The following is a 1111980-nucleotide window of genomic DNA, read 5'->3' as shown; positions in this document are numbered from 1 at the left end:
GATCGGGGTTGATCCGCAACCAGGGTTGCGGGCCAACTCTCCCCGACTCATTAAGTACGATGCCCTTATCCTACGAAAAGAAGAGAAGAGAAGAGGAGAGGCGAGGAGAGGGGTTGATGTCGGAGAGAAAGAAGGGGCCGATAGCTACGTGTATGCAGATATGTATTTTAAAGCATCGATATCACCTACACTCTGACGCTTCGTTACGAGTAGGGTGTATATTGCGTTACTTTCGATTCGCAATAGCTTCTCTACCACCCTCGTTTATACTCAGGGGAGGGGGCGAAATGAATCACCGAAACATTGCTCGAAATCGATAAAAACGACATCGTATCCTCGCGATGCGAGGCCCCGATTGTCTACCTACGGCTTAAAACTAACCGAATATTTCTGTTACGTCGTCGTCGTCGTCGTCGTTCCCTTTCGCGTAGAATCGGTTAAATGAATCACCGGGAGAGATCGGGTGCAGCACCGCGGTCGTAAAGGCACTCCGAGGTAAAAGAGAGCGGCATAGTTGGCCCGCGCGTTTCGACGCGTCCCCGAGACGTTGCATCAAACATATTCAAATACGCGATATAACGCATTATGATTTATTTACCGATACTTTATAGGAGCTCGCGAGTGTGCGAGGCCGTGCTTCATGGGTCGTATGAATATTAAAGAGCACGTGGCACACCGCGCGCACCTCTCTATACTCTTCTCCCTCTGTCGAAGCAACCCTCCTTGGACAAAGTGCGTGCATGCAAATATACATCGGGTTAAGCGTATCGCGGAGCCCGTGGAAATCCACCGCCGTGTATCATCTCGGTCTCGGTGGAAAGTTCGCCGTTGAAATCTGTAGGCGGGCTGGGGCCAATATTGAAAGTACAATCAAATACGGGGAAGTCGGCGTTACACGCGTTCTCGCTCGAGGAAAGTGGAATTTCGAGGAGAGAGTCGTCGGGGTTCGGTTAGATCGGAAAGGGTTGATCATCGGAATTCTCCTCGACGCAACGGCACGTCGCTTTTCCGTGCAATTGCCTCCTAATTATCGCCGTCAACTAATAACTCGCATTAATTTCGGGCGATTTAGTGGCGGCGGCGCGTGCGCATTACGAATCAGCCCCTCCGATCCGGCAGGCAGCCACCCCCGCGAGCGTCGAAGTTTAAATTGAATTGGGTTGGCATGGCACGGAGCTAGTTCGGCAAAACTATACCTCCACCTATAGATATACAACACGTAGCGGCACGTGTAGCAGCATCGTATCCGAAGACCATCGACTAGAGAATAGTGCTCTCTGTTTATGGGACAAGTAACGCTGCGGAGATACAGTTGAACTGGCAACGAGCGTAGGAACGTGCACCGGCGCCCGCCTAATGCCGGGGCTACACCCTTCCGAACGTAACGTTCTCACTCCCCCGCCCCGACGCCCCCGTTCTTCGACACCCACTTCTCAACCTGCTACGATTTCGATTCTCTAGCTCTCTCTCTTCTAGCTACCACCTAGCTACGCTCTCTACGCGCGCGGACGTACGGGAGAGGTGGACGCGAACGATCACCGAGGAGCGTTCAAGTGGACCGAGAAAGGGGTAGGGTCCCGTCGTTTCCATCGTGGCCCATTGCGGGAAAGCGAGATCGGGTAACAAAGTCCGGAAGAGAGAGACAAAGAGCGAGCGAGAGTATCGAGCTGGCGGCCGGGCCAGGAGAAGGTATCGTGGAATGCTTCTTGCGCGTAGGGTTGTTGCTTATCGGGAATGTATAGCGTGTTGGTCAGGTCGTTAGCAAGTTGTCGAGATTAAATGCCTTCCAGCGTATTAGAAGCTGCACTAGCTTGATTAGCACCCCTAGCCGCGACGGTGATTCCCGCATCGATCTCTTCGCGCCGAGGATCCCTTTAGCGATGCGCACCGGGGACATCCACCTCCGTCCTGCGATACACTCGATATCTCGCTGCGAAACTCTCTTATCCGTTTCTCCTCCGAGCAATAACCGAAAATTCTTCGATCGCGCTTACGCTTTCGCGTTCCGTTACGTTACGTTACGCGTCTCTCGTCGACGGTGGTGTATCCGACGGAGGGAAACTCGCGGCGGATACTTTTATTCACGAGCCGAACTACCCTGCCGAGAGGTACTTGATAGAAAAAAATTAACAGCGTACCGGAGATTTCTTTCATATCTCTCGTCGCGTAGGCTTGTTAGACTGCTTAAATGAGTAAACCAGCTGAAACCACGTCGATGCGGGCAAGAAGGCACCCTCCGGACGGTTGCTTAGCAACGTATACGAGCCTTCGCACATGATATCAGTAGGACGAGAAGATCTTCCCGTACGAATGGTTTGATCTCGCCAAACGGTCCGATTTCAACGTATAATACATAGACAGATCCAATAACATGCAGATTTCTTCGTCTCCTCCGATTCCCGCGATAGATACCGCCGCCGCGTCGAGTTTACCGGACGAGTAAAGAAATATTGTAATCGAGGAATCGAGAGACGCGAAGTTTTCGATAATCGTTTAAACAGCAACGTTCGAGTTCCTGCGGGGTTGGTCGTATCGAAAATTTTGGGGCGAAATAATAAAGGGAAGGGACACGTGCGCGGTTACGTTTCGAACGAAGGGGTGTAGTAAACAAGCGATACAGCCAAGTTATCCAACCTATCCAATATTGAGATTGCTGTCTTTTGGAATATGCTAATGCGATAATACATACAAATGTGGCCATAAACTATAGAATTTTCATAAAAGGCATGCAAATGCCCGGCTGGTATCGGGTGCGTTGCACGGTTCGGTTGGGGTTGTTAGCCCTTGAAAAAGATTGATACGTCGCGTACGGTTGCGCGATCAAACGTCGTATAACCATTCGCGAGCATTCGCGGAGTACGCCTACGTAGCGTGTGTAAAAATGAGCTGCTACGAAACTGGAATATATCGATAGTCCCCAGAGGCGTTTGGGTCTTATTAGAGAAACGAATGGTCCGGACGGGAGAAACGAGGAAAGGGGAAAGAGAAGAGCAAAAAAAAAAAAAAGAAGGAAAAAAAAGGCACCGATTCCGATAAAGTATAAAGCGAAAAAAATCCTTCCGTAATAGAATTACTCGACCCGGGCCGGTCGTAAACGTATTCCCAAGGCCGATAGCCATTTTTCTCGGTCAAGGGGCGAATTGGCTAAACCGCACGCGTTTACCCGAAGACAGATAGTGGAAAACAACAACACCCTCTGCCGTCCGATTGCTCGTATCGTGTCCAGTTTGGTACATATTTCATCTGTGCTCGTTACACTCCCTCTTTCCGCTCGGATCCGATCATCGGTTCCCTCCTAATTCGATTATAATAGGTTGATCGTATGCAGCAGGCTCGGTTCGGAGGTTAGCGGTGGAAAACCGGTTGGCAGGCTCGGATCGGGTGTTGGCCAGGTAAGAGCGATATATTTTCGAAGATTGTTTTCTCTCGTCTCAGGTAGCCACATACGTCAGATGGAATCCCAGGAGGAAGGCTGGACGGGCAGCAGGAATATACCGGGTATAGATCACGAGTCCCACGGCGAAACGTGGCGAATCAACTTCCGTCATTGCCGGCCATCCGAAAGCTAATGCCCGGCATTTCTCTTCGGTGCTCCGAACAACCAAAGAACGGTTCACGGTACACGCGAACGCGAGGACGGATAAGTTGGACGAGTCGGTTCGGTTTCGGTGTTTCATTTAAATCGGACACGCGGGCGTTAATCGCGTCGCTTTGTCGCGTTCGTTCGCATCGGAACGCGTTCGAATCGCCGCGCGTCATCTCTCTTTCAGGTGGAGGTGTTACGCTTCGAACGTGGCAACGAATTGAAGTGGCGCTTTCCGGGGCAAATGGTACGTAGGATAATTTATCGGAGTATCGGGAAACGACAGAGAGCGGATCCATATTCCAATTAAAGCTCATCCTGCCGGAACGTTGCGTTGGATATTACTTCTCTGACTGCTGCTGCTGCTGCTGCTGCTGCTGCTACCGTTGCCCTCTCTCTCTCTCTCTCTCTCTTTCTCTCTCTCCCTCTTCTCGCATCCCCTTTTTCCTTCGTTCCTTCTCACCGGCAACCCACGCTTCCAATTTCCCTCTCTGTCTCTCTCCCTTAATTTCACTCTTCCTCGCTTTAACCACCGCCCACTATCCCGTTTGTTTGTCCTCCTCTCTCGCGTCGGACCTCCCTTTCCCTCCTTTCGGGCCACGAAGCCTGGCCCCGCTCGTCCTTTCGCCGTTCTGCTTTACCCGCCTCCTCGTTACTCTCCTTTTTTGCGCGTTTTGCGTTTCCAGTCCATTTCGCGTTGTAAACTCGAACTTTATGGCCGCGAAAGCTGGATACGCAGCGAGTTCATACGTACTCGTGACTGCATCGCGCGTTCCCCGATGATTCCCAGATGCTTCGCGCGGCCCCTCGAACGAGCGTTGATCGTTCGTCGCGTCATCGATTCGTTTGTCTACTGCCACCAGGTGTGTTTAAAGAAAGGCGAAGACACGCGTCGCGAGAAGGTGCGCCCAGTTGATTTAGGATTTGCGTGGAACCGCGATCGAGGCTGCTCGAAACGGCGCTGCGCTACGCGGCGCGGCGCGGCGCGGCGCGGCGCGGCGTGCCGAATGGAATACTAATCAAAGATACACAAATTCCGCCGGCTAATACTTCAAATCCCCTTTAGCTGGGATCCTGAAATTAAATTATTGGATTAGACGCTGGCGACGGCAACCCTCTTGCTCCGTGTTCGCGGCAGAATATCCAGTCCCTAACCGTGCCGGTGCTTTACTTTACCGAACACCCTTTGATCTCAACTTCTCCTCTTTAATCGTTCTGATTTGGGAACAGGGTCAATCGGTGCGCCACCCTTCGAAGGGAACTTTGGTCTCCGAAGGAGTTCTTCTCCTTCTCCTCCTCTCCTATCCGTCCGTTCGCCGTTGTCTTCCACCGGCGACCGCGAGGAGGGAGGTAAGAAGAGAGAACGGTTAGGATAACGGAGAGGCGGCTATATTTTCATATCAATGATTTTACGACCGCGCCACTTCACCCTCGTCGAGGCGGCGTCGCTGGCCGGCATCCCCGCACCGAATCTATATTTTATCGGGCGTAAAATTCTTGCTATTTATTCGCGTATAAGAATTTAAATGTTTCGAAAATGCGAGTTGGCCGGGCGTGGATAGTCTTCCGGCCCCCTACCCTCGTTCGCCGTTGTACCGCCGCGTAATCCTTGCATGATTTAGATTCCGAGGGAACGGTGCGCGAGCAGGGGGTGAGAGAGCAGAGCGGAGCGGAGCAAAGCAGTGACTCGCGTAGATTAAGTTCGATTCGCCGTGGCATATTGTTCGGCGGTGGGCCACGGGTAAATGCGAACGCGGCATTTGAAAATAACGACCGCATTACCGACAATCGCCGAGTGGACGATCGAAGAAGGATCGACGAAACCTTGACGAAGGAAAGGGGTAACCGTAACCGTCTCGGAACGTATAAATCATACATATTCAGACGGCGACAACGTTTCCTCGAGTAGCTACCGGTGATCCGTCTAATTTATAGTTGAACTTATCTAAATGCGCGCAGCGGCTCGGCTGCGGAGAGATTGGGCGGACAGCTACATAGGTAGAGAGTAGGTAGAGAGGAGAGACGGTTTGCCTTGAACCCTTTGACTGTTTAGCATTCCATCTTCGATTTGCCCCGGTCTTTCCCACGGGGGAAGCGAAACGGTGAATTTTTTAGCACGAACCGAGAGGAAGCGGCGGAGCCTCGGTGAACAGGAATCGTTGTCGATAAATCATTAGCAGGCTCGCGCGCGCGGACACACGGGCCAGGCGCGGAACGGACGTGGAAGAATTCCGATAATCGGATGAACGTGACCGGAGCACTTGTTGAATCGGCCGATATAAATTAAACGTTCCCATTGGCGAACAATTATTTCACCGTCCGCACTGTTTGCTCTTCTGTTTTGCTCTTCGAGAGGAGTAGGTATTACGGTAACTTGAACAGAGATGCAGAGTGAGAGAGAGAGAGGGGGGTAGAACGGGATAGCGCGTAAAACCAGTGGTCTGTTTTACAAGGAACGGGGATGACGAATCGTTTCGTGGGGGATCGGAGAGGGCTTCATCCCTTGATATATCGACGCGAAGCGGTGAGCGATTCCCACGAAGGATACCGCGAGCCAATCTTTCGGAAACCAGTCCAGGCTAGTCCAAAGGAGCGTGATATTTATAGGGCGGATTTAAAGTATAAAGTTGCAGCCAGGGTTAGGTTCAGGAGGCAACCACCGACGTCCTAGTCGATTCTGTTGCGACGATTCCGAATTCCAATCTCGCTCGTGCGCTCGCGAACCAACGTACAGTTTCTTCCCCGCTTCTCGTCGAATCGTTTTTTATCGCGTCCTATCGAGAAATTTGTGTACGAGTTTTTTCCACCGGCGTTCTCGCGCACTCAACGATCGAGCCGTTCGCCCTTTATCGCTGGGGAACAAATGTGACAACTTTTCATTCCTCCCGTTCTTTCTTAGCCCGCGTGTGTCGTTCCCCTCCGCAATAACCACTCACTTTATCACTTTATCGCAGGCGCGCGTCTCGGTTCGGTGTCGTCGCGGCGTCGTGAGAATTCCAGGCACAGGTAACGATACCGTATCGCCGGATCCCGGTAATGGAGAAGCTATCGGCGAAAGGAAAAAGTTCAAACGAATCGTACGTGAGGGGTTTGCGGGATTTAACCGAAAGTTTACTCGCGCGTCTACGCCAACCTGTACTGCGCGTGGCGGCCTTTGAAACAAGGTACGTCCACCAACGGTCAATGAAATTTATCGTACCTTTGCTGAGAGATTAACGCGAGACCTTTTTGCGTCGCATCGCATCGCATCGCCTCGCCTCGCCTCGCCTCGCCTCGAGAATTTGCTCGAATCGCGTCTCTTCTTATTTGGTAGCCATCTCGTTTAACCGAGATATATCGTATCGATCGAAAGTTAAGTGCACGAAACGGGAGAAACAAAAGAAGCGAGGGAAAGTTTTAAATCGAATATCCGGGGAGATAGGAAGGCGGTCGTCGATACGTCAGGACAATTCCCACCGCGAACCGTGAAACGAAAGAGTCGAACAAGCGAGCGTAAACGGGTCGGGGCTTCAAACGGGGTGAAAATCCCATTACAAACTATCCTCGGTTTCGTCTCCTTCTGCTGGATCCTCCTCGAACGTGAGATCTTTGCATGAATATGTAAATCCTTATTTTCGGATCGAGTGCACTCGAAACCGAAAACCGACCTGGAGAGAAACGTTCCGCGTCGCCGTCCCGCTTTTACCGTGGAATTGATTTATTAGCTCGCACGACTTATCCCCTTGTCGAGGGCTGCATCGAGCACCTTCGATCGACTTTCGAGGCTCGATGATTAATCATACTTATCGCGCTGGAATACAAATGCTCGTTACAAATTTATTTTTATATTCAGCTCGCTAGCCTGATCGAAATTCCGTAATTTTAATTTATGAAACGATTCCTCGCGGGCATAGGTGATGATTGGTAGAGTAGACTTACCTGTCGGTTTATCGGTGATTCTCTTCAATAACGTCGAAACGAATAATACATAGAGAGAGAGAGAGAGGGAGAGAGGGAGAGCGAGAGCAATTTCTTAGCCGTTTCCATTAGCGATTCGCATTCATGGAAGTCGGCGAAACCCTCGAAAAGGCACAGTCAAGGACGAAGGAAGAAACGACCGCGAAATGGGCGGAACAAAAGAGAAGCGTAACGGCACCGGACATCGATAGCAGAAATTTGATGGGGGGTTGCGGATCGTGGAAGGATGCCGGCGGGTGTCTCGTCCTCGAAAGTTTTAATACCACGCGCGTGGGGAGCTGGCAGACAACGCGAGAGAAATAAATAGGAAGAGCGAGAGAAAGCGAGAAAGGGAATATTTCGGATGATTGGTATTGTCGGAGCTCCGCGAGATGCAAAGAACAGTGGGGTGGATTCGGCTCTATTCAAATGGGGTAGCCATTAGAGTTATGTTAGAATATATTGATTATTGGGAGGATCAAAGGGTAGGGGACGACGGGGTGACGCCAGTGCCGAGCAACGCGGAGAGAAAGACGAAGGGTCGAAACAAACTGATCCTCTTCTGTGCTCGCTTGTTTCCCTCCCTCCCTCCCTCCCTCCCTTTTCCTTCTCGACACCCTTTCGTTCCGTGGCGAAACGCTGAAAATTCTTGCACCGCGACGACCGACTGTCCACTTCGATCCGGATCGATTAAACCGGGTTTCAAGGCCACTGTCATAAACGTCAGTTTCACGGACGCGTAAACGCACCGGCAGCGCGACCGACGGTTCGTATAACAAACGCAGCAAATTACAAAGACAGAAATATAGTAAACGAGCAAATAATTCCACCGGCCTAATTAGTTCAACGTAATAAATGGACACTGGAACCGCGTTGTTATTTATGCAGGGGTATCCTCGTCGTTCCTGGCGAACGTCGTAAACAGTTGGAGGAGGAGGAGGAGGAGGAGGAGGTGGAGGAAGCGAGAGACGAAAAAGGATAGGGAGGGAAAAATATTATTCGCGGACACACGGCGGTCTCGGTGAGAAGAACAAAGGCACGAAAGGAAAACGCGCGGAAGGCGAAATGGAGGGTGGCGTGCATTTCAAAGATACGCGAAAAGAGCGTTCGAGTAGGAGGCGATTCGGCACGACATTGGAAAGTCGAGAAAATATTCGCGCGAACAAACGCGCAGGGAATTATCGAGCATTAGTCGATGGCTGCTTTTGCCGCGCTCGAGGAGCGTGGAACGGGTTAGGGGATAGGGTGGTGTACGGTGAAGGGATAAAAGGGAGCAGAGAAGTACAATCGATGAAAGGGTTGGACGTCAAACCCCTTCGTGTCGCGATCTTCTCCACCCTCGGTCGGTCTGCCACCGCCGCCGTACCGCGACTCACCCCTAAACCTCGCCCCTTCCACCTCTTCTCCAACCACCTTCCTCTTCTCCTCCACCTTCTCCTTCCTCATCCGCTGCCACTACCACCACCACCACCACCATCACCGCCACTGCCCCCACCACTACCACCACCACCACCACCACCACCACCACCACCACCACCACCACCACCACCACCACTGTCAACGCCACCACCCGAACCACCCGAACCACCCGAACCATCCGAACCACCCGAGCCACCCAACCACCACCCACCTCTATCCCCCTTTACCGTCATAGCTGTAACTCACCGCCACACGGTAGCGCCCTTGCCGCGTACACATTTACATAAATTATTGATCCCTAAAACACACCACCGCCAATGCCATTGCCACTGCGGAGACCAAACCTTAAGGAGAACCATCCTGCCACTGTCTTCTATCGCCGAGCCGCTATCCTTCCTCGTTGATCCTTGCTACTCGATTCCTCTTCGCCTCTCTTCGCTTTCATCCCCATTTTCCTTTCTCGGATCGATCGATCGTATCGATAATATTTTAATTAAAAAATATTTCCTTTCTCTCTCTCTCTCTCTCTCTCTCTCTCCCTCTCTCTTGAGAGAGACGGGGTGCATTCACGCGGGCATTCCCCGATGGTAGGGGAAGAAGCGTGATGCGCGACGAAAACGGTGCTGCCACGTCATTAAGCTACGCATTGTTCGCAGTGGGCTGATTGTCTTGGACGCTCGTTTTAGCCGTAGCTAGAGAGACAATTGTTCAATATTCCCATTGATCTGTGAGACTCCCCAGAGGCGGCGGCTTCATCCACCGTTAAATATATTGTACATATATATATATATATATATATATATATATATATAACCAAGTCCTTTATCAATATCTCAATTTTAATGATATGAAGCGACTGAGGCCCCATCTCTTTTCATCTATCTCTCAGCCTCCCTCTTTCCTTCGCAACCTCCCCGACTGACGGAGAGAGAGAGAGAGAGAGAGGGAGAGAGGGTGAGAAAGGGGTGCGAGAAGCGGATAGATGGTTAACGTTCACGCGGCGTTATCTTCACGGGCGCGCCATTCTTCGTGAAAAGTAACACGCGTGGGACAACCCGTTTCCGTCGAATCGCTCGACGCGGGACGATTAGTGCGAAAGAGCGTTGTTACGTTTTTCTTTTTTCGGGCGGGGGAAAAAGGGAGGGAAAAAAAAGGAAAAAGGAAAAAGGAAAAAAGAAAAAAGAAAAGAGAAGAGAAAAAAAGAAAGGGACGCGGGAAAACGGTCGGGAAACGGGACCAGGAACGAGCGTGAACCGCGCGTAGTCACGAGATCGGGACGGCGACAATGCGTTACGCCGGGCTGCGATTCTTCATAGCCGATGCGAGACTATTATGTCCTCTGCTGGGACACGTTCAACGCTTCTACGCTGCGTTCGCTTTTGTTCCTATCGTTGCCGTCTAACGTGCCAACGCGCTCGCCTCGGTGAAAAACGGTAGAAACCAACGGGAAGCTTCTCGCTGGCTGCCAGCCTCCGCTCTCGTTCCGCTCGCGTACATATTTCGTTGCATACGCGATGGAAACGATCCCTCGAGACGCGGTGCGATATTATTTACCGATCGTTAACGGATCGGCTGACGTCTTGACGTTACGAGTGTGTTCTCGAAATATCGCGATTACGCGCACGGTCAAATACCGACGCGAAACCGCACGGTCATAATTAACAGTCATAAATTATCAATCTGAACATCGGTTAGCGGTGCGGCCTGGCGCCTGTGTAACACGCGAGAGGACAAAGATAGAGGAAAGGAGCGAGAGAGAGAGAGAGAGAGAGCGGGATGGAAGGTGGAGGAAGAGGAAGAGGAAGAGGAAGAGGATCGGATCGGAATGGATACGGGGGTGGCAGTGACGGTGGTGCGGTGCAGAAATGGCGGGGGTGAACGAAGGGTGATAGTCGAAGGGCGGCTACAGGATAGCTACCGGGCAAGTGATTGATATAGAGGTGCGGTCGGTACAGAGAGGGCCAACTGCTAGTGCTGACTCTGTGACGCGTGCTAGAATCTGCGAGCTTTGCGAGCCGTCACTGTGCCGGTCCGTTGTTTCGCGGCTCGAAGAAACAAATGTATTCCGTACGGTCACGTTGCACGAGCGGCCAGATATTTCGACGTTTCGAGCGCGTATCACCGCACGCGAAACCATTTTCGGCTCTCGATCCGCGGATGGATGAATAAAGGAAGCGGCCGAGCCGACACCCGGTATCTACAGAGCAGCTCAGATTCCCCGACAGAAATACAAACGGATAAACGGAGATTCGTGGGAGGTAGACCGAGCGACGAACGAACGCGAACGGACAGACACAGCTCAGAGATGAGCGGGAGCCATGGTTATACGCTTTAATTCCTTCGACGGCTTTAATTCTCATATTCGTATTCCACCTCCCCCCCAGATTCCCCCTGACCGCTGCCTCCCGGTCTATCCATCCTCTCTCTACCTTCTCTCCCCTTGGCTGTATCTCCGAGAGCCTGGCGAACCCTTTCGGCGCCTCTTGCCCGCTGCCTCGGCGACACGCGCGTTTCCAGACCCGCGACTTTTCCTCCACGAAATTCGCACGCGAATTCGTTGACGCGTCGAATCGATTACGCGTACAAGTACGTTTCGAGGCGGCGAACCGAATCGTTTCGAAAATCGATTAATTACACCGTAGGAGAACGGTACGATTGATCGTAAATCGTGAAACGTAAATCGAATATCGCATCGGGACGAGACAAAGTAAATTGATCGGCCCTGAAAAATATTATGGCTCTGGAGAGATGTCGCAGAGCCAATGGAATTTATTCCGGAAATACGTCCTCAACATGCGGAGGGATAAAGATATTCTGGTTTTTGCATGGATTAGTAATGGAAGCTCTCTCCCGGGATGGAAGCTCTTTCAGAAGGGAGTCGTTTCGGCGTCGTGGTAAGGGATGGCCAGTGTTCCGTTTGCAAAGCCTTCTTCTCTGTCTCTCTCTTTCTCTCCCCCCTCCCCGTCTCACTCTATCTTTTCGCTTCTATCTCGGGAATTATCGCGATGCCTTCGATCAAGCAACCGTCAGAGATCAAGCGACTCGTCGGCGCTTAGACCGCGCAGGTAGGTACTCGCTCTCGAAGTGTCTCGAAGCGTGCGAGAGATTTTCGCGATGGAGGACCGATGATTGGAAATGAAAAATTGGCAACGAGCGCAGATTTAAAGCCCGACGGGCGGGATTAATCAATTTGCAGCATCGACGTCTGTTCTGGGACAGAGGGGCGGAAAGGAAGAAATTTCAAACGGAACGAAGCATCGAGAACGGCAGAGGAAAGGAAGAGTTTTTTATTTGCAACCAAGCAAATCCCGGCTCGGAGGTACTCTGCCTCTGAAACTGGGTGTGGCCATGTGGAGAAGGGTTGATGTAAGCTTATACGCATGCAGAAAGAGATGCCCACGGGCAGAGGAGAGGCACGGGAGACGCGAGGATGGCGTGGAAGAAGGGTCGAAAGGATAACGAATATGACGTCAATTTTAAGGCAGGCTGTGGGGAGAAGCAATCACCGTCGGCTGGGATCGACCATCCCGGTTTCCACCCTCTCCGCGATTCTCACACCACACACCCGCGGACTTTGAACTTTGACTTTATCAAACTACAGGGGCACCTTCAGCCAGGTGGAAACGCGTGTATTATGTTACGCGAGGCAGCATCCTTTGACGAGGCTCGATCTTGCTGCGTGTAGATTTCGACGGGGAAACCGCTGTGAAACCGAACGAACGAACGAACGAACGAACGAACGAACGCACCAGCGAAGAAGAAATAAAACGAGAACCAAAGAACCGTATAGAAAAACGTGACCGAGGGAAGGAGTAAGGTATTATAAAAGCTAATTGGCAGATGCTAATTATCGGAGTAAAAGTTGTTGCTCGCGATTCGCGAGGATACATAAGTGTATTAGCAATCCCGTTGGTCGGTTAAATCGGTCGCGGACAATCGGGGGGGTGGCGGCGGATGGTGCACCCCAACACCGGCGCGCGTGATCGTACAATTCGTTTTGAATGACGGTGTTCGTCGTGCAGGCGTGAAAAGGCCTCGTGTTACCCAAACACAGTGAATATCGACGCGCTCGCCTGCCGCTCGCGACTTAAAAAACCGTACCGAAGAGGGGAAAACAGATGGCTCGGCAAGTTAGAGTGCCCTATTATGCCTCGATGCGATAACGAGGCAACGGGAGAACGCGTAACGACGTAATGACGGGGACGATGGAAAAGTTGACTTCCTTGTAACAATTACGTCATTAATAATGATCGCGATGCTAACGACTCATCTCGTCAGCAGCTGAGCAGCTACGATGGCAGCGGTGCTAGCAGTAGCAGCAGCAGCAGTAGCAGTAGCAGTAGCAGTGGCGGTGGCGGCGGCGGTGGAGGCGGCGGCGGCGGCGGCGACGACGGCAGTAGTGGTAGAACCGAGCAGAAGCCAGCCGTGATAAAAGCTCGGAAGTACGTATATAGGCGCCCGAAGCCACGGATATAGAAACGCTTGAGTGGTGCATTGGAATCCCCCAACCCGTCGACTACCACCACCGTCAACACCCAACCTCGCTCAACCATCAGTCCCATCGGGCGACCGACGACAGCCTATTGTTTCGACATATTAGTCATTCGACGTATCGTAAAGCGTGCTGGCGAGGTACTCGCGGATCTCCACCCTCTTCCAAATCCAGCCTCCGACTACCTATTCCAACCGTCACCCACCGATACACGGATTTTCAGGGATCACCGACGACTCTCGCGAGTCGCTCGAAATAACCCAAGCCTACCCCACCCGGGGCCTACCCCACTTCAGGGCTGGAAAGGACTCTCGAAGAATCGAACGGGTATCGCGTTCGCGCTGTTCACATTTTCGAATCTTTAATCCGGAAGGCTGTAATCGGTTTAACCGGGTTTTCGGGTTCGAACAACAGCGGCAAAGTTTGCAAAGCTCGCCGCGGTGCGTCGCCATCGGATGGATGTTGAATATACCAGGTGAATCGCCAAGAATCTTCTCGTCTTCTCTTCTGGACATCGTTTCCCAAATCGTTTAATGTCCCACAATTTTCTGCTCGTAACGTAAATACGATTACGCGAAAAAAGGGGAGGAGAAATTAATGGAAGGAAATTTAATAGATTCGTTCGAGCAAAGAGTTCGCGAGAAATGAATTTTGTACTTCAGCCCGTTCTACAATGCGTCTTATCTGATCGCGATACCAGGATTTATTAAAGGAACACCGGCTCGGTACCGTATAGGAAGCAATCTTTTGTTATACGCCACTCCGTAACCTGTTATTTTTAATGCAAGTTTTTTTCATATCGTGCGACGATCGTTGTACACTCGTTATACGTTTACCACGTAAAACTATGAATGCAATTTGCTCGGGTCAGATTATTCCGGGTTCGGAATAACTTTGCAAAGTGCAAAGTTCACGTCGATAACTGCTCTGTATCGCGTCACGTGATCGCGTATCATAGTTTGACAGACGTGACGCGACGACGGCTACGTAATTATCGATACGTACCACTTGGCGGATGTGAAAGGTGGCCGCGCGGGAAACGATAAACGATGAAAAGTGTTGGACGGTCACCTTTCCCGATGTCTACACGGCCGTTTCGTGTCTATACTCGATCGAACGTATTCGAATAATGTTCGGAATGCGAGGGGCGATGGGTGAAACGAGACACGAATCGACGGGGTAGGTTTAGCACGTAACGAGCGCGTTACCTCGGTACGGTTTCTTAGACGCGGTGTGGTCGTCGCGTTCCGGCCTTCATCGATCAGTTGATCGTGGTATATCGTGACCAACCGATCGTACCTTAATCCGACGATGCAATCGAGCACCGCATTGCGCCCCTTGTCGTGCAACTGCGACACTGTATAGAGAAACAGTTGCCCGCACGATCGCCCGCGGATTTCATACTGATATCGATTGGACAAGTGCTCGGTGCATGCACGGCGACACGTAATCATCCGCTGATCTTCTTAACGACGATGAATACGCCCTGACTAGAAACGGTTTACTCGGCTAACCTCGACGAGCTAACCTGTTACGTGCCACGAAACGAAACGATTCTTATTTTTTTTTTTTTTTTTTTTTTTTTTTTTTACTTTCCCCACGATTACGTTTGGTGCGTTAATTCACTTTGCACACGCGTGGAAACTGGCCGTTATCGTATCGATGGACGATCACCCCGATGTTTATCACCCCGTAGGCAAGAATAAAAATTCAGCCCCGCGCCGAAAAACGTATAATAAAATAGGAAAGGAGGAATCGGTTGTAAAGTAATTATTAATGTCGGGGCATGCAACGGTGAACTGCCGCCAGAAACTTTTGGCAACACGCGAATAAGCCATATTCCTTTCACTGTACGTAGTTGAACTTCCGCCTCGCGGGTAAAGGGAGTTCCATCCCCGAACGACCGTTCGCTTTAATTTCTCATCGGCACCGTGTCCCTCTGTGGCGAACGAGAATACGCTCGCGCCATTGATCATTTCCAATGCGGATTAATAACTCTCTTCTCGGCGGTATAATTCGATGCTCGAAGGTGTCCACGGGACGGAAAGGGGTGTTAAAGCGCGAGGTTGGTTACGCCGGGAAAGGGTGGTGGAACCGGTGCGAATGGTGCGAAAACCAAACGACTCGGGGAAGCGCCGGTAAAAGTGGGTGGCAGATTTATTCGCGACGGTGATTTCCACAGATTTTCCGCTCGTATTATTTGTTCGACATCGGGTCGGCGGAAGAAAGAGGCGGGCAAGGGAGCTCCGTCCGTTTCTTTACACTGCGAAGAATATCAATTGTTAGAAATACAAAGGGTAAGAGAGCCGAGGGAGAGACAAACGGATCGAGGGAGAGAAAGACAGAACGTCGGCGGAACGTCGAAAGGGGGAGAAGAGAGGAGAGAGGACCGTCGCTCGCGTATTTTGGGGGTAAGGAAGAACCGCCAACGTTCCATATATATATGTATAGACGAATATATATATGTATATATATATGTATATATATATATATTATACATATATAGGGAAAGGAGGGTCCCGGCTGTGGCACACCACCCCTGTACAAACTAAATTCTTAAGAGAATTTAACCGTTTGAATAGCTCGCAAATCCATTGCAAATGTTTACACGGGATTTGCACGGCCGCCCCTCCTCAGTCTTTCGCTCTTTAGCTGGTCGACTCTTTCGCGCGTATAAAAGTATCCGATATCTTTGATCGCGAAAGATCGTTCGACGGACGAGTAGAATCCGTCGACGATGGGGATCGATTTAACGCAGAGACGCGTATCAAGGCGGCGCGCGGAGGCCTCCCCAAGGCGGTCGCGATGCAGGAACTTTACTAGGAAACTTCTATCAAGAACAGAGGCAAGACCGCAACGATCAGTAGTCCTTCCCGGTAGCAGTTCGTCTCCGGTTTACGGGCGTATGTAAAGCACCGACCGAAACAGAACCCCCCAAACCTCTGCGACCGCTCCCTTACCTGCTCCTCAAGACAAACAGTGGCGGTGTCTTAACAAGTGGACCAAGCTGCGCCCAAGACAAAGGGTAATTGAGGGCAGGGATTAATACCCCTATACACCAGAAATCCAGCCTGCCCGCTACTCGGAGTTCCTCAGACTGTATCTCTCCTTGGAAGGAGGACGCGTACACATCTACAACCTTCTTCGACTTCCTCGCCCACCCTCATCCATCCCCCCACGGCGACGTATCTACGCGTACACACTTGCCTCATCCTCCTCCTCCTCCCTTTCTAGCTCCTTCTCCTTGCACTGTCCTGTCCGAGTTCTCTTCCAAATCCGGCGTCTCCTTCGAGACGCATCGTCCTCCGAGCCCGAGTCTCCCCGGTCATCTCGCTAATTAAACAATCAAATACGGGTAGCCACCGGATCGCCATTCCCCTGCCGAGAGATTGCCGATTTTACGCCAACTTCGATTCGATCCTACATAGCATCGAGACGATGTGTATATTTATAAAGGTAATACATTTTGGAAACCTTCGAATCTCTCGGATATTTTGGAAAATCTTCCGTAGCCCTTACGAAAAGGAAAGGGAACGAAAGGATGGGCGAGAGAAAGTGAAGAGGAGAGACCCTCGCGGAATTACAATACAAAATGTCATAACTATCTGTCCTAATCACACTTTATTCCAACCGGTCCCTTCGTAACGAGGTGGCGTAGTCCTTTGTGCCGACTGCAAAGTACGCGGACAAGCGAATCGTAAAGTAGAACCACCCCACGGGACCTCGAGGATGTTCAACGTTCTTAGAGTAGGAAACTCGAAAGGACGCGTTTCGAGGGCGTACGAATATTACGATTACCCTCCTAAGCGCAGTTCATTATCATCGTTCGCATGGTACAGATAGAGTCGAGAAGTTGGTATCGCGCGATACCACTGTTCGTTTAGCACAATAACGATAACCACGATTCCGTTTCCAGGGATATCGTAAGTATTTCGGTAATTATCTAGCCGAGTGGGTAACGACATTGCTGGAAGTTGTCGGACGCATCGGAATCCGGCTAACTTTGGAACCAGCCCGTGTTACTAGCGTGGGGGGAGCCGGTAAAAGCTTTATCGCGGTAGAAACCAACTTCTTTCGTATCATCGAAGAACGGAGAGTGTACGAGTGTACGCGGGCGTATGCTAAGCGCGCGGAAACCCGTACTCTATGTACATTTCGCGTGTTAATCACCTAGCAACGGCGTGCTGGCGATGTATTAATTATTGAATCGTCGCGTTGACCACTGACCGGGCCAGTAGTTACCCATAAAACAACGGTGGAGGAAAGAAGTTGGATCTCGCGAGCGCGTCGCCTATAGATACACGACACGAGATAATTGTCGTTATAAATTTTATATTTTATTGCCGATCGGCCAGAGGCGATAGGGATTATTGCGTGCGTTCGATTCTAATGCATTATTATCTTTTGGCCTGATGGTTTCGTCTCTGAACCGTATTCGTTCTATCGCACGATCGCCTCCGTGCAACAAGCGACAGCTGGGATCTAGCCAGGCTGTACACGAACACCGACGCGATTACGTCAGTAGCATAGCACTCTTCCTCTGGAATGACTTTCCCGATGAATCAAGTACCGAACCAGCGAATCGCCTATAGAAATGACGCGCGCACGCGCCTCAGCCAGTTAATTCGTTCGAACGGTTCGCCGACCAAGTAACCGTTGTTAACCTTACGATAATTTACGAAGTAGTTAGCTGCGCAACCTTTGACCTACGAGCGTCTTGCATGCAGCCGTTGGGCGGTTTGTGGGAGGCTAGGAGGCAAGACTACACACCGATGCAACTTGCACGGGCCAGACAGGGGGTGTACGGTCTTTTCGAGACCGTTACTTTATGTATGTACGTGTACCTGGCTGCGTACCTGGCAATGCCACTATCGATTATTAGTTGTTATCTTGGTGAAGTATTGCAACCCCACCGGCCAAGTATTGTAGCAACCAGCTACGACGACCCACCTACGACGACGACGACGACCACGACGACGACCACGACCACGACCACGACCACGATGAGGAATACTAGCGGCGGGTCGGTCAACGGGTGCACGTACATCGCCGCCGCCACCCTTCTGCTGCCGTTGCACACGGGCTCGACCACTTGCATACATCACTCGACACCGAGATAAGACTCGGATGGATCGTTATACTGCCTGGTCTATGATTAATAATTACTCGCGAGACCTTATCAGATGCCGGACGACGGTAGAGTTACCTCGATAACGAGTAATCAAATCCCAACTGCTTGAGCGAGCTTTACGTTCGCCCAGCCGGAATTCTCCAGGCTGCGCGTCGATTCCGTCTGGAAAACGTTGCGAGCGACTACGTCTATATACCTGCCCTCTCTCTCTCTCTCTCTCTCTCTCTCTCTGCTTCGACTTATTTCCAAAACTTTCCATCCACCGTCACAGATATCTCGAACGAAATCTGCCTTCGTTTCCGCTTATTGAGAATAAAGAACGAGACTCGAAAAAACGTCCACGTTCGAATCGTTAGTTATGGATCGCGAGCATAATCACGGGAACCCTACTTAACTGTGTCGAGCCGGTCTTTCGTCCCGCGTGTCGTGCCGTGACACTTTCTCGCCCTTGTAAATGCAAATTTTATTAATAACGAGCAGGTTATATTTCAAATTGATCCGAGTTTCGCACCAACCTAGTAATCGCATATCTCGGGTCACGCAGCCAAAGTTGCACCTACCAGCATACACCTCTACCTACCCTATCGGCTCGCAAAATGGAAAAAGATGGGCGCGCAAATTTATAACAGCTCGACGAAAAAGTAACGTGGTCGGCGAGTAATCGAGAAAGTAACGAGTAAGTTATAATCTGGACGTTCGATTGAGCACAAAAACCGTTCGCTCGTTCGATAAATCCACCGGTACGATACGAAGGTGTAATTTCTAAAACACATACGTTTGATAAAAGGCTGGTGCACAGAGTTAACGGCGTTGGGAGAGGGGCAGAGGTGGCCTGTTTCGTTCGAGGGTGAGCGGACATCGTTAGTCGCGATCTACCCTGGCTGTTGTCCGCGTTTAAGTCTAAAGACTCGACCAATCGGAGCGACCGTTCGATCGGCAACATCCAATAGTGGTTGTGCTCGTTCACGTGGCCCTGTCTCACGTGACCCGCTTGAATTCCCACCAACTGAAACCAGCACGACGTGCACGTTCCGTGCGCTATCGTCAGCCACGATCGGATATCAATAAAATTTGCATAAAAATCTATACTATACGTGTCCACGGATACGTCATATTGCACGCTCGAAACGATGAAACACCGTGTGTGTTTATGGAACAAACACGCGCCATCGCACGGAGGCTACCTCCTCTTACGTTAAGACGTAAAAAATCAAACTTCCATACATTCCGTTTAAACATTTTTCAATTACTTCTTCGACTACTCGTCCGATTTAAAGGCTGTATCGTATTTAAATTAATCGGGGTGGAATATCTCCGAGGGAATCCCAGTTGGTTACAGTTGTCGGATAAGTAGTTTACGATAAAAGTATTTTAACCTACGGCCTAGCCGCACGATACGCGTACTTTATTCGAAAGTTGGACTCAGACCGTCTAAGCGTCTGCGGCATCATTCCCTTCAGAATTTTCGAGGATACCACCATCGCGAAAATATGGAGATAAGTATTCGTAACGCACGCGAACGGTAAATGGAACATAGATAGGATAAATGAAAAATTTCAACGCCTCTTTCACGCGAGGCGGTGTAAGGAGAGATGCATCAGCATTAAATTTAACGTATTGAATGTTGTATTGCCGAAATGGCAACATCGTGCATTTAATATTTTTTAATTGGATTGTACGTCACTCCCATTCAGCAGCCTGTTCGCTTCAAAGCCGAAAGTAATTTCCAAGGATAACGAGACGAAGTATTCAAACTCGTCTCGTTATCGCTTTCGCCCGGGATAAATGAATGATAGCGAAAAAAGTCGCACTCACCTCTGTGTACGTGTGATTAAATAACGTCCTGAAATTAAAAACCAAACTCGCGTCTACGCGCGGGGATGCAGAAAAAAGAGCGGCGGTAGAACGCGGGCGAGGGCGAGAGAGAGGGAGAGAGAGAGAGAGAGAGAGAGAGGAAGGAAACGGAAGCTCAATCAAACGGGCGTAATAAAAAAAACGTGGACGCGGGCGCGCGCTTTCGATTCGTTACGCAGGAGCGGAACGAGCGCAAACACGAGACGGCACGCGGCCCATGAAAACGTAAAATCGTTCGGAACGAGTAGTCTGCAGCGATGCAGAAAAGAAAAAGATCGGGGAGAGAGCGAGAGAGAGAGGGAGAGAGAGAGAGAGAGAGAGTGAGAGGCCGGCACGGCTGCCTTTTTCTCTTCCGGCCAGAAGCTTGGAGGGTTCGGTTTAAAGGCCGTTTTCGGCGAAAAACACTGGCCGCCTCGGTGCACGCGGCTGATTTCGATTGAATAATTTATGTTTCATTACGGCAGCCCGTGGCTTATAGACGCCTTGCAAACGCCGGCCGTTCCGTAGAGGCACAGAAAGGCCTGAGCCAACACCGGACCGTCTGATTCAGACGGCCTTTCACATATTTCCTATAGGCATTCAGGGCAACGGTGAAAAGAATTTTGTATCGAGGTTATTGAAGGGACGCTCGATGCCCGATACCGACGCGATGCCCACCCTGTCCGACCTCTTCCACCTTTATAAGAAGCCGTTTCTTTTTTCCCTACCCCCGGTATCGGCCCTCGCGATTAGACCACGTCGAATCACTGGATCAGAGGTTTCGTTTAACGAGCTGCTTCGCTAGACTAATGACCCTGCCGTTCTCGACCCAAATCAGTAATCACGGGAATACTTTCGAAACTCCACCATTCGAATCCCGTAGATCTCGCGATACTCGAGTAGATACGGACGCTTCTGATCGGCCAGCCGCGCAGTAGTTCGAATCAACGTAGCTAGGTCAGCCGTGTCGCGCTATGTCGCCTGAGAATCACTTCTCGATCGCTTCGAACGGAACGTTGCGCTTTAGAATGCTTCCAAATCGTTTCCCAATGGTAACATCCGTAACGATGTTACGGATATCCGGGCTATTCGGCTGACGATTGGTCGTTGTGTTCGTACCGTTTAGAATGGAAGAAAAGACATCTCGTATGCGAGATCGAAAAGGACTGCGAGGAGAATAGTCGTAGGGTGGCTGGGCGAGACGAGGAGATCGGAATGAAAAACATTCAGGGAAAACTTGAAAATCGTCTGCTACATTATTAAAGATGTCCCCGTCTACCTCGGTACATGTAGAGTTTTGCGTCATCTAAAATATCTACCGTGAACGAAGTATACATGTCAATATTTTATAATACGACAAGACACATAAGGGATTCCGCCCCCGAGGCACTCGATATCTTCCCGTTTGCCAGATATTGTTCGAGGGTGGAAATTGATAGGGTGGCGCTGATATAATCTACGATACACGTGAGCCCAACAACGGTCCTCCGCTTTCTTCTCTCTTTCTATTTTTTTTCTTCTCCTTTTTTACCCTTTTCGATTCGTTCGATCGAGTCGTTAAAAAAACTGTAAAGTAACGGAAATTGAAGGAGACGCGCATTAGGAGAATTCGTCACGTTTGGTATTTCCACCTTCGAATCAAGGTATCTCCGATTTCTGTTCACCCTCCGAAAGCTGCAGCGAATAAGGCAGCAATGATTTACCGAGTGAAATTTGAGTATCGCGAAGCACGCGAAATGCGTATCGCGGATCCAATATATTGTTCGCGGGGATCCCTCTATTGGATGGCCATGACTCACCAGAGATTCCATAACAAAAGAGGCACGCGTACATATATATATATATATAATACATACCTTCGTTCATACCTTTCTCAGACAGTGAAATTTATTCGAAACAATTCGAAAAAAAAAGGAAACGCTACTTTTCATTGTTAGAATCCGGTAGAGGAAAGTCGAACTTCCTGAACTGTTTGGACAAATCGGGGATGATTTGTCGAGGGAAACGAGTGACCCTTGGGCGTTTTACGCTCGCGATCTGAGAACTGGCAACGACAGTTTACAGCTACCCCTTTCTGTCGGGGACTCAGGGAGCCGTTTTGCATGGTACTTCCAGTCGATAAGAAGACGGTCGGCTAGCAACCCTTTAACCTTCCATCGGCGATATCTACCGTACCGACTCAAGCACGAGTCAGCCTTTCGTTCGCGGACAATGACGTCGATTTTATGTAACTGCGATGATACACCGATGCTCCGATACTATCGCGTTGATGTTTGCTCAACGGGGGGAAGAGAGCGCACCCTTCCCGCACCGCCAGCAATGTTAACAGGATATCTTCATGTACGCGATGCATCGGTGGTTATCGTACAAACTATTATAGGTCGTTATCGTCGAATCTTTGTTACTTTACTTGCCCATTAATTTTATTTCTTCCATCGAATACGGCTATCCGAGTTATAGGAAAAACACGGGAAGAAAATGTCAGAGAGATAAAAAATCGATTCGTATCATTTGTCAATTTGGGGAAATGAATAACGCGAAGAGTTCGTGGTAAATCGTTTCCTTACGGAGGAGGTTCCTCTTCCGAATAATGATTCGGGTGCGTGTCTCCCGGACGTCCTGTAGACGTGACAGAATTGTTCCTCGGATATAAATCGACAGACAGTCACGAGCCATTCGTTTCCGTTGGCGAAAATGCATTTCTCCATTAACGTTTCATATGTAGTAACCCGTAATATACGACCCCAGAGACACGATTCATTTATACGTCGTATTCATTTATATCGTTCAGCGTGCACGGATCGTGCCAATACTCGATCGACCCTCCCTGATCGTTTGTCACGCGGTGACCGGCCGTGTGCGTACATCCGTCCAGACGTGCACGCCATTCTTGCATTCGTCATAAAATCACACGACACTGTGTGTACTCGCAGTTAGCGTAATTACCGGTCGATGTAATTACTTTTAACGTGAAATGCGAAGGTTATTTGGAAAAAAATTTACTTCGAGGGGGTAATGGATATCGGGTAATGGTTAGTCAGATGTAATAAATCATTTTCATATTTTTACGACGATACCGCTACTAATTTATGAAAACGTCATTTACTTTGGCTATCGTTAAATCTACGTCTTGATAGATTGCGCCACCTTCTACGACCAACAACTAACAACTTGCAACTACAATAGACGATACATTTCAAATACACAACGACTTGTCCCACTATCGTTTGTAACCAAGTATTATAAAAGGCTACAAAAGTTGAAACCAAGAGACCAACGCGATAATATATGTACGATATTTTTAATTGTTGACGTTAAAATGTGCTCTTCTGTTCTTTTTTTCTCGTTTTCTCCCTCTCTCGCCCTCTCGTTAACGCGACGTGACCCCTACGACCGGGGGTCAGAAACGCTCCTGTCACATTTTCGGTCGAGCCCTCCGAGTTATTTATTTCACGCTTAAAGAATCACCTACCGTCCATACAGGCGTTATCCGGCATTGCATGCGGTCGACTTTGGGCAAACTGTCTTCCGCAAACACGGTAAAAATCCGACGCAACTGTCGGAATATGTTGTTGTTAATCGCGCGAACGCGAATCTTTATAGGGACCCGGGAACGTTTCATCCCATAATAGCCGCGATTACACGAGTATACCGATCGAAAGAAACCGGAGGATCCAGGAAACGACGCGTCAGAACGTGTTCGCATTTGATTCCTCCGTACTTTATACGTGTCTCTTACACCAGACAATGCAGTCCATCGGAAGTTGTCGTCTACTACTTCCGCTATCCGGCTATACCACGTCTGTCTGACGGCCTCCCCTTCGTGTCATCGCGACGAAATTCCGACGTATCCGACGCATATTCAACCCTATGGATAATACGTGCCGAACAGCCTTCTTCGGCGAATAAATGCCTCGCCAGAAGAATACCAGACGTCGAACAATCGCAATACATACAATTTAATTCCCTCTTCGCCAGTCACATTTCTTTGGCGATCGCGTAATTCTTCTAAATTTAGTGCCACGCTTGAGCGTGGTGGTACGCATACAGGCAATTTATATACGCGACGGGGAATGTTACATTCGAACCCGTCACGTAAGGGATCAAACTTTAATGCGTAATTCAATGATGGCGCGACGTCTATAAAGAGGCTCTCTTTACAGAGGTTCAGCACAAAGGTACACGAAACCAGTTTCGAAACCGTTTTACCCTAATTACGAAACGATCCTAATTAATTATACAGAGCGGCTCGTTCCTAGTCTTTTTACGCGATTATCACCTATATGTACGTACCACGCATTTATTATAATGCACGGTTCTAGATAGGAGGGTAGCGTTATACGTTGAATCGACGTCGTTTTTAATTCGAGCCGATAATTTTTACTTTGGAGGAGCAAACAATTATTTAATCTTATCGGTGATATTCGTCATCGTGGTCATTAAATAGGAATAAACCACAGCAATAACCAGCTCGGACATTTTTCTCGCGCTTATCTACGACGTTTCATTAAGCGTGAGTGGTTTCGTTGAATCGCCAATAGGAAACGAGCGAATCGATTATACAGCCAACACCTAACGAACTTTGAACTAATTACTTTGTCGCAAGTATATCATCCCCGAAAGGGCTATCGGACAGTCGGATATACGCAGGAGAGGTTTTATCATCTACGGTTGACGCTCGCTCGAAAATGACTAAATGGAATAATTAAAACGTTAAGCAACGACGTTAATTCAGGCTCGGAGATAGAACATTCCCGTAAGGTTGAGAAGATGAGTCGCGGCCTGGCTTTGACGTATGGAAGACGTCAAGTGCGGGTTCGTACGGTGGTGTCGTCGATTCGTCTTCCCTCGCCTTTCACCAATGGCGAATCCTTTCGTCTTCGTTCTACGATCCTCCGTCGCGTTGTATTTATAAATGGTGCACGCGTCTGCCAGCCGTCCGTTGGCCAAGACTACATCGTTCTTGCACTAGATTGCTCCGTTCCGTACCCTGTTCGATTTATCAATCGACCCCATCGGCTTTCGCCTCCGGAATTGTATGGTTTTTTTCAAATGGGAACGGCAGCGAACATTTTCTTGAGGATCAATCATCTTAGAGGTACGCGCGAGAGAATAGGATAGGCAATAATGTCGCTTGAGAACGTTTCTGATTTTTCAGTTTGGTAACGGTGAGTCGTTCGTCCAGACGTGTGCTGCTAATACAGATTACGTCTTTCCGTGGACGAGGAGCGAAATCATTTCGGTCTGCAGTCCTGATTGCCACCGCATGCGGGTGCGTTTAAAGTCGCACTAATTAACACGGCAGCGATTCAAGATGTCGGTGCTCTTGCACGCTGGAATGGGTTGAGACGGTGAAAGTCTTGAGGCGGCGTGTTCTCTCCAGGGAGCTAAGTGTTAGGAGAATTAACAGCAACCCCTGATCTTGGCCCTCTACGCTATCTCCCTAATAATAAACTGGTAATTCCCAATGCCCCTATAAGTTACTCCCTTTCAACGCCACAATAACCTACGAGTGTTAAGACGTATTGTCTACCGGGTGTTCGCTCTTCGTTCAGTCAGCTGTGTATTGTCTCGATACCAGAAGATCCGCAGGGCAAATTGATTCTCCACCGATTCTCCGGCGAGTTGGCTTCGATTGTTCGTTCAGAACGCACGGCCTGTTACAAAGACGATACAGGCAGACGGAGAGAGAGAGAGAAAGAGAGATAGAGAGAGCTGCGGATCTTCGCTCGGCTTTTAAGCGTAGCGTCGTTCGCAAACTGGTTGCACAAATACCTGAATAACGGAAGAGAGGGGCACCGAGCGGTTAACGAACCAGAATTGTTGATTAATCGACGGTTTCTAATTTATCCGATAAAGTAAGCAAACACTAGGGGCAGAAGACAGAATTTCCGGATTCCTCGGCCAGGCTCACCGCGATGGAATATTGATGATCACGCGTTTTGCATATGTACCCTCTTCCGGACATTTAGCGAAACTCCGTCGACCGGAAGGTAATTCGCAATTCGAATGAATTCGTCATGATTTCGTGAGCAATGTTCGCCCGTTACATCGTTACAGGTCGTACTCACCTTCATCATAGACATCCGCCGCGGCTTGCAAAGTACCTTGCTTTCGGGCCCGGGTTTCCGAGGTGTAAAACGACGGATAGAACCGAGAGAGAAAGAGAAAGAGTGAGAGAGAGAGAGAGAGAGAGAGCTCGATCGGGAAGGGAGACTGTAAACTCGCGAGGAGGATTGAACCTCTCAACAAAATTGCTTAGATTTATGGGTACAAAATTTCTATCCAGTATCCTCTCAGCGAAATCCACGCGTACTTTATGAGCTGAACGATACTGCATCGTACCTTCGTTCAACGTAATAGTCAATAAGTATATACGTGTAATATGGGCGTACGTTTCAGATATATTGAATATCATAGAAATTGTCGGGTACTAGAAAGCAACGAGAAGCGTCTTATTGCGCGTGAAGTAGTTGTTCTCTGCTTTGTTAGCCGTGGATCCTGCTTCGTAGATTAGGAACGAAGGGAATGGTAACAGTGACCGATAAATTTCATGGCTACTGTCTCTTACTTGTAATTAAACGCACAATTTAAACGGGCCGTTAATGTCAGCATGCCTAAACCAAAGTGTCTTGTCCTGGTAACTGTTCTTAGAAAGCTGGGCTTAATACCAGAATCAATTGGATCGTGGTCGACGCGACGCAAACAATCCCATCCACGAAAGCATCAATCGGAATATAATAAAAGAAAAGGGTGCTTTCACCCCTTAACGATATCAAATGTAACATATTCTTGTAATGTTCTTGTAATGGAAAGAACGGTCTGGTCTGTAAAGCGCAAATATACACAAGTAGCTGTAAATCCAGGATCGAAACGTAATTACGAGCATTATCATCGATTCATCGGTAGGGTAAAAAGACCACGATTTCATTATGCATGCGTATAAACGAAACGCGGTCCTAATTACAGTATTGTGACGAGCCGTGCCACGTACCAGTCGAACATCTGCGATCCATCGTGACGGATTAAATCACCTTGGGACCACCCTCCAATCGCATCTCGGCCATCGCCTTGCATATAGACAGTTACTAATGAGCCAATCCCATTTAATTAACCCTATACATATAGCTTCGACGGTTCGACGCAACTGTCAGACTATTTCCTGGTTAGTATAGTACGCATTACCAGTCCTCTTTCGACGCAGCCCTTCCTTCACGCTCGGTTCACAGTGGTTTGATTTCAAGTCTGGCACATCTGCTCGATCTACATACGAGATATGTATTTTAATAATTCATCGAGAACTTTGGTGGGACGAGGAAAACGGTGGGCTTAAAATATATCGCTTTCTATTTATCCATTGATCCATTAATCGCGTAGCAAGTAGAAATCGGGTGTTGCGATCCTTGTTAAAGAGAAAAAGAAATACAAACTTTTCTTTTATCAATATTGAACTATCTTCTTTAACGTACAATTAGAGACAAATATTTTATTGAATAACTGATAACAATTGTCCGACTTTTTTCACTACGAAATTCAATAATGAAGAAAAACGACACTACCCAAGGAACGTCGTAAGTAAAAGGAGAAGTCGTCGAGGCGAGCAGATTTCTCAAGAGATACAGACTTTAGTGTCATCTCTAACATATTTTCCTACAATTGATTATTTTTCATTTATTATAAATTAATAAAAAAAATATATATAATGTAACAAACATAAAATACTGGTATTCTAGCTTTAATAGTAATTTAAATCAAGGTCCACCAACGGCCTCCGTGGCGCAATCGGCTAGCGCGTTCGGCTGTTAACCGAAAGGTTGGTGGTTCGAGCCCACCCGGGGGCGTTAATTTTTTTATTTTCTCCGGATAAAAACATAAAAATAGTATCTTTTATGGTTTGCAATTGAAAGCTTGCGAGGGAAACGATCAGAGTCCTTTTTGGATGGACTCATTACTATCTATTTTTCGAAAGAAAGCAAAGATTAGATCTTCTCCTCGGTCCTTGCACAATGCAGCCGTATATGTGTTAAAAATGATCAGTAATAAAAATAGTATTTATAAATAATGTTGTGCATCTACGAGGAAAACCTAAAAGCAAAAAAGGCAGTTTTCAACGGCGCCGTGGCTTAGTTGGTTAAAGCGCCTGTCTAGTAAACAGGAGATCGAGGGTTCGAATCCCTCCGGGGCCTTTTTGAAGAAGCCAACAATAATTAATTGTTGACAGTAGAGAAAGACTTCTTTTTTTTTAAATTTTCTGCCAATACACGACACGCTTTACATAATTAAGTAATTAACTGTAAATGTTATTTTACTATCTGTACTATGTATACGTTGCTATATCTGTTACTCCCTTGACATGTATATAAAAAAATAAATAAATAATCGTTATATTATATATAAATTGACAATTATTTTTACCACATGTTGTAAAATACCAATATATAACGAATAAAATAAATAAGCTTAGCTACATTTGACACATCGCAATTCAAATAAATAACTAAGTTTACTCAACAGTGTCGCCACACGTGTACGACGCCGCAACGTTGGCTATCTTGCGCATTAAATGCGCAAATGGTGGAGGAACTTCGTTGTTGTCGTTTAGTGGAGTGCGTGGTGTTATAACCTTGTTCTAGACAAAAATGAATTTGTGTACGGATCCCCTTTGTTTAAATGAACATCCTATGTTTCGGGAATTGAAAAATAGTTTGCCGGGAAATATTAAGGATACGCGGAATATCTTAGAAATTCATGATAACGTGTTATACGTGTGGAATGCCAAGGATCTTTGCGTGATGACGCTAAACGTTGCAGCGACACACAAAGCCGGAGATGTTGCTTATCAAGTAAGTGAAGAATACTTAACTCATCGAAACACTGTACAATCGTGTACATGAATTGAAAATAATTATAACGCTTTGATGCTACGTGATTGTTGTATTCGAACCTAACCTCCCTACAACACTTTGTAAAAAGGCGCGCAAGCGCCTCTCTTTCTCTCCTTTCTATATTGTACATTTCGAATTTATAAAACACCATAGGGAGAAGAAGCAAAAATTATTTTGTACTATTTATATCGGTACATTTTCAATTGCACAATATTTTATATTGTATACTTCATTCTAGGCAGCATATTAATGATGCAAATTATTACAATATTTGCTTATTTATAACGACCGACTACGAGGGTCTACTTAGGTGGGAAGTCTATTGAAATCACGTTGATAAACGCAGGAATATGATACGTTTAAACGAATGACAAGAAGAATCGTCGTTGGTTAATTAGAAGTTTTAAGCAGAAGTTGTTCGATAACCGAGACCGTTACCGCGGCACGATGCGTCCGTTTCACGACGATTACCGCGAAAGCGTTTTCTCCGTGCGAACTTTTGATTCGAAGCGATTAAGCGGCCGCTGAATTATGGACCGCGATACCAATATACATATATACATATGTACGGTACACAGTCGCAGAGACGCGTGCGTCCACGAGGAGGACGCGTAGATATAGGCGCACACGTAGTGGACGCGGTAGTGGAAAATGATTACGTGGTAAATGAAAGGGAAGCGGCATGGCGAGCTCACCGCGGTGGTGAGAATGGGCAGAACGTTTCGTTCTCGCCCGTGCTTTTATTTCATTTCAATGGCACCGTGGGATCAGCGGGTACATTAATGTCTCGGCATTCGTACACGGGCGCGCGCTCACCACCGCGACTGACCGAGCGGACACGCGAGAGACGGAAAGACCGGTGAGGGGATAATTTATAGGAAATGGGTTGTTCGACGCTCTGGAGTAATTTAATTAAAATAAATGTCCGTAGCGCGGAGGAACGTTACCCACTACCCACGAACCCGCGGTCCACAACTGCGAATAAAATGCAAATTCAGACCCTTCACCGGGGTTACGTATGGGTATTCGTAGCTAGGTAGATAAAGAGTACGCGACGAGGGGGAATAGAGAAGTCTCACGGAGGGTCCTCCGTTTCCATTCCCTCCTTCTCTTTCTCTTCGGGGACCGATCATCGCTCGCTCACCCGTTGATTTGATAAGGGAAAATCCTGAGGAGTCTCTGTCCGCTTCTGCTCTGTCCGTTCACCCTTTCCCTAGTTTTTCATCTTTTTTTCTTCCCTTTTACCAACATTCCTCTACTGCTCTTACCAACGTACCTCTCTGCTCGATCGTGCAATTAGGTACTACCACAAATCGAAAGGCATTCATTTGCTCTCCCTTTCTTCTCATCGTCGTCATAGTCGTCGTCGTGGTCGTCGTCGTATACCTTTGCCGAAAGCAACCGTTGAAAGTAGTTCGATGGAAAGTCCGCGTACGTTCGACACGGGCCTGGTAATTTTTCTAAGAGTCAATTGAATCCTCGGCGAACAATCGTCGGCACTCCCAAGGGCCACTTTATGGCCGGTACGGTATGCATGCGCGCTGCCCGACTGAAATATCGGTCGTAAATAATAAAAGTTAGCGAGGTTCCTCCCTGGCGCGCACGGCGGGACTTTAAACCGGAAGATAGGTGTCGCAGGATACGGACGAGGCAGCGTAGAAGGGGGTGAGATGAGAAGGGCGAAAGAGGCAGCGGGGTAGCATCGGGGTGTGGGGTGGAGACAAAGACGCGCTATTGTCAACCGCTCCGCCATCGGAACCACCATCCGCCGCGGGAAACTTTGAATCATTTTTATTGCATAGAGTTATCTTTGTTACCAGCGGAACGAACGTCTAAACGCGTCCTCTCTGTCCCTTTCTCTGCTCTCTTTCTCCCTTCGTCTTCCCTCCGACCAACCCCACTGAACCACCCACATACGCCCCCGGCCTCCCCCTGGCTCCCCCCGCCTTCCTTCGCCCCGTTCGTTCCCGTCGCGTTTGTTCGTACAGGTTATTCCCTCCCCGTCGTTGGTCCTCGCCTTTCTGCTTCCCTCTACCTGCGCACCCTTTTTGTTCTTCTCACTCGACGCGAGATAATACGAACGAGGAAGCGTTCACACCCCTTTGGCTGCCCAAATGGAATAAGTTCTTTAATTCGCGAATTTACCGCCGCCCTAACGAATTGCCCATCCTTCTCGTCGAGATAACAAGCCTGCCGCTAGCCACGGCTGCCAGCTTCAACTTTTAATTCTTTCCTGTACTTGGGAATCGTTCGTCGTTCGCCGAGAGGCTCGCGCGATCGTCCGCTATCGGGTGGAGCTTGATTTAATATATTTTTAAGGTTCGAGATGAATTACGATCCTTGCGGCTTTGGGAAGCGTTTCGCGCGAAGACGTCTCTCGATGAAACGCGAAGGTTCAGCCTGAGCATATATTTGTTTTACACCCTGTACGATGGCCAGGCTCGCGCGCAGCCGGCCGTGCACAAGCAAACGTAAAGGGTGGAGGGTGGTCTCCCGTCGGTTACTCGGCGCAAGTTAGGTGGTCCTGCACGCGCAAGTGTGCGAGGAGGTACGCGGAGCAATAAAATTCACGGGAAGTGTTTTACATTGGTAGCGTGGGGGCTCTGTGCGCTCTGTGGACACGGGTGCCAGGGCGAGAGGGAGCCTCGACGAATTCAGTAAGTGGCGGACAATGGCTTTTGTGGTAGACATGGACCAACTCGTGCCTCTTGCTTCTCCTCCTCCTCCTCCTCCTCTCTTGCGTGCGTATTTCGTACCACCACAACCACTGTCTCTCTCTCTCTCTCTCTCCTCTGCCCTTTTCTTTCTTTCTTTCTACCTCAACCAACAACGTTGAAGAACGAGAGGCGATGCGTAATCGTATCGTTGGTTGTAATTTGTAGTTTGAAAAACGAAATCGTATCTGATCGCGAAACGATAAATAAAGAGGCGAGTGAACGAGTAACGAAGTGGCACGCGCGTTTGCCAGGGGGGATGGGGCTGGCTTTTTCCCGCTCTATACCTTCACGGAATACCTTGGCAGGCTAATGCATTTCCTTTACAGTTTTAATGGGCATTCATAACTAAGTTTAATAATGCCGGTAGGAGGGCAGCCGTCGTGGCTGCATATCTAATAATTCCACGGGTCTACCTCGCGCAGGAAGTGGCACACGGGCACGGATTTTAGTGGTCGGGTGCTCGAGTTCATCCCCCTACCCGCTGTTCTTTACTAAAGTTGCGCTCTTCTTCTTTCGCGCATCCACTTTCCCAGTCCCCCGAGTCCCGTTTCTCCCTTCGACTTCCGATCCGTCGCGCGGACACTTGGGGAGTTTTCAGAACCGGTATCGGGTCGATTCCATCTATTATTCGTCTTGTAGCGTTTACAAGTGCTCGTCCGAACCACCGCGCGGTGGTTAGCTACGGTGCGAATTACGCGATACGCGTGTATCGCGCGCTATAGACGGTGGTGGTTGGCTTCGCAACGGGAGGAAGAGGAGAGAGAGCCGACGTCGCAGAAGGGGATGTGTTCGAGTACTATTGTAGTAGCGGCGGCAAGACTGATCACGGCTAATTGTCGTCCATTTAAATGGAAAATTTTGTAGCCACCCGTGCGACTTAACCGGGCACGAATCACGGGAGCGTAGGAGGATTCTCTCGAAAGGGTAGTTCGTAGGGCGTTGGGCTATCTTCGCGGCGAGAAGGGGTTCCGGCATAGCCATGGCATAATGGCGTTTTGGTTGTGCACCAAGATATAAATCCTGGCACCGTTATGCGTCGTACAGAACACCATCTTAGCTTGGTCTTCGCCGTGTCGGGACGACGTGAACCCAACGGCGTCGCCTCTAATAAATAACCCCGAGACAATGGACACTGTCCAAAACACGGTGGATCTTACGCCTTTAACTTGGTACCCAAAGTCTTAACCCTTGCCCCGTGCCGAGCAAAGCTTCGCGTCCCATACCACTTTTCTTCAGTCTTGCCACCTATACGGACGCGCGCAGCCCTTCCTCTTGAAACACCACGGCAAAGAGCCACCGCGACTCGGCCGTCGCGGTCCCGGGGCTTCGTCTCCTTCTCCGCGTTGGAATTATAATGTTTGTTTCTAACAAATTACCATGATAATGCCGGGCGTCGCATGGCGTAACCGTGTCTTCGGTGGCACACTTAAATTACGCGACGCCAGCGGTGGGAACGCGACCGGAACATCAGCAATCCCGCCTCGACGACCAGAGAGAGAGATTCCTAGCGGGTAGTTGTAATGTTAATTACCCACTTACCTAACCTTGCCTAACCTTACCCGGCACACTATCGTATCCGCCGTTCGTGCCACTTTTCCTATCGAAAACCGAATCTTTATTCCCGTTCACCGACCACGTTACACGTTCAACGCCGCGAAACTTTATTTTTCAGAGTCGTCGAGGCGCACCCCGTCCGATGCGTACTCGCGTCAGCGTGGCGTGTCGCTTTCACCCTTTCGCTTCCGCGTGGAACGCGATCCAACGACCGACGCGTACTAATTGACGCATTCGTAATTTAAATAAGTACTTCTCGCTGAACGATCTGTCGGGAGAATCGATGAAAAAACGGAGGGTATGAAATTGGAGAGAGAGAGAGAGAGAGAAGGGGAGAGAGGAAGAGGAAGAAAGGTAGTACGGCGTAGCACGAAAGAAGGAGGATAGGTAACGAACGAGCAACGTCTGGCTTGGCCCTCGAGCAGTAAATCCAGAAACGGTGTTACGGGACGGCCCCCGGAGATAATGCGCAATCATTTTGGAATGGAAATTAAAATCAGATGATGAATCCTAACGATGCCGTTTATTATTTTAATTTTCCGCGAAGACCGCGGCAACCAACGGGCTACCAACCGCTCTCGCGCTCTCCTACAGACGTCTCCGCCGCACTGGTAACTCGAGTTCGAGACACTAAATTACCTTCCTATTAGCCGTATAATTACAAGATGGCCCCGGTAATTTCCGTTTATTCCGACTTCGTCTCGCCGAACTGGGCTTTATATTACGCCCTCTAAGCTCTTCTGCCGAGTCCGAGTTTTTCCTTATCGCCGTCGTTAAGCGCGATTTTCATTGGGAACCACCGCGGCAGAACGTCGATATTGCGCTCCAACCTTTCTCTCTCTCTCTCTCTCTCTCTCTCTCTCTCTCTTTCTCTCTGGATTGGATATTATACATTACGATATATACTGGAAAATATTCCGTTGAAGCGGAACGTTTATCTGGCAGATCGGTACAAAAGAAGGCGTGTTCCTTATCGAGGCGATCCCTCGGGATCAGAGGAACCACAGTTTTCCCAAGTTTTCCGCATCGTTTCACTCTTACGAGCCCCTAAACGTGTCAATAATCAGGACTTTCTCTTTTTACATCGCGATAAATCGTTTACTTTGCACCCCCTTTTGACATGTTAGGGGAGGAATTTCCACTCGCAGTGATATATAAACACACGGAGCCCGGCCGTTTTTCTCGGTACCGCAACCACCGTTTTCTCCTGGCTTATTATAACGTAACTGTAACTTTTTACGACGCTCGTAACGTCGATACGCCAACTTAGCGGCGTGTCCGCGAAACCGTAGGCATCGGTTTTTCAACGAGGTTCAATCGTATCCGCCGCTTCCCGGAGGCATCAAATTGAGACAGCTCGGAACGGTTCTGCACGACCATTAAGTCAATTTTCCGGCATAAATAGTATCATTCGAAGCACGCAGGGGGAGGAAAGTAACGCCGTCGTTCGCCGTTTATTTCTTCTGCCGACTTAGCCTCTCGTTCGACAGGCTTTAACGACCTAACAACTCGCAGGACAATTAGTAATTAGCAATTTGCGAGTGGATCGATGCGGAAAAATCCGGCGCGTGTATTTTCCCTGAGAATACCACCGTTAAGCACCGCGGTGGAATGTAAAACAATAAACGTGGCCAGTCTAAACAAGTCTTGGAGCTGTTTTATATTTAACGAAAACTCGAGCGACAGATATAATCGTAAAAATTGCGGGGACGGCATTCGGTGAATGAAAAAGTGGAAGAACCGCTTTGGAACAGCGTAATACAGCAGAAAATTGTTATACTTATTATTTCTACAGACGTTATTTCATGCTAACAAAGAAAAGTGCTTGGCTAAGGCCAATATACCTACTTTGTTTCTAACGTCCGTTACGTAAATTCTGTGCTCGCTTTCACATACTTCCAAGATTACTTTTCTGTCCGGCGTAGAGCTAGGGGGTAGGTAATTAAAACCTCGAGTAGGTAAATAACCGACTGCCAGACCGCCAGCGGAGCTACCGAGAAACGTAATAAGTAGGCGAGTCCGTAGCCTTAAAAAGGGAGATCCTTAAAAAACGTCGGTTCTCCGTGCCCCCTACCAACTCCGACTCCACATCTCACCCACCTCTAGATCTACCATTTTTTGTGTTAATTTGAATTTCGTAATTAACCGGCTACGTATGAATTCTCGAGAGAATACATAAAGGTCCTTCCTTTAATTTCCGCGAGGATTCGTTATAATACCCCGGCCCCTTCCCGACCGAGAGAACGCTGGAGAACGCGTGGATTTTCTGACCTCGAAGGGGACGCGACGCCTCGAAGCCTTATACACTCGAAATACGCGTTGCAAACCGTACGCGTATCCGAGTTTCACTCTCCGTTTTCATTTAAATAATAGTAACAACTATCGTTTGAAATCTGCTAACCGTGTCGTCCACTTTCAATTACGTTGAATCGCAGCGAGATTAAAACTGGGGCTCTGTGAAAAATAAGACGCGCTTCCGGCTAATGGGCGGGAGCTTTTAAAACGAATCGAAATCTTCATCCTCGAATGGCAATCGAGATGACGGCGATTGGGGTCGTCCGACGATCAAGGGAGCTTGTCGTAATTACCGAATATTTTTCTCGCCCCGTCCGCCACCGTTAGAGCTGATTGATATTTTGTATTCAGGAGGAGCGTTTATTACTGGCTAAGTAAGTCTGTACGTATCGATCGATGAAAAGTAAGCGGGAATTTAAATTAACCGAATTCAGAATTGAACACGGTCCCGTGTTTAAATAATTTCATTTACTTCCGACAGTCAGCGTTGGCTTCAGACTGCCGATCATTCCATCGAGTTGCATACATCGCGTACACGTATATCAGTAACTACCAATATAAACTCGTTTTACAACCGAGCAGGCTCGATGGGTATGAAACGCGAAAGGAAACAGCACGGGGTGTCTCGAAAACGGAGGGTCCTTATAAACTCACGCCCCATTTCACGCGAAGGTTCATCTTTAATTTCTTCGCGTTTTTTCTCTCACCTCCTCCACCTCCTCTCTCCTACCACCCGACACTCGACACTCCTTTAAATTCCGCCCTAACCTACCCCTTGGACCCTCGTGGACCGAGAAGAAGAAACGGTCTCAGCCCCGCGTTACTGTTCGCTCATTTCTCCGGTTGTCTTACGGCGATTAACCAAGCTCGTACCACCCCCCGGTACCGGATAGTACATCTCCTCGACCTATCCCCCACCCTCCCCGCCTCGAGTTCCTCCCCAGGCTTCTTTCACGCCAGAGTCACATCCTTGATATCCTCTTTTTAAAATTTTTTTAAACCCCATTAAGGAAACTGTATTGCCACTCCTACGCGGGAACGATGCAACTCTGGCTCGCGTCCGTACCCGGCATATCGGTGCTTCCGTCTGTTCGAGACGCCGCGCCGGGTCAGCCTCGCTTAAATTACGCGAATAAATTTCCTTTATTTTTACCGGCCCCCAGTCCTAACCCGGTGGAACGTGGCGGCGCGAGGGTAACGGGTGTCTCTTCGACGACAACGATTCACCATAAGCCGACCTTCCGCTCCCACGGGACCGTTTTAACCATTTTCAAGAGGCCTTTCGAAAGTAATATCGATAAACTTTGCCAACATTTACTTTACCTAGTTTCGAAATACTTTGAGGAATTATCGAGAAATGACTGAGAAAAAAGGTTATCGGTAAGGACCGCGATACGACTGTTTTCTTTTTCTTTTCTTTCGAGGAGGAAAGCTGGCCAACCTCACCTGAAGCGTTTCAATTTAATTATCATTCCCGCAGCGAAGTTACAGCCTTATTTATCGCGTGAACCGAGGGGCTGAAGGGAGAAGAGGGCACGGTACTTAAAATGTACAAATCTGACTGTCAGCCTACTGTCAGCCCACCGAGGCTGTTCCACCCTCGCACGGCTTTCCTGCTCGTCACAGACGCTGAAGCCCTGACATCTACAGCCTCGCTGGAAGTTACCAAGTGCAAATGTCGTCAGCCGATCTTTAAACTCACCCCGAGTGCTTAAAAAGTAATTTACCCGGGGCGTTCAATCGCGTTTACCAATTTTTTTCGATACGTTAAATGTCGCGTTGCGTTAAAAGCTTCATTCGCGCGATGCAACGGTGTTCTAATCGTCGAAAACCGAACGATCGGGTACGATTTAGGTATCGTTCAGTTTTTCTGAAGCCTCGCGCCCCAAACTGAAACATATTTCACGGCGTAACGCTACCCCAGCGTGCCGTTTGTAGGTACGCGCGCGAGATCGTTGGGAATTCAATATTCTGAACGAATCGGACATCGAGGAGAAAGAAAAAGCGACAACGAGAAGATTGCAGTGGCTCCTGTCACGCGGCTCTATCACAGCGGAAATCGAATTAAGGGAAGCGACGATACAGACGGAGGACGATTTAAGTATCAGGGACGAGGCGCGGTTCTGATTTAAGGGGTAATTCTATCAGTCCCAGCGTCGGAATTTAGACGGAAAGAACGAAAATTGGACGCGAACGACCGGTTGCTATAGAGGTGATTCGAATTGATTTCCTGTTCCTATCAATCTCGTTTAGACATCGCAGAATGTACGTGGCAATTGATAGCATGAACGTGGTGTCGCGATAATAATAACGATAAATAATAATAAATAAATGAATGCGTTATCCGGCGCTAGAAGCACAAGCCCCAGTACAATGTACAATCTTACGTAAGATGAGAGAGCGGAAAAAAAGATTGATAAAAGTCTTAATGCCGCAACGACGAGCTTTTGCAATTAGACTTTTCGACTTTTATTAGCGGCGCTCGCCGGCCGCCTAAGCGTATGCATAATGCCATGAATATTTTCGTCGTAACTCTGCCAACTTGTCTCCTAAGGAATTAACCCTTAAATTAGCAGTTAGCTTCACTCTCAGGCGCAAAGTCCCCGCTACCAGGTAAATTAGAGCCTCTCGTATGCTGCTTCTTCCTTCGCCCACCCTTTTTTCCATTTCTCTCTCCCTCCTCGCCAAGTCGAAACTTTTTCCCCAACTTCGACCCCACAAAATCACTTCCCGACTACATTACCCAACGCTTCAGTTTCCCGAGGTGGCAGGAAATCAGTTTCTCGATCGTCGATCCTTCCTAAATGATAAGTCTCTTTGAATTATTCATTCGCGAGATTCCATGTCCAATGCAATAACCGTATCGAGAGAAAGAAACACGAATCGCGTTACGTTATCGTACAGTCGTATACGCGTATAACAAGTAAAAATCACGAGTACCACAAACGAATCGTTGACGAACGACTGGTTGGATAATGGTTGGGAGCATCTGGAGTTTCGATCGTAGAAGGCGAGTAAATAACCGAGTCGGTTAAGGAGATTTCAATGCCGCAATGGTACGAATCGAAAGCCGATGCATAGGGTGGGTCGGGTCGCGCAAACCACGAGCCTGCGAACCGTACCTTTCTCATACGCGATATCGACCATCTCTGGCTGATCGGTGTTTAAAGGACGTCGATTCGAGGTAGAAATTATCCAGGATGTTCGAGGCTACTCTGGACCGACTTCAGCCCCGATGTCGCAAAGGAGTTGAGCAACGTCTCGATCGGTACGGACACTCGAAGAAAGGGTCAGGGCACGGGTAAATCGAGGCAGCAGCCAAATATTCTGACGGAAATACGAGGCGCAGTTCTGGGCGCCAACGGCTCGACCAGTGGAACTTATTAGACTTCGTGCTCTCAGCCGGAGCTTCCGTACTCGAGAGGTCCCAGGGCTTATTTAAGCCGGCTTCCTAAGCGCGCATACTAAATATGATAATATTGCAACGGCAAAAAACGTCAGCGGTATTTAGCCCCCTAATTAGGGGATCGTGACTCGTTTACGAACGTTTCATTTCGTTGGTCTTCGCCTTTTTCCGCGGCGGCTTCAAGATCGTGCTTCCGACTTCCGGCTCCGCAGCCGTCTTGCCGTGGATTCTTATTGCCCTTTTGTTTCCGTTACTTCTGACAATAAGTTGAGTAATAAATGGCCGACGTGACACCGGGAAACTTGCGAAATTACGGACAGTTTGCTTTCTCTCGCGGCATCGCCAACCTGCCCACGCTTACGCTACCAGAGTAATTAAACGCCTGGCTAGTATTCCGAAAACGCGCCTGAAATTTCCTCGCCGGCGGCTGAACTGCGATCTTTACTGCAAAATTTTGATAATTATACGATTACATCGGTCCTCGTTTGGTACGCGTTCTCCAATGGCGTGTTTACCGTTTAGTTGGTTCTCGAAAGCCAGCAACGTCTCGCGAAACGAGACGTTAACCGCGACCAAAAGGAGAATTCTCCTCTTCTGATCGCGGACGAGGACGTCGCTCGATCAGCTCGAACAGCGGGGAAACGGAACCTCTATTCCCGTTCTAATCTATGCGGCAACAAATAGCAAGAGAAGGAAAAGAGTAGGAAAAGTAGGAAAAGAAAGGCGAGCATCCGCAATGCTGACCATCTCCTCGCAGCTGCGAGGCCTGTTCGAAAGTTGGTGCGCATGTATCCTTAATTCCTTAACGAATCCACGGTAGCCACTCGATGACTGGCTAGTAGGATACAGCCGTAGGAGGATGACGTCCGTGGGTAGGAGGGAGGTTATAACCGCTATGAGAAAATAGGAAAAGCTCCTCGCGGGGCGGCCGGACCGGCGCGATGGACTTTGTGGGTGGAACCAGTTCGAATCCCGGGATGCCTCGGTAGGTTCGCATGCCCAACCCCTCGTCCTTCCTCGCACGGGGAGGTGTGCGGGAAACCACCTTCCACCCTCCGTGGCGTAGTACAGGACCGAGAGTGCCTCCACCACCGGCGGTGTGTCCTCCGTTTCCCTTCAATTCCCGCGGAAACGGTACTCGTTTCGAGGCGCTAGTCCAACGTTTTGTACAGCTCGCTGAATCCACTTGCTCGACAACCGAGAGCCCGCTCTTTCTATGTACACGCTGGAATCTCGGCCCACGGGGGCCAGTTTCACCGATTTCTTTCTTCCCACCGCTCCTCGTCGACCGCGAAACGAGTACGAGCGGTTTTTCCGCTTCGAATTCGTTAACGATTCCCAGCGTTTCTTACGGGGCATGTTTCCTCTCGTTTCAGAATCGATTTAATTCCATTTCAACACGAGATCTCGAACGAACCATCCGATAAAAGCTCGACTATACGTACCGTTGCTCGAGGTTTGAGGAATTGCGCGATGCGGGACGTTTCCGAGGGTCGAATATATATATAATATATACGCCTCGCGTGCGGTATCGGCCGAATGCGATCTTCGCTGTCGCGTATGATCGCGCGAATGCATTTTATCACGGATAGAGGACCGCGTTCCTTACTTTTCCAGCCCCTAGTCGCGTCTCTGTCTGCCGCGAGCCATTCTACTCGTTCGCCAACAACGCGAACAGCTTCCGGGGTGGGGGTTGTACAGAGAGAGACGGCCGGACGAAGGAAAGAAAAGATAGAGATAGGCAATAAGAGGATGAGCAAAAGGAGGTGGAGAGCGGGGAGAGGTGGCGATGGTGATGCTGGCGGTGGTGGTGGTGATGGTGGTGGTGGAAGCCGCCCCGAGTCGACACAGCCGTAATGATTTTGTTTTAAGGGCGTGTTTAATTATGAATCCGCATCCGGTTGAGGCTCCACCCCCCTTTGCATGGCACCACCGGCTCTGCAAGATCCCGGTACTAGGGGTGGGAGCACCGGAGCACCGGTGGATGGAGGTAGAGGTAGCTGCTTTCGCGGCAGCTAGGTGGCCCTCTTTCGGTCTTAATTGCAGCGTATATTATCCATGCGGCATTTCTAATTACTTATTTTTGCTCGACCGGCCACTCGCTCGGATGACTCTAATATCTTTGGCAGCCAGGCTGCACACATTTAATTGGTGCGTAACGAGCCGGCAGCGCCCGGCTCTCTTCACTTCGCGTACCGCGGTGTTCGCCCACGCGAACCCACAATGCCGTGTAGGATTCCACTTTGAGAATTTACCGGGGAATGGAACGATCGTTTCACGCGGGACTTGCCCCCAACCTCTTGTCGAACCATCATTTTTACGGATCGATTTTATTCTAGCCGAGAGAAAGAGAACGAAAGACAGCTCGCTCGTCCCCCTTCGGCAGTTCGGCAGTTCTAAAGCGATCGATGAGTCGATCGGACGAAGATCCATTTAGCTCTCTCGACACGCGACTCCAAAACCAAACATCGATGCCCTTTCGATGCTTTCGCGATCGTCTCCGTAGAAAGCGTTTCTCTCGCATCGAAAATCACGACCCCTCCCTCTCTCTCTCTCGCTCGTTTCGAGCCGAAGCAGCCACTGAATGCGGCTGCTGCACAGCGGCGTAATTCCGGTTGGCTTCATCCTCTCCTCGCCGACGCGAGGGGCGCACACAAGGTGGAGGAATACCCGGCTCGTTGATCTCTCCGGTAGAGGAAGCAGCGGAAGACGAAGAAACGCGAGAAGCACCGCGGACGGCGTCGCGGATGATCCCGCCGTGGCTGCGGTGAATGAAATCTCCCGTTGTGAAACGCAACCCGCGACGCGTTTGCGGCTGCTTTTGAGGAGGTTAACCGACACGGCCTCGCTCGGATTAATTTCAACCATGGCGGACGTTTCGCAACAACCGTCAGAGCAATAAACCTTTCGCGCATCGCTCAACCCTGTCTATAGGCCTAGCGTCTCGTGTTTGCGCTTCTTTTTCTCGTCCAGCACTCGCCCTTTTCAGATGTCCCGTTGTCTCGTTTCGCGGGAGACAGCGTTCCTTGGTAGCGGCGGTCGTTTCACGCCACCGCCGCCGCTTTCAGCCCCGCTCGGTAGAGCTTGCGCTAATTCGTCTCGCATGCGGAAGATGACTGCGCATCGTCCTTCTCTCTCTCTCTCTCTCTCTCTCTCTCTCTCTCTCTCTCTCCCTCATTTCACTCGACCCACCCTGATCGCATCCGTCTTTCGTCGCTCGCTTCTTCGCCCCGATGCAATCACCCGAGCACGGTCTTCCCGATAATTCCAGCCGTACGCTGGCGGTGGTTTTCAGGAGGCGGGAACCGTGGGACAGGGGGTTGGGGGGGCGCGCGCGTTCATTTCGCACCGTCCTAGTCGGGGCTGGTCATCCTGCTGTAGGACGACACAATTAAAATAGCTATGCTTACCAGGGCCAGGCTCGCGCGAGGAACAGAACGAGGAGAATGGGAAAAGGAGCGGGCGAGGGACGAGATGATATAAGAGGAAGTGGATACCAACGTAGGAAGAAAGAGGAAGAGGGTAGCACCCCGGGGGTACCCGCGAGAGGGTGCTGGTAAGTTCTTTCCGCTCGGCTGCAAGCAGAAAGGGAATTATTTTAATTGCGGACAGCCTCGGTCGACCAACCCCCACCCCACGTCTGCCGTTGCCGCTCTTTCTTCGGCCCATGTATGCGGCTCTCGACGATCAACCGCTCTCTCTCTCTCTCTCTCTCTCGCTCCCTCTTGTTCGTTCCACGAAGCAAATTCCATTCCCTGTGCTAAAGTTCTCTCCGACCACACATATTTACGTACGGGCTTAAGCTTACGCACTCACGCATGCACGCACGGACGCACGCACGCAAGCACGCTTGCGTGGGTGTCGAGATCTGGCTGCATAAGGCGCGAGACACCAGAAATTGGGGAATCTCGTGCTTCGTTTCGTCGATTCGCGCCTCTGGTGATTGTCAATTTTCTGTCGTCCGAATGCGCAGGGGTGGATGGTTCTTCTATGTGTACGCGTATACTCGTTGAAACAATACGTGATCCGATACGGTTTACGGAGGGCCGTTGCGGAGGTAGGGCGATGGTGGCTTAGCGACCGGATAATTCACGCGGTACGATGCCCAGAGTACACTTAAATTCGCTCTACGTCGCGTTCCCGTTGGATGTTAGAGTAGGTCTAGCAATTTACCAAAGGACGTGGCCCAGGATATGGTACCCTGTGGCACGTGGAACCATTCCAACATCTTTTCACTCCCCTGAAAGCAATGCCCTACGAAAGCTGACGAAAGCACACCACCGCGACGTTGACCACCCCCTCTCGGTACCGCGGGGTGATTAATGTCAGATGGGATAAGCGGCCTCCACGGTGTCTTAATGGTAGCGCGGAGTAACCAGTCGCAGCGGTGAGAAACTAAAGATATCTATCGAGTCGCGAGGAAAAGTGGTCGGACAAGATTTGAGGGCAAAGCGAGCGGTTAACGGAAAGAGAGAATAAGAATGAGAAGGGAGCGGGCGAACGAGGGTTGAACCGTTGCTGGTCGAGAGTGTAGCGGTGAAAGAATCTAATCGGAAGTACGTAGCGTAGGGAGTGTGCAGGCTGGTACGGGTTGCAGTTTTCAAGCGTCCGCTTCCGGCCAGGGCTGAAAAGGACGCGGTCGGCTTCATTGTTAAACGGCGAAGCCGACGTCGCTGCTAGTTACCGTCGGCTAGCACCGCTGCCGGCGATGACGCAATTACCCACCGCGGGAAAATAATTAATAACAATTAATCTCTCGTGTATGGCAGCGGCTGCTGGTTCTGCTGATGGTAGTAGAGACGATGCCGGGCGATAGCGGTGCTGGTGTTGATGCTGGTGATGGTGGCGGCGGTGGTGGTGGTGGCGGCGGTGGTGCTGGTAGTGGTGATGGTGGTGATGGTGGTAGGAATGCGGAGGAGGCGCTATACTGCCCGCCCAGTAATTATGCTCGGATTATAAAGGTCGAGAGCCACCGCGAGTACTGAAGGGCTGTTCACTCGAACTGTTCACTTGGCATTTACACTTGCGGAACACCCTGAATCGCTCGAGGCCCCTTCCGCGTTTCACCCACCCCTTTTTTACCGGCCACCATCCCTCTGCCTCTGCTCCTACACTCGTTTCCTATGCTACCGGCGCACCACGACTGTTAGCTGTTAGCCCACCTTTTACACCGCGGAAACAATGAGACTGCCCATTTTCTGTTCTCGGCCCTTTCCCATCGAGGGTCTTCCGGTGGTCTTCGGGAGCACACTTTTTTTTCCAGTCTCGGTTGCGCGCTGATCGCCTCTTCGATCTGTCCGCGATTCGAGAGATCGCGATCGAAACTGGTACGCGATGACACCTGTATACGTTGTAACGCGTTAACGCGCCGTGTCACGAACGCGCAACGCACCGAGTTGATCGTAAACAACATCAACATTCGCGGTTGCATTAATTCTTGGCAAATATGCAGCCTTCCGCTGCGTCACCCCGTCTCTACACCTGCCCTCTTTCTCTCTCTCCCTCTCTATCTATCTTTATTTGTCTATCTACCTATCTATCTGTCTGTCCGTTTGTCTATCTCTCTCCCCCTCTCTGGCTACGTATTGTCGTAACCTCTGTCTGCTCGAACGTACACGCATACGCTGGATCCGGACCTCCGAACATTTGCGGCTCGTAATGATTATTATACCCGTGTAACTCATGTCCGACGCTTGCATTCTCATTCGCATTCTCAGATATTGCCACGCGCACCCTGTCGTAGAAATCTCGCGCAGCAACACTTTTTGATGAGTATTCGTTTCCACCTTTTGTATTAGTAATTATTAATTTAGCGCACGTTCCCCTTTTGTCGGGACCAGGTGATAAAAAAAAGATCGCGAGGAAACATTGATGAACTCGGAGCGAGCGAGCGATGGCGAACATTAGCGAGTTAACGCGTGTGGTGTACGTGTGAGAAGGTAATCCAGCTCCAATAATTCATCGATAAGTCACCATTAGAATCGGGTGCTGATAATGGAGAAACTCGGAGGTGGTGGGCGAAAGGAACCAGGCCGACTTATTTATCCAGATAAATAATAGGAAATAAAAACGACGACCGGTGGCTCGGGCAAGATGAAGCGTAGAGTCGAGCCTCGGTAACAAATGTCTGGCACTCGATCTAAATTGAGTTAGCTACGTGTGGAGGAGCGCTCCCAGCCCCTGTTCGGCTCCGCCGAAACCCCTCGTTTCCTCCTTGGACCCTTCTGGGCGGCTATTCCTCTCGAAAAAGCAGGATATCGCTTGCGAGAGATTCCAGTCGGGACAACGGCCATATTGCTGGCTTTCTTTTTTCCGCGGGACAGGGGCTCGGATAGATTTTTCTTAGCGGACTTAATCTAAGCCTCGAGTATAAAGCGACGAGTGGGGAGCATCGCTTAGCTCGAATTTTTTTTCTTACTTACGATACACCTACGTTCCTTTTCAGTTTCGCGACATTGGCAAACGTTACTCTCCTAAAAGATCTTTCTATAGATACTTTTTAACCCTCGATCAGATTAGTGAAATTATAAAGTCGATCGCGACGCTCTCCTGTATTAGCGCGATCCCTTTCACTCGTAGGATCGAAGCCTAGGTCGCAGGAAGCGGAATACACGCGTCCATGGTAGCTACGTATAGGACGGTCGGGGTCTTTGATAAGAAACTGCATTGTGATTCCAGTCGCCTGCCGGCTGCTAACGATCCTCGAGTAGCACCGAGTGAAGAGACCCTTTACCCTCTCTCTCTCTCTCTTTCTCGTTCTCGTTATTTCACGCTGTCTCTTTCCCTGGAACCCTCGTTCTCATTTCTCTCGACTTCTTAGCCAATACCCCACAATTAGCTTATCCTGTTAAACTCCGACCTCCCTTGCCTCGTTGAATTCGTTAAAATTAACCTTTCTGGCAGACACCAGGTTCGACGTAAACCGCAACGACGTTGCGGCCCGGCACTTATTTCGTCTCCCGTCCTCGGGAAAGAGTGCCAACGATGAGGAGCCGCTAAGTGAAAAGGGTTAACCTCCGAATGTTCCCTCTGCCCGGGTGGGATCGTTTTTCCACGTTCATTTTCACCGTCATCTGCCGAACGGATGATTTCATTTTCCGCTCCACCGTACGATGCATCCACTCGACAATTTTTTCTGTCTCTCCCTCTAAAATACTCCCGCCGCCCGAGGCATCCATCGAGAGGGAAGAGGAGTATCTCACGAAACGACGAGGTTCGATGAAATATCGATACGCCGATGGAATAATGGCCGGCTGGCGAGTCATTTTTCTTAGCCGAATCCGGGAGTCGATAATTCAAAGCAGAGAAGAAGAGCAAGCCGGGAGACGCGTCGATTCGTGTGTACGCCAACGTACACACACGTGGATATCCGCACCTACCTCTCGGCTCGATGGCTCGTCCAAATCCCTACAGAGTTTCGCAGCCAACGTTGCCTCCTCCATGTAGGAACCCATTATCAAAATGGGCCCATTTCTTTCTCAGCCCTGTCTCCACCCTGTCTCCACCCTCTTATTGGAATTTCTTTCCTGTCTCCAGTTATTCCCGTCTCGCTCCACCGTTACGTTTCTTCGTTCCCCGTATCTCCGAAGAATTAGGTTGATCAATCGTCCTGCTAATAATGGAGAGACCAGAATTTTCTCAGACCATTGCTCGCCAATAATAGAAATAGATGCAACGATTCGATTCGATATTTCTTTTCTTCGTTTTCTCTTTTCGCGAATTAACACCCAAAGAGAGAAACCGCCGACGGCGAGGAAAGAAAATTGTTCGACTGGTTGACGCAACGTGGTAATTCAGTTTGTGGAATAATGGATCATTGCCCTGGCCGTAAGGCGGCGATGGTGGTGGTGGTCAGTCCCTCATAAAGCATTCTAGCATCGTTCCAAGAATCCCACAGGAATCCACCCCCGTTACTTCTTCCGCCGCTCCTGCTGCTTACCGTCCCTCTGTCGACAAAAGACCTGCCGCCACGAGATCGACGGACATCGAATGCTCCTTTTTTCCTCCTCGTGCTAATTTCCCGTATCTCGATCACTCGAATACAATATTAGTTAATAATCGATGAAACGGAGAGGCGTAATTTGCGAGAGGCGTTTCACGTACGAGAACGAGCACTCCGTTCGAAACCATACATACCAGCATCGCATCGCCGCAATTGCTGTTAAGAACAGGCGGCGAAGCAAAGGTGGCCCGATTGCGGGGCATTCGAAGAGATATAGCTACTCGCTGGCCACTACACGACCCGATCGAGGGTCGTTTCTACCCACCGAACCTCCTGAATAGCCTTCGAACCGTAACCCTCCTGGCTCCAACCCCATCGTTCCGGATGCAACAGGTGATCCTTTCTCGATATCGGCCCCATATGTCGCGTTGCATCGCCTCCTCGATAGCTCTCACGCGCTCCCTGTGACTCCCTCCCGCTGATTCTCGCTTTTTCTCCGTCGATGGAGGAAAAAGGGTCGGACGATTTACGCTTTCGCTCTCTCTTTCTCTCTCTGTCTATTAATTAACGAGTCGCTGTCGGACGATTCGTAAATTCCGCGCTGATCGATAATCGTCGTATCTTCGGCGCGGGGTGGAAAAGGAACGGAGCCACGCTGGAAATGATTTATGCTCGGCAAGTCGAGGGTCGTTTTCCGATGTCTGTTTCCGATACGAGAAGTCATTAATATTTTAATGCGTCTGCCATTGCGGCCGCGGAGCAGGAAAAGAGCACCGAGATATCCTTGCGAAATCGAGATCTCAATAATTACGTCAGTCGCAGGCGCGGCCTGCTTTTGATTCATAGCACAACAGGATCCAGGAACCGTCGGCATAGGGGGACCGAAGAAACCGTCTTCGAATAATCGGAATTCAATTAAACCATTAGCGTCCGCGTTTCGCCGACGTTGATGACGAGAGAGGGATGGGTAGTATTCAATGGAATGGAAAATCGAACCGCGAAGCGACAGCTTAACTCGTGATATCGTGTCTTGTTCGATTCGTCAGGGGTGAAAGACTCGGTGGACCTCGTAGAACCTCGTAGGACCGCGTGGAATGTCACGAAACGAACGACGAGCAAAGGATCTCGACTAAGCCGACTGACGCACGTCGGCTGGGGAACATTTTTCTGCAGCCGCGCGTGTGTTTATACGTTTCCGTGCGACTAGGTAGGGGAGAAAGATTTTGGCAAGCATCAATATACGGAGCACGAAATTCCACGGAGAAGGAAAAGGAAACCGGTGCGAGACGGACGGTCGAGGAGAAGGATATCTTCGAAGGGATGTATCCTTGTGCCAGCCACCATTCATCATGCTCGATGTCGGATCCGATTCTCATATTGTACCTCCATACGTGGATAGATTGATTTCTGTCGTCTTCGACGAACGAATACCGCGCGTTCGAGCATTCGATTCGTACGTTCTCGCGCGCCTGTTCGCGTAGATCATCGTCGCCTCGTCCTTCGTCCGTAGAGTAGAATTCATTTGAACGGAGGAAACGTTTTGTTATTTATTAGAGCCGGTGGAATTTATTCCGGTGAAAATAGCGGAGGTAGACTGATTTAAATTTTATGACACCGCGAACTGCTACGAAATTGAGGTATCGAAGGGAGGGTCTGCGATTTAAATTACGCAGCCTATCTGTACATAATTTATATCCTTGTTTTCTTGGCGCGTACCGCGGAAAATCTGCGCCTCGGCGAGAGGAGCGGCTCAATTTAAATTATCCTGAATAATTCTCGCAATATCCGATCTTTATGGCTCGGAAAATGCGCCCGTCTTTCCGCGGTCCATAACGAGACGATTTCCGCCAGGACATAATGGTTTTTCTTAATGCCTTGGCATTAATCAGAAATGAATCAGAAACTGTCATCGAAATCGAGTTGCTCCTTAACCGCGGCCGATAAAATCCCTGCGTGGATTTCGCGACAAAACGCGCTAGAAGAAGAAGAAGAAGAAGAACGGACGAGTTCAAGTTCGTTCACGTTGGATGACGTAGTTTGCGCACCACCACGATGAAGCAGAAGCGAAGTTGGGCCGCGTCTTTGATTAACGACCGCGACACTAGATATATTATAGAGAGAGAGAAAGTACGTACCGATCAAAGCCCTCAGACGCACTCGCTAGCACCCCGGTAACAATAAGAAATATCACGTTGGGTAATTTATTATCGATAGCAAAAAGCATGAACGGCGGGCATCCTCCAGGATGGAGGGCGCCGTTCTGTGACACCGACCGAACGGTTTCACCGACCGCAGCGTTACGGATGGCTCCTATTTATTAGCTCCAACGTCGGTACTAAGGAAACAAAAAAAAAACGAAAAAAAAAAGAAGTCTCTGTAAAATACATTGGTTTCGTTTCAGATGTTTAAGCACGCAACGCGTATTCAAAAATTCATCCACGTCGCGCGACGGTATTTCGCCATCCGATAAGGTTCCATCCGTCAACGCGATATTACGTTTCCCGGTAAACCAATGATATATCAGCGTTCCCCCACGGGCGAAACGAGCTCTAGAAAAGACACCCTCTCCCCGTGGCACCGGGTGACGTGCCTTCAACCTTGTTCTGGAATCCCAAAGAAAACGAGCCGGTACGAGATTACATATCGCGGAGAATTTATATTTTAAATCGAGTCACATTAGGAGGCCACGTTCAGACGTTTTCTCTCTCGGCCGGAAGAGAATGCCTGGTTGCTCGCTTTACGCGTGTCGCATCAAATGTATGTAATAACGTAATAAATAGCCACTTTACGCGGCGACCACCGCTGGGACATTCTTGTCGAGGGACATTATGCTTAATGTTTGACGTCGCTTCCCTTTAACGCCCGTGTCACACATCTCTGTACACACACCCGCGTTCCCTCTTCTCTTTCGCCCGTAATCCTTTTGTATTTAAATTTCGGATTCCAAGGACCGAGGATGATACGTTGGACGATTCGTTTAATCGCCCCCAACCCTCTGAGAATGGAACCGCGATTTCCAACCGCGCCTCGCCCCCGTTGTCTTCCAGCTGAACCATCTTAATCGTTAAATAAAATCATCTCAACGACGCAAACGGCGCGACACGTTGTTGTCCCATCGATGAGGCTCGATTACAGTTTTCGGTTCCAGCACCGCGTTCAACGGAAAGAGACATCGCGCGATAACTACGTTAACTTGGCCCAACTAATCGACTGGCTGCGAGTTTTCCTATGTAAATGTTTGCAAAACTTGTTCTCAAGCAGCTTATACCGGTGACAACTTTTAATCAGTTCCGGTAACGAATTCTACTGTGCGGCTAGCCAACGGCGAAACTCTTATAGCCGAGGGAAAAAGAGAGGAAAAGAGGAAAAAAACAGAGAGCGAGACTGAGTGGTGGCAAAAGTAAAGTTGCAGGACGTGGAATATATCGAGGCGAAGGAAAACATACGAAGCGCATTTAAAGACGAAAGTTTACGCAGCCAGGAGAAAGCTGTCATAAATATTTCATAAGAGCCAAAGAAACTGACAAGAGGATAGTTACCTTGAATCCGTAGCAAGAATTTTTCTCCCGAGTCCTGGCGACTCTCTTCCTTCCAGGCTCTCGCGGACTTGCGAAACAGATCAAGGTTAATAATCGCCGATGAAAAAAAGACGACGCGCTTCGAGCTTAATTGTCGGTGAAAGACAAGATGATGGTGGTGACCTTAAATTTCAGCCGTTACGTACAGGAAGCCTCGAAATGAACGCGCGACGCCACCACGCCGAGGGTACACGCGCGCGCGCGAGCGCGTTTTCTCTGTTAAATGCACGTGCGCACGAAACTCGCGAAATATTTTACAATTACTACGAAATCCATTAAGGTAAACCGAAACAACGGCGCGCACGAGAGAGCGCACCCCTCGCCGTGGATGTACGAACCTCGGATGTACGTGTGAACGCGCAACGGCAGAAATTCTAGATGCGACGAGAACTTCTTGCCAAGTTATACGATGAACCTCTCCTCTTCGTCCACCACGTACGTATCGTCGTAGTAACGTCGCGTTTATTTATTTATTTATTTGCTCGCTGAATCGTCTGTGGAAAAAAAAAAATGATATCGAGCGAGCAGAGATACCGATTCGAGTTCCCTACGCTATGGAAGCGTGTACATAGTATCCGAAATGAAAGTTAGACTGATAATAATATCTACTGCCGGCGGAACGCGAGAGAAAGTCCCGAAAGGGGTTGAGGCAGCCTAAGATACGACATTCGTGCTGTGGTTTTAACTCCCTGTTACGAGATTGCCAGATTCAAGGGAGCTCTATCTGTTAGCACGTGTGCTCGTTGCTGTTCATGAGAATGCACGCGTACTTGTGCCTACCTGAACATGTATTACAAGGAAACATGGGCCTGAAACACGCACCCTTCGAAATCACACGGAGTCGCGCCCTGGAAACTAACTGCAGGAAATACCAAGGGTCGTCTGACATCCGAAAGATACAGAGATAAACTCGTTGCGTGGGCTACGTACGTACGTACGCGCGCGGGAACCTCTGTCTGTGTGCAACTACGTCTCCGCGTTTGCCTCCGTATATTCGCGGGTGAATGGTACGTTGGTTAGATATCGTATACCCGGCTTAAATACCGAGCAACTGGCGAACAAACTTTTCCTTCGGCCGCGCCTCGGTGACACCTAAAAAACGTACACATTTTCGTGCACAACTTTCCGTTTGTAGCCGGCACCGACTCGAAAATCGAACCGTAGGTAGCTGAACAGCCGCGACGTGAAAGGGTCCAAGAGAAACCGCAGGAATAAAAGGGAAATGTATGGAAGGAAAGATCTAATTTGTTCCTGTCGGGTCTGTTTTCGGTTTGGGGGTGGTCTGGAAGGGGGGCAGGGAGGAGGAGGGGAGGGAAGGGTGTGACAGGGGCGAAATTAATATTCATAAGCGTCCAGAGAGGTCTCGAGGGCGGGGTCAACTTACATGTATCTTTCGCTACTGACCCTGACTACCGGGGCGATAACGGTCAGGAATTAAAATACTACCCAGGCCAGGTTTTAACCCTTCTCCGTTATTCGAGATACGCGGATACACAGAGGCGGTCGTACGTTTGGCTGTCTGATCTCGTTTCTTGAAACTTGAACGGAAAGCGTCGGTGGCTCGGGGCAACTCCTCGTTCCTCCGGATGTAAATCCGGACTAAACGCGCCACCAGGGAGAACAATCGCGGCCGTTGCAAATTGGTTCGCCGGGAACGGCGAGTTTCAGTTTTTCAACGCTCTCGTCGAGAAACGTTGAAATTTCGAAAGATCCGTCGGTTCCAAGATGGAAATCGATCTCGATCGCGTCTTCAGATGAAGACAGCCGAGGTGGCGGCGACATCGAATACGATTAATCGAGTTAATCGTTAACCGGAATAGGACGCAGGCCAGAATCGAGAGAGCGTCGAGGATATTTCGAAGACAGAGGCGAAGGTAGGATGATCTGGCACTTCTTGGCGGTATACAATTAGTCGCCGGGTATTAATCCTGGTCGGTAACCGTTACCCAACAGGATATTATGGTCCCGCAGGCAGTAACAATGAGGATCACACGGGGAAAAGCGCTTCGATGGCGTTTCTAATACAAGCTGTACCAGTGTGGTGGTTACACAGGGCGAGGCTCGTTCTCGTAAACGTTCGCCCACGGAACTGACTTAACTTGGCTGGCAATAATAAAATGATATAGGAGGCGAAATATGCATTTAAATTATCGCCCCGCGATAATAATTTGCATACCACCGCGGCACCTCTCCCACTGCCACTTCGATGCCGCCGGTTCGCTTAGTTTAGCCCCGTTTAATTTAAATAATACTTCTCAGCGCGGGGGAGAACAGCTCTGGCAAGATATACATAAAATCGCCATAACATTGTAAATTATAACTGATACGGCTTATATCGCTGGATGGAGAGAGAGGGAGAGAGAGAGAGGAGATGAGACTCTTTCTTCTTTACCTCCTTCCTCCCATCTTTCAAAAATTCATGCCAGCCTCCTTCGGTTTAACCTGCCATTATTGCGCTTGTGAGACACTCGCGTTAACCAAGGGTGTTTTCGTTCGATTTCGAGATCCGAAATGAAATGAGACATTGGTTTAACGCGTTTGTCAATTGGCTCTCGGTACACGTGCGTTTCAATGAAAAATTAATTTTTTTATTTCTCTCTCTCTCTCTCACTTTACCTCCTCTTCGCACCTATACGTATACTGCCCCCTCGTTGTAAAAATCCAACCACTTTAGGCGCTAGTAAGAAAACTTCCTTCGGGCTACGCGATAAAATATCGCCAGTACGCAATAAGTCTGCCGTAATGATTCTAATAAGCTAACGAAGGAAATTCCGAATTTAAATGCGGCCGTGAGACATAATTCTGGCGGTAATGACGCAATAAAATTCCATGTATCTGGTACCAATAAAGGGGGCATATTCGTCATCTTCCCGCGGTTACGCGGGGCCGTTTATTCTCCAACGGAACGGAGCGGTTCTGAACGGGAACGACTATTTGGGATGGCAATAACAATGGTAAATCACTTTCGCGCGGACAGAAAGCGTTCTCGTATTCTATCGTGAAAGGAGAGAGAATTGATCGTTGCATTCGCTCGAATTCTATGCTAATGAATTAAATGAGATTCTACCTAGAACCACCTGCTCCCGTTCTTTTGCTTATTAAAAGGGTATCCCAATTGGGGGATATTTATCATCGATTGATTCGATGAAATATTACGCATACGTGTACGTAGATGCGCCAAGTATATTGGTACGTATAGGAAGAATGAGAGAGGCGGAAACAGCAGGAGAAAGTGCAGGCTCTGTGATGGGCTCGGTGGTAACCGTGGTGTGTTGGTCCATCGTCGTGCCAGTCTCGGACCACGCAATTCCGCAAAGTATGCAGATCTAAGAATTCAAATGGTCGCCCTATAGCAGCCGTAAAATGGCGGACAATCGCGCTCGTAAACCACTATATTAAAATTCTATATCGCGTCCCCCATAGCCGGAGCGCCACCGATGATATCATTCCTCTCTGCCGGTTAACGTCCTTTCGTTTCACCCGGCATCCAAGCTGATGTCCGTCCGGCATAACCTTCCCATCTCTACCGATCTTCGCGTTTATGTACGTGCCGCGGTCATGCGTGCGAACATTGGCGCCTCGTGGCTGTCCAGGACGCTTTCATCGAGGCATAAACCACGGACGCGTTCCCACCTTTCAGAGTACAAAGATTCGGAAGATCGCTACAAAATTTAGCGTAACGGAAAGTGGAGGGTAGTAGTCGCGGATGAATTCCGCTCGTCGAACCGTCGTCGACTCGATGCCTCTGCGTTCCATGCGAAGATAGCTTGGTATCGGACTTCTTAATCCCTTTAGGAAGGATCGTAAGAAAAGAAAAGGAGGAAGTGAAACTCGCAGCCGAACAGAGAGAACCGTATAGAATGGAACGCGATATCGCGTAACGGGTATCGCGTTCGTGTATCGGTGATTCGTGTCTCACGTGTATACGGGAAATGACGGGAATACGCAATAAGTTAATCGCGTTAGCGGCTCGCTTGATTAAACGAACGATCAGGCTGATGGTGAGTGTCGTACGCTCCGCGCTGGGACCATGGGTGCGGCATGGCCGAGCATTAATACAAAACTCGATTGTCATTCGTCGCTTGACCACCCCACCTACCGTCCACCCACCCTTCGCATACCCCTGATTACGTCGATTCATTAACCGTAGCCGCTGGTATCGTCCACCCCAAAACGAACTGCTGTTTCACCGCTGCACCGGAAACCCTATCAGCCTTCGTCGCTGTCCCATCGGTGGCAAGGAATTAATCCGCGTGTCATTGCCGTTTCGGTTCCCGCGTTTCTTCCTTACGTTCCAAGAGAAATTTATTGTTGGCATTTCATCGAATACAGAGTGACTGATTCGTGTTTGATTTTCCATCGAGGCGAGAGAGAGAGAGAGAGAGAGAGAGAGAGAGAGAGAGAGAGAGAGAGAGAGAGAGAGAGAGAGAGAGTCAGTCAAAGACAAGAACGATAAAGGGCGCCATGGAACGAGGGGGATGGAGGAGCAGTGAGGGGAGCTAGGAAAACGTAGTACGAGGTGCGGAAAAGGAGGGATGAGGGCATGGGATTCCCGGGTACCGATGCCGACACCGGCGGCAGTGCCCCACGAGGCTGTAATGCGTTATTAATGAACACCAAGAATTTCATTAAAGATTGTTTGTATATCAAACTGTCCACTAAATTATGCCCTATAACCCCCGTGGCGCCTTTCCGTGCGCCTGGAAACTATTGGCTGCGGCCGCTGTGGGCGCCGCCTTTCGCACCTATTAATTGCACGCGATTCTTGAACCGTGAAACGTGAAACGCTCTCCGAGCGTGCGTATCGACGAGAGGCCTGTCGATCTCGTTTCGAAACGATCGTGAAATATCGGCACGAAGGGCCATTGGAGCCGGTTCGCGCGTCAAACGCGGAGGATCATCCATCGATCGAGGTAGTCAGTTATTTCGCAACCTTCGGAACGTACGTCGCTAAAAGGGGGGAGGATGTACATAGGTGACTATGTAGGTAAGTGGAAGACGATGCGAGGAAGCGCCGCGATAAAGGGTAAGAAGGGAAGAGAGGAACGACGATGAAAGGGACGAAGTTAGAGCTCGAAGGAGAACGGGGATAGGACACGCATAGGGATGGACGGGCAAGGGGAAAGAGAGGTCAGGCCGAGGTAGAGGCCGGGTAGACGGTAGGCGGGGAGATACAGTTAATCGTTGGGAAGCTATTAACTTCGGACTGGAATGCCCCATAGCGCCTCATTTCGTTCAATGCAAATTTACACCCGACGTCGGCCACCTAACGGGCCCCCCTCCGCCACTTTCTCTCCGAAAACGACACGTATAGTACACGTGGTACCGGGTGTAACGGTCTAATCGGATCAGTCGCTATTGCAGATCGGCTGCGTGCGAAATATTTCACGGATCTCTGAATTCGAAGATCACGCCTGATTGAAATTCTTGGAGAGTAATGGTCCAAGTAGTCGGCGAAGAAGCTGCTTCAAGTTATCCAATTTGGTTCTCTCTCTCTCTCTCCTTCTCTCGTAGACGATCAACGTCGTAATCGGTGACCCGCTTTGTAGCTACGCAGCGAAACTTGGACCCTTCTCTCGTCGCCCAACCCCTCTCCGCTGATCGCCCTACCGTCGCTGTTGTCTTATTAGTTTAGAGAACTTAGGCTTAATATAAAGTTGCGTGTGTCGCTCACCGTGGAAGTCTGCTTGCCAGACAATGACGCGTCGGAATTTCGTTAGCTACTTACGCAGATTGTTGTACGAACGTTGATACAGATCGATTCAATGGTTTTTCGAAAGGTGTGTATCTTTACGCGCGAAACAGCGCGCTTCTGTGAAGGAGCTCGCTGATAAATGGCGATGTAACGGGTGCTCAAGATACACATAGTTAACACCGGAATGCGGCAGGAGCCGACTAACGACGACTGATGCTTCCGCTATACATAGGTAGGTATAATTTCGAAGCGTACACGCGCACACGCAACCGTACACGCGCGAAACGAAATCGTCGACAGCCTTACGGGACACCTTAATATGGACAAATGCCAGACTATATCTCAGATGAGGTTTGTTTTGCATTATTCGGCTAACATCCTCGTTTGCCATCGTTTGCCACCGGGCAACTGCAGCGCGTTATGGCTACGCAGGATCGCCATATTTCCCGTTTTCATTCCACCGAAATCCGACGGTTTCTCGTGTTACACCGAAGAACGCGTGTCTGTTTCGCGAAACGTACCGTGCCGGCAACTCAAACTTTCTGTTTGGACGAAGGTCTAAACTGCGCCGGCGTTACTTTTACACGCTGTCACTCGGTATCTAAGACAGCGAAACTGCAACTAGTCACTTTGGCCTTGGTCGGTTCGGCCGCAAGTGTTTTTCGGTATTCCCGCGCGCAATCTCGTCTCGGAACGGCGACTCGCATTAAACTTGAAAGGTAACAGCCGGGGGATGAACGCGAACGAAAACAAAGGATCGAGAGTAAACGCGTACGTCGCATTTTAAGGAGCCGTGAAACAAGACTCGGGACAAGTCCACCTGACTGACATTTAGTAAAAGCAGTGAAACATTGGAGTTAATGGTGTCGCGGTGTCGGTACCGAGAACGACGAAGAGAGCGGCAGCGACAGGGAGGCTGAAGGAAAAGAGGGTCAGGGAATGGATGCGTTCACATTATACCCTCTGTTCTTTTAATTTCTTCAAAGGGCTCCTCTCCTACGACATCTTCTACCGTGCTGTAGCCTCGGCTCCCGAATTAATAAGGCGTCGACGATGTGACGTCTTTTTTCTTCCCACCCCTGGACGGGGCAGCAGACAGCTACCAAAGTGAATGAGAACTCTCGCCGAGAGGATAACGGAGGGAGAAAGCACTCTCTTACTGGTACTTAACAGCGGGATGAGATGAGCTGCCGTTAATAAATGTGTTTCTAACTGCAAGAGAGAAAGGGGGTGGGGGAGGGGGAGGGGGAGGAAAGGACGGGGTCTCGACCGCTCTTTCTCTCTTACGCGGGTCGCGCGCGATGCCGAGGTCTCCCGAGAATAAGTCTTAATAAGAAGAAAACTTTTAAACGCACTAGAGACACGCTCGCTCTCTCGCTCCTTCTCGCCTCTTCCTACAGCTCTCTCGCTACACCGACGCTTAGCTTTGCACTTTTACACCCCTCGAATCAAACGCGATGGAACGGAGACGTTAACGGGACCGATTTCGTTGGGAACGATTTTATCGCTCGTGACAGTTTGTAACACGACGGGAGGACAATGGAATTATTTACCATGGTCGCAATTAAAGCCCTGCTAGTAAATTGATAAAGGTTGGGACGAGCGACGGTACCTTTAACGCGTGGAACGAATCATTTTCCAAGGTTTAACGCGACCTTAACCGAACGTCAGTTGGAACGGAGAGTACGACGAAGAAGTAGATTCGATAGCATCGTCTTGGCAAAAACTACCCCTCGGGTAAAAAAATAATTGCCCCTTGATACGCGCCGATACCCCACCTGCGGGGATGCCGGTCTGTAATAATGTTCGCGTTCGCGAACTTAGTTCGAAATTAAATATCGAGGCGAAAGAGGGTTCCAGGGACCGCGGCAGGGGGATGTTAAAGAGAAATCCCGACAGTGAGGGCGGCGGTAGGGGAAAGGAGGCTTGTCGTGCACCTGCCCTTTTCCCGGACCGCCGTGATAAAAATCAAACTGGAAAACAAACGAGGAACAGGATCGTATTATAAAGTTTATTAATCGATAGACGATGCACGAGGAGGGTGAAAGTGGAATTTCAGGGGCTGTCAGGAATCTTTCTCGTTACGGTTGAAAATTAAAATTGTAATCCAATCCTACGTGTCATTTTTATTCGTTCGATGAACATTGTTCAATGAAGGGTACAGAGAACGATACTAATCGCCGCGTTCTTTTTTATTTCTTCCAGAAACTTCTGCCCACCGATCCCCCAATCTTCGAACTAAAGAACCTATTAATTAACGAAACCAGCACTCACCTGGCGCTATGGGGAAATCTAGGGTTAGTTGTCATGGAACTTCCGAAACGTTGGGGTAAGAACGGCATGTTCCAAGGCGGAAAAGAAGAGATATTCTGCATGTAAGTTGAGTTAAAGTTATTTTTGAACGGTCGAGTAAAGACTCTTTCTTGGGAGGAGTTGGAGAGAAGAGAGGAAAAGAAAAGGAGAAAAAAAAAAGAAAAAAAATCGGTGCAACAAGCGGGCAAAATCAATCTTCGGGTACGGCGAGACGAGTTTACAGACCAAGAAATCCGGCTCCTAAAAAGCGAGATAAGGTAGACCGCGAATAATAAATCGCACTATCTGGCTTCCTGCACCTCCGTGGCTCCTGTGGGCGTCCTAATATCCTGTAATTAAGAGGGTGTTACGATGACGCCCGAACCCCTTTGGCCTCCCTCTTATGGAATTAAGGTGGCTTTACTCGGTTAGTTTTCAAAAGTTCCAGGCCCGGAAAGCACCGCTGAATACTAACCGCCTCATCAACGACACATGCCACCGAGACTATTGCCTCGCGTAACATTACCCTCCGCACCGCCGCTGTCACGGCATCTCCTCGTTCTCCTGTCTAATCTTTCGGGTGATTAGAACCTCACGCAATTAGCCGCGCGGTCGGAGATTCTGCCTCATCTGACCCTGCGGTTTTTTTATCGAACGGACCACTTTACCGAACCGGATTGATCCGCAGCCGCGAATCCTGTCGTACAGATTTCCTCGTGCAGACTCGTTAACGCGCGTTATCCCATTCCACCTTCTTACTCGTTTACTTTATCCAAAGGTATCCGAAGGTATATATACGCACACCACGGGATATAGCTAACCGGGAAGGAAGACGATTCTAATTAATTCGAATTACGATCAACTCGGCGATACTACTTAATTCAGCGGGATAAAAGGGTGGACCGTTCGCTCCAAGTTGTCTTTTGCATTATAATTTCATGATAAGTCCCGCCCGGAGTGCATTACCTTCCTGCCGACTTCCCGCTAATTCATAATTCCAAACTTTTTCCGGAAACGAACGAAACGTTTAGCCCCATGAACCGCTGGGCCAAGCTGAACAAACTGGTCAAATTAAGAGCGGCAGTTTATGCTAAAGTTTTTTCGTTGTTTCACTTAAGCGATGCCACCTTGGTACCAACGACCGGGCTCCGGCTGCTGGGATGAAGAGAATTTATAGAAGAATGCGCGCACGCACGGCCGCGTTAAAATGTATCGCGGAAAAGAGCCACTTTCTAAGGAGAGTACAGTTTGCAAGAGAGTCGCGGCCATTAGAACGAATCTCGGGGATTCGACGTCTCTTTCCTACCAGTGGGCTTAAACGGAGTTAAATGGAGTTTATGCATTATTGCCGGTGAAACTTGTGAAACACCGCGGACAGATATTTGCTCGCAGCAACCGAAAGTTTGGATTACGCCCGCCACCATTACGCCCCGATCCCGATCGCGTTGAGGGTGACTTCGACTTTCTCGAGAGATCACTGCGTATACCACTTTCTACGTGTATTGCACGCGCATTTCGCAGACTTCTTAGGCGGATCTCGTCGTATATCATTCTCCGTTAAGTGGAATAGGTCTCGTGACTCGTGAATTCTCCCGATACAGAGTGTAGCGTTCGGTGTCCTCATCGGGCAGCAGATCCCAAGCTTCGAAGGCGCGGAAAAGCGAGCGACCGAGCTTTGGATTAAGCAAATGGCGGCAATAACAGTGATTATTCGGATTATGATATCAGAGCGCGAAGTGGGTTCGCTTGGACTTACCAGCAGCCACTAACTGCTACGCCACCAAATCCCGACTTCAAGACACCGGATTAAAACTATTACCACTTCGCTCTTGGCTCCACTCCCGGCGTTCTCCCTTCTTCGTCCAGGACTTCTTCGACCCCTCCGAAAACTTGCCTATTTTTAAATGGCAACGAGTGTCTGCGATTCGATCGGCTCGCGTTCTTTCGCCGATGATCGATCGTTTACGAAGCCTTCGTCATTTGCGATGCGGAGTGGTTCATCGACGGTTGCGCGCAGAGTTCTTTTTCATTTTTCGATCGGTTCGGTCGACTCTGTTTTAAAACCGTAGTATTAATTCGGCAAACGGACTACGAAACCAGCACGGTGCGTTATTTCTTGCACCACCGGAAGATCGTCGCCTGTTGGTTGGCTCTCGCGGCTAATTATTGTTTTAAGGATTACCGTTATGTGTTTATTATGCGGCTTGGAAGGGACCTTTCCTACCTTAATATTCGGTAGATTTCAGCTTCGGTCTCTGTACCCGGCGCACCACCAGAAAGGGAGGGACCTGCACCCCTGCGTCGCGAACCGGCCTACGTTTATGAATAATTTTCACCTCTCGCGCTACCTACCCCGCCCAACCACTCCACTTCCAACAAACGTTCCTCCGAATTGTCCCCCGAGTATTCACCTCGTAAACCCCTAATGCCACGTCCTCGTTCGGGGGCTGATTCCAGTTCCTGATCCTCATCGCTCGCTCCTTGAGACGTTCTCGTGAACTGGAAAAAGAAAACAAAAAATAAGCCAGTCACGAGGAAAGTCACCGTTCGCGTTCACCAAAGAACGTTTACGTAGTCGTTATCGTATCGATATCTATCGCGATCTACTCGAGGTCGGTTTCTCGATGATCACCGGGAGGATTAAAGCGTAAGGGTGGACAAGGAGAGCCGGTCGAATCGATCCTCAAGAATTCCGAAACGAGATCCAGCGGAGATCCGGACGCGCGTGCCGTACGTGCCGCGGAATATTTCAGTGGCACGCACGGGGCCGTTTCTCACACCGCCCCACCCCTTGTTCGGGAAGGGCTGTCGCGAGGGCAGTCTCGTATCTGTCCCGGCGCCGGTTCGGTCACCGGCGAAAGGGGATAGAATGCGTTTATTTAAAAAATGATTTAACCTAATGGTTTTACATATGTAATCCCGATATAAAGCCGAGGCTAATCTCGTAGAACCACGCGCGGTCCACTCGTACATTCGGTCGACGGTAATCCACGTACGCGCGCGCCGACCACCCGCGTGGTGCGGTCTCCGCACACCGCTTCCGCATCGCCACCCCGCGATGACCTGACCTGTGCTCGTACCGTGTCCGTCCACCCCCCCACCACGGCGGTTTTATTCGCGTGTGTGTGTGTGTGTTTTTTTTTCTTTCTCTTTTTTTTTCTTTCTCCTGGTTTTTCGCTCAACTTTTTTTCGATGAGCAAGCACTAACGAAAATCACCACGGTTACCCAACACGGGCAGACCGGCGCGTGTTCGAGGGCGGTTTCGCCGGTGGTGGGGGGAGGGTGCCGAGAGGGACGGTGTTTGCGAAGGCCGCGAGCATAGGGTGCGTCGTGCTCGAGAGCGCGCGCACGGGATGATTTAGATGGTCCCCGATGATATCCGCGCCTTTTGAAAAATGTCGCCACGCCGAGGAGAAAAATATAGAAGCTGCGCGCGACCCACCGCCTACCCCCCGGTATGTGTGCCGCGCGCGCTTTATCAGCCCACCGCCGCGAAACTTTATTGTCGACCGAACGATATTTCTCGTCGAATCAGCGGTTAACAAAAGAGCTGAAATACGACGTGGCGATGAGTGAAATTAGAGGATCGGCGCCGCTTAATTGCGATCGCGATAGCGATTCGCCCGCGTGAAAGATGCTTCTTGGCTATTGCTATCGTGCTATCGTTCGGTGCGTCGTATTTTCGAAAATACTGGCCTTCGATGAATAAGCACGCGTTGAAGAATATTTCGTCGCGAAAAATTTACCGCCGCTGTTGAACCGTTCGTAGGAAACGGCGTTTTGCTCGCGAGTGGCCGTCGTGCCGGTAAAAGGGTTAAAGCTCCCCCGAAAGTGGTAATCTAATTCCAATGTTCCCTCGGTACGAACACGACAAAACGTACCTCTACCCATACGAGGGCCAGCCTCGAAGATCATAAGTAGGAACAATGCGGGGCTCGAATGCCTTTCCAGCTCCTTTGCCGGCACCTTTTCTCGCAGCTTGACGGCGCATGGGAGACAGCATTCTACGCGTACAAACGTGCCACCCGGGTTAGCGCATGAAAGGAAAAGAGGGGCGAACGCTGCGTTTACGTAGGAAAACACGCACTTAGGTAATCGCGGTACGGCTGCGGGAGCACCCGCAACGGTTCTTCTAATCAAAGAATTCCAGCCGGAGCGCCGGAGGAAAATTTAAATACACGAGACGCATTCTGGTCGTCTCTGCGTCGTCATTGTCCTGGACGTCGTCGTCGTCGTCGTCGTCGTCGACGTCGTAACGAAATAAAACCCGACGGTAAAAGAGAGACATCTGTCGGTTCTTTTAATTACGCTGGTACGTGTGCCCAATGTAGAGGCTACCGCGCCACGGACCTTACATTTCCCTTCTTCCCTCGGCCCCTCTCAACTTCTCTTCCCACCTCTCTTCTTCGTCAACGTTACGCTTTTGTCGCTCCCTTTCGGCCACCCTCTCGACGTTCGTTCATACTCTATCAGATCTGGCTCGTTTGCATGATTCCGTCGTGTCCGAGAATTGAGAATTCAGGTAGAAAGTCTTTCTTCCGCGTAGCGAGAACATTGACGTCGTTACGGCGGCGATGCGGGTCCACGGTTGAACAATTCTCCCGGTCGAATGAACGCTCGACGGAATTTAGCACAGCCGCGGAGGATATATATTGCTGTTTTAATCGTACGAGTACCTATATAGCATAACATCGAAGATTCAGCGGGCGACAGTCGAGGGTTGAAAACCGATGGGAGCGATGCAAACGCGACGCGACGCGAACGCGACGCAACCTCGAGAATTAACGGGCTTAGTTGCCGACGCAGGTGTCGTCGAGAAGGCGAACGCAAGCGAGAGCCGGATGAATTACGACAGGAGCGTCAGCCAGCCCAGCAGAACGTTGCTCGTTATATTTTGCGTAACATCCCGATTTTATGGGCCACCCCCATACCTCCCACCCCCTGACTCTCGCGTCTTCGTTGCTCCTCGTCGAGCAAGAAAGAGGCCACGGCAAAGAGGTCAACCGCGTTCCTACCAGAGGAAGACCTTACTTAAATTCGTTCGAGAACTGTGAAATTATATAGACGTTATAGACATTACGGATGCGCATTGTTCTTGGCGGGTCGGCAAATTTCCATCATCCCCGCAAGACGCGCAGAGAAGAGATCGGGTTGGAGAACTGTCGATTCTGATCGTGTGCGCGCGATTAAAATTAATAGAGATAACAAGTGTTAACGAAAGTTGAAGCAATTTATAGGAGGCGACACGCTTAATTTCCTGTCAAACAGAAGCACCCTTCATTTCTGATACTTCGTCTTTCATCATAGACGTCGTACACAGCCGGGTTAACGAGTTATGTCTAATCTATGCATCCGCTTATCATAATGGTTCTCGTTATATCGTGAGCATAGCCTCCTAAGCCCGGCAAACCGCCCCCTCGACTACTGCTGTCGTCCGTGCCCCGACTCACCCTCCTCCTTTACGCGCCATGCCGCCGCGGGAACGTAATAAAAATACTCCAACTAACTGAACGATATTACGTCGTTAGGCGTCCACCGAGCGGAATTAAGTACGCTACCTTGTTGCTGAACATTGATGTCGATTAAATAAGTACCCGCGGTGCCCGCGTACGTGCACGCGAACGTAGGTGTTCGGTGTACAGGTGACTCGAAATGAAAGGGTTGATTCCGTGCTGTGCCAAGTGAAATAAGAGTAACGAAACACTCAACTCGCCAAGTATCATCTTATACTCGGTTACTTATTACGAAACCGCGCATATATGCATATCTCGCTTAGGTTTTCATCGGTGACAACTTGATCTCATCCTGCCACTTGTATAATAAACACTTCACCCTATTACTCGAGGATTAACGCAAAAAACTTGCTGCGCGATTAACACGCGCGCCACCGCAATTTCTTGTACCGGATATGCATACATCTTGACGACGTCGAGAGTTTCGAGCTGCTTTTTTCAACAGTTTTGAGCAAAAAAAAGAAAAGTTTAAGAATCAATTAAGAATATCTGACGTCGAGGTTCATCGGTAAATTATTCATCCCGCTGATCAGGATGTTGGATACGTACGGAGCCGTTCGTTTTTGCGTAAATAAAATCAAACTCTGTCTCGTTGGTGATCTATCTGGCGCATAAAGTCTGAAGGTAACGGCGAACGAGAGATAAGTGAACTCTCTCGCTTTCATCTTTCCCTTCTCGGCAATAAATCCCGGGGAAAAAAACCTATCCGGATCTGCCGCTGGCCTTTTCGCCGCTTAACCTAAAAATTCATTAGATTATAAAGCCATTAATGCTCATCCGCGCGACCGGATTTCTCTTCCGGTTAGGCGGGTCCCATGCTCGAATTGATATCCTACCCGGCTAAAACTTTGATTAAGTTTCATTTAGATTTTAATACGACTTAACAGACGCGACTCTCCTCGTAGAACGGTTTTTTTCATCGATTCGATTGAACGAAGCTGGAGGAATAATCGGCGAAGACCGAGCGGGGAGGGTTAAGCGGTGTTTGTTGGTGAAAAACCGCGACGATAAGCGCGTAGGTGACCTGAACGCACAGCCAAGGGGAAATATTATACATGTACAGGACGGAGAAGTTTCGAGAACAAAATGATACGACACTGCGTAAGATCCGCTTTGAAGTCAGGTCCGCGCCATTCTTTGTACAAATTGGAAGGAAAGCGCGCGGCGCGGCGTAAAAAGCTCCGCTCCGCCCGAGGTTAATACGTTTATGTAGGAAAAATTATTTTTAATTTTTTCTAGACCGCCTCTGACGAGAAAAGTGTACGACAAGCATGACGCAAGGGTGTGCCAGAATGCGCGGCATTGCCGTGTAAGAATTTCTTAATTAGATTCGAGCAGCTGCCTTCGTACGCCGCTCTTTCTTTTCTTCCACCAAGAAATTTCCCGTTGATTCCGGGTCCCCGGTTGGCTCGCGATCTCTACGACTACACACGCGTGGCTCGCGTCGAAAAATTCGAGCATTATATCGGACACTTTTCTCCTCTCGAGACAATGGACCCTGTCAGATTTGCAACCGAGACTCTCTAATGAAACGGCACACCCGCGTTCAACGAATCGTCGCATCGTATCCGAAGGGGGTAATTTCAAATTTCAACGAGATTCGATGGGAACTCTTGGAACGAGACAACGAAAAAATCCAAAATAAAGAGAGGAAGTTACTTAGAAACGCGTGAACCGGTTATCACCGTCGTAGTTGGTGGGTATACGGGACACGTATGGTCCAGTGGTGAGCGTAAGGGTGGCCATAAATATTGATAATACCAAAATTGTGACAGAACGAAGAAAAATCCCCGCGAGGCCGCGGTGCAAAGTGCGAATAAATCGTTGCGTGTGCCTTTGTCAACGAGGCATGAAAGGTTGGGCGCGCAAAGGGTGAAAGAGAGAACCGTTCGTCCAGAGAGAAAAGAAGCGAGAGCGACGAACGAGAACGGAAGGGAGGGAGCAGACCGAGGCGCTGGGGTTGACCACATCGTCTGGCTTTCGACCGACTCTCTCTACTGGTGCCTGCCTGCCTGCGTGCGTGCGTGCGTGCGTGCGTGCGTACATTTTTATCAATTATTAAGAACTCTGGCGTGCTTTTGCAACGGGACGCTAGTGATGGTAAAGTTGCTTTCGTCCTTGTCGTTGGTATATCCAGTGTAACCAGTCGTCGCTCGCGATACCCTATGCCCATCAGCCTTTTTTTTCCTTTTACATCATCCTCATCCTCATCCTCCTTCTCCTTCTCCTCCTCTTCCCCGGTCACTTCATCTGTCTCCTTCTCGCGGCCTTTCACCCGGCTCGTCTCTCCTCTCTCGTTCTCCATTTGCGTCAAATCCTTTCTCTCGCTTTTTTCCGCGTGACTCTCTCTTTTTCTTGTCTCCTCCTTCCCCGCCCACCCCCCCAGCAACGCTGTGCCGTGGACATTAATAACGGCCACCGGGCTAACCACCGTCAACCCCTTTTGCCAGCGTTACCGTGTCCAGCCACGGAAAGTGCGAGAGTAATAATAAAATATACGAAATGTAGGCGACCATCGTCGCCGCATCCCGGCTCGTACCGTGAACAAAACAAACACCGCGACGCTTTGCTGTATTCCTTCGTTATGCGGCCAGAGTACGACGATCGTGAAAGATTAGGGTAATTTGCGTTAAATAACGACGCGTCGCGTCGGCCGGGCTAACAAAAGTAGCCCTGGGACTGGGAAACATGAATCTTCTTTCTGAAACTTTGCCCGGTGATCGGCCCGGTATTCTCTCTTTCTTTTAATCCCTGTTCGTTTTAGAGTTTACAGCGAAACCGTAGAACTCCGTAGGGCAAGGTGGCATCCAGGCTCGACGAACGATTCCCATCTGCTGGTCCTAACATCTGAAAACACATTTCGGTAATTTAGAAACCATTATTACTACTCCCGACAGCTTCAACTTTATCCGAGATTTAAAAATCACCTATACTTCACCTATACTACCTTCTCTTAGTTTGTACGAATGCGAGGCGGGTGGCAAAGTAAGGGTCATAAATTCGTGGAAGGTCGACGGCCGACCACCGTACAGTTCGCCGTCAAAGATGCCAGGTTTCACTTACGCGGACGACACATCGGTGGACTTCGACTTCGCAATGCCCACCCTACGTAAACCGGAAAAATTCGCGGGCAAAGACATCAGCAAGGTACATCGCGTATTTATTTACGAAAATATATTATATATATATCGCTTCATGGAAGTTGTTATACGCTTATTTTCAGAATAATATGGTCGATTGGAACGAAATCGAGTGGCCTATTCTGGTCCTCCGTGAAAACGGAGAGGTATTCACCGTTCGGGGCGACCTTTTCCACGTAAAGTATGCATGATACGCTCAAACGAAGGTTGAAACGTTTACGTCTCTGGTCTAATGCGATAATAATTCGTGCGTCTTACACGCGCTTGTTTCTCTTTTTACGTTAAGTCAAAGCAAAAGCCCGATGATATCGGGAACGCTCCCTATGTATCCTCCGGACTACGAGAATTACGGGAAAGATTCCAGTTCCATCATGTGCCTAAAAACTACACCCCCGATAGTAGTTATCGCCATGTGCAGTGGAAAGATCTATCACGCGATTCTATTAAGAGATGAATCGGTCAACATCGACGACGATTACAATGATAAGGAGGCAAATATGTTATTTCGACTACGATTGAACAAAGCTATCTGAAAGCTATTGCGATTAATTAACATTCCCGACTTACAGGCTTGGCAGTACGATTCCAGTTACGATCGTCGTATACGTAAAGAGGCACTGTACGTTTACGAGTGCGTTGAAATAGAACTGGGCCTTTTCTTCGCGGACAACGACGAAAAATACAATTGCCCGATACACCTTCGGTCTGACAAGTGTAACAAGTCGAGGTACGAACCTTTCGTTGATTAACAGACTGATTAACAGTTGATAAACAGACATTAATTCTTGTTAGATATTTTTGTTCTCACAACGCTGGAATTCATATGGTCAATCTGCCGATGGTCTCTCAGTTGGACGAATATATTAACGCACCAGAGAGTAAGTCGGACCTACCACCTAATAATTCCGCGATCCAATTGCGAATTTGACTCGACACAATCCTGACGATTAATTTTACGCAGAAAATGACGATGCTCATCTACCGTCGCTTTCGAATCAATCCAGTTCGCAATACTTAATTTGTAGAAGAACGAAACACACGGAAGCGAACAAAGCCACGCCAATCCTCGGACTTGGACTTCTTCAGGAACCATGCGTCTTGATAGCTTTACTGCATACCGGTAACGTCGTTTCCCGTTCGGTTATCGATTTTTATTACGTTCCAAAGATCGAGCCGCCAGAGCCCGTAATCGACAAGAAGAAGAACGTAAGAGACCGCTTTGCTCGTTAGAAATTTCATCCACGTAATATAAATCGACATCCACGTAATATAAATGAAATGAATTGAAGGTCCAGAAGGAGGAGTTTGATGTGTATATAAAAAAGTTACTGAAACGCGAAACATCGCAACCCCTTATTAAAATTGACACCAAGTCCATTTCACCGCGGGAATGTTTACAGGTGAAATAAGCTACTGAACAATGATTAATTAATTTAAGTAATAGGAATTAATTAAATCATTATCGTAATTAGCTTTTGTATCACGCGACGGACATCTTTCGCAAGGAACACTTCGCTAAACAGGATACCGTGAGAGAAACGATCGGCAAAAAAGTGCGTGCCTTAAAAGTAATGAAAACTCAGTTATTAAAAGAGCTGGACACTTTAATGGAGACGAAAAAAGAATTACAACACACTGCCGAACATTTGGCCGAACGTTACGAGGATATTAAGTACGTGCAGGAGAATCTAGCGCAAAGGTAAAAAGAAATTTTCCACTAACAATAGATAGATCGTGGAAAACGACAAATTTCGTCGAGGTAAAATCGCATGTTTTCAGAGCCAAAGAGGTATTGCGATTAGTGAATTACAAGGAACCATCTATGACGCCCATTGAAAAAATAGAAGCGAAAGAATTAAGAAAAATGGAGATAAAAATTAATGAAATGAAAATTAAACTATTAGAACTTAAGAAAAAATCGGAACAAGTTGAACATATAGAGAACAATGAGAGCATCGAGAAGAGAAAAGAGGTTGTTTTCAGAGGAGATCAAGAAAAAACGATCAAGAACAGCCTCGAACAAATGTACGTTACGTAATGTTTTTATAATCTTGTACGATACGTGTGTTAAAGTTTGTTCCTTCTGTTTTGCAGGGCAAATGATATAAAAAGTCTAATTACCGAGGTTAAAAAACTCGAGGAAGAAGTAAGTACTTAAATCGCGCAAAAAAGTATTGTCAATCCTATTTATAAATGATTATATATTTTATTATTTCAAAATGTAAAATTTTGTATAATAAAAAGTAATTTTATTTGCAAAATAATTTATTATACTAACTATACAGTTATCCTATATTTAGCCACGTTGTTGGCATAAGAGATGCTTACTATAACTTCTATCTTTCAGAAATCATGCACCACATACACGTGTATGTATGTATATCGGCTCCTATAAAAATCACGCCAAACCTCACTTAAATTCCGAAATATTAGATATTGCGAGTAATCGAAAGAGTTGTAGTTGAATTTATATATAAAACGAACTTATCAAATATATGTACAAAAGTAAACAAAATTTTTCCTCTTCGTTACGAATTGTCGACTGCACAAATAACGAATGCACAATGAAATTGAATAGATAAGCCGAACCTCTATAAATATTATTAAATCGCAACCTGCATCGTTGGTTTAAAAAATGATCTTCTCGTAAATTCTTTATGAAAAAAAAATGTAACAAACCATTTAGACATTATTTCTCTTCAATTCCCCCCACCCCCCCTCCCTCTTTTTATAATCGCGTTCGTTTCGCCGCAACGCGTTTCTCAAGGCACAAAAATATAATGAGAAACATCATTAGAATCTTCCATAACTTTCGATTGCAGCAACTTAATTTCAAGCCTCAACTTTTCCTTCTCCATTTCCTGTTTTCGTATCTCATTCGAATAACAGTTCATCTGTAACTTTAATTTGTCCTTTTTCAGCTTTAACATTTCAGTTTCGTGATACAGTTTGCCCTTCTCTGCACGAAGTACAGCCAGCTGTTCTTGGAGCAATTGATGGCTAGCCTCATCCGACAATATCACTTCGGACGTATCAATGTCCGTTTTTACATCTGTCGCAGACTTTGAACCTGTCGTCTTATTTTCAGGTCCACTGTCGGCATCTACCTCGGCATTTGTGGTTTCCTCCATGATCCAAATTCTAGAATCCGCAGTTTCATCGAACGTATTGGATGGTGATTTCCCTGCTTGTTGCGACTGTGGCGTTGCAGGCCTATTTTCTTGTTTAGGAGAAGTGGATGTTTCCTTTGATTTTTGCATGTCAGTAGTCGACGCGATGGTTTCGATATCTAAGCCTGACATAAAATTGTATTATGTACCTTCTCGTTTTCCAAACGTAAAGGGAAATTGATTACAACTGATTAAAACTACCTCTAGTGCTAGGTGATTGACTACCATCTATGGCGTGTGACAAATGATTGGTACAATAAGTATTAAATTCTCTCTCATCTACAAAAACAGAACCATCAGCGTTTACGATGGACTCGACAATTACAGATGGATCGCCATCTTGCATTACTAACTCTCCTACAATTTCGCCGTTTGCCGCTACAATATCTCCGTCATTATTCGTTCTCAATATTTCACCTTCTGTTGCGTCGATTTCATCCACTACTTCTTCCTGAGTTAATTGACCACTATAAGAATCATCGCCATCGTTTCCTTCGCTTACTTCCAATTCAGTTGGTAGCCCCTGAAAAGTACTCTCTTTAATTAAACGATACCGCACGCGTTTAGACCTGTACATAGACAAAATATCTATAATAAAGTTGTGCATCGTACATCTTGTCCCCAAGGAGATTCCTGTTCTTTTTTCATCCTTTTTATCGTTTGCGCAATTTCGTCTTCGGATTCAGAATACATTTTTCTATCGTTATCTCTGCCTTGTAATTTCTCTATATCGTGGATTTTTTTAAATAGCTGATATGCTCTCTCGGGTGTTATATTCCTCTTCTGTTTATTGGCTGCCGCTATATTAAATAAATCTTTGGATCTAAGTATCTTGTTTGTTCGTAATCGTACATACTCTTTCAATCTCTTACGATCAATGTGTAATTGCATGAGATCCTGTACTTCCTGTTTAATTTCGCCGCATAATTTCCTTTCTTGTGGAAGATTCTTAAATAATTCCTAACGAAAGAAGACGGAATCAAATTGAATGTTATTAACTTTTGTTTCGCCGCCGTACGATTGTTATTATTTACCTCTGAAATCTCGTGATTATGTTCATTATTAACACTAGTTACCTCTAACTTTGTACCATCTTTCGATGCCCTTAACATAATATGCGCAGGACAATTTGTTCTTATCGACCTAAACGGAACAGTAACAAAGCGTATGAAATTTAGCTTGAAAATTAGCTTGTTTACTATTTCAATAAATGGACTGTCTAATTGTCCTGTACGATAATTTAAGAGAGAATATATTATCTTATAAACTAACTGAGACTGTCTTCTTCCAGCTCCACGCGGCAGAAACTTCTGGCCGCCGTAGATACAAGCATACTTCACCGAGTAATACTTTAAACGCTCGCAAATTGGACGTGCTGTTTTCATATGCGCTCCGCTAACCGTTCTGCTATCCCTTCTCCAATAATGAACAAGACTACGCTTTGAAAATTTCTCCAATTTGTGTTCCAGCTCTTCGTAACTATCAAACATTTCTCCCAAATGGAAAGATACATCCTCATCTTCCACAGTATTTACATCCATTATAAAAGCAACAGTTAGCAATCTATTTTGTGTGATTAAACATGTCTTGTTAAATTCATTAATCGGAGAGTGTTGATAAATGTGTATGTACAGACGAGTGATACTCTTGTCATTTCAGGTGAAATAAATGTGTTTTTGAAATTTATGTTAGACTTTCAAGTCACTAAATACGATGTATCGCATATTAGAAACGAAATAGAGGTTAGAATATAACGGGACGAATGGAGTAACATCGTAATAGTTATTGTTCGCATTATTGTTTAATTCGACTTCTACTGACTGAACAAATCTCTCGGCAATAATAATACAATGCAAGTGGGAACATTGTTGTTTGCTGTTCGAAAGTTTGAGGTTAGATGTTAATTTGATTGGCGTGGCAGAAGCCAGGATGATGAAACCGTGAACACAGCCAGACAGAATTACTTAAGAGACGGACAAAGTCAGGCGGGATTTTTTGCCCCTTACCAATTTCCAGTCTTTACAAATCAACTTACAGCCTGTCATACTTTTTCAAGTATTCCTCCTTTTTGACGATATTCTATTAGATCCAATTATCGCGAATACATTCCACCGTGATTTTACGCCATTTCTAATACAGGACAAAGTGACAAGTGAGTGAACTACAGCGCAGCTCGTCTAATTTATTCGTCATTCAAATATTTTTACACTTTCTCTAATAACTGAATCAAAAATCGAAACAAATTACCAACCTTCCTCTCGCACCGTAAACTTGCACCGTAATTTCTGACATTTAACGAACAAAACGTACGTTTACTAGTGTGACCTACAAAGATACACGCGGTAACCTTATCATGTATCATTACGCTACACAATAAATCACTGTTTCGCGTACTCAAAATAATATTTATTAATAATGATTTACAAGTTCTTTTTAAAGAATTCTAAGATATCTTTAGGAATTTACAAATTTCTAATTTATGGAATATTGCGTACAGATATTTTTCTATCTAACTTATGAAATATAATTATTATTAAAATATAATTATTAGCTTAGCTAATCGTTATCATCCTCGGTATCGATAGGAGGGATAGGCGGTGGTTCAGTTTGTAATATAGAGGATACCTGGTAAAGAAGAATCTTTTAGAAATTATCCAAAATTAAAATGTACAAACGTTTAAACTAAAGTATATTTATAAACCTTAGTAATTTCTGAGTGGTTAAGGTCAGAAATTTGTTTCTTTCTGTTATTGTCAATTTGCAGACTATCGGTATCTGTAATATTACTAGAAGATTGTTCCGACTCCACATCATTATTCTCGTTAGTATGATATAGTACTTGCAGCGTGACATTCTAAATAGTTGTATAAATTTGCATAACAAATTATCTTGAAAAGTTATTTATAAGTTCTTTTACACTAAAGGCTCACCTTTATTGTATTTGCTATTATCGTTCTTATAGAATTCTTTGAATAGGATTCGTCAACAAATTTATCTAATAAATTATGATAAATTCTATTCATTATATATTTGATCTCCTTTATGTTGTCATTCTAAGAAGCACAATGAGAAACACATATAACGAGTAGAAGGTAAAACATTCGAAAAATAAGATTGAAAAATCGAATAAAAAGTCTTACTTTCTTTATATCTGTGGAACTGCATCCATCGGAAAGCTTAAGCATTTTGTTTTCCAACATTATTGTTTGTTCTTCGTATATACTATTAAGTTCCTTTGCTTCCTCTAAATTTCTTCTTGTGTTAACAAACGCGGTATTTGAATCCTTTAAAGATATTTCCAATTGTTTAACAGTTTTATGCAACATTTCATTAGTTTGCGTTAAAGATTCTTTCTCTATTTCAAGCTCTTTCATTCGCTCTATATTGACAATGATTATATATGTATTATTTATTACATACCCTAATATATAATTAATTATATTATAATAATACCTTTGTCTAACCTTTTGACTGTTTTAATTCTTTTTCCAATATAGCCACTCGATCCTTCATTTCATTTAACTGTGTGAAATTATCAGCAGCTATATTACTAGTCCTGTGTGACTGTTCGGCTTTTTCTTCAGACGCATTCATGGTCAACAACATTTTTAAAGCAGCATCCAAAGCTGTTCTATCTTGTATAGGTGTGGCAGCATTTTGAAGCTCGATAACATGAAACTGTATGTGACTTATAATAATATTTTGGCAAATAACTGATGATTTCTTTTGTATGCATATGTACCTTGTCAAGTAGCTTTTGTACGTTATCAGCTATCTTAGACATTCCCATTCTAAGTTCTGCATTTGTCATTCTAGTTTCCGATAATAACATATTTAATCCTGGATCCATAATTGCTGGTATCGTTGGAGTTACCGCTTGCGACGGTAATGAGTATATTTGACCATCCAAGGTGACAAAATTTGGCTATAATAAATCTATACATTAATAAAGAAATTATATAATTATCAGGTATAAATATGTACTCATCAATGCAATTACACATATACACCTGTATCTGCGTAGGAGACCATTGTGAATTAACAAAAGGTTTGCATGCAACGTTCGTTACAGGTACATCACTTTTTGGTTTTAATAGCCTATGAGAACTTTTTGATACCTCATCTTTTAATTCTTTTGAAGGATATCTTTTGCGTGAATCATCCTCTGATGATTCTACCTGAAATAAACAGGCAAACCTTAAATGGAAATGTATATATATATACATACTTCCCAATATATATAATTAATTAAAATTGATTACATACTTTCCTCGAATGCGTAGATTTGTGCGACATATCGTCCTAAAAATGTATAATTTATCATTGATCTAATTGAGCTAGGTACTGTCGACGTGCGAAATATTGATATTTTAACAACTACTACATTGCTTTTCAATTTAGAAAGTGCAATACATCGAAAAATGACAATATCTCGCAAAGTAGCCATATATAATTGGACAAAAAAGATCTATACGCGTACTTCGGTATCCTCGGAATCTGTAGTGGTCGACATAGGAAGTTTTGGTAATATAGATTGTCCCATTTTTGCCATTCGCGATATAATAGAAGCTTTACCGCTTGGAATTTTACTCACTGCAGTTTCGTCTGGTGTTTGTATATCTATTATTTCTATTTCTAATAAAACATCTTTCTCTTTAGGAAATCCTGGTCCTAAGCTAATCTGCGAAAAGAAACGAAATTATATGAAATACATAAGAGTGTACTTAATTTACTTGTACTTATTAACACTTTAGGTAACCAATTTTAGAAACCTGTTTATTAGGAGGCAAAAATAAAATTTTTCTTAATCCTTTACTACATCCTAAAAGAGTCTTTTCCCAATTATCATCGGTAGATATTTCTACTGTCATTGTTTGGTATGTAGTAAGAGCATTTTTAAAAGGCTGTATTATTTCTGTGGCGATAAAATATTTTATGGATACATGATCCCCTTCTTTCGCCGTTGTATCATAACTAGGTGGTGATAAATCCTGGTAAAGAACATTTTCTATTTTTCCATTTTTCGAAAAATATCGAGCTAATCCTACTTCCTTAGCAAATTCTACGCAAACATCATTATTCTCAAACAAAATTGACCAGTTTTCCTTATTGTTATCATAATAGCTTGAATAATCGTTCGATTGTATTGTATACACAAAATGATCGGTCACCGTAACAATCGATAAATGCTCTTGTTTGTTTTTATATAAAATAATCTGGTATAATTTTGTTGCATGATTTCCTGTAAGAGCCATACCAAGCTTGCCAATCGATATGTAACTCCCATTTTGTCTACAAAAATAATATCATTATAATTATCATATAAGCGCACAGAACATTAGAATGATAGTTTCAGATTAAATATAGTGTCTCACAATTTGAATGCATAAATAACTTTAGCTATCAATACTTCTGTTTTGTTCGAAATGGTTTGAGTTAAGGTACGAGTGGTATTTAATTTCTTAGACGCTTGTTTCGCCGAAGAACAACTGTCTAATGTCTTAGTTTGTAATCCAAAAATAGCAGCTAAATTCGATCTGAAATTAGTTTACACATCCACTTAATCGTATGCTCGTTATACATTCCTTGCAGCTATTTTGTTTGAAATAAAACAGTTGAAATACGACTAAAGGGAGAAAGAATAAAATAAACTTTGGATAGCTGTGGAAATATAACCTTCGTGTTGTTTTCTCGGAGAAAAGAAAACTTCGTATCTACAAATTAGAATTTACATGCATTACACTATTGTTAAATACTCTCTTGTCGATATTTTTCAATGAATATATATGCAAATATCCAGATAAAACTAGTAAATTGTAGAGAGAGAAATAGACACACCCGCTCGCCGGCAAAAAGTCAGATTCATCATCGTCTCGTAAAATTTTATCGAGATTCAATGCCTGACTACCAACGTTCATGATTGTAAATTGAATTTGTTAAGCAAAAATATATTCTATTAACATTAAAACAGCGACGAAAACATAGATTTAAGTTAATTGTAAATATTGACACATTATATACATACACATACTGTGTATACGTATATATACTGTACGCCTACAAACTGCGTAACTAATAAAGTTGCCAGTAGGGGTCGGAAGTAGAGCGGAAGTAGATGGCTGTGAATGTCATATCTGCTGATATGAGGAAGTCGGTAACGTCGGTAACGCCACATACGTAAAACTAGTGGCGCCATCTGTTCGAAAAGTGATGAAACTACTCGCCGAATAGTTTCTCCGCGAGATGGCGCCACCAATCTGTCGGCAGTTCACTTTGCTGTCGATAACCGTGTCCGACCAGTTTCAGCGCTGTTTACAAAAATGGATATATAAATATCTAAATATGTATACCTCGTAACATCATTTATTTAAGCCAATTGATAATATAATAATTATACATTCTACTATACATTTAATCGACCAGCTCAAAAGTATAGTGCTTTCTCTCCGAATATGGGTATTGTTTCTCCGTCTGAATCAATACAATAACACATTAATTACAACAAACACATGTACGTGTATAAAATTGAAAGTAAATTGTAACTACTATACCGTAACTGTAATAAAAATCTTACCCTAGGTTGACTTGTGTATCCTGAAATACTATAAAGGAAAACGACAATCACTATAGAGGCAAAAAATATAAAAGTTCCTTGCAAATCGCTAACATGTTCACGAACACCATATGCATAACGATCTTCTGTCATTAAAAAAAATTTGTGGTGTATCTATAAATAGTATAATAAAAATATGTAGTAAAGCATTAGCACTCTCGAGTCATTGAATCTACAATGACACAGCGATAGGATAACTATACACGGAAGCATAAGGGTTATATTTACAGGTTCTCCAAAATTTCTTCTGAAATGTGGATAATCCCAAGGATAATATGGATCTTTAGCTTCGACGCCTATCCATGGCAGATCTGGATAATCACCGCAGTATCTATGATCATCGGGTATAGGTACATATTCGTTAGGGTGCATGTTATATTTGGCCGCAGCTTTCTCTATTTCTTCTTTTGTTTTTGGATATGGATCTGGTGTGTGCAACAGTAACTCTGGAGCTGAAGAGAACAAAAAACGAAGGTTTTCTAACAGATGTTACGTAAAATCTTAACCTATAAGGAAAGAAAAGTAAACTACGTATAACATTTCCCTAGAAATGCGTAGCTTACATTTAGTCTGTCTTACAACATCGAATGCGTTTCCGTCCTTAAGTTTCTTATATCCTCTAATAACCAGAGGGGATGTATATCTCCAAAGTAATGTTTTTGACGTTACTCCGATTCTCGTTAAGGCGGCCATTTTTACGAACTGCGATATAGAGATATGTGCTGTTCGACAAATCAATATATATACACTTATATAAATTGGAGTGACCATATACCTACGATGTACGACTGAATTGTTTGCTTTCCTTTAATGATATTTGAACCATTACATAATACATAAATTTATATTCTAAAGATGATGTTTTCAACATTCCAAGGAATTCATTTCCAAAAGCATACAAATTTTGCGATTCGTTGATGCGTGAGGGATTTATTAAATCTTTCACTTTAAAAAGGAAATAATAGTTGGTGAATTTTGATACGAGGTAGGATTTAGCTAGGAACTTTGACCAGTGTATTCCGATTATATCTTTTTCTTCTGAAAATACGCATAGAAAGTTACTTTGAACAGAGGCGGCCATGATTTTTGACGTACCAATGCTAACGTATTACGGATTACGGATATAGAGAGGAAGAAAATGGCCGGTGGCGTGTGTTGATCGGTTCTACTACGAGTTCCCGGAAATTTTATTACCGTGCTCGATCATTTTATTATGTATAGACGAACGTGTAGCTAAAGTGAAATTTTCTTCTATGGAAAAGTTCATTTCGGAACGGTATGTACAAGTGCAAACCTGCTTTAAAAGTGTGCCAAACATTTTCCAGTAATGGCATAGAATTTTCACGTCCCAGTGTGAAAAACCGAGAGTCAGTTGTCAGCTATTTTCAGTGAAAACTCTTCGAATATTTATTTCAATTATACGTTTCCTGTTACCTGTTACGTTAACGCAATATGCGATATGTTTTCGTCTACGCGTACGAGCAAAGTCTTTGTACATCGTACAATGTTTAATTAATAATTAACTGTGTTGTAACAGAATACCGCTAGTTATCGCTAGATCGTCTGTTGTAGGTGGGAAATTTGATAGATTTAAAGCTCGAAGAACATCGGTATGGCTAGTCCTTCGCCACAATCATCCCCGATGCCTCCACCGCAAACGCCAAGTCCTATGGGTCCTCCTCAGCAAGCACCGTCGCCGTCTAATCCGCAAGGCAGCCCCATGGGCCCGCCGCAGCATCATCCGCATAGTCCAACTCAAGCGTATCAAAGCGGTCCGCCAATGCCATCCGGTGGCCCACCTATGTCTCAACCGCCTCAACAGCCGCAGCAGCAGCAGCAGCAGCAGCAGAATTATCCATCGCATCAGCAACAAATGCAATCCGCTATGGGTCCACAGGTAAGGAGTAAAATTTAACACGCATCGCTATTATCTTTTATTAATTATGAGAAATGTCTTTTTACACGCTTGAGAAAGAAACAAACTAAATCTATTATGGCAACAATTTTCTCCCACAAAATTGGATCCCATAATTACTTAACTATCTTCAACCTTCAGAAGATGCACACAATATATATACACAAAAGTAATGTAAACAGTTGCTAAAGTATATTTATAATTACATGTCTCTTATACTTAATGCCGCAGTTGTTAAAAAGAGTAAAGATTGGTATGATTCAATTCAGCATTGAATAGTTAAGGGTACAAGTCATTTCGTTTCACGCATCAGTCACATTTTGGAATCTTCACCGCAAACTTTTATGTACGGGCTCTAGATCAGCACTTTTAAATAGACCAACCAATTGATCAGCAATTTGACTATTGCAAGCTGCTATAACTTTTGGCTTTATTAAATCTAATTCCCTGCCTAATAAAATGATAAAAAGTTACATTGAGATTCGTCAACAATACTTATTTAACTATTATCATACCTGAAGTATCAATTACTACGCCTCCTGCTTCTTCTATTATTAATTTTCCTGCTGCAACATCCCACACCTCTATGCCTTCGATATGGTACGCTTCGATTGCACCCATAGCAACGTAACATAACGTTAGCGCAGCTGTACCCAATGTTCTGATTCTAAGAGCAAAGTGCCGTATGAAATGCTTGTGATATTACAATTAACATGGGAAATGTAACTTTGAATAGATATTGAAAATTACCCATGTGTTTTGTGAATTAAAGCGTGCATTCTATTGTATATAGTAACTAAAAGTTCTGGATATCTGGCGATCCATGGTTCCATTGCTATCAATGATTCAGACAAAGCTGTAGAAACAAAAGTACGATCCTTTGTCAACTACAATCCCGGATACATAAATAGACAATTTGCACGTTACGTGTTATAATATATGTTATTAAACTGTACCTGTTATTTTTGATACCCTTATAGGATGTTCATTCAAAAAAGCTCCTTTCTGTCTCTTTGCGGAGAAAAATTGCTTCATCAAGGGATTGTAAATTATTCCAATTTCAATTCTTTTATTTATCGATAACGCCACAGAAATACACACATGTGGAAACTGATGAACAAAATTTGTTGTACCATCTATAGGATCCACGATCCATGTTGGTTCGTCGGTTAACGTTGGCGAACAATTATTTTTTGCAATCGTCTCCTCGCCAATAAATCTGAAAATATTTAAAAATTCTTTCATATTGCTCGGTTAACGATGATCGGTGTTCTTTGTCGATATGCATACTTGTGTTTTGGATATAACTTTAACAATTGCTTCTGCAAATCGTTCTCTATCCTTCGGTCATATTCCGTTACGAAGTCGTAATCAATTTTTTTACATTCTACGTGTTTGTTTAAACCAATCGCACTCTCTATTACCTGAAAATAACATACGCGTTCTGCTATGGGAATAATCGCGAAACAATCTTTAAGCAAACCTTAACATTTCGAGAAATTTGATCTACTATATTACACGCGATATGCGAGTACAGTAGGACTCGTACCTTCCCCGCGTTTAGAACCAATTCTTTCACGACATTATAATATTCCTCGATGTCATGTGACCCGTCCATATTTCACGTTTTCACGTATTTTCACAACGTCGATTGCCAAACTCGAACAAACGTACGAAGTCTCTTCGCAAGCGTACACGCGAATTCGGTATTTCTCTCCCGAGCAGTACTACCATCGCCGATGGATCGTCTGGCCTATTATAGTGACTAGAATGGAAAAAAAGAGAATAGCGGTGGGGGATGAAAATCCATTTTAACGAACGCAAATTTTTATACGTAATTTCGTTAATAGAACAAGCCTGTCGGGGATTTCACTTCTAGTCTACGCGTCGACGATTCGTAATCTCCGTTCTTTTTATACAATGACGTGCTCGTAATTCACGGTGGATTTTCCTTAATTGCCATCCGGAATTTCATCGCGAGGTTTTTTCCAGATCATTGTTTCCGGGTAATATTTCGAATCATCTCGTTCTAGCAGAAAGTCCGAAGGTCAGAAATTGGAGACAGGGTAAAGGTCACCTTCTTTAATTAAAACTTTCTATTTCTAAGTCAACGCTTGCGCGTCAATCGTTTTATTGACAATTTATTTATGAGTGGGAAGCCAATCTTATTGTAATACAATTGCGTCGAAAACGATTTATTTATTTCTCAATTCCACTCTTTGATCAGCTTCGCGAATAAGTTGAACGAGTTTATTCGCAATCTTCTCGTTGCACGCTCCGATCGCGCGTGGTTTCATGATGTCGATCTTCTCCCCTGCAATACAATATCGACGATCTGTTTTTTTAAGAATCTGACTTTTCACATACATACTTATCAAAACTTTTTGCTTTAATCCATAAGGAAAATTTCGCGCATATGTGTGCTTGGAATGCAAATAAGTTAAGTAGGAAGAGAAGGCTCTTGTTTACCCGTTGCACGATCGACAACGACACCACCCGCTTCCGAAATGATTAACGATGCTGCAGCAATATCCCACGTGGAGATTCCTGGCCCCTCGATGCAGTAGGCCTCTACAATTCCCATTGCTACGTAGCACAACGTGAGCGCTGCTACGCCGAGGGTCCTAATGCTGCGAGAAAGTAAATACGCAAGTGTGCAAAACGTGATATCTTGTGCCGTGTATTTTTGCACGAGAGATCAAGGTAACATTGATAATAACAATTAAATTCATTAACTCTCACCCTTGTGCCGCTCGAACAATTGTTTCCAATCTTTCCATTGTTTTTTCTCTCAGATAATCCACTTTTATGAAACCACTTTCATAGCAGACCAAGGCTTTCGAAAAATCTGCAAAGGTACCTGGAGTATTCCTAAAGCGAACTTGAACTTGAACATTTTAAGGAAGAATATTTATTCACCCGAAACATTCGAAACTCTTATCGGTTTATCGTTCAAGAATGCACCGCGACCTTTCCTCGCTGTGAACAGCTGCTCTAGAACAGGATTGTAAATGATACCGATCGCCATCTCTTTCTTAATCGCCAAGCCGATCACGACGCAAGTGTGAGGAAAGCCGTGAATAAAGTTGGTGGTGCCGTCGATCGGATCGATAATCCACGTAGGAGCATCTGTCAACTCTGGAAGCTCCTTACCGGTCGATTCCTCCCCTATAAAACTAACGGGACAGTTCTCTGCTAAACTTTGAAACGTCATCTTTCTTCTTTTTTTCCTTTTTTTTCCACAGATGAACCGTACCTGTGATCGGGAAACTTTGCTTTCAATCGACCAATTATGATATCCTCTATCTTTCGATCGTGTTCCGTTACCAAGTCCCATGCACCTAGCTTCTCATCGATTTTTTTTACACCTTCGACGGCAGCCTTGAGTATCTTTTGTAAAATTACACAGTAATTGCATGTAACAACTAACAATTTCGTTCTACTAAAACATTCGAGAATTAAACGAACGGTAATTGCATAAGAATTTTTCTATAAATGGAAGAGAAGCACGGTGCCGTGCGAAAATCAGATAATGTACATCGCTTATTCGCCACCGCTCAATTCCGGCATTTAGCAGAGCTCATCAATTTCTGATTTATCGTTACGTAAATCATTTAATTTGTACAAATTATATAGTATATATTATATATATATATATATATATTATGTACAAATTTCTTTTCATTTTATTTTATTTTATTTTATTTTATTTTATTGTCGCCACTATCGTTATCGTTACGGTTATTAGTAAAATTACTATAGCTAAATATAGCGTAAATATAAGTATAACAATGAAACTCCATCGTATACAGCAATTATACACGTCTAGTTAAAAGAATATGGAAACAAATAAAACGTTAAATTTGAAAAGTAAAGTAGTAAGACGCTCCCGTTTGTTTATAGAGGCAGTAATAAATATTCTTGCAGCTCGCGGAATGCGTTATCTGATTTGAAAGACGTGTACTCGGTACGCTTATATTTTATAAGTTTACTCAATCATTACGATTTATCACGATTTTATTGCTGCACTGCCACTAAATATCTATAAATTCAATTGGACGTGTTTATTCAAATTATAATTAGATATTAATCAAAGCTGAAAAGTCGGTTTTGTCCCTGTACAGTACGAATAAGTAGACGTGTGCTTACTTGGCCAGCGTCACGAGCCAATTTGATCGCGAAATCGTAGTACACGTCTTCGGTGTAACGTGCCATCTTCTTGGACTTCTTGGTGAACGGCGAGTCGAGTGTCCTCGATGCGAAAACGCATCAACAGGTACTGCGTTCGATGCAACGAAACCACGAACTTTTTATTCCTACTCCTCTAAATTACAACGATATAATCCGTCTCCGCAGATAGACAAATTACGATTCGAGATAACGGGGTTTACACTACGAAGATCTCGACACGTTCGTAGTTCAATCGAGCGATCAATTCAGTGAACAATTGTCTCTGTGGCAATTTGTTACAAGTCTGAGTCTCGCGCAACTGCTTGGAACAGTTTACTCGAGATAAAATGTCATTAATCACTATTACCTTTCTTAGCTCTAAAAACCGAGAACTCGAACAGTTTGAGCTGAAATTAGTCGAGAGTAAATAAACCTACCTATCGCGTTATTCGCTACTTAATCCCTCTTTGTTGCGTGAAACTGGAACGGGAAGTGGTAAGAAAAAAAAGAGAGAGAGAAAACTTTGGACCGTTAATTTATGAGATTGACATTAGGCCTCTTACCCCGCAAGCTATTCGTTACGATTATGTAAGGAACGAAATTCCTCGTTTTACACTCGCTAACGAAGCTTACCTAAAATTTCTTTTCTTCTCTTTCTTCTTCTTTCAAATTCTACCTCGACAGATTGAAAATGAACAACGTACAAGTATCGTTCGTTGCGAAACGTTCGAGCATTCTTATTAGATTTTCGCTTGCCTATAATATTACGTTGACCGTGAAATTTTGCAATCGCAATTCGCAAATTTGCAATCGCAATGAATCGCTATTATTCCTTTATTCAACCTTCGGTTCCACTTTTGCGTTTCTACAGCTACAAATAATGCGCTCCCGCTTCGTGTACGTACGCTGGAGCGCAAATTCTTAACAACGATCTAGGAATTATTTTAAAAAAAACTATAACTATTGACTAGAATAATTGAGCCATTTTTTGTTTACTTTTTTTTTGTACAATCAATAGATTCAGTTTTGCGTAATCCATACTCGATCAAGCCCTCGTCAGTCTCTTCCGCAATATCTTCAAATCGGTGGAAACGATTAATTGCCTTAGTTCCGACGCCAGCGTGTCATTCGCCGCCGCGATTGTGTTCGGTTTCATCAAATTATATGCTTCCTCTGCAAACAATCGGTTGTAGTTATTCAAATGATCGTTCGCATCCACTCGTGTTCTCTCCCACTTTACCTTTAGTGTCGATTACCGTTCCACCTGCTTCGCGTATGATTAATACCCCCGCTGCAACGTCCCAAGAACGAAGGTTGTCCATTTGAAAGCAATCCAACGCGCCTTTCGCTACATAAGCCAGAGCCATAGCAGCCGATCCCATGAACCTAACTCTGAACGTTTCCAAACAAATGTTGTTACCAATCGTCTCACTAATTTTTAAACGCGTGCAACATTCGCGTCTAAGTTGGATGCTCACCCTAGCGTGGCTTTATTAACCGCATCGAATCTGCCTGCTTTTACATCTCGATTCTTCGAGGTCGACCGTAATGAGAACAATTCGTATTCTATCAAAGCCGTTTTCAATTCTGAAGCGGGTACAGATTGTATCGGTATAAGTCTATCTTACAGAAATCACGTTGTTATCGATAAAAGATACCATTACCGGTGACGTTGGAAGTTTTAATAGGTTTCTCATTCAAATACGCTCCTTCTCCTTTAATCGCGGTATACAACTCCGACATTAACGGATTGTAAATAATTCCTATCACCATTTCCTTAGATATCGTTAAACCAACAGAGATGCAAGTAAACGGGTGAGAATGCACGAAATTGATGGTCCCGTCTATCGGATCTATAATCCAGGTGGGTTTGTCCGTCAACACCGGTGTCTCATTCGAGCTAGCCATCGTTTCTTCTCCGATAAATCTGTTATGTAAATCATTCGATTGATTAGTCAATCGTATAGTAGAAAAAACCTGTTCTATCTACATAGGTGGGACGATGTCTATTAAATATTATAGGGTAGGGTTAAGAGGACTTACTCGTGATCGGGGAATTTCTCTTTCAGACCTTTGATCAACACATTCTCGATTTTTTTATCGTAGTCGGTCACCAAGTCCCAATCGTGCCCCTTCGATTCTACGATCTTGTGTCCTTCGAAGCCGCATTTAAATATCTAACGAGAGAATGAAAAGTCGATAAAAGTTATCTGATAAATGATAGCTTGAAGATAAGTAAAAACAAATCGTTCGCGTGAGGTTATTCGCATTAAGTTTCTCGTAACTTCCAGTCGATCGTTGTTTCGAACGATTCGTTTCATAGCCGTTCAGAAAATTTATTCTGATCGAGAATGCGCTTACAGACTCGATTATTGATCAAGATTGTGTCCGATTCGAAATGATCTCGTTTGAATCGAGATATGCGTGCGCACGTTTATTTTTTTCCAATTTTTAATAGACCACTTCGGATTCCACTAGTGAGAGAAAATAATTGTCTACGACTCACCTCGCCTGCCTTCAATGTTAGCTCTTTGGCGCACTCGAAATAATTCTTGATATTCACTTCGGTGGACATTATGATCACCGGTGCTGAGGCTTTCGACAAAATGACTAATCTATTGAGCTTACGAACAGTGCGCTGGTATCCTCTTATCTCTATCTTCAGAGATACAGAATTACGCAAATGGTATAGGTAGCTCGACGTAAACACTCGAAAGTAATTGCACGTTTGAATGGCCGCATCGAACGGGTGTTATCCTAAATTGTTATGCATAGACGTTACCCTAAAAGGCTCGAGGTATTTGCGTGCGATCGAAACCCGTGAGTTTCAAGTTTGCCGATTTCCGATCGTACAGTACGGAGAACCTTTTCTCGAAACAAATGATTTGCCAATTACTTTAATGATAAATTTCATACTCTCGGAAAGAATCCTGATCGATGCGTACATTTCTCCCGATGTTGCAGAATCAAGGTGGACCCGGCGGGCAAGTTGGGCAAAACTCTAGTTCACAGCAAGGTCCAGGAGGGCCGATGGGGTCGGGGCAAATGGGACCAAATGGACCTCAAGGAACGTCTCACATGATGCAATCTGGACCAAACCAGATGAGTTCAAATGGACCGGGACAGATGAGCGCGGGTGGACCTGGTCAAATGGGTCCCGGAGGACCTCAAATGGGTCCCGGCGGTCCAGGATCGATTGGCCCTAGCCACATGGGCCAAGGAGCTGGGGGACCACAGGGAGGACCACCTCACATGGTACAAGGTCCTAATCAGATGGGGCCAGGAAACGGTCCTGTACCTGGCTCGCAAATGGGTTCCGGCGGGCCTCCGAATTCTCAAATGATTCCTGGTGGACCGGGCCACATGAGTGGTCCACCTGGACCAAGTCACATAAACGCAGGTGGACAACCAGGGCCGGGTCACATGAGTTCGAGCGGCCCACCTGGACCGGGACATATGAACACTAATGGCCCACCAGGATCGGGACACGTCGGTACGAGTGGCCCACCGGGATCGGGACACATGAACGCTACAGGACCGCCAGGTTCGGGCCATATGAATGCCAGTGGCCCGCCTGGGAGTCATCTGAACAGCGGACCGCCCATTCCGAGTCACATGAACGCGGGTGGTCCGCCAGGATCCGGGCACATGAGCGCCACTGGGCCAGGGACTCATCTAGGCCCCGGAGGACCAGGTCAAATGCAACCAGGTGGTCCTGGTGCGCATACCATGGGACCGGGTGGTTCGAATCAAATGGATCCTGGTGGCCCGAATCAAATGGTGCCGAACAGTCAGTCTCCGATGGGGCCTAATTCTATGGGACCGATTGGTCCAGGAGCACAGATAAGTCCAAACGGGCCTGGGCAAATGGGTCACAATGGACACGCGCAAATGGGTCCAAACGGTCCCGGGCAAATGAGCATGGGAAGTTCTTCGTCGCAAATGGGAATGGGAGGACCTGGAAATCAATTGGGTCCAGGCGGACCAGGTAATCAAATGGGTCCAGGAAACGGACCTGGAGGACAATTAGGTCCGAATAGCCTCGGACAGATAGGACCGGGAAGTGGTCCTGGAAATCAGATGCCACCAGGGAACGGACCCGGAGGGCCTATGGGTCCTGGAAGCGGTCCTGGTGGGCAGATGGCATCGAGCGGCGGTCCTGGAGGGCAGATGGGTCCTGGAAGTGGTCCAGGAGGTCAAATAGGACCGGGAAGCGGCAGTGGAAATCAGATGGGACCAGGAAATCCTCCTGGAAATTCGATAGCGCAAGGAAACGGACCTAATGGACCGATGGGTCCAGGGAATGGACCGGCTGGTCAAATGGGACTAGGCAGTGGACCCGGTGGGCAAATAGGTCCTGGGAATGGTCCGACTAGTCAAATGGGACCTGGAAGTGGTCCAGGTTCACAGATGGGCCCAACTGGACAAATGGGACCCAGTGGCCCTGGAGGACAAATGGTCCCAGGTGGTCCAGGAGGGCAAATACCGTCGAGCGGTCCTGCGAACCAGATGGGACCTGGTGGTCCGGGTAATCAAATGGGACCAGGTGGACCGAATAGCCAGCTAGGTCACGGTGGTGCTGGGAATCAAATGGGGCCAAATGGTCCAGCCGGACAACCATCCTCTGGTCCAATGGGTCCTGGCCCACAAAATCAGCAACTCGTTCCTGGAGGTTCAGCGCCAATTGGTCCTGGCACACCGGTAAATCAGATGAGTCAAACAGGACCGGGTCAGATTGGTCCCACTGGACCAGGTGGCCCACCGGGTGCTGGACAGGAGAACTTAAACGCTTTACAGAAGGCTATCGACTCGATGGAAGAGAAAGGACTTCAGGAAGATCCGCGTTATTCTCAATTGCTCGCTCTGAGAGCTCGCCAAGGCACCATAGGAGAGAAACAAACGTTTAGCTCGCAACAATTACAACAATTACGGTACGTGATGTACATCACGTTGACGCATCGATTGATTATTTAATATGATTAATTGTATTACTTATCCGGAGGAATTAATATTCGATGTAATAATTATTTGTAGAGTACAAATAATGGCATATCGATTATTGGCAAGAAATCAACCACTGTCACAACAACTTGCACTTGCCGTACAAGGTAATTATTAGCCAAAAGTATTTATTATTCCTTTTATCTTAGGTGACTACTCTATCTTTTGTATCGCTTTGCTCGCATATGTTCTTGTGTTCTGTTCGCGCATTATCTGCATTATGTAGTTACATGTGATATGCTTTAATTTTGTTTATTCTACATTTCAATAGCCAGTGTTCATTTAACATTGCTGTGTATTATGTGAATTGTTTACGTTTTATATTTTAAGTTATATTCAGCGGATCAGCTGCTGTGTACATTATACGCCTAAAATTATACTTCTCCTTGTCTACATGATTTATTAACGGAATGTATTACGAGTATTTTCTATTTGTGATTGGATGTATTCGTCGTGCATTCGTACCATGAAAGTACAAAAGTAGAGTAGGATGATCCACGGTGAGGTTTGATGTAAGGTTAATGTAAATAGGTGGAGCACCTCCTCCTCCAGGTATGGTACAACGCCCTCCTATAGATCCAACTCAAGGACCTGCTACGACTGCAGGTCCACAAATTTCTGGACCAAATGTGATCGGACCCGCAGCTCCACCGAGGCCAGGTTGCCAGACACCGCAGCAGCAACAACAGCAACAGCCCCCTCAACCAGGCACCAAGACCAACAGAGTAACAAGCGTGGCAAAACCTGCCGGTTTAGATCCTTTACTTATTCTACAGGAACGTGAAAACAGGTATTCATTTAAATAACGAACAACGAGAATAATTTTGATACATTACATTGGCCACCATTTTCAAATATTAGTGTTCAGATAATCTTACTGTTCAGCACATATAATATGCTAGACAAAAATATAATGAAAATTCTTCGATTCTCCAAGTAATGATACCCTTTTGCAATTGTCTTATGAAATCTTAAATAGTGTATTCTGTACACTACAAGTATTACCTAACTATATGAATAATTTTAATCAGATCGCTGGAGCTATTAATTAGAAACTTTTTTGATTGTTTTATAATTTGTTTTGAGACATTTTTTTAGATATCTATAATTGTAAATATGTAACTGTCCTAGAGTGGCAGTACGTATAGCGTTACGCATGGAACAATTGAGTAATATGCCGACCAATATGCCGGAAGATCTTCGTATTCAGGCACAAATTGAGCTACGGATGCTTAGGGTACTGAATTTCCAAAGACAACTGCGATCGGAGGTAATTGCGAAAAACGTTACTAATATCTGAACAATATCTACGATTAATCGTTCCAGTCCCCTATAGTTAATTTCATTGTCGTGTTCAGATCTTAGCGTGTACTCGAAAGGATACTACTTTAGAAACTGCAGTCAACGTAAAAGCGTATAAACGTACAAAGAGACAGGGTCTTAGAGAAGCTAGGGCTACTGAGAAGCTTGAGAAACAACAGAAATTAGAAGCTGAACGTAAGCGTAGGCAAAAACATCAAGTAATTATAGTTTTCTCTTTTTATTCGAGTCACGGTTAAACTTAACGATAAAAAATTACAAACAATTCTTTCATTTCCTATTTTAAAAGGAATTTCTCAGTTCTGTACTGCAACATGGTAAAGATTTCAAGGAATTCCATCGAAATAATGTGGCCAAGTTGGCTAGGTTGAACAAAGCTGTTCTTAATTATCATGCGAATGCGGAAAGAGAACAGAAGAAAGAGCAAGAGCGTATTGAGAAGGAACGTATGAGACGTCTTATGGCCGAAGACGAGGAAGGTTACAGGAAGCTGATCGATCAGAAGAAAGATAAACGACTAGCATTCCTATTGTCTCAAACAGATGAATATATCAGTAATCTTACTGAAATGGTGAAACAACACAAGATAGAACAAAAAAGGAAACAAGTGGAAGAACAGAAACGTAAAAAGGTATGTATTTTACCTTTTTCTAACCAGAGGACCTCCGCGTCTTTTAGCATTTGTCTCGACAAATAAACAAGTATAAAGAACTGAACGTGAACAACAAACAATACTATTTCAGAAAAAGAAGAAAATGCAAGATGGCGAAGGTGGTGAAGATGGGAATGCCAATGAAGATACTCGTGTCGGAGTTATCGAAACGGCTACTGGTCGTACATTAACTGGGGAAGAAGCTCCGCTGATGAGCCAGCTTTCAGCTTTCTTGGAATCCCATCCGGGATGGGAACCGATTGAGTCGGAAAGCGAAGATGATGACGACGATGATGACGACGAAAATGATGGCGAAGAAAAAGGCGACAGTAAAGAAAAATCTGCGGGAGACTCTGAAGAGGATAAAGTTAAGAAAACTATACACAAAGCCAAAGTGGAGGACGATGAATATAAAACCGAAGAACAAACATATTACAGTATTGCGCATACAGTGCACGAAGTAGTAACGGAGCAAGCATCCATTATGGTCAATGGAAAATTGAAGGAATATCAAATAAAGGGCTTGGAATGGTTAGTCTCGTTGTTCAACAATAATCTTAACGGTATACTTGCCGATGAAATGGGTCTCGGTAAAACTATTCAAACGATAGCTTTGGTCACGTACCTTATGGAGAAAAAGAAAGTCAATGGACCATTCCTTATAATTGTACCTTTGTCAACGTTGTCGAATTGGGTTTTGGAATTTGAGAAATGGGCTCCTAGTGTCGTAGTCGTGTCGTACAAAGGTTCACCCGCCGGTAGAAGAGCGATTCAATCTCAAATGAGAGCTACCAAATTCAATGTTCTACTTACTACGTACGAATATGTTATTAAAGATAAGGGAGTTCTAGCTAAATTACAGTGGAAGTATATGATCATCGACGAAGGTCATAGAATGAAAAATCATCACTGCAAGTTAACTCAAGTGCTAAACACGCATTATTTGGCTCCTCATAGACTCCTGTTGACGGGAACACCGTTGCAAAATAAATTACCCGAACTGTGGGCATTGTTAAATTTCTTACTTCCCTCGATCTTTAAATCTTGTAGTACCTTCGAGCAATGGTTCAATGCTCCGTTCGCAACTACTGGCGAAAAAGTCGAACTGAACGAAGAAGAAACTATTCTTATTATTCGTCGATTGCATAAAGTACTGCGGCCATTCCTATTAAGACGTTTGAAGAAAGAAGTCGAGTCGCAGCTACCAGACAAAGTCGAATACATTATTAAATGCGATATGTCTGGGCTACAAAAAGTTCTTTATAAACACATGCAGAGCAAAGGTGTATTGTTAACTGACGGTTCGGAAAAGGGTAAGCAGGGTAAAGGAGGCGCGAAGGCTTTGATGAACACTATCGTGCAGTTAAGGAAATTGTGTAATCATCCGTTCATGTTCCAAGCAATCGAAGAAAAATATTCCGAGCACGTTGGTGCGCAAGGATCTGGTGTAATTACAGGGCCCGATTTGTATCGTGCGTCTGGCAAATTTGAACTGTTAGATCGTATTTTACCAAAATTGAAAGCAACAAATCACAGAGTGCTATTGTTCTGTCAGATGACACAGTTGATGACAATTATGGAAGATTATCTAAACTGGAGAGGATTTATGTATTTGCGATTAGATGGAACGACAAAAGCCGAAGACAGAGGAGATCTATTGAAGAAATTCAACGATCCTGGGTCGGAGTATTTCTTATTCTTGCTGTCGACGCGTGCTGGTGGTCTTGGATTAAATTTACAAGCTGCGGACACTGTTATCATTTTCGACTCGGATTGGAATCCTCACCAAGACTTGCAGGCGCAAGACAGAGCGCACAGAATTGGCCAGAAAAATGAGGTACGCGTACTTAGATTGATGACGGTTAATTCCGTCGAAGAGAGAATATTAGCTGCGGCCCGATATAAACTGAATATGGATGAGAAAGTCATACAAGCAGGAATGTTCGACCAAAAATCCACCGGCTCTGAACGGCAACAGTTTCTGCAAAGTATCTTACACCAGGATGATGCTGAAGACGAGGAAGAGAACGAGGTACCGGATGACGAGACGGTTAATCAGATGATCGCGCGAACAGAGGGTGAATTCGAAATATTCCAAAAATTGGATTTAGAGCGAAGAAGGGAGGAAGCTAAGTTAGGGCCAAACAGAAAATCTCGATTGCTAGAGGAAGCTGAGTTACCGGATTGGTTGGTCAAGGACGACGACGAAGTTGAGAGATGGACGTACGAAGAGGACGAGGATCGATTCCTTGGTCGGGGCTCGAGGCAGCGAAAGGAAGTTGATTATACGGATAGTTTAACCGAAAAAGAATGGCTCAAGGCAATCGATGACGACGGTGCTGAATACGAAGAGGAAGAGGAAGATGATAAGAAGAAGAAGAAAACGCGGAAACGGAAGAAAAAAGGCGAAGAGGACGACGAGCCTATGCCGAAGAAACGAAGAGGAGCGGGGTCCTCGATCGATCCAAAGATAAAGCGAGCCATGAAAAAGTTGCTTATGGTTGTTGTCAACTACACCGACAGCACTGACGGGAGACTGCTTAGCGAGCCATTTATGAAATTACCATCCAGAAGGGAATTGCCAGATTATTATGAGATTATTAAAAAACCTTTGACCATCAATAAATTGCTTCAGAAGATCGAGGAAGGAAAGGTAAAGTATACATTATTTTTTCAAACGCTCGCAATGAGGAGATTGCTATATTTATATTTGCTCTTGTCCTTATCGTAAATTTTATCCTGTTTATCGTAGTATGCGGATTTTGATGATCTCGAGAAAGATTTTATGCAATTGTGTAAAAACGCGCAAATTTATAACGAAGAAGCTTCTTTGATACACGAAGATTCCATTGTCTTGCAATCCGTATTTACGAATGCTCGTCAACGTATCGAAGAAGAAGGGAATAATTCAGATATGGATGATAAAGGTATCTTTTTATAGTTACTTTATATATCGTTAACAATTAAGGAAAGTGATTGAGAAAAGAAGAAATGAGAAATTATCATGTTTTTATAAGGTGAAGGCGAAGAGGGATCCGATGCAGATTCAAGTGTGAGAATGAAAATTAAATTAAAAGGAAGGAAAGGAGAAGGTAGAGGTGGTCGAAGGAAAAGAGTCACTAAAAAGTATATATCCGACGACGATGATGATGCCGATGATAATTGAAAATTTTATGCGAATTTTTTAAATATACAAGATAATAGATAAGATAAGTTCAATTTAGCTATTTCAAATTGAATTGACATCCCTATACCTAACTGTTATCGTGTAACTAAACTGTCCAAGATATCAGAAGAGAATGTGACTAAATGTTATAACTTGATTATAGTATTAAAGTACTATTATTAGTCAAGTTATAAATTTCTAAAATCGTCGATGCTCTGATAATTGCATCGCACTGTTTACACTGCGAAAGTGAACTCTGTAGATTTGGTATAAAAAGTGGCACGAATTGGGATAAATAGGTAATAGATATAATAATTTTTTTATTTGAAACAAATGTACGTGCAACTTATAATGTACAATGTATAGTAAGATTTAGAGAGCATCCCATTTAAGTAACATTAGAATTTTATTTCAACTGTGAGATAAGTTGTACATTTTGAATTTGAACACGTTTCTTGTCTTAACAAATTTTATATTCGTAAATGAAACCGATACGAATGTTAACGAAACGTTTTGAAAGTACCCATCAGAAAAAAATAATAAAATTTGAATGAAATTGAAACTATGTATATTCTATGCTTGATGATGTTGGCAGGTAAATGATTTATTTAATACCATTCGATGCATCGTGCACAACATCGTTAAAACTTTATCATCGACTGACATTTTATTATTAATACGCGCTAATATATTAATTAAGAAACAATAAATATCCAAAAAAAAAGTGTTACTATTGAAACTTTATTTTTTAATATACCTCGATATAAGTTAAGGGGAGATGTTAATTATTTTTCTTCTATGAATCTGAATAACGGTTGAATATTTTTAATTATTCAATGAATGAGAGAATATTGCATATAGATACATACGATACAAGACAATTTATTTAATTTACAGTACATTATGACTTAATCTATATAAATGTAATTAATAAATAAATGTTAACAGATTGTAATTGGCATTATATGTAAATAACTGATGCTACGCCAAATAGTGTTTCATAAAGTCAAAGGTTCCAGAAGGACGTCTTTATTCAATTGAGAAAATACCTTTACAATCTCTTTATTTATGTAATTACTTAATTCTGCCAAAGTCGTAAAACTTTATCTTTTCCTCCAGATACGACGCGCAACCCATCTGGGGACCAATCCACTGCATAAATTTCATCAGCATGGCCAGGTAAATCTTGACAAAGCTTTTTTGTTTTTAAACTCCACACTAAAAACAATTTTCAATTAAAGCTATATATCAACGCGTACGTTACAATTGTTACATTGATCGGTCATTTCCACACCCGTTTGTTTTTTCACTTACCCTTTAAGGTAGAGTCCGCACTGCCACTAACAAGTAGACGAGAATCAGCGCTCCACGAAATTGAGTACACAGCTTGCACATGTCCTCTTAACGAAGTTATATACTTTCCCGTATTTGATTCCCATAATTTTATAGATTTATCAAATGAAGCAGACGCAATTATACGACCATCGGGTGAAAACTTCACATCGTTGATTAGTTGTTGGTGCCCCGTCATTCTTGCTAAAATATAGAATAATACTATTAGTATTTTTACCTTACGATGATCACACTATTGTTCGTATATAACAATACAATAATACCAATGAATTTCTTTTCCCTTTCTGGCTTCCATAGGTACAATGTAAAATCGTCAGAACCGGAAACAAGTATCTCTTCCCCTACAGATTCGTAACATTTCTTTGCACAGTCCACAGGACTTCCAGTCTTTTCTTGGCTCTTTCCAGGGTTGAACGATCCACATCTAAGCACGTAATCTACATTTAGTGCTAGAGTATTCACCCAATGCGCGTGACCTTCTAAAGTTCTACACAGGATCCCCTAAATGTTCAGATTTCAATGAGATATTAGATAAAACTTACAACACGGTCAGAAGATTTTTCCTTTTACTTAAAGCTTACATCCTCAGCTCTCCACACTTTAATAGTCCTATCTTGAGAAGCAGAATAAATGAGACCCCTTCCTCCCCATTTAACGCACGTCACGGATTTAGTATGACCAGAAAGGGTACGAACGGTTTGAGAACGTACTGTGTCCCATATCTTCAAGTCGCAATCTTTTGAAGAGCTAACTAAATACTGGCATTCAGGATTACTGTGAAACGGCTCCCAACATAAACAAGTTACCCACATTTTATGTCCTAACATTGCTCTGCCTAGAAATTAATTACCATCAAACATTACATAAACTACTGGTTCACATTTTCGTTGAAGATAAATCATTAAAATGCATCACCTATCTGCTTTCCTGTCTTTGGATCCCACAATAAAATTGTACCATTTTTACATGCAGACGCGAGTTTAGTCCCGCATGGAGACCATGATATGCATAACACCCAATGCTTATGCCCTTCGCAGGTATAATACGGAGTCTGTGTATATATATCCCAAAATCGAACCGTTGTATCTCCAGAACCACTAGCTAGACGCGTTCCATCCGGGGAAAAGGCAACTGATATTACAGCCTCCTTGTGACCTAGATACGATAAACATTTTCATTTGATGCAACACAGTGGACATCAGCATAATATATAAAATTGTATCATCGTATACAATATACCTTCCAATGATCCGGTACATCGAGTAACGGCTCTAACTTTAAAGATTGCTTGTGGCTGATATATAATCTCCACAACATCCTCGCTAATGCTAATACTTTCTTTGATATTATTTCCCAAGCTATCAACGATCTCGCTATCGTTTACATAAAAAACAAAAGGTACTGGTTCTTCGTTCTGCAGAAGTGCATTACAAATAGCTTGTAATTTTGAAACTGTAATATCTACAGGCAAGTCCAGTAAACCACCAGGTAGTATTTCACCTTTATCCGATTTAAAACGACACAAAACTCGTTTATTTTCCATCGTTTCCATCAGTGAACTCTCATCCTTCTGTTCGTTTTCATTTTCATTAATGAATTTTCTTTTACTCATTTTTAAACATGTCGTGTAACTGTATTAAATATTTATCAAAATTATATTTCCCCCCATAGAAGTTCTATTTTAATAGTTATTTAATATTTCAATTCAATTAGTTGTATAAACAAACAGATACATCAGAAACAAATTACGTGTTCAAAACATAACCTCTCTATAATGAATTTTCCACGTGTTGACTATCTTTTATAACAATTTTATTTTTCTTACTGGTGGCGCCATCTCTTCGAAAAGTAGTGAAACTACTCGCCAAATAGTTCCTCTGTTTCTCCGCGAGATGGCGCCACGTGCGCGGCGACAGCCTAGTGGCGCCATCTCTGTGAAAAGCAGTGAAACTACTCACTGAATAGTTCCTCTCTTTGACCGCGAGATGGCGCCACTTGCACTGACCGCCTGCTGGCGCCATCTCGTGGAGAAACTAGGGAACTATTCTGCGAGTAGTTTCACCGCTTTCCACAGAGATGGCGCCACTCGCGCAGTAATTCACTTAGCTGTCGGTAACGATGTGCGAGCAGTTTGAGCACTTTTTACAGAGATGGCGCTAGTAGTCCAAGATGGTCTACTTTGCTGTCGGTAACGATGTGCGATCAGTTTCAGCACTTTTCACGCAGATGGCGCCATGCGTAAAGAAAATCAAGAGGTAAAAGAACTTTATCTTTGTAAATGTTTACGTGCAAGTGTTAAATTAATGAAAGCACGAATTTGTTTATAAAAAAATAAGATTTTGTAAAAGAAATTGTACTATTTTTATTCTAACAAGTCTTGAATATACAATTTTTTCTGTAAAAACAGAAAATTTACATATAATTGCTTAAATTATATAAAAAAACGTTCAACTGTAAATACGTCTCAACATACTTAGATTATTGTACTCGTTTAAACTCTGGGAATACTTCGTACATCACAACTTCAAAAATATCCTACAACAAGAAATGATTGATACAGTGTAATAGAATATATAGTTGGTAAAAATTCATATAACTCTGGATTGCTTACATAAAATAACTGCTTATTTAAATTGACGTTTTGCAAGGAATCGAAAATTTTAATTGCGCCACGTTGAGCACTCTGCGCCCCGACTAAATTAGTTAATACGTCAGGTATATTGTTCAGAAACTGTCTCCGAGCTTCACCTCGAGTTTTCAATTTCTCTTCATCCGTACGAAGATTCGATTCCGATACCAAATGACCATTTGGCCACCAGGACTTGGTAAATAATTGTATGTAATAATGAAGCATAGGTTCTGAGAATACCCACGCAATAGTTTCTCTAATTTGCCTGAACAGTAACAATTGTTATCAATTTTCGTAAATGCTTAGGTTTAAAAATATTTTGGCTATAATACTGTACCTGTTGATAGTACGGCCATAAGTAATTTGAACGAACGTAATTAAGGAACGCCGAAGCCACCTAAATACCCCTCTTAGATCGAAAATTTCTCCTAAAAGCGTATAAAGAGGTTCTGCGATAGCATCCTTATTAATGAGGAGATACGCATCCGTGGCTGATCGTCCGCTATCAGTATCATCTAGTAGTAGTGAATAATCTTCTTCGTCTTCTTTATCACGAATCTCGTTGCTATTGTTAGATCTAAAATCAATTTTCTCAAATAATATTCTTCTACAAGAATCACGTGGAATTGTTATTAACGAAAATGACTACAAACGTTTTAAACAATGTAGATAGAGAAAAGCGAGACTTTTTAGGAGAAGGAGAAGCATATTTCAAATGTTCCGAGCTTGGACTAAGAAATGTATATAATGCCTCGCTTTGATTCAATTTTTCATCTTCTAAAACAAACTGAAAACATTAAAAGTAGTAACAGTTAAAAAAATGTCTAAGTCAGAAGATCCACTATGCTCATATAATATATAAAATTTACATTTAAATACTTTTGTATCTGTGCCTTAGCTTTGTCTAAAGTATTTTTATCTGATTTTCCAAAGAACTTTAACGGTTGTGATGGTAAATCTAAATTTTTCACATTAGGACACAGCTGACGAAGTTTCCTATGAAGGTCTTGAAAGTCTTGTAATTTCCTTAATACAACCCAACCGCTGCATATGCTTTCTTTGTTATCTTCATCCTCTGCCATATGGACAACCAGAACAAATTGTGGAGACTCTCCATTATCTGGTATCTGTTTAAAGAAAAAAAAGAAAATAGTGATTAATACGGGAATAATTATCAGTATCATAAATCGGACGAATCGAACTTTATTTACTTCCGCACTTTGCACTTCCGCTCTCCAATGGCTCAAATGTTCTGCCCACATTTCAGTGTGCGTTAAATGTGCTTCTAACTGCCTTTTCTGACTTTGCAAGCATTCAACCTCTTTAGCTAAAAAATTTAAAACTTTACTCTCTGGTTTCAACGAAGATTTCAATGCTTGCAAAGCCTGCATTTTGTTATTCAATTTTTCTTGTAACTGGTCCAACTTGCTGCGGGCATAGTTTGAATGTTCTCCAACAAGTAAAGATATATTCTCTGATAATGTATCATTTCCTATATGACGATCCTCTGCTAGATCTAAAAATTTTATATCGTTAATAAATATTTAATATTACAGTTACACTTTTATATCGGTAACTTTAACACTAACCATCTGTTCTCTCGTTGAGCAAAGCTTTTTGCATGTTTTTGTACTGTTCGCTAACTACAAACGATGGATAATACTTTTCTTCTAAAGTCTTAACAACGGTATCTTGTACTTCATAAAACACGCTAGGACCTATATCACCTAGCAAAAAGCTTTCCATTTTCTTCCGAATGGTTCTATCAACTCTTATCTCAGCAGTGGGAGATGTTATATAGGTGTAAAAAATTTCAGCTCCCAATTGATGCCAATTAGATTTATCTGCGCTACGTAATTCTTGAACTGCTGCCCAATACCTGATTAAATCTTGACTAGCAACTTGTTCAAGAAATTGTGAAAGGTAACGCCTGCCAATCACGTTGTTTAAAATATACTGCAACGGTAAAATTCTTTCTTCCGTAACTACTGCTGCATCAGTAACATCGCTAGCCTATAAAATATTGTCGTCTAAAATATAATAATAATAATAACAATAATAATAATAATAATAATAATAATAATAATAATCATTATTATTATTTGTTAAGTAAAGATGAATTTTATAACCTGAACAGGATATCCATTCCATCCTAATGATTGCATGTGACATTCACATGTGTTTTTTGCATATGTTAGTTGACTGATGTACCTTTTCAACTTGCGGGCTTGTATGGCATCAGATTTACCAAGTGCATTACTATCTGGATCTAAACCTTGTGCTCTTCTAACATTTTGCACTGTTGTAGCTTGCATTATTTCAGTGACAATATTATATCTGATATGCTTTAATACCTCCAAGTCTGTAGAACTTTTAATCATACGAATAAAATCCTCAAATGATTCGGCGTATTCATATGTTTTTCTATGCATTGCTTCTGCTAGCTGTTGTTGATCGATATATGATAATATTTTCCGATTTATGTAATCTGGGTTTGTTATCAAGTCTATTGCTGGTTTCAATACTAAAAAAAAAAATACAAAGCATGATATATGATAAAATTATATATCAAATATCCAGATGGTGTTACCACTTTAACTTTTAAACTCTACATTTTGAATCGATGAATATCTTATACTAATTAATAAATAAATAATTTTACTTTATACTTACTTTTACATGCAAGAACTTCCCTTAATAAATATTTCATCGGTGCCAGTGAATAACAAGGCGGTAACAAAAATAAAATGTACAGTTCACTAACTTTCCTTAAGTAGTCTAATTCAGTAGTAGGTGACATTAGATGAGCCGACAATATAAATACTGGATCTTCACCTTCTGACCTATGCATTCGTGTTGACAAAATTATTTTGCAGCAAATGTGAGAGCAAATAAGAATGTTTGGTCAAACTTACGAAGCAGTTTGAGCAATCCTAATTTTCTCAAAATGAAATGTAATTTTATTTACTATATTGCAAACAACTAATTTTGTAGGGTCCAGTTTTGATAAACGATCATGAAGAGTCTGAATCGCACCCCATGTATCTTGCTTCATATTATCTATTATTTGCTCGGAATTGAAAGCTAATTCGTCCAACCAAAGGCCAACAAAGTCCTGGAAAACTAAGTCCAATAAATTTTGCAAAGCTCCATCCACCATACGAGTAAACACCAATGGGTATCTTGCATGTCTTTTGGTGTTTGTAGTTTTAGCAACATATCCTTTCTGAAATAACAATATATGTATAACTTAAATTATATTTAATAGATTTATAATCGAAAATATTTCAATTATAGAAAAATAATCTATAATCTTGGAATCAATAGATAAATGATATAAAATTTTTATATTTAATATCAGTTATCTTATCTATATCTGAATGCACTAATACAAAAGACAATAAAACATAAATATCTCAATCTTATAATAAAAGCGTAAAATATTTTCTACTAGTAAGTTAAAATAATAATCTACTACCTGCTCTAATATTTGATAGACAATGTTTGAAGGATGACTTCCAAGTTGGTCTCAAACAATTCTCTCCTAAACAATCTTCTCTTTTGAAAAACTTACTGAATAATGATATTTTACATTAATAACTAGTTAGTAAGGCTGAAGGAAACATTTGTACAAAGAAAGAGTTGCTCAAAGCCAGCTCAGAAATCATCCCTTAAACATTGTCTAGCAAACATTCCAAGCACTTTGCATGGATACAAACCATTAATAGATTATGAAACGCATCCATCTCTGCTATTGTTTTTATAGTAGTTGCTCCAGTTTGATGTTTCGGAGAGAGAGCAATATTTATAAACATAACGATTAAACATCCCAGGAAGAAACAAGATATAGTTAGCATACCAAATACATAGCACCATAACAAATTATTCCAATAGAAGAACGCAGTTATAATTGGTATATAAAGAATACCGGACCACATCGTCTTGGATTTTAATTTTAATCGCGTGACAATCAATAATGTACCTTCAGTTTCATAATTTTTTATACCATCACGCGTATGCACCGTGGAATGAAACGAACAATATCAATAATACAGTCATCTTCTTGGTGGTTTAAAACTTGTCAAGCTTCACGCGTTTAGAATTTACACAAATGTAACATATATCGCTTGACAAACAAACAAAGTTCCACCACTTGACCAAACAGATACTCATGCACGAAGAGATCACTATCCATTCGTGACAGAGGATTGTGCGATTTGTACTACTTCTTTACACGTTGATTACAACAATAGTCGCACACAATCATTCTCCGATAGATATTCGATTGTTTTGATCGTGGTTACAGTCATAGAACTTCATATTGTAGATGGGAAGTCTTCTCTTTCTTTCCACCATTTATATCCGTTCAAACAATCGCGTCTATCTTAAATATACTAGTCTAATCAAATTTATTGTAGAATGTTTTCCTTTTTCTAAAATCATACGAATATTTAATATAAATTTTCAGATTTCTTTAAACGATCGTTTATAACTTGAACAAAATTTCTCTCTCATGATATACCTTTTAAATAAGCACCTCTCCCTCTTTCTTTTATAGACGTAAATTTTCCGCTTGCTTGTTGGGAAAGTTTCTTCAGTCTATGAAGAAAATTCCACAAAAAATCATTTGAAGTTGAGAAAATGCGAAAGTTATTGAAGTTTATATCGTGTACAGAATATACGTGATATAATGTCAAAACAATGTGTTAAAAATTAACGCTTATATTTGAACCAAAGAATTAAAAAGACATATATATTAATATATAACAATCTAGTGAACGTACTTTGCTCTGATAAAGTGAAATTTTATTTTGTTGGAGTAGTAAAATTCATCGAAAAATGGTATGTCTGTATTCAGTTACATTAATTATTATAACTTTTTTAGCTGTTCAATTATAATTGCCAATTAGTACAATAATAAAAGAATTTTAAATCACTTGCCATCGATAAGTTCAAGCGACGCAGGATAATGTTGTAATCAACCTAGGTTGATTACGAAATACTTATTTCGCGTATTATGGTTTTCCACAATAAACAATTAACCGTTACAAGGTTAAAATCTGTATAATCTTTGAAACATTATAAAGTTGAAATATATATGCAAGCGGAGTGCGCATTCAAATTTATAATTTGGAAGTTATGGATTTGCAAGGGATCCAAGGCCTCTCAGCACCGCATTTTATTTCCCAATCATAATACAATTCATCTGTTCCTACCGTATGCACTTTCCAATTCTACAGCGATACGCAATGTATGATACGCACGTTAAAGATCGAGAGCGAAAGAGGACAAAATGAAATAGCTACAATGAAGGTCTTACCGATAATTCTGAAACAACCGGCTTCTATATAAAATACCCACGTCTCTTATTTCTGATGATCTGTCTCGTACGCAAGACCATGATGTACGGTCTTCCGTTATTGCAATTTTTTATTTTAAATTGCCTCCTGGCAATAACGATATGTAGATCCAACAATAGGGTAAACATTGTACACCAAACCGTAAGTATATGCGTGTTGCGCGCGCGATTACGCAAAACACATGTACATTAGATGGAAAATCAAATATATTATATATTGTATATTTATCGAATAGCCTGAATTGATCAACGCACACGGCTACCAGTCAGAAATTCACAATGTAATTACGGATGACGGTTATATTTTGGAAATTCATAGACTCCCATACGGTCTCTCTAATTGCAACAGTAATTTTGCAAATGCAAAGCGGCCAATTTTAATTCAACATGGTTTGACGGGCAGTTCTGCGGACTGGGTCCTAATGGGACCAAAGAGAGGATTAGGTAATTATATATTTTGCCGTTTTTTTTATTCACTTATTAATTTAAAAACGCGTTTACCTAATTTATTTTTTCTTAATTTTTAAATATATTAATGCGAACATAACGTTAATATGGAATGTGAACAGAAAATAGATTAACTAAAGAAAATAAATTTAAAGGAATGAAATAGAAAAATAAAAAGAACAGTAAAAACGATGACAATAAACGTGGTACAAAATGGTACACCCTGTGCTCTCTTTTGACGATTTATATAATTAACTTTCGTTTTAGAATGATTTACAATGTAAATTAAAGTTTACCTGTTAATTTAGAAAGTTATAATGTTTTTAGCATACATACTAGCGAATGCAGGGTACGATGTATGGCTTGGAAATAACAGAGGTAATATTTATTCGAGAAATCATCGCTTTATGCAATCCACTGATCGACATTTTTGGAACTTTAGGTATGATGAATATTTGCGGATTTGCATGTTCTTCATGTTTCTTATCTTTCTTTTCTTTACGGCTCTTTTTTATGTATTATACATCCTCGAAAATATTATAATTTATACTTAAACATTATTTCAAATGTGATAACTATATATACTTATATATAACAAAATTAATTTTTTTCTTTACTTTATAGTTATCACGAACTCGGTACTTATGACCTTCCAGCAACGATCGATTACATACTCGAGCAAACGAATTGCAACCAACTTTTTTATATAGGTCATTCTCAAGGTGTCACACAGTTTTTAGTATTGATGTCACAAAGGCCCACATACAACAAAAAAATTAAGTTAATGATTGGCCTTGCACCTGCAGCCTTCACCGGCAACATACGCGGTCCGATTACAAAACTTGCTAAATTAACATACTTTGCTGTAGTAAGTTACATAGGAATATGTACATAAAACAGCCGAATATAACAGAATTAAATCAGACAATTGCATTTATATATATTTTAATAATCATTTTGTGAAATTTTTGTTACATTGCGCAGTGGATAGGTGAAACGTTCGGTTATCCTGAATTACGCTCACGTTCTACTTGGGAAAAATTCGTATCGAACATACTTTGTCAAGATAGGACACAACTTTTGTGCAACAACATCATATTCCTGGTTACTGGTTTCAATCAATCGAATTCGAGTGCGGTAAAAATTTAATGACTATAGTTTAATTTTTGCCAAGTTAGACGAATATAGCTTTGTTCCGCCTAATATATTTTTCAAACTTTTATTCGTTAACTTAATAGGCGGATTTATCAATGATTAGGAATCATATCCCCGCTGGTGCTTCTTGGAAGCAAGTCGTTCATTTTGGACAAGGATATATACATCCAGGTAAATAATTAAATTATTAAATGTAGTAATAATGCATACCTCTCAACTATGAAAAATAATGAAAAATTTTAGGCCGCTTTAGACAATTCGACTATGGTAATAGCATGAAAAATTATTACGCCTACAATTCTTCAGAACCACCAGATTACAATTTAAACAAAATAATTACGCCAATTGCATTCTTCAGCAGTGACACCGATTTGCTTGTAACGAAAACGGTAGTAGTGTAATGAACAGTCGTACGAAACATAGTATTAAATTTGTTAGTCTAATACTGTATGTATGATAAATCGTACAGTATTATTTAAATAAAAAATCTATTACACTATTAACATTTAAATAAAAATTAATAAGTTTTGTTTTCCTTTCAGGACTTGGATCTTTTGAAAAGTAAACTCGATAATATTGTGTTTCATGAAGTAGTACCTACAAAATATTTCAGTCATTATGATTTTCTATGGGGAGAATCTTCAGTGTCGATCATATTTGAACCTATATTAAAATTATTGACTCTTTATACATAAGTTATAATAGATTATATTAATTTCGTTATTATGTTATTCAATATAATATAATTGCTATGAAACGTAGTATTACTTTTAACGTAATTTTTGCCTTCAAAAATAATGGGAAAATATTACAAACGTAAGATAATTGAAAATTTTAACGATTATTTAACATATAGGGAAGCGTATTAAAAATAGATATAATAATATTTAATGAAAATGTAAATAAACATGTTGATTGTAAAGCTATCATTATTTAAAGCTTTTGAGAACTCAAGTATTGTATTATACTAGAAAAGTAAAAGTTAACAATGCAGAGTTTCCAAATGCTATTGTATTAAAATTTATTTATACAGTACATATATCAGACAACTAATAATATTTAGATAGACGCAAAACAAGTTAAAAATTTGTAAAAATCCTATTAATAATTATTAACGTTATCATATATAACATTTCAATATAATTCAAGAAACGTAATTATCAATTCATTGTTGTCATTACTTAACGTCGCTATATCATTGGCATAACAAATTATACAACTGTTTTAATTTCTCTTTCAGTTACTTATTACAAAACTCGATAAATGAATTTATACATCTATATTAATATCTATCTGATTTTCTTTTTTGTTTCATTATGAAGAAAGCGCATTACATAGAATTTCATTCTGTTTCGATTAAATACAACTATAATATATGCAATTATTCGACCAGTTTGTCATAAAAACAAGATGCGCTACGCAAAAATTTTATTCTGCCTCGGTGATTATGTAATAATTGTACAATTTATTAATATAATATCATTTTATATAATTTTAATGTAATTGTATATTTTTAATTTCAATCAACTGTATGACTCATACTTTTTGAAATTTTTACTTATTATTAATAATATTACATCAGTATACAAACTCGATTTTTGACCAAATGCGATTTCAAAATCGAGTTTCAAATAACAATGCATAAATTGTAAAATTCCTTTTATATATATGTGATCTAAGATAACAGGCATCTTCATTTCACTTTGAGCGCTATCTATAACAGTAGAGTATTTAAATAATATATAACTTTAGTTCTATTTCTTCATTTCAATAGTTTTTACTTAAAGCAGAAGCCATTTTTAATACATAATTTCTTTAATTATACTTTTGGAACTGTCATGTGGAACATATTTTTCGACACACGAAAATTTGAGAATATTTTGTTCCTAAATGAAATACTGACAAAATAATTAAAAATTAATTGTATAGGTAACATAAAAAAATTTAAGAAACAGAAGTACAGTTGGTAAGTTTTTGTCACATTCAAATGTTGCAATGATAACTTTCAACATCACTGCAATGAAAAACAATGTGCATTTGGATAGCAGTAACAAAATAATAACAGCAATAAAAATATTAATAATATGATATGAAATAAATTACATGTTTAGTTACAAATGTGGAATATTAAAAGTATACATATATATTCATTATATATATTTATAGAAATGAAACAATATAAAACAAAGTATACAATTGTCATTTTAGGTATGCATAAATATATATACATTTAGTATACAGGGCGAGGCACTTAAAACGAAATTATGGAATAATGTTTTTTAATGGTAACAGACAAACCTCGTTACTATGAAAGATATTAGTATTCTTGTATTATACTTGAGAAAACAAAATACAAATTATGAAAATGAAACTTTTTTGTTTATCATATATGTAACCAGTGATGTTAATTAAAATTAATTGATTCCTGTTGTGTAAACAGATTAAATCAGCTTTTATCTTACATACAATGTTGATCTCAAAAAGATATGAATACATACTTATTTAACTGTCATACTATTTATAACTTTTTGCTTTTTAGATCTTCATTATGTGTGTGATATGTATCATTTCTACATGAGTAAATATTTGTTCTTAAACAAGTTTGATTATTCATAAACATAATAATATATATTTTGTATGCTTATAGTAAAGAATAAATAAAATATTCAAAGTCATCAGATCATTCGAGCAGTCAGAAAGAGCAACCTCAACGTTATGATTTCAATAAAGCAATAGTTCCTTGTTTATAAAAAGAAATGCTTTTGTAACATATTATCTTGGTAATATATTTCGAGTTATATTCACAAAATTATACTTGTTCAAGTATTTTATTATAATTATTTACAGTAATAAAAAATAATTAGTAATTTAATATAGGTATATATATAGTAACTGAAACTCATGTAAATAGTAAAGAAATTCGATCCAAAATTTCCACTTTAAAAATAATAAAGCTATACTATTTACACATAATTGTGATTATAGTTGTACAAAGAAAAAATTAATCGTTTTAATCAAATTGAACATTTTTCGGAAGTTAAAGTTTAGAGGCCTGGTTTCCTAACTATTGCATTCTTTATTAAAAAAATATACATATACCATTAAGATATTTTAGTTAAAATTCATTATAATATTATATCTTCCTTTTTTTTTTTTAATTACTTGAATTGTTTTTTCATTATATAATATAACTTTTATAAATGAAAATTTAAGTTAATATCTACTGTACATAAATCAACATATAAAACACATTCAATACTTATTAAGCATTATTATACTGTAAAGAATTGATTTTTGAGTTACAAATATATATAATATAAAAGGAATCATTACAAGCAACCATATAATTTATACAAAAGTATTCCTTCACAATTTAAGCTTTCAAGGTAAATATAATAAGAATAGTGGTATTTTCCAAAAGAAATATTCAATCAAAATTTTTTGATTTTACTATACAATGAATTTTAAAGTAGTGAAAACATGTTTAGATTCACTGTGTGTACTCATTTTAAACAAATTTGTGACTTTATTTTTAACAAAGAAAGAAGTTAAACGATATACTCAGAAATGAGAGTAATTCGTATATTATTGTTTAAAACATAAAATTTGTATTTCAATTAATTTAAATCGACTCAAGAATTGTATTTGAAATTTGCAAGAGTCAAAATGTCTCACTCTGCATAATATAGTATACATATCCGGCATGGTAAAATTCAAGGAAAATTACTAATTTTGTATAAAACTGCTTTTACATAACGTGTTTTGGCAATTTCATTTTCGTGTGTGTCCTTATTATTAAATTTATTACAGGCTATCCTAATTTTTATGTCAAACCTTCATAATTTTCTATATCTTCTTTTTTAATAAGATTTTTTAACTGTTTTTTATACATGCAGTAATCACAGGAACGGACAACTGTTAGCAGTGAATAATTTTGGCATAATTTCGAAATAACTGATGATCATATCTTTGTAACTTATTAATCTTTCCATTAAATATAAGTATCAGGGCAAAATTACACAAAATCAAAATGTGTATTATTTATTTCAAATGTTTCCGACTCGGTAAATATGTACTTAATCTTGTTTATTAAACTTATCTATGAGGAAAAGATATTGACAAAGCTAATAGTATAAAAAATATGTTTCAGTATTTTCGCAATTACACGCTGGGTGAGGTTTATACGAGATACAAAAAACATATGGCAGTGGAAAACCTTCATTCCATATCCATGTAAGTGGTTTACCATTCACAGTAAAATCAAACTACTTAAAATACGAAAGAAATATTTATCATTTTGTGTAATTTTACTCTTTTAAAAGAACAAATCTTTGTTACTTCCATAAATTAGATAATGTTTAATACTTTGTGTTAGACTAAGAATTTGAGTAAATTTAATCAAGAAAAACTTGGCGATACTTTGCTTGCAAAAAACATTTTACAGCAAAATTATTTACTGCATAACCTTTACGTCCTTGAAACATAAATAAAAACATTTGACAAGAATTTATAATACTTTATATATCGTGATGTAATTAAGATTTTCCTTTTTTTCTTTCTTCTTTCATATACATCGCAATTAACAATTTTCTTTTAGAATGTTTTACTAATATATCATATTTGTTAAACAGTTAGTATAAAAACAAAGAAAAATGTAGAAAAAAGTAATCTTTTTAGAAATGTTATACTCACGTTCGTTATATTCTTGTTTAAATGTAATTAATTTATAATATACAGTAACTTTTGCGTAAACAGATATTAGTTCGTTAGAAATATTTTGTTACTATTCTTTTTCTTTTTAGTGAATACGTTCATGCAAGCGATATAGTGAATCGTACAATGCTCGTAAGTATTAATAGAACGACTGCACAACGGAATGACATATTATCTATGAGATTAATCGAAGCAGTCAGGTACATTTTCCGTTTTAATTCATTCCTCTTCTAAAAATAGCTGAAAATAATACCCATTAATACGCATAAATTGCAGCACCATGTGAAAGAAGAGTTCAACACGATTGTATATAATATGTGGCGCAAATTAAATACATTTTTCCTCTCAATGCTTAATACAAGGATTTTTGTAAACTTCAACGTTGTTACAGATTTCAAATCTCTTGCAATCTACAAAATGTATATTCACTATTGATTAGAGGCAATCTCGTAATATTAAACAAGCCTTATTTAGCTTAATTTAATGGAAGGCAAAACATTTGCTTCAAAAGTCCTTTCTTTGGACTTTCGTCTTCCTCATCATCGTAATTGTGTTCCTCATAGTTACTAATGATCTCATTGTTATTGCTAGAGCCGTACATAACGTCTGTGATACTTAGAGAACTGGAGCACATCGGACTTTCGTATCGGAATGGAAAAGGTGGCGATAACCGATATTCAGTATAATTATTGTCGTTCTCATTCTCTTCAGAATATGTCATTAAGAAAACATTGTTGTGATAACCTCGATTTCTTGAGTTGATATTCAATAGGGGATCGATACGAAGCTTTGCAAGCTTGTCCTGCAATTCGTACATGTAACACGATTGTAATTGTTGCTGATTTTGATTGTGACGCGGCACAATAACGAGTGGTTCTTGTCACACGCAGTCTTCAAGAGACATAAGTAATGGATTCACATATTCGAAGCCTTCAAATTCGCTTTGATCAATTTTGTCGATCACTCTCCTGTAAAATATTTCATGTTAAAAGTTTATTTTATTAATTTACTTTGTGGTTATCATTAAAGGAATATCCTAAAATCGAAAAAATCAAGAAATTCAATTTCTTCCTTTTTTCTTATAATGCATAACTTGAAAATGATCGTTTATATGGACTTGCAAAACAAGCTCAAATATACATCATTACATGTACAAATAGAACTTACGGATCATCCGGTGTTAAATGAACTGGTTCATCTGTAAATTCTGGTGGGAAGTTTGCTAAGTCACGGTCAGAATCTAATCTTGGTTTATATGGTGGTGTCACTTGCTTTTGTTCCAACTAAAAAATTAAGAATAATGTTCAACGTCCATGATACATTTCTTATATGATTAATATCTTATTTTATATGGCTGATGAGACATATATATATATATATATATGGATATAATCCGAGCTCAACATTAAATCAATGATGCGAAACGTTAAAGGACGTAATCTTAGCCAGTATACTTTTAAGTAACAAGAATTACCATCTCCCAATCTATCGCTTTGAAAAATGGATGGGCAACGATATCAAGGAAACCAGTTGGCCTCTTGCCGCAACCTAATCTTTCATTTGGATCTTTACAAAGGAAACCTTTAAGCACTGATGCTGCTTTAACTGACAATGACCTTGGTATACGAATAGTTTTTTGTAAAATAACTTGGAAGAGATAATCTTCAGTGTTTTGATCTGGATTTTCTGACGCGCCCGCAATATCAAACGGGCTGCGACCTGCAAGCATTTCATATAAAAGTACACCAAGCGCCCACCAATCTACGGAGAAACTATAATCTTCACCCCGCAATATTTCAGGCGCTATATAATTTGGAGTGCCACAAAATGTAGCGGTTGTGTCGCCCTCTCGAACACCTTCTTTGCACATTCCATAATCAGTCAATTTCACGTGTCCCTCATGGTCAAGTAATACATTATCCAGTTTTAAATCTCTGTAGATTATACCTATATAAACAAAATTATGTGTTAATTCGTGAGTCGAAGGAGATAACTGTTCTTATTATCAACCAAAACTCTACTATTTTTTCTTTTTAGGAAACATCTTCAATCCGCACAACTTATTCTTTATAATCCCCTGTGCGCAGTTCCCAATATTTGGTAATATATTCCAATTTGTATATTCCATTAAAAACATTTGTTTTACCTTTTTCATGTAAAAAATTTAAGGCGAGACTGATTTCAGCTGCGTAAAATCGGGCATGCTCTTCCGGAAGACGACGTTGTCTCTGCATATGGAACATTAAATCACCACCGCGAACGAATTCAATCACGAAGAATAAACGAGAAGGTGTCTGAAAGCATGAGTGAAGTCCCACGAGGAAAGGATGATTCGAGGCGGTTTCAAATACGTGCTTTTCCGTTTGAACCCAATCGATATCTTCATCGTCTGTTACTAAGGCTTTCTTGATTACTTTCATCGCGTAAATCCTCTTTGTACGCTTCAATTCTACCATCAAAACTTTCGCGTAGGAACCACGACCGATTACCCTAATCAGTTCGAAATCGTTTAATGAATATTGCCTCTGCATATCATTCGAATTATCCGCATCGTTTAACGTATCCAGCGACAATTCCTCTCTTTCTTCACTTCCAGTTCCTGTAGATAAACGTCGCTTAGCTTTTTCAAGTTCTGAGTACTTAAACATTGAATGTTCTTACGATTGCGTGAATGCTCCTCGACAATCGACGACTCTGAGATCTCATCCTCGAGATGAGCTACCGGGCTGCATTGAACAGAATCAAGCTGTTGTTGATCGCCGTTCCTGTCGATCGTCTGTGATTCTGTGCTTTGTATCTGTTGTTGTTGCTGTTGCTGTACACTCAGGCATGGCTTGCGCACCACCTTGTGACACTTTTTGTGCACCAGTAGCTTGCATTGGATGCACTTGAATCCCTGCCGACCTAGTCCCCAAATCCGGTCCTGGCAGAACGCGCAAAATGCTCGCTACGAAAGTTATAAAAAAATTATTTGCAAAAATGTCACTCGTTACTTTTAAAATACAACTCGAATATCGTATGAAATCTTAAGGATATGGAACTAACCCGACCGAAACATTCAATTACTATTTATAACTTCCTGCTAAAAAAATAAAAATAACTAATTTTTATTTACATTAACTAACACTCAACGGTTCTGCTAGGACGTACATGCCCCTCTCAAATAAGTGGAACTTATGTACCTAAATCTGAAAAATTGGCACAAAGTTTTTCTACGGATATATACATGGTCTAATACTATCGATTGTTACAAAAAGGGCAAAATAAATACAGAATACAAAAAGGTCAGGTCAAAAGAATTAAAAATGCAACAGACAATTTAACAATAGATATTTCCTCTGTTTGTATCGGAATTTTAAAATCATCATATCTATATTTCATTGCCTGAACTGTTGGCCTTAGTAAGAATTCTAGCTTCTTCCAGAGATAAATTACGTATTCTAAAAAGATTATAACGTCTAATATGATAGATTAACAGAAGTATGTTACTCATTACAAAAATTTAAATACCACTTTCTATGAAATAATAACTTTTACTAGCTATTCGTTACTGAAAATAATAATATAACACAGGCATACATCATTCTCATTCTTAATTATTCAAGGGGAGGATATCACTATTAAAATTTATATTCAACAGTTAAATGCACAAAACGATCATAATGTTCACTAGCCAGCAAGTTCATCTGATCAGGAATTACAATCTATCCACCATGATGATATCTGGATCCTGGAATAGTGATGCGTAGCAAAAGGTAACACCGGTATTACCGGGCGTGATTAATGCAAATGTGTAGGAAATAATACGAAAGGATGAGCAAAAAGAAAGAAGAAGAGAAAAAAACGGGGAAAATAATAGTGAGCCAATATTGAATGAAATGATGCTTACCCGATTGAAACGTTTCGCTTGAAATATATGACCATTCACTCGGTACAGCTTCCTCCATCTACGTGCGCCGCGTCTGTAGATGCTTCCTTTGGAAAATGAAAAAACATAAATATCATGGAAGAGCCAGAAAGGTCGGCATCAAAGTCTGTCCTAATAATCTTTTAATTTCTCATTTTGTTCTTTTATTACTTCCTCGGGAATATACGGATTTGTAACATTAATAGAGACAAACAAGCGTGTCATCGATGTTACACATGCGTGCCTTTAATAACGTTTATGTCTTATCAATTACTACAACAACAACAACAACAACAATAACAAAAAAAAAAGATGCGCCACATTTAAAACTAAAATAGGAGTATATCCCCGTTGGAATACCGCACTGAAGGATCTTCAGTAAAACTGCGATTGGCCTAAATCCCTCCATACTACCCGATCGTGAAAACTATCGTATACTCTGAGCAAGGGCAGAAACACCATGCCAGAAAATTTGTAAACACGATAATCGCACGGAACCCGCGATGTTTAAAATAGAAACTATCGAAACATGGTAAAATCGTATTCTGACGCGAGTCGCTGCATTGAGTATCAGATGTATTATATATGTTTTTTAATATGTAAATGATGTAAATTAAAATAAGCGAATTAGGATAGCCGATGTTTTATGAGAACTAAAACGAATTCAGCAGAAAAAGCGAACAATTGATTAAACATTTTCCTCGCCCCTAATATGAATCGATCAAGCCAGGTTATTCGTATATCAGAAATTTAAATATATCTCTGTTCCAATAACTCGCTGGCTAGTATTATATAAATGTCGAAAATCACTAAATAACGGAAACTTCGTGTATGTTCGAGACTTGATTATTTGGCGACGAAAACTCACTGTCTTCTCCCTGACAGGGCATCCCTGGTGCAGGCGGCACATTAGGAAAAACTGTAACAAAAAACCGAACTGTTCATTTTCATATTAATTGATTATCATTTCATATTTTCTGAATATTGAACAGGAAAACGCAGAAATGGTTTCGAATTAAGATAATATGTGCCAAGCAAACAGCATCAAAAATAGAGCTATACTTTTAATTAAAAAGTTCATTTCAATTATTAGATGTTTTACCTGCATTCTAAGAATCGATAAACATGATAAGTCGAGCATGACCAACTTGACGAGATTAATGTAACATGAGTTACCGATTGTACCTAGAGTCTCTAATTTATTGTAGTGCACTCAGAACGATCAGCAATCCAGCTCTAAGGCACGGAAAGAATATCTCTTGAATATTCAATCATGCAAAATAAGCTCTTCTGTAATAAAATTAGTCCAAGGATTCACTTGTAAATTAATTAATTAATTAATTAATACGCTTGGATTATGGTTACAACGGTTAACGCGACTTGCTTCGTCACTTTTATACGATCTATAGAAAGGAAGATTTCTACTTTAGTTAGAGAGGAAGATTCTCTTCTAAAGAGGCTATTCTAAACAGCATTCAAAAACGAGAAAATTATAAAAGAGCTAAACTCAATTTTATAAACATCATGCTGCAGAATCGTAAAAAAGATTTGACATTAATTACAATATTTGAATAAATTTCTGCTACGGGCTGTAAACAATATCAAAACACTTCATGCTGAACGATTTAAAGTCACAAATTCAACTTACTATATTTAATTCACTGTAATTATATATGTAGTATAGTAATCGTTCTTTTCAATTAACTCATTTCAATTAACACACATATAACGTAAATTATAATGCCTCTTGGATGTCAAAAGCGGAAATATATGTCTTTATACAACGAAACTACCCCCTTCCTTTACTCTTCCGCTGGATTATACGCTTACGCGAGATGGTTTAATATTTCACCTGAACATAAATAAGCTTACAATCAAAATTTCTACCGTACAATTGCAAATATTATACATGTTTGTGTAAACAAACAAAATATTTAGAAACTTATCAATTAAGGTAAATTAACTGAACGCATCGCATTTTCCAATTTCGCGATTCTGTTTCATCCGTTATAAAATGTGTTTTTTAATGCTCGATAATGTATAAAAAGAAGCGTATGATTATACAGCACGTTTTAGTAAGTATCAAATTAAATGAATAAAATATTACAAACATAACTTGGATCACAAACAGTTAAATTAAACAGAAACATAGACGAGTACTAACGTAGTTCATGCATTATGTATAACGTCATCATAGCGTTATATCTGCTTCTCTGTTTGACTCTCCTTAACGCACAGCATGAATAGACAAGAAACGATATTTGGAACGTGTATATACTGCGTACGCAATGTGTCCTAGTACTCACGTCCGCCAAATTGTGTATGGAGATAATAATCTGTATTAGATATCGAAAGTCGTTACCTGCCGTGAAGTATATCCTGTACTGTTACTTTTATTTTATAACCTGATCATAAAACGCGGTCCGATAACGGATAACATTGAATTCAATTGATGCGATCATCGTTATCGCTTTTATCGGCATAGGCTATGAGTAGGCACAGAGAATAGTTGCAACGTTGATTTCAATATCCGCTGTTACATTTAGCTAAACAAACGCGGTACATTAACGAAAAAATATTAACGATCATTGGTACAACTCATTCTGGAACATTCTATTTGTAATTAAAATTTTTGCTACTTCGTATACACTTAGAGAGAAAGTATTTAAAAAAATCTACAGTAAGGATTTAAAAGAAATCTCACAATACTATATCAAGTGTCTCGATATCCAGCGAATAGTAAAATTTCCCAAAAGTTTGGAACAACGTTAAACAAAATACAACACGATGAATATATCAGAACACGTATAGGAATAGTTGAAAAGGTACAGTGATGACATAGATTAGATAAGCGCATATGTTAGCACACCGTTGTATCAAAAACACACACGTTTCTTCACGATCGATATTTAGTAATTCTATCTGAGCATTCGAATCAACTCGAATCAACTTATGATTACATTGGTACTGTAATAATAAAAAAAAAACACCTGTTCGCCTAAATAGATAACTATACAAGATGCGTGCAATATCAAATAAAAAACAAATGATAAGAAAAAATAAATAACTGCTAGTAGTAAAACAGAGCCATTCATTAATGACCGTGCTTCGTTGCAACGAAATCGGCGAAATTCTGTTCGCTTTAGCGAGGAGCCAGGTCAAGACATACCCCAGGTGATGTCGTTGAACCAAAATTGCGAGGCTCCGGTAGTATCATCGATGAGGGATGGCATGGGTGGTACAGTATCTGGTGGTGGATTACATGTTCCATGCACTCGACACGTACTGGTCCCTACAGCTCGATTAGCAGTTGCGTACATCATCTCTGGTGCGATAATCTCGTCGAGATCGACCTCGGACGTGTCATCCATGCCTTTGTCGCATAAAAGCTTCATCCTGGAGGAGGAGGAGGAGGAGGTACCAGGCTGAGCGAATATATCGTCGTGGGGACTGTTATGAGGTGAACATTCGCCTCGTAGACCGGCGATTGGTTGCTCGTACTCAGCTGAATCACTACTCGGCGACGGTGGATAAGCACTGGTGCTCGATTTAATCGGTCGATCCCTTGGTAATACTTGAATACCAGCGGAAGAGGTAGATGGACCTCCTTCAATGGCAAGAGGTATCCTACGCCCAACGGTAGCTGCAGCCGCTGCCGTCGCCGCAGAATAAGAATAGAAGGAACCACCCTGTATCATCATACTGCAGGGTGGTTCCTCCACTGCAGCACTACCAGCACCGACACTCGCCCCTGTAGAAACGGCACAGGAGGAGCTGACACCGGCGAGCTCACCTTGTACTGGCTGCACACCGTACATCCCTCCCGTTTCCGCTTGATGATACTGTTGTTGCTGTTGCTGATGCAATGCTTGATGCTGTTGTTTATCCTTCTCACGACGAGGTGATCGACCCCGATCGCTAACCGATGTTGCACTCCAATAACCCCACGCCATTTTGTAAGCAATTTACCCGTATTTATCTGAAACTTCTATCCTGGTTGCCTAATATCGTCCACCAACAGTCGTACACCACTGGCTCCCGTCTTTTGCTCGCTATTACCCCCTGACTCCCACCCCAAGTTTTCCCTACTTTCCTTCCTACGGGTATACGTGCGCACGCTCTCTCTGTTAGTCTATCTCACTTCATCCGACCTATCTTTCCCCAGATTCTCTCTCCTTCTTGCACCTTTGCGATTCTCTATCCTCGTCTTTTACCGTAGTCGGACCTCTTGCAGGAGAACCCGGCTGAGAATGCGACGAGTCAGCGCGATCGATGTTGGTTTATCGTCACTTTCGTATGTAACCTTTTTGACAATAGTGACTATTAAAAGTATAGTGACTGTTACAACCTCTCGACATGGATCGTCCTCTACCGCTAGTCTCTCCTCCGAGAGCCGTTATCATTCGCTAATGGCTTTCAGACTAATCAATGTACTTTCCCTCCTTTCTTTTGTCACGACCCGAGGTCTTCGTTTTTTCGTTTCACGTTTTTATTTCAGGTTTTCCCTTCTGTTTGTGCAGTTTTCTTTCTTCAGCAAGATTCGATAATTTATCTTCATTCGTTTTGGATTCGGTTCTGGTATAGGAAAACTTCTCGTAGCTAATCGGTCCGCGTAAGAATATCGACTGCTACCGTGAGATTCGTTAACTACTGCCGCCGCCCGGTGCGTTTTACTTTACGAAATGCGCAAACGCCGTTTAACTATAAGGCACATTCTCGAAAATAGTGCCGATTTCTTTTTAACAAACTATCCAACCCTTTCTCTTTCTTTTCTCATACATTTCGCGTACTCCTCCCACTCTCGACCTTTTAGCTTTTTCTCGTTTTCCCTCATCCCCTTTACTTTCCGTCCATTATCTTTTCCTTGTCATCTTTCTCTCCATTTGAAGTGCTTTACTTTTTTAACATTTCCCTCGCTTCTCACTTTTCTCAGTTATGTTTCCACTCTTCTTGTATGTTACAAAAAGTGGCACGTATCATTTGTCTTATGAAAAATTACACGTTTTAGTTTATCGCACAAGAACAAAAAAACACACTGTACCATTTCCTACAAATATTAACGCATTTGAAACTCCATTGCAGAAATTATTACATTATGTTATTTCACCACAGAGAATAGCACATTTTTGATTTTGCAGCACGAAATTATAATATTATGTGTTAGCGTAAGATCGCATTAAATTGTTCGCATCGGAAATTGTTAAAAATATTATTTAACGAATGATAATTTCATTTAATCTTTAAAAATTTTAATTTGTATAATTTAAGTAAAATATTTCAATATTTAACAAAATTACTAATCTTAAAAATAAATAAATACATAATTATGTATATAGCAAATATCTGTAAATATTTGATACTATTTATACACATAATATAAATGTCTAATAATATATGTATACTAATAATATATATTCTGTATTACATCAACTTAGATTATGATTACAAGTATTTTCACAAGATCATCATAAACCAAATTAAATAAAGAATATACGACTTACACTTCCATAAAAGTATAACATGTAAAATTTGTCATTCTAACTACATTTATAACACATACTTACCATGTATTGTTATTTCAGTATCCTTTTCCAATTCATAGAGACGTAGTGCTTCATCCAATTCCTGTTGAGAAGCAATTCTGCATGGATCTCCTTCATCGTCGACCCATTTCATTGTAAATTGATCTTGTCCCGCAGCACAGAATCCACATATTGTACGCATTTCTTCTCGTAGTGTATCTACCGAAATGCCAGGAGTGATATACGTAATCTGCACTTCCCTAATACAAATTTAAACCATTATCATAATCTTTTCTTTATTTAAATAATATTTAAAAATTTTAAACTTTGAGAAAAGTATTTGCATTATAAGCTAATTGACAATAAGTTTCTAAAATTCTATTACCATATCAACATTGTTATCGTTCAGTACTAAAACACAAATAAAAAATAAAAATGTTGAATTGCATAAAGTTAAAGCACTGGTGTGAAATATTTATATTTTAAACCAAACAAAACAAGAATTACACATTTTCTATTGTAAGCCTTCAATTTGTTTTCCTTTTTTTATTGTAATAAAAATATTTTATACATATGTGTGTGTGGGTAAAGAAAAGAATTTAATATTCAATTAATTAATTTCTAACTACACACTACATAATTCTTATATGGTTCAAGGTTAAAATAATTTAGACAAATTCAGGTACAATTATATAGGAATAACATAAGATCGTTCCATATATTTATATTTCTAAATTTACTTTCAACTAATTATTTTAGTTTCTATATTGAGCTACTATAGTAATTACTTACTGTAACATATTAATTAATAATTTACATACAAAATACACAGTTATAAAATTAAATTACCAAAGAATTACATATATTACCCATTATAAACAATTTTCACTCGAATATCATCATTCTCTGTTGTCTGTGTAGGCATTTTTATTTAGGATAAATGCTAATCTTCCTGCTGAAAAAAATTACATTATTATCTTGTTAAATTACATACATAAATACAATACCTATTCTAATTTATTATGTCAAATATTAAAGAAAGAGTTCAATAATCCAAATCAATATTGATAAAGATATTAATCCAGTTATGCAGTAATAAACATTTAAATCTATAATTGTTTATTTATATTTATTGTGTATAATATCAGAAAATATATTATTAACCAAACTTTCATTTTTAATTAGAATAATTGTAATTTGAATTAAATAAAAATGTATATTTCTCTAAGAAAAGGTACTTCACCAAATGTTTACAAATAATTCCTTAATTAAATCAGTTGAAATGTATAAGTTAAAAGTTTTGTCAATTCTGAAATATGTAGAACAATTGCTATGCACGAAACTTAATCTTATTTAAAATCATATTAATTTTAATGCACGTACGATTTCTGATTCACCGCGATGATTTTTCGAAAAGTGATGTAATTAATACGTCAAGTGGGATACTTTTATTTCGTTCCTTTAACGAAACAAAATAATCGTCTGAGTTTTCAAATTATTGATTATAAATAATCATATAATAAACAGAAAATTGAAAAGTACTTAACACAACGAAACGCGTTTTCACTTGGCAGTCGCCATGTTTATTAGATACATATTCTTTATAAGGTTGTGTATGCAACAGTTGCATCGATTCTGGCTGTCATGTGCACTAATGCAAAGCCCGACCAACAGTCGTCCAATGGTAAACGGTTCTATTTAGTGAAACCACTTTTCATTGGTCAACAGTGTTCGTTAAATATCTCACGAGCGGCCAGAATTATTGCAACTATGAGAGCGTTTATTATACTTTGTTAATCACAAACGTATTATGTGGATGTGCAATTCTAGCTAACTTCATAGTATAGTCAAATCGCAATCTGGTTAATGTAAACACTCTAATGTTCTTCGTTCTTACGATTTAAAAAATGTAAGTGCTTGAATCTATATTCACAAACGTACGTAAATCTCTTAAAGGGATAGTATCTCCTTCTCTTTAACTTTATTACGATTTATTTGTATTTTTTATATCATCATGAACATAGAAACGAATCGTATTAGAACGCACCAAAACGTCACCAGGTTTCACATGTAATTAAATCGTTCATGTCGTACTTTATAAACAGTTCTAATTTCGGAGATTATACTAATGAATAGTAAAAAGCAAAACTGCCAAATTTGACACTGTTGTACTTTTGAATTCTTAGTTGTATATAGTTGTCAATTGTGTCTAAGTTTTTGAGGTTATTTTACGTTAGTGATTGAACTAAAATTTATTGAAACAGAATTCGTACCATAAAGGTAATGAAATCTTTCTAAAGCTAATCCTTTTCTAAAGCATATATAAGAGATTGAGAAAAATTCAGAGTTATTACTTTTAATTTCAGTCAAAATGAAGAGGTCGTATTCTAAGCGAGACGGGGATGACTATAAACGTTACAGACATTCTAAAGAACGTGATCAAGAGCGAGAACGCAATCGAGATCGAGACCATGAACGAAATCGGAATCGGAACCGTGATCGAGACCGCCATCGGAATTATTATTACGATGATTGGAGTACTAAAAGGAATACTTCTCGTAGAAAGGATCATGATTCTGAAGAATTAAGCTTAGAAATGCGATCGTATGACCAACGTGACTCAAAGAGGTCAAAAGATTATGAGAAGGAAAATAGAAAGAAACCAGAGAAAAATAAAATTGCAGATAGAAAAATGGAAAAGAAAGAAACAAATGCTGCTGATGAGGCGATAGAAAGACAAAATCGTACAGTTGAAATGTTAACATCGAGAACGGGTGGTGCATATATACCTCCTGCAAAATTGCGTATGATGCAAGCAGAGATTACTGATAAATCAGGAGCTGCATACCAACGTATTGCATGGGAGGCCCTTAAAAAATCAATACATGGTTACATTAATAAAGTTAACATTAGCAATATTGGACTTATAACTCGTGAACTTTTAAAAGAAAATATTATAAGAGGTAGAGGTTTACTTGCTAGGTCTATTATTCAAGCTCAAGCAGCATCACCAACATTTACATCTGTCTATGCAGCTCTTACTGCAATTATTAATTCAAAGTTTCCAAATATTGGAGAATTAATATTAAAGCGTCTTGTAATACAGTTCAAACGTGGTTTTAGAAGAAACGATAAACCCCTCTGTATATCATCTGGAACATTTATAGCGCATTTAGTAAATCAAAGAGTGGCACATGAAATTTTAGCTTTAGAGATTTTAACCCTATTAGTAGAAACACCAACGGATGATTCTGTAGAAGTGGCAATTGCATTTTTAAAGGAATGTGGTATGAAATTAACTGAAGTTTCTAGAAAGGGTATTGAAGCTATATTTGAAATGTTAAGAAATATATTACACGAGGGACAATTAGATAAAAGAGTTCAGTATATGATTGAAGTTATGTTTCAAGTTCGAAAAGATGGATTTAAAGATCATGAAGCTGTTCCAGAAGAGCTTGATCTTGTGGAGGAAGAAAATCAGTTTACTCATTTAGTAACATTAGATGAAGCAACTGACTCTCAAGACATATTAAACGTTTTTAAGTTTGATACTGAATATGTAAATAACGAAGATAAATATAAACAGTTAAGTAAAGAAATATTGGGTTCAGATGTTAGTGGTACAGAAAGTGAAGAGGATGATGACGAAGAAGGAAGTTCTGATGAAGATAGTAGTACTGCTGCAGCAGAAGGAAAAGAAGATATAATTGTTGATAACACAGAAACAAACTTAACAGCTCTTAGAAGAACAATATATTTAACAATACATTCGTCGCTAGATTTTGAAGAATGTGCACATAAATTGATGAAAATGCAATTAAAACCTGGTCAAGAAACTGAACTCTGTCATATGTTCTTAGATTGCTGTGCACAAATGAGAACATATGAAAAATTCTTTGGACTATTAGCTGGCCGATTTTGTGCTATTAATAAAATGTATGTTACACCATTTGAGCAAATTTTTCAAGATTCGTATCACACAATACATCGATTAGATACAAACAAGTTACGTAACGTATCAAAGTTTTTTGCTCATTTATTATTCACAGATTCAATATCATGGGAAGTATTATCCTGTATAAAATTAACTGAAGAAGATACAACAAGTTCTAATAGGATATTTATCAAAATCTTATTTCAAGAACTTTCAGAATACATGGGACTCTCTAAACTTAATCAACGCGTCAAAGATATTACATTACAACATGCATTTGAAGGATTATTTCCTAGAGATGATCCAAAAAATACTCGTTTTGCTATAAATTTCTTTACGTCTATCGGTTTAGGTGGACTTACAGATGATTTAAGAGAACATCTAAAATCTCATCCAAAACCTACCATAGTACCTGTGCTAGAACCAAAAGCTGAAAATCCTTCAGAATCGTCTTCAGATTCCTCTCCTTCTAGTGATAACACAGTATCAACGTCGTCATCTTCTTCGTCAAGCAGTTCAAGTTCAGATGATTCTGAGCTATCTTCAGAAGAGGAATTAAAAAAAGAAAAGATAAAGTTAAAAAAGGGAAGTAAAAAAAAGAAGTTGATCAAAGAAAGTAAGAAAAAACATAAAAAAAAGGATAAAAGTACAAAAGCAAAAAAATCTAAATAGAATTTATACTTGAAAAATAATTAATAATTATTTTTGTCCCATATTAATTACTACTTTTTGAATAAATATATTTTTACTACACGTACACATACATACGCAAAGCAGTTTTACAAATAATTCATTTAAAAAAAAAATGAATATTCTCTGTATTTATTGAAAAGAAATAAGTGATTAATCTATTTGAAATCTATTATTTAGATATCCAATTGTGTTCATTATATGCATCTTTGCATATTTATGAAAATACATTTTATTATTTTTATCCGTATATGTACATACATTATATTCATTTCAGTTTATTATATGTAACATCTACTAGTTAACTTAGAAATTATAAATATAAGAATTAGGGGAAGGAAAGTTATTTTCTATATTATGTTAAGTACATGTAATTTGTAGAATATAAATTTTTCGATTTTAAAGTAAATGGTTAAATGATTTCACATTGTTTATTTGTAAGAAGCTGTTTCCTGTAGTTATATACTTTTTTCTCTTAAAATAGTGAAATTTTATTCCGAAAAGTATTCCACGCGTTTGTTTACAAAATAAATTTAACACAATTTTTACAAAACACAATTGTATTTCATTTATACAAAAGCATTAAATTGATATTACATAAAAACGTAGTGAAATCAGTCGATTTACATGAACGAAATAAAAACGAACTATTATTATTCGAAGGAAAACCCAAGTTCGTACGATGTATGTTAAGTTTGCCCTGACAATGAACGTAGAAGATATGCGTTTCTATGAATGTGGGTGTAGACATGTAGACTATTTTGACGGGGGAATCACGTGATTAAATACTTAATCGTCTGATCAAAACGACACTATTCCACCACCCGTAGATAGAGAGATTGAACCATTCCATATCTTTCGGAAGCGAACGCGTTGAGTTAATCCGTAATTTGTATATGTGTCGTGTAGGTATGTACGCGCGCGTGCACACACGCATCCAGTACTTTGATAGATACGAAAGTGCGATAGAGACGAAACTGCTAACGTGGTAGACATATAAAACGCGGTAGGAGGCCAAGCGTAATGCTGGTCTGGTCGAAAGAGGTGGTGTAACAAAGGATATAGTGAATTTTGCCTGGCGACATGATAGTTCTGAATGAGTATCGAAAGCTGTTCAAAGTTTATGGTAATTATCTGCCACCCAAACAAACACGAGTACTCGAGACAATAATTACGTACATAAAGTTGTACGGAATTAGGAGTACAACGCTTTGTACGATGTCTTCTTGTGTTTACATACGTGTACGGTTGTAGTGTAGGTGTGTAGGTGTGTAGAGAAATAAAAAAAAAAGAAGGCAAGGTGGAGTATTTGCACCAGAAAAAAAACAGTGGCGGTGGGAGGACGAAAAGAAGGAAGGAAGGAAGGAAGGAAAGAAGGAAGAGAGGGAGGGAAGGAGAGTACACGCATGCAATCAACGAAACGTCTTGCCAGGAGAAGTGGAGATATATACACTGATATTGAATTGTATTAGCGTTAGATATCGGCAACGGATGACTGCAGTGTGGATAATTAATGCTGGTTCCACGTTGTTACTAAATGACATCGTGCGATGCCAGAAAAATAATGCGTATTTTTTCGAATGGTTTTTCGTTTCTCGTTCCGTGTGCGATCAATACGTCATTTGGTTGTGGTGTACCAAGTCGATCTATCGTTTAACGATGCTCTTTACCGTGACGTTGATACCCATCAATCGAACGTATCGTCGATTTAATAACTGTAACAAATAACATGAAATGGTATATTTATTTAGTCCGTTGTTGTGCAGTGATCGTCGTTAGAGAGAGTCGACGAGAGTGGTGTCGGTGGTAGTGACGGTGGCGACGACGGTGGCAGTGATTGTGACAGCGGCGGCAGCGACAGTGGTAGTAGAAATAGCTGTGGCAGTGGCGGTCGAATGGCGGTCGCGGTGATTGTAATAGTGATTGTAGCGACTGTACAGACGATAATATCAGAGACAGTGACGATAAAAACGGCGCTAGCGATAACCAAGTTCACGAAACAATGGGTATGCATTATCTGAAGGAATGTATAACTTGTATTACAAAATAACAGGAGAGATGGAAAAACGTGCAAATGAAAGCAGCGAGAGGCAGAAAGAGAAGACACAGAGTCGGAAATAATCATGTTTCGTTGGTAGTGTTGTTAGGAAAGGCTAGAGGAACGAATAGAATGTGATAAATGGGAAACTGAAGAAGAACAAAACAGGTTGATTAGTGGTTCATTCACAGTCGCGAAACCATTGCCCCGGTAGACCCGTATAATATAAATTCGTTGAAGCAAGAACGAATTATCATGTATATGGAAGCAACATTGCGATGGACAATAGACTGCGGATAGTAGTGGATAGCTGGATCGTTGCATCGAATATAATATTAGAGGCAAGGGGAACGGTCTTAGAAAAAGACACATGAACGGGTTAAGCTTGTTTCTCATCCCGCGTGCCAAAGGAGAAGCGACAAGATGTAACGATGCATCATATGAGATGAACGGTGGTACCTTTGTGCTTGCTTAGTGCTATATTTCTTTTTCAATTAGATACGTGAACTAAATAAACAATACCTCAAATTAAGTGGCAAAGTGAACGTGTGTAGGTTTCGTCGTCGTCTACCGTAGGTGTAAATATGTCTATAATATGAATCGTACAAAATAGCGTGGTATGTCACAAGTTGTTTCGACAAATTCATACAACGATCGAACTTATTTGATTGAATCTTTTTACGCACGATTACGAATAATGGAGACGTTATTGCCCGGCAATACGAATAGCCAATCGTATAGCCCACAACTGAAGACCGTCTTAAAGACATATCAGCTATCCGCTGTGAAAAGTTTACAAGGTCCGAGTTCGGCCCTGCTTGGTATGGACTGCAAAAGTCTATTGCAAGAACAGACGCCTTGTTACTCTCCATCGAGCCGATCGAGTAATTGTGTTATTGATTCAGTATCCGAGCAAATCTCTGCTAAAGATGTTGAAAAGGATAATAACTCGTCCGTAACACCTATCGTACCGTGTAAAGTTCGCAGAACGGATCAACCGCTAGAAGATTCAGACGAAGATCCGCAATTGGAACGGTCGAAGAACATTTGCGAAAAGAGAGAATTAGAATTTCAAATACCTATCTTAACAGCACCCGACCAAAGTTGTTCTGAAAGATGCGAGACTATTTTAGAGGGCGAACGAATATCGTGTTTTGTTGTTGGAGGGGAAAGGAGGTTATGTTTACCACAGATATTAAATACAGTTCTGCAAGAATTTTCTCTTCAACAGATCAATCAAGTATGCGATGAATTACAAATTTATTGCTCACGATGTACGCGAGATCAGTTAGAGGAACTTAAACATTCAGGAATTCTGCCGCGCAATGCGCCTTCCTGTGGCCTTATCACTCAAACTGATGCCGAAAGACTTGTCAGTGCTTTACTTTTACGGACAGAATCGTGCGATCCATCTCAGATTGGTCAGAACCAGGATAGCATCGAAAAGAAAGTGTGCATTAAAAATGATAATGACGAAGAATCTATTGTCAAATTTAAAGTGTATCACGAATGTTTTGGAAAATGTAAAGGCATTTTCGATGCAAATTTATTTGAATGCGATGACTCGGTATGCATAGAGTGTACAGAATGTGGTTGTCAATTTTCACCTCAACGTTTTGTTAGACACGCTCATAGATCTCTTGAAAATCGTACCTGTCACTGGGGCTTCGATTCTGCAAACTGGCGATCGTATCTATTACTTTCACGGGATCAAGAACATTACAACAAATCGCTTACTTTATTTCGAGAATTAAAGGAAAAGCATCATGTACTGGGTTCTAAACGAAAATCAGAGGTACTGTATTACTATATCGGTTTTATAAATCTGTTCGATTCTAAGCTATGCATTGTTCGAATTCAAGCTATTTACTAGAGAATAATTAATATCATTGAAAGGAACGACAGTCTTATACTCTCCTTATAAAATATTGAAATTTATATGAAAATTTTGTTCGATTACTCTTATGCGAAATAGAAAATAAAAAATAAAGAATACTTTTCTAGTTGCGGCATGATTCTGAAAAATTGAAACGGATTAGAAAGGATGTTGGTAGAGACGATTGTCTAGGAATATATAATGGAAATAGTCTGGGCATGTATCATCCTGTATCTCAAGTTGCTAATGCAACTGATCCGTATCTACAAATGCAATGGGCAGTATTTGAATTAGCAGCTAGAGGAGCATCGGCGTTTAGACCATGGAATACCACAAGCACTTGCAAGCATAAGGATAAGTAAGTGTGCTAAATGAAAGAGTTTGAATTAATTTTTCTTTAATTAAAATGCTTTTTGCAATAAGTAAACGATTTTCTGTGAACAGTTCGTCACTGGTGCCTGCATACCTTAGTCGAGGGCCACCCATATTACAACATCCAGAACGTGTGGTTCCCCTCTCTGAATGTAAACGTTTTGAACCACACTTTCAACCAAATGTAGCGTTAGCACCTATACCCGCACCATCAGTGCCTGTAGTACTTCCATCATCTGCTCATCACCAGCGACGACATCACCATGAACATAAGCGATATAACCACCAGTCATCAAGTCCCAACGAAAAGAAAGAAGCTTCATCGGATAGTATTAGTAAGCCTGAGAAATCATTAGTTTCTGCGTCTAATGTCAGCGCGTATTCTGCATACCCATCGTACGAACCTGGAAGCAATCAAAAAGAGTTACAACAGAAAAGTAAACACGAAGTAGGCGAAGAGGAGGAGAGTAGTGCTGCGGTAACATCTTCTACCATAAATATAGAACCACCTTCAGGTGAAATTGGAACTTCTTCTTTGGAAAGTGATTCAGATTCCGAAGGAACGGCAGCGATAGATTTGGAAGAAAGGTTATTAGCCTTAGAAGTACCGCAAGATGTGTTGGAATTGGCACGACGTATAGTTTCTGAAAATGCACAATTACGACGTCACCGACGATCAGACGCCCGTGAAATATCACGATTACGCAATCAATTGCTAATGCAGCAAATACAATCATCTAATGGTGGTGATAAAACGGAGGAATCGGCAAATGCAGCGAGTGCAGCAGACAGTACAGAAGGTAGTGAAGAAACAGAAGCTGTATTGCCATCAAATAATAAAGAGTCTGAACCAGTTGTTCTAGCTGTTAGTAAAGAGTAAAATCAGTGATTAGAATTTTTTAAATTATTTAACAGAAAACTGCTCAGCAATTTTTTGCATCGCTCATCATTTGTCAGATAAGCGTGCATTAAATTTAGTACTAGCTATAATAACGATAATGATAAATTCTAAATGAATAAAAACTGTTTAGGTTATGTGATATGTAGAGAGTCTTTAACATTGTAATCGTTAATTTGAAAATTTTTATTGTAATCATACTTTGATTATTTCGATTTGAATTAAAATCGAGTGTAGATATTGTAATATATAGAGATGCAACATAAATTAACCAAAATTTACCATGCCATTTAATAATTATACTTAATGGTCTTTAAATGTGTTTCTTGTGCATATTAAATATGCAAACTGGAAAGATTTCGATGGTCATTTGTTTAATTGTATAATTGAACAGTGATCAGAAAATAAGAGATTAAATTGCTTTCCATTTACTATTCTATAGGCATGATTGCATAATGTAAATATGATTTAAGTATCATAGGTGTATGTTTATATTGATAATATTATCATACAAAATATTGCTAAAGTACAAAAAATCTTTAGGTGCTATATTGTTACATTAGGAATGTTTTAAGCATAAATCTAGGTGTATTTCAGCTGTTCGTACTATATCATAATATTAAATATCTTGACTATGCTTTAGTTATCAGTTTTATTGCGTTAAATAATAATAAAATTTTATTTCCCGCTAACTAATTTAATCTGAGTGGTTATAAATAAAATTATCGAATTATTTAAATGTTTCAAAGTCATGAAATTATTATTATTGAAGAGATATTACAGTGAAGCGTGAAATTAATTTATACAAAAATGAACTTTTTTTTGTACATTGAGTAATTTCTGCATTATTTTATAACGCGGGATTAGTTCCAACTTTCTAAATAAATTTATTATTTTATGAAAAGTTGGATTAAGGATGTATATGAACGTTATCAAAAATGCGCGAAATCGCGTCACATGTACTTTTTTTTTTACAATATTGTATAATATCCCCTTTGAGATAATAACCTTATTATCAACATTTAAGTTTTAGTAAAACTATTATAAAGCAAGTGAAACTGCTGTAGCAATTTTTTTTGGTATTAATATTTATTTGTGACGTTATATCTACATATCATTTTAGTTATATATAACATTTAAAATGAAAATCCAACATTGGGTTTTGGAACATTGTGATTTATTAAAAATATTTTTGCATGATCAAAAATTAATTTTTATGATGATAATATAATCAATATTTTTAGGGGATACCGATGACATGAAATTATAAGCACAATTTTTATTTTTATTTAATGTTATTTTCATTTCAACTCACTATTATGTGACGTGTACATGCAATAATAAAAGGAAAGAATCATTCTTACCAGGTGTGCTTACAAATTTAACATTGATTTAGAGATATACCTAGATACATACTTTACACGCATCTAAGGATTAAAAAAAGAAATATATATATAGATATATATATACTTTTTTTAAATCTTAGATTTTTCTTGAACATTCATGTGTAACCATTTATTTTCATAGATCTTTCGTCACTCTTTTGTCTTACGATATGTGAAATTAGCATTATTTGAGCATAAATTCTTACACATAAATGAAAATTTTAGAAATTTGGTATATTGTTATTGATTTCTAAAAACATATACACACACACACACACATACGATACAATTTTTTTCAAAAGCTAATAATAATTTCAAATGTATAAAATATTTAAAGAAATTAGACATATATTGAAAAGTTGATTTATAAGCTTGAAAAGCTTTTTGTATCAGATACATACATACTAGAACACTATAATATAAATCTTAACCATATTTACATATGACATAGCAAGAAGAAACTGTAATTATATATGTGTATTTGAAATATACATATACACATATTTCGAGACTGCTTCAAAGATCTCTTATCATATACATTTTTCTAACATAACAAGAGTGCCAGTAATTCTTGTATTACGACAAAGCACAAGGCATAACAAATTTCCATTTTAAATTTTATTATTTACGACACTCGCTTTTTAAGAATCCAAGTAAATTTCAAAGCAATTTGTTAGAGAAAAAAATTGATAAAGGTATATACAATATAATTGATTATGTAGGATAAATGCACTCATTATTATACTCCATATAACTTTTGGTCAATATATATGACATGTGTATGTTATATCATATTATTGTAATAATATTATAAGTATCACAACCTAAGGTCAAACATGTAACAATTTATGATTTTCATACACGCAGTTTATTATAAGTAATTAGGAAGTGTATAAATAGTACATTTATGAGTTGCATACATCTCGGTTTTTTTAATGTGTCTGGGATCTGCATATAAAGTTTCGATAAAGTTATGTAACTGCCATGACTAAAGATGTATTTTACTTTTGAATGGGTGATGTATTTTAAGTTCAAAAAGGGAATGGGAAATTACAAATAAATATATGATATGCGACGCCTGATTTTATTAACATTTATATACACGATCGCGACGCGTTAATGTGGATTTCGTTCGTTCGAATAAATATTCTACAGATTGGCTCTCTTAATTCATTTGAATTATTTATAAATACGAGACATTATTGAGTGTTTCATAAATAGAAAATATCGTTATTGTTATCGTATGTACAGTTCAACTTTGGAAAGAGAGACAAATGATTCGCGAACAATAATTAGTATAATTATTGCATTATTATATATATATACGCTCAATATTTAAGAACTCGTTCGATTTTCATTTCAAACATTAGGCTATAATACATATACGTGTATACATATATATATTTATATAATAATATATAAATATATATATATATAGGAATCTGTGCTCATGTTAGATGTAGTAATATGAAATATTAATCGAACGGGTTTAAACTCTTTGTTTTTTCTTAATATATCCGTGCATTAAAATTCAAGAAAATAAACTATTGAGTGATAAATAAAGCGTTCATTATGCTAAATATTCAAACGCAATAAAAGTTCATTCATTACAAATTGTTTTGTAGTTTAGACGACTTCAATACATGATAATTATATAAGATATAGAGTATGCATAAAGTATATTGTTTTACGGATGAACTTGATACTAATGACAAACGCGTGTTTACTGGTCTTCATAGAATATATAAATAATGTGCACACTCTTTCAAGTACGATATTGAAACATTTTATTTTTCTAATTCAACTTCGGTTATGAAACGTTGAACGAAGAATGATTTATAAATTTGTTTGAATCGTCAAGATGAATTATAAGTATAAATTATTGGCTATTTTAAAGGATTCGTGATGATATAAAAGCGGTTTGTATTTACCGGGGACGTGGTACAGTAGATATATTATTATGCCAGTAAAGTGTGCCGAAATTCTAGTGTGAATTATCTGAAGGACATTGTCAATAGTTTATTTTCTTAACTTATTACATTCGCTCTTCGATATAGACGGAATAAAATAGATTTAGAATAAATGTGTTTCGCATACATTATACATAATTACATAATCGATACGATATATAAGAAATAAAACGTGTTATTAAAATATATAAAACAAGTGCAATATGAAAGTACAAAATTTGATTTTTTATTTCAATTTTTGTATGTTTTACAAAAAAAAAAAAGAAAAGAAAAAAGAAAGAGAAAATTGAAGAAGGAACAGTAATTTTCAATATCATAAATTCTCTTGTATAACTGTAAGAATTTCGAAAATGTTTTACTGTCAAAATCTTTGCTATGTATAAACCATGTCCCTGATAACGTACTTATATATATATATATATAACGTTGAGCTTTTGGATAATGTATCTAATGATTAAAAAAGGCGATTTAGAACGTTTTAACATTATACAATTTTCTAATCACTTTAATCACGTTATTCTGAATTTTGTATAATCGGATTTCTATATTCGAACGACGAATTCCATATCCTTATGGATCAATATTTAACAGATATTGAGTAGTTCCAGTAGTTGTCTGATTTTTGGCATAATTGTAGAGTAAATGTACATATAATTATTTTCCAAAAAAATACTCATTGTTGAATGTATATGAGAGGAAACTGTTATAGATAAGGCAATTATCGTCATTTATATTAATTGAGATAATAAACAACGTTTCGATTAAATAAGTTTTTTTCATGTTATTGCTTACATTTTCGTTTTTGTTTGTGATATTTAAGTATTATAAAAATTAAGATAACTACGTATATATATACAAAACATTATAATGTTGAAAGTAAAGATGTTGGGATATATAATTTGTATTTGCTTAAAAATACGTATAATTTTAAATAAATGATAAATTTCATTCTTATATATATATTTACAAAAAATAAAAATATATATATATATAAAATATAATATCAATAATCCATCATCAATTGAATGAAACGATTAATTATCTCATTTAGAAATAAACTTGTCTTTTTCGAAGGAAGGGAGTGTAAACATTTTTAATAATACGAACAGAAGCTTTCATATAGCTTTTGTAATATATACTTTCTACAATAATGTATCGCTGAAGCGCCGTCTACCTGTTGCATTCACGACTACAAATATCGAAATTCCAGTTTCATCCAATATCTTTCTGGAGAACGAAAGATTAATTGGATTTATGGTTTGAGACTACCGTTATATCTTTAGCGTATTCATATATATACATATATATATATATATACTTATAAATGCTGATTTTATTTATTTGATGTAAAAGACTTGTATACTGTTCATTGGCATGCTTAATATTCTTACTTCTATATCTTGTCACAGTAATATTCTGGCGTTTAACGATTCATGTTCAGTAGAAATATGATTTTTAATAATCTTTAAAAGATAGAATGGCTTTTTTGTGCCCCGTTCGCATACGTCGAGGAAAGAAAAAGAAACGTAAGTAATTAAGAATGAAATGATTTCTCAGTGAAATTTGTTTTTCATATTTCACCTGTATTAAAGTTTGTACGCGTGTGCAATAACAATACATTCCGTTTTGTTATGCATTTCTTATTAAAATTGCATGTACATATTTATTTAAAATTGTTAGATGTACAAGCATATCGAACAAATAATTAATTATTATGTTACAATTCGCATTAAAAAACTAATGCAACAATACAAATTTTGAACTTCCATGGCTCAGCTGGAGTACATAATTTTAATTTGGAAAAGGATTGTGCTGGAGCAGGAGGCACAGGACTTGGTTTAGGAACAAAAGTACCATTGCCTCCTGGTCGTATAACAGGAAGTGCTAGTATCGAGACATTAGTCAGAGTAGGTATAGAAAAAGAAAATGGGCTATCACCGGATAGTAAAATGGTCATTGTACATGATTTTACACCATGTGTCGATGATGAACTCCAAGTAAAACGTGGCCAGGTTAGCAATCTATTATTATCACTCTTTTAAATGGAACTTAAATGTATGCAAATAATTGCACATTATTTATTCTAATTTTTTATTTTTATATCTGCTTTATATCCGTGAATATTGTACATCAAACGTTTGTCGTCATTTTCTATGTTAATGAAAATAAAACTCATTTTTGTCAGTATTATTTTCATTTGATTTTTGCATGTCTAGGTTGTAAATGTTTTATATAGAGAGAATGATTGGGTGTATGTAATAGCAGCTGATACACGTATGGAAGGCTTTGTACCACATTCATATTGTGCACCTTATACATCTCAGCTTGCTGAATTAACACTTGCTACTCTTATGAACAATGTGAAAAAGAAGTTGCCCAGATCTAATGAAGCTGATTGCGATTTTACTGGTACAGGTCGTTCGCAAACAGTAGATACCCAACAAACTGACACTGGATCAGCATCAGATTGTGAAAGTTATACTCGTAATGTCACCACTGCTGATGTAAATGTTACTAGATCTAATATAACACAGTCTCAAAATTCTATTCAAAGCATATCCTCTCAGCCAGATGTGCATCCCTTTTTCAAGGTATATGTACAAATTTAAAATTTATTTTTACTTTTAGAACACACTGGTAAAGCTTGTACAGTGTAACCTGTGAAACATTGTACAACATGTTTGTTTCGCACATTGTATATTATAGGATCCGTCAGCTGGAAGGTATATAGTACTTTATACATTTGTGGCTAGAGATGAAAATGATGTCAGCGTGGAAAGGGGTGAATTTGTAACTGTACTCAACCGGGATGACCCTGACTGGTTTTGGGTACTTAGACATTGCGATGGTAATGAAGGATTTGTCCCATCTGGATTTGTATACCCAGGCCATGTGCTTCATTCATATGCTACAACAACTACTACAACTACCACTACTACTACTGTAGCTACAACATCTATGGAAACACATAGCTTAGGTTGGTCTTTATATTTTTTTATGAAAACTGAAATCAACAGTATTTGTACATGTTTCAATGTTTAATTTTAAGGAAAAGGAAATAATAATGTGCCAGGAAGCGAGACGGTACAGCAAAAAGGTTTACGAGATTTTCGGGATGAAACAAACGGCACGGAATTAGTTGTACTTTATGACTATAAGGCGCAGGCGCCAGATGACCTGTCCGTGAGAAGAGCTGACTGGATATACGCGGATTTGGGAAATCAAACTGTGGATGGTTGGCTGTGGGCATATGCGCCTAAAACTCGCAAATACGGATTCATTCCAAAAGCGTATGCCCGGCCTCCTGCTATGACGAGTTTATAATATATATAAGACACAGCTTTCTACTTTTCTGCATTTTATGCATGTATTCAAATAATTACATACTATCACATAGTATTGCACTACAAACAGTATACAAATATTTGGCTATACATAAAGAATACAATTTTCTTTGTGTAAGTATCATTATCAATGCTGTTAATGCGAATATTGAAATTTAATTTTATATATCTATTGATTTTTGTAATATATTTAATGTACAGTAACATTAATATTGAGTGTAGCACAATCTGATGTAATATGACTGAGGAAACCTTTGTGCAGAACTATACAATCACCTTTCGAAAATATATCTTGAGGACATTGAGCTGTCCTTAAGGAGTTCACTGGACCTGTGTATGTTAGGGAACGTAAGCCTTCATTATCAATCTTGTCCACTGCCTGTTGTGGAAGTAGCCCATTTCTTATTACACACATATCATTTATTATGTATATAGATATTAATTTGAAATGTTTTGTTTCTTGATTATACAATATACCTGAATACTACATAAAAGTTTATCTGTAGTGCTTCCAATATCCAGTCCAGCAATCCAAACGATGATTGTATCTTTTTCATGAAAATTTTTCTTCATATTAATTTGATCATTAACCACATATTGATCGGTACAATGTAACCGAGCGGCCAATACAGGTAATGGTAAACGATTTCGATATTTTGGGTTGATTTGACTACCATTAAACAATTTTGCAGCAGGATCTCTTGGTGCAAAGATAAATTTTTGTACTTCATAAAAAATATTTAATACACTTATTTATACTCACGGGAGTTTATCGGCGACTAAAAGAAGAGCTAAGCATCGACTGGAATTAGAAGACAAAGCACTGAAACTGATAATAAGTGTACTTTTAACACCTGGTTCCACGTTCAAGATAGGTACCTCTGGATGATCGAATATAAAATGATGTGTCAAAGCTGAAAAAGCTACGTTAATGGCACAATCGATTCGTGGACAACGGATCGGTCTACGAGAACATTCCGCAGTGATTTGTCCGTTAACTTTTGCCTCGGATATATATAAGTTTGTATTTCCCTTCCTAAGTGCATTACAATAATTTTGCTGCTGCCTCTGTTTACCATAATTTCTGTACCGTTCTTCGCGAACATTATTTTCATCTCGAAACTGTTCATAGTCGGTAGTCTCATCGAAATCATCATTACAATATCCCGAAGCTCTTCTTTCGTTAGTTTGTATTATAGATGGATAATTTTGATTCCAGGACTTAGTATACGATGACTCAAAGTTCATAGGAACGCGCTGCGATGGCTGTTGATGATATCCTACATAATACTCTGATTGCTGCTGTAGAATTTGCGATCTACTTTCTCGCGATAAATTTAGGTTCGATTCTTTACTATTATCTTCGTATTTTATCTCTTTTTCCTTCGTCGTTCCAATTCTAAAATCTGTGTCTTCTTGTATTCTCTTTTCGCTACTTTGCTCTGTTAACTCTGCACGCTGAAAAAATGGGACATCCTAAAATGATTAAAAAATCTCCAATTTAAATGATACTTCTTTTATAAGAACTATAAAGTTTTATCAAAGTTGGCAATTATAATGCCTCGAATGTTTCTCTGTAAATTACGTGCCTCGTTCTCATTCTTTATCGTGTTGTAATGCGCTTTATTAACTCGGTAATTATCTTTTTCCATTTCCTGCTTTTGATCCAGATCAACTTGTAATCGAACGATAACCCTTTTAATGTTTATTTATCGAGTTTTGACGTCGTACGTTAACGTTACTGTAAGAACATTATAAACATTACTGCGCATGCAGCTTCTGTTAATGTCTCTTAATCACTTCTTCAAAACAATTTTTACCAAACATGTCTTTGTAACTCTTTTTCTTAAGTTCATTGTTCCAAAAACGAACAATAATTACAATTACCAATAAAAATATAAGGTATAATCATTCGTATCTGATAATTTAAATATTCAACGATCGAGGAAAAGAATTATTAAATTAATTATTGATAAACATGTATGTTATTGATGTACTGTTAAAGGAAGGTATATCTTTATAAAATTTGTCCGGCTTCCTTATGATTCTAAAGTTTGACTGATATACTTATTTTAACATAACATTCCCAATAGTGCTTCTGATTCAATGAACTCGCTATAATTTATTGTTTGATCACGTTTTATGCGCATTGACGATGTAAACTACGATATGTATGATTTGCCAAACTATTAGATTTGAAGAACCATCTTGACATCTATCTCCCTTGTCATTTTTTGATACCTTCAAATATTTGAGGACCTTTTCAGGACTGCATTTTAACGAAAATTTATTTACGTTTATGTAAATTTATCCCTCTTATACGTATTTATCATATTTTATTTATAAAAGCAGAATAATATAACGCTAGAAAGGATAATCGCTCAGTAAACGAACTGCAATAATTGCGATTTCCAAATTATGGACTGGCATCTGAATTAAACAGATTCTGTTAAAAGTTTGTTAATTAATTTCAACATAACCAAAATTTGAAACTATCTTATCGATAAAGTTAGTAATAAATATACGCTGCATATATATAACAGTGTTACTCGATTATTAAATTTTTATTAAAAATGAACATTCATTGATATATACGGTATATGTTTAAATTGAACATTTTAATCTGGTAAATAATAATACAGTAAATCCTTGTTCAATGCAATTATTTCCTGCAGGAGTTACTGTTTTATTCCCACCATTTGACGATTCCCTTTTATCAACCACCAAGGAAGTATAAATAATCTGTTGAGTGAAACCTAAGATCGAAGCCTTTGTATTTGAAATTATTTAAGCTTTTCTTGTTATAAAAAACTGTTCCAAAAGGTTGATGCTTATCCTTTTGTATGTACCAACAGTTACATAAATACATTACATAAAGATTTACTTCACCAATGAAGTGAAATGATATTAAAAAACGAGATTCCAATAATTTGTACAATACTTTGTTAGATCTTTGCGGTGTCATTTAAATTATAACAGCATAGTAACAATAAATTAATAGAAATATGTATACAATTTGATAGTAATACAATTATACAGTCTAGTAAAAAATTTCGACAATACGATCGACATAATGAAACTATTTTTACATTGCATAAATATAAAATTTCTTACAATGTGAAAATTGACAATGGACATGCATAATTAATTAGTAAAGCAGTATAAAATTATTAAAGCGAATTGGACATAGTAACGAAAAATAGTTTAATAGATAATTGAAAACTACAAACTATGTACTCTTAAAATATGACCATAATATATAAATTTTTGGACATAATATTTTCTTATAATACTCTTATAATATGTGTTACACTAGTTGTAAAATGTTTGAATTCAGTTACATCTAAGATGTACGAGATTTAGACATGTTTTGATATAATGCCAGCTTTTGCAAATTAGATTTCTTGTCTTCTTTCGTGATAAATAATTCATATTTAAGTCTACTAGTTAGATCGATGAGAACAACATTACTGAATTTTTACATAATTAGAAGGAAATTATAACGACTTGGAAATTGACAAAATTTATGATATATCACATTTGTAGTAATTTAATTTCAATCTTTATCCTTTATCTTAATAGTTCTTAAGAAAGAATTGTCTTTTGCACATGCTAAGCTTTCAGTACTTGTAGTTTTTCCATTACTTAAATGTAAATCACTAAACAAGACAAAGTCCCTTTCTGTACCTAAATTAATCATACTAAAACTTTTACGTTTACTATTTGCTAACAAATTACCTTTCATATATAGTGATGGTAATGGCAATTTATTAAGATTCCACAACTTCTCTGTTGTTGATCTTTCGACAGCAAAATATTTATTATAATTATCTGTTATTATTTTGTCTGAAACATTTTCATTTGATAAGCTCTTAACATATTTTACTTTTACAGGTGACGAACTGGCATCAGAAAATAAGAATTGCAATGAGTTAGACCTAAACCATTTTGTAGCAGGTAATAAGTCTTTTCTCGACTTTAAATCTACTAACCTGTTAAAAGTACTCAATTGTGCACAATCTAATTTTCTTGCAGCACTTAAGCCATTGTTAACTTCTTTCACTGTAAACGATTGCATTTTATGCTTTGAATTTGTGGCATCTGTATCAAATTTAACATTATCAGTCTTATCATCTATAACATCAACTAGATTTTGATACTTATCTACAGAACTGGTATCAAGATTTACAGATAAGTTACCGTCGCTATTGTTTTCGGATTTGTTATTATTAAAACCAAAATTGAAAATGTTATTTGGCACATATTTTGCTATGCTTTGACGTATCCCTTTTTCTGTTAACTTTGAGCCCAAATTAAATATATTTGTTCTAATAGGACTATTGTCCAATGATTTTGACGTATTATATTTTAAATTAATTTTACGTTTATTTAATTTTACTGGATCAGTAATCTCGTTTTTTAATGCATTTGATTGTTCACGATGTGTGATTGAAGTCATATTTACAAATGGATTCTTTAAGATTTGGAAATTTTGCAATAATTTCGACCGATTTAAATTTTGCATAGAATAATCTCTACCTTTCAAAAAGTTGTAGCTTAATTCTCGTGTGAAATTGTTTGATCTTGTACTTTCTACGTTATAAAATTGTAAACTGTCATGGTCAATTACAGAATTGTCAATAGCTAAATTATTTAAATTTTCCATGTTGGCTTCTAACTCTAATTCCCATTGGGATGATGTTGCTTCGCTTCCATCGACTGATCTTTTCCCAAGATGTTCAGTGTCTTCTTGTAATTGACAAATATTCTGTAATAAAATAATAGCACAAAAAAATCAGCGCACATCGTTTGTGACGAGAAAGAATATGAAACATTTTTACTAACATCATAATCTTGTATCCTGTTGTACTTCTTTAGTTGATTGTTTGTAATATATTTTATTTTATTGCTATTTAATTGATTAAATTCCGAATTACAGTTCTCTATCTTCTGTGGGCTGACTAATTCCGCACCAACGCCTGGTTCTCGAGGTCCATTAGCTATAAAATCTAGAAATATGTGATTTATGTACCATTTATGACTGTTACCTAATAAGCGAAAAATTTAACTATAAGAAATTATTAATCTACCATAATCTCGACGCTGTTGATGTATTTGATTACTAATTTCCTCCAATCTACGGAGGCTGTTAGCATAGTTAGTTTTTGCATCCTGTATCGCTTTCTGTAAACATTCGACGCGCTCTTTTTGCGTTGCCAACATTTGGTCACATTGTGCTTTAACTTCGAAATATGGTCGCGCTTTTATTATAGATCGGCGATGTTTTTCATCTAACTCTAATAATCTTTTTTCAGCATTGTGAAATAACACTGCTCTTCTATAATGTTCTCTACCACATTCTGCTTTTTGATTTTCAGCATCCATGACCTAGGTAAAAGTACATTGAGATAAGTTACGTTAAATTGAATAATAACAACTTAAATTAAATAATAATTTACTTTAAGAGTCGCATGATTTAGCATATCTTGCCATGCTTGATCAAAATTCCATTCATGTTGATGTGCCTTAAATCTGCTCTCAGCTAATGCCACGGTTTCCTTTGCCGCTGCATGAATTTCGCTTGCTCTTTGAAATAGTTGAGCCTGTTGTTGACATCTTACCTGTATAAAGTATTTTAGTTTTATCATTCCTCGAAATTTGACCCAGACTCTCTTCACGGATTCTTACCTGAGCTTGACGCGCAATTTCGAGCGCTTCGTAATAACATCTTGCTTTTTCAACAGAACTGTTCCCCACTTTATTTAATATATCCTTTAATCTTTTGGTAGTTTCGTTTAATAGTTGCCTAAACGCAGTATGAGCTTCCTGAATAATAAATATACAAAATCATGTATGAATTTCATTAGAAACGGTTTTATAACGCAACTTACATCCAATTCGGTTTCAAGTTTGTTTATGTCGTCTGTTGCATCATTTAAATTCTCCAATTCAATCTGAAAATGTTCAGTTAATTATTAAATGTTCAGAAACAAATATTTAATTACAATGGATTATAGTAATGTTTAAACGATTATTATCACCGCAGGTGTTATTTATCAACATAATGACGACGATAATTATTACAATAATCATAATGACTATAAATACGAATGACAAACAAATGTACATAATTACAGATTACGTATTGTCTGTACAATTCAGCGTAACAGACAATTATCGTACACGTACTATTAAGGCAATAATTTAGAACTGAACGGCGTATTTACATTTTTAATGGAAAGGAAATTCAGACTACAATAAAAACAAAGTGAAAGCAAAGTAGAACATGGTACCAGGCTGTATTAGGCGTTACACTCGCGTGTAATAACCATTTATTTCTTGATATAACCAATGCTAAACTGATATACGATTAAAAAGTGTATTAATTAACGAAAGGATAGAGGGATAAAAGAATGATTGTTGAAAATACGAAACCTGTATACGAGGATCTAAAGCTTCATCGGCATTATCCGCAATATCCATTCTTTAACGCTTAACATTTAAGAGTAGCCTGACTCGTAATCACGGAATTCAATTCATTGTAAATTTATACAGACACGTATATATGATTAATCGAATTGTGCAAGACTTTGGTAGGCGACAGCGGATAAAATTATTAGCTGTCATTCACATTTTGAAAGAAAACAACGCTAAAACATCGTAGAGACCGTAACATCGTAGAGACTCGCGAATAGTAGAATACTAAACCGAACTATTCCAGCAGCACGTACGAGATGTACGTAGATCCTACATGGTACAGGCCTATCGTTGCACTATCAACTTATTGTACATTATACACGCGTATGTACAAACAGTCCCGTGAATTTTAACACTTCATGCGAGATTAATATAAACGCAGCTGACCAATAAGAAATCATTATATCGCACACAGCCATTTTCCACCACGTAACTTACTATACAAACGATTAATTAAAGGGAGGAACAGCAGGATTCTGTTTAATCGTGGCAACGCGAATGCGTCGATCGGTATAACCAGACCATTTTTATCGGATACATTAAATCATTTACGTATGTGTACTTTAAATGGGTTTTTTTTCTAAGTTTTTTTTTTTCTCTTTACTCCATTCTGCCATATTAAGCGTGACACATGGAATTCAAGTTAGCCAACGGACTATCAACGCTCTATTGGCGTAATACCAACACTGGAAGAAAAGTAATTTACAATAAAAGGAGTTAAACGGCAACTTCATCTACAACTCACCATACTGTCAACGAAACGTCGAAAATGTGGGAAAAGTGTACGAATAACCATTACATCTTCTCGTATTTATTATAACGATTGAATCATGTAATCATGTGGCCGATGAAACATGAAACGATGACTCGCGATGAATGCAGAAAATGTTTACGATGTTTGGGTAAGGTTATGTTTCAGATAATTGTTTTCGTGTTTCGGTAAAAAATTATTCAACTTTTCGCAGTAATAAAACAATTAGACACGCGTCTTTATTTTAATACACGTACCGTCGATATAGTCTGCGGTTTGCGTCGTTAACATAGACTAAACGGAAAGCCAAATTACCATTTTATTACCATCATTATTTACGAGTGTATTAATATTCGTTAGTGATGTATGAAAATGTATCTGTTTTTTTATTTAATCTAACTAGAATGTTACAAGCTGTTTTGTTATTTTTAACGATCTACTACCGGTTGTTTCGTACACGTTACTCTACCGAAATAATTCGTTTTCCGTACGAAAATAATTGTAATCTAATTTTCGTCCTGTTACGTTCGAAAAATAAAACCTGTAGAACGTCCAAGTTTCTACAGTTCATAATATGAACGCGATAAAGTAATATATCAAAGTTGATATTTGTTTATAAAACAGAATTAGAAGCTTATGGGAATATGGTGTCTGTGTTACGCGCTCAAGGACCTTTTACAAGCGAGAAACAAAAATTGCTACAAGAACTGGCTAAAGTTTTACATATTTCTAACGAGAGGCACCGTGCCGAAGTAAGAAGGGCTGTTAACGATGAAAAACTAGCAACAATAGCTGAACAGTAAGTATTTATCGATACTGTAAGATTTTTCTCTCGAGTTTTCCCTTTTTCCATTTTAAATCTGATAATTCGTTATAACGTAGATTAAGCGGTTCGAATACTGGTACCGATTGGACTATCGAAGGTCGTCGTGCCATCCCACTTTTACCAAGATTAAAGGCTCGATCTGCTTTTACGACATTAGCAAATAGTTTGTCCCTTGCAACGGCAGTCGCGAACAAAAGGAATCGTCCTGTTCATGAGAAAGCAGAGGATGCAAAAGGTTTTAAGGAAAAATATTATCTATTTTGGTAAATGTGTGGTTTTAGTCTATGTAAAGTAGTGTATGGCCATAGAGCTGTAAGTTAAGCAGATTTAACGAATCCATGTCTCTTTACGCGTCATTTGTATAGTGGAAACTTAATTACTTGTACGTTTGCTTCTATAGATATTAGAACTGAATCTCCTGTGAAGATGAAAGTACAAGAAAAATCGTTTAGCAACGAGTTTACACCCAAGGAAGATAAGCTAAGCGATGAAAATATTTTAACCGAGGTAGAATTTTAATTGTAGATTCATTCTGTATCGCAAAAACATTTTTCATTTTTGTTACGAATGTGTTACAGGTCTCAGAATCAGATAGGAATAAAGAAATTAATAATCAAAGCAATACCTCCGACGTCTCCGAGAAATGTACTGTTTCTGAGAAACGTAAACAGTCTTCTCCTCTCTCACCAGCACATCCAAACAAAGTAATTAACAATAATGATATTAGTAACATTTAATAATTGCAATTGACTTAATGAACATTATATAATGCAGGTTTTGGTAGTGTCACCGAGTTCGATAGAAACATTGAATTACGATGCTGCTGACAAGAGTTTACTTGAAAATACTATTCACTTATCACGACCGTCTACAAACTCATTACATCAAAATGTCACGATAATACCATTAAATATTAATTTTGAAGAGAGTGCTATAGGTGATTAGATTTGATTTTAACATATGATTTTCTTCTATTATTATATTGAGATAATACATTTTTATAATGTATTATTTCAGATACGGAATCTAAGGAATCGGTAGTACAAGAAAGTGCCAGTAATCATTCGGTAATTCCATCTGGTAACCTCGTGAACGCAGTAATTCCTGTAGGTACGAGTATTGGAAAAAGTACGGGAAAATTAATCGCAACCCAAAGCAAGCTTAATACAAAAATTGGATCAGCAATTCTGGTCTCTGGTAGCGTGTCGTGTACGTCGGGAAATAATTTGCAGCCTGATAATCAAGATACACCTGCGCAACATAGTATAAGTACGAATATATACATATATATTAATACAATTAGACATAGTACTCTAAGATATATTAATTGCCCATGTTATTTTAGGTCCTAAAACATCGTCTGTGTCACAAAGTTTACAAAAGCCATCAAGCCCAGAAAATTCAAATTCAGTTTTAAGTAGCGCGAAACGTGCCGTACCCATAATACATTCTAATGTAAAACCTCCCATAACAAAAACAATCGCTTCAAGTAAATGTTATCTATATTTGGCCTTATCGTTTTTGTAATTGAAAACGTAATCTACATTTTCCTTTAATTATTTGTAGGTAATTCACATCGACTAATGGCTGTATGTCCTGTTACAACAGTATCTAATGGACCGGGGCCGCCTCAGACGAAACAAATAACGACGTTAACTTGTAAAAAATTACCTACAACGCTCAATAATCAAACCACTGCCAAAATGGTATGACTTATTGCAGCAAAAGTATGAAAATATTGCAATAAGACATGAAAGATATTATATTTTTTATATCTCTTTAGGGTGTTACGCTAAATTCTAACAAAACTGTAAATATATCTCATCATCCCGATGCGAAGTTAGGATCTAAAACAAACGTAATTGTTATACAAAAGGGTCAGAGTAAAGGTGTAACTCTTTCCCATGCAGGCAAGGTACAAATTATTCGATTGGTAGAATAACAATTACTTTGTTTAATATTGCGAATATAAAAATAACGCAGTCTGCACACCGCAGGAAGTATTAGGAAAAGTAATAATGGGTGGAAAAAGTTTGTGTGTTACAAGCCAACACAATACCTCTATTAACGTGTTACCGCGCAATATTACGTTGAATAATGGAGATCAAGCTGTAACGATGTTATCCACTACAAATTCATCCCATACAGAATCTTATATAACATCCAATGTTAAGGTAGTAAGCTGTTTTCTTCTTATTTATAAATTGTAGACATAGTTGGGCATGTATTTAGTTAGTTTCATTAATTTCATTTCTTTTCAGTCCGGTAATACCATTATGTTCAATCTTCGGCAGGATGTTTTGGAAAAAAATAAAACATTTTCTCATCTTCTTGAATCATCTAATGTTCTTACCTCTGAATCTAAGACTGTGATACAAAATGCAAATGCTTGTCTTTCAAAAGAACCAAGTAATAATGATTTATACGTACAGGATAAAGAGCTAATTGTAAAAACCAATGCTGTAATTACTACTGTTAAAGATGAGAAACACAGGTCAGTTTGAAATTATCGAAACGCGCTACGAAATTGTGTTAAAATGTGCACGTAACACCGACACCGACATCGACACTGATACATACATACATACACACACACACACACACACACACACACACACACACAAATTACTTTATAGATTTTTTGTAAATTGTTCATTGTAAATTAATGTTTTGTGTGTAAAAAAAATATTTTACACATTGAAATATACTAAAAAGAAACATAAGCTCCTTAAATAGAATTAAACACTATTTATAAATTTCTTATGACATAAATGAGTAAAGTTCAATGCATGTATGATAGAACATTTCTCTATGTGTATTAGTAATTTAAACAAAAGAAGGAAAGAAAATTATTTTATTTCCCGCTACAACGCTTTAATTTTTAATAATTTGTTTTGCGCAGCGCATTACATATTTGTTTTTTTATTGTTTGTGCTGCGATTAATTCATATTTTTCTCTTTAAGGAAAGTAAAAATATATATCGAAATGCAAATTTTTATTTATCGAATTCTCTATGTGGATCCTATGTATATGAAATATTCGAAAAGTAACGCAAATACTTTCAAATTCAAACTACAATGTAAATAAATACATAAGGTAAAACTAGTGAAATCCTCCTCGATGGCTTTCATTATTTAGTATTACGTTTACTTCTTTGTGAAGCATTGTTTATACTTTTGTATAATTTAAATATTTTAATGTATTACTTAAATTATTTTCAACAATTATATATATACATATGTAAAATTCTTTACACTTGTGGCCTCATCAATAACTTTTCTTTTAATTTTCCACACTTATCTAATGCACGTTACTTTAAACAAAGTAATATAGAAGTTGAATTACAGTTATTAATTTTGAAAACAATGAATATCCAATACAAAATTGGTACAAAATTGTTTATTATAACAATTTATCAACGAAATAATCTTTTGCAATGTGCATTATTAAAGTAAAACAAAAGAGATTTTTCTAAAAAGGATTTAATATATACTATACATATTCCTGTGTATTTAATCTTTAACAGATTTTAACTTTTTAAAAAAACTCTTTTTTAAAAATTTATTTGACGAAGAAAATGCTGTATAATGTTTTGTGTAAACTCGTGTAAACTCAATATATGATTGATACACTTCTGGTATGTGCCAAATTTGAAATTTACTTACAGTTAAATGTTTCGTAGAGGAGACTTTCTATTACGGATATACTTTGTATTATAAAAAATTGTAAACTATACATATTATCACTTGATACATTTTATAAAATATAATTCTCTTATTAACAATGCTTTTTATATTCGTACTGTTATTTAAGTTTATTAGTCTTTCACTTTTTAAGTGTTGTATATAAATAGAAAACATATGCATAAAACATCAATTTACATTACACACATTCCATATTTAATTGAAACTAAGAAGATGGTAAATGAAAAAAAAAGATGATCTCAAAAATTACTCCATTTAACATCGTACAAATGCTAATAAATCGTATATTTTTTGAAAAAAATTATTTGTTAGAAAATTTCATTTATATTTAGCCTATCTCATTTTAAAATACCATGTAAAGATAAAAACCGATTTTATCTTTTTAATGTAACTTCTTGTTGTACCTGTACAATGTATATCTAAATTTGTTGTGAACTGTTTTTAATATTTTATTCAATGTAGAGGATCTTTCTGATGATTAAAAAAGCTGATGTTAAATGATCACTGTAACCAAATTAATTGTGCAATATGAAAAATTTTGAATCGACAATATAATATGTTAAATAGAAAAGTTTAAAATAATTCTGACATTTGCTCATACTTTACATGATTGTAATGTTATACATAAGATATAAAAAGGTAAAATCTTTTAAACATCACAAAGAATAGTAAGTAAAGTTTACATACATATAAACTACACTGGTGGTGTTCGATAAATTTTTAAAGAGTTGTATCGTTCTTATCCAATTTTAGGTTCCTACTGTTAGATTAATATAGTGTACAAAGATAAAGATTTAAAATACACGCAAACATGTATGTATGTACACAATTCCCTATAATAAAAGAAACTCGTCTCATCACAAATAAAATAATATACGGACAGATTTAAGAAACAAATAAAATAGTAACAAAATCCTCGAATAGTGAACTGTTTATAACTTTTAAATTCAACTGTTCTGCCATTAAGAGTACCTATAATTAAACTTGAATCAAATAGAAAATTAGTAAAATTCGTAATCAATTTATATAGCGTGCGTACCTTTGAATCTTTATAGACAAAAAAAAAGATATTAATGTTACAAACGAGATTTTTATTATTATCAATTACAGTATTTAAGTGTATTAAAAAATGTTAATATGGACGTGGAGGTGGTCCACCACGCATCATACCTGGAGGTGGACCTCTCATTCCTGGTGGTCCCATTGGTGGACCTCCCCGTCCCATAGGAGGCATACCTGGCGGCATTCCTACAATGAAATATATATGAAAAAAATGTAATATCTTAGAAAGTTTCTTTTCTCTGCTAATTAAGAAAAAGGGTTACCCATCATGCCTGGTGGTGGACCCATCATTCCAGGAGGAGGACCTCCCACTGGCATACGTGGAGGACCACCTGGATGCATTTGCGGTGGCGCGGAAACTTGACCTCTACCTCCCGGCGTCATTATTTGTTGAGACGGACCGCCAACCCCTCTAACAGGTCCCTGAAGGCCAGCAGGTACTCCGGCGACATTGGCAGGCATACCGCGACCGGCAGCACGTCCCATACCAGGTCCTGGTGCCGCACCAGGAATAGGCACTCTAGGTAAACCTTCTTCTGGAGGTGGAGGACCTTCCACAGTTAAGGAAACAATGTTTTCTCCTCTTAGCAATACGAAACCTAACACACGCTTGTCTTCCCTCTCTGATTGTTTTGTATTTTTTGGTTTAATCTTACGGAACTCTTCACAATCACCAAGTATAAGATTCATATGTTTATCGAAAGCTTTGAACGTTCCTATGAATGTCCTTGAATCTTGCAAAATGATTCTAACCCTATAATTGATATGCTGCAACATCTTATTATTTTTACCAATCGTCTGAAAAATAAATGCGTTTCCTATTTAATTAAAAATTACGAAAACCAGTTTCGATTAATACAGTTTAGAGTACGCGTATAAGGTTAGGATGTCAACACCTCGAATACGTATAAAATACTTGTCTATTATTATTTTCTACTAACCATTTTGATTTGTCTTCTGTTGACACCAAATAAATGAGAAAGAAATTATTATGGTTTATTTATTTTTTACTTATTTTGTAAGTAACTACGGGAAGCGAAAATGAACGAAATTAACCGGCTATACCAATCGAGTACTTGTTCAGTTTTGCTTGAACATAGAGTACGCCACTGTTTTAATGTCGCAACTGCGTACATAATAGAGAATTCAAATTTTTCTACGTTTAAAATCAATAATTTTCAATCGAACTTTTTTTTTACTTTTTCTTCTCTTTATATGTTCTCTTCTTTATATTACTGGCTGAAGTAGAATTATAACGTTACCGGTTTGGAAAGAAGCAGCCGTTATAAATATAAAAAATTGGGAAAATGTAAATGGTACTTTAATACTATAGTAAACCGTTTTTATGACAGAAAAGGGGAGAATAATATTAAAATTATAAACTATTATTAATTTATATATTTACATAATGATGACTTTAAATATGTTTATACTCCGCGGCGTAAAATTTATTCGTTTTTTTTATTCTGCTTTCCATTATAAAATTCCTATAAATTACATAACATATTTTCACAGTAGTATACAAAATTAACGTTTTATTTATTTTGCTATTCTTAACGATTTACTTCTCTGTTTATTGGTTTAATTTTACCAAACAACGAATTATACAATTCATCCTTCGCAAGGTCTGTCCATGTATCGTTTACCGTAATAGGGGCCATAAAATTGACCAGCTTATTATGAACATTGTATCGTATTCTTCTACCTTTTGTAGCCCTTGTATCTATCTTTCTTTTCATTTTCCTTCTCATATTTTGTAACTGTATCCATTGCTTGCTAAGTTGTATAGGATCAGTGATATCGCTTGATTTGTACTCGATTAAATCTCTGAGAAGTTGATGATAAAAATCATCGTCATCATAAATCTCAGAATCATACTCTTGAACCCTTCTACCGTCGTTGTCTTCTGTCGTTTCTGGTTTGCCGACGATTTTATATTCCGATCGTTTCAATCGACTCCTATTACGTAATTTTTCTTTGTCGCTTAAAGCAAATTGAATTTGCTTCATTGTCGACTCGTTAGTACCTTTGTTCCATTTACCAGTAGCTACCCTCGTCTTTTCGTCCCACTTTTCTATAACAGAATTTCTGTATTCTACGTATGATTTGTGATTATCACTTAATATCTTCTCATAATCTTCAAGTTTCATTTTTTTCTTCAATATATTCTCGTTCTCATCCTCGTTCAATTCTCCTTCATCTCCATCCGAAATTGAGTCCTTATCGTTGTCTTCATCTTCCGTATCCGAAGGAATTTCTTCATCCATTGGGTCACTGATATTCGCCATACTTGCATTTGTACTCTCTTCAGCTTTTCTTTTCTTGCCACGCGCGTTTAAATTTTTCGTTTCAGGATACTGTTTCAACAGAAGACTTTGCAGCTGTACCATATTGTTTAATAAAATTTTAAACGTACCTTTTGTTTTCTCAACTGTTTTCATATAATCGGTCTCTGTTTTAAGATTCTTGTAAGCATCGTGCTGAGGCATCTGATTACTTGTAGTTAAACATTTCTGCAGTTTTATTCGCATTTCTAGAAGATTCTCCCATAACTTCAATTGGCTCTTAACGCAATTCCCTTTTTCGATATCTGCTCTTAGATTTGTCCGCGACATTGTTTGAATGTCTTCTTCCTCCTTCCTAGATGAAATATCGGCATCATCTTTTGAAAATTGTTCAAGACTCATTTCGCTATCATTAGAACTTTGATTTTCATCTGAATTATCGCTGTCATCTTCAATGCTGCTTCCATTATTGCCACCAATCTGTTCATCCCTTCTTCCATCTTCACTTCTTGATTCGTTTTGTGAATTAAAATCATCATCTTCATCGTCGTCCTCATCACTGTCATTGTCGTTCTCCTCATCACCATCGTCATCATCGTCGTCGTCATCATCATCATCATCGCCGCCATCACCATAATCATTGTACATGTCTTTTCTTGAAACTTTCTTACCTTTGTACCTACGCAACAAAAACTTCTGTCACTCCTTAATTCTATAATAAACTATATTATTAGAAGAATGTAACCCGATTATTAGTAGAATTAGAGTAATATTTAATGTATACCTCTTGTCTACTTGATCCAAAAGATCTATATTTCGTTTGCGTATATCTGAAACTCGAAAATCATCTTCGGAATTGTCACTTTCGCCGAAATGGTCAACTAGCTTCGCTTTAGTGTCGTCGAGCTCGTCGTCGGAATGAAATACTCCCGGCGTTGTAGTAACCAAGGAGTTTATTTTATCAGCTAACGTTCTCTTTCTCGTTTTAAATGTCATCGTCATTTTACCTGATTATTTCCACTTTATTTTAGTTACTTAGATCAGGTAATATGAATATTATTAACACGTGTACCTTCCTCCACCGATTAGTAAACATAACCTATACACATGGCGATATAGTTTTATGAGTTCGATCGAAATACAGTTGATAGTTACACCGATATTCACTGTATTATATAAATAATATATCCTTTTAATTAATATATCGTAGTGATTAACTCGAGTGAAACCACAACTGTTGACAAAAATACACGAATGACTGACCAGTGCAGAAATCGTTTTCGACAGCCAAGTGAACTGCCGCGCTACTGGCGCCATCTCTGTGGAAAACGCTGAAACTACTCGTCGAATAGTTTCACCGTTTCCCCGCGAGATGGCGCCACTCACACAGTAGTTCACTTCGCTGTCGATAACCGTGGGCGACCAGTTTGAGCACTTTTTACAGAGATGGCGCCACCAGTCGATCGGTAGTTCACTTCGCTGTCGGTAACGATGTGCGACCAGTTTGAGCACTTTTCGAAGAGATGGCGCCACTAGTCCTAATTTATATCTATTGGCGGCAATTTTGAATAAATTATAAACATTAACGTCTCGCATGTTGAGATTGCAATGAAGAATGTTACATTTATCACTTCTAAGACGTTGCATTAAAAAGAAACAGAACGTCACGGGTAGTGTTTCAAATGTGCCATACCTTGGTGGAAATTTCGAAGATTAAAGAGGCACATTCGAGGTCAGAATTAATTTCAGAAATAATTCAAACGACTAGATATTTAAATTTCTAATTTGTAACATCCGTTCTCTGGCTGCTTTAAATTGCTCGAAAATATTTTCTATATTAGTCATAAACTTGTCTGTACCCAGTCTTTGGAAACAATCGAACCGGTCATTATTCATAATTGAACTATGAGTTTGATGGATGACATTCACGTTTAATTTTACGTAACCACTTGGTGTAATGTTTAACTGGGATTTATTCAATGTTTTCTCTTCCTGTCCTTTGGGAATACCGCAGTATCTAATGTCTTCCAATTCATAAGTGCCGCCTGTGAAAAATCTTCTGAGAGTGTTGATAATGCTTCCCGTTGGTCGCCAAGTAGTAACGTCTAATTTGTGCGAACCGGGTAATACCGGTAAAGGTACGGCTGCGTATCCTTCTGTACGATATCTGAAATTTTTCACACGCATAAGCATTTCAAATGTTATTTCACATAAGATAATTTAGAAATACTTGATTTATCTACCTAAACCAGTTGTCAAGTGATGTAACCGATAGCAACAATCGAGGCCAAGATGGTAAAACATTGTTTACGTCGAGCGTACTCGTTGACTGATGATAATCTAAAGTTATTTCCGTTGCATAACTGAAATACGCCGAGTTATCCTTCAAGTTACATCTTTGAGTTCGTCCGAATAGTTTATCAGCTTTGTTAATATCCCAATGTTCTGGCAGATCAACGTAGTAAGATACGCAAAGCCCATCGAAGAAGAAATCATGGGCTGACAAAATGTCTAATTTTATAAAAAATTTCCATACGCCTGCCGGTACTAATTGGAAACCATGAGATACTCCCGACTCCTTATGTATCGATCGCTCTTTAATTTCCTGTAAAATATAAGAAACGATATGAACTGTGCATGGCCGGGAAATCGGCCCTTGGAAAGGAACCCGGATCTACGCAATAATTGGTCAGAGTTGTCTGAGATAATGATGCGATCCTTCTCGTGCCTGTGTCGTCTTGGACGGCAACTTACCAGCCACACACTTAAATATACATATATATATATACGTATAACAAATTTGTGAAAGTAACTACGTAGTTATTTATATTTGATTGTTCGAAGCTACTAAACACTAATAATAGCTGTAACGTAAATTTATGTCGAGTATATATTCTAGTTGCTCATAATATTTAAATAGGTACAATCGCGAATAAAATAGAAAAAGAAGTATCGTAAAGATATTTACTCGATTACTCGAGAAATACTTTGAAAATCAGTCTCGCGTACAATTTTTGTCATATATTATTTTTAAGCGTGAAGGAAGCTGCCGAAATTTGTATAAAAACTTACAAAACACTTGGCGTGTATATACGAATGTATTTGTATATACATATATGTATAGAGAGATAAGCGTGGAGGTGTTCATGCAGCCATTCACTGGCATAGAATTCAGTTGGATTTCAGACCACATTCGTTAACGTCCTTAATCGTTCTCTCGTATTCAACACGTTTTAGATCATTTCTAAATCCACATTACATATCGTATTTATTATAAAATGATAAAAAATCTACCGGTAAATATGAGAATGTTTCCATACGCCGAGTGTTTTAATCAAGTTGAGAAGGAATCAACTAGAATCAGTTTAGTGTGACACATGTTCAATAATGAGAGAATATTGGTACTGGTGAGAAATTTTCGTTAAGTTTAAATGCGATGTTTTATCCGCAAAGAATGATGCGACAAATTTCCGAGATCTCCTATGTAGGGTACGTATATATGCACATATATATTTTAGTACACATTACAAGGGTTTCTGGTGTTGTTAATCTGAAATAATTACTAATGAGGCATCGATTAAATTCTTAACCAACTTGGTTATATGTATTTCGTTCGAAACTAAAAAATATATGCGGTAAAAAATGAATATTACAAACCTGTCGCGATTCGTTTTGCTGCTGCTGCAACTCCAATGACGATTGTTTCTCGGAAACATGCTCGATCGAATAATCAAATTGGACGCCGCTGGAATTAGTTACAGTATAACAATGCTCGTCCTCTATAAAGTCAGGATGAATCGACAAAATTTCGTGTAATCCGTCATAGGTGAGGACGCACAGCACCATTTCTGTGTCCTCGTTCGAGCTCGTCAAGATTTTATCTCGTTCGGATAAATCAACCATGACATACATCGTCGAACGCTCCATGTAAAGGTAGTGATTTGTTCGGATCCTTGTTTCATCGGGTGCATCGTCCACGACCGTTTTGTTATACCTTTCGGGGAAAGGCTTGCGATTTTTTCGAGCCGGCAACGCGCTCCGATTCCTAATAGATAACTTTGTTTTGTAAGCTGACCTCGTCAGCAACTCGTTTCCCGGATGGTACGAGTCGTTTTCCGTGTAGGTATACAGCCGAGAACCCTCGAGATTCTTCTCCTTAATTTCTCGATGATAAAACTTCTGACACTCGGTCAGACAATTCCCCTCCTCGCTGTAAAAACTTACTTCGGACGGGCTGAATACCTTTTCTTGCCAGTTTAAAATACGATCTTCTTCCTCGAGGAAATTCGAGTCTCTGGTATCCCCCTCGTTTCCGAGCAGCTCCGCGAGTAAAGGCTTTCGCTGCACGATCTTGACTCTGAAACAACAAATACACCAAAGATAAATACAATTTAGAACGTAGAAACAATTCCTACCAGATGGCCGGGGTTTCTAATTCTATCGACACGCTTGCCCACGAACTCTCCCTGCTAAAATAGTGCCGTTTTCTTTGTCTTTTTCCAACCGCAATGGCCGGTTCATCGGTACAAGTTAATCTAGCTATCATAAATTGCAGATTTCTGTTTACCTTATTTTAAGATTACCAATCGGTTCCTTTACTTTGTAACTGGCAGCTATCTTTTTTTTCGTACGTATTTTATTCGACATCTCTTGAGACCAAGTACATACGACGTGTGTTACAGTTTCGAGCAATAAGGACACTAAACTATAAAGGGGACCGGTCCTGTTCGAATGCAATGTTTATCGATCTTTTGTCGCTTGGCAACGAGTATGATACACACGAATGAATACACGATTAAAGTAATACCTGTAAACTATCCTTCTACGTTACTATTACAACTAGAGTTTTGTTTACCAAGTTCAGATGCGCGGCATAATTTGTAGGATTTCCATATCCTGTTGAGTCGGTATTTTGAATGACGACTGTTTTTCCTGATAGGCTTCGGAACAAAAATACAATCGCATTTAGAAGTTCCCCTGCACGATTCCGGATAAATCGTCGGCATTTCAACGATCTTATATCAATTTAGTATATCCGATAAAAGTATATCCGGTGTATACAGGCATCAGGATTCCATGATTTCTCAGAAGATGCGGTGAATCATACGTTACATCATTTATGGACTAATTGTAATCTTTTCTGATTACGTATACGATGATTCGAATAAAAAATTTTTTTTTATATGATTCGAACAAATTCGGACAATTTGTTACACGCGACCTTCTTTGCGTAAGCGGTAAGAGGTAAGCGAAAAAAAAAGAACAAAAAAGAGAGAAAAGAAAAAATGAAGACAAAGAAAGGACCGTGTCGACAATTGGTAAAGGAACAATTACAACATTCTACCGTGGACAGTGCAACGGATCTTGCGGTACTTTCTATTCGTGCGATACTTACACGTTTGGTTACACCTGTTACGACGGTGGCGACTTTCAGCCATACAGACTTTTCAAACGCTTTCTGTTCTACCTAATGATTAAAATCTCTCGCACTGCAGCTATGCATTTAACCGAGCATAAGTAATTAATAATGGGGAATTCGGTTCGAAGATAATTCAAGCCCTTTTTAGACACATTGTCGGTTCAAAGTTGCGTCGAGTGCACGTACAGGTATTAAGGTCAATGGTACTCCTCGAATAAATGAAACGTGCTCGCTTTTAATATAGTACGCGATTGTAGAATGCATTTTCAACTGAATGTTTGTCATTAGTGAGCTGCGAGAATTTCTTCTTCGAAATACTGTATCGATCTGATAAGATAAAATAGATACGTACGTGTCATTTGTCTTAGTAATATCGTGCGGAAACTGCTGATAATGTCTATTTTCAATAAATATCTAAGCTAAGACTATAAGTGTACTAACTACACGTAATTCGGCTCTATTTCGTCCAGTTTACCGCTGAATCTCTACATATGCAATGTAGTTGAATTTTTTGTCCGTGTTCTTTTCTTGTTTCTGTGTCGAGGATAATTTATATTTGTTGTTAATCATCTAATAGGTAAATTATTTAAATCATTTTCCTCTGTTAAAGTAATCGTAAAAAGTGGAATGCAATTCATTAACATGGCTATAAAATTGTATTTTATAATCCTGAGTATTGCTAATCCTGTTAAGATGCACACCGGTTTATCTTAAATTTCATTTTGCGTTCCATGTTGCAGAGGCTTCAAACTAATAAGAATGTCGAGTAATCAAGAGGGAGAAAGCGGTATAACAATACCGCTACAATATACTAATTCAGTAAGGATTGATAAGTGACCCATAACCTTCATAAATAATTGGAATTTAATCAAGTCTAGTTGAATGAAATTTGACTAGAGATTTTTTTCTTTGTACGTTACGTTAACTTTCATGTTTTCAGCATTGGAAGTCTATATTCGAGAAGTATGATTCCGATGGAGATGGGAAAATTTCATATCAAGAATTAAGAGATATGATACGTACCTCTCACTATTCTAACGATATCCCAACCAGAGTTGTCCATATAATTATGCGTAAGGCGGACTTGGATGCTTCGGGATATTTAGATTATCCAGAATTCATAGCTATGGTATTTTTAGTTCTATTACTATTGTCGTCGTTGCAATCTGCAGCCTGTATATTTGAGACTCTGAAATTTAAAAAAGTGGAATTTCCTTTAGATTCACAGAAAAGATATGCAAGGTGTTTTCGGCCATCTCGTGCAACGTTACGTACATTCTATGGTTCCACAAAGGCCTAGTACTTTTCAAGTTGCACGATCTAGCGACATCACTGATGGACAATACGAAGAAGAATACACTTGTAAACCTCCAGCGCTAGCAATGATAATCATATCCATACTAGAGATAATTTTGTTCTTATACGATGTGTTCGCGCACAAGTCAAGTTCTTCCATTGAAGGACCAGCAGCTACTATATTTATTTATAATCCATATAAGAGGTACCAAGCTTGGAGGTATTTGACGTACATGTTTGTACATGTAGGGTATGTACGTTTCTTATATATTTCCTTTTCTTCAAACATGTTCCTCCTTGTGCAATGAAATAATTAAATCTTTGTTTTGTACAGAGTATTTCATCTAGTGGTAAATTTGCTTGTGCAAGTAATGCTTGGTATTCCATTGGAAATGGTGCACAAATGGTGGAGAGTGTTGACAATATATATAGCGGGTGTTTTAGCAGGCTCTCTTGGTACCTCTGTATCAGACCCTTCCGTGTACCTAGCTGGAGCCTCGGGTGGTGTGTATGCGTTAATTACTGCTCACGTTGCAACTATTTTAATGAACTGGTCTCAAATGGAGTTTGCCGTCTTGCAACTGTTAGTATTCCTCGTTGTGACCGTTGTTGATATTGGTCAGGCGATATATAATCGTTATGTATTAGAAACCAACAGTCAGATTGGGTATGTTGCTCATTTCGCTGGCGCCATTGCCGGACTGCTCGTGGGCATAAATATTTTGCGTAATCTTGAGGTGAGAAGATGGGAAAAGATTGTATGGTGGGTCAGTATTGTTACTTACATCGTGCTAATGACGGCCGCCATTTTATGGAATATTTTATACACTTCTTATTATAATTAGTCTTTTGACTTTGCATTGTTGCATTTTTTGCTGCAACCAGAGTTTATAATCTTGCCATTATACAAACAGAGATTTTTTTTCTATAAAGGCAGCTAAATAAATACGGTGCTAATTTAAACGAGAGTTGCACTGAAATTACCGATCAGAATTCATGAATATATTAGTATTGATCAAATTTGTACAAAAAATGTATACAACGTCAATTAAACTTTTATCGGTGATTTCAATGCAATTCAACTTAAGCACATTTGTTCGAACAAATATTAATATGTATACTGTGATACAAAAGGTCTCTATACGATGCATAGGAGAAATAGTTGTTACAGACGATACTCGCAAATATTTTTGCAACCAACAATATTTCGAGTTAATGGAAACAAAAGTATAATATATTTTTGACAATAATTATCTTTACCTAACGATTGTTCAAGTAGAATCGAAGATATTCCGAAGGAAAAAGTTGTAAAAATCTAAAAACTATCGTTAACACAGTACTATAGTAGTCTTTAAAAGTGGACCTTCAAAAATATAAGACAAGGAGGAAAAATGATTAAGCGATTAATTTTCGTTCTTTTCTTTTCACGAACAAAATTGTTAGTACCACTTCATTCAATTTGCTTTGCAATAGACAAGAATTTTATAGCAATATTGTATTATTCTTTGCATTTAATTTTGAAGGAACAATTTTTGTTACTGTCGCTGCTATTATTACTATTACTATTATTACTACTGCTATTATTATTATTATTATTATTATTATTATTATTATTATTACCATTATGTATGAAATACTTGTATGAAAATACGATTGTCGAAAATGTCTACAAGTTTTCGACATCTAATAAGTTACTGCACTTCATTATGTCAAATATTTATAACTCACCATATCATGTACCTGATCTGCAAGTTATTAATGCACAACTAATTTGACAATATGTATAAGATATGTGAAAAAGCCTCGCAGTATCGTCGGACTTGCAAATTTAAGGAGAAACACCATTAGTAAAATGAAAGTGTTTGTATTCGGCACAAATATTTGAAAATTAAGACAAGAGCAAAAAGCTATGTATATACAAGTGCCTTTCAAGTTTCGAATGAAACACGAGTCTGAAATGTAAATAAAATTAAACTGCTGATACGTATAGCGATTATGAACTGTGTGTTCAAACTATAATAATATACAATTCTTTTAATTCGATTAGAATTGAAATAATTGAATGGCAGTGAGCGCTGTACGTAACTTTAATACAAGACAGATCATTTGAAACGGTAGTATTAACATTATTTTAAAATCAATAATTTTATAGTATTTTCATCATTATTTAAGTTTGTTACGCACGATTATTATTATATTTTGTTATGTATAAAGAATAATAGTGTATTTCTTTTGTAAGATTCAAGTTCTCTTTAAACATGCACAAAGCGTGTCGTCGATGCAATAACAACCGTGAAAGATAATATAATTTCTTTATACTTGTACTCCCATGTCGAGTAACGAAATATTAAACATTACTGTACACAATGCACATAATCAAAAGAAAAAGAAAGTAAGCTACGTACAAAACTTTCTGTTCTTAACTGTTTCGTTTGTTCCTTTTTTTTACAGACATTACTTTTTCTTATGGTACAATTTTTAAATAACATAAAACAGTTCATCGTGAGAAATAATTTTACGAAATATTATACATGTATGATAGGAATTTAGAATTAAGAATTTCATTAGAGATGAAAAAGACGTGTCCATAGTATAAAAAGAAATAAATTGCAGCTAAAACGTTATTTAAAAAAAAAAAAAAAAAAAAAAAAAAAAAAAAAAAAAAAAAAAACAGCGTTAACATGTCGTCTAGTTGTACCGATTGTGAATTTGAGAATCTAAGATCTCAAGAGGCAGGGTAATTCGTGCATCGGACCAAAAGCGAACAAAAATCGTTAATACATTAATACGGATGAATTTGATCAAACAAGAAAGCACTTTTCAAGAGAGGAACCTCAACTGTATTTATTGATCGTATTTATATGATTTTTCGCGTGTAAGCGCTTATATATTACCTCGTGAATGTATAAGTTTTGTAATAAATATCGAATGTTAAATAAAAAATGCTCGCTTGTATTATTTAACATAGGAATACACATGATTACCTGTACAACGTATCGTTCATAATTAATTGTCAAATTTCACGCGTTAAAATAATAAAAAATAATATGTTTGATAAAAAATATATTCTCTCTCTTTATTTTTCATTATCAGCTAGCGTTACAAAATTCCGTGCTTTCAATGTAAAAAAGGTTCGTTGAATAAACTCTAACTATCAAAGTGTATACTCACTTTTGACTTTCACTGTATATTAACGGATAAATATAATAATTAAACTAGATAAATCCGTAACAAACAGGTAACGCTTTAAGTTGTCCTTTAAATAATCACCGAAATAATCCAATAATTAAGGATGGATTGATCACAAAATAAAAGTATATAATTGGAATAATTATGAGCGATACTCCTTTCTCTCTGTTGCGTACATTTAATCTAAAATAATTGCTAATTTAATGTAACAAGAAAAACATTTTCTATCACCTATATTATTCACATGTTTTGCACGCGATCATTTAATATAAAATAAAATAGATAAATTAAAAGAATAATCATCCCTTTGAACAGGCACAATATAAACGATAAAATACAGATAATTTTGTTGAATTTACAGTTGGCCGATGAACAGCTTCTATCTTAACAATGGATAGCATTATTTCTGATAGGTATACACAATCATTCGTATTCGTATCCACGACAATTTCTCTATGTGTATATATACACGTGTTACGTATCGTAATAGTCAAATATTACGAAAGTAGTTGATAAAAAAACGACACGCATCGAAACATCCTACTTAAATAATTAACTGTACAGTTTGAAATTACTAAGTTAAGTAATTCTATCTCTCTCAAAAGAAGCGTTAAATGTCATTAAGTATTAATTCGATCGATTTTTCTTAAAACTTCTTCTCATTCGATCTTCTTTCACTTAACGTAGAGAAATAAAAGAGAGCAGGAACGGAAGAGAGATTATGTTCTAATTAAACATTTCCATGTACATATAATTATCCGATCCGATATCAAGCTTCTAAGTTCGTTTCATTAGTCTATCAGGAACTTTAAATTTCGCGTGATGTTTAAACGTGTTAACGGAAACGTTCATGTACGCTCTGTAGATTTTATGCTTGGCTATTGCGAAATACACGAATCGTCCGGAGACAAGAGTCAAAAGGGTTGCTCGTTATTATAACGGAGGTGATTTTTATTTCAACAAAAATAACAATTTACATTGAACTGTTCTGATAATAATATTATCGTGTATGCTACACCTGTAGTTTACTGTAGGCGTGGTATGCTCTCTCGCACGCTATTAATTGTAGTTTATTTATTTGAATTAATCGCATTAATAGCGGGTTGATAGGTAATATCGTTTCTTAGTTTTTTTTTATTTTATTATTATTGTTATTATTATTACTATTACTATTGTTATTATTATTGTTATTATTATTATTATTATTATTATTATTATTATTAATATTACCATTACTGTTATTATTATTCTTATTATTTTACTTCTTTCCTCTCTTTCTCTTCCTCTTTTTTAAATCCCGTTTCGTGAATTCGTTTGTTCCTTTTTTGTCTCACCGCTGATTTTTCGCGCGATTCTATCATACGCATCGTCGTCATCATCGCTCCAACTATTATAGTACAATTTTTTTTAGGAGGCAGCCGAGTACCTCGACGAGTTTTACTTCGTTTCTTCTTTTTTTTTCTTTTTCTTTTTCTCTCTTCATCTATGTACAGACTTCTTGGCGTCTCGAAAGGAATCGAATGATAGACATTGATCTCGCTGTCGGATTACAAACGAGTAGGTATGTACATGTAACACGACGTCTTACCGATAATCTCGCGTCGTTTCTAGTTTCTAGAATAGGCTAGGTGAGATTCTCCCGTTGTGCCAACGGTATTATTCGTTTTCACGTGTGTTTCTCGGTGTACTTGTAAGTATACTCTTATTTCCTCCTTACGCCTTACGATGCTATAAAGTATCTTAAAAGGACAACTACAGTCGACGTATACTCTGCTTTCTATGTTCCACATTTTGTTTAGATCTCATTCCACCATTAACGTTCGATAGTGCCGTACGAGAGTTTGATCCGAAAAGGGTGGAAAGGTCGATACGAGGAAAGCAGAAAAACGTCAAGGGTTACTCTGAAAAATTAGAATCGGATCGCAGGTGATCACGTTCGGGACATTCTGCCAGTCGTATAATACCCTTCGTTATACCTTTTTTTACTCGTTTCTTCGTTTCCTCTTAGTGTTCCATTTCCCTCGTTTAACTACAAGCATTTAAACGCGGTATTATTCTATTCTTCAGAACTCTGGTTTCTTTATGTGTTAAAAAAAAAGAAAGAAGTTGCTTCTCTTCGTTTCGTAACGATACGTACTGTTGATTGCGATTCGCCCTTACGATCGACTAAAATAAATCCTCTGCGCATATTTTATGTAAAATTCCCATGGCGTATGTTTTACGAGAAATCGAATCTATAAAGCGAACGTGTACGCGTTTCTACCGATAACAACTTTATCCACAGATCGTGTCTCTTCAATTTTCTCACGTGTCAATATTTTCTTTTAACGTACCTCGGTCGAATGTCGCTTACGTTGTCTGCGTTGTACATAGAACCGCGTTAAATTCCTATGAAACGCCGAGGAAAAGATTCGCTTCCTTTTTTCGATCAACATTTACGATTTCACGATCGAACGAAACGTTAACTGTCACGATGGAACAGCATGCCCGAATATTTTGCCACTGTTAATAGCTATGACGACAATAACGCGAGACGTTACCGGCAAACGTAATATGTGTATAGTTGCTTGATTGACGAGGCAATGTCGCGAGAGAGGGATAATATTAGTAGCTTGGTGGATGTATCAATCAACATGCCATTGCTTTATGCGTTCGATTCCCGAAGACTCCTTTTTCCCACGTTAAAAACATGTAAAAATTGCGGTGCAGAATGTAGAAGGGTTCATTTTACGAAATCACCAATTAAGAACAAACACTAAGAAACCTTGACGCGAAAGCACTGGCAAGGCGAAGGTTAATAGTTCGTTTATTTACAGACACGATATTATCAAACGATTTGTTTTTTACGTTTGCACTCTCTCCTCTCTTTCTCTCTCTCTCTCTCTCTCTCTCTCTTTCTAAACACTATTGACGGTAACGATGAATTCGTGATCCTCAAATATACCGCGGGGTACCACCAACTTTAATCGCTTCTTTTACTTTCCGTTTGCAAAAAAAAGTACAACCGTTAAGCGAGAAGTGTCCAGGAAAAGTTAACGCACAAAAGTGTCTTCGAACGTAAAAATCATTATTTTATCGACCAGTGATCGAGTCAAGGAAGCTTCGCAAGATACCCTTTTTCATTTTGTAACATCAGTTTCGGTGACATTATTCGGTCCGATTACACAGAAACGATAGCGCGTCGCAGGCAAATACATATATATACATATATACATATATATATATAAATGGAAACACAGATTCTATTTAGTTGTACATACATTACGGTTCGAACATTCTCCATCGAACACATATTTTACCGCGTGCAGTTTTTTGTACATATATTGGACATTCCTCCGGCACGTTCCTCGCGAGAATTGAACTGTATAATATAAAACGAAATGAAGATGATGTTACCGCGAACTACAATATAAGATAAATCAAACGCGCATTTTACAACAATAGTCCGCGTAAATATATATATATATATATATGTATATGTATATATGTATATGTATAGAGGTACTCTCGCATTGTCCGACCGAATGTTCTTCCCTCAGAAGCTCCGTGAGCTGAACCATGTAAAAATGCGCAATGAAATAAAGGCAAGTAAATACACACATATATATGCATAATATGCACGTACACACACGACACATATAGGTATATACGTATATTACGCGTATCTCGTTGTTGGGACGCGTTTTTAGCAGAAGCAAATTGCGGTGCAGCAAACGTTGCAATGGAAAGTGATACGTTTCTTACGTTCAAGGGGATTAAGGATCATCTCGAATATCGTGTCGATCTAACGAAGGGGCAGACTGTGCGGTTGGATTTACGTTTGCATAGAAATAGAAAAAAATTGGGCTACATAAAGATTCTCTGCATTCGCATGTATTCACCGATGTATGTACGTATACGTGTCTGTATGTGTGTACACGTGTTTATGAATAGGAGAAAATGTAAGTTGTGTTGTAACATGTGCAACTGCATAATGTATTTTCTGTTTTTTGTTTGATAGTCAGAGCGTACATTTTTAGGGGTTCTATAATTTCAATCAAATAAAATAAAATTCACATCCATTTGCTTGTGGCGGATGATAATCTTTTTTTTCTTTCTTTCCACCGCCCATTTAATCGTCCGCATCAGTTTTCCTTTTTCCTTTATTGTTGTTGCTGTTGTTCTTGTTGTTATCATTATTATCAGTATTATTATTATTATTATTATTATTATTATTATTATTACTATTACTATTATTATTACTATTATTATTATTATTGTTATTATTATTATTATTATTATTATTAATATTAATAATAAGAGAACGTAGAGTTTTCGGGAAGAATTCTTTCCCTAGTCAGTTCATGGCGTCTATTCCCTAAATGCTAACTACGTCACTTATGCTAAATCTAGATTCTTACAATACAGTATACGATTAATCTAGCCATCATATATCTACTTGTTCAACTTAAAAATTAATAATGTGTACTATGTACAACACTTAGAATTACACTTTTTTTTTTGCTTTGTTCAAAACCCACAACACCATGGAGAGAACATGTAACGTCATCTCAGATAAAACAGTGCATTGTTTATGTGCGCGAGAATGCGTTCTGTCTGTCTCTTATACGTCCAACGTCGTATCGACTTGCCGACTTTTTCGCACTGGTACATGTAATAGACGAAGCTAGTTTTCTTCTTTAATCGCGGGCACATCACAGATTCATTCCAAATAAAAACTCGTATGCCTTTTTAACGTTGTATCATCGTTTAACGATTATATATCATTCATTATATACAAAAAAGCGTTTCCATTGTTGTAAACTTGGGCTAGCCTGGACGTTCCACAGGTCGATTCTCTTTGATAATATTATTTTTCCATTCTTCTTTCGAAATGTATCAAAAACTTGTATAGGATGCACACATTATTTTCATAAATAAACGCAAATGTTCAGTTAGATTAACTATTTTAACGTTTGTAAGAGTATTCGAACACATTTAAAAAGTACGAGAAAACAATATTTTCGTTTTCGATAAAAGTTTTAGCACACTCTTCTTGTATCATTTCGGAGACAATAAAAAAATTCTAACTATCAATGGTGATACATGTACAACTACTTCGTACGGAAATTTAATAATTTCACAACTAATATCTGTACAAATTGTTCAGTGTTGTTTTAAAATTAGATATCTCTCCTGCGGTTTATCAGTAACGGATAAGTTAAAAGCGAACGGTGTCTTAAAAAGAAGCGTTTCCTTAAAGAACGAAAAAAATGATGACGATGAAAACGGAAATAACTATATTTAATCTAGCTGATAATTATACACAACATTTACGTACATATTAGCGCGGAAGGTAAGTAATGCGTAAAAAAATATCAATTATCAATTAAAATTACGCTGCTATCGTATCTCGTGCGCTGGACGAGCATTAAAAAATAATGATACTTCCGTAAAAACAGGCCATGTTTGTATATACACAGGAGTACGAAAACGACTCTCAACTAAAAGAATATACTGACGGAATATGTTGATAAAATAATAAACTCTAAAAACGTCGTACTCTCTCTCCCTTCCTTCCTCTCTCTCTCCCTCTCTCTCTCTCACTTTCTCTCTCTCTCTCTCTCTCACTCTCTCTCTTTCTCTCTCGTCTGCATTTCGGAATACGATAAAGTTCACGGTAAAAAAAATAATAGTAATAATAATAATAATAATATTAATAATAATAATAATAACAATAATAATAATAATAGTAATAATAATGATAAAAAAAAGAAAAAAGAGAAAAGAGAAAAAAATGAGAGTGCAAAAAACAAACGAAACGATATGAGAGGAAACCTCTTTGATTCTTATTATCATTTCAATCGTCGTGCGCGACCAGTTAGAACGCAGTGGCTAACGCCCGAGAAAAAAAGAACTATTAATTGTGAAACGTTCAATATTCATTATCGTCCGGATAAGACTGTCGCCGAGTATAAACAAATCACATGAATGTCCTAAGAAGAACATTGTCATAACGTGTCGACTGGTTGCATGTTGCTACACTATTAGACTATCAATCTTCGTCAGAGAGTGGCTCGTACTGCGCGGAAAGCAACGGCGCCGGTTCGGCTTTTATCTGCTCAGGCTTCGTCGCGGATGCTGACCCAGAAGTCGGGGGTGGTGGTGCTGGCGGTGGTCCGGTATGCACCCCTAACGCGCTGAATGGATAAAAGGTGGTGGTGGCTGCTGGCGTAGGTGGTTGCGGAGTTTGATTCGGTGTCTCGTCAACCATCATTTCTCCACTCGATGGACTTTCAACGTTCCCACCGATTTTCTCATCCTTCTCCCCGCTTGTAACGTTTCCGCCGTTTCTGTCGACCGCATTACCGCCTTTGTCGTCCTCGGATGTACGCATCACCTCAACGATCTTGTTCTTAACATAATCCAATGGTGAAAGATGCGGTTTGTTCGATGGAGTTCCCGAGGTCGATGTGGCCGTCGGCGTTTCGTACAAGCGACGCCCGTAGTGATTGGTACCTGCTTCTGGTGGCGAGACAGGTTCGACCGAGTGAAACTGTTGTTTACCCACCGATGACGCTGCCTGTTGATGTTGATGCTGCTGTTGCTGCTGCTGCTGTTGTTGCTGCTGCTGCTGCTGTTGCTGTTGCGATTGTTGCTGCGTAACTCGAATTATCTGGCGCTCGTCCCCAGTCTTAACGGAATCCGGCTCGCTGGCTTTTCGTCTCTTCCACTGATCTTCCGAGATTTGATACCTGTTTTAATGGAAATATTATATATATATATATATATATATATATGTGTTATTAGAAGAATCTTTAAGAGTTGTTATTTGTTACACCATTTAAGAGCGTGTATCGCTCCGGCATTGATTAAGGAAAAGGATTCGTTATCAAATTTTTATATTGCATTCAAACGCAGAAACCTTACCCAGGGTACGGTCTATACGAGGGGTGTGGAGGACCATAATCTTTAGAAACAATATGATCAACGTGCTCTCCAAGAGTGATTGGTTTATTTCCACTTCCGTTGCCACCTGCATTCCCTACTCCGCTGTTACCTCCGTTACCCTCGCCAGCAGGACTATGAGCCATCCCGTTTGGTTCTACCGGAGTTTCCCGGTGAAATCCCTGAAAAGTCTTCTATCGTATAAAACTCATCTATACGTATGCAAGGGTTCGGTAATCAAGTAGTGCAATAATATTACACGAGTTTCAATTATAATGGAGTATTTAATCTCACCTGGAAAAGACGATCACTGGGCCGTGATGGCTGAGAATTTGCACCACTATTTTCGACGCTCTGATTAATTTGATGCGTAATAATAGCATCTATTAGACTAGCGGCAGTTAACGGGGATGATTCATTTTGCTGTTGATTGGGAGGCTGGCTTTGCCTAGACGATGATTGTTGCTGTTGTTGCTGTTGCTGTTGTTGTTGTTGGGATTGTTGCGACTGTTGAAGCCGTGCAGTTTGTGCGAATCCACTGCTTATTAACCTGCTGTCCCTATCAAGCTGTTGCTGTTGCTGATCTCTGTACAGTTGGGCAATATGTCTTCTTTCAGCTTCAATCCTTTGTTGTTGTTGTATATGTTGCTGGAGTTGTTGCTGTTGCTGCTGTTGTTGTTGCTGCTGCTGTTGTTGCTGCTGCTGCTGCTGCTGCTGCTGTAAATGCACCAGATCTCTTTCTCTTTGCTGTTGTACGGCTAAACGATGCTCTTGATGTTCTTTCTCGCGTTGAGCAGCTACTGCCATTTGCTGCTGAATCTCTTTTTCTCTCTGCTGATGGACGGTAAGACGATGATCAGTGTGTTGCATGTCCTTCTCTCGTTGCTGTATCGACAGTCTGTGTTCAGCGTGTTGAGCATCCTTTTCCCTTTGCTGAACCAATCTGTGCTCTTGTTGCTGAATCTCCTTTTCTCTCTGTAACCTGTATTCCTCTTTCTCGCGAAGATGAGCAAGATCCCGTTCTCTTTCTCTGTCACGTTGATGGTGATGGGGTACAGCCATTCTATGGTCTTGGTGCATGGCCAAACGATGCTTGTCCCCGTAACGATCGGCCAACAGTCTGTCCGCCATGGTCTTACCAAGACCCTCATGACCGCTGCTTCCGGACGCAGGATGGCTGTGTGGATGAGGAACAGGAAGACTTGGTTGCTGCACAGCGACGTCTACCAAGCTGGAGAATGCCTCCAGCCCCGGCGGAGGTGGCGGATAATGGATCTGCTTTTGTGGATTGTGCCTCTGTATCACACCCTGTCGAGGCTGCGTGTGGGTTTGCGGCGGAGGAGTGCTAGTATAATATAACGTCGACGGCGCCTCGTTTTTACTGCTGCCATCAGCTGCACCGCCGCTTCTGCTACGCGCATGCATCTGCTGACTGGTTATGTAATCATTCATGATAATCTGCCTAGATGACAACTGTTGCTCCATAGTGTAACTAGGTGGTGGCCGTCCAGAGTAAGAGTTGTACTGGTTGCTGTGAGTAACCACTACAGCCGGCGTTCCAGCTTGGGCCTGGCCTTGCCCAGGAATGTTGCCCGTTGTCACAGGCGAGTGTCTGATGGTTCTATGGTAGTCGTACATCGGCGCTCGTTTATCAACCGCGAAAGGATGAACAGGCGTCCCCTGAGTTATCGATCCTGCCTCTTTAGGTCCTTGACTGCTGGGAGCGTTCACAACACTAGTACCGCTGGTGACAATGGGCGTCCCACCGGCGCTACCTGGATTACCTGGCGGTGTCATCTGTCTGAGGAGGCCATCGTATCGTGCACTCGACACCGGAGTACCGTGAGTAATAGAACCACTTTTGTGACCTGCCGACCCTATAGCGCCTAACTTCGGTGACAGTTTCGGATGCGGTGGTGGTACGGCGACTTTGTTCATTTTGGGCGTGAGGGGCGCTTGAGGTCGTGGCGAAGACGCATACACCAATGGACTCTTCGCGCCGCGTCCTTGCTCTGGATGTGCGTGAGGATGATAATAAGCTCCCGGGGGAGGTTCCGGTCGGTAGAGGGCAACTGTCGGTGCCTTGTGAAGCGTTTGCAGGGAATGATTGTATTCTTGTTGCGGCCTCGGCTTTTTGATGCTCAGGTCCAAGGTGCCCTCGGTGCTTTCCCGTAGCGCCTGTTGCACCTGCATCACGACCAAGCCCTCCTTTGGAAGTATGTCCGATGTTGTAGGCTGACTGCTCGATGGAGCAGCTGGACAGGGAGTAATTGTCGCTTGCATCTGACCTGTTGGAGTAATTTTCATATATGTATAATCATTTCCGGCGAGAGAAGTGCATAAAACAATTAGTAACGTCAAATTCGATGAAACTCACCAATTTGCTGAGGACTAGGAGCAGAACGGTGACCGTGGAGCGGACCTGACACTACCGACAAAGTAGCCAGATTCGAGTCTCTGGGCATAGTGGTGTTCACCATAGTGGACGGTGGTTTGTATTCTCTCACGAAAGTGATATCGTTCCTGTGATCCGTCTTGAGTATACTCGATATCGTTGGTGTCCCAGAGTTGATAGGCATCGAGGAACCGCTGGTACCAGCCGGACTATTCGGATTACGTTTCAGTTGCATTTCAATGACGCCCAGCATAAGATCCTTCACTGTGAGAGGATTGGAGTTGCTCGTGGTAGACGGTGGCGAATGCGTAGGCGGTGGAACTTGTTGATGCGCTTGCTGGTGTTGTTGCTGCAGCGGCGTGGAGTTGCTGGCAGGTGTCAGTGTGACGACCACGCTGTTGTTCTCTAAATCGGTACCTCCCTGACCTTCGTCCGCTGTCTCCTGAAACAATCAGCGAACCTCTATCAGACGGCCCTATCAAGAGACAAACTTCTTTCCATACTCAGTCGTATAAAAATAAGAAAAACAAAAGTTAAAAAGCATCTAAACATTTTAACACGCTCGACGCTGCAATTACTCGACTATCGTAGGTCACCAACAGCTGACAGAGAATATATTAAAATGTTTATTCTTCTAGATGCTGCATAAACTACAGAATTTACTTTAGGATCTTTTCATTGACCGAGAAGTGGATAAAAACCTGGTCTTACCGTGGCGGAGCTATCGTAATCTTCTCTAGTGGCAGCCGAAGCAGCATTGCTGCTTCCACTGGTGGTAGACTGTTGCGATGGACCTATGCTAACCGGTGGTACCAAAGACACCACGGCTATATCGGCTAGTTTCTCGCCAAGCTTCGGGTCTGCCGATCGCGAGAAGGAGGATATCGGGAGATTCGTGGGTGCCGTTGCACCTGGTGTTCCCGCCGTTCCGGTAGACAAGTTGTTCGCCGGACTGCCGGCACTGGCTGTATCGCTCGAGTCGTGAACCTGGATGAGGAACAGTCAATTATGTACGAGACGAGAGACACGAAACGTCGAATCGACTCTAATCGCTTACCGCCAGTTCATCGCAGCTGCTCGTACTGCTGCCACTCTCCTCTTCGTCCGTCAGGCAAGGTCTTCTCTCTTCGCCCAACGACTGATAATACTCAGCGACCACTTGATCCAGACTGAGCTTCTTCCGAAAGGCGAAGTAATAATTTTTGCATTGATGATTCGTTTTTCCAGGTATCTGCTCGGCTACCTTCACCCAGTTGGTACCGTGTTCTCGAAGGGCTCTCCTCAATTGCTCCAGTTCCTCGTCCGTCCACTGTCGGGCAAGGGACTCGGCCGAGTCTTCGGATACGTCGGTACTACCAGTCAGGTGCGGCGCCAATCGACGGGATATACGATTGAAGCAAGCCGAACAACATTTCGTCGTGTTATTTGGTACTTCTGGATAAGAAAAAAAGAAAGAAAGAAAGAAAGAAAGAAAGGAGGTAAGAAAGAAAGAAAGTAAGTAAGAATGAAAGAAAGAAAGAAAGAAAACGATACGTCCTTTCTAATTTTTTCATCGCGAGCTAAAATACTCGATAAGTCGCGACGTAACAAACGAAGCTAATATTTCATTGTTTCTTTCTTTAAATGGTAACAGTCGTTAATAATTTGAACAGGATACTCACGAAACTCTTGAATGATCGGATCTCGAATTTCAGCTGGTAAATCGAGCCATTTGGGGGGCAACGCTCGCAACCTTTTCACCCTCGCTTTCGAGGTGGCGTTGTTCAAATTTGGACAGCCAGGTAACGGGCACGCGGTGTACCGTCCTCGGACAGCTTTGCACCTGCAGGTGTTGCAGACGCGTGCACCAGACGGCACCTGATCCTCTCGCAGGCCGTACTGAGACGCCTGACTTCGCGGCAACGCTCTGCTCTGCGTGCTCCCCTCGACAATATTCTGACAAATTATGCAACCATGGGGTCCGATCTGTCTGCCACCTTCTGCGAAAGAAACAAAAAAAAAAAATAGAAAAAAACAGTATCGTTTTGATTGCAACAGAGGAATCACCGTTTAATCGACTACCGTATACAGTGCTACTGTAGCTGTAGCTGTAGCTGTTTAAACAACGACAGAACCCACCCACCCCTTTCCTTTTAAACCATCATTCGATGATATTGTCTTGGTCGTGTTAATTTTGAGCAAATACCAAGCGACCGATCGCTCGATAAGCTTCGCTCGGTACCCGACGAGGAAGGAAAAAACTCGAGCGAAAACACGGGGAGCTTTCCTCGAGAGTATAGTGGAAAAAGCGATGAAGCAGCACCGGCCGTTAGGTCGGGACGAGGACGGAGAGCCGGCCCGTACGGAAACGGAGCAAGAAACAGAATAATTACCGAGACTTTGCTGGTTAACTAATTAAGGGTAGCCAATTAAAAAGTTCTCTCTCGCCCGCGGCCTCGCAAACATTGGCGTAGAGGCGGGAGACATGGTATAAAATCGCTTTGATGGTTTTACCCCTGAAAAAGGGTGGTCGGCCGCCAGGTGGAAAATTTAAGTTTATTCTTTCCACGGCCATTATTGCTGGTAGTCGCGAGGTCATTTGCCCAAGTACTTACGCGGCTGGTGAAAACCACTCGAAATGTCTAGTTACGCGAACAAGGCAAACTCGAAACGCGTCCATCCCCTGCGCGCGCGTGTGTGTGTGTGTTCTATTCGAGAACACGGCCGACTCGTTGATCGATTACTATACGCGTTTACAATTTAGCATCCTAATGCTTTTCCGCGCCAGTAGTTAGGTATACATAATTTCGAGAGCTAGAGTAATCGTTGTTCGACCAATTATGCGTATACGCGGTGTGTGTAGGCTGCATAAAATTAGCCGACTCGAACGTGTCCGTGTGCAACGGGTAAATTATGAGAGAGGCAATTTCTCTGGCACGGGGGAACAGCTGCCAATCAGTGTCGCGGATACGCTCGACAACGCGTATAGCGTTTGTATGATTGCTACCGTAGACGATTCTTCCTCTCGCAACGTTGGATACACCGTCCCTTCCGGTTACTCGTCCGGTTGGCTATTATATCTGCCCGATACGCTACAACTCCATCGGTGATTCCGCGTCAACAATAATTTTCTCTGCGTTTCAAAGGCGAAACGAGAATAACGCGTGACAGGCCTCCAGAGATCAGTCGTACGCGTCATCGTAGTCGGGTGTACAAAAACCGAAGTGTACCACTTCGAACGTCAATTGCGTTGTTAATCGCTGGAATATCGATGTTGCTATTTTCCACTTGTTCCGTTGCTATGCGTATACGTCTCTTCTTCTTCGATGAACGCTGCGAGGCAAATTGTTAACGAGCTTGTTTAAAGGGTAAACCGAAACGGTGGAAAGGTGGAAAGTGCTGACAAGAAGGAGACACAGAGATGAGTAGAGAGACAAAAAGTCGGGAACAAGAGGAAAGAAAGAAGAGGAAAAAAGAGAAGGAGAGAGAAAAGGAAGAAAGGGTGGACATTAGCAACGTGCTAATTAAGCTGGTTCGAAACGACAAGAGCGACGACAAGGAGTAGATATACCTTGAATATTTCAGAAAGGGTATCGCGAGAGAACTCGACCCGTACACCTTCCCCTTCGTTTCATTTATCCACCTTCAACTCCGTCCATGCGTCTAATTCCCGTTTCTCTTTACGGTCGGCGTACCGATTTTCAGTCGAAATTCATTATGCAGGTGTCCGTGAGTCGCATTCACGAGAATATTTCAAATAAAAAGAGAGGAACTTGAACATATCCGCTCTCGTTACTCGCAAATCGATGCTTTCGTTAATTACCGATATCACTCGTAATACTTAGATATTCGAGATGCAATAGTACATAATCAACTTCGATATTTTAAATGTAACATTTACATTATAATTTCCCCGACCCGTTTCCGTCGGAAGTTAAACCGAAAGACGCATTTATTTTCCTGCTGAAATGAAGCCTTCGCAAGAGCCGTAGAGCCATGGCAAGGGGTCAGCTAACGAGTTAAACCAACAACCGAGTATTATTTCGCGTACTTCCCCTACGTGCATCCCGCGACTCTGCGTCAATAAAATATTCTCTTTGATTTCGATCGTTCGCGCGTACGTGTAAGTATATGTCACGCGTACAGCAAACACAGGAAGACCAATCGGCCGTTCGTTCATTACGACTGGGAGTTAAGCACAAAAGAAGCTCGATTAGAGCCGCTCAACTATGTAAATCTCGTTTGGCGCGTACATTATTTCTAAACGTACCAATTTCTATTCTTACTGTACGGTCGTTTAACGTCCTGATCGGTAAAACTAGCAGGTTCACCGATACCTTCTAATTAGAAAAATAGACAAGATAGAAAGTTCCAAGTTCCGTTCGAAATACCACGTGTTATTGCTCGTTGAACAAATCCATTCCCACGAGCTTGATGCACGGAAATTAATGAAACCGAAGAACCAAAGGTAGGAAGGGAGCTACCGGGTGTTCCTCTCTCTCTCTCTCTCTCTCTCTCTCTCTTCGCGTTGGCGTTTCGCTCGAGGCGAATCGGAGCGAACCGTTTTTCTATTTACATATTTATGAGATTACACAACGGTCGGCTCCGGTAAAAATGATTAAAAGCAAATACGTGCGATAGCTTTCTCGTAATCCGTCGAATAAGAGGAGAAGAAATCGCGGAGAGTACGAGATACGCGCCATACGCGACCACCTCGAACCGATCGCGACCACATCGAAAGCAACGAGGATTCATTTTTTTCGCGACACGATCAAACGCATCTCCATTTGAACAAATATCCCCCCGACATTACATCCGATGGTATCAATTATAAATATAGAACGGTAGAATGAAAGTTACCCTTTCAATCGTTATTGTTCCCAATAATCTGTTTGTGACTTTCACGACCCGGATTGAACCGAAGGTTCAAGTTTAGCAAGGAAAGTTATTCGAAATAACGATTCGAACAACGTTATAAAAAAAAAAAATCGAAAAAGTCAGAGGCACTTTCCCTACCGTGAACATTTGCCCCGATGGATCTCGACGTGTGCGTGTAAGTATACGTTGATTACCGTGTTTAGCCGTGCAGCACGTTTTAATGACGTACCATGCAAACGTTGCTCTTGCGCAAGTAATCGCAAACAAAAATTCGTCAAAATCGATAAGCAGAGAAATGTTTTGAAAACGAGGGCAGATCCGTTCGAATTGACGGAGGACCAAGGTAATTAATTCGATTCGATTGTTATCAGAGAAATTTGTTACAGATGTCTGGCGAAGATTTCCGACGATAGGGAATTCGAGTTTACACGATGATCACGGCGACAAATTCGAGATTGGGTCGAGCAAATACGGGGAACACGATCGTTGGGACCTCACTCCGGACCGAACAGATTGAATATAAACCGATATGCACGTGATCCGACCGTGTAAATAATGTCCGTTAGCCGGAGTGCATAGACAGAGGGAGAGAAACGTATAATGTTCCTAATGAAATGACTATTCGTTGTTAATACAGAGTGACCGAGTTTATCCATTGAATCGATCGGTTTCATTTTCATAGTATGTACAAATAATATGAAACGAACACTTTTAACCGTTTTTCTGGTCGCGGTCCTGAAACTCAGCTCGTGACACTTGTCGCGCAAACATTCATGATAATTTGCATCGCATTGTACACCACTCCATCCCTTGTTTTTATCGACAGGAACAGATCTTCTTTTTCTTATTTTTAAGCTAGATCCGCTACGACTCGGTCATTTGTTTCTATCGATAAACCCTGTTTACGCACACTTACTATAGGTACGTTTATAGATAGGTAAACAGAGCATACGGAAAAGGCTACATTAACCGTGTGCGCGGTGTGTATCCATACGTGGATAATCCATTATTTGCACAACGAAAACGTGGCCATGGGTTTCGCGTCGAATCCAAACGCCACCCTCCTCCTCCACCCCCGGTCTCTATAAACCGTCTAAAACACACAGGAACGCGACGGATGTATGTATGTTGCTCCGCAGTTGAAGGCTTTAATTGGGATTAAGTAAATCAAGACGCTAATTAGCTCGCGCCCACTCACGATTCGCGCGCTCGTGGACGATGAGGCTACAGCACACACCGGCATCGTTCCTCCTTCCTCTCTCTCTCTCTTTCTCTCTCTCCTTCTCTCTGTCTCTTGCTCGTACACTCCGTACCAAAATGCTACCCGACCCGGCCATAACTACCGACACGAAATAATTGTTTCCATGGCCATTTAATTTTCCCACCGATTTGCCACGGTCATCGACTGTTACGGTTACAAATTAACCCCGTGTAATTAGACACGTGTGCACAGGGAACGCGCGCGTGTCCTCGTGCACGATTCATTTGTATTTATCGCGATGTCATTACCGACACCTTTCCGCGTCGCCTGTAATTCATTACCAGCGGATATTCAAAACATCGACACGGGACATTAACTGAATTCTATTAAACACGCGGATGAATAACTCTGAATGGACGTTAAACAGCTATGAATGATTTCGATCGATTTCGCTTCAGAGTTGCCCTATGCCGATTTTCTCGAGCGGGAAAGCTATCTTTCCAGGGGATCTACCTGTTTCGCTTCGATTACAACTGCGCGAATTAACACGCGTTTCTACTTTGAGTAGAAGAGGAAAGAAACAATGAGAAAAAGTTAGTCCGCGTTAACGAATCCTCGAAACTTTTCAAATCTCATCTCGCGACTCTTTTTTTCACGGTAAATCGAATTGCCATGGCAATTACGCGCACTTACGCTTTAACAATAAGACTAGAGCGAAAGGGGAGACGTGTACCCGACATCACCGGGTCGCGCGCGTGGCTCGATGGAACGCAAAAGAATAATAACCGAATTTCTGAACAGGTGAGTATTTATTTCGTTACAAGGGAAAGAGCGTGACTACACGAGAGAGGGTGAATAATATAGGCGGGCGTATGGTGGAAGCGGGAAGCGGCGGCGAACAGAGGCCGCGGAAAGGAAAGCCCGTACGGATCCTGCTAATATCGCGAAAAGTGTTTGCTCAGCTTGTCTCGACCGGGCTCGGAGCATTAAACCGCGCTAGCGTTCTTTCTCGTCTCCCCGGGATCCAGGGAGAGCGATACCGCCCCGACCTCCTCTCCAATGTGTACACTTCTGCTCCCGATTATATGTACGCTGCGAGCCCGAAGGGCTATTTCCTTCCTTTCCACGGTGGTGAATTTCGATTCTGCCAATTGAAACGGCGATCAGCTTCGTATCTCTTACTTTGGATGCATAGGACACGATCGAGCGAGGAATATTTCTTTGATATACTAGAGATGATCGAAGAGAGAGAGGGAGATTTTCAATTCCAGTGATAATGCTATTGTTATCAACAGCGACGACAACAATGATACCAATATAGCTACGCAAGGTGGTGATTGTTGCTTTCGATCGTGAGATGCAAGGGGATAAAGGGATGATGGGGGGGAAGAAGCGCTTCTGTTAACTCTGGTTTGAAGCTGGTGGCCTCTTGGGAAATGTGCGTAATCGCTATGCCCCATTCTGAATTGGCGGTGGCGACGCGTTCTCGTCCGGAACCATGCCTGTTACACGATGACCCAACGATTAACTTCAACAACTGTACACCTCCGTTCGTCTTCGCTTTTCGAATTCAAACATCCCTCTGTCCGTTTACTTTTCGATAGTAAATTGTTAAAAAACCACTGGCTCGTCGTAGCACCGGGTGGAAAATCTTGGCGCAACCATACGCGAGCGCAAAGAGCGAGGAGGATAGTTCTCATCGATAGGAGGGTGGCCGAGGGTCGAAAAAGCGACGAGAGCGAGCAAACGAGCGACCTGTTCGTATACGGGCCACCACCGGCCGGAATAAAGTGGAATTCACCGCAACCTGAATTATAAACGATATTATGCAAACATCGCGGAGAAAGAGTACTCGTGCCGCGAGTTAATTTGATGAAAAACATCGGAGAGAGAGAGCTAGGGCGATGAGATCGCGAAACAGAAAGAGAGGGTGGGTGGAGAAAGAGGAACAGGCAAAAGACGCATCCCGGAAAGATCGTTCTCGACGAGAACACGGAACTTCTCTTTATCTAGCTTTTCGACTTCGAAGCTACTCTAATCGTCAACAATCGTGCTAAATCATGGTCGTTGCCGTTCCTTTCCTCCTTTCCTTTTCTACTCGAGCATTACGTTTACTTCTAATTCCTCTTCGTTGCCCTCGTTGCGTAGAATTCGCTCGCGCACAGTAAATTCAATTCACATAGAACGATGACGGATACGTAGAGCTTTCTAAAACGTTCGACACTCGTACTTCGATCTAAGCTTACCACCTACCTGTCGAAAAATCAAAATAGAAAACGGAAGTGATAGCTAGACGAATAGATAGATGGGTAAGTAGAGGCGAGGTAGAGAGAAACGATGAGAAAGGAAAAGAAAAAATGAATAGCAAGTAGGATACACACAAGGTACCGCGTCACCGAACGTGAGCCAAATTTTCTAGTTAAAGGAGGATGGGGAAGAGGAAGCATTGGAGGACGATACGCGGGAGGAGATGGTAAGGGGAAGACATAGAGGAAGATAGGGGCCGGCTACAAACCTCGACACGGATAAATACATACCTAGGCGCACGTGCAGAGCTGCCGTAATTGCGGCGGCAGCACCAATCTCCGCTCGTCGGGGGCGGTTCTCCGTTGGCCGGGGTTTGGGGTGTACCGAACAGGGACTGGCTGTTAGCTGCCGTTTGGAGGCGGAAAGCCGAAGGGCGGTAGAAGCTGGTCGAAAAACCGAGCGAATCTACGGACGATATCGCGGTAGTGGAGACGCGACCGCCACCGAGCCCGACTCCTGGCGTTCAAATCACGGGCAATCGCGACGCACGTTGGCTGGCTGGCTGGCTGGCTAGCTGGCTGGCCTAAACCTTCGGCTAACGCGTTACCGTTTTTTAAATGGTCCATCGATACGCGCGCATCGCGATTCACGTGGTCCACAGAGAAAGAGAGAGGGTGGGAGGGGAGAGAGAAAGAGTTGTTTCCATAGAGTCGGGAAGAAGTTTGCGATTTTGGGGATCGTGACACGCGACGACTCTGCTGGCTTGATCGTTCGGTGACACAGTGCGACCGTGCGCGACAACCTGGTGATCAGCATCGCGTAACGATGCAACTATGAACGAACGCCTCTAGACCCGGATGCCTGGATATACTCGTGCATCGAAGTAAAGCAACTCGTCGATAATCGGGACGTGAAACTCGTACGATGTATAGTTTATATAGAGCCTGGTTCGGCGACAGCGCTACGGCCGACAATTATTCGCGATTTCAAGAAACCTTATCGCCACCCGACACAGTGGTCAGAGTTGGTAACGAAGGGGAGCATCAGTTTATCGCGCACAAAGGTGTTCTAGCCGCCCACAGCGGCTATCTGAAGGCTCTGTTAACGAGCGCAGCTTCGACGCCTAGCAGTTCAGCCGTTAATACGAGCGTGACATCGTCGCGCGGTAATCTACCGGCAACCGCCGTCGCGGTTACCGCTGCTACCGATGTCCCGGGACAGCCAACGCGGCAACCGGTCACGTCTGTCTCGGTCTCGTCCATTGGTAATACCCGTATATAATACTCTCTGCGAATATCCCCGAAAATAAGGAACAGCGCGTTGGAAATTTGAACTTGCAGGTGGGGAAGCTTTCGCACCGCTGCTCAACTACATGTACACCGGTCGGCTGGACGTGACACTGGACAACGTGTACAGCGTGTTGCTCGCCACGCATCTGTTACACATGCCTGGCGCCCTGGAGCAATGCAGGGCCGCGTTGCTCAGGCTGAGGGGTCCACCGCCTCTGCCGACACCGATCCCGGTTCCCACCTCGACGTTTACGTCTACTTTTACGTCCAACTCGGCCCCGTCGCCGCCAGCTACCGGGAGCATACTAAGACCGATACCAAATAGGTTGATGATTGATCCAGCTACTACGGTGTGCTGGCCACCAACCGCGCCGCTTTACCCCGCGACCGTTTCCGGACCCGGGTCCATTGCGGGTATACCGCATTTGTCGCAGATGCAACCGTCTCTCGTGATGCAGTCGACCGTTCCCGTGGTACCAACCTCGAGCGTGCAAGACGCGCAACGCTCCAATGCTTATAGGTTCGCACATCTTTCATTACGATTCAGATATCTACGGATTGACGATTCGAGTCGTTGCTTGTGGTGAACGCGATGCGAAAGGTCTCTCTAGAGTGTTGTTAAAAATCTGTTCGAAAGTTCGAGAATGAAAGAACTTTCAGTAACAGACAACATCAAAAAATATGAAAGCTAGTTAAATTCTAATTGTTCATTTAAATACTTTCTTTCTTCACAGCGGTGTCGTCTCGCCGAAGACGACGCTCTTCCAAATCGATCGGAACCGCGGTTTGAGAGCGGACACCACGGCCAAGTCAACGGAGAACGCGTCATCGAGCTCCCTGCCTTTCGTCGCGGCAACCGCGGCCGCGTACTCCGCGTTCTCCGCATTCTCCGCGTTCACCGCGTCGAACGCCGCCACGTCGACGAGAACCCCGTCACCGTGTCAATCGATCTCGCCCGCGCCATCCTCGTCAACGTCCCGATCGCCCGGATCGGCGTGTCAAACCAAGCAGCTAACGGAACACGAGCGCGGGCCCACGGACGAACAGGAATACGAACACGCCGGTTCGAGCAACAACGAGACGCAACATCGAACATCACCCCAGATACAGATCCAAGACTCGGCGCTGCCCCGTAATCGCGACAAGGCTGTGGAAAGAACGACGACGTCGACGTCCGCCGGTGAGAACGAACGCGGAAAACCGTCGAAACGTAGGGGACGCGGTTCGAACAGCGTAAACGATGGTTCCGCGAACGTTCTCTCGGTGGTATACGATGTGGCTTGCTGCGATGGTCCGGTTAAGTTTCATCGAGTATTAAACGAGAACTATTCGTCGGCGGCCTCCTGCGGGAGCAGCGCCGCGTCTCAACCCCGCTCGCAAAGGCAGTGTTTCGAGTCGGAGAACGCGTCGAGCGAGAACGACGAGAACGGAAGACCAACGGCCGTCGGAGCCTCCTCCGACCCGATTGACCGCGGCTGCTTGGACACGGGTAACGGTAGCGGGAGTTACACCTGCGGTTACTGCAGACACACGTTCAAATCTCAGTACTGTTACAGAAAGCACACCAAGAGGCATTTGTTACCGACCAACAGGGTGAACGATTCGTTCGGTAATAGACAACGGCCGGATACCGCGCGGAACAGGCGAGAGGTGCGATTATTGGATCTGAACGTTCAGTATTATCCGTGCAAGATATGCGGATGCAAGTTTCCCAGTTATTATTTCGTGCACAAGCACAGGAAATTGTGCCACGCGAACAGGGACGAGAGAGCGCAATCAGACGAGGCTAACAGTACGACTGCCGAGGACCAGGAGTCGACCACCTCGACGACCACTAACGAGAGACGATGAGGATCAAGTTGAACGCGAGATGAATGTGAATACGGACAAATCCGGTTAAACCATGTCGACCCATTAACGGTTCGCGTCCCGTGTCAAACAGTAAACTAGATTGTTTGCGTTCTGTAGGAGAGTAAATTGTTCAGCAGTGTTAAGCAAATAGAAGTAAGGACAAAATGAAAAATAAATAAGTTCGAGTAAGCGATAAATATAATTGGATGACGTTACTGCACACATATCTATTTATGTATATAGAATATAGTTAATGTTTTATTCGATAGTAGAATTCGAAAGTGTGTCAACTGTAATAGGAAGTAATAATAAACTTCGAAAGCTTAATTCTCATTTCAAATTCACCGATAGCAGTGTGTATTGTTACGAGTATGTAATTAAACTGTAAACACGATGTTTCTTTTATCATTTCCGAAAGCACAAGGAAAACTTTCAATAGCAGCGATTATACTGATACAACATCTGCACCTGAGGCACGACGCTAAGCATTTAAAGCTAATTCTAGGCTTTAAATACGTAATCTAATTACTGTGTACATATCAATAAATGACGTCTTGAAAATCTGCGATAGAAATTATTAAACACTACAGACACATTTTAACAGAAAGATTAAATTCATTTGATTTTGATCGTTGCATTAATTTTAATTAAAATTGTTTATCGATTTGCTACTCTCCCCAGAAGATAACACGATAAGAAATAATGCCACATATTCAACGTTGATTAAAACAAGTATCGTCACTATCAAATACGCAGATACGCACGTATGCATGCATGGTGCGTAAAACGTGAAACGACAAATTCCTAAAACGGCACTGCCGAAAGCTAGTGAAAGTAAATCGATGAAATTTATTTAGTGAAACTTACCAACGGTGTCCATCGATTGAGCTTCCTCGTCGCTGGTTTCCATAGGGATGGCGTGATTATCTTTTTTCTTTTCCTTCAATCGACTCGCAGCAGCCACGGTACCACCGCTTCCATTGTTTATCGCCTCCCTGAAACCCATTTGTAAAAAATGTTTGAGAATGCCATTGTACATCGTCCCTATGTTCGTTCCATAATCCAATTCTATATAATCTACTTAATATTAGTAAAAGTTTTTTTCTTTAAAAAAAAACGTAGTATTTCAATTAAGCTAAAAAATGAATTTTTGCAAATTATTGTAAATACTAATTCGATACTCGATACTTTTGAAATTAACTATTACATTACGGCATATTCTAATCTTTCCATTAATTGAATGCGATACAAGCTGAAATTTAAAAACGCTGATCTTATATTTGCTCTGCACCCGACACAATTGCATACGGGAGAGATTTAATAAAAACCCTATATTCATCATCTCTACGCGAACGGAGAGAGCAAACCTTCCGGTCTCCGCGTAGTTTGGAATCAGATTTTCAACGATCGATTCAATTTCGATGATGAATGTCTACGTAAACACAATCCACTAACCGGTAACCATTGATTAGCATTACAATCTGCTAATAACAATCCGCTACCCTCCGTCTTCCCTCTCGAACCCTTTTTACCACCACCTTCAATCCTCCCCCTCCCTCACCCTAACTACCCTACTCCATTCGACCCTCCCCTCTATTCTTCCACCTACGCTTCAACGATTTATTTCATTTGTGAAAAGTACAAATCTCCAAGCCGAAGATATAAGTACTTCATGAATTTGATAAAAAATTAAAAGGCTTTTTTCTTCTCTCTTTTTATTTAATTCCTATATTTATAGATTTATCGCCAAAGAAGCTTTAGCATATTTACTAAAAGGAAAAAAGAAAGACACTAAAATGTACAGGCTATAACTATGGTTACAGAAAGACTTCCTTTTCCTCGAAATTAACATCGTAACTTTAATATTAGCTTCTTGGCACAAGTGGCACGATTTATCAAAACAATATGCTGTTTTATAACTGACAGGTTACACGTAACAACGTGCATTCACTGAAAACGACCTGCATACATCGTATAAACATGAACCAGGAGATAGCTTAGGCATCTGAAACTTAAGTTACAGTACATTATTAATGCACATTCTGAAAGTAAAGAATGAAATGTTTAAATCAGTTCAAGAACAACACATCGTTTATCCGTTGTTTAGTACGACCTGGAAATGCTTTGAAAATTTGGCAATTTTAAAATCAAACTGATTTTCACACGTAATCGAAATAGAAATAGAAACAGTTATTTATTTCGGTGAGCGATTCTAGATACACGCAAATCTACAGCCAAAATAGCGATTGCATCAAAATTCTAGTTACCAAACACCTATACCCGATCTGACTAATATTTACCACGCTCCATTACGTACATGCAAATAGGGCCTTAATAAACGTTCGAATAATTATTTTCTGGTACCCCTCAGAGTATATTATCCTAAACTGAATTGACTTCTTTATTATTATTTACCTGTCATTTACCAAATTATATTTACTTCTGTTTAAATGTTTAATTTACATAAGATACTTATTGAAATTAATTTTATATTTAATTTATATTTTATTTACATGGTCGTGTGCATTTTATTAACAATGTACATTATCGAAAGAATTTAAATTCCACTTGCCATGTAACGCAAGTGTCGCGAATCCGAATGATAAAAGAGGTAAAGGAAAAAGTCTATATACCATGAACCTATATTGATTCCAGCACGATTACCAACGGTTGCTAAAACTACTGGTTGATAGAGGGTAAAAGGGTTTTCCTGCCCAAATATTCAGTACACTTAAAAATGATTCACCGCGCGTACTATTTACTGGAAGGATTTTCATAATTCTTTCTTCCTTTTTAATCTTTTCTAAAATAAATCAATTGCAATTTGATTGTTCCGTTAAAAAATTACTTGACACTAAAAAGTGTGATCCGCAAACATTTTCCACCAGCATCGAGGCACCACATTTCAAGAATCGATACACAGTACCTTTGGAAGGTAGTGGTCCTAAACTGGAGAGGCCGTCACCTTAAATACTTACCGATAGATTTGTAGAATAGCTAATGCAAGTTGTCCAAGAATTTTGCGTGACATAAATAGTGCCCACTTAATTAATTAAAAGTATTCTCAATACTACGTACATTACTTTGACGTCCTTCTCTGACACCGTTTCGGAACACAGCTGCGACTCTTCTTTCACTTCCACTTTAATGAGATGCGATTCCTTCGATTCCATTTTACCCTCTTTATTTTCTTTACTAGTTTCCCTACTATCCTTCCCGCTTGTTGTCGTCGACGACGTTGTGACGGACGATGTCGTGGTACTTAACACGGATGTCGTTGTTGCTGTCGTTGAAGTTATTACGGAATCTGTCGTTAAACATATGCTCGACGTTGATGAATTTGAAGGAGTCGTCGAAGTGGTCACTATGGTTGTCGCAACAGTCGTCGACACACTCGACGTAGTCGTAGTCGTCGTCGTTGTTGTGGCTGATGTCGCAGCCGAACTGTTTTGTGGATTCTCTTGCGTTTTTTGCTGTTGCTCACGTTGCAACCTTGTCGTAACACCCGTAGTTAAAATGTCTAGTGTTCCAATATTCGTAGTGGTATTATTTACCTGAAAAAATCAATAGATAGAAATTATTGAAGTGAGTGGAATAATTGATTTAAGTACAATAACTGAATAGAAACGTAATTTCGACGTGGACTTACTTTATTATTAGGATTGTTCCGAGAGCTACGTGTTCGTTGCCGCGACTTTCGCAAAAGCTGTTTATAATTTTCTGCTTTCTTAGTGAGGTAGTAATGATGCACACAATCTGGAACGGACTTACGTTCTAAAGATTGAGCTATCGTTCCAAAATGCTTAGGATGTTGTAAATATTTTTCTTTAAACGAGTCGTGCTCGTCAGAGTTCCATACGTTGATTAACTTTCGTTCACTGTGAAGGGCCTCTAATTCCTCCGGCTGCAGAAGACCATTTCGATTTTGAAATGCGATTCGTCTTTGTTTTGTATCCAATAGTAAAGGAGGTATTACTGCGTACGAACGCATCTTTTTATCTTCCATCTGCAAAAATGTAAGAAAGAATTGATCATCATCATAATATCACTTCTATTTTCACCCCTGTGATAACCCCAATGAACTGTTTTCTCTTGCCTCGTTTCTTTAATCCACCATATAATTAGTTTTGCTACGTTATAAAACCTGATCGATGTTATCGCTATAAAGTAATAATATACCTCTTGCTCTTGAAGGCCGTCCATGATTTCCTCTAGATCAGCTTCACTCTTAATGCGAGAACCGACTCTATTAAAACGCTCTTTGTCTTCCCTTTGTTTTCGTAACTCTGGAAATACTTTCTCGAAGAACTCACGATTCTTCGCTTCCTTCGATTTCCTTTTCTGCGTCGCTTCCAATCGTTCCACTTTACGATGCCACTCCTGTACCAAAATAGCGTACGTTTGTGACTGTTGTCGATGGAGTGATGCGCGTTCAGAGTGTTCCCGGCGCAGTCTCGCTATAAGTCTTGCTCTCATACACGTTTGATGTTTTGTACGATTCTCTTGGTACACACTTGTATCTGACGGCTGATTGTACAAAGGTAATTCTACTCTTGGACCCAGCCGCTCTAGGAGTCTATGAGCTTCTTCTGCTTTTCTCTGTAAATCACATTTCATTTCGGTTAACCTATGAAGAATTTCTTGTACTTTTGCAAGATAGAATAAATGTTATAGGTAAAATTTACATAAGAATTTTACCCTATTTTCAGCATAAATCTTTTGTGCCAGAGACTGATGCTTTGGTTGCTGAGACTGTTCCTCGACCTGTCGTTTGAGACCGCTGGCTTCCAAAGGTTTGTTCGCCGTTTCTTCCAATTCCTTTAACTTTTTCCGAAGCTTATTTATCTGAGATTCCCTTTTTGCGATTTCCCTGTCAACCTTGGCGATTTGTTGCAGAAGATCGTCCTTGGTGCTTTTAAACTGTACATCTTCTTGCGTGTTCGGCTCCGGAAGCGTGGGTGAGATCGCTTCGGTTTGCGGTGTATACGCCTCTGTTGCCGGCTGCACCTAGCAGGAAATTTTCATGTAATACCATATAAAAGAAACAACCGTACCTGATTATATCAATGTTTCCGATTGCATTCATCTTTAGAACACCCCGCGTTTACCCCCTGTGTACCCACCCTAGTGTCTATCCTAAGCGGTTGCTGCAATTGTACCACGTGCTCCTGCTTAATGCACGGGTCAGCGGGCGATAAACTCTGGCAGCGAGATTGCGGCTGAGACTGCAATTGAACCTGGTTCGGCTGGCTCAGGCGTATCTTCTTGAAGGGTGGTGCTTCTTGCAGATTAGCCATTTCAACGGCCGAACGGCAATACTGCTCCGGCTGGACGGACATCAGACCTATTCGTGAATTTCTTACACCGGACACGTGCTGATAGTCTGATGCTGTTGGCGAAGGTGTTGGCGTCACCGAAGCACGCAAAAGAGATATCCTCGGTCTATCCCCTCTTCCACTAGGCATGCCACCACCTATACCGCTATTCGCCGTATTATCAGCTGTAACCACTCCAACACCGACTCCTATCTGCGACAAAGGACTGCTGCTCACGCTGATGGCGATCCTCTCGTTTACCTAGAAAACAATACAATGAAAAAAAGTCTGTCTTCTCCTTCGATTTTCATTTCCTGTTTCTCTCTATTTTCCCTATCTTTTTACCATCCCCCATTTCTTTTAGATATATCTGTGTGATACTCTCTATGCTTCTTTCATCGCGCGTTTTATTCAATCTATCTCGCCTAACCTTCGCGACGCGAACCTATTTCAAGAAAATCGATGACCCGGTTCAAGAGGGCAGACAGTAGACTATCGATATATGTATCTACAACACCGGCATACGTTCCTTGCACTCGTATTGTAACTGAATTCTGTCTTTCGTCGCTCCATCCTTTTTCCCTCATTCTCTACTACTGTTCCTTCTTACAGTGTATCTTATTGCCATAATCTCACACCGAAACAGATATTAAATATAACTTTATACGAAGACCATTCGCTTAATTTCACCTACATGTAAATGTATATGCGTCAATATTGAAAAACAATTCATCAAGTAAGAATGCAATTTCAAAGAAAACTAACAAATCCATCGTAGTACGATTCGAATGTCGAAACTGTGGTACATGTGTAAACACTTTAAATCGTTATAATTAGATGGTCAATATCGCGATAAAATGAACTCAAAAACATACAACGTTCGCGACAAAGTAGATAGGTTATATCGCCAGGCAGAAGGGAGAAGGGGAAGGGCTAATAGTGGGTGAAAGTCAAGGACAGAGCGGAGGCACTATATACGCACGTTTCGTGTAACGCGTTCCAAACATTCGGCCAGTCACAAAAGATTATTATACGCTGCAGTGTTTGTAAATATTGCACGTACGTATTAAGTAACATTTATTGAATTCGCTCTGGTTTGTAACGCAATGGTTTCTCTTTATTATATCCCTTAAAACCATCGAAATTCGTAATTAATAATTAGTACCGCTTACTGGTCAACGATAATCTCTAAAACGAGAGAACGAAGCATAGAGAGTCGCAAAACGATTTATCACGGGATAAATCGAAGAGAAAAATACCTACATTCGTAGTGGCAATGCGATATGCATCTCTCGCGGTATAGGTAATTCCCGAGAGCGATGGTGGTGGCGTTTGACTAACAGTAGGCGGATTGGCAGGCGCGACCGCGGGTGTTGGAACTGGTACGGGGGTCGGTGCCGAAGAGGCCGAAGTGACCATCGTTGCAACAGCCGGTACCGACGCTGATGTCGGTGTCGATGGATACGGATGAATGTACCGCAGACCGCTACCAACCATGGGCACAGCAACGTAGCCTCCTGGTCCGCCACCCACTGTACCGCTGTTCCCGCCACTATTGCTCCCAGCACCGGCACTGTTATTGGTACCGCTGCTATTTCCACTTCCGGCTGATGCCACGCTTCCTACGGCACCGGCACCGGCTCCAGCCCCGATCACTCCGGTTCCGCTGTTGACGCCACCAGCGCTGTTAACACCACTGGAACTGCCGCCGCTGCCGCTACCGCCACCGCCGCCGCCTCCACCGATGGAAGGACCACCGCCACTTCCACTTCCTGCCGTGCCCGCCGCCGCAGTTGAAGATGTAGCCGCGCCACCCTGCACGTACGTCAGTCCTGCTCCTATCGTTCTTGGAGACACAGGACTACTGCTCTTGATGTTCACGTAACTCTGCGTCGGTCTGTAAATAATCGAAACATATGTTAATCTATGATACGATCGATCAATGTAACAATAAATCTTCTTAAATTCAAACTTTACTTTTAATTTTTAGATTCTCTACTCGAAAAGGGAGGATTTTTTTTCTACTAAAAGAGACAAAATAAAAGATGTAGTATTTTTTTTTAATTGCTTGTGTCATTTTTCGTGAACACCTATCATTGTAGAAACTAAATGACTTGTTTTCTCTAGTAGTAAATAAATATGTACATATGTGTTCTGTTATATGTACAATTGCGTAATTCATGTAAACAATGTATATGCATATATATACAAGGATTGTGACATAATCCACACGGGCAGGGCAGGACATGTGGATGTGTTTAGAGAAAAGGTATTCCGCAATAAAGGAAGCAATAAGAAGAAGTTCTATGCGCTGATTGACAATGATACGAACAAATAGACCGTGAGAAGCTGATCCATACAAAAGGTGACGGATAGAGAAATGACCAATCGCGTCACGCAGTAAAAATGTATTTCATATGAAATCTACCATCGGCTATACATACATATGCATGGTAGAACAGTAGATATACGACCTTTTCGTCGGTGGTTTGTCACATGTGGCAAAATACGCTACGCATGCGTCGTAAGGTATAACGATATGCAGTGTCGCAGTATTCCACAGATCATGGGTTCCGCGTGCCGGTGCATCGGTACCTATTCTCTGTAGAATGACTGCGCATGCGTTGAACATCACAAAGGGTGAATGTGCCTGTCTGCTTTCGTAAGGCGACGTTGCTATCGCACCGTTGCCACATCGTCGAATACATTTGAGACTCGTCCAGGATTCTGGCATTATTTGCTAGCAGATTATAATGAAGAGTTAATCAACACTGACTGATGTTACGTTTATAGCTATTGTTTTTCGAAATGATAACAATTTTATTATGCATCAAATTATGATTTTACCATTTATGATTTTTAATCTCATGTAAGTTTCCTTCTTTTTCAAAACAAAAAATATTGCAATACGTACAAACTTCTGAAACACACGCAGTCACGTACAATTGCAATATCAAGTTCATGTATAGTACTAATCAGTTGCAGATACATCTTTGTATATGTCAAATAAAATTGCGTTATTCTAATCTGTATTGCGTACTCAAAATATAAATATATCTTAGTTAAATGTATAAATAAACGAATATTTCGGATTATTGAGAATCGTATGCTGATCTATGTCTAAAAGGACATGTAAATACTATGTTACTGCACGCGAAAATACATTTTTAAAATCTTTTCCAACGTTATAAAACAAATCGATGGTCTGTCGTGTTGTATACAGTTGATAAAATTGTTGCGCATATAAAAGTGTTATAGATAATTTATCTAAATCGGTATTGATACGATATCAAAATATTATATCAGTATTATGTACAAAATTATTCATTCAGCAATACCATTCAAATTTACATTACTAGTTTTTTATTACGCGCATTTGAATCTACATACGTATAATCGTAAACGGCAGAATTATTAATTTCTGCAGACTATAAATTCTCGATGATGTAACGGTCACTGACCCCCTCCTCCCACTTCTGAAATTTTCTCCCTCCTAAGTATCATCTACTCTTTTTCCCTTTTATGAATGATACGCATGCGACAGAATGTTGTGTACGTACGTAGGTCACGGAAAGAACGATATCATAATATGCTCGTATTGATGTACATATACATATATATATATATATATATATATATATATATATATATATATATATATATATATATATATATATATATATATATATATGAACTTCTACTCGTTTAACATCCATGTGCATTGTGTGCGTTTAGGTGAGAAATAAACCATGTACAGCATTCGGACATGTGTACATGTCCGTCTGACTCTCTTAAATCTTGAAATTGATCAAAATTGCAAAATCAGACACAAGTATACTCACCGACAACGCATAACATCCAGAATGCAAAGAACTTTTAATGAACAATTCGCGGTTACTTAATACAAAAATATAAATTCCGCAATACGTACATACTTCACTAAACAATCAAATGTATTGCATTCCGAAATGTGTTTCTTTGTTCTCTTCTAAAAGAGATATACACAGGAAATGGAAATTAACATAGCCTTGAGCCCCTTCTACGAATATTACTTTTCTCTCTCGTCTCCGTTAACGTCTTTCATTCTCTTTTTTACCTATTCCATCACAAAAATTTGTACGATTTTAATGTAATAATTATAAACATTCTTAATCAGCAAAATACCGTTAAAATTTTATTTAATTTTACTATAATAATATACCAAAATAGTACCGATTGAAATTGTCTGTGATAAAATTGTAATTACAATAATCTTCTGAAAATTATTTTCTACAATACTACCTATAAATGTACACATTATGTATTCAAATTTGTAGACATTTTATACAGTTCCTAAATTGTTAACTATCGTATTATTACTTTTTTCTTTTTTTTGACCTATTCACAAATCAAAAACTTATGCACTTCCGCCATTACCGACACCTTTTATTCCCCATCGTGCGAACCGCTGTTAGCTTTCTCTTTCCCCATTTAACAAGTTCCAATATTTATTCCCATTTTTTACCAGTTTAAATACGAATTGGAAATTTCCAATGTTGTGAAAAAAACGAAGAAAAATTTATAATTTATTGTTGTATATGTACCTAATATTTTTATTTACTAAAACAAAATTTGTTTCTAAATTTGTTCCTAAATACAATTCATTCCGTACGCAAAATAACTATCTATATTAAACATGATTTCAGAAATATATATTATTATGAATTAGGTTAATTTTTGGTTTTATATTATCCCCACTCTTTATAACGAATTTTTAATACTTGCTATAGTATGTACAGGTAGACGCAATATTGTGTTCCTTCTCGCTGCTTGGTTAATTTATGTACTCTTCACACGGTACCTAACCTAACTCGCTTTCCCGCGTTTTATGCGTTATTTATTTTGTATTTCACGTGTATGGCGATGATTGCTATACAAGTTATGCTACAATGCAGAAATGCGTATTATCATTAATTAATAAAATCTCATGTAGAAATAGGGAAGGGCTAACTGTATTACATAATTAAAAAATCTAGAGTTTCATGCCGAAGTAGAATCAACAGTTATTTAATAAACAAGTTCTTTCTACTAAAATTTCCAAAACGTAGAAATAGTCAGTGAGGAAGTTCATATTCATATGGATACAACAATTGATACTGTTGTTAAGCATGTAGTACGTTGATAGGAAATTGTGTTGCAGGAATATAAAAAGTATTATATTGTACGATGGTATTATTCGTTCGAAGAAACACGAATAACCCAAGAAAAATGACTGTGTGGACTTACTTCATCATGCAAACGGACAATCACGAGTTTCAAAGAAATCTTTGCTTTCCGCATACATTCTCCATTCACACATCTGGTACATTGCGTTTCCAAAATTCACAGTTTCACCTCAATAATTTCATTAGAATACACTACACGATCGTTCATATACGGACGTATATATATACTGAGAAACTATAAATCCTAAATGTAAACCTGGCGAGGTTAAAAATCAACGTTGCACGTTGACGTTTGAGGTTAGAATCGACAGGTAGCAGTAGTGGTAAAATTGGAAGAACGCATGCGCAATATACCGAATATATATTACGCATCCAACTTCAATCTCTTCGCTCACCGCGCATTTCAAGTTTCAACATTCAAACTTTCATACTGTATACATGTATACAATGTAAGGTAACAATGTGAACATCTTCTGTATAAGCTGAATATAATATTTATCGTTAATATTTTATCTTTTAACAACACCTTGATAAATTATAATTCATAAGACATAATAATGTAATTTTACATTCAAACCAAAAAGTAAATAAATGAGTTTTTCTTACATTACGATTATTTAAATAAAAAAAGAATCTTAAAATTGTTTTATCAATCTAACTCATTAACTTATCATAATTTGTTTCTACTTCTATCATATCAAATCCCATCAGATGTTCTAGCCTACATAAATTTAAAATTTCTCTATACAAAGGATTCAAAGTTCCTATATTCGTAATTCTGTAGCATCCTAACAGTATAGCTGAACCTGAGCAAACCAATCCTTTTTAATATTAAGAATCAATTGAAAAATCGTACCTATGAAGGAAAAGCAGGAGAAAAATGTATGAAATAGATTAAAAATTATTCTTCCGGCTGGAAATGAAAGTGTCCGATTTTCCTATTCATGTAAGCATTATAGAGGTGATTTCTGAAATGACGAGCTAACTCATTTTCCACGCAAGACTAAGGGAGCACGCACACCTTTAATTATATCATACACACATCAGGTACGCATACTATGATGTGCAACGTGGCCGGGATAGCAATACACAGATATGTGTATACAGGCAAGAATACAACTTACCTGTGTAGCTGTATCGGAGTAGATCTCGCGGGTAAATGCTGGTTATGCGAGACCGGTGGTTGTGACTGACCCCTGCCAGGGGTCGACGTTACGCCGACCAGTGAGTGGCCGTGAGGATGACCGTGGGGGTGGGCGTGTGGGTGTGGAGGATGGGAGTGGGGGTGAGGATGATGATGGTGATGCAAATCTCCCCCCACTGGGCCCACAGGGCCCACCGGACCCCCCACCCCCAGTCCACTCACTACCTGGACTTGCTTGCCCACTGTCTCCATCACCCCTAGCGCATGGTGTACTGAAAGAAGTCCCACAAAAATGCATTACAAACATATCAAGCTATATATAAAGTTATATGACTAGCATCCAACTGTACGGGCAACTTCAAACTAATCAGAATGTTTAGGATACCATTTAGGAATAGTAAGTCAACAAATCTTAACAGAAATTAAATATAATTATGTGAAATAAAAATAAAAAATTTCTCAGGCTAATAGTAATTCATAATGCTTACGATTCGCAAAATGGAATTTATGTAAGATCTTTCCAATTATTTTTTTCCTTTTTACACTTCGTAATGTACCGTTTGCATGATATATTGGGAAGAGATAAAAAGAAAGGACGTGAGAATGCTATACATTAGAAAGTATGGCAGAGCACATCAAGCAAGACACAATGCCATTATCGGATTTACGATGGAAGCGTGCAACGCCCGGGTTACCACCGGTTTTGCTTAAATTTTATAGCTAATGCACACTGGGTATAATAATTAAAATTACATGCACGGAGCGTAATAATTGAAATTCTACAAAAAAGTACTGCTTATATATAGCACAATGCTTTTTGAGTTTGCAGTTTAATTAATATTTTCATATTACATTTTTTAAATATTATATATTTAGCATTACATTCGCCTGTGGGTAAATTGCAAAAAAACGTTAGTTCTTTCCAAAAACTTCAAGCACCGCTGATTCACTGTAACGATGCGTCATATTGAAGAGCTAACAGAGTGTAAATAATTGATACGGGCAAGAATATCACGCGCAATTCGCATATTACTACGTGAAATAAATGAAAATCGACATTAACGGGTGATTGTCATGTCGTGCTTAAAAAAAAGGATAAAGTTCGCAAGGACGTCACAGCGGTAGGTATTATCAAGGTAACGGTACTCTAATGACTCAACGAGAAGCGAACCAAGCGCATAGAAGTAATAGGGAGAGTATTAGCAATTTAATAATTAAATTGATACTAGTATTAGTAAATTATAATTTCGCCATCATTTTTTGTTACGCCTTTTTGTTTATCGTTAACCAATTCCGTTAGTTTGACCATTTCGCAATAGATTAGATACTGTAGGAAAAAAGTAAGTAAACTAAAAGATATTAACATTACCCACTTCTCCCCAAGAAATATTAACTTTAAAAACAGAAATCTTATAAAAAAACACGTCTCTGCAATTGTGGGCGTAAGTATCAGTTTCAGCACGATTCGAACTCGAGAAGATGCAGATAAAAAAATCCCGCATCCCGATACAGTAATCCACAAAATACAGCACTTCACATCTGTGCAATAAACTCAGCTATTGGTATATAAGCATAGATAGCATTAGAACAAAACTAATTAATTGAAATCTCTAAATGTACTATGTCAAATGTTTGTTATTTCAAAGGCGACGAAGATTGTATATTTCAATTAAAGGGAAGCTTCATATTAATATGAGACCGACTAGTATCAGTTTTGCAAACCAAATCGCTAACATGTACAGATGTACATTCATATGAATCGATTTATAAATGTAAAACGTTCTATATATTAAGTAAATACTAATTACTTAAATTGTCGAATATGGAGAAATGTACAATGTGCGCTACATAATAAGATCATCAACATGGGTCATCGATAATCTACGCAGTATGAACAAGAAGTCATAGAAAATCGCGTTTGTGTAACACGTTCAAGATGCACAACATTACATGGAAAATACTGTATAACATATTCTCTTTTTGTGTTTCCTACTCTTAATTTTTAAATATGTTATATTCATTGGATTTTTTTCTTTTGATTTTATTTATGTAAATAAGTTAAATTCATTCTTTTAACTTAATAAAGCTTTCTGGTAACGTTCCTATCCCTATCCCCCTGCTCGACATAAATCCTTATGCACCATCACCGCTATGGTGAGCCGCCGGCAACTATGAAAACTTAGGTGAAGATCGAGACGACTAATCAGGTGCATTTATTCAAATACGCGCTTTCACAGGACGAACGACTTTCTGTGCGTTCAGACGCGTGCATGCCTTCGAATATACAGAGAAATGTAGAGAAACTTAATCTGTACGATACTGAAAAACTTTCGTGCCGTCCAGTCAGTCGTTTCGTTGAGGCCGAAAATATACGGTTCAATGTCGCACAGCACGGTACACTCGGTCAAATTGGACTACGTAAATTATCACCTAACCAATGTATTCAATGAAAATGTGCCGCGAATGCCAGCGTAAAAATGTTAAATTCGTTGCTTTGTTTTTTTCTTTGAATTCGGTTAAATGTAAGGCTTTTATACAACTAAATCGAACCATGTATTTTCGCTTTTGACTGCCTGCTTTCCAGTCGACGAATAGACGACAGTACGTAACGGACCTCAAGGTTACCCACCCAAAACAGAACAGTTAATTATTTCCTCTGCCATTAACGGTGTGAAACGGTGTTTAAAACAAAAATCGTGTCATTTCATCCTTCCGAATAAGAAGTACAAATAATTTCTCCCAAAAGACGCTACGAAAGCATTACTTACTGTAAGTGAAGTATAAACAATATTAGCCAAAAAAAGCTTCATTTCGTGGAAAGGCGTATTTTTAGCTGTATACTGATGTAAAACAGAGAAATGGGAGGAAACAGAGAGGCAGAAAGGAATAGTATTATGTTAGGTATATATACGTATATATGCGTATGTTTAGTGCTAACGGAAAAACAACTTACCGGTAATGACGTCAGCTGTGGAAGGTAAGCCGGATCTCGAATTTCCCCCACGAGTAGTCGATCCGTGCGAGAATAATTCACCGCTTCAGTCTCGAGCGAAAATCACGTACATGTGCGCGCGTAATCACGCACACATGTGTACGCGTACACATATGTGAGTATACCAACCGATCTATTTATAAATTCTATATCGACTTTTAAAAACTTCTACGGAACATGCTACTCCACATTATATTGTACGTCGTGCGAACTTCTGCTTCTCTTCTCACAAGCTATTCCTTTCGTAGATTCCTTTTTTTTTCTTTGTCATTTCCCTCTTGCTTCCACTACTGCTCACTGTTTCCTCTTCATTTCTACGTTGTTAAGTGTCGTGTTCCTTCTCGCTACTTCTCGCACTCTTTTACTCTCTTGCACGCTTGCTGTTTCCCTTCCTCTGTCTTCCTTGTAGCATACGTACACTTTCATGCGTACCACAAAATTCGGTATCGTACACACATAACACAACTTAACCGACTTTTGAAATTTCTTTCTTGCGCTGTGGCTCCAGCGGCGATTTCTGCGGATAACAGTTGGAGAAACATGTAATTAGTATATAATGTTCTGTCTGTCCGTAGAGTTAAACGTGAAGGCGCATAAAGCAATGCGTACGCATAAGAATGCCGAGACGCGAATTTTGTCACAATCCCACAAACACGAACGGAAGAATTTGTACATACTTCAATTGGAAATATTCTTTTCAAATATTCTGAACGGTATACTAAATTTCGTTTCGGAAATTCAGTTACAAGTCTTACAGAATACACGTGCTGATAGAAGAGATCGCGTGATTTAAGCCCCGACTCTTTCGGTTACATACATTGAGAAAGATGAATCTTCGTTATTGCGAGAGAGCACGACACGGTTACGGTATGACAAAATTCTCATTTATGTTACTATATGGCCAGTGTTTTGATCGCGTGGTATTGTTTCACGATGTGTATTCAATGAATGGACGAATTGAACCAACGAGAGAAAAAGAACGAATAAGGTAAGCAAGCGAGTTGCGTCAGATTAGGAGAAAAAAAGAAAAGAAAAGAAAAGAAAAGAAAAGAAAAGAAAAGAAAAGAAAAGAAATGAAACGAAACGAAACGAAATGAAATAGGAGAAAAAGGGACGGATGAGGAAAAGGTGATCGTGAAAGACACCGCGTTGCCGTAACTGCGAATGCCAATTTTGTCTTCTTTTAACCAACTGACCCTATCACCGATTAGGTGGAGCGCGTTGCACTCCACTTGTTCTCACAACTTCCGGTTCAGCTGTTCGCACAAAGGTCCGCATATCTTTCAGTGCCCCGCTCTCCACGAGAGTCTTGGTGGCTTCTGTTTCTCTGTCTCCGGCTTTCTCTTTCTCTACTAGCAGTCACAATAAATGCGGGTACACGGCGTAGAAACGCAACTGCTCGACGATCTCATCACTGCCACGTGGCTCGCACTCAACCTGCACACTACATTCCACTTGCGAACTCTTCCTGTCAAAACCATTGTTATTTCCGAACCTCTTGCTGTCACAAGTAGAGACTACACCGCACCCTCTGTTATAGTCACTGATACTACTGCCGCTGCTATTGCACACGTTAACACTCCCGTAACGATGAATAGTTATCAACAAACTCGATTTCATCGCGCGATCCTATTATTTGCTCCCGACGAACCGTTATTTCGCAGTTCCTCCCGAACCGTGGTTTCTTTACTTGTAGCGGGCAAGTTAGCACAGTGCGTGCATCGTACACGCACCGTGCACGCTTCTCGCGCACGTGAGGCAGCGCCGCCAAGAGAAAGAAATTGCACGACTTTCAAGATGGCAGAACGGGAAACACATACACATGCACATACACACACGCGCACGCGCACAATTTAAACCTGTGCACGAATCGCGCGCAAATCACGCGCATATCGTGAATCCGACACACGACCGATTACGCGAAAGATAACCGAATTGAAAAGTTTCTCTGTCATTGAGTCCTTTCGCTTCACCACTCTGTTATTTCCACTGCTGCTGGCTCTTCGTACTCGACCACCGTTTTCGTATCCTTCCTGCGTTTTCTTTCCATCCGTCCTTCGATGAAAATTTTCGTCTCTCTTTCTTCCCTCTGCTTACCGCTCGGCTACGAGTTTCAAACTATTCCTGAGATTACACCGTACCTCGGGACAGTTCATCCTCGGACACTTCTCTGCTCTCGCATCTATGCATGTATTTAGTGATGATGATGGCAGTGTTCCTGTAAGCAAAATATTATTCTCATTAAGGTTATTTGAACTTGTTTAAATATTACATAATTTTATGGTTACGTACATAAACTATCGTTAAAGAGGAGAGAATCGAGAGAAATAAGCGGCCAGAGGCATGTGGGATAGTTACAGGACACTAAATACGTATTTGTATCTAGATGTACTTTTTGTATGTAACAGCACATACGGTGCTACTGCGCACCCATGCGACTGATACTTGAACAATTCAAGCCAACAGGCGGGTGTTAAAAGATACAATACTCGCTCCTGTATGCACCTTTAACTTTTTAATTATTGAATATGTATTTGTAATAGTGTATCTAATTTAGTACAGAAACACTCTTCGTGCAATAATCTTCGGAAACCATCTGAATTTACGCTTGGATTTTTGTTCACCGATGACACTTCAGATGCGTTAAATAATTTCAATATCTTTGATACGTTTGTTATTCCAATAGATCCAACGTAAGAATAGAGGTCTTTCGCATTGCAACGTAAAAATATAGCTGTGTCCCATCGAAGTGTTAAAGAGTCGATCTAAAAGATTACGAAATGACAATGTTCAGCCAAAAAGGTGGATAATCTTCTCTGATGTTTCTTTTATAGATTCAATAAATAGCGGGATACTAACATCGGCAGATGTAGGTGGATTGTAATAGCCAAGGGCTACATCTTACTCTTACGTAAAACGTAGGTTAAATGCTTAGTAATGTAGAGAGACAATGCAGAAAAAAGCAATTAAATATTTGTAATTTGCAAACTATAAACTAAGTAACATTGAATTTAACCTTTTATACCAATATTGTGAAAAATAAAACTTAGTTCAATACTTTCTGGACATTTTATTATGTACACGTTAATGCTACAATACTTTATTCAAAAGACGTTTTCACGTCTCACAACCCAAGAAATTTACATATGAAATTCAAGCCTACGTAGCTAATAAGAAACACATTGTTTCTTAATTCTGTACACTGTACGAAAGGCGTACGAAAATTTATCGCAGTCGATGTTTTACTGTGAAATTGATTTCTGTGTTAGAAGCATAAAAATGCAAAAATGCATTCTATAAAATAAATCTCATATTCACTACAATCGTATGTGAAACGTTCATTACCAATACAATTTCGTAAAACTATTGTATTGCCAAAAAATTTGATCTCTTTTAATTATCACTTTGTCTCGTTTTAAGAGAAGGAATCACACTCTCTGCAAATGAAATCTAGTTCAAATGGATATGTAATTGTTTGAATATATACATAATTTTAAAAAGCATTCGAAGGCTCAATAACACAAGTATAACGTCCAAGGTATTTTATATATACTTCTCTGAAACTTAACAAAAAGCGTATCGTTTACTAAAATAACTATGCAATCAGTACTTATGTGCAAACATAACTTTTGTCAAATAAATAAAATCTGTTACCAAACGTAAGATCAGCATTGGTGATTGAAAAAATCGCATGCTATCGTAGAAGACGTTATTCTTGTTAGAATCAAAACTAATAACAATGTATAGTAGCAGTGTGTAAAGCGTAGAAGAATTCATTCCATTCCCGCTGAATACATTCCATCCGAATTATTATTATCTTGCTAAACCTAGAACGGTCGATAGCTCCGCAGTCCGTTGTGACTCAAAGTCGAGCCGAGTCGAACCGAGAAGACTCGAATCAAACCGAACTGGACTGTGTAGTTTTGTTGCGCGTCAACGCGTAAAAAGGGCGAGTGCGAAACGATAGATCATACCAATGAAAAGGACTATGCGCTTCGTCTGGAAACTCGCTCATTCCGCTACTTTTTTCCTAATTATCTACGCACGACTCTTGGAATTATTTAACAATTTTTTACTTCAAATAGTCCTCTTCAAAAACAACAGAGAATATGGTAAAGGTGAAGAAACTTATAAAATGGCTACTTTCCTAACTCTGTATACATATCTTATAATATGGTTTATATTCTACTTGTAACATATATCCAACGGTGATGAATGGTTCTTAAGCAATTTTTGTATTCACAGAAACAACGTTTAAGGCATTCATTTAATTATGCGTTAAAAAACGAAATTTTTTAGTTTCCATGTCAGAAGATGTTTACTTAATATATTAAATTAATGACATCTGTTCGTTCTACAAGGAGGGTCGCACAAATTATCTACATATGAAACAAAAATTATGAAGTGTACGCATGGGCACAACAGAAACATGTTTTATTTCCTCCTTTGTCGATAAAATAAACGTAAGAACGACTTTCTCCTTTACTATGATTCATTAAGATCTTTCATTGAACAAACTTTAAAAATGCAATCTTTTTCCATAAAATGAAAATGGAATCTATTTTTACTTTCTGACAACATTCTAACACCGCAGATAAAGCACACTAAAATGAATTTAAAAATATACTTCATGTTCAAGTCAAGTTAAGATATAACATAATTTGTTTGAAATATGAGTTTTACTTTGACAAGCTCTAAATATAGTTAAAATGTACGCAGCATAGAACAAAATAATTCTTAATCATTTCTTAAATTAGTATTCTGGTTTTAATATTTATGAAAACACATAATAAAAATATAATATAAATAAGAATATTAACAAAATATTGTTAAATGCATTTCAAAATACACGAACTTATTCATGAAACAGGTAATTTACTACGTATTTATGATATCTTGTAGATCTAGTAACAGAATGATACTATGTTACGCAATTATTATATAACGTATTAATATTTTTTACACTTTTTTAGGAATATTTTTAATATCTTTGAAATATTTCATGGGAAAATGTGAAGAATTGTATAAAATTTTGTCAGATCACGTAAAAATTACTTAAATATGAACAGAAAGGTGAATCAGAAGTACAAGAATCTTCATCGCAGGTACCAACGAATTTACAATAAGTATTCTTCAATTATGCGCTACAATAAGAATTTAATTTTAAAAAAAGAGGAAAACAGTACGAAATATATACAGAAAAATTGAAAATTGAAATTAAAAAAAGTTGAAAGCCGCGCAGGGTGGATACATTTTTTTATATAGGATAAATTTTTTATAGTGATATCTCCACATACGATTATCGACATGAAAATAAAACGTTTCTATTGTATTTTCATTACAGTAGCTTGCAACAATGGTGTAATAGAAAATTGCACAAAAATCAAAGAAATATTTGTAGTCCACATGAGTAGAAAGTTATGAGAAATTAAGGGAATAAGTCCGAATTGAACAGATAATTTTAGAAAGCAATTTTTAGATCAGTAAAAAGTCACAAGGAACTGAAAGAACACGATCAAAGTTACAATTAACTTGCAGCACTTCAGTCTAGTTAAAACTTTTATATTCATGCATTCAAACTTTTGTGAAACAAAATTTTTGCTTGAAAAAATTTGTCATATGTCAGAAATCAGAAATGAAACGATTCGCATAAGAATCAACGTAAAATTGAAAAGAAACGAAAAGAAGAAGGAATAAAGAAAGACTATCGAAGCAATTTAACAAAAAGAATATTCCGCTGAAATGAAATGGAAACGACACATTTATCGTGACGTGTTCTTAGTAAATTCGAGAAATGTATCCATTAAAATATCAATATCGCAACATTGAACGATTCTTCCCGATTAAAGATAACAGATAACTGATAAGGTATGCGATTCCTTGTACGGTTCGCTTACATAACGGTGGGCGTGTACTCAAAATTAAACAGTCGACGTCTGTAAATGCGATTTTTAAAGCAATGCGTAGATTACATCAAAATATTTAAAAGCCTGTTCGCAGAAAACTAACGACTTCCATAGAATTACGTATGTGCACGAAGATACGCTTAAGAAAAGACGATATCCGATAAAATATCTTCATGGTGTGTCCAATTAGGATCGAGTTGGAAATCGAGCTAAATCAGAATATCACTGACATTTGAAGAAAAAGTGTGGTGGTGGTAAGATAAGCGGAAGAATCGTTAGAAGAAATTCTTAATGCACACTGTTCTAGATGCGACGGGCACAGATTGGGAAAAATGCGGTGGTGCTCTGCTGCTTAGAAGAGAGTAGAAGATTAACGAAAGGTTTACACTATCGTCGAAAAGATTAGAAATCTGCTGGTCTTATCACTTAGTTAGATCGTGAATCACTGATTTCGTTGGTTAATTAAAACGTAATATGATCGTTTGCGTAGAGGTATTGTAGGGGAAATACAGTTGATATAACGTAACAGGACGAGACACGTCACCATCAGTTCAACAGTTGCCTACCAGTTCGCTTATTCCCCAGGCGGCAAACGTTCCATGGGTACGTATGGTTCGTAAGAATCGCGAGAAAGAAAAGACGATCATGCTATACGTTATCCACCCACAATGCGATAATTTCCTTTTTGTTCTTAAACATGTAACAATTATATAACATACGTACGATTTTGTTCGTTAATTAATCACACGCTGCGTTGTTATCTCTTCAAGTTCACACGAAAAGTGGTCGGAATAAGATATCGCCTATTATTAGATTCGCTATTTCAGGCTCTTGAATACTCTCCAGCACGCTTTCACACTACTTCGGACACCATTAGAAAACACGATTCGAAAAATCTTTGTTAGCCGATACGGGGTAAGCACACGGTTGCGATATATCGGTAAAACACAGTTCCGGTGGGAAAACTTACACCGATTTAAAATCGTCGAAGGCAAAAGGCACGCAACACACAAAGTCTAAATACGCAGGCAGCCAGGCACAATGATGTAGCAGAAGAAAATAACAGAAGTAACACTCGGTCGGTAACTTTGAAACACCATGAAGCACACGTAAACACACGTTATTCTTGATTATCTTTAAGTGCGAATGAAATGTGCACAAACGAGAATCGGAGGTGAGGAACTGCACGAACGGGAGAGAACGTATAATGCGTTCAAGAGCCCGTAGAACGCGAAACAAGTAAACTGCTGGGACACGGATATACCAAATCGATGAGCCGACCGATGAACGGACGACCGATTAGAACGCACTTCATATTTTGCAGATGAACGTCACGATCGTCAGGTTCAGACAACACGTATTACGGAATCGTTTGCAACTACAATGCTACGAGGATACACGGTTTCACTGTTTTACACTTCGTAACATCACTCTATAACTGTTTTGACTTAGATACAGGTGCAGAAATACACGGTTTCTCTCTTTTTCCATTACCTTCCTGCCTGTTTATCCTATCCGAAGAATAAACAGAATAAATGGAAAGGGTGAGGGGGAGGGAGGGAGGGAGATGGGGGGACCAAAGGGGGGAAAGGAGGAAGAATAGACTGCTACTTTATAATGTAATTTAACAGTATACGTACGTACATTCAAGAGTGTACAAGTAGAGAAGAGGATAAATTACATACATTTACGCGTATTGTTCAAAGAAACAAGCGTAGAAGGGGAGGATCGTTCTCTGGGTACATGTATGTGTGTTACATGTGTGTGTACGTGTGCGCGTGTACGTGTACGTAAGAGAAAGAAAGAGAAATACACCCGAAGAATATGTTTCGACGAAAATTTTCTCCTACACACCGAGCATATCTTTTCTTCGTATCACTGACCAATAAGAATTTATTATACACTCCTTGAGGAGAGGTTCATCGCGACCGGGAACGCATCAGTTAAGTTTCACCACACATTTCTCTTCTCTTACCCGAACTAGTCCGTGATATATTCCAGTTGTGGTGAGCCACGGTGATTAAAAAACACTCGCGTCTTACATTCGCGCCCCAACGAGAAGGGTAGTCGAAATCGTACGGTCAGTCCAACGTTTTCAGGGCCGCCAGGTTAACGTCACGAAATCCACCGACACAACCATAGATCCAAACGGTGGACGGACGGACGTAAGGACGGACGGCTGGCTGGCAGCAGGCAAGGCGGAATCACAGAGCGGTCCGGGGGGAGGGGTTGGGGGGGAGCATTGAATGCGGCGGGGTGAGGGTAAAGTTTCTGGATACGGGGCAGGTGGGGTCATAAGGGACCGGGGATGTATAAGTTGGAGTGGGGTGAAAACGAACGAGAACGAGCGAGCAACCGAACCGACGGACGACGTAGCATCGCGGGGGACGGAGGTCTACGCTAGCTCAGGATCGTTTTATTCTGGTTCTTATGGCGCCACCGCTCATCTCGACGATCATTTTTGTGTTTGTTTACGTTGATTTCGCTTAATAATTTTATTGCCCGCGTTTCATTCTCTCTCTCTCTCTCTCTCTCTCTCTCTCTCTCTCTCTCTCTCTCTCTCTCTCTCTCTCTCTCTCTCTGTCCCCACTTTCTCTCTTCCTCTCTCACCCTTTTTCTCTTCCCCTCTCTCTCTCTCTCTCTCTCTCTTCCTTTTCAATCGTTTACGCAGCGTACATAAAATTTCGCCTCGTCCAACTGTGAGAAATACAGAATGCTTATTTTGTATAATGTATAATAACGGCACGCTAAAAGACATACGTGCACGTATATATATACACCTCGAAAGATCTCCGCGACTTAAAGGTGATAGCTTAGAAACGAAATCTAATGATGCATCGTACATATGTACATATATATGCGTTATATACCCTCTGTGGAAATACACTGAATAATGTACTTTGAACACTGAAATATATTGTACATTATTGTTCACGTTGTTCAATCTACATATCAGACATTTATATGATTTCTAAAAACTTTTTTACAGTATTCCCTGTTGCATCGTATATTTTAGTTTATGCTTTAAAACTATATATGTAAGTAGTGACTTGCAATTATATAAAAGTAAAAAACAAACAAAATTACGCGTCTCTTTACGCAATTGTATTTAAAACAGTATTTATTGCGGTGCAATTAATATATTGAATTATATATATATTGAAAACCCAATTTGATTAATCCATCGATGTAAGATACACGATAAAAGACAAGCAAAAGTACGAATAACAACTGAAAAGCAATTTCGTGCATTGAATGAAGAATTTTACAATATCAACAACGTATTTCTTCGTTCCTCCGTTCAATTTATTTTCCATTCGGTAGAAATGATGCGACGTACATGTTTCTCTAAATTTCTATAGAATTGGAGAAAATTTCGAATGGCGATAAAATTTTCTTTTCGTTAAGGTGCACGCATGTAGGTTAAACCGATGTGTACGGCACTGCATCGGGCACAAGCAAACTCGCTGCTTTTGCGGCCGGGTAGAAGGGAAGAGAAGGGTTGGCAAGGGAAGAGTAGAGAAATGAAGTGAAGGGGCAGAGGGGTTTGTGAATAGTACGAGTAGGGATGCTGGCCGTTGGCGAAGGAGGGTGTATGGTTGATCCTGGCCGCGCACATACTAAAGTACGAGAAAGATAAAACGAACGCAGAAACGGGCGACAAGGAACGAGATAGTGCAAGAGAGCCCGGCAACGATGCGTTACTGGCATACGCATGGCAACGCCGCAAGGTCTCATGGACGCCAAGCGATCCACCAACACACAAGTGTATGGAGAACGGCAGACCAGAGAAGGAAAGAATCCCGAGTTGAAGGAGATAGAAAGAAGGGGTGGGGATCAAATACACGAGAGAATGAGAAATCTACCCGAGTCTTAAACAGGCTACGAAGTTTTTCACCGATCTCTTGAGATTTCAGAAAAACGTTTGACATATTCTAAATACATTCATGTACTTATGTACACATACGCCCGAGTGATGTAGTTTTGTTCACCTAACGTCGCGTCACACACATTCTACTATATTCGAATGAATCGCTATCCATGTAGTGTACCATTTGTTGTATCTGTTAAAAAAAAAAAAGTAAAAGGAAGAGTTCAATTGTCACGTGTTGGTGTTGAATTTGAAACACGCAATAATCATAACAGTATATCACACACTGAGGTTTGATAATACAAATTAATTGCGACATATCTCTTATAGGCATTTAGAAAAAAAATTATATGCATTTGCAGTCATGTTAATTCTTCGAATTTAAAAAGTATACTTAAATTCTATGAAAATAGGTAACTCTAAAATATTGCTTGTATTATAAAGCATACGCTACATTTACGTAAAACATTAACATATACTTAAGCGTAAGCTGAACAGTTCAGATAAATACTGGTAGGAAGAAAACATTGAACCATTCCTTTATCTTGGAATCGTGAATTCGCATCGTACGGTGCAAATTTTAGATTTGCTACAAGATGAGCAGAATATGGTATCTGTAAAACCAGACCCAGGCACCAAGAACCCAGGGGCGTAGACGACTACAAATTGGTTTCAGTACCATTTCTTCACTATCGATATGTTACAACAGATTTCAATGCCAAATAATCATTCTGTTTCTTTATTTTGTCAATATAAATATACCGCGCAGCAATATTTAAAGTATCACCAATCGATACATTGCACTCCTTGTATCGAGAAACAATAACGGAGGTGGAACTGTAAAACAATAACACTGATTACTCGATGGCGAAAGGGTGTGGCAGCGCCATTGAGTCGTTACACGCAGGAATAGAGCAAGTAGTGGGACAATACATGCGATACGTATATTTGTGTGCGCGCACGTGTACATGTATGTATGTAAGTGAATACGCGAGAAAGAAAGAAAGAAGGAAAAGGAGGTAAAATGAATAGAGAAAGAAGTGAACGAAGTGCAAAAGAAACAGAGAGAATAAGGAGTGAGACAAATGTATAAAAAGAGAAACAAAAGTGAAGAAAGAAAGAGAAAGATTGAGGAGGCGGTAGAGGTGGCGGAAACTCGGAACGGTGAAGTACGGATAGGGACAAGGATGAACCACTTTAAAGGGGATAGTATGAAAAAAAATCATAAGGAATCAATATTATACCTGCGACCGATATAAAAAAGTTTTTATGACATCTCACTGATAGATTATTGAACAAAATTTTCTTTTTTTCGTTTCATTTTGTTTCTCAATAGTATACTCTTCCAGATACAATATAATTAAGAGTTTCTGATGCAAAGGTATATAATAATTAAAACATAACTGCAACTTTATAACCTGTTGGTTAGACATAGGAAAATAAATAGTTTGTATTAAACTTTGTAAAGTATATGTAATATTCCTATATTTTTCATTTCTATCCCATGATATATATATACACATTCGTACATAGATATGTATATGTATAAAATTTGTCGATTATGGTAGCTCCCTTTAAGAAATGTATAAAGTGAAATAGAATGAAATAAAATAATACAAATAAATTATGAACCAAAAACGTTACTATTTCACTGTAGAGTTTACAGATCTAACCATATTCTAATATATTTATAATATTTCTGTAATTTAATCATGTTCATTGATTAATTGTATAATAAATATGGAGAGACATACACAAGAGTTATACATTTTTCAATTTTAGGCAATTGAAAGATATATGCATTTACATATGTCTATAGTTCTAGTTGATATCAATTCTAAATGTTACATTGTATGTAATGTGTGTGATTGTATTTAATATTTTACAAATTATATTATATATTTTTCATCTATCTCATAACAATTTTTAGGTGGACATATCAATTTTTTCTTCAAATGGCAGTGGTTGACTCGAATGCAATAGACCATACATCTGGGCCAATATATTAATAGCAGCTACATCTTTTGCTTCTGCAATAGTTTGTCCAAAACCTGCAAGCATAATTTATTAATTATTCATTACGAAATACTTATTTCTTTTACCTATTCAAAATGATTACCTGAACCCAAGTATTCTTTGTTTGCGTAAATTCCAACATGATAGGCTGATAAAATAGTATTTTTTCCAGCTTGTCCAATAAGTCTTGCTTCGATAGATGTCTTCCGTTCCGCAGAGATTACATCATTTAACATTTCAAATGGTTTAGCTGGGCACCATATTTCAGTTAAGTCTTTGTCTGCCAATACTACTATTAAAAAGTCTTGAACAAAAGCAGCTACATGGTTGACGTCAACACTTTCAGCAAGTGCTCCTACAAGCGCAATAAATGTTTGTGCCAATGTTTCCTGGTTCACAGGGTGTTCCTACATAAACAAAGTATATTCATATGTTAAATTATAATAGATGTGTTAGATTATACACAAAAATGTTAAATTATGTACAAACACTAGTTAAAATAATCTCCTTTGTTCCAATATGCAAGGACGCTTTGGCTAATATTTCCTCCGACATAAGGTAATCGTGGAGTGCCCTAAGGTATACATGAATATACAAGATATAATTGAATAATTAAACTAATTAAATAATAAACTTTAAGATATGTTAGATAGTCATTTCTGCATATTTTTTAATAAATAAGATATAAATCCTATGTTTTCTAATAGATTGTGCACAACACTGATTATACATACATGATACTAACTTCAGGAGCATGTGACAAATGTTTATTTAAATACTTCTTTATAACATTCGAAGTTATTTTTCTCCCTTCCTCAATAAATTCTTCGTTATGTTTTATGTCAAGCGTGGGTTCTGCTATTCCCATTTGTTTTTGTTTCGTTATCTCTTCAAGAATATATGATTTATGAGTAAAAGCTTGATTTAGTTTTTCAGCATCAAACTTTTCTGAGAGTCTTTGATTAAATGCATATATCTCTGTATTTCTGTCCCATTCAATGAAATTGCTACGTTTCTGTTCAGGCTGTGGTGGCAATTTTCTCTTCCTTACAGTTATTGTTCTTTGAGTAGGAGCTACCCATCGTTTAGTAAACCTACAACCTACGTTAATAATTAAAATACCATATATATGTATGTATATCTTCTTCCAGCAAAAATAAAAATTTCAAATTTTTATCAAAATACATACTTTCATAGTTTATATTTTTTGCACTTACAATTGCTTTAAAACATAATTGTAACCTATTCATACTGTTATTTGTGAGAGAAATAGTTGAAAATTCCTAAAAAGAAGTTATTTTTGGTTTGAAAATCTATTTTGTATTTCACTTAAGACTATAAATATAGTACTAGAAATGTAAATATTCATAAAACTCTATTATTAATGGTATATTTTGCTCGTGAACAAAAATTTATTTACAGACAGTTAAATAGACAAATGTAAGGCGACAGAGGACTCTGTGGTAAAATAGCAGTTATCAACTGAATGCACCAACATTTCTATATCAACGAATACCATTTAAATGATTAAAAGGCAACAAAATTTATTCAAAATAAAATTTCCAGTCCAGATTTAACATTGAAAATTATTTGTTTTAATTTATTAGAAATAAAAGTTACATTAGTTATTTCTGCATCGAATCGGCTATCTACAGTCTATTAGTCTATGGTGGTTGCAAGTGAAACAGTACATTATTTTCCTGATTGTAATGTCTTATCTTTATAAACCTCATTAGATTGCAATCACATTTGATTTTGATCTAAACGTAGCAATCTATACGTTCAAACAATCATCACTACTCTTCTTTAAAGTGAAAAAAGACAATGTGAATTTATTGTAATTCCAATCTTTTACGTGGCAATATTTGTTATAATATGTTAATTCTTTATAATATAAGTAGATCACGTGCTAATAATATTGTTTCGAAATAAAATTTAATTTATGAATGTACTTGTAATCTCGTGCAACTGATAATTTCGAACAATGTTTAAGTCAAATCAAGAACCTGACATACCTGCAGCATTAGGTTTATTGTCACACCTAACGAATGATGAACTTAAAGAATTGTTGAACAATGATGCGAAATTCGAAGATATTGTGAAAGATGTAAAACAGGTAATTTCCATTTATTTTTCTATAACATTCTGTTTTTATAAATAATTCATTATTTTCCAATCACTAAATTATGCATGTATTTTGAAATGTTCACTCCCGTATCAGTTTAAGGACTTAGAAACAGAAAAGGAAATGTTAATGGCAAGTAATAGATCTCTAGCAGAGTTTAATTTATCGAAACAACCAGAATTACAAGAGGGTAAACAAGCGTTAAAGGAACTCAGCGAACAAGGGAATGGATTATGTATGATAGTAAAAGAAAAATTAGATTACCTAAGTATGCATTTATCTGTTCATTAGATTTTGTAACTTGGAAATAACATATGAAATTGAAAGCTTTAATTACTTATTATTGTTATTTGATTGACGTAGAGGTTTATTTAGTGAATATTTTTATAGAAGAAAAATCTGGAGAAATGAGCGTTGACACTGCATTAGATTTGCTGCAAACAGCAGCAGCTGAAATTGAAGAGGAATCAGAGGTATCGTACATATAATAACTATATCAATACATTGCTACTCTGATATGTTTATTATTGTTATGAAATAGGCAAACGTAATTTGTTTAGTTGGTAATGTGCGCAAGTTGCGAAATATATTCACCTATATATATTTTTAATCCATAGACCATCGCTGAAAAATTTTTGGCTGGAGATATGGAAGTAGACGAGTTCCTTGAGCAATTTTTGTCACGGCGAAAATTAATGCACCTACGGAAAGTTAAAGTAGATAAATTAAGAGAATTAATAAAAAAATCACATTCTGCTATTAGCGGACCAGGTTATCCAATTGCTAGTAACTTTCCTAGTATTGCACCTTCGATTCCTTATCCAACAGGACCAGTCTCAATGCCAATGCCTGTACCATCTGGTTTACCGCATTATAGACCATATTGAGTTATATCTGATAAAAAAAATTATTATATTCTACATGATCTAGCTTTTAAGTACAGAAATTTCACTGGTATAAAAAGTATATAATTTTAAACAAACAAAACAAATGAATCATGTATATGATGTAACATAAAAATATTTGTAGCGTTCAATTAAACATTATATAATATATGTCAAATAATTTATAATTATAATGTTTCAGATTTTATATTATCCCATGATATATTGATATACTTTTCATTTCATGTAATGGATAAGTTAAAATGTATAAATTATACAGATTTTTAAGGTAGGAACATTAAATATTTAGATAAATAACCAGATATGAAGGTATAATTGTGCATTTTTAACATCAAATAGCAAAATATTGATTTATTCGCTAAATAAGTTTGACATTTTTGTCCCTTTTGATTTGTTTAAATAAATTGAGTTTTAACAATGATTCATGTAGATATCTATTCGTTTTAAAAGTGTAAAGGTTCAAGTAATAAATTTTATATATTTCACATAAAAATATTTTTAATAGCGGCTTTCTTTTCTCTACAGTGCTATTTTAATTACATTATTTTTGTTTATCTACATACCTCAAACTATTCTTTACTGCTTTTAAGTTTTAGACTAGGTTCCAACTTTTCTTTGGCAGTTCGATACATGTATCCACAATAAACTAGCACGGCTATTATGATAGATATAACAAAGAACGAAGGTAGTGCGTTCTGCGTTACTTGTTCTTTCTCAAAAATTTCTTGGTCAGCTTTCCTTTTTAAGTTCTTCTTAAACACGTATGAATAATGTTCTTCCAACCATGCATCAAAATCATAAATATTTTTCATTGATTGATCATACTTAACTGTATTTTTTGGGTGACGTCTTTTCATTTGTTCCTGACTATGTTTATGCAAATCATGATGTTTAATTTTAAGAGTTCTATCATACTGCATACGTGTCTGATACTTGCTAAGTACATCATATGCATTTGAAATTTCTTGAAACATTACTTTTGCAGATTCACTTTTATTTCTGTCAGGATGATATTTTAATGTTAGGGCATAATATGCTGATTTTATTTCATTATACGTAGCATTCTGGGCTACTCCTAGGGTCTCGTAAAGAGTTTTATTTTTTGTGGCTAAATTTATTTTCATACATAACAACGTGAAATGTTGTAATGATTTGATTAAAATTGTTTTATTTGTATTTATAGCAAACATACTGTAAGCATTTGCTCCTAAATAATTACTTTCATATACTGCTAGTCATAATTATTTTATAAGCCTTTATATATTTTCTCTCATTTTATCACAAAATATTTCATGTTTTCCTGAACAGTAAAATTGTACAACCTATATGATAAGAAAATATAAAAGCATTAAAGTGTATCATCCAATATTTGATAAGCAATAGTCAAATGACGATTCCTGAACTGATCCGTAACAATTTTCTCCTTTATTTTTTCATTTCAACATTGTTAATGAGTTATAAATAAGAAACATTGATCAATCAATCTATCAATGCCATGAATTGCTTAAAATCATTTCAGAAAACATTCATTAAACATTGCCTGCTAAGTTTAAAAATGTTGTACTGCGATGAGCAAAACTAAATGCACTCTGTACATTTTTTTAAATGTATTAATATTTTAAAATTATTCCATTGAAATATAAATAAGTAGGCATTAAAATTAATAGTACAAATTAATTTAAGTGTCTTGAGTCTTTGATAGCTCCATGAATTAGAACCATGGCTTACACTCGGAAACCACAAACAGTATAAATTAATTTATATATGCCTGAAAATTGTACAAAACGTGCTTATCTTTGCTCATCATCTGTACATTAAAAAACATTACCAACACTATAAATTGATATGTATCTCTAACCAATGTAATGGTTATTTACATATAAGTAGTGATGACAATTATAAGTACATTTCTATAGTATACATTACACGTAAATGATTCACAAAATGAATGTTAATATTCATTTTGTTGATATTTCTCAGAATCACAATCGATGTATCATTGCCTATATCTGATTTTTATAAAACAAATGTCAGTAAATTTTTAATAGCCCAATTATGAGGTTATACGATCTTTACATTCATTCCAATGTGAACCTCTGTTCAAGGAACAAAACAAATGATGAATGGGTGCGTTTGCATGTGTGCGTTTACTCAGAATAACAACTCGGAGTATATTTTCTACTCTTTAGATCTGTTCAATATTATTTTTCTTTCGTATTAAGAACAGTTTTCAACATACGTATTTTTAGAGTAGTTCATGTAAACTCTTTAGAACGAACCGTAGGTTGATGAATATATAGATGAAATTACCTGTTTTCAGATTTATTTTGATTGTGTCAACTGTGATTAAATAATGTCCGTGCGAAGCAAGTAAACTTACTAACCTACGTTAAAACGTATTGAAAACACAATTTATGTGTATGCGTTTTTTTTATAATTAATTCAGCTAACACAAATGTGTTTTATTGAATGAAATCAATAGCTCTAAAAACTATCAACAATGCCGGAACGAACTGAAATTGGTAAATGGATAAATTTATGTTATAGATTATCATGTCATATTCGAACGGTTATTAAAATGTATCAAGCTGAGTATAGATACAGTCAATTTTAAAGATATTTTATGAGAAATTTAACATTTAGGTGTTATTCCCGACAATTTGAGACACGAGGAAACTATTGTTCAAATAGCCGAAGCTCTTGATAATTTAAATTCTGCTGTTAATTACATATTCACTTCTATTGATAAAAGGCTCTCTGAAAATGGTCAAAGGTAGTCTCGTTTTCTTATTACTAAATATCTTTATCTTCTTGTATTTAATATTTATTTATCTAAAAATTTATTAGTTCTTTAGAGTATGATATTAAGGTCATTAAGGTATTTTTCGGGTTTATAGGTTGTCAAATGTTAAGAATAGAGCTACAAAACTCCAGGATCGCTTGAAATATTTGCAAACCAACTTGAACTTGAAAGCAGTAAAAATGTATTCTGCTGCGAGGTATCCTGCTAAGCATACCTACAAGGAATATCAGATGGCTATACCACTGCAGTATAATAATGATAATAAGATACCAAAAATTTACAAGTGTTCTGTATCGATAAAAGATATACCTGAAACATACTTATCCTCTAACTGTAAGACGGAGGATGGTCAGTATGTAACGAATAATAATTTACAAGAAAAATTACAATTTTATCATGTTCGGTCTAAATTTAATAAAGAAGTTTATGCAGACAATAATGAGCTGCCATTTCCACTTCATTTGTCTTCAATTAATGCAGTGTTATTCAATAGTATGGATAATCCATATAAGATATCTATGAAGCAAGCTTCTGAAAAATCAAGCGACAAAGAACAAATAGAAGATGCGCCAGATTCAATAATACAACCATGGTTATCATCAGAAATGGATTTGTCTAGTAGTTATCTTTACACTCCAATTTTAGGGGAGGTAAAACATTTTAAAATATTGTTAAAAAGCAAAAAACACGATGAAAGATATGTTATAATGTATAAAATATTTGGTTACACAGGTGCCACAGATAAACGTACCTCCAACGCTCCCCGATCTACCTGGAATCGTGGACGATGAAAAATTCGTTTTAGATTTCAATTCTCAAAGTCCTATTGCACCTTCCTCTGTAGTAACGACACCAACCGTTCGACTTGATCTACCAACACCAGTATCAACTGTAGACGAGAAAGATTCTAGTGCAAAGCTCGACCAAACTATCCCAAACCTACCTGGTTTTATCGATAACGACTTTACGAAAAATTCTATTCCTGAATTAACTCCTCCGCCTCCTCCACCACCACCACCGCCACCACCACTGCAAGGCTTGTCTGATACGTCGACTTTGGTTTCTTCAAGTTCTGGGACCGATAATCGTTCATCGTTACCTCCTTCGGTACCACCACCGCCACCGCCGCCTCTACCTCCACCTGCACCACCAACAGCTCCACCCGAGGCCACTGTTGCTGGGTCTCAGACGAAAGATTCGGAAAAGAAGAAACCCACCGAGGATCTGAACAAAATGGCTAAGGTGGACGATCGCTCGAATTTAATGGCTGCGATCCGTAATGCTGGTGGCATAGGAAGAGCAAAGCTGAGACATACAGTGCCAAAAGAAGAAGGTGGGAACCGTTGGTCTTCTGCATCTGTCGGAGGAGACTTAATGGCTGATCTGCACGCAAAATTGGCACTCAGACGAAAAGGAATCGCTGGGTCTGGAGGTAGCGCTTTGGAAAGGATGTCTAGTTTGATTCCTCCTCCTCCTAAACCTAGCGACGCCACTGCATCGGATAGAAACTCGGCTACCAGCGAGTATGATTCTCAGCCAGACACCGATGACTGGGACGAGTAATACTACTTAATGTTGTTTTCATTTTGTTGTTGTTTTTATTAAATTTTTTACCATAGAGCAAAGACGTACTTGATACAAATACGCGTAAAACCAACGACTGTGTTCTTTGATGTAAAGGTGCATGAAAGAGACTGGAGAGGGAAGCGAGCGCATTACGGATCACAATGTTGCCAAGAACTAACTAACTTCTTACAGTAATCTTAGTGAAAAAGCCTGCAACTTTCTTACCATCTCATTTACCAAAACCAATTGTCAGCTACACTAAGAAGAACAAGTTATTTCTCTAAAAATGCATAAAGCGGGCGCTGTGCAAGGTAGCGGCGGCACTAATCCTGGATAAATACGATTGTTCCTTAGAGGCATTAACCAATCGCAGCTCTGTTCTTCTTATCGGTAGATAGTTGCGACACGCCTTTAAATGCACCCCATTCTCTGCCGCGGTGAATTTGTTAAACATTCAAATATCAGTGACATATGTAATACATCTAACAATCCTTCTCTTAATGTTAAAAGAAAAGAGCGTCAATGATTATTATCACCTTTAGCTGCACTCAAATGCTATACAAAGAGATTGAAAGTAAATCGCGACAGATTCTAGCATTTTTCTAAACTGGAGTCGTTGTCATTGTCAACGTCTTTCGAAACTATCATTGTAATGGCAGCGTGTTTGCGTGGTTATCGGTTTTGATTTAACACTTGACCCCAGATTACTGGGCCAAGCGTCCATATGTAGGTTTATAAATGTTAGTTAGATCGGGGGATTTGCAGTTTTTGTCCGGTCGTTGGTGTTTTTTCCGTATCTAGTTACCATTATTTTGTTAAATAGTGCTACTCACATTTTAAGCTCTCTGTTTTAAAGTGTCATTTCATTTCGCAAGCAATCCAATCTCCAATGCATTTCTGCATTTTTCTAACGCAAACAAAGTTTGTCAAATATATGATGCGTATCGCATAGGGAAATCGGTGGAAAGTTATGAAATGATCGTGTAACATTTATCGTTTGCTTAATTGTGTATTAAGTTTGTTCCACTATATCGAAGATATTAAATGTATGAAACTTTCCAAACGATAAATCGAAAGTTACCAGGGTTGTTAGGGTAGTGCAAACGAATTTGTGCGGTGTATTTTGAGCAGTGGATCTGTTGTAATTTATGTAAAAAGTTAATGAAGAAGAAGAAGAAGAATAATTAATTATCGAATTACACAGAGAAGAATAGTTACTCAATGATGTAGATATTATAAACAGGAAACAGTTCCCGGTTTTTATTTTAAGTACCAGTCATGAATTAAACGAAAACGTTTCGAGTGACATGATTACGATCGAAATAAAACAAAAAGTGCGAAATGATTTTTGCTGTATTCACTCTACGATGATCAAAGTATGACGCAGATGATGCATCATTTCGCAGATGTCAGTAGATTTCGAGTAAGGTGAGTTAAATGAAGTACAGAGAATTATCGATAGCGATTGGATGGTGTTGCAACTCGAGCAACAAGTAGGATCAAAGTTTAAAATACACGACGTTATAAAATGTAACTCGCGTGACATAATACACGTATCAACGTGTTTTTAGCCCATATCGATTAATATAAAAATTGATGGTACACGCTTTTTACACGTGACGAACAAAAATGTTAGCAGTAGTAGTAGTAGAAGTAGTAGTAAACACTTCAATATTTGATGTTCCGACGTATCTTTTCTTACTTAATTGCAGCTCCTTTTAAATCATTTTGTAACACTAATTCATTTATAGTTTCGAATAAAATTGGTTTCAGTCATAAATTAAACAAAAATTGTAAACACTTTAGAGCTCGATGTTTCGTTCAATGAAATCAAAAGATGTAGTGTAGCTTTTCAATTTTCAATTTTTACTATATCCCTTAACGCGTTAAACAAGAATGAATAAGTAATTCGTTTTATAATTAATGCTTTATATTTTATACGAATTTTATTTGTAATTATTTACAACCAGTTTATCATTATTGCTGACAGCGTGTTTGAAATGTTGAGCTATATCATGGGTGGTAGTACCATAAAATTGGCTAGTACTACGGAATTGCCCAATGCCCGGGCAAATAATTCAAACCTTGACGAGGAATTACCGATTGATATGCGCTTCAACGAGGGCCATGTTGTCAGTATTATAATTTACAGTGTACTGATGATAATATCCGCTATTGGAAACACTACGGTATTAGTGTTAATTACGCGTCGCAAGCGTGTATCCAAATCGAGGATACACACAATGTTGATGCACCTTGCGATCGCTGATTTACTTGTGAGTATCATCTATCATAGGCTTCACTTGTTTTCTCTATTTATATATTTATGCTTTATTTCGACGAATTTTTAATATAAAACGCGATCAAATTTTATAATGTAATAGCAGTCGTTTAATTACGGTAATCTGTGATAAAGTCGGGAACTTGTTTGCAAGAACTAATAAAAAATGCATACGATCCAGACGAAAACGAAAGCAAGATAAGATTTAATTTACTTTTACGTAAATAGACTTTAACGTCGCGCGAATTATAAAGATCAACTAAACGATCTAAAGAAGGTAAAAAAAAAAAAAACTTTCAGGTCACTTTCTTAATGATGCCACTTGAGATCGTTTGGGCGATTACAGTCTCTTGGACAGCAGGCGACACGATGTGTCGAATAATGGCTTTTTTTAGAGTGTTTGGTCTGTACTTATCATCTTTCATTTTGGTATGCATAAGCATGGACAGGTCGGTATAATTTTTTCAACGATTTCTCTTTTCCTTTCTCCCTTAAGCTCCGAAAAATTAGTGATAAAGAGTTATCGTAGTATCGAGTATTTCGAATCGAATGGATTATGTTTTTGTAGATATTATGCGGTAATAAGACCCCTCCAATTATGGGATGTTGATAAAAGAGGAAAAGTCATGCTCTCCCTTGCTTGGCTGGGATCCGTCGTGTGTTCGATGCCACAGGTAGCTTCAATTCGTTTAGTTTAGATTAATTATACATATTAATTATTATCGAATCTATATACTTGAATCTAATTTTCATTGCTTCTTTTTAGACGGTAGTGTTTCATCTGGAAACTCATCCAAATTACACGTGGTATTCGCAGTGTGTTACATTTAATACTTTCCCCACGTACACTCACGAGATAAGTTATTCCCTTTTTGGAATGATCATGATGTATCTGTTCCCTCTTGTCGTGATAATATACACCTACGCGAGTATTTTGCAGGAAATATGCAAAAGATCGAAAAAAAGAGACGATGGTAAGCAAACATCAAAGTTTGAAACGAATTCGATGTCTTGTCTCTCAATCTTTTAATAATTATATTGATTGCTATGATACCGATTAATTTTAGACAAAATTCGTCGCTCTTCGATGGGATTTCTTACACGCGCAAAAATACGGACTTTAAAGATGACTGTGATCATTGTCGCTGTGTTCTTCATTTGCTGGACACCATATTACGTTATGAGCCTTTGGTAAATATCATCGTTCGTTAATACTTGCGCTATTTATAAAACCATCCTAAATGTACAGGTATTGGATCGATCGACATTCTGCGTATAAAGTTGATCAACGAATCCAGAAAGGTCTCTTCCTATTCGCATGCACTAATTCGTGTATGAATCCTATTGTTTACGGTGCATTTAATATTCGGGATCGCAATAAGGTAAAAACCTCTTATTCAGCGCGTAGAAAATTATTTAAATAAGCATGTAAATATAAATTAAATGCCGTTTCAGACATCCGTGAGACCAACCACTATAGAAACTCGAGTCACTCCGTTGTCATTATCTCTAAAACTCCTTGATTGATACTCATTTATATATAGGAGATACTGATTATAGTCGTATGCTAAATCTAGTCGTTAATATTAGAAATGACCGTGATTAATGAATTATTTTTAGAATTACTGTGTTTTCCGGAAGCGTATTTGAAAAAAAAACCATATTTAAATACTAATAACTTTCTCGTATAAAAAAAGAATAGAGAGGAAGACTGTTCGAATAGCTTGTGTGAAAAACATATTGAATAATCCGCTAAAGAATGGAAAGCAATTTATTAAAATATAGTGAATTTAAATGATAGTATTAAATTATTAAATTTAAGCGGTGCTACTATTTATTTGTTTGCTTTCATAATACTTATATTAAATCATTTACTTCTAATAGAAAATATAAATAAAGTAAGTATCGATTTATTTAAATAATTAATATGCTAATAGAATTACAATTATAGAAAGCTGGTGATTATTAAAAATTATTATATTCGCTTTATTTTATCAATACATTATTTTTAATAGACATTTGTGTTGTGTTTACATTATGCTATAAGTAACTTCTTGCCTGAAAGTGTATTTTAAAAAATTAAAAACCGTTACAAAACTACGGCAGTAACATGCTGTTTTTAAGAAGGATCAGTCGAAAATGGAAGCACAGATTCTCATATAATATTGGTAATATGAGTGGAATACACTTCAAAATGATCGAAACGTGTACATACGAACATCGAATAACTGTCTCAAGCCTCGTATCTACCGATCATGCAAGTGATTCATGATTGTTTGCGAGTCTTTCTAAGCGACTATGGAAGATATGTAACGTACATAAATAAAGAACGCTCATTACACATTTGAAGAGGCGGATGAAAAAATTGATGTGGGTTAAATTTTAGAACTTCCAACAGTGCACAGTGCATTTAGTTAGCTCTATATTTTTTTATATAAGCAGACATGGCTGGCTTTCTGGTGAAAAAGTAAATTTGTCTTTGAGAAGCTTAGCTAATCGGTAGATACTCGGCTTAACGTAGAAATCTTTTTTTTATTTTGAGCAGATATAATAACTTTAAAATTGTTATTCTATCGTTTAAAAACTAGTTAAAGAAATAAGGTAGATCGCGGGGCGAAGAATAAGAATTCGGTAATGGAAATAATGGGAATTCAGATGAAAGAACCTTAAATACTGTTTGAATTTCAATAAATTATGTTGCTGCATTGAATTAAAACAGTATTGTATAAAAGTTTGTTCGTATTTCATTCAAAATTATAAGTTTTTTAAATTATAAATATCACTTAGATACTTTATATAAATACAACTTCAAACAATTTCAATGTAATGGTCGCAAGTTATTTCAAGTAAGATTCTGCAAGATTATTTCCTTTTTTATAGTTTACTATTTTATCTCTCTTACTTTATAAATTAATTCGGAGGGTTATAGTTGTATGTTGTATTCGTAGGTTCAAGTTTGCAGAAACATTCGAATTGTTTATGACAAAGGGTGATGTAGGCAGACAATCGTGTATCTTAATTAAAATTTGTTACGTAAGAGAAAAAAAAATAGTTAATGCATAGGTAAAGTTTTGTTGAAGTCTTTGATTCGGCATAAAACGCCATATATGCAAATAGCAATAGTACTTACGTTTCTTCACCACCGCGGACGAGTTTGATGGAACGACCATTGCTGATACGTATTGTTGATGTCGCATGGCATTAACGATAATTGTTGAGTTTGAGGATGAAGTGCCATACATTTTTTGTGCACTCTGTGCAGAAGCGTCCTCGATTTCTACGTGAGTAATCAAATGTTTAGTCAAATAATGAATTTAATAACGAGACGATATACTTATCGATATTCACCTCATCGTACTGCCATGGCCCATCTACGGTTCCCAAACGACAAAATACGAATTTTATTCCTTGGTTGTCGGCTGATATGCATCGTTCTCCAACACCTAATTGACCTTTCGCATTTAATCTAATTAACTGCAAAACACAATTGTATCAGCAGAGATTTATAAATAAATCAGCAAGGAGTATGGCTTGGCGGTCATACAATATTACCTGATTATTACCAAATCCATGACAATCGGTAGTAGCCATTAAACTAGGAGGGGAATTACTCATTGTGTCCAAACATGTCCCTGTTGCTACATTTCGTAGCTAAAATTAGAAAAGAAAGTAAAAAATATAAAAAATACATGATATCTATGTTGCATACGATTTATATATAATCAATAGTGTTATCTCAATTATCGACTAAAATGATCAACACTTTTGCAAATTTAAAATGCAAGATAGACCAATTAAATTGAAGTACGGCTATTGCGTAACACTCTACAAAACGTGTGGTGGTTAATCAAGCGTTAACGTAAGCACAGTAATATAAATATGTTCTTAGGTGTTATGCATTTAGATGAAACGTCATTAAAGGTGACAGGGAAATGAAAGGAAATTAATTGGATGGCATAACAGTAGTATTCAGTAATACTGGCGATACCTCTCCCCAATGTATGTTAGGCGGTAATTCAGGAAATTTGTCGAAAACATCATAAGCCACGTTTTCCATATACCACTGAAAACTTTTACATCGTTTCCGTTTTTTAAACTGTAACTGTTCCCATATATCGCCGTGATCAAGCAGCTGCGCTAATGGCTCTCTTGTATAAAAGAATTCTTTATACTTGTCATCGAACCAAGTTTCAATAACCCTCTTGTAATTCTAAAAAAAATGCACAAATTCTCGATCATTGAGCAGATCATTACATAAAAAAGATACTTCTGTGAGGAAAAAATAATTTACTTACAATAGTTATCAGTGGCCCTTTCTTCTTTTGCGCCAATTTGCCAAACGTGTAAGGCATAAACCCTCTGTATACGTGACCAACGTGCGAACATGGCACCCAAAGGATGCTACCTCCACATTGCCATATCTTGAACGATAACTCAAAGTTTTCTCCACCCCAAACAAGTAATCCTTCGTCGTAGCCACCCAATGACAAAAAGTATTCACGATTTATCGCGAACAAACCACCGGCATGAGTAGGAGACCTAAATTGATTTATTCCTAATACATGAATGTCAAATAATTTCGTTCCAGCTGTTTAAGTATGTTTTCTTTAACATAAATTACTTGTACGGCATGCTGTTGTAAGGTCGCGTCTTTTTCTCCCGCGCAGGTAGCTCGTTTTCTTTGTAGAGCATTCCCCATTCAAAAATGCCTCGATACAAATGTCCTTCCTGGTATACGGGTCGATATTCGAAAGTCTTATGGTCAATTCCATCGATAATGGGGACTGTCATTACAGTTCTAACAATGTGAAAAAGATGATAAAAGATTCATTTCTATGGAGAGATTGCCTCGTTACTTTATTTTATAAAAGTTGTACGTCTCTAAAGATTACCTATCAACGGCTATTGGAGCCAAAAGAGGTGGTAACCAGTTAACATTAACTTCACAATGCGCATCCAAAAATACAATAACTTCACCCTTAGCCTCACGTGCACCACGTGATCTCGTCCTTATTAAACCTTCTCTTTCGTAGTTTCTTATTAGTTTTACTTTACCTCCCCACTTTTCTATATAGGTTTCTAAATCTCCCTTCAAATTATCTGTAAGTATACATATCATCAATTTTTTAAAGTAATTATAAAACTATTCTCATGTAATTATTTATTTTAATTTACCCTTATCAGAGTAGTCATCTACGAGTAAAATTTCCTCCAAAAATTTTGGAGGAGTACGATTTATCACACTGTGGACAGTTCTCATTAATACTGACCACCCTTCATTGTGAAATACTATGATTACACTAGTTCGAGGAAGTTTCTCTGGATAATTCCAATGTTTGCATCTATAAATAGAACAAGTCAATTTTGTACAAAGTTAATGTATTCATAAAATTTCGTACGAGAAAGTGGTGTTCGATTGGATAGTAATAATACTATTAGCTTACTCGGACATTCTTGTATCAGGGATCGATCTATCCAATGAAATTTCATCGGAACACACCATATTCATACCATACTCTGATTCTGATTGTTGAATGTCATTTTGTTGATCATCCCTAAGAATATGTGGTTTACCAGCTTCCCCGGGTCCACTCCTAATTGGTACATGGTTTGGTTCAAAGTTACCAAGCTCTTTTACTAGAACTGGAACTTGCTGAATGGGAATGTGGAGATTACATTCATTTTATATTTTTCCTCTTTCATAGCACACACGTAATGTGCGCTACGTTATAATTCAAATGAATCTTATTTATTAGAACATTTCAATATTTTACTTACTTGTTTACTTTCCAAACGTTCCGCCAAATATTCTTTTATATTATTGATAGGCTTGTCCGTATAGAAATTGATGATAATATATAAGGTGCAAAGAATACATATACTATAGGCAATAATGCTAAAAAGACGGTTTCGTTTTAGTTTAACTATTCTCATTTTGCTTCAGATAATTATGTATCTGGAACAGAAAGCGATCGATACAATTCTTACAACTTATGATTGAATAGTTTACTCGTATACTACTTATCCATGTATAAAATATAAGAAAAAAGAAGCAAATGTACGCAAATGTGTACCAATATATAGAAATACAGACACAAAATGCTTGTAATAATTTAAAAATCAAAACATTAAATTATTGTTGCCTTAATGTTTACATGATTCGCGTATGGAATTCAAATACACGTACACAACACTTGTCGTATTACGGTAAAGAAATAAAATTCGGTAAAGAAACATTAAAATTGTTATTAATTACCTGGTAGTATAAAAATTCATGGAACATACAAAATGTGGCAACAGTCGTTAAATAAATTCCTCGCAACTATTGAAATGATATTAAAAATTATTCGTACGGAACAGAATCATTATTCAAAAAATTTGAAGCTGCGTTGCTTCACACAACAGCCAACGTGTCTCCTTCGCATACTATGTGCCTACGTGTATTTAGCTGCATCTATACGCATACATATCTGTGCAAGCCAAGCAGGCGTTTGACGTTCCTAGATTCCCTTTTAAAATTTGTTTTTTCAGATATCGAAAATTTATCGTTACTCGTCGATATCCTAGTTGAACAAAATATCACACGCCTCTTCATTTGTACGAATCGTGGATTGTATCTCATAAAATCTATTCATTCTCTGCGAACTGCATATACGATTTTTATTTAATAACACATATATACATAAGGATTCCTTTATTCTTGAATGGGAAGAATGCATGCTTTACGTTTTGCTGGTAAATGAGAGAATCGATACATGGGAAAGTTACATTAAATAAATAATTGGAGCACTGCGTGCGAATAAGTTGGATTATCATGGTAATTCAAGCGATTTGTAAGTGTATCGTCTACAGAAAATGCCTTTAAATGCCAAGGTAAAATTGAATGAACAAAAGACCTAGTTCTTACAGCTGGACATTAGATGGCGTTCAGAAGCGAAAAATATTTTTTCTGGTTGCTTACATAAACTCCATTTCGTTTTATCATACATGCATCACGCGCGTACATGTTCCGTACTATAAGTCTCTTGGGTTTTGTGTGAATTTTGTTTACTCGAGGATATATACATTCGATCGTCTCGGTCTCGTTCCTCTTTGGTTACAAAGTGTTTTGAAAAGTTGTACGACGCCGGACGCGCCTCGATAAACACCGATAATGCGTTAAATAATTCGTACAAAGTGTGTACATTGTATGCACGAAATTATATTTTCTTTCGTTGTTGCTTCTATAGTGAAATGTATAATAATTTATCACTGTTGAATAAACATCAAAGGATAGATGAAACCAAGTACCGTGAAGTTATTAAAACAATCAATTAATTATTGTCGTTGCAGATTAAACTAGAACGAAAATAATTCTCAGTTACAGTCATTCGAGATTATGATTAATTTTTCTATTCGATTTTGTATTTAAGTAACGAAGGGGGAAAGAAGGAAAGAGTATTTTTATGAAATTCGAATTTATTCTTGGAGATGTACACCAAACATGTAATTCTTAAAGTCTGTTACTCAACCTTTTTTTATCTTTTTCTTATTATTTATTAACGTGTTTCATAGCAAATAGAGTATACAATAATGTATACTTTTCTAAATGAAATGCTTCTTATATTAAGTACTATTATGTGAAATGGAAATATTGTACATAAATATTTGATGTACAATGGTTTAGCATCGAATAGTACGTATTCTGCATTTTAAAGTTTAATACTTTCTGCTACCTCAAAATCTTAAGAAATATTCTATTTTCTATTAAAAAGAAATGATAGGAGTGTTTGTTAAATGTTATCTGAAAAATTGATGGTGAAAACGTGTGAAAATGGCATCTTCTGAAATCGATGATCTATTAACCGGACCTCTAGTGACTTGGGTAAGCTTTCCGCTTTCATTGCATTAATTTAAGATCTTTTATTCAACTTTTTTTCTTTGTAGTAGTAATCCAATGAAATGTTAATTAATTATATATGTTTCATGTAATAGTTTGCCAGTTGCTTAGAGGATCCTAATTCGTTAACCAGTTACGATGATTTGGTAGACGGTGTACTATTGCACAGTGTATTTTTACAAATGTAAGTATTTTAATCTACTTAAACACTATTTGCCTTCTTTCCTTCCAAAACTATATTTCCATTGATCGTTACGATTTCATTGCAGAGATCCAGAACCTCTGCACGATCAAGTAGTACCATCAGAGGGAAATTTATTAATACGCATAAAAAACCTAAGAGTTATAGTAGATAATATGAAACAGTTTTACGAAGAAGAGCTAGGTCATCTTATCCTGAGGTTACCAGATACAGTAAACTTAGGCAAGGAGCCAGAACTTTATGTAGCCGAAATGAAATTATTACTATTATTACTCCTCGGTTGTGCTGTACAGTGTCCTAACAAAGAAAAATTTATTACAAACATAAAAACGTTAAATGTAGATACTCAACTTGCAATAGTAGAATGCATTAGACAGGTATATTTCTGATATGTTTGTTACTTTTCATCATTTTATATTATTGTACGTATAAAACCAGTTTAAAAGATTCTATGTAATGTTATTAGGTTACAGACCATCAAGAGATAGTTATTACTCAAGATGCAATGGAAAATGTAAATATGGGTAGTTTATTTGCACAAATTAAAAAGTTGACTCAGGAATTAGATCTGTATCGTCAGGTATGATTCGTTTGATTCGTAATGTTGTTAATTAGATTGTTATACTAACGAGTAACGTTCTTTTTATGATAGAAGTGGAAAGATACTGCTATGAATGAAAGCATCGAAAGGAATGATTCATCAATTAACGTGGAAGTTGAAGAACTAAATAAAGCGCAACAGTCTAATCCAGTTGTTAAATCGGAACGTGAGGATAATCATCACTATGCAGTCGAATTAGCCGATTGGAAATCAAGAGTCAGAAAACAACGACAAGAGTTGTACGTATTGCAATTTTTAACAATACAATGACTTCTAGATTATATAATGTTTTCCATTATTTCTATATTTGATCTTTTATTTTACTGTAATTTATTTATAGAGAAGAAAAGACGGAAGCATTGTTGGAATGTAAAGAAGAACTTGAATACCATAAAATGTTAGTTACCAAATTAAAGCAAGAGGTAAGGAGTTGCATATATTTGTTGTATATAGTATTTAGTCTTAATAACCAAGTAATATTTAACTATATAACTGTCTTAGAATCAGGAATTAATGCATGAAGCACGCACAGCAAAGTCGTACAGAGATGAATTGGACGCGGTAATTGAAAGAGCAGATCGTGCCGATCGATTGGAATTAGAAGTGGGAAGATATAGGGAGAAGCTTACAGATATAGAATTTTATAAAACACGAATAGAAGAATTACGCGAAGATAACAGGTACGCAATATATTCATTATCAAAATATAATTTGGTTACATCATTTAATATAAATTATTACTCGATTACTTTAGAGTTTTAATGGAGACTCGTGAAATGCTTGAGGATCAATTAAATTCTTCAAGAAGAAGAGCGGACAAAGTATTGGAGCTTGAATCTGAAATTATCAAGTACAAACAATTATTGAACGACATGGCATTGGTATGTAAAAGTGAAGATTGTTATTTATCGGTCATTCCTAATTTTATCATTTAATTACACTTTTAAGGAACGTGCGGCTGATAAAGAGAAATATCAAGAATTAGTAGAAGAAAATACTCATCTGCACAAATTAACGAAGGCAGCAGCGAACGAAGCTGCCTTAGCTGGTTCTATAAGCGATTCCGAAGAGCCAGGTAAGAGATAAAATTATTTTTAATCCAGAATAATGATTTATTTATGATCCTATATACGATTATTATATATTTAAATTTTATTTAGCACATGCTGACAATAGATTATCGGAACAATTGACAAACAATGCACAAACGCGGGCGTTGAAGTTAGAGTTAGAAAATCGTCGGTTAGTCACCTTGATAGATTCCTTGAAGGAAAGTTCATTTCATGAAAATTCATCGCGTGTATTGGAATTGGAAAAAGAGAAGAAAAAGCTATCATTAAAGGTCGAATCATTAAATGATAACGTTGAAAGGCTAACGCAACAAAATTCAGACTTGGAACTAGTGTGGAAACAGGCACTCGAAGAAAACAAAAAGTTACAGAATTCGCTGAAAAATCAGAGATCATCGTCTGAGAAACAACAACAAGAATTTCAAGTAGGTCGCGAAAATCCTTCGTGCGTTACCCTAATATTTTTATGTTTAACGTTTTGTTTTATTTATGAATTTTTAGACTCAGCATACAAAAATGATAGAACTGGAAAAAAGTTATGATACGGCGGTGAAAGAAAAACAACGAGTTCAGTCTTTACTGGAAAGCGTGCAAAGACGAGCAGACGATTTAGAGCGTAGTTTAGAGCTTGCTAATCAAAAAGTCGAAGAATTAAAAGTCGTTGAAAATAATATAAAAGAAATTAATTCCAAGTGTCTTGATCTCGAATCCAAACTTGTGGCGGTAGAAAGAGAGAAAGATATAGCTCAACGCGATATACATCGATATCGAGAAACGATAGAAGTATGAATCTTACAAAACTATCTTTCCTAGAGTGATTAATTTTTCTGTGATTTTCCTAAGTTTCTTTCTATAAATATTTTACATTTATTATTCCATATCACATATACTACCATATAACATTCCAGTTCGTGTTTTAAACTATTACATTATGTATCACAATTTTAATTTCTATTCAAAACTATTCCATAACTTTAATTTCTCGTGTAATAAATAACGAAATTGATTTTTAGGAAAAGGATGTTGCGCTAGATAAAGCAACAAATACTATCGAAGTTTTAGAAAGGAAAGTAACACAACTTGAACAGGAACTTCATGATTCTGTTACACAAATTTCAAGGTATGAAATATTTTATACGATACTTGATAATTGTCTATTGTAAGATTTTTTTACAAAGTTATCCATTTCCTAACAGGTTGCAGGAAATCGAAAGATCTTCCAAAGAATTGGATTCACGAGCAGCTATCGATAGGGAAACGTTAGAGATTCTGCAATCGAATTTAGTGGCTGAAAAATTGAATACCCAACAGTTATATACGGTTTTAGAAAAGCTTGGACTTAGTGATAATATGTTATTATCGCTTCCGCTAGATAATATCCTAAAAAAGTAAGGGAATTTAAAAGAAGGTTCAACAGAAAAATGTTAAATGTAAATTATTAGTTAATTAATTATTGTCCAACAATTACAGGATTGCGCAAATTCCGGAAGTCGTTGATTATATTAGAAAATCAAATAATTCTTGTTGCGAGAAATCAGTATCCGAGTCTACAAATTCTGAGAATAGTGAAACTAGTAGTATTCATAGTACATTAGAAGCAACGGTAGAGTCACTCAAGGTAAGTTGAAAACATATAAGCTTCTCCAGTACGTTAGCAACTAAAAACAGAATAGATAAAATAGGTGTTCAACATAGTCGGGTAAAGTACAACGCGCAATATAATTTTCACGTTTTCATTTTCAGAAAGAGCAGGAACATCTGAATATGAAATTGGTTACTGCACAAACAGCATCGGAAAGTCTACTGTCTGAAAATGCGAAGCTTCAAGTGCAGATAACGACATTACAGTCTCAAAGTAATTCTTTGGCAGCTCAACATACAGCTTTACAACTTGTAAATTCGCAACTTGTAGCTGAAAAAGAAGAGGTAGATAAACGAACTGTGCTAATTTTTCTAAGTAAAGTGTACATAATATTGAAATAGAAAGTTGCAAATTTTTTGATACATGTTTGTAAATATTGATTACTATATTCTTTAATTTAGTTGTTGAAGGAACGTAGCGCACAACAACAAGCGCACACGCAACTTGTTCACGATCAAGTTACCTTGCAATCCTTGCACGAACAATTGAACAACGAATATGAAAATCTATTCCATGAACACGATGCTCTCAAGTCAAATTTACGAGATCTTAAAAATGAAATTAGAATGTTACGCGAATCATACGAGGGTCTGAAGGGGAAAAATAAAGTGTTGCAAAGTGAAAAGGAATCGTTGGTTAATGATGCAAAGAGTTTAAACAACTTACGCGGAGAACATTCGAAGCTAAAGGTATTAAATAAATATTAATATGATATAATGTCATAAAATGTCATAAATTGTATTGTGAATTTAATCATTTTTGAATAATTTTAGGACGATTTTAGAAATTTGTACACCGCCACGGAAAAATTGAAGATGGAGTATAGAAATTTGCAAGAAGACTACAGGAAAAACAAAATTGAAACAAACAGATTAAGCCTAAAGTTAACAGAAATGCAAGGCGAACTTAGCAGTAGGGATGAAAGATGTTCTAACTTGGAGCTACAAATTAACAAATTAAATCAACGTTGTGAGGTACGAATAGGAAATTTAGGGCTTAAAGTAATAGGAGATCAATGCTTTATAATTATTTATATTGCATGTATTTATTGTTATCTGTTGGTGATTATTATTTAAATTTTTATTATAGGTGTTATTGCATATGAATTCTGGCTTAGATAATGACAGACGATCACTAATGGATCACATTAGTTTATTGTTTAGTCAATATCACGAACTTTTGACTCACTCTCTCGAAGATAAAGAACATTATCACATGGAAGAAAAAATGTATACGTGAGTATTTGAAAAGTCAAATTTATAATCATATTAACTAATAAATTGTTTGGTATTATTATTTATGATAATATATTACATATATTATAGAGACAAAGTAAATCATCTATACAGGCAAAAAGAGAAGTTGGAAGATAAGATTATGGAACATTACCGAAAATTAGAAAGTTGTACTCCGAAAAAGTAAGTGATACACACGTGTCGAATAGATGCATTATGTTTACATATTATTTTACTTATTACAAAATGTTACTTGCAGGAAAGGATTTGGAGCTAATTTAGTACGAAGAGTGCGAAAAGCTGGTTCTGAATTTCTTAACAAAGTAAATAAATTAATATATAATTATTTAAGTACAAATAAATTTTAGAAATTTATATATATTTTTATGTAAATTAGAATCGACGATCTTGGGCCGAGGATTCTAAACATTCCGAAGGTAAGGCATACGAGTCAGAATCTGGTGGGAATGATTCTGATGCTAGCACAGAAGATCATCGATTAGCGGGTATGTTGTGCAATCATATGTTTCTTTGTTTGTCGATCTCTCACTCTATTCATAGACATAATTGTTGTTTTTATAACTTATCGTGGATAATGTAAGTAAACGAATATAAAATAGCTCTGCAACATTAATTGCAGGATCGACTAGAGGTCTTGGATCAGATCCACTATCACTTGGTCATCCAGGAACTAGGAGAACAGTATATTATACCGACGATTCTCCACCGCCATCAACTAATTTACCGGTACAAGTTTATTAATTTAGTTTTTTATTTTTTCAATTAGAATTCAATTTATTCGAATAAAGTCAGTAAATAGGATTCAGATAAAAAGAATCGTATTGTGCATCGTTCACTTTCTGTTATAATAGAACATGTTTTTTCCTTAATGTATACACCACGTAACTATAATGCAGGAACAGGAAGATGATAGACGTTCAATTTTGTTGGAACAAACTCCAAGGTCAGAGATTCAAGTAGAACCGCGCCCGGTTCTCATATACAACAAAGTATCAGCGGTTATAAACGAATCAAAGAACCTAAATAACAGTGGGATGAAGGATGTGGGCCAAGAGGAGACAATGATGGAAACCCCTGTGGATAAAGATTCGAAAACGGGGAATCAAGTGTGGTACGAATACGGCTGCGTATGATTACGTATTACTTGCATTTATCTGTGTGTCTGCCACGAAATTCATGCTGTTTTATCGTATTATAGTAAGATAATTTGGTTTTTTTTAACCATATAACCTGATGAATGTTTTATTATAAATTCCTATCTAAGGTTGAATGATTCGAAAGACTTCTACGTAATAATAATTTTAATTGAATGTTCCCGAGTTCCTAGAAAGTTTTGTTACGATGGTAATATTACATAGTCAATTCGTCATAAAATTTTGATATTTATTTTCATTTTATATTCGATATTTTTTATACGTCAGTTAGTATTATCTTTTCATCGAAATATGTTTTTGCTTTGTATCGATGCGATAGTTTATAAACTGATTAACGAATCGAAAACAGCAATGCGTTATGTTATGTACCAATCTGTAATTAACATCGCGAGTGTGTTCTCCATTGAGAACGGTGTGACGATTATGTATAATATTAAAAACATGACCTAAATGTTCGATGAGTGTTATGAATGTTTAACTCGTTTCTAATTATCAGTCATAGAAGTAATTGTATTGTCGCTCGCTTTTGTAAAACACATAAAATAATAGAATTACAAGTACGAGAAGCTGTATTCTTTGATAATCGTATCAAGTTTCAGCGTGGGATTTTCTTCATGAAATTATAAAACAATATAACAAATAAAATGATAACAATCTACATTAATAAAAAACAAGAAGAATGCATTTGTAGGAAAGTTTTTAATCATAGCGATGTACATTCTGTAATAATGAATGAAAATCAATTTTTTACATTTGTTGTTCACGCATTTTTTGTAGCGTCAAAAAAATTAATAGATTAGAGTAGGCTACGATGCACCTTGACAAAGTCTCACGGTCGAAGCTCTCACACGTCTCATCACCGGCGAGACGTGCAGCTCACTATTTTTTTGTTATTTTCCTAAGGGTCGGGGAGCAGGAGGTTCCGGCGGAAAAAAACTGACCATCGCTTGCTCGAACCCTTTCCGAATTATTTCTCAGGCTTCAGAAATTTGCATACGCCGGGAATTATATGGTCACATCACAGGTCAGATGTTAACATTTTTTTCAAACTTGTATTGTTAACGGGAAAATAGAGGATTAAATACATTCTGCGTTAGGTTTCAGAAAAAGAGAGAGAGAGAGAGAGAGAGAGAGAGAGAGAGAGAGAGAGAGACAGAATTTGGAAAGGCGATATTTTCTGTTGCAAAAGTCAAGTTAAATATCAAGTTAAATAAAAAAAATTCAATGTTTCTAACAAAAAGTCGTTATATAATGTTTTCGCGGGATAAATTTCAACGAACGTCAGAGTCCTGTCTTTTCTAACTTACCCTCCGAGGAGCTTGTCGACGGCGGAGATGAAGTAAAAAATTTCGCTCGTAGCAGCGGTTGGTTCTATTTTTTTCATTTTCAAGAATACAAATTTTTTTCTGTACTTCTCACTGTTACAGAAAAGGTAGGCCAATGGAATGGGAATTGCATATTTTAAATAGGAGGTTAGGGTGGAGGGACAATGATACATAGTAGTGGGTGGACGAGTGCAAAGATCCGGCTGGCGAAAACAAGGGTAGCGAACCAGGAAAAGAACTGCGATGCCGTTTGACGATAAAAATATTAGAAACTCAAGCACCGCGATCGTAAAGAACAGTAATTGTAAGTAAAGAAATTGTACATGCAATTGATCTTACGAAAGTTTTATCGTTTCTTTGTATCGGATTTCATTTGGTAAGTATGATTTTGTACGTGTACGTACTTGTTTCTGTAATTTGGTTTTAATACCTTTCATTCATTGCCCTAGGAAATACATCAACGAAGAATCCGTCGAATTAATTAGCGATAAGCAGTGGAACAACGAGGACAGAGGGAGGATACGAATTTTATGGACAATTCAAAAGATAGCAAGCGGTAACCAGTAAAAATGTTGATTATTTGCAGGTCAATGGTAGGGTAAAGAGGTCATACGTTCCTTCTAGGGGGTACGTGGACGAGGGGCGGAAAGATAGCTTTTTAGAACGCGTCTTCTTTCTGTCTTCCTTACCACCATTCGTTTACCGAGATGGTGAAGTTGGTCTGGTGGAAATGGCGGGCAGGGGGATACTTTTTGCTTCGACATCGTGGTCTAAGGAGGGGTATATATGTTCTACATATATACAGCTGGTATGTAGCCACCTACGTAAAGAAAATGATAAAACTGGCGGATGGGGTTGATAGAGGATGTTACGAAGTTCCATCGTGGGATGACTTTTAACATCGTCGCGGAGAGGTACTGTTCATTCATCGTTTTGGAAACGATATCCACTACATAGATAATTAAATATCTGCTACTTGAAATCCATTAATCACGCTTGCATTGTACATACTGAAATGAAAAATATATTCGACAGGTTGAAGTTCGTACATCAGAACAGCCCATGAAATCGTAATGGAACATAAATGGAAGGTTGATAAAGGTAACAAGCGTACTTGTCACTCGGATTGATATACGAATTTCGGAAGACAAGAGTACGAGATTTACGTACTTGTGGTCAACGTGGTAATGCCCATCGTTACTCGGCATTGAAGGTAGTGGGGATTACCATTCGAACAGTGGGGATAACCGCACGTGAACGTGGTGATAGTGGGGGTAGTATTGCACGTTGTGTGGCCGAATGGTGGGGTCACGGCACAGGCACGTAGTTGAATCACTCGATGGCCGGCAATGTGTACCGCGTCATCGTTCCAAGTGTCTCGCTGTCGCTTTTCAAAGTGTTAGCGCGATCTTTTGTTTAACTTGTCTTGCTCGTTCAACAATATACTTACAGTTTCGAATACGCACGCGCACAGGCACAAACAAATTGTACGTACGCGTGTTTACGCATTTGTTATCGCGAAGGAAAACAATTCTTTTCCGGGTATTCTTGTAGGAGAACGGAACGATTCGGTAGGAATTGTTTCGAAGAAAGTTGTAACAGTAATAACCATATCGGAGATCAATTAGCACGCGTTTCAAGTGTCATTGATTTCTTCGGCACATGTTTACGAGAACAAGTAATCGTCCTTCGTTGTTGCTCGTTTACTCGTTCTCCTTTTTTACTCGGACTTCCGTTAGCTGTAATACCTTTCTTATTTAATCGTTGATATTTCTCACACTTTCACCGGTACGTTGTCGGTCGCGCGTATCCGCAATTGATGATGTCAAAGTACAGCTGCTCAACTTGTTCGAACGATTCGTACCAATTGTAAGAGAGCCGTGTGTCCTTCCCGATAATCGTAATCGGTGGCGGAGATGTAGGGGATCGGTCGAACGTGCGTGGCAACATAAACGCATAGACCTTTCGATGCGTCGTCGGACCGCGAGAAACATTATTGCTCGAGTGGAGTGAGTGGTTACTGTGGGAGGTAACGCCTCGGCGCGAGCCTCCCCCGATAGGAAAGAACGAGAAGTGGTGTTGGCCATCGAAGATGGAGGGTCGCGCGCTTGGCGGGTCGACGACGGAGGAGACAACGGCGGCGGTAACCACAAGCTGCGGTATCGGAACACCCTCTCCAGTGGCAGCGGCGCCGATCAACGCGGTTCCCGGAGTCGCTGGTGCCGGCGCTCTCACGTCGGCTACTTGTACCATACAGAATCCTGTGGTCGTGGTGGCAAGCCCGACAACTAAACACCAACAGCCCGCCGCGGTACTCTCCGCTATCCCTACTGTCCCAACCGTTTCCGCGGTCAGCGCCGTTACCGCCGCTGTCCCGAAAATACTCAGCAGAAATGTCAATGGCACACGTAAGTTTGTTACACGTACGCTTATTTAAGTATATCGACGGTCTTTTGCAAATTGGGGGACTAGGGTTTCGGTGGAGCACAGAATTGCTCAATTAATTACTCTACTTTCCGTACTCCGCAGAGCGTAGTTTTATTACCTTTACTCCTCCAGATATTGTTTCGATAAGATCGAAAGCGGCAGCGCGATTAGATGCAAATTGAAAGCATTCGCGGTAAAGCGTCGCACGTTTATTGGCGGGAAACAAGCGTTTAGTTTTTCGAATGAGGTATCGAACGCACTGCCGCTTTCTTTAGATTTCAAAAATGATGGATGATGGGTATACCTTCGTTCCAACAAATTCCAACAAATTTACTTGTACAAAATTATTTGAAACATTCACTTAAAACGAGCGAGTTTCCGAAAAGAAAAAAAAATAGCTCCTAGCATTAGTTCATAATATCTATTCTTACCAACTTAACTCGACATATCTTATTTCCTTTTTTAAAAGTTCTACTGTTCTTCGAGATCTTAAAGAGAGAGAGAGAGAGAGAAAGAGAGGGATATGTACGGAACATATAGATACATAGGTATGCTACACGCAGAGTGGATGTGCTTTGTCTACTTGCGATAGGAAGAGGCATGAGTCAGGGAACGGAGTAAAAAGCGTCGCGCCGAGCAAAAAGGCGCTTTTTCTTCCGCCATCGGTGAGCAACTATTGCGAGAACGGTTTTTGTTAGTTTCTTTACGAGATGAAACAGCCAATGGAGGTGACCGTATAGAAGCGTGCGAGCGTAGAATTGACCACTGCAGGCTAACGGTAAAAAAAGCGCTGGTTTCGCGGTTTTGCCCGACATTTCGTCGAAAGTTGAAATTGCGAGAGAGAGGATATTTCTCAAAGACGCCGGTTGGTCCACTGCAAATGGTTAGTCCTCCTTTTTCCGCTCTCTTTCCCTTCTTCTCTGTCTTCCTTCACTTTCCGTTCTTCTCTTTCTTTCTCGCGATTTTTGTTTCCCCTCTTCTCCTTCTCATTTCGTACTACGTTGAAAACATCAGGAAGAAATCGAAGGAAAAGAGAGTATTATCCTCGACAGAGCGAAAAGCAAAGATTGTCTTTCCGTTTCCCGGTATCATCGTCAGGCGTCCGTCCCGTTTCAATTTCGCGTGGCCATGTTTGCTTAGAATTAGTATGCCAGCGAGGGCCTATTCGAAACGGCGGTATAATTCGTAGCGCCATAAATTTGAGGCCGAACGCGCGTAAAAACGGCCACTTGCTCGCTGCTCCGTTGCTATGCAACTTGACAAAAAATGTTGGACTTTTTGCGGCAAGTTTGCCGGATTCCCGCGCTTACTTAGAACTTATCGAGCCAAGAATTTTTTTCCCCGCTGAACGTGTCTACGGCAGCAGTCTCTCTTACATTCTCAGCCCAACCAGTTTTATTATTTCACGATCGACTTCTATCTTCCGCGCGGTAGAATCAAACGAACACACTTTTTAAACGCGACCTGTACTTTTACCACGAACGGTTATCGTGAAAAATGGCCATCGACTAGATCGGCCCGGGAATGGTAAAAGTCTGCAACGGAGCGGAATCATAGCTCGTTTACATATTCGAGTAATCGACGGTAACGGTTAAACGGTTTACAAATTTTTCCCGTGCGTACGTGTTCGAGGAACGATCAGAGGAGAAAAGAGGTTCGCGCCCCCTTTATCTCGATATGAATTCACGGATCGTTTCGATTCTCCTTACAGTTTGTCACTCAAATTAGCCTGGTATTCGAGTGCATCCACCCACGGATCGCACGATTCCTTGATCGTATTCAGATTACATTCAGGCATCCTTTCAACGTCGGAATAGAGGTATGCGCATAAAACTTGTTCAGGAGGCGTACAGAGCACACAAGCGGAATCAAAGAGCTCGTTAGGAGAAGCAGCTGCGTGTACGTCGCTAATATTTGCGCTGGTCGGTCATTCGAAGTCCTAGAAATGAATTTCTATTACATCCAACATTTCCTTACCTTTCTCATTTGTTTTTTTTTTTTTCTTTAACGATAGGTAGGAATCAGTGGTATCGAAGCGCTATCCATCATGTTAGAGGAGAGCTCGTTCGTCGAAGCGCCGATGCCGGTCGATCGCTGGTTCTTTCGTGGAATCGGAGATATTCCCACAGAAGGGGGTCTGTCTCTCCTAGTTTACTTTTTTTTTTACCGTCGGCTGCGAATAAATTAACAGGCAAGAAGTTCGTCAGCTCCGCGTTGCCAAAAGGGAGGAACGTTTACGGTGCACCTTTCCCCAGTGGCCGGCACCTTTTTACCCCTCGTCTTCTTGTTCTAAACGAGATAATCCCGAAAATCGATGCACGGTTGCACCCTCGCCTCTCTCTACCTGTCGATCCCCGTGACACTCCCGTGGCGAGAATCAAACTGGTACAGCGTTTCTTCACCATCCGACCGGACCGCGTCCCTCCGCTTAATAGCTTGGAGCATATGCATACGCGTCACCCTTTCCATCAGCCTGGAGGCAGAGAAAAAAACTCGGAAGAAGCCTGACCCAGAAGAAGAACCAAGCGGCGAACCAGGGCCAGCGAGGAGTCGAGGGTAGGGAGGGTAGCTGGGGAACAAATAGCTCGAAAAGAATTCTTTGTCTCTTCTCTCCTCTTACGCGCGCGCTCCCTCTTCCTTTCGCCACGGGCTCCCGACGTTCTATCTGATCTCTTCCTTTCTCAGGCTGTTTTTGTCCACGGCCTTCTTCCCCCTTCGCTCCCCGCCGTTGGTTCCCCGGTACCACGATAGAGAGACGTTTTTCTCCCGGGTTTTTATCAGCCCTGAACCTCGCGAGCCGAGGGTGAAGAAGATCGCTGGATGGCGGGAAGCGTACGTACGCGCGCGTACATACCATTTCGTTTGTTTGCTCGCCAGGAATGTTGTTGAATGTTATCGAAGTCGGATGAACACGGGGAAACTCGCTGCCGGATATAACGTTTTTTTTTCCCCCCTCGCCTGTTTGCCAGACGCAATAAAATTGTTATTATCGTATCGCTTTTTGTCATCGGTCTTGTTTTTTCGCGGAAGTACGTACATAGTCAACTAAGTACATTGACGTTAGAAAGTTACTTAGCTCGTAAAAGTTTATCAAACGTCGCGCAAGTTTTACGCGACTCTAGTTATTACTAGTGACTCGGGGTTGGTTATTCCGAAATGCTACCAAGGTGACGATCTCCCTTTGCTTTTTGGAATAGTTTAATTAGGACCAGCGTTATTAATCTATGTCGAGGCTTTTTAGAATCGCTATCTTGCCTTTAATCGTAACGTACGTTTAATCTCCGAATATCGATGTCCACTATGTTTCATAGAACGAGGAAACGAGACGAGTATTAAGTAAACGAGTAAAGTAGGAGTTGTCTGCGTTAACTCGGTTGTAGTAGTCTATGGGCTGCGACGGGTGTGACTACAAAGTGACGTGCGTTCCTATGTAAAAAAAAAAAATTAGCCCTCGACGCTTTGCTTTATAACCCTTTGCTTTGCTTGCATCTTCCTTGGGTCCGAGAAAAAACTTGGTGAAAAAAGCGGTTTATTCACTGGATGCCCGTGGGAAACGTTTACATTCGAATTTCTTGCATATTAACAAACGAAACAAATCTCGTTGTTTAATTATCTAAAAAACATTCTCTGTCTCGATGACTCGTCGCAATAAACATCGACGAATTATCGATTCCGAACTATCGCGACGAACGTCGCATTCGTCCGCGCACCATAAGGTATCCTGTATCGTTAATCACTTATTTTCAAAGGAATCCAGGTTTATCCTGTTTATATTCGATCGAAGCCTGTCGTACGACTTTTTATTCAATCTGTTTTCGTTCCGTGGTCGGAGATCTTTTTGGTCGACCTCCGAACTCTTTCATTTTGTTCACCGCCAGTTTCTGCGTTTTGTCTCCCACTCGGGACTCCTCGAATCGAACTCGGATTAAGTATCTTCTTTCCCGCTCCATACATATGCATTCCATCAGGCTGAGGGAACTTGCCTACAATTTTGTTTCGTAATTTCGATCATTCGAAATCGCCTAATCGAGGGGTAGTTTACGCGAGATAGATGAGAGTCCGATAAGTATCGCAAGTATCAAGTACAACGGAGGGACGGGAGGGACGGAACCCGTTACCGGTTACGGACGCGACGATTTCATCCCGATCCGTGCCGCCACCAAATAAAGATTACGTGTCGCGGTGTTTTGCAATTTTAACGGACTGCCAGTTTTTTCTCAATGGCGCGGTATGCGGGGCAGAGCTATGCGGTCGACCATACTTTTAAACCCGGTGATAGGAGGGAGAGAAGTTTCGAACGGCAAGGGATGGAAAACCTATAGAGGTTGACAGTTGTTCAGAGGACGGAATTCAAGCTCCGCCCTGTGTACCCGAGAACCGTAGTCAGCCAATGCGAACGAAGAGGCATTTTGGCAGTCCTCGGAAACCCCCTGGAAAATGCGTTTCCTTACCTAAGTAGGGATCTACCGTGGGGGGGACGCTCGGTTTCATTTTAAAATGAAATGGATCCTGGACGAACACGATTTTTAATCGGTTCTATCGACGATTTATAATTCATTTCGCTCCTCTAATTAATGTCTTGATGAAAAAGCAACGGCGATAAAATACGAAATGTGTCCGTGGTATCGTTTGGTTTCTCCGTTAAGAGGTACCATACCATGGCACCGCGATCTTCCGTTCGTTGATCGTCGACCAACGAATTTAGTTTTTTCGCTGGCTCTCCCCTTCGGGGAGTTCACCGTCGGCGAGAATGGGCGAGGGTAGGCAAAAAGTGGGGATAAGTAAAACGGTATCCTAGAGAAGCTTGTGACCGGTGGTGGTGCTCGTACACCTATATCGAGGGGTGCGGCCGAGGAGAGGGTAACCGAAGGGAACGAAACGAGGAGATATAGGCGACTGGGCGAACAGGAAGAAGAAAGGAAGGGGTGGTGCGCTACCGAGAGTAGCGTGGAAGATAAAAAGGGGGCTCGAGCGTCGGTAGTGGGACGGAGATAACCCAGGGGTGTTACCAACGGGAACTATGGCGAAGAGGAAAAAGAAGGAGAAGAAGGAACAGAAGAAAAAGAAGAAGAAGAAGAAGAAGAAGGCTGAACGGAGAGACGACGATAGGGAAAGCTTTGCCACGAAATAGATAAAGAAAGGGGAAGAAAAGGACAGATAGGAAAGGGTAAGAGGATCGAAACGGCGACTCAGTCCATCTGTCCGGTGTTTTGTCCGAACGGCGGCAGAGGTACTAGACAAAAACTCACCTAACCCTTCCTTGATTACAATGCCGGTAAAAAGCGAAATACTAACCGCTGCTGCTGCTGCTGCTGCCGCCGCCGCCGCCACCACCACCACCACACCAGCACCACCGCCGCCGCCACTATCACCACCACCGCTGCTAGAGTGCTACCACCGCGTAGTGTCGTTGCCGCGGTAGAACGGTCGCTTCTAAGAAACTAGACTCGTTTTTGCGTGCCATCGGAAGAGCGTCCGCACCCGTGAGCTATCGGACAAAGAAGCCGTACTACTCGTTCACTCCCGCCCCTGGCCTCTCTCAACCTCTTTACCACGTCCAACCGAACGTCTTTTACTACCACTAGTCTCCTCTACCCGGGTTCTTCTTCTTCATCTTCTTCTTGCTCCTCTTCCTCTTTTCCGTCCTCCATCCTCGGTCCATCGAGCGACTATCTTCCACGTCCTGCCATCCCTATCAGCTCGTGTCGCATCGTTCGGGAACGATACGAAAGGAGCAGAGGGTACGGATAACCGGGGTGGGCATAGGGAAGAAAAGTCTGGGGCGAGGAGGAGGTGGAGGATGGAGCCGCGCACGCACCGTTCCCAGGGAGGCCGAAGAGGCCACGACGCGACGGTAGGATCAGGTTTTTCTTGGCACGTCTCCGCCGCGCGGTATTGGATACTATATGCTCCGACGACACTGCCTCCGACTCGCGTACGTGTTCCTCACCGGCAAAAACTATTATACCGTGCCAAAAAAGTTGTTATGTAAATGTACTGCCTGTCCTAGACTGTCGGTCAGAGATATAGTGCTGCTCTGTTCGATCGGATCCAAGAGGTTCCATCGATAGTGTCTTTCCCATTATATACATCGATGCAACGAAGTACGCGGAGTAATATAGGGTAGAATGTAAAATAAATTGGACGCGATTAACGAGATTCGAAGGATAATAATAATCGGGTATTTCGACAACAGGAAACAACTGTAAGAAGCTTTTTATTTACTAAAAACGTATCGCGCTGGTGTTGGTGAGACGAAAGTAATTCGGCGATGCGTAAGAAGAGTGTCGCGGTCGTACCGCGTAGTGCCATTCCTTCGGAGCAGAGATCGGCGTCTCATTAGAAAGATCCACGTATCCGTTCGGGTTCAACGGGTGGCTGCGCAGGGGCCAACCTCAGAAAAATCTCGCGGAACGAGTCACCCCGCTGCTGTCAGGGACTTACTCGTATCTCGGTCGGTGTATATAAGCGTGAGACCGGGCCTCAGGTTCGTAATAAGACCCGACGGCCAGGTTTTTCAGAGGCCGGCTCTACCGTATTGCTCCGTATCTCCGTCTGCATTTCTTCTCTCTATCTCTTCCCTCTTCGTTTCCTGTCGCTCTCCTTTTTTCTATCCCCCTCCTCCGTCCACTCTCGTCCACTCTCATCCCTTAAATATCTCTCTTTTTCCACCCACCACCACCACCTCCACCTCCTTCTCCTCCTCCTCGTTCGCCTTCTCATTTTGCTGGTGGTGGGTACTCTCGCTCCGTTCATCTTCCGTTTTATCTCGCGTCTTCCCTTTGTTTTAATCTCTGCCTTTTCCTCCCCTCCTTTGCCCCCGAGCTGACGGTTCTCTCCCTCCTTTTCCCCGGTTCCCTCCACACTTAACCCACCCTCCTCGGCATCTTTTTCTTTCTCCGACGGCCGCGGCGTCCGATACCATGCCAGCGGTACCGGTATTAATTTATACGCTGTACGTGTGTGCACGCCACTTTTTCTCGCAGTTCCTCGAAATTTGCAAGAAACTAGTCGGACACCCTGGCGGCTCGGCCGTCTGCCGCTTACTGTTCGAGCCGAGCTCCACGCAGCGAGGATCGCGAGGGGGCCCCGCGGCCTGAACGATCGATCAACCGATTCGATTCATATCCCCCTCCCGCAGCTTGATACACGTATCGGTCTACCACTTTGGAAATTATTTACCGAATCGTAACGAACCTTCTCCTTCTGCTACCTGCCACGTTCCATTCCGCTCTAACTTCCCAGACGATTTTTACGTTACACTACTGACAATCGTGTTCTAACGATGAATGTTTTCATGGAATTGTTCAGTCGTGCAGACGTCGGTACCGCAGAACGAGGCAGAGCTGCAACTGTACAGGGTGATGCAACGCGCGTCTCTGCTGGGCTACTACGACACGCTTCTGGAAATGGGTAAACGAAATCATGAGATTCGAATAAGTTACTCATGTACTAGCGCATTCGCGGTATCATTCCTCGCGCTCGTTACTTCTAGGTGGTGACGACGTGCAGCAATTATGCGACGCCGGGGAGGAGGAATTTTTAGAGATAATGGCGCTGGTCGGTATGGCGAGCAAACCTCTTCACGTCAGGAGACTTCAGAAAGCTCTACAGGAATGGCTGACGAATCCTTGTAAAGTATCCACGGTATCATCGCGATAATCTTTCTGCTTTGAAAGATAAAAAGATCAAGCGTTTCGTTGCAGCGCTATTCCAGACACCGGTGGTGCCCGCAACAGCCACGTGCAAAACACCAGGGGCCATGGGATTCCCTTGCGCGAGCCCTAGGCCGCAAGTACAGAATCTTCAAGGATTTACAACGACCGCGCAGACACCGACCCCTACACCTTACGTCTCGTCGCACGTGTCCCTGACACCGTTACCGTGTAGAAGTACCAGTCCCATCGTATCCGTAACCAGCGTGACGGCACCGGTTGCTTCGACGACGTTTCGACAGAGCCCGAGTCCCAACACGCCTTTGCCTTATACCGCTTCTCATAGTCCTGGTGTGCTGCAGGTGCGTTCGAACTTGTTCCTCCTAAAAATCGTAAAGATAGCTCGTTTCGTATGGAATATCGAGAGAGATATTATTGGTGTTAGGTAGGGACGTGCGAGTCGTCCTGCGGCAGCGGGACAACGCCAAGTCCCAGCGGTGGTGGTGGAGCACCTGCCAGTCCCACGCAACCGACTCCAACGCTGTTGCAATCGCAGATACAAAGACTGGCGGAAGCCGCGGAAAGACTAGCCGCCACCATTCGACCCGTCGATCCGAAACCTCATAACGTTAAGAAGAAGATCTGCAAAAATTTGGAGGTAAACGCTGTTTCTTTTTTATATTTCAGTCGGACACTTAAATCGATACGAACGATCGTCATTGTAGATGGTAATGGCTATGCCTGATAGCGATCCACGTAGAATGGAAGAGATTCGCAAATACGCAGCGATTTACGGAAGGTTTGACTGTAAGAGGAAACCGGAGAAACCGTTGACATTGCACGAAGTGTCAGTAAATGAAGCTGCTGCGCAAATTTGCAGGTTCGTACCTGCCCTTCTTACTAGAAGAGATGAACTTTTTCCTTTGGCCCGCCGTGTTGTGAGAGATTCTGGCTATCATTATTCAAAAAGTCATTAGTAAGTATCTTTAGTTTTTATCAAATATTGTTAACTCTATCACATATTTAGGATGCTGAAACGTGGAAGCGTAGGTAAGAGAGTCCAAGAGATAAGTAAAAATCCCAATGGAAACGAATATGTACAGTTCCCTTTTCTCTACTCTGTACATATATGTATTTCATTCCTTTTCTAAAATATATATATATATATAATCTTCAATTGTAAATAATTCGATTAATCTAGCGATTCCACTAGTAGATTCTATTAATCTACGTATATATAAATATACGTTTAAAATGCTCTAGCTTGTCCGTGTCGAGGCCACGCGAGAATGGCGAAGAGAACGAAGCCGAGCGTCCGAAACGGCAAAAGCTTGAGCTCGAGGGTGAGAATGAAGATGCGACGCAGGTTAGCTCACCTCGACCATAAGAATAAGCCATGCGATACAAGTGATTCCAGTTCGGAATCCTCACGAAATTTGGGATAAACTCTTTTAAGGATTTTTATTGAAATTATACGTGTCACAAAGGTTTAAGCGTCTTTCGAGACAAGTTAGGATTAGGAATAATTTATAGACAGCAATCCTATGGATCGATCGAGCAATAATTGATAACGAGAGAGAAATATATAGTTGTGTAGTCGTGTAGAAGAAACGTATTTAAAAATCCTTGATGGAATATCTCATGGATTCGATTCCGTCTGGGATCGTTGGCATACTAACGAGCTGCTGCACTCCGCATGAGCGCTAACACCACCACTCTAACTATGCATCCAACGCGTAAACTACCACCGCATTGAAACACGCGCGAAGTTCAACCAGAAAAGGTCAAGTATAGCTTTCGCATAATATGCATGGCTTTCGCACCTCTATCCTTCTATACTTCAATTATTTCTTTCCACACTTGTTTGGACTACTACGCTTCGTTCCTGGTGTCCTTGCGAGTTGTGTACGCTTCTTCCGCTACTAAAACAATAATCAGCTAGTTTCTATCACGACATTTTCATGTTCCAAACTGTATTATTCTGTCGCTTCTACTGTCTGTAGCAGTTCACTGTTCTAGGAGGAGTTGGATCTTCGTTGCCCTGAAATGGATATAAATAATTCGACAATCAGAAGACACAGATCTTCAAGGTGAGTTCAAGTAACAAAAAAAAAAAAAAAAGAGAAAAGAACTTATCAGTATTCTTACATAGATTCTACGCAGTAATTGCAAGCGACAAGCTTCTTAATTTCACAATTTATCATTCACAAGATAATAAATCATTTCACAAGTATATATTGATGTTCAGACATTTACGTTGTTTTAGTCCAGTTTGGAGGAAGAAGAATAACAATGGTATGTTCAGTGCGAATATCGAAGAGATTAGCGACTCCGACAGTCAACTATCGTTCTCGAACGAAGAGTCGTCATCCGTACACGTAAGTGAGCGAATTTTCCATATTTCTATATCGTTTTACGTGCAACGAATGTATAGAATGCATTTAACCGAAGAGGAAACAAGCGATGGACATTCTTGAGCTATACTTTTCAATTAATTGACGTTAACGAAGGACTCCTTACAGGATACTAACGAAGTTGAAGCAGATAATACAGACAAAGAGAGTGACTTCAATCTGAAGGTATGTTTTCGTTGAATCGACTTGATTAATTGTTAATTTTGTTTGCAATTTTATTGAAATCGTTAGGTAATAGCCTCCCGTGGGGACAATATAATTGCGGTGGCGAATCCTGCGTTAATGGAATGTAATCATCCTATAAAGGAAGAACCAACGGACGAGAAACCAACGCTGTGATATTATTAGGAAATTGTATTAACATACTCGCATCATTCCCAGAAATACCCAGTCGAGCAACTTTCTTCGAGCAGACCTTCTAAACGAGATTTATCAAGTTTGAACATCAAGCTGTTACCAAAATGTTCATATATCGATAGAATCAGTTTAATTTCTTAATTTTACTCTCGGATTACACACAGAGAGCAATATGGAACCAGACAGTCCTCATTTATTTCAATTACCTTGCTCACTGGGCATATTCTTAACGTTACAACTTGTATTAACATTATTAATATCATTATTGCGTGCATTTGACCATTGTCACCTGGTTTTGAGTTTAACATAATTTTTCTATTGCTTCCTATCGTGCTCTAACATCAGAATTTGAATACAATCAACAAGATACATTTATGACATTGGTCGTTAGAAAATGTAGATTTAATAACTGCTTGATATATATTTTAAGTTACGAGATCGACTTTCAATGCTGTATGTATATATTAAATTTTGTTTAAATCAAAAGAAAACGTATGCCGACTGATATATAACTGTGTATTGTATAGTATTAAAATTTGTAAATATACAATGAACATTTCCTATTTCACGTATTGTATTTTCCAAGCAATGCACATACATTATCGCCAAACCTATGTAAAGTTACTAAATATACGCATTATAATCATTATCAGAGTAATTTAGAATTTATTCACGACATATATAATACACCTTTAGTAATTTTAATATTCAAAACACTAATAACATGGATTTAAAGTCAGCGCCATAAATTCTAACTGGTGGCGCCATCTCTGCAAAAAGTGCTGAAACTGGTCGCACATCATTATCGACAGCGAAGTGAACTGCCGCGCTACTGGCGCCATCTCTGCGGAGAGCGCTGAAACTACTCGCTGAATAGTACCACGGTTTCTTCGCGAGATGGCGCCACGAGGCGGTCGGCGCAGGTGGCGCCATCTCCGTGGAAAGCGCTGAAACTACTCGCCGAATAGTTCCATCGTTTTTCCGCGAGATGACGCCAGGGGTTCTAGAGTGACGTTGGTATCATCTGTATTACTCTTTCTTACAGCAACTTTCTCCCTCTTATCTCCAACGCGGAAAATATAAAATAAATTAGAATAAAACTAATATATTTATATAATTATTATATTATTGTTATATTATTATATTATTTATTACAATTTGTTTTATATTTTCCGTGTTGGAGGTAAGAGAGAGAAGGATGTTATAAGAAAGAGAGTGACAGATAATGGTGACCCACTATAGAACCCCTGGCGCCATCTCTGTGGAGAGCGCTGAAACTACTCGCAAAATAGTTCTATCGTTCCTCCGCGAGATGGCGCCACCAAGCGGTCGGCGCAAGTGGTGCCATCTCGCGGTGGAACTAAAGAACTATTTCGCGAGTAGTTTCAGCGCTCTACACAGAGATGGCGCCACGGGTCACTAAATATAATTTCGTAAAAATATCATAGCATTTATTCTAACCGCTTATAATATAATTTGAAGGGTGATAGGGTAATAGATTTATGGCAAAGTTCTGTATGAAATGTTTGTTTATTGCATTTATTAATAATGTAAACATACGCTAACTTTGATTTGTTCAGTAATAATTCATTCGTATAACACTTTTTCAGGTTATAACTCTACAGCAGGTCGTCGTTCGAACAATATATTTATTGTAAACATTATATTATAAATTTTTGACGCTTTTCAATCATGGCATTGATCTTGAAAACTATGAATGGATTTCAACTGTTCAGCAAATGTTTGAAACCAAGGTAATGTGACAAGGATATGCACTTTAGTAATTTTTTTGCTTGCTTCGTTAACATTTTGAAGTTCATTAACTTACTTGTTACTCAATCTTCGATGCATCCATTTCAGTCTGGATGCGATGAGGATCCCTGCCCGTGGCAAAAGGCAAAATCCTCCGCCGAGAAAACGTCATCCCGAGTGGCTTCCGAGACCAACAAGGGTGGTGCGTATACGAAAAAATACAAGTAACTCGTCGGTCGGTTCCTGCAATATTAATTATTACAAGTAGTTTGTATCGACATTGTCCATATTAGCTTTACAATGAAGAACTTACTGCAGAAAATAAAGAATTCCTCTCGGAGGTTGTATCCTACAATCAAGTAACGCTTAACGAACGCAAATCTCCATTAAGCGCGGAATTAATTCAGTCGGCTGCATCTTGGACTGGAAGATCCAAACGAGTCGGTTTGATCGGTAGGAAGATAGGAGTGTATCCAATGTGGTTGAAGAATGGGAAGAAAGTACTGACTACTCTGATACAGGTGCTATGTATCATTTGTACAAGATTGCATTGAAATTTCATTGAAATCCAAATTAATTACATATTTAGTTAATTTCTGAATAGATTGTAGACAATGAGGTCGTCAAATACATACCACCGGAGGAGTATAAGTCTGTGGTGCAAAAAAGGCCCAATCAAGTGAAAGAAAAACATGGTTGTATCGTATTAGGAGCAGTAAATATAGATCCGCAAAGAGTAAGTTGTATTCCTTCGGCTCTACAGCGCGAATAGATCATTCTTATGGATTGTTCTTGTTCGTATTAAAAAGTGTAAGTAATTCAATTTTTACAGCTAACCAAGGAATATTATGCGATATTTAGCGCAGCTGGAATTACACCGAAGCAAACACTGATGAGATTTATTGTTTCTCCGAATGCAGCCCTTCAACCGGGAACTGTTTTAAACGCGGTACATTTTAAGCCAGGAGAATTCATTGACATTCGAGGGAAAACGTAAATCTTCTATTGATATTCTCAGTTTCTTCTATCGCTAATGTATATTGCTACCGTATAATAATGCATTTTCTATCCTCTTTATAAATGTAGAGTAGACCGTGGGTTCCAGGGTGTAATGAAACGATGGGGATTTAAGGGTATGCCTGCTTCTCACGGTACAACTAAAACACACAGAAGGCCAGGTAATATAGGTTCCGGAGGTGGACTGGCTAGAGTAAGACCAGGCACTAAGATGCCTGGACACATGGGAAATCGTTGGCGCATTCTTCGTGGAGTGAAGGTAACTCGTATTCTAGTACAATGCACCAATTCGAGGTGATACGTATTACACATTAACATTGTTATCGGTAATTGCATTCGTAGAAATAGTAGGAATAAAATGACCGAAACGAATTCGAAAGAAATGTTTTAGTTAACATTTACGTAAAAAAAGGGAGTTCGAATATTGTGTACAGAGCCAGAAGTAGATGAAATAAGCCAAAGAAGTCAATCTGGTTTAATTTCGTTCTTATTCTCTGCCCTGTTGTATAACAATATATTAAAAAGTACAATTGAATTTTCACTTTTCGATAGGATCGTATATAATTTCAACGTCTTCAACGTTTTCTAAATCGTTCAATCGGATCGAATAATCTAATCGATCTATTCGTATAGTAACTATGCCAAGTTATTACCTATACATATACTTTACTTTATATATGAACACTGTTTATTGCAAATATTTTTTGCAAATTTTATACAAAGGTAGTGCACACTCATTATGATTTTTTTCTAGAGAGTTTTACAAAATCATATTTGAAAAGTTTCGGATTCGATACAGCTACGGGAACGTACATATATATTGTTCATTCATTTGTTCCTCAAATAATTATGTATTATGTAAGTGTACTAGCGATCAAATTCTATCGTTTGTGTAATATATAACTCACATTTAATGGATATAAAATGTGTTTAGTATAGAAATAAGATGCGTTAAATTCTTAAATGCTTACACGATATACTGAAACTACGCTATTAAATAGTTACAAAAAATATCAATCGTATTGAAGGTATATTACTTTTTTTGAAAGGAGAATATGCTATGCGACAGTAAGCGCAGTGAAATTTTTTACAGTCAAAAAACTCACAAGAGATATATATTCACAAATTTACGGGTCATTTATTTCTTAAATTATAGCCTATGATGTAAATCATACGACAAATCCGTGAGAATGATGAAGTGTATACCATTAGGAATATACCAACAACAAATTTATCAACAAGAGGTCATGCTTAATATTTTTGTATTAAAAATATTTTTAAAGGTACCGAAGGATTACACACTTTCGCTGAAAAATTAAACCTCCGTGCTCGGTTGTAGTTAACTTTTTTTTTTTTTTTTTTTTTCATCGTCAAGGAAATGTGTTGTCTCGGTTACACGATGAATATCTTCTACTCTTATATTCCTTTATTGTTACAATAGTAGTAATTTGGAACGAATCTTTGTTTAAGGGAAAGCATCATAAATAGTTGAATAAATAATAGTAATTATAGTAGCGTAAATAAATTGAAAAAGAAAATTACTTTATCCAACGATGTTGTTAACAACTAGCATGGCTTTTTAATCGATCAATCAATTAAATCTTTACGCGTATGTTTCAGATACTACGAATAAACACTAAATATAATGTTATCTGGGTATTAGCTCAGAACATACCAGGAGAGACAAATACCATGTGCTATTTGTACGATACCATTCTTCCATTGAAAAAGAGTAGATCGTCACATTTCCCTACGTATATACCCGATGAGAATGCAAACGCATCTGAGCTACCTGAAAATCTTTATGCGGATGATGTTCATCCATTTAGCGATTCCTCTATCGTATTCCAACCAGAATCGGAAGTATAATGATGTAGTAAATAAAAAATATCTTTAAATAAGATAATATTTTATACAAATGTCTTGTTCAACCTGCACGAATTTCTAGGTAAGAAACGTATCTATTTACGTGATCGAAAGATCGGCAAGTTGAAACCGAATTTTATTGTTAGTCCCCTTTCCTTTTACTTACAGAAATAATTCATAGTCATGAATTAAGCTAATAAAGAGTAGTCAATCGATTTATTTATTTAGTAATCAATATTATTATAAATTTAACATGCCTAAAATATACACGAATTGTTTTATAAATGTAACATCGCTAACCAAGACTTGATCTCAAGTTAGGGTGGAGAACAGTAAGATAAAACAATAAAAAGGGCTTAGTATTCGTTTTTCCTGTGTTGCTCTCTTTGAAGTCTAGAGAGCACGTTAATTAATTTACTAGAATAATTTAGTCGGTGAAATGCATACGTCACTAGTTGCATTTGGTTGGTTAAGTTTCGCTTTACCAATGATTTTTAGTACTATGTGCAATCAGGAAATGAAACATGATTATAACGCGTATACATCGTTAGAGGAGTCAACAGAAAAAGGAAAAAGAACACAGATTCTTATTTCGTTAAGAAACATTTTTGCTCCATAACTTTACCCAAGCTATGTTCCAATTTCATATTTTCGTGGGAAAAATATTGGTCAGTTACGATTACGGTTGTGGATTAGCAAAAAAAATCGTGATCCTTGGTTTACCAGTGACATACTGAGATTGCCACGTGTTGCTGGAGCAGTAATGAGACAAAATAGAAAAGGGTAAGCAAAATGGCTCCGTAACGGAGTTTGTCGGGGGACGGCACGATCGGATAAGAAATAATGGAGGCCCTCTCAGAATTTAAAACCTTCGTTCGAAATGCTTGTCGTCTGATCGAATTCAAATGTTGAATCGACAACCTGTGGCTCCACATTTGTATCGTTTGACTGAAAATATATCAGAAATACATATATACATATATACCAGTATCCTTGAAAAATAGATAATTATTAACGCGTTAAAAATGAAATAAATACGTACGTCTTCTGAAAAGTATTGCTCGATAATTTCAAACGCTATCTTATAAATATCTATGTTATTGTGATTTTGCAACGCTTCGATTTTATCCAGACCTACGAGAACAAAATTTCAGTACATAAATTAGCGTTCTTTATATAATATCTCGGTGCATAAATCATAATTCATCGTAATAATAAGAGAGACAAAGTTCAACCTGAACATTCTTCGATCATATTGGCCAGCTGTTCTACTTGTGATCCAGCAAATTTGAGCATATTATGTATACCATCTAAAACAACCTGTACAACTTGAGTATCTTTACAATCAAGAAGATTACAGAAAGGTGCGATAACTCCCTCCTGTATTATCCGCGCAACCTGCTCTTCGTTGCCGCTTATCGTTAAATTGCTGATTGCCCATGCTGCTTCCTTTTGCGTTTGGAATTCACCCTATTGTGTGAGAAATGTCGATAGATATTATTATGTGACTAGTGAACATGCCATAGAATTTAAGGATTAATTAAAGGCATCTTCTTACGTTCGCTAAATTGCGAATAATAAGTGGTAATAATCCAGCATCTATAACTGCTTGAACCTGAGATTGGTTGCCAGCAGTTACATTTGAAAGGAACCAAACAGCCTCTTTACAAATTTTCTCCCTCGAATGGGTCAGTAAATTCGGGAAATACGAGAGCGCATCACAGTTTAACACAGTTTGCGTTTGTTCGTCTGTACCCGTTACAATATTGCCAACTGCTCTTAAAGCAGCCGTTTGGACCTTAACTTCTTTGTGCGAAAGGAGCGGTATAAGACGAGGCACTACACCGCTGTCTATAACCAACTGGATCTGCTCGTTACCGCCGTCGGTTAAATAGCTTAGTGCCCAAACTGTGTCGACAAGGATCTACAATGTGTCGCAACGTGTTCAATTTATACCAACTCTTATTAGAAATAAATCATATCATTTTTATGACATTTGTGCTCACTTACATTTATATCTGTGTGATGAATGAGTATATTGAGAGCAGGCAAAATTTCTTTGATAGTCAAAACAGGTGGCGGTGGGTCTTTGTTCCTACATAAATTTACGATTACCCAAGTTACATTACGTAAAAAACTAATTGGTATATCCGGTTTAATAAACGTTAACAATGGTGGTACAACACCAAGCTTGATAACATAATCCCTAGATGCTGGACCATCTCCAATAATATTTCCTACGATTAAGAAATTGATAATAAATGCACAGAAATATATGTATGTTAATGCATGATAATTAGTTAGTCAATATTAATGCGTAATCTATCATTTCCTTTTTACATACCTAAAGCCCATACAGCTTGCTCGCAAACGTTTTGTTGACTCGAAAGTAACAAATGTAAGAAGTGTGGAACTGCACCAGCAGCTACAACTGCTTGTGTCTGAGGTGATGTTCCGCTTGCAATATTTGTTAAAGCCCATGCTGCTTCAAATTGCAGAGAGGGACTGTAAAGTAGATTATATATCGAAAATTATAACGCGAACGATACAGATTCACGAACATTCTAACAAACTAAAAACTAACTAGAAAATTAACTAGAATGTGTACTATGCATAAATTTATACGTCGTACCTATTGTGCTGTTCGAGACAATTAACTAAAATTGGTAAAATACCACTATCAATTAACCGATCAATTGGTGGATTACGATCTGAAGATAATAACTTTCTTGCCGATTGTACAGCTTGTAATTGAACGGCTGGATCTGGACTAGCAGCTTTCATCACTAGTTCTTTTAAATTGATTTTCGATAAATCCATGAAATGTTTATCAGCGTCTTCTTCATCTAGAAAGAAATATCATTATCGAATGGTTATATTTTTTTCTGAATTCTCTTAAGCGAATCTCTTTGGAATGCTTACCCGTTAAATCTGTAGTAGGCACGTTTCTTCGTTTTTGTAAAGTTTCATCGCGTTTGTTTTTACGTAATTCCACTGTTACCTCGTTTCTTCTTCTCCTCATTTCCTACAGGGCATAACGAGTTAATACCACATATAATCATTTTTGACATTCTGTTAGTATTCCAGAATTGTACATATACATAAGATTGTTTTAATATAATTCAATTACTTTTACGGACAATGCATTTTCTATTGTTTCCTGATTCAGTAATATTCTATCTTCTCAGATATTATTTAGAAGATCATTAGAAGAAATCATAATCGATAAGATATAAATAGATAATATTTGATAGTAGAATACTTGTTATTGTATCGTTTCAAGTTTTTACAATATCATTAACGAAATGATTTTTATGAAAAGCTCGTAAAGTAATATGGAATGTTTTGTAATATTATAATATACCTTAATCAAATGATGTTAATTAAAGCACGCTTAATGTCATAATGTCAAACTCTTGATTAGCAATTTTATTTCTGTTCGAGGCAAGCGTTGGAACGAACATGAGAATGTTAAATACACCTCGGAGGAATAAAATTGTTGATGATATGAAAAATCAGTAAAAAATCTAAATTGGAAGGAAAAAAAAAAAAAAAAAAAAAAAAAAAGTAAAGGAAAATAGCGTACTATTTACACGAAGAAAGAATATAATGACATTGTAAATGTATCGCGAGTTATTCGGAAGATTTTTATAGAACAGTTAATATGAAGCAACTTGGCTGGATTTTTTGTAATAATTCCAATGCTATTCTTCTAGCGATATATTTGTCATTATTCGCGAAAACTGACGACACTTCCCACTTGTTTCGGGATATATTACGATCGCACATGTCCCGCAAAGAGGATCTGTTGTTGCGGTGTCGGGTAAAAAGTAATCGCACGAGAAACGTTGAAAAATTGCGTCGGGACAACAAAGTGTCCGAATATCATTGCACAAACTTGAGCAGAAGTGGCATTTAGCTGTATAGAAGGTAGGATTTTTATCCGGTTGTTAGGATAGCCGAAGTTTCCAGAGAAATAAGGTAACTGCGCACAACGACGGAACACACTCGTGGATACTCACTTCTTGATCTTTGCCTTTGTTCTTAAAAACCATCATTCGATTCTTGCTTAGCATTTCCGCCGCCATTTTTTCAATAACCAATCCTTCGTACTCGCCTATATTGATATGTGCCGGCACCCGGATACCCGTATTACTGCGAAAAATCCCGTATCCGTGTTACTGCGGTCGATTTACCTCGACAACTGCATGCCGTTGCGCGACAGCCTTAATGTACGTCAATATGCAATGCAATATCATGTATAACACTCGATCCCTTGATCACGATCGCCGCACGATGTCCTCTGTAGTCACGTTTTCTCAGCACAAACGAAACCTTTCGAGCATTCCGAAAAGAACATCGGAAATGACCGAGGTGGCGCTTCGGCAGACCGCACCGTCTTTTCACTATATTACCCGTACCAGTCAATGAAATTTCACCGACGAATAAGAACGGACCATCGCGAAATTATACACCAATTTCCTAGCTGACCAATCGAAAATTTCACTAGACGCGGCTACTTTTTATTGGACCACCGTCCACTCCAAATGCCAACTTGCTTCGATCTACGCCCAAAATCTATCGTAAATCTACCATTACAAACGGAATGTTAATATGTACACGAATGTTGCTGATAAATGGACGGATGAAAACTTTCATCTCATTTTTCTTTTATTTTAGATCAGGAATAACTCGAGCATTCGCGCGTAGCTATAATTATTATACTTAATCGATATACCGATAATATATTGGATTGATCTCTGGTTTTCGTGGATCTTTCTCGACCACGTAAACGGTTACGATATTGTACTGTTTTCGAGACGATTCGATCACGGCTCCGCAATACATTCGAAGAGTGAAGTAATACCCGAACTCGATTGATGTTAATAGAGAATACCCTATGAAAAGGCTTGCTATACCACCGAAGGATACGAGCAAATCCAGGTAACCGAATCGCATTTCTCTCCTGTAAATGGCTGGAGGCCAACCTTTTAATATAACTTGGTGTTCGTTCGACTGCGCTGCTTTTATACTTTCCACAGTGTACGACGTGTGATTACAATACAACCAACAATTACAGCGAGACGCGTCGTTAACAACATCGTTTAAACAGGAGTATTTCGAGGGTGAACATTCTGTTTTATCGGCGAATGATAAAAACCACGGTAAACATTTGCATCGTGCAAGTAGTTTATCAATCAAACAATTGATTTCGCAATCATTTAAATTTGTACCCTCCTCTTTGTAGAAACATTTTCGTTGCCGCGTAAGCAAGTATCCTATGTCAGCAATCGAATACGTCATGTCCACGGTAAATTTGATATCAATGGGAAAATAAGTTTTCACCGTGGCTCTTTCTCCAGGTTTTGGGCCTAATTCGTTCGGTTCTGCCAAATAAAATCTGCAATTTCAATTGAAATTGTTTTTTTAACCCGAAAATATCCCAATTAAAAAGAATTGATTTCAGAAAAACGATATTACCTTAAAGGGTAAATCAGATTTGGAGTTGCAAATTTAAGAATCCATGAAATATCTATAATTTTAAGTGGTTCTAAATTTATTGATTTGCAACATGCACCAACCGGTGTAAGTACGCCTTGAAATATTTTATTACACGATACGATATCTCCTCTAAAATGATCACGCATTTTAATTTTTTTGTACAGCACAAACAGTAGTGTACGTATAGATTAAAAACACTGTACACTTACTTGTACGTGCAGTTGGTAATCGAGACATCGCAATTAGGAGCCATCATTCCAAACATTTTGCGAAAATCGTTTTTATTTTTGTAAACGGAAGAGAATGATCGTAAATTAATGTATCTCCAGGAATTCCAATTATATAGTTGTTCGTATACAAACTGTTCGTCCTATTCGTGGTATACGAATATAACTTATTAATGTCACGTATATTATTGTTAATAACAGAGACAAATTTTATCATATGGGAATAACGTTTTTTACGAACATTTACCTGCGATATATACGACTGGTTCATGTGAGCCCAGTCGAAGCAAACAAAGATACGAGGAAATTCGATATTAATATGCTCTGTTGCTATATCGAATCCTGTTAAAGTTGGGTCTGTTTCAAATTTTCCAAGGACAAATACGATGATAGAGATAATTGTTATCACCGACATCAGTGTCAAGAAAAACCAAAGCCATCTGCCAGAAAAAGCCAGTTTCATCAGTTTTATCAGTTAGGCAATAATTAGTCGAAATAATTGAGTTCAATTATAAGATTACCTTTCCCACTTAGGTCTCGTAGGATCTACGAAATAGGCGAAACCATGCAAAGAATTATATAACAAATATTCTTTTGAACGATACTTTAAACTAGTCCGCAGTTCCTTCAACGATGGTTTATAGTTGTATCTCATGTTGGAGTAGATCCAGTAATGTCCACATTTCCAGCAAGATTGTAGCTAAACACACTAGATACCGAAATCGGATCGATCATTTTCCAGGATCGCATGTTAAGTTTAAACATCTATTATGCATGCTATGACCATAACGTAACTAATTTATCAGTTTCATCGACAAACGACAATAATATCAGATCGCAGATTAAAAAGATCGTAATGAAAAATTGCGACATTATTCGAACATGGGCTGTTTAATTATTGAAATACTTTGGAGAAATATAATGAATAATGAATTAATTGAATATCGTCTAATCCGGAGGAATTACCTAATCCATAACATTATTGAAACGAAGAAAAGAATGTAGGATTTATTATTCTTTCCTTTCAGGAAGAGAAACGGTTGCCTACAGGAAACTATCGATAACTATGGGTTTGTTCGAAGTATTGTCTTTCGAATATACGTTTTTCCAGTTGCATCTCGTCGCTTAAGAATCGGCCATCGTGTGTGGAACACAAACACTCCTCATCTTCATGCCAGCTTCTTTATTATTTTAGACCACCCCCCCTTACGACCACCATCTGCTTGCATACCGGCGTTGTTCCGGTCTCTGCGGTGCCTAAGAAACTTGTCGGATCCATGAGTTAAGCGGGTGCAAACTACCCTTTTAACGGCTTCCGTCGATTTCATTTCACTTAGAAGCAATGAAAAAAAGTCATCGCGTTTCATCAATAGCGGCGTTTGTTTCTCTAACTGGTAACAATAGTATTCTATTCCTTGTTTGTCTATTGTCGATATAGCGAACATGTATTTTTATATCTGACTACCTAAACAAATAATAAAGGCAGATTAACCGAAATATCAAATAAACATGTATTATGCATGCTTTGAACAGTGAATCATTCAGACCTCTTCGTTATACGTGTACGGTAAAGATTAATTGTAAAAAATTAAAGCTATCTCAAAATAAAAATGATTATTTTCAATTTCAAGACTGAATTATTCGATTATTAGGATAGCCTCTGTCATGATTGATACGAACAATCGAAGCTCTTCTGGTTATTCGAAGAAGACAAATATTTCAGTTCCATGTATATACAGAATTTACGCGAAATCGATTATATTATTTTTCCAAGTTATTTAAATTTCCCTTAGCATATGCTACTTGTATGATTCGTTAGGAGATTGTCACGCGCGACTATAATGATGAAATTCTTCCGAGACAAGCGAAGAGGTGGACGATCCCCTTTGTTAGGGCCTGTTTGATGCACGGGCGAGAAAATACTTCGGAGAAAAAAGAACCGGCGCTATTCTTGCGTCCAGGTGTGAGCCTGTAACGCCAGTGTAAATATACAACACTTACGCCATTCCGACATAGCCTCTTCGAAAACTATTAACGTATCCCCGTGTTGCGGCTAGGTCGACCATTTTTCTTTCTACAACTGGATCACTCTTTGGCCCTTTGGACGTATTAAGTGGCACGTGTTAAGGTACTTAAATCAGGTAGCCAACGATGGTAAACAACCACTGACATAATCGTCGTTCATCGCTCGCGATCATCGAAAGATTCTTCTCATTTAGGGATGGTACTCTTTACCTCTTCGAGGCGGATCTCTCTGTTGCCTAGCACAACAAATAGTATAGTAAAGCGTGTGAGATTATGATAATGTTTTGAGATGTGACTTGGATGTACGAGGATTTTTTTCTCCTTTTTGAAAGTAAAATAATTTCGCTGTATCCGAGAGATGTGGTATAGGGGGTGGTTTTGAGGAGTCAGTCCTTGTTATTTTTCAAGCAGCGAGAAACAAAGTTCCATGTCCCCCGCGGTCGTTGTATTCTTTTCTCCAGTTCTTCCAAATTTTCTCTCCAGTTTGATGCCCTAAACCGTAAACGAAAATTATGAATAACAATATAATTGCAAGTCGTAGAGTCTGTTTCCCTAATCAATCACTATTTCGTGGGATACCAAATTGATTAAACGAGCTTTTGGAACAATACGATCGAAGCTACAGTTTCATAAAATTTTATGCTCCGCAATCTCCCGCGACACGAAGTGAAACTAAAAATGACATTTTATGTAAGACCGATTAATCGAGATTACACAAACGCTGGTATCCATGGAAGAGTTTGTGTGGTCGTGGCTCAGATTGACTTGTTTATCGCGATCAGAAGCTGAAAAGTCAAGTTATTCATGAACCGCGAAACAGAGTGGGGAAAGTGGCGCCCAGTTCGACACCAGTGTATCAAATTGATCGCGATATTATATGGCAGTTAATTATTAGTGACGTATCTAGTAAGCAATATGTCTTTGCAAATGACCTTCCACTTGGTTAATTTTGTTTATTTGTTTGTTTGTGAATCACAATACAAATATAACGTAAGTAACGTACAGAGAACGAACAACATTTGCCGTAGATAAGCGTGAAAAACCGTTCGCTTAAGATAACTTGACTTTCGTTCAGAATGCAGACTACTTGAATGTTTGAGTAACGTTGAGGAAAAGTTTGAAAAATCGTGATTATGGAAGTGTTAAGTCGTGCTGTGTCGCAGCATCGGTTACCACTAATACAACATTTCCTTCATCCGACAATAGAATTGAGAAAGTCCTCGGCATCGAAGACGCCAGTAAAATGATATTGAAACGAAGGTGGAGCCGCAAGTTGGCACGTGTCAGAGATTAAAGCTCTAACAAGAGAGGCTCCACCCTTAAGTCGGTTGAAAAAGTGATGAGATTATGAGGAACCGCCGCTTCTGCCTTTTCGATAGCGTAGGTCGAGCTTCGCTGATGATGAACCACGCTCGTTTCTTATAAATCCTTGGTCTCGCTCGATACGCGCGTGCATCCAGAGCCGTGTGTGCGTGACCGCGTTTCCTTGTGTACGCCAATAGGAGCGAGGGAGTTCCGAAGGCGGTCTTTAGTCAGTCTTTAGTTTCGAGTAAGCATCCGTCGAAGATAGAGGATCCACCACGATTTATCCTAGGGACCAGTTATCCTCTTCCGGCTTAACTCTTCGCCCCACGACGACGGTACTCTTGTCGTTCGTCCCTTGGTCCTTGGTTCGCTCCTGTTGGACTCGTGTTCACCGTGTTATTGTGACTTAAATGCACTCATCGATCAGCCGAATAACCAATTTTTTTCCTCATTTTCAAATCTGAAAATTTATTCACGTAATTAACAGCGATGGACTGCCCAATTATTGTGACGAAACTTTCAGATCGACTAAATAAATAACGAGAAATTCAGAACTAATTACTGTAATGAATACACAAAGAAGCCAACTGTTTCTACTTTGATCGTCCATCAATTTTTAAAGCAACCAGCTTATGAGAATCCGTGTGTGGTCCAATTAGTGCATCAAACGGTTAGAAAAATAGAATCGTGTCATTTAACCGTTCTCAACTGTGTTCGTCACAATGTGAACCAGTTCATCAGCTTTGTGCGATACCTTTTGTTTCAAATTCGAACTTTGAATAGCTATGGTGACCGCTGAGAACTTAAGAGTTTGACGATGGATCATAAGAAAACGCGAACGTTAAAGTGCCGATGGTAATTAACAAAATAGTGTACGTTGTTCAACTACCGCGAAACGACAGTTTTAAACAGCCGGGGGTAGTCTCCTTCCATTTTGGTCCCGGGATCCGCAATGGAGCGGCGAAGAATGCTAAGAAGGAGAGGCCTTTCTTCTGCGGAAATCCGAACGGGTAAGTTTTATTATTTATTCACTGCTGATCTTTTACGTCAATCGTGCAGCATATAGTCAATTTATTCCTGGAAAAGTAACGAGAAAGCACTTTTATAATAATAGTTGTAGAGTTTCTTACGTGGCGTCTATTTCTCAACTACGAGCTCTTGCAATTATGCTAGAGTACGTATAGCTCTTAGGTTAAATAAACAATTTAAGTTATCAGATTTCGTTACATCATCTATCATTTATGCGCATAACCATCGAAACGAAGAATTAACTGTACGCTCGTAATTGTAAGTTGAGAACTTATTATTAATTAATATATAATAACTGAATATCGAGCTTTGTTTAAATTGAATAAAATTTAAATTATGCCTTGCCGTTACAAGATTCGTACCGATTAATCTGATCGATCGTGGAACAAGCATGCGTTGTGCGGCGATTTATTAAAAAGATCACGAAAAATAAGACGGGTAAAGATGAAACACGTATTCATTCAGTACAGAAATATAATGTTCGGATAATTGTTACAAACATGATAACCGAGCTAATAAATTGCTACAAAATTCAAAATAAACACGAATCCCTTACGTGATTCATCGTTAATCGGTATTTACTCGAGACATTTGGGCACAATAGACCGGCTAAATAATAGAAAAGCTTTTGAGTAAACGGCAATAACTACCACCTCCGTAATCTCCATTGGTCTCGTTTGCCCTGTCTCGTCACTTATGTTTTGAATGTTGAAGGTTTTAAACCAGCTTAATCCTAGTCGCGCTGCAATCAGAGCACAATTATGCATTTATCAAATAATTATCGAACGTTATTAGATATAAACATCATGACGTATGAAACGTTAAAGTTCAATATATTTTCAATATGTGATAATGACCACGTGCAAAATGCAACAACACAAAGAAAATGTATGCGCACCTCTTAGATATGCTGCAACCGTTTGCGAAGGTGCCAATTTGAGCGCTACAGATAATTATCTCCGACAGGCAAGACTTACCACGGTCAATTTTCGAGTTCATTTACTTACTTTCATTTTAAACAGCCTAGGATCTTATTAAGCATAAAATATACCACCTGAAAAGTGATCACGTATTGTACGTATACCGTTTAATTTAATTTCTAAAAAGTTACTCACCGTTTCAGTTAATTATTTACAAACCAATTTTGTAGCAATTTATATTCAATACCATCTGATAAAAATATGCAACCGTGCAGAAATTTCTCTGGCATAGCTCCATAAATACGTTGGAAATGATAGAGGTTCAAGTACGAGTCAGAGTGTCGAGAAGATAAAACCAGTTTATTCGTATCTCCCTTAGGACAAATGTCAACTGGTACTAAAAAGAGGAAAAAGATGAAGACAAAAACTAGCTCTATTTTTCTAACTTTAACTTATCTTTAATATCGACATGTTCGACCTCCCGATAACGGTAACCCAAGATGATAACCACGTGCGCAGCATCCAAGTTTTCGAATTACGGCAAACCGACCCTTTACTGATCGTCTGAAACATAAACAAATATTAGACTCGTATCTTGAATTTACGAGGAAATGTTTGATATTAAAGAAATCACGTCAATATTAGCGAAATTTAAATTCAAATATATGTTTCAACATTTAAAAATCTATTGATGAGATAACAATTTAAAGATTATAAAATATAAATATAAATATAGGCAAATTGTTCGTTATACACCCAAGTGGCTATTGAAAACCAATCTACGGTTCAAATTTTAGAATTCACCAGTTGTAAAAGGGAAATTCTAAACAGAATTCTCTGCTCCTTTTGAATTTGAAATCAATAACGTCTAAGTAGTTTGTGAAGCGCTTCAGGTAGAAACTAAACACGAAACATTATTTATGGCTGGCAATATGACTATAATTTGGGCGAAATAAAACATTATTCCGACAGCAATCGGACCATTATTTGGACGGTATTGTGTTGCAAGAAGATAATACCTTCGATGACACATCGGCGAAGGAAAAGAAAGCGAATTGCTCATCGTCGTGTTAATCCTCTGAATGCCATAATTTACCCCATCGTATTTTTGGGACGTTACGTGTATATACCTGATTGAACACGCCAGGGAAAATTTCCCCAAGACTGTTGTATCCAATAATAGTGATATAGAGATTCCTATAGAGTACAGTCCTAGTTTTATGCGACCTGTATTTTGAAAAAAATCTACATACATCATTTTAGAGTTTTCTTTTTCTTTACAGAACACTGTACTAAAGTTGTATATCAAGTTTATCTATAACATTATCGTCTGTCTCTCTTGTTAGTCCTCTGAGCATATCGTGGACAATCTTGTTTTACGGCAGACGATTCAGTTGCGAATCGCGCGTTTCGGAGGATGAACCACCCGCGCACATAATGCCTCTATTGTAGTCTCTTGTCTAAACTTCAGATTTGCAAATAAACGTGGCTGGATACGTAAGATCCTTCTTGTAGTCATTCAGTTTCCGAAAATGTCGAATCTATAATGGAAATGGCAGTACTATTGTTAGCAAATATGTTCCTTACTTGTTGTAGGCGTGTAGAGTACAACAAAGTAAACATAAAATAATTTCGAAACATACTTCAACTTCTGCCAGTACTAATTATTTAAAATAAAAAACGCAGCTAAGGGTGACTCCCTCGCGACTTTGCGTCAAAGCACGTACGATATCGCGGGTCATTCGTTCACCCATCGACAGTTTCCATCTATAACGAATAAAGACAAAGTGCAGAGGTCATCAATGATGTAGGTAACATTGTTCAAAAGTTAACTGATATTTCATTAATTGATATTTAACGGGAAAAGAGGCATTCGCACATAAAATAGTTAAGATCTCAAACTGCTATATCCGCGATCAATTTACATACTTCCGCGTGTCTGTCTGATAAACAGCCCCCTTTCGTGGAATTCATGGCTTTCTGGGACATTCATTGTCAGTCGCGTTACGCAGAGGCGGTCGAATACGAAAATGTCCCTAGACACTCTCACGTACAACTATTCATCACGAAGAGCTTGCGCTCCACCTTATCAATTCCACCCGGCTCGAAGAAACCGCAGCAGTTTCCCCAGAGAAACAAACACACGCGCGTAGCGTTCCTCAAACCCGATTTGCCCCGCTAAAGGGGCCCGGTTGTTTTTTCAGGAGAATCAAAAACGTAGGAACATTTTGTAGAAATCGGCCGATCTCGTAAATATATGGCAATCCTTGTAAAGAACGCATAGAAAGGGAAGGAATACGGGGCGATAATAGGTACACATAGCGAGACTCGTTGTCGGGGAGCGCTGACCGCAGAGATAACGCTTTGACCCGTTACAAGCTTCAAGCACGAAATGAATGCCTTCACTGTCTCCTCCAAGTGGGACCCAATCCAAATATGTAGCCCTTTTTCTTACCAGCCTACCCTTTATTAACCGTTGCCACCGGGCTCCTGTAAATTCGGTTGCTTTACCTTCAAGTTGGCGTTCACTTCGCCGCTTTCCAAATGAAATTACGGTTACAGGAACTCTTGAGCTTTTTCAATCACTTTTCTCGGAAACTCTACACCTCCTTCGGGGAAAATTCATATAATTCAATAATGGAACGAACATCTCCAGTTGTACATGTTTGTTCACAATTCAAATGGGTAAAAGAAAGCACACCTACCCTTAGCGTTAATCCTGCAACGGACTTACGGTCATTTTCAACCAAGTGTTAGAGCTGCTATTGCAAGGTAATTTTTAAAGAAATAAGAGTGTATGAAAAGTGAACAAATTGCGAAGATTGTAACAGGATTAAGAAGCTGTTTAGCAAGAAGCTTGCGTTGCATAAGTGGAATTTCTTTAATCCAGACGATCTTCCGATTTTCGCCAATGTCCATTTATCCTCGAACATTTCATCTAAGATAAAATGGTTTCTATTTACTCGTGGACTCGCCTTTGGATATAGCTACTACTATATACTGACACAGTTGCGATAACGTGTAAATATTGTTCTAGAATTATCAGTGAACGCGTCGACACAACAATCGGAAGCAATAGCGAGGCTACTGCCGATCAGCGGGAACTTCGAGATCACAGGATGCAAAGATCGGCCTCACATTTGCGGGAAAGAGGCGGCCTGCCGTATCTTCAAAGACAACAGCTCCAAGTGCGTCTGTCCGCACGACATGTCCCCACCGACAACGGACTTGACGTGTCCAAATCGTCTAACAGGTCAGAGTCAGACGTTGTTTCAATACTTCTCTCTTTAAAGGGAAGCGTGCTTCTTTTAACCTTTTCGTTATCAGAAAATCGCCGATCGTTTTCCAAACAGCCACAACATTTGCTCTAAAATTAGAGAAAACGAGAATTAGATGAAGAAAGCAATTGTCGCATAAAATTTGACGCATTCCCCTCCAACCCCCACCCCCCCAGCCTCTAAGAGTCAACCATCAATATGTACGCATACAGGATGAGAAAAATAATGCATAACGTTATTCGACCCCTAGTGTGTACAGTTTCAAATGAAGAAACAAACCTTAAAGCACGAGGTTTCTATAAAAAGATCAAAGTCACCTTGACTTTCCTCTATGGAATTATATTTTTCTTCTTTAACCTTGTAGCAAGCGTCAAAGTAAATCAGCCCATTTTAGACTTTGCACCAGATTTATATCTATGACTTCCGTTCTAATGTAGAAAGAATCTAGTACAGTCAACAGTTAAGGAAACAAACTAAATACCACGTTTATCATGTTATAATTCACATTTCATTCGTGAATTAACATACCCTACTGTGTATAAATAATAACTAAAGCAAATGTGATTTACAAAATAGCGAAAGGGTTAAACAAAATTTACAAAATTAAAAAGGAAAGCGAACTTTTTATAAAAATTGTTTCAATTGTTTTCTAGTTCCCTTAACGCCACGACCTATACACAACATAATACCCCCCAATCGTAATTCAACCAACAGCACAACCGCTCTTCCGGAGGCTGAACAGGTAATTACTTTAAATTATCATTTGCTATATCGCTTAACAAGTTATGAAAAATCCAGCAATTTCTGGCAAACATAGTTTTTAGTACATGTTTTGATACTGTTCAACAGGTAGAGCGAGTGAGACAAAGGGTACCTGAAATAATAGGAATCGCCATAGCTTTCATCGCGGTATTAGCAATATTATTCAGTATAGTATACTGCGTGAAGAAACGGAGTTATAACGTCAAGTCACAAAGGAATTCCCTGGATGTACGTCAATCAAATAATATTGCGGTGGCACCTCAAAACTAACGTAACACTAAAACTGTTTACCAGGAAAAACTAGAGAACCACGTTAGATATAAAACTAATTTTCAGTTGCTTACCAAGTTTTAACGATTAATGTAACATTATACCTTTAAGTACAATAAATACAATAATATTGAGTACAGTAACATTTTTTGAGTACATTAATATATTTCCTGAAAAGTCATGCAATAGCTTCGTAGTTAGTACGAAAAGTAATTCATAAACTCCAGTCTTAAATCACCTTACAATACTATATAAGTAATTATACTACTGAGACTTACTTACGGTTATTTGAAATGTCTATACGTTACTTTCTTTTTACATTCAACTTCCAATTCATTTGAATGTCTATATAGTATGTTCAATTAACATTTTTGAAACAGACAAGATACAGCCATATTTTTTTTTTATCGCAGTTTCTATCACAATTTTCTCTATATATCGGTATAGTTGTATTTATTGTGAATGACAATTATAATCTAAATAAAAATTTAACTACATTGAAATTAATAAGATCACACAACAATTTAAAACTGAAATTTAATGAAATGTAATTTTTAATGTATTCTGACTAGCAACTTATTAGTAAAAAAATATTTCAATGATCACTCAAAAAATTGTTATGAAAATAGCTTGCATATGTTCTCTTCAGGGAACACCGATGAATCTGAAAAAGGGATTGCTGCTAGCGAATAAGTACACACCTAATCCACAGTATTTCAGTTGCGCCTCGCCGGAAGTGCCGATTTTGCAACGCGAATCTCTTGTATTTTTGCAAGATATCGGCGAAGGATGTTTTGGAAAAGTATACAAAGGTACAAAGTATAGCTTGAAACTGAAACAAATTATTATCATCACTAAAAATTTTGATAAATGTACGTTTGTATGATGAAAAAAGATAAACGTGACATGTACATAAAAGCATCGCGTAAACGTAACAAACATAACGTCCCATTCTAGTTCGATCAACAATTTTAAGCACTACTTTGATTAAATTTCTAGCCACTTTTTTACAGTAAATTTAGTTGATTGATTAGAAATTTCGTTAAAGAAAATAAGCTGTTATTAAAAATGAAAAGAGGGACACCCACCTTGAATGAAAAATTAGCGGCAATTACTAAGGAAGATTTAATTTTCGCAGGAGAATTATGTACCGGAGACTCGAAAGAGATTGTTGCGATAAAAGTTCTAAAGGACACCGCTTCGCGTGAAGCCGAAGAGGACTTTATGCGAGAAGTCGACATCATGTCCACGTTTGGGCATAGGAATATTTTATCGCTTAAAGGAGTGGTGCTTCGTGAGGGTAATAATAGTCCGTGGATGGTATTTGAATACATGCCATATGGAGATCTTGCTGAAGTCTTGCGGTCGAATTCTCGGCAATTTAGATCGACGAAACCCGGTGTGCAACCTTTAACTCAGGTAAATTTTATTCAAATACAAGTTGGCATTCGTTTTGTTCATGTTTGCTAAGTGTCGATTAATAATGAAATTACTTATCACCTATGAGTCTGTTTTTTTTATCGTTTCAGGTATGATTAATCGCCTCGTATCTGTTTCAGGAATCCTTACATTGGATAACAATTCAAATTGCAGCCGGTATGACTTATTTATCGGGTCAAAGGTTCGTCCATCGAGATTTGGCATGCAGAAATTGTCTTGTTGGTTCTGACCTTATTGTTAAGATAGCAGATTTTGGAATGTCGCGGGATGTATATACTTGCGATTACTATAAGGTAAACAAATAATTAGTTGCATGGCTAGATGAAAAAAGATATTATTCCTTTGCTTTTTTCCTCGAACAATAATACAGATAGAAGAAAGTGATCACGTAAACGCAATTTTATTATTACTTTCAGATAGGAGGTTCTAGGCTTCTACCTGTTCGCTGGATGTCGCCTGAAAGCGTAATGTATGGGCGTTTCACGCTGGAAAGTGACGTGTGGAGTTTTGGAGTTGTGTTATGGGAAGTCTATTCTTTTGGAAAGCAGCCATACTACGGACACAATAATGAAGAAGTGAGTTGAAATGTTTCGTTTATCAATAAGTCTTAAACTTAATTAACATAATTTATAACTCGTAACGGTCTATACGAGAAAGTTTCATCAGTCCATTGACTTTCTATTCTATCAACGAATAATGTCGCAGGTAGTGAAGTTAATTTTCCAAGGCATAATGCTTATTCCTCCGGAAGGGTGTCCCCCGTTCGTCTGTCAGCTAATGAGGGAGTGCTGGAAAACAGATCCGAAAGACAGAATTAAATTCTCAGAGATATTAGAGAGACTCGAGAATGCTAAAAGTAAATCCGTTCAACAAGATACTTTGCCAAGACCACCTCAAGGTCCGGTAACCATTCGTACACCAGACGTATTGGATCCTGATGGTTATTTATTGCCGGCGCCGGCGAAACCGCACGAATACTTGCAAACTTTACCGGCGTTCTCCGATTGACCACAGAAATTTCACAACCAACATGTAGCCGAATACAGCGATGAAAAATCTGAATCAAAAGATAATCAAATTTAATTAATTTAATTCTTTTAATATTCCGATATACATACATTAGAAATTAGAATATAACACTACAGTGAAACAATGTCAGAAAACAATTTACAAAAATTGTGTAAAAATATAACTCTTCCGTGATTGAACGAAGCGCAAATCGCTAGAAAGTTTATTTTTGTACACTATTGATAAATTTCAAATGTTACTTCTACCAACGAAGAAATGAAGACTAGGAATACGTAGAAAGAAGCAGTATACAAAAGTTTAGAAATACCGTAAAGAATAGTGTCTTAGAAAAGATAATCATTAACATTAAATTCTTTTTAACGATGTATTGTTATCCTCTTCTGTTCAATATATGTCTTTGATAGCGTCCAGATTGAAAGACTGATGTAAATTGATCTTGAATGTACTTCTAAATATCTTTCTATATAAATATCTTGGCGCAAGAAATGGTAAAATTTGTCTTCTATCAGTTTAAATTAATTCATATCGGGTTAGTCACAAAACAACGACGAATTAGTTAATTAATGAACACGAGTGTATAAATGTAATCAAGCATAATAATTAATTACTCAATTAATTCTAAAATCGCCAAGATTTTAATTAATCTGTACACGTGTTGATCTATGCTATGTGTCGATGCACTACACTCAAGAAATACCAATGATGTCAGGGAAATCGTGAAAGTTCGATGTACCGAACTTTCGTTGTCCAGGAAATAGTATTAATACCTTATAATCGTTAAGAAAATGTGTAGGATACTTTTAATAATTTATTAATAATTATGAGTATAATAATTATTTACGTGGCCGTATATCTAATTTCTTTAACGTCGTCTCTCTTCAACTTGTTCGTTTGGCGTTGACGGTAATTTGTATAAGATGTTGAATCGTGTAAAGTAGCACGAACGAGAGACATTTTGTACACATTGTTGTCACTAGTGTACGAATCATTGTATTAAATCTTACCGTTTTTATTAAATCCTGCAATACGTATTTATCGGTTGAAATTTATTTTCCTTTCAATGTACAACCTGCGAAATAATACATTGTGCTTTAGGTAACATCGACGTAATCGTATGCAGATCCATTATTGGTCGATAATCGTTGCATTCGCAGCGTTATCGGATATTCTAAATTCGCGCCAAGAAAGTTAAAATAATTCGGCATCGAAGAAGAAATATTGTTGCCGTGATACGATACGTTTTTGTTCGCATATCGTGTTCAAGGAAATAAAGACAAAGGCTCGCAGTGCATACTTACGATTCGCGTTACGCGGATACGGCGAAACGTCGCATCGAATTCGAACATGTACGACGACTGTATATTTCTGTCGTTGCGATTCCCGCAAAAACTTTGGCGTATAGTGAACGAATGCAACAGTGGCGCTATCCGTTGGAGTCTGAATGGGAACACGATTCTTCTCGACTACAAGAAATTTCAAAAACAATATCTAGACCAGGGCAATTCCATCTTCAAAACGAAAAACATTACCAGTTTTATCAGACAGCTGAACCTGTACGGCTTTCGGAAAGTGACCTCGCATAACAGAGACCCGATCTGCAATTCTCACAATCCGGATGTTCATGAGTTCTTACACGAAAACTTCCGTACCGGCAGACCGGATCTCTTATCGAGCGTTTACAGGAAAACAGCCGGGAAATTTAAACACTGTCAACGTGTTAGCGTCAAAAGTAGCACCACGGAACAACATTTTTTAAGCAAGGGCTCCGATAATATGTCGCGTTTGCACATGTGCCGGGTAAATAACATTACAACAAGAAAATAATATTATTATGTAAATAACATTAAAATAAGTTCTATTGCAAATGATTGTTTTCATCGAACTTGATATCTTAAATACAACTTTTTATCAACACTACCGCTATATCCTATCCTATCTTTTTTTTCCTCAATCCTCCGGAACTTTATAATTGTAGTAAGTTTCCTCTGATTTATCCGAGTAAATTTTTTATTAAATTTTATACCGATTAAAAAATTACCGATGGTAGTAGTTGTAGCTACATTATACGAAACATTCTAATAAAATATACTAATTATATGCTGTTCCTTGTAGTTCTTAAAAATTAGATTTTCTTTAATTATTTTCAGTTGGCGTTAACGAAAGCCTTAGAACAAATATCGCGAGAATACCAGAAAATGCAAAACCACCGAATAGGAATTGAAAATTCTTTAAACTCTGGGAAAGGTAGCGTAATCTACTATACAACATTATGCTTACACGATAAACAATTGCAGTTTGATGTCTGGCTCCAGATTCTTTCGTGTACATCTGCGTCTATCGACACGACCTGAGAGCAAATCCGTATAAATAATCTAGCAAATTCGGTCAATGTTACTGTATACTATTAACAATTTACTAACCGAACAAATAGATCTTTATTTGATCTGGAGCTAATTCTGTCAGAGCTAACTTTTGTAGCGGGTCTCCGAGAAATCTGCTAGAGCAGACTTGACTAATTCGGTCGTTTCTTTCACTTTATATTAGTCACAGTAGAAAACGTATACATTTTTAAAATTTCAGAATTTAGTCTTGGTTTATACACAGCACAAAATCGTACACCCGCCATAGGCTGGATTACAAAAAGTTCAGTACCGATATCTTCCAAAAAGGACAGTTCTACCGATACGCAATTTACATCCAGAGTTTATGTAAAGTGGACAAATATCTCCAAAAATATGGATTAAATGTCCTGGGAACATATTCCTCTTTTGCGTACTACCTGAACTTTATCAATATTATTAGTAGTATTATAATATCAAATGGCTTTAAAATGATCCTTCTCATTTTTGCTTAAAGTATAAATATAATGTAAAATAATATTTTCTGTTAAATATGTAATCATAAAATTTGAACCTCAAAATGTAAGATATTCATATTTAATTGTATACAATGTCAGTGACAAAATTCATTCCTTAATATAAAGATTTCCGTACAAACTATGTATCTCGGCTTGTTGTGGCCTGATTAGATGCATGTTTGTTTTGCTGCATTTTATGCCTATTTAAAAAGTTTTTAAAAGACTCTACTTCCTTTTTCTCTTCTTCATCTTCCTCTTCTTTAAAAGGATTTTCTGTACCTTCTTCATCCTCACTAGATTCATTACCAGCATGTTTTAGATATATGTCTGATATTTCCCTTCCACTATTAATTGTGGTTACCAATGGTACACTTTCTCCTGTTGATTCTTGAACTACCTTTTCAAGTTTCGCTCTCTCTGTTTTTTGTCTCTGAGCATCTCGTTTAATTTTCATCTCTTCCCAGTCTTTCTTATATTCCCTTTAATAAAGGAAAACAACGAAATGCATTTTTCATATTCAATACTATGCGTTTAACTCACCTTTCATATTCTTCGGCAGCATCCTTAACAAGTTCAATAAACTTGGTAATACCAGCACCTGTTGCCGCAGAAACACCACAACTACGTAAATGGCTATAAAATTCATCAAGTGTGAGAGCCATACTACGCGTCAAATTACTAATATAACTTGTCTCTGAATTCAAAGCTTCTTGAAATGCTTCAAAATCGTGCATCCAGTCGACAGCATAAGTGTGTTCAACTATATCAATCTTGAAACAATAATATAATTCCGTTATTTTATTAATCTAATATAAACCTTATTATATAATAATATGTTATATACTTTGAATGTTTATATTTATACCTTGTTCATGGCAACGATGAATGGTAATTTAGTTTTGTAAAATATAGAACATGCATAAAGCATGTTAGACATGAATGTCACAGGATTAACACTTCTCACAGTATCTAATATGTACACTACAATTGTTGGAAACTGAGATGCCAGAGCTTCTGTTACAATTGTCCCGCTCGCTGACCATGTAAAAACTTCTATTTGTCCAGGAGTATCCAAAATTACATATTCGTGATCTTTGGCTGCTTTATCAATAAGTTCTATAACTTGATCAAATTTTGTAGAAAAAAGATTTAAAGCAGTAACAATACCACCGTTTGGTCCTAAACTATATTGTTTCATCACTTCTTTATAATTAACAGTATCTCTAATATCTAAAACATAAAATGTTTGTTATCAAATAGTCAAGCAGACATTTCACATATTAGCAACCCCTAATGATATAACTTATCACCTATGTTAGCCGGATAGGGAACATCTCTGCACGCCGGATCCAAATTTATTACATATGGTTTTCCTACGTTGTATAATATCGAAACGAGCCGTTGTACAAATGTGGTTTTACCAGATCCAGCCATTCCAATAACAATGATACACGTTGGTTTCTTTTCCTTAACATTTGTTTGAACGTGTACATCATTTTGTATAGAAACATTATCCACAGAAGATTCTAGAGTATCCATAGATGTAGACATTTTAAAGCCTACAAATAATGAAAAAATATTAGGAACAAACAAAATCTATCATTTATATTGTATAATATATGTTTACATTTTATATCATGCCTGAAACTCGTAAAACCAACGAGAAACTGTAAACTAAATTACAATCTTTTCGTAGTAAACCGTTCGATTGTATTTCAATGTAAAAGATATCTCACTCCCTACAATAAATGTAAACATTATTTAATTTTCATGCAACGATTGCCTCATAGAAAGTTAACTACGTATTTATTTGTAATAGAATTAAGAAGTATTCACATTGACCGGCAATCGCCCAATAGAAAGTGGCTTTAAGGAAACTATATATGTTTGTCTACCTTGCAAGGTGGCGCCAAAGTATAAAATATTCTTTTTGTGTACAAATTTTGAACAAACATTACACATACAAATTTGTAAATATTAACCATGTGGTAATATTAAAGAAATAAAGTTAAACATCGTTATTTATGTATACATATATACAATATATATATATATTACAAAGTATAATACATAATTTACATGTGGTTATTTATAATGTCTATAAAAAAAAATTGTTCTTAATTATAGAGTTAATGTAATGTTCATATAGTAAAAGAAAAATAGATTTCTTTTGTCTTTGCAACATATACTTAAGTCGTTTTAAAATAATCATCTATAAGTGCAGTATAGATGTGTCCTTTGCCTATACACTTAATATAACGTTCGTATACTAAAAGAGAAATATACTTTTTTTTGTCTGTTGTAACATATACTTAAGTTGTTTTAAAATGATCATCTGTAAGTGTAGTATAGATATATCCTTCACTTATAAGAAAGTCGATTATGTTATTTAAGTCTGGCAAAATATTCTTTGGTAAACAAGCCTCAAGACTGTGCCTCTCGATTCCATTGTCCGTGTCATTCTTTGACTGTACGAGTTCAAAAACTATAGTCTGATCTCTAGTCAAGCCAAAGCCATTGTCGTTATTTGTCGTTACTGCAGGGTTAATTTTTGTCATATTAGAACTTTTAACTGGATTATAAAACATTTTCTCTGCCTTTAACATCACATTAGTTACTTCCAACAAGTGAGTAGTTAATTCGTTCAAGTTAGTTAAAGGCATAATTTTTAAAATTAATACATATTTATTTTCAGAGTCCTGTCTGATGTATCCAATTACTCGTACATAAGTATTTAACTCAATGTTTGACTCGGATACTGTCTTATCTGTTTCCAGCCATCGCAAACACGTAATACAGCCTGTAACAATTATATACCGAAAAAATTGAAGCATTTGAAGTGAACGTTGAAATTTAGTGGATCCTTACATATCATAGCGAGTGCTAGGATCAAGTGGAACACTTTTTTCTAATACCTGTTTCATCTTCTATTTCAAACTTCATTTTTATAGGAGTTCGCTCTATCTCTTTCACAATTCCAACAAAAGTGACAACGTGAATCAGTGTCCCCCAAAGTCTTAGACCATCTTCAGATGATCGTGTCAGATGTCGAATCATAACTGGAACTATATTCTTTACTCTTTTAATGTTTTCTTCAGAGCTATCTTTTGTACTGCGATTATCATTAAAAAATCCACCTGACATATTCGCAACGTTACTGTTTAGATTACTCCACATTTTTACGTAAAAATAATAAATTGTTGAAATTAATAAACGCTGAATAGTTACGAGCAGAATTTCGTATAATAAGCAGGCAATATTTGTAAATGTTTCACGAAATATATTGTTCGATCACCCTTGATCAGCACGTGCATTAGACCTATACGAATTGCTAACTTCAAACATAGTATGTCATTTGTTTTATTAAGAAGAATTACACTTGCAAGGTTGCCGCTATTTGAATTGAAGTTTTCTGTCATATTTCAGGTCGTTTAGAATCGTTCTACGCTGATGAAAACGGATGACACATCCTACAATACTTAAATTGACGTTTTAATTGTAAATGTTGTTTGAAAATATAAGGTACAAGAGTGACATCGGTAACATGACATTCAATTAATAAATATATGGAAAGGAAGTATGAGACAGTCAGATATTGTCTCCATTCTCAACGTTCTTCTTACTTGAGAATGCTTTGATACTACAACAAAAGTCTGTAACGATGGTCGGCATGAAAAATGATTCTTTAGATTACACTTTCAATAATTGGTTAGCATTGATAAATTTTGTATTTTTATGATAACGATAAAAGTATTCATTTGTTTAGATAGAATGACTGTCAGAATAAGATGGTAGGGCACGCATCTATCTATGTTATTAATTTCACGTCAGAGTGCATACGTGGCGCTGTGGTAGCAACATGCCACTGTGAAGTGGCAGAAATAAGAAGGAACGTATGTCGTTTTTAATTGATTCATATTATAATTTAATAAAATGAGGTGGCTCGTTTCGTGTTTAATTCTAATTTTGTTGAGCTCGTGTGCGAACTGTTATTTCATTACCGTGGACGCACACGCGGAAGAATGTTTTTTCGACACCGTGGAAGCGGGCACGAAAATGGGTTAGTTTTCTTTCTGTACTTATTTTGAGTGAACGTTCCAAACTGTTAACTGTAATTTGTTGAAATAAAATTTTCATAATGTATTGCTCCTATGTTTTGGTATAAATCTTGATCGGTGCAATTTTATTTTTACCAAAAACTGTTTAAAGTACCATTAGATCAAACAAAGTGAAATGCGTGTCAAAGATTTTCCAGGAAAGGTTATTTTGTTTTCTACAGGTCTCACATTTGAAATAGCGGAAGGTGGATTTTTGGACATAGATGTAAAAATAATTGGCCCCGATGGGAATATAATTTATCAAGGCGACCAAGAAAGCAGTGGTAAATACACATTCGCCGCGCACCTTCCTGGTGTTTATACCTATTGTTTCGGTAATCAAAAAAGTAGTATGACGCCGAAAGTTGTGATGTTTAATATGGACATTGGCGAGAATTCAAAGCCGTTAGAAGAAACTTCCGATGGGAAGAATGCGGATGAGAATCATAACAAAATAGATGATATGATTAAAGAATTGAGCACAAGTTTGTGGGGTGTGAAGAACGAGCAAGAATACATGCAGGTGATTTTTCTTTTACAATCTCCTGGTTATAGTTTATGCAAACTGGTATAACGAATTAGAAGTTTTATTAAATTAACTTCTTGTTATTTGTAGGTTCGCGATCGAAATCATAGAGCCATCAATGAAAGCACAAATTCATGTGTAGTTATGTGGGCATTCTTTGAAGCCATGATTCTGGTTTGTATGACAATAGGACAAATTTTCTACCTAAAACGATTCTTTGAAGTCAGAAGAGTTGTCTGATTCATATTATGTATTAAAAAAACACACTCATTGTACATTTTTTATGTGATTAAGTTATAATGGAATTAAAAAATTTCAACATTTCCAAATGATTTCTTTCCTTAAATTTAATATAATGGAACTGAAATGTAAACATTACCATCAATAGATTATATTAAACATGTTGTTTCCTGCGAAAGATATCATGAGATTTTAGAACTTTTCTTAAACTTTGTACAAAAATTCTGTTCAATGCAAAATTGAAATATATTTTTTATGTTTTTGATCAGAGTTATAACAGATCCAAGAACTATAGATGATATTTATATTTAAGTGTAACATCTACCTACAGTAAATTTATATAAAACGCTTTCCGTACTGGTGATAATAAAACGTTCAGTTGCTGCAAGACTTACCCAAGTCTTATGACAAAAAGTCAAATCATTGTCACATCAATAACCAATCTGCAATGCTATTATTTTTGTGAAATATCTGTACTAAACAACACAAATAATGTTTATATTGAAATTATATCATTTTTATGTGCGAATTGAAACGGTATAACTTGTGTAACTGAATAGTATAAGTAAACATTAAAGTATACTTAATAAAAATACAATTTATAGTAATATCGTTTATACAATTGTACAGTGTTATACGATATAATAAAGAAAATGAAAATTAATTGTTCGATATTTCTATAAAATGCATCTGATCATTAAAATGTAGTGTCAATAGTCGCACAACTGAATTAGTGCAAAAGAAAGAATATAATTTTTGAAATTTCGCAACGAAGGACACTAGGTCGTTCAACTCGAGTTTCATCCTCCTCACGCTTAAAGTAGTAAGTACGACTGAAATGTATTTTTATTAGATTTTTATTTTCAAATATCGCGGCGAACGCGGAATCATTAAATAGCAGAACTCTCTTGTATGTAGATAACTCGTCTGATTCGTGAAGCAAGCGTGAGAATAAATGAATGAAATAAGAAGGGTGGTAGGAGCACCCTTCCGGTATTCACCCTAGGGCACTTAAGTCAGAAAGGCTCATTGTCCGCTCCTTCTCATTAGATGCCACCTAGCAGTTCCATCGACCCTAGTAACAATACTGTGGATGCTTTTTTTTCCTCCTCCTTGATCTGTAGCTGCAGGAAACACGAGCAGATTACACGTCTCGGTCTCTGCTCTAATCCCGGCCATGATTATACCGAAAGACAATACTTTTGGTACACCAGCAGCTCCCTGTGGAGCTTGCTCGAGTTTAAAAACGGAGAAACTTCTAGTCGGCTTACTCTTGCCTGACTTTCGAAACTTTCGATACATATTTTACTTTCGAGACGCATTCGTTACGTCTAAGGTGCGCGTATGAAGTTACTCACGTGCCACATTTATTTCCCATTAACTTAATGATATACGCAATTAATATCGGGCTCGTACACTTTTGTAGAATCAATACTCAATCATTTTATGTTATGCGAAAGCTGATGGACAATGTTATCCGAATGCAACGATTGCGAGTCCGGATGTATACACAATCGGAGCAGTGTCGTTGACGATTTTTCTTCACACCCTCCTGCCAGTGTATAATCTGAAATATAACAGACCATACAAGACGGTATCGATAATTATCGAGTTTACTAACGGTACGATTCGATCGTGGTCCCGTATAATAGGCGAGTACCGTGAACGACGTTGTTGAAGAACGTAACATACGATCGTAAATTCATCGTTGTTACGATGAGCGACATGCGAGCAGAGGAAATCATTGATTGATTATAAATGTTTCACGAGCAACTATGAATCACATATGTTTATATTCAGTGTAAGTCATTATAATAATGTAATACTTTAATTTATAACAGTATGAATTATTGTATCGCTTGATTTTATTTAACTTGTATACATAATCCTAATAAAGAATATTTAGCGCACGTGCAATAAAAACTGTTTTAGTAATTTAACTAGTCCCCAATTACCTTTCGTTGGATCGGAGAAATTGCTCTATAATTTAACGCTCTGGTTGGCAGCTCCGGTGTGTTCTTGACAAGGAATATGCAAATTTATTAGACCAATTGCATGACTGTAACGAGAGGTTTTAAGGTATAATTACCACCGTCCTATCAATGTCTGAACAAATTCGACCGACTGGAAGAATTTTTAATATCAGTTAACTCCCCTACTTGGATTATTCAGTTGCGAAACTATCCCTTTTTAGATGTCAGAACTTTGGTGAATTACTCTTTAGCAGCTTCTAAATTGTACCTACAATAAAGTTTCATCTTAATGGGAGAACATTGGAACATAGTCCTGTTGCTTAAAAATGAATATGAATTTTGCGCAATTATCAAGTTGCGATACGCACCAAAATATTAGGGAAACAGTCGCAGTTGCTCGAGTCTTTGCGTGTTCTTAAAAATCTTTTCTCGCGCGAAAGAAGAGAGGAATCAAAAAACCACCCCTTTACGCTTGCCTAGAGCCGTCCTCGAAGGACAGAAAAAAAGAACGAAAGCGTTGAAAAGAATGAGAAGGAGAGCGGTCGAATCGAAATCCTCCTCGGGGTCCTTCACGAAAGAAGGGGTTGCATTCGGGCAGGAAAAAAAAGAGCTGCTAATTGACACGAGCGATTGCACGTAACGGTATAATTAGAGAGAAGAATACGGAGGCTGGACCGGTGCACCGATGAACCAATGAACCGGCCAGAGACCGGCAGAACGAGAGAGAGAGAGAGAGAGAGAGAGAGAGAGAGAGAGAGAAGGAGAGAGAAAGAAAGAAAGAGAGGAAAGAGAGAAACAGAAAGGTAAAGGGAAGCAGGGGAGAGAAGCAACCGGCGAGTTCCGTCGAGAGTAGCGATGGGCACTCGTTTCTAGTTACGTCGCAAGTTTTCGAACAATTTCCACGGTAACCGTGCAATCTCCCAGTTTCCGTCACATTTCTCGATACGAAGACCAATACAGAGCCCGGTGAAGCTTATCGAATCTGTTGCGATCCCATTTTTCATCCGCGAGTAAACTTGTTACCCGCGATTACGGGAAACAACGTGCACGTTACACCGTTGTACATTCAATTTTGTCTTGGAATATCTGCGAATACCTTGAATCTGTTGGTCAAGCGAGAATGGTGTTATTCGTTGGAACATTTTAGACTCGAACGGAAATAAGGTAAGCGAAACTGTACGATTTACCATGAAGAATCCGTATTCAAACTGATTGACGGCGCCTTGAGGCCATCGCTAGGTGCCGAGGGGGCTCCCTCTTCGGGAGAACGAGCAGGAGAAACCGATCGCGCGGCGCGCAGGAGAGACAAGGCAGCAGGGATAGAACGAAACGCACCGCGGTCTCATGGATTCTGCCTGCACTCTGCGACCATTCCGCAGTAACACGTCGTCCAAGTCGGTTTCGCAGCGTACCTCGGTCCCTGGCCTCTTGCCACGAGGCAGCACCGTGCTCCTCGAGATGCACCAACAACCGATCCGCCTAGGGGTCGGTTACTCTCGTTGATCCTCGAGCTCGCCTCCGGAAAATCTATCCGGACGTAACGAAGGATCCGCCGTCGATCTCGCGCGCTATTTCACCTGCCAAATATGGTTCGGATTCCTTCAGCTTCTAACTCTCGTAAATACCTCTCCGGCTCCGATGATTGGTGAACGGTGAACAGGAGGACTTGGACGAGTTTCGCGTCAAAGGATACCTCGTCCCGAGGTGATCCTCGAGACGATTCCGTGGGAGGAAGGGGGAGAGTGGTTGCTCTTCAGGCTCGCTTCGTTTTCGAATCGACGAGGATGTCAAACGACGAACAGGCTCGAGAGGATCTCGGCACACCGAGCGACGTCCCTGGACGATTCAAGGAGCGGAAGTGACAAGAATCATTCGGCGTTTCGAGGGATCACGGGTGATGATCGTCGAGAATTAGAATGTGTTTGCTCGCCGGTGTTTCGAGTGACTGTTTCAGGTGACACTTGCGCGACCGGTACGCTTGACAGACAGGTGATTGCCGTTTCGTTAAACGGCTTACGTACCTTCGCCACACGTACCTTTCGTTCCTCTCTCGCACCAGTGAGATTACAAGTTTCTCTCATTGTAATTATTTCTTCAGAAGCTTCGGACGATCGTGCTTGATCGTTGAACTGTAACATTCTCTTCTTTTTTACGGTCAGTGTATCTGTAAGAAAAGAAATGCACGATGATGATAACGAATGAATAAGAAGAAGAGGAGTCGAGTTTCTTCGTCTGGAAAAGTTTTCATCGTTGAACCGTGAAGATCGCGCGACTCGATGCTCAAAATCAGATACCCGTACGTATTGTGCCGCGTGGATAACGATCGTTTAGCCGGTGAAACCGGAAATCTGAAGGATGATTTCGATGAAAGCGAGCCGGCACTCGTTATTATTGGCAGCAATTTAAAAGCAAGTTCCGGCGTGACTCTCGTCGATGAAAAAGTGAAACGGTCTGGCAAACGATCCGGCCAGGGCAATAATTAACTCGTCCTTAACGACTTTGGATACACCCGGTTCGGTGAGTAATCGTTTAATCGATTAATCCGCCATAATAATTAACCATCGACACTCTGGCCTTGTCTTTATTATTAACGGGTATATAGTGTCATTACATCACGCTGCAATCGATAAGATTATAAATACGCTATTCGCTATTAGGCTTAGATACATACTGTAGACGTGAGTGGACTCAAACTACGTTCAGATACCGTGACGCAACGTCTTGTTCCTATTAATTTAAACGATTCCTTCCGGAAAATCTATAGAGAACAAAGGAAAGAGATGATGGAATGTTTTCGCAGCGTAAAAAGCGATTGGAATCTTTGTATTGTCCATTTGACAAACGGATACGTTTCAATTATCGATGTATCGAATCGTGTTTCAACACAAGCCGCGAGTCGACTCAAGACAATTTATTCCAGGAACAATGTCCCGTTGAATTTTAAATGGCCGAGTGTGTTATCGAAACTAGTTCGCACAGCTTGAAAAAAAATGCCACCGCTCTATCTGGTTTCGCCGTGTTCACGCTACGTTCCCCGCAGTAAAATAGTTGACACGTTAATTATATTGGCTTCTGGATAGTTTGATGCGCTCGTACGAGCCTTTACAGATAGACTCTCGAAAAGTAAACTCTTCGTAGTAGCATAGAACTGGAATATTTGTATGTTTATATCTGCAATCGATAGGTCGTCAATTTCCGTTAAATAAAACTCGCGCACGTTGATGTAATTCGTTCTGCGTTTTGTTATCATTACTGGTTTACTGCTATCTGGTTCTGGACTAGCTGCAAATTACATCGAGCGACGGCTTATCCCATCAGTTTAAGAGCCCGTAGACTTTCATGCTACATATGTACGTAGCAAGTACAGATTGTTTATGGGTTGCACGCATTGATAGCTGTTCGGAGCAGATTGTGGAATAACGTTGATTAAGTAGATTACGATATGAATTAATGGAGCATTACTCGCCCGTCACGCTTCGTGCATTTCTCCTTTCAACTGTGCGCATTTTCCAATCGCTATTGCTATATACTTCCACGTAGCTGTAGAAGGACAGATGGAAGATCAACATCCCCAATTGTTGTATCCTGTTAGTATTTCGCATTGGTCAGTGATAAACATTGTCATTAAAAAATAAATGTTGTCACCGTGGCAGAGATGGAACGTGGCACCGATCAGTCGGCGAACGTTTGATGATCGCCGTGAGATGATTGATTTTGGAGAATCGAGACTCGCATTAATTGCTGCGCGGTTTTTAATGAGACCTGGTGCCTTCAGGCCGATTATTCCGTCGCGTTCCACTTCACTTCTGTCTAACCGTCGCGAGCTCCACCATCGTAGATTCTGCAACGAATATTTTTCTAAGCAAAGGCACACCGAAAGTTCGCAAAAATAAAAAAAATCGATATCTAAGTAGCTGCTTCTGCTAACGAAATTGAAATTGATTCGAATACGATACTGTAATCGAAAGAATTCAACTCGTTTAATTCAATAATCGTCCGGTATCGGTTGTCCATTCTTATATGTACAAGCCCCGCTCGTGAACGCAAAGTGGTTCGCCGCTACCCGACTGGAGACATCATAACTTCACCGCCGATAAACCTACTGAAATCCTATAATACCAGTACCGTCGAGCAGGTAACATTTAATGCGATAGCAGAAGCGGTAAACGTCTAAAGTGTACAAGCACCTGGCTACTTTGCACGTGGAATTTATCGATTTAAATCAAAATAATCGGCCGATTTTTACGTCTACTTTAACACGTCCTCACCTTCTTCTTACCTCTCCTCTCTTACCGCTGCGTTTACGAATTTTTTACTTTCTCTTTATTCAATCCCAGAATAATTCCTTGTATTTTTCTGTGTTTCTACTCCTCACCTCTCCTCCACACTCTTTTTGTTGCCCCTCATCGAGAGTCCTCCGTACGCGCTCCTTTCTCTCCTCTCGAGCCTCCGAGCCGGGTAAGCACGCTCTCGTTTCCTCCTCTGTATGCGTATCAAGTGAACGTGTTGCGCGCGTATCGTCTCCCTATCTAGCAACTTCGTTAAGAGGACTCGAGTCGTCCTGCCGCTCCTCGTGAAAATCCCAGGCCTGTTCGTCGCGGACAGGTTGATTCAACGCCGCACACCTTTTCCCTGCCTGGAAAACAACGATCCACGCTTACCTGGGTGTAAAGTGGTCTGGGTATTTATGGATGTTTAAAAACGCGGAATAATGGCCCTGAGAAAGCTAAAAAAAAAAGAAAAAACAAGCACATCAGGCTCGCACGTATCGTCTCAGTGACACGACCTGTACGTATGCAATTCTCATGGAAATATTTTATTTTACGCCCATGGAAAGTATCGGAGATGCGTTCTGTACGCCTAAAGTCTGTTTCAACTACTGTGTGAACTCTGTCAACATATGATTACTGTAAAACGACAATTACTCCTCGTACATTTTATACTTTCACTTCGTGAGTAATCACAAATACTTATCTCTCTTCTGGTTTCGAGTTCGCGTTAAATCGATCGATAGAAACAGGCTGTGAACAAAAAGAGGATTCGTACTTTTATCGGAACCTTACGATAGCAACGTCGAGCATCTAATTGCGATTTCATCGCGACGTATTATATCTCTCGCGAATCCAGCTTTACATGTGTCCGAATTGCGTTGGTAATTACGACTCTAACAGGAATTAAATTGCGATGTTAATGCATTTCTGTCCACTTGTATCAATTCTTGGGCTTTCTTCCTTCTCTTTCTCCCGATCTACTCGAATACCCGTACCGTAGTTTATCGGCGGTGAAATTACGATAATGTTTCCTGGTCAGGTGGAAACAGGCTGCTTTGCGCTTCCCTACACGGCCAACAACAGTAGTAAAGTAACGAAATTATGTTTAAAGTTCCGCGTCAGATTTATTTTACGGGAGTCTCTTTCAAGTGGACCAAACAAAAACTCGCGGGTATTCAACAATTACTTGTAGAAATTATTAATTTCCAATTTCCAGAGACGCTCTAACATCCTCGAAACCTTACGCGGCTCTGCCGAGCCGAACCTTTTCTCCCGCACCTACATACGGTGCGAGATTGAAGTTATAGCGAGTTTCGGCAACAACTATTAATCTCACATTCTCAGCGTACGATACTAAAGATTCGTACCGAATTGTCGTCGTTAGCAGAGGACTCGAGAATGTTCCCAACAATTTCCTTTTCCCTCTTTCGTGTGTACATAGGTAGACACGAGCGGCCGTTAGCCGCGGTACGTCGCGTTGCGCGCGCCTTTAATATTAGATCAACGATCTTTTACGATCATTATAGCCAGCGTGGTACCATCCAGCTGCGCCAGGATCAACGATCAGCGACGAAGACCAGCTCATTCAGCAACAAATGTAGCGGTGCTTGCACTACCGCCGGTCATGTCTTGTTCAACACGCCAGCGAGATACTTTATTGCTGATAATTCGAGGCCGGCCCCGCGGGACGAGAGACGCGCTGAAGTACGCCATTTACATTCCTGTCGTGATCACAAATGCATTTTATACACTGGCTAATATTCTGCCCGATCGCGTGGGCTAGATACACGGGGATATACAGGGTGCTTCGCAAGTATACTAGCCTACTTTAATACGGTAGAACTCGTTAATGCGCCTCCAGAGTTTACGCGTGTCCATCTATTATCACGAAAATCCCAGGTACGCGCGCCACTTTTTCTATTAAGCGACAGACTGGATCATTCTCTGCTGCTCTGCGCGATCCGCTGAGTCCCACGTCGTCGTAATTCAAACTATTCGCGATCTGTAATCACGCGTATTTTTAAATCGAATTTAAGGAACGAGAATCACCATTAAACGAGCAGAAGAAGAGAAAGCAGTATTACGTAACTTTGAATAAATAGTGCGCAGATACATAGATATATCACGTTCACCTTTCCTCATATATCCAACTTTACATCCATGCGGATTTACGACTTTTAGATAACTTGCTTTCTTCTTGCGCGAAGAGAATCTACGAATTAAGAGTGCATACGTTGTGTACGTATCCGTATCCCTTCCAGTTTCCGTCCGTTTCCAAATGGGCACATTACCTCTGCAGATAATTTGCTAATATTATTTCGCGCGATCGACGACAGGATCTCTCGTGTCCTTTTAAAAAGCTCCCGTTCGCAGGCGTGTTTAATTTGTTTCACGATCGTTTGGCTGGAATTACAGCGAGCCGGGATCAAAAGTTATCGAATTTACGACTCGTAACTTCACCGAACAGCGTACATGTATACGTATGTACGTATATTTTAAACTAGTCGCTGAACAGCGGGCAACGCTGAAAGCAGCGGCCACCCATCGCGGCCGTGCAAGGTGTAACGCAAGAATCGACGTGCCATAATCGAGCCCGTACTTTTTGATTTAAACAGCGCGGCGCGTCCCTTAAAATGAACGCCGCGCCTCTTTTCGCCTCTTTTCGCCTCTTTTAAAACCAGTAGCGGAACTTTTTGAGTCGCGATCGAGCTACCCCGGGTTCGTTCACTCGCGAACGAGAGCCCGTCGTCACCGATTACGAACCACTCGGATGCGACGAGATCCTAAAACGTGCAGCAATACGATTTACATATAAAATAGTAAACGATACCCGCTAATCAATTGCCAAAGATTTTGAAACCAACATAATCCCGTAGTGTAATCATGTAGCGTGGTATAAGACGTAAATACGTAGAAGATTCGTCGCTTTAGATCTTTGTCCATCAGTAGGCATGGTTTCTCTGTCAGCGTAGCGTTAGAGTCCAAAATGAAATGTTACATTTGACACACTCGACGGGCTGTAACTCGGCTTCGTAGTTTCTATTAACCAGTCGGGAATAGAACAAGAACAAGAAATAGAATAAGAACCGAAACGAACTCTCTCGAGTCGCTTCAGAAGCGAGCAAGGTGTAACGTCGATGTACCATAATCGTCCGGACTTAGGTGTCTTTCGGTCCAAGCGAAGTCCACGGTGTGCTTGCAGCCGACGGAACTGGTATACACTGGTACCTGCGCGTGTGCACGCGTACTCGTACTTTCGTATAACGGGTGAAGCACTTGATCTTGGCGCTTGAATCTCATTTACGAACCACTTTCAGCGAAAATTATGTTTAATCGATGAAAATATAGTTTTAATGAAAATTATAGTATATTATAGCGTTACCCTGAAATCATTTTGCAGGGAAAATGGCAGCGTTCACCAACTTGGTCATTATCCTGCGATTACTTATCGTCGCTGCGGCATCGGCGGGACCAGGAACCTGGATGTGAGTAACCATTCTTCTTTTCTGAAACACCGATCAAGTTCAATCTTTCATTAATATCAGTTCGTTCGATTCAAGTCGATATCCTATTTTATAGTCCCCACCTGTTTCCTTCCTTTCCCCGATACTTGCGATACAGGGAAGAAAACGAAGAAGAAGAAGAGGGAGAAAAGATTGAACAGCGAAAGGCGCACGGAAATACCGTGTGAAATTATTATCCCACGCAAAATTACCTAATTAGTTGGCGCAATCTTCGAGGAACAAATCGATGGTCACGAGTACGGGGTGTCACGGCGTAATCGATAAATTAATATGTCGCGAAGAGAAAGGCACGGTTCGCTACTCCCATCAAATTCCGGCAAAAATTGCCCACGCAACTGCCATAATTTATAGCTCTTTGTATACAGCGAGACGAAATCGCGTCGTGGGAACAGGATCGTACAGATTTTTCGTAGCGTCGTTGTCCTGATTCCCAACGTACCCTTGGCCAACGGTGTGTCTAATTCCTGAATTGGCTCTCTCGCCCCTAACTTCCAACCCTGCACGGCCATGACCAATCGTCGAATAGTCCCGTGATCGCTATAGTTTTTCATCGCGTGGAATTTCTATCGCGGTGGGGAAGACCTTCACGGTTCGCCTCGTAATTGGATTTTCGAGAACAGAAAAATGACACGCAGAGGATCGTGGCATTTTTATCAGGCCCCGGATGATCTACCACCCTTAACGAGCAACGTAATTTAAACGTTCTTTCTTCCTCTATACCTCCCGGAACACCTTCATCCCACGAGACGTCGGTATTCGATCGACAAATGTCTCGATGAAAGGAACCAAGTACTCGCTCGAATGATTTTTCAACCAGATTATGTACATGAAATGGATTTCAGATAAACAAGAAACAAATTTAATTATCATTTTAGATAAAGGGTTTAGATACCGAGTGGAAAGAATCACCGATAGATCTAATTGATTTTTCTATTGCGCGGCTTCTAATTCTTAAACTCGACAGAAGACGGTAATAGATTTCGACTGGTGATAAATGATCGTTGGCTCTTCTAGTCGTTACGGCGGTATTTTTCTAAATCCCTTCGTTGAGCGTCCCCGATCAGGCAAATGCCTAATCACATGGGCGGGACTCGTCGGATCTTCGTAAAAGTTAATCCCTCTTATTTTATCCTCATCCTGATGGCCTAATTAGATCGAAGAATAAGTTTAAAGAGTGTCCCGAAGAGCTCTCGATGAATGAATAAATTTCTACTTCGACGAGGAAGAAAATAACGCTTCCGGGTAACGGATTTAATAGGAATTTCTACATTTATTCGTGGGACACGGTTATACACGAATGTTCGCGAATTCTCTCCGTTTACCGAACAAAGCAGTACTAAATCCGTTGGCGAGTTACGATTTTACCGGAGGAAATTAATTACGCGATATACGCTGGACAGCGAGGCGATACAGTGTAACGTTGCACAAAGGTCCACGCGCGATAAAGCAATTTCCCAATAAAAATGCACGTTACTCTTGCTAATCTACCCTCCGGTATCAACGTAACAACCCCTTAAGTCACGACTGAGGACCGGCGTTCAGATTAGATTCCACGACACGCAGCGATCAGGCGTGTGTGTAAATTCAGGAATGAATTGATTCACAGCCAGGTCGTTTTCTCGGGGCCTTTCGCATTATTTCTTCGCGAATCGCGCAACGATATCGAAACGGTCAGATTAAAAGGTGGCCCCGGGGCATTTTTCTCGTCCCACGTGAGAAGAAAGTGGCGCGGACGACATCATTGTTGCTGGCCGTGGCACGATACTTTCCACCAGACGTTTTATTGCTTTTTTTTATGTTATCAGGACCTGCACATACGTATAAACATAATTTACTGGATCCATTTTAACGCCAAGTTAATAGCTTGTTATAATATAGCCTTAACATATTTTTTTTTAATGGACAAGGTGTACCTAGGCATACCTTAATCTGAAGTTTAACTATAAAAAGATAGTTACTCGTAAGGGGGATTACGGATGTGAAATTAGACAATTAGAACACCCGCTAGATAAAACCATACGATCGCTGGTACAATCTTTTAAGAGACACGGGGCATTATTTTTTGGGACGGCACGGCCCACAGTGCCCCACGAATCTGCGTGGGCAGGATCCTTCGAAATATTATCGTTCCCTTCTCATGAGTCCCCGCGTCATTGTTTTAGGGGAGTGCGAAGCTGATAATATATCACAGCCGAAACGTGTTCCGGAATATTAATGCAGTCTATTATGCGCACACTAGCGGGCCGTATCGCGGGACCAAGAAATTAAGGACCATAATATACTTTAAGCGGAGAAACTATTTTTCTGATTTCTCTTTGCGTCAATTTAGGTATATCGTAGTGATTTGTAGCACTTTCTATCTGTTTCATCCATTTTTCCTTCTTTCTGATATTTATCGACGATAAGAGCACCTCGCTCCGGCAGAACCGAGCAAAATCGAGTAAAGAGACCTGATCTGATCTACGATATTACACGTTGCGTACAGTTCTGTATCGGAAATGTATTACAAACAAAACTGAAACTTCCCAGCTATTCCTATCGCGTTTATTGTTTTAGAACCTTTTCCTAATGGAACGCGGACATTTTGTCCGCTCGATTGGCGATATTGCGCGAAGCATTCGAGCGTGTATACCCTGCATCTACTTACGTATGCCAGCATCATTGATGAAATCTTTACGGGGCGACCGTTTCGAATTTCAGATTGGTAGCTGCTCCGTTAGAGACCCCCTGACTTCTGTCTCTGACGGGGCCGTTCCATCATATCCCGCTCGGTTGACTCACAAATGTCCCATTAAAAATCGCCGCGCAGAACCGTTCGTCGCCCACGGCTTACCCGCTTCGAATTCACGTGATCTGCAATCCGTAACGAATCAGCAAAGGATCGACTCTTATTTGAAAAGTTAAGGGGATACCGCGTTCAACCGTTTCGAAATTGTCGAATAAATTCACCCAAAATATTAGGGGGATCGGAAAAATTTGTGCACCGTCGGTCTCGTCGTTTCAGAAACGTCGGTCTGCAACACTTTCCACAACTCGAAACCGCTCAAATGATAGAGACTTACGACGTAGCTGCCTCCAGCATTTGTCACGGGCTGAAAGGGCTCTCGCAGGGCCAGGGGAAACTGTGTCAGCTGTCCGTGGACCACATGCCCAGCGTGGCAAAGGGCGCAAAATTCGGGATCCTCGAATGTCAACACCAATTCCGCGATCGAAGGTGGAACTGCTCCACTGTCCCTAACGAGTCCGTGTTTGGACCAATGCTCAGAATAGGTAAACTATTTTCACGTAACAGGAACGAGACGTTAGCCATTCGTTGGCAGAGGAATAAACGCATTCGTACAGAGGGGAAAGTAAATAATTGTTCTCTCACAGCAAGTAAGGAAGCAGCGTTCGTCCACGCGATCACAGCCGCGGGTGTGGTGTACTCGATTAGCCGATCTTGTCGAGACGGGCAATTATCTTCCTGCGGCTGTTCCAGAAGCAGCAGACCTCGGGACCTTAAACGGGAATGGATTTGGGGTGGCTGTGGGGATAATCTCGAGTATGGTTATAAGTAAGTACCGCGGATTTCTTTCTAACTACTGTGAAATGAATTCTACATACGTACGTATAAGTGAGTGTATACAATTGAGCTATTAAGTATGCCGGTTTCGTTCTCTTAGGTTTACACAAGCGTTCGTCGATGTAAAGGAACGGGAGCGTAGCTTTAAAAGGGGTAGCAGAGAACAAGGCAGAAGCCTGATGAATCTTCATAATAACGAAGCCGGACGTAGGGTAAATTAGACATATTCGTTGTAAATTACTAAATTATTCGGCTTAAATGATTACGTTGACAATTTTTCCGAAAGGCTGTCATCAAACGATCGAAAATGACGTGCAAGTGCCACGGAGTTTCCGGCAGTTGTAGCTTAATTACTTGCTGGCAGCAACTCGCATCCTTTCGAGAAATTGGTACGTTTTTATGTTACCAGCGATTTTCCTGAATTATTTTTAATTATTACCTGATTGTTACAGGTGACTTTCTCTTAGATAAATATGATGGGGCAACGGAGGTCAGAGTAAATAGACGTGGTCGTTTGTCCATGAGAGATCCACGATTTTCCTTACCTACAGCGAACGATCTAGTCTATTTGGATGACTCTCCAAACTACTGTCTACCTGACGAAACGTTGGGTTCATTAGGTAATAATTTTCATACGATTTGGCCCGTTCTTTTCCTCTGCAACTTTTTTTTCTTAAAAATGTGAACAACACTCATCAGGTACGCACGGAAGAGTTTGCAACAGAACGTCATCCGGCATGGACGGATGTAACCTTCTTTGTTGCGGCAGAGGTTACAACACGCAAAAGACAACAATCAGGGAAAGATGCGAGTGCAAGTTTCATTGGTGTTGTTACGTTAAATGCAAAACCTGTGTTAAAAACATTGACATTCATACTTGCAAATAAAGTTCACATCAATCAAATAATTAACACCATCGAAGAGAAACATTTGACTTGCGTTGCACTTCCGTTTACGTTCCCGCCAGATATAAATTATTAGGAAACGATATCGCATCGTGTGCGTACATGCATACGCACTTCTTAGAATTACAGCGAATGCCTGTACGATTACAGGAACCGTTTAAAAATGTTTATGTCATATCCATCAACTTGAGATAATTGTAATAGTTTCATTTTGTATCTTAAAAGTTTAAGTAAATTTAATTCTTTTAAATGCTTATCCATCTTTATACATAGGTACGAGTACTTAGCATCTAAATCAAAATTCTTCGACTGAAATATTATTACTGTTTAAAACTTGATATGTAATTTTACTTATCCGTATGCGCAGGATTCTATGTGAAACTATAAATAAATATAAGCATATTCTAATCATTAATCAATGTACATATCTGCCTCAGCCAAATCAAGATTCACAAATACGACTGATAAAAGCTGTGATTTTTATAAACTAAAAGAAAAAAAAATGAGAAAAAGAAAAAAACGAAATAGAACACTCTGCGAACTTTCTTAGCTATCTAGATATTTCCATGCCTAGAATTATAACATAATTATCAGTACAGTATTATATTCGCGAAGAAATATTTTTATTAGCGCAATATAAGTCAGCCTAATATGTAAGAGCTATAAGTATTAATATAATAATAGGAAATCCTGCGCGATTATATTTAAACATTAAATATTGTAAGTTTATTGTATCGAGTCATAACATTCGAAATGTTCGTTTTAATTTTTGCCGACTTTCCAGTGCGTTGTACTTAAAAGCGTATCATTTATTCGCAGTTTACTTTATGGACTACCTATTCATAAAACAAGTATTGGTCGCTACCATTTAATTTAAAATGATATTTAACAAATTGCATGTACAAACGAACATTTTAAATGTTACGATCTAATACTTGCTTTAGACTAAATTTTATTTAATATCGACATGACTATTTATTATCACCTTTGTATACTGTATGATGTATGTACAAACTCTTACCTGTTTAAATCAAAGCAAATACTTAAACAATAAAAAGAGAGAGGTAATATTAATGTAAAGATTATTTTTTCTTAAAATATCCATCTCTGCAATTTCTTTCTCAACCGTAAAGACAGGCTGCAAACAAATCTTTAAGATGCAAACATTGGGAAATCTTTGTATAGCCTTTCGATCACTTACAGTAGCTGAAAAACATATAGAAAATACAAAACACAAAAGAATAACAAATTTAATTTACATTTATTGTTATATATCATGTATATACTTATATAATAATTTATGGGTAACTAAAAGAATTATTCAAAAGATTCCCAAGGCTTTTCTGGACGATATCTGAAAGCAGGCTGCGGATGTTTATATCTCTGTGGCTCTTCCAAAGCAATACCGTTCTCTGACATTGTATCTACCAACGATTCTATTTTTTTTCCAGTAATAAATGATTTGTCAATATGAATTTCTGATATACCACTCTCCAAGCAACGCTGTGCAAGCACAAGACCTACGAGTTTGTAAGCCATAGCATCGTTTGTGCTAGAAAACAAGTTACAGTATTTTTATACTTTAAATTTTGCTAACATCAAAGAAATCGGAGAAAATGGTACGGAACAGGGACCTTGTTATGAATAAACAGACCTCTTTAAATGAGTCCTTAATCCCCATTCTTGAGTAGATGCTTTTAAAACCGGACCATTTTCAAAATGACATATTTCTGCGGTAACAAAACGCTGACTAGTGGTTATGATCAGTCTATTCAAAAGTAGAACATTATTCAAAAAACGTCTCATAAATTATACATTAGTGAATTATCATCTTACTTGTGCCAGTATTGATGTACAGGTTTATCGAGCCCATAACCTATAGGTTTTCTTGCTATCCTTAAACGTTCCAAATTTCGTGGATTACGGTTTCTGATTTCTTTACAGTTTTGCACCAACTCTGCATTTCCGTGCATCTGTCTCTTAATTAATAAATTAGTTAAACATATACGAGACATTCTGATATTTGTATTGTTTTTATGGAAATGCTTTGAAACATACACCTACACAGATGTATGTGTGGCTCTATAATAAGATAAATGAACGTACATCGCCGTGTCAAGACTATCAATTTATCTATGGTTACAACTGTTAACCCTTACACAGGGGACAGCACAATCTGTAACACTTTGTAAGGGTAAGGGGTTTAGAAATCTAACATCTTGCACTTCCAAGTTTTAAACATAACCAATTTAGATATGAAAAATGAAAATTTGGAAGTGAGAGCTGCTTAACTATGGTTTCAAATCGGACAAATGTTATGCGGCTGTAAGAAAATTTTCTGTCATCGGAAATAAAAAAATTTATCTTAAAATGGGTACTGTGGAATACGGTTTTCCAATGATTGGTGGTTTAATGCCTGTAAGTAAACAGGAAATACGAATAATTTCTAAATAAAACATTTGTTTGCACCACAAAATGCACAAAATGTTTAAACATAAAGACACTTTACTTTCACTTGTGATTTTTGCTCTGCTAGCAAATACAAGCCCTTATAGCACCGCCTATATCAGAAGATTCCAAGGCAGCGAAAAGTAAGAAGGATAAGGAAGAGAAAAAGCATCCGTATTTTAAGAGAAGAGGACGCGGACACAATCATGATATCTGTGACGCTTGTAGAGATGGAGGAGAACTTATATGCTGCGATAAATGCCCTGCGTCGTATCATCTACAATGCCAGTGAGCTTGAATATCTAAAGACCAAAGAAATATTTCTAAATTTCATCAAGTTTAATTAAATACACGAGTAATTCTTTACAGTTATCCAGCTGTGGATCCATCCGATATCCCTAACGGCGAATGGTTGTGCTATGCTTGTCGATGTGCAGCGAAAAGAAATCTCTTAGATAACAAAGGAAATGACAAGAACAAAAAGAAGTCTGCGTTGGAAGTGCTAGCCTTAGCAGCATCTTTAGTTAATCCCAGAGAATTCGAATTACCTAAAGAACTACAACTACCAATTATGTTTCCTGGTAGCAATAAGGTAGATTATGTTTCGGGTAGAAGAGGAAAGCAACAAAGTGGAAGTAATAATGGTACGCATTATATACGTAATCCTATTCAAAGGTATCGACGTACTTGCATTTTCAAAGAATGTTTATTATAAGTTATAAATTTTTAATACCATTCGACTGTGAGATGTTTTCTTCTAGTAGGAAAAAATCATTGCTTGGATAACAATTTACTCGTACCATTGCCAGCACGTTTGTGCTTCGAATGTGGTCGTAGCTGCAGGAAAGCGCCGTTAATTGCGTGCGATTATTGCCCGTTATACTTTCATCAAGATTGCTTAGATCCACCGCTCACCGCATTCCCTATTGGAAGATGGATGTGTCCGAATCATCCGAATCATTTCATAGATCAAAACTTATTAACATCGTGTAGAGTAACGGAACGTATCAAACTTTGGGATAAATATGCTAATCAGCGTATAGATCAACATGCGGTCAAGTTAGATTTCTTGCGCAAAGCTCGCGCGGCTAATCCACTTTTTCGTACGAAGGTCAGATTGGAAGGTCGGACAAGGGTGAAGGTACCGTGTTCCGTAAAGTTTCACTACGAACATCCACCAGAATTAGATCCTGTACGGTTTTATCATGATGCTGTTATAAGGCCGGTAATTAGGAACACGAAAGCACAGGATACAGAAAACGATAACAAATCGCCTAAGGTGGAAACTGTAGAAGTACAAAAAGTGGGAGAGTTAATGGAAATAGAGAAGGAGACTAGTAAGAATAACGAAATAAAGGAAGAGAATAATCAAGAAGAGATAAGTAAAGCTAAACACGAGAAGAAAGTAGAGAATGAAGATGTAATAGAACAAGAAACTAGATGCGACGATGATAGCAGCGTCGAATACTATGCAGAGCGGTTTGGCTACGATGTAAAAGAAGGTGTACAGTTACTCGAAAGGCCAGTTTTAGAAGCGCTGGCGTTACAACGACTAGAGCAAATATTAGATCCGGATGGAGAAAATTATGACACGATTAATTGCCAGATGGCAGCTAGAGCGGCGCTGTTTTCGTTAAACCACAAACCTAAGCCGCCAGCTTTTATGGTTCATAAAACGCTGACTATTGGAAGTGGTCCAAATTGTGATTTAATTTTATCTAATTATGGTAATTGTAGCTTTACATCTTCGAAACACGCTATTATTTTTTTTGATGAGGTAATAATAAAAAGAAAATGTGTTTATAGTTTTTTTGCTGAATGTTGTCAACCATCAACTTAATTATCTATACCTTTTGGTTTACAGAGTACCAAACGTTACGAATTATTAAACTACAGCGAATATGGAACAGTGGTTGATAACGTACTCTATTCTTGTAATTATACAGAAGTTATAGAACAAGTGAAAGAAGAAATTGATGACAGAGGACAACCGGCAACCAAGGAGGTAGAAACAGCAGAAGCGGTGAAGGCTATTATAAAAGAGAAAGTTGTGCCTGACAAAGAATTGCAGGAGAAGAGGATACTATGTAAATGTAATTTAACAAAGTATGAGACAAAAAATAAAAATCAATTAGAAGAAGGGTGGGAAGGAAGTGCTATTGTTGCTCATGGATCAACTTTAGCATTTGGATGTTTAATGTTTGTATTCAATACGATAAATGCACATTTAGAACGATGAAGCCCTGTAGTGTATATATTCCACTATTTCCGTGTATAGATATTTTCATAAATCAACGATTAAATTAATGAAATAAATTTTTTTTTTAATTTATCTTGGTTCCATCTCGTGAATATTGAAAAATGAAATCTGATAGAATTTTCGTAAAAATATTTTATTCGGCTAAACTACTTTCACGTATTTGTTTCATAATTTACATCTCCGTCGTCATCCTCGACAGGTTCATCAAAATCTCTGATTTTAACATCAGCATCCTCTCCGTATTGAATAATATTGTCAATTGTAAGTTTAATATCTGCGACACTTTCTTCGTCTTTTATATTTAACGGATAGAAACGCACCAAGCTGTAGTCCTCTATAAGTCTTCCTATTGCCTCAGTGAGGTTCCTATATTTTTTATTCCAAGAATCTTTTTCCATATCTGCCAGTAAACTATGCGGATCAGGCTCTAAATACTTATCCAATTGCCTTCTAGCGCTTTTCGGCAATAAATCGATTTTACTAAGGACATTAATATGTGGTAATTCTAGATTAATCATTACACTAAGCGCCGCCATTGTACCCGACAAAAATTTCGATCCATCAACCATGAACTGACTATCTACCAAGAATACTCCGCATATTCGAAAATTCAGGTTTTGTAAAATTCTTATTAATTGACGAATAACCGTCATATGTGTATATAGCTCTATTTGACCTGGACAATCGAAGATAATATAATCATCGTCCACATCGCCTAATTTTTCCTCTAGCCACAATGAGTTCTCTATTAAATATCTACAAATAAAATTATGTCTGATGTGGTACTAGCTCCACTTGTTTACTCTTTTCTATATATAGAATATAAACTTACTCCATACAAAATACAAGACCACCATTAGGTCCAAATCTTAATTCGTCATCTTCCATAGCATCGTCCAACTGAATTAATTCTCTTATATCGACTAGTGGCTGATAACTAAAATATTCTGCTGCAGGATCTAGGTTTACCACTTCCACTATTTTCCTGTCATCAGCCGCATGTTGTTGCATAGTAGCACAATACGTGGACTACATAAAGAACACGTATACTTTTAAACATAGTGTTAATCTCAATTTAAAATGTTGCACGCTTTAAATATAAGTATATACATTTTGAAGTGCATAATACCTTTCCGCTACCAGCTGGTCCCATTACAAGTTGCGCGTACCTCATTTTAATCTTTTGTTTTTAAATTACCATTGCACGTGAAGACTACTAATTTAAGATTATTAAATCTTATGACTTTTTCATTTGAAAATTGATTTTTAGGTTAGCATCGAATAACATTTTGTAGTACGATTAGACAGCTGTATACATCCTTCGCTTCTTTTTTCCGTCACATTTATTTCTTCAAACTAATAGATTCGTAAAAGAATGATATTCAATGTATTTTTATCGTTGCCACACATAAGCTTCAAATAAAGTAAATATTTTCCTATCGCAACTGCAATGTGTACATAACCTTCTTTACTTTCAATACCACAAAATTCTTCTAACATAGATAGAAAGTCTTTAGATACCTAACTTTTCGTTTAATCCGTATTATGCAGTTACAAAATAACTATAGAATTATAGAACACCGCATTTTTGCACTAGATCGTGTTCAATTTTGAGAAAAATTGATCGCTGTAAGTTGGCGGGACTGCGATGCCCACGTGCGTCGGAATCAAACTGAACGCAAATACTCGCTAAAGCACGTTCCTTAAACGTAATAGAATGTTCGAAATACAATTACAGTATTTACAATTATAATTCTTAATGGATATGAAAATGTTGGTCGAACCAAAATTAACGAACACATCAAGAAATTATGGTAAACCGCCGGAAAAGCAAAATCCTGTAAATATCTCAATTTACCTTGTAATATAACCTTTTGCTGCTGGAAAGTGATAAGGTTTAATGAACATTTTTTAATGTATTCCAGTTATTACAAAATTTAGGTACTCCACATTTAGATTCATTTAATTACATGCTAGAAGATGGCCTCTCCGAGGCTGTTCAGGATAATCCGTTAGTTTATATTCATCTACCGAACGAAGACAAAGTCGCTTTATGGATTGACGATGTATCCATTCATCAACCCAGCGTTCCATCCGGTACAATTGGTATAAGGAGTCATAAAATTTATCCTACCGAATGTCGACAACGGGGATGTACGTACAAGGGAAAGATAACAGTGAAATTGGGTTGGTCCATCAATAAAAAAGTCCAAGAAACCCTTGAGAAAGAGTTAGGGGAAATTCCAATAATGGTCAAAGTACGTGTATATACCGTTCTGAATGTGTGATGGTTTATTTCATTCAAATTTATCACTACAGTCTAATCGATGCCACTTGAATAAAATGAGCCCAAAAGACTTAGTTGCTCACGGAGAACACGAACAAGAGTGGGGAGGATATTTTATAGTCAAAGGCCTCGAGAGACTTATAAGAATGTTATTAATGACAAGAAGGAATTATCCTGTTGCGGTTAGGAGACCTGGATGGAAAGGGCGTGGTGTTCAATTTAGCGATCTTGGTTTATTTTTAAGATGCGTGCGAGACGACAATACTGCAACTGTATGTATAGTAAAATAAAGTGTAGTTTCTGTTTAATTAAATTTTTTACTATGTCGTGTACATTATAGAATAATACTTTGCACTATGTGACCGATGGCTCTGCAAAGTTAATGTTTTCCTATAGAAAACTTTTATACTACGTGCCACTGATCTTGATGTTGAAGTGTTTGGCCGATGTCTCAGACATTTTTATTTACAATGCATTAACAGCCGGATGTGAAGATGATTTATATTATAAAGGGTGTATTTTAAATATGTTGAGAGCGATACACGAACAAAATTTACATAGTCACGAAGATTGCAAGGCATACATAGGAAGGATATTTAGAATAAAATTTTATGAACTACCTCAAGATGCCACTGACACAGAAGTTTGCGATTTTATCATTAAGTAAGCTTTCATTTAATTTTCTAGTCTTTTCTACTTAATTATAATTTATATAGTATCGCATTATTTTTAGATACTGCATAGCAATTCATCTTGACAATCCGCTGGATAAATTTAATTTACTTATATTCATGACAAAGAAATTGTTTGCTTTTGCTAATAACAAGTGTGCTGTGGAAGGTGTTGATTCTTTGATGATGCAAGAATGTTTATTAGGTGGTCATTTGTATTTACAAGTATTGAAAGAAAAATTATACAATTGGTTGAACGGTCTTAGGAGCGGTATCTTAAAGCGGGCAAGAAGTGCCGGTAATAGGTATACGTTAAACGTGCGTAAGTATTTAAAAAATTAATTTGAACACCGTTAAAATTGATATTCCTTTAATTGGAAGTCTTTCGCTTGTCAATAACAGAAGAAATGTTAAATGTAATGAAATATGGAAGCTCGGTGGAAACACAAATGGATAACTTTTTATCTACTGGAAATTTAAGATCATCGTCAGGTTTAGGAATAGCCCAAAGTACTGGTCTTACTATCGTTGCTGAAAATATTAACAGGATGCGTTATATGAGTCATTTTCGTGCCATTCACAGAGGTTCTTTCTTTCAAGAAATGAGAACTACCGAAGCTAGACAATTATTACCAGATGCATGGGGTAATGCTTCTTTTTATATCCATACATATAAATTTGTTGTTTCTTTTTTTTCTTAGAACTGGAAAAAATGATAATTTGTTACGAAATTATAGGTTTCATTTGTCCAGTACATACACCCGATGGTGCACCATGTGGTCTTCTGAATCACTTAACAATGAACTGTATTATTACGAAACATCCGAATAAAAAATTGAGATCTAATATTCCCATCATATTAATGGATCTTGGAATGATCCCATTATCTATTGCTGATAATTGGAAAGATTCATATGTCGTCATGTTAGATGGAAAAATAATTGGATTGATAGAGGACAACATAATTTCAAGAGTAACCGACAAGCTACGATTGCTTAAAATAAAGGGGGAAGAGGTAACAGTGATGTGACTTTTTTTCTTTTCCGTTACGAGCCTGTGTACAGAACAATAAGCTGAATTTCTTTTTATTTGCATTCAGGTTCCATCTACGATGGAAATAGCATTGGTTCCAAAGAAATCTGTGCCAGCACAGTATCCGGGATTATATATGTTCACGAGTCCAGCTCGTATGATGAGGCCGGTGATGAATTTAGCCGCTAAAAAGATTGAATATATAGGAACATTTGAACAAATTTATCTAAATATCTGCATTACACCCGAAGAAGCCTATGAAGGAGTAACGTATCATTTCTCTCGTTCCTCTTTGATATATATATAATATTCATTTTTCATTACATTAGTTTCTTTATAAAATTTATGTATACCTTATTACAGCTGACATCACATCAAGAACTATCGAAGACAGCCTTTTTAAGTAATTTAGCAAGTCTCATTCCAATGCCGGACTGTAATCAAAGTCCTCGAAATATGTATCAGTGTCAGGTAGGATTTCTTATCGATCACCTGTCGTGCGCTTCGCGTTTATCGTATACGTTGTGATATACTTGTTAACGGGTTAATTTTACTATGTTTTCAGATGGGTAAACAAACAATGGGTACTCCGTGTCATACATGGCAATTACAATCTGAAACAAAATTATACAGACTTCAAACACCGGCAACGCCACTTTTTAGGCCTGTGCACCATGATAAAATTGATCTAGATGATTTTGCAATGGGCACTAATGCGATAGTTGCTGTTATTTCTTACACGGTAAGTAAAAAATAATACGAAGTACGAATTAATAATAAATAACAACGTGTACACTTACCAATAATATGTTAGGGATACGATATGGAGGACGCGATGATTATAAACAAAGCTGCGTACGACAGGGGTTTCGCATATGGCAGTATATACAAATCCGAATTCATAGATTTGAAAGATCAAAAAAGTTATTTTGCAAGGAACCCCGACAAACCTGAATATGCAGAGAAATTGGATGTCGACGGACTTCCTATACCAGGTACAATTTTCACAGAAGGTGACATCTATTATTGGTAAGTTTGTACTTGTAAGATCATTCAAGTTTCCGACGATTAATTTTGTTAATTTTAAACAGTTATTACGATGCAGATCAATCTAAGTATATTGTCGATAGATATCGTGGAAAGGAAGACGCTTACATTGACAATGTAAAACTCTGCGGTACATTACATAATCATATTCCACGCAGGGCTTGTATCACTTTTCGGATTCCTGTTAGTGAAGTTTCTATTTATACCTTTCATTTTATTTTCGGCAGTGTCCTCAATTGCGAGACACCTTGAATAGATAAGTACCTAATGCAATTTCCAAATTTTAGCGTAATCCAAACGTTGGAGATAAATTTGCTTCCAGAGCAGGTCAAAAAGGTATTTGTTCGCAAAAGTGGCCTGCGGAAGACCTACCGTTCACAGAAACTGGCTTGATCCCTGACATTGTGTTCAATCCACATGGTTTCCCGAGTCGTATGACAATAGGTGACGCATAATTCTTTACCTACTGTGAGGTAAAAATTTACAACCAATACTATTCCAATTAATTTGTATTTAACAGCTATGATGATCGAAGTAATGGCTGGAAAATCAGCAGCCGTTCACGGATTAGTCCATGACGCTACATCATTTAGATTTAACGAGGACGAAACAGCAGTCGAATATTTTGGAAAATTACTAGAACGTGGTGGTTATAATTATTACGGAACAGAGAGAATGTATTCGGGAATAGACGGAAGAGAAATGAACGCTGATATCTTCTTTGGAGTAGTACACTATCAACGATTGCGTCATATGGTATCGGACAAGTGGCAGGTTGGTATAAAAACTTTTTCAAATATATCCATGATAGTTGAAAAAGTTGATCTCTTATCGTTTCAACATTTTATTTTCGCAGGTCAGAAGTACCGGTCCGATCGATGCTTTAACTAGACAACCTATAAAAGGGAGACGTCGAGGTGGTGGTGTTCGATTTGGAGAAATGGAACGGGATTCGTTAATCTCTCACGGTTGCTCGTTTCTACTTCAGGATCGCCTTTTTCACTGTTCAGATAAAACTACGGTAAGTGTTAAATGATTCCGTTGGCTAAACAGATTTAATTAATGATAGTGTTAATATTTCAGACTTTGGTTTGTCAAAAATGTGGAACGCTGTTGGGCCCAGTAACGGAAATTGCTTTAAGCGCACCAGGATTTGGCGGTAAGACTAGGTGTCGTCTCTGCGGTGATGATGATTCTGTGAGGGAAGTTGATATACCATACATCTTTCGATATCTGGTAACACAGTTAACATCCTGCAATATCAATGTGAAATTAACATTCGCGGAGAAATAAAAAGAAAAAATAAAATTAGAATGTGCACTTTTGTACATTTGTCTAGCGATAATAATACTTTATTTCACTTAACATTCCATAAACATTTTACTTACAAATTCCATTAACGTTATTCTATAAATACACTCATTCCTTGATTGAAATACTTTGTAATGTTTATGTACATTTTCGGATTCATTGGATTTGGTAATTCAGACCAAATAAATTTATTCGAATATGTACTGTCTGTCATCTTTTTCTTTTTTTCTTTTTTAATATTTATACAGCTATACCAGAATTCAGAGGAATGTAATTTTTGTAACGTAAATTCAACTTTAACAGCGTAATCTTTTCTATATCGATTTTTACACGTAGTATCAAAGCATTTTATGTGGCAATGCGTAAAGAAAACAAAATATATAAAATGTCCTAGCTCTAAGCTTTTGCCGGAACTTGAGCACCAGGTTTGGATCCTGGCGCATTTGATGTTCCAGTTTGTTCTTTTTCCAATTGCTTTCCCAAATACTCCCTACAAATGAGTGGATATTCTTAAATACACGTTTGTTGAAGAAACTTAAAAAAAAATAAGGACAATATGAGAGAATCGCGTACCAATTGTGTACCATAAGCTTCTGAACAGCGAGGAGAGCTTCGTATCTTACATTAGGATCTTCGTGTCCTAAAAGTTGCATCACCCGTTGCTTACCACCAAGTTGTTCAATTATGCTGTAACAATTTCAAGCGTGACTTCGATGGATAACATTCTAAAGTGCGAAGAGAAGAAGGCATCATTGAACGTACTGTTTGCCACGTGGATAATGTCTTACGTATTCGCCTACGTCAAAGCTGGCTACGCTCAGAACCAAGGGATCTTTGCTAGTTTCCAATAAGTGTACTAAAATACGGAGCAATTCGTAATTTTTTTCATTAAGTCGACTAGCATTCTCCCGCCAGAATTTGCCAGACTTGTGGACGGGAGACCACTCGAGGCGTCCGGATTTCACCTCGGTTGAGTACTCGTCGAAGGAACTTAAATCTTGAACAGACGCTTGTAGTTTGTCGTTCAAAAATTCAATATCGTCTGTGATATCTTCGTCGTCAAATTTGCGTTGTCCAAGGATGGAAAGTTGTTTCAATACCTTGCACTGTACCATGGCGATGCAGTGTTCTTTAGCAACTTGGCCATCTTCTACTTTCTCAATGAGATTCTATGAGATATTCAAAGTAAGTAAACGAACGAAAATAGAACAAGTTTTATTAAAATACTAATATATAAGTAACGCTTACTCTGAATACTGCTAAAATAATACGAGTTACTTTCTCCTTAACAGAATCACTCAGTATGTCGGCTAATATAGGAATAACACTGAACCTAGAGCAGGAGAATTCTTTACGTATTGGTATTCATGTCTTGCGTATCGGGAGTTAATATTATACATACTTGTTCATTTTTTCTGCGAGCAACGGATTAAAGGTAAGCACCCATATACAGAATATTAGTTGATACTGTACTTGGAAGTTTACTCTGCCTGTGAGAACACTCAGTAAAGTGGAAATTCCGTCGACCGATACGAATGCGAAACGATACTCGTCAATGCGAAGCATCATTTGTAAACAACGTGCCACGGACTGAATGTATTCGTTATTCTAATTAAACATGAAAAGACAAATATATACATATATGTAGATATTTACTTTCAAATATAGAATTAAACAACAACGTATAAAAAATCTAAATTATGTGTGCGCACAATCTTTGATTAAAAATTTACTATCTTCGTTTTAAATACAAAAATATATATACTTTCTGCAAGAAACTCTGTTTGAAATTATATCCTTTTATGTCTGATGCTAATGTATTACACTTAGAGAAGTATTAGAGAAATCGTCTAGTCGAGTAATCCTTTTGTGTTAATAATTTAGTTATTATGAAACCAACCGGATTTTGTAGTTCACGTAGCTCATTCGCCTCTTTGTCCGTAGCGTTGCCTTGTTCTACTCCCGCATGCAAACTTGTGTCCTGAAGAGCCTCAAACTAAAACCCCGCGTGTGACTTATTTATGCGTTCGAATGAACGAAGTTCAAGAAACATTTGTTATTCACCTATTACCTCACCAAAAGCAACGTTAATCTGCTTGTGTGAGTTACAGTGTGAGTATCTTTTTTCTCTTATGGTTAATTACGTTTTATCGCTGATTATTCATTTTTGTTTTATTCACATATATTTCAGCAGGACTTCCACTTTGCGTTTGTTGAGAAAAAGAAAGAAAAGTTACAAATGATAGTCTATGCAAGAATATACAATTTTGTACAGTGATATTCCCTTGAGATTAATATGACTTTTATGTTACCTGTGTTACAATTCGAACGATCCAATTAGGAACATACAGAAGGAGAACTGACACCCTTGTGCACACACATAACTATACTACATAAAAATAGAAGCTAAGCAACAAATTTAAAGCTTGTATTGGTGTTAATTTCTTTATCTTGTGTAAGCTAATATTGAACAGAGATAACGCCTGGAAACTTACGCTGAGCTTCAACTGATCTTTTAGCCATGTCAAGTAAAATTGAAGATCTGTTTTCTCCATCAAATCGTGACTCCAGCAAGCGAGTTTAGCAATAATTCGTGAGGTCATATTCATTATGAAACCATCTTGTCTATTCAACAAGTTCAGGAAAGGGCCCCACACAGACTCACGTTTACGACTTGAATGTTCTCTGAAAATTTCTACACGGCTACGGTCTTCCTACAGTGTAAAGGTAAACATTTTCAAATACCCAACCAAACAAATAAACAATATACCATGTAGTACCCTATACAGTGTGTCTTAAGATTCAGTAGGTTCTCAAGGATCATGCAAATTATACCTGAAGCATATCATCGATCATTGTAAGAATGTACTGAATAGTCTGGTCTTTCGAAACATGACCAAGTAAATTGAGAAAAGTTTTGGCTGCTTGATGTGGATTCTCCTTCAGTTTCGCTTCCCTAACTTTAGCATCGCTCGTATCGAATGCAACTATGAAATCATAATCCTCCTTCGATATCATGTGACATCTATAATATATAGACAGTTAAATACAGCGATTTTATAAATTAATATCTAAAATAAGGCTTTTACTGTTCGTATGATTGCCAATTGATCCGTTGATTTCTGATATCCGCAGCTTGCTGTTGAAGAATGCTAGTAGCTGCTAGCATATCTGAAATATCAATTTTATCATTACTTATCGTTAATATTCTACTGCGAATATTAAATTACACTTGACAACATAATACATGAAACATTGGAAAGGTATAATAAAGTAATAATCATAAAATTGAATGGCAATAAGAACTCTAAATTCATACATATAGCTGTACGTGTCTTACATAGCTTGAATCACCATGAAAAGAGATATGTTCCACCTTGGAAGAGAGAATTCTACTTCGAAATGATTTATGATACTTCAATGGGTTGTTTTACATTGAATAAATGAAATACAGACGAGAACGAGAGCAATATTAAATTGTTCTGAATGATATAAACAGATCAAGATCAGAACTATTGGGAGTGGCAAAGAGAAACGAAGAATTATGCGTATTTCTAAATAATTACCAATCTTCTCGTCCGGTAGAACCGGTATCATCTCCTTAATATTCACACGATCAACCATTTTCGTTGTCGTTTTCTTAAAACTCGAAGATTCCAAGCAAGACTTCTATTACAGTGAATTAAAGATCTTCTGCTTCGCACTTCTGTCAGCTGTTAGGTCACAAGACTAGCACGTACGACCAACCTTAGCAAAAAATCCACGTGAAACTTCCCTAGAATTTTTCAGCATTTAAATTAACATTTAAATGTTTCTAGAAGAAAGTCTCTAAACAGATTTTAGAAATACCCCCGAGGAATTATTCCTGCGGGAATATTTTACAGAAATATTCGACAGAAACCGAACCTCCGTTCGCAAGTAATACATACAATAATTTAAGTAAATAAATTGATTACAATTGTCAGTAAAATGTGATATTGACAATGATAATTAATCTATTTACCTAAATGAATTAATATACTAATAAGTGAGACGATTCTTTATTTTATTTTTTATATAAAAGTGTTGAAATTGGCCGCAGATTGTTATTGATAGCAAAGTAAACTTCTAAACTACCAGTGGCGCCATCTCTCGGAGAAATGGTGAAACTATTCGGCGAGTAGTTTCAACGTTTTCCACAGAGATGGCGCTAGTCGCGCGGCAGTTCACTTCACTGTTGATAACGATGTGCGACCAGTTTCAGCACCTTTTACAGAGATGGCGATACTGTTAATAAAAATATTTATATAGGAATTTGTTGCATGTACCTTGTATGCTGTGTTAGAATAGTATATTTCTGTAGCAGTAATTAATCATTTAATCTTTCGTTTGTACGATTGTCGTTTGAGTAAATCACCCTACATATTCAGCTGGTTTCATGCAGAAATAAATGTTTAACATAAATGTGTAAACAAATTCGACGATATTCATGTTTATTAAAAGTGAATTTTACGATGAAGAAGCAATTGGTTTCTATTATTTTTAAAGATACGATATCAGTTCGTTGAATTGCTGGAGAACACAGTAGTTTATAAAAATTTGTTTATTCTGTAATGATTGTGTACGTATAAAATTACTATCTATGTAATTTACGTTTAAATAGCCATTTTCCTATGTCGAGAGTATAAAGTATTTTTAGCGATTACACTTTAGCAACCTGTCTTTTTTTTCTGATCAACCGACTTGATAATCGTGTGGTTGTCGCAAGAAAGAAATGATGCAAGTCAGTTCATCGAGGGAGATATGAAATTTGTTAATATATTTTTACAATTTATATAAAAATTTCTCGCCCCGTTTGATAATGTACCAAGATTACACGTTACATTGTACAAGGGGGCAAGCATCTGTTCATTAAGCCTAGAATATAGTTTCTTTAGTTCTAACACGCGCTTTTGTATATGTGTTAATCATCGTTACAATCTATTTTATTTAAGCTCCTTGATATTATTATATTATAATGTATATTAAAGGGTTCCACGGCTTCATCCGTATTATTGTCATTATTTGGCAAAAAAATTTTTAAGTCTTCGCTTGTTTGCTTGGGAACGGAAGACCATGTTATTCCTATCGAATTTTCTAATTAACAATCATTACGATAAAAGTTCTTAAAACTGAAGTCTTTATCATATTCTCTTGTTCTTTCTCAAACGTAGGTCAGTCGTTTCTTTTTAACAAACTAGATAATATATATCAACATTTTTTATATAAGTTCAATTTATGCACTTTCTGCGAAGTCAGCATTATATGTATATGGACTGAAATTTTCTCCCTGTCTCTCTCTCTCTCTCTCTCTCTCTCTCTCTCTCTCTCTCTCTCTTTCTCTCTCTCTCTCTCACGTACATTCTCTTTGCGTTTACACTTCATTCGATCATTCGAGTCAGTAATTTCTCTACTCTTTTATATTTCTTATTTATTTTTCACACATCGCAGAAAAATATTCTGTCTCTTTATATTTACAATATTATATTTAGCTTTTATGTTTTCATCATTTTTAAAATCGATGCTGAATAATTCTTCGCATAGAACAAATTCTTAGATGCAGCAGACGAATGAAAAAAATTCTAGTTCAACTTTGTTCCTGCATCGTTTAAGTTCTGAACAAATTATTCTTTGGCCAAATTTGTTGAAAGCAAGTAACGCAGAATTTTCAATTTGAATAAAATCGATATTAGCTCTACGTAAGATATTTACATTATTCCTGTGATCTTTTTCTTGTCATTTATTTAATTCGTTTCCTTTCTACTTTGCATTACAAATTATGAAACAATTAAAATACTAAATTTTATTGAAGGCACAAAGATTTCAGTTTTTGTTTTATAATACTCCATTAATTACTGCGCTAATAATACTTCTTTTAATAGAAAAATTTCCTGTTATAATCATTTGCTAAAAATGTCCGATGGTCCGTAGACCCCTACTTACTGTTAAAATCTGATGTATCTTTCAATACAATACATATACTCTTTGCTCTTTTCTTTAAATTACATGAAAAACGATATTTTCTTTAAGTACCGAAACAAATGCTTTTGGAAACCTTTTGCTGAATCAATTGTTATAGTTTAATCTGAAATTTCAATCTATTGTTTTCATCTGAAATTCGAATTCGATTTAGAATTTAAAAAAAAAGCTGCATTGTTGTTGAATATATTTGTAGCTGGACAACTTATTTTATTCCTTTATTAGTGAATAGTACTAATTTAATAAGAACTATATTTAAGGGGAGAACTCTTATTCATCGAAAATAGAAATGTTCATTCGTAAACAACAATATAGAATTTCTATATCTGTAAGCTTTTAAGTATATATTTTGAAACTGTATTAGTACGGAAAATTGTTCTCCAGAACTTTAAATACTGATTTCTGAAGAAGATATAATATATTAAATGATCTAATGGAGACAAATTTTTGTTGAATTAGTACAACAAGAATTTGATACTTAATGAGGAGACTATAAACAAGATGCTTTACTATGCATATAGTATGCTTACTTATGCAGAGTATTTCATTAAACGTGATAAACAAGGGACTTTACGCTAATAATTGCTTTCAACACAGATTGAGATTAAGATTGTATTCTATTATAGTATATAAATGATTGAGAATAAATGTTTTTCCTTATTTTTGTAAAACGATGTTCATCATTTTCTATTAATGAAAACGAACAAGGTAAACTATCTGAAATTATCATCAATGAAAGTTACGATACTTGTTATCACATTTGATGAACACTCTGCATACAACAGAATGATCCACAATTTTTGTATCAAGAAATCTGGCATTAAAGACGGGAAGACGATTCTTACAAGTTACATTACAGATTAAGTATTGCGTGTTGTAATATTCTTATCAATGAACCAAAAAGAAAAAATAAAAAGAACAAAACTTAATTGCTGCATTAATAAAAAGAATAATGCGTTGCTATGACAGTCTCATTACAGTACCAACGACAGAAGTGAGTATTTTTTTTTTCTTTTTTTTTTTTTTTTTTTAGTTCTAAATGAGAGACTCGAGCTCCATCGAACAATCTATTTTTGTAACAAAAAATTTTTCTTTCATATATATATATAATATATATATTCGAAGCAGAAAAATTGCACCAGCTCACAGTTAAAGCGTAATACTTTTGTTTTTCTTTTTTCATAACTTCATTTTCTGTTAACAATTATATCAAATGCATAACAAATTATTTCTCCTCTGATGATGTACCCTACAAATATAATTGAATTTTTCGATCGATCAAGTTATATTTTCATCGAATTGAATATTGCAAATATAATTTTTCCACTCGTTTCTAATATAAAATCCTTGACCGTTGGTCTTAACAATTCTACTTTCATTACGACAAAAGGTACACATTATTTTAGATAAATATAATAAACCAAATGTAAACCGCTTTAATTACTAAACAATAGTAGCGTAGTAAAATTTTAATAACGACTAAAACGTAATTTTCATAAAAATTCCACAAAAATCTCATCATATAGAATATAATTTCGAAACAATGGTCTTGAACTAAAATTTATGTACAATAAAACATATTGTTGCCATTAACATTTTTGTGGCATTAAAAAAAAATATTTCTATGTGCACATATACATATATATGTTGGTCGTAACGTACGAAATTTTATCATCCGTCGTTGGTGCATTATTAAAACATACAGAGAATAAAAAAGAAGACGTATTTTTATATGATAAAACCATAATGTTCCGATGACAATATGTTAACTCGATGTTACTACCTAATAATTATTACACGATTAACTGTTCTATAAGTAAACAATTGGTCGACTCATATTTTAAGTACACTTTCGTTACCGGGATGTAAGACATCATTCTGTGTCTTATTCTTAAGTAAGCGCAGAATAATACAAAATACTGGTTGTTTTTATCATTATAATAATTATTAAGGTTAAAACTCTGTATTCGTCATTTACTTGAACAGATTGAACCTACCTATATAATAAAATTTAGCATTTTTATGCTATTTGATACCGACTGTCGCGCTTCTTTTTCTCTCTCATTCTCTCTTTCATTCTTTCTCTCTACCTTTCTCTCTGTCTCTCAATCTTTCTACCTCTGTACATTAATATTATTATAAAAGTAAATGCTCTGCATCTCTCCTTCGATTATACTTTCAGTCTCTTTTGCATAGAAATATGCATGCCGGACATTTCGAGCATACCATAGGCCGCTTCGAAATTCGTGTTTCAAGGCAGGCTTGCATTCTGCAACACCCCCATGGAAGCATATAAAAAAGAAAAAAAAAAGAAGAACATCATTTCTCATTCGCTTAACGCATCAAGCAATCAACCTCTAATTAGTTCTATAAGAATGTAGTCCCTTCACCCAGAACTAATGTATCATGGACTTGTAAAGTTATGGTTTTCTTTCTAGTTCTCCTGCTTCTAATACATCCAATTCCCTAAGCTTATGAAATCCTATAAGCGTGGAATCTGGAAAAAAGAGTTTTGTCTTTCATTCTGTTATACCATTTTGAATGATACTTGCGAAAGCTATTTTCCTTTTACTACACTAAACGAATTACTTACGGCATTTTTCATTGTAAAAATAATTCAATGATCTCCCCTCAACAATTCCATCAACAAATTAAACGAGCTGCCTTCTCCTTCGGCGCGTTTCGCACTCAGTAATTCTTTTCCCGCTTGACATGTTCTTTGTAAATCTGGAATTCTCAATAATAATTCACCAAATTTGGCAGGCATCTCTGGGTACCTCGCTATGGTGTACTGTTGCAATGCTTGTAAAGCCTTTTCCTGAGACGCTCTAACTTTTTCCGGTTCCTTCAATTCACTGGTATCAGATGTCAACAACACTATTACCTACGTGTAACATAAATTGTAAGATATATTAATTCCTTCGAATATTATAGACTACCACGGAGGGTGAATAAACGGAGGAAAAGTAATTACCTTCATCGCGACGTATTCGTATTGATCGACTCGAAGCCTTCTTAGATTGTTGGTAAACGCGAGCATCCTCTCGATGCAAGTCGCCAAGCCAAGTTGTCTGGCTCGTTCTAATGTAATTGACTTGCCGAGAGACACTCTAATTTCACCGGGAGTGCTCATACTGCGAAAACAGCACGAGAAGAGCAGTAGCTCGCACCAGGAATTAATCAATAAACAGATCTGATCGTCGATCGAAATGTTCTTGAATAACGGCAAACTCTTGCACCACTTCACTATTTTGTAGAGCCGATGATCAGCGATGTTGCAGAGGTTTGACAGAAAGTCCGGATGCTGAATCGGATTACCGTTTGTATTGTTCATTTGAGGATTGCTGTTTATGGGCGCAGCTCGTTGATCATTATTAATTGCAGATACAGAAGAGCACGACCTGTCGTCTCTTCTGCTGCTGCTGGGATTACCGTTTCCCGTGGTCCCGTTGGAGGAACATTCAACACCTGAACTCGCGTCGTTTGCAGTTCCGGTTCCTCCGCCACTTCCGACTCCCAATAATATTGTGTCGTGTGTTGTGTTCGTGGTGGTGTTCGTTCCTCCAGCTTGAATCCCAGACATACGATCGTTATCGTTGTAATGCCACAAATGCTCTACGTCCATGATATCCTGCAAAAGTTGCGGCACCACCTGCATCTTGTGGGAGTGATTAGAGTAATGCCTAGCGGTATAATGATACTCGCTACCGACCGGAGCTGGACTACAATTTCCTCCTGTGGCTAACTTGTCGCTGGTCATGCTGCTCGCAGGGCTACCGACCAGGGTCGCCGGAAGTGTGTACGTACATTGGTAGGTACTTCTCCCACCTCTGGTACGGTCCTCTCTAATCGCCTCGAGCTTCATTCCTATTCGTTATATCGCGTTGATAAATACATTGTACGATCGATAGATTAGTATAGATAATGAATGGTCCATTCGTCTTACCCATATTGAGGCACTTGTCAAATCGGCAGGCGGGGCACTTTTTCCTGGTTGCGACAGTGACCGGACAGCCCGCGCCTCTAAGGCACACGTAGTTTTTCCGATTCTGGACGGTGCGTTTGAAAAATCCCTTGCACGATTCGCACGAGAAGATTCCGTAATGGAAGCCGCTGATCTTGTCCCCGCAAATTGGACACGGGCTATTGATCAGTTGTTGTCTAGTGGAAATGCCGGACGGGGCTGACGGTATTCGACAATCTTCCTGATCGTCTGCTGCGACGTGTCCCTCCGGTGAAAGTTCGGAACCAGGCGCGGACGAGGCGTAATGATGAGCGATGGCAGGCGAGGCTGTTGCTGGTAGATGGAGCGGACTTCCTTGAGCCACCTGATGTTGGTGATGCTGGGGATGTCTTGGTTGTTGGACGGGTGAATGAGTGGGTGGACTTAGGGAACCGTAACTGTAGCAGCTGCTCGAGGCGTCCGAGTTGTTCCTCGAGAGCGAATGTGACAATGACAATGACAACGAAGAGGTCGAGTTGTTGAAGCTATGTCGCGACAGGGATAATGACGAAGATGGGACTGGACTTCCTGCTCCTAGAGCAGAATGACGAGCTGCGTGGGGGCTCTGCGTTGGAGAACTGAATACGCTGTACGCTGAATGAATCGCCGAGTCCGGTGACGGTACCTGAAAAGTTTTCAAATTGTCAGGGATTGTTATAAAAGTGGCATATTATTTGTGTAAAAAAAAAAATGTAAAAAAATGGTAATACAAAGCAAGCAAGGCGAGAACGTCCCTTCAATCAGTTAGTAAATAACGATATTTAACGATAAAATATATTTTCGTAATGAATTTCAGTGAACAATGCAATGATCGATTATTGGAACATCAATTAGTGGAAAATTTGATTGCTGAAGCATCTATTATCGGGAAATTCCATTAACGGAACTTGGAGCAGCAGAGAATTTGACTACTGAAACATCTGTTAAGGGATGCTGAAACATGCTAGCGTATGCAATGCTCTTTAGACAGTAAGTGAACATTAAATAAGCAGTAAGATTTTACTGTATCATCTGGCAGACAAAGTTAAAATAGAATATCCGTTCGTTTACGTTACCTGCGATCTTGTGTGGCTATGCTTAGTCAGATGATGTCTAGGATTTAACACTGGACTATGATTTGGAGTCGAACTATTGTAACCGCCAAGTAGTTTTCCTACGAGAAGAGGTAAGTCATTTTGTTGTGTTTGTTCGAGATTTTCAATATTGCGTTGTTGTTGTTGTTGTTGCTGCTGCTGTTGCTGCTGCTGTTGTTGCTGTTGCTGCTGTTGAATCGGTTGATTATGGGCTAGTGGTAATCCTGTGTCATGAAAGGAGCTAAACGTAAATCCAGGGCTAGATCGGAAGTCTGGCTCTGGTTTTATGGGAAACTTCTGTTCCATAGGCCCAGGACTCGAGCCACATACTTGGACACCCTCCATTGATATGTCCTCGTGCGTATCCTATGACGAAAGAAACATTTTTTAAGCAAAGTTTCTAAAAGCAAAAGTCTAAAACTCTGCTTCCTACATTTATACATCATGCTCGCTCTCTGCCCAGACACACAGTCAATCGCAGGTTAACATAATCTAAAATAGCATCATTAAACGGTTTGGCCTCGTACAATAATGAATCATGCGAGGTGGAGCGCGTACCTGATTCGTAATCGTATTGGAAGACATTTCTTGGTCCGACAGTTCTCCTTCCCATGACATAGGTCTTTCTGGCTGCTGTTGGGACACGTCGTTCCCATCGTAACAGCCGTTTCCATCCTCAACGTCCCCGTCGCCGATTTTCTCACCGCTCTGGCTACCCGACGCGTCTCGTTTCTTCTTCGTACGCAGATTCACCCCACGGAAGTCGATTTTACTGATCTCGACGTCGCTGTCCTCGGCATCATCGTCCGCCGTGTTCTGCGTCAGAACGTTCACTCCGATCCCGATGCCTATGCTCTGCGAGCCATTGCTAGTACCGATTCCCGTGGTGGATACGACGTTCGCGTTTCCGCAGCCTAGTACGGAGCCACAACTTGAGACAACGGACACCGTCACGCCGTTTTGACCGGCAAGATACTTGCATATACCTTTACCTGCAATTTGATTTTCGTTTTTTTTAATAATCGCATTAAAAGCACGGAAATTTCAATCGACAGTTACCATCGTGCACATCCTGATTGGGGGGTACGTTGATTGTCGTGACAGAGACATTCTTTCCGGTTTCGGTCGAACGAGCCGTGCTGATCGTGCACGACGGCCCGCCAGGGGTCGAGGAACAGCAGCTAGTCGAGGATGTGACCGAAGTGGTAGTCGCCAGTGAGGAGGTAGAGGTGGTACAGGACGCAGAGACGGAGGCGGAGTTGTCTGGAGCTGCGGGACCGGCGGACGAGGATGCGACGGTGCATGAATTCGTCTTCCAGGACTGCGAGGCTGGCCACCAACCAGGGCCCGGCCCGGGACCAGGACCTGGGCCCTCGCTGGGTCCGTTTTGCTCCGACATCCTCAGCTGGTTAATCCGCCGCACGCTCGTGACGCGACACGGAGTCTTTGGACGGTCGCGAAACCCTGCTGCATCCTGGAGAGAACTTCTCTGGTTGCGCTGGATAGTCGCTCGTGACTGTTCGGTGACGATCTATTATTTACCCCGTTGGCCGTTCGTTGAGATCACGTTAGCGTGAATTCGGACATTGGAGATCGGTTGGTGCCGGCGTGCCTGCGAATAGAAATGGGAGAGTTAGCGAAAGCGATATAATATTATACTGAAAGATATCGTGATGACAAAAGGACGCATAATTCGTGATAAAAATGTTCTATTTCAAGCTGATATACGCGAGACCATTTTAATGTTAAAGCGCAAGCATGGAAAAAAAAGGTAGGAACGGAAAGAAGTATTGCGCGAGGAAAAAAAGAGCAATAATTCTTATCAAGATGGTATAGTGTTTCATCAAGATGTATTACAAGAAAGCGCATCCAAGTGCACGGAGAGCGTTCGCGAGTGCATTTGAGGAACCGAGACTGTAGAAGCGGTCCCACACAATCCAAGTTCCGCTAGTGTGCATCGACGGCCGTCCCGCAAGGCCGGTCTACTTCCGCTCCCGCAGAACCGCCGATCGACCTTCGTGCGGAAACGCAAACGGGCTTCGTACTAGCGCCTTTTGTTTGTAACTGATCACGCAATACGATATAACGCACCGGGCAAGGAAAAACCGGTACAAAATCGTGCTCTTTGTCCGTTACGTGCATTTACACGATGCGTCAACACCGTTAATTATTTCCAGACGATAGTGCAACGTTTACCGTCTGTGTTCCTGTTAAGAACGGGTCAATTTTAGCCTTTTATCAAACATCTATCCCAATGAATATCTACAGGTAACGTAGTGGAATTTCATATTTACGTTTCAACATAACCAAGAAGTGCCCTCTCTACAAGTCTACGCATGCGTATTCCGTGCCACGAAGTATAACATACAAGAATTATCTGTTCATTGAATGAACAGCAGTAGTAGCAAAAAGATAGTACAAAACGCCTTACGCTCAATCATTTACGATTGCTATCGATTTTAAGCGTTAAAAATGCGCACTTCTTAATCGTACCTCGCCGTTCTTTAACCATTTGCCACAAACATGTACGACGAATAAATCATGATACTAGAACATTGCTAGTGCACAACTGTATCAATGTATGTACGACATAGAGTTTGAAAACCCTATGTCACAAACACGATAGTACATATGTACGTGGAGAAAGAACATTTCGTCGTTTGAACGGCATCGTGCGACAGTTGTCTGCATGCAGTCTGGGAAATGAGTAGAAGTTTCGTAAGAAATGCGATAGATCAAACTAAAAGAAAAAAGAAAGAACGGAAAGAATTAAACCGTAACTCAGCTAACACGCGACCGTATCGACCTCTTCTCTCGGAGGATTGCAGAGGCCATAACGATGGTAGATACAACTACGACTGCGACGCCGACGTTAAGGTCAAGGCCCTCTGCAACCGCCCTACCCAACTCCAATGTACCTTCGTGATCACGTGACGCGATTCAAGGTCTTTTCTCCCTACTCTGACCGGGCGGCACACCGGCCACGCCACCACGATGCATTAGGATCGCTCTTTTTCGCATATTTGGACGAATGCAGTCCCGCAAAGGTTAATCTTTCTTCAAAACTCTCGACGATTTCGTATCTTTCACTCTTTTTCCATCACAGTTTTCCAATCCCGAGGTTAGAAAGTTTTGTATTCGCTCGAACGATGACTCTCTTAACCTATAAGGAAACTCTTTCACGAGAACAGTTTATCAATGTTGATTGAAGTTTATTTATATAGATACTGTTGTGTTGTAATAGCGTGGGAAGCGTATCAATATCTCGTAAACATTCTTTTCTTATTACGGGACGCGTGATGGCTTCATTGAAACGAACATACATAGCTGACTTCAAGGAATCATCGATTCAAGGTACTGCTTGTACATATCTTTCAAGGTGTTGATACAAAGGCGCGTGTCCTTGCCAAAATGTGCAAAAGGTTTGCCCGCCGCGTACCTTTATCTCTATGTCTCGATAGGAGGTGTAAGCATGACAGGTGATGCGGAAGAGGGATCGATGACCTTATGAGAACACGCCGACTCTATTTTGAGCCGGTCGTATGTACGGTAGGCCCCGGATTCAGAGTCGGAATGACCATGAAAGAAGTAAGAAGAACCACGTTTGTTTTCCTATTACGTTAGTCTTGTCATTGCCGACAAAACGTGGGCCAAGTAAAACGTCATCGTCGGCTATATCTTTCGCCAAGGAAACGGAAAGTCATTCTTGTCGTAACTTTTTTTTAACTTGTCATTCAATGTTGTCCATCTATTATATGACTGAAGAAATTTTTTTATTTTAGCAAAACACGTAAATAATTGTCATCTGTAAACGATACTAAGAACTAACGCGAGTTGGGAAGGTCAAAAATCCGTTATATTGTACCGATAGTGGATCGATTATGGATATTTCAATATTCGGTATTTTATTAAAATTTATTTATTAAAAAATGAATACATTTCATTAACAGAGACTATTTGTACTCGATAAATTATATTTTTACAGATGATATGGCACCTCTGTTGTGTAATGTAAGGTGGACTGTTAAAATGTTTTTGTTTCAAAAATTTCGTATCGTTTAGCTACGACCAGCATAGATTTTAATTATCAAAATAGAGTATGTTTCGTGGAAAGACTTGCACATTGGTAACGTGAGAGGTTGTTTCTATCGGGAACTGTGCACACTTTCTAAAGCGATACCAACGAAGGATAAACGAGTACGACGGACATTTGACTTCGATATGCAGTACTGACACAAGTTAAATGCACAAATTATGATCTTACCGAATTTAGCACAAATCAACGGAACTGCTGAGCCAGTGTACATTTCCGTAAACAAACTTAAATTAAGAAATTTATACATCTAATTTTATTCTGATTGCAGATGTTCACAGGTTTAGTGGATGTAGGTGCTTACATCAACCTGAGAGTTACATCAACAGACCCATTTGGCCTACTGTTTTAATGACGGGTTTGAAATTGCATTTATTCAAGTGAAATGCATTTATTAAGTTTCATTTCTTTTTACTGCAGATCACGTACACTTATCTTTTCGACATTTTTAACTTAAAAAGTATATACTTGCATGTTATATATAGATAGTACAACATGTAAGCAAACAGAAATGCAGTTGGTAATATTTTACGTGCTATTTTAACACGATGGACTTTCTCACTACCTCTGGGGATCGATAACGCGTGATAATTAAAGGTTTACACGACTGTCCATTACACAATAAGCATGGAGCATACTAAGGTATTTCATAGAAGCTTTCCTCGTCTCCACAGTCACGCACCACGTACGAAAAGCACTGGATTCGACGTGGAATATCTTTCTCTTTCTTTCTCTCTCCGTTTTACTCGGGAAGTAGGCGCGGGTTTTCCTTTCACCCGGGCCAGTGGGCTCGAGCAGGGCCCATACTGCGCATACATCTTAATATATCGTCGAACGTGCATACGTAGCCCCAACACATATTTTCTATGGCTGCGCGTGTTTATGAATGCGCGTTCTAACGCCAATCACATGCACACCTTTATTGATTCGATGCGTGAAAATGTTTCTGTTAGTTATGCATTTTTCTTACCCTTTCAGACCTTTGATTTTTCCTTGGTAAAACAGTCACGTTAAGATGAAAGAACAAAATAAATTGATATACTGTTCGGATAAAACTGTTATCCGGTCGAGTCTAAATATAATGTACTCTACGCTCTATACTATAGAATAATGCTTATGACAAACTATAAAAATAATTGAAAAATTGAATAGAAGTTTCTGAAATTAATGCACATTATAGTTTCTGCTATTCTTGCGTCACGTTCCTTGTCCATTGGCGATAAAACGATAAAAGAAAAAATGAAAATATCGCGACGCCTAGGCAGATAAAGCGTTTGAGATTGCGTAAAAATATGAAGAATGTTTATTTTTCATTTGCCAGATACAACACCTCGTACGAGGTAGCTTTGCATGTACATGACGATCGAGGATACTCAGTGGTCTGGTCTGGGTGTCAATTAAAATTATTATAGTCGGTCGAGAAGCATTTTTGAGCAACATCAAGAACCGGTTCGGTTCGGGATCGGCTGCAGCAGCCAGCTACCGTCGTCCCGTATACATTGCCACATTTTGTTTTCGCCTGTCTTAACGAGATCGCGTCGAATTTGCGATTTCCACAGAAAAGTGTCGACACATGCACGCAATGAGCTGGACAACGATTTTGGTGATTCTAATCCAATTATCAAACCGGTGAACGCACATTTCCAAATTCCTATAATAAGATTTATAAAACAGGAGAATTTAACGAAATTCCTGGGTAAGAATGTGTAAAAGTAGAAGTTAACAATCATTGAGAGGTTAATAAAGTACAACTCATTACCCAATGTACTACGCTCCTCTCGAGGTGATTAATTTTACAGATTATAGATTGCGCATAGGCATGTATTCTAGACGTGATTCGAACAAAACCTACACGATCCTGCATACCATTCGCAATATATCCCCGAGAAGGTGACAGCTTCCTGCTGTTTTATTTGTTCATGCGATTTCATTATACCTAACTCTCTCCATAAACCAGTTAAATTCTCTTCTAACATCGTCCATTCACATTCCTTAACAGAATTTTGTGTTTCCACACCACATCTGCATTTATGCGTTATAGTCACTTGTGATTGAGATTACATTTACAACGGCTTGCTTGTTAGGTTGAAATGTAAATTTATTATCGTGTAGCGTATCCTAAATGGATCGAAGAATTTTCAGCGACCTCTAGAATGTAATATTCGCATATTTATGATAGACACGGTATTTCTAGATCAAAGCCTTGAATTAAACCACTTTCCAGCAGCATGCTAGAAGACAGAGTAGAATATTTCTATCAAAACGGATATGCACTTGTATATGCGTGCTGCAAACGATTGTACATATACGTATATATTTTCTTATATGAACTCGCAATTCTTACGATACCTTGAATATGCTGCGCAACTATGTCGGTTTTTTCGTTTAAAATGATTGTCGCTGCAAATGCATTCGTTACTTAACATTTAGAGGCGTGTGTATTCGTGCGAATGCTGTTAGATGAACGCACGTAAATATGTGGCTAAGACATGGTGAGTTAAAGAAAAGTCGATTCGAAAAAAGAAATGGGAGGAAGAATAGAGGAAGATTGCTGTCGAGTAGCAACAAACGATCAAGGTGCGGCCGGGCCAGTACGTCGGGAAAGGTTCATCAATATTCATAAGTCACACTAGGCCTATCCGCGTCTCAAGGATCCAGGGAGTTTCCACCACATACTCCTTCTCTCTGTCTCTTTTTTCTCTTTTCACGTGCGGCGTGTGGGACTGCATATGCACGACGAAAGACATTCGCACGACACAGAATTCTCTACGTAATGTGTGCATACCTATCTACATTGCATTCTATATCTACATTGTCCTATCACATTGCAGTTTTTATTCTGCCATGTATATGCAATGGAATAAAAATGCATTCAGATGTTTTCTTCTAGACCAGGCCTGATAATATGCTAAAGAAAACAGAGTCAAACGGTATGTACTATTACACTTCAATATAGAAATATTTGTTACATTCATGTTATGAGAAACTTACGTTATAAATTTATTCAACTGTGTCTGCACCACTTAAACACTATTTCCTCGTTATTAACAAAGTTTAAATGTGATGACATTTATCCAACTATGCATTGGACGAGTTAGAGTTTCCAAAAGCATATGCCTATTTTTTCGATACATGGTGTTATATAGTTGAACGACATTTACTCGTTCGTTTACTTTTAAACGCGTTACACGCATATTCACGTTGCATTTACTCACGAGTTAGCCTGTATATGCACGTGTCGTATACACACTCTGCGGTCATGATAAAATCGAGAAGGAGCTTGCGCAATCCCGAATAGCGATTACCACGGGAGGCAGTATTGTGGACAGGCCCGTCGCCGCCACTGGCGACGGGTTTTACCTGCATCTTGCATTTTGCATTAATAAAGAAACATTCGTTACCTGGGTGAAGAAAAGGTGAAGAAAAAGCCTGGAACAGGGACAAAAGTTATCCACGGAAATGACATTCGCAACACTTTACGGGTAAATGTTTCTCTTGTTCCGTGTTACAATACTTTTCATGTTTAAAGGTTATGTTAATACAATTCGATACATTTGACTAACTTCACTGCGCGAAAGATGCGCGCGCACCGCGGTTCGAGAGTTAGATCTTTTTAAATGACCGTCATGAGAACGCTGTGGATTAATAAAATTACAGTTAGAACATTTAATAGTTTACACTACGTTTCATAAACAGTCAAATAATCTTTACGATAATAAGAGTAATATTGACGAAACTTTTCTTATTTTAAGAATTTACGTAGATACAGAGTATTTCATGAAAATGCATCATTGATTTCAAGAATACCCGCAAGATGACCTCGGAAGCAACTTGCATGCTTTGGTAAAAACGATTGTGAATTTATTGAGAATGTCAGGTAGCACTACCAATTTCCGTGAAATGTGGGATATTCAACACGAAACAATGCAGATGAGCAATGTTAGAGGATCGTATAGATTATATTCATCTTTTCAACTCATTAACCTGCTTTTAAAATATGAAAAGTACGTAACGCTTTCTCTTCTATTTTTCAACATTTTTAAATACGCATAGTAACTTTATTTTCGTTTTTATTTTATATAATCTTCAATGCTACAATTAATAATCATGTTTTTATTCCAATATGTTGCATGTTGCGGAAAATGTCAGTGCTTAATCTGGTGTCAATAACGTTATTACTGACTGTGTGTACATATACCGCTATAGGCTAACGCCCCATCTATTCGATCCCGTTTCCTTTTTTCTGTAACAGTTAGCCTCGAGTCAGCGATTTTCTTGTGTTCCTCTACTTCTCTTTATTTCTCTCTCTGTCCCTCCCTACGTCTCCTCTCCCTCCCTCTCCTATTCATTTTCATTTATCTTTCTCAACTTATTTATTGAACTGTAAATATTTTTAATGGCAATAATATTTTCATAATAACGGTATCATTGCAGATGAGATGTCATTTTATAAACATTTTTATCAACCGCATAGACACTACAGTATATTAACCAGGCTTGTGTAATTATAAGTGGAAGAAAGATGGATATTAAGATAGCAAAATAGCAGAATATAAGAGGATGGGTTAAGTGTCTTCAATTTAACATATATCATATAATTCTTACATCATTCTATATCGTTCTCATAGTTTCCAGATATCAAATTCTTGATCCAGTGATAGATACAGATTTCAATTAGTCGACGATTAATTAAAAACTAGCACCAACCGTCTCGTTGGTAGAATGTCAGACTTTCGTTCGAAGTTCCTTGATCGTAGATAGCTTGTCTACGCGCTAGATTCCGCGTTCGACCTTCGATTTGATAACGTTAGGATAACGTTCCGACAAGAATGCATTATCGCAGACGAAACGATTGAACGGACTCAAATAGGACTTTACACGTGCGAGACAATATTTTTACGTAACAATATAGTAAGTCTGCAATAACAAATTACTTAGCCCACGACGGTACTTTGATCTTACTTGTGTAAAAGTGAAATTATGTAAAATATGATTTTTCAAACACGTTACAGTGTTACACTTCCAGGAATTAACAAAGTGACTTGGTAGGTACGCAAGAACGACGAAATTACTTGTCTCCGTGGTTTAACGGGTTCAGTTAGAGTACGAAACGTCCATATGCAGCTCGTTACGAGAAAGAGAGAGAAGTTGGTGCTGGCGCGCGCGCGCGCGATCGAATAAAATCCACAGGCACAAGAATCTTGCGTTGAGGAGCACTGATCTGCAGTGTATATCGTGTAGGTATTACCTCTGATGGTAGGGATGGAGGTGAAGGGTGCAAGAGGGGCCACGGAGGGGCTCAAGGCCGGTCACGCTGTCAAGTCAGAAAGCCTGCGCGCCGAAATATCAACATGACTGTCCAACACGGTTAGCCTCGCTTGCTGCTCCGATTACCTCGCCATGTTCGCAGACACGCGTCTATATCACGTTCCCCTTGTCGTGTTCCTGGGACGGGAGCCGCGGGATCATGAAAAGTTCGCGTCAACTTTTCTCCCTTTGCGACGAGCCGAACACGCGGGTTGTACGAGGTTAAATAGGAGGGGGGTAAAAACAGTTGACGGGGGTTTAAATTGTGAAGAACAAGGGAGAGAGAGAAAGAGAGAGAGAGAGAGAGAGAGAGAGAGAAAAGGGAGAGAATCGACTTTCGGACAGGTGGTACGAGCACGGAGGCTGACAGCTGATAGTTCGTGACTCTTGTATAGAGGGAAGTTACGAAACTCGTTACCACGAGAAAGGCTACGCGACACGGTCTTGCAGGAAAGAAGTGGAATACGCCGGTGTGTGCGAGACCGTGCGTGAGCGAGTGCCTTCGCGACTCGCGGCCGAGAAAGCGAAAGAAGGAAAAGGACGTAGTGAGACAAAAGGGTGAGACGCCTAAAGGGAGCGATAGAGAGGGAGAGATAGAAGACAGAGAGAGAGAGAGAGAGAGAGAGAGAGAGAAAGAGAAAGAAATTTAAATGATCAGCGATCGATCGATCCGCAATCGAAATTCGCCGCCGATCGATCCGGCATCGGAAAGTATCGAGTACGTACGTCTGGTCGGTAGGCTCGATAAAATCGAAACGATTTTTCTCCGCTGGATACGCGGTTGACGATGGAAAAAAAATCAAGCGAAAAAAAAAAGGAGACGAGAGATGAACGGGTAGAGGGGAGAGGGGTAGAGTAAAAGAGAAGAGAGGAAGAGAACGACGAAAGGAAAGGGGATAACGAGAAGAAGCAGGAGGGGATCGAGGGGTCATCGGGAAACATAACCTCTGTACGCGCAACGTCCGAGTAGAGTCGTCCAGGCGATTTTCAAATTTACCTTCACTTCCCTGTGCGACTTCCGCGTACGGCGTTTCCTTACCTTATGTTCCGTGCGATAGGAGGGCCGCGACGAGGTTCGCTCGTGGCGTTCGCGTTGGAAGCCAGCGTCTGGGACACGACACTCTTGACAGTTTTCCACGATGATGTACTGGCTCGGCTGGTATAGTTTTTTCGGCTGGCGCACAAGGGTGGATAGACCGAATAGATCACACAACACTACTACCGACACTCTTTCCATACGCGACACCGCGGTAGGACGTGCGATCGGGCGTCTTCGGACGAAGTAACAGGCAACCGAAAGAGCTTGGCACACCTTCGCGTCACGTTACAACGAGTTACAACGAGCCACGGGCAACTACAGGCACGGGGCTACCTCGGACTCTCCGTCTCCGTCTCCGTCTCCGCTGTTGACTGGTGGCTACCTCACACCACAACCTCCTCTCGTACCTGTGTCTCTTTCTTTCTCTTTCTACGCTCGTGCTCTCGAAGCCAGTGACGATAGTACAGTGCATCGACACCAGATGGACGACGTTGCCGTGCGTCGCGTCCATGTACTATATAACATAAGACGTGGTCCGCGAGTACCGCAGAACCATCAGTTTGTGACAATGGCTGTCCTCTTCGGGTGAAAAAACCGGGTGATGTTCGATCGAATTAAAAAGGTAGGAGTGCGAGGAGATGAGAATCGTCGGAGCTACGACCGAGAAAGATAATAATCTGTAAATATTATTCGAACTTGGAATGGAAATGGAATTTGAGGGAACATGAAAAATATGTATCCATTGGGTAAAGTTTATCGTGACGTTTTATTATACCAATGACTGTGCTTGATATTTAGGACAGAATTTAACGTACCTAGTGGATAAGATATCTTCCCTACGCGAGGAAGTTTATATCACGATAAAGTTTATCCTTGAAAATGATTCAAACGAAATGATAGCAAACGATATGTATAATGTAAGTATATATATCGGAACTATGTACAAAATTACTCACTTTCGCTACGTACTCATATTTGATGCCTGGCTAAGGAAGGAACTTGGCTGAAATAAGGAACGTGCCTGTACATTATAACGCTGGATTGTTAATGGTGTAAGTCAAGTAAACGTAAATGATCATGGTTCAACGCTCGAGACTGACCGGGGTCGCCAAAGCATTTTCCTTCAGCTCCGCTTGACAGCGATTGGCATCTATAATTCTTGGCGGTGTGCGGCAAAAAAGTCGCGGAATGCGTTTGATTCGAACCCGGTTGAACGCGTTTCAGGAAACGTGAGCGAGCCCTTTCCACCCATGACGATCATATCGATTCGATCTTTCTTGCTTAACTCGTTCGGACAATTAAATACGAATATTTCTTGACTACAGAGAGAAATGTTGGCCGGGGGGAGGGGGAGAGGAGGAGAGGGGCGAGGACGTAAATGCCTGAACAACGATGGCAAAATGTATTTCAAAAAGTATTCACCCGATGAACGCTTGATACATTGTAAAATGGATACGCTGAGTCTCGACAGCGATTCTTGAAAGAAAATTCTTTTCCAACGTCTTAACATTCAATGCGAGTCTTACATTATATTCATTTTATTTGCAATAAATACATATAGAAACCGAGTCGGATCGAGTGAAAGACGGAAGATCACGGCATGAGCTAGCTTGTCGTGCGAAATCTTACCAATGACAGCATGTAAGGTACTTTATCGGTAATCAATAATTTATTGGTTTCTTATCGAGCTATTGAACGAAACCGCGGATGCCTATCGACGATTTTCTGAAAAAACAACTACGATTATGGCACAAATAGTCTGAATAAACACATGGAAAACCTTTAAAAATAACTGAAATCTCGTTTTTGATTACGGTTTTGATTTTTGTTTCAATTCTCAATACTGGCATCAAACTTAACGCACATCGGAGGACAGGGTATTTTTAACTTTTTAAATAAAATTATGTTTTTTTAACCACCCGTCCATAATGTGTCAACGACTACACAAACTTCCACGCAACAATCAATCTTCATGAAAACGCACCTCCACGCAATAGAACTAAAGAAATAAATGAGCGGAAAGAATCATTTTTTCTGTTTCACCCTCTGAGTGCTATAGCTGTACAGGACATTGAATTTATCATGCAGCGGTTATAAATGATAAATAATCGCTAAAGAACGTATAACGAAGCTAAGAAGAGTGCTGGTATTGGTATTAAAACGAACGTACACACGCACGTACATGATTTATAAAACGATTTCTGAGGCAGGCAAATTTCCGAAAACAATTCAGCACTTAAAGGGTAAAAAAATGACCAAGTACACTTCTTGCACGTACACATGGATAACGTCACATTATAGCAGACTTGTCTCGATTGCTCTTTGCAACGGCAGTAAATTCTAGCTACACCTTCTTGAACGCATAGAATCATGCACTATCCTTTATCGATCCTACCGAGGCACGAGCGTCAGGTACAGTTGCGAGCTGTCGAAACATTATTAAATAAAAAAAACACACACGATGCCGTGTAATCTATTTCCTGAATCGTGGCGGAACTGCACTGGTCGGTGTCGGTGTCGGGCTACTGCTACACGATCTGCTTAGCGTTCTGTGAGGCTCGACGCTGAGAAAAGTCTTGTCGCCGATCGGCGGTGCGGACGAAATAATTTCCGGCTCGGCTGGACTCGGACACCGTAGTTGCGCGCAGGGCGATAAAGTGCTTTTCGATAACGTTTGTAGCGGTATCTGATAGATTCTTATCGGCTTCCAATCACCCTGATTGTCTATAGGGAAAACAGAAGACTTTTTGTAATTGAAATTATAACAAACTAGATCTTCTTATACCTATATCATCCCTCGTTTATACCGAGTCGAAGCATGCAATATCACATTTTCTGTCGTTAGTTCAGAGACTTATTAACGATCTGACCATATTATGAAATACAGTGCGTTCGCGTTATGTAAGAAGTTGGAAAATTACGATCGTTTTTAAAAATACAGCACGTACTTTGCAGATTAGATCGGCACGACGAAGATTGCGCGAAAGGAGGCGGGCTAGAAACCGGTTCCTCCTTATCCGAAGGCTTCGAATCCAGGCGGATCCTTTCGCATTTTCCCGGAAGAAATTCCGGCGCCGTCGTGGCAAAGAAAATGTCTTGTTTCGAGGTGATTAGATTCAGATTTGGCATGACAATCGTATGTACCAAATTTCCATTGATTATCAATCGTATCTCCATCGTGTCGTTGGTGAAAGCAAGCACGTAGGGAAAGGCACAGGCTGAAAATTGTTTCGAGACATGAAAATTAAAATAGAAATTAAGAAAGCTTAAAGTACACCATTTCTTATAATGAAATTTCATACTTTACATCTTCGATATAAATAATACCACTCTCTTACCTATCGCTGCCGGCACGGAATTCCAATTGAAATCGAATTCAGTTGGTGCTGTGCTTTCGTCTAGAAGTTTTTGAAAGTGACACGTATCTGGAAACGTGAATGGTAGAAAACGTTAGAAAAGAATTTTCCTTCAAGGCGCGCTACTTGTAAAATGTTTTATGCAAAAATTGAATCACTACATTTTTAATATTTTCTAATTAAACAAGACATACGGTTAAACATCAATCGGATAAACTATTACGTACTGTTGTAGCAAAGTAATAATTCAGGTTCTTCATCCTCGCAGAGATCTAAAGCAGCTACCAGATGTGGTTTTGGGGTTCCCTCAACATGAAGAATTCTCGTGCTTCCAGAAGCTGTGATTAGTTCGAAATGGTGTCGAATACCGCAGCAAAGAGTCCATTCGTTATTTGAATCCGTATTTTCAATTATTGTTACCAGCGATGGAGTTTCACTAGCATTGAACTCTTTCAGGAGCAGGAAACCCTCGATGGTGTCCGTATCTGCAGCAGGACACCATGCGGTCCAAGCAGCGCTATGTTTCCACTGGAGTACTGTCAAACGTCGACCAACAGCCACGCACTGTTTAACATTATACTACGTTAACGTGGGTATGATTTAATTAATGAAAAAAGTATGAAAATCTAAGAGGAACACACCATGCGCAGATGTGAACCACCAGGCATAGTGATGGTGTATAAATGGCAACCTCGAGTTCTAGGTAGTCTCCTTTCTTTCGTATGGGCTCGTCCTCTGACAGCCAAGGGACGTACACGAATGTGGGTACGCCGGATCACGGGCTTAAATTTCGCAGTAACCCGCGTGAAATTGTCGACGTCATTCTCTTCGCTTTCGTCAGCATCATCATCCAAGTCATCTTCGTCTCCATTGTCTTCGCACTCCTGGTCGTCCTCACGATCGTTCAGAACTTCGGCAGATCTGTTTACCGCATTATTCTCGAATTCCACTAGACGAAAAACGTGAACGTTGCTTTCTTTCCCTTTGTCACCGGTGCGAAACAATAATATCCCGTGCTGTTCGACCACGTCCAGTTGTTTGATCTGCACGGACTCGTCGAAGATTAGTCTATGCGAGAGGCTGTCTGAAATTAGTTTGTCGAACGCTATAATTACTTAAATGCTTTAGACAATCGAACGCAGAGTTTCTCTTTCTTTCCTGGCGAAATTAACAGAATAAAACTTCAGTCCCATCTTACCCTCGATCAGAAATGTCCCGTTCTCGCTGGCAAGGATTAGCTTGTTGTTCAACCAAACGTCCCCGCAGACGACCTCGTGAGGAAAGTCCGGATAGATGCATCTTGGCTCCCAAGGCCTGGGTTTCAGTGGTCCAGCTGTAGCCAAGGAAGTCGGTGCTAATCCTCTGACAATCGACTCCAATTTTAGGGCCTGACCAACGCGCACCATTTCCACAGCACGCGTCTCCTCGCGACGTCGACCTGGAGCCTCCACGACATCCGACAACGTTCGTCGGTTTAACATACTCTGTGAAAATTCGATCGGTTTTCCTTTCTACGGGAGTGAGGGAATGATCGATACACCACAAAAGTTTCCAATTTCTTTGTTTCTTTGACTAGTCAATTTATTCAGTCACAAGATTCGGTTGTGTAATCTTATTTATATGTGTATTAAAAAAAAAAAAAAAAAAAAAAAAAGGGAATTTTCTGGTGTAACTCTGATATAGTTTTCGTTTAATAATCAGTATAGAGTATGTGGATATCGATACTTTTGGTATGCAAATAAGTTAGTTAAGCGGAGGGTGAACTATAGGAGTATAACATTACTAATGCAGTAACTTACGTTGCTCTTACATTCCTGCGAATGTTCTTGATACATATCTCGAATAAGAGCATCGAGGGTTCTTTCTCGTTTCTGGGCAAAGGTTGGAGTATTGAAAGTAGCTTTCTCGCCATTTATCAGCTTCACGAGAAGAAATTCTCGTATAGTGTACGGGTCTTCGAACACTGGTGGACAGGGTAGGCTTGGGCCGAAAAGAGGGACACTTTCGTCACAGAAAATGGCCACACGCCATCCTTTACCGTTTTCTTCAGCTGACACAACGGCGAATACATCTTCGGTTGCATGGAAAATTATTTAAAATTAAAAGAGTTTGCAAGTATACGTGTTACGTGCTTGAACAACAAATTAAAACAATCCTTCGTTTATGATCGGTAATTACAAGTACTTCATTACTGTTGCTTCTAATAATACACTACAACAATAATTAATTACTACTTGAATCTGATTATCGGTTTTTCGATTTATTATATATATATTAGTTTACATTTGCTTGAGAGAAATTTCACAAGAAATTGCGTTACATCCTATACGTAATGGAAAGCATGCTGCCGATACTAAAATATCTATTGATGGAACACGTTGACCTCGTTTGTGAACATTGAAAACTTACGCGTAAACTGACTTCTAATGCAATTTGGGTTGAAAATGTCTATCGCGTTAGGGTCGTCCATGTAAACGATGTTGACAATATCGTTACCGATATGTCGCTTTCTCTCCAGCTGCTGAGGGTTGTCCTTTGAATAAGGAAGCATTGTGCTTACATGATACATCACCTCGTGTCCCGCGTATACTGTATAATAACTTTCTCTTCCAGTCATATCGCCTGTGGACATTCAAAGAGGAAAATGTTGAATAGATGAAGAGAAAAAATTTTATTTCGGAACGGTACCAGGTTCAAATCTATATACACACACTCATATGTTACTAAAAAAAAGAGCACTGTAATGAGATATAATAGATTTAGCATACCTTTCACGTCCAGACCACCTCGATACTTGTCCCAGTTCTTCAGTCGTATTTTCTCGCCCAGAATTTCGAGGAAATTCTCAAAACCTGGACTACCCTTCTCTGTAAATGAAACACTGCGTATAGAATTCTTTTTATCACATTCCAAAGTCCGCTTCCGTAATAGATTATAAATATATATGCCACATGTTGTGTCACTAAAATCGAGGACAAGTAAAATCGTTTTTATGAAATCGTAACGAAATATACCAAGTTTTCCAATAACTTTTTTTCTCTTTATTAGTTTCATTATTAAGAAAATCGATGAAAAGAAGGGAGAAATGCAAGTAGTAATAAACAGGTGACATATTTTATATCCGCTTGCACGTGGAAGCAATTGCTCCTGTTTCCGATCATTAAAGTCTGTAAGGTTGCCCGGGTTCTCATTAAACCTGAACTTTTAATCGATTTACCATTAGACAGCATCTCGTCGTCGGTGGTCTGTCCCTTTTTCGCGTATATTACGCCGAACTTGAAGTTGACGGAACCTTCTTGCTCCTCCAGCAACAAAAGATCCTACGACGCAACATTGTAACAAACAATCCTTTTTCTAATTAAACCAAGTTGAAATTCTCGCCTGGTAACGTGCCGATCGAATAACGCAAGAACAAACCTTTTGAATGTCCGGTGTGAACACTTCACGTGGAACTTTCTCGAGCTTCTCCAGACCAAAGAAATTACTGAAATTTGAATCACCGATCACCGACCACCTACGGTCACTCACTTTTTCAAGTCAGACGGGAGGATATTTACCTCAGGATCTGCCTGATCGTCATTGTTTTATTCACGGAATACGGCAGCGATATCTTCTGTGCGCCCTAAATATTTTCTTTTGTTAATACATTTCATTACTCATTCAAGTAACATTAAGAGAATACTAAATTCTTATTAATTTAGCTCCATTTTCAATAACGTCTCGTTACATGTAATTGTCGAGGAAACAGCGCTTTAGACAAGTGAATAAGTACGTCTAATTACAGTACAACATTGAGACAAGAGATACTCACTGTTTTCCTCCATAAAATCACTCTGTAATGCGGCACACTTTGGTCACTGACTTCGCTTGTCACAACCGACAAAAACAAGGGATTCCTCTCTTGATCCACGGCAACATAATTTTGGTGAACTACAGACAAACGCATTTTCGGTGTAATTATTGAATAATTAAAAAAAAAGAAGAGAGAGAAATGCGAAAAATAGCATGTCGCAGCTGTTAATCAAATTGTTATAACGGATCTATAGGAAAGCAATACTTGACCGCATGGAGAACAGCTGTTAGCACACTGTCTCTGTTATCTAACGCACTTATCTGAAATTCTAAAAAATACCAGCATTCGGTCTACTCACGTTTTCCAAGGAAGTACTTAAAGTACCAACGCGTCTGGTACTCGGGATTTTCCAGTATCGGTGTACTCGGCGATCCAAACATCTGCACACGTTTAAAATCAATCTCACCAGAAACATAATCGAACTTTATCGATAACCGAACTGGAAGGATGGAATTGATGTGAAAATCTAGAAGCGATGAGGATGGGGAAACGCTTTGTAGCTTACGTATTTACAAGTTGCAGTGTGTAAGAAACATTTGCAATATCAAAGTTTATTTCATGGAATATTGAACGTGAATATGAGGACATTGTAAACTAGTTAAGCAAAGAACAGATTACGGTTGAATGAGTTGAAGGCTGCATAAGAACGTGCAAGTTAATGCAGATCATAAATCACCATGTATAATTAATAGACTTTTGTTCTTTCATTTTTACCTAAAGTTAGGTATTCATTACTTTCTTGTTCCCGAAAGAAAAATAGTAAATTCATGAAACATTACTTTTCCCGAATTTGATAAATGCGAATAACGACTTGGAAGCTTAGCGAAATACAATACATACGTACATCGAAAAGACTGGGTAACGTGACTAATCTGAACGACGTATTAAGCCTCAGAGTAAAGTGACCAGAAGAGGAACGAAAAAGGGAACTAATGATACGGATGCAAAGGAGACATAATTACACCTTTCTTACTTCCTCTTTCTCGCCGGGGGAGTCGCCGTTCTCCACTCGAAATCTTCTCCCATTGTCAGACCCGTCTTGCTCGATTTGTGGCAGCTAAAAGACGATATCAAGGAGTCCAACATTAGCAAGCGTGAGTATCTCTTCCGACGATACGGAGGGGAAAGAGAAGAAGAGACAGAGAGATTGTGTTCCAGTTTCGGAGGGCCATCGTTACGCATGGAACGCTGGAAAAACGAACGCTATTTCGCGATTCTTTCCCACCCTTGCCTACACCCCCTACCCGCAACCCCTTGATGTAGCTCTTCTTTAATTAACTTTTATCGTGCACCGGGTCTCCTGCCTTTATTTCGGCAGGTTCGATTTTCACGAATCCATTGTTCTTTCTTTTCACGAATGGAGATCAAACGTGAGATGAACGTGGGGCCGATATGGAAAATTTCAATTTCTCTACATTGACTTTCTTTTCGAATCTTTAAAGTGATGCGACTAAGTACGACTGAAAGATTGGTGGTGTATGATTTTAATATACAGGAAGCAATTATGCTATATGATAATGAAGTTTTTTGAAATTATCAGCTACTCACCATTTCGACACTGCCATAATAGCGTCTGGATAGAACACCTCGCCTCGAAACAGCGTCCGTGGTAGACCTGAAATATCGTACACGATAAAAGATCGTTCGACGTATATTCCTTTAAGTTTTATACCACACTACGCATTAACATAGGGCCTGACGTAATAAGAAACGAATAAGTCACAGTCTTTCTGTTCAGCTTCCTCAACTCAGAGCAGTTCACAACGAAAGAATCGCGATTGCATCAATTAATCTGCCTTAAGACCGAACTTTCTTCCTATAAAATACATCCCCGCGTGATTCCATTTGAATAATGTTACCGTTTCAATTCTGACGCAATTATTTTACCCAATAAATGGTTCATTTCGTAGAAAATATTCGAAACTATTCTTGAAGGAACGTACACGTGATGACTTGCCCGGCGATGAAGGTGCCTCGACTGCGAGGCGGACAATGCGGACACGCAAACCGATCTGGATCTGTTCCTGCGGATCATCTCGTGCGTAATGGGCAAAGTGTCGTCGTCGTGTTCGTTTTCTCTCGCCGAACAACCGTCTCCGGTCGGTCTCTCTCCTCTTCCTTTGCCACGTTTGCACTTCTCCACACCGGTAGCCGTCGACGAGGTCGAGGTCGCCGACGAGGGGACCAGTGACACGTTTGTATTGGACGAGCCACTCGTCGACGAGACTCCGCGCAACCGAGAGACCAGCTTCATGTCCAAACACAACATCCTCGCGAAGGATGATCTATTTTAAACTCTTCTTTCCCTTTTCCTTTTTCCTCTTTTCAAATTTCCCGAGTTCCCAAACGGTTTGGTTTTTGAGACTAGTCTGTGGAGTTCGAGATTAAGTATCGTTATATCTGTTTAGTTGGTTCGAAGCTTCGATGACTCTTCTTGAGATCAGCTAACATTTCTTGATCAGTTTCAGTGGCATTATTTTCATACGAATCATGGACGATCAGCTTTCGTTTTCAATCGTTGTAGACGGATTCGTTCAGGTTCAAGTTTTTAACAGTAATCCCTAGATCAGTTCGAAGTGTTCTTCGTTGATTCTTGTTTCTAGTGCTAGAGTATTTATATCAGAATTTTTGCACGAGTTTCTTCGGCATAAAGATGAATCCTATAGAGTTAACAGTATCGGCGCCAAATTTCGCCGGTTATAAGCCAGCAGTAAACGTTCATAGTTCAACCCTCCTAAAGATACTGCCAGCCAGGCTCCCAGACATCGATATCATTGACCGAGTTTTCCTGTTCCGGATGTTTCTAACCCGTTTGAACATCGGGAAATATATACGTTCATAATGAAGAGCAGGAACATCGATGACACTGACCGGGTCGTTTTATTGTCTTCCTCTCTATTCTTTTTGTTCTTCTAATAAGACCTTTGACGTAGCGATTTTTACGTAGATACATGTTATTAGCGTATTTGGAAGATGATTAGTTTGATTATCGATTAAGAGGATTTAGAGAATTCTTATACCTTTGACTAATCTTGCGTATCGGCATTGGTTTCTAAAAAATCGAAATATTCCATTAAAAAGAAAACAAACCGCTTCCTAATACTTTACACAACCCTACGAATTTAACGAACAAGTGCAGCAAAGTTATGGTGCCCATCCCACCGAGTTATTACCATTATTTTCATCCTCCAAGTTAAATAACTTCAAGTTAATTCAGGTTATAACTCAAGAAGAGTGTCGACCAAACAAAAGCGAGGTTCCTCGACCTGCGAAAGGAGCGTCCGACGAAGTGCTCGACTCTCTTCGCGTACGTTTCTGCCTCGCGAGAAAACGTCACCCTCTTACAGCATCATTTAGAACGGTGCAGCGAACCAGCGATTTCATCGATGCGCATCACTTCGAATAGGAGCAATTGCTCTCACAGGCTTGAATAGCGTCCATTCGAGTCGACCGGCAACGAACGATTCATCCAACCGTAATTGCTACATACAGCTACCATTCTCGTGGTCCACGTTGTCTCCAAGCAATCTCGATCTCGAACACCGATTCAGCACGCTCCCCGACTCGTTGAATACTTCACTGCATAACGTGAAACTACAAGCGGAAAACGAAACGTGATAGAAAGAGAGAGACACGATAATGCACTGGCGATTTTCCGTTCGAAATATCAGTTCATTAATAGTACATTATAAGATGGATCTAAAAGACGAATACGCGTTTACATTTCTACAAACCGAGTCGCGCTTGGAGCGTAACTTTATTAGCCTATCCTGTAAATTTGATCAGTCACCGTGTCAGGTCTTTCGTTATTACTTGTCCGATTATTTGGGCACTTGTTTCTGTAAAGAATTTCCAAAAATCCATCAGTTCGTTTTATCAGCAGTATCTCTATTCTCTCTATCACAGATCCTCCTTTACATTCTACTGCAACTTTCGTTACCTCGATGTTCTATCAATATCACTGACTTCTATAATGACCTCTGTCTATAGCAATTTCTCGAGTCGACTTCTTTCAAATCTATAGTACAGTGTCCCGTCTACTAAACAACAATCTATTTTTTCTCCACTTGACGTTTCGCAATTTGTATTCCGTGGTGCTCCTCGAAGTTCGTTAATCACATTCGAAGTTTCCCGTCACGGTCGAACTCGACAATAGCACATCTACATCGTAGAACGATTCAACTGATGCGTGTACACGGCAGTGACGTTGTTCGTCGGTAAGTAGGATATCGATGAAAGATCCAGGTGAAAGAGAAGATCGGGTGAAATAGAGCCGAACGAACGTCGAGAACCGACGGGTTTGCAACCCCTACTGAACGGAGCCAGGACACGACCCTTTTCGAATGAGGACGCAGCGAGTCACGACGAGAGAGAGCGAGTTATACATATACTGGTAGTAACACGGCGACTCGACGACTGGCGCCGCGTCGTCGAGCTCATTGGCTCTCTTTTCCGACCTCCTACCCCCTCTGTCGCTTCGTTACGCTGGCACTCGCTGTCTTACCGCGGCGACTTCGCCTGGACCTGGGCAAATACTAAATTTTATTCGTACGAAAGATCCAGAATAACAATTTCAAATCGTTTACGATTGTCTCAGATTTTTCTCGGAGAAATACCTACCGCATTGCAACTACATTTTCCGCCATGGTCGAATCAAATTGCGTTTCGCCTTACATTTAGTTGAACTTCATTAGTTAATATCATTTTAAGGAAAAAATGGGCAGATAAAATGTGTAAAATATGTAATACGTTTGAATAAGAGGAATGTGAACTTGTATACGTACAAGTAGGGGAGAAGATGAGTGTATACATTGTCCTATAGCTAAAATAGTTTGTAGTTCATGTATGAACGATTACAATCATTCCATGTTTTCTCCTCCATTTTTACTAGTCGACAGCATTCTCTCGTTTAGCATTCTCTCTGCTTTTGTTCTCTTTTAATTCCGCATTCTGGACACCGGCGTGTGTTGTTCACGGTGGCATTTTCATTCATTTCTTAGGGTTTTCTACTCTCTCAATTTGCTATTTCTAATGATCCGCAGAGATACGTCTGTTTTTCTCGGATGTCACAAAAACTCCCTCCTGTCGGGAAGAAATGTCTGCTATTCTCTGGCAACATCCTCGGGGAATTAACCGTATTCTTATTGATTGCGACTATTTTCCGGGCTCTCGAAATCAGAGAAAAATATTATCTCCCAAATCCCTCGTTTTGTTTACCCTATTGATTACTTCAACACTTGTTTTCGGTAATATTTTTTTTTCCTTTCCATAATAATTGTCCCTGGTACATATCGTTGTTAGGAATTTGCAGTTTACTATAGATCAGAATAAATTGACTTAGAATAGATTTTTAATTTCATGATTCATATGTATCCGTATATAGTTCATACCAGTAGTGTAGAAATAGCTTTCAATTTATTTTCACATACCATTTATAGTTTCTTGGATAGTTTTCCTTGATAATGTAGCTACAGTATGGTCGTTTGTGCCATTACCAACGAGTTACTTGATAGATATTGAAAATACATTACATCCACCGTCGGTAATTGTGTTTTACTGAAACTCCGCTGAAATACCGATCGTGCAATCATCGAAGACGCCATTTGTGCCCTCTATGATTTGAAGTAGCGTGCTTTTCGTAGTTCATTGAAATTAATCATCGAAATCGTTACAAAATTAATACACATGAAAAGGTAAGTAACAATAATTGGCTCCATTCTAAATGAACAATGCAGTTCTCATATTCCAGAGACAATGCAATTAGAAACGGTCTATTTCTCCTGCGTTTTTATGCATTCGTACATTCCACTCTATGGACTGTAAGTACATGCGTGTATATGCGCAACTCACCCAAACCTTTTTCCTCTTAATCCTTCCGTCCTTCATTTTCATTGTTCTACCCGAGCGCTCGATTGTTCAGATAGTTTTTTCTTTCTTACGATTGCTCCAGTTGCTCTGTATCCATCCAGCTCCTGTTTTCTTCGATATTCCTGCCAATTGTCGATCTCCTCTCGCGTCTCTCGCGCTTTGCCAACCCATACCATCCACGTTCTCCAGTCTTCTTCCTCATTCGCTGTTTTCCATCGTTCTCTCTCTCTCTCTCTCTCTCTCTCTCCCTCTGCCTCGCGTGTTCACGTTCTTCCTTCTCTAGCCACAGGTCGGAATGCGCTGCGGTCGACTTCCACTCGATCGAGCGTAATCGAGATCGATCTACGCGGTACAAAAGAGTATCAACGGTCGGGACACCTCGGTCGGGCCGATGGCAAAAGAGTTAATTATAAAGAGCCGAGCGTCAAAGTCCGATACCAGCGCGACGTAACCTAACGACGACGGACCAATGAAGCCTTAGTGCGCGCTCGCTTGAACGCAACCTGAACGAGCACCGGTTTATCGGACACGGGGAAATCGATATCTAACGACGAACAGGTTAGGAAAGACGGTAAATTTCCTATTTAAAAAAAGAAAACGAAGAGAGAGCACGCAGTTTTCGGTCTCGTTTCGGCGAAGGTCGCCAAACGCGAGCAGCCGACGCTGGTACACGTGTTTACACGTTTCTGCGACTTTTGCGTGGCAGAGGATAATTTACATCGATAAAGTCACAACTACTCTCGTCGCTTTTCGTTTCTTGCCTCGCGGGACGCTGAATATTGCTGGATGTCGCGCAGTTTCGTAACATTTTCGGATGGACAAGGCAAGCTATAATCATAGCAGCCAGGTGAGTCCACCATTTTGAAAGCAAGATTATCTGTCTTCCATTTTGAAAGCACGATTATGTAGTAGTCTTACTAATGGAGGCGCGTATACAGGTACATGTGCACGTTAAATGAATGACAACAGTAGGATAGAGTTGTTTCTTGCCTCGTGGGATGCTTGATATTGCTGGATGTCGCGCAGTTTCGTAAAATTTTCGGATGAAGAAGGCAAGCTGCTATAATCGTAACAAGCAGGTGAGTCTACCATTTTGAAAGCAAGATTATTGTAGTAGTCTTACTAATGGGGGCGTGTTTACAGGTATATATGCACTTTAAATAAATGACAACAGTAGATAGAGTTGGTTCTTGGTTAGACAACCGTGCGGTAGACACTTCCATTTAAACAGTCGTAGCGTGTCTGTGGTTGATAGGAGAGTAGCCAGTACTACTGGCCCAGTAGTAGCACAGGACTCATTCTTTGTACGTTATACTACTTGTAAGTAGTACGGAGCTTGTACAACCAGAGTATAATTTTTCTTCTTCAAGACATTTCTACTTGTATGACGCAATTTGCTTTGCTGCATGTAATTGTAAGTAAGAACCAACGCTTTCATTTACTTTCGCTATTTTCAACGTATCACGACAATCGATACTCGAGTTATTTTCGAACTTGGAACAGCAGTAATTAGAAGTAATCTGGTCATCGTTACTTTTCTCTGCACGAACCTCTCGTTGTTTTTTTTCTATAAAAAGGAAGTTTTTCTTTAAATAACTTTTCTGCCCTCACAGGAAGCTAATTTCCGTTTAGAAATCTGTTCACTTTCCAAGCAAATCCGCTATTCCCTAATGGCCTCCGCAAACTCGTTGTTATTACTATTTTATCAACCAGAGATTTCAAACTGCTCGCCCCTAAACAGTTAATGGATTACGTCTGAAGTTCGCTGAAGGTTCTACCTTTTATTGCGAAACGCGAACCTTGTGAGCGATCGGGTACCTATTCGGAATTAAACAGAGCCGAAGTTTTACCTGTTGCGGCCGGAACAATTACGGAAATTGCGAACGATCCGGGTTTACATTCGCTTACGTGCTGCACGATCCCGTAATCTAAATGGGTCAACTCGAACGGTTCTTCTACAACTTCCAATGTCGACGACGATATTTGCATAAGCTATTTTGCGAAGAATAGATTAGATGTCGATGTTTTGAAAATAAGGAAAGTTTTGCTTGTTTATAATAATAAACCTTTGTGGAAATAATTTATTGTTCGCAAATCTAATATTAGTTTAATCAACTGCTGCTAGGTACGTTAAGCACGAGATAATAAGAAAGTTTATCGACACGAAAATAAAGCAGGACAAACTTTTAGCTTTTCTAAATAGTTTTACGCGGGTAGCACACGATCTCTTGGGCTAAGAAATATAATATTTCAACTTACCGTGCTGTCCATGGTAGAACTTTGGTGCCCTCCAAACTGATGCTCCTCAGTTCGTACTTGGATCTGTGCCGAAGTGGTGAACCAGGAGCGGTGGTTGTATGAAGGACGACGTTTCTCATGCTTTTCGAGCTGGTCCCGGTAAGCGCGTGCCTTCTACCGGAAGCACCCTCTCTGGTTGACTGGTTCGTCGATCTCTTCAAGGAACTCATCGTTGATGCAAAAATTTTATTTGCGAGCAGCGATCCTTACATTATTTCCAACACTCGTCGATCACTTTTTTTGGGACAGGATATGCACATTTTTGTCTTTTCCAAACGAATTCTTTAAATTCCAAAATGGTATCATTTCGGTACTAAGCTCCAAGTTTTCTTTCAAGACAAATCTATTGTTTCTTGATCAAATTTTTGTTCAGCTTCTGCGCTCCGTTTTATTTATGTTCCTTAAAGGTATATGTTTCTCAATTTAAGTGATATCGTTCGATCCTTTTATAATTTTTCACAAATCCATTTACTAAGTATCGTTAAAAAAGTCGACGAGCATCTTTCTCTTAAGAACACTGTGGATAGACTCTGAGGATTTGTTCGTAATCCATCAAATAGCAAGAGAAAATTAGGAACACGCGTTCCTAAATTAATCTTCCTTGAAATTTTCACTCGTCCATTTCTATACTTCACATTTTACGTTCGACATTCTTCAGCTGTAGAAAAAACGTATCTATTTTTCAAAAGATCCACTTGATATATCTCTTCCGCTTGGAAAGTAATGTTCCCGAGGATGAAGTACCTTCGAACTGTCTCTAAAGTCTTTTTTACAAACTCTTACAGCGTATCATCAGAAAACCACCCCGTTCGGTCATTAATCAAATTCTTTCTTATCGTCCCGTATCGACATCTTCGGTCCATTTTTCGACCTGAAAAGCGAACATATCTTCTGTTTCATAAAATAGCGCTTTAGACTGCTCGTAAAAAATCCATTAAAGAAATTCACTAAACGCTCTTCTGAAGATTCAATTCCAATTGCGACGAATTTGTTCACCTTCCGAGGAGTCTCGTCGATTATTGCTCAAACATTTCTTGAAATTTTCTATTCCACTTTGAAATCTCGAAGATAAACGTACCTTTAAATCACACTTTCGCATCGGAAACAATCTTCTAATTGCGAATCCCACAAGAGAGAAAGCAACTTCCTAATCCCTTTCTTTCTCTCTCTCTCTCTCTAAAGAGAGAAAGCGAGTAAACTCGGAGGAAACCGCGAAATCTTGATTTATTAATCCAGCTGGTCCGGGGACTGAATTTTTGCCAAGGTCCACCGTCCGTTTAGAAACGCGCGGCATGATGATCGAAGGACCGAGCGTTCGCCGCGGCTGCTCATCGTACGTTGGAGGTTTTTATCGTTGTTGGTCAGACGGACAACTGGATCGTCGTATGAACCGGCAACCATAAATGACCGCGCCACCTTTCAACCCCACCATGGATCGTGTTCCGCCACCATAACCGGCCGTGAGCGTCCCCGTCTTCCCAGCCCCGCTCCCATCGGCGTCTCCACGCCGATGCCCCGATCATCGGACGTTTTTCCCCGGCCGATACCCTCTTTTCAACTACGTGCTTCACTGATTCGGGATCGATCCACGCGATGTCGTCGGTATCCAATCACGAACCAGTGCTTCCTCTCTTCTTGCCTGTTTCATTCGATTGAACGGTGTCGTACCTTTTCTGCGTTCCTGCGCCGCTTAAATAGAACTTGGGTCCGATACCCGGCACGTGTCTACCCTACGCATTGCTGCCTAACCTTCCTCTATCTAATCACGAATCAGTGCCTCCTCTTCTTACGCGGTTTCGTTCGATTTAACGATACCCTCTTTTCCTTCGTCGCTCGCTACCAAATCGTGCCGCATTCTCCTCGCCTTGTTTAAATAGAACTTTACAACTCCGTCTACGTGTTAACGTGTGAAGATGTTATTTAAGAAGGAGATCCTTTTTTTTTCAAGCGACCATGCGATGATCTATCAATTCGTCAATCGTCGATCAAAATCTTCAAAAGTTCAGGTATCAAGACACCTGTTAACTTTGATCTCTTCGACCTACGTATTTAATCAGGTCAGAGAGGATCATTGGCATTTACTTAAAAAAAAAAAAAAATGAATCACCAGTAAAAGAATTGTTTACTCACTTTATTAATCGTTTACTTAATATATAAACTGTTCCTTGCTTGCACGTATATGCGTCGACTTGAACGAATCGAGACAATGATCTGCCGTTCGATAAACCGTTCCGGATACGATGGAAGGAAGAAGCCGACGATCGGATGTGCGTTTACTGTATTGTATTTCGCGCGAGTGGCCAAGCTGATCGAATTTACCGGACCACGAGGAAGGACTCTCGATAAGGACCCGGGATGAACGCGAGGATCATCACGCGGCGCGTTCGTCGAAGACTGGTGCCGGATTCAGGGCCAAGATTAGTCCGCGAACGGGATGGTGGAACAAGCGGCGCGTGCAGAAAACGCATGCGTTGCCCGCGGTGAACGCCGCGGAGCGAACGCGGCGAAACGTTCTCATCTTCGCCGAAAAACAAATCCCACGGTCGTCCGTCGCGTTCGAGGCGTGTCCGTTTCTTCGTTTACGGAGCAGAGATCGATCACGGAACGCTTGTCGGTGTAAACAACCACCAACGACACGATTGAACGAATTGCGAAATCCAATTACGATCCATTTGAATGAAGCTACCGGTTGGAAAGGCTCGTTGCGCAATTAACGAGTGCCACCTGGTTCTCCTCGCTAAGTAGAATTACCATTGCTATCTGTCGTGTGAAGGATCGCGAATGCGAGTTTTACAATGCGCGAAACGTCGGATAATTGCGGAGGATAACTTACAATACGAGCATTAACGATCGTTACGTCTGAGACGCTGGCACGGCCAGCTGTGTCAGGATATACTTCAATAAAATCACGATTGTTCGAGTACAAAGTTATAGATCGACGATTTTTGACGTCACTTATCTGGTGATTTCGCGAGACACGAGGTTTCCGCGCTTAAGTTAACTGGATTGATCGTCGATGCCCGTTTATTCGCCTCGCGAAGGCCACCGTTCAATCGTAAAAAGCCATCTGCGATTGTGCTGCACTTTCGATCAACGTTTTTTTTTTTTACCCGTGCATCTGGATACAGTTCCTTCGAATTTTTATGTAAAATAAACGCAGCGTTAAACATTTCGTTTCGATCTTCCGTCAAGTATAAAAATGGCGTAGTCGAGATCGTAGAACGAGCTTAGTTTAGAAGAGGAATTAGGAGGAGGATACGCGAATACTTTGCTTCACAATTTTAATACTATCTTCGCGCTTAGTACTAGACAGTTATCTCATGATAATTATTGAGAAATGATCTTTCTCGAGGTGACCCAGTACATTTTTAACGATTTCTCTTTGTTTTTGTTAAGAAAAGAAAAAGAGAGAGAAAAATGTACGAAGTGTATAAAATATAGTTGGTTTAGAAGATTTAATTGGACGGAAAGTTATTTCGTGGCAACGATTACACTCGGCGTTAGGGCACATGGTACACGCTAGATATACGCACATATAGGATGTCCTCATTTTAATCTTTCCACGCGATTAGCTTTTGGAACTTGTTGGTTATTCAAATAAGTGTCTCCACCAAGAGGTAATTCTCCGGAGAAACCATTTTGTTCTCACCGTGACCCTTTTACGGTGCAAACATTTTGAAAATTTCAACCCCTCTACGTAGTTCCTTTAAATATTCTTCTCATAAAATATCTAGTCCCTCTCTCTCGCTCCGCCCTTACATAAAAAATTCCGATAGCAATTAAAAACAACTTTACAAGCTTCTCCTTTAATTTCCGCGGAGCGAGTAAAACGTCACATCTCCTACGTGCTGGGTCGTGAATAAAAAATAAAACAGTTTGTACATGTGTTCCATATCCTGGATGACACCATTCTCAGTTATCAACGACCCGAGCAACACTCTTTACTCGTCGGAATAATAAAGCGTAAGAGTACGAATACGAATCCCTTTAGAGGCAAATCTTCTGTTCTTCCTTTTTATTTCTCGTACTGACAATTCGACGTATTTCAAATATCGAATACTAGACGGTGGTACAAGTGAATAGAAAAAATGGAAGGAAAAATAAAGACACCGGGAATTTTGTCGAATAACATCGAATCACTTCGATCCGAATTGGTAACCGAAGTTATTATTCGTGGGTTCGGGAGCTTCTTAGAAACGCGTCTCGCGAACTATACCCTGTGTATAAGTACATAATTGCAAATGAGGAATCCATTCGCGTGTACGTCGGGCAGGTCGATATCTCTCGAGGACCAGCATACACGCTCCTATGTATATTGGGGTACATTTAAACTCGGAGAGAAGATTAAGTAAGTACGTCTTGAAGAAGGGAAGTCCTAGCTATTGTTTCAAGCGTATAACCCAGCACCGTATGTTTCATTATCTACTTAGACAGACTATTATCGCAGTGGCACCACCGGCCGAATATTCAACACTTTCGCTGACTTCCTTATCTCTACCTTATTAACCCCCCTATCGTCTTCTGTTCCGTATGCCACGCGCAGAGTATCATTCGCAGCGAAAGTGTTAAACATAATTCGAAAACAGAACTGGTTAAGGTGGTATCGGAATGATTCCGGAGATCCTCGAAATGCATAATTCGGTAATCGATCGTTAGGAAAGCGGCATTGTTGCGTAATTAATTATTGTAAACTCGTTTAACTTATCTTGCGAGTACATTGCTACGTTACGATTCAATTCGATCATCTCGCCAGATTCTACAGTTCCACTCGTCGTCGTGACTCTTTGACCACCCTTGCTCTTCTCTGCTTTACGATTTCATCGCTCGTATGTCGCGAGTGGAAAATGGAGAGACCAGCTGATCGTTCCTTCGACGCGTTGACCGGTCGCTCTAACTTCTGCAAGTCTAGTTCGAAATCTGAATCGTCCTCGTTAAAAGGTATTCTAATCGTTATAGAGCAAAACCGGCAATGCGTCGAGTCGAGCACAATGGATACGAATGTTCGTTCGAGAGTGCCTCGAGAATGTATCGAAGTAGTATTGTCGTGAAATAACGTCTTCCGATTCGCTGCTAAATGCGTAGGGTACTCGGCAGTTATCGTTGAACTAGAACTCGTTAAATGCCATGGATGGTTGCCATTGGAAAAAGAAGGTTAAGAGGGGGAAAAACGACGAGGCGAGTCGTCAGTCAGGATCGGAAGACGACGCCCGCGACAAGACGACACGCGAACGGTGATTCTCTCCGAGATATCCTCAGATCTGCATCTCCGGCTCGGAATCGTCGTGGAACCAGTTCGAGCTCCTCTGGCTCTCGGTCACGTGCACACTGTTCAGCTCCCTCTCGATGTACCGACTCGATCTGGTCGCGGACGATGCTTGTCTGCGATCACCAAAGGACGCCAGGACCTCCAAACGATCGTTTCTCCTGACCACCCTCGGAGTGGTCTCCACTGAACTGGCTCCGTCGTCTTCCGCCGCCCATGGCGGTAGATCCAGCATGCCAGACGGGATACCCCAGTGTTCGGTGAACTCAGAGCCGCTTCTGGCTAAACTAGGCTGACTCAACGATCTGACCAGGGAATCTGCCCCCTCGAACGAACTCAAACTTGTCAAATCGTCTCGATCAACTCTGGCAAAGTCTCGGACGGTCATCTCGGACATGGATCTAACGTCGACTTCGCTGACGCCGCTAGTCCCTCTGTGACTGGATCCCAGTCTACGCAAACGATTCGGCTGGCCCATCGTCGCGGCTGATTGAGACAACTGAAGTCGTTGGCTGTGACTGCGAGCAGAACTGCCTCCGTCGCTCTCGTACTCGTACAAAGTAGGCAGAGAGGACCTTCTGGATCTGGTGTCCCATTCCGAGGACTTGGACCTCTTGTACCGTTGCCCGTGATTCTTCCCGTGGGTGGAAGAGGAGACGGAGCCTGGCTGCGTGGTAGAAGGACCCAGGATTCGGATGATCACGTCCCACTTGGCTGGTGGGAAAAGATTCGTGTATCTGGGATCTTTACGTATCAACTCGTAATCCTCTCTGACTACAGCCTCCGTTAGCAAGGTCCTCAGTGTGCTGTCTGTAGTGATTATCTCACGCCATTTTACTCGTTCCTCGTCCGTCAATTCGGAGGCGTAACGCGGGTCCAAAACGCGGGACAATCTGCCGAACCAGTCGGTATCAGTTTCGTCGATGGAACGATGGGTCACCGTTGGCGGTGGTCTGCAAGGTATCTCTGCTCTCGCTGTGTATGTAGGCTCGATATTGATATCCGGTTCCTCGTCTGCTGGCACGTCCACGTGGATGCTTATCGGTTCATTGGTGATCGTTAGATTCGAATTCGAGCTAACGTCAGAGAAATTCTCCCACTCAGGAGGCGGTGGCGGTAGGTTCTCCTTGGGGTAGTTTCTGATAGTAACGTCCCACTTTGGATCTGGCGGTGGTTTGGCTCTGTATTCGGTTACCTGCCGACGGTGACGTTCAACGTCCTCTATGGTCTTCTTCTCAGTGACCGTTTTCAAGAACACATCGTCCACTTCGTGCGTGGTTATCTCTGGACGCCTTGGTGCGACTACCTGAGGCTCCACCAACGGCTCCGTCATCTCCTCGCGGAACAAACGATGCTCGCGATGCTGCACGGCCGTGTGAGTGGTGGTGACCGTCGGGACGATCGGTGGAGGCGGCGGTGGCGTCGGTGCCAGAATGCTGGCGACTCTGTACTTGGCGTGCGAGTGATCGGTTACCTCTGTCAAGGAACGTGTCTCGGTTAGCTCGGTGTTCAGAGAAGTCAAGGATCTTGGTCTGCGAATCTCGTGGTGTTGCAGAGGAGGCTGGTCAACCAGAGGAGAGGCAGACGAGATTAGTTCTTGGACTATACTGGTGTTGGTCGTGGTCTCTCTTTCTGCTTGTTTCCTCAAAATCCTTGAGTAAACAGGCGGCGTCTGTTGCCTGGAGATGGTGGACGCGGAGGAGATTCCTCCCGGTGGTCCATGGAGCTCTGGTACGTACGAGAACGTGGTCATTCTCGCTGGTGGACTCTCGAGGCTGCGAGTGAGGCTGGTCTCCTCTTTCTCTAGGATGGTGGTCAGGTTCCTTTCGAGAGCGACGCTCGCCATGTCGGATTCCGATGGTAGAGGGCTGGGCGGGGGTGGCGGTGCCCTCTTCACTCGCATTTGAACGTCGAACTTGGGTTCGATCGGCACGGCCACCATGTGGCGTGGAATCGCGATTCGCGAGGCGTTCGCTGCTGTCATCGAGGATGTCTCAACCTCCGCAGCGACCGTTTCGGAATAAAGTGAGCTGGTGGTGCGCATCTCCTGCCGCTGGTGCGTCTCGTGATGGATAAAGGCTTTGTTGTCGTACGAACCAGCGGAGGAAACTGGTAGCGATGGTTCTTCGTCCACCTGTGAATGCGAGCGTAGTCGGTTCTTTGTTGAATTAAGAAACATAAATTAGAAACGAGTCACGAGAGAAGGGTTCGAATAGTGGTATCGGTTTTTCCGCGATGGCGTAACGAGCGGGCTTACCTCTGAACTCTCGCTGGGGTAATCGCTGGGCAACGAATGGTCGATCATTAAATTCGCGTCGCTGCCGGTGGTGGACGGCGGTGCGTGCAGAAGGGCATGAGCGCGCGGTATCTTCAGACCCTCGAACATGGTAATATTGCTCAGGGACGACGTCGAGAGTTTCGTTATCTCCGAGCCGGAACCACTTCCGAATGGATGACGGTGGATCACGCGAACGTTCCTGCGTTTCAGGCACATGTACGAGCACCCGAGGCCGAGCAACAGCAGCGAGAGGAACAGGATCGCGCAGATGATGAGCAGAATCTGGAATCCTTTCAGTGGTGGTTCTGGTAACGGGCTGGACGTTGGGGTGGCCATACTTCGCGCGATTCGGGGAGAAATTATTCAATTATTTCTCACTCACTTCTCCCCATCTCTTATTAAGTCGTTAGCGGCGATTTCCTCTATCGTTTTACTTAGAATCAGAAAATAGGGTAGACCGTGGGATACCTTTTGTCGTGCTATTTTTACGTGGGAGCATACTTCTCCGGTAATCGCGTTCTACCCTGTCTCTGATGGAAATAGAAAGAGAAAAAAAGAAGGTACGATACCCCGTTTCGTTGAAAACTCACATGCTGTCAGGTCGAATAGGCTGTACAGGCGCCACGGGCGGAGGGTATCTGCAAACTATCGTGATAACTTCGTCACCGTCCATTTCGAGGCCAGGATGGAAGCGAACTACCACGTTGTTCGTGAACACGCGCTGGGGATCCTGCCTCGTGCCGCATCCTGGGACATAAAAAGGAGCAAGCTCCGTTTCAATATCGCTTCCAAGTTAATTATCGCGCAATGTCTCAGGATACACCGTCGCGAATTTACTCGTCGACTCGTTCCTTTCTCGCTTCTGCATTCCTTCGTTCGTGCCGCGAGAAAAGAAGAGAAAACGAGATGAAATATGAGAGACAAAAGGAACGAGAGGGAGAGAATGGCGCGTACCTTTTAGAGGTAGTTCCAACTTGGCGCTGTTCGAGCCGCGTCCCTTGAATATGCAAGCGCTGTTACGATCGAAATCCGCGTAGGCGACGCCGTAAAACGGTTCCTCGAACTTCAACTCGACCTGCATACTGCCCTGGCTGCAGTTCAGATACGCCTTGGTGCGATTCAGGAATATCATCGACGAGATGTCGTCCAGTTTGGTCACCTTGCCGTTCAGCACGGTGCTTGGCGGCAATCCTGACTGGTACTCGATGCTGTTACCCTGCGACGCATAGTTGCTCTGCGACAGCACTGCCGGGAGCGCTATCCAGAGCACGGCCACCGATCCTGCCAGCATCTGGAAAGAGATTTTCGCTTGTTTTAATCCACGGATCGTCCCAGTTTCTCGAGCTCCTCTTTAAGAGTCCTTTCGTTATACACGTTCGAACAGGACGCAGCGCTCGAAAAGTTCGTTGCGCAATCGAAAGTCGGGTCGGTGTTGCTCGAAATGGCAAACCTACCGGTTCGACGATAATGGTCGCGTTTTTTTTGTCGTCGCACGCGGTCGAGCTCGGGATACAAAACGAACGAGCAAAAATCGAGTGGCTCGTGAACGGTGAACGTTCAGTTAGAATTCCACCCGCGAGCGGTAACAATCCGATCTGACATTGAGGCTTGCCGCGATATAGCTCGCAGGCCTGGAGGGATACGAAACGGAGAACGTTCTAGTTGTCGCTGCGGTTCCGTCCTCGTATCCGTTTAGCGTCTGTTCTTTGTTTAAAGAGCAATTAACCACTGATGCGCGGGGGAAAAAAAGAACGCGAGAATCAGATTAAGATCGAAAGCGAGGAAATTCCATTCGCGATTTGGTAGCGGAGAAGAACGGCTCTAAATATTCGCGAGGCGTACACGCAACGATATAGCATAAGAGAGACGATTTCGAATGCAACGCGCATTTTCGTCACGCTCACGCAGAAGACTCTTACCTTTAAACGCGTACTAGAGCGAATTCTCAACGTCTGTTGAAGCTTCTATCGTCCATTACCCGAACATCCGGTGAAACAACATTCGTTTCGTGCCAAGCGCACGGATTAATTAATTATAAAACAGTTTGGCACGTAGTTTTGTCGACGAGGATGTCCGATTTGCATAGAAAGAGAGGGGCCACGTGTTGCTTATCGCTGTATTATTCGCTAGCACGATAACAGTCCTCGCTCGGTACGTTAATAGTCGTCGGTGCAATTTAAACAGCGATGACCCTAGACGATGCATAAGCGAGTGATTCAGTGCCGTAGTCACTGATGCTGAATTTACCTTCGCCACGTGCAAACGTTACTACTTCCTGCACGCGACCTGCCCCGATCGAATCGGATGACCAGCTGCAAGAGAATGAAGCAACGTTTAGAATCTACGATCATCGCTAGTTACGACTTCTCCGTGAATTATTCACGTATGTTGATACATTTAATCGTCTCGTTGAATGAATCTTTTTTTTCTTCTATCTCGTACGCAAACGGATCGATCGAATCGCGCGAGTAACCGATTAACTCTAACTTCTACGCGGATAAATTGACGAGGAATGAATCACGGATGAGTCTTAGTCAAGCGAACGATCATTTCTCGAGTGATTTTATCGGATTGAATCGTACTCGCGGGAAAGATCGCGTGGATCGTCGGAGCCTCGCCCAGCACGCGAAATTCTATCGCATCCCTCGGCTTGTAGCCCGCGGAATACTAACGCGCGAGAAATTCCAAGAAATTTCGTTTCGCGCCGCGCTTTCTTTGAATACCATTTACGGTACACACGGTGGAACTCGCGATTACAACGTTCTCAATTAACGCGATCGCATCAGGAAACGAGAATTCTTCTTTCGCATATGCTAAAGCGATCTTTAGATCGCTGAAATTACCCAGACTTCTATGAAAGGTTTGCGAGGAACAGCCAACACGAACGTCTCTCTACGCTTCGCCTCTCTTTTTTCTTCCCATCTATACCTTCAAATTTCTGGATTCATCCGCGACTCTCGCGGAATAACGCGGATCGAATGGTTCCTCGAGGACCCAATCCTTGTCCTAAACTCAAAGGATCGTGTCACGCGAAGGAAAGCTTCTGTCTACGCACGGTTCGGTGCGCAACTCTACGTCCGTTGCGCACCACAACGATACTCCTTTTTTACATAGGAACGATGACCAACGAGGATACGTTCGTGTCTATTCGTTGACTCGTTTCTTCTAACTTTCGCGTCTCGATGCACATTTACATCCGAGTTCGATTACGCTACGAAATACGTAGACTTTTTGTCAGACTCACGTTTATTACTTTAGCCACGTAAATAAGTTCGAGTTTCTTCGCCTTGTCCCTCGATGCTGCCACGCTACGATAATCGCATGCCTGTTACCTGAAATGTAGAAAGAAATCCTGCCATCACAGAGCGATCGACGCGTCCGATGCAGGAGGACCTCAGAAATGACCTCGGGAATTATTTACGACGATTAATTGGTACCTTTAAAACGGTATACGAGCGTTTACGAGAATGCTAGTGTACATATATATAACGAGCGTGCGGCTGGAATATTTTTCTTCGAATCGCGTGATTTCGCGATCCTCCGGCATCATCAAGCAAAACTGCGTTTCGCGTGAAGGAAACGGCTGCTGAACTCTCTGCCGCTTAACGACTGCATGGAACGTGGCTGATACATTCGAATTTGCCTCGTTTTTTAGCGGTGTTTCAGAGTAGAATAGATCTGAAAAGTTATCATTCGCGTCACTCGGACGAGGAATGACGCGGTACCGGCCTCGACGGTTTCCTGTCCCGTACACGCGTACGCGCACAGGTATCTAGGCGCGTTCTCTTCTTATAGAGACCTCGACCGATTCTCTCTTCGAATAAACCGCCATCGGGGATTCATTTTTCCGGAGAATGAATATTTCGTGAAAACCATTGAATTACGCAACGGATGCGTGCCATCTCATACTTTCCATCCAATGTTTACCTCTGCTGCGTTCTCCACTTATGAATCGCGTGAACTCCTCTCTAATTCCGTTGGGAGAACCGATGGATGACGCGAGTACAGGAAGCGTTGCTTCGAATACTTTTCCACGGATTGAGAAGAGAAAGGTGACATTGAAAACTAGATCTTTAATCGTTCCCAGATATCTTCGTCGACACAATAAATTAGATTATCTCGATACTCGTTGCATCTGGTACCAGCTGTGGTTCAGAAGGCTGGAATCTTTCAAGACAGTTTGTACCAGGCCTGTACCACATATCCTTCCTATCTTCCATATCTGGTGCAACGTTTCAGTCCGACAACTCGAACGACCGTCTCGAGCTATGTTTATGTAACGCTCGTTCTTTTGTTACTCGCATATTACGCGCGGAAGTAGTTGGCACAAGCGTTGACCGGTGTTTCGTACACGTTCGCAGGCGAATAATTATTCTGTCCCTTTTTTCGAAGCGCAAGGCATCCCGTAACGACACGGAAACGAAGATCCTGGGGAATAGTCGCGATCAGAACGGAAAAAAAAGGAAGGTGACGAGCGTGTGTAGTCCGTTGGTTGAAAGTCTAGAACGACTATAGACAGCCATCGAGCCTTTTAAAGTCCCTCCCAGTATCCGAAGGAGACTACGTCGTCTCGTTACGCAAACACTCTACTTTCACTGGGCACGCACACGCGAAACTTTACCTCGTCCATGGCGATCGTGCCCTTGCGTTGCGATCCGATCGCGATCGCGTGCCTCCGAGCTATTTTTCCACCCGACTTCGAAATAATCCGCCGGGAGATTCGGAATTACGACTTTCGGCTGCGCCATTCGAAACTCGCGTAGCTTCATCGCGACTGGTAACTCGAGACAAACCAGTCGCGATTTTCATTAGATATTTTAACCACGCGTCGTGCGAGGGTGTCGCGAGCAGATGCGACTCGATCTTGCACCGCCATCAGAGTAGACAACACGCTCTTGGTTCATCCGTCGATTGAAACTCGAACACGTTACACGCTCTTGGAAACTGTGCAATCATCGAGCGTCACCAGCTTCGTCCAAAAAAAAAAAAGAAAAAATACTCGCTCCGTTCTGTTTGTTACGCAACCTCTCGATTAACCGCAAACCGTGTCATCTCGTAACGGCGAGTATTTGCAGTCTGATAAAGAGCAACTGGACATCGTGTCGAGCTGGACGATTTTCGTAACGAGTGTGGTACGTTCGAACGTTTTACTTTGCGTGATCCTGATTCGAGATCGAAGGAGGCTTCAGTGAAAGTTTTGCGCGGTTCGGATTTCCGTGCCGTTCGATTTTGTTAACTCGTTTGCATCGTATGCTCATATATGCGCGGAATTTTCCTTATGAATTAATGTATCTTTGAGTAAAGACAGATGGTTTGGATAAAAATGAAGGATGACGATCTTAAGAGTAGCGAGGAACTAGTTGGACTTACGAAAACGTAGATGTATTATTGCGATGTTAAATTTTGACGATGTGGGACAAATTTCTACTCTTTCGACTGATGCAAACGGGTTAATAAATATTTATACGCGTTGTTAATCGATATTTTATTGAAACGATCGACGAATCCCTAACGATTCGGTAGAAATTCGGTCGCGTGATCGGCGTTGCGTAATGGAATCATGGCAGGAGAGTTTCTCAAGTTTGAATGCGTTATACACCAGAAATATTATTCGAAATACGTGGTCGAAGCAGCTGCCGGTACTTTCATTTACGTTTCGCTCTATTAAAAACAGTCAGACAGGAAATTACGCGATTCAGATGCTACGAAGATCGTTTAAGATCACTGTCACGGTACGAGCGCGATACGATCGCTTCTCTGTACCATAGTTACGAGACTCGCGAGTATTTCGACGATTGCTCTCATTGTTCAGGCTTGTGCCAGGTTGCGTCGAATCTCGCGCTTGATTCCCTCGAGAATGCTAAACGTCCATAAAGCTATGCCACTTTTCCAACATCTTCCAACGATCGATCAACATTTCTCGAACAGAAATCGAGAATAGAATAACAACGATATCTTTATTTAATTGTTCCTTGGAAATAGGGCCTCGTTATCCTCGTCGAGCTGTGTATTCGAAGTAAAAGTAAAGAAAAATCCGCGAAATCTACGTTGGAAGGCGACTGTTTACAGCAGAGCCAATTAGTCGTTGGGTTTCTTGGGATTTTCCTTCCTCTGTGATCACTCTTCAACCATATCGATAGAAATATAACGTGGGAGATTAGTTGTTATTGATAAGCTATTATACATCGAGACGCTTAAGATTCACCGCTTAAAAATTGTCCAAGTTTCGATAGTCTCGAAAAAAAATTAGGGAAACGATGAAACTCGGTATCGCGATGCGAAAAAACATAGAGAGGGGAATGTTTGGTATGCGATACCGCTCGGAATCGCAGAAAATGCATAGGCGTAGGGACTTGAGCAACGCTCTATTGTTCGATCGTTGCTCGGTATTGCACGCGATCGGTGGTAGCCATCCTCTTCGATTCGATGCGAAGCAATTAAACGCGTGTCTTATGATCGTCGAAAGATCCTCGATTAAATTACACGCGTCGCCATCGTAGTCGATACCAATCGGTAGTCAGGCATTCCGTGGCGTCTCGTTTTCAAACGAAAAATTTCATTCGAAAACCAATTAGAGAGACAAAGAAGTCCAAAGGGACACGACGGTGGAGTTCGCCAGAAATCGCATGGAAGAGACCCGGGCGTATCAAACGAGTACGTTGTTTACTCGTTCTTCGATAGCCTTTACGTGTGCATTCCAACCAATTCCGGTTTGAACGAGAGAAAAGAAAAAATGTCAAGCTGAAATCGAACAATCCAATGGACCAAATAATCCTTTCGACTTTGGAACGCTGGTATCCACTTTTCGTACGATTCCAGGTTATCGTTCAGGTACTCTCGTACGCGTTTCAGTTCGCCATAAAATATCTGATCCCCCGATCGATCGCTCGATCTATCGATCGGTCGTGATGAAATTTAAATAAAGAGAATAAGGTCGAAGGTAATTATCGATCGCGTCGGCTGTTGGCCACGCGGCGGCCTCTGTTTCCATCTGTAGCCGCAGCTACTCGGGAATTGAGCAACCGGCCGTGCCTTGTACCAATGACGTCATCCGCGGCGTATCCAAGATGGCGATCGCGTGTGTTCGCCAGGCAAAATCGGCTAGCGGCCGCGAGCAGGACCGGTTTGTCGACGGGAGGGAGGCGGGACCCGGACTCGGTCGGTTCGTTTATGCCCCGCGGTTTCGTCGTTTTGCGGCCGAAATGTAGAAGCTGCGAAACCACCTGGCGAGAGCCCCTGGGTATGCCAAGGCGATCTACGCGTTCCTCCAGCTCGTCTTCGTAAACGACGAACGCGAATCAATCGGTGAAAGCAATTAACGCTTGCGCGCGAGCAACTTTCCTCGGAACGGATTTGCCTCCGTAGGACGAGATCGTGCCCATTTCGGCCATCGTCGACGCGGTACGCCGCGTTCAAACGAAAGTAGCGTGCGCGCGACGGAAGCAACGTTTTTCCTTTTTCTTTCTTTTCTTTTCGAGAAAGCGAAAACCGTACGAGTGGAAGCGGGAAATGCACGAATCATTGCCGGCGAGGAATTACAAGGATAGAGTAGGGGGATAGGAAGAGGGAGGGAGAGCTAGGTTCGACGATCATGCGGAGGCGTGTTCGAGTGTCACGAGGGACTCGAGCCAACTGCAAAACTTTCGTCGCGCAAAGTACGCGGAATCGGGCTTTCGATCTACGTGGGTGTCGGCGATGCCGTCATCCGCGAGGACGAGCCTGCTTTTTTTCCGCCGATGACAAATCGAGTGAACGCGTGCACGGGGCCGTGTCGAGGTTGAATTACCGCCACACCTGCTATTACGATCCCTACGCTATCCCGTACCGATATTCGATCGATTCGAATCCATTTCCTCGCACCGCGGAGGATCGAACGGAAAGTATGTATTTACGTTTCGCGAAGGAAACGAACGGTGCAACGACGACACAGTGGCAACGGATACTATCGTTGCTGAAAACAGCGAACTCGGGAGGAACTCGTACGCGAACCGGGAAAAAGTCGCGTATACGTAAGAAGCGTAACAGGTAGTTTCTCGTACCTTGTCTGGCTGATCGGCGGAGAGGCGTGCGATCCCGTGGCACTCGCGATCCACCCGCAGCGAACGGGAATCGAAGGCGTTTTGCACGCGCAGGTAAATATCGTTCGGACGCGATCGCGCGGCCGCGACTGAACTCACTTTCCAGAGGCGGCGTTTTACCTGCGACAGGGGAGACCTCTTAACACAGCCAGTTCGAGCGGTTCTTCTCTCCGTTACTCCCTCTCTTTCTTGGTAACCTGCGTGTGCACGTACACACAGGGCCAGATTACAACGCCGCGAGCCGTAACCGCGGCATTCGCCTCCTTGCCTGCCTGCCTACCTACCACCCACCTATTTACGCCTGCGAGTGCGTGGCCTTATGTCGCGCCGCGGGACCTCGACTGGAGCTACATACTTTTGCTCCTTCTCCTACGATTCGAGTCGTTCTCGATCCTCTCTCACGCAAGAGTCCTCTGTGACTGCGAATAGAGGCGAGCAGAGTCGAATGTCCTCGAGGATCGCGCGGCGTCTTCCGGGCAGTCGACGACGATAGGACCATTCTCCACGGATTTCGTTTCGATCTACGTTTATCGACGCGGCTGTTCGCGTTCAGTTTCGCGTACCACCGTAAATGGCAAGCTGTAGACCTTGGACACCCACACCCAAACATTTACCTCTGCTTCTCCCGTTTCTCTCTTTCTTCTTCTCTCTTCGTCCTACGCTCGCGCGAGACGAATTCGTTTTATCGTCTCGTAGCTCGCGACTCGCCTTTCGTCGTATCGTCCCGTAGAGATTTCAGACTGTCACCGGCAGCGCATCCCGCTAGCCCGTTCACTTTCGATGGTAATCTTCGCTGCGCTGCGCTGAAACGCGACGAACCCGATGCCTCCCGCGCGAGCGTTTAATCGTCCTCGAGGCGTCGGTAGAGAAAGCCTGTGGACGGAGGAAGAAAGTAAAAGGAAAGGGGAAGAAAGGGGAGATCGATCGGGAGCAATTACCATAACAGGATCGCCGGGTGAAAAATGCTGCTGAAAACGCAATCGACGAACACTGGCTGGACGGACGAGGGGTGGACAGTGAAAGGATACGCGAAGGATCCTTTAAATGCCACCGTTCTCGATAGAATCGTTACGCAGGCGGAAAACTGCTTCGCGTTCACCTCTGCCTGTCCTTTTTCAGAGTCGATGGGTTTCGCGACCGATGGACCGGTTACACGTCGCGTCTGGGTCCTCTCGCTTCCGAATATGGCCACCCGTGAATCTGCCGTCCGTGCGGCTCTCCGCGGATCTTTTTCTACCTTAATTTCGCTGGTAATTTCGCCATCGCGTTGCCTGGGGCCCTTCTCCGTTCCCAGTATGATAAACTATCTTTATTAAATTATACTTTTTAACGTACATATAAATACATTTGTTTTGTAGTGTCGTCGGTAAAAGTTACGTGTTCGCGGGCTCGTTTCACGTTGGCGCAGTCTTTGTCGAAGAGATATATAGAACACGATTATTGCGATTCCCGTCGTGAAACCCGCACGCGGCCATTTCGCTCTGGCTACGTGTTCCGTGAGAAAATGGCGGACTCCGAAACTTTCATAGAACACTTTGGGTGAAGCGAACACATACGTGAATTTATTTCGTTTTTCCGTTCGGTACCGTCACGGAATCGCACCGACAGAATAAAGAAAGAAAGAAAGAAACCATTTTCTCACTCGATGCTCCCTCTTTAATCGTCGCGAACGGTTTCAATCGGTTCGTCGATTGGAGAACGGTCGCGTTTCCGACCCGAATTAATTGAGAAGTACGCGTTACTGTTTGAAATTCGATCGTTCGATAGCAACGGTCATTGAATTTATTTTACTGTACATTTCTCGTCTGCGCGGTTCCAAGGGAACGATAAAATCGAAACGACGCGGGGCAAATGCTTCGAGGATCGAGGCGAAGGCGATATTTGTCTTTTACGCGAGCACGATTAGCGGAGGACTCGTTGGCTCGTTTGTTGGAGCGGTGTACGTAGAAGCAATTCGAATGGAAAAGCACAGACAGTCCGAGTTAGCGAATTCGAATCGATCCGTCCCAGTTCTTCTTCACTCGTCCTTGGATCTATGTCTTTTGCATCCTTCGCTCCGCCACTTTTCGATGAAAGCTATCCTCAAGGCTTCGAGGATCTCGCTCGTTCCTCTGGCTCTCCGAGGCAATCTGTAAGAACGATAAGACATGCTACGTTGATTCCACGGAGACACTTTTTCGATTTCATTGATCCACGATCGATTCTCGTGTTTCGCAGGAGCGTCAACGAGAGATCGGTCATCCTTGTTACTTCACGAGGCACGCGCACGCGATATCTATTTAATTGGCCACTGTTGCGTCGATCGACAAATATACCATCGTCGTTTCTTTCCTTTTACAACTGATGTTTCGCACGCGTCGCTTTCAAGACGATGCTGTTATTTCGAACCGAATCTGAACTAGAACGCAGCCCTCTTCTGCGCCCGGCTGTTAAACGGCCGAAAATAGGAGGACGTGTTAACGTCCATCGCTTGTTGCCGGCTAATTTATGCCCACTGGGCCCCCGCCGTTTATGCCTGCGAATCTGTACGAAAGGTGTATCGACGACAAGTGGCGAGTGCGTCGTGTAACGCTTTCAGCGAACCAAAATATTTTCCGATCCGCGATCATTTCGACTATCCTGGATAGCATTCAGTTGAGTGCGAAACGCGTACTTACAAGACGCGATAAACGTGTCTCGATATTCGTGTCTCGCGATTAAGATAAGAACTGGACACGGCTGACCAGACTTCGCGATAAGAAAGGAAACTTTTTTAAATAGAGCGACTCGCGTTGTTTTATTGGATTCCTAGCGATTTACGCGGTTAGACGAATCATGACTGGACCTAACTACTCGATACGAAATATTCTTCTACTTCGATAAAGGACGTTGCTCACTTCGATCAGGCTTCCTGTAGCTCCCCCTTGATCCCCGGCACGCTGTGGTGATGTCTCGAGGCGAGTTTGTTCGCCAGCTCGTGCATCACGTCCCTGTATATCACCGTGTCCAAATTCTCGCCGAGCATGTAGAGGAGGAACCAATCGCCCACTTTGCTCCGTCGCACGATCGTCTCCACCGCCTCTCTTCTGACCAGACGAAATCGTAATCGTAGCAGGTACACCCTTGTCCGCGGCGAAAATATAATGACGATCTGTGGAAGATTAATAACCGTGAATGGAGCACGCGAACGAGGCTGTTCGTCGATTCTGGAAAACTTGCGTTCCTGATATAGTCTCGAGAGTGGTGAGAGAAATACTCACCCTGTATAAAACCGTGACGAAGCTGAGGACGCCGAGGAAAAGGAACCAGAACCAGAGGAAAACGTATATCTTCTCGTTGACCACGTTCAACGGCAGTATGCAAACAGCGTCGTGCCTCTCGACCTCGCCGCTGACGCCGTACTTGAAGAACGTGCACTTGGTCATCCGTGGGAATACGTAAATCATCGGGTCGACGCGGTCCTCCTGGTCCGACTCGAGGAACCTGAGCACGTCGATACCAAACGTCAGAAACGCGCCGTCGAAGAACCGGTTCATCAGAAACATCTGACCTGCGCAAATTCAAGTACTTCCTTTGTAAACTCCGTCGTCCTTGCTCGAGGACCGCTCCGTGTCGTTCCTACTTCTTTACGTTTACATCTTTTTAACGTAGCCGACGGGCTGGCTAGCTTTAATCGCTTCAGAAATAGATGCGAAACACTGCCGATGGTCCCTCCCAAGGGGGAAGCCGACTCTTTCTCCTCTTTTTTTTTCTTTTTTTTTTCCCGTAAGTTTTATGCTCGTACGCGGTGCCAGAAGAGGTCGAGACGCAACCCCCATTAGAGGTATGCCACGAATAAATGATATAAACCAGAACGCCGCCATAAATTCGTCAAGAGACTCAAACACGCTTAAGTCCCTCGCGTAAACTCTCTCTCTCTCTCTTATTCTCGCGTTTCCTCTTTTCCTTTTATTTTTTTTCTATTTTTCTTTCTCTCGCATCGGACATCGTTTGTTTTGTTTCGTCGAGGAGGTAACGCGATCGAGGATCGAACTCGTTCTGACAAAATATTGTCGACAAACCGTGAGACTTTTTTTCCCTTTTTTTTTTTATTTCAAATTAATCCCCTGTCGCGTTAGAGCAGTCGCCAACGATAATTTCGCGCGGCTCGATGGCAATTACCGCCATGTAGGACACAGGAACTCGCGCTCTCTCGACCTTTTCACGTTTCGCGTTCTAGTTTTACAACAGCAACGAGGAACGTCAAATTAATTTCGTTTAATAACCAGCCGAAAGCTGATGAAATCGAATCACCCAGGCTGCTCTCCAATCACCGGAATCCATATACACCCGGTAATCCGCGAGTCGAACGTTTCACGTGCGCGCTTGTTTACGTACAATTGTGCGAGCGTCGGCACAAATTGGCAATCGACTCGCGAGCGAGTGCCACGCGCGTTTTTTCGCCATTTATTTCGTCCGAACGAATAGCCGCGGGTTCAATTTGAACGAACGCGTGGGTGGAGAAGTCGAGAAGAAAGTAGTAGCGTAGGCCAGAGAAAAGTGACGGACGGTCGTCTAGCCAGCTGTATCGTTGCCAAATTTTATTGTGAATCGTTCATTCAACGATTCCTCGATCACGTTGCTCCCCTTCTCGCTTCAGATCTTTGCTTCTACGCGAGCCCTTTAAAATCGATCGGTTCGGCAAACAGAGGCTGCGTGGAAAATCTGTTGGCCCGCGAAGAGATATAGAATCGTTAAAAGTAACAAAACAAATAACGGGTGGAAGATAAACAACCGTGGTATCAACGGACCGGCCGACACAAAGAAAATGGTAAAGGAAAAGCGAGTGGTCCGTTTCGAGGTGAAACATACGGAATGTATCGTTCCGCGCGGAGCTGTTTGAAATTGGGAATAACATCGGGTGCAGTCGAGACCCGAGTGATCGGTAACAATCCCGTTATCCTTAAGGAATCGTTCAACGAACGTGGTTAATTTTAGTTGCCCCGGATCCGATTTATCCCGATTTATCGTTATTCGATTCGAATCGTGGGTATCGACGCTCGAGTTCCTTCGTTCGCTTCGTTTTAATTCTTGTACAACACGTTGGACGATGTCACTCTTCTTTCCCTGGTTCCCACTTATTTTCGTCTACCGCGGCTGGTGAAAGCGAACAGGTCAAAGCAGAAGACGTACGGACTCGTCGACGACGTAAAAATAGCTAAAGAAGGCAGAGACCAAAGCTTCCTCGGTCAAAGAGACGCTCCGAATGGTGAACATCAAAGAGCTCGTGTTTCTTTCGTCGATTCATTCTTAATCGTCAGGACAAATTGTCACCGTTACTTTTCAATTTTTACTCGACGCTTACGTTACGAGGGAGGAGAGGAAGAAGAAAAGAAAAAGAGAATCAACATGGCACTCACCAACCACATTCAGCAGGGCGAGAACTTCGCAGAGGTAGTACCTGTAAGCCCACCAGTTGTGAAAACGAAGATTCTCCCAGAGATAGTCGAGCAACATTTTCTTCTTCTGCTTCTTCTCGACCTCGGAGCAGAGGCCAATGTCGAGGTCCATCATCAACGCGTGGATCTTGCCACCCTCCCAGCCTTTCCAGAGCCATCGCGGTGTGTAGAACAGAATCGCCTGGAAAGTGAATCTCGCACAGTTTCCTCTCGAACGATCTGGGCTGGTCGATCGTTACCGATGAAATATTTGAACAACGCGGCTCTTTTAAACGATCGGCACCGCGAACACTTGGCACGCGTCGAGACGCGTCGAATTGGCTGCGCGTTTTATTAGGGAACGATAAAATCGTAACGAAGGATGGCGTTGTTTTCAATCGACGATTCAAGAGTTCTACCGACGAGTTTACGGCGCCAAAAGGAACCATGGAATTGCGTGAAACGAATTTATTTAAAAAAAAAAAAGAAACACTTGTAACGATTGTAGGAAGATTGTTAAGGACACTTGAAGGGAGACAGTCAAACGAGTGAGAAAATCCCTGTTACGACTACTACTATCGTACTTAAACTATGCAAATTACATTAGAAATTGAATCGCATAACCCACTGACAAACAAAGTTCGCCGTATTGTTCTTAAAGAGAGATCGTATCGATTAGTTTGACGGTTCGAAGGTCTAAGCCGGTTGAAGGTCCGCGAGTCTAACCTTCGCTTATGAGTATGATTATAATCCTAGAGCCACGATCGATTGGTAAAATATAAGAATTCGACCCTGGCCGACTAGCCAAGAGGCTGCGTCTCTTAAACGAGAGGAGAAGAATTCCGTCGTACTTGCAGCAGCAGAATGAAGATGACCCACTGGTAATACTTGTGCTGTTTGATCAACGGATGCGACGAGTGCCCGTGCATGCCGTCCCCTTTGCTGTTGGAGACGCCCGGATAGGGCACCGCCTGGCCCAGGCTCGTGTTAAACGCGTGCACCATGCTGTACGTGGTGTGCAGCCAACAGAAAGTCTCCAGTACGACTTTGTCGACGGACCCGGACGCCTCGCAGTGGATTGGCGAGCCGGAGATGCTCTTGCACGCGAGGGTCATGCATCCTCCGAGTAGGAGCGCCACCGTCGCGCGATAATGCAGACGAAATATGAACGTATCCTCGGAGACTCGTTGGACCTTGAACAGGGATCTCAACGAGCTGAACACGTCGACCATCTTCAGTAGGAGAGGCATCTTTTCGGGTCGTGGACGACAAACTGTCGCCTCTGGGACCACGAAACCAGCCTCCTCTTCCTCCTCCTCCTCCTCGCCGAGAAGAGACTCCCTCGAGAGAAGGTTCTCCTTGTCGCTGTCGTACGCCAGATCCGTATTTTAATCCGGCAGAACCCACGCGTTTAAAGTCGTCTCTGGTATTATTACTCGGTTGCTGGTGTCTCGTGGTCAAGGCGAAGCTGATAGTCGAACGGTTAGTAAACCGAGGAACGATTGAGTTGTCGCGGTCTCGATAAACTCGACGTATAGTTTGCTTCATCGTGTTCATTATTACCCTCGGGAGACACGGGCCAGTTCGGTTCTATCGGTTGATTCGGGGACAGTGGCTTCTCTGCGTACATCTTTTTTCTACTCTGCACTTTCTTGGAAACACTCGATTCTCCATTCGTCGTATCACTTTCTTTTAGCTTGCAAACTTTTTTTCTATGAACTCTCTGGCAATCATCGTCGCACCAAAATCAGCACTGGTTGATCAGTCGAACAGCATTAATTTCGTTGTTTTCGAAGCGAGAAAAGAAACGAGCAACGGAACACGAGTATTCGGACACGGTGAGGGACACACGTGGGGCGCGGAAGCAAGCCGTTAGAAGACTGGCCGAACTTGAGAGGCATCCCTTGGCCTCGATGCTAAACACATAACTTGTATGATCCTCTAAGTATCCCTCTTTCGTCTTACCAGGCGAGTATCATTCGCGAGAAAAGATTTCAAGGAAACCGGAAAACCTTCATTTACGGAGGTTCCACGATGGGAGAGATCACGTTCCTCAGAAACCTCTCCGAGGAGGGCTAATAATGATCTCGAGCATCGATGACACGGTGCTCGGGAGAAAATAAAGAATTCGCGCGTTATGACAGCTCGTTTGACAATTTACGTATCTGTGTTAAGGATTGGCTTCCAGCCAACGACACTGGTACTCGTGAAAGAAAAACGAAGACAAGAGAGAGAGCAAAAAAGCGATGCAACATTCGGGTCACTGTCGCGCTATAGTTAGATCGCTGAGTATCTATAGTAATTGCCTCGATTTATTAATTATCCGACAGAATCCTCGTAACCGCGAAGCGAAAGGAGCTTTCTTTTCTTCAAATCGAATCGCGTATCATAAATAACACTTTTACAACGTTTCAAGTAACACTCGAGTCTGCTCTCGTGAGATGCGCGTTTTGAAATTGCAACTGAAGTTACCGCCTCAGCGGTAGGTCTCCAATTTACCGGCGCAGTCGCGCGTTCCAACTTCCTCGAAAGGATATCGAAACAAGACTCGCAGGTCATTTCAGTACCCGACTTAACGATATAGCTTCCAGATCGGTGGAAAGATGAGGGTGGAGGCTCGCCTTTGACCGAGCCTCAAGGCGACTCGCTACGGGTTTAACGGGTTAATATGCTTAGGGTTTCCTTCTTGGCAATGAACTACATATAAGCTTCTGTAAGCACCGGGTAAATTCTTCGAGCGTAGCCGCAACCATTTCTCTCCTTATCCAGGCTTTTCTCGTTATCGAATCCTCCTAATTACAATCAACCGAAACTAACACGGAGAGAAACCGCAGATATTCTTAGCATTTGCGAGAGGTATCAGCAACGCTGGTGTACGAGCGACGTTCTACTCGAATAGACTGCACGTATGGCGTCACAAACCTATCAAGCACGGCGCCAGTTCGCGTTCCTCCTGGCAGATAAGCTCTGAACTCGATGTAAAATACTCGGAAACATTCACGATCGTTCCACTGATCTCAAACCCCGTTACGAATCGTTATACACTTGCACGCGCGCGTTAAGTAAGAATGAACGTGTTACCTGGAGGAAGAGCATGAAGCAGACCCACTGGTAGTACCTGTACTCCTTCCTCTCCGCCGCAGGATACGATTGCGAGTTGTCCACGCCCGGGAACGGCACCTCGAAACCCTCCCGTTTCCTATAAGCCGCGCTGATCGTGTACGTGCTGTGGATCCAACAGTACGTGTTCAACACGTCCTCGGGTAGGTCCTTGCTGTGGATGCAGTCGATAGGGTTCCCGACGTACTGTCTCGTGGTGACGATCAACGAGAACGAGATCAGAATGATCACCGTCAGGCTGTAGTGCAACCGGAACACGGCTGTGTCGATGTGCACGTGAGAGATCTTGATCAGGCTCTTCAGGCCCCGAAATATGTCGAGCATCTTGACGAGAAACGGTGTACCACTCGATCACCGACCACTACGATCCCCTCCTCGCATCTTTTCTACCCCTTGGTAATTAACGTCTCGAGGGTTGCGTCTCGTCGCTTCGGATCTCTTTCTTGGGCGTAGAGCAGTCTTTTGGGATCAGCACGTTAACGAAGCTCCAATTAGCGTTTAGTGGAGATATTTAAACAGTTGGGGTTCGATCGACGCGATTGAATCGCGTTCTCTTCGGAAGATCGCGCGGACGCGGCCACGTGGGATCCTCTGACTCGATCGGATCCTTCGCCGACGTTGGTCCTCTTACCATCTTCCACGGGGTTTCTCGCTCGATCTGGATATCTCTGCGCGTCGATTTAGGTATCCGAGGGGATCGATATCCGAAGCAGCGGTCTCTCGGATGTTCGTCGATGCTCGTTCCTATCGTTCATGTTTTGCTACGTATTCGAGACGCGTTTCCTCGTTGCGGGTCAGGGTGTATTTTCATTCTCCAATTTTCTCGTCGCGATAGGTCACCGCGCGGACTTACTCGAGCCAATTCCTCGCTGGCACCCTCGTAACACCCACGCTGTTCGCGATTAGGACTGGTTACACGGAAAGTCTCGCTGGCAAACGATACACAAGTATTATTATTTCACCACTATTCCCGCGACCGATAAATCCGTCTTCACTTTCACCGGGATCACCGATAGAAATCTCTTCAGATGGAACGAGAAGAGGGGGGCAACGATCCTGAGGATTTTGCACATTCTTTGTTGTTGTAACAAGATAACGGGCCTCGTAACGTTGTTTATGAAACAAACACCGAACGGTACGACTTTCGCGTTACTACGCACAGCGTTCTGGAAGCCTACCAATGTTCCATCCGCGGGCGCATTACTTTTAACGCGTTCTTTGACTCCTCGATTTGGTCCCGTCGCCTTCCCAGCGAATGTCGCGAATCTTCGCAGCCAGGCTCTTTAAGAAACGAGGAATAAGGCCGGTTAATTGTTCCTATTCGACGCGAATCAGGCGAAACAAGTGGAGACTAGGTAAAAGTAGCTTTGTTTAATATGTCTGCCATTCTATTTTAATGTTTACGCGTACGAACACGATTTGTACGCGAAATGGTAACAAATGCTCGCACGGAAATGCACATGACAACTCGCAGAAGATACAAATCACCCTGCTAGCTGCATCTTTATTCTCCGACGCTTTGAACTCGTTCCACCGTGGTTACCTAGCCGTGTCCGGCTGTCTAATCGCCTCTGAGATGTTTATCGACAGATGAACGAGCGAACTTTACAATTATTAATCCCAGCTTGACGATTAAACGACCCTGGGAGGAATAATCGACACCGATAACTGGTTAGATCAGACTCGCTCGGCTGTCTGTATGTAAGAGGATTAAACGCGTCTGTGGATCGATAGGAGAAGCAACGAAGCTTTCGCTAAAAGCGTCCAACCGTCGATCGGTGATAATTGTCAGCGAGAAAAAGGGTGTATCCGAGTGTCGCGGCAACCTGTCGCGTTCAAACGAATTGGGCACCGCCCACGGTCCTTTTTTCGCCTCTCGAAGACAAAACAATCGCGAACTTGTCCGATTCGAGGATAAGAGGATTAATCGATCGGTAAAAATAAATTCGAGGGAACTGTGTCGAGGAATGTATAGAGAGGAATGCTCGCGCTCGTCTCCACGAGGAGGAGGAAAATTGGACGCGCCTCGAAACGATTCGAGGATCGTTCAACGAACTCGAATTTCGCGGCGCGCGTTAATAAATTGGTCCCGTTGGAAAGTAGTTGGCCGCGGTTCCCAAGTTTCGATGCTTCCGAGAAACAGCGACGCTGCGAAACGAATTCGCGTGGTCTTTTCAGCGGAAACGAGGGTGAACAGAGGATGGCTACGGAGCGGAACGAGCGCGAAGAGCACACGCGTCGAAGATCGAGCTCGACGCATGGCAAAACAAAAAACAGACGAGCTCTATCGTTGCGCGGGATCGATTCGCGAGCTGTCCACGATCGACGAGCATCGGTCGATAGAAGAGCGCTCTAAATCGCTTCCGATAAACGAGCATCCGTTAAAAACACTCCCAGGCTGGGTGTCGCGACGCTAATAAATGTATCGTTCAGCCACGATGGTAGCTGAGGCCCGAAAATAGTCGGGGTAATTGAAAAGTGTTCACCGACGCGGCACGCAGAAACCGAGCAAGACAGTGCGGCTCCTTTCTCAAGCTTATCCACAACGAAACCCCTAACTTCTTCCACATGTCAGAACTATATCTGTCTTTCAAACATCATCGTACCAACGCAAACTCTCTCGCTCTCGTACACGCTCGTTCACGCACACGCATACCATACAGCCAGCGAGCCTTTTTTCCACGCGCTCGAGGCTTTGATAAGCGAGAGGAATACCTTTCGGAACTTGCTCGCGCACTCTCGAGTAATTAGACGAAAATCGTTTCAGGATGTATCACCGTCACACGTGAGCGATGTTAGGAGGCACGCGCGCACTGAGGATGTGTTGTAAAATAAAAGAAAAAAAAAAGAAGAAATCGTTCCGTGAGCGTGCGTGCGCGGAATCCAGCCGTAATCGCGACGGAGTTGAATAAAATGGTGATCGGTTTCCCTTTTGTCGGAGGATCGCACACGGCTCGCGAGTACTGGTTCGCGCACGCCACGTAAAACCACGCTAGAGACCCGGAGACGACTCCGCGCGACTGCTCGTGTTTGCTAGCCAGGGCATAGCACCTCCCGTAGGAGCCGAACGAGGAGTCAACCCGCTCCAGGAATAGAAACACCGAACCCGAAATGTTCGAGCGTTCGAGCCGCGACTCGAGAGAGAAATGGACGGACGGACCCGCGAAAACTCGACCGGATACCTTTTAAACCTCACTCTCTCGCGTGCTACGTTCCACGCGTCTTCCCGACGATCCGACGCCCGGGGATTTATTCCAATTCTGACGCCATACACTCTCTGTGCCCACCTTGCTTTTCGATTCTGCCGCTTCTTTGGATAAGAACGCCGCGTAATATCGTTCGTTCCTAGTTTCTTCGTTACTCTTACGCTCGCCGTCTCTCGCGGACGTCGGAGGAACTGGAGGACGTTACAGGAACGGTCAGGATAGGCTTCTCGCTTTGTACGAGTGACAGAAATTTTTTGCGAGATTAAATATTTACGTTCCATTCAGGGACGCATTCGTTAGACAAGTTAGAAACGATGAGACGTGGTAGCTGAATTTGAAGACGATCAAAGTGTCCACGAAAGAGGGTGCGATGGTAACGTTTAAACTGTAACTATCCCTCGCATCGGGTTATTTTAATATTTCCGCAGGTTTCACGTATTTTCAGAGAAAACAATCGTCGCGTTTCTCCAAATACCGTTTCACATGGTCGTAATCCGGTGGTATCCCCGTGTCGCGGCGAAACGAGACGGCGAGGAGCACGTGGGCCAAGCGATCTACGAGGAAACGTCGAATGGTCCCGCGTTTCACCCGCGATGGAGCAACTTTCGGTCCCTCCAGAGCTTCCTCGATACAAAGCGCTCGGTCCACGACCATAAAACGTCTTAAAATACAATACTTACTAATTTACGTTAACAAGTATTTCCGGAAAAGTAATATAAGCATCGCGTCCTACGATTTTCCTTTGAATCGGTGCCGGGACTCTCTGTATATTTAACCGACTGCTCGACCTATAAATCATACACTCGTACGGGAATAATATGGCGCGTACTAGTCGAACGAGTCCGAGAAATTATTCGAAAAACGAATAATCGAGGAAAAACGATTTGGACGTTGTTGGTCCACCGATCCGACCATCGAACGACGCTTTCTCCAGGAGGGTTGGATCGGTTTAAAGGCGATGTGTATCGCGAGAAGCGAACTAATCGATTTCAGCTAGGAAAGAGGTACGCGTCAGTCGGCTCACCCTTCCCGTTTTCCGACTCCTTAAACACAAATCAATCATATCCGCGCTGGCGGGTTCTATTTGTGTACTTTCCTCGGGAACACGTGTTTCATTAGGAAAACGTGTTGATCCGTCGGTGCATTACTCCGAGTTAGCAACGCGTTTACGGGTTACGCTTCTCGTTTACGAGCTTAATCGATTCGAATTCCATCGCTCGAGCTGAAAATGTGATTGATTATTGGACGAGGTCTGTCACCATGTCGCGACTGTTGAGTCGAATTTCTCCAGTCGAAGGCTGGAACGAAGATCGAGCAGAACCTCTCTCCGAGTGTCCTTCGTAAGTTGTCTTACAGAGAAATTTATACGGTACGCGGTCTAAATATAAGCAGTAAAAAATACTCGACTCAGTTGCGATATCAGGACGAAGACGAGCTGGTAGTATTTCAGAGAGCTACGTCGGCTCTTGAGCAGAATAATTTCCATGGACGGCTGCGACAGTACCAACTATGCTAGTCAAGAAACAGAGAGCCTTGGTTCGCACTCTGTTGCTATTTTAACGATAACTACCAGCGATAGAAAATTTCCATTTCAATGTAGAACTTGAGGGATAAGCAGGTCTCTGAAAAAGCCGCGATGGAACAAGCTTAATCGTTAATCGAGGGGTACATCCCGTCGCTATCGTTTCTGCGAAAGCTCGAAGGACCCCACGAAGATAGCAGAAGTCGGGTGTGTTCGATTTCGAAACTGAAAATTGAATCGCGTCTGGTTGAAACACGTAGGATCGTGTCATCGATCAAATTTCTATCTCGATCGTAGACAATTTAATCTAATTTTACCCCGACGGAATTCACGGATCGAGGAGAGTCCACTTGAAGCCCTAGAAAACTCTCGTCTACGAATAAATGCCACGGTTCGGCTAAATTAAGAAAGGACACGCACCGCGACGTGCGTGTAACGTATAAATAAGGCGATTAATTAACCGGTCGTTGTTCTAGTCAACTCTCGCGCGCTGGCGACTTCAAGAGGGCCTTTCATATTTAAATATCGTGCAGCGTACTAATTTCGACTTGAACAGCGTCGAGGGCGAACAGCTTCTCGAGCGCGAGCCTTGCTCGCAAGGATTTCGCTCAGCCTCCGGGAAACTCTTCACCCTCGATTTTAATCCGGACCGTGAACGATCCCGAACTGAAATAATATCGCCTAGATTCACGTCTCTGCGCAACATCTGGAACAGGGAATGATCATTAAGCTTGCAGAGCTTAAACTAATGTTACGAAATCGGAAAGGCACGAACCAAGATTTATGGACGCAACGGGAATTGGAACGTCTACCAAACGATCTTATATTTTCGCTGCTATAGATCAACGCTACGTATCTTATCGTTGGTACCATGCAGGGACACGTTCCGTCGAGTTCCCTGCTGCTTCCTCGCTGCTGACCGTTCCTGGGAACGTTAGTGGTGGAATTGTCGATTCGAAGGCGAAAGATCCATCGATTCTGGCCATTATCATTCTGACTACCTATAATGTTATCTTCTTTCAAGTTCAATTCCTTCGAATAACCATACTAGTCGGCATACTCGTTTAATTTTGATAAAAATTCCAAATAAGTCACGATTAATCGCTATACGAGTCTCTTCTTCGTTAGCATCTACATTTAGAAACGTAACACGAATTGTAACGTGTCTTTCTCGAGTCTTTCGAGCACCGTGTTCACGAGGATCCGAGTCACCGTATATATATATGTATATTTATATCTTCTTGCCTTCGTCGAGATTTTCTCTGTACATTTCTGTAAACAAAACTCTTCGTTATCGGACGATTGGTACCGGTAGAAGAAAAATGGCATTGATTCGAATAGCAAAACACGAACACGAGAACTGTTACTTTTTCCAGATCGCCTCTCGATCTTTTTTTTTTCTTATTCGTCTCCTTTGAGGTCGCTTTGGCGCCGTAGCGACAACACGATTCGTTGTGACTTTGTCCAACGACTTCTCGAAGACAGATTAAATTTATATCGTTCGAGATTTAGACCTCTTCGATCGATCTTTCTCTCACTCGCGCTTTGAACCGGTTAAGTTCTAAATAACAGGAAATATTAATTGATTCTTCCATCTCTTTTCTTTTAAATATTATTAAATATTACAAACGTAGGAAAAGAAAAAGTGAACAACGTACATAACTTTGATATTCCAATTCGATGTAATTCGATGATCATTTACCCCAGTTACTCTGTCAGCAAGAAGAGTACTCGCAAAACTCTGCAACGCTGTTGCGCGGACAGAAAGGGAACGAACAACAATAGGCGTAATCTGCTATACGAATCTTTCATTTGATACAACGTCGCTGTAGCAGTCGAACATAAATCGTGCGATCGTGTAAAACGTATTATCCGTCTTTGTCAATCTTTAGTTCTCTCGTTAATAATCTATCGATCGCCTCGTACAAGTCCTGTACGAGCGCGTATCCGCTGCTATTACTCGATACCTGACATTTTCGTTCAAAGCAGTATCCAATAGACAAAAGGACCCGTAGTACCCACCGCGATATGTATTCACTTAGTACCGTTCAAAATTCGGCTGGTCTTTTTTTTCTTTCTCAGTTCTTGTCCCCCAATACGAGGCTTTGCGCTCGTAATGTCGGTATTTAGTAACTGAAACGTACTAGAAATGGGTACGTTCGCAATTTTAAATCCTAGTCTTCATCGGCAATGTTTACCTGTCGATGGAACACAAACGGTTAGAGAGTCGATACATGGAAGATTTATAAAAACGTGCGTCCTTTAGGTTCACAGTAACGGAGAGAATTGTGACAACTCGAGTCTGCTGAAATTATTACAATTCTGTCCGCTAAAAGAATTACTGAAGCTGCGTAAAGTATAACATATACTATATGCGTATTGAAGAATCTCGATACGTGGCTAAACATCTTAAAATAGAAAAGTAATCGTGTTTACGAGTAATTAGAATAGCGGCCGTGGTGACACGCATGCATGCTGTCGCGATCGAGAGATCGATGGATCAAGAACCCAGGATGATCTCGTAATAGAAAAAACGTTACGCAATAAAATAGCAGTATCCTCGCAGTGCTAACATCCTCGCGATCTGAATAATTTCTCTAACGCTATAAAAAAAGAAAAAAGGAAAAAAAGAAGAAAAAAAAAAGATTTGCTTTGAGCAATACTTCTCGAGGAAATAAAATAGCTTCGTATCCTTCGGAGAACGAATATTTAAGCGAAGAGACGCGCGGAATTATTCCGCTCGAATCGACTCGTGGAAAAAACAATAATGACACGCATACAGGCTCATACTATCGCGCACATCCACGCGTATGCAAAGATGCTAAAGTGGTCGCTTTTAACGTTCTATCGAGAGTGCAATCGCGTATCTACAACCGTATTAACTATGTCGGTTGTACACAGCGATTGTTCCTTCTGCGGGTGTGCGTTCGTTAACTCCAGAAGGGAACAACTTCGCAGGAATGCGAAACAAACGAGCCTCTGTCTGAAAGATCGATCAACCGGATCGATCCGCATCGATTGCCCCCTAAACGTCTACTCATCCATATTCGGTTGCTGCAAGGTTCGCGCGACACGAAACCGTTTCTTAAATGGACAAGCAATAATCTAATTAATCTATAAATAAACCAGATAATCAGCGCGACAGGAGAGTGTCTCTAGAAAATTTTCGCAACGCCTCGTTACATCATTCTTTCCAGAGTCCAAACAGTCATTCGAGAGCCCGCCGAAAAAGAGGGATCGACGAACGACTCGGCTCGTGTCGGTATCCTAATTTCTTTCTTTAGTCGACGCCTCTGAATCTCGCTTACGAAATATCGTTCCCTACGATAAGTCTAAGCGGCAACCGACATGTCGCCCATCTTCTTGGTCAGCTCTTGCAGGAACTCCCTGTAGATCAACGAGTCCATGTTCGACGAGAGAATGTAAAGTATCCACCAGTCGCCCAGGTCGATCTTCTTGTTTATACTGAAGCAGGTCTCGATGCTTAGTCGCGAGGACAACTGGAGCAGTCTCGGTCTGATGGCTGGCGCGAATATGATGGCGGCTCTGTACACCATCAAGCCCATCAACATGATCGCGAGGATCGCGAACCAAAACCAAATGAATATGTACGTCTTCTCGTTGACTATGTTCAATGGCAGTATGCACAACGAGTCGTGCGTCTGTATGGTCCCTGATGCACCGTATTTATGGAAGATGCATTTGGTAACACGCGGGAACACGTAGACCATCGGATCCATCCGCTCTTCCTGGGGTATGTCCGAGAATTGGAGCACCCGTAGACCGTAGCTGAGGAACTCGCCGTCGAAGAACCGATTCATCATGTACAGTTGAACGAAGATGTTGACGAGGCACAACGCCTCGCAGACGAAGTACCGATAGACGTACTTGTTGTGTGTCTGAAAGGACAAGCAATCGGTGAATTGCCGTAAATTGGCCTCAACGAAGGCAAATTGGATCTAACGGAACCGTTCCTCTATCCCCACCAGCCCTCTCACGTTCTTTCTTCGTGGACACGATTTTTCGTACGACAAACACACCCCGCTCCCCTCGAGCGTTCTCACCATAAATTACCTTTCTGTATTGCAACAGGTAGTCCATCAGCATGGACTTTTTCTTGTTGATATTGTCCTCGCTGTCGAGACTGTGGTTCATACCCATTACCAGCGCCTTGATCAGACCTCCCTCCCACATGTTCCATAGCCATTGCGGCACGTAGCACATGAGCGCCTGTGGAGAATTATGAATATTCGGTTGATTAATTGATTTATGTACTTAAACGAAAAAAGAAAAGACCAAAGTCGAAGTCAAGTCGCTTCTAATTCCGTGGAACGATTAGATGGACGAATAGCATGGAGCAAGTTGTCTAGAACGATTCAGGCAAGTCCTTGGAACGAGCAATGGTGAAAGAGAGCGATCGCGAGCGAGTTTCGGATATCTGAGACCGGCTTTCTAACATTGGATAACAGAGGCGAAGAAAGATCGAGACTGAAAGGGCGCGCGTAGCTTTCGTAACCGAACTTTTATCCGTACAAGATTACCAGACAAACGGGAGCTTTACCTGGAAGAACAGAACGAAGCACACCCACTGGTAGTAGGTGTAGTATTTCCTCGCGTCGACGTCGCCGAAGTCGTTCGCCACTCCTGGATGCGCCACTTCTACACCCACCTGGTGAAACAGAAATAAACAGAACGGTCTGTCAACAATGGGATAATGACGAAAGAGCGCAGGTGTAACGTTTAAATTTATATATACGCCGCCGTTTCCGCGACGCGCGCACTGTACCGCGTACAGTACTGCTTGTGCAGAGTGTACCATGAAGATTCGTGGTCAAAGATTGGAATCACCGAAGAGCCTCGAACTGTCGATGAAACGTATTAAAATACGATTCTATTCGACCCAACCGTTGCGTAACGATTTCATCATTTTCTATCTCGACTAGTCATTATACACATCGTGCATTATCGTTATCGAAATGCTTTCTAAATTATATAATCACTGTTTAATGACAGCTATCTACGGAAGATATCTGAAAAGGGAAAAGGGACCATCTAATGTTTTTCTTTGGGGGAGATAACTAAAATCACCGAGCGTTTAACACTTAAACAGATTTGGCTTTTCATCGTCGTGATACTTGGTAACAAAGAAAAACGAGACGGACGCTCGTGTCACGAATTATACCCTTTCTCGAGCTAGACGATTCGAAGGCGGCTTTTAAAAGCTGGAATGCAGAGATAATTTATTCTTTATGGAATCCTCGAGGCGAGCCTACGATTACAGATACCACAGGATGTAAGATATGACTCCTGTTGCATCTTCGCGAGCGTCAATCTTTCAATAATCACGGCTAACGTGCATTTCCATCTCGTTACTTGGTCCATCTTTTAAACAAACCGCGTATGCTTCGAGAAAAACGCTACGTGTTGCAATCTATGACATCAAAATTACATACACGCATCGTGTAATAGTTAGAATCCGTAGTTACAACGTTCTCCCGCGGTTATCAACAACTCGTTCCCCAACGTACGTCCGTCAAATGTTGCGAAGGTCAGAGGGAGGCGACTCCTGCTGATCGCCGTGATTAAAACCATGAATTTCTGTATAGGTGCGCGTAGGTACGTTGGAAAATTAGGGACGCGGTCGTTAAACGGGATTACCCACCTGCCGATTGAACGCGTCCGGCATCGTGAACGTAGAAGTTATCCAGCAATAAGTGTTGATAGGGTGTGTGGGTAAACCCTGAACGATACACGAGATCGGATTACCGACGTATTGGGTGGCGGTGATCACCATCGAACACGTGAAAAGCAGCACCGTTGTGAAGTGGTTGTGCAACCGAAACACCATCGAGTCCGTCGTGATCTCCTTCCATTTCAAATAATGTCCGAGACTACCCAGTAGCTTATACATGATTATCCTATCGTCCCGTCCTGCGCTGCGTCCTGTTGTTTACGGGTCCTCTCCTCCTTCGCGCGATTCTTCTCCACGTGGTTCTCCGAGTCGTTCACGAGACGGTGAGGAGAGGTACACGGGGATACCGGTCGTGGAAAATTCGGGGTTGCACGTATCGTTGAAAATCGTAATAGAGAAGACCGAAACTTTCACGAGCGCTCATCTACCGCGCTTAGGCTCGGAAAGCGGTAAAACGAAACCGAACAGAGACACGATCTTAGGACTGTGTCCACGCGGCGTGCCTGCCTCCCTCCCCCTCTTTTCCTTTTCTCCTGTTTCTCCTTCTCCTTCGGCGTCCTTTTTCCTTTTCTCTCGCCCTTCTCCTCCGGTCACCGATTCTCGTTCTTCAAGAGGGAGAGAGAAAGAGAGAGAGAGAGAGAGCGCACGCGCGCACACACGATCGGTCGCCCAACGTTGAAGAAGAACGCGGAGCAGACCGCGGTCGCACTCTTAGGACTTACGATTCCAACTATTGGGTCGCGTAAACGGGATCAAACACATATCCTAATCGGCATGATTCCTCCTTGGACGATCGATCGACTCGACGCACCGATGTGCCGTGATAAACAATCGACTCTTTACTCCTCCTGTTCCTCGAACCGATCGTCGAACGTTTTCCTCCACGTGACCCCTCTGCGATTCTCGTTGATAGGTAGAGCTACGTGCGATCGAGACGCCGCTAGTCCCCGTTTCGGGTCCCTGTCTCCTTCGATCTTCGTCTCGCGTCGAAGCTGTGACACTTCACCGCCGTCGATTCTACCGTATCCCCTCCGTTGGAAGTCGAGGATCCTCCTCGATCGGGACGGAACAAGTATTCTGGCTATCGCTGGAACAATTGTGCAACACCTTGAACTTTCCCGGCGTGCTACGAGCTCCCTCTTTCTCCCTCTCTTTCCGTACGTCTCTATCCTCTCTCTTTCTCTCTCTTTGTCTCCCTTTCTTTCTCTCGTTCTCGCGGCACTATGACTCCCGATGTATCGTGCGGACAGATCGTACGATGAACGGGTTTCGAGCAAACGAACAACGATTCGTATCGGCATACACACGTATAACGTACGTAGCAGTCTCTTCAACGTCGACTGACGAACAGTCAGTCGCTTGTTGTTCGTCCGAGGGGCGAAGAGGGATCTTTCGATCTGCTAGGGGGACTGCCGGAGTAGAAACGAGTAGGAGAGGGCCCAGGAGGTGGGGGTCGACGGCTGTTTCAAGCTCCCTCCTTTATGCTACGATACGCTGTATACCTACATACGTACATACCCTGTTTCCATAGTCCATGCTCCTGGCGTTCAACGATCGCTACTGCTTCCCCATACGATTCTTCTTCATCATTTTCCGCCGATTCTTGCCGCTATCGCTTGATAAAAAATGTCGCCGAGAAGGTAACGAGTTGGTTCGCTCTTATTTGACTGTTTGCCGTGTAAACAGCGGATACGAACGGCAACAGTTTCATCAAACGCACGTAGAGAGGTGTGTTTAACGTGCTAATACCGAGTATCTATATACGTATGTATTTTTTCTTTCTTTTCTTTGCACATATTGCTCCGATCTGTATCGAATCGAAATTGTACGACGCCAATCTGCACGCGTCGTTTAGGGGCAGGCGTATTCGATTGTTTGTTTCGTGAAACTTTACGTTTCAGGTTGGAAATGTACTGAAAACCGGCAATAGTCGATGGCGGTATACTTTATGCTTGAAGTTGTAGAAGTTTCCAGTAACGTTCGAGCTAGGAACTTTCGTTATGGTGATTTAAACCGTCTTGGGAACGCCATTACCCGCTCCGTACCTACATGTGTATCTGCTATGTAGTACACAGTACGTACCGTTATTCCGGCTCCGTCGTTTCTCTCCTTTTTTCACTCATGGCCAAGCTCTCGTTCGTCTCGGATATGTGTAGTAATGAAAGTAAATCGGTTTAATTCGATCGTTAAATTCAATTGAACACTGAGGTCGGCAAGAGGATCGTGCTTAGGGGGCCTGTACGAGCTCTGAATGACAATAACGTTCCCCTTGCAACTACGACTTACGTGCAGGATCGATGGATGAAAAGTTTGAAGAGTTTTCGCGTTTCCGTACCGAGTTACTGTCTTTCTAGTTCCTTTCTCGTTCGGTGGAACATTTCGCACGAGTATACGTACGTAAATTCCCACGGAAACATAAACTGTAACATGGTAAGCGTTCAACGTTTACTCTAATGTTGTTAGCGCCATTAGAAGATAGTTGTAAACTGTACCTGGTAATAGAATCGCACTGCTTTCGAGACGAGAAATAAACAAATTTCGTTTTCAGCGGCAGCTACAAATAATGTTAGACGTTTCGCATTACTTTGGACCCGATTTGCGAAGGCGTAAATTCGCGGGCGAACGTGAAGCAGAAATCATCGAATCGATATTAGCATTTTCCTTTATTCCACGCTTTTAGCCCCCTTCTGTCGTTTCACGAAGGGTGCTCGTTGTGCCTGCACGTGTGCTGCGTGTGCGTGTAAGTACGTGACCAGATGCACGGCCCCTGAAAAGGCTGCATTTTACCCCACGAAACGGAAATACCAGCATCGCGTCGTCGCCGGCGTCGTCCTCCCTCTACGTTCGTTTAGAAATCGCGTTGGATGCTGGAATATTAGGTTGCTGCAGATACATACATATAATGACCGACTTTATGGTCGGCCGGGTGTAAACATTTAGTCGTCTATTCGAATTTTTCTCCCCTCGTTCGTTTAAATCTTCTATTTGTTTCTCTTTCTTTTTTTAATACGATCGTATATACATTGTTTAAACTTGGCAAACATACACTGCATACTTACACCGTATAACCATTTGCGCACAACTTGTAGGTGATAATTTGAGCCACTTATTTTTAGTTTATTATCTATTTTTGGTTAATTTATTTTGTCTAATTCCTAAATTGCCGAGTGCAAAGTAACTATTTGTTTAACTTGTAATATCGATACGAGGATGAAGCTTATTTTGTTAAACAGAACACGGTATATTTTCGCACATTTTTTATAGAGAAATACAACGTACAGAATTTTATAGATCCCCTGGTGACCGTGAACTTGAACGGTGGCTTAAAATAACCGACCACCCCGATCCTTCGTAAAACCAGCGTCCCATTTTTGTATTTTTAGTGTACGAATCGACTATAGCCACGGATCAATTGAATAATAGTTGGGAATCGATCGGAAGTAATAAACTGAAGATCTCGTGGAATTCCCGTGGCCGACGTTAATACAAACCTATCGAAACCAGTGTGGTACCACACGGTACTATATACAAACATTTACTCGCCCGGAAAACGAGCCACGAGACACGTGTCGTGCACATGTTTACGGAATTTTTTGAAAGCCTTCTTAGGAGATCCGTCAATTTTCGGTTTCCGCGAATCTACGTACTACACTCGCTGTACGTTACCCAAAAGGTCCCCAAAAGGTACCCAAATGTTCGACGTAGACCATACACGTTTAGATACGAAGCTTGCGGAGAAGTGGTTGCGAAATAGTGGTGAAAGTATAAATCTGCAACCTCGAGGGAGCCATAACTTCGAGATGGATCTACAGAAGCATCGCATTCTTTCGCAATACCACTCTAAAATTTAATACTCGTTTGAAACTGGTTCTCAGTTTAAACTGTATTTTTATAGAAAATCTCAACGCTCGAGAGTGACGCGATTGGTCCAAGACAGCGTCGAAGGACAGCTTTCCCTGGGTATCCTTGACTTTTTAAGTCCGTGTCGTGCACTCGCCTGGTCGACGTTTGTTTGCTTCCCATCGACGGCTCCAGTAACGCGAATATTGACCGCGGAATCGCGATATCAGAGCTTCGAATTATCAGAGGCGTAATTCAATAAACACACATGTACACGCACTTGCGTGTGTATTCGCTGCAAACGAGAACCGCAGATTCCATTGGAAGAATAGTCGGCGATAACGAACGTAATCGTGCTACCGTAAATCACGGTGCTCGTCACCGTTGCGATCGTAGTTATCGCCAGGCCCTGGTCTCGTTTTCGTTGCAACCGCTTCGCCAGGCCAAACAATGTGCAATGTGATGTAATCCAATCTTTCGTACAACGTGACGCACCGCAACACGATATCGCACGAGCCACCGGCATCTTCGTTTCTAGACACTATATGCACAACCAGTGTACATGCCTCCATCTTCTCGACGACGAAAGCGAAACAAGCCACGAAAAGAATGCACGCGTGCACTCGGGTCGAGCCGGCACGTAGAACGAGATAAGAACGGGAAAAAAAGGGTAAAAGAAGCAGTGGAGAAGAAACGAAGAAATTGTAATGTGAAATCGAGCGAAGGCTGTGGTTGGAAAATTTATTCCCGCGGCTCGTTTCTATCTTATCGCACGGGCAACAAGTGACCTCTCCGCAAACTGTCCATTGAATAATATCACCCCACATTATCGTCTGGATACGATAAACTCGGTCAAGGCATCAGAGGCTGCTACGCTTAGAAATCGTATCGAACCCTTTGCGCGAACAATTGACGTACCGAGCAAAATGGCCGCTTGTTGCGTTCATTTCATTATTCGTCTATCGTTCGAGATTAATTTAACACGTGCGCCATCGTTGTTAGGGCAGACGACTCTGACCGTCGTTCTGTTATTTCATTTGATCGAGCTTTACTTCTCTGGTGGAGCGATACATCGTTTATCGCCATTATTTTACTTGAATTTTGCCAAACTTTACTACGATGCGAAACTGAAACCGGTTGAACTGTAATCGATGACTCGATATCACCTACTGATCCACCAAACAACGTTCCAGAGTTTAATGCTCGTCCTCGTCTACCGCAGCGTGCTTTATACGCGTCCTTAGCCGCAATTATCGTAATTAGAGTTCGCTCACGAGCGACCATAATCGCGTGTTTTGTCGGCGAAAAATTGTCCCTTCCTCTCTGCTTTTTCGGCTGCTAATCGTTCGCAATAAATCTTGACGGGCTCCTCTCGCCTATGGCGTGGCCAAAAACCGTGACCACGCCATTCGATCCACCCGATCGCGTTCCCTAAACGAGTTTCGCATCGTCACTCTCTCATTTATTCATCCCGCTGTCAGTGTTTAGAGACTTTTGTTCTCTTTTATTACACTGATTTTCAAACGGATCCAAACGATCCTAGTCGATTTACTTTTGCAACAGATATCTATAACGTATTCATACCCCCTTTTCTTTTTTTCTTTTCAACAAGAAAGTGATATTTCAATCTTTCTTTCTGTACGCCCATACAAAACCATCCCACAATGACCATCGACCTAGCTAGTCTATTGGAAATTGTTGTCGAGCCTTTTATCTACACGTTGCATAATTCTCGGTATTCTGTTATTCGTTCATCCGTGAGCGTCCAACTGGGATGCGTTGCGGTTTAAACACCAATTTCCTTCAATCATCTTCTTGAAATCCAGCAAACGCGAGTCGTTCCCGTTCTTTCGCGGAATTCAATCTTGAAACGACTAATTACCCACCTACGGTTTACGTTCCCGCTTCATTGTTCGAACCTTTTCTGACAGAGAAACCATAAATCTCACGAATTGCGTAACGCTGTTCAAATTGTTTAAGCATACAGCCACGAGATTAGCGGAAAGCAAACATTTTCCAGTAAGCAATTACGAGCTGCGCGATAATAAATCGAATTTGGATATCCTCTCGCTGAGAGGATACGCTGAAACATTTTTCACGGGAATCCTTGAAGCTCGCCACCGTCGCGTCTCTTTGAATACTTTCACGAGAAGACGTGGAGGCGCAGAGGCGATGGAACATGCCAGTCTCGAACCCCGTCAAACCGGTTTCCTTGACACGCGTCCGGTTGAGAACCACTGCGGGTCAACCGTGTCAATTCAGACGACTCTGTACGTCTCCTCTACCTACCTACGTACGTGTAGTCTGGTTGTTCTTGTAATTGCTCAGGCTACGTGGACCCGCTGGAAACCGTATCATCGCGCGTAAAATCGCGCGACTACGCGCATGAAGTCTCAAACCAAGTAGCTCGTCGTCGTTGAAAATCATTTCCGCTCGTTTCAAAGTTTGATAGCTGGCCGAGCAGTCGAGTTCCATGGAAAGAGAAAACAGAAACGACCAACAATGGCGGTCCTTCCGAGAAACGCTTAGCGCGAACCATGCCTATACAGCACGAAGAACGCGGAACGAAGACACACTTTTATTACCCAACCGCTGATCAAGCACTCGTAACCGAAGCTGAAAATTCTTGATAACGCGATTCGTCCAGAATGCATCGCCCTAAATAGAATCAGCGGCGACTGCAAAAAAAAAGAGAATGCTCGCGAAAAGTAAAAGACTGGGACTTATAAGGGAGTCGCTCGTTCCTCGTTAGACAGAGCCAGTCTGTGCGTAAATACCTTACTCGATACTTACACGCTAACCTCATTACCCATGCACACGTGGTCCCTGCTGACGGTTCGCTGCGACCACGCCAATACCAAAGGCACGCGCGGTGAATAAAGCTGGAGTCTCGGATACAACAGCACCGTTGTTCCTTCGTTTTCGAATAGCTCCGCATAAATTACACGTACGAGCCGTGTGCCACCTTAGCCACCGGGACAACGCGGGTTTTTCCTGTCCACTTTCGCCAGCGATTTATTCCTCGCAGCTTTGTACGGAAACCGCGACGAATGATCCGTGAGATGTCTTTTTAATACTTCCACGGTGTTGCATGTAAAGGTGTAAACGCGCGTGGACTTTCGATACGAGTCAAACATCGCTGACATTAAGGGGCCGTTTAATAGCTCGCGAAAAACGCGTTGCTACGTGTATTCTCAAGGTTGATTGGTACAACGTTCTCCGTTTTTCATCCTGTTCGTACTTTGTCCAGTCATTAAGCGCGAGGACTGTTGGCTCGCGGGAAAAGTGGATCGGTAAAGCCCCAAGGGGAGTTTTCGAATTCCTTGGACTTAATTCGTTGTGCCCACTGTTGAATTCGTTCCTATTGTGTCGAAACGAAGCTAACGTCGATTCATTAATGTAGGTTCAGCTTTCTGTTTGCGTTATCGTTTATATTCTCAAGAAAAGAGAGACGTACTAATATGATCGTACTTGCGTAGCGATGACACATTTTGCTTGCGGCCTGTAGGAGTGAAATCATTTTTCTGCGAAGAGAACCACGTAGCGGACAAAGAAGAAATAAATTCGAGAAAGTCTCGCTTCTGTGCATCGCTATAAAATTGATGAGTTTAGAAGGAAACTGCACGCGTTTGCATACAGCGGTGCAAGCTTGCCAGCCTGAGCTCGTACGATTTATACGGTGCAAGAACAGCTGCGAGTGCATCTTCGTCGTTTGTTGCGAATGGGTTAATACGAGTCACGCGAGTGGCGAGAAGTTGATCATCGAATGAGTAAAGTATTCCGTATGCGTGTTTGGGCGTCGAAGAGGGTTCGCGATTGATTGAAATGCATTCCGTATTTCGTTCAGTATCTACATGGATACTCTTGTTCGTGACAGGATTTCGAATAATCGATGTAAATATCTTCCTCGAGCAAGTACACGTTTCAGAAGAAAAGTTCAGCGTCGGGTAAAAAAGCCTCCTGAAAACAAAGAAAATGCTGCGAGGTAATCTTAAAGCGAACAGAACTTTCCGTTTCAATTCTCGAGCAACCTGTTGCTCGCCACGGCGCACGCCGATAAGTCAGTGATTTCGAGGAGTCAGAGTAGATAACGCGGTTTTCCGAGGAATGCGGTTAGATCCGTAGTCAGGAAGGATTCAGAGGAATCGTAATCACGATGGAATCTGAAAAAAAAAGAAGAACGCGTTAATCGATAACAAGACGTATTAAATTGAAAAAATAAAAGAACAGGTTCTCACGTAGATTGAAGAAAGAGGTATTCAGAATTTTTTTGCCACAGATTTCCAACATCTTCTGTATCGTACGCGTGACTCATTCACGATCCACGATGATTAAGTCGAGGTGGACGGTGAACCGTGCGAATGCTAGAAGCGAGACAGAAAACTTGTAGGTATTTGGTAATTTTCACGCTTACACGTACGTCGGTTGTCTCTTATCGCTTGAACGTTACGACTGACATTAAAACATTTCTTGATGTAGTCACGTCTGGTAGACACGTTCCTCGTCTCTTTCCTTCTTTTTCTCTCCTCTTTTACGGCGCGCAATCGTCATTTCCCGGTTGCGAGAGAGGCCAACATAATGGATCGTGTTCCGGTCGCGATGACTCCTTACTCCCACGCGAGAGGAACGATCAAAGATCTCGTAATCTGATTTAACAGCTTATCTTTCGATCCGACGTTCACGATCGTTTGATCATCCGACCGTTTTCGCTTTCATCGTGGAACGATAGCGAGTACCTTTTCATTCTTTGATTGAATTATCGTTCGATTCGTTTGCGACTGTCTAACGTAAAAACGATAAAACAGTGTGCAATCATCTCTGGTGAGCATCGATGAGAAAGAAAGATAGAGAGAGAGAGAGAGGGATAAGATCTAAAAATGTAATTTTATTCGTTTAGAAAGGATAACGTAAATGTTTCTTGGTGTTGCAACGTACAGAACGGGAGAGGAAAAAAAGAAACAGATTCGACATTTCGACAGTCTGTCTGCGGTTGAAACTATTCAAGCGATGGCGTAATGCTGCATGCTAATCTTTCCCGTATTAACCGGTCACTATCGCGAAATAAAGTGGCATAACTGTACAAAAAATGTGTCACAACTATATCGGACTAAATTAAATTAAATTATATTAAATTAAATTAAATTGTTCTAAACAATTGAGCTAAAATGAAATTTAAGATTTCATTAGCTATCAATTTACGTATTACTTATTTCCTCCTTCAAGCTTGTTCCGTTATACTTTTAATCACTGATATAATAACTCGCAAATTGAACACTCTCTGACAAATGAAAACAAATTTTCGGAACTCTGCTCAGGACTGCCATGGAGGCAGACATTCGTCGCGAATAGAGATGTCCTACTAATTCATACCACGAGGACAGCTCTAAATAAAAAATTCGAAAGTACAATCTTCGAATCGTCTCAGAATTCGACCATACTTTCCGCCACTCCAAAAAAAGGAAAAGTCTCAAAATTCTGCTCATAGAACGACCGAGTTCGTACTACCAACTAAATACTTGAAGAGCACGAACAAGTTAAGCCTTTAATGGTTCCTCCTCGGGAGGCGAGCTCATAAGCTCCCGCCTTTCCGCCATATCTTCGGCCAGTTTCTGCAACAGTTCCTTGAAAACGTAGTCGTCCAGGTTCTTCGCCACGTAGTAAAGAAACACCCAGTCCCCGTAGTGCCATTCGTGGGTGACCGTTAAGACGTTCCACGGATTGTGTTTCCCCGGGCAAGCCATGGAGAACACGATCTTGTTGAACGTCTTGCTCCTATTAAACGTTATCAGAAAATTTGCCAGAATGTTACGCAAACGAATCGAGAGTAATTATTCGCTGAGGAAAGTAGAGTGATCGTTTGAATTTGAATTAAATTCAGATACGAGTTAGAAGAAATGTACGTATAGAGAATAAATGGTAAGCACCTCGCGTGCAACAGCATAGTCAATATTCTCCAAAGAAGTCCTACACCGGTTAACACCGACAGGATGATGAACCAGTACCAAAGTAGCACGTAGATCTTCTCGTTAATGATGTTTAACGCCATAACGCACAACGCGTCGTGATTCTGTATGGTACCCGAGGAACCGTATTTGTGGAAGATACACTTGGTTACCTGAAAAAAGTTCATTTACCTGGTGATTCGCGGAAACCTCTGATTCAGATGATACTTCGAAACCGTTCGTCGCGCCAGACTTATTAATTTCTTGGAAAATTTTACCCTCCACCCTGCTGTTTACCGTGCAATACAAGGTATAATTGTTATCCCGCGTCGGATGAGTCACGCATTATCAGAGAATTCCGTTCGATTTTTCTTTTTAAGAGGAAAATATTGCGGGTCCTTCATCGTATCGAATTGTCAATAATTCACGAGATACGAACATTTTTATGATTCGTTACTGGCCTGACAAGTGAAATGTAAACGCAACGCCTTGACATCGCACTCGAAGCGATATTATTTCAAGTACAATTGCAAGTTACGTAACTTTCTCTACCATTTTTCCCCTTGTTTCGTCTACCAATGTGTAGAATTTACCAAACTCGTCGTACCTTAGGAAACACTATGTCCAGCGGATCCACTTTCCCGGTCGAGGGATCGTCGCCCAGCGAATGACCGAGACCGAGGAAAGCGCCGCCGAGGAACCAATCGGTCAGATAGATCTGCGTCAAGACGTTGATAAAATTGAGAACTTCGCAGAGGCCCAAGTAATACGCCCACGGTCGATTCAAGTGGATGCGATTCAGGAACGAATGCCGGATCTGTCGTATCTTCTCGTCACGTTCGCTCACCGACATGATCGTCATCCCGTTCTCGGTTGTCAACGACGTCTCGTGCAATGCCATCGACGCCATGTGCAGTCCAGACACCAGTGCCTTTAACCGACCTCCTGGAGCAAAAGATTCTTTTTTATCTCTTTGAATTTCATTGAAACGATACGAAGAAACATGCTGTACATCGTAGGACGGAATAGAGTTCCGTTTCTGCCATCCCATGGGGAATTATTCGAGTTACCGTCGAGTATTCCTTAAAATTTATCCAACAAATAATCATCTTTACGCATTTTAACAAATATAATCAATTTGAAGGTGATAATGAGTGATACGTAAATTAATAGCAAACGAAATGTTAAATTTCATTGTCGATCGACTATTTAAAACAATCTGATTGAATTCGCTGCAGCTAAGTCAGCCTAGCTGCATTATATTTGAAATAGTAAAACGTTCGTCAGAGTGGGTGAAAGGGCATTATGGCGGGACTGACCTTCGGCACTCCGCCACAGGTAGTGAGGTATGTAAAAAAGGATCGCCTGAAAAAACAGAACGAAGGGGACCCACTGGTAGTAGGCATGGTGCACCACGGGGTCGTCTTTCGTCGCTGGCCCAACGCCAGGGTGCGCAACCGCGCCTAGCTCCACGGACGTTGAGTTCATGTGTTTCACCTGAAAGCATTCGTTTCCACCCCTTTTCGATCCTCTCGTGAAAAATAAAAGACGATCGTGCGAATAGGATGCGAACGTTTATTTACCACCGTGTAGGTAGACGTGAAAAAGCAGAAGCTGTTGATCACTTTTATCACTTCGTCGGTCATTCCAGCCCCAGCGATGCAACTTGAAAGAAAAAGAGAACATCTCGAATAATGTTTAAAACGTTTATTCGACTGGTTGGCATTTTTTTTTTTTTTCAATCAGCGACTCATTCGACGCTCGCTCGAACGTGTTCCACGCTCTCGAATTTATTGCCAATCCGTAAATCATTGCCGTGGCATAGTTTAAATGGAAATAGCAAGCAGTAATCATTCCGAGAAATAATACGCGTCTTATCACGAAAAAGAATTACATGCTCGACTTTTATCTATCGCTATCTACAAGTACTTTGATTCAAAGGAACTTTTTCTAACGTATCCCCCTATCAATCTGACTAGAAGTGAAAAAATAATAGCTAGGATTTGTTGCAATAAGTGTTACAAAAGTAATTCGATTTTGTAACAACAAACATATATATTTTCTGTTCGTAATAATTCTTTATAGAAGCAATCATTCTTTTTCTTTCCACTGAACCATGTTTACATGGATTCACGTGAGAAAAGGAGGACAAGAAATTCTTTTTCTCTTGAGAACGCGAGTATAAGTAACAATAAATTCAATCGCATCGAAATTAAAAAAAAAAAATAGAAAAAACCCATCAATTTCTGTACCTGATATGTTCTCCGATAAACTGCCTGGACGTCACCAATAGCGTGCTGATCAACAGTACCAGAAACGTGACTCTGTAGTGTAGCTTGAAAACTAACCACGAATGGACGGTTAATTATATCATCGAACGTTAAAAAGCGAGAGAAAAGTTTGTTTAACCAGAAGCTCTGAACGCGTTTTATTTTACGAAACACAATTTATTTCTGGTGCTAGTGTCGTCGTGTTCATTACCTGTGTTATCAATGGCCACGCCGTCCTGAGTAACTTTCAATTTCACGTGGTCCTTGAGGACCGAAAACGTGGCTAACAAGCTAGACATCTTTACTCTTGAATAAACCTTCTTCGATGATCACAACCCTCCCGTTCGTGTAATCACGGGAAGTGTCTTTCGACGTCAACTATCTGTCCAAGTTCCCCGGTTCCGGTTCTTCGACATCCAACGGCCACTTCCGCTGCGATCCCTACCTTCTTCTCTTCCTCTCTTTCCCTCTGTATGCAAATAAATACGTATCCACGGCGAGAATCAAGATCAGTAGAAAATACTTAGCACGGTCTCGATAGAATGATTGATCAAACTCGCACTGAACACGCGAAGCTGTTCATTTTTCTCGAAATTCGATTTTTCCCTTATCAGCAGCCACGATTGCGCAGTAGCGACGTAAGTGAGAGAACTCGCTGACTTGAGGTGTACATGCGACATATTATTATTATTGTTATTATTACCGTGAAGCCACTTATTCACTTAGATAAAGTTAGATAAGATGGTGCGCTTACGAGCGGTTTAACTGGAACGAACCTCGTGCAATTAGGTGTTTCATCGGGAATATTTGCTAGATTGATCGATCGATCGTCCCAATTGATCTCGGAGAAGTACTTGTTCGCGAAATGACTGGAATTGGGTCGTGCGCGTAGCCTCCTCCACTTTTTCGTGTCCTACTATTGCCATCTGATTTTTGTCTCATAGACCAACAGCTGAAACTTTTCGTTTAGCTCTCGTTTAGATCACGGCTATGAGAAATGAAATTTCATCCATTTTTCGGGTTCCTTAGGACGCGTGTATGGTTACAATTAATTAGAAACGCGTAAACCTTCTCACACAGGTGTACAAACATGCACGCGCAGATTTTATCAAACGTCTGCATCTGCGTCGCGTTTAAGATCGCTTTACGACTTTTATGTCAACACCGTTAACGATATAATAGGGCCTCGCAGGCAAGAAATGTTCAAGCACGTCGTGCAACTTGAGACACAAAAAAAGCTTCAGTTCCCCGACAATTCGCTTTAATCTATATCGAACCGATGATTTCGCGTTTATCGCAGCAAAATCGCAACTAACGCAATCGACTGATTATTAATCTCATTTTATCGCGTAGAGTTCTCTTGATTCTCGAGTACGCACGATCGTGCGATATATGAAGGTTCTTAATTGAACCACTCGGGGTGGCGAACTTTCTCAAACGAAATCGTTGCGCCATCGATGGCCCCTCGATCGAGAACGATCGTCGAATGTTTCGCATTCATCCCGATCAGACTGAAAAACGAGCAAAATCAGGATCAAAATGCTCGCAGAAATAATATATTTGGAAGAAAACACCGCGACTTAGCCTGGTGAACGGATGGAGAAAGGATCCAAGGGTCGAGCCGAGAATTACGAGCATCGGGCGCGTAGATAGGAAAGGTGAAAAAGGTAAAGGGCAAATAAGAAATAAGATAAGGAGATGAGAAGGAACAAGTTTAAGGGAGCGAGCGGAGGAAGTAAAGTCGCAGACCAAAAGAGGAATGGTTGAAGAGAAGAAAGACAGGAATAAAGCCGAGGAATAGAATGGAGGGGATAGAATGTCGAAGGTAGGACTTTGACCGGCCGTTGCCCCTGGATGCGGTCGCTCCCAGCCAGCAAGCGATCCGAGCACGGATCCTCCGAGGAAAATTCTGTCCTCTGTGGCTTCTCCGTCGGTACAGACACGTATTATACGTGCCTACGTGTATATCGAGTTCCATCGTTCGTGGCCTATTTGCTACCCGGCTTGCACGACTCGAATTTAACTTACGATCGTGGAGCAGTTCGCTGTAACAAGTTCGCGACGTTTACTTTTCAAATTAGGGCCATACTTTCAGGAGTATCTGTTCTCATGGTTAAGGAAGAACATTAACGAACCGACTCTGATAAATAGAACCGTTCGTGTGGAGAACCGTCGTCACTCGAAGACAGTCGTCGAGTCGTAAAATTGTTAAGGACCCATTCCTTTCTCCCACCTTTCGCTATCTTCGCCCCTTTACCTGTGGGACCGATGGAATGCCTCGAGCCGACCTGGCAATACAATTTCAACCGTGGGCCTCTATATTTCCTAACGTTACCTTCGACTTGTATCGTCCAAGCTTGAATTCGTCTTTGGAAGAGTATGGCTTGTAGAAAAGAAAAAGAAACAGAGAGAAGTTTTACTTGTTACCGTATGTGCACGCGTACGTGCATAATCAACGAAACGAGCGTATTCTCCGTGGCCCCTGATGCAATAACGAGAACAGAGGGAACCGAGAATTGGTTGGACCTCGAACGGTGAAATAAGCGTCGAGATTCATTTCGACGATCGTCAATTTCTGGTACGGTGCGCGTGCACGTGCGACCAAACACCCTTGAGATCGCAGTCTTAATGGGATTCCATTCTTGCCAGGAAACGCTCGGATACTCCTTTAAAAAATACCGAATACACGTAATATATCAAAGAGTATGCCACATAAATTTTTTTTTTTATATTTAGGGGGTGAATTAAAGCTCTGCATTAAAATCTCACTTCTTTACTTGCGTTTATAAAAATATGAATTTATATAAAGATTCGTTACAATAACTCTTAATTAAAATTATCAGAACCTTTAGTCTAGGAATTTCCTTCCCTCGTGGATGATTTTATTTACCCGGTGAAACCTTTAATTTCCACGTTCTGACCTTCGTGGTAATATTAATTAAAATGAAACGGTCGGGCGATCATGACGAAGGCAGGGACGCGGTCATAAAACTCGGGAATCATGGGAAAAACCACTGGTTGATTACTCGCTGACATTTTATTTGCTCGATTTCATTTGAGAACAATCTTACGAAAATATAGAATGTTCTGGCAGTACATTGTTGGTCCTTGAGAGAAGCATGATAAATACGCAACTAGCGAGAACAAAAAAAAAAATATTATGTATTCACGAACCAAACGTACCACTACTTTTTCCTTCTCTAGGACGAAATTTCGCTCGAGGAAAACAGTTTCCCAACCTTACCGTAATAAGTAGTAACTATCACTATCAACGAGTAAAGAACAGTATGTTATTTAATACGGAAAAAAAATAACGTATCGATTGTCATTACTAAGTAGTGATCACTCGTTCCTTCAACAATTCTCACCTAATCAGCTGATTATAATTCTACAATATATATTTTTTCATATATAATTTTTCTTTTTCTCATATCTTATCGCCTCTAAAGACACGAGGAAAACACGTAGAGAACGGGTATACACGCGTACAATTGCAGGTATACATCATGTTCCTCATCTAATCAGCATGAAAATTCATTAGAATAAAACGATGGACCGACGCGCTAACGCTATCTACGTACAACATTGCGATTCCGCTGGTTATACGAACACGTGTACGGAATGGACACATTTCTCGCTTCACCTCGATTAATTATTACAATTTAAACGTTAATTCCTATTTCTCTCGTAGACTTGTCGCATTCGACACGTTTCGTGTCTCCTGGAAGAAAAAGGAATTCAAAGATCCGGGTGATACGTCCAATCTGAACAAAAGGATCGAGTATTTAGCATGTATCGTAATGTTTAATTGCAGATTAGAATTTTGATCGACTGCTAACAATATTCTTGCGTTAGTCTAATCGTACATATTGCACGGAACGTGTCGAAGCAGACAGAGTCCTCAGCATACACTCGATTATATATAAAGGTTCAATTAAGACAATTCGGCATCCAAAGGCACTAAGGCTAATACATGGCTTTTGATTCTTCAACTTCCGGCCGATCATCTTGCATGGTAAGACTATTCGACGAGATAAAATTGAACTCGATAACATCTTTATCGGACGATTTTTCATTCCTGTCGATTAAGCGATTAAATGCTTGCGTATACCGTTACGGAATATCAAGATTATTAAAAATGTAAACGAAGGAAATAAATGGAAGGATTATAACCCGAATAGCACGGGGCAAGGAACGAACAGATGTCTTTGAGAGGATATTATGCAAGAATAAATAGTATACGTATGTATATACTATATGCATAACGAGAGAAAGTTTCTAAGTTCTAATCACGTGTACAATTCTAAATAGGTAAAAAATACAAGGATCACGATGATATGGAGTGTCTCGATTACTTGGCAGTCTTACTTTGAGCATAGATCCCTCAAGTTGAATATAGTTCTACGCGTTTTTTAGTTAATGATTGCGTAGAATTGGCGCGAGGAACGATCGTTCAAGCTTTGTGCTCGCGCGTATCTCTTTTCTCTTTTCCTTCTATAAATCCTTATCGGCTAAGCGTGCGTACTTTTTATTGTCTTTTTTTGTTTCATCTTACAATTAGTCTTTCTTTCCACCTTTAGAATTTCAATTAGGTAACGCGTACGAAGGACGGTATTACAGTAATCCCGGCAGTAATAAGAATTTCACGAATTTCAAAGGAGACGAGCGGGTAAAATTACTGACGAACAAACGGTGGAGGAAAGGGAGCCTACGTGCGCGTGTATCTACCTTCTTCCTGGTCTTTATTTTCGCATTCTCTTCTCAGTTGGTCCCTCGATGTGAATACTATACAGCCTGTTTGCGCGTAAATGTGTATGTAACCTTCTAATTGGCGTAATTGCGCGTTAAAAGTGTTAGTATGGAAAAATTTTTAAGCAAAATGAAACGGGCAAGGCAAATTCTCGGTGGAGCGGATTTTTTTCTTCTTTCTGAACTATCTCAGTTTATCTGCCTCTACCTCTCTTTCACGCACACTCACATTCACACAGATACTCTCTTTCTCTCTCTTTCTTTCTATATAATAAAAAGGTCTACAATGTACAAAATGTACTGCCTTATGCCTATGATATGAAAAGGAAAAAATTAGTAAGACAGCGAAGTTGTTCATTTTGTTGGAAAGGCGACGGGTCGTCTAATACTTGAATGAAGGGCAGGCGGCAACGAGAGGTCTTTTTAAGTTTCAAGTAGTACGCTGGATGGGTAGCAACCTTTGCGATACACCCGCCACCCGACATTTCAACCCTTCTCTCGCGCGTTATTTCGTCTAAAGGCGAAGGAAAAGAATTAACTGAAGAGAAAAGAATCGATAGCAATCCATTTGAGAGAAATGGAAGTGAAGGCAAATAACAGTACGCGTGTTCTAAATAGGTGAAAAGGGAACGGAAGAAGCGATGAAATGAAGAGAATGGCAAAGGAAATGAAGACGTCGCCCCCCGTTTTATGCGTATCACACAATTGGAGTCTCTCCCTACGAGGATCTCCGTATATCTCGAAGAAATTTAATACTAAGCTCTCTCTCTCTCTCTCTATCTTTCTATATCGCGTATAGATATATACTCTGTATAGGTATATAGTTATATGTCTATCTTCGTCGTTGCTGCGGTTAATTGCAGATTTATCAAGAGATATCAACCAGGCAAAGGGGAAACATTACTTTTGAAAAATAAAACTGGCACGGTTAGTGAAATAAAAGCAAATATTATATCCGTTTTCTTAATCTCGTGATATCTCTAGATAAATCGTGACCTTCATTTTGGCACTATCTAAATCGAATTTAGTAAAAAGAAATAAAAAGAAAAAAAAAAAGAAAAATGTATATGAAAAAATAAGAGGATATATATAAATAAGGATTATACCGAAGTGAAAGGATGTCGAAAATCAATCCAGAATGTGTCCGTGATCGTTCGCTATTGACGCAGATGTACGTACTCGCTAGAATTCTAAAACCAAGCGAAAAAGGAGGAGAAAAAGTATTTGATATCTCCTTTCACTTCGTTCGATGTATCTTCCTTCGCAAAGCTTGCCGATCCGATCGATTCCCTTGCAACGATCGAAAGGCACTTCGATTACGTACGCTTCAGTAAACTACGAATGATTTGTGAAGAATATTGGAATGCGGGCGCGCGATCTAGGTGTCGCGTTATAATACGTACACGCGATAAACGTACTTCAAAATGGTTCCACAGTCTTCGAATGAACTACGGGAAGAATATGGTAAATTGTAGTAACGATCGGTCTCGGTTAATTCTCAGTTGTTCGAAGAGTCGAGTAGTAGAACGAAGAAGCGGGTAAGAAGGGAAAGAAAAATAGGCATTCTAACGATAGATATAATCGTAACTAGACGGACTCTTTGCCCTGAAGCTTCGTGGCTAGATCCGCGACCAACTGCTGATACACCACCGGATCTATATTCTTGCCAAGCTGATAAAGGACGAACCAGTCACCGATCTGGCTTTTTTCCGCGATCGTTACGATGTGCTCTGGCGGCGAGAGGCGCGAGCGTGCACGCAACAGCACCAGACGAAGCTTCGGGCCCGCCACCACCGCGGCACGGTAGGCCAGGGTTAAACCGCTCAACACTGACAATATGATGAACCAGAACCAAAGGAACACGTAGATCTTCTCGTTGACGATGTTCAACGGTAGCACGCAGAGTCCGTCGAATTTCTGCACCGTACCGGACGCACCATATTTGTGGAATGTGCACTTGGTGACCTTCGGGAACACCCGGGACATCGGGTCCGTCCTCTCCTCCGGTTCCATTTCCGTGAACTTGACCACGTCCGAGCCGTAGGTGGTGAACTCGCCGTCCAAGAAGAAGTCCATGAAGTAGATCTGACCGACCACGTTGATGAAGTTGAGCACCTCGCAGAGGAAGAAACGGAACGCGTAGAAATTCTGCTCGTGCCAGTTCGAGGCGAAATAATCGACCAACAGTTTCCTCCTCTCCGTTTTACAGTCGTCGCTCATTACCGGGCAGTTCAAGTCCAGGACGAGCATCTTGATCCTGCCGCCCTCCCAGGTCTTCCATAGATAACGCGGTACGTAGAACAGTATCGCCTGGAAGAATAACGTGAAACAGACCCACTGATAGTACTTGTGGTATTTGATCTCATCCTCGCCTTCGACGTGAGACGCGACACCGGGTTGCACGATGTCCTTCCCAACGATACCGGTTCGATCGGGGATCGTGAACGTCGAGTAGATCCAACAGTACGTGTCCATCACATGGGGCGGTATTTCGTCCACGATGCAGTCTATGGGGTCCCCGATGTACTGCCTGGACGTAACCAGTAACGAAAACGCAATTAATACAACCACGGTCGCTTTATAGTGGAGCCGGAACACATTGTTGTCGATGCAAACGCTATCGAGCTTTAGCAGTCCCTTCACGGAGCCGAATACGTCAAACATGATTAATTAGTTCTCTCTCGAGCAGGGTTCTCTTCGAAATCACCAGTTTTACTCGATTGCTCGAGTAATCGTAAAAGTACCAATCGGTGGGACACTGTCTCGTGTTGTCTCGGAGCCGCGCGACGTGTCGCCGCGCGTCAAAAAGCCTCCTCCGTCCCTTAGGCCTGTCCTGTGCACGCGCAAAAACAAACAGCTTTCGTAATATTCATTTACCACGCAGTACTATATGTATCGTCGATCCGTAAACTAATCCGTTACCGTTCTATCACAGACCAAGTCCCGTTCTCCGAAATCCGCAACGAATTTCGAAAAAAACACGTGTGTGCCGTTCTGATCGTTCCGTGGCCACTGCGCGCGTGAGCACCGCTCTACCGCAGCAAAGCGTCACCGAAAGCGGTTCTGTCGTAATGGCTACGTTCAGAAACGCTGCACGACACCAGCACACGAGGACATGCCGTTCCACAAGCCGCTCTCCTCTTTGTCTAACTTCTTCGACGTTAACTCGTTCCTTCCCTCTTGCACGCCGCGCGACGTCTCTTTGTCTCGCTCGCCGATCGTACACAGCCTGCTCGGAGACACTGAACTATAGTCTTGCTTCTGCTGCACACCGAGATTCTATCCCCACTTACCAACGCGAGAAAACTTGTCTCTCCTTCCTTCCTTTTCTCTCTCTCTGTCCCTCTCTCTCTCTCTCTGTCTCTCTCTCTCTCTCTCTCTCGTCCCTCTACTACAACCTAACCCCACTTTTCGTCTCCTTTAACCGCCGCGTCGGCTCCCTGTCACAGGAAACTTTGGCTTGTCTTTTCGTACAGGTTCGATCGTGATCGGTTAACATCGCGTCGTAGTCTTCGAACGCGACCGGTACGCATGCGTTGTCGCTCAAGTGATTCTCACTGTTCTCGACGTCCACGATATTCTATAAATGGAGAGAAAATTAGCTACAAGATAGTCACTTTGACCGTAACCGTGAGGATCTGCATTCTCGACAAATGTACACTCTCTTTCGACGAAGATTGAAATTGGTCCTGTGGCGCAACGGATAACGCGTCTGACTACGGATCAGAAGATTCCAGGTTCGAATCCTGGCAGGATCGGTGCGATTTTTTTTTTCCTTTCCATCGCGTTGCAACATTAAATTCGATCGAAAATATAATTGAATCGTTTTTAAAGTTTTACGATAACCAATGTTAAATCGCACGTTACATTCTCTTCCATGTACAGTGTCTGAAACATCGGAATTACTTGAAAATTAAGCTGTCGATTAACACGTACGATTAGTCAGAAACCTCTTACAAGAATTCAGCACATTCACCATTCAGGTATGCACACCTTCGGGAGTCGCTCACATTCTTTCGAGGTATACAAGCAGACAGGTAGGATGGGACAGGTTCAGCGGTGAGGATATTTTGTCCGCACTCGATGGAAGCCCTTTTTTTGTTCCACTTCGATGGAAATATTTCATTTCCAGTCGAAATACACAGGCGTGCTTTGGATTTTATTAAAATTCGTCTTCTTAACTCGATTGTTTGTCTTCGCTCCCTAACTAACTACCATTATTGTTCAACTGGGAAGCGCAATTAAGCCTTAGCTGCTCGGAAGAGATGGAGGGTCAACGATGGAATGTATACGTGGGAACGTTTATAGTAATTTTTGGCGATGCATTTCCTATCCACCACTGCTATTCAGACTGACTCGGAAGAAGGTATTATACAGTGTCGGTCGGAATCGTTACTATTAATAGCCACAGACCGATCCTGAATTCCAGCGAGGACAGCGTGGTATAAAAGGATACCTACTTAACGCTCTGGAAACTAATTGGAGGCGAGCGTAGTCGGTGGGTCAAATAAATTAACCCAGTATGCACTCGAGAACCGGTTGTAAGATAATGTAAACCGAGAAGGGCCATCAAGACGACTCGGTACAAAGACGCTCTTCTGTGAGGAATGTTCAAATTGGCAAAATCATTTTGCTTTTACATAATTCTTGTATCAAGTTACACCAACTTCGTCTTTGATCCCTTTTTAGTAACGACTCAATTAGTGTATCGTAAATTCCATTGCCATAAAATTCATCCTCTTCTTATACAGAATATTTTCCTCGTTCAGATTAATTCGTTGTACGGTGCATATTTAATAGATAGTCCAGATCGATCGATCGAATAAAGGTTTGGAAAGTCCGTGAACGGTTCAACGATCGTGCGACGTTGCCATGGACGATCTTGCTGGTTGCATTTTGTTGCTCGGCTACCTCGAACAAAATATCCGTCGGACCGACGGATTTTTGACTGGGAAAGGTTTCTCTTACCTGCGGTCTGCGGGTAGACATCGTCGACATGGCACGATACTCGATACATCAGCTGCTACGGACCTACCTGTGACTTCTCCGTGGAGAATGGCGCGCATTACGGAATAGTGGGGCCAAAAGAAAGGGACCGGTTTTTCTGGTTTTCAATCTCTTCGACCCTCGTAGCCTATTCTTGCGCTGCGCTCTACGTAAACGTGCTACAGGCCGTGTACCTATATGCTAAGAGGTGTACGGGGACCCGAGAGTGTCGGAAAGATGTCGGGTCAAATCGAGACAGGTTCCCGAAAGTAGGTACCTCGCAGTTCGAGGAGAATCTCGAGAATCCAAATGACATTTCACCGCCAGCTTTGTCGAATACAATCTTCATTTCGAATGAAAGTTGAGCGAAATTCTCTTCGCGCATCATTGAATGTCATTCAATGCGCAGTGGAGCCAAAAATGCTTCTTCTGCGAATTCAGAATACTTTTCGTCAGCATTACATAACAAGGGTAACATGTAACAGTACCGCGATTTATAACCAAGAAACGTTTGGTAATGATATTTAATAACATGTTTTTTAAAGATCAGACAGCATCAGACTACATTAAGCGTACTAACGTGTTACAGTTTCACGCACGAAATTAATTGCTACTTTTTCGGCGTTGATAACTTTATTGACGGTCTGAAATCTTCCTCGTTATCGGTGTGGTGTGACAGACAGCACGATCATCGCTATCAGCCTAATAGCCATTATTCGAAGTTTTATTAAAAGAAAATGGTCGATCTCGTAAGTGTGTCAATTGACGAATTTCGTGGACGTGTTGTTAAAATTGATTTAGCCAAAGAAACACGGCCCATTCCCAGGCCCGTGAGAATTTAAACTTAACGGTATACATAACTCAATGTTAGCAATTCGTCCGCAGTTTGTTTATCTCGCTATCAAAGATTTTCATTGCTCTTGTGGAATAACATTTTTCTCCCACATTTAGGAAAAGGAGGCACTCTACCATCCCAGCAAATGGAACAAAAGATTCGATCGCGCCACGTTATTGTCGCATTACACTGACTCCGTTATCGAGAGTAACTAGAGAGAGAGAAATTATTAACGTGAGATTGAATTCATTGGAAACTGAATTTACTTTTTATAATTTATTTTTTCAGTTACCCAAAATGCTCGTAAAACTTTGAAGTGTGAACTTGACGTTCCGTATGGAACAACCGAGCGAACTAAATACGATGTCTACGGAGTCGATCTACCTAAAGGTCAGTGTAAGAAAGGTTTCTAAATATCATTATTAACTTGTTCAATTTCACGTCCAATTGTTCACATAATTATCGTTTAAAGTATCTAAATCAGTTAAAAAGTTATCGTCTTGCTAGATTCCCCGATACTTGTGTTCATTCATGGTGGTTACTGGCAAGAAGGTAGCAAAGATCTTGCCACATTTGCGGTTCCTGTCTTTGTTCGCAAAGGGATTAAAGTCGTAACGATCGGCTACGATTTGTGTCCTAATGGTACAGTTTTTTTCTTCAAATGTAAAGTTGAAGATGATATGTTAAAGTATAATTACCCTATATTTGATATTTCAGTCAAACTTGAGGACATCGTGTCACAGATAAAGTCAGCGATCGAACATATATTAAAAGATTCGTTCGGTAACGAATGTCGGTAGGCTACATATGATTAGCATTTATAAGATAATTTCTCGTTTTACTTTACAATATCATAGTATATAGTTTACAATATCATAATTATATGCCGGATGGATTCTTTTAGGAATATTTGGGTTGCTGGTCATAGTGCTGGTGCACATTTGGCAGCTAGCCTTTTGTACGACGAACTATGGTTGGATAAAATGATGAAACAAGGATACTTAAATCTGTTAAAAGGTATCGTGTTAATAAGCGGCGTTTACAGCTTGGAGTCTCTTGTTCATACTAGTATTAATACAGGTTTAAAACTTACAAAGTAAGTGTACTTTTATGAGTGTGTATTGGTATTAGTAGTTTGTTTGATGCGTGATATAAAACGTATGTTTTAGACAGGAAATCGACACGTACAGCTTTAACACTCTCGATATAAAAAATAACGCACCTATCCAAGGATTGAAAGTTATTGTAACCGTTGGTGAATGCGATTCACCGTGGTTTATCGACCAATCACGCAAGTGTGCTCAGGTACGCGAGTTATTTCAAATGAATAGATAATTTTCATCTACTTTTAGCTATCTTTACATTTTTTACATTCTAGACACGAAACTTCTAATCCTTTCTTTCTTATTTTAGAAACTCGTTTCATTAGTGGACAATATTCATTACGTTTTGCTTCGAAATAATATTGATCATTTCGATATTGTGGAAAAGCTCACGGATGAAGAGTTTATTTTAACAAAAATGATACTGTACAATGTGTTCAATGAAACAATTAACGTATAAACAATATCGAAACGGCTGGGGCCAGATATACGTACGATCCGCAACAAACGTTTGATGTACAAAAATCGTATAAATTTCGATATTTGTAAAAAATTTATTTAGTATAATATATATCAGAACACTAATACAATGCTGTCAAATTACAAATCGCCCGTAAAAAATGATTATATTTACTCTGCTGGTCATCTGTCGTTTGTTAATTTTGCGTAACAGTGATCTAGATGAACTACTTTTAGTTTTCGTTCGAGTCATTTAGATGATGATGTTGATAAATTTGTCTTTGTCTTTGGACGTTGCGAGGTATTCTCCTTTTGTTTTGTAGGCAGCACTACTATCTGATTAGAATGGGGAATTTGTACAATTGTGCTTTTCTGTTTCGTTTGCTGATTGGTGGGTGAATTCGTTGGTAAGTGTATCGTGGTTCTAGATTTTGAACTTTTACCTATTACATATTGCGGTGACACAATTTGACCGCTTTCTAATCTAACCGGTTTTGTTGAATCAACATTTTTACTATTCAGTCTCACATAATTATTTGTAATATTTTTTACGTTAATTATGCTTTTAGTTGCTGGCACCACAACCGTTTTGTAATTACCTTTCATAATGGGAAGTACTTTAGATCCAATCTGAATAGAGCCACATTGGTGAACAGTAAAATTTTCTTTTGGTGAATCTTCTGTAAGATCTATTACAACCTCTTCAATTGATGTCTTTGATACGCTTTCATCTTTATTGTATTCGACTACTTTCTCTTGTACATCTTCCCACGTAGTCGGTGGTTTGGCAAAAGAACGTACTCGTAACAATGGCTTTCCTTCTTCTTCCTCTTTTTCCTCTTCTTCCCCTTTCACCACTTTTTCCTCTTCTTCCCCTTTTACCACTCGTTCCTCTTTCACCTTTTTCTCCTCTTCTTCCTCCTTTCCCCCTTTTCCCTTTTCTTCCTCTGCTTTCTCTTCTGCTGTTTCCTTTAACGGCCTATCTACGTCTATTAGATCTTCAATTATAATATTGGATTCATCTACAATACGAATACATAATAAAATCTAAATAATTTTGTTTATCTTTCAACAATTAATACTTCTTCATCAATATTATATTTATACATAACACTGACCTTCTGTTTTATTATTAGTAATCTCATTGTTTGTTGTAACTGCTAACGTTACTTCAGATAAAGTACATAATTTTCGCGCTAAATGAGGTAATAACGGCGGCGCATTATTTCTTTTTGTTGACTCTGATTCGGTATTACTTTTAGAACTAGATATATTATTATCAACTTCTGATTTTGCACGATCAACATCGTTGCTCTTTAATCTGTCACTGGTTTCTGTCTGTTGTTCCTTTTCTATTTCTATGGCATTGATGTCATGTGTTCCTTCTTCTGTATTAATTTTGTTTCCAAATGTTTCACTTCTATCTGCACTATCTTCATCCTCATCTAAACTAGAGTTTTCCTTATCCATGCTCAAGTTTATGTCAACCTCGCTGATAGTGTCAACTTCATTATCATCTTCATTATCATTCTCCCCACTATCGTCTTCATTTTCTTCATGTTCCGACACCGATTTCGAATCGGTTGCCTGATCTTTTATTTCCTCTTGTTTCTCTACATATTTCTGAAACACATTTGACAATCTCTTCTCACCTAACTTCTTGTTCTGCGTTAATTTTTCAGCTAACATCGGATCTTTCAATGCAGGATCGTCTTCTTTATTTTCAAGGAATAAAGAAAATGTATCCCAATAATCATTGCGCCGACATCGTTGCAGGTATTCTCCTAAATCGGTAAATGCTTTCTTCGCTATAACACATAGCGATACGTAAAAAGTGAAATTTCAATTACATTCTCATTGTATTCTTGGGCCACTGAAAGATGATGCATACAGTTATCCTATTTGTTTAACGTCCTATGTAGCGGTGTACATTTACCATCGGTAAATGTATATTTAACAATTTCCAAAGCCAATTTATAAATGCATAGTATTAGTTCTCATTTTTAAGTGTCTCTAATCACGAAGAGGGGCACTCCCATTACACCATTATTTCAGTGGTCTTAATAAAGAAATTCTCAATTATTAACAAAAATTGTATAACTTACCCAGCTGTTGTTGTTTCTTATTATCCAAACCTAAATTATGAGAGTCATTACATTTCTTAACGCACTTCAAAATATCACTGTAATCAGGAAAAATTAGCGCGTTCGTGAAAGCTCCAATTTTCTTCAATTTTCTTCTCTTATATATTTTAGAGTTAATAAAACTGGTAATAGCATGATCCACTGCAACAATTCCAGTTGTACTAAAATGCTTTGGCCTTAGGTATTGTCGTTCCGCGTCTGCATTTTGTCCGCTATACTCGCAATAGCTATTATAAAGTTCCACCATTCGATGTTTATACTTCTCTAATTTGATGTAATTACTATTGTTTTCACTATCAAAATCTACTTCTGATTCTTCTAACTTCTTAATATGCTTTTCACACTTGTTCATCGTCTTTATTATTATATTTAGTTTCCTCTGTATAGCGACTTGCTTTTCTAGCTCTTTCTCATCGTTCGCGTTAGTCGACGTTATTTCACTGTCAATGGCCATGTTATTACCAACATGCGAAATACTTGAACACGTTGCAGCGGGTATGCTCGAATTGCTATTTTTATTGATACCAGAATCATTGCCGTTTAATAGTAAATTCGATTTTCCTTTAATACTATTTTTCATTTCGTTCATCACTTCCGATATATATATATACAGTTTGTTTTTGCTATGCATTATATCGTTTCTTTTCTCGTTTAAAAAATTAATGAAAGCTTCCGAGTTAATGTACTCGGGTTTCAACTGTTCGTAACGCCTTTTTAATTTATTAACAATAGCCTTCATATCTTCAGAACGATCCTTTTGTAAACATAAACTAATAAACATAGGGAATATATCCTGCTCCACAGGAGAAATAGCTTTCTTTTCTTTTACAACCAACTTTGGTTTTAATAATATTTTATCTTCCTCTTGTTCCGCCTTATCTGTTTCTTTCTCTTCATCCTTTTCCACACTTTCACGTCTGCGTATCGCTTTAATACTGTTCCCTTCATCGCGCACAAACACTTTTGCACTACTTGCAGAAACAGAATCATCGTCATCGCTGTCTATGCGAGGCGCCTTTCGTTTTCGTCCGGACAATTCTACTTTCTTAATGTTATTAGAGGAAAGTTCAACATTTAAATTAGTAACACAGTTATCCTCCGATTGTTTAATGACTGTCGTTTGGATAATATCAGCCTTGTTCTGAAACAATGACACGTATCATCTTGACCGTTTAATCTCCCTTACATCTTACAACGCTTGTCATTTACTAATAATAAGTACTGAGTGATGTCAGTGGATGATATCAGAATTGTTAACGCAGCAAGATACACAAACCTGTCTCATATCTTCATCGTCATCCGATGAAATACATATAATTTCGTTTCTCCTTTTTTCCATACTTGCTATCTTTCTGGTTCATAAAAAGAAAGTTAGATTATATTAGAGCTCGCAACATCCTCCCCATTACAATACGATAAACTGTTACTCAATTTCGTTATATTTAGGTTATAATTCTTCGATTGCGTATACATACTAGCATTCATTTAAAAAGAATATGTTGATATTTACATATACGACCGTGTATCATTTTAGTCTTATACTTTAAAAACGGAACGCCTTAAGTTCTTATCAAATAAAAGTGAAGATACAAATCAACTTCTGATTGGATGCGTTCATGGGCAACTGAATTCTCTAAACAATTCGCACGATCTAAAGAAGAGATTTCGAAAAAGCTTTACGAAGCAATTAATCCCACGGGTTCTCGTATTTACAAGGAATCATTAAATTTTAGGGATTTTACTTCGTGGCGTGTACCAGTCTTATCACATAACTTCAAGAGAATTTTCTCCTTTAATAATCATATCAAAACTACTGTCGAACCCAGCGAAGGTGATACCTAGGAGAAGTTGGACTTAAAAAGCGGGAGATAAGTCGAATTTTTAAGATATTCTTATCTCCCGATTAACCAATTACAACGGGACTCCTCTAACCGTAGCCAATCGGATCGATGACGGTTTGTAGAGGGAAATCAACCTGGAAAATTTACCAGATGGGACCACTAAATGATGCGATCTACCATTATTGGCTTTCTATCAAAGTTACGTGATGATCAACGAGGAATAATTACTTCTTATTGACGACAACTATAATTAATAATGTAACTAATAATGTCACTAGATCGAATTACTTCTTATTGACGGTACTACGATAATCTCTGGTCTGTGCTTGTGTCAGTGTAAGAAACATTAAATTCAATTACACTACTTCGTACCTAGGAGTATTTCTCGTCGTTCTTAATTAGAGAACAGAGAGAAAGAGAGAAATTAACCTATACATCATTCTTTTTATTTGTAGACAAATGTTGAAACGTTACATATAGCATCTTCATAGCTACAAGTTTAAATACCCAACGCAGTTACGTTAATAACAAACGTATATCTTCTGCTCTATGGGTATTGTTTATTACAACTTTTCAACTCTGTCGATGGGACGTGTGTTTAATGATTGATATTAAAAGAATTCTAGCAGAAGTCTGACACAGGTTCGAGGTGTTCATACATGGAATATTTTATTCGATTCGCGCGTCAAACAGAAGAATTGAAGATGTCGATTACTCGACGGAACATCTCTGCGCACCGAACATTTCGATAACGTCGCGCCATCTGGAAATCACTGTGTACATACGCATACCGATCGTGTCGTTGTGTTATCGTTTTCAGTGTTGGATAATTGTAAATATGTCATTAGCGCAGGTTATATGTTGCACGTAGCTGATCGGGAATAATCTCTCGCAACTTGTAAACAGTCCTATCCTATTGAATACAGGAACGATGCTGATGATCGTTTAACACTTCTGACTGTTTCCTTGTACCATGATGGGAATATTGTATGAGAAAAGGCCATTGAAACGGCCTAGATTAGGGCCACCTGACGTTTACCCCCAAGAGCCTAAACAGAAGGAAGATGAGCTCACCTCGACCAATGTTAAACTTGGCTTTGCCACCATGCCCCAGATGTCCGAGGAGTTTGGGACTGCCAGACACTGTAATGTCACTGCAGCCAAAGTTGGAGCTTACTTCAACGCGATACTAGCTAAGAAAGAGGAATTGTCCACTATGCCGGACACGGCGAGGAAACGTCAACAGATTAATCCGAAGGACAATTTCTGGCCGGTGACAGCGAGGACTAAGAATGGCATCGAAGCATGGTTCAAGGATCTGTCCGGTTGCAAGCCCTTGATAGCGCTTGCTAAGAAGGCACCCAACTTCAACAAGAAGGAAGAGATATTCATGATGCTTTGCGAGTATCAAGTGCCAATGTTACGGGCGGCATGGTTCATTAAATTAAGTTCCGCTTACACAGTGGCAGTGTCGGAAGCCAAAATAAAAAAGAGACAGTTGCCTGATCCAACTACGGGTAAATGACTGTTTTTTTTTATAGTAAACGACTATTTTATTTTTATTGAGTGTTTATAACTTGTATTGTTTGTTTATATAGAATGGACAGGAACGCTTATCAAATTTTTGAAGGACCAGTTATCGAAGCTACAAGAATATTATCATATAAACAACTATACGACAAGTAGTACTGCTACTAATAGCGTTGCGAATAATCCTTGTAATGGGAATGGTACTGGATGTAGCAATAGTAATAGTAATGTCATCAATAATATTAGTAACAATGCTAGCAGTAATAATGGAGTTGTTAATAATCAACCAGCTACACCAAATTCAAGTAATCAATCAACAAATGGGAACATTTTGAATGAGGAACATAAACTGGCATTGAAACAATGGCATTATTGTATACAGTTGGCCAAGTATATGTTCGAAGAAGGATTATTAGATAGACAAGAATTACTGCAATGGATTTTAGAATTAGTAGACAAAATTAAATCTTCTCCATCAGAGGATGGTATTTTGAAACTTTTATTACCACTGGCATTACAATATTTAGAAGAATTTGTTCAGTCTGAATTATTAGCCAGACGTTTAGCGTATTTAAGTTGCCGTAAATTGGCGCATATGTGTAGTAATATTGAAACTAATAGTAATCCGCAGAGTCCGTCCATAAACAAGAGTGATGTTAATGGTGGGAAAGACACTGCCACTACTAGTCAAGTACAAAATCCATTAACAACTGCTTTTAATGACTATTTGTCATGTCCACATCACAGAGATGTAATTTATAGTTTGTCAACGATAATACAGGTGAGAAATTCTTTTATGTGTAATTAAGTTCAACGCGTTATGTGTTCGAAGAACGATAAGCGCTTTCGTAAAATTTTCAATCCTCGTTGCATGGACCACGATATATTATTTCTTCGTTAGGTAATCACATTGGAATGTCCAACTGCACTAGTATGGAATAGCGTTGGCGAAGGAAAGGCTCCATCCGTATTAAACGGTTCACCTTTAGACTACTTACCGTGCCTACCAACAGCTTTACCATGCCCGCCTGCAAGTGCAACTAATCCTACCCTGAAGCAATTAAAGATTGCTCAAGAAAATATTCGAGCAAGATCTCAAGCCGCCGAAGGAAAATGGTCGTGTGATAAATGGCAACAAAGTAGCGCTGGAATAACAACCACCAAAGTACTGGCTGCCCTGGATGCCTTGGATCGACACAGTTTCGATAGAATGGACTCCAGCAACTCGTTAGATACTTTATACACGAAAATATTTACATCGTCGCCAAAAGATAATGCGAACGAACGTGACACGAAAACGGAATACAATCCGCAGCAAGATTCTGCCGTGGTTGAAATCTTATGCGAGTGGGCAGTGAGCGCTGAGAGATGGGGAGAGCATAGAGCGATGGCGGTAGCGAAGCTACTCGAAAAACGTCAAAGCGAAGTGACCGGGGAAACGAACGATAGCGATGATAAAGATAGCATCTGTAGCAATGGAAATCCACCGGTGCTGCCGATCTTTCAACCATTACTTATGAAGTTTTTGGACATGGACGCCCCGGTATTAGATAATACAACAGCTCAGTCAAAAATTCAGTTTACGAATTTGGTTCACTTATTTTCAGAATTAATTAGGCACGATGTATTTTCACACGATGCATACATGTGCACGTTAATCTCAAGAGGGGATCTCATACAAGGTAAAGTCAACCGTTCTCTACGATATCTTTGAACAAATTCAATCATTACTTTACTATTTAAGTTACGAGTTTTATTATTGTGTTTAGGGTCTGTAGCCAGCAAACCTGGAACTCCAAGTAATCGAGAACCGATAGATGAAGATAGTTTATTTCCCGGAATAGATTTGAAACCTGCGAAATTAGAAGTACCGGATCATGGACGCACAATGGATTATGACGACAGTAAAATTGACGATGATTTGGACAAATTGTTGCAACATATCAAAGAAGATCAACAGAATAGCATGGATGCTCCTGACAGTCCTAAGGAAGATGCTTTAGCTGGGCATGGAACCCAAGAGGTATTGGATTCTAAAATGCCATCGAGCCATAGCAGACATCTGTTATATACAACGCACTTTCCGTTACCACAGGTAATATGAATTGCACTTCGGCAAATAATTTAAACAATCATCCTTAAAATATTCTTAACCATACATAACATTATATTTCTAGGATGAAACATGCAGTCAACACGACTGCAATCAACGGCACGTGTTGCTCTACGGTGTAGGTCGTATTAGAGACGAGGCTAGACATATAGTTAAAAAAATGACAAAGGAAGTGTGTAAATTGTTTGGGAAAAAATTCAGTATCGACGTCGCGGAAGGTGGTAAAGTGAAGAAACATTCCCGCAGCGAGTTTAACTTCGAGGCAATCACGTTGAAGTTCCAGAACCTCAGTTATTTCGATCAGCACGTGGTAACGTGGCAATGCGCGACCCAAGTGATAGAAATGTTGAACACATTCGCGCTAGCTGGCTCCTCTTATTTACCGGTACAGGAACATGTCGCTTTCCTGTTCGATTTAATGGAATTAGCGCTAAATATATATGGTCTGATAGACGTTTGTATACAAATACTGAAGGAGTTACCGGAAATTGAAACACAGCTAGGAGTCAGAAACAGTCAGCTCGTTCGAAGTTATACCACAAGTTTAAGTCTCTACGTTGTAGGCGTGTTAAGGAGATATCATTGTTGTTTGCTGCGTAAGTATCATTCTGTCGATGAAATTCAATTGTGAAGCATTAAAAATGGGGAAAATAATATTTACGCCTAACTTAATTGTTGCAGTGTCCCCGGAACAAACGACAGCAGTTTTCGATTTACTTTGTAAAGTCGTTAAACATGTATCCAATCCTAGTGACTGTAGTTCCGCTGAACGATGCGTGTTGGCGCATCTTTACGATTTGTATTCGTCTTGTTCCTTGTTAAAAACAAAACCGCACGGAGTAGAAGCATTTAGCAATGCTTATCCAAAAATACGCGCGGCTCTTTATGGTACGTTACAACCGACGACATCGAGCCACGTGTATAACTCGCAGTTCATGGTCGATGTTTTCACAAATCCAAGGCGAGGAGGAAAGATCGAGCCTCAGTGGGCCAGGCAATTGAACGAGACGCCGGCAAATCGTTACAGTTTTGTTTGTAACGCAATCGTTGCCGTTTGTAGTGAAACGGATAACGACAAATTGAATGACATAGCGATTACGTGCGCAGAGTTAACAGCTTGTTGCAATGCACTTAACGCCGAATGGCTCGGAGTGCTGATGGCACTTTGTTGCTCGTCAAGTAGTTCTGCTTTTTATATCGACGTGTTACATCAAGTAGACGTGCAGGACTTGAGTATACATAATTCTCTGGCTGTGTTCACATCGATTTTAATTGGTAACTGTTGTAATTTTACGTTAACGATACTTTGCGATTACTGTTCGATGGAATATCAGAATAACTTTTATATTTATTTCGCAGCAAGGCACTGCTTTTCTCTGGAGGATTTTGTTGTACATATAGCACTACCATCCTTAGTTAAAGCTTGCAACGAGGGTCGTGGCGATGCAGACACGGAAGCCGAAGCCGGAGCACGTTTAACTTGCCATTTGCTTCTACGGCTCTTCAAAACGGTTGAATGTCCGCAACCAGCGCTCTATTCTGTTAGCACAAGCCCTCATCCCCAACCAAACGGAAATTCCAGGGGTTACAGCATAAAATTGAGCTGCGATAGACACTTGCTAGCCGCTGCCCACAATAATATCAGAGTCGGTCCGGTTCTGGCTGTACTTAAGGCTATATTGGTTGTGGCTGACGCAACAGCCGGTAAGCAACCGCCAAAGAAACCGGATGTACCGATGAATCATTCGAACAAAGCGGGCGGACCAGCCAGTGTTAGCGTTGGTGTCGGTGTTACCACTGGTGGAGCAAGCGAACTGTCCATCAGTCATATTTTAGGTACTAGCGATATCCTTGGTGGTGGCGATAATTTGGGTCTTGATCTGGCAATGTCTTCGTCTAGCAGCAATGCTGGAATGACCACGGAAAACGTAAAAGGGCTGTCAGACTTCGCGCAACACGTTCTCAGACAAATCTGTAGCCAAGAGTGGGTACTGGAGAGGTGCTTGCAAAATCCAGAGGAACTTTGCCATCCGGATATGCTGCTGGACAATATGCTGACACCCCGCCAGGCTCAACGTTTACTTCATATGATTTGTTACCCCGAGACATCGACGGACGCCTTTATCGATCAGAAAACGCACATAACGAACATACTGGAGAACTTGGAGCAATGGAGTTTAAGGATGTCGTGGCTCGACTTGCAGCTTATGTACAAACAATTTCCACCAGGGTCCAGCGATCTATCGCAGTGGTTAGACACCGTTGCCAAAGCTGCGATCGACGTGTTCCAATTGAACACCGTGTCCAGTAAGCCGGACAAACGATCCGGTTCGATATGGTTGGTCGCGCCGCTTGTTTCGAAATTGCCGAGCGCGGTGCAAGGTAGAGTGTTGAAAGTGGCGGGGCAAGTACTGGAATCTGGTAATTGGTCGAAGACAGCGGCGGGTCGCGAGAGGAACAGATCGAAATCGCCGTCCCTGTTTAATCATCAACCGTTCCTCTCGTTGGTGCTGACTTGTCTCAAAGGGCAGGACGACCAAAGGGAGGGCCTGCTGATGTCCCTGCACTCGCAGCTGTTGTCGCAGTTTTTGAACACCAGCAAAGAGGAGAAAAATTTCACCGCCGAAGATCCAAAGATGAGAGAAGAGTTACAGGACGCGTTGCAATTGAGATTCAGTCTTGTCGGTGGACTGTTCGATACTATACAGAGGAACACGACCGCTACTACAGACTGGGCTATTCTATTAGTTCAGCTGGTTAGCTACGGTGTCATTGATTTAAATAATAATTCCGAATTGTTTACCACTGTCATAGATATGTTAGCGACCTTAATACATTCTACCCTAGTTTCCGACTCGCAGTCTGAGAAAGATGAGAATAAGAAGCATTATCAGAACTTGATGAAAAAGTTGAAAAAAGAGCTCGGCGATCGTAACTCCCCTAGCATACGATACGTTAGACAGTTGTTACCGTTACCAAAATTAACAATGGAAGTTATCACGTGCGAGCCGGTTGGATGTTTAACGGACACCAAAGGCAACAAGATAGCTGGTTTTGATAGCATTGATAAAAAACAGGTAGGTTGAGAATGGTCGTTGATTAGGTAGAGGTATTTAGTCGCGGTATATTAAAATTGGATAATATTTTTATTTAGGGCCTACAAGTGTGCGATTCTCAAAGAGTGTCCGCGTGGGAAGTATTAGAGGGTCATAAGAATCCAGCACCGATCTCCTGGGCCTGGTTCAGAGCAGTTAAATTAGAACGTAAACCTCTCACCTACCAAAATGCCCACAAGCTTTTACGGTATCATACGCATAGCCAAAGCAGACCGCCAAGTCACTATTTGGACCCACCGCCGCTACCACCGGAGGATCTGGAACCGGATAAAAAGGAATCGGAGCCCGGTAAAGCCGATACACCAATGAGCATCGATTCCCCTGGAAGAGTGACAAGCAGCGTTGGTAGCAGCGGAATCGGTAGTATCGTTACCAATGGCAAAGGGAAAGCTATGAAAACTCGGAGGCATAGAAGGAATAAAGGAGCTGCTACACCTACCACACCTGTCTCACAGCAAATTCAGGTTCCCTTCGTTTTAATTTATACTTCGATAGCACTTAGTTTTGTCTGAATTTTATTTTTCAACACGCACTCTCTGATTTACAACGCGTAGCAACCACCGAACCAGTTGCAACAGATGGCATTCGGAAATCAACAAGTACCTGTCAGCCAACAACCGGGAATGTTCACCGGGCAACCGCCACAGCATCAACAGCCGTGGTATACCAACCAACAAGCTCACACGCCAGCCCAACAGTACGCGTACGGCCAGCAATTACCACCAACTCCAGTCGGACCGAGATACGACAGGCCAGGCATGAACAATCAATCGAAACAGGCGCTTTCGCACATGTTACGATTACGATTGCCGTCGAATCAGCTGATGAGCTCCCAGCAGCAACCGAATGCCGCACCTGTCGGTGGCCCAGGAACATTCCAAGGAATGCAGAGGCAGCAATTCATCAGGCAACAACTGAGAGCTCAACACGGAGCTCCGAATATTAATCCCCAGCAAGGAATGTTCGCTTCTCAACAGCAACCGCAACAGCCGCAGCAACAAGGAATTTACACTGGCATGCAACAGGGTAATTTTAAATCGTTTCTCTTTCGTTACGGTAAATTTCTAAGAGGGCAGTAGTAACCTCTTGGGTGTACGACGCGCGTATTCAACGTTAATACTTTTAACGTAATACTTTTCTCTCGACAGGGATGAATCAAAATTATGCAGGATACGGAGGTCAGCAGATGATACCGCAGCAACAGCAGCAACAACAACAGCAGCAGCAGCAGCAAGCACCCCAACAAGCCCAACAACAGCAACAACTGTTGCAGCAGCAACAGCAGCAACAGGGTTTAATGAATCAACAACAGAACATGATGTTTCCTAATCAGCAACAGATAATGGGACCTCAAAGGGGGCAAGAGTATATACCGCAGCAGCGTATGCAGCCTGGAGCTACGAGACCGCCGTACCTTCAGGTACCATTTAAAACAAAAGTAGATAAAACGATCTCTACCAGAAGAAGAATTGCGCTACGAGGAAAGAGAAATTATCGGCTGTCATTTTTAGGCTCCAAATGTTACGATGAATACAATGGGTCCAATGGGAGGTGGAGTTCAGAGTCAACCAGCACCGCCTTATAGGCAAAACAGTGGTAAACCTGGTACAGTTGGAGTGACTGGTGTGGGAACAGCCAACGTTAGTCTGCAACAAAATCAACAGTTCCAACAGGTACGTGTTCGTTACAGTATCCAATTCATTCTGTCTGTGCACATAATTGGAATCATTTAAACTGTTAGCAACAGGCGATAAACCAGCAGCGTATGAGGCAACAAATGCTCGTTATGCAACAGCAACAGCAACAAGCGCAACAGCAGCAACAAGCGCAACAACAACAGCAACAGCAGCAGCAACAAGGGAACGCCGCCGGGCAACAACCAACCCCGCAATTGGTGACGCACTTGCAGCGGCACTTGAGTCAACCACCGCAACACTATCAACATCAACCGCCGCCTTATTAGTAATTTAACGTGTATATAATTAATTGATACGTCGTCTAAGTACAATTTACACGGGAAACGTATAAATGTGGATCGCAAGAGTTACGTAACTTAATTTCCGTTATGAGTGTGTAAAAGCGTGCCATGCTAGAGGCAATAAGGTGAACGAGATATCGAAAAGACATTAAAGGCTACTCCTTTCATTTTTATTTCTATTAATGTTAATACTTTGTACGCCGCGCAAAGCATGATTTGCGATCGTTCTTCTTTCGAAATATTTTTTGTCTTCTGTGCTTTCGATTTTTATAAGTTGAGGGGTATGTTCCTTTATTCTGGAATTAATAATGAATTGGGAGGAAATTTGACGAAGTTGACGGAGTGAACCAAACTATTCAAAACACGTTTGATATAGTACAACTTACGTTTTACCAAACCGATAATAAATGACTACTGAATAGAATAAACATCCAGCATTCGCCAACATTTACTAAAATTTATTATCACTTACTCTCTAGATTCTATACATGCGTCGAGTAGAACGTTCCAAAGGAGAATAACTGAAAACTTCGAACAGAAAGTACGTGGACCTTCCACGACTGAAAATTAATTAACGTATTCGTATTATTTATATTTCATGTAATATAAATATAATTTTTACTTTCAATGTACATACTTCAGTTGGATTAAAAAGAACTTAATTCGTTTAATATCCATATTTAGCCTTTTTCTTATTTAGATGGAAAAAGAGACAGAATATAAATATATACATTGATGTTAATTGTTCTATATTCTGTCTAAATACAAACAATTCCCCCATAAATAAATAATTAGTGGCGCCATCTCTGTGAAAAGTGCTCAAACTGCTCGCACAGCATTACCGACAGCAAAGTGACCTGCCACGCCACTGGCGCCAACTCTGTGGCGAGCGGTGAAACTACTCGCTGAATAGTTCCAACGTTTCACCGCGAAATGTCGCCACGCAGTGGTTTGCGCCACTGGCGCCATCTCTGTGGCGAGCGGTGAAACTACTTGCTGAATAGTTCCAACGTTTCACCGCGAGATGTCGCCGAGCGGTGGTTGGCGCCACTGGCGCCATCTCTGTGACGAACTGTGGAACTACTCGCTGAATAGTTCTACCGCTTCACCGCGAGATGGCGGCACTAGGTGGTCGGCGCAAGTGGCGCCATCTCCGTGGAGAGTGCTGAAACTACTCGCCGAATAGTTCCGCCGTTTCATCACGAGATGGCGCCACTTGCGCCGACCACCTCGTGACGCCATCTCGCGGAGAGATAGTGGAACTATTCTGCGAGTAGTTTCAGCGTTTTCCACAGAGATGGCGCCAGTGGCACGGCAGTTCGCTTCGCTGTCGGTAACGAGTTTGAACACTAATCGAAGAGATGGCGCCACTAGTGGATTTGATCGACGCTATTTAAAGGTCCAAATGAAATTTAAAACAAACGTAATTTTAATTGTAACTGTGCATTCGGGTTTAATGACTAATTATTACTTATCGTAGCAAATTAAATTTATTGAGAAATATTGAAAATTGTAATGAACAATACATAGAATGTAATAATAAGTGTATTATAATTTATGTAAGGTTAACGTATTGTTTGTGACAATGAATAGTGTGGAAGAAATTATGACTGATATTTATAACACTTTAGTACAAATTAGATATCCGAAAATTACTACAGCTGCGCCTAGTAATGTAGAATCGACGATTCTTAATGGAGAAAATCGAGTTCTGCTTTTATCTTGGCTTCTAGCGGAGAAATCTCCATCGACTGGTTTTAAATTGGGAAAACTAAAAGGCGTTACTTTAGAAGGTTTTATTTCTGTTACGACTAAGTATATTACATGTGTATGTATTTAATAGATTGAGTAATAATATTAAAATTTTGTTCATAGAAGAGTTATTGAAACATTATTCCGAAATTGGGATTTGTACCGATAAGAAACTGTTACTGGTATGTAATTTATTTTGTCTCGGTTGTTTTATTCACATAGAAAGAAATATTAATTATCGTTTACAGGGAAATTGTCCATTAGAAGAACAACTTCCAACTTTAAGATTACTGTTAGATTTTATAAAGTGCATATTCATTGAGTCCTCTGATATCGAGGAGACCGAAGAAGACTCCACTGTTGATGAAATTTTTAATGTAAGCAATTAAAGGTTTACTAACTATTTATGTACATAATCTGTTTATTTTCATGTATACTTTGTATCAGACCCACATCAACGAAGATTCAAATACGATTGCGGGTAATCTTGAGCCAAAGTTAAGTTATTCTGAATCGATGCAATATTTTAACAATATACAAAAGTATATAAATGAACACGATGGATTACATTCTACTTGTGAAAACGGGGAGAATGAACAATCAAAGGAATGCCAGAGTATAGGAAAGGAAAACAAAGAAACTTATCGAAGTTCGTTATGTAATGAGACACAAAAATTTGTAGAAGCATTTTCATCAATTCACTCGTGGCCCACATCATCCATATTGGATGCAACTAATGCAAAGAATAATTCATATTCTTTGGACGCGGACATTAACGACATATATTCAAATTTTTCATCTTTTACACAGGTTTGTGTCATCTTTGATCATGCTTGAACGGTTTAACATCGGTGTTACTAGCTCTAGCAAAATCTTTACTGATGTATTCTTTAAATTTTTAATAATCCTAAACGTTTTTTCTTTATTCAGTTTTTGCAAGCAAAGGAAGAGATATTAAATGCAAATATACCAAACGAAATAAATAAATTAAATACATTGCTGGACAAAATAATCGAAGAATGTGTCATGCACACTGAGGAAGCTATAAATTTAAAGTTTAGTGATTAGTTAATTCGGACATTCCATCGAAAATGTAACCTTTTCTATTTTTATAAGAATAAAAACATTTGTAGGTATTAATAAAACCCTAATTTATTCAAAGCTCTTTTTATAGATTTATCAGAAATACATGATAACGATCTTACGATCTAGGTCGCTCCTTCTTTTCCTTGTAAAGCGCGAGCAATGATACATTAGCGACTTTTATTACTTTGAACCTGACCCCTGGAATGTCACCCACCGCATGACCCTTACGACCGAACCCTGCAACCAGGACCTCGTCGTTCTCCTCGATATTATTCAAACAACCGTCCCTAGGTACGAACGCTGTAATCTTCTTTCCGTTCTTTATCAGCTGTACCCTGACGCATTTGCGGATAGCTGAATTTGGTTGTTTCGCTTCGACGCCACTGAAAAAACAGTTTCCTAAATAATATAGCTCTATTCCCTAAGTAATATACACTGCTGTCTGAGAGAACTTATAAGAAAAGAGACAACGAAAAATGAGGCGGCATAATACATACACTTTTTCTAAAACAATGCCCTTGGCATGAGAAGCACCGCCAAACGGATTAGCCTTCCACCTAGTTCCCAAATGAGCTTTCTTGTAGTCCTTGTCGTTCCAACGTTGATCGCGTCTGTGATTTACGTGTTTACGCGCAGTACGGAGACCACGAGGTTTACCTGTAAATATACAATCATAAAGTAAGGTTACGTTTTATACCTCGCACTCGTTTTCACTTTCAAATTTCCTATTTGCGAATCATTGCTGTGCAACAACACGGTATACAAAATCCAGTCAAGTATTATAAGGTGACGAGTGAGATATCGAATAGTAATTGTGTCGAACAGTTTATCATCCTCACACACTGTACACATGCAGGCACGTTGGCTTGGATCTAATTTAATACGATGTATCACTTAGGGCTATATTATCTAATATCGAACGAAATTGTAATTAAGGATATTAGAAAACCAATTAGAATGTTACACAATTAGTAATCTATGTATTTTACAGGTTTGAACGTAATTAATATTAACGTCGGACACCTACCCATCTTGCTCGGTATGCTACACAACCGGAAGAGGTCTGATTCTTGTTAACGGAAATCTGAACTTCGATTTTCGCCACATTGGAAAGTAGTATACCTTTTTTTGTAGCCTTGAGTAATTCAAATTTCATAGATGGAAAAACAAATTATTTGCGAATAAATCTTCCTTCTAGTTCGAAGTACAGATTTTGAATAATGCTTATGATTTCTGTATATTTACATGGGAGACTGAACCTCCTGATACGCGCGTAAAGTAAATTTTTTCAAAAGTGGTACAGTCAATGGACAGAAAACATATTTAGGTTTTGAATTGTTGTCCAACATCGTAATAATTGGTCCACTATTTTTTAAGTTGTATTACCTGAATTCCAATGAACCTGATATCCTTTTGTTTTCATTAAATTGTATGTATCAAATTGCAAGTGTTATCCTATATCCTGTACTTAAGTTTATATCCTATATTGTAGGTGTACGAATCATCGGTTACTTAGGAAATGGGAAAAATGATGCTTTTGTTAAATAAGGGACAATATTTCCTACAACGATGACGACTACGTAGATGCAATAAAACGGATAACGTTTCATAGACCTTTTGGAAATTAATGTTCATTTAATGTTTAAGGGTTCATTAATGATGAGGTGTTCATTAATGATTGAGGGCTCGAGAGGATATTTTAGGATGTTTTTATTCAAAGAAAATCAACGAATTGTAAATGATGACTTTTTCGCGCTTACTGTTACTTTAATTATACACCCACGTTAAATGAAGATTAATTAAATTTAGGACGGTGTGTACAACGATTATAACAGTTACAGTAATGATACGCTTTACAAGATCGAGTATTAAATTTTGCGCTGTACATAATATTACATAACATTTATTACGTTTATTTACAATTAGCATGATTATATAAAATTTCAGTATCAAAATATAAAATTATAATTTGTATTTAAAAGATATTTTTACAACTGAGTAACGCAGAATAAATTAGTTGTATTTATTATCACTAATTGCATATATATGTAGAGCATTTATTTTATCAACAGAACGATGATGAAATTTTACTAACGCAATTGCAAAATTACATTTTTGCAACTAAAACTACTTAAGTCAAATAGAACTGCAGTAAAAAAATAAATATAGTAACTAAAGGTAGATAATTTAACATAGGAGTGTGACACGTTCGTTGATTCGCGGAAGTCAATGAACATAGTTATTTGCCCCTCGAACAACAATTCTCATTTCGATTGCCAATCTTAAATCGAAAAAATATTAGACTCTGTTGCAATGTTATAAGCCGTCTAACTATATCTCGGTTTTTTCGAAGATTCATCACTGTCTTCTCCTTCCTCCTCTTTATTGTAATCGAAAAACATTGTGTGCTTCACCTAAATAAATAAAAATTGTGAGAAAACCGTACACGATTCATAAATTCGTGATCGAATTCTTGATTAATCATACGCTCACCTCGCTTTCCTCTCGATTTTTACAATGCTCTTCGTTACACTTACAATTGATGTTGCATAACGTTTTATGTTTGCGACACGTGCAAAGGCGTGTAGCGCATTGCGTTTTACAGCCGCATTTCATTTCTCCATCCGATGTTCGTTTCACCGTCGTTCGATTAGAGAATGAATCTTTAGTGGAGTTCTAAAAATAAATATACAAGAATATTCTCACATAGAAATTAAACGTTAAAAATATTAAATCAAGTTCAATTTTATAGTATAATATTTCTATGTATTTAAATTTGATGGACTACCATAAGCTTTTGTATACGATTGAAAAGCGGCGTTTGTTTCCAATCCGGATCTTTTTCAATATCATCAATTTCGCCAATACTATCATCCAAATCAAGTTCAATTATTTCTTCGTTCACGGTTTTCGACATTTTTGGTTTTATATTTTCTTTATCTCGGGCTTTATTCAAAACCTGAAAAATCCATAAGGCATAGTTTCTAACATTTTTATCAAAAATGCTGGTAACAGACTTAAAGATATCTATTTACATTTTGTTCCAACTGTTGACACTTTCGTTTGTAATGTTCTAATTCTTTTCTCAAATTGCATAAGTCGTCACTTTCGTCAACGTTATGTGTGTTATTTAACGTGAGTTGTCGTGACATACGCCTTTCTTTCGCCTTCATGCGATACTCGTTCAACTGCGACTGTATGAGCGTATACTTTTCCTAAAATTACACTTGGTTATTACAGATATAAGAATTTTTACTTTCAAAATCGATCTCTCTGGTTTTGATTAGACACTTCGTGTATCAATGGAAATATACACACCAGTAGTTCATTATATTCGGATTCTTTAATAAATTGTTTTCTTCTCTCTTCGGCAGTACGTTTAAATAACATTTTGAAGACGGCTTTTGCTTCTTCCATGGTACGTACTTTTTGCCATCTCGTATGCGCTCTATTTTCTAACGAAATAAGTATAGATATATATTTACAGTACATGTGGCATGAATTCAACATAATTAATGCGACGCCTGCCTACCTTGGTCCGACTCAATTATTTTTTGTTGTAGATCAGCAATTTGTGTATTACGTAACTCTAAAAATTCATCAATTTCAGCTATTTTTGTTTCATTTACCTCACTACTGTTTCGAAATTTTTCTAACATGCGAGCCAATGAGGCTCTATCTTCCATTAGTTTTTCAAGGGAGTATTCTGCATCAACAGTGCTCTCTAATATCTCAATTTCTTGAGTCACCCAATTTTGAATTTCATCAATGTTTGTCCTTAATTTTTCTCTCCTCATTATTGCTCTCTTTTGCAGGTCAAGAGCTTCCTAAAAGAAAGATACAAAGTAAAATTAATTAGTCTTTAATTAAAGCGCTACAAAAAAGATCGCATCTAATTGATTACTTTTAATCGTTTGTTAACAGCAAAAGCTTCTTCCATTTTCCTTTTAAACACAAGTTCCTGTTTGCTTTGCCATGTCCTCAAACGCGTCACTTCGTTCACTTGTTTTCTATTCTGATCTTTAAGTCTGTTTACTTCCTTCTCTTTAGACATCTTCCACTTAGTAAATTTATCAGATTCATTGCGCATTTGCCGAATTAATTTCACTCTTGTTTGTTTTAAAAATTGCATTTCGTTCGATAGAACTTTTATTTGTTGATCTTGTTTTTGTTTCGTTTTGACTATTCTGTCTTGCTCCGTTATCTTTCGCTGTAACTCTGCTATTTTTTTCTCCAGCTCTTGAACTTTCTTACGTCTAGTTTCTGCTAGTCTATAAAACACCCAATAATAAATGAAAACAGTGAAAAAGTATAGCATTAAGTGATTAACAATAATCATAAACGAATTAAGATTTCTTACTTTGAGCTAGCATTATTTGCCTGAATATTTTGTAGTGCTTGTAAAAGTTCCTCCCTTTCGGTTTGGAGAGTTTTTATTTCCTGCTCCATTTCTTGTATTTCTTTTGAATAATCAATCATTTGCGAATTCTTTAAAAGCTGAGATATAAGACTTTCTTTGATAGCAAGTTCTTGATTGATGTTTTGTACTTCATTGTGCCTTTTAACTTGAAGCAATGTATGCTCTTCATGTTTTTCATCAAAATCGTCCAAACTGTCCGGAGACTCTGTTTCATCTATAGGAGTATGTTCTACCTGCTCTTCGTTATTAATTGTAAATGTATTTGCATTATCACACGATATTTGATGATTTATAAGTTCTTCCGACCTTTCCTTCTGGTCTTTTTCGATATCTGTTTAACACGCGTAAAAGAGATAAATTGATACTTTTCTTAATTACTCATTGGATATTTCATGTAATTAATACAGAAAAAAACAGTTACTCCATCATCCCTTGATAAATAAATAAAGTAATATGATACCTACCAAGAATTTTGAAATACAAAGCTTCTAATCTTGTTCGGAACTCATCAGGTTTATCAGAATTGTTGTCCAAATCATTTAAAAGTTGTTTACATTCTTCCAATATCTTTGTCATATCGTTCTGAATTTTTTCCCTAGCTTGTTCAGCTAATTCTACTCGCTCGAGCATAATTACAGTTCCCATTAAATTAGTGTTTAATTGTTCCGTTAAATCCCGTATCTTCTTTTGTAAAGATTGATTTTTCGCTTCAAGCTCTTGATGTTCGAGCGGACAACAAGTCTTAATTTCCTGATCTACTAATGCGAGCCTTAATTCTTGTACTAATTTGTTTAATCGATTTATTTCTGAAACCTTTGGATCTTGATTTACCACAGGTTTATTTTTTATTTTACGAGCTCTATCTGCATATCTGAGTGTACTCAAAGTTTCATCCAAATTATAATCTGAAAGAATTTTAAGTAGATTGCAGCTTACATTTACAAAAATTCTTACTAATATAATATAATTCCTACTCTAATTTTCATTTTCTGCAGATAATAATGGATACTTAAAACTTCAACCAATAATATACATAGTAATTACCTGCTGGACTGACACAGGCTATCATTAGTGTTACAGAATTGCCCCCAAGAGAATCCTGTAGCAATCTTGTCAATTTACTATCTCTGTAGCCAACAAATGAACTAGATCCGTTCTCTCCCAATTGAGATATAACATTTCCTAAAGCTAATAAACCTTTATTTATATTAACACCTTCCTTAAACCTTTCGCCAGTTGCTTGTGTCTTTTTACTGCGTTCAGAACCAGCTAAATCTACTAAATGGAACTTTGCTGTTGTTGCCGTGTTACTAAATTATATTTCAACAGAAAAAAGGGGGTGTTAAAAACGTATTTCATAAATATAACATAACTTAAGTTAAAGTTAAGAAGAATTATCTTAGCACAATACGTACGGGTCATCCTTTTTCTGTTGATGAATGCGTACAGAGAATATTGCATGACTTCTACTGCTGTGTGCATTCATTGCTGTGGCAGCTGTTGCACGACCTAGAGATCCTTGCATTAAGCAATGTAATGCTTCTGTTGCATTTGTAATTTCTTTCTCTACCACTCCTGTAATTTTTATATTCTTTCCATCATCTCTAATGTCCACAATGCACTGACTTCGTTGTTTGTCAGCCAATAAATCATATAGTTGTTCTTGATACAGTTCTACAAAAGAGACTGTCGTTTTATAACACCAGTCTTCCTTCAATGCAATTGTGTCAAAAATATCCTGTACCGCTCTTGGTATAATACCCTCGTTTTCATTTTCAACATAATTTGTACCCATTGAATGGGTTTTACCGCTTCCTGTTTGGCCATAAGCTAATATAGTGACATTGTAGCCTGAAAAATGTAATGTTTGCAATTACAATGCATAACTTATTAAAACAATTTATGGAATTATAGATATGCCTAAGCATATACATTAGCTTACCTTGAAAAATATTTTTTACCATGTTCTTAACGGCAGTATTATAAAAATCCTCTTGGCCGATATTAGGTGGAAAGACATAATTAAACGTAAAAGCTTTATCCGTATTACGTATAACAATTTGTTGCTCACCGGGAACAACATCCAAGCACATCTGGCAACCTTGTTCAACTTCAGTTTGTACTAAAGGACGAATGCGTACTGCAACTTTAACTGTGTCATCGCTCATCTATCGAATAATATCAAATAGTTTTTCAGTACAGTTTCCCTCCAAAATATTCTTGTTACTATAATTAGCAATTTAAACTTACCTTTACTTAAACAAATTAAAAAAAAAAAAGATTACATGTATAACGTAATTTTACAACACTCGTAAATAAAAGAAAAAATGTACATGTAATTTAAATAAAGTCAAAATTATTAGTAACTATTTACCTTCAGTTTGTTTGTTGTAGAATAACTATTTTAAACTGTTTATATTTATAATAACGTAATAATAATGATAATAATAGTGATAATGCTAATGATTTTAATACTGTGACGTAGAAATTAAAAACGTAAAATAATAAATTCCAAATTGATCCTTTATAGATCCTAACAAATTTGTAATAACCGTTCGCGTCTCCGTTTGAAATTATACCACAGATTAATCTAGCTATAGAAAGGCCATCGTGACTCTCTGATCAGCGCCGTGGTGGGGTTTGTTCGACGACACAGTGAAAGAGATTTCGTTGCCTTTAATATCTTCATTGAGAATATCTAGGTACATATAAATTCAGCATTAAAAATCTTAATATTTTAGTTGTTGTATGCTAAATGACAAATAATACGATCGCACCTATCTGTTAACATAACTTTTAATCACTGTATAATAATAATAATAGCATCAAAATCACGTGACATGATTTACCAGATTTTTCATTGAAAATTATATTATGTGTATTTTTCAGATAATAGCGTAATTTCATGCGTTGCTGTAGTATCGGATAGTTTTATAAAATTAACGTCCAATTGATGATTCTTTTGTACCATTTGTAAATTATAGCCTATAACATGGCTTTTAGATCGTTCTTACATTTAGGTGATAATATGTATAAATGGTATGGTATTATTTCACTCCTGAAACTCTTGCGGACATGTAAATTTCAAACTGTACTTATGAAATTAAATATTATTTTTAGCGTTTTTACAACTGTACAGTTGAAACCGACAATATATACGTTTGGAGGTTGTAAACAAATTAGAAATTTCAATAGATCTAAAGGAAGGACAAAAACATCTTTTTCAAAACCATCTTTATTGAACGGTGCCTCTAAAAAGCATAAGGAACACACAACCAAGTTGTTGAAACCACTTACCTTTACCATCATGGTAAGTAAAAGAATAACTTGTATATATGGCCAGCTACAGAAATAATAGTTTTGTTTACACTGAATTAATCTAAGTATAATCCATTTTTTTTACATCGTAAGTTTACCTGTTTTCATCAACCCAGTTTAGTGGGACAACGTTTATCGCCGCTGCCATTTGGGAGTATGAACGTATCAGGGAGAAAACTTACAGGATGATAAGAAATTACAAGCAATGGGGAATCCATGTTTGTATATAAAAGTTTACATGCACATAATATTTATGAAACTTTGTTGAGATGTTTATTATATTTAGCGAACAGGATGGAGACGTAAAATGGAAACATGGTGGAGCAGTTTATCGGAAGGAGACAAAATATTTATTCCAATATGTTTTCTGAATGTGCTAGTGTATGCGTCATGGCATATACCTGCACTTCGACCGACAATGTATAAATATTTTTGCAGTAATCCTGCATCAGGTAAATGTTATACAAAATGTTCTAAAATTATCTATACAAACTTAACTTACGGCTAACTTATGGTTAATAATATAACTAAAGTACTGTCTGAAGAGATCTCTCTAAATGCCATACTAAAAAATAATAATAAAAATGCAATATTTGACATAGTTTAGATAGAAAACTTTGGAACATTGTACATTTTCAAACATGTATTACAACTTGAACGTTAAAGAATAATGAATTGTTTACTTTCAATTAAGGTAGTTGTTGGCCGATGCTATTCTTAACATTTTCTCATTATTCATTTCTTCATTTACTGGCCAATATGTACGTACTGTACAGCTTTTGTACTGTTGCTGTAACAGTATTGGGTAAAGAACAATTTTTGGCACTTTATTTAACTAGCGGAGTTATATCTAGTTTTTCGAGTCATTTATATAAAGCTGCACTTGGGATAAAAGAGCCTTCATTAGGAGCTGTGAGTATTTATTACAAAGACAAAATTCCAATGCTACATATGCATTGTTTCAAGTAGAATATTTACATTAATATTAACTATTTATCTATTATATAGTCAGGAGCAGTAATGGGTATTTTTGGATTTATATGTACTCAATTTCCAAATATGTACATGTCCATTGTTTTTTTTTCTGCTATACAATTTACGGCTAATACGGTACGTTAATTTTTTCTCTGTTATATAAAGATTAATTTTTTTTATGAATCAGATCAAAGATCATTTAATAAAAGTATTTATACTTAGGCTGTTAAAGCTGTACTGGGTCTAGATATCTTGGGATGCCTCATGCGTTGGCGACATTTTGACCACGCAGCACATTTAGGTGGAGCCTTTTTTGGAATGTAAGTGGATCTATACATAGTTTTTAGAAGTGCATACGTACCTCTTATTTTGTTCATTACAGATTTTGGCAACTATGGGGTAATGCTAACATATGGCAAAAACGAGAACCAGTATTAGTATTTTGGCATCAACTTCGTGAACCACCTAAGTGACATTAATACCCTTTTATTATAAAATTAATACCAATGTACTTTATACATTTTTAACTCTGTAAAAAATTATAAAAATTACAAAAATTATTCGAAGTGAGATTGTATACAGAGGAAAATAAATTTATTTTCTCTTTTATAATTAATTAAAAACTGATAAATAATTAAAAGATAAGAGAGGATTGAATAATAAATTAACATCATGCATAATTTTTATTTAACTATAATTTTTTTCTCTTTTAAAGGAATTATATATTAGACATTTATTTTTTCCATACTGTTATTATCATCATCAACATTATTAATATCATTATCAGCAGCAGCAGTAGTAGCAGCAGAACAATATTTTTTTATTATATAAAAGTACATAATTGTGTTAATATATTTTCCTGATACCAAAAAGATTTAAACTGAAAATAAGTGTATTAAGATTTCAGATATTTTGCATGATGCTTAATGTGATCTTCAATAAATGTAGAAATGAAAAAATAACTGTGATCATAGCCTTCTTGAAACCTAAGAACCAATGATAATCCAACATCCTTTGCAACTGATAGCAGATTTTCTGGTAATAATTGACCATCTGTTAAAAATTTGTCTTCCTTTCCCTAAAATTACGCATTTTATTTATTACAAGTATTTACCTTGATTATTTATATTATACCTGATCAATTAAAATATCCAAGGGAGGCCCATTATATTTTTTAGCCAATTCTGTAGCATCCCATTCTTTCCATACAGGATTAGATTCTGTTCCGCCCAAATAATTAGAAAAAGCTTTTTTCCCCCATGGGCACAAAATTGGATTACTTATAGGTGCAAAAGCAGATACTGTTTTATATAAGCCTGGATTTTTTAGAGCACATATCAGTGCTCCATGCCCACCCATACTATCAACAGAAATATGTTCAAATAAGCTGAACAATTCAAAACAACTAATCTTTTGTTAATGCGACAATATAAAGAAACAATCTCTTCTAATTTTGAAAAGCTAGTGGAATAGGCTTATGAGTAATTAAGAACTAAGAGATCAAACTATTAAATAGTATTTGTTTTACCTATGACCCATTATGGATTGTTTATCTGGTAAAACAGGAAATTTTTCATTAATTAAAGCTGGTAATTCCTTGGTAACATAACTATACATCCTGTAGTTTTTCTTCCATGGCTCATTCGTTGCATCAACATAAAACCCAGCACCAGTTCCAAAATCCCAATCATCATCTTCCCCAGGTATATTTAGATTGCGAGGACTTGTATCAGGTGCAACTAAAACTACCCCTTGTTCGGAAGCATATTTTTGTGCACCTGCTTTCTGAATGAAATTAGCTTCTGTGCACGTTAAACCAGACAACCAGTAAATAACAGGTACAAGACCTTCTTCAACTTGTGGTGGAAGAAAAATTCCAAAATTCATTTTACATCCCAATTCATAGCTATAAATATAAAAATAATTATTTCATATGGTATTTGCAACTAATAAATCGACTACGACCTTGTATGCGTTTATAAAAAATTTGAATGTACAAAAAAAAGAATAAAAAGTTCACATAATATGCAGAAATATCCAGAGTACAGGACAGTTCAAATTTAGGATCAATTAATTTAAAAATGCTTAGAAAGATAGAAATTTTACATAAACATTCGCAATTGTTAATATTTAACAAATTTATAATAACAGTACCTCTCGTGCGAATAAACTTTCTGCCACCCGCCAAAGACCTTATTGTTAGAAATTTCGGTAATATTTGGCATCTGAAAACATTTTCGAATATTTTTATCTTTTTCTATCATTTATTATTAAATGGGGTTAGATACATTCATAAAAATGTTCAACATAAATAGATAAATAAATAAATATATATATAAAATTTTGCATCATTCAGAAAATTAATTTTATTCAGTTAAGTCATTTATTTATTATACTTCCATTTAGTGATATACTTAAAATAACAGCTAGACCTTAGTTTAAGAAGCATACCTTGTTTCGTGAAAAAAATTGTACGTTGGTGCCCTTTAGCAGACTTTGAATCGTTATGTGAGCCGTAATGCGATGAAAGTATCTGTTACACGTTATCAAATATACCGATAATAGTATTTCAAAACATTAATGCATGCACTTTAAATTCGTGCTGTGAATTATTTATCGGTTGTATTAATAAGAAAAAAATATTGTAACCTCAAACTGACCGGTTTGTTCAATTTACATTAAGGGATTCTAATATTATTTCTATAAATTTCATTTTCAATTGTACAAACAATCTCGTTAAGAGTTCCATTATTTTTTAATATTGTTTATAATGCTTACTTTATGTACTGCTTGTAGATGTACGATATCATGAAAATATTATCATGGTAAAAAAATTATACTAAAAAGATTTCTTCGTTGATTGTGCTCCTGTGCAAGATTTTACGAATGGTTGATTTTGTTTTGCGTTCCTCTTTGATATACTCCTCATTGAAACAGCTGAAATACAGTAGAAATAATATTAAATTGTTTATCAATTCTCTTTGATAAAGATATAACTATCCATTTAAATTAAATAATATAAATTAAATTGCTTGCAATTCAGATATACAGAGTGTTTAGATATTTATGAATAACAAGATATAAGTGATATATGTATGTTTTCATAAAGACTATAATACTTTCAAATACTGGTTCTATGTTGACAACATGTCCAATATTTTCTCTAGATGATGCAGTAACACTTCTGCGATTTGTACTTTTTAGCGGACATTCTGAAGAACTTGTATTACTGCGAGATTGACTAGATGTCGGTGACTGACCAAGTACCATTACAGATGGTAATTCTATATTTTCAGCTTGTAACAATTTTTTAATATAAGGCTCAACTTCCACATGCTGAACTGTAAATTCTGCAATATCTTGTAATATGATAGAATTTTGTTCTTGAAGTTCACGTAGTTCTATTTCTTTCTATTAATGCAAGTAAATTGAGATAAATTTATAAAATATATGGTATAGCTATAATCTAAGATATTAGATACTTTACAAACCTGCTGTGTAAGTACGGTTTTGTCCCCTGTTGTTTCAAACAGTTGATAAATACTTTTTTTAGCATTTTGCAAATTTCTATCAGCTCTCGATATTTTTTCTTTTTGATCACAAATTTGTTGTTTAAGATCAGTTAAATGATGAGTTTTATTTTCGTTACTTTCTTTAGCCTCTTCTATATCTTTCAAAATTTGTATATAATCAGTTTGTATTTTCTATTCAAGACATTTTATGTGAGAATTTAATATATATTTTATTCTTTAAAGTCATCTTAAAAATTGATATATTGTACTATTCAATACCTGTAAGTTTTCAGTTAAAGATTGTAATTCTTCTTTCTTTTGCTTCAAATTCTGTTCTGCATCCCATAGTTCATTATCCAACTTTTTATGCTCCTCTGAGATGGATTTATCTTGATCATTTACAGTTAAAGTTACCTTATATTTGTCGTTACAAACATTTACTACTCTTAATGTATTTTCCATGGCTTGTATTTCATCTTCAGTTTTTCTAATTGTTTCATCCAGTTTATCACCTTGTTCTTGTAAAAGATACCTCTCTTGCGCATTTTGGATCTTTAGATGTGTGGTATTAATTGGTGTACCATCGGGATTAGTACCTAACAATGCCATAACATTGTCATATCTAGCCTGTAATTGTTTTATTCGAATTTTTCTCTCAGCGATGGCAATCCTTGACTCTGAACATTCATTATCAACAATTCTTTTCTGAACAATTAAGGATTCTTTTTGTATTGCAATTTCTGCTTTCCGTTCTCGTATCGCCTACAGAATGATAAGACTTTTAGCATCTTTAATAAAAAGGCACTTAATAGTTTTATTTTCATAGAAAATATTACATAAAATACTCACTGCTTCCAATTCAAGTTTATATCTCTCCAAATCATAAACATTATCTCCAATATTTGATGTCATTTTTTCCATCTGTGACACTTTAAGTCGCAACATGCTTTCTTCCACTTGCTTTCTCTCGTAACGATCTTGAGCAATTTTTAGTTGTTTTTCCCCTGCATTCATTAAAAGAATGAGATCTTGTCTCTTATTTCTCAAATATTCTAACTGAGTATTGTCACTTGCTAGACTGTTTGATATTTTTCTCATATCATCCTATTAAGTAAAAAATACATGTTTAATGTATATTTTATTGAATTTGCCTTATAGTGAATTTACTTTTGAATTACATACTTCTAAAGTTGAAATTTGTTTTTGCAATAATTTAGATACTTTCATTTTTTCGTCTAAAATACTTTGAAGCTTCTCAATTTTATTTTGTTTTTTCTCAGCTTCGGATTTGTCATACTCTTGACCTTTTAATCTGTTCAATTTCATTTGAGACCTTTGAACTTCATATTCTACTTGGTACCATAGTTCCTTTTTCTCATCGAAAATTTGCTCTTCTTTAGCATACAATTTGTCTAAATATTCTGATTTTTTATACTCTTTGTCATATTGCATTTTAAAAATCTTGCTTTCATTTTCCATATCTTTTATTTGATTCATTGCACGTAAATTTGCTGCTTGTAGCCGATTCATTTCCTTTATCATTTTGGATTTTTTTCTTTCTTGTTCCTACATTATGATAATATATTATTTTACATGCCATATCTAGTAACCATTATTTATTAACAAATACCTCAATCATATCTTCTAATTCCTTTGCTTTTTCTTCAATATCTACTTTTTGACTGCTAATATCTTGCAATTTCGTAGTCAGTTCAGTTATTCGATTATTTATTTTCTCTACTTTTGCACATTTAACTTGAATTTGTGATTCCTTGTATTTTATATCGGTTCTTACTTGTTGCACGCGTTCGGTCAATTCTTTCATAATATTCTTTTGTATAACAAGCTAAAATTTCCAAAAGGAAAACAATTTTAAAGAGAACAATTATTTTATTAGTTTATATCTATACCTTTTGTTTATATGTTTACCTGATTTTCATATGCACTAATCATTTCCTTCATTTTACTTTGTTCTTCTTTCATTGTGGTAAGATTTTTTTCCAATTTTTTAATGGATTCTTGTACTTCTTTATTACTCTCAATCTGTTCCTTTAAAAATTTTTCGGACTCTTGAAGTACTTTCTTCTTATCTTGAGAAACTTCATGTAACGTTTCAATTTCCTACACAAAATAGTGAATTGTGATGTTAAAGTAATCTTTAGTAAGTTATCATTTAACATTGATTGATAATCGAATATTTTGTCGTACTTGAATAATTTTTTGTATATCGTTATTTCTTCGTTGTAACATAATTACGCTCTCTTTCCACCGATTAAACATCTGCCGATATTCTGCTAATGCCTGATCGTACAGCGTAGTTGTTCGCTTAAGAATAATTTCCATTTCTCGTGCCTCGTTAGTCGTTTTAATAATTGCGTCGCGATATGTTTGTAAATCTTTACTAAGTTTCTGCCTTTTCAACTCCAGCCCCTAAATTACAAAAAGTCAAATACGTGAAAACAAATTGGCAATTAATATATACTACGTATCATAATAGGTACATCATTTTAAAATTCCACCTTCCCTCTTTTACCTTATACTCTTTTAAATCCTCTTTCATATAGTGTTCTATTAATTGATTATTATCTTCATTTTCATTCAACAATTGCTCCCATTCACGTAGATTTTTTTCATCGTATTTCAGTGTATTTTTCGATGTTTCTATTTTTTTTGTCATTTTCTGTAATTCTTTTTCAATATTCGAAACGATTTCATTCACTTCCCTCCATTCTTTTTGATAACTTCGCGCTTCCTGACGAAGGCTTAATTCAATGTTACAACTCGATCGGTAATGATGTTCTTCGGTTTTAAGTTGTGCCGCATGAGTGTTTAAAAGTTTTTGATTCATATCCTGCTCTGTTTTTAAATTATTTATACGTTTTTTTATCATTTCAATCCGTTCCATTGTAGAGTCAAGCTTGGTACTTAAATCCTCCTTTAATTTCATTTTTTTCCCGATCTGTTAACAAATATAAGATTCGCAAACAAAATCAATGTATGTAGTACAAATATAATATACGTTAAATTTCAATAAAGCTATTTATTTATCCATAATACTGTGCAAGTATTATTATGTATATATATATATATATATATATATAAGTGTACGAGTAAAGCGTACAACAAATATAAACAAAAGAATTTATATACGTATACACAAAGCAAAATTATTATGATAGAAATAATTGTATTACTTCTTCTTCGAGTAGTTTGTTCTCTTCATTTGCTACTGGTATTCGAAATCCATCTTCCCATCCTAACTCGGTCAATACCATATCTATATTATTATTTATAGCCATGTTTGCTTTTCACGTTTCTTTTACGCAATTCTGTAAAAGATGAATAAATACGTATTCGAAAGATTTAATATAGAGAAGAAGCGTTTGTAATTTGCCGTCATGGCAACCATATTATATCAATAATGATAGTGAGGTGAGTTACAGCGATTCGTTGAAAAAATTTTAATTAAATTTAGCATTCATTTTATCATAACACTTTTGATACTTCTCTCGCATAAAAATAAAATATTTGATAAATTGCAAATTTGTAGGAAAAATATATATATTCTTGTAATATGCTATAGACGCGATCAAGGGAAATTATAGGGAACGCTAGGTACAACCGTGAGGGATATTAGTTTTTTCTAGAGCTCGCTATCCCTAGAATAGTAAAATTTTGGTCCTAGAGTTTATTGTTACATAGTATTTACATATCTGTAAAAACTGTCCTACTTTAGCATTTTGATTTGATTATATTAGATTATCATTAAGATCATCGTTAAGATCATAAGCAAGATATTCAATGAAATCAGAGTCATATATCCCGCGTTTCGTTCCGGTTTACGGCAGGGAATCTTATATTATAGATGGAAATGCTATTTGCAGAATCGTTTGTCAGAAGATAAGAGTGGGGTTGACAAGTATTCCGTACAACCGTGTAACTAGATGTAGTGGAAACGTGTTTCCCGTGTTTGACGCGAGACGAGAGTACGAAAATATTGGATAACAATGGCGGACGAAGAACTACCATCGGGTTGGGAAAAACGTTTAAGTAGATCTACTGGTGGGTTAGATTATTTAATACTCGGCAAATAATTTAAAAATAGTTTCACCTAATTTTCGAATTTTCCTTACCATCGCTCTTTCTTCTAAAAATTACGTTTCTCATTGCATCATCTGTAGCATAGAAGATACGGCCGGCACTTTTTCATGTAATTAACATTACTTTTGGTAGGATTTTATTGTAAGCACGATTGTTAAAAAATTATAAAAATATAGCAGTTGTGTATTTGTTTTACTTTTACCACATCATTGTAATTGTTCGGCAAATTATGGCATTAATACGTATTAAAAAATGTTTCATTTGAGCATGTCAAAATTCTAAACTATTTCATAATTTAAAGGCACGATACACTTTGATATTATTATTTCATGCATTTTTAGGTATAAATTAAATGTTATCACTTACGTACAATAATATATTCTTTTAATTCTAATATATTGTAAAATGCTCTATGGTTAAGATGTCATTAATTGTTATCGTTTTTATAGGGCAGCATTATTATTTAAATATTTATACTAAGGAAAGTCAATGGGATAGGCCAGATAAACCAGCTGATCCATCTGGTAATAGTAAAGGAGATGGTCCGGAAGAAGTTCAGTGTTCTCATTTATTAGTAAAACATTCAGGTTCTAGACGACCATCATCGTGGCGAGAAGAAAATATTACAAGATCAAAAGAGGAAGCTCTTGAACTTATTAAATGTAAGATGGCAATGAATTTTATTATATATTTCACTTTACTAATATCACTACGTCATATTCATTTTAATAGTACAGACTGGTGCATTGGTTTCAACTAATTTTACGACATTAATACAAAGTAACTGACCAGTGATAATTGAAAATACAAAGTAAAGCCACATTACAACCAGTCAGTTTATGTTAATATCATAAAATGCAATAGTCTGTACAACGTGTTGTGTACAAATTTGGTTAGGTAAGGTATGAGTATATGTGTGGGTGTGTGTGTGTGTATAATGGTAATGACCTTATTTTTATGACTTACTTTTATAATTCTATTAAAACATTTAGCTTACAGAGAACAAATAGTATCGGGAAAAGCAACATTTGCTGAACTTGCTTCGAAATATAGCGATTGTAGTTCAGCTAAACGAGGTGGAGACCTGGGACCATTTAGTCGAGGTGCAATGCAAAAACCCTTTGAACAAGCAGCATTTGCTCTCAAAGTTGGTGAATTGTCTTCACCAGTTCACACAGATAGTGGTATTCATATCATCCAGCGAACAGCATAAAAAAACATTAATCTCATATAAATAAAGTATAAAATTCTTCTAAAAAAATTTCTTCAATTTTGCTGGTAAAGTATGTTCACAACAGTAGGAGATTTTTTGTAATTACATTCAGAATCGTACATATTTATTTTAAAAATGAAAATCGTCTTGTGTAAAACTAAATTGTAAATTGTATTTTTTTCTTATGATTCATTGTCTAGTTATATATTTATGTCTTCCAGCAACTCCAGCAGAGGTAGTTTGTTACAAAATTTTGATTATTTAAATCTTTTTCATGGATGTGCACAGTTTTACAGTGCACATTTAAATATAGTAACAATAGCAAAAGTGATACAAAATATAAAAATTCTAATGTCCATATTTAGCAATATTATCTAATATAATTTGCTAATTTTAATTAACATTCCTTAAATGTTAGATAAACGTTGTATGAGATTAACAACCATTTTTATTGCTTTTTGTTTTGTTTAAAATGCAAATTATTTTATTTAAAAAAACAAATATTAACATCTTTTATGTTTACATTTGCTGGTTTATTGTAATGTAAGAAACACTTATTTCTTGCATCAGTTCACAATGCAAGCTTAAATATTCACAAATAAAAAGCATGAGAAACGAATTTTAAAACATTTCCTTGTATTACAGTAAAAAATTGAATTATTGTTATTAAATTAAATTATTAAATAAATTTCAAATTAAACATTTTTTCCTACTATGATGAATTTAATATTAATCAATTAATTAATCACAAACATATATAATCATAAAGTTTTTGCTCAAGCATAGACAATTACTTGTAACATAATTTTAGTGTTATTGCAGTTTGTTTCATAAATAGATGTATTACTTTTTATGGCTCTGTGGACACTTATTTGTGATTGAATTGGAGTATTTTTATTTTACCTGAAAATATATAATCATCGAATATAATAATTTAATTTTCATTTATGTTTGTGCTCTAGATCTGATTGCAAGCCACTTTTTATTAAGCTCTAGACAACGTGAATATTTCTACATTTCCAAGTTTTTTTAGAAGTTAAATTAATTGGTATTGAATTACGGCAAATACATCACTTGTATTTTTCGTTCTGTTTTAATATTTTTATGAACATTTTTCGAAACCTTCAAATATCATCTAAAACTGTTCTTATTAAATAACCATCACTGTTTACAACATTCTTGGTATTTCTAGTCTACCATCCATGCTGAGAATTTACTGTGTTTCTAAAGACTGTGAATATTTGTGGAATACATTCTACTTGTTGTAGAAACATATGTGTTATTATTGTAATAATTATTTCTTAATTTATACATATATGTATTTTATGTATGTGTGAAATACTTTGTTCCTTATAGAAGATATACTACAGACTAGGTATAATGCCAATTCCTAATGCAATGCATTTATCCAATTAATGGAATAACACATTTAAATAATACGAATTAGCTCATTGATCTTTTTTTTTACGTATAATGAATATTTGTGGATTATGTTTTTATTAGAATTATACCTTATAAATAAACTGCTATTTTCTTAATAATAGTAGTCATGATAAATGCATTATTCTGTTAAAAAAAAATGTATGCAAGAAAACTTACGAGAAACAATGAAATACACATAACTAATATGCCGCACTTACTTCATTTTTATCTTAAAATACGACCGAATCTTTAAAGGTGTATTTCTTTTTTTTCTCGGTAATAAGCATGAGAAGGTGATTCTGTTTTTCAGTATCGCTGAAAGTATAACGATATCGACATAAGCTATGGAGTGGTATATTGTTAATGCGCACGCTACTCAATGCGTTATATACGCATGATCTACTATTTATGTATACTTAATGTCCTACAACCAAAGGAAATCCGTTATTCAATCACTTCCCTCTCAGTTGGGAACCCCACACGAAACTTGTTTTAAAACCATTATATAATCATACAAGTATGAGCGTATATTATGTTCGCTTGTAACTAGAGGTCAGAATATGATTGGCGTAATGTTCTAGAGGATGTTGCGTATCCACAACGTTGTACTCGTTGTAGTTAAATATAAACGATTATCATGGTTCACTAGGTCAGCTTAAAGGTGACAAGCCTGTACCACATTCTTTCTAGATCGCTTTCTTTTCATAAAACAACAAAGACCATTGACTATTAGAAACATGCAAGGAGAGAGATAACGTAAAAGGTCTCAGTTAAGAATAGTATTTTCTAATTTAAGTGTGTAGTTCATTGTTTTCTCCCTTTACTATCTCTACTACTATTACTATACTACTACTACTACTATTACTACTATTACTATTATTTTTATTATTATTATTATTATTATTGTTATTATTAATATTATTATTATTATTATTATTATTATTATTATTATTATATAGCATATAAATTTACTTATTAAATTAGATAATGTACCTACTATTCTTGAAGTAAATAATCGTTGACAATCGGTAGAGTTGTTTAGTATCATTTTTAACCATTTTAGAGAAATATTCGTACAAATTGGTCACGATACTTGAAATAAGACACGCACATTTGCAACGATCGCGTGATGAAGATCGTACGGGTTACTCTTTCCCTGCACAAATGTAACTTATTTCGTTGGATCAATTGTGAAACAAAAATTACAAAAAAACGAGAGAAATTGTGAAATAGAATATGCTTTTGACGCACGAATTTAATAAAGCCAGATATTATATATCGTTGTACCGGATAGAGTATGCGCGCAACTTAATTGAATTCAACTGCTTCGTTGAATTTGTCACGTTAAATAGCATTACTGTTAAACTGTACAGTAAAAGTTCCACGGTCATTCTAAAAGTTAAATTGTGTTGTTTGCGTTGGACCATTAGTTATAAAATCATTTACATATAAATCTTTATAAGTTTTAATTGTAACGACCATTTTAGAGTGCCATTATACGTGTACGTATCTCCCATTTTACTTATTTATAATTATTTATCTACGTACAACGTAAATGTATGTAAATGATTTTATCATTTGCGTCAGCGGTTCATTTTGAATAAGACAAAAAACTCGTTGGAAAATCGATAATTTGCTCTTCATTGTAATCTTTACAGTTGTTTATGTACATCTTACGCACCGAATTTACTTTTCTGTACGTCAGCAGAGGAAGGAGGACGTATGTAATTTTTAATTATTTCGTAACAATAAATATGCCAGTGATTATAGAAATGGCTAAAGGAGTGAATCTCTTTTATGTAGAAATTTTTACTCAGTTGATGTTTTGGACGAACTTGATCAACTATCTAAAAAACAAATCCTTTCATGATGGTTTTATAATCGTTAACACGAATCCTATGTAGAAAATACGTGTAAATACATGACTATTTAATCGGTGGAATCTATAGAATTTGTTTTCAATTCACGTGTTTCTTGCCTTGATATCGATTTGACAAAATATTTTTTTTATAATTGACACTGTGATATCTCTGTGAAGATAATGACTGATTCAACAATCAGTTTATCTTTTACATACCTTTTGACGGGTAGGATTAACGAATGCTTTGTAAACAATGGTTTGTTGGCACATTTGGGATAAACCATAAAAGTAGGGCCATAAATACTTCACTACCCAAATCGGACATCTAAAGATGAAATTAAGCTCTATTATAAAACTATTTATGACAGTATAGGGGGAATACCCTATGTAAACATTACTCTTTTCTCATTTCAATGGCATTCAATTTCAAAATGTTTTTTATCACAATTTTCAATTCCAAATTTCATTAGTATTCAATTTTATTTTTGAACATTTTATGTTTAACCTTCTCCAAGTTCTAATTGTTACTTATTTAAGATATTTAACATCGTCTACGATTACTCAATGTATTACAAATATCTTCATAAATAGGAATCTAGCAGGGAGATAAGTTTGAGATATGAAATATTCAGGGATATTCTACGTGTAGGTGTAAAGATAGTATAATGTAATAATTTTCGAAAGTTATAAGTAATAGCTAATCAAATCACTATTGAAGTTGAAGTATTTCCTATTTACAGAGTTGTATAAATTTCAGATATTTTTACCATTACAAAGTGTATTGTAAATACGTCACGAACGTGATTTACATTTTAAATTTTCAACTTTTTGGGTAGTATCACATTCATTCGTATACTTTTCAAATACACGTGTATACCATTATGTGTTTTCTGTTTTAGCAGTCCAGAAATAATGTTAAAATATGCGAGCTTATAACTAAGATATACAGTTCGAAAGAATTGAACTAAAAATATTCTGATACAATTATTTAAATATCGTAAATATTCAGGTAGATTACATAGTAGATTATTTGAACAGCTTAGGTTGCTAAATAACCATTCTTTAGCGGTAAGACTTTATATACACTATTTGCTCTCAGTTGCATTATATTTACATTCAGCTTGTTAGAACGCATTGTCAAGGTGTGGCCCTGATCGTTACTTGTCTTCGTTCGAGTCTTATTTACTTCTCTCAACTAAGTAACAATGTTTACAAAACATGTTGCACAGAGTAAAAAAAGTTAAATAGTAAATATGCAAGACACGTTGCACCAATTACTTAACGAAAGAACAAATTTTAGTATCTGCTTCGTGCAATCATCATAAAAAAAATAAAATAAATTGCTGTAGTTACGTTGCACCAAACACGTTCGTATTTATAGGATACGCTAAAAATAAAACAAGGTTAATGTCAAGTAAAAATTCTATCCGCCGAATGAACTTACATTGTATATGATTACTATTAAGTGGTTACTTAAAATTTAGCCTATCTATTCTAAAAGTTGATAGTCAATGTCAACCATTTCTCTGTACTTTCGTAAAAAAAAAAAAATCGACGCACACAAACGAGACTCCTTTAAAGAATGTACGTGCACACATAAAATCTAATCATAGGGGTAAGTGTATTTTCAGTTGTTACGTGTCCATCGATATACCTATCGCATAAATAATTACCCACGCAATCGTTTGAAAAAGCGTACGTACTTCGTACATAGAATAAAAGCGAAACAATATGCATCCTGGCACTATCGTGGGATGATCGTGGTGATCTATCGTAGCCTTGAGTAAGTTCAAGTTGCGTTATCGAAGGAGAGTTGCGAATAATTTCCACTGGTGATTCGTGACTGGCAACCGCTATAGAGAGACGGATGGATAGACGAGAATTTTCCGGTACGTAACGATCGAGTGGACCTACACGATCATATCGGATAATATCACTTTTTTGTCGGAGGTGGGGAATCGTAGTAGCCGAAGAACGCGGGGTAAGCGACGCGTGCGCTGAAACGTCTACTACATAAATATCGCAACCGCGCTCCTACGGTAGTAACACGGACCGTGCTATCAGCCGCCCGTTGCCTTCATGAGCAGTACCTTTTAACTCTGCCACACAAGACCCGACGCGCGACTCCGCATCCACGGTCATCGATCAAACGATCATCTAGAACAGTAACACCTCGTACGATCGCTGGACCAGGAATAACAGCGGTGAGTAACGTATCATGGATTTCCTCTCTGAATCTACCGTGGATATTTCGTTAATGTGACACATTTCTGGACCAGACAGCGAGAAACGTATCGAATTAGATTTGTTCCAAACAGTGGCGAATTGACAGATCGGTGATTTGAGTTTTCTCACTTTTATGGTTTACCTTACGAATTGGAGGCTTCGATTAATGTACGATGGGAAGCTGTGCGATCGTTGAATTGGATGATGTAAGATTACTTTTTAGTGTCGACTAGATTCCTAGAAAATTTCAGATGAAACGGTTATTTATTTATAGTAATATCGATGTCTAACGAATAGAATGTCATTTACGAAGTGAGAGCGGTGATATTTTCCGTCATAGATTAATGTATTTTTAATCGTTTAAAAATGACAGCTACAATATTTATAGTAGTATACCATCATGCTCTAGATTACGTTTATAATGATAAAAAAGTTTGATTTTGACATACAGCTTCCGTAAAACGCATCCTCTTCGATGTAAAGTGTATTTTGCGATCATTGATCTGCTATAATTTAAATTTAGAACATAAAATTTCTTATATGCTCACTTATACGTGAACGATAACGTAAACAAGTGCAATAAAAAACCGTGTTCTTTTTTTTTTCTTCAAACAACAACAAAATGATAATAATACCACTAACCAAGTGATTATATTTTATCGTGTGGATGTACTTCAATTAATACGTTTTGAACGATAATCGAAATTTCCATCAATTTTTCACACTGATAAATTTCTTTAACATTTCACTGTGACAATCTATTCACGATAACACATTGATTCTTTCGAGTTTCTTTTTACAATGATAAAGACACTCATATAGAAATATAAGCAGTGTAGTAGCCGCCAATTGTTCCTTTAATAGTGTGGCATGCAGAAACTTTATTTTATAGACAGACGCTGTTTAAGCGCTTATCTTTCTGCTTGCAACGGAAACAATTATCTTCTCTCAAGTTAAACAAAGTATAAAAAGGAGAGTTTTGCACTTTGCGCGAACAAAAGAAACTCGTGATTCCTTAATAATGAATTGTACACATACTGTATCGCGTGGATAAATATGTAATCGTCAAAGTAGATAAAACCGTGTACTGTCCATATTTTATGTATCAATTTACTATATAGATATATTCTACTAATTATCTCTACGTTTAAATTGAGCTAATCTATGCAAAAATGTAATCTATGTAAAAATGTAATTCACAAGAAAAGTGTCTATTGTCTTAGGATAACCAAAGAAGATATTTTATTGCCGCGGTCTTTAAATTTACGTAAGCGAAGTGGAATTCACTGTAAATTTTAATTAGCACTTATTACCGGGTGTCTAGCTTTGCAATTGCGCCTATCTTTACTCGAATGTTTAACAAAAAAGGAATTACCTGGCAATTAGAATGTTCGTTTGTTACATTTTCCATCATTGTTATACTGTAATGTTTCACGTTTCTTCGTACGTGAAAACGTCACGACTCACTTCAGATCACCCACACCTTTTTCATCTTTGTTCTTTTGTACCTCGAAAACGATCATAGTCAACAACACACTCGACTCCGATTCCGCCTCTCGATTACGCTTGCAATTCATTTCTATTGACTTTTCCGCAGATGGTCAGAAGGATTAACCATCGTCTCGTACAAGACACTGACCTACATTGTCAAAATAGAACTCTGTCGAATTGTATGAAATTTTCATTCGACTTCATGTCGGCAGTTTGCATTTCAACCGATTGAACCGTAACTCCTGTGAACATGAAATATGCACGATTCAACGTCTAATGCGTCTGAATAAATGCGCCTATCCGGCACGATAGTGATTACCATGATACCAGGAATCGTATTTATACGGGCGAAGAAAACAAGATACAGAACAACGAGCTTTTATCCGGTTGATCGTCTATATCAACGCGACATTTCAACATACTTTTGAGAGCTTTTCAGCTTCATTCTCGTTAATTCAAGTTTATTTAAACGCTGTGCAATACTTTGGAAGTTGTCCGTGGAAATTGAAATTGCGCAACTACGTTGGGAACGTGTAATGATTCTAAATCTATTTTGATTAGCATCATAGTTTCTCATTAGATTGTACAAATTGATTTATCCGACTCAAGCTCTGTTTGATAGGTAATGCTACAACAGCACGTGTAATGTTGTACAAAGTTTCATCTCCGAGAGCATTTCGTCACAAAAATTACACGCTGGTAGGTGGACCAACGAAACCCTTCTGCTAATTAATTTCGCCACTTCAATACTTTAGTTACGACGTGCTCCAAAAAAGACCACTTGCTGCGCGCAGCACAGTATTCGAAAGTTAATTGCCTAAATACATGTACACGTGTACTTACATACATACGTATGGATACGATAGAAGTGTTCGATTCTCATCATCAGATTTCTGTTTCGTGTAAATATGAAAACACAGAATCTACTTTCCTCTTCCTACTTTCTATTGCATTATATTTTATTTTAGAGGCAGTATCCTCAACGGACGTCTTACGTCTCACGTACAGGTGTTGTCGTATACAAACTCAAAGTGCATGGAGACTACTTAGTCTCGCATTAATGCACAGCCAAGAAAGAGTCATCTTTAACCTAGACGCTGACTTTCAGTTATTAATTGCATAACAGTTCAGTCTACTCTGTGACTATGTACATACCAATGACAACGTGCGATTCCATGCATATTTACGATCATACGCGTGCATCCTATCTTTTAAATTCTAGTTGATCGTTCGGAGAATTGAACTGTTGCGCAATTGGAAGTTAGCTAGTTCGGTTCGGTGGTGCATTCAACAAAGTTGACGTACCGAGAAAGATCAGCGTTTCATTGTAAAACTGGATTGAATTCCTAGCACGAGCCTACCATATTGTCCGACTTCTAGCTATGTATTTTCGTTTCTAAAGAAACAAACAAGCCAGCTGACATGCATAGGTATCTATGCGCACGTGACTCCGTTGTTGGTTCACGCGGCACACTGAACCCTCGACAGTCCAAGAGTTCACGATGACGAACGAATTGGTCACCGGGTCTTGCGAATCGCATGTATACGCTTTCGCGAGTCTCCATGGCGATGGAACGTCAGCAATGTAAATCGATCCGGCGTTCTTTCGCATCAACAAGACTGGAAACGAGCGTGCTGATAGCGGCCAAGGGCCGCGGTAACACGTGTAATCATCGGGCGACGCGTGTCTGTTCCGAAAAGCAAAGAAAGTGTGTCACTAGACTCTTGCTAGATCGCTCCTGAAACCTGGCTAGCTACCGGTTCCAGCACGAACTCGCTCTAGAAACGCTATCTGGAATCTTGACGAATACATTACGCTTCAGGACTGCTATTTGTTTCGTGTGCAGATAATTTGCGTTCTCCGATATAATGGTGATTAGCGGAGAAATTTGTGGCATGGTTCGCGATGGTGTTGGCTCGAATGTAAGGTGGATCGATTGGGAGGCTCGGGATTTGTTTAATTTCGAACGTAGGGGATCGATGCAACAAGTAAAGAGAATTCTATCGCTAACATTTAGTTGCACCGCAACTGTTTCTTTAATTCATTTTTCGAAGTATTAAAAAATGGATAATTCATGTCGAACGTCACTGTTTGCATTCGCAAACGCGGTGTAATCGATCGTTCTGTATATACGTATAAAGATGTAGAACCTGTCCATTTAAACTGCTCGAAAATAGAAGAGAACTATCGGCTATGCTGGAAGCGACACTGTTTCTTTGTCACAGAGTTTCCTATTATTATATGTTGGATACTAAAGTAACGGATGTAGAAGCCAGAGGAAGCGAGAAGCTTCTTAATAATGCATTACGATTGTAGAAGTAATCAATGAAATGTTAGTGTACTTAGAAATTTGTGATTTGTCTCGTCAGAAGAGTTTTTCTCACGCCACTAGAATTGAACAGACATCCTTAATTAGTATCGTTAATTGCTTTCATGGCTTCTTTTCAATTTGATCTGAAGAGTGTGTACGCACGAAGCCGTTCATTTCGATGTATTACCCCCACCTCCAAAAAGTTGACCGGAAAATTACCTGAAAGTATCGAAAACGTTTAACAAAATCGCTAATGCCCTCGCAGATTCTTATAACACGTGTTTCAGCGAATGGAAATTTTAGAACCAAGGTTAAATGTAAAAAAGAACACTCTCCGACAAATGTTACGATTATAAAATACATTTCAAAATTCTGGCATAAAGCTAAAGACGAACTGTAATATTTGTATGTGTTACGTAATGACAATATGGTTTGGCATTTGTACATACATACACGATTGTGTTGCGTTAACATTGTACACACTTAGATACGTAACCGCATAGTTAAGCAGATCGTACGATGACGATTAAAAGAATGTCGAATGATCAATATTTTCCATGCGCGTAGTAAAGAATAGACTTATTCCACCAGATATTGCTGCTTTAGTAAAAATGTTGCCTTCCTCTGAAGAAACAAAACTCACGATACAGAACGATAATTGAACAACTTTGAAACTTACTGTTCCGTCTAGTATTTTATTAAAATAAGTCAAGTTCTGGAACAAACGATCAATAGAAATAGAGATTGTTCTTATCGACAGAAGTAGGTTAGCGGGGCACTTGAACATAATATTTTGTGAACTAGCAATTTACGATTTATTTCCATATTGTGTGCAACAGAGCATGAATTCAATGTTAGACGTTATAGGAATGAAAAAGCAAGTTCACAATTATGTTAATGCACTCGATACGATGCGACTAAAGATACGGTTCGTTTAAGAAATTGACAACACGTAGTACTCCAGCTCAACTATCTGTCTTCCCTGTTATCACATTTTGTACATCAGATAAGAGAATATTTACTACGAGTAACACTGATATTGAAAGATATCGTGTAGAGATAAATCTTATCGCTGTATACAAGACTACGTGTGGTCAAGTTTGTATAAACAGATGTACAAATAATAATTAACACTTTATTGATAATTATTTTTACCCAAAACTTATACCTGTACTATCTATGAATAACAGCTCACAATTTCTAGTAAACAGTACAGTGAAATAAAGGTAAATTATAAAGAAATAATTTATATTCGTTATACCTCTTGATTACTTATCTCGCTCAACCGCGCTCAAGGTTCTGGCGTCAACAAGGAACGATAAGTAAGGGCATTTGGGCAGGAAAAACGAAGCCTCTTATTCATTTGTTCTGTTTGCAATGCAGTAGCTCACTTTATGAAGGTCATTTAGTGGTTACCTTCACTTGTAACCATATAAATCGTACGTATAAATTTATAACGCATCGATATCTTGATGAAATTTTCATATTTAACTGGTTGACTAATAATCCTTTAAAGTCAATCATTTTTTTCATTTAGACAATAATATTGTCTTCTTAGAGATACCGTTTGGCAATGTATAACGCGTACGTACTTATGTATCTGTGAAATAGAGCCTATGTTATAGAGTATTCATTGATGAACAAAAATAATATAACAAAATAGATAGAAGAGTAAAGAAATTCGCTTACGCAGGAGGAATGATTTTAAAATCTATCCGAAATACCATGAAACCGGTATACTTGTTGAAATTCAGAATGGTAGGGAGAGGTATATAAACGATACCTGCTACAGTTTATGTTAGTGGACCCGTGAAGAGAACCTTGATATTTTGTGGTACCCCGTCTTTCGTTACTCTATTTGACTCTTTCTTGGTTCCCTTCGGTATCGAAAACTTTATCTTCAACTTGCGCCTCTAAAAATTCAGATATAATCGCTAGTTTCTCATATTCAGGCTTCGTTATCGCGTATTCACTGTGCATACGTTCCATACGTGTAAGTTCGACAAGAATCGATTATTGTAAGAAACAATCGACAGGCGTGATAATTCGACCGATTATTCGATCGACATTTTTTCAAAATGAATTCGAATATATTGATAAAGTTATGCGGAGTAAAGATCTTAAGAAATGTTGCTGTCAGCCAGAAGCCAAAATGGATCGTCAGCAGATGTTTTAGGTTAGTAAAGTTCGTAATCGTAATTAATTGTAATCTAGTATCTTATCTTACTAAAACAATGAAAAGAAAGTCGAAGTACAAACTGAAGATAGTATCGATGCAAACGGGAAAATTTTATCATACTGTAAAGAATGCTCAGCGTATGTACCGTTCAACTATTGTTACTAAGAACCTAACCTTTGTAACTGGCCCTTAAAACATTAAATATTTAATATCTTCTACGCTTTTATTGATTTTAATATTAGTAATTAAAAACGCTACGTAAATAAAATCGTTTTATGCTGAAATCGGGTTGAGTGGACCGCTGCTGGAAAGAATTAATCGTATTTTATTCAAGAAGACCGTACCTCATTCAATATCGAGAAGCTGTTTGCTTTATCGGATACCTTAGGAATACACCAGCATCATTCAAGGGAATATACAATGTCTCGACATGCTTTCCATAAATGGCAACTGACGAGAAACCGGTAAATTGCGTGGCGTGTTTCACAATGTCATACTACGGATGAACAGGATGCTCTGGAGAAATGTTGTTCTGAAGTACTAAATCCGAGAAAAACAAATGTTCTGATACAATTTTGCGATAAGATCGATTAATAATAGGATTAATAACATAAACATCGATTAATAATTATTATTGAAATTAGACTATTATTCGTATTAGTACTTAGAATAGATAACTAAATCACATATTTTTATCAGTGATTTTTAACTACGGTTATTATCTACTCGGAAACAGGAAAACACTCGAATATTGTTGTCAGTATTTAATCGCATGATTAATTGCTCTACTTGTCAAAGCAATCTTGATGTATAGTTTTATAAAAATCGAACCATTTTTTAAAGATAACTAATTATAGAGTAATACGGATTTGCTATGATTTCTTCGTTGAATATGAGGAATTGGATTAATTCGTGATAAAATGATAAATTTTTTAATCCCAAGTGTTTTGACTTCCATCTGTAAAATTATACTAAATTAACAATGTATGTATAGAACAGATAAAAAGAGACATTTTTAGAAAGATAGTATTAAATCATAACTAACTTTACACTCTGAACAAACGATATTCCATTTCCACGAGTAATATAAGTTACATCATCGTCGTATCTACTGACCACTATTATTTTTCATCGATCCTAGTATAAAAAATAAGGTTATGCAATGCACGAATGATCAAGTTAATCGTATCTTAATCTATCCATAACAAATAATAAACAACAAATACTATAAATAACACTATTTTCTAGCAAATGATTGCAGAATTTTGATCGATAAAAATCAGTTAGTAATATTCACCACTCAGTTGAAACAATCACTAAATGTCGTAGTTAATACTACACTAATCATTAAATAGTAACAAGCAACCTACGTGCAGTTAATGTTGATTAGACACGATTACATAATTGCAACGGAAAATTGCTCTCTGTATGTGTGCATATACGTAAGATGTATAATTTTCCAGTTTAAAAACGTATAGAGTAGTGGGAATTTTCCGTTGATTCATCAGTGACAAATATAATTCAAGAATTTATGCGTTGCCATTTTGAAATTGATACATTCGTTGGACATCTGTTCGTTTCAACAGAATCAGCTCTCAAAAACTTCACATTGCAACGCACGCATATGAAAGCGTCATATTTCACAATCGATTTAACATTTAATTTTCTATAATTTATGTTGTTTGTACTTGCCGATTTATTGGTCCCTTTAATCGTATGCATTATGCAGAGAAAACGTGAACACATGTTAAGAATAGTGTAGAATGACCTTCCTCAGCTTTCAAAATATTTGCACGTGTATGGTTAGGCTTCGTGACGTATATGATATCGGTTAAAGACCTTAAGAACGTCATTAGAGCGCGTTGCTCGTAGCCGGCGAGCTGTATACTTTCGGGTATTGCATGCGTTTCCCGCGTGTATGATGCGTGATGCCTGATGCGTGTTGCGTGATACGTGGGCGTACCTCTCTCTTTCTCTCTCTCTCTCTCTCTCTCTCTCTCTCTCTCTCTCTATCGCTCTCTTTTTCTGTTTGACCAAGAATAAATTGAGAGGATCCTTTATACTCATGCGCCGCTGCAACTGACACGTGCGAACGAGTTCTTGTTTAATATCGGTAACAGAAGTACGCGTTCTCGTCACTAAGTAGCGCCATCATCCAATTTATGCGAGAAATTCGATTGTTAACGCGACGAAAGACTTTATGACAAAAATTCAAGAAAGTCAAGTTAGTTATTTAAACTTACATCCTTACACGTTCGCCAATAAATATCGAGGCAAGCATTCGAACGTCTAGACACTGAAACTCGTGATTTATCAATGGATATAATCACATTTTCAAGTTCCCTTTGCTGTTTTACAAAACAAAATGTTTCATTGTTTGATTGTTATTTAAAGTATCACGTATCGTAGTGTTACGAACAGTACGCAATGGTATAATAATGTTTAGATTATATATAATTGTAGCATGTCCCGTCATGGGGAACAATATGTTTATTAAATATCATCCGTATCGTGTTGCAGTGTCACCATGTCGCGCATCATGCTGAAGGAGTCGCCGAACGCAGCCTTAGACAAAACTTTGTTAAACAAATACTTCGACCTACCTCAACCAGAGAATAAAGTTCAAGCGAAATACATCTGGATCGATGGTACCGGGGAAAATCTACGAAGTAAGACCAGGACAGTCGATTTTGTGCCGAAAAGTCCTCAAGGTTTGTATGCTTTCAAATATCTTCAATCGTAAATGAACGTCAACTTCTATTGAAAATAATGCAAACAGTTGTTATGCTAAAGAGAATTAAAAGTTCCAATAACCTGTGTTAATCTAGTAAATCGGAACAAATCGACCATTATGAAGATCAAATGAGCAAGAGAGGGAGGGAATCGCATTTGTAATTCAGATTTATGTAAATTGTGAGAAAAATGAAATATACACCATCTTATAGGGGCAACCTTTATGAATGCTTTTACGGTACGCTGAACACATCATTTGAAATACATCTCACATTTAATGCGATCCATGAATTCAGAAACATTATAAATCAGTTGTCGTTGCAAAAACATCCGAGTTATCTTAACTCGTGCAACTGGCATTATATTATCTAATCTTCAACATTATGTCACGATAGAAATTAATGCAGATAAACTACATACATACGTTCGATGAACATCCAACTATAGTTATGTCCAACATCTTGTATATTGAGTACTTGTTTCTTAAAACGTACGATTTATGTCCTTTTCCTGGTACATAATCCTTGATTCATACATACAATTCGAGCACCATGAACGATGTATGACGAATGTTAATATCACGTAAGGTCCGATGCGCAAAATAGTCGTTGTTTTTCAACCCTCGACACATTCATATGCATACATTAGCCTCGAATGTTTGTCAGGTTTACGAATCTCGTTTATCTGTATTCATGACGATTTGCGTTACGAAACCAGGCAACATGCAGAATACGCAAAAGCAATTTTATTTGTTTGGAAAGAAGGCGCTTCTTTACAATGAAGCACTGTATTTATATCGATAAAAAGGAGGACCAATTATAGGTATACACATTATAATACCGATTATACATATAAAGAGTTATTAATATTTATAGTAATTACATCTTTCTATATTGTAGAAACATCTTCACAGTTATGCACAATGCATAACGTATCGTTCCAAGTTATTTAATAATTACCCCTTAATATGTATGTGCTTTTCTCCATGCCTGGTGATGCGAGAATAAAATAGAATACTCTATTTTTCTAATAAAGTATTGGTTTATCGTTTACAGAACTGCCAGTGTGGACGTACGACGGAAGCTCAACCTACCAAGCGGATGGCGCAAACAGCGAAATTTACCTTTGCCCGGTGGCGATTTACAACGATCCCATACGTCGCGGGAACAACAAACTGGTTCTCTGCGACACTTATTACAGCGACATGACCCCGACCGCGTCGAACAAGCGGTTTAAATGTAACGAGGCTATGGAAGCAGTTAAAAATCAGGACCCATGGTTTGGGATCGAACAGGAATACACCCTCCTCGATTTTGACAGGAAACCGTTCGGCTGGCCGAAAAACGGTTTCCCTGGTCCTCAAGGGCCATACTATTGCGGCGTGGGTGCCGACAAAGTGTTCGGTCGCGACATCGTTGAGGCGCACTATCGAGCCTGTCTTTACGCCGGTGTGAAAATAGCCGGAACGAATGCGGAGGTGATGCCCTCCCAATGGGAATTCCAAGTCGGTCCAGGTAGCGGAATATCAGCGGCTGATGATTTGTGGATCGCCAGGTTTATTCTTCACCGCGTGGCTGAAGAATATGGCGTGATAGTTACTTTGGACCCGAAACCAGTGGACGGTGCGTGGAACGGAGCTGGTGCGCATACAAACTTCTCGACAAAAGCGATGCGTGCCGAGAATGGTATCGCGGAGATCGAGAAAGCAATCGACAAGCTGAGCAAGCAACACCTGAGGCACATTCAAGCGTACGATCCGCGCGGAGGAAAGGACAACGAGAGACGTCTTACGGGGAAATGTGAAACCAGCAGTATACACGATTTCAGCGCCGGTGTCGCTAATCGTAACGTCAGTATTCGCATCCCTCGTGGAGTCGCAGAGGAGAAGAAGGGGTATCTGGAAGACAGAAGACCAAGCAGTAACTGTGACCCTTACTCAGTGTGCGATGCTCTGGTGCGCACTTGCATCCTGAACGAATAAGAAACATCAGAATTTTTGACTATATAAAGGAAAAATTGGACAAGAAATTCTATAGTGCAATTGTGATTAGTAATTGCCGCTGAACATATCTTGTGCAAATTTGAAACAAGCTTGCTTGAAATAATTGAAGTCTGGACGTACAGTGAGAAAGACAATTTTCTAATTACCAAAATGTTATTTACTAATAAAATGTGATTTCACCGAACATGAAAAGATAGAAAGTTAATATGTACAATCTGTTGTACGTCCAGTTTTCAATTGATTTTGTCAAGATAAAAAAGAAAGTAGGGGAAATAATTGCGAATGGGATGTTTGTTAGAAATAACTTTTCTGTCTGAGTAATATATTTTAGGAAATCGTATTTGATATTTTTAGAATAACAAATGTAATGTGGAATCCTTATAATTGTGTATACGTACCCAGGCAACACAAGTTGTCAGCATGGTGTCGGTGATGTACTGCCACTGTTCGCAGACATCGGTAACATATCCATAGCAATCTGTCATAAGCGGCAGTGCTCACACTTTGTGCCTATAGCATTGTGGTGACACGGCGTATCATGATACCATCGTGACACCAGAGCAACAAACGTGTCACAGTTTTTATTGCCAAACTAGCAGCAGGAATAGTGCGGAGACTACTCCTTTAGATCCATTTAAATGAAGCTCTTTAAATTACTATTTTTATATTTTTTGAAGTTAGAGAGAAATAGCAGACTTATATGCAGCATATTTTCATTTTTCTTTTTTATTAGATATATTCTCGCGAATATACAAACATTCTCGCGATATATAGTTTTTAGCATCTGTGGCAACTAGAAAAACAGAAATATACGATATATATGTAAAGAATAAATAAAAGAAATATTTTAATTAAATCTTTCATTTCAGTACATTCAATGAATTTATTAAAAAGGTATGTACTTCCTCTTCGATTTACATGAATTTTTTGCTTTATTATATTAAAACAACAAACGACTGTTATTGTAATGCAATTCATTACCTTGCAAACAAATGTATAATTCATTGAATATCCTTAAAAAACTATGGTGCCATCGTATCACAACGTGTCACGCTGGTATTACGATAGTGTCGCGGCACATGGTGTCATCCAGTGCTACTTTAATGTCACTACTCACGTGTGCTGGTGCTACGAATACGTCACAGCACGCATATTGTTCCAGTGGTGACACATTTGATACTGGGAAAGAAGGTCGACACTGCGTAGTCACTACCTGCGTCGCGTGTCATAACACGCTGTGCTGTCTGGATGTTTACTTACAATACTTTGTAGAGTGCTGCGATGACATAACACAATATCAAAATTCGTTTACAAAATTGTTCGTCTAAACGGGTACACTTATTATTCCAGAGTGTAAAAGAAACGAAATACGTTAGATAATAAATATTATATCTTTTTTGGTACCTGAGAATGGTGATGGGTGCCATGGTTGATCGCATGTCGTTATAATGATGCACGAGTATTAATCGTGGATTTAACAGAGATACAACAGTTTAGGAAGTTGAATCAACACGTCCCTGTAATCGCAGTTATCGCGATTGCTTGTGGATTCTGCAGGAGTGATATCGTCTGATAATTTTATCATTACATTAGAATAAATACATAACAAAAGGGGAAAAACATGGTTGATGTAACATGTACATTGTATATTTTCATATTTCTATGGTATATTTTCATATTTGTATTTTCTATGCTGACTTCTTCGGCGTAATTGTATACTGTAACCATTGTTGACAACTTTTGTTAGCAATAGTTACCACTGTTGCCGTTATGATAATAAAAAGCAAAATTTTCTATGAAGAATCAGTGTTCCCTTACTAGTGCAGAGAGAACATTCACTTTGTTACAAAATAAGGAAAAAAGTAAATAAGGGAAATAAGTGCTGCGTTCACTTACATCCTTTGCTAAATTATTAGTGTTAAATTATATGAAGTATCAAGATCTATAATCACAAAAATATTAAACAAATAACATATAATTTTAATATACACATGTACATATAATATACAAAGTTATGATCGTTCTATCAACGATCACTGATTCTCACTGAAGAGAAATATAAATGAGTTTATGTAATACTTATTTTCTAACAATTGTTTCCTTTATATATCCTTAAATGCTTATGCAATGTAAACACATTTTCACTCTACGAGAGGTATTCCTCTTATGAACTTTCTATGCCACAGAAATGCAGTAGTTAAGGAGAGGCAATACCATGTTAGAATATAACTCATGTGCTCGTTTCGCAATTCTACTTTCGTTTGACTACCTACTGGATATTGATCAGTATTATTGTTGGAAATCATTTCTATATATATAGGAGATGCATCACCCTTTTTGGCCATTGCATCCAAATCTCTGAAAAGTGAACAGCACATAAATCTATTATTCTCAACCAGCATATTACTTTTGCCATGAAAATATGAACGACGATGTGTAAATTGCTACAAGCAGGAAGGTGCTATCTTTACAATTATTTATCCATGAAATAGCGTATCAACATTTTCACATACCTGTAATACCATATATCAGTATGCGGTCGATTTTTAGGGACAAATGGTGGTCTTCTTTCGTTCAGTCTTAAAATGCCTGTAATTTCTGTCTCATCCTTTATTTGACTTTCCTTCCTCCTTTTTGGATTCTTAAGAGAACTTGGGATCCAACCACGATTCACCAAAATTGTTAAGCTGAGGAATATATTTTAAACTCACAACATAAATAAAGAATACATTTTTTTAGAACATTTTTATTAATAAGCTTACTTACTCTCTATCTGCCAATTTAAAGGGAGTAACGACATGATATCCCCTTTCATTAGTTGTCATAAAACTATTTCTGTTTACAGGTGCACCGTCTACTAATAAACTTCTATGTCCCACGATAAATTCTTTATCATATAAAAATGTTCCCTTCAGTTTAATAGGATAATATTCTAATGTTTCCAAATTTTCTAAGCTAAATGAAAATTTTTATCATCCCATATAGAATTTTATAACGTACACTTTGTATAAATTTGCTTCGTTTACCTTTCTGGCAACTCGACGGGTTCATGACTAGTACGAGATTTCAGTTTCTCTACTAAATCTAGTTTCTCTTGGCGTCTTTGAATTTGCCACGTGCCAAGCATAAACGCACCGATTGGTATGCTCTAGTTTTACATAAGGTAAAAAACAAAGATGCGGTTACTGATTTATCAGAATTTAATTGTTGTAATTTTTCATTTATAATATACAACTTATATTCTGCTCCTTTTCTCTTACCAATAAACTATATGCAGCAATACCAATCTTCTCCTCTTGTTTATAAGTAGGAAGCTCGTACTGTGTTGGAGGTACAAACAAGTTGGGTTTCTTAATTTTGGTCTTCTTAACATTTGTAACATTAGAGAACGACCGCGACAATCGCTGCTTAGTTAAAATCCAAACAGCGTTAGCGTTAAACGAGTTCCTCAATTCTGTGCAAACTTTACTGATTACTGATTTCATCTCTCTGAATGTTTGCTCCGGTATTTACAGATTTTACTGCTCTAAGTGTGCAATTAGCTATAATATTCAAAGACCAGTAACCTAGTGAAAAAACAGCGTGCGCATAGTGCCGCTACTGTCTTGCGGACGGTAGGTAACGCTTCTATAGCGATCTATAACTATAAATACCTCTATAACACGACTTTGTTGTACCTACAGGCGTGATAAGTTAGCGGTACCATGATGGTGTTCCACAACGTGCTGGCACCGCCTAGTATCACAACCATCGACGAGTACAGACGTAAATTGCTATGGAAGCGATGTCACGCGGCGCAAGTGACATCACAGTGCTCTTATTGTGACAAAATTGTGCTGTCAGGACATATATTTTAATAGTTTTATAGTAATCTATTTTATATTTCCCGCTTTAGAGGTAAGAGAGAGAAAGATATATAAGAAAGCAATAAGAAAGAGTGAAACAGATGCTGCAGACCCTACTCTGGAACCCGTGACACCATCTCTGTGAAAAGTGCTCAAACTGGTCGCACATCGTTATCGACGGCGAAGTGAACTACTCAAGAACTACTAGCGCCATCTCTGCGTAAAGTAGTGAAACTAATGATCGACCAGTTTCAGCGCCTCTCCAACAGATGGCGCTAGTAGGTTTTCAGTATGGTGCTGTTTGAAATGTTATGTGATTTGTTGTGTTGTCTGGGAAGTTCATAATTATAATCGATCTAGTTAAATCGAGTAGATTGACGAAGAAGAAATTTAAATGAAAATTCAATCAATATGATCTAAATTCCACGTAAGTATGGATCTCCAAATATGATCCAAATTTCCTTTCTTTCACATATTTAGAAAAGCATTTTGGTGCACTCTACAACTGTATTTTGTAAACAGTCACAGCTCGATGGATAATGAATAAACGTCAAATATATTTAATGTTGAATGGGCCACACGTTTCGCTCGTATATAACGCACTTTAAACTGTCTCATCATTTCAGGAAATGAATAACATTGAAATTGAAGACTTTTATCATCATGATTTTACAACGGCCTCGGAATGGGAAGTGTTCATCGCACGGCTGGAGGAAATTATGCACGAATGGAAGTTGCCTAAGAGAAAAATTGGTAATTGTTTGAAGTCTGGTGACTTTGTCAACTGTCAATGGGATGAGAAATCTGAGAAGCTCTATTTCGCTGGTTCGTTTAGGCGTACTTACAATTACTTCTCTCTCATAGAATTACATTCATGTATTGTGTAATTAGTAATGAAAGAGACTTAAACTCTTACTGTTTCCTGTCACAGATGCGGAATTTACATTGAAGCACTTCAAATTGAAATTAGATGACGAGGACATAGACGGTACTTTGGAAGAAAGCGACGAGGAGAAAGTACAATGTCACAAGGACGCTTTGAATGCTTCGAATGATTTTGCTAGAATCGATGAGAATCATTTAGTGGTGGCTCGCTATTATGGAATCAGAGAATTCCTTGTATTACAATCGTTGAAAAAAGATTCTGTAATGGATGAGACTAAAATTAGAATTTTGCTTAGCTCGTTTGCAATTGCAGCGACCAACGCTAATTGGTAATTGAGAAATATGTTTGCTAATGGTTACTTCGCAATGAAGTTATTTAATTTTTGAATGATTACACAGAAAACGAATGAAGATTTTAATTCAATTTTAGTCATATACCTACACTAGTACAGGTACAAGAACCATGGCAGAGAATGTATCTTGGGACTAGTATTGGCAAAGGAATTTGTACTCACTTTGATATGGTACATTTGAAAAAAGTACCCTCACACTGCAAGTACCTAACTGGTATGAATACAGTTTATAAAACAAAAATACATTATTGGTCTACTTTGTTTAATTGCACTACTGAAACCATCTGAAAGAAGTAAGAATATATGCTAATAAATCTGTTTCTGGAGATCCACAAAACATGTATAATGTTCCAACTTTATCTTCGCACTATCCACCCCCGAGACATTCTGTACAAATGATAAAATTAACTATACAACAGTTGTACACAATTAGAACCATATTTTCATTGCAGTACGATAACTGTTTTACAATATCTGTTACTTTCAGGGCTGCTTGCTTTATTTAAACAGAAAATTGGGGGAAGTTCTGGAGTAAGATTGGACCCAGTGATGATATCTGTAAGATTCTCGTATCTGTTAAAAGACTGGACTAACAGTACATGGACTCAAGAACCTCCAGATTTTGATTTCATGCAAGGAGAAACATTAGGCGTGGCTGAACTTGGAAAGCTTCCATTTGGAGCAACATACGATCCAATTGCGTAAGATTGCTACATTATAGAAAGGAAATGAATTAACCCTTGTGTACTGTTCAAATAAACATAGCGCTGAAACTGCTGGCATTAATTTCAATATGGTACACAAGGATTAAATAAAATAGTTACGCTCGTGAATTGATGGAATTCATTTGATCAAATTGTTGTAGGGAACTTCACTTGTTTGCTACATGGCCTGAAATGTCAGAGAATGTTATAGTTGATAGCGAAGGTTTCACAGATTTAGAGCCACAGTTAGCGCCTGAATGGTCTGTGCAAGTGAAAATGGTTTCTTCGCCGGCTTGTTTGCTCGGAGAATATTTAACTGATTTTCTACATCTTTATAATAATCAAAAGAGCATGATAGACTTGCTTGGAGATGCAGTGATTTATTCGCAACAAGAGGATCAAGCATTGAGCTCGGTTTTTAACATATTGACAGAGTCTAAAATACCAACGATTTCAACGGTCGTTAATAAAGCCACTGCGATGAAAAATAAGAATGTAGAAGGACCAATCCCAGAGGAAATATTATTGTCAATACTTTATTTTTTATTTCCCGACGCAGAAGAGAATTCGGTAAGTCTCTTTTAACATAGCAATTCTGAGAGACGTGGCCATATGAAAAAATATAATTAACGTTGCAGAAAGCTGAATATGGTGATACGACGATATGTAACGTGGATGAAGATCAATGGAAAGGCGTTAAGACGTGTGCGATGGATAGTTTAGTGTGGCGTTTGGCGATCGTTGCAGCTCACTGTACTCATAATCTCGGTGGGGCAACAGCATTGGCGCAATTGTGGTACGAGTTTGTCCAAGAGATTAGATTTCGATGGGAAAGAAGCATCCCTATCCCTGGGTAAGTGTTACTTATTTTATTAATTAATTACACGGTGAAAAATAAAAGGTAAGTGAATTCTTACTTTCAAAAGTTATCGTGTACTGCCAAGTTTTATGCCATATGTGATATAATCGGGATATGAGAAACTGTGTGTTACCTTATTGTTAATTTATTAGCAGTAACTTTACAGAGTAGAGTTCAAATAATAATGTATTCAGCTTGACTGTATAGTGAATATGTTCGGCCTCGATTTTCTATTCTAATACTGATAAAGAGAATTATTGTTATTTAGAAATGTACAAAATCGTTCTAACATTTGGCAGAGGAATCTCATTACCTGGGTATATCATATATTACAAAACACTTTTAACGTCAGTACATTTCTCGCAAACACGTGTCAAAAAGTACTAAGGTTGAACGTAACGTTGAACGTAATACAGGTTCTGATAGACGCTTGTTTATGATACAGTCTTTGGATAAAAAAAACACATCCACCACTCATACGCATTAATCTTGACTCATTTACGACTTATTCCTATAATTGTTTCGAGAGATCGTATGCCTGAACCAATCGAAGCTTAACGTTTTGTTCAAGCACACAGTACATATCTATAAATGTGCAACTTTAAACATTCTTTTTTTTTCTTACGTCTAGTTTCTTAAAGCTATAACGTTTGAGACGTTGCTGTTCGTACTGCTACGTTACTACATATATTACACAGTAATACCTGTAACAACGTGGATCTCGAATCTTTACTCGCTATGCTACCTACGAACTCTGTGTAAAAGTTTTAAAAATGTCATGTTATATGATACATCTACGTGAATAAGAGCAATTCAAGCGTTCGACGAGTAAAATGTCACTGAACACGTTTGAGCAAAACCGTACACACACGGTGTACCGAATCAGAGAGGCATTAAACCAGTCCTCGTGGTTGGATTGCGTGCCATGTATATATCCATATCATGATCAGTCCAGTTGTTCTCCTCGTAATTGTTTAGAGTGTGCGTTGAATCGGCTATGCTATATCGGCTGCCTGGTCTCGGTGGATTTTGTTCCAGTGTACGATTACACGATCTTGGTCTTTGCCTCCTGGATGAAGAGTGGGATGGCATATGACTGGGTGAGAAATTCGTACGCGACATTCTATCAGAGCCTGCCGCTAAGGACTGCCGAGATTGTCTCAGTTCTTCAAAAGGGAAAAAGATACAAATGTTAACGATCGAAGAGTTCATCTATTCATCCGATTTATTTATTCGTCCATTTGTTAGTCTAACCTGATCTCGTGTTAGCAAGATTTGAGGATAAAGTGTTATTTCCAAAGTATCTCGTTGATGTATTGGAAAAGCTGTGTTGAGATTGACCGTCGACTACCGATCGTGTCGACACTTTCCCGCTGTAATGCCCTCCTTGAGATCTGACGTCGTCGATGCAGGAGCCTCTAGTTATCGAACCTAGGAGTACATTTTAATTTTCTTATTTTCTCCTCCTTTCATTCATAATACAATCAAAGGAGACGCGATTTACCTTGCCGATCAATAGGAAATATCCTTGGTCTTGGAATGCTCCTGTTACTGTACGCCGATACCTGGTCCCATTCCTTCTGAGCGTTATAAGCACTAAGAGTAGCCATTGATGACAACGGTCCACCGGGGCTAGGCGTCGGGCCAACATTGGAACAACAGTTAACAGGTAATCCAGTAATTGGTCCTCCCATTTTCGTCTGATCTATACTGTGGAGCGTATGAAGTTTCCTCGCCCTTCGTCGATTCGCGACAATGAATATGATCACCGCGACCACTATGGTCGCACAGATCGCCGCGCTAGCAGCGATGGTAATTTTATCCATGTTGGACGTAGGCGAATTTTCTGTCCTCACTTCCTTGCATTGATTGTAGGGCACGTTCGCTGGAGTGATATTGGTCTCCTCTAACGATACTACGCAGACTACGATACATTCCTACAAAATGAACAACAAATAAAACAGCAGCCCCGCATACGAGAGGAGCGAGAAGCTTTACCTGGGAAGGAACGTTCTTAATTTTGAACTCTCGCTCGCTGGCCTCCAGAGGTGGTGCCTGCTTGAAACTGTTATCACCGAATAATCTGTAAATCACTTTGAAGCCCAAAATATTCGTCGTCTCCGTGTCCCAGTATATAATTACAGCATTGTCCTGTCTAAGCACGTCCTTGACGATAATCTCTTTGTCGCTGGATTTCGACTTGTAAAGAGGTGAACCAAGTACCAGCGGTGGTCTTGGTTGATGCTGTTGTAGATGCTCCTGCGAATGTTTCGGCGGGGACAGTGTTGTTCTCATTATCACCACGTTTCCCGTTCGCGCTACCGTTGGCCTGTTGGTGATGGTCTTCGGAGTAACCGAATACGTAGCCTCGGTCCGTTGGAACTCCGTCGTAGAAGATGCGAGTGTCGTGGTCGACGTAGTTGCAGTCGTCGCAATTGCTGTACTGGTCGATGGTCTGGTAGTTGGATTGTCATTGCTGGGCACACTAATGGACCCCGTGGGTTCTCTGGTGTCCACGCTTTCTACAGTGCCTATTCCAATTATTTCCGGAGGCCTCTCGCACGACATTTCTAAGGAGAGAAGCGCGTTTCTATAGTATCCAATTAAAAGTATGCTACAAGTAAGAACTTTAGATGTTACCTTCCGGATCGATGTTGTAGAAGCTTTTCTCCTGCAGCTTCTGTGGACTTCCGCAGAACTGCGGCTTCCGTTCACGGCTGGTGACCTGCAGATCTTTGATCTTTATCCACTCGACGATCCACCGCAATCTGCAGTCGCAGACCAGATATCGACCTCCTAAACTGAGACCCCGAAGCGTCCCGTTCAATCGAGCGAGGGCCTCCTCTGGAACGGTTGACAAAGGATTTCCGTCGATCGCCAGCAGAGTTATCGATGGATTCTTTTGAAAAGCATTCACCGGTAGCTCCTTTATCAAATTGAATCCAATATCTAATACCTAAATAGAAATAATGAAGTTTTTTCGCCTGCACAGCTATAAACGTTTAGAGTCTCTCAGCTTAACGCATTTCACCTTAAGATCCTGAACGGTGTTGATGGCGGCCGTAGGGAAGTCCGGGATAAGATTGTTCAACAAGCTCAACGAGCTCAGCGTGTTCTTGACCCCATAGAAAGCATCTGGGCCAATGTTCTGTATCAAATTCCGTTCAAGGTTCAATCCGGTCAACGATTCGAGCCCCTCGAAAGCTTTCGCGCCGGCAGAGCCAGGCAACTCTTTGATACTGTTCTGCGACAGATCGAGGAAAGCCAGAGTCTTCAAACCCCTGAGCGCTTCCGGCACCTTCTTCTGTTTAGTACCCTTCAAGTTCAAATTCTTCAACGACTTCTCCAATCCGCGGAACGCCGCTGGCGCCAAGGTGACCTCGTTATCAGACAGCTTCAGCGTGATCAATTTCAACCCTATGAAAGTGTTATCGTTCACCCTCGTGATTTTATTCATCGATAGGTCCAGCACAGTGAGATTCCTCAGCGCTTTCAAGGTGACGCTTGGGATCTCCGTCAGCTCGTTGTCCTTCAAGTTGATGCTTTTCAACGAGTACTCCTGCCCTTTAAAAGCCTCTGGCTCGATCGTCTTGATCTGGCAGCCGGACAGCTGCATGTTCTTGATTTCGACCGACGCGAGGGAACCGTTCCTCAGGGTCCCGATCGTGCTGTTGTTTATGTAGAACAGTTCCACGACGGTCTTGGACGCGTGATGCCGCATCGCGGACAGAAGTTGTTCGTAGTCGACGATGTCGCATTGCACCGACAGCTCCCGGGCCAAATTGTAGTTGCAGATGCAGGAGCTCTCGAGGTCGACCATGTGTCGCGCCCATGGACAACTGGAGGTTGCTGCCACGGTAGCGATTATGCTTGCGAGTAGCAGCAACACCACCGTCGGACGTATATCTGGAACCGTTCGAACGTATCATTTCCTTTCTTCCCTGTGCAATGTATTCTGTGTAACGAGACCGACCGTTGTCAAGAACCGTATCTTAGTCAGTGGTAATTGGCAATGGAAAGTGTCCGTTGTCGTTCGCCCTTTCGTCCCACCGTCGGTCAACTCGTGCACGGATTTATAAAGTATTTCTTAAGGTGCAGGAAGGAAAAGGAAAAACGGCCAGCGCGCGTCGTATGTAGGACTGGGATACAACGGTCATTGAGAGCCGTGACGTAAAGTTGTGCAGCCTAAACGAACCGCGACAAACCAAGATCCATAGACTGAACCCGTTACGAGTCAATGGCCGGAGTAAACGCGTGTCCTCGCCTCGATGAATCCTATCGATGGCACTCGACCAACGGTGTACGAATTCCTACCGAGGTGGTGCCCGTACACGCTGTTCCCATGAATTAATTGGCCTCTCAGGGATCTGGTTTAGGATGTTACAGAAAGCTGGAGTTTCGAATAAATGTAACTTCGCTGATAGCACGTATCAGTTCCATTAGATTCGGTGGCTGGCGCAATTTAACAAGTAAGTCAATTACAGATCGAAAGGAAACTAAAGTTTAGGTAAAACTGAAGTTTCGCTCGCCTAATGATTCCCTTTCTATTACCTAGAGCTCTGCACTTTCGAATGTCTCTAGAAAGAATGTCTGCGCGATTCCATTAATCACGACCCTGATTTTGTAAAAGTACCAGCTAACAATAAGCAGTTACCCGTTTAACCAGGCAACGGGAAATTTTCCAACAGTTTAATCGTCAATTCATGTTGCGCTTTATCTTGATCGCGCACAGATAGATATATTGAAAGATTGAAAATACCGTGCGATGTACAAATTCGAAAGTTACGCTCGATTCTGGGGCGATTCGTTTATTTCAAACTAATACCTACCATTTATTAGCCGCAGAATATGTAATTACGTCTTACGTGCAGCCGTGAAAATGTTTCTTGTGCAATTTACTTTTACACAGCCGTCTTCCGGATCAGATAATCCGTGACTTTTAATTACCTACAGGTTGTTATCTAATTATTAAACACAATCTATTTCTGTTCCTTTCGTTTCCTGCTGATTCTCTCTCTGAAATGCCACTGCAGGTAACCGTAATATCGTGCATATTATGAAACGTTTGCCGTACGAATTAAAACACAGCTGCCGACCTGTAAAGCCGGTAACGACCCACCAGCGTGTAAAGTCTAATGGGGCTGTAACGAGCGGCGTTAGAAAAAAAAAAAAAAACGAAGATTCCGGAAGCTATCCTCTCGGCGGGATCGTCGAATTTCTAGAGCGGAGTCAACGATTCGAGTCTCATTACGGATCGAGTGGAAGGAATAAGGACAGATCGGAATACCTAATTAATTAATGTGCTCGTCACGCCGTTGGGCCTCGGAATACTTGTTAATGGGAGCACAGGAGCGCGCGCCGTTTACTCTGCTTGTAAACCGTCATCAGCATCGTCTATCGTCCAGCCAATTCGCATCGTAGCTATGCAATTATTACCAAGACCCCGTCACGAACGATTCGTTAAAGGGATTTGCTGAATTCTTACGTACCCGTTTTCGTTTCTGTAATTAAGATCGACGATGGAATTATCGAATCGTGCCGCTAACGCGATTGCTTAAGATACACTTAAATCAGGAAAAAATTGTTGCAACTATAAAAAGGTGAGAACGAACGAACGAACGGAATCCTATCGATGAATCACTGTTAAGTTGGAGACCATTAAAAGAGAGACGCGAAAGATTTAGTCTCTTTAGTTCCATGCAGCCTGAGAACATAAATTCTTCTTTAAAAATCACATCTAATTGCGGTTGCTCGGATGGGAAAGCAATTAACATCCTAATTAATCAGCGAACCTATCAGACTGTGACAGACCGCAATTCCAGCAGTGTGCGTACAGTAGTAACCTTGCTGGAGACCTTGCTATTGTCGAAGAAATTTAGAAGTCGTTAACAAATGAAGAGCAGAGGAGGTACTAATACGATACTCTGTAACGGATAAGTTAATTTCATTCGATAACGTAGGCGCAACAGGACGCATGATGAAAATACCGTAGAAGTTCAGATAGTCACAGCTAACTTCATTCTTTCCAGATGATGAAAATCGTCATCGGGTGAAAGTTATTCATTATTACGCGATGGTTGCAAGTCCGTCCGATTGTGAGATCATTTGTTGCCGCTGCGGCGGCATTCCATCGGTGTACTTGGACTGGTTGACCTTTCATCGAACAACAGAATTAATCGTTGCCCGTGGCGACAATATCGATGACTCCTCTTCGACTTCTTATTCGCGAATTATCTCCTAATCCTCGCGAAAAATAGAAATCGTATCAGATTTCGCGCGAGCCCATTAAGAACCAACGTTGCGTTAACACGATCTTTGATCTCTAATCTTCTCCACTCGATTTATATTATCGAATCGAATCAGTCGAAAGAAGATCGCAAATCGAAAGTCGTATTAAAGCAACGTTTCGTCAGTCCTCGATGGATCGAGGACAGATAAGATCATTCGACTCTAAGGTCGAAGAACAACGTTCGATACGTCGTACGTGTATCGAAGGTAAAGATGGCGCGAGAGATGGAGGGATCTCGAGAAAATTTGGAGATGACACGGTCACGTTTTCGTACATGAATTTCGTACGGTTTGTATCGGGACAGTATATACATATGCAGACTTCGAAAGCACGTGGTCGTTTCGTGTGTACGTATGTATGTAGCCACCAACGGAATTCGCGCCTTTCACTTTCGTTCTCCTTCGATTTTCCGTCTTCCTCCAAAGCACGAAATATCGCGGGCCATGTTATTAACCAAGATCTATGCAAGATAAAACGAGCGTTAGAATGCCGATACCGCGTTACTATTAGCCACAGGTTGGCCACAGTGTCAATGCTTTGTCGGTTCTCACGGTACTGTTCTATATTTTCCGAAAGGCCATAATACACGCGTACACACGAACGCAACACGCGTGTTTCTATTTTCCTTCTTCGACTCTAACCGTCGTCCTAATCTCGTTCCACTAGGTCCACGTAATTTTTCTCTGCACCTCTTCCCGAATTACGAACCTAAGAAATCTGTAATTCGCTTCTCGAACGTGATCCACTGTTAACTAGGAAGTAAAACAACAAAGGTGGAAACTCGGATTCGAATATTCCCGCGCGAGCGCGAAACCGGTCGACTTAAGTTACGCGCAACTTTTCTCACGTGTCATTCACGTTAGCCGACACAAAAATTGTACGTTGCGTGCGTTTTCCTCGCAACTATTACGACACGTTCCTTCCCACATGCAAAAAAAAGAAGAGTCAGCAGGAAGAAGAAGCTTGAGAGCTACGGAAAATCATAAGAAAGAATGATGCATCGAAGAGACTCATTTGAAGAAATCGAAGAAAATCGTGAGCCAGGCTAAAAGAGAATATATTGAGAACAAACTTCGCTTGAGCTATTCTTAAAGTACAAAAAAATAACTGTTCACGAGGAATTACGCGAGTACCTACATTGGCAGGTTAGTTTCTTTAACGGTACTGGAATTCTAGTTAATTGTTATTTAAATATGCAACTAGGGAAAATCTAATTTGTAGAAACTTTGATAAAACGCCAAACACCATTTTCACCAGTTTCACCTGTACGGGATCCTGTTACAAACTCTCTGCGCGCTTTCTTTCTTCCCATTCAATTTTCCGTTTGAACGGCAGACTAGGAAAGAAGAGGAGAAGTCGACGAAGTAAGCGAAACTGTGATTATTCTGAACTTGTTCATCCGAACATAACGTTCCAACATCTTCGTCCAGTAAATTACTGATAGCATCGGATTTTATCTCGACGTGGAGTCCATATTTTTGTAACGGTTCGCACGAGCAGTTGGAACAGTATGCGAAACGAAACCGTCCAAGTACTGTTACCCGCTCCATCTCCCACTAAGCAAACGTGCCACGGTGAACGAATAGTTTTCTATAAGACTCCACAGAGACCTCGACGGTGTTCAATATCAATGCCAGTTAGTCTACAATTTGAAAGTTTGAGAATTTACATCCGTATCATTTTCGTTTGTGTAGAAAATCGAGTCAAAATGGAAAATTGCCACACTACACTCCTAGTAAACGACGCGGAGAGCGCACAGGTGGTTTTCGAGCCGCGCAACATCAGCTTTATTTCGTAACTGACGATTACATTGCTGAAACTCTCCGGTAAAAAAGAAAAGGGAAAGAGAGAAAGAAGAAATAACACATCGAGTTTTCCACGAACGGCGCGGATGCACTGACAGGACAGGATATTACTGGTAACGCAACGTGCCATTCCTATGACCGGTGTTCCATTGGTTCTGCTTGTCTCCGAGCAGCAATCATTCATTCAAGAAATCAAACGCTGGGACACGTGTTAAGTTTCTCAACGAGCGCAAATTACGTAACGTAATATCGGAATCGAATCGAAAGCGGTTAACTGATGTTACTCTCGAACGGAGGTATAGCGATGCGTAACGTCAGATCAAAGTGAAATTGAACACTCTGTCCGCAGCCAATGAGTACCACATCCTCGATCGTTCAGGAATTATCCGTGTTAGGAAAGAGATTAATTGTTAATGCTTCATTTCTCAATGAATAGGCGGTGCCTAGTGTTATAACACGCGTACACATGCGTGATATCTGTATGCAAATGTAAATGGTCCAGAAAACAGTGAAAAAACTGAGATTCACATGGAAAGTAGATGGCCAAGTTTGAATTCACATGGGTCGTTCTAGGTAAATCTCAGGAACAACTTCACTGTCTCTCGCCGTTAGAAAGCAATGGACATTTTAGGCGTTAATGATCTTCCGTAAGCAGCATTCTACGTAGCTTGTTGCTCGAAGCGCGCGCTGCTAACCACTATTTTTACCACAAATGGTGTCAATGTTGCTCTACTAGTTTCGTGAGCCTAGGCTCCCATAGACTCGACTGCAGCCGTTACGCTACCCTCTGCAATTTGTCTCTCTACATACTAGGAAATTTTAATCAACGCTGAAGAGACAAAAAAAGAATTAAAATTAATGGATCGCGAAGATCGAGAGAATAATCATCCCAGATAAAGTAAGAGTGTCTCCGCCGTTTCTTTTTATTGGTAGAAAATTCGTAAATACCGTACAGATCGGGCCACGGATAAATTGCAGAATTCTCTTCCTCCGGAAAAGGTGAAGGAAGGAACGAACCATACGAATTACGCAGGAGGTACGTAATGTTGGTTCGTTCCATTGCGCGTCGTGAGAACGTGATATACCTACGTAACGAACCGCTGAACGTGAAACGGACAAAGGGAAAAACGGAGGTACAATAACGAGGAAATCGTCGCGAGTAACGTCGTGCTAATTACCGGATTGAAAGGACCGTCGCAAGCAGTAAAGCAATCGTTTCTGTAACTGTGAACCTTCTTCTGGACGACTTAGCGTTCGAGTCGTTCGCTTCGTCGTTCTTTTCTCGCGTTTCCCTACCTTCACTAGCTGCGTGTAGCATGCACAGGCGTTACATTGAAATGTGTTCACTGAAAATGAGAATTTTCAGTTCAACGAAAGATTTGTATAAATGTTTACGACCTTGGTAAAATGGCCACGCGTCGAACGATGATGTAATCGGTGAATTTTTATCGATCAGTTGGTTGGCGATAATCGGTCAGCACCAAATATGCCTACCTAGCTATGCCACCGTTCCCATGACGGAAGTTAAGAAGCGGTTCCGGAAATGAGAGTCGCAGCGTTCAGGCTAAACTCATTTTCCCTCGATCACGGGATAGGTTATTTAGGTCAGCGTTCATCGACTTTTAAATCCGGGTATCCGTAATAATTTAACGCGGTGAAGTTGTTAAAGGGAAAAGGAAAATCAGTTATTTTCTGCGTAACGCGTATAATGAGCTGAATCGAGGAAAATTTGCACAAACGATTAACTGATTAAGTCGTCTAGTTCAGTCGCTCGTTTCAGGGTTCCCGTGGTCGTAAAGGAGAAATCCATCGTTTATTAACATTCACTTCTGCGGTTTATTTTCCCGAGTACGCGAAAAACTCGAGCGCGGAACATTCACGCGCACCGGCGCGCTTACTTATTGTCAGACATACCTTTCTCTGAACGCAACACGCCGCGATTCCAGATCCCAGCCCGTCGATAGAATTGCTTTCGACAGGGCTGAGGATCTGCGTGCTCTGCGCTTGCCAATCTTTTCCTGGCCAGGTGAAAAGGAGGAGGAGGAAAGGCTAGGCCGAAGACGATAAACGGAGCAGCACTTTGTGATCTAAACCGCGAACGAAACTTGATCCATTTAGCCGGACTCGCTCCACGCGATGGTACTTACATAGTTTACGATTTTGTTTCGTCTCCTTTCTTCTTACATTATGCTCTCGTTTCTTGTGCACGCCTTTGTAATACAAAAAGACGTTACGCTTAATTAGACGGCATTGCTCTTTCGCGGGAGCAAAACACGTTCCTGCTATAAATTAAGCGAGTCGTTCATACTGAATTAATGAATTGTGAGCGGTGAGTAATCTTTTTCTGTCGCTTGGCAAAAATATGAAGGTCAAGAGAGCTAAACAGGATCCTAGTAAAAGGGAAAAGAAGTTGGAAGAAAGAAGATTATGCCAGCGCACTTAATTTCAGGACGCAAATGAAGAATATCGGTTTCATTCTACACCACAGCAGTCGATACTTGGATATTACAATCGTCTTTTTTACTCGGAATGTAACGAAGTGCGAGTAATGGAATAAAAGAATCAAGACAGAGGAACACTATGGTTCGATGGTCATGGCGAGCAAGCAACTGGGCAAGCGAGCCAGTATCGCCACGGTTGTTGGACTTTGCACAAGGAAATTGTAGAAATTTCTTCGTAATAGTTGCTAGACAGGACGGAATTATCATAGCCTCCGATTTTTAGCGGAAAACTATGTGGAACAGCACGTAACGTGTTTCAAGATTCTTTTCTCTTATAACGCTATTTTACAGCCACGTTAATCAGCTTTTTCGCGTTGATCATCATTCATTGGAGAAGAGATCCTCGAAGAACACTGCTCGTAATCTTTCAGAGTTTTTGATTTATTCCAGATGAAACTTTGCATTACTTTTCTTTTACTAGACTACTACAGGAATCAACGAGAACCAAGATGTCCACCTTTTAACTCTATCCTCACAACGTTGCTACGTACATCGTCCGTGTACTCACAGAAGAGTGTACTGCACACCGTACATATATGTTGGCCTCGTGTACTACATGGTTCAAGGTCGGCCAGTACACGTTTAAGACGGTACCCATGAGGTACGCGCGTAGAGGTGCATTCACCCTTTGGAACTCGCTTGGTGTAATATAATTATACGCGTTCAGCGAGGCAGCTAGGGATAAACCGGCAGAGAGATCTCTACGTATGCGATACCATTGGGAAAATTTATAGATCAGCTTTTGTTCTTCTCTGAACGGCTAATTTCCTCCATTTTTTTCCCCCCTTCAAACGTTTCAACCATCAGGACAATGACGATAATGACGATATTAATCGCTTGCACGATCAACGTTAACGGATGGAAAATAAACGTGCGGACAAGTGTGTATTGTTTTAATGAAACGGAGTGCTACGATGATGATGACGACTATGATGATAATGATGATGATGATGATGGTGGTGGTAATGATGATGCTGCTGCTGCTGATGATGATGATGATGATGACAAGAATACACCCACGCTTACGGAAAACGCGAATTCGACTTGGTAATTTACAAGAGATTGTTCATAAAATAAACGTTTCGTTTGTACATACTTTTTTTTCCCAACAGATAATACCTATAATTGATAGAGAGATAGTTTTGCGTGACGACCGTAAGACCGCTTTATAACAGAACATCCAGAAAGACAATTGAAGAAGAGAGATAATTTAGACGTAGGATTCTACTTACTCATATTTGTCAGCGTTTACTCAGAACCGATTTTGGCCCATGACGCGTTGGTAGGCCAGGCCGAAATTCGTTCCCAGCCAGGAGTTCTAAGGGAATCACGCGCACGGAGAAACGGAAAGCGGTCTATTTTGTACGCGGACGAACGCCCCGGGGCGAGGAATGCCGTCGGGTCGGCTTCTGTTGATGCCACCTGTTGTTTGTTACTTCCTCCCGAAACGAACGGCCCGAACTTTCAAAATCTCCAGTCGCATGCCTCTTCGGTTATCTCTATTGTTCGTGCATACGAATGGCCGCGTGGCTCGCACGACTCGGACGATGTCCGTGTTGAAATTCGTCCCGAAGGGTCGATGGAAACGCGCGTGATCCACGGACAGCGACACGTTCGGTACTGAGAACCGTTAAGTTCGTCCCGGTGGTATCGGCATCGCGGTCTTCGACTAGACTGCAAGAATTCGCCGCTGTTCGACCCCCTCTAGAACCGTGTCTCTCTCTCGTAGCGGTGCTGGCCTAGGTAGGGTAAGATAGAGTACGCGAGCCATACAAAAAACGAGTCCTTGATGGTTCTTCTTCGACCGCGAACAACCAAACCATGCTACTGATTTAACGTCTGTTGCGTTAACATACTCGGATAGCGTTGTTGTTTCTGTGTGAACTTTGTAAATTAATTTCACGCATAACAGATAGAAACTTACAGTGACTGTATGGAGAAACTGTGACTATCTTGGTCTAATAGTAATCAAAGAAATATTGTCTCATTTCAGAGTTAGTCCAGGCTTTCCGGATTCTGTGCGAACATGTATACTGCATCAAAAGCTTCAGGTAAAGTTCCTTCGTTATGTATTCGTTGTACACATCCGTACATGAATTATTTATTGTACATTGTTGTTTTAGATGATGAACTGTTGCATCGAAAAGAAAAAAGCAAGGGAGGAATTAGCGCATAAGTCTCAGAGCTTAGATACTGACGACTTCGAAACAGGTATGCTTGTTGGATTTACGCTTGGTCATGTTTATTTATAAAAAAAAAATAGTATGTTCAAAGTAAAAAGCGTGGCGTAACAAAGTTTTATAATTCATGCATCGACTTCTCTTCAATTACAGCGGAATCGGACGAAGAGGAATTTTTCGAGTGCACCAGCGAGGAACCAGCGAATGAGGACGACTCGACGACAAGAACACAGACGAAAGCGAAACATCTGTTGTGGAATAAACCTGCAGGAAGATTAGCCAAACATCCTTCGCTCAAGTAAAATCTATATAAATCTATCTTTTTTCGCTATTACTACTTTATTATTTAAAAACGAAGGAAACGAGCATGCATTACTACTACAAATGATTATTCAGATTGATTCAAACCGGGGATCCTCTTTATCTGCCGGTAACGCAAGATCCTGTACCAAAAACAGAAGATCAACTCGAGGAAGATGCTCAAGTAATGATGCAGCTAGGAACTGATAAACATGCTTCAGAAATGCGTGCCAGATTAATGAGCGCCTCGCTATTGTCTGATATGGAGTCCTTCAAGGTATAATAACGTTGCTGTAACGTATGCAATATCATGAATGATTATTAAAAAAACAGTTATTGCAAGTAATGTGAATAAATTAAGAAAAAAAATAGGTATATAAAATTTAGTAATCATCAAACATAGGCAGCAAATCCTGGAGGAGTATTAGAAGACTTCATTCGTTGGTATTCCCCAAGGGACTGGGTCGAGGACGATGGAACAGATGAATGGGGACAACCTACAGGTTCGTTATTAACTTCCTTATTTATTCTTTAATTAAACTTATAAAACAAAGATATTTTACACATTAATAATGCTATTACTTACTCAATACAGGACATTTATCAGCGAGAATGTTGATTCCGAACAATCCGTGGTCTACAACCTGGAACTCAGCTCAGCCTGTACCGGCGCATCGACAGAAACGATTATTCGATGACACAAGAGAGGCTGAGAAAGCTTTACACTTTTTAAATTCAAAGAGAATAGGCCAAATTGCACAACTTCTCTTACCAGCTTTAACTCATGCGGCGCTTTATACTTTAAGCGAACAAAAGCAAGACGCTTTACCAAACTTGCCTGATGTCGCGCTCAGTATACTTAATAAATTACAATACGCTACGAAGCCTCTTCACCAGAAACTTCACGTATACGAGGTAGTACTTCTAAATTGTACAACGTGGATCATAAATCATCATTATCCGTTAATTTATATTTTACACGTTACGCTATTGAAGAAAACAAATATTGTAAGTAAAAGAGCAATGCATTTCAGGAAATTATTCGAGACATAGAAGGTGTAGAAGCTCTTGTGGCACAAGTAAATTCCTTGCAACATAAACTAGGTGGAAACGATGATTCTAAAGAATTTACTTCTTTCTTAATCCACTTAATGAGAGGAAAGGAAGTTGAAGTACCAGACGGATCCAGAGGAGATATCGGTTCTCGAATAACAACAATGTTTAGAGACGCTCAAAAAGTATAATTTAAATACTTGGATATTTAAAGGAAGTAATATTTCATTGATCATTTTTATATGTTCCAGGCTGCTCTCGTAATGACTACGCTCAATAGTAATCCTGAAATAGAAAGCAACGGAGATAGTAAGTTAAAGACATTTCCGGAACCTTGTTGTAAAGAATTTATTTTGCGCATTATAACACCACGACCATCACCGACCTCAACACCATTACCACAAAGGCTATACGCATGTCTTAAGCGAGATGATATTCGTTTAGCTGGATTCTTCTCGGAAGACACAATATTTTTGTAGTTGATACTTCAAAACTTGGTTCGAGTCACTAAGTACTGGACACTGCAGGATCTTAAAGAATGCTATACTTGCAGTAATTTTTTTTCAGAAACTTCTATTAAACGTAATTGAAAGTTGTTTGTTAAGAAAGAGTTTTTAATATAAATATTCTTTATTAGAAACGAATTACAGACGTTCTTCAACAACATTTCCATCAAAATGGCATTTAGAATGGTGAACCTAACAAAAATATCCTTTTTTCAAGTTTTGGGGGGGAAAAGAGAAAGTCTCGCACTATATGATCCAATTCTTCCAGAGCTAGTTGAGCGTGTAAGCGTAACACTAGATCGTCATCGTTGTCCCGTAAATATTTAAGTCCACGATACAAGTCGACTAAATCTTTACCGAGAGTAGTTAACGTATCCTTGCCGAGGCCACGAAGTAACAATGTGCTAACCATAACTGCCGCTCGTCGACATTCAGGTGCCTTATCGGTTTTCACAATGCAGGTAATACAATAAATTACCTAAAGATATTTTTATATTATATTATGTACACATATACATAATTTTTGTATCTACGTGAACATACCTCGATGACAATGTCTCCTATTCGAAAGCCTAATACTTTGCATAGTTCGCCTAAACAGGAAAGACTAGAAGCACGCACTAAAGAATCCGGATCTCGCGTGACGCATAAAAATCCGTTTATCAGAATATTTTTATAAGTCGATGCCATTTCACCTATTGGATGACAAATTAAAATTGTTATAAAAACGAAAAATCTCTCGAGAAGAAGGACGTACCCAAAGATCTCGTCAATTTTACAAGTATTTCACCCAATTTAGTTCTAGTTTCTACTGTTACTTCTCCAGCTGAAACATGCTGTGGCATATTGATATATTCCTGTACTAGCGTTTCAATAACCACCTGCGGATACGAAGTGGCTAAAGCACAGAGGCCATTAATTGCTGCTAGATATATAAATGAGTCTTCGTGCTTCAAATTTTCCTGTACCATAAAATACACGGTATATGAAATATACTACGAGTTAAAATTAAAAGTTGATATTTTTGTTACCAACGTTAAATATTTGCAAAAGAACCGCTTTTCTAGCAGTAGCACATGGATCCATATTTTCAATAAGCTTGGTAAGAGATATCAGGCCATGAGCACGCACAGGTAACAGCGGATCCGCGAGATCTCTAAGCGCTTCTTCAAATTTATCCGATGGTTTACGATCCACTGAAAGATCTTGATAATGTTTTCGTTCTGATCGACCGTGAGTTTCAATCAGATCTACCAATTCTTTCATTAACAACAACATTTGGGATGGAATGTTTGAAAGTGCACAGCATTCCTTCAAGAATTTTACAAAATCATCGAATGCTGTCCAGTCTAAAGGCTTCTTTCTTTCACTTAAAATCATTTTCATCAACATTAAACCGACATACAAGATTTCACAGTCATCATCTTCTGGTGAATTCTGCCTTTTTTCAACATACTGTTTAAACAATACTCTTATAAAAGAGAATATTGGTTTCGGATTTTCGATCTGCGCTTGCTGCACAGCAGACATATTAGCTAAAGTGGATAACAGTTTTACAGCTGCTAATTGTTCATCAATTTTGTCCATTCTATCATCTTCAGTCTCTAATAAATGCTGAGCATCCTCTTTAGGGTCGAAATTTGTAGAATCGGACAAGAATTTTAATAAGTAAGAAAATAAATCAATCGATAGTGTTTCAGTGTTAAATGTTAAGTCAAATAAGGTGTCTGAAAATTCTTGGTATTTGCAACTTTTGTCTATTCCTACAATTTCAATCCTACCAGTTGGTCCAAATACTGATTTTAAACGTTGACTTTTAGAATTACTAATCGCACTGTGACCAAGAAATTGAGCAAAAAGATCATTCCTATATGACTCTTCATGTAAAAGTCGCAATATAAGCTGTTTAATTTTAGATTTTAATATACAAGGACTTTGCCTGACACTATTATACAAAGAGAATAAAGGAACAGCTACAACCATTAAAAGTTTGCAAGGTAATTGTTTAAATTTAGCTTCCACGGTAATGAAACATTTAGTCAGATTTTCAATGCATTTTTCTACTTCATCCTCGTCTTTCTTCACATTCTGTTCATTTTTTGCATTTGCCAGTAATGGATCACAAATAACTTCAATAATATTTTTAATACAAACATTAGGATTGTACTCGTAAAGTGCAGTAATACAACAGTTTGCTAATGTTGTTGAATGCTTGATTTGTGGTGATGTTAAAAGATTTAATAACTGAAACATATGAAATATTGAATTAGAATATATTGCCTTCAACTATTAGACTTTACTTCATCATGTAGTTCATGCAGAAACATGAAAGAAACAACTATCTAGTTCACAACAGTCTAACACTCTGAATACAGAATCCTGAAGAACGTTGTATAAATATTAACTTGATGGATGTGAAAAGAAGAGTTTCATGCATTCAGCATTTTGAGAAATCACATACTAGAGAGTGTTAAATTGGTAAACTGATAATAATAATAAACTAATTTGTAAAATATACTTGTGAACATATGGATTTGTAATATTGTTCAGGATTATTTCCATGTGATGTAGCTATTAATCTGGAAATAGTGTCTAACTTATTCCAATGTTCTCCAAGATCCAAGATATCTTCACAAACAGCAGCTATGATGGAAACAACTCCATTGGATTCCATAAGTTGCTCTATTAGATGTTTACGAGTTTCATGTTGAAGCCATTTTGGTGCTCCCTTAGTACCAAGGATTACCATCAATTCTTTCATACTTGTAGACATTGGACAATTATTCAGCAATTCTCCAAGTAAATATTTAAAATGTTCCTGATCTTTCTTCAATTTATCGTATAACTCGACAGTCATTATAAATTTATCTTTGCTAATATTATCTTGCTCAATGGATGACAATTCTGTAGATGGTTTCAACAAAGGAGCATAACATAATTGTAGAAGTGCAGCCAATAAGGGACCTATTTGAGTAAGTATCGCAGGACGGAACATTGTTTCATTGTATAACTGCATAAGAGAATCAACTGTAAAGTATAGTCTTTCGTATTTCTAAAATGAAAAGAACCATCTTTTTAATTCTTATCCCCTCACTAGTTGCATTAACTATAATTCATACTTGTAAATCTGTTAGTTTCTCCTCGCATATCAGTAAAGCTTTCGGACATAGTCTAGTCATGTCAATTCCAACACCAGGCAAAAGATGAGGTATGATTCCTATTGCTGTTATTAGTTCAATGCAAACTTTTAGAATACGGAAATCCTTTACACTGAATAAGAATTCATCATTTCTTGAACCAGACTCTTTTATATTTTTTAAAATACACACAACAGTACGTACATACTGATATCTGAAAATATAAATATTTGTATTTATGGAAAATGCATTTTGCAAGCTAGCATTACCTAATCTCAAAAGATTCATTTCCGTCATTGCTGTTATTCGCCACAAATTTTGTATCATTTTCTGTTAACATCGGTTGCATTCTTTTTAAAATGTGCCGCAGTTTATCATCGAAATCCTGAATTTCAGCTGCAATGGGTAGAAAAATTTCGTTCAAATCTATTCATTTACCAGGTTTCTCTTTTGTAAATAATAAACATATCGTCATACCATTCTCAGTTTTATCAACTGTTGTTAAATGAAGCAATATTTCGTGGTGGTCTTTATCCATTTTTATTTAAGCTAATTTCTCTTACATTTAAGATATCAAACACTCATACATTGGCATAACAAATCATTGAACAAAGTGCTAGTACAAGTAATATAAAGAATTAAATCTATAGGTACTATTTTATTAGATAACTATTATTGTTGTATGTTATTGTTATTTTTCTTCTAAATAACTGGAAAATTTTATTATTAATTTTATTACACCAGAATCTAGAGCTCACAAATTAGCCATGGCACAGTCACAGCAGCTCATCGTACTACTTTCTGTGTACTGTAGTGTGGCTACAAATACTTGTAAATACACTGAGTTTCATCGATTCTGGCGTGGTGTGTAACACTAACACACGTTCAGTGCTGAAAGTGTAAGAGAGACGCTGTGAAAGGACTATATATGTTGGTAAATAAAACACTAATTCATCGGCATTTCTCCCAAGCTCTTGCATGTGTTATTCTGGTATAAAAAGAGGTTAACTTGCAGACAGTATATAACAGAATAATACGTGATTCGAATGTGTGTCGTAAAATTGGTAATAATTCTAGTAAATTGGGGTTGCTTTTATTGTACAAACATATTTTTGTCTGTAGAAAAACATGAAAAAAAAATTTATTCGTAAGCAACATGTTATATAGGGTAAATGTCGATAAATTAGGACTCCATTTACCCGACCTCTGGCTGCGCATGCGTTAGTGTTACACGCCGCGTAAAAAAAAATATTTAAAACGAATTCAATCATTTTAAAAGTTCTTATCTTTTCGTAATTAGGAATTGCATGAAAGCTGACTTGAAGATTGAAATAGAACTTATGCTTCTGTAACTGCAGAATGCAAAAAACGGACAATTCGTAGTCTTCTTGCCTTCGCTTACTATATCAGGATAGGGAATAATTTTTAATGGAAAGATTGACATCTCATATGATAGGTGACTTTTTTAATTAAATTTATAATATAAATGTAAAGTGTGTACATTCTATCTTATTGCTTGACTTTATTATTGATTTTCGTATCAAGTAGATATTGTAAAAATCGTACACGATGGAACCTGGTTTACGGTTCCGCAGCCCATTCGGACCAATCCTGAATTTGCCCATAAAGTTCGAATCCAGGACTTGCGGTAGCAGCAACTTGCCTGGCCCCGATTACACGAACGTTCTCTCTAAGCTTTCCTTGCGATTTCCCGCAAAGTATTAATTTATGCGCAGCATTTAGCATTTTACTGCTTGCTGTTTTATCTGAACAAAAAAATTAGCAATTTAGAAAGGAATTAATTGCAACGAAAACTATAGTCGAGGAACAAAGCGTAATTAATTCTAATATGGATTATAATTATGAGATACCCTGGAAATTTCCTATAAAAGCAATTCCAAGAGATTTCTTATTCCATCCATACGTATGTGCTCCTTCCCGATTCCAGCCGGTACCTTCGTACACATTTCCATCGCCGCCGATTACAAATCTGTTTAATAAAAATATTAAACGATGAATGAAGAACATTAGATACTCGAAACCTCGAAACACTTCGAATATAATTAGATAATAATTCTAAATTCAGTAATTGGAATAATAATAATCCGATTAAGTTTAAATTTTGATTAATTTTAACGATCGAAAGAATTGAATTTTTTTATTTCCGAGTATTTCGAGTGAAGCATCATAGTTGTAAATTAAAGAGGAAACTTAAGAGTATCCAATGTCGTGCCATCCATTGATATCCATATGGACACTGCGAATATTTTCGACTCTAGAAACGCATTCAGTTTTGGTACTACATTCTGGAGTAACAGTATGATGAATTACAACATAAGGAACAGGAATGATCAAGTAGTTCACACTTTTGGCGGGAACAGTACTCCATTGACTCCGTTTTATGATTTTCGGACAACTTTCGCTTCTAACTAAAAGGTAAATAATTGTATTAGGTTTCCCTTCAAAAATTGATGACGTCTTTGTAGTATTTCGTTCTAGGCGGCCATAATCTAACTCTCAAGAATCTCGCATACGATGTACAGTTATTCGAAGGTCGTGCCATAAAAGTCTTTGTGTAACCATTATTATTTAACATGGACACTTAAACTTTCTTAAGTTAATAGATTTAAGAAAAGCAAATCCATTGATTAAGTAATCTTTTCATTATAGTTACTCATAATGGCGTTCCCTATCGGTCATCGGATGATAACTTACCAGCACTAAAAACGTGGAGAAGAAGAATTATAAAGATCAATTTTTGCATTTTCTTTTTAAACGGATCGACGAAACTTTGGTAAAATCAACCTTCTTTTTTATCCGAGCTCGAATATTTCCGCTCGAAAAAGTAGAAAGATTATTCACTTGCAGACACTTACGAACTTGATGAACACGAGCGACTTTTCGATGCACGAGAGGACACGTTTTCATAGAGAAGATAACAGAAGTGTATATTATATTCAAGAGTGAAGAAATCGCTCGTTATGTTTCGGGTCACAGCCGAGAGATATCCTATGCGACTAAAGTGCATACACTACAAATCAGCATTCTTTGTTTACTTTATGTCTCTTTTTTTCCTTGCAACTTTAGACGAGAAATCGGTACTGGTAAACGGCAATTGTTTATACTTGCAAAATTGAAGTAAAGAAAAATGAATTCCAAAGTAAATATTTTAATTTTATATAGAATTGACCGACGTCGAGCTTCGATACATCGATTACCCTCGTTTCAAATTTAAACTTGAAAATAAACACACGCGATAAGGATCGCGACGCTACGCGAGTTTTTGCAGGCAGAGTAACTATAAACACAATATTCTTCTAGCCGAATAACCGTTTGAATCGCATAGTAAATTTCTTTGAACTCAGTTGTTAAATAAACAACGATCATATGTGACGAGGGTGATCCATGTTTCGCGCACGTGCGGATAGAAAACCTACAGGTTCCAGCTAAAATGGATAACAAGAAACTCGCGTGAATAACACGGTTGTGCGGAGGGCTCGCAGGAGTATGTTAGCGTGCAGAAAAAGTTGGAAGTTACGTAAGGTGACAGAGGTGAAAATAGAAAAAGTAGAGGACACGACGGTGGGGAATTTATTAGGTAGAATTGGTATTATTTATTCTGAAATGTTCGCCGTCGACGGTACGTCCATCTAGGAGCGTCGGCTACCGACGTCCGCCGCGGCGGCGACAGAGTCAACATCCGGCGACGCAGAGATGCGCACGTTTCGGCGCTCGCCGAGGGAAAAGAGACGCCGCGATCGTGACTTCGGGACATGAGAACGACGATGAATCCCGCCAGCCTGCACACCAGTACCTAAGGAGCACGTTCGCTTCCGATAGTACGTCCTACAAGGAATTCGGCCATTTCACTTGGGATTTACATAGGTCCGGTCCTTGGCCCCGAAACTAGATTCTGAAAACGATCGAGAGGCTACCCTTTCTACCAACGAGGTAACACACCTCTTCCTTTGAATCATGAATGCTCTCCTATCCATCCACCTTTCAAACGAGATGTTATTAATAATTACCGTGCGATTCTCCGTTCTTAAATTACCGGATCGTTCGAACCGGCACGGATATTCTGTTCCGTTAATTTCGTGGGGTAAATAAATTAGCCGCGACCGCGAATTAATAAATAAAATTATCGTTTATTTTCCGAACGATCATGCGTTTGTATATATTTCATTTTGTCAGAATGAATTTTCCGCTGATATCCAAATCGAAATGTACGATCGTAGATTGTGTTCGAGGATTCGATTGAATCCTTTTTACTAATAGTTTTGTTAAATGTAAGTAGGATCATTAGAACTGGTTCGTCTATTCTTTTTTATTCGGCTTGTTTAATTATTCGTGCAATGTTTGTTTATATATCGCACGATACGGATTTATGTGGATCAGATTCGGTTTCAGTGTTGGAGCTGTTTCAGTTTCACTTTAAATAGTGAAGGGAACCATTTGTGATAATTGATATTTATTATTTGATCAGTAATTTGTCAACAGAAACTTGATAATAAACTGTATAACCTTACTATGCATGATATTGTTTAGTTTGAAAGTATATTTTGAAATGATAGCTTTCATGATTCTGCGTATAAATTTATGCATTTATTTATTGGCCGACTAGTGAATAATTTTTGTTCCAATGCTGTGTTAAAAGAATAACTGTAACCAAAATTATTTGTCACGTTTTATTCAAATTTTAGGTGAGAATTCAGTAATTGATATTTCATGTTGGATAGACTACTATTAGTACAAGTATTTTGTTTTTGTAAAAGACCTTGCATTAAGAGGTTATCAACATTCAGAGTTAAGGACAGAAGGTTCGTTTCATTATTCATAGATACTTTCAGATTTCCTCTTTCTTGTTCGTTTTATTTATATAAAAATAATGAATATTATTACAGTTTTTCTCCCTCTAACAAGTTCTATGATATATTCAATTCAAATATAGACATATCCATGGTTCTTATCTTTTCTGGTATTTACATTTTAATTATTAGAAAGAATCGATAACGTATCGAAGGTAGATAGAATGTTAACTAGCAAACATTTGAAATTCAAAGTATTAAATACTATTGTACGTGTGAAAGAGATGTGTTATAACAAAGTTGAATTATTTTAGAATCATGTCATCGGGCGCAGGTTCCAGTGGAACTAGCCGGGGGCGTGGTTCGTCACTGGCGGATAACAAGCCAGAGAACAAGGAAGCAAAGCCAAATCCAAAGATGTCTAAAGCTTTAGGAACATCCGCCAAAAGGTAGCACATCCATCTAAAAATTAAAGACTCTGCCGTGGAGATTTAACAAGAGCTTAAACTAATCTTCTTGTCGCAGGATACAAAAAGAATTAGCAGAAATCACATTAGACCCACCACCAAATTGCAGGTTTGATCCTTCTTCTTGTAATTTTTACAAAAATCGTAACTTACTGTTCTATTTTTCATACTTGCTTTTCCATCTCTGTTGGAAATGTATTCCAAATATTTTTCAGTAATTAATTTTTTTCTCAACATGTTTTTCATTACTTTTAAAGCTATTAAATAATTTATCTAAGTCTAGTCTTTATCTTATAGTGCAGGACCTAAAGGAGACAATTTATACGAATGGGTATCAACAATACTTGGACCTCCTGGTTCAGTTTACGAGGGAGGAGTATTTTTCTTAGACATACATTTTTCTCCAGAGTATCCTTTTAAACCTCCAAAGGTAAGCCAATAACATGATTAATCATTATTAATTACCTAATAAACTTATAATAATAAACATGTGGTTGATGAATGATAAGAATTAATATATAGTAATGTTTTGTTGAAATAAGTAAAATGAAAGTAAAAACAGAGAATGAAAATTCAAAGATACAAAGTTTTTAATGTTTTCTACGTTGGATGAATTTGATAGAATTTTATTTCTGTTGTGTTTTGTTTGTAATTTCTATATAACTTACCGCGTATTTTTTCAGGATTCGTTCCACTATGTGATGTAAATCAAGAAAATTCCTTATCGATCATTGTTGATTCACAAATAGTACCGAAGAGCCATGGGGCTTGAAACTATTAATATATAATTAATTGTTATAATGTTTTTAGGTTACATTCCGAACACGTATCTACCATTGCAACATTAACAGCCAAGGTGTAATTTGTTTGGACATACTGAAGGATAATTGGTCCCCAGCATTAACCATTTCAAAGGTTCTATTATCTATTTGTTCTCTTTTAACAGACTGTAATCCAGGTAAGTAAAGTTATAATTGTTACAATTAAATTACTTTGAATGTTGAGTTTTATTGTATAATATTAATAATGTTATCTGGTGGATCTCAGCGTTTACATAAAATACTTTCATTGCATCTGTGTTCTGTATTTTTATGAATCATCAATCTTTCTTGTGTACAATATCTTTAGGTTGTCACTTAATATCAATACATTAAATTTTTGCTGCTTGCATTCAAATATTAGTGAAAGCAAATGTGATAAGAATATAATCTTATCCTTATAAATAAAATATGAAATAATGAAATTGGAACTGTGTAAGACTAACTATATACTCTTAATTCTATAAAAAGAGTCTTTGCTCGCATAAACACGGTATAAATTGAGGTGTCTACTAGTTATAAAGATACAAACAATATTTTCTAAAATTCGTGTTCTAACCATTTGTGTATAGACGTTCTAGATCCTTATATTATTAAAATTTTTCTAAACAAATGCAATCTGTTGCATAAAGTAAAAAATAAATAACAAATTTGTTATTTCACATTCCAGCGGATCCCTTAGTAGGAAGTATAGCAACGCAGTATCTACAAAATAGAGAAGAGCACGACCGTATAGCACGGCTTTGGACTAAGCGTTATGCTACATGAATGAATTTTTTTCGGGGGGAAAAAATAATAAAAAAAAAGGAAAAAAGAAAAAAAAAGAAAGCTGTCCTCGTTCCTTCAACGCGAAGAACGACCACTTAAGGAAGCGCGTTTCACTATATTAAAATTTTGATTATTCGGACCGATCAATTATTTTTAGTAAATTGATCGATGCAATTAAATATTTTCGATTAATCGAACATTATTTATGAGTTTAAATTTGTTTTAATGTAGCGGTGTTTCTCTAAACCATGTTTCATCTAAAATCACTTATCATACTACATGAAGATATTTAAAATACTATTTATATGATCGAATGCGATTTGTATGATAATATTAAAAACAAATAGAAAAAAATTTATATATACATATACATTCTAATCGATAAAAAACTAACAATTTGCATTTGTTTCTTTATTATTTGGCTTTAAGTATAAACAGGTTAAGGAAAATTGCCCTACGTTAACACTAAAAATAAGGAATGTTCGTAAAAATGATCGGTTACTCGAAAAAATATTCTAAAAGGAACTTAATGAAATGTTTGATATTTTTGTTTACATTTGAACTATATTTCCTAGAAAATACGACTAGAAATCTCAAATAAATGATCATTCGAATAATCACAGTTCAGATTCTTCGCACCTTCGAATACTTATCGTATGTATATCTATATCTAACGAAGGATTGCTTTAAATGAAAGACTCTTTAAGATCGTAGACACGATCATTGTGATGTGCTTTTATATCGAGTATGTAAATGTGCCTAAGATGAATGAATGTGCGTGAATGTGCAACCTGACTTACTCTCTTTTCACCTGGCAGCTCTTGAGATAAAATTTATACGGATATATGTTTTTGTGGACATAGATTATCAATGATTTTCACAGGAACATATATTTAGCATAGATTTCTACCCTCGAATATCTTTTTCTTTTACAAATCTTGTTTATTGCTATACAAATATTTAAGAAAGGAAAGTTACAAAGATATTGTTTTTGTAAAAAGGAAGTTTAGCAAATTAAATTGGCATGAAATAGTATATCTGCTTGAAAAGAAAGTGTATGTATATTATTTTGCAGTAAAATATGAATCTCTCTTTCTCTCTCTCTCTCTCTCTCTCTCTCTCTCTCTCTCTCTCTCTCTCTCTCTCTCTCTCTCTCTCTCTCTCTCTCTCTCTCTCTCTCTTTCCTGCTGTGGTAATTTTTCTCTGGAACTGCTCAACGTTTTTTTTGTAAAAGATAAATTATTATGTACAATGTCTTCCAAAATAGAAGTGAAATAACACAGATCAAAGCAATTACACTAACTCGAATTATCAATTTATGTAATATTACTCATTTTTATATTTGTAAAGGGAAGTATTTAGTTTAAAAGTTTTCCTGAAAGTATAGCATAAAGGTGAAAGGGTGAAAGTGAGGGTTTCTCATTCTTTTCTTTTGTTTACATTTTTTTTATAAAAATTCACGATGAGATAGTATTTAAAGTGATGGTACTTTCATTGACTGTACCGAATAATATTGATAGGTTAGGCAATATTATGAACAATACGAATAATCAGACTTTGTAAGAAATTAGGCTGGTAGTTATCTTAAGGGGCCCTTTAAATATTTTTAGATGTTATTCACATGTTTTCTACATAAAACACACGACTGATAAAATTGCATTACATCAATCCATCCGAATGAAATGAATTTTGAAGATATGTAATTGCGAGAATTGTTTATATATATATTTTTATTTGTTCAGTAGATGCAGTTGATTCAACAAAACTGGCAATAATGTAAGCAATGTAAATTTCCATTCGACCAATGTTTTACAAGATTCTAATTTACACTACTCATTACGTTTTCAATTTTGTTGAATTAAACGCATTTTTAAATCAAATCGAACAAGCTGCGTGTATTTTTAGCTAAAGTTCTTGCAAGATTACTACAATTTTAATCATATTCAGTTAATCTTTTACAATGATATCTTAATTGGGCCCATAAATTTTAATAAATCGCTGTAATTGTAAATAAACATAATTTCCTCTGTTTACGATAAAAGAAGTTACAACTGTACTAACGAACAATTCTGAAAATGCCCTTATGAGTTGCGTCTTTTTTCGCTATAAGCTAAATCGGGTATAAAAATTAAAACTGAAGATATTAATTACTTTTGGCAAAAGGTACATATTCAGGAAGAACGATCCAGTTCTTAATATCGCAATGTTGTATCGTCACAAATGAAATTAACGACAGTAGAAGCTTGAAAAGATTAAAGATTTTTAGAAACTGTGAATCCACTGTTTACTTTAATTGATTGATCGATTCATTTATTCATTCGTCCGTTCGTTCGTTCGTTCATTCATTCATTCATTCATTAGATACTGTACAGTTTGTATCGCGCAAAGAAATTTCGTTTTCTTATTTGATTGAAATTACTGTCATTAAGGTTCTTGTAAATATATTCTATGTGGTTCTTGATAAAATGATCTACAGATCTTTTGGACCCCTGAAATTGTATATAGATCGTACGTAGAGAATTTGTTCTTTTGTAATTAAATGTTAAAAAGGAGTAAAAACATTTTTAACAAAGAATGTTTCATCGTAAAGACTATGTGAAGGAAATTGTTTAAACGATTATTACCAAAAGATCCCAAAGATGAACAATTTTTTTAAATTGTTTCCAAGATGTATTAAATTTAAACAAATTCGTATCTTTGTAATTTTTGTAAGATAAGTATTCTGAAAAGGAACTTGAGAGATATGTTATAGTAATCGGTTGGAGAGTTTTAAATGTTTTTAAAAAGTATGGTACCATGCAAAAAAGATCGTTTAAACGGATTCCTGTCCTACACTTCTCTGTGAATTTGTTTCTTTTACTTTTCTCAACAGGTAGTTGTAAGAGACTAAAAGAGAGCATCCTATACGAATAATAAATGTTAGTATCTTTCCACTAATCTTATAAGTAAATATAGAATAAAATAAAATAAAATAAATCTAACTGTATGGATAATTATTTCTGTTTAAATTCTCATTTAACACAGGTTATTGTGTTCGCAAGAAGGTGAAAAGAAAAGAAGCATGCTTGAGGGTAGAAAGATGAATTTTATTTTATTTTATTACTTTACATAATTATTTAATTAGTATTAAATTATTTGGAAACAATATGGTTTTTAACACGTTTTATTAATATAGATAAAAGCTATATGGACAAACTGTGCTAAAGTGGTTTCTTTCTAAAAAAAAAACGACAATAATATATATTAATCGATGAATTAACTTACTCGTAGAAAAATATCGCAAGCATCTAAATGTCACAAAAAAAAACAATCGTTTACTTCTCATTTAATACTGATTTTGTTTCATAATTATCAGTCTTTCTTTGTCAGCCGATTATCTAAGAGAAGAATGAGTAACCCAGTGTTTACGCGGCCACGTATCGCAAACTTTGCACGAAAAAAAAAGAAGAAAACAGACCAGAAATGTTGACACAAACTTGTAGAAAATATGTTCAATGAGATACTAAATTGTTCAATGCCTGAAGCGCTATTTAACGTGTCGAAAATTCATTCGTAATGCGATACGAACTACTTTTACGTTTGTATTTCAATTGTCACGTAACTTTAATGTACTTTGAACCGAAAATGAAATTGATTTGCGGCCCGCGTGACCGATTCAAAAATTGAACAATACGCTGCTCATTCTTATCAATGTAATGTAACGATTTTCGTTTTCGTTACGTACATAATGAATTACAATTTTTTAATCGATATATCAATTATATATGTATACATATGTAGATCGAATATTATTAAATGAGAATATTTCTAATAGTATATAAAGATCTTAACATTGTAACATCTATATATAATATGTCGTCGTGCGTAAAATCTATAATAATGATGGAAAATTAAATGCACGTACATATATTGAAATCAATTAAATAGCAACATTCTATACGTCTAAACATTTATACAGCTTAATATTAAAAATTCAAATATCGCTATCAAATATAAGGGGAGGAGCAAAAATTGTACGAATTAAACTGATTCGTAATTAAACAAAACAAAAATTGGCGAAAGATAATTACAATACAAATTTAATATTCGAAATTCGTTTAATTATTATTAAACGAAATCTCGAAGGTATACGAGGTTTCAAATAAAAGACGGAAAAGAATCGAGGTGACAATGTATAATGTTAGATCTTAATTTCGCAATTTCAGGTCTGAAATCAATTAGTAGCATTGCAAGTTAATTTATATCGATAATGAAAAAGATCTGCTGTTTTAAAATTGTACAAGTTTTACACCAATGTACTTTCACTGAATATCTTGCTACCGAAATCAAAACTTTTTGGTCCCAACGTGCAATTATTTGGCTATAAAATCACAATAAATTACAACGATCATAGACAATATTAATTAATATCTTTGAATTTGATAAATTTGTTCTTTCTTTCATCATATATTACCTTTGAAACATTTGAACATTTTTTTAGACTGTAAAAATCATTCTTAGATTAATATGAAATTATGTGAACCACATATATTACAAAAGATACAATTGTTAAGATTACTTTTTATAAAACTGTTCAAAAATGGTTTACTGTACTTCATGTTAAATATCCACACTTTTAAAATACGATCTTTATATTCATCTTTTAGATATTAGAATTTAATAAAAGCAATTTTGAATCATAATTAATTACCATAATTCAGTTGCATGTAACGTAGCAAATTTGAAAAGCATAATTGATTTCTTTCCACAAACAAGTACAATTATCTTTATATATCACGTCAGCGTGTGTGTGTGTGTACGTGTACAAATACGATTTTTTTTTCAATATTCTTACAAGATGCGTTGTTATCAATGTTTAGTACAAGGCATTAATAAAAATCATTATAAAAACTATAAAAGAAAGTATTATATGTTAAAAAGTTAAAAAAATTGGTTATTTAGAAACAAATGGTAAAAACCAAATATTTATCTAGCCCCATGCACGCATTTGAAACGTAGTAATTAATCTAAATACAAGCCGTTGCATATAGTTATTTAAAACAAAGTTAATTTTCCGTTCAAGATATTAGATATTCAAACAGGTTTTTTATAGACTGCAACGAGTATTAATCGAAATATATAGTAATTTCTTAGTCCAAAAATGTTCTTAATATTTGTGAGCTATAATTTCAACGTATACAGCAGTCTAAGATATATTTAGTCTCGACCATTTGGCAGATAATGGCAGTATGTTAAATTATATTTTCCAACGGTTTGTTTTCTTCTTAAGCCACGCTGTAGGTGAGCAATGACGTTAGCCTACAGCTGGATTCTAAATTAATGGTCTTGCGACGACTCTAGGATTATTCTCTTAATGAATGCACAACAAACAATATCTAGTTATAATGCCTCCTATCAGGTGTGGAATCAGTGCGCTGCAGTCTCGCTGGAAGTAGAAATTAATTTAATTGCCTGTAACAACACGCTGCTTCTAAGAAATTATATTGAATACCTCTTGTGACAAAGCGAGAAAGTGCAGTGTTACTTATGCTCTCCAGAATACAGATTTTCACTTTTAAATTGAAATCTTTAATACTATATAGTATTAATTATATGATTTTATATGATGGTATTTCCATCCGATATATCTCGTGAAATTTTTTAACTAATTTTCATTTGTCATTTGGACATTTTAAATTTAATGAAAACTCTAGATTATGGAGAGCGTACCTTTAAGTTTTTAAAGAATCATACAGCTTCGTTATTAATAAAACACAGTTGTTTATTAACAATACTGAATCTCTATCAGCGCAGAAAACGCATTGTTCGTTCTCCATTTAGAATATAAATATCCCATCAAAATATTTTCAATATACAACTGTGTAATCATGTAATTACATTAAATGTACTGATTGCAATCATAATGTATTCCTACCAACATCGTGTAAATTTTATATGAACAACAGAACATTTTTCGGCAAAAATTTATCTACTACCTAGAGTAGAAACATAGTTTAGTTTAATAAATTCCATAATATCATAAACATCGAGTTAAAAACAAAAACTAAATAAATTGTGAATGAATAGAAATTAAGCAAAGTGATTACTAGAATTAATGAACTATAAATGTTACTTTTATTCTATTTGACAACTTAACTTTTATTCTAAGTAACATTTTATATTAAAACATTATATTTTTTTTACTAATTTACTCGTTCTTAAAAAATGCATGTATAGTTTATAGAAAACATTAAAAACATGTATAAAGTATAAAAAGTTTGAGGAATGATTATTTGAAAGAAAACAGGGAACAAAATTCCATTTGATAAAGAAAACAAAAGCTATCAGATTCGTTGCAAGTATCTCTAATGATTATAACGTCATAACGTTATTTGAAATCAAATAAAAACTGAAGTAACATACATTGTCCTATTCGTAGTTATCTGTCGTAACAGAACAATGAAAATATGAATAATCTTGTGTTCAATACTGAAATCTTAAATTAAATATATTATTTTTGGCTTATTACTCATATCTCAGCATGCAGTTTGTAAACGAAGTACAAAAGACTCTTTTAGTTTAATATAGAATCAGAGTGTTCAGTCTTAAAGAAACAGTCATGAAAGACATAGTACTGCACAAAAACACTTGTTTCATGTAGAAATAAAAATTATAATCTTAACCGTAACGAAGTCGCGGTATCTGTAAGAGATACTTGTTTGAAATATTTTGTTCTAATTGCATTAATCGTGAAATGCATCTAAAACTGATATTAATACTACAATGAATACTTTCATTTATAACTATTCTTCATCTTTCCTTCTAAACATAAGATAATATGGAATATATATTATAGATACCATAGCCCACGGTGTCAGTGTTACGTTGCAACTTCCCTCAGGTTAAGAATCAATAAAATGCTACTTTTACTATCACCATTACCAACATTAACATTCACAATTACAATAACAGTAATAGTAATAATAAAAAAAACCAGCAGTATTAGTGATAGTGATAATAAAATTATATGTGGCTATTTACACATACGTAAATTGTAATAAATGACTAACAGTAATATTATTAATTAATTGTTTTGCACAGAAGCAACTTCCATATATTGTGCAGTATGATAAAAAAAAAAAAGAAAAAAAATAGAAGAAGTATATAATGTGCAATTTGTGCAATACTTTGTTATTCAAAGAAGAGCATAGAAAAAACATACATATAAATGTGTAACAGTAAAAGAAACAGAGCGTATTTTGAAGTCTTGGTGCAATTTTTAGGCATTGAAATTGGAGGTAATTGCCTGCTTACACAGTCTCATATTCGCGTCGAATTGAACGTGCTAGGCAGCATGCAAAGATCACTCCAATTAACTGAAATAGAAAGAATTGTATTGCAGTACTTGAATTTATAAATTTATATGGAGATCATATATGTATTTCCCCTAGTACTACATATTTTTTCAAACTATTTCTCCAATATCTTGTAAAATATCTAATTTTTAACACATAATAGAAAAATATTTAGAATCAAAAGATTATATATAGTAAAAATTACCTGAATAAGAGCAATACCAATGCCTACACTACCCAAAATCAAAACATTGTGCTCAATAGCAGATTGAAGGCTTTCCATGCAACCATATGAATACACGTAGATTGAATTTGAGTCGCATTCACTTCCTTCCGGTACTTCTTTACAGCAAGAAATTGGTACAATATTTTTAACAAATCCAGCATGAGCCCAATCATTTGCGCCAGTCATTCCGCAACATTTTAACTAAAATTTAATATTACAATTAATGGTTAACACGATTGACGACTTACTGATACTTTTAACATACATAACATATTTCTGAGTTCTAAAAGTAAAATAATATAGTTTATAAAATATATTCTTTCAAGGTTCTACTGCACACTGGTAACTTTATCCTGTTTATGTCTTTCGTGTGTTTAATAAAAATGAAAAAAGAGTATTAGAATGCATATTTACATCATGCTGTACAATATCCCAGGATTTACGAATACTGTTATTGGTTGAATACTTTTCCATGGTGGTATTTAAACGATTTTCGACCATTGCATGAACTTCTCCACGTAACATGTATCCAGCAATTCCAGCACCAAGTTCCAGTGCAAAGATTAATAGTAGTAATACAGAGAACTGTAGAGAATAAATATTTATTAAAGATTTGAGACTTTTACAGTCCAATATCATATAATCATCAATGTTAAAGCCTTCCAGTGTAAGCCTTGTCCTTCTAGAAAAAGTCTTTTAACGTTTAGTAAAAACCACACCTTACTCCAAGGATTGCTACACAAAAGAATATTAATTACCGTTATTATCATGCAATGATTCTCTTTGACAGTTCCGCAACAGCCAAAAAATGATACAATGAACACAATAGCACCGACTACGATCATTAATACTGGTCCTGCGAAGAACCACCTGTCCATAAAATTATTGTAGTCGCTATAAGACGCCAGTATCACCGTGCCAACCGCAATAAACACAATTCCTGTGATCTGCAAGAAAAAATAATAACTATACAATAATGTAATGATAAATATGCATTTATTAGACCGAATAATTTCTATTTTTAAAGAGTAATAATAATGAAACAGAAATTAAGTATACAATTTATTTGAAGCTTATTCATCTAACTCTACTACGATTATCATTACTTTTAATGGGGCAAGAGAACAATATAAATGAACTGCGAATAGATTTGAAAAGGAAAAGTTCAATTGTAACTTAAGCGCACGTAATAATTCACGAGGCTATGTACAGTTACGTATACACGTATACATATATATATATATATGTACACACGCGAAACTGATCCAAGAAAGTACAAATCTACACGGAAACATATGCATGTAGGTGGTATAGCAATTCACGTAATTCTCATAAGGGGAACAACGATTGTTTGATTTTAATGTTATTCGTACAACAGCGACGAATAAAATGTATACGACTTTGAATGGAACAATGCCATATGTTATTCGAAATTGTCATTCTTCCAATTCCATCCGTTGAAACGGTTAAATACGACGTCCGCCGACACGATCTTTAAATCGAAACATTTAGTTGGACCAATAAAATTAATTAGTAACAGCTACAGCGAATAATTGAAGAATTGTTTTCAAATTGAAACGAAATCGTTATTCGTCCCGCGATTGAAAGCAATTCGATAAACATCGAAACGATGGAGACATGGATACAAGTAACGAGGCGCAACATGGAGTACTCACAGCAAACACCAGGTTGAAGAAAAACGTCAGGTACTTGACACAAGCCATTCCACCGGACACCATTTTTCTCCACGGATTGTTATTCGTTAATTTCGAGAGAAACGAGAATTGTAAATACCAGGGTAAGCAGGAGAACTGCGCGCGTCCTTTGTGGACTTGTGTTGAAATTATGCACAGGTTCTATACACTTCAACAGCTCATCGAGGAATAAGCATATTTTCATCAATCCCTCCTCTCTCCACTGACTGATTTGGATGCGTACGCACCTTGGAGGTAATCTACTCACACTGAACCGAGTACCTGGTGCATGTGTATCTTTTCTAAACCACGATCATTGCCTGAAATGCACGTTGTACATTGTTTCTGAAACAGTAATACGTTAACTACATACACACACGTAAATATTTACAAATATGTTGATTATATTATTTGTAATTACCATTATTTGTTATTCTACCATTGGTATTTAAACTAGATGTACGTACGATAAGTAGTACGTTTAATATATACGTATTAATATGTAAGTTCGAAATTGTTTGTATTAGTTGCATCAACTTTTCGATGTATAATGTGGGATTAAATATCGTGATAGCGTGAAATCGTTATGTATCGCTTATACTTACGAAGAGCTCGTCGAGCTATTCTTTTTTTTTAATCGGTATGAAACTAAATAGAAACTGTTCCCAGGTGTAAGTACAACTTATAAATCCTCGTCACTTTTCTAATTTTTCGTTGAAACTGAAAAGTGTTAACATTGCATGTTTAAAAGCTTTCGTATTGTTTTTATTCTGCGCGTATACCAGTTCAAGAGCAAAAGTTTTATTTTTGCACAGTTCCTCTGTAGAATTGAAATAATTAAAACTGTACGTGCAGTAGATTTCTCGTTGAAGTAAGCAATAGAATTTTACATAGATAAACGAACAAAATTAATAGATGCATAATGTGTTTAAATAAAAAAAAAAATTTCTGCGCAACGTGCGATCGGTTGGTAACCTTTGAAGTTTCGTAACCTTGGTGGACAGTGCACGATTGCGCATGCGCGCGGACACGCAGCCACGCGATAACTGTCTAAAAGTAGTGAATCGTTGTAATGTTCTTGGCCGGTTTCTGCGCCATTTTTTAACGTTGGAAAAACGTTAAAAGTACAACGTAATTATAAACTTTTATTTTTTACAATCAACCACTAGAAGATCCGTCTCAATTGCAAGTATAAAGAACAAACGGTGGACAGGATGGAATTACCACTTGGTTCGCGATGCGTCAAATATCTGATGTTCATCTTCAATCTATTCTTCGTCGTGAGTCATTTTTATCTTTCTTTTTGTCGTTCTTATCTCAATATGATTGCTTTAATTCTTTTCTCGACCGGTATTATGCATAATTTAACCAAATGTTCAAACGTATTATCATTTGCATTACATTCACTTAAGTGTACGATGAATAATAACATTTTTCTTTTAAACCTTTTTTGACCGTACCACGAACTACAGTGTGGTTCAAAAAGTTGTCGTATTTTTTATACGTTGCATATTACTGTATCGAAGTTATACAAATTTTCAGAGAACCCCAAACATATGACGCATCATTGCGTATCATTATGAAAAAGTGTACAGTTTAAACTATAATCTGGACATAACCTACGTATGGATATAAATATCAATATAGGTATTTCTTTTTCTTTTCTGAGGATGCTATTAAAAGCATCCAAATATAATAGTAATTAATATACAGATTTTTGACAGATATTTTATCTCAGCGAACCGATTTGTGTTCCTATGAATTGTCTGACGCGTCATTCGTTATCTCATCTGCTATATAGGCATGCATATATGTTCACGTGTGCGTGTTTCCCGTGAACGTATATCGCATCTGGTTTTTCCTGTTTTAAAATAACGGAGAATAGTTTTTGTTTCGACTAGTAAATGTATAAAGCAAAAGATAACTAACCAATCTTCAAGAGGTAATTGATGAACTTAGCATGGTTAACAAGAAGATAAAGAAATTATTATGCATACGATTTCATTGTAAAATATGTAAAGCATGTTTAATCAGACAAAATGACACATGAAAGTCGAAACACAGTTACTCCGTTAGACGTACAAGATTGTTTCTTATCGTAGGATAATAATAGGTTCTTATTCAATTTTTTAAAGTTCGTAATGAATGCAAATACTAGGCGAAATTCATTATCTTTATACGATACAATGTGACAGCGATAATTTATGCTATGTGATAGCAAAATTTATGCAATTTACACGAAAAAAAAAATGAACTCGCTGCGGACAGGATTCGAACCTGCGCGGGTAAAACCCAATGGATTTCAAGTCCATCTCCTTAACCGCTCGGACACCGCAGCAGTTGAAAGTGACGTTCATTTTACGTTAGATATAGTTTAAACGCAATAAAAACTAATTAAATGTTACGTGATGCTGTTATTACAATCGTTACACGTTGGTGAACAAAAACCTCTATCAACATTGGATAGAATAAGATTAAAAAGGGAAAAGATCAGTATCGTTTGGTATTTAGTGGTACATTCTATATATATAGTTGATTGCGTTTTTATATAGTAATAAATATTAATTAATCTGGAAAGATGACATGATATAACATAAATTATATAAATTAGAATGTCGAAGTAGGTGAACTGTATTAAACAAGCCTCTAGTAAGTAATGGCTTCGTTGTTGGCCTCGTTTCCTCAGTTATAAAGTAATTGGATACAAAGTACCTTTAATCTGATTTTCTATCGATCCGATTTGCAATGCGAGAATGTATGTTTGGTTCAGGATCAATAGTTTCGAATAAACAGCGAAAATCGATCTGTGATGTAAATTTAAATGAATATTATTAGACGATGTTTAAATTCTTAATTTCCATTCAGTCATTATTTAAATGATTGGAAACTTGAGGACAAAAAAAATAGGTTGTATCTAAGATATTGTTGTTTTCAGATCACGGGAATAATTTTATTATCCATCGGTGTTGTGATTCATGAGGCATACAACCACTATCTACATTTCTTGGACGATAAACATTTATTAATCCCCTCGTTGTTGATTGCAATTGGCGCAATTATCTTTGTTATTGCCTTTTTCGGATGCTGTGGTGCTGTTCGAGAAAGTTATTGCATGATAATCACGGTAATTTACGATATATTAATAATACTGCCTCGTTACGTTTGTATTCTATTCACCTTTGCTTTGGACGCCTCGCGTGTTAAAAATGATGAAGATAAAACGTTACGAGTCTCTTATATTTATTAGAATAACTTAGAGCGGTAAATATTAGATGTTACTAGAACATTCGTTTTGTACATCTTTAGCGTTTCAAGCAACATCTTTAATAGGTCCTGTTTTTCAAGATCTATTAGTATTTATACTATCCAGGATGAGTCTCCATTCCTTTTTTTTCACCGATACGAAACGAACAGTTTAAATTCTAATCCTATTTATCACAATTCTTTTATCTAGAAATGAATGTTTTATTTATTAAATTCCTTGTTTCTAGTTTACGACGCTGTTACTGGTCGTTCTTGCCTTGGAAATAGGTGGTGGTATATCCGCATACGTTTTAAGGGCGAATGCATCATCGATCATTCAAGATAAAATGAAAGATGCGATGAAAATGTGTCCAAATAGTACCGATGTCGGTGATTGGAATCTCATTCAGAACGATGTAAAGTGTTTTTACTATTTAAAAAAGTTTAATTATTTTTAACCAGACACTTTTTTCCTCCTTTAATATTCAGAATCTAATCTGTTAAATTGTATAAGAACGCAGTTGAAACGAGTATAGCTGCATCGATGGTTTCAAGTTAAATAAGAAAGCATGTAAATACAAATTATTTCAGTTTCACTGCTGTGGAACGAATAGTCCGTCCGATTGGAAGGATATCTTTAACACTACAGTCATCCCTAACTCGTGTTGCGATATTAAGATGGCAAGCAACGAAACCTGCACTGTCAACTCTCCAACGGTACACCACGACGGCTGCTTCCAGACTTTCGCTTCGTTTATCAAATCGCATAATCTACAGCTTGGTAGCGTTGGTCTTGGGATTGCTGTCGTTCAGGTAATTCGCGTTCGTGTAAACGCGTGATAAAAAAAGAATATAACTTTATCGCAGTCTTAAAGTCTAATTATCGGACAAGTAAGAATTTTCAAATACGAAATCGATTGTCGTGTATAATTTATTGTAACAGAGTTTATGTTATTTATTTCAGGCGATGGGAACTGCGTTCTCAATTTATCTAGCACGATCGATCAAAAACAGTTACGAGAGTGTGTAAAAAAATTACTTTCCAAGTAATTTAAGAGGATGTTACATATACATCAGCGATGATTGGAATGTAACTGTAAGCGAAAAGTGTCGGCCAAAGCCACAGTTTCGTTTAGAGAATGTTTGTTGCGTGAATAAGGTGTTACAAGTTTTTGAAGGCTTACTATTATGATATATACCAACTCTGAGATATAACGTTATATTGCAGTATACGTATAATCTTATGGATATACTTCTGGTAATGTATAACACAGAACTCTTGAGATTTTTATCAGGCTGACAAAGGGAAACATGTATTCTGTAATGTTTGTAAGAAATAAAAGAATTTATAAACCATCCTATAGCATCCAATAAAACTAAATCTTCCTTTTCAAGCGTATTTAATAATCAAAGTCTTTTAAATTTAAGGAGTTTCTAGTTTTATTATGCTATTCCTATCTATATATAATACTTGTATAACAGCACTTAACGCAATAATTATACATACGATAAAAGACATAAACTTTTACTTGCTTTTAGTCATTTAAATGTAAAATTGTGTAAATTTATGGAAAATTTCAGATAAAAATCTGACTCGATGGAACGGGGATTCTGCGGTGTTGAGTCACTTGTCGTTTCGACGAGGGAAGCATTCTTTTGTTAAAATGAAGTTCACTACGGCTACATAGTAATACTTAGCCGTGTATGAATAATGAAGGCGTGCTGAATTACCCACACGATGGTACGCATGAGTCATGTTCTGTTTTCACGCATGGGCGTACAATGCTGGGTAGACCCGGTCGATGTGCCACCGCTGACCACTTCCAAGTCCCTTGTAACGATGAATCTAATACGGAAAAGTTTACATAACCCGTTATCATCTTACAATTGATCTTCAAACTGTTATCCGAGACGAAAGAATATGATTTCTAATCTTTCATTGTTGATGAAATAATATTATATTTACCAATTCTTCCTTTCAATTATATAAATCTTAGCACTTAGTCATCTGCAATTGAAAAAATGCGAAATACAGTCGCCACGTTTCAACGTGCTTTTATAAAGACACGTAGAAGTAATATTCATCAAATGACAAACAGATTTTTTCTTTAGTAAAGTAGTTTATGTCACGATCACAGCAGGTGATTCGTAGGATCGTTTAGAGATAATATGGCATGAAAGTAAGAAGAGGAATATCCTTTCCAGTGGAAGGATAGATGTGAAATCATGGACTTACACCGAAACTGTCCCTAAATGTAAGAACCACGATTAATATTTTCCAATAAGAATATCTGAATTTCCACCATCAGGCTCGGAAGATCAAGGAAAGTATCTAATGGAACCGGTTACGTTAGAAATTGCAATGGTAGAACGAATTTTCTTTCGATCAGTCCGATTGCTTTTTTTCTTAACCGTCTGTGTTTCCGCAGATACACAAGAACCGATAATAACAAATAATAACGACAGTCACACGTAGAGTAAAAAAGAATAGTAGAAACGCGATGCAAAGAGATCTAGAGGGAATAGGAACATTGCTTGGCAAAAACAGGCGTGCAAGTAGCGTTACGTGTGTCATCGGTACGTATAACGCTTTATCAGTAGATAATACGATACGTCGAATCGAGTTTAGGTATTTCCACGTTCAGTTTCGTAGTGCACCTGCGTGAAAGAGGATTCTCGGACACCAAAATGGCTGCCACACATCTCGATATAGGCCTGCGTTGTATCAAGTACCTGCTTTGCGCGGTTAACTCTCTCTTCGTGGTCTGTAACCACATTCTTTCACCTTATTCTCGTCTCTACATCAACCATCATCGTGTACAAATCGTATACAGACGTTTATCGAGATACAAAGCCGATTTCCACCTGATCGTTCGATTCGACGTTCGTTTCGTCAATTTAACTGTCCGTGCCGCGTTATTACGTCTTTCTTGTTACATTAATCCTATCAGAATTGTATAATTTCCAGCCTCTTTTTTCTAGATCATGCCATCGGCTCTCGAATACGTACAATCCTCCGGCAAATATTCGTCTCGTAAATTCTATTTCTTATTTAATACCAAGGCGATAATTGTTATTTGATTGTTACTCAAATACGACAACTAAACCGATCTACTAACTACTAAAACCGATCCATTATTTCGATAGATCCCACGGATAATCTATAGAGAAGTTACGCGCACGTAAAAAGATACACGGAGATTAAATGTCGACGAACGAGTATCGATACACGTACTAACATATGCCGAGGTGAAAACTACGGAAATATAGTTAATTAGTGGCGTCGAAGCGAATAGATAACCGTGTTCGTATTTACTAGCTGTTCACGTATATTCATATTCATCCTTCGTTTTAATAGGATACTACATTATCGCACAATGTAACTAATAGAGACAGTAGTCGAGTACGATAACCGATCCATCGTCCGCATCGGCGCAAAGAGAACAGAAGAGGATCGGTCGACAAAACCACGGGGAACAAAGGATTAACGCGATGACGTAGGTGAAAACGGAGAGATGATAAGTAGCGCGTAATAAATAAAAATCGGGACAAAAAATGGAATCGATCGATGAGGGTCGAGGCTGTCCCGTCTGACGATAGTCGATATTTTTCTCACGTCCAAGGAGTAAGGGTAACGAGAATAAACCGTGCTCGGCCCTGGGATTCAACAAGTTAGGTCAGCCCTCGACGTGGACACGCGGATCGTAGTATTACGATGCGGTTCGCGAGTTACAGGATCGATATCGTTTAGGCGAGGTCGACCCCGATGAATTATTACCGCGAAGAAGTTATAAGAGCGCAGCACCTTCTGCCACCTTTCTCTCGTCTCCTTTCGTTACTGTAATCGGCAATTCTCCCAGAACAGACGCTTTCTTTAATTAAAACCTGGACGCGAATAACGCGCGAAAGCAGAGTTCAGAATGAGAGATCGCCTCTGAAATGATGATCATAAAAATCTCTCTCGCTTTCCAGCGACTAATGTCAAAATTGAAGATCGTTGCATTGCAAATGGTTTGTTCTTATCAGTTTAGATAAATTTGTAATCTCGTTAATACCGATAAGCGAATACTGCTGCGTTGTCTCCGCGGATAGTTACATTGAATAGGAAAAAAAATCACGCTTCTCGAATGATACGAGTTCGACAACCTCTGTTTAAAAGGATTGAAATATTGTTTACGTTCTAAGTAAATATTAGCTGATCTTAAATATACGATGAATTCATCACATATCTTTGAAATGATAGAAAAGAATATGATATCGTTTCATTTTATACGTCTGGCAAAAACTATGTAATTCGATAACATGTTACATTTTTTATTTTTTTCCATAGGTTCTATTGTTCGAATTATAATCTGCGTTTTGTTACTCTGATTCACAGCTAACGGGGATTATGATTATGTCCGTTGGGACAACAATTTACGCCGTTTACGAAGACTTCTCCCATTTTCTGGATCCCAGTTATTTTTCTCCAGCAACACTCTTGATCGTCGTTGGGATACTAATCTTCCTAATAGCTTTTATGGGCTGCTGCGGAGCTCTTAGAGAGAGCACTTGCATGGTTCTTATCGTAAGCACTTTGCAATCTATCTATCTTTCCGCTTCTCTATTACTTTTACACGTTATATATCATGCCTCTCGTCTCGGTAAATATCTTTCCAACGTCACAATTTTGCTCTTCGTTCAATTTATTTACTCGACATATTTCCTTTCGTTAAGCGTGAATTAAATAAATACGTTATATTTACAGTTTGCAGTATCGCTCTCGATCGTCCTCATACTGGAATTAGCCGCAGCGATTTCAGCATACGCTCTTCAAGACCGAATAAAGGACCTTCTTGCCGAGAAGATTAATGCTACCATGCACCAATACGATAGATTTGCAGAATCCAGGGACGCTATTAATTTTCTACAATCAAGAGTAATATTTAATTTGCCAATTTTAACAACTAGTATACTTTAGCATTTTTCATTTTTCTCTTGCTGTTCCGCAATTATACATTCGCTGTAATGAAATCTGTTTTTTCTTTATAGCTTCATTGTTGTGGATATAAAGGATACGAAGATTGGAATAAAATTTGGGGAAACAATACCATTCCTGATTCATGTTTTGTAAATGTGGACGAAAGTTATAGATGCACTTTCAGCACGTACAATAGCGTATGCATGTTTTATAAAACTGGGTGTATCGAAAATCTTTCAATTGTTGTATATAGGAGTGCACTTTATATTGGTACAGGTGCTGTAGCCATTGCTCTTATTCAGGTTTGTAATTTTAATACGCGCGTATCCCGAATAAAATTTAACACGAGTTAAAAACGCTTGTTCTATTTGAGAAAATTAAATATAACTTTGTTCTTCTTTCAGTTGACCGGAATAATGTTCGCCTGTATGTTAGGCCGTGCGATTAGGAGACAAAAAACAGAAAAGGAGAGACGCAGATGGGAATTAAGAGAGAATTTGGTCAATGGTTATCAACCATTGGGGAAATCAGATCCTGTTACTACTTTTCCCGTTGTTTTCATGTCCTCTGAACCCTTGAACAACGCTTGAACCCTTTTATTCTTACTATTATATTATTATAGTACGGTAGTAAGCGTCTTTTTCTATTCACGACGCTATCAAAATTTCTTCATCAGAAAAGGAAAGACGAAACGAATACGCGAATAGTAAATATTAAGTTATATTTGTCAATTCGCACTTCACGATTATGATGAACGAATTGCGTGTTACTTTGCATTTGCGATTATCGAGCAAAAGTGTTGAATATTAAAAAATTACCTACTGTAATATCGATCAATTTCTTCAAGCTTTAAAAATTGATATTCCTATCTTATAAAAAAAGCTATTATATTCCTTTTCACCTAAGGATATATTTTTAATTTTCTTAAATTTCGTAGTTAAAGTTGTTAAGATGGTGAAAGTTTCCGTTTCGTTTATATTATATTCGTAAAAAATATTCCAGATAATATGTAGGAAAAACTGACATGTATTTCTATAATATTTAATTAGATATATTATTAAACGTTTTATTTACAATTTTAATATTGTACAGCTTATTAAAATTAATTATTTCTAGATTTTATTCACATCGAAAGACGGAAGCTCTCTTTAGGAGCTCTTTAATTTTTTCATCGTTTGTTGAATCGCTTAAATATGGGGGAGTTAATTCGCGATAAGCCAGACAAATTCGTCTAGATTTTACATCCTCTCTTAGAACACAATGTTCCCACTTGTATCTACAACAAACATTAGACTTAGTATTTGTATAAATAATGCGATAAATATGTGTCGATAACGATAAGAATAGCTTATTAATTTATATGCTTAATGTCTCATTTAATCCATCATTTTGTAAAATACTTTTCAAAGAATCTGCATCTGATATTTTCACTAACCAATCGTATAATAAATGCTCGTGTGATACACAATAGAATGATTTATTTTAGATTATGGAAATAAAGATTTCGCACGTGTAAATATTTAATCGTTCGCTGATTAAAATTTTGTTCAGATGTAAGGATGGATCGCTAATTTTAAAAGTCATTATGTAAATAAAACTTTTTTTACCTTGCAGCACCGTAAAGAACCATAAGCGATCCTTCTGGCATTGGTAATCTTACAATCGTGCTCTCGTTACATTCGTCTTTACTCTTTGTATCAAATTGTAGATCTTCACATGTAGTGGAATACTCTGCGACGCTTTTTAAATTGTACTTTGCATCTGAACCGTGGTAAGGACTCATTGTTAGTACAGAATCACCCATGATATTAACGGTAACTATTCTTTCGCCCCAAATCCAACAGTCATCAATATGAGGATCTATTGAGGCTCCTCGTATGGGATCATATTCTAATGTACATTGTTCCACTGTTTGGAAGTTGCTCAGTATTGGTATTGTCGAAAATTTTTGTTGTACAAATTGTGTAGACTTTGGAAAACCGTCGAAGGAACCCAACTGAATCCTTTTCTTCTTGAAATTGCATTTTGGTCCAAAATTCTGAATTTTCAAAATTATATTCATTACTTAGCCTGCATATCTTTCCCCATTAGTATTAATTTTATTAATATTTCAACTCTTGACAATCTTATTAACTTCTCTAAGAATGAACATACTTTTCATACATTACAACTTGACGTTTACTATTAAATACCTGTTTTCTTCTTCCACTCTGAGAAATTTCCCAAGGTATTTCCTCGAGTGCATCGATCAAAGCTTTAATCTCACAACGGCTTAAGAAATCTAGCTATTCACATTTAAAAACAAAATTATTAATAATACATGATAAATGTTAATAACCAAATCACTTCTGACTTACCAATTAACACTACAATAGATTCTAATTAAAGAGAGACAGCTATACCTTTATATAAACTCCAGGAAATTCTATCGCTGTTCCTCGGTGATCCGGATGAGTTTTATAAAGGTCGGCGTCCCAACCAGGCCATGCTTTATTACAATCCGGACAATATACATAACTGGAACATTTCTAAAACATTACAATCGACGATAAAGTTCAAATAATACAGAAACTTTTTGAAATATAATTAATTTGCAGCTAAGAAGAACTTATTAGTTAGAAAAAACAATTAAAAACATTGCAAAATTAAACCTTAAAATAATCTCTTAGATTAGGTTTCACGATTTTATATTCAGCTTCACAAACGAGGCAAGATCTTATTCCCTTGCAACCACAGGGTCGTACTGTTTCCATTTCATTGAAAATTAATTAATAATTAAATGTGCTGGTGCACACTGAATTAAAACTTAAGTTAACATTCAAGCAACTCGTAATTAACAATAAATTTACGTGTTAATATTATATTATTATAATATAACAGAAAATGTTGAATTGAATACGTATATTATATATTAGATTGTATATACAACAATAAACAAATGTAAACAAAATACTGAATAAACACACGCAACAGCTGGCCAGGATTAATTACTAACACAGTCAACCGTCATATCAATTATTTAAATACCCGTGGCGCCATCTCTGTAAAAAGCGCTCAAACTGGTCGCACATCGTTTCCGACAGCGAAGTGAACTACTGCGCATGTGGCGCCATCTCTGTGGAAAACGCTGAAACTACTCGCCGATTAGTTCCCCAGTTCCACCGCTAGATGGCACTACTCGCGCCGACCGCCTGGTGGCGCCATCTCGCGGGGAAACGGTGGAACTATTCGGTGAGTAGTTTCAGCACTCTCCACAGAGATGGCGCCACTCGCGCAGTAGTTCACTTCGCTGTCGGTATCGATGTGCGATCAGTTTGAGCACTTTTTACAGAGATGGCGCCAGTAGTCCAAAGGAGTCTACTTTGCTAACGACCAGTTTCAGCGCTTTTCGCACAGATGGCGCCACGGTAATAAAAATGAAGAAATATGATTGGGCGGCTGATCATAATGGACTCTAACCTATACGAGCGTTGGAGTTTGTTTATGTAGTCGCGTCCTGTGTCAATTGCAATCGTTAATTAATGAAAATATGTAATTAAAGTTCCTCTCTCGGTGTGTTTTGCGTAGAAATCGATGAAATTTATTATAATTCGTGACAGTTGAAGTATTCTAGTTCCGTGATGGCTAAGCATCATCCTGATTTAATTTTTTGCAGGAAACAACCAGGAGTTGGTATGTTTTATATTTGAGAGTTCCCTATTGTTTGTTATTTTAATGACAGCTGTCTGTCTGACGCACGTCTCGTTCAAGTCTGATAGAAGATAAATACTTGTAATTTTTAGCCATTGGAAGGTTATGTGAGAAGTGCGATGGTAAATGTGTTATATGCGATTCGTACGTAAGACCGTGTACTCTGGTTAGAATTTGCGACGAATGCAATTATGGGTCTTATCAGGGTCGGTGCGTCATCTGCGGTGGACCGGGTGTCTCTGACGCTTATTATTGCAAGGAGTGCACGATTCAGGAGAAAGATGTAAGCTAGATAAAGGATACCGGGTGAAAGACAGTTGGAATCACTATGATCGTTAACTTTGAGCGATATATGAGAATTGAAAGTTGTCTTCTTGCAGAGAGACGGTTGCCCAAAGATTGTAAATCTCGGTAGTTCAAAGACCGATCTATTTTATGAAAGGAAAAAGTATGGATTTAAAAGAAGATAGTGGCCAGTAACCGAAGATATTAACGTGTACAAAATATATTTTATATTCTGAATATAAACAATTTCTTTCTGTAATTGTAATCATTCCTTTTCTTTATTACTTTATACACTATGTTTATATCCGTGATACGAGTAAAGAGTAGACATCGATAAGAACACAGATGCTCCTTTGGTCCAAGTTATACATCCTTTGCTCGTTTTTTAATCGATTAAACAATTAAATTTGAAGTATAATTGCCACACCGCCGAGAATCCACTTGCTCGCTTTTTCTTTAGTTTTTAAATTGAATGTCCATACGTATGTAGGACCTCTTGATCGTGTCTTGTACACAGGGCATTCGTATACGTTCTTAAAATCTTGTTTGTCTTGTGTAATCGCTCTGATGTACACTACAGGCATCAGTGGGAACAATTCTTTGAATCGAGATTCCATGATACATCCTGCTTGGATGTCCCATCGTGCCCCTTCCATATACAATCCATTTATATAAGCACCTTCTCTTGGCGCTGTCCTGTAAAGTTGCAATTTATAAAACGATATTATTGAAATAACATTCAAAATGAAAAGATATGTGTAATAAAGAAGATTCAATTGTTACGTGATTTCTTCCTTGTATTTTCTCATCACCTCGCAATGTAAACACATTTTATCTAATGGCCATTCATTTTTGCGCGCTGTTTGTTGCATAACAGCAGTTAGGAATGATTGAGGATTAAAGAAGCCTGCTAGCCATACAGATGAAGGTAACTATAAAGATTTTGATATAAATAATATATATAATATAAAAAGAAGATTTTGATATAATTTGTAAATGAACGATACGTGTTCAAGTAAATTTAAATTAAATCGAGCAAAACTTTACATTGAAATCTGCAGTCCAATTAGACAATTCGCTTATCCGGTTTAACATGTCAGCAAACCAGCTATTTAGTCCTAAATTTGAAGGATAAGCTCTTTTGGTCCAAGACGGTGGGACAGCATCCATCAGCATGTAGTTCTGTAGATCTTCCATTTCAGCATTTATAGTCAATTCACCCTTTTAAAAGATATGGACGATTAATTTATGATTAAGTATATATGTTTAAGTATTTATAATTTTTCATTACACTTAAACCCAAGTCCAATTCTTGAAGAGATCTTCTAAGTTCTTCACAGAGCAAGTTCATTCGTTCACATTCTTGCAAAGCGACCGTCACGTACGGCGTGCGTTCCTCCACCTGAGATGTTTAACAATAATTTCATTAAAATTAAATAAAATTAGATTAGTACCTTCGCTTGAAGTTCTTGCATATTAAATTCCTCTGGTAGTTTATCTAGTAGATCTTCTATAATATTTTTCATATTCTCCTCTCTTGAAGTCTCACCGCTTGTTACATCACTGGCGGTTCTAGTCAGCATTCCCAGTAATGTTTTAAATAAATTTTCAGCAGTTGATGTTAAAAATCCTAGTAAAGCATTGTTCGTATATTAATTTCAAAAGAAATGAATCCTAGGGTGCATTGTGACATGTACTTACCGATCTCTGCATTGGGATGAAGTCCATAAAGAACTGGGCTCTCCGTAGGAATATAGTCGTCTACATATTGATGATAGGCAGTGTAATCGCTGTTTGGTGGCACCAAAAAGTCCGGTGCAAAATACAATTCACCTGTGCAAAAGATAGAAAGGTAATTTGATTCTTTTTTCATTTTTCATTCTTTTCTTTAAATATAATCTGGTACCTTCGACTAATTCAGGTTTAAGATACTCCATTAAATATGTTCTGCAAAGTCTCCTGTCCCAGTCATCCGTTATATGACCTCCATACATTATTTCTCCAAATAAGTAACGAAGATCCTCCCATGGTACTTTAACACTATTTTCCAAATAGTTGTACAATACGGATACGCTGATCGTCAAGTCGCCAAAGTTGAATGGATAAGACTTGTTTAAAGAAAAGAATAATTAATTGAAACCAATAATTCATATATTCGATAATTATTGTTGCACAAGTACTCTATTCCATCCTTGGGCTCCAAATTTTCCACGTTGCGCGATTACAGCGTGGTAATAACAAAGTGCAAATAATATGGCTTTGAATTCAGTTTCCTTGCTGCACGAATCAAGAGTTTCTTGAGTAAAGTTATCTAACGCCTTATGGATGTTAGCTTGAATTCCCGATGGTGGTTCGTTTGTGATTTTTATGGCTGATTCTAGTATACCCTGTATAGAATTTGTTGATGAAAGTTGTAGAATATTGTCTGTATAACACCAACTTAAATGAAATGGTTTTTCCTTTTTTTTTAGAAATAATGAAAAGGATTTTATCCATTACCTGAGGTATTATTGATTCGTGAGGATCAGGACTAGGTTCAGCACTGATGAATAATCGATAATCATCGTGCGGATTCTCCGCGCACTGTTCCATTTTTTTCTCCAATGTAGGCAACCATTTGTTCACTAAATGGACATTTTGCAAAATTACCCAATGGCCTTCGTCCGCTGAAAGTTCTATAGCCTGCTCGGCTACAGGTTCCTGTCCTTGACCCAATGACACATTATGGAAATTCCTCCCCTCAAAAGTGAAACCCAGTTGCATTCCGAGTTTTTCTACATCCTGAAAACGAGCAAATTTATCAGATGTTAAGTATAAACAGAGCCAATTATAACTTCCGAGTAACTTGCTTACTTTTAAAGGATCAACGCCTGGAGATAAAATGAAAAATACAGGTGTGATTGAACTTGTTTCCTCGAAGGATTTATGAAAAGGGGGAGATCTGGATTCTACAAACTTCGAGCCAAGTTTTTCTTCTACAAAACACCTAAGTCAATTCGATCGTAAATATAATATTTTATAGCGAGAAATTAAATGTTTATTCCTCCTAGATTTCTATATTATACTTTCACTTATTTCTGTGCATTTTCTAATATGTGAAATTATGTAAATTTTGTTGCATAAAGCGTATAACTTAACTGTCGGCACTAAAATGTTTGAAATTCTAACAGAAATTATTTTATACGACTACGTAGATAAATATTATGCAATAATGTATACGAATCAAATTGACATTTAGGCATTATATAAAAGGCTGATCGAGGAAATGATATTATAGTTTTAAAAAGTTGAAAAGAAAATAATTGAACGAGTCCAGGCATTTATATTGTCCAAGCATTTGTAACGTAACGTCAGAGGTATCGAACAAACCTAATCGCATAAGACATTCGATCCAATCTAAGACATCTCATTATGCATAATCTTTGTAGAGCTGTTTTATTTTTCCAATCCTGTGGAAAGCTTTCTCGTTCTGGCGTCTCCGATTCGACGAACTTTTTCCACCTTTTTGCAGCACCTTCTATGTCCTTTTCCAAATTTTGGAAATCATCCATTTGACTTAAATACTTAATACCGCCCCAACTGGTATTTGTCAAAAAGTCAACAGGGCTGACTAAGTCAGAGACATGTGGGAATCGCAGTAGGAAATCTAATTCACTCTGCGTTATTTCCTTTGATTCCATAAAAATCTGAAATATTAATGAAATTTTGTTATTGAAATTAATATGTTAGATACGATTTGATCGTCTTAGAAATTCACTTGAATAGTCATTTGACAGAGGAAAGTCAGCTTGTCGGCTTCGAATAATCCTCTACTAGTATAAATGAATACTAGATAAGTAATACTATCCATTAAAAAAGCCACCCTTTTCGGCAAACTCTCTGCAGATTCAGCGAATTTGATCGCGTTTTGAAAGACAACGCTGAAAGCCTTTAAGGAGAACTGATACAGCATGTTTATTTTGCTTAAATCGTTCAAAACGAAGTACAAAAGGCTAGCTCTGGCCGCTACGGTGCGGTAAATTTCTCTAGCCTCGTCTATTTTTACTGCAGTCACTTTAGCTTCCGCTACTTTTATTTCGATCTCCGCGGCTGTCTTCTTTGTTGTTTCCAGATTTATTACAAGGTCAACATCGCTCAAAATGTTCGGCCCAGCAGTCGATAATCTTTGAAATAAGATAAGATTTTAGCTAGCTACAAGCATTGATTAATTACTCTGATGAGGTACCACTTGGCAGAGTATTGTTTACCTATGCAAAAGATCATCCTCCAATGTCTTCAAAGTAATTTTAAAGGTATTCTGTTGTGTAGTTAACTCAGCTTTCCTCGATTCTAAATCGGGTCTTTCTGCTTTCACAACGTCTCCCAGAAGTTGTTCCTCTAAACCGTCTATCGTTACGGTAAAATTGATAAGCGTCGTTTGCGCTTGTATTTCAGGCTTGTAATGAGGATTTGCAAGCTTCGTTTGTATGATTAAGCGAAAACGATGATCGTAATCTACCTCTTTGTCCCAAATTTTTATCGCTCTTTCAAACAAATGTTAACAATTGTAGGAGACAGTATAATAAACATATAAGATAATTTAACAGATATAAATATAAGCATGCTACAAATAACTGTAAGTATAAATACCTTCCTTTTTTTATTAGATCTCTTTTAATAACCGGATCTAAAACAGGGTCAATGGTCTCCATAATATTTTCAATTAAAACAATTCCTCCGTTCGCTATTGAAACTTCAATCAAATTCAAGTAATTTGGTTGAGTAAGTCTAAGCACTTGTAGTTCTTCACCATACCGATGTTTTATCCACTTGATCCCTTGCAACTGCGGGTCTATCATCAGAGGCCACCTCGTTGAATTCATTAAAATTGTTGCATTTTCAGAAGACATTTTATCGGTGGGTAGACCTTGATATTAATTGTGAGAGTAACATAGAATATATATATGAAGAATAATAATTAATATATCAAAATTTATACGTAACTGCAAATGTTTTGTATTATATAAACTTAAATATATTGAAATGTATTGCAAAGTTACAAACCTTCGTTGTTCCATTGAGCAATCTGCGCGTCGTCTGTCAGAAAAGATAGAACATCCAAATCGGTAGTTCTTGGTATTTTCACTTCCAAGCTTTCCAAGAAAGGCAACCAATTTTCGTACATCAAGTCAGACCTATATTTTCGTGTGAAGCATCCCATATACGACAAAAATGCTGTTACGAGGAGAATATCGCCAGGTACTGTTGCGCAAGAGTCCGTCAGTCTAAATATTTTATTCGATAAATAGACTTCAATTTATAATGCGCGTCGAGAACAATAACGATGGCAAAGACTAACGTTTCCACTGTTTCGGACCATCGAATTTTTTCGGATGCTAGACCATTTACCAATCTGTTTGCAAGGTCGATCGTTAATGCAGTCGCATCAGCTTCATCCTGACATTTCTGTTTCTCAGCTAAAGCTATATTCATTCTCTCCCCTAACGCGTCGAGTACTTTTTGTAATTCCTACAAGTAATATTTGTATTTTTATATGTTTACAGTAACATATGGTGTGGAATATATATATATGCATCTCGTTTAGATTTATACACACAAAAATAAAATTAAGCGTAAGTTAAAAATTCACCGCCAATCGTGTTCTCAGGGCATTTAAATGATCCATAGCAGCTTTCAGTTCAGCATTAGCTTGTGCTAACGCAGCTCTCAATGGTTTCACGGTTTCGTTAATATAGTGGAAAACCATTATATTTCTCACCCAGCTGCAAAGGCCTGCTGCTGCTTGTGATTTTGAATAGATAATCTCTGGATCAAAATCTGAAGAGTGTGCGATACGATTAGAGTTTCCTTAACGTTAGGAAATTAGTACAATACAGGTAGAGTAAAGTTGATTAGTGTGCTTACTTCGTAACTTATTTCATATAAAGATAAGTGAACAGAGACACGTGAATAGCTTTACCTTTGTTATTGATATAAGGTTGAATGGCTTTTACCACTTCAGGATGAATATTCTCTTTGTCGTAGTTACGGAGCTGCGAGAGAAATGTGTCGACGTGACCCATCATCGCTTTGCATGCCTTCCAGCTTCTATCTTTCGGAATCTGACCTCGAGGAGCAAACAGAACTAAAACAGCTTGTGCTACCATTGCTACCTGTTCTGGTGGTGTTCCAAAGGATTTCAATTCCGTTAAATTGTTCTGGAATTTACACGATTATCTTGTGAGATTATTTACTTAATAATTTATTTGAAAACGGAAGAATATTACTTTATTCAGCGTGTCGAGAGCAGCTTCAGCTTGTCGAACCGCGGGCTCAGCCTTCGCCAAGTCCTCATCGCATCGTTTCTGTCTCTCTGCCACTGTTTCTTTAATTTCTGCTATTTTTGCCTCTTCTTCGGACACTGCAAGTATTGGGAGATGATTACAAACAGTCTGAAGTAATTATTTCCCGTGAACAAGCAAAATTATACCGATGGCTTTCTCGGCTTCAGCTTTAGTATTCTCCGCCCGTACCTCGGCTAGAATTTTGTCTGCAACTTCATTCTTCTTTTTCAGTTCGATTTCCTGTGCTCCCAATACGACCCTCAATTCGCTTACCTATTCGAAATATCGATTTCAACGGAGTTATACTTGTAAGTAGCGTAGAATTGAAATGATAACAATGAAATCGTTACTTGGCCAGCGCAGGACTCTAATTGCTCCAAGCCGTTTTTCAGTCTCTCGATCATTGCTTTTACGTCGTAGGTTCTCTCGACGAGTAACTTCGAATACAAAGCAATTTGCTCTAGAAACGTTTTCGGAGTCGTGTAATTATACCTTCTCTCATTTTGCAGGTAAAGCGACGAGATATCGTTAACGCTTGTGTGCGCGTACGACATGAAAAGAGACGCTGATTGCTTGTACTGATCTGGAAGATCCTCTAACTCCTGCAATTAGTAAATGTTATACCAGTTAACTCGAATCAACACAGAATTAAGAAGCATTGGTAAGAGTAAATTTATTTTTGTAATCAAATAATAGCTACAACCCCCAACAAAAAAGAAAAACAGCTGTCCGCTAGTAATTTAATTACTTACGCAACTAACCGACTATTAAAGTGATGATCAGCCGGAACTTGTTCGGTAAGAATAAGAAGGAAACAATAAACTGGTTTCACGCAGTCGCGAACCAACATAATTAAGGAAGTGCAACTAAGTGGCTAATTAATTGGACTTATGGTAGTTACGTATTTTCTAGTTCGTTAACCACGATTGAAAGTTAACATTGGTCCTCGAGGAATCTTTGAGCTTGCAAGTTTGTACTTTACTTTATTTCATCGACGACACTGTTGCGTCTGAAATTGTCTTACTTCCAAAAATCTGGCGGAAACGGATTTTAGAGCATCCTGTGGCCATCCTTGGAACCAGTTAATTGAAGTGTTGTTCACGATCGCTGGGAACTGCCTGGCTCTGTTTCGTAAGGTTGATCCAACGGGAGAGAAGCAGAGGACACATTTTAATCGATTACGCACTCGATCGATGAAAAATTTCCAACAATTTTCTTTGGTATCCATCATTCCTGTTTGTTTCACCTATAATATCACAACTCATAACAATAAGAAATCATATATGTATATATATATATATATATATATATATATATATATATATATATATATATATATATATATATATATATATATATATATATATATATATATATATATATATATATATATATATATATACGCGAAGGAACGTTGTTCAATATAATTTCTGCATAAATTAATGAAGCACCTCGTTTCTCATGGCATTCACAATATTATCTATCTCATCGTCGGCGAACAATTCAGAAATTTCGCCAAAAGCAAGCATATCATTTATCAGAACTAAAAATCTTTCATCAGCAACATGGGAGTCGGTCATTAGAAAAGTAATACCGATTCCTTTCAGTCCAGACTTCAAGTATAGACTAGCCAGATCAGTTCTCAAGTCATTTATTGAATAACCTGTCCGTAATTGTATCTGAAACACCTAAATTGTAAAAGGAGAGATCATTTTGAAAAAATAGTTTACACGTCAACTATTAACACTGCAGAGAAATGCATAATATGCAACAAATTTCAATTAAATTCCATTAATTTCACTTATGCTTTTGAGACTTAATTCTACAAACGATTTTCATAGAAGTACCTCTAAGCTTGCGATGAAGGACGCAAGACTAGAGAGAGATTGCTTTCCGCTTCCTCCAACGCCCACTAACAATGCGTTTCCCCTTGGTAATTCCAGAATGCGATTTATTTGACAGACCTGGTACATGGCATCTTCAAATAAAACTAAATTCATCGCTGAGACCTATTCACAAATGCATTTCACGTGGTAACTCCAAGTAAGAACGTTACCTTGAACATTTTATTTTATTTTGAAACTCATTACTATTACCAGCTCATTATAATTAATTAAAGCTTCATCTAATAACTTCGTTAACTGTTGCCAATCCTTTATTGGCATATATTTCGGTTCGCCAATTCCTTCAGCAAAATGGCAATATATTATTGGTTCTGAAAATATAATATTTTCGTCTATTTCCTAAAATTAAAAACCGGAAAATATATGAGAACGTCATAATACAGAGTAGCTGACATTTATACGTGGTAAGACTTACAGAAATATTTTTGCGAAGCGACTCCTTTAATAATTGTAGGAACGTCCTTTTATCCTCAGAATTGATTAATTTATCAGAATACACCCTTGTCGCCTCGTGAACGTACAGTTTAATTAAATGATTCGCTGTCGGAACAGTATCGCCGTTTGCAAAAATTATACCCTTAAAAGAAAAACGTATCTCGACGTGTCGTTTTGAATGGACAAAAATGAAATAAATCTTACTTGAAAGATATTCGAGAGATCGCGCAAATTAAATACATAATGAAATTTGATAGCAGTTGGTAAAAACGTCGTTGAGATTTTATCGTGAAAATATAATGCTGCGCTTAATAAGGATTCTGAAATTTTCATTAACGCTATGTTAAATTTATTAATGGGATTCAACAAATGTTGATCTAACATTTGGCTATAGATCATTATCAGATTCTCCTCAGTTGGGAAGCTATAATCAAACAGAATTTTCAGTTTACAGAGAAATGGTATTGCTGTAACAAATATTATAATACTTGTCTCTTTTAACATTTCTTCATTTCAGCTTACCTAACTGCAAAAACAGCGAAATGCCGTTGCAAACGAGGATTAATGGTAAAACTTCCCGCAGTGGGGTTCATACAGGACACGTATTGAGTATTGTGAATTTCCTTCAACGTTAATTTCGTTCTGTCGTACCTACGATATTTCTCATAAAATTCTCAAAGTACAATACGTTTTACAACTGGGTAAAATGCAGATTTACAGTATTTAAAGTACTTGCATACCAGTGATTGTAATCGATATGTTGCCTGATAAGTGTGTGAGGCTGAACAGTTCCGTAAGTATCAACTTCGGGCATGTTCATATCGTCAATGAAATAAATTAGTTTCTTCATACCAGGCGGTCCGTAATTTCTACCAGTCTTCTTCTCTAAATGTTTTTCCATTGTTCTTTGCAACATTTCTTAAGTAAATAAATTACAATTAGCCCAAAAAGATAAGATGAAACATTATTGATCGTACATAATGTAAGTTTAATATCAGGATAAGTTATTGAATCATTATTACCAGACGTCGTGTAATAGTTGAGAGGAACGTTTGCAACATTATAAGTATCTGAAAGGGCTCCTAATTTCTCACTTATAATTACGCTTTTTCCTGATCCAGCTGCACCTATTAACATCACTGGCACTCGTTGCTGTATGAAAATATCTAAAAAAAAGTATAGACGCGCAGTTTCACCGGTAGACACTAAGGTAGACTGTAAAATGAAATTGTTTATAAAAGTCAAAAAGTTCAGTAAAAGTAATGTACGTAATAACTATCATATTTGAATGAAAAATTATTTAGAAGAACCTGCAGTGGTATGTCAGGATCCAGTTGAAAGGATTGCATTTTCTCGCTCCAAGGAACCAACTTCTTTGTTTCGTCTTCGATAAAATAATTGAAGATGTTACTGCCGACAGGGAATTTAATCGTCTTAAATTCATTTTGCCACCATTTATTGAACTCGTTTCGCCAATCGATTAATTGATCTTGAAAAGTTGCCGAGCCAAATGCCCAAATGCAGGCAAAAGCAAAGTACAATTCGTACCTTTTCCAAGAAAATCAGGTAATCAACGATTTAATGCATTTATTCGTTTCATAAACATTTATCGTGATTATTACTGAAAATTTTTATTCATACCATTCTTTTGGGCATTCGGGTGGCACGTTCTCTTTAGTCAGAAAATAATCCAACAAATTGCACAACATTTCCACATGGCCAATTTCTGGCAATGGTGTAATCTTTTTAATTCTATATTTTACCACTTCTACAAGTGTCGGTACGTATTTATCGAATAAAATAGTTAAATTTGCTCTCTCAGATGCGTCTCTCGTCTCTATCCAGCTAATTGCAAATCTAACAATTATAAAAATACTAAGTACATTTATTTTGTATATTATAAACAGATATTCTGTAAAATGAATACGAACAAATGCAATACTTACGGATACCATCCAATGTCTTGTGGATTTATGTAGAGGATTCCAGCTCTAGAAACAGTGGCTGGAGTTGCTGTCCTGAAAATTTTTATATATACATATTTCACCAATAATTAACAGTTAATTATGAACATAACGGATAAAGGAGAAAGATTACCTGAGGTTTGAAATCTCAAAGAGAAGCCTCATCTGATTCGTTAAAGCAATTCTTTCGTTACTAGCCAATGTTAAAACTTTGTTGTCATCCATAACAGTGTTTAATGATTCGATCCACATTGGATCTATATCACCGTCAAAAATTATCCATTTTGGATCATTTCCCGTCATGTTTGCTTGATCCCTCATTATTATAGAGAACAACCTGATGAAACAGTTCAATGTAATTTGTTGTTTGACTGGTTAAAAGTTCAGTATCGTTTGATCAAACCCGTCTTTCCACTCTCGCGTAGCTGGATTGATAATCCCAAAAAGCTCGTCGTTAGTCACTGCTTTGGGGTTCAAGTCGTTGTAGTACGGTTTTAATTGTTGATTGAAATAAGTTCGATTAAGCGTTTTCCAAACTTCCGTCTTTCCTGTTCCAGCTAAGCCAACGATAAAAACTGAGTGGCGTACATGAAGTAACTCTTCCAGTTGCACAACCTAATCAATTCAGAGTGTGATTTGATATTCAAAATTCTTAATAGATTCGGCACGTTATAACAGTCATATTTTTACTTTTAGTATAAAGCCATCTTCTGGTTGTAACTTCATATCTAAAATAGATTGTCGAACGGTCTTCTCAAACTCAAAATCTCTCTTTCGTGGCACGTCCAAAGCGGGAAATAAATCACCTAAATTGGCAAATACAAGTACAAACAAATTTAAGAAATATGACTAGCAAGTAGTTGTTATAAAAATATAGTAAATTCACCGATAAGCCCCATGAAAACTGGTACGTCGTCTGTGATAATTTTCGGGATATTAAAGTCTCTTAGGGCTCTCATTAACACTTGATCCTCGTTTCTTTGAGGATCGTCTCTCTTCAGCTTTCCAGCGACGACCAAAACCGATTTAATCGCTCGTAGACCCCAGTCGTAGTGGTCCTGCTTCGATAGAAGTTCTCGACAGAGTTGATACAATGTTATAAATTTCCTTGCTAAGAGTCTAGCTTCTTGGAATCCTTCTGCTACCAGCATGATTTCGCAGATCAAATCAAAGTCTGGAACCACCATAGCGCAAGGCCTTCAAAATAAATAGCGATGATAAATCTTTCCTAACAAACTTTAATGCTCTATGCATACACCTACAGTGTACATATATCATTTCTAGTGGACGTACCTAAACAAGGTTTTCAAGTTTTCGGGCAATTCTGTTCGTCCAGCATAGCCAGGATTCATAGTAATGAACATTCCAACAGTGGGGACTAGATTCAGTTCTTCTCCAAAGAACAGAAATTTCGGTTTATTGCTTTTTACTCCGTCCAGGACTGATTTTACTTGCACAGCCACCACTGAAAGTACTTCCACCGAAATGCGGTTGAATTCATCAAAACAGCCCCATGCTCCTACTTGAGCAAGACCTTTGTAAATGTTTGCACAGGACTAAAGAAAAGAAAGATATTAACCTGAGAATAAACTGATTTCATAAATGTAAGTTTAGTCGACGGAATTTGTTCTCATTATTTTTTTTTGCCAACGAGAAGGTTGTTTAAAATCACTTTACAGCTCTCACCTTGTAGTCCATTTGTTCGGAACAATTGAATACATAAACCATTTGACCTAATGCTCGACCTAAATCTTTTGTAGTTTCTGTTTTGCCAGTTCCAGCAGGACCAGCAGGTGCTCCCCCCATTATTAGGTGCAAGGATTGAGTTAAAGTGATGTAACATCTATCAGTCAATGGGGTTATCACTAGTCTTGGAACATTACCCAAGTATTCGTAATCGTATTTAAAGTACGCATCGCAAATATCAGCATAGCAATCGCCAACTTTATCATCCCATCTGTGAATTATTTTATAGTTTAAAGTATGATAAAAGATGGCAATTGTTATCGCAAATATTTTTACCTGTGTCTAAGTTGCGATTGCCACTGAAAACTAGAAGAATTCTCTGCCTTCATAGTGATCAATTTCGCTACAACGTCTCTAGCATGCACGTCAATCGTACAAATAGTCATGATCTTCCTTCTGTCGCTTTCATTTAATTCTCCGCAGAGTATTGTTATTAATGCGTTAAGCTGATTAATTTGCTTCCTCTGGTAATCTTTGAAAGCATTCTCGAAACCTTCCTCTAGTCTCAAAAAGGCCATGTTCACCTCAGTAGTCCACCAAATTTGTGTCCCACATAGGGCTGGTTGAGCTTGATGATCAAAGATCCATTGCTCTCGCGGTTTTTCATCGTACGTGGTCACCGCAATAGATATGTGATACCTCACTGATCTTTTCATTGCGTCTGTCACGTTGTTCAACCAAATTTCCACCTAAAGAGTGGAATATCTTATCTTTCAAAGATATGTTACAATACAACGATTGATTTACTTATTCATCACGTCGAACTACCTTTCCACTGCAATCACAGGAGCCGTGAATAGACATTTCTTCACCATCTTTAGCAATCATGACTATAGCGTTCTTTGTTGGCTTTCCACCATCCATTTTCCAATTTAATTTTGCGATAGAATCATACAACTTCGACAAGTGTTTGCAGACCAATTCAGGGATGTTTCCTTGAGAAATGATTTATCAAATAATCGTTATACATCCGCTTGTATTTCATGTGAGCCTTATATGTATGTCTCGATTAATATAGTCTAACCATTGCTTAAAATATCAAGGAGATCTGCTGAAGAGATAAAATAAAATCTCGGATAAATTAATCTTTTTGTTTCCAAGTAATCTGCCAAAGCTTTCTCGCAAACGTTCAGCTGAACTTGTAGCTCTTCCAATTTTTCCAGAAGTTTGGGACGATTGGTTGCTTTTACAATATTTAGATTGCTCGACATTTCCCTCAGTAATTCCTTAAAGAATATATTTTGTTGTACGTCTCTACTCTTAAAACTTTATGCTAGATACCTCACGGATTCTAATTTTTAGCTCTTATTTTGTACTTTGAAATCTTTGTCAATTTTTTCAAACCGCTTCGACTCCTCTGGAAGTTGGCTTCTAATGTCTTCAGAACCAATAAATATACTTTCGAGGTACATCCATGCCCGTTGAACTTCGAACCACGCATTAATCACCGCATCGGCATTGCTTAGTTTTTTTTGCCAACTAAGAATTTCTTCGAGAAAATATCCAACGAATTTCGAGCCCAACATATTTTGTAGTTGCACCTGTTACGAGTTAATGAAAATGCAATGTTCGTTTACGCTATTAAAAATACTTAACTATGTTACCTGATTATCTTCAAGGGTTTCAATAGTTGCTTCATCAATTTTAAGGACATATAATTTTGTACGGTCGTGTAACTCTTTATCAAACTCGAGAGTACTCCAAGTATCATTAAGTTCCTTTAATATCTTCTCCATCGCCATTTCCTTTACCGATTTGGCCACGATATTTTTAACTTCCTCTTCATATTTGTGTAATTGCAGTTTTAATAAATCCTCTAACGTAGTATGATCAGTCATAATGAATGTTACCTGTCCAAAATACGGTTTGTATAAAGTGATTTTGCTATACATATGAAGATTGTGCTTTCCGTTGCAATTAAAATTAATATAGCTATTCAGCCAAAATCACTGGTAATTATGTACTGATAAATACATATCAATTACTTTTGTTTCAGCCATTAATTCCCTCCAATGTCTATCTCTGATTGCTGGATTCTGCAATTCTGAAACTGCTCTTAGTGATGCCATCATGTTTTTCACTTGTGCTTCAACGTTGACGTACAATTTCCAAGGGCGCACGTCTTTGTCCAGATCTACTCGAGACCATAATTAGTTAGTCTAGATAAAAAAAAAAGACAAAAAATAATCGTTGCTCACGTCTTAATTCTTTGAGAAGTTTTTTGCACTCCTGATCCATCCATTCGATATCAAGCTTCTTCCATGTGGTTTTTTTCCATTCGTTTAAAGAAGTTCCGATTACGTTCACGTAATCCCATAAAATTTTCAAGAGCTGCATTTCTTTTTGTATTTGTTTAATTACTTTAAATTGAGGCATTTCTTGTTCGAAAATTACAGTTTGATCATTCAGTTCTTTTTCTTCGCTTAGAAATACCAAAACTTCTTCATATATACTATTCAGTTGTCTGTAAGGATCCTCGTAATCTGGACTGCAAATAATTATCAGTCACTTTCAATGAATAAAATAAAACATTTGGTGCGAATAGTATCACTGCTGTTGTTAGTTTACTTAAAAACATCTCTTTCGTGGAATTCCTTTAGAAGTCGTTGCTGTTTGAAGTCGTAATAGCTTAGCCTCTTCTTCAAAAGTTCAATTTGACGAGTCATCAAAGGTTGGACAACTTGTTTGACCTGAGCAGCTACTTTCTTCAACGTCTCCCAAGTAAGGGGTAATTCTGCTAGCCATGAAAAAATTTTCTCATCTAGATGCACGTTGTAAGTTTGTAGAAGCTCTATCGTTTTCTGGAAAGTATGCAATTATTCTTCCTCCAAAAGTAATATTTAAATTACGTATAATGTTCATACTTTTATATAAAAGATATTACCTTGATAGGGTCAAACATATCCTCGATCTCATATTGGCGATCTCTAACTTCTTTCAAGTAATATATTGTTTCTAAGAGTGCGTCATAATCATCTTCGTGAATAGGACGTGAAAAGTTATCCATCGCTAGCTGCAAAAATTCTGCCAGCTTCTCCAATCTATCAATAAGAATAATAATCATATAATGATTACAAAAATAATTAACTTGAAATTTGCAGTTCATACAAAAGTATACCCTACAATTTTGACTTATTTCTACGCAAATAATTAACAATTGCTCGATTGCATCGCCCTATACAATGTATTATTCCTGCTTTCACTCATAGAACCTTACGTCGTTGGGTGAAGAAAAATCTAAGATATCCTACATATTTCTGCAATTTATGAATGATCTGTTGTTTTAGAATTCCGTATATTGTTTGCGAAATAAGTAATTTGATAGTTTCCTGGAACAACGGTTCTGAGCCAAATATTCAGTTTACTATTCAGTTGCGCAAGTATCCAGGATTAGTGCCAACCAACGATCATTCTGGTTGCGGTTTCAGAGAAATCAGTTCTATTTGCGGTTAGGGGTCAAGATGTGATTAGCATTCGTAGAACCCTCTTTTATAGATTTCACAGACGTAATGTCTTAAAAGCATCACCCTTTTTTGACGTATCTGCCAAAGCAGAAACTCGATTTTCGACAGCGCACATTTAGTGATGATCGCCATAAAATCCTTCACGTTAAATTAAGTAAAATTAATACTTCTGAGAAAAGATCGTAATCAGGATCGTAGGAGAATGCATTTATCTCAGTGAACGTCTCCCGATTACTATAACTACGATGATTGGTGATTGTGTCACGAGTCATTGACCAGACAATAGATGAGCGGTTGATCGATTTCCTGGTGAAACTATCTCCACCGCTAAATAAAACATTGAAATTCCTTGCCAAAACTTTAGACGATATCAATTATAAAAATTAGAACCGTGAAGCTTCAGCAATTTCGAATTGAAAAGAAGAAAGGGAAACTGAATTACTTGGTGGTAATTTCGTGGACCAAATATTCCTTCAGCACGTTAGCCCACTTGCAAATTATGTTTAATAGACTCTGCTTAAAAGGCTTCACATCGAGTCTCAACCATCGGCAAAAGATTTCTTCGTTTTTCATGTTATTACACTTATCATACAGATCCATGAAGTAATCAATCTCTCGTTTAAAATCAGCCAATTCTGGTTTCTTCTCCTTCATGTCCTCTGGGATATAACCTTTTTGCTGTTCTAATATCTCTCTCTGTTCAGGAGATACGTACTGCGAGAATATCAGGAAATATTTTAAATATTCTTGTCTATCATCTGTCCACAACCAGGAATAAATATCGTATGTCTGGAAAAGAATAACTTTGCTGATAAAAAGTTTCAAGTTGAACTTAAAAATGATTATATTACCTGAGCATGCTCCTTTACTTCTGCTAAGGAGAGTTTCACTCGGTTGCAAGTTTCTTCTAACATAAATACGATACCATCCTCCTCGGCAACATCAATCTTTGGGAATATCATATGATTAATAACACGTGTTAAATAGAAATTGATAAGACGATCAATATGATCGTATAGTGATCGAATGGTAATTTGGAATAATATACCGCATAATTCTCTTGGCTCTCGTACAATTCAGGATCAACTCGTGGCACGAGGGTACCCATTTTCATCATGTCAAGTAGAAGTGATTCGAAGAACATATAGAAACCTTCAGGATCGTCTAATTCCACTGACGGTTGAAATACGATACTGGGATTCTATCAACATAAACAGCGAAAGAATAATTCCTTCAATAATTATAAAGTTTTCAACTCTTATAACTTTTTGATGTTAATTTACTGATTATTCCAAATATTTACTTCTAAACACAGTTGGATCTCAAACGAGGGCTGTATATTTCCTTCGGGGTCAGTTTCGTCGAGAATGTAACAAATACTGGCATATGAAATATTATATAAAGCATTAATGGCTAATAATAAATTTAATTAACTGAAATTAATGAAATGAAATATCGATTAGTATAAGTCGACAAATACAAAAGTCATTAATAACCTCGTGGAGACTGCTTGAATCAGGCCTTTGGAAATTAAATTATCGATGTAAGATAGATAAGGTTGCCATTTCTCAAGCCTCATCGCTAACACCTCTTCATCAATTTCTTCTTCTTCCTCTTCTATTTCCTCTTGCTCTTCCGGTGATCCTATTTCTTCAATTCCTCCTTCGTCTGGTCTAACAAAGAATTAACAAAGAACTACGAAATTGTACTACTCGTTGATATTTGTGATTGAATAGACTTTCTTATTTTATTAAGTAATTATTGAAAAAGATTACCTTGCATATTCAGTGAGTTCAGTTCCTTCTTCGTGCAAAGTTCCCTCTGGTTCTGCTTCTTCTTTTCCTTCACCTTTTTTTTTTTGCAAACAATTTTTCTAGTTAAATGATGCTTTCGAAAAGTCTTAGACAATTTGTTAGGATTCTTAGCAAATCAAAAGGATCTTCAATGCAAAGCACGTATCGGACTGGCGTAACTATGTTGTACGTATACTACTTACTGTCTATTAAGTCCGCGTCATCTCTTTCATAGGCATAATCAGGAAGTAAATCGAAAAATAGTTTATAATTTTCTTTTAAAATTTGCTTGAGTTGTTCAGCTGTTGCTTCAATTTCAGCGAATCTTTCAGAGAATCTATCGTCTTTATCAGTCAATGCTATTAAATTATCATCTTTCGCATCCTTGCGATAAATAATTGGCATCATCGCCCAAGCGTACATCCTGTCTAGAATATTTTTCAAATTTTCTTGAGCTCGAAACACTCTAGCATGTAATTTCCACGTAATTGACGACAAATTATCAATATATTCTGTAATTCCTGATAAGATGGACGTTCAAAATTATTAGAAATGTTCTGTAAGTATTATACTTTACTTGCATTCATTCGTTTAGTGTTTCTCCCAGTTTTGAAAAACATTATCTGTACCTTCTGAATTCCAATTATAATTTTCTTGGCCATAATTAATTAAATTGTCAATGTTTTCAACTTCTTCCTCAACTAATTGAAATTCTACTGGAGCACTTTCACTTCGTATTCTATTGTACCTAGTGTAAAATGTGAAAATAATAAACTTATGAAAGACTCCTCAATACTACTTAAAAGGTGGGAAAATTACTAAGTATGGGTAAAATCAAATTATTGTTTACCAGTTTACTATTAAATTAAGATTATAAGTGCTGTTGAAAAAGAACTGTGATCTATTATAAAATTCTATTGCCTCTGGAAGAAGATCCGATTTCTTCATAATTATCATATAGCGAATTTCTCTCAAAGCAGTCTTTAATTCAGAAACAAAATTCATTTCCAAGAGTTTGTTTTCCTTAACTATTAAAAGAGTTTTCGTCAAATGGGTTTCCAAGATTTCTGGCAATTTCTCCTTCCAAGCAAGGTATATTTCGTTTTCTTTTTCGTCGATAATCATCTTAAAGTGTATTAAGAGAGAAACATACTTTAAAACAATATTGAAAACTAATAGAATTTAGTAATTCCTCTGCTTTGTATGGTATTACCTCCAGTTCTTCATATTTATTTTTGAGTTCGTTTTCCATTTTAGCAGTAATCAGAGGATGATCGATCAATTTCATGCATTGAACTGGATAACGAGTTCTTTCGCGTAATTTAATTAACAAACACAGAGATGAAGCCACTGGTGGTAAGTACGTATCCAATGATAAAAATGGTCTATCTCCTTCAGCCATAAAATTTTCGTCAAATAAAGCCTAAGAAGCAGAATAACTTTATTATTATCATACTACACTATACATACAAGCTTAGATACACAGTACACAATTCGTAATCATAGTTAAATTCACCTTTGCGTTACTGAAACTTCGATCTGCTCTTTCAATCACTTCTTCATAGTTGTGCCACAATTGGGACATTATTATAGGTCTATTAGAAATGAAGCTGATTATCCAAATAAATTTGAAATACGCAAACAGGTTGTGACATTCCGCAAATGCTTGATCGAAAATACTTGCCAATCGTCGATCAAATTGTTCTATCTTTAATTTCATAAAATATTTCAATACGTATGTATGTTAGTTCAATGTAAGTACCATATCAATTTGCATGAACATCCGCAGTTTACATATCATTTACCATGATAGAAAATTCATTTAAATCTTCGGTAAACTGTACTTCTTCGGGGGTTAAAACTTCATAAGGTGCGTCTGCGAATTGCTGATACAATCTTATGAACTCTTCATAAATACTATTAATCATGGAAAGTAACGATTTGGCCTTTAAACCAGCCATTTCTATTCTTTCTAATTTTAAATAATCTTGCACTATATCGAATAACGCCTGTAGTGAAGAAATATAACTGCAAAATTGGGATAAAATATATTCGCATACGTTATTTATAATATTTGAGCAAACCTCAATTTCTTTCAGTCTCTTCTCAAACATGTAAATCCTTTCAAGGACTAACTTTTCATGAAACGTCCAAAGGGCCGGTTCTTGAGATTTAAAATAATTTTCTATTTTTTCTTTAAATGATCGAAACATTTCTTGATAATTATTGAGACACGGTATCACCTCCGCTATCTTCACTTTATTTTCTTCAATATCCTCACTGAATAATGTTGCCGGATTTATATATTTCACTGCCTATACAAAACATATACGAAGTACTCGATGCATTTTATAAATAGGATATTTCGCATTTAGCTAAGGTAATAATACATCTTATAAGTGAGTGATTTAGTACCTGAGAAATTAATAAATTTGAAATTTCTTGTAACAGAATAATAATTCGTTCCATAGAATAATATTTCGAATTGGACCACATTAAGCAAACGCAGTGCAACAGCACTTTCAGTTTGGTCAATATATCTTTGAATTCAGTGCTTTCAATTTCTTGAAAATAGGAGTTTAGAGGCCACAAGTAAAGATTAATATTTCTAGTTTCTAACAATGCTGAAAAATTGGAATAAATTTAATTTAAAAGCGGAAAATCTTTTCGTCGTTATTTACCTGCAGCCACGTTTTTCACTAAATTTTTAAAATACGCTGAATAAGGACTTTCCATCTTCTCCAAAAATATATCTATCTGTAATATCATTGGATCTTTTAACTGATAATAAAGTGATTCCATATTTTTCAGTCTCATGTTCCAATAGTCCAATTCTGATGAAGTAAAAGCACCCAAATAATATTAAGGGTTTGTACATAATCGTGTGGCTTTATTATGTTCTGCGCTTAGTTAATAAAATTATGGATTACCAGATATGGGTTGTTGCTTTCCATTCTTTGAAAACTTACGGACTTCTTCATTAAGAATCTCATTAATTTGAGTTGCCCATTTTATTATAATTTCTTCGATATTGCTCTTTAATTGGAGTTGTTTAGAGGCGTCTATTTTTGAATTATTAAATTGCTGATTAATAATCTCTTCGATACCCATTGGCATCGGTAGTAAAGTTTGTCCTGTTATTTTTCCCTTCACCTAAGTTTTGAATAAATTCTTGATTCTTCTTACAAGTATTTTCTATTCCGTCTACCACTTTCTAAGGTAAGTAGAGAGAGGTAGTATTTTACCTGCCATATTAAACTTCGAAGATTGTATACTTGTTTTTTAACATCTTTACGAACAATTTCCGGCCAACCGACGTGATTTTTTGGATTAGATAAAATAGGTACGTATGCCTGAAAATATGGATTAATGGATGTCTTCTGGTTTGTTAAATAATTTCCTAGAGAAACGCAGAAACTAAGCTTGCTCGATCCAATAAGATATATACATATAATTGAACTAACGTCCTCGACAAGTACGGCTAATTCTTCGATCGGGTTTGGCGCCATGTCACCCGGTATCAATAAATCCTTGTAATTATCTTCAGTGACCGTCTGTGGTCTCCTCTTCATGAAATATGTCTGCTTTCTCTTGGATTGCGTAATTTCAAGATAGGGCACCAATAGACCAGCCGGTGTCAATTGCAATACGAGGATCATCTCCGACGGGACACCAAAGAACCGTGTAATCATTTCCTAAATGTGAAAGTGAAGTAATTCCATCGTTATTAAAGTAAACGAGAATATGACGGATCATTTTTCTACTTGTAATGGAGGCTTGCTCAAGTTACGCAACATTTTTCACAGTTCACATTTATTGGAGAAATAAATCAGCTCCGCGATTTACCAGCGATTTACGTGTTGATATACCTTAAACTCCACATTCGATAACATTTTCGTCCATCTATCAATTTTTAACTTTCTCGTGTACGTAAGGTAATTAAATATATACTCCAACCGTTGGTCTTCCTCCTTTTTCTCATCTTCTTTTTTATCAGCCATCCTTCATTCGTCCTTATGATCTTGCATATTAACATTAATTCAACATTTTTTCTATTATCATCCAGCTATCTTCTATTGTATGCTTCTCGAAAAGAAATGACGATTTATATAACACGGAAATAAAACTATCTTCAGGGGTTACTTATAATCTGATCTTGGATCTTGAATGATATACAGTGGCCGGAAGTGTTGGCGTATATTCACATCTTCCGAAAATGATATTCCTTACCCCAATTACACGTTTCCCATTCATTCCTCTTACACTATCCCTTAAAAAATTGATTAATAATCACTAAAACATTTACTGATTAACATGTAAGATCTGGTACTCTTAATTTCCTTATAGCCATAATTACATAAGAACTACTTGCTACGTACATGATGATAACGAAAAGAGATATTAAATGAATAAATCTCATATACGTGTTAAACGGTTAAATAACCAGAAATGAAGTAATCTTCGCCGCTCTGTAACGTACGGTGAATAACGTTGAAATATTTCGCATAGTCAACACAGTGACAGCTTCCGTAACTACATAGTGTACGGCTATCTTCGACGTTACTATTTAGATATGCATTTGCATCGACGTGCTAATCTATTTTCACTTCTTTGAAAGGGAAAACGTCATAATATAGTGAGACAGCTTAAATTTCTTAGTGAATGAAAAATGTTAATATCATATGTTACACTTTCCGTCCAAGGTTCGCTTAAACATTTGTAATAGAATTAATAATAATTAATTATCATCTTCAATTTTATCTTCCTCAAGTTTATGGAACCAAACGTTTAAAGCGCTTCTGAAGTAGCGCAAAGGGCGATTAGTTTATTGATATTGTTCGTTTTTAGCTCATCGAGCGAAACGTAGATCGACAGTGAAAGATGGTCGCAGTCCGAAACAGGGTGAAGACTGTTAATGTGGTGTTGACGGTGTCGCTAGTGGAACGGAGGCCCGAAGAACGAGAAGTTATTTGGCCCAACAGTGGAAAGCGGCAGGTGTTCCGGGTTAATATTCGTAGCGAAGAGGATTGTTTTGCAACACTAACTCTCTGGGCAGCTTACGTGCCTGTGCCCGTCTCGTAATTAGTTTGACTTTCACCGTGAGGGCCACCATACCGGGTACACTTTCGCTCGTCTTCATTTCGCCCACCGCTACACCACCTCTGGCTTGCTCTTGCCTCTGGAATTACGTTACGTAGAAAATACCCGAATGCGTCCGCAGGAATTTAGGCCGATATCAAGGACGTTCTCCCGCAACCTCGTCGGATTCAGACCGTCGATACGACGGTCGAGAGTGTCCTCGAGAGTAACCTCTTGTCCTCGTGTATCCGTGACTCATGAAATCGACGAAATCTCTTCCCGAGTGGCACGCGATTAAGGTACAATACGTGCCGTACGGCGTTGCGCATCCGTGTCCGTTTGCCTAACGTGCTTTGATGTAATCAGGGTTGCTTGTAATCTCGGAAATCGGATCCGCTGCGATACGAAATACGTTTACTTTTCTTTGATGTAACGCCGCGTTGCTTCGTCGGCGTTTGAACACAACGTGCCATTTCGCATCTCCCTTCAAACTTTCCTTCATAGTCTCAATTTTTCCTTGTTTCATTCCTGATTAAATTAAGGGATCGAAGAATGACGACATTACATTACCATATCTTCGTTGCCTGTAATAAAACAGAAAAAGAATTAAATTAAATTTTAATTATAATAATCAGGTAAAAAGAGAGAAGAGGTTACAAAACATTTTCGTCTTTTTATGCCCTCCAAGTATTGTTCACCGGTTCCAAATTTGAATAATTTACGATCGGAACGATTGTACCTGAATTTCGATTCGAATACGATCTTTGCTGTCTCTGAGTTTGCCTCGTATACCATGTATAAACATGTATATAAGTTATTAATATTCCAACAGCCGAGCTAAGTTTAACAGAAATGCTAATTAATTCTTATTATAGATCCAATGATGCGTTACAATCTATATATGTATATACATTTTGCTCGAGTTGTTATTTTTTGATTCTCATCAATTAATCTGAAGTTAATCCGCTTTGTTCTCATTAATTCAGTACACAACAAGAATATATAACTAATGTCGTTAGTCTCCCTCGTAGACGATGAATTTTTACTAAAATCGACATAAATGATACCCATGTACGTAGAACAATTCTGTAAGTTTCATTTTTATATTGATATTCGAGAATTAAGATTCAAGTATAGACAATCAAAAGAGCAACAAAATAGGATTCGTTTCACGAATTGCTGATCGGTTCTCAAGCATCTCCGTGACTCTCGATAATATCTAAACGCACGCGAAAGTAATTAAATTAAAATACGCTATAAATAAAAGAAGACCCTTTGTTCCCGCTTCCGATCCCGCAAAATTTCCCGGTGCACAAGTTTCGCCTCCGCGATCCATTCTAGACGAAATGAAAACTGGGGACGCCGTTTATCCGTAATAAGATCAGGGTTACGTAGTCCAGTGAACGAAGATCGTCCGATCGGTGATCGAACGAATGAAGAAAGAGGATCGAGGATGTTCCTTTTCCCCTCTTCGAACCCGTATAAAAGTCCGAATGTGTCGATCCGGCCGACACAACTGTGAAAGATCGTCAGTGAAAGACGTTCTCCTTTACGACGTCCACATTTCGGCCTCGTATCCTCTCGATTACCGCAAAAATTCAACGATGTTGGTCCTACTGGTGAGTTGAGTTGTTGGATTCCTTTGTCGTGCACTTTCCTTCGCCTCTGTTGTCTTTTCCTCCTGATCCGTACGATATAACTATTCCTTTAGATTGGATACTGATTAATTTTTTACGGTTCTTAATTAGCCCATAATTACATTGGTCAGATCATAATAACCTTATATGATTTTCCTCTTATCTATGTTATTGTTCAATTAGTCCCTATATGTTACTACCATTATTTTTTATACCATGTTATTAACACAAAATCCAACTTCAATTTGCACCTTTTCGTCAATTAATCCTTAAGTGTTCTGATAGTATTTTAGAATAACCCCATCAGTTAGAGTATAATACGTAGAATAATTTTCAAACGATATAAAATTATTTTTCGATACAATTTTACTCTTCATATTTTAATTAAGCTGGACTTTGCGTTTTAATGTAGTAGACTCATGTAGTAATGATAGTTAATAATTCTAAATTCCATATGCATTAATTCATTAATGCAATCAGTAGTTGCTAACTATTCTAAATGGTAATATGCGATATAAATAATTATATGCGACTAAATAGTGCAAGTAATTAAAATTTAAATTGATCCTGGTATGATCCTGGTTTTGTTTTAACTGAATATTTACTCTTATTCTTCTTCTCTGAAAACTTCTTTCCATTGAAAGAAGAAAATGATCCTAAAAATGAAACGTAAATCTGTAAGTGATTCTCACGCGATATTACTATAATTATTAATTACTAAAGTTTCCTTTCATATAAAACAATAATAATCTTGAAACGTGAGAATTCAGCGTTTCGATATCGGAAAAGTACGGTGAATACGGTGAAAGTACTTGTCCGAATTCGGACAATCTCCAAATACTTGTTCTGCAAGGTCTGGTGAGACATGCAGAACATTTAACGGCTCCTTGCAGTTCGATGCATGTCATTTTTCCAGAATCAGCAATCTTGTACTCCGTGATCTGCCTTCGTGACTTGACTTCTCCTGGAATTCGTTGGTGGTTCCCAATGTCTTATGCATACTGTGACTTTATCTTCCAATAATCCATTAATTATCAATGATTTACAAATTGCACATAACATTTTAATATCTTTCAGCGTTGCGATGTAATGATAGACTTAATACTGAAACAAAGTTATAAATTGATTATTTAACTTTCAGTTTTCACCATTTTATAATTTAATCAGTTTAAAATTCATTAAATGAGCTGTTCGATAAGCTGTATGTCATATGAAAAAGTATTGCAGTTGCTTGTGTTTAAGAATTCAAAGGAAATTGAATAAAAAAATATAGCAGTTATGATAATCCTTGATTAATGCTTGGCGCAATTAACGCTTGGTAAAATTAATTTAGTGTCAAGAAATTTCTTCCAAAGAACTGTATTGATTATAACGCGTTCCCAAATGTAATGTTGCATTTTAAATACTCGATGTAACGGTATTAAAAAAAAATTGCAATTGTGATTACTTGTTACAGGAACTGATCTCTTATCGCTTATCGCATTCAAGCAGACATAGATATGAAAGATAGAAAGTATTAAATTACGAAAAGAACATTAAATGCCCAACTTCTTACAATCAAAGTATTCCATCTTAATTGCTATCTCAATTATTCAGTAGAACGTTTTTTCTACTCATAATTACATACAGTACGGCACGTATCGTGATTCTAGAAATAATTAAGAGTAAGCAATAAACAATCAGACGAATACCCTTTCAATTTGTTCCAATCAGTGATACATCCATCAGAAAGAGGAGTTCAACAATGTCAAATTGCATGCATGTAAAGCGTCCGTTCGAAAGTAGCCGAATTGTTTTCACGAAGAAAGTTGATCGCGTATTCTAGGTGCATGAGGCTATATGTACTGATTCATGGTCAGCCTGTATGAAAACATACTTATGGTGTAAGTACGTGCTGGAAATGCAATGAACGACCATTTCGCAATCAATTCTCTACCATGTTAAATTGTAACGCTTATGCAATCGGCATCTCTTTCCTGCAATATACAAAAGAATTAAAAAGAACTGCGCGAACCGGCAATCACGTCGGATTTTAAACGACATAAACGTATTCAGCTAGTACTCAACGACCGTTTCATTATCTTAGCCGACGACAGGACTATTCGTGTTACTTCCTGCTGAGGTCCGCGCCTTGACACGGCAATTGCGTTAACCGTGAGGCTTTCCTTTTCTCTTAATCTTTATCACTTCCTTGTCTGTAATCGTATTTACTTGTAGTTACAATTGCAGAAAAAATACAGCAGAATTCCATTTATCTGAATTCCTGCTGGACCCGATTTAAGGTCGGTGTTCACTTGTTGCGATCCTCGCCATCGTAAGGGAAAGCCAACAGCCGAAAGTAAAAGTAAAAGGTGCTACTTATTTTTGTCAGATCTCGTCACTGGAAATAATTAGCGCGGTATCTTAATTACGGCGTCATTGTGTCAATTCTATTTTCTCTCCTCTCGTTCTAAAAAAATCAGTGTTAATTGTTTTTAAACGGAAAATGGCTAAGGTTGATATTTAAAAGAAACGAATCAATTATCTCAAACGAACGGATTAAATTGCAAGTAATAGCATTCATTTGTTTTATTACATTTAACTTTGATTCATTAGATCGAACGTCTCTCGTTCTGGTGCCACAAAGTTTTACATATACTTACACATATTTCGCAAAGAAATCTAGAAGATTACGTCAAACCATGGAGATTGGCAATCCGTGTAAACGTTGTTACATTGCATCCAAAACTGAGAGTGAATACAAAAGTATTGTAACAATCGTAAGGTGTGTTTGATGCGTTTAAAACAGGTTCGAAACTATGTCAACGCGCATCTAATGTATCCTAAAGAGAGAACACAATTAAACATTCATCCGATAACTGTGCTCTTTAATCAAGTCGATTACGCTAATTATAATTACATACCATGCATCTGGCTTCTTTCAACATATAATTAAACATACTTATTATAAATGTCCAATAAAAATATTAAACAATTATTGAGAAAACCTACCAGTGAATAACGTAACAAATTTTCGGATATTTTCTACAAGCGTTATCGTTGTGACTTGACTGCATGAAAATTTATAAGCTAAACCATTGCAATATCTCATATGTATGCACATGTCCTGCCGCTTATACTACTTTGTATCCTTCTCTTTCGTTGCAAATCATTTTCGGTTAAACTAAACACTTTTTTATAGACCACGCTACTATTGGTAGCTTCAACGACAGTGTACTCGAAACCAGCACCGGAACCACCCTCAAACTCCTACTTCCCTCCATCGAGTGGCGGTGGATTACCAAGCGGATCGGGTAGCTATGGTCCACCATCGGTCCCGGATCGGTATGGGCCACCCCAACAGCAACCTATCGTACATAAACATGTTTACGTCCATGTGCCACCGCCAGAAGCACCGGAATACAAACCACCTAAATACATACCACCCGCTGCACCAGCGCAAAAGCACTACAAGATCGTATTCATAAAGGCACCCACACCACCGACGCCCACAGCACCAGCGCTGCCGCCATTACCACCGCAGGACGAAGAGAAAACGTTGATTTACGTGTTGGTAAAGAAACCAGAAGAGGCGCCAGAAGTGGTGTTACCTACTCAAGCACCAACGCAACCTAGCAAACCAGAAGTCTACTTTATACGATACAAGACGCAGGTAAGCGATTGTTTATATATTGTCTGTTGGTACTAAGATTATTCATTCAAGTTAGATAAAAATACTTGCATATATGTTTTATTACACTGATCTAAAAAATATAAGAAAGATAGTATTTTTATTTACTCATCCTCTCTTACGATATTCTTAATATTCCAGAAAGAAGCACAAAATGCAGAATACGGACCACCACAGCAATCACCACCTTCGGATAACTATGGTGCTCCACCATCGAGTTCTGGTGGACCCTATTAAGTAATCTTATTGCAAGTATTAATGTTTCCTACGACTCGAATACTCAGAACATATGAATCTTTTGATTCAGAAAGACTTTACTACTAAACAAGAATGTTCACCTGATATGATTTCCATTGCAGGAATTTTCGTAAGACAATATTTCTATTTATTATTATAAATGCCTACGTTGTAGATGATTGATGACAAAGAAATCTGTTAATACCATTTGTTTCTTTTAGTTGTATAAAAGTTATGCGTTACATCAAGAAATTAGCTGTACAATTGAAAATGTTTTCCGTGCAAATGTAATTAATTAACTAGGAAAACTATTTAGGATTGGTCATAGAGTATTATCAAATGTAGAACAATTGAATGCATGTATAGATGAGTTTAGGATGTTTTTTGATTCACAAAAATGGAGATAATTATATAGAACAGATGTATATGTATATTTTAATAAAATTATTTGTACTTTTGTAAAAATCTTTGTTTAATTTTGTTTCCATCTAATAAGTATGGTAAACACACGCACACACATACACGTGCACGCGCATGCGCGCGAGTGCGATTCCATTTTTAAATTTGAATGTAAAATGAGATCATACTGATTCCATATATTGTACATACATGTCTTAATATATATCTTAGTAGCCAGAACAATAAAGTATTAAGATGCGGTAAAAAGCTCAATGTATTTGTATAACACAATTTATTTATATACATATATATTTGTATAGCAACACTATAAATTTATAGTTAACGATATAGCATCTCAGTTGCAAAAACTTATACAAAAAAATTTAACTTACAAAACATTTAAAATGTAACAAAAAATTCGCTTGTATATTAAGTTTCTATAAAAATAGTTCATAAATTTAGAGATTCTAAAATTATTACTTAAATATTTTGTTTTGTTTTTTATACAAAGAAGTTTAAGTATTTATCTAATTGTACACTTTCTTTGTAATTAATTGGAGTAAGTGATAAGTTTATCTACTTTTTTTTTAAAGCTCGTCATAAGTTGTTACAAAATTATTAACATTTCCTTAAGCCTTAGTATTATAGTTTTTGACAATCGATGTTCTACTCTGCTATAACGCATAAAATATTCATTTTTATATTACAGATATTAGTTTCGGTAATGATATGAAAGAATACTCATTCGACAACGTACGCTGTCGACAAATAAATGAATTTGTGAAATAGAATAAACATTTTTAGATAAAGTCTTTTAACAATACTACATGATCTAAGATTTGTCAATTCTTTTATAAACACAAAAAAAAAGAAAAAAATATATATATATATAATATTATATATATTAAATTATTTGAGCATGTAAAAATTTCAGCATATGCAAAAGTTTTATAAAAAATGAATCATTTATCAAATCTTCATTAATTTTCAATACTACTGCAATTACTACAGGATTATCATTAAAATGTTAATCCTGTTTGTTAACCAGAGAAAATGATATTTTTTTTTAAATTTAACAGCCATCTATATCAAATACCATATTTATGATATTTGTTTGCACACTATGTTTTTAATCTTAAATATGTAACATAGCATACCAATCAGAAAGTGTTCTTTTCAAACGTATCGGTAAGTATACATAATTGTATGCATAAATATGTTTCTTTACCTTAATTGTATTTTCATTCTAAGAAGGTTCTTGAGTGATAATTTGGAGATGATGAATTTTTGGAAGCCCTCTTCTGTAAAGCATGATTTTATAAATAAAATTTTTATGGACATCTTACATATAAAATATATGTTATTTCTTCAGAAATGACGCTATATATATTAAGTTTACTATGCCTCAAAAAAGTAGACAAAATTTGTACCTTGTATAATGTTGCAGAATGTTAAAAAAATTAAGACTCACTGTTCTAGAAGTTATATCAAATTTTTGTATCTGTACTTTATAAAGAATAAAAAAGATCTGTCAACTTGTTGCAAACAAGACTGGTGTGCTCCAAAGTGCTCACAATTCTACAATTTTTGAGCTTAGACACCATTCTATTTTTACTGCACTAATTGCAATGCCCTCCACCATTCACAAACATTTACAATCTTACTTCAAATTTGAAACACAACAGAGTTATTTTTTACTATTTTAAACCTATAATATCACCGAATATTCCCCTATTTATTCCTCTTTGATATTAGTCGTTGCATTACTATTCGAGCTTCTTGAGGTGTTTTTCTTAAAGAGAAACTTCTTGAGTAGTATAGAAACGAAGGGGTAAGATAGATATATCATATGGCCACAGTAGTAAACGGAAGAATAAAGCTGATGATAACGAGGATATGATAAAAGAATGAAAGGGATAAGACTGTAGCCCATGAAAGTAAAGGTATAGATTTTTAAAAAGGTCCTGCAAAGAAATTGAAGCAGAGGATGATTTTCCAGCAGCTTCAGTAATTTTTTATGCTTCTCTAATATTTGAGTTATCTGAAAAAATGAATATCTAGTTATATGAATTGATTGTATTTGAATGGTCTTAAATAATTTGTGATTACTTTATTATCATCTGCATCAATAAAGAAAAAGAAATTTGGACTCACATCTTTTTCCATGTACATGATAATAAATTCAAGGAAGAAGCAAGCATAATATCCTGAATGAAATCCATGCCATGTTGCCAAAAAAAGTAGTGTAAAAAATTGACTGTATAATTTAGAACCCAAAAATTTCAACCTCTTATAAATATATTCCGCGCTCCAAGTATTGGTGTTTATATTAAATGACATAATATAGTCATTAAATTTAGTTGCCGTTTCAAACTGTCGCAACTTAACATTTTCACAACCATTCCAAAGAGGTTGACCCTTTTCATCTTTTCCATTGTAAGTTAAACCAAATACTGTGCAAACCTAAATTAAAATTAACTTTTACTCTCATATTTATAATAAGAAAGGTGAAAAACGCAAAAAGAAAGACAAAAACAAGCTTAAAAGTTCATATTCAGAAATCCAATTCTGATATATATTTTCCTTACCCCTTCAGCCAGCAACCAGCAAGCGATATATTTATAAAGATTGAAATGGCCCCAAACACCAATCAAAAGAAGACGCACTAGCAAGTTGTGCTGCTGGAACTCTCTACTTAACATGTATCGATCTGGAATGTACAAAATGGTTAATTGGTAAATCGCCAGGTATACAAATCCGATAAGCATTCGAGATACACCAGGAACCAAAGAATCACTTGATGCAGCCACACGATTTCCACTAAATTTCTGGAAATACAAAAAGTAACAATTATTTGCATATACAATTCTTAACAAATATTTTTAATAACTTACAACATTTGTATTATCCTTTATATATTGTCCTTGCACATAGTCCAAATATCGTTTCATACTAAATTGCGGCCCAACTAGAAATGATCCAGGAAAATAGGAAAATGCTAAGATCTCCAAAAAAGTTGGTTTCTTTTTTAACATTACTTGCTTGTGCGATGCAGACAATTTCTCCTGAAACAATTGAACTTCGTTATAATTAACATCTCTTCTTTTCAAACAGAAATAGGTCCTGATTCTTACTCATGCTCTTCCTATTTGTTACATTTAATTGATATGTTGATTTTAGTTTGATTCAGTGGCGGCTCGTAGTTAAAATGAATGGGGTTGCTGCCCTGGAAAATTTTTAACAAAAGACTTTACCTTCCACCACCAAGTCGGAATATGCACTGCGGGAGCGACAGTGCTCTCTTTTTCTTCCTCGCAGCGTCGTACGCAGCTTCCTATTTACGCATGCGCACACAGCCAAACACCATGCCGTTGGAACTGTGAAGCGTATAGTTCCTTACAAAGGTTTTATATCTTTTTCATGAACTGGGGAATGGCTACTGACATTAAGCGTAAGGATTGTATATTGTACAAGTATAAAGAAAGAATTAACGAAAAAAAAACTCATTATATTAAATGTTCTCGATAATATCGGGTGAAAATAGGGGATGTGTAGTTGAACGGTACCCATACGCGAGCCGCCACTGGTTCGATTTGTTTTTCTATTTATTTAAACTAACTTAAACATTTATATTACTCGTTCTTACTGAACTTACCAGGGGTTGTTGCCCGTCAAGAATATTGAACGCTAGTCCGATTAATCGAAGAGTTAATACGCACTGCGGCATGGTCCATTTTATATCGTAATCAGAAGTACTTGTCACGTAATATCCTGTTAACAATAAAATCAAGTATTACTTTATAATTTACGATACTTGTTACAATACAGCCTATCGAGTGTATTATACAATACAATACACAATATTTTCATAGAATTTCAATATTTAATTCTAGGACATACAAGGAAACAATTTTTTTCTTTTTTTCCTTTTAGTATAACTCGTAAAATGTTCTTGAAAAGCCATATCAATAATAATAGATACGTAAAGTTTTGATAATGATTTTCCTCACTTGCCTCTAAATAGAAAATAATCGATATACATACATATGTTCTACAGTTATACGGACCTCACGGACATTGCGCCATTCTATGCCAATATTGTACTAAGGTCTCGATGGTATTAATAATTTGCAAATTTATTTCTTGCTTAAAATGGATATTTACAGTTTTCCTTAACAATTTGTCAGAAATTTCATAAAAATCATATGAGAGATAATATGTAGATAATACAGATAATATATTCTTACCACACATAAGATATGTCATATTGATGACGAAGGTAAGAAAGACCGACAAGGTAGTACCGCCAAAACATTTTAAGATACCGTAAGTAACAAGCACTGCTGTTATTGAGTGAAATGTATTAATCCCTGTAAATATTTCCCATCGTCAATTATAATTTCTTGAAAACCTATTACATAGTTTGAGAATTTTTTTTTAATAGAAAGTGGAAAATAAAGGCTCGTTTAATTATTGTCGAATAATGTAGTGAACTTTGGTCCATAAAGTGTAAGTTGAAAGAAATTCTTAAATATTTTAAAAATCTCATATTTTAGTAATTTCTAATAGAATGAAAGAAAAGTAACACAGAAGAGTATAAAGATTTACGCAAGAAATTAAATAATTTTTCTAAAAAAAAAAATAATTACCATAGTTCCATATACAAATAAGTATACCACAGACGATAAAAAATACATGTTGATGAATCGGACTTTTTTGGTACAAAGTATATTTGTGAAGTAAGGCGATGGGCAATCCTGAAATTTCAGTTATTACATCGTTAATTTGGAATTTTATGTCGAACTATTTTTAAACAATACTTTATTTAGCTATATCGATTAAAAAATGTATTAACATTAATTATTCGTAATTCATCTTCTTAACTATTTGCAAATTATCATAAAAGTTTTTAAAAATATTTTTCGCTAGTATAGAACGGAAAATTCATTGTACACGTAATATACTTAATCAGTATAAAAATAATAACGCTTTAAATGTTTATTATTTCCACAACACTGGTATTATAATCATGCAAATTAACTAAAAATATATAAATAATTTCGTAATTTTTATTAAAATTTGATAGTTTGTATGAACTAAGAAGAGGAATAGAAATATGACACAATAGGACAAGGAAAATAGGATTACTAATCAAAACGTAAATAACAAGTAATTTTATTCTTACAAACACTGAAACACACATAACACGTTAAAGTTTAAATTCGAATTTTAATATTAACGGTTCATTTTAAAAGATCTTGTAACGTCGCTCGTTGCTATATAAAATTGGCAATAAAATCTGACTGATTAATAAGAACTATAGATATTATATATAACTCAATATCTAATTACTATAGTGTAGCAAAATTTAATACATTTATAATTATTAGAATATTATAAGGAATATTTTTGTAACCATTAATGTGGTTATAATTTTCAGTCACGATAGAACGATAAAATACATAACCTTACTAACACATTTAAACATTGCTATAAAGTATTAAATTGAATTTACTAATCAATGCAAATAAATTAAAGTGAGTAATCAATAATTTAGTGAAGACTCACGCATATGGATTTAGATTGCATATTGATATATAATAATTAAATATAATTATCAACTTCGAATACAGTGTATATGCAAAAATATCCCGAAAAAAAGATCACGATGTTTGCTTACAAATTTTAATTACCAAGTGAAATGGAGATAAGAAGACGAACTCCAGCCTCGGATGCATGTAAACTTTCCGAGACGATTGATAATATACTTTTCGACATTCTTGTTGATTTTCAAGGTTGATCCTTTTTATACTGTGTGTTACTTTAGCTTCCTCGATCAGTTTCTATAATATTTCCACTAAACTTTTTACGAATCAATTTGTTTAACTTTGTGCAGCGATATCGTTACCTATTTGTTAAAAAAATTTAAAGTCTGAAGATACTGTGACTCAAGAAGAAATACAGGACTCTCTTTGCAATAATATTGATAGTGTTCCGCAACACACTAAATTAAATTGCGAAACAAAATATTAATAAAAATAATGAAAGCAAAAAGTGAAATTTTATAAATGTTTATATACATTTCAAAATTAACTATTTCAGTTAATTTGTAATTGCTTTAGTAACAAAAATTTAATACATTTAAAATGTGATCTATTTTCAATACATTTAGGAATACTTGTAAACAAAGTTGCAAACTTAAATTACGATTATTTACTTTTCTGCTGTATAGTTATTTAGATGCAATTTAATTTCAATTTAAATAAGTACTTCCTCTTTGTCATTATGTACCCGATGTCATCGTGTTTACAATTCCACGATGTGTATAGACGCTACCGCCATTTTTTGTGTTCCTCATTTGCATCTATGTCCTTGCACAAAACGCATTGCATAATCAAATACTTATGCCATAGTTTACTCTTGAATGAACAATGTTCCTAGTAGAAAGAAAAACAAAAGACTATTGTGAAAATATTTTCTATACACACGCATATGTAATATATGAAATGTAAACAAACTTAACCTAGACAACTGCGTGCACGTATAACACAATTTACAAATTATATTATATCCTCGTCTAGGAACAACAAACTTTGTAAATTCAGTGTTTCAATATACTTTTTTTACATATAATATAAACTTCTAATTTAACTCAAGAATCTCTTATTTTAGGAAATAAGGAATTCATGATGTGTGGTTAATATATAATTTATTGAAGTATTGCAATATAAAGATTGTTTTATAGAAACTGCTTTTTGTCCGACATAATTGTATTATAAAGTTTATGCGATGAAAATAAGATTGGGAAAGCAAAAGTTTCGTCTAAAATAATAATTCATCTGTTATCGTTTCATTTACGTATACTTTAAAGGATAATCGGATAGTACGTGAATAGAAATTATATAGGGGATTCATCTTTGAAAGTAGGCACGTTCAAAGTGAAAAAGAAATTTAAGTTACAATTCTAAATTACCCATAAACTACGGAAAAAGCTAAATGGAATAATCGTCGTTTTTCAAACGAAGGAAGTGTACAAGAGGAGTGTATTTGAATATTAAAGTATTAGCGGTATAACCTCACCAGTAATTTATCCGGCGACTTGCATTAGTTACTAGATAAGAAACCAAACGTATGATAGAAAACAATGCGCCTCGCTTAAATCACGTTTCTATATGAGATAATTATCACACGAAAGAAAGTAAGTTTACGAACGATATTCCAGTCAACTTACGTAGCGAGAAACTTTTTAAATGAACATCCCCTCCCCCCGATGGTCTGCATTTCGATCTCACGAGTCTATCTGGCACAATGTAAAACGTTCATGTTCAATGGAGTACGGTGGTAGAACCGATTGTTAGAAGCGTCATTAGAAACGTCGTTTCAATTATCGCACAATATTTATGTGTCAATAAAATTGTGAGAAAACGCGATATACCTAGAGAACTCTCAGCTAAGGAACGTAACGCATTCGTTAAGTAAGTAGCTTCGCCTCGCTTTTAGACCGTGGAACGCCCGCGCGTTTCTCGGGTAACCACAAATATGATTTCGTTATTCTTCCAAAAGTTCTGACTGAATATTTACTAAAATTAGCTGCTCGAAACGATTCTTCTTCTTTACCTATCGCACGATGCTATCGGTTATTATTTATTATATATATATTTGGTACCTTTATCTGTATAGTCTGAGAAGTATTTGTCATGTATTTTCAATAACTCAATAATTTAATAAATAGTCTGAACTAATTCAATCATTGTTCAAGTTGTTACAGTTTACACTATTTTTAATTCTACGTGTTATACCGTTTTATTTTGGACCTGCTCGTTTAGAGACAATAATTATTTTAAGTATTAGGTATACAGTATTATCACGTATAAAGGTATAATGTACGCATTGAATGTTTTAGATAAATGGTTTTTTATCGTGCCCAGCTAACTGAAAACAGACCGTTTCCCTTTGTTCTATATGTATAGCGTAATATAGTTTTATTTAATGTTTTAATAATGTAACTTACATATACACTTATATGTGACATATATGAATATTAGTACAGGTATAACATTGAAAATAAGAAAGCGTTTGAAATAAAAATGAAAATCCATAAATGAAATTATTTCTATGATCGTATAGGTTGCAATGATTATTGCAACATCTGCCTTATTAAGAAGCATTATTAATTGAAAAAAAAGTTTCATCAAATGTTGACATACATCTATGTGTAAGATGCCAAAAACACTTATATGTATATGTTGTATACGTATAGTAATTTCAATAGATTTAATTATATAATACCTTGCCATACTAAAATAACCATAAGCGACTGTAACAGATAAAAATGAGATGTATACGTACATGCGCACACTTAGAAATTAATTAAAAAGTTAAAAATATATTAATATAAAAAATATGAAGGAATTAATGTAAAACAATTTAAATTTAATTCCTAACTTGTTTGAAAAGTACTTATATGTTAGTAGTTTTCAAACAATATATGTAAATATATAAAAAGAATAATGTTGTGCAGCATGATGTGTAATGTTATGCATCTGATTTAAAATTTGTAATACATTTGCTTTATATATTTCAGATATGAGACGCAAGAGCGAAAGGAATAAAGCAAAAGCAGGGACCCCAGAAAAAGAAGTTGAAAGAGTGCCCCGGAAATCAACACGAAGGCGTGCAAAGCGAACACCTTCAACGTCCCCAGAACAGGAGGCTGTTGAGGAAGTACCAAAAAATGTGAGCAATAAAGAAGTAGAGAAGAAGTCTGTGCACCTTCAGAAAAAGGAAGCGGAACAACCAGAAGAAAATAACGAGAAGGTATTAACTACCGAGATAGAAACTAAGAGTGCATTACAAAAAGATGAAGAGGACAACAATACTGGATCAGTTTGGAAAGTGTCAAGAGCAGACGCATCACCAGGCGAAATACAAAAACTGAAGTTATCTAGACAACATACAACATCAGAAGGATCATCTGATGCTTCTTTAAATAGGAAAAAATCGAACAAGTGGCAGGAAAGTGGTGAGGGAATTGCAGAGGAGGCTGACTCGGCAGACAAGCAACTGGTTTCTTGTACAAGAACACTAAGTAGCACTGAACAGCCGAACGATCCCTCCTCTTCATACCCAGGTCAGGACTCCAACGAAGAGGTAAGTGATAGCAAGGAGATCCTGCCTGAAACCACTTCAGCCAACTTGTCTGACGATAAACCAAACATAGATCAGCAAGGTGAATCAAATGAGGCAAATTTCTCCAACGAAAACGCTGATAGTGAACCCATTAAGCCGAGTAGTACAACCATATTGGCTCCTAGTTCAAATGGTGATCATTCAACCAAGGAGACAGACGTTATACCAAAGGAAGAAAAGTCTGTGGAAGATGCTGGCGAAAAATCAATGGAAGCATTTAAAGTAGATGCTAATGTTGAAAACATACAAAGAGATACAAGTAGCGAGGAGGAGGATAATAAAAAAGGAAAAGTTCGTGAAGTAAATTCATCGTCCGAATCTAACGATGAAATTCGTACTAAGGGTAATAGAACTAGCAGAATACAATGTGTCAGTCGTAGAAAACATCGAACTAAATATCGAGACTCATCTAATTCCGATACACCGGATTCTGAGGATGAACCTCCTATTAAACGCGATCTCGAAATCGACACATATATGCAAGAAGAGAAAATAAGTACAGAGGACTCTCACGAACAAAAAGATAATTCTGAGTCACCAAAAGCAAGAAATAATTCATTATTAAATAATGTGGAAATAGAAATAGAACATAGTGAAGGAAACAAACAAAAGTTGGATAATCTAACTGATAAATCAGAATATTCTGCATCAACAACAACTCAGTCAGTGACTTATAAACCTGTGAAAGTAAATTTAAAAAGATCATTGTAAGCATAAAATTAGCCGTTTGTAAAAGCTCATCGATAATTCTTTCCTACAATGCTATAAATTTTTATTTCAGTTCCTCGAGAATATTAACGGAGAAGAATGATGTGAAGAAAGATGATGGCGATGTAAACTTGATAAATGAAACAAGTGCGCCAAACAAGGTTCGTTATTATGTCCCTCTGTTTTTTTTTTTTTTTAATGGAATTTCCATTATTTTGATTCGTCATGCACATGTGCGTAATTTAAGCTATAGTATAAAAATCTGTTTCTGAAGGAAAATCACGATAATACCGAACAAGATTCAAAATATATTCCGAGGAAACGTCGGTGGGGCACTGCATTATCTACCGATACCGGACCTTCGTTTTCAATTTCTACGGATTCTCTTAAAGTAATTCATTCATTTCTAGCACACAAAAAAGAAAAATGTGCTTTCACTTACTTATGCAATTTCAGTAGAACATTTTCTATACCATACATTATGTGCAATAGGTATTGGTGCCGGGAGCAAGGCCATTATCGATAAACGAGGTTCGTCTTTCAAAAGACGACGATGAGGACAGAGATCGTTATCGAGTGGGTGAAAAGTGGCATAATTCTAGCGAAGGGGTGAACGACAATAAATCTGGTGATGAAAATATCACGCAAAAGAATGGCGCAGCAAAAAAAGGAGATGCGAAAATAGATAACCATATAGGTTTGTCAATACTTTTAGACATTGATAAGCAATTCTATACTGTAAAACGTTAAAACGTCTAAAGTGATAAACGCTTCTGAATAATTCTTATTTAAATTGTTGTTTGTGTAGCAGCGAGGCGTAAGATATCAATCGTAAAAGAAGCGCCACACGTGAAATCTCCGAGTCCACCTGCTACGAAGCCTACAAATATCCTTTTAATTAAAAACTTGGTTCGTCCTTTCACTTTAAATCAAATTAAAGAACTTCTGTCGCGTACCGGAACAATCGTCGAGAATGGATTTTGGATGGATAGAATTAAGTCCAAGTGTTTTGTAGAGGTATGTTAAAATAATTCTATTCTATATAGCTAATTTTTATACAGTATCACTAGAATTGGTATGTATCAGGAATTTTGCAAACTGGAACAGAGAAATAGAATAAAAACAATAGCATTAATTGTATTATTTCAGTATTCTAACGAGGATCAGGCATTTGAGACGAGACAAGCACTGCACGGTATATCCTGGCCTGTCTCAAACCCAAAAAGGCTTCAAGTCGAATATGCAACCAAAGACGACATGGAATTGGCGCGGGAATTGTCGAAAGATCAATCCATTCCAAGAAAAACGGAACCTCTTGTATCATCCGACTCGTGGCAACAGGAGTGGAATCGCGAGGAAAGAACAAATACAAAGGTATATCAACGTGATCATACTTTGCAATTTACATATATAAAAATTAAATGTGCATAGAAATCTAATTGTTAAGTCCCCCCAGTCTTTTCAATAACCGAATTTTTTTTAAATGTTAGGTAATGGTAGTTCGAGAGTGGGATCTCGGTAAAGAAGACGGCCAACAGCACATTAAGGAAAAGGAACGCGAAAAGAAGGATCACGACAAAAAGAGACGCCAGAGAAGTCGAAGTCCTGCAATGGAGGCACACCTACCAGCTCCAGCTCGTAAATTCAAAAAGAAAGAAGACGAGCCACCTCCAGCTAAACTTTTAGATGATCTCTTTAGGAAGACAAAAGCAACACCGTGCATATATTGGTTACCACTTACAAATGAACAGGTATATTAATGATAAAATACATTATACTTTGTGTTTACAAATATAGAAGACAAATTTATTTTTTCCCTTTTTTAATATCTGTTAATGTGAACAGTTTAATTATAAAATTCAAGGAATTTCAGTCAGTTAGACACTATTAGTTAGACGCCTATTGTCATTTTAGATAGTCGTTAAAGAAGAGATGAGAAGGCAACACATGGCGGAGCACGCGCGCAGATTAGAAGAGATGAGACGCGCGGAAAGAAACAATAGGGATGGTCGCCGTCGTCGCAGTCCGAGAAAATAGTTCTCTGATGCCCGACTATTAATGAAAACGTACCTCTTCCTCTCTGATACAAAAATTCTAACTTTGACCACTTACATTTTCACGAACGGTGTTACAGATCACGGAAAGAAATGGATCGTTTCCTCTTTTTACACTAGATAGACACCTTAACGTATTCTACGAACCCTTTACTTTCTCAATCGTTGTACGATGTACGACTTGTAGGTTGTTTTACAATTTTCGTTTTGACATATCGTGTTAGAAATTGTGTTTTATTTCACATGCAAAAAATTTAGTTCCTCGAATTACTTTTTTCTGTTCTCGTCAATGTCGCGTATCGATTTCACGTATATTTAGTTTCAATTCACTTGCTGTTTTTCGTTCGTTGGACTAGGAACTGTACAAAATTTGTTGCATGACTAAAAAACGTCCTGATCTCCAATTCCCTTGTCCCAAAAATTTCAGCATTAAACCGTACTTCTTACAGGTCGACATTAACTATCCAACAGAGCGGCGTAACCGTAAAATGAGTACGATAGTGTTTGCATCGTCTAGGAGAGACACATTACGTTCTACATTACATCGTAATGCGATATCGCAAAAAACGTGCCCCTGGAATCAGAGGATAACCGAGCAAAAAAAAAACTGTCCATATAGGAAAAAAAAGGGTCACGAAACAAATTTACTACTCGTGAAGCGTTGAAAAATTGTTTGTCTTCTTGCGAGAAAGCAAAATGAAACAAAAAGAAATTACAGTCGAGCCAGTTGTTGGAACTAATGACAAACAAAAAGCCTGAAACGATAACGATGAGAGACTGGTTCATTGACTGGGATAGTCATTCTAAAGCAGCGTCAGGAAAATTTTTTCTGCATCTTCTTTTCCTCTCTGTCGGCGAAGTAGTTCTGACTCGAATTTTGACATGCACTACCATACATTTGGTAGTAAAATGTAAAATTTCGGTGTTTCTCGCTTTCACGTAATGAATTTTGCACAGCCAGAAACACGTTTGTACATAAATTATAATTCAATACGCCGTGATATGACATGTAAAATTATCAATAAATGTAAACCATATTAGATTATATACAAAAGAAGTACATCTGCCGCTTACTTTGTATGATGTCACATTGTATTTAGAAGATTTATTATTATGCATCCTTTAAATAAGATCGAAGGATTTACGAAAAAAGAAAGCAAAATATACCTGCTTCAAAATGAAAAACGAATTTATTCGTTACGTTTATTTCACCATTACGAATTGTATCATCCTTGATTCGAATGCACGTTACTCTACGTAAATTGTTAAAATGTACTTCTAAAAAAACACCTGTTTCAAGGATACAATAATGTGACAGAATATTTTGGAAATACCACAATTAATGTGTTTCAGTGCAGTCAAGAATTGAACTGTTTACGTAAACTTATTCGATCTTTATTTATATAATTAACATTATTAACGCTAATGTTGTAACTGATAAAACTTCACAAAAAAACCGTGAATTACAGTATATGTGCATGTCAGCATCAATTAAAGTATTTCTCAGTCACACGTACTATACTGGTAGAAAAAAAGTGAAAGTGAACCGAAAATTCCAAGTTCAACGTTTAACTATCAGTTTGTATACTGTATATTGTTTTTGCAATTAAACAAACCTTACCGACATTATTTGCCAGAAATATATTTTTTTTCTTATTTGAAAGAATATTACCACATGGTAACGCACACGTTATTTTATTTTAAAAATATTAGGTCAAAATGTTAGGTATTGAGAAAAAGTTTCAGAAACAATTAACAATTAAAATGATTTAGAGAAATGCAAATATATCGGTTTCAATTACGGTTGTACGGTTTATCCATATCAATTTTACAAGAGTAGAATAAAATAAATACAATAAACTATTACATACAATGTGTAACAGAGTCATTATAAACAAACTTTACTGAAAAATTTGAGAAAATGGTAAGAACCAGAAATGTTTTTTTATAGTAATTAAAAAAGAACAAAATGATCTTTTGAAACTTTATGAAAAATCAGAATCAATATAATAGTTTTTAACTCCTGAAGGGTGTCCTTTTTCCGGAGCTTATAAATAATAGTTTATGCAACATGCCTAAGATTTTAATGAAATTCATCCTTTGTGGTCCAGCATAGTTCTGTTGCGAAAGGATTGTATTAACTTATATTTCATACACACTTACACTTTCTTGCTAATATTGCAAAAATGAGGTGATACAATACTTGACCGGATATAAGTTAAAGAATAAATCCTGGAGTACAGACCGCAAAGGATTTGATCTTACCGAATGTAGTAAAAAATGTATGTATACATTATGATTAAAATTTATAATCCAGGAAGTTTGAGAGACAGTACCTGGCGATACATGACAAAAAGTATTTTCTTATTTACATAGTTGTAATTAATATCTTTAGTTTTATCAACTTATTGTAAACCGTGTACCTAGTAACCATACATTATGTCAGGATTGTAGAATTTTTTTTGTAACATGTATACATGTATCTTTATAGTTTTGATACACCTACCTCATTATCAATGCATACAGGTGGATTTGTTAACAATGATGAAAATTTCATTTCTTGACTTTTGAGTAGCAGACGAAATTAATAGCTTGAGTTGTATCAATCGGAAATGGCCTCTTATATAAATATATGTGCACGTCTTTTAACAAGCAAAACAATACACAACGAATTTTGGCAAATATACATTTGGAAATTTTGCATAATAAATAAATACAAGTTTTTGAAGATATTTTACATATGACACTGGTTACATATGACAAAAATATTGTAGAAACTCAAATCATCAGATTTGAAATATCGCTGACTTATTATCTTTTTTTGTTTTTTTGGGCAGCAATAAATAATAAATACTATTCGGAATATTTAATACCACGAAATCCTGACGTTTAAGATGAAAATGAAAGAAATTTGATATAAGACACATGCGCATAAAAAAAATATTAACGCTCATATGTCAACATTTTGTTTTTGTTACTCAAAATCAAGACTGGTATCTCGGTTATCATTCATTCTTATTATTAGTTACTCATACCATGTTCATTTTACTTTGATAGGTATCATTTGATACATTAGTCGACTTTTACGACACTGTAGATTTTCCGCACGAACCAGAAACAAGCAAAGAAACCGATCGATCCTGTTCAATAAGCAGAATGTATAATAATTTATTACTATAAAATATTGCAATTCTATTAACAGAAGATAAACGAAGGTTTTACCTGTTAAAACGAAGAATAAGTAAACCATAATACAAGTATAACCAAAATAGAGGAACGTAGATGTAGCATCTTCTATCTCCAGTTTAGTCATGAAAAAGTGTATACAGTAAACTAATAAATAAAATGCGGTAAATCCAGATGTTAGGAAACTGCGCCACCACCAATGATAATCCTGAGCAGAAAAAGAACAATACGAATGTATATCTACATTTTGGATTATATTTAGGATTTAATTTATTGTAAAAATGATTTGTTTACCTCTGCACAAAGATGAAAATAGCAAAGCAAAATTGTTGTTTCTGAACATGTAATTACGAGTATAACAAACACCAAAAAGAGAAAACCGAACATGTAATATACTTGACTCGACCTGAAAGAAATTGGCTTAAGTTTCAAATAAAAATTTTCTAAACACTGGAACTTCAAAACGTTTTTTTTATCAATACAAACAAATTATTGAATTAGCTATTAACCTAAATTAAATAAATAACATTCATAAACGTAAAATTACTGATTATACTTTCCACCATGATACTTACCACAATGAGTTAAGTATAAAGAATAACTGTATAAATATACATCCAAAAGGTAGAACTCCACCCATTACTACCCCAGGTATTGGTTGAGTGTAAAAACTTTGCTCTGGTATTTGTCTAGGAATTTGATTAGTTCTTACAGGATGCTCCAGAGGCTAAAATAGATTGAATATTTGTTTTTTTTTTCCTCTTTTTTCACAAAATATAACCTTTCGTTTATGAATAAAGTGATTAGATGATAGAAATGGAAAATGCTTCAAATGTTAAGGAACTTGTACTGTATTTCTGTTGGTAGAAAGACTAAAACATTTACCCTCTTCCTGAATCCAAAATATGCACCAATAAATGTTAGAGGAAGAGACACTCCAAACCAAAGTGCTAGAAGAGCAATTAAGGTACTAAATGGTACTGCAGCTGAACTTTCATTCGCCCAGAATATTAAATTCATAATAAAGAATAAACTGAATACAATTCTGTAAATAATTAATAAAATTAAACAAGATTTTTACACATATAATCATCACACAAGAAAAAGATGAATTATCTAAAGGAGGCAAATAATGTTGTTACCCTGGGCTCAGCATAGACGTAAGCAGCATGTTTGATTTCCATTTTTCGCCTCCGAAACTTTTGTATATTCTGGCAGAGACATAACCAGCGGTAACTCCAAGGCACACGTATAAAACCATAGCACACGTCATTAAAGCTCCTCTATTTGCAGGGGATAAAAATCCCAAACAAGCAAATGCTGAGGAATACAAATTAAAAGTTTACATTTCATAGTACAGAATATAGAATAAATTAATTGTACTAAATAATCGTAAATGTACACATTTACTTAAGAACTTACCAAGTGTTACAAGTGTCATGCAAAAAACTTGAACACCAGATCCAAGTAGAACTGATAATAACATGCCCTTCCTAGGAGGTCGAAATACGTCGCCATGAACCAATTTCCAGCCAAATTCTTCGTGTGCGTCTTCTCCTGATTCTATCTGGAAGGAGGCCTGCGTTATTGCAACACAGACAGGAACGTCACAGTTTTATGATGTAAAACAGAACCAAATGTTAAGTTACATGTACTTGTTAGTTAAGAACATAATACTATCGCGCTAATAACAGAAAAAATAAGCTGATTTAAGCAACACATAAATAAAATAATAAACTGGAACATAACAAATTCATTACTTAATGAAATGAATAAATGCGTAATAATTATTAACAACATTCCTTTAGTGTACCTGATTGTATCTTGCAATATCTTTGTGCAATGTTCGAAGCAGTATCATAGCCACCATACCGGAGAGGAATAAAACAATTATTAACGAATTAAGAATACTGAACCATTGGATATTTGTGTGCGGCATAGATTCTAAAATATAATCCCATCTAGATGACCATTTGATTGTATCATTTTTCTAAAATTAAAAGTGTATTCACATTTTTTTAATATATTTATAAAATAAAAATTGTCAATTTATTTCATTAACTTGAATACTTACTACATATGTGACAGAATATGTATACATGATATCTAATTGTTCACCAAGAGGAAGCGCATCGTATGGTATTTCTAATGGTTCTTTACCTTCACAGTCATGAGTATTACCGTGTTTAATACTACGGGGTACCACTTTCACAGCTGTTGAAGAAAGTAAGCATGTGTTATAATTTAGATAATAAATAATACATAATGTGAACAAAAAAGATTCAAAGTTCTTACATATTATGCGTCCACCATTTTCTTTAAACGTAGATCCCCATTCTTCTTTAGCACCACTATGATAGGTGATTGTAAGATCTACGTGATTAAATAGGTAATAGGTTTTTGGTTTGTGATATGCCCCCTAATAGAGAAAAAACCTTATTAATATTAGCTCATGTACACATTCTTTACATTTAAGAAACAATAACTCTGTTTTTCTATGCTTAATACAAGAATTCTATTATTTTAAATTTACATTGATACTGCAGGTGTCTAGTTGAAATTTTGGTTCTCGCGAATAGCAACCCATTGGAAAACCAGTACTACAATATTGTCGTTCATCCTCTAGTTGGTAACACCATGTCACAGGCATGTTATCTAAAAAAAAAGTATGAACATAGTAATGTTAAACATAATATTAAGTTGTTGCACTCATTTTATTTCTAAGATATTACCAACTATCCAATGGTGCTGGTAATTAAGTGCCATTCCTTTCTTCAAAAACTCTAATTTCTTTTCTGATTCCTTGTCTCCACCTTTATAACTTTTTTGGCATAATCTATTACATTTTTCATCTTTCATGAACGATAGCTGTAAAATTGTTCACATGGATCTTTTGATTTCAACTTTTTTGTAGTTTAATTAATTTCAATAATTCTTTCCGCGAAAAAGTAACTGAAACCTTAAATAAAGTAGAAGATTTATTTTTGCACTATACCTTGTAAGGGGATGGCCTTATACGTTCTCCAAAGACAACCTGTCCTAAGTTCTCAACAGGACTTTGACTTTCATCCTCGGAAATACAAAAATCAAAGCTGTGGAAAATTAATTGTTGATGCGTTATATACATGACTAAAAAGTATATATATACATACATATATCATGAAAACTTACTGATGATATTCATACGGTATTACATATTTCTCTGTGTTCAAGCGGTTTACATACAGTTTAATTTCAGACTGAAAATGACAAACATCGTTTAATAAAAGAAGCCGAAACATTATACATACAAATAAACTACACAATAAATTTGATAATTAAACTTCGATACAATATCTACACAGTGGGCAATGCTTTCAAAAAGTTGTAATGTTCTAATAACATTTATATAAGGTGATGCAAATAATTGTAACATTAACTAAAACCTTTCGAAGTCCCGTATCGGTGCTATAATTACATGCAACAAATTGCTAGCGACTCATACTCGTAATTATAGAAAATAGATCGCCAATGTAACGTAGTGTCAAAAATAACTGACAGGTTAAACTGTGATTCGTATCTAGTACGTATCATAAACGATAAAAAATGAATTATCCGCGTTCGAGAAACAGGAACGAGGAAAGCTGTAATTGAATGCGATCATAACCAACTAATGCGGAATATTCGGAAATAGTTAACACATACTTTACACATATCGGAGGTTTCCCCATCCTTGCAATAATTCACGGGCGCCAGACCCGGCAAGTAAAAAGCCGTTGCGCATATCGAGCGTGTAACAAATAACAGCCACAATAAAATTATCCTCGCCATTGTGTATCGTTGCTCGTCCTTACTACCTATTTGTCTACTACAAGTATATGTCAAGTGCTACGTGAAAAACATCGGACACTATACTGCCATGATACACGTCATTGATAATAAACGTTGAACACAGATTGGTAGCCTTCCTGCGTGGCACTCCTGCGGTTGTTAATCCAACGAACTTTTCATTTTCTATCGAACTCTCGCACGGATTGATTGCACGATTCAAATTGGCAACGAATTAAATGGCCAGCATTCGAATCAATTTTTAGCCGGTTTAATTTTATTACCAAAATTGTGGGTATAAAAATATTAACCGGTAAATTTGGGTTAGGTTAGGTTAGGTTAGGTTCAATTAATAAACAGACAATGTAAAGCAAAGAAAAGAACTCGTTCCATTCTAACTCGTAAGGTAATTACGTTTTCGACCCATTAGTATTTTGTTTAGTTGTCGGTGGGTAGTTTACATATTTTCGAAAAATACTGGCTCTTCGAAAGAGATTAAGTGACCAGTGAAATACAAGCCATTAAAATTTCTCCTGATACCTTTATCTTTATGTATGCATACATGCATTCGTATTTTGTATGCAAAGTATGTGTGCTTAAGCTTTCAAACAAATATAGAATAACATGGAAAATTTTCTGTGTTTAGAAACAACTTGTTTCAAAAGAAGGAGAGATCTATGCAAGAATCTAAAATTGCAATTTAAATAAATTTCATATTCTCTATTATCTTATTATCGTTATTGTTAAGTATAAATAAATGGACTAAACTAATGATATACTTATAATATAAAAAAAAAATTCTATGCTTATCATTTTATTAGAAAATTTTGTAAATAGTACGTTCATAATATTCTTAGAGAAATATGAAATAGTTCCATTTTCGTTAAGACAAAGTAGCAATATCATGATTCCAACTTTACAATTCCTACATGTACATTACAATGTTAGAGGTATGTTGCTTGTAAAAGTCTTACAGGTTTCCCTCCTTAAGATTGCAATGGAGGGAGAAGAGGACGGGTTCGAAACAGAACAAGCTCATTTAAAATACAAAATACGATTAAAATTTTTGTTCAACAATTATTACAAAGGTAGTAGGCATAAACGTCTAAATTTAAAACGTATTCAACAATTAATTTACTCAGGCCATTATACAACACTGCAACTTGATTAGAGATTCACGTATTTATTAAATAAGGGAACAACCGAATCAAGAAAAAAAAAGAGAATGAAACGTTCGTTCATCGTCCTTTGTTACTGTACAAAATGTGAATTCATTGAAATAATTCCTCAGGAATGTTTCACGCATAAATAACACACGGCTGATTATTTTTATGACTCTTGTGCCATAGCGTTTGCATATTTTTCACTTTTTAATGATTCTTAGAGTCACAGACTCCGAACCGACAATACGTAAAATAAAAATAATTGTTGAAGTATTCGATAATACAACGGATAAACGATACAATTTGTTCAGTCTCGTAGATGTGTCCAACACAAGTACCGGAAAAACAACTTTGCTTTCGCCTCTTTGTTACAGTTTATTCAGTTCAATGTTGTTTATTTTCCGAGCAATCAGATGAATTTTTAATCTATCTCGGACGTCTAGTTCGTATTATGCAACAGTAACACCAACCGTTTGAAGGTAGCTCCTTAGATGATTTGCGTTTGGTTCTGGTATTTGGTCGAGAATATTAAGTAACTGTCTCGGTGATAGTCTTGCTAATCCTTGAGCTAAATGCAAACGCACATCGCCGGTAGCTGTTTTGTTACAATACAACATATTAAACATTTTGCTTTAATATCATTCTCTAAGATCTCTGATAAGACACGCAATTATGTAAAAAATAAATGAAGCATACCGTGGACAAATAAAAATTTTATTATCGTACCTTCTAAGGGGTTCTTGGGGGGATTTTTTGCACAAAGCAGTTGACTGTATCCTACTTGATATCCAGGTGCATCCTCGGTTTCTGGAAATATATCTTCTGGTAACGAAGTCTGATCCTGTGGTAATTCAAAGAATTCTACTAATGTTGCTAATAAAGGAGGATAATACGCATTGTATGGTCTCTCTAGCATTGCCGAACAATCGATTAATAAATTCGAAATTCCGACTGCAGCTACTTTCCGTTCGATATCACCCGAAACCTTTTGCAAATCTGTTATTAAGACACGTTCTACGACCATACCAAACATTCTGCAAATAAAATTATTATTAAGTGTTAACTAGTTTTAACCGTGTTTTGTAATCATAGTTTTTTAATCTTTTGAGCAGCAAAGAAGCTATAATCGTTAAAACTTAAAGGGTTAATAAACGAGTAACTTACCGATTCTGTATTTGATCTATAATTGTAACTAAACTATTTGCACCGTATTTAATGATATAATATGCGAAAAATACGATTAGACCCTTTACGAATTTCGTCGTTTTCGACGATGTAAGTCTTTGAAATAGCAATACAAAGATTTGCTTCATGTAGGGCTCTAGTACATTCCTGAAAATATTACAATTTTATCAGTCACTACATTAGGAAGGGATAATGTGAAATTAATTTTTATGAGGAAACTTACGGTTCAAAATATTCAATAATACTTTGAAGCAACAAGAAACCTTCGTGATCGTTAGCCTTCGAAGCAATCAATTTCTGAAATACACCCAACAAACCATTTGTTTTGTCTTGTGCAACTATGTGGTATGCACCGTGACTAATGAAAGCTCTTAATAACCGATTTAATGGATGAATATTTGCTTGACGTTCGAATAACACCGATGATAACAGACAAGGGAATAAGGCCAAATATGCTTCCGGCATATCTTGAGTTGTTCGTAATTCCAGCAGTAACGCAAGGATTTGAAAAACGTACGGTAGAAATTCTGAAACGAATAATATCGAGTAAAAAGATAGTAATCAATTATCAAATGAAATGTCTTACCTAAAACGTCTTGCTGTAAAATTTCTTGGAAAATTGGAAACAGTGCTTCCTCAAACGATGATACTGCAACTTTATGTGTTTTACAAACGATCCTGAAATTACATATTTAATTTTGTTACCCAATATCTCTGCATCCCATTTAATTCTTATACAGAGTATGCCTTCTGTTACGCTATCTACATAAATATGGCTGATATATTAAACACGTATGTAGTTGAAAATAAGATTAATAGTTGTATAATGATAAATCCATAATACTTAATTTAAATGTTACAAGAGAAATATGAAACTTATTTTTAATTGTGAAAACCAAACTGGAAAAATTTGTTAACTCAAAACTGTAGTACTTACTTAATTGATAAGGCAAACGTTTCAAAGAGATAGTGGTTGAAGTTGGGACGACTTGGATTCTTAGATACCATGGCAAGCTTTTCCGTGAGTTTTGGCAAAAGATCTGCTAAAAATGGTACAATTACTTCTTGCAAAGTACCAAAACTTCTCATAATAGCTTTCATTACGTATTCGTTTTCTTCCGAGCCAGGTATACTTAAGCAGTTAAATAGACCTTTTAATAAATCTGCTGTCAGTGGTGATAAGTCAGTTCCTTTAACTCTGTAAATAAAATAATACAATTAAGATGAATATATATACTGAATCAATGAATAGTTGTATTAGATAAGACGTTATTTTCTTACAAAGGCGTACGATTATCAGGTCCTTTCATCGCAAGTATCTTTTCAATCGCACAAGCAGTATATGTGTGAACAACAATATTCGAAGCACTTAAATGCCTAATCAGTTGAGGCAGACTACCTATTATCATTTCTCTTGGCAATACTGATCTGAATGTCATTATAAATTTAATCGCATCAGCTTTAAGCACAGGAAATTCATTGACTGGAACATAGCGCATAAAACAAATCATCTAATTAAAATACCTTACGAAAATTTAAAGAATAAGTTTTATTTAACTATCGTAATATCACGTACCATTTGGTTTGAGTAACTCTGGTTGAATGTGTTGCATTGCAAATTGTGGTAATGGAACAAGCTCACTACTTCTTGTTACACCACGTTTCTGCGTCTGACCTTTGCTTGCACTACTGGTGACTAGATAAATTGCAGCATCTTTACTCCGCCAATTTTCAGCTGGTTTATCAGCGTAATTTTGTAACATCACCTAACAATGAATAACAGATGTAGTGGTATGTACGTTGAATTTATTTATACGTTTTTATTCACCTACTTGTATGTAAGCACCGAAAATTTCCATTATCTTCGCTTCAAAATACTTGGAAAGCACTTTAACTAAATCACAAGCAGCGCGTCTTCTTGTATCGACATCGCTGCCCTCAATATCCCGTCTGATATATTCCTCGGGATTATCCTCAAATAATTCATTATCCGATTCTATTATACAGTAATTTTGTTTATTACTAATTTATATAGATATGAAGTGCATACTTTAAGGCTTACTAATTCTAATGAATACCTCTAAATTCCATATTGGGAATTATAACTTTCTCGCAGATACTACTCAATGTAGTTGGATTCTCAAACAAACTTCTATATTGGGCACGATCAGCCACTGTTGCTAAAAATTGCAAAGCATTCGAAACTAACTGGAAAAAATACACAAAATTATTAATGTAAATTTTATAATACACAATACGTAAAAAATTTACATACAGCATCATATTTCGGTTGCTGTCCCGTAGATGTTAGCAAATTCCACACAGCAGTTACAAAGTCAGGCAAATATGGTTGAAACTCTTCATCATATTTCTGAGCATAAAGACCAATATTGTCGCAGACTTGTGATTTTAGCTGCTCAATTATTCCTGCTTCTTCTTCATCCTATACAGACATCAAACGTTGCAATACATACATACATATAGAAGAAGATATAATAAATTTATATGTAATAATACAGTGGATCGTAGAGAAGGAACATCAGTGTTTAACAAAATATGAAAATTCCTCATCCACACAGCCATGTTGTCTTCAAAAAATTCTGGTAGATCCTAAAAGTAAAATATATATAGCTCTGATAAAGAATATTAAAGTTATTGCTATCTTGCGCACACTACATCTTTTTCTTACTTGGAAATTAAGTGAATAAAACACTTTGGATAAAATCACCAAAGAACTGTATATAACTTTTAACGCATCTACATTGTTTGCGTGTACTTGTGCTAAATTCATTGTAGCCTAAAATTAAACAAAAAACAATGTAAGAGGCAACCATGACAAACTGTATTCGAGTAGTAAAATATAGAATAAAATTCTTACGACAAACAGGTCCGTCAAAGGCTTAGCAAATCTATCCAATACAAATTTAATTTCAGTCCATAGGCTCTGGCTCTTGAATTCGTATCTGTATCTCTTAAATAGCGAATGCGCTGTATGTAAGACACCATTGATGACATGAAAATCACCTGTATTAAATTTTTCGACCATTTGGTCTATGAGCTCTGGCCATTTATTTGGAAAATCATACTTTCCAACTATTGAAACGGCATCGGACAATTGCTTTTGAATAGAATCAGGAGAATGTAACATTAAATTAACAATTAACTTTTTTATAGCTTCTCTATCTTGTGCGTGTATGCGATCTATAGAATCTTCTTCCTACGCATAAAATGCAACACATTAGAATGGATGTAACGACAGCAACAACGATAATTATAAAGTAATATAAATAATTACCACTTTCCAATTACGTTTCACATAATTTTTAAATGCAACTGCACCGGCGATTCTTATCGTTATGTTGATTTCAGATTTATCCACAAGATGTAAAAGAAGTAACGGATAGTTTTGATTTACTTCAACTGATTCTAAGAACTTTTCAGCTGAAGCATAAAAAAAAGACAATTTTATTTATTATTTTACAGTCGACTGTATAAAAAGAACTTGAGGGAAAAAATTTGCGAGCATCTCTTGACTTTTTCCGCATATCCAATCGGTACATTTATATACGTTTAAAGTCCTTAAACGACTGGCGAAAAAATCGAGTAAAGTACTTGTTGATACTGACACGTCAAATTTTCTCTAAAATCGAATCTAACAAAGTGGAAATCGCATTATGATCCATTCAACGAAACGCTCGAACACCAATAATTTCTAAATAATAATACGTACACGCTCGTGATTATATAAAAGATTAAATAAATTTCCAAGCAAAAACACTTAATTAACAGAGGTTATATTCACCTGGTCGTCTAACATTCACGTCTGGGCTAAGTGTATGCTTTAGATATTCACTAAGTGTAAGCAAATTGTCATCCGTGAGTTCCATGCCGATTTATCTCTAAAAATTCCGTGTATCACCAATTCGAAAGTATAATGAATCCTCCTGAAAAGAATCTCGAAACAACGCAGTACACCGGCTTTTGATAAATTCAATTTTCTAACCAATGCTCGCTGTCGGTTGGCGCTTTCTACTGTAATTCACGCGGGAACAGTTTCCGTTAATATAAAGTCGACTTGTACCTGTTTTCCATAACATACAATTCGTACACATCTCTGCCTGTGCAAAGATTTTAATTTCATGCAGCGTTCACTCTATTGTCGTTAATAATTGTATTAATATTACCAACAACGATCTGGAGGATAATATAAGTACACGTACGAACGTAGAAAAACAAATGTTTATCTCTTAACTTATCTTTTTTCTTTTTAGATTTCTACTGAACAAATACTTGAATTTATAATGGTCTTGTAACTTGTAATTGCATTATACTTGTAAACTATAATCTTTGTTTTATAATAAAGTAAAATGCAGTGTTAATTTTTGTATTTAAATACATTTTGATGTTGAATGATGAATTTTTTAGCCTGAATAGAATTTAGTGCTTTCTTCTTCTGTTGTATTTCCTCTTTCAATTTTTCCAGTATTTTTAACGTAGACATAATCTTGAATAATTTATTATTTTCGTTCTCCCTGTTCACGTGTAATATGTAAGTCGATTAATTATTAAAAGCATGATTTAATCGGTACAACTATAAAAAATGAATTGAAATAATTTCTGTTCACAATTGAATACGCTTACTTTATACTCGTCAGAACGGTATTCATTTTCAATACTTCTTCAGTCTCTTTATAAGGGTTGTTCAAACCGCAGAGTATTTCTAAGTTTGTTAATTTATTTGTAAGTGTTGGCAGTTCGTCGTGTGTTTTCTTATATTCCTCCTGGTACCGCTTAATATCTTTCGATAAACTTTCACTTGACTATCACAAAGATATCGATTAGTATTTACAAATTATTCGCATTATCAGCACACATACATTCACAATTTAAAAAATATATATAATGAAACGTACGTATTCGGTTTGTGCACGCCAGAAATTATCCGCGTATTTCGATCCCTTTACATGAAGCTGACCGCTAAAAAGTTGTAAAAAAAATGTTATCAATAACGAAGAGATCGTTTAAACTTTTATCATCGCAATTATGTGTTTACCGTTGCAAAAACATTACAAATTATAACGAAATTAAGGAGAGAGAAACTACCATTGTTCTAAGAAGTACGATTTCCTTTTCCCTATAAAATTCTTCAATTTATGTTCTTTGAATTTGATCAGTTTTATAGCCGTGCAAATAATAATTCTACAATTGGCTTCAGTCTTCTGCAACTCTTCGTATTTCACTTGGTCTGTCCAGATGACCATTGATAAGCTAAAAAACCGTAAGTTCCAGAAATTCCTTATTTTCTTGTATTTGTTGATGCTTTCCTTCAACTTCATGAGCTATTGAAAAACAAAGCGAGTTTCTTCTTATGAATTTCTTAATTACATGTGTATACGCGTGTAAAACATTAGAAAGAATAGAAAATGTGAACATATTCAAAATACTTATTACTTTCTCGATTAAATGATTAATTTCATCTATTCGATTATTAAAGTTTTCGCAATTGTCTGCCATTTCTTCCATAGACTCCAGTTATTCTTCGATGCCTCTGCAACAGAATATTTCCTTTATCCACAAGCGGTAATGCGCAGAGAAATGCTTATTGGATTTTAAATCTATGATCGTACGTTACAAAGTTATATTGCTGCGTTCTCTACTGAGAAAAAAGCACACTATTACACTTACGTGTGATTACATACAGAATTACAACGATTACTTTGTTGTAGCCGCCATTGGTCGTTCCATTTCAACCATTTAAATTTCTTTTCGCCGATGAATTTCCATTATTTTCTTTTTACAGCCGCTAACATAAAAATTGCATCGTCGTTAACGCTGAAAAGCCACAAAATAATTATCGAAACGATGCAAATCGCTTGTACCAAACTTGTCGAACAATCGAATAACGTTCCCTTCGACGATCATTTAATTAAAGCGTCTGCGTCATTGGGCGAGTACCATTTATAAATTTCAAACTATGCGTCGTTCTAAAAATGGGAAACGCGCGACACAGAATTTTAATTTAAACACTATTTCGACTAATCGTTATACAGTAAACAATAATAGAAACGAGTTTTGTATTCGTTAAAAAAAATTCTTAACGCTTACCTACGCAAAATTAACAACTCGAGTGGCAATGTAAATCCACGTACAGGCTTTTACAGAAATCTATAAATTTTTATTATCTTTAACAAAGTATAATTCTACGTTATTCTACGTTATTTTAATACTATTTATTTATTTATTATTTCCACGTTATTTCTTACGTCCTTCCTACGTTACCATTCGATCGAGACCTGTTGCAATTAATACAATCGATTGCAAAACGATACGCTGCAAGGAGTTAAGGTAGCAATCGAGAAACGCATCGATTCTCGTTTAATTCCATTAATTTCCATCTCGATCGAGGTACGATTTATCAGACACTCTGTACACGAATCTTTATCTACCTAATGGCGCGTGGAGCGCGTAATTGACGTTTCAGTGAACGTTTAAAACGCTCCGGTATATTGTTTCGTAGTCGTCGAGCGGTCGCCGCGCGAAGCGTGTCCACGCAGCTTTTCCCGTTACGCCCGTCGCGATAAGTATCGAAGAGAATTTCAATCAGCTCGAGTGGGTAAAAAAAAAAAAAAAAAAAAAATCGAGCAACGAGGAGGCAATCGATTCGGACACATCGATCATTCGCCACGGACACGTATGTACCTTGATCGTACCACGGTTGAATATTCTCAACGAAATAACTCTGACTCTAACGGATGAATCACTGGTGACACTTTTAACGTTGCGTTTTGTACGATCGTCGAACGACAACCTGTTCGATCCTCCCTGCAGGTATCGAGGCTGACAGTCGATGCGAGACACGATTTTTAAGTTCGCGAGTGACGCTTTTCACGCAAGGAATACATTTTTCAATGTCTAACGTTTAATTTGTTCCAAATCGAGATTCGAGGTTCGTGGGACTTAATGCTGCGCCTTGGGTCCTTACTCTGTGAATCTATCTTGAATGCGATCCGATGGTTGATCGATATATCTTTGCATAAACAATTGACTGGATACTTTAAGAAGGTATAGCTTGTCACGAAAGATTTTTCAATTTTCGTTTAAGGTAATCACGAGGTCTCGATACAGTTTTACCGATGATGACGAAACATGAATGATCACACTTTGATAACGTTATCGCATTGTATCAGCACGAGAAATTAACGACTTATATATCATCGACATCTTGAGAGAAAGAGAGAGAGGAATTATTTATATAATGGTACACTTTCGATGAAAAATATTGTAAGAATATTAGTTGAAATTTACAGTAACTAGGAAACGTATAAACATTGCGTGGGTATTTAACAGGATGAGGTTTGATAGCTTGCCAGGAACTGATAATATGCTGAGAATACAAGGAATTGGAACAGTGATCCTGATCATTTCGGGTTTTCCTCGATACATATATGTATATATATCGTTTCACGCAATTCTTATGCTGATAACAATTACAATTATGTTACAGTTTTCAAGTTGTGAAATCTCATCGAGCGTCGAAATTCGTTCGTCGAACAGAGAATCGAGGAGTAAAAGATATTCGCAAAGTAAGGATCTGCTTTCGATACGTAACATCCTAGGAAACTCTGAACGTGTAAACTACACTTTTTTACATAAGCAAGAGTGTAGCGTTGTCGATCGAATCGCGTAGAAAATAATGTGTCGCGTACAGTTTTTAATCACGCGATCCTCAAAGGCCTAACACAAACACATAAATTCACCAGCACTCGAGTTATGTCATCGCTACTTTATTCGCGTATCTGCAAGCTATTCGTATAAAAGTCCTGGCTTATTGCGCGGGAAAGAAAGTAAACATTAGGTGAGTGTAAAAATTCTGCATCGTTTGCTTTAGATAATAACAACTTTGCAATCTTAATTTAATATCTATCTATATCTATTTTTTTAGATGTATTGTCCATTTTTATGCGAAGCTTAACCGTTGTCGAATAATAAAATTATAAATACACGCGTTCTCCGTGTAGACTGAAATTTCAAGTAATTTAAAGCGAAACGTTGAACCTCGTAAGAACGATGCTCAAGAAGGACACTCTCCTTCTACGTACGCTATAAGAGTAGACCTCGGTGTTGTCTTTTATAGGTACACAATAGATATAGCGCACTGTGTGTAGTTGCTATTGCAATTGTCACATACGCAATGACTGAGATGACAGTCGTGTTCGCGCAACTCGCAGCAGTGCGTCAAGCAATTAAAAATGCATTCTTTGTTTTAGCGTCCTGGCGGTTATGACATTAATCGTTGTAAAATAACATTGAAATAAGCAAAACGGCTTATTTACTTATCAAGTTTCTGACGGGATGAGCTTCCATTGTTCATTGTTCCCAAAATTTAATAGAAAGAAAGACGGAATGCGGAAGGAAGGGCGTGGTTAGAATTATTTAATACTCTCTGCGAAGGCACACCCTCGATCTACCTACGCGTACTACCCACCTTTTTCTATCGCTGTAATTTTCTCATATTTCGCGTATCATCGACCTGTTCCTCACTTCTATCGTACAAAGCCAACCACTTTATACAATTATTCTTAGTTTTCGTTGCACAACGATAATCTTGAACGATTTAAATATGTTTTCAAATTTCTCTTTGGTATCATTCGTTCGTCGATTCTCATCGATGCTAATCTTTTGAAACTAATATCATTTTTACGTTACAGTTTATCGTACGTTTGCTCGTGCGACGAGACAATAATCCTAGCTAATAGTAAAGCTGATAAATAAATTTATTACCAAGATCAAAGTTGCGACAATTTTCTGTTCTCTCCAAAAAGCGAGTGCAGCGTGTACGACAGGAAAGTGTGATGATCTCAGGGGGTCAACTAGTTTCGTAAATTAGGAAACACAATCCCACCGTTTCCATCAAACAATTGTGCACTGTCGTGATGTAGTGAATCACACGGAAAGTATTTTGTGGTCACCGTCTTGACCACATTGATACGAACAGTGATTAATGTTACTTCAAATTATTATTAGACGTCGCCCATTATAACATACCGACTCTGTCTATCTTATTCTATACGCTTTATATTTTAGAAGAGAATATTCCTAATTGTGTCTTCGTAACGTTATCGTGTAATTAAGATCTCGTTTGCATAACATCGTTCATTTATCATGATGTTCAGTCATGATGTTCAAAAATTTCATTACAATCATACATACTACTTTTTTTTTTTTAGAAGCAACGCATCTTAGATCAACGCACGCATATCAATCGCTCTCGTTGATACGAACTATCGCCGTACAGCTATCAATCTCTCTCTCTGTCTCGTTTGTCTACAGCCAAATAATGTAGCGGATAATGGAAAACGGCCGGATGACAAACAGATAACTGCGACGCTAATTACTGATAAGAGACGCCGCTAAATTGAGTGGGAAGCTGGGGAACAAACTGCATTGGATTCGTGGGTATTGGATTTCTCTTAGTACACGATGTGCAATAACAATACGGGTAAATACCACATGATAGAGGTCATTTAAGTTTGAAATAATTTTATATCGAAAATAATTCATATATTTTGATTCGAAAAGAATATGTACAAGTTACTAAGGATTAGTATATTTTAATTTTTATTATTAGAATTATTGATATAATTAGCGGCAAGGTAATAAAGGAAACCGAAGGAATTATCATGGAAATATACGGAGTGAAGAAAAAAAAATGACATTGATTCAATATAAATGCAGTTTAAAAACTTACGATCATAGCATACGTGATCTAGAGGATGCGTTATAGAATAGCACAATCTACAATCTAGACATGATTTTATAAAAATAATATTAATCTCTCTCTCTCGCTCTCTTTCAATACTGATGGTCTACTTTACTTATATTATATTTACTTCGATTCGTTTATCATTTATTTATGATGCACTTGCGTTTTAACAATGAAAGTCGGTATGTTACGTAATTAAATTAAAAAAGTTCATACTTCATTGTAATTCATAGAATTATAAATAACACAGATCTTGAATTTTTATGATATTTTATATATTTTTATATATTGTTTTATATATTATATTATATATTGAACTAAGAAAGTTTAATTTTTAATTGATAGGTATAATAGTAGGCTTTATACTGAAATGTTAAAAACGTAGCAACTTACAGTTCCAATTGATATGCAGTACAGCAAGCACCAGTAAGGATAGCCTTGGTACTCGCTTACCGGATGCGGTGCTTACTTTTTTCAACAGAAAAGGCATCAAAATAACGCAACGATCGTTTTATTTTTTCTTAAAAATCTGTAGTATTTAATCTTTTTCCACCCATAAACAAGATTGAAAGTTTCACTATATTTAAAGTGGCATAAAATAGATTTTTGAATATAATTTTATGACTTTTTTTAAATGACCCAAAAACTACTACCGTAAAAAATGAATAAAATAGGTTTTTTACTTTTCAGATAGTAAAAAAATAACTTCGCGACATAGGCCAATCAAAATTACAACTATTGGCGATGGTACTGTCGGGAAAACATGTATGCTTATCACATACACGACAAACGAATTCCCTTCAGAGTATGTACCTACTGTGTAAGTGTAATATTAAAAATGTATTGATCACTTCTTACATACATAAGTAAAGTATAGAAACAGAATTTATTGTTACATTTTAAATGTAAATTTCAAAACAAATAATAATACTTATAATTTGTCCTTAGTTTCGATAACTATGCAGGAACAATATGTATAGATGGACAAAAATATGATATGACTTTGTGGGACACTGCTGGTCAGGAAGACTATGAACGAATCAGGCCTTTATCCTACCCAAATGTATGTAGATCTATTAATTAATATTATTTCGTCTATGTATTGTACACTAATGGAATTTATAACAAACATAAGAATTATAACAATTTGCTGTTTAATTTCATTTTCAGACTGATTGCTTCTTGATCTGCTTTTCAGTGAATTCTCGAACTTCTTATGAAAATGTTGCAAACAAGTGGCAACCAGAAATTAAACATCACTGTCCGAACACACCTATAGTTCTTGTTGGTAAGTGTCTTTAATTATTATTAATTAATATAACTCAGAGGAAACATTATTATTGTGCTATTCTATACCTGCATGTTGCATAAGCTGTCTCTAAGACACAATCACTAACTCTCGAAAATCCCCTTATCCTCTTTTATTAATTAAAGAAAATTTCAAAAGTCAATATTTTATAAAATATTGAATTACAATTTCTAAATCTTTCTCTACTTTATCGATAGGTACTAAAGGGGATCTTAGAGGTGCAGAAAATGTGGATACAATTACGCTTAAAGATTGTAAAAAGATGAAAAAAAGAGTGAAAGCTTATAAATATGTTGAATGTTCCGCATTAAAATGTGAAAATTTAGAAGAAGTTTTTGCTGAAGCAATTCGAGCAGTATTGAAAAAACCATCAAACAAACTTTGTTGTTCATTTTAAAGATTAAATTATAAAATAATATTTATAATTAGTTATATAATAGGAAGTACTGACTTGTAATAATTTTAATGTTAAAGAAATATATATTGTTTCAAAGACTATGCAATACTTCTTTGCATTTCTCATTATAAAAAAATAAAAATAATATGCTTAAATAAATTCACACAAAACTGTTCGTACTTTGTAAATATGCTAATGCTTATTACATGATTAAGAAAACTCCATTCTATGTTTATATTATAGATTAATGTTAATCCAAAGAAATATATTTCATTAACATTATTTATTTGGCAAACATTTTGTTCACAATATGAGGATAAACCTTTCGAGACAGATTCAATAAATATTTCTTGTCCAAATATTCTAATCCTTTTATGTTGTAGAAAAAGGATAAGGCAGAACTTGAAATAAAAATGGAATAGCCAAAATACATATCATCTATTATTATTTTTTAAATAACTGTCTTAACTTAATCCTTTAGACATACATCTGGCTGAAACAGTAGTGCCTCGGTAAAGTAATGATAATAACATTAATAATCAGAATCAATTCTTTTTGTCAGGTTGAAAGAATTAATATTCTTATCATCATTGTTATGATTATTTCAATACTGCTATTCCAGCCAGGCTGAAAGGGTTAAAACGTTTTGTATATACATATATTTGTCCTTATTCGCCGTACGTGTACACACAGATTGATCGCAATGAGTAGTTCAGATGTCTGGTTGTCTACCCTTAAATGTAGCTACCTAAATACTCCCATAATTTTTGTGTACATACAAAATTTAGCATAGAAAAGCAGTTGTGCTCGAAAAGCTTCAACGTCCAAAAGCTCCATCTGAAAGTGGTGTCACTTTCTGCTGTATTATTTTTCCATAACCACCCCGTCCACTGTCAAAATCTGACCTATATTCATCTCGCACCTGTACAGATACAATTATAAAAAATCAACAAATAATAACATATGCGTAATTAACAGTAACAATTATATTCTTATACAAACTAATGGTACACACTTGTCCACCAGTTTTACCACGCCCATACTGTCTACCCTCGATAAAGCCAGCGTCCCAATCTGTTCTGATTATTCTGTCATCTAAACGTGTCCCATTGATATATCGCATGCAATTTTCAGCATCGCTCCTCTGATAATATTCAACAAAACAAAAACCACAAGGAGTTTTTTTATATTTATCCAAACCCATTATAATCCTCCTGATATCGCCGCACTTTGAAAATAGTTCATATATCTGTTCCTCTGTAGTATAAAAAGATAAATTTCCAACATAGAGAGTTGTAGAATTTCTTAGAAGCCTATCCTGTTCAGCTCTTGAGCCCTGAGAACAAACATTATTACTAGCGACCAACTAAATCATTATTATTAGTACAGTAGAACCAATTTATACATCTAAGAATAAATTATTCTTATTTATTCCTATGTTATTGCACATATTAGATGTAACAATATAAATGTTTTTTAAGCCGAAAGATGTAAACACAAACTAACCTTAAAATGTTGATCGCGATACGAACTTAATTCGACAGAAGGTGAACTCGACGGATTCAATTTTACTGCCGCCATTATATAGACAGGCAATTTGTAAAACTCGCCTTTCCTTTAAACAATTTCACCAGACTTCCCAAATTAAGATCACTTTATATATTGTATACATGAATGCATGAGCATTTCGTTTTAACTACACTCGATATTAACCTTAAACGTACACACGAACACGTGGCGCCATCTCTCTGAAAAGTGGTTAAACTGATTGCATAATTATTGACAGACTAGTGGCGCCATCTCTGTGAGAAGTGCTCGAACTGGTCGCACATCGTTACCGACAGCGAAGTGAACTACTGCGCGAGTGGCGCCATCTTTGTGGAAAGCGCTGAAACTACTCCCAAAATAGTTCCCTAGTTCCACCGCGAGATGGCGCAACTTGCGTCGACCGCTTGGTGGCGCCATCTCGCGGTGGAACTAGGGAACTATTTTGCGAGTAGTTTCAGCGCTTTCCACAGAGATGGCGCCACTCGCGCAGTAGTTCACTTCGCTGTCGGTAACGATGTGCGACCAGTTTGAGTACTTTTCACAGAGATGGCGCCACGTGTCGCAGCAGTTCACTTTGCCATCGATAACGATGTACGACCAGTTTCAGCAGTTTTTACAGAGATGGTGCCACCTTTTAGAGATTAATCTTTGCTCTTAGGGGAATACAAATTTATACGTAAACATAATCAGTAAGAAATATTGAGCATCAAATTTACAATTACATGATGAGAATTTCGCAAAATTATGTCTTTTTTAAGCGAAGTATATTAAAGTGGTCTCCACTTTGAAGCAAATGCCTGTAATGCATGTTATCATGACTATGAATATCTCTATATCGCAGAAACCCAAAAGTTTAAATCACAATTTTCTTTAAACCAAACTGGAGCTCTCAAAATTCACTGTGTTGTATTGCATAATAGTTTAAACAAAATATATTTGAAATGAATGAAAAATTAGAAGCTTCTACTAATTCATACGAGGCTGGATTGCTTGATTCATCAAGAGCCAATTCTATTCCTGATCTTACAGCTAATTGTTGCAAATCATTCTTGAACTGCTTTAAAATTACTCGTAAGAAACAATTGTTGGAAGAAATGATGGATAACGATACCAAGGAGTATGAGCATGTCGTTGAAAAGCTTGTTGTAAAACGTATACCTTTTGTCTTGCTTTCAGTACCCAAAAACTCTTCACAATGTAAAGACGATTCTAAGAGGATAAGTAATTCTACTAAAAATGTTCCGCAATCGTTGACGAACTTAAACAGCATGCACTCTGCTTCTCCTGAAACCCAATCATTATTATACCATTCTGATAAATTAGATCAACAGTTGGTGCCTTTGGATACAATTAATAGATACTTAGACTTCAATGAAAATAGAATTATATCAACTAAAAGAAGTAAAAAATGTATAGTATCCAATGATCACTGTAGTAAATTAACTGAATTAATGAACAGTATGGGTAGTTTACACACAGATTTGGGAAAACAAGAAGAACCACTCAAGAATTCTTACTCTTTGAATATACCAAGAAGTAAGAGTTTTTTTGTCATTAAAAATAAATGTGGAAGGAATATAAGTAGTGTTTTTAAGGAAAACATCTTTAAATTTTTTTCATAATAAATAACTTAGCTTAATAATGAAGTTTATACTATTTCAGATTTTGGAAAAATAGATTCCTCTGAAACAAAGTCAAAAATTGATCCGAATGAATTGAACCAAACAAACTCGGAAGATTGCATACAGATTAATAAAGACCTGCAATGCCATCAACAAGTTTTAACAAATGAATCTAAAGCATTATCTAAAAATATCGCAAACGTTGATCTATCAAATCTAATATTAAGATGGAACATTATTGTAAGACATTACAAATGTAAAACGCTCTCTTTTGATATACCACAGGGAATGAGTAAATACTTTCATATAAATTAATAGATTAAATTGTGCAAAATTTAATTTTACACAAATACACCTATTCTTCTTATAACATAATTTTATGCTCCTTGAAACGTACTTCAACGTTGAAATGAAATATCATGAATATATATTTCAGTTCAAGGTACGAATATGCCGCCTTTCACAACTTAGTAGTAATATGGTACAACAGATAGCGTTATAATTCTGACAACACTTTAACGCATTGAGTACTCGTGCCCTGGTTTATTTAATCCATGGCGCAGATGTATCTCGATTCATTCTGATTCGATCGGTGATTACGCTCGGAGGAGCAGTGGGCAGTTATGGATTCTGCTTGTCAAAATTTGGAATTTAATGCTAAATACTTGCTTGGTCAGTTAAATATAGCCAGAAAAGAAATAAACAACTTGAGGTACTACTTTCCACTTTTTTCTTACATTTTCTTTTCATAGAATCAAGGAATTGTTTGAAAAGATATCAACAAGTTCTATTCAAACATGCTGTTTTCTGCATACCTGCACATTCCTGGTATACGGATACATGCGCGCGCGCGCGTACACATACATACAGTGTATCCATGTAATATAGTGTATTACACATTTATTTGTAAGTGTGAACTGAAATGTATGAGGATTTCTTTGCAGTATGATATCCAAGCGAAGCAACTAATGTTACTGTTTATAATATTACACTTTTCATTGAAAATTATTAGTGTAAAGGTTCGTTATGCTTGAACGTTATTTAGTGTGTGTTTATCAAATTTTTACAGGCAGCAGATAAAAAGTCTTCGATACGTCCATGAAAAAGATGTTGATACTATAAAGCGCCTTTTGGAATCATTTCGAAATGGAGCGTCCATGTCTGAAACAAAAGTTGTGGGATCAGATAATGTGAAACCTGGTACTAGTACGGATAATGATGCTATAAAACTGAAACCGATTGGAGTAATATCCACCTGGTTTCCTAGCAAACGTGGCACGCCTAGGCAAACAGGAATTTGTGGAAAGGTACCAGGAAAGCTGTTGCTATACAATTCCATATTTACTAATCCTGATCATGCACTCGAAGGACTGCAGGACTTCTCACACATGTGGTAAGATGACTGGAAAGAATGTATAATAAGTATATTGCACTCTGATTCTATTTATTCATTAGTACCATTAACATATAATTGTTTCCTTTCCGATAGGGTTCTATTCTATTTTCATAGAAACGATTCGACGCACGTGCACGCTAAAGTTGCACCGCCGCGATTAAATGGTACGAAAACTGGCGTATTCTCAACTCGTTCGCCACATCGGCCATGTCCGATTGGCTTAAGCTTAGTAAAAATTACAAACATAGAAAATCACACGATTTATTTCGAAGGTGTGGATATGGTTGACCAATCGCCTGTCCTAGATATAAAACCTTACATACCGCAGTATGATAGTCCATTATTTTTTGAGAAATTAAGTAACAGATCACAAGAGCCCTATTTAGACGATGCGTTTGAATGTATAGAAGAAACTGCCAGAAATCAAACATGTACCACGTTCGATACAAATGTCGATCTTGGGGACGAAACGAGAAATTTCTTATCAGAATCTTATTATAGGAAAGGTATTAACAAAACGAATCAAGAAACAGATGTTTCTCGAGACGAAGAAATTGCTCTGAGACTGCAGGCTGAAGAGTTTCAAAGGAATTCAAACTTTGAGAGTTATGTCGGTATGAGACATTTTTCCGAATTAAGCGATATCAATTTGCACAACAATAGCGTACTACCACATAACATGGATGTAACAAGTATACATAGGACACCTCATACATTTTCCGACACTTTGTCCGACATGAGATCAAGCCTGAATACGACTGCAGGGCATAACATACTTGCGTCTCATTTAGAACAACCAGAAAGTTTTGTAGATATAAATCATAGATTACAAAGCATTAACGTAAGCGGTCGTACTAATGTTGAACCAACATACGTCTCGAGAAGCATGGGCTCTGATTACACTGAAACACATGCTTCTCGCTCGAGACTTTTAGACGGCGCCGATGGACCAAATACCGTTTGCGGTACCGACATAGATTTAATTAATAGACGATCGTTAACTTCGAGAATCGATAATTCCCCTATAAGAATGGGAATACGAGAAGCACCTGATGGAGAAGAAGGATTAGAATCACAAATGCTCACTCCTTCGCAAGTTTTACCGAATCAGGTAATAAGGACAACATCAAACAACAGCTTACCCGACAGTGGAAATACAAATTCGTTAGTTTCCTTTGAATCAAGGAACACTGAAAACAGAGAAGCAGAAGCTAATAGCTCCTCTGAAATAAGAATTCCAGAATGGATATCTAGACCACGAACTCCGTTATGTGTCGTATTTAACGATCGTGCATTGATCCAATTAAACGAGATCTTGGGAACTAAAATTAACGATCAGAAAGTAGCGATCGAAAATGTCCTTCGCGAAGACCCCAGATCGGTATATTTAAGACAACGTTGGGGTAGTCAGTTTTATACTTTCTTAATTCACGATTTACACATAACTTGCAGATTTGATGATAACAGGGGTATAGTTACAGTTTTCCAAGTCAGACACGCTGGACGTATTTGCGAATGTGGAGAACCCGAATGGCAATGTTTGGGCCATTCTCCACCCACATCTTAAACGTACGCACATGTATACCTGTGTATATAAATGTGTCCGTATACAGGGTGCTTAATTTAATGTTCTGCACGATTTTTTAGTCATTTACGGCAATACAATAGATAAAGTTAACGAAAATTTAAGTCCGTATTAAGTGAACGATATACAGCGATAATTTTCATTGTATATATCATGCTGAATACTTATTTTAGATCTGTGATACCTTCGCGCTCATTCTTTAATGCCCTTTTAATTTTCGTGAACAAATATGGATTGTTCAATTTTAAAAACAATATTGCTTTCGGTTCACTATGAAAAAAATTATTTTCTAAATGTTTGTAATCGCTGTACATTTCTCTATTCAGTAGAGCTAAAATTTTTGTTAATAACGCAAGTGGCTGAAAAATCATGAATAACCCTGTATTGTACACCCTGTATATACTGTATTATGAATAATTATACTTTATGCTATATTTTTAAATTCATCAATAATATTATAAGTAAATAAGTAAGTTAATTCACAGACTCGTAGAAACTTCCATTATTTCTCAAATTTTTATGGAACCACTATTTAATATTTTATTTGCAGATCGCAGAATATTTCATGCGTTTTAATCTTTTCACCATTTTAATTTTACTTTTTACGGAACGTACAACGATATTTATAACCATCCATTAAGAATTGAAAGTACAAAATATTTTGTGACCTGCAGACAAAAAAATGGGGTTTTAGTTACTTTGCAATCGGAATTATTGTCATTGTCAAATACAATATAATCTCTAAATAAGTTTGGATCATATTTTTAAATTATTTTTTATATATAAAATATATTGTTTGATAAAACAGGCGTTTTCGATGTTTCTATTTTTTATACTTCTGTCATTTATTACTAATTTTGTTAATGAAAAAGCTTTTCTTTTGTAAATTTTTGTACTTCGTATAGTAACATTTAGTTTTAAATTTTTCGTAAATATATCAATATTTTATTTAAAAGATTTATCTGATTTTTAATGTAATTAATTAAAAATAGATAAATCTTATACTATTCTGATAAAGGAATATTTATTATATATTCTTTTGACTTTTTGGTCATCACACCTCTGTTGCGATACAAAAGTTCCTATATGTTTAGTCTTGTAAACACTTAAGATACAAAAGTTGCAAATTCCTCGCATAAAAATAAAATAGTTGAGAAATTTATTTTAATTTTTTCTTCATTAAAACTTTTATCGTGTTTGTGCATGATGATATTAGTTTTTTTTATTACGTTAAAAATTGCGTTGGTAAACACATGGAAGGAAACAAATTTATTAATTAATTTTATAAATATGTATAAGATTCAACTATACATTCGTATTGTTGAATCCGCACCCGCAGAAAATACCCATGGTTGAATAGGGTGAAACATCACGTCCAAAATACCAAAGTCATTATAAGACTCATGATTGCATAATCTTTTAAGTGGTACAATCAGTGGATTTTGCAACAAATCGCTGAAATATATTATGAAATAAATAGAAATTCTGAACAATGATGTCTAATATAATTACAAATATAAGTTATCTTACTTGTATACCATTCCATGGGAAACGATCAGACCTCTATCATCAGCTCCAGATGCGAAAAGAGGATATCGCTTATGAAACGAAACACCACGAACACCAGTACCATGTAAACGTAATGTTTGGTAAGGTTTTGTACTCAAATCAAGATCAAACCAGAGCATTTTGCGATCATAAGTGCCTACTAAAACATTGTCACCCCCTAAAAATACAAAAAAATAATGACAGTATAAATATTTATTTACTAAGTCATATTCAATCTGTTTACCTGGATGTATTGCCATTGTTGATATCCATTGCGAGTTTGATAGCAACTTCTTAATCATTTCTTGTTTTACTAAATCGTATATCCGTACATTTCGTTGGGTCTAAAATTATTATATCGCAATTATACATTGGTATTTTTACGTTAAAATTTCTGCTCTCACCCTTCCTCATATAGGATCATTTTTACCTACCGCTACAAATAAATAAGGCCTAATTGGATGAAACAAAACACACTGTATTAAACCTTTCGACTTTGTGAACGGCAATTGAGATCTCCGTTTCGATAATTGATTTATTAAGACAGATCTATTTTGACCATCAGGCATAACAGTGGCAAAGTAATCACCTTTGCCGTGCCACGTTACTTGTTTCACTGTTTTAAAGTGATTTAAAATTACTCTAATGCCATTGTTCCAATATTCACCTTCTGCGTGTTCCCACTGAACAGCAGTTTTCACTCGTTCATTTACTATAACAAAAGGATACATCCAATTATTTCAATTCAATCATTTTTTCTTATTTCAATTATATTTTATAGAACATTATAAAAGAGCTATATATACATATATTGTAATACCTATGACATCATTCTGAGGTATTATTTCTAGCAATTGGTTCGTCTTATTAGTGATCAAATGATCCCCAACTCCAGGATTTATTAAAAGAACTTTTTTATCTGCAGCTACTGCTATAAGTGATAGGGATTGATTTGGACACCATGCCACAGATCTAATTATCCCACCACATGGTATCGATTTTACACACCTTCCTGTTGATACTTCCCATACTACAAAGTAATGAATATTGTTATAAACATTTTTATAAATTTATGTTGTTTGATGGTATATTTTGTTCTACCCGCACTAGAGATTGTACTTACTTTTTAAATTCATATCATCACCGCCAGAAGCAATGTACTGTCCCATTGGTTCTGCAGTAATACTTCTCACCATATCTTGGTGACCTTTAAATATCATGGACATTGTTGTAGGGAAAGGTTGCAAATCTTTTGGACTTGGTAATTGAGGAACCAAAGCTTCTGGTTCAATTGTTAATCTCATTTTCAGTGCTCTAGGACACAAATACAAATCCAGACACCTCTGGAATCTTTCTTTAATATATCTAGGATACGCAGGAACTTCGCGAAGTGAATTATATTTTTCTGGAATGAAGTGTAACTTTCGTTTCCAAGGTGTCGTTTGCAGTTTATTCCATTCTCTCAATTCCCTTTTGTCAAATAGATATTCTGGCGGAGGATTATAACTTTCTGCATGTCCGGGTAGATGTCTTTTTGGCGGTGGGATATGTTTATGAATTCTACGCATTTCTTCAGCTTGATCATCTGACTGCCATAACATATAAAATTCTGGTTCATTCTTCTTTTGCTGCCTTTCTTTTTCCAATTCAGCGGAAGATTTTATCCAGCCCATCTTAAGTGCATGAACCAATTTCGATACTTTTTTTGCTTCCATTTTTGATGGTAAGAAAGAACGTTTGTGTTCGGGAAATTGACGTAATGGAGTTTTCATTACTTCCGACGTGAACCAGTCTATCCAAGGCTAAAAGAAAGGAACACAATAAAAACATAATTTATGAATTATTGTTAATACATCTATAGTTATTTGTGAATCCCTGGTTTGACAATATTACCCTTATTGAAAATCATTTACATTAATTTGATTAAAAAGACTCACGGCATATTCGTCAAAAGTTACATCAGGAATTTTCCGTTTTTGAATTCTTGTGATTAGATCTATATCTGCCTCACTTAACACAACGTCCTGTCCAGTTTGAGGATCTTTAATTGTTCTCCAAAAATCTGGATCTTCCATTCTTTTCAAAAAGTTGTCCAACTGATCACCCTTTTGAGGTTTTATAATTTTTTTACCATCCCAGTTATACCCAATATGCTCATAATCATCGTACCATTTCATTGGTATATTTCCTACTGTGTTACGAATATCTTCTTCATCAGAACTATCATATTCATATTCATCTACTTGTTGATTTGCTACCGACTTATTACTATTCTCATTTTTATTGCTTGTGTTAAGTATAACATTTTCTTTAGTGCCCATTTCTTTAGACTTTCCAACATCTTCATTTGTTTTTAAACTCATTTTACTTTGCACTTTACTTTTCCCTTTAGCTTTGGAAATTGATTCATCCGATTTGTCAATTTTATTTCCTAATCCTTTGTTTCGATTATCAATTTTTGGTATAGCGGATACATTTTTTTTATTAACATTAGATAACGAAGAATCACTTTTCTTCATTTTAAGTTTATTATTCTTTGATGTCGAAGCACTTTTGGAATCTTCCTGTTTCTTCTCAATGCTTTCACTTGTACCTTCATCATTCCTTTCATCAGAAGAAATATTTTCATCGTTACTCTCGGAATAATCTTCGTGTAGGCCAAGATCATCAGAATCTGTCTCAAAACTTAATTCTTCTTCATCACTCGATTGAAAGACTATCGGATCTGTTTCAGCATCTGATTCAATAACATCTGCATCTTCATCTACTTCCTCGTCTGTGCTCTCATCACTGTTATTCATTTCCATTAATAACAAATCTTCCGTACCTGAATCCTAAATAAATTTTCTATTAATCGTTTGTATATGTTATCACTTTGAAACATTAACAGTGACATACATATTATGCATTTTGTTACAACGTACAAGCACATGCCTAATGTATATAAATATTTAAAAAATTATTATGACAAACAATTTTGAATGGAATTTTAAGAGGGTTTAAGTAATATAGACCACAATTAAGACAATTACTGACAGAAACTTGTAATGTGTAAACATTTTTATAGGTTAGATTATATCAATGAGGAAGATCATTACCGATTCTTTTTCAATTGTAGATTTCGTTGAATCCATTTCTTCCTTCTCGACTTCATTATCATTTTTTTCTTTATTCGACTTCCTTTTCAAAGTTTTCTTTCGATTTTTCATTTCGTTTTTACGCACGTGTGCACACAACAATGAAGTAAAATACGCTACCACGTGGTGACAGCAATTTCAGAGCTATGCGTTACACACACACGTGACGTACTGTAGACGAGTATGAAATACAAAACTCAATTAACATTTCAGCAAGCGATACGATTATTGTCACAAGATTATTTTAAAAATGAAAGCATAAAAAATAACTTCGTTATATGATAGTATGAATATTGGTATTACAATATAATAACATAAATTCTTACTATTTTATAAAACACATCGATATTAAATTATTGCAACAATGTTATACAAAACTTATTATCTATTTTGCGTTTAAAAAGTAATTGGTAATTATGTAAAGGAAAATGAATCATAGTATTGTCTAACATTGGATCATTAAAATAACATGCAAATTATTTGTTGCTAAAATACAATCTGTTTTGACAAATTTGAAGTATATAAATAAGACAGTTTTAATATATACATACTTTTATACATTCTCTTTCCAACATTTATACATTAATATAATATCTGCCAATTTGCTATATCACTATGTTGTATTTTGTTTGCTGCGCGGTATTGGGCGGTGTAGTTGTCGGATGAATATGAACAGGTAAATCCCAAATCATTGTTTCAACGTCTAAGGTTGATGGTCCTTGCCAGTTAATGCTAGTTTCATTCGGTATTTCTAATAATTTAGAGGTCGTAACGAATTCAAAATGTAATCTCCATTTTAGCGTCATTAAATCAGTGGTAAAATCTGGTGTTACGTGTAATGGTATTGGCAATACTAAATGAGAGTACTTCAAACCCATACACATTTCATGATGTTTGTTGTAACTAACTAAGGTTGGTGATGTGGCCTTTCCTCGCCTGTACTCTTCTGAAATGTGTTCCTCTGATTGCAACGCAACGGATACTTGCGCACATGAAACGGTGGCATTCGAGAAATCAAACGTACCAACTATGTCTTCGCCGAGTTTGTAGGAATTTTTGAAAAGGCAGAACCTTACGACGCGTCCTCGTCCGTTCGTAATATTATAAAAGTTTGGACTACGTCTAGCTGTTAAATTCTAAATGTAGAAATAGTATATTAATGCTTTTATTTGTTCAATAAAAGGTCAGTTTTATGGAGGAAACAACAAACCTGAAGAGTTTGTAACGCAACATCTAAAGGAGTTTCACTGTGTTGCGTTTCCATGAATGGATTGTTTGGACTTAAATCAACACTATCGTTGCAAGCAGTTACTTCAGGCAATTCTGTTAAAGTTACAATATAAAAAGTCAAGAACTATGTATATAATGTATTATGAAATAAGTTTAAAAATATTAAATGCACTACCACTTAAAGAAAGTACTCTGAAGGGAATTCTGAGCAATTTTATAGCTGTATTTACTCGTTGTGTCCCAATCGTGATTTTATATGAATATTTTACTGCATGGCCTCTATAAGATGGAGGCGCATCACTTGGAATTATTTCCCGATAAATATCTATAAAATTTAAATAGAGTTGTGAATCCATAATGAAATGAAATTTGTTAGTATCAATAGAAGAGATATTAGGGAACATTTCTATTATAAAACAGCTATACATCCTAATAAACACATCAATAACCCACATTAAAGCTTACATGTTTTGCTTTCACCAGGAGATAATCTCAAGTCACAGAATAAAATTTTTGGCTTTGTGTTTAAAACAACATGGCCATTATCCTGTTGCCAAGGTGCAAATGTTGTATCTGCAATATATTTATTATAAAAAGTAATCAGAATGAACTATAGTTTCTAAATTATTTATGTATGATTTAATCAACTTACTTGCATTAATGGCTGCTAATCTGACTGTGGTATTCAATTTTTCTGAGAAAACAATTTTACTATTTGCGGAACATTGACAATGAACCTGGGCACTAGCCCATGCAAGACTCTCAAAAATATCACTAAAAGTTATGTACAAATTACATGTAATTTGATTCTTTCATACGTACAAATTATTTACAGTACCTGTGACTTTGAGAGATTTGATGAATAGGATTTGGTGGATTACTAAAAGTGACCAAACACTCTATAACCTCTCCAGAAAAATATACAGGTCCTCTACTTAATTTCGCTGTTATTTCAATCATGATTTTTATTATAAATACAAATGACCGATTTCTCCAAATTTTTCCATTACTTATTGTTTTTTGGAATCTAGACTCTCTTCCTCTCGCTCTTCCTCGCTCTCTCTCTCTCTCTCTCTTTCTATATATAAATATTTTGAATATTGTTTTAAAATTGATATCATAGAAAACTAATCGAGTTTATAGATTTGCAACTTTCGATATTAAATGCTCTGCCTGCAACGCCATAGGTGACATACATCAGAAGTTTATTTTGGACATGAATTTCAATGAGAATGCCCAGGCCTTGAGATAGGACAACATCTATGGAATACGTGTCAGTTTATATTTTAATTGTAAATATTTATGTAGTTGTATAAACACGGTATTATTATTTAAATTTTATTGAACATGACTGTAATTAAGTACGATATCGATATTGAATGTATCACGATCGTATCACAGAAATTTTTACTTTTATAAATATCGCAACATTGTAATCTAAACATTTAAAGTTGCCTAACCTACATTCAACATATTAAGAATCATTATTGCTATGACTGAAGTAACTGGATGTGAAATTCTTAATCAGGTTGATAATAAATTTTATACACTTTACGTAGAATGGTTTAATTCGCATTTTAAATTAATGTTGTTAGAACCAACAATTCCACCGTTATGCGGTGAGGTTAGTAGGTAGATCAAAACTGCGGATTAAAATTGATATCTTTCCAATAAAGCAATTTTAATATTATAGATGGATACCAAAGATATAAATAATTTTTCTAGCACATTATCGAAATCATTTGATGAATATTTTGAGCAAACAAAGAAAATACTTTGCGGGAAGGATAAAACAATTAATTTTTTAATTAAAAACGAAACTCTACAGTGGAAGAATAATGTATGGACGTTTGGGATAATTAAATTGCATTCTATTTTAGATATTCAAGTTGTTTGCAATAGTCTTCAGCAATTGTTAAAATTATATCAATGTATTCAAGACAGAGCAAGCTTATTGGAAGAAGAAAAGCAGAATTTAATGAATGTAAATAAAGAATTAAATTCAAAAGTGGAAGAAATGATTGAGACTAAAATAAGTATGGAACGAAATCTATATAAGAAGTTTATACTTCTTCTAAACTCAAAAAAAATGAAGATTAGAGAATTAGAAAGTAAAATAAATGAAAACCAACAGAATACTGAAGACTTCGTTTTTGATGCGACTACAGATGAAAGTGAAGCATCTGAAAGAGAAGATCATGTTGTAGAAATTGATCCTGCAATAGTGTCTAGCAAAGTTGGCAAACGAAAATCTCCTGGAAATAATAAACCTATGAATACAAAACAAGCTAAAAAAATTGATTACAATGCTGATGATAAAATAACTAATAAACCATCTAGTAGTAGACATTGTGCAAATAATAAAATAGATACTTCGGACAATTGTAAGGAACAAACCTACAGTTCTGAAAATAAAAAGTCGGAAAGTAGTTTGAATTTGGTTGAAGAAGCATCAGAGGAAGAATTGTTTTCTCAATGATATCTAAGTATATGTATATATATACATATATACTTGTGATTTTATAATAAAATTGATTTTATAATTAAAATAATAAAATTTTATAATTTTAAATTGTGCAATTAATAATTAGAAAGTAATTTATACTTTCAATACGTGTAAATATTTTTATTGTTATTTATTAATGGAATAAAATGTATTTTATATAAAATATAAAATGTTATATAAATTTATTTAAGTATCCTACATTATGATAAACAACTATTTAATCTAAAGGTAAAGAAATTTTATCCAATTTACAAACCTGCTTTGTAAGAGCATTAATGTCGTGTATTGTAAGAAAACTGGCGATCGTTCTGTTCTGTTGATACTCGAGGATGAATTGGCGAAGGTAATGACGGAGGAGGATTAACGAACGGCGCGTGATAATCATAACGATAATAAGCGAAAGATTCCCATCTAGATGCATGTTGAACATCGAAAGATGTGCTCATAGTAATTGGCGTATTATTATTGTAATAACTTCTATCAGGTATATTCGGAACGTAGCTGTATTGTGGCTCTAAAAGGCTTTGCAGGTGCCGTATGTACGTAATTGCATGCCTGAGCGACTCGATCTTTGAAAGTTTCTTTCCGGGTGGTTTAAAATTTGGTAGTTTTGATCGAAGAAGCTCAAAAGCGCGATTCATGTCGCGCATTCTCGTTCGTTCACGATCACAAGCTGACTTTTTGTAATCTGGAAATGGATTATCGTCTAAATAATACGGAAATTAATTTAGTAAAGGTCAAATTATACCGTTCTATAGATATAATGTATCTAAAAGTAACGAAAATAATTTTATTTATATAAATATGCTAATGTTGCCAATTCTATTTAAAACTGTAAGATTTTTAATCGTGAAAGAGCATTTGGAAGATATTGCATATGCATTTTTACCCTTTTCTGTTTGCGATGGTTCTCTTTGGACCGATTTAATGTTAGTTTCGTGAAGGATTTCTAAATGGGGATGAGTGTTGATCACTTCCGGTTCGGGGACTCTTATTACGATTACTCGATCGTTATTTTGCTGACGGTCTTCGAAATTTCCATTCTGCCATGACTTCCTCGTCGATTGTACATGTCGACGAGATGTACTAGAATCTACCGTAAAAATATTTCACATTTATTATGTTATACAGAGGATACAGAAAAATATGATTCGTAAATATACCTGATCCATTTCTTATTAATTGTTCTTGCAAATATTGATTGACACCACATAATTTAGACTGTGAGTTTTCTTCCTGACTTAATATCTCTTGTTGCTGTCGTTGCTGTTTAGAATTTTTATCTAAATCTAATAATATTGGTGAATGCGCGCAATCCTCATACAGGCTATCATTTTCTGACTGTAAAATGAAATAAAAAACAATATGTTTTAGAAACGTTATACGATTGACTTTTATTTAGAGAAACTTTATATTTATCGCGCGGTCGCACTTAATATATTCGACCATATGACAAAACCAATTACTTTTTACATTTCCAATCGCTTCTGTACATGTTTCATACTTCGAATACTGAGCATACTACATACTACAGTTATTTTGGCAAAATTTTTGAAAAGTCTCCTTAAAGGCATCGCTTTTAGTAAGAATACTTCTAAGTTTTTCATATTTTTCATTAGCAAAGAATTATAAAGAGTATTACCTCGTTTTTTGACAATTCGTTACCGTATTCTTCCGAGTCCATGCCAAATAATGTTCTTATCAAAAGAAACACCGATTAGATAGTTTCCGAGACACTTTGGCCAAGAAAATGCCAAAGGTACTACCGATCCACCTTCCTCAAGAAACTTTCCTAAGTCATATATCACATGCGACTGTCGAACGCGTTTGTCGTCGGATAAGATGTGGATCGGTCACAGACAGTCGTTATTAATGTTAATTTTATCCATTTATTAAGTATTCAGGTGTTCCAACAGTGGTTCTCGGTTTATGGAGGAACATCGTTAGTTGAGTAATCTTCAGCAGATGGATGACCGCAAGATGTATCACGGGGCATATCGAATCAATCATAAAGATACTAGAATAACTTCGACTCCTAGTTTAAACAAATATGTAATGACCAGCAATTGCAACACATTGTAAAGCACTATAGAAGTACCAAGAAGCAAAAGGTTTTCGATGCTATCCGCTTATATATCATACCAGTATCCGAATATCTTCACGATCGACGGATATGAATCCATAATTGTTTAATCTGCAGTCTATCCTGAAAACTGTATAATAAGCATTTACTTAGAATTTTCAAATAATGAAAGTAAATTTCTCACATTAGAAGGATAATATTTGAAGCTGAAACTCTAACGTAGACCGGAAGAAGTGCTTAGATCTGATTACAGGATGCGCTGAAATTACAAAGATTAACAACTTTACTAACAACATATTCTATTAATAAACCGTTAAGTTTAGAAGATATTTAATTTACATAGCGTTTTATACTTACTTTTATGCTTTGTACAATGACCTATTGTACAAGATTATCGTCCAGAATTATCCGCAAATTAGTTAAAAGTCGCGTTACATTATTATTTATTCTTTGTTTCATCTTTACGAGTACGAACTTCTAAATCATTCATACTATGTAAAATAACATATAATAAGATGTATAAGAATACATCTTTCTTTTGCTTCCCATCATCCAGTATTTGACTAACATCGCCAAACCGTAGTACTTAATAATCAATAAAGATCCATTGCAGTTTGCAAACCTGTTGATAAACATTCTCGTGGAATACTCTTCCCTTTAACAAGTCGGATGAGAGCTACTGGGATGATTGGAATAAAAGTGGGAATACAAACATCGGAACATAATAGACACCCGCTCGATGGAAATACTAATGAGTCAGGGCATGCAACTATAACGGATTGTGAAGAATAGCGATCATTTTCGAGGATAAGCTGGAAATTGTAGCTTTAGAGAATAATTAAGTATTTATGTGGTTTGAAGAGAAGCGGGTCCGAAAATGGAACCCGTCAAAAAAATGGTTACATTATATAATTGTTAGTTAAGTAAGATACTGCTAAAGCTTGCTGTACGGATGGTTTGATCCACTTATGATACGTGTACATGTATAATACTAATAAATTCCTTGAAATGGTAGAACATTTGCGAAAATTTCCTAATGCGTATCTCTATCTGGAAGAGAAAAAAATATTGTTAGAACAATGATTAGAAAGTAGTTGATGTATAAAAACGAAATATAATTAATAGCGCCCAGCAGCAGAGTGGAGTGCTCCTGAGAGCGGCAACCCTCCATGCACGAACGAAGAACGGGTCACCAATAATTATTGTTACCTGACAAACAATGAAACATGTTAATTAATAAAATTATATACAAGATTATTATATAGTTTTAAATTTATATATATTTTTTATAACTTTCCCATCACTTTTCGAATAAATATTTATAAAATTCTTCATTGCATATACCTCAGGAGATAGCAGTAATATAAATATTCTGTAATAATTTTACATTTCCATGCGAATTGCATTCTCCTTTAACTACTTTTTGATAATCGTTTGGTAGTCCTTCAAATTGTATGGTGTATTCTCAAAATATCTCTTACGTTAAATATTCAAGTCCTTGACATGCAAATACTCAATTGCTACGCACAGACATTGAAGGGACTGATATTAAGTATAAGAAAATTGACGTATCGATATATTTGGAATTTCGATTAATCGAATTTTCAAAGTTTCATGGTACAACTAAATTCATATCGAAAATGCAGACACACAAAATGACACACTTTCATATTTTACAATTCCATGCGATATATTTTGTTTTAATTTCTGAGCATTTTAAAATTTATATAAGTATCGTAGATTTGCGTACATACAGATACGTTTTATATGTATGAATATATAGGCCTAGAGATATACAGGGTGGGAGAGAAAAATATGAACGAGAGATAAATAATAATTTATCCCAAACATATTTAATTCGCAGTAAATGTCGATAACAAAATCTCTCGACACGGTTTAATATTAATTTGGTATCGTAATGTACCTGATCAATTTTTATAGGATGTGACTACATGACTTTAATATCAGACATTTTTTTATCAGTAATGGATGCGATTGTTAGACGAGTTTGTCAACAGGGTTTTATTTGTTAACTTCGAGTGTTAACGAAGTTTCTGGTTGAGTCCAAATATAACCGGTACGTGTCATACTGCAATGCGCATTGTAATATCTACCAGGAGCACGGCAATAGGACCATCTTGGGCAACGGCACCGAAATTTACTATGAAATTCTTCCTTACAAACTTCATTCCACCAGCAAGTACGCTAGAAAGAAAAATTTACTTGTACCTATCAATAGTAAATATTACGTTCGTTTATACTTTTCGCTCACCTCTGCCAAATAACCTCTCACACTTTGGTCGCTATAATTTCTTTTCTTAATAAGGTGTCTAGTGCTTATCGTGTATACTTCTGCGCATAAAATTAACACCAGTAGCATGTGTAACGCCAAGCTCTTCTGCAAAAGGGTCAATCTCAAAGAATCCTGTCTTCGTCTAAATTTTATTCACTTAATCTCGATGAATTTAAAAGCCAGACTACATACATCGATAACAACGAATAACTAAAGGACACGAAGCAATGAAATGAGAAATAGCAACAAGTACAACGAATACCACAAATGTTAACGTAACAATATGACAAATTTACTATCGTTTCTTACAAACAACTCGATTGTTTATCGTACACTTACATTGTCACACATATTTACTGGCCTCACGTATCTTTTTATGTGATCACTTTAGGATATCATATAAAAAATATTTAAAAAAGTTAATTGCATACTTAGTATTTAATACTGTATGTTTCGCACTAGTACTTGAAGTAAAAGAGTACACAGAGACGTGGCGCAGGCGTGTGCTTATTCTTCATCTTCTGAATTCGCGAATCGATCGTTGCTAAAATTTAAATTTTTATACTTTTACCATTTTAATAGAGTGTAGTAAAACGTAAATAATTGTAAAACGCCAGTTAAGCTCGTTCAGCGCTGTTAAAACAATCGTGGAGAAATTGATATGTTGACGTAAGAAAATTTTCTTCCATTAAAACATACAAATTATTACTAAAACAAATAAAGAATCAGTTGAACATTCAGAAATTGTTGTATAAGATTGTGTCGTATACCATGATAATTATTTAGTATAGAATATAGCATAAAATTTGGGCAAACGTTCAATCTCGGGCATACGAGATACTTGTTGTATTATTATACCGTGGTTCGAATTTTCTATGGTAATGTACGTTTGTAAAGAGATGGATCGATTTATCATGAACATTAAAACAATAATAATGCTCGGTTTTATAGATACACACAACGAACGATCGAAAACTTGGCGTGCGTTCATACGTTTGTTACAAACGATGTTGAATCGATTCTACACATTTGCTAAGCGAATGATCCTGATTGCGCTTACCTATTGCATTGCTATCAATTAACAGTTTATTTACATGTATATCATTACTTTTCATGTATTCGAAAATCTGAAACTTGTTCGTTACCAATTCACAGCCTTTCATTGAGTGCTACCATACTGCCGTTCAATTCAAATGCATACAATCTACCCTTATCTAAGCTAGAATAAATTTAGATGAATTACAAGTTGTCCGCTCATTTTAGTTCATAATACCTGTCACTATTGGCGCTACAAAATATTCCAAACACCAAAAAGAATAACCATTAATTAAAAGCTATTATTTATGCGTATATAGTGCTATAATGCCAATGTGTAACATTATCAATCTCTGTGCATTCTTGCGTTTTATTATGAAACAAAGTTTTACTGACAATAAATTTATTCTACCTTCTATGCAATAAAAAATGTACACATTCGTACGAAAGTTTTAAATCTAGTAAAATACCATGTATCAGTTACGATAAAAGTGATCAGCTGCGTAATTTGTATTGCGTCGGATGAATGAAATATAATGAAATTATTATTAAAACTTGTTCGTTGTTTAACATTAAGGACACTGTTTTAAGAAAGGTGATAATGAAAAGTGAATATTGCAGGTTATAAAAAAGCAACCTCAACAGTCACGTTCCTCACAATTTTCGTGTTTTCTGCCTTATAACATTGAAATATTTTCTTGTTATGGTTAAATAAGTATTTTTTTATGTAAGTACATTTTTTAAGAACAGTTAGACAAATTATTTAAAAGTTATGTTAATTAAAATTCGTTTCTATTTACTCTCTCTCTTTGGTATTTTAGTGTCTATTACCGAATGAATTTGATACTTTGAAATATAATAATGGAATTGTCAAGAGATACCATCGACGGTCTTTTTAATATTTTAAACAGAAACGTATTCACCGATGATAATTTTCAACAAATTTTGGAAATGGCTGTTTCTTACATACATGAAAATCCTGCAGAAATTAAGTGTGAGTATCAGAATTTTAGCACATTATGTCAAATTTAAATAAGATCAGCAGAATTATTTACAATAATAAAATTTTAGGCATTATTAAAACGTCTGATTCAAAACCAATATTGACAAAAAAAATCTTCGCTGATGTAGTATGTTTGCTTGTAGAAGCAACCAGACAGAATCTAGACGAAGAAAATCTAAAGAACTTTTTAAATTTTATACATATTGATGAAACTAGAAGTAAGAAGTTGTGCGAAGTATATTGCCACAACAAAGCAGCGATACAATCTCAGCTGGAATTGATAGGCAATAATCCACCTCACATTGTTGATATAGATTGGCATTTAGATTATTGTGTCAAGGTAATTATTGATCATTTTATGTGGAAACACTTTATTCATCCTCATTTACGTAAGCGATGTGTTTCAGCTGGACACGTGCAATTCGCTTGGTGTTCCTCTTTATCATGTGCGATTTAGTACTAAGGAATATGAAACAACAAGTCATGTAACATTTTCGTGTACAATACAGCAGTTACAAGAACTGGTATTTAAGCTCAAAGATGCAATCAGATATTCAGAGAGGCTCACTAATGTTTAACTATATACTAATTTTGTTGAAATATTATTTTTGTTGAAGTACGTGAGTTTTTATAAATTATAATTGTCAACAATTTATGACATTCCTGTACGTTAACGTTTATGCAGTAATTATTATAATAATATTATTTAATAATAAACTTAATTCGTATAAATGTAGAGGTAAAATGTTATACAAACAACAGATTGTGTAAAGTATAATCAACTATATTTTTATAATTAAAAGAACATCCTCTACTTCACGTAGTTATTATTACTGTATTGATAACGCGCGCGCGCGCACACAAGCATGCGCAGAACACGTACATAAATTTAAAAACAAACGACGATCAACGTTTTTATAAATAAAACATCTCGAAAACTCTGTTCAACCAAACATATTGGTTCAAACAATGCGTTGAAATTTCTTTTGCACAAAAATTATACATTTTTTTTCACTCACTCACTCATTCAGGTACACCTTGTATACAAAAGAGTCGCGCGCGCACACAACTAATAACTTATTAAAAATACGTTGCTTTTTGCTCTACAATCAGGCATCTCCCTAAAAATTGCTTTCTCGTATTAGACAAAAAATACTATCGTTACGTTCTTAATCCCTAAAAATATGCGTGTTAAATTATATTAATAATCGATAATTTTTGTATATCTAATACGTGATATAGATTTCTTTGAAACATTATACACTATTTACAAGTAAATGTATCTGAAAAGAAAAAAAGATCGTCCGATATTAAAAATTTATCTATACATATTAACTCTTTCTTTCTTTCCGGCACTTATTTAAATTAATAGTGGACTCTTTTTTTTTTTATCCATGCTTGTTTACTTTTAATAATTCGGTGCGATGCGACACATCGATAATGTTAACTAATTAAGCTGGAAAGAGAGAAATCACTTATAGCATAATACTTTTTTCTCATTTTTCTTTAATTATTTAATAACGATCTTCTCTTGTTCTCGATTTCCTAACATTATTTCATATATAAGATTACTGTGATAAGGCCTCGGATATTTTACTATAGTTGTTTCGTTTTTAAAATGAGGATATGCGAGAAAAAGAACCAATCAACAAACAGCATTGTAGCTAAATCTATTTAAAACATTAGATTAATTCTCGAGGCTTTGGTTAGATATCTAGTTAACTAAGAAGATACATTAAGAAACAGAGATAAAATTTGTTCAGTAATATGATAAATACTGTAAATTAACAGGCTGCATGAAATTATTTTATAAAAATTCATTAGATAAATAAAATCTTATCATTCATTATACGCAGTAGTTTTCTCTGTATAACATTTATACAGCCTTTACATTAGATGTAACTTCCAGTATACTTAGTTATTATTTCACCTTTTTCTTTTTTCTGTTAAAATGAGGCATGTATTGCATTTTTCATTTACTACAATTCTTGATTGCAAAATAATGAATTTAATACCAGCTATAAACATTTGAAACATGCTATTCTTTCAACATGTTTAATATATTTCGTGCAGCTCAAAAATCGCAGTAATTAAAATGACAACAAATGGCGATTCTTTTATATTAAGCACATTATGGAAAAATTTGTCGGAAGTCTGAAAATATGAAGAATTACTATCTAGTAAAATTTTTCTGTCTAAAATAAAACATGGAAATACCCGTACATTTCAGTACATAGAGAAACATACAAGTTAAGTGAATCGATCGATACAATAATTATACCTCCACTTTGTTATTATGGGTCTCAGAGTTATTCTGTTGTTTCTCAGTTTTTTCACATTCCTCACTTTTGGTTTCTTCTTTTTCAACAATTTTCTCCGGTACTTGCACCGTGTTTATGTCATTCTGCTCCTTCTTTTGTTCGATGAAACCTGTTACCATTTCCTCTTTACTCTCGCTGGTGAGATCCCCATTGATTTGCGAGCTGGATTTCGTTTCTTCCTTCGTTTTTACATTGTCGTTTGCGTTCTCGTCCGACTGATTTCTCTCCGAATTCTGCCCTTTCAAAGAATGCAAGTTTTGTTCCTTACACTTTACACCTTCCGTTTCTAGTCGTTCCTTGCCCTGATCCTGATCTCCTACACCAAGCGGAGAGGCCTCCAGTTTAGTTTTCGGACTAGCGGTCGACGTGTTTTTACTCTGTCCGGTACTCGAGATGGGAGACAACGGTGTCGATTTGGAATTGCGAATCGTTTCGGTTGATACCTTCACGGGTTCCGCGTTACAAAAGCTTCCAGTGTTAGACAAATTAAATGCATTGACATCTTCCTGCGATGTATTCTCTGGAAGAAGTAGAGTATTAGTCTTCAGAGATGTTGTTGGAACCGTTTGCGTTTCAGATTTAACCAAACTGTAAGACGCAGGAGAGATTGCTGTCAAAGAGGTAGTTTTAGGTGACTTAGGTGAAGAATAAGTGGTTGGCGGTATTCTTTGAACCGTTGGGGGCTGTGAGACTGGAGAAAAACCAGTAGTTTGTGGCATATAACTAGACCGTTGATATAACTTGTTGATCGAAGGAGGTAAACTACTGTGGAAGGCACTGGGAGATGAAATTCCTATTGGTGAACGTATTAAAGGATTCGGAAATCTATTCGCATTTGGAAATGGTGCTGGAAAGTGTGGATAAATTAGTCTAGGATTCATATTTGGTATAAAAGGGCTTGTTGAAAGCATATTCACTGGAGAGTTTTTCGGAGATATCGGTGATCCAGTACTTCTACAAATATCTCTTGAAAATGGAGGATTTGGGTAATTCCTTGCACTAGGAGAATACGGGGGTGGCGAAACAATGGGTGAATTAACTGTTGAGACAATTGGAGACAGAGTTTTAGGATCGATCTTCATCATGCTCAAATTCCCATTCTTGGAACTGCTAGACGTATTCGTTGTTGTTGTTGATGTCATTGTCAACTGTTCTTTCTCTTTGCATTCGTTACCGATTCCGTACATTGGTTTCACACCAGAGGCAGGATTACCCAAATATCTTGGCATATTTCTCTTGTTTAAGATCTTCGCCGGTTTGGACTGAATTGTCTTGCTTCTTTCAAAAAGTGTGTTTTGATGCAACTGATTTTGTGCCTCTTTATTTTGATTTTTCACTGCTACGTAATTGTTCTTAGAAAGTATTGGATTCCAGCATCTTGGAGGATCACGAGGAGTCTTGTAACCTACGGTCTGACTTTGTTTCTTAGAGTAAGAAAGAACTTTTTGTAAGGAGTGCGATGTTGCTATTGGAGAACTTGTTACTAATGAAGTAGCTCGAAGATTATCCTTTACATTCGAATAAATATTTTTGCTTTCTGTTGTGATTGCATTGTTATTATACGCGTAAACAGGCACAACTGGAATATTTGTATGTTGTTGTTGTTTATCGGTAGTATCAATGGTAATCGATGGAGAGCCATTTTTTCTACCAATTTTTAATAAATCTGGAATCTCAGATTTACTTCTTACTTCCGCTTTGTTTTTCTCCTTGGAATTTTCTCCAATCTTAGCACAAATATCATTAATTTTTGAACCAGAAGCCTTTGTAATCAATTCATTTTTACGAATAGTTGGTTTAACTAAAGAAATTGGAATAGCATCGGGGCAAGGAGGCACTGAATACGTATTGGCTATTTCCATGTTTGCTTTTGAAGTGGACTCCTTCGAAGAACTCGTACTCGGACTTGGATAACTGCTTTTCGAAGAAGAAGAGACATTTATAGGAGGTACAGTAAGTGCTGTAGGATTTTCTGATGTCGAAGATGTAGGTACTTCGCTATCAGATATTGTAGTTACAGGCAATTTTTCAGTCGTTGACGTCGTCAAATTTTTGACTGAAGTTTTTAACATTTTACTGCTCACTAAATCCTGCACTGTATACGGAAATGTGGATGTAGACTGACTTATTGTTGCACTAGATACAGAAACTGGATTGTTTCCACTAGCAACAGACACAGATATAGATGTCGAAAGATTCAAAGTTGCGAGATTATCATTTGCTAACGGTTCCATTTGTGTGTACGGTGATTTTTGAACAACCGTATTTGCTTGTCCATTCGTTTTTTTCGAAGATTCTGTTAAACTCTGATCTGATACATACGACATCTTCTCTATATGAACAGAACATCCATCCTGATCAATTGATTGCACATTTTTGTTATTAATCTCAGTTTCCCTTAATTCGGAACTAACTGAAGTGCTTGGGCACGTTGGTAACGCAGGTTCTGTGATATTTTGCGATTCGGATACTGATCTCTGTGATATGATTTTCGGGGAACAGGGTATCAATGATTTATTTATTGTAAGTCCGTAATTATTCGTCGTAACTTGTAGTTTTGAAGCTTCAGTAGAACCTTTCGATTCTACATTTTTCGTATTTTCATCAATTTTCACGTCTACCTTTTTAGATGAGTGTGGTATGATCTTTCTATCCTTTGAAATCTTCTTCGAAGACATATTACTACTATTAATTTGTCCAGTTTTTGGTTGGAACTGTAATTTTACACTTAGAGCGTTAATTTTTGACCCTGTATTAACAAGTTTTATCTCATTTCTCGAGTTCTGTTTAGAAATTTCCAATTTGTTTTCCGCGGTAATATTATTGTTATTTTTCGATGTCTCCTTTTGATCTTTGTTTTCAATGTTGTTATTTCTAATTTCATTTTCGTTTACATAGTGCGTCATTCCCTGTAATTGACTATTTTTTTGTAAAATTACTTTATCTTCAACGTTATTATTATCCGGTTGGTCTTTCGACTGTTCCTCGTATTTAATGTTCATCAGACTTTCTATTTCCTTTACCGAAGTCTTTACAGTTTCTGCTTGATTAGAACATCTCTGGTCCTTAAATTCGTTTAATTTTGTAGAAATATCAGTATCATTAATATTTTGCTTATCCGAAGACTGCTCATTTTCTTTAATAACTTCAGATACACTGTTTCTACTAGCATTTTCTTCGATTATCGAAATATTTATCGTTTGAACGCTAGTGATAGGTTCTTCGACTCTTGCACTTTTCTTAAATTGTTGGTCCGTTATATCTGTAATACTCATTATACCGGTTTCAGAGATTTGCAATTGAACTTCTTTCCATTCCCTCTTGGTCAACTTTCCTTCTTTCGATTCAATAGGATCGATTCCAGCATGAAGTAGAGATGTTTTAAAATTGACGTTGTCTTCTGAAAGTTTTATTCGTTTCGGGGAAGATTCAAATATTCTGTAACTTAAATGCAATGGCACTTTCTGAAATAAATACAACGGAATATTTAAAGAATTGAAACTTCTGAACATAGCGAGCAACGTAAACTTTTGATACATACTCGCCTCCAATGATGAATATACATTACATCCATTAATGTGTAACTACTGCATAGTGGTTCCTCTTTATACATTACATCCACCCTATGCGCATCAGTTAATCCATATTTAGCTCGTATAAGCTTTTGTAAATGAAAAATGGTTACTGCAGCTGGACAACGAAGATACCGCCTCAATAAAGGTTTTACAGCCATTCCTTTGACATCCTTGGATGGACTATAATATTCTAATGATAAACTAAGAGATTCATCCGGAGAATATATATGCGATTCAGTTGGTTCTCCTCTTGCTTCTGGAGATGTAGCTTGAGCATACGCTTCGGGATGTTTTAAATAAAACTCTCTCCTATAACGCATTTCATCTGAAGCGGGAGCGTTTATATTAATTACCAACATTACGTTGTTTCTCAGTGAATCATAGAACTTACTTTGATAGCATCCAGGCACCAATTTATACACAATGTCCTGCAAAGTGCGGTCTGGACGAATGTTGAGTAGTGGTTTACTTTTGTGCACCTCTACCTCACATATCGGACAATACTTATTGTTCTCCAAATACTTCACAATACAGCTCCTGCAAACTGTAGTGCGACGTTAATCGCCGCTTACATCAATATACACTGAAATTGTCGCTCAACCCTTTTGAAATGCGATGAAATTTGTATTCATTCACCACAGACAAAAGGATTAAGGAGGCTAACAGAAGAATACACATACACGAATGCAAACACTCTATAATAGTAGTGGCGTCAATGAAATATCCACCGCATAATTTGCATGTCAGCTGGTCGTTGAGTTTGGACAGCCTTAAGCGATGCCCTCCACTCTGACCTGACATCCTACAGTAAGAAAACTGGATCAATCATATACATTTAACTTCTAATTAACATAAATACCAGAGCATTGCAAAGATAGAGAAGATTAATAATAATAAACGGATGGGGGAAACGTTACTAAATAACAACTAAAACAATTCTCTTCCAATCGGTTCCAAACAATTGGCAGATTGATTACGTTTCGCCGAGATTATTTTAGAAACTACCATAATTAAGTAATGTAGCGAAAATGTTAAACTTACGTGGCGAATGACGCGAAAACTGTTCGTTTTATCTAGTAATCGCCATTTGACCAAAGTCAGGAAAGTTGGGTCAAAACTCGAGGCGAAATTTCACGAAAGCTCATGAGAACATTCATTTAAAAAAACTGACTCAAATTCGGTAGAAACGATTCTCTCTCGAGCCGCAGTCCGCTGTACGATTCTGCAATTTTTCCAAATTTCAGTCGATCCAGTTTATCACAAAATAGGCCACGATACCAGGAAAAACTCTGTGGACGACAGCAAAACAAAATGGTGGATAAACAATCACGCCAATGACATTTCCAAAAACATGAGTTTCCTTGCAAGTTTTCTCTTCGACTGTATACTTTACTAGAGGAAAAATCAAAGGCAAGGAAGTAAATAATTAAAATAAGCGGACCGTGGAGAAAATTTTATTTAGCACCCAGTATTTCAAACGATATCAAGTATTACGAACTATCATGCCAGATTAACGATATCATTTATCGATATGACTGTTTGTATAAGTATTTTATATGATTTAGAGATGGCACTACTAACGCATACTTCTCGAGAATTCAATTAACGGGATATTTCATTGTTTCTACAACGCTCTTTATATTCTCGAATTTACTGATACTCATTGATGCAACTAAAATTATTTATCGTTATTATTTTATTAATGAAGATAAAACAACTAATTATTTAATCGTGCAAATATCCTGTAAAGATCAATTATAGTTAAGGTTGGGAAAATAAGATTGTACTACGAATGGATAGAATTTAAAAGGCTTTTTGTACATACACGTCTGTCTCGAAGGATTTGACGCGGTATCCAGCGTTAACCACAAACGCAATCGACCAATGAAAATTGACATATCTAGGTACAGCTTCTTCTTATAAGACAACTGTTGGTTTATATTTACCAGCTGAACAGTGGAACTTTCTTTTGCAACTTGCCTCACTAAACAAATTTATGATACAACCAAGCAATTAAGAATAACTTCATTTACTGCTGTTATGTTTCGTTTAATAGATATTGTCATGTATTCCTGTTGGCAAGATTATGATACTAGGATCAGAATTTAGATAAGGCTAGAATCACTACTCTTACTTGCTCATACATATATTCAGTAGCACATGTTCGCACACAAGAAAATACTCACTTCAATTTTTCGTATTTAAAGGCTTAAATTCTATTGTACCTTAAAAAATAGCCTTGCATGATTGTTAATGAAAGATTATGAATTTATATATTTATATACTTTTGTTTACAAATAATTTTGAATGAAAGTAATCCTTATAGTTAATGTTCTTTTAATAAAATTTTTAATCGTGGAATTAAGAACCAACAGTGAACAGTATATAAATGCGTGACGAGAATAGCGATTAGCTATTACTTGTATTTGATACCTAGTGGAAATAATTTTTTTGTTTAATGTTCGGTTATGTTTCGAGTAATCATAAGTTTGTGTAAGCCCATTGTTAGAAATTTTCACGTAAAAAGTCAAGCTAAAGAGTCCAACTTGAATCATATGTATAATAGGTTAAGTATGCAGCAAAAGAAACGATTAAAGAAATTCTCTCCACATTTTAATGCAAAGTTAAAGGTATCTAAAATTTTTACAAATAAAATAAATTAACTGTATATTATGTATCATGATTAGAAATGGAATCAGTTTTATACGTAAATAAAAGTTAATAGGTAATGTTAAAGTAATAACGAGATATTAGAACGTGCTATGGATATTGTATAATATACTCTGTGATTCCGTTGAAAAGTATTTAAATTCATTTCGTTTGTAGAAACTTGAGTCTATGGATACGTGTGTAGTTATGTTTGAATCTGTTTGCGATATACTTGATTGCATCATTAATCGTGTTATCTATAATGCGTTTACTAAAACTGAATATTCTAATAACAGGTTGTCGGAAGTGGAGCACCTGGAACTCCAGCATGTATATACCTAGTGTCTGATCAAGTTAATTATTTATTTAATTGTGGGGAAGGTACCCAGCGCTTAAGCCAAGAACATCATTGTAAATTATCTAAATTAGCTAATATATTTCTGACACATATTTCCTGGAATAATGTTGGAGGACTACCAGGTATACTGCTAACAGCGCAAGATAATGGTGTGGAAAAGATAAACATTCATTGCCCCGAAGGACTTGACAATTTCATACAAATGGTTAAAACATTTATACATTTACCAAATTTGGAAATTTCTTATGTATATAGCAATACATCTGAGCCATACCAAGATCATATAATGTCAGTTTCTTATGTTCCTTTAACAAAATCTTCAAAACCTGTCGAAGACGGTTTCTCGGATTTAACAGATGTACAAAGATATAGTATGAATAAAAATGGTAAAAGGATTATATTAAATGAAACAGAAGTAAAAGGAGAAAAGGAAATGAAGATCAGTCCACGTGTAATATGTTATATTTGTAAACTTCATCCAAGACGTGGAAAATTATTAATGAATAAATGTATAGAATTTGGTATAGGACCCGGACCACTTTTAAGTTTATTAAAAGCAGGAAAAGATGTTATAAAAAATGGAATAGTTGTGCATAGTAAAGATGTATGCCAATCAAGCAGTCCTGAAACCACTTTTATAGGTATTTTAAAAATATTTAAATACATTGCTTTAACATATAAATATTATATAATTGTGCTTGACAATTTCTTTTCTTAGTTGTAGATTGTCCTACAGAAGAGTATTTGGATTCTTTTGTAAATCATCCCGATTTTTTAAAATATCAACAAGTAGCAGAATCAACAGAAGAACAAAGTGAAAAAGTATATTGTATATTTCATTTTACGCCTGAAGAGATTTTCACTACTGGGCAATATCAGAAATGGTTAGAAAAATTTCCCCCTCAAACAGAACATATAATTTTAAATGATGAGAATATCTGTATGGGTAGTGAGGCTGTTTATAAAAATCAATATATATTAAACATGTTACATCCAGAAATTTTTCCTTTGTTGAGCACAGATTGTATTGAAAATGATAAAAAGGTAAAACATTTGTGGAACATCTCCTGAAAATTTTAAATTGAAACATAATTAAAGGAGGATGACATAAATTCAGTTGTTTTAGGATTAAGAATTTCAGAATTTTACAAGATTAAAATAGTTACAAATTTCAATATTTCAGACCAAAGGTAATTTGCATCGTGCTAGGGCAACACAAGCAATAGAGGTACGTCCAGTTACAAAAGAAATAACTAACGATGAAATTCACAAAGAAGCAAAAATTTACATCGACGAAATTTACAAAATTCCAAACATGTTAACTATTCTGAAAGAATTAAGAACGAATATTGACAAAAAGTCGTTAGAACTTAATTTAAGTAACAGTTCGGCTTATCCACGAATTGTGATGTTAGGCACTGGTTGTAGTGTGCCAAATAAAGTTAGAAATACAAGTGGTATTCTTATACGGATTAGCGAAGATAAAAGTATTTTATTAGATTGTGGAGAAGGTACCCTTGGCCAAATTATTAGGTTTTATGGACGCTCGGAGAGTAACAAAATTTTAAGTAGCATTAAGGTATATGTATTTATATTTTATAATGATAAATGCCAGAAAAATTATTGTTAACTTTTTATAGCCACCATTTTTTAGCTATCATTTAATATAAAAATAAAAAGTTATTCTTTCTCTTTTTTAGGGTATTTTTATATCACATGTGCACGCCGATCATCACTTGGGACTTATTGGTTTATTGCTAAAAAGGAAGCAGGTAACAGAGGATGTGTTATATTTGCTAGCACCGAAAACTTTAATACCATGGTTGAACTTCTACAGTAATAAATTTGAATCTATCATAAAACAATACATTTTAGTGGACAATAACGATTTATACTTAAAAAGTCATAAGTTATCCACAATAGTTGAAAGTACATTTTATAGCGAATTAGGCATTAAAGAAATAAATACGAGTTTTGTTACACATTGTAACCAAGCGTTTGGTATTGCAATTGTTTTAAAAAATAACGAGAAGATCGTTTATAGGTAAGATAACTAAAATAAATAATTTAATGAATTAGTTTCATGTGAAATTAATGATTTTGTAAATAAAACGATTATGTATTGTTTTAGCGGTGATACAATGTTTTGTAGATCTCTTATTGACTTGGGAGAGAACTGTGATTTGTTAATTCATGAAGCAACTATGGAAGACGGTCTTGAAAGCGTGGCAAAACGTAAATTCCATTCAACAACTACTGACGCAATAAAGGCTGGAAAATTTATGAACGCAAAATTCACTTTATTAACGCATTTCAGTCAGCGTTATTCAAAGATACCTTCTATTCCAGACAATGAACAAAATGTTGGAATTGCTTACGATAATATGGAACTAAAATTATCGCAGTTACCATTGTTACCTCTTTTCTATCCAGCTATAAAATTAATGTTTAATGAATACAATAAAGTAATAGATAGTACAAATTAAATAAGAATACTTAATTACAAATTTATTAGTTCAATGCTTTCTTTTCTGTAATTAATACACTCACATCCCAGAAAACGTATTTCTCTAATTTTTCACATTTTTTTAAAGCATAACTTTAAAATAATTTACTAAGACAATGTGAAAAATAAAATGAAAATAAGCGTTCTTTACAATTGAAAAGTTGATATGAAAAGTTGAATACGAAAAACTGTACTTACTTTTTAAAATATCTTATATAATTATTAAAATTCAAAAGGAAAGTTCCTTTGTTTTATTACATCGTACAAAATGATTAAATATTTTTAAAGAAAATTTTGCAATTACATTTAAAAATAACTAAAAATAATATAGTTTTAGGTAAATGATACCGTTAGAGAACAAACTTTAATAAACAAATGTTCAATAGCAGAATTTATTGCTTACATAATACATTTAATTTATCCCGTTTTCCTTAGTGTGATAAATAACGTAAATTACAGATAGTTTCGCTGATATAGCGACCTTAATATCAATCTTGTTTATATGTAAAAAAATAGAGAGCAGATAAAAAAGTATGAAAGATTAAAAAGCATATCGAAAAATAATTTTTCCTTTCTTGTAAAGAGAAAAATTTATACTTATAAGTTAATTGATAAGTTACATGCCCACGAAGTTATTATTGAAAACGGTATGTATTATACACAAAAAAGTTTATGACTTTCTACTGTTTCTTAAACTGGCTAAAACATGAATTTCTTTGTTGAAATAACTGTAGAAATGTTTGGACCATTACACAGCAAAACGGAATGTGAATTTCTTATGCGGGGAAAGTGTGCCTTCAAATGATACAGATTAATTCGATTATTGCATCGATTTTCTTTTAAAGGCATGTACACTAGATAGCAAGTTTATACTAATGATATATTTGTGCGTTTATGTTAGTAGCGCATAACTGAGTAATCAAAAAGGAAATATATTTATTGTATGGAATGATTACTGTTATCAACCGAAGCACTATGTATATTACTTATTGACAGACCTTGAAATATGCTGTCTAGTGTATGAGATGCTTTAGGAATTCAAATATTAGTATTAGTATTAATATATTAATGTGAAAAGACTAGAAAACTGATTATTTTTAAACACTTAAACGATCGGTCAAGTTGTTAATGTCTTCCTGATTTTATTTCGCTATTCAAACGTAAATTAAGCAAAGTACTTCTTACTAATTAAATAGTTACTTACCAATTATAGCAATAAAAGGAAACAAAAATCGTGGAACATCAAAAATATATTTTCGAGATTCACAGTTATCATGAATAATTATTATTATCAATATATTAATTACAAAATTGTGGGCGTACTTAAAAGCTTAAAAATGATCTGTTTAAATCGAAGTACATTATTAATGTTCTTATACCAAATGACCAATCGATTAAGTGTTAAATAGTGTATGAAAAATAAATAATATCTCAAATAACACATTTAATGAAAGAAGTCTGAAGATAAATTTTACTTTGCACGACCAAGTACTATTCAATTACTTAACGATCAAGAAATAGTAAATCATGCTTCAATCTTTCGTTAAATTATTAGATTACGATGTAATAATCGCTAATTATTCTGCAAACATGCGAATGATCAGTCTTATACGGTATTTCATGAATACAGCGATTCGTAGTTAATAGTATAAAAAATTGGAAAAATTCATTTGACGATGTACTTCTAATTAAGTACTCGGTAGGAGCTCTTCCCGTATTTGTATATATCATATTAGATTACATTCGAAGCTATAAGAGGGCTGTGAATTTTAGCTGTGTTCTTTTAAAACTTTAATCCAACATTTATACTTTTTATAGTTATTTTTCTGCTTCTTCCCCATTAATCGTACTAAAATATAAATACTTAAAAAGTAAAAAAAAAGTTAAATTCTGTAACAAAATACTTCATCTAAATGTTTTTCCCTTTTTTTTTAAATTTCTTCTACGAAATTTGAATACTTTTATCAGTTAAATATTGCTTCTTTAAATGCACAGGAAGCACTTTGATTAGATAAAATTTCAAAAGAACACAACTTGGATGATCATTTGGTTGATTAGAATTCCCATTTTGTAGCCGACTCGTAATCTGTTTCTCCAAGACGCAATGCTCCGTTCTTTCCAGCAGTGAGATATCTCCCATCAGTATGTTTAATACAAATACGAGAAGGTTCTCGTAACTCTAAGTAAAAACCATCAGATGATATATCAGAATCAACAGTCACTCCTTCGCTGTCGGCGTGCCAATATTTTCCATTTTGACCTTTAAATCGGACGATTCCGCGCTCACATCTTTCCACTCTAATAGTTTCATAAGTAGCTTTATTGCATTCTAATTTCGGACTAGCCGCGCTTTTAGGCCCTACAAATCCTTGTTCGCAACGTAATACTAAAACAGGTCTGTTCATTAAATAAAAGTAGTACTTGCTGGCGTCTGAATCCAATCCATTCACGGAATCTGCATTAGCATAGAGATGTCCAGAACGCTTTGTTGCCAAAAATTTGCCATTATTTGCACGCAGGGCTACTGTGCCATCCTCTGATTGCCATATCAAATCAAATAAAGCGTTAGAAGAGCGTTTGTGCTCTGATGCCTGAATTCCTCCTCCTGCTTCAAGGCTCCAGTAACGGTCCTGCATAGTGCGCACGTACCATCTCTTAGTCACGCGGTCAAATTCTAGCTGGAAAGTTTCATGCCCAGAAATTTCATCCTGGTTAGCTGTCACATCAACTCCTTGTTTAACAGATACATATCGCTGATTTAAAGCAGCAACGAAAGAAGCTTGCGGCAGTGATTCTTCCAAGGAGAATAATTCATCTCGCGTTACAGTTGTTGATCTTGATTTCAGAACAGCTTTACTTCCAATAGGTGCTAAATATGCTCCATATAGGTCTCTAAGTGCAAGTAATCCGGCATGAAACTCGGCAGCGTAAAGGCAGTCTCGCGTGCAGGTATCCAAAAGTTTCCCATCACGGGCCAGATACTTGTTGTTACAAGTGTGTAATGCATAATGACCACCCTCAAATTTAGGATGTTCTTGGCCATCATCTTCCATCGAAGCAGGACGAAACTCTAGAGTAAAAAGTGTATCTTCTCCCCAAGGAACAGGTGCATCTACATGAATTTCATCTTGTGTTGCACTTAAGTGAGCAAAACGTTTTCTTCCGGCAGACTTTAGATTTACCTGAAACAGAAATAAATCAATTTTAATTTTACGCGTATGTGCATTGTTCGTAAAAATATCGAGAATTTCATTGACTGTCTGTCTCTATAGTCTGCTTCTCCTTTCAGATATACCTAATATTCAGTTAGCTACAGATAATAAATTTTTATCAAATCTATGATAATGATTTCAAACAAATCTGTTAATATTACACATTTCCATGTGCAAAAAGATAACTTACTTGAGGTCTAGCAGCAAGATGTACAAGCCAGTATTCTGCTTCACTTGGAGCTTTGGACATGCATTTAAGTTCATCTTGGCTAGAACCCAGGAAATATCCCCTCTGGATATTTTTCAATGCCCATCTTCCACTTCCTAAGTTTTTAAGGAAACATTAGGAATCTATGTACTCTCAAACAATCAACTGTACATGATAAGTAAATTATATATCCAATACAAATTTTTAATACCATCAGAAGCTAGCTGTATTTGAAAAGCACAGCCAGGATCGCTAGGATCCTCTGCTTCGCAAGTTACATTTCCAAATTGGTCCACTGCTAAATAACGATCTAAATGAGATCGAAGGAAAACTTGTTGTTCACTACCCTCTAGAGTCCATAATTGTTTTTTCTTTAGACTTGAACCATTTGCATTAATTTTAAATCCAAATGTTTCAGCCGTGAGATACTTAAATTTCCCATTTATTAATCCAACCTATAAAAAGTTAAATAAACATTAAGATATATTTATTTTTCAATTATTTTATTTCATTAACATTTTAATAACTTATTATTTTATTTTACAAATATTTGATTAACTTAGTTAAACAAATAATGGTCCATTGTTTTTAAACATTTTTCTAATCTAAAATTAACAATTTTTTATTTTTTAAATTGATTTCAAGGAAGAAAGAGATACATGTATGCAACTAGAGAACTTTCAAGAAGCTATTAACGAATGTGTCACAGCCGCTACTTTTCGCTAAATAAGTAGTTTCTTCTCATATGTTCGCGATCATGAATTCGACCGATAATATAAGAATAAAATTTCAATCCATTTGAACCAAAAGAAAAAAAAGATAGAAACATATGCCATTTCAACTTCTGCTAGAAATATAGAGTCGCGATTATTATATTACATTATCCGAAAAAAATATTTCGTAATTTTTGAAATAAATTAGGAAATAATATCTAAGATGTGAAAGAGTGCGTACATAATAATATTAATTTGTTAAAAATAAAGTGCATTAAGATTTTCAAATAATTAATAATTACCGTCCATCCTGTTTTTTCGTTTGCGTTTTCGGAGCCAGCATTTTCACCGTTAGCCTGCATTATTTCAATTCGTTGTTATTTACAAACACGTGTTGTAAAAATCCTTCGAATTGTTTCTGTAACTAATGCGCGCGAATTATGCATTGTTTATTCATTCAAGTATACGATAAAACAAAACTGATGCTACAATGAGAAGTGAATAGTAAAATATTGTTAAATTACAATTTTAATTATCAATAATAGTTACACGCTTGAAAGTGTATGTATGTTAAATAATTATTTCCAGAAAACTATTTCTATTAAGCGTATTTAAATATGCTTTGTTTTGCATAAAAATATATTGTACCAGATACAACAATAACATCATTTTATCTCGCAGTTAGATAGGATTGTGTCCGTAGTATCTACGTGTTAATGCATAAGCTTAACCTTTCCGAAGAGAATTCATGAAATACAGTTCTTAACTTTGAGCATAGCTTGAGCATCTTTCCTTCGGATATTTTTTCTTCTAAGGGATATTTTATTTTCAACCCTCAACTTTTGTATGTGTGTGTGGTGACTCATTTCTACGTGGTTTCCGTCTGGGTGGGGCCAACTTCTCGAATAGGAAAATTTCGTAGGATTGTTTTGTCCCTATCGAATTTATTACCGGTGCCGGACAAATTACATTCATTTCGAACTTCTAATTTTTTCTTGATCATGAAAAAAGTACGTTATATATATATATTTTTTTTATTTACAAATTCTATTATCCTGTCAAATTATTAATTCGTTAAATCTTATTTTATCGAGAAAAAATTATTTTTTAATTATAAAGTACACTATCAGTAAAAAGTGAACGAAGCAAATTTGTAGAAAGGAATTTATATTAACAAAAATGATTCCTATTTCTATTATTCGATTTGTATCTTTTTTTCTTTCTTCACTTTTATGCCAGTACATGTTATATGTTTAATAAAAATTGTGATATTTGTTATCGATTCTTAAGTATAAATTAAACAAATAAAAAATTACGAATTATTCGCTGGTAGTTTTTAAAAGTTAAATAATTAAGCTTAGACAAATATATGTATATAATTTTATATTTAAACGTATAACAATTTTATAATTTCAATCATTTACACGAGTACTAAATTATTTGAATTTAAAATTGAATAATTAAATCGCAATATAAAATCAATAACATGAAAGCAAAGCTCAGGCAGTGACTGCAGCTTCATCTTAGTTTGACAGAATTACACTTTAAATCATAGTAATCAAGCTAAGGTAACTCAGCCAGTAGTACCATACATGCAACATTGAAAATTTAAATTATATCAAATTTATTTAAAACGAATCAAAAAGTATGTATAGCAAATTAAATTATACATTTCGTTAAACTATTTATTAAATTTAATGGTTCTACACAAATCCTTCAATCTTAATAAAATACCATATATATAAAAACCTTTAGAATAACACTAAATAAATACATTTGTACGGTATAGTTAAAATACAGTTCCTAACTATTGCAAAAACTAATTTCGTTGATACAATCCGAGCAAATAATCGCGAGGGGACGAATTACACGATATTTATTGTTTATCTATAGTTCGAACTTGTAGAATTTTGATCAGTGGCTACAGTTTGCAGTAAATATATGTGTATATCAAAGATAAGACAATGGAAATTCTTAAAGAAAGCGTTATGCTCTTGTTACCAAGTAGACCTGTGTACTTACCGGGCGAAAAGGAAGACAGATAGATATTTGTGTATGTATTTATCTTGGAGAAACACTAAAAACAGATAGAGAAATGTACGCAAGGCAAATACGAGTCACAAGCGACGAATAATATTCGTTACAACAAAGATACCCAGCAACTGACTTGACTCGCTTGTTCTCCTCCGTTTGTGTTAAGGATCCCTCAGGACTCTTCACGCATGCGCAATATCTGATTCGACATAGAATCAGGACTGTGCATAAAATACACCAACGTTCGAGGTACCTTAAAATATTTCTATTTCTTTTATTGTCGATCGTATGTATCGCGGAAATTATTTGACGTATCAACGTTAATTAATTCGAAGATAATATAGCGTTATTAAGTATACTAGTTAGTTAATTGGAATTTTCACGCTGGAGTTAGAATGAATTCACTGCAGATATCTTGAAATTTGTACGGCACTGTGAATTTCTGCCAGAATATCGCGCGTGCGTCGTTTTAATAGGGGGGTCATGAATGCTAGAGGATATAGGAAGAGGGAAAGGTGGGGAATGCATCGAACTGTCGACTTTCCGGAGGACCGTGAACCGCAGATCGACGACCCTACTTCTGTGATTGCTGTTTTTCCAATGACACTTCACGTTTTCTTTACCTTTTCTAATTTTATCCAGTTTTTAAACATTCCCTTTTCCACTATATGTCTAAAATATGCACGCACATAGTTATTATGTGGGTAATCATGTGATTATTTACTAGTACCGTCTCGTTAAATGCAATACGATATTTAGTAATTTATAACAATATAATATTGTATACTAGATTTTTATACGACACCAAAAAATAAAGTACCGTTCGAATAATTATTAACAGTGATAGTCTTGTAGATAATTTTAAATATAAATAAATTACACAAATGAATTTAATAAACTGAAGGAATATAAATAAATAATACATCGATTAATTCGAAGTATAAAAAAATCATGAATTGACTAAATACATATTTATGTAATTACGAATTCAATCTTAATTCCTTAGACAGTTTACAGTTAAACGATATACAGTTAGTTCGTCCTCTTTATGTTGCGATATAGATTATCCGCGATAATTATCGTTTACAAAAACCATTTGAAACTTCATTTAACTTAAGTTAATAAGCATACTTAATTTAACAAAATCAATTACTTTAGATAAAGGTAAATTACTTTTTGGTTACAAATTTTTGAATCGTTGTCTGTTTAAAAACATGTACGTATTACCGTGTTCTCCATTCCTCGTTATTTTAGATGGAGTATATATATTGCATTTCAGAGAATTCAATTTCCACGTAAACAATATTTAAATGGTATTTCGCTGCATAATCAAAAAACTTTGTGTCGTATTCTAATATGTTGCATTTTCATTTGTTCTCGATCGATGCGATATTCAATTGTCATTAATTCTTCGAAGTGTTTTGTAAAGTATAACGAATATATTACGTATATATATTGATTTATGAAATATATCAGTTAGCACTTTATTCATAGCAAAGAAACAATTAAACGGGCCAGACTGCAAATATTAAAGTGCATAATAATTATAATGAATGGTTAAAAAGAATGGTCATTGTTAAACAATTTATATAAAGCAATCGGATATCCAGGATTTAAACCCATGTATCTTATTCAGGATGTTTGAAACCCTGAAGCGTATCTAATTAGAGGTTTACGCTGATTTAATTCTTCTTATTATAAATCGCGGACGCAGAACAATTATAAATTTCTTTGATTCACGATTGAATTCGAACTGTTAGTCTCATATAACTTTGTATTACTAAATTCATTTTACGTGTCATTAAAAAAAAAAGCAAAAAGAAATTTTGTTCCATTACAATACTACAACAATATATTATGAGTACTTTCGAGTTTATCGTGAAAAAAAGATTGTTTAATTAAAGTTTAAATAGACGATATTGTATCATGTAACATATACATACGTACGTTTGTCAGAAATTTAAATAAGTACAATCTTACAGCAAGTTAAAATAAGTAAGTCATTGGTTTCAGAAAAATATGAATTGCGATAGCCTAGATGCATCTATGTAGCAACGTCGTTTGAGAAACTGTGTAACTGACGGAGAGAAAGGAAGAATGAATAAAGAAAAAGAGAAGAGAGAGTTCATTGACCGCCAAAGAGGAGTCAGAAGCGTGACTGTAACCGTGACTGTGATCCTTATCCTGATCGCAACCGTGATCGTAACCATGACCGACTTGGCTTTACAAATTTTTATGACATTTTGTATGCGTTTGCAAAACTACGTCTGTAAATATATATATATTTACACCGTACATTTCGTATACATATATATTTATATACAGAATTTATTAATGCAACTGCAATCATGTAAAATAGCTCGACACTTGTTGATTGGTGGTACCAAAACGTTAATTTAATTTTCTAAATGAATTATGATTAAATTTGAAGGGACTCTTATATGATTTCTTATACTTTCTGAGATGAAGAATAGTGATTTTCTTAAACGTTTTAAGGCCAATGAATTTTTTCTTTTAATGTTACGTTATAATTGATAAAAAAACCTCAGCGTCTTATAAGGTAACCTTGAAATGACCTTGAAACGAATGGGTTCATTTTAACTCATTTTAAAATTTTTAGTCTAAATTTGCCAACAATTAAATAATATAAACATAAATATTTTCTTTATTTTTAAGATTGAAGATATAGAGTCTTAGTCTAACTTTATCGTAGGTTTTTTGTTTATTTATTACGATACCGCATTAAAAAAATGTATTGACCTTGAAAAAACTCAAGGTCACTTCTATGTCTAAGAATATTATGCTTAAATTTATTGTTTATTGTAAAGGATTCGATTTATTCTATTCATAGTTTCGACGTACTTTATTGCCAATTCCGATAAATAATTATGGTCTTGCATATTCTGAATATTACTCACCATCTCTTTATCGCAAGGAAATAATTAAATTTTATCAACTATAAAAGGAGCAAAATACTTCTAACTTAACCTCAAATTTATTCCAACTTAAATTGTGTTACTCATATATCTGAAACTTCAAATTATTAAAGCCTCTTCATTTAAATTTTATCAGCAAAATAATATTCAAGTTAAAATTGAGATATAAGTTGCTGTGATACTGTAAAAAGCTGATGATATGTTAAAAGAAATATTGCATGTACAAAAGTAAAACACTTTGTGTTTTAACATGCAGAATATAAATAAACATAGTATAAAGTAATACATCTAATTAAGATAAAAGCAAAAATAACTTATATATAAAACAACAGTAAATACCCTATTGATAAACATTCAAATTAAGTAATATAGTTAGTAGCAATTTAAAAATGCTATGTTTTTATCGGAAAATATATTATATATTTGCAACCATTGTTACTTTGACTTTGAGTATAACAGTTTATCAGGTATATTACACTGTATAAAATGTATCACAGTATTTTATTATAATATATATACATATGATTAAATTGGAATTTCACTTTGTAAAAGTAATTTCAGTTAACATATTATTATATGAATACGTTGACATTAATTATTTTAAACAATAATATTATTATTGCATTTAGATATACCTAGTTCAATTCAACAGGACATTATATCAGTCAGGTATATAAAATCCATGGGTTACATTTTTATTAATGTATATATGGAAAAATAAACACATCAAAAGCAACAGAATATTAATTCACACATTTTGATTATACTTTTTCCAGAAGTACCTATAATTTTATGGTGGACTCCTTTTGGAAATGATGGAAAATTGCGGAAATGTGGAAATAATCAGTGTTATTTTACAAGTAACCGATCCTTTCAATATCATAAACATATAAAAGTAATATGCAAATTTTTATATATATACTAAAAATACTATGTAAAAAAAGTATAAAAAATTGAAAGATTGATAGTTAGTTTACAAATTCAATTATTATTTTACATTTTCCTATTTTGTCTGTTTAAGTTACCAAAGATAGAATAGCTATGAAACAATACTATTATTACTAAACGGAAATTAGTCATTTTATTATTACAAAATTAATTAGTTAAAATTTATTAAATGCAATATTATAAATGTATAAATTGTTTATTTTTATTACTGAATTAATTAAAATTATATTGACGTATACTTTTTTCATTTTCAGAGTATTCTTTTTTATGGTAGCAATTTTCAGATTTATGATTTACCAAGTTGGAAATCCGAAGAAATTCCATGGGGTCTACTTCATGAAGAATCTCCGAGAAATAATCCAGTTTTAGTCCATCAGGAAACTTTGAATCTTTTTAAGTACTCCTCAACATTTAGCAGATTTAGTGATGTGCCTCTCACTCTTGTGGATTTTCCTGGAATCACGACATTATTAGGTACAAATAAATACGAATTTGATGCACAATTGAATCTTGGCTTTCACAACTTTTAAACTTAGATTGACTGAAATAAAATTTTCTGTGAAAATAGAGTTATTTGAGTGTCCAAAAAATAACAACAAATTGATAATTCAATTTGACAGGTAGGAAGTATTTTGTATCCACAGAAGAAAAAACTAGATTAATACGTACAAAAAATTTGGCACCTTTGCTTTACGTGCAATCTAATTGTGATACTGCAAGCAACAGAGATATTTATATATCTGAATTAATGAAGTACATACGTGTAGATTCATATGGAAAATGTTTAAATAATGCCCAACTTGATGAAAGGTAAAACGTTTTTATAGATTTAAAAATTAATTTTGCATTTGTATTATTTTTATAATTAATAAAATTATAATTTAGGTTAAAGCAAAATTACCTTGAAAAACTGAACAGTGAAGATTTTCTTTCTTTTATTGCCAATTACAAGTTTACAATAGCTTTTGAAAATGCAGTCTGTGATGATTATATCACTGAAAAATTGTGGCGGCCTCTTATTGTTGGATCGATACCCGTATATTATGGATCACCATCATTTAAAGTATTACAATTTATAATACAATTATTATTAGAAAATTATTAATACAAGACTTTTATTACGTTACTTTTATTTTAGGATTGGCTTCCCAATAATATGTCTGCTATTTCAGTACGCGATTTTAAAGATCCAATAAGTTTGGCTAACTTTATACAAAATCTTTCTAACAATGAAACTGAGTATAACAAATACTTATCGCACAAACTAGTTAATAATTATAAAATAGATAACGAGAAATTAAGGAAAGCTTTAGAAAAAGATAACAAATTAATTTCTAATGAATTTGGAAATTATGTTGAAGAATTTGAATGTTTTGTTTGTAAACATGTACAAGGACGAAGGGAAACAAAAATGATTGATAAAAAACATTATAATTGTCCATTACCAAAAAATCCATTGACAAATAAAATTGATCATTCCAATTGGTGGACAAAACAATGGATGTTAGAGAAATGTACTGCAAAAATCTTAAGTGATTACTTACAGAACAATCTTACAATTAATATGGGAAGTTTTGAAAAAACTAAAATGAAACTGTACAGTGGAAACGAGTGCTATATATAATTTATATGTGTGACAAATAGATTATTATTTTACATATGTAATAATAATATTTATTTCAGTTTGATTTAATTACTACCAAAGGAATAATTGTTTCTTAAGAAACAGTATAAGAAAGTGCAAAATACTAGTAAACGAAGAATTATTTTCAATTCATATCTTTATATTGATCTATGTGTTAGCATATATAAAATAGTCGGCATTAAGTATTACAAGCACATTTAATTATGTCAAATATTATCTCATATCGATAGAAACATTCTACATAATAAAATAATGATATTGTACTGAAATAAGTTCTTACTTCAAAATTCTACTTACCAATTTAATTAAAGTGAAACAAAATATACAAATAAGTTCAATTTGTGATCTTATTTTGCAAAATAGGAGCAGGTACTTTCATTAAATCACAAAGATGATTTCTTATCGGTCGAAGTTCAGATACTGATTGTTCCCAGTCAGTAACATTTAATTGTGTCAAAATTTCCATCAAATCTTTTTCCGACAAATCCATTTCCTCCCCATAAAGAGTTAAAGCTTCATATGTTTTTGTGGCGGCTACTTTTCGTATACACTTGTACTTATGACACAGAAAAATACTTAATTGACAGAATGCTCTTTTTGCAACTGGTCCATGTACCTAAAAGTAACTCATTATTTTAAAATAATTAAAAAGAAAGATAATTCTAAATATGTTTACTGTAGTATATATCTTAAAATAGTTCAATATATTTTACTTTAAAAATTATCATGTAACAAATACCTGAAAAAGCTGACAGAAAACATTAATGCTGCTAATTATTAATTTAGTATTAGTTGTATTTTTTATTTCTCGTTTAAGTAGTTTTAAAATTCGTTCTGCAACTTCATTTTTACAGTCATCAAGGACAATCTGGACACATCCAGAACTAAGTAAGCGATCCAGAAAAGCCAATATTGATGTAATCATTCGTTCATTTTTGTAATTTTCTTCAAAAATTTCTAAAATTTTATGGCAAATACTTTGAAGCTCTGATTCATCTAATTCTTGCAAATAAGAAAATAAGGAAACACTAGAATATTTAACCTGGAATAAGAAGGGAAAGATTTTATATTAAATACCAGAAGTAAGGTTTTCAATTGTCTCTCTTAATATTTATATTAAAAGTAAATAAGTACCAAAGATTCACTCAAACCACCAACACTAAATATAATTCCCCGTAGAAGGTTCATTGTATAAGGAGGATAAGATAGCATCTTAATAAATCTTGGGAAAGTAGCAGATTCCATTCGCCACTCTATATTTTGTTTACACTCATCATGAGGAAAAATGGTTTTTAACTCTTCATGATATGGAATGTTTGGTAAAGGAGGATCATTATGAATAAGAGCACTAAAAACAATACCCGCTTGTGCTCGAATCCCATCAATCCTTTCTACAGCTTGTTGTGCTATTCCACCAATAATATTTGCCATTAAATCCTCATTTAGTACAGAAAATAATTTTGCTTGCGACACTAAGTTTGTTAGCATCTACAATAATATTAAATTTATATTTTATGTGTTTTTAGAACATTGGACATAACTTGAATGTATTTGAAATTTCTTGACCTATCAAACATCTTTAAAGCATAGATGAGACAGGTAGACTAGTTGGAAATATATAAGAAAATAAAATATTTTTACATGTAAACCAGTCATTGCAGCTTCTCGCACCCAAGCTCCTATATCTCCACGGCTATCTATGGTATACTCCTTCAATGTTAGTAAATAACAATTATATAAGTCGCTAACATATACACTCCATTTATCTATAAAGCATGAAAATATTATTTATAGATAACGTGTAAAGAATTATTTTAATGGATATATTATTTTCAAAAGCATACATAATGCAACTTTCATAAATTTTGTTTCCATCATTTCTATATATATATATAGTTTTTGCTTAAATCTTGTACTTTTTAAATGTTTAAATATGAATTATAGTTTGAAGAAGTAACCAACCTGCTTGTTTCACTCCTAAAGTTTGACAAACCATTATTAATGCATGGATAGCTTCTTTTCTACTCTCTGCCCACTTCAAAGTACTTTCTGATATCTGAGTACATTTAATGAGTGTCTCTATTATATCTTTAACTCTTTCACAAATTATAAATAAGGGAAAATACCCTAAAAAAGGTATAATTAGTAATTAGTAATTATAATTTTGTGAGTTGTAATTGATAGTATAAACATTACCTATAGCTTGTGCAAAACCTATTCGAACGAGCTGGTTATTTGATTGCAAATTGTCAAGATAACGATTAATCACAGTATTACGATCTTGACTGTCCATATTTGCATAATACTTTTGGAAAAATTCTGTATGTGCCTCAGCAGCCTTTATCTTTACCGCAGATACTTCATGACCTAAACATTCTTCTAAAAGATCTTGCCAGTCATCTGTAGAAATTATATTTACTTATTATATTAGAATGAAGATATATAATTGACTTATTTAAGGAATGCAAAACAACTTTAAACAATTTCAATAAAAAATTGTTGTTGCTTTGGATTTTTACATGTCCCATGAAAAATGGTAAGGATAACTACTTTTTTTTTTATCAACTACCTTCTATCAGCTATTTTAAAAATGGCACCAACTTATAGATACTTTATGCAACATTTATTTATTAAAAGAGGAGATTAACTTACAAATAATTTCCATAGAAATTGGAAAATGTACAATAGAACATTTTCTTATGAGTACAGCACATGCTTGTTTCATTAATTCACCTCCTAGACCTTTGAACTGTCCTCTTTTTCTAAAAGTGCTAATTACATTTTTCGCATTTTCTATGACTGATGGTTCAATTATATCATCAATTTTCTCATGACAACAATTGTATAGTGCTTCCAAGATTTCTGCAATGGCTAATACTGCACCATGCCTGATGTTTAAATCGATAGAATTTGACATATCTAACAAAGTTGGTAAAACTGTATTCTTAATATAATTTGAATCAATTGGAGTTAAGTTAAACAGGGCCTTAGCTGAAAGTTCCCTAATCGCTGTATCCCAATGTGTAACTTTCCTTTGAACTAAATGATCAATTAGAGGTTTTGTATACTCTTCATATTGAGCAATTTGTGCACTAATCTTTAAATACGCGTGATTTCTAACACCAACTTCAAAGTAATCGGCAATTGTGAGTATTTCTATTCCATGTGGAAAGTTTCCTTGTCTTCCAACATTTTCTTGAAATGCTGCAGAGGCAGCTCTTCTACAATTAATTTCTCTGTCAAAACAAGTAACAACCAATAACATTGCAGCAATTTCTTTTACGTATGGTTGAATTATATGCGGATCATATGCTCTGGGAAATGACCAACAAATATAACATGCAGCATCTCTGATTAAATATCCGATCGATCCATAAGCTCTTGGTTCATCAAACACTAAGGCTTGAAGAACTACTGGTATCACATCATTTAAGCGATGAGGCAGAAGAAGTCCACGTCTTCCTAATTCTGCTAATGCCAAGCAACCACCATGCCAAGCAGAATCTGACTCGCGGCCACAGAAAAGATTCAACACAAATCCTACAACCTCATCTGCCAAATCCATTGGTAATCTTGCTGTTATTCTACCAATTCCCTTTGCAGCAGACCATCGTATTGTAATTGCTTTATCTCTAAGACCTTGTATGAGCTGCTCAATTATATCTTCTATTGCCGATGGGATATCCTGGTCATCGTGATTTAATGATACATTTTTTGTATCTTCTACAATTTCTATGGTATTAACATCTTTGGTATTGGGTGTTAAGCATATAGGTCTACTGATCCTTTGATACCTCCACGAAGCCAATTTCATACCCAATAATACCAAACCAATTCTTTGCACAATTTTCATTCCAAATTTGCGTATAAGATCTGCAGGATTTTCATTCAGGTGAAATTGCAAAACTTTGTATAAAATTAACTGAGTGTATGGCTTAACATCTTCTCTAGCACTATGTTTCAATATCGCTGCTATAACTGCTAATGGACCATGCCTGAGAGGATCGTCTTCGGCACATAGCAAACTCCATATTATTGTTTCTTTCAAATATAATTTCTTCACATCTGATCTTGTTAAAAAATTAGCGATCAGAAACACTGCGGCGACAGCACAGGCATCCTTCGACAAGCAAAACAATTTGCACACTTTTAAAATTCTAGCTACTATCGACTGTTCTGAATTAGTATCGGAAATTTCTAATCGTGAAAGTGGGAATGGTATTTTTGAAATGATAGAGAGCCAAATTAAAAGTACATATCGAGTTTCCCATGTTTCTACATCATTTGGATCTTGTTTCTCTAACATTCGTAGAACAGGAAGGAGATCTCCTACCTATACGAAAGATGAAATTGCATGTTTAAAGAGATCACAACACATAAAACAATTTAAAAGAGAATAAATAAAGGTATACCTCGTGTGGAAGATAAGTGACAATATTCTTGTACGTTTTAACGGACATAACAATAAAAATATATTTAAAGGCATTGTGCCGCATACTTTCTGTGGAATTTTCATTTTTGACAATATCAATCAGGGACTGTAGTATGTCGTCTAAATAAGGATCCAACAATTGTCTTTGGTCTTGATACTTTGACAGAATGAAATTAAATCGATCTCGATTTTTCTCAATAAGGCTCGAAGAAAGATCTACTTTTTTTAGTTCAGCAATTAAAGAAAGTACTTCATCAATTTCTTTAAAAGCACTAAATCCACAACCAATTGTCTCCGAGTCTGGGCAATCATTTAACACCATTTTCTTTCGTTTCTAATGTTTATCGCTGTTCAGGAAGATGATTGCAATTAGTTATAATTCATTTCTGTATAATTAGATTTATATATGCAAGCGCAAATATATATGAAGAATATATTCTTTCGAATGATTTTGCAGAAAACGATGCCAAATTATGGCGCATGCGTCTTGGTACAATATGTACCTTTTTAGTTACGATTTTGTATAATGTGTGTGCGCGTGTGTGCGGGGCTTATGGTAAACGCACGTGGAAATTTTACTTACTTATGGTTACATTCTAAACGATCAAATATTTTTACAAATAATATCTTCTTAAATAACTTCAAGTGTATTCGAATTTAATTCGAAATAAATTTATAGATTGAAAATTAATAATATATTCTTATGTCATGTCGACAATAACGTTACATATAAGTTTTATTTATTTTAAGGACATTAATTCATTTATCAGCTCAAACATGAAGGAAAACTATACAGATGAAGAATGGAATTTTATAAAAGCCTGTAAAAAGGATGTACTTATGTCGAGATACAAAATAGATTGCAAGTAGAGTAAGAAGAAACAAAATTTGCAGTTGCAAGAAATAGATTAAAAATGCATCAAGAACAGACTAAATAAAATCTATGGTTACTATTTTATTTCTATTTCTGTGACTTCTGTGGCACTACCTATATTCTGTATTATCAAAAGGGTAATATTTATATGTTAACTTAATATTAACATATTAATCATAGATATTACTTTAACCTATTGGTGTTAAAATATGTTTATGTGATACGTTTCAAATTAAAAAACTGAAACTAAGTGATAGATTTAGTTTTTAAGCGGAATACTTAATAGTTTAAGTCTGTTAAAATTACAAGTGCAGATGAAATTTTTAATTACATCCTTTTTAATTTAATAGCCATTTGATACTTGAAATCTTACATCTGTAGTTAAATAAAGTAAATAAAAAGCAGCAGAAATATGATTTTGAAAAATTCTCTGAAAGATGTCTTTGTATAAATTTTAGAATCTATTGTATTATAGAATATTGTGTTATAGAATCTAAAGTATGCTAAATAATGTTAATGTTTCAGTATTATGTTTAATAATTCAGAGAAAAGATAACAGAAGTATAACATTGTTTGTTATTCTTTAAAAGGTAACAGTGTACTTTTAACAATTTTTCCTGGGTTTCAAATTATCTCTAAAGCGATAGAATTGTTTGAAATATCTCTGAATTGTTTCAAATATATATGAAGTATAAATAGGTAATAGTAATACATAACTAACATTTGTAGGCATTGCGTGTATTGGATAAAAAAAAGATGCATAAGTTTTTAATATAGTATGTTCTAATGTGTATATACATTTTTTATACATTATATGTAATTATAAATTGTTTTAGTTAATGAAATGTTTAACATTACCATTAACATTTGTCACATTCAAAATATTTGTTGTACTTATGTATAATATCAACTATAATCATTAAAATTATTACATTTTCCCTGTTACTTACATAATAAACAAGTAAGTTTACCCTAAAATATTAATGTTTTCTGGAAATTGATTGTGATCATAACCCTTTACAGTAAACTTAAAAAATAAATCGTCACGATGCAACTTTTTTCCTATTTCATAAATTCACCAAACTGTTCTTTTTGTATTACAAGATTATTCGGTCGTTTAATTAAACGGTATCTGTAAGAAATGTTTAACATAAAAGAGAAGTCGATTTGTAATATGCAGAAATTTTTATCCACGATCAGAAAGTGCTGCCGATGGTACCGTCCTATTCAAGCGGTTGAATCAAGAACTTCTGAAATTCGGAAAAATGGAGGTCGTAGCCCGATCGAAATCGTGGATCCGTCTGGTTTAAGAAGAATTAATTTGCGTAATTTTTATCTAGAATAACGAATTTCTAAGATACTTCCTTGATTCTTTGTAATCTGTTTTCTTCATGAGTGCAAAATCTAAAAAGTAAAGACTCATTTTTATGCGATAAAATGCAGGAGAGACGGTACATCTTTATCGTACAGTTTTCTCAATTCAGTTTTAAATCCATAACTTTTTTAGTATTTTTAACTGTTCTATTTGTTGTAAAATGTAATCATGTCTTTTAAAAGATATTCCTCTAATATAATTCATTCATTCCTCTAGTAATATTCCAATTTTATACATACATTCATCTCAGTTTGTTTTTTCTTTAAAATATCTAATTCTCATGTTTCCATCATAATCAATTGTTACTATTTGTATAATTTACTGATGTTCGTATGTACTTTTCATTTTATAGCGAGTCTGACGTTCAAGTCTTATATAATTTTATAACGTATTACTTCTTGCAGTTCTAAAATTGCATATAACGTTTGTACAAAATGAAATCGATGAAAGCGAAGCCAAAAGCTAAAAAACCAAATGGAAAATTGGGAAAAGTTAAATTTTCAACAAAAGAGGTTACTCCGATAGATCCAGATTTGTCTCAATTACATCCACCAATAGATACAAGTGTTTCAACTTTGTATCGCGTGAGCAAAGTTCTAGAGAATGGCAGCGACGAAGTTAAATCTATTCTGGCGCATGAATGCGACCTGGTATACGAATGTCGTATATGTAGGAGCCTCTTTAGAAGTCTGGTTAATTTTATTTCTCATAAACGTGTCTATTGCAAAGAGAAATTTGATGTTACATTCACTAAGATCTCCTCCAACGATTATAATACAGTATGTTACGTTTTATAATATTTTCATTTAACGATAAGATAATACAAATAACATAATACGAATAATGTAACATGAAACAGTAGAGCAAAGTTCAAGTTTTTGAGTTATATATAAAATAAGAATATGTATATATATTATAGATTTCTGGAAGTAAATCAGATGTACAAAATGTAGAAAAAGTATTTGAAGAGGCTTGTGGCAATGATAGGATTTTAAGGAGTCAAGTTTGTAAAGAAGAGCAAAAAAAAGATCTTATCTCAGTTGTTAATATGTTACAAAAGAAACAAGTGAAAAATTTACAAACCAACATAGAACAACTGTGTCTGGAGTCTATACATTCAAATTCATCTGCAGTTTACCAAACTGTTGAGTCTATGGTTTCAGCCAAAAATCATATAGATCTAATGAAAGCACAGGTAGTGTCTTTGCAAATAATTATATTATTTGTTAGTAAATAATTAAAAGTCCAATTAATTATTATTTTAAGTATTTTATTCGTAGACTAATACATTACTTCTATATTAATGTTAAATAATGTTCAGGTTACAGAGTTAAAAGGTACAAAAGACCAGATTGCGGTGTTAGGTCCAAATGGACAAGTTTTACAATCTAGTCAAGAGTTGAATAATACTACAATAATTCAAACTGATAAAAATGACGATATAAATACGTTTTGTGAAAATGAACTTGTTTGTTCAATATGTATGTTTTAATTATTTTTCTATTATATGCAATCTATGATGATACAGTTCATTTTGTGCTATAACTGTAATATTATTTAATTCTTAGGTAATGCAAAATTTTCAACAAAGAAGACATTAGCAGTTCATACAAGGACATTGCATACGTCTCACAGATTATGTTATCCTTGTCCTTGTTGTTCTACTACATTTGCAAATACATGGAGTGTTTATAGACACTTGTTTAAAGGTACGTGAAGCTTTGTAATGCTATAACTTATATATAATCATGCAATAATTGTGTGACTGTTGAATTTAAAAGCAGTTGCACAAATGTATATTAATAATGGTTTGTTTCTACACTTATATTTCTTTTTCCTACTCTGTATTATGAGAGGACATATATGTAATAATTGGAACATAGTTAACATGTGGTTTCCTCTTCCTCATTTAATGAATTATCTAAGAAAAAATTATTCTAATTGTAATAATTTAAAATTAGATTGAGACAAATATTAAGTTATAATTAATCTTTACTTAGAATATATTTAACGATATTCTTAAATATGAAATATACAGTTCATAGAAAATCTAATGAACAAGTGCGTAAACTCAGATCACAAATTCAAGAGAAGGCGTTTATTAAGGACACAACTGTTGCTGAAGATTTGCAAAAGGAAGATGCTAATAAAACCTTAATAAGTAGTGCGCTACGGGTTAATGAAACAAAGGTATCTTAATTGCTATAATTATATATAAATTTGTATTAAAATATTGTTAATTTAAAACATAGCATATCTCGACAGGAATGGATAAATCATCTAGAATCTGATATAGAATTGCAAAGATGTGGAGGTTGTGGGAAAAGGTTTGAAAGAAAGGCAGCTTTATCAGCTCATTCACAATATTGCCATAGGCGTGTTGCAGCATGTGAGAATCAAAAAGATACAACTAAAGTCAAGAAGATGAATAAAGTTTCACCAGATTGTATTTCAAATGACAGTGTAATTACTGACACAGAAATTCAAAGAAATAATGTCAATATTCAAAATTCTTCCATTTCTACAGAAATTAATAATAGTAATGAAACCCCTATTCGTGTTGAAGCAGTGGCTAGTTTAAGTAAGGCAGACTGGGACAAATTAGAAAATGGTGAATTTGTTTCGCCAAGTGAACCTAAGGAAAATACTAAGACAAATGTTATAGATGGAATACGGGAAAATGCAGGGAACCATAAATTTTCTTCTGCAACTGATGTCTCTAGTTCTTTAGAGATTGTATTTACTAACATTAATAAGCATAAAACTAGCATTGGAAGTAGAAAGCGAAAAAATAAAGATAGTGCAAGAAGATTGACTAACGATACAGGTAAATATAAGAAATGTACCCTATGTTTTACAATTGCGATTTGAGTTTCTATTTTATATTATTATTTTGTTTTGATTTACATGCTGATAATATATGCCATACATACAGAATATATACTTTTACTTTTAGGACACATTGTGAAGAATGTGTCTGTAGATGTGAATATGGAGCATGACAAGGAAACAAAAAAATTGGATCATGTATTATTAATGGAAAAAAAAGTAGCTTCAATGGTAAATTTTCAAAAGCTTCAGTGCCTTCCATGTAAACGAAAATTTACTTCAGTCAATAACTTAAGGAGACATGCTGCCATTCACATTGGTTGGAACCGTTATCAATGTAAACTGTGTGACTACAAATGTTTTGTTAAGTGTGATTGTGTGGCACATTGCAATAAAATACACGATGCTCAAAACAATCGGGTTATTATAGATGAAATGATAACTCAAATTCCAGACGATCAATACAAATGTGATCAAAATATTACACTGAACATAACGGATATCGAACGGAAGATTCAGCAAATTGATGCATCAAAAGTTGTAGAAGTTAGTATTTCTTCAGAGCATACGGAACCAGAAGTACAAGTAGAAGAGAAACGTATAAGTACAACAGAAACGGAAGTAATTAACACGAAATCAGTAACGGTCAATAAAGATCTTATTCGTATAAATGGAGAAACGCGAGAGAGTTTGAATAGTGCTGTCAATGGACAGAATACATTAGGATTGGATCCTGATCTTCGAAGAATGGTGATGGAAGTTATCTTTGGATCTTCTGAAACTAATTCCACAAAACAAACGGAAAGTAAGAAAGAATCTACATTTTCAGAAAATTGTAGTTCGAAAATACGAAATAAAGAAGATTTTGATCTGAAGGATGGTAATACGTCACCTGTACAAGACAATATAAAACCACAACGCCCTATTCGTAATAAAATAAAGCCCTTGAACAAAGATTTTATCTATGATTTGAAGGAAGTCACATTTCGTAAAGATTCATTAACTCTGAAGCCTTTTAATAAACCGTTTGGTAAAAAGTCTCCTGTACAGGAAGAAGATACTATGGAGAAAGATATAGTGCAACCGTCCAAACGTTTCAAATCTGTACAGAACGATGAAATGACAATCGTTTGTGAAAACGGTGTTACAGAGAAATGCGATATTAAGCTCGATAAAGAATTGAAAACTAGTCTTACCTCCTCTCAGTGCCACAGCCAGTTAGTAAATAACGCATTAGATTGAAGTTAATGGAATCTATATTCGATCAGCAAATACGTTGCTTAAATCGATGTTATTTACTGTGAAATACAATTTTGTAATTTAATTTCATTTACATATGTAAATTTACATAAAAACATATTTAATGCATACACACAATCTTGTGGAAGAAAAGATATAAGGAGATGTAGATAATAATAATTCACACATACATGTACAATATTTACTATTGATTATATTTAAAAAACAAAATCTTATTACTTGTAATGTATTACGGTTTGTACAAGTCTCTGTGTTTAACACATACTGTAGATAGCATGTTGATTAAGGCAATATTTAAAGCAATACATTCGGTTATATTCCCTGTTTCCTTCCCAGATTAATTTTTGCATTAATTGATTTGTTAAAAATTGTCATTTATATTTGAATGTTAAGAGTAACGTTATTTTTCTTTTTTTTCTTTAATTTTTGAGATTGAAGAACATTTTAAATGCCATAATTTCATGGAAATAAAGAATTAATAATAAACAGTTACATCAAGTTTTATAATACGTGTAAATAATTCAGATGCCCATATAACGAATGATAAATTGATTAAGTGATTAGTGAGAATATTATGTATAATGCTTAGCTATTCTAAATAATGATAGTAATCTACCTCCTACTAATTGTAATATCGTCAGTCAATTCTATTCGTCATTATTCATAATCCCTAAGCATTATAAATAATGAACCTGCATTAATTATTTAATACAGAGTGTATTCATCTAATGGCGCGAAGAGTTTCAACAGTACATTCATCTTCGTTTAAAATGCTGCCCGCTGATTAGTCAGCAGTGCTCCTATCACAGTAACGACGCCGCCATTGGTAGGAGAACTGCCGCGACTAGTACCTGTAGTAGATGCGCGGCAAACAGCATCGGGTGACAACGTTTCTTTGCTCGCTTATGTCTTAAAGAATTTGTTAACGAATGACGCTGTGTGTAAAATTAGTACAACACGGTTTCACTATTTCTATGAAGATGATAAACAGTGACGTGGTGTGAAGTGCATTATTCGTATTAACCTTCGAATTTTGTGGAATCTTTCGCTGGGAAATCTTAGGTGCGGTGTCGTAAACGTAAGTCATCTGTTCTTTTGCTTCTTTCTTTCTCTATCTTCCGTTAAGGATTACACTTTTCGTTTCTTATTCCTTGCTCGTTGTAAAAGTTCCATTTAAATATTACCTTTGGTAAAGATTGTTCTAAGATTTACAAAATTACATATTACCGCTTTTTTATTTTTGTTCCCCTTTGTATGTGCATGCACACGTGTGTATATGTGTACATCTGAAATACCTACGAATTATTACGAAGTAACGAATTATGCTCGATGTGAGTTAGTGTGAGTCACAATGTTGCATTTATGAATGTTATTGATGAGCTTTAAGAGATTTAAAATCGTAATGTATAAGTTGAACTTATAAGAGGAAATCTGATATGATAACAGGAACGAGGTAACTAATAATTATAAATATACATACATCGTATACTTGTTAATTCTTTTATCACATTATTCGAACATTTATGACACACGCATCATCTTTTATTTGTCGTACGTGTCCATACTCTTATAGATTTATTTCCACTACTATTTTTTTTCACCTTACTATTTGAACAAAACGATGAATAAAAAATGTAACAAAATGAGATATCCTTTTAAATAAGATTTTTCTTACTGTTTTATATTGGTTTTTCTATTGCATTTGTTGCTTTCTATTTAGGACGAATCATTGAAATCATGATAAGGAGCTTTATTTGACGTTTAATAGCATATGCTGTAATAAAATTCAGACATGTACTTAAAGGTATTTAAAAAAAAAAATGTATTTATATACTTTTATTGAAGTTAATGGCTTTGGACTGTTTTATTCTCTTTCAGCAGTACAAAAAGAAATTAATTTGGATTTTGGGATGAAAATTCCGTTGTACGACTTTCCCTTCTTGGAGAGTCTTTCTTTTTTTTTCTTTTTCTCCTCCTTACTCTTCTTGTTTCTCCTCACTCTACATACACACACGCGCGCGCGCTCGTGTACACGGACACTTCCGTTGTCTCTTGCTTATTCTTGCGTGTTTGTCCGAAATTTTGATGTTTCGGATGATCGTACAAAACAGCTGATTTAAAATCAGCACTAGATTTCGAAAATGAAACATTCGAATGAAAATCTTTTTTATCATAATTTCAATACCACTCGTGCGCTTTTTAATGAGAATACTCTATACCTTTAGGTTATATACTGTTCTTTTTCTTAGATCAGTTTATATATACATCCTGGCCTTTACGAATATTTTTAGAAACTTTTTCGAAAGCGGAACAAAGGATAGAATATAAATAGGTGATTAGTATTATTGTCAATATGAACTTTCGTAAATACTTTAGCGATATTTATCTCTAAAGTGATACTTTTTAAGAGACAAATGTCTGATTGAAAAAAAAAGTTAGTTTTGTGATGAATTACGTTTCCATAACAACATATAGTACACACTTTGCACCACGTCAATGTCCTCGTTGCAGTACATAGGAATTCGAGCTGACTTGAATGAAAATATTTTTCTATTAAGAGTAGTTTTATCAAGATTTGAACTATACATTTTATCTATTCTCACTTGAAGCGAATAGCGTCGAAACTCTCGACGATACCAAGAAGAGAACATAATTTCAAGAGTCATTATTACTTATTGCAATCGTATATGCAATATGGTTCAACGAATATCTAGTCTAATATTAAAGCAATATTAAGCCAATGTCGGACAATGATTATAGTTTGATATAGTAATATAGTATCGTTGGACAAGTAGTTGCAATAAGACGATGCAATAAGATGATGTATAGCAAGTATATTATCTGTTATTTTATAATGCATAAAAAGGTGAACGAATCAGCGCATACTTTGTGAGAAATAATTCATCGTATCGATAGCGACAAGGGACGAAACTAGTGCACCAAGAGGGAGAGGAAATTAGCCGAGCAGCTCACGAAATAATCAGGAAGCTATTACACCGAGTTACATCGCTGTCCCATTGCAAATGTCCGCTTCAACTTCTCCTCCCTTTGTGGCATGGTTTCGCATATACATATAATAACAACATTTTCTAGTAATAATAACTCGGTAACATTTCTCGCGATTATATCATAATATTCGTATCGGTTGTTTTCTTATTGTTGTTGAACTCTACTCTTTTTAGATTCTACTCTTTTGAAGCAAACTTCGCGCGACGTTGTAAGAAAGTTTAAGGTGAATGCAAAAAAGTAAAAGTGAAAAACAGGAGATAGCGAGGAAATGAGTACACGTATGATTATTGTATAACATGTTGTTCATGCATGACATTCAGTTTTCCATACTTCCTTGCCAGCCTTAAATATGGCAGAGAAGATATTTTTATCGTCTTTCTCTTATTTTAGTGAACTGTTTACATATCCGAAAAAATGTTCTCAAATATATACATATTGATATTTACGTTTACGCATATGTACAAAAGAACTTAAGTAAATGACAATACTGCATCGCCATTTAAAATGATCATATTGGAATATAAGTAATTTTTATTACAATGAATAAAGTAGTTACGATGCGGGCACAGTGATTGCCTCTGTCTATAAAGAAAAGGAACTCCTACGGGTCTTGAGCATCTGAGAATTTGTACACTGGATTATAACGATTCCTTCCGCATTAACATAAACATGTGATGGCGCATAAGCATTCACGTTCTATGTGAAGTGCCGTACAATGCGCAAGAAGGATGCAGCTGTGATATGAACGACGGAAAAAACTTGGGCGTCGCATGGCACTTTACCTACAGCATGCTTCACCACGTGCTTATATCAGTGCAGGACGAATCACTGTGATCTGCTGTACGGAGGGCTTGGATTGCTTTAAATGCGATATGACAATCGACAATCCGGTTTCTTCTTTCGCTCAAGTATCTCACGATTCATCCTTGTACTAGCATTGGTACCTCTGGGTAATTTATATCCATGTGTATTACGTTTCAAACGCATCTATGTGAAATTCATTGTTGAAATTATATAGTGATCGACATCGTTGCATGTGTTAAACTCGGATATCTTTACCTCAGTTTCCGAGTCTCGAACCGATGGACTTGTTTTTACGCGCATTAAATTTATACCAATCTATACCAAGCTATTAATGAAACATGAATACACGTTATAGGAACTATTAGATTACTGTATCAATATTATTTATAAGCATAAATAGAAATAGCGATGAATAGTTAAATTAAGTAAATCGAGAAAATTATAAGCGACGCATCTATATCTATCTACTAAAGTATTACAATGAAGGTTCCTCGAAAATAGAGGTATATCGGAAAATAGGTTATCGTGATTACGATAACATCCCATATTTCTAAATTCTCGATCACTCTGTCGGGTTCTTTTATTGTGCTTTACTATTTATTGCATAAATATGTTGTTCCCGATGAGAGAGAAAGGCGAAAATACTTTTCGCGGCAGAACGTATTACGAACAGAAAAGTGAATTTTTATTTTGGTTAAATGTTATCCTTAAATGCTGGTCGCCTTAACGTCGTTTAATTTCAGTGGTTCAACAAGTTTGACAACTTTCGACGATGACGCAATAACGTACCCACAAATGTATCGTATCCTTGTTGCATAATGCGTGCAAGTATGCGAGCTTAGAATGCACTTGCACGAGAAATCAAGCGCCGTAACGACCGTAACGATTAATTCGAAATGAAGTCAGTGTCTTTTTACAAATATAGTGTTTCTCGTTGCATCGAAGGCAAACTTGCTGCACGCATATGTGCGTGCCGTTTTCCATTTCTATCTTTTGAAAACGATATCATATCATCTACTCTTACAGTAGAAAAAAAGTGATTCATTTCGAAAATTCATTACGCAATTTCCAAGTTACATCACTATTTTATCGAAATAATTTATATTGAGAACAGTTTACTACTGTTGCGTTTCATCGCAATTAATAATCCTAATTGTGATTGGCCTTTTCTTCTTTTTATGCTAAATTCAAGTACAAATGCAAAAGACGTGCTCTTGATTGATAAGAATTCGTCCTAATTCGACCAATTTTCGCAGCTCTTTGTTTCCCGCCTACGATAATTTCAACGACAAATACGTCTTAATTGAGTAACCGGATCGTCGCAGAAAGACACTCCAGACGACGTCCAACTTATTCTTTTCCTTGAAATAAATCGTTGAATCGTAGTTAGTGGCCGTAATTATCTTTTTTCTTTGTTTAATGGAATTATATCACTACGAAGTCATTTATGTGTAGAAAAACCATTAGTTTAGGAAATATTTCAATTTGAATATTAGACAGTAATACTGATGAATCTATACATTTTTAAAAGTAATAAAATAAAAAGTCAATCATCCTATTTCATTGTGAAAATTTGTATGTCTTGCCTATGAATTTTTATAAATTTAAAAATTGCACGACTAATTGTTTACCTTAGAAGTATTCTTAAATTATCAATTTAGTACTCGGGAACACTGAATGACATTTGCATTGTTCAATTTCAGATACATCTTAGTGAACGAAACTAAAATGGGTTGTGTTTCACAGTGTGCCAAGTATTTCCTATGTTTCTTCAATTTCGTTTTCTTCGTAAGTATATGATAGATAGATTAGAATTATCAGAAGAATTGATTGAATACTTAATCACTTGTTTGTTTCCAGGTAGCTGGAGGAGCTGCGTTGGCGCTCGGAGTTTGGCTCTTCGTCGACAGCAATTCTTTTGCTGATCTCATTGGCAAACTTGACCAGTCGGACATTCTGGTAAACATTGAAAGCAATTTTCTCTCAAGCAAAAGTTTTCCTTTCGAGGAAAAATGTGTAACGCAAAATAACGCTGCAGATCGTAGTAATTACGTCGACTTTTCTAAAGAAGATCACTCGGTTTTCAAAACATTCAAACTGGGTCTCTCGTATGAAACAATTACGAAGACGTAATCAATAATTAATGTATTGTTAATGAAGGAATTTGTTTAATAGATTCACGGTTCGCTGATTGCGACACGAAAGCGTTACCAATTAGTTAACTGCCGAGAATAGTATACCCAGCACTTTCTACTCACAAGCTTTTGTTGTACAAGTTTTGATTTTCATTTCGTCGCATTTTTATTTCTCATGAAACGTACGAAGTATGTCAGTCACAGACTTAAGTTAGATTACTTTTTTTCTAGAACAAAACGGACGCAGATGTCATCAGGATAATATCATACATTATGATTTTGGTAGGAGCATTGACCTTTTTGGTCAGTTTCCTAGGATATTGTGGAGCAATGTTCGAATCCCGATGTCTCCTTTGTGTCGTAAGTGTTTTTGTAGCTTAAAAAGTAAAACATTAGCATACATTAGGATACAACTGCATTTTTAATTCTAGTATGGTGTTCTTATACTCCTGGTTTTGATTCTGGAATGTGTTATAGTAGGTTTGGCTTTTGGACTTAAAGGAGATGTGAGTTTTTTTCCCTTATTTTGCAAACTTTATATACACATACGCACGCATGCATAGCAAACATTAAATCGAAATAAATACTTATATTATTTATATTTTTGTAATATTTTTTTTTAGGCAGAGCAGACTACCCGTGATTTCCTCAAGTCTACAATCAAATACTATGCCAGTAACATTGATAAGTCAGAAACGATTACAGTAACATGGGATGGCATAATGACACAGGTCATTAAAAATATTTACGACAGCTTGTACATTATACTATTTATATTTATAACTAACAAATGTTTAAAGAGATATATATCATGTGTTTAGCTCCATTGTTGTGGTGTAGACAGTTATTTGGACTTTCAACAAAGCACAAATTGGACATCTACTGATAAAATTGTACCTGAAGCATGCTGCATAAAAGAGAATAATACTTTGAAGGATTCACTTTGTCCTATCAATCCTACTTCCAATAATTCTTACTACAAGCAGGTCAGACGCTAAATTCGATTACTAAATTTATAAGTGTATACAATGTGTATAATAGATAAAAAATTGCTAATAATTATAAAAATATTACAGGGTTGTTATAGTGCAATAATGAAGACAATTGAAGAAAATGCGGCTATAGTAATCGGCGTTGCTGCTGGATTAGCATTCATCGAAATCCTAGTTACTGTGTTAGCTCTACATTTGGCTTGCTGTTATTGGCGACCACAACACGGTAGGCTTGCACTTCTTATCGATTAAAAGAATATTTTATTTGAACACTGAAAAAATTTAATATTTTATACAAATATTTTTTTATAGTAGACGAAAATCAAAAAATTGACTAGCACTCTGTAAAGACCTTAGAGAAATTAAAAAGAAATCTTTAGATAGTTAATTAAAAATATTCTTTTAGCTTGCATCGACATCTCGTCGAAACAGATGAACTAACAGTGGAAATGTATTTATATTTTCGAGAGTAAGAGTAAGGATGCATATTCACTGTGGCCTTTGCTCTCAGTGAGCAAACAAATGAAACGTATGTTTCAATAATAATAACCACGAGCCGTTTAATTTGTTCCGTCCGCTGTTCATATATATATATATATATATATATCGTTTATTAGCTACAATAGTGGTGCAATAAAAAATTTTTATCTTTGAGTTATTGGCATAAAAAGTAAGTCTCGTGAAGGAAACAGCTGTAACTGTTAAATTAACATTTTTAACTGATAAGACAGAAAGGCTATGACCACACCACCCGAAACTTTATACTTTTTAAAGAATAAGCATAAAAAACGGTTACATTATATAATAATATGAATATCACTATTATAGCAATATAATAATGTAGTGTTTTGAAATTATCGTCAAAAATATTCAAGCTCGTTTTCCAAAAAATTGTAATGGTTCCGTTATGTCATTTTTCTAGCAAATGAGCGATATCATATGCATTAAAATAAACAGCTCGATGCATAATCAGTTCCTGCTTGTCAGTGTAAACGTAAACGAGTCGACGTTACTTTGTTGCCATTCGAGGCAAATGCTTAAAACGAATACGCATCCTTTAACAGGTGAGCATTTTATTCTCCATGTTTTTTTGTTCAAATTGTTCACAACGTTTTTTTTAATTTTCTCTTATCTACGTCCTAAGGCATGAAATGTTTAGAATTAGAAAAAATAGAGAATAATTCCTTATTTTAATAAAATTATCAGTATTACTATAAATATTGAACAAATTGAGAACAATAAATATTGAAATAAAGTCGTTTGAATAAAAGAAATTCTATTATTAAAGTTTATAACTAATCGTCCATTATCAACCATGCTATAAGAATATTACACAGAAGTATATTTTTACATGTTGTAAGTTTGTTTTTAAGTATAATTTTTAATTGACGTTAAACGTAAATGTATTCATATAGTAGATTTTGTATGCTTATATAATACTATAATGATTTATTAAAATACTTTGTATTTTTCTAATTGTAACAATTTTTGCGGATAGTATTCTAATGGTAACGAACTGGAGCAGTTCACGCAATCATTTGTTAGCTCATAACAAAACGCGCACAAAACGTTTTCGTTTGCAGTTTTAACTTGTTGGTGCTGCTGTTGACCATATAAACTAACAGGGAGTTCTTCGAACCTTCATGGTTCCCATCTTCAAAGAACTGATTGATTGGCATAAGCTTACTTGAAACTAGCCCAGGACACATGTTAATCGTCTAATCGACTATACTTTATCATTATTTTTACAGATATTAAGTATAAAATTGGAAGCTTTCATTACGCATATAAGTAAATATTTCATCATTTTTAAAACTTGTTCAAACGTAATTGTTTCATTTTTTTAAAATGAAACATTTAGCACTTTAGTTAGTAATTTAAAAAAAGTTGATTTATTTAATAAAAGATTGTTCAATTTTGAAGACAAACCAATACAAAACCAAATAAACTGAGTTTAAGAATAAGATTTTGTACAAAAAGTTACATATGTTTGCGTTGAACTACTTTGTATATATATTTAAAATAATTAACACAAAAAGTACACTATATATTTTATTAAGTTGTATTTACTATATTATACTAATATGTATAGATACGAGATATTATAATCTTCCTGTTTATAAGATAATTAAAATGTATATGAAAATTTGTAATGTTTTATAATGTATATTTTACAATGTTTTATATATAATGTACAAGAATCGTGATAAAGATTTTGTATTCTTTGTAAATAAGAAAATTTCTTCCTAATTCCTATCAACCAAATGATATTTTACTGATCGATATATCTAATAACATTTTAATTACTTTATCAACTTAAAACTACGATCTTCTTTCAGACAGGCACTTCAGTGATTAGTTGTCTGACAGATGGTAAAAAAGTATTACATACGTTTAGACAAATTTTCTCAAAATGATGGGCTACTTAAAGAAAGTAATAAAACCGAAATATATTTTTATTACTTTAAAAAATGGGTGCTGTCATACAATTCTCCTTTTATGTTATGCATAATTAAGCTGCACGCGAAAATTGTACTTAAACAAACCCGAGGTAAATGAAAATTAGAATTTAAATTAGAATTATTATTAGAAATTAAATTTAGAATTTATTAAAAACAAATTGCATTGATTTAATAGATCACCATAGAATGAAATTTACTTCATTTACTATCTTCAAGTCTAACATTAACATTGTTTTATAATGTATAAATTCGTATGAACAATGATTTGGTTACAATTACTTTTTATAACTACAGTATACAGTAATGTAAGTTTTTTAACAAAACATGTTCGTCGTTGAAACAACTCTTCCACAATTCCCTGAAATGGTTCGTTGAAGTTACACATCCATAAAACGGACGTAGACTGATTCAAATTGATCCAGGTCGATTGATTAGACAAAGGGGGCTCGAAGAATAAAGCATGTTCTACTGAGGTGGTCCACCCACTATTCCCATTGGAGGCATACCTTGTCTTCCATATGATGCTTGCGGAGGACCTTGATTTCCAGCCATAGAAGAATGTAATTGCATTGTGGGATTTTGAATCTGCTGTATAGGTGTTACTTGACCACCAGGTGATGGTACTACCTGTGTAGTGTAACGCTGTAGCGTTACACGCGCTGTGACACCGTGGCTGCCTCGAAGGCCTAGAAAACACGCCGATAGATTGATCGTAGGTCGCAAGATAAACACACCAGCAAGACGTTAGTGCACCAACTCCCTTCCTTTCAGTCCCTACCCTCCTCCCGCAGGCCCTTCCCAACCCTCTAAATAGCGCTCGTGGAAGACCTCCCACCCAAGGGACATCACCAGGACGCGGCGCAGCCATCCAATGGACCCCGCAACATCCTGGTGAGGGACAAACAAGAATAGAGTCCAGCGAAAACTCCGTTGGTGAACAGCACGGGCCGGACGTAGCAACATCCAGCTATCTCCTCGAACAAGGAGATGAAAACTACAGCCAGGATTTCCGTCCAGGCCCGCACCACTAGGGAGTTATCGCGGCTATCGGGCGATGTCCCTGCCGATCGGCATCGAATTTGCATCTGGTGTCAGGAGCCGCGGCGAAGAGGATGACATGGCTGCGTATAATATCCCAAGCCAATTAGGAGGTCCCCGCCGATTCCAGATCGATCAGATTCCCTAATTCACGGTGCCGAAGTACGGATCGGTGGTCCTCACTTTGAGGCCAGCCTCCGAGCGTACTATGTATGTTTTGTGAGTCCATCTTTTTGTAACTTAAATGTATGTAATTGCTAACGCAGGTGCGTTTCTGCGAGCGACTCCTGAGCCATTACAGCATGAGTAACGCCCTGTTCTTTTAGCGATTCGTTTATCGTATTTTGTGATTTCCTCTCCAATAAAGTGGAGTGGAAGACAAGGCCGACTTGTGGTCCTGAGACGTTCCCTCTTTGGTATTGTTAGCGCGCCCTCCCCTTCCCAATCGAGTCTTCCCCATCGTTTGCTGACCTCGCGACGTGCAAGTCTGACACCCTTCTCTTGTATTCGAGTTTATTGTGTCTTAGTATCTCAATTGCGCTTCGATGCTACCCCGGAAGGTAGCTGGCGTCCAACCGTCCCTATGTGCACAATATTGCGAAAGACTTGCCCGCGCGGACCATTTACGTGCGAAAGATAATTATACATCGAGGAATTAATAAAAACCGTTATAGTAGATATGAATATTCCATTCATTATGTTTTATTATCATTGCAACGTTAACTTTTTATTATTACTGCATTATCTGCTTACTTGAGATATAACTGGAGGATCTGAAGGCAGTGTTAAATTGGCTAATAAATCTCTAACAGCTGGAAAGAGAGAACACTCAAATTGATTCGCACCATACTCCGCGAATCTTTTTAATTGTAAGGACGCTGCAGCCATTGCAGAAGCTGGACTAGGATCCCTTTTTTCTGCAAGCTGTGTCAAATTTGTACTAACATCATAAACTAATGGTAAAACAAGTGATGGTGTTTCTCCTTGATATGGTAATCCGATCCTTGTTATTTGCAACTGTAATATAACAGAAATAAAATTTCAGTGCAATAAATTTAAAATATAACAATTTAAAGTAAGCAATGTTACCTTTCTCTTCTAATAAATATTATTACATGTACGTACAAAAAAAAGAATCTTATTTCTGCAAACTAATACAGCGGCCATGCCAGTAGGCACAATCGGAGTTCCAGAAGGAGGAATCCTTAAACACCATTGTACGTTCCATTTAAGCTGTTGCTGTTGTGCCAATCCAGGTACTAGTTCCAACTTCATAATTTGTACAAAATCTTTCAAAACATTAAATGGAACATTTAACATTCTACCAAAGCCAGAAAGAGTATTTGGTTTATACGGCGGCGCTGCTGCCCTTGTATCAAAAAACCTTTCTATAATCTGTAAAGAAAAAACAAAATTATGTAAAAATAGTAAAACAGAACCAGATTACGATTTTATCTATTAACCCTTAACAGATGTGACTAACAGTTGTATTATGAATTTTTATAAAATGCCATCACATCAGTTAAGAATGATTGAATGAAAATTACTTGTAGCTCTTCAAGCGTCCATTGATCTTTATGTTCTGGCAGAGGTTGCACTTTTATGTGAAGAGACTGTAAATGTTGTGGATTTAAGCAAACTCGGCACTGCAGACTTTCTACCTTGAAATGTACAACTCCTGGTTCTGTGCTATTTATCGCTGTTAACTGTACAGAAAAGTATTTGAAACATAATTCGTCTATAAAGTTTGTTTTCAAAATATAATACGCATATTACACGGTGAAAAACGAAAATACTTACACCATCATCAGTTTGTATAAACCGTTGAAATTGTCTACGCATATAAATGCATCCCAAAAATCTTTCAAGCGGTGAAAGTTCAGGCCCGGGAAGTCCAGAAGGGTGTGGTGAAGGACAACAAAGTAATTCCAAAGCTTCGTGAGTTAAGAGTGTAGGCACAGCGCCTGCCCATGAACGTTGAGGAAGTACTCTCGAAATATGAGTCCCAACTTTGTGATCAGATGCTTGAGGACTATGCAGTGCAGCATGTCCTGGACTCTGTGCGGGGCGTGCTGGCGATGGTCTAGATACATTAGGTGAACCTGGCCAATTAGATGCTGCTGGAGATGCCATGCTCTGTGAAGATGGAAATGGACTTCCATCTATGTGTCCTAAGTTAACAGTTATAATAGCAACACATTTCAATATATTTCTGCAATATCCAAGATAACTTTGTATGATCTTTTTCTTTATCCTTGTAAAGGGTACCATATGGTACTGAACTTTAGCCATTTAGTTTAGATATACATTGCAAATTTCATTACAGATTTTACCAGTTTGCATAAAAGACCCTGCTGGAGAATGTCCCACTTGAACATTACTACATGGTCCTGGTGAAGATGTTGGCATTAATCCAGCTGGACTAGGAACATGCATTGGATTTAAGGGACTATTAGCAACTAGTCCAGAACCTGGTGAAGGATGAGGCAGCATATTGGGTGTATTTGGTGGTAATAATGGTGGTGAAGCCAAATTGAAGGAAGTAGCCGGACTACTTCCAAAACTTTGATGCTGATTTGACTAAAAAAATTAAATTGAAAAGTGAAACCAAGTAGTTAAGAAAACGACTTTCCTTGGAAATCTACGTAGCTTTCAAGCGAATACAAGAGTTACCTGTGATATATTAGCAGTATGTGGACTAGCTGGAGTGTGAGGATTACTACCAGAAGGTGGAGTAAGAGGTGGGTGATGAAATCTTAATCCATCTCGCTGTTGCGCAGGTGATTGAGGCCCATTTCTGTGGTGACTTAGAAAACCTACATTTCCGCCGCCACTACCACCATCGCTGTCCATCGTTACAGGTGATGGAGGATTGTCATCCTCTGATTGAGATCTTCTACGAGAAACTGCACTTTCATCCACATATTTGGACAAAAAAGCCTGTACAATTATAAAATGTAAGTATGTATATCATAACTTGCCTTGTACCAGGCAAATAATGATTTGTAAACATAAAGTAGCAATACCAATATTATTACCTTGAGGCCTTGTGTTGGAGTAAATTCATCTACAACGTAACTTCTATCAAAACGGCTATATGCACCATCTCGTAAACTGACTAAGCCACTTCCTCGTAAACGAAGTTCTAAACAGTACATACCCTGATATGCAATTCTGACTAGAGTTACACATTGTGGCATAATAGTGAAAGTTTGTACTGGTACTTGAGGTCTCTAAAAACACATAATGCTTATAAATACTGACGTTAAAATTTGCTATATAATATTTAAGAGAAAAAAGAAGGAGTAAAATAATATATATTATTATGAAAAACAAATGATATTAAAATCGTACCGAATTGTAAACACAAAGCTGTGGAATTGTTGGTAATTTATTAATTGATGTAAGAGGTTGAAGTGTTTCATGAAGAATATGTATAAGTTGGGCTAAATTTCTATGTCTATTTAAATGTGCCTCTAGCTGTTCTTTCATGATTGAATGAGCATTAGTTGTAGTACTAGTTGGACCTGTATGTATTAATAACACTTCTATAAATCACTGTAAGTTTAATTAATTAATCAATATCGTAAAATGCAATTAATATAAATTAAACAGTGATATTTACTTTTCCCAAAAATCAGTTTGAATGCTTTGTCATTGGTACTCCATTCCACTGTAACAGTAGCTCCACGATTAGGGCCATAGGTTAGAACCAATTTACTGTAGTTGTACAATTTTATACTAACCATGTTACGTAAATTGTACTTTTCTATAATATACAAAAAGTTAAACGAATGACTTAGTTTACAGATATCTACACGGAAGTTATTTTTTTATTAAATAATAAAATATACCCATTTTGAAATACTCTGCGAAATCGTGAACAATAGAATAAAGATGAACAATTTGGGCCCAATCATTAAGCATTGCATCTACCGTGCGCGATACAGTATCTGCTGTTCCCATTTCATATTGGAAATACACTGGTCTTCGTAATCCTAATACAAATTATATAGGTTACAGGCACTTACTAACTTAGTTAAATATAACTACTAAACTAGTAGAATTATTTAACAACAGCTTACCTTGCTCTTTAGGATGGCTACTAGATAAAGGGCTACCATAAAATACAAACTCAGCCATCCACGTTTTAGCCATGCCCTTGCCCTGTACTCTGATCGAAACGCTGAGTAGTCTTTTAAGAAGAGCATACCACGCACAACTGGTGCTGATTGCTGCTGAAGGTGCAGGTAATTGAACCAATTTCAAAACTAATGCTGTAGCATTCGCTTCTACTTGAAGCCCTTGATGGGCTATATCTCTTCTAGTTAGTTCTTGTGCTAATGTAACAAATGGTATCCTTTCATCGCAAAGTGCGACTACGTGCGCTAATTCTGGAATAAAATATGCAGGTTGTTTCGATCTTCTATTCTGTAAAGTGGTACTGGTATCAGTTCTTCCACTAGGTCCCGTACTCCTTCGTTTAACACTATTTGTTTCCGGAGTTTCTGTAATGTATATTAAATATAGTTATTTATTAATGTGGCAATAGTAGTGGCAGTTATATCGCCGTATAAGAGTTTAAGATAATACATGTTACAATAAACTAAAACAACTACTTACCGCTATCAACACTGGTAAAGGGACCATGTGTTATAACAAAAGTATCAAATTCAATTAAACTTTGAACTTTCAGATACATTTTTGGAATTTCTGATTCAATGCTGTCATCATGGGGATCATCCTCTATAGAACTATGTTTTACCACAGCAAGATAGAATGAACACTCAATTTCACACGGTGAAGTTTCTTTTTCCTTAAACGCAACTATTAAAATCACAGTCGGATGACGATGTAGTTGAACGAACATACGATGTCTACTAATTTTTGACATTGGATGATCAGGATGAAGAAGAACTGGTAAACGTTCGTGAGAAGTTGCTGGAAGATGCTGCAGTGTTTTTTCACAGCGTCTTTGTGTTATCCAAAATCTGCGATAGATTAAATAAAATAAAATAAGATTTAGTTGAAGAAAAGGAAAAAATAGAAAAGATGCAAGGAATAGGAAAATATTACCTAAGTTCCGATATTAAGGTCGGGAGACGCGAATGGTCACCGTTTAAAGCAGCAGTTAATTCAGAAATTAAAGGGACTTCATACTGTGGTACATGACATTGCAACATTCCAGTATGTGTATCGACAGTAACTAACAAATGTTCCGCTCTTAAGCAAGGTTGTAAAATTGGAACAGAAAGAATTGCAGGTGAACCAGCTAGGGTACATTCAACATCTTTCAACATTGTCTGAAGCTCTTGCTTCAAATCCAATAACCTGCTTCTAGTACGCACATATATCGTGTGCACTAATAAGCATTCCATTGATAACTGGTCCGATCTAATTGCTCTGTCTGCTATTTCACTTTCTTTACTACCTAAGGATGGAACGTGTACTATTGCGAGAGGCCTTGCAGGATCGTGTTGATCTACTTGCACTGTCAATTTATATCCTAATTCTGATCGCGGATCCTTATTAGTTAACTCTCTCCAATATGAGACAGAAAGACATTTTCCTGGTGTATATTCATCTACATGAATATGATCATCCAATCTATCTCGCATTAATCGTAATGTTTGAGAATAAAGTACTTCTAATTGTAGTGACTGACAGAAGTAGTGCAAAATATGATAAACTTCAGATAATGGATTCGAACTTTCTGCCAATCTCAATTGGATCACCTTGCAAATAAAATAAATAAATTTATGAGCATTTTTAAAAATTTTCAGCTATTCACGAACGCCTTAAAAATGATAATACCTGATGTACATAACGAGTTTGGCTTGGATGTACCAAAGCTTTTCCATCTCCTGTTTCTCTATCTGAAACTAAAATCTCTAATTCTAATAATCTCCAAGGTACTGTCGGACCATCCCCCATCACTGTAAGCGATACTGAAAATTCTTGTTCAACAAGGAATGTTACTCTTCCTGTCTCAATTTTTAAGTTCCTCATTTGTGGAAGTAAATTTCCAGTTACCAGTCTATGTTGGATAACTTGATTTAGTCTTTGAAGTGTACTTCTTTTTTCTGCCGGTGTAATTGGATCTGGAGGAACAATTCTTTCCTGTTAAAAGTACATATACATATGTATATATATATACAAACTGTTTAAAATTCCTAGAAATATTTACTAATACACTAATAAATATTGGTAAATTAAAATTACTCTTATACACGCTGGAAGGCGACTGTATGTTCCAGTTGTAAGGACTTCCACTGCGGCAGGAATATGGAAATTAGGTAATCTTGCATGTACCAATGTCTCGCGGGCCATCCTTGCAAGCATATCAGCTGTGTCAACAAAGAGCAACGACTGTTTGTCCAAAAAGGCCATTATATGCTGTCAAGAAAATTTCCTTTAGATATAGTAGGCATAATCATTTAATATATTTAAAAAAAAAAAATGGTTTTGAATATATACCGCAGATTTGTCAACTTTGGAAGCACTATTAGCCCATTTAACTAGTGCTAATAGGCGTACATATAACTGTCTGGTTCTTGCTGAGAAATTATAAATTTCTATTTTGCGTTCCATGTCAGTTTTCCGAGGTAATCTATAAACACATTTTATATATCACATATGTATTCAAACTTCACATGAATATTCATATATACTATAAGTAAACTTCTTACAATTCAGCCAAAACGGTAAGTTCATGGTAAGTGCGCTGTATGATAAAATCAATGAGCATACCAAGGGAGATACAACCACCGCGATTACCTTCTTGTGGTATATTGTTGGTCACAGGGGTTTGATGCCCTTCTAAAGGCACTGGAGCCATTTTTTATTGTATTACTATTAACAAATCTAAAACTTAAAGAATTCAAGCAATAAGTACAAGGGTATGTACACACGTAAGCATAAGTATAAAGAATACATTTGGAAATTATACTTAACCTACATACATCTTACCACTATGTAGCTACAATATTAATGTTTATCAGTTATTTTATATTAACGAATCTAAATATATTCCACTGGAATTAAGAACTGTGTATTTAAACGCACAATAATGATAATAAATATTTTTTAATATAACGTATACGCAAATGGAAATAATAAAAATATATCAATTATAAAAAACAAATAGAAAATAATGTGCAATTAATCAATTTACTCTTACCACTAATATTTATTTTTCGATCGCATACCCCAGAGTGTACATAACGTAGGTAATAATAAATACCAATGTATCACCAACACATACGATAGTGAATGTCGTGAGTGACGATAGCTTCTTACCAAGTATACAAACGTTACAAACTTTGTAAAACTAGGAGAGGAAAATTCTGCAATGTTGTGATCCAAAATTTATTATGGAATTATATAGCACGTAAATAATCTCAAGAAATAATATACGTTTAAATTTTCCAAGTATTGTATACAATTTAATAATGAAATATTATTTGCTTACTCTTATACCTAATTAATATGATCGTGGTGTCCATGAACTGTAGTTTACACGAATAGTTGCTAAAGATTCTATAAATTTATACAATTTCTCGTCTCTGTTCGTAATATTCTTATAAAAGAAACAAAAAAGTTTGGAAACATATGTATCGATAGTCTAAAAGTAATATCAATTAGACAACTTAAGTAGACAAAATATTTGAAACTGAAAGTTGGTAATTTATATCACAGTACACGTGTCGTTGTAATTGAGCAGTGTATGGAATTGTTGTAGGTAATTCTAATTTCATTCGTTTAATTGGATAGTCGCAAAACACTGTAAAGAGATAAATAAGAAAGAAGATGGAAGTATTAAATGAGCCTGTTCACCAAGAATCAATGATGTAAGTAAATATTAACCTTAATATAACAATTGTAACATATTTGTATTAATGTGATTGTGTTTTACAGATTATGTTGTATTTGTGGTATTGGCATTGAACCGAATCCAGCGAATATGTGCGTGGCATGTTTACGGACTCAGGTTGATGTTACCGAAAATATTCCGAAGCAAGCCACAATTCATTTTTGTAGAGGCTGTGAAAGGTAACGTAAGATATTGTCGGTATCTTATTTACCACAGGTAAAAAGCTGTACTTCGATTCAGGATTAATTATATTTTCAATTTTTTTGTAGGTATTTGCAGCCACCTGCAGAATGGATTCATGCGGCGTTAGAATCTAGAGAATTATTAACATTGTGCTTGAAAAAGTTAAAAGGTTTAAATCGAGTGAAGTTAATTGATGCTGGATTCGTATGGACAGAGCCACACTCTATGAGATTAAAGGTATATTATATTCAATATTTTATTGTCATTGTTTTATTACTTTTTGATTATTGTGTTGCATTTTTAGTTAAAATTAACAGTGCAGGCTGAAGTAATAGGTGGTGCGATTCTTCAACAAATATTTATAGTTGAATTCACAGTAAATCATCAAATGTGTGATGATTGTCATAGAACGGAAGCAAAAGATTATTGGCGTGCTTTGGTGAGACTTTAGTAAATCAATAATTTCTGTAATTATGTTATAAATTTAATTTATAACTGTGAAATTATTTTTTCTACTTATAATTCATTTTTTATAGGTACAAGTGCGACAAAAAGCGACAAATAAAAAAACATTTTACTATCTGGAGCAATTAATCTTGAAATACAAAGCACACGAACAAACTTTAGGCATCAAACCTATTCATGGTAATGAATCTAAACTATTTAATCATATAATATAAAACTTTAATTTTCACAGTACCAGTTATATGTTGAATTATGAATTTTTACAGAGGGCTTAGATTTCTTTTTTGCAAATGAAGCAATGGCACGAAAACTGGTTGACTTTCTCTCAAGCGTTATACCTTGTCGGTATGATCATTCCAAAAAACTGATATCACATGATATTCATAGCAATATCTACAATTATAAATTTACATACAGGTAAAAATCATAAGCATTAATTGTAGTAGAAATATCCTTAATATATTCACTATTTCTCTTTATCCCCACAGTGTAGAAATAGTGCCAATATCAAGGGATAGCATAGTATGCCTTCCAAGAAAATTGAGTCATCAACTGGGCGGAATTAATTGCATATGCTTAGTGTATAAAATTACAAATTTCATACATTTAATAGATGTATCATCTGGACAAAGTACGTGCAGTTTATCAAATTTTTAATGACCATCTATCTGTTATTAATAGCAAATTATTTTGTAAATTATAAAGTTTATTGTATGAAAAATATTAATTTAGTCGCAGAATTAAATGCTACATTATACTGGAGACATGCTTTTAACAGTATTTGTGATCCAAAGCAGTTGATAGAATACACTGTGATGGATATTGAACCCATAAAGTTCAAGGACAGAAAATTTTTTCCTGGACAGGGATGTATTTCAAATAAGGTAAATATTTTATAATTCTAACTTTTTTTATTGAGATTTCCGCCATATCATTTAAAACTTTTGAGAATGTTTATTGTTGCACACAATATCAAGTAGCATGTATGACCTTAATTTAATTCCTAGAATCAATGAGGCAACTTTTCGTTCTATACTATAAGAGTAAAAATATTTTATTTCTAGCATGTAATAGCAGATGTGTGGCTGGTCAAAAGTTGTGATTTAGGTATAAATAGTAATTTAATTCATACACGTACTCATCTTGGTCATATACTAAAACCTGGCGACACTGCATTGGGGTAAGTGATTGAGGTATTTAACTAATGACAGGTATTTAACAAAAAGGTATTTGTTGTGATTGAGGTATTTAACAAAAAACATTATTCTTCTATTTAGTTATGCTATTAACGATAGTAATATCAACGATGAAAATTTCGAGATGTTGAATAAAGATTTAGTACCGGATGTAATTTTAACGAAAAAGAATTATACACATGATAGAACAGCACGCCGCAAAATGAGAATGTGGAAATTGAAACATATGTTACAAGATAAAGACAGCATGACTACAGATAACAAGTAAGCTAATTTCTTGTTCAAAAATTAATACTTCTCAAATGTAAAATACCATTAATTGTAGTTTACCACGAATTAGAGTAGTGTGAGCAGTATTCTAACTTTATTCTGATTTATTTCTTTAGCGATTACTATGAGTTTTTGGAAGATATAGAAGAAGATCCAGAGATGAGGCAAAACATAAACATTTTCCGGGATCATAAGAAATCAGTTCCAGTAGACACTAATGACTTAACTGATCCTAATTGTCCGCAAATAACTCTTGAAGAAATGCTTGATGATCTCGTGATTGATGACGTTGAAATACCTCAAGTTTTATAATAATAAATTTAATAAAACATATTCTCTATTAAAAATTATATATCAGATATATTTTAATACACTTTATGTGCTTTATAAGTTTTCTATATATATAAGAATCTTCTATTTAAAATGATTAAAAATAGTATTAATACCATTAACACATTATTAATATTTTAATAGTACACGCTATTAATATTTTAAATTTTTACCGCGGAAATATATATTATGAAGTAAATATAGCATACTGCAGCACACCTACTGGCTGTGTCACATATTACATATTTAAAACTTTGTAGGTGATTGTAATTTGAAGTCTAACGTATGTGTATACATTTTAATAATCGATTTGCTGTAACTATATAAATAATTTTAAGTAACAAAAGTAAGTATAACTTAAAAATGAACATGACCGATACACGGATCAGTAGAAAGGAGAAGTATCAACACGTAAAGGTATTTGTTCGTGTTAGGTAAGTAAATGTATAAAAAGTTAAAAAGTTTTCTTACATTTTGTTCTAACTTTTTTTAAAATAAGTAATATTTTTGTTTAATGCTTTTTTGTTTACTATTAATTAGAGAAATGAAATATTTGTTGCCTATCACGACATTATTTGTATAGAATGCACTAAAATTAAGTTATTATTTATCTTGTTACTTAATATTATTTGTATTAGACCCATAAGTGATGCAGAAGTACGCAATAAATCTAAAAATATAATAGAAATTAACAATAGTAAGGAAGTGACGGTACGTGAATGCCTCAATGATAGATTATCAAAGAAATTTAAATTTGATAATGTATTTGGACCATCTTCGAGACAGGTACATTTTTTGTTTCCAATTAATGTATATTTAAGTTTTAAAAAATTGTTATATAATCTTTTATCATTAGGTTGATATATATAATACTGTTGTTGGTTCATTAATGGAGCAAATTTTGTCTGGATATAATTGTACAATACTCGCATATGGGCAGACCGGTACAGGAAAGACATTTACGATGGAAGGAATTAATACTGGTTCAAATTTATATTGGCAAAGCGTAAGTGTTTCCCTTCCTCGTAATGATCCTGTTAAATATTATATCTTTAATTTTTCTGTTATATTGTATAAAATATGAATGTGTGGATATTGCCAAGATTCATATGTGACTGTATAATATAGGATTCTTCTGCTGGTATAATACCTCGTTCTTTGAGTCATTTATTTGATAAGTTGCAACTATCAGAAGTGCAAGAATATACAGTCAGAGTTAGTTTTCTTGAAATTTATAACGAAGAATTATTTGATCTTCTGTCAGTTAATGATGATGGATTGAAAATAAAGTACACAAAATTAATTATTTAATCATTATATTTAGATTTTAAGAAATTTCCATACTTAATATAAATATTTATTAAATAGATTATACGAAGACACATCGAGGAAAGGTGCAATAATTATACAAGGATTGGAAGAAGTAATAATACATAATATAAGTGAAGTTTATAAAGTTCTTCAAAGAGGATTGCAAAGAAGACAAATTGCTACAACACTAATTAATGCACAATCTAGGTGATTATATATATTTTTTATTCTTAAAGTTAATCTTCATTTCATACAAAATATTTGGTGACATGATTATCGTTTACCATATAAAATGCGTTACTGTCAAAGTATCTCTGATTATACTTTTTACACACAAATTATCTTAAATAATGCACAAATCTTGTATATCATTTATGTCGTGTTGATACCAATATGTAAATTGGGAAAAATGATTATAGCCGATCTCATACAGTATTTTCAATCACTGTCCATATGAAAGAGACTACTGTGGGTGGAGATGATGTTTTAAAAACAGGAAAACTAAACTTAGTAGATTTAGCAGGTAGTGAAAATGTTGGAAGATCTGGTGCTGCTGACAGGAGAGTAAAAGAAGCTGGTAGTATCAATCAGTCTTTATTAACCCTCAGCAGAGTTATAACAGCTCTTGTTGAAAAAGCACCTCACATACCCTATCGGTAAGAAAAATAAATATTTTGTCCACTTGTTAAGAGAAAAGTAATATCATTTATTATACTTTTAGAGAATCCAAACTTACAAGATTGCTTCAGGAGTCATTAGGTGGCCGCGCGAAAACATCTATTATTGCCACCATATCCCCTGCTAGTATTAACATCGGAGAAACATTGTCAACGTTAGATTATGCACATCGCGCAAGAAATATTACTAATCGTCCAGAAATAAATCAGAAACTTTCCAAAAAAGAATTTCGTAAACAATATTTGGAAGAAATTGAAAGATTACAAAGAGATTTATTAGCCACACGTCATAAAATCGGTGTTTATCTCGCAGATGAGAATTACAAAGAAATTCAAGAATTAATTTCTCAACAGGTAAAAGAAATAGAGGAGAAAAATAATCATATAAAAGCACTTGAAACAATTATGCAGAACAAAGAGGTACATACACTTGTCTCAACTGCTTATTACTTTGCTTCCAATATGTTTTGTACAACTGTTTATCTTTCTAGAAAATTTTTAATGATATTAAGATGAAAAGTATTGCTCGAGAGAAAGAATTATATGAAATCAAGATTAAATTAAACAGTGTTGAAAGTGCACTTCTATCAACAAATAATAAATTACAGCAGACCGTACAAGAACTAAACAAGCAAAAATATTTGGTAGAGCAGTATAAAAATACAGAACAGTCTTTATTATCTCAAGCTACTGCTTTATTAAGTATTGCAGATACTGCAATTGAAGATTCGTATAAATTACATGATAAAATTGCCCACAAAACGTATTTATATTTACAATTCTTTACATCTGCATATTATTCTTATTCTTTTATAAATAATGTTTTACTTTTTGTTTTCTAAATACAATAAAGTAACAATATAATTTTTTTCAAGTGAAATAGAACGGATACTTGAAAATCTTGGTGAGGAATTTAAAAGTAATGTTTCCGAATATTTGCAAAGTGTTGAAAACGATGTTTCAACATGTGGCGAAAGGTTGAAGCAATTTTGCACATCTATAAAAAATGAGCTTGGTAACAAAAACTTTTATATTCAATATAAAATTCTTGTACATACTTCCTTTATTGATTCTTTATTTTTGTTGTTCTCGTTAGTTATCGCTACCTCTGTTGGCTGTAAAAATATCGACACAGCTCTGCAACAAATTTCGTCAAGTCTTTCTGCTCAATATTTATCTGATACTAATAATAATTTAACAAATTATATAAACGAAACAGTACGTATTTGTTAAATCTTATGGAATTGATATTTTTATTTTTAAATAGTTGTCAAAATCGTGAATCGTTTTGAAAAACATTCTCTCAGGTAAATTATCAAAGTTGGATACAAAATGAAATGAGAAACACAGTAGATGCAATGGAATGTGACCAGGAATACGTAAATGCTATATCTCAGACATTGTCTCAACATATTAATGATATAATTGATAATCAATTTGCTAAAATCCTGCAAACTATAAGAAATGATGTATCTCAAAATTTAAAACAAACATCAACCCTCATAGATAAAATAATAGATTCTGCTTGCAGTTATCAATTCGAAACTTATAATCATGTGACTAAAAATATCGAGGTCATTATGAAAGATGTCGAAACAGTTTGCGAAAAGCAAGTACTTAGTGAGAAACAACGTTTATTAACAAAGGTATGAAGAATACTATTTTTGTTACTCCACTGTATATTTAAATCTTAGAATTATTAAACCATTCTCTTATAGATAATGGCAGACGCATTCTCTCAGTATAACGATTTAAGTAAAAGTTTGGAAGATCATCATTGCACTGTAATTAACAAATGTGACTCCCTTAATAAAATTTGTAACACAATTAATGATCAAACAGTAAATAATTGTAACGTAAGTGTGAAAATAAACGATTTGCAAGAAGAGCTGCAAAGGAGTATAAAACAAACTGAAAACGATGTCATTGTTAGAACAAATCAGGTAGTTTTAATATATGATCTGCGTATAATTTGGAATGCAATGAAGTGAATTTCCTTCTTTCTCTTGTCTATTAAAGGAAAATTGTAATATTGATTTATAAAATGTATATTTATGTTATTAATAGAACAAAGAAGTTGCTAACAAAATTACGGAAGAAGGAAAACATATAATGAGTACGTTGCAATCGAATATAAATAAAAGTCATAACGCATTCGAGCAATATAAAAATACTGTCGAACGTAACATTAAGGAATTCCAACCACAGGTAGACACGGATAATAACAAAGCTTTGTCGCTGATTACTGTAAATTTAAAGAATATGTTAAACTGTTATACTAACAATTTACTTTAACGTCTGAAATCATGTTTTTGTAGAATTTAGCACGTAAGGTAATGCTAGGTGCAAATAAAGATCAGGAGGAATTCATAGCAGATATAAAAATTAAAATTTCTGATACTCTCCAAGAAATCTCTGCAGTATTAGATAATCAAGTGGTAGAATCGTGTGCGTGGAGTAACAATGCGATTAAACAATTACGAACAGCGGAAGCTGAAATTAACAAATTTTTTAATGAAGATTTACAGTATGACATACCAACAGGTATTTTAATTAAATTTAAATATTAATGGAAAGAGAATACATCGAATTACGTAATGTATATCACAAAATTTTGTAGGATCAACCCCTGTTCGAAAAGAATTTTCATATCCTCGTCAATTTGCCGTAACTTCACCGCATGATCGACTTCTTCAAAGATTTAGGAAAAGTAGGAAACTCATCGAAGCGGCGGCAGAAGTAAGTACAGCTTATTGCAAAGTAAAACATATTTTCTTGCATAATACGTTCTTATTTCTAACTACGCGAACATGTATCGTACGCTTTCATCTCTTATACAATAATTATTTGTAGGATAATATGTCCATAGCTGATGAAGGCACACCGACACCCATTGCTAATTCAACTATGGTATCAGATGATACATCCGTGAGTTCCTCCATTTGATAGTACAGTATTTGCTACCTCTACCTTAAATAATGATTTTACATCAGAATACATCAATTCGCAGGACATATTAAGTTCATACGTTGAAAATGATACGATCATACAACCTCACGTCCAACCCAAGATATCAACTTCCACGAGAGTAGGGATTTATCTATTCATATTCTTATTTCTTTAATTCTTCTATGCAATATTTACGACCCAGTGTATAATCATATTTCAGATCGAAAATAAGAATAACAATTCTAATCCTCCACGTGCGAGAAAATACAAAAGCATCAGAAGAAGTTCAGTTTATCATTAATAAATGTTTCTGTGATATAGACCTGTTCGTGCGTGCGTAGGTATGTTAATCGTCTACAATTTTATTACGGAATAGTGTTTGTCATTAAATGTACATTAAACATGGTGTAAAAATTATGTACTATACATTAAAAACCGGTTATTTCCAAAGTTTAATTACGCTGCTAATTTATATTTTCAATTATATAAATTTTATTCCTGAACAACTTTTATTTCCTGCCTGTGGCGCCATCTCTGTGAAAAGTGCTCAAACTGGTCGCACATCCTTACCGACAGCGAAGTGAACTACAGCGCGAGTGGCGCCATCTCTGTGGAAAACACTGAAACTACTCGCAGAATAGTTCCACCGTTTCGCTGCGAGATAGCGCCACAAGGCGGTTGGCGCAAGTGGCGCCATCTCGCGGAAGAACTAGGGAACTATTCGGCAAGTAATTTCAGCGCTCTTCACAGAGATGGCGCCACTCGCGCCGACCGCTTGGTGGCGCCATCTCGCGGCGAAGCTGTGGAACTATTCGACGAGTAGTTTCAGTGTTTTCCACAGAGATGGCGCCACTCACGCTGTAGTTCACTTCGCTGTCGGTAACGATGTGCGACCAGTTTGAGCACTTTTCACAGAGATGGCGCTAGTAGTCCAAAGTAGTCTACTTTATTGTGCGACCAGTTTCAGCACTTTTCACAGAGATGGCGCCACGTGTATTAACTAAATATCTGAAAAAAGGTACTAATATCTACTTTGAAAGTAAAATTTGAAACATAATACAAAATATTGCACGTAAAATTTATTCATAACGTAATGAAAGTACAGAAATAACAAAAATTTAAATGAACAGGTATTATTGCTCAACAATAAATGTCATGTAACACATATAATGATAATAATTTAGATCTCTCGTTCGTCGATATCACAAATAGATCCTATAATCTTTAAGAAGCGATCATTCGAAGATGGTATTGCGACATTTATCAGTAAAAAGATCAGACAAGATAAAGAAAAATGAGAACAATCGGTAATAAGTAAGATCAATCGCAGTATCGCGTAGAATGTACCTGAGAAATGACGAAAATGTGGTTCAAGGAATTGATTTTCAGTGCACTACTTCTAAGTGTTAATGGTCTCATTAGAAATGTAAAAGGTAATACAAACTGATCAATTTATAATGTCCCAGTTAATTTTAACCGTTTAGATGATTTTTTCATACATTATACAGCGTTCGTGAATGATAATAAAGGTAAATGTTTCGATTAATGAAACATAGAATTCGTATAGCACTTGGGACTTAAATAGAATTAAAGATGCAGCGATTACAAGCAACGATCGCAAGGAATTCTCTTTGATCGATTATTGATAAAGCTCTACTTTCCGTTTGAACATTCTTTAACAGATTAAATTGTTTTCACGTTGTTCAATCGATTATTATTCCAAGCCATAAAACGAGTATTAACGATTTCGCTTGTTAACAGATATAGATGTGTCTTTGCTTTCAAATGAAATCGAATTATGGACGAAATCGGATTACGAGACGGAACTGTTTCTGGAGATGATCGAGACTTTGAGTATTCCTACGGAGCTTCAGAACTCCGATTGGAAATCCTTTGAAGCGGAATATAGCGCTGCGATATGTACAATATGCCGCGCAACTTTGCAAACGTACATCAACTTACGACGCAACGGCGCATCCGAAGAAAGTATAAAGAGCAAACTGATCAAGCTGTGCACGATTTTAAATATTCAAACGAAAAGGGTCTGCAGTGGAGTTATCGAGCTGAACTTGGTAACGCGTCAATTTACAGGAGCCTGTCCAAATGTTTTATACAATTGACGATGTACCAAGTTATTACACTTTGTCTTTCTACTTTTGTAGCCTATCATTTTGTACATAGTCGATTCCAGACCGAACTTGGACGCTGCTACGATGTGCGGTGTCGTCTTGGAATCGAAGTTCTGCCCGCTGAATAATCCTGATTTCGAATGGAGTATCGATATTGAGAACAATTCGATTCCAACGATTGTCGAGAAAGAAGCGAGGGAAGAAATGAAGGTCGTGCAATTGTCAGATCTTCATTACGACCCCCTGTACGAGCCGGATGGTAACTCGAATTGCGGCGAGCCGGTTTGCTGCCGAGTAGGGCAAAACAAAACTGATGTTACTTCGTTAGCTGGCTATTGGGGGGATTATAAATCTTGTGATACTCCTTGGCATGCGATCATTGATGCTTTTAAACACATAAAAGATACTCATCAGGTATTAATACATAATATAAGCCAGTTGGTATAAAGTCTATCGTTAAATCTTTCGCAATCTCTCGCAAATGAGATTTTCTCTTCTTATATACTTTCATGTTAATGTTACCTGTACTATGATCGATAATATTGTTAACTGTTGGCGATATTAATATGTAACGTGAAATAACATTTTTGATTTCGTTTCTAGGATATCGATTTTATATATTTTACTGGAGATGTAATAGATCATGGTGTATGGGAGACTTCAAAGGAAGGGAATATACGAAGTCTTGTAAAACTTTATGATAAAGTTCATGATACTTTTGCCAACATCACGATATATCCAGTGCTTGGAAATCATGAACCAAATCCATTGAATCAGTGAGATATTTAAATTTTCTATATATAAAAATCTCATTTGCATATATATAGTATATAAGTAATATTTACTTAATATAACTACGAACACTTTAAATCGTAATTCCATAGTATATAAAATCTAACAAAATATTTTGGTCGATATATAACGTCCGAGGAATCTAATAACATTTTATTGTAATTTTTTTATCATAAGAGATACGTTTTAAGGAGGAACGAACTTTGCACGTTAGTCGTTCTTTTTAGACGTATATCTGTTGGGCAATCTGTTTATCATTACTTTCATCACATTTTTTACATGCTTTCAAAACACTTTATCTACATGGTTATCGACGATTAACAATTCTTTTGCGTAATCAGCGGAAGAGAAGACAATTTCTCTTTGCAGGTGTGCTTATTGGGTATTAATCACTTGATCATCTTTGCTATCATATATACGTCCACATGCATGCATATCTGAAATATTTATAAGTAATCTGAAAGATTTAATCTCAATGATTGAAATTTTTATCGCAAATCATTTGTTATGGACATGAGCAACAGCGACGAGCATTGATTCATCACTGATAATCGTTCTTCTTTATAATTAAAAATTAATGCCTAGCCTTACCTTTTATACTTCGATACCATAATTATTTCTGTTTCAAAACTAATGTTTAAAAGTACGTTCATAAAATATTTTATATCGATGATCACCTGATTTCGCTCAAAGTATTTTGATACGAAAACTCTCTATATAAAACAAGTACTATATAAATTACAAATATAATACTAACTTAATATTAATTAATGATTTTCTTTGAATTATGCATACAGATTTGCACCAAAAGATATAACACAAGACTACTTAACTACAAATTGGCTTTACAACTTAGTGGCAGATTTGTGGATTAGTTATGGATGGCTACCAGAATCTACACGTTCTACTATACTTCAAGGAGGATATTATACCGTTACACCTAGAAAAGGATTTAGAATTATAGTCTTAAATAGTAATGTATGCTACTCTTACAATTGGTACGTAAAATAAATATAATTTTTATATCATACAACTGAAATTACAAAAAAATGTTAGTATTATAAAGAAATGTTCAATTATATTCTATTTTATATTCTGTTTTTCATATATAATTTTTCATTTACATATTTTTTTTCTTATTAGGTGGCTTTGGTACCAACCAAAAGATCCTGACAATCAACTACAATGGCTTGTAAATGTTCTTCTTGAAGCAGAGAGAAATAATGAATTTGTCCATATTTTGTCCCATATACCTGCTAATAGTAATAGCTGTTTAAACACATGGAAACGAGAATACTTAAGAATAATTAACAGATTCTCCCATTTAATTAAAGCTGAATTTAATGGACATACTCATAACGACGAACTAGCAATATTTTATAATTCTGCTGATGAGGGTCAAAATGTTGCCTGGAACGGCGGCAGCATAACTACTTACACAAGATTGAACCCAAATTATAAGATTTATACAATAAATTCTAGCAATTACGTAAGTTATATTTCCTTAACTATATCTGTGCTGACGACAGTAAAACTATACTTAAACTTCTTCTAATAGGCGGTAACCGATTATCAGAATTGGATGTACGATCTTAGTTCTGCCAATAAGGACGTCCATACAAGACCAACCTGGTACGAATCATATTCTTTCAAAGCAGAATATGGCCTTTCAGATTTATCTCCTAAATCTTTAAGTACTTGGCTTTCTATGGCAGTGAAAAATGGAACATTATTAGACAAGTATTACAAGTAAGGCAGAAGTAACAATTATTAAAGCAAAGACAATTATTAAATTATAATACCTTCTAGCTCATTTTAATTGAATTTGTTCATTTTTATTACAGGAACTTTTATAAGGAAGCGGAACCTTCATTACAAGCAGCCTGTGATTTGAATTGTAAGAAAGAATATTTATGTCGCATAGTTGTAAAATCAAATACTAAACTATGTGATAATAATTAAAAAATTTTTAATTGTTATAAGAATTTATACTTAATGCATCATGCACAACTGAAGTAAAGAAAATTCAGTTTTGATTTTTATAAACTTTGTATATTTATCATACGAATTTTACCTAATTAACATTTACAAATTTATAATATTAATGAGCTTCACTGAATTTTGGGCAAATCTATCCATTGGACTATCGATCTATGAAAAAGCTTCTCTGATGGAATCTTATCAAAGAAACTAGTCTAAAAACAAAGTACATATAATCAAGTTATTATAGAATATCTAACAATAATAAACAATATATTTTTATTACCTGTTTTCTAACATAAATTAAAATTCTCTCCACGTGCTCTGGATTGTTACACTCCATACAGAAAAATCTTCTCCATAGTGCACCAGCTAATATTTTATCATCTGACATAATCCCTTCATCATAATCAATTATAGCAGCATTAAATTCATGTGACAATTGCATTATTTGTTTTTTTCTGTATTTTGCTATAGTTGGCTAACAAGAAAAAATTATAGAGAATGAAAAAGAAAAACTAACAAATATTCACGAGTTAACACTAAATGTTAGAATATAAATAATTTATTAACTACTTACACCAAGCTGCTCTGACCTCACAATAACATCGTGCCACATAGCTTCGACAATATTTCTTACAACTTCTTTACCTTTTTCTCCTTCAGCCGTAAAGCGTAACATCAACATCCAAACATGTAATTCTGTGATTAAAAACCAAGAGTAAAATGTATCTGGCATATTCAGATCTAATAAAACAGAAAGATCAAATTAGTAAGGAAAATAGAAAGATAAAATTCCATGAAATTGTATAAACAAAACTAATTACAACAATATACCTTTAAAAAATACTGTATAATTAAGATGATCAGGTATATCATCATACAATTGACAACCTAATGCCATTAATTGCTAAAATATGAAAACTTGTTGGTAACTGGTTTATGTAACTATTCAAACGAATAGATTTTTCACGTTCTAATATCATAACGCGTAACTGTACTCACATATCTCTTTTTAAACAAATCAAACTTAGTCGACCATTTCTCAAATAATCCGGTCTTCCTTCTTGGTTGAAGCCAATATTTGGATGTATCTCTCACATGTGTAGTTTTACGAAATTGACGACACTGAGTACTCGATAAGAAATGTACGATACTGGTATTGCCTAATTTACATTCCGTGATATATTGTAATGTAACAGACGTTGGTACCTACAATAAAATTAATTCATCAGGTATAATTAAAAATGATAAAAATTAATTTATATGAGATATAAACATTATTTTAACTGATTCAAAAATTAAGGAGATGTAATGCACAATGGAAAATAAAAATTAACGATACCTTTACTATTTCTAATGTATAAAATAACAAAAATGATTAACAATCAAAAGAAGAGATATTTGTTACGTAGAGAAACTGAATTACCAAATGAAACTGTACTATTAGGTTATGTTAAAATATTTTCATTCCAAGTAGAGAGAAAGAATAACAAACCTTTCTACAGATTAACATCCTCATAAAATGCATCTTTATACTCTATATATCTCGATACGTTAACTGATTCTAAGAAACATTCAATTTTATTAATTCTTAAGTAAGAAAACAAATTTACAAGCCACGCTTCATTTTCAAATACAAAGATATTTTGGTTTCTAACCTCGATTCGAACCGCGGCAAAATTTAGAACTACTCAATGACGATTTTCTGCGGCATTACCGAATCTTTTTCAGTAACAATTAATTATCACGCGTTAAAAACGAATAAAAACTTCATTGTTTCTCAGTATAAGCATACTTCGTTTTAAACATGCTCCATACGTGCCCTCAATGTTATTCAATTCCATTTTGACAAACTTTTCCCAACAATTTCGCACGAATGAACGTTGGGAATAATTGAAGATAGCATCGTATTTACAAGCTGCACATCGTTGTCAATTATAAATTTAATAATCTAAATAAAATATCTAGAATAGACTTTTCTATAATTCAAAATGTTAAATAAAGATTAGAACTATGATACATTTATTAGGATATATTATATTGTACAGAATAAAATGTATGTATACCTGTTACGTATTAGACGCATCAAAGTAAATTGTACTGTACGATCCATTTTTACTAAATCGTTTTAAGATGCAATTTTAATAACGTTTTCGTTCAGTAAGAAAAGTTCACGCATGCGTTCCTGTATTTATTATTTCCTTAGAATTTTTCGCTTAACCGACTTAACAGATAAGGGAGCGTGTAAAGGCAGCGAAGTAAATTGTATAAATAGAGTATAAGTTGTAGAATGAAAATATAATTGTAAAGGTATACGTAAATAAAAAAAGCTGACAAGATGTACTCGATAAAGACACCTTCGTTAAGGATTGACGAGGCTGATCTTAAGTGCAAAAATGGTTGCGGATTTTATGGGAACGCCGAATGGGAAGGTTATTGCAGCAAATGTCATCGAGAATATTTGCAGAAGCAGAGGTCGCAAACAGAATGCAATGCTTACGGACAGGGATACGAGTTGTACGTTGATCTTGCGAAATTTACATTGCACTCTACTTGTTATATTTTGAACTCAGAGCATCTTCCTTATATAGATGTGAAGTGGTTCTAATAAAATGATGTTTTGTAACAATAATTACATTTTAGTAACATTGTGATTGATATTGTCAATGTTTTCAGCGCGTCTTCTAATAAAAATGCAATTAGTACGCACCAGAGATACGAAGAGAAAAAGGTACAACAGGAAAAAAAGTATAAATTATTGAATATATCTTTTCGTAAGCCAGCTGCGAAAGGTACATTAATTTTATATGAAATTTTGCTAAATTAATCGCACTGTTATTCTAAACATTTTAATTCAATCGAAGTTCAAGGATACCAGGAGTTACTCTACGAGTTAACAAAAGACAATCCTGATCTTGAAAAGGTAAAAGCGGAGAATCGAGATTTAATGGCTATGATTGCGAAAACACCCATCGACAGAGACGTTAGAAAATGTATGCACTCATTTATGATTGAAATACTTCAGAATAAAGATGTGAAGAGGATAGAAGAACTTTCAGAGATTACACAAAATTTTTATCAAGTGTTTGCTAAACGTTTAGAGAATAGTGTCAAGTATGCAGGTATTTTGAAAGACCTTTTTAAATTGAAATAACAATGGTTGGTAGAAGTTGTTGATCGATGTAATTCGAGCATAGATAGATGATATCATTAAATATATCATAATTATTTTAGATATAACATCGGAAGTTAAAGAAAAATTGTTGGATTACGTAGAAAGATATGCAATGACTTTACTTTATAGAATTCTCTTTTGTCCACCTTTCACAAACGATGAAGAAAAGGACTTAGCTATACAGAAAAGGTATGTTTTATTTATGAATCAAAGTTAATGTCTCATTCGTTAATCGAATAAAATATTGTTACAGAATCCGGCAATTGAATTGGGTTAGTGGAAAAAATTTGGAATGTCGTATACACGAGACTAGTTCTGAAGTTAGAGAACTCGTTTATAATTCTATAACAGGTTTGTTCTTAGACAATTTAATTAACACAACAACATTTGTCCACCAGTTATTTAAAAATAGCTTTTTGATTTGTTATAGATTTATTAAATATGGATTCTGCTAAAGCTCCACAAGAAAAACTTTCTTGCGTTATTTGTTGTTGCCGCAATATATTTTTAATGTTACAACAATCCGTCGGTGGACCTGCATCTGCAGACGAATTCCTTCCAGCTTTAATTTTCATTGTTCTAAAAGCTAATCCAGCCCGTCTCAAAAGTAACATTAACTTTATTACTAGGTTCTGTAATGCAAGTAGATTGATGACAGGAGAAGGTGGATATTACTTCACAAATTTGGTAAGAAGAATATTGTTGTTATTACTACCTTTTTAATACTGTTTTAAATCTAAAAAACTTATAGAAAGAATGTTTTAGTGTTGTGCTGTTTCTTTTATTGAAAATCTAACAGCAGAATCATTGAATATGGATGAAAAAGATTTTAATGCATATATGTCTGGGGAGCGTGTACCTGCTAATACATGGGAATCTGCTTTGATGATATGTGAAGTACATAATTAGTTATTCACATTAGTAATGTCAACTTAATAATTGAATGTTTATTCTATGAATTTATTTTTATATTTTTATAGAGTTTGCACTTGATGTGCGAAGATATAACGTTGCTTGACGAAATGAAAGCAAAAACTATGGAAATTATGAATGAAGCATTAAATTTGAAAGAAACAATATTACAATTTCAGGAAGATATGAAGACTGAGATAAATGCAGTTCTAGATAGAACTCCATTATTAATTACCCACAGTCAAAGATTGCCGACTAATTTAGATAGCGAAGATGTTGAAAGTTACCAATTACCACCCCCAATTATTCCACAAGTAAGTAATTCTTTTTGCATTCATTGTTCAATTCAATCTGCATATTTACTGGATAATCAATCACTTATAACAACACATTTCAGGTTTGTTCTACCACAGTTAATAGTTCTATACCACAAAATGATGTGAGAACGTCTTTAATAGAAGATTGCATAACACCATCTCCTACCTTTGACTTTCCATCATTCATTGGCGACGACAGTTTTGATATTAGCAAAGCTGAAGATGAAACTAGTCTTATTAGTTTGGATACGCAAAGTGATTTCGATACACAACAGGAAAGATCTGGAAACGAATTATTAGTACCTACACATTTAAATTTACCTTGTACCTCAGAAACAGAACAGGAGGATTATCATGGATTCACTGTTCAAGGTTCAAATATACCTACGATCCCTTGTAGTACTGGAGATCTATCTTCGAATAATACAGAAATGGACTGTGAAAATTATACAAATTATTTTCATAATGTATAGAAAACTAATTTAGATAAAATCTTAGTAAAAAATGCTGCTTCATATAAATAGATTATACAATATTATTTAAATGAAACATGCTAAAATTAAGGCATAAATTATTTAAATTATTTTTATCCACCGAGCTTGTTACAATAAGATTATATATAGAAAGACTTCTATATCTCAATAGGATTTCAAATTATAATTATTGTATAACTTCAATAATTAATGAAAACAGATACCATGAAAAAGTAAAAGAGTTTTTAAGATCTAAAATAATACTTACATTAATTCTGGCACACATTATTATCTTTAATATAATACATACAGAAGTTTTAACTTAAAGTTAATACTAAATGAAAATAAATTTGTGTAACAAACACTTGCTAACTAAATTTAATATGTCCAACTTTTCCAGTATAGATATAAAGGAAGTAAATTATTTTTTCTTTGTAATTTTACATCAAAAACATTGAAGTCTGCTCTCCTTAAATCATCTAAGTATTTTTGTAAACAGACGACTGGCAAAAAGATTAACTTCGCTTTCTTCTCCACTTTATTTTTAAGAGTAATTGTCTGAAAATAGCAAATTTTGTACATTAATCTCTTCATTTTTTAATCTATGTACAATAGAATCTCATGTAATTAAATTACACATTAAATACATTATTCAACTTTCTAACAGAGTGTTTCTTAGTAATAGATGTAATTTCTTAATGCAAATATGAAGCATCAAATATGTACAATGTATATTCCTCATTGTGAATAGCCACAGTTACTTACTTATATTGAAAATTTCTACAGTTTAACAATCAAAGTAATGTAGTATTACTATACAGAAAATTGTTTATCCAATTTATTTTCTTTTGTTATAGTTTTTCTTAACATATACTTACAGCATCTAAATGTAACTTTCCATAAGAAGCTACATCATATATCACATTTTGCAGATTTTTACTCGATTGACCCTGTAATATAGCCTCTGTAGAAACGCTATGCTTCATTAAAATGTCTTGCGGTAACATATTCACTCTTCTCCTACTATTATGAGGAACTGATCGGATTAAATTAACAATGCCCTGTGCTTTGCCCATATGACTTGCAGCATGATCTGCATTTATATTATTTACACCATGCGCTTGCAATAGAAGGTAATAAACAGAGGAATTACTATATTCTGCATATTTTTCTATCGAAGTCATGTCATTAAATGAATCATCGTGAAGTTTCTCAAGTCGTATATCAATCAAACGCTTGAAATAATGTTTAGAAATAGGATACTTCTGCAAAATCTGTAAAGAATCTTCTTAAAAATAATACAAATTTTTATTAATATAGAACTATCAAAGAAGTATTAAAATTAAAAAGTATGAAACAAAAAAAAACATACCCTATGTAATTCTAACATAACGGGACTTCTTGGAGGATTTCCATTATACGTATCATTTAATGAATGGGTCCAAAACTTTAATCTCATCTCTCCAATTCTGTAATCACTTACTTGATCCTTTACTTGTGCCACTTCTATGTTAAACGCACGAATTGCAAATGCAGCTGCTCTGAATTCACGTGATAACAACAACGTGCAGAGAAAATTTTCATAATCATGCTTTCTGAAACATATATTAACAAATTTTAACTTCAACAAATGTTAAAAGGAAGAAAATTAAAATTTATCTACAAACGAAGTAGTATGTAATATAATAACAACGTTAAAAATAAAGCAATGAAAACAGTAGCTGTGTTTGTTAATTACACTGATTATATTATACCTAACTAATTCAGAACAATATGTAGCCGGTGTTTGTTTCGTAGTCGCACTCGAGTGCCTCAAGATTTTCAACAATCCATTTCGTTTGAAACAAAACAAACTTCCATTCATTATTTTTGTTTTTATAACAATAGCAGACATCTTCTGCACAGATAAATGTATACGTAATATCTCGAACGAAATGAAATCAACGATGTACGATGTGGAAACATAAATAAATTGTTAATTATTAATATTTCCTAACTTAATATTCATTTAATGTTATATATTAAAGTACGTACATACAGTATAATATTACTAAGTTTATTGGAATTTATAATATGTTCTATGTTTGAATTTTGCTTGGACTTCGTACGTAACCAAAATGTTTCTAACTATTCTCTATCATTTAATCAATGGTACTTCTATTTTTGAATAAATGATTATCTTGGCTCTACTTGATACACAAATTTTAATAAGGTGGAAAGTTTCAGATAAACTTGTGTTAAGCGCAAAAACAAATCCAATCGAGACATTAACCTGTGTAGACAATTTAAATACTGCTTAGTCAGTTCAAATCATAGTATTTCTCTTTACTTTTTATGTAACAATATTTAAAAAATTGTTACTGATTTTTAATCGAATTAAATTGTCTAATACACAAATATTAAACATACTGCTTATTTGTCTTTTATTTATTTCTATAATATTATTTAATTATAAATATCCCATAATGCTATATATCCGTCTTTTGCAGCTGTAGCCATTATATTTTTATTATCATACGCACTTATTTGTCTCGTAGAATAATTAATATCTTGTACAGCTTCTTTATGTTGATCTAAAACAGCTAATGGTTTCAAGCTTTTCCAAGAAAATATTCTAACTCGACTATCCCACCCTCCAATTGCTACAACTCTACCATCGGGCCTTATCGTAATTACAGAAGTTCCAGGATTTGTCAGAGTTATTTTACTTTTATCGCATAGTAAATGATCGACTGATAAAGTAAAGATCTAAAAATGAAACATGTTTGTTATCAATTACAGTAATAAAATTGTAGCCAACTTTACTTTTTTAATTAAGACTTCCTATGTTCGTTCCTTAATTTTTACCTGTATATTATCAGACGGCCCAGCAATGGCTCCTTTCCTCAAAGTAGGATCAAACTCTAATGCCATTGGATTTGACTCAACCGTTAGAGAATTCAATATCTTACTTTGTCGAACGTCCCATAGAATTAACTTTCCCCCTTCGTAACCAACTAAAACTAGTCTTTCATTTTGCAACGGTTTGATTACCATTACTTCTCCTAGGTTTTTCAAATTAGAAGTACTTAATTTCAATTCTACATTAAAAGTATTGGCGGATAATATTCCTATAGTGGATTCTTTAAGTGGTACAATTACTTCACTTTCAGATAATCTCTGAATCCTGTTACAAATGTCTCAAATTATATTAAATTCACCAAAACTCGTATCTTTTATAATAAGTAAAATATATCAAATCTACTGTATAATAATTTTTCACAAAGTATGATCTTTAATACCTGCAGTAGTGATAGAAGTCTATATTAACTGATTTATGTACAATCCATTGAGATTCTGTTTTCTTATACATATTTATTAAACCACACTTATGTTGTGCTAGTAAGTGGTCGATATTTAAGCTTAGCAAGCTTAAACAAGAATCTTGTCCCGAGGCAATTCGATCTAATTCTCTGTTTGTCTTTAATAAAAAGTAATTGTTTTATTAAATTTTATAGTATATAGAAGAAACTTTATTTTTCAATTGTATAATTATAAATATGGAATATGGAAAGCGTTAAGATACTTTATTTACATTTAAATCCCAAATGTGTATATTGCCTTTGGTGGTACCCGCATAAAGGTGTTCTATGTTAGGAGTTATTTGGAAAAGTACACAATGAATACAACCCATATCGCCACGAAGAAGATATCTTGGATCCGGAGCAGGTGTTGCCATTGGATTCAATTATATATAAATTCACTGCTGGTATTTGTGATGTTAGAACATAAATTAGAATTCTAATTACAGAATTATCAACAAAACTTATCTACATAGAAGTACAAATATAGTAAACTGTATAAAGTAATTGTAAAATGAAAGAATGCTTTCAAAAATAATATATATATATTACTTTGTAACTGATAAAGAAAATATATCTATCCTGTAAATAATAGGTTACAAAGCACATACAAGATAAATACATACGTATACGTAAATACAGTATATATATTCGGTTTCGTTAAGCTATACTCGGTTTCAGCTTCATAGTCGATCGGAAACTTAAGGAACGATAGTGATGATCGGTTATGCGAGTCGTTGGTTTCTAAGAAATCGTTTGCTTAGTTAACAGTTTACCTAAACAATGGAGTATAAATTACAGTTTTACGTTAAAGACGTAAATTCTTGCTAAAACATGTAATCCATTAGTTACAAAGTGTACGCGTAGCGGATCGATTGTTCGTCATGAATAAAGATTGACGAACGACGCTCGAAGAAGTTCTTGTAAATATCCATAACTTAACGCTATCTTTTCTCTGTTAATCTGGAAGGCTAAAAAGAAACGAAAACATCCGGCGTTTCCATCAACGCACCCTCATCTTCTTTCTTCTTTTTTTTTTACTAAAATATCGAGGACTCCTTCGAATGTTTTCCTGCGTACACGCAGATCTTCATTTTTCTCACGGCTATTATGCAAGCGAGCGATAACGTACTTTGTTGTTCATTTGTTGAAAAATGTTTCTGGGAGACGATGCGTGCGCGTGTTGTTGCTCGTTCTTTTGTCCTTCTGTTTTCTTCATTTATTAATTTTTATTCTAATGTAAAAGAGTGAAGAAAATGTCATCGTCACCTTGTTCCGCGTGGTCATCGGGTACGTAGATGCGCGGCTGCGTCTCCAGTATCCCGGATTCATCAACAACTTCAGGATACGTGAAAGGAACGAAGCTCACCACCACTCCCCCCCCACAAGCGGGAATCAAACCCGGGCTCTTCGGATCAGCAAGCCGAGATCCCATGTCCGTAACCACAGTGCCCCTCCTTAGAATGGCTATTATCAGTTTAATAATTATTCTGGCTGCGTGTTCTTTCAGACTAGTCCCTTTTTCTAATGGTAGGTAACGTTCGTTCTTATGTTTTGTATGTGTGATTCTCAGCTGGAGGTTATGTTACAGTTTATTTCTGATTAATGTGCCATTTGGAAACGTTGTGTACGATATTACAGTAACATAAATGAAACGTTCGATAATAGTGATTGTCTTGTAACGATATCAATTAAATGTTTCACTGGGACTTATCACACTTGTTTTAAATCCTCAGTTAAGTTTTGATAACGTCGCTCTTATGTTATGATCCATAATTTTCTTTTCGTTACATCTTTGTCTGTTTGTAGTAATGTTAATGAAATAATTCTTTTACTTTTGTAATACGCATCGTATTGTTTTCAGGATCGCCGACGCTTCTATTTATCACACAAAAGGATATTAAGATGGCTAATGCCTCCCGTACCAATAAAGTGACCACTATCGTGAAAGATCTCTCGGAGGGTGCGGCGTTAGATTTTTATTTCAAGCGTAATTTAGTATGTTGGTCTGATAGTGGTTTGGAAATAATCCAGTGTATTCAAACGAATGGCACGTATAACAGCGAAAAGACGATTGTAGTGAATTCCAGTTTAATCTCACCAGATGGTTTAGCTTGCGATTGGTATACTGGAAAGTTATATTGGACGGATGAAGAAAAGAATAGAATAGAAGTAACTAGTATCGATGGACATCACAGAAAAGTTCTTTTCTGGACAGATATTTATCAGCCTAGAGCTATTGCTCTTGTACCAATGAAAAGTATACTCTTTTGGACTGATTGGGGTGATGTGCCTAAAATTGAAAGAGCAGCTATGAATGGAGACCCATTGACAAGAAAAGTGATCGTTTCTGATGACATATTTTGGCCAAACGGTTTAACAGTAGATTACGAGAACGAGTTGGTTTATTGGGTAGATGGAAGACTGAAATTTATTGCAGTGATGGATTATTATGGGAAAAATAGAAGGAAAGTAATAGAGCAAGGATTGGATTATCCTTTTGCAGTGACATTTTTTGACCATAAATTGTACTGGACTGACTGGAAAACGTGGTGTGTACACTCTTATGATGTTCACCAAAATCAAGCACATCCTAGAGAGTTACTACATGGAGAATATATACCTATTGATATAGAAGTATGGGATGTTAGAAGGCAACCGCACGGTAGTCATCCTTGTGAAAAGAATAATGGAAATTGTTCACATTTGTGTCTTCTAAGTACAACAGAACCTGGATATAGTTGTGCATGCCCAACAGGTGTTAAATTGGTGGATAATTTTACTTGCGCCGATGGACCGGAAGAATTGTTATTAATAGTTCAAAGAAATGAAATTTGTCGGATCTCCTTGGATTCACCAGATTACACTAACTTCGTATTACCATTGACAGGTACTCTTTAATACTTTTATTTGATTTATACTGTTTTCTGTTTTTAAAGGTATTATGTGAAATCTTCTTTTTGTCAATAAAACTAGGAATTAAACATGCAATAGCAATAGACTTTGACCCTGTAGAAGAAATGCTGTATTGGACAGATGAGAAAGCTTGCATGATTCGTAGAGCTTCTCTTGATGGTACTAATCAAGAAAATATTATAACGACGGAAGTGAAAAATCCAGATGGAATAGCTATTGACTGGTTGGCTCGGAACCTTTATTGGACTGATACTGGAACAGATCGAATTGAAGTAGCCCGATTAAATGGTACAAGTAGAAAAGTATTGATCAATGAGGATTTAATGGAACCTAGAGCAATTGCATTAGCTCCAGAATTAGGATGGATGTTCTGGACAGACTGGAATGAAAAGCGACCGAAAATAGAACGAAGCAATCTAGATGGAACAGAACGTACATTTTTAGTGACTAAAGATATTGTTTGGCCAAATGGAATTGCATTAGATCTTGGAAGATGGAAAATTTATTGGTGTGATGCAAAAACAGATAAAATTGAAGTATGTAACATGGATGGCACAGACCGGAGAGAAGTAATTACTGATAATCTCCCACATCTTTTTGGATTAAGTTTGTTAGGAGATTATCTGTACTGGACTGACTGGCAGAGACGAAGCGTGGACAGAGCACATAAACTTACAGGTGGTGGAAGGGAAGTTATTGTTGACCAAGCTCCGAATGTTATGGGTATAAAGGCAGTGCATTTAGGAAAAGTGAATGGTACAAATCCTTGTGTGAAAAATAATGGTGGATGTAGTCATTTGTGTTTAAATCGACCAGGAAATAAATATGTGTGCGCATGTCAAATTGGATATGAATTAACGAAAGATAAAAAGACTTGTGTTGTACCAGATGCATTTATGTTATTTGCTAGAAAAGAAAATATTGGTAGACTTAGTATTGAGAATGCAAACAATGATAATATTATACCATTAACTGGTGTTAAAGATGCAAGGTAATGTTCATGCTTATAAATTTAATTATTTTATTACTGAAAATATATTTAAATTTAAGTTTTTTTACGTAAATATGTGTTGTGTTTCAATGTTTTTTATCTCTCCCTTCGTACTAGCGCCTTAGATTTTAACGTAGCAGACAATCGCGTTTATTGGACAGATGTTAAATTAAAAACAATTACAAGAGCATTTATAAATGGTTCTGATATGGAAAGAGTTGTTGATCTTGGTTTAGAAACACCTGAAGGTTTAGCAATTGACTGGATTGCTCACAATTTGTATTGGAGTGATACAGGAACTCAAAGAATAGAAATGGTTCGATTAGAAGGCTGTAGTCGAAAAGTTCTTGTTTGGAATAATATTATTGAACCTAGATGCTTGGCACTTGATCCTAGCAGAGGGTAAGTATGTCAACTAATTTTTTAATATTGAATATGTAATAATGTATGTGTAAATAAGTATTGCTTGCTATATTAAAAGTTAAATAATTGATATGATTTTATCTAGCCATATGTATTGGACAGAATGGGGAAAATCTGGAAGTATAGAAAGATCATATTTAGATGGTACACATAGTGAAGTAATACTTTCCAATATTGGTAAAACAAATGGTCTAACAATTGATCATTTTGCACGAAAACTGTATTGGGCAGATTTAAATACTCCAGCTATTGATAGTTTTGACCTACATACAAGAAAGAGAAATGCAATTATAACGAAGGATATTGTATATCCCTTTAGTATTACTCAGTACAAAGATTACATTTACTGGACAGATTGGAATACAGGTACGAAAAGATACATAAAAATATTAATTAGTAGTTGATACATTTATAAATTAAGATATTTATTTAACTTTAATAGGCGATATAGAGAAAGCTAATAAGACTACTGGTACAAACAGAATAAAAATACATAATAAGTTAGAATCTGTGACAGATTTGTTAGTCTTCCATGCATCCAGACAAGCAGGATGGAATCCTTGTGCAGTAAAAAATGGGAACTGTACTCACTTGTGTATTGCTTTACCTGGAGAGAATGAAAGTGTATCCAATTCTTCCAAGTGTGGATGTCCCACTCATTATAGTTTAGCAGAAGACAATAAAACTTGCATCGGTTAGTACTGTAGTAATGATATGTACTTTACTATTTGTAAATATAATAACTTAATGTCTCTTTTTACAGCGCCAAAAAATTTCATGATGTACAGTTTGCGTAATGCAATTTTTCGTTTTCTTCCTAACACTAACGATTGTCCGGATGTAGTTCTCCGAATTCAAGGTTTAAAACATGTACGATCCATAGAATTTGATCCTATAACTCAACACATTTACTGGATAGATGGACGAAGTTTGTCGATTAGGAGGACGTTAGAAAATAAAACACATTCCAGTCTGGTGATCTCTGGAAATTTGGGTCATCCGGTGGATCTTGCTCTAGATTCACTTGGAAGACTGCTATTTTGGTCATGTGCCACAAATGATGCGATTAACGTTACAAAACTCGACAACGGATCTGCTTTAGGTGTTGTAGTCAAAGGTGATGGGGAGAAACCAAGAAACATTGCGATACATTCAGAGAAAAGACTACTTTTTTGGACAGACATTGGAAGAAAGATGAGAGTAATGTGCAGTAAAATGGATGGAAAAGAAAGAGTTGTAATAGCGACTGATCTTGAACAATTGACAAGCATTGCGGTGGATGCAATTTCAAATGTTGTATATTGGGCACATGGAAATCGTATTGAGAGTGCCGATTTTGATGGACAAAACAGAAAAGTTTTAATTTCTTCCGTTGGACAAGGATCAACTGTTTATTTATCTGTCTTTCTTGATTTTATTTATTGGTTTGACAGAGAGACATCAACTTTAGAACGCGTTAATAAATTTGGGAACGAAAGGAAAACGATCATGAATAAAGTGTTTACCGACTTGATTACGGTAAATACTCCGCAAGAAGATGTAATGAAAATACACGTTTGTAGCCCTTTTCGGGATTATGGAGGATGTTCACATTTTTGTATAGGAACTATTTCTTCCAGGTAATAATACACTTTAAGTAGTAAAAATACTCGTTATTATTTTTATAAATATAAATGGTATAAAAAGATATATAAAAATTTTATCTTCAGGTGCTCTTGTCCAAAATATTTGGTTTTATCTGAAGATGAAAAAACTTGTAGAGCCGCGTCTGCTTGCGGAACAGATTATTTTATGTGCGCCGCTCCTAGTTCTGCAATGACAAACGATTGTATACCCGCGACATGGAAATGCGATGGTCAAAGTGATTGTTTGGATGGAAGTGATGAATTAGGTTGCCCAGCTTGTAGTCACGATCAGTTTAAATGTCAAAGTGGGCATTGTATTGGTAAGAAGTGTATAATATTAAATTACACGAAAAATATGAGTCCTACTCTTAGTATACATTAACAGATTTTTAATGTGAGATATTATTATATTAGATATATCCTGGGTATGCGACGGAACAGCTCAATGTCACGATGGTCTAGACGAAGCTCATTGTTGTCCTGCAGGTCAATTTCAGTGTATTGGAAACGGTGTTTGTATTTCTGGTTCATCTCTCTGTGATGGTTGGGACAACTGTGCTGATGGAAGTGATGAACTTCCATCTTCATGTACGCATGAAAGCAATCCTCGGCTAGAACATAGTTCATTAGAATCTGCGAAAATTGCCTATGTCATTATAGTACCCATTGGATTGATCCTAACAATTGCTCTAATAGTTTTCGGATTCTATTATTGCAAAAGAAAGTTAATAAATAGCGAAGAACTGCCTGATATTTTGCACGATTCAGCCGGAGATCCTTTATCACCGAAACCAATAAGATTAGCGAAACCGATGTTGGCACAAAAGAATTCTAGAAAAGATATAAAGATCGGAATGGACACTGTACGAATGTCGATGCTAAATGGAAGCAGTATAGGATCAAGTTACGATCGAAGTCATATTACCGGTAAATTTTTTAATATGACACTCTGTATGTATATAATTTACTAAACTACAAATGAAGACAGAGTAAAATATTTATACATTTTTTAACTAAATAATAAACGTAATTTAAGGGGCATCGAGTTCAACTCGAGGGAGTTCTACCGGTGGAGGTTATCCACAAGAAACTTTAAACCCTCCTCCGAGTCCGGCAACAACAGCTAATTCTACCAGATGTTCAAGCAGCAATGCATCTAGGTACAAGCCTTACAGGCATTACAGAAGTATAAACCAGCCTCCACCTCCGACTCCTTGCAGCACAGATGTATGTGACGAATCGGATAGTAACTATCCAGCAAGGTATCGATATGAAAGTGAACCATACCCTCCACCCCCTACTCCAAGATCTGTTTACCAAAGTGATGCTGGAATTAGTTGCCCCCCTTCTCCTAGTTCACGATCTTCTACATATTTTAGTCCACTGCCACCACCTCCTTCTCCTGTTCCTTAAATTTATTAACAATTTCTTTTGTACTTGCTTGCTTTTTAAACATTTCTAAAATTTATTTTCTAATAATGGATTAATAGAAGCTACCGTTTCCCAAATATTTGAAGTTAAATAAGATTAATGTTTTGAACAATTTTTATTTATTTATACGAATAAGTAAAATAACATAAGAATAGGTTTTTATTATTTCATAATCAAATTTTGAATTAAATCGTTAAATTAAATCAAATGTTGGATAGGAAAAATATTTTCTTCTAAGAAACTTCTAAGCAAAGAAAGTCTCATAATGAGAAGAAATTGAAATTTTTATGAAAAAGTTTTTGATAACAGTTAACTTCTTATCAGTTAGAATCACATTATCAAATTTGTTCCAGCTGTTATTTATATTTAAGCAAGTTGCTCTGTGACTATCTCTGTAAAAAGTTATGCCATTGTGCCTCTTAACTTTATAATGTACTTGTAAGTGATATTATCATAAAGCATTGTAAATATTGTAACATTGTATAAAGTTGTATATGATTTTTAAGTTGTTTAAGAAAAGTGATTCCTTTTTGTATCGATGCTACTTTTAGGGTTGTACTTCTTATACTATAGTCTTATTCCAAATATACATACATATACAGTTAACAGCTGAGAAGTTAAAAATGTAAGTTTCATATTTACAACCAAAACATATCAAAATCTATATATTACGAACTAAAATAGTAGGCGTAATAATTGTTAAAGAAATTTTTTTTTAAATAGTTAGACAAATTTTTAATGTTATTGCTAACAGAAATGAAATCAAAACATGATAAATTGTAACGAACGAATAATCTAAAAACATTTACAATATATATTCATAGAGAAGAACATTGTTCAAAATTCTTCCCAGGAAAATGTGAAATACTTATTGTATTTCTTTATATTTTTATTTAACCATTAATTAGAACGTGAATATTAATAAATTATGATATACAGCAGATTTACCATCACGATGTATCTTAAGAGTGAGCATTTCTTGGAAAAGATCAGTTCTGATAGTAATTGTGATTTTATTTTTCATTTTATAAGGAAAACTACAAGCCTTTATTTTTAATAATGATAAAGAATGTAAAGATACACGTGACGGTGAATGTGTTAAAAATAATTATGTAAACGTAAAGCAATGCTGTTTCTGCAATTTGTAATCGGACTGTGCCATACGATATTTAGAATACATTTCGTAAATGAAATTCAAAGTTCAAAATTATTATATATTATTATATATATGTATAATACATCATGTGTGTATGTGTGTGAAAAATAATTTTTACCTCGCACTATCATTACACGAGCCTTGGAGACATACATTCTATTAAATTATTACTCTTGTTTGGCGTAAAAGACTGAAATAATTCTTCTATTTTTTTTAAATTTACAATAAAAATTGTATTATCTTATGTATGTAGCATAATTGTATAAAGAAATAAAAACTTTTGTTACATATTTTATATAATATTTATTATTTCATACGCAGAATAATTCTAAAGTGATGTACTTCGGTAATGAAAAAATACATTACTATTAATTGGATTTTTAATTAACGTCGCCATGGTTTCCTGCAACTATGATTTACTTTTTCTCTATTTAAGTACAAAAACATATATGTAATTAAACATATGTATATATTTATTAAAATTTATTCACTATTTACACACGCGATACTTGTGTACACAATCGAAGAACGTAAAAATATTAATAAAAATATTCGAGTGGAATACTATGTATGTAATTCACTATATAGACACGATATTTACATTAGTTCTTTCTTACTTCTATCTATTATACACATTTTACAGGCTGACGCGCGCCACTATTATAAAAGATTCTTAATGCTATTTTCCCATTTTCTTTTTGTACAAATATACATATGCTTAAATTTCTTTGTTAACATTATAAATAATTGCTTCTCAGACAGGTACGGGTCATTCCTGACAGCAGAGTTATATTTGCTTTAAAGGCACTTGCATCTTCAACGTAAATGAATTAATGAATTAAATTAAAAAACTACAAAATAGCGAATTCAAATAGTTAAAGAGAAATTAAGTTTCACTTATTACTATTGTTTGGATAAATCATAAAAAATAAGTCCTAAAATATTTTGTATTATATTGTATTTAAAATAATAAATATTATCATACTGTACTTTTCAAACCTCACAATGTGTAAATGTACAATGTATAAATGTAGAAACACTTAAATTTTTATACATTTTTCATATATATATATATATATATACTGCAATATCTTTTTATCGATATTAAGGAATGAGCAAAATTTAAGTCACTAATACATCATGTATACTAATCATTTGGAAACATTCTTCATATAGAATATCTATTCATATCATATTTTTGATAAAATCTTATTATTGTCCTATTATAAAAATGAAACTATTTCTGTGAAAAATATGAAACAAATATTGTTCATATTAATATGTTGTGTTGTGTTTGAAATACATTTGCCTACATATTAAAAAGAAAAAACGGTTCATTAAAACCAACATAAATTTGATGTTAGTATAAGAAAAAAAATGTGAAAGTATTGTAAATGTAATGTCAGGTGAAATTGACTTATTGAATTTTCTAAACAAATTTATGAGTAAGCATGAATTTATAGCTGTCAATAAAAATTTAGTTAATTTTCTACGTAATAATAATAACTATATAATAGCTAATATCATTGTTATTGTCTTATTAGTTATTGTTTTCCATCATGTTTAAAAATTGGAGGAGGTACGTAAAAAATTTTGGCGCGCGCATTCACCTTGATTTAAATCCTCATTTGAAAATGTTTCCTTCATTTTTAACTGTAAAATGCTTTAAAGTAAATGCTTTAGAGTACAAACAAGGATCAAAATCTTAGTTATCTAATACTTTTTTTGTAATCAGTTATATTGACTGATTACATACTTAATAAGGATAACATTCAATAATAACTGATTGATATTTTTCATACACGTAAGATTTCAAAAGTCTTCAAGTTTTTATAGCACATGCATTATTTTCCTGAACTAAATTCTCTGCAATAATCTTTCAGATCTTTTACTGAATGAGTAGAAAACAACTATAACATAGAGTTTAGATTCTCATTGTTTTCCCTTCTAATACCTTTCATATATATTGTATGAAATTAATCATTTCATAATAAAATTTAAAACTCCTCAAATGTGCCTTAATTAGATAAACATTTAATAGATAACTCAATGTATTCTTTGATCTAACTGAATATTTGAGCTAATGCATTGTCTATTCGATCGAACAAAATTCTAGTTTTCCATTCCCTCATTTTTTAATAACTATTAAACTACATATTTCCATTGTTTGTTGCACATACGCTTCCCAGTATGAAAACAGTTTATTAAACTAGGTGGTAGAGTGTCAACGGCACCCACATCCAAGGACAGCCATGTCCTGGTAATTCTTCAAGACCACTTTATTTTCTTCATCGAGATAGAGCATGGATATTGAACTGAGTGCAGTAGGCACACAGCAAGCTTTTGGCACCATGCTCGGTTTTGTTGAATAAACTAAGTTTTGGACAATTGCGTGATTCGTTGAATTTAAATGATCTGCTAATGGAAAAGGGCAATCACCGTGACAATAAAAGGCATCGTAACCAGGGGGTGCAACGATCCAATCGTTCCAACCAACATCGACGAAATCAACATAAAGAGGATGTCGTCTACAATTCTCACGACCATCTTTCCGGCGATTTTTTCGAAGCGCCGCTCTTCTAGCACGTCGATCCAATATTTGGCTTGCAGAAGACATTTTATACCTAAATATTGAATACTATTTACAGTACACTATTTAAATATGTTTTAAAACTAAAGAGCTACACTTTTAAGTGAACAATAGATATGAATATTACAACAACTTTATCAAATAAAACGTTAAGCTGAAAAATTATTAATATGAATATCAAAAAGATCATCACGCCATTTAGCTACTTCTTGCTTAAAAAAGTATAAGTAAAAGTAAAAGTAAAACTGTTTTGTACCTGCCGTCATCTGTGTAAGTAAATAAGATCGGACGATTAACAATCCATGTATCATTTCGTTCGTTTATGTTTCTTTTTAAACGAACATGCTCCTGTTTAGTTCCACGTACATGCACCAAAAGTCCATGATTGTTTTTAGGATCCTTTATCCACCTTTCCACAGCAGGATGAACATCTAAGCTAATTGTGCTATTTTTCCTAATATTTATCGATTTACTGTCAATTAAACGTAATAATGGAACCTTATGTCCTTTCGCACCAGGACGTAAAATATCATATACAAGTATTCTACATGGTTTCTTCCTAGAATCATCTCGATTTAAAATAGGTACACGTGAAAGACTTAATTCCGCAGCTTGTAATTTCTCTCCTTTTGGTATGCTGCTCAAATCAAAAGAAAGGCGAAAGCGATTTGGAGATTGAAATTTATGATCCAATTCACTCTCTGTGTAAAGAAGAATAGAAAACTATTATGATAGAATTAATATATAACATTATACGTTAGATTATACATAATCATGAGCAAATAACTTTAGAAATGTGGAAAATAAATAACTTTTTGAAATATGCTTACCAATATGGGAAAAAGAGCGTACTGTGTTAGCAGATCTAGCATGAATCCCTGGTTTAGCAATATCAGCCATACCAATTGTATTTTGTTTGACAAACAACTTTTTCAACGAATCTGGAACATAAGCTGGACCTTGTGGTTTCGGCCTCTTAGCAAAACCGAGAAGTGATAAAAGGCTAGCCTCGATTCCAGCTATTGCTTGGTCACGTTCGTCAATGGAAAAGTGTTTGCTACCGTCAGAACGTAGATGTGAAGGGGTACTTGCTTTGGTAGTTGCCAGCAGCAGAACTGCTGCGACGAAAACCAATCTCAGTGGCAGCAGCATGCGCATTGTGATGTCGTTGCTCATGGATGTTGCCTCCCTAAGAATACACAGTAATTATACATGTATTATTTGTTAGAAACATTTATAAATCAATTATAAGGCAAACATTTCTTATAATTTGGTAATATTATATCAACAATATAGTTAAGTACAAGCAAAATTAATTTTCCAAAGCTAAATGTAAAAAATACCATATTCTGAAAGATAGCATAGAGTTTAGACTCTCATTATTTTTTCCTCTAATCTCTTTTATGCATAAGAATAATAGATTTAATAAATTTTTATGAGAGAAGTCTAAAAGGAATTATCAGTGTGATTTACTATTACAAGAAAGTGCTATAACATTAGAAAAAAAAATTTAATACAATGTAATCTTATAATGTATACAACAATAATGCAAACTTAATCATGTTTGTAATTGCATTTATTTTTAAAAATAAGAATTAATCGTTGTTTAAAAATATGTATAGGTTTATCAAAAGTTTGTTTTACGTATAAAACATCGAATATAAAATGTTTGCATGCTTGAAATAATTTTTTTAAATTAAGGGTAAGTTAAAGGTAAGTTTGAGAATCGCTGCAATCTATTAAGAATGAAGATAGATTTAGAAAGGAGTAGAAACCAAGAAGTGCCAAGCTGTCTACTACGAAATCGTTGCAAGATTAATCTAGTCGTGGATTTTCAATCTATGTCTGCACGAGAATCCTACGCTTTATTGACTTAAAGCCGTTTTACGCGAAATAGCCGATGAACTACGCAAATGAAAAGCTAAAACTTTCCGCTCCTTTTTATTTTTCTATTCAGATTATACGTGTTGAATAAAATGTAGAATCAAATAATACTATTTAAATTAATTAGTAAAATAATACCGTTATTACATTTTGTTTTTAATAGATCGTCTACTTATGCCGTAGAAGGATATACATAACTTCTAATGTACCAAAGGAATGTAGGACCGCACAAGAATATTCGGTCTGGCACGAAGCTAACTTAAAATTATTGGGTTTGTACTTAGAAAACCACTCTGTTTCTAAGAAACGAAGTCTCTACCTGTTCTCTACGAAAAAAAGAAGTAATTCGACCGTTCAAATCACGTCTTTCTTTTAAATCTCCTAGTTAAAAAGAAAATATTTAAGAAATGACTCGTAAAAGATGGCGAACCACTTTTCACGAAGAATTGATACAATTTTTTCGTTTTAATTAATAGATAACTATTCTTGGATTAAAATTATTATCGATCATAATTGCGATCGTAATGTAATTAATTCATTTAAAACGATAGTGCAACAATTGAATTAAGTTAGTAGAAATGAAGCAACTTTTTTGATATTACATATTTCACGTAAATTATTACTTATATTATGGACTTATTGAAAGAAAGAGAGAGAGAGAGAGAGAGAGAGAGAGAGAGAGAGAGAGAGAGAGAGAGAGAGAGAAGGAAAGAGACATTTTTGTATTAATGTTTTCGTAAATAAAGTATAAAATATGATGTGATACTCCATTAAACAATGAATTAATTAAATAGAATCAAATTTTAATTAGATATATGTTGAAATTATTAACAGCACATACAGAATTTAATGTATTAAGAGTTAATACAACTCAATTTTTCGTAAGACAAAGGTAAAAATTAAATTGCATAAAATTCTGCATTGAACAATCTGATTCATAAGAATAAATTGAACGTAGGAGGGCTTTTCCTTTAAAAGTGATCATGAAATTGCTAACTAGACACTTCCCTCATAAAAGAAAATAATTGTTCGTTTCTTCTCGTACAAAATTAACTGAATATTAATCTTTTATATTACATCGAAAACTAACGAAACTTTTGTTCATGATTGAAGCGTTTATTACTTTCAGAAATTCATAATAAGAACATTTAACTCTTTCACATTTATGAATGAGGCATCTCGTGAACAGTTTCTCTCTTTCTCTCTCACCCTCTTCCTCCCCTCCCCAAACTTTCTTATAATGAAAAAATATTTCATATTTTATGAAAAATCAGAAAGGTACAAATTAGTTTGTGAGATATCTCGTTCACGCCCATAAAGAAGTTAACTGAGTAGAAATTCGTATGCAAATAAGATAAATATTTGTTTACGAACGAATCTAATTAAAATAGCTTTATTAATGCTATATCTTATGGTCAGGAAAAAAATATAAATTTTTAAGGAATTTATCGAACGAATAACATAAAAGAAGGAAACAATTCATCTTTTTACTTTCCTTAAAAAATCAAATACTTAATAATAAAATATGATTATTGGATAGACAGGTAAATATGTATAAAAATCATGGTTTACGTTTACAAAGATTTAAAAACTATGAATAATAATATATAATACTCAATAATAACTTTCTTCGCGTAATTATTATTCGTATAACAGAGATATTTCACGTAAGTACAATGCAAACATTGCAGGCGAGTAATACGAACTATTTCCTTCAAACATTATTTACTGCAATATTTTAATTGTAATATAACAAAAGTATTAGTATAAAGGAAAAGCATAATTTAAAAAATATGAATGAATAACTAGAACAGTTACAATCAAACGCACGAATTGTAGAAGTCCTGTTTACTCAAAAATATCAATCAACGAATTGGCATGCTTCGCGTTAAAAAATAATAATTTTAACTATCACTTAAAACAATGAATTCGACGACGTTTCTATATTCCCGACTGCTGCGTCTATAAGAAGGCATTATCGAACAATTCTAAATCGTTCGATTTATTTTCCGTAGATCGATGAATGGAGAACAGCAGTTAAGTGCAAGGTGCTGATATTCTGTTCAACTCAAATATCGCACGGTGGCACCGAAGGAATGCGGCACGGGTAGAGTAAGGATACAAGGTGTCGAGTATACATAAGCAGCACGTCATCGTCTAAAATAATCGGGCCAGCGACAATCAAGCGAGCATACACTCCCGAGCCAATGAAAACCGTCTATTTTTCACGTACCAAAAAACTGAAGGAACTTTAAGTTTATGGCGGTCACACTCACCTGAGCTAATCGTAAGTCCGTCGTTCGAAGGGCCACAACATTTCAATGAGTCCATGTAACCTCACTTGGATATTACTGCCTTAAAAACCTCGCCCTCCACTGTCTTTTAGCATCGGTACATCGATGTTCGAACTCCGTTGCGCTCAGATATTTTCGCACTTGTGTACTCACCAAAGAGAAAGAGAAACTGGGACCAAACAAATAACAGACAAAGAAGATACTATATACGGAATATGCCTTTGATACTTTCTAAATGGCTCGCGAAGGAACATAAATAAAATAGTTGCTTTCTGAACACTGCGATCCTTCAGGAAAATAGAGAAGACGTTGAAGATGACACGCACTAGTGTTGATCTTAACTCGATACGCGGAAATCTTCGAGAAGTCTAAAGGAAGAATACAACCGTAGGATACTGCGGAATGGGGAGGGAGTAAAGACAAAGAGGGCAACAGATATACTATCTCTCAATAATATAAGATACAAGTTTAGCGCCACGTGTGATTAGTTTGTAAACTAAAATTTTAGCATCACCTGCATATTGTTTATATTTATTCGTTCTAATCCAATTATTTATATGCTCGCTACTGTTGAAATTTTTAATTAAATTATTTCGTTGCATTCTAGCTTTCATCAAGTATTCCTCCATAGTGGTACCAATTTTCATTGGTCAGCTACATTTAGCGTAGCGTCGCGCAAGAGGTTATAATGAACGGCACTGTTTGGTATTTACTCTATGGGACTAGATACTAGCTAAAGGAGAATTTCCAACGTAAACAGTACAAGAATGAAATCTAGAATAGGAGCAGCGAATTTGTTCAAATTTCTTTTCTCAGTTTAGCCTGATCTATGCCAACACACTCGAATTTTTATTCCCAACTGCACCGATTCTAATGTCAGTTATATTGTAATGTTCAATGTTTATTGAAATGAGGTTTTCGAATGTTTATAATCGTTTATCAATGTTTTAATACTTATCAGGTAATCAGACAAGAGAATTTTCACTTTCACGTGGATTGCTTAAATGCGTTTTATTTATTGTATGGTTATTAACCTTCGCTTTCTTTGTACGATCAGGTACGCTAGTCTTTTTTCCTATGCACATTATTTATTTATATATATATATTTATATTGTATACTTTTTGTTATTATCAATTGTACAGCACCAGAGAAACTAATTTTCATACAAGATTTTGATCGATTAAATTTAATTTTCTTAGAGCATAAATTGCCTAATAAAATTTATTCTCACGAAGATGTTAAACTACTTCGATTAAAGTATTAATTGTATTTTTACTTTTTGATGTTTTTAAACTGAAAATGTTACGTTTGGCTCTTTCTTTTTATACGATTGTATATGTAGTACACAATGTGTCATTTTTATTGCTTACATTGAACTTTACTTAGATTATTATTAATAGGTACTGATATATTATCTATTTATATAATTAAATATTACACAGTTGTTTTATTTTTAAATAATGCAGTGTAAAATACTTTTTTTATCGGTGCTAATGATATTCAGTACTATTAATTTGTTAGTTCAGGATCAATTTTATTTTTTTTCTAGTTTAAGAGTTCATACTTTGAATGAAATGTCATTAGTACATAGAAGATATTGTTTATTCTTCTATATATGTTTACTTTGTTTGTAAGTTGTCATAAATTGATTATGTAAGTATACTGTGCGTTATTAACATATTTATTATGATACTGAGTGTTAAAAATCTAGTAAGGTGATATGTATACTTTCTTATAAAGTAAAAAAGTAGGAAAACCTAAAATATTAGAAATCCTACGTAATTTTCATGTATTCTACTACTAAAATCATCGATAAAGGTATTTAAGAAAGCTATCGCTTCTTTTATAAAAAGATCTACAATATAAATATATGGATATACTGTGGAGTATGATAATGTTACATTGTTTATGTTTATGTTACACGTTCTAACGTTGTTAAGTAACATATGTTTTAAAATAACAAAACTTTCACTTGGCATAATTTTTAGTGAAGGTTATTACTACCTAAGATGGCTGAGTCCAGTGACTTGGATCGGCAAATTGAACAATTGAAAAAATGTGAGATCATTAAGGAAGCTGAAGTTAAAGCTCTTTGCGCAAAGGCGCGTGAAATTCTCATTGAAGAAAGTAATGTACAAAGAGTTGATTCTCCAGTCACTGTATGTTTTCATGAAAAACTAGAAATTAAAGAAATAATATTGTAATTTATAAAAAGTGTAATTTTTATTTAGGTATGTGGAGATATTCATGGACAATTTTATGACCTGAAGGAACTATTTAAAGTTGGAGGTGATGTCCCAGAGACAAACTATTTGTTTATGGGTGATTTTGTGGACAGAGGGTTTTATAGTGTTGAAACATTCCTTCTACTCTTGGCATTAAAGGTAATTAGAATCTTTTTGTAATGCAATGATACTTAAAATAGTTAATAATCTAAATGTATGTTACAGGTTCGTTATCCTGATAGGATTACATTAATAAGGGGAAATCACGAGTCTCGGCAAATTACACAAGTTTATGGTTTTTATGATGAATGTCTACGAAAATACGGCAGCATTACAGTTTGGCGATATTGTACTGAAATATTTGATTACCTCTCTCTTTCTGCTATAATTGATGGCAAAATATTTTGCGTTCATGGCGGATTATCTCCAAGTATTCAAACGCTTGATCAGATAAGAACTATAGATAGAAAACAAGAAGTGAGAATTATGTTTTAGTTTTTCTCTTTTTTATATCAAGTATAAATGATTTTTAAGAATATCTCTAGAAGTACACTTTTTTGTAGGTACCACATGATGGTCCAATGTGTGATTTACTGTGGTCAGATCCTGAGGATACTCAAGGTTGGGGAGTTTCACCACGTGGAGCTGGTTATCTTTTCGGAAGTGATGTGGTAGCACAGTTTAATTCTACGAACGATATTGACATGATTTGTAGAGCACATCAATTAGTTATGGAAGGATATAAATGGCATTTTAATGAGACTGTTTTGACCGTTTGGTCAGCACCTAATTATTGCTATAGGTATATACATTGTTCCAAAGCATAAGGAATGTGACACAAGTCTTATGTGGTGTTGGAAACATGTTTAGCAAAACGGTATTGAGATAAAAGGAGTAGTAATCTTGCTTGTGATACTTTTCAAACGTTGCATTGCTTTAAAATTTGTCGGGTCGATGTCTACATTCTTTCAGCTTGCCATCTTTCTAGCACTGCGCATTAATGCTTGAATATTTATTAATTTCATAGCTACATTTGGTTCTACTTTATAAATGACTATTTTTAATAAAATTTTTTATTGATAGATGTGGAAATGTTGCTGCGATATTAGAATTAAATGAGCATCTTCAACGAGATTTCACTATATTTGAAGCAGCACCACAAGAAAGTCGAGGAATACCTAGTAAAAAACCCCAAGCCGATTACTTTTTATAAAATTAATTTAGTTACAAATGACTGTATACACTAAAATATTTCCAACTGTTCTTTTTTTTATGGATGATGTTGATGAATTTATAATTAAATATTATATTGAAAATATCAATTTGATATAACAAATATGAATATATAAATATATTAATCTTAATGTCTGATTAAATTTTTGCTTGCTTCTATGTTATTTTAACGTTAAATGATAACAGAGCAGTATAAGTTTAGTACAAATGTTTAATTTCACTCAAACCTAAAGAAATAGTACATAAAGATTGCTAAACCAACTTTTTTTTAATGATTACTGGATTATTATGTTTTCTGCTACATTTGATATATTTAATATACTATATTTAACAATACATTAAATATTACATTTACACTATCTCTGTATAAAGCAAGCATATAACTAGTTATCAATAAATGTACTAATATAAATATTTGTAAGATTATACATACAACATATTTTTGTAGTATGACATGATTTCTATATATTGAAACGCGAAAATTGCACATTGTATGTTAAAATATTATATATAATAATCCAACTATATAGAAGCATTTTAAAATAAAAATCACAGACTACATATTAAATATACCAAATGTTGTATTGTTATACTTTATTTACAAATTTGTAATTAATTAAAAATTCTAAATGTATTTATGCTAAGTTTTAAGCATTCAAGTGAAGCATACATTCTTTGAAAACGTAAAGATGTTTATTTCAATCAGAATTTATCTCTTTTACTTGATTTTCTGTAATCATTTAAAATATTTTAAACATTTCAGAGAGAATTTGTAAAATAATAAAGAATACAATTTTTGTTATATATGAAATATGATATTATCTATATGAATATTATCTATATATGAAATATACATATTTACGTATGTGTTTGTATAAACCTACACAGTCTCTCGATCCTGCAGCTTAGATGGCACTAGCAAGTGCAAGTGACCAATAAGAATTGATGCCGCTAGTTTCAATCACTTCCTATTGGATGTTAGATAGTTTCTTTTTACCTAAACATGTCACAGCTCACCTAATCGTTGCGACTATAGCGTACATGCGTATACTACACTATACTGACATGCGTATGCATTCAATATGTGTATATATACATCATAATTGTTTCTTTTGTTGAAACATAAATACTCACTGTAAAGTGAAGCTTAAAATGTTTTAACGTCTTTGAACGGATATTAAACATTGACGAAATCAGCTGACAACTCGTATCAGTTAAATCTAGTATTAAAAGTCTGATATTATTCACCGTGTAATGACATAACTTACACGTATGTGGTAGTAATTAGTTGTTTACATTAAACTAACCTATCGAATTATGGATATTCCAACACCTTCGAACGTAAATCATGGATTTTCCCATAATAACGACGGATTTTTAAACATATCTATCGAATCCCCAAATCTGGATCCGTTGTCAACAAAACGTAGAAGGTGTTTATACATTTTTTACTTACATTTACGTACATTCATACATGTACATTGCCAGATTTAGAGTAAGAAGTTTTGTGTTAATTATTCAAAGGCAAATATTTGAAGAAATGAATAAAATTATACGCTAATAAATTATATATCATTGTTAATGGATTTATAGCTCTTCACGTACGATAAAGCGTAGGAAATTTGACGATGAGCTTGTTGAAACAACATTCAATTTACAACCTCCAGCTACAAGCACAAAGTCTGCGTCTAGATCTAGAACTGTTTCAATTTCTACCACTCCGATGGAACCTACTATCCCCCTGCAAAATGTACCAAGTCCTATTCAGGCTTCTGCAAATGTTTCTCAATCTGACAGATGTAACAGGCGAACGAGTAGACCTGGAGCATCAAACGCTCCTGGACGAAAGAATAAGAGGAACAAAAATCATTCGCATTCCGTGAATGCAACAAAGGATTTGGGAAGATGGAAACCGACTGATGATTTAGCACTAATTACTGGTGTTCAGCAGACAAATGATTTAAGAATGGTATTCATTTGTATATATATGTAATAATAAGTTTTATAATACTAATTTCCGCTAAATTTGTATTGACCTAATGATATTTTGACTAATTTTTTTCAACCTATTCATAAAAAATAGGTTCACAGAGGTACAAAATTCTCTTGCCGTTTTACATTGCAAGAAATACAACAAAGATGGTATGCTTTGTTGTATGATAGTGCAGTCTCAAGAGTAGCGGTCCAAGCAATGCGTAATTTACATCCAGAATTAATTGCTACTGTACAAGCAAGAACTTTATATAGTAAAGCAGAGGAAGATCTTTTGGGTACCATAAAATCAGTATGTTACCTTCATTACACCAATATCATACATCGATGATAAATTGATGATCATTTAAAATGCTAATATATATTGATTACCTGAAATATTTTTTTAAATTTGTATAGACTTCTCAACCAACTGTAGAAGTATTTCAAGAACTTCTCGAGGCAAATGCCCATACATTTTATTCTGCTCGAACTGCGAAAGCTTTATTGGCTCATTGGCAGTTGATGAAACAGTATCATCTCCTTCCTGATCAAACTGTACAAAGTCTACCACGAGGTGAACATGTTCTTAATTTCTCTGATGCGGAAGAGATGATCAATGACACAGAACTAATTGAACAGAAAGATGAATTAGTAGATGCAGAACTTATTGCAGCAGATAGGAGAAATAAGAGAGAGATAAAAGTGTTAGAAAATGAATTAAGTAGATGGCAAGTTTTAGTTGATAGTGTAACAGGAGTAAATCCACCAGACTTTGATAATCAAACTTTGGCAATACTTAGAGGAAGGCTTGTTAGGTATTTAATGAGATCACGAGAGGTAATCTTTTTATTCCTAAACTACTTAAAACTACTTAGTTTAATCAGTTACAAAACTTCTAACATCTTGTTATTAACTGTATATTGAATTATTGAAATGTTTTACTAGATTACTGTAGGTCGTTCAACGAAAGACCACAATGTGGATGTAGATTTAACATTGGAAGGACCAGCTTGGAAAGTTTCACGTAGACAAGGAACTATTCGGCTAAGGAATAATGGAGATTTCTTTCTCTCTTCAGAGGGGAAGCGACCAATTTTTGTAGATAGTAGGCCTATTCTTGCAGGAAATAAAATGAAGCTTAATAATAATAGTGTAATTGAGGTATTAATATCATTTTTAATTTTATCATATAAAATAAACTATGAAGCAAAAAAAGTAAAGATATTCTTTAAATAGAATATATAATATTTTTAATATTTTTTTTAGATTGCAGGTTTAAGATTTATATTTTTGATAAATCAGGAACTCATTTCTGTTATACGTCAAGAAGTTGTCAAACTGAATTTAAAACCATAGATTTTCTATTCCTTTTAACTAATATTCAGTACTGCACATACGCTATAAGTTATATAACTGTCTAATATACATTTATTGTATTAATACAGAATTTTTGTATAAAGTACCTAATCGTTTAATTAAATAACTAATAAATTTTGCTCAATTTTGTATATTGAAATTTTATTTCCTTATCTAGATCGTTTGCAAGTCTTGAAAATACCTTTGTGTAGTTTCATATCTGTTTAAAAGAATAAAAAATTTAATTATTTAATTCAAGACTAGAATTTATTTTAATTTGCTTATCCTAACTTAATCTAGATGGCACCTCGTGACTCTTCTGGCATTGGTTGGCTACAGCATGAAACTTTTTTGATAAAATTCGATATTTGTTTACCAATGAATATGTTAATCATTATTTATGTAAAATATTTAAGAATGTAAAAAGTGATTAAGAATCGCAAAAACTTCTTTCTTCTAGTGTATTTCGTGTATACCTATATAAAAACCTCCACTGCGTTCTAATCTCTTATTGTAGAAGAATAAAGAGAGAGATTTTAACCTAGTATTAAATGTAATATATGTATATGTAATATGGATTAGGTTTCTTAGTTAAAAACTTATATTTCCACCACAAAATAATTCGATACGATACATATATGATTTTGTCATATATATACAACATACTAAAGTTTAAAAAATGGGAACTGTTATCACTTGTAATAATTTTGGTAACCTTGAAATGGTCTGCAATTATTACATTTCGACCAAACATAAACCATTTAATAGAATTACATAAGTGTCCAGCATGTTACGGTACTTCTGCGTGCAGTTACATTGATACGGTGGATATCACACCGCATGACTTTTACTCCACGTTCGCTTATCTTTTTGGAGTGAAAAATGTGTACTTTGGATTTTTAAAAACAGAGAAGATTGTATTGAAAAAGTTGGCACAATCTTTTGAATTAGATGAATTGGATCGAACACTGTGCGAAAATAAAACATTCTCTAGTATTTGTACGTTGAATGAAAAAGGGATACATAATGAAGATAACATTGATTTTCACAAACTCATTGAAAATGAGGTCCATTTGGATTTTGCAAAAGATAATTCCAATCGCCTGAGTCTATGTCCTACTATTGAACATTTAAATAATCTTTTAGAACCTATATATCATAACAATAAAAATATTGCCAAAAAGACTCTTGCCATTAATATTTGGATATTAACACTTCTTAATCCAGAACCTCTTCTTCTTCAGGTATATGTATATTTATTTGGAATTATTTAGTAGCTGTATGAATTTATATTTCAGTTACCTAGTTTGTTGAACTTCAGAGTCCATGTATTAATGAAAAAAATAGTAATAAAAGATTAAAGTGCTAAGCATTAAATAATTGAGAACTGAAGTATATAATATTTCTACTTATAGATATTATCTGCAGAAGAAGGTTGGCCAGTTCCAAAATATTTTGGTGCTTGTGGTCGAATTGTAGTTGAGGAATATGGTGGATTACCACTAATCGTTTATTATAATAAACCATGGATAAGTAGGGCTAAAATAGCTTCAAGCCTTCTAGATGCTGCTTACAAGTTTACTTACAAAAGTATGGATTTTGGTTTTTATCTAACTGATGTATCTGCTGATAATATTGCAGTTGATGCAAATAATAATGTAAAATTTGTGGATTTAGAAAATGTAATTGTTGTTGATAAAAATATTGTGCCTGCAGGTAACAAAATCTTTAACTCAATAATTTTCAGTACTTCTTAACACAAATAAACTGCAGTATAATATTTGTACTTCATAGAAAAATTAAGTACATGGAATCAGTTACAAGTAAATACAGAAGATTTTAGTTGTTCAGAATGTTTGGCATTTTCTCATGTTGACATATGTAGTCATAAAACCAGTGATCACAACTATTACGCAATATGCAAGGTTGGTGTTTACATAGTAATCATTTGCTGTCTGTATACTATGACAGAAAGGACATATGATTATCTGAGTAGTTTGAATAAAAGAGAATTTCACCTCAAGTATAGTTTAAATAAGAAAACGAGATTTATATTCTTATATTTTACATTTCCAGATATTGTTAGCATTAGATCTAAATAACAGTATACTTCCTGGTGGTCTACTACATGATATACCTAAAGATATATTAAAAAATTATCCAAACATACAACACTTAATTAAACAGTGTGTTAATCCCGAACCACAATTCGATAGAATAAAAGCTGGAATGCAACTAAAAACATTATTAGATGTAATAGTGCAGAAAGAGATATAAATATATAGAAATTAAAACTTTAAAGAGAATAACAGTAATGATTGATATCTGTTATTTAATTATAAAAATTTATCATTGCTTTATTAAACACAAGTTTTTATGTGATAAACATAATTAACAAATGCACAGTTCAATTTTCTAATATACATATATACATATATGCATATGACTATTCTTATCTTTCATTCATTTTTTACAATAATAGAAGATATATTCTAAACCTAACTTCTGTATCATTACTGCACAATTAATTTAAATAAAAATAATACTATATGGAAAATAAATTTAATTAATTTCTAACCATTTGAAGAAGAATTTTTCTATGTTAATTATTTCGATTCTTTATGCACAATGTGAAAGAAATTAATACTTCATAAAATATTGTTCACATTGCTTCCTTTCAATGTAATAAATGTAAATAATTTATACATCTGATAATGATATACCATGATTAATAATTATTTCTTCCAGAATTGATATCCTTTCTTGTAACCTTTTTATTACATCGTCTTTTTCAACAATGTTATTTCTTAAACGTGTTATCGTCGCATCTTTATCTTCATTTAAATTTTCAAGCAATTCGTTCGTCGAGGGTCTCTTTTTAGGGTCTTCTTGAACTAACTGACTTACTATATAAGCCTGCATAAAAGTGATCATGTTTACCTTCCAGTATAGTCTTACAAAAATATTAGTATTGTTTGCTAATTGCATACCCATTTAGGATAAGTAGCAGTCAAGGCCGTCGGTATTTGTCCATTTTTCAAATTACCAATTATTTTAATCCTTTCCATTTGTGTTTTCGTAGGTACTAATAATTCTAGCAATACTATACCTAAGCTGTATATATCACTCTGTGAAAAATCATATGTATATAAATTAACTTAAAAGTTTGCAAAAATTAATATTTAGTATATACTATTTTTTCACTGCCTTGACATAGTCGTTTAAAGTTCAAGTAAGTTCTAACTCTTTTTTTAAAAGGAAAAATTCAGAATCTGTGGAAAAACTTGTGAAAAAAATAGAACAAATCTTTTATATACACTAAATATTACGTTGAAAAAACACCTTTGGATCACATTTTCCTTGTAACTGCTCTGGTGCTGCATACATATGTGTTCCAAGTATAGAATGATGATTTTCTTTTCGTAATGGACAAGCTAATCCAAAATCTCCTAACTGTATTTGAAGTTGACCTGAGGTTGAAATAAATATGTTGCTTGGCTAAAGTGGATACAAAAGTATGTAAATTATTAAGGAATAGGGTAAAGATTATTTAATTATTTTATTCTAATTTTTATTGCCTCTTGATGTACCTTTATGTCATGGTGCACAATTTCACGAGAATGTATGTAATCTAATCCACAAACAATTTGTGTTAGAATTGTAATGATCATTGCCTGCGGAGTCATCTCTATTCTTTCATCTAGCCACTGTTGAAGTGTTTTCTCACAAAGTGCCATTTGAATATATAACATTGTGTATTTCTCATTCTTTAAAAACGAATGTATTAAAGTTTTTACAGTATTTCTAAAGTAAAAAGACTTATATAAAAATGAAGTGGTATAATTAATAAAGTTGGAATAATTAGATCAAGTTCAGTAAAAAGGAACCATAGAAATTTCATGAATTAATCAATAATCCTTCTATTCATACAGGAAAAATGAATGTACAGTATATTTTGCCTATTTTGTATATGTAACATTGAATGGCTTCCATAGCTGTAATATCTATATTATTTATATTATCACAAGAATTTAAGTAGAATCATCTTTTTCTTATTTTTTATACTATATTTCTTGTACTATAAAACTTTAAATTTCTGTAGATTGGTTCGTTTCTGTGAAATATGATCCAATTAGCATATACATACCATTTGAGAAGTATATGGTAAAAGCATCTTATTATTACTACATTCTTCATATGAATTACTGTCAGTGTAATTTGTATTATTTTCTGATTTATTATCTTGATATTCACCATCACTTCTAAAAGATATACTATTTGAGGTAGTTCTATTTACATTTCTTTTAACAATATGTTCTTCGAGTAATTGCTCTTCTGTGATAACAGATAATATAATTAATCAATAATATTTCAAAAAGATAGTAATGAATTAATAATTGCTAGGTATGGTCATATATACCTGATTTACAATTTGTTTGTTCTCTGTATTCTAATAACATATCTTGTTTATCACTTTTTCTTGGATCATGACTATTCCTAGTATCAGAAGTGCTGTGTTGACTTTGCGTAGCAGAAGCTTCATTTGTATACGACTTATATCTACTATTCTTTTTGTGTTCTATAGAATTTAACTTGCTCTGTGTATAATTTGAAGCTGGTAAACGTGGTAGAAAATTTTGAGATAACACTGGTTCGATCCATGCACCTTTGTATGATACTATATTAGTATGATTTAATTTGGCAAGGGTTTTCACTTCTTCAAGATGTTGCATTATACTTTTAGTTTGTCCGGAACGTACTATTATCTTTTTAATAGCATACTCGATACCGTCAAGACGATGTAAAGCTTTAAAGACATAACCGAAGCCTCCAGAAGCAATAAAGCTTACTTCTTTAAACTCTCTAACATACCGCGAGCACTGAGCTATTAATGGACTGCAAAAAATAAATATATAAGATTATTTCCTGGTAATCATATACTGATGAATATAATTTCCAATTAGTCTTACTTAGGAACCTGTAATACATTTTCACAACCTGTTGCGGTACGTGCAACAGTAAACAAATGATTGAACGCCTGTTGATATTGATGTCTTAACGATTCAAATTCTATCATACTATAGGAACTATCAATTAATTTTAATTCGTGAAGCTTATCACAAATAGCTGAAAAAATATATATGTCACATTACAAGCATTCGACACTACTAGTAGTTTAAAATATCAATCAAAGGAACGTAACTGTATTACCTAAATATAACTTTTTTCTCCATCGTGGATCACTCTCGTACAACATGCACAGCTGTTGTACAAGCGATTCAATTAAAAGACTCGTAGAAGCGGTAACTATGCTTACAATTTGTCCATTGTTATGATTATTGTCATTATCCAGACGTATTGTTGATCGTGCATTATTACCTAACAATAAACACGAAACACTAAAGTATTAACAAAATAAATGAAATAATAATGGAATTACGGTTACATATGTAATAAGGCTAACTGCAGAACCATTATCTTAAAGAATTTATAGTATGATAATTAAGTAGATAATTAAGAAAACATAACTAAAGTATAGTATTCTAATATGCTACAACTGTCATATGATATTTATTTAAAAAATGCGTGATTAGATAGTATAGACATACCTCTGTCAAATGTAGTTATAGTAGATAACGTATTCCACGGATTAATTAATGGCATATTTTTATTCTCCATTTTCATTAAATCTCATCATCGACATTTGTATTATTGGAAATTTGTCTGCGGAATAGAACTATGCTTTGAAAATCGTGATACCATTGAAAACTGTTTAAAAGCCTATAATGTCATCACACTATCTCGTATAGTACTTAATACAGTATACAAACTGTCAGTCAATGACCTTCCAAACAATGATAATGATAAATATACAAACCAGTAGTAAACAATAAACCACGAACCATAACTGGCAAATCGATAGAGGGAAGTGGTTTTATGCATAAACTACATAACCTCTACCTAGTGATATCATTTTTCATTGGTTGGCTACTTTTGTATTGGTACACCTACAAACCACCAGAGACTGACTGTGTGTACGTACCTTAATGTCAAATTTCAATATTTATCACTCTACTAAAGAATCTTTTAGTTTCCTTATCTCGATTTTTAGTCATTTCCTGTATAAAACAGTCGAAGAATGCGTGAATGTACGTTATTCTGCGAATCAGAGGAATTTGTCAGACTGTTGTTGAAATTATGAAAGTATCTTTGTAATATAAGACTTGACGAATATAAGCATCCGTACCGGTTTGTAACCTATTTCTCGTGTTATTCCCTTTATATTTATTTGCAACTATTGGCAATGAGCCGAGAAATACATATTTTTAACGTTATATTGCACTAACATCTGGCCACGCTAAAGAAAGGTACACCACATAAATGGAATAACATTTTTAATTAACTGAATGAATACTTTCAATATTTATCAAGTACTAGTATTCTTACGTTGTATAATTTTCAGAGAGTTAATATTAAGTAAATAACATATTAGTTATTTATGAATCATCTATTATCGTCGAAAGTATTCGAATATATTATAATTTGTAGTAGTAATAATGCCTGAAATTTAACTAATTTTGTCGATTCTATATTTTTCAGAAATAATGTTGAACAGTGTAACAAAACATATTTTACACTGTTGTCTACTGTTTATCATTATAATTGCTTTTGAGCTGATCACTGGAGGAATTAGTTGGAATAATAATAAAGAGGAAGCATTCGATCCTTGGATTGAATATGGATTTTTTGGTGCACTTATATTATACTTGTTGCGAATACTTACATTTCTCTCGCTCCCTCAAACCTTGTTTAACTTTGTGGGATTAACGATATACAATGCATTCTTAGATAAAATTGTTTTGAAAGGTTCGCCTTTGCTTGCACCGTTTATTTGCATTAGAATAGTAACACGTGGAGATTATCCGCTGCTAGTGAAAGAGAATGTGAATAGAAATTTAAACAGGTGTATAGAGACTGGCTTGGAAAATTTCCAAATTGAAGTAGTTAGCGATAAGCCGATTGGATTATTCCCTCACAGGAGGATTAGAGAAATTGTGGTGCCACCAAATTATTGCACGAGTAGTGGTGCTTTGTTCAAGGCTCGTGCTTTACAATATTGTTTAGAGAATTCAGTGAATGAATTAGCAGATAATGATTGGATTGTTCATCTTGACGAAGAAACCTTATTGACTGAAAATTCCATTCGTGGAATACTCAATTTTGTATTGGATGGAAAACATCAGTTTGGTCAAGGGTTAATAACATATGCAAACGAAGATGTTGTTAATTGGATTACTACTCTAGCAGACAGTTTTAGAGTGGCAGACGACATGGGAAAGTTACGATTGCAGTTTACAATGTTTCATAAACCTTTCTTTAGTATGAAAGGTTCATATGTTGTCACTCAAGTAATTATTTGTTACATTGGAGTTATAGGGGTATGCAAGAACTCAAAAACTTGGCCAGCAAAAGAATACTATACTATACTGTTATCATAAATATAATTTATAATATATTTAATACTTTTAGGTATGAAATTTCTTGAAAAATAGAATTCACATATTTATTCAGTTTGAACATAGAGTCTCTATGATTTTGAAATCCTGCACACCCTTGTTATAGATAAATCTTATTTTTAGTTATATCTAGTGATGGGATAAAGTATGTTGTGAATAGATTCAAGTGAAATTTTTCTTGTATTGGAATTAATTCCAACCTATGAATATGTGGTACTGAACTTGATCCTGTCTCTAGCTATAATAACTTTACATGACACTACAAAAATAATTTGATTATTATAGATGGGTGCAGAAAGACAAGTCTCTTTCAATAATGGGGTAGATGGATCCATTGCAGAGGATTGTTTCTTTGCTATGAAAGCATTTACTCAAGGGTATACATTCAATTTTGTAGATGGTGAAATGTGGGAAAAATCGCCATTTACGTTATGGGACTTTATACAACAAAGAAAACGATGGTTGCAAGGTATATTACTTGTTGTACATTCCAAAGCTATTCCATTAAATAAGAAGCTGCTTCTAGGCATATCTTGTTACTCGTGGGTAACATTGCCACTTTCTACTGCTAATATTGTATTAGCTGGAATTTATCCAATCACTTGTCCACCAATTATAGATTTTCTATGTGCTTTTATTGGTGCAGTAAATATTTACATGTACGTATTTGGTGTGGTTAAATCATTTTCTTTATATCGATTTGGTATTGTTCGATTTATACTTTGCATATGTGGAGCAATATCAACAATTCCTTTTAATTTGATCATCGAAAATGTTGCCGTTATATGGGGTTTGCTTGGGAAGAAACACAAATTTTATGTTGTTAATAAGGAGTACAGACCACAGATCGAATAAAAAGATATTAATACTTTTGTTATAAATGGCAATGCATGTTTATAAAAATTAAAATTATATGCACTTTTAATACCCATACGTTTAAACAATTAGAAACATTTTTATGTTAGAAACAAAAATTATAAAATGTATGATTTGCATATATATTTAGATTATATAACTAGTAATCCTTAGAGTATTAAAACATTCGGAAAGCAGTATATGTACATATTCAGAATAATTCAGTGTTCAAATTATACCATTAATTTATTTATTTAAAAGGAAACGCAATTTACAGTGATTGAAGCAGTTACGTTATTCAAATAGTTCATATAAAGTTTATTATAGCGTTCGATATTTAATATTTTCGTCCCACCACATACTAGAAAATTATTGAACAAAATCTATAAGCAATTCTGTAACAACAAATTTAATAATTATTACAAACTTGCGTTAATATTGTTTTTTATCATTTATTTTTTTGATAAATGGTGTCATAGTACTGTAAATAAAAATAATATAATCACTTTTGGGTGAGATATAAAATTTATGTAAAATAAATGATGTAAGGGGCATAAAGTATTTACTATTATATCCATAATATAAGGTATTCACAGTTTAAGGATTTGTACAACTTGACACAGACAATCCAATATGTAAATATCTATTTATTCTATTTATCATTCGTTAGATTCTTTAATAATGATAAAAAATCTAAAAATCAAATAACGAATGATTCTATGGATTTAATAAACTAGAACTTATGCATTAATTCTGATAATACTAATACTTATATATTTTTAAGGGCGTTTATACAGCAATTTATAATCTCTGTGAATAATTTACTGAAACTTATAATTTTTTATAAAACATATTTTGTATTATCTTTAAAGTTACATTGGAAAATCAAAAAGTACAGATTATGGAGATTATAGCGGGTCATCTAGTATTACTGCACACGTAATTTATCATTATAACACATTTTTCAATTTCCAGTATCTTCATTTTACATTCTTAACTTAAATTTTATTGTGACAATAATTAAATCTCTTTCGAATATCTAGTATACTATTAATTGAATGCGTTGTACAATTTACTGTGATATAAATCTATTTTAATCATAGAACATTTATAACATTCATTTTAAATACATAAAGTATTTACTAATTACCAATACATTACTGCACTGTGTTTACAATTATAAATAATGATTTATTTACTGAAAATTGTAATACTTATCAGGAATTTTGTATTAAAAAATTCTTATATCAAAGAGGAATGTGTTGCCAAATTTTTTAAATAAATTAATTTAGAATCAGAATGGATTCCATTTCCTGATAAATAAGTTAATAATTTCATGATGCATTGTTAAACTATAAGATATTTTGCTTCAGCTTATTCTCGAATTTATTATATAAGCAGGTGTGGTATTGCTCAGCGGAAAATGGAAAAACGAGAGTAAGATTCATTAATAAATTCTGCCATCGTTACATTTCATATCATAAAAAGATAATAAAAAGCAAAAGATATAATTAGATATACTTTTATATCTACCATGCCTCTATTGGCAACCGCTAGTACTACTTATCAATTCTTCCAGAAACTGCCATAGGTACAAGTTCTCACTTGGAACATCTTTTAAGTTCAAGTATTTTAAACAGGAAGTATCGCCTTTTGCTGATTTCTTTGATAAAGCGTTGCAATTTGTGTGTAGAACTAATTAATGGAAACCACGTTGTAAGTTTGCGGCACCGGTTACATTTTCTTGTTACTAGAAATATCACTAATCCTAATAAGAAAGAAAGTGTGCATAGTTAGTTGAATTATTATTAGAAATAATAGTTTTTCAAAATGATTTGCACGGTACAAAGGTGTGTTACACTGATGTGTAGGAGGAACATTAGCTTTGATACTTGTGGGAAAATTAATACCATTTTGTTATCGTGTGATCGTGTATTAACGAGACGTATGACAAAATTCAGCTTATGGAACAACCATAACAATACATTGCACACTACCAGAGTTCTTTTCGAAAAGACCAAGTCCAGTTTGAAAGTAGCCGGGAATAAGTCTGAAAATAATTATTCTGCTGGTCAGTTAAAGAAAAGGCCGAAGAAAAGAAAATCTCTTTCTACCGACGAAGAACGACATGATGTAAGTATAATTGAAAAATAGAAAACGTTAACAGCTTACAAAGTTTAACCTTCGTTATAGAAATTATTATTTGATGTCGAACGAACGATAAAATATGATCTTAGAAAGTTTGGAAATGTTTGCAAGACAATATTCATGAATCCTGAATTAAAAAAATAATTTAAAAAGTTACAAAAAGTACAATCTGTTATAAATGATTAAAAATACATAGATAAAATGTGCATGTTAATAGGCATGGAATGTAAAAGCATTGGCTACTTCAGAGGAATATAATTTGGAAGCTTTAGTGCAAGGTCTTCAACAACAACAATTATATCTACCTAGTACAATAGCTACCTTGACCAGTTGTAAGTATATCAGAATTATTTGATTAATCTAAGAGATTTTTTTTACATAGGATTTTACAGTCACATTATGTACTTATGTTAGAGTTGATAACACGAAAAACTCTCAAGAAAGTTTACAGACTTCTAAACAATAAGATAAAATGTTAAATTCATTAATTTTGTATCGTTTCACACCATCATTTGATTTAGCTAACTTAGTCCTAATTCAATGAAAGATACCTACCTAGGATGTAAGTTAAAATTCTTAGTATACCTTGGTGTTTAAGGGATGTATTTTTAAAAATATTTTTATTATTATCACATTACATTATCTTACTAATCTTACATCGTACATTGAACAATTTTAAGAAACAGTTTAACATACAATAATAATTTGAAGTGATCTTCTGTGCTACTTTATTCATATGACCTTTAGTAAATTAAGAAACCTAGTAATTGGAATTAATGCTTACAAGGTCTAACATCGTACCACCAACAGTGTGTATGCTGCAAAAAATAAATTATGTGAATTCATTCTATCCAAGTTAGATGCGTGATACATGCAATTCTAGATTAATTACCAGCTGAAACATAATGAATATACGTATTATGGGTTAAGAGGAAATAAAAGTATCATTTAAAAACGCTAAGGAGAGATAAAGTCAAATAATAAAGTGAGAATAACAAGAAACGATAATATAAATAACTACTGAAATATAACTTTAACCTGTTTTACCCTAATCACGTTCAGTTTCATTGATCTTCGTATCGATACTCGCGTCAATCGATGCGAGTACTTTCCATCCCAATATCAACTATATATCGCAAGTGAGAGTATCGATACGAAAAGTACTCGGTATCGAGGGCGAAAATATCGAGTATTTAAACGTACTTTTTTGACTCGGTTGTTAGACCGAAAAAAAAAATATCTTATTTCGTGCTCAATGATACACAGGATCTGCAATCCAGAACGGTTGGAAATTGAAATGCCAGGTTATCCGAGTACGTTAATTCGATTTGATTTGGGTATCGACATGATTTTATTAGTATTACCACCATTAATCTGGATATTGCACTTCATTTTCGATAGTATCGGGCAAAGCACCAGAATTGAGGACTTAATCTTTCTAATATGAAAAGATAACTCGTATTTTATACAAGGTATCTGATAATATTTTGTAATCGCCTTCGTGCTAGTTGGATTTTGCGAAAAGCAATAGTACCAGTTAGCAGTCACGAGTCGCAAAGATCCTCTTTCTCAAAACACGTATCGAACGCCTATTAAGAACAGTAAGCAGTTATTTAAAATAGTACATCGTAGCTCCTCCCAGATTTGCTTGAAAAAATATCGTTATCGTGTGCTTGAAATGAAGGTTATGTAGAAATAATTGCGTATGTATTTTTATGTAAATTAGAAACTGTATGCGCAATAGGTAAATTCTACATATTTGAAAATAATGCTGTCGTGGGATCGATTTAACGATACCTTCGTATGATTCTTTTCAAATCTTTGCCCACTCTTTTTAATTGCCACGTATACCGCTTTCGGTACGTTAAACTTTATTTTTGGACTAATACCTTCGTTATTGACAGACGTATATATTGCTTTATGGTAATATTTACACCGTTTTTCAAATGGCGTGTCATAGCGGTATACGGCGTTTAGTAATGAGTCGTTAGTTCTATAGTTTTCAAAGTATTTGAGATTACTATTTGAATTTTACGGTGAATACTTTTAATCTAATCTCTTTATCATTATATTTTCCAATACTCGCCACCGAAACAATGATCTATTAAATTGTTTGTTTCAAGGATTAAGTCCAGACGGTATATTGTAAAATTAATATTTAATTGATTAGAGTGAATAATAAATTTATATAATTATAAAAATTTATATAATTACGATTAATCGTATGTATTCTTTCGCACTTATCATCGAAATTTGTGATTTGAAAGGTCCATTGTAAAAATCTATGAATAAGAAACAATTATGGAGTCGATTCTTCGTTTACCTCCGTCGACAGACGAGATAAGAGAATTGATAGAAAAGGTAAAGGATTGGGCGCTTATGCATGGAGTGTGTATGAGGTCGAAAAAAAATTTTAATAAGAACACTCTACAATTTGCACCGTTCATCCTGATGCCATCACCGTTCCCGAGAAAAGAATTCGAAAAAGCTTGCCAGATGCAGACTGTATTGAATGTACTTATACACAGAGTTGCTCAAGACTACAATTTCCTGAAAGAAACTTTAAAAGAAACGATCAAAGTCGACAATTTCACGAAGGAGTTATTTGATATTTATGAAATTATAAATAACGAAGGTGGTCCCGCGCAGAAAGTATCCCTTGGTATATTGCGTTCGGACTTAATGCTGAACACAGCTTGTATAGAGGAAGATAAAAATAATGCATTTTTACCGTACTGTTGCTGGAAACAAATTGAAATAAACACAATTGCTTCCGGTTTTGGTTGGCTAGGACCTGCTTTAACCGAGTTACATAAATTCGTCCTAATGGAACTTGGTTACCACAAAGAAATAGAGAATCTTCCAGAAAATAATGCGTTACAAATAATATGTTCAAGTATGATCGAAGCATGGAAAATATATGGCAATCAACAGTATGTTTTCCTTTTTTTTTTTTATGTTTAAAGTTCATTTACAGAAAAATTGAAATATATATTTAGTAAGGAGCGGTCTGGACGAATGACTTTTACATCGAAATCGAACTTAGATCACAGACATAATGATGGATAATAAGAAAGTGTAAAATATTAGGAGTTTCTCGTCAGTAATTTTAAAATAGGAGGCCAATTCCGCCTAAAAACTGTTCGCCCGGATCGCGATCGTTCTTTGTAAACGAAACGATACATTCAAATGTATAATTCTTTACAGTGCGGTAATTTTGTTTGTCGTCGAGGACGTTACATACAATATATGCGACCAACGTTTTCACGAATTTGAGATTCGAAAGCAAAATCCAAATATCAAGGTCATTCGCAGAACTTTAACGCAATTAGCAGCCACTGCTGAATTAAACGATGAGAAGGAATTGGTAGTAGATAATTTTATCGTATCTCTAGTGTATTATAGATGTGGATATGAACCTGGACAATACCATACAAAAAAAGAATGGGAAATAAGATTACTGATAGAGAGATCGTTAGCTATCAAATGCCCCACTATTCAATATCATTTAGCAGGAACTAAAAAAGTTCAGCAGGCTCTTACCAAGCCAGGTGTAATTAGTAAGTTTTTAAAAAATGAACAAACATGCGCAGAGATCAACAAAATATTCACTGGTAAGAGAATTAATTTGCTACTTCGATAAATGACTACAGGGTTTAAATTAAAATATTGTATTATTTTATGTAGAGTTTTATGCGTTAGACTTTGATGAACACGGAGATGCTGCTATAGAAATGGCAATTGCGAATCCACATCGATTTGTGTTAAAGCCTCAGCGGGAAGGAGGTTGCAACAACAAATATGGATTGGATATAAAAAGTTTTTTAGAATCTGTAAAGAATAAGATGGACAGAGTTGCTTGGATCCTTATGACTAAAATTTATCCTCCGATTCACAGGAGTTATATGATTAGGCCTGAAGAGAATATGAATACCGAAGCACAAGAATTGGTTTCTGAGTTAGGAATATTTGGTGTTATAATTGCAGATGAAAACAATGTATATATTAACAAGCAAAGTGGTCATATGTTACGGACAAAGTTAGCTACTGCTAATGAGGGTGGTGTTGCGAGTGGATTGGGTGCATGTGACAGTCCATTTCTAATAGATTAAAAGATAAATCTTAATTATACAACATATTATTGTATAATATATGGGATGAGAGTACTTTTCAGTTTCAACATACATTAGGTGGTACATTACTGAATATCATTACTTGAAATGACATTTGATTAATATATATCGCATATTTTTTTTAATAATTGTCCAAACAAAAATTTTCTTCATTCCATATATTATTTTATGTAACTTTGATTTCATGTCATTGTCTGCATAATTAAAATTTTATGCATATTCATTATAATAATATCTTAAATATTGTAATCTTTTTACAATCCTTTATGTACAGAAGTATTTTATATACAACAAATTTTATATAATAATATTTTTCAAGTATTTTTATATCGATTTTCAATCGTTCTGTTTTCACTTTGTCCTAAAATAAATTTTTGAGATGCATATAAAAAGAGATAGATTATAACACTTAGCTTATGTTTGTAATATAAAAAAACATAGAAAATATTATATTTTATATTGTATACTTATACGTTATTTTATTGTGCTTTATTTAGATTATTTTTGCAGCATTACCGGATGTTATACATGCTGTAGCAAAGTATGAAATAGACCGTGAACCAAGAGAAATCTTCTTTTTCCGAGAAGGTACCATTGTGATGTGGAATATTTCTGAGTTCGAATGTGAGAATCTAATACAGTTTTTAAAAAAGTATGAACAAAATAGTTACACAAAGTCTGTTATACAAGCCGAGAGTGAGCTGATGAGCTACAGTTATATGGACAATGGGTAATAATTGAAGAAATTTAACTTTTATTATATTTGTAATTATTTAATTCTATAAATGTAAAAACAACGCCTATAATAGATTTTTATTTATTCTTCTCATGTTTTATAGGGGAAGCAGTCGTATAATGAATGGTAACATCATGTTAGCTTCAAATGCAACGGATTTAGATAAATACACCTTTTCAAATGCAATGGCACAGTCAGTCAAGTTAGGTATATGGGAAGCATCCCTAGATAAATATATAGATTCCATAGAGTTTGTTACCGAAGATTTAAAGGCTGGCAAAAAACTTAGAATGACACGACACGAAGTATTAAAAAAGCAAGGAGAACTATTCGCATTGCGGCATTCAATTAATTTAAGCTCAGATTTACTAGATACTCCAGACTTTTATTGGGAGAGAGATGACTTAGAACGTCTTTATCAAGAAATTTGTTCATATTTTAACATTGCTAAGCGCACAAGGGTAAGATATAAAAAATCATTTTTTTTTTTTTTTCTTACCATAAATCATAGCAATTTGTAAATACGTAATTACTTTTACTCTATAGGTCATAAACGAAAAATTGAATCATTGCGTGGAGCTTGTGGGAATTTTAGCTACCCATTTAAGTGATCGTCATCATATCCGTTTAGAATGGATGATTATTATTCTTATCATGGTTGAAGTTTGTTTTGAAATATTACATTACATCGATAGGTATTTGTCTTAGTAGTGTACATAAAGTAGTTGTATCTATTAATTTGCAAAGGAATTAAACAATAATCTTTGTTACTTATGTATGATATATTTAAGTATAAAAGAAATTATTAATTATAAAGAAAATTAATTTTTTTCCAAGGCAAATTTTACTTAAAAAGACCTTATCAAAAATACTTTCCTACTTTTTTATTCTTTAACTTACTCACAGATTGTTTCACAGTTTCCTGCATGCGAATTTCACTCTCTTATTACTTAGTTTATTTGTAGTAAGTAATTGATTTTCTTACACGCATACAGATATCACGATATACGTTTGTGCCCACGCATTTCTACACGTTTGCGATACGCACGCGCGTGTGTATACGATGGAGGAAGAACAGGGCCAACTTGAGAGATTACATTTCATTCCGTTACATTTTTTATACGCCACACCTTATTCAGAATTGAACGAATTTCCGTTGTTCTACCTGAAACGCATCATCCTTTCCTTCGCTAGAATGACAGAAAAAGAGAAAAGAAGAATAGCGTAAACTTTAAAGCGATCTCAACTCCATTATACCTTTTTAATACTTTATTTATGCTACGTTTCAATTATTATAGATTGAACCGCACGAGATGTTGCGATTGTTTTGTCCGGACGATACGAAAGTGAACGAAACAAGTGGTTTTACGTGATATAAACATAAGGTACAAGGCCGTTTCATTTCCTGTTCTTTAGTTAATCGAATCGGGAGATGCTGTGTTGTAGGTGAGCCTCTTAGATACATCCCTGTGAATCGTACGCATGACTCGCACCCTTCTGCGCCTGTATCGAAAGAGTACCGGAGCCATACGCTAGTTTCACCGATAATAGCATTCCACTTGTCGGCTAGCTGATGCCGTGGTAAGTTCAACTCTGCGCTCGTTCGTTTTGTCTGTACCACTACCATATCCTGGAGAATATTTAGAACCGCTAACGTCACCGTGCGCTACGAATTTTGTAATTTTTTATAAATCACCTAGCAACCCAGTAACTATGTCAATGCGAAGCGGGTGTTCAGTTTTAAATCAAACGTTCCACCTTTAAAAATATCCACGTAAGTATAATCTCGCATGATTTGAAATAATTTTAATGTTCGATTCGGAACAATTTTATGCTCGTTGGTTATTATTTCGATTATTAGTCGATCATTTTCCGTTAAAATCGGCAAATCGGTTACGTTAACGCAAAATACAAAGTATCATATGTTTAAGTTCGAGCTCTGCTATCGTGTCTGATTTTTAGAAATTATCCAGCTTCTAATCAGTTACAGGTTGCACGGAGCGAAGTTTAATTAAGAAATCATTCATTTCCACTTTCATCGCTGCATTCGACACGTTATATACTTTTATATTCAAATCAGAGTCCAGATGAAACATGGAATTCAAGTGTCGCATATCACAAACAGCTAAATAATAATAAATTGAATAATACATTGGTTGAACTGAGCTTATCGCATTCGTATTGAGTGTACGTATATATATACATATTTCCTTTAACAAAACAGCCGGTGAAGAATGATTGCTCGCGTCACGAGCTCCGATTGATCGCCCTTCAGCGTAGGACTTTCGCGCTTATTTTCTTTTTTCTTCCTTTCCTATCGCGATATCATTGCCACGCGTCAGGAAACAACTCTCCCCTCTGTTCCACTTTTTCTGTTTCTCTCTCTTTTTGTCCGGCAGACATATCGATGTACACGATGTAACGACCCTTATCGTTTCGAATCTGGCCATGCTGCATGCAATTTTTCTTTTTCCATTTGCTGTTAATTTAGCGTGCGCACGTTTTACTTTCTTTTTTTATCGTTTCAATAATGTAACGCGTGTACAGTAGGAATTTATCAATTCTCTAGTCGATCCGGTTACAGTTTGTTCCTTTTTAATTTCGAAAAAAATTTATGTCGAACTTGAACGCCTTCTTTCCCTTTTTTTTTATATACTCACGCATGTATTGGAACGATGCGTTAAGAAAGTAAGAATCGTAGTAAGTGAACCGTTGAATTATCGATTTAGGTTCAAATATAGTTTCCCTTTGGGTACTTAAATAATACAGCAACAGAAGTGTAGCTAGTACTTGTTGCGTGTCTATTTTTAAGCGAGAGCTTGCTCTTTTAAACTTTGTCTCCTTCGATATTAACGTTTCTTAATACTCGTGGTATAACGAGACAACTAATTTGAGCGAAAAATTAAATATTAAATAATATTTATTCTAAAATTTCTTCTTAAACATAGCCTTTTATTTTTATTCAAAGATGCATCCGTCCAATTTTTAATAATAAATTTATTTGATTTTATACGAGTATAAAGAAAATGTAATCTAGCGCAAAAGAACGTGTTGCACGCTTGTAAGTATTTTTTTCCACGAGTGAGTTTTGTTAAGAGCTAGAAATGATTGAAATTCCTAATTGGTGTTAGCGGCTGCAAGGTTCGCCTAGGATAATATCACGAAAGGAATGTTACAGACGTGAATAACGCGAGTACCGGAAATACCGGCGTGAAATGAAAAGGAAGTAGAGTTATCGAATTAAACAGCTGCCGAGTTAAAGAAAAGAATGGACATCACAGTGAAGGATGCAGGCCGGGGAACCAGATGGGTCTGTCCCAGTGATAGACACTTGGCATTAAGAGCAAAGTGAGTATAAATATATCTACGAGATTGATCTATATAAATTGCATTCAACATATTTAATTAGATATCGATTAATGAAATTGAACAATTAGGTTGCGAACAGGCTGGTCTGTAAAAACTGGTTCCCTGGACTCAAAATGGGGCGGTTATTCGAATTGTTATTCAAGCGGCGCGAACCGATGCGCCCAATCGTTTGTACTTACGGAAGAGGAACAAAAAACGATCATACAGGTGTAAATTTATCCCTACTTTATCGTTTTTCATTTTAATCGGGTGTTAACTCGAATTAGTATCGGTATACCTTTGCGTTTGATTAGGTGATTCAAAGAGCCGAGGCATTAGATCTGTCGGAACAAGAGAGAATTGGCAGATTGGTAGAGAGATTGGAGAATATGAAGCGCAACGTGTGCATTGTCACCGCGACAAGATTGAACGAGAGGAAAGGTTGCAGCAGCCGATGTTCCAGAACTGCGCATTGCGTGTGTTCTTGCGCTCTTTGCGGTGAAAAATTTGGCACGGTATTAGGCGCGTCTGCAAACCTCTGTAAGGATTGCCGGAAGTACATATGCCCGAAATGTGGCATCGAGACTAACGAACTGAACCCGACGCTTTCGAATGTTTCTACGACAAGAGAGAAGGCACAGGAGAGAACCACCATGCAACGAATCGTTCGACGATCGAACAGTAGTCAGAAACAATATCTCTGTCGCATCTGTGCCGAGACTAGAGAAATGTGGAAGAAAAGCGGTGCTTGGTTTATCAAAGGAATGCCCAAGTACATTTTGCCTGAAAAAAAGGTATATCGAACGAAAATAGTACACGAAAAACCTATTTAGATAATTAATACAACGTTCTCTTGAAAATATAGGAACGAGGATGGTCACGATCTGCCCATAAGACATCCACTTGGACGATTGGGGGTAATAAATCAGTGGACTCTGCAGAGCCTCAAGATTCTTCTTCCGACGAAGAGACAACGCGGCGCTTAGCGTTAGCCCGACGACAATCAAGTTCATTCTCTAGTTTACAAAGAAATCAGGATAACATTGCCAACAAGACTCATTCTACGTTATCAAACTCAGCCCAGTCGACTAGTAGCACGTCCAGATCATCGGGGCAACGATCGAACGGTCTTTCATTGTTAAATAGTCGCGAAGAATGTTCAGATCAACTGGATAAATCTACTCTTTCTATCGCGTCCCAATGCAGTCGTCTTTCACCATCCCCTACAAGTCCTCGTCCACGGTTGACTCCAAGATCTAGCAACGATTTCCAGATTGACCAGCGCGTGTCGTTCGAGGATGAAGTTATCGAGGAGAAGAAAAAATTAAATGACATTAACGATTTGAACGAGGCTACTAAACAAGTAGAATTCAATTCGTCCGATCAATCAAAAAACTCACAGGTACAATCTCTAAGGTACGTAAAAATGATAAATAAAAGAGTAGAGGTTTAGCTGATATCAGTTGATACGTTGCAGACCGAATTCAACGACAGTTCCAACAACACCAACGACGACAGTTATATCAGTGGAACAAATCCCGGAACAATTTCAAATGCACAAGAAAAACACGAACCAGGAAGGAAATCAATCCCGTCTAGAACAGGGGAACCCCTTATTAAGCCTCTCCAGCAACAATCAAATCGATTCGACGCAACAAATGCTGGAGTACGGTGGGTAGACGCAATCTGATCTCTAGTAAGATGGGAATGAAATGAAACTAACGATTATACTGTCTTTTAAAACAGAAGCAAAACAAAATTATGGAACTCTAGAAGTCTCCTTGCGATACGACCCAGCAGTTCAGTGCCTCCAATGCAAAGTGGAACGAGCACGAGGTTTACAGCCAATGGATATACAGGGCCTCGCCGATCCGTTCTGCAAGCTCAACATATTACCAATAGACACGGTGGCGAGTACGAAACGACTCCGCACAAAGACGGTCCACAAAACACGGGATCCGGAGTTCAACGAGACTCTGAACTTCTACGGAATAACAGAAATCGATGTACGAAGAATACAAACTGTTTATGAAAGTAAACGATGATCGCGTCTTCTAAAGAAACGAAGATTATACTGTAAAACATTGACTTTTCTTACGATAGATGTGGAACGGCAAGGCGCTGCACATCCTGATCCTTCAGGACGATCCAACAGGCCAAGACTTTCTAGGAGAGGCGAAGTTCCCTCTGCACGAGTTACAACCACGTCAAATGAAACATTATAACGTTCCACTCCAGAATCATTATGCGGTAAGTATATGCAATTGGAACTTCAATTTTGGTTTCACGTTTGTTTCTAACACTATGCATCAGGTGCATGTCACGATTTCAGATAGTTTGAATTAGGTTCTTAGCTCTAGACCAGAGGTACTTTGTTTAAATACATTTTTTATGCGCACTCAAAACTCGTTCTTTCATACGTAATAAATATTCATCTGGAGAATGAAATATATCTCAATTTATTCGTTCTGACGAATGTTTCTCGCGCCTAAAATTTTTCGCGACGGTCGACTTTACTTACATTATTGCAGACACTAAGATATAAGAGCTCGACGTTGGCATAGGTGGACAACGAAGAGGCAGCTTGGGGTGTATTTTCCAGTGGACGAGGGCAGATCCAAGTGAGTCTAAGTTACTGTACAAGGCGGCGAGCGTTGATGGTTACAGTTCACCAAGCTACAAATCTTCTTCCTATGGATAGTAACGGATACTCTGATCCATTTGTCAAGCTGTGCCTTATAGAAAACGAGACGAACAATCATCGGCAACGTGTCTTCGATTATTCAATCGCGCGAATCACTGCTAAAAGGCTAGCGTCGAAGAAGATCGCTAGTCGTAACACACAGAGTACAACTATCAAGTGGAAAACGTTGAATCCAGAATGGAACGAAGAGTTCACGTTTTCTACTCGATTAACAGACCTTGTGAAACTCACGTTATGCCTTACGGTGTGGGATAAAGATTTTGGCAAGAGTAACGATTACCTTGGTAATATATTCTCGTTTACCAATCAAACGGTTACACCATTCAATATACCATGTTCTATTATGTAAACAGCGTTATTTTCGTTTAGGTGGGCTCGAACTAAGTTGTAATAGCAAAGGAGCAAGGCTACGACATTGGGTAGATGCAATCAAGTTTCCAGATCACCGGCATCGAGCTTGGCATAACTTAATCGACACTATTTTGCCTACAGAATCGTAATTTATATTTCTACTCTTGTTAATGTGTCATTCAAAGTGTTTTAATATGGTCTGTATAATCGATACGCATAATGGTTCGCAATATATAATTTATTTACACATCACTTCCACTGTTGCTCAAAAAAAAATGTACTATTCCAGAAAGACGTTAACACAAAAATAAAGACACTATATCGCTTCTGAAAAATATCTTGCTATATATAACGTGCATAGATCTGAGTAGCGAGTTCTGTAAAAATTGAATAAGAATTAATGTTAAAGATATTATTGAATTAAATATTACAACTTGAACAAAATTTAATTTTTTTTATTACTCGTGGCGCCATCTCTGTGAAAAGTGCTCAAACTGGTCGCACAGCAAAGTAGACTACTTTGGACTACTAGTGCCATCTCTGTAAAAAGTGCTGAAACTGGTCGCACATCGTTATCGACAGCGAAGTGAACTACCGACCGACTGGTGGCGCCATCTCGCGGAGACACGTGGAACTATTCGGCGAGTAGTTTCAGCGCTTTCCACGGAGATGGCGCCAGTAGCGCGGCAGTTCGCTTCGCGGTCGATAACGATGTGCGACCAGTTTCAGCACTTTTTACAGAGATGGCGCGAACGTTCTGATTTTATTTATTTAAAGTAATGGCGCCAACTTTAAACTTAAATTATGCTGATTAAGAAAGAATAAGAAAACTTTAAGCAATCAAATAATTATTAGAATCAGTTTAATATATTAATAGGCTGTAATTATTATATCGTGTTGGTTTTTTTGCGATATTATCATGGAATTGTTAAATTAAAGTAAAGGCATGTATTTTGTTGGAGGAAGATGTTTAGAAGATTTTTATAGTACACTCTGCATACTGCGTGAAATTAAGTTTCTTTAAATAATCAAAGACTTTAGCAAGTATTTAATCATTTTCACTTTCACTAGAGTCCTCTTCAGCTTCTTTCAACCATTTAATGAATGGTTTTATCGCAGTTCTCACTTCCTTCTTCTGGAATTCATCTACATCTTTATCGTTAGACTCGTACCACTCTAAAATCTTTTCTTCTGACAATACGTCCTTATCATAAAGCAGATGTAACAGGTGTTTTAAAAATGGTAATAGTTCTTGCGTTGTACTTGCAACCTCCTCTATGGCACGCAAGCAATCGTCTTGTGCATCCTCTGTTTTAACGTAATTGAGTATTATCGGATAAAAATAAGTTACCATAACTTTTAATTTCTTCTGATAATTTTGATTTGTTCTTTCTGATAGATCGTGAAAAGGTAAACTTAATATAGCTTTAATAACGTTATACGTTACTTCACTCATAGTAACATTGTATGCGTATCTTGAAGAGTTTATTTCTAATATTAAGTTGTCACAATTGAGCTGATCTTGGAAACCTCTTAATAAACTATCGATGACTTCTGATAAGAACATGTTCGTGTCATCTGGAATCGATGAGTTACATTCGGATGCTTCATCGCTACTAGTTGTATCTGTAGAGTAATTATCGCATTCTATGAGAACATTATGATCGCCAAAGAACTGGAATTCATTATCAGCGTCAATAATTTCTGACATTTTTCTTGCAGAAAGCTTGTCATCTCGTGATTCCAAAATAGAATCGATATATTCCACTGAGGTATCCACAATTGTTTTAGGACACAATATACATCGATTTATGTTTGTACTTTGCTTAACGAGGCAAGAGGGAAATATCACACTGTTTGCGACATTGCAATTATTTTCGATTTTACTATTTGATAAGATATATGAATTCTTAATTGTTACATTGGAACCTATCAGACAGTCACTACCAATAACTGATCTTGTGACAAAAGTATTACTCCCAAGTGTACTGTTTTGGCATAATATACTATCCTTCTCCAACATGCAACCCTTAGCAAGGGTGGCATTTCTGTGTTTGTAAACATTTCTTGGCATAGATATGAAATTCTTTAAAAATGGAATACCGTTTGGTGTAAGCGGAAAGCTATGCTTGTTCAGAATATCTCTGTTAAGAATATGATACGCGTTCCATGATACAATTGGCAAACTATAATCTTCAGGATTCAATTGCTGCCAATAAATCCGAGAATTTAAAATTTCTTCATTCATCAGAACTCCTTTGATAAAATCTTCCATAGTCTGTTAGTATAAAAAAAAAAGAATATATAATTTATATTTATATTTTATTTTTATTGTAATTTTTAGCAATTACGTGTACATCTATGATGTATGTTGAGATAAAGGGCAGTTAAATAACTTACTTGGAAATCAAAATTGTCAGAGAACAATGGAAGCACAGATGGTGAACACAAGTAAACATGAGTATCCAGAAAGCAAGCATTAATTTCAATTTCACTGTTATCCAAGAACCAGTTTAATTCCAAATTCACTTTCTTCTCATCATTTTTCAGCTTACTATAATGTAGAATCTTCTTACTACTTTTATCGGAGACAAGTAAGCACGCCTCTCGTCTTAACAAAGATTCGTTCAAAGAACCAAAGTTCCTCAGCACCATAGTCATCGTCGCACCCTTATCTTCTTTAACTTTTGCGCAATGATCACTTAAAAGACTTGTAAGATTGGCGTTAATGAATGCATCTCCTCTTATCAGAATAAAATTACCACGTATCGAACCTTTTGTGTCGATGTCTCTGAGAGCATCGCCAAGGGACGTGCAAGTATCTGATACAATCAAAGTAACCGATATCTTCAACCACTTTCTCTCCTTTACGTATGCTTTTATTAAATCTACGTAGTTACTACAATAAAGGAATAATTCCTCTATTCTGGATTTAACAAGTGTCTCTACTAAATAATCCAGCAGCGGTGCATTTATTATTGGCATCAATATACTTGGATATAAATTTTGTACCGGTGTCAAACTAGTTACAAAATCATCCGCAAGTACCACAGCTTGTATAATGTTCTTCTTTCCCATTTTTGTATCTATTCTGTAGCTAGAAATCCTTGTAACATTTAAAATGCTTAGCACACGATACACATTACAGGTTATAAAATACTGATATTTAGTTTGCAATGGAGCAGAAACCTTAAACAGGTTTGATCATTCCATATTTTCTTAAGACGTCTCAATTCTGTATTTTCATATTGTTTTAAGTACAATAACATGTTCCGATACGCTGGTGAATTGATGTCTACCCTTCTATTATTAGTGGCAATCAATCAACTCTTTTCCTCTGTCTCTGATACCGAACCGTATTTTGAACTCTAGTGTTCGATTACAAAATGATAAACGACTGAATGTTTTACTCTGTATCGTCTTGTAACGTTACTGATACCAACCTACGTTTCCTTCGTACCAACACGTGTTGCGAACATATCTGTAAACAAGCGTGAAACGTTTATTTGGGATTCGCGATGTGCTTATTTCAACATGTACCAAGAAATATGGAGATAATGATAAAAAAATAATACGGAGGCTTATCACCAACCAATTGGAAATGATGCCACTAAATAGAGTCACTGTTCAATGGACGACTGTTGGTCTATGTTTACGTTCGTCGTACGAGGCGCCAGTATCCAAAAGACTGTCTGCACCACCATGAATATAAATTTTAATTCGTAGACAATTTTTCTACTAATACTTGATGTTGTAATAGAAACACTCGACACTTTTTCTCAGTCCCAAATCACTCGTTTTCCATTTCATATTCACGTCTGTACATATTATAATTTCTGTAGTAGACGGTAATAACTTCGAACATTATCTTTGCTAAGAAACTTGTACACGATCAATAATATTACCGACAATTATTTAATCAATAATATATACTTGTATTATTAATTAATCAGAATATCCTGAGTCTATTAAATTGGTTAAAAATGTAGACATGACTTAAAGTAAAGCCTCCATTGATAATGTTCAAATATTGAACAAGTTCTTTAACTTGCATCATGTTCGAAAATGTGTGTAATATAAAAACCATAATACCTTCGAGTTATCTAATTCTTTCGAGTTACAATTTACACTGCGTGTCAACGTGTATCGATAATTTCACGAAACTCTGAAACAACAAAAAATCATTTTAAGTATTACCATTTTAATATCTACGAGAATTAACGCGAATGACACGAGGCGATTTTAACGAAACGTTGTATTTCTTTTAATCGTAGAAACATTATTTATCGCCAATAATGGGTCGCAATGTTTAAAGCCATCACTACCTTTTTTTTTTATTTCACCGCGTGGCTCCCTCTGTCCTCTTTCATCTTCTTTCATCTCTAAGACTCTTCCCGTATCTCTTTCCTTTTAATATCTCCCTTTTTCTTATGAATTTCTCCCTCTCTAAGAGAGGATCGTGGGCGGAAATTAGAATAACCAGTCTAGTCAGTCGTGTTATGGTCGGCGAGGAGTGAGTGTCTGGTTCGTGGCGAGCGAAAATTTGTTTGAAAGATCACCCATTCTATTCTACCCGTAATATCTAATGCGCCGAAAAAGAAAGTCACGTAAAGCTTCCTCGACTTAAAACCGGTTGCGATCCGTAGAATTACCTCTGCTCGATCATTCGCGACTCCCGTTCAAATGGAAAGATCGATGATTGTTTGTGAATTTCGGATACTCTGTTGGTTCCTCTCACGATGATCGATCTTGGATACATCGATTGGATTGCGTCATGACAGGTCTGCGTATATCGAAGACAGCGTACGTAAATTTATATACGCATATAATTCTTTATGTAAATACACTATAATCGCGCGTATTATTTTAATTACGAGTACCTCGATTGTTCTCTATACGGTCTTATTTAATTCGACATAGTGTGTACACCTTATCTATTTCGTAGCACTTCTTCTGGATCATCGATTTTTTGTCACAAAAATTTCATATTGATCGTTGTTCGATGAAGGATCGTTTAATTTTCGTCTAGTGAATTAGTACGGCACGATATCGCTGAGATGATTGTAATTTTCTCTGGAACAGAACAATAGTAAACATTAACAGAGATGCAAGGTAAAATATATATCCGAGATAAGATCCAAAGTATAATGAAACGGTTTCAGTTGACTTCTATATGTATATTCAATGACACAGTGAACGTACGGAATGTCAATGACTTTTATGAATGGTAATGTAATACGTGTACGTTAATGGTAGTTATTAAGATATTGGTTACTCGAGTACTATCGTAAATTAATAGATTCCACGTCGGTTAATAGAGCCGATTATTTAACAAATTACAGAATGTATATTTTTTCAGCAAATTCGTATCTTACTATTTTATTATCGACAACTAATCGACGATAGTGTACTGAAAATGTTTTGAAGTATTTTATTCAATTGAATGTAAATTAATTTCTAATGAAACTATTGAATCACTTACTATATCGAGAGAACAACAACAATAACAACAAAAGAAGAAAAGAGAAACAGAAAGCTTTACATTTTATTGTAATCACGATTCTAATTAAAAATGCGAATTATACGTACGAACAATTGGAGATGATAATTGTCCGAATACTAGAACGGTGCATTTGCTGGTTTTCATTGGATTCTACCATGGTAATCGTAGTTTGTTTGTGTCACGCACTACGCAAATGATTTTTGTACGCGAACTGCCTATGTATTTACTACGCAACCGAGAAGTGCGATCGGTAGAAGTGCGCGTATCAAATTTTAAATAGCTTAGAAGCTTTCTATTTGCGTGGCACAATTTTCTATTTCCAATCGTTTCGTTCATTCGACAATTGATTGGTTCTACGATCGCACGTTCTTTGATATCTTCTAAATCTTATTAACGCCCTTGAACCTTTTTAACTTTAGGTTCCAACTATCGTAGCTCTGTTAAAGAAGTCTTGTTTATTACGTACAAAAGAAATCATCGCCAACTGTATTAGGAAAAAATATCGAATCGATGCGGCGACTGCTGGTGATCGAATGCAGCAGAATGAGATTCCTCGGACTTTTTAATGGGAAAACATGATCCTCGTTACAACACGACTGAGTGATTTGTTACGAACGTGTGAATGGTTACTGATTTTCACTGAGAGTTGTCCATTGTCGTTGAAAGTGGTCGACGCAACGATCGGGTTGACCATCCACGTACGGTACGCTTGGTCGCATTGCATTCATGGCCGCGATCAGTGGTCCAAACGGTGGTCGTCGGCTCTTAGTACTATCTGGGACTGTTTTGTCTGCGTTCAGAAATATCGAACATTTCTGAATACAGACGAAAAATGTTAAAAAGTGTTCCAACTCTTTCACGACTTTAATTAGCCTTAGAAAGCAGTTCTGAATAATAGAGAAGACGTTCCAGTTTCTCATCTGCAATGTGGCAGAAGTTAAGAGGCGAAGGGGATTGTAAACTGTAAGAAGCAACAAGAGGAACGTTCAGGCGACGCGGCTCCAAACAGCTGGCCAGATTCCCCAACTAACTATCTACGATTCGATTATAAATTGGATATCGAAAAATTGAATCGTCGTCCAATTCATGAAAAAAACGTGCATCCGGGCTACGAGCGCTCCTTTTGCGTGTTAACCACACACTGTGGCTAAGCCGTGCGCAGCTTAATGTACGCACAGTGTGCGTCGCACACTCGCAAGACTATCTATACGGCCGCGATACAACTACGGATGTAATTACATTGCAAACGAGCCGGAAGTGGAAACGGTCTGACCGGTTTTGCTGGTTAAACGGCTACTTTACACGCTCGATTATTTCAAAGAATTGTTCCAAGGGAATTTATTGCTTCTGCGTTCCCATTGCTCGGAAAATATTTCTCGAAATATTCATCGATCGATATTATAAGTGGCATCTCGTACGATTAACTTTCTTTTCTCTTTTTTTCTGTTTTGGTGGTAAAATTTGTCAACGAAAGATACGTCAGGCAAAGTCAGTTCTCGAGGCGTGCGCGTAGATAGGAATCGAAGGGTGGAGAGGAAGGCAGAGAAGTTTAACGAGCGCGAAAACGATTTCAGGTGATGCCTCGGGAGCCCAATCGGGGATATCTGTTGGCCGTGCTGCTGGTATTGGTCGGTCTCCGCAAGGCAGACTGCCTGACATCCGCTTCCCGATATCCGGTTTGTAAACCGGGTTCCGAATTTTGGTCGGAGGAACGCGCCGCCTGTTGGCCTTGCACTAGATGCGCTCCCGAATTCACTCTGAGTCCCTGCTTGATTTATAAGGATGCAATTTGCGGGCCACTCTCGGCGCTCGAGCTCGATTGGTCTTTCCTTTCGACGAGGAAACGGCCGGAGACTGGTCAAACTAGTCTCGAGGCGGTCACATCGAAGATGTTGTGGAGGTTTCCAGAATTGGATCAGCAACAGATTAGACCGGAATCGAAGGACTTTGTCGACGAGCAGGAGCACGATGCCCAGTCGAATACGATGGACCAGGTACAATGGAGAATTTGTTCAGTTCTACAGCATTGTTGGTTAGTCATAGTCCATAGTTTCAATGAATACTTCGAAAGAACCGCGCGAAACTCTCAACGATGCAAAGTTATTAATTGGTACCGGTATCGAGTATCGGTGTTGGTATTTAAATATCTGCAAATGAATTTCTAGACACTGGCCCGGCCACGTCCGAGACACGCCGCTATCTCGGAGGAGAGAATTCTATGGGACTGGCAAACCGTCTCGCTGATCCTTGCCGTTTGTGCCTGTATCCTCTTTTTTCTGGTCGCAGGATGCTCGGCCTTGGTCTACACGAGGCAGTGGCGTCGGATGAAGAAAAACTTCGAGCCTGGTGAATAATCGATTGGTTGATTATAATTTTTCAAGGTTCCACCTCACCTCCTAACTCCAATTCACGAACGATACCGAACGCTATTAATTAATTATACGAAATATCGACAGCAGGCTTGCGCGTTACGAACGATAGCGTACAGTAGTGCAGGTACACGCTTCGACGAAGATCGAAATCGTTTGGTAGGCGAACAACGTACGTGGTACGGATAAATTGGAATGGTGTGAAATAGGGCCCGTGGAATGTCTCGTTCTGGTATTTCCAAAGGATCGATACGCGTCCCTTTGAAGGAGGATATAAGAAGTCCTTTAAAATGCAAGGCAGATTTTCTTCATTAGAGGGCCGCTCACGACCTCTGTTCACCTTGGCTCGATCTATCACGCCCGGATATGACGTCCCAGTGTGTTCGATGCTTCTCGTTTCTTTCGTGATGCTTCGTTCCGCGTTCTCTTTGTACTCGTTTACCAACACTTATGTCATCCGTGATCGTACATAATTTGCAAAACATGAGCCCAACCTTTCGAGCATATGGAGCGGCCAATTTAAATTCAATAGGAGGGATTGGTTTTAATCGCGATCGGTATGATCGTTCTACGTGAGATTCTTCTATTCGTGAACACGATTCTATAAGTAACTTGCTCTGTGTATTACGCGTGCCTGTTTTGTACAACACTAAGCAAGGACGAAAACTGATTTAATTTAGATCACGGTTCATAGAAAACAAACACTAGTTCAGTCGACGATGAAGTTTCTTTTCTAACAGACAAATTGTCAGATGGTCTGTCCGTCTATTTCACCAGCCTCTCAATCTTCGATTCGTATCTGTACCATTTCTACTGCTATTCACGTATGGTGGTTAGGTGGTTAAACTCTTCGATCGAACCTTTATAGAATGACTCGCACCACAGAGCCGTTCGAAGGTACAGGAGGTAATCGGAAGGCCGTTCAAGTTTTTCGAAACGTTCGGATTACATATTCCGCGTACGAAATCGCGTGACCCAACTACTTTAAATTCTTTACGGTCCGCCCAGTACTGTAAAGTGTAAACGGTCAATGTGTGAAAATCGCCGTTACGATGCTCGTAAACGCTAGCGTTGAACGCGCGTTCGAGATCGATCGTTCTTCGACAGCTGTGCGGGGCTCGAACGGTGTTACGATCCACAATGAACGTTTGTACGATGTTACTATCCGTATTTGCATAACGAGCGTTACGCAGAACTCATCTACGCCGGAACCACCTCTTTTCCCCGCCGCGCTCTTCGTTCCCCTTTTCACCATCTAGCTGCCACCCACGCTTCCTGAAGAGGAAAGTTAGTATTTAGCGATGGGATCGATACGTTTGATCGATTCGAAATTTCCTTCGTCTTTCATTTATAGTTTCATCTGTGTTTCCATATTATCAGGAATTTCAATTCTGGTCCCTTCACGCTGGCCAATTTAATTCCACCATATGACGCCACTATTGCAAGAGACAAAATTAGAAGTATTTCTGTCCCTCGATGATATCGCGTGGTGGGAGCACGCGACGAGGGCACCCACTCCATAGCGCGCAGGAGTCCCACACTTCTGTAGCCTGTGCAACCCTACTCTCTACCATGAAACCATTCAACGGGAATTGATTTGTTATTACTTAAACATGGAATATATACGAAAAGTAAAATTACTGTTTAGTAAGCACTGTATATTATTGCAGGAAGGTAAAGTTATATACGTTTAAAGAACTTATATGTTCGAATTTTGGGTAGTACGCGTATCGAAGAAATGTTTATTACCAAGCTGACGATGGACAAGTCGTTTATTTTCCAACTGAATAGTTCTACGACCTGGCACGCCGGGTTTTTCTGTAACAGGAGGCAAACACACTGACTTCAGACCGGGGCGACGCTATCGTTAGATTCATCCCATGGGGCCTTGAAGAACCAGAACCGCATTCCATAGCCGTTCAACTTGCATTCCATTCTTAGGTAGACGATACTATCGTTTCAACCCGTTCCGTTAAAACGTCAATTAGACGAAAATTGCGGTTGCCTCTCTTTCTCTCCCCTATCTTCTTCTCATTTTAACACGATCAAGTGTATTGTTCTTCTTGATAAAATTACGTAACGTTTGTCCATTTTATGGTATTCGATTATCCAAAGTATTGGCGTTGCTTTAGTAAAATTCGATTCTGTGACTCTCCCTCTCTTTCTGTCTCTCTCCACCTAATAGACAGTTGACGGAAAGAGTTATGGTGCACAGCGTGTGCTGCTCATCTAAATGCGATGCAAACGATGCAAATAAGACAAAAATTGCACCGAAAGAAATCTGACACGTAGACAGGTATGAATGAAATGATTCATTCTTATCACTATGCATTATATGGCACACTTATTCTCTCCTATACATTGGCAGAACACACAGCAGAGAGCTGTTGATGCGTTATGTAAATTGTACGTTACAGTGGCGTGTGCCCCGCCAAAAATTCAATACAAATTATGTTACATCGCTTATTGTAACGCTGTTGTAGAATTGTGAGTCTTGTAGAACTTCATTTCTTATTCAATCCGTGACGAGTCAACATTTTAAATTAAATGGTGCATTTCAGGTGCAAGTGAGCGAAAGGATTTCGTTTGAAAATATTATTTACAGTCGTGGTGGTCTTTTAGAGGAAGGGATACGCGTGTGGGTGGAAATGTGCACGCTGCAGGATATTACGATACACGTGCATAGAGATCTATAGCGTCGAACAAGTTAGAACTGACCCGACAACCGCCGACACTCTTACCTGGAAATGGAGCTGCCGGTTATCCCTAGACTTTCTCTTCCATTCCAATATGATCAGCGTCCATTTCTTAACATTATACGCCCGTCCGTAGATAATCTTTACTAGAATTTTTCAAAGCATACCTAACATACGTTTTGGAATCTTTAAAATATTCTTTTTCCCATAGCGCCTTCATTTTCTGAAGCTACAACGAGTATTTGTAATCAACGTAAAATATTCTTAATAGCAACGTTATTATTTGGTAGCAAGTGAAGTAAAGATTGTTCAACGTTTGCAGTAGATCTAGAAGAAATCTCGGCTCGATTAAATTTAATGGTCAAAGCGGAACTAGCCGAGCTGATTGCCGGAGCACCCATGAACCCGGGTGATCCAGAAACAAGGTGCCAATATCTTGAGAAATTTTTAGGTAAGCTAAGCTCTATTAATTGAGCGGTCTGCTTAATTGCCAAATGATCTTATTCCAATTCCAATACTATTTCATTGTGGCAGATCGAAAGAGGGAGACTTCTGTGATGATCGATTGGCCGGATGTCAGTGGTAATGTTTACATAGAAGACGGGGAACCTTCGAAAGGGAAGAAACTGCAAGTTGCTAAAATCCATCGGAACATCGAGACGATTTTAAATCAAACAAAGAATATCAGCGATTCCTAAGAGCGTCTGTGTGAAGAAATATGTGTGTGACAGAAGGCATTTGTTTAGTATGAAAATCGAACTAAAATTCAAATCGACGACTATTTTCTATTTATATTTGTATTTATGATCATATTCAACGCGGTGCGCGGGTAAAATGAGAAACGTCGTGAGGGGTAGACAATCTCTTAGATTCTGGCATCTCGTACGACACTGATATAACACGGGCTGCCAGAATCCAAGAGACTGTACATAGAAAATCATTATTCGAATCATTATTGATATTAAAAAAATTTGTATTATTTTTTTAATAATTTAATAACCATATCTTTTTATATAATATTTTCTTGTCATTTAAGTGGATGCGTACGTATGCGTATACGTATAAGAAGGAGAAGAAAGAAGTCCTCGCTCGAAGTCTCGCAGCTCGAACAAACTCGAGCAACGGTCGACTTGGCTTGTTCAATTATTTATTTTTTTTAGGGTATTCCCGTAGACGAGTGCAATGCAACGCGGCAATGTAACACGTATTTTCTCGTATGAACGTGGATCGTGTGCACGTTCGACGACCAGACTGATTACACGCGTTTTTATTTGCGTTTTGCATTTTCTGTTGCTCGTCGCGTGACGCTCGCCTGGGAAGCCCGTATTAGTGTTTAAAAACCGCCATCCTTTTAATGTAAACGTGCGATTTATGTATAGAAGGGCGAAATAAAATTGCATAAACGGTGAAGTTCTTCAGACGTGCGAAGCAAATAAGTACAGATAGAGCACAGTTGTTCAATTTGCTAAATTTAATCGCTTTCAAGTTACAGATACTTGTTTTATATTAAAGTAATGAACGTTATGACGCCGTTATTTGTACGGGGGATGGCATTTTAGGTATTTCAAAAAAATATTCCTCGGAGAAAGATCGTCTTTTGCTTTCTCGCTTACGCGTATTCGCACTCTTTGGATTTTTTTCCTCACTATTTCTGCCGTTAAAATTAATTTTATTTTAGTCATACCGAAAATACTCTTTTACTTAGTTCTCTTTATCCCTTTCTCTCTCTCCACATTTGTTTCTTTCTAGATTGAAAAATATTACTGCCCTGTACGTACCGAATTAATTTTTATTTATCAAAGACAATGAAACGAGCCCACTGTACGATGTGCGACAATTTATTGTATCGATTTTTATAACTGCCATTGAAGCAATTGTTTGTAGATCAGTGGTATTTATTTCGTAACGAAGGGAAAAAGCATGTCTCGTGTGCACATTTTTAAGAGGTAAGTCCATGGTTATCGTCTAATCTAAACGAACAGTTGACAATCATTTATTTACATAACAAGACTACGCGTACGCGTATACGTAACGTGTATGTACGTATGTATGTAATATAACTACTTGCATGTATTCTCTGTTCAATTTTTTCCGTGAGTTTATCTCGAAACGACGTTTCTAACAAAACAGATTGACCAGAGAATAAGTACATATACGCGCATTAAAAAATTTGCGCATTAGTTTACGATGTAATGTAAAAAGTGATGACACTTAAGGAGAGATGCTACTTCGATATGAATTCAGACCAGTTACTCCGATAGCTTTTTGCATCATGCATTTGTACAGACTGTCTCAACAATTTTGTGAATTGATGTTAATGATACTGTTACATGGTGTTTTGGTGCATGACCGAATGATTGAGATAGTCCTTATCACACACGGAACGAAACACAACACGTGTACCGTATCGAAAGTAAAAATGCCAGAAACGAATGATCCATACTGAAATATAACAGTATCGTTTAGCCTATGATAGTCTTAATTAGAGGTTTTTTATTGAGAAAACTACCATATTATTTTATGATACATGTTTCTACATATTTCGTACGGCGTTTCGTATCCTTCATCTTCGACAACTTTACGAATACCCATGAAGTCTTTTTTATCGTCAGTTGCGAAAGACGGACACCTTTCATCGTAGTATTAATTAAGTTCAAACGATCCGACATCTAACGGCGTGTAAAAAATTTGAATAAGAAACATTTTCAATGATTTAGCTCGATGCGTATCAAACAGTTAATGTTTGTATGCGTTTGATGTCGTTTTAAGAAGCCTCGAATGATCCACATTTCTGCGCGACACCACTATCTACTCGAATCGGTGAGCTATCGATTAGGAACGTATTCCCTAAAATATAATTAGACCTCGAGAATACCATCGACGCGTTCTGAAAATATTTTCTCATCGATAAACATTGGCAGCTTTCGATTCAGTACTTTCGATACCTGCTCCCTTCGACTGAGAACGAAGATTCCGGTTTAATTGAAATCTGTCAATTCCCATCAATATTGGTCCTTCTTTTTTGTGTGTATTTTTTTAATTTCTCCCTCGTCGCACGGCAGATGACGAAAGAATGCTGTTAATTATGCTCAAAGGAAATAGAATACCCAGTAGATGGCATTGAATAGCATAAAACTGACCGGAAATATAATTCGGGAGTATTTGTCGATAATATTTACATCCTTAATCTTCGGCATGGATACTCGCAATACGGACGCCCCTCGCCGTATCGCATGCAGTACCTGCAATCATTGCACGTTTTTTATTATATTCTTCTGATAGATTGAGACGTTGCAGATTCCGCACAGACTGAAATCTATACGTATCGCATTCATCTTGCTAGTATCGAGATTGTGTAAAAAGTACAGTACCTTCAGAAGTTAATGTTCTCTTTATTTTATGGCGTGACTATCGAGAGGTTTTTACCTTGGGTTTGTGCGGCTTAGGGCCCCTGTACCTAAGGCCAGGATGCCGACCGTACGTATTGTAGGCCGCGACTCTAGAAATTCGAAAGCTAGGGGGGAACTTGGCCGGATCGTGTTCTCTTCCAGTACCGGGCGTCGAGCTGCTACTAACCAGTCCCGACCTGTTCCTTATGCTGGGCAGAGGCGACATCCTCAGATCTTGAAGCTCTATTATATCCGCCTCCGTTGAACCCGGGAAAGGAGAGCTCGCTTTGCTCCCTGCACGATTATTTCTCCCTCAGAGGGTCTCATCTTGTGCGCGAGAACTTCAAATACGATAAAGCTTTACCTGATTTCGAGGAAATCACTCGTTTGTCATCCGTGTCTTTCTTCTTCGTCTTCTTTTTGGCTCTGGCGCCCCAATAAGTGTAATTGACCGCCGCGTATTCTAGCAGAGCGGCGAACACGAAAACGAAACACATCACCAAGTAAATGTCGATAGCCTTCACGTAGCTGATACGCGGCAGAGAGCTACGCACACCCGTTGAAATAGTGGTCATCGTCAGGACCGTCGTTATACCTAAAACAGAGATAGAGATTTGACGATTTTTCAATTGAGGAGTGGATAATAATGTAGCGTGTAGATAATAATGTAATCGTTGTTTACCGAGGGCCACTCTAGCACTGGTCGCCTCGTGATTAATCCAGAAACTGACCCAGCTCAGCATCACGATGAGGATGCTAGGCAGGTAAGTTTGGAACACAAAGTATCCGATGTTCCTTTGAAGTTTGAAGCTCAACGATAATCTCTGGTATATGCCGGTGGCCAGCCTCTCTTTACGGTCATTCGTTTCGTAACCGATTATCGTGAACTGTGGCAGTTCCGCCTCTTCGACACCGCGGACTGGAGTCTCCTTCCAATACATTACAACGTCCAACACCGTGTACCCATCTAACAAAAAACAGTCCCTCTATGTAGTAGAAATGAAAACTGTACATTTAAACGTAAACTAAAATTCCATCTACCGCTCTATCTATTGCTCTGATAGACGATCAATACGTAGGTATACTGGGAAATGGTTAAGCATGAGAATTGATACACTTGTACGTTATAGGAAAACGATACGCTACGAGAGGTATATTAGATCTGTACTAATATCGATCGTACAGCTCTCAATCTCTACGGTGCAGTTCTGCGAATCGAGCGGATAGTAGTGCAGATCCATCATGCAAGCCAGGGTCGTCGTGAATCTCATGCCATAAGTGACTGATCCGTCCCCGGACAACCGAACGAGTTTATTACGCTCGGTCACGTCGTGTAAGAAGCTGTGAAAAAATCGACAAATCATCATTTCTCCATCTTTAATCTGATTCTATCTACTTTCACACGGTCACCGCCATTCCGTGGTAACGGACACACGTCGTCTACCTATTTTTATCGTTGGCGAAGAACGTATCAGGAACCCAAATCTTCTCCGCGAAATCTCCGCTAAGGGTGAGAACCTCTTCTTCTTGGGAAAATGCAAGCCTCTCGTCTTTCCAGTATTGATTTAAATACATCGTTATCGTGTAATCCTGCGACAAGGTGAATTTTTTAATCGAACGTGCAAAAAATGTTTGGCTAGATAAAAGAAATTAAAGGGGTATAATTTTACCATGTTTACTTCCGAGATTGCATCGAAACTCGCTATTGTAAGATCCATACCAACCAATAGGGGTTCCCCTGTTAAACGGAAATAGAATCGATTAATCGACCAAGATTAAGGACATCGCTTACCACCACTAAGCGGATTAATTAAAATTCCGATGCGATCAGTGGCCTGTAAACGATTCGTTGTTAGGTCAATCAATTTTTTTGGCTCTGATTAATCTTGGTACCGCTTTTTTTTTAAATGCCTTCTAAAATTAATCAGCAACTTCCTGTTCAAGATACTTTTACCGTTGATGTAAAAATTGATGATATATTTACCGCCGAAATTTGGCCTCAATCGAATATCGTAACCATCAAGGATTCGTGATATAGTTTGCGTTACATTCTCCAATCTATCCGCCACCACTGTATTCTCAAGACTGGCCCTGGAATACAACCAATAGTTATCGTATGATAAACATCAGATTCCGCCTAATTCGTTTTAATTTGAATCGAATGAGTTCTTACCGAGCGACTAGGTGAATCATCTGCAACAGGAGACAGATCTGCTGCAGCCACATTCTGCGATGCATCCCTTGAAATTACGTCAGCAGATAGAAGAGGACGTCATCTCGATAGGTTTTTGCACCTCGACATCGAGCTGCCAGAAACTGAAACAAGAATCGACCTAATTCCCGTCCTTGACCCTTATTGTACGTTGGTAATTGGTCTGGTCCAACGTTCCATCGATACTCGACAAACTACCTGCAATTCGATTGCTACTACTATACGGGAATTGCACGATTATTTATCAATTTCTGAGACGTTTTTTGTTTTATCCCCAATGAAAAGTGATCTAAAATATAAAGAAAGAACCATTCTTTGGAGTATAATATCAAATGATGGTGTACTCGTTGCATTTAGCTGTTAAAACGTCGTCGAAGATGCCGCCAACAGGATTCGTAGACATTGTCAAGCAGAGAACTTGCCACGAAAAGTAAACGCCTTTCACACTTCCCGGACCAGCTGCCCTTTTAAGGGCACACTATTTCGTTTTCACCACCGAGCGGGACAGGTTCGTTCACGAGCACTGTCCAACGTCGTCGCTGTTGTTGAGGATATCTCCCGACGCCTCGGATGCTGCGCGCCACTCACCTTCACCGCTCACTCATCCCCCAAGTTCTTCACTCCCACCATCCAGCGCCTCTCTTCCTATATCACCCTCTACTAACCTCCTTTTCGTCTCTTCGTCGCGATACCGTCCGTCCTTCTTATCACCCTGGCCTTATCAACCCTCCTCTCTTACACTTTCACTGTCTTCCTATTCAACCTTTCCACGATCGTTCCTCTCACTCTCAGAAGACTCACTTTTCGTTGCCTTTTGTCTGACCTTCCTCCCTTCCAGTTTATCCACCCAGTCCATCCTATTCCTCGGCTGTCGTCCGTTACTCTTGGACAATCTTTCTTCGCCCATCTGCATACTCCTGTCTGTTCACCTGTTCCTTACTTCGTCGAATTCTGAATCGATACGAACCGCACACCCTCCTTTTCATACGTTTCTACCTTACCCAGTACCTTCCCACCCCCAATCCCGATCATCTCAGCTCGTATCCGTATTTCACACTTCCACTTGCCAGAGTACGATCCTGTTCTCTCTCACCTATTTATCTTTCGCTTCTGTCTCGACGCCGATAACAGGCCTAGCCCCTGTATCTCCGGGATACTTGGCATTCCTCGACTCCCGGAGGCTGTATGGAGGCTGGTTGCAAAACGAGCCACGCATGTGCAGCCCCGTTTCACCGCGACCTACTGACACAGAGAGTTTCCCGTGTCGCTTCCATCTACGACTATCTCTTCCACTCGGGGGTTTCGATGTTGGGAGAGGACCAGAGCCCACCCCTTGGATGCATCCGCAAGATGCACGCCGACATCGACGACGGCCGTTAACCTTATGATATCCCACCTTCCATCGATCTTCATTTAGGAACATGTATTCTAGAGATCACTGGAAAAGATAGAGCTAGTGTTAACATTCCTGCTCCATGCATCAACTTGGATCGGGGTTGATTTCGATGGTAATGTCAAAAGGATCGACACATATCATTGTTGATGATATTGACAATGGTATTGTCGTAACGATAAAGAGTTGTTAATTGCTTTTGATGCAAGGTATAGATCATTATAGATATTACAATGTCATATATGCGCTCTGACACATACATACGTGAAATAATATTCCTTTTGACACGTATGGAACACTCTGAAGATGTTCCATTTTAAATCGGTGGTTTGGTAATTTCATTCTATCAAAGAGCAATTTTTACTTTTGTTTCTTTCACGTTTGATGTCATTGTATTGCACAGTGCTAGCTCAAAGTTTCGTAAATTAATTATATCGGGTCAACTGAAAAAATGTGCTCTCATAGAATTTAACGTTCAATCGAATATTGTATGCACCAATTCTTGTCTGTGGTTCCTCCATAGCTGGTTCCTTTCTGTGTCTCTTGGTGCAACATTTTATACTGGAAATTTCAAGTTTTCACTTCGTTAAGTAATTTTCTTTCGTTCGATGTTTCCGTCTAATAAAAACTGAGTAATAGAGCCGCCTTTCAATTTCATCGCGATAATATTTCTTACTTCGTCATTAACTGTACGGTACGAGGGTGTAAAGTAGAAATGAATAAACGAGAAAAGATTTCGTTGTTCGTCGCAGAAGATAGGATTGTTGGAGCTTGCGCGTGAGAATGTTTCGTTTTTCAGAGGGGGAGATCCACGAGGATCTGTCAGGTGAACCGCGTGTAGATCTTCCTCGTCAGTGCTAGCATTCAGTTCGAGCTTATTTAAGTTTTCGATCAAAATTTTAAGTGACACGAAGAGGTGCAACGATATGTTAAAGTAAGTACTATTATTTTCCTTTTTCGTTTTTACTAACGGACGTATTGTGCATTTCATATTTTATAAATAATATATACGCTATTCCGAGAATTGCTTTTAAAGCGACGTGAATACTTTTTTGTTTGGTACTTTAATTATACGATTCTGTATATTAAATGTGAAATTAGCTGGTGAAATAAATTATGTTAATGGTAACGAAAGCTGTGCCAAAGATCGACAGTCCGCACCGATTATTTAGCTAGACTTGTAAATACGGCAATATTGATGGAGACCGTTAATGAAAAAGCTGAAATTAAAGTGGCTCGAGTTCCAAATAAAAAACGTGCACCTTCAGTAAATGAAGAAAAAGTAATTATTTACCAGCTTTTCGACAACTCGTATCATTTCGTCGATAATCACCCTTTTATCATAGAGAAACCACAATGATTATTATACAATAGCTTTTGAACGTATTTTTGCATACAATACTCGACGCGTTTACGTCTGTGCTCATGTTATACAAATAACTTTACGTTTACGATAATAGCTAAGATTTCTCAGAACTTCAGAAATTGCAATTGAAAATATTCCATCTATTTGTACGTGGAAATATTATTGAAAAGTGTAAAATATTTGACGAAAAATGTTGTTTCCAATTGCTCTTTTCACGAAAAGGGCAACGGAAGAACTTAAACGGCGATTCTGATGTAACGAGAGAGAATGTTCACTCGAAAGAACGAGGGGCATCCTCGTCGCAAGTTGCTGAATCCGCGGCTAAGGAGAGCACTTTTCTACCGCTACTTCTTCCCCCTTTTGCTCCCTCGTTGCTTCCTCATCTTTGACACTGGTTTGCCTGGCGCCTGCCATTCTTTTCCCTTAACAGAGCACGTTTCACTTTTTTATTTTCATCTGCCTCTCTAGCACCAAAATTGTTTAATTTTCATAAGAAATACTACATGGAAATTCTCCCGTGTTCGAAACAAAGCTTTTTAAAAATAATTGAATAGTTTTTAGTACAGAGACTGGGCATACCCATCGTTTTCAATGTTGCAATGGACTCAGAGATGCCTTGGCAATCCTTAGTCGCTCATTTTGCTTGGCTTTTCTTCTTTTGCGTGTCTTCATTATCAGCAATGAATTTTCCTACCTGCGAGACATATCACTATTATAATAATTATTATTATTGTCGCAGTAATTGTCATAGTTATAGTCAATATCATTACCCCAAAAGAATAAATATTAATATTTCCTAAATTACTCGCGTTTATACCTCGAGGTATTTAACTGAGTCTCATTATCGCACTGAAAAAGAAAAGAAAGGAGAAGAAAAAACTAATTATCGGATTGAAACACAAATTATTCGTTTTGACGTTAGTTAAAGAATATTTTACAGGTTGATAGTCTTTCTGTTAATGTCAACGTGCGAAAATCGGAATTACGCTCTTGATATTACCTCACCACCTTCGAGGAATTCTTCGAAATCTACATTGTCCAGAGGAACTATTAACGATATAGTTTCTCGAAATATTACAATGGTTCTTGAGAATCTTTTAATGAATTACGAGAACAATCAATTACCTACTCACGGGAAAGGTAAGAATCAAATAATTATCTCGTAAAGCTTATTTCGAATAACCATTACTTTAGTTCAAATTATTTTGTACTACATTTCCTTTCTACTCGTCAAAGTAAATTTTCGTTCCTAAAGTTTCATTTACGCTTCATCGGGTCGCTCTGAACTTATTGGATTAATTTACGGTGAATAATGAAGCGTTCAGAGGATTAGAAAAATTTTCAAAAATGAAAACATATTTCTAATTATAGTTTTCAACCCCAATTAACTAATTTAAAGAAACACAAATGCATATCGATTGCAATATACTTATAAAAGAAAAATTAGAACATTGTGTATGTAACAACCTTTGACAAGTGTTCGAACGAAAAAGGAAAACTAGGAGTCGATCCAATACGAGTGAAACGCGCGCGGATAGTTGGACGGTAGCCAACCAAAGGGAAGTATCCCCTCAAAATTGCTTTTATCCCTATCGCGCGGTCTTTTTCTATGATTTTCCTTTGTTTTCTGCCCGCAGGAATACCGAAAAACCACCATTCTTTTCCATTTTTTGTACAGACATCTTTTCGGTTGTTGCTTTTTATTATACATTTTTCTATTTATCGCGAAAAAGCCTAAATATAAGCAGTTATTCTAATCATACTGGTCTGACATATAAACGCCTTGCGTGGCTGCTTAACTGGCTGTATCTACTACGCAGCCATCCATTGCGGATCACTTAATCTACTGCGCAGCCATTTAATTCGAAGTGGATGTATCCACGCATAGGTATTCTATTGGAAGTAGATCTATCTGTTGCGTGGCAGGTTTCAATTTCAAATAGCTTTGTCTGTTCCACGACGGTCCAAATTGAAACGACTTTGCCTACTCACTTAACGTCGCCACTACCATTTATTATTCTACTGCCGCAGGATTCCCTTGGTCTAACCAATATAGCTAGAATCACTGCTCGCGCGTGTACAATTGTATGCAACGACTTCGTACCGAGTTATATTGACTAAGGAATATTTCTTATTAGGAACGCCAACAGTGGTTAAAACCAATATTTTAATAAGAAGCATGGGTCCCGTATCAGAACTCGATATGGTAAGTTTATGATAGGATAATGAAATAGTTAAGTGATTTTTACCTCTTTCTTGCAGGATTACTCGATGGATTGTTACTTTCGGCAGTCTTGGCGGGATTCTCGTTTAAGTTTTCTGGGCCCAATAAAATCGCTCAGTTTAAGTATCAAAATGTTGGAGAGAATCTGGAGGCCGGACACATACTTTTATAATGGGAAACAGAGTTACGTGCATACTATCACAGTGCCAAATAAATTATTGAGAATATCACAAGATGGAGATATCCTTTATTCCATGAGGTCACTACGAGATTTAGATTTTATTTTTTTTTGCCAGTAGTGAAATTTAAAGTTTTATATAAAAACCACGTAAATATTTATGACAGACTCACCATCAAAGCGAAATGTCCAATGGAGCTTAGAAACTTTCCCATGGATCGACAGTCCTGCCCGTTAATTCTTGGAAGCTGTAAATACTGTCGAGAAAGTTTTAAAAATTACATACACCAATTTATCAATAAATTGCGAATATTATCTCAACTTTTAATTCTCCCTTTTTCATATCTTCTTTTTTTCAGATGCATACACATCTGGTCAACTAGTCTATGAATGGCAAGAGGGTTCTTCCGTCGATTTTGTCCCTGGGATGGCTCTCTCCCAATTCGATTTAATGGGTTCACCGTACAGAAATTTAACTTTTGTTCGGCGGGAAGGCGAATTCTCGGTTCTTCAAGTTTCCTTCAACCTACAACGGAACACCGGTTATTTTATCATTCAAGTAAGTTATTAGACGAACGCGTAACACTAACGAGATATCATCGTTTTTATAAATTCGTCAGGTTTACGTGCCCTGCGTTCTTATAGTAGTACTAAGTTGGGTATCCTTTTGGATTCATCGGGAGGCGACCAGCGATCGAGTTGGTCTAGGTAAATCGATATTTCCAAATATAAAACTATACAAGATTTTTATAAACTATTATTATAGGTATTACAACGGTTTTAACATTGTCGACCATCAGCCTCGATTCCAGAACTGACTTACCAAAAGTCAGTTACGCCACTGCCCTTGATTGGTTCTTGCTAATGAGTTTCGGATACTGTATCGCTACTCTCTTGGAATTCGCCGGTGTTCATTACTTCACAAAGGTATCTGCAACAGTCAGATCGTATGGGACTGGAAATGTAACGATTTCTTAATTTATTATACCTCTACGTTTATATTAGGTCGGGAGCGGAGAAATACCTTTGGACGAAGAGGAATTTGGGGACGAAAGTGAAACTGATTATCAAGATGGTTATTGCAGCATTGTATCGTGCAGTCCTCAGACAATGCATCCAGAAACAATAATAGATGTACATCGCAGAAGAAGTTCTCTTATATGTGATGTTTATGGTGTCAACGTAAACATAATACGAATTCATATCTAGAAAACTAGAAAACTATCTAAAAATTGATTCATTCGTTATTGTTGTCGTCATTAAAAGAAAAAGTGTATATGTAACTATAAATATAGATTTTCAAGCAAGATATCTCATTTAGGAATCGGTTTCTTATGGAAGAGGATCGATGACGGTTTCAGTTACTTCAAAACCGTCGACAATGGAAAGACAAACTCAAACCGAAGTGTGGATACCAAAATGGCGGCAATTTCTTTATTGCCTCGCTGGTGATGAAGCGTTCAGGTATAACATTTCTACCCCACTCTCTGCTTCGTACCTGTAAAAATTTAATAGCGGTCAAATTGGTTTCTCTCTAATACATCAACTAATAAATATGCGTTTACTTTTGTTATCCTATTCGCAGGAGACGTAGACAAAGAGAAGCAGCTGGAAATTGTAGGAAACACGGTGAAAAAATTGCAAGGCACATAAATAGCGTTTCGTACATTGATAAAGTGGCGCGTATAGTATTTCCAGCTTCTTTCGGTTTACTTAATGTATGTTACTGGGTCACTTACGTTACTTACCAAGAAGAATTCAAATGGCAAGATTCACCACTTGGTTCAATTTCTTTATAACCGAATTTATAAGCTAATTAAGAAACAAAAGTGTGTATGATATTTACAGAAGCTGCACTAAAATAATATTCTCCCTAAATTTGAATGTAAATATTGTTTTAAAATTGAACTCTATAATTTGATTAAACTCTCGAACAATGTTCCTTCCTTTATACTAATAAGTAATGTAAAGACATGTTTTCTGTTTCTATTAGTATCATAACGTTGAATAAAATTATATTATTATTAATATATGGAGTAACGTATTAGCGACACAAAGCTTTCTGATCATAGTTTCATTGAAAACACGGCTTAAGGAGTCACACCGTATGCCTCTATGCATGGGTAATAATATACAAGCGGCTCATTGGGGAATGTAACATTGTTGCTTCAACTACTGCATTTAGTAATTTTCATTCAATTATTTTATATTATTTAATTAAGATGTTTCGGCCAGTAAGTTGGAAAATTATTGCATAAAAGTATAACGTACTGTTAAGTCGATGTAATAAGTTAAAAATATTCAACTATTTTTAGGTTATCTTACGCGTAGTTCCAAATATCCGAACAGTTCAAAATGGGCAAATGTGCACTGGTGTCGACAATACGAGAATGGAAAAAAGTAAGTGAAAGCATTTGATTATTTTTAGCCACGTATTAATATTTATCCGAATGTAAATCACTTTATATTACAGTTTGTAGCTTCTCGTACGAGAGGTTAGGAATCCAATTTAAGTTACTAGTTCTTTATGTTATTTTCTACTCTGAATGTAAAAAGTGTTGTGTAAAACAAAAAGTATGAACACAACTTCATACTATTTTAGTAAATAGTCTAGTATTATATTAGTATAAATTACTTGTTTGTAGCCATAAATCAAGTAACGCTATTAGGAAGAGTAGGAGCGGAACCTCAAAAGAGAGGCAACAAAGATCACCCTCTTGTTATATTTTCTCTAGCTACGCACACTAATTACAAGTATATGAATGGTATGTAATTCATAATAAATTCATAGTTTATAAGCCAATTATTGAATATTTTACAAAGCATTTGAGATGTTTAAACTTTGTTGAGCATTCCAACAAACATTCCTCTTTTTAGATAGTTTACAAGATATTTCAGTTTTCCAAAGTTACATGTTTTTTATCTTTGAAAAGTAATCTTAATGGATGTAAAATATGAATGTAAAACATCTACTTTTCGATATATGTAGACTTATCTATTATTATTGATAAAATTTCAGGAGATTTTATGCAACGAACAGAATGGCATAAAATATGCGTTTTTAAGCCAAATTTACGCGATACTGTTACCAATTATTTGAAAAAAGGTCAAAGAGTGTTAGTTTCTGGAAAAATAAGTTACGGAGAGTTTAAAGACGAAGAGGGCAATACAAAACCAAGTACAGCTGTAATAGCAGACGATGTAATCTTTTTCCAATCCGTGTAGAATATAAAAGTAAGTCTAAGTTATCTGTCTTGTACAATCTTCTTGAATAAAACGTGAAAAATGTATAAATAATATTATTTAATGAAAGTGTTTTTATTTTAAATACTTTCTCTAGTAATATATATATATAAGTAACATATAATACATATATGTTACTATAAATCAATCAGTGTTTAAATATTTATAATAGGTAGTATATATTCATATATTTATTGATCAAAAAGGTTTCAATGCATGACTTGCAATGTTTCGTTTCTAATGAAAAGGAATAATAAAATAATGCTCAAAGTTAGCTTAATAAGTAAATAAATCTCTATTTACACATTGCTTATGCATTTGCAATGAGTTATACAATAAACGATTCGTATTTTCCTAAAATTGTACAAGTTTTATTTTATACAGAATCTATAAAGAGAAACGAAATATAACTTTTCTTGGTAAATGAGAGGAGTAGCTTTTAAATGCTGGGAAAGAAAAAAGAACTCTTGACAACGTTGGTGCTCTTTAAAACTTCTACACATGTAGGTACATGCGTGATACACATGTATACGATATATTTCTAAAGATATGTGACAATCCGAATTAAGAATGTAATCAAGTACAACTTGTATACTTCTTTTAGAATTATTCCAGTTTTAGTGATTGCAGAGTGTTACATTTGGACGTATATAAAAAAATTACCTTTATATGCACCAGGTATACGTAACATGTATAGTACTTGTAAGTAGTAGATAGTCATATACATTGAACTGTCAAATGTACTTAATTATTTGCCAAGAGCAATACCAAACTTTCATTACAATCTAAATTCGGATTGTCCTTAAGAACACAATTTGCATATGTGTATTTCAATATATTTATCATTAATATATATTGTTCTCTCATAAAAATTATATACACGAAAGTTTTTTTATGCACTCGTATTTTTTTTTTACGATAAAAACTTCACGGAGATCACAGTATACAAATAGCCAAATACAACTTTTTCCCCCTTCGGTTATATATAAATTTTTGCTCGCTAATGCACTTTCCATTTTCACAAACTTTTATTTATTTTTTCCTTTCTTACTTTCACATGCACTCCCTCACTCGCACGTACGTATACATACAATGATTCATTTATAACAACATTTTCATATTTTCTGACCTGTTTGTATGTTTGAGTCTTTTGCAAAAATACAATCTTAAGACCAGTTTCTAATCATACCGGCGCCATCGGTCCCTAGTTGCATTCCACTTTTCCTTCTTTTTTTTTTTTTCTTTTAAAGTTTAGGGTCCGTTGGCGAGGAATGTGAATTCCACAATCGCATCGACAACGAACGTAGAAATTTCGAATATAAATTTCTCTTCAGTAGTAAAAAATATATATATATATATATAGATTTATTTATATATAAATTTATATTCGCAAGTGTCCGTGTGTGCGTGCGTGTGTGTATCGTACGTGTATAGTGTGTATGTGTGTACATTTTTTTCATATATATATATATATATAACTCTGGCCCCGAATTCCATTAAAATCTTGTATTTTTTTATTTAATAAAGTTCGTTATAATTTTTGTTTCAAATAATTCGTCAACTTATTTACAGATATCTACGATTTAGGGATGCAAACGATCCTTGACGTTGTTTTGACTGTCTCAAAACGATGGTCGTAATTTTCCATGTTTTTTTTTCGTTTTTGTTTTTGTATATAGAACACTAAACTAAACGCGTATATGTACGTAATTATCGACGATCAGATTGGCACAAACGAGTCGGTGGAACGGGAAACTGGCTTTGGAGTTTCGTCGAATTCGAAAATATTTACAATAGGGACCGCGTTAATACTGGATCCACTTAAAAAGGAGTCGAACTATATTACATTAGTTTCTTTTTAAACTTATATAGAGTTCCTCCGCAACAATTTCCTTTTGTTCGAATAAAAAAATTTGATCGAGATAACCGTATTCAACCTCTAGTTATAACTTAACTACATTTTACTCCGGGAAATTTACCTTCAAGCTAATGTTTACATCACAGAATAACTTTGGAATAAAATACCTTGATCGTTTCCCGCGCACCGTATTGTACGTTCGTCGATAACACTCTTACAAGCATCTCTAAAGTAGTTCGTTGTAGAAGCGAGATACGTTTTACACTCGCGCACGTGCTTTTAACACGACGGATGGAAAACAAATGGCGGAATATCCGCGAAAGTTCAGCTTCACTGAAGCGTCCTCCACAACTGTAGCACGACAATTGGCTCCTGGCTTTCTCTTTTCTCTTTCTCTCTCTCTCTCTCTAGATAGATAGATAGATTGAATCGTAGGTAGCCAATTATCTATTTGATAACGTACGAATATTAGTGAATTACAATAATCGCTTGATCTTCAAATCGATTCACTTTGTTTCAGTTCCGGCAAACCTCGTAGTTAAAATTGGCGAGCGGTCGAAGAACCGGACATCCATGGTTATTAGAGTGTTCGAGTGAAACCAAGTCAATTAAACCATTCTCCTCGTCGTTTGTTGTGTACCTTGATTGGTAAAACTCACACGATATTCCTTTTTATCAGTCTTTTCATTCGGCCCCGGAAGCATGATAACAAACGGTTATTAATATATACGAATCTATCGTCCTCGTAAGTCTTATTATTCGAACGTTGGCTCTGAAAAATGGCGGTCTACTGATTTTTCAAACGAACATCATATGCTCTTGGCGAGACGTCATTCCGGTGAGCGAAGACTGGAACAACTCTGTCAACATACTTCATCATATGTAGCTGACAGAGGATCTCTTCGCAACGTTCTGAAACGTAACCGTTTCTAATTCAAGAAACGATGATGGCAAAAGATCCGTCGACTCTGTCAGCGTTAAACACGTACAGTCGAATCAACGCTACGTCCCGCGTCACTTCTTCTCTTCCGACTCCTGGTTGGTTTTAACGAGATTATACGCGTGGCTTCTATATTTTGCAGGCGGGTCGTGAAGAGGTAGAGGTTGCTGCTGCTGCTGTTGTTGATGCTGTTGCTGTTGCTCGCTTGCCGGCTGACTCATGCTAGACATCGAGAGGTCTGTTGGCATATCGATTTCCGGCTCGACGCCACTTCCGCCTTCTTCTTCCGGTTCTGACTTTATCCGCATTTGCTGACGCAGCAAAGATATGTTCTTTATGTTCTTCAGCTCCGTCGGGTTTCGCAGAAATCTAAACACAAAGAGTTCGTTCCATTTTTAAATCGGCTCTATCCTCTTTCTCTCATTTATTTTTTCGTACAAACTATCAGATCGATTTAACATTAAGCTCTACAGTGTTTGAATGATATTTCATTACGTTGCTGCATTGAATTTAATTTTGCTAATATTCGTAGAGTAAATTTTTTTCAATCTAGTACAACTTTTTCAAACTGATTTTTAGATCGAGAAAAAAAGGGCATTACAAACTTACTGATAACAGTGTCGTTCTCCTTGGACTTTCCGCAAAATATTCACTCGGTAGTAATACCGGAGGGCTCTACTCATTTTGTCGTAATTCATCGAGAGATGATTCTTTTGGATGCCCCACAGCCTTGCCAGTCCAGGAGGATCGACGATTTTGAATACACCTGTCTCCCGACTTTTCCACGCGATATAATGCGTGTACCGTTGCGAGGGGTCGTTTAACAGTTGCTGAAGGAAATCCCACAGAAGTCTACCATCTGTGACAAAGAAAAAAACCACTGCTGGATCTCCACTTCATTGGAATACAAGGTTCTGCATAATAATAGTAAATCTGTTATTACTGGACTCTTATTGAAGAAAGAAGAACGTGACTAGGTCGAAAATAATCTAAAAACTGCGCAGTACCGGTAGAAGCGATAGATATTAAGCTAATATAATATGAACAACGCTTCCCACAAAGGTGGAAAAGAATCTAAAACAAATGTACAGTGGTTCTTCGTCTAACGCAATAATCGCGAAACGTGGTTTCGCATAACGCGGTTAGGAGATTTCAAGAAATTGTCGTAATTCTCGTCAAACCAGGTAGATAACTTCGAACGTGCAGCAAGAACAGCATTCTCGCATGCGCAATTCAGATTATCTGCACAATTTAACGCGTTGGTCATCGACAGTAGCGATGTCATCACGTTCGTGCGCTCGTCGTGTTTTTAGACCGTTAACTTGTACGCGTATCGACTTTGAAATCGTGGGGAACTTATTCGAAACATTTGATTCAATGGATTCGCGTACTCGAGCACTTACTCGTATTAGGTTCCGGCGAATCGCTCGGGAAGAACTCCCTCGCGGCATTGGCGGGGTTCGTTCTGAAGGCACCGGGCGTCAGAGGCATCATTGGTTGCGTTAACGTAGGACTGGGTTGGTCCTTGACGCAAACTTCGCTTAGCCTTTGCGCTGCAAGCGCGGTTGGCGTTGCTGGTGGACTCCCAGTGACCGCTTGTTGATTGTCCTCGTCCGAGTCGCTTTTGTAAACCTGGCTTTGGGTTCCCTCCGTGTGCCCTGGGGAGCCGGCTTGGCTGTCCACCGACGGCGCCGGGGAGAGGGTCACTGAATTTGCGGACATTAACGAGGCCAAATTGGCGGTGTACGGGTTCTCTGTCCAGGTTGGTGTCGGAGGGTGCGAATGGGGACTGAGTGGGTACGCGGATGGCCTCGTGGGAGTCACCGGACTGCTGGGAAGACACCTCTGAAGCTGGTTGAAGTCTCTGGCCAGCATCGAGAGCACGTTGTGCAACACATCACCCGCGCCTGGGCATCTCTCCCCCAAGTCTGCCTTGGTCAGCAAGCAGAGCGCCTTGCCGTTCATTTGGAACATGTCCATGTCGAATTGGGGTAGGTCGAATTCTCGCTCGGCCCATCGGAGGAACGTCGCCACATCCTCGCGGGACCACAGGCGTGGATCTGAAGCTGTTGGAGACGTACAATGGGCTCGGTTAGTTTTGCGTTTCTTTCGCCTTCCAATTTGTCGTACGGTCTCTAAATTTTCGGTCAACTTTTCTAGGTGAGAGAGAGATATCATAGAATACTGTCTGTACTTTCGGCTAACCGTATCGAAAGAGGGAAGATTTAATGCAGCTTACCTAAACTCGCTGGCAAATGCGTCTTGAAGTCGAGAAAGGGACTGGGCGGCGGGTGTGTGGGTGGGAAATTCATGGCGGGGCCGTATCGCCAAAGTAGCTCCGTAGGACTAAAAGGCAAAGATATACCCGGTGGCAGCCGAGAGTCCATCCCCGTCATTCCACCCCCGGTCGAAACCGGCGGCAATTGCGGCAGCTGAACCGATGGCAACAATTTCATAACACGTGCTGCTTTATCCTCTCTTCTCTCTGGAATCAGAAAGACACGGAAACGTGTTTTTAAATCGTTCTCGAGGCTAGATCCACTATAGATCCACTTTCTTTATTCGCACATTTCTCGTTTACTGTCCATATTACAGAAATTTAGCATTTAAAATGAAAAGAAGGGTACAAGGGGAAAATCCTGTGGATCGCATACATATGTATACAAAGAAAATTGAATGGGCACGTCGCAACGCTATCTGTCAATTCGAAGAAGGAAAATTATTAGCATAGACGGAAGAGGTACGAGTATTGAAGACAGCAGGAAACGCGTATTTACATAACTTATTCCTATCGAGCCCCAACTTTTTCCGTTCCCTCATTTCGCAGCTTCCATTTATATAGTATTACTATCATATATCTGCAGATTTCACGTATTTATATCTCTTCGATTCGTTTTGAACACGCGCTTTGCTTAACAGGATCGATCGCGTACAAGTGTATTCGATGGTGGAAAGAAGTAGTTTTCAACGGAAGAAAAATCACAGGGAAGAGATGTTGGCACGCGAAGGTCGACGTGCCATTGTTTCGCACCAGGAAATTCTCGCTCGGAAAACGTGCAACGTGAACCAACGGGAGGGACAGAGAAAGAAAATTACCAAGAGAAGAAAGGCAGGAGGGCGATCGCATAAGAGAGAAGGAACGATGGAGGCATGACACTTGACACCTCGGCTATTCCTGCATTCGATCGATTTTTAACTCTAACGTAGCTTGGAATTATTCTTACGAGGTTTATCGATCACATCCGCTACTTGTTATTGTTCCGTTCTTTTTTCCTCGCAAGACTATATCCAAGCGTAAGTTAATATTTCTTCAATACGGAAAATCCAATGTCCAATTTTTTGTACACGCGAGTATTGCTTTTGTTTTATTTATTTTTCTTTTAAATCATACATTTACGGATCGAAGGAATGAAACGAATAAACTCGCGTAAGAATAGCGGAACGAAAACCAGTAGACGAAATGTGATCGATCGAGCATCCAGAACGGGCATTTCCGGCTTAGAGGTCGCGGCGAGTCAACGAAAGGAGGAAGTTGTACCGGAAGTCATAATCAACGCAAGAAATTGCACGAATGATCCTCCGAACAAAAAACTACCTCTGCCTTTAGTAATTGCATATTGCTGGCCTTTTTGATTCTTCTTGTACGAGTTATTGAAAATAATTTCAAGTAACAAGATAACGTGAAGTAATGCATAAATCTAGTACAGATCTTTGTACTGAGCTACAAATAAGAACACATCGCGGGAAATTTTTGAAACGATCGTCCTGCATAATTTCGACAAATCTAGAGGAACCGAAACGAAACACGAGCGCAAGGACCTGTTGTTTGAGAACATTGGAAAGCAAGAAAAATTTTTAAACCTAAATATAAACGCAAACAGACAAAAAAGGAATATTTCGTCCCATCTCCGTTTTCTTTAATGTCAGAGGTTCGTTATGCCTTATTCATAGACGCTGTTACGTAACTAACGAGAACTGAACGAAGCTAGTACGATTTGGTCGACATTCGCCGTCGTTACTTTTATTTTTTTTTTGCATTATTCTTGGAATTAAAATATAATTATATAATGTTGTATAAACGTTTTTTCCGGTGATTTTTTCTCTTTTCTCGCATAGAAAAATTACAATTCATTTCCATTTGCGATACATTAATGGGATTTGTGCCGACAATTTATGACGATTTTTAAGTAGCGTTTGAATAGATCGATGTAAGTTAGATATGGTAGAACCTCCTTTATTCGAACATCGTTCATCTGAACGTTCCACTGTATTATTCATGCGATCGTACTATTACGTGTTCGTACATAAATATACGCAGTGTATATTTCTTTTTGCGAAACAAAGTTTGCTCGTAATGATATCGAGCTTTTCTTCGGAATCGTTGACAATTTCGTTTCCGATTCGTTTTAGTCATATGGATCGCATCTGGAATTGATCGAAAGGGGAGGAAGAAGGAGAAACAAAAAGAGTGGAAAGTACAAGACAAGCGTACGGCTCCATTCTTGCTAATAGTGGAAGGCGGAAGATCCTTGAGGAGGACTTAAGATTTATCGCAGAAGGAAGAGTCGATTCTCTTTTCTTCCGGGTACTCGACTGCTTCCTCTCTCCTTTTCTCTCTTTCATTATCTGCCTCGCAGCTTTGAATTTCTGTCGAACTTCATTACGAGGCAATCTACTATTGATTCACTGATAACACCTGGATATATCTAGCTGATAACAAATTGATTACTACCTGCACAGCAGGAAATTATTGGCTGTTAATTGACTAACCCGAACAAAAAGCTCCTCTACTCTTAGCTGTAGAACAGAGTTTGCCATTCTCTAAATAGGGGGTCATTTCTTATTTACAAGCTAAAACAAATGGCGACGTGAAACAATAATTATTACCTTAGATTAATTGTTATTACCTTACAATAATTGTTTAACTTTGTTTTAAGCTTCGAAAAAGCTTCTGGCCAAGTATAATACATTCGAGACTAGTACTGCCAGGCTCGCACGCTATATACTCGTAGCACTCGCCGTATTCCACGTATATGTATAGCACCATTATAGTAACACTTTCTAAAAATTAAGGTTTCAATTGCGAACTTCTTTGTACCGGTCGCAGACGCCCTAGTTGCACTGAAAGTTCCCGTATAAGGTTGAAAAGTTCTCACGTGTGCGGGTGTTCACCGCACGTGCGGGTAATTCGCGGATAGAAAAGTCTGCGGCTGCTTCATCCGCGATTTACGTCCTCTTGGCTTCGAAGGACCGCGTAAAGGGTTTGCCATTATACGATTAATTAAAAGTATACGAGTGTTCCTTTCCATCGTGTATTTTACACGTTTTCTAATCATCACCGACAGAATTTAGAATGTTAAACGTTGCATAAACCTTATGTTCTTACGCGACCAATAATATCTTAATAAAAGTCGATGCGAACGTTAGCCACGTAAAACGCGGCGCTTATCAGAGGATAAGAAGACAGGAAAAACAAAGACCACGTAAAAGCGAAGAACAGAGTATCGATCACGTCATAAAGCTGTTATCAAACTGACTTCCGTGTATGAAACGCGTTGAAAAAAAGGCTTTCACGTTTAATATTTCGCAATCAGTCACGTCACTGGTGTACATACATACATTTCCAGTAATTCTGTGACGACAAACAAAAAAGAAAAGAAGAAAAATGTAGTTCTTTCGACGGTTCAGAAATATACAGATTCTACGAACTGGTAACGTTTTTGTGTTAGCTACGATCACCTGATAATTGTTCACGATCTGTTATTCAAAATGAAATACCAATCCATTAAGAGCCGTTCGCTTTCAGTTTTCAAAATCGGTTAGCTTGCTACTATAATGATCTCTTCCGCCATAGGTATTTTTCTCTGAGCCTGTTGCAACAGAGATAAGCATCTAAATCTATCCAAAGGATCATCCACGGCGCAGCTAGGAAATTTGTATAATCGGTGATTTACGTTGCGCGTGCGCGATAGATCATCGTGCACACTGTTCGAGCGTAACGTGAGTGTGTATTGTAGATGAGGTAAATAGAGTGTACCGAGATCGGAGAAAGTCTTCGGTTGGTTACTGTTCTCTATAGATGCACCGCCGTCGTTATTACGTAATTTTCTTGCACCGTCTTCTCTGGTGCTTCGCCTTGCGAAACTCTGTTCCGAGTTTTTCGAACAATGGACAGTTCTGGGGGAATTATCCGATTCCCCAAACCGTTTGCGTTAAATACCAAAGGAAAGTTGAACGATACGTTTAAGCCCCGTTCCAGATTATTCGAGCCGCTTAAATCGAAGTCGCTCAGGCTCGAGTAACTCAACTTCCAAGTTGAAATTTCGATGGAAACGCTGAAAGAAATCACGGTTAAGTAAACGCGTGGACGTTTGATTCGGAATAATAGCCGATTGTTCGCGAATCGGTAGACTGACGATGGAAAAAGAAAAGCCGGGTTTCCACGACCTTGAGTTGGTCGGTGAACTCGATGGTCGCGCGTCCGCTTACGTCACGTTCTCGCCAACTCACAAGGAAGTGCTTTCTCGTCCCTCCGCGGGCAGAAAGAAACAGAAAGAGAAACAGAAAAGAGAGATGCGGGCTGAGATAGCAGTCATTCGTGTAGCGCACACAAACAAATCTACGTCCGTCCACTTTACTGGTATAATCCTCCGCCGTTTCCAGCTTCGTCGACGTCGACGTTCGTGTCATCGTTATTGCCAGAGTTCAAATAATACCTTCTCTAACTGCTTATAACAAATTATACTCTTTGCACTATTTACAATTTTTTAAATAGTAATCCCTTATACCTTTTTTGATCTTCTACAAGAGTACTACTCATAAACTCCCAGAAATATCGATTTATAGACGTAAGTCGATTAGCAGTGTATCTTAGAGACACATACACAGCAGATACCGAAGATATTCAGAGCTAGTATAATTTTGTCTAGTTGGAGAAGATGCGAGTTTCGATGTTGTACGTGTACCTGTAGGATTTACAAGATTCGATCGTAAATCTAGAATAACAATTTTCTTTTTTATCTACAAAGACATTAAACGCAAAAGACGAATTGTAATGGAATTTATTTAAGAATCGTACTCTCGTGAACTTTAAAATGAAAGCCGAAAATCTCCCTGGTGAAGTAGATCGATCGTCGATCATCCGTAATCCAACCTTTTCGTATCAATCATGGTATATCGATAAAGTAATGATAACGATTCACTTTGCCCGATCGTGTCTCCGTGCGGCATGGAAATTTAACGTCCGCACCCGAAAATCCTCTAGAATCGGACGATTAGCGAGACCCATTCGAGCCGAATTTATCGCGAAAATGAATGACGAAAGAGAAAGAGGAAGAAAATAGCGTGCGATGGAAGAGGTCAGAGAAGGGAGGGTCAGTGACACGTCGTCGAACAGAGGTTTATCAGACGAGCGACCGACCCACGTGGTTAGTGTTCTCCGCCCTCTTTTATACCCTCGCTCGCCGGCCGACTAAAGAAACTGCTTCTGGAAAAAATAAAAAGCACTACTAATGTAAGCGTTATGCGTGCTTCTTGCGCTTTCCGTTATCTCGTTCTGCTCTTACTTTACTTTCATTAATTTTCCCGTACAGCTTTCCTCCCCTATTCTCCGCACACTCGTTTGTTATCCATTATTATTCTAAACTGCGTTTCTTGCTTGTACGTCGTGCTTGGCATTTAAAAAGTAGTTGTAACTTAGTTGAAACATTACTGAGAAAATGAAGCATCGAAAAATAATTTCGCAGAAAGATAAAAAGGTCAGACGATTAAAGGAATGCGTTCCTCGACTTGGATACCTATAAAAAAGAAAATAATACAGCGATCTAGATGTTCTTTGAAACGGTTGCGAAACCACCTTACTGTAAACACGATCGAGAGGCGAAAAGAAACGAAATTCAACCCCGTTGACCGTTACATCGTTCCACCCCAAAAGTTTCGCGCCGCTGAAGGTGTGGAAACGGTTTTTATCGGCCGGGAAGCACCTCAAAAGTTCGAGCTACCTGTTACTCGCGGAGAGGAGAATAAAGGAAGGAGCGATAGATCGAAGGTGAATGAGAATCTCTGCGGAGGTATATACAAAGAGAGCATCGAGGCTTCGGATGCACGTGCGTGCAACTAACGCCGACCGGAAGTCGATAAAAAGGCTGCTTCACCCTCGTCACTCAGCAGCAGCTCCTCCTCATGGGAACCAGCCTCTTTCTTCTCTCTTTATCCTTCCACGCTTCTCGTTCCAGTTCGTTTCTTGTCTCGTCTCTCCTCCTCCCCCCTCCTGGCTCCTTCGCCGCCCTGTGATACCGTCCCTGTACGGTCCACCCTCTTCCCAGGAGAAAAGGTTTCTTTCAAGTGGCCCAGTAAACTTGAAAACCATCCACCAAAGATGCACTTTACTCTCCAAAGGTGTTCCTTTCTCCTACAGGAAGATGTCTCTCGCCCTCTGAACAACATTTCTTCTCTCGTGGCTTCGGTTTGTTTTCTCTTTTGCTTATCCTCTTCTTCTCTTCGCTATACGATACTATTTTCCCTTTCCTTTTTTCTTCTCCTTGCGATTGTTTCGCAATTGGGGCAACTGTCGTGTACATAAAAAACGATATACAGTAAATCGCAAGAGTTTACAGGATTTCTTTTGACACTAATAACGCATGAAAACGTAATCGATTAACTATTTAAAATCCCTGTTCCTCTTCGATAAATACTTCCAACTGGAATTACGAATATGTGGCCTTTTACGATTAGTTCTGAGCTTGTATAATCGTTTTATTTCTGAAACAGAGGTCATCATCGTGTGCAAGTTTCGACGTTACGCGTAACTGTGCCGTCTCGTCGAGGCAGTGGAGAGTTTGGCAGGTTATCGAGCGACCGAGAAGACCATGTTTACAAACACGGTATCGAGGAACTATCGCAATAATATCGACAATTATACACAGTCGATGGTTTCTTTTTAACGCGATATCGAGCCAGTAAAACCGACCGAGTACAGCGTGGAAAGCTTTATCGTCTTCCCTTAACGAACGAGTGATTGAAATAATTCTAACACCTCCCAAAATACATTATCCGAACCTTACGCTCGCGCTCTACTTTTTACACTCTTTAAAATAAAATTAGAATATCGTGTGGCCGTTCAGAGAGATCAATGTTGCGTCAACAAACTCAGCGTGCCCTACGCAAGAAGTTATTCAATATTCAGTCCTCTAACTGAAACGATGTAAATGAGTCAAAACGGTTTGCTTCAACAATTAATTTCTATAGCAGAGATTCCACGGAGATTATCGTTCAAGCGAGAAAGAGTTTTCTCCGGAAGGAGGGAAAAGAACCGATAGAACAGCGGCTAAGATATTTTAAACATGACTTCCTCCCTCCTCGAGTTTTCCTCGAAAGAGGGGAACCGGATGCCATCTATCGCGACCGTCTGCTTCCTCTTGCTTCCCCCCTGGAATTAACCGAACGAACGAGAAAGAAGGAACATCTCTTCGGGGACCGGTTACCGAGAAACAGAGAAAGGGAGAAGGAAGCAACAGACGCGGCGTAGAAGAGATCGGTAGAGGAGAAGAAGATTGAATTGACCGCTCGTCGAATTCCTCGAGAGAGAGAGGGAGAAAAGAAAAGCAAAAAAAAAAAGAAGAAAAGGCAAAGACAGCACAAGACAGGAATATGGGGAGGGGGGAGAGAAAGAAAAGTTCAAGGTCCGTGCTTCCGGTCTGCATACAGACCGGTTTTCCTTCTTGTGTCGCGAAAAGGACGGAAACGAACGGGACGGACACATATTTTGAAATGTCTCTTTGTTTACGAGATTCGACTTTTTTCCTTTTAAATTTATGCATTTTATTCTCTTTCAAGGATGCTTTTTTTATTTCAAATTTCTGACATATATATATATAAGGAGGTTCGTCGTTTTTCTACTATATTTAGCTCCCAGGTATCCGCGTTGTTTTTATTATAACCGATTGGGGCTGGTGTGGTGAACATTGGAAATCGATTGAGACACATTTTCGTGAACAAATATTAATATTCCTTTCCTTTAATACAGTTACTAAATTTCCTTTAATACAGTTACATGTAGCTATTGGATCATTTATGTAAAGCAATTAGCTATAATTAGTGAGATTTCTACTTGGAACAGCATACGTGTACGAAACAAATAAGTATCGATTGTGAAGAGCTCTATTGTTTTATACTCGTTGCTGGTTCCCAGAAAAGTCGTATTACATACTTGCAGGATAACCTAATTATCATGGGTATAATTTTAGACTTAAATGTAACAAAATTCAATGCTCCGTTGATACTGTTACATTCATGATGTCATAATTTCATTCGGTTATAAAAAAAACAAAGATGATTTGGTATATATAATTTAAGATTATCACGAGAACGTTTCGAAAACGTTTTTTAAGTGCGTGTTAAGATTAGTTACTCTAATCTGTTAATTGAGATACACAAATATATATATACCGTTCGATTATTACAAGATCTTTTTTTTCATAATTTTTGATAACAATTTGGAGGAATTTTTTATCTGCAATTCGAAACTATAAAACACCTGTACAGTAGAGAAAAATGAAAGAAAAAGCTAGTGGACATTTGCCGGCGGTTAAACGTCGACACCTCGTCCACGATCTTAACGATCGATCGAGCCCTCCCTCGAGGTTCTGGAGAATTTTCCATCCCCCTTGCCGCCCTGAGCTACCGTAGAGCTTCCTCCCTCACTTCCTGGTTCCCGGCTCTTCCGGCCGGAATTGCGTTTCGAAAGGCTTTCTTCTCTCACCCTCCCGCCACCCTCTCCCGCCCACTTCCTCTTCCTTCTACGCCATTTCTCCCCTTTAACCTCTTATCAGCCCCCTTGACTGCGATCGAAAATGGATGTAAAAACCTTTCGACCGAAACCTCCTCTAGCTACCGAGCTTTTTCTCTTGGTATACTTGGGAATTTACGTCTGTATAAACCGTTGGAAACTTAAATTATCTAAGCTGTTTGATAGAAATTTTAGAGAGATTTCAGACGTTACGTTTCAAAGCAGAATGAAGCTCCGTTTTTAAGAGAAGTAACTTTGGAAATTGGAGTACGAACTACGCGCGTACAAGTGGTAAAAATCTTCGAGATAAAACGGTACGTGGCGAAATCTTTAGTAGCTACTAACAAGCAACAGTATTGCGTTAACCACGTAGAACCATTTTTCTCAAGAACGAAGCACCTACCGCAATACTGTCGTTCTTGATTTTCGTCTTATTTCATCCGTGTTTTAAGACTATTATTTTTTTTAGAAAATGAGTTACACATAGAGATTCGTCATACCTAACGAGAATCACGATTCACCGGTGACAGTATTGAAGTTTCTCCGAAGGAAACGGTCATTTGAGGAACTCGAAGTTTTGATACACGCAGCTTAACCGCAGAGATTAAGCGAATTCTTACAAAAGCGAATGAGTCGAAGTTCAACACTGTCGCTTCCCGGATCTTCGTCAATGGGGGCACGGATGAACCGGCACCGATAAAGGAGGCGCTTGTCCGCCGCGCGATTAGCGAGAAGCTCGACTTTCGCGTTTTTTCTCCGAAACGGCGGAAAAGAGAGAAGCGGTAACGCGGCCGCGCTAAGGAGGAAGGAATTATGCATGATTTTGTTCGAGCTCGCGCGTTATGTAAATGATAACGTGCAACTTCCTGAATAACGATCAAGGAGCGTAAGCAACAGCCGCGCGGCGCAACACTTACGCCAGCCAACGTTCGTGTGCGTCGCGCCTAAGTGGGAGAAAGAGGAGGGGAGGGTTATAAATCCTTCACACAGTTGGAAATTGAAGTGTACAGGGGACACCACAAAGGGATTAAGCAAATCTCCTCCTTTTTGTTCCTTGCTCAAATATCATTCTGCGTACGTGGAATGCGGATGTTTACGCGAGCGCATATTTTTATATATACATATATGTATATACTATATATATAAGCATGTAAGAGATAGTAAATTCTGTTTTGTAATTACGGGCTCGTAGAAATGAATGTCGAGAGCTTTTTATTTTCCAAAGTGTAAATACACAAACTAAGGGTAGGAACGGCAACATATTTTTCTTGTACACAATGTACAACATACCTTCTGCGCAGTGACTATACATTTCGACATGTTACACTTGCATATTCATTCGTAGTTTAGCGATGAATATTGCAGAACTATATTAATAAGTATATTTTAATCGTATTACTTATTGCTCAATTGATTAAATGCATGGGTCAGATTTGCTCGATACATGTTGCGTTCATTATCGACAAAACTTTTTAACAAATTCTATCATTATTTCGCCTGTAGCGTTTACAAATAAGAAATTACAATCTCTTGAAATATTTAGTAGACAGTTGAAAAATTTGTACATATCATACAGTCATTTGCGATGCTATCTATACGACAGAAGTGTATAAACGAAACAAAACGGAGTTTAAACGCAGGAGACGAAATATACGACGCGAGTTTGTTTACATCGCGCCTAAATTTTGATTGACGTACCTGCTGTCGATAAGACGCACACCATTTATGTGTTATCGAAGCCCATTGAATTTCTCATAAAATCGAATAATCTTGGGAAAACCTTAATTAAAGGATGATTAGATTTGAACTCTGAAAACGAAACTCGTCGATAACGACAATGGAAATTAAGTAATCAGCTCAGGCGTTTGCGCGGCGTGGTTCCCTATTTTAATACTACTTCCGCAAAACGTAGACTAACTTACAAACGCAAACGAGTTAGATTAACCCAAACAAGTTGACATCGATCATGGTAAACGGACTGTTAATTAAAATGGCAAGAATGCTAATAGAATAAAACATTTCCATAATTCATTGTGCAGCTTGATAAAAAGATAGAGATCGATCACGATTAGTATTTAATCATTCCCAAGTCGAGAATGTCGCTGATATGTACATATTTCGAAAACGTTTTAAATATATCACAGAACGAGAATGGTACTCGAATCGTCTTTTGATTAACACTATTAAGACCAACTGTAACAGCAATCTCGGTAAATGTTATTGTTCAACTGATAATTTTGTCAAACTGTGCTAGGTAGCTTGTCGACAAGTGTGAAGAACAATTCATTTGCGTTTAAAATCTTATGTAACTAATTTAAAAATAACAACGGAAAATCTTGTTTCAAGACAATTCGGTTCTTCGACTGGTAAATAATATCGTGTTAAATGGCAAACTTACGAAATGGATGATATATTTAAAAAATGATTTCAAATTCACATGTACGCGCGCGCACGCGTGAACAAAATCTTGTGTGCAGAAACGGTACAAGGAAAAGTGGAAGAAAAACAGTAACGGAAAAAAGCATCTTGAAACGCAAGATAAGTAATCGTTTTTACTTGCGTAGCGATTTAAAAAGTGACGCTTGGACGAGCAACTTCGCAGACTCCATAGCAGATACCACACGCAGGAAAGTTTAGATAAGAAAAGAATAAGAAGATAGTAAGAAAATAAGATCGTTACCTCAACTGCGGTTTGGCCGATAAACCGTCTACTGCGGCGTAATATCAATGCTGGAGATCGTCTAGTGAATAGAAATAAATCTCCTCGGCGGTCATTGGGCAGAAATCCGCGCCCTAATACGTCCCGACTACAGCCTGGCATCCACAGGTATCCTCGAGACACCGTCCACGCGCACGTGTATCTTTTCTTCCGTTACTCTTCTCTATCCCTCTTCCACCCCCCTCTCTCTCTCTCTGTCTGTCTCTCTGTTTGTCCCTTCTCCTCTCTCCCACTTCTTTTCACCGCACCTTCTTGTACGTATTTATTTATACATCCAGTCTAATGTCTCCGGATAATCGTGTGGGCTCCGATTTGTCTTCGCACACAAGTCAATTCCGCGATCAGACGGTTAAAGGTTCAGTTATCTCAACACGGATATCAGCTTTCGGTGTACGTACGAGAATAAGTCCAGGGGTATCGAAATATTCATATGTGTACACGTATATCACAGAGCGGCTATCTACGCGGCTAACAATAAGTGTATCACAGTCGGCACCACTCGAATCACTCACCCTCCCTCTCGTCCTCTCTTATCTCTTTCTTGACGAGTCTTCTCGAGACGAGGTTATATAGATTCGCGAGTGAGCAACAGACGAATCGGGAGGAGGATGCGGAACACGAAACGGATCTCCTTTCACCTCGTACACGACTCGATTCTTCTTACGAATGTTTGAAAGTCACGGCGGACGAATACACCGACAACACCGACTCACCGAATCACGGAGCTGGCGAGCGACTGAGCCGCGAGCCGCGATCTCCGCTGGAAGCTTGCCGCCATACCCCCCACTCCTCTCTCGCGCGCCGTGAGAGACCCGCGACGTAGGCGCATGCGCGCGGTTCCCTCTGCCGTATAACGCGTTCGACGAACGGAGACAAATGGACCACCGGAACGCGCGACCCGTCGAGTCGAACAAGGACGGACAGACAGCCGGTTACATGGCGCGAACGGAAATAATCGAAGCGTTGTAATCGAGTGGGAAATACCATGGGCACGTTGGTGGGGGTTTTACCGACTTCCTCGTAGCTTCCGCGTAATCGCGATCCTGACGGTCGACGCGGACTTGCCTTTTTGCGGATTTGATTGCGTCTTCGCGAGGTCGAGCCATTTTTCGGATAAACGTAAGTATAATTCGTTTCGATCGTTCCCTTTACTTTTCGATCGAGACGAAACACGCGATTGGTTCGGATCGAGATTCTCAATCCGTACTCGAATCGTTTAAGACGAGCGTACAATTTTTAACACTAACAATTTACGTACGAACGCCATCGATCTCGTTATGCTAACTTGTGCGAAATGAGGTTAGAAAAACATATCGATATCGATAGGTTTGACGAGGTTTTCCCAACGATTTTGGACGAATGGAATTTTTGAATTGGAAAAATATTGCATTCACAAGAGAAAGTTCACAGTTCCTGGATTGCATAAAAACAACCGATGCTACCGGGTATAAAAGAAATGTTAATATTTTTATATTTTTTGCAGGTATTGATAGTAGTTGAATGTTTCGTTAAGCTCGAAATGTCTGAGGAGTATCTAAAGGCTCGACGCGACCGAGAAACGCTGTTGAAAAAATCATACCGTGGACGTGGTGCGATCAGGGGTTATCGAACTGGTAATGAAGTAATTCAAGGAAGGGGATCCGACTTTGGTGCTTTTAACCGAAAGAAATTTCGAATTTCATAATCGAGAAGGTATCCGTCAGCACGACAGAATGTTAAATCATCGAATCCGATGGGGAGTAATCGCATCGAATAATTCTGATAAGCTGATAGGAGATAACAAGTCGATATTCCGACGGCCTTTTGAAAAATAGTCTCATCGTTTCCTTCTTCCGATCAGTTACTTCAGTTGGCATATGCATGTCGCTGTATTTCAAGGTAAAAGCAAATACTTGTTATCCACGTGGTAAATTAATTTACATTATTCAGTTCAACCTATTACTAGCATTCGTTCGAGTTCAGTTTCTGTTAATCGATGCAATAGTAGTAATTTTAAGCGATAAAGAGTTGATACACTTCCTCGCGTACGTACAAATATTTTTTTTTATGAATCACTCCTCTGTACTTTGTTCACAAACATTTCCGGTGTTCAAGATGATTAGGCTGAGAAGTTTAAAATTGATACGTCACAGTTTCAGCGAAGATAAAATCACGGTGCGGTATTTTAGAGACGTTAATCGTCGTTACTTAACGAACAGGTGCATAGGTGCTGCGTTTCTCTCCTTTCTTCTGTTTTCTTCCGTAAGAATCCGCAGGCGAGTTTAAAGAAGGACCGCTTCGAGAACCGATGCAGGTAGCCCACGTTTCTGGACGCCCACAAACCTGTTTTACCTGTTATATCCTGGCTGGCTTATGAGTACCACCGATTCTTATGCTTGATCTTTTCCTTCTGCCTCCTTTTTTCCTTTCCAAAGGACCCTCGAAAAAGGAAAAGTAATCGGAGAAAAAAGGTGATAGGAAAAAGGGAAACATCGAACGATTCATCAATCAAATCAATCGATTCATCCTTAATTACAGCTTGTGCTAGAGAATATACCTACATATCGCATCCTGCTTCGTTTCTAATAAAAAAGTTTGAAAAAAAAATTGTTTCGCAATCCTTGATTATTTATAAAAAGAACAAACATGAACTGTATCGATTAAGTATATATTAAAGATAAGTCGCAACAATAACATCCAGGAAGGAACGTCTGTGGCTGTTTGTAGTGTCAGTAGTTAAAAAAAGAATTCAAAAGATTTTGACACATGTTTAAACGGCCAAAGAGGTCAAAGACTAAGATATTCGAACTTTTCCACTGAAAAATATTGTATTGGTGGTTCCTTCGGAACAAGATCCCTTGGAATTCATCCAAGATTTAATAGGTCCCCGATGCGGACTGAAAGGAGCCGGTAACTTTTCAGGATGATCCTTTCTTCGATCGATCAGATGTAAGCGTAAGCAGGGTGGACTCCGAAAGTCCATTGTGGATCATCGTTCTTTGAGGGAAAAAAAGATTTCGACCTCGAGTCCTCGCTCGCGGTACCTGTGCCCATGATTAATGTTACGCCTCCTCGGGAACCTTTTTCCTGGTTGACAGCCTCCGGAAAATCCGGCCGGACCGACAACATTGCCTCCCAACTATACGTCAAATCTGAAATATTTCGTTTATAGTTTCGCAATTCGTCGTTCGTAAAATGTTTGCGTAAAAGACCGACTATTTAACGCGACAGAGCAGAGCATGATTACAGTACAGTGGCTGCAGGAGCAACGGAATCTTCACCACGAATAGTGGTCACGTAGTGGGGCAATCTCTGAATGCAGAAACCACAGATTCTATGGTAATAGGACGACAGGCCAAATATGGGGTGCGATAAAACAACAAGCATCGAGTTTAAGGATACTTACGCTTCAATATTTTGTAATAGCTTAAAAATTACTTTTGCAATGAACGTTTAATTTCAGAATAACCCTAAGTTATACGTAGTTGGAGCTAGTACACGACTTTTTCGCTACGACTGGCGAGCACGAGTGAATACTGTTTAGGATTACTCGTCGAGGGGTACGAATAAAAAGGAATCGATCATTTTAAAAACACCTTCGCTCCAGAAGTCGTCTACGGTAATCGAAACCAGAACGATCAGAATTCCACGTCCAAGTCTCGCGTGTTGAGAAGAGGAATTTGTTTTGTCGCGGTTACGTCAACGCATCAACCGAAGGAAGAAAGAAAGGGAGATCTTGCAACCTCGAAGAATGCCGTGTAATGATGCTGCACATCCGGGACTACGACTGAAATGACGTCGACTCCCTCTTTTGTTCAAAGGTCCTTTCTCTTTTTTTCCCGCCTCTCCTTTTCCCTCGTTCTACGTCTCATTTTCCCCCCTGTCCGCACTTTGTACCTCGTTTATCCATTTTTACTACTTACTCTTTCGTTCCCTTGATTAGTTCCTATTTGCCCGTTTTCACTCCGCTTCTTCTGCCTTTCCGCTTCCAGTTTTGCTTCGATGCCTCGCGAACGGTCACTTTTTCCGTTACCCTTTTCGGTTTTTGTCATTACGTTAGCGATATTTCGCGTTACGATTAGATCGAGGCGAGAGATACAATTGCGTAATCATTTAAGTAGTGCAGAAGGCGAAGGAAAAATAGGAAGCGAATAAAAACATGGACGATGGTGCATCCGTAGATAAGGATATAAAAAAATTGAATTCAACGTTTCCTTGGTATTCGTTTAATATTATATCGTACGAAAAATAATTGACCTCTTTAATTTTCATTTTCTTACATCTCTTTCTACCATTACTTCATTAAAACGTTCGATCAACATTTCACTGAGTCTGTTAGGGAAAATCTGAATAAATATTACGCGTGTGCAAATAACTTTGTAACTCAGATCTTTGCATATGTCAACAATTTTGTAACTCAAAGTACGTACGCAGCCACTTTATTTAAAATTTCTCGACTGCGTGTGCATTTAGACAAGCAAAAGGTACACCGAATTGTATAATAATCGTATAAACGTAGTAACTTAGTATGTATAATGTTTCGAAACCGTTTCCCTCCCTCTTTCTTGCTCTCCCTCTCTCTCTCTCTCTCTCTCTCTCTCTCTCTCTCTCTCTCTTTCTCCCTCCCTCCCTCTATCGTGGCCTTTCTTTCTGCGGTCTCCCGCGATTTCTAATTGGGCAACGCAATTTCCTTCCTTCGACTCACAGGAGGAATTCCTCGATTGCGTCAACACCAACGTGGATTACTAAACTTCTCTCCCGTCTATCATTTCTATCCGTCGCGCTGTGTGCAAGTACTGTACTCTCGCACCCCTTCCGAACCTTTACCTTTTCAATCTGATTACAGAGGTCTGTACATCTTTTGTAATAATGGTAGACGTTGCGCCTTGTAAAAATCATATTTCACAGCTACCTCAATTTTTAATAATTCCTTGTGAGTTATGACCAAGTTTTATTTTTGGTTCGAGATCAATTGGTAGCTTGATAACAGCTACCTTTTCCTTTTGTTCTACGATGTACTTTTCCAGACTTTTTCATCAACGTTCCTGTCCAATTAAGAATCGATGCAGTTCATGATAATTGTCAAGTAATAAGATATTATCGACTTTAAACGATAATGAATTATGCTTTCTCTGTTTCAGATACATTTTTTATCGAGGAGGGTTTAACATCGAGTAAGTAAAAATTTTCTTATAGAATGCGACGGGATCGATTGAATTGGTTTAGAACAGATTTTCGTGCAGCGTGTTTAGTGGTCGAAGAAGTGGAGGGAGGCTGATAATTCTCGCAGTAACCGCAATCGATCGAATCCGATTTGGTTGCGGACGCGCGACTAGAATATCTTCGCCTCGTGATTCGAGTGTCCTGCATAATTGAGTGGATTCCTGGACCACGCGGATTCCGCTTTGCGTCGACACGGATTCCGTTTCTCAGCCGATAATCATGCGAGCATTACGCACCTTCCACAAGTGACCAAGACCAAGCCATCTTTCCTCGCGTGTCGGTGAACGATCTCCTGGTAATCTCTTAACTTCTAACTTATTGATCCGAGAACTAATTCTAATTATACCTACCAAGGTATATACAGTTCGCGAAACGAAAAGAACAAGTTCCATTCCGCTTTTGAACGATGTTAGAACGAAGAATGTGGTATAGCGCGACAATCGACGAGGTTGAAAAAAGGCGGACTTGCGTTCGTTGCACGACCCCCTCCTTCGTTCCGTATATTTTCGTAGGATTCCGTAGGTCGTGTAGATAACTGCATGCTTAACTTGTATATTGGCACATTAACAATATGGGCGAACAGGTTGAAACAAACAATCGCGATAGAACGGCGATACGAAGGGGTAGGGGTATAAAAGGTGTTAGGCGGGGGAAGCAAACTAGAGGCTAGAATCGAGTATTAATAGACTTGGGTAGCTGGAAGCCGGAACTGAAGAGCGCACCTCCTTCTAGTTGAGTCCCTAGTTCGAGTTGTTCGAGCTGAGAAAGAGGGGAACAGAGACAGAGACAGACTGACAGACTAGAAGAAAGAGGGACAGGTAGAAAGTGCAATGGAGATACAGAGCGAGAGAGAGAGAGAGAAAGAGAGAGAGAGAGGGAGAGAGAGAGAGAGAGAGAGATGTTGGCTTATTTATAAACGCAAGATAAAGCATGGCAGTGCCGTGAGAGGAAGCCGTTTGAGCATGGCTCCCACGCTTCTAGATACGCATTACGTATGCGCCTTAGCCGTTCGACTCCTACATCGTACAAACGCCCAAATGGACAACCATGGAACCATCGTTATCCGCTAATGCTTACGGTCTACCGTTGTTTCTTATTTCCACGCGGATCTCCCGAATACGCGCAGTTCCTCGCACGATGACGATGCACCGTGTTTCCCTTTCGAATTAGAACAGCCGCTCTGACGAAAGCGCATTCACATTTTTTATCGTACGCGAAAACGAATGCACCGCAAACAACGATTTTCAACAGGAGGGCCTATGTTAACGAACATGCGTTGGTTGCACGCTTATTTAACGCGCTCCTACGAAGAATGAGACCACGCGAAAAACTGTGCATACACCTAACGAACGCGAGTTATAGATAATACGTAATAACGCAACGTTCCAACCGGTACTCCGGTTCGAAACTCGTTCCGAACGTGCTTTTCCCGCGTCTAGGATTATGAGATCAACGTTCACTGTTTTCCTCCCTCTTTTTTGCCCGTACATTATGCAAAACTCTTTCACTGATACGTTTTTTAAGTCCCACTTTCGTCGACCGTACGAGACTTCCGTTTCCCCTAACGCGGCGGACGTTTGTTTGGGGTAAATCGCCGGGGCAAAAAAGTCGAGCGAGATTAAACTCTGTTTCTTTGTTTGACACAAGAGGCGGGAATTTGAAATTCGTTACAGTACTTGTTGGCAATCGGCCGAGGTTTCGAAGGAGAACCGAGGAAGAAAGTCACAAGCATAGGATTTCCTCGGAATCAGAGGAAGAGGTCGAGCTGACGGATACCCGAGCGAAAATAGAGTCGACCTCGCATAGACGCGTCTCTAGACATGAGGATAGACGCTAGGAATTCAAGTCCCTCCATAACGCGTTCTTGCGAGAATCGATATAAATACAGCGACATACCGAACGAATCGGCTTACGTAAAAATGTTAAAATTTTCTGGATTTATTTACAGACGAATACGATTGTTAACGCGAATGTATGCGTGCGTTTCACGATTTAGAGACATTCAATTTTAAACAATCCCGATATACTTTACAATATTATTTCTAACTCACTCGTACAGTTTGGTCCGCTTCTTTCTGCTCGTACTTATATTTGAATTTGTAGGAAATTACAAACAAGTTGCGTAACGACTTGTTCTTGAATCTCTTTCCGCATGTCTCGACCTAATTCATCGATTAGAAAGATACGATTATTTTTTTTTAACGAAAACAGTAAAAACTAATCCATCTTAGAAACCCGACAATATCCGTTAACTCATTTCAAATCGGTCGTCGAAAAATGTGACACTTCGCAAAAGCGTTCCGTATTTGTTACGCGAACAAATGTAAACGCAAAATGAATAATCGTGGTCGTTTTAAACCGAGGCTGTAACTGGTATCTAGATTTTCAAAGAGGAAACCTCGGGAAGGTTGGGAACTGGCGAGATGGAGGAAGAAGAGAACGAGCGGAACTGAGGTCCGCGGAGCTTCCTTTCCTTCGGACATGCCTGGCTGCTCCTTCGTCCTATCCCACAGATTACGAACAACTTTGCTCTCTGTCTACCTTCACGAGGCTATCTCTGTCACCTCCGTTTTCTCTGTCCTGAACGCGACGATACAGTAACCACGACAATGCCGATCGCTATTACGACCGTCTCGGCCTCGAAAGTAGGAACTACGTTTGACGCACCTATACGTGTACGTGCGTGCTACCGGTAGGACCATCGCCGACGTGGTTCTCCTTACCAACAGCTTACAACGTCACTGGTCATCGTCGACCATTCCTTCTTTTGCTGCGTACTATTTATTTCAAGTGACTCTCGAGCGCATAACGTTGCCATTTACCAACGGATTATTTAAATGCCAACATAACCCGGATAATGACATTATGATAGCGATTATTATACAATACCTTGCTCTTATTTAGAGCGATTTCAATTCGACACTTACCCGAACGATGCACGAGTGCTTTTTTGGTGGTAGATTAAAATGTTACTACCCCAAGACAGAATTTAATTGGAACACGTGTGCAATCAATGCTACGATCGGTCGTTATCTGACTAAATTCCACGATGGAGAGAAAAAAGCGGAGCAGCAATAGCCTCGCGAAAAGAATTATCACCTCGTTTCCTCTCTCCTTCTGAAGTCTCTCGAGCACGTGGCTGACAATGAGTATAAACGTGTATCGATATATCCGTCGGTTATGTGCACGGATTTACTTGCATACGCATATTGGGACTGGAAAAGCTCGATGACCTAACCGAAAGAAAATAACCAGCGAGTCTACAGTCTCTGCTCCTTAACTCTCGGTTCGAATTAAATTGTTAACGGAAATATTAGAACTAAAATTGATCGTTCATCTATTGCGACATCGGTGTCTATGGTGAACGTACAATCTCGATACGAAACCGCTCCGAAATAAAGTTTTCGAGTTGGATTCATCACTGGCTACGACCTCCTCTCCTCGAGTTCCTCTATTCTGGGTAATTAGATAACAGTAGGAAACCGCAACGAGTTGCATAATATCGATGTTGCGCAATCGATACCTTCACCTTATGTGCGCCTTACGACGTCTTGCCAAGTGAAAATCACCAAGAGAGAGTGTGTACGCGACGCGATAGACGAAAAGAGAGGGAGGATAGGGGATTGAGTAATAATAAAAATGACGCTCCGTGGTGATCGTAGTTTTTCAACGATCATAAGTTTCAATCAACGCGCGTGCCTCTGTTTCAAGATATTTAAAAACCATCACTCGTTAACGCGTACCCTCCTATGATCGAAGATAAAAACTGCTGCCTGGATATCAGAAGGAAAGGGAAAACGCGAAAAACCAAGTAGGAGAAGGAAAAGATTCAAAAAGGTAGACAGGTAGGCAGCAGAGTGTTGCGGCATGCTCGAGCGAGCGTGATAGGTGATGTCATGGTAGGTAAACTGCTCCAGGACACGCTAGGACCCTCTCCACTGAAGAAATCTATCGCAATTGGGCCGAACGATAATACATGCTACCCGTTTATATACTCGAACACCACGCGTCGAAGTGTCGGATATCGGGTATCGGTCATCGATGACGAGCATCGCTTTCGAAACAGCCATCGATCTACAATTATTGTCTCGTAATCGTAACCCATCGAACCTCTGCATCGTAGAGCGGACATGGTCGGTATAAGGTGTAAAAAAAGGGAGGGGGAGGGTGGTGGGTGGCGGAAGAAACTCGAAGGAGCAAAATTTTTTTGGAGCGGGAGGGATACTCGAACGCGAGTTCGAAAAGGTTACACACTGCAGCCGTAGCGGTGGAGAAAGTCTGCTTCCGGCTGAAGGCGTTTTAAAGGCGTACTCACACGCCGGTAACGGCGCGGCATCGTTTACGCACCGAACACGATTATATAATCGTTTACGTTGAGAGAAGTAATACGGGAGTTATGACAATCTACCTTATGCCGCTAACCCAATTCCCCTGCCGGGTCCGCTGTTCCCTCCTGTCGCTAATCCTACCGACATCGTCGCCGTGTCGTGCTCCAACCGTGTGCTACCTCGTCGCCGCTTTGTCATTCGCTACCGTGCAGCCGTGCTATTTAGCTGCTCTAACGAGGAAAAACTAACGATGAAATGCTTTTGTCTCTGCGACAGACTGTGCTACCGCGTTCCACTACACCCGTAAACGATTCTATTTCCTGCCGTTATTTCCTCCCTTACGGAAAGGGAACGAAACTGCACGATGCCACCGAAGAACGGAGTAACTGTAAGCTTCGAGAACTGTTTTTAAAAAGAATTCGAGAATTACTTCGGTACGACGCATCGACTTTATCCAAAGATCCTTGCGCCACATATGCGTAACGTATGTTCGACGAGTTTATTAGTCTTGTAGATATGCAAATATGGAAATAAGTATCTAGCATACTTTGTGGAAAACAATGTAAGTTGTGGTGACAATAGCTTGGCGTGTGGTAAAACTTCGTCACTAAAAACCAGGGAATGTGTAAACTAAAAGTGTCACGTAGTCGATGCTCGAAAAAGATTATATACCTTTTGCTTGAACCAAAGACTGAAATTCTGTTGATATACATATTTTTTATTAACCTCGAATGGTTGCGAGTTAAAGGGACTCGAGAACGGTCAAGGAACATAAGTAGAGACGCAATCGTTTTTTCCCCTAACCACGCACGAAAAATTACCGCGAGACTTCCTGCGACGACAAAATCATCGGCCCGGACTATACAGCAGTAGCCGTAATTAGTTTCGCCAGGCTTTCGGTTCCCACGAGGAACGATTAAATGCTTTAGTAATTCTCTTACTTTGCCATCTTACTTGAAAAATCTTTCACGATGAGTTAAACGATCAGGAAAGTGTGGGTCGAGTTAAATTAGAGGCGCGATACTTTTGTTCGATGTTTCAATCTTAGTCGTTTATGAAAAATGCGTATTAGCTTTCCGACATCCAGATTCATCCCTTAATATTTCATGAAAGCCCCTGGAGGGATCACCGGTGGTATTTCCTTGTCGTATGCTGCACTTTATACATTCGAGCTAATGGCAGATAATCTCCAGAGCAGCGGCTATCATCGTTTTTCACCCCTAACTCCTACATGTACGAAATTTAGTTTATTAATTAGAGAATTTGTGCTAAGAATTCGTCAACGAGTAATCAGGTTCAATGGTGCTTATATTAGCGCATCAATCGAATACATTATTAGAAATGAGCAAACTACACATGCATGTACCTGTCCATTGAACGCACGCGTGTGTACGTAGGAGAAAAAGAGATAGATGGACGGATAGATAGATAGATAGATAGATAGATAGACAGACAGATAGATAGATAGATAGAGGGGGAGAGAGAGACAGAAAGAGAGAGAAAGAGATAAGTGGCAAAGCGGTAAGCTGGTAGGCGGACTGGGCTCGCGTTAGAATAATAGCGTTATTAGAACTAGAAACCATGCGACTTCGAAGGCATTCGTGTTATTTGCCTTTCACCAGTGCCGTGGCTTAATGCTCTTCAGGGCCGACCTCTTCGGAACCCTCAGTGTTTCTTGTTCGATCTTTCCTTTTAAATCCTCAGCTTCCTCTTAGCTGCGAATCTCTGATTTTATCCACGACTATCCTGTCCAGTGATAAAAATTGTTTAGTCGCGTTTCCTTTCCCTGGACCAATGGAAAGATATTTGCGCGCGTTGCGCTTCAGATATAATGCAACTCCTATCGATATACATACACATAGACTTAGAGCAGATACAAAAAGTATATAATCAGATGTTTGAAACGATCTCCGAGTGAGATATCGAAAAGCATATAGCGAAAACGTCCGTTTTACCCAGCCGCTTGCTGAAAGCGAAGGAAATGAAGAAATTGCAGGGGTGAAAAAGAAATATTCCAGGACACGAATTTTTAGCGTACGTGAGTTCGATTCTAGGCGCGGCATGGAGGAGAGAATCTCGAAGGTAGGTGTGGCAAACGCGGAGAAGGACGAGAAACTCGGCAGGGGTTAGCTGGCTGGGAGGCATTTCATTTCCTCGGCGACTTCCGGCAAACGCGACGCTTCCGCCATATCGGGGCCGCCGCCGCCGCCGCCGCTGCCGTCGCTGCCGCCACCAACGCCGACGTCGACGTCGACGTCGCTTCGTCTTCCTGCGCTCCCTGCTTCCGGTTCCGGTTCCAGCCTCTATCCACTCCCCTGCCCCCATCCCTTTTTCCTCGACTCGCCCGCTTCGTTCTCTTCTCCTCTCGACGGTTCTCTTCCACAATTCCACACAGCCCTTCCGCTTTCTCTCCGCCATTCCCTTTTGCGCTTCCGTTCGTTTCGCAACCCCCCGTCGACTTCCGGCGCCCACCATTCTCCGCCTTCGCCACACCCTACCCCTCGCCTCACTTCCACCAACTTGTTCAGAGATTACTCCTATTTCAGCGCTCGAAATTCTACCAACCTTCGCGTATTACCTCTAGACGATCCTTTATTCCAAATCATCCTAAGGAGAAACGACTGAAAATGATCCTTCCAGAGTATCAGCTAAGTTTGACATTATTTTATTTTTTCTACATCTTCGCGTAGGTAATAGAGTCGAATACGTGTTGATACGTTGCGAATGTTGAAACGGTCAGCTTTTCGAAAATTGAACGAAAACGTTACAGCGTTTATTTGTGCAAACCAGTCGAACTGGTGTAGTAATCAAATTGCGGATCGCGCAGCTTAGGCGCATATCGAGCGCAGGGTGACACAGCGGAAAGCGGGCTTTTGTAAAAGAAGGGAAAGCTGCATGTACCACATATATTGCCGCATGACACAGGTGACGTAGCACAGATCTGCGCTCGACTTGTAGACGGAGCTGTTTCCTGCGTTCCACGTAGGTTGTCGGGTTACATAGTTGATTTCACGCTTGGTATCAAATAGATTGCAAATTTTCGCTGCTTCTTGTTAGTGCACACTGTGCGTATAGCGAAACTGCGTTTATTATATCTTCAAATAATTACTGTAATTGTCAGTCTGTAATTGTCGTCGAAGATATCGAGGCCGACTGTATTCTTTTCCAACTCGAAAGCATAAGTTTTCCTCGAAACGCGTTATGTCTCGCGTAGACCAGTCTGGTTCGCAGCACTTCCGACATGCCCTCTGTAGAGTTCGAAACTTTGAAACATTCAAAACTGAAACAGAAATTATGTTTTGCAATGCAAACGATAGCTGACCAACTCTGAGTCTCTGCTACGTCACTCTGGATTGCATGTACCTCTTACAGCGTAGAAATATGCCGTATCGCTATAGCACCGTGTCCGTATCCCACTACGTTGCCCTGTGTCCAATGCACGCCCAGGCCTGTAATCAATTAGGATGTCCTTGGTCGATTAATATTTGCCACGGAACTGTACAACAAGTGTAGCTGATTCGTTCCGTTGGAACACGCCGTAAGGCGTTCACCGCATATTCCCGCAGTAACATTAATCGATGAAGGTCTTCGTAATTGACTTTGAATGCCCTTGAACGATAAACCGTTGAATTGGCTTCGACATTTTGAGTCACATTATTTCTTATTGTCCATTCCATTTTCTCCAGCTTCTATCTTACGCACGATACTTCGAAATCTTTGAACATACAGCTTGAACGAAGTGTCAAATATTGTGAAACAAAAAATGCGAAACACGCAAAGATTGATATTACCGCATTTCCGTGCGCGATATAACGGTTTAGAATGGGTCGGAATTATTAAAGTATAAAATCATTTCTCTTGGTTTTCAGTCCTAATTTCTGTTTGCGAGAAGACTGCTTACTTCCTGCATAACACGATCCAATTAGTATTTTCACACTTATTATTATACACTTGTTCCTTCAGTAACATCCTGTTTGGAAGACAATACCATAGAAGCAATGCATCTATTATTCCAATACAATCGACAAACACTCAAGGTTAATAATTACGAAAACAATAAGATTACAATAAGAAGTCAAGTTCTGAAGGAAACGAGGCATTTTCGTTTAATCTAGGTCATTGAAACAATGTCTCTATATAACAATTATTTAATCGCAACCTTGTAATTAATCTATTTTCATAGGCACGACAGTTTTCTGATGATACACTGTTCTTTTATCGCTAGTTAATGCAACAGCTGCTGGCTAAAGGAAAAATGCAAAGGAATGGAAAATAAATTCTTCATCATTCTCAAAGGTGAAGAACTCTGAAAGCGTTAGTAAGACGGGCAATAATCGGTCGCTTTTAGGGAGGCCCATGTGTGTCGCAGTTGGACAAGAGTAACCTTTCGTATGACCTAAGAACACGAGCCTTCTGGAGGGTCCACGAACGTCATTCCTGAGAGCTACGCAAAACCTGCAGCTCGTAGCCTGTGGCGCAGCTTCGAGTTACAAATTCAACCGTACTTAACGAAAACAGTCGACCAATTATTTTTTCCAGACAAAAAAACTGTACCGTGCTGAGAAGCTCGTTCGTTACCCTCTTGTCTATTTCCATCGTCATGATTATTCGTTAAATCTAGCGACTGCGGCATACGCGTATAAGAAATTAGCATTTGTACGTTAAAGGAGAAGGATCAAACAATTTTACCGCTTCTTTCGTGGAGTATAAATTCTGTTTAGTAGTCAATTCTAGAAATCTGGTTACACGAGACACCCTGTATAAAGGGAAATGGTAGACTTTATTCGAAGAATTTCGTAGTAGCAGGTGCAAAGCAAAAAGGACAGGGAAGCCGGTCAAATGCATTAGAGGGTTCCTTCCCTGCCACGGCATTGATACCTCAGAATTCCGCTGGTGTGTTCGACTGTAGTGATTTTCGAGAAAATGATCGCTGTCAGAAAACAAAAAAAAGGTCAGTTGGTTCCTTTTCATAAAATGTCCACTATACGCATTTGGAATACGCACACAATTCCTGGTAAAAATATATACATTGTTGAGTTATTATTTATAAATTAAAAATAAAATTATAAGTAAGAAAAGACGTGACCCAACGTTTCTGGTTTGAATATTATAAAAAACGCTGAGCTGTTTGAAAGCGGAATTAAAACCGTTGAATGAAATGCAACGATTGCAGGAGGAACCTGCTGGTCGAACCTGTGCGTCGAGAAGAGGGTGTGTAGGTCATCCGACACCCTGCCAGGTCTCCAGGGTGTGTTAAATAGTATCATTCCCATATGGAAGGGCCTGCGCTGCGTCGTAAACCACGCAAGACACCATCTGTGACCGTTTCGACTAGACTCCCCTCGTTTTTCCATCGATCTGCCCTGTTTCCACGAAGACCACCGATCCAGCCGTTGCTTCTGCCTCTCACCCAAACGAAACCTCCGAAATCTCTGAAACCTTCGAAATCTCCGGGAGGTCTTCCCCGAGGGATCGACTGCTCGAGGATTGCGACACACGTGAGAGCTCTACGTCTCCAAGAATCACGCTAAGAAAACCAAGATGCACCGTGCATTATATGCCAGCCGCTTCTCTCTATTACAACACCGTGCAACGCTTCGAAGACGAGCCGGCCCTTCGACACTTTTATTCCGTCTAACTTTCCGTTCGTATTCCTATAACACAGATGCTCAACAGGATATTAGCTTTTGATCGATGAGAATGTTACCTTCCCTGAATATTTCAGAAGGGACGGACAAGTTCTTCTATCGGAACGATGTACAGTTTTCTTCCCGAGGGACGTTAGTCAATTCGGAGTGCATCGTATAATTCATTAAAACGGCGAACGGATAGAAATAGAAGTGTTGATTACAACTGAACGAAGAGTAAGAGCGAAGACATCAAACGAGTTCTTTTCGCTCGCAGAAGAAGAGGAGAGAATTTTTGGCCAAAGAACAGGGCCTCGTGGATGGCGTGTGATAGGCGGAACAGAGCGGCGAAAGGATAGTAAAAAAGCATTAGGGAGAAAAGGCAAAATGGATTGAGGGTGGCGCGAGGGGTTGAATTATAAAGATGAAAGCCGTTGTCAATGGGGAGGACCACCGGCACCCTTCTCTTTATCCTCTCTTCCTTTTTCTTTCCACCCTTACCACCTCACCCCACAGTTCACCACCCAGTCTCCGTCTCTCTTGTTCTCTCGCGTCTCCTTTCGGTCCGGACGTCCCTTTCATCAGCTACGCTACTGATACACCGCACCGCGAAATCGTTACTGCTTTTACAATCAACCAAGCGCCGTTATCGAAATACATATTTAGGAAACTTACACGAAAGTCTTCTAAGTCGCTAAATATGGGAAACAAATGTGAAAAATATATATTCGTGTATGCATATTTAACTTTATACTCGCGTATTTTAATTAATTGGGGTAAAGCGTCTCGAATGAATGGACGGGCGATTAAAAATCTGGAAAAATGAAACAGGAAGATGAAGCTTATAGCCACAAGCTAAACCGGAATTGATTCGACCTTGCGAAAGGGAATATGCACCCTCGAGCAGGGTTTCCAGCTGCGCCCGAATGACTAATACGCCAAACGTTCGTCGGGGTGCGACCAGATTTTCAAGGGTGGAAACGAGCTGAATCGAATCCGGGATCGAATGTTCGCACCCTTCCACGTTCTCTCCGATTTGTTCCTGCAAACAGCTATGAAATTTTCCGCACCTACGTGCTTTACCGAGTTTCTCCCGTGTTTTTATCCGGTTTCCGTGCGAGTACAGTGAGGTGCTACCTCGTTCCAAAAACAAATTAGAATAATTTAACTTTTACGCGCAGCTTGTCATAGCTTACAAACTTACAAAGTTCTTCATACTTTAATCTCAATGCTCTAACATCAACGGAAAGAGAATTTGGAAAAAGTTTCGATGGTCTTCTTTATCAATCGTCCATGGAATTATTCCCAAGATCGAGGTAATTCGTAAAAAATGGCGCAGCAATTTTCAAGGTCGGTTACCGATTCGTCTCGCGTTTCACGACTTCGGCTGGGGTGCGAAAAGTAATCGGGGGTGAAATCGCTGACGGAACGACTCGTCCGCGGCGCGAATCGGACAACGACACGTGAAGTTTGCTCGCATCGGAAAGGTTAACGCTGTTGGTGCCTCGAAATTTCCCACAAACACTGACCGAAGATCGGAGTCTCGCTGTTCAGTCGGGACAAAGGGGGCGGTTGCTTTACAACGTAATGGCGAGCCGAGTAAAGGGTCAATCGGAGGTAACGAGGAGAGAACGAGCGTGGCGATCGCAACGGATAAAAATTGAGAGGACGAGCGACGGGAGAGAGAGAGAGAGAGAGAGGCCAGGAGAGAGAAAGAGTAACGAGTTAACTCGCTGTTGAGACCGAAAGCGATCAAATAGTCGATTGACAAAAGAACCGAGAACGAAGGAAGGAGAAAGAGACGGGGAGGAGCGAAAAGGGAAGCCAAGAAGATAGGAAGAGAAAGATTAGCCTGCAAGGGGGCGAGGAAGAGCGGTTGAAGGAGGATAGGGGCAGAGTGAAAGAGGAAGAGGACGAGGGTCGGGAAGAGAGACTTGTTCCCGAGATATGTGGGAGCCTCTCGATCCGATTGTACACACGGACAGTTTCGAACGACTTTAATTGATTTTACCATTGAAAGGAGAGGTCATGAAACGACTCACAGGATATTCGATCGATACGAGTGGATGGGAATTTCGAGTAACTCGAACAAAAGCGAACGTGGTAGGGCTAGCTTCGTAATCCAGACGATCGTTTAATCGCTTTAATCACTGTCAACAAGTATGAAATGGAAACTTGCGAATAACCATATCGATTATACGTATGGCCAAATAATTCCTGGATACCTTAGACTAGATGGTATCCGTCTGATTTTTCTAATCGATACGAAAGCAAGCAGAGAAAGTGGTGCATATGATTGCGTTGCAAGACCGTTTCCCAGAGGGTGACGAAAGGGCGAAGGGAGGGATCGAACGACCGCAGAGGGGGCTGGACGTTGTTCGTTCCGTTCGTTCGTTCGTCGGAAACCGGGGCATCCTGCTAATGCCTTGGTTAGTACTCCAGTTTCCTTTGTGCCACCCTCGTGCGCCACGGATCCACCCCTCCGCGTACGGATACGCACCCCCTGCAGAATGCAATTTAAGTCGGCAGGCCACGCACGACGCTTAACCGGCCACCACGTGCCCAGCCGATCGATGCTTACGAAAATTCGTTCGGGACCCGGTCCCCCTTTTTCTCTCCCCCGTTTACTGACGTATGCCAGGCTGTATCTAAGCGCAAAAACGGATGCTGCGCGGCTCTCAAACGTGCGATTCGAACGGCGAATGGAAACGGAAAACATTTCGCGGGATAAATGTATTTTACGGTTGGCCAGAGGTGTTTAGAAGGTTGGCTGCGATAATTGTTAAGAGGTACGTTCACGCCGCGTTTTGGCTGTTTTGCGTGCCGCGCATCGAGCCACTCTAAATGATGAGGTTTCCGTCGATGTCACGAACTGGATGGCTCGAATTGAAACACGTACAAACGCGCGCAGAGAGGTGTACGCACAGTAGGAAGAAGGAGGAGTCGTATTAAAGTATTGCTCAGATGGTTTTTTGTCACGGCGCGCGCGGCGTTTGCTTTGCTTTTACGGTCGCCTGGAACAATGACGAATCCCCGACATCATTGTGTGCTGGCCCTTGCCAGCATCGAGGAAAATGCAGAAAAGGGAAGAAAGCCCAGTGACGAGAGAGAGGGAAATAGGGAAAAGGTACACGTCGTGTGACAATCACTCGCCGCTGATTACACGGGCCATTGTACAAGGACAACGGACTACGCGACGATAAAAGGGTTTCTCTTCTCCTTCTGCCAAGAGAGCGAAATGATTCCGACGAGTCGAAATAAAAAAGAGGAAAAAAGGGAAAGAGAAGAAGGAGAGCATCGTACGCGATAGAACGAGAGGAGAACGAATTTAGCTTCTTCGCTAAATGTATTTTAACGACCACGTAACGAACGGCAAGTTACCTCGCCCAATCATTGTCCTACATAATTATCTATATTATTCAACGAAGCGTGCCACGTGATTATAAAAATCCGTGCTGCAAACGGGAACGCGTAATCCTCGTCTCGCTGCTAACTTAAGCAATCAGGATGTAGTTATATGCATCTAGCGTAAGTCGTATCAACCGAGGATGTTGACTTCTCTTCTTCAGAAAAAAACCGGAAACGCCTAGAGGCCACGGATCGAGCAGGTAAGACAGGTAAAACAGGTGGGGCTTCCGTTTCGAGATCATTGATCGAGATTGATCCATTGGTCGTATTTTCTTTGCAGGAAGCCTCTTAATCACTGCGCCGGCCAACATTTCACTGCATACCTATTACCTATCTCTAGCTTGGACGTTTGAAAAAAGGTGGTTATACCGTTTTATTAGCGTTATTACGTTTCCGTTTAACCATTCAAATAGAATTTAATCTCCACAGATAAATCGTTACACGCGCGTACACAAAATCTCCGCATCGATGCTTCATCGGAAACCGCGAACATTGATTCCAGTCGAATCAATCGATGGAATTGGCACGACTAAATCGTAACAATTAGTCTGGTCGATCACGTAGAGGAGGATGAAGGTGGCAAAGCAATCGTTAGTTACTTATCGCGACCCAACACCTACGAAAAGTAGGAAGTAGAAAATGGCGCGCAACCGCGCTCGCAGCTTCGAGGTCATAGGAGAGAAGTGGAAAAGGAAGAGAACGGACAGGAAGAGAAGATCGGTGGTTAAGCCGCTTTTTGCTAAGTGGAGATGAGAAGCCAGGAGAACCGACCCGGTGAACCGAGGTCCCCGAGGACAGAACGGTACCCTGTGCCCTCTTCCCTCCTCTTCCACCTTATCCCACCTCCATCAGAGTTCCTTCTCTCGTCGAGCAGGCTACCGAGGACGAACAGTCCGTCCGGCAGCGCCTCGAGCCTCTTTCCCGTAAATTCTTGCTTACGTGTTTTTCATGCACTCTACCCGTGCACGCGTGTTACTTGCACCAGTTACCTGTCCAGCGTCTACCGTTTCTTTCGCGAACTGAAATCGCGCCAACTCGCTGTTCTCCACTAACCGAGGGGTTGTAAACGCCTCTGATAAAACCGGTTTTATTACATTTTCTATAACGTGACACTACTATGAGCCGATCTGTAGGAATACACGCGCGACAAACACAGATGAAAGATTCGAACGCGACCTATTCCTTTAGCATCATTAATTTTGTATAGGTATCGGGTACCACGCAGTTCCTTTGTATCCGATAGAAAAGAATGCGAGCGCGGTTATGTACGTAGCACGCGGGCGAAATTTACATTTACGTTACACGCGGCTGCCTGACTGATTGAACCTGGATCCGTTCTACCGAGTACCATAGCCTGTGAAACACTCTGTATAATGATCGCGCGATACATTGGCAGCAATTAAGATTCGATCATCGGGTACGTTTCTACGATAATGGAGCACGAATAACGAAAGAAAGGTGAATACGCGCTCGCGAGCGCGCACAAGCGTGCGTACTGATCGTGAGGTTGATCGAACGGTGTTTGAACGCCTCCTCGATTCCTCTATCGGGTGAAAGCAACGCGTTCCTGGTAATGACTTCGTCATAGCCCCGACTGTACGCCTGTTGTCTGGTAATACTAGTAATACCAAGCAAAGTTACGGGACTACCGATGTACCGCTGTGCTACCGAAAAACATTCCTCGCCTCCTCTTTTGCCGTGCGTTAATTATCGCGTCCGATTCTGCCATCTCTTCTTGGCGGCTGGAAACGATCGTAGAAACCTTTAGCTCGCATTGGAACCAACGAAAATTGCCATTCTCGTACGTTCACATCCAGCATCGATTTTGGAGCAACGTATAAGGAAACGAGTCCTGGAGGAGCGATCGTGTCGTACAAATCTCTGACTACGTCCAACGATTGATATTCTTATCGCATATCAGGAAGCAGTTAACCGTCGCGATGTTTTTCATCCGCCTGACGTTTCAGGGAGTGATCGTTGGGAAAAAATCACGGCAGAAGGAATTCGAGTCGTAGCGGGGCAAAAAAGGGAAAAAAAGAAGTGGACTTTGCCGGAAGTGGCCGAGACTCGATCGCCCTTAGATCGTTACAATGAAGATCTCGTCTTGGTCGTGGAACGATGGAAAGCGAGGAAAAGAGAAAAAATGCAGGTGGCGAAGGTGGAGAGAGAAGCCGAAGAAGGGAGATGAAGAGACGAAGGGAGGAAAGAGAAGGGCTATACTGTCACGGGAACGCCACGCGTGATCGAGTTACCTGGACGAACTGGCGTGGTGCAGGTGAGGTTGGTGCACGGCCTGCGGGACAAAGAACCGCAAGAAATACCGATACTACCTTACACTGGGACTGTAAGGCCGCTGTCGCAACCCAAAATCAAAACGTTTACAGACCGTACGTCCCTCGGTCGCCTGCGCCAGCGGCTGTTCGATCGTTTCGGCCGAGAGATCGAAAAATCTCTAAATCCCAACAATTGCTCTCAGGTATCGCGTAAATAGAATCGAGTTCGTTCGGGTGTTCGACGATAAAGCGCGCTTTTATCAAAAGGCAGACACGCGAGCCCTTCGGAGGACATCGATACGTCGAAACATAGATACCCCCTAGCATTGCCCCATCCTTCCTGTGCGGTTTGCCCGTTACGATCTCTTACGCAGTATTTCTATACGCGCACCCCGTGTACATCGCATTTATTATATATTGTGGCAAATGCAGGAATGAAGCCGATCATCTAGACGGCGGTCGCTTTTTTCGAATTCACTTTTTTTGCGAATGGTATCGTCGCTCGCTTCGGTTTCGCGTCGATTACTTTCCGTTCTGCCCGATCCTCCTTTCTTCTCGCGCGATTGTTTTCCGCTCCTTATTACCAAGTGTTTTGTTACGCGTATCTCCCGTAACGGCGAGGGCACGACAAAGGAACCCTTAATTTAGTTAGCTCTCGCGAGAAAAACACGGCACCTCGCACCCTTTGTATCCCACTTCCTGTTTTGCAAGGGCGAAATTGCGACAGGGCTGCGCAACATGCGGCGAGCCCTCTCCATTGTCTCGTTCTCCAACGAGAATCCTCGTCGCTTCTTCCCTTTCACGAGACTTATATTCCGAGCGAATTTCTGGTCATCCACTCTTTTGCATAAATGAAACACCTATTCTTGATTTACCACACTGCCACACTTTTTCAGAGCTACTCGTTTCGTTTTAATTAGACGGATTGCGAGCAATTTTTACCCGAGTTAAAGATGTGGGGCAAACGATTTCGAATAAAATAGCCTGCTCGAAGCAATCTTACCCAAAATCGCTCGGATTCTATCTAGCAAAAACTTCTATGCATAAGCTAGTTAATAAACCGGTTTTTCGCTTCGACACAAGGTGGCAGCTATCGTTTCGCGGTCCATTAAAAATTTAACACGACCCAATATCGAGTCGCCATCCGCAAGTTGAGAAACTCCAATCTATCCGGTAAACAACGTCGGTAAATCGTATCATTGGATGTAGCCCAACAAAATATATCAGACTTAAATTTATGAAAATTTAATTTCACATTATTTTAATAATAAATCGTTTATAAATATTTGGGAGCGGAGAACAGACGAGCGTACCGTTCAATTATTTCGTAGAAGAATCCTAAAATAGTTGTTGCTCGAACCTGCGAGGGTTTACCGTGGCCACAATCGAGGCTCCATTGTCGTATCTATTATTATCGTTAAATATTTCGTCTCGAAGATGACGAGGCAGATGAAACGACGGAAGCAGACGGATACAAGAGAAGAGAAGAGATGAGAATTCGTGTATGTATGCCGCGAGGGGCAGAGGGAAGAGGGGGCAAGAGAACGATGGGAAGACACGAAAAGAATGTAACGAGAGTGACCGAGCGAGGACCACGTCGCAAATTGTCTGAATTAATGCTGCAGTAGGGTCGTTTTAACGTGTCGTGATAAAACTCGTCCCATAAGAAACGATTTCCAAAGCCGCGAACCGATCACGTTCCTTCCGAGGCTAGCAAATACGGCTCGCCCTTGAAGTAGACCCTCCGAGAGGGTCTACTCGCAAACCTCTAATTTTTCCGACACTCCTGACGCGCGTTAGAGCCTCGCGCGTCGTTCAACAGCGGACAAAACTTCCTCCGTTCGCGTAGATTGACGCAAACCGAGTTGAAATGATCTCAATTAGTGGCTCGGTGTTAGACTGAGTCGGAGAGCGTTCTTCCAGCCGTCGACTTCGACGTCTTTGCCTCGGAAAGGTTTCCTCATCGAACATCTATCACATTTGCCTTCTATCCCTTTGGTTTCACCAATTTTTCACCCGTCAATTACGCGTGATCGATTCATCGCCGATTAGAAGAAGTGATCGTTCGATTTTTTTTTCCCAATTTACGTATCGCCTCGTCTCGAGGCAATGTCGTTCGATCATTTATTTAACAGGAGGAGTTTTTATAAGCTAAAAGAAAGGATATAAGAAGAGAACAAGAATAAATATTCTATTTGTAGCGACGGTATATAGTATAATTTTTTTTTTTTGCGATGATACACCGATATTTGTAATCGGTATATATATATATATGTCGGTATGTACTTCATTGTATTTTGAAAAATTCGCTGCTTTTCCGAGAACAACGAAGCTGACTCTGTTTGAAACGGGTTAAAGATAGTTCGAAAGGTAACCTCTGGTAATTGCAAGCGAACCACTGCCGAGAAACAGGCAATTAAACGCAATTAGGCATTAACCTAGTTCCAAAGTTAGCTGCCTCGCGATTTTGATCGCGACCCCATAAAAAAGAAATTGAAAATATATTTTTTAAGATGCCCATAATCGCCTACCAAGTCGAATTTCTACATCTTCGTTCAGAGAAAAAAGGAGATAGAACGATAAAAGAAGACATTGTTCTTTCGAGGACCTCGATGATTATCGAACATTGGGCGTGCTAGGAGGAAGAGCCTCGCCCTTTTCCTTTATGAAAAACGAGGAGGGCGTATTCACCGATCAACCTGTCCTTTCTTTTTCCTTTTCCTCCTTTTCGAGTATCATAGCAACTTGATTGATGGATAAATACATAAATTCTTCGCCTTAACGGGACAAGTGGCGAAAAAAAATAGATACAAACAGATATATCCCGCATAACATTTTTACGAGGTATAATATGAAATTTAAGCAAAATTCGATAGAGGATACTAATACTGGGGTAGAGATGAAGATTAAAAATGAAGTAAAATTCCTGATGCTGGAAGTTCCCGCGTGTATCCTTTGGTCCAGCCGAAAAGATCGAATTCCACGCCTGTTCGGATCGGTTCGTGCTCCGAGGAGATTCTCACGGAACTGCGTTGCAACCGGGAAAAATATCAGAGGACCGACGTAAAGTTTTTGCCTGGCAATAATTATATTCGGCGCGTATACCTTTACCCCGTGAAAAAATTTGAGACGAAGGCAAGAGGGACCTCGACGTACTCGAAAACGATTCTCGAACCCGGCTACGACACCGAAAGCGTCGAGTAATCGATAATAAGCTAATGGGCAGGTTTGCTCCGCTCGTTTGGTCGGTTGCTCACGAGTAAAGTATTCGATCGAGTCGATGACAACTTCCGGCGGTGGTAACGAGCGGTCGACACGCGATTGCGACTGCGATGCCGAAGTTCCATGAGGTTTTTCGTCTCTCGTTGAATCACCGCGTATTTTCTTTCATTTCTCTTGTTACAACGCGTTTCCCTCGTTTCCTTACGACCGTTCGTACGATGCCTCGACTTTTGCTTCTTTTAAGAACCTCCGTCGCTCCACATCACCGAAAGCGGTTAGTCTACAACGGCACCGAATGCCGTTCGACAAGACAGTCGAGAAAGAAAAAGAAAACGGTGGAGAAAGAGGAGGACGTTCCGTTATCGTTCTCCTCCACATAACCGTACCTCCAATAGAGGGCGCGATCCCAGATCACCTCTCCTCTGAAGGAAGGTCAAATCACCTACCACTACTGTTCTTCCTTCCACAGACTTTTCTTTGCTCGAGAACATCGTGACATCGAGGAAAAATTCGAAGAAAAACAATCATTTTTCGATCATCCTCCATCAAATTTCCGTTCGAGACCAGTCTGAACGAAGAACGGCTCGATGGTGCTTTCCCTTTTTTCTTCTATCGAGTATCGTGTACGTTTGCCATTACGTCTTCCTCTTACGTATATACCTATTGTATAAACGTTAAAGTAAGGTTGCCCTATGTATCCGGAAGATGTACAAGAAAGCGAGTAAATAGTAAAAGGGGTGAAGAAGATCAAGTTATTTTTCCGGTGACAGCGAAGGCACGGCGATCGAGAGGCTCGAGAGAATGCCTTGATGCTTTAATGCCTCGATGCCACTACGTAACGGCTCCTTGTGACTTCTTTGGCTTCCGAGACAAACGAGGGTCGCCGAAGACCCGGAAGTTCGTTCGACTCGACGCATTAGCTTCTCGTCTGCCATCGTATTAGATGCCTTTTAGGCTCTCAGAAATTCAGCCTCTACACAGCCTGGAAGGAACGATAGAAGGAACGAAGGAACGATAACAGTTGTATTACTTGTTTCACTGTTGGCAAGGATTGCGTTTCGGTGTGATCTCACGTCTGAAACGGAGAAAAAAAAAACGATCGATGATTCAGGATTCCCCGTCAACACTTGCTCGTCTCTGCGTCACCGGAGGAGGAAGGTCCCCAAGAAAACGACCAGCCAGAGCCACACGCTGTTGCTTTAATTTCTTTCCGCGTCCGTTTGCGCGAATCGACTAACGCTTTTTATCGCGTTCGTCTGCGACAGAGGAAACTCGGATACCTTTAGCCATCGCGATATCGCATGACATCAACTTCGAATTGCAAACAACTTGCGTCATCGGTGCCGGATACTTCCTGACCGCCGAATTCCTTAAACGGTCGCGGATTCGATGTTGCGCACGATTGAAAATTCGTCTGACGCGAAACGCAAAGCGACGGGATGCTGGGTTGCGCCGGGGAAACTAATTCGAGCAGCTGTAGGCATAAACAAGACGAGTCCAAAGTAAGTACCTGTTACATCGGAAGCCGGTCGAAGGCGCCGTTCGAGACACGTCAGTGTGGGAAGCTGCGTCGGCGTTAGTCGCCTCGCGCTTCGTCACGCTGCGTTACTCTGCACCGTTCTGCCTCGCATTACGTCGACAATTGATCCTAACGCGCTAGACGCCGAGCCAATTAAGAGACCTCTTGTCCGATTACGTCATCTACCAGCGATACCCACCGTCCTCGCGCTTTCTACCACGGCCTGGCCAATATTTCCTTCTCGACTCGCGTCGAAATCCACCTATACCAGACGACGATTACGAACACGCGCTAACCGATCGGTGGCTAAGTAATCGAATTACAGCCCCACCTCATCCGCTAACGAGAAATCTTCGCCGTCGCGTTTGGTACTTCGCGAACGTCCGGAATTAATTTTCCAACAGGAGCCAACAACGATGGACCGATAAGCGTTACGCGATGATTTCCTGCGAATGGTAGATTCTCGACGAAGGAAACGTCGAACTTCTCTCGAAACTACGCAACAGGAAAAATAAAGAAAAGGAGACATTCCATCGATGTTCCTCCCAGGTAGCCGTGACCTCCTCCTACTCCTTTCTCATCGTCAGTACCAGGCTCCGTTATTTTCGCCGTTGACTTCGTCGACACGACGAGGCAAGTCTTTATGTTAGGACTTGTCCTCTCGGCTCATCGTGCTTCTCCCTCCATCGATCCAACGAAATGAACGTTAACGAAACGACACTCGGATTCGTTAACGATAAATAACGCTCTCCTAATCCAATCGTTCGATTAAAGGTACTTTAATTGGTAGAAAAAGAAGAAAAAGTGAGCTCGATGAACGATGCAAATAATAACCAGTATTTGGACGCCATTATGGTGTGTACGGTTAGGCTGCGAGTAGGTGTGTACATCAGAAACGTGTCTTTGGACAGAAGGAGCACTGGCAAGGCGAAGGGGGCGAAGAGAAAAAGGAGGAAGAGAAGAGGAAGAAGCGTGGAGCCGTAGACGAGAAGAAAGAAGGCGAGTCAAGGGAATTCCAACGAGTTCCTTCCTGGTAGCAGCGAGCTTCCCCTCAGCCTCGGTTTCTTCCTGTAAGAAGGCCTTCAGAAGGGGAAGGGGAGCTGGCCTCGTGGGCGACTCTCGCGTTCCTAAACTGCATTCCAACCTGTGTTGCCACGTCTCGTCGTAAGCACGCGGGTGTACACGCATAGCCGAAGGTGCGTGCGGACACGTGCATCGGCTAACATCATTCGGGTGGGGGCGCATCAAGGGAGTCAACTCCTCGTAAATATTCTAACGAACACCTCCCCGTCCCACCCCATCTCCACTCCCATCGTTCCTTCTTCCCTCGTTACATATACTTCCCTCGCTTCCGTTACTCGCGGATCTTCACCCACCTCTCCTTCTTCGCCTCGATACCACCAATTCCGTGTATAACGGCCGCTTCAAAATCTGCTCCTCGATTGTGTACGTTCCGAACTACCGTGAGGCGTCCACAGAATTTCTCGTCGTGTACCATTTCGAAGTTAGCGCACAACCGTACGTCGTTCCGTTCTGTATAAGGTGGTCTATCGGGGTACTAGCTTCCGGTCGGCCCGAGGTTTTTCTCATATCCTTCGAATAACCTCATCTGATACTCACGGCCGGTGGCAGATACCCACATTTGAGACCTCCGTGTGCACTCGAGCATGTAATGACCACCGTCTCATCCCAAGACAGGAAGAGGAACAGGTTTTTCATTTTTCACTGGCTTATCGCCCCACCTTAACTTCAAGCTCATCGATTCTCTGGATGTCAAGAGTCGGATTAAAAATTAATAATAATAATAAAAGCAAAGGAGGGAAAAGCGAAGGAGGTTACGGTAGAATTGGAGAAATTTACTTAAAAAAGTATACGAAGGAAAGCAGAGGTGTATTGTTTTCTCTCTAGTTTAAGATCTGTCCTTCGCCTCTATCAGATTGATCGACAATGAAGCCAGTGTCTCCAATGACTAGCTTAGTTAATTGTCTTCACGAGCGAATTAAAAATTTGCAAGACTGTTGGACGAAACACTGAAGCTGGGAAAGTAACAAATATTGGAATACAAGAGTTCGCCAAGGGAAAAAAAGGCGAACGCGTGTCGTGTACTTATGCGTTGTGATACACGTATATGTCGTATGTAGGAATGCTTATGCGGATACAGCCTTTCTTCATGGCCGTCATTCGACGTCGTCGGTCATCGAACTCACGACAAATTCAAAATAAACGGCCAAGACGCACCGAAGTGTACATGCATATACGACTACCATCAACAATTTCCTTCTTCGCAAAACTTGCTTGCCGTTAAAGAAAATGTGTAGCTTTCTTACCATTCCAAAAAATGACTACGGCTTCGGATGCCTATTAGCCAGTTTAAATGTTCGCTTTAAACGGCACGACTCTATTAATTCAAATCGGTGAACGTGTAATAAATAAAATGAAAATTGGATCGATGGAAATATCGGTAGAATAAAAATATCCGTGAAGTTTTATTTATTTTATATACCTGACACATTTTGTGCCAAGTGGACCGCACGTGGTCCGCGGCAATTAATTGAGACAATTAATATCAATTTTAGTGTAATATTGATTCAAATAACAGTTGTAATGTTTCTTACGCTAATTAACTTTTGACGGACAGACTTCGTTTCGGGATAAACTAGCATTGTAGTCGAACGAGTTGTCCGAAATGATTCCAACAGCGTCGTTAGAAGGAAATGGAATCACGAAATCCGAGTTCCTTTCATCCGTGATTGCAGCATAGAAACACGACTCGCCAGATTCTTTCAATCCAAAAATGAGCCAAGGGTTTTATCTCTGACGCTTCTGTTCTTTACAAAATCAGGAAATCCGTCTTTTTGCGAAAGTATCGCGTCGTGTCTCACGCGTCTACGAATGAACGTTCATTTACATATGGTTTCGTATGGAAATTAGGTTGTAGGGTACGCAAAACCTGTTTGAAATGCTCTGTTAGAACCAATTCTTAATTTCAGGTGCGATCTTCTACACGGGACTCTCTTTTTGCGAAATTACATGTAATTTGTTTCGCGAAAAATTCCCCTACGCTCTCCTAATTAAACTCGTAAGCATACATAATGGAAGAACGGAAATTAAAGCATAGAATTCGTTGAAGGATAAAAAAAACTTGAACAAACTAAATAACGCTCAGATATGCGTTCATACCTAGGCATGTCCCTATACTTAATTATCCGTGAGTTTTGTTAAACGCTATCGCAAGGATGAAGAATGTAAATGAACGGTGATGGACGTCCGCGGTGAACGTTGTTACGTGTCAAACGTGTATGCGGTGCTGAGCGGCTTCAAAAACGTCTTAGGAAGTAACCAACAATTTTCCCACGACTCCTCCCACGACCTGTACAGATTCTTTTCGAGATCGCTCGTTGCCTTTTCGCCCCTCACCTTCGATGCCCAACCATACGAATTGTATTGACCGAGTCTTCTTCTCGGGACACGAGGAGCTCACTCGGTCATGTAACGGGATGCAAGGAAAACGCACTCGAATTCCCTTTGATTCGCTCGCACAATGATGGCTTTCGTCCGAACAATGACCATGCGAGGGGTAAGATACGTGCTTTTCGAAGGTATTCGTCCAGCAGGCCGGGGTAGAGAGAAGTTGAGGAAACCGGGACCGCAAAAGACGAGCTACCTGCTCGCCTACAGCCGGATGAAGAGAGACTGCGAAGATAAAAACGTACCAGGAAAAGAAGTCGTGAAACGCGCCGGGGGAGGAAGGTGGGGTACGAGGGCTCGAAATACAAAAAGGTAGACAGGAGAACGAAATGTGCCGGGATCGAGCATCTACGTCAATATACCGGTTACGCGCGCGCGCGACCATCATCACCCTTGGTTCCTCGTGGACGAAAACTTTCTCATGAAAAAGAAGAAGCCGAACGGTGGTCGACTTTGTCGTGAAGAGAAGCGAAAAACGATCCTTCCATACCCAAGCGAACGCTCTTTTTGCCTCCTCTCCCGTTTCTTCGCGGAGTCAGAGAAGAAGATGCAGTCCACGAGGGAAAAGAACACGGATGTGCACGCGGTCGAGGAGCGAAAAAAAAAAAACAAAAAAGAGGAGTACGCACGCGGTCGAGTAAGACCGGAGAAGGGACGCCGCGGAGTAGGCTAGAAAATGAAATTACCAAAGCTGCAAGAATAGCGCAGTCCTATTAGTATTTACGAAGAAAATGTCAGCCCGATAAGTGGTTCGCAGGGTTCGCGCTTCTACCGCACCTTCTATTCCCACTTGGGTCGCTTACGTTACTTACGTTGCTTACATAATAAGCGATGAACTCTCGGAGGACTCTTCTCTTCACCCTTCTTCATCCTGTCCCAGTCTCTCCCTTCCTCTCCGGTTGTACGTCTCGTTTTCTCGCGGCAGCAACAACGACGACGACGACGACGACGACGACGGCGGCGACGGCGGCGGCGGCTGCGGCACATGAGCGCATCGCGATGGAGGCGCGATCGGGACCTCACCATCGAGAGTATAAAGGGAAAACGGTCTCGAACGGGAGGGAGTAGAGAACGGAGGTCGATGTTACGACAGAGAATTTCTTCTGGCGATCCTCTTCGTCCCGATAACTGTACGTACCCGTCTTCCTCTTATCCACTTGTACGATATCTTTTGCGCAACTTGATTGCCTTAGCTTATGCGACGCACATAACCTATTCCGCAACTATCACGATCCAGCGTGCGAATAAATTGAAAAATCCCGCGTGATCTGAAAAAGTAAAAAACGGGAGGAAAAAAAAATTCGAAAACCAACGAAAGAAAAGACATGGCCCGAGAAGAAGAGAACGGGCGCGTTTCAGCGTTCATTTAATTCCATCCTCCGTCTCGTTAGAGTCCTCGAAGCTGGTGAAAGACGCGAACGAACCTTTAAGCGGCCGATCCTCATAGATTATTTCATAAGCATTCCCAATACGGAAAAGTTCATCCGCTCTTACCGAGTATGAGCTGAAACGGTTGCGCAAGCGACTCGAACCGGAGGATTGCTTGCTCGCGCGCTACCTCGTTTCTTTGCTTATTCACACGCATCCGTGTTTACATACTTCTGATATTTTTACGCGTGCATTTTAATTTCTATACACCTTTGGAAGCTAAATTCTTTAAATTTCTTTCTGCAACTCGAAAAGATGAGAACGTAAGGATGATCATCGGCGACGGAGCAGCTGGATGCGTGCTGCCCTCTCTCGTATTTTGACTCATCTAACAATAGCAGGAGAAAAGAAAGATGTATTTATTTTATTCCTTGCTCCCGTTGTAAATAGTAAAATATTTTTTCGCGTACGAATAGAAACTACTACGCGGAAGTAAAAAAGTGTTCGCTGAAAAACAACTTCGATCAATTGTGTCGTAAGTTTCCTACTGCGCGAGTGTCTTTTCCTACAAAAAGAAAGCAAAAAAGAGGAGAAACAGAAAAAGAGGAAGAAGAAAGGTCTGCTCGAGACATTTGATTAGCTTTCGCAGCTACATACATGTCCGTTATGTAAGTACGGTCTAATTAGCATTCGCTTGGTGACCGAATCCAACGAAAAAATGTAAAAAACCGACAAGAATATCGGATCGTAACTCGTTGGTAATCTTTGGCAGGGTCTCGGCGCGGCCGATTGCTAATCGCGCGCCTCCTGAAGAATTCAAGCGGATTTACCTCGATCACGTAGGGGGGCGATTTCAAAAACGGGACACGTTGTCGCGAGCATACTCACGCCCATGCGCGCACCTACGTGATCGGGTTTTATTTTCAACGTCCTCGTGTACGCGGAAGAATTATTCCCAAAGGGCTTACCGCTTCGCATTATCCCGGAAAAGGTGTGCGTATACACACGGCCGTTAGCATTCCTTTGCAACCGCAACGTTCGATCCGCGAAATCCGATGACAATACGACAGCAAGAGATATCGCCTCGTTTCACCTTCGTCGATTTAAATGTGGACCCCGGTGGCTTTGGCCAAAATTCAGGCGAACCGGCTCCACGTTTTCCAATCATAGTTACGTCAGACGTTACTCAATGCAAAAGAACACGGCTTCGATTGCACCAGCTGCAAAAGCGAGGGAGTTCTGCCGTTCCCGTTTATCTTTACGTTTCTTACATCGAGACGTGTTGCACGTTCGAACAAGATCGAACGATCGAGCCTCGCAGCTAATTTAAAGTGAAAACCTAGCGATCGACCATCGGACGAGCTGAAAAGTTTCAGTTCGATTTAGATTCGCTGAAACGTTAGCGTAAGAGCCGCGTATGCGGCGCGTCTAGCGCGCGTAACCGGGAGACTTGCTCGATTACGGGAGGCACGCTTTCCTCGTGACATAATATTATTTAACCGAGAATAATGCCGTGTACGGTGATTGCGTAACGATAGAATTCGCGTGCCGGTAATTCGCGACACGGCTGCGAACGCGAGGCTGGTTCTTTTATTATATAAACCCACGGTTCGCGCGCGCGGGCTGCTCCCTCGGCTTCCGACCGCTGTCGTCGCAGTCGGCACTGGTGAGCGCCTCCAGGACAGAAAGTTTTCTTCGTGGAACCGGTGACGTTCTCGAAACAACTTCCGCCGAATCGAGTACTGTTGTTGCGCCATTAAAGAACGCGACGGGAGAAGAGGCGAACGCTATGCAGAATACGACGTCGAGTCCTCTGTGCGAGCATTGATATTCCAGAAAGCCTGCCGCGATTCTCCTCGTGGTGCGACGAGGAGGAGGCCCGGAGAACGGCGCGTTACTGCATCGCTAACGCGATTCTTTACAACCTGGTTCTTCCTTCGTGGATCCTCCTCGATGCCTCGTGATTCGCGATCACCGACTCGACTCCAAAGGTCGCCGTGAAACGCGGGCTTACGTAACTTTTTCACTCTTCTCCTCCGCTATTAGCCAGCCGGCCTGTTTCTTCCTCGCAATTGGTACCAGCCATCCTCGAGCAGATAACTATTCCACGTCGATTACTTTTTTCAACGCACAGCGTTACACCAGCGGTGTTATCGGGCAATACGGTGAATCATCGTGACACTGTCAACATTTTTCTGAACTTCCTGCAAATAATAAATGTCTGGTCTCCTCTTGGCTGTTACCATTTGACGTTCTCTCGCGTGTTAAAAAACCATAATCTAAGAAATGTTTAATGTAAAATGACTTGCGATGTAATCGTTAGATAGTTTTCAATTTACAGCATCTACGACGATGATGCAACGCCGTTGGACGAGTTCACGAGAGGCTCTTTTAACCGCTCCTGCGATTATGTTGACGCAACATGGAAAGACAGTCGGATTCGCTTTCTCTCATCGTTCTAGCGTTCGTCGCATCCTTCGATGGCCCTTGCGATGTGGTCTCCGGTTAAATGGTACCCATCGATTCGACCGTTAATTAGTATAACGCTGTAAACTTGAAAAATTCATTATCTCCACTGCTGTGAGTGTAAACGTTCAGCAAAAAGCATAAACCAACGATAACGCATGATCCGAGGAGAGTGAGCTGGTTCGTTACAAAGGTCTACAAATATTATGTAAACGTTAACACTCTGAACGATCGTTGATAAGTAATATAATAAATCGGAAAGAAATTTCAGATTCCTCGCAAAACAAGATGCTAATTAGGGAAAGCTTATCGGTCGGTCGATGGTAAACGCGGGAGGAAAACAAGATAATCTGATTGGCATACGATCCAAAGTGGAATGAAGCTTAAGCGGTCGATGGTGGATAACAGGGTCCCGGGGCAAAGAAAGAATGCGAAGCGGGTACCGTCTGGGTACAACGCGGTACATAAGCCGAATGGGTTCGTATCGTGTTCCAAGTATTACAAGAGCGATTGCCACGTGTCGAGACTGTCGATTCGAAAAGTTGCGCGCGACGAGCATCCTCGTCCACGTTCGGCCACCGAGTTCTGCCCCTTCCTTCCTCGCCTTTTTCCATGGGAACGTTGACTTCGAGGCGTGGCGCCGGAACTCGAGAAACGGCCTAGCCCGACGACCTCCTCGGAAATTACGTGAGCCGACCGTCTTTCATTCACGATCGATCGTGCTATCAATCTTGTCGGATCCACGATCGATCGCCTCGTTAACATTCGACTAGATCGTCGACGATTCCCGCCACAATGAGTCATCCCCCATATCCATCCCCAAATTTTTCTCTCGTTATCCACTCGAAACTGAAACCAATAAGAGAAGGAAGAATAAGAAGATCGTTTCTTAAAAGTAAAAACAAAAAAAAAACTAGAAGCACGCTCGACGTTCTTTTCACTGTTATTATTTTCTGGTAAACTAAAGGTGCGTTAAGAAGCGGTCGTTGGTACCGAGGCAAGCGCCTCGTGTCCCGTAAGCGTAGTAAGCGAGGTAGAAACCGAACTTGCGAGAGTGTATTATTGATCGACGACGGGCAGTGCGCCAGCGCAAAGCGATTCTAAGGGTAAAACAGTAGCAATCTGCTACCCTCGTACGAGTTTCGTTCAGTGTTCTAGTGCCGTTCCGTCGTCCATTCGCCGGTGCTACTTTGACACCACTGGAGTGTCGTCGCGCGTGGCTAATATGTCCGGTGGTACGTATACATGTGTTTGATTTTAGATTCTGTCTTCCTCGCTCCTCTCGGAAAGGGAACGCGTGACGTGGGTCAAGGATGAGGACTAGACGAGAATCGAGTGGAAAGACAAAGGCAAACAGAGAGGGAGAGAGAGAGAGAGAGAGAGGAAGGCAACTGGAAGTCGAATAATCCCGTTAACGTTTAATTATTTTGTCTTATTTATCAAGACAGGGACTATATCGGATTCGCAACGTTACCCGAGCAAGTGCACAGAAAATCGGTTAAAAGGGGATTCGAGTTCACTCTGATGGTGTTAGGAGAGAGTGGTCTTGGGAAATCCACCCTGATTAACAGTCTTTTCCTTGGGGATCTTTACAAAGATCGACGAATCCTCGACGCCGCTGGTTGGTACTAAAACGTGCAGACATAACAGAATCCCTCGTACGACGATCATTGTCAATGTCAGTCCTTTCTAGAGCGCATTGAGAAAACTACAACGATAGAAAAGAAGACGATGGATATCGAAGAACGTGGAGTCAGGCTACGTCTAACGATTGTCGACACACCGGGTATAATCTCTTCCAATTGTTCATACACGTATTACACGCGCATGTAGAACGAAGCGGTTTCTCTGTTCGATCGTATCGAGCGAGAAAAATCAAAATTACTCGTTGCAAGGGTTTTCGCGGGCAAACCACGTCACAGAGCCTCAGATGCGATTAAATCGTGTTGCATCCAGGATTCGGCGATGCGGTTAACTGCGAGGACACTTGGAAAGCGTGTTCGGCGTACATCGACGAACAATTCCGGCAATACTTCACGGACGAGAGCGGTTTGAACAGGAAGAACATACAAGACAATCGGGTGCATTGTTGTTTATACTTCATACCTCCTTACGGCCACGGGTATACCCATTTAAGCCTCTATTTGCATCCAACACCGAGTCACGTTTACTCCCTCGGCCACTTATTTCCCGCAGACTGAGACAGCTCGATCTGGAAGTGCTGAAACGGTTACATCGTAAGGTGAACGTCGTCCCTGTAATTGCAAAGGCGGACACGTTAACCACCTGCGAAGTGAAACAGTTGAAGGAGCGGATACTTGCCGATATCGAGGAACACGAGATTCAGGTACACCGTCCTTTCGTCGACGATCCACGTTTTCGAACGAACTTTCTCCTTTTCGTTTCTATTTACTGTTTTTTTTTTCTTCACGTAGATATATCAGTTCCCAGACTGCGATAGCGACGAGGACGAGGAGTTCAAGCAACAGGACAAGGAGCTGAAAGCGTGCATCCCGTTCGCAGTGGTTGGTAGCTCGACGGTGCTCGAAGTCGCGGGGAAGAAAGTCCGTGGCCGCCAATATCCTTGGGGGGTGGTAGAAGGTAATTGAATGTCGCATAATCACTCGTCGACGCTTGACCATCGGTAATTTTCGATACTTTCGATACGATGGAGCACAGTGGAGAATCCGAAACACAGCGATTTCGTGAAGCTAAGGACGATGCTGATCTCCACGCACATGCAAGATCTGAAGGACGTCACGCAAGACGTGCACTACGAGAATTTCCGGGCGCAATGCATTTCCCAAATCTCACAGCAAGCGATTCGGGAACGGAGGTATTTACGCATGTAAATAAGTATTGCATTCCAGTAGGTATATACTATTTCCATTCTACTATTACGCTTTCGCCACTCTGCTGTTACTCTTTATGGCCGCATTTCTGTACCTCTCCGCCTCTTCTTCCCGGTCTTCCAACGCCGATTACGTTCGCAGACGCATACGTTACTTTGCTCTCTTTCGTTCACAGTAAACTGAAAAGAGACTCCGGTCCTCACTTCGAAAACAGTATATCCGACACGGACAGGCTACTCTTGCAGAAGGACGAGGAGGTAAGAATTTGATGGGATTGATGGAACACGAGAAACGGTAATGAGATTAAGAATTTTAATCTGTAGTCAGAGTATAAAATAGGACGAGAATATTAGTCGCTCTTGGTTCGTTTCTCTTACGAATAAACTTTTCAAATTGTTTACAACATTTTCTTGTGTGCGCAGATACGAAGGATGCAGGACATACTCGCGCAAATGCAGGAGAAATTGAAAGCCACGGGACAAGTCAGCCATGGAATTGGTCTTAGGGGTAGGGTCGGTAGTCTTGGGAACGATTTGGACGTAACCGACGTCGAAAAGAAACGCAACAGTATTATAGACGTTTGAACCTTCTTACAACGCGATATTATTATCATTATTACTATTATTATTGTATTTAATTACGTTTAGTTCAACGTGTGAACACGCACAAGATTATTGAACATGTTGAAAGAAACGAAAGAATTTTATACGCCCTTATACACGTTCGTTAGATTCGTTGTTGAAGTAACAAAACGGTAGCGCAGCGCTGTCCACGGTTAGGAACCATTTACTAAGTCGTAGACTGAAAGGGACAATTTTTGTTAAACGTTGTACAACTTCTCCGTTGTTCTACCTCGTTCTCGAGACGAAAGGGATACTGTGGATCGTGAATCCTCGTTTGGACAGCGTTGCAATAGAAGGGCAACGCGTTTGCGAGCCTGTTTTCACTTTTATATGTAGACGTAATTCGAACGTAACTTAGAAGACTGTCGCGTCACTTGAACACAGTATTTTATATCGCTAGACGTGTACTTTGGACAACGTCCTGAAAGAATTGTACTCGCGTTGTATCCGTACGTACGAAGAAAAGAGCAGAAAAGAAAGAACCGAAAGATTGGTAAAAAAAAAAAAAAAGAAAAGTAAACAAATGGTATCGCAGAGAAAAAAGAAACCAGCAGCAACTTATTTTTCTCCGTTAATCGCCTCGCGCCGATTACATTTCACCAGAAGGTTGTGCTCTCGATGTGATTACTATAGAAATAAACGCATTATTTATACATCGAGTAACTGTGTATTCGTGTACGCATCGAGGAGAAAAAGTTCCAAGCGAACCAAGATCGAACGAATACAATAATGCTTTCTTTCTGCGCGACGATTGTTCTCGAATTACTGCACGCTGTGCAAATAATTCTATTTACATTCCATCTAAATGGAACGAACGATTGTTGCTTTGTATCCAGAGAGGTGATGCGGTTTTATTAACAACAATAATTACAGATATGGATTTTCGCGTCGAAATTCCATTCCGTTGCATCCGCAAGTGTTCGATCGAAAACCGCTGACGATCACCTACAGACATTTCTTTCTTTCCTCTGGTTTTCACGAGGGCTTGTGCTTCTGAATGCATTGCAGGACTTCCTGAACGTCCTCTCGCGAGCCCAAGAATATCGGGGATCTCTGATGAATTTTCTCAGGTACCACTTCCAAAATATCGATGCTACCGTTCGATGCGGAACCGCCAGCCTCTTTCAGTATGTACGCCATCGGTATACATTCGTACAACAACCGGAGCTATGTGCGAACATTTTAAAGGCAATCACTCGAACAATACTGCTCTATGTACACGATAAAATTTTAAACGCAATGATAAGCATACCTTGCCAGTTGGATGACTCTTAGTAGCCGGATAAAGGAATATACCACCGTACTTGATTGTCCTGTGGACATCGGCAACCATAGAGCCGACGTACCTGCCGCTATACGCCTTTCCATTCGTTGGGTATTTCTTCGAACGGATGTATTCCTTGATCGCTGTATCCCAAGCACTCTCGTGCCCTTCGTTAATGCTGCAATCATTAACGTTATACGATCGAAACGATTTATTGACCGTTTGCATTCTGTGTTCCTCTCTGAAGGGACATCAGCATTGAATAGTGATTAAGGGGGATAAATTTCCATTTCCATCGTGGCTTTTCGAGAAATGTTGAAAGACGTTGGCAGTAGAAACCGTTTCTAAAATAGCAACATTGCTAACGTCCAGGAAGAAGGATTAACCCTTTCCTTTGGGCCTTCTCGGACGTTAGCGCGTCTAAAGAGCTATAGTTTCCATTGCCAACGTTTAACAACGATAGAAAATTTCTATATCGATAGAAAACTTTAGTTAAACGCGTTTATAAAAAAGTTACGATGGAATACGTTCCATTAATTCCCATGTCCTCTCAGAGAAGATATCCAAGTGATGGTAGACGGTAGAGTTTCAATGTCCCTTCGTAATGATACCTGTATATGTCTCCTCTGGGAGGTACACGCAAATTCCTCTCAGTCAACACAAACTCTCCGATCGCTGGATCGTACGTAAAACCATTGACTCCTCGACCAATCGACAGTACGATCATCGTTGCCGACCCGTACAGCGCGTATCCAGCAGCTACCAGATTCTTGCCAGGCTGAAGGGCGTGCGCCACCATCGACTCCTTCGGCTCGTCCAGCTTCTTGTAGATGCCAAATATCGAGCCGACTGATACCAGGCAATCGATGTTAGAGGAGCCGTCCAAAGGATCGAAGCACACCACGTACTTCCCACGTTTCTCCGTTTCCACCTCGATCGCGTTCACGTTCTCCTCGGTCACCAGGAGGCAACATTTGAACGAGGACGTCAGCATATTCACGAACAGCTCGTTGCTCAGCACATCGAGCTTCTTCACTTCTTCACCTTGAATGTTCTCCTTCCCTGCTAGTCCATACCTGTACCCAATTGTTTGGAAGAAATTTTCTTTTATCTTTTCGACGAAACTTACCAAACATTAACTGATTAATCATTGTTATCAAATGTACCCACATATTCGCGATACCCGCTTTTCTAACCGCCGAACTGACCGCCTTCACGGCTGTTTGAATGCTGTTCAGAAGCTGGCTTAAGTCCCCGGTGGCGGTCGGGATTTTTCGCTGCTCGGCTAGCACGAACCTCGTCAGCGTCATGCAATCAGAGTCGAAAGCGTTGTTTTTCGAAGCCATGTCTCAAAACGACTCGAACAACGTTCTTCTGTCTCAAGAGGAGTTAACAGAGAGATTATGCGAAACGCGATCACACGTACCGCTGTGTATAAAGTCCACCGACTTCTTGTTATTAGCTTATCTCTTTGCTGAAAGCGATCCTGCAATACGATCATCCAATATAAACCAATTTCGATTACGCTAGCTTCATTTTTTTTACTTTATACCTTTATCAGATCTTCTGCCACCGTCGATTTTCAAATGTCACAAGTATCTTCTTTTAATAACTGATTTATGATACTGCTCTCTGTTGGAAGATTTTCAACCGACTAAACTCGCTGACTATGAGCATTCATAATTATTATTGTTCTGTAAACGAGCTGATAATACGTAGATACTTTCAGCGAGAGATTCGCCCAAAGGTTATCGACGACGCGAATATTCTAAAATTACTGTCGATAATATTCTATGCACAACATGAACACGTATGTATTTTCTACTGGAACTGCATTGTTACGCATGTATCTAGATTTATCGATACTGTAAATTCAATCTGTTTAAAAGTATCGATACCTCGAATACTTCGTTACTTCGTTATTTACAATATTCGTCTCATCTGCTCTTGCCTTTGCTTTCTTTCTTATCACAAATATAACGGAGAGACAAAATGATTACATAGTAATTGTTTAATTGTATAATATATAACGCCATATTGAGGAATATAAAAGTTGATTTCAATCAGACGAATTTAAATATAGCGCCAATAATTTTGAAATTTCAACTATTTCAGACTGCTGGCGCCATCTCTTCGAAAAGTGCTCAAACTGGTCGCACAGCATTACCGGCAGCGAAGTGAACTGGTCAGACTGGTGGCGCCATCTCTGTAAAAAGTGCTCAAACTGGTCGCACAGCGTTATCGACAGCGAAGTGAACTACCGACCGACTGGTGGCGCCATCTCTCGGATAAACGGTGAACTTAATCGGACAAGTAGTTTCAGCACTTCTCACAGAGATGGCGCCACGAGTAATAAACATCTGGATACTTCTCCAGAAGACTTTAATAGCTAGCGAGCTCTCGAAAAGGTAATTAAATTGAACAACTGAATTTTGGCGGTTCACGTATTTTTGTATTTCTCTTTCTACAACCTTCCCAACACGTCCTTTCGTTTCCACAGCCATAATTCAACAAGGACAAGGTTTCTTCGTTAGTTTTTTTTTGGGGGACTTTATATTGAGGATGTGTATTTAAAACATGGTTCAACGCTTTTATTTGTAAACATCGAATGTCAATAATTGTGACGCGTTCGCTTAAAAATTCTCTGACAGCCCGTACAAATTTGTAGAATTATTAAAAGTAACAGAGTAAACTCGAAGCAATTGAAATATAATATTTTAATTTAACTCAACAGGTAAGAGATATATCTAATAAAATGTTAAAAATAATACACAAAGAATTAATTTGATAAATAATAAATAAAGTAATAAATAATACATAATCTTTGAGAAAAAATCTTCAAGAGCATACTGTATAATGTTTATTTGCATTCTAGAGCTAATACCAGAGATAAAATTTACTTTTAAATACAGTAGTTCATTGCAGATGTTCAGTATTTAATAATATCCAACAATAATTGTTTTATTAAAGGTAACAATATGCAAAAGTCTATCAGATTGAAACGAGAACTCGAAAGGCTTAATCAAAATCCCACCGAAGGCATTTGTTGTTACCCAAAATCTGATAATCTAGAGAAGTTTGTTGCGACGATCGTTGGGCCAAGCAACAGCCCTTACAGTGGATACATTTTTGAATTATCTATAGACATTTCTGAACAATATCCATTCGAGCCACCGAGGATTACATTTTGCACGCCTATATATCATCCAAATATCGATAGTAAAGGTCGGATTTGTATGGATCTGCTAAACATGCCGCCTAAAGGCAGCTGGAAGCCAACTATCGGCTTGAAGAACCTTTTGGATGCTGTACAATGTTTGCTAGGGAATCCGAATCCCGATGATCCTTTGATGCCGGACATAGCGGAAGAATATAAGTTCAACAGGCTTGAATTTGAAAGAAAGGTGAAGCTTTTCATGGAAAGAACAAAAAATAAAAGTTTATAACCGATTATATATATATTTCCTTTACAAATGGATAAAGGAGTGCACGACACAATTATTATCTTTAACTTTTTATACGTTATATAAAATTAATTTAATATATTTTCTTACAAGTTTCATGTTAATATCAGCACTATTATTTACTATCACCTGAATTACTTATCCTTACTTAAACGTAATACTTATTTATGTCACGCAAATCTTTTGTTTATACATATGGTGTTTTCAGAAACAATACGATTTAAAGTTCCCTGTTGTATACCACAGTAACAGTGGCACGTGGCCATTGTTTAATCAATTATACATTTAATAAACTTGTTTATTATCATAATTTGTCCAGTCAGCGCCACAGAATTTGATATTGTAGATGGGAATCGGTAACAACTCTACAAGAACGAATCGAAGAATAATGTAATAAAAATAATGATGTTACTTAGAACAAGATACTTAGTAGAAATTCACGCTATTATATCTTATTTTTCCAATGATTATTTAACGAGTATTTTGATTACCTTCGCAGAGAATATAAATTAATATTATTTTAGTGATTTACCAAGTGGATCATCGGGTGTTTGAAAATATAATAAAGCTATTTGGTACACGCACTCTCACGTAAAATAACGAAACTATTAACGGCGTTTAGAACGCCCTCTGAGAATGAAAATACGTAGCTGTTTCATCGCTAAGTACCGTTGAGAGCGGGTCTTCTCGTTTCGTCGACGGAAACGTAGATACTGGCCATCAATCTGCGAATCAATAGTTTGCAAATAGAAGTAGAATTATCCTCGGAATACAGGGAGATGAAGGGGATAATAATTTAGAGGGCAGCAGCGAAAGTAAAAAAAAGAATCGAGGGTTTTGCAAGGGATGCTGAATAAAGATTTTTAATATAATTTCTATGGAATTTCTTTTAGCTTCGAAGGAAACCCCGGAAGTCAAGTAAAGAAAGAAGAAAGTCGCCATTTTGTGGTTGCCGAGGAGGATAAAGACTGTGAATGACGGTTTGATTCAAGCTGAACAATCCTCCTGTAATTATTGTTCGTTTGTTTTTTTCCTCGGCGTTCGTTCGGCTCTGCCGTCTTAAGCAGCATTGATGATTGGGATTCCGCGTGACGATCGACACAAGATTACGGTTAAAATCCGCAACAATATGAAAAGGAGCTCTAGTCGGGACACTCCACCTCCGCGCGTCAAAAGAAGTAGATCATCGATGGGACGGTACGGATTTTTCATGATATAATGTTATCTGTTATGTGAATTTTCAAAAATAATCATTATAAACGCACATGCGTCGCGAATTATCAGTATTTATTAATGAGAATGTAGTTTGACGATAGTAGAGATTGTAGAAACAGTTAGGAATTCCATTGTCAATTTACAGATACGATGATTCTAGCGACGAACGAATAACCCCTGAAAGAATCCGCCGGCGTAGTAGAGGCGCAAGAAGCCCCAGTCCTCCGACACGTGCCTCTTCTCATGCTCGTTACGTCGAATCAAGTTCTCATAGGGATGATTATTTAAGGGCGCCCAGAGAATTACCTCCAGAACGTCCGTATAGCTACAAAGTGCTTTGCGTCAGTTCAATACACCCCAAAGCAAGCGACGAAGTGATAAAAGATACTCTTTACAGAGAGTACAAAAAGTTTGGAGATTTCTCTATCAGGATTTCTCACGAGTTAGATGAACGTGTCGCTTATGTTTGCTTCAGAAGTTCAGAAGATGCCAGAGACGCGAAGCATGCGAAACCAAGAATTATTATGTACGATAAGGTGGCACTCGTCGAACCGGTTTACGAAAGACCCGATACCTACCGTCGTCCAAGATCTATTACACCTCCGGATTATGAACGATATTACGCGAGAAGTCCTGGACCAACGGACAGGCATAGACCTTTGGAAAGATACGAAAGAGTTTACGGTCCTCCGGTTGGGTTACCTCCACCGCATAGAGAGATGAGACGCGAAGCAATACCTCCTCCTCATCACGAATTTGTTAGACCACCGATTCACCACGGTCCTCCTCACGTTCATCCAGGCCCACCCCATCATTACGGCCCACCAAGGCATATGATGATACGACATCCGGTTCATGGATTTGAGCGTGTCGAAAACAAAAAGGATAAATTTCCCAATTATTTACATCACGTTTCTCCAGAAGACGACCCGCTCGCAACGAGAACTCTCTTTGCAGGAAACTTGGAAATCAATATTACAGAAGAAGAATTAAGAAGGATTTTTAGTAAATACGGAATCGTCGACGATATTGACATTAAGAGACCTCCTCCGGGGACAGGAAACGCTTACGCTTTCGTCAGATTCCAAACTTTAGATATGGCGCATAGATGTAAAGTTGAACTTTCCGGGCAGTACATAGGAAAATTCCAGTGTAAAATTGGCTACGGAAAGGCTACACCTACGACAAGAATTTGGGTAGGCGGTTTAGGACCATGGACCTCTGTACCACAACTAGAAAGGGAATTCGATCGGTTTGGAGCAATAAAGAAGATTGATTATATAAAAGGTGATAGCAACGCTTATATTTTATATGATTCAATTGACGCAGCCCAGGCTGCTGTAAAAGAGATGAGAGGATTTCCATTGGGTGGTCCGGATAGAAGATTGAGAGTTGATTTTGCTGATGTAACACCGGGATTTGGTTTTAAACCAAGACCTTACCCGGAGGAAAGCGGGGAGTTCAGACCAAGACCAGTAGATTACGAACCCTCTTACGACCCATACGGACCAGACAGTGATTTCGGCTATGGACCAAGAGGGTTTAGAGGTAGAGGGTCTGCCCCGTGGCATGAAAGAAGAGGCGGAGGAAGAGGGGGTTATCGCGGGACCTATCCAGAAAGTTACATGAGAGACGAAGCTGAATGGTCTAGCCGTAGACCACCTCCAGAGTTGGAGTACGAAACGCCAAGAAGTTTACGTCGTTCCTTGTCAAGAGAACCCGGTGTAGATAGATCAAGATCAAGATCACCTCGTAGAAGACAAATCGATTCAGATTCAGATTCGGAGAACACTCGTAGTGGCATGCTTTCCACCTCTAGAACGTTACCCGAAGTTGCAAGAAAGTCGATAGCAGTTTGGCAAGGAGCATTAATTTTAAAGAATTCTCTATTTCCAGCTAAATTCCACTTAACCGATGGCGACACAGAAATAATCGAGGCCCTGATGAAAGACGAAGATGGGAAGCATATGTTAAGAATTACGCAGAGATTGCGTTTAGATCAGCCGAAGTTAGACGATGTATCGAAAAGAATTCAAACCTCTAGTTCACATGCTATTTTCCTAGGATTGGCTGGTTCAAGTACAGTTATATCTACGGACGATGCTAACGTGCAAACTAGGCCCTTGCGCAACTTAGTATCGTATTTAAAGCAAAAAGAAGCGGCTGGTGTTATTTCGTTGCTTAACAAAGATACAGAAGGAACCGGAGTTCTTTACGCGTTCCCACCTTGTACATTCTCTACCGAATTATTAAAGAGAACCTGTCCAAGTCTTAGCGAGGAAGGGCTCAAGGAGGATCATCTGGTAATCGTCGTTGTTAAGGGGGGTAGCGCCTAAGTTTTCTTTATAATCAACAATTAAGATATACATGTATATACTGGCTAGGGTGTTTAGAGTACCATTGTGTTAAAGATTGATATATTTACCATTTTTCAAGGAAAATGCTTCATTTGAAATACGTATCATTTTAAAAAGCTTATAACGTAAGGAATTATTTTATATGCTTTCTTTTCATAACTAATTACAGTTTTTTATTCCAATAGAGTTTTAAAATTTATAGAAAGTAAATGATAACAGTTGTAAAATATTGATATAATTATGCATCGCGTAATATATATAGAGAAAACTTTATTATTTCAAAAAAAAAAAAGAATTATGAATAAGTTCAGTTTATTGAATATTGAAGTGAAAAGAAGAAGAATATTGATATATAAAATGAAATATTCGGTTTACCATGCTTCAATAAGAAATATTGAAACAGAGCAACTAGAATAAAGGTATATATGAGACAGTATAATTTTTTAAATGAATAATTTTAAAGTAATAGAAAAATGATGAAAGTATACTTTCCAAAAGTTCAGTGTATTCATTATATCTTATATGTAATAACTTAAAGAATTATTACAGTACTAATTTTTTTCACTTTAGTTAATCTTATGTGAATAACTTTCTCATTAATTATGATTACTTAGAAATATTACAAAGGGCACTAGATGCACGAGCCTGTATATGCATAAAAAGAAGTAAAATTATGAATCTGAATTGCTTGAGAAAAGAAATCAACTTATGTAGAGAAAATTGTATACAGATTATTTGAAATTTTGATCGAATATAATTATTAATTTTTATTAAAATACTTTCAGTCATTAAATATGTATCCCATAATTTTTCATTGTAATTAAAAAACCGTAGAAGCAATTCAGAATTCACTAAGTTCTAAGGAAACACTTAATTAAGTTATCCTAATTATCACAGATAATTCATAAGAATCATAGATTTAATTTATACTATAATTATACTATAATCTGGTGTGCACGTAGGCGCGCGCATACATGCATACACATACATAACAGTTCTTTCATATTCAAGTGGAATTTTGTGGAAAGAAAAAAAATGTCTATTTTCTTTTTCTGATTTCGTATCGATTCGTCTTCTGAATATATAGTTTGTAACGAAAACATTAATCTTAATTAAGATTACAGTCGGATATGAAAGGTCTGGTTGAAACTATATTTGATACAGTAATAACTAAGTCTAGTTAATTGTAAAGTTGCATTTTATGATTATGTAGAATTATTTGTGTGATATATACATATAATACTTATATAAGTGAATTGTGCGGACGTGTTCTGAATAGTGAACTAAAGGAAAGTGAATGGACAGCATTCTAAACTAGCTCTGTGCTTTTCTCCTAGTGAAAAAGGACAGATTCTGAAAAGGGACAGTGTTTGGTGATGAATATTTGAAAAGCATAGAAGAAAAAAGCAGAACGTGTACAGTGAAATGTAAGAAAAAAAAGAAATCCAAGTGTTTGTGCTTGGCGACCAACACTGTGACGCTCTTTTAAAACGCTATTTTAAAAGTGCGTTATAGCATGGCGCAACCAAAGGTGCAGTGGTTTAATAATACAATAGTGTCGGAACAACAAATAGATGACCATTACGCTGAGTCAATGCGTTCATTATTCCTACTTCACCTACCAAAGTTTCAGTGGCATCGAATAAAAGTAATGATTGTTACGTTAGGAGATCTAAATGATTTTAACGATTTCAGTGGCATTTAACGATGTAACGGTATATTTAATAGAGAAAGGAAATTTTTCGGGGAGAGATATTTGGTTAGTTTCAGTGGTATTAAAAGCAAAAAATGACCGTCACGTAGGAAACTTTAACGATATTGCTAAAAGAAAAACATGCTTGCTGTGACCTGGCATACGATTGCATGGGTAAACACAAGTTTTCTCGTGAAGTTGATCGTGAATTTGGTGGTGTGATTTTCTTTGTTTTATCAAGAAGATCCTTCTCATCTTGTTCAGATCAGTTGTGCATTTTAGTGTTGTCTGTGGTCTGTGGCCATTTCTGGTTCCTTAGTTTTCGAAAAGAGAATAACAATTATTAAAATAACGAAAGAATAGAGTTTACATGTCTTGAATACTGCATACAAAAACAATTGTGATAAATTTAAAAGTGAACAAAACGAATAGTCTGTGTAGTTGTTAAAGTGTTTCTTTTTAATTCTAAAGGTTTCGTAAACAAATTTATTAAAATTTAAAAAAAAAAGAAGAGATTTGTTTCAGAGCCACCGTGACGAAAGGGAAAAAAGGATAGAGAAGAACCCATCCACCCCCTCCACTGTATTTGATACATTATACAAATAAAATATTTCAATCGGAAAACACATTTCGAAGCTCAACTTTTTTAATACTGGCAGAAATATACGAAATAAACTACGCATATATCATTAATCCTACTCGTCGTATCATTTTGAGGAACGTAAATGGTACTATTTAATGGTGGAAGTGGAAACTAATTCCATAGTAATTTATAGTATTTTCTCGAACGGGTAATTTGCAATCTCAGTTTCGTTGCTCCCATCATACTTGGTACACTGTATCTTATCTTTATTAAATTTTTTATTTCTCGACATTAATAATGTTAATATTTCTATATATATATATATATTTTATCTGTTGAGTCCATTTTGAGAAAGCGTTTTACATTTTTATATACACAGGAAAAGTTATATAACGAATGAAATAAAATGCAAGATAAATCACGTCTTCTTTTTCCCTTTTTTTTTCTTTTATATAAAGCCAACTTTGAAGAAGACAATTTCCTATATATTTTAATACAGGATATTTTTGTAATACTTCCCTGTTGTTTGCTTTACAAATCTACATTACTTTTATTGTAATTTTAAATTAAACGAAATTATTCCTAATTACGACAAAATTATAATACAATTCTTCTAAGAACACCATAATTAATATTTATAAAACTATCATTTTTCTGTCGACATCCATCAAGTTTTACTAACCTATATATTCGTTAACCCTCAAATAATTTTCTAGATATCCATCGAGTCTGTTACATGCAAATTTTTCTAGTACAATATAATATGAAATTACAACTACCTAAGCATAAAAAATTTCCCTTGCCTTCCATAATTTTATTTACCTACATAAGTAGTATGATCGCCAATTTATAGGTTAACATGTACTTAATTTTGAAATCAGTACAATTTTAAATACATTTCAAGTATCATCTTAAATCAGAATCGTTTTCATCTTTCCAAAAATTATTCATTTCCTCGATCGATTTTTAACTTCAATATCTTATCTTTACATTACCGACGAATTAGGTGACATAATAAAGATAGCTTAATTCCACATTTTATGTTATTTTTTACAGGAAATGTAAAAGATAAAAAAATAAAAAGTATCTTAAAGTAACACTTTTTAGTAATAAACTTTTAGTCCCACATCAATGAAAACTTAAAATCATATTACACATAGAGTTGAAAAGGGACTCGTGTTAAATGCATATACATGTTTATGTTACAGTTTGCCATGCACGATAAAGAAAACCAGCGAACAAGCACATAAAACATTTTCTGTGTCTCGAGCTTGTCTTTTCTAAACTGTAATTGGGAAAACAGTTTGAATTGTTGTCTTTATTGTAGTTGAAGATTACAATTGCATTAGTTGTTGCAATTTCTATTAATTTACATTATAAAATCCTTTTCAAAGAATCATTTTATGAAACAACTACATCATTTCATACTGTCACTCTTAAAGCACAAAAGCCAATTATGTTTTATTAACACATAAATGACTACGCATAAAAATGTATAAATATCTGGGAAACTGTTTTATGCTCTAAACCATTTAAGACCAACTTGAAATGTAATAACTACAATAAAAAGTAATAACAGGTATATATGTGACATAAAAGAAAATACTTAGAGTGCACCATTTAACCATTTTCTACATTAGAAACGTGTGCCCTTAAACGTATTTTTTGACAATTTTCAAGTTTTTGTTTGTTTTCACATCCTTTTATGCTAAAATATATTGCAAAAGATATGCTTCTTAAAATAATAACATCTTTTTATCATTAGTTTTTGTTAGTCGAAATATATTAACAAATTTGAATCAAGGCAGTAATCTTGAGTAAAATGTATTATGAATATTATACTCTCTAAAGTGTCTTATATATTGACCTTAGACAAAAAAATTAAAAGAATAGTTATGGATAACCACAGTATAAAGGCAATCGAGAATACTGATTGATGTGTACAATTTAAATGATTACGAAATAATATCTACGTGACCCAGTATATATATGTGTACATACATATACACACACGTATGTGTGTACATATGTATACATGTATACATATCCTCTTATGTGCGTGTATATATGTATATATTCATGTATCCAATTGTTTATTTTCAAGGTTTACGATTTAGGAAAAATATCTAAATAAATATCAATGTTACTCTTTCTCTTATTACTTAAAAAATACAGTTATGGCATCGCAGTATGACTGAATATCTATAAAAATTAGAGTCCCTTTTGGCATTCTTATTTTAATTGCGATCATTGTAGGGCTTCCCGTTAAGAAAGGGAGCTTATTCTTTCCAGTCTTTCTTAATTTCAAACGACCACTCCCACTTTAGATGTTCATGTTTATCATCGTCAGTAAACAAGGAGCTTACACTATAAGAACCACGTGCCATTACTCCAGCTGGTGCATCCTCTGTTGGAGTAGTATAAGATTGAACTTCTGTTTTCGGTGGATAAGAACCCACCATATGCATCATCTTATCCACTGAAAAAACAATGTGAAAGTAAAAGTTAATAAAAAACATGTTTAATAATCGCATGTACAATTGTGAAAATGTTTTAAAAGTACCTGTGACACCTAGCGAGGAAAGCATTAAACAAGAATCAAATGTTACACTTTAATATCATTTGATTAGTATTAATTAAATAAAATTCAACATTTTCTACTAACAATGAGAAAGTTACAATATAATTAATATCCTCTCTTTAACAAAAATATTACCTGGTACTCCAAGGCGATAAGTTTTTTGAACATATTTTAGACCATGGACAATTTCACGCTGAACAATAAAGTCGATCCTAATTCTGTAGCTAACACCTTCTTTTATTACAAATGTTTGTTTCTTTAACTGAGTGAGATCACCCGTTAAATCTAATTCCATGTCTGGCCGATCTGCCACACATAGCGCTAATTTCTTGACTATTACCTTCCTGGGATCATTTGGATCTATAACATTTCCAAGCATCATTTCTCATATTTTTCTACATTTTTAACAGGTCTATTTGAAACATTTAATCAAATGCGCACCTACAACAACACCTCCAGATTTTGCTTCTCCTAAAAGTGTTTCTTTATATTTGCGTAAACTTTCATCTTCCTTGTCTGTTTCTAGAATTTGTTCTATTGTCTTTTCTGGTGGAGGTTTGTAGTTGGATTCCACTTCTAATTCCTCTTCTACGGAGTCGACGTGATCGGTGTTAGGTTCTGACATTTTTACTGTAATACAAAAGTGCTATGTTAATGATAATGTAGATTTTTATACAATTAATAAACATTTCTACCACTTTATAATTGAGTTTTCTTCCTATACTCTAATTTCTGGAATAAACTTTACAAATGATTTTCTTATTTAACGAATTACACATCGTGTAGTCGCTGAACAATTGTACCAATATGTAAAAATACGTGAAAACAGAAAACGTAAAATCACGGAAAATATAATAGAAGTTATGCAAAAAGTTGTTGATCGGTTTGATTGATCTATTATAAACATAATCGAGAATTTGGTTATTAATTTCCATTTACGCTTAACAATTTATATAAAATTTCGAAAAGTATCGAACACTACACTATATTTAACAATTTAAATGTCACGAACGATTTTTAAAATTCGAACATTAATATTAATACACATATTTATGACGTACACATATGATCATATAGATATGCTTCATGGAATGGAATATTTTTAGATATTCAAATATCGGAAAATTAATTCTGAATTTCAGCCATCTTACCTTTACGATATTTCCTCTATACCACCAAATCGTTTGAAAACGATATTAAATAGTCGTTCGATTAAAAAATAGGGGAGTAAAAGCATCGAAACAAGGAAATGACAGAAAGGTAAAAAAATGTTTGGACAGACTTATGAAGCTAAAAAAATTTATAAAAAGGTACACTTTGGTTAGAGGAAATAGAATATTCTGGTTACATACTCACCACGACTATAAAATAATAAAGTAAAGCTTGAGAAATGAAAACTTGCACAGAATTATTGGCAATTTCTTAATCCTGTTTGCCACCCCTTTGTGATTCGCTTCTGAAAGCGGAAGACATGGACAATATGGCGACCCAAAAGGGCGGGTACTTCCTGTTTTAATAGTTTTTTAAGGTTAATTTTTCCTCCCATTTATTTGCTTCCTATATCACCTTAAAGGAATAATTTCTCTATTTATTTATTTATTCCAAACTTGCCTTTCGTACATGCATACGTACGTAATCATTATTTTTATTCGAATTTATTAGTTATTCAAGTATATAAATAATTTCTTAAATTTTGTTTTCTTCCCAAATCTGCGAATGATGATTTTTCCCGCGTTTTCATACATGCGTACGTACACTTTTAATGTTATTCAAATAATTGATAAAATCGTCTACTCAGCATTTTTTGAAAATTATACATTATTCTCTTTTTCAGCAATTAAAATAACCTTACCCAGAAGGCAATAAATGTTGCTAGCGAAATTTATTTTTTATAAATCAGTACATTGTAGCTTAAAGTAAATAGTACGCATACATAACAAATTACTATTTATATACCGTGCACTTTCAGAAAGCATAATAAATAATATTATTCGATATAGTATACTCCTTATATGATAGCTATCAATGTTACTTGGCCTTTAAAATGCATTGACAATGTTCTATTAGTGCGTTTATACCTTTTTGGTTTCTAAAATTTGCCTTACATTTTTGAAGTTTTTCATACAACAATTCTGGGTGTACTTTAGCTAATTCTTTTAAACTGCCTAAAAACACAAAATTAAAGAAGAAGAAGTGAACAAAAGAACTGATTCTCGAGTCTTAATTAAATCATGCTAATATTAAACTTTTAATTCAAATACCATTACCTAATGCAATATCTTGAAATTCACTTTCTGGATCATCCAAATATATTATAGTTGTAGTATACAGAGTGTCTACGTGTCCCCTATTAAAACATAAATCATAATTCTTGGGTATTGCATTCCAAACTTCAGTCAATGCTTCTAATGATATTATCCTAACATCATCACATCCATCGTCGAGTTTTTTCAAAAGTATAGGATATATTTTATGTATGTCTTCTTCTGCTAGACAATCAAATCGTTTTCTAATACACATTATTAAATACATAGCTCGCACAGAATAAAATCTACTTTTCATAGAATTATCATCTGTAAGGCTAATTAAAACAGGTATTATTTTATCCAGTACAAAAGAAATATTTTTTTCATCGCAATTTATGGTTTCCTTAACAACAGAATCTTTCTCATATTTGTCTAAAAAGGTACATAAACAGCATATCGCAGAAGTACGTATAGCTTGAGCAGTTCTTCCTGCATTCCATATTAAAGCAGGTAGTATACAATCATCCAGAAATTGGTTACAGAAATTTAAATTCATAATTTCATTCAAATGTCCTCGACTAAAGTATTCTGATAGTAAAATAAAATATTTCAATCGTAATTCAGGTTCTGCATCATTTGTCATAGTTTCCTTTAGAATTTGTAAAACAATGTCCATATTGTAAAACAAGATATGTTTAATGTAAATTAAACATGCAGCAAAAATTTGAGATTCTGGATTATGAATTGACCATGATTTATAATCCGAAAATATTGAAAATAATTGCTTAGTGTACTTATAATAGAGTTCTTCAATATTATCAAGCGAATTAATATTAGCAAGAGTATTTAACAATTCCTCAGCTTCCAATTTTATCAATTTTTCTTGTGCCATAGATAGAACAGTGAATATTATTATAAATAATTCTTCTGATATAACTTTACAGTCCTAAAAAGTTACTTAACATATTAGTTATAACAAATAATATAGTTATGCATGTAAGAATATCTATGAAACAAACCTCTTTGCATACTGAAATTAAAGAAGTACAACAACGTAGTATTTGTTTCTGATATGATCCTATTTTACTTTGACAGACATATGATTGTTGTAAGAATTGTCCAATGTTTTTTAATAATGGAAGAATCATACAGCGTTCGCTACCTCTTATAATTGCTGAAAATACTTTTAAATGACCTATGGTTAGAACTTCTTCAAGAGTGGGAATTATCAAATGATAAATAGTTTTCGGAGGTACAAAATATCCTAAATATTCTGCTGCTCTTTCTATATTTTCTATAACTCTGTCATCTTCATCGTTACAAGCTCTGTAATAATTTCAAAATGGACCATCATTTTTTATTCCCAGATTGAAGTTTGTTTTTTTTTCTTATCTAGATCTTCAATTTAAAGATTTCATTAATTTATGTAATTTATATTTTACCGGGACATAGGAGATAAGAGTCTTCCAATGTGTTGTGTTACATCTTCTTCTATATTTAAAATGAATACACAAAGTAACTGTGCAGATCTTACTCGTATGTCTGCAATCCAATCCCCTAACTCCATGCTAATTCCGTTTATTAATTTGCTAAAAGTTTGTTGTGCTATTACACGACAACCTAAATTCGGTCGAATAACTACGCAAAAAGATTATAATAATAGTATAAGTAACATTAAAATATAATTTCTTGATTGTACATACCATTAGGATAATGATGACGATCTTTGGTAAGAAAATCCAATTTATTTTTAAATTTTTCATCATTTTGGTTTTCTTCTATATACAATTGTCCTGCAGCATCCCAAAAATTTGCAGCTTTCTGTCTGATTTCTTCTAATTCATCATGGAGACCTGTTAAAAGCAGTGGAAGAATTTTGTGCCACCAACTATATCTGTCTCTTAATTTCAAAACCCAGCAACCTGCTACTTCAATTACAGCTGTGAAAAATCATTAGGATTTTAAATATATTTAAGATAAAAGCAATTTACAATATAGCGTTAAAATAAATAAAACCAGAAAAAAAAAAAGAAACAATGAAATACCTGCTCTAACAAGTCCGTTTTGATCAAACAATCTTTCTGCTAAAGGTGTAGCTACGTCTTCTATAGACTTACTATCACCAAATTGGATCAAATCTCCTATCGTTTTAATACAAGCAACTCTAATTCGATAATGTTGGTGTGTAAAATTACTTAAAATTGGTTTGACTAAGTACTGTGATTGTGAATAAAAATGTCCTGGTAAATTTTTTGCAAATTCCGATATACAAACGCAACTTTCTCTTTTAACAAGTGGATAATTATCCGTTACTGTGTGTTTTAAGATTTTCGTTAAGTCATCGTTGTATGGAGCTAATAAATTTTCATACTTCGATATTATTATTTTTAACAACGAAATACATTTTAAACGAACTTCTTCTGAGGTTTCAATTTGTTCAGAAGACCCTAATCTTTTAGACAAAATTGGAAGTAAATACGTGATATACTTATCATTTGCCGTTAAGTTCATTATAAATAATTTGACAATTTCCAATGTCTTATCACGGCACTCTTCCACAGAATCGTTTAAAATTCTCAACAATGGTTTATTTACAATCTCCCACAATTTTATGATTTCATTTTCGGATTGCTGTAATTCTAATAATTTTCTTATTTCTTTCAAACTATGTACCCGTCGTTTCTTTTCTTCCGATTGCAACATCACACAGATTCTCGTTAATTCATAATCCGTTGCCTCCACAGACATTTTCTCTCTGAAAAAGCTTAAATAACTTCGAAATTTTCAGAAAACATACAAACGGTTTATGCAGTTGGTGTATTACCATAGCAACATTTTTATTGATCCACTTATCTGAATTCGAATGTTTGGTAATTTATGTATATCTACTCGTTGATAATCCTATTGAAGTAATATTATTTACGGAAAAAGAGAAATATCCTATTTCTTGTCAAATTTAGATTATTATTGTAAATGTCAGATCTACTTATTTCTTATATATGAAATAAACTTGACGGGTCATGACATATAATTAAAATTTGAATTTCAGAATGTTTTAATGTATTTCACTTTTGATAAGCTTATCGATTATCAGTTATATATTAAACGGAAACCTAAATATATGGAAATTGTCAAGTAATATGTACCTAAACTATGGACGAGACTAGTATGTTCATTTTTCTAAAAATAAAATAATAAACAAAATTTAACAGAGATATGTCTTGCGCTATGGTCCTCGGATACGGAAATTTTCACAGTATACTTGTAACGCATTACTTTATCGTACTTTTTAATCTTCCAAAGTGACATTTTTAAATAAGTATGACATGGACTCCTTATTGTGAATGCGTCTAATAGCCTCCGCTAGCAGAATACTGATATCAACAGTCTTTATTTTTGGACACTGCATCTTTTGGACATCATGAGGGACCGTATTTGTGACAACAACCTGAAAGCGGTAATAGTTATCAGTACAAATATTAAAACTACTTTTCTCTTCTTGCAAAACCCTAAGGAGGCCCTGAAATTTCGTGACGACATTTGCATAATTGTTAAATTGAATGTTCAACGTTATAATACCTCATCAATTGGTGACTCTTCTATTAACCTTGGGGCATCAGAACTTAAAAGTCCATGCGTCGCTAAAACATAAATTTTGTAAGCTCCTCTTTCTTTAAGAACTTCTGCTGCAGCTACATAAGACTGTACATCATCTATCATATCATCCTGAAACACAAGGAACTCTGTAATAATGTAATATTTTTTATCTTAATTTTCACAATTAACTATACATACCACCATAATAGCTATACGTCCACCAACATCCCCCACAACATTAATTGGAGGCTTCTCTTTCGCTGGATGCATTGGGACACCAACTCCAACTTCCATTGTTCGTGAAGCCAATGCTGGAGGAGAATAACGTCCATCGTTCATATCTGATTCTGCTTCTCGTTGCTCTCCATGAATCACAGCTATTCCCAAGCGTAATCTCTCTGCATAGCTAGTTGCCTTTTTTGCACTTCCTGGATTTCTTGCAACTATCACTGAATTATGATAATCCGGTATCTAATTCAATTAAAGGTAAAGTTAAAACATGTACATAATATGTAACGATAGATATTAATGGCATTTGAATACACACAGACTCTTGAATGTACTGTAGTAAAAATGGACTAGCTCGCAAATTGTCCACTGGTACGTCGAAAAATCCTTGTATCTCCTTCTGATGTAAATCCATTGTAATTATATGAGTTAAACCGCTCTTACAAAGCATCTTTGCTAATAGTTTAGAAACTATACAACCACGTTTACGCATTTTACACTGCTTGGAGTAAGGTAAATACGGAATAACGCCAACAATATTTTTTGCAGAAGAAGTTTTGCACGCATATGCCATGATCAATAGCTCCATTATATTGTTATTTACATCCTTGGTTCCGGTTTGTATGATATAAAGATCCTTGCTACGTACAGAATCCCCAATTTCTACCATAGTCTCGCGATTTGATTTATGGTAGACAGAACATCCTCCATGTTTAACACCTAATCGACTATACAATAAAATGATGATATTTAAAACAACGAATAACTAAGAATGTATATTCATGGAGACCTACTTAGCAATAAGATTAGCCAATTCTGGATGAGAATTGCCTGCAATGAGTACAATATCTGAAGATACAGGCTTGTCCATGTTAGGAGTTCTAAAAACAAATTAAATATAATCAATATAATTTATGTAACAGTTTGTATTATGTAGAAAGTATTTTAAAAGTGTTATTATTTGAAGTAAATAGAAATCAGAAGTCTTAGTAAATGAATAGTTTACTAAATTGTTAAATGGTAAACATTTAGCAGAATAAAACAGTCAATATATACAAGTACCTTATAACTTAGGAAGATGTGACAATAGATTAAACATTTATCTGAAATTACGTATTATAAATGTATTCGATGCTACAAATTGCGTTATTCTTTGTATTTATTTACGTACTAGTACTTTTACAATCTTATTAATTAAATGTTGTTAACTATTTAGTTTGAGTGCGGAGGTATCAAGCTGAATTCGTCAATTTCCTGTGTTTCATTTGTGTGTTAGTTATCGACGATTTACTTACTCCCAGAACAGCTGCTCAATTTCAGAAGTGCCAACTTATTAATAGAAGATTAATAATCCAATGTATACCATCGTCCGCATAAATCTGAACATTCATCCTGTTTCACTGCCATAGATGCTTGATGATGGAAAACCAATGAAAAACGATTCTATCTAGACAGATCTGGATAGTACTAAATAGAGCCACTTCTCATTGGACTACGTTGTCCTACATTTATTTACATCTCCGCTAATTTAACTTAACCTAACTTGACTTGACCTGACCTGACCTAACCTAATCTAACCTAACCTAACCTAACCTAACAAACCAATTGATTCGTCCACCATCTAACTGTATTTACAATTTATCACGCTTGTCAACCTCCAATATTATTAATGTGTTTTCTCTGATCTCCATTATTTTTATCGCGAAGGTAAATAAGTAGATAATAAGATTATTTTTATCAACATAAGTATTGGCAATTATTGCAATACTTCATGTGAAAGAAACGAACAAGTGATTACTTTAACTTTTCACAATAATATTACATTTTATTTTTACTGTTGTATAACTAAAATAACTGTTGCACAGTTAACAACATTAATTATTTATCTTTTCGAAAGGTTTACAGTTTTTTGCAATTTGTGTCGTGCATGTTGTATAATTTCTAGATAAAATGATGCATACTACAAGAGCAGATACTTCTGAACGAAGATTCGAAATACAATGCAAGTTAGAGGCGGAGATCGCTTCCTTAGAAGCATTGAAAGAAGCTGAAGAACGAAATAGGAAATTAACTAGCAATGTTGTAGGAATATTGTCTTCCTTAGAACAACGTCTTGCTACATTACGCCGTACTATACTACCGGTGTATAATGAGACAGGAAATTTACAAGCACAACAACAAAGTAAGTATTGTTTGTTTATATTGTTATAATCTTCTTTATTCTTCTATATAATCTCTCTTTTATATTCTACTATATTTACAGACATAGAAATGACATTGAATGCTCTAGATCATGCTATTGGATATTATGGAGTGTGTCAAGAAGTAGAAGTCACAGTACGAGCTGGTCCAGCAGGATCTGGAGGATTAGAAAGTTTCTTAGAAGCTATGAATCGTCTTTACAATGCTCAGCGTTACTTTCAGAAAAATAATCCTAGCTCAGTAGAATTAGAAAATGTAACAAGTTTATTTGTAGTTGGCTTGGATGCTTTATACGCAGAATTCCATGATATTTTGACCAGGCAGAGCAAACCGATTCTTCCAATTGTTCTATTGGATTTAATTGGTTCAGATGAAGATACTAGTGGCGAGGATGCTCCACAATCTCTTTGTCAACTACCAGAAAGCGTTCTAGGTGGTTTACTTAAAATTGCAGCATGGCTTGAAGAGAAAGGACACCGCAAACATGTAAAAATCTATGCAACAGTACGTTCTGCTATTGTTTTAAGATCTTTACAGTTATTAAAGGAACACCAGAGGAGTGCTAGTGGTGGCAGTACACATGCAGGAAGCCCTTTACCAGTAAGATGTTTAGATATTTGGATACCTTTTATATTTATAATTTAATAGTAATTACACTGTAATTTACAGAAAACCAAATTTGCCAACAGGCATTCATTAGGAATTCAAGAAACTAGCGGAAAGAGAGCTTCTAAAAGATTGCAACATGCTTTAGAAAAGAAAGCTAGTAGAATGTTGTTAAAAGCATCTCAAACAACTGGTTTAGGATTGTCTTTAACTGCCTCAAGGAAACCACCGCCACAGTTATCTGGATATTCTGTGGAGGATACAGCACCAGATGAGCAAGAAATGGAAAATTATTTGCTACTGACTGTTGGTCTTCATAAACTTATGCAAACAGAACGATCGTTAGTTGCTAAAATATTACCAACTAGCTTGCAAGCACAAGTGTTAGAAGCTACCGTGCGCGAAGCTATGGATCTTGTAGCTCACGATGGGGAAAGTATAGCAACTCGAGCCAAGAGGTGTATTGTAAGGCGTGATTTTTCCGCAGTATTAGTAATTTTTCCTATTTTAAAACACCTTGGAGAATTAAAACCAGATTTGGAACGTACTGTTGAAGGTTGTGATTATGCTCTCAGATCAAAATTCACTTCAGTGCTTAATACGCTAAATATAACTGTACGTTATATAGTAATACAATTCTAAAATGTAAGTTTTATTTAAATTACATACTGTATAATTCAACAATTATAGGGAGCAAAAGCATTAGAGGATTTTGCAGAAAGTGTTCGAAATGAATCAAACTCAATTTTACCAAAAGATGGTACTGTAGCAGAAAGTACAAGTAACGTTCTAGTCTTTTTGGAACAACTAGCAGAATATGCAGATACAGCAGGTGCTGTTTTAAGACGTAGTGCTGATATGGAAGGCGTAACATCCATGAAACAAACGGAAAACATGTACAAAATTGTTGTTGGTACTTATATTAGTCAGTATCATTATTTTTTTACATTCAAACCAATTATGCAAACATAGAGCTCATTAATATCTTTGTGACATTTTTTAGAAAAAGTATTAGCACAATTGAATTTAGTGCTTGTGAGTAAAAGTGATACTTCGTATTCGGATGTTGCGTTGCGAGCTCTGTTTCGTTTGAATAACCATAATCATGTCGTAAATGCTTTGCGTCGTAGTTCTTTGATGGAACTTCTATTACTAGCAGAACCTAGCGCAGAACAAACATATCATGATCTTTTATTACGCGATAAAACTAATTATGTTTCTGTTACTTTTGCAAAAGCACGCGCCTATCTTGAGCAACCGTTCGACGAACCAGGTTTGTATATTAGGAATTTCCTTTGAAATTTTACAACACGGAAGCAAAAATGAATGTTTTAAATATTGTTTATTTCGCATATAGCACATGAAATATTACGCAGTAATGATTTATTTAAAGAGTGAAAAAAAATAATTAGTAATAACATAAAAAATATATGAAATTATATTTAGTATATCTAGAGCAGTTATTATAACTGTGTACGTACGAATAATCGTGTAACATATGAGTAAAAAACGTAAACGTTAAAAATAAAGATTAATGACTTTTCGCTGTTTTTCACAGAACCAGGTGCAAAAGCTTTGAAAGAGAAGTTTTTAGGATTTACCAGAGAATTAGAAGAAGTTGCAAAATGTCAGCGTTCTTATTCTGTACCCGATGCTCGGTTACGCGAAGAATTACGGAAAGAACTTCAACAAGCTATTGTTCCTCTTTACACAAATTTTCACAACAAGTATCGTGGAATATCATTTTCCAAGAATCCGGCTAAATATATAAAATATACTCCTGAACAAATATCTACATTAATTGATACATTTTTCGACACAACGGCATAATGAATAAATAGAAAAATTTAATAAACACCCATTTAATAAAGCATATTTAGTTACAGTATCTATGATATTTTTTTTATGGACTGAATCCCCGTTCCCCGGATAGATTGCATAGGTCAGTGGATCTGCGACGATTGAAATAGATCTCGGTCCGGCCCCACTTTATATATATTTATATTATATATATATGTAAAAAACAAGTAACGTCCGATTTAGATCCAGCAGCTTATACATGTAAAATGATAATGATAGGAATACAATTTGAACTTTTACCATTTATGTACAATTATTTGCTATAGAATAATTCCTTCTTTTCTGTCTTTCTCTCTTAACTTTCCTATGCACTCTTTTAAACATTCATTCACACGTAATAATTTTCTCTGCCTCCAATATTTTTATCCTTTTTAACCATGTTGTGCATATCAACTGCAGCAAATTTGCAACATGAAAATACAATAGAGGCAGAGATAATTGAAATCACACTTGTATCCCCCCTTTCTAAAACTTACACAATTATCTTATACCATGGTATGTATATAGTAATATCAACCAATTTAGTTAAAGGTGAAAATCATTTCATGTTATGTGCAACTGTACATTACACTCATCATAAAAAATGTAACTTTAAACGTATTGTATAGCTATTTGATTGCATTTGAAATTATTAGCTGCGACAAGTCAAGTTATTTAGGAATAATATTTCTTAGAAGAGAAAATTATATAAGCGAAAGCAGAAACAAAGTTTTAATAGCATTGATACTTTCAAGTACCTTTTATCTTAACATTTCTACTGCATAAATCCGTTTGTATATCAAGATTCTTTTTAGAACATTATTAGAACATTTTTTGCTTTTATCTAAAATATATAATGCAATTTTACACAAAATGGTTTACCCCTTCTACTAAATTAATTAGTATCTAATGCGTTCACAAACGCACATACATAATAATGTTTAATTTCTTATAATTCATATGTAATAACTAATATTAATAACACACTCTAATATACTGTACATCATCAGTTCAGTTTTCATTTGGCTTCCTTTCTCTCGTCAGAACATTTAGCTAATGTCCGAAACACTTAAACTGCGTATATTTCCTCCTTTTTCTTTCTATACGCATTATACAAATTGATTTGTGCGCTTTTATGGCAGATGCTTGTAGAGAGATGGACCGTACAACGGGGTTTTTTTACTTTTTTAGATAGATGTCCTGCTGCAATCAAGTCCGATCGGAGGAGGGATAGTACATTTGCACATGCTCCACCGTCGTTGGACATTTAATATTATAGAAGGAAACATCTGCGCTTTGGTTTCACTTGAAGAACAGGACACAATACTGCACGAATTGCTTCGTCAAATACTGTTTTTAATCCTTTTTGAGTTAGGGCTGAACATTCTAAATATTTCACAGCACCAATCTCTTTTGCCATGGACAAACCCTACATGGTTCAATGTAAAATTTAGTTTCATTACGGGCGAGTGAAGGTAAGTGAAAAATTTGAGATTAACTGAACAAATACATGCCTGAGGGTATGTGATAGGTGCCAATTTTTTGTCTTTTAATCGTTCAATCGTCTCTTTGTCCTCACGTAAATCTAGTTTAGTCCCTACTAAAATAATTGGAGTAGCTGGACAGTGATGGCGTACTTCTGGATACCATTTAGCGCGGACATTTTCAAAACTGGCCGGGTTAACAAGAGAAAAGCAAATAAGAAAAACATCCGTTTGTGGATAAGACAGTGGTCTTAATCTGTCATAATCTTCTTGGCCAGCCGTATCCCATAAACCAAGATTTATTGGTTTACCATCCACCATGACATTTGCAGAATAATTGTCAAATACAGTTGGTATATATTCCCCGGGAAAGGCATTGGTAGTGTAGCTTATCAGGAGGCATGTTTTACCTACTGCACTGTAGAAATTAACCAATTAAAGATAATTAAATTGATTATACATAAATAGATTAGAAACTTAACAAATAAAGGGTTAATTATCCGAATGGAACGTAAGTAAAAAATTGTCCATGTTATTATATCAAAGGAAATGCAACAGAATAAGAACAATTCGAATTGAATTTTATTAAAGACAAAAGAGGGAAGGGAAAGGTCGGTAAAAAAATTCGTGACGATAAATCGTCTACAAGTAATTGATAATTGCAAAATAAAAGACTTAATTTTTTTTTTTTTATCAAACATCAGTATCGATTAGAAAACGAGGAGGAATACGTATTAAAAGGAATAACGGGTGTGGTACTGGCTTTTAAATAGTTCTTGATCAGAGAAAACCAATCGCCAAAGGGGTATTTTGATGATTCGCTAGATCAAGTAATGCAGACTGAAATTAGAGAGTAACGAACGTAGCGAGGAAACATTTAATAAATTTCAAAATACTCACCCGTCTCCTACGACAACACATTTAATAGCCTGCATCCTGAAGGTTGGAACCGTTCACAAGTAGAAATATCTACGTAAATTCGTAGGAAGGGAGGCTAGTTCGATTCGACAGGACGGGAAAGATCAAGAGAGACAGACAAGAAGTGGAAATGTGGTGAGTCAGAAAGAGAGGACATAAAGGAAATGGGCGCAAGAGAGATAAATAAGTAGTATTAAAAGTAAGATAGAAAATGATCATAAAATGGAAGAATGAGCAAATCAGAGTAAAAAAGGAGATGACGTGGGTAAGAAATGATCGAGTGTTCGTGTAAAAGTATAAAAATTGAAGTAAAGAAATTTATATTATAACGTCTTTGATGTCCTTGTTTTATAATGGAAAACGCAGTTGGAGGTCTTTCGTTGAATGCAGCACTCCTGACCTCAATATGTGGCCTCAATTATGAGCGTAGACCTGAAGGTTTTATTTACTTTTAATGAATCAAAATGGTGTTTTTACGAACACGAACAATTTTTGAACAAACTCTGCTAAACGATTCCATCTACAAATATTAATTTTAAAGTATATGTAATTTGCAAAAGTTCATTTAAACGAAGAATTAGGCATGCCTCAAGTATAATGATCTAAATATCAACCAATATAGACATAGACTATATATGTGTATAATATGTATAATAAATTTGGAGGGAACTTTTATGAACGCTCGTCAATTTAATGCATGCATATAATTTAAGAGATGCAGAAACTTCTTCCAGTGTTTTTAATAATACAAACAATTTAAACTATAAATCTGAATATTTTTATGGAAATTAAATATTATAAATCTTATAATATTTTATTGTGTACAAAATATTTGTATTTAATTTAGCATTTAGTCTTATGAAACGTATAAAATATTAGATATGTATTGATGATAAAACAATATTAATATTTACATGTTTTAATATTATATAGTATATATTAATTCTTAGGCTAATTGCAGAGAGTAGATTTTATACTGATACACTGATTTTTAGTATAGTCTAACGAAAAAATTCTGTGGACAAAAATTTTCATATGAGATGAATTAAGTAATGAAAATGTTTAATATTGAAAATGATGCATAAAACAGGTGATATTGAATATATTTAAAAACTGTATTTAATATAAATGTACAAATGGCAATAGAAGATGTATACTTATTCTTTTCAAATCATATATACTTTAACTGTAAACTGTCTAAAGTGAATTAAGAAATACGAATACTACTCCTTCCAATTATTGTTATTAATCCGTTATCTTGCAGTTCCCTTAAAGCATCTTCAAACATGTCTCTGGTAACCAGCTGAAAAATATAGTAATGTTGATTTAAAGTTAATCTTACTTTAAGTATTTGTATTATGTAAGAACAATTTACATGTAAACTTTTACAGACCAATTCAGAAGATTGTCGTAGCTCGGCAAAGAGTTTTTGCTGATTAAGTATATGAATTTTATCTTTGTTTTCAATAAGTTTTTGAAGTGCATCGCATAATTCCTTCTTCCTTTTTCTAGCTGCTGAAGATATACCTGTAGTTAAAATAGTTATATCTATTTTTCCACTTAAGGGATCAATAGCAGACTGTTTCAAAGCTTCTCTATGTAATCTATGAAAGGAAAAATGAAAATATTTAGGTATATTTTATAAAAGCACTGGTAAATATATACTTACTAGTACTATAACTGCTACTGATACTTGGATTGCAAAGGTATAATGTGCATTAATTACAAACCTCCATGCCTCTTCAACATCATGTAATTCCACAACAGAGCTCAATCTTATTTTAGCATGTGCTTCGGATAGACGTATCAAAGATTCTAGTTGTCTAGGATATGCTGTTATTTGGCCACGTCCACTTCCAACTCTTCTCATGTCAACGTAAGCTTGTATCAATCTTTGTTGGCTTTCTTCATTGAGAACAGGGCGAACATGTTCTTTTGCAAAAACTATGTAATCACGAACAATGCTTCTGTTTATTAGTTCGTCTTCATCTTCGTCTGGCATTTTATAATATAGAGATACCATGTGAGATGCAAGTTTACTGTCATATAGATCGTTTTGAGGGTCCAATATTAAGAAAATTAAATCAAATCGAGAAAGCAGAGTATGAGGTAATTTCACATTTTCGACCACCTGAAAAAATACATAATGTACGATAATAGATGATATATGATATTCATAATAGTATGGTAAAAAGTTCAAATATAATATTATTAATAAAATATACAGTTTTATTTTTATTCCATTGAGATTCACATGGATTGGCAGCTGCAAGTATACTGGTTCTAGCATTTAATTGACAAATAATTCCAGCTTTAGCAATACTCAATGTTTGTTGTTCCATTACTTCATGTAACACTGATCTTGCACTTTCACTCATTTTATCAAATTCGTCAATACAACATATTCCATTATCTGCAAGTCCCAAAGCCCCTGTTTGCAATATCATTTGTTTAGTTTCTGGGTCCTTTGTTACATAAGCTGTTAAACCAACTGCACTGGAACCTAAAATGTTTCATTTAATTTATTTCTATTAATATGTAAATACTCTCTTCTGATGAATTATGTTTGTTTTCGCTTCAGCTTACCTTTTCCATTTGTATATTGAGATCGTGGTACTAAATTATAAACATATTGCAACAATTGGGATTTGCTGGTTCCAGGATCACCGCAGAGTAATATATTAATATCAGGTCGAAAATGTTTGCCATATATAGTAGAAGATTTTCTGGTACCACCAAACAATTGTAATACAATCCCTTTTTTTACATCAGTATTTGCATATATACTAGGCGCAATATGTTTCGCTAATCGTTCATAAATATCCTTCTTCTGTGCTAGCAATTTTATTATTTCCATTCTTTCTGGTGTGAAATTATGATCTTTACCATCTTCTTGAGTGTACAATCTAAGGGCGTACAATCGTCATTGAGTATACAATCTGTGATTATAATAAACAATCAGTACATATAGTCGTTAGTAGTTTTCACCTTTTAGAATCTTCTTTCCTAAAATGAACTACATCAACGTAAGTTTTATAAATAGCATGTAGATTGTGCTCAAAATTAGGCTTATGTGTTGCAGCTCTATAAATTCCAGTAACAGAAACTCTGTCTCCTGGCATCACTGCATCTACTAAATTATTATGTGCAAATAAAGCAATAGTATGCGGAGTTTGTCCTTGTGGCATTTCGTCTGGAGCTTCTTGCAACTTGATCATTTGTTTATCAGAAAAGTGGCTCAAATTATGTATTAAAGTAAAAGAATACTTATGAGTGCAATGTGCACATACTGTGGGCTCTTTTGTTTTTCCTTTCTCAATTTCTACTAGTGTTGTGAAGCCACAAACGCTGCATTTAAAGTAAGCCTCTCGCATTTGCGGAATTAGTCGTGACACTCTAATTACCATTCCTGGTATTGTAATTAATTGATCTACATCAGAAGGATTCAATTCTCTCATAGTTTTGACCTGAGCTACATTAAAGGGACGCACTTGAATTTGGTGTTCAAGAACTGCTGCTGGAAATTTTTCAAAGAATAACTCATTTGCTGCCATGTCTAGTGTTGGAATCACTTCTTGAGGATATGAAATTAATTGTCGATAAAGAGGTTCATCGAATGTTCTCACATGAGCACAGTTAACATTCAAATATGGTTCCTCTAATGTATGTATCTCTTCTAATTTTTGAAGGTACAAAGGTTCTGATAAATTCATATTTTCTGGCAGTTCATCATTTTCTGCTTCTGGATCAATAAATTGTTGAAAGAATAATTTGAACTGTTCTTTGCATTGATTTATAACAACATTTGTCCCCCAGACAACTAAATGGGGCCCTGCTGTATCACTTTCTGATGTATCATTTTGTTGTTCTGGAATCTATTCAAATGTACAACAATATGAATTTATTAATATTGGTACTAACATTATCGTTAAGATTAGTACAATCATTTACCATCATTATTAACTTACTGGTTCTTGCAATGTAAACTGACGCAAACGCTTGTCAGTGTTAATATCAGGTCTATGTCTGATTGGAGTGCCTCGGATTCCACTTCTTGGAGTACGAATTGATCCTAATGAACTAGGCGTACCATAATTTATCGGAGAAGACAATTGCAAACCAGTTTCCGATCCAATAATTTGTCCAGACTGGTCTGTGAAATGATCACCAGAATCAACAGCACTTTCATGTTCGGAAGAAGAAACGATTGTTGAACCTCGGTTCCCATTCTGTCTTGCGCCCGAAGTGCCCCATCTCAATGGTGTTTCTACGTTATCAGCTCCGCTACGGGCCGTACCACCTTACATGGATAATATATAATGTAAATATATAATGCAACATATGAAAATATATTAGTTTACAGACAGAAGTTGAATATAAAACAGCAAGTCAAAGTTGATACATACGAGGAGTACGAGGAGTACGAGGAGTACCAAAAACAGAAGGAGACCTTGCACCCTGTGCTTGTCTTCTAGGTGTTCTTCCAGGACTATCTGTACCTGATAATCTCATAGGACTCGACATTATTGTTCGTGTATTTTTATATCTGCGATGAATATACAGAGAACATTAAACACTTATTTTCCCGCGCTTAAATCCTTGATGTTGGTGAATAACACTAGACCATGGAGAAAGAAACGTAAGAAGCGACACTTCAAACAAGACTTTTTATGCCTTTATAAACATATCGAGTAATTTCGATAGCGGAAACTATCGATAGTAATCGATATTTCTCCAGGTTTTTGTATATTCAACTGTATATTAAGTAAATATTCATATCAACAAAGGCGCGTACCGCAATCTATTGATGTTATATACTTATCACATACATAGTTAACCTCCAAAAGGGGAAGATATTGATAATCTGAATATTCTTCCTATTAAATGATAAAATTAAGTCATTTCATCCCATTTAATTATAATTAATTTATTTTTGTCTAAAATGAAAGGAATCGTTTTTAATTCATATAATTGAGACATATTATTTGAAAAGGCATTCGAAATGGTCACACTACAAGATATTAGTGTTCAACTTATGAAACCAGCAAAGGATCTTGCTGACTGGAAATTTCCATTATCCCAAGTATGTTATATGATAACATAAGATAATACAGAAACATTGTCATGTATGTTGGTTTCAGATTTTAGAAGAATATTATGCGTTATTAGAAGAACCATGCGACATTAACTTTGGAGAAGCGGCACTTGTTCTCCAAAATTCAACTAATGTATACGTTCGAAGAATTGAATGTCTACTTAATGAAGCAGAAATTCTGAGACAAACATTCTCTGGTTATGAGTAATTATTCATTTTAAATTCATTTAAATTCAATGAATTATAGTTGGTATTTACTCATTTTTTCATTAGGGAGAACGAAAAGAAATCTGTGTCCAAAGAAAAAAATATTCTTAAAAAGAATTATATTGATTTAGAGAACTTTGTAATTATTGATATAGAAAAAGATACTGGTAAACACATCGATAAAAAAAATCAATATCAAGCCCAAAAAAAAGTTAAACTATTAAGTCACCGCTTCACACAATTGGAAAACGGTATAATACAATTATATGTTCCTATTCAAATGTATGATGTTTCAGGAGAAGTAATTGGAAAAAAATATGATTTTCGGTTAGTAGTAATCTATCTGGTTTTAACAACTTTTTCTTTAAATATTCTATTCTGTACTTTTAGATGTAATCAAGCTATAAATATAACTGGACTATTGGTAGATGAATTAACACCATATGATTTTACTTGTCTACTTAATTCTCGCCTTCAAAAAGGAAGGAATTCTTTATCATTATATTCAGAACCGAAAACACCTGGTACTGGCACTTCAGGATATCATTCGCTTACCTTACCAAATGATGATGACTCTATCATGCATGATACATTTGAAGACGAAGACAATTCTTTGCAAATGGAAAATAATTCCCTGGAAAATGAATTAACAGTTGTAGAGAAAGAAAATATGTTAAATAATAGCATTAATAGCGGTTTACATGTTAAAAATGATATTTTAAGTGAAAGTATCACTAAAAAGAGCAGACTTGAAAAGCCACATACTGAACAAAATGCAGTACAAAATATTTGTGATCAGAATTCTTCAATTCAGAATTCCAAAGAAATAACTGAAACCAAAAATGATAATCAAAATAAAGATTCAGCACAAATTAATCAACTAAAGGAGCATAATCAGAACAATGATAAATGTGCAGTAGAATTTGAAATTAGTGATCAAATAACACATTGTAAACAAGTAGATCATAATACTAAAGAAGGACAAATTGTTCAACAATATGATTCAGATAATTTACAATGTAAAGAAAGCTTATCTGCTATGAGGAAAAAAGGGTACCCTTTGGAAAACAATTTTACTAATTTTGGATGACATTGAATCATTGTAAACATTAATATTTTTATTAGGAATCCAACAATGAAACTATCAGTATGTTCTGTGGATGATATTAATGAATGTGATTGGAAACCAATGCCACTTATTCAAGGAATAAAGCAAGTTTTCTCTCATAACTCATCTATCTTAAAACTTCCAGACTATATTTCTTACTTAGGAACAAAATTCGGTTCGGTCTGTATAAATAATAATCTTCAATTTCTTATCATTGTATTTTAAACTTTTAGTATATAATATTGTGCATATGTTTAGATGTATGTTTTTATTTATTTTTAGAAAAAGCGGAAGTTTAGATCAAAATTGCGTAAGCCAGAGTGTTTAACAAAACTTGCTTTACGCGAAAACGAATTATTTACAAAAAAGGATGTCGCGTTACAAACAAAACAAAAATTTAGACATTTGCAGAAACGTAAGTTAAATAGAAACAAATTATGTTTTAAAGTATTATTATAATGTTCTAAAATATATTTAATTTGACAGAGGAATTGAAAGATTTCATGAAAAATTTTGATCAATGTTACAATGGTGTAGAAACAGAAAATGACAATTCTCGATACGAAGTTGTGACAAATATTGCCATTGATGTATTGGGTTTCCGAGTTACCCATGACCAGGATAATATCACTGAAAATAATATTGAAGATACAATGAGCAGAAGTTCTTCATTTACTGATATGTTACAAAATTCACCTGATACAATTACGAAATTTCCGGACTCATGCAAGAATTGGTGTGAGTTCGGCTCATCTTCGGAAATTAATCTGTCATATTCTTTGCCGGATTATCAGACGTTAATTGAAGATAAAATGAAAGAGATTTTTAAAGAATCTAATGTTACAACAGAATTAGATCAAGCTGTAGCAAAATGGCATGTCTCGTTGCAATCAAAGTTGATAGAGGCTGAAATCAGGCCCGCATTTCGAATTCACGACTATATGTCTCGTATAATAGAAGTATTGCAAACATTAGAGGAGAAGAAAGTTAATTTTGACAGCGTTGTTCATGATAAACCTGCCTGCGAAGTAGCTAGGTACTTCTTAGCTTCGTTGCAATTGGTACTTTCATTTTGATTAGCATTTCCTCATATTTTCGAAATTAAATGCAATAAGTCTAACACAATATTTTTGTATCTGCAGGCAAATACTTACAATGTGGAAATAAAAACAGAAAATTATGATAATAGCATACAAATAACATTGCTTGATGACAAAGATGATCATGTGAAAGGTTGAAGGAATAAGTGTTGCATCGCTACGTTTGTATTTATGCGAACATTGAAATATATATTATAACACTTTTATATTTAATAAATATGAAAGTATTTATTTCTTTTATGAAGATAGTATCACAAGATTTGATTATTTTGAATTTACCGCCATGTCTAATATAAAGCTATATAGAAGTTCTTTCAATGTAGGTTATCTTTTTTTTTTTCTATCGGAAAACGTACAAATCACGCATGCGTAGCTATTCTAATGTTATTACTTGCCGGCTGAAGTACAAGTTTTCAAGTGTTAGTTTACACTGAACCCATTGAGAGATGTATTTAATATTTTCGGTCATGTCCGTTGTATTCATTACAATGATCAACAAGTGACTTATTTGTAGAGAAAATACATTTAATGTTGCGTATTTAAAATATTTGAAGAACTATTTATCTTTTATTAATATGCTAATCTTAAAAAATGATATTGTATATTTTAGCAAAATATTATTTATATATAAATAAATCAGCTATTTTTGTTGAAGCGTCATTTAATTAGCTTCAAATTTCTGAATGAACAGAAGTTATATATAACAAAAGTTTAGTACTGTATTAAATTAGTTAATAGTAAGCAATCAGCCAATTCGTATCTGTTTGGCTCTCCCCTTCGTTTTAATTTATTTGACGCATAAGGGATATTAAGCCTCTTCAGAGATCAATACTCTTTCTTGGGTAAGCTAAATGCAACACATCTTTTTTGTCTTTCAAAACATTAATAAATAAATCTTTTCAAAGATTTTAAGTAGGTAATAATCATGGAGAAGAAAACGTCTAAGAAGTCTGCACAATGGATATTGCAACCATGGAGCCTGCTGTTTCTTATCCTGATTCAATTGTTGATACAATTCTTAACATCTATGTATCTTTATACTTATGTGAGCCGTGTGGAAATGGATCTTCTTATTATGCGAAACCAAGACTTTTTGGAAATGGAGAAATTAGTACGAAGAAAACGAAGTAGTGCATTACCTGTGACAGAAGATAATAAAGTTTCAGATACATCCAGAGTATATATTATTAAAGCATGAAGGGACAAAAGGGAAAATAATATTAATCTTTTGAAGTTGAATTTAAAGTAAAGACTAATAGTATAACACGAAGCTTTATTTTTTATTTTCTGGAAAGTAAAAAAACTGTATATTAGCATTATTTTCCCTTTGACCTTTTCTATGTATAACATGTAAAGAATTTTACTTTATATCCAAATTATTTTTTATACATTCCTTTTTATACAGATCTGGCAAGAGAAGGATACATTAAAAGAGCCTAAGAAAGTAACTTCATCTCCTACGTCAAAATCTGGTGTGGCATCTTCTTCGAGTACACCTATGGGACATGATTGGGTATGGTTAAATGCAGACACTCGTGTGCAGGTTAATATTTCCTTTTTTGCCTAAAAAGTTAACAATTATAAAGATATTATAAAATTTTAACTAAAGATATTGTACGTTTTAGCTTGATGCAATTGAAAACTTTTGTCGGTCATCAATGAAATATTGTCCACCAGGATTGCCAGGAGCACCAGGAAGTCCAGGAGCTCCTGGAGAACCAGGTCTTCCTGGATTACGAGGAACAACTGGTCCGAAAGGATTGCCTGGTTTGGTTGGTCCTCCTGGACCTCGTGGGCCGAAAGGTGACATAGGGCCATCTGGTTTCGATGGAAGAGACGGGGTACCAGGAGAACCAGGCCTTGATGGAATTCCTGGACGTAGTGGTTTAGATGGACTACCTGGAATAAATGGTAAACCAGGATTAAATGGATCTCCTGGCCGGCCTGGACGAAATGGCACTGATGGTACATATTTAATTTTGTGATTCATACAATTTTTTATTACTCAATTCAGACCAACTTTTAAAAATAGAATAATATATTGTTTTTTTAGGAAGACCAGGACAGATTGGACCTCAAGGACCACCTGGACCGCGTGGTAACTTAAATCTGTTTCAATTTTGTTCACTTTAATATGGATGAAGAAAGATACGTTAATAATGTGAACAACTTCAGGGGAAATGGGTCCACCGGGTAGACCAGGCTCACCAGGACAAGATGGTAAACCAGGGATAACAGCCTGGAAAGTTAACATGAATGATTATAATATAAATGATTTGTTAATTCCTCCTTCTATCTTGGGTAAATGTTGTTCCTAATTTTGAGTAATTACATTTTGAAAATCTATTTCTTGAAATAATATATTATTTATACAATTTTTTAGATGATAGAATGTTACCTGCAACTTCAAATTCTACTGGATTAATTTCTGTTTATGAGGGAACTAATTTGCGATTAAAATGTGCAGCAAGTGGAAAGCCTCAACCTACTGTTCAATGGTTTAGAACCGATGGTGCTGTTATACCTATAGGGTCTTGGCACGGTAAGATAAAATACTTAACATATTCATTCATACATAACATAATTATCTACTTTATTAAACAGTGACTTCCATAATTGGTGAAGTATTCAATATCAGTATAATAAACAGAGAACACATGGGGGAATATACTTGTATTGCTGATAATGGCATACCTCCTCGAGCATATAAAAGATTTAAACTTCAAGTTAAATGTAAGTATTTTTGTATACTCTGCGTGTGTACGGGCGCGCGTGCGAGTATGTTTTCTAGGTTTTTGGTTAAATGATGAAGATTTATTCTTCAGTTCCTCCTTTTATTCGAATACGCAATCAAATGATTCGCGTACGCAGTCAGAGCACTGCAGTTTTAGAGTGTGAAGTCGAGGCTTTTCCAGAACCCACTGTTTATTGGGAACGCGAAGATGGTCGTCGCCTCAAAATGTCTGACAAGTATAGAATAGAAGTTTATGATAAAAAAGATATGTACAAGGTAATAATAAGATGATAGTACTATCTGTGGTGCGTTTACTTCTACTTACTTTTACTTTTAAATGATTCTTTTAGCTTAAAATGCGTCTAAAGATTACAAAGATAACATTAGCGGATCACGGTACCTATCATTGTGTTGTCAGAAATGATATTAATACTACTAAAGGTTCATTCATAGTTGATGGTTAGATATTAATTATATCTAAATATATTTTAGCTTTTATATATTCCAAACAAAAAAATTAAAATTGGCATTCGTACATTTTAGATGATATAAGAATTATGGAAAAGATAAAGATAGGAAAACAGCAACACGTTACATATGGAAAACCAGCACCTCAACATGTTGATGTAGAAGAATTATGTGCACCACATCAAACTTGTGCTGCTTGTCCTGTTTTAAGATGTACTTTTACTGATGTTGCTGAATACTTAAATATTCAGCCACTTAGAAATGTTAATTTTACTGGACTTCCACCACGTTTAGCAGGTAGAATAAATTAATAGTTTTTAGTTTTTGTTATAGATGTTTGTGTATTACATATCTTTTAATATAAAACTGGACAATTCGATTTGATTCTGCAGATGGTATAATAGAAGCAGTAGGAAAACCTGTTTTAAAGGGTTCTATGGATGATCATTATGGAAGCTGGATGCATGATATGTTTAAACTTGATGGTTACCCAGAAAAACTTTGGGTTACACGAAAAAATGAAACTTCTTTCATTTTTGAATATAAATCAAAGGATCATTTTAAAAACGCTAGTTCTTATGCTATTACTTTACCATACCCATTTCAGGTACTAAATGATACATTTAAAATATTGTATTACAATTTTATATTGCATTTAATTTCTTTTTAAGGGAAATGGACATGTAGTATATAACAGATCTTTCTTTTACAACCCTATCAACCGATCTTCAATTTTTCGCTTTAATCTTCAATCTTTTTCTGATCATATATGCGATAAGGAGTTTTCGCGATGTGAATTACATCTTCCAGGTTTATTGGTGAATACAAAAAATTACTTGTATACACCTAATCATAATTTTAATTACGTTGATTTCAACGTTGATGAAAATGGTAATTATATCATAATTAATTTATAAGTATTTCCTTTGATAAGAAGTAGTAGATCATTTCTATATATTGCTGTTAATCACTTCAAAAGGATTATGGATAATATACGGATTACCATCAAATAATACGATAGTAATAAAAATGGATCCAACTAATATGAACATTCAACATGCTTGGAATATCAGTATTGACAATCATAAATTTGGAGAAATGTTTATTGCTGGAGGAGTTTTATATGCTGTTCATAGTGTTACAGAAGAAACAATGAAAATAAGGTACAACTTAATAGGAAAAAAAAATAAGATAATGAAAATAATAATCTTTAATAATTCACTTGTGATATAATGATATATTTTTGTAGGTTGGCTTTCGATCTCTATAAAAATATTACAATACCTGTTCATTTATCATTTACAAATCCTTATCATAAAACTACAGCAGTCAGCTACAATCATAAGACAAAAGTAAATGTTTTACAATTCAAAAGAGAAAAAGAATAAAATAAAAATTTGTGAAGCTTATAATTATATTCTTTTTACTTTCAGGAACTTTATACATGGAATAAAGGTAATCAATTAGCTTATCCAATTAAATATCAAGGTTCTGCAAATGCTACGGCGAAAGAAGAGTTCAGAGGTTCGGAAAGCGGGATTTAAAATGAGTATCAGTACGACATCCAAAAATTGTTAGAATGAACAATATATTTTATTCTCGAACTTTTCATTAATGTACTAACAAAAAAAAAAGAGACAATAAGAGAAATACGACTTCATTTGATGTTGTATTTGAAATTCTTCTGCAACCAATTCCCATTATTTAAAAACATTAATGCGTGTGCAACTACAAAAACAAAATATATATATGTTATTTATTTTTTATTTTACAAAGATGTTTGTATAAAGATATAAAAATAATTAATGTAATTATTCAGTTCTCTTTAAGTGTCTCAGTGTTGTTGAAGCAACTTTTCTATCTAAAAATATCAATATTACCAATTACTAATAATTTATGTAACTTTATTATAACAGATTTTGTTGGTACATAATTTCATTTTTTATATTTAAACATTTCAAATTGTCTCTTTTTCCCTCTCTCTCTTTCTCTTCCCCTCTATATAAATCGTTTGTTCAGTACAATTCAGTCAGGTGGCGTATGAGAGATGACACATTTAATTAAATAAAGAAAAAGAAAGTGGACGAAACGAGTAAGAGAGAAAGAAAATGCTTTGACAAGTCCTAACTTAGTACAATTCTCTTAGTTTCTCTCTGATTAAAAGGAGATATTTTGTAGTTTTTAGTGAAATTTTATGCGTCAGGAAGTAAATGACATGATTTAATATTAAAGTGATAAGGAAGAGAAAGGATTCATGAATAGAAAGCTGAGAAATATTTTACCTGAAAAGATGGTAAGTACGGTTAAGCAACATCGACAACTTGATTTGTTGAAAGTAGAGTGTTAATTCTAACCTCGCAATAATTGGATTATGCAGAAATTCGCTCGTAGAAAATTTTCAATAATATCTAAATGTCTTCAATGATTTATTTAAGAACCTATTTGTATCAATTTTTTCTCTTCGTAATATTTCTCAGCATATAAATAACGATAAGCTACCCACTAGTTTTTTTGAAACAATCAAATTTTATCCTTTCTATTTCTGCTCCTATTTATCTTTTTTTCTTTTATTTACACATTTGAGAAATAGATTTAGCTCATAAATTCAATTGTAAGTGTATCAACAATATGTTAGTGAACAATCATTAAGAATTCACTGCCCTTTCTAACATAAATACAATGATTACTTCTATATCCGTTTCACGTAATGTTTTAGCATTGTAATTAATCTAATACAAATTTTTAAATTATTTCAAATTGTTCATTTATATTCTCATTGTATTATTTCCTATTTGGGTATTCCATACAACCAACACAAATTATATTTTTAACATGATATAGAGATGAAAATAAATTATTATGAGTAGAATTTTCCTCCTTCTTTTTAAACAATTTTTCTAACTTATGCTATGTATATACATATGTATGTATATGTATTATATAAGAGAGTATCAAGAATAATGTAATGTCATGTGTAGTAATAATACAATATCATACAATGCAATAAACTTTATTAAATTTTAAAGCCGAATATTTTATAAATTATTCATAAGTATAATCCAACATAAAGAGAGAGAGAGAGTAAGGGAGAGAGAATATTGGACAGCTTGGGCATAAGATAATCTCTTATAAGACAGCAATATGTTTAGTAATAGATTCAGAAATAGTAATGTCGTATTGAGTGATAAATAAGTCTATCTTTGGTATATTATTTAGCTATTATTCATTATTAATTTTCCCGATATATTACTCATTTTCTACATTGATAACAAAACTACAAATTTGTTATACCATATATGATAGAAGAGGCAAAATAATTCTTGAGATATTAATAATACTAAAAATTGTAATTACTTCAATTTATACTTTATTTTTAAATAAATTACATTCTATATAACTAATTTTTTTGCAGGTTGAAGTACCATGGAGAAATTTCCACTGAAAGGTACAACATTAACGAACAATACAATTCCTCAAAATCATCAACATTCGTTAACTACATACCAGTCAGTTAATACAAAGGTAATATTACAATAGACAGAAATTTAAATGCATTAAAAGTAACTAGAAAAATAGAATAATAAGCGATAGTACCAATTTTAAAGAAGTAAAAACTTGGTTTATTACAGGCAGAAAATCCAGATGATGTATACTTCGTAGAGGATGTACAACCGAGAAATCGAACAAGTGCACGTGATACTAATTTAAGTAGCGACGACGACATGTTGGAAGTTAGTAATGTAGGTTCTCACCACGGTGAGAATACCGTTCTTTCAGACCATTGTATTCGTATCGACGATGCTTCCTCTCATAGTGAGTAACGTGTCTCAGTGTAGTTTCATAATAAATAATTTGTGAAAAGTGCACAATTTTGTTCTGTGCTGTTATATTGCTTTCAGTTTCAGTCGATTCTGATGACATTCCCGGAATCGGACAATACGATGACTTCCACACAATTGATTGGCAACGTGATATTGCACGAGATAGAATGCGTCATCGATATATTGTGAAGAAGAAACATGATTCTATTTGGGGTTTAATCAAGGGAGCTCATGATGCTTGGTCCGGATGGCTTTGTGTTTTACTAGTGGGTCTCTTTACAGGAGTCGCTGCTGGTATCATAGATATAGGAGCTTCCTGGATGACTGATTTAAAGTTTGGGATATGTCCACAAGCATTTTGGTTAAATAAAGAACAATGTTGTTGGAGTTACAATGAAACAACTTTTGATGGTGGTAACTGTTCTCAGGTATAGTTAATTTATTATTCTCTTTCTTTTCTTTTACAATATCCGAATTTGCTTTATACAATTTTTTCTAGTGGAGGACATGGCCAGAAGTATTCAGTCAATCAAAAGATGGTGTAGGGCCTTACATGATCTCGTACATGTTTTATATTGCTTGGGCCCTCTTGTTTGCTTCACTTTCTGCTTCATTAGTAAGAATGTTTGCACCATATGCTTGTGGTTCTGGAATCCCTGAGGTACATACATACATAGAAGTAATAAAACAAATATAAAGGACATAATTACAATTTTTACACTACATTTAAAATCCTATTTCTTTTAGATAAAGACCATTTTAAGTGGATTTATTATTCGTGGATATTTAGGAAAGTGGACATTAATAATTAAGTCAGTAGGTTTGATTCTGTCGGTTTCAGCAGGCTTAAACTTAGGCAAAGAAGGACCGATGGTTCACATAGCTTGTTGTATAGGAAATATATTTTCTTATCTTTTCCCAAAGTATGGCAGAAATGAGGCAAAGAAAAGAGAAATTTTATCAGCAGCAGCTGCTGCAGGAGTCTCAGTTGCTTTTGGTGCTCCAATTGGGGGTGTTCTTTTTAGTCTCGAAGAGGTACATATTAAAAGAAAGATAATTAAAATACATAGTAATTAAAAATGTTTAATAAAATTTTATAGGTGAGCTATTATTTCCCTCTAAAAACGTTATGGAGATCATTTTTCTGTGCCCTGATAGCTGCTTTCATTTTACGATCTATAAATCCATTTGGAAATGAGCACTCTGTGCTTTTTTATGTCGAATATAATAAACCTTGGATATTTTTCGAGTTAATACCCTTCGTTATGCTTGGAATAATTGGTGTAAGTTTTTTTTTTATTTCTGCAAACACTTGCCTATAATTAAAAGATTGTTAAATTATCATTTTTCTGTCTTTCATTAGGGTGTGATTGCTACTCTATTTATCAAGGCAAATCTGTTTTGGTGTCGATACCGTAAAACTTCAAAATTGGGTCAGTATCCAGTTACGGAAGTATTAATAGTGACGGTTGCAACAGCTATTATTGGGTATCCAAATCCATATACACGAATGAGTACAAGCCAATTAATTTATTTATTATTTAGACAATGCGGGGTGTCAAACGCAGACATTTTATGGTTTGTAAAGATTATATTTTTGTGCTGATATCAATTGTTAAATATACTCTAAGCTTTTTATTTCTTTTCGTTCGTATAGTGATTATAATAGAAACTTTACCGCCGTAAAATCAGCTATTGAGGTTGCAGCAGCTGGTCCTGGAGTCTATAAGGCTATATGGCTTCTTGTTTTAGCCTTAATTCTAAAACTTGTTATGACAATATTTACATTCGGGATGAAAGTACCTTGTGGATTATTTATTCCATCCCTTTGTTTGGGAGCGATAATGGGCCGCATTGTTGGGATTGGAATGGAGCAACTCGCATATAATTATCCACATATTTGGATATTTAGTGAAGCATGTTCAACTGGTGTTGATTGTATCACTCCTGGATTGTATGCAATGGTTGGAGCTGCTGCTGTTCTCGGTGGTGTTACTAGAATGACTGTTTCTCTTGTCGTAATAATGTTCGAATTAACTGGAGGAGTGCGATATATCGTACCATTAATGGCAGCTGCTATGGCAAGTAAATGGGTTGGTGATGCTCTTGGGAAGCAAGGCATTTACGACGCCCATATTGGTTTGAACGGATATCCATTTCTGGACAGCAAAGATGAATTTCAACATACTACTCTTGCTGCTGATGTCATGCAACCCAAGTACATATGTATACATATATTTAATTGCATTATTATTATCACCATTTCTACAAAATATCTTTAACGTGCTATACGTATCTAAAGTTTCTTCCTGTAAATAAGTTCAACATTTTTTAGGCGTAACGAAGCTCTTCATGTGCTTACTCAAGATTCAATGACAGTCGAAGATGTCGAAAATTTGTTAAAAGAAACTGAACACAATGGTTTTCCGGTAATAGTATCAAAAGAATCACAGTATCTTGTTGGTTTTGTTCTGCGGCGGGATCTGAATCTTGCAATTGCAAATGCTAAACGTATGTCGGAAGAAATTACTGGACAATCGTTAGTTATATTTACGAATGGAAATAACATTCAAAGTCATTCTCCTCCGCCTTTGAAGTTGAAGAAAATTCTTGACATGGCTCCAATAACAATTACCGACCAAACGCCTATGGAAACTGTTGTTGATATGTTTAGAAAATTAGGACTAAGACAAACTCTTGTTACACATAATGGGTAATTACTTTTTGCATTACAAACAATATAATAGCATATTTCTTTCTTTTTATAATTTTCATACTTTTGCAGTCGACTACTAGGAGTTATTACAAAGAAGGACGTATTGAGACACGTAAAGCAACTTGACAACGAAGATCCCAATTCTGTATTGTTTAATTAAAATTTATATGGAAAATATATGACACACACACATACACATACAGACAGTGTTTTACAATGTATAGTATCAAGCAAAAAATTAGATACACTGTACCAGGAATATGATTCTTTCATATTTTCATATAACAGTTAATAAGAAATTCGTTTTAATTATTAGTGATTAAGGGTGAAAAAACGAATAGGTAAAACACATTTAGCTCACTATACTACACAGACTTTTACATATTTCATTTCAGATGAATTCCAATCTAATTTGTTGCATTTGCTATACAACCAAGAAAGTAATTGAAGAGTGTAGAGGAAAAACGAATAGAGCAACGTGTAAAAATAAGAACGATGCATTGTGTTGCTTTTGTATAGGTAATTCAAATATGGCATATTGTAAAGGAAAATAACTTTAAGATTTAAAAAACTAAGTACAATGGAAAAACCAATAGAGTCCAACTAAAACAGGGAAATAACTATACAATCCAGTGGTTTGTAGAGGGAATAATTTTATTACCCTAAAAATTACTGTAATATAAAAAGTTCACGTATATTTGAAAAGGTACAATCAATAAAAATGTTTTAAAAGTGTTTTTTCTTTTTTTTTTTTAGTAAATAATTCAGGAAAAAAACCAGCACAGTCAGGTGGTTGTCTATTTAAATAAATGATTCCATTAATTTGCAAAAACAGAAAATATTAATACCTGATCCTTTTAGTATTGGACTTTTGGACTCTGTCAGCTTTTCCCCTGCACCATTCAATTCTAATAGTGCTTGCTAAACATCTCTTATATCTTTTTCTTTCAATTTTCATGTTTATTCAATGTGTCTATTGAATACAAATTTAATTATTACACGATATGCTATGTAGAATGTACATAAATATTATATGGCAATGCAAATTTTTTTAGCTGGTGAACAGGTCAATGACAGGCCAAATTTTAACACATGTGAGTGAACATACTATATACATAGAATGTAGAAGGGTATGTAGTACATTATGTTAAATACGATGCAATGGATTTAATTGTTAAAATTTTACCAAAATCCATACTTAAATAGAATATAAAAAGTAATATCAATTTCAGTTTATGTATCATTGATGTTTCAAACATATTGCATTGTCTTAAATATTTAGCAAGTTTGTATATGTACATAGACGATTAAGTTTAGTATTTCTCATAGTCCTGGACTGTTCTATGCAATCAGATTAAGTATCTAACTAAATTTTTACAAATGTTGATTGCCAGAAAAAAATGATTTCATGTAATATTTTGAATTCATGGAAAGATAAATATGAAGCATTAAGGAAAATCGTAAACTCATATGAAATGTTTATATGCATGATCCATGATGTCGGTCCCAATATACATATGTATATACGCAAATGTAATACGCGATGAATACTCAATGTATGATTGTATGGTACACACATGCGCGTACCGCGCACACATAATACATACACACATACACATACACACAAATGTAAAAATAAATATTATTTACAGTAAAATCTTATAAAGAAGTGTATAATAGCAATTTGTTATTTTTAATTAAATTAATTTTCCATTGTTTTTTTCAATAATTCATTATGGCGGGAAAGCTATAAATAACTAATATGAATGGCAGACAACCGAATCATCCGTATATTAGACGTTATTGTCAAGAATACATTTGTGAATGAAAAGTATCACTTAATTGCTCTTATATGCGTTTTTTTACAAAAAGAAAGAAATGTATTTGTATATATGTTGCATTTACTCAAAATTGGTACCAGTTAAATATTTCATTGGACAAAAGCAACGCTGGAGGACGAATCAATAAGTATTTGAAAGACAGTTTGTAGTTATAGCTATGTGGCCTCAGGAACTAGGACGTTTTCTTCGAAATTTAAAGTCGATCAAAGGAAAAATCACAAGTTACGAATATGTGTGTGACAAGAGAACGAAAAGATTGATCACGGTCGACTCTCGAGATGGAAAAGCATGTTGCAGTGAGAAATGTGTTACGATAGTTTAAGTAATTTGAAAAATAATGAAATGGAAACGAAAGGGGAAAGGAAAAGTGTTGTTGACTCCGCAAAGTGAATGTATGTATTTATTTAAAAATTAGACATTTGGTGAATCACTAATCGATGATGGCCCTTAATTGTCAAAACCGTACAGATTTCATTGAGCGAAACGAGAACAAGAGAATCGAGCTAGTCGCGAGAGGAAAGAACGGAAGAATCATAGTGTTTGCTAACCACAATATCACCTGCAGGGGTCAGTCATAGCCTGGAGTGGGGGATAGCGTGGAGGGTGAGAAAGAGTATTCGTGCAGGTTGGTGGTTCGCTGGTTTCGCGGTAGCGGTAACGGTAACCCCGTTGCGCGTGTGCACCTACGTTTCAATGTGTTAGGTTCAGATAGATTCGCTTCTACAGAGAACGAGAGGCCTGAAAGCCGTTTTCCTCGGTCGTTCAATACGCGCGCGCGCGAAACGAATCGACTTCGTCCATAGTATCGTCACAGTTCTCGTCGGAGACGTTCGTGATTTTGCACCCTTGTTTGAGTCACAATTTACCGAACTATATGACGAGGGTGCACTACGGTGTCCTTTCTTATTCTTCTTCGTTTCTGCCTTTGTTATCGTCTTTTCCTTCCTCCAGCTTTCTTCTTTCCATCGAACTTTCCGTCTTCTTGCTCCGGTTGTTTCTCTTCGCGTTCGTTTCTCCTCTCGTATTTACATTCGTGCCAGTTTCTATCTGGGTCCTGGTCTTCGTTTCAATTTTAACAGACATTATCCTCGCGATTTGCACGGGTCTCTTTAGTCGTCGATTTATCCACTTGATTATTCGCTACTACCCCTCGCCTGATTCGTCGACACGTTCTTGTTATCTAATTCAAGCGCTATTAGGGACACTATTCAAACACTGTTAGGGACGTTATGCGGAATGCGATCATGATACTGGTTTGGATAAAACAGATGGCAAATATGACCCGCGAGTACGATACGATACTTGAGTGACCTCCAAGCAACAGACTGATTTTGTGTCATTACCTACTTTGTTATTTTGACTTATTATTTGCGCATCGTTTCAGATCGCGATGCGATCAGTTACGGAATCGTGTGTGAGTGATATCGAGGAAACAACGTCGCAGGATAGGCCCGATTAAGAAGTACAACGATCAACGAGACATCAAAGAAAAATCACGCAACGTCTCTCTCGAGTATACTCTACTCGAAGCCTCTACTCTTTTTCCCTTCTTTCATCCCTTGCCTTCGTCATCTGCTTCTCTCCCAGGTATTTTTTCTAGTCTCTCTCCCTTGATTATCCCTGTTTCCCTTGTTGACGATTTCCTCCTCGACTTTCTTACCGCTTGATGGTGAAACGCGTCGCAGCGGCACGATCGTCATCGACGAAAAAAGAAGAACCTATATATTGTACCGCGACACACATTCGAGTTCGCGCTCAGTCAATAACAGCTGCATCCTTTGAAATTTTCAAAGAACTGCGAACAGGAAGCATCCGCAAATGTCGAAGAGAAATCGTAATCGAGAGGCACCGCGTAACGATCAAGCGGACGGAATAGCTGCCTTCCAACGTAATACAGTGGTGTTACCACGGTTTGGGTGAGAGGAACCAATCGACAGGCAAACAGTATTATGCGTTTCCTACACTATTGTTTACCGCTACCAAAGGAGGAATTTCTCGTAAACGTACACGTGTGGGTAATAATAAATAGTACCAGTAATAAGAAATATCAATAATATAATCAGTACTTCGAAATTAAAGGGAAAAGGCGAAGAGTAACGAAGGGAAAGAAACGAGACCGGGAAACGGAACAAGATTTGTCTGAGAGAGCCGCAATGATGAAAGGTACAAATTTGGGTGAGCCGAGGAACCAAAGATTCCAATGATACCTTCGCAAGGTGGCCGTGAGGGATATAAAGGTTCTCCCAACCCTCCGAGCAACGGCTCTGAGGACAATGGCTTCGCTAATCGACCTCGAGTGGCGGGCCTTTACGCGACGAACATCTTCAGAGAAGAGCTCGTTCGATTCTCGTCAGAAGAGTCTACTCGATCTCATGGTCCCACGCGAGATATTCTTGAAAGATCGCCACGAGAGATTGGAAGTCAGAGAAGTTTAAATCTCCCTACGGGCATTGGCGAGGAATTCGAGTTATTGGACCGCTCGAGGATCGGAATTTCGAGAACACCTCAACCACCGAGAAGAGGAGAGACTCCTCGTTACGAATTCAGATCCAGATACGATGAACCTACCAGACGTGGTGATCATTATGGATCGTCCTCGGTCGAAAGGATTCGTTCGCAAGAACACGAGCAAGAGGAGGAACGCATTGGTCACCCGGCATCAAATGCATATCGAACGGCCCACCACGAGTATCCACGCTCCGAGCAACCGATATGTATGGCGTCGGATATCAACAATTCTAAAATACCTGTTTCAGCTGGCGACTTTGTCAGTAGGAGAAGGCAAGAAGATAGTTCGGCGTTCGCATCGACTTCTGCCTCGATACTTATTTCACCGGCGAGCGAGACCAGCGAATGTGAAGCGATCTCACCATTGGAAGTGGAAAAATCAGTGCCATCGGCGTACACAGGCCTCAGTCCGCCGGAATATACCAAACGCGAGTACGAGAGTAACGATACACCATCGCCAATATTTCCAAATTACCCGTTGACATTATACGCGGAAGAAACGCGGCATAGACGTTCACGATCGTCCGTCTCGGATGCCGACATCGAATTATTCACGTCGAGAAACGAAGATCGGCTCGAATTGGCTCACACCGAACCAGAAGGTGCATCAGGCACCAGCGCGTCGAGACAAACCGCGTCCGAGCATGAAGGGTTGCCTGAGTCTGAGGCGATCGTCGAGAAATTCGGGGACGAGGATGCCTCGAGATCCAGAGACGTCGCTAGACTACGACCTCCGTTGGCTGCAGCTGCCGGTGCTTCGGCTGATTCTGGGACTGGTGATTCCGGAAGTGCGGAGATCCAAGTGGACTCCCTCGGCACACCTCGTGCCGCGAATGCCGGTGAAATTTTCAACGGGACAAACGGAACCGAGAACGACAACGCCGACAGCAAATCGATTATTAAAACGCCTACTGGAAACAATAAGCATACGGTGAAATTGTTCACGAAAGAAAGCCTCGACAGGTTGGAAAACAGAACCGTGCAGCTCGTCAGAGATTATGGCTTTCAGCCGAAGAGGCGAATGTCGGTCGAAGATGGTGCGGTGCTTCCGAACAAATATGAACCTTTCCCAACCGAACTTTACGGTAGGCCTCTCGAGGAAATTGACAATTTCATCTACGACGAGGTAAGCCACCAAACTTTGCGATCTCAATTAGTTTATAGGCAAAATATTAAGCTCTAATGAATGTCAACGTTAACGTTGAATCTTTAGAATGTTAACGAGAGAACTATTTGTCGTAAGCTAAACTAAAGCTAAGGACCCGAGAAATGAAAGTAAAATAAGAAACGTGTCCAGATTGACATCAATTTTATTCAAACAATTTGTGTATTCAAAAGTTTGTAGATTTCTGATTTGTACATCATTTATAATTTGGTTTTTCTAGACATTCTGCGTAGTATCGAAGAGGTTCCGCAAAAATTATATCCACAGATTTACGGCAACAAATAGTTGGTTCATATTTTCCCCGTGGAATCCTATTAGACGGTTTTGTATTTACCTAAGCACGAATCAGTACTTCGATTACATAGTCATGGCCACGATAATATTAAATTGTGCCTTCCTCGCCATGACGGAAACTATCGAGGAAGCCGAGTAAGCTTTTTCATGATCTGCTCAACGGTTCAAATTAATCGTACTCTATAGGTATATAACGTGCCTTTCTCTCTTTTTTAGATATATATTCTTAGCTATATATACGGCCGAAATGGTGATCAAGTCGATAGCCAAGGGATTTGTGCTCAATAAATATACTTATCTGCGAAATCCATGGAATTGGCTGGATTTCGTAGTAATTACCAGTGGCTATGCCACTATAGGGATGGAAGTAGGAAATTTGGCTGGATTGAGAACATTTCGAGTATTGAGAGCTCTCAAAACCGTTTCGATTTTGCCTGGTAAGAACTTAGTTTCGGTGAATGGCTTTTCCTTCCCCTCTTGTCTAAAATTGTAATATCAAATACTCTGTAAAGCCAGCACGATCTTATTATCATCGCAATTTTGTATTCGAGGCATTGTGGCAAATAATTTGTTTATTTGTAAGAAAACAAGGTAATTGAAACTAGAAAAATGATCGTTTATTTGACACTTTTTCAGGTTTAAAAACCATCATCAATGCACTCTTACATAGTTTTAAGCAACTTGCCGAAGTAATGACACTCACCATTTTTTGTCTAATGGTTTTTGCACTTTTCGCTCTACAAGTTTACATGGGCGAACTTCGGAATAAGTGTGTAAAAAATGTGGAACTAAATAACACGCAAATCGATTGGAAAGAGTACGTATTGTTTGGTATTACGTATACCTGAACATATTGTATCGTATTTACATGCATGTATATACATATTATACATATATCAACTTGAAAGATAATAGCTCGTCGACTCTCAAGAGGCATTAACCGATACCTTGTGCGGTCCACAGGTGGACTTGGAACTCATCCAACTGGGCATTCGACGAAGATGAAGAACCAATAATTTGCGGTAACGCGACTGGCGCCAGGTTAGCCAAATTTTTTTTTATCACTCGTGAGTACCCTAATTGTCATCTCGGGTTACAAATACAAGAAATCCTACTCTGTAGGCACTGCAACGAGAGTTATATCTGTCTTTGTGTTGGTCCAAATCCAAACCACGGATATACGAATTTCGACAATTTTCTGTGGTCGATGCTCACCACGTTTCAGTTGATTACTTTGGACTACTGGGAAGACGTCTACAATAAGGTAAATACAATCGTGGTTTGTCCACAATCTTTTTCGATCGATCTGCTAACAAATTGTTGATATTACTTTGATACACATACCGAATATGGTATCAAAAATATTATAATGTTGGATTTTAGGTATTGTCGGCGTGCGGACCTATCAGCGTCTCGTTCTTCACGGTGGTCGTGTTCTTTGGCTCATTTTATTTGATTAATTTGATGCTCGCTGTTGTTGCGCTGAGTTATGAGGAAGAAGCTGAAATTACAAATGAGGTATGTGATCACCTAAATTATTTAGCTTTAATTGCCAATTTTTACTGGCTAGTATTATTGGGACAATAGGAACGAAGGAAAGACTTAACCGACCATCGCGAGGACTCGACGTTTAGTTTCGACCCGACAAAGATCAATGTTAAGACGCTTGCCAAAGAAAAACAAAAGAAATTAGATGCGAGGAAAGGTGTTCTTCTAAGTAGCTATACGCGTAAGAAAACACGAAGAAGAAGACGTGGAAGAAGCTCTGCAGGCTCTAGTTCCACTCCATGTGGTCAAGATAAAGGTGGCTCTGTGCCAAGCAGGTACTTCCTCTTACAGAATAGGGTTTCGAATTGTTTGATTAATGGAGAAATTTCGAAAAATTTTATTAGGGAATAATTCGACATTTCTTCGAAGACTTGTATTACAATTCTCTTACTTATTAGATCGATTACACCAAGCCCGAGCCCAAGTCCAAGACACTCCAATGTTCGACCATCTCATTTGCTTCTACAAAATGTTACCCCGCGAACAGTGGATAATAACGTGATTCATAGACTGGCACCGAACCGTGGTATGCTTCATTCTCGACAAGCAAGTAACAACAGCAATCAGCAATCTTCGTTAGACGACTCAGGGGTTGTAGACGACCATGATGGCGACGATGTTACATCCGTGGAAGAACATGATAAGCGTGATAATAAGGAATCGAGAAGCGATTTGCAAGAGAGAACGCCTACTAACAATAAAGTCGACGTCAGTGGTGAGGGTAATGCGGATGAAACGAAGAATGGCGCAAACACTGACACGGAAGTTGACAATGAACAGGAAAAACAGCAGGCTACTCATTCAGTCGGATACCTTCGAGCGCCCACGAACATGCCACCTTCTCTAGCTGGTGGAACTACTCGGGAAATTCGAGTATTTAAATGCAATGGCGTGAAAACGAAAAAACAAATGTACACCTTGCCACCAGAATATTTATCGCACATTGTTATTTTAGGTAAAACAATGGGCCTTACTCGTTCTTTATGTACATTCAAACAATTATTAACAAACATACATTCTAGATGATCTTCCGGATAGAAACTGTGAAAAGTGCATCCAGTGTTGCGTAGATTACGAGGGTTGGCTGCGATTTCAAAATTGTTTGTACAAGGTAGGTACGCCAAATAGATAAAGTATTAAGTGCAACTATCTTTAACTTACCTCGGTAATGAGTTTTATGCCCTGCCCTTCGTAGCGGAATTCTCTTAATAGTTTTCAACAAAATTAGTAGAAATAAATTACGATAAAATATTTAGTAAGATAAGTAGGGCAGGTGTATAAGTATATGCAGGTGTACAACATATATTATATAATAAAGCTAAGAGTAGCGAACATGAAAAGGAAATTGTCAACCCTCGATTGACCAATGGCTCGTATCTAGGTAGTGAGAGATCCACTATTCGAGTTGACAATCACACTGTGCATCGTCTTGAATACCGGCTTTTTGGCAATGGAACATCATGGGATGAGCGAGTCAATACGACAGGCGCTCAACATCGGTAATAAAGTGTTTACCAGTATCTTCACCTTCGAATGTTTGCTGAAGCTATTGGCGCTGAGTAAAGATTTCTTTGCCAACGGATGGAACAATTTTGATTTGATAATAGTATCAGCGTCTCTGATAGATCTTACCTTCGAGCTGGTAGACGGTCTTTCTGTGATACGCGGACTGAGGCTTCTGCGAGTATTAAAACTGGCACAGTCTTGGACAACGATGAAGGTTCTCCTTAGCATTATTATTTCGACGATCGGCGCTCTTGGAAATCTCACCTTGGTCTTGGTGATAGTGATTTACATATTTGCCGTGATCGGTATGCAATTGTTCAGCAAAGACTACACTTTCGACAAGTTTTATCCGGATCCAGTACCACGGTGGAACTTTAATGATTTCTTTCACTCATTTATGATGATATTTCGTATACTCTGTGGGGAATGGATCGAGCCGTTGTGGGATTGTATGCGAGCAGAGGAAGAGGACGGACCTGAGGCTTGTTTTGCGATATTTTTACCAGCACTTGTAATGGGCAATTTTATGGTATTGAATCTCTTTCTTGCTTTATTGCTCAATAGCTTCAATTCGGAAGAATTGAAACAGAAGAAGGAAGAAGTCGGCGACGATTCGAAACTCGCGAGATCGTTCGATCGTATACGTTCGATTATACGTAAAAATAAATGCTCACGTCTAACTGGAGCTGCCGCTAAAGCAAAAGGGAAAGATCCTCGTTTAGAGAAAATAGTGCGGCGTGTTATGGATCGATCGGATAACGAGACCAAGTATGCTATTCAAGAGACTGTACTCAGCCTTCCAAAAGACAATGTTTATAATAGGTCTTATCAAGAAAGTTTAAATCAACCCGTTTTTACTTATGACCCAATGTACTCTCAATCCCAAACAGAAGAACAGAAATACAGAGAATGGGAAAAGGAAGGAGAAAAAGACGACACACAATCCGACGAGAAGAGTTATTCAAACCAGAAGAAGGATATTGAATTGAATGAAAATAGGGATGCAGAATGCGAAGACCTCGAGACAGCGAAAGACTCTTTGTCCTCGAATAAAGCACCGGCTGAAGAAAAAGTTGCGATGCTACCTCAGAAAGATTTCTTCCCTAGGCACGAGGATCGAGTACCGAAAAGACCTTGGCACGCGCTCGTTAGTTACGTTGACGAACTGACGGTTGGCGGCAGAAGAGATAGTAAAGGAAAATACATCGACGGATTGGATTCATTTCCTGGATTTGGCAGAAAGAATCGACGCAAAGAGCCACAGGATTGTTTCCCACGACAGTGTTATCAAAAGTAAGCAGTTTATCGCTGAATTTCATTCCTGCCAGTAACTGATTTTAATAGCGACACGTTCTACGTGCAGGTGTACCTGCATTGATCGGTGTATTGCAACGGCTATTGGCAAAAAGTGGATCAAAATGCGAACAATGATCCTCTCCGTTGTTGACACACCTGCCTTCGAATGGATGATCCTAGTTTTTATTTTCGCATCTTCCATAACGCTTTGTTTCGAAGATATTTACCTAGATGATAATCCTTTTTTGAAGAAAATCCTCTACTGGACCAATCTTGGTTTCTGCGCGCTTTTCAGTATCGAGATGTTACTCAAGTGGTTAGCTTTGGGTTTCTGCAAATATTTCACCAGTTTTTGGACGATCTTGGATTTTATAATTGTCTTTGTAAGTAAAATCACAAATTCGAGAGCTGCATCGATTTTCATCGTACCTATGTGTGTTTACGTTTATGTGCAAGCGAGAGCACATACGTGCGCGCGAGCGCATGCGATATATGTACGATCTTATGTCCAGTATTACTGCATGGATTTTCCGTTTTTATTAATCATAACTATCGTGTTATGATTTCGCTGTTTGTCTCATTGACTTGTTCGTTTTTATGCATTTCCTTCTAAATTCTTTATGTGTGTCGCATTGCGGACTCAGGTACGTGCAAAGTTAGTTTTATTGCATCTGATTGTCAGCGATTTATCATCCTCACGTTTTATATTTCATTACAATTTCGATCAAATTTATCTACTTTCTTTTTACCTTCTTCTCTTTATTATTTCGATATTCGTTACATATCTGCTGTTAGTTCTCATGTAACAATTTTAAGTTGATACCTTACAAATAGATTTCATCAACTTCTAAATCTCTTTACTTCTTGGCCTCGATATTAACTCCTTTTTCATTTATCTTTTATTTCAAAGATTATTCAGAATCACTAAGTTTTTTACTAGGTCAGAGCTACCATGAGCTAATATATTTGGGCACAATAATAAAAAAAAGTCATCTTTATTCTTTGTAACAAGGTTTTCAGCAATTTTCAGCGCAGACGAATATGATTATTTGTAATATTATCTGCTTGCATGAGCTGCTTCTCCTAGCTTCGCTCGCCATATCATTGTTGTTCGGCTTAATATTTAAATAAAGTAGTAAAGTAGCAAGCTTACCATTAGAATGAATTCACAATAGATCTAGCGCGCCTTTTGCTCAAACGAGCTGCATGTTACTCTTCAATTGAACATTGATTACGATGGCTTTTGATGAAAGAGGAACAGAAGTCAATTACTATTTAACGGTCGTAACTTCATTTTTCCTGAACAGGTATCAACGTTTAGTCTATTGATAGAAGAAAACGAAAACTTGAAAGTGTTAAGATCTCTAAGAACTTTGCGCGCACTGAGACCATTAAGAGCGATATCGAGATGGCAAGGCATGAGGGTAAGGAATTACTGTAGATCATGCTAGTAGATCATTGGTAGAATTCTTGATAGCTTAAGACTTAGAAGTATCCGCCGTTTCTTTTTGTCCCTGCTAGATCGTAGTGAACGCGTTGATGTATGCGATACCTAGTATATTCAACGTGCTCCTCGTCTGTCTCGTGTTCTGGCTGATATTTTCTATTATGGGTGTACAATTTTTCGGTGGCAAGTTTTTCAAATGCGTTAACGAATACGGTGAACTGTTAGATATATCGGTAAGTAGTGTTGTTCAGTCACGAGCGGAGTGTCACGATTTTGGTAAAGCGAGAAAGGAAATTCGAATTCGATGAACGTTAATCCCTTAGATCGTAAACACGAGGGACGATTGTCTGAGGAAGAATTACTCCTGGGAGAACAGTAAAATTACGTTTGATCACGTGGGAATAGCCTACTTAGCTCTGTTCCAAGTAGCCACCTTCGAAGGGTGGATGGAGGTGATGCAGGATGCAGTAGACGCAAGAGGTGTAGACCTTCAGCCGCAGAGAGAAGCGAACATCTATGCATATATCTACTTTGTGATATTTATCGTTTGCGGCTCCTTTTTTACACTAAATCTTTTTATCGGAGTAATTATAGACAACTTTAACATGTTGAAGAAAAAGGTAAGAAAAATCTACCAGCTACTGATCAAGAAGATATTGTACGTTGTTTTTTTTTCTTTTTTTTTTCCTTTTTAACTATTTACATATTTCATCGAACGCTGAAACATTCTTTTTCCCTACCCCTTTTTCATTCCCTCCATTCCTATTTTCAGTACGAAGGTGGAGTGCTAGAAATGTTTTTGACCGAAAGTCAAAAGCACTACTACACTGCCATGAAAAAACTTGGCCGTAAAAAGCCGCAAAAAGTGATAAAGCGTCCGATGAATCAATTCCTCGCAATGTTTTACGACCTATCGAATTCACGCAGGTAATCAATTTAAAACTTCTAACACGTTTATTTATATATGCTTCTTTCTTTTTTTTTCTTTTCTTAACAATCTATTCTTCAGACAAATACAAGACAGCCATTTTATGGATTGAATTTTCTAAAGAACGACCACGATGTTTCCAGATTCGAAATAGCAATTTTCATTTTGATATTTCTCAATATGGTGACAATGGGAATCGAGCATTACGATCAGCCTCACCCAATTTTCTTCGTCCTCGAAGTATCGAACGCATTCTTCACGACCGTTTTCGGTTTAGAAGCAATCGTGAAAATAATAGGACTTCGATATCATTATTTCACGGTGCCATGGAACTTGTTCGATTTCCTCCTTGTGCTGGCCTCAATACTAGGAATATTAATGGAGGATATTATGGTAGACTTCCCGGTGTCCCCGACGCTCTTGCGAGTTGTGAGAGTGTTCAGAATCGGTAGAATTTTAAGACTCATAAAAGCAGCAAAAGGTATTCGCAAACTGCTTTTCGCTCTGGTGGTTAGTCTTCCGGCGCTGTTCAACATTGGTGCCCTGTTAGCTCTAATTACTTTTATTTATGCCATTATCGGCATGTCAGTCTTTGGCCACGTTAAGAAACAAGGGGCGCTCGATGACATGGTGAGTAAAAGTTATTCAAACGTTCACACATTTACCTCTTTGAGATCACTACTGTTTCTCGTTAATTATCTGTTACACCCGAACACACGATACGCTAATACTATTTTCTCCTTTCTGTTCTGTCGTTCCCGTCTCCGTCCAATTTTCTGTAGGTGAATTTCGAGACGTTCGGTAGAAGCATGCAATTATTGTTTCGATTAATGACATCAGCCGGTTGGAACGACGTTTTAGAATCATTGATGGTACAACCACCAGACTGCGATCCAACGCCGACTAGTCGGCAGATGAATGGAAACTGTGGATACCCCCTCTTGGCAATAACATATTTTACTTCCTTCATCATAATTAGCTACATGATCGTTATCAATATGTACATTGCTATTATTCTCGAGAACTTTAATCAGGCCCATCAAGAGGAAGAGATCGGTATCGTCGAAGACGATTTAGAAATGTTTTACATACGGTGGTCCAAGTAAGAATCGCTTTTGTTTCTTTTTACACCCACACGCACACTCGCACAGTACCAATTACGATACATACTGCCCGCTGGAATTGGTCGTTAATGCGTGTAATTCTAATTGATTCGTAGGTACGATCCACACGCGACACAGTTCATAAACTTTTCGCAATTAAGCGATTTCATAGCGAGCCTAGATCCACCATTAGGAATATCGAAGCCCAACATGGTTGCATTAGTTAGCTTCAATCTTCCTATCGCAAAGGGTAATAAGATCCATTGTCTGGACATTCTTCACGCGCTTGTCAAGCACGTTCTTGGACACGTCGAGGAATCGGAAGATTTCCGGAAGCTCCAGGAACAGATGGACATAAAGTTCAAAAAACAATTTCCGACTCGTAAGGAACTCGAAATTGTTTCTTCGACGAGAATGTGGAAACGTCAGGACAAAGCGGCTAGGTTGATTCAGCGTACTATCAGAGAATACATAACGTGAGCTATTGAATTTTCTATTTTTTGTTTTGAAGACTATTCGTCGTCGTCGTCGTCGTCGTCGATGGTAAACGAATGAAATTAATAAGAATTTTATCGTTATCGGTTATCAGGGCGAAGAAGGAGCGTGAAAGGATGGCTCAAGAAGTCGACTCGCAGACGCAAACGTCGAGTCCTGGTGTTGGGAACGAGGGTAGGGGCGGGGGTGGATGGAGTGGCAAAGTATCGGCTTTTCTACATGTTCATAGAGGTAGCCGTGCCAGTAGCCGCAAGTCCTCGAGGGCCAGCGACGCCAGCGATTTCAGCGAGCTCGGTACAGCCTCGGCATGGCTTTTTCCAAACTTGCCTCTGCTGTTGCTCTCCGGCGCCACCGGTACTCACGAGGACCTGCCTCCTCCCGCTCTGACCGTATCCCGTCCCTCGCCGACTACAGAACAGCAATCGTTTACCGGTTCTTCTATTGCTAGTGCTACTTCCTCTGATCTACACACTAGGTTTCCACTTATTCTCTTATTCGACTTTCAATATCATTCAGATTTCTTGTTCTATCCAAGTTGAAGACGAAAGGCAGAGAGATAACGATAACGAATGATCACTTGCAGCAGATCAATCGCGGGACCCACCCTCGGCCGGCAGAACGCCGTTGAAAGTTACCCCGACGAGGAAGTCCCCAGTCTTCCTACGAAGCGCAGATCACTTCCGCCGAGCGCTACTACACTCTCTCTGAACACCTTACATCGTGATATAAAAGAAGCGTTTAGCAGACGTTGCGGTAGCCTGCGTAAAAAACACCAACCAGCTCCTGAACCAGCTCCGCTGCCAATCGAATCTACCGATGTAAGCATACTTGTTACGGAACCCAGTCCAGAGAATACAGCACCGCCTTCGAGACCGGCGCTACTTAGACGACAATCCGCCGCCACGGTCGTTCATGTCCTTGTTCATAGAGAGAGTGAAGAATATCGAGATTCACAACCCGACAATGCCAGTTGATTTTAGATCGTTCCGCTCGACATCCTTCCGAATAAAACTCAGTTTAACGAGAGGTTTGGCTAAAAGCCATCGAAATTTGCTTGTTATCGCCTGTTGCGTTACGGTGACATCGGAGATGCGAATCTCATCCGACTCGCTTTCCTCTCCCCCTTTCTTTAACACTGTTGCCTTATCATCATTAACCATTGATTAACTAAATAGCTTCAATTGCATTATTTATTCGCGTATCTCTTTAAACGGTAGCTACTTTGCCAATGCAACCAATATCTTTTATTACCTTTACGTTTTTGTTCTAATTAATTTCGACGCGAAATATTCTTAACAATATTTTCGGCCCTACTTAGTAACAGCAGCCTGTATTTAATAATCAATTTCACCGCGATGAGCTTAAATCTTTCTTTGATTGGGAAATATACATAGTTCAAGTAGTTCGATTTACTTAACGTCAATCGAAACTCGAATTCTTCTATCATGATTAAGGATGATTGGACCAATTTAGTGAAATATATTTAAATTCTGATTCCTTGTTCGAGCGAAATCATTAATACGATCAACTTGTTATAAAGAGGATTGAATAACAATTACGCGAAGGAAAGAATAATACTGCCTCAAATAGCATAGATTTTTCATTTATAATGGTTTTGAAGGAAAAAAGTAGGAAGAGGGAAAGAAAGAAGGGAGCGAAAAGAAAAAAGAAGGACGAAAGAGAGAAACTATGCACAGAATTTAAGAGAGAACTGTACGGTGACGAAATGATTGATTTTCTTTACACATTACAGAGAGGAATCTACACAGAGGTAGATTGTTACCATATCGCTACTGGTTTCATATGACCCCATCAGTTTTAAATATCCACTATGAATATACCTGATATTTATTTTGTTCAAAATTATTGGACAGATTATGACATTTGTAACACGTAAAGAATTAGTGCACGATGGTATTTATCTGCGATTATTTAACAAGATTCGTCCTGTACTTTTTAGAAAGAGAAAGGTTTTCCCCTTTTACACATACCTCGATATCCAAGCAATGAATAGTATACTACATAGAATACACTAATGATTGATAATTAGCTTTCCATTTGTTCGTTATCTGTGACTATGGCGGATTTGAAACAAATTAAGTAAGTACAAAGGAGGTGTTGCAATTAAAACACGTACTCTGACGAATATCAATCACAATATACAGTCTTACAACTTGTTTTTGTAACAAGATCACAATAGATTCTAAAATTGAACATCAATCATCAACACGACGACCAATAGAGTAGAGAAGTTAATCAATAATTTTTTAACGTTACCGTAAACCAAACTACACCCAAGAAAGATGGGCCCTACTTTGTCTGACATTTTTTATAAAACGGTATCGAACCACAATAGCTGTTTTACAAAAACTGGTAATACTACGATAAGTTTTGTATTTCGTTCTAAAATTAGTGCCGACTTTTACACCGGAATAATTGCTTCTACTCCTTTCCGTTCCCTAATATATAATGATACAATCGCGAAGTAAAATCAAATGAAACTAATAACGACATAAAACTTAAACCATGCAACGCATTTATTCAGATCTTTCGTTAATTCCCATTTTAGTTAAATTCATCGTACACGAATACAATTAAGCGAAACAAATTGTATCTTCGATAACAGTGGATGTAAATAGGTCACTCGACTCTTTTTTCTTGAAATTTTTAACAATAGGTATTATATATTATATTGTACACGCACACGTGTACGTAACGTAACGTAACGTTTCTTTCCCCGTTCTGATTTCTTTCCGTTTTAGATTTGTGCAGTAGAATCATGAAAAGAAAAATACTTGTCATCAGATATTCGATGCGAAACTAAGAATTAAGAGATATTTAAACGGAGAAAGGGAGAGAGGTAGAAGAGAAAAAAAGTAAGAGAAGGTGATTAAAAAAAGTAATAAAAAAGAAAAAGAAAAAAAAAACAGATTCACGTAGAGAAAGGAACAACGAATTTTGTAGGGATTAGTTAAATTTTTACTCTAACTTTATTGAATCGTCTTTAGTTTATACTTATTCGGCATTTAAATCCAAGAAGAGTAAAAAGAATACAGAACATGTTAAGTCGAATAACAATAGATTTCCACATCGCCGTTTTTCAATTTTCCTTTTCACGGATAAACATGTTGCCATTTAACACGCCACGACCTCTCGTCGACCTATAGTGCCTATTGTTAGAAAATGATTGCGAGTTAATATATATGTATACAAGAATATAAATATGTATATTAGATTTTCATATTACAAATATTCCTACGAAGAAATACGGTACGATTAAATTTACGTAATATTTCTTGTTAGAACGTACCACGTACGTTACTTTTAGAGTGTAGCATTTGATGCTTAAATGCTTGGTAATTTGTTTTTGCGCGTCGAGTACAAGACATAGCATTGAGGATCGTGAAGAAAAAAAAAAAAAGAAAAGAAAAGAAAAGAAGAAAGTCGAGAAACAGATGAAACACACAGATAGATAAAAGAAAATATTATAAAATTAAACATTTAGAAAATGATTCAATTCAGAAATGTGATCTTTGAAAAAAGAACAAAAAGAAGAAACACACACACACACACACATCGTAAAGCTATGTATCATGTCAATTAAAGGCATAAATATACTGTATGTTATTTATAATTGGCGTGTACACACGCGATACGTCTAGATACTATATATGTATAATATTATAAATATTACCAAACATACGAGACTGGACATACATGCGACTATCTCAAAATTGAAGGATAGTGAAATTCCAAAAAAAAAATTGTACAATCACGCTCGGTTATACCCTTTGGGAAAATCCGAAGTTATTTAGATTATAACTTTTCTGCGCATTTTTCTGCGTGTCTGCGTGCTGCGTGTGTGCGTGTGAACAAAATTCAATAAAATAATGCCTGCTCAAAACACACATTTTAAATACATTATCAGGATGCACTTGCATAACTAGAAATTATTATTCAATTATTTCGTCTTACACTGTAACGTGCAATCGGCCATCTAATTCATCACTTGTTCCGGTTGATTCGACATCACTCACACGTTTTGTTTTACAAAAAAAAAATGCATTAAAGCGACAATATTGTTCACACAACGTAGTAGAAGTAACATCAAACGTCGAATGTTCTATCATCCGACTGAAAAAAAAGAGCGTGTAATTACAAAGGATTATTTAACGAATAACGTTATACAATACACACCCATTAGTACAGGGTTAATGACAATCGTGATCTCTGAATGAAAAACAGTAGCTTTCTCTCCTGTTCCACATTTTTCGCAATTTACTTTCGAAAAATTGTGGTCTAACTATCTCGAAATAACCGGTCATTTTATCTTTACCGATCGTTACTATACTGTTAAATGATTAGTGATTCTGATTTATTGCAAAATTGAAATTGTCACGCTGTTAGAAATTCACTCTAGATAAAGGAAAGAAATAGAAATGTGAGAAATATAAGAGGATAGAAATCGGGGGAAGGGAAACAAAGGAGCAAGCAAACAGACAGAGCAGAAAATACTGTACTAGCATTAACAATGATTCATTAGAAATGAGAAAAGATTGGAAAAAAAGAGAGCAGTAAAATGTTCCTTTAGATAAAACCTGTAAATAGTATAATGATCCTAATTAGTTTGCAAAAACAATCATTTTGTCATATTAATTTATAAACGAAGGCTCGAGCATTGTTCTTCCATACATATATATATATATATGTATATATGTATATGTATATATACATATACGTACGCGCCCTCCCCCCGCGCGTATATATACACACACTCCAATATACACTAATATATCAGTTCAACCTTTTGTGAATTTCTAATCAATCATTTATTCTGTACATGCATTGATAGTTATTAGAATATGCATTTCAATTTTGCATACTCAACTCATATTTTTATATTTAAATCATCTAACTTTCTCTTTACAATAGTAACAATGCTCGATGTAGTTCATAAGCTAATACGAGCAAGCAAATACTGAATTTTAAAATACACAGTCTAATCAAATCTGATGTTATAATACAAACGTTAATAACACTAATAAATAAGAGGCGAATAATAAGAGTGTTAATCACGTATGAATGATATTATATAACTATTGCTAAAAAAAATAAATTACGGAGTTTACCAAAAAAGAATGCATTACTTTCATGTGTCTTAATTGAAAAGCAAAAGTGTTTTGAAAATATTTTATTTCCTCATCGGTATGTTCTTGCAAACATTTATTCGACGCTTAAGATTTTCTATACAAGAACAATTAAATATATGCATACACATACCAAAGCTATGTACAGAACTAGATTAATCTCTCTCTACCAGATTTTTGTTCTTTATTTAGTTGAAACTCTGGTACGTTTATTCCATGAAAAGTTGGTACCGTAGTTACGAGGCTTGGGATTATTAACATTCGGCTTTTGAATATAGTACTTCCATCCCATTTTGTTACAATGTGTAATAGCTTCTTCCTTTGTAGCAAATCCTACTTGTAGATTAGACAAGGGATCCCCTCTGCGTTCCAAAACATAACACTGGTAATGGTTTCATCGAAATGAGAAACTGTATTATATTATATAACAATACTCACGTTGAAGTCCATCCCATGAGGGGATTCTCCCAACGTTCTCGTGTATCAAAGTCTATTTGCCAATAATTTACATTATTCGTCCCCGATTGCATAGCACTTTTAGCAGGGCAATGAATACGAACTGTACGTGTTTTTATATGCTCCACTGGGACTCCCGAGCATATACCAACATCTTCTATGTCCGGTACAACAATTCTAGCTTCCTTTCTAGATTCTTCGGCCAACTGCTCTTCTTTAGTTGCTACGTTAGGTGAAAATTTCTTGCATATCGGAAGAGGAACTACCTCTTTACTTGAAGTTGCAAAGAATCTTGCAGATCTGAAAATAGAGAGGGAACAAATCCTTACATTGCTCTTCGCAAACATTTACAGCGTTTCTATAATTACATAGTGTGTAGTCAATTATATACGATTAACAAATCATACAGTGAGTCCATAAAATTTACTCATAAATAAAAACGGAAGGGAATGAAACTCCGGCTAAAATCAAAGGCTGGAACTAACCCATAACATTTAGCAGAATTACTGCCTAAATGTAAACTTGATAACACCCGAAGTGCCATTTTGTATGATAGAGGTTAAGGTGACACAATCGGTTGGTTAAGAGTTCCGCTTACTGAAACAACATCTTGTTTAATGTTAAAAAAAAGTTTCACATATTTACTAGCACGTACATACAGCTGATGTAATGTTTATGCGATAAACATTTACGTCGTGCAAATGTAACTTTTAGAAGAAATAGAATTATTCATACGGGTTTCTTATTCATCCAAGGCACAATCCGCACTCCTGATAACTGTCGCCAAAAATACATACAATACGATTTCAACATAGGGCAAAAGTTACATTGTTTCATTTCACGCTCTGGCGCAATACGCTTTAATATTTTTCATGTTTTTAATGAAATTTAAATATGTCAAATTACAATATTCGATTAAATATTATTTCTTTTATAGAAAATTCTTATTTTTACCCGTGGCGCCATCTCTGTAAAAAGCGCTGAAACTGGTCGCAGATCGTTACCGACAGCGAAGTGTACTCGTTTGACTGGTGGCGCCATCTCTGTGAAAAGTGCTCAAACTGGCCGCACAGCGTTACCGACAGCGAAGTGAACTACCGACCGACTGGTGGCGCCATCTCTCGGGCAAACGGTGAAACTAATCGGCGAGTAGTTTCGGCGCTTCTCACAGAGATGGCGCCACCAGTCAGTCGGTAATTCACTTCGCCGTCGGTAAAGCTGTGCGATCATTTCGAGCATTTATAGCTAGAGCATCACTTAACCTAACCTAACTGTTATGTATTAATGAATTGTTGTATTTACAACAATAATATTATTTTGTAAATATCATAAGAGTATATTTTATGTACTTCCATATTGCTTATGCTAATTGAATCGATGTTGATGGTCAATTAAAAATTAAACAGTTTGTAGGTTCCCTGACACTAAATTAATTTCTGTTTAATGTTTATTTCCATTTATTTTCCACACTGAGTACGTAAAGGTATTTCAAAATAAGAATAAATTCTATGTGTGATAATGCCTATCGATCAAAGACGAATTAATGGCCCAGAAATATCGATACCTTACCATATTTATAGTAATTTTAAAAACAATGATTATGAAATAAAACATGATTTTAGCAAAAGAAGCGATGAACGAGGCAGCAGCGAAATGAGAAAAATATGTAAGTTGATGAATTATATGTTTCTCACATTATTAATAAATGCTATCATATCGAGAGGAATTCAATTATATTTTATTCTGGTAGTTTTGAAAACTGGTATCGTAAGTCAGGCAAAGGGATCTGCGTATATAGAAATGGGAGATACGAAAGTAATTTGTTCTGTATTTGATCCCAGAGAAGTACCTAATAAAAATGGCTACTGTGTACAAGGAGAAATTTATTGTGAATTTAAATTTGCCACTTTCTCTTGTCAGAAGCGAAAAATTCATCAGCAAAATGCAGAAGAGAAACAATACAGTTTAATTTTACAAAGAGCATTGGAACCAGCAGTATGCTTGGTAAATATATATGTTTCTACTCTCATATACGTATACAGAAAATTATAAATTATTATCTTAGTACAAGAAGGGATCGAATAATGTACATGTACGGTATCTAATTGTTTATACAATAATTATAAAATTTATAAATTAATACTACTTTTTTAATGCACTAAAGGTTAATAATACTTTGTTACATGTTATTCGTTCAGCATGAATTTCCTAACTTTCAAGTAGATGTATATGCAATGGTTTTGGATAATGCCGGATCTTCGTTAGCAGCTGCGATTATGGCTGCTAGTACTGCTTTAGCTAATGCAGGTGTTCCTATGTTTGGTTTAGTTACAGCTTCGACTATAGTGAGTAATGTCATTAAAGAAACTAAGATAGTAAATAGAATCATCAATTGATTTGTTTCGATATCCAGTTACCGAACTACCAATTTAACCAAATTATAGGGCATATATGGTGATCATTGTCTAATGGATCCTACGGATACAGAAGAAGAAATATGTAATACACGACCAGAGAACCAAGATGACTTTAATCATGGGATAATAACGCTAGCTAGTCTTCCACAACATAATCAAATTACCGAAGTATTGTTAATTGGAAATGTTGATGTAAACTCTATTACAAATGCAACAGAGACATTAACAACGGCTAACAAAGATATTTGTCCCGTACTGCAACAATGTTTAATAAAAACTATTATGAAGCTACATAACTAGTAAAAATAAAAATAAAATAATAAAGTAGTCAAAGGAAAAAATTTTTTTGCAATTAAATATGTATTTTTACAATAAGAACAGTTTTTCATCTTTAATGTTTACATATTTCTCATCCTATATTTAATAAGCTAATTCGCTGTGTTATAATATGTATCAAAATGTCGCCTAATTTTTACAAAATTATGAACGTTTGCAGGGATACAGATAATCATACAAATACATGAACGAAGGTCACTATCGTCCTAAACGTCGTATCTTTCTTTTTTTTTTTATTTTTATTCGTATATCAGACAGCGCTACTGCCTTTCAATCAAAAGAATACAAACGCTTAGCGCGTCAAATAAAATAAAATTCGTTCTAAACTAATAATAATAATAATAATAATAATAATATATATATATACACATGTATAAATTAAAAAGTAAATTCTAAAATAGCGACTACCTCTCGATTAAGGCACCGCAATATCAAAAAGATATATTTCTTTCAAAGTACATGATTTTTCCACAAATTATCCCACAAAAATATTTCTAATGAACATGCTTTTGAAAATTGTTTAATAAAATTTTATTTACAATTCACGTGTATCACACACTTTGTTGAATATATTCTAAAGGAAACTATTTTTTCCTTTATTTTATTAAAATTTATAGAGTTTGTCCTGTTAGTTTAAGCTATATTTCAATTCTTAAACACCTTTTTAATACTTTAAAAATAGTTTTTAGAAAATGATTCTGATTTTCAGGACAAAACAGAATATCTCTCACCTTAGTTTTGTCCATATAATGCACAAATTTAACACTTATTAGAAGATAAAATCATTGTTTTTTAAAGCTCTTCAAAATTGGATAGATATTATCAAATGCTTCGTAAATCTCCTGTCTAACTTTTGCACCTAGATGAATAAAAATAATAATAATAATAACTTAATAAATTTTCATTAATTTTATACAGCGAGTAAGTTGTAATCGTTAAATTAAGATCTCTCCATACATAATATCTAAACCATATACTCTTTTATAATTTCTCACCTGTTAGGACTACCTTTCCTGAAACGAATATGAGTAAAACAATTCTGGGTTTAACCATTCGATATATTAATCCAGGAAATAGTTCTGGTTCATATGAAGAGAACTGTCCATGAGTAAGTACTAAGCCTTCTAATCTAATTGGAAATTTCACATCACAGCTGCCTACCATATTTTGTATTTTGAAGTCGAGAAACTTAGCCTTCATTAAAAATAAATGAAATTAATAAGAATCAATTAAAAATAAATGATACATTTCAAAATATTTACTGACAGGAAAGCCAAGCTTCTGAATAATTCTGGCATATTTTCTTGCAGCTAATCTAGAATCTTCTTCACTTTTAGCTCCAGTGCAAACCATTTTCCCACTACTAAATATTAGAGCAGTAGTTCTTGGTTCTCTTATCCTCATAATAACTGCTGCAAATCTCTTTGGATTGTATTCTGCATTCCTCGCATGTAGAGCTATTTTCTTTAAATCTAACTTGCAGTTTAAATTAACTGTAGAGACAATGTTCCTGTAATATGGATGAATTGTATTGGGTATCATTAATTGTAGATTAACACATTCACAGTCCAGTGAAGAAATATATTTTACTCTCATGTGACAAAAGTAATTCACACATGATCACTAAACATTGTAAATGTCAAAAAGTATTATCTATATTATTATGTTCACTCAATGTACTAAAGGATTGAATCAAATTGATAATGCTATTATTCAACCAAATTTATCAATATTAATCATAGTATGCAATGTGCTTAGAAAAATGATACAGTCTTATATAATAGATAGCAGCCTTACTCGTTTCTCTGCTTGCAAATGTTTTTATTCACAGTTCAGAAAACCAATAAGCACGTGCAGTTTAGAGAACTGTGAACATATTAATACCTCACTTACTGAAGTTGTGGCAGTATCCCTGGATCCGCTGAAGCTGGCGTCATAGGGGTCATAGGACCAGGAGTAGATGGACCAATCGATGGAGGAGCTATATGATTAGTACTTTGGACTAACGGTGACATCATATTTTGCTGTAAACAGAAAGCAATTCTTTGGTAAAATAGATCAAATGTAATAAGAAACCAATTTTTAGCATTAATAAATGATCAACAGTCATTTTATTTCATTTTACCGGTGTTTGTGGTTGCATGAGACTTTGTGGCGTTGCAAATGTAGGTGCTGTTGCATAAGTGTGTATAGCACCCTTTGGTGGTGTTCCGATCATCAACATACTGCCTGAAATATTTGGACTCATTGCATGTAATTGTTGCAATGGGTATTGCTGCTGTGTTTGTTGCTGCTGCTGAGATTGTTGTTGCTGTTGTTGCTGCTGTTGTTGCTGCTGCTGCTGCTGTTGTTGCTGTTGTTGCAGCGCATTAGGCAAAATTTGCTGATCCTCCTCTGGCTGATGCAAAGGAGTACCTATGCTAGGTATGCTGAATCCAGGACTCGGTAGCATTTGATCCATTTTCTCTTGTTTGTTATGAAAAACTCGCTGGCAGTAAACTATTAATATCAGTGATATTCAGAATAGATCAGAAATAAATAAACGATTGTTGAAAACTTATGAACTTGCAACAGAGATTTATGATGCCATCAATGCCCATATTTTTAAAAACAAGTTAAATCAACAGTAACAATTGCAGGTTATGTATTTGAGGAGCACAATTTTGAATTATTATGCTCTTACAATTGCCGTGGAAAATAATAGTTACACTTTTTGTATAAAACTAAAGTTATGCCTGCGCTTATCTTACTTGTAATTCTTATACATTATTTTATATCTGTTTGTTTACAAAATACCCTGTTTTAAAATTTACCATAGACTGATAAATATTAAGACAGGTTTAGCTGCCTTTCATTATCGCTGTACATACGTTAATCAAAATTATTAAAAGCAACCGTCCACTTACTTAATATTTATTTACTGTTTTTTAGATAAATATTAATATCCCCTAAGTATAAAGGGGATAAAAATATTATAGAGTAATCAAGCAAATATCAGTAAATTCTAGCACGACAGATATATGACAGATTTGAAAAGAATTATAAATAAAAGAAAACTTAAATTATACTGCACATACATAGCTACTTATATTTATGCATAAACAGTCTCGAAATCTGGCGCCTCAAACTAAACAAATGCAGTCGACCAATTAAAAAATGATACTACTAGAAGTAGATCCCTATTAAATGGCTGTGGATCTATGTTTGTGTTAGTTATCATATGATGCACCTGATTGTTGAGGTCATAATTGGTACAATACGTTCCATGTTCATATTTTTATTTATATAAGTATAATTTATATATAATTAGTTAATTAACTAATTATTAGTTAATTATTAGTTAATTTCCTTATAAAGAATTCTGTTCGAAAGTTGCAGGTAATTTTCTTAGTCCACTTTTGAGATTATCTATATCGCGTTGAAGGATATGTTTCTGTTGTATTTTATTATAGAGGATGTCTTCAAGTACCGCTATATCAGTAGTATGCTCAATTTCCGTTTGTAACATGGTTTCCTATAATAGAAAATATCAATAGTTAATCTAAGACGTGGATACAATTCGTTGTTTAGTACATTAGCATATATATTATAATAAAATGTAGATTGTAAGTAATTGCTGTTTACTTCTGAAGTTAGAGGCTGTTCTAAAATTTTTCTGAGTTTGAATTTTTCTTTCTCTAACACTGTTAAGAAGCTTAATTTCTCAGTGTTGTTTCTGATTAAATTTTCCAAAATAACTAATCCTTTGTTGCATTCCAATTTTACATCTAAAAAGATATAAGAATAGATTTTTTTACTAAGACTTTACTAAGATAATTTGGTTGAATGCAAACTTCTTGTAATTTACTTTTTATATCCTTAGAAAAATTTTTCATGATACTGTGTACATCAGTTTTAGTATCATAGATTAATCTTTGTAAAATAGTCTCATAAAGATGCATCAAAGATATCTTTTGACCAAATTTTTGCATCATCTTCTCTTTGATGCCTTCCTCAAGTATTTTATTTTGACTTTCCATATATTTTAGGTCAGATTTTATTCGTTTTAAGTGTATTTCATTTTTTCTGCAATAAACAATAAATATATTTTGCTTACAGATCATTTTATTCTTTCTTATATATCATACTTGCGTTTTTCTTCCAAATTGTATGTTTCATCTTGTAGTTCACCTACTCTAGCGTAGAGATTTGTTAAATCTTTCCTATTAAAAAGTACGTAATTTTTAATATCGACGGTATATTCAGAACCTAATATATGCTGTAATTGATGAAGCTTCAATATGACTGTTACATCAATGTCGTTTAATTTTTTTTGTTTGTTTAGCTGAAAATTATATAAGAAATTTTACTGTAATGAGCAATTCTAAAATACTGAAGTACTAAATATATATTGTAAGAGATAATCTATTCTCAATGTATTATTTTGACAATACCATAAAAGTTTGTAATTCTTCCTGATTGCTTTTTAAATTATTTTCAATAATTCTCAAATGTTTGGTATCAGTATCTAATTCCTTTTGTAATAATTCTATTTCCTTCTGTTCCTCTTTTATTTGAAATTCACATGTATATCGCTTTTCTCTCATGGAAAATGCTAGATGATATAGTTCTTTATCACATCCTGGTGGGCATATATCCTCATCAAATGGGATATATTCAGCTTCAGTATCTATTGTTTCATCTGTTTCCTCGGAACTAGTTTCTGATGATTGTGTAATTGTATCCAATGATCCTAAAAATTACAATTAAGAAACTAAATAAAAGCACAAAGTGTTCACTAATTTTACAAAGATTAAGATAAAAAATTTAACACACCATTCTGCTTTTTTATTCCTGTATATTTCTTTTTAAATATTTTTTGAAGGAAATCATGAAATTTATTATCAGCTATAGCTTTCATGAATTCAGTTGTAATATCTTTAATCTTTATATGCAATTTCCGAATTTCCTCTTCTCTTGTGACAATGTTAATATTTATATTTTGTACCTATTAAAATATATTACTGATCAATATCATATTGTTAATAAATAATTGATTGTCATTTTTTATTCTAATAAGAATAATAACCTTCATCATCATTATAGTACGTTCATTTGCCTTCTGATTAACTTTTTCTTCAAGTGAATGTTCCATTGCTTCAGATTCTTTCAAAATTATAAACTCTTTATATAGAGTTAATAAATTTAAATTCATATATGTACTTTGATATACAACATCTAATCTATATTCTTCTAATTCATCTAATTCATTTTCCAATTGTTTGTAACTAGTATCAATGTATCGTAAAATACAATCCTGTTCATATATTTTCCGCCACATTCGTGAACGTTTCATTTCACGTTCCCATGTAGTTTGTGTAGAATCGCTCATATTCAGATTTCGTATCAAATCATTGACTGTAGTTGAATGATCTTTCATTTTCATTTTTGAAGAAGAAACAAGACTATAGAGACTTTCTCGTTCCTCTTGAAAGTATGTTTTATCATCGCAATATAATACTTCATACTCTACATCGAAATGATCTGTTAATCGATCTACTGCTAATGATTGTCTTTGACGTTTTACTTGTTCCATCTGTTCTGACATCGATACGTATCTTCCAAGCTAAAATGGCACTATTATAAAAAATAATCTTACACAAGTTTAATTATAAGTAAAGTATTTAAACATTCTGAAATTTTTGAGTCTAAAATCTCATCACCTTACTCAGTATAGTAAATATGATCAACTACTGACCTCAAGATTATGTTCTGGAAATTCTACGTCAAAATTCAATTTTGGTGGATATGGTAAACCTTTAATGCTTTTTAATGGAATTTCTGTATGAATTTTCTTAAGAAGGTCTGTTAATTTAATAACTTCATTCTGCATCTTTTGTTTCTTCAATGCAATTGCTTTTAATTTGGTATTGAAATTTTCTCGCATATTATGTATCTGTAAAAACGATTTATTTTTAATTTCTCTATATTAAATTTTATGTTACATAACTATACCTTGCTCCTACAATCTATAAATTGCTTATATTTCATAGCTGCGGTTTCTTTTTTCTTCATTGTACTAAACATTGCATTCATTTTCAAATTATATTCACCGATTGTTTCTTTCGCATTTTCAAGGGAAGCTTCATCTTTTACACGGCTTTTAGCCAAATTTGGTTTTTTTTCTTGTAATTTTTGCCACTATATACAATATATATTTACAGGATATACCTTATTTTTATGATTTTTCTTTATCTTAACTGCCTTACTTCATTTCGTCGTTGAATCAACCTCTTTTTTTTTTCCTTGTACTTTGATAACATTTGGTTAATTTGTAATCCCAATCCAGTTGTTAAAGTAGTGAAACTTTCGGCTAACAGTCCTTCCAAATATTCTATTTCTTTTTCTTCTGGCTCATATTTTTCTTCAATTTGTTCTTGCACTATTCTACGATTTAGAAATAATGCAGATACAAATATCTTTTTTATTACTATAAATGAGTAAATTAAAATAAAAGCTACTAAATACAATTTATAAGAATATTATTGATCAGAAAAAAAGACATACAAGATTGTTTTTTCAGATAAGATATTGTCACCTGACTTCTGCTGCAATTCCATGTCTTGGAAAGTAATTTAAAATTAAAAACATATAGTAGAAATTTATGTAAGAAATAATGATACCTGCCTGTTTCCTGTTGTTTCTCTTCTTGTTTCATCATTTCCATACATTTGGAAATATTATCAATATCTAATTTTAATTCCCTTAAAGAATACACTGCCCTATTTTCATTTCTATTTATAAATTTTTATAATTTTACCATCTTAATATGTATATAGTTTAATAAACACAATCAATAAATAAATAATACATACAATACACCATAAACAGCAAAAGGCAAACAAGTAACAGACGTAATGAAATGATCCATTAGCTTCTTTAATTCTAATTTACTCTTTTCCACTTGAAATTCCAATTTCCGTTGTGTTAAAGATGTATTTGCTTTTAGTTGTTGTTCTAAATCGTCTACTATTCTGGGATCCAATTCAAATTGTGATATTTGTTGTGATTGTACGAGACATTTATTTCTAAATTAGTAAGAGACCAATAAAACAATAAGTAGTATTATTCTTACATTATGGAAAAAAGGAATACAGACCTTGTAGTAATTTTAACGTATTCTTCGGTTAGATTACGGATAATTTCAAGAATCTGTTTTCTTTTTGTTTCTGCAACTGAAATTATTCTATTCTGTTCTATTCGAGTGATTACCTCTTCCAAACTTGGATAATCAGCATCCTCAATATCTTCAACATCCTTAGGCTATATATAGAATAATTTAATTATATTTCTAAATGAGAAAAATTATTCAATGATCCAAATAAATTAGCACTTTTGGATTAGATGATTTTCCTAGTAACCATGTAACTTACCACAAACAGAGAAGATATTGGTTTTGGTATTATGTATTTTTTATAAGACACATCATCATTGATTTTAAAAGAAAATATATTTCCATCGTGACCACATGTTAACAGCATTGTTCTGTCATAGCTTAATACAATTTTAGACATGTGTCCATTGTAATAATCATGTATTGGTAAAATCCAGCAATCTGAAAAATCTAAGGGATCTTTCTCTTTCATCTTAATAATGTAAAGCTCTCCATATTGTGTTCCCAAAAATAAATATTTCTTAGTTTCACTGAAAAATAAAGCACAATTTATTATATTTGCATACTTTTCTCTTTTTTAATCATCTTTAAATGCCCATACAGGAAAAGAAAATTATGTATTTCTATATTTCTTGCATGTTCAATTATTCTACTTGTTATAGGTTTATTATGTTTTAATTCTCCCGATAACGGACGCGGATACTCATAAACATATCCAGCATCAAAACCAGCCATAAATATCCATATGTTTCCATTAATTCCATATTGTACTATTAAAACTTTATTCGGAATTTCCGGAATGTAAATTTCTGGAAGGATCATTTCTTCTTCATCAATATCCACTAAGAAGAGAAAAGATTACTTGCAATAATGAATATTAAATTTACATAAAATTATTGATACATATACGATCAAGATAAATTATTACTAAGAAATGTTTCTTCATCAATTAAAATATGTGGATTTTTAGCAATTAATTGTTTCAGTTCTTTTCTTTTTTCTTCTATTTTTTCTTCCCTTCTTTTTTCATATTCCTTTTTTATAGCTTCTCTTTCTATGAAAGACTTCACAGACTCAAACTTAAATGATACAGGTTTACACTTAATAAGCTCATAAGAAGTTACTGTATATGATTGAGGCATTACAGGCAACTTTACTTCCACAAGGTCTCCTTGTGAACATCCAATTAACAAAGTTGCTTCCTATTAAGATAGAAGTGCAATAGTTATATATTAGTTATTTCATATAATAGTTAGGTATGATAGTAATCCATCATTATTTTTTAAAATAAAGAATTTTATATTTACTTCTTGTGAATTCCATGTCATGCAAGTAACAGGTGATGGCACTTTTATATAGCCAATAGGTACAATTGTAGGATAATTATTGATAGCATGAATATTAAAGACAAAAATGGTAGCATCATCACTACCTGTTACCAACAAACTGAAAACAAATTTTATATATTAGTAATAGTACACTTACTTCATTTACATAAAACGCACCTACAAGATGAATTTAAAGACATTACAGTGATTGGCATCAAATGTGGTTTCAAAACTTGAATTAATTTTGTATTATCTTCTTTTACACTATCATCAATAGATGCACCTTGTATTGTTATTGTGATCATCCTAATAATACCACTTTCAAAAGCACATACTAGTGTTGAGCCTGTTTTTTCAATCTAAACATTTCTGTACAAAAATATCTGCTTTTAATTACTTAAACTTAAAAAAAAATACATACCTCACACGAAAGCCAAATCAATTGACTGCCAGTATCATAAAATTTATAAACTAGGATCAATTTTTTTTCAATATAATTATAAATATGTAAATTTCCACTTTTATCAAGTGTTGCTACAAAGGGCCCCCAATCTGCCACATCCATATCAACTATAGGGCCAGCATGACATATAAAAATTTTTTTATGTAGATGTTCCTTTTTACTAGTACAAAGGTCAAGTAACCATATTCCACCATTTCCATCCTATCAAATATGTTTTTAATCATTGAAATTACATTTTTTGAAATAAAATATAATTACCTGGGCATACCAAAATGTTTTTTCTGGTTTATCAATCTCCTGCTTCTGCATACTCATAAGCATTGCATTTTTGTTTGCTTCTGCAATTTGAAATTCATAAATTGGTTGAATTTCAAGATATTGTTCTTCATCAGAAAGATCAGCATGATCTATGGTTTCATAAAACCAAAATCGTATCCATCCATCGGACCCTATGATGTCATATATTATAATATAATTTATCATATGTCTTTCCTTTGCTGTTCATTGTATGAATTTCTTTTTTATTACCAACTGATATAAGTTCTCCATTCATATATTCAAATTGGGTAATATAGCTGGTATGTGCTACTTGTTTATTTTTTCTACATGCTTCAAGTTTAATTAAATTTTCATCCCACAAAAGTATGTTACCCCATTCGCAACCAGAGATCACCTCAAGAATTTATTCAAAATTGAAGTCTTAAATTTAATTTTGAGAGAAAAATTGCATAATAAAATTTAATTGAACATTTTCTTACAGTTTCATTTGGCATGGGATGAAGTGCTATAATATCAGAAATTTCTGTATTCCCAAATTTACCAATATCACCCTTAAGCTTCAATCCAGTAAAAGTTTTCGACACTTTCCAAAATTTTATGTGCCCTATACCACTAGATGTTAATTGGCCAGGAATATATTTAGAAAAAGTTATGTTATATACATTTTGAACATGAGATTTGCATTGCAAAATGATTTTTGATTCCTTCCAATCCCACAAAGAAATGTAATGATCAGGTTCACCACCTTGCGATGCTAACAGTGACCCATCTGGACTATAATTAAAAAGTATGAGGTAATAAGATCATTTGTATAATTATATATAAATTAACTGACCTATATGCTAAATGAAAATAACGTTTAGTTGTTCCGCCTTTTAATACAATCATAGTTTGCATGAGAGGCCAATTATAAATGGTAATTAAAGGATGTGCTCCATTTACTCCAACAGCAATATGTTCAAGAACAGGATTTTTCTAAAAAAGAAACAATTTTTACATGAAATTATTTAATTTCTTCATTTCTTAATCATAATTTTCTCAGTATAAAGTTAAAATATAAATATTTACTGTTATGTGCCCGATACCGGTGTCTTTAGATCCAATTTTAAACCAAACTTTATTCCCTTCTACATCGAGAAATTGAATCAAATTGCCCGCGGCAAAGGCAATAGTATTTGCATCGATTACACAAAGATTGAAATACTTTCGACAATCGTATCCATAAGAATGACTAATGAAAGTTGAGAAATTACATATATGGAAACACAAAAAAGATAAAAGATACAACGAAAGAAAAGATATTAATATCCTTTATCAAGGATACAAGAACTCTAAAATATTTCCAACTATAGTTCCATCTTCTGGTTTCTTAGCTATAGATACATAATTCTCATCTTCCAAATTAAATTCTTCCTTTCCATTCACTTTAGATTTATCTTCTTCTTGTTCCTGTTCTTTTTCATAATCATTTTGCCAATTTGATTCCTCTTTTGTACTTTCTTCTAGATTTCCATTACTTTCAAATTCAACTTTGCCACTACTGTCCGCCATTTTGGTTCTCTGGACCAATATCACCAGCAACAACAAAAACAAAACAATTATGTTAAAAATCCGAAAATTCCAATGAACCTTAACTTAAACGAGATTCTTAATTGCGTTTTTATATGAAATTACTGTGAGACGTAAATTTTTTCATTGAACTTGTAGATATCAGAACAATTTAGTTCGCGACTCTAAGGAACTTAGGGGCGGTAACAAATGTTACTCGATTCCGTGTATTCTTGTTGATCGCCGGTTGTCAAGAGTATCGTTAATTGTAGCATTATAGAGTTAGAATAAAGAAATCAGACTAAACATGGCAAGTAATTATTTTTAATTATACATTATCAAATGGTTTTATTTCTGATTGTTGCAACAGTGGGAAACAGACAATTCTTTGTTTTTTTTTCCTAATTCGAAAAGGTTGCGTTCTTATCAAATTTTTTATATGGAATATGCAGAATGTGCTTTGGAATTTTTTAAACTGATGATTAACTTAATACACAGATCCGTTTTATCCTCATTCAAAATAGAGCAGGAAAGACAAGGTTAGCAAAATGGTATATGAATTTTGATGACGATGAAAAACAGAAACTAATAGAAGAAGTTCACGCAGTGGTAACTGTAAGAGATGCTAAGCATACCAATTTTGTCGAGGTAAGTTTTATTTATGTACGTACGTTCATGAGCATCGCTTATTACAATACTACTTTATTAAACATAAAATATTTCATATTTTTAGTTTCGTAACTTCAAGATCGTGTACAGAAGATATGCTGGCTTATATTTCTGTATCTGCGTTGATGTTAATGACAATAATCTCTTTTACTTGGAAGCGATACATAATTTTGTAGAAGTATTAAATGAGTACTTTCATAATGTGTGCGAGTTAGACCTTGTGTTCAATTTTTATAAGGTAATTTCTAATATATATGAGTACGCACAGTAGAACACTGCTGCATTGTGATAATCTAATTTCATGTAATAAATATTTTTTCTAGGTATATACAGTTGTAGATGAAATGTTTTTAGCTGGTGAAATAAGGGAAACTAGTCAAACGAAAGTACTGAAACAACTCATGATGTTAAATTCGTTAGAATAAAATTATTTAATGTTATTTATTCTCTATTGATTTTAAATATATTATGGAAATGTAAGAAACAAAATATATTATAGACTGTAAACTTTGTTCATTCATTAATTAACTTCTACTACTTTTTTTTATACATTAATTTCATGATAATGTTTTGTAAAAGTGTTAAGATAATAAAAAAGTATCTTGAAGAATTAATCTTACAGTAATTTATAATTATTATTCAAATCATTGGATACAATTAATTTATAAGACCAAGAAGTTTATTATAGAATATGTATATATATTTTTTATTGTGTATATCCTATATTCATACAAGTTTGAAATAAATGCAATAAGAAACCTTATATATATTTCTTCTAAGAATATATAAATTTTTAAGCACGTTATATATTACTGTTGATTGAAAATAAAGAAATTTAGAGCAGCATATAAGTTTTGTAATTCTATAAACATATAGGTATACTTAATTGTAAGAAAAATATTCTTCAAAGAAGTTTAAGATTAAAATGTATGCTACTTTACAACTATATATATTGCAATTAAATTTTCTTTATTGAAATACTGAAATACTGAAATTTCCCTGTATATTATACTTAAAAATAAATTTTTAACTGAAAAATACACCTGACTTTGATCGAAATTTGATATACGATTAATCGATAATTTAAGTTATCGAATCGTATAATGCATATACACCGTCTAAGCGAATATCATTCATATGTGTAATCTTCACGAATATACCATATCATTTTTATTAAACATATGCATAGACATATTTGTTATTAACGTTAGTAGCGCGTGTGTGTGGTATGCGAAAAGTACCCGACCGGATTCAAGCATATCCCGCAAAAAAAGCTTACATTTAATAACCTATTAAAAAATTAAGCCATTTTTAAAGATAACAATTTCATTTGAACGTTACTAACCAACGAAAAAGAACAACAATTTTTCAGATAGGGAAAATATTATTTAAATAATATTTCAATGAAATTGACCGTACTTATGCAATTTATCAATGTTTGCAAGTTGAAACTAGATGGTAGTGTAAACCTTGTGGTTTGTGTATGATTAATGTGAAGAAGGAAAATTTAAAATTGAAGAAAATAAACAATGATGATACACAGGAGCCTTCTACAGTGGATATTGGTAGTGATATTTACAATCACTATCATTTATTTAAAAATGAAACTAAATTCCTTGGAGGATCACTACAAATCATTACGTATGCGTTATAATAGATGATTAATTTTATTAACTTGTAACAGCAAAAGCTTCATCCTTTTAATACTTCATTTTGTTAAAGGTGATGGAATAACATAGGTATCCTATCATACTTCCAGACAATGCCATCGCGCAAGAACAAAACAATATTCAGACTGGAATTGAAGCTAGTGAACACTCTTACAATTCACCTTTTGATGATCTGGTCATTATCTACAACAGGGTACCAAAAACGGCGTCCACCAGTTTTGTAGGTTTGGTCTACGATTTGTGCAAACACAACAAATATCATGTTTTACATATTAACGTTTCTAATAACATGCATACCCTTACGCTTCCCAATCAGGTAATATATAATTTCTTTCTTTCTTTCCGTTTGTTAATTTATTGTTAATATATGTTAAAATATTATAGATTCAATTTGCAAATAATATAACTGTGTGGAATACCAAAAAGCCAGCATTCTATCATGGTCATGTTGCATTCTTGAACTTTGAAAAGTAAGCCAAGACTATATTTATTATAAAAAAATTCTTTTTATTGTTTTAAATTATGTCCATACTTTTAGGTTTGGTGTAAGACAAACACCCTTATACATAAATCTATTACGTAAACCTTTAGATAGATTTGTTTCTTATTACTACTTTTTAAGATACGGAGATAACTTCAGGCCACATTTAATTAGAAGAAAGCATGGAGATACTAAGGTTTGTATTGAATAATCATAATCTTTATTTATTACATTAACTTATATATGTTTTGCAGACTTTTGATGAATGTATTGATGCAGGCCAACCGGATTGCAATCCCGACAACATGTGGTTACAAATACCATTTTTATGTGGCCATGATCCTGCTTGTTGGTAAGATATGATAAGTTGTTATAATCTTTATAATGTAAGATTAATGGATTATCATTATTTGGCAGGGAAATCGGGAATAATTGGGCATTAGAAGAGGCCAAAAGAAATTTGCAAAAACATTATCTCCTTGTAGGAGTAACAGAGGAATTAACAGAATTTATAGAAATATTGCAAATTGTGCTTCCACGTTTTTTTAAGGGAGCCTATAATTCTTTTTTACACAGTAAGAGAAAACAACTACATTTAAGTATTTAATTTTTTTTCCTCCTAACTGTGGTAACAATTTATAAAATTTCAGATAATAAGTCTCATCTACGTCAGACTACGCAAAAAATTAATCCACGACCTGAAACTGTAGAGAAAATTCAACAATCTGTTGTCTGGAAAATGGAAAATGAATTATATAATTTTGCTCTGACGCATTTTCATGCAGTGAAGAAACGACTCATAAATGCTTCCCCTCAAGATGTAAATCAACGATTTGTATATGAAAAAATACGTCCAAAATAAATTTACTTTTTTAAATGGATAAAGCTTTTGGGAACTATTTTTATATTAAATTAAAAAAAACTTTAGATTATTATAATAGTAAAATTGTACAAATAATGTAACAATTTATTTAATACTTTATTATATTTGACATCAAGATCTTTAAAATTTGTTATTTTGGTCTTAAAGCAAACATATAAACTGGATACAATCCACGTGGAAATTTATGTTGTATCTCTTCTTTTATACAAACTAAATTTGATTCCTGGAATATGTGATAGAATTCAGAAAGTGGTCGTGTTACAGACGAATCTTTTGTATCAGTTTCTAACTTTTCTGAACTTGTTACATTTTCTTTAATTACTATCACACCATTACATTTTAAGCCCAACCTACGAAAAGGGTTATTTAATAAGAATGATTTGTTATAGTTCTGCTTTATGTACTTAACGTCAGCCTCCTGTAGTTTATAGATTAAAAGAAAAAATACTTACGAACATTTCTTTAGAAATTCTATTAAATCATCGTGTTTTAGATGACCTAACACCCATTGGCACCAGATAACATCATATTTCTTCGTAGCAAAGTAGAAGTTTTGCAATCCTTGAAATGTGATTTTATTAATTGAATGATTTTTATGTGGTTAATAAACCAATGGAACATTACCAATAGGATAGTAGTTGCCGATTCTTGAAGTATAATTTTTTAAATATGATTTAGCTGCTTCCAGAAAGTTAATATTCTGCTCCACTAAATCAACGTGTTTAAAATGATGCAATAACAAATTCTTGGTTATTCTTCCGATGCCTGCGCCGCAATCTAATGCGAATGTGTTTGACGGTGGATTTTTTAACTGTAACAAAGTAGGATTTGATTATTGTAATATATAACCGGAAAATTAAGTATAAATAATCTAACACTGTCAGTGACAATACATACATCAAACAAGGATTTTAAAAATTTTGTAGAGCCTTTTATGTCAATTTGAGAAATAAATCCAAAACCACCAAGCATTCCATCTACTGTAGGTGGGATATGTTCCCAGTATTTGGCAGCTGCTGTATAAAATTCATGTTCTTCAAGCGCATTTTCTCCTTTTTCCATTTTTTATGATGATAAATAATATATCCTACTTATTCAAGTTGATTTAATTAATTTCTATTTATACACACGTGAGAATAACACTTAATAACATAAAAAATTATGAAAAGGACGAATCACATGTTTGAGAGAATAGAAAAAAATAACATTTACATTCTCATGAAACGTAAACGTCTATAGAATATCAGCTGTTTGATATTACATGTACACTTTAAATAACGTTTATAAATCAGCATCAAACTAGTTGAAAAAAGGCTAAATTGTTCAGATTAAATGTAAATATGAAAAGAAATATACTCAACTATCGATATTTAACAAACTATCGACGTATCGATTCTCAAATATCGATATACTGTTTTCCTCATTTAGTTGAAATATCGACAACACATCGATTACTGTATGTAAAAGCTTTTCTACCATTGAAAGACAAAGAATTACTAAGAAAATGTTACATACAAAGAAATTACAGCCTATTCGCAGTAGGAGAATTTGTACATAAGATTTTGAATTAAGAATTAGACAGGGTATAGTTGAAAGACACAGTGTGCATAGGCCGTACGTACTCACTGGTCGGTTTGGTTAGGATAAAATCGATGGTAGTCGTTAGCGAGTAGTTCCATTGAGATCATGGCAGAAGTACGACTTTATGATTCAACAATTTGTCGGTTATGTGCAGAAGATAATGGTAACGGGGAATTACTTTACATCGAAGATAGTGATGATCCCGATTTAAGTTCCATGGTCAATCGGTATTTGCCGCTCAAGGTATAAGACTTGGAAACATTAGACTCTAATTTGACTTCCTGCTTTGTACACAAATACCACCTGAATCAAATGTTCGATGTTTCCTCCTAATATTGTACATTACTGTTTAATTTTTCTGCTGTGCGAAAATTTATTATGTACACCACTTGTACAGATTTGTATGATCGTGGAAGAACGTTAGTAAAATGCTTTAAGCAATAATAAATGTTTTGGTTATGTTTATAATTAAGTATTAGATACTTCTATATTATTGTATATACATTATTTCTTTTACATCGAATTCATAAAAAATGTAAGGTTTATTACGTTCCTTTTCATGTTACGATTCGAAACATGTCAAATTTTAATTTTTCAAAACGACTCCTTTTGATATAAAAATGATAGAAATAGTAATTGAAGCGATTATCGATTTTTTTCGAGGTTATGTTGTTGCAACAAAAATATTGATTCTAGTTTTAAAAAGTAAAGGTAATATAATGGCATAATATTGTGTTTATAAAGATTCGAGATGATGGCAAGCTACCACGTACTATTTGCCCTGGTTGTAATATTCAGTTGGAGGCCACGATACAGTTCTTTGAATTATTGGTGGATGGTCAGAAGAAAATTCGTGAGATGTGGAAGCATCAAGTAGAACAACAGCGTAAAGCTGGACGAGAACGACTTCGTGCTGAGAAGAATAATAGCGAAATTAGGACAGGCACATTAGATATAGACAATATTACAAAATACGACGAGGAAGACCAATTTGAGCAACAGATCATAATAAAAAGTATTGTCATTTAGTTTAATGGAAGATTTATTACAAAATTGTTGATCATATTATTTCTTTAATAGTAATGCCAGATGGTTCTATGTACGCTGCTGAACACGAAATGAGTTTGCAAATGGAGGGCTTAAATAAACCAAAGCGTAAAAGGGGACGACCACCAAAATCTCACACAGAAAACATATCTATTGTTGGTAAAGATAATATTTTTATTGTAGATAAAAGTATTTTAAAATGTTAAATTTTAGGAATTATCAAAAGGAGATGTATTAGAGGGAGTTAGTCAAGAAGAAGAAGATAAACACGAAGAAGAAACTGATGACATTGATGGAGATGGTAGACGTCGTAGAAAGCGTAAAGTTCCAAAAAGGTATACTCTGAAAACAGAGACCATTCAGGGTAATTGCTATCATTTTTATAATAGAGAATGGAATTACTTAGATATATGGAAGCAGTTCAAGGCAAGGAGTTAGAAAGAATATATAAAGAGGAAGGAGTGATTGATGAAGAAGATGATGATGAACCTGATAATTTTGAAGACTCTGAGGAACAATTAAATATGTCTGTTCCTGACAGTCAAGAAGGTAACAAATTATGAAATTCTAAACACTACACTATAAGTATTTATTTAACAATTATTCATTAATAATTATTTATGCCCTTTAGAAATAATTGGCCATTTAGAATCTGAAGAAGGAAAAGATCTTGGAGAATTAGTAATAGTGAATCGAGGCAGAGGACGAGGACGGCCAAAATTACGTCGAAGAAGGAATAAATTTACATGTCAGTTATGTGGACGAGGATTTCTTCAGCGCAGTAGATACATTGTGCACAAGTAAATAAACAAATTAATTTAACACTTTGAGTGATTTTTTTAATACTCAAAGTGTTAACTTTTAATACATTATAATCAAAAGAAATAAAAACATTTATTTTTCATCATTAGGAGTTTCCATAAAGGTATAAAATATGAGTGTGTTGAATGTAAGAAATTGTTTACAAGCAAAGAAAATTTGGAATTACATCAGAAAACAACTCATCATACTGGAGATAGTGCCAATCAAAGTTTTGAATCCATTGTTCAAGATTCAAGTCTTGAATCAAAATGTCATTTATCCGGAGAAGATAATAATGTTTCTAATGTACTTGATCATGTTTTGGTTGAAGAGCAGGATGTAAACAAATTCTCAACTAATTATGACGATTCTAAAAAAAACATTTCATGTACACATTGTGATAAATTGTTTGAAAACAAGGAAGCTTATAATTTGCATTTGAAAGTAGTTCATGACCGTGACAAATTATTTATTTGCACCATTTGTAATAAAAATTTTACTCAACAAACAGCTTTAAAAAACCATGTCTCAATACACGAGGTAAATCATAAATATTGCAGTAATTTCAAAAATATTGAAGTACTCAAAATAGAAGAAAACAAAAATAATAATTTATATTATTTTTTTAGAGAAATAAGTTGGAAAAAGAATATCCATGTGATATTTGTGGGAAAGTACTTAATCATCCTAGTTCCGTAGTATATCACAAAGAAGCGGAGCATAATAACGGTCGTAGGTTTGTTTGCAATAAATGCGGAAAGAGTTTTAAACATAAACAATTATTACAACGTCATCAACTTGTACACTCTGACGACCGACCTTATATTTGCAAATCTTGCAATGCTAGTTTTAAAACGAAAGCAAATTTAATTAATCATCAGTCTACACATACTGGTGAAAAAAAGTATTTTTGCGAAATTTGTGGGCAACAATTCGCGCATAAAACTAGTCTCACACTGCATTATAGGTAAGTATATAAATAAAATTTATTACAAAATTGAAATAAATAAATATTAGTAACAAACCAATAATTAAATAATTTTATGTTTAGGTGGCATACAGGTCACAAACCATATACATGTGAGGTGTGTCACAAAAGTTTTTCACAAAATGGGAATTTACAAGAGCATATGCGAATACATACAGGAGAAAAACCTTATTGTTGCGACTACTGCGGTAGAAAGTTTACCACTTCTTCGCAGTTTAAACTCCATGTTAAAAGGCATACAGGTGAACGTCCCTGGAAGTGTGAATTCTGTGCAAAATGTTTTTTGCATAAAGATACTTGGAAATGTCACGTGCGAAGGCATAAGGGAGAACGTCCATTTCAATGTGCGCATTGTAATCGTGGTTTTACAGAGCAATGGGCTTTAAAAAAACATCTTCGCCTACACACTGGTAACATTTTCTTTTAATACGTTTATATCTCATTTATATTATCTTCTTTTAGTATATTTTATATTTTTTATTTGTCAGGTGAAAAGCCTTACTCTTGTGATGTTTGTGGAAAAGCATTTGCGGACTGTTCAAATTTAACCAAGCACAAAAAAGTAAGGAATTGCACTACTTTAACACTTAATTGATACTTAATTATACACGTAGTACAGTGCGAGTTAAATTGTCTTGAACCTGTGTATCATTTTTTTTAATCATATATCTGCAATATACGGACTATAATAAAATTATTTTTACATCAAAAATTTAATTCTATAGTTATGCAAAAAAATTGATTTAAAGTTCTGACATGTAATCTAACTTGCACTGTAATATAAAGGTTTATATTATAGTGGAGAAATGAACTAATATAGAATTATTATTGAGTTGCTTGTAGGTACACAGAGAAACTAAATTCTCTGCTATAAGTGAAATAGAAGGATCTCCAATTGGGGAAGTTTGGCAAATTTTACCAAGTTCTCAAGAATCCGATGAACATTCATTAACTGATCAAATGACTCAGGTTATTACGACAGATGATGCATCTGGAGATGGTATACAACAAATTATATATGTTTCATACCAAGATCCGGATGACCCTAATCAATCTCGAACTTTACATTTCGGTAACGAAATACAAATTTTATAAATATTTTCGTTAAATTAATCAACGTCAGTAACATCTATCTTTATATCTAATTCAGTTGATGCGGGAATGATAAGAAATAAGGAGGACAAAACGAATGCGAATCAGTCGTTATCACAATTAAATGTTGGCAACGATGGAATACTTTCTAACACAACTCATGCCAATGGAAGTAATAACTCGAATGAACGAATAAATGTAGAACTCTCAGAATCTGATCTTCAATTGCAGGTAAAACAAGTTCGTCAAATATTTATAAAAAAAAATACTAAATACTATTTCTATGAAAATTGTATTAAAACTGATTCAGTAAATTCAAATATTCAGATATTATTGTAGGTAATAATAGTATAAAAGAGTATCATATTCACAGATTACAGATGAGGAGGGAAACCCGATTCCTCTTTCAATTCAAGATGCCCGACAACTATTATCTCAGAGTCAATTTGTTAATCAACTTAGCGATGGCCAAGAAATTAGAGTTCATCCTGGTGTGATTCCAGATGAATTAACAGCACCATTAAGCGTACATGTTAGTCAAAATTCCGATATGAAAGACGTACATATTTCTAATACAGTGGAAACAAAAGTAAAAAATGTTTCAACTGTACAAACAGATGCAGAAGCAATCGTAAAGGCGCTAGAGGTAATATTTATGCCGTGATAGAACATTCATTTGAAATCTGTGTAACTAAAAGTGTTACTCATAAATTCTAGTATCTTCTGATAATAAAACAAAAATTTTTATAATTATTGAATAGGACGAAGATACGGATGCAAATGCTGTTGCGACGATTAATCAAATGGAAGAATCAGAACAGCCGGGAATCGCCGAAAATGAACAAACAATAGAATTCACAACACAAGATGGTCAGAAAGTCCGCTTAGTTACTTCTTATCATGTTGATCCAATGCAACTTGCTTCCGAGTACCTGACTATTGTATAAAATTGAAAACCATAATGGATAACTTTATCTTTTATGAATGATTTTTGTAATCTTGCACATTTGGTTTACTCTAACGTAATTGTACTTTATACTAAGTAGTTTTACTTATTTTGTTTTCTTTTTAATAATAAACTAAAGATGACAGATTTAGCATAAAAACTTCGTCAAAACTAATAATAATTGATGAGATACACACACAAAAGCGCTCATATGTAGAGTATGTATACATGTGTAATAAATATTTAAAACACTTATTATCTTTAATTACAATATTTAATACGCTAAAAAAAAAAATTATAATACGAAATTTGTTAATTGTGTAATACATATCGCGAATTTAAACTTATAAGCTGCACTCATACATTTAAATTGCATCCATTAGTCTTAAAAAAGTCAGCATTTTTGCAAAGCTGATACAATTGACTTAAATGTTTGTCATTTTCTATCCCGTGATTTTCTATTAATAGCTTTGTCCGTAAAGACGAACCGATCAAATCTTCATATCCAATTAATTTTGTCCCAATTTCTAAAGTATCTACCCATATTGTATTTCTAAGATGCAAATGTACCTATTTATTCAAACTTATGTATTATACTCGTAAAAATTATAGAAACATATAACAAATGCATGAATATACTATACCATTCCAATTACGTAAGAACTGTCACTGATATTTTCTTTAAACCACTGATACACCATATCATTTGCACAGTTATTCCAAACATATTCATCATCATGAGGAGCTATACCAACTAAAAATACTTCCACTACTTCCGGAGGATATTTTATAAATTCTTCTGGCATATATAGTAATCTGTATGCCTACATAGAAAAATGATATCAGTACAATATATTGATAAATGTACAAATAGATACATTATACATTATACATCGGATACTTTCCAAGAACAGTTCTTTTTATACAAGTAACCATAAAAATGATAAATTTGAAGTTGTATCATTCTTGTGGCAAATGTATGGTGTAAGTAATAATATAACATGCATTGTTATATTATTATTTAAATACGTACATTTACTTTGTACAAAATGACTCCATTATCAATACATTTTACATCTACCCACTTTGGACTTTCTGTCTCATTTTCTCTCTCAATATATAAAATTTGCACTCTCTTAAAAGTATCTACTGATTCTTCTAAACCACATATACATCCCAGCTCGATTAACTCGCATTTCCTTCTGTAACATTAAATATGAATATAAATGAAGCATTATACGATATCGTTATTTCACGTTTAAAAAAAGAAATTTTGATTAATATACTAACTTGTTTTCTGCACAAGAATAGTACTCTTGAATTTTTATAGCAATTTGCAAGTTTTCTATATTAGAAAATTCTATTTTTTCTAGTGTATCTGACTTAATATACGATATAATTCTTGCAGAAAAATGTGTTGCATTATGTATACTCACTATTCTAAATTTTACTCTATCCTTTCTAAAAAAAAATATCAAAATGTGTTGGTTACAATTTTTTAACAAATTTATAAATTTCTAACTTACATTCGAATATCCGTTAGTGGAGCATCAATCATTGAAATTATCCTATGCCTAAATATGCAAGAAGTTTCCTTATCACAAAATCCCCAAGACTTGATTTTATCACAAATAGGATAATTTTCTTTTTTACTTTCTAAGGCAGCTGCAATAAGCTTAATAAATTTTTAAAATAAGTTTTACAATAAATTAGTTCGTATATGTATTCTTTTTTTTTAATTGATTGAATAAATACCTTAACATTTTCTAATATGTTTTGAGGAATTTGAATGTTCATGCGTTGCAGTATTTTTATTATATGTAAAAATTGTATATCGCTATCCTCATCTACTAATATAGTTACTTTGCAATTGCAGTTTTCCTTAAAAAATTAAATTATGTAATTGTTTTTTGTTAAACTATATAAATGTTTTCACTACAAAAGCATACCATTTGTAAACTATCTAGAAGTGTCGAAAACCGAAAATTAAATTGAGTCCTAGAGCGCAAGCAAATTGAATAATGTATTAACCAATTTACATTTGTAATACTCATATCTGACAAAACAATGTCTGTACATATTAAAATAGGATGGGAACCATTTATACAAACATCCCAAGCATGTTTGATACCTATCGAAATGTAAAATATTAAATACAATTTGGTAATACATAGTGCAAGGGTTGCTGTCTATTTAATAACACAATGTAAACATTAATACACGGATAATTGCAGGTATAGTTTGTGTATACCTTGTAAATGAAGGAAGTTCATACTTTCATGAGCTAAACGAGTTTCCTTATGTTCTTTTAAGAAACTATATAATTTTTCAGCCTCTACACTATTTCTACAAATTATTACAGTCCTCGATTTGAGATATTCACTACCTAGTAAGTCTGTTATAAAATAATTTTAAATTATATAATTACATTGGAAATGAAAATCTTTAAATAACATAACTTTACCTAAAAGTTTTTCGTTTTTCTTTGTTGAATTCATTACATATATCTTTGGACGCACATTTTTAAAAATTATAGCTTCTATAAATGATGCTATGCAGATGTATGGATTATCCATTAGGATGGAAGCAATTTTTTTTAGATGCGCTGTCCAGTGTGTCGCAATTACTGTAATTTGTAACATCTTACTTTTTAATTCTCTGTTATAAATAACATTGTGTTTCTTAAATAGCTTGCTTATCTAAAAAAAAGAAGTATTTATTAGCATATTTTTGTGAGGATAAAAACAAAATATGATGTAAATGAAAGAAATATACTGAATCAAAATATTTATCCAGAATAATATCACAATCATCTAAAACTAAATGTTGGAGATTTTTTAAATTTAATAATTTTTTATTTCTGTCCATAAAGAGTGTTAAGAATCTTGGTGTAGAGACTAGTATTTGGCATCCATTAAACATTTCAGCCTAAAAATAAGGTTTACATTTTATATTCTTAACTCAATTTTAAAAAATATATTTATATATTTATTTTACTATCTTATTTAAAAAATTTACTTACTACCAATGACCGTTCTGATTTACCATTTATTGCAGCAACAGATTTTATTGTTTCGTAGCTTTGTAAGAATTCAGTACACAAGGAATTAACTTCTAATACTTTAGATGAAGAAGAGCATAGTATTAAAGCAGATGGATTCGTTCCTTGGGGAAGCTATTTAAAAGTACATATAAGTAAAAATTACATTACAATTTTAATGAATATTATAATTATGTTGAAATAAAGACATATATTGTATATAAATAAAATTATTCTAAATAAACTATTACATTAGAAATTGTAGCTAATAGTCCACAAATAGCAAATCCATATCCACTAGTTTTGCCTGACTTTGCTGCTGCAATTGCCACTACGTCCAATCCTCTTTTCATAGCTGGCCAAATATATGATTGTATTTTCCTTGGTTTGGATGATTGTATCAGTGTTTTCCAAGCCTTAGAAATGTAAAATAAATTATTTTTGCTATTTTAATAAATTTCTGATATATGAATGCAAGTACCTGATGTATTTCTACAGGAAATTTTGCATCCAGAATGGAAGTGAAACTATTATACTGCTCCACACCATAAATTAATACACTTTCATTAATTCTGTTAAACTCATGATGCAAATACTTTTTTCCTGCTTTGAGTGGTGTTTTTTTTATGCAACTATTAAATACAAAGTTGAATAAAAGTATAATAAAAATAATATTAATTAGTTACATTTCCTGACAAACCTTTCCTTCTGTTCTTTATATTTATCATTGCCACTAAGCATATTCGAAATACTTAAATAAAATATAGTTTCATCAATCACTTCTTTGTTGGACTTTTCATCACTCATAGGATTTTTCATAAACTGTAATACTTCTGTATAAAAACAAATTGGAAGATTATTCTGATTATTTTTTATACAGTCATGATATTAGTGTACGTTTAAGTATTCACTATACCTCCTTCTAAGTAAATAGCATAATTATAGAGAATCAAAGCTTCACTCAAACATATTATATTATCTTTGATATTGAGATAAAATTCACCATATTGTTTTCCATGTTGATCAGACACTAAATGATCAAAATAAATTATATCAGATGCCCTTATTAATTCTCTTGTGAATTCAATTGCTGATGCACTCCATTCCTTTGAAATTCTGTACATATGAACAAAAGAATCTTATTTAATTGTCAAATATATAGAATTTCAAAATGTATTGATCATTACATTTTACTTTAAACATACATCAGATTCTCATTGCACATTGACGAATTATATTCTACATTCACAGGTAGAACATTATATAAACCAACTGTAAAAGTTAAATGATCTTCTAAAATTGTATCCACTGGACAAAGATTAAAATCCTCTCTTTGTGCTACAATAGAAATACCATAATCTGGTAAAAAAATATTGTATGCATCTTTTAAATTTATAATCCCAGTGATATATCCTCTGCACAACCAACCAGGAACATCAATTGTCGCGTCCAATTTATTTTGTACTACAACTGTCTAAAAAATTCATTATTTCAAACAGAATTTCTACCTGATAACTAGGTAAATAAAATGAAATATTGCACTTGCATGTAATTTGTAGATGTAAATTTATGTAATAGAAAATGAATTATAACTAATGATTTGCAAATTGTAACTTACATCTCCTATTTTTGGTTCCACATCCTCGGTAACATTGAATATTTCTTTTTTGACTAATAATTTTTTATTGATACGATCTAATTTTTCATCATAATGGTTCATTTCATAAATTCTTATAATATATGGTGTCAACACATTTGTTATTTTAATTATACTTGCTGTATCAGGTAACATATTAGCTGGAATTAAATTATTATTTAAGATAGCAAAGAACTCTTAAAATTTAATAAGAATATGACAGAAACACAGCATAATTAACTAAATATATAGATATAAATATTCTAATGTAAGTAGCTTTTAGTTGGAATTCGTTTAAATGTAGCTTCTTATATTTACATCAGTATTGCCAAAAGCTTTTCCTTGGACCTTTTACCTGCATGCAGGCATGGCATTCTGCTCCACCAAAAATTGACCAATGAGAACTCTATCATGTATTGTTTTTCGTCCGGTATAAAAATTGAAGAAACAATAATTATGAAATTAAAACGAAGTGTTATGCGAACAATCGATCGTACACAAGTACTTTTTAATGTTGCAAATCACACAAAAACAAAAATGCAAACAGAACGTTTATAACAGTATACATCAAATTTTTCTTAACAATTTTAATTAATCTTTTTCCTAATCACAATTTTTTATGAGGAATTATAATATTCCATTCTTGTTTTTAACAATTAGTACGTGTTTAATCGTACATAATTTGATACATATTTTATATATTATATAGATATATGGAATATATTCTTCATAAATATAGAAGAATAAAAAAAATTGTTATTGTGTATGTTTTGTTACCACATAGTAAAGTTCCGCATAACAGATTTAAATCAAATTTAAACAGTCAGTCTTCATTATATCTGAGAAGTAAATACATGTTTCTAGAAAATGAGATAGGTAAGATATAGTTCAATATTTAAATCTAATTTTCAAAATTATAATTATTAAAAGTGATTAAATAAATGAAGATTTTGTTTCCATATTTAGCAAATTTACAAGTGTATGTTAATTCAAAAAAATAATTCAAATATATTAACAATATAAACAAAATAAATTATATGCAGACATTAAATCATGTCGACTCTAAAAGCAAAAGGGTGTTTATTTTTGGCTTCTTCTCTTTGCGATGGCTTAGAGGACAATAATATAAAGTAAGAGCTGATTTTATGTAAAAACAAGTAATTACCAATGTACAAATGTATTATTGATATTAATGTGGAATTGTTAAATGTTATTTTGATAGACAAGTGACTACGTTACTTTTAAACAAAGATGCAAATCCAAATACATTGATACCCACTTATGGAGTAACTCCATTCCACTTAGTAATAGGTAATGATTCTGAAGCATTTGCCGAAGAAGTCACTAAATTATTTTTACGCCACGGAGGAAATCCAAATGTGAAGTAAGTAATTAAAGTTTGTAATATTTATCGAGAGAAATGTGAAATGTTGGGAATAATATATTTTTCAAATGAAGATACATAGAAATGAAACATCAATTGCAATTTTTCTTAATTTTTTAGATCAGCAGAGGGACTAACTCCAGTTCACGTAGCAGCAGCATGGGGTAGAGTTAGAGTGTTAGAATTACTCTTAGCAAATGGCGGTGATCCATTTTGCTTGGATGATGAAGGACGTAGTCCATTTCATTATGCATTTGATGGGAAATATTATAAAGCGATTGTTGAGCTTGGAAAATATTGTGACAATAATGCAAAAGAAGAAAAAGCAACAAACTACAAGGTGACTTTTAGTAAGTAAAAATATATTGCTCTTTGAAATATACCACCTGAGATTACTGTAATATGCTTCTTATATATGTATAAAGTTTTAAAGAAACTTAAATTCTATTATTTTAAATAGTGAAAAGATTATTACAATCAGTAAAATAAGTATTAAAGCATTAATCATATGGTTTTTTGTAGATAAACTCTTAATAAACAATGGAAATATAATAGCAGAATATACTGCGCCACAAATTTCTGAGTTACAACCTACTCAAGAAAATATGTTAAATGATAATATAATGAAGGAACATGAAGGTGAAGAATTTGCTGACATTGAACATCTGCATTCCTTTAACTTGAGTGACAACAGTATAAATAATGACAATCAGTTTGACACAAATGTAGCTGAACTTCAAATTCGTGAAGAGATGTTTAAGGAGAAATTTTTAGTAAATGAAATAATTAATAAACTTTCGAATTCTTTAAAATCTAATTCCAAAGAACAGGAGAGTAATGAAGACTATGAACTATCTGAAAGAATCCAATATGATAAAAGTACTTCATCTGCAATAAGTAGTGATAACAGCATACTATACAATATGAAAGATAAATTTGCTTTAAAAATGAAAACAAAGAAACAGTCTGTTACCCCTAAATATAAACGGCAAATTTTCAAACAAAATAATGTTAAAATTCCATTAATACCAATGTATAATACAAATGACATCATCGTAAGTAAATCACCAAATTTTTTAATGAATAATTCGATAGAAAATGAACAAAGATATTCATCTCCAAAAATTCTAAATAAAGAAATGAAATTTCAAACTTTTACACCTTGTATAACGAGAAACCAATCATTTCGATCAGAAGAATTTAATTTTGGGAAAGAAATGGCGAGGTCTACTCCAAGGAGGAGGAAACGATTTTACAGACAGTATTCATCCCTTAAAAAACTTAGAAAAAACATTGACTTAGCATCTTCAGAAAACACAAGTCCTGATTCAACAAATTCTTTGTCACCGGATCAAAATTGTGCAAATAAATTAAATCATAAATTTAAAAAAAACTTGGCAATAAGATTGAGTGACACTAAATATGACGATGATGATATACCAATAAATATTAATAGAAATGAACCATGTACTGATGCATGCACATTAAAGGAGGACATAATAAAACTTAGTAATAACTTTAACAATTTCAATATAGGAAAAACGAATTTTATTAAAAATAATGAAGATTATTTAAAGGAATACGACTTACAAAACAAATTTGCAGATGAAGAAGTAGAGTTAAAAATTAATAGTACTGCAAATAGTATTAAAGGAAGTTTAAATACTCTTCTTACAAGGTAGGTATTAAATGGACAAGTATAGAATTTTCCACCTCATCTTTCCTAACTTTGTTTGACAATAATTTTATTATAAACATGTTAACTATTTTTTTATTTACTATATATTTTTTAACAGTTTTAAATCAGAATCATTCATCAGTGTGCAAGAGGAATATAAATATGAAGATCCAGATGAAGGTGTAGGTTTTTTAGAACGTAGAATTTATACGCTGCCATCACAGTAAGATATTGAATGTAATTACGTTCTTATTAATAGTGATTGCAATAAAGTATAACTTTCATTTTTATTTATTTTTAGCAAAACTGCTGATTGTACTTCATCTGACAAAATGTGTAAGATATATTCAAATTACTTCATCTACTAATATCTAATTTCTTAAATTATAATTGATCAATTTATTTAGGGCCAAATTCATTAAATATATCAGTGAATACGTGTCCAACAGATGAAATATTACGGAAAAGACTAATTAATCTAGGTGACAATCCTGGACCAATAACTAGTACAACAAGACAGCTGTATTTAAAACGTCTTATTAATTTAGAGAAAGAATCACATAATTTATCATCGCTTGGGATCAATAATTTTAAAATACCGTTTGAGACGACACGTGATGAATTGCAGACAAAACCGTTCTTAATGTATGGAGATTGGATAAACGATTTAGGAAGATACAGAATTATTGAAAAAAATATTTTTAAAGAATTTTCCTTAGTAAGTCCTTCTAGGAAATGGAGAGAAGGATTAAGTAAAATTTGTTTTAATTATTTGCTGTTAGATCCAAGTATAACTAAAGAGTTACCATTACATGCAGACAAATTGCCGAAATCTACAGTGTGGAATAGATTTATTTCTGCTATATTTTATGTGGGTAAAGGTACACGAAATAGACCATATGCCCATCTTAAAGAAGCTTTTCATGAGTGGATTTCAAATCGACATTCTGAGAATGCAAAGATTAACAAAATTCTAGATATTTGGAATAAAGGATATGGAGTCATTAGTCTACATATTTTTCATAATAGTATTCCAGTGGAAGCTTATACACGTGAAGCTGCTATGATTGATGCTTTAGGAGTACAAAAATTAAAAAATTGTAAAAATGGAGATTATTATGGACAAGCAGCAACCTGGAATACGGAAGAAAAACGTAACTTTGGGAGATATTTGTTATATCAAGCAATGCAAATCTTTTTATATGAAGGACAAAGGGAAATATTTCCTGATAATGTATAGAATTCAAATTTCATTTTATCTAAAGAACCAAAGCTTTTGTGTATATGTATATATATATATATGTATATATCTGTTTATAAAAGTGACTTATATATATGCATGTATATTAATTTTTGACAGTATTAATAACATTTAAATAAGTGCAATGTACGAAATAAACTAAATAATAAAATAAAGAACAAAATGTAATAATAAATTAAAATGTATATGCACCAATTTTTATTGCGTGACTTTAGTGTTACTTTATTATAATATAATGTATATTTAAAGGTACAATTTATAATTACAAATATGGTCTCTCGTCTTCGACCTTCCTAATTCTATTGCGCCACTTTTTGGGATACCACCTATGTTTTGTAGTATAAGTCATTTTGGAAAGCTCTTCGACAACCACTTTTGGTTTTTTATGCTTGAAAACTTCAGCAATTTCCTTCTCGCCAATACATAAAATAGAATTAGATGAGACCTCTTTCTCTACTATAGGTAACGAATGTTCATATGGAAATTTGCGCTCTGGATGCCAACAAATAATCATATCTTTATTCATCGGTATAACAAGTTCTGATGGTAATTTAACAGAACTTAAATATCGTTTACAGGATACGTTTAAAGTGCGCGCAACATTTAATACAGTATTCATCTATTCGAAAATAAAAGAACTTGGTTATTATATATTTATATTAATTGTTTATAAGTAAAAATGTAATAATTGAATCTGAACAACACGTTCAGATCAATATTTTGAAGGCATAACCTCCAAGTACTATAAAAGTTCTATTATTTATCTATGAAATACTTGTATATCATACTTCGATTGTATTTTAAGTAGCTGTAGATTGTAAATAAACAATGAATCTCCTTAGAAGCAAAATTGCAAGAGATACTTTCATAGCATGTACAATATTCTCTGTTTAATTATCTTTTTCAACAGTACAAAACAAAGCCATATAACTTTTTTGAGGAACGTAACACAACGCGTTAGAGCAGATCATACGTGTGTAAGATTGGAAGAAATTGTCTCTCAAAACTTAGAAACAAAATGATGACCATCATACTTAGTACTTTTTAATTCGTGCTTGTTGGTATGGTTACCGCATCACTTTGAATATAAATAAATCGTTAAAGAACAGTTGAAAGACAAAAGACTGAGCAAAGACTTTATAATTGGTAAAAATTTTTCAACTAAATACAATAAATTGTATTTAATCATGGCATCGACATTGCATGTACTGGATCCAGATGATAAACTGATGAAAAAGTTTCAAAAAACACTGCATGATCATTTATTGCATGTAAATGATAGACTTACAGAAGAAATACTCGATCTTGTAAGTAACTGGTTTCAATAAGTTACTTTCATTCTTTAAGTACACAAAATACTATATTTGTTCTGAACTTTTAATACCTTTTTATTAGGCCAAACTTTCTTAATGATGGAAGCAGTAAATGAATTTTCTAGTTTAGTTTGTTCATATTACATTTCAAATTGCAGCTTTAAGAACTTAACTCAATTTTGTTACTTTAGGAAGCAACGGTCAAACAAACAGAAAAAAATCTAGAATCAGATGCCGTGTATCTCTATGAGACACAACAAGAAGTCGAGCGCCAACATACAATACTACAACAATATGTAGAAGCATTGTCAAACATTATACAATTAAGAGATAAAAGCAGTAACAATGTAGAAAGTGTTAAAGAAAGTCTGAAACAAAGTTATTCAAAATTAAGAGAGGAAAAAGATAAAAAGGAAAGACTGTCTAAAAGATTGCAAAATTTATTGGAATTCCACTGCTGTTTATCTAAATGGGAGAAAGAATTAAACGATCATTTAATAATATCCAAACAAATGTCATTACAAGATTCTAATAGAAACAAGATATTGATTAATAAAAAGCAAGAAAGAGATTTTATCTTGTATCGATTAAAAGAAGAAATATGGAAAATTGAGTCAGAGATAGCCTATTTGGATGAGCAATTACAAATTAAAGATGAAGAAAATGAGAATACGAATAGAATGGTAATTGATGCGAATACAGATTTGGAAACTTTGCATATAGAACATAAAGATTTACATGGAGTATGGAACTCTGTGGTAAATAATATTGGTAAAAGAAATAATGTGTATGATCAGTTACAATTTGAGCAAACGTAAGTATTGAAAAAATGTATATAATTTTATTTTATATTTAGTTAAATATTTATTTTGTAGAGAAGCACATAAATTATATGATGAATTATTATTAGAAATACAAAAATTAAAGAAAGACACAGAAAAAGAAATGGAAATGAATGAACATCTAACATCTTTATGTTTTCGTACAGAGAACAATATTAAAATTACGGCAAAATCAATATCAATGTGCAATGAAAAAATTACGAATAGCGAAATAGAATTATTAAATCTTACAAAAATTACTGAGCAAACACAACACGATTATAATATTATTTTCACTGTATGTTAAACATACTGTACTTTATAATTGCTTTATCTAATGATAGATAAAGTGTTAATTGGTGCTATTACAAAGTGATATATATTTCAGAGATATCAGAACTGTTTACACGAAGAAGATCAAATTACTAGAAAGCTTGAAAATGTTTTTGAACAGAAAAATAATTTAGAGGGTGCTGTATTCAAAAAGTTGGAAGAGAAACTGTTATGCAACAAAACAGCACAATATGTGAACGAATTATTAGTAAATACAAAAAATACTGTACTGGAATATGAAATCTCAATTGCACGTATGGAGAATACATATGGAAGCAATCTTTTACAATTGGAAAAATTAAAAAATCTAATTGCAAACCAAGAAACTGAGTTAGAGGAACTGTCTCAGAAGAATTCTAAAAAAGAAAAACAAATAGATGCATTGCAAAAGGACATAAAGAAACATGAAATCATGATACAAAAAGCACAAACAAAACTTCTAGAAATAAATAAATATATTGATCAGGTTTTGTTTTTTCTTTTAATTAGAAGAGTCAAATGTAAACCTTAGGATTTAGGAGAACTTGTCACAGAACTCTTGCTGTTGTAGAAATTCTCAGAAAATTTGGTGACTTCATTATTCAATATGGAAAAAACAGAATTGCTAGAGTAATATTATATTGCTTGTCAGTATTTTACTTCCATTTGTAACAAAATTTCTAATATATAGGAAAATGAAAAGGTGTTATGAAAGTTTCATGCACTTTATAGGTTTTCATTTGACGTATTTAGTATTTTCCATAATGAAATTTAATAAGAGAATTACAAATATATAACATCTGTAATAAAATAATTTTAGATATTACCAGATATCGGTGGAGAGGAGTTAAGCCCTCAGGATTTGAAAATTATCAGTTTAGAAAGAAATATCAAAAAATTTGAACATAGTATTAAAAAAACACAGCAATTTTGGATGCGTCAACAAGGTTTTGTCGTTTCATTAAGTCAACAAAGAGAATCACAATTACGGGAATTAAATCTGCTTGAAAAAGAAACTATGATAATGGGACAAAAGAATTTAAAGTTGGAATATGCGTTAGAAACGCTTGCGAAAGAAGAGACGAATACGAATAAAATTATGAATCTCCTTGATCAAAAATTATCACGTATTAATGCAAATTTGGTAACGCAAAAAGATTTAAAAAAGGGCTTGGAGGATCAAAATTGCATAATAAAAAATGAATGTCTCTTGACCTTTGAACAATTGGAGTTAGAACTTATAAAATTACAAAGTGATTTTAAAAATCTATCAAATGAGAAAATGATGCTAAAACAAGAATTGAAATCTGCCCAACAAGAAAGTTTATCATGGGAAAAAAAGGTAACTAATACTCGTAATTCATAAATATCTTTATATATTTCAGAAAAATCATCATAATATTTATATACATATAATTAAGATACAACTAATGCAAGATACAATCAAGAACGTAAAAGAGGAACAAACTGCTGGAGGTATAGCATTGATGAAAAGTGAAATTCACAAGATGGAAATGAGATTGTCTTATTTAAAAAAGATTCAGGAAAAATTAATTCGCGATATGGATCTTTGTATTGCAAGAAGAGATATTATAGTTGACAAGATGTTTAGTAAGCTTAAAAGAAATCCAAAAGTAAAGCACAATGAAAAAACTGTAATGTATAAACGTTTGTCTGACCAAAGAACAAAGATCAAGCAACTTCTGAAGGTAAGTACTAATTAATGGTTAATGATGTGTAGTTTATGAGTCAATAATTAACTAACTTGTCTTATCGTTTACAAAATAGATTAAAAAAGAAACTATTAATATGGTAGAGAAATTAAAAGATCAGATAAAAAACATTCAGAACAAAACAATCAAGGGCCAAGAGATTTTACAGAACTTAAGGGAATGTATTCATAATGTAGAAGATGAAATTAAACAATTGGAACAGATGAAATATCATGTAAGTTACTTAGTTGTGTCGTAGCGATTAAGCAGCGCTATATCATATCACTGATAAAATTTATCAACATTTAATTCTACTTCTCTATTTTTAGAACCTGCACAATTTGATTTTTAAGCAGAGGAAAGTGAAACAATTGTATGATATTAAGAATGGTGTATATAAAATGATTTATAAAGGTGAAAATGTAATAGAAGAAAATTTACAAAGGGAATACAGTTATAGAGAAAAATTAAAGCATGCATTGAAAACAATCGATCATGATTTCCCCATGCTAAGAACTGGTATAAATAGAATATTATTATCCCTACAAATTGTTTAAAAAACCAGTGAGTATATAAGATAAGATAGTGTGATTATTATATTATCTTTGAACAAATATATTACACAATGGTTCAAAGTTCTAGTGACTTATAAAGAAATGTTTTATCAAATTATATCTTATATATCTCGTAGCAACTCTATCCAGATAATATGTATAATTCAAGCATAAAATTACATATTTAAATAAATTCAAGAAATAAAGAATTAAAAGAAAATGAAGAAATTAAAGATATATGATTACACTTTAATAAAACACGGAAGACATAAATGGTAAGAAATTTTTATTTGCTAGAAGATCCAATGCAATCTATAGCCACGTCATTTAAACCTAAATTAATCTCTTTTCGTTTGTATTATTGATATGAAACATTGTGTAGGTAATATGATTATCGTTACGCGACTAAAGGTGTTGCATTTCGTAAAGTACGCTCGAGCCTAAAGCACGTTATAGTTTTTGTAGCTGATAGTATCTAAATGTGTTAATCAGTTTTCTAAATTTTGCATATCTAATGTGGTACGTGTGTGTAATAAGTTACTGTAGTAATATGTATGTAAGGAAGCTATAAAACTAATAAGTTAGTAGAACAGTTTGATGATAAAGTGTGTTTTACAAACAATGAAATGAAGTAACGATATTCGTATTACTTTTTTGAATACTTAACAAATATTTTCGACTAAAACATAATGAAGAGAGTACAAATTAATTTTAATTTAATTAAAGAATTCTAATTTCTGGTTAAAATCAGTATAAATACTTTTAGGTACTATCAAGTGTAACTTTAAGGAGATGAATTTAGAACCTGTTGGAATTTCGCAGCAGACCTTGGTCTCCAATGCTGAAGATGTACCAGCCAAAAGATTGCTTCAATATGTTGCTGCTATAGCAGCAACTCTTGGATCCTTATCAGGTGGATTGACGCTAGGATGGACATCTTCTGCTGGCGAGAACGGAATAGAACTAAAAAATTTATATCATATAGAAATTTCTGCAGTTGAATTTTCATGGATCAGCTCATTAGCTGCAGTGGGTTGTGCAATAATATGTATACTTATTGGGATTCTCGCTGATATAATAGGAAGAAAATATTCAATGCTCTTAATGGCAGTGCCTTTTACTATAGGCTGGTTGCTTATTATTTTGGCCAAATCTGTGACTATGTTTTATATTGGTAGATTTATGACTGGTCTCGGTACCGGAGCTTTTTCCGTACTAGGACCAATCTATATAGCAGAGATAGCCGAAAACCAGATACGCGGTGCTCTTGGATCTTATATACAAATACTTACTACTATAGGCATCTTTATATCATATGTCTTTGGAAACATTGTTGATATGCGTATTCTATCAATTATATCTGGTATTATACCCCTCATCTTTGTTGCGGTATTTGTATTCATGCCAGAAACACCAATTTATTACTTAAAAAAAGGCGACGAAGAATCTGCTAGAAAAAGTTTGACTAGATTACGCGGCGCTCATTACAATATAGAAAATGAATTACAAAGTCACAAAAATGCATTGGAAGAAAATAGTAAAACTGCGGTCTCCTTTTGGGCTGCAATTAAATCTAAAGCAGTTTTAAAAAGTCTTGTGATTGGTTTCGGGCTCATGATTTTTCAACAACTAAGTGGCGTTAATGTCGTTATATTTTATACTAATAGTATTTTTGAACAAGTTGGCAGTACTCTAGAATCTGGCCACTCGACTATGATAGTAGGCGCAATGCAAGTAATAGCTGCTTCTGCGAGCGGATTAATTGTAGATCGTGCAGGTAGAAGAATTTTACTATTGCTATCCGCGATATTTATGTGTTTAACAACTTGTATTCTTGGAGTTTACTTTTATCTCTCAAGAATTAAAACAGATGTTAGTTCAATCGGGTGGCTACCGTTGGTCGCTATATGCATTTTTATTATAATGTTTAATATGGGTTTTGGGCCGATACCATGGACGATGATGGGTGAAATTTTTTCGCCAGAAGTGAAGGGTGTAGCAGCAAGTAGTGCTAGCCTTTTAAATTGGATATTGGTATTCATTGTAACTAAATTTTTTAGCGATTTGTCAATAGCAATTGGTATTGATGTCACATTTTGGTTATTTGCTGTAATTTGTTTAATTGGAGCTTTCTTTGTATATATATTAGTTCCAGAGACAAAAGGAAAATCTTTAGAGGCAATTCAAAGAGAATTAAGTAGCGGTTTGTAGCTATTATTTCTCAAGAAGCTATTTCATTTTGTAAGACTGATTATAGCGAATTAGATTCAGATATGATTCGTACAAGGGTATAAAAACATATCGCAGAATATAATATTTTAAATGTTAATAGATAAGCTAAATTACGTATTCACAAAATTTTCAATATGTAAATATTAAATTACTTCCTATCATTATACAAAAAATGTAATGTTTTATGTTATCTACATTGCTTTTGACGCTTATCGAAGTAAATTCAAATGTAAAAATACTTTGTTTAAAATTTTTTAATTTTTATTGGGAAATAGCTTATGTTAGTCACACTGTAATAGCTTTGAGTAATAAATGTCAACTTGAACATTCAAGGAAAGGTGAACTATATTTAAGATTTATTTATATCTGTATATGACAATAAAGTACAAATAATTTAAACTACTGTTGGGAAATAATCGAGATATTATAGGTAAGTGTTCAATTGAATAATAATTCAATTCCTATTCAGGCATTCAAATTCGATGAAACGAACTTATAGCTAGCAATTTCGGAAATTAACTGTTGAACGTTACATAAAAAAAAAATTGTATGCATAGCATGATTAAACAAGTTTAAGTATCTTGTCCTTGAAATATTCAAGTGCAGGCACGTGTTTGCTTCATTGAATTGTTTCAAAAGTACAACTTCCATTTTACTTCTATTAAAACATTATTTTAATAGATTAATGGTATTCTTTTGTTGATAGTGAGATTAAATGCAGAGTAAATAGAGTTATTGTGACATTAACTAATTTTGAATACAATTGTAAATTACTGTTTAAGTAAAAAATTTCATCATGAAGTTGATATAAAGTCAATCTGACCTAACATTAGTTTCATTATAGGCATTCTATTAAATGCGTAGAAACTGTGCGTTTCTATAAAAAGTATTGGTGATGAATATTTGGAGAATAGGTGATTTAAATCTATAATTTAAATTGAATCAAACGTTACTGTATATCTCTATTCCCGCGTATTTAATTTACAAAATTTAAATTTATTGCTTATGGCGCCATCTCTGTAAAAAGTGCTCAACTGCTTGCATATTGTTATTGACAGCCGGAACTGCATCCTTCAGCGCGCAATCCGAGTAGAATTCGATACCGCCACAAGAGTAAAATTACAAGAAAGTAACTATAACATTTATTTTAACAATGTTAAATTTAGAACATAATTTGAAATAAAAGCAATATTTCAAAGTAAACTTAAAGTAGATTATCAGACAAAATTATCTCCATACAGTACTATCACACATGTTCCATTTTATATTCAACATGTTCTATGTTATATTATATACATTTTAATGAATATGGTATAGTATTTTTAAGGAAATTGTTATATTTTCTAATATGATATGTTTCAAGTACATATGCATACAGACCTTCCACAGTAGTTATACATTACAAGCACGCACACATACATAAATTCATGTTGCAAGTTTCATTTTTTTATCTATACAAAACAACCAACTGTTATTCTAATCAATTTATACATTTTTGTCATACTTAGTGTATACAACAAACGTAATTTTTTAAGCAATTTGTAGTATGTTCCATTTCACTTTACATATTTACTAAAACACATTAAGAAATATTTATTTTAATACATGATACATAATTTTTTATAAATGTATCATGCATTTTATTAATAAATATATATAATTTTTAAAGTTTTGCAGTCATTATTATCTTGTTTCTAAAATTATATATATTATTTTATTCAATTTTTTAAAACATCAACGTACATACACACAGATAACAAAAATTCATTAAATACAATAGACTAAACTATATGCTATACGGAATTGCACTTTTTAAGTAATATTTTTTCTTTCCATTTCCAATATACCTATCTAATTTGTAAAGTAATTAAAATGTTCTAGATACGTAATATTTGAAAATTTTAGGAATAAGATAATAATTAGTACACTTTAGTACAAGTTATCTTTACTTTATCATTCATAATCATTCAACTAGATAAATGTTATAACAAAAATGGAATAATCAAAAAGCAATGCAGCAGTGTTATTATAATGTAACAACGTGACTATTTTTAATACAACTAATTCTTCTTGCAATGATTAGTAAGAAACATTATACTATATCGTATTAATAAAATTATTAGCTAAGTAGATCCATTACATCGCAAGAAGGCAATTTATTTACCGTTTGATTAGAATTAGAATTCAAATTTGAATTAAGTTCTAACTGATTAAGTGCAACATTTCCTTGATACATAAAATAATTACTGTTATTGCTAGTAACAACTGAATTAGGAACACAGTTATTTAATTTTTGACCTAATTGTATATTCATCCCTTGTGGATTATGATATTGATACTGATTCGAATTCGGAGATTTCCAAGTATAGGTAGGTTTCGAATTTGACACTGAAAGGTTTAACTGATCTAAATTTGATTTCATTAAAGTATCGGTTAAATCTTTTGTTAGAGGCTTTGTAGGTTGAACAACTGTTGGTATTAATGGTGTTTGAGATTGCAATCTTTGGTACAACTGTTGTTGTTCAGTTAATCTATAAATAAATAAGTTTTTATTTACAAAATTATCAAAATATATTGATAATACTCATACAAATAAAAGATAAGATGCAATAATTACTACTTACCGAAATTTATCTTCCATTGTCAATTCATTTTCAATATGCAGAGACTTTGTGAAACTTGTACTTGTATTTGAGGCAGAAACTATAGGAATTGCACTTACATTATCACTAGCTGTATTCATTTTTGTATAAACGTTAGAAGTTTGTGAAAGTTCCTCATCTAACTGTCGAGTCTCTCTACGCATGGCATCTATTTGTCTTAAAGCTTCCTTATGCTCTGATGTTACACGGTTTATCATTTCAATTACAAGAGTTGAGAGAATTTCATATTGTGGCAGACTAAAATTTTGCTCAATACAGAGTGGCAACAAGAATGGTAAAATTTTTGTTGCTAATATTTCTTTACTTGTTCCTAATTTGCTATGATTTAATAACATTCGGTAAATACCTGATAATAAAATAAAACAATTATTCATAACTTACTAACTTTAACTAATCTATTTTCTATATTTTATTATTATATTAGCTGAATTCAAAAATTTCGTAGGTTTCTATATTATGTACTATCATAACTTTATGTTAGTAAATTAATTATAGTAGGCAGAAGTTTATAGTAACATCAGATCTATTAATTTGGTTTATCTGTGGAATTTGTTTGTTTCTACACAGCTATTTTCAATGCATAAAACCAACAGAAGTTTTGAATTCATTTAGTGTTAATACTGTAATGTGATATAATACCAATGATAGCCATAAGAATTGCAGGTTCACTGGAATGTGGAATTTCTTGTAGAAAAGGTAACACTTGATCAAAAACAAGCCATCTATCAAAATTAGGTAACATTTTTGCAAGACATAACAAACAGTTTACTCTAACTCCAAGACTTTTGTTGTTATTTGCTTTCCCATGTAAACAAATCTTTTTCATTCTGGGCAAAATTGCATTTTTAATCACCGGTCCTTCAATCATTGTTATAATATTAGGTAAAGCTGATAAACACAGTTCTTGTAACTGTTCCCATTCAGATTCCAATGCACGTAACAACATTGGCACTATGTCTGTTTTTATCACTTCCGTGGTACATAATTTTAGTAGTAAATCAGCATGTTGCATTAAAACAAGACTAATCTGTGGTGGATCGTCTAATGTCAAAACAGGTTTGATATTTGGTAAAATATATTCTTGAAATTCTTCCACAGAGCTTGTTTCCATTGCATAGATTATGCTTGGCAAAACGAATGGGATCATTGGAGGATTAAATAATTCCTTGTACAAAGCTGGAAGGACCCTATGCAATATAACTCTATGTGGCAATTGCTTTAAAAGTTGTGGCAGTCCCTTATAAAATTGTGATTTTTGTAAATTATCCCACTGGAAAATTTTATCTAAATAATTTAAAGTTTTAACACCTATATCCATAAAATATTCAATTTTTACAAACTGATGAGCGTCAGGTCTTAATTCAGGATTATGATTTAACATTAATTTAATTGTATGTCGTAGATTCTCTGAAGTTGGAAGATGTCTATCTGTAATAGCTGAACTTTTGAAATTTTCTAAAAATTGTTTACATTTCAATAAATTATTGTTACATTCATTAAGGGGCACATTCTTTGGAGAATGTAAAATATATGCTACCATTCCCAAAGAGAATATATCACTGGCTGCACTAACACTGCTTGCTAGAATACATTCTGGTGCTTGATAATCCAAATTTGGTTGTGCCATGAATGGAGCTGACATATCGTATTCTACATATGACCACTGAGGCTGTTTACCTTCTGCACTTTGATTTAAAGCACAGAAATCAAATCCAAAAATTTTCCATGCTCCATGGCTGTTCACAACAATTGATTCCGGGCATAAATTTCTGTGCAATAATTTAACGTCTCCGTGTAAAAATGTCAAACCTTCGCCAAGCTGTAAAAGTCCATATTTAATTTCAACATCGTGCAACTTGTAATCCTTTAATGTTATTGGTAATGGCTGTGGTAAATTATTATGATTTCCCAAAATATTAGCTAAACTAGCTAGCACAGGTTCAGTTGCAAATGCCAAACTATCTCTTGATTCTTCCAAAGGATGTTGAACTGTTAAAATTTGTGGATGACGCAATTTCGTTAATTGCGCTACACCTTTTTTCAATGTTTCAATAATCAATTCTTTGTCATTTCTTGAAAACTTATCCAACATCCGTTTCTCGAATACAAAAATTGCTGCTTCTTGTTTAGTAGACTTTTTGTACCCATTATAAATTTTCCACAGTAATGATGGTCCAGCGCTTGCTATATGAGCAGTTACTTCAAATTCTCTGGTTACAGGGTTTCCCGGAAGAACATTTGACAATTGCGATAAACCATAAGCTGTGTTCTGAACAGTGTTAGAAATTGTATTGCTAACAGTATTTCGTAACTTTGCAAGTACATCCATGTTATTCTATAATATATCTTAAATATTTATTATTTGCGATACGATAAATGATTCTTCTATCAATTTTTTTTAACAGTTACACGTTTGATATTTCATTTTTTAACGAACTTAAATTTCAGCAAATATATTTGCTTTTCTACTTGAATCAAAAACTGCCAGACTTTCCTTCTCGTTTCACATTTGATCTTTTTGTTTTTTGTCTCGTACAAGTTTATTATGTTTTAAAACTTGAGCATATTATATTGTGCACCAACCTTGCGTTATACAAAAAACAAGTACTTCGAACATTCGATGCTACTATACGACAATCCTATTATAATATTGAATAACTTTTAACTTGGTAAATAAAATGCTACACAATAATTTTTGACAGAATGAGTCAACCTTACATATCATATTTTTGTTGGTTATATTTGATTAGTTTTTGTCCAACGATCTACCAACCTAAAAGTTGTTTAGCAATTGTTATTCAATATACTTGTCCATTTTTATCGGTCGAGAGATAACGTGCTACCAATAAATTCGTTCGCATATTATTAGTGTCACAGAATTTCCAGATACAAATAGGAATTCCACTTTCTTGCCTTTCTTGATTGGTAACAATGATACGAATAAGATCACGTCTGACAAGAAGTACACACAGGTTGTTCTATCTAGAAGCTTTCTTTTTGTCGGTCACCTTTGTGTATGTGGTACTACTCCAGGCGCCAAAATCTAAGAGGTCGACCGTGCTTGTAAAAATTTATTTGACATTCCTGCATGTTACAATTCCCGTTCTATAAAAATAAAGCTATTGAAACGCCTAACATTACGTACAATAAAAATATGGAAATTTGGTATGCACATTTTAACTTGATTATATTATAAAAATGTTATAACGTATTCTAAAGAAAAAGATATTCAAAGCTGTTATTATGATTAATCTTACAGGAGAATATTGATGCACATGTAAATATCGATGATTCCTTATTCAAATATTAATTGAATATATTACTGAGAAAAAACGAGAAAGTTGTCATGTGTAAGAGCAGACTTTCGGCCGACGTAATCTCTCCATTGATTAAAGTCGATGTTCTGTTAGAATCCCCTACCCAAAGTACGACCTTCGTAGTGGGGTGGATAGACGAGAGAGAATAAGGGTGAAAATACTGGCCGTCGACCCCGATGGTTTAGTTGCCTTATGAATCGCGTATGAATCGCTCATCCTTACACTTTTTAACGAATATTATTCGTATATAGCTGTCATTAAATCTGCTACATTGTTGTTCGCGTGCAATTCGTTTTGTAATCATGTACGATCGCTGTTCTACATTTCATTGAAAATATTGCGTGAATATTTAAGAAACGAAGGTGACATTCGTAGCAAAATAAAAGAACTTAAGTCTAATTTCTTCTGAGCTTTTGGTAGAAATTAATTTATCGTTTTTCTATTATTATTGTTTTACATTTGTCGTGTATTTTATCAAAATAAGATCGAATCTTAATTTTCCAATACATATAGTTTACCTAGAAATATCGAATACAAATTTTCGTAAGGCTTGAGTATTTGCAATTCTTTGAATATTGTACTCCGTAAAATTTCTTCGTGAATCGTTCTTTTAATTTTCTTATTTAAATATAAAGAGCTAAAATATTATACTGCTTGTTAAATTTTTAATCTGATCGTTCACTTTTTTAGTCGAAAAAACGCAAATAACGAGTTCGCTATGTTAATGTTGCATACTAATTGATAAATACCGCAGGATGTTACATATTTTTCTAAGCTGCGAAGATGGATAAATTTCGGGAAAGTGAAGAGTGAAAGTGTACTGTGCAAGTACTCCCATATCGATTTTTGCAAATTGCAGTAGTGCATTCACTAACAGCATATTTATGACTCCCCTTGCTTCGAGTCGAGAAAAGTTCTCAAGGAGAATGTTTGCATCGAGATAAACAAGGAAATTGTAAGTTATTATAATCCGTCTATAATCCTAAGAACTACTTGTTTGCGATATGAGAAATTATTTCAACTCTTATATTGACTTATCGACCGAAAATATGTATAAAAGACAAAAAATTAGTATAAAATATTCACACAACGTTAGAAAATGAAAATGTTTTTACATATTATTGCTTATATTAAATATCTGTGATTGTGATTGTTTAGAAATTGAACACGGATGACGAATTGGATATGAGTTTGAAATTTAAATGGCTTGTCTTGGGAATACTAGCTATCATCCCCCTTGAATTCGGTAAATTTATATATTAATTTCAATTTTTACTTATACGACTGTTATAATGAAGATAAATTATACCATATCTTTGACTAAGTCTTGCAATATTGAATATAAACATATATAATCTATTTTATAAATAATCATTAATAAAAAAATTTAGATGTTACTAGATCGATGATGGAAAATGAGAAAGAATTTACTACGTTGATAATTGATTCTCCTTCATCTCACGTTGCCCTTTCGGGAGACCTTACAATATCTATCGCAAAGTCGAATCAGACTTTAAAAAGAACTAAGTACAAATATGAGTTCAAAGAAGAAGACAATGAGGATACTAAATTGTTTAAAAATATTTCAAATAAATTTTTTCTACTAAGGTGAGCCAGTTTATATTATACATATATTGTGAGCTGCAAAAAATTACTCTTGGTGTCTAAAGAAACACTATGTTATCCTATAAATCAAAGGTACTATATGCTGTATGGGTGATTATTTATATTATTTTTTAGAGTATTGTACCTTCTTGAAGACATATCAGAATTAATTGGTAAAATTCAACTGAAACAATTGCCTTCGGGAAATGAAACCGTTTCAATTACTATTCCCTGTGGGTATTTTACTCGCGGCGGTATTTACGCTTTACGAGTGGAGTATAAGTATAAAAATTCAACAGTGCCTGTTACTACTCTTTACCAGGTTGTCATCGTTGTCTTTCATTTGTTGCACATATTCGTAGTATCTTTACTTTTTAATATTTTCATGTGCAATTATATACATGCTTTTTTATTGTGTTTGGTACAGTAATTGCAAACATTTCGTTTACAGACAAGTAAAATATTAGATGTAAAGTGGCCATTACCAACGATCTTTTTGGAATCTCAACAAATTACTACTTATCCAAGTGATCCTGTTAAGACCATAATAAAATATGACGGGATAAATTGCGCTCCTTCCGAAAACGTTCCTGTAGCTGTTTATATTTTGCAATTAATATATTGTGGGTCTACTGCAACTGCCTGTTATCTGCGGAATAGTACTTCTACACAAGTAAATGAACAATCGTTTTGTGGCTTCACTTTTAAACATTTCTATTTGCTTTACGTATTGTAAATTATTATTGTTCATAAATTTTATACCATCACTTCCAGTTATTATATTATGAAGACATAAAGAATGTTTCGTCATCAAAAACTATCTTTTTTCAATGTGAATTATTCGGATTGCCTGGGACTTACGCTGTAAGATTAAAAGCTTCGAACAAGAATCCTACAGCACCAAATACTAGCGTATATTTCAAGGTAATCGATGAATCGATAACGATTAGACGACTTCGAAAAATAATGAAGCATGTTCTTGATTTCTAAGTAATTAGATGATTATTTTTTACATTGATCAGTAGCATGTGACGCTAGGTCCTTATGTATTTTTATTGAATCGGAAGCAGCTCGCGAAGTACAGTATAGACCCAGGATTAGAAATGACATTGAAAATATCTATATTCGTAAGTTTCTAATTAATTTATATTTAAATTAAAGGTGAACTGGTCTGAAGAATTTAAGCTTACAGTCCATGCACGGTCAATATATCCTTGCGAAGGGTCAGGAGATGTAGCCGTCCTTTTCGAATATCCTTCGTGTCGGCTAGAAGGTGATCGTATTCGTGTTTATGGTCGTCTAAAGGCTGATGTTACTTCCGTTGCTTCACCTTCCAGTCTTCATTATATTACAGAATCTAGATCAATACCTGGCAAACATTCTCTGGCTTTTGATTGTGATCTGTTTACAGAAAAATTTGTCGAATATTGTTTTGTTTACGTTAGCAAAGCAATTACAGGTGCTATGGGAGATGTTAAAATATCCTGCATACCTACATTTTCTTTTCAAGGTAAGTCGCCTCTTTCTTTCATATATAATCTTTGTATATAATATTAACGTTATAAAATAATTTAAAACACACAAATGATTATGTTTAAATTGGATTGAATTATTTGATGAGCTATGGTTTCATCCAACTTCATAAAGAGTTTTTATATTGTCTCATACACGATACCGTTTATATTAATTTATCTTTGCTAGAAACTGATGCTGCAGGATGGGGGCCTTGGAGTCCTTGGAGTGCCTGCAGTAGTTCGTGTTTCGGAGGAGTTCGAAATCGATATCGCTTTTGTGATACACCGCCTCCAAAATACGGAACTGAATTTTGTCAAGTAAACATTTCTTTTCAAATATTTATAATATTAAATTAGCATTATTAATAGAAATATATGGTCAATTTGAAATTCATTTGTAACAACGACAAGATTAATAAAATCAGTATTTACAATGTTTGTATTATAGGGAAAGGCAATAGAAACTGAATTCTGTAGCAACATTTTTTGGGAAGAGTCTAGTGGAAATGATTGGCATAATCGAATTGAAAATTCTGAATGCCATGGTGCAATTCTAGCTGCAACAAAACCGGAAATTATAGCTGAAATTGGATCACAATGCCGATGTGGGTGTCGTATTGTATTAAAGGAGCAATCTCTCAGAAAAATGCTTGGAGCTAATACTCAAGCTTGTCCTGGTCGATCGTTTTGGCTTTTACAGGTAATAATAAGTGAATAATATAATCAGGTAAAATAGGCACAGCTTAAAACTTGGTGTAGAGTGAGAATTTTTAAGTTAAATTATATTGTAGACAAATAACAACTATAGTAATTTAGCTTAGCATCGGGGATCGGGGATATCAGCGTTTAATTTGTAATCATGCTGAACTACGCTTGTTTTACTGAAATGTTTGATTTGATTATAAATTTTAAAATCAACTGTACCTTACCTTAAGAGAATTGGGGAACTTAAGGTTGAGACAGTAATATTAAATGCATAAAATTGAATTTGATTTGTCTAGACGCTGCCGAATTTTGTAATTGGATTACACTTAGATCAATTACAATTTCCTTGCCCGGGCCAGTATTTTCGGGTTCGAGATGGCAATTCTTTAAATGCAAATCTTTTAATCGATGTTGGTTCTGATAAAGTGCAACACACTGCCAAAACACTAATTAGCTCTGAGCAAAATTTATTACTGGAATTTTTTAGCGATGAACTTACAGCATTGGGAGATGCCTGTATTGGTGGATTTCTTGCTCATGCAGCTATACTAGGTAAAAATAAATATTGTATAAGTATATTTTTTACAACTCGTAATATTTGATAATCTTTAAAGAATTAATTTGTTGTTAGAATTTGTAAATTAAAAAATTTCATATATATTTAAATTATAGATAAGAAATATTTGAAAAGAAATAGAACCACAACCATTGTGCCTTTTGTAACAAGTTCAATTAATATTGGGGAAGAATGGATCTCTTGGAAACCTGCACATTTAGCGACTGCCTTGCTTTTGATACTCATGTTTACAGTTTCTATTTTTCTGATGTTACAATTTGTTATAAAATACAGAAAATACCGTATTGCTGAAGATACTAATAGTCTCAGCGATGTTTCTGGTAAGAATAACATTGTTAATTATTCAGTAAAGTTACGTGGATATATGAATAATTAATATCTAAACAAAGTATAGATGTACCGTTATATAATTATAATAAATTGTTTCGTAAAGGTGTACATACCATAATATTAATTAACCTTTATTTTTTTAATTAGAGCTAATGCCTGGTCGATCAAAATTTTTGTCCACAAGTACAATTATTTCGGAAGTCATCTCAATGATAGATACGACCGCAAAAACTTCTCGGAAAGAGATATTAAGTAACACAGATGAACACTATAACAGTAATGAAACCTTAACAGGGTATGAATGACAATATTTAAAATTATAAAAAATTTCAAATAATAGAAAAGATCATTTTTATGTAAGTAATGACATTTCTCCAATATAGGTGTAAAAATGAATCTATAACAAGTTCCAGTACATTAAAATTAAATAGCACGATGGAAAGCTCTTCTGATAAAACAATCACATCAATGAAATCAAATTGTGATAAATTATTATCATCCTCCAGCATCCTTGTTTACAATAAACCAGAAGTAAAGTATGCCTACCCTGTAAAGTTAGTTCAACTTGTATTTTATTTGAAGCGACATATATCTAATATCACAATTTAATTACAATTCTTACAACATTTAATTTTTATTGCTACCACAGGTTGCAAACAATAGATTATGATACTTCTGATGAGAAAACCTTAAAAGTGAAAAATGAGTGCTTGAAAGATAATAGAAGCAATAGCGTTCCGAAAATTTATCAGGAAAATGAAATTAATTATTCAGAGGAAATGGTAAAAAAAGTTTGTATGCAAAAACTTATAAGATACAAATAATTTTTATTACTTTGTATTTTTTTTTGCACACAGAAATCATTGCCAGAAAGTACACTTTCAAGTCCATCAACTTTAGCGAGTGGGAAAGAAACAAAAGAAAGACGGAATCGTGAGAAACTTTTACAAGATCCTGGGTCAGATTTTAGTCTAACAAATCCCGATTCAGAACTGGAATTGGATTATTACGATTATAATGTGGCGAATGCTAGCGCCGTTCCGGGATCTTACTTGGGAATGGATCCTGCTTTTTTGGTCTGGATTCCGCCTCTTGATACAGAAGATTTCTTGTTAGGGTAAGTATATGATAATAACTTTTGCAATATTATGAACAATTGATTTAACTTTTACATCATTGTGTATTACTAATTATTTGTTAATAGGAGTAAAAGAAATTCTATTTTGGCACTTGAAACTGAAGGTACTGCACTAACACCTTCTGAATATAGAAGAATGCAACTCTCTAGCTTTGAAGATTTTGGATTCGAATTAGAACAAAGGTGAGTATCAAATGGAAAAGTTGTTATTTTATAAATAATACGATACAAATGCAATACTCCAAAGTAACTATGAAGATTTAATTAGTAATGATGTCTCTAAAAATTTCCAGAACAAGAAAGTTTGAAAAATTACTTCCTGTTCAAAAACTTCTGGAAGATTCTAGTATCAAAGTAAGCATGGAATCTGTATCTAGTATCTTAGAACATAAGCAATATTGTGTTATTCCAAACAGAAGGTAAGTTACCATTGTAACTGTTATTACAATTGTTTGTATAAATATTACTTAATATATTATCAGGAAAATTTTCTCCAAAATTTCCTCAAAATTGTTTCTAAAGTAATTACTAATTAATAATATTTATTATATTAATATTTTTTGTTTTTAGTAGAGTCCGTGTTGGTAAAGATGAGGAATCGAGTGAAGAATCTAATTCTTCTAAAAGTCTTCTTGGAAGCCCTATAAATATGCTGAATAATGACGAAAATAATAGAGAAAAATTGAATTATACAAACAACAAAATTTTACAAAAAGAGTTTTTAAATGCAAAACAGAGTTCTAATCAAAAAAAGGTTTCTACGTATCAAGATGAGGATGCAACAAATGTGTCCTGCAAGTATAAGGAACTAATAGAATGTACTCAATCATTTACAAATATAAAGGATGCTGTAAACATTCCGATGACAGAATTAGCAGGAAGCCCTTTAAAAAATAATGCTCAAGTTCGAACATTAAGTAACAAAGACATTGATAGTTCATTAAATATTTCAAATCCGGATTATGGTATGGAAACATATTGTGTAAAGCAAGGATCTTTTTATGATCAGAACATTAGGTTCGTTGACGATGACGACGATGAATACGTCGATTAGAAACTGTAGAAAACTATCCTTTAAAACTTTTATCATGATTTATCTTGTATCATATCGTATGTGCATAAATTTTTATTATAATGTTTTCTTTTATAGTATTTAATATCATAATAAAATGCAATTATTTTAACATTATTTTTTAATATATTTATGTTTTTTGTTATGATTGGAAAGTTTGTTAAACTTTTAATGAATACTATTAATCAATTAATACATTAAATTAAATATTGGAAACTTAAACAAAGAATCTTAAACATACAGAATCCAAATTTTGTTTCTTTTTTCTTTAATTTTCAAGTTGTATTTATATATACATAAGAAATATGTTTAAACATTTGTACAAAGATATCAGATTCATCTGTGTGAAATCGAGACATATGACTATGAGATTGTACAAACAAAAGTATAAGGTTTACTACATCTTAAGCTTTTAACAAAAATATTTTCTATGGCACATGGAATTTGCACATGCAATAATAACAATTAACTTTTAACTTTTTAAATCAGATTTTAAATATTTTTAAAACTGTTAACATAACTTTAATGTGACTACGTTGCAATTGTACATAATTCTTAATACTTAATTACTAGCATAGTACAAATTATATGACATAGTACAAGTACTCTAAAAATTAATGTCTAATACATATATATTTGTACAATATAAAAAGCATCAAAATACATATAAAATAATATAAATGAGAATTATTACAACCTTCATACATAAATAAATCCATGTCTTTAAAATTAATTACAAAATTACCAAATAACAAAAATCATGTTGCATTATTACGTTAAACCTTACATAAGTTATTTATATGCAGAATGGATGAATTATTTGGCAATTTAAATGTAACATTTTTAATGTGTGCCTATATCCAAACAATAAAGTAATAATTGTCTGATACAAAAATTGTGTAATAATATATGTATGTAATATAGTAGTCAATAAATTTAAATATATCTTGTTTAATTGGATTACCTTCTATTATTGTAGTATTAACAAAAATAATAGAAAACTATGTCGATTTTTCCTATTCTCCAAGTCTTACCATAGTATACTGTGGTTTTACTACCAAGTTTAAATGCCAAAATCGCCATGTTGTGACGTATTAGATCAGTATGCCACAAGCCAAATGGGCATGCCCAAACATGTGTATTTACATCTGAGAGAAAGGCTATGTATACTAATGGACCTACATTTCTATACTGTGGCGTAGTTGGTTAATAATGATATCATCAGTGAAAATTTTACACAGTAACATTTAAAGTATAGAAGTAATTTGAACCGAACACCGTAATAATTTTCACTTAACATATAAAGGAACATACCGGCATGGAGTCCAATACCATACAAGATACGATCGCTGATGTGCGAGCAAAATTTAAAGATGTTCGAAAATTGTTGGACGACCATGAAAAATTTAGTACGGAGACGAAACCGTATAAAATAAAGTATCAAGCTATCGATGTATTGAAATCAATGGAGATGAACTTGATTAAGGTTCTAGCAGATATGCCGGAAGAGGAAAAAGGTGAAGAGATCATAATGCTCGCAGTGGTACATCTAAATCTTGGTTTACTGTATGCTGATACAGAAGAATTACAAATGGGCGAAGAACAATTTATGAAATGTCTAAAATTACTTGAAAACAGAGAGCTGGAACCGGAAGCTGTTTTGCCAGTATTAAGCACTTTGAATCAGTTAGGTCTTATATGGTCCCAATGGAATCAACCGGCAAAGGCAAAAGAGTTTTTGGACCAAGCAGAGAAAATTTACAATGACTTTATAGACACCAATAACCCATGTAGAGATCCCATCAATATGGCCCAGAATTTTGGTATTGAACAGGTCAAAGATGAATTGAGCCCTAAAGAAGTATTGGAGAAAGTTCATACATTAACATTGTATTATTTGGCTCAAGTATATAGTTCTTTGAAAGACCATCGCCAATCTGCAATATATTGTCATATGACTTTGCGCAGACAGTTAGGGGATAATGATATTATGCAGGATTTAGATTATATTGATTGGGCATTAAATGCAGCAACATTGTCACAATACTTTATGTCAAATGATGGTTTTTCTCAAGCAAGACATCATTTGGCAGCTGCGTCTTACATATTGCAAAGGTATGAAAATATTCTGAAAAAGAAAAATGAGACTGACGGAGAGAGCGAAGCACTTACAGCTGAGTGGGAAAACTTTAGGCACAGAAGTGCAGATGTTGCCAGATGCTGGGCTAAATATGGAATCTTACTCATGAGTTTATCAAAACAAAGACTTCTACAAAAAAATGAATCAGGACAAGAAAATGATCAACCGAACAACAAGGATCCTTCAAAGTCAACAATAATTGACAGCCTAAAGTTTGATGTTCTAGAAAAAGACATAGAGCCAATTGTGAATCAAATAACAGACAAATATTTACTAGATTTTGATGATGCCAGATCAGTTTTCTTAAATGTTCAGAAATGGTTGGAGCAGGCTAAAGCATATTATACTTTAGAGAATCATGCATCTGATCATATACTGATTGTACAAGATATTTCTCAGGCATACAAATATTTGTCATTCTTTGAAGAACACGAAGATAGACAGGCAAAAATGCATCAAAGGAGAATAACTGTTCTAGAAAATGTTTTGAAAGAATTAAACCCCCAGTATTACCAATCTGCTTGTGGACAAATTTGGTTTGAACTAGGAGAAATATATTCTGATATTCTTGATATAAAGCACGATCGTTTACGATCATCTGATGAAAAACCTACACCGCAAGCTTTAACAAAAATTAATCGCTTGGCTACAAGTGCTATAAAAAATTTTCAAGCGTTTCTCGATTCGATTCAGACTCGCAATTGTAATTCTGAAATAGAACAGTTTCCCAATGAAGTAGTACAACCAGCCTTATTTTCTTATTTTCATCTTGGTAGATTATACAATAAGATAATAACATCTGACAAAGCAATGCAATTGGAAAATGCACAAAATAGTATTAACGCATATAAATTTGTAATCGATTACTGCGAGAAATATCCTAAAGCGGCTGAAGTGATGAAAGTTGAATTAAACCTTTGCAAAGAATTGGTGAGCGTGTTACCAATCAAAATAAATATGCTACGCGAACAAATGATGGATCGGTAAAGTTTTATTTTACTGTCTCACGTAATTTAACGAGTATCTTCTGAAAATATCTTAAATTGACTTTCAGGCATATATAAGGCATTTAAATTCATATAATTAACTATCTTTTTCCTTCTCTTTCCGCAATTGTAACGTTTGACTATCTAATCTAGTTTTTATAGTTGTACTATTTTTGTTGTAATAGTAATTAGAATGATTATATTATAGACTGCTATGTATCATAGATATGTAATGTATATCATATATATATTTTATTTTTTTTCAAAATAATATTTGTATTATATTTTTTCAATTACAAATAAAAAAGTTCACTTATTTAATCCTACTACAGTTTCTTAAAATGTAAATATTTTGTTTAATTTAAACTATTAAAATAAAAGGTATGTATTAAACAATTAATACTTTATATGGTAATTTTATATTTATTTGGTACAATAAAAAATCACTTTTTTTCCTTTTTATTGGCTGCTAAAGCCTTTGTATCTTTTTTAACTTTCTTCTTTAATCTATAAAAGGCATCTGTCCTCAATTTATTTCTGATCTGTCTTGCTTTTCTTAGCTTAAAACGATCAAAATCACTAAGTTGTAGACGCTGAAATAGATGAAAAACATGTTATTTAGTGTTCAAAATATAATCACTTTTCCATTGTTGAAGACCATAAAAACAAAATAGAAGTCTTAATAAACTCTTAAACAAGAAATCCTTTATATGTTGCAACTTACTTTTTTCTTAGCTTCAACCTTTCTTGCCCACATGGTTTGTTTCCAAAGATCATTGATGTTCGCTGCTTCCCATGCTTTTCGTACAACATGGGTAGATCCAGTGTATGGGAAACGTATACGAAACTTAGTTAAATGAAGTTCATTTAACCTCATCTCACAACGTGGAACATTTGAAGCTGGACCATCCACCAAAACCTATGTACATATAATTAACACTGAATACATTGCTTCGAAAGTCCAGGATACATAATAATTAAGCATTTCGATATCAGTTAGAGTACACTGGCATCAATTAAATCAGCCGGCAATTCCTATCAAAATACTGGATCATCATTGTTATACTATTCATCTATGTTAGTGATAATAAAACTATAAAAGTATGCTATAATAATGCAAAATATTAAATATTTGTAATCAATATATAACGAAAGCAGTAATATATTTAAAAGATTATTTTACCCGATTTTGATCGATGATATCTACAATAGCAACAAGTTTACCCTCGTAAGGTCCATCGCTCACATAAGCGATGCGACCAGATTCTACGAATCTCTGGAATGGCTGTTTAACAAAAAGAAAATTTTATTATATTTTTATAATAATAAACGATCGTTGTGTTACAACTGATTTGTTGTTTCCATACACATATCTAATCGTTTGTAACACATAAACGCACCTACCATGTGGTTGGAAATTTTGATAAGTACAAGGTTATATCGAATAATATTTTATATCTTTTATACATTGTTAAAAAGTAAATTACGTAAGTTAGATCATGTAAAAAGTTTCTACGAAATATTTTTTCGTGAAGATGATGAATGAAATTTTTACTTGATACAATAAATTCTACGTATAATATTGCCAAGTATAAAACCACACTTTACTTACCATGGTTTACCGGAAGCGAAAGACCAATACAATCTATAACCGGATGAAGCGCTGACGGTACCAACTGCTAAAAGTAAATGGTTTCTATTTTAGATTTCAGTGAAAAATTTTATATAAATTCATGGTGATTTACACATAAATTACAAGTGAATGATATTAGTAAATGAAGCACTACTCTTTTCAATTCGATAATAATCTTTGCAATATCAAAACGGATAAAGTTTAGTAACACGCTTGATATGCATAGTGGAAAACAGCACACCTACTGGCGGAATAAAGTATTAAAAGCATTTCAAACTTTGTAGTTTGAATTGTAACGATAATTTAGTAACTGATTGCAAGAAAGGACAACAACAGTATTCGAATAGTGATACAAATAACAATTCTTTGAGGAAATAAAGATACGTAAGATTTAGGTAACAGCAATCATGAACGATACAAGGGTTGCAAAGAAGGAAAAGTGTCAACAGATACAAGTATTTGTTCGCGTCAGGTGAGTAATGATATTTTAATTCCCCGTTCATTCTGATAAACATATCTATTATTTATTTATATTTGATGTTTTCCTTTATTAGACCCATAAACGATTCAGAGAGAAACAATAAATCTAAAAACATAGTAGAAATTCTTAATAGTAAGGAAATAATAGTGCATGAACGTCCAAATGATAAGTTTTCTAAAAAATTTAAATTTGATAATGTATTTGGATCGTCTTCAAAACAGGTATAGTTTTTAATGATTATAAATATGTACTTAAGTAAAGAGGATATTTTATTGTATAATTTTTAATTAATAGATCGAGGTATATAATGTTATTGTTAGTCCATTATTGGAACAAGTTTTGGATGGATATACGTGCACAGTGTTTGCATATGGACAGACTGGTACAGGGAAGACATTTACCATGGAAGGAATTAATACTGACCCAAACTTTTATTGGCAAACTGTTAGATATTTTTTGTATAAATTTATTTACATAATATAAAAATATGTAGGTGTATATATGTAGATGAAAATATGTATACGTGTAATTGTAGGATTCATCTGCTGGTTTGATACCACGTTCTTTAAGCCACTTATTTGACAAGTTGCAAATGCTGGAAATACAGGAATACTCAGTTAGAGTAAGTTTTCTTGAACTCTATAATGAAGAGCTATTTGACCTTTTATCGCCTAGTAGTGGCGATGGATCAAAAATAAGGTACATGAGGAAAATTCTTTTATTATACTATACCTGTATTTTCATAAATCTTTATATTTAATATAATTTTGGACAGATTATATGAAGATGCATCGAAGAAAGGTGCTGTAATTGTACATGGATTAGAAGAAATGACAATTCATGATGTAAGTGAAATTTATAAAGTTCTTGAAAGGGGATCACAAAGAAGACAAACAGCTGCAACATTGATGAATACACAGTCTAGGTGATTATCTCTATCCTTTATTATTGAAAAACTATCTATTGTTCCTCTTAATAATTATTTTAAATGACTATTTATACATTTTCTATATGGGAAAATCTTATCTTCAACATTTGGATTACAATATATTAAGAATGTTTTCTTAATATTGAAAATTATTCTAGCCGATCCCATACTGTATTTTCAATCACTGTTCACATGAAAGAAAATACTATTGATGGTGATGAAGTTCTGAAAACGGGAAAATTAAACTTGGTAGATCTAGCAGGTAGTGAAAATGTTGGAAGATCTGGTGCTGCTGACCGAAGAGCAAGAGAAGCTGGTAATATCAATCAGTCTTTATTGACTCTTAGCAGGGTTATAACAGCCCTTGTTGAAAAAGCACCTCACATACCTTATCGGTAAGAAAAATAAGTATCCTATATATTTGTTACAATAAAAATAATATAGCTTATTATATTTTTTCATCTTACGCCACATAGGGAATCGAAACTTACAAGATTGCTGCAGGAGTCATTAGGTGGCCGCACAAAAACTTCTATTATTGCAACTGTATCTCCTGCTAGTATTAACATTGAAGAAATATTGTCAACGTTAGATTATGCACATCGTGCAAAAAATATTACTAATCGTCCAGAAGTAAATCAGAAACTTTCCAAGAGAGAGTTTCTTCAACAGTATTCGGAAGAAATTGAAAGGTTGCAAAGAGATTTATTAGCTACACGCCAAAGAACTGGTGTTTATCTTGCAGATGAAAATTACAAAGAATTGCAAGAATTAATTTCTCAACAGGCAAAAGAAATAGAAGAAAAGACTAATCATATAAAAGCACTTGAAAGAGTTATGCAAGACAAAGAGGTGCATATATTTTTATTATTTGTTCCTTTAACTTTATTATATTACCATTTTTCTTCTTTCTGTTAGAAAATATTTAACGATATCAAGATGAAAGATATAATTCAAAAGAAGGAATTACGTGAAGTCCAAATCAAACTAAATAATGTTGCAAATGCACTTAAATCGACAAATACTCAATTACAACAGTCCGCACAAGAACGAGATGAGCAAAAATATTTAGCAGAGAAGTATAAGAATACAGAACAGTCTTTACTGTCTCAAGCTCAAGCTTTGTTAAGTGTAGCAGATGTAGCAACTGAAGATTCATTTAAATTACATGACAAAATTAATCGTAAAAGGTATTTGTATTATTTATAATATTTATTATTGTATTATATTATACTTTTTCTTTTTTTTTTTAGTGAAACAGAGCGAACATTCCAAAATCTTAGTGAAAAATTTCGAAATAATGTTTCTGAATATTTGCAAGGTATTGAAAACGACGTCTCAATGTGTAGTCAGAAGTTAAAAGAATTTTGCACATCTATGAAAAATGAGCTTGGTAACAAAAACTTTCACAATATCATAAAATTCTTTTATTTTGTTGTACTTTATTTATTTAAAAATGAATGCACATCATATCTCATAGTAGTACTATATATTTTTATTTCTGTTCTCTTTATTAGCTGTAGTAACATCTGCTAGCTGTGAAAGTATTGACATAGCTATACACCAAATTTCGTCAAGCCTTCCTGATCAACACTTATCTGATGCTAATAATTTAACAGAAAAAATTAATGCAACTGTATGTGCTTGTTGATTTCTTTGAAATTAATTTTACTTTTACGTAATTTTTAAAATTGCATTAAAAGTTTTTAAAAATATTACAGTATTTAAATTATCAAAATTGGATACAAAACGAAATGAAAGATATAATAGATACAACAGAATTCGAACAAAAATTTATAAATGATATATCTCGGACATTGGCTCAGCATATTGATGATATAATTGATAATGAAATAATTAGGTACCTGCAATTTATAGGAGACAATGTATCTGAAAAATTAAAAGAAACTTCAACTCTCATCGACGAAATAATAGATTCTGCTTGTAGTTATCAATTTGAAAATTACAATCATGTGACAAAAAATATTGATGTCATTATGAAAGATGTTGATGAGATTTGTAAAAAGCAAGTATTTAGTGAAAAGCAACATTTATTAACAAAGGTATGAATAATATAATTTTATTACTCTACTATACATTTAAGTTTAAAAATTATTAAACCATTCTTTTATAGACGATGGCAGACGCATTTTCTCAATTTAGCGATTTAAGTAAAAGTTTGGAAGATCACCAGTGCACTGTAATTGACAAATGTAATTCCCTTAGTGAAATTTGTAGTACAATTAACGATCAAACAGTAAATAGTTGTAACGTAAATGTAAAAATAAGAAACAATTTGCAAGAACAGATGCAACGGAATATAAAACAAACTGCAAATGATGTTAATGCTAGAACAAAACAGGTAGTTTTAACATATGACTTATAATTTTTCGTTATTTTCAATGGGCAAAGTTTTAATATCTATAACGTGTACTAATTTCATTAACAGAATGAGGTAGTTGCAAACAGAATTAAAGAAGAAGGGAAATACCTAATGGATACATTACAGTCAAATACAAATAAGTGTTGTGATATATTGAAGCAATACAAGAATACTGTTGAGTGTAACATTAAAGAATTGCAACCAAAAGTGGATCTGGATAAGAATAAAACTTTATCGTTGATCAATGTAAATTTATAAAAAAAATGTCTATTTTTTGATATAATGAAATATTTAAAACTTATTTCAATGTGAGAAATATTATTTTTATAGGAACCTCATAGAGTAGTGCTAAGTGTGAGTAAAAAGCAAGCAAAATTAATGGAAGATATAAAGATTAATGTTTCTGAAGCTTCACAAGAAATATCAACGAAATTAGATAATCAAATAGAGGAATGCTGTCTGTGGAGTGACAACATTGTTGAACAATTGGAAACAACAGAAGATGAAATTGATAAATTTTTTAATGAGGATGTACAGCACGATATTCCAACAGGTATATTTCAATATTTTGAAATGAATGAAAGAGGAAGACACTGAATTACGTAATTACATTATAATGTTTCTAGGTACAACACCTGCTAGGAAAGAATTTTCATATCCTCGTCAATTTACAATAACATCACCACACGAACGACTAGTCCAACGATTTCGAGAAACTAAAAAACTTGTCGAAGCGATAGAAGATGTAAGTATGAATTATATGTTTTTGTCACGATTTTCATACATTAACTATTTTTAGGACGACGCAGACACGAGTGACGAAATGAGAATAAAGCAGATTGCTAATTCAACAGCACTATCTGATATTACACTTGCAACTTCTGCATTTGACAATACAATACTTGCTACTTCTACCATAAGTAATGATTTTTTGTCGAAGCATAGCGATTCGCAAAACTCTGTAGATTCTCAGGATGAAAATATTACATTAACACTGGATGCTTCTTCAATATTTGCGCAATCCCATGTTTAATCTGATGCATCTGTTTGCATAAGGGTGAGGATTTAATTATTTAAATCTTTATTTAAGTGTAGTGTTTTCTATAAGAAATTCGTTAAGTTATTATACTGACCACAGATTTTTTAAGCAGTTTACTTTTTTCTGACACGATTTAAATTAATGAGTTCTTTTTAACACGAATTAAATATATACAAAACACAGGTTTAACTTTTCAAAAATAAAAGTTTTTTTAACATTCATATCACGTTGAAAAACATTGTAGGGAAAAATAAAATAACAAATTTAATCCCATCCCTCTTTTGAGTGAACTTGCTTCTGCTGAGTCTAACTCTTCTATGCGTTTTCTGTATTTGTTTATTATTAATTTTAAAACTTATTAATTTACACTGACATTAAGGACGCAACAATTGTAGTATTTTGTTCGTGTTTAAAATGTCGAATCACAAATTTCATCATTACATTCATAATTAAATTCATTTATTTCGAGATGATATATTAAATCATTATTTTCAAAATTACGTAGCGACGCGAATTTCTGTGTAATGATCAGTAAAGGATATGGTTTCTTTTTGCAAAAACGAGATAATTTAATTTTTCGAAATATGGCACATAATTCTAAATATTACAAAGTATTTAAATTCTCTAGTCAAAAAATTAAAATATCTGAGTACATCATCGTTTAAAGTATTCACTGATTAAATAATATAGCTACAAAAGATAATTTATTTTTTCAAAATGTTACCTCTTAACTTCGGATTTGCCTTCGATGGTGTTACTGGTCTTATTCTAACAGGTATCGCTTTTGAGATATTTGTGGGTGGTTTAATTGTCGAGGTACAAGTAATTGTTGTGTTGAGCAGTTCCGATTTTGGAGAAGTACGTACTTGTTGATCCAGCAATGCAAGCCTTTCTGATTCCATTAAATTTCTAACATAAAAGATACGTAAGACTTATCGTTCTTAGGAGACACAGGTTTAAATTCAATATATATACTAAATAATAAAATAAAGTCATACCTATTTGCTGTATTAGAATCGATCGTAATATTTAGTTTATTTTCACTGTATTTTCCACTTGTTACAGCTTTCCGTTTTACGTCAGAGGGTTTTGACGACTTGGTATTAAAATTAGCGGATGAAGGAATGTAGAAGCTGCTTCGACGAATTTGGGATTTTGAATTATCTTTCTGATTTTTTATATTTGTTCGTGTTACAGATTTAGAAAGCGTTGATTCAATGCATCGCTGGATTTTTGGTGTTTGAATTACGTTTTGCGAAATCGTTTTTACTTGCGATTGTTGCTCAAGCATGAGATGACTGAATCTGGTCAAAGACTTAACGTTAGTAACAGTATCCGATCGAGTACTTTTGCAAGGGCTGATAACGACAGCTGGCATTATATTATCCGGTGCTGATCTCACGGACATAGCATCGTTATCTAATTCGGAAATAAAAAATTTGTTAATAACTGATAGATAGAACAGTACTATTCGTAAATTATATTTGGATCGCATTATATAGCAGAGAATTAATATATTTAAATATAATAAATCATGGTGCAATTAAATATCACATATTTACCGTGATTAGGTGATTTGTTCTTCGAAGTTATTGAATCTTTATCGACCAAAATTTTAAGAGCCTTTTCTAAACGTTGCTGTGCCTCTAATATGCAATCAGTTAGACTTTCAGCGTTTTCAATTTGGTTGTGTAGAGAAATGGGCTCCAAAGACTTGCATAATTCGGTGATCGGGGTGGGAGAACTTGTGAGTTTTGGAGGTGATGGTCGTGGTTCACCATCCAAACTTACAGTTTCAATATCCCATGTTTTTTGACGTTCCAAAACAGATTTGCTCATCGGTATAGAAGATGCCGTATGGTTTATAGACAAATCGAAAGTTGTATCCTTATTTTGGCTCTAACATTGTGGAATCAAGTTAGTTGACAAAGATGTTAACATCAAGTAATTTAAATACTCACTTTTGAATCGATGCTGTCTGTAGAACGATGTAATTCCGGTTGCGTGTGACTTCGTGTAACACCGATTTCTGTTTTCAAAATTTTTGATTCACGAAATTGATTACTGTTATGCGAAACGTCTAGATATGAATCCGTATTACGATTTACATCTGGTTCGCACATTATGATATCGAATAATTTATATGATACATCGTACAAAAGCTGGATAACGTCTTTTGGCAAACGCGGTAATAGATTGCTACCAGTTTCTTCCACCTTTTGCATTGAAACGGTGTCCTAAAAAAAGTGTTAAACTACTTTAGGAGATTATTCATGAACACTAAACATAAATTGGATTTTGGAAGAGAAATTGTTCTCTTTACGTACAGTACTTTTGCCAGGTCCGGTGCCACTAATGCTCCAAAAGGATGCTTCTTTGACATGATCGGGATTAGGACAGTGACATGTGATTCCTTCCAATTCTAAAACTGCCTTCATATTTGAAACATCACATTCCATTGTAATCGTAAGAGTTCCCTGTTCAGATTTTTTCTCGGCATCATTTTCGTGCTTTTTTTGAATTTCTGGATCATTATACTTTTCAAACGAGAGCAATTTAAATCCAACTGCTTGTAAAAAACTGGCTAACGTTGGCACGTCCGGTTTTGTCCGATGTCGAACATTGTACATTTCCTCGTTATTTGAATCATCGTGCGCAGGCACTCTGTTCAACCATTTAAGAATCGATAGATGAAATTTTCGTGATGCATTAGATTGAGGAACATTTTTATTGGTTTGAGTGCTCGTACTAATATCCATCTTCGAGAACCCGTAGAAAACTGAAGCAACAGAGGCGAACTATTCCCGGTTTTGTTTTGAAACTTTTTTTTTTGCTGGTAACAGAAATCGTAAGTAATGAACCCTTGTATTGATATTATGAAACGGTAGACTCTACCATTACATCGTAAACATTCAAAGTACCACTGAGGAAAGTGAATACTTTGACATATACATGTTTAATTTGAAACAAACATTTTTCATGCTTCATCCTAAATTAAATGCGTTCATAACCGTCATATCATATTAAATGCGTTCTTGGTAAGACATAATATGGTGAAAAATATGAAAACTGTCTTATAGTTTATTGCTTTATTCTATTTGCATAACTTTTTTACATACATATGATTTCATACTGTATGCTTTCGTATCATTTGAGCGCCACTCACAGTGTTACCGATTCAGCACAGGATATAGCCTTGATTTGCATTTTTACAAGCACACATGTACAATAAAAGTGTGGAAATTAGTAAGTTATGGATTATTATAATGTAAAAGTCGTATAGTAATGGTTCACATGATTAAATTGCAACCTTACGTAGGTGATAGAGGGTATATAAAAGGATTGGGTATTCCATGCGTAACTTCAGTCGCCGCTTGGACGCGGTATTGAGAAGATGTTTTGCGAGGGAGGAAGAATTTGCGAATCAAGAAAGAAGCATTGTAGCGACAAAAGCAACAAATTTTTCTGTTTGTATGCTGTTTTGGACAGTGACAGACATCATATTTGATAAAAAATAAAATAATACAACTTTCTCAAAATTATAAAATAAGTTACTTTCAATTTGTATAATATCATGGATACAGCGACCCATTTAACTAATTTTTCCTTCAAAACCGTATCCTTTAATAATTATTTGATAAGTTCTATATATTCACGTATTAACATTTATCTAAACGTTCTATCTTCAGGTAGAGTCGACGCTAATGTTACAATCTCATTCGAAGGATTTCAACGCGATCCATTAACATTCAGTGTGGGTAGCATTAACATACCGTGCGGTTGCGTCAAACGAAATTGCTGTCTTTTTTGTTCTTAAAAAAAGGATAATTTTATGAAAATGTCGATAAAGGTATTTCGTACGTAACATTTTTAGATGTATTTGTAGTATCATTTATAAATTGTATACAGTATTGCATAATTGCTGAATTATGCGTAATGTACTACAATAGAAAGTTTTAGAAAGTTACAGTTTTTCATTTTCATTACGATTCAAATATTTACATATTACAATGGAGATTTCTCCAACTGATTTTCACAGTTTCGTAGTCATTTACTAAGAAATCGAAGTCAAAACAGTCGTTGAACAAAGGAATTTGAAAAGGGAAATAACGGTAACCAAAATTAGCCTAATTAGATATTACAATGTACTATTTTGAAGTAGTAAAACATGCGATATGCTTAATTTCCATTTTGCCTTTTTTCTAGTTTCTATTCGGCCCGAAGGTAATTAAATATATAACTAAAAAGTCAGGAAAATTAGAAAGGCAGAAAGGGAGAGAGAGAGAGAGAGAGAGCGGAAGAGAGGGGGAGAGTGACAGAGAGAAAGAGAGACCGAGCGAAAGTAAGTAAGAAAGCATGCGAGCTCCTGTATTTTTATAAGAATAAATATCAGCTGATCATATGTATTAAATCAAAAGGCACTGCGACCAGAGATGTATGTATGCATATATGGATATAATAGACACGGCTGCGCGTATCAATGTAGAATTGGAAAATGTCGACAGGCGGCACCACTCTCGCTATTGCAGGCAACACTGCAGTCGCGCACGTGTATCCGTTGAGTGAATGACGCCACGCGGTCAGAGCCGGTTTTTCGTATGTGTGCGTGTGTTTCTTCCCTCTTCTTTGCCATTTTTACACGTGTATTAGACGCGTGCAGCTCTCTCGGTATGGTTGCTCGGCTCAGTACTTTTTCGGCTGTTAACGAGAAAGTATCTCACGAAGAATAGTTTGTTCGAGTGCGGGGAATACGGGACACGCGACATGCCGGATAAAGTCGCACCGGCCGAGAGGCTGGTTGTAAGGACCGCGAAAACCGCCGACAACGACAACGAAGCGGTGAAACTGAAAAAGGAACTCGGCCTGTTGGACGGTGTGGCGATTATTGTCGGAATTATTGTTGGCGCCGGGATATTCGTTTCACCGAAGGGTGTGCTGAAGAACAGCGGTAGCGTTGGCCTGGCTTTGATCGTCTGGATCTTTTCTGGCCTTCTGTCTCTGATCGGCGCATTATGCTACGCGGAACTGGGTAAGTGTTAAATATCAACCACATGTTTCGAACGGTAGATAACGCGAACATTTAATTTAGAATTTCCATGCAGTCAGTCGCGTTACGCTTGCATCATGATCTATGTGGGTGGGTGGCCGGTAAATCACCGCCAATAAGCGAATGTTATATCGTGGAAGAATAAAATGTATAATGTTTCTTTCTGCAGAATTTTTGCAGAAGGAAAATATAATTGATAGTTAAATGCAAAGTGAAAAGCGGAACTTCACCTCCTGTTCAATGATAAAGGCCAGTGTCAGCTATCGGTTATGCATAGAATTTATAATGTTGACATAAAGTGTACGCTGTTTCTGCTAAGGCATTACTATTTCGTAATGTGTAATGTACTTATCGATTATAAATTATATCGTAACATTTTACATGCAAAAGTTTAGTAATGAATTTATCGTTATTTATCATTTGCTCCATACTATTATCGTGTCTCTCAAGATGATTGTTTTTTCATCATTATTTTGCGAGGAAGATACAGTATACCTTTTGTTATCAATGTTACCGTGTTCTGATTATATTATTCATGTACTCGCAATGCTAAGCGCCTGTGTACAGACCTTTCAACTCTTGCATCATATTTTCTTTGAGTATATTTGAGTTAAGGAAGTAGTCTAAGAAAGTTATGCTTTATTAATTTTACTGCAGTATGTTAAAGTTAAATTCAAGCCAATTGTTGTTATATGCCTATAAATTACTTAAATGTTCTAAAATTACATACAGTACAATATATTTACATCCTTACAATATTTAGAATACAATTATAACTAGATCTTTTGTTGCTATCAATTCCTAAATTACTTTTAACAACTTAAACAGTCTATCGAATTTATAATGATCAATAATTCTTGATAAAAGATTGTTTTCAATGTTTTACAAATTGTTTAATAAAAATACAAATACAATATGCCCATATGTTTCAGGTGCCGCGTGTAGAGTGACGCAAGTATAGTTATGTACCTGCATGTATGTAGGACTCTTAGATGTTTTCGATACGTATCGATAAATCGATATAAAGCTAGTTTGAACATATTGAATAGTATGAACGGGAAAGCAATTATCTACGTATATATATATATATATACGAGTTTGACAATCGTAGAACTCTGTTATTGAGCGTTAAAGATGAAGTTTTACGTTCATCTTTACATAGGAGAAATGTATATCAAGGTCCATCGCGAGTCATTACTTAGGAATTAAATGTACGTGTACTTGGTCCATTTTCAGTCTCTGTTTTCTAGAAAACGAAGCCTTATTTAAGTTCTTCATATTAACTCCAGAATAATCTGTTAATACTAAATTTCTAATTAAATTGAACATTGTTTATCTATCCGGAAATAAGTACGACTCGGACAACGCGTAATCTATTGAACTTTGCTTGCGAAACTTCGAAGACATCGTTGCGTGATGATTGAAGAACACGTGCAGCTATTGTTACCAGTTTTCAACCGTTTTATCAATTACGGTCGTTCTAATTATGCTTTTGGTTCATCGTTCTACAAACTTTAATGCACATTGTGTTCCATAAAATTAATACTTTATACAGGATATTCTATATAACGTGTAGGCGTAACTTAGATGCTGTGAAATTGTTCGAAATGGTCATTTTTGGATCGAAAACAAGTCTCTAGACGCTTTTCATAGACTTCTGTATCCTTCATGTCCACATTCAATGCTCTAATTATCGAGGTAGCCAATTACGGATTATGATTAATGAATCGATTTTAATTTCTTCTAATTGTTTTCTGTACCGAATCAATCGTTCCACTAATGCCGCATCGTTCAGTGATCTGAACATATTTTGAAAATCATAAAAATAAAGAAAAAGAGGACAGTCGGAAATAATAAAGTACAGGATCGAGTTTTCAGAAGAAAAACAATGCGATAATTTCAGTTCGCGATGAGTCAGTTCGATGACTCGGTATTTGTAGAAATCAGAATGTTGATGCCATGGTATTTGTATTATCGCCGTCCCTCGGAAAGTACAGGGAAACTGTTTGAGACCCACACGGACAACGCGTGGAAATATTCGTTGAAAACGTTCAGTCTGCCAGATTATGTTCAATTATATGTATGTGGCTTAAAGAAATATAGAGCCGTAGACTCGTTTAAAAGTAATTTGGCACAGTTGATCGTGTTACATTCATAGATACTATGAAAGAGGATTCTAAAAACATTTGAATGCTCTCATCGTCAGTGAAAATGCACATAGTATGATGTTATGTCGTACAATAATATGTAAATGTACATTATATAGTATACAAAGTTAGATTCAGTATCAGTTATAGTTAATATCATATATTCTTCGACTACTATACTATGAATTCTACTATCGAAGAAGAAAGTGATAATAAAGTAATTTGTCATTACTAAAACATGATTAAATATCATATTTGCATTTACTTGATAGCATTTATTTTATCGCGATAACAGAGAATAGAATAAGAGAACAGTAAGCAATTTTCAACCATCAATATTTCTCTACGTAGTAATTCAATAATATTACACAAATTTTATCTCCGTTTCCGCTGATACTTACAAACGCATGATGCTGATCTTGAGAGGAATAATTTAACTTAATTGAAATGTGGCATGGCACGCGACCAATATGACATGATCCCTGAACTCTAAAAAAGGAGGTCAATGATACTTCATTAAATTACCAACGTGATTAATTGTAACGTAATTCAGTTGATTTCGTTGAATCATTTCATCTTCGTTAAAATCCCAGCTCATTGCTGTTGACATTACATTGCAACCTACGGATATAATACTGTTTAGTACATATTTCTAACACATTTTGAAACTCTGTTCTATTAGCAACACATATGGAACCCACGTGGGTCTTTTTTCATTTAATTCAGATGATAAATTAATCAAACAGATGAATGTATTTATAATGAAAAATTAATAATTTAGAAATTTACGTTCTACATTCGCTAAATAAATTCTCCTTCAGAAGCCGTTATTTAAACTGTAGTGAAAGGGTTTTCAGCCACAAAAGAAACCAGAGCGGTGAATATATGGTCTATTCATGCTCTATTTACGTGTACGTAAGGACCTTTATATTCATAAGCTTTTGTACCACTTAAAAGAGAAATAACTACCTGTTTACTGTCGGCCTACGTTCTATATTGCTAATCTTCTATGTGTATAATAATTAATTCTCCTGTTTCTTCAATTATTCCGGCTAGAATTATATATGATTCAGAATGAACATTTTATTTGTCTTTAAATAAGTACGTATCAATTTTTAGGTACCATGATTCCAAAGTCTGGAGGCGATTATGCTTACATTAGCGACGCTTTTGGACCCCTACCGGCGTTCCTGTACCTCTGGGTCGCATTGTTCATCCTGGTCCCAACTGGGAATGCGATCACAGCTCTAACATTCGCACAATACATCCTGCAACCAGTTTGGCCCGGTTGTGTGCCTCCATACGCAGCGGTTCGACTGCTAGCTGCTGTTATCACATGTAAGAAAATTTTCGTCAACTCCTCGAATCGATTGGTTCGCTGGTTCGCACGGACAAAGTAAAAAACGATACTGCGTGTGGCCTATACTACGCACATACGCAGTTACTTTTATTTTTTTAAACAAAATACAACAATTCCTTCGATCAACATTAATAAATCGACTTGTAATAATTGAATTTACACAGTGTTGTGTTACACAATTATCTGTTTTTTTTTAAATTAATCGTTATACAGCAAAGATACAAGTATTACATATTGCATTTTTAATACGTTTAATCTTTAGCAGATCAATTAACTTTGTTACTTCTTCAGATTCAAGTTACAAGATAACATGTACAAATATATCGAGTTGTTTGAGCTACTCTATCTATTGTTTGCTTTTTATAATCAGTAGTATTCTTAACGTATTATCAGCGTATTATGCTGCCGTTTAAAAGTAGAACGGTACGTTAATATGAATATCTTTCTAATTGCTGGAAGTAAGTTAGTCACAAAAGTTTTGGTACACGATCTAAATTTGTGATATTTAAGATATGTAAGGATTTAAATCATTCTAACAATGTTAGCTTATTTGTTTGTTTAAATTGGACGGATATCGAGAAAGCGATGGCAACTGATAAAATTCATCAAATTCATAAAATTGTTTACAGGTTTATTGACCGCCATCAATTGTTATAATGTGAAATGGGCGACCAGGGTGCAAGATATTTTCACAGGAACGAAGATCTTTGCCCTGATAATCATTATGGTAGCTGGACTGTGGTGGCTCTGCATGGGTCACACTGAAAATTTCCACCATCCCATGGATGGAACCAATACTGAACCCGGTTATGTTGCTTTGGCCGTTTATTCCGGCCTGTTTTCTTATTCTGGATGGAATTATTTGAATTTCGTCACTGAAGAATTAAAAGATCCTTACAAGTAATTTATTACTATTTGCATAATAATTTTTTACATCGGGACCACAGGTGAAAAACATGATAAATCCATTCTTGTTGATTTTCGGATTTCTATCCTACCAGTAAACTGGATGTTTATACATTCGTGACAAAATTATGTTGCGTAAAAGAGCCACAAAGAATAGGTTCGTGATATTTTTCCTCTGTGATCTTCATTTCATAATTTTCGTTTCTGCGATTCACTTGACACATATTTATTTCTTTCTCGATAAAAAGAAAATTTTGTATATACGTAGTAACTACAAACAGTATTGGCCATATTTTCTAAACGGACATTTTTCTGTCAGCATTTTACATTTCTATATTCCATATACAATAGTGTACCAATACTTTTTGTGACCATTATAAGTTAATAATTAATTTCTATGCATTTTGTCTATCGTTTCCAGTGTAACAAAACACTGAAGAATACTAAAGACTTATAAAATAGAAAGAATCAGTGAATTCAATGCTTTAGTATCATCGCGAACAAAGACTTTTGTAGATCTCAAAGAGTTATATTTGAAACAGAGTAAAGATGGCCCATCGGTGAATGATCTTTACATATAAACGCGGTTTATATTTAAAACATGTACCAATTTTGTGTATTTTTGCGAGTCAATCCTTCGATATAATTGTCTCATATTGCAATATCCTGTATTTGTGTAACAATAGCTAAACTAAATGTTCATAATTGTAATGAACATATATATGCGCGTACAACACTTAATTAACATTTTTACAGGAATCTTCCAAAGGCAATTTGCATATCGTTGCCGCTCGTGACTGTGATTTATGTGTTAGCGAATATCGCTTACTTCGTGGTGTTAACGCAAGATGAAATTCTTGCATCGAATGCTGTTGCTGTCGTAAGTCTTTATTTTCTTTTTTTTTTTCTTAATTTATTTTCTGAATGGTTGACAAAAATCGATTTTTCGAAAGCACTGTTATTCGACATTTGATGTGATTCTTAGAATATTCTTATCTATAACATGTGCTGTTTTCAAGAACAGAGAGCAGTTGCGAATGATAATGATAAAAACAGATATTTGATTGATTATTGTATCCTTTCGTAGAGGATTTAGTATCTTTTCATTCTGTCCGCAATGTAGACCCCCACACATTTCTAGGATGAACGCAACGAAGTTCTTAAGTGATTGTCCACCTTCGTGCTCTTATGCACTCGATTTCGACAAATCCATTTCTACTGTGGCCGTATCGTTATAAACTGAACGCTCTTTATCAAATGCAAAAATTGTATCGCTCTTAATTTAAATATGCACCACATGCACATGTGTTTGAGAAAAGCTAATTTGCGTTGAAACATTTGCCGAATGCTCCCACCTAACACGTGTTTGTCAGCAAAAATTTATTGACGTAATAGATATATCATTTAAATGATGGATTCTAGTGCTTTACGAGATATTAACGCAGACACATAACTGAATAATTTTAAGTGATGAATATAGTGGGTGTCTTGCGAAACACTAGAACATCTTATGCACTTTTATTATTATTTTTGTTATTATTTTCTTCCGAAAACGAGTACCATTCTGCCATTCTTGATTTTCACTTTTATTTTGTCTTCTACAATCGCTCCTTTCACTTCGTCTCATCTCTTGGTACATTCTGTAGAGACAAGAAGACAGCAGGTTTTCAAACGAATTCGATTGACGTAACTCAGGATGGTGTTTGCGGGTTGAGTATAATTTCTTGATTTTTACATTTGTATTGTGTTCCAGACTTTCGGTGATAAATTGTTGGGTGTGATGTCTTGGATAATGCCGTTATTCGTGGCCTGCTCAACCTTCGGGGCATTGAACGGAGCAATTTTCGCATCAGCCCGTTTGTTTTTCGTAGGAGCTCGTAATGGACATCTGCCTACCGCTATTGCTCTCATCAATGTACGAAATTTAACGCCTATGCCATCGCTCATCTTCCTCGTAAGTTATTTATCTCATATCCATAATTTATTATGTACGTTCATTGCTGTCCACTCTTTGTTTCATTCTCCTTGACAAAAGTATCATTGACTCAACGTGGTGAAACAACTGTACGTGACAACTGTCTGAATTATGTTGGACAGTATCAGTTTTTCCAGAGAAACTTGCAGCTTAAACTGTTTATACTGTTTAAAGTGTCGAAATAAAGAAGAGGGAATGAAAGATCGGATTAAAAAAGAAAAAGAAAATTTCCTCTGTTTAAACTTGAGAAGTTTATGTACACGCTCCTAGCTTCAGTATTAGTAATACACACGACAAAAGATAAGATTGTTATTGATTGGCATATGTGGATTAAGTTAACAGAAGTTACAGTTCAATTATCACGAGCAATATTTGTCTGAACTATAATAAGTTAATTCTTTTTCTAATATTTCAAGTGTTAGCTAATACTGATTATAATTTGTTTGCTCAAGTAATCGGAGGAAGATTAGGGCATCGTTTAGACTAATGAATCGGAGCTTTGATAACAATCATAATGATATCGTTAATCTACATGTTATTCGTAAAATATCTTCCACTTTTGTTTATTTTTGTACAATTATCATAAGGAGTAGATGAAATAATAAGGGAATACGACTGTTATTTGAGAGCAACAAATTGAACCTTTCATTCTGTTAACGGTCTCTTTGAGCATCGATTATGACAGTCCTTTGAATGAAATGTATATGTGTATGTGTGTGTGCACACGTTCGTGAGAATATGTATGATTCACAGTACCTATTCAAATTTTTAATTAAATTGACCGGGACGTCGTGGTTAAAATATTCGAGTTTCACTTGGACCATTAATATAACTAAATTTTTCTACCATCATCGAAACTTCATTCTGGTGCTATTAGAGTATATTGAATATGTGAACGTAATTCGATTTGATAAATGATAATCGATAAAGTACAAAGGTTTAATTTTTTTTTCTCTCTGTTGTGCTCGCAAACTGTGTGGTTCAAGCGTTAAATTATAATTTCCGTTTCTAGTGCATTATCACCCTGGCACTTCTGATCATAGAGGATGTCTACGTGCTAATCAATTATGTCAGCTTCGTTGAAGCACTATTCACCACGCTCTCGGTATCTGGTCTCCTCTGGCTTCGCTACAAAAGTCCCGATCGCGAAAGGCCAATAAAGGTATGTAGATCTTTTATACCGCAGAAGAAAATGATATTGCCTGATAATAAAAAAAGAACGAAATCATAAAACACTTCATAAAGAAACAATTTCCACTTGAATAGATATTTCAAATCATTTACATTAGCTTCTGAATAATGATGGTTGCGATAATAAAATGAATGCCACATTTGGATAAGGTTTTTTGTGTGTATCATAGTGAGACATCGTTATCGATTCTTATCTCTTACGGAATACCTCCCATTTTAACATCACTTTGTGTTTGATAAGAATCCATGGAAAATGGAACAAAAGTGTTAATGCTATAAAATACAGTGAATCATCAACATCTATAAAAATAATTTTTAATCATTTCTGTTGTTCTATTAAAAGTTTCTTATCTACTTCATAGTGGATAAAATCGTACTTTCATGTTTAACACAAAGAAAATCTTTAATGCTGTGATATTTTGAGAGTTCGCGAATAAAAATTGAAAATTATTCTATTTCAAAGTAAAAAAGCAGTAAGAAATATTATCTAAAGTAAAGTATTAACAAATTAATATTTTGCGATCTTATTTCAGGTCTCGATTTTATTACCAATTATATTTTTCGTAATTTGTGCTTTCTTGGTGACATTTCCTTGTTACGTGTCACCATGGGAAGTGGGTATTGGAGTGATAATCATCTTATCAGGTATACCCATGTATTGGATATTTATTCACTGGCAAAAGAAACCTAAATGGCTTGTGAGATCGTCTCGTAAGTATTCGCTGTTTGTTGCGGCTTTTGTGTTTATTTTTAGCCACTGAAATTAAATCAAATATATTCATTCTACTTGGATGATTAAAATATATTGCTTCTTATATTTATTTTCTCAATGTTGCTATTTTTAGTATTCTTACTATGGCAAGAAGTAAAACGAACTTTTTTCAGATAATTTCAACATGATTTGTGCAAAATTATTCATGTGCGTGCAAGAGGAAAAAAGCGATTGATGACCAAGTGCTCTTCTTTACCATAATGTATAGTTTTATATGCAAATGTGTACAGTACGAATGTGTGCTACGTTAACAACGTTGATTTGTTCATTTATAAATTCTAGTGATAAGTTTTAACAACGATGGTTTCGTTGCAAACGAGAAATGTTTAATGAACAACAAATAATCATATGGTTTCAAACGCAACTAGGCATAACATTCCAATGAAATTTACACATTACTCTTCGCAGAATATATAAATGAACGAATCGTTTAACTATATTTAAAAAGTGTATTTTTATACACGTGTGCGCGACAATCCGTGATTTTCATTGACATCACATTAATTATATCAACTAATAGACTCATCAATTATATGCAATAATATTTGATATTGATTTACACTCATAATAATTATATAGTATAATTGCAAAGCATTAGGCTCACAAATTTGTTCATTAAAGATTTCATTGATAACATTCTAGATGATGTGTGTGTCTAAAATTATAAGACTGCAGATGGTGTTCGTTTCATAATCGTACGCGAAAGCCGTCTTTATGCATTCGTCAATATTAATTTCTACTATACAAAACATTCATTGGTGCACACAAAACTATTTAAGTTATAATCATACTTCGTCTTAGAAAGATTAAACTAATGTACACGTCAAGTGTACATGCATAATAATTGTAATATAAGTAATGAAACTCCATACGTTAAAAATATTTAATTGTACATACATAGAAAATGAAATATTACAAATTATTTATCTGTTCGGCAGATAAACATGCTATTCGCATTGTCGATAAACCAGTAGTCAATAACTTTTACTAGACATCCATTTTGCTCGTTATTCTTTGCTGATGATGTTTTTACTTGTAAATTATTTATAAAATACTAGAAAATATGGTCTCCTATTGTGCTCAGAAAATACACTTCATAGATATCAGATTATCGCAGAACTATAGAATGTTTTTTTTTTTCTTTTTTTTTCACGAATGTATGTCTCTGTTGTATGACATCTCTGGTCATATTATGCATTTAAAAAGTAGAAAAACATTTTTTAAGGAAGATACTTTATATCGCGTATTACTGTGTCGAATATTTTGCGTCATAATTTAATTTAGGATATAAGTAATCTGTAAGATATGAAAACCGAAATATGTAATTTTCTGCGCGCCAAGTTATGCCTTTGTGGGAACAGCAAGTTTTGGAAATATTTTCAAAATGTCTTCTATACCCTACAAGCAATTAATTAATGACGGTAAATGTGTTCAAAAGAAGCGACTGATGACGTGCCTTGCATGTCGTACATGCATAATAAAAACTATAACAGAATTTTGTAAAACAACTAGAGTCGTGTTTGTAACATGTACAAATTAAATATAGACATTCTTTTTTAACGAAATACAGTACTGTTAAACGGTTCGTTATTAATTTGAGCAGGGTTCATATCTTAACATCTTAAATGAGTGAAAAAAATATATAATTATGTTTGTAAACTAATTATTGATATTAATGATTAATAGCTTCCCTAAAAATTTTACATAAACTGTAATTCCGAATTCATTTTATACAGACATTTTTCTCATTTCTCTAACCGTGTCTCGCACTGTGTTGTACTAACACTGTGTTATGCAAGGGCTTATTATGCTTGGAGCTTAAGATTAAATTATAAAATATGTACGCACAGTATTCAATATGGAATAAAGTGTATTAACTACTTATACACGTACAATCTCGTTCCTTTGATACAGATAGGTACAAACAACATAAAATAGGCATAAAATATTTTAAATGTACATTCAGTTTATAACACAAAATTTTGATCATTATTATTACTACAACATCTAATTTCATGATATTGTGTACAATATCACAACATTGTACTAAAGTAGCTATATTACATGTCATTGTTTGTTAACTACTATTTTTCAAATACACATAGTTCATTGTACTATACAATAATCTAACTTAATAGAATTTATAATGACTGTTACATATAGTATTAATAAGTAATACCTATGGCAGTTAGATTAGTCAAACAATTATATGGTATTGTATATTAACGTACAAATGTCATAAATCATTTATTTTGTATACATTTTTTAAATTCGTCTTCAAATAATTGCATAATGATAACAAATAAATGCTTGTTGAAATCGAAAAAGGAAAAAGATGTTGACTTAAAAAGTCATATATGAGAATATAGATATGTATAAAGTATTGATTAAGATGTGGTATGCTTAAAATGAAGATTCTTCGTACAAGTAAGTTGAAAATGTACGATAAGATTTCCCCGTAAAAGTTCCCGTTTTCAAAACAATTAAATGTGCAGAAAACGGAATTACGTTTGAGCAAATCTCATTCTATATTTCCGGCTTGCTTTTGTACGACTTACTCGTATCAGACTTGTACTACGATTTCGGAAATAACTTATATGCCTTTAAACACTAAAAAATATATAATATACAAATAAATAATTGATATAAGCAAATAAACTTTCAATCTCAGAATTTGTTCTCGTAGTATGAAATAATAATAGCATCAAAATAACAAGACAGATTTACACATTCAATATATGTACACTGTACATTATAATTTTTATAGAGTGCGATATGTATATATTTTCACTACTTACGTTATTAAGACTTGATAATTTAACATATTATTTTTATGTAGATGATAGCTTTAATTTGTTTTAGTTGTAACAAATATGTTTAATCTCTCACTTTTAACTGTCATGATACGTAAACATATCATTTTGCAATGTCTAACATTTCATCTAATTGTATCACTGTAAATAAATATTAGATCTTGAGGTACCACCATGTGGCTTTTCGCACAGTATATTATTTGTTTGTTATATTAACAGTAGTGTAGTAACAATTTCTCTTTGGAACTTGTTGCACTTGCTTATGGAAATCATTCTTTTTACATTCAGTCTCCAACATTAATTTTTTCTTGCAATATCTGATAGTAACAAGCCTGGAAAACAAGCATACTGATTAAATTTAAAGCGCTTATAACGAGTACATATCCTGCGAATAAAAAAATGTATCTGACCTTAAGGGTAGTGAACATAATACCAAGTTCTCCATTTTGTAAATAGGGTTCCATGAAATCTTCTATAAAGTGTATTTCACTACCCAGTTGCAATACACTCGCACGGACAACAACAAAACAGAAAACAGGGAACAATTCATCCATTGTCCATAAATATTCAGTACCCAAATGTTTTTGAACTGCCTATTATAAAAAGAGTATGGCATCGTAAGCAAATAATTATGTTCAGAGTAGAAAAATCTAACTTACTTGTGTCATTTGTTCAAATGTATTTCTAACCACGAGTAACTTTTCTAATGGAGAGAATGTGGTTTTTAATTGCTGTAAGGTTTCTATTGCCTCGCTAAAATATGGCTCGTTTTGATACGGTAATCCGCTCTCATTTAAATTCATTACATTTGCATTGTTCCAAAATTTTCTGAAATATCATAATCAGGTTGTGGTCATTCGAGATATGTATTAAGCTGAATGCAAAATAATTGCTCAAAAACTTTGTGCCTTAAATATAATACTTACTGATCAATGTCTAAGAAAGCCATGAGTGTTATATGAGGTTGTTTGTTCCATTTCATTAATCTCTCCCAGTAGGCATCATCTTCTTTTTTATTATGTAAGGCATATAGTACAAAAAGCGCTGAATGCACCCGAGGTAGCAATATTGGATGAAGTATTGCCGCAGCACTTATAACTTGACTGACGGGGAAAATTTAAGTAACAAAACATGATATTATTACTAATACGATGGAGAATATATATTGCCTGGTTAATTGTTTAAAAATATAAAACATACCCTTCACCCTCATTTTCTGTTTCCAACACGTATTCTTTTCCACCTTGTGGTAATATTGGAAATAGCAAGGTAACTACTTCGTGTATTCTAGAAGTAATACTATGAAGTTCAGATACAGCATGACTGAGTAATAAAGGATGAACTCTTACTCCGCCATAGGTAGCTGTATATACAGTAGCAACCTCTGTTAAAAGTTCTCCTAATGGATGATGAGGACTTTCAAATGCTTTCACTAAATATTTATGAATTTCACTATAGCTTTGAATAGTAAGTTTGTCTTTTCCATAACATAGAATTTTATCTAAGTCGTCGATTATTTCGTTACTATTTTCCTTGTTGGTAGAAGTATTGGTTATCGAAAGTTTCTTTCGCTGTAAAGCTTTCTGGTGCGATTTAGTTATTATGCTCGCAATATTTTGCCAAGCGCGTTGCGTTTCCGTAAATTTATCCGCTATACCTGTAACCTTCGAGCCTGGTTCAGGTACACCAAGTTTCTGATAACATTGCCGAAATATAGCTTTCCATTTTTGATCTGCTGATACACACAATTTGCCGAAAGAACTATGTCATAGAAAAACAATATTTATTAATATTTACTATGTTAGTTTGAAAGTATAACAGAATAGTACTCTTGTATAAGTTAGCACTTACGTTGGTTTCGAATTGGCTTGCGTATTTCCATTGCTTTTATTCATATGCAGTGTTGCAATAACTTTCACTCCTTCGTTCCATGCACCGTTCATATTGCCTTCTAATCGTTCACCACTTGTAAACGTTAACGTACCTTTGCCATAAAAAATGCCAGCTGATTTAAATTCACCTTCATAATGAGTACCATCTTCAAATACCATGACTCCATAGCCCTTTAATAAGAAATATTTTGCTTCAGTCTTTTCAGTTAAATTTACACGAAATTGAAAAGAAAAGACTTTTAGTTATCTACCGTTAAAACATCTTGCATAAAGACACCTTCGTAATAAATACCATCTAAAGTTACTATTAAACCACAACCATGTTTCATACCATTGCTCCACGATCCCAAGTATTTTTCACCTAGAATAGCATAGCATTTTCAATCTTGTCGTCTTATATTTTGGTTCTAATCATGTTACAAATACCTGTCATAATATCATCCATAATTCCATAGCCCTGTTTAACACCTGCAGCCCATTCTCCAATATAAACGGATGCTACGGATGCCATAAAATGACCTTCTTTTTTAACACCATGACCATGTGGTAATCCATCTTTGAAATATCCCTCATAAAAGTCTCCATTATTATATCTAAAATATTTTATATTTCACCTTTAAATATTGTACATATATATTGCATTTATATAATTTAATAGCAAAATTTAACGAAACTTCAAAACAGACTTCATTGTCCCATATCCATTTTGTTGACCATCCTTCCATTGTCCTTCGTATACACCCTGCGATGGAATTTCCATTTTACCAGTGCCATGAATAACACCTCTGTGAAATTGACCAGCATATTTACGTCCATCAGACCATTCCAATTTTCCAGAACCGTGTGGCTTACCATGTGACCACCGTCCTATGTAATAAAATAAAAGATATTCTCTTTCTTTTATATGTATATACATAAAATATTTTCCTATTATATATATTCTTCTGAATCCAATTGCTTTCTAGATTTAAACATATGTAATTATCGAAGAAGTACAATATCTCAAAAGATATAAAAATTGCAATAATTTTTAATCAACATTATTCTATTGTAAATACCAGGAATATATACGATTTTAACATAAAGCAAAGTTTATTTTCTTAGGTAATAAGTAATATTTAAAAGTTTTTTTATATTAAAAAAAATTTCATTTTTTTACCCGTGGCGCCATCTCTGCGAAAAGCGCTCAAACTGGTCGCTCAGCGTTATCGACAGCGAAGTGAACTACTCTGATAGTGGCGCCATCTCTTCGACAAATGTCGAAACTAATCGACAACTAGTTTCAGAACTTTCCTAAGAGATGGCGCCACTAGCAGAGTAGATCACTTCGCTGTCGATAACGATGTGCGAGCAGTTTGAGCACTTTTCGAAGAGATGGCGCCACGGGTTAGAAAGCAACTATTGCGATGCTCGACTGTGTGGTAATTAGTGTGTGTGTGAATCTTGTGAGGTAAGTCTCATTTGTGCTAACTATCCCTGTATGTACATAAATATTGAAAGAATTAAAATATTTTATATCCATTATTTGCATTATAATTTCGAAATATGGAAAAATGATATAAACTTTGTGATATATATGTGTTTCGTATGTTAGGTTATACCACGTAAAACGATGTAAACAATAACTATAGATACGATAGCTTATTCCACATAAAACGACGTAATTGAGTTTAGTGGGTTGCGGTATTTCGATCGTCATGAAGAAATATTGTCATTTTATGTGCAACGGCCTAATATAGTATTTTTGTTAATGACTTACGAACCAGTGTACTTTGCATCTTTGAAAATGCTGTGCTTTGTAAAAGTGTACGAGCTAGAACGTACTACCGGAGGCAGTCGTCCAATAACTCTTTGCAAACTACATTTTATCGTATTTTGTAAAGCATTGAGCCATTCATTCCGCTCTGAAGGTGTTGGAGTATATAAAACAAATGCATCTTCCGGGGCTACCACTGATATAGCATTCTGGAACATAAATATACAAAATACAAAAACTTATAATAGGTCATTTTGTATATTACAATAAATCTTCTTTCAATGTTCGAAAGTAACAATCAGTTTGGTATATCAAGGTTATCCTTTAATGTTTGCAGCATTTACGAGACTGTGTAATATAAAAGAAGATCTACTGTATTCGATTATCGTAATTAATTCTACTTAACATACTTGTACTGTTTCAGAGTCTGGCAAAACTTCTACCCATAGAGTTTGGAGTGGATGTACTGTATGAAAAGTACCAGTAACATGAATGAATATATCAGTTAATAAAACAAACCAATGCGTTGAAAACCTTCCGGAATTAAGTATTGACAAAGGATGTGCTCGTGACTCTCTAACAAGTCTCCGGTCAGGAGACCTTAACAGTTCCCCGAGTTTGCCAGAACTTTCCCAAAATAGTTTAGTTGTTTCAGCCTCCTTTTGTCTTTTCTCTTGATCGTCGCACAACTGTTCCCATTTTATTAAAGCATCTTGAAGGCGTTCTACACCCATTCTTGCACCGTTACATTTTATCAAATTCAAAACCATGTTCTTATATCTGGACAGAAATAGTATAATGATATGATACAGGGTAATTATAGCATTTATTCTAAATGAATTTTCAGAGTTATTTTAATAGTAAGAATCGACGAGATCTGAATTTATACCGTGCTCCGTTCGCATCTGTATATTTACCTGTTTAATTTACGTAGTGGATACTGCAATGCCATAGTAATAATAATTTCATCGTTAACTTTTTTAACTTCACTACTTTTCAATTTATCTACAAATAGATTTGTTATTACTTGTGGCACTTCGATTATTTTTGCAATATACGTAAATCCACTCAACGAAATGATATCGCACACTGCATTCAAGTAATACTTGTAAACAGTGATATATTCCTCGACATTAGCGATAAATGTTACCTCATATGCCTCGCCAATATGATTAAAATAATCCCATAAACTAATAATATTTAATACACTGAAACTTAATAATTCATTATAACATCGGCATAATGTTTCGTAAACGTTTGATTCTTGCATAGCACCTCCTTTCTTTTGGAATGGCTTAATTAAATTTTGATACACAATCAGTATCTCCTCCAAGAAGATTTGATCGCTTACCAAATCCTCAGAAATATCTACTTCAGCTTCGTTTATTACAGAACAGCAACTATATTCTCCGGAACTAAAAATTTGCTGGGGACTATGTTCATTGCTTGTTTCTATATCAAGTTGGAACATTTCACCTGCTTTACTGAAACCATATTAATAACTTTTTTAAACAAATAGGATTATTCTATCGAGCTAAATGAAGCAAAGTAACTTACTTTTTTATTTATATATTTTCTCTTAATCAAATTACTTACCTTGACTGACCAATAAAATATAAACCATGATGCATCATAATTAGACTGTGAAAACTACCAGCTGCCACATCTTTGGCTCTTTCATTTTGAGATAATTTTGTAGTGAATAAGCGGGGTGCACTTTGATATACGTTTGATTCTAATGTCACTTGCTTGTGATTATTTCTCCCCCAGGCAAAGACTCTTCCATCTAATGTCAATGCTAGTACATGAAATGCACCGCACGAAACTTTTCTTAACCCGGTATTACTGAGTTTTGCTACTAAAATGGGTCGTGAACGTTTAATAATATCTCCTGTCCCTAGCTGTCCATATTGAACATCACCCCAAGTCCATAGTTCAGTAGAGAGAATATTGCTACCGGTACGAGTTAACGTATTGATTCTCTCGTTTAATCCTTGTTGGGATAATTCATGCTCAGATGAACCAGTACTCGACGACCAAGGGAATTCTTCGTACCGTAAACTTAGTGCCAAGCTAGTAGTATTAGGTTTAGTAGATTCTTCACCTAACTTCTCTAAATGTTCGCTACTATCATCTTTGAATTCATTTATGTCTGAACTTCCACTCATATGCCTGGATAATGTTACAACTTTACCCCCCACATTTTTCACTCCTTCATATACCAAATTAGCTACATTAGACACATTTTGTTTTATTAATCTACTTGGTTTTTCAATATTTTCCAAAGGTATATCCTCTTTAACACTTCCATAAGATGAAACCCAAGACAACTGTTTGGTTAAGAACTGTCTAGCAGCTTCTGTATTTATAAAAATAACGTTCTTCTTTTCTTCCTTTTCAGAATCCACAGTATTATTGGAACGAAGTTCTCCGTTTTCCATTATCTCTGCAGTTTGTTCCTTTTTACTACCTTCTGCTAGCGAAGTGGCATCATTTTCTTTACTAACAAGAGAGAGGGCACTAATAGAATTGGTTAAATGATCGTCACTGAATTGTTGCCCGTGTAGTCCGGTAGGGCAAGTATCCGACGAAGTTACACTTGTAGGACTTAACAGTATTGTGTTGAGACACTGAGGACACGAATTAACAAATACTTCCTCCTCCAATTCATTTTCACTGTCAGTATCATCTTTTAGAGGTTTTGTCAATTTCCTAACAGCGACTACATTAAAGTTTGAACCGCATGCAGCAGCGGACACGGTTCTGCCTTCAAAAAATTTAACTCTCTTAGGCTCTGCGCTATTGATATCAATTTGCGATTGACTTCCACTAGCCCAGAGTTGTCCAGTTTCGGTTACAAACAATGCTGTTTGATCGCTAACAGCAACTGATTTTACTTTGACAATTTCATTCTCTTGTTTATATCTGGAACAGGGCAAATTGCTATTAGCTTTCAAATAAATATTTTAATTCGGGTGCTACATATTTCGATTCAAGCATTCAGAATTAATTGTCTAATTCAACTCCCTGAAATTATTCAGGTGTAATTCTGTTGTTGGGTAGAGGGCATAATAGGTTCGACAACTGAGAACTATATAGTTTTCCATATGACAAATTAAAAGTAATCGAATAAGACGAACCTTCCGTACTGATTCTAAATAAAGATGTATTTATTTCAACCGTAGGATACGAATATTTCGCATGTTGTCGTTTGACGTACATTCGAGCTACATAAAAGTTGTAGAAAACGTACCCGTGACTGCAACATTTGACTTCCTCCTTCAAGATTATTCTATCTACCACGGTCATAGTTTCAGGATTTACTTTCAGAACATGTCCATTATTATCTACGATAAATAAATAATCCGAATTGGATGCTATGTCGATCACATCGTACTGTGCCCTTTTGAAAACTATCGTCGGCGGACTGTTCGCCGAGAACGACACCTCCCCGTAATATAAATTGTTGGTAGTCGTTGCTACGAAAATGTGATCCTTAATTGTAACCAGCCTACAAATGATGCCATTCGGTTTGTCGCCAAATGTATAGGACAGTTTATCGGCACCCCTCCATAAATGCATATATTTCTCCATTTTGTCGGATGTTTGACAGATAAACCGATGTGCATAACCTAGAGGTGTATCGTATTCTGTGAGATGGTACTTTTAGTGAACGATGCTTTCGTCATGTAATCGGCGACTGAATCTCTTTCACTGAACTATCCTGCAAGAGTACTGGAGGAAATTTACATATTGGCATGATTAAACTAATGTATTACAGTCTAAAGTATCGGTTCGAGTCCTGCCACACAGCAGTAACTGATACTCTGTGATTTCTGATACCTCATATCAGCTGTCATATGATCACTTTATTCTGTCGCGAGGGAAGGGATGGAATCGTACCGTAAAGTGTGGTTTCCAGTGGAACGTTCGAGACACGGCCAGTTGGTAAATTACATCGAGTGTCAGTAGAATGTAACACGTGTACCATCAATTACGTGCAAACTGCAAAGTTAAGAAATTAATATCGAGCTGTGATTCGTGCACGAGATTTAACTGGTGACTATTTTCGCTAAATATGTACGCGCCAAAATACTCGATTATCGTTAATCGAGAGTGGATGAATTGGGCACCAATCAGCAGCGCCCACGACCGAAGCACCGATGTTTGTTGTAACGTCTGCTAGAATGGCAGCGATAAAATTGATTTTGACTTTATTCATAAATTTAACAGCATGCGTGATTCTAACTGTAGCAGGGTAAGCGAAAAATCTACGTTTATTTCTAACGAAAATTATTCCTTGTGTATATTACACATATTTGCCGTGTAACAACTTTATAACCTCTTGTTTTGTAAACCATTGACCATGTCATCAATCTGAAGTTCATTAAATTCTTTGATGAACGTTTTTGGAAATTAACGAATGTACAAATTTTTAAGTATCCATGTCGAATGTATTTTATTCTTTTAGTTTTTTTCATTATTTGCATAATATTTGTTCACGATTACACATAGACATAGTCGATACTTAATAATGTTGCGATTCAGTTGTTCGGTGCAAACTATTTGTAAGGTTTAACAGAGTTTCTTAGAAATTAAACTATGTTTTTCGTAGGAGGGACTTTTATGCCATTTTAGGCGTACCGCAAACGGCAAGCCAACATGTGATAAAAAAGGCATACAGAAAGTTAGCGAAAGAATTACATCCTGACAAAAACAAAGATGATCAGAACGCTTCTCAAAAATTTCAAGACTTAGGCGCTGCTTACGAGGTTCTATCGGATAATGAGAAAAGAGAAATGTATGACAGATGTGGAGAGGAGTGTTTGAAAAAGGATGGTATGATGAACAACGTAGATCCATTCGCAAGTTTTTTCGGTGATTTCGGCTTTCATTTTGGCGGAGAATCTCATAATCAACATGAAACACTTAAAGGATCTAATGTAGTAGTGGATTTAGCGGTTACTTTAGAAGAGTTGTATAGTGGAAATTTCATAGAGGTCAGATTCTTTATTTATTATACGATCGTGAAAAATTCTATGTTTCAATTTCTTGATGGTATTGTGGCGAGTACAATATGCAAAATTGTCTCTTTATAGATAACAAGAAATAAGCCAGTTATGAAGACAGTGAAAGGAACAAGGAAATGTAATTGTAGGCAAGAATTTGTTACTCGTAACTTAGGGAGTGGAAGGTATCAAATGATACAACAGGCGGTGTGTTCGGAATGTCCAAATGTTAAATTTGTTGCCGAGGAAAGGGTATTAGAAGTCGAAGTCGAGCCTGGCATGGTGGATGGTCAGGAGACTATATTTACAGCAGAGGGTGAACCACATTTGGATGGAGAGCCCGGAGATTTAATTTTAAAAATACGAACGCAGCCGCATCCAGTTTTCGAAAGAATTGGCAACGATTTGTATACGAATGTTACTATATCTATGCAGGATGCCCTGATAGGATTTAAAATAGAAATAGAGCATTTAGATGGTCACAAAGTGACGATTTTGAGAGACAAGGTGACTAAACCGGGTGCCCGTATTAAGAAAAAGGGAGAGGGAATGCCTTATTACGAGAATAATAATCGTTACGGTACTTTATACGTTACGTTTGATATTGTATTCCCCGAGACAGATTTTACCGAGGCACAAAAAGAAGGTAAATTGTTAGAGTATGGTTGTATTTATAGTCAGTTTATTCGTTAATTTCTTTCTTTTCGTTCCAGAAATAAAAAATCTACTCCAACAGCAATCTGTAAATCGGGTTTATAATGGAATAAGGGGAAATTAAGAATCTTTCAGTGCAATGTATGTACAAAGTAACGCTAAAGTGTGCGTACAACTGAGGTGCATGTGCTGACTCTGTGTGTTTCTATACCGAGTGGTGTTTTCGCTTCCTCGAAATGTGGATACCAACAGGTTTGGTAGCCAGTTGTTAGGTCAGTTGAAAGTGGATACATGTAGCGTAACATAGTAACCATTGCGAGTACACGTACTTCCTTTCGGATTATTGAAAGAGACTGGTCATGTATATTACCAATTACTTCTATGAATGTCAGCAGTGGTTAAACACTTTATTTAACGAAATAAGTTATTTTAAGTTCAATACGCGTGGGTGATGTATGAATGTCTTATACGAGCAAGTTTTGCATTTAAATGATACGAATAAAACTCACCGACCATGTTTTTAAATATTGGATTTAGTGTCCGAATACAAACAATTAACAAAATATTGTATTACAAGTTTTCTATCGATATTATTTGCAATAAAATGTACAACATAATTCGTCATCGATAATGAGTAAGTATTACTGGATTATTTAACTGGCACATTGCAGATTTTTATTAAAAATTTGTTGCATTGAATTACATATTGTTTCGTACATTACAAAGGTTTATTCAACACCTCTGTGTATATTCCGTTTACAAAAATTAAAGTACAATTCTTTTATCGGATACAACACGCGTTATGATAATGTAATATTTTGTTGCCTCTATATTAGTTTTTCGTAAAAAGGAGGCCACAAACAATTATACGGTTTTACGTGTCTACCTTAACTGTAATGTGTTTACACTTGTAGGTCGTGTTAATTAATATTTATATCAAATTTTATGTATCTATCCCAAACATGCCGTTGATCCACATTGCAATTAAATTGGAAATTCGTGCAAAATATTTCGCAATGAACTATGAATTGTAACTCTTGTGTTTAAAGTTTCTTTTAATATCAATCTTTATTTCATATAACTTTGCCATAACTAAAGATCACTTGCGTTTTATGAAACTCATTACTGTCTTAGCGAAAAATGTACATACGTATGTGTGATGGTAAATATTTTTAAACGAATTATTATATCGTGCTGAATCTTAAACTAGCAGTTATTAGACCGATAATCTGACTTGTCCATTTTTATCCATTTCATTTGATGAGCGAAAATTTTCTCTCTTTTATACAAGTTTCATAGTAATTTCTTTTATCTGGATATTTCCGATTCCATAGTCGATACATCTATAAAGTTAATTTCTAAATATTTCATTGAACACTTTTATGTTTCTATTAGATCAGATAATAGCGACTCTGCTGTTTACTTGCTTAAAATTTTTATAAACCATTAAATTATAGATTTTTACAATTCTGAAAATCATAATTGCGTATCCTGATTGTTTTTCTCTTCAGACAATGATTTATCTGTTGATTAATCATTCAAGAAATTGTTGATTAATATTAAACAAAATTAACATGCCCCTGAGATTCGGCAACCGATAGTACAAAGTTGGTGAACAGGCTAGTAATGGTTATTATCTTACGGTAACAATTTTATAATTTTTAAATTCAGTTAAATTAGCAGAAAGCGTGCTTTCGACTTGAATGATTATTTTACAGATGGGTCTTCGTTCGAAGAGGGGACAAACGAATACCTTCAGTGTCGTTTTTCTTAAGTTAAAAGAAATTAATTTAAAGAAATAATTAGTGATTAAAGCGAATTCAAGTGAGCTACACAAGATCTACTTTTCTAAGAAGAGGATTATTTCTAAAATCAACGCCAACTTTACACATACCACAATAATTAAATATATTTATCGGTAATCGTGGAAAGTTTACGAGCCGTGACTTGTCTTATGACTAATCGAAAAATATTAATATTACAACTTTCCTTTCAGTTCAAAGCTGTTCACAGCGTATTTAATAAATGAAATGTTTCGTTAAAAATGTCTCTTCAAATTTCGTTCATTCCGAGGAGAGATCTTTTAACTTAAAAAAATAGTGTTGTTATTATATGTACATATATACAGCGTGGACTGTAAATTGTGGTACAAATGGAGATTCTGTGTCTTAAAATGAGACCATAGCACTCTGACGTGAAAACCCCTATCGTGTCTTATTTTGAGCTATAAAATTTCTTTTATTCTACTTACACCACGATTGCTTTGTACGTAGATACGTATCCGACGATACACTAAATCCTTGTACATACATACACACGCGTGCATACAATTAAATTATTAACATTAGCGTTATACTTAGTTGACTTTTCATTAGTTAAGGATGAGACTGTTACGAGTCGTGTAACATTTTTTAAAGCAAGTAATCTTATCACAGTGCGATCCGTCTCGCGTCTTTGGTATATCGTATCGTGACGAATTTCATTTCAGGGAGTACTAAAATTCCGTCGATGGTAATGTTTCAAAACGTTTCGAAAGGGAAATAACGAAGGTGAAAACGGAGGTAAAATGGGTGCTAGGACGAGGCAAATCATCAAGTTACAAACAGTAGCAGTAGAGTCTCATGTTGAACTCATCGACGCAGCTACTCTGTTTACCGTATGCATTCAATCTGCTAACCGAACCCACTAACTTGTTACGCTTATCCTCGTTCCTGTTTCGTATCGTGCCTTCGAATATGGCGTCGCCGGGTTCAGTCTGAACCGTGATCGTGTAATCTACAAGCTGACTCCCCTTACCCTCGTTTTTCCACGCCTTTGCCGCTTTGATCTCTTTCAGCTTCAACTTGGCGCACTGCACGTACTTCTTTAGCATTTCGTTCAGCTCTGACACCAAAAAGGCTGCTTTATCCTGCAGGCTATTGTCGTCCAGAGGAACATCGTAACTGTTATGGCACATGCACCAGTGGCTTGCTATGGCTGCCATGGTGCATGTCCGGTAGTCAGGAATCGGTAGAAACCAACTGATCCCACGTGGCAGATTGTTATCCCTAGGCATTGCCTTGATGCGGCTCTTCAGGTGTGATTCCTCCAGATTCTTCGAATGTATGAGATCTACGAGGGTCTCGTGCAGATCAAAGGCTGTCGTTAGGCTTCGCGTGTTTCTCCTCAAATTCGCCCAGGCCACTTGGTATTTGTCCCTCCACCAGCGGGGCAATACGATGAACACAAACGGAAGGCTATCCTCCATTCTACCTTGATACGTCTGACGGAACTCGCCCCATCTCATTCCATGGTCGCTCATCACTATCAACGCCGTTTGGTTGAGCAACTGGTCGGTATACAGATGGGTGATCAGATTGTAATAGGATTGATCACCCAATTGGGGGTACGTGAAGTAATCGTGGGTCAAGCTCGCCTGCCAGATCATCGCGAAGTACGGATCCACGACGAACTGCGAGGCTATCTTCTTCGCGTAGCTCAGCAAGTTATCGTACGTTTTTCTGGTCCCTACGCAGAGGTTCGCGTTTAATTTGTGCGTGTTACCGATGTCCTTCTCTGACGCGATACAAAACGGTCTCAGATAGTAGTCGGTTGGCTGGACACGGAAGCCACGCTTCAGATAGTTGAAGGTTGTCATGGCGCAGGCGTCTTCGGCGAAAGCTGTTCGATAGCCAGACGCGCTGAAGTTCTTCCATATGAATGGGCAATCGTCGAACGTTTTGTCCTTGCTCTGCCAGCACAGGTCGTGCAGTTCACCCTCGGACAGTCCGCTGAGAACAGGCACTAAATTAGGGAAAGTGTTGTCGGCCACTTTAGTGTAGCCTAACAGCTCCACCGCCTCCATATCCTGCAACGCGTGTACAGTCTTCGGCATCATTCGATGGAAATTCAGCCTGGAGACCGAGTCTAGACCGATTATTAAGACGCTCAGGTGATCGCTCGTGGTGCTGGCCGCTCTGGCTTTCGCGCATTTCTGCTCCACCGAACGGAAACGTGGCACGAACGCATGGTAATCCTTGTATATCACTTCGTTGTTACGTGAACACTCAACTTTTACGAATTCGGTGTTTACGATTGAAGAATTCTTGAACTTGAAACATTCGTTATCGTATCTATAAAGGAAATATTTGAATGAACGACGATAACACAAACTTAATTGTAGTTCAATCTGTTAGAGTCGAATGATAATTGTAGATACTGATCCAAGGTACGAATAATTAATTTTACTGACGTAATAATATTATCTTCGTTTTTCATTCGCCAGATCGGACGCCAACAGCAATCGATTTCCTCTGTATTGTTGTAAAAATGCTTGATCGCCTTTAGATTTATGTACAATGCCGTGTCGTTGGAATCGACCAAAGGTAGATGATTCCCGTGCTCGCAGACGAGCGGCTTTTCCTTTTGAATAAACCGCTCGATCGCTGAATCGAAGGGATCCATCGCTGGGATTCGGCAGCCTTTGTTGTGGACCACGAAACCGGAATTGGCCATCGACGCGAAGAAAGGCTTCAATTCCACGTAATTTTCTGAAATTAGGAAACAAGACAAGCAATAACATTTAGAGCCGAAAGTAATTAAAAGTTGTAACAAAACAATTTCTCATTGCGTTTCAAGGATTTCTCGTTGAACTCTTTCATCATTCCAGCGTGATCATGTTTTAGTAAAATTACCTTGTAAAGTATCGTTGACTGTGACTCCATATCGCAGTACTCGAAATTGATCCGTATTGTATGTGTTTATCACGACTAATGATATAAATAAAAATACCAGGAGTCCTATCAACCATCTTCGTAGACGTAATCGACTTTTGTATAGTTTGCTATCGAGCTCGAAATTAAAAGTGCTTCGCTCATCGTCTGGCACTTTCTTGCCGCCACGAAACACTACCTGAACATAATAAACGCTATTTAAACATATATTAAACAATTTCATAAAATTCTCCTAGAAAACTGTCTCAATTTTGATAGAAAGTTGGATTCCGATTTCTTAATATCAGTCTTATTGACTACTCAGAGCAGAGAATCCACTGTGTGAGATGTGTAGTTAACAGCGCTATTTATATTTAACTGGGGATCTGCAAAACACTTGGACATCTGTTTTTAGTGGTATCTATTCGTTTCTTTTCATTTGGCCATTTGTAGTAGATACTATATCGCATATTGATTATTCTCTCCACGTACTTATGTAATTTTAAAACAAATTTTGTTTCAGTATTATTGCCAAGGAACAGATCGATTCTCTTACACATTACGTGTATAAAAATAATTTATTCCTTAATGCATTGTATATTTTTCCATTGTCACGTTTGTATTGTATGTATATTAAATACACACGAGATAAGTAATACAGCTAGAGTATTAATATGTGTACATATAAATATAGTACTTTAGACGTAGTTTTTGACAGGATTCCACCTGATAATTTGTAAAACTTTTACATTTATAAACTTAGATACCATTCATAACGACAAGGAACAATGGAATTTAATTAAAATATTTATTTAGAGACAGAATGTAAATAAGCCTTTTATACTAGATAGTAGAATGGGGTATTATTCTCGTTATCAATGCACAGGGTAGATTGATAACTTTGATCGCATCGAATATTGTTCTTACTTTTACAGATGTGGAAAGATTTTGCTTGCAAAGGCTGTACGATACAGAGAAGACTACAATATGGTACTAGTAATTAAGCGGTGGTAACTAAGTGTTCAAGATTGTTTTCATTTTTTTAAATTACCCACGCTGAAGTCTTACTCCCGATAAAGTAGAGGGTGTTTTCGAATTATATTTTTATGATAATTTGTCAAAAATTGTCTCTTGCCCTTTTAAAACCGAAGAAAATGAAAAATGCACTAAATCGATAAACTCTTCATTCCATTAAGATACGAGATAATGAAGCATGGTGACATATTGTTTGGCCTTCTTCTGTCATTTTCGTGTTGAATGCGTGTTGTTAATTTTATGCTTCTCGTCGCGTACACGGTCTCATAAATCTATAAGCAGACGAATAAACACGTACCCTGTGTTCCATTTACTTACCTCGTCTTGGGAGTTATTGCACATGCCAGACGAACCTTCCTTGTTCACCACTTTTGAGTGATTGAAAGGTATCGCGAGTATAAATGTATGCATGTCCCAATGGTGAAATGTTATCGCGGTCGAAATATCCTTCGTTGCTATCGGTATTCCATTCTGATAAACTCAAATGATAAACTCAAATGATTTACGATCAAACCTTACGGTGGCGCTATAATATTTGGAAATCATGTAATTTACATAAGATTATTTTCTTGTGTGTTCGTGGCTCTATTGGCGATTAATGATTTTTAGATAGAACATTGTAACCGAGAGAACAATTACTTAGTTCCGACTGAAATTAACGAATACACTGTAAACACGATTTAAAGAAAAGTGTTCGACTTACCGGTGGTTTTTTCGAAACCCGCTTCCTTCTCTATTACCGTCACCCTCTATCGAAACGATCTCAACTTCAGGCATCGTTGAGTGATGATTCGCCAAACACTTCGTGTATTACTCTGCTCTAACGTGTATTACTCTGGTTTGTTGTAGCCGTACGTGTTCCCATAGCCAAATTCTACGGACTCATTTTGCCGATTACTGGCGACCAACAACAGCGGCAATACGTTTCTCAGCTGATACAACAACTCTTTGGAAGCAGCTGGCGACAGGAAACATCCACATGGTCGCTTTACCTGGAAGACGTTTCCTTAGGGGTTTCAAGTGGTTTTTCCTCCAGGTAAGACAAAAAACACCAGGCCGTTATTATTAGTACTCCGGATCAATTGAATTCTTACGTTCCCTGATATCAGCCATTGTCCAGAAGGATGAGGTATTCGATGTTCTCTCGCAGAACGATCACTTTGATCGACTGTTAACAGCGGAATACATTGGTGGATACGCGTTTGTCAATTTGTTTCTCCGTCTCGAGGGACAAGTTACCTTAATCAAGTCTAGAGCTAGATGGTATCCATGGATTTTTGTACGAAGCTTACGGCGATAATCCGTCTGTTGGCGGAATTCGTTGATCGCACCTCTCCTTCAATTTGACACAGTTTAACGTAATGAACGGCTCAATTCGATGTCGTCTAACGTCAGGAAGGTTTCAATTCGGTGTACTTAAATGCAACGAAGCTGACCTTTTGATGCATTTTAATGGGAGGGTAATCTCAGCCGAGTGTCTAGCTGGTTTCGCCTCATCCTCGACAGCCGCATCTCCGTGATCTCCGAAAACAGGTCAAATATGACGCATCTCCGCACGGCGATCTCCCTTCCACCGTTCCTATTTCCTTTCGTTCGATCCCCTAGTAGCAGAAAACCGCCCTAGTGCCGCTCGACAGGGATCTCTTGACGTTGGTGGCCCACTGAACCGCGTAAACGCGAAATCGTATTCGAGGAGTCCTGCAATCATCACTGCTGCGTCACGTCATTGCGGCTGTTCACTTTTGCGACCCGTTAATTATACAAGAACGCAACACCCCGAGCCTCGTGCTCGACCCCGAACGGCAGTCGGACAGGACGATTCAGCCGTGCCGGATCAGCTTCGAATCGATGATGGGCCCTGGTTTAGACGGTGGTACGCACTGGTGGATCGCGGGAAGCACCGTTTGGAAGACGACCGTACGGTCCAGCCCAGGGAACGGAGGGTAGAGTCATCGGAGGGTGTGCTGCAGCCTTCTCTTCCTCATGGTTTCCACGTGGCGACGCGGGGACTGGTCAGTCCCGAGTCCCGGAAGACGTTCGAGATAGCGACGAGGCGTTGCCGCGGATGGGATTCTAGCGGAATGCATAGAAGGCCGTCAGCAGCGCGGAAACGAGAGGAGGAGAGACGAGGATCTGGTCGATAGACGCGGTAGAGAGAGCGCGCGCGCGCTCTCTCCACCACCTCCGTATGACGCGCGCGGGAGTTAAGTACAATCGGCCTTTTCCTCTCGCTCTGGTCCAGCAGCTTAATCGACGACTTCGGCTTCGAGGTACGGGAAGGTGGAATATTCGCCCATTTGGGGATGGTTCAAATCCAATTACGCTGAAAGAGGAACGGGCAGTTATTACGGGCTGTTCTGTAATTCGTCGTTCGTCGAAAAGGGATTGACTTTATATGGAGCGACGAGTCGAACACGACTATGAGGATGGTTGATATCTCGTCGACCGAAGATGTCTGGATCAATCGGATGAAACGTTAAACGAATACGTTTTATTGTAGACTTTTTCATTACCTTTTTGTACAACATCATCCACTGCTTCTACAATTCTTTATTTCTATTAAATATCTAAACACCGCTGTGCGCTGTCTTACTTTGTAATTGTCTTCTTACGTAAAAAAAGCTGATACGATAAGATGAAGTGCAATTTTCAGAAGGTATTTGCGAACGCTAAGAAACCAGAGGTTATCACGAACGTAAGTGTTTATGCATCATAAAAAGCATCGTTTCTAAGAGATTCTAAAAATGTATGAAACGTGAATTATCTGTATTATCGAGAAACCAACATTCAATCTTTTAAATTCAGACCGATGGATGTACAAAAAATTTATAATCTTAATGAAAAATCAAGATAAGTTACAGAAATAGTATCTTATCAGTTCGAAGGACACGATGCCCTCGTTTCGTCGTGATAAGTGTCCTGTTATCACTATGAAACATCCTTTTTATAATTGTACGTAATCTTCTTATATAATTAAAAGTAGGAGAATTTGTTGGGCGATCCGTCCAAGATACTCTGCGCGATAATTTGCGCAAAAATATTTATACATTATAAAAACTGTCTAGAAACATGATTTGCACTTGTCTTAATAGCAAATTAATTGACATACAAATTTTTTAAATATTTTAATTAACATCTGACAAATTTTCGCATATTATAAACACAAAGTAAATTTAATTTACTGAGGTTATAATCGATGTTCTTAATATTTTAAATGATACGTGAATGAGATGTGAAACTTTTACATTTTATACTTTCTTTGCAATTCTCATATTAAGATTACGTGATTAAACGCGTTTTATTAGTTTACCTTTAATTATGTTGAATCATTAGTGTTATATCAGGAAGCCCCTGACAATTGTGTTCTTGTTTTAACTATTTTGTTAGTTAATATCAATTGATAGACCAGTTTTTGAAGTAAAAATTGTCCAAAGTGTTGATTATCCGTTCTGCAGTTTAATTTCTTTCAATCTAAGTAACTTATTAAGTATATAAATAAATGTTATAAATTTTTGGTCAAATTTTATTTTTATTTCGCGTGGCACCATCTCTTCGAAAAGTGCTCAAACTGCTCGCACATCGTTATCGACAGCGAAGTAAACTACTGAAGAACTACTAGCGCCATCTCTTCGGAGAGTACTGAAACTAATGCTCGACCAGTTTCAGCGTTCCTCCAAGAGATGGCGCTAGTAGTTCTTGAGTAGTTTGCTTCGCTGTCGATAATTATGTGCGAGCAGTTTGAGCACTTTTCGAAGAGATGGCGCCAGCAGTCGAACTCGCTGTACTTACCTGTCGGTAACGCTGCGCGAGCAGTTTGAGCACTTTTCGAAGAGATGGCGCCACGTGTAACAAAAATAAAATTAAAAAAAAAATTGAAACGTTTAATTCGATAATAGAATTGTAATACAGGGAAATGTATCCGCCACTCTATATTGAAATTGTGTGTTTCTGACAGAAGTTAACAAGAGGCTGTGATTAACCGTAATGGTAATCGATAGTACCCAACAATAAATCTAGTTATATATAAAAGAAGAAGATTGCAGTTTCAAATGAAGCGAATGAACTTATCGCAGGATGAGGATTTTGTAAAGCGAGTTAAATTTCCACTGAATTTTGCTATTTAAAATCATCCGATTGAGCTTATCCGTTGTGTCGTACGTATTTTTTTTTTTTAAAGCATCAAGGAGTAATGATCGCTCTATGTTGACTGCGCGCATAACTTCTGCGATGTCTCCGAGAAATTGGTCCGCCGATTTAAAAAAAAAAACACTGAACCTTTCACCCAATCAGGGCAATGTTCGCTTCTCGTCTCTCCGCGCGACGGTGTCTCGTATCTTAGGAACAGCTCGAGGAATTAGATTCGTCCCAGCAAAGGATCGGAGGCGTTCGATCCCATTCTTACCGGACGAGACAACGTATTAATCCACTGTAAAAACGGGCTCGCCCTCGGTGTTGTCTTGACGGAGGACAGTTTCGAGTTCCGAATGAATTGCGAATGGATCGAGAGAGAATCGGAAACGGGGGGTCAGGAGGGGGAGAAAAGAGGGGCTGACCGGCTTGACGCGACGGCGGAAAGGAGGCGGTTGGGAGGAGGTAACAGGACCGGTGGAATGGCCTGAACTGGACAACACGTGGACTACCTACTTTTATATAGCTCGGGAAATAATGGGATTCCCATCATGAAGTGGATTTCCCTCGGGAGCCAGTGGACATCGATGCACACGTCAAGAGATCCTACACCACCGCTCCCGCCGTATCCTATCGGTCTCCTGCAGCTGACCGACGTTCATCGTGCTGGTCCACCCTCGCTCGTTCACCTGTCCGATCGACCCCACCTACCCCACCGTGTCACAACCCGACGCGACGGCTTCATTTTCGAGGAGTCGCAGATACGCGTTAACTCTGCGCGGACTTTTCGAGGTCTCCTCTAAAGGGTATCGCGCGCATGTGAATCGATAAACGATTTTAATTGGAAGAATTTGGCATAGAGGAGGCATCCTTTGGAGATCGTCGTAGCGAGTTGGTCCAAGCCGTTGGGACGTCAGTTCGATCAAGAAGCGACCAACAGCCATGCCCGTTTCTATACCAATGTTTATAGAAGAACCGACTTCGCAGCGTCCGACTTGGTTGCAATCGTTAGAGTTCCTCGCGAAAGTTCACCCGGCACCGTTCGCGATACACCCGAAACTTGTCCGTGGGGAGGGTAAACGGGGGCGAACTCAAAACGGCCTCGCATCGGTTGCGAGAGTAGCGTCGAGAGTATCGACACCCGCCGTTCTGGCATCGATCGCGGCGAAAGAAAAAGGCGGAGTTCTCCGGGCCGCACCGGTGCAACTTGATAAAGGATTCCATCGGGTGCCGGGGCGTAAGGAGCGGGCAGTATAAAATAAATATGTGCGACGGCCAGCGGTGTTCCCTCGTTCCACCTCTCTTCATCACCACCTCCGGCTCGTCCGCCTCCTCCGGTTTGCTCCGCTGCCACCAGCCGGCTCAGAGGGGAGAGAACTGAGCGTAGCGGGGCTCGGAACTCGCGCGTGTTGCCGGGTAATTGATTTCTTTGATAGCGGCTGCACGAAAGGAACATTGTAGATGCCTCGGCTGCTGGGCGGAGGGGATGCTAGCCGGCTCTAGCGCGATCTACCATCCCCCGGATCAATGGATACCTATCTCTGCGCCGGACAAGCCCCTCCAGCTCGGCGTCTTCCCTCTTCGAGGATGACCAATAACAAACACCGGCCACTTCTCTCTCTCTAATGGAGTTTTTACCGATAAAAAATTCACCCGGCTTTCTTCTTTTGCCCGGGGAGAACCTGCTCGCTTTGCTTCCTCCGCTTGGACACTGGCCGGGTCTCATACCAGCCCTCTCCACCCCCCTGGCTACCATCCTACGACGTCGTCCCGTTTTCTAGGGGATACTTACACGCCGACACCTTTGCTCCGTTTCGATGTCTCGCTGAGAGTGGCCCGCTGGCGTTCTACGCGACCCGTTCGAACGGCTCCGGCATAGGGGGTTGGATTATATACAGGCTGGGGGTGGATTCGTCGCCTTGCCTCGCAACGCTGCGCGACTCTCTCTCGATGACAGCGGACGGATTTTTTTTTTTTATGCGTTTCACGCGAATTGACGCGGGCGAGAGCGGCAAAGGAAGCTGGGGAGAAGCGTTTTTCGCGGGGAACGATCTACGGTCCCTGGTTTCTCTCTATTCGTGAATATAGGCCAGACGCGAATGCAAAAGGTCCGTTCGAGAGGCGAGATGGTTCGCGATCTTCGCGAAGATGCGATGGATTGGTTGGCTTAGTTCGCGGAACAGCGAGTTGGTGGTGCTGACGGCATGTATCGATTGTCCCGCGATATAATGCCAGCCACGCACATATATGAAACCGACGCGCAACCCCGTTGTCGCGGGGTTGGACCCGTGTGTACGACAACGCCGCGTCTTTTCCAGCGTGTTTTATTCAGGCCTGTGCCCCACCAGTTGATACGTCCCGACCTGACGAGGGGTAGGTAAGTTCTGGCGGCGCCAGTTTTTCAGACCCGAGCTTTCACCCCTCGTTGCTCGGCTATCTCGCGCGCGGAGAAAGGGGGCGAGAGGGTGAGCTCGTTTGCGCGTTTTCCCTACCACCGATGTTTCGATCCTTTTGTCTTCTGGGACGGCGAATTGGCCGCGAGTCCTTTGGATATTTTATTATTCCGAGTATCTCGAGCGGGGATGATCGTTTCGGGGATTTCGAGTTTGCTGGATTGAAAGGCACGCGTGGAACTTGGAACGCGTGCGTTTTCGACCCGTCGAGGATCGATGTTATCGATGAAGATGTGGCGAAGATCGAGTTCGAGAAACGATACAGGATGGCAATTGTGTATTATAGCTTTTTTTTTTAGGATAGAGGTTCTAATTCTAAATATGAACGAGGGCAAAGCGAAGAACAAGAAATAGAAATGTTTCCAAAGAAGCATAAGTTTCGATCCGTCGCGTAAAGTATTGTCAAAAGTATATGGCAACGGAATCGTGGTGGCTGGCGAACAATCGGAGAAGCTAAGAAGAGTCGAAGAGCGATCCGTCGAGCAGCCATCGAGCCGTGGTAGGTCCAGCTTTGTCGAGGCAGTCCGCGCTCGAAGGAGGTCGACAAGCGAGTAGCGTCGGCGCTGCCCTTGCAAGCTTCCTCGTGTATTGATCCTCATAATTCGGGGGGTTGAAGGGAGGCGGCGGGGGTGGCTGGTAGGGAGGGTTGAAGAGGGTTGAGAGACGGCTGGCGGGGCCGAGCCCCACCTCGACGGCCGAGAGAAACGTATGCGTCGGGGGTGGCTGAAACGGCGGAAGAAAGGAAGGAGCAAGGAAAACCGGAGTAGGGTGACTCCGACCAATAATAATCCGGCCGCGTTATGATAATATCATATCATAGCGCGGCTCATATCGTGCCATTTTATGATTGGACCCTGGTATCATCCAATGAGCTCGAGGAACCAACCTCGTTCATATTCATACTCGCTGCCCCCCTCGTGGCAGTGCGTCGTGGATGGGAACTTATTTCTTGATGCTCGAGGTTCTCTGTATTCTTATTGGTATAATGTATCGCGTGACGCGTTCAGAGGAGGAGCTAGAAGTGGGTGGGCGAATTTTAGTAGCATATCGTCTTCCGTTCCAGTCTGAAAAGATATTTAATCGAACGTGGGAAATAAAAATAAAGTGAACATCGCGAGGATCAAGAGAACCCAGTATCTATGGATTTGCTTCCCAATCGAGCACCCCTCGACTTAAAGCTAACAGTCCCTGATGTTTAGGTATCCGAATCGATCTCACGTTACAACTCTGTCACGCGATTCTGCCACGTGGTTAAATAAAACCTTTCCCAGATGAATCGCCACATTTTTGTTTTTCATTTTTACACCGAAAGAGATTTCGTTCGCCTGAAAGCTTCGACACGTACATAAGTACGTATCTGATACAATTATTATTTCTTCTTATAACGCGTCAACAATCGTATCGTTAACTTTATCATATGCTCTATTTATCGACGTCACATCTCTCGGATAACGACTACCAAGTAAAGTTCATCGGTTCGATATTATTTTCAGAACGCGAAATACTTTGGCGCGAAATCGTAAAGCATCCGTGCGGTACTCCTTCCCTCCCCCTATCCGTCTCTCACCCTCTCTCTCGTTCACGCTCTTCGTCCTTGTCCTATCAAATACTCTGTTCAGCGAACGCGAACGCACCCCTGCAACAATTCAAGCCCGGCCAAAGACACCCCGATGCATGTATTCTAGAGCGGGCCGGGGGCTGGCGTTCTCCTTTTCCCATCGATATTTCTTCCACCCCACGATAAAATTCAACCTTTCAGCCGGCCAGTGTTTTACGGCCAATAGGAGGCCGGCAAGAGAATCGCAATACACGTAGCTATGGCGTTTTATTGCCGCTGGAAATGGCCCCGTATATAGCTTTCCGAGTATGCTATCGGAGGTTATTGATCCCCGCGTCCGTCAAGGAGTCCCCTGGTCTTCCATCCGCACCGTCGTCCTCGCCGCACCCCCCCTCTATCCTCTAGCCAACCGCCCACGTATCCTGTCGAAGAAACTGTTCCGCGATCATCTCGCCTCGGCTGGCTGCATATTTCAACGAGATTCAGCTGTTTGGTCAGTCGCAGGTGGAAAAGGGAGGCTGGTGTAAGGGCTGGCTGGTGCTGTGCGCTGGTCTCTCGTTGCTCGAGAGAAAACGCAGGTGGACAGAAGCGTGTGGTATGCGGGGGTGAGCGCGCGTGCGCCTCTCCCCGAAGCCCAGGACGTTTCTTGTCTCGTTCGTGGGTAAAAATTCAATATTAATAACGAGGCGGGCTGAAGGAACGTCCGCAATGCGCCAACGCCATAAACTCGGTCCACGTTTCCAGTTTCGCGGGATCATATGCCCGGCCAATGGCTGCGCTGCGCGGGGGGGATTGCGGGGGTGGATCAGGCCGATATGATGGATTTATGGATCTAATAAAAAGCACACGCGGGATTGGCCCTCGCGGAATATGACGGGCGGGGCTGCCGACACCCCGTTGAACGCAGCCACAACCGAGTCACCCCCTCGTCCGGTTTCCTACCTCTTGCGCGACCGCGAGAAGGGGAATGCCCTCGCTGGTGGGGATGCAATCCTGATGTATTTCGCCTTCTCCACCCTTCTGGCATCCTTCCTTGCCACTCTCTTCGCCTGGGTACAGGTGAGATTCGAGACGGGGGATGAGATCGCGCTTTCCCCGTGGCAAATGGACTCGACGGTTTGGGCCAGTTTGCACCCACCTTCGATGACTCTCAGTGTGTGGTTCAAGCTTTTTTCTCGATCCGACAGCTTTTTTCGAAACATCGAGATATATACATTTTTTAATTGAAAATTGTTTCGATCAGGTAGTCTCTTCTTACTCTTGAACGAATTCTCGATGAGAAGTGTACTTGGAGCTATACGTACGTATGCAAAATGATTTGGGGATATCAATTAATTTATTAATAATTGTTCTATAAAGTGGTTCTATAAAGTTATTTGTGCTATTGGCAGTAGTACCTGTTTATTCGCAAACGTATTTCCAAATAAATTGCCAAAGTAGTACAGAATCACGTTGCTAGATATTCAGGACGTGTACCTTTTCATTTAGATCGTAATCACCAGCCAGAATTAACGATCTCTCGGTGCGCTTATACGTAGAAGGGCAATATACCCTTTGTAGCCCTTCCCTCCCTTTTTATTTCGTTTCGCGCGGAACTTCGCAGAAGCGAGACCCGTTGTATCCTAAACTTTCTCCTTCTTCGTCGAATTTGATTGTTGCTGAGAGCTGATGGCCATTCTATATCGATTTTTCCTCCTCCATCGTGCTTCGTGTCCGCTTATTTTCCATCACTCCTCGCTTTTTCCGTTCTTTCCCACTGCTTTCCCTCTACCTCTCCGTCCGTTTTTTCCACGACGACGATGTATTTGTATCGACGACGCTCTGTTAAAGCACTCGTTACCACTCTTTCTCTCGTGTCCTGCTGAAATTTAATAAAAAATATTAAACACACTTTTTAACCCAACAATTCTTCAGATCATCGTGATGCGTTTATTAATATCAGATCCTGTGATTTCAGTTACATCCGTGGAGAAAAAGGGAAGGAAGAGAAAGGAAGGAATCAAGGGCGTCCGCAGACTGATCTCGTCCGGCGCCTCAGCCAGTGAAGTCTTGGAGCAAAAACACGGCCGATTAAAACCTGCCCGAGAAGAACTTCCCCTTATCTACGAGGACGGGGTCTTCCGAGCAAACTTGGCCTACCCTTTGTCCCGATTTGAAGATGGAATTGTGAGTTACTCGAGCGTGGATATAGAAAGATAGACAAACGATGCCGGCTCGTCCGGCGATGAGGGTAGCAGGCTAACCGGGGATGCTTCCCATCCAAGATCGGGGGTGAGGCTTGCGCAGATAAATAATATGTCCGTCCCAGTCACCAGGGGGATAATTAATTCGTATAATATGCCGGAGTTAAGTCGGTCATCCGTTTCCTTCTTTCTCTCTCCCTCTCTTCTTCCAGAGGGAGAATCTGCCCTTTACACCGCCTCTGTCCGTTGCTTCGTTGTTCGAAGATCGAACGATACAGACGAACTACTCTGCAGGGCCAGAGAACGCGAAACAGTCCTATTTCGAAAGACGATTTTGGAAACGAAACTAATTAAACGAAGATTAGGAAGACGAGTGAGTCGTAGACGGTGATCCGGTTTTTTGGGCCACCGTGTTATATTGTTTTGCCTCGCTGGATGCGTTCGAAATTTCTTCTTATCCCCTTTTTGTCAACAATTATCGCGCCGAGGTAAATCCGTTAACAAAGTGTCCTCTTCAGACGAGGGGTGGACTCGGAAAAATCAAAAGAATCCCCCATCAGGCGAAGCCAGCCTCGAAATTCCCTCCGAACTCTCGTCGTATCTCGCTTATTTATCAAGCTGGTCCTCCACGACAACGGGTGGGATAAATCTTTAAAAACGGTCCGCGTTCGCCGAGGGCGTCGGCGGGCATAACTCACCCCTATCTGAAAATACATAGGTAACTCTCCGGTTTAGAAGTAAACTGTTTACAGCGTGTTTCTCGGTCCGCGGACCAGCCATCTCCCTTTCCTCCTCCACCCTCTCCCCTTTCCTCCGCTGGTTTCTCTTTCGCTCTTTCTGGCCGGAGGAAAAGGGTGAACTCCACGTGGCGTTGTGTGTCAAGGGTGGCCAGGGGTGGAGAGCGGGGTGACGGGGTGTGAGCCGTTTCAGGCCGCGTTATCTAAACGTGTTGAGTTTTCGTCGAGGTGTGGGGTGTGGGTGGAAACGGCTCGCTACGGCATTGCTCAAGTCGTTTATTCTTCATAGCCTCCCTTCTGCGAACCAACGCGAACGGAATTAGTTTCAAGGATCTAGGATCTGAAGATTTTTGATAGTCTACTGGAGCTTGCGCGAACGCTGCAGCGAACGAACTAAAACCTTGCTTGAAAACTGTGCTATATCGATTTCACAAATATGATTGGAAAAATCCCATAAATCCCATCTTCGTGGATCAGATCCACGCCGGCTCGCAGGCTGGTAGGGGTTGTTTCACGACGATGAGAGTAGGTGGGCGCCCGGGCGGGGTGGCTAGAGCGGAGGAGCGGCTCTTTAATGGCCGGATCTCGGAAATTGTGCGCACATATATCTGCTGGCAGATTTATGAAAGTGCTTTTCTTCTGAAGTGGGGAAAGCTGCTGCGTCGCCGCGGCTGCCGCTGTTGCTGCCCCTGGCTTTGGGGTTGCAATGGCGGTGGAGAAAGAGGAAACTCTCTCCTCGTCGCTTCGTGGTGCTGCTGGTGGTGGTCCCAAGCGAAGTAGAGGGGAAAACGTACGTTCTCTCTACATCCTTCTGTATCACTCGAAGCTGCGCCTTGCTCTCTCTCTCCAGCCAGCTCTGCCACCACTTCAAGTCTCGCCCCCCTCGTCCACCCTCGACCAATCCACCCCCGGCCCTGAAGACTCTCTGACTCTTTCTTTCTCCTCCTCCGCCGGCCCGGAGAGCTTACGTCCCTCTCCTCCTTTCGCCTCCGTTTCCCACTCCGGGGCCAGGCTCTGTCTCACATCGGTGTAATTTTCCAGTGGGAGATTTATGCGACATTAAGGTGTGCGTTGTATACCTTACCGCCACGCCGCCTTCCGCTGCGCGCTGATTTATCGAAATATTTGCCGAACGATACTGCCGCCGTTATTCTCGCGAGGGGGCTGCATTACGGGGGTGTTCCCTCCCCGATTCTTCCACGACGCGAAACCGGCTCACGATTCTGTTCGCGATTCCGTAGTCCCGTAATTTCGCGATCACGCGCCCCGCGATTTTATACTTGGCTGTACTTACGCCTAACCGGAAAGTAATGAGACTGCTGTCTCTCGAGGTAGGATTCGCAACTATTATTGCTTCAGTGTTATTAATAATAATAATAAGTCCTGTAGTTTTCACCCTTCGACAACGAGAAGAACCAATTTGTCACAGTTCTACAGGGGAAGGACAAACGCGTTGCAGTATCGTATGAAATCGTGCCGAAAATAATTCGACCGAGTTCATCCGCCACCCTCTCTATCCACTTTCCCTTCTGCGCTTTACAGTGGGAAAAAAAGTCGACGCGGATCAAAATCACCGCTCGCGAGCGGAGAGAAAAAAAAAAAAGGAAAAGGCCGCGCGGAAATAAAAATGGCAATCGCAGTTTGATTTCCGCCGTTGCCCCACCCCGGCCGTTGATGCCTCTCGGCAGCTCACCCGGCTTCCGGGGGAGTTGCTCGTTTGAATGCATCACGATCACGAAACGGTGTAAGTATAAAACAAAGCCGGGAGAGTCGGCACGCTTCAACCCTCGGACGGTTTCCAGGGATGTGCGCGCTTTAGGGTGCCCTCCTTCGCTTGATTTCCCGATGCCGCGTATAAATTGATACGCCAACGGTGGGGTGGGGCTCGCGTAAACCGCGCTTCCCTTTTTAAACGGACGATATTTCGCGGGAGATGCGGCCGCGTTCCTGGGGGCGCCGCGTAATTTCCTCCCATTAAAGACCGACTCCTCTCTGGACCCCAGTCAATGGTAGTTTTTCAAGTGAAAAGTGAAACTTGCGGACGCGTGTAAACTTGCGTCCGTTTCGAGAGGAAAACTGCGAGCGAATGGGATCCACGGATCGAAAATTCGTTGCGTTTCCGCGGGAAGGAGGACCGCTCGATAATTCTCAGGGGTGGGTAGACAGAGGAAGACAAAACACCGATTTGCCAGGGCATTAGAAACTGATCGCAGACGGCGAAGATCATTCGGTGAGCGCAGAATTTACCGGAGCAGAAGTAACAGCTGGTGTGCTTGTGACAGCAGCCCTCTATCCCCCGATCCGAGACCGTGTAGCCTCGCGTTTTCACCACAACTCACCCTCCTCTGAATCTTCCAGACGTTCTACTGTACTTGACGTTTGCAATCTTGCCGAGCACTTGGAAAATTATAAATTCCGACAGAATCCTCGCGTCTCCCGCGTTATCTCACGGTTGGTTAACGGATCATCGCGTAAATACTTGGTATTTTCTTAGATGGGAAGGAAAGACTTTGCGAAAGATCCGCGATTAAATTGAATTCATTTTTATGACACAATTAATTGTGATTAATTGTAAAGAGGAGGAGTTAAGAGAAACTTTCGCGTATCGTTTTAATAGAATATCGAATCACAGTAGCTGCGTATGATATTGTATTGCTATATGAAATGGGTGGCGCAACGGGGTTATGAAACCGGATATGAACGGTTCGAGAGTGGAATGTTATTGGTCCGTTGGTCCGTCAGATGGAACCAACCCTTAGCGGTGAAATATCATATCTCTCCGATGATACGCCCTCGCGGTATGCTCCACCCCGAGGGACAATAATTTAAGAGCACTAGGGTTGGTCGCAACCGCCCTTGCCCGCAAAAAAGGGGGAAAAAAATGAAGATCTGTAGCATGATGATGTGACCATTAAAGAAGCAATCTATTCTGATAAAATTTTTAATCTAAATCGTGAAAGATAGCGTTATACATAAAATATATTAAATTGATGGTGTAGTATTTAACAAAAAGTTCATTAAAAACGGACGCATCATAACTGCACGAAGAACAGTGGAAGAGCAAAATCCTGACGTCACCAGAGAGAAATCTTTGGAAGTCTTGGAGGCCGCTAGGAATGCCAACCCTCCAGCCTCATTAACATCTTGCGTTTCCATCAACCCTCAACCCTTTCCACCCCGCGGTTCAAGGAGGCCGTCTTCATTCGTGCCGACTTCCTTTCATAACTTTATGTACGAAATATGTTTCCACGTTCCATGTTGTACCTTACCGTGACAATTCCTCTTGTGTGCTCGTCATTTATTTTCGTCTTCGAGGTACTTCGTTTTCCAATCTTCGCGTGAACTTCTTTCCGACTCGTAATTTATTCGACCCTTCAGCTATTTTTCGCTATCGCGTACGCTATTTAAATTCGAAACGTTTTCCGCTGCTTTTGTTTTCGTTTCCAGATCGAAAAATAAATATTTGATTCGATAGATTGTAGAAAGGAACAAGGATTTTAATCTGTAGGTTCGCTGCTCCACCTCTCAGGGAACTCGAGGATTTTATAATAGATGAGGGCCGTGCCGTCGATGCTCAAAGACCCATCTTCAATATTCAAAGATGCGGCTTCAATATTCAAATTGATGAAAGCTTGAAGCTTGGGGGGACACGAACTGGGAGTGTATCGAGGAAAAAGAGCTGCGACATTTTGCTGGTTTGTCACAAAACAACGTATCTTGTATTTTCCACTTTACGCTATGTTTTATGAAAACATTTTTATCTAAATAATTATTTGATTTATCGCAAAGGATTAAAGTATCTCAGGTCGCATTAAGCACACAACTAACTTTGATATTATCACAATTAATAATTAATCAATCCACAAATTTAAAAAACAATGAATCCATCAGTACGTACTATAATTTCACATCTAGCATACATCGGAGAAAGGCAGAGCAAAATTCGTATTTTGTTTCGAGGCAAGTGCCCTCGAAAACCCCCAAAAGCGTTCGCAAGAAGAAGGTTAAAACCAAAAAAAAAAAAAAAAAGAATTGAAGTGGCGGAACACAGGTCCAGGTAATTCGACTGTTTTGCGTATCCGTTGACCGAGAGCACACAAAGTGGAGTGCGCCCGCTCGTTTCGAAGGGTGGCAGGGTGGAATCAAGTCGAGTACCAGCGCTGGAACCAGCCTCGGCTGTTTACGTTGGGGAAATCTTACTAAAGAATGGCACGGAAAACTGCCGGGCAAGAAGACCGGCTCGCATCTCATAACGGGGCCGTTTCCTTCGCTTTTCTTTCTCTCTGTTCCTGGTTAGGACCGTGGTAGGGGAAAACCGAGGGGTCGATGTGGGTGGTAATTATGCTACCGCTGTCCCCGGATAATATAAAGTGTCCCCTCGTAACGTGCCTTCTTTGTAATCTTGCATAATTTATTTTCCGCTATTGTTCCCTCTCTTCGTCTTGAACTTTCTTTCTTTTTTCTCCCTCCATCGGTGCTAAGCGAGCGGGGCTTAATTCGTCAAAGAAAATTTGGCGCGAGGAATTCGTTTTCCACGCTGTCGATTTTTAGACGATGTACGGGGCGATGCGCGCGTGTTTCGTCTTTGTACGAAAATCGAAGTTTTCGTTTCGTCTGATCTCCTCAGGGATGGCTGACGGTATTTCTCGACTAGGAATTTTCATGAAATCTTCAGTCTTTGAGCGTTCATTCTTTCGTGTCATCGTTTTGGGAAATCAAAGAAGGTTTGCTTCCAGCAAAGATTCTCTTGGATTTCATTTCGTGGTTCCGATATACTTAATACCCTCCTCATTTAACGTCAATTTTCACGATCACCGCCAGATCGTCCAAGCAATGTATACGTCTGAACTGTCAGGGATCAAAGACTTCGTGCCGTTCGTATTAAATAAACGAACAGCCGGCTATCTAAATTCCCGAAGGAAGAGCAGAGCGGTGAAAAGTGCTTCGGCTGGTGTCCGAATGAAATCAATCGCGAGTGATAAACCGAAAGCAGTGGTACACCGGGCGATTCGTGTACGGAAAATCCGTCTTCCATCTTGGAGCGGGCAATCCGGGCGATCAGCGGGACTCGTGTCTGAAAAACGCCGGCCGGTTTATACAGAGCAGTAGAGCAGACAATGCACACGAGGCAGGCGACCGGTCGCTATCCGCCTATTTGATGTTAGTACAACAGCGGCGCCGTGTTTGCGTTGAGGCCCATATTGATTGCCACCCCTGTCGCCACCCCTCACCACTGTGCTACACCACCGTCGCACCCTCCCCCCCTCGTACCCCGTCGTGTGTGCCCGTTTCACCTCTCTCTGTGCAGCCTAGAGAGAGCTACTACCTTCCGCGTACGTACACGAGTTTGGTCGGGGTGCAGGTATACCAGCAACTAGTTACTACTACGTCAGCCGGCGATATTAACAGCGACAGCATCGTTGTCAGCCGCAGCGCTGCCGGCCTCGGATTAACATAAAGCTAACGTTACTCTCCCGGTCTCACGCAGCCCTCGAACCGAGTTGTCTCATCACCGAGCTAATGCCACCACCGGAGAACCCTTTCACAGGCTGGCTCTCGAATTTTCGCACAAAGCCTCGTTGAAGAAGCGCGTCCGCAGCGTTGCGGACGCCCTTCGGTAAGCAGAATGTGGAAACTTGGACGGATTCGTGGATGGAATGTTCGCGTCGCGGTGACGAGGGCTCGATTCGCTCTTAGCGGCGTTCACGAAACGCTGTCAGAATTATATTCGTGAAACTTTGTACGCGTATCTAGCTCATCGTATCAGGTGGAAAACAGCCGCGGCTAACTTCTTTCTCGGTGATTCCGTGGAGGACGAGCACGGTGTCGCTAATAGGATATGAAAGTCGGTGGAAACAACGGGGAAAGCGACGCGACACGCGGGATTTGCGCGTAGGGCCGGTTGTCCAGAATTTTCGCTGGGCAGACAGAGGGTAACTGGTGCCCGGTTAACAGGGCTCTCGCTGTGAAAGGAAAGTTAAATCCCTTTACAGTTTATACGACAGGCGCGCGGCTGTTTCCAACTTAGCTGTTTTAGGGTCATAAAGCTTGCCCGGGCATGCAGAGGAGCGCGCATTTATAACTAACGTAACGCGCCACCCTTTAGCTAAATAATTAAAAGATACGAGCGAACGGCGCACGACCTGAATACCAACCCTTTCTGATGCTTCAAACTGACAAGCCGCTCTCGTAGAGACGTTCGAACGGGCTATCTAGAAGATCGCGAATAAGACAGAATTGGCGAAGAATGGCGAACAAATTTACGTCTGTTGTATACGAACAATTTTAATGGATCAATTAAAAAAAAAAAATGAAATTTAGAAAGAAGGGTGGCTAAAAAATGAAAACAGAAATATTCATGCGACTTTCGGTCGATCGCTTATGACCGCCACAAGAGTAAACTCGTTGAGGAATCAATTGCCTCCGAGTGTAACTTCAGTCGTCCCTCTTTTCCACTCGCTCGATGCAAGAAACTGTTCGAACGAGCACGCAAACTTCAGGAGGGATCCAAGTAAACGCGGTTAAACCGTGTTACGCAAAATCACGTATCGTTTCATCCCCGTCTTAAAACTACAGATATCGATACTTCATCACTTTCTAATCCAATTGTGTACATCCCCGTGACATCAGCGATCGAGATACGTCGCGACGAAGCCAGTAAATGGAACGATCTAGGGGGAAATCGCCGGCACGGTGGAGCAGAAGAACGGAGGCTGGCGAGTTCGGTTCAGACAGGGTCAGTTGAACGACCGAAAATGCCACCGGTTCTCTCATCCACGTTCTCCCCGTCCTAGCCGTAATAAGGGAGGTCCTAACGAAACGGATGCCATAAGGTCTGCCGGCGCTTGGTCCCCGTAGCGGCGAAGAAAATGATGCGTGGGTGACAAATCAGTCGATTGAGCCGCGATACCCTTAGTCGGACCGGGCAGCGGTTGAGGCACGGAACGGGGGGTAGCGGGGCCGTCGGATGGCTAGCATCGGATTCTATCTTCACGTATTGATCAACGCCTCGCCACCCTCTACGGGGTGAAGCCCCGATCGCCACCCCCGCAGCTGCCGGCCGCAGCATAGGCCACTGGACCGACCGCCGGACTTGCTTGCGCGTGTGCGTGCCCATATAAACGCGCCTCATCTTCGTCCTTTCTCCCTCTGTGGCTCTGTCCGCAAGCGTGTGCGTGTGTGCGCGTCTGTGCGGCACCCGCACCCATCTACCGGCCACGAACACCCAGCACGGACAGAGCCAGGGTTACTCCTAGCCGCGCTACCGGCGGCCGACGATTCTCCAGTCTTCCGAGAGTTCTTTTGTCGGCCAAGCGGGAGGATGGGGGATGCCCTTGCGCGCGTAACGGTTCCCCTTTTTATGGAGGAATAACTGAACTGTCCTCGATGAATGGAGGCTGCTCGAGAACGCTAGGTGAGGAGTGTCGCGAAGGGGTGTCGAGGAGTCGTGTTTTTCGGACTCGAGAGTTGGACGATGAGGTGTCCCGAGGTGGGAGACCTTTGCGAGGATACTCGCGAGAGATTCGAATCGTGTCGCGAATATTAGCCTCGATGGCCATTTTTCGCGATGAGACACGAGCGATGAAATTGATTCTTCGAGTCTTGGATGTACGCACCAGTCTCCTGGAACCGGAAACGTTCACCGGAGACAGTCGTTTTAGAAACGATAAAATCGAAAATTGAATTGAGATAGGGGAAAAACGAGAGAGGGGTAGGACGCGTTTAAATGCAAAACACACTTGGAAGCCTTAGCGGGCGGAAATATCGAAAAACCGTTATCGTGACGAAATGGTTAAAAACAGCCGTTTGTCGTTACAATGTAACGAGTATTTCGTTCGAACTGCAGTCCTGGGCCTCTGTGTTGCGATCAGATTGAAGCACGGCTGTGTTTATGTGAGAGCATACAAACGTGACCACCGCTATTGCTTTTTCCTTTGTTAATTACGCCGCGGCGTTTAGTTACGCCGCTCGGTTAAACCGATTATCGTGGAAATGTTATTGTCGTTTCGCAATTGTTGCTACGGGACGGGTTGTTCCTCAAAATTGACCGCAAAATATTTTTCAACCCCTCCTCATCACTCGACTGATGCTACTGATTAACGTTATGTCCCTGCGTAATCGGGCCAACGCGAGCCATTTTTGGTACCATCTTACTTGTGTAAGCGCAGTTTTGCTACTTGAAATTTCTCTAGATAAACTGTGCGACATGCTTAAGCGAAGAACAGGTAGAATTTATTTGTTTATCAGACGACACAAGAAATCTTGAAATCGAGCGCAACTGAAGACGTTTACAAGGTAATTAGACATTTCTTGCTGCATATTGCAGGAAACGAATTAATTAACCATAGTATCACTGTTCAAACTTTTCCGTTGTCCGTTCTCACGTAGCAAACAGGGGGACGCTTGTTTTCCGTTCGGAATCTCGGGACAAACGACTCGCTCGGAGGTGCAAGGTTGATCGTGAATGCTGACCGGCCTTTTTGCTCACCGTAAATTAGATTAGTTTCGAAGTTTACGGGTCGAGACTTGCAGAGGAGCGGTTGTAAGGTCGAATGGAGAAAGATTAAGAAGGAATTGCTGACAAATGAGTTACGTGTGAGGACACCTTAATGGGATTCGTCTTGGTAACTTGGATGAAAGCGACGAGAAACATTTGCAATCGCCTGTAGAATTTCGAAACGGTGAAAGACCTGTTGTTGAACTCACTCGTTCAGGCTCTTAGTTTAATAGAAAAATTACTTTTCACGCAGTGATCATTTCCTCTGGATCAGTGGTTTTTCGAAAGCTTTTCAGTTTGATGCGATGCATCTCTGGAAGACAAAACTTATTTACAAAGTACAAACAGAAGTACAGATGAAGATACCCCGTAGTACGATTAAATGATCGGTCGAAGTTGCTCAAAGGGTGTCCCATCGCAATAACGGCATTCCATATCATCCCTCTTGTCTGCCTCTTGTCCCGGGCTTTTTCCGCGCCGAGGCCTTCATTACCGGGTAAAAAGATCGTCCGTGTCCCTGATCGAATTTCACAAGAGCGGCCACGCGAAATTCCGGAGATTTCGTGGTCGCCGGACATAACCCTGTAAGCGAGGGCCTGCACGGTGGGTGGAGGCGTCGCGATTCAGACGGCAAGCGGGAAAAGTGGACTAGCGAAGAAGAAGAAGAAGAAATACATAGAAGAGGAAAGAAGAAAGAGAGAAGAAGAGAAGAGAAGAGAAGAGTACAGAAGGGAAGAGATGAGGAGAGAAGAAAAGAGAAAAGTAGAAAAGAGTAGAGTAGAGGAGAAGAGATGAGGAGAGAAGAAAAGAGAAAAGTAGAAAAGAGTAGAGTAGAGGAGAAGAGAGGAGAAGAGAAGAGAGGAGAGAAAAAGAGATGGTGGAGGCTACTCTCCGTTTTCTAATTCCTCCGAGTCCTCAATAAGTTGGCTGGTCGGTGTCTGGGTTGGGTTGACGGTTGGGTGGTGGGCAGTGGCCGGTGCGGGTTATTGGATGGTCGCCTCGCACTTGTCACGAGCGTGTGGCTGTCGCAGAAGACGGGTCCCGTGGAGGGGGTTGCACGTGGCTGGGTGTGGAGGACTTGGAAGGGCTGCAGGAAGGCATCATAGGCATTCCGTAAGACATACAGCCTTCTCCGTGGACGCTCGAACGGAACAGAGGGGTGCTGGTCACTGAGGGTGACCACCGCGTCAATACATGGGGTTGGAAAAAGGGGTTGCGCTTGCGCGGACCCCCATACACATTCTGGCATACTTGCTGACCGAACAGTTTCACAAATCATCGGTATGTTACCGAATGTATCTCTCGTTGTCAGACTCTCTGTCCGATCGATCGATCTCGGCTGGGAGGGAAAGCGCGATAGATTTTCGCCTCCTGTCAGAAGAACCGACCGCTGTTCGTTTGATGATTAGCGACTTTTTTCCTCTGCGAACGATACAATTTTCGTACCGACGCGTTCGACTTCCCAATGCCAAACATTCGAAGAACGATGGAATGCGCAAAATCGATTGCAAAAGAAAGAAAGTTTACACTCAGCCTTCCTTCATCTCTAAACTTAATTCATCCAACGGTGACGCTTGAACTGATCGATCCTTTTTATCTCCTCATCCATAAATACAAGCAGGCGTGGTAAAAGAGGGCGCAATATCGTCGTGGTAATGTTTCTTCATTAGCACCGAGCAATCTTCTTTATGGCAACAAATCTTATGGCATCGTGCCGTGCCTCTACGGCCCCTTTTCCACGACAGCCATCTTGCAAACACCGAACGAACGTCTTTCGCCATCCTCTCGAACGATTTTCCTTTTCTCCCGCAATATACGATGCGAACCGACCAGTGTTTCTTTCACAGGCCAGCGTCTTCATTTTTCACCGATACTCTTACGTCCTTCCTTACGGTTCCACGGACAGTCATTACGGAACTTAGCAGTCGTTAAACCGGCCATTGGATTATTCACCCCGCTTATGGAGGTTTCAACCTTCCTCGAGGTTGGCGACGATGCAAGAGTGCTTGTGGTTTTTGGAGTGTACTCTGTTAACTGGTGAATTATCGTTCGATGAACGAGAACGATGAAAAAACGCGGCCTCCTCAATTGCAGACTCAGCGTCTTCGATTGAACATTGCTACCATCACCGATCTAACTTGAAATTCGTTACAAGTTCGTAGATCACAAGGTCGACGTAACAAGCTGAACCCAAACGTGGTTGCTCGTCAACCAACCGAGATACGTATCACAACTTGCGATATAATCAGGTTCGCTGGCTAGGTCTGTCCTCCGGTCATCTTACGTCCATTTAACTCCTTTAATTTAGCGGAGGAACCCGTTACAGCTAACACTAATGCTGGACGGCCAGGCGGGTGAGGTAACATAATGAAGGTTCATGGAGTTTCTTCGTTCAGCTCGTACCGTCCGCCTCTTTTCCGTGCCTCGCAAGGTTAACGTCTAATCGAATTATACGTACCAGCCACATTCAACCTCGTACGAATCGCCCCTAACTCGCTGTAACCGGACGGTACCCATAACGAAGATCATCTTCTAACTTTGTTCGCCCACCTTGACTTTTATGCCCCATGGGGATTCAGGACCAGAGCCGAACAATTTGATCGCGGTTGTATTTCGCGTTACGAGGTCACCAGATCTACGATCAACCGGACATTAAGCCGGTGAAACGAGGGAAACTTTCAGTTATAAAACGCGTCTCTCAGGGAAATAATATGGACGCATTTAATTTCCGGTTCAGGTTCGAAAATGCTAAGGACACGAGAGCAAGTAATTTCGTAGGAGCATCCCTTGAGCAAGGGTCCCTTAAAACGACGCGTGTGCGAATGAAAATTCGCATCGTACGCACCAACAGGCGTTTTCTAATACGCGTATCGAGACAGATGTGGCGTATGAGTCTCGATTGCAGGGGGGCAGGAGGGTGGCTGGTGACAAGATTTCCGGGGATGGTAACCCCCGTCCGATATACGGCCCCTTTCGAGGCCAGTATTAACTACATTTATACGCGTTGTCTCAAATTAACCCCTGACTCTCCCATTCATTTTACTCGCATCCCTCTCTCTCTCCATATCCGTATCTATCGTGCCGAATGCTGCCAGTAATATTCACTGCATGCCTATTACCATTAGAATGCCCCAACGAGATAGGGTCCTATGGTTTCGCTATCGTTCTGCGTAAGTAAAATTCGACGGCTGTTCGTTTCATCACGCGAACGTAGTCTCGTACCACGATGAATCTTTTATACTTTTTTTACGAAGTACTCATTCCGCCAACTAATTCCATCGTCGCGAGCGTATTTTTGAAATTATTGAAAACTGAAACTCTCAAGTACCTTCAACGATCGTTAATCAGCTTCTTTTTTAACTTCACTCTGTTCATCGAGCGATCATACAAATTGCTTAGCCGGTTCGATCCACCGTTCACCCGTCTCGTAATTCATTCTAAATAATCCCCCAAAAAAACGAGCTGTCCACGGATCGTCTTCCCGGTTTCATTCGTCTCGAAGCGCCTCGTCACGGGCTGGATCGACGCGTGTGTACGCGGAGAGGGTTCGGGGAAAGGACTCGTTGGCCGCTTAATGTATTCAAATCGCATGCCTCCGTCCCCGTACGCCGGGGCGTCGATATATTAAATGGAAAGATTGCAAATTTCCCGACATAAAGTGGCCAGCGTAACTCTAATGGAGTCAGGGGTGAGAGGGTGCCAGCGAACGGGGGCGACAAGGAAGGACCGGCGAAAGAGAAAAGCGCAAGGTGGCGGAGAGAAAGCGGGGTCAATCTGAGGCTAATCAAATCATGCAGGATCCGTCGCCATAGTGGGGAGGGCAGCTCGTCCACTTTGTTATATTGCCAGCGAGTGTTACGACGCGGGAGCAGATTGCCTGGCCGCGCTTTATTAATTCCATCGGCGACCACGGGGCGCCGGGACGTCAAATCTGTCTGGTCATGTGACTAATACGACGCTGGGACGCGGTGCAATCACGGGCGATACGCGCAGCCGCTAATCGGGTCATCGTTTCTCTCTACTGTTCACCCGAACACCCCGCGTTGCCAGCCAAAAAGGGAGATTGGGACAATCTGCACATGTTTTTGGGGTGCGCTGCGCTTGGTCCAGCCGTGCCTTTTTGTTGGGGCGTCTTTTGCGCTCGTCGAGAGGGCAATCGCGTCGAGGGGGACAGGTGCGTTCCCCAGGTGTTGATTTTGCCGATCTTAGAGGTGTTTGAGGTTTGCAAATAGCCTATTGGAGTGGGATAGCGGTATCTTTCATTTTCGTAGGGCAGAAGAGAACAAGAGTATTGAAAGAAATTTGGTATAGTAGAAATGTAGAAATATTGATATTGGTATGTAGAACTTGGAAAATATTTTCTACAATTATCGAGCTTTATCGAGTAAGTGTGGATTCAGCATGGAATGCACATGTCTCTTGTGCATTGAATTTGTATAATCGCCATTAGCGCAAATGCATTTGTCTCCAACCAGTCGATCGATCTCATCTATCCATCAACAGTAGCAGCACGATAGTGATGAATCAGGCCGTTCTTCCAAATGATCGATTCTGTCCATTAATTTTTATCTCATAGAAAGTAGTCGCATCGTAAACTCGCGTAATCAATTTTCGAATTCCCACTGTAAAAGTATTATAGAATATAGAAAATGTCAATTGTGTGTAATTTTTATTCCGCGCCGCATTAGTAATTGACCCGTACTACTAGTGCAAGCATACACGAAGGTTTTTAAAAGTCAGTCTTTTCTTTAAACAAAGCTCGAACTACCTTATTATAATCTCTGAAATCGTTTCTCAAATTTCTTGCTAATGGGTGCCAAATATTCTCTCTTTTTTTCTTCTCAACGCAACGCATGTATACTGACACAGCGTTGTATATTCGTCAATTTTTGGCAACCGTTCAAAGCGTTAATAAACCTCGCGCTACTGCGAGATCGTCTTCGTGCACATCTGCAAGAACGTGGTTGGCTCGCTGAAGATAAGCAAAGCTCGTTGTGCCGTTGCATATTGATTGACGGTGCTCGGGATGAGGAAGCTGGGCGGCGAAGAACAGGGTGAAACGGAGAACGAAGCAGTCGCCTCGTCGCTCCGGGAGGTAGAAGGTGTAATGAAGCACCGCGCAGACACACCGCCATGAATATTCATAATCTAATACCTGAGCTGAACCGAGTCGAGGCGGGGCGAAGTCTCATCATCTAGGCCTTCTGCTATATTAGACATCGCCGGGGGTGGGAAGACGATTTCACGACCGCGAGGAAACCCTCGCGAACCCTTTGCGCTTTGCCTTTTATTAATCCATGCTTTACAGCCTCGCTTCACATAAACGCGCACCGCATTAAAGGGAATACGATGGGTCGCATTTTTCGATTTCCATAGAAGGGCAATTTGAAAGTTTGCAACGCGTTCGAGTGATTTAGCGGCGACGATAGATTTAATAAAACGTTACATCCACCTGTAAAATGTGCTTTTGTTACGAATTGGAGTAGAGCGTCCTTTTTTTTTTTTTCTGTTTTTCACCGAACATTTCGATTGTACGTACGTACTCGAAAGTTAAATTATTGACGCACACCCATCGATTTTTGAAGTAGCCCGAATAATTGAAGGCTCGACGGGAACGTGTATTACACATCTACGGTTTTTTTTTCGCAAAAAATTATTTCTCGAAAACATTTATCGCGATCAGTTGCTCGACCTCTACACTCGAGTGCATCTCCCAAATACAATTCGAGTGTACAATCCTTTTCAGAGCGAACGATCGCGCGAGCCATAGCAGTGAAAAGCAACGTCAAAAAGTGTCTCCGATAAAGCCGTCCCCACCAGTTCTGGCCGCGGGTTGGCTGCGTCGCGGAGCGTCTCGATTCGTCGTTTGCATATGAAAAAAGTTGTAAGCCGCGCGTACTAGATCACTTCTTAACTCGGTTCGATAGTCACCGGCTGCCGGTGGTACAGCGGCGCTCCATCAGGCCAATATCCGCGCGATATTGCCGTTTTATGATAATGTTATCAGCGCCAGGCTCCCGATGAGCTAGCGCGATACCAACACAACCGTGGCTGCATCGTCGCACACAGACGCCCGTGCAAACGCGTACCGCCGCAGGAGCGGCACACGTATGTGTACGCAGCCTGGTTTCATCAAACCGGGGATTTAGTAATCTGCCGAGATTTATGAACGCCGGTTCATCCCTTCGTTCCGCCCGGTATCGTTCCTGCTGATTGTGTCGCGTTCATCCCTCCACCGACGCCTCTCGCATCCGCCACCTCGACGCTCGTCTTCGACGATTCCGTATGAAATGGAAGCGTGGCTGCGTTCGATCCTCTCAGATTTTTATCGTCGCTGCCGCGTGATCGAGTCTCGCCGATGTCTCGCTGCTACTGTTCGTGGTGTCGTCGGTTACTCGACATTTTTCTTCTCGTTCGTACGATTCCAAAGAGAGTGTCTCTGTCGATATCTTTGCTGATCGTACGCGAAGAAGCATCCCGCGGTAGTTAACGAAAGACTGAATAGACAGAACGAAGCGTTCGACCGCTCGATTTCTCGGCAAACGGGTTTCATATCCACCCTCGTTGCCACGGCCAACCCCGGGCAAAAACCAAAGAGCTCACCGGAAAAGCTCGCGTTCCGTTGCTGCGGGTAAACATAAATAGAGAATAAAGTTTAGGCGGCATTGAGCCGCGTCTTCGGGCTTATAAAGTATTCGCAAAGGCGAGCGCGAGGAGGGAAGGGTTGGATGTGGCGTGGAAGGGTTGCGACGAAGGGTGTGCTCGAAGAAGGACAACGCGCCGCGGCCGCAGAAGCGCGACGAGGATCCCCAGCCAGCGAGGGATTTTAGTTTGTTCAAGTAAATTATATTCAGCATGGTGGATGTGTCACCCTCCCTCTTGCGTCCCTCTTCAACCCCCTGATTTTCGGTTGCGTTCCTGTCGACGCAGACGCGAGATACACACCCGCCCGCAACCACCCTCCCACCCCCCTTCTAGCCGCCAGGCCCACCCCTTCCACCCGGTGGCGTTTCTCCTCCTTGCCTATCATGAATTATTAATTAATTGTTTCAACTAACGGCGTAATTTATTATTCAGCTCTCGCGACGGCAGCCGCGCCGATTCCGCGGGGCAATATCGGGGAAACGCGAATGGAAAATGGCTTCCGGCTGGTTGGATTTATGGCGCCGCGTACTTTGGACTGGCTCGAGTGCCGTTTCCCTGGGGATCATTGCGTATGTAAAGGTATATATTAAGGAAGAGCTGGCGCTCGCTCGCTAAGGGGAATGGGTTGAAGGAGTTGTTGCATTGTTTGGTGTTTCTGTATATCTATACTAGCGGGTTCGCGAAGTAACGAGTGTTAGTATTTAATTTCCTTTTATTAACCCTATAAATGTGCGGTGATATATTATTTTTAACAGATTTTGTACTATTTGAAGAGATTAAGAAATTACGTAGAATCGGAACCCCCAACGAACAGACGAATTAATTCTTTTGTTCAAGAAAAAAAAAGGGGTACAGAAACAAGCTATTCGCTCCCCAGTTTGCGCCTAAGAACCATAATTATTTGGGCGCACGAAACGGGTTTCACCTGTTCGCAGCCGCGAGCCGATCGTGACGCTTGCTTGAGCAAATTAATATTTACCTTCCGTGGCACCCCAATCTACGAAGGTATCGAGCTCTCACTCGCTTATTAATGGATATCCCACCCCATCCGGTATATCCCGCTCCCTGGTTACCTCTCTCTTCGAAGCTCGGTAGACACGCAACCCGTAAACTTTGATAACCGAGCAGCCAATTTCCGGTTGCGGTTCGCCGACTGGTTACTTCGCGTATACCACCCATCGGTGTGTTCAGCCTAATCCAGATTGACGTATGCTAATTTGCGTGGCAATCTGTTTCGTGACATTCGACGTGACAGTTCTAACGCAGTGCGTTATACCGTTGTCTTCTTTTTAAGCATTCGAACTGTGGACGACACTACGCATATCCTCCACGACAGCTCGATACAATGATTTTTATTATATACAAAAATGTAATAATTTGATACCGTAGTAACAGACACTCCAACGACATCGTCGTTAAGCGTTACGTTGAAATTTGCAATATTCTTTCCGGCTACGATCATAAAATTTATCTGCCCCCACTTTCTGCCCACCCAATCATGCATTAACAATCCGGGAAGCGGTAATAAATGTTTGAAATGTGCGATCAGAGATGGAAACGGCTCGAAGGCAGGAAGGCCACTTTCACCGGGGCAAAACGTTCGCGTGACGGCCACCATCGGGTCCGCTGATTGTTTGAACAAAGCAGCATGATGAGCACCGAGAGTCCCGTGTTAGCGGTTTACGTGACGCCGGCCATTACGTTCGAACCACTTAATTATAATATCGCTCAGAATTAAACTGTGCTCGGCGCGGGCACGTACTTGTACCGCAATTATTGCCAGGCCCACCGACCCCTCCGTCCACCCTCTACCCTCTTCCCTCCCTCTCTCGTTTCGTGGTTATTACACGCAAAAGTAGCCTGAGTTCGGTTCTCGATTTGAAGACACGTGATTCATTCGGAATGAAACGGCGCGGCGGGCCGATAAATCGGGAATCGATGCCGGCGAGGATGAGCCCAGCCGAACAGGTTATATCAGACTCGTTAAAAAGTGATTTATCGACCGGCGGGCCCTTCGATTCTCAATGGCGGTGAAGTCGAGGGAAATGAAATGTTCGGCTACGTTCCGACAGGTAGAATTAAGGAGATATTGAATGTCAACCGATGTAATGGCGGCGGGTAATGGAGGGGCACGGAAGACGGTTCGATTGTCGTCTACCTATGGCGAGGGGGATGAAAAGGAACCTCGCTGCAAGTCGCGGCTCGTTTCTGAACGGAGCGAAACTTTTTTCATTCTTCATTGGACCACGAAATCCGCGATAGGAGTTTTGTACCGCGAGATGTGTCGTCTGTAGAGAATCTCGGTGAGAAAGTCACCGATCATCCCTTATCTTCGACGATCATTTTCATGTGACCGACGGAAACAGAGAAAATCCCACGTTCTTTATGGGGCGACAGGATGTCGTGGACCAAATGGAAGCCGGATGATCCACAGATAACAGGCTGACAGTGGGCATGAGAAAAATTAGCGATGTACGCCTGTAATCCCATTCAATGGTAGGAGGACGTATCGAATGGTCGGTCCACGTGACAGGAAGCGTGTCGAGAATTATGCTACATCCCCGACTGCGCCGCGCCAATAGATCATTAAGTTGTACCACGGTCCTGTATTATGACAAGACACCCGTTACGCAGGGGTTCGGTCGGCTGGCAGAGGGGCTGGGAGGGAAAGGGGGCCGCCTCGCTTTTCCACGTCGTCACTCCTTTTCAAAGAAGCCACCTTTTTCATCCGCCGACTGGGACCGTTTAGCACGGGGCTTTTAGCATTTCGCAGACCTTTAATTTCCCTTTTGCAGATTCCGCCTGTTCCTCTTGTTCCTCTATCGTCCCGTTTCACTTTCGCGCCTGGCGTGATTATGCAAGAATAATCTTTTTCTTCTCTAGATTAAAGTGGTTTTTGCGCTCGATCGGCTGTTGGACGAGCTATTAATTTTTTTTCTTCGAATTTTTTGCTATTGATTCAGTATCCCGTAAAGGGAGACGCGAGGTATAGGCACATCGATAAATTCGTTAGAAAGTCATACCCAACTAAAAGTTTCTACCCTACATTCAGACACGATCGAAGAAGAAGACAAGGAAAAACGCTTCTAGGCCATCGTCGTGATGGATGATACGCGCGATGGCCGTTCACGCGTAAGGTAAACGCATGTTATGCAGATTAGGGGTGTTGAGGATCAGATATACAGGGCATTTAATAATGCTGTTCCTGTCAAAACACGCGCCGTAGCCAACTGAGGGTATAATGCAGATAAATTGCTCCATGGAGAACGGTCGAGCAGGGGGGCGACGAAACAAGGGGTAAGAAGGGGAAGGGAGACGAAAAGTCGGTTAAGGAAGGACGGAGACCGCGATCGTGAGGCTTCGACCCTTGTCGCGGCTATTATTTGTTGCCATCAGCGAGTCGCATAGGGGCTGTTTTAATATGGAACCGATGCTCACACCAAAGATTTGCGCGTAACTGTGCAAACAGCGGGTGGTCCCTAGCTGTGGATCCGTAAAATTACCCACGGACAGATAATATCGCTGGTAACAGTACCCAGAGACGGTGTCGCGAATCGATTCTGATCGTTTGGTGCTGCTTCTTACCGTATTTGGAATTTAAATAAATAAAATGGAAAAATATTTAAAAATGGCACAACTATGACAATATTCTCATATTTTCCATCGTCACCATGCGATATTTTACCAATAGAGAATTCAACAAATACTGTCTTCTGGAGCATCTTTATTACGACATCAGCGTTGGTCCGTTCAAATATTTCCATCGACAGTTCCACTTAACCGTTACCCGACAATTCAATAAAAAAAAAAAAAAAAACAAAACAAAACAGAACAAAAAAAGGGAACGAAACAAAGAGGAAAGAAAGGATGGACGGAAAATTCAAAAAACAACGTAACTCAATCTCTCTGAAAACGATCGTCCACGCAGCGAAACGTTTAACCAAGCGTTCCCGTTTTTGCTAAAAAATCCCGCGTAGTTGTGGGTGGGTGGCCAGGCGGATGGGAGGGTGGCGTCGGAAAGGTGGGTTCAATGCGTTCATCTATTTTTCATTCCGATCGGTCCGGTACCGGCTGGTCCATCGGTGACAATCGGTGATCACAGCTTTTCAGATGGCCTGGAAAAAGTTCGAATCGGCCGGACGAAGAATTGCGCGGCGCACCAAAAATATTCAATGGACAAAAAAAAAAAGGGGGATAAAAAAGGAAGGTAGAGCCGGTGATTACACGCTCGCATCATTGTGACCGGGTTCGATCTTTACAAATTTTCCGAAACAATGGCCGAGCCACGGAGACCCGTGGATTTCCACTTTCGCGTCAGTTTTGACCAAATATTTGCCGAACGGAATGGAAGTCGCATGGCCAACCGGTAGTGGCATTGATCGATCCTTTATTTGGCCCTCTTCGCGTTTACTGTCTCCCTCTCTTCCACTCCCCTTATTACCGGTCTTCCATATTGAAAAACACGGGACTGCATCGACGGGATAATACGAACGGATGCGCGATCATTTTCGAATCGATCCGTATCCGAATCGAAACTCGAGACGACCAATTTCGCGGGGTAATAAAATGCGGGAGCTGGATAAAAAATCGGCTAAAATTTCCTTTTCGCTGAACGCGATCCAATTATGTGGACTGAAACAATTGTAGAGATCGAGTGGGATAATTTACTGTTCGAAATCTGTCTGCTCGTGGAGTTTGGCGTTCCATGTGACAAGTTCGAAGTCTGGAATCTGTCTTTCGAAACTGTGAATTTCGAAATCCAAAGTGATATGCCACTTTATAGATTGAATCGGATCGTCGAGCATTCGCGTCTAGCAATGAGGAATTTAGGGCTTCGACGTCGCGAAATTGCTTCTTGACAATTGTACACCTCCGTTTCGAAGATATAAAATTAATCTCCAGACGAAGAGTGCCGAGAGAAATTGGCATTTATTTTCCCAGTATACGGGTGATGCTCTTTGGAACCGTTTCACGATCACGCCACTTAGACGAGAGACGTCGTCGTCGAGAGATGTCGTTCCTACGGAAGTTGAGGCACCGAGATCGTCGAGCGGAATGCGTAATCAGGCAGGATTGCATTAGTACAGCTAATTAGTCGGGCACAATGCTCTGATAATATTATAGACCGGCGACAAGCAAAATTCAACTACTCGGTTATTCATGTCGCACTCCAGTCATGCTCGACACGCTCGGATAAACAGCGGCCCCGGTAACCAGGGCCAAGATTGGCGAATAAGGGCGAATTGTCGAGTCGTTAGCTAGTTTTCCGTGTTCCCAATGCCGTGAAAAGCTGCTTCTGTTCTTTCGCCGGGGGACCAGCCACGGTACTCGCGGCATTGTTCCTGGCCGCCGCTCTTCGAGCACGCATCTCGACTTCGGATTTTGTTTCCCCGTTTCCGTCGAACAAGTTACCGGCTCCCCTTTTGCCCGCCAGTTTTAGCGAACATCACCGTGTTGAATTTCAATTCGGCCTCGCCACGATTTCGCCAACGTTCTAGCCTATTTTTTGAGGTCCCCGTGTGATTCCATTGGTGGACGGTATCCACCAAGTATCCTGCAATTTTTTCAGCCCTTTATTCATTTCCGAACGTCTTCGAATTTCTTGGAACGCTGCCTCGAGTGCACGAGCGCCTCGTGTCTGACAATTTAAAAGAGCATCGAACCTTCGAGGTGGCACTCGAATCGATACGTGTGCCGCGAACGATCGATTCCAGCGGATATATATCGGAAGGTGGAAAATCGAACGGCCGTAAGCTGTTCCGTGGCCATACACGTGGACACGGAAAAATGGAAACGGCCAGGGACGATGGCTGGTCGTGGAGAAGGGATTTTTCATTAGGGCAACCTAAGCCCCCGATGCGAAAGGATTAATAGAAGTTATAAAGTAGAGCCCGAAGAGGTGGAGGAACATTACGTGACCTGACTCCGATCGAGTCTTTCTTCAGGTTATATTGCAGGTTCCCGTCGTTTCTCATTCACCCCCACGGCTCATGCGCATCACATCTGACCAATAGAATCGCGTGGTCCATCTCTGCCGCTGACCAAACCCCTTGACTCGTACCACTCTTGCCCCCGAGATACATTCCCCGCGAAGAAAAAAGAAACTTTGAGAACGGCCATCCCCCTCCCCCTCCCGAGGTCCATCCGCCACCCCCGCGTCGCGAACTCGAGTGTGTATTTTCCAGGGGAAACCTCATCAACTCCATCCAAACTCCATTTCTAAGAACGGAATTGGAAAGCCGTGGAACTCATCGGATCCATCGCTTGGCGACACACGGCCAAGGGAGCGCCAGGGGGTAGCGAAGAGCGTTACCTCGCTGAATGCATCGTTTTCGTATTTAACCCTACGGAACGGGTCCGCGTCGAGGAGCGCGTACTATTTATCTCGCATTCAAAATTCCACGCTCATCCCGGCACGTAAACGCGAACGGGGCAGCGCAAAGAGTCACCCGGTGCCTCGTCCGCACTCGTACACAGGGTGCAACAACCGTTTTCCAACTCTGTGGAGACTGGTCTCAAAATCGCATCCAATATGTCCATCTTTTAGCGCGACGTGGACGCGGGGCCGGCCGCCGCGCAAACAGATCAATGCTCCGCGTTCCAATATAAACAGTATTATTGAAACAAAGCGGGCGGGAGGTGTAGCTGGACGAAGTTTGCTGGCGCGAGGGGTTCGTTGCGGGGGCACCAGGGCTACCGAGGAGGATGAGGGTTGATGTTTCTGCCGGGCTGCGGAGAATGAACGAGGGGAGAAGAGTTATGTTGCCGCGATATTGTACTGCGCGGCACGAGCGAACCTCCAAGGGCGGCGAGGCAGAGGGGCGGATGGCTGGAAACGGGGTGAAGGGGTGCCGGTGGTGGTGGAGGCGGTTGGCTTCCTGTTCCGTTCCCCGCTTCCTTTCGACCCCGCGCCAGCAAACGGTTCGATCCTTTCCCCAGACGGCCTCGCGAAAACTCCGCTGTCTATGTTGTATTATGTGTCAGAGACCAGGGCTCCTTGATACACGGACACACGTTCGCTGGCTCTGCTCAGTCGTCGTAAGTTACCGTATTGGTGTTTCCCACTTGACGACCAAGGGATAGGGCGCTCGCTCGGAACGTACTGCCGTCGAGGTACTTTTGGTGATTAATTTTTCCAGCTTCAACCATCATTTGGCTGGTCGAGAAATCGCTATTTCTATAGTCGCAAGTTTTTTTTTGCGAGTCGAGCGTTCTTGTTTTTTTTTTTTTAGAAGCGTCTTACTTTTGTAGTACGCGATAATTCCCGATATACGAGTTTGGTATCGACCGACCAAACGGTTCACGAGTATCGAACGAACGTGAAACTGATAGGCGAGAGAAAAGAAAGATCAACGGACCAATTATTCCCGAAACAGACATCTCCGAATTGGCCTGATCAAAGTGAAAGTTTTCCAGTCCATCTGGGATCAGAATGGATAGGACGGTGCAGCACGGAGCAGCCAGTCAACCAGGGTGGCTGTTGGGTCGTGGGTGGCTGGCTGGACGCAGTCAGCTCGGTGTGAAATTAGCGCAGATGTCGCGGTGACGGCTCATGGTGCAGCTTCTCTGTTCATTTTCCAGGAGACTGGATCGGAAAGGGGACGCAATTCCTGCGAGTCTGGATTTTCAGTCACCGGTATTAAATGGTCGTTGACCCAATTAATCCTGGCTGAGGAGTTGGCCAAGGAAATGTAAATCGCTAGTATTATTATTGTTAATCTGTAAGACCCAGCTCCGTTGATTACAATACCGCACCAATCGAGAAGTATAATAATATCTTGATTTATGTCTCGCAAACTTGTCGCGTTTCTTTCGTCCTCTCTCGCGAGTCGAAATGTATGTTGAAATATTTATATTGGAGTAGAAAAAATATTGATGCGTCGATATTGTATTTGGAGTTCTGTATCCCCATCGTATTGAAACAAAAGCATGAAAGGGTTGAGCAAATATTAATAAGTCGATCGAAAGACGATAGGGTTGCTGCGTCAATCACTTCTGACACTTTTCTGATTTCTTATTGGTCGTCGGAATGATTTGTGATTCCCGATATTATGTTAGCCTGGGATACAATGTTAATACTGGTTCGGTTGGATGCTAGTTTCCAAGACTTCGACTGAACAATTCAAATGATTGATAATAAATGATACGATCTTAAATAAACCCAAGGAAAGGATCCCGGCATGACATTAAATTTCTACCAGAATATTCTTTCTTTAAACCACCGTTGGAGAAGGGATCGATAGCAGTCATCGGCGCCCCTCGAGCACAAAATCCAGCGGCAAACTGACGCGGGACTCGAATTCACCAAGGTGCGCACAAAAGCAACGCTTGATCATCTAATGGCAGGCATACTTTTAAAAAAGCGAACGACACCGCGCACGGTCCACCATTGTGACGGAGTCATCTCTTTTTGAGCCGGCGATATCACGCTCCTTGATCGCGTCTACTCGAGGCCTGGCCTCCGAGGGTTCGACCCTCGATGCTGAGCTCCGCATCTTCCCGACTCCGCCTTGACTGCCGCTTTGATCAGGCCACAACCCCAAACACCCACTATTATGGACAATCAATCCAAAAAATGGAGCCAGGCCACCCCAAAAGCTGACCACCGCGCCATGATTATGGGACCCTCCGCAGTGGACCCTCACAGGGATGATCGGCAGAGATCACCTCTCGCTGACGGAACGTTTACTCTCCTAAGTAAACCGGTTAACGATTTCCCTTTGTACGGCTGGTTACTTGCTGGCAAAAGGGGGATCATTTTTTATGCCCCTTCTCCGCTTCTTATCCGTTCTCTCGTTCGCTTTAAGTCTTCTCGAGTCACGATTACGATCGCGTCGTATCGTATCGAATAAAAATATCAGTATCGCTAAGGAAAATGAAGAAAATCAACTGTACATCCGATAAATAGAAGGAAAAACCCCGGAACGATTGTTATTGCAAAAGCGACGCGGCTCTCTTTCGTTCGGCCTGTAACAAGAATGACCGCATTATTCAGGACGCGTTTGAAGCAACATGGCAACGTAGGGGTGCGGGTCCGGGGCGAGGGGCGAGCAATCTCCTTGCCGCGTCTCTGCAGCCAACAATCCGCGTCGATAAATAAAGGATTGGCTGCTCCTCGGTCAATATTGATTTTTAAATTGACCGCCGAGCGAATCCGCGCACTCCCACCGCCGTCCTCGAACCGTCACCCACCGCCACCCGTTGGTCCGCCGGGTCTGGCCGGTAAAATCTATCCTCGATCAGGAGGGTGTACACGTATTTGTACGCGTTTGTTTCTATCTCGCTCCCTTCGCCTCTCTCGGATCCTTGCCTGTCCTCCCTTTCTCTGCCGGTGCCGGTTCATTTTTCCGTCTCCCTCTGGCATTCTCTCCGTCGATGGCGTACACGTACCAGCGCGCGCGGGCGTACACCCGCGTGTACACATCCGTGGATAGAAATTCAGTCGGGCATCGGTCGCCGGTATACACGGAATTTGATTATAAATAAATGCGAGCTGCAGCGGAGCTTCAGCCAACCATCTCGCACGGTATACACGATGGGGTGGCGAATCCAACGGGGGTTGGACGGGGTGGTAGCGGTGGTCCACTCCGTTGCATCCATAATGCAGAGACACGGTATGTTTGCGTACCCTTAAACATCCCCCGTGTGTGTTCCCGGATACTTGATGCGAGGTTTGTCCGCAGGAATCGGCTTGGGCACCCTTCGAAATTCTGCGATCGGTTGCTCTCTCTCGCTCGGTCTGCCCAGAGTTTTCCTCTCCTCCTATTGTCGAGGCTTCTCCGTCGAACTTGCTCGGTTCGTGGCGATGGTCGGCGAAGATTCCGTTTTGAATTTTCAACGGGTCGCGTGACCAGGGATTTCTCTGTTCCTCTTGGTCTGCTCGCTGCTCTGGGTGCGCGCGATAAACGGCGAGATTTCCAAAGTATATAGATCTACACACGTTTCTCAATTTTTTTAAATACAGTCTTTAACCAATGGAAGGAGAAGCGTCGTACATTTCCATCGAACTAAAGGAAAGAGCGTAACTGATCGCAATTGGAGCATTAGTGACGTACAGATCGATAAATATCGAGCGACAGTTGTTGCACGCGAACAAGTTAATCGAACCGATGGTTTCGCTCATTTTTGTCTACACGGTGCGCGCACTTTGTCGAACTCGATACCTCTCGCAAATCCCTTGAAATTCTCATCCAAACAGCGCGCTCGTTTGTCGGGCGCAAAGCGTCGAGGGGGGCGTCATCAGCAGCGGGTCGGCGGTTATCAAACGATTCGCGGTGGCAGCTTTTAATATCGGAATTGACTTTGGTGTCGCGAAGTTTCCCCCTTGGAAATTTCCGCCTGGGGATAGGGCAACCCGATTATCGCGGGCATTCACCGAGAGATGGCGCGAAGGGGACCGCACGTGGGGCGATTAAAGATTCTTTGATGTTCTCTAAAATGTTCCTGTTGAAAGGCGACCGTGTCCCGAGCAATTCCGGCAGGTGAGCCGGCCCGTAGATTTCTCGCACGCAGAGAAGCGGGGAGTGGATCCTACGGCTCATTTAATTGTGGGAATCCGAACCTTACGGGGAAACTTCTGAAGCCGCTTAATAACTTGGGAAATCCTTATGTACATCCCCCGCTGTTGCCTCCCCCTCAAACCCGCGCAAATTGAAATTAAGACACCGCATCCGGTCAGCCGGAGTGTCGACAAAATTCTCTGGAATTCGGCGTCGTTCGAGAATTCGAAGCTTGTCGAGTGATCTTAGCGATCCTCCCACGAAAACTCTTCCTTAGAGTTCTTCATGTCTTAGCGGCAAAAATTGTAACACGCGTGTAATATCAAACTTAAACCACCGAGTGTATACGCGTTTACAAAGAATGTACCTCGGTAGCTCGGCTACCAGCGCGGACAAGTAGATTTCGCCTGACCCTTGTTGAGACAATCTACGCCAAGTAACGTGTACCAGATACTCGATGGTTCCACTACTGAACTTCCATTAATTCAATTAAACAAACGAATCGTAACGATCGATCAACGCTAATGAAGTAGAACATACTCTTATGCAGGTGTCAATCCGAAGTCGATATCGTTTAACAAATTGGACGATAGTCGGTCCATACATTGAACGACGTGACGGGCAAACGGTTCTCGCAGCGTCGAGAAACCGTTTGAAACGCGAGACTCGCGTAATCGGTCCAGTTTTCAGATAACGCAGCATTGTTGCGGCCCTGCTGTGGAGGCTAGAGAGAAGACTCGGGACAGGGGGGGGAGGGTAGGTTCGGCGGAGGATACGTCGAGGAGGTGCAGGAAGAGGGTCGAGGAGGAGCAGACGGCGGCCGAGGAGGTAGAGAAGAGGGCGAGGAAGAGAGAATAAGAGCACGTATACATCGAAGGGTGGCAGGGAAACTGAGGGGGTGAGAATAGCACGCGCACACAGAAATTCATCCCTGAGAATCGAGGCTGTGTGTCCACTAGTATGGCGGCTGCCCGCTCAATGCACCCTCCACCCTGGTGCTGACCGACGCCGGGCGTCGCGGCGGCCGGCCCCTACACGCCCGTTGCCATAGGAACGCGCTGTCATTAAAGCATCGCCTTATCATAACCGACGCGCGGCCTTTCTCTCCCTCTCCCTCTCCCTCTCGCTCTCTCTGTCTCTCTGGCCCCCCACCCTGCCGCCGCCATCTTTACACCCTCTCGGCCCTCTCCCTGGACACCAGGCCTGGGAGAGCCCGCTAGTCTGCTATCCTCACCACCCTCGCTACCTCCGGGACCCTTCGTTCTCGCGCATTACAACCCTCTCTCTCTCTCTCTCTCTCTCCGATCCCCAGCCTCCTCTCGCCACCCGCGCCTCTTTCACCCTTCCGTGTGTGTGCTTGCTTGCGGCCGGTGGTCACGTGCGTGCCGATGACGAAGGAGGGGAGTTCTTGCTCGCGTCCTTCGCCCACGTATACACGCGTGTATACCGTAACCTACGTATGTAGGTACGTAGCCCTCTGGAGAAGAGGAGCCATTTTAGCTGCCACCGTCGTCGCGAGGATTAGTTGTCTTTGATGAGTTTCCGGGGTTGGGACGACGCGCCACGGCTTCTTTAGCCGGTCGGACGTCTATCGGATGGCCGGGCGTAAGAGGTTCGCTCTTCAGAATGGAATGCGTTTAGTTTTTGCGGATCCCTCTTCTAGTGAAAATACGGGAATAAACGAATTGTTCGTTTTCCGCATGCTCGAAATAGGTATTTCGCGTGTTTTCGATTAACCGGTCTCTGGTCTTCGTCGATTTCCGTTCATCCCCTAAAAGTTGCCTTTTTGTTAACGCCTTTTTGTTAACGCTCGGTTCGCATCATTCCGGATGATCGAGTATTCCCATCGGATCTACATAAGTAACGGGCACATAAGCAATCTCCAAACACGTATTGAAATTCATCGGCGCGCGGAGAACCGTGCCCTCCATTCAACGCCAGTAACATTAACCGCTCGAGCAAAGGGTGTCCCGGTCTGCCGGAACTGCGAGCCGGAAGTCGAGTGCGTTTCTGTGTATCTCATTAATTTTATTCCATATAATATGGGGCCGTGTCACTGATTAATGGAGCCGAGTAGCAGCTTCAGAAGTACAATCGTGTAGCAGCAAGGGCGGTTCAACGAGTAACCAGGATCTTTGATTTATCGCGCCAATATCGCGCGAATAATCGAGATCCGCGGACCGAACCGCACCGCGTGGCATTAAGAATAATTAATTGATGTCAGACGAGCGTTGCCAGCACTTCTTTTTTCGCCTCCTCCCTTAACCGCGACTTTGGAGGGTTTGATTTAAGAAAATTCTCAAGGTTTGCTCCTACCCCTTTATCGTTAAGATGTTTAGCCATACCCATGAAGCGGTAATGATTTCATTTCTTTGTCTATTAAGTGTCAAGATATTTTTGAGAAGTTATGCACCCATCGTGAACCTGGTTACGACCATTCGAACGCAATTGCAGCATCCTTGCGCGCTTCTACGGTAGCAGTAGCGAGCGTGTGATGTCGCTCTAGAACGTATTTGTCCACGCGATGGTCTTACCCTTTGCTCCGGAACTCCGACCCCGAGACCACGCTCTCTCTCTATCTCTCTCTCCTTCTCTCCCTCTTCCTCTCCCCTCTTAATTCTCTACTCCTCTGGTTGCGACGCCCGGAAGGCTCGCGCGGCCCTCTACGAAATAACGAGTCTCATTAATCCAATTAACCAGTAAATAATGGGATAGCATTTTCGTATTTACGAGAGAATAGTCGACCCTGGACCGTAATGGAGTTTTGAGCTGACTATCAATATATTCTTGCCGGCCGCGGGAGAACAAAGTGCGGGTCACTCGCTCACTTAGTTAACCCCCCCGTCGGACGGCACGGAGGGTTGCAGCCCCGGGGACATCAATTTCGTTTCCTTCTTGGCCCGGGCAAATCTGATTTTCGGATCGGCCTCTTTTCGACGCGATTCCCAGGTAGCCGGCCAGTTTCGAGGTGAGAGACGGAAACGGATCGCGCGCGGGGTGAGTCGCCCCCGGCGTCGAACCGATTAGTCAAGATTCTCGAATTGAAACAACGTATCTTATACTCGACTGCTTGAATACGACACTGTCGAGAAACGTGAACGTCAATCTGTGCGAGCACTAAAATACCAACTCTGAAGTAACTGAAAGGCGAATAGAAGAGGGTGAAGAACGATGCTCGCCTCCGTGTTCGTTGATGAAAATTGTTTACACCGTTAACAGCGATCTTCAGCAGGGGATCGGTAGCATGGCGGATGGAGGCAGGGGACCAAGCTGGCGGCACATGCGGCGCACGTTTTTCCGTTAGATCTGGGTAGAGTTAAGGATATCCATTCGCGCCAGCAATAGAAATTACAGCGGACCACGTAGCCGGGCTTGCTCTCATGATTTGCATATTCGTTTGAAACAATATCCCCGGGCGAGGCCGTCTCTGCGACAGGCCGACCTCGACAGAGAGGTGTTCGACTGTTTCAATTAAAATAAGCATACGCCAGTGCGGCAGGGGCAGCTCTCCCCTGCGCGGAGGCGCCCACCCGTTCCCAGGGAAAAGAAGATACCCTCGGCTTCTGGTAGGTATATTGCTCACCACTGGCGAGGACTGAATGCGAAAGCAGCCGGTGAAAAGTCGGGAATATTAATGTTTTTTTTTTCCAACCCTCGCTGCAAGCGTCTCTCGCACGGTTCTTGAACGGGGAATGACTCGTTCGCGATGGATCGAATTAAGGCGATAAGTGTGAATAGTAGATCGGTACCTATCCTCATCTCCATCATTTTAAACAAATAATTTTCTAAAAGCACCTCGAATGGAACGTTATTCGGTTACTATATTCGTTCGGATGGAATGAACCGTGATTCCTCGAGGACGAGTCGCGGTGGTATTTTAGCATTACGTCGAAAATAATTTGCGACGAAATAAATACGATTCCAGGTCCGGATATACAAGTGGGAACGTATCTACGCGGGCAGCAAGAAGGGGGATACGATTTCCCTCGGAATCTAAGGGAGGTATATAGATATACATATATATCCACGTTTCGCCGAGAAGGGGTGAGCGGTGAGAGGGGTACTGCGGGGTGGTGGTGGCAGTCAGCTAATATTTTTAGACACCACCAACCCCTAGCCCGCTCCTCGATGCTCACCTCGCCACCCCTGCCGTCCCCCTAGCACGTGTATATATATATAAGATCCTTTAAATGGGAAATCGAAACGTTTCGGAGATAACTCTCCTCGGGTGAGAATGTATTCAAAATGGCTGCCACAACGGCTCGAAGCGTTATAGATGGGAAGGAGATGGCGGGTTTACCCCTCTATGATGATACGAAACATATTCCACCCTTAAGATCCCGGAGGCAGCTCCCCCACGCCGGCTATAAAATAAAATTCATCGTCCTTGTCCCTCCGCTCGACTATTCTCGGTCGAACTCGAAGATGGCGGGCCGGAATACTGGCTTTCACAAGTTCCCTCGCGGGGGCGAGGGTGGTAGATGGCAGTGGTAAGAATGAAGTAAGGTTTGCAAAAGAGAAATTGCTGGCGAAATGGTCGGGAACGTTTTTGTTCCTGTGCCCGCGTTGCATTTAGATGAACGTCAACAGATTCCTGGGACGATTCGTTCGAAAGTGGTTGGAAATTCGCGTGCGCGTGTAATTTTCCCGAGAAAAGTATTATTTCGAGCATCGTCATCGAGCACTATCGATCGTACGGAATATATTCGTAATTATCGCGGAACACATCGTTGAATAATTCCGCGATCGTCGAACGACCGCAATGCCGTCGAACGTCAACTTTCGAGGTCCCTGTAAAATTTATTGGCAACGCGGACGCGAAATCGCGCAACACCAGCCATGATGGCCCGTCTATTCCAGATAACGCTGCTGTCGAACGAACTGATGCCTACTTCGGCCCGGTGATGCATGGATTTCGCCGCGAGATCCTCCCCTGCCCTCGTCCTCGATACAAAGTCGAGCACCGGGAACCGTCGTTCCCGGGCGAGGACGAGCCACGGTTCGCTTATGCGCGAAGAAAGGAACACGTGGGTGGTGGCTGGGCCACCGTACACCACCCCCAACCCCTCATACATCACGCTGACACTCGTCTAACTACGTCTCTCCAGATTTATCGCGTTTACCAACCGTGCCTAATATCGCGCAACGTTTCCACGACGCTCCGTTCGAAGGGCTGTTTTCCACCCTGCGCCCTCCACCCACGCCGGTGTCATTGTAGATCGTGTCGGAATGCAAGGAGCCGGAGGGTTATAAGCTCCCTTCCATTATTACCCCCCCGCGAACAGGACTCTCTGTCGCGATGCGCCAACGTTGCATTTCAAAGCTGACTATTTTTCTGCCTTTTGCAATTTATCCGCTCCTCGAGAGGGTTCACTTTCCCTTGGCTTTTAAGGGTGAAACTCTGGAGACGCGTCGTTCCATGATATAAAGGGTTGGCTGTATACGCGCGTACACACGTGTACAATGTTCAGACCATAAATATGGCCTAGGCCCGCTAATCCGTTTAACATTTCCCCTAATTCAAAACGAGATCGATCGAATCAGGACACGTCCCGGAGACAGGTCCATTTATCCAGAAAATAATCCTGCGATAGCATCGGTCGAGTCCTGTATCTGTAAACGGGCGACGTTGTCCTTCGACGTAGATTAAAGATATTTATGAGATGACGATTACGTTTTTATCCGGTACGATCGGGCGTCGAAAGGGGTGGCTCCGGGCAGACGTTTTCACGACAAGCCGAGCGGGAAATGCTGCCCGTCACCGCGCGTTCATTTGTCTGCCCGTTGGCTGCTGCCTAGGACAGGAAGCGTGGTTGGACAGCAAGGAAACAGTTAGAAACATGACACGGGCCACTGTTATTAATCGTCGCCACCCTCCTGGCCGAACGCGGACGATGCATTTCGTCCTGTGCGCCCTGTTACTTAATACTGGTCCTTGTTTCCGGATAGTTGAATTTTCAACCGAAATTTGAACCCGTACGTGCCAGCGATCCCGAGTCTCGCCTATTACCACTAATATTCTACAAGTAGTTTTACCATCGTGCGAACCACACCGCGAACAATATCCTGTTGGACATAATAACTCTCTCGTTACGAACATCACCCTCTCTCGAGCAACGAATCACACGGTTTCCCTGGTTCGTATCGTCTAATCACGGTTTATCGAGTTACGGGGTAAGGACAAGAACTACCCCTTCGCTCGACGCTCCACACCCGTGGCGAACACGAACGGCGACAGGGCAGACAGAGGAAACGTATCGTGAAAACGCGATAGGCGGCCTTCAGCAGACGCCCAGAGCTTTCCCGTGGGAGCAGATACGCATGTTAATGCAACAGCATGCTCGTTATAATAATCTGCCGGCGGAATGCACGTAGCCCGGTCGCAGGTTGTCGATGGGTGCCACCGTCGCCGCTATCTCTCGCATGGGATCAGGTCCGATGGGGGCGCGAGACGGTTCCGTAAGCCGGTTATCTAAATACCGTAAATAACAACAAGCCCTCGGTAGCTGGGCGAAGCAGCCCTAGAAAAGCGTCACCCCTTCGCGCGTCCCTCCGCGTTACTTGGAACGCGCGCTTCCACGTGAAACACGGAACGACTTTAACCGTCCCTACGAGATGGACAAAGTGGTAGCACGCAGATACCGAAAATTACTAAAACCTAACCTATTTCTCATCGCAACGCGTATTAGGTAACGTTCAAAAAATTAATCCCATACATTACACTCACATCTAGATATCACCGTTCCCTCTCTGTTTTTATCTCCTTTATTTCACGTTCAACAGCTTCTGCTCCCCCTGTTTCTGCGTCGAGAGAAACGTCGTTATCTGAACTACGAGTTGACACGGGCACGTTAGAATTATTGTGGTGGGAGGCCTCATTCGCAGGCTCAAAGGATTTTGGGTTATTACTCACTGTCAAAAATCAAATCTCAGGGATACGCGGGGACTTAGGCGACTACCTGGTATTAGATCGCAGAGCTTTCCAGCGTACGTTCAGTGGAACGTTCTCGCGACCGTTAAAGTTCCGTTTCCGCTGGTGGAATCATCGGAAATGCTTTAGAAAGAGTAGCGATCGTTGCGAGGGAATCTCGCGACTCTTTGTTCCCGCAAGAACAGACCTGGCCTCTCATTGGCATCGCGCGTAACAAACCCAGAACGACTTCGGAACGCCTGGCTCGGTGATCCGATAAACTGATAGATATCCGTCCGGTACCACTATAATTAACGCTGACCCGGGCACGACCCGGCGGCAATTTCAACGAGCAGCCCGATACGACGATCATAATAATCGCGGGTAAATCTTTCTGGCTTGTCAATCAGCCGACTGACACACCGGAGTGCTGGCCCTGCTCGGGGCTTTGCGTGTCCCGCGCTGGATCGTTGCACGCCAGGCCAGGGCCAGCCAGCCACGTCGATGCTCGATCATTAGGCACGTCCGTGTTTCCTCTGAAGCGCGCGAATGCGGTCCTCGCGTGCGATAGATCGATGCCCGTGGCGCGCGAGAGATCGGGCCAGGCCGTGCCAGATGGACATCGGGACTCGTTACCTTTCGATGCCCCTAATTATTTCGAATTGCGTACCAGCCGGCTACGGGGGCATCCCAGAGGTCATCCCGTAGCCTTTCATTTGCTATGCGCGATCAGTGGAAATGGGAAAAATTGTCTCGCTCCGCGCTCGAAACGCGGGACCAGCTCGAGCCGTGACGCGGAGGGTTGAAACGTAGAACCGAGCGATGGAACGCTTTGCACTTCAGACGCTCGAGTTTCATCGCCACGCCATATTTAGGTTCGACGCGAACATTGTACAATTTTTGCCGATTCGCTTAATTACACGCGTCCAAGGGACAAAGTCCTCGGCTACGCCCCGCCATCGTTAACGGACACGCAACAAAGGCAATTATTCGGGCGAAGGGTGAACAATCGGTGTCTCGTGATCGGCGAAAATAAAAGGAACGAGAACGAAAAAGAGGCATTACGTCGTATTTATACACGATGGTGTACAGTTCGCGCGATTTTTATCGGCAGGAAGACGCGGCTAAGGAACCTGAACGAAAGTCAAAGTCCATCGGAGCGTGGAACCCCGATGCACCTGTTTGATCTGCGCTGATTAGTTTCATTTTTACGGCGGCCGCCTGGTGCACGTCCCGCGCGCGTTTCCTACACGCCGGGAATCGGTCGAAATTGCGTAATTTCACGCATGCGAGCTACGGCGCAAACGATATCGCAGATTAAACTGTTTAGAAACACGTGTAAGGGGTTGTCGATCGGCATCGCGCGTGAAACGTAACCCAAACCCCGGGATACCGCGCCCTGGTTAATCTTCCATCTAGCGTCGAGCGTTATGACACAGGAACCACGGGGTGGAAGTGTCCACCAGAATTTTTTCGATCCGTTTTCCAGTTAAGCGACAACGACATCCTGCCGATACCAGGCAACGTTCACTAATTTTTCAAAGTTTCGCACCAACGCGAGGAGTACGATCTCAGTGGCAATGAAAGAAAGACACTGTGTATGTACAGTGTATCAATTATGATATGCAATCGAGTACAAGTTTCGAGAGAACTCGTCCCGTCGAAACGTTCCCTATCGATCGAGAATACTTTCGGCTGTGATTCACCGTGGTTCGAGGAAGGTTCACGGTCCTCCAGAAAATTGAAGAGCAGCCGGGGCGACTCGTGGGTGAAATCACAATTATATCGGCTGGCTCGTATATACATCGACGGTGAATAGGCCAGCGAAGTGGAATACAATGTGCATGAAAGTTTATTGTTCCCCTGAAAGCGCCGGTCAGTTCGGTCCATCTGCTGACCCAGCGGCCACCGGCACACGTACCAGCGGCGTCATCAACTGCATCGGCATCGTTTACAACGCGTTCTGATGCGAGCGGACTGGTATTCCCAAGGACCCGTTCGACGCTGAGCTTTCTTGCCTGCAAACGATCACTACGCTTGCATTTCTTCTTAAGAATCAATCGATATTAAATTCGAAGGAACCAACTCGACACCCCTTTGAATTAAAATTCCGTTCGATCCCTCGTAATTTCGCGAAGCAACGTTAACAATACCCAGAGACGAGTACTCGAAATCGCACCCTGCATGAAACGATAATTACTTAACAGTCTGGGCACGGTAGGGTGTCGATGGGTGCAAGAAATCGGTCTTACCGATCAGGAAAGTCAATCAGCCTCGGGGGAGGATCATTAAATTCTAAATGTAAATCGCGAGGGGCGGCGGCAAGTGGACGCTAATATGCGCCAGATCCATTAATCATAAGCCCGGGGTTACGCGGGTTCGCGCGACCCCTCGCCTTGTCCGCGGGGGTTGGAGAACTGCGCGGGGCGCTACGGGAACCGAAACAGGTTAACGTTAGACACACCCAGCCGCTCGTTGAGGGACAGCCGGCATTGTTCATGGGCGCTGCCGCTGCTACCCTAAATATTAACAACGAGCGAACAGGGGTCAGTACAACCCTCGAAAGCTTTTTCCCGGGGCTGCTCCCTTTCAGTTGTTCCTCTTCGTGCTCGCGAGCATCCCCGTGCGGGACGGCGCCGGCTCTGTTGGCCTTTATGAGAACGCTGGAATGCGAAAACTTTAATCTTCTATCGAGAGAAATTTTTCACGGTCGTTCCGATGGTTTGTTTAAACGTTTCGCTTCCCGAACTTTATTCGCACGCGCGCGCGTTGGCAACCCCGTGGAAATGGTATGCTCGCGAGGAAAAAGTTTTCGATTTCATTTCTGTATAAACGGCGAGCTGACAGGCAAGAAAAACCGTTCGCGAAGCGAGCAACGGAGAGACGAACTCCTCGCGAGACGACAGGTAGCTCGCGTGCGCGCGCGCGCGCGTACGCGAGCCGATAGCGATCGGCTATCGGGACAAGTGGTGAAACTGCTGCAATATGAAAGGCGACATCCCTAAATGGAGCAGTCGGTTGTGAAGGCAATATGTACCGCTCATGTGGCACGCGATTGTGCTCACAATGTGTTCCCATATACGGTCCTCTACATGTGTTCCGGTCAGTGGTTCTTCTCCCTCTGGTCCAGGCTGCCTTTTCCGGCTGTCGGGAGCTGCATTCCTTATTCGATGCGCCTCTGTGTCCACGTGCACGGTGCTCACCTGTCGGCCCCGGAGAGAAACGCGGCTCTCCGACGCCGATAAAATATCGCCAATCCCTCGTTGCTGCAACTACAGCTGTCGGGAATAACAACCAGCCAGTGAACGATAGCGAAGAGGAGACGAAAAAGTAGAAGACCAACGGGGGACACTCGAAAATTCTACCACTTAACGATTCTCGTCGGGGGTAAATGCCAAGCTCTAAGACTGTTGCTGTTGCGTATCGCCAAGTATCGCCAGTATTTCGAGGGGGACGTAAAAGGAATCTGAACGGAATCGTGCTACGCGGATAGGTGTTATTTTCTTTTTTATGTACATGGTAAACGATATAGTAGTTTTTAAGTAATTTTAAAGTTACGGAAACCATTGCACTCTTCGTTAAATATTAAATACGTTTTTAGGGAGTTTAACAGTTTTCTGAATTACTCTACCATCGGAGCGTGTTAAGTTCGTTCTATATGTATGTATATATATATATATTGTATCCATTTCCAAGCTGTAACGATCCGGGTATATGCATTATAATGCAGTTTGCACAAGAACGAAAACGTTGCAACGCTTCTACCTACTGCCACGAATTACGTGGATATTCCGTTTCCTGGTCAGCGGAGCCAAGAACAGTAAATGCAAATGCGATGGCTTCCCGCGTGGTTAATATTAATGAATGAATTTTCTCTTCGCGCCTTCGGCCGCCGCGTCCTTAAATGCGCTCTTTGAAATATCGCGAACAGGGAATTTGATGCGGAAATTATTGCAGCCCCGCGCATAATTTTCGCGTTAGCGCAGCTCACGCGTGTAACGAGAATTCCTTAAATTTGTTGGCCAGTTCCAATTGTTCTTTTCAACTGCCTCGCCACGGCTGCCGGTTCGAGGTATCGCGTTTCTCAGAAACTATCGCCATTTCGCAAACGTACACGATCCTCTTAGGTATCCATGGCGCACTGCGCGCGGGGCAAAATTCATTGGTGCGTTCTTACAGTTCCACTGTTCTCGATTCGAACTTCGTTCGAAAGTGTATGAAAGAAATTCAATTAAAAAAAAGAGATTATACGCGTTACGAATGAGAGAAGTCGTGTCATCGCGTTCGCCATAACGCAAGTTTTCGAGCGTTAGCAATCGTTACGTCCCCGTCACAGCTCGTCCAAAGCTCATCTACATGTTTCTTCCTACGGCTCAGGGTTTATCGCAGTATGCTAATTCCCGGCGGAAAGATGCAGCCGCGTTAAAGCGATCGCGCGAATAAGATATACCGTGCAGATATCTCCGGTATAATCCGTGGTATTAGTAAGCGTCCCCGTGACACTAGCATATTCTGCCGGGCCACTCCATTTGCACCCGGACCCCTATCTCGACGTCCTTCCAGTTCAATATAATACCCAGTAATTCCCCCGGGGAAACGATTCCACCGTGAATCCCGGCCCCGAGGAACTCGCCTTTACCCCGGATCGGATTCAACCCCCGTAAAATAACGGGCCGCGGATACATTTTGACAATTCTATTACGATTATTCCGTTCTCCTGACCGGCAGCTGCTCCGCGCGTCTAGTTCCACTGTGTAGGCGGCAGGTACTCCTCCTGTTTTATCGTTTAATCGAACGGTCAGGATACGTCGATCGAGGTGAACGAGCCTCGAGTTCGATCGCTCCTGCCACTGATTCGTACCTCGAATATTCCGCGTGCGATCGTCAAATAACGTTGGAGCAATTCGATCGTGAAGGATAAAGTCTACGAATTCTGCTGAAATCGCATAACGCTTGCCAGAAGATTTAATTTTTAATCGTATGGAGGATTTATAGATTCACAGAGGATCGTGGATTAGTTTACGCTGAAACTACTCGAAGGTCTTCGACGAGGAAATAGTGCGAAGTGCAGGGGGTGGCGGAAAAGGGGAAGGCAGGACGATAAATCAGTACGGGAGTTTTCCGGCACCGATGACAAACACAATAAGTCCCAATTTCGGTCATTTATATACGCTACGCCCGGGATAATATGACGCCGGATCCTTTGTGCACACAGGATCAACCAGAGGGGGGGTATGGGGGGAAGGGTACCTCCTCACCTCGATGGATACACACACGAGTGACGTCACTTACAAGGACATAAATCAAAGCGAAGGACCAAGCGTCCCGGACACGGCGCCGGCGTCCCCCAGGGAACCGGAGGTCCTCTTTTGACTCTGCCTGGAATTCCGCGGACAGGGACTACCTAAGGGTTGGTCCACGCGCGCCGCTCAGGATAGGAGGGTTCGAAAAGGGACTTTAAACGAGAGGGGCAAGGTTTTGCACTATTGCGGCGAATCGAGGAAGATAGAAACCGGTGCCGCACGTTCACAGGCGAAAGGGATTTTTCAACCGACAAAGGACATTCTCTGGCGGACGTGTCGCTGCGATTTCCGTAAAATCGATATCAAATTTATGGCCGTTTAAAGTACTAGAAAGGTACAGTACTTGTAATAGAAATTTTGTTAACCTCACGATTTGGTAATTTTTCGATATTATTTGAAAGACACGGAAAACAGAAGGGACGAATATTAAGACCCATTGGCTGAGTCGAAAAGATGGGGGGGAATCTGAATCGATCCACAAAGAAACATCCCATAAAATTTCACGATTAATTTCCTGATTAAAAGAACCAAAGTGGTCCATGGCTGCAAGGGGTGTGAGTGCGCGTAATCAGCGATGAAACACTTGGCTGAGTCCATCCCCTCTACCGGGTACCGCGAACGAATTAAAGCGGGCCCATTATCTTATGATAATTCGCGCGACGGGGTTGAAATTAATCGAGTAACTACAATTTCATAATGGGTATCCCTTGGCCTCCGGCAGGGTTCTGTCACGGAGGGGAGATCTCGTCCCTTTTGTCTCTCCCCTCCCCGCACACCCCCCCAGCCCCTCACCCCCAATCCGGAAAACGGTCCCTCCGTCGCGCCCGTATAACTGGAATGACATAATTGAATAATATAACGCGCAGCCACCCTTCCCAGAGCAGAAACTGGAACCGCATCGAGCTGAACCGAACTGAGTAATGGTGGTGCGAGTCGAGGACTCATGGGACCTCTCGTCACGCATATTTCATTACGCGATCCAGCGACCCTGCAACCCCTGCGACCACGTCCCGTTACACCTCTCGCTGAACCCCCTGTCTCGCTCGTCCAGCATCGACGTGTTCGAATCGAGTCTGGAAATCAGTGAACTTAATTAAAGCGCGTCGAGCGACGATTTTGCTTCTTTCGAAAAAAAAAAAAATACTTCCCGACTAGCGAAGCCTTCTTTCGAAATCGCGTTTCGAGGTTGCGCTCGGTTCGTGGAAACTGGCGGGAACTTCTGGAGCCACTCGAGCCGAATCATTGAAGTGTCTGAAAGCCTGACGCTTCCTTTATCGCGCCACCCTCCCAGTGGCAGCCTGTTCAATCTCGATATGATTGCGTTCGCTCGGACGAGAGAAAGATTGCCGTGAAAGTGCACTGATTATCCGCAGCCTGATCGCCGATAAGGCGAGGAGCGATTCTTAAGTGAATCGTCAAATCGTTTCCACCGAGCAATAGGGCGCATAGGCACATGTATCGCATGCCGTGCAAACACCCCTTCCCAACGCCGTAAAACTCTCTTCCCCCCGTTTCCCCCAGGGGGTGCCACCACTGCGCGTTCCCTTTTCATTTTTTTCCTGCCCCTGTCCTCGTCCCACCTTCTGGTCAAATCGTCACCATCCCCCTCGCCCCTGAAACGAAAAGTCGCCGCTCTGTTTATCCAGCTGGCGCATTTAAATTTCTCTAATCTTTAACGCGGCGTAAAATTATATGCAAAAATCCCCATAAAATATGTAAGTCCCCTTAATGCACCGAGAAATTGTCGCGTTACGTAGCCGGCCCTCTGGGATTATTATAGCTCGCTCCAGAGCTGTCCCAGAGCCGAGGGGTGCACGCCAACCCCTTTGGGAGTTCGACGCGGCACGGATTTTTTTCTCGATCAGCTTAATCTTGTCTCGTGGTAGCTACTCGAGTTCGCAGAAAAGATGGACCTGGTTCAGATGATTTAGATTTTATTACATTTCGCTGAGATGTAACAATCATTCTATAAAGTGGCATCTTTCGAAGAAAGCAACGCAATGTTAAATATACAGATGGAGTTATTGGAGGAAGAATAGGAGACGTATAAAAAAAAGTAGGAGAAACGAGAAAGAAATAGGCAGGGCCCAGAAAAATGTCATTTTTAATTGGTCCCTCGGATATTCTTAATATTTCATCCGTCATCGGCTCGTTTAGGGAGAAAAGAAGGCCAGTCGCTGAGCGTTGGGAGGGTGCGCGGTCCTTTCTTGCACCGATTCGTCATAGAATGTTATACCTGGAATTTACACGTTGAAAGGACAACGTGGCGAGATGTGTGGTCCAGTAATTAACAGTGTGGGGCCCGCCGCGTGGTATTCGCCCGTGGATTTATATACTTGGCCCGTCATTCTTGTTACTCCTTTCCAACTTCTTTCGGAATCGTTCTTTCTTCTCGGTGTACACTTGCCAACGCGGAACGGTCATACGATCTTGCAAATTTTATTCCACGAGGGACCTGCCTTTTCTTGCGTAAAGAGAGAAAAAAAATTAATCGAGTTTGGCAACTGTAATGGCGCGTCGCTCGTACCCCGTCGTCTACTTTCAAAGATCCATCGAACCGCGTTTAACGGTACAATTGTTAAATAACATTTTTTCTCGACGTTACAAGGCACGTATTAGACGTGATCCGGCGAGTATCGAGGCGGCGGGGGTCAGGACGCAAAGCAATTTGTAGGTAGCAGCCAGCAGGTTGTCAGGTGTCGATGGGGGGGCCGAATGTCAGCGGGGGTTCCTCTACCTAACAGTAGTGAGGCTACCGTCGCTTATTCGACGGCCCCCTGCGATCTTACACGGACCCTCGTCCTTTCATCCTCGGCTTTTGGCTATTTTATCTTCATTTCACGCGAGATCGTTGACCTTTCACGGATTACCGTTCGATACGAGCCGTTTTCACGATGGATATTCCGTATCGTCACCTTTCTCCTCCATCTCTCTGGTTCCTTCTTTTCTAAGCGATCAAACAACGATCCTCCTCTCCGCGTCAATCGCATCGCCTGGCCTACGAATCGCAATCTGTCGAGTTTCCGGTCCCACAGTGATTCTTCATCCGTTGCAACGCGTTCGTTCTTCCGGTCGTTAAAACGGCGGGGAGGTAGCGGAGGCCACCCTGTAATTTGCAGAGACATTATACGAGTTGATTAAAATAATAATGCCCGAGTGGCGCACAGTCGACGAGCGGCAGACCGGGTCCGCACGGATCGGCTTATGAATATTGATCCCCATCCGGTGTATTCGGTAATAAACATATCGCGCGGCATCGTTTTTCCATTCGCATCACAATGGAGTCGACCAGCGCAGCGTAATGTCACCGATGGCCACGGATTATTGTAATCGAATTATTTCACGTCCGGTTTTTCGCGGCTCTCGTCTCTTCCTCCCGCTCTCTGTCTCTGCCATCCGCGTCGATTGAATATTTATGATCCTCATAAGTCCACGGCTAATTACGCGGCTCGATGGACGTCGCGCTGAAAATGAGTCTCGAATCGCGTCTCTCGTCGATCATCGTCCGATCGTTATAAATCACGATAGAGTCGTCAGGTCACGCTGCTGCTTCTCCTTTCCTCTTTTCTCCGGAACGAATCGTTGGACATTGTCAACGTGTCTTTACATTTCGCAGTGAACGTTCGAGGGAACCTTTAAACTGTATTTTATTGTTTGCGTACAGCGTGTAGGCACGATCGAGTATGATCGAAGATAGAGAGAGAGAAAGAGAGCGGAATCACCGATTCAGCCAATAAAACAGCGAAACGTCGAATGCTTAAGGAACAGCTTTCGTATTGACGCGAATTATCACGGACAAAGAGCGCAAAGGGGGATGAGAGTCCGCCCTGGTGGAAACAGGGAAACCGTGCTCGGAGGGAGGAAGCGGCGGGGGTGAAGGAGGAGGAGGAGGAGGAGGAGACTTGTCTCATTTTACTTTACAAGAGGGATTTAAAAACGAGGCACCGTTTGACAGCTATTGCCGGTCGCTCGTCTCCCTCCGGGGCTCCGAATTAAATTTAAAATATACAATAAACAGGGAAACAATCAATAATCGTGTCCCTCCGTCGTGTCGGGTGATATGTCGGTAATTAAAAGTCGCGCTGAGATCCCGGAAACGGGCGGGGGTTTACCTTAAATTGTGAATAATGACGCAGTCTTATTGGCCGATGCCGTTAAAATCGTTACCTGAGATCCGTGTCTACTCGCGGCGAATACGTTAAGCTCGCGCTGTTCGCCTCTGTTCTTCCTCCTCCCCTTCGTTCCGTCGTTTCGTGCTCCGCTTTCGAAATTCCTCCAACGCCTTCCAACGCGTAATTTCATTTACCGCGTGGACACGACCGCGGCTAGTTATAAGTTAACGAGGTTCCCTTCCGGATCCGCTTCCGTTGCCCGCCTCGTCTCTCGTCCCTCGTCTCGGGGCAATTTGAAATTTCGAAAAACACCGCACTCCGCGTTCAATATGGAACGGCGTCCCTCTTCTTGGTTCGCGCTCCGTTTGTAGAAACAATTATCGAGCGAGCTCGACTCCGGGGCCGGCAGTTTGGGTGGTCGTCCGCGAACGGTCTCTCCGCTCGAACGGTGTACAAGCGTACGCGCAATAAGCGATTGAACAAGCTCGCGTCTCTCACGGATCGAAGAAGAAACGCGCGGTCCCCGCAGGAAAGTAACAAATTTCCAACAAACACGAAACGACTCTTGGCAAGTTTTTTCACGCGAACGGTACCGGCTCGGCCCGGGGGAAGCCTTGGTGTTCACTTATCGGATCGATGGATCACCGATCGATCCGAGGGATCCGTTCTTACCGATCGATAAATAACGAGCCGGAGCATGTGTTGCCGGCGTAGACTTATTTAATAATTTATATTATGCGCGTGCACATAAATCGAGCCGAGCCGGCGAAGAAAGCCATGATATATGGGATAATTTGACGTATAGCGAGGCCACCGATCGTACCGGCCATGTACGGCTGAATGACCGACTGTAAATTACTGGCACGTCGCGTAAAAACAACGGGGCTGGCTGTCCCGGCCTCCCTTGACCGACGTCGACGTCCATCGGCGTCGATGCCTCATCGACACTCGAATCCCCATTAACTGTGCTGGCTGACGCCGGACGGTGAATCGGGGCCCGTCCCGCAAGATATTCGCGGTGGCGATGATTCAACGCGTCCCGATTGACCTTTGTCTTCTTTATCGCGGGCGGAGAAAAAACCGTGGAACCAAGTTGGCCGCTCGACCGGGCTCGAACTACATTTTGCGGCGGGACCGATACTTTTCGTTCTATTTGGGACATTTAAATGAACGATCGTACGTTACGGGGCGAACGCCGCGCTATACGGTGGTTTAATTAGGTGCTTAACTTTTAAAGGGATAGCGTGATCGCGTCCGCGCACTCGAATTCGTGCGCGTTTGCATTTAACGGCTCGTTTTCACGTGACAATTAATCGCGAGTTTTATTCAGCCGCGACACGAGACCGGCAACTTTTCTCGTGTAACGGATGTGCCGGATGTATCGTGGATGCCTCTCGAAGATGTCAAAAGTACCCGTCGATGCCGTGTGAAACTTTTTGCCAGCCAGGATGGGACCACCTTGGAGATGAAGCTGTCCTCCCTTTGCTCAACCTAACCCCTCTGACCCTCGTTTTTCGCGTCCGGTGATGCTCGCTGGCCTGTTTTGCACAATTCTCACGCGCGCGATCATCAGAATCGGGGACATTGCAGAAAGAAACCGCCGTCAAATCCAAAGCGGGAACTGAACGGATTGCAGGAATCGCAATAAAATGATCGCACTGGGGCCTCCTGAAAATTAGGCTCGGCAAAAACCGTTGACGTCGGAATCGTTACCAGCCGCGGCAAGATGTGGTCAACTGGCGATAGGTCAGATGCAAATCAACCATTTTCCTGGGACGAGTTTTCCTCGCGATCGCACGGCTGATCCCGAATCACTTGATAAATACAGCGTCCAAATCTACACGTCCGATTTCAGTGATCCACTTTCCCCATTTCGCGTATCTGAAAATTCGATAAAATTAATCGATGCAAATTAATTGGCAAATTAGTTGATCGAAACGACGACGGACGCGGGTAGGAACAAAAAAGAGCGTCGATATTTCACCATCCATCTCCGAGCAATTCCCGTATTTGTCGAGCCGATTTCCAGTAAAGTGGACGAGAACGAGTCGGGGTTCGAATAAGGAACGGACGTAAGAAGCGTGGTTGGCCGATTAGGTGGCCGAAAACAGTCGGTACAATCACTCGAGCACGCCAGAAAGCGTGGAGATTTTCATTTGGCGCGGGGCTGGCGCTCGGCTCGGCAGCCATGAGCCACCCACGGCGCCTCGCCAGGAACGATGGAGGATTTCTCTTGATCATTTCGATCGCGCCGGCTCGCCTTTATGTGTATATTATGTATTTATTATGGCTGGCTACCAGGAACCGAGCGACAAAACCGTAGGAGCTCGGCCTTTTGCTCGCTCCGCGGTCCTCGTTCCACGTACCGTCCCCCACCTCTGGCCAACCCTTCTTGGCTCATTAATTGACACCGCGATCTTCGTCCCGTCGATCATGGTGGTCCAGCTGCCTTTAACGAAACGTCGATTCCCTCGAAACCCCGCGAAGACGACCGCGCGGAGAAAAATAAATTGATCGAGCCAGGAAAGTCCGCGGTGCAAGTTTTCATCGCGATCGACCAGTCGATCGAGACTGCCTCCCCAAGCTGGATAGCAGCAGCTTCTGCGATTCGAACGAGAACTTGTTCATTTTCCACTTTCGACCTGATCGAGTATAGGAAAAAAAAAAAAGAAATACGCGGCTGGACGGATATCCGCGTTGCTCTTCGATCGTACTCGCGATACTCGTCGCATTTGGGACTTTTGTTCGACGTTGGGGGACGGGTAGCTTTTTTCCTCTGCTCGCGATACGTTCGAGTCCGTCGCTACCGATCATAGCCAGTGACTAGCGGTCGAATTTCGTTGGTCCGGTGGTCCGAAACGGTCCTCGTCGACGAAACTCCCTGTCGCTGCGCATCACGTACGGCGCCCATTGCTCTGGCCGTGCGTTTTCGTGGCGTGCTCGGTTTATAAGGTAATCTGTAAGCCGCGGAGAATCCGTGACACCGTGTGGAACTGGGCCGACGTTCATAACGCATTTACATTCCTTTCAATGTCGCGCCACGTCCACTGGAGGCCACCGCTGCGATTGGTATTCCGTGACCGCTCTCTTCGATTTATCGGACGCCCCTATAACTACCATAAGTTCCACGCACGGAATAGGATAGTGGACGTGGTGCTCGCCGCTTGGGAAAAATTCGACTAACCCGCCGCGATTGGCTCACCTGGCGATCGTTGCCCAAAAGGAAGTGCTCCTCGCGTTTATTTATGGAACTGGCGTTCGAATTTTAGGAAGTGTTAAGTAGCGACTAACAGTCCGTGCCCTGTTGAAGGCTCTATAAACGTGGACTGGGAGTGGACGTGAAACGTATACACGCCAGCTAGCTGGCCCACAAACTTTTGCCAACGCGTTACATCAGCTGGGGTCGATCTTCAGCGATCGATTAAGGGGTGGGATCGCGATGTTTAAAAATCGCTGTCCACGCGAATCGATCGACTACTGGGTAATTGCTCGATTCACAGGCAACTTCGCAAGATGGCGTAAGAATTTCACGTAGCGCTGTAAATATCTTGGACGACGATGCGATGACGGTACCGCTCAAAAACCGTGTGTCCGCGTTTCGATTCGAGGCAGCGCGCCGATCGTTAAAAAACCGGCGCGGACACGGAACGAACATACAAAATTTCTACGATATCGGTCTGGGACCGTAAATTAAGGGGAGAACAGGAGAAAATAATGGAAAACGTGCGGATGAGGATCGGGGCTCGCGTAAGTATTCAAAGATCGATCGAAACTCGACCTGGTTCTCGGAAGAGTTGCGATTGTTATTCCGCGCGGCGTCGGTGTAATAATAAATTATGATTCTGTTTTGAAATAGGTGGGTGCCAGGCGGATTCCTAACGGGGCCAGGGGGAGCCCATATTTACGATTATAATGTCCGCATAGCATTATTTCGATCTGGGAAACGCGAGCATGACGGAATGCCAGCGGCCCGTCATGTTGCCGCATAACAATACTCGCGATACGCCATTGCCATTGTTATTCGAATCAGATATGAATATGATTCACGTGATTCGATCCGTTCGATCCGTATGTATGATCGATACCCGAGCGAATGTGCCGGATTTCTTTTCTCCGTTTCCTTTTTCACCCTCGAACGCGGGTCACGCGTTCGACGGGCACATCGAAATCTCCGTCGAGCTCGCGAGCGAACTGGCGAACAACCCCGTCCTCGTCTGTGTAACTTGCTCGAATTCAATTATTCCACATTAGAGCGACCGTGGACGGTACGAATTGTAAAAGACGTTGAGCCGCTCGTTAAAAAACTCGGATCTTCTCACGCCTCCCTCTCTCTGATTGTTTGGTGTAACTCCGTAAGATCCTCGTGAAGAGAGAAAATCGAGTTTACATTTCTTCGGCACTTGGGAGGTTAATTGCAACTGACGCTGGTTACACCATAGTCGGCCAAGTTAAGTTACACTTTGCTCTCGGAGATCTAACATCGTAGGTCTTTTTTTTCTATCAAGCAATTAGGTACGATTTGTTGCCAAGACCAAACGCGTTCATCGTTTAACCGGCAATCGTCACCTGAGTCGAACGACAATTAGCTGTGTTTCGAGAACGAATCAACTTTCTTACATCCGTGTCCATCGAGCAGGTAATAAAGAAATATCGTACATCGAGATCGAACGTTTCAACGTTTATCATAAAACGTCAGCCAGAAACGTTTCCCTCTGTCCTTAACCGGGTACCAGCGCAGTGGTCAGCCAGGTAAAACGATATTCACATCCGACAAATGTTCATCTCGAAAAACATCGGATCGCGTTTCGTGTACGCTCGATGCATAAACCTTGGCGATTTATCGTGCAGCCTGTTCACGGGTTCGTCAGAAGGTGGCTCGATGCGTCCGCGCGTATTATCGCGTACTTACCTTGAGTTATTACGGAAAATCGCTTCCGTATTCCGCGTCACGTCAGCTCGATGAATCGTCGTGGACGCGTACGAGCTATGGAATAAATAGCTCGTTTTTTAAAGCTCGAACGTGACAATTCGAGTGCACTCGGAGGTATAGATACCGTAGGGAGGGCCCGTCTCGTTCTCCAGGGGCTACCACCGCGCGACGACGTCGACGAGGACGAAGAGGACGACGAGGAGGAGGACGACGACGACGACGACGACGACGAGGTTTGCTCGCTCGGCCACTTGACGATTCCGCTCGCGGACCTAAGACGCGTGACCTGGACGGTTCCCACGCAGGACACGGAACACCATCGCAACCGGCTGACGTGTCACATACGTACATACGTGATCATGTTCTAATGCATCGCGCGACCCTAGGAAATTACAATTAGGTGACTAGATGACCGAGCAACCGCGCTGTTGATCGAGGTTCATCCCTGAATTTTCATCTCTCGGCTAGTTGGGAACGAATTGGCGATACTCCTCTCTTCGCGCACTTCTGCTCGCGACGTACTCGATTTTTGGCGATTCTGGCCATTTCTGTGGCGCGAGAAAATCGAAACGCGAGGAAGACCGAAAGCTACGAAGCTGGAAATTCGGATTGATAATGGGCCTCGTGCAGACCTGGGTCGATTGAAAATTCCACGGAGGCATCAATTCATTTCAATGAAGTAAAGACATACGAAGCTCTTTAGGACCAATGGAAGCCACCGGGCACGGAATATTAAGCGAACCGCACCGATGTTCCCACTTAAATTTTAATATTTAAACCGGACACCGTCGTCAAAATACTTCTTTTGTAAGTTCCAGTCATGTATTCGGACGTAAGAAAAGCAGCCAGCGATATCATCTAAGAGGCATAAACAGAGAAAGTCATGTAAATGGAAGCAGAATGGATTGAAACAAAAACTGTAGGCGCATCCAGAGTAGCTATACGAGTTGAATATTACTGAATGTAACACTGTTGCGCGGAATATTTAATGCCCGAAAACAGGTGGACGTCGCTTCGCAAGGAAACGTGGAGGCGAACAGAGATAGAAAGAAAAATATCAAACGACGAAACCCCGTTACAGCTGGCAGATGTATTTCGAGCGTGGCCATTTTTGTTCCTCGTAACGGAACGATTTTCCTACCCGCGAACGTGGTTCCCTTTTCCGAAAAAGGGTGCAACGAGAGATTGAATACCTCGCCTGGAAGAGCTTCCAGCTTCCTACCTTGGGAGTGACCAAAATTTCAGACAGAAAATCCTTGGGCCACCGTCCATGCAGATCCGTCGATCGTTAGAGGCAAGTTTATCCTGGTCTCCTCGGGGATCGTTTCTTGCATCCCCGTCAGCTTGGACGAAGGGGACGGCTACGGAGTTTTGCACATAAATCTGGTCTACCTACGGTGCTCTGGCTCCTCCTGGGAGTTGGTTCCAGGGCAGTACGGAAAAGGACTCCAGGAAGACTTCCCTTTAGGAGATTGCTGGGTACTCGTTACACTTGTCGTCGAGGAATTTCGCTTTGAACTCTGCTTCGCCGCGCTCGTTTATGGAACATTAACAGAGAGTCATGGTTTTTGATTTTTTTATTCTTCCACGCCTTTTTTGGTGCGTATCGTTCGACGTTGATCATCCATCGTCGGTTGGTAGCTGAATATTTCGCGTCTATGTGAATTCTGTAACAAGATCGAATTTGGTAGTGCATTTTTAGTAGCGCGTGTTATTAGAAATTAATGGTTCTAAATGCAGATAACGTTTGATGTTTCGAAGACATTAAATGGTGGAAGTAAAAGTTCCAATCGATGATGTTGTCCGTATAATTCGTGTATCGATGAGCAGCGGGACCGAAATCAATAAATTTTCAAAATGTGCTCGACAGTGTGTTCGAGCGTAAACTCAGCTGTGATCCGTGATCGAAGAATTTTAGTAGAAATTGGCTGAAAATCGCGGAATCGAGCAACATCCAACGAAACCCGCCTTTTTACGCGAAACACATAAAAACGTGCAGGCAGTCCGTTGTCTCGCCGAGAGATGGCAGTTGGTAACACATCTTTGGTGGTGCAACTTTTTTTGAAAAAACGTTTCGTAAATTCTGGTCGAAAGTTTGTTGAGCGAAAAATTACGCGAATTTTTAACGCATCCTCGTAGAAAAAAATTACGCGTAACGATCGATTCGCACCTTCACGGGGGACTTGTCGATCGTCCCCGTCTGGTCTTCCGCAAAATTGGCTACACGTATTTTTAGAAATGCCGAGAAAAGGAACTTGACAGTATTTCCGGATTTCCAATTAACACAGAGTGGAATCGGCTGGCGCGAGATTAAGCGAGTGATTCATACGGCGGTCTATCATCGCAATTTCAACCAAAAACGCTTCGAATGCAAATTTCCATGCCGCTGTTGCTTAACAGAATTAAATCGGAACGGTCGCTGCTTATGAGATCACTAGCAATTAGTTACGCACTCTGGCCCAACAAAGACTGTTACGAAACCGTAATTACGAGTGCGATATCAACGTCCTATGATCAGAAACGAGTAACAGTTTCGCATTATCGTCGTTAAAATATGCAAATAATCCTTGGCTGTACATCGAATTTCGTACTTAACATTTTCAGCAAACAAGTATAACGCACAAAAACAAATATCCAATCACGTACATACAGTTCGATACCAACAGCTGCTATCACCTATTAAAATCCACGAACGCTTCCATCCTCCTCCCTCAAAAAAAAAAAAACAAGAAAAACCGCGTAGAATTAAAAGTGCGCGCGCTAACGACGCCTGCCTCTCGTTCGAGATTTTTCAATCAACCGAACCGGTTCGGGCCGAATTCGCTGGTCAAAACCATGAACTCGCGCTTACCCTGGGCACGATCTATATATACGCACCTGCGGCAGACAAATTAACCGGCAAGCGGACGCGGATTAGGACAAAGGAATTTCATCTTCGCAGGCTGTTCATAATCTCGATGTGAAAGTCTGCGCGCGAGGTGTGTGTGTCATAGGCGTCGTCGCGGGTCTCTCGACGAGTCTCTCGACGAGGCGCTCGACGAGGCGCTCGACGAGGCGCGAGTCGACGGCGGGGTGGCGGACCAGCCTCTTAATAAATGACCACGGTAAGTGCACAGACGACGCGCACTAATAATTATAGCTTTGTTCCATCGCGTACGCGAGCAGCCAACCGACGATGCAAATTAACCCGGTGGCCATTATCGATGGACCTCCGGCTGGTTTCTCCCCCGTTCTTCGGCAACGAGCCTTACCAGGGCGGAGGGGAGGAAGGAATACCGCGAGGGAATTCACTTCGAGCCGCGAGCGAGGACCGTTTTTTCGAACGGGGCCAGGGTTTCTCGATTTTCGAGCACCGCCAACGGATCGTTCGGATAGGTCGACTCGCGCGTACTCAGCGGATTCAGCGGGGAACCGATGGGCTCTCTAGTTGCCTGTTAAATATAGGGGTTGTGGAAGTCGTTGGTTTTAATTTAGAGCACGGAATTTTGGCAGTGTTGAACGTTAGTTAATTACGAGGAATTTTGACAGCGCTCGGGTGTTATGGTTGTATTGGGAGGTTTGTTATTATGAGTCCTGCTGCGATGGTATTCTGGTCCCTCTGATTTACCGAGCACGTGCGTTGGATGATTATTTATTTCCGCATTAGAGTGCAGTAAAATTCATTATTTCGAAACGGCCGCGTGTGGGCGGGTATAATCGAGAACGTCCGACGATAATAATCCATATCTACCTCGTTCGAGGCACGAGGTGCACCGTCGATACGGGGATCCGTTCGAAAAAGAGAGAAAACCAATTGAGGGGGGCGAGATGGGTTTGGACAGGAATGTCGGACGGGGCTTTAAGGCTTAATACGTAAATCCGGAAGATCAGTCCGGCAGCCGCAGGAATAGTTCCTTACAAGTCCAAGCCGGAGACGGGCAGGTACCACGGAACTGTTCGTGTTTAACGATAGGGTCGGCGTTAAATCGTGGCCATCCGTTTCGCCGACGTGTCTGCCGTGTATCTCATAAATCGGCCGGTCGACGAATGTAATTTGACGTGACAAATGGCAGATGTATCGATAGCAGAGGACGAGGGGGGGGATGAGGCCCTGGAAACACGCTGGCCCCGTGTTCTTTATCGAGCCAGAGACGAGGAGCGGCTTGACCTGATCAGCTTCGCGTTCGAGTTATTAGTGGAAACGTGATCTGTCCGTTTCGGATGGTAACTCCGTGCCTTTTTGCCCGCGTTCAAAGCCGCTGGCCTTTATTCTCGATCAATTGCGCGAGCAGCCCGCTCTGCGCGCGATTGCGAGCACGCGCGAGGGCTTATTTATTATTATTTATCGCGTGTCCGCCGGGACGTTCGTCAAATTGAAAAGCGCCATCTTTCACGCACAGACGCCGACAGTCGCGCGCAGACACATTAGCCCGTAGCTAATATTAGTGTGTCATTTGTAAAGTTTCTCTCGTGATCAATTAAGGATCGTATCGGACTTCTGCTTTTAGCGCCGACGCGAGGCGAGCTTGGTCGACTTCTTTTTCTAATCGAGTTAATTGTAAATGACAGCGTCGCCGGAACTAGACAAATAATTACCACCGTGTCGCGATGACTAATTGAAAATATCCTACGCGCACGATTCTTCTCGAACTTTATCGTTTCTCTCTTTTTTTTTCGTTTTTTTTTTCCCTCTTCGTTCTCGTCGCAGCGGCGAAATTGTTCGATCGATCTGTACGCGATCGTTCCGTTTTCTCCGCCGCTCATTTTTCTCTCTCCGCAATGAGAATTTAAACTTCGATTCGAATCAATGAGAGGCACCGTGTGTCTAATCGGTTTTCGAGCGACCAACGAGCGGGCCGATCCGCGCGGGAAAAAGAACCGTCGAGGATGGTGAATCAAAGGCTCGCTGACGAATCGATGATGACTGCGCGCATATCCGTTGTTCGGCGTCCTTGAAGAGGAACCGTTCCTCCAGGTGTCGGTCACGGATGATCCCAGCCACTCGGTCCTTGTAACGAGCGGATCGAACTCGCGAAAGAAGCCCATATTGCCGTCAAAACAGCCACTGGACCGGCCAACCCCTCGTTTTTTACCCAGCGCTGCTTTATCGGAAACACTCATCAACGTGGTCAAAGATGCGCGATCGGAGACGCGGAGGATTTCTTCTGTTGCCGGAGGATCGATTGTGGCTATCGGAATTGCTCCTGCGTCACTACTCGAGCTCTCTTTTTTGTTTTTTTTTTAAACGATATCGAACGAATAAGAGTCGTCGTTTCAGAGCATCGAACGAACGAACATCGAACGAGCTGGACAACTCGTATCGCACCTGGAACAGGTTAACTGAACCGTTGCGGTATCGATGCGTATCAGGTACGATTAGCATGACAATGCCACATTGTTGGCTCTATCACAGCCAGTACGTAATTAATAAAATATTATGAACATCCGACGCGTCACGAGGACGACGCCTGGTCAGGTGAGGCTACGGATTCGGGGAGGGCGTCGGAAACCGGAAACACGGATATCATGGGCGCGATAGGCTTCGTCGCACTCGATTCAATACCCAGCGCTATTCAATAACATCGGTTAATACGCCCGTGGGTGTATGAAACCACGCGTAACATGACCGTGGCTCGCTATTACCCGTTTTTTTCAACGAGCAATCGATAACAGCCGAGTGAAATACGGCGATATCGATATCCAGCCGTGATTGAAATTGCCTCTGCGCCCTTAATAATCCCGTGAACGCGATAACGCGATTATTTCGTAACCTCGCGCGGACACGCTGCCAACTCTCAGCCGACTGTCCGCCTCGAAGACCATAATCGACGTCGTCAAAGGTGTGTTTCAGGATCGTGGTGTGGTGCGCGAACGCTCAGCCAGCGCGTGGCTCTACGTCTGCCACGAACGATTCTCTGACCCCGTCGAAGAAGAGTGCTCGAGGGATTAGGCTCGTCCGAGTAAACGCATGATTGGCAGTCGATGCCGTCGTGGCAGCGGTCTTCAGCGGGATACTTGTGGCCCGGCTCGGTGGATTCGAGAGGTTCCGGTCCATCGGATCGCCGATTGCCCCGAGGGCGACTGTTGCACGTAGAGGGAGGGGGGTAAGTAAAACTCGATGCCTGTTAGCCGTGGACGGGAACGGGGCGAGAGAGCAGCAGAGAGGCAGGAGAGATCGCTTCCGCTCCACGAAGCGCACTAGAACACTCCGCGGCTACGTCTCTTCCGTTGATTCGTTAATCGTCCGCATTGTTCACGGTGAGCTGACTGACGCGAGGTCAAGTGCCGGCAAAAAAATCGAGCCCGCCACGGGTCTCCTTTCCCCGCTGGACGAGCGACGTTTCGAGCAACGTCCTCGAACGACGCGCGGAGGATCGCATGCTGAAAATCGTGGAAATTGCTCGTGGCCTTGCCTCCATCGGTTGCTCGTCACTCCGTTCGCTTCTTTGCTTCTCCTCGCGGACGCGGCTATGCAAAAGCTGCTACGCGACTCGAGCACGTTCGATCTTTGACAAGTTAACGACGCTACGGAAAGGGAGAAGCATTCGCGGATACTCGATCAACTCTGGACCAGTGAGTGTAGAATCATCGTCACGCAGGATGCGTTAGACACTTGGGATAGCTGGTAATATCCACGCGACTTGCTGAGCACTCGAATATCGGGTAACGATACCTGTCCCCGTATTCGACAACGAGTATCAAACAATTATTCCCTCGATCGGATAATCGTTCTGATTCTATTTTCACCCGGAGAGAGGAATTTCCGTCGACGAACGTAGACGTGCTCCTCTCCTCGAAACCCCTTGGTAAGGTTAGCGAGGCCCTCGACCAATCGCATCGGCGGGATTCGACCGCGGCGAAACGAGACGTTGGCCAATTCGGAAAAGACTGAGACGAGTCAAGCGCGACGAAGGCTCCACAAATCTTCGAGCTCGGCCAAAAAACCTGCGAAGAAATTAAAAGCGCCAACCCCCGACCGAAACTTCCCAGCGGATACTTCCGCGCGTTCCATTCCCAGCCACCGTTCGTCTCTCTCTCTCTCTCTCTCTCTCTCTCTCTCTCTCTCGTCCCCAAGTCGGGTCGTCCCGACGTCTCCGCGACCCTTTGATTCACTGTGTGTGCCCGAACAACCGAATCCCGACAACAAAGCGAGAGAAGGCTGTGGCGGCCGCAAAAGACACTCACCGCTATGCTATATAAAGTCGTTCACCCCGATTCAGATAATCTAGTGTCTGCGCACGGCCGTCGGCCAATCCGGGAGTGATCCGTGATTGTATTAATATCACAACACGCCCCGGGTACGTATTTATACGTCCTTTATCTTACTCGCTCGGTCGTCGCTAGCTCCATCGTCGCGGCATGGATTTATGCGATCATCGGACCGGCAGCCACCGCGTCATCGACGCGAGCTACGAGCACTTACGCGTTCGGAGAACCGGAAGGGGAGGCGCGCCTCTTCGCGTCCGGATTCGATCGAACAAGTAATCTGGCGAACTCTGTTCGACGATCAGAGAGGAACGCGAATTACTGTTAATTCGAACGATGGGCACAGAGGGAACCTGAAAAATTGTCGAACTTGTCGAATACGAAATGGCTCGCAGCCATGATTGATACACAAATAGCATACGTTCCGATGAGCATAATGGGAAGGGCCGGGGTGTAGATTTGTCGGGCAGGTCACGAATGCCGATTGTCGAAGATAAAAGTTGTTGGTAAGAACATCCAAGTTAAATGTGTCAGCGCGGAACTGTCTTTACGACACGAACGCGACTGGGTACTTGACGTCGAGCCAAGTCGCGCGCATCTTTCTTTCGATTAGCAAGTTTACAGGGAATGCCCTGCTGGTGTTGACGAGGCTGTGCGCAAGTTCGAATTCCTTCGTCGTGTCGATATAACCGATCCGCCACTGGGGACCTTTCAACTATTCCAGCGGATATGGGTCGAACGTGGCTGTTCAAATTATAGTTATCCGTTTCTCAGGATTAATGTTCGTGCAGCGAAACGAAATTCACGTCTGTCCGCGCGCGAGAGTCGAGGAAATAAGAATTGTTTTGCCACGAATAGGATTCCTGTACCCTAACGGCATAGTTAAATTTTAGAACCGCTTTCGCTCGAACCGTGCCAAGCATAAATGTCACGTTGAACGTATCTAGAATCTTATGAGAGTGTCTCGCGTCCGATTTCATTTCATCCTTATTACCGTCGACTACAATTACCGAAGGGATGATGCCACGCGAGTCCCGATGCCACTCCTACTGGGATTTATTCGAATCTGACATTTACGCGGGCCACGTATAAATCGCGCTCGCAGTTATCGAGAGCGAAAAGAACTCTGTCGATCCTCGCCTGGAATTAATGTCGCCCTCGTGACTTTTCTCTATTGTCGTCGAGAAGACCTTTCGCGTCGAGCAACTCTCGCGAACGTTCCTTCATAATTCCTGCCTACTGGATATCGTCCACGAGACAAGAACGGTACAGACGAGACCCAAAAATTCAGATCGAAACGGAATCACTGAAATTATTCGAGGGCTACAAAAATACAAGCGCGTATATTTGGGCTGAACGATGTCAGATCCGCGCGTCGAGCCTCGAAACTCGTCTCGAAAGAGGGACAACCGTCGCAGGATAGTATCCGCTGAACGAGGGCGATCGAACCTCGCTAGGGATGTTCATTTCACCGAAATTCTGTCCATGTTTGGCCGGGGGCAGGCAGAAGAAAGCCGCGGAAAGGCAGCGTCGGCCGCATATCGCGGGCTCCGATTGGCTAATTGGGAAACCCAATAGTTCTAAATTAATCGGTATCATTAATAGCACGCGAGCTGCAAGCGGCGTGCGTGAAAGAGTGATAGAGTTAGAAAGAGAGAGAGAGAGAGTGAGAGAGAGAGAGTGAGAGAGGGACGATTCGAGAGATAGAAAGAGGTGTTCGAACGAGGGTAGGAAGGGGGAGGGGTGCGCGCGCGAGGAGAGAGGGTGGCCATCTAGAAAGAGTGAGGAATCGAAGCCGGGAGAAGAAACGTTTAAGAAGTCGACCCGGCATTCCGAGAGCGAGAGACGGCCCTCTCTGTCGACCGGTCTAAATTTATCCTAAACGATGGATGAACAATGGTTACATAAATAGAACAATATGCGTAGCAGCCGCGAAGCCGAGTGAGCGGAATTCGTTCAAAAGTCACCTCGTCTCCGCTCTTTCGGCTGCTGCTTTCTTCTCTTCTCTCGCTCGCGTCTCCTCTCGGCTGTTAGAGCGGTTTCACACCGGGCCAGTTGGACGCGCGTTGTCCGCGGTTTGCGAGAGTCAGCCGGAAACGAGCGCCGCGGCGATATTTCGCGGGGGCGGCTGCTGGTACCGTCGCGCGCGCGTCTTACGATCGTCTCTGGCGATCGTCCGCTTGGAATCGCGCGGGTGCCGGCCAACGATCGTTTCACGAGCGCCCTGTTCTTCCTTCCTCGATCTTGGACGAGTCACCACGGCTACCACGGCCCTCGAGTTTGTATTCCTGGCCAGCGAAGCCTCGAACTCGAATTACGTTCATAACTTTGCCTTTCGTATTCCTCGCCGCGCTCTTTCCGTTAGCCTCGTCGAAGGTTACACGGTGGAGATATACGCGCGAGTACGGCTGTTCGAATCGTATTTCAGTCCCGGCGGTGTGAAACCGCACTTAGCGTCTCTTCCTCTCTTGCTTTCCTCGCTCCTCGTCCCTCGTCGTTTTCGTCTTTCGTCGCCCCTTTTCGGTTTCTGGCGCAGCGCGGCGGAAAAAAAACGCGGCTCCGCTCGCTCGAAAATCGCGCGCACGTTGACGGAGCACACGCGAAATGCACCGCGACGCTCACGAGCTAAGTGGTATTCCCTCGGCTACGCCTCGACTAGCCCTGATACGTCGTCGCATCGTTCCTCAGCAAATATCGAATTCAACGTTGAACTCGTAGATAAGACTATCGCGCTCGATCCCCGTTTTTTTTCTTTTTTTTTTGTCAACGAACATTTGCTACGATCTATAGTGCCGATTAATAACCACTCCGCGCGAAACGCGGATTAATTCCGAGGGAATCGAACGATCCGACGCGTACGTTCGCCAGGAAACATCCGCGGGTGTGTTGGTACTATTCTGGGCGAGGGACGCGCGCTTGTAAACAGAAAAGTTTATTGCGCGACTAGCCCACACGGAATTTGATGGATCTCGGGAACCATTCCGGTCGCTTGACGATCGATTCTGCGGCGCGTCGATGAAAAATGAAACCCGCCACGTCGAACAATAACCAGTCCACCAGTCGAGTGCCCGGCTGTTACCACGATCCACCCTGGATCCCGCGACTATTATTGGAGCTGATTTATCGTGTATTTGCACAGGCGGAATTTCATAGTTTCCTAGGATCAAGACGGGACTCGCGATTCCGGGATCCGTTTCGAAAATACATATCGCGTGGCCACCGTCCGTGAGCAGGGTTGGTGCTCGTGAAAATCGTTCGAACGTCGATCGCGAGCTTCGAAATCTGTCTGCACGCTCAGAGACGCGTACGCGACGCTCTGACGTTCTTATTAAGAAAGGTAGGAAGTCTATGAGTGGCTGATCGAATTTCTACTTACTTTCTTACCGGTGTATTTCATCTCACTGTCTGCCAAGTGTTATGCTCGGCCACCGTGCCAAATACCTACGTTCCATCTATCTTTTCGCTGGCAGACCGTACACGGATTCCCATTATTTTTATCTGCTCATTCACAGTCCCTTTTTCAAAATCGAATTTCACCGGTCTAATTATAAGAACTCGATCAGGTTGCGATTCGATATTTTCCTCCCACCCTTGGTGGTGGCGATTATAAAACGATACCAAACGATCGCGAACGACAATGAAATAAATCGCACGGCTCTTTCATCGTTCCATTTCCGTAATTTCTATGGCTTGAATATCGCGAGCGGTTCGATCAATAATTAATACGAACAGCGTGCCCCGAGCGTCCGAACCAATTTCGACCGTGAATTATGAGCCACGTTGAATCGCACACTTTCAAAAAGACCGCAACAAAAGTGGAGCGCTCCTCCACCTCCCCCTATTACTGTCCTCTTTTCTTTCGTATCTTTTCTTCTACCTTTTTTTCTTTTCCCCCAACCGAGTTATCGGTACCGATTCGAGGCAAATAATAAATCGCGGCAAGTCGAATGAGAATATTCGATAAAGAAGAGATCGATCCTCCGTCAGTATCCGCTTTTTTCTCGCCGGTGTTACGAATTCCTTTGTTCCGTGGAGGTGTATCAGCTCGAGAGAGAAGGGCTCCGTTGTGAATTCGTTGGGAGGTCCGTTGGACTCATCTCTCGGCTGTTCACGCGTCTCACGGCCCCCTCATTTATTACTTGGCCCGGTCCAATAAGCAAATCACGTCACGGCCTGTTGTATACCTGCGGGCTCATCGCGGAAATGACGTTGCCGGCTTTTCAGCGATTCCCGAGGAACCACGGGGAATGCATACCACTTCCTTCCTAAGCGGGACAAAGAGAGGCCCAGGCCAACCGTGGCCATTGGAAATAAAAAAGAAAAGAAAAAAAAAATGTAATAATACGCGAGCAAGATAGGATTTCGATGCGTGTCGCCGTTTTGTTCGTCGGATAAATTTCCACAGCCAATTCGATTTCGAATACTTCGATCATTTGCTTATTAATATCTTTTTTCTTTTTCGCGAAAAATGTAAGATATGAGGCGTTACTCGTTAATCGAAGCACAGCGTGGATATCGAAGGCGGAATATTTAGTTAGCTTATGAGAGAGACAAAAATCACGAGCTCTCGGGAACATTAGAGTTTCCCTCGAGAGGAATACTTCACCGCGTTGACAGAGGACGCGAGCTGGCCTCAGAATCCGGGGGTTGAAAGTGAAAGTCGGATTCGGTTTATTTCAACAGTGGGGGGAGAGTGAACGCGTCCCAACCTATACGCGCGATCCATAACGTTCTCGATCCGTTCGACGCGACGGAAAAAGTTTGTAAAATTGTCCATAAAATACACGGGGCAGGGTGATCGAAACGCTGAAGGACAGAAGAGCGAACGCGTAATGGTAAACCAAAGGACAAACGTGACGGTTACCCCGGTTCACGGTGGAAAACGTGGGCGGTTTTGAGATGGACGGGCGCGAACGATCATTCCCGAGGACTGATCATCGCGTTAAATCCTGATTCGCCCCGAGGCACGGGGGAGTAATCAGAACGGCGCAGCAGTTAAATAGCATCGCAACCACGAGCGAATTGTTAGCACGTGAAACATGCAAACGGGCAGGTTGCTACGGGCCACGAAATCCGTTCGCAAGAGAGTCTACCCAGCCGGGGGTATTACGCGCGTTTTCCTGCGCGTTGTCGCACGCCAGCCGCCCAATCTGAAGTATCGTTTGTCTTCCCGCGTTTGCTCCATCGTTTCGCCCGCTGGCCAACGTCGCTTCTGCCCCGATAGAATCTTCATTCAGCTTCCCTCTATTTTTGGGATTCCATTTAAGCGAGCGATTTCACGCTCGCAAATATATTACTGCGTTCCTCTTCTCTCGATTCGAAGGCATCGTTGACGAACGAGCATAGCTCGAGACTTCGTACGGTAAGATTATACCTGATTCGATTCGAGAAACGAGAAGCTTCCAGTTCGATACGGTCCGTATCGTGCGTGTTTTGGTAAGAACGTTAAACAACGTCGCGGGTCGAACGCGTGGCGAACATTAACAACTATTTTTATTGGCGGTGTACAGAGCGCATTCCAAAATACAGGCTGCGTTGTTTGCGTCGAGAGCAGATGTGTTCCGGGGCCGCGTTGATAACGGTTTAACGCAGAGAAACGCAGAGAGGGAGCCGGATGGATGGGATCCGACGGGGGTTGAAGCGCGTGGCGCGCGAGGGTGGGGCTTGCAAGCGCGCGGTTTGCAAGCTTTGTAAACGATAGTCGACCGATCAATCGGCACCGTCAAATTGTAGCAGCCGATTCTGATTAGATTTCCAATTGTTGACGTTATTCGATGCCGGCCGACTTGGCTGATTGCGTCTGATTATTCCTGTACGCGCCGGTCTCGCGGCGCTGTACAACCGTTTTCCGGTTGTAATCAATTCAACCGTGCTGCTTTGTTTGATGAATCCTCGTCGCGTCGACCTGTGCCTCTTTGTGCCCGAGAAAGTCGCGAAAAAGACTCTCGCTGCCGTTTTCCACTGATCTGATCGGTCGCAGACGTTCCAGATCGGTATCTTCTTCGACGCGACAGTCGAGAAGATCGCGCGTTAAAATTTAACCGTGGATGGACGAAATTGAACGGGTTATCACGCAAAGGGTGTTCGCGTTGGAGAATCGCGAAACTCATTTATCCTGAGCGGCCCTTATAAGAGCGTTCAGCGGCTATCGTTACGATTTTTCCACGGTTCCTGGAAAACGGCTAGGTATATACGTGTGTACATATATATGTACGCACCGAGCGTGCATCACGGAGCGGGAAAAGGTGTAAAGCAAGCGGAGGTAGACAGATCTCAGCACTTATCGGTCTACGAGATACCCATTAACGAAACTAAAAGCCTCCCCATATATCTCGCTCTTCTCTTTCTCGCAGCTCCCCCCGTGGCCCTCCTCTCCGTCCTCCCTACCCCTTTCCCGGCGCAACCCTCATTTTCCACGGCGCCTCTATCCTTGAGGTAGACACATCACCGTTCGCTGTTTGTCCGAGGCTTTTGTTTTACTTGCTCGATATATATATATATTGGTCCCTTTCCACGAACGCTCCCCTCGATTTCTACCCTTCTGTCGGGGGGTGTGCCGTGGATTTCGTCCATTTTTTCTCCTTCTCTTTCGTATTACTTAATAACCAACGTGTAATCACGATTTAAGGATTCTTCCGGAAGACGCGCGATGCTTGGTCGAGAGATGGCAATTGTAAGATGAAAAATATCGAAATTCGAAATCGATTCTGAGTAGTATATGCAGGTCCTCGCGTGTACGTGTGCGAGACTCAGCCAGGCTTATAATCAGCAGCAGAGTTTATGCTCGAAGCGATTGAAGCGCGGGTTCGACTGTTTCACGGTGAACGGCGAGATCGTTAAAAGCACCGGTTGTAACTCGACCGATGTTCGACCGATTTCCATTCTTCGGGAAAATCGTGAACCATCCCGTGGTTCGACTCGAACTCCCGAAGGGAAAACAAATATCGAAAACCAATAAACGATAAGCTGCTAATTGGGAGTCGAGACGGCGCCGGTACGGTCGACGTGACGGTGCTCGACGTCCATCGATTTGAGTCTCGCCATAAACCCTCTATAATAATCGAACGGGTCGTTAACGAAAACGCACCTCTACGGAGCGTAAAAACCGGCCAGGGTAGATAAGTTTTCCTTTCTCCTTCGACGCCAACGGTGTGATTGTTTGCTCGGTATTTTAGCAAAGAATATCTTACCAGTCGCCTCCTGACACCTTTTGACACTCTTGTAACGGGGGTTGTTTGATGTGTAGTCAGGCTCGGGTAGAGAATCTCTCTCTCTCGAGCCTTTTAAATTTCTCGAAACGTTGGGAGGATTCGATTTGGCGTTTATCTCGTGGAACAGCGCGAGTGGAGGTTCTAGAAATTTTCTACACGCTATACAGGGGTTAACCGAAATGAAATCGAACAGAAACAAGAGGTACAACGTCGTAGACAGTGTCTCTGACATAGGATGGAGCGTGTAAGCGCCAGATTTAGAGGGCCGGCCACGAAATTAAGAGGCGCAGCCACACGCCGCGTCGCAATATGTCTGGCGGCTAAGCCGCGACAAATTTTTCATAGGTACTCGCCCGTAAGTTATATTTATGACTCGTCCTTAAGGGGGAACGCGTGGCCGCCGTCAGACGTTAATGAGCGCCGGGAAGCGCCGTGACGCCGCGCCGTTCTCCGCTCCTCGCTGATGATGAATGCTTCCAGAAATCTCCGCCAAGCGTCCACCCGAGATGGAGATATATAAACGACCGGGAAGAGGGCTGGAATGAAACGGAAAGGGTTATATATACGAACCGAGTGACTCGCGGAGAAAATTCTGCGCGGCAAATAAAAGGGAGAAAGGGAACGGGAAACGAAATATCCAACCGACGAACCTTTTTTTTGCTGGTCGAAATAATTGCGACAACCCTGAAAACGCGACACGTTCGTTAAAGGGGGGGCTCGCGTCGAGATAGGTAGGAAAGAGGCGAGGGTCAACGAGCACGGGTCACTCAGTTTCGAAATAGACGTTAAGGGACCGTTTGGAAAAACGAAACGGCAATATCGGGGCGGAATCTGCGAGTCGAGTGGCGTCCTCAGCGACGGACGACGCGATCCGGCGTTTCTGATTATCAGATCCATCGCGTTTTACAGGCTTCGTGCGTGGATCAGCCCCGGCCCGGCCGAGAGCATGTGCCTTCGCGATACTTTATCTACCGACATGAAGAGGTACTCGAGAATCGTTTTCAGAGTAATTGAAATGGCACTCGAGTCGAGCCGCTCGCCCCGTTATATGAACGGGACTGGGGCCTCTTTCGAGACCGCCTCTATCTCGCCCTCTATCTCGCTGCTGATATGTTGACGTTTTTTCGCGCTGACACGTGTCGATCTCCTTTAAACATCCATCGATGATCGTCGCTTCCTCGTAAATTAAACCCGCGACGAAGCGATGCTCGAACCCTCGCTTCGAGCACGAGGGGGCGGTTCCATTTCGCGCTGGTATCGTTCAGAGATCGAACGGAACAATCAAAGAGCGACGAAGGGTGATCAAAAATCGCCTCGCGGACCAATACGATCGTAGCGATGAATTACGCATAAGGAAACGAGACGTGTACTAACGCGAAAGACCGACTCTCTCTGAGCAAGGGGGATTCTATCAAGGAAGCTCTTCGAATCGGATGCTTTTTTTTTCTAGCTCGCGCTAGGGGACCACTGCTGTATCGGAGCTGATCATAAAAGATTCAAGCATCGATGTCCGGTAACGAGATTCCCCGTGGATGGTGTAGCGGGGAATCGACACAGAAAGCGAAGAAAGCGCGATCATCCAGGCGTCTGTCGCGGTACGTGTTCAAAACCGTGTCCAAGTGGTGTGTGGCCGCCGCCTCGAGCGGGGGCCATCAATGATTCAGCGTCGAGACGCGCGGCTGCAGGACGGGGCCGTCGATAAGCTTCTAATTTTCATGAATTTATCGGGTCCGTGAGTGGCTTTTACATTCCCATAGACAGATTTGCATACAGTGGAACCGCTCGTGGAGACTTTTACCGGCTCGAGCCTGCGCTCGATTGAATTTCTCTTACGATCCTCGCCCTCGACCACCGTTACTTAAGCGCTGGCATGTTACGCTCCCAGTTCAGGCAGGCTCTGCAATCGGAACGCCACTTTCACTTACCAGCGAGGGGGGACCTTAACGCCGGCGATTCCATAAACCGAACGCAACGCGCGCTTGTAATCTTACCGTCGAACACGGAATCCAGCGAAAATAAGATCGTTGGACATGATCGATGGAGAGACAAAGAGGCCACGAAGAGGAGAGGGCACGAGGGACGAAGAGAATGACGATTCGACGGTGCAGAGTACGCATCCCGAATGGTAGCCAGAGCTGGTAGGGGGTGAAGCGGAGGAAGAACACAAACACGTAGCCGCGATACAGAGGGCGAACGCCGGTGAGAGAGCGTAACCGGGCTGATAACATCTCTAATCACGACGAGGCCGGCCCAATCAGCTCTAATCCTGGCCTCTGTATCCATCCAGGAAGGCTGTATAGTCGACGGGTTCCGGGAAACCGTTGCTCACTCACGGCGCCCGCCACCCTCCCCCACCCCTCAGGGAAACTTGCGAGCCGTATAGAACATCGCGTACAATTCGTGGAGGCCATGGAGGCTCTAGCCACCCGGGGGATGCAGTTGTGCACCGACGACGGCGTCATACACTGGCACGCAGCCGCTGATACTCCGTCGCCCGCTCGAAATTACACGTATTGATGTATACAGATTGCGAACGGTTACACGGCCGACGGTTTCCTGTCCCGTTTATGTTTCGGGCGTGTTGGACCGATCGAAACCGGTTATCTGGCTCCTCTGAAGCCCAGCGCGTTGTTTCGCCCCTCTGAATCCGGGGCTCGTGTCCGCTTTTCTTTAAGCGGCCGTTCGCCAATCCGAAACCGATCGACGACGCGTCCTGCGAACGTTCCCGCTAACGCTAACTACGAGCCTGTCCGTTTTCGAATTATGGTATTGGGTTCGTTGATACTTTCTTTTTTGCAACGTGGTGCTACGGAAGAATTCTTTGTAAAGCTCGTTCGTTTAACGAGCGAGGCGAGGATAAGTCCAGAACGAAACATTATCGACGACAATCGAGGTGATCGCACGTTCTACGTGAAATGAAACACGTGCCGTTCGTCGCTAAGTTGTCGCCAAACAGCGAGTCGAGCGAACAGCGTCGCACCCCGAACGAGTTTACCCTTAGAATTTCATCGAGAGCGTTCGACGTCCTCTCGATACACGAGTGTCTTCTTTACATTCTACTCCGCGCGTGGAATTTCACTTCGCGCGAGGCATTCGAAGGGGTCCAGAGCGGCGAGTGTGCAAACTGTCCATCTTTGGTATTTACAGTTTGATGCGTGAATTGATTCGTCGGGGTGCGCGGAGAGTGACAGGAGGGGGGGTCAGACCCGGGCACCTCGAGGACCCGAAAATCGACGGCCTATCCCCTGGAGGAACCCAACCAGCGTCCCCCCTCGCCCATGGTCAGACGTTCTCGTGTACTCGAACATGTGGGCTCGCCATCATCATCAGCGTTTCCGCGATATTCCGTGCAGCAGCCCCTTTTTGCTCTCATCAACTCCCGCCACGGCTACCAATCGCCTGGAACGCGAATTAGAACGATCGATGGCCGATGCGAGATCGCTGCGGGGGATCGAAACATCTGCGAAAGACGCTCGTTTACCCTTCCAGAGTAATTGGGCGACGGCCAGTGTTCTCCTCTACGAGGCGACTCTATACAACTTTTCGACACTTTTGTCTCGAGCTATCGCCCCGTTTCGATTGCTCGCGAGGGGGGTCTGGTTTCGAGTGTTGACAGAAATCGATGATATCCCTTGGCGCACCCTTCTATTGGCGATCTTCAATTCTATATCGATGACACGGTACGCAACGATTAGTAAAACCTGTAAAATGGAACGTAAAGATGTTAAGTGGTTAAGGTAAAGGGACTTTTGTACGGCTACGAACGGTTAAGGGTAGGTGGAGGATTCGCCATCGGTCTCAAGACGAAACATTTGTCCGTTAACGAACATTGGGCGAATTTCAGCGAGAGAGCACTTCGTTTGCCGAGCGTATCGTTGCTGTTTGCCAGAGGAGACCATCTGGCGATTCCCTGACACCCACGGATACTTCATGAAAACCACCCTGTCCGAGTCTAATGACGTATAACGCGTCCTGCGTCCGTTGACCATACTTACGTCCATTCTCTCTACTTGGCCAACTAGGGTCAAGCGTTCGCTTCGCTGCGCCCAGAGCTCGTCAGGGTCCCCGTATGTATCGTTCACCCTCGACCTTAATAACGCAATTACCTTTATTGCTCGACTTTAGAGAAGTGCATATGTCGATCGAGTGCCGCGTACCCTTCGCTGGGAATGCTCGAGATCGATTCGTCTTCCTGAGAAAATTTTTCATCGCAACGACGCTTCGATTTTAATATGTCGAGTGAAAAGAACGAAGAGCTCGCGTCGTAGAGGAAACAGCGTGTACACCATTGAATGGTCGATCGATTAAATTTCGCAGTCGATGCCTTCTTCCCATGACGAATGGAAAGTCGAAGAATTTCCAACGGCAGACGACCGTGAGGCATCGAGAAATCAAGGCCGTCTATTTTGCACGATCGCGCGTGCAAGATGCACCGTACCGTTACTCGTTCTGCACGTTCGTCACGTGGCCATAAGAACTTTAACATTTGCGATAGTTATCGTCGCTGGCCGTGAATCGAATAACGTGCACACGGTTTGCAGAATTATCGGCATATTACGCGGCGCATGACGGCAATCCCAATGGAAGAAAAAATTCCCCCGATTTCCGACCGGCCGATTCTCATTCCGCGTGGCCAGATGTACAACGCCACTCGAAATGAATCATGTCGCCGATGGAAAATATGATTCGACGCGCCTCGCATAATTAAACACCCGCCTCTTTCTCTCCTCTGGACTTTCTACTCTTATTTCTCGATATTTCTACTCTCGCAACATAGAACAGAAAAATCAATTTTAAGAATAATTCTCTGATAATCGCTCGTGGGCAAAATCGATTTTCTCGTTCGCAACTCGTTCACAAATTCTTTACGTAGCACAGTTGCAAAGAACTGAGCTCAATTCGCATGGCAACTGGTAAAAAAGCAAGAAACCGTCCGACGGACTATTCGTCCTCGACGAGTCGAATCGTGGAACCCTAACGCCATTACAATCAATGATAGTATCCTTAGATTGGTTTCGTGGGAGTTGGCCAACACGCGACGGGCCGTTCGTGGAACGAAACGGCGAGATGAGAGCGTACACCGAGAGGACCATGTGTTTTTAATAATTGATAATCTGCGCGAGAGTTCGTGAGAATCCGTGGGCTCCTGGAACTGGGTTGCATAAACGTGCTCTTCTTTCCTCGTCGACATCTGTTCATCGAGATAATCATCGAGCAGCATCGAACGTAACGCGAATATTATGCTAAAAGCTGGATTCGAGCGCTCTTACGTTTTCTGCGACGCGTTATTCCGTGGCAAAGGAAGATTCAACTCGCGTGAAAACGCTGCGGCGCGAAGGTAATTCCTCGAGAGGCGTCGATCGAACGCGCAAGAGCCAGCTCTCCGTGCGTTTTTCAGGATCGAGAGGGTCGAAAGGCGCGCGGACGAGGTCGAGGGTCGCGAGCGGGGGTTGTTTCGCAGCCTCCGTCGGCCGGCGACGAGTAATCGGTTTAATAGGCGGTCGATCGAGAAAGTTAAAACCGGCTCCGCGGAAAATGGCCGGCGTTAATCCCCTTTTCGGGCTTCCGGCGTCGAATGAGATTTCTGCGAGTCGCTCGACGTACGAGCGGGCAGATTTACATCCGCGTGCTCCCTCCGCACGCATGTGCGATGGGTTTAGGACGCGGAGCGAACTCCTCCGCAGCCATTAGCCGCGCGTTTGCAAAGCCCTCTGCGACACGATTCATACATTTTCGTTTCGAGGATGAAAAAAGAACAGCCTTCCACCACGGATCGCCAGGGTGCGGCCAGGATGCTCCCTAAGTCGAGCTCCCTTAGACTGGGGGGGTGCACGCGTGGCTCGCTGTTCGAATACCTCTACATCGATCGGTGGTCAGACTCGATGGATCGAACCATCGTTTCGCTGCTATCTCTGTACGAACGAAACCAGCGATCGATCGAAACGCAGCCACCCCTCCTGCAAGAGGATCACCCGTAAGAAATTCGGTTCTTTGTCCCGTGGACGCAGCCAGCGCAACAAGCAACCACCCAGAGACGCACGGGACGATACGTGGAACTAATTCCAGGCATTTACCGCAAGCTTGGTTCTCGCGGGGATCACGGCAGCGCAACCCTTCTCAGGAAACGGAGATAGACACATAGGCCGTGTGCAACAGAACACGCAGATCGGGCCTCGGAGAGTCGCGCACCAGGATTTCAGGCCACTTTGCGTTCTTTTACACGGGCACAGGGACACGCGGGCACATCCATAGGACGCGTATACACAAGGATTCTGGTCCCTGCGGGGACGACGGCCCCTGGAGGGGACGCTAGTGTGAGAAATCGATGAACGCGATCGAGAGGTAGCCGCGAGAGGTAAAACAAAATCGCAGACAATTCTTCGGCGTGTTGCGCCCCTCCGTCCCCCTCTCGCCTCCCACCCCCCTCTTTCTGCTTTATTTCTGTCCAGGTTTCTTTCTTCCCTTCTCTTCGTGGGCTCCAGGGTGATGGAGGTGGATAAGCTGTGGGAGGAAACGGGCGTATCCCCTCTCTAACCGATCTATACGTACGCTCAGTACCGGACATATACAGGGTGTTTTTATTTTTTCAGCCACGCTGCTCTCTAATTTCGATGGAATTTAGAATCCTCCAACTGGACGAGGGTTAATCGTCGGATTACGCTCCCTCGTTCGCTGACCGGTTAAACTGCCCTCTCGATTCATTCGAATGACTCGTTCACCTTATCGTTTCAGCTTCTCATATTTTCATCGAGCATCGAATTCTACAGATTATTTCCAAAAACATCGACTATTCTTCGAACCGATCAGTACTTTTCTAAGTAGTAAAGATAGGCGAATCCTCTGCTGTTCTTCTTACGCTGTATAGACGCTGTATACACTGTCGCTAGAAAGTATCGGAAAGTTTCAGAGATGAAACCACGTGGAACGTTATTAATACGCGCGATACGGAAACCAGTGTACGTGATAAGCGAATACTCGAATGTCCAGCGTTCAAAGGACGAGAATAAAGCGAACGCGCAACACGCGAACTAAAGGCTGAATTATTGTACGGTTGGTCTACGTGTACCGACAGCATAAAAAGGTAATAAGAAACGGTCTCATACTTTTAGCCTGTAGTGTATGTATGTTTCTATACCTGCGCACCGCGCGGAGCCCACGATACCCTCCCCCGCGCACGGCCTCCTCGCGTTCCTCCGCAGACTCCGGCCGCCTTCGTTGGCTCCTAATTAAACATCCAGCTCGCTCGAATCCCCGAGTCGACTTGGCCGTCGATGTTCCGATATTAGTCCCCACCCTTCCACCCTTCGCTACTCACCCCATTCCCGACTCGACTGCCCAGTCCCCGCGTCTCCTGGAAATCCCTCGCTCTGCCTCCGCGTGCACCAAGTAACCAACGCTCTCTCGCTCCCCTTTTCTCTCTCTCTCTCTTTCTCTGCGCCTTATAAATAGATTTCGAGAGAAAAAAAGAGGAGAAAGAGGAAGAGAGATGAGATCGATAGTCTCTGACGACGGATATCGTGCGAGGGGGTGGATTTTCTGCTACTTCCATCGAGATACACAACGCGAACCCTAAAACCATACGAAATATCATTTGTATCCAGATCTGAGTTTCGTTCGTTCGACCAAAGGTTATAGGATACGTCTTTCCGATTAATATAACGGGTACGAATGATCTCGTCTGCATCAGTTGCGTCACGTCAACAGGTCACAGCGACGCGTCAGTCTCTGAATTACGTTCACGGTTACATTTCTTCCTCTGCATACGTAAAATTCCCGTATGCCATCCGCGGTGCTGACCGCGCTCTACGTGGCCGAAACTCCTTGGAGCGGCGCAAGGACACGCGTGCAATACCAGCGTGCACCACGGCCAGCATTCCCCGGTACACGCGGGAGATAGCGAGCCAGCGGAACTGTCCAGGCTCCCGCACCCGGATCCGGGGTTAGCAGTAACAGCAACAGCAACAGCAGCACGCGGAGCATCTCAAACACGATCTTGTATTCCAGACCTGGCAGCGCCTACGAGCGAGAGAATAGTCATTAACTAAATAACGGCCTGATCCCCGGCATCCTGCCACTGCCTCCGCTTCTGCCTCCGTTCTTTTCTCTCTCTCTCTCTCTTTCTCTCTGTCTTAACAGGCCATCCCACCCTGAGCACCCCCTCCCACCTCCAACCACCCCGCGCGGTCCCACCACCGCGAGGGCGGAGGAGAAAAAGAGCCAACCAGCCAGGAAGCCACCCACCACTCGCTGCAGCTGGATGTTATCAGTCGGTGAACGTTTTACAGCCAATGCGATGCCTTTGCAGCTCTCTTCGATGACTTTTTTATTGAGCCTGAATCGATACACGCGTTCCTCCCTTCTCCGCGGATACTTCAGATTTCGGTACGGGGAAAGATCGCGATGCGCTTGTCTTTTCAGGGAAATGTAAAAAAAAAAAAAAGAGAAAGGAAGCCAGAGGGAATTTAGGGCAAAGATATTCGAGCGAAGGAATTATACAGAAAACTCTCGAGAGTTACGAACGACGGTTGTTTTAACTATTTTTTGATAGTTCCAGCGTTCAGTTTACTTAGATTTAGTACGTAGTCCTTAGCATGATATCGTTTTCGAGAGGGGAATCTCTCGAAGACGTTACCAAGGGCCCAGGCCCACCCCGTGGAGGTGACTACGCAGGGACCCATTGGAGATTTTGTTCTACCATTTTTCAATAGAAAGAAATTCGTAGCACGTTTCATAGGTAATTACGCGTGTAACTAAATTCCACAACTCAAAACTTACATGGCAATGCGTATTGAAAATATCTCTCGAGTCTCTTTGATAAAAAAATAATTTCTATAAATTATTTAAATACTTTAAATCGCGACAAATAATCTTAATTAAACTCCTACTGCCTCTAATATGTAATACGCGGAAGAAGAGGACACATAAGGTAAGCTCTTAGCCAAGGGTGCTAACAGACTACCCTTATACTCATTCAAATCATAGAACAAACATATTTGTTCCCTCCACCATAAAAAAATTGTTAAACTAACCACTCACCGCTTAATAAACAGTTGACGTCATCAGCAATCAGCATACCCTCCATCATCCCCATCAGCAATCACTGCGTAGACCAACGCCATCGTGAAGATCAGCAATCGCAGCATGGTCCTCCACCATCGGTCAAGGCCCTCCAGCAACAGCCAAGGTCCTTCGCACAGTCCAACATCAGTGATCACAATCATCTCCACAGATCCCGTCAACGTCCGATCACTTTCACGGTCGCGCGACTACTGAAGCTCGCTATCGGCGTTATCGACGACCTTGACATGCTTGACTGATTATTCGCACCAGTAGACGCACGTTCACCTTACAATTGCTGATGATTTATTCATTTCCGTGTTTATGCAATAAATATATGATCTTAGCTATATATTACTGTACATAAGTACTATGTAAATTAATGGTATGCATGACTTGACAATAAAATATGTCTCGATGCATAAGAATATTTACTTTTCCCCTGCATTTTACTATTACATCGTCCAGATAAGGTGTACTTATCTATCTTACTGTACGAATTACTGGTCGACTTTCAACGCGTCTCGCTACTGTCCACCGTTCTCCAACCCTTAACACGAGTCGACTGTAACCAAGCAACAACGCGAGTATGACATAAGTAGCTCTGTCCTGCGGTTCCTCTGGCCCGTGGTTCTTCGACAGCAACGCATCTTCCGGCTTTATGTCGGATTTATGAGGAGGCAAATGGAAGAAAAACACGAGGCGGCGCGTGTTTACTGTCGACGCGTGCAAGCCGCGTACATTTCGCCGCGTTCTCCACCCCGCCGCCATTTTACGCTACCTTTCACGTTGCCTCGCGGAGAGACCCGCGACACGTAGGGGTATAACGCCGTGAAACCGTAGGATCCTGCACTTGCTTTCTTCCCATGCACTCCGCCATTTCGTCGACAGGCGTTATCCAGCGAGATGTTCGCGGTGGGGTTGTTGCGAAGGCGAACCTGGCGGTCTTCGAAGTGCTCTAAAGTATAGGCAAGAACCACTTTGATACACTTTTGGACGCGCGTCGCGGGCGTACGAGCGGAAATGATAATTGCACGCGTCGAAGTAACCAGGCTCCCTCCGCCGTAACGTTACCAGGCTTATTTGCGAGGGACGTCTTACTGTCGGTCTAATTGCGTTTCCTGGACGAGCTGTTCTGGTGTTTTGCGGGTGCGCGAGTTAACCGGTTAATTGATCTCCGTCAGGTATCCGATTTAAGGGCTTAGTTAATCGGTTAACCGGTTTAGTCGGTTAACAGGTGCTGCTGGTTGAACGGATAACCACGCGATACTGGTACTATGTGTCGACTCGCCACGGAGCCGAGCTCGAAGTTGCCGTGCGATCTCGACGGAGAGCGAACAGCGACGATCCAGACGCGAACAGATTTATCCTTCACGTTCGTAATATCTTACGAGGGTCGATGAAGCGGCTGGGATAAGAATGCGACGCGGTCAAAAGTGACTTCGGATGAGCATCCACGATTTACTCCGTTCGAACGATTCGAATCGCCTGAACACTGCTGACGAAAATTCGTGAGTGATCGATTTTGCAATGAAAAAAAATAGGGGAAAGAAGGAGAAGGAAAAAATTGTGGCAATTCTGGTATCAGCTGTACAGCAGGCGGTCCTGTTCGCAGCTGGGCCGATCTGGTTCGGCTCAATCTCCTAAACAATTACGTCATTCCACGGGATTGCGTCCCGTTGGTAGCTGCTGCGTGCATGCATATCGGGCCGGGCCACGCGGGCTGGAACGCGACGAAACAAATGGCGTGCCGTGGAAAATGCGAGGCAAATCAGACAATTTCACGGCAGATAATCCAGGATGGATTCGCGGCTGGCGAGTATGCGCGTACACGTGCACGCGGAACGACGTCGACGTCGACGACGACGGCCAGGAGTCATTTGGGTGATGTAGAGAGATCGAACGTTCCTCGAGAGCAGGCCTCGACTGTTGCCTGCTTCCGGCTGCCCGTCTGGGAGGGTGGTTCTGCGAGAGGAGACGCAGGAAAGGGCGAGGATTCACGAAGCGTTATGATTTCTGTCCCCGTTCAGACTTCCGTCAATAATTTTACGGCGAATTAAACTTGAAACCGTTCCCTCTTGAGGCTTCGACGTGAACGAGTTCGACGCAGGAATACTTTCAGCTCGTCGAAGGGCTGCGCATTCCCTGCGCACTCCAATCGCGTTCTATCTTCGATATATCTCCTAGCTGTGGTTAATTAACTCTCTATCTGAGAGACGTGTACGAATCTATGAATTTTTCAACGAAAAACGTCGAAGCAGACAAAATGATCGCGTAAAACCGCGCGCGAAGGACAGACGTGTCGAAGAAAACTGGCGATGAAAAAGGTAGAAGGATTTGCAAAACGCAACGTCCTCGGCGGCGTCGCGGATCGAGTGAGCCAGTCGACTGTGAAAACGGCGTGCATCCGTATGAAATCTGTCTGGTAACAGGCAGCGGAAAAAAGAAGAGAAAAAAAAAACAAACAGAAGAAACCAGAAAGGAGCGCAGAGTTGATCGAGACGTGGAAAAAGCTGGGCAAAAATGAACGCGACGAGGAACAACGATACTCGATCGGTGTAATAACGCGGCCCACAAGTATCGAGCCGCCAAAATCGCTCTCGACGATCGTCATACCTCACCAACCGACGTACTGACTGACAGTCAGGCGTTCAAGCGTTAAGGGAGCCCGGCTGCTCCGCTTCAGACGACGCGTGTTAAGCGTCCGCGGTTCTCTATAGATAGCCGCGGTACAATTTCCGCTAGCGTCTCTCGATCATAAAGGGAGGCGAGCAAAGGAAAGAAAGGAAGGAAGGAAGAAAAGGACGGGGTGGTAGCCGCGCGAGCGAATACGAGGACGGTCGCGAGAACGAAGAGACGGGACGAGGCTCGCGAGAGGGAGGGTGGTGCGCTTCGTCTACTCTGAATCCGGCCACGTGCATTGTTTCGCGCTAATTTTGGAGCCCGTTGTCGCTTTGTGGAACGGTTCTATAGGCGGATCGGGAGCGGATCCGAACGCTATCTTTCCTCGTACGCGAGCGAACGCGCGGGGTTCGTGTGCTGCGTGCGCGCACACGCGACGCGGGGAATAAAAGAAACAAGGGTGGGGCGAGAGATCGAAAGGGCCTCGCGGACCTCGCCGATGAACAGGCCGGGATTTACGGCCTCGTTGAAGCGGTCTGGATTGTTTCGACGTTTATAGAGTAGCTCCGCGCGCCGCTTAGCCCCCGTATATACCCGTTGTTCCGATCGCTGCGCTACTTTCGGAGGATCGCGAGCGTACACGATCGCGCGCGGCAAACGACACGGTCGCCGCTGGAATGCTCTCGCGCGCGATTTTTCTCCTTCCTTCTTTTTTGCACTTTTTCGTATCGTCCGTTTAAAGCATTCGGTTAGTCGCTGGCGTGTACCAGAGACAAGGTGGAACCGTACAATTTCGTCTGCTCCGAATGGACGCGACAGTTCGATAGACCGATCCTTGGATCTGCTCGTCTTTGATATTACGTTCGTGGAGAACAGGGTGGGTGGATGCGAGTCGATCGACGCGCGACTAGTCAACGAGTAATAAACACCGCGGGAGCCGGATCGAAAATGAAATTTACGTTCCCATAGCTGGGCGAATCCGCGATGGAAGGCTCTGGCGAACGCCCCGTGGCAACCCCAACGATCCCATGTCGGTAACATTGTTTGTTTCGCAAGGACGATCGTATAGGCGATCGCATAAATAAGTCAGCGTCGAATCGGCGTGGCAATTCCGCGTCCACGGTCTGCAGGGAGGCGATCCACGGGAATATCAAGGAAAAACCATATCGTGGCGAGACGGGAAAGAGGAAAAGAAGACCGGACCGGTCCCCAGAACCTGAGGGAGCCTCTCTCCCACCGGAGAGGCGAACGTGAATTATCCGCGCTCGTTACATATTCCTTTTTATGTGTCCCGCGCCATAAACAGCGAAGGTGAAAGCGCGCAGGGGAGGAGGCTGGCCGAGGAGCAGTTTTTGCATGGCCTCTCCCACGAGGGTCATCACTCGCACTTCGGGGCTAGTCGGTGTCCAGTTGTCCACCCTCACGGCCATTCGATCCGGCCTGACAACTGATATTGCGTGATCTATGGCCCCGAGCATTGCACGCCTGGGACGAAACGGTCTTCCTTCGAACTTTCCACCCTCGACCACCTTCCACCCTTCGCAACGGCGACCAGAGGGACGGGGGAGGGGGGCGACCAGCAGGGTATACCGGCAACAAAGTAATAGATGTCCCCGGCCAGGCGCAGTGTCCACTTCGTCAATAAAAAATCACGGTATAATAGAAAAAGAACTCGCGCCACGAGCCGCCACCCTCGAGACGTATCGCTTCGTGGTGTCGCGTCGTCGAGTCGTCGTCTCTGTTGAGCCGGCGGTGCTCTTGAAATATTTATAGAGACCGCCACTCGCTGCCACTTTAAGGCTCCGCGGATTAACTGGAATCGAGTTTTTCGCTCCCAGCGCGGGTGTTTTCGGATACGTCGACCAGCGTCTACGTCATATCTCGTTCGCCCTCGGTTTCGCGGAGGTTTTCGAGAACGACGAGCCGTCCCGCAATTTTTCTCGACTCTCCGTGGCTTTAGGAATAATTGTAAAGGCGGAGGAAGGGAGAAGCAGGAGGAACAGCGGCGTTTCGCTGTGATGCATTATTTGCGAAAATTGTCCGCGACGCCCGTAGAAATCCCACGGCGGCAAGAATTCAGGATCGGGGCAAACTCGTTTTCGTTTAAGAAGGAAAGTGTAGTCGGGTTTAGGAGGTGGTCAGAAAGCCGTGAAGGAACGTGGGCGAGGCAGTGTTCCGCTGGGACCCACAGACCACGATACATATTATATTACATACGATGGGCCAGCAATGAAAACTAAGTGCATATGAGAATCCATGGGGTTGTAAGACCGTGGGGCTGAGACGCGGCTAGAGGGAGAAAGAGAGAGAGAGAGAGAGAGAAGAGGAAGGCGCGGCCCCGATATCGGGCCGCGAAATCGAAAAAGTCAAAGTCCTTATTTCATGATCAGAACGATTCGAAGGGCGAGGGCCCGGTTTCAACTTTTTATGAGCCACGACTATAAAGACGTCGCCGTTCATTTCTTCGCGGTGAATTATCAACGGCATTTACTTTCAAATGGTCCCGACTTTACGTTTACAAATGTAGCCGCGAGACGCGAGAGACCTTACGAGCGAGACGTGTCCAAACAACAGGAACAAAGGTATCACCGTTTTTGCTTACGGTTAATCCTTTCACCACCAGGCTACTTCGAGTTCATCGAGAGGCTCGTTCTTCTTCGAGAAGAGAATCTAAAATTTCTGTGATTCGCTTTTAATGTAAAAGCTTCTCGTTCTCTTAAAAAAAATAGCTTCTGAAAAACTCGTAGCAAGCAAACGTTTCTTTGGAAGGATATCCGATTACGCATCCCCAAAATAAGAACTCCAAAACATGGACGTTTAATTGTCCTATCATTTGCATCGTGAACTTGGGCGTCAGAAAAATGAGACCGTGAGAGAGAAAAAAGGTAAAGGAAAAATAAAGTAAAGCGAAAGGATAGAAAAGTTGATCGCTTCCGGCCTGGCAGTGAAATTCTAACCAGGCTGGAGCCTTCCAGATTTAAAAAGCGTCCGTCAAATTTATTCGAGGGCCCGTTAAATGGTCGGTATAAATAAATTAAGCCAGATCGGTAGGGCAGGCCAGGTCTGCGGGACAGATGAAACGTTGAATTTTTCATGCCCGATAAGATCTTACAGGCGCATCCTCATAAATGTCCACGACGAATTTAGATGGGGAAGACGGGGTGCGTGGTTTCGCACATCGGAACGTCGACGCCTTATGGCGTGTTCATGGCATATGCAGTTATGGGGGTACAAGCGCGATAGGAAGCGGCCTGAACACGGGACTTGACCTTTATGGAAATTTCCTCTCGCTCCTCTCGACCAGCTAACTTATAGGCTACCTTTCGATCACCCAGCGTATTAGTTATCACCCGTCTAATCCTCGACACGATGCAGATAAACACTTTCTCGGAAATTTCTGGAAAATACGAGAATCGCTTCGAATGCCAGTACAACCAACGAATAGCGATGGAACTTAATAACCATCGCTATCTATTAGCTTGAATATCTCTCATCACTTTTTCCTCCATCGCGAACGAAAGAACGCCTCTGGAGGAACAGGAAAAGTTTCCACCCCCGAAGTACCACAGAAAATTCCAATATCAGCCAGCATCGAATGACTCAGGGGATCGCTTCGACCGATAAAGCACTTACGAATTACGCGGCAGATTGGTCTGACGTTTATCTACGCTGTTCCCAGGGCAGAGCAACAAAATATCATGCTCGCGATAAACCGTGCGGTAGGCCCGATCCCGCGGCGTCTACCCTCGGAACGAAACTAGTTCGCACGTGTTAAGGATCAGGGAGATAATTCTGTTCGAATAGGGCGAGCGAAGGACCACGGATCCTGGCAACGGAAAGAAGAAATTCCGTGGACAAGTACGCACGGAGGAGCACAGAGTCAGACGGACTGGGCAGAAAGTTCGGCTGTACTAATGACAGTTAGGTAAACGCCGTTGCACCGAGGCCGTTCCACTCGATAACCCCGTAACGAAACGTCGTAAGGGCGGCTAGGCGGGCGTTCGTAAACATATACCCCGGTTTAATACCGGATCCGCCTCGGATCTTAACCATTTACAAGATTCGATGGAAGTTTACAGCGGACATCTCTCTCCGTTGAACCCCCTTTGGAAGCCCACGCATTAACTATACTCGTGCACAAGTCTTTGGCCGTGGATTCGAGCGTGGACTCGGAACATTAACCGCTTTCCAGCCTGATCAGGGCCAACCGGTGTGGAACACGCCCGTTGCCCTATTGGTCCTTGCCCGTTCGACTCCTTCGACGCGCAACCAGCGAACTTCCTCAAGTCGAGATTCTCTTCAGACATCCACCTTACCAGGCGTCTGCCAATAAAAGCTACGGCCCTACGGAGTGTGTCCGGTGCAACTCGGTGATCTCCAACTATCCACCGGGATTACCAACTATTCTCGAAGACGGGGGCCATCGGGGATTAGAGCGGCCGCTTCTGCAGCCGTCGCCTCCCTTCTCGACCAGTACGCCTTTCCATGACCATCGAAATCTCTCTCTTTCTCTCTCTCTCTCTCTCTCTTACTCTCTACTCTGCTTGGTTCATCCTCTCTTCCCTCGCGCCAGTCCAGAGGCAAGGTTCGAGGCTGGCTCACCGTCGACGACGCCCGCACCCGGCTAGCCAATATCAATTATAAGAGAAGACAAGAGCCCCGCAATCACCGCTGGCCAGACCTTAGCGGATCAAAGGTCTTCCGGCTCGCGGTTCTGCGGGATCACCAGTTTTTAGATAAGAAATGCTTCAATTAAGAGAGCCCCACGCCAGCCGTCGCCAGTGCCGCGCGCAGCGCTATTGCTATGGGATTAGTCGAATATAAATCTGGACAGCGACGCCGGGGCTGGGGTGATAGCGGTCGCGGAAACGCGTTTGAAGGAAATCGTGTACCGCGGTGGATTAGGTGCAGCTGTGCAGCGTGTAGTCGCAAAAGAAACAGATTCGACTATTTAGTTTTAATTAATGTCGCAATTATTTGCCCTCGGATTTATTCTAAGCCTCCTGAGAACGTTTTCATCGAGCGCGACGCGTTCAGCGCCACCCCAGTCCCCCTCACCCTTTTCATACGGTATCCCTTCGGCCCTACGTATCCGACAAGCCTCGTCTGAGGCTCTCGATATTCGAACATAAAAATCAACTTTGTCCCGACACGCCATAGGGGATCGGCGTTCCTCTTCGCACGCGAACGCGTCCATCGAACGTCCATGAAATATTAAACGATAAAACAGCCCTTTCCGTCGCCAGCGAGCGTATCTCGTTCGTTCTCGAGAAATGACTGCGCAAGGAGACGAGGGGATGCATCGCGCGAGAGCGTCGCCCAGCGAAGTCGACGAGATGAACTTTGCCAAATATGAAGAACCGGTGACCCGTAACAGTTAAGCAGAAGCTAACACAGTCGGCGCTCGTCACGGAATTCCTACGCGCGATGGCTTCGGTTCGGCCGGTATTATTATCTTCTTTCAGCGTGCGTTACCGCGTAATTGGCCGCGTGCATTAATGCGTCCGAGGCAGCGCGGACACGCGTCGCATTTGAAATTTCCCGCCGTTACCGTGTGAATTTTTAATACACGCCGGCCGGTTCAACGAACGACCGCGGCCGCCCGATCGATTCGGTCCCGAGAAATGATTGGCGAGCTTTAAATTGTCCCATAAATATAACCGATGCATCAATAATGCAACGCCGCTATCAATATATGGACAGAGCGGGACGTGGATGGGAGGTAGGTTATGTATCAAAGTAATGGCGGTCTGGCTCAGGCGATCGTTGGGGATCGCGCCGTTTCCGGGGGTATGCGGGGCCCCATATTGCGGCCGGAATGTTCCATCAAATATTTAGGCGACACCGTGCTGCTATCAAATACGCTTCAAAATTCATGTCGATTGCCGCGCCATGCCCGCCGATTGAAAAGCACCCGGTCTGCAACCACCGCCGCCACCGCGACCGTTGCGATCGCGATATTGCTCCGAACCGATCGTCGCTAATGATTCAACGACTGCTTCTCTCCACGCTTCGTTCTTTCTTCCTCTTTCTTTTTATTCTGTTAAAAAAAAAAACAAAATAACTTGTCCAACAAATACGAATCGTTGGGAATGTTCGCCACGACAGGACGCGTCGAACTATGCAGCGATCGGACAAAAGTTGCACGACGACTCGACCTAGTTTTAATCGCCGTCGTCGAGCGTGTCCGGGAGCGGCCAGTCCCCTCGCGAAGGGAGGATGCGCATCAGGAGGTCACCTCGTCTAGGCCCCTGGCCTCACGCTCGTCATACTCTCACGGCGCTAAACGATCGCGGTGCTTAACGAGTCGCGATGCAAATGCCCCGTATTCGGTAGCCAGGGCACGCGTCTACGGCGCGGCGATCGGTGGATATTGAATTCGAAATTCCCCGATTATCGGTGCTCTATTTGTTCTACTATCTGGCAGCGAGGCACGTAGCCGCGATCGGCTTTCCGCCACTGAAATATGTCGTTTGCGGTGACGTGAAGGTACGCGACGAGTGCGTCGCATATGTAATCCCTACTTAGAGTCGGCATTACGGTAATATACGGCGCATTAACCAAGTTTCTGCCTTCGACTCGCTCGACCGCCCTTTCTCTTCGCCCTCTCCACCGCCACGGCCGACACCTCGCACGGTGCCTCGTTCGTATACGCTTCCTTCCCCCCCAGCCCCTTCCCCACAAGGGTCTAACGTCGATGAGCTTCACGTGTTCGTTTCATCAGGTGTTTTCAGGCTTCTCACCGGATACGTTTCTGTAAAATGAAAAAGAGTATTCTTGTCGTGCGAGACCGGTGTCTGACACGCGTTCACCACATCGAATTCCGCTTCCTGGCAGCCGACCGGCGAGGTTCCCATGCCGATTCCCCTGGCCTGTCCGCCGGCGAATCTCGAAATTATCCTTCGCGATGGGAATTGTTTCACTCGTCGCATCGCCAGTGGACGCGCGATCTCGTTGGATCTCGTTCGAAAACGTACACGCGTGTGCCCCTTCTCCACGGTGATTATCCGTCCGTGGATACCCGTTTCTTGCCCAGAATTTTTGACGCGCAAGGTGTCCCGCGCGATTCGTCTCGTTCCCGGGAATATTTCTTATCGCATGATCGATAAGCTGCTCGGTCGCGTTCTTGTCGAAAAATAGCTGAGTAGAAAAACCTGTTCTTGTCACCGATCGGGCATCGTGACACCTGTTAGCGCGCGCGAAATTTGATCGATCGCCGTCGAGGACGCCGATGGCTCGCCTATAAGTCTCCGTGGGGAAGAGTCTGGCAAAAAGAGCACACATTTGATAAACAGTTATGGTATGGTTCCATATAGAGGGAATACACGGCAGACACCACGGATCGGTAATACGATGCGGCTGGTCCGCGTGGAACCATCGAATACACGGTTTCCCTCTCAGAATTGACGAGTGCCTGGTTGTATCGCGTCTTTGATACTTTCCCCGAAAATACCGTTCACCATCGACATACCGTTTTACAGCGTCGGCCCTCGCGTATCTCCCACGGTTTACACATTTACCACTCCGATAATTCTCCACCCGATTCTCCGTTTCATCCGCCTCTGGATCGACCGTTTCTGAATTCATTTCCAGAGAAAAGAAAAAAAAAAAAAAAAAAGAGAACCACGAAATTGCCACGGAACGACGATAGAAAAGTAGGAGAGTACGAGCGAGCGAATAAAAGTGCCGCGTCGCATGGCGGGTAACGTGAAATCATTCACCTGTCCGCATCGTTCGCGGCGAGGGGAGTCGAGACGATATAATTTCGGTATTCAAAGCGCTCCTTCATAGTTCAGCCTAATAGGCGGCACGTGAACGGGAAGCAAACGAAATTCCCACAGCGAGCGGCGGCAGTCATCGTCCGAGATATCCAGCGGAGCCGCTGATCGCGCGCATAATCGCGTATTATTTTCCGCAAAATCTGACTCGAAGCCAGACAGCCGAGGAGCGAGGAGAGACTCGCGTCCTGCCGACTCGGGGCTGAAACGCGCACCCCGCCCCGTCCGTGCCGGCGTCCTTTGCTCGCATTCCGATCCTTTCACATGCGTGGAAACCCTCCGCCGCCGTTGCCCGCGGGACATGTCTCGAGCGGAGAGCCTGCACGCTTAACGTCAATATATTAGGCGCCTGACGCGATACCAGAGAGACGTTCAGCGTCGTTGAAACGAATGTGACGTTTCCCCCCCAGGCCACTCTCGGATGCGTGTATGAACGTTCGTGGAAGGCATTTACATGAACGTACGCGGACGATTTGAATTATTGCCCCGCGTGGACGGTGGATCGTTCGTGACGTTTGCTCGAGTTCGACCGGGACGATCGATCATCGATCCAGTGGAAGTGAGAAACTCGGACAGACCTCGGGGATCCTTGGCTTTTGCTCGAGGTGCTCGCGTTTATCGCCGCGAAATGAGCGGGCAGCGCGTTTAGAAATTGACGCACGAAGCGTCTGTGTCAGCGGCAACGTGCTGGCAACGCGCGACACTCTGCTACGTTGTTACAAAAGAAATGAGGCTCATCAGATGTGAATTCCGTGATAATTACGGATTCCCTTAATCCCATCATGCTCAATCTTTACCTGGAACCACGCATGATGGCATGCGAGCATATGCAACAATTGCGTCGTGCGTCGACTGGATTAGAATCCCCGGGTCATTGTGATTCCTCGATTCCCCGATTGGAGAGGAATCGTAATGACGGGTCGTGCGCGGTTTTCGTTTTTTCTTTTCCCCCCTTTTTTCTTTTTTTTTTTTCTCCACCGTAAACACCAGGAACAGCGGCTACGTGTTTCGTTAGTCGAACATGCGACGCTCCGAGCTGCGTAAACGATCAAATTACGATGACACGTTGACGTCGGATGCGTCGAATCGGAAAACTCGGATGAACGAGCCGGCAGAAGTTTCCAGTTTTCCACGCCCTTCGCGAAATACCCGCGCCATGCGTCGCCAGCGTTGTCTTCCTCCATTTAACTAAATCATTCCGTTAGGTACCGCTCGAAAATATTCCCCACCGGCCTCGCGGGCAAGTATGGCCGACTTTAATGACCGTGCTTAAGGGATGAGATGGACGAACGGGTCATTTCGCGAGGACATTTATAAATGACATAGCAGCGGGACCAGCGCTATAACCCGACTTGGCTGCCGCCCTGTTCCGGACGGGGGTGGAAGCGGCGTGGTGTTGCGACGCCAACGAGAGCGAACGGGGACGACCAGGGGGCGGCGAGGGACGTGGACGGATCTGAATCGGCCAGGGAAACTCTGAGGATAGTGGTTTTAGATACATACCCGTGTACATAGTTGGTGCACACAGCCGCGGCCATGCACATTCGGAGGTTGCTTGGTAATGGCTTCGGTTTATTAATGACCGGTCAGCTGAGTTAGCAACCGGCGTGTATTCCACGCGAGCCGCCACCCCTAACGCACGCCCATCGCCCCGTCACGCCGCGCACCCAGACCTCTCCGATAGGGATGAGAGTCCGCCTGGATTCAAGAAGCTGCCTCTGGACGCCTTTCCTCCACCCCGTGCTAATGTTCTTCGTCAATTTTCACTATTTACCCGCGAATGATTTAGGCTACCGTCGGGAAGTTTCTCTGTACACCCTCCGAGTTCCCTCCTGGCCGAAGAAAAAAGACGACGAACGCTTTCCAACCGCCCGGGTGATTTCTCTCGGGTGATTAATGATTATGAGTCGAGTATATTAGATCCTTACTATGTAGCCCCTACCGAACTGCCCAGCCTCCACGGCCACAAATTACCCGGCAATGTCTTGATTGCGCCAAGGAATATAGAACCGGGGCCATTATTCGCTTTACTTCTCCCTTTTCGAAGCTCGTGACCATCGTCGACGAGTTTGATGCTCCGCGCGTTCTACTCGATCGCACCTGTTCGATGTTCAGCGATTCTCGAAATTCTCGATCAGTTGCGATATGTGCGTACGTATATGCGCGGGTTAGAGGTGGAATCGTTTGCGAAATCGTATCAGAGCGCGCAAGGCGTGTCCGCTCGGTTGCGGGTGGATAGAGAAGGTAGGGAATAAAATTAAATTGGACGGTCAGCATCAAGCTCCAGACCAATAAATCAGTCGTTCACCGGCACGGCACGATCACGACACCCTGAGACTTCCGTCAAAATTCGCGGCACACGTGTCGCGGGGCTGGCTGCGTCGCATTTACAGGGAAAATCGTCTGCACGGATAAGTGACGCGATATGGCAGCTTGATCAGGTCGGGCGCATCGCGCATATTCATGGGCCACGTCTTTCTAATGAAGCTGGAATACACCGCAGGCAAGAGGGGAGATTTCTATCGAGCGATAGGATTGATGTCGCCGTGAGAATTTCAGATGAATAACCTTGCATTGTGACGGCACAATGACACCACGATCGTTTGCCAGCGAGGGCTTACCGTTATGCTGCTCCGCCGCGTCCCGCATAGCAATTCTTCTTCTTCTTCTTCTGCTGTTTCTTCTTCTTCGTCCTCCTCCTCCTCCTCCTCTTCTTCTTCGTCCCTTGTGCTCTTGCGCCTCCTCCTCTCGTTCTTTTTCCTCTCCACGTTTCTGCGATTTCGTTTCAACAGCCAATCGCGCCACGTTCCGTTTGTCTACCTTCTCCTTTGACATCAACTATCGATAATACAATTACGAAATCATCTGTTGGCAATTTCACTCGGTACGCGATATGCATCGATGATGGGGCGAACGCGAACATCTTTCGGCGAGTCGAGCATAGTCTCGTTAAAATTACCAGTGACTTGTCCCCGGGGAATTCGCACGGATCGACCGCGCCGGGAATGATCCAAGACACGATTCGCGGCCACTTTCAGGTCGCATCTCTTTAACAGAGGCGTCTACCATTGTCCCAGCCGGAGGCGACGGGCTAATTAGGAATTATTTACCGTCGACGGAGTGTTTGCGTGGTTCGCGGTGTGCCCGCACGTCCGTCCGCCTGGGCTCGCGTTTTAATTTGTACGCGAGGGGCGTGGACTGGAATGAAAAGCGGAAGAAGGAGCATCGGGCCCGCGCGTATGCTGGAAACGACCTCCGCTCGATCACGTAGGTATTGCTCGTTCTCGGTGCCCGTCGTAAATATAAAAGCGGCGCCAGATACAGTAAATTTCGCGGTAGCGCCGCGGCGGCGTTGTTTCGTGACTTAAAACGCGGCCCCTCGATCGGTCCCGATCGAACCTGAGCGACGATCTCGACGAAATCGTTCGCGACTCGATCGCGAACGACTGGCCCAGGCGGTCGCGTTAACGTCCCACGTTTCCTAATAACTCTCCTTGTCGCCCAGCTCGAAATGGAATGCATCCTGCGAAAGTTTCCTCCCTGAAAATCGGTACCGTCGCCCCGTGTAGCACGCGCGAAGAACGCCGCCCAGACGCGGACTGTTTGAGCACAAGGAATGAAATCCACAGTGCGGTAAATTAAAGTGCTCTGTTTTAATGCTGTTATAAGAATTACTGCCCTCGAGCCTGCCTCTTAAATCTTGCTGGGCTACCTTCTCCCTGGTTACTTCTTATTCCGTTCTCCACCACCCCCCAGACTCTCACCCTCGGTTCACGCGGATTCGCCAGTCTGCTGTTATAATTGCATTAATACGCTCTGCAGCTACCCAGAGAGTGTTCCAGAAATTCTACGCGATTCTGAACCACGGAATTTTCCCATCAAGCCCGTTGAAATGCCTGTATTCCACATTAGTTTCCATCCATCGATTATATTTGTCGATTCAAAGGAAAATAGACGCTGGAGAACGTTTATCTGGCCTCTGATCGGGGCTCGAAAAACGTCCGAGTCGTGATCGCGAAGGAAATGAACGCGTTCCTCGGTTGGTGGCTCCGTTCCACGCGAGATTCATCCGAGAGACGGTGGACGAGCGTAGTGCGAAGCCCGTCAGTCGGGACATAAATAAAGCGAAATTTAAGGGCGCGGAGGCAGCCAGCCAGACGGGCAGGTAGCGCGCGGGAACGGGGCTGAAGTGTATAATTACCGTTGCGCAAGTTGCCGTAGTTCTGTTCAGTTCGGTTCCAGTCTGCGCGCTTGAATTATAAGTTGCGAAGGAAGACACGAATTAGGCGCGGGACCCCCGGTTTCTGCGGACGGAGGTGGAGGAAGGAGCGTTTCGGGATAATCTGCGTATTAATTTCGCCTGCCAACGCTGCGCCGTCACGTCTATCAGCTATCGTCCAATTACCCCGTCTGGATCAGCTTTTGTTTCTTTTTTTTTCGTTGCACGGGTCGTGGCGGAACGTACGTTTAATTGCAACGCTTCCAATCGCGGTCCATCATCGACGAGCGAAACGTTCTCGACCTCTTCGCGGTTGGTTGAAAGAAGAGAAAGGGAATTTTCTGTTTGAAAGACAGACTTGTCTTCTCTGGGCGATCGATTTTCACCCTCTTGGAGGTGGACGAGCGGTGAAGTTTTGCAACGAAACTACCCCTTATTCTCGCGCGGTGAACTCGAGGAACTATGACGGCGTCCATCGCGGCGCGAAATCCCGCGGTACCTGGCCAGTGTAACCGTCGAAGAAGCGAGAGGAGAGCCGTGTCCCACGGAGTAGGGGCAGAGCTGCTAAGTGACTAATTAATCGGCGATACCCTTTCACCGCGGTGTTATTAATGCCCCTGAAAGTAATACACGCGCGTGGTAGACCATTAAAACGCCAGGGAGGTGAATTTACAAGTCGCGAGGCGCTTAGTTTACGACGACGCGGTTAGGCCGTGGTAGCTCGAAGGCGTTGGCAACGATCCCTGTTTTCTTGTCGCGCCTGCCCGCGGCCCGCTTGACACGTTCGACCTGGGCCTGGAACACAAGGCCACGGTCCTGGATTCTTTCGCGGTGAGGATTTCACGCTACGTTTACGGACGCCAGATTACGCATTCCAGCTACCGACGCCCTCGTACCAGGTCATCGATTACCACTTCTACCTGACTTATCGATATCGACCTCTTAACTATTCCAGCCTCGCGTTTCAATCGTTAATTCGTCTATCGTCGTTCGATGGCAATTTTCATTTATCGAGCATCGCATTTCAGGAACAACGGTGTCTCATGTTCGATCGTCTATTATTTACATTCTATCGTAAACCTAATCGCTCATCATCCATTCTGCAAGCATTAACTTGCGTCTCAGCGTTTAAGATCCGTTAATAAAGTCCATTTAGAGCCTCCTAGAGTCAAAGCGAGCTGCTCGACAGTGAAGTCTGCGATGCAAAACGAGAGGTGGAAAAGGCGAAAAAGAATGAGCGAGCCTCGTTACACGTGGACGGGACAATTCCAGGGAACGTCGTTAACGAATGCACGGAAGAAAGCACCTGCCACCCTCGCCAGACTTCGAATCTTTCCCGGCTGACCGGTGATGCATGACGGGTCGCCGTACGATTTATGCCCGCGTCGCGCGCCCGCCAACGGTCCATTTATTCGATATCGGAATATGGAAATATTACCCCGCTGATGTCTCGAGTTACTCCGTGGGACCCTTACTCACCTTGAATCCGTAATACTCCCCATGGGCGATGCCCGCATATCCGTTCCGACTGCTACCGACTCCCCCCGCACGCCGCACCCTCGCCACAGCTACGCCAGTCGCTCCTAATATTCGTCCTATCAACCGCGAGCAAGTTTATATTCGCAAACGGGAAGCGTCACTTTATAACTTCCACCGGAAACACCGTCGCCAGGGCCCCCTTCGAGCGTTTCCCCGAAAATCCTCGTCGATAAGCGGAAACTCGCGCGTCACTTTGCAGGGTCCGATGCGCGCCGCGCGTCGACTCCTTCGAGCTCGACCGGAAGGTGTAGCCCACATCCACCGTGGCTCGTTCAAACGTTTCAGCTATTGTCTCGAGCAAATGCGAACGATGTACTTTTTAATCTTTGTCGTTCGTTGTTCGTCGGATTCGAGTTAAGTTTGTGTGGAGAATGGCTGGAGTATAATGTTAGATTGTATAATTTTGTACAGAGGCATCGATTTCAGGATGAATGTACCGTGTGTGTCGAAAACGAGCAGCCTTCTTGCCGGAATATGAAATGAAGCTCGTGGAGCGAGGTATACGGGCTGTGACCTAATCGAGTCGAGAGTAACGCACGTGGAATTCCGCTCTCACTCCATATTTTTCAACGAGCCTGCTTGTCGGTCACCGTGACTGCTCTGCCACTGTTGGTTACTGGATGGAAATTCTCGCGCCACTATTCAAATGTCCCGCTGCGTCGTAATTTTCTAATTGGACGTGGATACTCCACAACTTTAAATGTATACAGAGACCATCTCCATTTTCATCGACGATTCTTACTTTTGATTGTAGTTTCTATAGAGAAAAAAAAAGAAAACGAGGGTAACAATGTCAGAAATTGGAATAAAATTCGGGTGGATAGAACACGTGATCGCCTCTGGCGAAATATTCGATCGCTCGAAAAACTCTACTCTGATACGGTAGTCTGATACGGCTCGGTCGTGGTACGGAACGTGATTCGTCGGTGTGTACGTGACGCGAGCCGTGCACGGAGATGGTGGTTCGCCGGAATATGGCACGTGAAACATCGGATTCTGAGTTTATGCGCGCCAGTTCCCGCGTCTGCTTGGGAATAACAATTTTCATGTCTCACGGGCCGCCCTGGCTGCGTGGCACGCTACCGCGGTACGAATGCTGTTGGGGTTGGATCGCTACGTTTCTGACGAGGACTCGTCATTTTCGATGGCAATCGCGAGTCCTGAGAAACCACTTCACACTCCTCTATTCGTATTACTCGTCTCGTTCTGTATATCATTTCTAATGTATTCCCGTTTCCGCGATTTACGATTCACCAAAGAGCCCCGCTTTACATACCGCCAATCGTTCAGTCCGTTTTCGTATTGAACATTTCGAGGAAATCGTTCGTTTATCGAGAAAAAGAACCGCATCGAGCGATGAGAAGTTTCCTTTGGATCGAGAGTCGAGCAGCGAAGCGGAAATATATGATCGAGATTCGCAAGGGCCAATAAAAGCGGAGGAGGCTACGGAGGCGAGGTGGAATCCCCCTTCGGACGTTATGCCCATAAATGAAATAAAATGATATTTCCTCGATAAGAAGCGTTCCGAGGCGGAGGAAAGCCGCTTTATTCAAGGGCGAACAAACACGTCGCGGACGTTGGTCAGACGGTTGGACGTGCCACGGACGGGGGAAGCTGGTCCTGGAGCTGGGGGATCTCCGAGCACTCCATCAAGTCAAAGGTGATTTTGCCCTGGAGCCGGTCGTACGTCACTCCTACGCTTTTATGGCTTATATCGTGCACCTACCATTCGGAAAAATATCGTTTCAACGTTTAATCGCGGACGATTCGTCATCCGCGAAGCATCGAAGGCTGGTCGAGGCTGGTTCGTTCGAACGATCGTGAATTTACGGATCCAAAGGTATCGTGGTAATTGCGGGAAATATCTAAATCGATATGTCGCGCGGTACGATCCGCATAATTTCAGAAGAAAACCACCCTTGCAGCGAGCAATCGTTATCATTGCGCGCGTTGGGTCGCAAGGTAAATACTGACTGGATTTTATTCGACGACCAAGCGTACGCAGCAAGTGTAAGCTCCTAACGAGAGACTAATTTAATCTTAGCATCTGGTCCTTCCGTGCGACGATACAGCCCGTAGATAATTCGAGCGCGCGTACGCGGCGCGAACAATAATTATGCACCGAGAATTGGTGGGCACGTTACGGTTCTAATCTCGCGGTGATATCTCCAAACTGTGCGCAGCGTTGTAATAAAGATTCCATTCCTACGGGCAAAAGTGGCGGCGATATCTTTCTGTCACACCTGTGGCTTATTTCTTCGACGTTCCCCGTGAATCATCCCGCTTAAACGCGGCCTTATCGCTCGCATCGACCGCTGAGGGAATTTTAACGCTTATGCGGGTTACTTCATTCCGTCCCTCCTTTGGTAATATCATAAATCCGTTTCTTTTTCTCCTTATCAATTGTATAAGAAACATTTGACGAGAACCACCCCTCCCTTTCTCGACGGTGTGACGATAAGTTTCGTATCGAGATCCACCCCTATTATCGAGTTATCGATCCGCAGGACGAATTAGAGGAATTCAATGGCCACTTTTCAATAATACGCGGGACGATAAATAATTATTTATCGTCGTGGCAAGAAGGATTTCGTTCTGTCGCAGGGGTAGGTACCAGCCACTGATTCTTCTCGATCCAACGGTCATAGATTTCTCGCGTGGCGGACGCCCAGCCGAATTATTATCGTCGTCATCCCTGCGGATCCTCGCGAGACCGGAAAGGTATCATATCTTCCGCGCGACGCGTCCAAGCCCCATCCATTATTCTTTATCTCGTCGAGATATAAAAGAAATGCATTACTTATATCAAGATTGCCTGGCCATTCCTTTTGCGCGAGATTCCTTCTTGCGGGGCCTCCGTTTTCCGCTTGACCAATACCGAACGATACGTACCGCCACCGTTTTTTATCGATCCTCGACGATTCCATATCTCGGACAGTTTCCTTATTCTCGCGAGAAATATTTAACTGTCCACAAGTCGTTCAGAAATCGTCTTGGATCTTTCATTTTATGTCTATCCTGTAATCATAACGCGATATCAGCTTTAAGAACCGATCGAGCTAACGATGACTTCGAGCTGTCCGTCTCTACTGGCGTCGTTTCCTATCGAACGATAGCGGCGAGGATTTTGCGAGGCTGCTCTGAGGCCGCTTGCCAATCAACCAGGCACTTAGCAACGAAGAAAAATAATGGGGATACCCCAGAGAAAATAATAGCCAATCTCTGCGAGGCAGCCTTATCGTTCACCGACACCGGATTTTGACACTCGTCGAAGGAAGTGTTGCTTCCTGGACGTCCCTTTATTGTTGTTAATGAAGAACGTGTCGATCTAATGCAGAAACCATGTCCCGCAGTCGTTGCCTGGTTTGTTTCAGCTACTTGACCCCGTTGATCGCGCGTCTGTTTCCGTGCAGTTCCCTCCGCGGTTCCGCAAAAATTGTGCGTCCGCTTTTCGTTCGAGCGCTTCCACCGGTTCGCATCGATCGATTTCGCGGTGAGTCTTGTCGTGAAACGCGATGGCACGGGGTGAGGATCAGCCAAGGCGATCGACGCGACGAATCGACGAATCCTCGGCTCCATCAAAGACCCAAAGAGTCGCAGAGTCAGAAGTTTAATGTCACCAATTGGGCTGGCGTTTTGTAAATCGCGCATCGATTTCCGTAGTTCGAGTCATTACACGGTCCCACTACTGGTTACGACCGCGACTATTTAGCACCGACCCGTTACGCAAAAGCGCAATGACTCACTCCGCGGCTTCCTGCACCTGTTCCTCGGCTACAACACTTCTGGCCTCGAAACACGGAATTTCTAAAGAGGTAACATTGATACGCCAGCCGAAGGAAATAGGAAAGGAGACTACCTTTGCGCCAGGCGCAAAGTAAATATCGTTGTTCCGAGCCGTACAGCCTGATTATTAATCAGCCGGGGCTTTTTCTACGTATTTCGAAAGTCGACGCCGTGAAACGCGCCGCATCCGGAAAGGGGGAGCCATTTCTAACGTGAATCGACGTTTCTTCGAGGCGAGTCGCTCCCTCGTGCTCGTCGATTATCAGAATCGACACTGCGTTGCGAGTATACTCCACAAAGATTTCCTCGTATCCGTAAACGTCGCGTTAAATCGATCCACTCATAATTATGCAACTGACAGGGCTGGTAGTGGAGTTAAAGCGTCGAACCAATTACGCGTGGACTCGCTGCTTTTTATCCGCGATCGATCGCGACTCGTCTACATGCTTGATAAACATCGAAGAAGATCGAAATCTGTCGTATACGGTCTTCTCAAACTCTTACGAATGGGTTCATTCACGAAACCTGAAGCTCGTTTAATTCCACCAAGTTTCGTTTCACAGCCAAGGCTACGAATAATCGCAAGGTTGACTCTACGTTCGATTAACAGTCGTTTCAACTATACTCGGCCCTAATCGAAAATACTGGGATCCTCGAGGTGGACGTCGTGGCCACGTGCACGCCTCCATAGGCCACGTACACAGGCTCGAGCCAGCTGTACCTTCGCCGCGACCCAGCACCGGTATTAATAATATTCAAGGTGGAAATTAGCGTCCGGACCGTAAAAACCGCGGGCGAGGGGCACGTGTCGGTCCCGAAAAGAGAGAGAGAGAGAGAAAAAAAAAAGGAAAAACCCGAGCGCGCGGTCTGAGGAGGCGCGCGCGCGCGCGAGCGCTCTGGCGCAGGTGATGCGGGCTCGCCCGCGGGGGTGTTAAATGAGACTCGCAGAGAGGTCAGTCAGGTGCAGGAATATGAATTAGAGAGTTCGATTCGCGGAGGAACGCGGTTGCGTTGGTGCGCGCACGTGCCCACCCGCGCGCGAGCTTTATCGCGCCGCGGGGCACAGCTGCTTTTATCCGCTGCTCTTCCAGCTAGTTTATCGCCGCGTTTTCACCCGAGATAGCGAGCCGGCCCACCGGAAGTGGAATTTTAATTCGATGCCAGCGCGAAGTAGCTGCAAACGCTGATACCTGGGAGGTGGCGTTTTTTCTTCTCTTTTATTTTCTTCCTTTTTTTCTCTCTCACTCTCTCTCTCTCTTTCTCTTTCTTCACGGCTGATGCTTATGCGCGTGCACACGCTGCGCGTCGTGAATCGTGCCGCATTTTTAGTGGGGGAGATTTTACGGCCCCGTGAAAGACGAAATAATCGAGTAACAGTTCGTGCGTCGAGCTCACAGGTGAACAGCTTCTAGCGAGAAACGGTTAGAAGGAGTATCCAGTCAGGTGCGCGCGTTCTCCATTGATTTTCATAGTCGTCTCGCTGGAGGACGAAGAGGTTACACATGCCAGCCGCGCGCGCGCGCGCGCGTTTGTGTCACAATTTACTGGCCACGCTTTATGCGTGCTTTGACAGCGTTCACTTTCGCACCGTTCTTGGCAGCGATTGCGATCAAGCTCGGTTGCGATCGAGCTCTGCGCGAGGATGAAACCGGGTGTGGCTTCGAAGAATAGCGTGTATGATAATGCGCGTGGAGAGTGAGAGTTGAAAGATTTCCTTTTTAATTGCTTCCATTCTACTTGCTTCGTTATCAACGAACATATCTCCGCGGATATTTCTCAATTCATCAGACCAGTACTCGATAACGATCTTCCGTTTCATTTAAACGATCATAGAAACGCGTGTAATTATACAACACGGAGGAAAATGGTTGCACAATTCAGCTGTAAAGCTGCCTACGTTACCTGGTTAAATAGATTAACACGCAGTCGTACAAAGAGACTGGAGACCTCAATTATCGTGCATTAAGATCCGCGCAACCCATCGATTACAAGATTAGCGTTGCCCCGTCCGATATCGATCGCTGGCGGGGGGGGAAAAAAAATCCAAAGAATGTCCATTTCTCGTTGGATCGATACAGGCCGCGGGTCGCGTCGTTCGAACGTGCGTCGCAATAAAAGCCAAACAATATTCACACTCGGTCTTCTATCACCGGAACAACCCCTCAAAGCAAATACGCGTGCACGAACGATAGAACGAACAGAAAGGGATAGAAAAAGAGCGAGAGAGAGAGAGATGCGAAGCAAGAAAAAAAAAGAAAAAAATTGTAGGGGAGGGGAAAAAAGAGCGAATTCCCAGCGTCCCGCCGGTAAATATCGAACCCACACCCACAGGCGGTCGCGTCCGCAACTGGCCGCGCGTAATCGTAAAAAACCGTGGCGTATCGGGCGGCTATATACGTCGATATAAAAATCGAGCTGTCAGGTGCGTGCACGTCCACAGTGGATTTGTTAAGGTGCAGCAGGTTCATAAATGGCTGCCCCGCCTCATCCGCTGACCTGTCGCCTCTGCCGGCGCAAACATCGCGCCGGCCGGAAGCGGCCGATTTGCCCTCTTTTAACGAAACGCCCGCTCTGACCTCGATCCCCGCGTGTATAATAATCGCGGGCCACGTGAACCGCATCGAGCCACGGGCGCATTAAGCGCAATTATGCCCAAGGAATACAGGAGGCAGCGGTAACGCGACGGCACGGCTTTCGTTAAGCCGAGACCAAAGCCTCTTTACGGTCTTGGCGACGAGTACTGGTTCTTCTGAGCGAGCCATCGCGCTGGCACGAGCCTCTTCGAGCAGCTGCGATTCACTGGAAACGCGTAGCGTCGAAACGGGATAACGCTTGTGAAAATGATTTCAGTACTCTTTAGATTAGATTTTTGTCAAAGACGAATTTATGAGTTTGTTTCATTGGTGCCTTGGACCAGTACAAATTGCGAGCCATCGCGCTGGTACGAGCCTCTTCGAGCAGCTGCGATTCACTGAAAACGTGTACGCGTAGCGTCGAAACGGGATAACGCTTGTGAAAATGATTTCAGTACTATTTAGATTAGATTTTTGTTAGAGACGAATTTATGAGTTTGTTTCATTGGTGCCTTGGACCAGTACAAATTGCGAGCCATCGCGCTGGCACGAGCCTCTTCGAGCAGCTGCGATTCACTGGAAACGCGTAGCGTCGAAACGGGATAACGCTTGTGAAAATGATTTCAGTACTATTTAGATTAGATTTTTGTCAGAGACGAATTTATGAGTTTGTTTCATCGGTGCCTTGGACCAGTACAAATTGTGGCGAACAAAAATCGTACGCAAGCACACGTGTCGTGGTATGCGAATGGTAGGAGCGGCAGTTTCCCTTCGTTAGCGGTAACAAGAGACGCGAATTAATTCCTGAACGAGACAGCGGGGATTCTGGATAAGCGTGAAAAGGTAGAAAGAGAGGCCTTGTACCCCGTCCATTATCAGCGGTTCACGCGATTGTTCCGAGATGCACGGCCAGCTCCTTTCCACGGTTTCCGTCATACGTGGAACCGTCGGAAGTGGCGGGTATAATAAAATCGTGACACGTATCGTGCGTGCCTGCAAAAACATATTTTTCATCGCGTTCCAGGAAGTTCGCTTATTAAGGTGGCTCTCGGCGTATCTCTCGGTTACGCGGAGGGCCGCGAGATCCGCCAGACACCTCCTCCCGTGGCTTAACCGTCGCGTAAAACGTGCGACGAATCGCCGGCCCGACAAATGAGGCAATAAATCCCCACGGATATAACCGAAAGTTCCGCGGATCGCGCCGTGTCGCGTCTCACGACGAAACTTTCCGCGACCCGACCGTGGCGAACGCCGAAATGCATCCCAGAAAATTGCCTCTCACGCCAGCGACCAAGCTTTTCCCGTGACCGATAATCTCGACTCTCGCGAGTCCCCTGATCTTCCTCGCGAGGAATTTTTCTTCTCTTGCAGAGAGTAAAATGGGGCCAAGTACTGACGGTTCGCCTTGTCACGGTTAGATATGAGACAGTATCCGCGAACGTGGTCCTGCACGCGACGATCGGTTCGATTGTGAGAAATGAAATTTTCTTTTATTAGAGGATACAGTTTCGTGAGAATCGTGAATATTTGTCGAGCATACGCGCGTTTATATCGCGGCCACGCCGCCGCGGTTAACTCGCCTCTACACCGCTTGATTTAATTTTGAGACCAGCATCAGAGAAGATAACACGGGAATCCCATTTGCGTAATCTCGCGATATCGCAGCTACTCTGTTTTCATGTTCAATAACTCTCTAATTTAATAAACGATCTCGTGCGCGTTTCGTACAACGTTCGATCGCAGATTTTCGCCATTTTCCACATTTGTCCGTACGCAGATCCAGTCTGTCTCACTTGGTTTTTCGTTTGGTGAGAAACATCTAAGATATTTTGCACGAGACGCGAATTGGAATTGAGGAAGAGGCACGTAGCGATTAATTGCCACTTGGTAATAAGAGTGTGCTCACCTGGATTTCGATGGGACCACGCCTTGCGCCGGTTTTGAACGCGTTCGCCAGTCCCTCGACGCCATTAATGCGGCGTTCGCGGCGCGTGTACGCGCGCAGGAAGTTACTTATCTCGGCTCGATGCTGCCACCCCGGTGATATATTACTTAAGATCCTTATGCTAATACGGACAAAAGTATTATGTTAATGACGTGACTGTAATCACACACCGATTGCCGCTACCCTTCCCACTTTTTCTTCCGTTTGACATTGCCTCGATTACTTCATTCAATGAAAGACCGAGGAACCTCCATTTCCTGCGACTATTAACATTGATTTACAACAGAGAACGTCACTTCGCTATTTGACATGGTATTTTTTTAGTAAATCGTCGCACGGCCGGTGCACGCGAAGGCAATCATTTTTACCCCATAGGCCATCGAATGAGAAATGTTGACAGTGGATGGGACCACTTCCACTTGACCAGACTAGCAGAATCGGAATTACTGCCCTCTCGTGTGCAATTTCAGCACGTAGGAACTACATGCATCTGCAAAATCCTGAAAAACGTATCGAAATAAATAAAAATGTTGCTCTCGCGACGATACGCGCTGTTGCTGCTATTTTTTTTTCGAGTATTTGGTATACGTAAAAAATTGACGGCGTCGATCGGCGTTGTAGCTAAACGCGAGGTGGGTCGTAAGCGGTACCGTTTTAAAAACACCATCGAACGGTCGGTACAAATGAGTAATTTCCATGAAACGACCATGGCCACGGTACTTCTTGCGGTCGTTTCCTGTTCCCAGGCTCGATAAAAAACGTTCTCTTACCGCGAACGTTTTCACGAGTCGCAGCCGTCCCCTCCTCGGATCTACCGAACGTAAATTACTGTTTAATTAAACGGCAAATAATATCGAAGGAAAACAGGCGTGAATGAAAGAGATCTGTACGACGAATGGTTAACGAAGGCGATCGAATACCATCGAGTCGTCGTACAGGATTTCGAATCGAATCTGTCAGTAATAATATCGAACGGTCCTTTTGTTCTTAATCAAATGAATTTCACTCCAGCTTGAACGCTTGTTTCCAGCTGGTCCCTGACCTTAACGACCGTATTTCACTGGGCCTCATTTATGGTGACCTAACATTTCCACGAATCCCATCCTTCGTCTTTCAACCAGTTTTGGGACAGCGATTCCTGGAATCATTTCATTCAGTTTCTCGGACTCGTGCACCGTGGAAACTGGGATCACTGATCTTCGGATAGAAATCTTATCGCCTCCTCTACTTCGAACTACACCCAGAGATCGCTACAGCGAACCGTTTCGTGCTCTTAAATTTAATAACCGTACGACGCGACGGTAATACCGTTCATTCCAATTGTCTAATGTGCCTACATTCTCTTGGCACCAAAATCGGTCGTTCCATTCATTACACACGAGTTTATCGCCACTCCCGGGTACACACATCGTGCGTTTGTATGAAGAAGAAAAAAAAGGAATGCTTTTACAGCGTGTAAATCGTTTCCCGTGTTAAGTGCGGGGAAAATGATAGGGATAGAAAACTACGAATGAAAAAAGAAAGGAAGACAGGAAAAATGACCCTCTGATTGCACGTCGTATAGTTGAAATTTGTTCGAGGACTTGAAAATGATCGTGAAATATCAGTGGACGATAAGAGAAACGATCGGACGTTTTAGTTAAAGAGGGCAAAAGTACCTACCGTGGAGAGATCGTAACCTCGATGTCTCATATTTCTATCCCCATCGCATATTCCTTACCTCCGTCTCTAATATCTATCCGAGACCAGCCAGTTTTCCAGGACGTGGGCGCAGGTCCCGCTATAAATCGACTCCCATGGAATTCCCCGTAACACAAGACCGAATCGATTTTACGCAGCACCGCGAAAGGATGATGCGCGGCCAATTTTATTGGGTTCATATTTCCAGGCTTTTACGACGAAAACGAAACCTCGCGAGCGTGGACGTTTATAGGAACGCTTCTTTCCGCGATGCTTTATGGGTTTCTCTCGAGGAGGAAACTCAGATTTGGATAACCGCGAGGAGCAACAACACCGGAAACGCCTGACTTTCTTACAACACTCGAGCTGATACCGCATCGATGGAAACGCTCGAGTTGCCATCGATAGCAGTCGGATGGTCTTCTCGATGCGAAAATCGCGGAAACGTATCTGGTCAACGCTTCCTAGAGTGGCTTTCACATTTTGCAATAGGCAACGCAGGTTGCGGTAATGGCAGCTGGAACAATAACGGGCCGGTTTAACGCCATAGAGTTGTTCCGTCGAGCGGGGATCCGCATGCGTTAGCCACAGTGAGAACTACCTAACTCGAGAGCTAGATGAGAGGATCGGTTTCGATGGTATCGGCCTCTGCCACCCGTGGCTTCTCTTCCGCTCTGGAACCAAGTCGACGCCCCCTCCTGCCCCCACTGCCAACGTTAAATTAGCCCCGATGCTGGAGCGTTGAGCAACTTGAGGCCAACGATGACGCTGATCGGTTGCTACTCACTTTTTACAACTCTCCTCGTCGCTGCGCCACTGGAAATTAATTTGCCATTATCAAATGCGAATTTAAGGACAGTGGTTACATAAAATTAATGAAACTGTCTCGTTTCTTAGAAAATTGTGAGTCTGATTTCTTGCAAAGATATCCGAGGGAGCTTGGGAGGAACACTTTTCGTGCTATTCGAATAAGGGTGGCTCTGGGTGGTTCCCGTTTCGTTCTAGAAAGGCAAAACTTGCTCGCATTGTGGATCACCCTGTATTTATTTGTACGGACGAAGGCTTAGCCAGTTTCGCGTAGCGACGATCACGTGGAATCATTAACGAGCGGTGTCCAAACGGTGGTATCAGTGACTCTCGTGCGAGATCCACCGAGATGCTCCGCATAATACCGGCATTTATAACGGCGGCGTATCTACCCCTTCCGCGCGCAGCGTAACCATCGCGGCCACTCTTATCGTGCCACGAATGTATAATAAGCAGCGTCACAACCCTTCTGCGTTCACGTGTTTGATCTACGATCTTCCGGTGATCGTATCGCGGCACGATGGACGTGGAAGGATCGCTCGAGCCAGGGTGGGGCTGCTACGAAATTCGCCATAGAAATCCTTCCGAGTTACCTGTTTCGTCAACTGGATATTTCGTATCGCTTACAAGTACACGTGACACTGTCGAGACTGTTCTCTGCGAGACACTAAAATAGTGCAAAAAAGCGATTACAATTCGTACGATCAAGCGTGGGTACGTAGAATTACATCGATTTGTCGTTACACGTTTCTTTTTATTATTTTAGAAAGAAGGACAGTAGATCCTGAAGGTGATATCATAATCTCGAGAAAAGTTACGCGAGCAGCATTTTACCAAAAGATAAAACAACGACATTCAAATGGGATATTTTTACTTTTTAAATTAACCTTTGAAACACTTAATTGTAAATTATTTTTACTTCAACATGGTTTCATGATTCTATTTCCATCGGTTGGAGAATATAAATTCAACGACGATAGTTTTTCTGTATATATTTATGAAGCTTCATAAAGTGTCGTGTTCTCGACGCGTCGTTTTGACGTTTCGACTGAATTTCGGTTTAGTAGGGAGCGAATATCTGGCGAGAATTATGTTCCAGCGATATCGTTGCTCACCGTGCCGAGTTTGTTCGGTTAATAACAAACGTTTATTCAAGGCCCGCGTGGCCGCGATTCATCAGAACCCTCCCACCCCTCACTGTATACAAAACGTCATAACACGGTGTTCCCAGTGAATTAATGGTCGTTCCTTTTATTTCACGCGCGTCTGGAGAGTATCATAGCGTCGACTTTCACGAATTCCACGCATTTTTTTTCTCGTTTCAAGTGAAAAATCAGCTACACCGCCAATCACGCCATCCTGGACTCAAATTACAGAGTACAAATGCATCTAATGTAACACGTAAACAAAATACAAACCCTTTTCTTTTTTTTTTTTTTTTTTTCATACGTTCACTCGTCTCTTGGTACTACTATAATCTTCACGTGCAATTATAATTCCCTCGAAGGGCTGAATTCGATTTAATCACCGGTTATGATACCTCGAAATCGTTCACGAGCGATCAGCTCGTCCTTATTATTCTTCCCGCTTTCGAGTATAGTAATGATCGGGTGTCCCGTCGTTTTCTGATTCGTATAATACGCGCGTCAAAAGGTACGTTAATATCACGCTGTCACACGATTCGAAACCGCTCGACAAGGCTTTCTATAAATCGCTCCAATTATCTATACAGATCTCGATCTTCTTCATTTTGCACCATCCCAGCTGCTCCATACACGGTGTGATGCACGACAAGATTCGTGCGTTCATTCGAAACCGATTCTCCTCAAATACTAGTCGATCCTCGCGATCTATTTACACGGATACCACGAAACTCCACGATTCGTTATCAAGTTGCTTGCATTCCAGAAGCTTCGCGGACCCCATGGCTCAATATTCGATAAACAAACTTAATTAACGATTCCACGGAACCATCCGGAATTTCTCAATTTCAGCAAACGCCATGAAAACCGTCGGGGGCAATTGGCAGTAACGCGACGCCAGGCCCCACGGGGGTGGCCGATGGGGTGGTTGAAACGATATCTAACAGCGACATACGCGACGCCACGTACGCACGTAGCCGCGTGGATCCATTGCAGAAGAAACCATACGTGAGAAGACTGGTCGCGAGGGTGAATTGGACCGCGGACGGGGGTTACCCGGTGGACGCGAGAGGCGGCGGAGGAAGAGGGCATCTGGCTCCTTACAATTAAACGAAGCCTCGGAAGCCCTCGAAACCGAGCCGTCGAGCAGTCAACAGCTGCGCATCTGAATACTAATTTGAAAATGTTTACACACCCGCGCGCTGCAGCCGGCACCCACGCTCTGCGCCGTGGCGGCGGCAGGCCAACGAATTCGAGGAACTTGCCCTCTGGGACAAGATTCTGCTCTTTCTTTCCTCCTCTGTTCGACGTTCCCTGGGATCGTGCGATAATTTTGTACTGCGGGATAATCGTGTGAATGAACGTAGAAAGTAACGAGAGAAAAAGGTAATTAAAGTAAGTTATTCGTTTGTTGAAGATAACAAAATATGCTCTGAAACTATCGCACGTTCGCACGCAGTTGCTGCCATTCTATTAAAAAAGCAGCAATTACTCGTCTAACGCGGCCCTGACCCCTTCGCCTGGCATTTCACCCCCAAAAGATTTCGCGTTAATCATTCATCGGTCGGTTCTAAAAGCGTTCGACTCGAAATCCCAGTGCCCCAGCCGCGGGCTGGCTCGCACCCTCATCTCCATACCGATTTCACGGTTGTCACGGTTGTCCCCGTTGAAACGGTCGCACAAATATTTATGAAGATGTAACCGTTATTTTGATAAGCGGCCTCGAATTGATATCGGTACCCTTTTCTCGAGCCTGCTCGAGGAGGGGTCTTCGAAAGTGCGAATATAAACGCGCGAGTGCGGCTCCCTCGGGGGACACGGGCCAAGATCTCGCTGCTGTTTCAATATTGGGGTGGCACCGCTCGCGTACGAGCCGATCAAACACGGGGACGCGTCAGTCACGGTCCCTGGAACGTATTCCAAATAAACTTATCGCGTAATGATCATTTCTTTTTCTTTTACGAACTCTTACAGCCGTGCAACCTGCTTTTTCGAAAATCAGACGGATAAAAATTGCGAGATCGTTAAGAAATCCGTTCCAGAGGGCTCGTAAAAATCACACGAACGGATTAACCGGAAATCGAGGGATTTAGAGGACGTGGAAGGTGTCGGGGATAGAGGGAATGACATGCATTTTCATAAATTTCGAACGGCTTAATACTTTATGCATGCAGGATCGCGGATTTGTCTCGGTAAGCTGAGAATGTCCACGTGCGAAGGTCCTGCAGAGGATCGCGCACGCCACCCTTTTTCGATCCAGCCACCAGAAACGGTGAGCGTGGGGTGGCGGCCACGTGTGCGTCAAGGGTGCACCAACCCTCGATCAGGCGCAAGGTGCCTCCACGGTCATTGTGCGCTGACATTCGCCACGGTGTTTTATTAAAGCTACGGGGGCAATCTCGTTCTCGGATTGCTCATCGGGTTTCGACCTAGCGCGTACACGATTTACACGCTACTGATGGTTATTACACGTGACGATGATCCACGGATTGTTTTACAAAGAAATCGACAAAAATAATCGACAGAACCGTCTTCACTGAAACATGGCTACAATTCTAATAAGTATAATGGTTTAATCCTCGATGAGCTATCGTTTTCAAATTCAGACGTCTAAGAAACGACAGCGATACGTTTCGTTCGATCGCAGCTTCGATTCAACCCCCGTCCATTTCGTCCCTCCTGGCGCGAAAACACGTGTACCGCGTGAATATGACCACCCCTTCGTCGTGAGTAACCGGTGCGCCGCGAACTTAGTACGCGAAACGTTTCAATGCACTCGATCCACCGGGTGTCCATTCTCGAAATGGCCCCGCAGCGTGCTCGTGAACGCAACCCTTAAAGTGAATCGTCGATTCCAACCATCGATGTTCGCAATGGAAACGCGTTGGGGAACGCGGTAAAGGTTCTCGTTCACTGAATGAAACAGAGAAACGGGAAATCAGCGATATTCCCGCCGATAAAAAGTATCCCGGCTAAGCCTTTGAAAGCTCGCGTCGATAACGCTGGGGACCACGATGGATTGATCGTCGTCCACCACTTTCCCTCCCTCTCTCTCTCTCTCTCTTACCCTGCCTCCAGCTGTATTTATGTTTTTTACAGCTCGAGAAGGGTGGAACGACGTCGACGTTACTTCTCGAACGGTACCGTTCCACGCGTTCGCCATGTTTCCTCGCGCGACAGATTTCATTCTGGGAAGATAAACCAGGGTACACGGAGATGATTAGTTCGCTCGCGAGGGAAATGCAGGGTACATGCTCTATATCGACCCGTATATGCTTTATCCGGTGCAATGGCAATCGGCCGGCTCCTCCGTCCGCCGCTGTTCATGTAAACAGTTAATCTAAATCCCGAGCAAGCAGCGATGTAATGTTATGCGGCGCGCAAGACTCATTATACTTGTAAACCAGTCCGAGCCTCGACCACAGAGGCCCTAACACAGGGACGCGCGTATCCGCGTGTATCCTCACGTACACGCGTTTTCACGCACAACCACCGGGCATCTGCGCGGGCGTGCGCGCGCGTATTCGAACGAGAACGCGTCTCATAGCTTCGCACGGCCCCCGACTCGACGTGCACGGTGCACAGCCCGTAGGAGCAGGACAGTTCGAACGGCTCTCCCGCCTGAATCGTCGGGCGTTTCTGATGGATTTCGAGCCACTTTCGAGTTGCGCGTGTCCGCGACGCTTAATTCGAGGCACGATTCGAAGGCTGCGTCCGACCGCGATGGGTCACCCCGGATGGGTGAAACGTCCAGACGTTTTGAAACGCTCGTCGCTATTCTTAGACGATTATGCAATATCCTGGTGAAACTGAAAAAGGTTCATCGCTGTGGAAGCGGAGTCGATCCTCGTTCACTTGGTCCCGCGTGCCGTAACCATCCGCGGCATTTCTCTCTTTCGAAAAATCGCGCGCGCGCGCGAAATTCCTCGCAGCTCGATCCACCATTCGCGCGGCCCGCTTCCTTCCTCCTCTTTTTCCCCCGTTTTTCGCCGTTTACCGCCGCCGCCCCGTTCCGCGCTGCCGCGAGAACAATGCCCGAGATCCGACGCGGATAAATCGATTTTTACGCGACATAACTTTCATACCGCCCGCCCTCGCCGCTCTGCCGCCGGTCCCACCCTCTTCCGTTCGCCGCTCCTCGAGAGACGCGTACAGGAACGCGTGTGCTACCGGTACCAGCCGGCACGCCGAGGCGTGAACACCGTGGATGAAGTTATGTTACGTTTCCATACGGGATTAGCAACGCTAATTCGGCCCCGGCCGTTCTTCAACCGGCCGCGACGCCTCGCGGGAACGGAAGACGCCCTCGCCGGCTCGTCGAACGGAGTGCACAGTCGATGGAACGTTTTACGAGCTGGTACCAGAGGAATCGAACGCGAACGCGAGATGTACGATCGTGGAAGACGGGAGAGAAACGCGTCGATCGACTTGTACAGTTTTGTGAGACCGTTGTGAAGGTTGTTAAGAGAGTTTCGTTGGAAAGGTGAGGTCGTGGTTCTAGCTTCGAGGGACGCAGTTCACCGCCAGCAGTAACGAGAATCTGGCGCCCATATTTGACCATCTATATTTATAAGATCTGTATCGCGCGACGCATCAAGATGCCCTGGCTCTTTGACCCGGGAAATTATAATACATCTGCCCTGAAAGTTATGCGTCCTTGTGCCCGCGGGCCTTTCGAAATCCAAAGGCGCGCGTCGATTCTCTTTAATACGGCCATTTGCATAATTGCCGGGGGGCTTGCGAGGGGGTGGGCAGGGCTGTTTATTTTCCTCGACGATGGCATTAAAATGAGACACGTATACACGCGGCGCTCCGTTCGCCAGGAAATTTAATAAGCCGTGCAATCGTGTTACGAGCAGTTCGGTGAAATCGTTAAATCGCCATAGAAATCGCGTCCTTCCCTCCCTACGCGGCCAATTTTCAGCGAGGGGGCATGCTAATGCCGCCGACGGTTTCGCAAAATCTCGATAACGAAACGGAAACGGTGCCGTTTGCTATATTCGCGTGTTAGCTGGTTCGAGGAACCACGGATACACCTAATATTTGCTACTTGCTCCTTTTTCGTATCCGCGACTCTCGATTTCGCCTTGGTGACGAGCAGAAGTCGACGAAGTTCTCACGAATTAGGCGATAGTTTAGCTCTCTAATATCGCATTTGCATTATTAAATTTCGAAGCAATTACAGAAGCTATCCAGATTCCTAATTGCGTTTTTCCTTCGATCAGATACGCGCCAGGGACGCGTACGCACGCGGACGATTCCGATTAAGCGCGATCGGATGCTACCATCGACGATCAGAGATTGTTGGAGGAGGAAAAAAGCGTTTCGGGGTCCGCAGTCGGAAAATAAGCCGACCTGGTCGAGGTTCACGATATTATCAATTCAACGCGATGCATATGGTTGTCAGCGGCCCGCATCTTCTCATGGGGACGTATAATATCCGCTGTTGAATACATATATGCATGAATAGACAGACACACGCGGATTTGAATACGTTAACATACGACAGGGGCGCGTGCACGCGCGCGCGTCGTTGTTTCCCAGAAGTATTCGGTCGTTCTGTGTTTCTAGCAAATTGAATGTACAGGGTGTTTCAGAACTACAAATTTAACTGTTTACGGTCGAGGGGCAATTCCCAGCGGCACGGTTTTGCTAACAACCGCCATTAACGTGGGTGTATATCGTGGATTTTGGAACGTCGATAAAGAGAGCACCCGTTCGGCTTGTTGACCCGTAATTGTTCGCGAGAAAATGCGTTTAGCGTCGTAAGAAATGACTTTTTAAACGGGAGCCAAGCGACCGGTGAAATACAACGCGCTGCGTGTAACGTTCGCCAGGGTTTTACAGTCGCTTGAACCGATGCGATATTATAAAAATAAAAAAAAAAAAAAAAAACACTCGTTGCGAGAATAAAAGTTTACTTTCGTTTTATCGATGCTGAATTTACATCGTACGCAATGGTCAGACTGACACAGTATAAAATGTGGCGTTTTCGTCTCGAAAGGGCCACACTTACGTTCGATCGCTCGTGTTTTATTAAATCGACGCGAACAACCGAAAAATCTGATAAAACTCTGATAAAAAAAAGTTAATTTACTCGAGGCGCGCGTGCCGCAAGAAATCTCGCGATACTTGGGGAAGTTCTTGGAAAATCGGCTCGCGACAGTAACGAACGCGCGCGATAACGGTGACTCGTCGCTATTCTACATCGCGAATCGATAGGGGATCGTAGCCCGTTAACGCGCGCGCGGATAATTAGCTTTCAGACGAGTTCAACTGTTATTGCTGTTTGCTTATGGTTAACTGTTATTGTCCTGTCTTTCCACATTTTGTTCGAGTTTGTAGACGCGGCACGGCATTTAAACTCGACACAAAAAGCAATCGTATTGATTACAATGTGGCATACGAGATCGAGGGGCGGAGGGGGGGGGGGGGGGGTGGATGGCCGGCTGGCGAACGCCGGTACCAGAGATATTTTAATGATCCGCGTAATGATTATAGTGCGCCCGATAGACACCGACTGCATTGTTATAATGCAAATGCCGCTGTTTGTTGCTCGAATCGGAAAAGTTGGAACCGGTGTTTTTGGGATTTGTTTGGTGGTAACCGGCGTTGTCGATGTCCTCATGAATATTATCGCGAATAACGTTGCCTCGCGATAATGTCCTCCCTCGCTTTCTATTTTTCTTTCCTCTCTTTCTCTCTCTCTTTCCACGCGTCTACGTTTCCACGTTTCACGTGGACACGACGGGACGATGGCTGGGAGACGGTGAACACGAGCATGTGGCTCGCGGTGAAATTTCTAATATCTTAACAGCGGTCGCGTGTTCTTCCGGCGCGTCTTTTGAACGCGGCCAGATGTCTATTGTAACTCAATGTTCACCCCTTGGTGGAACAGCTGTTCGAGTGGCGCCGTTTCCATCGGACACTCGGTATATTTCACGGACGACACGAATTAGGAAACGGCGCAACTAACGCGGCCATCAATTACTATTAGCATTACTTATTTTTGGAAAGTCACATATGGTCGGCAGAGGGTGACATCATCTCTTCTTTTTCCCCGTCTCGTGCGCCGACCCGGCGCTTCGCGTCGCCTCCTCTCTTTCTTTTAATACTTTTAATATACTCGCGAAGCCCAGCCCTAACCCAAGTGTCTCCTCTGTGTCGTTTCAACGATCCTCCGCGATCCCCGTTCTCGATCGCGAATGGAGTTAACTTCGCTACTCGATCCGCGAATGGCGACGCGAGTAAATTTATCGTGCGACAAACAATTAGCGGCGTAGCTGTGGATAGGCGAAGTTGGCTGGGATTTAACCATTTTCAGTTAGAAAACTTGGACCACCGCGCGGCTACCGCCGGTTACAAAACACCGCAGTGGCCTTGTTATGCACGCAACTGTCACTTTGTTTCTCTCTTGTTTTGCAACAACGCATCGGTGACACGGCGCGGTTCGTGATTCCAAGCGTTGCGGTCGCGGACGCATTTTGCATCGCGGTAACTTGACAAGCGGCACGGTCGAATAGTCTAAATTGCGCACGGTCCCCGATTTCTACTCGTTTCTAATTCGCCGCGCGAATCAGCGCCGATTTCGAGCCGCTCGCGACGATTCATTCCTCTCCTACCTGGAACTCCGATCGATTCTTTCCTCCTCGGGGAAGAGAGTCCTCTTAGGCGCGCACCAGTCGCGACCTCGCTCGACCTTGCCCTTAATACCCTGGTTTCACTGAAAGTGACCATTTCCTCGCTGCTCGATCGATAATACCCCACCCCAAACCCTCTATCTGCTTACTTTTACACATTCCACTCGAGTCTGCCACAATCGTGACGCTCTTCGTCAGATTGCATCTCGATTCGATTAAATAGATTAAAAGAAGCTAGAGAATCGCGTTGCGCGCTCGACGAGTCCATTCATAAGGCGTTCAATTAATATCTGAAGGTATCAATCTTTTTTCTATTCGCTTAGTTATTATTTGCTATGGGGAAAGAGAACGAGGACGGTTTACTGCGAGGTTCGAAAGTCGAACGCGTTCTTCATCCCCCGGTTTGGCGGGCCACACGGATGTGTCTCCCTTCCATCCCCTCCCACGTCGACCGCCTACCCTTTCCGGGTGTTCTTCGCTACCAGCCAAGCCCTGTTAACCCAGGGTCGCAACCCTGACGTGTTCAGCGCGGGGTGATGAACTCCAGACCTGGGGTTACCTTATTTACACTCACCCGTATCGTTGGCTCGGCTCACCCCTGTCGCACACGGCCATGTCACTTGGCTTTTTCACGAGACTTCGACACGAGCCACTCGCGTGCCGTCTGGAACCTCGCGTCTCGGATTCCTCGACGCTTAACGTCGCGTCGAAAGGGCGGAGGGAAGGTTCGTCGACGTATGCGTGGATTAGAAAATGATATCGAACTTTTGCGCTCGAACTGCGACTCTCACTCGCCACGATGTTTCGCGTGACGACTCGAGCGACGCGCGAGACGCTACTGACTCTGTTTATACCGAATCTCGTTATCTGCTGTTGATAGAAGCGAAGTATTGGTTCGAGAATAGGTTTACGTTTTTCGTTGGAAAGTGACTTTGTGACGTCAAATTCGTCTGCGACCGTAGTCTTGAATACGATGTGTACGCTTCAGTATAGCTTCGATCGTAGCGAGCACGCGTATCGCGAAGTTTTCCACTACTCGTTTCGACAGTTTTAATGCGTTTCATTTCGAATTGTACGTATGTTTGTGTGACGTAGTATTCAGTACGAGAAACAAAAAAATTAGAGTTATAGACATCAGTGAATCCGGAGGTAGCAGTGATGACTCACAATATCCTCGGAATTCAGAATACCTTGGTAAGTGTTTGCGTAAAACATCAACCAAACGCAACTACGGTACTTCAACTCCGATAATTACGTTTTTCAAACTGTAAACACGGATAATATATCAAAATATAACACTTTCGTGTGTCACGTTTTCTATAGATTCATTAACGCGCGAAATCGTTTCGAGTTGCAACGCAGTCCGACAGAAAAACTCGTCGAGCGCAAAGGGTTAAGTACAAAACTTTGTTACACAGTGCTTATGCATTCTTCGTAGAATTTTTGGAGAATGATAGAACGATGTAGAAACGATCGAGCTGAGACGAAGTGGACGTCTGTTGTAGACATTTGATGATAGGTACGGTGAAAATGACGAAGGCCAGGGAAGTGGAAGAGGGATGCCAGGCAAGAAGAGGGGCGCTGCGAAGGCGGTACAAGGGATTGCCTTTAATCTAGCGAGATTTAATACGAGCGACAAATTTTGCCGGGGAATTAATTGAGCGCCGCAGCGCAGGCGGGATTGGCGCCGCTCAGATTATTGTATACCGCTTTAACGAGCCGGGATTTGACGTAACGTTCCCCGGAGCAACCCCTTCGCTGGGTTCCGCGCAGTCATCGTCGATTCACGATCGTTCAATTCACGATTGCCTCGCCGGATAGCGCGCCGCGGAGTTGCCTCTAATTGCTGGATTAAAATTAACATCGCGGGGACCGGACCTGGGCAAACGGAGTTCGCCATTTAGCGAGCATTCAGCGGACGGTCCCGCGCGTTTATTCGCGCGGAGACGTTAACCTGTTAATCGTCGCCAAGGGTCGACCAAGGGCGCAACGAAATGATCGATCGCGTCGCGCGCGATTCAGACGCTCGATGCCCCGCGAAACGAACGGAAACGAAGCCAAATCCCATAGTGGAAATCGAGGATAATCGAATCCAATCTTCCGTAAAATGGGGTAACAGCGATATTTTTGAATCGAGCGAAGGGCGAGTGATTAGGAACGGCCGCGCGGAGGGCTGTGAAAGAGAACGGCGCGGGCGCGTATAATGGCCGGCGATAATCCTGTCGCGCGGATTAATTCGCAAATATTTCAATCTCGCGACATAAAGGGATGTAAATTACATTTTTGGTCGAACGCCCCCAGAGGGTGGACGGTACAACAGTTTCAACCTGGCGTTGAGAGGGAGTTACGTTGCGGGAGGAGACTGGGGGCGTGCAGGAGGGGTGCCGCGCTCTCGTCGGGCGCGAGAACCGAGATAATCGTTTTATTAACCAAATAAAATCGATGATTGAATGAGGATAATCGCGTTCGCGGACCCTCCCTTCCGCTTCGAGCCCCGGGAGAATTCGCCTTATTGACACAGATGTCACCATCGGATCGTTTTATCGTAGTTAGCGAGCGCAAGGTTTTTCAGGGTCCAATTTTTGCCCGCGTCGCGAGTCTCACCCCCTCGTGGACCATTTTCAACTCGTCACTAGCCGGAGATGGCGAACTCGCAACCCATCCATTCGCTCCAATGTAGCTTTCAAATTTCCGATTCGACTCTGCTCGTCTCTATCGAATGGCGACGATTCATCGCAAAAATGTTCATCGAACTCGATATCGTTCGAGTTATTCGACGAATAATAACCATTATAGCTCGCGCGCATCATTTATCGAGCAGGACGCGGCGACTATCCTCGGCTGTTCCGCGTTTATATGGAGTAAGCGCGCGGATCACGCTGTACCACGGGCACCGTACCCGTTCCCCAGCGCACGTGGAAACGTACGTTCCCGTCGGTTTTCGTGATTTACGATATCTTCGTACGTAACGATCGATACGTCTTTCACGGATGTCGTTAACGTTTCCTGAGAGAGGAGACCCGTAAAGCCGGCCCACGACGAGTCGACAATGAGAACGAGACTTATTGATCTATGACGTGCACGCGTCGCAGCCGGACCAGCTGAAACGACGGAAACTCCCGGGGCAGACTTTCACAAATTTTCGGAAAAGCTTTACACGGATCAAGAGCTTCCTGCCCCGCGCCCCGCCCGTCTGTACGCGTTCGATAAATGTGCTCCGCTTTTAGAATCGAACGCCTCGACGTCGTGTGCGGTAAGCTCGCGACATTAGCGTTTCGATGTTTCGGAAACTGATCGAGGGTAAGCGTAGATTCTCGATCTGGGATCGTTCTTCGATACCCACCTATCGCTAACTGAAATTATTCCTGAAAAATCGCGACGACAACCAATCGTCGTTCCCCTTCTTGATTAAACGACAATGTCGGAGACGCGTATAATAGAAACGACGCGCCATCCACCCCATCCACCCCATCGATTATCCTCGAAAGAGAGTCAGCGTCGAGTGTACGATAATAGCGGCGCTATTTGCGAGTCGCGTGCGCTTCTACGTAGAAAACTACCCCGGACGGGGCGCAGTTATGAGGATAGAAAAGGGCGCGAACGTCGGAGGGGGTGACGCGCACGTGACCCGGTGGCCCTCGTGTTTTGACAGCGCGTCGACACGAAGCTTCCGGGTCGCGCGCGGAAACGGCGACTTCCGAAAAGATTTATCGCTGATGCCACGTGGACAGGGGATGATAGGGGATCATAATTGTCCTTGAACTTGTGTCTCCTTCCAGGACGAAGCGTGGGCCAGGAACGATTCGATAACGCGTCGCATTTGGAAAATCCTGTTCTCGAGCAAGAGGAGGTTGCACGCGGCAAATGAATTCCCTCGCGATGTTTATATTCTTCTAAGATTTTCAATGTTCGGTGGCGTAATAAAAACGCGCGATATAAATCTCCTTTAATGCCACGGAGTATCACGCTTTGCTTTCTACAGGAAAGTAACCGGCAGCAGCGTCGTTCCTCTTTCCCGCGCACGATAGAACTTTTCGCCCAGAGAGAGACGCATTTTATTGATCCGCAAGCATCGCGAGCCACCCTGTTATTAAGCTGTTTTTCTTTCATCTTTATACTTTTTCCGTCTCCTCGCGCGGGCTTTACGTTACATCGAACGATTACCCACGGCGTCGCGTTACGGCGTCTAATTACTCGCTCTCGGTCGACGAAGACCTTATAGCCGCGGTTATGTAAGCTCGCCAATCTCTTATCTCGCCTTCAGAAATGTCATCGTCAAATTTATGTATACCATTCGATGAAAAACGAAACAGGAATTCGCGATCAGATTAAGACGTGCCTTAATGATATACCTAACGTCGCGATGCGATTAACGATAAGATCCAACGAAGACACTCTCGGAACAATTCCGTGCCGCTGTGTTGCTGATCCCTCTGGTACGCGTTTTATGGAATAAAAAAGGAAGAAAAAAAAAAACAGAAAAAAAGAAGGTGCGACTTGCTACCGTAGCCGGGGAGTCATTTGAATAATCGTGCCAACGCGAACGGGTGATACACGACGAAATAAACCTCACTGTTCATTTCCCATCCAAGTTATCAAAGCCTTCTTACCGTCCTTGGAGCGGGTTACGCTCGCTGAAGAGCACGCTCGACGGAGAAAATTTCAATAGCCTTCTGTCCGTCTGTCACGCGTATGCAGGTTCTCGTGGCAACTTCTTCGTAACCACTTCTTCTCGTGGAAGAAAACAAAGGTGGCTGGATCGACCGTGATTGGCCTAGCGAAATCCGATTTCCCCCGATCCGCGGAGTTTTTCGAACTACGAACCAGAGGATCTTGAGGCCGTATCGCGCATTCGCCGTAAGTTAACCGGCCCGTTGTAGGTGGAGGATATCAATTCCCGCGGCAGTAGAACCCGCCGATATTGCCGACCACCATAAAACGATTATTGTCGCGGAATGTATACGGTTATGGCGGCGTTATAACCTCCCGAGACTTGCTGCGCGCCTCGCCGATGGACACTGTGCCCGGGCTTAACTTTACACCCGGCACTTTACACATTGTGCGCCCAGCCAGCGACGTTTATTACGACAACTTGCACAACCGGGGCCCCGATTTATCGTTATTTATAACGAGACGGCCGCTCGTGAAATTAATATTTACACGGGCCGCGCGGCCACGGCCAAGGTGAATTTTATTTACCACCGTTCCCCCTGGATCTGGCCTGCAATTAAACGGCCGTCGACAATGTTCATTTCGAGATACTGCGCCGCCGCGAACGGTGTTTCTCGATCGCGGCGTCCCTGCTACGACGCTTCTCTTTCTCGAACGTTTCTCTAGAATTGTTCTGAAAAAAAAAGAGAATAAATACTGTAGTTATTTCTGTTTTATTTCGTTGTAGACTCGAGTCGTCGTTGAAATCAGTTTTCAAACGGAACACGGATGAGAAACGGCGGGAAAAACGAACGAGGATCCCTCGAATCAGCGGATTTCCGTTCCCATGGACCTCGATATCCCCCATCCTCGGTTCTTTTCAATTTCCTCTCCACGCCTCCGTCGAAAGCCGTCTCTCTGATCCGGCTACAATTTCTGCCGGGGATACCACGGCATTGATCCGTAATCCTACCGACAATTAGGTTTGCGCTTAGGTTCGCCGGAGACTTCGCAATGGGTATCGCAATTCCAGCTCGTCCGATAGCGGCTGCAGTGATCCGCGTACGCGCATCGGGGACGAGCGGAGGGTAATAAGACGTGAGCGAGCGCAATCTTGGAGCCAACCAGGGGTGGCTGCGTTTCGATCGTGCGTCGTCCCGCGCACCGGAAGTTCGCACAGGGTTCGTTGGCTTATAACGAATGTCTCGTCCCGTTCGAACGTTTCGCGCGTCGTTTTAATTAAAATGCGACGTGAACTTCGTGTTCGCAGCAAGACTTTTTTTCTCCCTTCAAGGGCTATCGAGCGAGTTTCAATTGGCAAATAAAATCCCGCCGTTTTCATTGTAAAAGTAATTAACGATCTTAAACGGCGGCAGTATCTCGTGAGCAGAAGTAGCAGCCGCGCGTTCCTCGTTCCCTCGTTTCATCGTAAATTGAATCAGCCAGCGATAGCGTTATTGATCGGCGATGTGAAACGTTTCGGAATTTCTAGGCACGGCTGTTTATTAGATTTAATAAAATCGAACGAGTTATACGGATGTGTATGCGTGCGCCGGGGTTGGGTGGGCGGAAGATCCGGCGAGCGGAAAATATAGCCGCCATTAACGAGATTGCTTGCGAGCCGTGTCTTCGTCGACGCTGCTCGAATCATATGCTTCGTCCACATTAATTGAACCAATTTGCGTTCGAAAATAACCATCGAAAAACAATTTCAGGCATCTCGTCCGCGAGAGAAGCTAATACAACATTTCCATTGAATCCATCATCTCAGGTACGCCCAACGTTTTCAACTCTGATAGCTCATAACACAATGCGCGTCTCGCGCAAGCATTCTTCCGCGTGATACGATGTAATTCCAGCTGTCGCAGTTTTGATACGCGTTGTCACATATGACAGGAGGAACCGTCTCGCTACCCCCGTTTCACGTCAGTCGTTCAGCGAGTACAATGTCAACGTTTCACGAATTATTCTCGCATGCTTATCCCAGCTTCGTGGCGGACGCTGGTCGACCTTCGAAATCATGAATCTCCATCGGAAACGGGATGGACGCCTCGTCATCCGCGTCCGGCGGCGGCGGCGGCGGTACGTCCGATTCAACCCCCCTCGCGCAACGATTCCAGTCAATCGCAATCATTGAAACCGGACTGCGCGAGTCAGCCCTCCTCTCTCTCTCTCTCTCTCTCTGCCTCTGACCCCCTGCCAACGGGCTGTGCTCGCTGCCGTAATTATTATTCCGCCCCTATATTGCGCGAGGAGATGCACGGCCGAGCAAACGTAACGTAACGTACCGAAACGGGGACGAGGCGAAACGAAACGAAACGGAACGAAACGAGCGACAGCACCGCTCGTACCTATCCGCCTGCCCCCTACCCCTATACAGGGTGTCCCGTACCAAGTGTGGCGAGTACCATCGAGCTTGATTCAGGACGGCGAAACAGGATCAAAATCGTTCGAGGAATTTTCACCCTGCTCCAGAGTTGTTATCCGCTAGCCTTCTGTACATTTGCGTTCGTAGCATTGTTTCTCGTTTATGTGTTCGAGACTAGTTTAGGAAGATCGCGAGAATTAGCGCGTCGAGTTGTGCGAACGATGGAACAACTGTAGTAGCGTGATGCTGACTGTCAAGTCTGGACCTTTTTCAATGTACGACTGTATGAACCATGTATGGTTAAAGCAGCAACAATTTTCCCTATCGTTTCACCCCTCTCGAGTATCCTCCGTCGTACGCGCGCCACTTGCGACACGCTACGGGACACCCTGTATACCGGAACGTTCCGCACATCCCCCGTCGGAAGCCCAACCCCGCGTTCTGCGTGCCCTGCCGGATAGCAATCAATAACTTTGAAACGGCAGCGACATTTCGGGGAAAAAACAAATTCAGCAGGTTGCTTGATTGGAAAAAACCGTCCCTCTACCCACCCCCTCCCGCTGTCCCTTCATCTCCCCGTTCACGGGTCGAACTGTCATCCTCTCTCTCGGCGGCACCGCGCGCGACAGCCTCGCTCGCGCGTCGACACGACGCCCCTAGCCCCCGCGGTGGGTTTTCAACCCCCGTCGCGGCGCCTCTCTCTCACCTTCGACTCCCGCAAAAAAAAAGAAAAAAAAAGATCGACGATGTTCCGCGGCACCAGGCGTTACTTCCGATCGCCTCTGCATTTTGTTTTGCAATTCGGCTCGTTCTATCCGGCCACCGTCAGCCTCTCCGCCTCCTGTTCGCCAGGCTACGTTTATTGGGGGCAGAACGCGGCGCATCGAGGGGGTTGCTGGCCGATGGTTTGTCGCGACGACGACGCGTTGTTCGAGAGTTAACGGCGAGGCTTCGCGCATGGTTTCCCCTCGTCTGCCTCTATCGTTTCACTTGGAATATGTCGTGGAAATTATCCGCGAAACTGACGCTGACACTTGCCTTCGAGTGGACTTTCGAATGATTAGCAGCTGCGCGTAGGCATTCGACGCGAATCGAGGGGCTAAAAAGTAAACACCGTGGCGTCGAGTCGATGAAATTAGCGAGGCGAGCGCGCGAAAGGATGCTTGAAATACGTAAGGATATGAAGATATAATCGAACGCAGAAAAACATTGCTTTGTATGCAAGGAAGGGGTTCAATATTTACTTGCAAGCTGGATCTTCGTTCGTGTCGAATTATGCTGCGCGGCGGACGGTATTGCATAGGTGTTTATTATGCATCATGAGTTGATCACTGAACAAGCAGTTAACGCACAGCTGCAGAACGAGCAACTGTAATTTCGCTGACGGTTTTGCCCGGGCAAAAACAAACGACCGCATAACCGTACGCGGCATTGTCCGCGTTTCGTTGCACGTGACTCTATTGTCTAACCATTCGCGCCATAAAAATCGTTCGACTGGTACGTAACGGAAAATGTGCTTATCAATCTATCAGCTGTTCGACAGGCTATCATAGTCGAGCCAGCTCCGGCTCGAGTCTCTTCGATACTCGTCGAACAGTTGGGACCAGCCAAGTGGCCCAACTATTTGCTGGTTTCACCGACAGCTCGCGATCCCGTTTCGCCTCCCTCGTCCCGAAGGTGAGACGGTTTTTGCTAGCTCTCTGCGCAAGGAAACAATTGAAAATTACCGGCAGTCCGTTTGCATCCGTAATGAGAACGGGCTCCCCCATAAGGAGGCGGTCGTTAACGACCGCGGCCGTATGAGGTAGACGAAGCCTGCTCGGTCTATAAATTTATTGCCGCTCCGCCATTTTTGTCAGCGTCATTTATACGAGTCGTAACGAGATTCGCCTTTTTAACTCGTTAAAGCCCGGCGGTGCGGCGACAATTCTATTGCAAAACGAGCCACTCGTGCCAGGGGCCGGTCGATCGCAAGACGGACTGACTCTTCGCCTCGTCCACAGTCACCGATTCGAAAACGCTCGATTCTCGTTCCAAATAAAATCGTACAACCTGCGCCGTGATCGAACCACGAGGCCAATTTGTTCGATGCCTTTCTCTCTCTCTCTCTCTCTCACTCGTTTCCCTCTTCTGGTCGTTTTCGTTCAAATAGGCGAACGAAAGTCGCCGATCGACGCGTGTTCCTTGGTTATTCCGCTCGCTTTTGCCTCGCTAGCGAGTGTCCATAGTCTTTCTCGTCCGTAAATACCTACTTACTACTCATTACTGGCAATGGATGTTACCGCGTAACGAATAGTTGTATTTTTTTTTTTTTTAGAGTGAAATCGACGAGGCAAAGACGTTTGAAATTATTTCGATTCGAGGCACGATGTTTGAGTTCGAGTATAGCGGATTAATTTGACGATGAAAAGAACGGAAATGGATGGGTACCAGGCGAAAAGTCGAAAGGAGCGTTATTGATTCAACGGTCACGTGAAATGGTAGAAGCATTTCGTGCGTCGGCGAAATAATTAGTTTCATACACATCTTCCCTTCGATTGCGGCTTAATGCTATTAACGCGATAAGAATCCTTTTATAAGCGATAAATCAATCGTTTGCGGACGGCGATGAAACCGATGAAGCTCGCGCGGGGCGTCTCAGAACCGTGGCACGAGTGATTAGCGCATCGTAAATTAATTCGTGTCAATTAAAAGACTATTAATGATGGAAGTTCCATTTGGCGGAACGATAACCGAGACTCAAAGAATTTTTTAAAGCCCCTTTCTCGATACCCTTATTTCTGTCCATGGCGTTTCCCGTATTTTACCTTCTCTCCTTTATTTTACCAATTCCATCGAATCTGTCAAAATTTTCAACCGTAAACTTTCGTTTGTGTTGCGTTCAGCTACGTAATGATGGTAATCAACGAAATTCCCCCCATCGCACGGCTATTTTTCCACTTTTCCATTTCAATTGTCGAGTGTCTACAATCGATTGTAAACCGTGAAACGTGTATACCGAAAATTATTCAGCTTTGGTAGAAAAAAAAGGCAGCAGAGGGAGGGCGAAACAAATTCATTAAAAAAATAAAGCTCTCCGCGCCATCGTACGCCGTCGTGAAATTCTTTGTGCTCCCGTTTGAATAAAATTAACACAACAGCTAAACGCGACACGGTTTAAAAAATGACCGTGGAAACGGAAAAAAAGAGCGCGCGATTCGAAGAATACAAAGCGACGGGTACATCGCTGGAGCCGATATTTTTACAATGTCGTCCAGTCAGAAAGCTGACGAGAAATGTTCGCCTATTTAAACCCCACTTGGACCGTTCCAAGGCAAGGGAGAAAGGGTAAGAGCAAAAAAAAAAAAACTCGATTCGACGGAGAGGATCGGTCGTTTCAATAAAATTTCCCGGTATGATGCACGCAGACTGAGCGCGAGGAAGAAGGAGGTACACGGAGGATGAGGAGGAGGAGGAGGGCGCGGGCCCTTTGTCGGGCCCCCGCAGTTATGTCGTCGCGGGGGCATAACGATATGACGGGCGCATATTTTATGCGCGAAGGATCGGCGGTCGCTGGCAGGGATTCCTGCTGGCCGCGCGATGTAAATCAGCGCTGGGGACCAGTGATGACATCCAGTGACGCAAGGACTGAAAGGCCCCCGGCTGTTGGGCCCCGCGCGGTCGCATTATTATATACGAGGGGGTTGAGAGGGATACGCCGCATACCATCCTAATATGCCGGCCTACCGTGCGCCCCTTTGTCAGTCTGGCCAGTGAGCCTTTGTCGTTCAGGAAAGCCGACGGACTGTATATTACGTCGCGATGTTACGCGGCAGGAATGCCCGCTTGTCTTTCGCTGTCCGCTTCTGTTTCGCGGCGAAGACGACGACCTTGGCTGCGAGCTGGTCCGCGTTTCGAAGGAAAATTCGAGCGATCTTCGAGGTGGAGAAAAATTGACGCGAATCATTCGTTTCGAGGGACGAGAATGAATAAAGTATTTGTTATTCGTGGTAGGCGAAGACGACGACCTTGAATGCGAGCTGGTTCGCGTTTCGAAGGAAAATTCGAGTGATCTTCGAGGTGGAGAAAAATTGACGCGAACCATTCGTTTCGAGGGACGAGAGTGAATAAAGTATTTGTTATCCGTGGTATCCGCTTCTGTTTCGCGGCGAAGATGACGACCTTGACTGCGAGCTGGTCCGCGTTTCGAAGGAAAATTCGAGTGATCTTCGAGGTGGAGAAAAATTGACGCGAACCATTCGTTTCGAGGGACGAGAGTGAATAAAGTATTTGTTATCCGTGGTATCCGCTTCTGTTTCGCGGCGAAGATGACGACCTTGACTGCGAGCTGGTCCGCGTTTCGAAGGAAAATTCGAGCGATCTTTGAGGTGGAGAAAAATTAACGCGAACCATTCGTTTCGAGGGACGAGAGTGAATAAAGTATTTCTTATCCGTGGTATCCGCTTCTGTTTCGCGGCGAAGACGACGACCTTGACTGCAAGCTGGTCCGCGTTTCGAAGGAAAATTCGAGCGATCTTCGAGGTGGAGAAAAATTGACGCGAATCATTCGTTTCGAGGGACGAGAGTGAATAAAGTATTTGTTATCCGCGGTGTAATCAGAAAAAAAGAGTGGCACGGGGTTGAAACGATCGGTAGAACGGAACGCAATTCCGGTGCGGCGGTGGAACGGAGAAACGTTCGATGCCACGGGCCGCCTTCGTGTCGCATCCTGGGTGTCCCGATGGAGAGGTGTCCTGGTCGGATTGAAAGTGCACGCGGACAGAGATAAATCGTTTCATCGATGGATATCAAAGGATCGGGGATACCGGATCGGATGCGTGTTCTCTCTCTTCACCTCTCTCTCTCTGTACGACCACGGGGTATGCCGTACAAAGCGAGAGAGAGAGGGAGAGAGAGAGAGAGAGAGCCATTTGTGCGTTAAATCGAAACGGTCTGTGGAATAACGCGCGGCTCCCGTTCGCGACAAAGGATATTATTGCTGTTGCCAGAGTGTTCCTCGTTCGTGGTGTGCACGGTGTCGCGGACTGGTCCGAGCCTTTTTCTTGTGTCTCGTTGCGGATCTACCGTGCACCGATCGGATTTCGAAATGTTCACCAGCCGGATCGCTGCTCGCGACGGGTTACAGTTTGTTCGCAGCGCTTCGAAAGGTTGTCGATTTTCCGGTGATACTTGCGAAGGAAATACCCCGTGTCCGTTGGTCTCGTAATAGCGACCTTTATTACGAGCGTTCGATCAGGCTTCGAGCGGATTCGCGGACGGGGCTGCGCGGCTAGAAATGCTGCAGGACGCGCGGCGGATACGGAATCGAGGAGCAGCAGAGGGTACGCCGCGAGCAGAGCGGTGTAGGTGTTTTACGGGCGCATCAGCGGCCGATCTTTGCGGCGTGACGTCGCCGGCATGGCCGTTTTTGCTTAGCCGGGGCCCAGGCTCGCCATAATACGATTATAATATGACAACGCGCTTTTAATTCCCGGCATGCCTCTCCCCGTGCGCCGCGCAGCGCTATTCATACGGCCGCGATACGTTTATAGCCCGCTTTGCTCGCCAGGCCCCGGCCGCTAACAGGTGTCTCCGATATGGCATGTTGTTCCTCGTGCCAACCCCAGCACCCCGCGTCGCGCAACGCCATAACAAGCGCTGACACCGGGGACGACTTTTATACGTACCCCCGTCGCTCGCCTCCACGCGGCAAAGAACCGACCGAGTCGGCCTCTCTCGAGTCGCGTACGCTTCGTAGAAAACCACCGACTCTCGACTGCACTCGTGCCTCCTCTCGTTGCTCGATTCTTCGGGGCTGTTTTGCGCCAGCCTACCAATCATATCTCTTCTACAGCCGCTGCGAGATCGATCGAGCGGGACCTCGAGTGGCGCGAGTGGCCCACGAAAAGGGTTGAAGCGATTCAGTCCGTAGCCTGGGCTCGGGTCGTCGATAAGACAGCCAGCTCAGCCGGATTCCGTGGTCGAGAAATATCTGGATCCGGGTGTATAAAGGACAGGTGGCAGGTGGAAGAAGGACAGTCTCGATCGTAGCTAGAGGAGAGTGTGCGCTCGTGGAGAGAGGAGCAAGAGAGAGAGAGAGAGCATATCGGTTGGACGGATGACAGTCGGAGAGGGCTCCAGATAGATAATGAGGCTGACAGGGAAGGGAATCGGGGCCGGATGAGAAAAGGGAACACGATCGCGAGGCATGGATTCCTAACCTGAAGCATCAGCCAGCATCAGCCCAGGGCCTAGACGTCCTGGTGGAGTGCAAAGTGTAACAAATCCAGCTTTCACCCGGGCCAGACAGGGAGACAATTTATGTGGCGCATGTTTCGTTTCGTTCGAAGGCCGATCCCCGATGCTGCGACAACGAGAAGTCACTCTGGCTGTCTGGCTGCGAGCAGACCCGAGCCTATCCCCCCGGCTCCATGCTTGATTCCACGCCACGGTGAAATCCCACGCGGTAAACTGTGATGGGTGTCCTGCCTCCTGCCACGTCCTCCTTGCCGCCGTGCCTTGACGCATCGATGCGAGAGCGCGTCGCGCGCTCTGTACTTGGATCATCCACCGACCAAGGATCGTTAGCGGACCTCCACTTTTTCCCTCTTCTCTCCTTCGAATCGCTCCCTGCTTTCCCACTCTCGAATTCGGATGGCACGGATTTCATACGCGCCAAACAGGGGCTGGTAGTAGTTGGTGCTTTGCTCTTTTTCCATGCGAGATCGCAAACGCTCGAACGTCTCTCTCTCTCGTATCTTCTCTGTTTGTCTTCGTTCGTGAAAAAAGAAAAGCTCCAGCGATGATCAGGCTAATTAAATTCCCGAAACCGAGCTGACGACGGTATTCGAGTGTAAGGTTACCGGGGCACTATATAATTCAATCGAGAAGGCAGGACTCTGGACCGCCTCGCGTCAAAGCAGTGGACGATGTGCCGCGTGTGCAGGGACCGGCCGTTTGTCAACAGGGCACAGCCCTGGAACAGGTTTCCACGGCACGGTAATGGCGTCTTCGCCCTGTTAATTGGTATTTATTATAATTGGTGCTCATACTTGGTCACGGGACGAGATAACGGCCAGCGACAGGGGGGATGGACAGCGACTGAAGCCATCGGTTTTTGGGCACAGCCACGCCGGATGATAATTCCATAACGAGTTAGGGGGGGTCCCCCATTAACATGGTAAATGCGTGCCCGATGAGAGTGACGCCGGCTCGTGGGAACACTCTTAAGGAGGGCCAGGAATCAGATCTAAGGACGATCCCTCATGCTGGCCAGGTAGGTGCCAACCCCTGGGGGGTGGGCCATTTTGGGAGCCGTTACGCGTCGGGTATAGGCGTGATTTGACGTCTGGACACACGCCGCCATAACTCACCGACCTGACCCACCTGGAGGACCGGATGTAGGTTAACGTTAACCGACCACTCTCGATCCTTTCGAAGGTTATCTGCCCCGCAGTTGTGATGCACGAAGCAGGAAAATCCATATAGTCGTAAAACTAGTCTCTCCCCTCGCCAGTTTTTAAGAATGAAGAAAACGGACGCGCCTCTTCTCCTTCTTCGAACGCGTTATCGAAGTCTTCGTCTTCGGTTCGGAAGAATTTCTAAGTTTGACCAGAGAAAAATGGTGGCGAAACGATCGCGACGCGAGATTATGCTTCTCTTGCGTTTGTATATATACTCGAGCGAGCCGTCGTAAAATATGATCGGTAGACAATCGGTTTCGATCGACGAGGCCCGGTCCAAGGTACACGGGGAACGATAGTCGAATGGATCGTGATCGCACCGTAAACCGACCGTTACCGCGAAGCATGCAACGCGTCGAACGATATTCGATCGTACCGTTATTGCGCCACGATCGTGCCATTAACACAAATCACGGTTTATCCGCGGCCTCTCGGGGACGGCTGCCCGAATCGTTTCCTGAAAAATGTCCCGCGCCACTCTCGATATGCTTATGAATATTAATAAACCAATTAAAGGCGAGCACTGCGGGACGAAGATCGAGGCAGGCTACTGGCTGATACAGAACGAGGTAACCGTGGCGGGTGCGCGCCCAAAGAGGAAGAAAAAAAAGAAAAGAAGAGAAGAAGAAGTGGTCCAAAGTGGGGGGGAAAAGGATACGAGCGGGAATGCAGCTCGCGATATTACGCGTATCACCCTGTATTTTTATTACGCTGAGTGCATTAGTCGGTGGCCAACTAAGGCGTTACTTTATGAGCGATGAACACCTGCGCTAGCGGGATTCGCCGAGCTGAACGATGAAGAAAAGCAACGGTACCAGAGCGGAAGGTGTTCATAATCGTGACGTCGCGAATGTTCATAATGCCATATACGTGGAAGAAGGAACTTGAATGGGAGCTAATTCCTGAAGCTGTTGCCTTCCGTTATGGTCCAACCGTTCTTTGCGCCGTGTGGTATGGCGCGCGGTGTGTCTGTTTCTCGGAACCGGTGCCGGTTTGCGGGTTAGAGGTAAAACTAGTAGAACTCGCGGTTCGATGAATGAAGAACGGGCTGTGGCTGCTGGAAAATCCGTACGCAAAAAGGCGGCGTGGCGATCGCGTGGCTTCCTGAGATGCTTTCTTAGGATCTGGTAATGGCAGGTGTGCCAGGCGGGCCGTTTTTCCTCGCTAACAATGCCGATCGGATGGTGACAATTTAATAGATAGCGATAGTACCGTTGCGCGATCGTACGTTTAAGGTAACGCGTTCTTTTCTTCAGTTTCACCACGATTCGTTCGTACAAATTTTATTACTCTCGCGCGTATCGAGGTATACCAGTTGTTAAATCTGTCTCTCGTTCGCCAAGCGTTGTCAGGAAATTTCTAGATGACTTACAGCGATCCGCAGCTGTGGCAAAATTTAGCCTGCTCTAAGAATGCACGGCTGGAGTATCGTCAGTTTCGAAGAGAGTACATCGTGAAAACGAAAAGACGGAGGGGGGGCGAAGGAGAAAGTGGAAGGCGGGATATCGACTGCAGGAGGCGCAGAGCGTGAAAAGAGCCAGGAAACGGTCCATATAAATTAGACGGTTATGAATCGGTCGTCGGCCATTGGCGCATTGTCGATCATAAATAATCTCTGGGACAAGCGGCACGGTCGCGCGGCAGGGGACAATGGCGACTCAATTTTACGGCCGCCTCCCCAATTTCGAATTCTAATGCGGTGGACAATGTGTTTTCGAGGAGCTTGCGCAGGCCAGCCTCTCGTGGCTGTTTCGAATAACAAACGCGGCTGAACGGGCACGTCAAAAGTGGCAGCCAGCTTCACTAATTTGCTCGACAATGTCGCGTCGCATTTGAATATCGTATACCCCCTGGTATTACGCTGGGACGCTGCGCGACTGCAGCCACCCCCAACTTTCTAACCAGAGTCCTGGTCACCGCGACGAGAGCGAGGAGAGAGAAATATTCAGAGAAATTTTCTTCCATCTCTCGTAGAGATCCGACTGTTCTCAAAATATCGTTGAACACGAAACGGCGCAGAGCGTATCACGGGGTGGTGACTCATACTCCGACGAGTAGAGATCGACAATAGAATCCATTTGAAATAGATGAGATCTGTCTAAATGCCGTCTGAAATAGACTCGATGTTACGTTTCCAATTCCATCGAATATAACTAAATCTGCGCATCGAATGAATAGCTCACCCAATATATAGAGGGCGAGTTATTTAAATATCAGTCTCGCGAGACACGACAATACCCCAAATGGCGTTATCATCGATAACACACAAAAATCGAACATTTACGTACATACAAAGCGTTAGACCATTCCGATCGTTCAATTATTCTAAAACACCCTTAATAACCATCCGCGTAGCGTGTCGATCGCTTGTCACCGTATCGCTGGGCCCAGCAGGTCGCACGCGATAGCCTTTCATAAGCGCGGCAACGCGATAGAAAGAGGCTGCGAGGGCACGCGTGCAGCTGGCTGGCGCGTGGGAGTCAGCCTTTAGGAAATAGGGTGGCCACTGGCTCGCGAAGGCACAGGTGAAACGGCTCGCTCGCGAGGCCTCTCGGCTTGAATGGCTAATGAAAATATAAGTTGCCGCGCGATAGATCGGAAATAAAAGCGGCCGCCGGGGCTTTGAGGCGGCCTCGACCCGCGCGAGCCTTCAATTAAGTATAACTAATATCAGGAAGGGGGCGAGCGCGGTATTCAGAGCCAAGTTTTCGACGTTCATTGAAACGAGGTGGAGGCAGGAAGGGGTGGCTCGGACGGTGGACGTCGGGAGCGGCTCGCTCGAGTGAAAGAGCCTCGCGAAACGCGAGGGATGAGACTGGTCTGGTTGCAGTGCGCCACGGCGGTTGTATCTTCGCGAGTTAATCGATTTTTGGGGCAGTATTTCGAGTGCTCGATGATTTGGCTGATTAGAAATAAACGAGGACAGCTGATCGTTTCGACGAGCGCGGTAAGTACGATCGCGAGATCGAGAACGCGATCGTTTTGTAATGTACACTGGTGCGACGGTTCGAGTGTACGTTTCGAGGACGAGTTATGCATCAGCTGGAACTCGAGCACCCCGAGCACGCGAATTATATCGAACGACGCATTCGCTGGGAACAAACGATCCATGCACAGGCGTACATGGGCGTGTTCGCGAACTATGCACGTACCCCACGATGGCGTATTACCCGTCCAAGTCGCGTCTTGCCCGCGCCATAAACTAATACCGAAGTTAAATGAATTCGAAATGATCGATAAACTTTATCATTGATCAATTAAACTTTGTATCGTGTGAGTGACGGGCCTTGAGACAGACGGGAGAGGGTGGATACGGAACGGGGTGGTTTATTTAATGAACGCTAAATGCGGTGCCAGGGATATCGACGACAAGGACGACGAGGGGTGTGTCCTGTCTCCACGCTCGCCTATTTTTTTCTGCCTTTATCTCTCTAAACTTCGTTATCAAAATGGTTGACAATCAAATACTCCAACTGAAAGTTACACGCGCACGTGCACTGAGATGGTAAAAATGTTATAAAAAAGGGAGGAGAGGGTTCTCGGATATCCTTGCACGCGTTGGGCCCATAAAATGCTAAGGCACGGCCACTGTATGGAAATAAAGGCTGCTGACAGTCCGTACACGATGTCGTGGTCGATACACGACGTATACGGAGCAAATTCGCTGTTTACCAAGGCTCGGGGCTCGGATGAAGATGTAACCTCGCGTTAGTCCAGATACGCGTTCGGCTCGCGCGAGCGTCCGCGATATTACTTAACGCGACGTCCGCTTTTTTAATTACACGTGGATCCGTTGTAACAGTCGAAGGGTAACCAACGATCCTCGTCGACCACTGGAACGAGAACGCTAGATTAACTTGGTACATTCGCCATCGAGTGATACATCGGGGGCGAGTGTGTCCCGATATCGTTGAACACGTAACAGCGGCACCACTCGTAATACGTACAGTTTACGGTTATGAACCGAGTCGTATAGCGGGGCGTTGGGCCACTCCTCAAAGAAGTATCAAGGCGCTTGATTCCGGGCGCCAAAATTAGATATCGCGGCGGGGGATAGTCGGAGGAACGACTGGTTTAAGAATTTCGCGAAACGCTCGCTAATGTACGCTAATGATAAGGGAGCGTTCGTACGGTCTGGCAACACTCGCGTTTCTAAATACTCGTAAATATCAAACGGCAAATTGCTATCACGACGCGGCGAGCGTTCCCTTAAACTTTACGCGGAATGCCACGGTTAACGGTTTTATCATTATTTCCTGCATTCACTATGAATTCGCCTGGCGCTTAACGGCTCAATACTTGTCTCGTAAATTCAGCGTCGCGGTATCGGTAGTGCGTCGTCGCGTTAGCTCCCTTCGCTTTTAAAATTATATTTATTACTTTTGACCGGCGTCGACAGATTGCGTCGTACGTGTAACGCCGCCGTTACAACAATGTCTAGGCGGGTAAACGGCCGGACCATCGGCGTTATTATCAATTGCACAACCTGTACGTACGACGTCCCGAGTAACTAATTGATTTACGAGGGAAATTAAGGCTAGCGTGGAAACAGTTTAACTCTGTTTTACGATCCCCGTTTCTCGATCGTTACTTCGATATTGCTAGTTTTTATACACCCAGATGGATATTAAACGCGGCGAAAAGAACCCGGCATTTATTTGCAACGGAACTTGGATCGAGACTTAACGTTTTTACGGCCAATGATCGGCTGAATATTTCGATTCGGTAATTACGCTTGTTATTGATCAGAATCACGCTCGAATTGAAAGCTTGCACGAGCGTGACGCTCTCTCTCTCTTTCTCTCTCTCTCTCTCTTTCTCTAAATTTATGAAATGCGATAACCGAACATTTATTCATTTATGCGGGAATTCAAATGTGCGAAAAATTAGTGAGCTCATATAATATGCAGAAATATACAAAACCTCCATAACAAACATAAATTATAATATTTACAAGGTGAAGCGTATACCTATTTCGACTCCGTTTATTTCCTACCATTCTTATCGAATCGTGAATTTATACGTATACGTGGCAATAATATATCCGAGCAAAGTTGCTGGAATCCAAGCAACCTTGATTTATCCCATTGCAATTCGCAGCAGTCTATCGTGATAGACACGTTGCTTGGAATTAGGGTAGACTGTTTAAGGTGTACAAACTGTTGGTTGCGTGCGGCTCGACGATATTCCGTGCCTTATTCAAACTTGCGGTGGAACCGCACTTAACACGTGCACGTACACCCAAGTATCTCCAATCTTCAACCCTCTTTAACACCAAAAATTAAAGAACCGATCGCTATTCTAGGGAAAACGCGATTATCTCTCAATACTGTCGGCAATTTAAATGTCCAGTAAATTATCGACCAAAGATCGCGCGAATGTGAAAACAGTTTCTTATTAAAGTAGCAGATCGACGCAATTTTAATCGCGCGAAACACTCAGGGCACGCATTACAGTTTAGACGGAAACAGGAACAGGTTGCGGCAGAAGTCGAGGCGGTCGTAAACAGCCGTATTTATGATTGACTCGGACGGATTTTGATCAGCCAGTTTGCGTACGAGCGCGTCGACGAGGATAGGGAGGCCCCGTGCACGGTGGCTTTCTAATTGTTAAACGTGTTCCCGAAATAAATAGCGTCCGCGGTGCCTCGTATCTCAGACGCGTTATTATTGCGGCCGTTCGAACGCGCCGCTGCAATTAGACGCGGTTTATTTCGTCGTGCAGGCGCGTATAATCGCTCGATCTGCCCCGCGACGAGCCGCGCCGCGACCAGAACGGAAACATCGGGAAAATAGAGGAGATCCAGAGCGACATATTTTGCCTGGGAGAACCGGAACACGGTGGGAACCATCGCGAACTCGCCGCTGCGCGTCTCCGCGAGGAAGAGGCCTGGCTTGTAACCACCGCGCCACGGTTGGTACGGAGCGTTTAACAAATTTAAACGAGCAAATGTATCGAAGAATCGGGGAACACGGTCGACGCATCGAGCGATGGTGCTTCGAGTAAGGAACTGGCGCGCTGTAAATCCGGCTGTTATTTATAAATCCCTCGAAATGCGCGGTTCGACGCGAACTTGGGTACGCATTTCCATCGTATCTTCTCGCATTCGTCACGCATTCATTCCAAGATCATGTAGTTCCCGCGCGGGGAACAACACCCTCGCTGTAACGCGTGTAACCACGCGAACGCGGGAATGAAGAGTCGCCGAGTAGCTCTCGTTGAAACCCTTTAATATCGCTTGGCGTCCGTGGAGCGGAGAATAAAATAAAAAGAAAAAGAAAAAAAAAGGAGAACCGCGACGGACGAATCGAGCTCGAAAAGCGAAACTTTAAACCGGGCGCCCATCTTTCCTCGTTTCTAGCAGAACTCTCCGATTTCGAGGGGATGTTAGGCCTGGTACACCTGCGAGAACCTCTCTCCCATCCCCCGCCAGCACCCCAATCAGTTGGTGTCGCGTTGTTCCTCTGCGTCTCGCAGCCGGTGATGTCCGTGTAGGTGTTAACGTCGATCGCGCGCGTGTGAACAGGGCCTCGTATAATATCCGAGGCGGGCGTAGTGTCGGTGTCGGCATGTCGCCAGGCGTGGGCGTCCGCGTTTTATATTCATCGCGGAGGTATCATTTTCACGGGAACTTTTAAAAGGTACGTATGCGCGCGAGAGGCCGCGCTAGCCGCTCGCCAACACGAATAAATAATGCCACGGTGTTAAACTCTTATCCGAGGTCGCCGGCCGGTGCGCATAAATAAGGCCTGCGTGTAACTGCACCGCGTCCTTTTTGCACCTTCTGCTTTTCGATTCCACGTCCGGCCCCGTTGTCTTCGCCGCCTTCTCCACCTACCCCGTCTTCCTCTCCCTTGCTGGCTCTCCAGCCGCGCCGTGAACCACGCGTTCCCGCGTTTTTACGCGTCGCGAGGCTCTGATCAGGGTTTTTGATCGAACGGACGCGCCGCGTTAATTGTCTGCCCCTCGTTCTGGCCAAGTCCGCGCCCCCCCGGTTTTAATATCCGGGAAAAAGGCGTCGCAGCCGCGTACGAGCCAAGCTAGACCCTGTCTAACGTCGGCTAAATTTGAAACGGAGCTACCTCAAGTGGCGAGACTGGCTAATTTGAAAAGCTTCGCCTCGCATATACAGCGGTGCACATTTTATATATGCATTTACCACCGTTTCATCCGTTTGTTTCATCGTATCTTCGCTTCAGCCACGGCCCCCGTTCACGTTTCTTCTTTTTTCTCTGTTTTTTTTTTCTTTTCTTTTTGTTCCACCACCGTTCCTCCGCTTTTGATCCTTATATTTCTATCGTTTCCTCTGCATCATCGTTCGTTTCTCACGTTACTTTTTCAATGCACGCGTCCGCATCCTGGCTACCTTCCGCTGCTTCCGCGTTTCCCTCTCTCACAATTACGCGGCATCCACCCGCCACCGCCACCGCCGCCGCCGCCGCGTTGCTTCATTCCCGTCCGCTTCACAGACATATTTCTGCTCCACTTTTTTCCCCCCATTCATTCACCCGTTTACTACTGGTCTCGATCTCCCCAGGACGTTCCGCCTATTCACCATACGCCCTGGTCTGTTGCCGCACACACGCTCCGCTTCGCTCCAGAATCCTCCGTTCCTTTCTCTCTTCTTCCTTTTTCGATCGCCGCTCTCGCGTAGAAATAACCGACCGTCTCCTTGGCGCAGCTACCAGGAACAACGACTAGAATTCGAGACATCGACGGATCAACCCATCGCGGTATCCACTGTTGACGGCTCAAACCTTAGCTGCTTTATTCCCGTTCGCCGCGACGAACGCCTCGAGGAAGACCAACGAAGGAAGCCTCGCGTCGTCCAAACGAATCGAAAGATATATTCGCAAAATTTCATCGCTTCGAACATCATCACGATCCTACACCAGAGGCTAATTTACGATTATCTACGATCTATCCCTCCCATAAGTGTGTCGATAATTCACCGTAATCTCCACGGGAGAAGTTTCGAGCGAGGGCACGCCGGGTAACCTTGATCGACTTCGATTAATTATTCGGAGGGATCGCGATTATCTTCAATAATCATTCAACGAGGGTAGAAATGTTTCGAAAATTAATCGCCGGGCATAACAATTTTATCGGCGCGCCGTGTTTATTGGCCCTCTCCCACGGGCAGCGGGTTCCCGAGAGAGCAGAAAATGTAAAAATTTCGAGCGGGCATAATGGGCCCCGGGGCCAGTACTGGAATCGGGCAGATCGTTAAGTTATGGGGCCCCGTGGTCCGTTTTTCCTTTTGTCTATCGTGTCGCGCGGCGAAATGCGGCCCGGGAGATAAGGTTCGTTAGTGGGCGAAAGATTAAAAATAAGCCGGCGCGGAGGGCAGCCCGTCATAAATCTGGCAATCCCCGGTGAAAACCCTCGGCTGGCACCCTAAAAAACAGGGATAGGTAAGATCGTGTCCGCAGCGGCGGATCTGAACCGAGGCTGGCTGCCTCTTCGAATCCAACCGGACTGTGGAACGCGCGACAGGACGTTGCTCAGATTTGACCAGAGTCGTGTTAAAGAACGGTTGGCCAACGAGAGAGATTAACAAATTTCTTCGCGTCCTTCCTCCGTTTCCCTTTAGCTTCCTCAGCAAAGATGGAGGGGGAGAACTACTCCAGGATATTGACACGTATAATGCAATTAGCTGGCCGCGATCTCGAACACGCTCTCGAAGGGGAAGGTATTTGAAGCGGGGTCAGAGAGAGAGAGAGGGAGGGATCGATCGTACCCTCGGTAGCCAATAATTGTAATTAGTAATCAACACCATTACGCGCCTCCGGCCATCCGTATCCCCTCTCGCAGTTACCATTAAGCCGATTGTACGATTTCCTTCGAGCCTTCCTCGTTCGCATATTTCTTTCGCCGCGTTTAATTGTACCCTTAAGACGAGGACGGAGGAGAGAAAAAAGGAGGGACGACTCTTTGACGACTCTTTGGTCCTCGAGAGGGATGGGGGTGGCTGGTTTTATTAAGGAAATAAACGCGTTCCACCGGGCGTATAGAAACGTCGACCCTGACTGCGTGATTATGGCCGAGCTTTTACAGGTTGCGAGGGGCTGAAATTTCACCGGGAGACTCCGCTGCAAAATCGTAAGCTCGCTGGAAGGGCTCGGGACCAGCGGGTGATTAAATGGGAATCTGATTTGCATTTCGACTCGCACTCGATCGGGAATGAAATTTTCCTCGTCCGGTGTTGCAACGTTCGATACGTTCAGCGTTGCATCGCGCACTTTTAACTTCGATCAATGTCGTCCGGAGTGTTCAGCTGCATTCTTTCGCGCGTTACACCGCCGTTCCGCGCGAAAGAAGTGTTGGTATAAAATTGTTAAAGAAGCGATTATTCCGCGAGACACGCGGTAAAATCTCTGTACGAGTGCGCGTGGAATGTTGCAACCCGGTGCAGTGGAACTATGTATTAGTTGTTCCTCGACAAATAAGGCCGTGTCGAAAGCGTTAAATGAAATAAGGATACTCGCGATACGTTCTTGCGATCTCACCGGCTATCGTGCTGCAAAACCTCTATCGTGTAATCCCACCTCCCTCTCTCTCTCTCTCTCTCTCTCTCTCTCCCTCGATAATTTTTCGCTTCGCAATATCGAACACGCCATATCGAATCCTATTTACAGATATGACAGGTAATCCAAGCGATAGACGAGACGTTCTTCTCTCGTCCCTGAATAATAGGCGGTTTTATCATTCGCTTGAGCGAGGCATCGCTGGTTTCTGAAAGTCAGCCGTCCGCCATACCCATATATCCACGAAGAAAAGGCAGCTCCATCGAGGTGGAACGATTTTAAGACTCCGACTCCCCTAAACGACCCTGAAGCTATTGTACCGTTACAAAAATTAATTATAAATTTACGCCGATAATGAAAGTTCCTCTCAGAAAATATGCCATGTCATTTACCCGCGTTATGCTCGAACGCTGTCATAACGAAGGTCAGGCGACGGCTGCCTCTATTGTGCACTTCTTTCAATACGGTTTAAATCGGTCTACAAATTATTTACACGGTCCTTTTTTCACGCGCCACGGTAATCCGGCGGAAACGAGATTTTGCCGCTTCTTTATTTCTCTACTCTTATACAATCAGTGGTTCGCAACAAGGTCGGGTGCGATCCAACGTAGCCGCGTTGTTAGAAACGTTCGAATGCATTCGGGTTTTCGAAACATTTTCGCGTGTAATTTCAGGTATCCTCGATGGCGGCTAAAAGAAAGACGCAGAAACAGCGGAGACGTTGCAGAGAAAACCGCGAGTTAATCTAAATTTACAAACCGTTCCTCCCTGACATTTAAGCCGGCTCCATGAAACAACCCTCCGCAGAGGGGTCGCTGAATGACGGTGAATTTTTCAAGGTACCGAACTGCCTCTCTTTTCGAAATCCTTTTTCTTTTTACCTTCGACTAGCCCCTCGCCACCAGGTTTCTTTTCCCTCGCTCGTTATTACGACACAGGCTCTCTCGCAAGGACACGATATTCAAGCGCGCGACAAAATAGCTTCTCATCTTCGGAGGTAGGTAATTTTCCGCTCCCGGCTACTCGGTTTATACACCAGCGCGGCTATAATTACGCTTAGTTTTAATTAACTCCGCGCGAATTTAAACATTTATTTCGCCTCTCCTTGCCACTGAACGTCCGCGAGATTGCCAACGAGGGAGGAACGTGGACCACCATCGTTTTCGAAAGTTTCCAACGAACAAAAATGACTGTATCAATCCTCTCGTGGTATTTTCGATCGCGATCGAGGACTTGGTGGCCCTCGAATCTTTCAAAGTATCATGATATTGATACAAGATAAGTTGCGCGAATTTAAACATTTATTTCGTCCCTCCTTGCCATCGAACCTCCACGAGATTGCCAACGAGGACCACCATCGTTTGCAAAAGTTTCCAACGAACAAAAATGACTGTATCAATCCTCTCGTGGTATTTTCGATCGCGATCGAGGACTTGGTGGCCTTCGAATCTTCCAACGTATCATGATATTGATACAAGATAAGTTGCGCGAATTTAAACATTTATTTCGTCCCAACCTTGCCATCGAGCGTCCACAAGATTGCCAACGAGGGAGGAATACGGACCACCATCGTTTTCAAAAGCTTCCAACGAACAAAACTGACTGTATCAATCCTCTCGTGGTATTTTCGATCGCGATCGAGGACTTGGTGACCCTCGAATCTTCCAAAGTATCACCAAGATATCGGTGCAGGATGAGTTGTAGATAGGCAGAACGCTTATTGTCGTTGAAAAAAATAATCGCACGGTGGCCAACCGGCTAGAGAAGACCCAAGAGCCGGGCCACGGTCGTTCAGGGCGAACGCCATTATTTCGAGAGACCGGGAGACGCGTCTGGCCCGGACTTAAATGGGCTTGGACAATCGGCGGCCCATTAGCTCGCAGTCCGCGCCATTAAAATCAGACACCCTCGGACCGGTGGCCGGCGTAATGCTAAACTCGTTACCAAAATTTTCGGGGCTGACGTGCTCAGCCGTCCGTGAGGAAGAGCCAGCAAGGGGACAGCCGGCCAAGTGGACATCAACCTACGAACGGGGAGTCGAGAATTACGAGAGCCTCCTTGGAGCACCGTTCCTTCGATTCGTCGATCCGCTGGACCACTGTGAACCCACTGAATCAACCGACGCGCTCGAATAATATAAGAATGCATTCAGTCTGCTTACGTGCACGCCATAAAAGTCAGCGTACATCCAGCAGAGGAAGCCTCAGAAATAATAGAACGCATTTGTCAATCCTTGTCGACGTTCGTGGTCGTGTTTGATACACCGCGTCCGTGCGTCGACGTATCAAAAGCTGTCACTGCATCTGAAGGAAAGAGAGGGTGAGAAGTAGAGGGTGAGAGAGAGAGAGAGAGAGATTGAGCTCATCGAGCGGGCGAAATCCCAAACGAAAGCCCGCGCGCAAGGCTCGGAGGGTGAGCCGGGAAACTCAGGGAGGCCTGAAAAGCTACGGGCGTGTGTAGCGGCCGGAGGAGCATTACGGACATTAGATTGGGACACGAGTGCAATAAACCTATCTGTATAATCTGCCCTGCAGGAATTAACAGCCCTCTGAAGGTAGCCACTAACGAAGTAATTCACTGGATGAACGCCGTGCCGCGGGTTGTGAAAGTAGCGGCGGGGGTGGAAAACGTTCGAGCGCCCCGCTCTGTATAGGACCGTCCAAAATTGAGATTTAGATCGAATCACGGTCGACAGGCAGCCGGCGAGCTCTCCGAAAATTGATAATGGACGGTAAATAATTGCTCGACCGGCGAAAGGGACCATCTGCGACCATTTTCGTGGACCTTCGAACCGAACCGTGCAACGTATGCGTATATGTATACGTGTATATATACGTACATCCATGGTTACGTCTCATTTCTGCGAAATGAATTTCTCTCTTCTTACATTTAACGCACGTACGTGCCAAAAAATGGCACTTTGCAGCGTTCTCTCTGTAACTGTTGGATATGAGGGTAAAAGTAAATGGAGCCATGTCGTTGGCACGCGATTATCGTTGCTTGGGTGATAGTCGTGTCAGCGATTGTGCTCGATCGACTATGGTACACGAACGATGGTCCACTGGTGCGTCGTTTGAAAAGCGATGTAGAGGATCCGGAGATCGAACGAGAAATAGGAGGAGGGCAGGTAGATATAATAGCCACGGGTAGCTGGAAATGTGGGTAATTGCTGACTTAGGGCCTGCCATTTTCCTCATACAGTTGGAACCGCGAAACCCCCTGGCGGGCCGCAATTTATTTATGTCGATAGTTTCTTGATTTGTCGACTCCTGCTGCTCATTTATATCCTCCCGGGGCAGCCGTAGATACATTTCGCTCGGGAACACGTTACTGGCTCGCCTTCGTAGGCAGCGCGCGCTTGTTTCACCCTCTTCTATCGTGGAATCTTTTCACCCACGATCGAAAGAACTGCTTTTTGGTTTCGAACGAATATGACACGTGCGCACTTTTTTCAGAGCAACGAGAAAACGTCTGTTTTCCACGCTCGTAAAAATCGTACAGCTAACGACTAATATAAACTAGTTAGTGGAACACGATTCCATTCATAAGCTAATAAATATCCATCAGAATGGTAATTTACGATCAGTCGATCGTCGAGCAGAGAAGTAGCAGCGAAAACAACTTGACAGCACCATAAACCCCTGACAGATTGCCGGGTTCCCTAATTTTTCCAGCTTGACACGCGGTCCGCGTCGAAATAAACGGCTCGGGTCCGGTCGTCATCGTGGTTATTAGGGCCAACGAACGAAGGGGTTACGAGGCGCGGTTGGCTATCAGTTATACGAGGAATTAGGCGTGTCAACACACCGGGCTAATTGATTATCGCGACGCGACAGGAGCAAAACGGCCGCAGGCCGCGCGACCATCAGTCATCTCGCCAAAACGACGACGAGGATGAGGAGACCGCTGAGGAACTTCGAGTCGCTAGATAACGTTGCCAAGCACGTGTCCCGACGATTACACCCTTCGAGAGACGCTCGTCATTTATCTTGCCGCTTTCCGGAAGAGGCGACGCGTGTAACGCCCGGATAGATATGACTTTATGACTGCCACGACCAGCAACAACCTCAGACAAGATCGAGCGTGTACAGTCGACCGTCCAAATCCTCGAACACGCTTCGAACTTTGTCGCCATCCGTTTCTAGCGTTCGTTCCACGCGCTAGACGACGCCTGGTCTCGATCAGTCATCGTCAAACAGAGAAATCAGACGCGAAGGGAGCTTCCGCGCTCCTCGATGGAACGATGACTCGTAACGAGTGGACATTTATCGCGCGTTTACAAGCGACGAGGCAATCGGCTCACTTGGGAACAAAAGAAACCATATCAAAAGAGCGGAAGGGGTGAGCCAGGCGCGTTCAATTTAAATTTCATCGAGTTTATAGCCCGTTCCGCTCGCTGTTATTCGGTATAATTAATTTTTCAATCGGGAAACGAAGAAGCCTTTTACGAGGCCGTGGATTAGCGGCCTGGGCCCCGGTTGCGTCACTTCCGAGAGAGCGGGCCAATGGTAGCGCGCGGACGCACAGGGTAGACGGGCGTTCTGCCACGCATAAGTTTACGAGCGTCGCGCGCTTTGCTCTTATTGGCAGATCCTTCTCTCTCTCTCTCTTTCTCTCTGTACGCGGCTCGTAACACTTGGCCTTTAAAAATCGTGATAAAGGCGGACGTTACGCCTGGCCGTACTGACGATCGGTTTTACGGGGCACCGATGGTTTACGAGCTCACGGAATTCAACCGGGGAAGCGAATAAACCGTGGATATGAAGATATTACGAGTGACGCTGGACAACGGAACCGATTCGAGTGGATGAACTGCACGGTCTCGTCCTGGGAACGTAACTTTTCGCTCCTATAAAGTAGCGGCCGGGCAGGTCGGTTTAAGACGAGCGAACCTCATCAATTTCTTTCTCGTTAGCCACCGCCAGAACCTGAAGTGGAATTTAGCGTACAGCGGGGACTTTTTCACTTTGCGATCGAGTATCTAAATATCGAAACGATTCGAAGCTTTCTGACCTTGGAAAATCTTAAGAGACCGAGAGTCGAGGTTTACGAACGTCGAAGATCATTGAAACGCATTCTACAGAGGGAGCTGTATTTCATTCCAGTTGCCGGCCATTTTTCATTGAAAAGACCACGGACTCCGGTTCCGGTCGATCATATTTTTTCCCAGAAAACGAGCCAACCGAGCGCTGCTGCGAAATTCCAAGCAGAGGAATCGCTCGGTGGTGCACATTATATAAGTGAAAATTTATTACAGCCCTAAACGGTGCCGTCAAAGGTAACAAGTCCGTGGCATCCGGTTTTACGATCCGGAATTGAATACGTAATTTACAACGTCCTCGCGACAGTGCCTTGTGCCAGCGAAGACGCACTTTTTCACCGTAGTTTTTCATCATATTTTACCCACGCGAGCTTTAAATCTCTCTTAGACGATCAGCGTGCAAGGTCGCTCGCGTATTTCCCTGAAAAGCATACCCTGGACGAGCACAACTGCAACAAACGCAACTCGCACAAAGTTATCCATAAAAATGTCTCTGGATTGTCCGTTCGCGAAAAGAGGGGCGAAGGGTACACTCGAGCGGTCTTTCCGTTTCATGGAAGTTAGCTCGGAGTTAACCGGAAGCTGTCGCGGGTAGCCGGCGTAGCAGCGCTTTAATTAAACAAAATACACCGTATTTGCATAAGACGCGCGGGGCCTCTACGAAGCGCATAGTTAAGTCGAAGATATGGCGGACAGCCCGTAATATACGACGGACGAGGACGATGGGAAGGACGTCGGGGGGCCCCGGCTCGCTGTTATGGGGGTTCGTCCCCGTGGAGGGGTGGAAAGGGCGGGCGAAGGTAAGAGAAAGAGATTCATCTCGAAATTGTATCGGCATCTGTATGGCCATTAGCATACTGGAACTGACGTATCTCGAAATGTTCTCATTAGCCGAAATTCATGGGCGGCTTCTACGCATCGGGCCCCTCGAGGGCCAAGGATCCGGCGTATAGCCGTGGAGAGCGGACCTACAGCCTCGCCCGGGACTGACCCGACAGTTTTGTAAGGTTAACCCGGTAACTAACCTGACTTAACCCAACCGGTCGGGGAATGTTAATGGCATCCGACTTATTGACGAGGCCAGCCCTGGCCTGACCGGGGGCCCGGGCCCTCCGCGCGTTTCCCCCTCTCGACCCCCCCTCGTAATTACGTAAACCGAGTTTACGAGCTCGCGTGACATCACAATGGCCGCACGAGCGAGCGAGTAACCAGGGACGCCGTTGCGCGGCCACTTTTGCACGATCGAGGTGGTTAATAAGAAGAGGGTGGTGGTAATCACGCGGCGTTATTGCCGACGTGGACGCAGGTGCCTCGAGGTGCCTCCAGGTACCGAGCCTGGGAAACCTCCTAGGCCTAGAGCGTCCCTCGAGCGTCCCTCGAGAGGATTTTGGAGACGGTGAACGGTTACCAATGAGAGCACGTAGCTATAAAGTAGCGAGCACCGGTACCAGCTCGATCCACACCGGTCCCGGTGTAATCGTTCGCGTTATTTATTCGCGTGCTGACACTTTATTAGCTTTAACTACGTTATACGCGAAATTGATTACGCCAGACACGGGGCCGCGTAGCGGGGAAGTGTAAACGTAGCAGTTAAATATCGCGTTAAACGGAATATTACGAGCATTATAAATACCCGCGCTGGTGACATATTAACGACCACGATAAGAATCGTTGATTACAGAGCTGTCACGTTGATGAGAATTAGTATATTAATACAGAAAGGAAGCGTATAACTCACGCTCGTGGGATAGAAATCCAGGTGTTCGGTACCGGAGGCGTTGATTTAGCTCTCGCGAGGGAAAGCTCTCGCGTACGACTGCTATCTTGGACACGGTTACGGAATTTTTCGAGCACATCCAACGATCGCAAATTACAGAATCGAGTTTCCACACGATTTTCGCGAACTCGTTCCAGGATGAAATCTCTCGTTCCGAGGCGAGAGCACTTGGGATTGCGCAAGAAGAAGAACCAAGACCGTGGAAAAGGTGAGCAACGCGCCAAAAGCGAGGCGAACCGAAGGAGAGGAGACGCGAAGTGGGAGGGGTAAACCGCGTTCGCCGTCCAGCAAATCATGCAGACCAGATTGTTGGCAGATCCTGTCAACGAGGACTTACAGTTACGCGGCCGCGGCCGCGGAGACCCGTAGGAATGCCTTTATATGCAAATCAGAAGGCTGGTGAAGGCTGACCGCAGCCGCGGAGCGGAGTTTAGGGATCGATTCGCAGATATGAATGCTCCTCTCGACGGTGCTGGGGCTGCCGTTGCCGGCTGCCATTACCGCTGCGACCGATGACGGATGAATTATTAATGACCGCTGGGAGAGCCACCGGTAGATCTATCAATGAGCGAAGGTGAATGCGCGACGACGCCCAGCGTCGTGCTTGCGTTAATCGCTTCAATATCAGGAAGCGGACACGTCGATCGGGAATTCCAACGTCCGGCTGGGCCCCTCACCCTCTCGTCCCCTCTCATTTCTCAGCACCCGCTAATTGTCCGTTGTGTAAATCACGGATCGCGACGCTGCTTGGCTCACGGGAGAAGTTCGTGGACGCTCGAAACCAGCTGGAATCGTGTAAAATCGTTTGACACCCGTGAAACAAGGCGTCGCAGGCTATCTCGTAATTAACGTACACGCGAGGCGCGATCGGATGCGCGATCTGGCGCACGCGTGAACCCGCGACGGTGAGAATAGAAAAGGTGTTCGAAGCCAGTTCGGGGCCGTGGCCAGGTAGGCGAGGCGACTGCGAAACGGCGGAGAGCGAAAGTCTCGACGCGCAGCTCGGGGGCAACGGCGAAACCCGTGAAACCCGCGAGCTGCCAGCCAGAGCACGCGTCCGCTCGAGGATCTAGATGTCCTGTACGACCGACACGTCCCTCGGACGCCGCTTCGTGAAGTGCCTCGCAAACCCTTTCCACGAGGAACGATGACTTTTCCGAGAACCAGCCAGGTAAAATCGAACGATCGCAGCCCCGATTCTCTCTGGCTTTCGCCAGCGAGGTGTGCGTTAATGCCAATCTCGACGTGCGTGTCTGATCGCATCGCGCCACCTTCCGCGACTCGATCGACGGATTATTAAAATCGTTCTACTTCGTCGAATTGATCCAAGCGATCTGAAATTATGTAACGCGAGGAACGGACACGAGTCTAAACGAAGTCGAAACCGAGTCGCTCGAGTGAACGCGATCCTTTAAAATTGCGTGCCACCTGTTGTCGAGATGCGTACGTTTGCGACAGGTAACGCGACAGTTACTGGCGAATATAACGTGTGTTCGCGCGGGGGTTTTTTTTTTCTTTTCCATGCAGTTCTTGACATATTTTTCCTGACGGAATCGAGGAGGTGATATTAAACTTGTTAAGCCATGCGAAACTCGACCGACGTAAATATACATATATAACAATATAAGTATATAAATATGCTTATAAATTTTACTTTTTTGCTTAAGTAAGAAAAAGAAAAAGTAAAAAGTTAATCATCGTTGCATCGAGAATGCCATATAAATATCAAGTGCACTCTGTACGCCGTCGTCCGACTCGAAAAGAGGACATTTTTTTCCCCTGACAGAGCACTTCTAAATTATGATCACAATAAATATGGTAAATAACTGGTACAAACGGGAAAAAAGATGTTGTATCCGCGTTTAATTTACGAGGCTGATCTCTCACCACTGCGGAAAATACTGGCGAATGAATAATTTACTAAATTCGTAACTGGCGTGCGCGTACTCGCCATCCGTTAAAAAGTTTGAGTCGCGTACCCGCGCGAAGATAACCCGTCCTCGTTTCGCGGGACCAAGCAGCTGGGACGCGGGAACGTAATTCACGACGCTAAACCGATCTTGCGAATTCGTTGGTCGCGCGAAATATCCTAGGAACGCTTGTACGAGAGTGGCAATGGATACGCTGGCCAAGAGAGCCGATACTCGTCGACAGCGAAGAGCCATCAAAATCGATGATCAACGATTTCGAATTCCTATATACGCGGCAGAGCGGTCGCGCTCGATGGCGCGCTGCTTTATGGGGTGTGTAATGACACCGTATGGAGCTGGCAAAGCCCAGAGGAAACGTAAAAACGCGCGTCCCACCCGACCCATCGCGAGCGAGAGGGACATTCGGTGAGGGAGAGAAAAAAATACGGGGGTTATTGGATGAACAGCAATCATAAAATTTCCGTGCGACGCCAGGGAGGGATGCCGGACAGAATTTGACTGCGCAGACACAACATATGCACGGGTATTCTTGATATTTACGGCAGGGTCGCGGGGGCTGTAAACTGTTCTGCAAAGTAGACGTGCTGTCAGCAGTTTCCATAAGATTGGCCGCGATGCCACGCAGGGGTAACCACCCCTTCGCTCGTGAATATTCCTCGGTTATACGGTCCCGGAACTCGGGGACGTTCGAGGTCTCTGCTGCGAAAATGTGAGTGGATTTTTTTTCCCTCGCCACCCCCGCTGTTGCCCTTTTCGCGTGTATACACCAATGGCTGTTTTGCCGGAAGTGGAGGTCTCTTCTTGAGACGAATTCCACCGTGTCTGTTTCCATACTTTTTACTCATGTCAACGTGGAAATAGAATACGTTACGTATGACTTTTATGATCGATAACAGCTCGTATCGTATCGAAGGAAATTCTCAATATTGAATATGCCATCGTGAAAGAGATGAGAATACGCTTTCGCGTCTGCTTTAATATCCTCGAAGCAATCGAGTCGTTCATAATTCTTTCCACGCAGTAAACTCTTATCGTACTCTGGACTGATACTCGTCTTATAAGCAGAAGAAACCAGAATCCATTCCAATTTACTTTCGAATAAAGTCGCGACAATAAAACTCGCGGCACTTGTCGCGACAGTTTTACGCGACGCGAAGGGTTTTAATCTAGTCCACGCGAGACCACGTTCCATCGAGACGATTCATAGGTTGTGACGCGATCCCCTAGCCGCGACGGATTTCCGTTCTCCAAGCGATTTAAACTCCGTTATCGCGAGCCATCGCGAACGTCGCGAGCGTTTAAAAAAACGCTGGCCTCGCTCGCAGTCTCTCGTTATGATTTCACCCTCTCGCTGTTACGCAGCCACGAACCACCCATTCAGTTTTTCCGTTCGATTTCAGGTACGTGGGTGTACGCGCGCTCGCGCTCGCCGTCTTACGACCGCGTCGCAGATCGAAGATACATCCCTAATGTTTATGCAATGCCGGCTGCGCGGAATTTTTCACGGTGAATTGCCGCGCGATACGAAATCGCGCGTCCAACGACGTACGCTGCCCAATAACGCATAACTCCGACAGATCGGATCTGCTCGCTGGATCCGCGGCTCGGAATGCGAAACTTTCGCGGGACACCGTGTACGCGCCTCTACCACTGGTGGAATCGAGCTTTTCTCTCGCGAAACGGCGGCGAAACGGAACGACAGACGCGATTCTTCGGACGTCGATTCCGTCGCGGTTTTGGTCGTCCGCAAATTTGCCGCGAACTAGCAGATCGCGTGGCTAAGCGGTCTTTAAACAGTGGACTTTCGATATGATACGCAGAGATGCGATGATTTCACGTGCTGGCAATAGCTCGAACCTGAGATACGAATATTCGAGACAAATCATTTGGACTATGACACACAGGACAGAATGCATGTATTTACTGAATATTCCAGTTCACGCCGTTATTAGCAGTGGAAAAATTGATTATATAAAACCGTGGCATATACGCGCAATCGCGATATGATGTGAAAAACGAATGCACTTCTAAATTATAATATTATGCAAATGGAGAAGGCTACGTAATTTACAATAACTTCTTTTTTTTCTTTCAGGCAGTTTGAATAATGCGAATTATGTGCCGCGGACACCGTTCAGCCGCACGAAATATGCATACGCGTATACGCTGGTTGGCGATAATAATTAGAAAAAAAAAAAAATTGTTTACCGATGTTAGAGGCCGCGTCAAGAGTCGTAGCCGTGGAAACCTGGCGACGTGAAATAATTTCAAGAGAGACGACCGTGTCGATCGCGTGGGTAAAAACAGAAGGCGCGATCATACGGGCCGAGAGAAGAGAACCGTCCGTGTACCAACGGATCGATCGCATCGCTAGGCGGCTCGAAGGGCAGCGGAGATTCGCGCGACTCCTCCCAAAACGTCGCGCACAAAAGAGTCGAACGGAACAAAGATACAATACCTCCTTCGCCCGCTACGAGTCATCCCCGGGGTCCATTCACGTGAACGCGCGATTACCAGCCGATTAATAGGGCCAGCAGGTTGCCCAGGGGTGGGCCGCGTATATGATTTAAACGGGCAGGGGATGCGCGTACGGCACAATGGGCCTGCGTCGATGCTCACGTTTCCTAACAGCGCTTGCCCAATTTCACTCAAACAGAAGCCGATTAATTCACGGCGTCCAATTTAATCCTGAGCCGTCCGCCCTTCCTCGACCACCCTCGCCCATCCGTTCTCCATTATACATATTTTAAACTGTCAATCTTTCGTTCGACGAGCACCACGTATTAGACGCGTGGGGTGGTCAGGTTGGATTAGCACTGGCACTGGAGGGCCAACAATGAGGGCGCACAAAGGGACAGGGGGACCACCACCCCTTCGCAAAGAGACCTTCGAGATCTCCTCTAGATCGCTGGCATCGAACGTTCGTCTCGATGGACAATTCCGATCGAGTTGTTGCGTGGGTTGATTCAGAGCTAGATTCCATTCGAGGTGTGTGTATTTATTAATTAGTGATTACAGTGAACGTGGGTATCTAGGAGACTGTACTGGTGCACAGTAAGCAGCGACGGATCCCTAATTATAACAGATACGTTAACGTCTCGCTGGTTATTATGTTCTTCTTGGTGATGTTACGTCGGATTAACCCGGCGCATTCCAGGCCAGTGGCTCTCTGTTTCGGGAATTCCGTGCTATCAAATTAGAAACGGAATAGTTAATCTTCCTTCCTCTTCTCCGTGAATATCGAGAACAGTGGAAACGTTCGAAGATCGAAATTTCTGAAATGAAACGCGAAAAACCTGACGCGAAAACGGTCGAGGAAAATCGCACCCCCGACAAGGCGGTGGTGGGTCTCGAGTCACGTGAGAATCGGTGGCACGTGCAACTGCACCGTGGCAGTGCTCGTTAGCGGGGCTCAGGTGGGGGATGAGTGAGTTAGCGGATTAATAACGCCTGGCACGAGCCTAATCAGCCGGTGTAGGGTTCACGGGTGCCTGGTACATCGCGCCCCCTCTTATACAGCCACCCCTATAACAATATCATATTCGGCCCTCCCCTGAGTTATTAACCTCTAAGGTTACCGCAGCCACCCTCGCAGCGTCGACATAAGCCGCACTTAATTACCAGAAAAGCTTAACCACCGTCTGTTAAGCCGCGTTCACAATGGAGACTCAATCGAGGGTCAGTTTCCGTGGAAGTTGTCCCCAAAGACGGTCGATCGACGCTTGGATTTCGAAGTTATACCAAACAGCTCGATCGCTTATTACATCAACAGAGACGCGTCCCGTTTCTCAATCCGGATCGCAACACCATTTCGTAGCCGCTGATCCGCGTTCCGTTTCCACACCCTCGATCCTCGAGAACGAGAAGAGTAAAACCGTGAAAGCGACGCGGCCCAGCGAACATCGAAAGAAGCTTTCGAGAAGAGGCAAGACGCCACGGGACAACAGCTGTGTCCCCGCAACGGTTTCGAACCAGCTACGTACTTGGCCCCGGCAAGTTCCTGGAAAGTTAATTAATAGCCAGAGGTGTACGAAGGGGAGGTTTACCTGTTGACAGTAACGACGCGGCCCGGCGAAAAGGGCCGGCGGAAAAGAAAAACGACGATGGGACGTGTGTGTTTACGAAAGCTGAAATTCTAGCGTGGCGCGAGGGGTTAGACGAGGGGGTAGAAAGAGCAGGTTAGTCGGTGACGTAACCACCCCGCGCGCCCGTCGAGTGGCCGCAACGTTGTCGAGCGCAATAAAGACACCCCCCGTTCCGGGATAGTTGCAACGCGAAAGTCGGCCCGGAAGGAAACTTTAAATTGGAAAAGTTCTGCCCGGGCCGTCTCGAGCGAAGCTGCAGAATGCTAAAAAATAAGCGCGCAACAACCCCCGTCTGCCCTTCTGGCCATTATCCCGGGGCGCAACGGGGCCGATTCGTTTCAAATATCCGCCGCATCCCCTCTATTATTTTACACCACTATTTTCCACGACGCTCGGATGTATATCGTCATTTCCGTATTTCGTGCAACTGCTCGTCGAGCCGAAAAAATCGAAAGAGACAAAAGAAGCGTTAGGATATAAATATGGCACGAGCGTTTGCAACAAAGTGAGAAACATAGGGGCTGAGCCTAGCAGCAAATTTATAGTCACTTTCGAGCGAGCTACGGGTTTCGTATTCATACATTATTCAGCATTAACGCGTGCAACCAAACGCACGCGAACTCTCCGGTTAGATCGAACTTTCCTTACGCGTTATAATCAACCATAAACGTGGATCCCTCATGTTCGGAATAATTGCTGATACTTTTGTCCCAATTCGTCGTTGAATAATTTCCAGCCGATTCCTATTTCGCTCGCGCACGATACGAGTCAGTTCGGTATCTAAATATCTCCGATCGCGACGTTGTAATTACACGTTAACCCTTTTACGGTCCATATTTATCGCGTGTCATTATCGCATAAGTAGATATTAAAACGAAACGGCGATTCCGCAAAACGGCGAATTTAACTCGGCCGTGCGGCTCGCCGGCATTCTTCCGCTATCGGTGTATCAGCCAGGTGAAAGTAATAAACGTAAGTCATACAACGGGCGATCATAAATAGCCGATATTAACGTCGATACGCGGAAATTAGCATAACCGTGCGCCGACAACCGATCGAAGCCTAACCGGGAGCCAATCGTCGGATCGTTTATATCATTTTCTTGCTACGACTTTGTTGCTCGTATGACTTCATGACTCTGTACGGGTTCGCAAATCAATCGTTTCCGTCTGGCGGATACTGGTAGCCGGGCATTAAGCCGAGTTCACAACCAGATACCATCCGTATCCCGGTCATGAATTTCAAATGTCATCCAGCCGAGTATTTATTGTAATAAAATTTATTGTGCGCTACGAACGCGCGTGGTTTTTTCCTCTCCTCTTTTTTCCTTTTTTCTTTCCCTCGCCGATCTCTCGCTGTACTTTGCTTATATTAATATGCCATTCTTTTTTTCCGATCATATCGCCGTTTAACTTCCAATGCAAATACGAGCGCGCGTAAAAAGTTTATTATGAGGTGACTGCTTTTTCTGTGTGCCGTGAAATTACGATTAAAAATTGATTTGATATTACACGTACGCGCAACCTCTGCGGTTGATGTTTGTATGAACGATGGTGAAAAAAGTGTCCTATGACCGATATAGCACGGAGGAGGGACGCGCGTCGCGAAGGTGAGGAACGCGAACGGCGATAGCGCGTCGACGCCCTTGATTCTTGTCCCATTATTAATGCGTGCCGCGAATTAGTTTGCAATCTCCGTCCACGGGTCGAGGCGAACGGTAAAAATTAATCGGACGAATTTGTAATTCGCTCGGATGTTTATGACTTTGGGATTCCCCCCTCGTAATTGATCGTCCGTGCGTCTTCGTATCTGGCTGCATCTCCGCGAAACCCATAAAAAAATGATACTTTTTCCGTATCGGACGATTTTTATGCACCCCGCGTGCGCGAGCCATCGCTGGCCGAAAGTATCCGCGCAACAGATGAAAACTGTTAGAACGACGATTCGATAATGGGTTCCCGGCCAATCCGGTGCCACAGCCGCCTCGTAAAACCCGTATAAAAATCCGATCGTCGTACTCTGAATGAAAAACAATTCCTGGCAAGCATAATTTTCATCGCGGCCATTTATTACCGAGTATATCATCTCGGAACGGGTTTCACTTCCTGCGGGTTAACCGTGCCACGACCGGACAAAGTAGCTTACGGTTACAACAAACGAGGCTTTGCAATAAAGCATCGACTCCCGTGGTTCGAGCCCCACTCGAATTATCAGATTCTCTTTGACCCGCGTAAAACTCGAGGGTGGCTAGGCTCGTCTATCGCGATACGTTGAAATTCATGCTGGTTGCGTTTCAGGGATACTCGCGAGTGCGATTGTTTAGAGTATCGCATAATTACCGCGTGCGTGCATCGGTCGCTGGTTTCCTCACGGTAGCTTAATTGAGTTAATTTATCGATTGCACGCGGCCACCTCGCCATTCATAATCCATTTGGAATTTTCCTTCTTTACGATCGTTACGTCAGACGCGCACGTTTCCTTCGCTCGCGTACATCCGAGCGATAATGTACGCTGCTCGATCGTCGATTACCCTTCCGCGAACGTATCGCGTTCTTTCGTTACCAGAATTCCTCCGCTAAATGCCATCCGCGTATTTTCATATTTTCAATACCGTATGCGAAACTCGTATTCATGAGGGGCGAAATTGTACGTATTTCGAGCACAATTTGACTTTCTCATAAATAGATAAAATAGGCAAATGTATACGTTCTGAATATTTATGGGAAAATTAGAGATGACTTCCAATATTGACGTACATATCGCCGCGAATTATGCGAGATCTTCGAGCGTACCATTTTTACCATTCTCGATAAATGACAGAGAAATTTGAGTGAATATCTACTTTCTTTGAGAAGTGGCGTTTTTTTCATTTCGTTTAAGAAGTAATTTTCCGTATAAAGTAAAACGTGTAACGTCTCGACGAATTTGGTCTGGGTGTATCGGAGAACGCGAGAGAGACGAAACACGCGCACGGCTCGAAACGCTGAAAGAGACGTGCACGTTGGCGACGCTCGGTCGGGCTCTTACGAAATCAACGATGCGATGATATACGTGTTTTCCGTCATAGTTTATGAAGCCGATAAACGCGTCCGATGCCGCATGAATTGCTAATGGAAAATGCTATTGACAAACGCGGCTGTGTAAATCACCAGCGGCGAGTGGTATTCGCGACGTGGGCCGCGGCCACGTTGAAACTTTCGTTCCTACCCCGGCGTGGTTCTTCGCGCGCGCGGAGGCGGCGCGGCGGCGGTTCAGCAATAATTGTTAATATTTCATTCCCGGACAACGGGCACCTCTGCGACACGCGAGCGAAACGACGCTGACTCACGCGTCTCTGCGTTAATTGCTATTTTAATCGACAGACCCGCTCGATTAGAGGAGAGACGACGCGGTGCGCGCGTTTCGAGGCCCTCGAAAAGCATGGAAAACCGGAGCAAGCAGCGTGCGTGACGAGTTCAATCGGCGAACGAGAAGAAATCGTTCGTTCTATCCTGCTCGAGGATGGTATGCGCGTTCATGGCGCTGCTGCTCGCGAAGGAAAGGGTTAAGAGAGAGAATCCGAGGCAGATCTCGGGTTCCATCCTCGCGATTCGAAAATCCGGAACGCGCGGCAATTTTTCCGCGCGCTACCGTGGAACCGGTGCAACACCTGCGGCATTCCTGCACACAGGCCAACAACATAATTCGATAACAGTCTATTAGACACGCGATAATTGCATATCTCCGCAGGAGTACGCCCCGTGCACCGGCGGCGATATAATAATTTCAGTTTACGCGGCTGCTGTTAATCGCGTCGTTTATATTCCACGGTTTCGCGCGCAGAACGCGCTCGCGAGCGGTCTGCGTGTCTCACGAATATCGGTCAGGGAATCGGACGTGCCGCCGGGTCCCTGTACCGCACGCGATACGCATCGTGGAAATAAAGAAATCTCGATGGCCGCGCCGCGAACCGGAAAGCGTTATCGACGAGTCCCACGGACGCCGCCACCCCTCGTTAATTGCCAGCCGTATCTACGATCGGCGATTTTTCATTTTCCACCATTTGTCCACCGCGCGCGGGACCACTTTCTCCGATCCGGATACCGATCCTCGAGTGTATCGTAAACCGGAATCATATCGTAGCGATTCGAGTAATTCTGACTCGACGAGGTAAAGCAGAGGAGGAAGAAGAAATGTAGAGAAAAGAAAAGGAAAGTGGAAAGGTCGCGGAGATTCGCGTCGCCGCGGACGAAGGGAATAGCGAGAGGTTTCGAATGAAAAATGGCCGCGGTAAATTGCGAAACACCGTCCCGTAATCAAGTGTACAATATTCCATTGATGTTCGACGCTCGTTTAATTTCCCTCGAATCATCGGCAGAGGTGATCCCCTAATTGGCCGAAGCAAGCGTATCATTGGCACGAACGCGGCGGGCACGGCACGGCACAGCCGCGTACGAGCTCTCCGATCCGGGGCCCAGCCACCGGTCAATTAATGCACCGGCAAATAAACGGATGATTCTTCAGTTCGAGTCGTTCCGCGGCCAGCTGTCTCAAGAGGGTCTCATTAACCGCAGTCCGCCAATTATATAATAATAAGCTAATAATAATTGCATTGCCGTTGCATCGGCCCACCGGCTGGCTAGAGTGGACGAATAAATTAAGGACTAACTTCCCTCTTACGACGCCCTCGTCCAGACTGCACGTCAGGCTGCATCCAGCAGACCCCGGGTCTTGAGTGCATTTTTAAGCATCTCGCCGCAACGCGCCGGTCCCCGTCGCCGGATATGACAAAACGCCACGAGAGCACCGACGGTGATTAAAAGCCATTGCGCGCCCGATTCATTCGCCAAACTTTACTCTCCGCTCGAGGGGGTCGATCCTACGCTTTCAAACTTGACCGAATAAATTTCTGTACGCGTGTACTCCGCGCGTGTCTGTCTTGGTTGTTTCAGATCGACGGAAAAAAGGAGCGTCTGGCGAACGGAAGTCGCGAGTGCATAGCAGCGTGGCGTACTTTCACCGTTCGTTTTAAAGCGTAGTTGTTGTTGCTGTTCGTCAAGCTGCTCGTTAATTTACGCGTTTCGGTGCGATACACGCGAACGCATTGTCGTCGAGAGTAAAGCCGTACAGTCTCAGGTATGAACGAACGGTTTGCCCCTTACCGTTCGAGTCGATATAACATTTCATCAGCCTCGAACCGGAACCAGCTCCGCGCGCGCTCAGAAGAAGAACGTAGAGTCTGCGTTACACTGTCGCCAACCTGTCCCCGTTCTTACTCGCTGGCTGTTAGTAGGATGAATATTTATTGGGAATTCGAATTTTTTTCTACCCTTTTTTCTCTACTTCTTCTTCTTCGACGACGACGACGACGACGACGAAGCAGAGGTGGTCGTGCGCGCGCGTTAGATTCTCCGCGTCTTATGAAACTCATAACGTCGACGAGCGTGACCTTAAAGACCGCGATCGATTCGATTGTGCCTGCGAGATCGGTTGCATAAATAGACGCGGGTTTGATTTACAGGTGTAACAGGCGGCGCGTTCCCGCGCATTGTGATTTTTAATACCGGGCCGGCAGCGCGCGTTGATTTATCCGGCTTGCCGCAATGGCATTTCCATAATTTATGGGAAAATACGACAGATTTATAGATTTCGACGAGACTGCGCTCGCGCGCGCGAGCACCTCGATAAGTGTACGCGGTTACCGCTGACGGTACGCGCGCACGATAAATATGGCGGCGGGACCTTTGGACCTCTTTAGTTGCTTAATGATTTTTAATAATCGCCGCGGACATCGACTTACGAAACAGGAAAAACTCTTTACGTTCGTCGATATCTGGTTTGAATAATCTCGCTGACAGGCGGCGCGTGTACGTATATTAACGTACGCGAAATTCTCGTCGTGCGACTATTGTACTTCTTTTTCTTTTTACGCAGTCTACGATTGATCGCGACCGCGCGTACTCGCGGGTAATCATTCTTTTTTTTTTTTCGTCGTTCAAGTTTTTGCAGCGATTCTTCGTTTCGAGTGCTCGAAACGCTGGTATCCGACGGTGTGCATTCACGACGGTGCAATATATATATATATAGGAACGGTAGAGGAGAGGTGATCGGTGGGAACGGTAACATTGAAGGTTTGCATATGAATGGGTGATTAGAATTTACCACACATGATTTAGTGTAGTTACTCATCGGACGTGATAGATCTTTCTATTCAATCTGGCGAGCCGGCTGTGCGTTACCGTTGCCAAACATCGAACTTTTACAATTTATCGCCGCGCGTTTACACGGCCGTGGCTGCATTCGTTGGCCTCGTAGCTTTTACGTTCTGGATACCTCGCTGCTAAGTCTCTTAGGAGTCTCTTGCTTTCTCTCGATCCGCCTCGTTCCGCGAGCCTCGTTTTCGACGGTCGCGCGAACGATTCATTTTCCCGAGGAGGAAGAACTCGAGGAGGAGCGGCAGCAGCAGCAGCGGCACCGCCATAAACCGTCGAAACAAACGGTCGAGAGTCGAAACGACGGCAAAAAACGGCGACGTTTCATTTTGCGAAATCGCGGCGGTCGTTTCTTGCCAGCGTCGAAGCAACGACGCGAGGCGGGCAACCTTGATCCCTCGCGGAGTTTCGCGAACGGCGAGCACGAAATTTTTCCTCGAGCGGTTGTACGCAGGTGCGCCGCGGGCAGAGATAAATATGACGGTGAATTTTTCCCGGATCCACGGCCGTCCCCGCGGAATGCCCGTTTATTGTTAGCAAAAGGGCCGCGCGGGGCGCAAAAAACCGCGGCCAACGGATTCCGTTTCTAAGGCCCAATTACTCGTGTCATTACACTTGTGGATTCCTGGAGCGCGCGGTGGCTCGCGAGCCACCGCTGGTAACAGCGGTTTCACACTGGTACGCTTTCCACCGTGGCTACCGTCCCGTTTAATCGCGATCGAAAGAAGCGGGACGCCTCGACGGCCGATCAAACGAAATTACGAACGTAACCCTGTTCATAAATCGCGGCTACGTACCACGGATAACCGTGTAGGCAGCCGTTCGACCATTGCTATTATTCGAAACTTCGCGACGTGGGTAACTCGTGTCCAATAGGCAGTTACAAGGTGTTCGCGTTCGAAAGTGTGTCGGAAATCGTTTACGGAGATCTCGCGACTCGTTCGCGGAGGAGGCGAAGTCGAACTTCGCTCGATTCTTCGGGGTTGAAACTGCGAGAGCAGATAACGATCGCGCGACCAAAGAAACTGACGGTGTCGTCGACGAAATAGTGAACGATTCTCAAACGGAGCATTCTCAAACGCTGCGAGACGCGAACGGTTCGAAACGATCGGTGTGAAATCGGTGTTACATTAGAACAGCCTGGCGCGACCTGGCCGGGTCCGTTTCTTTTTTCTTTTCCAGGGCTCCCGGGCGCTGTGCGCTTATGTAGAAGCGGTTTCAAATCTGGTTAGGCTCGGGCTGCAATTTTGTAATCCATAAACGTCGCTCATATGGCGCGTGCTCCAGTTCCATGTATGGCGAAAAACCGCGGCTGCCCTTGTTGCTGATGCCTTCGCGAGACGAGCGTTGCGACAGCCACGTTTCTCCGGGTTTCTATCATATCCGAGCGGCCGATTACCTTATACAAGCATCGACCGAGCCGATCATTCGTAGAAAACTAACAATTAATAAGGGCATCGGTAAGTGGGCCTGCCCCCCCGTTCGAGCTGGCTCGGATCGCAGCAGAGGTGTCGGATTCGTGCGTTCCGTTCGTTCACCAGGCGACTCGCGTCCAGCGTTCGTCTATCTGGAACGCTCCAGGATTCGAGGTAACGAATTCGACGAAAGTTTCCACGCGTTACGTTTCCACGGGCTACCAACGAAAGCGCGTGATCGATAACGTTTTAATAGACCACGGTAATTAGAATCGTTAATCGCTTCGATTACGTTTTCGCGCGCATTAGCCGCGGTGGAACGCGGTTAAAAAGCCGAGATCACGGTGGTATCGCGGTGGTATTCCGTGGAAACGAACGGTGGCTCGCCTCAAGAACCCCTCGATACGCTCGCGATCGACGCGATACAATAATAATCGTCATGCTCGCGTTCGACGGCGCGGGCCCAGAGGACGGGGCCGCTGCTGCGCTCCCCCTCCATTTCGCCGGGCAAAATTCGGGCCAGTTGCATTCCAACGATCCGCAGGCCCCGCGGAATCCCTGCTCGAGTCCCTGCTATTATTTTTAACGCCCCGACGCATCCCGCGTCGCCGCGGGGACGAAATAAAACGGAGGGAATGTCGGGTGTCGAAGCTGGCGCGGATTTACGGGGCGCTTTGTAACACCGCCTTCCTCAATTCAGCAATATACCCGTGGAGAGAGCCCCCCTCCCCCTCACCCTCGCTCCTTCCAACGTTCGCACACCACATGACTCTCCCACGGGGGAAGAGAGACCGGGACCCAGGCATGGGGACCAGCGTGTAGCTTCCGCTACCTTCGTGCTCATTAACCCTCTGTGCCCAGGGATTAAATACTTTCCGGGGCGAAACAGCGCGGTCGTTTTGCTCGTCTCGCGAAGCGCGAGTAACCGTATGCACCGTGGAGGAAGATTTTGACGAGGTTTATGGGGTTACCGCGGGAATTCGGTAAGGGGCACCCGGGGACCGCGACCACCGACCCCACGACCTCTGGTTCACCCGGTTAGCGAGCCGGCTCCCGTGTACGGCGCGACACCGCGGCCAATTAACGGGCGAGCTGGAGGGCGCGCGTGAAAAATTGCTTTTCCTAAATAAACGTCGAAGCGAACGGCGTAGATGGTGATTCGAGAAAGTCGCGGATACCGACGCGTAACGATCCCGCGGTCGTCGCGAGCAGCCTCGACGCGGCGTTTCGCCTTCGACGCGCGATTTATGAATAAAATTAGTTCCCGTAAACAACGGCTCGGGAAACTTTGTAATAACAGACTTCCGCAAACAGACAGCGCAGCGCGCGTTCTCTGAATAATAGATTGTTCGACCGACGAAATGTTTGTTTAATGACGTAGCCGTTGGCTGACGTTGGATCGCCGACGCTCAAAGTTCTACTTTTTGCTGGACGCACATCGCGTGGCTATAAATACGATAGTGTTACGCGGATTGATTATGATTTACAACCGGACGGCGATGTCTGTTCGTAATCTGTTCACGTGAGAAAATTCAATGCGTCGAGGAGAATCGAAAGCGTCGCGAGGAACGCTTACGCGCTCGATCATGCTCGATCGGATGTAAAGAATCATCGACGAGAAAGTAAACGACTGCGCGCGCGAGCGCGCGCGCGAGCAAACGTTCGAGATTCCTGGAAATGCACCCGAGTTCAACGAGATCCGCTGGGAAAGTTTCGTTCAAAGGGGACGTTCCGCGGACGTGGCAGGGAATCGGTAATCGTCGGAGAAAAGTGTGCTCTTAATTCGCGTCGCGGCTGTGATGCCGTGGAAATTGCGTCGTCCGACGTGGAACGACGCCGGAATCCGATGGATGCGACGGAAGCGGCGCTAGAATTTCACATTGTGCACGGTACGTTATCACCCGGTATGGCTGTCTGCCAAGCGGCCACGTGGGCTGACCTACAGGGACAGAAGCAACGCTATTTCGGACTTGCAGTACCTGGTATGTAACACTAATAATATTAACTGCGCGTCGCGCATCGACGTATCAGCGATAGCTGCCAACGGGGTGGCGTGGAAGAAGGTGAGACGGGCTGAAAGTGGGCGAGGCGGACGCTGAGGACGGTCTGTCGACACGGAGACGTTACGTGGAACCGGATGGACCGCAAAATAGGAAGTGGACCGATTTGAATACGCAGCGTCGCGAGGGTGAACAATGTCCAATATAAAATCGACGCTGGCTCCTCTCTTTACCACCGAATAGCCTCTACGGGGCCTCTAGCAATTTCCACACACGGAACAATCTCTCCCCTTGTCACCATTATGCCTCATAGCTAGCCACAGGCGTCGCTATTATAAACATATACAAATTCGTCAGCGGCCGTCGCAAACAATGGACCGTTTAACAGCGCGGAGATATATCATCGTGCGGCGTGGATTCGTCGGCGGAGTCCTGGGTCCCAGGGTCTGGATACGAGGAAAGAAGCCCGCAGAGGCGGAGGAGAGAAAGAAAGAGAGAGAGAGAAGTCTCTCTAACCGCGGCTGGATTTACGGTGATCGCGTGCAACCGGTCGTTTTTTGCCCGGCGACTATACATCATCTTTACCCAGGTGAGAGGATTAACCTTCGACCAAGTGGCCGTTTAATAGTTGCTGCCGGCTTCTGTTGCCGCTCGCCTCGACCGCCGCGATGAAAAGATACCTGGGCCTTATGAGGTTTCTCTCTGTTATGAACCGCACCGTTCTCTGCGCTCGATCGTTTCGCTCTCTAAACCAACCTCTTTGCTAATTACCAAGAATCGATATCGAAGCGGTTCTTTAGAAGTTTGCTCGTTAGCGAGGGTCCCCTAACGATTCGAAGGCGAGCCTCGCGACGCGTCGCGACGCAGTCAGTCGTCATCCCCCAATTGGTTCGAGCAGCCCAGAAACGCGGACCCAGCCAATATGTCATCCCTCTCTCTGGCCCAGGTCTCTCGAGCCGTATAACCCTGCGTGTGTTACACGGTTGGCGCGGGCCGAAAGCCGAGCAGAAGAAAGGGCTCGCCGTTTCGCGAACGGCGAACAGAGCGGCGAACTGGGCTGTCGCCTGGATCGGGGGATACAAATGGGCAAAACAGCGGCTCTGTGCGGATGCCGCGGGCCCGGTTGCAGGTGGCGTGGCCGCCGATAAATATGTCAGCCGGCAACACCATGCCGCGGCATACCACGCCGCTCTCGCACCCTCGTTCCACCGTCCGGTTGGTTCCCCGTGCCCTCCATCCCCGCCACCCCGCGGAATATCTCTGTTCCCAAGCACCGTTTCTCGCCTCTGTTTCACCCTCGCCGCCCGCATTTGAATATTATGGAAATGTCGACGACGCGCGAGATACCCAGCCCCTCCGCCCTGGGACACCCCGGCCCGACTCTGCATCTGTCATACACCCTAATGAGCAGCAACCCCTGGTTCCTGCCTAAGCGCCCGTAAGACTCTCAGACGCGTCTACCTGCCGCAACAGGTGAACCCTGCGTCTTTCGTTCCTCTCGCTTTTGCTTTCTTCTTTCTTTTTTTCTCCTTTTTCTTGGTACACGACGAAATGGTTCGAGATTAAGTAAATCGATGTAACGGAGGGGAAGGGCGCGAGTAGGATGGAACAATAGCGCGTGGTTTCGAGTTAATAAATGCGGGGGTAAGAGGAAAGTCCTCGACTCGTTGATCTTCCTTCTTCGGTGTTATCTTAGTTTATCGCGTAGACTGGTGAGCTTCTTGCCACGGCTAGTTGCTGCGAGTGAACGTGACCCAGAGAATGGCTGACCAATATCAAGGACTGACGTTCTCCTGTTTAAAAGTGCCACCGCGCGAACATTACCGTCTACCTGTCCGCGTCCTCGCAGCCTCTTTGCTCCTTCGATCGCGGCTCGTTCTAGCCGCGAATCGAGATCGTAGATGAACGAACGTAGGAAACTCGACGCTTGAATTCGAATGTTTGCGCCGATAGCAACGTGCCACTTTTCATTCCGCGCGAATATCGGGAAGGTAAACGACCAGGTGACATCGTGCTCGGTTATGTTCCAGAATTAGTAATATTTAAAGGACGAACGAGCATCGCGGACCCTCATTTTCATCGAATTTTTCAAATTACCATGCTCGCGACGTACGCATGATAACCACCGTTTTCCGTCGCTAGAAAAGTAGGACGTAGCTCAGACGGAATATTAAACGACTGTCAACCAACTACACTCATACTGGGTGTATGCATTTCCATCGTCCCAAACTGCGTCGCGTTACACTCGCAACAACTCAACGAACCCATCAATTACAGCGATAATGACAATGTTAATTTAACTCGACAGAAATTGAAAAGAAATCGCCACTGGTCGGATAGATATCCGTTCGAACGATCGATCGCGCTGTTCATCGAATCAACGAAGAAAGAACGCGCAGGGGGAGGATCGAGGGTGGTTAAAAACAGAATGATAGCAGGGCGGTTCATAAACGCAGCGCACGGTTCTAACCGCAATTGACAGGGATCGCGGATGGAAAAAGTGTTGAATCCTGTCGAATCGGGGATCGGTGGACCGGTCAAAGCGTCGCGGCGTCGAATTCACGGACGCGCCGGGGGTGAACAGGCTCGTGAGCGGTCTCTCTGCTGGCAGGGCCTTTGGTTCGACGGCTTGCAGGCCGTTGTTTTCACTCTGTTATGCAGCGACTGAAGCACCGTTGCACCGGAGTGCGGTCGGTTTATACACCGCGCGCGTTCCACGGCAATCGAGGCCAGGGAGCCGTGCGATTCGACGTCGAGATGATTGTAGTTGCAAATGGGCAGTTTGCATCAAGAAGCGGCCGCCCCATGGACGACAGGACATGCACGGGCAATGCAAACAAAGTTGACCCGGCGCTGTCCGCTCTCCTCGCCTGCACAACCCCCGCTCGATATCCCAGCCCGTTTCCACTACCCCTCCGGGTGCTCTCCACGGCTCTACGGTTCTACGGCTCTGTAGGGCCAAGGTACACACGCTAAGGTATACAAATAGCCATCTTTGACGCAACTCGAGCCACGCCGCCGCCCCCTCGGAAACCTCTGGTAATTGTCCGCCGTGCTTGATCGCAAAAATTCGATCACGCTCGCGAACAATCGCCATTCTCGATCGCGTGGATAAAACATACGTTTCATCGCGATCTCGTGGATATTTGCTATTTTTTTTTTTTAACTTTCGAAAGTCCCGTACGTGAACCAACTTGGCACACGTGTCTTCGAAGGACTGTCGATGGGTGCGCGAGACGAGGGGTGACGATAAATGATCGACGACGACTAATTAACGGCTGCGATCTCCGGGAGACGCGAGGGCCAGGAAAATTGCTCGACGCTCGGAACTCAAAGACCGGGTTCGGCTCGAAAGTAGCCCGAAGTTCAGGCTGTTTACACGGCAGCATTTCGCAGCCGGTTGGCCAGACCGGCCAGTAGTCGTCGCCGGATTGGACTGCGGTGTATAAATAAAGCGGGAGTTCCGAGGTGCCTTTTCTAACCGGTCCCTTTGCCGTACCGAACGTTCTGCACACTCTATTCTACAGGCCCACGATACAGAGCTCTTTGGTCAGTTAAACATGCGCATATTGCATGAAACTGGTACCGGAGTCGGGAGATCGACCTCTGTATTAACACCTCCGACGCTGTCCCGTTCCCCCGTCCCGCTTTCTCCGCCACCCGACACCCCGAGCGCACCCTTTTCCCCGCGACCCCTGTTCCCTGCCGTCGAATAGTTAAACCATTATTTTCGGCCGGACAGCCAGACAAAAGGAGCGAGAGAGAGAGAGAGAGAGAGAGAGGCGATGTGTTGTACGTGTGGGTGTGTGTAGCTCTGGTAGCTCGTGTTTTCTGCGGCTCGTGACCGGTTCCGCGGAACGCTTTCCGTCGTCCGGAAAATGTTCCTCGGGGGATAGAGATGTTACATAGCCGGAGGAACGTCGTGCAATTCGGCTGAGCGATTAGTTGCGAGATATTTCGATGGTTTCTATACGATTCTACGTGTGGAATGTAAGAATTTTGTTGCTTCTTCGATATCTGCTTCGTTAGGAATTAATTTCCAGCGAGCGATTGTCATCCTGGTGACTGACAGTGGAGGTTGGAAGAAAGGAGAAGCGTTTTAGAGGTGTCGATGAAAACGAAGTTGTGCTAGTTGGGAGCAATTAATTGCGAGATATTTCAATGTCTTTTTATACGATTATGCGTGTAGAATGTGGGAATTTTGTTTCTTCTTCGATATTTGCTTCGTTAGGAATTAATTTCCAGCGACTGATTGACATGCTGGTGACTGACAGTGGAGGATGGAAGAAAGGAGAAGAGTTTTAGGGGTGTCGATGGAAACGAAACTGCGTCAACTACGAACGATTAGTTGCGAGATATTTCGATGTTTTTTAAACGATTCCACGTGTAGAATGTAGGAATTTTGTTTCTTCTTCGATATCTGCTTTGCTAAGAGTTAATTTCCAGCGAGCGATTGTCATCCTGGTGACTGACAGTGATGGTTGGAAGAAAAGAGAAGAGTTTTAGGGGTGTCGATGAAAACGAAGCTGCGCTAGTTAAAAGCAATTAGTTGCGAGATATTTCGATGTTTTTTATACGATTCTACATGTAAAATGTAGGAATTTTGTTTCTTCTTCGATATCTGCTTTGCTAGGATTTAATTTCCAGCGACCGATTGTCATCCTGATGACTGACAGTGGACGATGGAAGAAAGGAGAAGCGTTTTGGAGGCGTCGATGAAAGCGAAGCTGCTTAATCAGTAGCCGTAACCGTAGTCGTTGTTAACAATTATAAACACCCCGGTTAGAGGGGGGGGTGGGCTCGTTATTGCGTTTAAAATCGTGAAACGTTTGTGTAGTAATTTACATAGGAGGGCCGATCGGTGGGCACGATTATACGCAAAATCGCCGGTAGGATGCGCGCCGCGCAAATTTGTACCCATAATTCTTTCCTCGTCGAATCTGCGAACAGCGACGGCCTCGGATGCATTTAAGCCCGGCCACTGCACCCGCAGACACGCACACCGACGCCAGCCGCGCACCGACACGCCGTCAGCTCATACCAATTGCAACGACATGCCGCATCATTACGCCCCGCTAATTAATTGTGATTTATCGACTTCAAAATCCCCGATCGGACCTGCCTCGAGGAAACACAATGGCCGCCGCTGCTCCACGGGCGACGCGCGCCACGGACACGATGACGCTTCATACGACGCGGAGGCCCTCCAGGCCTCTCTCTAACCCTCTTTTTCATCTCCGCGTCGCGTTTTCGTTCCGGATCGACGGAGAAATCGATCGCCTTTGTCCGTTCCTTTCTTCCGTACTTCTTGCCAGCCTTTTTCCCCGTTTTTTTTACCTATGTCGCTTCGAAGCGACGAGTCGAGCCAGCCAACGGAGACGAATTCGCGAGGCGTTCAATCTCTCAACTGCTATTTACACGATGTCACCGTTCAGATTTTGCATCGAATCTCGAGTTGATTTTGTAATTCAAACGATGGGTATTTAATTCTTCGAGGATAGAAGCGACGTCTCGAAGAGGGAAGCGTTGGTGGCGATTCGAAAGGAGAACGAAGGAACCCACGGAACGTTGTTCGACAGATCGAAGCACACGAGTCCCGTGAAAGGAAGCGATCCCACTTAAAACGCGACCCAGCGATGGATTTGCCCATCGACGCGAGTGCACTCGCGGTGACAAGTTTCAGGGCCACCCTGATCATCCCTGCGCCTCGCAGGTTATTCAGCGGAATATCGTTCCCGTTCACGACGCAGCTGCGGGACGACAATTACACGCGGACGTGGAACGCCGCGAACCATGAATTTTTCTCGTGCAACAAGTTGCCCAACAATGACGGACCGAGCGCCGCGTGACGTCTTGCGGGGGCCGCGTGCTCACCCCCGTAAGAATCCTGCCTGGTAAACCGTTTACTCACGGGCTGCCGGATCGCTCAAAATATTTGTCGCGTTTCTCAGGCCTTTGTCAGGCTCGCAAAGCACACGGCAAATCCCGTTGCCGTGTACACGGGATCATCTACCAAGAACGAGCCTCGCTGGGGACAGTTTTGGATTAGCCTTCCTCTCTCTCACCCCTCGCGCTTTCTCCACAGGAATGTTCAGGGCACCCTGGAAACGTTTCTTGCCAATTTTCCAACCGAATCTTCGTGCATCTCTGAACGTACGCGATCTGCGTTTCATCAGAGCGTGAGCAAGATGTTCTCCAGTGACCAGAAGGTACTTTGGTCATTGGTAATTTGAAAATATGACGAAGATGAGGAAAAGACGAGGAACTTGAAACGTTTCTTGCCAATTTTCTAACCGAATCTTCGTGCATCTCTAGATTACACGATCTGTGTTTTATCAGCAGAGCGCGAGAAAGATGTTCTCCAGTGACCAAAAGGTACTTTGGTCGTTGGTAATTTGAAAATATGACGAAGATGAGGAAAAGACGAGGAACTTGAAACGTTTCTTGCCAATTTTCTAACCGAATCTTCGTGCATCTCTAGACTACACGATCTGTATTTCATCAGAGCGCGAGAAAGATGTTCTCCAGTGACCAAAAGGTACTTTGGTCATTGGTAATTTGAAAATATGACTAAGGTGAGAAAAAGACGAGAAACACAAGTGACAACTGGACAACTGTTGGTACTATACGATGACATTTTCCATGGACAAGAGTTAGAACAGCTCTGGGCAACCGCAAGAACAAATCGTCGTGTACCATTCGAACGATCGTTCGTTCCACGTATCGACACGGTCAGCGTTCGTTAAAAATGATTTCTCATTGCGAGGAACGCGTGCAGCCCTCCGGGCAGATCTATTTACGGAAAAGGAGACGTTATTGCAGCTGGCGCGGCGTGCGCTACGGTGTCCCCACGGCTGTGCCCGGATCAACCCCCTTAAGTGGACAGGTCGAGTCTAGGCTGGACTGCTCGTCCGTGTTATCAGAATAGCTGCGTGTTTAATGAGTAACGAGCCGATTTACCGCTGGCATGTGGGAATGCTGCCTTAGAACGCGCGATAGTCTTGCGACGGAGGGCATTCCGCGCGAAAGAAAGATGAAGGGTTGCTCGAGTACGTAGGAAGCGGAAAGTAACGCGGTAACGTCTCGTTTGGATTAGAAAAATGGACGAATCGATAATTCGACTGGTGACGCACACGCGTAGATGGTAATTTAACCCTGAAACGTTTCGTAGAAAAGGTATCGGAGCCACGCTACTTGTTCCTTCCACCCTAGAAAAAAAAAGGAAAAACTAGTTTAACTTGGTCCCGCTGAGCCGGCGCAGAGTGTATGTACATAAATTAAATAAAAAATTTGGAACGTTTGGTAGGACTGGTAATTAAGAATTACGTGCGCGTTACATATATGGCCGGCAAGAAACGCGTACCAGCTGGAATCGAATTATCCGTAAAAACGGATACCTTTTCCCGATGCAAACACCTACTTGTCATTGATTGCATCGTTCCCTGCGCGTTTCAGAATGCTCGACGCGATTTACTTGACAAATTTTATAGTCCACGTTTTGGGAAAAAGATAAAAGAGAGAGAGAGAGAGAGAGGGGGGGACGAGAGGCTTAGAGACCACTGAAATTTCAATTTCGCTTACTTTATTACCCTATTACGCTATTTACCGGTAGTTCGCACCTGCTCGAATTTATTGGCACGATGCATCACGATTACGATGTAATTTGTAACGGTAACAGTGTGTAGTGTTAATTGCGGTCGTCGCGACAATTAGTTGAAATTGCTCGAACGATTTTTCGCGAAGACCGATGAACTCGAGCGCGCGTAGAATAAAAATCGAGCCGACATCGGCTGCGAGACTCGAGGAGCGCGGAAAGTCTGCCGTCATCGTTTAATTGCACCGCGCGTCGCACCGCGCAATAATTGCCCGCATATTATCGATAACAGGCATAAAAGCGAAGGCTCGCCGCGCGCTTGCAAAAGGAAGCGAGGAGTACTCGCACGCTGACAGCCTCTACGACGTCGTCTCGTTTCGAGGCGGATACTTTATCGCGGGCGTATCGCGCGATCGTAGGGGCGCGCGATTGCTAAAGCGACCAAATTGCCAGGCGAATTGTATTTATGCGACGCGCGTTCTCAACGGTTTCTTAGAAATCTGCCGATCGATTGTTCAAACATCGGGGGGGAAGAAACATCGAACGTTCGACGATCGCCCCGTTGCGTCTTGTCGCTCGATGATCAACGATCGAACAACGCTAACCGACTAAATCACCAGGACAAGTATCAAAGGGAAATCGACTGTTCGCCAGCGAGAAACGTTTCTTAATCTACATCGATCGAGAACGATTAGCAGGAACCGTGGGTCGCGTCCGTAGCCGTCCAATAGGCGTGCAGGTTTCCCGGTCGGCGGCCCTCGCAGGCGGACAAATTGCGTTGCACTCTAATTATACAACCCTGCGCGCGGAGAGGCGCAGGCCCGTATCCCGGCATCCCGACCCGTTCCTCCAAGATTCCCTAAACGGCGTTCGTTCCGCGCGGCCGTTGAAAAATCGCCGGTGAATGGGGCGGACGAGGAGGGAACGCGTCCACCGGCATGGAAAAACGCCGTGCCGGCTAAAGAGGGAGAGAGAGAGAGAGAGAGAGATAGAGGGAAAGAGGGAGAGACGGTAGAGAGAGGATCGTTTCGCATAAGCGAGCGACGCGTTGGGCTTTTTTGCCCGATCTCACCTTGTTCGAGGGGAAAAAGGGGAGAGGCGCGGAGGGGCGAGGGAGGAACGGCGCAAAAGGGGATCGAGACCCCATAGGGCAGAACATTCCCCGTCGATTTCTTCGCTCGCGTTTCCATCGAAAGGATTTTTCTGCCTAGGCAAGGATACTACCGATCGGAGACACGTGCGCGCGCGCGCACACGCGCCAAGCCCCACCGGCCGGCCATTCGTGGAAGAATAAATCGCGGCATGAGTTCCTCGAACATCGTCACGGTTGGTCTTCATTAACCCTACCAGCGATTCTCCTTTACCTCCGTCTCGCTAATGAGCCAGCCATATATACGATTTTCCAGCGAGCCGCTAATCGCTTAACCGCGATTTCTGTTCCGTTCCGTATTCTTCGTCGCGCTCACCTGCGTCTATCCAGCGTCGCTGAACGATTTCACGTGGGCGTGCGCGTCGCTCGTCGATCGCGTCGCGACGCCCCGCGAACTTGTTCCTCGATAAAACGCTCGTTTTGGTTTCCTCGCGTTTGTGCGAATCGCGAAAAGAGTTCGTTCGCGTCTCTCGAGAGCGAGAGGAGGGGGAGACGCGGTTATAAGCAGGTTATTATTAGAGGGTGTGCAAAAATGGCCGCGCTTGAAATGGTATCATTAGCGATCGTCCGCGTCTAGCAGAGGCAACAATCAGAAAGGTTCGCGTTCCGCGGCCTGTTCAAATAGACAAATGCGCGGAAGGCGTCGTACGACCGCAGAATGCGTCGCGACGCCTTGCTGGTTTGTTTCGACGTCATAATATTTGGAATTGTCCGAGGTCTGGCTGAACGGTGTTCGTTTCTCGTTCCACAATCGGCCGTTGTGCGTGCAAATGCGTCCCGACGTCGACCCGCGATGCCTCCGCATCCGTCAGACGTCACTGCAAGCGTTATTAAGGGAGCATTCCCCGTGGATGTTCGAAAAAGTTCGCGTTCTCCTCGTCCCTTTAAAAACTCCTCCGTTAGCAACGATATCAGGCTAAAAACGCCTAACGTTGATCGCCAGCGAACGTTTCTCGACGCCAAAAGTAGCCGTTCTCAAAGCGGAAAGTGGTATTAACTTATTTGACGAAAAAGAATCAGCGAGAAGATTCGTAAATCGCAAATAGTATCGATTCGCGCGCGAAAGAGACACAAACTGGACTTCATTCAGCAGATTTCCTCGAACGAATATCCGCGGAGCCGTGATCTGGCATCCACCGTTTATTATCCTACGCGAGAACAAATCAACGAACGATGATGGAAGATCGTTTACCCCGGTGGAAGTTAATGAATAATCTGCGGTTTCGGATTCTCGAAACGGAACCATTAATCTTTTAATATCACTGGCAAAATTAACGATCAACCGGCTCGCGGGTGCCTCCTGACGTCCGGAAATAATTTCGACCGTAAATCCGCTATTGTTTTGACCAGCGTTCGCGAAATGTTATAATCGCGATCTCGATCCCAGCGTTACGGTACTATAAATAATTTACTTCGCTATTCCTCGACCACGATCTCCTCTTTTTCTTTCTTCCTCTCTTCGGACGTTTTTATAAATAACTTTGCATCGCTCGAGGTACGATCGTTCTCCACGCTGGAGACGACGTTGTCAGCTCGATCCGGAGAACCGCCAACGCCAGCGAAATTTGTTGTAAATTCAGACAACGACGTATCGAAGATTTGAAGAACGCCGCCTAAAACGGTGGTTCTGAACGCGAGAGGGTTTACCCTCTGCGCGGCGTTGGGCCTGGGTCCGCGGCAGATACGATCGGCGCGCAAATTTACGGCCGTCTTCCATCAGATACGCGGAAATCCCTCAAACTTTGATGACGGCTATTCGAAGCTTTTTAAATGTTCATGCTTACAAACTGGTTCACCGGTGCAACGACCATAAAAGCCAATATGGAAAGAGGGATGGAGTGGGTGACGCGGAGAGGGCCCCTCACGGGAACACCCTTTACGCTCTCTCCCGGGCTCTTTATCTTTATCGTTATGCGTCGTTGTTTCAAGCTCTTTATGTCCGACAGCGGGCTCCCATTAACGTTTGATTTACAACTTTCTACAAATCTATAAAGGAGCCCTCGCCTCTCTTCCAGGGTATAGATTTCTTTCGTTTCACCGGCGCGCGCGCTCGCTCGATCTACCTGTGTGCGTCGCTTGCACGTGCACCGTGGAACGCGATGCTGGTTAATGCGTTCCCTTGTAACGCCGTTTTCGATAACTTTCTCAAGGGGAATCGAATTATGCCCACGAATTTCGTTAGACGAGGAAAATCCGAGGACTCGGATCGTTTCGAGACTCCACGAGGTTGTTGAAAATTATTGAGAGTATCTAGAGAGAGAGAGAGAGAGAGAGAGGGTGTTGGAACGTTGTTGGTTGGAAAAAAGTCGGACGGTAACGGAGAGTTTATTTAGAGAGGCTGAGAGGCGCGCATCCGTCGCTGTCGAAAGTAAAAGCATCCTTAACCGATCCGCATAGGCTCGGTGGCCCCTCGCCTCGTTGTCACCTCGGTTCCACCCGGCGGAGGACAATATTTGGCCTGGAGGGCCGCGGTCAGATCGGCAGGCACGATAAAATTATACATCGGTGCCCATAAACGGGCCCGAAAGTTGCCCGTTAAAATTAAAATCTGCCGTAAGACGTTGTCCGCCGATGAATTACGGCGCGGGTATACCTTACGAGGACCACCCCTGCATCACTCGCTTCGTCACCACCTACGATCGACCTTTCGCGCGCGAGACGCGCATTTTTACGCGGCCCTTTTAACGAAACCGTGAAAGTAGACGGAATCAATTATAATCGCGGAGATGGAATTTTAAAAAGGAGAAACAACAGAGTCGAGCGTCGTTCTCAGTGCGTCTCTTTCTCACGCGACGCCAGCCTCGCTCGCTGTATCACGTTTCTGGTGATCGTCAGAATTTTGAGAAAGTGCTCGATACGAGGAGCAACCCTTTATGGGACGCTGACGACGCCTGAGCGTATCTGTCGCGCGGATCGGCTCGGTCCTTTATCGACTATAAAGTCACGGGTAAATGTCGGACGTAGTAGAAGTTGCGCGAATAAAGGCCTCATTGCGAGGGCCCCATAAAATCAGCGGCATCGCGTCGCTGAGCCCGTTGCTTGCATATAATATGGCGGCGTGTATAATAAACTCCCTGTGGCGTGCCTCTGAGACGTTTGGGCATTGCTTTCCGTTTTATTATCACTTTATTATTACCACGGCTCGCCTTTATGACCGTATTAAGGCCTGAACGCGCAGTGATTCATTTCTACCGATCGCCAGGGACTCGCAGGAAGGCGCGCAGCCTTTACCACTCTATCAATTATAGCGCGCGAAGGAGGGGCGAGCAATTTTTAGGGACACCGCCTGGCCAGGACGGTAGCGCCTCGAGGTGTTCCAACGGGAACAACCGGACGCACAACCCGTGATTCGTCGTCCGCGCTAAGTAGCCGCCAGAGTTTCGTCTACGAAACTCCATTTAACCGTTCGAGAACACCTGCACGGTACCGTCGAGCACGCACCACGCGCGCGCCTGGTTAAAAGAAGAGAAGGAATCCGGGCTGAAATTAATTTCCCCCGCAGAAAGTCCCTAGGTATTCCCTAAGGCGACGGTCGGCCAGCGCAGGAAAGGGCAGCTGCGGCAGAAACAGCGTGAAATCGATGGAATAAGAATGAGATGAATATGAGAGCGGAGAACAGGACCCGAGGCTACCGAGAGATCGAACGAGAGGAACGAGCTGGCGAACGGAACGAGGAGTAAAACGAAAAACGTGGAACGGACGGTGTTGGGGGATGGGGAGGAGAAGAGGGTCAGAGGTGAAGCTCGGACGGCTCACACCGGCCGTACCCGGAGATCGAATCGGGCTCGTCGCTGAGCTCCTTCATCCTTAGCCTTCGACTGGCGTCATGCTCTCATTATACTCGTATCGCGAGGTGCGATTAGAGGTGCAAATTTGTTGGAATCGTCGCTGCGCTCTCAGGCTTCTTGGTCGTCCCCCCGGGTGTCGTGAGCTCCCCTCTCCGGCAGCCGCTTCTTTCGCGACGCGTTACCCTCTCGCCAACACTCTCGACGATTCGCCTCTCGCGATTCCTTCCAGGGAACCGGTGATATCCGCCAGCGGGAACTCGCTCTTCAGCGACGAACGCGAAACGCAACGCGACGAGTTGGTTTCGTCGGTTGGTTCTAACTTGTCGATCGTACGAGCCGAGTCGCTGGTATTAAGCGAATCGGTTCTTATCGAGGCTGTCCCGCGAAGTACGAACTTGGTATCAGATCGCTCGAGATCCACGCTGTGTACGCACAGTTGGCGTGCATCGTTACGGATGCATTTAAACCCGAGAAACGGTCGAAAGAGGCACCCAGGCCCCGCTCGAGACTGGAAGCTAACTAATGTTTCTTATTATATAGTCCAATTTACGTTCTAGCCATCGAGCAGTACATCCGTAGGGCAACAAAATGGCGTCGTTATCGTGGGATCTATTAAAGGCTCTTTCTATGGCTCCTCCTTCTGCTATTGCCGTGGCGTGGTATTATGCGAATGCAAAAGGCGCGGAACTATGTTAACAAACACGAGAAGCGAGAATCTGGACGCCGGCCCATCCGTGGGGCCTTGATCCATGCCCGTGGATGCTCCGTCGCATTGGAAAGCGAACAGCCGCGCGCGGATAAAGATCTTTATGCAGAGCCCGGGGGCTGGGAGATACCTTCGGATCGTTAGAGATCCTGAATCGAGCACGGACGGGCATTTATAATTTCAGTCGGCATTTGATGAAATGAATTTACATTTACCCAACAGCGCGGCACCGCGACGCCGTAAATACGCGATTTTATTCGCCGGCCGTACGAGGATTTTACGGGTCCACGTTGATCCTGAGGCGAGATAGCTTGCCCTCGCTCGATCATGCGAGCTTATTATAACAGTGGCCACGGGTGTAGTTTGCTTGTTTTTTCGGCATTTGTGGTAGCCAGATGCCGTTCCGGTTTCAAAAGGCAACGGACGACTTCGATCGGACGCGTCAGCGATCGGCCGCTGATGAAATACCGTGCTCGTTAAGCCCCTCTCTTCGCAGAGGGTAAACCGCTTATTACGGGACGCGCGCTCGCGGGACACGAGGCCCGACGAGTTAAACAGACGATCGACGATCGTCTGTTCAAAAATCCTTTCGGTCGCGGTTTCCAGAATTCAGATAAAAATGATCGTCCAGTTTTTTTCGCCCGCGCGCCTAACGTCTCTCCTTATCCGCGAGTCTGGCTGCGCTTCCGCGAAAAAGTCGTCCGCCGCGGAGCCAGTGTCCGCTTGAATTTTTCCATTTTCTTGCCGCGCGTCCGTCGCGCTGGCGCACCGTATAATCGCGAGAGAGGAACCGATACGGGGAGATAGAGGAAGAGAAGAGAGAGAGAGAGGGGCGAACGGTAGCCGTATCGACGCACGGGATCGATGAGGATCGATAGCGACGCGGTCGAGACACGATCGAAGCTTCCTGGGTCGGCGCGTCCCGCGCCAGGACCACCCGGCATCCAGAGCCGGTTGCATACGTTTAAAAGAACGTTCTGGCTACCCGTTGTTGTTTTTAATTATGCTTATAATCAACGCGCGGCTTGTCTATGGTAATCGGTGCCCGCCTATTCGAGATTTACGGCCCGCTCCTCGCTGTTCGACGGGAAATACTCATCGCGACGGTCGCCAGACCCGTTGCCATAATTGACCGTCCTCTTCGACGCTCTCTCGGCTACCAAACGCTGTTCCAAACTGTAATTCTCCCCTCGAATGCGATATCGATCGAGCGTCTGGGACCAGGAGAAATTTCAAATTACGGTGCAACTAGTGGAGACGCTAGTGAAGAGGAATAATAATTAAGGAATGTAACAATCGTGGACTGTAAGAACGTGGAATAGCGCGGTAAGTCCGTCGATTTAAAACTCTGCCCAGGTCCAGGCGGAGCGATCGAATTTTAATACCGTTCCTCGTTCGAATTACATCTTGTTGATTTAAGCCCGCGTCGACTGCGACAAGCAACTGGCCCGCGTAAATTGGACGTCAGCGACACGCAACGAGCAACCCCATGAAAAAATGAATCATGCCCACCGGGGATGGGGAACGGGGCGGAAGGGCGAGGTTGGAGGGACGGGTAGGTGAGATTCGCTAAGGGGTCCCGGTCATGCGAGGTTACACACGTGTACCCCGCCAGCAACGACAGCGACGCCCGCTAATGACGCCCGGAGATACCAGCGATACCTCTAATTAATTCTTCCTATCTTCTCGACATACAAATGCCCACTGTTCATGCCGATTGCCAGCCCAGTGTCGATGGGAGAGATTTATCGCGTTCCGTGACCGGGGAGGGTTGCTGATGGCGAACGGTGGGCCCGCGTTTTGTTGCGATTCCACCAAATTCACCAGAAATGGAATCCATATCGTAATCGTACCTCGCATCGAGGAACGAATTCCATCGGAATTTCGTTCGAAGACATTAATCCGCGCAGCTGTAAAGTATTTTCGTGTAACGAGAGGGTGAGAATGGAAGCGAGCACGCGTTCAATAAGGAGCAGCATCGTAGCCATGAATAGTAAAACGGTTAAGCGGCGTATCGTAAATCGATAAATTCGTACCATCAAATTTCTTTGGCCAGGCGAGAGCCACGCTTCCAACCGGATATGTTTCGAACGGGTTTGCCGGTACGATCGGCCGCGGACATGTCGGATAAAATTCACGTGTCCCGGTCGGCCAGGCAGGCATACAGGCGACAACGTGTGTCGACATTAAAGCATAAAGTATCGCGCGACAGCCGTGTAAACGAGACATTGCTTTGATGCCCGTGACGACAGAGAAAGGGTTAGGTTGTGAGCGCGAGCGAGAGGGGACGAAGGCGAGGGCGAGTACCCCGGCGAGTAACCGGGGTAAAAGAGAAAAAACAGGGAAACGAGCGGCGCGAAAAGGAGAGAGCGAACGGGGTGGGGCGCTGGTTGAGGACAGATGGAGACGAAGGAAGGTGAAACACCGCTAGAGGTGCTCAGCTCGAAACAATGTCCTTGCGTCCTGGATCGACGAAAGTAGAGTAGGGGCCACGAGTTTTGCTCGTCCAAGGCTGTTCGACGGCTAAGCAAGCCCCACCTGGTTCCACTGCTCGTCGAGTGCACAGGGAATCTAAAAAATTTCGATCACCAACCAAATTCATTGCGCTCTCTATCTTCCCTTTAAATCAAGGACAGACGCGAACGACAGCGCAGAAAATCTGACGAGCATTGTAGTCGATCAGAAAAGTCGTGGCGATAGTTTCCTAAACGGTCTGGCCGTGGTCGCTGGGCTCGTTTCAACCGGTTCCCGTGAGTCCCGGCGCCGGCCTTAACAACAATTTAATCACGCCGTCATCGAGGGTAGGCGGGAATCGTTTGTTTGGCCCCCTATTAGGCAATAATAACCGGGGTGCGGCGGCTCGTGCCCGCGAGATAATTTATTCCCGTCGTCGGAGACGCCCTGGGGCCCCGCCACGCCCAGAAGCACGTTCTGCAGCTCCATCGACTCGTGCCACTGCTTCTTTATGACGCCGGGGCCCTGGAACGGGCGCGTCATAAACACACCCCCTTGTTACCACCGATTTTCTCGAGGAACCAGGAAGAACCATAGCCGACAACCATAGCTTCTACCCCCGATGAATACTCTCATTCCAAACGTAATCAGATAAAATGCTAATGTCAAATACCGCGAAGAACACGCGCGGATGTATAAAACGAAGAAACGCACCAGTCTCGTTCAACTGCGGCACATCTTTCAACGAAACGATGACGCGGACCAACTCTCTCATAAATCGAGTCCAGCGTTCGCGTACGAAGAGGGTGGGCCCAGCAGTTTTCACTGTTCCCAGCGAGCAAAATCCGTCAAAGGGCCAATCACTCCATCGAACACCTCGAACTCTCGCGGGCCGTCGAGGCGGTCGAGTCTAGCGATCAAACGCACCACGCACGGCCATCAGAAACGTCTTCGTCACCGATGTACGTAGCCTCTCGATCCTCTCCCGAGGGATCGATCGTAGGTAGGAACGGGGACGAAGAAAAAGACGGGAAGAGGAGAGAAGGAGGTGGAGGAGAAGAAGAAGAAGAAGTAGGAGGAGGAGGAGGAGGAGGAGGAGGAAGAGGGAAAAAAAGGTTTGTTCGATGAGGAGGGGCCGGTAGCAACGAAGACTGACTGGAGGCTCTTTGATTCGGCTTCAGCCGCGGTTCGTCGCCAAGGCCGCCTCGAATCTGGACGCATAAACATGCCAGGATCGTGGGACGTCACTCCCCATAATAACAATAAGAATCTGTCGGTCCCGTTCCAGGCGGCGGCGGGCCCCATGCGGCCCTCTCGCTCCCTCGGGAGCCGGAGATCCCACGTGATTACGACCGCGGGAGCGTCTTCACAAATCACTCGGCCGCAGCACGAGAGAGGAGAGCGCGCTCCTTCCGTTCCTACCCTCGTCTCCGCGACCCGGCCGAGCCCTTAAACAGATATTCCTCTCTCTCCTACCTCGCTACTACCTTCCCCTCGATCGACCGTCCTCGGTTGATGTCGCGAGTTATTCCATTTGCGGTGCGCCCCTGCGCAACTTGCCAATAAGTTACGTCCGGTAGCCTCGTTTCGCTTATCGGAGGACACTTAACCGCGCCGCCAAGGAATGCGTGGGCCGCGGATTGATGCGAGGGGTGGGAAGAGCCGGGAGTCGCGCCGGGGAATGTCATGGTTTTTGAGTTTGACGCCGTCCCTCTGTGATCCCCGACCCGGGGGCCTCGCGAGAGACCAACCTCGTCGATGATTCCCGTCTAACTTATGGACTAAGGCCACTCTCTGCTTACCAGCGTTCTCTCCTTGCTCCGCTTCTCTTTTTACTCCTTCCTCGATGCGTAGCTTTCGCGGGACGGAAAACT

At 39.1% G+C, this 1111980-nt stretch overlaps 161 protein-coding genes, 3 long non-coding RNA genes, 4 other non-coding genes and 1 pseudogene across 278 annotated transcripts in view; 83 read left to right on the top strand and 86 right to left on the bottom strand.

The window, feature by feature from the left end:
• Positions 1-93466, top strand: part of Brm (ATP-dependent helicase brm) — a 254808-nt gene extending 161342 nt beyond the window's left edge. Inside the window, exons 2-12 of one of the 3 annotated variants that reach the window (XM_076894079.1) lie at positions 78398-78471; positions 78768-79092; positions 86245-88211; positions 88315-88388; positions 88813-89071; positions 89413-89551; positions 89640-89801; positions 89891-90232; positions 90345-92906; positions 93006-93180; positions 93271-93466. In XM_076894079.1, coding sequence (XP_076750194.1) covers positions 78808-79092; positions 86245-88211; positions 88315-88388; positions 88813-89071; positions 89413-89551; positions 89640-89801; positions 89891-90232; positions 90345-92906; positions 93006-93180; positions 93271-93419 — 6114 coding nt within the window. In that variant the 5' untranslated portion in view covers positions 78398-78471; positions 78768-78807 and the 3' untranslated portion in view covers positions 93420-93466. Of the gene's footprint in view, positions 1-78309; positions 78472-78767; positions 79093-86244; positions 88212-88314; positions 88389-88812; positions 89072-89412; positions 89552-89639; positions 89802-89890; positions 90233-90344; positions 92907-93005; positions 93181-93270 lie in introns of those variants that run through there. The other 2 variants (XM_076894080.1, XM_076894078.1) reach the window with 2 other exon arrangements.
• Trnan-guu (transfer RNA asparagine (anticodon GUU)) lies at positions 28162-28235 on the top strand. Its single transcript has one exon. It is a non-coding gene; the product is annotated as a tRNA-Asn (tRNA).
• Positions 28507-28580, top strand: Trnat-agu (transfer RNA threonine (anticodon AGU)). The gene has a single exon. It is a non-coding gene; the product is annotated as a tRNA-Thr (tRNA).
• On the top strand, positions 28980-69595 carry Mbo (nuclear pore complex protein Nup88). The gene is made up of 13 exons (XM_076894100.1): positions 28980-29237; positions 58672-58841; positions 67037-67135; positions 67230-67419; positions 67496-67593; positions 67699-67903; positions 67982-68139; positions 68205-68290; positions 68374-68618; positions 68702-68812; positions 68885-69111; positions 69192-69437; positions 69507-69595. Exons 1-13 carry the CDS (start codon positions 29034-29036, stop codon positions 69568-69570), a joined length of 2103 nt encoding a protein of 700 aa, XP_076750215.1. The 5' UTR covers positions 28980-29033; the 3' UTR covers positions 69571-69595.
• Positions 70132-72767, bottom strand: LOC143423018 (uncharacterized). Of its 3 annotated transcripts, XM_076894049.1 has the most exons (7): positions 72618-72767; positions 71855-72145; positions 71617-71725; positions 71455-71542; positions 71195-71382; positions 70784-71105; positions 70132-70707 (listed from the first exon to the last, which is right to left on the bottom strand). In XM_076894049.1, exons 2-7 carry the CDS (start codon positions 72121-72123, stop codon positions 70175-70177), a joined length of 1509 nt encoding a protein of 502 aa, XP_076750164.1. In that variant the 5' UTR covers positions 72124-72145; positions 72618-72767; the 3' UTR covers positions 70132-70174. The 3 variants fall into 3 exon arrangements, with proteins under 3 accessions (XP_076750164.1, XP_076750163.1, XP_076750166.1); XM_076894048.1 differs by having other exon boundaries at positions 71195-71542; XM_076894051.1 differs by lacking the exon at positions 71855-72145 and having other exon boundaries at positions 71195-71542; positions 72618-72759.
• Positions 73078-76573, bottom strand: LOC143423036 (FK506-binding protein 15). Its single transcript, XM_076894086.1, has 12 exons — positions 76421-76573; positions 75958-76119; positions 75355-75874; positions 75063-75263; positions 74849-74884; positions 74593-74760; positions 74325-74507; positions 74047-74260; positions 73723-73961; positions 73513-73635; positions 73284-73436; positions 73078-73207 (listed from the first exon to the last, which is right to left on the bottom strand). The coding sequence occupies exons 1-12, from the start codon at positions 76498-76500 to the stop codon at positions 73139-73141; spliced, it is 2148 nt and encodes a 715-aa protein (XP_076750201.1). The 5' UTR covers positions 76501-76573; the 3' UTR covers positions 73078-73138.
• Positions 76928-77892, bottom strand: Nd-ashi (NADH:ubiquinone oxidoreductase subunit ASHI). The gene is made up of 4 exons (XM_076893912.1): positions 77759-77892; positions 77424-77647; positions 77157-77309; positions 76928-77053 (listed from the first exon to the last, which is right to left on the bottom strand). Exons 1-4 carry the CDS (start codon positions 77886-77888, stop codon positions 76994-76996), a joined length of 567 nt encoding a protein of 188 aa, XP_076750027.1. The 5' UTR covers positions 77889-77892; the 3' UTR covers positions 76928-76993.
• Positions 79422-80761, bottom strand: LOC143423038 (uncharacterized). Its single transcript, XM_076894089.1, has 6 exons — positions 80660-80761; positions 80401-80534; positions 80067-80329; positions 79861-79966; positions 79626-79777; positions 79422-79561 (listed from the first exon to the last, which is right to left on the bottom strand). The coding sequence occupies exons 1-6, from the start codon at positions 80726-80728 to the stop codon at positions 79440-79442; spliced, it is 846 nt and encodes a 281-aa protein (XP_076750204.1). The 5' UTR covers positions 80729-80761; the 3' UTR covers positions 79422-79439.
• Positions 81281-83412, bottom strand: LOC143423039 (uncharacterized). The gene is made up of 6 exons (XM_076894090.1): positions 83260-83412; positions 82367-82500; positions 82030-82286; positions 81853-81958; positions 81580-81740; positions 81281-81424 (listed from the first exon to the last, which is right to left on the bottom strand). Exons 1-6 carry the CDS (start codon positions 83323-83325, stop codon positions 81306-81308), a joined length of 843 nt encoding a protein of 280 aa, XP_076750205.1. The 5' UTR covers positions 83326-83412; the 3' UTR covers positions 81281-81305.
• LOC143423037 (uncharacterized) lies at positions 84291-85907 on the bottom strand. The gene is made up of 6 exons (XM_076894088.1): positions 85787-85907; positions 85324-85457; positions 84945-85207; positions 84759-84867; positions 84521-84672; positions 84291-84453 (listed from the first exon to the last, which is right to left on the bottom strand). Exons 1-6 carry the CDS (start codon positions 85853-85855, stop codon positions 84326-84328), a joined length of 855 nt encoding a protein of 284 aa, XP_076750203.1. The 5' UTR covers positions 85856-85907; the 3' UTR covers positions 84291-84325.
• Positions 93467-94470: 1004 nt separating the features above from the next.
• On the bottom strand, positions 94471-96399 carry Nle (notchless protein homolog 1). The gene is made up of 6 exons (XM_076894104.1): positions 96012-96399; positions 95688-95927; positions 95354-95607; positions 95036-95273; positions 94734-94955; positions 94471-94637 (listed from the first exon to the last, which is right to left on the bottom strand). Exons 1-6 carry the CDS (start codon positions 96382-96384, stop codon positions 94498-94500), a joined length of 1467 nt encoding a protein of 488 aa, XP_076750219.1. The 5' UTR covers positions 96385-96399; the 3' UTR covers positions 94471-94497.
• An 851-nt stretch (positions 96400-97250) lies between these two features.
• On the bottom strand, positions 97251-101414 carry LOC143422842 (sorting nexin-25). Its single transcript, XM_076893787.1, has 11 exons — positions 101121-101414; positions 100317-100627; positions 100075-100244; positions 99531-99925; positions 98991-99414; positions 98613-98917; positions 98271-98528; positions 98055-98188; positions 97739-97978; positions 97384-97666; positions 97251-97307 (listed from the first exon to the last, which is right to left on the bottom strand). The coding sequence occupies exons 1-11, from the start codon at positions 101337-101339 to the stop codon at positions 97251-97253; spliced, it is 2796 nt and encodes a 931-aa protein (XP_076749902.1). The 5' UTR covers positions 101340-101414.
• A 1321-nt stretch (positions 101415-102735) lies between these two features.
• Positions 102736-105057, top strand: LOC143422854 (lipase 3). Its single transcript, XM_076893813.1, has 8 exons — positions 102736-102902; positions 102997-103204; positions 103535-103649; positions 103832-104075; positions 104192-104344; positions 104446-104533; positions 104606-104751; positions 104905-105057. The coding sequence occupies exons 1-8, from the start codon at positions 102777-102779 to the stop codon at positions 105055-105057; spliced, it is 1233 nt and encodes a 410-aa protein (XP_076749928.1). The 5' UTR covers positions 102736-102776.
• Positions 105058-109454: 4397 nt separating this feature from the next.
• On the bottom strand, positions 109455-109892 carry LOC143422858 (uncharacterized). The gene has a single exon (XM_076893818.1). The coding sequence runs from the start codon at positions 109890-109892 to the stop codon at positions 109551-109553; it is 342 nt and encodes a 113-aa protein (XP_076749933.1). The 3' UTR covers positions 109455-109550.
• Positions 109893-109901: 9 nt separating this feature from the next.
• Apkc (protein kinase C iota type) lies at positions 109902-120073 on the bottom strand. Of its 5 annotated transcripts, none has more exons than XM_076893804.1 (10): positions 119888-120073; positions 119374-119459; positions 118547-118764; positions 113851-113901; positions 112965-113050; positions 111737-112022; positions 111222-111674; positions 110550-111022; positions 110243-110358; positions 109902-110043 (listed from the first exon to the last, which is right to left on the bottom strand). In XM_076893804.1, the coding sequence occupies exons 2-10, from the start codon at positions 119427-119429 to the stop codon at positions 109956-109958; spliced, it is 1827 nt and encodes a 608-aa protein (XP_076749919.1). In that variant the 5' UTR covers positions 119430-119459; positions 119888-120073; the 3' UTR covers positions 109902-109955. The 5 variants fall into 5 exon arrangements, with proteins under 5 accessions (XP_076749919.1, XP_076749918.1, XP_076749917.1 ...); XM_076893803.1 differs by having other exon boundaries at positions 119374-119456; XM_076893802.1 differs by lacking the exons at positions 118547-118764; positions 119374-119459; positions 119888-120073 and adding an exon at positions 116152-117018.
• A 269-nt stretch (positions 120074-120342) lies between these two features.
• Positions 120343-123163, top strand: Ncm (pre-mRNA-splicing factor nucampholin). 2 transcript variants are annotated; one of them, XM_076893808.1, is made up of 2 exons: positions 120343-120413; positions 120871-123163. In XM_076893808.1, the coding sequence occupies exon 2, from the start codon at positions 120876-120878 to the stop codon at positions 123108-123110; it is 2235 nt and encodes a 744-aa protein (XP_076749923.1). In that variant the 5' UTR covers positions 120343-120413; positions 120871-120875; the 3' UTR covers positions 123111-123163. The 2 variants fall into 2 exon arrangements, with proteins under 2 accessions (XP_076749923.1, XP_076749922.1); XM_076893807.1 differs by lacking the exon at positions 120343-120413 and adding an exon at positions 120640-120736.
• Positions 123164-125258: 2095 nt separating this feature from the next.
• On the top strand, positions 125259-129480 carry LOC143422841 (uncharacterized). Its single transcript, XM_076893786.1, has 3 exons — positions 125259-126961; positions 127171-127400; positions 127487-129480. Exons 1-3 carry the CDS (start codon positions 125786-125788, stop codon positions 128292-128294), a joined length of 2214 nt encoding a protein of 737 aa, XP_076749901.1. The 5' UTR covers positions 125259-125785; the 3' UTR covers positions 128295-129480.
• A 3504-nt stretch (positions 129481-132984) lies between these two features.
• On the top strand, positions 132985-134991 carry LOC143423331 (SH3 domain-containing protein Dlish-like). Its single transcript, XM_076894595.1, has 5 exons — positions 132985-133193; positions 133444-133679; positions 133884-134258; positions 134374-134644; positions 134717-134991. The coding sequence occupies exons 1-5, from the start codon at positions 133145-133147 to the stop codon at positions 134989-134991; spliced, it is 1206 nt and encodes a 401-aa protein (XP_076750710.1). The 5' UTR covers positions 132985-133144.
• Positions 134372-136838, bottom strand: LOC143423178 (uncharacterized). Its single transcript, XM_076894303.1, has 6 exons — positions 136832-136838; positions 136754-136790; positions 136601-136706; positions 135775-136487; positions 135489-135711; positions 134372-135390 (listed from the first exon to the last, which is right to left on the bottom strand). Exons 1-6 carry the CDS (start codon positions 136836-136838, stop codon positions 135202-135204), a joined length of 1275 nt encoding a protein of 424 aa, XP_076750418.1. The 3' UTR covers positions 134372-135201.
• A 1604-nt stretch (positions 136839-138442) lies between these two features.
• On the bottom strand, positions 138443-141851 carry LOC143423330 (uncharacterized). The gene is made up of 7 exons (XM_076894594.1): positions 141447-141851; positions 140903-140965; positions 140700-140837; positions 140471-140632; positions 140102-140399; positions 139857-140020; positions 138443-139779 (listed from the first exon to the last, which is right to left on the bottom strand). Exons 1-7 carry the CDS (start codon positions 141492-141494, stop codon positions 138568-138570), a joined length of 2085 nt encoding a protein of 694 aa, XP_076750709.1. The 5' UTR covers positions 141495-141851; the 3' UTR covers positions 138443-138567.
• Positions 141852-142124: 273 nt separating this feature from the next.
• LOC143423047 (uncharacterized) lies at positions 142125-146199 on the top strand. Its single transcript, XM_076894099.1, has 13 exons — positions 142125-142390; positions 142864-143038; positions 143122-143300; positions 143466-143572; positions 143644-143769; positions 143840-144002; positions 144083-144334; positions 144411-144554; positions 144632-144771; positions 144849-144980; positions 145063-145239; positions 145327-145559; positions 146030-146199. The coding sequence occupies exons 1-13, from the start codon at positions 142327-142329 to the stop codon at positions 146151-146153; spliced, it is 2016 nt and encodes a 671-aa protein (XP_076750214.1). The 5' UTR covers positions 142125-142326; the 3' UTR covers positions 146154-146199.
• A 1641-nt stretch (positions 146200-147840) lies between these two features.
• Smb (small ribonucleoprotein particle protein SmB) lies at positions 147841-148827 on the bottom strand. The gene is made up of 3 exons (XM_076893630.1): positions 148774-148827; positions 148096-148630; positions 147841-148018 (listed from the first exon to the last, which is right to left on the bottom strand). Exons 1-3 carry the CDS (start codon positions 148774-148776, stop codon positions 147903-147905), a joined length of 654 nt encoding a protein of 217 aa, XP_076749745.1. The 5' UTR covers positions 148777-148827; the 3' UTR covers positions 147841-147902.
• A 477-nt stretch (positions 148828-149304) lies between these two features.
• On the bottom strand, positions 149305-151169 carry Aatf (Apoptosis antagonizing transcription factor). The gene is made up of 2 exons (XM_076893635.1): positions 150902-151169; positions 149305-150796 (listed from the first exon to the last, which is right to left on the bottom strand). Exons 1-2 carry the CDS (start codon positions 151117-151119, stop codon positions 149386-149388), a joined length of 1629 nt encoding a protein of 542 aa, XP_076749750.1. The 5' UTR covers positions 151120-151169; the 3' UTR covers positions 149305-149385.
• A 712-nt stretch (positions 151170-151881) lies between these two features.
• Mks1 (Meckel syndrome, type 1) lies at positions 151882-154764 on the bottom strand. The gene is made up of 4 exons (XM_076893957.1): positions 154685-154764; positions 153775-154474; positions 152361-152722; positions 151882-152284 (listed from the first exon to the last, which is right to left on the bottom strand). Exons 1-4 carry the CDS (start codon positions 154762-154764, stop codon positions 151882-151884), a joined length of 1545 nt encoding a protein of 514 aa, XP_076750072.1.
• Rho-4 (rhomboid-4) lies at positions 153331-157743 on the top strand. Of its 4 annotated transcripts, none has more exons than XM_076893958.1 (5): positions 153331-153606; positions 156277-156355; positions 156477-156665; positions 156757-157082; positions 157167-157743. In XM_076893958.1, exons 1-5 carry the CDS (start codon positions 153554-153556, stop codon positions 157675-157677), a joined length of 1158 nt encoding a protein of 385 aa, XP_076750073.1. In that variant the 5' UTR covers positions 153331-153553; the 3' UTR covers positions 157678-157743. The 4 variants fall into 4 exon arrangements, with proteins under 4 accessions (XP_076750073.1, XP_076750075.1, XP_076750074.1 ...); XM_076893960.1 differs by lacking the exon at positions 153331-153606 and adding an exon at positions 155628-155724; XM_076893959.1 differs by lacking the exon at positions 153331-153606 and adding an exon at positions 155636-155739.
• Positions 157744-163967: 6224 nt separating this feature from the next.
• Smr (nuclear receptor corepressor smrter) lies at positions 163968-203539 on the bottom strand. Of its 5 annotated transcripts, none has more exons than XM_076893797.1 (17): positions 203325-203539; positions 195405-195960; positions 192432-192723; positions 187367-188000; positions 185912-186364; positions 185487-185795; positions 184968-185387; positions 184438-184794; positions 183867-184342; positions 181656-181783; positions 171005-171322; positions 170401-170777; positions 170055-170330; positions 169326-169785; positions 167243-169236; positions 166931-167130; positions 163968-166755 (listed from the first exon to the last, which is right to left on the bottom strand). In XM_076893797.1, exons 3-17 carry the CDS (start codon positions 192701-192703, stop codon positions 166056-166058), a joined length of 7374 nt encoding a protein of 2457 aa, XP_076749912.1. In that variant the 5' UTR covers positions 192704-192723; positions 195405-195960; positions 203325-203539; the 3' UTR covers positions 163968-166055. The 5 variants fall into 5 exon arrangements, with proteins under 5 accessions (XP_076749912.1, XP_076749911.1, XP_076749914.1 ...); XM_076893796.1 differs by lacking the exon at positions 203325-203539 and adding an exon at positions 196640-196780; XM_076893799.1 differs by lacking the exon at positions 203325-203539 and adding an exon at positions 196640-196780 and having other exon boundaries at positions 169326-169782.
• On the top strand, positions 178573-180788 carry LOC143422851 (uncharacterized). Its single transcript, XM_076893809.1, has 3 exons — positions 178573-178912; positions 178989-179457; positions 179672-180788. Exons 1-3 carry the CDS (start codon positions 178573-178575, stop codon positions 180786-180788), a joined length of 1926 nt encoding a protein of 641 aa, XP_076749924.1.
• LOC143422859 (uncharacterized) lies at positions 201608-203886 on the top strand. 2 transcript variants are annotated; one of them, XR_013101771.1, is made up of 2 exons: positions 201608-201952; positions 203449-203886. It is a non-coding gene; the product is annotated as an uncharacterized LOC143422859 (long non-coding RNA). The 2 variants fall into 2 exon arrangements; XR_013101772.1 differs by lacking the exon at positions 203449-203886 and adding an exon at positions 202177-202301.
• Positions 203887-207132: 3246 nt separating this feature from the next.
• Mrpl44 (mitochondrial ribosomal protein L44) lies at positions 207133-208501 on the bottom strand. Its single transcript, XM_076893815.1, has 5 exons — positions 208426-208501; positions 207971-208337; positions 207726-207810; positions 207340-207643; positions 207133-207271 (listed from the first exon to the last, which is right to left on the bottom strand). The coding sequence occupies exons 1-5, from the start codon at positions 208484-208486 to the stop codon at positions 207147-207149; spliced, it is 942 nt and encodes a 313-aa protein (XP_076749930.1). The 5' UTR covers positions 208487-208501; the 3' UTR covers positions 207133-207146.
• A 451-nt stretch (positions 208502-208952) lies between these two features.
• On the top strand, positions 208953-210279 carry Vps37b (vacuolar protein sorting 37B). Its single transcript, XM_076893817.1, has 4 exons — positions 208953-209352; positions 209458-209629; positions 209752-209834; positions 209979-210279. Exons 1-4 carry the CDS (start codon positions 209221-209223, stop codon positions 210246-210248), a joined length of 657 nt encoding a protein of 218 aa, XP_076749932.1. The 5' UTR covers positions 208953-209220; the 3' UTR covers positions 210249-210279.
• Positions 210280-210529: 250 nt separating this feature from the next.
• Positions 210530-211545, bottom strand: LOC143422683 (uncharacterized). The gene is made up of 3 exons (XM_076893486.1): positions 210837-211545; positions 210790-210793; positions 210530-210649 (listed from the first exon to the last, which is right to left on the bottom strand). The coding sequence occupies exons 1-3, from the start codon at positions 211454-211456 to the stop codon at positions 210530-210532; spliced, it is 744 nt and encodes a 247-aa protein (XP_076749601.1). The 5' UTR covers positions 211457-211545.
• A 1175-nt stretch (positions 211546-212720) lies between these two features.
• On the top strand, positions 212721-215509 carry LOC143422853 (WASH complex subunit 1). The gene is made up of 4 exons (XM_076893811.1): positions 212721-212788; positions 212910-213039; positions 213164-213719; positions 213802-215509. The coding sequence occupies exons 1-4, from the start codon at positions 212767-212769 to the stop codon at positions 214630-214632; spliced, it is 1539 nt and encodes a 512-aa protein (XP_076749926.1). The 5' UTR covers positions 212721-212766; the 3' UTR covers positions 214633-215509.
• A 421-nt stretch (positions 215510-215930) lies between these two features.
• Positions 215931-218588, top strand: Akhr (Adipokinetic hormone receptor). The gene is made up of 8 exons (XM_076893814.1): positions 215931-216063; positions 216626-216911; positions 217217-217365; positions 217485-217590; positions 217683-217890; positions 217984-218107; positions 218166-218298; positions 218372-218588. The coding sequence occupies exons 1-8, from the start codon at positions 216014-216016 to the stop codon at positions 218441-218443; spliced, it is 1128 nt and encodes a 375-aa protein (XP_076749929.1). The 5' UTR covers positions 215931-216013; the 3' UTR covers positions 218444-218588.
• A 1047-nt stretch (positions 218589-219635) lies between these two features.
• On the bottom strand, positions 219636-223338 carry Pgant7 (N-acetylgalactosaminyltransferase 7). Its single transcript, XM_076893810.1, has 11 exons — positions 223173-223338; positions 222695-222872; positions 222361-222569; positions 222092-222258; positions 221809-222016; positions 221538-221714; positions 221212-221455; positions 220905-221126; positions 220469-220567; positions 220265-220390; positions 219636-220193 (listed from the first exon to the last, which is right to left on the bottom strand). The coding sequence occupies exons 2-11, from the start codon at positions 222848-222850 to the stop codon at positions 220053-220055; spliced, it is 1749 nt and encodes a 582-aa protein (XP_076749925.1). The 5' UTR covers positions 222851-222872; positions 223173-223338; the 3' UTR covers positions 219636-220052.
• Positions 223339-224623: 1285 nt separating this feature from the next.
• Positions 224624-231011, top strand: Girdin (protein girdin). 2 transcript variants are annotated; one of them, XM_076893762.1, is made up of 23 exons: positions 224625-224780; positions 224891-224979; positions 225065-225374; positions 225464-225577; positions 225650-225837; positions 225939-226020; positions 226100-226278; positions 226353-226479; positions 226547-226673; positions 226759-227093; positions 227170-227451; positions 227682-227788; positions 227865-228056; positions 228139-228286; positions 228412-228594; positions 228712-228999; positions 229084-229284; positions 229400-229545; positions 229636-229728; positions 229805-229868; positions 229943-230051; positions 230186-230292; positions 230463-231011. In XM_076893762.1, the coding sequence occupies exons 1-23, from the start codon at positions 224730-224732 to the stop codon at positions 230697-230699; spliced, it is 3759 nt and encodes a 1252-aa protein (XP_076749877.1). In that variant the 5' UTR covers positions 224625-224729; the 3' UTR covers positions 230700-231011. The 2 variants fall into 2 exon arrangements, 1 of the variants encoding a protein (XP_076749877.1); XR_013101764.1 differs by lacking the exons at positions 230186-230292; positions 230463-231011 and having other exon boundaries at positions 224624-224780; positions 229636-229743; positions 229819-229868; positions 229943-230013.
• Positions 231012-233955: 2944 nt separating this feature from the next.
• On the top strand, positions 233956-244958 carry Nab (NGFI-A-binding protein homolog). Of its 6 annotated transcripts, none has more exons than XM_076893653.1 (11): positions 233956-234453; positions 241784-241885; positions 241968-242105; positions 242179-242489; positions 242573-242785; positions 242853-243007; positions 243391-243493; positions 244150-244217; positions 244394-244505; positions 244650-244706; positions 244773-244958. In XM_076893653.1, exons 1-11 carry the CDS (start codon positions 234138-234140, stop codon positions 244878-244880), a joined length of 1683 nt encoding a protein of 560 aa, XP_076749768.1. In that variant the 5' UTR covers positions 233956-234137; the 3' UTR covers positions 244881-244958. The 6 variants fall into 6 exon arrangements, 4 of the variants coding, with proteins under 4 accessions (XP_076749768.1, XP_076749767.1, XP_076749766.1 ...); XM_076893652.1 differs by having other exon boundaries at positions 244147-244217; XM_076893651.1 differs by having other exon boundaries at positions 242853-243103.
• Positions 244959-246587: 1629 nt separating this feature from the next.
• Positions 246588-249551, top strand: Mrpl3 (mitochondrial ribosomal protein L3). The gene is made up of 7 exons (XM_076893319.1): positions 246588-246652; positions 246759-246852; positions 246944-247171; positions 247255-247386; positions 247483-247643; positions 247737-247926; positions 249288-249551. The coding sequence occupies exons 1-7, from the start codon at positions 246591-246593 to the stop codon at positions 249534-249536; spliced, it is 1116 nt and encodes a 371-aa protein (XP_076749434.1). The 5' UTR covers positions 246588-246590; the 3' UTR covers positions 249537-249551.
• A 170-nt stretch (positions 249552-249721) lies between these two features.
• Kap-alpha3 (karyopherin alpha3) lies at positions 249722-253920 on the bottom strand. The gene is made up of 9 exons (XM_076893318.1): positions 253556-253920; positions 252456-252558; positions 252166-252379; positions 251878-252038; positions 251544-251770; positions 251092-251457; positions 250769-251003; positions 250576-250667; positions 249722-250481 (listed from the first exon to the last, which is right to left on the bottom strand). Exons 1-9 carry the CDS (start codon positions 253619-253621, stop codon positions 250389-250391), a joined length of 1557 nt encoding a protein of 518 aa, XP_076749433.1. The 5' UTR covers positions 253622-253920; the 3' UTR covers positions 249722-250388.
• A 129-nt stretch (positions 253921-254049) lies between these two features.
• Positions 254050-256104, bottom strand: LOC143422682 (sodium channel protein Nach). The gene is made up of 6 exons (XM_076893485.1): positions 255784-256104; positions 255510-255702; positions 255245-255405; positions 255015-255164; positions 254272-254934; positions 254050-254122 (listed from the first exon to the last, which is right to left on the bottom strand). Exons 1-6 carry the CDS (start codon positions 255915-255917, stop codon positions 254050-254052), a joined length of 1374 nt encoding a protein of 457 aa, XP_076749600.1. The 5' UTR covers positions 255918-256104.
• Positions 256105-257157: 1053 nt separating this feature from the next.
• On the top strand, positions 257158-267458 carry LOC143423327 (BDNF/NT-3 growth factors receptor). Of its 4 annotated transcripts, none has more exons than XM_076894591.1 (10): positions 257158-257244; positions 259116-259602; positions 263579-263794; positions 264473-264561; positions 264669-264809; positions 265501-265663; positions 265990-266270; positions 266411-266584; positions 266708-266866; positions 266997-267458. In XM_076894591.1, exons 2-10 carry the CDS (start codon positions 259545-259547, stop codon positions 267297-267299), a joined length of 1584 nt encoding a protein of 527 aa, XP_076750706.1. In that variant the 5' UTR covers positions 257158-257244; positions 259116-259544; the 3' UTR covers positions 267300-267458. The 4 variants fall into 4 exon arrangements, with proteins under 4 accessions (XP_076750706.1, XP_076750705.1, XP_076750704.1 ...); XM_076894590.1 differs by lacking the exon at positions 257158-257244 and adding an exon at positions 258545-258836; XM_076894589.1 differs by lacking the exon at positions 257158-257244 and adding an exon at positions 258545-258927.
• A 1120-nt stretch (positions 267459-268578) lies between these two features.
• Positions 268579-270113, top strand: LOC143423329 (heat shock factor protein 2). Its single transcript, XM_076894593.1, has 3 exons — positions 268579-269117; positions 269468-269567; positions 269901-270113. The coding sequence occupies exons 1-3, from the start codon at positions 268665-268667 to the stop codon at positions 270062-270064; spliced, it is 717 nt and encodes a 238-aa protein (XP_076750708.1). The 5' UTR covers positions 268579-268664; the 3' UTR covers positions 270065-270113.
• Positions 270114-270240: 127 nt separating this feature from the next.
• LOC143423328 (GPN-loop GTPase 1) lies at positions 270241-271904 on the bottom strand. Its single transcript, XM_076894592.1, has 5 exons — positions 271805-271904; positions 271488-271736; positions 271043-271407; positions 270718-270947; positions 270241-270656 (listed from the first exon to the last, which is right to left on the bottom strand). Exons 2-5 carry the CDS (start codon positions 271726-271728, stop codon positions 270317-270319), a joined length of 1176 nt encoding a protein of 391 aa, XP_076750707.1. The 5' UTR covers positions 271729-271736; positions 271805-271904; the 3' UTR covers positions 270241-270316.
• Positions 271905-272274: 370 nt separating this feature from the next.
• LOC143422956 (replication protein A 32 kDa subunit-like) lies at positions 272275-273354 on the bottom strand. Its single transcript, XM_076893952.1, has 2 exons — positions 273093-273354; positions 272275-272977 (listed from the first exon to the last, which is right to left on the bottom strand). Exons 1-2 carry the CDS (start codon positions 273352-273354, stop codon positions 272490-272492), a joined length of 750 nt encoding a protein of 249 aa, XP_076750067.1. The 3' UTR covers positions 272275-272489.
• A 650-nt stretch (positions 273355-274004) lies between these two features.
• LOC143423055 (transmembrane emp24 domain-containing protein) lies at positions 274005-275129 on the top strand. Its single transcript, XM_076894111.1, has 3 exons — positions 274005-274237; positions 274457-274797; positions 274891-275129. The coding sequence occupies exons 1-3, from the start codon at positions 274111-274113 to the stop codon at positions 275038-275040; spliced, it is 618 nt and encodes a 205-aa protein (XP_076750226.1). The 5' UTR covers positions 274005-274110; the 3' UTR covers positions 275041-275129.
• Positions 275130-279291: 4162 nt separating this feature from the next.
• On the top strand, positions 279292-289265 carry LOC143423239 (protein Wnt-5b). 3 transcript variants are annotated; one of them, XM_076894416.1, is made up of 8 exons: positions 279292-279530; positions 284685-284769; positions 287813-288078; positions 288181-288361; positions 288471-288582; positions 288657-288759; positions 288823-288990; positions 289070-289265. In XM_076894416.1, the coding sequence occupies exons 2-8, from the start codon at positions 284690-284692 to the stop codon at positions 289255-289257; spliced, it is 1098 nt and encodes a 365-aa protein (XP_076750531.1). In that variant the 5' UTR covers positions 279292-279530; positions 284685-284689; the 3' UTR covers positions 289258-289265. The 3 variants fall into 3 exon arrangements, with proteins under 3 accessions (XP_076750531.1, XP_076750529.1, XP_076750532.1); XM_076894414.1 differs by lacking the exon at positions 279292-279530 and adding an exon at positions 282913-282988; XM_076894417.1 differs by lacking the exon at positions 279292-279530 and adding an exon at positions 284458-284498.
• Positions 289266-290517: 1252 nt separating this feature from the next.
• Mrpl18 (mitochondrial ribosomal protein L18) lies at positions 290518-291339 on the bottom strand. Its single transcript, XM_076894421.1, has 3 exons — positions 291112-291339; positions 290930-291043; positions 290518-290827 (listed from the first exon to the last, which is right to left on the bottom strand). Exons 1-3 carry the CDS (start codon positions 291288-291290, stop codon positions 290593-290595), a joined length of 528 nt encoding a protein of 175 aa, XP_076750536.1. The 5' UTR covers positions 291291-291339; the 3' UTR covers positions 290518-290592.
• Positions 291340-291480: 141 nt separating this feature from the next.
• On the top strand, positions 291481-294053 carry LOC143423238 (uncharacterized). 2 transcript variants are annotated; one of them, XM_076894413.1, is made up of 5 exons: positions 291481-291693; positions 291812-292011; positions 292093-292367; positions 292488-293500; positions 293588-294053. In XM_076894413.1, exons 1-5 carry the CDS (start codon positions 291646-291648, stop codon positions 293960-293962), a joined length of 1911 nt encoding a protein of 636 aa, XP_076750528.1. In that variant the 5' UTR covers positions 291481-291645; the 3' UTR covers positions 293963-294053. The 2 variants fall into 2 exon arrangements, with proteins under 2 accessions (XP_076750528.1, XP_076750527.1); XM_076894412.1 differs by having other exon boundaries at positions 291483-291693; positions 292485-293500.
• Positions 294054-294097: 44 nt separating this feature from the next.
• Positions 294098-295237, bottom strand: LOC143423240 (GPN-loop GTPase 3). Of its 3 annotated transcripts, none has more exons than XM_076894418.1 (3): positions 295113-295237; positions 294816-295012; positions 294098-294739 (listed from the first exon to the last, which is right to left on the bottom strand). In XM_076894418.1, the coding sequence occupies exons 1-3, from the start codon at positions 295155-295157 to the stop codon at positions 294136-294138; spliced, it is 846 nt and encodes a 281-aa protein (XP_076750533.1). In that variant the 5' UTR covers positions 295158-295237; the 3' UTR covers positions 294098-294135. The 3 variants fall into 3 exon arrangements, with proteins under 3 accessions (XP_076750533.1, XP_076750534.1, XP_076750535.1); XM_076894419.1 differs by having other exon boundaries at positions 294816-295032; positions 295113-295201; XM_076894420.1 differs by having other exon boundaries at positions 295094-295200.
• Positions 295238-295673: 436 nt separating this feature from the next.
• Positions 295674-300387, top strand: Rpi135 (RNA polymerase I subunit Rpl135). The gene is made up of 16 exons (XM_076894597.1): positions 295674-295823; positions 295909-296241; positions 296303-296542; positions 296611-296933; positions 297004-297263; positions 297344-297586; positions 297679-297956; positions 298041-298238; positions 298337-298444; positions 298539-298715; positions 298788-299002; positions 299065-299203; positions 299308-299464; positions 299541-299794; positions 299877-300041; positions 300104-300387. Exons 1-16 carry the CDS (start codon positions 295743-295745, stop codon positions 300311-300313), a joined length of 3381 nt encoding a protein of 1126 aa, XP_076750712.1. The 5' UTR covers positions 295674-295742; the 3' UTR covers positions 300314-300387.
• A 159-nt stretch (positions 300388-300546) lies between these two features.
• Positions 300547-304061, bottom strand: Vhasfd (V-type proton ATPase subunit VhaSFD). 2 transcript variants are annotated; one of them, XM_076894598.1, is made up of 10 exons: positions 303898-304060; positions 303421-303502; positions 303167-303356; positions 302827-303045; positions 302232-302327; positions 301734-301939; positions 301580-301664; positions 301094-301500; positions 300905-301018; positions 300547-300821 (listed from the first exon to the last, which is right to left on the bottom strand). In XM_076894598.1, the coding sequence occupies exons 1-10, from the start codon at positions 303953-303955 to the stop codon at positions 300728-300730; spliced, it is 1551 nt and encodes a 516-aa protein (XP_076750713.1). In that variant the 5' UTR covers positions 303956-304060; the 3' UTR covers positions 300547-300727. The 2 variants fall into 2 exon arrangements, with proteins under 2 accessions (XP_076750713.1, XP_076750714.1); XM_076894599.1 differs by lacking the exon at positions 302232-302327 and having other exon boundaries at positions 303898-304061.
• Positions 304062-308037: 3976 nt separating this feature from the next.
• Positions 308038-322328, bottom strand: Hr39 (nuclear hormone receptor FTZ-F1 beta). 2 transcript variants are annotated; one of them, XM_076894312.1, is made up of 8 exons: positions 321844-322328; positions 312464-313016; positions 311963-312396; positions 311387-311770; positions 310275-310956; positions 309303-310195; positions 308922-309212; positions 308038-308825 (listed from the first exon to the last, which is right to left on the bottom strand). In XM_076894312.1, exons 2-7 carry the CDS (start codon positions 312801-312803, stop codon positions 308946-308948), a joined length of 3000 nt encoding a protein of 999 aa, XP_076750427.1. In that variant the 5' UTR covers positions 312804-313016; positions 321844-322328; the 3' UTR covers positions 308038-308825; positions 308922-308945. The 2 variants fall into 2 exon arrangements, with proteins under 2 accessions (XP_076750427.1, XP_076750428.1); XM_076894313.1 differs by lacking the exon at positions 321844-322328 and adding an exon at positions 318899-319027.
• Positions 322329-324316: 1988 nt separating this feature from the next.
• On the bottom strand, positions 324317-337403 carry LOC143423183 (GTPase-activating Rap/Ran-GAP domain-like protein 3). Of its 3 annotated transcripts, none has more exons than XM_076894311.1 (17): positions 337180-337403; positions 330601-330667; positions 330026-330109; positions 329351-329432; positions 329011-329129; positions 328757-328821; positions 328617-328683; positions 328417-328519; positions 327968-328066; positions 327609-327821; positions 326999-327270; positions 326398-326683; positions 325841-326283; positions 325427-325763; positions 325182-325268; positions 324792-325061; positions 324317-324567 (listed from the first exon to the last, which is right to left on the bottom strand). In XM_076894311.1, exons 1-17 carry the CDS (start codon positions 337386-337388, stop codon positions 324317-324319), a joined length of 3054 nt encoding a protein of 1017 aa, XP_076750426.1. In that variant the 5' UTR covers positions 337389-337403. The 3 variants fall into 3 exon arrangements, with proteins under 3 accessions (XP_076750426.1, XP_076750424.1, XP_076750425.1); XM_076894309.1 differs by lacking the exon at positions 337180-337403 and adding an exon at positions 330996-331425; XM_076894310.1 differs by lacking the exon at positions 337180-337403 and adding an exon at positions 330996-331425 and having other exon boundaries at positions 326398-326644.
• Positions 337404-342394: 4991 nt separating this feature from the next.
• Positions 342395-352948, bottom strand: Pot (zona pellucida domain protein papillote). The gene is made up of 6 exons (XM_076893784.1): positions 352799-352948; positions 348004-348091; positions 345714-346050; positions 345350-345506; positions 344739-345096; positions 342395-344615 (listed from the first exon to the last, which is right to left on the bottom strand). The coding sequence occupies exons 3-6, from the start codon at positions 346048-346050 to the stop codon at positions 342471-342473; spliced, it is 2997 nt and encodes a 998-aa protein (XP_076749899.1). The 5' UTR covers positions 348004-348091; positions 352799-352948; the 3' UTR covers positions 342395-342470.
• A 1943-nt stretch (positions 352949-354891) lies between these two features.
• Shakb (Innexin family member shaking B) lies at positions 354892-361677 on the bottom strand. 3 transcript variants are annotated; one of them, XM_076893715.1, is made up of 5 exons: positions 361315-361677; positions 358216-358435; positions 356077-356366; positions 355714-355967; positions 354892-354966 (listed from the first exon to the last, which is right to left on the bottom strand). In XM_076893715.1, exons 1-4 carry the CDS (start codon positions 361675-361677, stop codon positions 355719-355721), a joined length of 1122 nt encoding a protein of 373 aa, XP_076749830.1. In that variant the 3' UTR covers positions 354892-354966; positions 355714-355718. The 3 variants fall into 3 exon arrangements, with proteins under 3 accessions (XP_076749830.1, XP_076749829.1, XP_076749831.1); XM_076893714.1 differs by lacking the exon at positions 361315-361677 and adding an exon at positions 359085-359510; XM_076893716.1 differs by lacking the exon at positions 361315-361677 and adding an exon at positions 359085-359510 and having other exon boundaries at positions 356077-356299; positions 358257-358435.
• A 7702-nt stretch (positions 361678-369379) lies between these two features.
• Ogre (optic ganglion reduced) lies at positions 369380-372071 on the bottom strand. The gene is made up of 4 exons (XM_076894160.1): positions 371744-372071; positions 370643-370750; positions 370156-370311; positions 369380-369980 (listed from the first exon to the last, which is right to left on the bottom strand). Exons 1-4 carry the CDS (start codon positions 371990-371992, stop codon positions 369414-369416), a joined length of 1080 nt encoding a protein of 359 aa, XP_076750275.1. The 5' UTR covers positions 371993-372071; the 3' UTR covers positions 369380-369413.
• A 9056-nt stretch (positions 372072-381127) lies between these two features.
• On the bottom strand, positions 381128-384223 carry Inx7 (innexin 7). 2 transcript variants are annotated; one of them, XM_076894168.1, is made up of 7 exons: positions 384037-384223; positions 383808-383898; positions 383142-383220; positions 382875-383052; positions 382163-382500; positions 381538-381728; positions 381128-381385 (listed from the first exon to the last, which is right to left on the bottom strand). In XM_076894168.1, the coding sequence occupies exons 1-7, from the start codon at positions 384122-384124 to the stop codon at positions 381148-381150; spliced, it is 1203 nt and encodes a 400-aa protein (XP_076750283.1). In that variant the 5' UTR covers positions 384125-384223; the 3' UTR covers positions 381128-381147. The 2 variants fall into 2 exon arrangements, with proteins under 2 accessions (XP_076750283.1, XP_076750282.1); XM_076894167.1 differs by having other exon boundaries at positions 383139-383220; positions 384037-384220.
• Positions 384224-390083: 5860 nt separating this feature from the next.
• Inx2 (innexin 2) lies at positions 390084-391281 on the bottom strand. The gene has a single exon (XM_076893864.1). It carries the CDS (start codon positions 391236-391238, stop codon positions 390162-390164), a length of 1077 nt encoding a protein of 358 aa, XP_076749979.1. The 5' UTR covers positions 391239-391281; the 3' UTR covers positions 390084-390161.
• A 978-nt stretch (positions 391282-392259) lies between these two features.
• Positions 392260-392332, top strand: Trnar-acg (transfer RNA arginine (anticodon ACG)). The gene has a single exon. It is a non-coding gene; the product is annotated as a tRNA-Arg (tRNA).
• A 1965-nt stretch (positions 392333-394297) lies between these two features.
• On the top strand, positions 394298-396633 carry Kfase (kynurenine formamidase). The gene is made up of 9 exons (XM_076893484.1): positions 394298-394386; positions 394432-394444; positions 394512-394602; positions 394684-394785; positions 394903-395037; positions 395113-395191; positions 395300-395491; positions 395565-395700; positions 395809-396633. Exons 1-9 carry the CDS (start codon positions 394298-394300, stop codon positions 395956-395958), a joined length of 987 nt encoding a protein of 328 aa, XP_076749599.1. The 3' UTR covers positions 395959-396633.
• On the bottom strand, positions 396032-399851 carry Daxx (Daxx-like protein). Its single transcript, XM_076893663.1, has 5 exons — positions 399577-399851; positions 399378-399453; positions 398063-399242; positions 397076-397765; positions 396032-396871 (listed from the first exon to the last, which is right to left on the bottom strand). Exons 2-5 carry the CDS (start codon positions 399438-399440, stop codon positions 396207-396209), a joined length of 2598 nt encoding a protein of 865 aa, XP_076749778.1. The 5' UTR covers positions 399441-399453; positions 399577-399851; the 3' UTR covers positions 396032-396206.
• An 847-nt stretch (positions 399852-400698) lies between these two features.
• Kto (mediator complex subunit kohtalo) lies at positions 400699-408931 on the top strand. 4 transcript variants are annotated; one of them, XM_076894586.1, is made up of 12 exons: positions 400699-401459; positions 401541-402253; positions 402374-403154; positions 403242-403567; positions 403650-404181; positions 404267-404860; positions 404945-406662; positions 406740-407165; positions 407256-407727; positions 407871-408139; positions 408213-408374; positions 408443-408931. In XM_076894586.1, exons 1-12 carry the CDS (start codon positions 400916-400918, stop codon positions 408662-408664), a joined length of 6759 nt encoding a protein of 2252 aa, XP_076750701.1. In that variant the 5' UTR covers positions 400699-400915; the 3' UTR covers positions 408665-408931. The 4 variants fall into 4 exon arrangements, with proteins under 4 accessions (XP_076750701.1, XP_076750699.1, XP_076750700.1 ...); XM_076894584.1 differs by having other exon boundaries at positions 407850-408139; positions 408449-408931; XM_076894585.1 differs by having other exon boundaries at positions 400700-401459; positions 407850-408121.
• Positions 408932-410245: 1314 nt separating this feature from the next.
• On the top strand, positions 410246-411499 carry LOC143422959 (uncharacterized). The gene is made up of 5 exons (XM_076893954.1): positions 410246-410472; positions 410555-410613; positions 410680-410808; positions 410879-411241; positions 411362-411499. The coding sequence occupies exons 1-5, from the start codon at positions 410265-410267 to the stop codon at positions 411497-411499; spliced, it is 897 nt and encodes a 298-aa protein (XP_076750069.1). The 5' UTR covers positions 410246-410264.
• Positions 411500-411557: 58 nt separating this feature from the next.
• Rps23 (ribosomal protein S23) lies at positions 411558-412620 on the bottom strand. Its single transcript, XM_076893953.1, has 3 exons — positions 412545-412620; positions 412015-412174; positions 411558-411900 (listed from the first exon to the last, which is right to left on the bottom strand). The coding sequence occupies exons 1-3, from the start codon at positions 412546-412548 to the stop codon at positions 411633-411635; spliced, it is 432 nt and encodes a 143-aa protein (XP_076750068.1). The 5' UTR covers positions 412549-412620; the 3' UTR covers positions 411558-411632.
• A 1105-nt stretch (positions 412621-413725) lies between these two features.
• Positions 413726-418361, bottom strand: Klp3a (kinesin-like protein 3A). The gene is made up of 13 exons (XM_076893672.1): positions 418312-418361; positions 417880-418105; positions 417353-417788; positions 416982-417247; positions 416402-416842; positions 415878-416268; positions 415422-415788; positions 415050-415344; positions 414836-414972; positions 414553-414732; positions 414306-414476; positions 414011-414193; positions 413726-413931 (listed from the first exon to the last, which is right to left on the bottom strand). The coding sequence occupies exons 2-13, from the start codon at positions 418103-418105 to the stop codon at positions 413845-413847; spliced, it is 3180 nt and encodes a 1059-aa protein (XP_076749787.1). The 5' UTR covers positions 418312-418361; the 3' UTR covers positions 413726-413844.
• Positions 418362-418826: 465 nt separating this feature from the next.
• Rho-7 (rhomboid family intramembrane serine protease rho-7) lies at positions 418827-420777 on the top strand. The gene is made up of 8 exons (XM_076893683.1): positions 418827-418976; positions 419058-419247; positions 419372-419473; positions 419542-419707; positions 419950-420167; positions 420264-420365; positions 420453-420550; positions 420613-420777. Exons 1-8 carry the CDS (start codon positions 418930-418932, stop codon positions 420701-420703), a joined length of 1014 nt encoding a protein of 337 aa, XP_076749798.1. The 5' UTR covers positions 418827-418929; the 3' UTR covers positions 420704-420777.
• Positions 420778-421033: 256 nt separating this feature from the next.
• On the bottom strand, positions 421034-422755 carry LOC143422775 (S-formylglutathione hydrolase-like). Its single transcript, XM_076893684.1, has 5 exons — positions 422682-422755; positions 422385-422455; positions 421759-422136; positions 421365-421590; positions 421034-421308 (listed from the first exon to the last, which is right to left on the bottom strand). Exons 2-5 carry the CDS (start codon positions 422453-422455, stop codon positions 421126-421128), a joined length of 858 nt encoding a protein of 285 aa, XP_076749799.1. The 5' UTR covers positions 422682-422755; the 3' UTR covers positions 421034-421125.
• A 192-nt stretch (positions 422756-422947) lies between these two features.
• On the bottom strand, positions 422948-427066 carry LOC143422767 (coiled-coil domain-containing protein 39-like). Its single transcript, XM_076893673.1, has 11 exons — positions 426937-427066; positions 426276-426701; positions 425951-426172; positions 425672-425863; positions 425373-425588; positions 424925-425308; positions 424592-424846; positions 424022-424504; positions 423722-423934; positions 423350-423641; positions 422948-423167 (listed from the first exon to the last, which is right to left on the bottom strand). Exons 1-11 carry the CDS (start codon positions 427039-427041, stop codon positions 423070-423072), a joined length of 2886 nt encoding a protein of 961 aa, XP_076749788.1. The 5' UTR covers positions 427042-427066; the 3' UTR covers positions 422948-423069.
• LOC143422780 (putative peptidyl-prolyl cis-trans isomerase dodo) lies at positions 423319-429541 on the top strand. Of its 2 annotated transcripts, none has more exons than XM_076893694.1 (4): positions 423319-423508; positions 427608-427804; positions 428293-428505; positions 428836-429541. In XM_076893694.1, the coding sequence occupies exons 2-4, from the start codon at positions 427750-427752 to the stop codon at positions 429054-429056; spliced, it is 489 nt and encodes a 162-aa protein (XP_076749809.1). In that variant the 5' UTR covers positions 423319-423508; positions 427608-427749; the 3' UTR covers positions 429057-429541. The 2 variants fall into 2 exon arrangements, with proteins under 2 accessions (XP_076749809.1, XP_076749808.1); XM_076893693.1 differs by having other exon boundaries at positions 427591-427804.
• Positions 429542-434390: 4849 nt separating this feature from the next.
• On the top strand, positions 434391-445622 carry Gs2 (glutamine synthetase 2). Its single transcript, XM_076893317.1, has 3 exons — positions 434391-434543; positions 443068-443258; positions 444336-445622. Exons 2-3 carry the CDS (start codon positions 443075-443077, stop codon positions 445259-445261), a joined length of 1110 nt encoding a protein of 369 aa, XP_076749432.1. The 5' UTR covers positions 434391-434543; positions 443068-443074; the 3' UTR covers positions 445262-445622.
• A 1188-nt stretch (positions 445623-446810) lies between these two features.
• Surf1 (surfeit locus protein 1) lies at positions 446811-448638 on the bottom strand. The gene is made up of 5 exons (XM_076893686.1): positions 448543-448638; positions 448309-448430; positions 448049-448237; positions 447796-447969; positions 446811-447640 (listed from the first exon to the last, which is right to left on the bottom strand). The coding sequence occupies exons 2-5, from the start codon at positions 448407-448409 to the stop codon at positions 447424-447426; spliced, it is 681 nt and encodes a 226-aa protein (XP_076749801.1). The 5' UTR covers positions 448410-448430; positions 448543-448638; the 3' UTR covers positions 446811-447423.
• A 1026-nt stretch (positions 448639-449664) lies between these two features.
• Rab3gap1 (RAB3 GTPase activating protein subunit 1) lies at positions 449665-466696 on the top strand. The gene is made up of 14 exons (XM_076893675.1): positions 449665-449952; positions 450059-450341; positions 450443-450579; positions 450853-451066; positions 451231-451639; positions 451708-451922; positions 464517-464574; positions 464647-464734; positions 464857-465001; positions 465100-465280; positions 465407-465506; positions 465599-465918; positions 466038-466241; positions 466308-466696. The coding sequence occupies exons 1-14, from the start codon at positions 449757-449759 to the stop codon at positions 466533-466535; spliced, it is 2778 nt and encodes a 925-aa protein (XP_076749790.1). The 5' UTR covers positions 449665-449756; the 3' UTR covers positions 466536-466696.
• On the bottom strand, positions 452060-463864 carry Haf (leucine-rich repeat and fibronectin type-III domain-containing protein hattifattener). 2 transcript variants are annotated; one of them, XM_076893676.1, is made up of 7 exons: positions 463756-463864; positions 454960-455834; positions 454569-454884; positions 453927-454498; positions 453433-453865; positions 453183-453359; positions 452060-453094 (listed from the first exon to the last, which is right to left on the bottom strand). In XM_076893676.1, exons 1-7 carry the CDS (start codon positions 463757-463759, stop codon positions 452811-452813), a joined length of 2661 nt encoding a protein of 886 aa, XP_076749791.1. In that variant the 5' UTR covers positions 463760-463864; the 3' UTR covers positions 452060-452810. The 2 variants fall into 2 exon arrangements, with proteins under 2 accessions (XP_076749791.1, XP_076749792.1); XM_076893677.1 differs by lacking the exon at positions 463756-463864 and adding an exon at positions 456124-456228.
• Tango6 (transport and golgi organization 6) lies at positions 466668-470342 on the bottom strand. Its single transcript, XM_076893674.1, has 8 exons — positions 470177-470342; positions 469969-470095; positions 469682-469913; positions 469081-469614; positions 467598-468806; positions 467320-467524; positions 467106-467257; positions 466668-467040 (listed from the first exon to the last, which is right to left on the bottom strand). The coding sequence occupies exons 1-8, from the start codon at positions 470235-470237 to the stop codon at positions 466741-466743; spliced, it is 2820 nt and encodes a 939-aa protein (XP_076749789.1). The 5' UTR covers positions 470238-470342; the 3' UTR covers positions 466668-466740.
• An 896-nt stretch (positions 470343-471238) lies between these two features.
• Positions 471239-472525, bottom strand: Pgrp-s3 (peptidoglycan recognition protein S3). The gene is made up of 4 exons (XM_076893637.1): positions 472411-472525; positions 471915-472124; positions 471571-471689; positions 471239-471465 (listed from the first exon to the last, which is right to left on the bottom strand). Exons 1-4 carry the CDS (start codon positions 472461-472463, stop codon positions 471281-471283), a joined length of 567 nt encoding a protein of 188 aa, XP_076749752.1. The 5' UTR covers positions 472464-472525; the 3' UTR covers positions 471239-471280.
• Positions 472526-473206: 681 nt separating this feature from the next.
• Positions 473207-473831, top strand: LOC143422680 (uncharacterized; annotated as a pseudogene).
• Ubc2 (ubiquitin conjugating enzyme 2) lies at positions 473510-477483 on the top strand. 3 transcript variants are annotated; one of them, XM_076894117.1, is made up of 7 exons: positions 473510-473650; positions 474403-474519; positions 474822-474956; positions 475033-475083; positions 475272-475404; positions 475785-475932; positions 476463-477483. In XM_076894117.1, exons 2-7 carry the CDS (start codon positions 474428-474430, stop codon positions 476558-476560), a joined length of 657 nt encoding a protein of 218 aa, XP_076750232.1. In that variant the 5' UTR covers positions 473510-473650; positions 474403-474427; the 3' UTR covers positions 476561-477483. The 3 variants fall into 3 exon arrangements, with proteins under 3 accessions (XP_076750232.1, XP_076750234.1, XP_076750233.1); XM_076894118.1 differs by having other exon boundaries at positions 473546-473650; positions 474488-474519; XM_076894119.1 differs by lacking the exon at positions 474403-474519 and having other exon boundaries at positions 473511-473650.
• Positions 477484-481572: 4089 nt separating this feature from the next.
• On the bottom strand, positions 481573-485887 carry LOC143423093 (CD63 antigen). The gene is made up of 6 exons (XM_076894165.1): positions 485797-485887; positions 484879-485067; positions 484535-484705; positions 484100-484321; positions 483854-483915; positions 481573-481985 (listed from the first exon to the last, which is right to left on the bottom strand). Exons 1-6 carry the CDS (start codon positions 485857-485859, stop codon positions 481967-481969), a joined length of 726 nt encoding a protein of 241 aa, XP_076750280.1. The 5' UTR covers positions 485860-485887; the 3' UTR covers positions 481573-481966.
• Positions 485888-486824: 937 nt separating this feature from the next.
• On the top strand, positions 486825-494641 carry LOC143422947 (uncharacterized). Its single transcript, XM_076893938.1, has 8 exons — positions 486825-487094; positions 488750-488938; positions 489306-489473; positions 489649-489870; positions 493436-493624; positions 493805-493975; positions 494089-494319; positions 494422-494641. Exons 1-8 carry the CDS (start codon positions 487029-487031, stop codon positions 494605-494607), a joined length of 1422 nt encoding a protein of 473 aa, XP_076750053.1. The 5' UTR covers positions 486825-487028; the 3' UTR covers positions 494608-494641.
• Positions 488071-488152, bottom strand: Trnas-uga (transfer RNA serine (anticodon UGA)). Its single transcript has one exon. It is a non-coding gene; the product is annotated as a tRNA-Ser (tRNA).
• A 393-nt stretch (positions 494642-495034) lies between the features above and the next one.
• Positions 495035-496807, bottom strand: LOC143423069 (alpha-ketoglutarate-dependent dioxygenase alkB homolog 4). The gene is made up of 5 exons (XM_076894133.1): positions 496669-496807; positions 496420-496545; positions 496210-496302; positions 495625-496055; positions 495035-495293 (listed from the first exon to the last, which is right to left on the bottom strand). The coding sequence occupies exons 1-5, from the start codon at positions 496768-496770 to the stop codon at positions 495137-495139; spliced, it is 909 nt and encodes a 302-aa protein (XP_076750248.1). The 5' UTR covers positions 496771-496807; the 3' UTR covers positions 495035-495136.
• A 753-nt stretch (positions 496808-497560) lies between these two features.
• Phf5a (PHD finger protein 5a) lies at positions 497561-498245 on the top strand. Its single transcript, XM_076893835.1, has 3 exons — positions 497561-497689; positions 497800-497990; positions 498088-498245. The coding sequence occupies exons 1-3, from the start codon at positions 497638-497640 to the stop codon at positions 498175-498177; spliced, it is 333 nt and encodes a 110-aa protein (XP_076749950.1). The 5' UTR covers positions 497561-497637; the 3' UTR covers positions 498178-498245.
• Positions 498246-498370: 125 nt separating this feature from the next.
• LOC143422781 (dynein beta chain, ciliary-like) lies at positions 498371-515494 on the bottom strand. The gene is made up of 53 exons (XM_076893695.1): positions 515325-515494; positions 515132-515207; positions 514877-515029; positions 514680-514775; positions 514271-514617; positions 513249-513405; positions 512933-513165; positions 512563-512852; positions 512350-512498; positions 511969-512214; positions 511681-511905; positions 511389-511590; positions 511133-511299; positions 510641-511053; positions 510305-510575; positions 509912-510174; positions 509505-509815; positions 509309-509424; positions 509022-509233; positions 508752-508955; positions 508601-508672; positions 508296-508511; positions 507965-508202; positions 507677-507869; positions 507395-507572; positions 507177-507305; positions 506859-507078; positions 506635-506796; positions 506412-506558; positions 506163-506324; positions 505767-506003; positions 505340-505561; positions 504666-504917; positions 504462-504588; positions 504259-504392; positions 503952-504189; positions 503622-503809; positions 503331-503500; positions 503036-503256; positions 502622-502898; positions 502240-502515; positions 501750-502155; positions 501362-501678; positions 500846-500978; positions 500492-500773; positions 500173-500379; positions 499899-500100; positions 499694-499825; positions 499447-499622; positions 499284-499394; positions 499040-499213; positions 498776-498924; positions 498371-498688 (listed from the first exon to the last, which is right to left on the bottom strand). Exons 1-53 carry the CDS (start codon positions 515405-515407, stop codon positions 498394-498396), a joined length of 10857 nt encoding a protein of 3618 aa, XP_076749810.1. The 5' UTR covers positions 515408-515494; the 3' UTR covers positions 498371-498393.
• Positions 515473-519831, bottom strand: LOC143422679 (dynein beta chain, ciliary-like). Its single transcript, XM_076893482.1, has 16 exons — positions 519491-519831; positions 519086-519316; positions 518867-518974; positions 518552-518774; positions 518303-518455; positions 518037-518245; positions 517706-517936; positions 517427-517630; positions 517138-517329; positions 516835-517044; positions 516472-516746; positions 516251-516369; positions 515825-516142; positions 515604-515676; positions 515538-515569; positions 515473-515501 (listed from the first exon to the last, which is right to left on the bottom strand). Exons 1-16 carry the CDS (start codon positions 519620-519622, stop codon positions 515473-515475), a joined length of 2739 nt encoding a protein of 912 aa, XP_076749597.1. The 5' UTR covers positions 519623-519831.
• Positions 519832-522125: 2294 nt separating this feature from the next.
• Positions 522126-526429, top strand: LOC143422776 (uncharacterized). The gene is made up of 3 exons (XM_076893685.1): positions 522126-522319; positions 525519-525989; positions 526149-526429. Exons 1-3 carry the CDS (start codon positions 522134-522136, stop codon positions 526242-526244), a joined length of 753 nt encoding a protein of 250 aa, XP_076749800.1. The 5' UTR covers positions 522126-522133; the 3' UTR covers positions 526245-526429.
• On the bottom strand, positions 522764-523336 carry LOC143423142 (uncharacterized). The gene is made up of 2 exons (XR_013101793.1): positions 523150-523336; positions 522764-522993 (listed from the first exon to the last, which is right to left on the bottom strand). It is a non-coding gene; the product is annotated as an uncharacterized LOC143423142 (long non-coding RNA).
• Positions 526430-528081: 1652 nt separating the features above from the next.
• On the bottom strand, positions 528082-532579 carry Nes (lysophosphatidylcholine acyltransferase 3 protein nessy). The gene is made up of 8 exons (XM_076893682.1): positions 532337-532579; positions 531293-531400; positions 530891-531013; positions 530299-530414; positions 529538-529708; positions 529232-529471; positions 528798-529106; positions 528082-528684 (listed from the first exon to the last, which is right to left on the bottom strand). Exons 1-8 carry the CDS (start codon positions 532419-532421, stop codon positions 528379-528381), a joined length of 1458 nt encoding a protein of 485 aa, XP_076749797.1. The 5' UTR covers positions 532422-532579; the 3' UTR covers positions 528082-528378.
• Positions 532580-533915: 1336 nt separating this feature from the next.
• Positions 533916-539779, top strand: Acn (apoptotic chromatin condensation inducer acinus). Of its 3 annotated transcripts, XM_076893679.1 has the most exons (10): positions 533916-534118; positions 535228-536539; positions 536614-536701; positions 536815-536931; positions 537033-537237; positions 537349-537557; positions 537690-537914; positions 538031-538291; positions 538455-538606; positions 539044-539779. In XM_076893679.1, exons 2-9 carry the CDS (start codon positions 535230-535232, stop codon positions 538575-538577), a joined length of 2538 nt encoding a protein of 845 aa, XP_076749794.1. In that variant the 5' UTR covers positions 533916-534118; positions 535228-535229; the 3' UTR covers positions 538578-538606; positions 539044-539779. The 3 variants fall into 3 exon arrangements, with proteins under 3 accessions (XP_076749794.1, XP_076749795.1, XP_076749793.1); XM_076893680.1 differs by lacking the exon at positions 539044-539779 and having other exon boundaries at positions 537352-537557; positions 538455-538807; XM_076893678.1 differs by lacking the exon at positions 539044-539779 and having other exon boundaries at positions 538455-538807.
• A 1742-nt stretch (positions 539780-541521) lies between these two features.
• Tm9sf2 (transmembrane 9 superfamily protein member 2) lies at positions 541522-545730 on the bottom strand. Of its 2 annotated transcripts, none has more exons than XM_076893882.1 (15): positions 545465-545730; positions 544952-545019; positions 544776-544872; positions 544513-544648; positions 544314-544435; positions 544076-544199; positions 543855-543994; positions 543594-543770; positions 543203-543359; positions 542923-543100; positions 542666-542825; positions 542356-542507; positions 542075-542186; positions 541817-541988; positions 541522-541734 (listed from the first exon to the last, which is right to left on the bottom strand). In XM_076893882.1, exons 1-15 carry the CDS (start codon positions 545588-545590, stop codon positions 541667-541669), a joined length of 1989 nt encoding a protein of 662 aa, XP_076749997.1. In that variant the 5' UTR covers positions 545591-545730; the 3' UTR covers positions 541522-541666. The 2 variants fall into 2 exon arrangements, with proteins under 2 accessions (XP_076749997.1, XP_076749998.1); XM_076893883.1 differs by having other exon boundaries at positions 543203-543347; positions 545465-545729.
• Positions 545731-546625: 895 nt separating this feature from the next.
• Cse1 (chromosome segregation 1) lies at positions 546626-551862 on the bottom strand. Its single transcript, XM_076893696.1, has 16 exons — positions 551738-551862; positions 551231-551376; positions 550814-551152; positions 550625-550732; positions 550453-550545; positions 550211-550378; positions 550014-550143; positions 549768-549931; positions 549512-549701; positions 549217-549418; positions 548873-549133; positions 548522-548613; positions 548159-548462; positions 547915-548082; positions 547477-547784; positions 546626-547345 (listed from the first exon to the last, which is right to left on the bottom strand). The coding sequence occupies exons 1-16, from the start codon at positions 551820-551822 to the stop codon at positions 547200-547202; spliced, it is 2904 nt and encodes a 967-aa protein (XP_076749811.1). The 5' UTR covers positions 551823-551862; the 3' UTR covers positions 546626-547199.
• Positions 551749-559500, top strand: LOC143422778 (ras-like GTP-binding protein RhoL). 4 transcript variants are annotated; one of them, XM_076893689.1, is made up of 6 exons: positions 551749-551769; positions 557266-557434; positions 558389-558518; positions 558647-558761; positions 558869-558986; positions 559205-559500. In XM_076893689.1, the coding sequence occupies exons 2-6, from the start codon at positions 557416-557418 to the stop codon at positions 559402-559404; spliced, it is 582 nt and encodes a 193-aa protein (XP_076749804.1). In that variant the 5' UTR covers positions 551749-551769; positions 557266-557415; the 3' UTR covers positions 559405-559500. The 4 variants fall into 4 exon arrangements, with proteins under 4 accessions (XP_076749804.1, XP_076749803.1, XP_076749802.1 ...); XM_076893688.1 differs by lacking the exon at positions 551749-551769 and adding an exon at positions 556335-556357; XM_076893687.1 differs by lacking the exon at positions 551749-551769 and adding an exon at positions 557160-557184.
• On the bottom strand, positions 552294-553467 carry LOC143422678 (uncharacterized; the record flags this gene model as incomplete). Its single annotated transcript, XM_076893481.1, has 5 exons — positions 552294-552467; positions 552577-552755; positions 552849-552912; positions 553039-553274; positions 553387-553467. Coding segments are annotated over 5 exons (717 nt in total), but the record flags the coding sequence as incomplete, so codon positions are not given.
• Positions 559501-560114: 614 nt separating the features above from the next.
• Cbp20 (cap binding protein 20) lies at positions 560115-561084 on the bottom strand. The gene is made up of 3 exons (XM_076893692.1): positions 560911-561084; positions 560420-560740; positions 560115-560326 (listed from the first exon to the last, which is right to left on the bottom strand). Exons 1-3 carry the CDS (start codon positions 560983-560985, stop codon positions 560222-560224), a joined length of 501 nt encoding a protein of 166 aa, XP_076749807.1. The 5' UTR covers positions 560986-561084; the 3' UTR covers positions 560115-560221.
• Positions 561085-561890: 806 nt separating this feature from the next.
• On the top strand, positions 561891-562955 carry LOC143422677 (uncharacterized). The gene is made up of 2 exons (XM_076893480.1): positions 561891-562488; positions 562615-562955. Exons 1-2 carry the CDS (start codon positions 561894-561896, stop codon positions 562887-562889), a joined length of 870 nt encoding a protein of 289 aa, XP_076749595.1. The 5' UTR covers positions 561891-561893; the 3' UTR covers positions 562890-562955.
• A 220-nt stretch (positions 562956-563175) lies between these two features.
• Positions 563176-565830, top strand: LOC143422949 (uncharacterized). Its single transcript, XM_076893940.1, has 3 exons — positions 563176-563286; positions 563644-563967; positions 564064-565830. Exons 1-3 carry the CDS (start codon positions 563198-563200, stop codon positions 565535-565537), a joined length of 1887 nt encoding a protein of 628 aa, XP_076750055.1. The 5' UTR covers positions 563176-563197; the 3' UTR covers positions 565538-565830.
• An 867-nt stretch (positions 565831-566697) lies between these two features.
• On the bottom strand, positions 566698-570360 carry LOC143422919 (ribosome biogenesis protein BOP1 homolog). 3 transcript variants are annotated; one of them, XM_076893897.1, is made up of 9 exons: positions 570202-570360; positions 569411-569937; positions 569041-569356; positions 568227-568905; positions 567924-568133; positions 567538-567815; positions 567348-567447; positions 567086-567281; positions 566698-567010 (listed from the first exon to the last, which is right to left on the bottom strand). In XM_076893897.1, the coding sequence occupies exons 1-9, from the start codon at positions 570310-570312 to the stop codon at positions 566857-566859; spliced, it is 2571 nt and encodes an 856-aa protein (XP_076750012.1). In that variant the 5' UTR covers positions 570313-570360; the 3' UTR covers positions 566698-566856. The 3 variants fall into 3 exon arrangements, with proteins under 3 accessions (XP_076750012.1, XP_076750011.1, XP_076750009.1); XM_076893896.1 differs by having other exon boundaries at positions 569041-569937; positions 570202-570347; XM_076893894.1 differs by having other exon boundaries at positions 567086-567447; positions 569041-569937.
• A 403-nt stretch (positions 570361-570763) lies between these two features.
• On the bottom strand, positions 570764-572503 carry LOC143422688 (RAB6A-GEF complex partner protein 2). 2 transcript variants are annotated; one of them, XM_076893493.1, is made up of 6 exons: positions 572309-572503; positions 572123-572244; positions 571936-572043; positions 571649-571795; positions 571451-571563; positions 570764-571376 (listed from the first exon to the last, which is right to left on the bottom strand). In XM_076893493.1, exons 1-6 carry the CDS (start codon positions 572428-572430, stop codon positions 570846-570848), a joined length of 1143 nt encoding a protein of 380 aa, XP_076749608.1. In that variant the 5' UTR covers positions 572431-572503; the 3' UTR covers positions 570764-570845. The 2 variants fall into 2 exon arrangements, with proteins under 2 accessions (XP_076749608.1, XP_076749607.1); XM_076893492.1 differs by having other exon boundaries at positions 571646-571795; positions 572309-572502.
• Positions 572504-572766: 263 nt separating this feature from the next.
• On the top strand, positions 572767-573949 carry LOC143422814 (uncharacterized). Its single transcript, XM_076893749.1, has 2 exons — positions 572767-573094; positions 573164-573949. The coding sequence occupies exons 1-2, from the start codon at positions 572963-572965 to the stop codon at positions 573947-573949; spliced, it is 918 nt and encodes a 305-aa protein (XP_076749864.1). The 5' UTR covers positions 572767-572962.
• Positions 573950-574206: 257 nt separating this feature from the next.
• Sage (salivary gland-expressed bHLH) lies at positions 574207-575807 on the bottom strand. Its single transcript, XM_076893881.1, has 4 exons — positions 575619-575807; positions 575140-575317; positions 574866-575069; positions 574207-574664 (listed from the first exon to the last, which is right to left on the bottom strand). Exons 1-4 carry the CDS (start codon positions 575658-575660, stop codon positions 574249-574251), a joined length of 840 nt encoding a protein of 279 aa, XP_076749996.1. The 5' UTR covers positions 575661-575807; the 3' UTR covers positions 574207-574248.
• Positions 575808-578046: 2239 nt separating this feature from the next.
• LOC143422932 (uncharacterized) lies at positions 578047-578703 on the bottom strand. Its single transcript, XM_076893913.1, has 3 exons — positions 578692-578703; positions 578332-578457; positions 578047-578264 (listed from the first exon to the last, which is right to left on the bottom strand). Exons 1-3 carry the CDS (start codon positions 578701-578703, stop codon positions 578082-578084), a joined length of 321 nt encoding a protein of 106 aa, XP_076750028.1. The 3' UTR covers positions 578047-578081.
• A 1516-nt stretch (positions 578704-580219) lies between these two features.
• Positions 580220-581204, top strand: LOC143423278 (COMM domain-containing protein 3). Its single transcript, XM_076894488.1, has 3 exons — positions 580220-580381; positions 580459-580730; positions 580798-581204. The coding sequence occupies exons 1-3, from the start codon at positions 580249-580251 to the stop codon at positions 580966-580968; spliced, it is 576 nt and encodes a 191-aa protein (XP_076750603.1). The 5' UTR covers positions 580220-580248; the 3' UTR covers positions 580969-581204.
• On the bottom strand, positions 581154-587643 carry LOC143423277 (uncharacterized). Its single transcript, XM_076894487.1, has 5 exons — positions 587328-587643; positions 586967-587088; positions 586678-586830; positions 586253-586611; positions 581154-586175 (listed from the first exon to the last, which is right to left on the bottom strand). The coding sequence occupies exons 2-5, from the start codon at positions 587085-587087 to the stop codon at positions 582666-582668; spliced, it is 4143 nt and encodes a 1380-aa protein (XP_076750602.1). The 5' UTR covers position 587088; positions 587328-587643; the 3' UTR covers positions 581154-582665.
• Positions 587644-588728: 1085 nt separating this feature from the next.
• On the top strand, positions 588729-591800 carry Rnasez (ribonuclease Z). Its single transcript, XM_076894071.1, has 6 exons — positions 588729-588916; positions 589232-589934; positions 590012-590337; positions 590477-590872; positions 590994-591337; positions 591425-591800. The coding sequence occupies exons 1-6, from the start codon at positions 588755-588757 to the stop codon at positions 591777-591779; spliced, it is 2286 nt and encodes a 761-aa protein (XP_076750186.1). The 5' UTR covers positions 588729-588754; the 3' UTR covers positions 591780-591800.
• Positions 591801-593031: 1231 nt separating this feature from the next.
• On the bottom strand, positions 593032-600902 carry Singed (fascin domain-containing protein singed). 2 transcript variants are annotated; one of them, XM_076894401.1, is made up of 5 exons: positions 600885-600902; positions 596235-596356; positions 595431-595674; positions 595202-595335; positions 593032-594981 (listed from the first exon to the last, which is right to left on the bottom strand). In XM_076894401.1, exons 2-5 carry the CDS (start codon positions 596292-596294, stop codon positions 593854-593856), a joined length of 1566 nt encoding a protein of 521 aa, XP_076750516.1. In that variant the 5' UTR covers positions 596295-596356; positions 600885-600902; the 3' UTR covers positions 593032-593853. The 2 variants fall into 2 exon arrangements, with proteins under 2 accessions (XP_076750516.1, XP_076750515.1); XM_076894400.1 differs by lacking the exon at positions 600885-600902 and adding an exon at positions 597955-598125.
• On the top strand, positions 600732-603795 carry Fuctb (alpha-(1,3)-fucosyltransferase 10). 2 transcript variants are annotated; one of them, XM_076894402.1, is made up of 7 exons: positions 600734-601369; positions 601532-601571; positions 601679-601797; positions 602105-602324; positions 602471-602660; positions 602736-602913; positions 602989-603795. In XM_076894402.1, exons 1-7 carry the CDS (start codon positions 601292-601294, stop codon positions 603472-603474), a joined length of 1311 nt encoding a protein of 436 aa, XP_076750517.1. In that variant the 5' UTR covers positions 600734-601291; the 3' UTR covers positions 603475-603795. The 2 variants fall into 2 exon arrangements, with proteins under 2 accessions (XP_076750518.1, XP_076750517.1); XM_076894403.1 differs by lacking the exon at positions 601532-601571 and having other exon boundaries at positions 600732-601369.
• On the bottom strand, positions 601871-608408 carry Tbcd (tubulin folding cofactor D). Its single transcript, XM_076894399.1, has 9 exons — positions 607908-608408; positions 606148-607828; positions 605692-605895; positions 605458-605622; positions 605137-605261; positions 604630-604983; positions 604235-604537; positions 603793-604111; positions 601871-602303 (listed from the first exon to the last, which is right to left on the bottom strand). Exons 1-8 carry the CDS (start codon positions 608247-608249, stop codon positions 603830-603832), a joined length of 3456 nt encoding a protein of 1151 aa, XP_076750514.1. The 5' UTR covers positions 608250-608408; the 3' UTR covers positions 601871-602303; positions 603793-603829.
• Positions 608409-610030: 1622 nt separating this feature from the next.
• Positions 610031-614386, top strand: LOC143422873 (uncharacterized). 4 transcript variants are annotated; one of them, XM_076893839.1, is made up of 8 exons: positions 610031-610212; positions 610581-610955; positions 611096-611371; positions 611498-611657; positions 611745-611885; positions 612215-612366; positions 612442-613003; positions 613133-614386. In XM_076893839.1, exons 2-8 carry the CDS (start codon positions 610611-610613, stop codon positions 614245-614247), a joined length of 2751 nt encoding a protein of 916 aa, XP_076749954.1. In that variant the 5' UTR covers positions 610031-610212; positions 610581-610610; the 3' UTR covers positions 614248-614386. The 4 variants fall into 4 exon arrangements, with proteins under 4 accessions (XP_076749954.1, XP_076749952.1, XP_076749955.1 ...); XM_076893837.1 differs by having other exon boundaries at positions 610031-610252; XM_076893840.1 differs by having other exon boundaries at positions 610031-610265.
• An 819-nt stretch (positions 614387-615205) lies between these two features.
• Tsp66e (Tetraspanin 66E) lies at positions 615206-622926 on the top strand. Of its 9 annotated transcripts, none has more exons than XM_076893780.1 (10): positions 615207-615343; positions 617448-617497; positions 619782-619866; positions 619939-620037; positions 620445-620573; positions 620645-620719; positions 620837-620944; positions 621035-621199; positions 621290-621431; positions 621612-622269. In XM_076893780.1, the coding sequence occupies exons 3-10, from the start codon at positions 619807-619809 to the stop codon at positions 621644-621646; spliced, it is 813 nt and encodes a 270-aa protein (XP_076749895.1). In that variant the 5' UTR covers positions 615207-615343; positions 617448-617497; positions 619782-619806; the 3' UTR covers positions 621647-622269. The 9 variants fall into 9 exon arrangements, 8 of the variants coding, with proteins under 8 accessions (XP_076749894.1, XP_076749895.1, XP_076749896.1 ...); XM_076893781.1 differs by having other exon boundaries at positions 617448-617552; XR_013101770.1 differs by lacking the exons at positions 615207-615343; positions 617448-617497 and adding exons at positions 618683-618875; positions 622789-622917 and having other exon boundaries at positions 622128-622269.
• A 1179-nt stretch (positions 622927-624105) lies between these two features.
• Positions 624106-631949, bottom strand: Med14 (mediator complex subunit 14). 5 transcript variants are annotated; one of them, XM_076893436.1, is made up of 19 exons: positions 631886-631949; positions 631395-631575; positions 631183-631315; positions 630928-631101; positions 630520-630825; positions 629782-630440; positions 629329-629696; positions 628791-629213; positions 628560-628703; positions 628331-628474; positions 628060-628253; positions 627744-627938; positions 627379-627645; positions 627039-627285; positions 626506-626876; positions 626253-626411; positions 625831-626100; positions 625459-625722; positions 624173-624353 (listed from the first exon to the last, which is right to left on the bottom strand). In XM_076893436.1, the coding sequence occupies exons 2-19, from the start codon at positions 631541-631543 to the stop codon at positions 624318-624320; spliced, it is 4503 nt and encodes a 1500-aa protein (XP_076749551.1). In that variant the 5' UTR covers positions 631544-631575; positions 631886-631949; the 3' UTR covers positions 624173-624317. The 5 variants fall into 5 exon arrangements, with proteins under 5 accessions (XP_076749554.1, XP_076749551.1, XP_076749550.1 ...); XM_076893439.1 differs by lacking the exon at positions 631886-631949 and having other exon boundaries at positions 624106-624294; positions 628060-628232; positions 631395-631578; XM_076893435.1 differs by lacking the exon at positions 631886-631949 and having other exon boundaries at positions 631395-631578.
• Positions 631950-632482: 533 nt separating this feature from the next.
• Positions 632483-635042, top strand: Nmd3 (60S ribosomal export protein NMD3). The gene is made up of 11 exons (XM_076893491.1): positions 632483-632555; positions 632623-632757; positions 632848-632998; positions 633066-633200; positions 633298-633406; positions 633493-633643; positions 633715-633857; positions 633959-634110; positions 634291-634406; positions 634504-634686; positions 634809-635042. Exons 1-11 carry the CDS (start codon positions 632515-632517, stop codon positions 635002-635004), a joined length of 1512 nt encoding a protein of 503 aa, XP_076749606.1. The 5' UTR covers positions 632483-632514; the 3' UTR covers positions 635005-635042.
• Positions 635043-635371: 329 nt separating this feature from the next.
• On the top strand, positions 635372-639853 carry LOC143422676 (kinesin-like protein Klp61F). The gene is made up of 16 exons (XM_076893479.1): positions 635372-635456; positions 635661-635808; positions 635879-636028; positions 636151-636311; positions 636391-636540; positions 636753-636989; positions 637055-637430; positions 637502-637773; positions 637886-638025; positions 638107-638228; positions 638318-638656; positions 638729-638953; positions 639078-639257; positions 639329-639554; positions 639631-639749; positions 639794-639853. The coding sequence occupies exons 1-16, from the start codon at positions 635386-635388 to the stop codon at positions 639851-639853; spliced, it is 2976 nt and encodes a 991-aa protein (XP_076749594.1). The 5' UTR covers positions 635372-635385.
• Positions 639854-641273: 1420 nt separating this feature from the next.
• Positions 641274-644913, top strand: LOC143422908 (sphingomyelin phosphodiesterase 1). Its single transcript, XM_076893886.1, has 8 exons — positions 641274-641392; positions 641721-642031; positions 642122-642502; positions 642692-642864; positions 643678-643878; positions 644024-644369; positions 644439-644629; positions 644725-644913. Exons 1-8 carry the CDS (start codon positions 641314-641316, stop codon positions 644840-644842), a joined length of 1800 nt encoding a protein of 599 aa, XP_076750001.1. The 5' UTR covers positions 641274-641313; the 3' UTR covers positions 644843-644913.
• On the bottom strand, positions 644911-646473 carry Uqcc1 (Ubiquinol-cytochrome c reductase complex assembly factor 1). The gene is made up of 6 exons (XM_076893887.1): positions 646359-646473; positions 645866-646072; positions 645698-645770; positions 645441-645607; positions 645147-645341; positions 644911-645075 (listed from the first exon to the last, which is right to left on the bottom strand). Exons 1-6 carry the CDS (start codon positions 646389-646391, stop codon positions 644992-644994), a joined length of 759 nt encoding a protein of 252 aa, XP_076750002.1. The 5' UTR covers positions 646392-646473; the 3' UTR covers positions 644911-644991.
• Positions 646474-647111: 638 nt separating this feature from the next.
• Positions 647112-649908, top strand: Rabex-5 (Rabaptin-5-associated exchange factor for Rab5). 2 transcript variants are annotated; one of them, XM_076893846.1, is made up of 10 exons: positions 647112-647380; positions 647540-647655; positions 647728-647786; positions 647889-647985; positions 648098-648227; positions 648292-648389; positions 648469-648725; positions 648804-648935; positions 649019-649264; positions 649348-649908. In XM_076893846.1, the coding sequence occupies exons 1-10, from the start codon at positions 647202-647204 to the stop codon at positions 649738-649740; spliced, it is 1707 nt and encodes a 568-aa protein (XP_076749961.1). In that variant the 5' UTR covers positions 647112-647201; the 3' UTR covers positions 649741-649908. The 2 variants fall into 2 exon arrangements, with proteins under 2 accessions (XP_076749961.1, XP_076749960.1); XM_076893845.1 differs by having other exon boundaries at positions 647113-647380; positions 647728-647985; positions 649348-649907.
• A 78-nt stretch (positions 649909-649986) lies between these two features.
• On the bottom strand, positions 649987-651665 carry Sicily (NADH dehydrogenase (ubiquinone) complex I, assembly factor 6 homolog sicily). The gene is made up of 4 exons (XM_076893847.1): positions 651495-651665; positions 651113-651335; positions 650619-651014; positions 649987-650298 (listed from the first exon to the last, which is right to left on the bottom strand). The coding sequence occupies exons 1-4, from the start codon at positions 651632-651634 to the stop codon at positions 650119-650121; spliced, it is 939 nt and encodes a 312-aa protein (XP_076749962.1). The 5' UTR covers positions 651635-651665; the 3' UTR covers positions 649987-650118.
• A 486-nt stretch (positions 651666-652151) lies between these two features.
• On the bottom strand, positions 652152-653504 carry LOC143422837 (guanine nucleotide-binding protein subunit beta-like protein 1). 2 transcript variants are annotated; one of them, XM_076893774.1, is made up of 4 exons: positions 653315-653504; positions 653022-653200; positions 652588-652906; positions 652152-652488 (listed from the first exon to the last, which is right to left on the bottom strand). In XM_076893774.1, the coding sequence occupies exons 1-4, from the start codon at positions 653456-653458 to the stop codon at positions 652186-652188; spliced, it is 945 nt and encodes a 314-aa protein (XP_076749889.1). In that variant the 5' UTR covers positions 653459-653504; the 3' UTR covers positions 652152-652185. The 2 variants fall into 2 exon arrangements, with proteins under 2 accessions (XP_076749889.1, XP_076749890.1); XM_076893775.1 differs by having other exon boundaries at positions 653353-653476.
• An 868-nt stretch (positions 653505-654372) lies between these two features.
• Arr (low-density lipoprotein receptor-related protein 6) lies at positions 654373-660570 on the top strand. 3 transcript variants are annotated; one of them, XM_076893649.1, is made up of 11 exons: positions 654373-654611; positions 654946-655971; positions 656058-656285; positions 656346-656988; positions 657106-657390; positions 657497-657777; positions 657854-658105; positions 658175-659030; positions 659121-659356; positions 659451-659963; positions 660073-660570. In XM_076893649.1, exons 1-11 carry the CDS (start codon positions 654380-654382, stop codon positions 660447-660449), a joined length of 4929 nt encoding a protein of 1642 aa, XP_076749764.1. In that variant the 5' UTR covers positions 654373-654379; the 3' UTR covers positions 660450-660570. The 3 variants fall into 3 exon arrangements, with proteins under 3 accessions (XP_076749764.1, XP_076749763.1, XP_076749762.1); XM_076893648.1 differs by having other exon boundaries at positions 656058-656988; positions 659172-659356; XM_076893647.1 differs by having other exon boundaries at positions 656058-656988.
• Positions 660571-663618: 3048 nt separating this feature from the next.
• Positions 663619-668817, bottom strand: LOC143422913 (protein decapentaplegic). The gene is made up of 5 exons (XM_076893891.1): positions 668718-668817; positions 668374-668560; positions 665044-665402; positions 664470-664914; positions 663619-664247 (listed from the first exon to the last, which is right to left on the bottom strand). Exons 3-5 carry the CDS (start codon positions 665387-665389, stop codon positions 663848-663850), a joined length of 1191 nt encoding a protein of 396 aa, XP_076750006.1. The 5' UTR covers positions 665390-665402; positions 668374-668560; positions 668718-668817; the 3' UTR covers positions 663619-663847.
• Positions 668818-669198: 381 nt separating this feature from the next.
• On the top strand, positions 669199-671981 carry Pp4-19c (protein phosphatase 19C). 3 transcript variants are annotated; one of them, XM_076894054.1, is made up of 6 exons: positions 669199-669352; positions 670381-670551; positions 670624-670776; positions 670843-671094; positions 671181-671288; positions 671701-671981. In XM_076894054.1, exons 2-6 carry the CDS (start codon positions 670402-670404, stop codon positions 671734-671736), a joined length of 699 nt encoding a protein of 232 aa, XP_076750169.1. In that variant the 5' UTR covers positions 669199-669352; positions 670381-670401; the 3' UTR covers positions 671737-671981. The 3 variants fall into 3 exon arrangements, with proteins under 3 accessions (XP_076750169.1, XP_076750167.1, XP_076750168.1); XM_076894052.1 differs by having other exon boundaries at positions 671181-671419; XM_076894053.1 differs by lacking the exon at positions 669199-669352 and adding an exon at positions 669430-669448 and having other exon boundaries at positions 671181-671419.
• Positions 671982-672993: 1012 nt separating this feature from the next.
• Rcd5 (microspherule protein Rcd5) lies at positions 672994-675332 on the top strand. Its single transcript, XM_076894129.1, has 6 exons — positions 672994-673283; positions 673444-673819; positions 673934-674134; positions 674242-674661; positions 674770-674985; positions 675091-675332. Exons 1-6 carry the CDS (start codon positions 673168-673170, stop codon positions 675178-675180), a joined length of 1419 nt encoding a protein of 472 aa, XP_076750244.1. The 5' UTR covers positions 672994-673167; the 3' UTR covers positions 675181-675332.
• A 443-nt stretch (positions 675333-675775) lies between these two features.
• Positions 675776-677491, top strand: LOC143422746 (divergent protein kinase domain 2A). Of its 2 annotated transcripts, none has more exons than XM_076893633.1 (4): positions 675776-676424; positions 676596-676770; positions 676975-677105; positions 677257-677491. In XM_076893633.1, the coding sequence occupies exons 1-4, from the start codon at positions 675819-675821 to the stop codon at positions 677455-677457; spliced, it is 1113 nt and encodes a 370-aa protein (XP_076749748.1). In that variant the 5' UTR covers positions 675776-675818; the 3' UTR covers positions 677458-677491. The 2 variants fall into 2 exon arrangements, with proteins under 2 accessions (XP_076749748.1, XP_076749747.1); XM_076893632.1 differs by having other exon boundaries at positions 675777-676424; positions 676596-676896.
• A 389-nt stretch (positions 677492-677880) lies between these two features.
• Positions 677881-680880, bottom strand: LOC143423235 (eukaryotic translation initiation factor 2-alpha kinase 1). Of its 2 annotated transcripts, none has more exons than XM_076894406.1 (9): positions 680790-680880; positions 680392-680559; positions 680151-680307; positions 679601-680076; positions 679328-679515; positions 678771-678998; positions 678523-678678; positions 678171-678308; positions 677881-678096 (listed from the first exon to the last, which is right to left on the bottom strand). In XM_076894406.1, exons 1-9 carry the CDS (start codon positions 680863-680865, stop codon positions 677881-677883), a joined length of 1803 nt encoding a protein of 600 aa, XP_076750521.1. In that variant the 5' UTR covers positions 680866-680880. The 2 variants fall into 2 exon arrangements, with proteins under 2 accessions (XP_076750521.1, XP_076750522.1); XM_076894407.1 differs by having other exon boundaries at positions 678771-678947.
• Positions 680881-681200: 320 nt separating this feature from the next.
• Egh (beta-1,4-mannosyltransferase egh) lies at positions 681201-683853 on the top strand. 2 transcript variants are annotated; one of them, XM_076894409.1, is made up of 3 exons: positions 681201-681329; positions 681781-682589; positions 682983-683853. In XM_076894409.1, the coding sequence occupies exons 2-3, from the start codon at positions 681786-681788 to the stop codon at positions 683550-683552; spliced, it is 1374 nt and encodes a 457-aa protein (XP_076750524.1). In that variant the 5' UTR covers positions 681201-681329; positions 681781-681785; the 3' UTR covers positions 683553-683853. The 2 variants fall into 2 exon arrangements, with proteins under 2 accessions (XP_076750524.1, XP_076750523.1); XM_076894408.1 differs by lacking the exon at positions 681201-681329 and adding an exon at positions 681395-681548.
• A 4114-nt stretch (positions 683854-687967) lies between these two features.
• LOC143423237 (glutathione synthetase) lies at positions 687968-691341 on the top strand. The gene is made up of 6 exons (XM_076894411.1): positions 687968-688633; positions 688908-689314; positions 689388-689780; positions 690344-690563; positions 690673-691030; positions 691116-691341. The coding sequence occupies exons 1-6, from the start codon at positions 688002-688004 to the stop codon at positions 691275-691277; spliced, it is 2172 nt and encodes a 723-aa protein (XP_076750526.1). The 5' UTR covers positions 687968-688001; the 3' UTR covers positions 691278-691341.
• A 2290-nt stretch (positions 691342-693631) lies between these two features.
• LOC143423234 (rabphilin-3A) lies at positions 693632-697307 on the top strand. The gene is made up of 9 exons (XM_076894404.1): positions 693632-693917; positions 694007-694145; positions 694232-694711; positions 694783-695333; positions 695395-695588; positions 695664-695923; positions 696021-696167; positions 696482-696905; positions 696991-697307. Exons 1-9 carry the CDS (start codon positions 693838-693840, stop codon positions 697119-697121), a joined length of 2406 nt encoding a protein of 801 aa, XP_076750519.1. The 5' UTR covers positions 693632-693837; the 3' UTR covers positions 697122-697307.
• Positions 697308-697937: 630 nt separating this feature from the next.
• On the bottom strand, positions 697938-700168 carry Eif2bepsilon (eukaryotic translation initiation factor 2B subunit epsilon). The gene is made up of 2 exons (XM_076893955.1): positions 699373-700168; positions 697938-699250 (listed from the first exon to the last, which is right to left on the bottom strand). The coding sequence occupies exons 1-2, from the start codon at positions 700048-700050 to the stop codon at positions 698021-698023; spliced, it is 1908 nt and encodes a 635-aa protein (XP_076750070.1). The 5' UTR covers positions 700051-700168; the 3' UTR covers positions 697938-698020.
• A 1251-nt stretch (positions 700169-701419) lies between these two features.
• On the top strand, positions 701420-708519 carry Wgn (Tumor necrosis factor receptor superfamily member wengen). Of its 2 annotated transcripts, none has more exons than XM_076894164.1 (5): positions 701420-701775; positions 704050-704469; positions 704641-704821; positions 707866-707991; positions 708075-708519. In XM_076894164.1, the coding sequence occupies exons 2-5, from the start codon at positions 704053-704055 to the stop codon at positions 708236-708238; spliced, it is 888 nt and encodes a 295-aa protein (XP_076750279.1). In that variant the 5' UTR covers positions 701420-701775; positions 704050-704052; the 3' UTR covers positions 708239-708519. The 2 variants fall into 2 exon arrangements, with proteins under 2 accessions (XP_076750279.1, XP_076750278.1); XM_076894163.1 differs by having other exon boundaries at positions 701424-701775; positions 707863-707991.
• Positions 708520-710261: 1742 nt separating this feature from the next.
• Lcch3 (Ligand-gated chloride channel homolog 3) lies at positions 710262-718559 on the bottom strand. Of its 2 annotated transcripts, none has more exons than XM_076893670.1 (10): positions 718476-718559; positions 713103-713245; positions 712914-713020; positions 712600-712667; positions 712374-712519; positions 712113-712270; positions 711612-711896; positions 711294-711524; positions 710967-711223; positions 710262-710782 (listed from the first exon to the last, which is right to left on the bottom strand). In XM_076893670.1, exons 2-10 carry the CDS (start codon positions 713165-713167, stop codon positions 710630-710632), a joined length of 1470 nt encoding a protein of 489 aa, XP_076749785.1. In that variant the 5' UTR covers positions 713168-713245; positions 718476-718559; the 3' UTR covers positions 710262-710629. The 2 variants fall into 2 exon arrangements, with proteins under 2 accessions (XP_076749785.1, XP_076749786.1); XM_076893671.1 differs by lacking the exon at positions 718476-718559 and adding an exon at positions 714235-714430.
• On the top strand, positions 715341-720137 carry LOC143422763 (gamma-aminobutyric acid receptor subunit alpha-6). Of its 5 annotated transcripts, none has more exons than XM_076893665.1 (11): positions 715341-715468; positions 716841-717040; positions 718039-718106; positions 718163-718383; positions 718470-718552; positions 718662-718861; positions 718923-719010; positions 719069-719229; positions 719308-719484; positions 719624-719766; positions 719888-720137. In XM_076893665.1, exons 1-11 carry the CDS (start codon positions 715461-715463, stop codon positions 720099-720101), a joined length of 1563 nt encoding a protein of 520 aa, XP_076749780.1. In that variant the 5' UTR covers positions 715341-715460; the 3' UTR covers positions 720102-720137. The 5 variants fall into 5 exon arrangements, with proteins under 5 accessions (XP_076749780.1, XP_076749781.1, XP_076749779.1 ...); XM_076893666.1 differs by having other exon boundaries at positions 718470-718561; positions 719308-719436; XM_076893664.1 differs by having other exon boundaries at positions 718470-718561.
• A 299-nt stretch (positions 720138-720436) lies between these two features.
• On the top strand, positions 720437-721567 carry Mtssb (mitochondrial single stranded DNA-binding protein). Its single transcript, XM_076893836.1, has 4 exons — positions 720437-720536; positions 720618-720702; positions 720948-721067; positions 721322-721567. Exons 1-4 carry the CDS (start codon positions 720525-720527, stop codon positions 721525-721527), a joined length of 423 nt encoding a protein of 140 aa, XP_076749951.1. The 5' UTR covers positions 720437-720524; the 3' UTR covers positions 721528-721567.
• Positions 721568-723783: 2216 nt separating this feature from the next.
• Aop (ETS variant transcription factor anterior open) lies at positions 723784-737950 on the bottom strand. 3 transcript variants are annotated; one of them, XM_076894314.1, is made up of 5 exons: positions 737810-737950; positions 726583-726828; positions 725747-726499; positions 724953-725202; positions 723784-724712 (listed from the first exon to the last, which is right to left on the bottom strand). In XM_076894314.1, the coding sequence occupies exons 2-5, from the start codon at positions 726797-726799 to the stop codon at positions 724418-724420; spliced, it is 1515 nt and encodes a 504-aa protein (XP_076750429.1). In that variant the 5' UTR covers positions 726800-726828; positions 737810-737950; the 3' UTR covers positions 723784-724417. The 3 variants fall into 3 exon arrangements, with proteins under 3 accessions (XP_076750429.1, XP_076750432.1, XP_076750430.1); XM_076894317.1 differs by having other exon boundaries at positions 725747-726409; XM_076894315.1 differs by lacking the exon at positions 737810-737950 and adding an exon at positions 732497-732569.
• Positions 737951-738910: 960 nt separating this feature from the next.
• On the top strand, positions 738911-739671 carry LOC143423298 (uncharacterized). The gene is made up of 2 exons (XR_013101811.1): positions 738911-738971; positions 739345-739671. It is a non-coding gene; the product is annotated as an uncharacterized LOC143423298 (long non-coding RNA).
• Positions 739672-740648: 977 nt separating this feature from the next.
• On the bottom strand, positions 740649-768146 carry LOC143423189 (uncharacterized). The gene is made up of 2 exons (XM_076894322.1): positions 767708-768146; positions 740649-740979 (listed from the first exon to the last, which is right to left on the bottom strand). Exons 1-2 carry the CDS (start codon positions 767919-767921, stop codon positions 740771-740773), a joined length of 423 nt encoding a protein of 140 aa, XP_076750437.1. The 5' UTR covers positions 767922-768146; the 3' UTR covers positions 740649-740770.
• Positions 768147-768832: 686 nt separating this feature from the next.
• LOC143422675 (uncharacterized) lies at positions 768833-770798 on the top strand. Its single transcript, XM_076893478.1, has 3 exons — positions 768833-768931; positions 769036-769254; positions 770591-770798. Exons 1-3 carry the CDS (start codon positions 768921-768923, stop codon positions 770796-770798), a joined length of 438 nt encoding a protein of 145 aa, XP_076749593.1. The 5' UTR covers positions 768833-768920.
• A 989-nt stretch (positions 770799-771787) lies between these two features.
• Positions 771788-774299, top strand: Septin4 (septin 4). 3 transcript variants are annotated; one of them, XM_076894319.1, is made up of 9 exons: positions 771788-771964; positions 772174-772350; positions 772423-772515; positions 772686-772851; positions 772926-773076; positions 773165-773330; positions 773409-773565; positions 773757-773838; positions 774004-774299. In XM_076894319.1, exons 1-9 carry the CDS (start codon positions 771955-771957, stop codon positions 774163-774165), a joined length of 1164 nt encoding a protein of 387 aa, XP_076750434.1. In that variant the 5' UTR covers positions 771788-771954; the 3' UTR covers positions 774166-774299. The 3 variants fall into 3 exon arrangements, with proteins under 3 accessions (XP_076750434.1, XP_076750433.1, XP_076750435.1); XM_076894318.1 differs by having other exon boundaries at positions 773409-773577; XM_076894320.1 differs by lacking the exon at positions 771788-771964 and having other exon boundaries at positions 772236-772350; positions 772413-772515; positions 773409-773577.
• Positions 774300-775164: 865 nt separating this feature from the next.
• Positions 775165-776837, bottom strand: Fbp (fructose-1,6-bisphosphatase). The gene is made up of 4 exons (XM_076894321.1): positions 776639-776837; positions 776080-776544; positions 775457-775646; positions 775165-775371 (listed from the first exon to the last, which is right to left on the bottom strand). The coding sequence occupies exons 1-4, from the start codon at positions 776812-776814 to the stop codon at positions 775180-775182; spliced, it is 1023 nt and encodes a 340-aa protein (XP_076750436.1). The 5' UTR covers positions 776815-776837; the 3' UTR covers positions 775165-775179.
• A 1582-nt stretch (positions 776838-778419) lies between these two features.
• On the top strand, positions 778420-778925 carry LOC143422641 (ubiquitin-conjugating enzyme E2 T). The gene has a single exon (XM_076893442.1). The coding sequence runs from the start codon at positions 778447-778449 to the stop codon at positions 778912-778914; it is 468 nt and encodes a 155-aa protein (XP_076749557.1). The 5' UTR covers positions 778420-778446; the 3' UTR covers positions 778915-778925.
• Positions 778926-779729: 804 nt separating this feature from the next.
• Nito (RNA-binding protein spenito) lies at positions 779730-782576 on the top strand. Its single transcript, XM_076893441.1, has 2 exons — positions 779730-780129; positions 780293-782576. Exons 1-2 carry the CDS (start codon positions 780005-780007, stop codon positions 782481-782483), a joined length of 2316 nt encoding a protein of 771 aa, XP_076749556.1. The 5' UTR covers positions 779730-780004; the 3' UTR covers positions 782484-782576.
• A 4339-nt stretch (positions 782577-786915) lies between these two features.
• On the bottom strand, positions 786916-788869 carry LOC143422904 (rho GDP-dissociation inhibitor 2-like). Its single transcript, XM_076893880.1, has 4 exons — positions 788718-788869; positions 787803-787991; positions 787497-787721; positions 786916-787259 (listed from the first exon to the last, which is right to left on the bottom strand). Exons 2-4 carry the CDS (start codon positions 787984-787986, stop codon positions 787060-787062), a joined length of 609 nt encoding a protein of 202 aa, XP_076749995.1. The 5' UTR covers positions 787987-787991; positions 788718-788869; the 3' UTR covers positions 786916-787059.
• A 365-nt stretch (positions 788870-789234) lies between these two features.
• LOC143423132 (dynein axonemal assembly factor 5-like) lies at positions 789235-792745 on the bottom strand. Its single transcript, XM_076894227.1, has 6 exons — positions 791653-792745; positions 791311-791547; positions 791050-791245; positions 790627-790933; positions 789629-790553; positions 789235-789526 (listed from the first exon to the last, which is right to left on the bottom strand). Exons 1-6 carry the CDS (start codon positions 792353-792355, stop codon positions 789390-789392), a joined length of 2505 nt encoding a protein of 834 aa, XP_076750342.1. The 5' UTR covers positions 792356-792745; the 3' UTR covers positions 789235-789389.
• A 134-nt stretch (positions 792746-792879) lies between these two features.
• Positions 792880-794825, bottom strand: LOC143423134 (phosphoribosyl pyrophosphate synthase-associated protein 2). 3 transcript variants are annotated; one of them, XM_076894230.1, is made up of 6 exons: positions 794728-794825; positions 794227-794313; positions 793752-794160; positions 793403-793675; positions 793187-793333; positions 792880-793055 (listed from the first exon to the last, which is right to left on the bottom strand). In XM_076894230.1, the coding sequence occupies exons 2-6, from the start codon at positions 794301-794303 to the stop codon at positions 792897-792899; spliced, it is 1065 nt and encodes a 354-aa protein (XP_076750345.1). In that variant the 5' UTR covers positions 794304-794313; positions 794728-794825; the 3' UTR covers positions 792880-792896. The 3 variants fall into 3 exon arrangements, with proteins under 3 accessions (XP_076750345.1, XP_076750346.1, XP_076750344.1); XM_076894231.1 differs by having other exon boundaries at positions 794604-794734; XM_076894229.1 differs by lacking the exon at positions 794728-794825 and adding an exon at positions 794495-794720.
• Positions 794826-795011: 186 nt separating this feature from the next.
• Exo70 (exocyst complex component 7) lies at positions 795012-798130 on the top strand. The gene is made up of 7 exons (XM_076894228.1): positions 795012-795139; positions 795378-795614; positions 795696-796234; positions 796304-796855; positions 796931-797165; positions 797244-797513; positions 797799-798130. Exons 2-7 carry the CDS (start codon positions 795383-795385, stop codon positions 798068-798070), a joined length of 2100 nt encoding a protein of 699 aa, XP_076750343.1. The 5' UTR covers positions 795012-795139; positions 795378-795382; the 3' UTR covers positions 798071-798130.
• Rac1 (ras-related protein Rac1) lies at positions 798087-800937 on the bottom strand. Its single transcript, XM_076894232.1, has 3 exons — positions 800464-800937; positions 799594-799981; positions 798087-799508 (listed from the first exon to the last, which is right to left on the bottom strand). The coding sequence occupies exons 1-3, from the start codon at positions 800496-800498 to the stop codon at positions 799353-799355; spliced, it is 579 nt and encodes a 192-aa protein (XP_076750347.1). The 5' UTR covers positions 800499-800937; the 3' UTR covers positions 798087-799352.
• A 731-nt stretch (positions 800938-801668) lies between these two features.
• Dpa (disc proliferation abnormal) lies at positions 801669-805124 on the bottom strand. 2 transcript variants are annotated; one of them, XM_076894063.1, is made up of 8 exons: positions 804888-805124; positions 804450-804781; positions 803470-804356; positions 803068-803387; positions 802707-802984; positions 802212-802612; positions 801875-802085; positions 801669-801784 (listed from the first exon to the last, which is right to left on the bottom strand). In XM_076894063.1, the coding sequence occupies exons 1-8, from the start codon at positions 805003-805005 to the stop codon at positions 801689-801691; spliced, it is 2643 nt and encodes an 880-aa protein (XP_076750178.1). In that variant the 5' UTR covers positions 805006-805124; the 3' UTR covers positions 801669-801688. The 2 variants fall into 2 exon arrangements, with proteins under 2 accessions (XP_076750178.1, XP_076750179.1); XM_076894064.1 differs by having other exon boundaries at positions 804906-805124.
• Positions 805125-805454: 330 nt separating this feature from the next.
• On the top strand, positions 805455-808228 carry LOC143422953 (uncharacterized). Its single transcript, XM_076893949.1, has 8 exons — positions 805455-805564; positions 805623-805780; positions 805850-806110; positions 806174-806836; positions 806909-807071; positions 807174-807306; positions 807378-807952; positions 808034-808228. The coding sequence occupies exons 1-8, from the start codon at positions 805484-805486 to the stop codon at positions 808127-808129; spliced, it is 2130 nt and encodes a 709-aa protein (XP_076750064.1). The 5' UTR covers positions 805455-805483; the 3' UTR covers positions 808130-808228.
• A 654-nt stretch (positions 808229-808882) lies between these two features.
• Positions 808883-812856, top strand: LOC143423056 (uncharacterized). The gene is made up of 15 exons (XM_076894112.1): positions 808883-809168; positions 809397-809534; positions 809617-809956; positions 810045-810089; positions 810167-810292; positions 810375-810533; positions 810596-810724; positions 810817-811001; positions 811076-811184; positions 811269-811490; positions 811586-811800; positions 811865-812084; positions 812173-812356; positions 812443-812545; positions 812627-812856. Exons 1-15 carry the CDS (start codon positions 808917-808919, stop codon positions 812735-812737), a joined length of 2538 nt encoding a protein of 845 aa, XP_076750227.1. The 5' UTR covers positions 808883-808916; the 3' UTR covers positions 812738-812856.
• A 414-nt stretch (positions 812857-813270) lies between these two features.
• Clc-c (chloride channel protein 3) lies at positions 813271-818166 on the top strand. Of its 2 annotated transcripts, none has more exons than XM_076893712.1 (11): positions 813271-813486; positions 814606-814715; positions 814823-815006; positions 815099-815442; positions 815514-815675; positions 815762-816049; positions 816115-816297; positions 816378-816592; positions 816672-817232; positions 817350-817727; positions 817800-818166. In XM_076893712.1, the coding sequence occupies exons 2-11, from the start codon at positions 814617-814619 to the stop codon at positions 817888-817890; spliced, it is 2505 nt and encodes an 834-aa protein (XP_076749827.1). In that variant the 5' UTR covers positions 813271-813486; positions 814606-814616; the 3' UTR covers positions 817891-818166. The 2 variants fall into 2 exon arrangements, with proteins under 2 accessions (XP_076749827.1, XP_076749826.1); XM_076893711.1 differs by having other exon boundaries at positions 813272-813486; positions 815093-815442.
• A 3105-nt stretch (positions 818167-821271) lies between these two features.
• On the top strand, positions 821272-832995 carry LOC143422603 (sodium channel protein 60E). 4 transcript variants are annotated; one of them, XM_076893371.1, is made up of 22 exons: positions 821272-821586; positions 821658-823205; positions 823465-823673; positions 823755-823975; positions 824175-824355; positions 824502-824579; positions 824661-824802; positions 824922-825056; positions 825126-825361; positions 825485-826041; positions 826109-826201; positions 826472-827885; positions 827956-828271; positions 829196-829312; positions 829410-829568; positions 829659-829955; positions 830108-830262; positions 830407-830893; positions 831046-831365; positions 831483-831842; positions 831956-832336; positions 832445-832995. In XM_076893371.1, exons 2-22 carry the CDS (start codon positions 821772-821774, stop codon positions 832833-832835), a joined length of 7683 nt encoding a protein of 2560 aa, XP_076749486.1. In that variant the 5' UTR covers positions 821272-821586; positions 821658-821771; the 3' UTR covers positions 832836-832995. The 4 variants fall into 4 exon arrangements, with proteins under 4 accessions (XP_076749486.1, XP_076749485.1, XP_076749487.1 ...); XM_076893370.1 differs by having other exon boundaries at positions 821272-823205; XM_076893372.1 differs by lacking the exons at positions 829410-829568; positions 829659-829955; positions 830108-830262; ... (2 more) ...; positions 831956-832336; positions 832445-832995 and having other exon boundaries at positions 821272-823205; positions 831483-831733.
• A 4178-nt stretch (positions 832996-837173) lies between these two features.
• Nd-18 (NADH:ubiquinone oxidoreductase subunit 18) lies at positions 837174-838027 on the bottom strand. The gene is made up of 3 exons (XM_076894075.1): positions 837950-838027; positions 837447-837764; positions 837174-837370 (listed from the first exon to the last, which is right to left on the bottom strand). Exons 1-3 carry the CDS (start codon positions 838006-838008, stop codon positions 837193-837195), a joined length of 555 nt encoding a protein of 184 aa, XP_076750190.1. The 5' UTR covers positions 838009-838027; the 3' UTR covers positions 837174-837192.
• An 891-nt stretch (positions 838028-838918) lies between these two features.
• Positions 838919-840276, top strand: LOC143422863 (exosome complex component MTR3). Of its 2 annotated transcripts, XM_076893824.1 has the most exons (4): positions 838919-839130; positions 839215-839468; positions 839663-839809; positions 839909-840276. In XM_076893824.1, the coding sequence occupies exons 1-4, from the start codon at positions 838983-838985 to the stop codon at positions 840179-840181; spliced, it is 822 nt and encodes a 273-aa protein (XP_076749939.1). In that variant the 5' UTR covers positions 838919-838982; the 3' UTR covers positions 840182-840276. The 2 variants fall into 2 exon arrangements, with proteins under 2 accessions (XP_076749939.1, XP_076749940.1); XM_076893825.1 differs by lacking the exon at positions 839663-839809.
• Positions 839639-843043, bottom strand: Tbp (TATA binding protein). Of its 2 annotated transcripts, XR_013101773.1 has the most exons (6): positions 842343-843043; positions 842111-842241; positions 841484-841727; positions 841213-841411; positions 840949-841076; positions 839639-839831 (listed from the first exon to the last, which is right to left on the bottom strand). XR_013101773.1 is itself a non-coding variant. In XM_076893823.1 (5 exons), exons 1-5 carry the CDS (start codon positions 842676-842678, stop codon positions 841000-841002), a joined length of 987 nt encoding a protein of 328 aa, XP_076749938.1. In that variant the 5' UTR covers positions 842679-843043; the 3' UTR covers positions 840917-840999. The 2 variants fall into 2 exon arrangements, 1 of the variants encoding a protein (XP_076749938.1); XM_076893823.1 differs by lacking the exon at positions 839639-839831 and having other exon boundaries at positions 840917-841076.
• A 523-nt stretch (positions 843044-843566) lies between these two features.
• Positions 843567-851219, bottom strand: LOC143422674 (cilia- and flagella-associated protein 44). Its single transcript, XM_076893477.1, has 25 exons — positions 850765-851219; positions 850509-850671; positions 850276-850415; positions 849920-850214; positions 849690-849834; positions 849420-849610; positions 849120-849362; positions 848876-849057; positions 848678-848816; positions 848299-848572; positions 847972-848212; positions 847630-847900; positions 847356-847519; positions 847072-847284; positions 846880-846990; positions 846466-846643; positions 846212-846397; positions 845955-846152; positions 845286-845822; positions 845033-845204; positions 844651-844949; positions 844345-844541; positions 844065-844282; positions 843842-843984; positions 843567-843731 (listed from the first exon to the last, which is right to left on the bottom strand). The coding sequence occupies exons 1-25, from the start codon at positions 850989-850991 to the stop codon at positions 843567-843569; spliced, it is 5292 nt and encodes a 1763-aa protein (XP_076749592.1). The 5' UTR covers positions 850992-851219.
• Positions 851220-851232: 13 nt separating this feature from the next.
• Positions 851233-852189, top strand: Ap-2sigma (adaptor protein complex 2, sigma subunit). Its single transcript, XM_076893494.1, has 4 exons — positions 851233-851298; positions 851487-851636; positions 851722-851895; positions 851981-852189. Exons 1-4 carry the CDS (start codon positions 851296-851298, stop codon positions 852080-852082), a joined length of 429 nt encoding a protein of 142 aa, XP_076749609.1. The 5' UTR covers positions 851233-851295; the 3' UTR covers positions 852083-852189.
• Positions 852190-852929: 740 nt separating this feature from the next.
• On the top strand, positions 852930-854693 carry LOC143422724 (heparin sulfate O-sulfotransferase). Its single transcript, XM_076893600.1, has 7 exons — positions 852930-853298; positions 853417-853643; positions 853712-853797; positions 853866-854004; positions 854063-854160; positions 854226-854383; positions 854459-854693. The coding sequence occupies exons 1-7, from the start codon at positions 853187-853189 to the stop codon at positions 854668-854670; spliced, it is 1032 nt and encodes a 343-aa protein (XP_076749715.1). The 5' UTR covers positions 852930-853186; the 3' UTR covers positions 854671-854693.
• Positions 854694-854754: 61 nt separating this feature from the next.
• On the bottom strand, positions 854755-856457 carry Ntmt (N-terminal methyltransferase). Of its 4 annotated transcripts, none has more exons than XM_076893615.1 (5): positions 856318-856457; positions 855589-855707; positions 855316-855502; positions 855144-855252; positions 854755-855041 (listed from the first exon to the last, which is right to left on the bottom strand). In XM_076893615.1, the coding sequence occupies exons 2-5, from the start codon at positions 855661-855663 to the stop codon at positions 854822-854824; spliced, it is 591 nt and encodes a 196-aa protein (XP_076749730.1). In that variant the 5' UTR covers positions 855664-855707; positions 856318-856457; the 3' UTR covers positions 854755-854821. The 4 variants fall into 4 exon arrangements, with proteins under 4 accessions (XP_076749730.1, XP_076749729.1, XP_076749728.1 ...); XM_076893614.1 differs by having other exon boundaries at positions 856314-856456; XM_076893613.1 differs by having other exon boundaries at positions 855589-855778; positions 856318-856455.
• LOC143422701 (uncharacterized) lies at positions 856378-861401 on the top strand. Its single transcript, XM_076893522.1, has 14 exons — positions 856378-856515; positions 857017-857287; positions 857353-857474; positions 857533-857654; positions 857726-857868; positions 857951-858119; positions 858231-858660; positions 858750-859087; positions 859172-859518; positions 859597-859670; positions 859952-860180; positions 860259-860431; positions 860574-860846; positions 860962-861401. Exons 1-14 carry the CDS (start codon positions 856378-856380, stop codon positions 861145-861147), a joined length of 3015 nt encoding a protein of 1004 aa, XP_076749637.1. The 3' UTR covers positions 861148-861401.
• Positions 861402-861495: 94 nt separating this feature from the next.
• On the bottom strand, positions 861496-866177 carry LOC143422739 (putative ATP-dependent RNA helicase TDRD12). Its single transcript, XM_076893626.1, has 17 exons — positions 865805-866177; positions 865392-865660; positions 865103-865302; positions 864887-865019; positions 864668-864818; positions 864438-864602; positions 864169-864321; positions 863922-864074; positions 863611-863845; positions 863398-863541; positions 863096-863277; positions 862902-863027; positions 862673-862821; positions 862437-862607; positions 862180-862348; positions 861791-861970; positions 861496-861716 (listed from the first exon to the last, which is right to left on the bottom strand). Exons 1-17 carry the CDS (start codon positions 865976-865978, stop codon positions 861504-861506), a joined length of 2967 nt encoding a protein of 988 aa, XP_076749741.1. The 5' UTR covers positions 865979-866177; the 3' UTR covers positions 861496-861503.
• Positions 866178-866661: 484 nt separating this feature from the next.
• LOC143422702 (uncharacterized) lies at positions 866662-870334 on the top strand. 2 transcript variants are annotated; one of them, XM_076893524.1, is made up of 8 exons: positions 866662-866698; positions 866937-866952; positions 867045-867206; positions 867327-867556; positions 867729-868884; positions 869003-869107; positions 869186-869220; positions 869292-870334. In XM_076893524.1, exons 1-8 carry the CDS (start codon positions 866677-866679, stop codon positions 870122-870124), a joined length of 2559 nt encoding a protein of 852 aa, XP_076749639.1. In that variant the 5' UTR covers positions 866662-866676; the 3' UTR covers positions 870125-870334. The 2 variants fall into 2 exon arrangements, with proteins under 2 accessions (XP_076749639.1, XP_076749638.1); XM_076893523.1 differs by lacking the exon at positions 866662-866698 and having other exon boundaries at positions 866848-866952.
• A 998-nt stretch (positions 870335-871332) lies between these two features.
• Positions 871333-875129, top strand: L(2)41ab (lethal (2) 41Ab). The gene is made up of 8 exons (XM_076893625.1): positions 871333-871452; positions 871650-872272; positions 872334-872577; positions 872668-873078; positions 873412-873933; positions 874013-874300; positions 874380-874538; positions 874633-875129. The coding sequence occupies exons 1-8, from the start codon at positions 871333-871335 to the stop codon at positions 874858-874860; spliced, it is 2595 nt and encodes an 864-aa protein (XP_076749740.1). The 3' UTR covers positions 874861-875129.
• Positions 875130-875623: 494 nt separating this feature from the next.
• Positions 875624-877077, top strand: LOC143422716 (facilitated trehalose transporter Tret1). Its single transcript, XM_076893592.1, has one exon. It carries the CDS (start codon positions 875650-875652, stop codon positions 877066-877068), a length of 1419 nt encoding a protein of 472 aa, XP_076749707.1. The 5' UTR covers positions 875624-875649; the 3' UTR covers positions 877069-877077.
• Positions 877078-878923: 1846 nt separating this feature from the next.
• LOC143422704 (SCY1-like protein 2) lies at positions 878924-882227 on the bottom strand. The gene is made up of 3 exons (XM_076893541.1): positions 880392-882227; positions 879714-880098; positions 878924-879620 (listed from the first exon to the last, which is right to left on the bottom strand). Exons 1-3 carry the CDS (start codon positions 882079-882081, stop codon positions 879209-879211), a joined length of 2487 nt encoding a protein of 828 aa, XP_076749656.1. The 5' UTR covers positions 882082-882227; the 3' UTR covers positions 878924-879208.
• A 1547-nt stretch (positions 882228-883774) lies between these two features.
• On the top strand, positions 883775-890160 carry Gogo (thrombospondin-1 like protein golden goal). Of its 4 annotated transcripts, none has more exons than XM_076893518.1 (18): positions 883775-884024; positions 884228-884315; positions 884461-884677; positions 884810-884996; positions 885126-885347; positions 885449-885598; positions 885836-886184; positions 886376-886506; positions 886637-886888; positions 887190-887445; positions 887566-887790; positions 887948-888095; positions 888184-888354; positions 888450-888582; positions 888658-888917; positions 889005-889121; positions 889232-889357; positions 889512-890160. In XM_076893518.1, exons 2-18 carry the CDS (start codon positions 884255-884257, stop codon positions 889990-889992), a joined length of 3486 nt encoding a protein of 1161 aa, XP_076749633.1. In that variant the 5' UTR covers positions 883775-884024; positions 884228-884254; the 3' UTR covers positions 889993-890160. The 4 variants fall into 4 exon arrangements, with proteins under 4 accessions (XP_076749633.1, XP_076749632.1, XP_076749635.1 ...); XM_076893517.1 differs by having other exon boundaries at positions 889509-890160; XM_076893520.1 differs by having other exon boundaries at positions 889232-889292; positions 889512-889674.
• A 1045-nt stretch (positions 890161-891205) lies between these two features.
• Positions 891206-893273, top strand: LOC143422708 (KIF-binding protein). Its single transcript, XM_076893557.1, has one exon. The coding sequence runs from the start codon at positions 891329-891331 to the stop codon at positions 893135-893137; it is 1809 nt and encodes a 602-aa protein (XP_076749672.1). The 5' UTR covers positions 891206-891328; the 3' UTR covers positions 893138-893273.
• Positions 893274-893536: 263 nt separating this feature from the next.
• Rpl14 (ribosomal protein L14) lies at positions 893537-894845 on the bottom strand. 2 transcript variants are annotated; one of them, XM_076893617.1, is made up of 4 exons: positions 894749-894845; positions 894320-894421; positions 893861-894055; positions 893537-893729 (listed from the first exon to the last, which is right to left on the bottom strand). In XM_076893617.1, exons 1-4 carry the CDS (start codon positions 894749-894751, stop codon positions 893580-893582), a joined length of 450 nt encoding a protein of 149 aa, XP_076749732.1. In that variant the 5' UTR covers positions 894752-894845; the 3' UTR covers positions 893537-893579. The 2 variants fall into 2 exon arrangements, with proteins under 2 accessions (XP_076749732.1, XP_076749733.1); XM_076893618.1 differs by lacking the exon at positions 894749-894845 and adding an exon at positions 894541-894564.
• A 235-nt stretch (positions 894846-895080) lies between these two features.
• Positions 895081-899642, top strand: LOC143422698 (kinesin-like protein Klp61F). Its single transcript, XM_076893521.1, has 16 exons — positions 895081-895241; positions 895324-895471; positions 895545-895694; positions 895786-895949; positions 896026-896175; positions 896337-896573; positions 896655-897030; positions 897097-897368; positions 897432-897571; positions 897696-897814; positions 897900-898241; positions 898313-898540; positions 898628-898807; positions 898892-899114; positions 899188-899306; positions 899361-899642. Exons 1-16 carry the CDS (start codon positions 895177-895179, stop codon positions 899592-899594), a joined length of 3147 nt encoding a protein of 1048 aa, XP_076749636.1. The 5' UTR covers positions 895081-895176; the 3' UTR covers positions 899595-899642.
• A 631-nt stretch (positions 899643-900273) lies between these two features.
• On the bottom strand, positions 900274-902807 carry LOC143422673 (uncharacterized). Its single transcript, XM_076893475.1, has 7 exons — positions 902767-902807; positions 902496-902589; positions 901928-902398; positions 901562-901837; positions 901163-901499; positions 900599-901019; positions 900274-900509 (listed from the first exon to the last, which is right to left on the bottom strand). Exons 1-7 carry the CDS (start codon positions 902805-902807, stop codon positions 900305-900307), a joined length of 1845 nt encoding a protein of 614 aa, XP_076749590.1. The 3' UTR covers positions 900274-900304.
• A 1316-nt stretch (positions 902808-904123) lies between these two features.
• On the top strand, positions 904124-914092 carry Mnd (L-type amino acid transporter minidiscs). The gene is made up of 8 exons (XM_076893582.1): positions 904124-904629; positions 907914-908132; positions 908784-909054; positions 909817-909940; positions 910814-911014; positions 912048-912197; positions 912760-912937; positions 913112-914092. The coding sequence occupies exons 1-8, from the start codon at positions 904365-904367 to the stop codon at positions 913171-913173; spliced, it is 1470 nt and encodes a 489-aa protein (XP_076749697.1). The 5' UTR covers positions 904124-904364; the 3' UTR covers positions 913174-914092.
• Positions 914093-915432: 1340 nt separating this feature from the next.
• On the bottom strand, positions 915433-923307 carry Als2 (Amyotrophic lateral sclerosis 2). Its single transcript, XM_076893515.1, has 14 exons — positions 922713-923307; positions 921056-922384; positions 920377-920943; positions 919870-920239; positions 919467-919668; positions 918390-918570; positions 918130-918296; positions 917955-918064; positions 917663-917874; positions 917012-917572; positions 916738-916914; positions 916471-916639; positions 916222-916404; positions 915433-916143 (listed from the first exon to the last, which is right to left on the bottom strand). Exons 1-14 carry the CDS (start codon positions 923051-923053, stop codon positions 916096-916098), a joined length of 4617 nt encoding a protein of 1538 aa, XP_076749630.1. The 5' UTR covers positions 923054-923307; the 3' UTR covers positions 915433-916095.
• A 253-nt stretch (positions 923308-923560) lies between these two features.
• Positions 923561-925760, top strand: Shv (DnaJ heat shock protein family member shriveled). The gene is made up of 4 exons (XM_076893599.1): positions 923561-923717; positions 924075-924459; positions 924559-925114; positions 925182-925760. The coding sequence occupies exons 1-4, from the start codon at positions 923623-923625 to the stop codon at positions 925244-925246; spliced, it is 1101 nt and encodes a 366-aa protein (XP_076749714.1). The 5' UTR covers positions 923561-923622; the 3' UTR covers positions 925247-925760.
• A 1958-nt stretch (positions 925761-927718) lies between these two features.
• LOC143422705 (uncharacterized) lies at positions 927719-931652 on the bottom strand. Of its 4 annotated transcripts, none has more exons than XM_076893543.1 (5): positions 931552-931652; positions 931167-931319; positions 929796-930012; positions 929354-929651; positions 927719-929234 (listed from the first exon to the last, which is right to left on the bottom strand). In XM_076893543.1, the coding sequence occupies exons 2-5, from the start codon at positions 931257-931259 to the stop codon at positions 927719-927721; spliced, it is 2124 nt and encodes a 707-aa protein (XP_076749658.1). In that variant the 5' UTR covers positions 931260-931319; positions 931552-931652. The 4 variants fall into 4 exon arrangements, with proteins under 4 accessions (XP_076749658.1, XP_076749659.1, XP_076749657.1 ...); XM_076893544.1 differs by having other exon boundaries at positions 931167-931327; positions 931552-931633; XM_076893542.1 differs by lacking the exon at positions 931552-931652 and having other exon boundaries at positions 931167-931430.
• Between the last annotated feature and the right edge of the window lie 180328 nt (positions 931653-1111980).

The sequence above is a fragment of the Xylocopa sonorina genome, chromosome 4 (assembly GCF_050948175.1).
Source record: "Xylocopa sonorina isolate GNS202 chromosome 4, iyXylSono1_principal, whole genome shotgun sequence".
NCBI classification, from domain to species: Eukaryota; Metazoa; Arthropoda; class Insecta; order Hymenoptera; family Apidae; genus Xylocopa; species Xylocopa sonorina.
This window is presented reverse-complemented; position numbering and strand designations above follow the sequence as displayed.

Bases quoted from the DNA above. Each gene is read 5' to 3' on its own strand.
- Mbo (XM_076894100.1), top strand. From the start codon at position 29,034: ATGAATTTGTGTACGGATCCCCTTTGTTTAAATGAACATCCTATGTTT. The intron at 29,238-58,671 runs GTAAGTGAAGAA...TATTTCTTCCAG, and splicing joins CCGGAGATGTTGCTTATCAA to AAACTTCTGCCCACCGATCC. The intron at 67,136-67,229 runs GTAATTTAGAAA...ACCTTCTCTTAG, and splicing joins ACATCTGAAAACACATTTCG to TTTGTACGAATGCGAGGCGG.
- LOC143423018 (XM_076894048.1), bottom strand. From the start codon at position 72,123: ATGGATGTAAATACTGTGGAAGATGAGGATGTATCTTTCCATTTGGGA. The intron at 71,543-71,616 runs GTAAATAATAAC...TTCTTTCGTTAG, and splicing joins ATAATCACGAGATTTCAGAG to GAATTATTTAAGAATCTTCC. The intron at 70,708-70,783 runs GTAGTTTTAATC...ATTTTATGTCAG, and splicing joins TCAATCACCTAGCACTAGAG to GCTTAGATATCGAAACCATC.
- LOC143423036 (XM_076894086.1), bottom strand. From the start codon at position 76,500: ATGAACGTTGGTAGTCAGGCATTGAATCTCGATAAAATTTTACGAGAC. The intron at 74,885-75,062 runs GTACGCGTATAG...ATACATTTTTAG, and splicing joins CAGATTCCGAGGATACCGAA to GACGATATGTCGCACAAATC. The intron at 73,636-73,722 runs GTAAGACTTTTT...TGTGCTTCTTAG, and splicing joins GTTCCACAGATATAAAGAAA to AATGACAACATAAAGGAGAT.
- Nd-ashi (XM_076893912.1), bottom strand. From the start codon at position 77,888: ATGGCCGCCTTAACGAGAATCGGAGTAACGTCAAAAACATTACTTTGG. The intron at 77,648-77,758 runs GTAAGCTACGCA...TGTTCTCTTCAG, and splicing joins TGTTGTAAGACAGACTAAAT to CTCCAGAGTTACTGTTGCAC. The intron at 77,054-77,156 runs GTAAGATTTTTA...GTATTGATTCAG, and splicing joins GATACACAAGTCAACCTAGG to ACGGAGAAACAATACCCATA.
- LOC143423038 (XM_076894089.1), bottom strand. From the start codon at position 80,728: ATGGACGGGTCACATGACATCGAGGAATATTATAATGTCGTGAAAGAA. The intron at 80,535-80,659 runs GTACGAGTCCTA...TGTTATTTTCAG, and splicing joins TGGTTCTAAACGCGGGGAAG to GTAATAGAGAGTGCGATTGG. The intron at 79,967-80,066 runs GTACAGTTTAAT...TTGTTTCTACAG, and splicing joins AAGGGTATCAAAAATAACAG to CTTTGTCTGAATCATTGATA.
- LOC143423039 (XM_076894090.1), bottom strand. From the start codon at position 83,325: ATGGCACGTTACACCGAAGACGTGTACTACGATTTCGCGATCAAATTG. The intron at 82,501-83,259 runs GTAAGCACACGT...ATTTTACAAAAG, and splicing joins TGGCTCGTGACGCTGGCCAA to ATACTCAAGGCTGCCGTCGA. The intron at 81,741-81,852 runs GTGAGAGTTAAT...ACTTTCTCGCAG, and splicing joins ATTGTTCGAGCGGCACAAGG to CATTAGGACCCTCGGCGTAG.
- LOC143423037 (XM_076894088.1), bottom strand. From the start codon at position 85,855: ATGTCCACCGAAGTGAATATCAAGAATTATTTCGAGTGCGCCAAAGAG. The intron at 85,458-85,786 runs GTGAGTCGTAGA...TTCTCTCGTTAG, and splicing joins TAACATTGAAGGCAGGCGAG to ATATTTAAATGCGGCTTCGA. The intron at 85,208-85,323 runs GTAAGTCCTCTT...TTTACATAACAG, and splicing joins GAGAAATTCCCCGATCACGA to ATTTATCGGAGAAGAAACGA.
- Nle (XM_076894104.1), bottom strand. From the start codon at position 96,384: ATGAGTAAAAGAAAATTCATTAATGAAAATGAAAACGAACAGAAGGAT. The intron at 95,928-96,011 runs GTATATTGTATA...TATCGTATCTAG, and splicing joins ATGTACCGGATCATTGGAAG to GTCACAAGGAGGCTGTAATA. The intron at 95,274-95,353 runs GTAAGCTTTAAG...CTGAACATTTAG, and splicing joins AAGTGTGGAGAGCTGAGGAT to GGGATCCTGTGTAGAACTTT.
- LOC143422842 (XM_076893787.1), bottom strand. From the start codon at position 101,339: ATGTGGTCCGGTATTCTTTATATACCAATTATAACTGCGTTCTTCTAT. The intron at 100,628-101,120 runs GTTTGTATCCAT...TTGTTATTTCAG, and splicing joins CGTTTCATAATCTATTAATG to AAAGGATATGTTGCTAAAAC. The intron at 99,415-99,530 runs GTTATAAAATTC...AATATTTTATAG, and splicing joins GGAATGGATATCCTGTTCAG to GCTAGCGATGTTACTGATGC.
- LOC143422854 (XM_076893813.1), top strand. From the start codon at position 102,777: ATGATCTGTCTCGTACGCAAGACCATGATGTACGGTCTTCCGTTATTG. The intron at 102,903-102,996 runs GTAAGTATATGC...TTTATCGAATAG, and splicing joins TAAACATTGTACACCAAACC to CCTGAATTGATCAACGCACA. The intron at 104,076-104,191 runs GTAAGTTACATA...TACATTGCGCAG, and splicing joins AATTAACATACTTTGCTGTA to TGGATAGGTGAAACGTTCGG.
- LOC143422858 (XM_076893818.1), bottom strand. From the start codon at position 109,892: ATGTACGAATTGCAGGACAAGCTTGCAAAGCTTCGTATCGATCCCCTA.
- Apkc (XM_076893802.1), bottom strand. From the start codon at position 116,935: ATGGCGTGGGGTTATTGGAGTGCAACATCGGTTAGCGATCGGGGTCGA. The intron at 113,051-113,850 runs GTGAGTTTTCGT...CATTTTCCAAAG, and splicing joins GCCCTGTCAGGGAGAAGACA to GAAGCATCTACAGACGCGGC. The intron at 110,359-110,549 runs GTAATTCTTGTT...TTAATTTTTTAG, and splicing joins AAGCGATAGATTGGGAGATG to TTGGAACAAAAGCAAGTGAC.
- Ncm (XM_076893808.1), top strand. From the start codon at position 120,876: ATGAAGAGGTCGTATTCTAAGCGAGACGGGGATGACTATAAACGTTAC.
- LOC143422841 (XM_076893786.1), top strand. From the start codon at position 125,786: ATGTCACAAGTTGTTTCGACAAATTCATACAACGATCGAACTTATTTG. The intron at 126,962-127,170 runs GTACTGTATTAC...ATACTTTTCTAG, and splicing joins GTTCTAAACGAAAATCAGAG to TTGCGGCATGATTCTGAAAA. The intron at 127,401-127,486 runs GTAAGTGTGCTA...TTCTGTGAACAG, and splicing joins ACTTGCAAGCATAAGGATAA to TTCGTCACTGGTGCCTGCAT.
- LOC143423331 (XM_076894595.1), top strand. From the start codon at position 133,145: ATGGCTTTTTTGTGCCCCGTTCGCATACGTCGAGGAAAGAAAAAGAAA. The intron at 133,194-133,443 runs GTAAGTAATTAA...TCCATGGCTCAG, and splicing joins TCGAGGAAAGAAAAAGAAAC to CTGGAGTACATAATTTTAAT. The intron at 133,680-133,883 runs GTTAGCAATCTA...TTGCATGTCTAG, and splicing joins TCCAAGTAAAACGTGGCCAG to GTTGTAAATGTTTTATATAG.
- LOC143423178 (XM_076894303.1), bottom strand. The intron at 136,707-136,753 runs GTAACGTTAACG...AAACATTAAAAG, and splicing joins ATGTTTATAATGTTCTTACA to GGTTATCGTTCGATTACAAG. The intron at 135,391-135,488 runs GTATATTGTATA...CTTCCACAACAG, and splicing joins AACTTTTATGTAGTATTCAG to GCAGTGGACAAGATTGATAA.
- LOC143423330 (XM_076894594.1), bottom strand. From the start codon at position 141,494: ATGGATATTGCGGATAATGCCGATGAAGCTTTAGATCCTCGTATACAG. The intron at 140,966-141,446 runs GTTTCGTATTTT...GAACATTTTCAG, and splicing joins CTTTAGATCCTCGTATACAG to ATTGAATTGGAGAATTTAAA. The intron at 140,633-140,699 runs GTAAGAATCCGT...TACTTTATACAG, and splicing joins AAATTGCGCGTCAAGCTCAG to GTAAGATGTCAACAACAGGC.
- LOC143423047 (XM_076894099.1), top strand. From the start codon at position 142,327: ATGTGGCCGATGAAACATGAAACGATGACTCGCGATGAATGCAGAAAA. The intron at 143,770-143,839 runs GTAATTAACAAT...TATATAATGCAG, and splicing joins CACCAGCACATCCAAACAAA to GTTTTGGTAGTGTCACCGAG. The intron at 144,981-145,062 runs GTACAAATTATT...TGCACACCGCAG, and splicing joins CTCTTTCCCATGCAGGCAAG to GAAGTATTAGGAAAAGTAAT.
- Smb (XM_076893630.1), bottom strand. The intron at 148,019-148,095 runs GTAACCCTTTTT...ATTTCATTGTAG, and splicing joins TCCACCACCAGGCATGATGG to GAATGCCGCCAGGTATGCCT.
- Aatf (XM_076893635.1), bottom strand. From the start codon at position 151,119: ATGACGATGACATTTAAAACGAGAAAGAGAACGTTAGCTGATAAAATA. The intron at 150,797-150,901 runs GTATACATTAAA...TTTGTTGCGTAG, and splicing joins TTGGATCAAGTAGACAAGAG to GTACAAAGGTAAGAAAGTTT.
- Rho-4 (XM_076893958.1), top strand. From the start codon at position 153,554: ATGTTTTATCCGCAAAGAATGATGCGACAAATTTCCGAGATCTCCTAT. The intron at 156,666-156,756 runs GTATTTTTAGTT...AATTTCCTTTAG, and splicing joins ATCCAGAATTCATAGCTATG to ATTCACAGAAAAGATATGCA. The intron at 157,083-157,166 runs GTATGTACGTTT...TGTTTTGTACAG, and splicing joins TACATGTTTGTACATGTAGG to AGTATTTCATCTAGTGGTAA.
- Mks1 (XM_076893957.1), bottom strand. From the start codon at position 154,764: ATGTCGAATAAAATACGTACGAAAAAAAAGATAGCTGCCAGTTACAAA. The intron at 154,475-154,684 runs GTAAACAGAAAT...TTGTTGTTTCAG, and splicing joins ATTGGTAATCTTAAAATAAG to AGTCAAGATCGTGCAGCGAA. The intron at 152,285-152,360 runs GTAGATAAATCA...GAAAAATTTCAG, and splicing joins TCACTTGACAACTGGTTTAG to ATATCGTACAGAAGGATACG.
- LOC143422851 (XM_076893809.1), top strand. From the start codon at position 178,573: ATGTATAGTTTATATAGAGCCTGGTTCGGCGACAGCGCTACGGCCGAC. The intron at 178,913-178,988 runs GTAATACCCGTA...TTGAACTTGCAG, and splicing joins TGTCTCGGTCTCGTCCATTG to GTGGGGAAGCTTTCGCACCG. The intron at 179,458-179,671 runs GTTCGCACATCT...CTTTCTTCACAG, and splicing joins CAACGCTCCAATGCTTATAG to CGGTGTCGTCTCGCCGAAGA.
- Smr (XM_076893797.1), bottom strand. From the start codon at position 192,703: ATGGAGACAGTGGGCAAGCAAGTCCAGGTAGTGAGTGGACTGGGGGTG. The intron at 184,343-184,437 runs GTAAGTCCACGT...TGATTTTTTCAG, and splicing joins GGAACAATCCTAATAATAAA to GTAAATAATACCACTACGAA. The intron at 167,131-167,242 runs GTGAGATTAAAT...AAGACTTTTCAG, and splicing joins CCAGTGATCGTCTTTTCCAG to GGATTTCACCGGGAAACTCC.
- Mrpl44 (XM_076893815.1), bottom strand. From the start codon at position 208,486: ATGAATAGGTTACAATTATGTTTTAAAGCAATTGTAAGTGCAAAAAAT. The intron at 208,338-208,425 runs GTATGTATTTTG...TTATTAACGTAG, and splicing joins AAAAAATATAAACTATGAAA to GTTGTAGGTTTACTAAACGA. The intron at 207,811-207,970 runs GTATGTATAATC...TGTATACCTTAG, and splicing joins GCTCCTGAAGTTAGTATCAT to GGCACTCCACGATTACCTTA.
- Vps37b (XM_076893817.1), top strand. From the start codon at position 209,221: ATGTTTAAGTCAAATCAAGAACCTGACATACCTGCAGCATTAGGTTTA. The intron at 209,353-209,457 runs GTAATTTCCATT...CTCCCGTATCAG, and splicing joins TTGTGAAAGATGTAAAACAG to TTTAAGGACTTAGAAACAGA. The intron at 209,835-209,978 runs GTATCGTACATA...TTTAATCCATAG, and splicing joins AAATTGAAGAGGAATCAGAG to ACCATCGCTGAAAAATTTTT.
- LOC143422683 (XM_076893486.1), bottom strand. From the start codon at position 211,456: ATGTTTGCTATAAATACAAATAAAACAATTTTAATCAAATCATTACAA.
- LOC143422853 (XM_076893811.1), top strand. From the start codon at position 212,767: ATGCCGGAACGAACTGAAATTG. The intron at 213,040-213,163 runs GTAGTCTCGTTT...TCGGGTTTATAG, and splicing joins CTCTCTGAAAATGGTCAAAG to GTTGTCAAATGTTAAGAATA. The intron at 213,720-213,801 runs GTAAAACATTTT...TTGGTTACACAG, and splicing joins ACACTCCAATTTTAGGGGAG to GTGCCACAGATAAACGTACC.
- Akhr (XM_076893814.1), top strand. From the start codon at position 216,014: ATGACGCAGATGATGCATCATTTCGCAGATGTCAGTAGATTTCGAGTA. The intron at 217,591-217,682 runs GTAGCTTCAATT...GCTTCTTTTTAG, and splicing joins TCGTGTGTTCGATGCCACAG to ACGGTAGTGTTTCATCTGGA. The intron at 218,108-218,165 runs GTAAATATCATC...CTAAATGTACAG, and splicing joins TATTACGTTATGAGCCTTTG to GTATTGGATCGATCGACATT.
- Pgant7 (XM_076893810.1), bottom strand. From the start codon at position 222,850: ATGAGAATAGTTAAACTAAAACGAAACCGTCTTTTTAGCATTATTGCC. The intron at 222,259-222,360 runs GTAAGCTAATAG...TTCTATTTATAG, and splicing joins CCTGATACAAGAATGTCCGA to ATGCAAACATTGGAATTATC. The intron at 220,194-220,264 runs GTGAATATCGAT...TTACTCACGTAG, and splicing joins GGCCATGGCAGTACGATGAG to AAATCGAGGACGCTTCTGCA.
- Girdin (XM_076893762.1), top strand. From the start codon at position 224,730: ATGGCATCTTCTGAAATCGATGATCTATTAACCGGACCTCTAGTGACT. The intron at 227,452-227,681 runs GTATGAATCTTA...ATTGATTTTTAG, and splicing joins GATATCGAGAAACGATAGAA to GAAAAGGATGTTGCGCTAGA. The intron at 229,729-229,804 runs GTAAGTGATACA...TGTTACTTGCAG, and splicing joins GAAAGTTGTACTCCGAAAAA to GAAAGGATTTGGAGCTAATT.
- Nab (XM_076893650.1), top strand. From the start codon at position 234,138: ATGGAGGGTCGCGCGCTTGGCGGGTCGACGACGGAGGAGACAACGGCG. The intron at 242,106-242,178 runs GTAAAGTATCCA...GTTTCGTTGCAG, and splicing joins GGAATGGCTGACGAATCCTT to CGCTATTCCAGACACCGGTG. The intron at 243,494-244,146 runs GTTAGCTCACCT...TCACTGTTCTAG, and splicing joins AGAATGAAGATGCGACGCAG to GAGGAGTTGGATCTTCGTTG.
- Mrpl3 (XM_076893319.1), top strand. From the start codon at position 246,591: ATGGCATTGATCTTGAAAACTATGAATGGATTTCAACTGTTCAGCAAA. The intron at 246,653-246,758 runs GTAATGTGACAA...CATCCATTTCAG, and splicing joins AGCAAATGTTTGAAACCAAG to TCTGGATGCGATGAGGATCC. The intron at 247,387-247,482 runs GTAAGTTGTATT...CAATTTTTACAG, and splicing joins TAAATATAGATCCGCAAAGA to CTAACCAAGGAATATTATGC.
- Kap-alpha3 (XM_076893318.1), bottom strand. From the start codon at position 253,621: ATGGCGGCGGAAATGCTAAGCAAGAATCGAATGATGGTTTTTAAGAAC. The intron at 252,559-253,555 runs GTGAGTATCCAC...TATGCCCTGTAG, and splicing joins ACAAAGGCAAAGATCAAGAA to GAAATGAGGAGAAGAAGAAA. The intron at 252,380-252,455 runs GTAAGCATTCCA...ATTTCTTTCTAG, and splicing joins GCCTACTACAGATTTAACGG to ATGAAGAAGACGCTGATAAA.
- LOC143422682 (XM_076893485.1), bottom strand. From the start codon at position 255,917: ATGAGATACAACTATAAACCATCGTTGAAGGAACTGCGGACTAGTTTA. The intron at 255,703-255,783 runs GTAATCTTATAA...TTTTTCTGGCAG, and splicing joins ACGAGACCTAAGTGGGAAAG to ATGGCTTTGGTTTTTCTTGA. The intron at 254,123-254,271 runs GTATATCGATTA...TTGTAATGGTAG, and splicing joins ATCAATCCAATATATTATCG to ATTTACGATAGATTTTGGGC.
- LOC143423327 (XM_076894591.1), top strand. From the start codon at position 259,545: ATGGAGCGGCGAAGAATGCTAAGAAGGAGAGGCCTTTCTTCTGCGGAA. The intron at 265,664-265,989 runs GTACAAAGTATA...TAATTTTCGCAG, and splicing joins TTTTGGAAAAGTATACAAAG to GAGAATTATGTACCGGAGAC. The intron at 266,271-266,410 runs GTAAATTTTATT...TATCTGTTTCAG, and splicing joins GTGTGCAACCTTTAACTCAG to GAATCCTTACATTGGATAAC.
- LOC143423329 (XM_076894593.1), top strand. From the start codon at position 268,665: ATGTACGACGACTGTATATTTCTGTCGTTGCGATTCCCGCAAAAACTT. The intron at 269,118-269,467 runs GTAAATAACATT...AATTATTTTCAG, and splicing joins CGCGTTTGCACATGTGCCGG to TTGGCGTTAACGAAAGCCTT. The intron at 269,568-269,900 runs GCGTAATCTACT...TTAAAATTTCAG, and splicing joins TTTAAACTCTGGGAAAGGTA to AATTTAGTCTTGGTTTATAC.
- LOC143423328 (XM_076894592.1), bottom strand. From the start codon at position 271,728: ATGTCTACATCTATGGATACTCTAGAATCTTCTGTGGATAATGTTTCT. The intron at 270,948-271,042 runs GTATAAATATAA...TATTGTTTCAAG, and splicing joins TCATCGTTGCCATGAACAAG to ATTGATATAGTTGAACACAC. The intron at 270,657-270,717 runs GTGAGTTAAACG...CCTTTATTAAAG, and splicing joins GCTGCCGAAGAATATGAAAG to GGAATATAAGAAAGACTGGG.
- LOC143422956 (XM_076893952.1), bottom strand. From the start codon at position 273,354: ATGTGGAGTAATCTAAACAGTAACGTTGCGAATATGTCAGGTGGATTT. The intron at 272,978-273,092 runs GTATTAGAAAAA...TAATTGTTACAG, and splicing joins TGAAATAGAAGATGAAACAG to GCTGTATTACGTGTTTGCGA.
- LOC143423055 (XM_076894111.1), top strand. From the start codon at position 274,111: ATGAGGTGGCTCGTTTCGTGTTTAATTCTAATTTTGTTGAGCTCGTGT. The intron at 274,238-274,456 runs GTTAGTTTTCTT...TGTTTTCTACAG, and splicing joins GGAAGCGGGCACGAAAATGG to GTCTCACATTTGAAATAGCG. The intron at 274,798-274,890 runs GTGATTTTTCTT...TGTTATTTGTAG, and splicing joins ACGAGCAAGAATACATGCAG to GTTCGCGATCGAAATCATAG.
- LOC143423239 (XM_076894416.1), top strand. From the start codon at position 284,690: ATGGCAGCGTTCACCAACTTGGTCATTATCCTGCGATTACTTATCGTC. The intron at 284,770-287,812 runs GTGAGTAACCAT...TCGTCGTTTCAG, and splicing joins GCGGGACCAGGAACCTGGAT to AAACGTCGGTCTGCAACACT. The intron at 288,079-288,180 runs GTAAACTATTTT...GTTCTCTCACAG, and splicing joins TGGACCAATGCTCAGAATAG to CAAGTAAGGAAGCAGCGTTC.
- Mrpl18 (XM_076894421.1), bottom strand. From the start codon at position 291,290: ATGTCTCGTATATGTTTAACTAATTTATTAATTAAGAGACAGATGCAC. The intron at 291,044-291,111 runs GTAAGATGATAA...ACTTTTGAATAG, and splicing joins GTACATCAATACTGGCACAA to ACTGATCATAACCACTAGTC. The intron at 290,828-290,929 runs GTCTGTTTATTC...CTTGTTTTCTAG, and splicing joins TTAAGGACTCATTTAAAGAG to CACAAACGATGCTATGGCTT.
- LOC143423238 (XM_076894412.1), top strand. From the start codon at position 291,646: ATGGGTACTGTGGAATACGGTTTTCCAATGATTGGTGGTTTAATGCCT. The intron at 291,694-291,811 runs GTAAGTAAACAG...TTGCTCTGCTAG, and splicing joins TGATTGGTGGTTTAATGCCT to CAAATACAAGCCCTTATAGC. The intron at 292,368-292,484 runs GTACGCATTATA...GTTTTCTTCTAG, and splicing joins ACAAAGTGGAAGTAATAATG to TAGGAAAAAATCATTGCTTG.
- LOC143423240 (XM_076894418.1), bottom strand. From the start codon at position 295,157: ATGAGGTACGCGCAACTTGTAATGGGACCAGCTGGTAGCGGAAAG. The intron at 295,013-295,112 runs GTATTATGCACT...TTCTTTATGTAG, and splicing joins GACCAGCTGGTAGCGGAAAG to TCCACGTATTGTGCTACTAT. The intron at 294,740-294,815 runs GTAAGTTTATAT...TTTTATTTGTAG, and splicing joins GGTCTTGTATTTTGTATGGA to ATATTTAATAGAGAACTCAT.
- Rpi135 (XM_076894597.1), top strand. From the start codon at position 295,743: ATGGATATGAAAATGTTGGTCGAACCAAAATTAACGAACACATCAAGA. The intron at 295,824-295,908 runs GTAAATATCTCA...AATGTATTCCAG, and splicing joins CGCCGGAAAAGCAAAATCCT to TTATTACAAAATTTAGGTAC. The intron at 300,042-300,103 runs GTAAGTGTTAAA...TTAATATTTCAG, and splicing joins ACTGTTCAGATAAAACTACG to ACTTTGGTTTGTCAAAAATG.
- Vhasfd (XM_076894598.1), bottom strand. From the start codon at position 303,955: ATGGTTGATCGTGTGAATATTAAGGAGATGATACCGGTTCTACCGGAC. The intron at 303,357-303,420 runs GTAAAAGCCTTA...TATATATTATAG, and splicing joins AATTGGCAATCATACGAACA to ATGTCACATGATATCGAAGG. The intron at 301,501-301,579 runs GTAAGCGTTACT...AATATCTCATAG, and splicing joins TTATTTTAGCAGTATTCAGA to AATCTCATTGAGAAAGTAGA.
- Hr39 (XM_076894312.1), bottom strand. From the start codon at position 312,803: ATGTCGGAGCAAAACGGACCCAGCGAGGGCCCAGGTCCTGGTCCCGGG. The intron at 312,397-312,463 runs GTAACTGTCGAT...ATCAAATTGCAG, and splicing joins CAATCAGGATGTGCACGATG to GTAAAGGTATATGCAAGTAT. The intron at 311,771-311,962 runs GTACGCGCTCCA...CTTTCGTCATAG, and splicing joins CCAATACGATTACGAATCAG to GATACGCACGAGGACATATC.
- LOC143423183 (XM_076894309.1), bottom strand. From the start codon at position 331,321: ATGTTGTGTTTGGACATGAAGCTGGTCTCTCGGTTGCGCGGAGTCTCG. The intron at 327,822-327,967 runs GTATGCTAAATC...GAATGTCCACAG, and splicing joins AGGTGGTCTGGACGTGAAAG to GCGATATGACTGGAAGAGAA. The intron at 325,764-325,840 runs GTGTGTTCCTCT...AATGTTAAACAG, and splicing joins GTGGTTCACATCTGCGCATG to TGCGTGGCTGTTGGTCGACG.
- Pot (XM_076893784.1), bottom strand. From the start codon at position 346,050: ATGCTGGCAGGATCGGTGGCCGTGCTCTGGATAGCGCTCCCGGCAGTG. The intron at 345,507-345,713 runs GTACGCGCCATT...TTTATGTCCCAG, and splicing joins GTTGGAACTACCTCTAAAAG to GATGCGGCACGAGGCAGGAT. The intron at 344,616-344,738 runs GTAAGCCCGCTC...TCGCATTCACAG, and splicing joins ACCCCAGCGAGAGTTCAGAG to GTGGACGAAGAACCATCGCT.
- Shakb (XM_076893714.1), bottom strand. From the start codon at position 359,483: ATGCCTCTCCTACTGAAGATGGTCGACGTGTTCAGCTCGTTGAGATCC. The intron at 358,436-359,084 runs GTACGACGGAAT...TTCACTTTCCAG, and splicing joins TCTTCATTCTGCTGCTGCAA to GCGATTCTGTTCTACACACC. The intron at 356,367-358,215 runs GTGAGTGCCATG...GAATTTGCGCAG, and splicing joins CGCCCTGCTGAATGTGGTTG to GTCAGATGTTTCTGATGAAC.
- Ogre (XM_076894160.1), bottom strand. From the start codon at position 371,992: ATGTATAAGCTACTGGGTAGTCTCGGACATTATTTGAAATGGAAGGAG. The intron at 370,751-371,743 runs GTGGGTAATCCC...CTGTTTCACCAG, and splicing joins CGGACGCGTTCAATCGGCAG to GTGGGTGTAGAAGTGGCGCA. The intron at 369,981-370,155 runs GTAATTTATGGT...TTGTCCTTTCAG, and splicing joins ACCTGTTGCAATACAGAAAG to ACACACAACAAGTACGTCTA.
- Inx7 (XM_076894167.1), bottom strand. From the start codon at position 384,124: ATGTCTAGCTTGTTAGCCACGTTTTCGGTCCTCAAGGACCACGTGAAA. The intron at 382,501-382,874 runs GTCAGTCCCGCC...CTTTTGCTCCAG, and splicing joins CCTGTGGCGGAGTGCCGAAG to GAGGTCGGTTAAAGGCACTG. The intron at 381,386-381,537 runs GTGCTTACCATT...AACGTTTAATAG, and splicing joins ACTATGCTGTTGCACGCGAG to GAGCAAGACGTTCAACAAGA.
- Inx2 (XM_076893864.1), bottom strand. From the start codon at position 391,238: ATGTTTGACGTATTCGGCTCCGTGAAGGGACTGCTAAAGCTCGATAGC.
- Kfase (XM_076893484.1), top strand. From the start codon at position 394,298: ATGGTCGATCTCGTAAGTGTGTCAATTGACGAATTTCGTGGACGTGTT. The intron at 394,603-394,683 runs GTAACTAGAGAG...TTATTTTTTCAG, and splicing joins CACTGACTCCGTTATCGAGA to TTACCCAAAATGCTCGTAAA. The intron at 395,492-395,564 runs GTAAGTGTACTT...CGTATGTTTTAG, and splicing joins ACAGGTTTAAAACTTACAAA to ACAGGAAATCGACACGTACA.
- Daxx (XM_076893663.1), bottom strand. From the start codon at position 399,440: ATGGAAAAAAGGAGAAACGAAATTATATGTATTTCATCGGATGACGAT. The intron at 399,243-399,377 runs GTTTGTGTATCT...TCATTGTTTCAG, and splicing joins ACGATGAAGATATGAGACAG to AACAAGGCTGATATTATCCA. The intron at 396,872-397,075 runs GTCAGTGTTATG...GAAAGGAGGAAG, and splicing joins TACTAATAATAAAACAGAAG to AAGAGGAGAAAAAGGTGAAA.
- Kto (XM_076894583.1), top strand. From the start codon at position 400,916: ATGATGGGAATATTGTATGAGAAAAGGCCATTGAAACGGCCTAGATTA. The intron at 403,155-403,241 runs GTAAAGTCAACC...TATTGTGTTTAG, and splicing joins AAGAGGGGATCTCATACAAG to GGTCTGTAGCCAGCAAACCT. The intron at 407,166-407,255 runs GTTCCCTTCGTT...TACAACGCGTAG, and splicing joins CTGTCTCACAGCAAATTCAG to CAACCACCGAACCAGTTGCA.
- LOC143422959 (XM_076893954.1), top strand. From the start codon at position 410,265: ATGAATAGTGTGGAAGAAATTATGACTGATATTTATAACACTTTAGTA. The intron at 410,473-410,554 runs GTTTTATTTCTG...TTTTGTTCATAG, and splicing joins AAAAGGCGTTACTTTAGAAG to AAGAGTTATTGAAACATTAT. The intron at 411,242-411,361 runs GTTTGTGTCATC...TTCTTTATTCAG, and splicing joins ATTTTTCATCTTTTACACAG to TTTTTGCAAGCAAAGGAAGA.
- Rps23 (XM_076893953.1), bottom strand. The intron at 411,901-412,014 runs GTATGTATTATG...CTGTTTTTTCAG, and splicing joins GGCATTGTTTTAGAAAAAGT to TGGCGTCGAAGCGAAACAAC.
- Klp3a (XM_076893672.1), bottom strand. From the start codon at position 418,105: ATGAGCGATGACACAGTTAAAGTTGCAGTACGCATTCGTCCTTTAGTA. The intron at 415,789-415,877 runs GTAAGAAATCTT...GGTGTTTTATAG, and splicing joins GCAAATAATGCTAGCTCAAA to ACTAGCAGAAACTAGACGTA. The intron at 414,733-414,835 runs GTGTGTATATTT...GTGTAATTTTAG, and splicing joins CCGAATATAATGAACTACTG to GAAAAGTATACGCTCATACA.
- Rho-7 (XM_076893683.1), top strand. From the start codon at position 418,930: ATGGCTTTTAGATCGTTCTTACATTTAGGTGATAATATGTATAAATG. The intron at 419,474-419,541 runs GTTTGTATATAA...TATTATATTTAG, and splicing joins ACAAGCAATGGGGAATCCAT to CGAACAGGATGGAGACGTAA. The intron at 419,708-419,949 runs GTAAATGTTATA...CTTTCAATTAAG, and splicing joins TTGCAGTAATCCTGCATCAG to GTAGTTGTTGGCCGATGCTA.
- LOC143422775 (XM_076893684.1), bottom strand. From the start codon at position 422,455: ATGCCAAATATTACCGAAATTTCTAACAATAAGGTCTTTGGCGGGTGG. The intron at 421,591-421,758 runs GTAAAACAAATA...TTCTGTTGATAG, and splicing joins CAATCCATAATGGGTCATAG to TATGGGTGGGCATGGAGCAC. The intron at 421,309-421,364 runs GTATAATATAAA...GCGTAATTTTAG, and splicing joins TGGATATTTTAATTGATCAG to GGAAAGGAAGACAAATTTTT.
- LOC143422767 (XM_076893673.1), bottom strand. From the start codon at position 427,041: ATGGCTATAAATAATAATATAGATATGGTATTGACCGAGTTAGGATGG. The intron at 425,309-425,372 runs GTATTTGTTAAT...ATCATAATGTAG, and splicing joins AATTAGAAGATATGATTGAG to GAACAAGAAAGAAAAAAATC. The intron at 423,642-423,721 runs GTTTGTAAAGTA...TTGCATTAATAG, and splicing joins AAACCGTACTTACACAGCAG to AAAGAAATAGAACTACGTGA.
- LOC143422780 (XM_076893694.1), top strand. From the start codon at position 427,750: ATGGCGGACGAAGAACTACCATCGGGTTGGGAAAAACGTTTAAGTAGA. The intron at 427,805-428,292 runs GTGGGTTAGATT...TCGTTTTTATAG, and splicing joins ACGTTTAAGTAGATCTACTG to GGCAGCATTATTATTTAAAT. The intron at 428,506-428,835 runs GTAAGATGGCAA...TAAAACATTTAG, and splicing joins AGCTCTTGAACTTATTAAAT to CTTACAGAGAACAAATAGTA.
- Gs2 (XM_076893317.1), top strand. From the start codon at position 443,075: ATGTCGCGCATCATGCTGAAGGAGTCGCCGAACGCAGCCTTAGACAAA. The intron at 443,259-444,335 runs GTTTGTATGCTT...TATCGTTTACAG, and splicing joins TGTGCCGAAAAGTCCTCAAG to AACTGCCAGTGTGGACGTAC.
- Surf1 (XM_076893686.1), bottom strand. From the start codon at position 448,409: ATGCTTGGCACGTGGCAAATTCAAAGACGCCAAGAGAAACTAGATTTA. The intron at 448,238-448,308 runs GTAAACGAAGCA...ATTTTCATTTAG, and splicing joins CCCGTCGAGTTGCCAGAAAG to CTTAGAAAATTTGGAAACAT. The intron at 447,970-448,048 runs GTAAGTAAGCTT...TATATTCCTCAG, and splicing joins TTTAAATTGGCAGATAGAGA to CTTAACAATTTTGGTGAATC.
- Rab3gap1 (XM_076893675.1), top strand. From the start codon at position 449,757: ATGAATAACATTGAAATTGAAGACTTTTATCATCATGATTTTACAACG. The intron at 464,735-464,856 runs GTATGCTTGTTG...CTTCAATTACAG, and splicing joins TACTGACGACTTCGAAACAG to CGGAATCGGACGAAGAGGAA. The intron at 465,281-465,406 runs GTATAATAACGT...CATCAAACATAG, and splicing joins CTGATATGGAGTCCTTCAAG to GCAGCAAATCCTGGAGGAGT.
- Haf (XM_076893676.1), bottom strand. The intron at 454,885-454,959 runs GTGAAATGCGTT...ATTTCTATTTAG, and splicing joins ACACCGTTCAGGATCTTAAG to GTATTAGATATTGGATTCAA. The intron at 453,095-453,182 runs GTTAGACTAACA...TCCCTTTTGAAG, and splicing joins TCTTGCTAACACGAGATCAG to AACTGAGACAATCTCGGCAG.
- Tango6 (XM_076893674.1), bottom strand. From the start codon at position 470,237: ATGGATAAAGACCACCACGAAATATTGCTTCATTTAACAACAGTTGAT. The intron at 470,096-470,176 runs GTATGACGATAT...TACCCATTGCAG, and splicing joins AGTTGATAAAACTGAGAATG to CTGAAATTCAGGATTTCGAT. The intron at 467,258-467,319 runs GTACGTCCTTCT...GTCATCCAATAG, and splicing joins AAAATTGACGAGATCTTTGG to GTGAAATGGCATCGACTTAT.
- Pgrp-s3 (XM_076893637.1), bottom strand. From the start codon at position 472,463: ATGCAAAAATTGATCTTTATAATTCTTCTTCTCCACGTTTTTAGTGCT. The intron at 471,690-471,914 runs TTAAGTTTCCTC...TTTATTAAACAG, and splicing joins TGGCACGACATTGGATACTC to ATTTGTAATCGGCGGCGATG. The intron at 471,466-471,570 runs GTATCTCATAAT...TTTTTTGTTCAG, and splicing joins TTTTATAGGAAATTTCCAGG to ATAAAACAGCAAGCAGTAAA.
- Ubc2 (XM_076894117.1), top strand. From the start codon at position 474,428: ATGTTGGATAGACTACTATTAGTACAAGTATTTTGTTTTTGTAAAAGA. The intron at 474,520-474,821 runs GTTCGTTTCATT...GAATTATTTTAG, and splicing joins TTCAGAGTTAAGGACAGAAG to AATCATGTCATCGGGCGCAG. The intron at 474,957-475,032 runs GTAGCACATCCA...TTCTTGTCGCAG, and splicing joins TTAGGAACATCCGCCAAAAG to GATACAAAAAGAATTAGCAG.
- LOC143423093 (XM_076894165.1), bottom strand. From the start codon at position 485,859: ATGGTGTCCGGTGGAATGGCTTGTGTCAAGTACCTGACGTTTTTCTTC. The intron at 484,322-484,534 runs GTAAATATGCAT...ATTAAATTTTAG, and splicing joins GGGATATTGTACAGCATGAT to TTAAAATGTTGCGGAATGAC. The intron at 483,916-484,099 runs GTAATTTTTACT...TTTCTATTTCAG, and splicing joins TTGGTATTGCTCTTATTCAG to TTAATTGGAGTGATCTTTGC.
- LOC143422947 (XM_076893938.1), top strand. From the start codon at position 487,029: ATGGAATTACCACTTGGTTCGCGATGCGTCAAATATCTGATGTTCATC. The intron at 488,939-489,305 runs GTAATTTACGAT...CCTTGTTTCTAG, and splicing joins GTTATTGCATGATAATCACG to TTTACGACGCTGTTACTGGT. The intron at 493,976-494,088 runs GTAATATTTAAT...TTTTCTTTATAG, and splicing joins TTAATTTTCTACAATCAAGA to CTTCATTGTTGTGGATATAA.
- LOC143423069 (XM_076894133.1), bottom strand. From the start codon at position 496,770: ATGGAAACAGTACGACCCTGTGGTTGCAAGGGAATAAGATCTTGCCTC. The intron at 496,546-496,668 runs GTTTAATTTTGC...GTAATGTTTTAG, and splicing joins ATCTAAGAGATTATTTTAAG to AAATGTTCCAGTTATGTATA. The intron at 496,056-496,209 runs GTATTTAATAGT...TTGAAAATTCAG, and splicing joins AGAGTGGAAGAAGAAAACAG to AATTTTGGACCAAAATGCAA.
- Phf5a (XM_076893835.1), top strand. From the start codon at position 497,638: ATGGCTAAGCATCATCCTGATTTAATTTTTTGCAGGAAACAACCAGGA. The intron at 497,690-497,799 runs GTATGTTTTATA...TGTAATTTTTAG, and splicing joins CAGGAAACAACCAGGAGTTG to CCATTGGAAGGTTATGTGAG. The intron at 497,991-498,087 runs GTAAGCTAGATA...GTCTTCTTGCAG, and splicing joins GCACGATTCAGGAGAAAGAT to AGAGACGGTTGCCCAAAGAT.
- LOC143422781 (XM_076893695.1), bottom strand. From the start codon at position 515,407: ATGAGGCTTGAGAAATGGCAACCTTATCTATCTTACATCGATAATTTA. The intron at 515,030-515,131 runs GTAAATATTTGG...TTATGTTGATAG, and splicing joins AGATCCAACTGTGTTTAGAA to AATCCCAGTATCGTATTTCA. The intron at 503,501-503,621 runs GTGAATTTTTAA...TATTACTTGTAG, and splicing joins CCCTGAGAACACGATTGGCG to GAATTACAAAAAGTACTCGA.
- LOC143422679 (XM_076893482.1), bottom strand. From the start codon at position 519,622: ATGGCTGATAAAAAAGAAGATGAGAAAAAGGAGGAAGACCAACGGTTG. The intron at 518,975-519,085 runs GTTAGTTCAATT...CCATATTTTCAG, and splicing joins TAGCCGTACTTGTCGAGGAC to GCATACGTACCTATTTTATC. The intron at 515,677-515,824 runs GTAAGTAGTATA...AAAAAAAAAAAG, and splicing joins TGACGCGGACTTAATAGACA to GTGAAGGAAAAGAAGAAGCA.
- LOC143422776 (XM_076893685.1), top strand. From the start codon at position 522,134: ATGAAGAAAGAGGATCGAGGATGTTCCTTTTCCCCTCTTCGAACCCGT. The intron at 522,320-525,518 runs GTGAGTTGAGTT...ACTTTTTTATAG, and splicing joins CAACGATGTTGGTCCTACTG to ACCACGCTACTATTGGTAGC. The intron at 525,990-526,148 runs GTAAGCGATTGT...TTAATATTCCAG, and splicing joins TTATACGATACAAGACGCAG to AAAGAAGCACAAAATGCAGA.
- Nes (XM_076893682.1), bottom strand. From the start codon at position 532,421: ATGTCGAAAAGTATATTATCAATCGTCTCGGAAAGTTTACATGCATCC. The intron at 531,401-532,336 runs GTAATTAAAATT...CTGAAATTTCAG, and splicing joins TCTTATCTCCATTTCACTTG to GATTGCCCATCGCCTTACTT. The intron at 528,685-528,797 runs GTGAGTCCAAAT...TCATTTTTTCAG, and splicing joins TCATGTACATGGAAAAAGAT to ATAACTCAAATATTAGAGAA.
- Acn (XM_076893679.1), top strand. From the start codon at position 535,230: ATGAGACGCAAGAGCGAAAGGAATAAAGCAAAAGCAGGGACCCCAGAA. The intron at 536,932-537,032 runs GTAATTCATTCA...TATGTGCAATAG, and splicing joins TTTCTACGGATTCTCTTAAA to GTATTGGTGCCGGGAGCAAG. The intron at 537,558-537,689 runs GTATGTTAAAAT...GTATTATTTCAG, and splicing joins AGTCCAAGTGTTTTGTAGAG to TATTCTAACGAGGATCAGGC.
- Tm9sf2 (XM_076893882.1), bottom strand. From the start codon at position 545,590: ATGGCGAGGATAATTTTATTGTGGCTGTTATTTGTTACACGCTCGATA. The intron at 544,873-544,951 runs GTAAGTTTTCAT...AATTTTCCACAG, and splicing joins ATACCGTATGAATATCATCA to CTTTGATTTTTGTATTTCCG. The intron at 542,508-542,665 runs GTAAATGTTTTA...AATCTATTTTAG, and splicing joins ATTTTGGATTCAGGAAGAGG to CCTCTGGAGCATCCTGTAAG.
- Cse1 (XM_076893696.1), bottom strand. From the start codon at position 551,822: ATGGAACTCACGGATGACAATTTGCTTACACTTAGTGAATATCTAAAG. The intron at 550,144-550,210 runs GTATGTAAATTT...TATTTTTTCCAG, and splicing joins AGCAACCGAAATATGATGCT to TTAGTTTCGAATGCTTTGCA. The intron at 548,463-548,521 runs GTAAGACATTTC...TATTCGTTTCAG, and splicing joins TTTACAGCAAGACGTTTTAG to AATTTCTACCGTACGTTTTT.
- LOC143422778 (XM_076893689.1), top strand. The intron at 558,762-558,868 runs GTATGTAGATCT...TTTCATTTTCAG, and splicing joins GGCCTTTATCCTACCCAAAT to ACTGATTGCTTCTTGATCTG. The intron at 558,987-559,204 runs GTAAGTGTCTTT...CTTTATCGATAG, and splicing joins CACACCTATAGTTCTTGTTG to GTACTAAAGGGGATCTTAGA.
- Cbp20 (XM_076893692.1), bottom strand. From the start codon at position 560,985: ATGGCGGCAGTAAAATTGAATCCGTCGAGTTCACCTTCTGTCGAATTA. The intron at 560,741-560,910 runs GTTAGTTTGTGT...GTTTGTTCTCAG, and splicing joins ATCGCGATCAACATTTTAAG to GGCTCAAGAGCTGAACAGGA. The intron at 560,327-560,419 runs GTGTGTACCATT...GTATCTGTACAG, and splicing joins GTGGTAAAACTGGTGGACAA to GTGCGAGATGAATATAGGTC.
- LOC143422677 (XM_076893480.1), top strand. From the start codon at position 561,894: ATGAATGAAAAATTAGAAGCTTCTACTAATTCATACGAGGCTGGATTG. The intron at 562,489-562,614 runs GTAAGAGTTTTT...ATACTATTTCAG, and splicing joins CTCTTTGAATATACCAAGAA to ATTTTGGAAAAATAGATTCC.
- LOC143422949 (XM_076893940.1), top strand. From the start codon at position 563,198: ATGGATTCTGCTTGTCAAAATTTGGAATTTAATGCTAAATACTTGCTT. The intron at 563,287-563,643 runs GTACTACTTTCC...AAATTTTTACAG, and splicing joins AAAGAAATAAACAACTTGAG to GCAGCAGATAAAAAGTCTTC. The intron at 563,968-564,063 runs GTAAGATGACTG...CCTTTCCGATAG, and splicing joins CAGGACTTCTCACACATGTG to GGTTCTATTCTATTTTCATA.
- LOC143422919 (XM_076893894.1), bottom strand. From the start codon at position 570,312: ATGAAAAATCGAAAGAAAACTTTGAAAAGGAAGTCGAATAAAGAAAAA. The intron at 568,134-568,226 runs GTAAGTACAATC...ATTACTTTGTAG, and splicing joins TGATGATATGAATTTAAAAA to TATGGGAAGTATCAACAGGA. The intron at 567,816-567,923 runs GTATTACAATAT...CTTTTGTTATAG, and splicing joins ACCTCAGAATGATGTCATAG to TAAATGAACGAGTGAAAACT.
- LOC143422688 (XM_076893492.1), bottom strand. From the start codon at position 572,430: ATGATTGAAATAACAGCGAAATTAAGTAGAGGACCTGTATATTTTTCT. The intron at 571,796-571,935 runs GTAAGCTTTAAT...TAAATTTTATAG, and splicing joins TCCTGGTGAAAGCAAAACAT to ATATTTATCGGGAAATAATT. The intron at 571,564-571,645 runs GTAGTGCATTTA...TAACTTTAACAG, and splicing joins CAGAGTACTTTCTTTAAGTG to AATTGCCTGAAGTAACTGCT.
- LOC143422814 (XM_076893749.1), top strand. From the start codon at position 572,963: ATGACTGAAGTAACTGGATGTGAAATTCTTAATCAGGTTGATAATAAA. The intron at 573,095-573,163 runs GTTAGTAGGTAG...TTAATATTATAG, and splicing joins TTCCACCGTTATGCGGTGAG to ATGGATACCAAAGATATAAA.
- Sage (XM_076893881.1), bottom strand. From the start codon at position 575,660: ATGGACTCGGAAGAATACGGTAACGAATTGTCAAAAAACGAG. The intron at 575,070-575,139 runs GTATATTTACGA...TTTTTACGGTAG, and splicing joins ATTAATAAGAAATGGATCAG to ATTCTAGTACATCTCGTCGA. The intron at 574,665-574,865 runs GTAAAAATGCAT...ATCCATTTCCAG, and splicing joins ACCATCGCAAACAGAAAAGG to ATTACAAAAAGTCAGCTTGT.
- LOC143422932 (XM_076893913.1), bottom strand. The intron at 578,265-578,331 runs GTGAGCGAAAAG...TTTTCTTTCTAG, and splicing joins TGAGAGGTTATTTGGCAGAG to CGTACTTGCTGGTGGAATGA.
- LOC143423278 (XM_076894488.1), top strand. From the start codon at position 580,249: ATGGAATTGTCAAGAGATACCATCGACGGTCTTTTTAATATTTTAAAC. The intron at 580,382-580,458 runs GTGAGTATCAGA...ATAAAATTTTAG, and splicing joins AAATCCTGCAGAAATTAAGT to GCATTATTAAAACGTCTGAT. The intron at 580,731-580,797 runs GTAATTATTGAT...GATGTGTTTCAG, and splicing joins ATTTAGATTATTGTGTCAAG to CTGGACACGTGCAATTCGCT.
- LOC143423277 (XM_076894487.1), bottom strand. From the start codon at position 587,087: ATGTCAGGTCAGAGTGGAGGGCATCGCTTAAGGCTGTCCAAACTCAAC. The intron at 586,831-586,966 runs GTATGTGTATTC...GTCGCACTACAG, and splicing joins TATAGAGTGTTTGCATTCGT to TTTGCAGGAGCTGTATTGTG. The intron at 586,612-586,677 runs GTAAGTTCTATG...CTCCCGCTTCAG, and splicing joins GGTGCCTGGATGCTATCAAA to ATGAAATGCGTTATAGGAGA.
- Rnasez (XM_076894071.1), top strand. From the start codon at position 588,755: ATGTTTCGAGTAATCATAAGTTTGTGTAAGCCCATTGTTAGAAATTTT. The intron at 588,917-589,231 runs GTATCTAAAATT...TTCTAATAACAG, and splicing joins ATTTTAATGCAAAGTTAAAG to GTTGTCGGAAGTGGAGCACC. The intron at 590,338-590,476 runs GTAAAACATTTG...TCAATATTTCAG, and splicing joins GTATTGAAAATGATAAAAAG to ACCAAAGGTAATTTGCATCG.
- Singed (XM_076894401.1), bottom strand. From the start codon at position 596,294: ATGCAGGCTAACGGTGAAAATGCTGGCTCCGAAAACGCAAACGAAAAA. The intron at 595,675-596,234 runs GTAATTATTAAT...AACTTTTTATAG, and splicing joins ACGAAAAAACAGGATGGACG to GTTGGATTAATAAATGGGAA. The intron at 595,336-595,430 runs GTATTAAAAATT...TTAAAAACTTAG, and splicing joins AATACAGCTAGCTTCTGATG to GAAGTGGAAGATGGGCATTG.
- Fuctb (XM_076894402.1), top strand. From the start codon at position 601,292: ATGCTATGTTTTTATCGGAAAATATATTATATATTTGCAACCATTGTT. The intron at 601,370-601,531 runs GTATATTACACT...TATTGCATTTAG, and splicing joins TGAGTATAACAGTTTATCAG to ATATACCTAGTTCAATTCAA. The intron at 601,798-602,104 runs GTAATATGCAAA...TTTCATTTTCAG, and splicing joins AATATCATAAACATATAAAA to AGTATTCTTTTTTATGGTAG.
- Tbcd (XM_076894399.1), bottom strand. From the start codon at position 608,249: ATGGTGTTAAATGATTGCCCAGACTCGGAGACAATTGGTTGTGGATTT. The intron at 604,984-605,136 runs GTAAAAATATTT...ATATTATTGTAG, and splicing joins CTGCAATGACTGGTTTACAT to ATGCTAACAAACTTAGTGTC. The intron at 604,112-604,234 runs GTATTTGTTACA...AGTTACTTTTAG, and splicing joins TTTTCTGTCAGCTTTTTCAG to GTACATGGACCAGTTGCAAA.
- LOC143422873 (XM_076893839.1), top strand. From the start codon at position 610,611: ATGAAATCGATGAAAGCGAAGCCAAAAGCTAAAAAACCAAATGGAAAA. The intron at 611,372-611,497 runs GTAGTGTCTTTG...AATAATGTTCAG, and splicing joins TAGATCTAATGAAAGCACAG to GTTACAGAGTTAAAAGGTAC. The intron at 613,004-613,132 runs GTAAATATAAGA...TTTTACTTTTAG, and splicing joins AAGATTGACTAACGATACAG to GACACATTGTGAAGAATGTG.
- Tsp66e (XM_076893776.1), top strand. From the start codon at position 618,790: ATGCTGGTCGCCTTAACGTCGTTTAATTTCAGTGGTTCAACAAGTTTG. The intron at 620,574-620,644 runs GTAAGTGTTTTT...TTTTAATTCTAG, and splicing joins CCCGATGTCTCCTTTGTGTC to TATGGTGTTCTTATACTCCT. The intron at 620,720-620,836 runs GTGAGTTTTTTT...ATTTTTTTTTAG, and splicing joins CTTTTGGACTTAAAGGAGAT to GCAGAGCAGACTACCCGTGA.
- Med14 (XM_076893439.1), bottom strand. From the start codon at position 631,543: ATGGCTCCAGTGCCTTTAGAAGGGCATCAAACCCCTGTGACCAACAAT. The intron at 631,316-631,394 runs GTAAGAAGTTTA...ATGTGTTTATAG, and splicing joins CTTACCGTTTTGGCTGAATT to ATTACCTCGGAAAACTGACA. The intron at 628,233-628,330 runs GTAAATATCACT...TAATACATACAG, and splicing joins CAAACTGATTTTTGGGAAAA to GTCCAACTAGTACTACAACT.
- Nmd3 (XM_076893491.1), top strand. From the start codon at position 632,515: ATGGAAGTATTAAATGAGCCTGTTCACCAAGAATCAATGAT. The intron at 633,407-633,492 runs GTAATGAATCTA...GAATTTTTACAG, and splicing joins AGGCATCAAACCTATTCATG to AGGGCTTAGATTTCTTTTTT. The intron at 633,644-633,714 runs GTAAAAATCATA...TTATCCCCACAG, and splicing joins AATTATAAATTTACATACAG to TGTAGAAATAGTGCCAATAT.
- LOC143422676 (XM_076893479.1), top strand. From the start codon at position 635,386: ATGAACATGACCGATACACGGATCAGTAGAAAGGAGAAGTATCAACAC. The intron at 637,774-637,885 runs GTATTTATATTT...ATTTTTTTCAAG, and splicing joins GATAAAATTGCCCACAAAAC to TGAAATAGAACGGATACTTG. The intron at 638,657-638,728 runs GTATGAAGAATA...ATTCTCTTATAG, and splicing joins AACAACGTTTATTAACAAAG to ATAATGGCAGACGCATTCTC.
- LOC143422908 (XM_076893886.1), top strand. From the start codon at position 641,314: ATGACGAAAATGTGGTTCAAGGAATTGATTTTCAGTGCACTACTTCTA. The intron at 642,865-643,677 runs GTGAGATATTTA...TTATGCATACAG, and splicing joins GAACCAAATCCATTGAATCA to ATTTGCACCAAAAGATATAA. The intron at 643,879-644,023 runs GTACGTAAAATA...TTTTCTTATTAG, and splicing joins GTATGCTACTCTTACAATTG to GTGGCTTTGGTACCAACCAA.
- Uqcc1 (XM_076893887.1), bottom strand. From the start codon at position 646,391: ATGCATTTTATGAGGATGTTAATCTGTAGAAAG. The intron at 646,073-646,358 runs GTTTGTTATTCT...ATTTTATTGTAG, and splicing joins GGATGTTAATCTGTAGAAAG to GTACCAACGTCTGTTACATT. The intron at 645,771-645,865 runs GTGAGTACAGTT...TTCATATTTTAG, and splicing joins ATTTGTTTAAAAAGAGATAT to CAATTAATGGCATTAGGTTG.
- Rabex-5 (XM_076893845.1), top strand. From the start codon at position 647,202: ATGTACTCGATAAAGACACCTTCGTTAAGGATTGACGAGGCTGATCTT. The intron at 647,656-647,727 runs GTACATTAATTT...ATTCAATCGAAG, and splicing joins TCGTAAGCCAGCTGCGAAAG to TTCAAGGATACCAGGAGTTA. The intron at 649,265-649,347 runs GTAAGTAATTCT...AACACATTTCAG, and splicing joins CACCCCCAATTATTCCACAA to GTTTGTTCTACCACAGTTAA.
- Sicily (XM_076893847.1), bottom strand. From the start codon at position 651,634: ATGTCTGCTATTGTTATAAAAACAAAAATAATGAATGGAAGTTTGTTT. The intron at 651,336-651,494 runs GTATAATATAAT...TATATGTTTCAG, and splicing joins TATTGTTCTGAATTAGTTAG to AAAGCATGATTATGAAAATT. The intron at 651,015-651,112 runs GTATGTTTTTTT...GATTCTTTACAG, and splicing joins TTATGTTAGAATTACATAGG to ATTTTGCAGAAGTATCCTAT.
- LOC143422837 (XM_076893774.1), bottom strand. From the start codon at position 653,458: ATGGCAACACCTGCTCCGGATCCAAGATATCTTCTTCGTGGCGATATG. The intron at 652,907-653,021 runs GTATTAAAGATC...CATTTGTAACAG, and splicing joins GACTTCTATCACTACTGCAG to GATTCAGAGATTATCTGAAA. The intron at 652,489-652,587 runs GTAAAAATTAAG...TTTCATTTTTAG, and splicing joins GGCCGTCTGATAATATACAG to ATCTTTACTTTATCAGTCGA.
- Arr (XM_076893647.1), top strand. From the start codon at position 654,380: ATGCGCGGCTGCGTCTCCAGTATCCCGGATTCATCAACAACTTCAGGA. The intron at 658,106-658,174 runs GTTAGTACTGTA...CTCTTTTTACAG, and splicing joins AGACAATAAAACTTGCATCG to CGCCAAAAAATTTCATGATG. The intron at 659,031-659,120 runs GTAATAATACAC...TTTTATCTTCAG, and splicing joins ATAGGAACTATTTCTTCCAG to GTGCTCTTGTCCAAAATATT.
- LOC143422913 (XM_076893891.1), bottom strand. From the start codon at position 665,389: ATGAGCAACGACATCACAATGCGCATGCTGCTGCCACTGAGATTGGTT. The intron at 664,915-665,043 runs GTAAGCATATTT...TTCTTTACACAG, and splicing joins ACGCTCTTTTTCCCATATTG to AGAGTGAATTGGATCATAAA. The intron at 664,248-664,469 runs GTACAAAACAGT...TTCAATATTTAG, and splicing joins ACTTACACAGATGACGGCAG to GTATAAAATGTCTTCTGCAA.
- Pp4-19c (XM_076894052.1), top strand. From the start codon at position 670,402: ATGGCTGAGTCCAGTGACTTGGATCGGCAAATTGAACAATTGAAAAAA. The intron at 670,777-670,842 runs GTAATTAGAATC...TGTATGTTACAG, and splicing joins TTCTACTCTTGGCATTAAAG to GTTCGTTATCCTGATAGGAT. The intron at 671,420-671,700 runs GTATATACATTG...TTTTATTGATAG, and splicing joins GCACCTAATTATTGCTATAG to ATGTGGAAATGTTGCTGCGA.
- Rcd5 (XM_076894129.1), top strand. From the start codon at position 673,168: ATGGATATTCCAACACCTTCGAACGTAAATCATGGATTTTCCCATAAT. The intron at 673,820-673,933 runs GTATTCATTTGT...CATAAAAAATAG, and splicing joins AGACAAATGATTTAAGAATG to GTTCACAGAGGTACAAAATT. The intron at 674,662-674,769 runs GTAATCTTTTTA...ATGTTTTACTAG, and splicing joins ATTTAATGAGATCACGAGAG to ATTACTGTAGGTCGTTCAAC.
- LOC143422746 (XM_076893632.1), top strand. From the start codon at position 675,819: ATGATTTTGTCATATATATACAACATACTAAAGTTTAAAAAATGGGAA. The intron at 676,897-676,974 runs GTAACAAAATCT...TGTACTTCATAG, and splicing joins TAAAAATATTGTGCCTGCAG to AAAAATTAAGTACATGGAAT. The intron at 677,106-677,256 runs GTTGGTGTTTAC...TTACATTTCCAG, and splicing joins ACTATTACGCAATATGCAAG to ATATTGTTAGCATTAGATCT.
- LOC143423235 (XM_076894406.1), bottom strand. From the start codon at position 680,865: ATGAAAATGGAGAATAAAAATATGCCATTAATTAATCCGTGGAATACG. The intron at 680,560-680,789 runs GTATGTCTATAC...GTTTATTGTTAG, and splicing joins TATAACTACATTTGACAGAG to GTAATAATGCACGATCAACA. The intron at 678,999-679,327 runs GTATGTATATGC...TTTTTATATAAG, and splicing joins TACCATATACTTCTCAAATG to TCTTTTTACTTTAGAAATAC.
- Egh (XM_076894409.1), top strand. From the start codon at position 681,786: ATGTTGAACAGTGTAACAAAACATATTTTACACTGTTGTCTACTGTTT. The intron at 682,590-682,982 runs GTAATTATTTGT...TGATTATTATAG, and splicing joins GTTCATATGTTGTCACTCAA to ATGGGTGCAGAAAGACAAGT.
- LOC143423237 (XM_076894411.1), top strand. From the start codon at position 688,002: ATGGAGTCGATTCTTCGTTTACCTCCGTCGACAGACGAGATAAGAGAA. The intron at 688,634-688,907 runs GTATGTTTTCCT...AATTCTTTACAG, and splicing joins AAAATATATGGCAATCAACA to TGCGGTAATTTTGTTTGTCG. The intron at 690,564-690,672 runs GTAATAATTGAA...CATGTTTTATAG, and splicing joins TACAGTTATATGGACAATGG to GGGAAGCAGTCGTATAATGA.
- LOC143423234 (XM_076894404.1), top strand. From the start codon at position 693,838: ATGGACATCACAGTGAAGGATGCAGGCCGGGGAACCAGATGGGTCTGT. The intron at 693,918-694,006 runs GTGAGTATAAAT...TTGAACAATTAG, and splicing joins CACTTGGCATTAAGAGCAAA to GTTGCGAACAGGCTGGTCTG. The intron at 694,146-694,231 runs GTGTAAATTTAT...GCGTTTGATTAG, and splicing joins AACAAAAAACGATCATACAG to GTGATTCAAAGAGCCGAGGC.
- Eif2bepsilon (XM_076893955.1), bottom strand. From the start codon at position 700,050: ATGGGAAAGAAGAACATTATACAAGCTGTGGTACTTGCGGATGATTTT. The intron at 699,251-699,372 runs GTAAGTTATTTA...TTATACTAACAG, and splicing joins CTGACAATTTTGATTTCCAA to ACTATGGAAGATTTTATCAA.
- Wgn (XM_076894163.1), top strand. From the start codon at position 704,053: ATGCCTCGGGAGCCCAATCGGGGATATCTGTTGGCCGTGCTGCTGGTA. The intron at 704,822-707,862 runs GTGAATAATCGA...CAACGTTTGCAG, and splicing joins GAAGAAAAACTTCGAGCCTG to TAGATCTAGAAGAAATCTCG. The intron at 707,992-708,074 runs GTAAGCTAAGCT...TCATTGTGGCAG, and splicing joins ATATCTTGAGAAATTTTTAG to ATCGAAAGAGGGAGACTTCT.
- Lcch3 (XM_076893670.1), bottom strand. From the start codon at position 713,167: ATGCATCGCAGAATGTGGCTGCAGCAGATCTGTCTCCTGTTGCAGATG. The intron at 713,021-713,102 runs GTAAGAACTCAT...GTTGTATTCCAG, and splicing joins ATGATTCACCTAGTCGCTCG to GGCCAGTCTTGAGAATACAG. The intron at 712,520-712,599 runs GTAAAATTATAC...ACCTTGTCGCAG, and splicing joins CAATCTCGGAAGTAAACATG to GATTACACGATAACGATGTA.
- LOC143422763 (XM_076893664.1), top strand. The intron at 718,107-718,162 runs GTAAGTTTATGA...TCTTTCTTGCAG, and splicing joins CCGTATCAGAACTCGATATG to GATTACTCGATGGATTGTTA. The intron at 719,230-719,307 runs GTATCTGCAACA...CGTTTATATTAG, and splicing joins GTGTTCATTACTTCACAAAG to GTCGGGAGCGGAGAAATACC.
- Mtssb (XM_076893836.1), top strand. The intron at 720,703-720,947 runs GTAAGTGAAAGC...ACTTGTTTGTAG, and splicing joins CAATACGAGAATGGAAAAAA to CCATAAATCAAGTAACGCTA. The intron at 721,068-721,321 runs GTATGTAATTCA...ATAAAATTTCAG, and splicing joins TAATTACAAGTATATGAATG to GAGATTTTATGCAACGAACA.
- Aop (XM_076894314.1), bottom strand. From the start codon at position 726,799: ATGAAATTGTTGCCATCGGTTCAGCTGCCGCAATTGCCGCCGGTTTCG. The intron at 725,203-725,746 runs GTAAGTGCTCGA...TCTTTGTCACAG, and splicing joins TTCGCCGGAACCTAATACGA to ATGGTAGACTTCTGTGGGAT. The intron at 724,713-724,952 runs GTAAGTTTGTAA...CTTTGTGTTTAG, and splicing joins GGAGAACGACACTGTTATCA to ATTTCTGCGAAACCCGACGG.
- LOC143423189 (XM_076894322.1), bottom strand. From the start codon at position 767,921: ATGGTGAGGTCCCGATCGCGCCTCCATCGCGATGCGCTCATGTGCCGC. The intron at 740,980-767,707 runs GTAAGTAACGTA...GAAATATTTCAG, and splicing joins TCGCTTATTATGTAAGCAAC to ATTTGACGTATAGTTGGGAG.
- LOC143422675 (XM_076893478.1), top strand. The intron at 769,255-770,590 runs GTGTGCGTATAC...ATCGTTAGATAG, and splicing joins TTCGCATTATCCCGGAAAAG to TTTTCAATTTACAGCATCTA.
- Septin4 (XM_076894318.1), top strand. The intron at 772,351-772,422 runs GTTGGTACTAAA...AGTCCTTTCTAG, and splicing joins ACGAATCCTCGACGCCGCTG to AGCGCATTGAGAAAACTACA. The intron at 773,839-774,003 runs GTAAGAATTTGA...TTGTGTGCGCAG, and splicing joins TCTTGCAGAAGGACGAGGAG to ATACGAAGGATGCAGGACAT.
- Fbp (XM_076894321.1), bottom strand. From the start codon at position 776,814: ATGGCTTCGAAAAACAACGCTTTCGACTCTGATTGCATGACGCTGACG. The intron at 776,545-776,638 runs GTGGGTACATTT...AATTGGGTACAG, and splicing joins AAAGCGGGTATCGCGAATAT to GTATGGACTAGCAGGGAAGG. The intron at 775,372-775,456 runs GTATGCTTATCA...GTTCGCACATAG, and splicing joins AGAGTCATCCAACTGGCAAG to CTCCGGTTGTTGTACGAATG.
- LOC143422641 (XM_076893442.1), top strand. From the start codon at position 778,447: ATGCAAAAGTCTATCAGATTGAAACGAGAACTCGAAAGGCTTAATCAA.
- Nito (XM_076893441.1), top strand. From the start codon at position 780,005: ATGATTGGGATTCCGCGTGACGATCGACACAAGATTACGGTTAAAATC. The intron at 780,130-780,292 runs GTACGGATTTTT...GTCAATTTACAG, and splicing joins AGTAGATCATCGATGGGACG to ATACGATGATTCTAGCGACG.
- LOC143422904 (XM_076893880.1), bottom strand. From the start codon at position 787,986: ATGTCAGAACCTAACACCGATCACGTCGACTCCGTAGAAGAGGAATTA. The intron at 787,722-787,802 runs GTGCGCATTTGA...GAAATGTTATAG, and splicing joins ATCTGGAGGTGTTGTTGTAG to ATCCAAATGATCCCAGGAAG. The intron at 787,260-787,496 runs GTAATATTTTTG...TTGTTTTTTCAG, and splicing joins TTATCGCCTTGGAGTACCAG to TGGATAAGATGATGCATATG.
- LOC143423132 (XM_076894227.1), bottom strand. From the start codon at position 792,355: ATGTCTGTGGAGGCAACGGATTATGAATTAACGAGAATCTGTGTGATG. The intron at 790,934-791,049 runs GTAAAATATAAA...AAATTATTACAG, and splicing joins CTCTTATCTCCTATGTCCCG to AGCTTGTAACGATGAAGATG. The intron at 789,527-789,628 runs GTAATGGTATTT...TTGTGTTTTTAG, and splicing joins ATTTCAAGATATTGCATTAG to GCAGTTTAAAAGAATTAGCT.
- LOC143423134 (XM_076894230.1), bottom strand. From the start codon at position 794,303: ATGGACAAGCCTGTATCTTCAGATATTGTACTCATTGCAGGCAATTCT. The intron at 793,676-793,751 runs GTGTGTATTCAA...TAATTGAATTAG, and splicing joins TACAGTACATTCAAGAGTCT to ATACCGGATTATCATAATTC. The intron at 793,056-793,186 runs GTATTATAACGT...TACCGCTTTCAG, and splicing joins AAGAGTCACCAATTGATGAG to GTTGTTGTCACAAATACGGT.
- Exo70 (XM_076894228.1), top strand. From the start codon at position 795,383: ATGATGCATACTACAAGAGCAGATACTTCTGAACGAAGATTCGAAATA. The intron at 796,856-796,930 runs GTACGTTATATA...CAACAATTATAG, and splicing joins TTAATACGCTAAATATAACT to GGAGCAAAAGCATTAGAGGA. The intron at 797,166-797,243 runs GTCAGTATCATT...GACATTTTTTAG, and splicing joins TGTTGTTGGTACTTATATTA to AAAAAGTATTAGCACAATTG.
- Rac1 (XM_076894232.1), bottom strand. From the start codon at position 800,498: ATGCAGGCTATTAAATGTGTTGTCGTAGGAGACGG. The intron at 799,982-800,463 runs GTGAGTATTTTG...TAATTTCTACAG, and splicing joins TGTGTTGTCGTAGGAGACGG to TGCAGTAGGTAAAACATGCC. The intron at 799,509-799,593 runs GCATGTATTTGT...TGAACCATGTAG, and splicing joins CACCTATCACATACCCTCAG to GGTTTGTCCATGGCAAAAGA.
- Dpa (XM_076894063.1), bottom strand. From the start codon at position 805,005: ATGTCGAGTCCTATGAGATTATCAGGTACAGATAGTCCTGGAAGAACA. The intron at 804,782-804,887 runs GTATGTATCAAC...TATCCATGTAAG, and splicing joins TCGTACTCCTCGTACTCCTC to GTGGTACGGCCCGTAGCGGA. The intron at 802,613-802,706 runs GTATATTTTATT...GTATTTTTTCAG, and splicing joins AATGGAATAAAAATAAAACT to GTGGTCGAAAATGTGAAATT.
- LOC143422953 (XM_076893949.1), top strand. From the start codon at position 805,484: ATGGTCACACTACAAGATATTAGTGTTCAACTTATGAAACCAGCAAAG. The intron at 805,781-805,849 runs GTAATTATTCAT...TTTTTTCATTAG, and splicing joins CAAACATTCTCTGGTTATGA to GGAGAACGAAAAGAAATCTG. The intron at 807,953-808,033 runs GTACTTTCATTT...TTGTATCTGCAG, and splicing joins TCTTAGCTTCGTTGCAATTG to GCAAATACTTACAATGTGGA.
- LOC143423056 (XM_076894112.1), top strand. From the start codon at position 808,917: ATGGAGAAGAAAACGTCTAAGAAGTCTGCACAATGGATATTGCAACCA. The intron at 810,534-810,595 runs GTAAGATAAAAT...TTTATTAAACAG, and splicing joins ACCTATAGGGTCTTGGCACG to TGACTTCCATAATTGGTGAA. The intron at 811,002-811,075 runs GTAATAATAAGA...TGATTCTTTTAG, and splicing joins ATAAAAAAGATATGTACAAG to CTTAAAATGCGTCTAAAGAT.
- Clc-c (XM_076893711.1), top strand. From the start codon at position 814,617: ATGGAGAAATTTCCACTGAAAGGTACAACATTAACGAACAATACAATT. The intron at 815,676-815,761 runs GTACATACATAC...TATTTCTTTTAG, and splicing joins GTGGTTCTGGAATCCCTGAG to ATAAAGACCATTTTAAGTGG. The intron at 817,728-817,799 runs GTAATTACTTTT...ATACTTTTGCAG, and splicing joins ACTCTTGTTACACATAATGG to TCGACTACTAGGAGTTATTA.
- LOC143422603 (XM_076893371.1), top strand. From the start codon at position 821,772: ATGATACCTTCGCAAGGTGGCCGTGAGGGATATAAAGGTTCTCCCAAC. The intron at 831,366-831,482 runs GTAAGAATCGCT...ATTGATTCGTAG, and splicing joins TTTTACATACGGTGGTCCAA to GTACGATCCACACGCGACAC. The intron at 832,337-832,444 runs GTTTCCACTTAT...GATCACTTGCAG, and splicing joins TCCTCTGATCTACACACTAG to CAGATCAATCGCGGGACCCA.
- Nd-18 (XM_076894075.1), bottom strand. From the start codon at position 838,008: ATGGCACTTCGGGTGTTATCAAGTTTACATTTAGGCAGTAATTCTGCT. The intron at 837,765-837,949 runs GTTAGTTCCAGC...CTCTATTTTCAG, and splicing joins AATTCTGCTAAATGTTATGG to ATCTGCAAGATTCTTTGCAA. The intron at 837,371-837,446 runs GTGAGTATTGTT...TTTGGAACGCAG, and splicing joins CTCATGGGATGGACTTCAAC to AGGGGATCCCTTGTCTAATC.
- LOC143422863 (XM_076893824.1), top strand. From the start codon at position 838,983: ATGCCTATCGATCAAAGACGAATTAATGGCCCAGAAATATCGATACCT. The intron at 839,131-839,214 runs GTAAGTTGATGA...TTATTCTGGTAG, and splicing joins CAGCGAAATGAGAAAAATAT to TTTTGAAAACTGGTATCGTA. The intron at 839,469-839,662 runs GTAAATATATAT...TTATTCGTTCAG, and splicing joins TGGAACCAGCAGTATGCTTG to CATGAATTTCCTAACTTTCA.
- Tbp (XM_076893823.1), bottom strand. From the start codon at position 842,678: ATGGATCAAATGCTACCGAGTCCTGGATTCAGCATACCTAGCATAGGT. The intron at 841,728-842,110 runs GTAAGTGAGGTA...TCCATATTACAG, and splicing joins GGGATACTGCCACAACTTCA to GAACATTGTCTCTACAGTTA. The intron at 841,412-841,483 runs GTCAGTAAATAT...TTTTTAATGAAG, and splicing joins TTCAGAAGCTTGGCTTTCCT to GCTAAGTTTCTCGACTTCAA.
- LOC143422674 (XM_076893477.1), bottom strand. From the start codon at position 850,991: ATGGCGGACAGTAGTGGCAAAGTTGAATTTGAAAGTAATGGAAATCTA. The intron at 847,520-847,629 runs GTAAGTTACATG...TTCTATATATAG, and splicing joins CAATATCTTCTCTGTTTGTG to CCTAAGGATGTTGAAGATAT. The intron at 846,153-846,211 runs GTATAGTTATGT...TCGTTTTTACAG, and splicing joins TTATAGATTGTAGGAGCAAG to ATACATAATATGCGAGAAAA.
- Ap-2sigma (XM_076893494.1), top strand. The intron at 851,637-851,721 runs GTAAGTTTTATT...TCATATTTTTAG, and splicing joins AGCATACCAATTTTGTCGAG to TTTCGTAACTTCAAGATCGT. The intron at 851,896-851,980 runs GTAATTTCTAAT...TATTTTTTCTAG, and splicing joins TTGTGTTCAATTTTTATAAG to GTATATACAGTTGTAGATGA.
- LOC143422724 (XM_076893600.1), top strand. From the start codon at position 853,187: ATGATGATACACAGGAGCCTTCTACAGTGGATATTGGTAGTGATATTT. The intron at 853,299-853,416 runs GTATGCGTTATA...TCATACTTCCAG, and splicing joins GGATCACTACAAATCATTAC to ACAATGCCATCGCGCAAGAA. The intron at 854,384-854,458 runs GTAAGAGAAAAC...ATAAAATTTCAG, and splicing joins CTATAATTCTTTTTTACACA to ATAATAAGTCTCATCTACGT.
- Ntmt (XM_076893613.1), bottom strand. From the start codon at position 855,753: ATGGAAAAAGGAGAAAATGCGCTTGAAGAACATGAATTTTATACAGCA. The intron at 855,503-855,588 runs GTATGTATTGTC...ACTTTGTTACAG, and splicing joins TTTTAAAATCCTTGTTTGAT to TTAAAAAATCCACCGTCAAA. The intron at 855,253-855,315 runs GTAATGTTCCAT...TCACATTTCAAG, and splicing joins CGGCAACTACTATCCTATTG to GATTGCAAAACTTCTACTTT.
- LOC143422701 (XM_076893522.1), top strand. From the start codon at position 856,378: ATGGCAGAAGTACGACTTTATGATTCAACAATTTGTCGGTTATGTGCA. The intron at 856,516-857,016 runs GTATAAGACTTG...GTGTTTATAAAG, and splicing joins ATCGGTATTTGCCGCTCAAG to ATTCGAGATGATGGCAAGCT. The intron at 857,869-857,950 runs GTAACAAATTAT...TATGCCCTTTAG, and splicing joins TGTTCCTGACAGTCAAGAAG to AAATAATTGGCCATTTAGAA.
- LOC143422739 (XM_076893626.1), bottom strand. From the start codon at position 865,978: ATGTTACCTGATACAGCAAGTATAATTAAAATAACAAATGTGTTGACA. The intron at 862,822-862,901 runs GTATTTATTCAA...AAATTTATTAAG, and splicing joins ACATATTAGAAAATGTTAAG to CTTATTGCAGCTGCCTTAGA. The intron at 862,608-862,672 runs GTAAGTTAGAAA...ATTTTTTTTTAG, and splicing joins CCACTAACGGATATTCGAAT to AAAGGATAGAGTAAAATTTA.
- LOC143422702 (XM_076893523.1), top strand. From the start codon at position 866,876: ATGTCGACTCTAAAAGCAAAAGGGTGTTTATTTTTGGCTTCTTCTCTT. The intron at 866,953-867,044 runs GTAAGAGCTGAT...TTATTTTGATAG, and splicing joins TTAGAGGACAATAATATAAA to ACAAGTGACTACGTTACTTT. The intron at 867,557-867,728 runs GTAAGTAAAAAT...GGTTTTTTGTAG, and splicing joins AAACTACAAGGTGACTTTTA to ATAAACTCTTAATAAACAAT.
- LOC143422716 (XM_076893592.1), top strand. From the start codon at position 875,650: ATGAATTTAGAACCTGTTGGAATTTCGCAGCAGACCTTGGTCTCCAAT.
- LOC143422704 (XM_076893541.1), bottom strand. From the start codon at position 882,081: ATGGATGTACTTGCAAAGTTACGAAATACTGTTAGCAATACAATTTCT. The intron at 880,099-880,391 runs GTATTATATCAC...TTTTATTATCAG, and splicing joins AATTCTTATGGCTATCATTG to GTATTTACCGAATGTTATTA. The intron at 879,621-879,713 runs GTAAGTAGTAAT...ATTTATTTATAG, and splicing joins ACAATGGAAGATAAATTTCG to ATTAACTGAACAACAACAGT.
- Gogo (XM_076893517.1), top strand. From the start codon at position 884,255: ATGAGTTTGAAATTTAAATGGCTTGTCTTGGGAATACTAGCTATCATC. The intron at 884,997-885,125 runs GTTGTCATCGTT...TTTCGTTTACAG, and splicing joins CTGTTACTACTCTTTACCAG to ACAAGTAAAATATTAGATGT. The intron at 889,122-889,231 runs GTGAGTATCAAA...AAAAATTTCCAG, and splicing joins GGATTCGAATTAGAACAAAG to AACAAGAAAGTTTGAAAAAT.
- LOC143422708 (XM_076893557.1), top strand. From the start codon at position 891,329: ATGGAGTCCAATACCATACAAGATACGATCGCTGATGTGCGAGCAAAA.
- Rpl14 (XM_076893617.1), bottom strand. The intron at 894,056-894,319 runs GTAAAATAATCT...ATATGTACATAG, and splicing joins ATATCATCGATCAAAATCGG to GTTTTGGTGGATGGTCCAGC. The intron at 893,730-893,860 runs GTAAGTTGCAAC...CATCTATTTCAG, and splicing joins AGGTTGAAGCTAAGAAAAAA to CGTCTACAACTTAGTGATTT.
- LOC143422698 (XM_076893521.1), top strand. From the start codon at position 895,177: ATGAACGATACAAGGGTTGCAAAGAAGGAAAAGTGTCAACAGATACAA. The intron at 895,242-895,323 runs GTGAGTAATGAT...TTCCTTTATTAG, and splicing joins CAAGTATTTGTTCGCGTCAG to ACCCATAAACGATTCAGAGA. The intron at 898,541-898,627 runs GTAGTTTTAACA...TTTCATTAACAG, and splicing joins TTAATGCTAGAACAAAACAG to AATGAGGTAGTTGCAAACAG.
- LOC143422673 (XM_076893475.1), bottom strand. From the start codon at position 902,807: ATGCAAATCAAGGCTATATCCTGTGCTGAATCGGTAACACT. The intron at 901,500-901,561 runs GTGAGTATTTAA...CCACAATGTTAG, and splicing joins CAGACAGCATCGATTCAAAA to AGCCAAAATAAGGATACAAC. The intron at 901,020-901,162 runs GTAAATATGTGA...TTTCCGAATTAG, and splicing joins GAACAAATCACCTAATCACG to ATAACGATGCTATGTCCGTG.
- Mnd (XM_076893582.1), top strand. From the start codon at position 904,365: ATGCCGGATAAAGTCGCACCGGCCGAGAGGCTGGTTGTAAGGACCGCG. The intron at 904,630-907,913 runs GTAAGTGTTAAA...ATCAATTTTTAG, and splicing joins ATTATGCTACGCGGAACTGG to GTACCATGATTCCAAAGTCT. The intron at 908,133-908,783 runs GTAAGAAAATTT...AATTGTTTACAG, and splicing joins GCTAGCTGCTGTTATCACAT to GTTTATTGACCGCCATCAAT.
- Als2 (XM_076893515.1), bottom strand. From the start codon at position 923,053: ATGGAGAAATATATGCATTTATGGAGGGGTGCCGATAAACTGTCCTAT. The intron at 919,669-919,869 runs GTATGTTAAGTA...TTTATGTTCCAG, and splicing joins CAGACTCTGAAACAGTACAA to AATGCTATATCAGTGGTAGC. The intron at 917,875-917,954 runs GTAGATAACTAA...TTCTTATTAAAG, and splicing joins TTATGCAAGATGTTTTAACG to GGCTATGGAGTCATGGTATT.
- Shv (XM_076893599.1), top strand. From the start codon at position 923,623: ATGTTTGTTGTAACGTCTGCTAGAATGGCAGCGATAAAATTGATTTTG. The intron at 923,718-924,074 runs GTAAGCGAAAAA...TGTTTTTCGTAG, and splicing joins GTGATTCTAACTGTAGCAGG to GAGGGACTTTTATGCCATTT. The intron at 924,460-924,558 runs GTCAGATTCTTT...GTCTCTTTATAG, and splicing joins ATAGTGGAAATTTCATAGAG to ATAACAAGAAATAAGCCAGT.
- LOC143422705 (XM_076893543.1), bottom strand. From the start codon at position 931,259: ATGCATACATTTATACTCGCGATACCTTTCAATCACTCAAAAGTGGTG. The intron at 930,013-931,166 runs GTAAGTAAATGG...TATTATGTTCAG, and splicing joins GCAATAACTCCCAAGACGAG to GTAGTGTTTCGTGGCGGCAA. The intron at 929,235-929,353 runs GTCAGTAAAATT...TTTCCTTTATAG, and splicing joins AACGAAGATAATATTATTAC to ATACGATAACGAATGTTTCA.